The 1,153,433-nt window shown below is 46.7% G+C and overlaps 1 protein-coding gene across 1 annotated transcript; it reads left to right on the top strand.

The window, feature by feature from the left end:
- The first annotated feature begins 9,947 nt into the window (after positions 1-9,947).
- On the top strand, positions 9,948-779,559 carry LOC138287580 (sodium- and chloride-dependent GABA transporter 2-like). Its single transcript, XM_069228139.1, has 15 exons — positions 9,948-9,985; positions 196,626-196,844; positions 262,214-262,348; positions 342,082-342,222; positions 402,235-402,316; positions 490,680-490,812; positions 551,185-551,319; positions 626,125-626,228; positions 639,078-639,202; positions 682,729-682,841; positions 729,848-729,985; positions 752,941-753,043; positions 754,446-754,546; positions 767,500-767,670; positions 779,096-779,559. The coding sequence occupies exons 2-15, from the start codon at positions 196,631-196,633 to the stop codon at positions 779,228-779,230; spliced, it is 1,830 nt and encodes a 609-aa protein (XP_069084240.1). The 5' UTR covers positions 9,948-9,985; positions 196,626-196,630; the 3' UTR covers positions 779,231-779,559.
- Positions 779,560-1,153,433: the final 373,874 nt, after the last annotated feature.

Genomic DNA, 1,153,433 nt, shown 5'->3' on the forward strand with positions numbered 1-1,153,433 from the left:
CCATCTGGGCTCCAAATTTCTCTGTCGTTGGAAATTTTTCGTGCAGACCCAGTCACCTGGTCGGATGGAATGACCTGGGTCTGTGGAAGCCTCTGGTAGAGCACTCTGAACCTGTTGATGAAGAACACGCAATTTAGTTGTAAGGTCATGCAAGTAGTCAATCAACATCGGGTATGGCAAGTCTGAGTATTTCTTAGGGCGAGGAATTCCCCATACATTAGCTGGGCGACCAAATATCACTTCGTAAGGGCTAAGCCCCAAACGAGAGTGTACTGCTGTTCTGGTGGACAGAAGAGCCAATGGTAAAGCATCAGGCCAATTAAGTCCTGTGCTAGCTTGCACCTTAGCAATTTTAAGCTTCAAGGTTCCATTGTAGCATTCTACTAAACCAGCCGACTGTGGGTGATTCGCCGCGTGGAACTTCTGTTTTATGCCAAGACCTGCACAAACTTTTTGCATGACTTGACCCACAAATTCGCTCCCATTGTCACTCCAGACAATGCGCGGCAAACCAAACCTAGGGAAGAATTCTTTCAAAAGTATTTTGGCAGTTGATAAAGCAGTATTGTCCTTCAGAGGGTAGGCTTCTACCCATCTAGAAAAAGCACATACTACCACCAGAACATATTTGAGGTTGTTGCATCGTTCCATGTGAATATAATCGATCTGCAACACCTCAAATGGATATGTTGGAGGAGCAAAATGACCTGCTGGAGTTGGAGTTCCCTTTCCCGGATTGTACATCAAGCAAACAATACAATGTTTTACTACATTATTTGCACACTTTGGGATCCCCTCATTTTGCCACACTGGAGCCAGAAGTTTACATATTCCTTTTGCACTTAGGTGAGCTGGACCATGTGCCATAGTAACTACAGGTAGTACATAAGCATCTGGTAACAGCCAACGTTGATGTTCTGATAATTCAACCCAACATCCCATCTCATCTAACATTCCTGTACTTTCCTTCCACTTTCTCAACTCATTCTCCGTAGCCTCTCCTTGAATTGATTTCACACTCTCTACTGTATCTTCACACATTCCCTTTTCTCTTACGCAGTTTGCGGGACCTGCAACATACATTCGACTTGTGTTGTCTCTGGCTGTCTTTTTCGCTACCTCATCTGCAAATGCATTTCCTCGACCAACATCGTCCACAATCTTTTTGTGTGCACTACACTTCACAATCGCTATCTGAGTAGGCATTGTAAGTGACTCAAGAAGTTCAGTCACTAATTGACCATGTTGTATCTTAGTACCATGGGAAGTAAAGAATCCTCTTTCCTTCCATAAGCGCCCAAAGTTAAACGCTACACCAAAAGCGTATTGGCTATCAGTGTACACGTTTACTCTTTTTCCTTCGGATAACACACACGCTCTAGTTAAGGCTATCAATTCAGCTGCCTGAGCTGAATTATGTCTAATGCGTGCTGTCTCCACAATCGTATGCAAAGTAGTAATAGCGTAGGCTGAAACTGTATCTCCATTCGGGAGCTTGAAACAAGAACCATCTACCCATAGTGTTCCATCTGGATTCACTAATGGCGTGTCTTTTAGGTCAATTCTACCCTTAGTCTCTTCTTCAGTACGGAGAAAACAATCATGCTGTTCAGAGACATCTCTCTCTTCTGGAAGAGGCAACAAAGTAGCTGGATTCAGGGTATTACATCGTTTGATGTGTATGTGACTAGCCAAAAGCGTCAGCTCATATCCGGACAACCGAGCACTCGTAAGATGCTGCGTTTTTGTCCTATTTAGTAAAATATCCACTGCATGTGGCACCATAACAATGAGAGTATTATCTAGCACTACTCCAGCAGACTGTCGGATAGAAATTGCTGCTGCCGCTGTCGCCTTAAGACAACTAGGCAATGCTTTAGCTACTGGATCTAACGTAGCTGAGAAATATGCGCATGGTCGCTGTTGGTCTCCAAAACGCTGCGTTAAGACTGACAATGCACAACCCTCTCTTTCGTGGACATAGAGCGTAAAGGGCTTACTGTAATCAGGAGTACCCAATACAGGAGCAGAACACAAAGCAATACGCAAATCAGTAAAACTCTTCTGACACTCGTCAGTCCACGGAAGAGGCTGAGGCGTATCTTTTAAAGTTAGCGCCAACAGCGGTTTAGCCAATAAAGAGAAACTCGGAATCCACTGTCTACAATAAGAAGTAATGCCCAAAAAGGCACGTACCTCTCCTTGTGTGGATGGCACTGACATTTGTGCAATTGCCTGAATTCGTTCGGGGGTCAATCGTCGTCCCTCCTTTGACAAGAGATGACCCAAATAAGTCACCTCGCGACAGACATATTGCAATTTAGAAGGAGAAACCTTGTGATTTAGATCAAACAAATGACGCAACAGTGCAACGGTCACGTTTTTGCAAATCTCCTCTGAATCAGCGGCAACTAACAAGTCATCCATGTACTGAATGAGAGCGGCACCGGACGGTAAGGAAAAAGCATCAAGATGACATTTTAGAGCTTGACTGTAAACAGAGGGACTTTCACAATAACCTTGAGGTGCGCGTTTAAACTGGAAGCTTCGGCCTCCGAGGGAAAAACCAAAAATATCTCTACTCTCTTCGGCGATGGGAATACTAAAGAAAGCGTTCTTTAAATCGATAACTGAAAACCAAGTCGCTGTAGAAGGTATCATCGTCAACAGAGCAGTGATATCTGGGACTACAGGAAACTGCGGTACGACAATCTTGTTTACCTCCCGAAGATCAATTACAAAACGATAAACAGGAGGCTGAGAAGGATCAGTGCGTTTAAGAACCGGAAGAACAGGACTGTTACATATATTTCCTCTCGTTTCCTCAACCACACCCTTCTGAATCAAATCATGGACAATTTCCAGAAGTGCTTTCTCACCTTCAGTAGAGATTCTGTATTGCGGAATACGTGGCATTTCAGCATTGGGCTTAAGAGTAACAACATAAGGTGGGATCTCAAGACAACCAACGTCATTCGGACCCGTAGCCCAAAGCGTTTCGGGAAGAGAAAGCAATTCAGGTGGGAATGGATCTTTTGATAAGTACATTGGACTAGTCATTTTCTGTCCTAGAGTGAGGTATACACCAGAAGGTGAACAATATATCGTAGCATGCATTCTTTTTAATAGATCTAAACCCAACAGATTTTCACCACAACCATTCGTCAGAAGAAGCGGAGCTTCTAAATCATAAGGGCCTATTGAAACAGGCAAAGGGCAAGAAACTGGATTGCGAACAGGGGCGCCAGAAAATCCTACAGATACATTCGTTAAGCCAGACAAAGGTGCGCCAGGGAGTTTAGAATGAATGATAGAGCTTCTCATGGCACCAGTATCTAAAAGAAATGGCTCTGAAACACCCATTGTAGTGACATTAACATAAGGTCCATTCTGATCCACTGGAATTGACGTAACCCCCTTACTTTGTCCATGGCTGTCCTATTCAAAATGAAGACTTTCATTCCCTCCTTCAATATACTGATCCTCACTGTAATACTGTGTAGACCTAACATTTTGCTGATCAAAGTAATTTCCGGAATTTGGAGGAACAAAAGAACGCTGCCCTTGGGTTAACACACCTCGACCTCTACCTCTATTTGCTGACTGAAGACCACCACGACCTCGTGAAGCAGATGTTGCTCCATTACGCTGCAACAATGCCGGACAATTGTTCTTAAAATGACCTTCCTCCCTACAATAAGCACATTGATTGGGACCTAGCAAAGGTCTTGGAATGAATGGTTCAGGCTTTTGATACAACCTCTGAAACTGCGGAGGCTGCTGAAACTGAGGCTGAACATAACGAGGAGGATAAGCCTGTTGCAAGAGAACTTTAGTTTTTAATTCTTTCGTCTTTTTCTCTTGTTTTTCCTTTTCTTCTTTGTCTCTATTTTCATAATATTGTGCAGTAGCCAATATCTGGGCGGAAGAAGAAACTGCCCATGAACTCTCGGAGTCTTTTAGCTTGTGTGATAGTTCAGGAAGCAAGTTATATACGAACTTATCCACAAATAATCGCTGTCCCCCTTCTGTAGCCATATCTTGACCACTGTGATCAATGAATGTCTCCTCAAATCAGGTAAAGAAATCGGAAACACTTTCATCTTTCTTTTGTTTACATGCTGCTAGCTTATCCCAATTAACTCTCAAAGCAGGCATCATTGTTTTCATTAATGTAATAATCCTACCAGGGAGTTCTGAGATCAAAGCGTCGGGTTTTGCACCACCTACTTGACCTCTATCTGCGGCAATAATAGCGTTCCAATCGCCGCCTAATTCTTGAGCGTGATCCTCTCTACGAATTTTAGCCCATATTGTCTGTGGAACTACATTTCCCATCAACATGTCAATATCTGCTAAATTCATAGTACATGCATCAACTGTTTGCGACAACTCTTTATAGTAACCAGCAGGATTTTTGCGTGAATCTGGTAGTGACTGTTTAAGTGCTAAAACTTCAGACCTTTTCCAGGGGACATGTATCCATATGCGCTGAAAATGCGCAGGAATAGCTGGATTAGCACCTGCTGCTGCAACTTCTTCCTTCCATATTGGAGAAACCTCTCTCATGGGATAGTTTTTCAGTGCTGTCCTAACTGAAGGATCAGAATCAGGAAAAGTCTGTGAGAACAATAGGGATCTGAAAGAAATAAGTGTTCTGACAGCGTTTTCAACCTTAGGACCCACAATAAGTCCTTTGTCAAAGTCAGCCTGAACATCTAACAGATCCTGTGGGACCGAACCCAAATTCATATCCTCCCATTCTTTAGCGAGAGTATCGCACATAACTTTAAAAACATATCTCTGCGTAGGTGCATTCCATTGCAGAAAGGTGGACATAATATCAGACGTACTATATTGGGGACCCTTCTTGATCCATCTACAAGCAAGTGAGTCCAATTTTTCTCGCTCTTCGGAGTCTGGGAATTGACTACGAGACTGTCTTCGAGAAAAAGCTGGAGACACGTTTAAAGCTTCAAAGAAAGGTGATAAGAGACCAGAGACAGTATCGGTAAATCGCTTACGCGTAGATGGAGAATTTGACATAAGGATAGGGGACAAGGTATTAGGTGAATTAACTAAAGGAGCATTAGGAATTGCCAAAGGAGCAGAAGGCAAAGGAGTTAAAGGCAAAGCTGGCATAGGCAATACTTGAGGAGGCAAATGTGGAAAAGCTGGAGCAGGCGGAAGCACAACTGGCGGCTGAACAGGCTGTAACATCGGGGGTGCATTAGCACCTTGTACATAGGGCGGAGGCAATTTCAATAAGTGGGACATTAAGGAATCTTCCTCAAAATCTTTTCTTTTATCAAGGGAAGAGATAGGCAACGTCGGATAGCATTTATCTATTGCCATTCGATGCTGTCTGTCTGAAATTTCCATTACATTATCTATTTCATCATCTTTGAATTGCTGAGCAGCCTGTATAATCGTCATTCCCTGTGTTTTCCTATCTCGTTTCGCTTGTTTAATTTCTCTCTGTTTGGCTTCCTTACGCCAAAGGCGAAAAGAGTCAAACATTGCCGGCCGGGCTTTTCTTTTAAATAACGTTGCTTCTAAATTATCCAGCACATCAGTTTCGAAACTACCATTTTCTGGCCATTTTAAAACACCATCTTTCTTTGTATATCGGGTCCATGTCTTATTAAAGGCAATAGGACCAACACCATGTTTAGAATAGAGCTCATATGTGGGAGTTCCAACCAAAGGAATCGGACAGGAGTCCTCAAGCTGGGAGTCCCTATTACAACCAAAGCAACAAAGTTTTCCAAACTTAGTCAGACCAGACATCTCACGATTTTACTGGCTGTTCACAAACATCAAGGGGGTAAAACTTTCAGTTTACACAGCACAAATGCACTTACCCCTCGGCTTTGGCCACTGCAATGGCCAAATCTAAGGACCTAAGGACAAAACAAAGACCAAAATTTGTGGGCGCGACCCACCAAATACTTAACAAAGGATGTCTTCTTACACCAACAGAGGCCCGTCTATCGTCTCGCTTTACCATACATCATCAAAGAAAGGGCCAAGGCAGGGCGGCAGTCAGGGCAGCAGTCGTCAGTAGCCGTCAGGAAGGAGTAACCGCGCTGAAAAAGACCTTCGGACCACTTCGACATACAGGGGTCGCTTGACGTGGCTCGCGATTCCTCCAGAATTTTCTTGCGGGGTTCCTCACGACCTTCAGGCAGAACCGGTACCGCTGAAGCCGCCCCACGTTGGGCGCCAGTTGAAGAACCAGAACCTTTCGGGCCTGGCGGCGCAGGGTACGCCTAAAATCTCCTTGGATTCACCTGCCTCAACTAACAGAGACACGGGACACTCTGTCAGGCGTAAAAGATCAGATTTTATTAGCTGCAGCTAGTACAGTTGTCCAAGAAGTACACAAGGTATGTTCTCAGGAGACTGCCACTTTACTTTGTGGCGCACAATCTTATATACCGTATAAAAACATTCATTAACTACATACACTCCCAGAACACATAGAAAGGAGCCAGTAAGAATGATGTAAAGATAGAACAGAGTCAATAGAAATGTCGGAAAACAAGACAGAACAAAGTATCAAGTGACTTAAGGTTGCCTCCCCTCCAGCTGTGTTTGTCACCCCTCCCTTGAACTAATTCATTAACCGATCCACAACGAAGTTGCATGTGGTGCGATAAGTTTGTGTGCGTTTGGAGGACAGTTGTGAAATGAGAGAATACTAGCAAAGGACAGCGAAGGCCAGACGATAAGATAAGATCGGCGGAGAATAGTGTGAGCCTACAGATAGTTGAAACAAGGATTAGAAAACCAGACAGGGATTAGTGTACTCGGTCAGACCTTAATACCAGTCTTGTAAAGATAGAGGCAGAAGACTGTTTTGAACACCATGTTGCAGAATAAGCAGAAAAGGCAGAATGGACTTCGTTCGCTGTGCTGCCTGAGTGAAGGCAACATAAAATGGCGGCGGGCCACAAAATGGCGGGTCGATACGATCGTATTAAAAATCGAATTTCCTCAGACCCAAAAAGGATCTCTAGAAGAGGATCCAGAAGTTTGGAAACATTTGGAGCAACTCAATAAGTTGAAGAGGTGCACTGTGGATTTGTAGTCCCAGACTCCAAGAGGAAAACCAGAGCCTCTAAACCCTTGGCTGGTGCTGTGAACTTTCCTGAATCACTAAACACTTTTGAAAGTAAGTGTATCAGTGTTACCTGTGGGTAGCCCAAACTCTGGACTTTGTCTCTGTTCAGTGTGACCTTTTTTAACCCTTTGACCACTAGTTGCTTCTATGTGCTAGAAAACAATTCTTTAAAAATGTATATCTCAAGTTCCCCATATCGGATTTTAATAATTTTGGTGTCATTTTAAAGATAAAAATATAATCTATTGTTTATAAATTGGTGTTGGATTTTTATTATGTTTTCTGTTTTACTCATTTACTGTTTTGCGATTTTAAATGCTCTACACACCTGTCTCCTAGGTTAAGCCTTGTCACTTGTTGCCAAACTACCAAGGTTTGAGCTGAGTCTAATTTACTGAGACCTAATTGGACCTTAGTGGAGGTTCATGACCTATTGCTAAATGTAGGTACTTACCAGCCCTTACCAGTAATCCACTTTCCAACAACTGCACTCTACACCACTTTACTCCACGCCATTACACTATATGTTATTGGAACCTAAGCCACTCTACTCCATTCTGCAACACTCCCCTGTATACCGCTGACCTCCAGCCCATTCTACTCTTAGCCATTGCACTCTACAACAATGTACTCTACACAACTGAACTCTATGTCATTGCACTCTATGGCACTGTATTCTATTCTGCATCACTCTGCCCCTGCTCTCTATTCCACTCTACACCAGTGCACTCTGCCACTCTACTCTGCAACACTGCACTCTAACACAGAACTATCTGCCACTCTACTCTGCATTGCTCCACTCTACACTACTCCACCCTACACCACTGCACTCTACAGTGCTATACTCTACTTTGCAGCACTCTATGCTACTCTACTCTGTACCACTCTACGCCACTGCACTCTTTGCCACTGCTACGCTGCCCTCTGCATCATCCAACTCTGCACCACTCCACTCTGCTCCACTCTATGCCACAGCACTCTACACAACGGCACTCTACACCAATTCTCTACTCCACTCAACTCTGCACCACTCAACTCTGCGCCACTCCCCTCTGCCCCACACCATTCTACTATGCACCACTCTAATCTACATCACTGCATTCTGCAAGGCTGCATTGTAAGCCACTGAATTCAATGCTACTGCACTCTACAGCACTATACTCTGCAACACTCAATTCCAATGTACTGTACACCACTCCACTCTTCTCTATGTCACTCCAGTATCTGCCACTCTGTGTGACTCCACACTATGTCGCTCCAATACACAACACTCTCTGCCACATCACTCTACAACCCTCTACTCCATGCTTTGCCATTCCATTCTACGACACTCCACATGACTCTCCTCTATGTCACTTACTTTTAGCAAGGTTGAACAGCAGCTATGCTGTGCACAACATGGCCAAAACACATTGGCTAAGTCAATAGCTCTTGGGTAGGTGAGATCTATTGGCTTCACCAATGCTTGTTATAATAGCCTATCACTGCTGTCTGAGAACGGAGCCTCAATACTATTTCCTTAGCCTAATATTAGCTCTGATGAATAACACCAGTGTAATTTCCCATTTCTCAATAATACTATCTCTATGAAGATTTTTTTATTGCAAATGTCATGGGAAATTCTGATAGACAGTGACATCTGTGTACTTCAGAGAAATTTACAGGCAAAAAATATAATTTTGTATACCAATTTGGACCCATTCTTTATACTCACGTTAATTGAAAATATTATTGCTATTGTACGCAATGATGCCTATTTTATCGATGGGCATTCAGGGGAAGGTGAGGGTTCAGAGAGCTGCCTTCTCCTTGCAAAGCAATACTCGGGAAATGCAGTAGGCATACTGTGAGCTTCCTCAATATGGATCTGCGTTTACGTTAACAGGTACCCAAATTTAGGAAAAGCGCAGCTGCATTATATTGTGCCCTAATGCCACCATATGTGCATTATGGCCCAGGTTAGCGACAATAGAGTCAGCATTTTTGACCCTATTGTAATACATTGCAGGATTAGGGCCCAAACTTTTGGCGCTAATCCTGCAAGGTACTCAGGGGCCCATTATTATAGATAATGGTGTGCCCCTCTTAACACCTGCTCTGTGCAGGCATTAAAAATAGCCACTAAAAATCTCATAGATTCCACTGGGCCATTTTTGTGGCCCCCATAATGGGGAAACGCCCCTCAGAGCAGGCATAATGTGGTGTAAGGGGTTACAAAGTCACGTAATGCATGTATTGCACCACTTTGTAAATCTGGTGCTGCGAATTTGGCCTCGTAGAGCCACATTAAAGTCATACAAAATGACACTAATGTGGCGCAAGGAGGCGCTAGGTCCGCTTAAATTTGGGCCCAGATATTTTATTATTCATAGCACAGATCACTGAATCGTAATTTTTGTATCCTTATATTTAGTAATTTCTGGAGACTGCTTAGCCCAACTGAATTGCCTCTAGGACTTTTAGAAACAGAATACACGCTAGCCTGAGTGTGGGGGCAGTCATATATGGTTTGAAGTATCTTCTTGTGTGGTTTAGAACTCCTAAAAAGATTAAACGTTTCATTTTAACTTCTGTGGTCGCCCTCTCCCTACCAGTGCAAATATCGCCTTCTGTCCCTGGGGCCACAAGTTACATATAATAAATCTGAAAGTGGTTTTACAACGTTCTACTTATGTTTACTTTGTTTATACGAGGAGAAAAGGACGGTCACACCCTGAGAAGCACCCGCAGGAAGGGAGGCGTCGCAGGAACGTGGCACACGCCAGGTAAAGGAGGTACATACCGTGGAAGACGGGCTCATTTCTGATTGTAGTTAGTATCTTTCTCCACGCGCGGACTCTGGCCAGCTCGCGCCCTCAGGTAGGAACTGCTCCGTTCTTCTAAATGGTTCAATGCTGCAACGAGGAGCACTTTATTCAAAGTGTTTCTTTTACTTTCCGAGCTATGATAAAGTCCATCATGACAGCAAGGGAAGCGTCAGTACTTCGATCATTCAACATGCACACGAGTCACTTCTGTGATGTGTCAGTAACTGACATGTTTGTAAATTAAGTAAATATATTAATGTGTGCTTTATAGCATTTTTTAAGCGCTTAGAAATAGCCCGCACACTGTCTATGTATCATATCCAGACTTTTTTGTATTTAAAGCTTCGTTATTTATACGATTTCACAGAGCGTCTTTGCGTACAGCTCTCCCTCAAGTTACCCCTCTTAATTGATGTGTTGAAGCATTGGATGGCGTGTCTGTGATAGAATACGTGTGCGTAGTGTAAAACATTTCTACTGAACCAGATACTTTAAATGAGAATAAAACGAGAGATGTAAAAAAAATCGAAAACTCTGTTCCTAGTTGTTTTTTACCCTACAAACCATGCAGTATGGTAAATTAAAAGTTTGTTAAAAACATGTCCGAGAGTTTTAAGGCCCATATGATAGGTATCTCCTAATCATTTTTCACATAGACATTGGTGGTAATGATTAGCTTTTATTTTTTCACATTATCAAATTCAACATTTAAAATTTTGCAACGTTTCCTTATCCCTTTTGAAAGCAAGTACAGTGGCAGGCTGCGATTGGTTGTCAGAGACAGCTATGAGGGGTAAGTGACAGCGTCAGTCCTCCTGTCTGGCAGAGCCTCAGGCCACCTTGGTTACCCTTTGCGCTGCCCACTTGGATGGCCTCTTCTACAGTTCATAGAACACTTATTAAAAAGTATTGCCATAGATTCTGATTACGAGTTATTGCCAAACTGGCAGGGATGAGACTGCTGTGAACTGGTCGGCCTCACCCCAGTCATATTACAATGTTCCCAGCGGGCTGTCTGGCGGGAACATCATATTTTGATGTTACCTCCGGTCAACCCTGCTGGAACAGTTTTATGGTATTGGTCTCGGCTCCCTTAGGGAGCAGAGTTCCAGTACCGTAGCACAACAGTATCCACGGAATGCACACTGCCTGCAAAGCAGACAGTGCAAATTCCGACGGTGCTGGCAGGGGGGGCCCTACACTGCCAACAACATGGTAGTGCAGGGACACCCCTGGGGCCCCCAGCACTCCCTTTCCTCCAGCCTTTTTATGACGGTTAAACCACCATGAAAAGACTGGCGGAAAGGGGAATCGCCTGTCGGGAACCATGTTCTGGGTGGGGGCGGCGGTGTACTTGTGGTCCAACCACCAGGAGTGCGCAGTTCAACCACCACTGCAAGGCTTGTAGTCTCAAGACCGCCAGCCTCGTAATGAGGCCCATAGAGTCAGTGGTGTTTGAGACATTGTGAGGCATGGGAAAAGTGGTTAATTGTCCAGGACCCCCACCTTCCAATGGCTACTTTGGGAGAGTGACTAGGACAGTATGAAGACTCTCTGTACTCTTTATTTCAACCTCCCTCCTACTCTCTGACTACCTCTGCCTCTCACCTTGTCTCTCTCTATCTATCGCTACCTCACCACTTTACTTTTGAATCTAGTCTTTCTCTAGGTCACCTATCTCTTGCCGTTTCATCTCTCTTACCACAGCTTGCTTTATCCCTCTTTTAGTTGCTCTCTCTACTTCTGGCTTTCTCTAATAAACTCTTTCCTTTGTCTATTTTGCCACTCTTTCTAACTCTCCTGGCTCAACTGGGAGGCTAATCCAGCCTTTGCATTGTGTCACTTCAAGCAGACCATGGAACCCTGCTGGGCACAGACACTTCAATGCTGACTGACCTTTGCATTTAATCCACTTGCTATTTGGTGCTAGGTGATGCAGAGAGGGGTATGCCTGGCAGTGGGTGATATACACAATATGTAAAATCATTGTCGCCAAATAGTACTTTGGGAAATAGAATTTGTCACTACCAGGGACATGTGTAATAAACCTATGCATTAGCACTTTTATCGACTGTGTGCCCCCACTTCTAACATATAAATCAATATTGTTTGGAATCATGAGTGCAGGAAAGTAGCCTCTTTCTAGCTTGGTTACCCGAACTTTTGGCCTGTTTGTCAGTGTGCTTGACTGTGTCTACTGTGATCCTGGTAATCAGGACCCCAGTAGTTATGCTCTCTCCCTTAAATTGTAGTTATTGCATACTGTTAACTCAGTATTTCACCCAAAATTGGCAAACTGCTGCCCCCTTATAAGTCCCTAGTATATGGTACCTTGGTACCCTGGGCATTAGGGTTCCAGGGGATCCCTATGGGCTGCAGCATTTCTTTTGCCACCTATAGGGAGCCCATGCAAAGGCTTCTGCAGGACTGCCATTGCAGCTTGCGTGAAAAGGCGCATGCACCCTTTCATTGCCATTTACACTGCACCAGGTCACTTATAAGTCACCCCTATAGCAGGCCGTTCAGTGCTGAGGGCAGGGTACAGAGTACCTGTGTGTGAGGGCACCCCTGCACTAGCAGAGGTGCCCCCACGACCTTCAGGACCATTTGACCAGACTTCATGAGTGCGGGAACGCCATTTTACACGTGTATTGGACATAGGTCAATACCTATGTCCAGCTACATAATGGTAACTCTGAACATAGGCATGTTTTGTATCAAACATGTTGGAATCATACCCCAATGCCTTTGCAAGCATTGATTGTATGATTCCATGCACTCTGAGAGCTCCTTAGAGGACCTCCAGTATTGCCATTCCAGCCTTCTGAGGTCTTCCGGGCAGCCCCAGCTACTGCCACCTCTCAGACAGCCCTCCTGTTGCTTGAGCAGCTCAAGCCCAGGAAGGCAGAACAAAGGATTTCCTCTGGGAGAGGGGTGTTACACCCTCTCCCTTTTGGAAATAGGTGTTACAGGCTTGGGCGGGGTAGCCTCCCCAAGCCTCTGGAAATGCTTTGAAGGGCACAGATGGTGCTCTCCTGGCATAATCCAGTCTACACTGGCCCAGGGACCCCCAGCCCCTGCTCTGGCATGAAACTGGACAAAAGAAAGGGCAGTGACCACTCCGCTGTCCATCACCACGACTGGGGTGGTACTCAGAGCTCCTCCAGAGAGTCCCTGGGTTTTGCCATCTTGGATTCCAAGTTGGCAGGGAACTCTGGGAGCATCTGAGTGTCCAGTGCCCGCAGGTGACGTCAGAGCCCTCCCTTGATAGGTGCTTACCTGTGTAGCTTACCAATCCCCCTTTCAGGGCTTTTCATGGTCTCTCTCTTTGGTGGTTCTTCAGATTTGGAATGCAGGACTCCAGCAGGAATCCTCTGCATCCTTTACTTCACCTTCTTATAGAAGAAACTGCATCTAGACACTCCAGGAACTCTACAACTGCCAAAAAAAGCAAAGACGACTTCTGCAACATTGTATCTTCAGCTCCTGTCAGCAACTGCAACTATTTCCCGGTCGTGCATCCTCAGAGGACAGCCTGCCTTTAGCCTGCACCAGAATAGCAAAGGAATCTCCCTTGAAGTGAAGGAGTCACTCCCCTGCTACAGTAGGCACCTCTCTGCAACGACCGGTTGTGTCGGACCCCTCTTCTGATGAGCTGCGTGGATCTTGCTTAACGTGTGGTAGACTGCAGTGGTCCGGACGGTCCTGACATCCTACTGTCCAACTTTGGTGGAGGTAAGAGCTTGCCTCCCCACGCAAGACAGTATCCCCGTGCTCTGCGTGTTTTGCAGTTGCCAAGGCTTGTTGGCATCCTTCCGTGAAGTTCTTCATGCACCATGCAGCTCTGACCCCTAGTATTCCTTCCTGTGACACCCGGCTTCGTGCGTGGTTCTCCGGTGACGTGGGATCCTTTATTGTTGTGCTGCGTGGCCCTCCTTTTGCAGCTACTTTATCCCCATGCTGTGGGACTCCTGTGCATGCTGCTTGGTATTCTGTGGGCTCTCTGAGTTGGTGAGAGCCCCCTCTGAGTCCCCCTCCTGGGTAGAGTCCATCAGGTCCCTCTTGGTCCCGGTCGGTGCCATTTTCCGCTGACAGCGAGCTTTGCATGTGCCAAGGCTTGTTGGCGGACTCCAGCGATGCAAACCAGACTGTAATCTTCCATCCAGCGTGGGACATCTTCTGCACCAACCAGGAAACCGCATCTGTCTTCTTGGGTGCAGTACAGACTGCTGTTCTTCACCGGTGGTTCTTCTTTTTGCGCCTTCTTCCGGGTTAGCAGGGGCTCCTGCTCTCCTTGGACTCTTCTGTGCTTCTTGGACTTGGTCCCCTTATTCCACACATCTTCAGGTCCTGGAATCCATTGTTGGTGTCTTGCAGTCTCTTCTGGTTCTTGCATAATCTTCTTTCTCGTGTTCTTGTGTGTTCTAGGAAAGTTACTATGATTTACTCCTGCTTTCCTGGGCTCTGGGGTGGGTTCTATTACTTACGTGGATGTTTTCTAAACTCTCAGTGCCCCTTTACACACTAGACTCTACACTTGCCTAGGTGGGAAACCGACATTCGCATTCCACTTTCTTAGTATATGGTTTGTGTTCCCCTAAGGCCCATTTCTAACTATTGTGATTTTCACTATTTGCACTGTTTTCTAACTGTTTTAACGCTATTTTTGCATACTAATGTATATGATTTGTGCATTACTTACCTCCTATGGGAGCATAGTCTCTATAGTATTTTTGGCATTTGTGTCACCAAATAAAGTACCTTTATTTTTGTAACACTGAGTATTTGTTTTCATGTGTGTGAGTATTGTGTGACTATAGTGGTATTGCATGAACTTTGCATGTCTCCTAGATAATCCTTGGCTGCTCAGCTACAGCTAGCCCTAGAGAGCCTGGCTTGTAGACACTGCCTACATTTCACTAATAAGGGATAACGGGACCTGGTATAAGGTGTAAGTACCTTAGGTACCCACTACAAACCAGGCTAGGCTAGCCTCCTAAAATGAGGGCTTGAATGGACGAAAACGGGCAATAAATCTAAAGTTGATCAAAACTGCAGCTCCAAAATATGTTGTGATCTAAGCCCCAAAAATACTTAGGATATCCCTGAGTTTAAATCTGGTGACATCAGATGGTTGTCTTGTTTCTCACCCTTAATCCGTCAGTAGTTTCCTTTTTCTTTTGATGAGCCAGGGGCAAGTCTGAAGTCTAGAAGAGACACTTGGTTTATTTGTAGAGTGAAGATACATTTGAGAAAATGCAAATGATAGACTAGTTGAAAAGTAGCAGTTCAGTGTTTTGCTGTATTCTATTGTATTGTGCCACATGTCTCCATTTTTTTTGAACCCATGACATTCTCCCCATTGTCGGTACAAGAGTGCAGTGTCGGAGACCTAAAATGAACTACACTAGCTAACTACCTAAAAGAAGGCTTAAATATGCGTTAAAGAGATAAAAAAAAGTTGTCAAGCAGATCAGTCCAAATTATGCAGCCAAATTAAAACAAGTCAATTTAAGAATTTTAGGAACATACAAAATGCCAAATTAACAATAATCATGATCCTGCAGGAGGTCTCCAAGTATGTTGATGGAGAGCGAATCCAGGATGGACCGCTCATTGGCAGGCAATAAATCCACCAGCTCGTCATACAAAAGGTGAAAGGAGCACACTTGATCTGTAGTCTCAGTCTCAGTTCCGGCCGAGGGGGCAGCGTTCCGCACTATGCCAGATGTTGAGGCACCAGGAGCCACTAAATTAACAAAGGGGGGCTCATAGAAGGCATCCTGCAGCAACCACAATCTCAATAGTCCAGAAAAGAGCCCTCATCGGGAATATTATCAGATGTACTTCCAAAGAAGGTACACATTGTAGGGCAAGACACACTTCCAGTGAATTTTCAAAGGGGCACAACAAACAATGGAAGACAGGCTGCACACAATTGAGAACTGGTCAAAATGAAAGAAGTGAGTTGCTGTCTAGTTCTTTCTAAAGTGATGCTCCAAAGTACTGCATCATGTTTTAAGGACACAGCTCGGCTGGCGGGGGCTCCATCATTTATCTTAGTGAGGATGGGGCAGCCATTGCAGATCAAAAATAGCAACAGTAGGACACCACCAATTAATGCCAATGTTATTAGAAATCCTCAAAAAACTCTCAAAAAAAGTAAATGGATAGCTGAAGGTATTACTCCGAGCACGGTCTGGAAGGTGCTGACAAATTCAGAACCAACAGCCTTAAAAAGTGTACACTCCCAGTGGTGTTGGATGCATTAAAGATGCAACTGACCAATTCATCTAAATGTTTTGGGAAGTTGGTATTTACAAGGGACTGTATCTCTGCAGATGACCTTGCCACTTGCAGGTCACAGGTTTCGAAGGCTGATGTGAGAGATATGTGTTTTTGAAATAGAAGAGCTTTCAGTCTGCTCAGCTTGTCAAAATTTACATTAAAAGTAGCGATGTGAGGCCACAATTCTGCTACTTTTATCCCATGCATGGTGGGAAAATAATACATTACCACAACATGTTACAATTTGAGAGACCAAAATTACGTAAGTGACACCTAGGCTTATCCCACAGCACCCTTGATCACTTAGCATTAAGTAACTCCCATTCAAAAGCAACTGAAACACTGGGTGTGTTGCATGTTGTATGTGTGTGCATGTTTGAGGGTGTGAGTGCGTGTATGTTGAGTTGTGTGAATGTGTGTCTGCGTGTTTGTATGTAAGGGTGTGTGGATGTGTGTGGGAATGGATGTATGCATGCGTGGATGAATGTTGGAATGGGTGTGTGTATGCGTGCTTGCGTTTGTAAAGGGAGGGGCATGTATAAAGGGGGGCTGGAGAGGAAGGGGTTTGGAGGGGAAACCTGTGGAGGGGGAGGGACAGGGAAGACTCCTTCCAGTGACAGGGAAGGGATGACACGAAAAACATGGCGGTAGGTGGGGGTCATAATCCCATAGGAGGGCAAGTGTCGGCCGCTGAGCTGGAGAGTGAAGTCTCTAGCCCGGCGGTCGGTGTGGCACAATGTCATAATATGGAGGAAAGTACCACCACCATGTTGGCAGTACTTTCCTCCATATTACTGCTGACTTCCAGGGTCATAATGACCCCATAGTTTGCAGTAGAATAAAGTAAATAAATAATAAATAGAGCCTCCTTACTTTGTATGCGTCAATCTTTCATTCCACACACAATCTTCAAATCAATTGACTTGTTCAGATACACATAGCCTTCTATAGCCAAATGAGAAACACAGGAATCTTAATAAATACATTTGGCATTGGCTAGCAATATTTTCCTTGCTTTTGAATGGGGTAATTTAAAATAATAAGAGTCAGCATTTTTAGCATCATGCCCTTTAAAATAAGCAACCTTTTCTACCTATGTTGTAGAATTTCTCACAGGTGGAGTTGGACAATGTTCCCATTGTGTGTAATTATAAACTATTTTTGGGGTATCAGCTTGTTGTAGAGAATAGTGTCCGTAATAGTGATAACAGAACATTTCTCCATAATTTGCAGTGTTCATGTATGCATCTTCACTTTCAAATAGAATGTAATATTCGAGCTTAGAAAGCATAGAAGCAACTGTTTTTACATCCCAGTCATCAGAAATAACCTCTGGTGCAATAATATCATTCATTGACACTTTACAAAAATATAGAATTTGAATCACTTCTGAAAGGCTGCGGATATAAAACGGTACTTTATATTAAAACAATCCCATCAGGAACTGGAGTGGCTGAAATGTTCAGTCTCTTAGACCTTATGTGAGAACAAATAAGGGTTTAAAACCTCATCTACCAGTTCAACAGCAGAGCGTTCAGGAAGATAATGACCATGTATCAGCAGAAAGAAAACAATGACAAAATCAATCCAAAGAAGAAAAGCAAGCAGTGTCAAAAGTATTCACAGATAATACCATGGATGAACTAAATAATTATGTTTAAGCCAGTTGAAGAGCTTATGTGCTACAGATATTGTAGCTGAAGCTGAGGAGTTTAAGAAAAGTCATTTATGTCAGCAAATTAACCAGAAGCAAAAACTGGGGCCGGTGCAGATACAAGAGAAGTGGTAGATGTATCAATTGGTGGTTCATCATAAACAATGGCATCTGTTTGTGTTGCGTTGGAAAACTGCAAATTTATATTGTAGAAATTGTTTGTCGATGAAGTGGTGACGGGAATCAAGCTCAGGGAAACCAAGCTCAGGGAAATAATTTCAGCATTGTTGAGTGCTTTAAGAGGTATATCCTGTAGGGTAGTGAGAGGGACATGGGAACTACCCAGGAATCCTCATGGTCTACTGTGCAGGATCAGCTACATGGTACAATTTGACATTGTCAATTGAAACAAATCTGTTGTCTTGAGAATCAGGCAGTGGTGGTAGATTAACAGTTCGGGTACCATGTATTCCCAAAACGGTAACCGGTGCTCAGTATGATGGGCCAAACTCATTCTTCACAAGTATCTTTTCACAAACCAGATCTCTTACATTAGGAATCCAGCCTGTGGGTGGTGGCAAATCTCTCATTCCCAAGGTAGAGGCATATGCTGATGAATTTTCATCACAGAACCGTTTCATTTCCTGCAAAACAGTGAGACATTAATTTATGTCAAATGATGTTTCTGTGGCCACCGCACCAGAGCCATCAAGATCAGGGACATACATAGATATACCAAACAGGACTTCACATGGGTCCTCCCAAAGACATTCTGGGAAGATTGTTTAGTGCTCTCTCGACTCCATACAGGTGATGGAGCCAACTAAGACCTGAACCTAATAATCTTGCTATTAAGAATTACTTGGCTTGCAAATCTTTAATAACAGTTCAAGTGTCAGATGATCATTGTGGTTACACCAATGGAAATCTGGAGCATGAATCAACAGCGACAAGAATGTATTTGTATGCACCATCAGATTGTAAGGGACTGCAATGGTCCAGGTACACACACTATAAAGGTTTATTGGAAACCAAGATGGGTGTCTGTTTTATTTGTTGGCAAATGTCACAACTAAGGACATACTGCTTGGTCTGTTGGTATAGACCTAGCCACCAATAGCATTTCTGCAAAAGTCGGATGGTAGGCACCATACCAGCATGGGCAGAAGCAACCCATTAAAGCACTTCTTTGATGAGATCTAATATCTGGTCTTGGTTGGGGATCACACGATCACCCACCCTTGGTACTGTTGCAAAGGAAATGTTTGGGGAACTTAAGTGTTAGGAATAATTAGCAGGACATGCTTTTGCTAAGGGCTTGTCGTCAGGTGAGGCTTTCACAGCAGTCAATGTTTCATTGTCCAACCTGATCTGGAAATGAGTAACCACAGCAACAGAAGCCATAGCTACTGCAGATTTTCCAGCTTCATCAGCTAGTGTTTCCTTCACCATGTATTGATGTTAATATGAGAAAAGTCAATGTCAATGTGCACCATGATACCTTCACATATAAAAACAAACTGTTGTCAAATTCATCATCATAAACCCTCCATTGACCCAGACTCAGAAGTACGTGGTTAGGCAGGCTCTGAGACCTAGGCCTCAGGTCACTGATTAACAGGTCACAGTGAGGGCATAATATAGGTGGCAGACTAATGCGTAAACAGGAAACTCAGATCAATCCCACAGATAAGTGTAGTGACACCAAAATGGTCCCAGGAGATTGTCCCCAATAAAGCACAAATTGCCTGAGGGGTGTGCATAGTCCCCAAAACACCATAAAGTCAGATGTCACTTGTAGTTAGGAACACTCAGCCAATAAGAACACAGCACACATAGGGTCATATGTACGAACACTTTTTCCCATAGACACAGAATGGATAAAAACCTTTGCTACATCTGGCCCATAGTAACATGCCCTGATCACGCACCCCTTATGCCAGGCATCTGGACATGTTATCCACTGATCCTCATTGTGTCCACAAAAGGTCAAGGCTCATCTGTATTTGTTATCAGGGACCTTTTTTATGACTCCAAGACAACTGCTCACATTCTTTACCCAAAAAAAGATTGTTGTGATTGTTTTATGGTACTCTGAGAATTGTATAAAACATCATGTGGATCACTTGTACTTCTAGAAAGTCCTCAGACCCCATTTCTGTAACTGTTCTCCTGGCTGTAATATTTAATTAAGCAAACACGTCCAAGATAACCTCTGCTCACCCCCTTGGTAGCTTGGCACAAGCAGTCAGGCCTATCCCAGAGGCAATGTGTAAAGCATCTGCACAACACACACAAAACACGTGACACAATATCCCCACCACAAAGGAAACACAACACCAATTTATATGAAAATATACTGTATTGTACACAACACAATTATCAGACCAAACACAACATGTCAATAATATCCTGCTAGCTTAGCAGTTGTCAGAATGTTACAAATTAGTTACTCTGCAGAACCAGCAGTAGTCACATATAACACACAGGTTACTTATTATTCTGCAACATAAGCAGTAGTCAGGAATCACATTATTACACAAATGCACTTCTCATGGAAATATCATAAACGCCCATATCAGGAACATTATAAAAGGGGCCCCCAGCTCTCCACTGTGCAAAATAGGGAGCCCTCCAGTAATTGGGGGAGGAGAGGGACAACACGCACCCTCTTGGGTTTATCACATGCCCCCCTGGGGTCTATGATATCTGGGGCCCCCCTGGGCCTACACTGGCCCTCCAACAAAGGGGGGCCAAACAATGCCCCAAAACAACAATAGGGGGCCCGGCGGCACAGGGAGCCTCCGCTGAGGCTTTCATCCGCCCGCTGCCATTTATATCAGGCCCCTTCTGGGGCTCGCGATCACTGGGGGGGGGCACAAAGAGAGGCTGGTGGTGCGGTCGCCTACGGCGAGGATTCCACCCCGCCCACAGTCTCTGCAGATGATTGGGGTCTCTGTTGGGACAGGGGGAGCCTCCAATGAGGCTTCCTTCCCCCGTGCCTGTCCACACTGCAAAAGGGGGCCCAGTGGGGAGGAGAAGACTCCGATGAGGCTCCCTTCCACACCTGATGTCCTCTGACTCGAACAGGACCGCCCGGGCCGTGGTAGTGTGCAGTGACCAAGGTAGGTGCCTGTTTGTGCCCCGAGGGTGCCTCCCTCAGTGCGCTTCACCCCGGGGGCACTTATCCCCTTCCCCGCCAAGGACGTAGTGGTTACGCCCGGTGGTGCGGTGCTGAGGCTTCACGGACTAACCTCTATGTCTTGGTATAGGCCCTTGGGGGAAGCGCTGGTGCTCCCCTGAGGGCCTCCTCCCCACACCCCTAGGGCAGGACTGGAAGGGGAATCGCTTCCCTTTTCACCCGGACCCACCCACCCCCCAGTGACATTTGATGATGTCAGCACACGATCGTGTGCTGACATCATCAGAGGTCACCTCCCATCACGCTGGAAGCATGCTTCTGCTCGGGAGGAGGCGGCAGGCAGAGACATAAAAGGAAAGGCCTTTCCTCTCCTTTCATGTTTCTGAAAGCATTTCTGCTGCCCGATTGCAATGCGATCGGGCAGCCGAAATGCCCACTAGACACCAGGGATTTTTTTTGTTTTTATACATACTCATAAGGTCAGCGGCCCCTTGGGCAAGGGCCACTCCCAGGGGACCAAATTATTTTTAGACCATTTCTACCCCCCTGAGGGGAAGATAGGTTGATCTGCCCCCAGGTGGAGGCAAACAAACCCTTAACACCAGTAATAATTGTTTTTTTGTTTATTTTTTATTTTATATGTGGGAAGCGACCCCTTAGGCAAGGGTCTCTCACTGGTGGGAAAATTACTTTTAGGCAATTTCTACCCCCCTTGGGGGCAGATTGGCCTATTTTTATTAGGCCAATCTGCCCCCACAAGGGGCAGAAACCACTGAACATCAGGGATTTTTTTTTCATACTTATGCAAAAGGGGAGCGGCCCCTTGGGCGAGGGCCACTCCCCAGGCCTGGGGCTAAATATTTTTAGGCCTTTTCTGCCCCCCTGGGGTCAGATCAGCCTATTATAAGTAGGCTGATCTTCCCCCAAGGGGGCAGAATCCCCTAGACACCAGGGATATATTTTATTTTTTGTTTACTTTTGTTTTTTTATATGGGGAGCGACCCCTTAGGCAAGTGTCACTTTCCTGGGGGGCAAATTGTATTTAGGCAATTTCTGCCCCCTTTGGGGGCAGATCAACCTATTTTTGTTAGGCCACCACTTGGGCACCAGGGATTTGTATTTTTTTGCGTCAATTTCATGCAAGGAGAGCGACCCCTTAGGCAAAGGTCACTCCTCTGGGGTGGGGGGGGGGGGATTTTTTTAGGCCATTTCTGCTCCCCTTGGGGGCAGATATGCCTAGTTCTATTAAGCCGATCTGCCCCCCACCACTTAGGCACCAGGGGTTGGTGTGTGTGTGCATGTGTGTGTTTTGTTTGGGAGCAGCCCCTTGGGCAAGGGTCCCTTCCCATGGGGGCACATTACTGTTGGCCATATCTACCCCCCTGGGGGGCAGATCGGCTATTTTTGGAAGGCCCTTCTGCACCCAAAGGTGGCAGAAAGCTCACCAGAGGCCTGGTTATGCCCCCACCCCAACTGAAGGGGGTAACAGTCTTTCAGCTCTCCCCCTGCACCCTAAAACATCTTATCCCACAGCAAGCAGGAGGACATTTGATTATTTTGATTTTACATTTTGGCCATGAGAGCTTGGCTAACTCTCAAAATCATCCCACTTGGAATGGTGAGGGTTGCACTTTTTGGACTTTGGGACGCTGCCATGTAGAAAAATCCAAAAGACCTAGACACATCTGAAAACTAAACATCTGGGTGATTCCAGGGTGGTGTGCTTCACATGCACCTGCACCATTTTCTTACACACAATGCCCTGCAAACCTCCAACTGTGCTGAAAATCACACATTTTTCCCACATTTTTGTGATGGAACCTTCCGGAATCTGCAGGAATCCACAAAATTCCTACCACCCAGCATTGTCTCATCTATACCGATAAAAATTCTGCAGCACTTGTCAGCCTAAATTTTTTTTTTTTCAAATTGCCCTTTTGGACCCGCTTTGGTTCCCCCTTAATTTTGACATGTTTTTGGCTCTTCCCTGTCACAGGCAATTGGCCCACCTACACAAGTGAGGTATAATTTTTACTGGGAGACTGAGGGGAACGTTGGGTGGTAGGAAATTTGTCCCGGTGCAGTGATCCCAATGTATTTTTTTAGCTAAATTTGAGGTTTGCTGAAGATTCTGGGTAAGAAAACATTGGGGGATCCATGCAAGTCACATCTCCCTGGACTCCCTCGGGTGTCTAGTTTTCAGAAATGTCTGGGTTTGGTAGGTTTCCTTAATGCCTGCTGAGCCCAGGACAAAAAATGCAGGTGCCCCCTCCTGCCAAAACAGGTAGTTTTGTATTTGATAATTTTGATATGTCCAGATAGTGTTTTGGGGCATTTCCTTCCGTGGCCACTAGGCCTGCCCACACAAGTGAGATACCATTTTTATCGGGAGACTTGGGGAAACACTGGGAGAAAGGAAATTTGTGGCTCCTCTCAGATTCCAGAACTTTGTGTCACCGAAATGTGAGGAAAAAGTGTTTTGGCCAAATTTTGAGGTTTGCAAAGGATTCTGGGTAACAGAACCTGGTGAGAGCCACACAAGTCACCCCATCTTGGATTCCCCTAGGTGTCTAGTTTTAAAAAATGAACAGGTTTGGTAGGTTTCCCTAGGTGCCGGCTGAGCTAGAGGCCCAAATCTTCAGCTAGGCACTTTGCAAAAAAAGTCAGATTTCAATGTAAAAAAGTGATATGTCCATGTAGCGTTTCCTGTCGCGAGCATTAGGCCTACCCATGCAAGTGAGGTACCATTTTTATTAGGAGACTTGGGGAAACACAGAATAGCAGAACAATTGTTATTGCCCCTTATCTATCTCTAAATTTGTTCTTTCTAAATGTAAGACAGTGTGTAAAATAGACGTCTATTTGAGAAATGCCCTCTATTTCACATGCTAGTATGAGGACCCTTGAAATTCAGGGATGTGCAAATAACCACTGCTTCTTAACACCTTGTGCCCTTTTCGGAAATACAAAGGTTTTCACCGCCAGAAACAGGATGGCGGGAACGGGTGTCGTGGGGCCCCTGGGGGCCCCTGCACTGCCCATGCCACTGGCATGGGCAGTGCAGGGGCCCCCTAACAGGGCACCATAAAGATTTTCACTGTCTGCTTAGCAGACAGTGAAAATCGCGACGGGTGCAACTGCACCCGTTGCACCCCTGCAACTCCGCCGGCTCCATTCGGAGCCGGCTTCATTGTTGCAGGGCCTTTTCCGCTGGGCCGGCGGGCGCCCGCCGGCCCAGCGGGAAAGCCAGAATGGCCTCCGCGGTCTTTTGGGCTGCGGAGCGGCCAAGTGGCGGTTCCAGCTTGGCGGGCGGCGGTAGGAATGAGGGGCAAAATCTCCCAAGGCAAAAAGCAGGAACAAAGAACAGGCAAAATCTCTCAAGGCAAAAGCAGGAACAAAGAATAGGAACGAACAGCACAACCAGAAGGAAGTGGTTGCAACGCAAGGTAGAACAAGACTGACAGACTTATATACTGAGAAAAGGGAAGTGACATCACAGGAAAGAACACCATCTTGAATTGGGAAGAGCCCATAGACAAGAATAGGAAATAGAAAGTAGTAGAAAAGAAAACCAGAGCTTGCTGGGACAAAAACATGAAGAAGACAAGATGGACACAACATGGACAGTGACATGAAAAAAGACCAGACAAACCCACCACCAACAACAGAAAAGAAGAAAAAAGGGCTACAGGTAGGTGTAGCGCGACCGGCAACAAAATATATGCTTCCCAGGATGTGTAATCAAAAAACGCGGGGAACGGCACTCCGAGTGTCGGCAGCACGTTCCATCCGCGAGGACAGAAAGAGATGCTGCGTCTAAGAGCTGCGCTACAGTAGGTCCCCTCCCCGAGGCCCCAGGTTTGTCAGGATGATGGTCAAAAAACAGGCGGACCAAATGGGGAGCATGGACGGAGGAAGCATCCTCCCAAGAACAGTCACTGAGAGGGTATCCTTTCCAATGAACAAAAAACTGTAGTTTGTGCCGAAAAATTCTGGAATCACAGATTTCCTGTACTTCATACTCAGGCTGTCCGTTAATGGAAAGAGGAGGAGGACGCTGGAAATGACGTTGGTATGGATCAGGAACAAAGGGTCTTAACTGGGACACATGGAAAACAGGATGAACCCTCCAGGTATGAGGTAAGCAGAGACGCACAACTACAGGATTCAGGACTTGCGAAATCCGAAAGGGTCCATAAAAACGTGGCTTGAACTTATGGATGGAAAACTGGGAAGGTAGAAATCTGGAAGAAAGCCACATCTTGTGGCCCAATTGATACAAAGGTGCTGCTTGTCGATAACGATCCGCCTTTCATTTCATTGCTTGTTTTGAAGCTAGGAGAGTTGTGTGAAGTAGGCCCTGGATTTGATGGATCTGACGTGAAAAAGAAGTGACAGCAGGAACAAGAGAGGATGTTTGGGAAACAGTAGTGAAAGTCCTCGGATGAAATCCATAGGTACAATAAAAGGGTGTGGTCTTGGTTGCACTATGTACTGTGTTATTATAGGAGAACTCTGCAAGAGCAAGATACTCCGACCAATTGCTTTGTGTGGCATTACAGTAACATCTCAGATACTGCTGAACTTCTTGATTCACTCTTTCAGTTTGCCCATTAGTTTGTGGATGGACACCAGAGGATAAGGAAATCTCAATGTTAAATAAGGCACAAAAGGATCTCCAAAAACGTGATATATATTGAGGCTCTTTGGCTGAAATGACCTCTTGTGGAAGACCATGGAGTGGAAAATATCCCGCAGAAAAATGCGACTCATTTCTGGGGCTGTCTGAAGTTTCTTCAAGGCTGAGAAATGGGCCAGCTTGGTGAATGAATCTACGGTCACCATGAATACTTGGTTACCAGAAGAGGTAGGTAAAGAACATATGAAATCCATGGATAGAGTACACCAAGGAGCGGAAGGAGCCAGCAAAGGTCTTAATAAACCTGCCACCTCAGTTCGGGGTGTCTTAGTCTGAGCACATACTGGGCATGCTGACACATAGGTTTCAGTATCTGTCTTATGCGAAGGCCACCAAAAAGATCACTAAAGCAGCTACTGGGTCTTCCTGATACTTCGATGACTAGCTATAGGAGAATCATGACACATTTGTAGAGCTTCTGTCTGCACTTTCTTGGTAGCTAGGAAAACAGCATGTTGATGATAGAAGAAGTTGTCCTTCTTCTGCAAAAAAGGAGTCACTCTATCCCATTCTGCATCAGACAGAAACTGGTACTCAGATTGAACGTGTTCTTGAAAAGATTGAGTAGCTCCGATGATTCTGCTAGACTCAATAAGATGTGGAGAGGAGTTCTTGGCTATGGCAGGATATCTGCAGGATAAAGCATCAGCCACTGAATTCTGGGAACCAGATATGTACGTGATCACAAAATCGTACTGGCTAAAGAAGAAAAAATTTATTTGTCCCAGAGCCGTTATTAATAGACTATCAGGCTCACTTAGTCCTGAGTACTACGCAAAGCTTCCCCTGGTCACAGGATAGCATGCGCTTAGAGCGGGCTGAGGTATTTTTGACAAAGTCATCATTTTTTCTCTGTCAGTTTTTTCTATATTAAAGATTAAAATGTATGTATTTTTGATGCTGTGCTGCTAATTAATGCAGCCTGGTTTTCTCTTCAATATGGTTTTCTGTTGATAACTTAATGTGCTATCTGAAGGTGTTGTTATTTCTCACAATCAATATTTATTAACGAGGTAAAGTTTGCTATTTGATGCCAAATGTTCATGACGTTTGAATTCAGAATTGCACTTTCTTCCAAGTTGTGACCCTTCATATGCAGTGCTATTTGTGTTTATGAAATGTTCCTGTTGATGCTCCTGTAAATAACACTCCGCTCATAGTCAAGTAATAAAGTAGTTAAAACTATTAATTCCGGTGCATATATTTCCCCACACCAGAGAAGAAGTTAAGTTTCCCTAAAACCAGAAAAGCTAGAGGTGCATCTGTCCCCTTAAAAACTGCCCAACTTATCATGGAGTCAGTACTAAAACACATGAAAAACAGGTTCCCCACACAGGCTAAAAACCTTAACAAGTTTTACCACGATTGACACACACACTAAGGCACACAAGTTTCCCTGGCCAAAGGAGAAAACTGTTGACACTAACATAATTGAACATGTGAGGGCACACATACGGACCAAATATGTAGGGCAAAAGAAGGACAGGAAAGAAGCACTTTTAGAACTATGGGCCACCGTCGAGGAGGCTCAGACCAATAATCCTATCCCACAATCAGCAAGTAAGGTGTCCACAACTCCCCGCCATATGCAAGAACGGAGGTCCTCTGCCTGATGCCTTCTATCCTTTCATTAGGTTACACCAATCCACCAGTCAAGGGAGCTGGAGAGTCTCCTACTCAACAATGCACTGTTAGGTCCAGAAATGACGGACCTACAGACCAACAAGTCCAGGCATTCCCAGCACCACCCCAGTCCAGCGCTAGAGCACCCCGAAGTTTGAACCCCTGTCCGTCATAATTGAACCACAGAAACTCAGTAGCACAGAGAACATGCATTCCCATTGGTTCTGGTGAACACACTGGAGTGAGAGGGAGATTAATAGCGGTTCTGGGCAGTGACACAACTAGTAGATTGAGGAAAGGGGTCCTAGGCCTCCGGGATCAAACGATGAGGTGGGAGCCACAGGGTTTGCAAACAGAAAGCGAGTTTGAGGGCAAGTCCAGACCAAAAAAAAAGAGCACATAGCTCCGAATGAAGGAGGCAATCTAGGTGGGATTCAGAGGAAAGGTGTGAACTAAGGAGGGAGAGAGAGAAAGAACACCCTGGAAGCACAACAAGAAAGTAGAGCGATGTAGGAAAGTAGAGCCACCTTTCTAGCATAGTTACTTCCACTTTTTGCCTGATGTCAGTGTGTTCAGACTGTAGTTCACTGGGATCCCGCTAATCAGAACTATGGCTGCTGGTAAACTTTTTACACCCACAATTGGCATACTGGTGCACCCATGTAAGTTCCTGGTATATTGCACTTTGGTTCCCCACGGGCTGCAGCATATATTGTGCCACCCATGGGAGCCCATGCAAACTGTGTCTGCAGGTCTGCCATTGCAGCCTGCGTGAAGTGGTGCATGCACCCTTACACCACCGAACCTGGTCACTGCACTGCACTTAGACACTGTAAGTCACTCCTCTGGAAGGCCCTTCAGCCCAAGGGCAGGGTGCCTGTCGCTAAGTGTGAGGGTACCCCTGCATGAGCACGGTACCCCTACAGACCCCAGGCCAATTCTTGGACTCTGTAAGTACAGGGAAGCCATCCTAAGGTATGTAGTGGACACTGGTCCACCTACATAATGGTTTCAAATATGTTTCAATCATACAACTACACTGATTCCAGTGTTAGTTGCATGATACCATGTACTCTGGGGGTTCTTTAGAGGATCTCTCAGTTTTGCCTGTACAGTCTCATGGAGTTTAGCTGCCAGCTCCTGTTGCTGCTGACTTCAGACACTGTTCTGCCCTCCTGCTGGTGAGCCAGGCTCAGGCCGGAGAAGCAGAACAAAGGATTTCCTGCAAGGGAAAGGTGTGACCATCTCCCCCTGTGTATTAGGTGTCCAAGGGCTGGGGTGGGATGGGGTGGCCTTTGAGTGCCACCAAACTACTTTGAAGGGCACATTGTATTCCCTCCTTGCATAATCCTGTTTTTACCAGTTCAGGAACCCCCACTTCCTGCCTTGGCGCAAAACTACAGAAAAGACAGGGGAATGACCACTCCCCTCTCCAGCCCCTCCACTAGGGAGGGCATAGAGCTCTGCCAGGTGGCCACTTGATTCTGCCATCTTGAAAATAAGATGAGCAGAGGCCCCTGGGAGTGTCTGACTGGTTAGGCCAGGTAGATGAAGTCCCTGACCCCATCTGAGAGGTGGGCCACTTCAGAGAGGGGCCAACCCCCTTTTAGGGTTGCCTAACGGCTCCTCTATGGGTGGGTCCTCAGATTCATCGAGCAAGACTCTCCAAGGAACTCTTTGCAAGGCATCTACTGTCCTGCCCTCTGGAACAGCTGCTGGTCTGCTTTGGCACCAAAACACATCTGTTTCCATTGGGAAGGCTCCCATTGCAACATTGTTTCTCTGGATCCTGCAAGAATTCTGCAACCTCCAAGTCTGTGCATCCTCCTGGGTCACAAGGACTCTGTTTGCACATGGAAGCACAAAGGAATCTCCTTGGAGTGAAGGAGTCACTCCCCTGCATCCACGGCACCTCAGGACAACATCGACAAGCTGATGGGGTCTGCTGTCCCACAGACATCTGAAGACTCTGCTTCGCAGGTGGTGAGTCTGTGACTTACTCTCAGTCCTGCGTGTCTTTGAACCAACTTGGGAGACTGTGGGCCCCTGCTCCTGCCACTGGACTAGAATCCCTGTGCACTGTGACTGTTGCAGTTGCCAAGGTTTGTTGACTCTTCCTTCAGGAGATCATTAGGCACCAAGAATCCCCAGCACCCTACAATTTGAAGATCAGCCCCTCTCCTGCAACTCCTGTGACGTGGGTCTTCTGTTTTGTTGAGTTGGTGAGGCCTCCTTGTGTCTCCCTGTGTCCATCACCTGTGGGTCACTCGTGGTGTCGCCATTGACTTCTGCTGGCCTTTCTGCATACTGAGGGCCAGCCCTGACTACCCCTCAAGGGTAGAGATTCCTGGGCCTTGCAGGTCCCCAAACTTTGCAAATACCTCTTCAGCTCATGCTTGCATTTGCCAGTGCTTGTTAGTGACGTGCCTGGTCGCTGACCCTCCTATCATCCGGTGACCATCAAAGGACAGCTTGCAGGTGGCTCCTGGGATCCTCTGCAGCTCCTGGACCCCGCAGCAAGCCTTCTTCCACCGACTTACAGGAACATCACCTCTAGAAGGGTGGGCATTGCCACCTGCACCACCTGGGCACCTCCAAGGGAGCTGGAATCTGCCCTCGGGTTCCACTATCTGGACCACGGGTCGTGACAGCAGCTGGACAATCCGAGGCTTCCATTGACTTCAGCGAGAGTCCCTTCTCTTTGCATCCTGGTCCATGGTGTAAGTACTCCTGTCTTCTGGGTATCCTGGGGTATGGGCACTCTCCATCATTCCTCTTGTCTGCTGGTTTCCTTGGAGTCCACTGGGAAGGGTCCTGAAAATTCCATGAAATCCAACTGGGTGGGTAACTACCTCGCACCTGGTTGCTGGGGACACTTATTGCACTTACCTCTGGTGTTTCTATCTGCCCTCAGCCCCTTGGTTGGTGTCACTGTTTCACATTCCACTTTTTTAGTATATGGTTCTGCCCTCCCATAGGGCCCTGTGTATATTTATGCTATTTTTGTTGGTTATTTGGTGTACATATTCTGTGTATATATTTCCTAAGGGAGATATACCAATGCTAGTCTAGTAGTAGTGCTGTAATAAAATATCCTTCATTTTTGCAACACTTGTGTGATTCTTTCTTGTGAGTAAGTTACTGTCTGACTAATTTGGTATTGCAAGTAACATTCCTCCAGGATAAGATTCAGCTGCTCGCCTGAGCTACCCCTAGGGAGCTTTTGCTATCTGGCACCAATTCACTATCACTAAGGATTGCCTGGACTCAGTATAGGGTGCTACACCAAAGGTGTACACCATAAACTGAGCCAGCTGCTACAAGAGCCATGGCCTCCACCTGAGGAGAGCAGAGGTTGATACAGAGCACCGCTCTGGGAAGAGTCCAAGGCCAAACTAGAGGAGCGGCTTTTTGCTGGGATCTGAGTCTCACCAGATCTCCAGCGTAGCAGAGGGGCAGACTAGGAAAAGAGACACCAAAGTAGCCTGGTGCAAACCCAATTTAGATGCAAGAGAACCAAGATGGCACCTCTTCTGCTCCTCCCAAACACGGAGGACAAGCCCCAAGAGAGATAGTGGTTTGAGAGGAAGGCAAGATCTTTGTTCAACCATTTTGTCACCTGATAAGCCACTGGGCTGAGGGAAGAGACCAGTGCGATAGACTCTGGCCAGAGAAGGGATCCTTTGAACCAGATGATATGGCCATTATGGCACGAAGGAGGAGATCCCTAGTGGAATTTCCCCTACATGCAGGATTGGCTAGGAAGATGGGAACACTATGTTAGAGAGAAACCAGTGGAGCTGCTCAAATCCAGAATACTGCAGAAGGGCACGTCAGGGACCACCTATGTGCTATGGGCTCAGATGGATAAGTAAGGGCTAAAATCAAATTGCTGCCATTGTTTGGGTGGGGCGGGGAAATGCATCTCATGCTTTGAGAAGAACACCACTAAAATAAACCTAGCGATAGTCAATGTCAAAAGTCTGCTAAGTATTCTTATCAGAGAGTAGACTAATATGGTATTCACCCAAGCTTGCATCCTTGCGATCACACTGACAAACACCGAGCACAATAGGGCCACATTCAATTTGTAGAGGCACCAAATATGGATGACCACTGTAATACAAAGCGCATTGGACAGCATAGAGGGACAAGACACCAAACCATGACGGGAGATAGAAGCTTGCATATTACACTATCACAAAAAGAAACAAGGACAGCGAAAGAAAGAAGCAAGCCCAGAGAGACAGTGCTAAATAGGTCTAACACAAATTGAAAAAACTGCGATTGAGGGGGACAAGTTGGCCGCAAGTGTACAGAGGGCACCAATCCTGAAGGGAGCTCCACCGCAAACCCCAGTGGGTTTCAACCAAGCTATAACAGCAGAAACCAGGAAGGTTGGCAGCAGCCAGACCTAATAGAGTGTCACAATTGCCATAGAATGGGCTACATGGTTGACAGATACTTGCTCAAGACATATCATAAACAGAGGTCGATGAGCCTGTCCAGTACCCGCAAAATCCATGCCCACAGTCAATTATGGAGGGGGGAGGCCCAAAAGCCCATAAAAATGAATGTGCTCATGCAAAAATAACTACTTTCTTACCCACAATTTCTAAATAGATACCCAGAGTGGGGCCACCCTCTGGTGTCTCACTGAAAATTGTGCAAATGAAGTGCGGCAGACGCACCCCCCCAAATGAAAGGCACAGGAACCCCTAAAGAAATAATTGGTCACAACACATGCATAGCTCTTATCCAACATGTCTGTAATCTAGCCTCCAAGTGCACCACCTTTAAAGTGGACCATCACTTTTCCAGCAGCCACATCAGTGCTCCCAACAGGATCAAAAACTATGAACTGTACCTTGAACTTTTTTTCGAACTGTTAAAACTAAGAAACCCACATCACCAGAGGACTAAGGCCATCTCCCCTGGATTCATCTCAAGGTCTTCAATGCTCTATATGTTATATTCGGTTGCACACTTGTATACCCTCTGTTCACTATAGGCACTGCAGCATCTATTCATTGCCAAAGAGCTGCGTAGTCTAATTGAGTCCATCCACATCACCCATAATGACACCACACCGAACACTAGCATTCCACACGGGCTACACAGCACCCTCTTACACAACACATGGTATCAGCACAGGACCTGGATTCCAAGGCATCAGCCGGGTGATGTTATGTCTGTACACTGATACCGCATGCAGTAGGTGCAGAAAGGCTTTACTTGTCCCAAGAGGTAGCCCCTGAAAAAGCAAAATGCCTTCTCTGCCAATAACTATGTAGGATTAAGGCCAAGATACAACCCAACAGAGTAGAACTCCATGGATCAGTAGGGAATCTGACCCGATTCAAGACCAATCCCACAGCACTGTACCTTTTCACTGAGCATAGCGACATTCAAACTGAGCTAGATAGGATGCGCACAGGGCAGGATACTGTTTGGCCCCAAGACTTTCCAGAAAAGAGATTCTTAGCTATAGCAAAACCACCAAACCAAAACACAAACACATCCAATTCCACCTGTGGTCCCATGGTGGTCTTTAACATATTTGGAGCTGTCTTATTTAACAAGTGGACCCCAGACATGGAGTTGCAGTGTAGGGTCATCCACATCGATGATGCAAAGGGAAATGAGTCTCATGGGGGGGTTGAATAACAGCATAGATACTGCATGTCATGGAATTGGGGACACTGAGCTAGATAGCTATACGGGGGATAGAATGGAAGGGGCAGCCCCTAATTGTAGGAAATTCACAGTGTATTCCTTGTGTTTCAGAGGAAAAAGAACAATTCTGCTGGGAACAAATGAAAACTCTGGCACAATCCTGCACATTCCCAACATGTCATGGGGCAGCTCCACGCTGCCTGACACTTACTGGCAATGCAGTGACTTTGCCTACACTCCACTCATCCCCAGATTACATGGCCTCTGTTCCCTCATCATCATACACACATTTCCTAAGAAGATCTGTCAGAGTTTTACCAACACCTGCTAAAGAAGACAACTCTTTTGCATCAGGCTTGAGAAAAAAGAACTGCTGAATATTTTGTCCAGAAGGACTCAGATTATTCTCTGACACACACATATCAGCAGGAGGGTCCATACCCTTCTTCACTGTGCAGACAAATGCAAACACCCCCTGGTTACAAATAACCAGGTGGGAAATACTCAAGATGATAAACACTAATGAGCTTGACCTTAATTTGATCAAGGAGGAACTGAGAGCCATCAGCCTCATGGAGAAGCAACAGGGATATGTTTTGGACCTAATGACCGCAGCAAAGGGCGGGGAGTGTACCAAGGTCCGCGCTTCTCGCTGTATGTTTATACCAGGCAATGACATGGACAATTGGACTCTGACTCTTGCCATCCAAGCATTGCACCATTTACAACAAGACATGCATGAGGAGCAAGGTGCCACAGAGCAGGAGTGGTTCACAAACTGGTTCTCCTGGCTCCCCTGGTGACTGACTGGTCTGTGCATGTCATTGTTGCCTGTTTTCATACTATTGTTGTTTTTGTGTGGTTTCCTGCAAGTGGGAAATTCCTGCTGTGAAAACACAGTCCTCAAATTGGGTAGAATGCATGTAACTAGGGAAGTATTAATAGTCAATACTGAAGAACAACAAGCCCCCAATAATGTGACTGACATGAAGTATGGGTTAGATAGTGTTCTTGAAAATTCAACTAGAGGGGGGAATGTTAGTATTGGAAAAGTCGATGTCAATGCACCATGATACGTTCCACATATAAAAACAAAATTGTATCACTGTCGTCGAATTCACCGTCATGAACTCTCCATAGACCGGAACTCTGACGTACGTGGTCAGACAGGCTCCGAGACCTAGGCTTGAGGTTACTGATTGACAGGACACAACTGGAGCAGCAAAGCCGGTAGACAAACACACAAGCAGGAAACTCAGATCAATCCCCCAGATAGGAGCAGTGACACCACAATGTTCCCATGAGATGGTTGGAGTGGTGTGTGCATTCCCAAAACACCATAAAGTCAGATGCCACATGTAGTTAGTAACACTTGTCAATCAGAACACAGCATGCACAGTAACATGCCACGATCCTGTGCCCCTCATGCTGGCCATCTGGACACAGTACCCACTGGTCCTCATTGTGTCAATGCAAGGTCGAGGCCCACCTGCATTTGTTATCAGGGACCTTATTTACAACACCAAGACAGCTGCTCAAATTAATTACCCCAAAAGTTATGTGGTAATTGTTTTAGGGTATTCAGAGAAATGTATTAAAGACTGTGCAGATCAATTTTGCTTTGAGACACCCCTCAGACCCCATTTCTGTAACTGTTCTCCAGCCGTAATGTTTAATTAAATGAACCATTCCTGTTTTGCCAAATGCCTTTTGTCTTTTGTTTTTTCAAGGTAAATTCACATTCAAGCACCTTTCCAACATGCTGGTGACCCAATGTATGTACTAAATGAGCCTGTGGCAGCTTCTCTTTGAGATATGCTACCTTCCCCCACAAGAATTTGTGTTTTATTGTGTTTCCCTTGGAGTACCTGAACCCATTAAGACACCAATAGTGTAAGTATCCATTAAAGTACTGGACACAGTACATGAATCATACACAGTCAAGGTAGCAAGTTCAGGATCTGCGTGTTCCATTGCCATCATTAGAGTCTTAAGCTCTGCATGTTGTGCTGTGCAGTCCCCTAGGGTCTCCATGTAGGTATGCTGGGAGTGGAATTCACCATCCCTCATCATTTCACAAACCGCAGAGTACTTTTTGTACATTCAGCTGGATGTGCTTAACTATCAGTGTAAATGATGATTTGATAATGATCAAGAGGCAAAATGTTGCTCGATGTGGGGTATTCAAGTATACTGGAGAAATTCTAGGGTCTGGATTTTTAGGTAAAAAATGTCAATGACAATCAGGGAGGTAGCCCTTTGAATATAATGTGGATGAAATGCTTTTGCGTTCAGGACACTTGCTTTTAAAACAGCCTCAATGGTTGGTATCGGGGTAACGGCAATAATGCATTTCCATTGGGTTAGTAGTCTCTCATTCATGACTGCCATCTAGACTGCAGTCAGTATTTTTTTTTGGGTGCAAAACGCTGTTTGGCATTAGAGTACAAGTGTGATTTCTATGCTATGGGTACAGTGTCACCTGTATTGCACAAGAAATAAGTGAACCTGATGGCACCAGGAATTAACCGGATTACCAAATTTGTTTTGTTGTTACGTGTGTGCATGTGTAGTCCTTCAAACATGTCAACCTGCAATGCTCTGAGAATTTGTGTGTGTTGTGAATGAATGAATTAATTAATGAACTGTCCTTTGTAAAGCACAGCACATTACCATTACTGGCATCAAGGCACTCAGAGAGCACAGCAGAAGAAGACACTACCTAAGAAAAACTGGCCCACACTGAAGGCAGCCTGCTCCTACTGAGACCTCCCTATCATACCTATAGTTACTTTAGAAAAAGCCAGGTTTTTACATATTTTCTAAAGCTGGGCAAATTTCTAATGATGGGCTGGTGGCTCTGGTCTTGAAAGACCTCTCCCCTGCTTTGACCTTCTTGTATTTTTTCATCTGAATCTGATTTGCTGTAGCTGTGCGAAGATTCCTCAGTGGTCTATAGAAGATCAACTTCTTTTGCAGCAAGATTGGACCTGCTCCATTTACTGCCTTGTGGACCAAATAAAGAAATTAAAAATTTAAATTATTCATTGCACCAGAGGCAGACAATGTAATGCTTTCAAAGCAGTTAATGCAGAGTCATTATGGTTCTATTCAGGGCCAGTTTGCCTGCAAACGTTGGTACCCTGGACAGTCTATTAGTGAGATATACAGGCACACCCAGCAACAATGCATTACAGTAGTCCAGTCCGCTCAAAATAGTCCCTTGGTACACCAGCTTGCAACCTGGCTGAAGCAGCAAGGGGACAATCTTCCTCAAGTTTCTCAAAAGCCCAAAACAGGTTGCAACTGTTTTATTAATGTGCAATTGAAGGGTAAAATGATCATCCATATAGATGCCTAATTTGCGCACCACTTCGGAGGGCAGCAGCATTTTAGAGACAGCCCAAGGACAGAAATTTCAGGAAGTTCCTTAAAGTGAGAAGAAGGAACACAGAGGAGGGATTCTGTTTTCCCTTTGTTAAGTCTCTGGTGTCCAATGTTTGCTTGAGAAGTCTGGACAAATGAAATCATACAGTGGTTTTATGCATGCTCATAGTCTATATTGTAGGTTCTGCCAATTTGCACAAGTCGTATTTGCACAAATTTCTCTAGAAAGTGAGGAGTCAGACTCTTACCCTCATTTGATAATTCATATTTTAGGAATAGAACACTTAGAAAAGCAATTTTTATTTTGTTGAAAATGAACTTGTTGCCCTGTGTGGTGCATCCCAAAATGATGCAATCCACCCTGGTTAAATGTGTGCAGTGGTCGTCATCTGTGAGATAGATGTCATTAACATAAGACAAAACCTCCGGATCACTATCATGTAATAATAATGTCACACAGACAGAAAACAATCCTGGACCGTTCTTATACTTTTGAGGGAGTGGACAAAATCTTCTTTGAGAGCCTAGCGCTGAGAAGGCACTTAAGTCCTGGGCTTCAGGTGCTAAATGTTGACAGAAAAAAACATTGCAGGTTTCCAAGTTTGTTTTGTATTTTTTGCACTCTATGTTATTCATTAGTGCTGTACTATGTGAATTTTGTATTGCAAATGTACGTGTATGACTTTTTAAGTGTCTGTAATCTAAGACTATTCTGTATGAATGGTCTGGCTTAGCTATTGGAAATTAAGGGTTATTCATTGCAGAGACACAAGGTTCAATTACTCTCTGGTACTCAACCTGTGAGAGAATTTCTGTCTCTGGTGCTTTAGCCTCATGTTTAATGGCAAACTGAGGTTGGGTTTGTGGAGTGGATCTAATCAGAATAACATGGTAGAGGAAATCCCTGTCCCACCCTACGTGGTTGCCGTACAGTGCCGGTGCCTACGCCAAACCCCAATCTGCAGCGTAAACTTCTTTTATTGTATATAGAACAGGGACTGAGAAAGAAGGCAAAATGACAACTTCCCTTTGTGGGAGCTTATGGACAAATTCAGGTGGCCAATCTTTCTGTGTCAAGAGTATGTCATAATTTAGTGTCAACCTTCCCCAGAACATTACTTTAATGGTCCGTTCAATGTATCCCTCAATTTGAATCCTCAATCTATATGCCCTATTGGGAGGGGAGATGGGCCTGTCCACAGTTTCAACTTCAAGGAAGTCGTTAGTTGCTGTTGTTTCTAGAAGATCTTGAACATTCTGGTGAACTATCATGATCTCTGCCTAGCTGTCTTGCAGAGTCACTGCCCACATCCTGTTCTTCTGTAATATTCTCAATACATGTTGTATGTTTAGCTGAAATTGCCACAACCTTTTTCTTTTTAAATTGTTTGTTTTGTTGTTGTTCTTGGTTTCACGTACTTATTTCGGTGGTCTGACCGCCTTCCTCTCTCGCTCCATTTGTCAGGTGAGTGTTGGAAGGAACGAGATTGATGAGTATCAGTATAATGACATATGTCAGGAGTTTTTAAAGTTTCCCTATTTCTAAGGTAGTATCTTTTTTTCTGAGATATCCAAATGCAGAGGTTCGCCTCTTTGGCTTATTTTATCTTTCTTAGATTTTTGTTTATCCCACCATTTTTAAGAGCCCTCTTGCACTTGCTTGGTATTGCCCTCACCCAAATTACCCAGTAATTGTGGTTTGTTTGGTCTGACCCCCAGACTATCCAGACCGATACTAGTATCAGGTTCAAAAATAATCTTTGGCAGCTCACGTTACTGATCTTGTTGAGAATGCCCCCAGAGCCACAGGCATATTGCCAAAACTGCTGCTTTCACTTTAATACTACCTAAATTAATTCAGGATACTGTTTCAAAATTGCTCATTAATGTCATCCTCAAATCCAGAGCAGGGGCTGCCACTTTGCTCATTCTGAATTTGTTTTAATACTCACGGAAGATGCACAGGTGTCAGTGTACCATGCCTAGTGGTATGGACTGCAGCAAAGACTGAGCCCCAAGTGGCAAAGACATCTATGGAGAGAATTCTATGTTTTTCTTGGAGTCCTGTATGAAGACATATTGCATGCAGCTGATTTGTTTCCTCGCCTATCTAGCAGCACCTCACCCAAACCTAAAAAGTCAAGTAAGTAAAGTAAAATTGTGGCAGCCCAGAAACATGACACTCTGACTCCTCAAGGAAGTTGTGGCTGACAGATCATACCATTTCTTCTCAGTTACACAAAGTGTCATACATGCAAAGGCAGGCAAAGAAATGTAGGATAAGTTTAAATGTATTTATTGAAGCAACTGTATTCTATGATAAAAGGCATGAGCTGCGATTATTAGGAGGGTGAAACATAATACCGTGATGACTGGGACAATGACAGCAAAAAATATAAACAGTCCCAACATACTGACATAGTCACAAATCTAAGAACTCCTACCTACACCCTAATGTCTAACATGAGAGCATGGCAGTGTTAGTCCATTTGCCCGTCCCGTTCTCTGGAAGGAGCTCTGACCCCATACCTGAAAGAAGGCAAGGGTCTGTCTGTTCTGCTGGCAGTCCTTCCAGTTGGCTGGAAAGACAAGGCCAAGATCAGCCAAGCTGTTGGCGATGTGGCCCACAGCATGAGATGGCACTGAGTGGAATGTCGTCAACCCTTCTTATGCCTATCTGATGTTAAATTAACAAAACATGTTGTGGTTTGAGAACAGGCCTGACATGAAGATATGTCTATGGTTAGAAGGCTCACTCCATAACTCTTGGAGCGGCAAAACTGAGTAAACTATTGTGTCCAAATATGACAGCCTTGAGCAGTGCACAGTGTGATAAATAAACGTAGAACATGCACAAATATGTTTTCTAATTAAGGCAGATGAGAAAATATAAAACAACAAGCTAAAAGTGAGCTGTGTTATATAATAAAATGAATACAATTGAACAAAATGTGTATGTGTCAAATGTGTCATAAAGGCACAGACTATAGGCCTAAGAGCTAAAATATGGAACCCAATCTAGGCGCTAAACAGCACCCATGAATCCTGACAGCCAACTATGCTCACAACCAATTTCAATCATGTGTATGTTCAAAGTAGGAGCAAAATGAGGCAGGCTGTTGTCTATTGAACCCTGCTGTTTAGTGTGAAGTTCCAATACATGCTGCAGCCTCTCGTGTCACTTTTACATTAAACTACCTTTGGGATCTGACTGAAAGTATACATGACCAAATTGTTATAAAGTGCTAAGTTACATTATTTTTGCCCTCCTCTAAGCACCTGCAGTTTTAAGAGGGAAATAAAATAGGAAATAGGGCATTAAAGTGAATTTTCCAGTGTCACAAAATGAGACAGAAAGTGCAGTTTTGGATTAGAACTACGTTGTCTAGTTTCACAATTAAGAACTTAGGGGCCTGATGTCAAAAGGTGACAGCTTTGTCTTCGCAAAATAAGTTACCACTCCATTTGAGGAATCAGTAACTTATCAGTAGTTTGTGACCGCAATTGTGGTTGCAAAGCATTGATACATACCATTCAAAATCACAATTAGGACGGGACTCCTCTTTCACGCTGTCTCATGTGTGTGGTTCAGAATGGACGGCACAACTAATTTTGTAAGTTTGAAGTACTTTTCCAACTCACAAAATTCTTAGAACATAGCAAAAAACTGTTTTGCGGATGCAAGCTCTATGATTTTGTGAGTCGTAGTTTGTATGTCAGCAAAGTGATTTTGTACATAAGGCTCTTAGCCACTAGATCATACTTTCTAATATCCACTAATAGTAAATTGGGCTTCCATCCTGTGAGGGGATATCAACATATACAACACTGATATAGAACTGGGCCCTTTCTGCATGGTCACTCCAGATTTGTGTCTTCCCCGCTGAACATGTTTTAATTGGATTTTAGGCCTATGTGCCTTTTACCCTTGCTAATCAGTTGTAAGATGCTTGTTCTCTACCCAGAAAGCACAGTGAATTTGGCCTACATCTCATTGGTACATAGGTACATTTAAATTTCCTGTAAGTCCCAAGAGTGAGGCACTGGGCACATTTACCCAGGGTCGGTAAATTTAATATTACTAGTGGGCTACAGCTGTCATTGTGCCACCCTCTAAAGTAGCTGTTCTAGGCCTAAACCTTCTTTTTTAATCATTAAAAGTCACCCCTAAGGTAGGCTCATAAAGTCATTTCTCACTATTGTAATGCTATCTCTTGCTTAAACCAACACTGGGCTATCTTATTGTACCCAATATGTGATAACTTCACTTTAGGATCAGATAGAGAAATGCTTCTTCCACTCAATTGAATTGTAATTTTATAATACTCTTTTATGGTAAAGTTGGATTTTATTCTGAAAATGCATATTTAGAAAGTTTGCAGTTTTCTACCTAAACCAGATGTGCCTTTCTGCCATTGTCCTGGGTCACATGACTCTGAACAGCTCTCCTGTGGTGTTTTCTGTATTACTTCCAAACGTGGTGTCAAAAGAGCCATGGGTGTGGGACAAGCTGTTGCTCTCCTGAGCAACAAGTCTTTGAAGTTTGTACTCATGCCTTCCTACATGCATTGCCACTGACAAACAAAGCTTGCATCTAGGCCTGCCTGCAATGTGTAACCCTGGACAGTATAAAGCCAAACCCAGAAAATAGGGAAGGTTAGACAAAGGAGGTAGCCCCCACCCTCAGACTGGCACTGGGGATAAAAGTGGTACCACAGACCCTCTGATAAGAACACTCATGGATCTGTATAAGATTCAGATGAAGGACTGACCTTCTGTCTGAAGAAGGAAGCCTGGATCTCCTTGACTCGAAGCCAGGCTCCCCAGGCTGATCCACTTTTATGAGCTGCAGGGACACAACAAGCTTCCAGGAGATTCATTGCAACTATCCAGCTGACCAGCACTAACTGGACAAACCTGAACCCTGCTGCTGGCATCTGCTGGAGTGAGCCCTGTCCCTCAAGAGGTGCCTATCAGATGCAGGACCCTTGGCTTGAATCAGAGTCCTCTGCCTCCATCTCAGTACTCCTGCCTCAAACTGCAAACCCAGAGCACCAGGTGAAAATCTAGACATTTTTGGTCCCTTCACAAGCATGAATAGACTCCTCACATCATTGGGTGACAGTCTGTGATCAGGGGCGGTACCTCCGTAAGGGCGTTGCCCCACTTATTATTTTGGCCCCCCAATAGTATTTGCAATGCATAAATAAAACAATTTTTTTACTATTTTAAAAAGTGCAGCAGCATGATGCTGCTGTGTTTGAGCATGTGTCTTGCGTCTCAGTTTCAAGCGAGAAAGGCAGGTGGGCCTGAGGGGGTGGGAGCCATGGCTCAGTGTTGAAAAGCAGTGGTGCAGTCTGATAGACAGAGTGAGTCTCTCACATGGAATTTAATGCGCATGTCGGGTTGGACGGTAGCCTTGCTCCGGCCAACCTGACATGCGCATTAGGTCTCAGCCTCACAGGGCAACATAGCACAAATTAGTGAGCCGGGGGTGCCTCAGACGGAGCAGCCCCTGATCTCAGAAATGAGCGTTGAGGTCCTCTGTCCCAACCAATCCTGGCGCTGCAGCAACAGCAGGACGAGTCCCAGGATTGGTTGACTGAGATGCGACGGTGTTGCCTTGGCAACAAAGCAAAAACAACAAGTGATGGACGGAATGCTGAACATTGTCAAACATTCACCCCCAGTACAGTGATTTGGGCCTAAATCCATCGTTTTTTTGATGCCCATGTCATTCCAGTTTGGACCCAGCCATATGCAAATCAGTCTTGACCCTGTTCCCCACGAGAACAGTCCAGCCCGAACTGCTAGGCCAGGTCTTCCCTGGACTGGAAACAAGCATCCTGGGACCGGTTTCGGGGTTTCACCCCTCATCAGCCAGGCTAGCTTGAATCTAGTGGCATGGGAAGCACGGGACCCACGTCTGGGCATACCCTTCCCACTTAGGGCGACAAAGCAAAATCAACAAGTGATGGACGGAATGCTGAACATTGTCAAACATTCACCCCCAGTACAGTGATCTGGGTCTAAATCCATTGTTTTTTTGCTGCCCATGCCATTCCAGTTTGGACCCAGCCATATGCAAATCAGTCTTGACCCTGTTCCCCATGAGAACAGTCCAGCCCGAACTGCTAGGCCAGGTCTTCCCTGGACTGGAAACAAGCATCCTGGGACCGGTTTCGGGGTTTCACCCCTCATCAGCCAGGCTAGCTTGAATCCAGTGGCATGGGAAGCACAGGACCCACGTCTGGGCATACCCTTCCCACTTAGGGCGACAAAGCAAAAACAACAAGTGATGGACGGAATGCTGAACATTGTCAAACATTCACCCCCAGTACAGTGATCTGGGCCTAAATCCATTGTTTTTTTTCTGCCCATGCCATTCCAGTTTGGAGCCAGCCATATGCAAATCAGTCTTGACCCTGATCCCCATGAGAACAGTCCAGCCCGAACTGCTAGGCCAGGTCTTCCCTGGACTGGAAACAAGCATCCTGGGAGCGGTTTCGGGGTTTCACCCCTCATCAGCCAGGCTAGCTTGAATCCAGTGGCATGGGAAGCACGGGACCCACGTCGGGCCATACCCTTCCCACTTAGGGCGAGAAAGCAAAAACAAAAAGTGATGGACGGAATGCTGAACATTGTCAAACATTCACCCCCAGTACAGTGATCTGGGCCTAAATCCATCGTTTTTTTGCTGCCCATGCCATTCCAGTTTGGACCCAGCCATATGCAAATCAGTCTTGACCCTGTTCCCCATGAGAACAGTTCAGCCCGAACTGCTAGGCCAGGTCTTCCCTGGACTGGAAACAAGCATCCTGGGACCGGTTTCGGGGTTTCACCCTTCATCAGCCAGGCTAGCTTGAATCCAGTGGCATGGGAAGCACGGGACCCACGTCTGGGCATACCCTTCCCACTTAGGGCGACAAAGCAAAAACAACAAGTGATGGACGGAATGCTGAACATTGTCAAACATTCACCCCCAGTACAGTGATCTGGGCCTAAATCCATTGTTTTTTTGCTGCCCATGCCATTCCAGTTTGGACCCAGGCATATGCAAATCAGTCTTGACCCTGATCCCCATGAGAACAGTCCAGCCCAAACTGCTAGGCCAGGTCTTCCCTGGACTGGAAACAAGCATCCTGGGAGCGGTTTCGGGGTTTCACCCCTCATCAGCCAGGCTAGCTTGAATCCAGTGGCATGGGAAGCACGGGACCCACGTCGGGCCATACCCTTCCCACTTAGGGCGAGAAAGCAAAAACAAAAAGTGATGGACGGAATGCTGAACATTGTCAAACATTCACCCCCAGTACAGTGATCTGGGCCTAAATCCATCGTTTTTTTGCTGCCCATGCCATTCCAGTTTGGACCCAGCCATATGCAAATCAGTCTTGACCCTGTTCCCCATGAGAACAGTCCAGCCCGAACTGCTAGGCCAGGTCTTCCCTGGACTGGAAACAAGCATCCTGGGACCGGTTTCGGGGTTTCACCCTTCATCAGCCAGGCTAGCTTGAATCCAGTGGCATGGGAAGCACGGGACCCACGTCTGGGCATACCCTTCCCACTTAGGGCGACAAAGCAAAAACAACAAGTGATGGACGGAATGCTGAACATTGTCAAACATTCACCCCCAGTACAGTGATCTGGGCCTAAATCCATTGTTTTTTTTCTGCCCATGCCATTCCAGTTTGGACCCAGCCATATGCAAATCAGTCTTGACCCTGATCCCCATGAGAACAGTCCAGCCCGAACTGCTAGGCCAGGTCTTCCCTGGACTGGAAACAAGCATCCTGGGAGCGGTTTCGGGGTTTCACCCCTCATCAGCCAGGCTAGCTTGAATCCAGTGGCATGGGAAGCACGGGACCCACGTCTGGCCATACCCTTCCCACTTAGGGTGAGAAAGCAAAAACCAAAAGTGATGGACGGAATGCTGAACATTGTCAAACATTCACCCCCAGTACAGTGATCTGGGCATAAATCCATCGTTTTTTTGTTACCCATGCCATTCCAGTTTGGACCCAGCCATATGCAAATCAGTCTTGACCCTGTTCCCCATGAGAACAGTCCAGCCCGAACTGCTAGGCCAGGTCTTCCCTGGACTGGAAACAAGCATCCTGGGACCGGTTTCGGGGTTTCACCCCTCATCAGCCAGGCTAGCTTGAATCTAGTGGCATGGGAAGCACGGGACCCACGTCTGGGCATACCCTTCCCACTTAGGGCGACCAAGCAAAAACAACAAGTGATGGACGGAATCAAACTGGGGTGGCATGGTGAGCAAAATAATGGATGGATTAAACCCAGATCTGTGACTGGGGGTGAATGTTTGATTGGTTCCGCATTCCGTCCATCCAGTTACGCTATCCCACAGCGTTTGTGTTTTGCTTTGGTGTTGCCTTGGCAGACAGAAAAAAAAAAAAAACAACATGCATGGTATGCATGTGACCATAGTGGGGGAGGAGGAGATTGTCTCTCTTGCGCTGGTGGTAGTCCTCATTTGGGGCAGTGCCAACCCAGCATGTGATGAGTCAAGTGACGAGAGATAGGCTACATGCATTGTGGAAAATCCAGATAAGAACCAACACACAGCACAGGTAAGTTAAGTTTATTTTTATTTTTCAAAAAATAGTTGTTATACCAGTGCTGTTGTGAAATTATGATTTTGTGATGTTTAATAATCATGACTACTTTGAAAATGCCCTGCTGTCTGGGTCGGACACAGCAGGACAAATTCAAAAAAGTCATCCATCGACAAAAAAAATAATCACAAAATGACGTGTCTTTGGTTTTATGTCTATGGCACCACCCCAGTGCTTAAACTTGTAAATTATAAATAAAAAGATGCTGGTGCTCAAAGCTCTGCTCTTAAACATGCGGCTGGCAGGCTGCTACAATTAAATGTGCGAGCACGGAATACTGAGGCAGTGTAATCCTGAAGCCATCTCTCGGGCCTCATTTATCCATTTACAGCCACTCCCTGCCCTGCCTTTAGCTCACTCTTGCATCTTCCTGCTTTTCCCCTTTGTGGCGCTTTTTCGTTTTTCTCCTCCTCCATCTTTCCCATGTGTGTCTTTTGCTCGCACTAAATGCTTGAGGCAGAAAAATAAGTGCCGGCTATCAGAAATAAGTGCTGGTACTCCTCACCGGAAACAACAAGCACAAATGTGAGCTATCATTAAAGAAAGCACAGTATCAAGACACAGGGGCTCATTCTGGGAGCCGCCAAATGACCGCACCGTGGTCAAAAGACAGCGGAGGCCATTCAGACATTTCCTCTGGGCCGGCGGGCGCTCTCCAAAAGAGCACCCGCCGGCCCAGAGGAAATGCCCCTGCAACGAGGACGCCGGCTCAGAATTGAGCCGGCGTAGTTGCAGGGGTGCGACGGGTGCAGTTTGCACCCGTCGCGTATTTCAGTGTCTGCATTGCAGACACTGAAATACACAGTGGGGCCCTCTTACGGGGGCCCCTGCAGTGCCCATGCCATTGGCATGGGCACTGCAGGGGCCCCCAGGGGCCCCGCGGCACCCCCTACCGTCATCCTGTTCCTGGCGGGCGAACCGCCAGGAACAGGATGGCGGTAGGGGGTGTCAGAATCCCCCATGGCGGCGCAGCAAGCTGCGCCGCCATGGGGGATTCCAAGGGCAGCGGAAAACCGGCGGGAGACCGCCGGTTTTCCTTGTCTGACCGCGGCCGAACCGCCGCGGTCAGAATGCCCTGCGGGGCACCGCCGGTCTGTCGGCGGTGCTCCCGCCGACCCTGGCCCCGGCGGTCTGAGACCGCCGGGGTCAGAATGAGCCCCACAGTGCTTTGCTTTGAAACTCAAAACCCCTTTATTTTTTAATAACTTTGTTCTTCCTGTCAACTGCAAGGTAACAGGGCTGCTGCAGTGGGTCATGATGGGTTTGCTGGGCCACCACCACTACTTCATGAATAACAGCTCCATCATTTGCAATGTTTGTAAATAATGCAGCTGTTTTGGATGTAGTGGACCAGCAAGAGGAGCTAATGGAGTTTCATCATCAGGATGGGGGTGATGACATACAGTGCCTTTTAGGGTTCCTACTGCCTTCCAGTGTTTATTCCTTGCTGTCTCTTTGTGCCCAGTCCCACACATCACAACAACTTGTATTTCCTCAGTACATTTCACTTGTAAAGATATAACAATAAATAGGAAAATATGTGTGGTAACCACCAGTGTTATTTCAAAGTCTCTTATGAAGTTATGTGGCTTGGTTATAGTTAATAAGCAGCTACCTACATAATATTCATATGAAATATCTCTATTGCTATCATAACTACACTATCACAATTGCCTTGTTAGCCTTCCTGCATTCTCAAATGTACTTTAAATTGCATCATTTGTCTACTCTTTTTTCACAAAGTTTTCCCTGAACCCCCTTTATAACACTCGGGTCACTCATCACGGACTTGTATGCTCCACCACTTTCAAATGTCACCAGCCGTCACTGTCTGTGATGCCTGCCAATGCAAATCTCTAGCAACGACCTGCCCTTAACTTCAACTCTGAGATCCCACGCCAATGGTGACAGTCTGGGTCGACTGGCAATGAGAAGCTCCAGCTGGGCCCTATTCTTCCTGCTACACAGCGACTGCTCGTAATGCCTGGTCTTCTCCTTATGCTGTCATTGGTCTCCTTGTGTCAGCTTCCCATGCAAAGCTCTGCTGCAGATCCTAGAGTAGGATGACCTGGTTCCAATATCTAAATCACACTCCATCGCAGTTGTCCTGATCTTGTGACTTTGAGTAGATCTAGGATGACCAGATAACCTCAATTGATACTTTGTGCTTTTTGAGCTATTTTCACTAGAAACATAAAAAAATCATAACTTTGGTTCCACAGATTGAATTTTGTTCTTTTGGTGTCATTTTATTTGTTAAAATGATCTTTGTTTCTAAATGGATTTAAGATGTTTCTCACTTTATTGATGTTTGAGTGTTGTGTAAATACTTTTCACATTTCCTCTAGGATAAGCCTAATTTCTTTTGTGCCAAGCTACCGGATGGTTAAGTACGGATTATTTAATGACTTTTTAGGTACACCCTGAATTGTGGTTGTTAACTGAGTGGGACTCCCATTCTCCTCAACTAATAACCACATTTCTTATGGTTAAACACTAATGTTTGAAAATACAAGACAGTGGGCAGGGGCTGTGAGATGAGCAATAAAAATAAAGAATGGGGTGCAGTCTTCTGATCATATTCCCGTCCTTTTGAACGGAGCCTGGCTTAGGATAACCAGTGGGTGGCTCACTGAGTTGAATGCTCTTCAGTGATAAAGGTGGTGATCTGAAGATCATGACTTGTATCCCGACAAGGCTGAATCTGCCTTCCATCCTTCTATGATGAGTAAATTGAGTATCATAAATTGGGTGATAGTAACATGTTATTCACAGTGCCAGAAACAATGGAGGTATGGTATGAAGTGCTATATAAAAAGCCTATTAATAGAATACTGGGATATGTGGCAAAGAGATTGGGACAAAAAGGGTACAGTAAGAGCTATGCCTGTGGGAATGCAATTCCCAGACCATTGGAGGCAGGCAAGCCAAATAATTAATAGGGAGAACTGGCTCAGGTGCTCTGCATTGGCTCTGAAAGCCCAGGCACGAAACAAGCCAGTACAATATTTGGAACTTGCAGTCTGAAACAAATGACAAGTACAAATATGATGAAGCCTCTCTGCCACATCCCTTTTAGGGGTCCACAATGCAGTCAGGAGGCTCCTGGGCTCCAACAATTGGGATTGAAGTAATTTGCCTTTGATGTCCCAGGGTCTATCCTACTACGGCTTTGGAAACTGAGTCAATTCCAAGACTTTCAGCAATTGACTCTGCATGGTAGTGATTGCGAGAAATGACAGACTTCTCAAGGAAGCAGTTTTAAGGATGCTCATAGCAGTGCCATACATTTTTGCCCAACCTAGTGCTTAACTTTAAAAAAAAAGCATTGTAATGTCACTAGAATAAAATACTACACACAAATATAGTCTCAACACAATCTAGTGCCCTAGGTGCTGTTATCCAGGGTTGCACCTGTATCTGATTTCTCATGTGGTCTCAGTTTCTAGTATACTTGGCCTTCCCCATTTAATCCGACTTTCTGAATACTAGAACACTTACCACTACGTCTGACAAAATCCCAATATCAACTAAGAGGAATCCGCTCCAGGTGCCTGTATATGATAAATAACAAGCAAAATGGAGCTCTATGATTTAACGTGCCCCGCAAAATCATGCATGTGTGAGTCTATAAAAAGTAAAAAAGAGAATTAGGACACTCTGGGCCAGGTTCTGAAAGGTTTAGCATTACAAAAATAATGCTAAACTGACTCAAAAAAACTTTTTTGAGATCCACAAACCAACGCAGGCCCAACCCTGCTTATCGCTTTCAAGATAGGGTGCATTCAGGACTCCGCAGCTCAAGGAACTCCACCTCCGTGGAATTCAAGAGTATTTAATCAACTTTGTGGAATTCAGCAGAGTGGAACTCCGTGAACTCTGCCTAGGCCTAGTCTAGACCTGCAAAAAATATAAGTCCAGGAATTCCATTTGTGTAGCGCTTATGTGACCTGTGAACTGTAAATTGAGATCATTATGATTTATTGCCTCAATAAATGCTTTCACTGTCACTTGTTTACTCCTCCAGATAACAAACAAGCCATCTTTAAATCACAGCCAAAAGACCACGTTCTCACCCCACATCTTAATATGGTCATTAATAATAAGCACCTGCTCCGTCCACCAGCCCATATGCAAACAAGCATAGCTGGGGGCGAGCAGCTGCCAATCGTTGTCCTGCGTAACTGCTTGTAAATCTGGTTATTAGGCAAAAAAATAATTATTTTTAAGACACCGTTTTATAATGGGCAGTAAAATCATAGAGTTTTGTACTGCTTGAGTGATTAAATTCTCAAAAAATATTTCTCTTGCATGCAGTCCACCGGTATGATTAATACTGGTATAAAGCACAGTTACATCAAGTGTTATCATGATATAACAATCCTTGGCAAGGGATCGCATAGATTCTATTTTTTAAATCTCCAGTATCTTTGATGAAAGAAGATGGATTCTGAACATAGCTTTGAAAAAGTAATCAATGTAGCTTGAATTGTTTTCAAATAAACTATCATTAGCTGTGATGATAGACGTTCCAGGAGGTTGATTAGAGTCCTTGTGTATCTCGGGAATGAGATATATAGCCGGCGTACTTGGAAAATTCTTCCTCAAATACATATACTTGTGCTAGCTTAGCAGGCCTATATTCCTCTACCTAATCAATTCAGAGTGGCATAGTTCTTTGACTCTTCATATGCTGTTCCAGTCACTCTTAACATAATATAGTTCATCATCCAATTGCCTGTATGCTTTCCACAGATACACTGCCAGGGGCCAAAGCACAATGCCCCCCTCTGACTTCTGTAATACAATATGTTTTTGGAATTTAAACTTAGTATTCAAATTATTATATGATTTCTGTTGACTCAATTGTTTCCAACACCTGGTACTGTTCCAGTAAAGTGCCCTAATGTCAGTAATACACTAATTGAATATACCAACAGCATCTTTAGGGGTTATGGGCATGAAGGTTGAGGTTGGTTTGAAAGGACTGTCAGCTTCTCCATAAACATCTAATTTCATACTTGGGACAATATGCTGCTCATCAACGCCCTCTGTTATGCCCAAATTCTCATTTTCTCACTCTGGTAATTCTATCAACAATTGCATGTCGGAGACCTGTAAATTAATCTGATAAATTGGCTCGTTGATATCCTTTGATAGGCTCCACCCATGCAGGTTGACAAATCTTCCCAAATTTTTCAAAACTCATCTGCCACTCACTTCAGCTGCTGTCTTGGAAATATCAGGGTGATTCATCAAGCAGGGGCTGAGAAATAGGGGGGTCCCAAAACATATTTTCCCCATGCAGTTTCCCATAGGGATTTTGAACATGACTACAGCCTGAACCCCTGAACAGAATTACACCACATTCAGTAGTTAACGAAAAAAGCTTTACAGATATCGAGGGACACAGAGGATCCATGAATTTGAGAGCTTTCATGATAAGTTCTGATTGGCTGCCACCACTTCAAGTGCTGGAAGCCATCTTGGTAATTGGACCCAGCAGAGTCCCAAATAAAACATAAAAAAGACAAGGTGTCAGGGTAGAAATACCCTGACCCCCTTGTCCTGGTGGTGTGGTCCAAGAGGGACCTCGGTTGGGGCCCAAATATTTTTTTTTAGATTTTACTGTGAATCCTGGCAAAAATATTTTAAAAAGCGTGGCTGCTGTGCTTGTTTACCATGTTTGCCCTGAGTGAGCCAGGTCCCGGAGTTGTATTTATTAATGTATTAGGGAGAGGGGAGTGCGCATCCCCCCCACCCCAGGCTGCGACTCAATCTCCTGAGGCCCGTCTGAGATTTAAAAGCGGTAGGGGGGCATGTGGCCCCCTTCCAGGTTCATTTTGGCCCCAATTATCCCAACCCCTGGGGCCTGGTGAATACACAAAATGTGAAGCTACGCTGCATGGCTCCCCCCACCCCCGCATCGATTTCAGCCCCAGGAACACCATCCGCTGTGGCCCAGCCAATATCCAAAATGGGGAAGGGTGCCACTGTTAATGACAAAGGAGAGCACAGACCTTCAACATTGCCCAACGTCTTTTCTACTGCACCCTATCTTTGGTACAGAGCCACCCTTCTGAGATTCCAGGTTTGTTTGTTATGTAATTGGACCCAATTGCCATGAACGGAGATGACTCTGTAAGTTCCAAGCAACTTGGTCAAACCTTCTCCAACTTCACACAGTTTAACTTTGACCCAGTCTCCTACCCGAATGAACCTTTTCTGTAACTTTTCTTTTAAGCATCCCCTTTTGTTTCCTGAGACACATTCATGCATCCAGGATGGAACCAATTTATTCCTGGCTGTCTACCCTGCATCATCTCAAATGGGGTCTTTCCTGTACTGGCATTCACTGTGGTGGGATATGCCCATAGCATTTCTTGGGCTGCCTCCTGCATGGGTAAACCAGAACTACACGCCAATTTCATTGTACTCTTCACCATTTTGTTGACCCTCTCAACTAGTCCATTTCTGTTGGGATTGTACAATGAAGTACATGCATGCTTTACATCAAATGTTTCCAAAACAGAGTTCACCTCTTGTGATGTAGGTTGTATACCTTTTTCTGTGAGTAAGACTGTGGGAATCCCCTTTCTTCTAAACACCTCACCCAAAGCATCAATGGTGGAGTTAGTGGTGACACACTTCATAAAAACTACCTCCACCCATTTTGGCTTTGTGTCTACCAACGTAGCAGTGAACTTTTCATGTTCATGGAGACATCCGAAAGTCCCAAGAAAGTCTAAACATAACTTCCACACACCTCATCAGTTTCTGATACTTGCTGGTTTCCTTCTAACCTATCTATATAAACTCTAAACCTATTATTTATAATCTTTGCACATTTCGCATTTCTCTACCCAGTCTTTTACTTTATTGTCTAAGACTGGTCACCCAAATTTGTCCCCAACTCTCTTGATGGCCTATGTCAGACCAAGATATCCAGCATCATGTGTCAATCTAATTAACCTAGATCTGACTGTCATAGGTGGCTTTCCCCTCTCATCAGCAACCATTCCTCATGAACTAAAAGTTAGTCTATCATTTTGAGGAATAGTTTGACCTTTTCTGGTAAGTTATTCTCTCTCCTCACCTTTTCTCTCACCATCTTTACAACACTTTGAGGGTATCATCCTTCTTCATTGCTCTAATCCAGTCTTTCATTGAGACTGAGTTACCTAACTCTTCTGTGGCATCATCTAGACTGGGTACCAGTTCTTCTGTTGCCAACTCAGACTGGCTGTCTAGGTTGCCTAACAAAGCGGAACAGTCAGCCACTTTATTTTTCCATCCCAGCACATTTTCCACTCAACATTAATATTCCTGCAATTTGACTGCCAATCTTGCTAATCTGCAGGAACAATTCTTTATACCTCGAGGATCCAAATCTTTGAGGAGAGGTTTGTGAGCGAGCCATTCTTAATAAAAACACACTTCCCTATAAAAACACCCAGAAATTAGTAGTTGCCCAAGCAGCTGCCAAAGCTTCTTGTTCAATGACAAAACAATTTCTTGCTGCATACATCAATGAGCATGAAACAAAAGTTACGTTTTTATCGCCTTGCCATGCATTTGTGCTAAAACAACCCCTATCCCTACTGCACTGGCATCCACTGTGACTATGTTTTTTAAGCCAGACTGAAATGGTACTAGCACTCTGCTTTGGCAATATTGTCCTTGATCAATGAAAAAGCTGCTTCTCCTTTTTCATCCGACATGAACTTCCTGCCCTTCAGAAATAATGCTCTCAAAGGCTCTGTTTTATAAGAGAAGTATTTCACAAATTTGGAGTAATACTCTACTAGGTCCGTAAAGGACCTAAGTTTATCCCTGTCATTTGGGATCTCAGCATTTACTATAGCACTCAACAAATTACGTTTGGGATTTACCCCCTTCCGTTGTGATAAGGTAGACCAAATACTCAACCTCTTGCATGAGGAGCAAACACTTCTCTTTAGGCAAGGTTAAGCTGCCTCTTTTTGTTGTAGCAAACTATAAGTTCTCATGCATGATGGTCTTGAAAGTAATATATTACCAGAGAGATAAAAAACCCAAACCGCAGTCAGGACAGGCACACCTAGCAACTGAACTGCCTCATTTAAATCATGGAACTCATATTTCACAATGGAATGTGAGCATGTCAATACAGCCTCAGCCTGGCTGAAGCTGGCCAACTACAATATAACACACTGACACTGGGACAGAGAATTTCATACAGAAGAGATAGGAGAGACAAACATCTTTGGCCAGAGGTTTGTGAATTGCATTTTGAGCTACTAAAATTAGTCCTACTGTACATACTTCAAAATGGCTTTTCTTAATATACCCCTTTGTCTTTAATTATTCTAGGAGCTAGATTTGTTCAATGCGCTAGATTTGTTCAATGCGTCAAATAAATGCATGTATTGTATATTAAATGACCGCCAGCATGAACACAGCGGTTAACACCGCTGTGTTCATAATGAGGGCCTAAGAAATTAATTTAAGGGAAGGCAGTGCACTCTGTTTTTATATTGATACCATTGGTGTATTTTGAAACCTGACATCCTTAGTGTGGTCTTCCCCCAAGCCTCACCACTACTGTTTCCTGAATTTGTTTTTGTTGCCATTAGGAGACTATGCACTGTATCACTGCTGACCAGTTCTAATGTGCTTTTGCTCTCTCCCTATATCATGGTAAAATTAGCATACTCCTGATTGGAACATTTAATTGACTTATAAGTCTCTGGTAAATGTACTGTCTGTACCCAGGGCCTGCATAGCAAATTCTACTATGGGCCTGCAGCACTTGTTGTGCCACCCACTAAAGGTGTGCTTTAAAACATGCCTCAGACCTAAGATTGCAGGCATAGACTTTCCTTTTTAAGATACACCTAAGTTAGGCCCTAACTAGCCAATTGGCCAGGTTGCATTATATGCAAAAACTAAGACATGATTTTATGTTTTTCATATCCTGATAGTGAAACACTACTAACTTTGTTTTTCATTACTATAAGGCCTATCGCTCCCATTGAATTACACTGGTTTACCTTATTAAATTTAATAGGTGCTTTCTTTTGATTTGGAAAAGATAAGGATGACAAGTTTTGATTCAAATGAATTGTAATTTCAAATTCTCCTCAAAGGCAAAGTCAGATTTCAGGTCACAATTCTGAAAATTACACTTTAAAAAAGTTGGCATTTTCTTATCTCAACCAATTGGAGCCTGTTAGACCTGACAGCCTTAGAGTGGTCACCCCTAACTTTTTGCTTTCCTCCCTCCACTTTTTGGACACTGTTTTGCTGGTTTTTAGACTATGCATGCTTTACCACTGCTAACCAGTGCTAAAGTGCATGTGCTCTATTCCTTCAAACATGGTAACATTGGATCATACCTAATTGGACTATTTAATGTACTTATAAGTCCCTAGTAGTGTGCACTATATGTTCCCAGGACCTGTAGATTAAATGCTACTAGTGGGCCTGCAGCACTGATTGTACCACCCACTTAAGTAGCCCCTTAACCTTGTCTCAGGTTTTCAATTGCAAGGCCTGTGTGTGCAGTTTCATTGCCAATTCGACTTGGCATTTAAAAGTACTTGCCAAGCCTAAAACACCCCTTTTTCTACATATAAGACACCCCTAAGGTATGCCCTAAGTAACCCATAGGACACGGTGCTCTATAGGCAAAAGGCAGGACATGTACCTATGTAGTTTACAAGTCCTGGTAGTGTAAAAATGTGTTTTTACACTGCTGTGAGGCCTGCTCCCTTCATAGGCTAACATTGAGTCTTCCCTCATACATTGTTTGAATGGTAGCTGATGATCTGAAAGGAGCAGGAAGTTCACATTTAGTATGGGCAGAATGGTGAAATACAATTTTGCTGACTGGTGAAGTTTGATTTAATATTACTATTTTAGAAATGTCACTTTTAGAAAGTGAGCGTTTCTCTGCACTTAAATCTTTCTGTGCCTTACAATCCACGTCTGGCTGGGTTTAGTTGACAGCTCCTTGTCCATTCACTCAGACACACCCCTAACACAGAGTACTCAGCCTCACTTGCATACATCTGAATTTTGAAGGGATCTTCCTGGGCTGGGAGGGTGGCGGGCCTGCTCTCACACAAAGGACTGCCACACCCCCTACTGGGACCCTGGCAGAAAGGATTGAACTGAAAGGGGACCTGGTGCACTTCTGAGCCACTCTTTGAAGCCTCTCCCACTTCAAAGGCTCTTTTGGGTATATACACAGGGCCTCTGACCCTTCTAACTCAGACACTTCCTGGAGAAGAAAACTGGAACCAGAACATGCATCCTGCCAAGATGAACTGCCTGTCTGCTCAAAGGACTCACCTGACTGCTTTCTGTGAAGGACTGCTACCTTGCTGTTAACCTGCTGCCTTGCTGCTCTCTGACTGTGGTGAAGAAATGCTCTCCAATGGCTTGGACAGAGCTTGCCTCCTGTTCCCTGAAGTCTCAGGACCAAAAAGACTTCTCTCTTGCAACTGGACTCCTTGTGTGGCAAAAATTCGACGCACAGCTTGCTAAAATCGATGCACAGCCTGCCCTGCGGTGAGAAATTCACTGCACGCCAAACCGGAATGACGCAGCGCGTCTTCAAAAGGAGAAGATCGACGCAGTGCCTGCGTTGCAACTGGAACTTCAATGCACGGCGCACCGGATCGACGCACAGCAGACCTGGAACGATGCAGTCTGACTTCCAGATGGGAAATCAACGCAGCGTCTGCCGTGCAGGAGAAAATTCCATGCAACACCCAATGGAACGACGCATCGCTTGTGACTTCACTCCGCAAGCCCAGGATTCCACACACAGACCACGGGGCATCTGAAAACCCCGCAACCCGAAGAGGATCCACAACCGAGCGCTGGAAATCAGCGCACTGCCGTCCCAGCCAGGAAACTAAACAACGCATTACTGTGTGCTGCCCGAGAAATTGATGCACAACCCTTTGTTTCCACGCTTCTCCTCCTCTGCGACCCTTTGAGGAGATTTTACTTATTGCACCTTTGATTGTTTTGACCTACAAATATCCAGATAAATATTACATATTTTTCTAAACACTGTGTGGTGTATTTTTGTGGTGCTATATTGTGTTACTGTATGATTTATTGCACAAATACTTTACACATTGCCTTCTAAGTGAAGCCTGACTGCTCAGTGCCAAGCTACCAGAGGGTGGGCACAGGATCATTTGGATTGTGTGTGACTTAACCTGACTAGAGTGAGGGCCCTTGCTTGGATGGGGGGTTAACATGACTGCCAACCAAAGACCACATTTTTAACAGTGCCTATTGCCAGTGAGTGACCTTGTGACATGACTGTGGATAGATCTAGTGTTGAGCTTCGTGCAATCATCCCAGACAGTGAGTCAAAAGGGGACTAGATGTTGGTAGGATGAGCCATCCTGCCAGGATGTCTGGGGCGGATCAGTTTCCTGCCCTACTTTTACTTCAAATGGCTTCCTCTAAACATCTTGGAGCTTTGGCAGAGGAAGAGAGGAACGTTCCAGAAAGAGATGTGGGGGTAGGCCAGGGTATGCTCCCACTTCAAAGGTTGGCAACAGGTATAAGAGTGGACCCTCAGAACACCTCTTCAGTATCCTCCTGGAGCTGTGGAAGACTGCCCATTCCACTTGAGTCCTGTCTTGTTCCCCAGAGGACTGCCCTGCTGGTTGAGGCCTATCTTGCTTCCCAGAGGACTTTCCTGCTGCTAGAGGCCTGTTTTGCTGCTAGAAGGAGAACTGGACCATCTGCTTGAGACCAGGACACCAGAGTGACTCCGGTGGCTAGTTGGATGGCATCCTGTGTGAGCTATCAGGGACACAACAAGTTCCAGAGACATTGAACGCTGCAACAGACCTCTGCTGGAGTAAGCCCTAGCCCCACCCTAGGTCCTGGACCCTTGGAAGTAGTAATTGAGGTGCTGCTCCTGTTTAATCGTAAAACTTGGGACTGAAAAAAATATTTACCAAAAAGTGCCAAAGGTCCAACAGAAGACTTTGCTTGACTTTGCCCTAGCTACCTCTGCATTCGTCTCTGCAGTAGCAAATCCTGTTCAGCAAGACCGCTGATCAACAGTGTCTGGCCTCGTGGAGCCCTCTTTGCTACAGATTGGAGCATCCTTCAGCTGACAATTCGAGTCTTTCAAAAGGTTGCCTAAGTCCAAAGGTAAAAATCTTTGCTGAGCTTGATAGTGTCGGGCTCTTCATCGACGACGACCACCTCCTCGGCCTGGACACCTGCCTTCTCCTGCTCAGCTCTTTCCAACTATAGTTGATGGCTTCACTGACACGTTGTCCAACGCTCCGCAGCAATAACTCCTCCTCCTCAGACAGAGTCTGCTGCATTGCCCTGCTGAACTCTTTCTTTGCTTTTCTGCAGAATGTATTCCAAGTTGGAAGGAAAACTGAGACCTGCCCAATCCATCTCATGTATCCAACCTGCAGTCCATTGCATTCAGCATTAACTTTTGACTTTGCCTCGGTCTTGCTTTATGAGATACCTAAGGTTGAGGCTTTGATCTTTTAGGTGCTAGATTTTACTAAAGACTGAAAAGAATCATAACTTTGGTTCCACCTTTTGAATGTAATTTGTTTTAGTCTCTTTTTATTTTTTTAAATTTTCTCTGAAACTGCATTTCTCTGGTTTTACTGACTGGATTTTTGTCATTTTAATAAGTCGAATAATTTCTTAACATTTACCCTATTTTCCTAAATTGGTTTGTGATTTTTCTTGTGTTGTGTTCTCAATTTATTACTGTTTGAGTGCTTCATCAATACTTCAAACATTGCCTCTAAGTTGAACTTGACTACTTTTCTGCCAAGCTGACAGAAGGATTGGGCACAGGTTTGTTTACTGACTTTACTGGTTCATCCTGATATGGATTGTGGTTTATGTCTGAGTGGGACTTCCACACACCCTCAACCAATTACCCAATTTCTCACACTTATCATGGCTTAACAATTAGACCTATTTCAAGAGAGGCTCAACACTTCACTGAAGGAATATACAGGTACTAATAAAACTACGAACAGTGCCCACAAAAAAATTACTAATTAAGATGCAGTCTTTTTCCAAAATTAATATGCATTCTTTTTCCAAAGGGTGTTCAGGACAATAATGCTCACAATCATGAGGCCTAGATCATGTGAAGCACTGTAAAATGATTCTAATATGTCTTCACAAAGGGTTGTATGATATGGCAATGCATACATGTGTATATATATATATATATATATATATATATACATATATATATATATATATATATATATATATTATACATACTAACCTAACTATAATGTCTCTGCAGCCCTTGTTTTTTTAGTGATTATTTTAGTGAATATATATACAGTTAGGTTCTGAATTTATTTGTAGAAAACCATAGAAATTCACCAGTTATAGTTAGTGTGATTTAACATAACTATAACTTGCACCCTAAGGTAACTATAACTCGTACCCCCACCATGCACAGTTCTCTCTTTAAAAATGTAACTGCTAATGTTTTATTTATATTTTTAATGATGGTATAAAAGTTGTCATGAGTGCTGAAATATCTGGTGTAATTAGAGGTGCATGGTAAGGGCACCTTTGGGACCCCAGCATCAGAGCTAAGGGGTCAGGGTGTCCGTACCCTGTCCCCTTTTGTTTTATTATTCTTTTTTAGGGGGACTTGCCTAAAGCAGAGTCCCATCATGACTGCCAACACTTCCTTGTTGAAGTGTTGGCAGCCAATAAATCTCAGCATGTAATCGGGAGGGTTTGCTATTCCTTTGCACACCTATGTATACAAATTTGAATTTCCTTTAATTTCTCAAAAACTACTGAATGGATCTACACCAAATAACAAACAGGGCTCTTTCTGCCAGGGGTCTTTCTGCCAAATTTGGTGTAATTCAGTCCAGTGTTTTTGGCACTATTGCTGTTCAAAATCCCTAAAGAAAAAAGGATAGGGAAATTGTGTTTTGGGACCCCCCTCCCCCTTTTTCTCAGCCCCTGCTTAGTGGATCACCCTGAAACTTTCCATGCAGCAGCTGAAGTACATATATACATATAGATAATCCTGGAAGTCTTGGGGACTTTGTTAATTAAAATAAAGTCTCCCCATTTTCGCCTAAGTGTTCACTACAGTGAGGGAAAGCGAATTTGGCTATTTTTACCTCACCAGGGCTTATAAATTTATTTTTATTAGGTCCCTGCTTATAGCTACATAGCACCCAACCCTAGAGGCACTTAGGGCACACCTTAGTGGTGACTTATATGTAAAAATAAGGTAATGTAAGAATTTGGAAGTACTCTTAATTAAAAAGTCAAATTTTAGTTTAAAAGCAGCCAGCAAAGCAGGTCTGCCTATAAAATGACACTGGATACCTCAGCAGTGCACCTATGGGTGCACCACCTCCTGGGTTCTCTAAACCTACATGCGCTACAATATACTGGGGACTTACAAGTAGTTGACACAGCCAATTTTGATTAGCATAATTTGCATATTCATTCTACACATAGCACAGGCCCTGGGACTGGTTAGCAGTACCAAGGGCACCCTCAGAGTCAGACAAACACCAGCAAAAAGTTAAAAATATGGGGGCAAAAAGTTAGGGGGCCTCTGCAATCAGCCCTGTTTTCTCACACTAGATATCTATATATCTTTTTCCTTCAAAACATTCATACCTACTAGACATATTTTAACTAGATAACAAAAAAATACTTTCTAGACCAAGTTCTAGCTTTCTTCAAGATTTGGTGTAATTGCCTTCTGTGATTCGGACTGTAGCCTGTCTAAAATCCCTGTGAACAAAGTTACTTTGAACCGAAAAGCATCAGGTGCTGCAGCTGAGAGTGAAGTATTATTAAAGCTGACTCAGTTCTTCCTGTGAGGGAGAAGATTCAGATATTAACAAATAAATGCCACTGTGCCCACAAGGACTATCATTTTTGGTATGTGACAAGCACCTGAATGGGCATTGGGTGCTGCTGGGGATTGCTGTGGTTTGTGGGGCCATTCACCCCTGAAAAGGAGGAATGTAACAGAATATGAGAGGCCTGTTGGGAAACAAATTAAGTAACAATGGCATGCAACAACACCCTTTTGTGCCCATTGGAGGGCTTAAGTGTACTGTGTTGGACCACTCATCCAAGAATGCAATTGAACCGCAAGCTCACTGGGGCAGCCTACTGGAGGGCAAAAAACTACAAATTATGCAATGGGATTAGTCATTCTAAAGTAGTGTTGATGGACTGCCTCGAAACACCTATGAACAAGGTTACTTTAAATCGAAACGTGTCAGGTGCCGCAGTGAAGAATGAAGTATTATTAAAGCTCATTTGGCCAGATGAATTCCTGTGATGGAAAAGAATGAGAAAATAACAGCGGCTTGGTCCTGCTACAGAGTACTGCACCACTACAACAAGAGCACCACTGTGCCAACAAGGACTATCATTTTTGGTACATGACAAGGGTCAGAATGGGCAATTGCTGCCGCTGCAGACTGCTGCGGTTTGTGGGGCCGTTGAGCCCGGAAAAGGAGGGCTGTAATAGAACATGAGAGGCCTTTGGGAAAACAAATTAATGAACAATGGCATGCAACAGCACCCTTTCGTGCCCATTGGAAGGCTTCAGTGTACTGTATTGGATCATTCGTCCAAGAATGCAATTGAACCACAAGCTCACTGGAGCGGCCTACTGGAGGGCCAAAAAGTACAAATTATGCAATTGGATTAGCAATTCTAAAGTAGTGTTGATGGACTGCCTCAAAACACCTGTGAACAAGGTTACCTTGAATGAAAATGTGTCAGGTGCTGCAGATCGCAAAAAGAATACTCTCTGGACCAAGATCTAGCTTTCTTCCAAATTTGGTGTTATTAAGTTCTGTAGTCGTGCCCAAAATCCCTGTTGGAATTTACATGGGGAAAACATTTTTGGGCCCCCCCTCTTTTTCTCAGCCCCCACTTTACAATTCACCCCAAAACTTTCCCCATGGAGCAAAAGTGAGTGGCAAATAGTTTTGAAAAGTTTCTGAAGATTCTTCAACAGTGAAATGTAATAAGCAAAACTAAAAATGCTTTTTCCATGGAAAATAAGCCCTAACTATACCTACCGACTGGCTATCACCAGTAGGTAATATATATATATATATATACTACCTACTGGCAGTCACCAGTAGGTAGTTATAGTTAGGACCACGTTTCTATAAGAAAAGCATTTTTTGCCTTGCCTATATCATTGGCACCATTTGATGAATGTCCACAAAATGTTCCCAAAGAAGTGTTGCAGTGATTCTTGTTGGACATGGAAAATTTTGGGGGGATTCCTCAAGAGGGCGCAGAGAAAAAGGGGGCTAAAAAAATGTTGCGTTTCCCATGTTAATTTCCATTGTATTCTTTAGACACGACTACTGGCCGAATCACTGGACGGAATTACACCAAATTTGTCAGAAAGCTAGCTGTCGGTACAGAGATAGCGCTTTTGCTTATGTGGAGTAAATCCGTTTAGTAGTTTTTAAGAAATTTAGGGAAATTCAAATTTGTATATCTCTGGCTGCAAAGTATTCCCGAATAAAGATTAGCTTGTGCCAGAAAATGCACAGCTCTAATTGGATGCCAACACTTTAAACCAGGAAATATTGGCAGCCATCTTCGGAGTCAACTTGAGTCCCAGAAAAAGAGTAAAAATAAATGATAAGGAGCCAGGTTAGGGACACCCTGACCCCTTACCACTGGTGGGGGGGTGGGTCTTAAAGGGCCCCCAGTGCAAAATAAAACAAAAGGTGCACCAAAAAATGAAAAGAAGGCTCCCTCGCTTTTTTTTTTATAGGCCCCCCGGTGGGCCAAGGCCTAGGGGCATTATTATATATTATATCATTGATGACATGTTCTATGCCATCTTTCATACTCTCAATGCAACATTTGAAATAAACGTATTGGTGAGACAACTGTGGATGGTGAGGGCATGAGTTATAGTTACCTTAGTGTGAGAGTTTTAGTTACTTGAAAGAACTAACTAGAACTGCTGAATTTCTATGGTTTTGTACGAGTACATTCAGAACCTAATATATATATATAAGCACCTACTGGCCAGTAGGTAGTTATAGTGAGGACCATGTTTCCATAGGAAAAGCATTTTTTGATGTGCCTATATCTTTGGTGTTGTTTGACGTATCTTCACAAATCTTCACAATATTTTCCAAAAAAAAGTGTGCTGGTGATTCATGTTGTGCATGGAAAGTTTCAGAGTGATCTGTGCAGTGGAGGCCGAGAAAAAGGGAGTTAAAAAAAGTATGTTTTCTATGTTAATTCCCATAGGAGTTTTGAACACGACTGCAGCCCAAACTTCTGGACAGAATTACACCAGATTTGGCAGAAAGCAATAGTTTTGGAGAAACTGAAAGAAATCCATATTTGTATATCTGGGTGGAGCCTAACCGAAGAGCTCATGGATGAAATCGCTTGAGGGGCTGTAGCAGCAATGAATTAGCAATTATTTCGAGAACCGTAATGAAACGAAACGGTCTTTGCACGGACTTACCTTCCACAAAGTGCTTTTCCTTACCGGCGTCCAGTCTTGAAATGAAATAAACACAAGATTAACTTTCCCTTAATGGAGTGCACTGCTAATCTTTGATTTACATATTTTCCTTTGGGTTCGGCTCGCCCACAGCAGTAGCACCGGTACATGGAGTGCGGTGCCTTTTGTGAGCCGCTTTGTTTTCTACATTCCTTTTGGCAAGATACGCCCGGCAAAGCAACTGAATTTGCACTCGGCAAACAGCACAGCACAGAAACCAGCGCTCCGGATCGGAGTCGGAGTACGCCAGTAAGGAAAAGCACTGTGTGGAAGGTAAGTCCGTGCAAAGACCGTTTCGTTTCGTTACGGTTCTCGAAATAATTGCTAATTCATTGCCGCTACAGCCCCTCAAGCGATTTCATCGCGTTTCACTGGAGTAACACGGGGCCATCAAAGGTATTTTCAGAAATTGCTTTAAAATAGACTGGGAAAACGCTGATACTATTCAACTCGGTCAGTGTATCGCTCGCAGTAATGGAGGACAGAAAAGTTAAAAGAGCCATGATAGCTGCAAAGGTGTTTGAGACAAGTAATTTAATTATGGAGGAAAAAGCGATATCAACAGACCCTAATTTAAGGAAGGAACAACAGCAGTTTTTTTAACTAGAAAAGTGCTATAAAAGGGAAATCAACAAGAATTGGGAAATTTTTTCATTGGAGAAATACATTGAAGTAAAAAGGATTCCAAGGGGTCTGCGGATATTTATAATGCCGACATATACTGGCATTAAACCTGATTTGTTTAAGGAATGGGCTAATAACAACACACAATGCTCTCTAAATATGATGACGATTTTTATAAAGCATGCCAAATTAGAATTGGAAGAAATATATGTCAAAATTAGAGAATTGGAAGAGATGTTGAACAGTCAAAATGATAAAAGTGATCACATTTCAGTGCGACAAGCTATGGAAAAATGGCTTAATAAGTATGAAGATGAAGTTCAGGAAAGAAAAAAGAGCAAATTTTTGAGGGATGAGAAAGACTATAAATTTGGGAGAGTATATACATTTGCCAAAAGATTTGATCAATTAAAACGAAATTCCAAGTTCACACGAATACAACCGGCCCACAGTGGAGAAGAGACATCCATAGAGTCAGAAGTAGAATTGAGTGAAGGGGACAGTATTGATAATGGGAACACTTTTTTAGAGGAATTGCAAGTACTCTATATGGACCAGAAATTATCAAGAGGAAGAAGCAGAACCAGAGGCTGTGGCTTTGGAAGAAAACCAAATCAGGCAGGATCAACAAAAGAAAACCAAGGAGAGCAAAAAGAAATAGGCAAAAGACAATACTCTCTCAGGAGTCTGAGGAAATAAGCAAATCCCCGAATTTAGTAGTCAATCTTTCTGACTATGAACTAACTAAGTTGGAATTAAAAACTCTTAATAAAGGCTTATCTTTCTGCCCTGAAATTCATCACAATTATGTAGACACTAGGATAGATATTTATAAATTTGTAAGAAAGTTAAAATTGCTGAAATTTCATGCACAGCAAAAGAAAAAGACTTTATCTATTCTAGACAGTAACACCACAGAGGAATCAGAGGAGACCCAATTAACAGTTGACCAAGCAACAGATTTGAAAACTCTGTTTGATTTACTTCACAATTTACAGGATGATGAATATACTGAAATGGAAGTTTTACAACAACTAAATGTGAGTACTAAATGCCATATACCATCTGGTTTAAAAGAGAAATCAAAGTTTTGTCCAGTCCTATCTCCAGGCAACAAAATAGACTTATATTCCGAATTAGTCTTAGAAGACTTGGAGAGTTTACAAAATAAAAGACGGAGAAAGAACATGGAGAATTTGACAAAAAATGAAGGCCTGGCATTGAAAAACATGATGGAAAATAATCGTATTATAATTAAACCAGCAGACAAAGGAGGAAATATTGTCATCTTGAACACATCTGATTATATGATGGGAGCTCATAGACAATTAAATAATCCAATTGAATATAGAAAGTTGACAAAAAATTCCATTAAAAAGCTGACATCTCATTTGCATACCAAATTGGACATTTGGCATCAACAATTGTTATTTGATCGAGAGGAATACACCTTTTTAAGAAAAGAGAATCCAACTTTACAGACGATTTATTTTTAGCCGAAGATTCAGAAATCATTGACATCACCACCTGGGAGGCCAATAGTCTCCACATGTGATTCATTGTTTGAAAGAATTTCCAATTATGTAGACATTTATCTAGCTCCCATTGTAAAAACTTTGAGTTCATATATTAAGGACTCTGGAGATCTTCTCAAAATTCTATTAGATTTAAATTGGCATTGAAGCTATTTGTTGGCCACAATAGATGTAGTCTCTCTTTACACATCGATCAAACACGAAATTGGTTTAAATGCTTGTGAATATTTTTTAAAACAACGTAATATTTCAGAGTTAGAGCACTCAAAAATGTTACTAGACATGATTGACATGTGTCTTAAAAATAATATCTTTATTTTTAATCATGAGATTTATCACCAACTATGTGGTACTGCTATGGGAATTTCATTTTCTCCAAACTATGCCAACTTGGTAATGGGTTGGTGGGAAGGAGAGATAGCGTGGAGCAAAAATAATGAGAACTATGCTGAAAATGCATTACTTTGGGTTCGCTACATAGATGATCTTTTTATTATCTGGAATGGATCAAGGGATGAATTCATGCAATATTTTAGCATTCTCAATAACAATGAAGTAGGTCTTAAATTCACTTGTGAAACAAGTCAAACATCGATCAATTTTTTAGACATTACGATTTATATTGAGAATGATAAAATTTAAACCACAGTATTTCGGAAAAAGACTTCATGCAACAGTTTATTACATGGGAAAAGCTTTCATCCTAAATCTCTGATTAACAGCATCTCTCTGGGTGAATTCATAAGAATGAGAAGAAACTGTTCCAATGAAAAAGATTCACTATTAAAATGCTATCAAACTTACGAAAGGTTTAAAACTTGAGGATATAATGAGAACATTCTTAAGAAAAACCTAAATGTGATTCAGTCTAAAAAACGAGAGGATTTTTTGCTCCATAACAAAGAAAAAGATCCAAAAGAATCAATCAGAATGATAATGCAATACACCAAAGAAAGCACTTTCATCAAAAATATTCTGTGTAAACACTGGCAGATCGTAAGAAGGGATCCAGATTTAGGATCCCTAGTTGGCCCTAAGCCACTATTTTCACATAAGAGGGCACCCAGTATAAAGGATATGATAAGAAAAAGTCATTTTGTTTTAGAGAAGGATCACAATTGGTTAGTGGAGAGACAAAAGGGATTCTTTAAATGTAATCCTTGTAAGGCTTGTAAAATAGGGCAATCTTTGAAAAAGGTCACATTTTTAAATGGACAAGAATTGATTATTAAGCATACCATTACATGTGATACGAAATTTGTGGTGTATGTTATTGAATGTCATTGCGGTTCCAAGTATATTGGCAGTACAGTCTGTGCATTAAAGAAAATAATTTTGGAACATTTTAGAGCAATCACTCATAAAGATTATATATATGCAACAGCCAGACATTTACAAACACACACGCAAAATGATTGGAGAACCCTTAGATATTATGGTATTGATCATATCCCGGAACATGAGAGAGGAGGTGACAGAGTCAAAAAGTTAAGGCGACTCGAATCCAGGCTTATAATACAGATGAAAACGAGGGCCCCCTTTGGGATGAACAATGATGAAGAACTTTATGTTCATCTGTAGGTCCAATATCTCTATTTATGTATAATATCTATAATTAAATATGGAACAAAATCCTTTAGTTTCATCAGTACACTTGCTTTGACCGCCTTTGCAGATACCAATAAGAGCCAATTACTATCTAAGTTTATATTCTTTGAAACTAAGAGATGTGGTCCTATTATATATGATACACATCTGATAGCTGAATCGATACACTTGTAACCGATATGTGTATATTTATGTTTATTTTTATATATACACTTTTTGTCTCCTTTGGAGTTATGAAATTAATGTCTATGTATGGGTTTTCTAGTTCAAAATTACGTTATTATTATTAGTAGAGCGGAAATAATGTTTAATTTAATTTAAATTAATATAATAGGTAAATAGATATATGCAGTTAATATTATGTTGAAATATATTCAGGATGAAGAATATTGTTTGATTAATTAGAGGACACATTTCGTGTATAATTGAATTGATTGATACCTTCATTTGAAACGTAGTGAGATTTATAAGATTATTTTTATTTCTATTTTGTGTTGCTATGTAAAATTCATTGTTTCAGAACTACATTTCCCAGCATGCATTGTAATCAGTATTGAATGTTACTATAAATAGGATTTGTAATAGTAACAGGATGTTTTGAACTCGAAAAAGACCAGACGGTCGAAACGCGTTGTTCTCTTCTTTTGTTTCCAGTCATAAAATGAAATAAACACAAGATTCACTTTCCCTTAATGGAGTGCACTGCTAATCTTTGATTAACATATATATTTTTTTATATATATATATTTATTTATATAGCTGAATCTCATGAAGTTTTTATGTACCGCCACGGAATTCTGTGGATAGAAACTTCGCAAGTGTTACACCCATGCATGTATATGTACCTATATACATAGGTGGAACACGCGGAATTTCACTCCACAAAATTCCGCTGAGATACATAAAAACTCAGAAGGGGAAGTACATTTTCTACTTCAGCAGCAGCTTTCTCAACACAAATCATCGTGACCTACTGCAACTGCCTACATTGAGAAATATTGCTGGGAGTTATACTAGCATCCAAAAATCATATCCTGGGACACACATTCTCACTTGCCAACTTAACGCTGGTGAGCTGTGCATGAGAAGAAAACTCTGCCATGCAATAGTTTGCAGTAATGCCTGAACTTCATGCTGCATGCAGAATACAGAGTGGGCAAACTCTGCCAGCAAGGGAACATGTTCACCTCCCCCTAATATGTGTGTGTGCGTATGTACATATTATTACTTTTGAATAATTTTATTTCATTTTTCATTTCAAGGAGTCCCGCTTACACCCCCTATTTTTGGGAATTATTGTACACTTAAATAGTTTCCAACTGAATAGTTTTAATTGTTATAAAAGTAAAGATTTTCTTTTTGAGGTGGAACACCCAAATTCCCCCTTTTTGTAAACTTGCTACCTTACTCCCTTATCCACCCTAAACCCTAAAAAGGCCCTTACCCCCCTATACCGCTACCCACCACTAAACCCTAAACAGCCCCATACCCCATACCCTTACCCACCCAAACCCTACAAATACCCTTAGCACTTATACTCCTACCCAACCCTTTAATCATTTTTGTTTTTTATTTTGGCCCTGGAGGGGGGGCATCAGCTTCTCCTCTTTAGGGGCCTGAGGGGGGCAGGTTACCCCTACTCTGTCCCCTTCTGTTATCTTTTTCATGTTAGGGAGAGGGGACCAACGGCCTGATTGCCAGTTTAGCAGTCGGACTGCCAGCCCGCCAAGGCGGTGGTCCAAAAAAGACCACTGAGTCAATGGCTTCTCCCCCGCTGTATTACAATGTTACTTCTGGCCCAGTGGCAGTGTACTTGATGGCTTTGGATAGATGGAGGACGCGGTCAGCAATACAAGGTATATGTTTACATTTGTGTCGATGAAGGTGTGTACATTGTGACCAGAAGGTACACAATGCATGGCACGTGTAAAATTACTTTGTGCTTGTCCCATTCCATTGCTGGAGACTGGGCCACATATGTCCAGTCCAGTCAATGGCAGAAATTTTTTTAACTGTACTTACCTGTATTTTTTTTCCAGGGGTGAACTTACTCCTGTGAAGGGGGGGCTTGGACAACATTGGAGACTGAAGGTAAAAATAAGGAAATGGGGAAGCTAGCATCCCATTTCCTTCAATTCCGACATCCCGAAGCAGGCAGTCTCTCCTGCCACAATCAGCTCTGCAAGACAGTGCATCGTATTGTGCACGGCAGTACCCTTGTCAGTATCGCCCTGTGACCGCTTTATTTCCCCAGCTGCCGTCAAGATGGTCAGCCGATGGCTGGCAATGTTGGCAGGACTTTGGTGGTCTCTATTTCAGCAAACCCCCACCATCATAATATGGCAGTCGGATTGCCAACACGACAGCGCTCCGGATACCGTCATGGTGGTCCCCAAAATGCCAATCTCGGAATCTGGCCCTAGGTCCCCAAGTTTTGTAATAGCTGCCAGCAACATTATTTTCATGTTGCTGGCAGAAAGTCAGAACACTTACTCCCAATGGAGTCTGACAGCTGCAGGAGGGAGATGACCCAGAGAAATACAGCTCCCTGGGCCAATCAGAATGCTTTCTTTTTTACATTGGCACTCCTGTGAGAGTCTCTCAAGACTCTCACTGCCCCTGCCATCAGATATCTATATTGTTTTATACTTAATTTCTCAAAAACTACTGAACAGATTTATACCAAATCACAAAAGCACAACCTGTGTATCTAGATGTAGCTTCCTAACAAATCTGGTGCAGTTCCGTTTAACAGTTTTTGTTGTAGCCCTGTCTAAAGAAGTCTACGGAAAATGCATGGCGATTTTACATTTTGGGCCCTTCTTTTTTCTCGGCCCCACTTGATGGATCAACCCAAAACTTTACATGCACAAGCTAATAAAAAAGTGGCACCTTTTTGGAAAGTTTCATAGAAATTCTTCAAACAAGACTAAAGTTATTAGTAACAGAATAAATGCTTTTCCTATGGAACAGCGGACCTAACTATAACTACCCAGTGGCGACCATCACTGGGTTATGTATATTCACTGAAATAAATAAGCACCTTTTTGATAAGTTTGGAAAGTTTCACAGAGATTCCTCAAATAGGACTAACGTTCTTACCAACAGAATAAATGATTTTCCTATGGAACAGCTGACTTAACTATAACTACCCAGTGGCGATCATCACTGGGTTATGTATATTCACTGAAAAAAACAAAGCTTAAAGTAACATTATAGTTAGGTGCAGTGTTCAGTAACTCTTTAAACTCTAAAATCTATAGAAGTTTAACAGTTATAGTTATGTCAAGTTACTATAACTCTTGCCTTAAAGTTACTTTAACTCGCGCCACTGCAATGCACAGTTTTCTCATTAATAATTTAATTACAAATATTACAGTGATATAATCAATGATGTCATAGTAGATTGTCATAAGCTGTTGTAATATGTGGGGTAAATAGCAGTGCATGGCAATGGAGCAAGTTATAGTTACCTTATGGCACAAGTCATAGTTACTTGAAGTGACTATAAGTATAGCTGGTGAATTTTTGTGTTTTTTAGAAATACAGTACAATGTTATGTTCTTACTGAACATTTCACCTAACTATAACTTTACTTTAACCTTTGGTTTTGTCAGTGAATTTCTAGGATTGTTTATAATATAAATACTAACTTATTAATATGCACAAATCCAACACCCCGATGTGCATGGCCTTTGACCCTGCCGAGATGAGGGATGGGCACAAGGTCTGGACTGTGGCCAGGGCCTGTGGTTATTCCCCCCCCCCAAAGGCAGACAACCCCATGCTGCACATGGCTGTCTCTGTGCATGGTGTAGGGTAGGCCACAGGACCTGGCCTGTAACCAGGCCATGTAGCCAACCCCTCTCCAAAGACAACCAATCTCACGCTGAACCATGTGGACCGCTCCCTGAGCCTTTGTAGGCCCTGCTGACCACATTCCCCAGGACCTTTTTTTGTTAATGGGGAGGGTGGCCAGGTAGCCCCTCTCCCTGAGCCTCTTTAGGCCCTGGGGACCCCATCCCTAAGGGCTGTTTTTTTATTTTAAAGGTGAGGGGGCCATGAGGCCCTTCTCCCCAAGCCTATTATGGCCCTGGGAACCCCATCTCACAAGCAAAACATATACATTTAGAGGAGAGGGGGGCAACGTGGTCCCGTGCCTATTGTCTCCTTGTAGACCCCATTCCCCAAGGCCATATATATTTATTAAAATGGCAGGGCTGCTTCCTGAACATTATTTAAGGTAGGTGCCCTGGTCCCCACCTAGGGCACCCACTACGCACACATTGTGCACTGCAGGAGGAGCTTCAGTGCCCCCATGAGCCCCAGCCAACTCCCAAGATGCTGCAGGAGTCTGCATTACTCTTGCCCACTGGGAGCAGCTATTTATGCCACCCACCTGGGCTGGAGCAATACCTTGACCTGATATTCCTGTCTGCATCAGTGCGGGCATAGAAACAGATAAAAAATCTGCTCTCAGCTGGTGGGTGCATTTTTAAAGCTCCCACTCATTAGGAGCAGACTTTGTGTTTGCTCCCATCTGGCAGGAGTTTTAAAAATGTTCCTGCCATGCGGGAGCAAACACAGGTTTCCCTGACTACGCTAGTAAAGACAGGAAAACTGTTGTGTCATGGGGGTGGGCTCCCTGGAACAAAGCTAGTGAGCCGACCCCCAGAGATGGGGTCCCATCTGACCATAGAAGCCTCAGGGAGGGAGCGGTGCCTCGGGAAATGGGGTCCTGGCTGGAGACTGCACTTTTTTAAAATACATTTTTTTTTTTTTTCTGCAGATTTGCAGCTGCTACTCTCTGGAAATCTTTCCTGCAAGGTTAGAGCAATGCCAGCTCCTGCTGGGAAAGGGGAGCCTACGAGACTGCAAGAGACTTGGACCTTCCCCCGCAGCCCCCTCAACATGTGACCAGCTGTGCTGTGCACGCCACTTAATAAATATATATTAATGCTAACTCCTGCAGGAGCAGTGAGCCAGCAGGGCTGCAGAGGTTCTGTGCTCTTCCTGCAGCCCGCAAAATTAACAATGGACTTGGGTGCCCTGGGTGGGCACTGTGACACCATGTAATTTGATTTTTGAAAAAGGTGACTTCTGCATTGCCCCATAGGAAATCATTGATAATATCACTGCAACATTTGCAATGAAAATATTGATGAGAAAACTGCATGACGGGGGTGCGAGCTATTGTTACCTTAGGGCACAAGTGATAGTTACTTGAGATAACCATACCTATAAATATAACTGGTGAATTTCTGTGGATTTAGAGTTTAAAACGGTATAATCGTTTTGTTGTTACTGAACATTTCATTTAACCAGAACATTAATTTAACCTTTGGTTTTTTCAGTGAATATATTTAACTATTTACCTTTCACCTCTTGTTGGAAGGATGCATAGTAAAGGCATTTCATGGTAAAGAGTGTTGTAAACACCATCTTCCTCATGAAACACTACGTTAAAGAAGCTGAACAAAAACTAAGACCCTTTTCAGCTCCACTCATTACAAAGGATATGATCTATGCGAGGCATTGTGGCCAAAGATTTTTAAAGACCGTCAGTGGAGTAACAAAGATGAACCAATGTTGTATGAAGATACAAATGAGGCTAAATGGTCTCAGCAATTTGCACCAATGCAGCCATGTTTGTGGCATTGAGGCACAAAATTAAGAGTGACATCCCCTTTAGGTCAAGACCTTTATTAGCACCCAGCCTCAACAAAGCTTAGACATTGAACATTCTCCAGACAGATGCATCCATTAATCTGTTCCCAGTGGGCCATCTCAGCAAAACAACAGGGAACAGAATGTGTGCATGTGGGCTTAGCCATGAGTTCTTTCCTGATGTTCTCAGTGCTCTAAAGCCAGAGGATGGCACATGCAAAGGTACTTTGGGAGTGCAAAACATTACTTACAAAAAATTAAACACTATTTATCATATAAACTAGAATGTTAACCCCTTCAATGCGGGCGTTGGCCACTGGCTGACAACCGCACTACCTCCCTGGTGCGGGTCACGACCAGCGGCCGACACCAGGGAAGGGGTTGATAAATCCTCAGGTGCGTCGCACCCGAGGATTTATTTTTATATTTTTCGGTCCCAGGGAGACACAGAAGCTCTTCCGTGTCTCCCCCCGCCCCCCACCCGCCCCTCACGGCGCGCTGACGTAACAATGTTGATTTCCCCATCGGAGCAGGAAGCAGCCTTGCGGCCGCTTCCTGCTCCAATGGGAAAAACGGCCTTCCCCACGTTCGGGAAGGCAATCGGGGGCCAGGAAACACTTTCAGGAAGGCATCGTAAGAAAGGGGAGACTCTCCCCTTTCTTACGATGCCTTCTGAAAGTGTTTCCTGGCCCCTGATCGCAGCACAGCTGCGATGGGGGGCTAGGAAACACCACTAGACGCCAGGGATTTCACTTGGGGGGGGTCGGCTCCCTCGGAAATCGGGCCACCCCACCCCGGGGGCATATTTTTTTTTTTAAAAAGGTAGGTGCCCCCTGGGGTGGGGGGGGGCACGATTTCCGAGGGAGCCGACCCCCCCAAGTGAAATCCCTGGCGTCTAGTGGTGTTTCCTGGCCCCCGGGGCAACATTTAAAAATAAAAATAAAAAAATGGCCTGTGGGCATGGCGACCCCCTGTGGGGGCAATATTTTTTTTTTTTGTTGTAGGGTTTCCCTGGGGGCCGTTTTGGCCCCCAAGGAAACCATACAACAAATTAAAAAAAAAAAAATATATATATATATATATATATATATATAGATCTATCTATAGATATATCTATATAGATATATAGATATATCTATATATATATATATATATAGTTATATATATATATAATCACTTTTATATGTGGGTCTGGTTTTCCTGGGGGCCGATCGCAGCCCCCAGGGAAACCACACACATATTGACAAAAGTGATATATATATATCACTTTTGTCAATATGTGTGTGGTTTCCCTGGGGGCTGCGATCGGCCCCCAGGAAAACCAGACCCACATATAAAAGTGATTATATATATATATATATATATATATATTTATATATAGATTTGCCACCAGTTGTCTTGCAGTTGCAGCTTGCGTCTTCAAAGCAATGCACATACTTCAACTGACGCTTTTCAACTGTAGCTTTTAGGCAGCAATAAAAAAGTCAAGAAAGTATTGTGATTATGTTTCTGCTACAAAAGGGTCAGTTTTAGCGCCATAAAGAAGCGCAGAAGGTTTATATGCCTACTGCAAAGAGCAAATCTGTATTTTATGTAAATAGCTGAGTACATTAGTAAAGTCAGCCATTACCTGCGCTATAAAACAAATAAAATGAATGTGCGGGGTGGAGGGCGGCTATGGAGAGATGAAGGGCACTTTTGCTGGGTGGTAATGAGGGAATCCGAGGAGGAGGGAGTGGGAGCACCAATAATGATTGTTGGACTGGGCGCAGGAGGTGCTAAAGACTGTGACGAATGGTATGTGACAAGGTGTTTTTTGAGTGTCTTGAAAGAACGTGCTGATTGAGGGATGAAGCACAGGTAAGGTGGCCTCTACTGTTGCACTTATCTCACACACACCATCGATTTTGTGACTGTCTACGTAGGCTAGTGTTTTAGAACAACAGTTTAGCCAATAGCAGAGGTGGCATCTTGATGGATGACTGCTGCCGGCACTTGGGTTATAGAGGACAGCTCTGACATAGGATCAGAGACTGAGACATCAGATACTGAGACAGCATCTGAGGGATAGGACAATGGCGCAGACTCTGGGAGTGATTTTTCAGTCGGAGGAGTCCCATTCGATAACTCCTCTTCCAGTACATTATGACGGAGGTGATGAGGACAGTCCTGCTGTCCCTTCACAAGCAGTCTGTGCAACTGGGTAATAGTAGGTTAGCCCAACCCAGAGAGCAGGTGAATGCGGCGGCAAGCAGAGAGAGAGAGAGAGTGCTCTCTTGGGAGCTCACAATTTAGTTCAGCCCCAAATTCCACCGCCCAAATCGTATTGTGGAGACATCAAAATTATCTATCGCAAAACAAACTGGTTTTGTAAGGCAGGCACCTGTGTTTTTGATCCTGGGTTCGGCGGCCATATAGAGAAACACACTAAACCCAAACATTTCTGGAAACTAGACATTCGGGGGAGTCCACAGAGGTGTGACTTGGGTGGATTCCCCAAAGTTTTCTTACCTAGAATACCCTGCAAAGCTGAAATGTTGAATAAAAACTCTATTTTTCTCGCCTTTCTGTCACAGGAATATGATAGGATCCACAAAATTCCTACCACCCAGTGATTCCTCACCTGTCCTGATGAAAACACTACCCCACTTGAGTGCCTACACCTAGTGCCTGCGTCAGGAATGGATCACCCCAGGGTCAACAGCTGCCTCATGTAAGGACCAACATTGACCGTTGCGTGATCTATTCCTGTCGCATAAGGGATGTGTCCACGTTGTTTTGGGGCATTTCCTGTCACGGGCGCTAGGCCTACCCAAACAAGTGAGGTATCATTTTTATCGGTAGACTTGGGGGAACGCTGGGTGGAAGGAAATTTGTGGCTCCTCTCAGATTCCAGAACTTTCTATCACTGAAATGTGAGGAAAATGTGTTTTTTAAGCCATGTTTTGAGGTTTGCAAAGGATTCTGGGTAACATAACCTGGTCAAAGCCCCGCAAGTCACCCCATCTTGGATTCCCCAAGGTCTTTAGTTTTCAAAAATGCACATGTTTGGTTGGTTTCCCTATGTGCCGGCTGAGCTAGAGGCCAAAATCTACAGGTAGGCACTTTGCAAAAAACAGCTCTGTTTTCTGTCAAAAAATGGGATGTGTCCACGTTGTGTTTTGGGGCATTTCCTGTCGCGGGCGCTAGGCCTACCCACACAAGTGAGGTATCATTTTTATCGGGAGACTTGGGGGAACGCTGGGTGAAAGAAAATTTGTGGCTCCTCTCAGATTACAGAACTTTCTGTCACCGAAATGAGAGGAAAACGTGATTTTTTAGCCACATTTTGAGGTTTGCAAAGGATTCTGGGTAACAGAACTTGGTCAGAGCCCCACAAGTCACCCCATCTTGGATTCCCCTAGGTCTCCAGTTTTCAAAAATGCACAGGTTTGGTAGGTTTCCCTATGTGCCGGCTGAGCTAGAGGCCAAAATCTACAGGTAGGCACTTTGCAAAAAACAGCTCTGTTTTCTGTCAAAAAAGGGGATGTGTCCACATTGTGTTTTGGGGCATTTCCTGTCACGGGCGCTAGGCCTACCCACACAAGTGAGGTATCGTTTTTATCGGGAGACTTGGGGAAATGCTGGGTGGAAGGAAATTTGTGGCTCCTCTCAGATTCCAGAACTTTCTATCACTGAAATGTGAGGAAAATGTGTTTTTTAAGCCATGTTTTGAGGTTTGCAAAGGATTCTGGGTAACATAACCTGGTCAAAGCCCCGCAAGTCACCCCATCTTGGATTCCCCAAGGTATTTAGTTTTCAAAAATGCACAGGTTTAGTAGGTTTCCCTATGTGCCGGCTGAGCTAGAGGCCAAAATCTACAGGTAGGCACTTTGCAAAAAACAGCTCTGTTTTCTGTCTAAAAATGGGATGTGTCCATGTTGTGTTTTGGGGCATTTCCTGTCGCGGGCGCTAGGCCTACCCACACAATTGAGGTATCATTTTTATCGGGAGACTTGGTGGAACGCTGGGTGAAAGAAAATTTGTGGCTCCTCTCAGATTACAGAACTTTCTGTCACCGAAATGAGTGGAAAATGTGTTTTTTTAGCCACATTTTGAGGTTTGCAAAGGATTCTGGGTAACAGAACCTGGTCAGAGCCCCACAAGTCAGCCCATCTTGGGTTCCCCTAGGTCTCTAGTTTTCAAAAATGCACAGGGTTGGTAGGTTTCCCTAGGTGCTGGCTGAGCTAGAGGCCAAAATCCACAGCTAGGCACTTTGTAAAAAACAGCTCTGTTTTCTGTCAAAGAAATGGGATGTGTCCATGTTGTGTTTTGGGGCATTTCCTGTCGCGGGCGCTAGGCCTACCCACACAAGTGAGGTATCATTTTTATCGGGAGACTTGGGGGAACATAGAATAGCAAAACAAGTGTTATTGCCCCTTATCTTTCTCTACATTTTTTTCTTCCAAATATAAAAGAGTGTGTAAAAAAGACGTCTGTTTGAGAAATGCCCTGCAATTCACATGCTAGTATGGGCACCCTGGAATTCAGAGATGTGCAAATAACCACTGCTCCTCAAAACCTTATCTTGAGCCCATTTTGGAAATGCAAAGGTTTTCTTGATACCTATTTGTCACTCTTCATATTTCAGCAAATAAATTGCTGCAAACCCAGTATAGAATGAAAACCAACTGCAGGGTGCAGCTCATTCATTGGCTCTGGGTACCTAGGGTTCTTGATGAACCTACAAGCCCTTTATATCCCCGCAACCAGAAGAGTCCAGCAGACATAACGGTATATTGCTTTAAAACATCTGACATCGCAGGAAAAAGTTACAGAGTAAAACCTAAAGAAAAATGGCTGTTGTTTTCAGCTCAATTTGAATATTTTTTTATTTCAGCTGTTATTTTCTGTAGGAAAACCTTGTAGGATCTACACAAATGACCCCTTGCTGAATTCAGAATTTTGTCTAGTTTACAGAAATGTTTAGCTGTCCGGGATCCAGCCTTGGTTTCACACCCATTCCTGTCACTAACTGGAAGGAGGCTGAAAGCACCAAAAATAGCAAAAAGTGGGTATGTCCCAGTAAAATGCCAAATTTGTGTTGCAAAATGTGGTTTTCTGATTCAAGTCTGCCCGTTCCTGAAAGGTGGGAAGATGGTGATTTCAGCACTAGAAACCCTTTGTTCATGGCATTTTCAGGGAAAAAACCACAAGCCTTCTTCGGCAGTCCTTTTTCCCATTTTGTTGGAAAAAACGAAAATGTCACTGTATTTTGGCTAATTTCTTGGTCTCCTCCAGGGGAAACCACAAACTCTGGGTACCATTAGAATCCCTAGGATGTTGGAAAAAAAGGACGCAAATTTGGCTTGGATAGCTTATGTGAACAAAAAGTTATGAAGGCCTAAGCGTGAACTACCCCAAATAGCCAAAAAAGGGCTCAGCACGGGGGGGGAGGCCCAGCAGCTAAGAGGTTAATAATTAATTAGTTATGTACGGTATGGTAAGTTTCAAGTCGCATGGGCAGTTGGAGTAGAGGTGGGTATCCCACTTAAAGCTTGAACCTGGCTCAAGCCAGATGCCTAGCTCGGCTCATAGTCCTCTTGGAACCTTGAGTCAACAATAGGGGTGAGTCCCCATAGGGCCTCATCATCCAACCCTTCACAACCACCTGTTCAGTAACATAGGTAGTGTCCTCCACTGCTTTGTGATGTTTTTACAAATGGGCATACAATGAAGAAAGTGGAAATATACTGTGAAAGTGCTTGTTAGGCTAGTGATATTTTTGCATTTGTTGTGAAATCAGACTATTGCTCACCCAGCTAGCTTTATCTGACTTGAGATAAGAAATTTTGTTTATGTAACTTAAACAATGTATGGCAGTACACTGTCATTTGCAGACGGCACACTTTTCATTGAAATGGTTACTAAATACATGCGGTTTTATTGATAAAACTATATTGCACATTAATGATGGTGTGTGGAAACTGAGTTTCAATGAATATTATTTGTTCCTCACCAAGTAAAGTGTATTTCATTATTTTGATCTTATTAAATTCTTTGCTTCTATTACACTTCCGAATAACAGAAAATATGCTTCCCACAGTCCATCCTTTTGCTCTCTCTGACACCCAGTACGACTGGCAATTTTGTTTATTTATGTAACTAAAACAATGTATGGCAGTACACTGTCATTTGCAGATGGCACACTTTTCATTGAAATGGCTACTAAATACATACAGTTTTATTGATAAAACTATAGTGCACATTAATGATGGTGTGTGGAAACTGAGTTTCAATGAATATTCTTTGTTCCTCACCAAGTAAAGTGTATTTCATTATTTTGATAATATTAAATTCTTCTATTACACTTCCGAATTACATAAAATATGCTTCCCACAGTCTTTCCTTTTGCTCTCTCTGACACCCAGTACGACTGGCACATGATTCACTTTACATTTCTTTCTCTGACTGCAGTGAGAGGAGTTAGTAAACACCAATCCACATGTTAAAAAAGCAAAACTTTATCATAGCCTGACATTTGATCTCTGTCACTGAAGCACAGCAAATGTGACAAGATAAATTGTATTTATTGCTTGGTCTTTCATGACTCAGAAAATCTGCTCCTGACCAACTAGTCATTCACTACCCACAGTTTTGGCAACTCTGTTGTAGAGTTTAGACATCTGAACTGCTGCCCTTCCCCAAGGGAGTGATAAAAAATACAGAATCTGCAGGAGGAGACAGAGAATGAGAAAGAGAGAGTATGCATGCATGCTTGGACTTCACTTGCTGCACTACACATGCATTGATGTGAAGACTTGAGACTGTTGCATCGCTCAGCCGTTTGCTAAAAGGTTTGTTTGCTAAACTGAGGAGATGAGCCTTTATTACAATCAGGCCTTTTTCTAAAGTTAGGGAGACCAATGATTGCAATATTAAAATACAGTAACTAACCTCTCCTTAACCTTAACACCTTGTCATCAAAGCTTTTTGAATAACTTAACACGCAATATAAGTATTTTTTTTAGCACAGTGCACATTAGCACATCAAAGATTTAAATACACAAACCACTACGCTTTAATGGATAACGGAAAAGAGAAAGAGATAACCATGTAGTGACTAAATTGCACAATGCAAAGCCAGGAATTATGGCATCAATCCCAGCTTGCTTGCCTCACCACATTGTATGGTCATTTTTTCACAGTGCCTTCTTTTACTTCATCATCACATGAAAGCATCTTGAAATACACCCATTTGTGGTGTGGGCTGTGTAAAAACCTCTCCTATAGATGCTTTAGTAGACAATAATGTTGCCCCATATTGTATGCTGGCCACCTACAAAGGGCATGAAAAAAATCGCTGGTCTCTTGGTTCATTCTTGGCATCATTGTCAAGTCAGTAGAGGTGGAGTTACAAAGCTCCAGTGGCTGTTCCCTCATTGGGGTGGAGGAGCACCATGCAGCCACCTGCAGCTCAAATTGTAAATTATTAAAATGGTGATTACAATGTTACTATAAAGTACCATGCCAAGCAATGTTCTAGCTCTATTGTGAGTCAGTGTGGGATGGGGATAATTCCTGATGATTGACAGCAGGGATGACTAAAGCATGAAGTGCTGAGTTTGCATGTCCAATTGGTTGACCATCTTGCGATGGTCAGTCTGACATGCGCCCTTCAAACCGCTGCAATCCGAGCTGTTTTGAATAGTCAGGGGGATTGCAGACCCAGGGCCCTAGTCTGAAATGGAGTGCTGGCGTAACCTGGTGAAACCAATCCTGGCACTTCTCTCATGCTGAAAACAGCATGGGAGCAGCTCCAGGATTAGTTAGTGTGAGAGAACTTGGCTGATTGCAGAGGCCCACTAACTTTTTGCCCCCATTTTTCACTTTTTGTTCGTGTTTTCTTGACTCTAATGGTATCCTGGGTACTGTTAACCAGTCCCGGGCCTGTGCTCTGTGTAAAATGAGTATGCAAATTAGGCTAATTATAATTGGCTATGTCAACCTACCTCTAAGTCCCCAGTAGGGCATGTAGGTTTAGGGATCCCAGCATAGCTGGTGCACCTATAGGTGCAATGTTGAGGTGCTCAGGGTCAGGCCTGCCTTGCTGGCTGCTTTTAAATTTAAGTTACATGCAAATTCGACTATGCAATTAAAAGTACTTCCAAAGTCTTAAACTACCTTATTTGTACGTTACCCCTAAGGTGTGCCCTAGGTGCCCCCAGGGTTGGGTGCAGAGTAACTATAAGCAGGTACCTTATAAATATGTTTATAATCCCAGGTGAGGAAAAATAGCCAAATTAGTTTTCCCTCATTGCAGTGAATGGGCTCTATAGGCTAACATGGGGGGACTTTATTTTAATTCATAAAGGCCCTCATTACAACATTGGCGATAAATCCCGCTTACCGCTGTGCAGAAGACCACCAACACACCGCTGCGGCGGCGGAATTCCGCTACAGCTATTACGACCCACAGGCCGGAATCCGCCAAAATCCAGACACCCACACAAGTCCGCCACACCAAAGGTCAGTGATAAACTGGCAATAACAAAACCTCCACCGTCACGCCAACAGGAATACACCCACACTATCACTACCCACAAATCCATGCGGCGGTCTTTCAACCGCTGTATTCCATTGGTGGTACACACCGCCGCGCTCAAAATACACACACATATACAAAACACAACCTCATTGGACAATTCAAAATACACACACCTGATACACATACACACACCACTCCCACACACCCAATACAATATGAAACACACACCCACATCACCCAGAAACCCTTACAACCAAAAATTCCAAAAGAAGCACAGAGAGAGACACCACCATCAACAATACTAGCATCCACAGGCACAGAACATCATCACTCACACAACATCCACGCACATCAGACAACACACACAAACACATCCCCTCACACATCACAACAAACACCACCCCACACATCACCCACACCATGGCCCCGCAAAGACACCCCAGGTTCTCTGGGGAGGAGCTCAGGGTCATGGTGGAGGAAATCATCCGGGTAGAGCCACAGCTATTCGGATCACAGGTCCAGCACACCTCCATAGCTAGGAAGATGGAGCTATGGCGCAGAATCGTAGACAGGGTCAATGCAGTGGGACAGCATCCAAGAACACGGGGGAAGGTGCATTCTGTGGTCTCAAGACACCAGATTGCAGTTCAGAGGACTGGCGGCGGACCCCCACAACTAACAACATGGGAGGAGCAGGTCTTGGCTATACTGCATCCTGAGGGCTTTGCAGGAGTAGTAGGAGGAATGGACTCTGGTAAGTCAAATCTTAACTATTACATCCCCCACCCTACCTGCATGCTATCACATACCTCACCCTCACCCCCATCACTCCAACACCTCACATATGCCCCACTATCACAGCCCACACATCCCAATACCAAGCCCTGCATGCAACAACAAAGCATGGACACTCATCACCAAAGCATGTCCACTACAGATACCCACACATACCCCAAACCAATTATCACACAAGGTCCTACACAAGAATGCAAGCACTGGAGTACAGGGTCACCCACCCATTGCACACAATGGCACACACAGAAGCAATAATCATGCCTTTACACCCCTGCAGGACCCCTACCCAACGTCACCGGACAGGAGGTTCCAGACATGTCCACTCCCCCCACAGAAGAGGCCCACAGTGATGACAGTAGCTCTGTCCAACTGGATCAAGATGACCAGCCCGGCCCATCTGGGACCTCGGGACAGTCGGTTCCCCTGACACTGGCACATGCCACCACAGAGCCTCCCCCCTCAGGAAACACCAGCACAGCACCCACCCAGCGGGCCCATCCCTCTGTCCCCAGGACACGTCAAGCAGCAGTGTATCCACCACTACAGGAAACCCAGGCAAACCCACCACCCCAAGAAAATCAGGGACCAGGGGGCAGTGGCAGTGGCAGTGGGCACACGGTTCAGGGGACAGAGGAACAGGAAAACGGGAACTGGGAGGACTGCTGTGCGACAGAGGGAGGACAGGCCCAAGGGACCCACTCTCCACGAGGCCCTCTCCAACATCATGGGAGCGTACCATCATTCCCAGGAGGCAATGGCAATGGTACTGGCCACATTTCAGGAGACCCAGCGGCTGCAGGAGGAACAGTATTTGGGGATCAGGGAGGAACTCAAGTCCATCAACACCACCCTGGTCACCATTGAAGGGGTGCTTAAGGACCTTGTGAACACCAGGAGGGACACTATGGCACAACAAGGGGCCCCTGACACTAGCCTTGATGATGAACAGCCCACCACCTCTGCCGGCACTAGTGGACAGGAGGCACCACCACAGGACCACAACACCAGCACCCCACCCCCTGCAGATGGAGAATGACCCCACAAACGGTCCCTGATATCCAGGACAAAGACAGAGAACAATGCCAAGACCACCCTGAATGTCACCCTTCTGTCCCACTTCGTCACCCTGTCCATCCATCAACGGCCCTAGCTCCACTTCCTATGACCCTTTGGACACCTGTGAAAAAAAGAGACTGGACTCTGCCATGGACAATCCTCCACCATCACCCCTGCCCATTTTACAACCCCTCCACTATTTTGCACTGAAATAAACACCCTTGAATCACGAAACAAGCTGGAGTCAGCCTGTGCTTTCACAAATGTGTATTTGCAATAACAAAGGAAAATAGCAATGTTGATTGTATTGTCAACATACCTATATCACACAGCTCTAGTCCATGAGGTAATATAGCAGAGGTAACACAGTGGGACCCACATCTGTGAAATGGAAAGGCAAAGTGACAAGTCAGGGTCCATATACTGGGTAAAAGTGACAGACATATGACAGGTCTAACAATTGTATGAGATGTGTGAGCCAGTGACATCTTCTTACCTGTGTCTCACTGGAAGTATTGCTAAATAACGTTGTTTCTGTTGTCGATATCCTCTTCTTCTGCCTCCTCTTCTTCACTGTCCACAGGCTCCACAGCTGCCACAAGACCTCCTTCTGGACCATCCTCCTCCTGAAAAGGCACCTGTCATCGCAAAGCCAGGTTGTGCAACATACAGCAGGCCACGATGATCTGGCACACCTTCTTTGGTGAGTAGTAGAGAGAACCACCTATCATATGGAGGCACCGGAACCTGGCCTTCAGAAGGCCAAAGGTCCTTTCGATCACTCTCATAGTTCGCCCATGTGCCTCATTGTAGCTTTCCTCTGCCCTTGTCCTGGGATTTCTCACTGGGGTCAGTAGCCATGACAGGTTGGGGTACCCAGAGTCACCTGCAAATGTCGAGGGACAACTGTTTGACACACACTAACCCTTAGGGACAACCCCAGACCCAGACAACTATTCACACGGTATAGGGTCTTTGTCCTCACCTATTAGCCACACATGGTACCTCTGGAGTTGCCCCATCAGATAAGGGATGCTGCTATTCCTCAAAATGTAAGCGTCATGCACTGAGCCTGGAATCTTGGCATTCACATGGAGATGTACTGGTCGGCCAAACACACCATCTGCATATTCAATGAATAGTAGCTCTTCTGGTTTCTGTACACCTGTTCACTCCTGCGGGTGGGGACCAATGCCACATGTGTCCCATCAATGGCACCTATGATGTTGGGGATATGTCCTTTCACTGTGGGCAAATCCTCCACCTGAGGGAAAACGATGTAGCTGCGCATGTGTTTCAGCTGGGCAGACAACACTCTGGACAACACGTTTGAGAACATAGGCTGGGACATCCCTGATGCAATGGCCACTGTTGTTTGAAAAGACCCACTTGCCAGGAAATGGAGTACTGACAGGACCTGCACTAGAGGGGGATTCCTGTGGGATGGCGGTTAGCTGACATCAGGTCTGGCTCCAACTGGGCACACAGTTCATGGATTGTTGCACGATCAAGTCTGTAGGTGACTATTACTTGTCTCTCTTACATTGTTGACAGGATCACCAGCAGTCTTTACACCGGAGGATGCCGCCATCTCCTCACCTACCCCAGCGGACGTGCCCTATGGACGAGAACAGCGAGCAGAGAGTCAGCCAACACTGAGATATTAAAAAAAATATTTATTGCACACATTTGTCAATCCGCAATGTGCCTGTCACTGTGTGAATGCTAGGCCTAGATAGGTGTGACGCATTTAAAATTCATGCCATGTGGCCCCCTGAAATGGCGGCTGCCTGACCTGTAAGGTGGGACAAGGGGATATGAGGTAACTGCGCTGGCGTTGTACACCATTGCGGTAGGCGGTCAAAGACCGCGGTGCAATCCTGCATTGGTTAACATTGGACCCTATGGGTCCAAGGAGCCAATGATGATGTACGCCGGCGGTGACGGTACGCACCACCGCGGATGTGACTGCCATTTTCTGTCTGTTCACTCACTTGATACCGGACCTTCGACAGGAGAGGATCTACACTGCAAGTGCTGCTGTGACCTCAGGCTGAAAGCGACGATGGCTCATGTGTCTGAGGAAAGGGCACCTGCCTTCACTTCAGAGGAGCTGGAGAAATTAGTGGATGGGGTCCTCCCCAGTACACGCTACTCTACGGTCCTCCAGACAAACAGGTGAGTACTCTGTGAGCATGCTGTATGGGCAATGTCTATTTGGAGTGGTGTAGATGGAAGATACGGGGGGAGGGGACTGAGGCCTGCATGAGCGGACGGTGAGTGTATGTGCGTCAGGGAAAGGGTGGGAACGTGGGTCAATGACTGTGATGGTCCGGACGGTTAAAGATTATCCTTTTCCCCTGTACTATTCCTCTAGGTCAGCACCCAACAGAAGAAGGATATTTGGCGTGCCATCGCCAAGGTCACCCGGACCCTGGGGGTCCACCACAGACGGAGCACCCACTGCCGTAAAAGATGGGAGGACATTCGTGCTGGAGCAAGAAGACGGCGGAGGCCCAGCTGGGGTTGGCCTCCCAATGTGGGAGGGGTGCCTCTTGCAACATGACGCCCCTGATGTTCCGGATCCTGGCGGTGGCCTATTCGGAGTTTGATGGGCGCTTGAGGACATCACAGCAGCCACAAGGGGATGAGTACAGTCACACCCATCTGACTCTGCACGGATTATGAGGTGTCTGGGTGAGAGAGGTGGACTGTGGGTTCCCCTAGGCCAGGGCGAGTTTTGTAGGCAAGATCCGTTCCTGAGGCAGGCTATGTGGCACCCCATCCCCACCAGTGGTAAGAGCCAACTACACCTAGTCAGGCTCCTGTGACTTCCATGTGTGCAGCAATCAGGCATAGGCCTTGTACCCCATGTCCCTGTGATTAATTATGGAACTCTAAGTGCATGGCATAGTGCAGAGGGCTGCTGTGTCTGTAGTGTCCACAAATGGTAGCGGTATTGCATGCACTGAACATGTCTTTCTTCTGTCTTGCCCCCCCCTTTTGCGGTCCCCTGTTCTTGTGTGCATTAGCATCATCAGGCGGAGGAGCAGTGGCACCGGAGCAGGAGGAAGCTGCATCCCACATGGCCCTGGAGGGCGAGACAACGGAGTCTGAAGCCACTAGTGGGACGGAGGGCGAGGGGAGCTCCACGGCTGGGACAGGAGGTGACATCAGCGACAGCGACTCTTCCTCTGATGGGAGCTCCCTTGCGGTGGCGGGCCCCTCTGTGCGCCCCGCATCAACAGGTACAGTCGCCACGCCCCCTACCAGCCCCGCCCTCCCAGCAGCCCCTCAGCGTGTGTCCCGTGGCCGCTCACCCAGGGCGGTGGGCATCTCCTTCGCCCCAGGCACCTGAGGCCCTGCCCCAGTCAGCCCTGCTGCCCTTAGTGATGAGGCCATTGACCTCCTGAGATCCCTCACTGTTGGGCAGTCTACCATTCTGAATGCCATCCAGAGTGTCGAGAGGCATTTGCAAAAAACAAATGCATACCTGGAGGGCATTCATTCTGGCCAGGCAGCCCAACAGAGAGCATTTCAGGCTCTGGCCTCAGCACTGATGGCAGCCATTGTCCCTGTGTCCAGCCTCCCCCCTCCAACTTCCTCCACCCAAACCCAATCCCCTGTACTTCAGCCTATCCCAAGCACACCGTCAGACCAGCATGCACACACCTCAACACACAAGGGTGGCTGTGGCAAACATAAGCACCACACATCCCACAGTCACTCACACAAGCATCATACCCATGCACACTTACCAACATCCACTGGCTCCACTGTGTCCCACTCCTCCACGTCGTCCTCCTCTCTCCCTGTCTCGTCTCCACTCACACCTGCATGCACTACATCTTCAGCCACTGCCTCCTTCACCAGCACACCCATCACCACACACCGCACACGTGCACTCACCACCCCCACTACCATTCACACATCCCCTGTGTCCTCTACCAGTGTGTCTGTGAGCCCTCCTCCCAAAGTACACAAACGCAGCCACACACCCACCCAACAGACATCCACCTCACAACAGCCTCCAGCCCTTGCACCTTCACCCAAAGTCAGCAAACATACACCTCCTACAACCACTACCTCTTCCTCCACTCCCAAACCCCCCTCCATCTACCCGTCACAGTGTGTCTAAAAAGCTTTTCCTGTCTAATGTTGACCTCTTCCCTACACCTCCCCCCCCCCGTCTGTCCCCGAGGGCCCGCCTTTCCAGGTCCCAACCCAGCACCTCAGCCACCAAATCACCGGGCACAGTGGTGCCAGCAACTGCGGGCTTTTGGAGTGCACCAAGCAACCAGGCTGCCAGTGTTCCATGGAGCGAGGGCAAGGACATTCCGCTACCTCCAAAAGTAAAAAAGTTGCCTACATTCCGGAGGGAGAAGGCGAAAACACCTGCCACCAAGGGCTCAGGCAAAACAAAAGTGGATAGTAGCAAGACAGCTGCGCCACCATCCAAGGTGGGGAAGGGCCAGAAAATCAAGGGCAGGTCCACGTCGACGCCAACCTGCACAGCGGACAAGACCGCCACCAGCACCGCCACACGCACCGCCACCAGCACCGCAGTCACTGAGCCTGCCACCAGCATCGCAGTCACTGAGCCTGCCACCAGCACCGCAGTCACTGAGCCCGCCACCAGCACCGCAGTCACTGAGCCCGCCGCCAGCACCGCAGTCACTGAGCCTGCCAACAGCACCAATGCCACAGAGCCCACCGCCAGCACCGCCACCACTAAGACCGCCGCCAGCACCGCTGCCACAAAGACCGCCACCAGCACCTATGCCACAGAGCCCGCCGCCAGCACCGATGACACAGAGCCCGACGCCAGCACCGATGCCACAGAGTCCGCCGCAAGCACCGTCGCTACTGACACCGCCGCCAGCACCAATGCCACAGAGTCTGCCACAAGCACTGCCACTAATGATACCGCCGCCAGCAGCGATGCCACTGAAGCAGCCGCAAGCACCGCCACTACTGACACCGCCACGCCAGCACCGCCAGCGACCCAGCGACATCCTGAGCCAGTGGCACCACCGCAGACATGGCTGCCATCCCCAGTGGTCAGTCGTCCGAGGCTGCTGGTGAGTCCCAGGAGCCTGGGCAGCTTGCATGTTGCACCACCGTCAGTGGCGTATCACATCCACTTGCTCAGTCATTGGCAGTATGGAGCACTCTGGGCACCAAGCCCCCTCAAGAACCAGTGGAGAAAGGCATCTACCACCTCAGCTCTTGGCAGGATGAAGCACTTTGGGCACCAAGCCCCCTCCAGAATCAGTGGAGTATCACATCCACTACCTCAGTCCTTGGCAGGATGAAGCACTCTGGGCACCAAGCCCCCTCCAGAACCAGTGGAGTATCACATCCACTACATCAGTCCTTGGCAGGATGAAGCACTCTGGGCACTAAGCCCCCTCCAGAACCAGTGGAGTATCACATCCACTACCTCAGTCCTTGGCAGGATGAAGCACTCTGGGCACCAAGCACCCTCCAGAACCAGTGGAGAATCACATCCACTACCTCAGTCCTTGGCAGGATGAAGCACTCTGGGCACAAAGCCCCCTCCAGAACCAGTGGAGTCTGTTATCCACTTGAGAGACTGTGGCTTTGCACTCCCCAGGATAGAGCAGTGGGCATACCACCCACTGGAGAGACTTGAGAGACTGTGGCTTTGCACTCCCCAGGATACATCAATGGGCATGGAGCCCCCTCGTGGAGCTGGCGTTGTGTACTCATCCGGCTGAGGTGCCGCCCTTCCCTTCCCCCTGAGGTGCCTGTTTCATTTCGATCTGATGCCCCTGCAGTGTTCTCTCCGTTTGGAGTCTGGTATCGACTGTGGGCTTCGTCCATGCATTTTGGGCCCAGTGGTCCACGGACTATGAATGGTGCACTATCCGGACTTGTGTAGTTGGTGTACATAATTGTTTATACTGTATTTCATGTTTTGACTAATGGATTTTTATTTATTACAATTGTTCAGCTCATTTCCTTTTGTCCTTGCGTTCTTCCAGGGGGGTGGGGGGGTGTAAATGTAATGTTGCAGCATGTATTTGTGTGGATGTGGGTGAGGGTGGGGGTAGGGGTTTTGCGTGTTGCATGTGTGTGTCACTCTTTTTTCCCTCCCCCCTCCCCTGTGTTGTAGGTGCGGTACTCACCGTGGTCGTCGCCGCCGTCTTTCGTGCTCCTGGTAGAAGAGCAGGAATACTATCGCAGTGAGTATTTGGAGTTCTGGCTCCATGGCGTCCTGGTTCCTTGTGGAATGTGTAGAGGTGAGTGTTTTTCCTTCCAAGGCCTGTTTCCGCTGTGTTTTTGTTCGCGTTGGTTGCGCCCCGGAAAAGGTGGCAGATTGGCCTCTCATAATAGTGTGGGCAGTACATTGTCTTCCGTCTGTCTGTTGTCGGTTACCTCCAAGCTGTTTGTTCCTACCACCGTGGCGGTCGAAGTGTTAAAGTGGCTGTCTATGTTGGCGGTTTCCGCCATGGTCGTGATTGAATTTTTTTTACCGCCGGCCTGTTGGCGGTCTTACCGCCACTTTAACACCGACCGCCAGGTATGTAATGAGGGCCAAAGTCTCCAAAGGAGCTAGTTATGACAAGTTTGGTCTCCAACTGATTGTTATAAGTCCGTAGGTAGAATTCTTCACCGAGGTCTCCTGAGATGCATATCCAAAGAGGGCTCCAGGGAGGTTGGATCGGATTAGTGACTTCGCCCTCTGAAGAAATTCTACAAGAAAAAGACTAAGGGGGTCATTCCGACCCTGGCGGTAAAAACCGCCAGGGCCGTGACCGACGGAAAGCACCGCCAACAGGCTGGCGGTGCTTTCCTGCCCATTCTGACCGCCGCGGTCAGAAAAGGGGATCCAGCGGTTTCCCGCCGAATTACCCCTGGCAGGGCTGAATCTCCATGGCGGCGCTGCTTGCAGCGCTGCCATGGAGATTCTGACCCCCTTCTCGCCATCCTGTTTCTGGCGGTTTTTACTGCCAGGAACAGGATGGCGGGAATGGGAGTCTTGGGGCCCCTGGGGGCCACTGCATGATTTTCACTGTCTGCTTAGCAGACAGTGAAAATCGCGACGGGTGCAACTGCACCCGTCGCACCCCTGCAACACCACCGGCTCCATTCGGAGCCGGCTCCTGTGTTGCAGGGCCTTTCCCGCTGGGCCGGCGGGCGCTCCCTTGGCGGGCACCCGCCGGCCCAGCGGGAAAGTCGAAATGGCCCCCGCGGTCTTCTGGCCGCGGAGCGGTCTTTTGACGGGGGAACCGCCCGCCAAACTTGGAATGACCCCCTAAGTCAGAAGTTAAACGTTTGACCCAGGCCTCCCACTTGGTGTAGCGGAGCAGGGCTCCATCACAGTAGGCCTTAAACTTTGACTTTGCCCTGGTCGAGGTGAGACCAGATTTCCAGAGTGGCGCTTTTAGTTTATATGCACTAAAAAACATTAAGGCTCTCCTTAAGACATTGGCAGTAACTGGCACCTACCGCCATGGCAACGGCCTCTAACATACCGTCGCTGTGGCTACCAGCCGCTCACCCGCATTATTACCCGTGACAGAATTCTGCCAGAAGACTGGTGGAATACTGCTGACGGTCAAGGCGGAGGACAGCGGTAAGGTGGCGCTGCTGTCAGCAGCAGGGCCACGCCAGCAAATCACCGCCTACCGTATCATGAACAATGATATGGCCTGGCAGTGTTTAGTTGGTGGACGCTGCTGCTATCAGCAGCACTGCATCCCGTCTCCAGCCGGATGACCCCCTGCACGCAGGTAAGTCGGGTGCTCCGACAGGAGAGGGTGTTGGGGGTGTTGTGTGCGTGTGTGTTGTGTATGTGGAGGGGTGTCTGTTGATGACTGCGTGCTTGCAGATGTGAGTTGTGTTGAATGAGTGCGTGAATGCCTGAATGTGAGTGTACATGTATGTTGTGTGTTGTGAATGCATGTGTGCGGCAAAGTATGTTGGTGTGTGTTGCAGTGTGTGGGTATGTATGTGTGCATGCGTGGGTGGATGTGGGTATGCGTGTGTATGTGTGTGCACGTGTGGATGTGTAACTATGTGGGGGGAGCAGGTGAGGGAGGGGGAGGTTGGGGGAGAAGTCTGGGAAGGAGGAAGGGCTGGGGGAGACCCCTATCAGTGCCAGGGAAGGAATTCCCTGGCACTGATAGTGCCTACCGCCATGGTTTTTGTGGCAATACGCTTGCCACGAAAACAATGGCGGTAGGCGTGGTCATAATCCCGAGGGTGGGATTGTGATGGCCTCTGGGCTGGAGACTGAACTGTCCAGCCCAGCGGCCGTTACCACCCTGGCGGATGGAGTGGTACATTGGCGATTTGGCTTGAGCCAAACCGCCAATGTCATAATTTGGGAAAAGGTACCGCCAGCCTGTTGGCTGCACTTTTTCCCAAATTACCGCCGACCGCCAGGGTCATAATTAGGGCCTAATTCTTTAAAAAAATCATATCTCTGGTTCCCTTTCTGATTTTAATCATTTTGGTGTCAAATTAAATTGGTTTTTGATTTTTAAACTGTTTCCTGTGTTTTATTTTATTACTGTTTTGTGATATTTGAATGCTTTACACACTTTGGCCCTCACTTTGACTTCAGTGGACGGAAAACCCATCCGCTGCAGTTCCGACAGGGAGGTTTCTGCCAAAGTGGCTTAGTTTTCATCCACTGGCTCAGTGGGAAATGGCCTTCAGCATATTCTCTGGCTTGTAATAGAGATGGTGGCAATGCTGTAGTGCGTAGGGTGCACCAGCCCCTTTTGCACAGTTCACTGCAAAGCAGACAGTGAACTTTGTGACAGGGCTGGCTGGGGGTGCGGGGGGTGCACTGCTCATGGCAAGTGCATGGGCAGTACAGGGACTCCCCCACCTCCCCGGAGCAACCTGCAACCTGTCTCCACCAGACGTTTCATGGTGGTGCTACTGTCATAAACCGCTGGCGGAGAAGGGGGTAGAAATCCCCAGGGCAGCGCTGCTTGCAGTGCTGCCCTAGCGCATTAGGACCACCAGACCATTGCAGAGACAAAAACTGGTGGTGCTGGCAGCCCGACTGCGACGGTACCACTGCAGTCGTAATGTGGCAGTGGGACTGCCGCATTAGGAGCGGTCCGACTGCCACTGTGACCCTGGCAGTCATTGGACCACCTGGGTTGCAATGAGGGCCTTTGTCGCCTAAGTTAAGCCTTGTTGCTCATTGCCAAGCTACCAAGGGTTGAGCTGGGGTTAATTTATTGAGACCTAACTGGACCTAGTAGGGGTTAGTAGACTATTGCTAAGTGTAGGTACTTACATGCCCGTACCAATAATCCACATTCCAACAGGCCTCCTTAACAACATAGCATTAAACAATTTGAATTTTGTTTTACATTCCCACTTCTTGATATAGTCCTTATCTAAAGGGTAAAAGGGCTTTAGTGTTGCAGCTTAATTACTGGCAGCAACTATATTACATGATCCCAGTACATCGGAGCACAATATAGCTTAACTAATTATAACATTTGCAGCTGAACAGCAGATCTTGCTGCCCTTGTTTACTTTTAGATTTTACTGTGAGGACTCTGGTAACTAACTTTTTACATAACTGATTTTTGTACAGGATTCTTACCTGGGCAGCAGTGTAACTCCCAACTCACAAGCGACACTGCCACAAAACTCCCTTCGGCTAACTCTCAACATGATATACCAGTCTGTCGGATTTTAGCTGAACTCCCCATGTTATCTGGTATTGTAACCCACACACAATGGTGATGGTGTACTGCATAATGGCCCACAGACCTTTCCTTCTACTTTGATCAGTACTGGGATACAGAAGCAACTCTGCTAATTTTCAATAATCCTGACCTACAGCACCATTTCCTGCTCTAGTACTGGAATTCACACAGAATTGCACCAATATTCATCTAACCGTACCAGCAACAGCCCCTAGACTTACAAAGCAATTCTGTCAATGCTGCTCAAGCTCTCCCTGAAGTAGCACAAGCTATTATTGTAAAGGAACCCACATAAATCCCTGCCTGTATATCCAAGGCCTGCTTTCCTAGTACTAATCTTCACACAGAGCTCTTCCTACTTAGCACTTCAGCTGAGCTGCCATCCATGTGCTTCATCAGCTGCAACCTCCCTTTCATTTACACATAGACTTTGCTTATCATAGCAATGCTCTACACAATGTCCAGGAAGAAAGGCTTGCATGAGATGTTGAGCTCCTGAACAGTTCTCAATACCACATTTCATACCATTCACAACCCAAAGTTATATTCAGTGATCGATTAAAAGCATCACCAAGTTGTGCTCCCAGCTACTCATATATGTCCACCATATCTGTGATCACACTTTTATAAAGTAAACTTCTGTTTTTTAATGCAGCCTGTTTTTACTGCCTACTACCCAACAAACTGTTTTTTTGTTATTCACGTTATTCATGTTTGCCAATGGGTATCCAGATCATGTTTTGTCATGTAGCCGCAGATGGTTAAAACTTTGCTGTGGCAACAAAGGACCCTCTGTGGGTAATGCCTTATTGATTATGTATTCTGCATTGTACATAAAAGCAATGTACTATGCATATGTCAATAAAGGATGCGCAGAATACAAATATCATCCCTTATCATTCACGCCGAAGGCACGCACATGAAATGTTTTCAATACAAAGCTGCAAAGAAAATGCAACTCGTGCATGCAGTGCCCAATTTCTACACAGTACTCTACATTACCAGGGCTATGGATTCAGGACCAGAAACAATTTTGTGATCTGCCCAGATACATGATACTGAGACATAAAAAGGTCGTCATTTAAACCATGGGTACTCACAAACATTTTCACAGGGGCCAAAAGTTTGGTCTGTGATGTGCCCGAGGGCCGCATCGATGCCAGAGGAAAGGCGGTCAAGCGAGGGAATTAGGGGGATTGGCTGCTAGCTATGGGTAGGCGAAGTGAAGGATATACGCCTAGTGACTGATTTGAGCAATATGAAACTACAAAACCTGAGATGAATCTCGTCTTCAACACTTTTACAAATTGTGTTATCCTAGACAATTGCTTACTTTCACTTTCCCTCCTTTTTGTCATTATCACATATGAGGACAGCAAAATTTCAGCATCTACACTGTAAAAATATGCTCCTGTGCTTGATGTAAAAACTATAACATTGTTCATGTACAGTAGGAACCCAGGCCACTCAAAACGTGCACAGAACATCTGACTTGCCTCTTTAATTCACTAAGGCATATTTGTCAGGGTTGGGTAAGAATTAATGTTTCTGAATTCATGTTTGAAAACTATCACTTTTAAATTAATACTTCTCATTGCAATGATATATTAATTTGTACTTAGGTTGAAAGGTTCATCATGTTAACTTAAAACACTTTTTGAGTTTTGAAGCAACTGTTGTATTTTTACACTTTTCCTGCAAGATGTCTTTAAAAATGAACCTGTTTCTTAAGTGAAGCTCAGGACTCTCTAGTTACTTCCTTTCCACCAGTTAACCACAAAATATTTAAGATCTTTTATTTTTAGAGCTGAGTCCAATGAACAGCAGCCCTGTACTCCTGTTGCCCAGGGGGCCGCATGTAAAGGTCAGGGGGGCCACCGTGCCGTACTTTGAATATCCATGATTTAAACCAAGACTACAGATTATATGGCACAGAAGAAAACTTAAAAACATGCATAATTTGCTTCCCATTCTATAATGTATGTTTAGCTCCCTTTTTAAATGAAAAAGTCTGCCCAAGAGCATGTAACAAGAAAACACATTTGAGAAGAAAAGCCTGTCTCTGTCTAAACAGCTGTTGGCAGTGAGTAAAGAAATCTAAAGCTGTCATTCAGGGCAGCTATAGCAAACAAGGTGCTAATATACAATCAAACATAACAAAAAGTTAATTAGCATGAAATTGAGCAGGCGTGCTGGTGACCACTGAAGCTGGCGAAGCCCTTCAGATTGGAGGAAGGGATCCGATTCCACAGAACACACCTTTGCAAAGTTAGCAGACAGGGCTGCAGCAAGGTGTGTGCCTGACTTGAGACTCTGAAAGCCGAAAGGGTTTGGTAGAGGCACCCGGACAGAGGCCCTCTGTAATCATGTTCTCCAGCTCAAAGTTATTTAATGCTCCGGTAAAGAAGCAAAAGGCATTATTTTTAAATGCCAAGAAAAGTACCATGTGCGCTCACACATTATTACCCTTGTAAATGTGACTTTTATATTTAAACAAAACATTCCTCCTCTCTTGCACCGGCTGGATATGTGTCTGTATTTTTTGAATCCATAAACGAGTATTTTATGTATTGGTGCATTTACAATAACCTGCACAGACTAAATACATTTTTGGCTTTACCAAACCTCATAAAGAGTGCACCATACCAGTGCCTCCTCCCTCCTTTCCCATAAAGGCTCAGAAAATTCTGCTGCATTATTTTTCCACAAAATTAACAAAATCATACATTAAACTTGTGTGGACAACTGCACTGCGACAGATTTCCATTGCCTTTCTTGCAAATGTTTCTCTAATTAGCAAATGCGTTTAGGGAGCAAATGGGTAACACAAAAAGGAAAATTAGGGAGAAAGTTTTTCTTCCATTCCGGCACTAGCTTTAGTGCATTTACAATGAGATACATATACATGCAAGTACCACAATGCAAAAAGTAACAGGGCTTGGTGAGTGAAACAGCTGATCACGTGCGACTCGACAGCTGTGAGAGATACAGAGAATAAAGAGACAGAAAGGAAAAACATAAACAAGAAATTACAGAGTAAACTTCGGCCAAAAGTAACACTAAATGGGGCCCCAACTGCTGAGGGGACATATAAAATCTCCATCAACAGAATACACACCCTGCTAAAGAGACAGGTTAGTGCAAAATGAAAAGGAGTGTAGGAACTGCAGGGATGGGAAACAGGCAGGAAAAATGAAGTGAGAGAAAAATCTGCAACATAAAACGATGAAAAGATAAGAGCGCAAGCGTAACCAAACAGATCACGGAGTGGACTGTTAAGGAGAGATGGGCAAAAAGGGGAAAATGCATGGAAAGCGGAAACCTGGAAAAAACAGAAAGATGAAAAAGCAGGAAGAAGCTACCTCTGTTAAAAGATATAGGGTCAGATTTAAAAGGCCCTAGCACCACTGGAGCACCAGTTTTAGTGATGCTCTGATGATGCTATTCACTGCACTATATTTACAAGGAAGTGTGAAGCCACGTTTTGTGGATTAATGCCTCCTTGTAAATATGGGCCCCTGCAAACAGTTGTCTGAAACAGAGGGGCGTGCATGGGTGTTTCTGTGGGGGTTCCACCACAACACCCATGACGCTGCCCCAGATTTACAAGAAATCGTAAATCTGTGACAGCGCTAAAAACTAACACCACTCCTGAGGTGGCTTTAGCGTGGCGCAACAAGGAGGAATACTTTTATTCCTCCTCGTTTTTGCTTTTTCTACGTGTGCTGCATTCTGCAGCACACATAGAAAGAGAAAAAGGCCATGAGTGATTGTTTATGTACAGGAAGGTGTTGCTTCCTGCACATAAACAATCATTCAAAAATAACAATTTGGTACTTCTGTGTGCTGCATCCTGCAACACACATAAAAGTGCCAAATCGACATTGCAGACTCTTCCCTGCACATAAACAATCATATCCCTCAACGCAGACACCCTTGCACCATGGTGCAAGGATGCGTCCTTTGGCGCTGGCAGCTAAATTTAGTGCCAGTACAGGGGGAAACACAGGGGTGCGCCATATTTGTATAAATACGGAGCATCCCTGCATTTCAAAAGCGGCACGGTGCTGCAAATTGAGTCGCAGTGCCACACAGCACCACTTTTTTGTAAATCTGGGCCACAGGCTGACAGAAACATGGTGCACTAACTGGAAAGGAGTGGCTTGCAAAATAATGTTCAGTTAGAGGGGCGCCTGCTAAGGAGTTGTCAGCCTTCTCGGGATGGCTCACCGAAAAGCAATGCAAACTGCTGTGAAGAGTTGATCAGATAGGAACTGAGTAGAGCAGAAAATGAAGCAGTAACTGAACAAAAACTGTTGAGGAGAGATGGTTGACAAAATTTGCGGTAAGAGCAGATACCGCAGAGATGGGCAGCAAGACAATGCATATAGAGGATCAACTGAGGAAATTGGCAGATCGGAAATGAGCATGGAGAGGAGGACCCGCAGGGTAAATTTGTGAGAGTGTGATAAGATGCAAGTACTGTATCTTCACAATTTATTTTTACAATATGAGCTTCATAAAGTGCAAAGTTAGGAAAATGTTAAAATATTGCAGTTTTAGAAGGTTTTTGCAACACTGGTAAAACTCTGCTGTTGCAACAAAGAGTTTTGTGCACTGCAGCAAGTGGACTGTTGCTATTAGTGGCAGTCACCATGCCGTACTTCATGACATCACTGTGGGGCAAAGCCCTAGGTTTCACCTCAGTCCCACACACTGACTTAGCCAATCCATCGTTAGCACAATATACATCCATGACTGAGCAGTCCCTCCTGCCTCAAGCATATCCCACTCCTATCCACTTTTGAGAGTTCCTCACATGTCCCTTGGAAGTCCCACATTATTCACACATTGGAAGTTCCCCCTGCAGCCCTCCTCTACCTATACCCACACGAGCCTGGCCCCTGCTGTCCTCTGGCACAAAGTGCCATCTGAACTCCACCTGGTCTACACTGCACTTGCATAAGTAAGGGAAGCCCTGGGATATCCTAGGTCAGGATGTCCCACACACCAGGAACCTGGAAGAAGGATATCTCACAGCTGTACACACAGAGTTTAACATTGACTCAGCAAATTTTTGTAAAATTAGAAAATGTATCAAGACTGTATCCAGGGTGAAGTAACCAGCTTTGCCCAACAACAGGGTCAAAGTATGAACTTTGCAGACTCCTAGAAGTATGTCACGCTAAATAAAAAGCAGGGAGCCCAATTGCAGCTGGAAATAGATGCGTAGATAGGTATTGTGGGTCAGGTGAGCAGGAAATACAGAGGAGAAATGTATAGATGGGAAAATTCCAGGAGAGGAGGGCCTGCTCAGGATCCAAAGGAGTGCAAAAATATTAAGAGTTCTGAAGATATTTTACAGCAGAAAGTGTAAAAGAAAAAACTATTCAGTATGTTCAGGAGACAGGACAATAAAAGAAGAAGAAAGTGATCACTCGCAAGTTCATAAAAGAAAACTGCTGAGGAGAGCTGAGTATGCATGGAAAACAGTGAAAGCAAGAATGAATAAAAAAATCGGCAGCTAAAAGTCAGAAGGACCTGTTGCAGAATGTTGGAAAGTGGATTATTGGTAAGGGCAGGTAAGTACCTACAGTTAGCAATAGACCACTAACCCCCACTAGGTGAAGTCAAGTATCAATAATTTAATCCCTGCTCAATCCTGTCAATGTGCGATAGGCCTTAATTTAGGAGACAGGTGTGTAAAGCATTAAAAAAAATACAAAACAGTAAATAAGTTAAACACAAAACACAATAAAAGTCCAACACCAATTTATAATATTAGAGTATATTTTTATCTTTACAATTACACCAAAACAATTAAAATCGGATAAGGGGAACTGGAGGTATGAATTTTTAAAGAATTTATATTTTTTAGTGCATCAAAACTAAAAGTGCCAATCTGGTAATCTGGTCACACTAGACCGGGGCAAAGTCAAAGTTTGAGACTGACCGCGATGGAGCCGAAGCGGGAGGCCCTGGTTAACAGTTTACCTTCGGACTTATTCTTTTTCTTGAACATTTTCTTCAGCAGGACAAAGTCACCAATCCTATCTGACCTCCCTGGAGTCCTCTTCGGATACGCATCACAGAAGACCTCAGTGAAGAATTCTACCTTCGGACTTAGATGATTTTTCAAGATGGAAATCTTCATCTGGGCCAAAGCTGAATCTTGATCCGACGTCCCTGGAGCCCTCCACAGATATGCTGCACGGAACGTTCCGCTCAACTTTATACGTTTCGGACTTTGTCACTTTTTTGGAGCTTTTTCTTTCCAACGGGGATCGAACCTCCATAGGAACCCGATTGCAATTCAAGGTCATCAGATCACCTTTCCAGGAGCCCCAGGTGAAATCCTGGATGTCTGGAGCTTTTAAACTATTCAGCGGGACAAACCTGCAAGTCAGGCTGGGTCGCGGTTGAGGTAAGCTGGCTTGACTCACCACGCCGGATCAGTCCCTTTATGGAACTTTTTCAATCTTCTCCAAACTTCTGGTCTTTGACTGTCCTCTAGGAGTCCACAGCTCACCCCAAGGTTCCAGAAACTCTGAGTTGCTCCTTGAGGGTTAGGACTCTAACTCCTAGAATGCACCTGGTTCAAATCCAAAAATGACCACCATACAGTGGTCAGCTGGTCAGTTTCTTCAGGATTTGATGCAGAGGACTCTGGCCAGCTATTTTCTGCCTGTAGAAAACAGTCACTTCTTGAACCAGTTGAAGCCAGGCAAAGTCCTTTTTGTGCTGAAGCCCAAGTGTGCATCTGGTGCAGTCCTTCAGAGTTCAGTGTCCAGGTGCAGGTCAGTGGTCCAGTAGAGCAGTCCTTCTTCTGATGTTGTTCCTTGTAGCGATCTGAGGTGTGGGTGCAGCTCTGCCATATTTATCCTTGCTCCTGCGGAGGAAAGCGGGGCGGGGGCAACTGTTCAATCACAGACAGGCCACTACCTTCTTGGATGACCACTTCCTGGGAAGTGTGGCAAAAATCAATCCCAGGAAGCAACATTCATTACAAATCCAAACTGGCAGAAACTGAATTTTGGAGGATACTTCTGGCTGAGCCCAACCACTGGTGTGGCTAAAAATCCTTAACACACCCCTCTACTTATTTAATCAAGAGGACACCTGGTTGTCTGGGTTTGCAGGAAATGGGGGAGGTCCTGAGCTGCTCCAAATGTTCTTCCCTCCTTTGAAGGCCAGTTTGGCTGCTCTCCCCCATCTTGTTTCACCACTTGCTGAGGCAGATCTCCTCCCTCTGGCACTTCCTTTGTGTTCATCAAGGCAGCCTTGCCAGGCTGATGGAGGCTGGCCAATCAGAGAAGGGCACTACAGAGCTGAAGCTGGTAACTTTTAGGAAGAGTTCTAAAACTCTTTGTGGGAGAAAGTTATATTAAATTCAACAGTGGCAACTTGTTGTATTTATTAGAAAAATTAAGTTTGATACAAAACTTGACAGGCCTAGATCCTTTCAAGACTTCATTAATTAAAATAAAGTCTCCCAATTTTAGCCTATGGAACCTATTCACTATTTATTTCCAATGTAGGAAAATATAATTTGGCTATTTTTCCTCACCAGGGCTTATCAAACAAATTTTATAAGGTCCCTGCTTATAGTTACACTGCACTCAAAACTGGGGGCACCTAGGGCACACCTTATGGGTGGCTTTAAGACTTTGGAAGGCCTGCCTTTAAAATGACCCTGGGAACCTCAGCAGTGCACCTATGGGGACACTACCTATGTTGGGGTCCATTTATACATGCCCTACCATAAACTAGGGACTTATAGGTAGGTTGACATACCCAATTATAATTAGCCTAATTTGCATACTCATTTTACACAGAGCACAGGCCCTGGGACTGGTTAGCAGTACCAAGGGCACCATCAGAATCAAGAAAACACCAGCAAAAACTGAAAAACTATGGCAAAAAGCTAGGGGCTTTCGCAATCAGCCTAGTTTTCTCACAGAGAAGATATGTGGATACAGAAAATATGAGAAAAGTGTATCTTCCCCTCTAAAATGCAGAGCTTTTGAAAACAGAAATGCAAGCATAGAAAGAACAACTAATGAGAAAGAAAAATTAAATATGTCAACAATACTTAGCATGAGCTTTGAATGTGTAACTGTGCAGCACTATGTTGTGTTATAATTTTTTTTAAAGCACACTCTGCCTCTAGGGCAGGGGTCTTCAAAGGGGGGCGGGGTGAGTCCCCTTAGGAGGGCCTCAAGTGATCCCAGCAGGTGCCTGGCTCTGGCCGAAAAAAGCATCACTGAGATAACAGTGCTTCGTTTTATGCAGAAAACTATTTGTTGCATTTTAAAAAAAAGTAACAGAACTTAACTGCAATGTTTAAGTACGTCTAGACATGTTTAAACATTGCCAACTTAAAAGAATAATTGTGAAAAATTCTGAGGGGGGCCCGATGATTTTGTTTTCCCCACTGCGGTTTGGAGGAGGTCACGGCATGAAAAAGTTTGAAAACCAGTGCTCTAGGGTTTCTTGGTACCTAAGTAAAATACAGTGTCTGGACAATCCAGAGCAGGAAAATAAAGCCTAGTCAAAACTTTGGATTGTAACCTTTATTTCCTGAATATAGAACAGAGATGCAGTTATTTATGTAACTTGTTTGAGAGTCAATGTGCATATATGAAGAACAGAGGGTTCTCGTTGGAAGAAATATCTTCATCCATTGAAAAATGAAGTTTGTTTCTAGTGCCATACATAAAGCTTTGAACTACATAAAGGATTTCAAAATATTGTGCTGTGAAACTTCATAAATGAACTCTTGCCCTTTTCTGAAGAAGAAAAACATCCCTTCTAAAGAGGTTTCAGAATACATTGATGATGTCACTAAATGCACATGGGCGGAAATCACTTAGGGCCAGATGTGGCAAAGGTTTTGAACGTCGCAAACAGCAAATTTTGTTGTTTGCGACGTGCAAAACCCACATTGCGATGCCCAATTCCCGTTTTGCGAGTCGGTAACCTGATTACCGACTCGCATCACGGGACTGTGAGTCGCAATTAGGAAGGGGTGTTCCCCTTCCTAATTGCGAGTCGCAGCGCGATGCTGCATTGCTTTGTGACCACGAAAGCGGTCGCAAAGCAATCGTAGTTACCACCAGTGTCACACTGGTGGTAACCCATTCACATAAAGGGAAGGGGTCCCCAGGGGACCCCTTCCCCTTTGTGAATGGCATGGAAAACATTTTTTCAGAGCAGGCAGTGGTCCACTGCTCTGAAAAAATTAAACAAAAACGTTTCATTTTTTCATTTTGTAATGCATCTCGTTTTCCTTTAAGGAAAATGGGCTGCATTACAAAAAAAAAACTGCTTTATTTAAAAGCAGTCACAGACATGGTGGTCTGCTGTCTCCAGGAGGCCACCATCCCTGTGAGTGCTGCGAGTCGCACGGGGGGTGCAAATAGCGACCCACCTCATTAATATTAATGAGGTGGGCCTTTGCGACCCTCTTGCGAGTCGCAGATGGTGTCAGGGACACCATCCTGAATTGCGACTCGCAAATTGCGAGTCTCTCTGACTCGCAATTTGCGACTCGCAATGCAGGATTTTCCTACGTCTGGCCCTTAGTTTCGATCTAAATTTGATAGATACCCAGGAGGATCCAGATTTGCATTGCTTTGTTTATGATAAAGCAGAGTTGCCAATGGGTTCAAGATCCAGCCATTTGTAAGTGGTTCTGTTTCATTTCAGCCGGCAGAACATACATTGGGATTTCCATTTTTCTTAATATTGTGTTTAAAGAAATTGCTTAATTATTCGTGAAAGGTGTCAGAGTGTTAGAAAGGTGAAACATTGCTAGAGAGCTCTTCAAATAATGCAAATGATTTTTTTTTCTGTGGTTACATTTGAGTTGTTTCTAAGAAGCCGTGTGCTGCCGGAGGAAAGAAGGTGTTCAGATTAACAGACAATTTTTTTAAACTCGTTTGGATAAAGGCTGATGATGCCATTTACCCCTGGCTGATCAACCCTGGATGACAAGATGCTGTTGTCATGTTGTCAGTACAAGCTGATCGACCATGTTCAATTAGGCACAAGAGCTGTAAAGGGCAGGCACAGCGAGTAAGCAGTGTGGAGTAAAACAATCTATGAACAGCTCACACAATATCAGTAATCATTTTAGGTTTCAGGCAAAATATACCCCGATTGGCCCTCAGAATCTTGTGAGACCATTGTTTTTTTAATAGTCAGGCAATGAATAAAGCACAATACATTACGATAATGCTTTATATCGATCACTAATATTTATAAGGTACAAGTCCTGAATCAGGCCATAAAGAAATGCCACAAAGAAAGTTTAACTGCATGACTGATTATGTTAAAAAAAATAAAAAAAAATAAATAAAAGGTAAATACTGATTTTTGATACATAAAAGGCAAATGATAGCTGAAGAGCAAATATGTGGTGGACACATCTGCATGTTGTGGAATTAGGAACAATCTGACAGTGATATCTATAAAAACGTACCGTTGTCATATAAAATGTAGGACAAGGATAGCTGCGTAACCATTAAAGATGAAATAGGTTAAGAAACACACAAACAAGAAGAGAAAGTACAAGACAAAAACATTTGTTTAAAAGATGACCATGCGGAAAGCACTCAGCAGCTACACACAAAACAAAGTGTAAAGTAAGAGCTTTAAGACATTCAGAAGTGATGAGATGCATCCTGGAACAGGCAATATATAAAACATGGCAAGTAAACATAATGCTCCACAAATACAGAACACTTCTGAGTTGTGTTAACCTTAAGCAGGTATGAGAAAAGTGGTCCAGTACTAAAAAGACTGTTCCACACGGCGCAAATACAAATATTTCACTGTGGCTGGAGATTGAGAGTGAAGTTTCTGACACCGTGCAATGGATATTCCCGGAAGAAGAGTGCCACAACACATGATCAGACTGATGGATGAGGGAGAATCCAAAACCATTATATCGTACCTAAACGTGCTCTTCTCATTCAAAGTGCTACATTACGGATTTGTGGGCAGTATGAAGTAGTTAGAATAAATGGGTACCTTTCTTGAAGCAACAGGGGAGTAAAGGAATATTATTTAGTGGATTATGACGCAGTTTGTTTAAAGAGAACATTTCGGAAGGAAATTAAGAAATGTGTCACATTTAATTAATAACCGAAGGATTAAGTTGATTGGATAAGTAAGGAGAGCAAGATGGTACTTCTTGGTTGAGTGTTTGGTCCAGCTATTATTTGTTGTGAACATAGGTGATTGTGTAGAGACAGCATTCACATTTGCAGTTTAGTTGTTCAGTAGTCTCCAAGCCTGCAGGGAAGTTGCATGTTCAAGTAGAAAAATATCCCTTTGTAGTGCCGCCAGAAAATGGAAGGCGCATTTTGCAACTTAGAAAAGGGAATGGAAAGAAGTGAGTTGTAGACTATTTGTAGGAAAGTCCTTTTTTTTTGCCTGATCACCCCCACTCTTTCTGGATAGGTACTGGTGGTTACTGACTCTTGGCTGTGCCCTGGGTACTGCTTACCAGTCCCAGGGCCAGTGCTCTGTGTAAAATGGATATGCAAATTAGGCTAATTATAATTGGCTAAGTTAACCTACCTATAAGTCCCTAGTATATGGTAGGGCATGTAGGTTTAGGGACCACAGCATAGGTGGTGCACACCTAGGTGCATTGCTGAGGTGCCCAGTGTCATTTTAAAAGCAAGCCTGCCTTGCTGGCTGCTTTTAAATTAAAGTTATATGCAAATTCGACTTTGGAATTAAAGGTACTTCCAAAGTTTTAAACTACCTTATTTTTACATATAAGTCACCCCTAAGGTGTGCCCTATGTGCCCCTAGGGCTGGGTGCCATGTAACTATAAGCAGGGACTTTATAAAAATAGATTTATAAGCCCTGGTGAGGTAAAAACAGCCAAATTCGTTTTTCCCTCATTGAAGTAAATGGCCTTCATAGGCTAGAATGGGCAGACTTTATTTTAAATTTTAAAGTCTCCTTAAATGTTACATACCAAGAATTTGGTATCAAATTGATTGTTATAATAAGTCCCACAACTTCCAGTTGTTGGATTTAATATAACTAGTGCAGGTAAAAAGTTTAGACTTTACCTAAAAAGTTGCCAATTTCAGCTCTGCATTGTTTTTGCTGCTGTGCTCTGATTGGCCAGCCTGCAGCAGCTTCTGCCAGGCCACTTTAATGAGGTGTGAAGTGGCCTGGCTTCACACAAAGGAATGTGCTTGGGGGAGAGAATCTCCCCTCAGCAGATGGTGAGGCAGGAAGGGGGAGGGCTGCCAAACTGGTCTTCAAAGGCAGAGAAGGACATCTGGAGCACCCAACAACACCCCCACATCCTACAACCCCAGACAGCTAGGTGCCCCCTTGATTAGATTAGGAGAGGGCAGGAGAGGGGTGTGTTTATGATTTTTAGCCACACCAGTGGGTGGGCTCAGCCAGATCTCTCCTCCAAAAATCAGATTCATCCATTTTGGATTTTTAGAGACTGTTGCCTTCTGGGATGGATTTTTGCCACACTTCCCAGGAAGTGGTCATCACAGGGGGACGACCCTGTCCCTGATTGGAGAACCAGGGCCCCCCTGCTTTTCACCCAGGAGCAAGGATAAAACTGGCAGACCTGCACCCACGCCTCAGATCCCCACCAAATTTCAAGAAGAAAGAACTACAAGGAGAAGAAGGACTGCCCTGCTGGACCCCTGGCCTGCACCTGGACCCTGCACTCAGAAAGACTGCACCAGCTGCACACTTGGGCTTCACCACAAGAAGGACTTTGCCTGGCTTCCACTGGTTCAAGGAGGGACTCCCTGTTTGCTACAGGTGAAAAATTGCTATCCAGAGTCCCCTGCACCAACTCCTGAAAAAGTGACCAGCTGACCACTGTCCAGTGGCCAAAAAGGAGTTTGCGGCAGGTGTATTCTGGGAGTTGAAGTCCGCACTTCCCAAGGACCATCACAGAACTTCTGGACCCTTGGGGTGAGCTGTGGACCCCAAAAGAACCTTAAAAGAACATCTGGGTGAAGCCCCAGAAGTTTGGAAAAGATTGGAGAATTTTTGAAAAAAAGCTCCATAAAGTGACCGACCCGACGCGGAAATTCTAGCCGGCTTGCCTCAACCGCGACCCGGCCTGACTTCGTGGTTCGTCCCGGTAAAGAAAAACATCCGAAAAAGAGACTAAGTCCGAACGTAAAAAGTTGACCGGGACCTTCCAGCCATCGTATCCGAGAAGGGCTCCACGGACGTCGGATCAAGATCCAGGTTTACCCCGGTCGAAGGATTTTCATCTCGAAAAAACGACTAAGTCCGAAGGTAAAAATCACCACCGAGGAAACCGACTTCGCGTATCCGGACAAGGGCTCCAGGAGGTCGGATCCAACTGGCAGGTTCGTCCCGGGGAAGAAAAACATCGAAAAAGAGACTAAGTCAGAAGGTAACTTTTTAACCGAGGCCTCCCGCGACTTGTAGCCGAGCAGGGCTCCATCGCGGTCGGCCTGAAAGTTTGACTTTGCCCCGGTCCTGGTGCAACCAGATGACCCGATTGGCGCTTTTTGTTTCTAAGCGCTAGAAAATAATAATACTTTAAAAATTCATATCTCCGGTTCCCCTGAACCGATTTTAATCGTTTTTGTGTCATTTTAAAGATAAAAATATAAGCTATTTTTATAAATTGGTTTTGGATTTTTAAACTGTTTCCTGTGTTTTATTTAATTACTGTTTTGTGATATTTGAATGCTTTACACTTTGTCTCCTAAGTTAAGCCTTGACGCTCGATGCCAAGCTACCAAGGGTAGAGCTGGGATTAATTTACTGAGACCTAACTGTACTTACGTGGAGGTTTGTGGCTTGTTGCTAGGTGTAGGTACCTACCTGCCCTACCAATAACCCATTTTCCAACATAATTGGAAGCAGCGACGGGATCCTGTACTTGTGTTCAATATCATGTTAAAGTTTAAGATAAAACAAATTAAAAATCCTTTAAATTGTCCTAGTGCAAAAATAGTTTTTAATTTTTAATTTTTATTTTTTTTTATTTTTTTTAATTAATTTGGATTAATTTCAATTATTGAATTTTTGTAATTTTTCTAAACTCTTGTTACCAATTTTTGCAAAAAGTTTTTGTTGACACAAAACTAGGGAACCATGGAGGTTGATCTGGCTAGCCTACCCACACTGACAGTAGTCCAGCTTAGGGGGTTGTGTATTGAGAGGGGGTTGCCTGCAACCCCTGATCTCAGGAAGCAAATCCTGATTAAATCCCTGACAGCATGGGCTGAGGCCCAAGAGGTAGAGACAGAGGAAGCTCCAGAGGAGGAAGAAAAAGAGGAAGATGCTAACTCTAACCACTCAGGGGAGGGAAGGCATCAGACCCCAAGTGAGGAAGAGGAGGAACGGTCCTCACTGGACACAGTCACTAGGGGCAGACCCAAAGCTAGTGGTAGGAAGAGGGTCCTTTCAGGAGGAGAGAACCCATCCATCAGGGAGAGAGAGCTGGAAGCCCAGCTAGCCTACATAGCTTTGGAAGCAGATAAGCTTGCCCTAGAAAAGAAAAAGTGGGCAAGCAAAGAAAAAAAAGATGGAAGCAGCGAGAAAGAAACTGAGGTGTCCCTGGGTGGGGGTTTTGCCCCCAGATTACCCAAAGGGGTGGTTCCTGCCTATGTGGAGGGGGATGACATAGATAAGTGGCTGGGGGCCTTTGAGAGGGCCCTCCAGATGAGGAAAGTCAAGCCTCAGTACTGGGGTTCACTCCTTTGGGAGTTAGTTCACAACTCTGGGAGGGATAGGCTCCTAACCATGAGTGGGGAGGATGCAGACTCATACCCCCGTATGAAGAGTTGCTTGACTAAAAAGTTTGGTCTAACCCCAGAGCAGTATAGGCTTAAGTTTAGGGACACCCAAAAGACAAGCACCCAGTCCTGGGTGGACTTTGTGGACATTTCAGTAAAAGCACTGGAGGGCTGGATACAGGGCAACAGGGTAAGTACCTTTGAGGGGCTGTACAATCTGATTATGAGGGAGCACCTTCTAACTAATTGTGTCCAAGAGAGGCTCCGCCAGTATCTAGTAGACTCTAGGTTGACCAACCCCAGAGAGCTGGGGGAGGCAGCAGATGACTGGTTAAGAACTAGGGTTAACCAGAGACCCCCAGGGGGTGATCAGAAAAAGGGAGGACATGGTTCTTCTCAGGGGAAGAACCAGGGGAAAGATGACAAAAAACCCAAAGAGTCCTCACAAGAGTCCCCAAAAACTTCTCAGGGAGGGGGAGCCCGAGCCAATTCACTTTTAAAGGGAAAGGGTATCAGGGAAAGAATTTTGATCCTGCTAAAGCAGGAAAGTTTCAGGAGCTTGCTAAGGCCGGCAAGTGTTTTGACTGTTATCAGCCAGGACATAAAAGAGGAGATGCTATCTGCACCAATAAGCCCCCCACTGGTGGGCAATCCCAGGGGATTGCTAGTGTAGGGTTGGGGGTGGAAGTTGGCCCAGGGGTGGAATCAGGGTACACTGAAGTCACCTTAGTATCCGTGGGTGGGGTGGACATTGCAACTATGGCCACCTTACCTCCCATCATGCAGAGGTATAGGCAGAGGCCTAAAGTCAATGGGACTGAAGTGGAAGCTCTGAGAGATACAGGAGCCAGTGTGACAATGGTTGCAGAAAAGCTGGTTTCTCCAGAGCAGGTCTTACCTGGTGTCTTCCACCAGGTGACTTATGCAGATACCAGAACCAAACTCCATCCCATGGCTATGGTGAGTCTGGAATGGGGAGGTGTGACTGGCCCTAAAAAAGTAGCTGTAGCTCCTGCCCTCCCAGTAGAGTGTCTGCTGGGAAATGATCTTGAAGCATCTGAATGGTCAGAAGTGGAGAGAAGGGTCCATGCAAAGATGCTGGATCTCCCTGAATGGGTGTGTGCTGTGACCAGGTCACAGGCAGCACAACAGGGAAATGCTGGACACTTGGACCCTGGAACAATGGGCCAAGCCTCCAAGAAGAAGAGAAAGGGCACTGGGTCTGGCTTACCAGCCCCAACAAGTACAGAGGGTCAGGAAGAATCCAACCCTGAGGGGGAGGATCTGAACTCTGAGGGAGGGACACCTTCCCTGCAAACTCTGCCTGACTTGGCAGAACTGCAAGGGGCAGGTGGGCCCACCAGAGTAGATTTGTGCCAGGGACAAAGAGAGTGTCCCACTCTTGAGGGCCTGAGGCAGACTGCTGCCAGGCAAGAACAAGGGGATACCAGTGGTACCCACAAGGTTTACTGGGAGGATGGAGTTCTCTACACTGAGGCTAGGACCCTTAAAGAAGGGGCTACTAGGAGAGTAGTGGTCCCCCAAAAGTATAGAGAATTCCTCCTTACCTTAAGCCATGATATCCCCTTAGCTGGTCATTTGGGACAGACCAAGACCTGGAGCAGGCTGGTTAACCATTTTTTTGGGCCTGAAATGTCAGAAAAAGTCAGGGAGTTTTGCAGCTCCTGTGTCACCTGTCATGCCAGTGGCAAGACAGGGGGCAAACCAAAGGCTCCCTTGATTCCACTGCCAGTGGTTGGGACTCCCTTTGAGAGGGTGGGGATTGACATTGTTGGTCCCCTAGACCCACCAACTGCTTCAGGTAACAGGTACATTGTGGTGGTAGTGGACCATGCCACCAGGTACCCTGAGGCAATACCCCTCCGGACAGTCACTGCACCCACAGTGGCTAGGGCCCTACTTGGTGTGTTCACCAGAGTGGGATTCCCAAAGGAGGTGGTCTCAGATAGGGGCACAAACTTTATGTCAGCCTATCTGAAAGCCATGTGGGAGGAGTGTGGTGTTACTTATAAGTTCAGCACACCCTACCATCCACAGACCAATGGTCTGGTGGAAAGATTCAATAAGACCCTGAAGGGCATGATCATGGGTTTGTCTGACAAACTCAGGAGGAGATGGGATGTCCTCCTCCCATGCCTGCTGTTTGCCTACAGGGAGGTGCCACAGAAGGGGGTTGGATTCAGCCCCTTTGAGTTAATGTTTGGGCACCCTGTAAGAGGCCCATTGTGCTTGGTGAGAGAGTCTTGGGAAAAGCCTCTCAAGGAATCCAAGGAGAATCTGCTGGATTATGTACTAGGCCTGCGGTCTCGCATGGCTGAGTATATGAAGAAGGCAAGCAGAAACCTGGAGGCCAGTCAGGAGCTCATGAAGCTCTGGCATGATCAAAAGGCTACCATGCCTGAGTATCACCCAGGACAGCTGGTGTGGGTTTTGGAGCCCATGGCTCCTAGGGCACTACAGGCCAAATGGACTGGGCCCTATCCAATCCTAGAGAAAAAAGGTGAGGTCACCTACTTGGTGGACCTTGGCACCCCCAGGAATCCTCACAGGATCCTGCATGTTAATAGGATGAAACCCCACCAGGACAGGGCAGACATGACCATGCTGATGGTCACTGATGAAGGGAAGGAGGAGGAGGGTGAACCTCTGCCAGACCTCCTGTCCTCAAAGGAAAAAGATGGGTCAGTGGAGGGAGTGGTACTCTCTCCCAAACTGACAGATCAGCAACAACAAGACTGTAAGCAAGTCTTGGGACAGTTTGCTAGTCTGTTCTCCCTGACCCCTGGACTCACCAATTGGTGTGTCCATGATGTTGACACTGGTGACAGCTTGCCTGTCAAGAACAAGCTGTACAGGCTGTCTGACCAGGTCAAGGCCAACATCAAAGCTGAAGTGGCTAAGATGTTGGACCTGAAGGTAATTGAGCCCTCTGATAGTCCTTGGTCCAGTCCAGTGGTACTGGTACCCAAAGCTAATCCCCAAGGTGGGAAGAAAGAATTAAGATTCTGTGTGGACTACAGAGGTCTAAATGCAGTCACTAGGACTGATGCTCACCCCATACCTAGAGCTGATGAGCTCATTGACAGGTTGGGGGCTGCCAAATTCCTGAGCACATTTGATCTGACCTCAGGATATTGGCAGATTGCCTTAAGTCCAAGAGCTAAGGAGAGGTCAGCATTTTCCACACCAGAGGGCCACTTTCAGTTCAAGGTGATGCCCTTTGGGATGAAAAATGCTCCTGCCACCTTCCAACGGTTGGTGAATAGAGTCCTATCTGGGTTGGAATCTTTTAGTGCAGCTTATCTGGATGATATAGCTGTATTTAGTTCCACCTGGAGGGACCACCTGGTCCACCTGAAGGAAGTGCTTCAGGCCCTGCTTCAAGCAGGCCTGACTATCAAGGCAAGCAAGTGCCAGATAGGGCAAAGTTCTGTTGTGTACCTGGGCCACCTTGTTGGTGGAGGCCATGTACAACCTCTCCAGCCCAAGATCCAGACTATCCTGGATTGGGAGGCTCCAAAAACCCAGACACAGGTCAGGGCCTTTCTTGGCCTGACTGGGTATTACAGGAGGTTTGTTCAGAATTTTGGGACCATAGTGGCCCCTCTGACTGAGCTTACCTCCAAGAAACAACCCAAGAAGGTCATTTGGACCCCAGAGTGCCAGAAAGCTTTTGACACCCTAAAACAGGCTATGTGTTCAGCACCAGTGTTACTGGCCCCTGACTATAGCAAGGAGTTTGTAGTGCAAACAGATGCTTCAGAGGAAGGGATTGGGGCAGTGTTAGCACAAGTTAATGAAGAGGGCCATGATCACCCAGTTGCCTTCATCAGCAGGCGACTACTCCCCAGAGAGAAAAAATGGAGTGCCATTGAGAGGGAGGCCTTTGCTGTGGTTTGGTCCCTGAAGAAGTTGAGGCCTTACTTGTTTGGCACTCACTTCCGTGTACAAACTGACCACAGACCTCTCAGATGGTTGATGCAGATGAGGGGGGAGAACCCAAAACTGTTAAGGTGGTCCATTTCCCTACAGGGGATGGACTTCACAGTGGAGCACAGACCTGGGACTGCTCATGCCAATGCAGATGGCCTTTCCAGGTTTTTCCACTTAGCTGATGAGGACTACCAGGGTGTAGGTTAGTACCCATCACCTTTCATCTGGGGGGGGGCAGTGTAGGAAAGTCCTTTTTTTTTGCCTGATCACCCCCACTCTTTCTGGATAGGTACTGGTGGTTACTGACTCTTGGCTGTGCCCTGGGTACTGCTTACCAGTCCCAGGGCCAGTGCTCTGTGTAAAATGGATATGCAAATTAGGCTAATTATAATTGGCTAAGTTAACCTACCTATAAGTCCCTAGTATATGGTAGGGCATGTAGGTTTAGGGACCACAGCATAGGTGGTGCACACCTAGGTGCATTGCTGAGGTGCCCAGTGTCATTTTAAAAGCAAGCCTGCCTTGCTGGCTGCTTTTAAATTAAAGTTATATGCAAATTCGACTTTGGAATTAAAGGTACTTCCAAAGTTTTAAACTACCTTATTTTTACATATAAGTCACCCCTAAGGTGTGCCCTATGTGCCCCTAGGGCTGGGTGCCATGTAACTATAAGCAGGGACTTTATAAAAATAGATTTATAAGCCCTGGTGAGGTAAAAACAGCCAAATTCGTTTTTCCCTCATTGAAGTAAATGGCCTTCATAGGCTAGAATGGGCAGACTTTATTTTAAATTTTAAAGTCTCCTTAAATGTTACATACCAAGAATTTGGTATCAAATTGATTGTTATAATAAGTCCCACAACTTCCAGTTGTTGGATTTAATATAACTAGTGCAGGTAAAAAGTTTAGACTTTACCTAAAAAGTTGCCAATTTCAGCTCTGCATTGTTTTTGCTGCTGTGCTCTGATTGGCCAGCCTGCAGCAGCTTCTGCCAGGCCACTTTAATGAGGTGTGAAGTGGCCTGGCTTCACACAAAGGAATGTGCTTGGGGGAGAGAATCTCCCCTCAGCAGATGGTGAGGCAGGAAGGGGGAGGGCTGCCAAACTGGTCTTCAAAGGCAGAGAAGGACATCTGGAGCACCCAACAACACCCCCACATCCTGCAACCCCAGACAGCTAGGTGCCCCCTTGATTAGATTAGGAGAGGGCAGGAGAGGGGTGTGTTTATGATTTTTAGCCACACCAGTGGGTGGGCTCAGCCAGATCTCTCCTCCAAAAATCAGATTCATCCATTTTGGATTTTTAGAGACTGTTGCCTTCTGGGATGGATTTTTGCCACACTTCCCAGGAAGTGGTCATCACAGGGGGACGACCCTGTCCCTGATTGGAGAACCAGGGCCCCCCTGCTTTTCACCCAGGAGCAAGGATAAAACTGGCAGACCTGCACCCACGCCTCAGATCCCCACCAAATTTCAAGAAGAAAGAACTACAAGGAGAAGAAGGACTGCCCTGCTGGACCCCTGGCCTGCACCTGGACCCTGCACTCAGAAAGACTGCACCAGCTGCACACTTGGGCTTCACCACAAGAAGGACTTTGCCTGGCTTCCACTGGTTCAAGGAGGGACTCCCTGTTTGCTACAGGTGAAAAATTGCTATCCAGAGTCCCCTGCACCAACTCCTGAAAAAGTGACCAGCTGACCACTGTCCAGTGGCCAAAAAGGAGTTTGCGCCAGGTGTATTCTGGGATTTGAAGTCCGCACTTCCCAAGGACCATCACAGAACTTCTGGACCCTTGGGGTGAGCTGTGGACCCCAAAAGAACCTTAAAAGAACATCTGGGTGAAGCCCCAGAAGTTTGGAAAAGATTGGAGAATTTTTGAAAAAAAGCTCCATAAAGTGACCGACCCGACGCGGAAATTCTAGCCGGCTTGCCTCAACCGCGACCCGGCCTGACTTCGTGGTTCGTCCCGGTAAAGAAAAACATCCGAAAAAGAGACTAAGTCCGAACGTAAAAAGTTGACCGGGACCTTCCAGCCATCGTATCCGAGAAGGGCTCCACGGACGTCGGATCAAGATCCAGGTTTACCCCGGTCGAAGGATTTTCATCTCGAAAAAACGACTAAGTCCGAAGGTAAAAATCACCACCGAGGAAACCGACTTCGCGTATCCGGACAAGGGCTCCAGGAGGTCGGATCCAACTGGCAGGTTCGTCCCGGGGAAGAAAAACATCGAAAAAGAGACTAAGTCAGAAGGTAACTTTTTAACCGAGGCCTCCCGCGACTTGTAGCCGAGCAGGGCTCCATCGCGGTCGGCCTGAAAGTTTGACTTTGCCCCGGTCCTGGTGCAACCAGATGACCCGATTGGCGCTTTTTGTTTCTAAGCGCTAGAAAATAATAATACTTTAAAAATTCATATCTCCGGTTCCCCTGAACCGATTTTAATCGTTTTTGTGTCATTTTAAAGATAAAAATATAAGCTATTTTTATAAATTGGTTTTGGATTTTTAAACTGTTTCCTGTGTTTTATTTAATTACTGTTTTGTGATATTTGAATGCTTTACACTTTGTCTCCTAAGTTAAGCCTTGACGCTCGATGCCAAGCTACCAAGGGTAGAGCTGGGATTAATTTACTGAGACCTAACTGTACTTACGTGGAGGTTTGTGGCTTGTTGCTAGGTGTAGGTACCTACCTGCCCTACCAATAACCCATTTTCCAACATAATTGGAAGCAGCGACGGGATCCTGTACTTGTGTTCAATATCATGTTAAAGTTTAAGATAAAACAAATTAAAAATCCTTTAAATTGTCCTAGTGCAAAAATAGTTTTTAATTTTTAATTTTTATTTTTTTTTATTTTTTTTAATTAATTTGGATTAATTTCAATTATTGAATTTTTGTAATTTTTCTAAATTCTTGTTACCAATTTTTGCAAAAAGTTTTTGTTGACACAAAACTAGGGAACCATGGAGCTTGATCTGGCTAGCCTACCCACACTGACAGTAGTCCAGCTTAGGGGGTTGTGTATTGAGAGGGGGTTGCCTGCAACCCCTGATCTCAGGAAGCAAATCCTGATTAAATCCCTGACAGCATGGGCTGAGGCCCAAGAGGTAGAGACAGAGGAAGCTCCAGAGGAGGAAGAAAAAGAGGAAGATGCTAACTCTAACCACTCAGGGGAGGGAAGGCATCAGACCCCAAGTGAGGAAGAGGAGGAACGGTCCTCACTGGACACAGTCACTAGGGGCAGACCCAAAGCTAGTGGTAGGAAGAGGGTCCTTTCAGGAGGAGAGAACCCATCCATCAGGGAGAGAGAGCTGGAAGCCCAGCTAGCCTACATAGCTTTGGAAGCAGATAAGCTTGCCCTAGAAAAGAAAAAGTGGGCAAGCAAAGAAAAAAAAGATGGAAGCAGCGAGAAAGAAACTGAGGTGTCCCTGGGTGGGGGTTTTGCCCCCAGATTACCCAAAGGGGTGGTTCCTGCCTATGTGGAGGGGGATGACATAGATAAGTGGCTGGGGGCCTTTGAGAGGGCCCTCCAGATGAGGAAAGTCAAGCCTCAGTACTGGGGTTCACTCCTTTGGGAGTTAGTTCCCAACTCTGGGAGGGATAGGCTCCTAACCATGAGTGGGGAGGATGCAGACTCATACCCCAGTATGAAGAGTTGCTTGACTAAAAAGTTTGGTCTAACCCCAGAGCAGTATAGGCTTAAGTTTAGGGACACCCAAAAGACAAGCACCCAGTCCTGGGTGGACTTTGTGGACATTTCAGTAAAAGCACTGGAGGGCTGGATACAGGGCAACAGGGTAAGTACCTTTGAGGGGCTATACAATCTGATTATGAGGGAGCACCTTCTAACTAATTGTGTCCAAGAGAGGCTCCGCCAGTATCTAGTAGACTCTAGGTTGACCAACCCCAGAGAGCTGGGGGAGGCAGCAGATGACTGGTTAAGAACTAGGGTTAACCAGAGACCCCCAGGGGGTGATCAGAAAAAGGGAGGACATGGTTCTTCTCAGGGGAAGAACCAGGGGAAAGATGACAAAAAACCCAAAGAGTCCTCACAAGAGTCCCCAAAAACTTCTCAGGGAGGGGGAGCCCGAGCCAATTCACTTTTAAAGGGAAAGGGTATCAGGGAAAGAATTTTGATCCTGCTAAAGCAGGAAAGTTTCAGGAGCTTGCTAAGGCCGGCAAGTGTTTTGACTGTTATCAGCCAGGACATAAAAGAGGAGATGCTATCTGCACCAAGAAGCCCCCCACTGGTGGGCAATCCCAGGGGATTGCTAGTGTAGGGTTGGGGGTGGAAGTTGGCCCAGGGGTGGAATCAGGGTACACTGAAGTCACCTTAGTATCCGTGGGTGGGGTGGACATTGCAACTATGGCCACCTTACCTCCCATCATGCAGAGGTATAGGCAGAGGCCTAAAGTCAATGGGACTGAAGTGGAAGCTCTGAGAGATACAGGAGCCAGTGTGACAATGGTTGCAGAAAAGCTGGTTTCTCCAGAGCAGGTCTTACCTGGTGTCTTCCACCAGGTGACTTATGCAGATACCAGAACCAAACTCCATCCCATGGCTATGGTGAGTCTGGAATGGGGAGGTGTGACTGGCCCTAAAAAAGTAGCTGTAGCTCCTGCCCTCCCAGTAGAGTGTCTGCTGGGAAATGATCTTGAAGCATCTGAATGGTCAGAAGTGGAGAGAAGGGTCCATGCAAAGATGCTGGATCTCCCTGAATGGGTGTGTGCTGTGACCAGGTCACAGGCAGCACAACAGGGAAATGCTGGACACTTGGACCCTGGAACAATGGGCCAAGCCTCCAAGAAGAAGAGAAAGGGCACTGGGTCTGGCTTACCAGCCCCAACAAGTACAGAGGGTCAGGAAGAATCCAACCCTGAGGGGGAGGATCTGAACTCTGAGGGAGGGACACCTTCCCTGCAAACTCTGCCTGACTTGGCAGAACTGCAAGGGGCAGGTGGGCCCACCAGAGAAGATTTGTGCCAGGGACAAAGAGAGTGTCCCACTCTTGAGGGCCTGAGGCAGACTGCTGCCAGGCAAGAACAAGGGGATACCAGTGGTACCCACAAGGTTTACTGGGAGGATGGAGTTCTCTACACTGAGGCTAGGACCCTTAAAGAAGGGGCTACTAGGAGAGTAGTGGTCCCCCAAAAGTATAGAGAATTCCTCCTTACCTTAAGCCATGATATCCCCTTAGCTGGTCATTTGGGACAGACCAAGACCTGGAGCAGGCTGGTCAACCATTTTTTTTGGCCTGAAATGTCAGAAAAAGTCAGGGAGTTTTGCAGCTCCTGTGTCACCTGTCAAGCCAGTGGCAAGACAGGGGGCAAACCAAAGGCTCCCTTGATTCCACTGCCAGTGGTTGGGACTCCCTTTGAGAGGGTGGGGATTGACATTGTTGGTCCCCTAGACCCACCAACTGCTTCAGGTAACAGGTACATTGTGGTGGTAGTGGACCATGCCACCAGGTACCCTGAGGCAATACCCCTCCGGACAGTCACTGCACCCACAGTGGCTAGGGCCCTACTTGGTGTGTTCACCAGAGTGGGATTCCCAAAGGAGGTGGTCTCAGATAGGGGCACAAACTTTATGTCAGCCTATCTGAAAGCCATGTGGGAGGAGTGTGGTGTTACTTATAAGTTCAGCACACCCTACCATCCACAGACCAATGGTCTGGTGGAAAGATTCAATAAGACCCTGAAGGGCATGATCATGGGTTTGTCTGACAAACTCAGGAGGAGATGGGATGTCCTCCTCCCATGCCTGCTGTTTGCCTACAGGGAGGTGCCACAGAAGGGGGTTGGATTCAGCCCCTTTGAGTTAATGTTTGGGCACCCTGTAAGAGGCCCATTGTGCTTGGTGAGAGAGTCTTGGGAAAAGCCTCTCAAGGAATCCAAGGAGAATCTGCTGGATTATGTACTAGGCCTGCGGTCTCGCATGGCTGAGTATATGAAGAAGGCAAGCAGAAACCTGGAGGCCAGTCAGGAGCTCATGAAGCTCTGGCATGATCAAAAGGCTACCATGCCTGAGTATCACCCAGGACAGCTGGTGTGGGTTTTGGAGCCCATGGCTCCTAGGGCACTACAGGCCAAATGGACTGGGCCCTATCCAATCCTAGAGAAAAAAGGTGAGGTCACCTACTTGGTGGACCTTGGCACCCCCAGGAATCCTCACAGGATCCTGCATGTTAATAGGATGAAACCCCACCAGGACAGGGCAGACATGACCATGCTGATGGTCACTGATGAAGGGAAGGAGGAGGAGGGTGAACCTCTGCCAGACCTCCTGTCCTCAAAGGAAAAAGATGGGTCAGTGGAGGGAGTGGTACTCTCTCCCAAACTGACAGATCAGCAACAACAAGACTGTAAGCAAGTCTTGGGACAGTTTGCTAGTCTGTTCTCCCTGACCCCTGGACTCACCAATTGGTGTGTCCATGATGTTGACACTGGTGACAGCTTGCCTGTCAAGAACAAGCTGTACAGGCTGTCTGACCAGGTCAAGGCCAACATCAAAGCTGAAGTGGCTAAGATGTTGGACCTGAAGGTAATTGAGCCCTCTGATAGTCCTTGGTCCAGTCCAGTGGTACTGGTACCCAAAGCTAATCCCCAAGGTGGGAAGAAAGAATTAAGATTCTGTGTGGACTACAGAGGTCTAAATGCAGTCACTAGGACTGATGCTCACCCCATACCTAGAGCTGATGAGCTCATTGACAGGTTGGGGGCTGCCAAATTCCTGAGCACATTTGATCTGACCTCAGGATATTGGCAGATTGCCTTAAGTCCAAGAGCTAAGGAGAGGTCAGCATTTTCCACACCAGAGGGCCACTTTCAGTTCAAGGTGATGCCCTTTGGGATGAAAAATGCTCCTGCCACCTTCCAACGGTTGGTGAATAGAGTCCTATCTGGGTTGGAATCTTTTAGTGCAGCTTATCTGGATGATATAGCTGTATTTAGTTCCACCTGGAGGGACCACCTGGTCCACCTGAAGGAAGTGCTTCAGGCCCTGCTTCAAGCAGGCCTGACTATCAAGGCAAGCAAGTGCCAGATAGGGCAAAGTTCTGTTGTGTACCTGGGCCACCTTGTTGGTGGAGGCCATGTACAACCTCTCCAGCCCAAGATCCAGACTATCCTGGATTGGGAGGCTCCAAAAACCCAGACACAGGTCAGGGCCTTTCTTGGCCTGACTGGGTATTACAGGAGGTTTGTTCAGAATTTTGGGACCATAGTGGCCCCTCTGACTGAGCTTACCTCCAAGAAACAACCCAAGAAGGTCATTTGGACCCCAGAGTGCCAGAAAGCTTTTGACACCCTAAAACAGGCTATGTGTTCAGCACCAGTGTTACTGGCCCCTGACTATAGCAAGGAGTTTGTAGTGCAAACAGATGCTTCAGAGGAAGGGATTGGGGCAGTGTTAGCACAAGTTAATGAAGAGGGCCATGATCACCCAGTTGCCTTCATCAGCAGGCGACTACTCCCCAGAGAGAAAAAATGGAGTGCCATTGAGAGGGAGGCCTTTGCTGTGGTTTGGTCCCTGAAGAAGTTGAGGCCTTACTTGTTTGGCACTCACTTCCGTGTACAAACTGACCACAGACCTCTCAGATGGTTGATGCAGATGAGGGGGGAGAACCCAAAACTGTTAAGGTGGTCCATTTCCCTACAGGGGATGGACTTCACAGTGGAGCACAGACCTGGGACTGCTCATGCCAATGCAGATGGCCTTTCCAGGTTTTTCCACTTAGCTGATGAGGACTACCAGGGTGTAGGTTAGTACCCATCACCTTTCATCTGGGGGGGGGCAGTGTAGGAAAGTCCTTTTTTTTTGCCTGATCACCCCCACTCTTTCTGGATAGGTACTGGTGGTTACTGACTCTTGGCTGTGCCCTGGGTACTGCTTACCAGTCCCAGGGCCAGTGCTCTGTGTAAAATGGATATGCAAATTAGGCTAATTATAATTGGCTAAGTTAACCTACCTATAAGTCCCTAGTATATGGTAGGGCATGTAGGTTTAGGGACCACAGCATAGGTGGTGCACACCTAGGTGCATTGCTGAGGTGCCCAGTGTCATTTTAAAAGCAAGCCTGCCTTGCTGGCTGCTTTTAAATTAAAGTTATATGCAAATTCGACTTTGGAATTAAAGGTACTTCCAAAGTTTTAAACTACCTTATTTTTACATATAAGTCACCCCTAAGGTGTGCCCTATGTGCCCCTAGGGCTGGGTGCCATGTAACTATAAGCAGGGACTTTATAAAAATAGATTTATAAGCCCTGGTGAGGTAAAAACAGCCAAATTCGTTTTTCCCTCATTGAAGTAAATGGCCTTCATAGGCTAGAATGGGCAGACTTTATTTTAAATTTTAAAGTCTCCTTAAATGTTACATACCAAGAATTTGGTATCAAATTGATTGTTATAATAAGTCCCACAACTTCCAGTTGTTGGATTTAATATAACTAGTGCAGGTAAAAAGTTTAGACTTTACCTAAAAAGTTGCCAATTTCAGCTCTGCATTGTTTTTGCTGCTGTGCTCTGATTGGCCAGCCTGCAGCAGCTTCTGCCAGGCCACTTTAATGAGGTGTGAAGTGGCCTGGCTTCACACAAAGGAATGTGCTTGGGGGAGAGAATCTCCCCTCAGCAGATGGTGAGGCAGGAAGGGGGAGGGCTGCCAAACTGGTCTTCAAAGGCAGAGAAGGACATCTGGAGCACCCAACAACACCCCCACATCCTGCAACCCCAGACAGCTAGGTGCCCCCTTGATTAGATTAGGAGAGGGCAGGAGAGGGGTGTGTTTATGATTTTTAGCCACACCAGTGGGTGGGCTCAGCCAGATCTCTCCTCCAAAAATCAGATTCATCCATTTTGGATTTTTAGAGACTGTTGCCTTCTGGGATGGATTTTAGCCACACTTCCCAGGAAGTGGTCATCACAGGGGGACTACCCTGTCCCTGATTGGAGAACCAGGGCCCCCCTGCTTTTCACCCAGGAGCAAGGATAAAACTGGCAGACCTGCACCCACGCCTCAGATCCCCACCAAATTTCAAGAAGAAAGAACTACAAGGAGAAGAAGGACTGCCCTGCTGGACCCCTGGCCTGCACCTGGACCCTGCACTCAGAAAGACTGCACCAGCTGCACACTTGGGCTTCACCACAAGAAGGACTTTGCCTGGCTTCCACTGGTTCAAGGAGGGACTCCCTGTTTGCTACAGGTGAAAAATTGCTATCCAGAGTCCCCTGCACCAACTCCTGAAAAAGTGACCAGCTGACCACTGTCCAGTGGCCAAAAAGGAGTTTGCGCCAGGTGTATTCTGGGAGTTGAAGTCCGCACTTCCCAAGGACCATCACAGAACTTCTGGACCCTTGGGGTGAGCTGTGGACCCCAAAAGAACCTTAAAAGAACATCTGGGTGAAGCCCCAGAAGTTTGGAAAAGATTGGAGAATTTTTGAAAAAAAGCTCCATAAAGTGACCGACCCGACGCGGAAATTCTAGCCGGCTTGCCTCAACCGCGACCCGGCCTGACTTCGTGGTTCGTCCCGGTAAAGAAAAACATCCGAAAAAGAGACTAAGTCCGAACGTAAAAAGTTGACCGGGACCTTCCAGCCATCGTATCTGAGAAGGGCTCCACGGACGTCGGATCAAGATCCAGGTTTACCCCGGTCGAAGGATTTTCATCTCGAAAAAACGACTAAGTCCGAAGGTAAAAATCACCACCGAGGAAACCGACTTCGCGTATCCGGACAAGGGCTCCAGGAGGTCGGATCCAACTGGCAGGTTCGTCCCGGGGAAGAAAAACATCGAAAAAGAGACTAAGTCAGAAGGTAACTTTTTAACCGAGGCCTCCCGCGACTTGTAGCCGAGCAGGGCTCCATCGCGGTCGGCCTGAAAGTTTGACTTTGCCCCGGTCCTGCAACCAGATGACCCGATTGGCGCTTTTTGTTTCTAAGCGCTAGAAAATAATAATACTTTAAAAATTCATATCTCCGGTTCCCCTGAACCGATTTTAATCGTTTTTGTGTCATTTTAAAGATAAAAATATAAGCTATTTTTATAAATTGGTTTTGGATTTTTAAACTGTTTCCTGTGTTTTATTTAATTACTGTTTTGTGATATTTGAATGCTTTACACTTTGTCTCCTAAGTTAAGCCTTGACGCTCGATGCCAAGCTACCAAGGGTAGAGCTGGGATTAATTTACTGAGACCTAACTGTACTTACGTGGAGGTTTGTGGCTTGTTGCTAGGTGTAGGTACCTACCTGCCCTACCAATAACCCATTTTCCAACACTATTTAAATACAGTTTAAAAGGGGGATCAGCTTTGATGTTTTCCTCTTGGAGTTTGAGACCTCCAAACCAATCTCCACAAGCTCTGTAATGTCTCGGTAAAGGTAGGAAATGGAGTGGTAGTCTGACAGTTCTTTGGTTCTTCATGTGGAGCGTTTTGTAAATCAAGCATGTAGTTCCTGAAATGCATTGGACTACAAAAGTGGGTCAACCCAAATAGATCAGAACCTGAATAAAGTGGTCAATGTGGCACGCATTGGAGAGGAGAACTGTAACTGCTTGTTGTTGTACTTATAATGTGTTAAGTTTCATTGATTTTTGAGAAATGTTCTTGTAATCCAGCCTTAATAACAATAACTTCTCCCACAACTGAATAAAAAATGGTAAACAGTTTAATTTTTTGGGGTGAAGTCAAAATGGAGCCTCTTGCCTGCCATATTTGAAATACCGAGGTACCATTTGTTGTCCATTTTGAAAGCTAAAGATTGTACATATTTTGGGAGGTACTTAAACAAAGGAAAGAAGAGAAATCTCATGACCTTTTTTCACCCAGGTCATCAGCATCTCAGGGGACTGTTCTTCTGTTATCCTTATATAGAGCTGCATGTCTAAAGAATGATGAATAATGTCATCAATGTTTTTAATTGGGGTACTTAGGATCTCCATATACTGTTTATAGTTATGAAGGAAGAGAACATATAGGTCCCAATATGGCATCCTTATGTGCAATTTACAAACCTCAAATTCCTGTTAAGTAGAAAAAATACAAAATCTTACTGTTTCTCTCTGAAGGCTGTCATTGGCATACTGCAGAGTGCTGTATTCTGTGCTGTAATCTGGTCTAAAATCTACATGATTTTTGTATAACAAAGTCTTGAATGGAGGTGGATAGAATGCTCCAGTGCAGGTAGCACTCAAAGACTATAAATACAGTTTTAAGTTTAAAATAAATAGTATGAGTTTATCGCACAAGTAAAGGTTCATTATTGCTGTCAAGACATATTTCTTTAAACTCACGTTAAGTCATATTGAAAAATAGCAGTAATGACAATTTATCCTTATCATATACGCCGTTGGGACCACCTGTAGTAATACCGTATACAGGTACAAGCCTAAGCATAGTAGCACAGCTGTAATGTATAATCTGCTTTGAATGTCAGAAGGTTATGTGCTAGCCATATGCAATAATTTTAATCATTTTTTTATTCAGAGACAGACCTGCTCATTTGATTTTCTAGGCTGCCACATCAGTTCCAATACATGCTCACCATCATAATGACACTAGAAGGTTCTGGTACATAATGCATAACTAAAAACTTGTTCTTTTCTGTCCCGTAAACAGATGAACATCTGGGAAAGAGTCATAGCTGTTTGTTTGTCCCCCAATTAAAGGTCATAGTTGTTTCTAATTTTCCCTCAGTCATCTGTTGAATATGGTGTATTCTCTCATTATGTTGCGTATGAGTGCTTCTCTGCAGCCCACTTGGTCTGAGGACAGAGACTGTGCGCTTATATCTATCCAGATATCTTTTAATCATAAATGTAAAGGGGCTTTTCACCTCAGGTCCTTTAAACCTTAGTGTGTTGATTCTCCAGTTCTTGAGTCAGAGGAAAGGGGAAGATGTCCCAATTTCACTTTCAGAGGGACCAGATCATTATCCGAAACTCTCGCCTCCAGAATTGATCTTTACAATATATAAAGGAAACAGAAAGATATAAATTCTGTACAATGCATTAGGTATGCAAGAGATTACGTGTAATTTTTGTCGGTTGTGATAATCTTCATAGACGATGAAGTTTGACATCATCCTTATTTCTTGAAAGATAGCTGTTAGAAATGGGGTCTTTGGTTGACAGTCTGGTTACCCCCTGTTCAAGCAAGGACCCTCACTCTAGTTAGGATAAAAGAGAATCACCCTCAGCTAACCCCTGCTTACCCCCTTGGTAGCTTGGCAGAGCAGTAGGCTTAACCTCAGAGTGCTAGGTGTAAAGTATTTGTACCAACACACACAGTAACTTAATGAAAACACTACAAAATGACACAACACCAGTTTAGAAAAATAGGAAATATTTATCTAGACAAAACAAGACCAAAACGACAAAAATCCAACATACACAAGTCAAGTTATGATTTTTTAAAGGTTTAAAATAAAAAGAGTCTTTAGGTAGTTGTAACACCACACTAGTGCTGCTAGCGTGAAAATGTACCTGGTTTGCGTCAAAAATAACCCCGCACGGGCGGTGGGCGTCGAAAGTAACCCTGCACGGCTGTGTGCGTCGAAAACAACTCGGCACGGCGGTGCGTGTTGAAAAAGCCAGCCACACGACGATCCGAAAGTCCCGCGGCGCAGGGTGCGATCTCTCAGCCTCCGTCAGCGATGCTGCGCGTCGTTTCTCCTGCTCCGGGCGTCGGTTTTTCGGTCGCGTTTCCTGCGGCGTCGTTTCTCAGCTGCGGAACCGGCATCGCGTCGTTTTCTCAGCCGCGATCGGATTCGCGTCGATCTTTTCTCTGCACGGCGCTCGGTGCGTGTATTTTTGTCCTTAGGCTGCCAGCCTCTCCTTTCAGGGTCCCAGGAACTGGAAGGGCACCACAGAGCAGAGTAGGGGTCTCTCCAGAGACTCCAGGTGCTGGCAGGAAGAAGTCTTTGCTATCCCTGAGACTTCAACAACAGGAGGCAAGCTCTACATCAAGCCCTTGGAGATTTCTTCTTCAAGATGGAAGGCACACAAAGTCCAGTCTTTGCCCTCTTACTCAGGCAGAAGCAGCACTGCAGGAAAGCTCCACAAAGCACAGTCACAGGCAGGGCAGCACTTGTTCCTCAGCGATCAGCTCTTCTCCAGGCAGAGGTTCCTCTTGATTCCAGAAGTGTTTTCCAAAGTTTGTAAGTTTGGGTGCCCTTCTTATACCCATTTTAGTCTTTGAAGTCACCTTTCTTCAAAGGGGACTCACACCTTCTTGTGAAATCCTGCCTTGCCCAGGCAAGGCCTCAGACACACACCAGGGGGCTGGAGACAGCATTGTCAGAGGCAGGCACAGTCCTTTCAGATGAGAGTGACCACTCCACCCCTCCCTCCTAGCAGAGATGGCTAATCAGGAAATGCAGATCACACCCCAGCTCCCTTTGTGTCACTGTCTGGTGTGAGGTGAAAAACAACCCAACTGTCAAACTGACCCAGACAGGGAATCCACAAACCAGGCAGAGTCACAGAATGGTTTAAGCAAGAAAATGCTCACTTTCTAGAAGTGGCATTTCCAAACGCACAATCTTAAAATCAACTTTACTAAAAGATGTATTTTTAAATTGTGAGTTCAGGGATCCCAAACTCCACATGTCCATCTACTCTCTAGGGGAATCTACACTTTAATCATATTTAAAGGTAGCCCCCATTTTATCCTATGAGAGAGAGACAGACCTTGCAACAGTGAAAACGAAATTGGCAGTATTTCACTGTCAGGACATATAAACCACATTACTATATGTCCTACCTTATCCATACACTGCACCCTGCCCTTGGGGCTACCTAGGGCCTACCTTAGGGGTGCCTTACATGTAAGAAAAGGGAAGGTTTAGGCCTGGCAAGTGGGTACACTTGCCAAGTCGAATTTACAGTGTAAGAATACACACACAGACACTGCAGTGGCAGGTCTGAGACATGATTACAGAGCTACTTATGTGGGTGGCACAACCAGTGCTGCAGGCCCACTAGTAGCATTTGATTTACAGGCCCTGGCACCTCTAGTGCACCTTACTAGGGACTTACTAGTAAATCAAATATGCCAATCATGGATAAACCACTTACATACAATTTAAACAGGAGAGCATATGCACTTTAGCACTGGTTAGCAGTGGTAAAGTGCTCAGAGTTGAAAAGCCAACAGCAACATGTCAGAAAAAAATAGGAGGCAGGAGGCGAAAAAGACTAGGGATGACCATGCGTATGGCCAAAAGTCCAACACAACCCCCTACCAGCCAAAATCCAGGGGAGAACAATCAATACCTTGATGTACTTTCCTGATTGGGGCGATAGAACAAGGACCCAGGCCCACAACAGCAGGGGCATGTTCCAGTTCTACGCCTTCCTGACTCCAGTTGGATCCCTCTGTCCATACTCTCAGGGCCCACTAAGCTAACCCATGGGGAACCCTTCTCCACATCTACAGACACCATCTGTGCAACACCTAACTTTACTTTGCTCACAGATGTATTGCAATGGGCAGATAGTACCACCAGGGCCAACACAGTGGTGTTGCCCACTCCACCCCCGGGGTGTGACTCTCGTCCTCCCCCCCTCAGGGGCAACTCTGTCCACCAGGACAGCAAGCCACAGTGGCCCCAGACAACTGTCAGGGATGAGAGCCCGACCTCAGGCCTCTCTAACCACTGTGACTGTGGAGAGTGGGGGGTGGTAGCCCCAGGTGCCTGGCACCCTTTGACCACTCTCTCTTCCACCAGGTCAGGGATGACAACCTGACCCTGGTCCTCCCCTCTGGGGCTCTGTAACCTCCCTGCAGAAGCGGCTCCCCCAGAGTCAAAAACTGTCAGGGTGCTTGTAGAAGCAGTCCTGCACAATTCTTCCACCAGTGCAGGGATGTTAACCTGCAACTGATCCTCCAACCTGGGGTCTGTACCTTCAGGTTGGACCAGGGCCAGGGGTGAGGCTTCCCTCCCCCTGCCCTCTCCTCTGGGGTCCTGAACCACCCAACTAGGAGTGGCCCCCCCAGAAGACAACATGGTAGGGGCACTGTTAGCAGTAGCCCCTTCCTCCAGGTCAGGGGGGACACCCTTAACCTGGCCTCCCAATCCAGGGTCTGTACCCACAGACTGGATCACTGCCTGGCAAACCAGGACTTCCTGGGGGGCATACCTACCCCCTACCAGGTCAGCGTTTACCCTCTGAACCTGGTCATCCAACCCAGGGTCACCACCCTGCGGTTGAACCGCTGCCTGGCACACCAGGACTTCCTTGGGAGCACACTTACCCCCCATCAGGTCAGAGTTTACCCCCTGAACCTGATCATTCAACCCAGAGTCACCACCCTGCGGTTGAACCATTGCCTGGCACACCAGGACTTCCAGGGGGGCACACTTACCCCCCTCAAGGGACACACTGTCCCGAAGGGCCACACAAGAGTCTGGCTGGCGCAGGTCTCCTGACCTCTGCCCATCTGACAGAGTCTGGATTCCCCCCAACCCAGAAATGGTCTTACCAAGGTCATTCATGGGGGGCTCTGCTCTCAGAGCTGACCCCTGACCCTCCAGGTTCTCCACTGGGGTCCGCAACCCCCTCTCAACCCTCTGTCTGGGCTTCTGCACCCCCTCACTAGGAGTGGTACTGCCAGACACCAGAACTGGTGGGACGCTGGCTACAGCCGCCCCCCCAAGTTCTCCTGACACTGTGGGGTCTCCCTCAACAGATGGCCCTATGGTACAGGCTAGGCTCCCCTCCTGGTGTTCCCGCAGGGAACCCTCCAGGACCTGGGACCGGATCTCGGGCACCTTGGGCCTCAACCCATCCCCATTCCCTCTCCTCTGAGACTGGACATGGGGTCCCTCACCCATCCCACTACACTGGGACCTACCTGGGACACTACAATCCTTCCCTACCTCACCTGGTTGGGAACTACCTAGACCACTCCTCTCAGGAGCACCCCCAAATGCCTCTTCAGACTCTCTGGTACTCACCCAGAAGTCTGCCTCCATTGTAAGCTCCCTGGGGTCAGAGAACTCACACTCCACCTGGTGTTGGCATAGCTCTGGAAAATAAGGACTAGACATATGCTCTCCAGCAATTACATCACTCAGCCCCTCACATGAATTAACCAAAGTACCCTTCACCCAACCATCCAGTGACTCTGCTTTGAAAAAGCACCCCACATCACCCTCCTGAGACTGGTGAGACAGTACCTGACTGTCCCTGACACTCAACCCACACTCTTCTGGGGTGTTTTCACACTCCATAACCAGGACTTCTACCTGGGGGGAACCCCTCTCCCTGTCACTCTCACCTAGAGTCAGTAGAGTGTCCCTCCCACCAGTAGGAATATGACTCCCCATGCCAGTTCCCCAATCCACCTCAGGGACCCTGTGCATCACTGGAGCTACCTCATACCCCTGAACCTCCTGGCGTGTGTTAACTCCCTCCTTCAAGTAGGGCACCACCTCTCTGGGCATGTGCACTTCTGCAGCATCACTGGATATACAATTGTTGCTGCCACCATTCCAGCTGGACTCAGCCCTCATGACTTCCAGCTCTTTCAATTTAAGCTCGTAAGCATAAATCATTTTTTTAATCTCTAAGTTCCTCCTCCTTTCTTCCAACTCCCAATCGAGCTTTTTCAGCTCCCATTGGTACTCCCTCTCTGCCTGTCTGTCCTGTAACTCTTCAGGAGTCAGACCCTTGGGTGACACCCTGCCATCCCTCCTGGGGACCCTCCCCCCAGGCGTAACAGGTTCCTCCACTACACCACTGTGTATCCTCTGCACTTCCCCACCCATATTCTCCTCCTCTGTGTGCCCTCCAGCCTTCTTGATTGTCACCCAAGCCCTCTGTGCCTGTTGCAGCTCCCCCTCCCTGGTGGAGCTCTCAGTGGGACAGTCAAGATCTTTAAGGAACTGTTTCAATTGAGCAACTGAGTACTCCTTCAGTTTCTCCATTTCAAACACAGCTCCAGCTGTTGCATCTCCAGATTGAGACATGATGGTCACAAGTGCAAAGTTCCAAAAGGCAGAAAAAAATAATTTCCCAATGAAGTAAAAAGAATCAGTCAAGGGATCAGCAAAATCATGGAAGTAGAATAAAAAGAGTCCTTAAGAGAAAAATCAAAAGATCACCAAACAAGTAGTATGTGGTCACGTAGTGGTCTGAGATCAAAACAGTAGTGTACACTTAATTACTGTATGTCAAGTACAAATACAAGTCCAATCCCGACCGCTGGTCACCAATGTTAGAAATGGGGTCTTTGGTTGACAGTCTGGTTACCCCCTGTTCAAGCAAGGACCCTCACTCTAGTTAGGATAAAAGAGAATCACCCTCAGCTAACCCCTGCTTACCCCCTTGGTAGCTTGGCAGAGCAGTAGGCTTAACCTCAGAGTGCTAGGTGTAAAGTATTTGTACCAACACACACAGTAACTTAATGAAAACACTACAAAATGACACAACACCAGTTTAGAAAAATAGGAAATATTTATCTAGACAAAACAAGACCAAAACGACAAAAATCCAACATACACAAGTCAAGTTATGATTTTTTAAAGGTTTAAAATAAAAAGAGTCTTTAGGTAGTTGTAACACCACACTAGTGCTGCTAGCGTGAAAATGTACCTGGTTTGCGTCAAAAATAACCCCGCACGGGCGGTGGGCGTCGAAAGTAACCCTGCACGGCTGTGTGCGTCGAAAACAACTCGGCACGGCGGTGCGTGTTGAAAAAGCCAGCCACACGACGATCCGAAAGTCCCGCGGCGCAGGGTGCGATCTCTCAGCCTCCGTCAGCGATGCTGCGCGTCGTTTCTCCTGCTCCGGGCGTCGGTTTTTCGGTCGCGTTTCCTGCGGCGTCGTTTCTCAGCTGCGGAACCGGCGTCGCGTCGTTTTCTCAGCCGCGATCGGATTCGCGTCGATCTTTTCTCTGCACGGCGCTCGGTGCGTGTATTTTTGTCCTTAGGCTGCCAGCCTCTCCTTTCAGGGTCCCAGGAACTGGAAGGGCACCACAGAGCAGAGTAGGGGTCTCTCCAGAGACTCCAGGTGCTGGCAGGAAGAAGTCTTTGCTATCCCTGAGACTTCAACAACAGGAGGCAAGCTCTACATCAAGCCCTTGGAGATTTCTTCTTCAAGATGGAAGGCACACAAAGTCCAGTCTTTGCCCTCTTACTCAGGCAGAAGCAGCACTGCAGGAAAGCTCCACAAAGCACAGTCACAGGCAGGGCAGCACTTGTTCCTCAGCGATCAGCTCTTCTCCAGGCAGAGGTTCCTCTTGATTCCAGAAGTGTTTTCCAAAGTTTGTAAGTTTGGGTGCCCTTCTTATACCCATTTTAGTCTTTGAAGTCACCTTTCTTCAAAGGGGACTCACACCTTCTTGTGAAATCCTGCCTTGCCCAGGCAAGGCCTCAGACACACACCAGGGGGCTGGAGACAGCATTGTCAGAGGCAGGCACAGTCCTTTCAGATGAGAGTGACCACTCCACCCCTCCCTCCTAGCAGAGATGGCTAATCAGGAAATGCAGATCACACCCCAGCTCCCTTTGTGTCACTGTCTGGTGTGAGGTGAAAAACAACCCAACTGTCAAACTGACCCAGACAGGGAATCCACAAACCAGGCAGAGTCACAGAATGGTTTAAGCAAGAAAATGCTCACTTTCTAGAAGTGGCATTTCCAAACGCACAATCTTAAAATCAACTTTACTAAAAGATGTATTTTTAAATTGTGAGTTCAGGGATCCCAAACTCCACATGTCCATCTACTCTCTAGGGGAATCTACACTTTAATCATATTTAAAGGTAGCCCCCATTTTATCCTATGAGAGAGAGACAGACCTTGCAACAGTGAAAACGAAATTGGCAGTATTTCACTGTCAGGACATATAAACCACATTACTATATGTCCTACCTTATCCATACACTGCACCCTGCCCTTGGGGCTACCTAGGGCCTACCTTAGGGGTGCCTTACATGTAAGAAAAGGGAAGGTTTAGGCCTGGCAAGTGGGTACACTTGCCAAGTCGAATTTACAGTGTAAGAATACACACACAGACACTGCAGTGGCAGGTCTGAGACATGATTACAGAGCTACTTATGTGGGTGGCACAACCAGTGCTGCAGGCCCACTAGTAGCATTTGATTTACAGGCCCTGGCACCTCTAGTGCACCTTACTAGGGACTTACTAGTAAATCAAATATGCCAATCATGGATAAACCACTTACATACAATTTAAACAGGAGAGCATATGCACTTTAGCACTGGTTAGCAGTGGTAAAGTGCTCAGAGTTGAAAAGCCAACAGCAACATGTCAGAAAAAAATAGGAGGCAGGAGGCGAAAAAGACTGGGGATGACCCTGCATAAGCAAAAGTCCAACAATAGCCATGTCAGGATTGTTGGCCGAGCTTTCAGTTTGTCTAAGACAGAGTCAAGCACAAAGTTCCAATCCCATTCCATGATCACATGTGTTTTACCAAATCCCATAGGCAGAGTTTTTAGGAGCAAGAGAGGAATTACACTTTGGTTAAGCAAAATTACATTTTATTCTCATTTGGTGAGTAAATACTATGATCAAAAATGTATGGGGTCAAAACACACATAGAGTATCTAGGACATTATATCAAACATATCCTTGAATCATTCCTCATGTATAGTGAAGCATGTCATCTTCCAGTATTTCAATTTGCCTTTTGTGGCCTCTGTTGGACTTGATCCTTCTAGCAGGGTCATCCCCAGATGTTTTGTCTTCCTCCTCTTATTTTTGCTCAATTCATTTGTGTTGGCCATAGGACTCTGTGCACTTCACCACTGCTAACCAGTGCTAAAGTGATTATGCTCTCTCCTTCAAACATGTTAGATTGGCTTATACCCAATTGGCATATTTAATTTACTAGTAAGTCCCTTTAAAGTGGCACTACATGTGCCCAGAGCCTGTAAATGAAATGCTACTAGTGGGTCCTCGGCACGGAGTCAGTAGCCCTCTAAACATGTCTTAGGCCTGCCATTCCAGAGCTTGTGTATACAGTTTTAAACTGACAAGTCGACCTGTCAAAATACACTTTTTACCAGGCTTAAGCCTTCCTTTTTTATACATATATGTCACCTCTAGCGTAGGCCCTGGACAGCCCATAGGGTAGGGTGCAATGTATTTAAAAAGTGAGACGTACTTTTAAGTTGTACATGTCCTGGTAGTAAAAAACTCTTTAGTTCATTTTTTAGTACTGCAAGGCCTACCTCTGCAATAGGATAACACTGGAGTTGCCTTAATACATTTTATAAGTGCAATTTTCAAATAAGAAGAGATAACCTGTGCACCTTTGATCTCTCTGGAATTCTAAATTTGCAATTCTAATGCATGGTGAAGTTGGATTTCAAATTATGGTTCTGTGAATGCCACTTTACAAAGTAGGCATTTTCTTGTCTTGGCACTTTGATGCCTACCACCTATCTCTGGTCACATTTCTTGGTGTAGTTAGCAGTTAAGCTGTGTTTATTCTTTCTAGACAGCCACACATGAAAGCTTAGGTGTGACTGGATGAGCCATCACTGGCAGGTTGGGATGGAGGAGCTGGGCATAGTCCCTCTTACATTTGAATAGGTTGTGTCTGGCCTCCAAAGAGCTGCAAACCCTCTGTATTTAGTCTGGGGCCAAGGTAAAAAAGGCAGGGCATCTGTGCTCTTCAAAGGTATGCCTCTAGAAGCTTCTCCCCTCTTCAGAGGCACACACTAGGATTCTGAGTGGTGCTTTTAAGCTGTCTGGGGACCAATGCCAAGAATGGAAAATCTAATAATAACTAAAAAGGTATCAAATGCCTCCGAGTTTCATGTCTGAAGACAGATTTGGAATGCTTTTCCCACCATGATCTAACGTTGGCAGGTGTTTGCTTTGAAAAACAAAGGTCAATCATTATACCATAAATGGTCCAAACCATGTCTCTGGAAGTTCTCCACCTCCTCAAATATTACAATGTAAGCGAGCTCTCCTAGATGAGATCCTGCATACTCAGCACATAACTAAGACAGTAGAGGAATTGCCTGTACTTCCAAAACAGGTAACGGAGCAGTGAGATCCTTCCCTACATTTATAACTGTAAATTGAATTAGAATGAGAAATCTTTCCAAGTTTTTCTAAAAGGGAGATGATTAATATTTTAACCATATTCTCCAGTCTCTAGATGCAAGCCCAGATACTTAAAGCAGGAGGGTTCCTACCTTATAGGAGTTCCACCTAGTAATGCAGTTGTTGTGTTTTTTTTTGTCATGGACATAACCTCACATTAAGACCAGTTTAATTTTGTAGGAAACCTGGTCATTAACATGATCATTACAGGTGTAATCTCTCAACGGCCTTCGTTACCATCTCTCACCTTACCAGACTTCACACCATAAGCATCCAAGGAGCCACCTTCAGATGGATAACTTCCTATGGATCACCTCCTTCCTCACCGACAGCACACAATGAGTCCACCTTCCACCTATCACCTCTGAACCCAAACCAATCATTTGCAGAGCCCCTTAAGGCTCATCATTCAGCCCTACCCTCTTTAACATCTACATGCACCCCTTGCCAACACTGTCAGATCACACAGACTCATCATTATAACCTACGCCGACAACACACCACTCATCCTCTCACTCTCTGAAAACTCCACTGCCACCAGAACCAGCCTCCACCAAGGCATGACCAGTGTCACCAATTGGATGAGGAATAACTTTCTCAAGTTCAACACAGACAAGACGGACGTCTGGATCTTCAGCAGCGACAAGTTCCCTTTGGGATGCTGCCTAGTAGCCCATGGAACTAGGGCCCACTCCAACCCCAGCTAAGCACACCAGAAATCTCTGAATCTTGCTGGACAGCAAACGCACTATGTGGTCCCAAGTCATGCGGTGCCATACTCCTGCTTCTTCATCTTGAGCATGTTACTTTAGATTTTCAAGTGGCTTCCCCAAAACGTGAGGCGCATCATCACCCAAGCCCTCATCGCCAGTCAACTGGACTATGGAAATACCCTCTACGTGGGAATCAAGGCTTATATAGTTCAAATACTGCAGACAATCCAGAATGCTGCAGCAAGACTCTCCCAAATCACCTCCATCTCAAAATATTCTCATGGCTCCCGGTTCAAACGAGTTGCCAGATCCTCACCCACATGTTCAAAGCCCTGCATAACTCATGACCCACCTACATCAACCACCACCTGAGATTCCATAAACCCTACAGACACCTCCACTCTGCCTCCCTGCACTGGTACATACCTACCCCATACAATGCAGCATAGCAGGAGGATGCACCTTCTCCTACCTCACAGACAAAGCCTGAAACAGCTTCTGCCTGCACCTCAGGACCTCCCTTACTCTACAGGAGTTCCATAGGATGCTGAATACCTGGCTCTTTGATGGAAACCTTTGTCCCTGCCAGCACCTGGATACCCTCTTTGATGAAAAATCGCACTCTAAAAGTTGACTGATTGATTAATTGATTGATTGATTCATTCATTGATTAACCAGAATACCATCTGCATAAAACAGTAGTTTATGTTACCCCACAAGTGTAATTGTGCTCTGTATTTCCCTGCTATGTGTGATTGCCACTGCAAAGAAAAACAGAGTGGGGACAGAGCACAGTCCTGCCTAATTCCCTTAGGGTGAGGGACAGCTGTGAGATATAACTCTCAAAGTGTACATGAGCCGAAGTTTGTCAGTAAAGCTACAGCACTTTTAAGTGAAATCCTTGCATAGACCCAATTTATCCATTACCATGTAGATACCAACACTCTATACAGTCAAAGACTTTTTCTGCAGCTAGCAGTATTGCTAGTTTGTTATCTGTTCCGGTCTTATGTGCCACCATTGATGTATAATGGCTCTAAACTGATTTTCAGCTCATAAGCCTATTTACCTAAATGCCACTTGCATTCTTGTACACCTGATTAATAACGGTACCGACTTTGTTTTATTCAGTTTATAATATTGAGCTGGAAAGCAATCATCATGTGGACCTTTCCCTTTAATCATACCATTAATGGCCCTGGCTATTTCATCAACCTCGATGTCCCCAAACAATAAGGCTATTTCATTTTCTGTCATTTTCCCTGAAGGTGCTTAACCACTACTATCACCATGTATAAACTCTGGTGGCGTCTAGCTTTACTATAATCACAATCAATCAATCAATCAATGGATTTGTAAAGCATGGCTTATCACCCCTGGGGGTATCCAGGTGCTCTGGGAGGTTTGTTGTGCGCCAGTGACTACTCTTCAAACAGCCATGCCTTATGATTTTTCCTTTAGTCAAGGAGGGTGTGCAATATGTGTAGGTAGGGGGGAGGAGGTAATTCTAGAACTTTGTGGCAAGGTAGGAGAAGGAGCGACCTCCGTTGTGTCTGCATTCGATTCTCAGGACCTGCGCTAGGGCGAGGGTTGTAGAGCAAAGCACCCTGGTTGGCTGGTGAAAGGAGAGTCTGTGGTTGGTAAGCTTCGGTCGGATGTTGTGGAGGGCTTTGCATGCGATGGTGAGAACCTTGAATTTGTACCTTTTGTGCACCGGCAGCCAGTGAAGCTCTCTGAGATGAGGAGTCATGTGGGTCCATATGGGGAGGTCTAGGACAAATATTGCAGCTGTGTTCTGAATGGTCTGGAGTTAGTGGAGAAGCTAGGCAGAGAGTCTGATGTAGAGGACGTTTGTTTCTGCTGTTGATGATGGCCTGAATGACTGCCTTTCTGGTTTCAATGGGGATCTTTTTGAAGATCTTACGTAGCATGCAGCTGTTACGAAAGCTGGAGGAGGATACTCTGTTTATTTGCCATTTCAAGGAAAATTTGCTGTTGATGATGATGCCCAGGTTGTGTACGTGCTCCGTTGGGGTCGGAGGTTGTCCGAGCATGAATGGCCACAAGGAGTCATCCAAGGGGGAAGGGTTGCTTCCGAAGGTGATCAGCTCTGTATTGTCAGTGATCAGCTTCAGGCAGTTAGATCTCATCAATTTGGTGAAGTGTGTCAGGGCATTGCTAAAGTTGTCACTCGGGGTGGCGTGGTCTTTGGAGAGGGAAAGTAGTAGTTGCTTGTCGTCGGAGGTGATCTTGAGTCCATTGGAGCAGGTGATCTCGGCTAACGGCATCACACAGACATTGAAGAGAGTGGAGCTGAGAGAGGATCCCTGCGGGATGCCACAAATGTTGATCTTCGGTTCTGACACAAAGGGTGGGAGGCGGACCCTCTGGGTGCAGACTGTAATGAAGGCATGGATCCATTTGAGGGCATTGCTTCGGATCCCAATGTGGTGAACTCTGGAGGCGAGGGTGAAGTGGGAGATGGTGTTGAATGCAGCGAAGAAGACTAGGAGGATCAGGGCCGCTTTCTCTTTGTGGTCCAGGAGGGTCCTGATGTTGTCCATTGCGGTGATGAGGCAGTCTCTGAGCTGTAGTTGGAGCAGAAACTACATTAGGAGGAGTCTAGCAGGCTGTGTCCTCCAAGGTGCTCGGAGAGTTGCCTGTTAATGGCTTTTTCCTGGACTGTGGCTGGGAAGGGGAGCAGAGAGATGGGGCAGTACTTTTCAAGCTCACTGGGGCTGGCTGAAGGTTTCTTGAGGAGCGATTTGACCTCTCCTTGACCTCTCCTTGTTTCCATGCCGCTGGAATGGTGGCAGTCTTGATAGAGGTTTTGGAGATGTGAGTGAGGAAGCCTCTGATCTCCTTCTGACCCAAGTTGATGATGTACTGTGGGCAGGAGTCATTGGGTGCGCAAGAGTGGGTTGAGGTCATGTGGGTGGCTGTTTCCCGTATGAATAGTGGCCTCCAGTCTATGATGAGGTTGCTGGGGGGTTCCTCAGATGGAGTCAAAAGGTGATCCATGTTGGTGGGTTGCGAAAGAAAGTTGCTGTAGATGGCTGTGATGTTGTTGTGAAGTAGTCGGCAAGAGAGTTGCAGAGGGTCTGGGAAGGTTGGATCGTGTTCTCGGTGGCTTGTGGGTGGGAGAACTCTGACAATCTTGAAGAGTTACTTCAGGTGGTTGATGCTTTCCTTGATGTGGGTGAGTAGGGTGACCTTCTTTGCCTCTCTGAGTCGGCGATGGTATTTACTCAGCACATCTTTGAAGGTGGTGCAGTCCGCAAGGTTCCGCTCACAATACCAACGTCTTTCTAGCCATTTTGCATTTTCTTTTGCGGGTGCATAGTTTGGGTGTGAACCAGCTAGCTGGCTTGCCACTTCTTCTGGAGATGGAGCTCCTTGTGGGAGCGATTTTGCTGGCGCCATTGATGATCAATTCAGAAAGGTTGCTGGCATCTTGCTCGAGGTTGCCAGGAGATGCTGGGTTTGTTGTACTGGAGGGTGGTGGTCCATTGTGCCTTCGTGACCTTACGCCATCTGCGGAGGGGGATGCGGAGGTATGGTGGACAATTTGGTTTGCTGGCTATGGTGAAATGAACCAGGTGGTGGTCAGCCCAAGTAAGCTTTGTTGTGTGCTGAACTTGATTTTCTCGTTGGCTGTAAAGATGAGGTCCAGGGTTTTTCCTGTGGTGTGAGTGGGCCTAGTGACTAGTTGTTTGAGTCTGATGTTGTTAAGGTTGTCTAGAAGATTAGTGGTATTGTGGTTAGTGAGGTCATCCAGATGGAAGTTCAGATCTCCTAGGAATATGTAGTCTCTTGAGTCGATGGCTAAAGGGACGATGAGGTCAGCCATTGCTCTGCAGAATGTGGGTTGAGGTCCAAGTGGTCTGTATGCAAGGGTTCCTCTGATGGTTGTTCTGGCATCAGTTTGGATTCCAAAGTTTAGTTGTTCCATGAGGTGGGACTCCTCTTCTTTGAGGGTGGTGCACAGGAGGTTGTCCTTGTGCATGATGGTGATGCCTCCTCAATGTTTGTTGTGGCGTTCCTTGTGAATCAGTTTGTATCTTTTTGGAGTGGCGCAGGCAATGATGGGTGCTGAGGCAGATGTGAGCCATCTCTCGGTGATGAACATCCGGTCCAGCAGCAGCATGGATACGGTGTCCCAGATTTCCGTGGCGTGCTTGCAGAGTGAGCAAGCATTGATCAGCAGGCACTGGAGATGCTTTGTGGGCTTGGAAGGAGGCTGTGCTGGTACAGTGTCAGTCTCTGTGTTGCAGGTGAAGCAGCAGTGGGGGCACACACAACCTCTGTGGAGGCTTGCATAGGACTATCAGCACTTGCTATCACTGTTGTTCATGGAAATACATATAATTAATGTACTATCTCTGCAACAAGTTGAACATGATATCATCACACACTATCTCAGTGGGGACTGAAGCACCACTATAATCACATACATTCTCTTCAGGAACCTGAACATGATTATCACACTATAGCTGTAGGTCCTTGACAATCATCACATACTATCTCTGTGGAGGTTTGAACATGACTTTCATTGAGTACTGAGGCAGCCTGGCCTTTCCAGTAATCATACACTATCTGAGTGGGGACTTGCACATGACTATCAACATACTCTATCTCAGCATGTGTTAAATATTATGAACACAATAACATACTATCTCTCTGGGGACCTGGGCATTACTATAACCACACACTATCTCTGCATGTCTTGAATATGAATATCACAACATACTATCTCTGCGGATAACTAAACATGACAGCCATCACATACTAATACATGCACAGATTTGCACTCTTGCAATGGATTTTTTATTAATGAAAAACCATTTCAAGATGGCTGGATATATACCACATGCACATACATGCGCTATGATGTGAGTCCTGATGCATGATTGAATGTGCTTTATGACACAGGCATGTGTCATGAAGCAGGATGGTGCTTTATTTTACTGATCTAATATGGCAGACAACTATGTTAGATTAGTATATTAAAATGTAAATAAAATTGAAAATAAGAGTGCATAACTTACAAAGAAGAAAGCTAATGGCCAGCAGCAATTTGCAGTTGCTGAGCCATTGTAAAGAAATATATAGACAGAAAGGAAACAAATACACTCCTTTGGTTGAATATAAAATAACAAAATAGTTCCTAAAGTATGCAGAGGAAGGGTAGAACTCATTCAGACATAACACTGAGACCAAAATGCTCAGGAGTTGGACAACCACCACAACACAGATAAAAGTCATTGAATTAGGACATCTAATGTAGGCAACAAAGGCCATCAAGTCATGTGCAAGTAGCTGACCCTTAGTTCACTCTATTGGAAAGAATAGGTCTTGCCACCTTGATGGTCAAGAGTGTACATGGCTTCATGTGATTGCTGATCCATAGTGTTAGAAACTGGGTCGGTAGTTCCAGAGGTATGCAATCTGTCCAAGTAGGGATCACAATCATAGTAAGGTAAGTCACAAACACACCTCAAATTAACCTGTGCTCACCCCCAGTCGCTTGGCACAAAGCAGCAAGGTTTAACTTAAGAGGCAATGTGTAAAATATATTTGTAACACTTACAACAATACAACTGGGAAAACACCTCACAAAAATAGTCCAGGTTAGAAAAATAGAGCTCAATTGAATTAACAAAACAAGACCAGAAATAAATCCAATAAGTAATAGTTGGAATTTGAATTTTCAAAGAAAAAATGAAGCTGTAGTGCTTAAAATCACAAAGCCACAACCAGGTCTTTCTGGTTGCGCTAGATGGGGTTAAATCTGGAAAGTCAGGCCGACTGAGATGGAGTGCGGGTCATACACAGGGACCAGCCTCGGCCTGCTGAAACAGTACTTTGATGCACCGTTGATTCATTGGCGTCGATCCAGCTGAAGGTAGGTGATGCGTCGTTGCTGAGCCGCAAATTCAGTGATATAAAGATGATGTGTTGGCTCCAAACCATGCAGTTGGGAATGTATTGCTGCTGAACCTTCTAAGTGTATAGATGTGCCATCATCGAGCAACAGGGCAGCCAATGTGACATCTGAGTCCGCAGTGACGATGAGTCAATAACGAGGGGAAATGTGTCGGTTCTAATCAGCGCATCAACGACGATGTGTGAATTTTTGCAAGTACAACCAGAAAACCCACTCCCAAGGGCCCAGGACTGGGGTGGCTACACTTGGCAGGGTAGGACTCACAATTGGCAGAGTCCAGAGGCTGTAGCAGATTTGTTCAAAGTCTTTGATGTGCCTGAGACTTCAGAACAGAAGGCAAGCTATGAACCCCTTGGAGTAACTTTAGGTCTGGGAATGTAGAAATGCAGGTCCATTCCTTCTCACTCCTAGGCAAGGAGGGCAGTGGGGCAGGCACAGCAGAGCAGGAGTCAAACAAAGTCCAGAAGTGTCCAGCAGAGTCACAGTCCTTTAAGCAGACGAGCATTCCTTCTTCCTGGCAGAATGTCTGCAGGTCCATAAATGTACTGAGTTGGTGATGTCAGGGGTCCAGTACCTATATCCATTTGTGTCTTTGAAGTGAGGGAGGCATCAAAGAGAGGCCTCTGAGGTGCACAAAGTTTCTGCCTTGGCTCCAGACTCACTACAGGGAGATATGCAGTTTTTTGTGTGGGGACAGGCACCGCCCATTTAGGAACAGGTGTCAGCTCCTCCCTCATATCCTGCCCAGGATGACCAATTAGGATGTTAAACGGCCATCAGTATGTGGATGGCCCATCAGGTACTCCTAAGCTTCCTTTGTGTGTGACTGTCTAGAGGGAATGCACAAAGTCCAGCTCTCACCCACCCCCAGACATGTATTCAGAGACTTGCAACTCAAAATCCAATTTTACCATAAGTTTTGATTTTAAATTGTGAATCCATGGAAACCAAAAGTGAAATATCTAACTTTTCTCATTTGGCAATGTAATAAGGTAATCCCAATATTAATCAATGCCAGGGATAGGCCTTGCAGTTGTGAAAAACAAATGTAGGAGTTTTTCACTACCTGGATATGTAAAACTTAAAAGTACATGTCCAACTTTTTAAATGCACTGCACTTGCTCTTGGGGCTGTCCAGGGCCAACCTTAGGGGTAATTTAAAAAGGATGTTGTTTTAAGTTTGAGCCTGGCAAGAGTGTTATCTTGCCAAGTTGACTTGCCAGTTTAAAACGGCACACACAGGCTCTGCAATGGCATGCCTGAGCCATGCTTAAAGGGCTTCTTAAGTGGGTGGCACAAACAGTGGGCACAGGTAGTACACTTCACTTGAGACCTATAGGTAAATTAAATATGCCAACAGTGGATAAGCCAAAGTTACCTTTTTGAAGCAGAGAGCACATGCACCTTAGCACTGTTTAGCAGGCCAACATAAATTAATTCAAGCAAAAAGTGGAGGGAAAAGGCAAAATGTCTGGGAGTGACCCTGCAGAGAGAGACATTCCCAACATAAAGTGGGATCCATTTAATGTACTGCACAACATGGTGGCTCTCTGTGTGTTAGGCTGGTATTGTCTATCTTGCATGTCTCAGCATGAATGCACATCATGCCTGTTCCTTCCTTCCTAACACATGTTCTTGATGTCTGAGAGAGGTTGTCTTCCCCTTTCATACATCGCTTTCTGGCTGAAATTCACCCATTTCAAATTGTGTGGCCAAGGATCTCACTGCTGAAACTGCATCCAGAAGTACAATGGATAACATTTTGGTAAATTGGATAGATAGGTAGATAGATAGATCAATAGATAGATAGATAGATAGATAGATAGATAGATAGATAGATAGATAGATAGATAGATAGATAGATAGATAGATAGATAGACAGATAGATAGATAGATAGATAGATAGATAGATAGACAAATATAGAGAGACAGGCAGACTCATGGAGAGATGTACAACTAGATAGAGGGATGGACAAACAGACAGATGTACTGATAGAGGGATGCATAGTTGGACAGATGGACAGATGTACTACTCTATAAAGGGAATAGATTGAAGGAGAGACAAAGGAGACAAAGACAGATCGATGTAGCTAAAGATGGCTATGCATAGGTAGCGGGATTGTCAAAGGGAAGGATAGAGGTAAATAGACAGATAGCTCTCGATATAAATGCAGTCAGATTTAGTTCAGAGATTCTTTCTTTCCTTTCTTCCTTCTTTCCTCCTTCCTGTCTTTGTAGTCTGTCTCCTCAATTCATCAGTCCTTGTCTTACTTTTTCCCTGTCTTTTACTCTCTCTCCCACTGCCTCTCCCTATTTCTATTTCACATATCTCTCTCTCCCTCTCTTTCTCTTTTCCTGACTTTCCAAATCTATTTCTGTCTTTCATCCACTATTTTTGTCACTCTTCCTGTCTCTCTGTATCTCTCTTCTTATGACTCCCTCTGGCTTTATTTCTCCCAGTTTCTTCCCAGCTTTTCTCCCTTTCCCTCTCTCACTTTCTCTCCTTTACTCTCTCCCCCAAATGTCTCATATTTCGCATTTATTTTTACACTATTTTTCTTTCTCTCCCTATCTTCTCTGTTTCTGTCTTTCTTTCTTTTCCCTGTCCATTCCTGTATCTCACTATCTTTCTCAGTCTATCACTATTTTTGATTTATCTGCCTCTTGTGGCATGTCTGCATGCTCCTCTGTCTCTCCCTATATCTCTAACTTGCTCTCTCACTGGCTTTGTTTGTGTTTCATTATCTCTGAAGCTCTCTTCCTCCTATTTATCCCTATCTCTTTATTTGTCTCCCTGTCTTTTACCTCATCCTTGTCTCTCCAAAAATGGGGGTTTCCTTGCTTCTCTCTCCCCATCTCTCTTGGTTTGCCCATTTCTACTGATGTTCCTCTTACTATTGCTATTTTCCCCAATCTCCATTTTCTCCCCACCTTCCCCTTCCCTGCCTTGGGCAGTCCCTGGGCCACTTTTAGTATCCTGAGTGAAATGCACATTACAGGCTCAATGCTTTCTTTTCAGGTGCTTAGTTCTTTATGGTAATTGAAATGAGAGGATGAGGATGTGGCATTATGGTCAGAGTTGCTGACTTCAGAAATCGAGAACTGGGGGGAGAACTCAGGGTCAACTCAACATCCTGTGATTCTGGACAAATCACTTAACCACCCTGTGCCTACAAAAATGAACAGACCTATGGCACCCATTACATCGTGAAAGATAGCTGTGATGATGTTGGGTGAAGGGGGTTCAAGTTAAAAAGTGGGGTCTCAAAACAAACTTGCACTTCTATGCATTTTACATAGACTTTAGTATTTCACATAGGGTCAAACAGCTGCACGGATTGTAATGACATTTTACAGCAATTGCATATCACATGTCCATAAGAGTATATAGATTATTCTTTCTGCTATTGTAAATGATGTTATGAAGTGGTTATGAAGTTATAAGGTCCAACAACACAGTGATATCTGTGTTGCACAATACTACTAAAAGTAGCAAAGAAGCCCAAAGGATAAACTAGACTGCATTTGTAAAGTTTCAGATATACTACATGAACTAGTGAAAGACCCATTTATGGTCAGATGCTAATTGACCCCTACAAACAAATAAGTAACAAATCAAACACGTCTATCTTAATTTACATATGTTTTCTGTGATGCTCTCCAGCTCACAAAAAAACTGTGCCCAACAAGAGACAAACAAAAAATATCTTTCTTATGCACCCATGTGCAACACACTGAAACATGACCTAGCATGAGCTCCACAAACTATTTGGAGGACATGATAATTAGCCAAAGGTAAAAAATAATAATCTAAATTTTTTAACAACAACAATTGTCTTTCGTCACTTTGAGCTTCATATATAGCACAATCCTGCTAAAAGTAGCAAGGAAGCCCAACGAATAAACTAGACTGCATATGTAAAGCTTCAGAATTAGTACATGAACAATTATCGACACATTTATGGTCACATGATTAGGTATAGCAATAACAAAATACATAAAAAATGCAATAAATAAAAAGAAATAAATCACATTAAATCTAATTGCCACTCTGTGGTTATAGTTCAACTCCCTAATAGCTTTCAACCTTTTTGTAGGGGTGGATAGATCTCGCAGAGTTTCCCTCTGTGGAATTCCACGAGCAACGGAATTTGGCACGTCATGCTGATTTCTTGCGTCAGGAGCTTGTTGAAAGCTGTAAAATCAGTGCGAGCAGCACAACACGGCAAGCCAGAAGGTGTTGCTTCTTTCTGCTGCTCAAGTAGATTTTCTACTTGAGCAGCAGCTTTCTCAATGCGAATGGTAGTGACCAGCCTTGACCGCTCCCTTTGACAAATCTCACTGGGAATCGATCTAGCGGTCAGTTTTCGTGCTCGCCAACCTAACGTTGGTGAGGGCACGTATGAGAAAATACTCTATCATGGTCCAATTTGAAGCATTTTTCACGCACTTCTTCCCGTTTGATGAATCACCACAAAACTGTCCAGACCTATGCATGTTCTACATTTTGAGTGGGCGCAGGGATAAACGGGGAGTCTCAAAAATGCTTTTCCACCAATGCATTTCCCATAGATGATTTTATTTGACATAAAATAAAAACAGCTGACCGAATTTTCATGAAATTTGGCAGGATTATACATTACGGAGTACAGATGATGATTTTTGAGTACTGCAATGAAGGAGGGTAAGTATTTATTAAGTTATAAGGCATTTAAACTTACTAATTTCTGTCATCGCTGTACTTTTTCACAGAATTTCAGAAATGTTTGTGAAACTACTGTAGTACATGACCACAAACTTAGATTAGGTAAAATAAATATCTATAAGTTTCCTTATCACCACTTTAAAAAAGTGTTAATAGGCATGGACCTGCTGCTTACCCCTATCTAGAGCCCTAACACTGATCTCAGCCAAAGTGTAGTAAAGGCAATATGGTTGCCTTTTCATTCTCTAAAAACAGCCCTTACCCAATTATACACTGGCTTGCCACAGTCATGACCCATGGTATATTGTAAAGTTACCGCAGTGTACCATGGCCTAAAATGTAACTAAGACCTCACTGTATTATTGGATTGCGGTAGGCTTGTGCTATGAATGGTGTCGCATAGGCAACGCAACACATAAGTCAGATGGTGAAGACAATGCATAGCCACAATGCAGAGTTGTGTGTTGATTGGCACATTTGAAGAAACACAATTCACTCTGTGCTCCATAATCTACATTACAGCTAAATTTCACATGTATCCTTTCGCCATGCACTGTATGATATTCCACACTACGTCACTCTACTCCTCTCTCAGCTGTACAAAACTCCACTCCTCTCCACTCTAGCTATTACACTATAGGAAACTCCACTGTACACCACTGCACTGTATGCTTTTACACCGTACGTACCTGTACGCCACTCCAGACTACGTTGCTCCACTGTATGCTACTCCACTTGAGACTACTCCTGTATACGCTGTTTTACTCTATGCCACTCCACTGTAAGAAAACCCACTCTATGCTATTTCACTGTAGCCACTTCATACTACAACACTCCACTATATGATATTGCACTTTATGCCACTCCACTGTACCCTACTTCACTGTATGTCACTCCAGTTTATGGCACTCCACTCTACTTCGATTCATTCTACACTATTCCACTGGCTGCCACTCCAATGTACGCCACTCCTCTCTATGCCTTTACACTCTACTCCACTGCACTCCACTGTAGTCCCCTCCAGTCTAATCCATTTCACTGCAGGCATCTTCACAATACACTATTACACCCTACAGTACCCCACTGTACAACACTTCACGCTATACCACTCCCCTCTACGCTATCACACTATACACAATTTCACTCTACCAAATTTCATTGTACAGCACTCCACTGTATGCCACTCTGCTATATGCTACTCCAGCATGTGCTAGTCAACTCTATGCTATTTCACTGTACACCACTCCATTCTAAGTTATTCCACTGTACACGACTCCACTGTACAACACTCCACTGTATGCGCTTTCCCTCTATGCCACTACAATATATGCCACTCCACACTATGCCACAGCAGTGTATGCTTCTCTACTCAATACTACACTGTTCCAATGGATGACACTCCACGGTATGCTATTACACTCTACACCACTCCAGTGTATGCCACTCCAGTCTACACCACTTCACTGTATGCCACTGCACTGAATGCTACTCCACTCTATGCTATTCCTTTGTAAGTCACTTGACTGTGCACCTCTCCATTCTATACTATTTCGCTGTATTTCCCTCCACTATATGCTACTCCACTCTACGCCACTCCAGTGCACACCACTTGTTCCACACCACTCCATTCCATTCTACACTAGTCCATTGTGTGCCACTCCACTCTATGCCACTCCACCATCTGCTAATCCACAAGTCCACTGTTTGCTGTTCTACTCTGTCACTCCACTGTACTCTACTCCATGATATTTCACTGTATACCACTCCATTCTAATTGTTACACTGTACACAACCTCCATCTTTGCAAATCTACTATGTGGTATTCCACTCTACCCCACTTTACTGTACTCCACTCCACTGTATGCTATTCCACTTTACCCCAGCCCAGACCACAATACACCTCTCCAGTCTACACCACTTCACTGTAGTCTACTTCACTATAGTGTACGCTGCTACACTATATGCTAATTCACTGCATGTCACTCCACTGTACACCACTACAGTCTACGCTATTTCACTGTACATCACTCCACTGTACGTTACTCCATTATATGATATTCCACTTTATGTCACTCCACTCTGCACTACTCCTTGCAACACCACTCCAGTGTACTCTCATCCACTCTATATTATATAAATCCACTCTACTAAACTTTACTCCACTCTATGACCATTTGTAAAACACAGCACTCTACTCTACTGTATGAGACACCACTTCAATTTATAACAGTTTTCTCAACTCTGCGATATGCCACTTTAGTGGGATGCTACCCCAGTCTATGCTAATCTACCTTACCCTACTCCACTCCATGCCATTTCACTGAACACTCCTCCACTCTATGCTATTTCACTCTATGCCACTCCACTGTTCCACACGCCACTGGACAGGATTCCAGTGTATGCTATTCCACTCTATGCTACTTTACGGTAATCCACTCTATGCCACTACATTGTACCCCGCTCTTCTCTATGTCGCTCCACTGTAGGATGCTCTACTTCACTCTATATAACTCCACTCTATAAAGGTCTACCACACTTAATAGTACTCTGTGACATTCTACTCCATTCTTTCCTCATACACTCCACTGCCAACTCTATACTCCACTCTATGACTATACACTGTATTGTACAACACACTATTCCACTATTCAACTTGTTTCTATACAGCACAGCAATCCACTGCACTGTATGAGACCCCACTCCAGTTTATAACAGTTTACTACCTACGCTATGCCACTCCCTCCAGTCCTTGCCACTGTATCCTACAACTCACCAATACACTCTATTGTACATTACTACACACTACGCTACCTCACTCCACTCAGCTCAACTCCAGTGTACGAAACTTTACTTCACTCTATGCTACTATACAATATTCTACTCTACGAAGCTCCACTTTGACACAATACTGTATTATGAGCAACTCCGCTCTAAAACACTCTACTACAATGTATTCTACTCTCCGACACTTTACTCCTGTCTACATCCCTACACTCCACTGTACAATACTGTATGATACTGTATGCCACTGTACAACACTCTACTCCACTCTATGCCACTCTACAATACTCTAGTCCACTAAAAGACATTGTACACAACTCTTTGTATGCCACTTCACCCTACTTTACTCCACTCTACTCTATGACACAGTACTCCACCCTGCTCCAGTACTCCACTGTAATCACTCCACTGTACGCCACTATACTTTGCGCCACTCTATGCCATTGTACTCTATAACACTTTATGCCAATCCACTCTACCATACTGTATACTACTCAACTCCATGAAACTCATCTAGACTGGACGCCATTTTACTCTATTATACTGTAGTCCACCTCACTTTCCAATACTTTGACACACCACTACACTCTAATGTACAGCACAGTACTACAGTTTATGACACCTTACTCGACTGACTGTATGCTATGCCACTCCACTCTACTGCACTCTACACCACTATAGTCTAGACACACTACTCCACTCTATGACACATGAATTCAGTTTACACTACGCCACTCCAGTGTACTCAACTCCACTCCACTAACCTACACTTTATTCCACTCTGTGCCACTGTACCATACTCTGCTCTACTGTCTGACAGTCTACTCCTCTGTAGGTAACTCCACTCTACCACACTGTACTACAGTCTATGTCACTCTAACACACCCTACTCCACACTATGCCCATCCACTCTACTCCACTGTACTATAATGTATGATACTCGACGACACCACTAAACTTCTCTCTATGGTATACCACTCCACTATATTGCATGACACTCCATTCTATAACACTCTCCTCCACTGCACTCTACAACACTCTACTTGATGATCCTCCATTCTACAACACACTACTTCACACTACTCCACCATAAAGCACTGCTCTACTCTATGCCAGTCTACGACACCCTACTCTACAGTTCTACATGTCAGTCTACTGTACATCTCACGGTTCAAGTCTATGATACTTGATTTCACTATATAAGACACCATGCCACTACAATATATAACACCTTAATATACTGTATGATATGCCACTACACTCTACACAACTCCACTCTATTCCAATCAACAGCAATCCATAACTCCACAAAACTCTCCATTAACGACACTGAGCTCTATGATTTGAAACACATTTAAAAAAAAAAAAAAAAAATGAAATTCAATTAAATTTAATGAAAAAACAAAGGTTAAAGCTTAGGTATAGTTAAGAAAACTTTTTTCCCTTATACAAACCAAGGCTAAACTACATAAACTTTAAAACTTCTGAAATTATAGTTATAACTTTCATTTACAATGTATCCACCACTTTCAAATTATTATAAGTAGATCACCTAATTACACACACATTTCAGCTCACTAACCAAACAACACAAATCATTACTCACCACTCCTCTATGCACTGTTTTCCAATAAATAAAGATAATCCACTGTACAATACTATGTTACACAAGACAGTCCACTACTCCACTTAAAGACCCTGCACTCAACAAAACTGAACTGTATAACAATCTACCCCACTTAACTCAACTTTATGCCACTATACTCCACAACATTTTGCTACACTCTGTGCCACTCTACGACACTCTCCTTGATGACACTTCACTCTGCTCCACTCTATTTCACAATACTACAGTCAGCCACACTCCGCTCTACAAAACTGCTATCTACTGTTCAACATGCCACTAAACTGTACAGCACGCTTCTCCATTCTATGATACACCACATCACGCCATTCCACTGTAGTACACTTTACTTCACTGTACGCTATGTCACTCCAGTCTACCCAACTCCACTCTATTCCACTCTACAATACTTCAGACAACATTCCACTATACACTATGCCATTCCACTCTATTCAAATCCACTTTATTCCACTCTACAATACTTTACCATTCAACACTCCAAGAAATGATACACCACACCATGATTTGAAACACATTAAAAAAAATATATATATCATTCACATACAATGAAAAAACAAATGTTAATATTTGTATTTATAGTTAAAAATAGCTTGTGTATTCTTTCTATAATAACCCAGCTACAATCAATAATAAATTATAAATGTATCATTATAACTTCAAATTATAATTTACTCACACCCTTCAAATTATGGTAAGCCATGCACCTCCAAACCCAGTCTTGTCAATTCACTCCCCACACTACATTAACTATAACTCATGCCTTTTCCATTCACTGGTTATTCCCTTGCATTCTACATCACTTATAGCATGTGAAATCATAGCATTTTTAACAACACTTATAACTTCTCAAATTACATCATTTGTTATAACAGTACATGGTAGAACGGTTGGCTATAGTTGGTGTTCGCTGGCTTGCAAACTCAAAAGAGTGTGTAATGAGGTGTGCTACTTATAATAATTTGAAGGTGGTGGTTAAATTGTAAATGAAAGTTATAACTATAACTTTAGAATTTTTAAAGTGTGTTTTTTCAACTTTTGTTGTATAGGGGAAAAAAGATTTCAGGGTGGTCCATCAAGCAGGGGCTGAAGAAAAAGAGGGGGGGTGTCCCAAAACACAGATCCCCATGCATTTTCCAAAGGCTTCATTAGACAGGGCTACAGCAAAAACTGCTGAGTGGATTTAAACCAAATTTGTCAGGAAGTCAGATTTTGGTATGTAGATTGTGCTGTTTGTTATTTGGTCCGAATTTGTTCAGTAGCTTTTAAAAAATAAAGGTTGAGAAATATTTTTATATGTGGACCATTGGGTGCACAAGTTAAAAAATGTTAATGTTGTCACCAATGTTCCCTCTAATTTTTTTCCACTGTGTCCGGCAGCGTAAGGTCTCTATGCACTGCAGCCAAGGATACGGGCACCAAGAAATTGACCATTCACATGAGTGCAGTGCATAACTACCAAGATCGTTGGCATTTGCCTCTGCATAGCTTTGTTTTACCACTAAAGCCAAAGAGGGATATTTGTATAAGCACTGCTCCATGTAATAGGGCAGTAGGACAGTTTTGTGACCTGGTAGCACACCCCAAGGACATGTCCTGTTAAGTGCCACCTACACCCCTGTTAGAGAAAATAGAAATCAGGAGGTTGAACCATTATGAATTGTTAATGAATACTCTCAGAGTGCTGCAAAGGGCTATGCACATTAAATAAAGTTGTACCATTAGTTAACATTCACAATTTGATGAACACACTACTGATAAATGCCATGATGCCCCTGCCAAGATACAGGCTTAGAAATTTTCCTATCCCACCTACACATGGACTGTAGGAGGAGCTGCATCAGAGTTTAGAAAGGTCAGGTGTCAACATTAGATGTTGTGACCCAACATTAGATCAGCGACCCTTGACCCAAGGGTAGGTCGCTCCCCCTGCCGCTGCAGCTCCTCCAACTCCTCCAGGTTCCTGAGACCCACCTCACAGTAAGTACCCCCCACCTACCAGCCCCTCACCCTGCCCCGCGCTACTCACCCTCTCTCCTGCTCCTGCTTCTTTTCTTCTTTTCTTCTTCTCTGTTCTTCCTCCTCGCTCCTCCTCTGTAATCTTCTTCTGTACTCTTCTTTTCCCCGTCTGCTCTCTTGTTCTGGGTGCTTCTCTGCCTCTCCTGTTCGCCTCTCTTCTTCTTCATCTTCTTCTGTGGTCTTCTGCCTGTCTTCTGCCTTCTGTTCTTCGTATCTTCATCTGTGATCTTCTGGACTCCTGTTCTTCTGTTCTTCTGTTCTTCTGTTCTTCCGGTCTTCTGTTCTCCTGTTCTTCTGTTCTTCCGGTCTTCTGTTCTCCTGTTCTTCTGTTCTTCCGGTCTTCTATTCTTCTGTTCTTCCGGTCTTCTGTTCTCCTGTTCTTCTGTTCTTCCGGTCTTCTGTTCTTCTGTTCTTCCGGTCTTCTGTTCTTCTGTTCTTCCGGTCTTCTGTTCTTCTGTCTTCTGTCTTCTATCTTCTGTCTTCGGCTCCTCTGCCTCCTCCGTCTTCTTCTCCCCGCGCCTGCCCTCCTGCTCCTGCCTCATCCCCCTCCCTCACTCGCCTCCCCCTCTCTATCACCCCTACCTACCCCGTTCGCTATCTACCTCCCTCACTCCTCCTATCTACCTATCTCTCTATCTCTCTATCTCACTATCTAACTCCCTCACTCTCCACCTCCTCCTATCTACCTATCTCTCTATCTACCTATCTCTCTATCTATCTCACTATCTAACTCCCTCACTCTCCACCTCCTCCTATCTACCTATCTCTCTATCTACCTATCTCTCTATCTATCTATTTCTCTATCTATCTATTTCTCTATCTATCTAATTTCTCTATCTATTTCTCTATCTCTCCCCCCCTTCCCGCCACCCCCTCTATTACCTATTTTCCTATCCTCTCACTCTACCTCTCACCCTCACCCACCTCTACAACCCCCCACCCCTATCTTCACAACCCTACTCCTATCTCTCTCCCTAATCTCCTAAACCTCCTAACACTCACCCCCCTCCACCCTTAAACCCCCCTCCCCAGCTCTTCTCACTCTACCTTGCCCCCCCCTCCCTCGCGCTTTCCCGCCGCGATCTCCTGCACGCCCCCAGCTCCCATTCGACCCCAGCTGACCCCTCCCCCCCCCCTACCTTATATGGCAGCCGCTGCGCGACAGTGGTAGCGACCCTTGACCCAAGGGTAGGTCGCTTCCCCTGCCGCTGCAGCTCCTCCAACTCCTCCAGGTTCCTGAGACCCACCTCACAGTAAGTACCCCCCACCTCCCTGCCCCTCGCCCTGCCCCGCGCTACTCACCCTCTCTCCTGCTCCTGCTTCTTTTCTTCTTCTCTGTTCTTCCTCCTCGCTCCTCCTCTGTAATCTTCTTCTGTACTCTTCTTTTCCCCGTCTGCTCTCTTCTTCTGGGTGCTTCTCTGCCTCTCCTGTTCGCCTCTCTTCTTCTTCATCTTCTTCTGTGGTCTTCTGCCTGTCTTCTGCCTTCTGTTCTTTCGTATCTTCATCTGTGATCTTCTGGACTCCTGTTCTTCTGTTCTTCTGTTCTTCTGTTCTTCTGTTCTTCCGGTCTTCTGTTCTCCTGTTCTTCTGTTCTTCCGGTCTTCTGTTCTCCTGTTCTTCTGTTCTTCCGGTCTTCTGTTCTTCTGTTCTTCCGGTCTTCTGTTCTCCTGTTCTTCTGTTCTTCCGGTCTTCTGTTCTTCTGTTATTCTGGTCTTCTGTTCTTCTGTTCTTCCGGTCTTCTGTTCTTCTGTTCTTCCGGTCTTCTGTTCTTCTGTCTTCTGTCTTCTATCTTCTGTCTTCGGCTCCTCTGCCTCCTCCGTCTTCTTCTTCTCCCGCGCCTGCCCTCCTGCTCCTGCCTCATCCCCCTTCCTCACTCGCCTCCCCCTCTCTATCACCCCTACCTACCCCATTCGCTATCTACCTCCCTCACTCCTCCTATCTACCTATCTCTCTATCTATCTATCTCACTATCTAACTCCCTCACTCTCCACCTCCTCCTATCTACCTATCTCTCTATCTACCTATCTCTCTATCTATCTATTTCTCTATCTATCTATTTCTCTATCTATCTACTTTCTCTATCTATTTCTCTATCTCTCCCCCCCTTCCCGCCACCCCCTCTATTACCTATCTTCCCATCCTCTCACTCTACCTCTCACCCTCACCCACCTCTACAAACCCCCCTCCCCTATCTTCACAACCCTACTCCTATCTCTCTCCCTAATCTCCTAAACCTCCTAACACTCACCCCCCTCCACCCTTAAACCCTCCTCCCCCAGCTCTTCTCACTCTACCTGTCCCCCCTCCCTCGCGCTTTCCCGCCACGACCTCCTGCACGCCCCCGCCCCCCAGCTCCCATTCGTCCCCAGCTGACCCCTCCCCCCCCTCCTACCTCATATGGCGCCCGCTGCGCGACAGTGGTAGCGACCCTTGACCCAAGGGTAGGTCGCTCCCCCTGCCGCTGCAGCTCCTCCAACTCCTCCAGGTTCCTGAGTTCCTGAGACCCACCTCACAGTAAGTACCCCTCACCTCCCTGCCCCTCGCCCTGCCCCGCGCTACTCACCCTCTCTCCTGCTCCTGCTTCTTTTCTTTTTTTCTTCTTCTCTGTTCTTCCTCCTCGCTCCTCCTCTGTAATCTTCTCCTGTACTCTTCTTTTTCCCGTTTGCTCTCTTCTGGGTGCTTCTCTGCCTCTCCTGTTCGCCTCTCTTCTTCTTCATCTTCTTCTGTGGTCTTCTGCCTGTCTTCTGCCTTCTGTTCTTCGTATCTTCATCTGTGATCTTCTGGACTCCTGTTCTTCTGTTCTTCTGTTCTTCTGTTCTTCCGGTCTTCTGTTCTCCTGTTCTTCTGTTCTTCCGGTCTTCTGTTCTTCTGTTCTTCCGGTATTCTGTTCTCCTGTTCTTCTGTTCTTCCGGTCTTCTGTTCTTCTGTTCTTCCGGTCTTCTGTTCTTCCGGTCTTCTGTTCTTCTGTTCTTCCGGTCTTCTGTTCTTCTGTCTTCTGTCTTCTATCTTCTGTCTTCGGCTCCTCTGCCTCCTCCGTCTTCTTCTCCCCGCGCCTGCCCTCCTGCTCCTGCCTCATCCCCCTTCCTCACTCGCCTCCCCCTCTCTATCATCCCTACCTACCCTGTTTGCTATCTACCTCCCTCACTCCTCCTATCTACCTATCTCTCTATCACTCTATCTCACTATCTAACTCCCTCACTCTCCACCTCCTCCTATCTACCTATCTCTCTATCTACCTATCTCTCTATCTATCTATTTCTCTATCTATCTATTTCTCTATCTACTTTCTCTATCTATTTCTCTATCTCTCCCCCCCTTCCCGCCACCCCCTCTATTACCTATCTTCCTATACTCTCACTCTACCTCTCACCCTCACCCACCTCTACAACCCCCCCTCCCCTATCTTCACAACCCTACTCCTATCTCTCTCCTTAATCTCCTAAACCTCCTAACACTCACCCCCCTCCACCCTTAAACCCCCCTCCCCCAGCTCTTCTCACTCTACCTGTCCCCCCCCTCCCTCGCGCTTTCCTGCCGCGACCTCCTGCACGCCCCCAGCTCCCATTGGACCCCAGCTGACCCCTCCCCCCCTACCTCATATGGCGGCCGCTGGCGCGCCGGAGGCAAGCCCGTCTGCGCCCGTCCACGCCTGGCCCGCGCCCAGCGCCACGACCCCTGGTCCCCAGCTCTCCCAAGCCCCGCTGATCCGCTACAACCCCACCACCCTCCACGCCCTCAACCCAGGGCGCTCCAACACCTGCTTCCAAGCTCACCCCAAACGCACCCATTGACCCTTCGCCTGCAACTCCTGCAAATGCATCTTCCACCACGCAACTACCACGACCACAAGCCCACGCGCCATCAACCACCTCAAGTGCATCCTGGTCAACGCTCGTTCCGTCCACAAGCACGCCGTTGAACTCTGGGACCTCCTGGACTCCACAGCACCGGACGTCGCCTTCATCATGGAGACCTGGATGAACGCCTCCTCTGCTCCAGACATCGCCACCGCCATCCCTGAAGGCTACAAGATCTCCAGAAAAGACCGCACCAACCAAGTAGGAGGAGGTATCGCCATCGTCTTCAAAGACTCCATCAGCGTCACCACCTCCACCGAAGACACCCCTCTCGCCATTGTAAAGAAATATATAGACAGAAAGGAAACAAATACACTCCTTTGGTTGAATATAAAATAACAAAATAGTTCCTAAAGTATGCAGAGGAAGGGTAGAACTCATTCAGACATAACACTGAGACCAAAATGCTCAGGAGTTGGACAACCACCACAACACAGATAAAAGTCATTGAATTAGGACATCTAATGTAGGCAACAAAGGCCATCAAGTCATGTGCAAGTAGCTGACCCTTAGTTCACTCTATTGGAAAGAATAGGTCTTGCCACCTTGATGGTCAAGAGTGTACATGGCTTCATGTGATTGCTGATCCATAGTGTTAGAAACTGGGTCGGTAGTTCCAGAGGTATGCAATCTGTCCAAGTAGGGATCACAATCATAGTAAGGTAAGTCACAAACACACCTCAAATTAACCTGTGCTCACCCCCAGTCGCTTGGCACAAAGCAGCAAGGTTTAACTTAAGAGGCAATGTGTAAAATATATTTGTAACACTTACAACAATACAACTGGGAAAACACCTCACAAAAATAGTCCAGGTTAGAAAAATAGAGCTCAATTGAATTAACAAAACAAGACCAGAAATAAATCCAATAAGTAATAGTTGGAATTTGAATTTTCAAAGAAAAAATGAAGCTGTAGTGCTTAAAATCACAAAGCCACAACCAGGTCTTTCTGGTTGCGCTAGATGGGGTTAAATCTGGAAAGTCAGGCCGACTGAGATGGAGTGCGGGTCATACACAGGGACCAGCCTCGGCCTGCTGAAACAGTACTTTGATGCACCGTTGATTCATTGGCGTCGATCCAGCTGAAGGTAGGTGATGCGTCGTTGCTGAGCCGCAAATTCAGTGATATAAAGATGATGTGTTGGCTCCAAACCATGCAGTTGGGAATGTATTGCTGCTGAACCTTCTAAGTGTATAGATGTGCCATCATCGAGCAACAGGGCAGCCAATGTGACATCTGAGTCCGCAGTGACGATGAGTCAATAACGAGGGGAAATGTGTCGGTTCTAATCAGCGCATCAACGACGATGTGTGAATTTTTGCAAGTACAACCAGAAAACCCACTCCCAAGGGCCCAGGACTGGGGTGGCTACACTTGGCAGGGTAGGACTCACAATTGGCAGAGTCCAGAGGCTGTAGCAGATTTGTTCAAAGTCTTTGATGTGCCTGAGACTTCAGAACAGAAGGCAAGCTATGAACCCCTTGGAGTAACTTTAGGTCTGGGAATGTAGAAATGCAGGTCCATTCCTTCTCACTCCTAGGCAAGGAGGGCAGTGGGGCAGGCACAGCAGAGCAGGAGTCAAACAAAGTCCAGAAGTGTCCAGCAGAGTCACAGTCCTTTAAGCAGACGAGCATTCCTTCTTCCTGGCAGAATGTCTGCAGGTCCATAAATGTACTGAGTTGGTGATGTCAGGGGTCCAGTACCTATATCCATTTGTGTCTTTGAAGTGAGGGAGGCATCAAAGAGAGGCCTCTGAGGTGCACAAAGTTTCTGCCTTGGCTCCAGACTCACTACAGGGAGATATGCAGTTTTTTGTGTGGGGACAGGCACCGCCCATTTAGGAACAGGTGTCAGCTCCTCCCTCATATCCTGCCCAGGATGACCAATTAGGATGTTAAACGGCCATCAGTATGTGGATGGCCCATCAGGTACTCCTAAGCTTCCTTTGTGTGTGACTGTCTAGAGGGAATGCACAAAGTCCAGCTCTCACCCACCCCCAGACATGTATTCAGAGACTTGCAACTCAAAATCCAATTTTACCATAAGTTTTGATTTTAAATTGTGAATCCATGGAAACCAAAAGTGAAATATCTAACTTTTCTCATTTGGCAATGTAATAAGGTAATCCCAATATTAATCAATGCCAGGGATAGGCCTTGCAGTTGTGAAAAACAAATGTAGGAGTTTTTCACTACCTGGATATGTAAAACTTAAAAGTACATGTCCAACTTTTTAAATGCACTGCACTTGCTCTTGGGGCTGTCCAGGGCCAACCTTAGGGGTAATTTAAAAAGGATGTTGTTTTAAGTTTGAGCCTGGCAAGAGTGTTATCTTGCCAAGTTGACTTGCCAGTTTAAAACGGCACACACAGGCTCTGCAATGGCATGCCTGAGCCATGCTTAAAGGGCTTCTTAAGTGGGTGGCACAAACAGTGGGCACAGGTAGTACACTTCACTTGAGACCTATAGGTAAATTAAATATGCCAACAGTGGATAAGCCAAAGTTACCTTTTTGAAGCAGAGAGCACATGCACCTTAGCACTGTTTAGCAGGCCAACATAAATTAATTCAAGCAAAAAGTGGAGGGAAAAGGCAAAATGTCTGGGAGTGACCCTGCAGAGAGAGACATTCCCAACATAAAGTGGGATCCATTTAATGTACTGCACAACATGGTGGCTCTCTGTGTGTTAGGCTGGTATTGTCTATCTTGCATGTCTCAGCATGAATGCACATCAAGCCTGTTCCTTCCTTCCTAACACATGTTCTTGATGTCTGAGAGAGGTTGTCTTCCCCTTTCATACATCGCTTTCTGGCTGAAATTCACCCATTTCAAATTGTGTGGCCAAGGATCTCACTGCTGAAACTGCATCCAGAAGTACAATGGATAACATTTTGGTAAATTGGATAGATAGGTAGATAGATAGATCAATAGATAGATAGATAGATAGATAGATAGATAGATAGATAGATAGACAGACAGATAGATAGATAGATAGATAGATAGATAGATAGATAGATAGATAGATAGATAGATAGATAGATAGATAGATAGATAGATAGATAGATAGATAGATAGATAGATAGATAGATAGACAAATATAGAGAGACAGGCAGACTCATGGAGAGATGTACAACTAGATAGAGGGATGGACAAACAGACAGATGTACTGATAGAGGGATGCATAGGTGGACAGATGGACAGATGTACTACTCTATAAAGGGAATAGATTGAAGGAGAGACAAAGGAGACAAAGACAGATCGATGTAGCTAAAGATGGCTATGCATAGGTAGCGGGATTGTCAAAGGGAAGGATAGAGGTAAATAGACAGATAGCTCTCGATATAAATGCAGTCAGATTTAGTTCAGAGATTCTTTCTTTCCTTTCTTCCTTCTTTCCTCCTTCCTGTCTTTGTAGTCTGTCTCCTCAATTCATCAGTCCTTGTCTTACTTTTTCCCTGTCTTTTACTCTCTCTCCCACTGCCTCTCCCTATTTCTATTTCACATATCTCTCTCTCCCTCTCTTTCTCTTTTCCTGACTTTCCAAATCTATTTCTGTCTTTCATCCACTATTTTTGTCACTCTTCCTGTCTCTCTGTATCTCTCTTCTTATGACTCCCTCTGGCTTTATTTCTCCCAGTTTCTTCCCAGCTTTTCTCCCTTTCCCTCTCTCACTTTCTCTCCTTTACTCTCTCCCCCAAATGTCTCATATTTCGCATTTATTTTTACACTATTTTTCTTTCTCTCCATATCTTCTCTGTTTCTGTCTTTCTTTCTTTTCCCTGTCCATTCCTGTATCTCACTATCTTTCTCAGTCTATCACTATTTTTGATTTATCTGCCTCTTGTGGCATGTCTGCATGCTCCTCTGTCTCTCCCTATATCTCTAACTTGCTCTCTCACTGGCTTTGTTTGTGTTTCATTATCTCTGAAGCTCTCTTCCTCCTATTTATCCCTATCTCTTTATTTGTCTCCCTGTCTTTTACCTCATCCTTGTCTCTCCAAAAATGGGGGTTTCCTTGCTTCTCTCTCCCCATCTCTCTTGGTTTGCCCATTTCTACTGATGTTCCTCTTACTATTGCTATTTTCCCCAATCTCCATTTTCTCCCCACCTTCCCCTTCCCTGCCTTGGGCAGTCCCTGGGCCACTTTTAGTATCCTGAGTGAAATGCACATTACAGGCTCAATGCTTTCTTTTCAGGTGCTTAGTTCTTTATGGTAATTGAAATGAGAGGATGAGGATGTGGCATTATGGTCAGAGTTGCTGACTTCAGAAATCGAGAACTGGGGGGAGAACTCAGGGTCAACTCAACATCCTGTGATTCTGGACAAATCACTTAACCACCCTGTGCCTACAAAAATGAACAGACCTATGGCACCCATTACATCGTGAAAGATAGCTGTGATGATGTTGGGTGAAGGGGGTTCAAGTTAAAAAGTGGGGTCTCAAAACAAACTTGCACTTCTATGCATTTTACATAGACTTTAGTATTTCACATAGGGTCAAACAGCTGCACGGATTGTAATGACATTTTACAGCAATTGCATATCACATGTCCATAAGAGTATATAGATTATTCTTTCTGCTATTGTAAATGATGTTATGAAGTGGTTATGAAGTTATAAGGTCCAACAACACAGTGATATCTGTGTTGCACAATACTACTAAAAGTAGCAAAGAAGCCCAAAGGATAAACTAGACTGCATTTGTAAAGTTTCAGATATACTACATGAACTAGTGAAAGACCCATTTATGGTCAGATGCTAATTGACCCCTACAAACAAATAAGTAACAAATCAAACACGTCTATCTTAATTTACATATGTTTTCTGTGATGCTCTCCAGCTCACAAAAAAACTGTGCCCAACAAGAGACAAACAAAAAATATCTTTCTTATGCACCCATGTGCAACACACTGAAACATGACCTAGCATGAGCTCCACAAACTATTTGGAGGACATGATAATTAGCCAAAGGTAAAAAATAATAATCTAAATTTTTTAACAACAACAATTGTCTTTCGTCACTTTGAGCTTCATATATAGCACAATCCTGCTAAAAGTAGCAAGGAAGCCCAACGAATAAACTAGACTGCATATGTAAAGCTTCAGAATTAGTACATGAACAATTATCGACACATTTATGGTCACATGATTAGGTAAAGCAATAACAAAATACATAAAAAATGCAATAAATAAAAAGAAATAAATCACATTAAATCTAATTGCCACTCTGTGGTTATAGTTCAACTCCCTAATAGCTTTCAACCTTTTTGTAGGGGTGGATAGATCTCGCAGAGTTTCCCTCTGTGGAATTCCACGAGCAACGGAATTTGGCACGTCATGCTGATTTCTTGCGTCAGGAGCTTGTTGAAAGCTGTAAAATCAGTGCGAGCAGCACAACACGGCAAGCCAGAAGGTGTTGCTTCTTTCTGCTGCTCAAGTAGATTTTCTACTTGAGCAGCAGCTTTCTCAATGCGAATGGTAGTGACCAGCCTTGACCGCTCCCTTTGACAAATCTCACTGGGAATCGATCTAGCGGTCAGTTTTCGTGCTCGCCAACCTAACGTTGGTGAGGGCACGTATGAGAAAATACTCTATCATGGTCCAATTTGAAGCATTTTTCACACACTTCTTCCCGTTTGATGAATCACCACAAAACTGTCCAGACCTATGCATGTTCTACATTTTGAGTGGGCGCAGGGATAAACGGGGAGTCTCCAAAATGCTTTTCCACCAATGCATTTCCCATAGATGATTTTATTTGACATAAAATAAAAACAGCTGACCGAATTTTCATGAAATTTGGCAGGATTATACATTACGGAGTACAGATGATGATTTTTGAGTACTGCAATGAAGGAGGGTAAGTATTTATTAAGTTATAAGGCATTTAAACTTACTAATTTCTGTCATCGCTGTACTTTTTCACAGAATTTCAGAAATGTTTGTGAAACTACTGTAGTACATGACCACAAACTTAGATTAGGTAAAATAAATATCTATAAGTTTCCTTATCACCACTTTAAAAAAGTGTTAATAGGCATGGACCTGCTGCTTACCCCTATCTAGAGCCCTAACACTGATCTCAGCCAAAGTGTAGTAAAGGCAATATGGTTGCCTTTTCATTCTCTAAAAACAGCCCTTACCCAATTATACACTGGCTTGCCACAGTCAGGACCCATGGTATATTGTAAAGTTACCGCAGTGTACCATGGCCTAAAATGTAACTAAGACCTCACTGTATTATTGGATTGCGGTAGGCTTGTGCTATGAATGGTGTCGCATAGGCAACGCAACACATAAGTCAGATGGTGAAGACAATGCATAGCCACAATGCAGAGTTGTGTGTTGATTGGCACATTTGAAGAAACACAATTCACTCTGTGCTCCATAATCTACATTACAGCTAAATTTCACATGTATCCTTTCGCCATGCACTGTATGATATTCCACACTACGTCACTCTACTCCTCTCTCAGCTGTACAAAACTCCACTCCTCTCCACTCTAGCTATTACACTATAGGAAACTCCACTGTACACCACTGCACTGTATGCTTTTACACCGTACGTACCTGTACGCCACTCCAGACTACGTTGCTCCACTGTATGCTACTCCACTTGAGACTACTCCTGTATACGCTGTTTTACTCTATGCCACTCCACTGTAAGAAAACCCACTCTATGCTATTTCACTGTAGCCACTTCATACTACAACACTCCACTATATGATATTGCACTTTATGCCACTCCACTGTACCCTACTTCACTGTATGTCACTCCAGTTTATGGCACTCCACTCTACTTCGATTCATTCTACACTATTCCACTGGCTGCCACTCCAATGTACGCCACTCCTCTCTATGCCTTTACACTCTACTCCACTGCACTCCACTGTAGTCCCCTCCAGTCTAATCCATTTCACTGCAGGCATCTTCACAATACACTATTACACCCTACAGTACCCCACTGTACAACACTTCACGCTATACCACTCCCCTCTACGCTATCACACTATACACAATTTCACTCTACCAAATTTCATTGTACAGCACTCCACTGTATGCCACTCTGCTATATGCTACTCCAGCATGTGCTAGTCAACTCTATGCTATTTCACTGTACACCACTCCATTCTAAGTTATTCCACTGTACACGACTCCACTGTACAACACTCCACTGTATGCGCTTTCCCTCTATGCCACTACAATATATGCCACTCCACACTATGCCACAGCAGTGTATGCTTCTCTACTCAATACTACACTGTTCCAATGGATGACACTCCACGGTATGCTATTACACTCTACACCACTCCAGTGTATGCCACTCCAGTCTACACCACTTCACTGTATGCCACTGCACTGAATGCTACTCCACTCTATGCTATTCCTTTGTAAGTCACTTGACTGTGCACCTCTCCATTCTATACTATTTCGCTGTATTTCCCTCCACTATATGCTACTCCACTCTACGCCACTCCAGTGCACACCACTTGTTCCACACCACTCCATTCCATTCTACACTAGTCCATTGTGTGCCACTCCACTCTATGCCACTCCACCATCTGCTAATCCACAAGTCCACTGTTTGCTGTTCTACTCTGTCACTCCACTGTACTCTACTCCATGATATTTCACTGTATACCACTCCATTCTAATTGTTACACTGTACACAACCTCCATCTTTGCAAATCTACTATGTGGTATTCCACTCTACCCCACTTTACTGTACTCCACTCCACTGTATGCTATTCCACTTTACCCCAGCCCAGACCACAATACACCTCTCCAGTCTACACCACTTCACTGTAGTCTACTTCACTATAGTGTACGCTGCTACACTATATGCTAATTCACTGCATGTCACTCCACTGTACACCACTACAGTCTACGCTATTTCACTGTACATCACTCCACTGTACGTTACTCCATTATATGATATTCCACTTTATGTCACTCCACTCTGCACTACTCCTTGCAACACCACTCCAGTGTACTCTCATCCACTCTATATTATATAAATCCACTCTACTAAACTTTACTCCACTCTATGACCATTTGTAAAACACAGCACTCTACTCTACTGTATGAGACACCACTTCAATTTATAACAGTTTTCTCAACTCTGCGATATGCCACTTTAGTGGGATGCTACCCCAGTCTATGCTAATCTACCTTACCCTACTCCACTCCATGCCATTTCACTGAACACTCCTCCACTCTATGCTATTTCACTCTATGCCACTCCACTGTTCCACACGCCACTGGACAGGATTCCAGTGTATGCTATTCCACTCTATGCTACTTTACGGTAATCCACTCTATGCCACTACATTGTATCCCGCTCTTCTCTATGTCGCTCCACTGTAGGATGCTCTACTTCACTCTATATAACTCCACTCTATAAAGGTCTACCACACTTAATAGTACTCTGTGACATTCTACTCCATTCTTTCCTCATACACTCCACTGCCAACTCTATATTCCACTCTATGACTATACACTGTATTGTACAACACACTATTCCACTATTCAACTTGTTTCTATACAGCACAGCAATCCACTGCACTGTATGAGACCCCACTCCAGTTTATAACAGTTTACTACCTACGCTATGCCACTCCCTCCAGTCCTTGCCACTGTATCCTACAACTCACCAATACACTCTATTGTACATTACTACACACTACGCTACCTCACTCCACTCAGCTCAACTCCAGTGTACGAAACTTTACTTCACTCTATGCTACTATACAATATTCTACTCTACGAAGCTCCACTTTGACACAATACTGTATTATGAGCAACTCCGCTCTAAAACACTCTACTACAATGTATTCTACTCTCCAACACTTTACTCCTGTCTACATCCCTACACTCCACTGTACAATACTGTATGATACTGTATGCCACTGTACAACACTCTACTCCACTCTATGCCACTCTACAATACTCTAGTCCACTAAAAGACATTGTACACAACTCTTTGTATGCCACTTCACCCTACTTTACTCCACTCTACTCTATGACACAGTACTCCACCCTGCTCCAGTACTCCACTGTAATCACTCCACTGTACGCCACTATACTTTGCGCCACTCTATGCCATTGTACTCTATAACACTTTATGCCAATCCACTCTACCATACTGTATACTACTCAACTCCATGAAACTCATCTAGACTGGACGCCATTTTACTCTATTATACTGTAGTCCACCTCACTTTCCAATACTTTGACACACCACTACACTCTAATGTACAGCACAGTACTACAGTTTATGACACCTTACTCGACTGACTGTATGCTATGCCACTCCACTCTACTGCACTCTACACCACTATAGTCTAGACACACTACTCCACTCTATGACACATGAATTCAGTTTACACTACGCCACTCCAGTGTACTCAACTCCACTCCACTAACCTACACTTTATTCCACTCTGTGCCACTGTACCATACTCTGCTCTACTGTCTGACAGTCTACTCCTCTGTAGGTAACTCCACTCTACCACACTGTACTACAGTCTATGTCACTCTAACACACCCTACTCCACACTATGCCCATCCACTCTACTCCACTGTACTATAATGTATGATACTCGACGACACCACTAAACTTCTCTCTATGGTATACCACTCCACTATATTGCATGACACTCCATTCTATAACACTCTCCTCCACTGCACTCTACAACACTCTACTTGATGATCCTCCATTCTACAACACACTACTTCACACTACTCCACCATAAAGCACTGCTCTACTCTATGCCAGTCTACGACACCCTACTCTACAGTTCTACATGTCAGTCTACTGTACATCTCACGGTTCAAGTCTATGATACTTGATTTCACTATATAAGACACCATGCCACTACAATATATAACACCTTAATATACTGTATGATATGCCACTACACTCTACACAACTCCACTCTATTCCAATCAACAGCAATCCATAACTCCACAAAACTCTCCATTAACAACACTGAGCTCTATGATTTGAAACACATTTAAAAAAAAAAAAAAAAAATGAAATTCAATTAAATTTAATGAAAAAACAAAGGTTAAAGCTTAGGTATAGTTAAGAAAACTTTTTTCCCTTATACAAACCAAGGCTAAACTACATAAACTTTAAAACTTCTGAAATTATAGTTATAACTTTCATTTACAATGTATCCACCACTTTCAAATTATTATAAGTAGATCACCTAATTACACACACATTTCAGCTCACTAACCAAACAACACAAATCATTACTCACCACTCATCTATGCACTGTTTTCCAATAAATAAAGATAATCCACTGTACAATACTATGTTACACAAGACAGTCCACTACTCCACTTAAAGACCCTGCACTCAACAAAACTGAACTGTATAACAATCTACCCCACTTAACTCAACTTTATGCCACTATACTCCACAACATTTTGCTACACTCTGTGCCACTCTACGACACTCTCCTTGATGACACTTCACTCTGCTCCACTCTATTTCACAATACTACAGTCAGCCACACTCCGCTCTACAAAACTGCTATCTACTGTTCAACATGCCACTAAACTGTACAGCACGCTTCTCCATTCTATGATACACCACATCACGCCATTCCACTGTAGTACACTTTACTTCACTGTACGCTATGTCACTCCAGTCTACCCAACTCCACTCTATTCCACTCTACAATACTTCAGACAACATTCCACTATACACTATGCCATTCCACTCTATTCAAATCCACTTTATTCCACTCTACAATACTTTACCATTCAACACTCCAAGAAATGATACACCACACCATGATTTGAAACACATTAAAAAAAATATATATATCATTCACATACAATGAAAAAACAAATGTTAATATTTGTATTTATAGTTAAAAATAGCTTGTGTATTCTTTCTATAATAACCCAGCTACAATCAATAATAAATTATAAATGTATCATTATAACTTCAAATTATAATTTACTCACACCCTTCAAATTATGGTAAGCCATGCACCTCCAAACCCAGTCTTGTCAATTCACTCCCCACACTACATTAACTATAACTCATGCCTTTTCCATTCACTCGTTATTCCCTTGCATTCTACATCACTTATAGCATGTGAAATCATAGCATTTTTAACAACACTTATAACTTCTCAAATTACATCATTTGTTATAACAGTACATGGTAGAACGGTTGGCTATAGTTAGTGTTCGCTGGCTTGCAAACTCAAAAGAGTGTGTAATGAGGTGTGCTACTTATAATAATTTGAAGGTGGTGGTTAAATTGTAAATGAAAGTTATAACTATAACTTTAGAATTTTAAAAGTGTGTTTTTTCAACTTTTGTTGTATAGGGGAAAAAAGATTTCAGGGTGGTCCATCAAGCAGGGGCTGAAGAAAAAGAGGGGGGGTGTCCCAAAACACAGATCCCCATGCATTTTCCAAAGGCTTCATTAGACAGGGCTACAGCAAAAACTGCTGAGTGGATTTAAACCAAATTTGTCAGGAAGTCAGATTTTGGTATGTAGATTGTGCTGTTTGTTATTTGGTCCGAATTTGTTCAGTAGCTTTTAAAAAATAAAGGTTGAGAAATATTTTTATATGTGGACCATTGGGTGCACAAGTTAAAAAATGTTAATGTTGTCACCAATGTTCCCTCTAATTTTTTTCCACTGTGTCCGGCAGCGTAAGGTCTCTATGCACTGCAGCCAAGGATACGGGCACCAAGAAATTGACCATTCACATGAGTGCAGTGCATAACTACCAAGATCGTTGGCATTTGCCTCTGCATAGCTTTGTTTTACCACTAAAGCCAAAGAGGGATATATGTATAAGCACTGCTCCATGTAATAGGGCAGTAGGACAGTTTTGTGACCTGGTAGCACACCCCAAGGACATGTCCTGTTAAGTGCCACCTACACCCCTGTTAGAGAAAATAGAAATCAGGAGGTTGAACCATTATGAATTGTTAATGAATACTCTCAGAGTGCTGCAAAGGGCTATGCACATTAAATAAAGTTGTACCATTAGTTAACATTCACAATTTGATGAACACACTACTGATAAATGCCATGATGCCCCTGCCAAGATACAGGCTTAGAAATTTTCCTATCCCACCTACACATGGACTGTAGGAGGAGCTGCATCAGAGTTTAGAAAGGTCAGGTGTCAACATTAGATGTTGGGACCCAACATTAGATCAGCGACCCTTGACCCAAGGGTAGGTCGCTCCCCCTGCCGCTGCAGCTCCTCCAACTCCTCCAGGTTCCTGAGACCCACCTCACAGTAAGTACCCCCCACCTACCAGCCCCTCGCCCTGCCCCGCGCTACTCACCCTCTCTCCTGCTTCTTTTCTTCTTTTCTTCTTCTCTGTTCTTCCTCCTCGCTCCTCCTCTGTAATCTTCTTCTGTACTCTTCTTTTCCCCGTCTGCTCTCTTGTTCTGGGTGCTTCTCTGCCTCTCCTGTTCGCCTCTCTTCTTCTTCATCTTCTTCTGTGGTCTTCTGCCTGTCTTCTGCCTTCTGTTCTTCGTATCTTCATCTGTGATCTTCTGGACTCCTGTTCTTCTGTTCTTCTGTTCTTCTGTTCTTCCGGTCTTCTGTTCTCCTGTTCTTCTGTTCTTCCGGTCTTCTGTTCTCCTGTTCTTCTGTTCTTCCGGTCTTCTATTCTTCTGTTCTTCCGGTCTTCTGTTCTCCTGTTCTTCTGTTCTTCCGGTCTTCTGTTCTTCTGTTCTTCCGGTCTTCTGTTCTTCTGTTCTTCCGGTCTTCTGTTCTTCTGTCTTCTGTCTTCTATCTTCTGTCTTCGGCTCCTCTGCCTCCTCCGTCTTCTTCTCCCCGCGCCTGCCCTCCTGCTCCTGCCTCATCCCCCTCCCTCACTCGCCTCCCCCTCTCTATCACCCCTACCTACCCCGTTCGCTATCTACCTCCCTCACTCCTCCTATCTACCTATCTCTCTATCTCTCTATCTCACTATCTAACTCCCTCACTCTCCACCTCCTCCTATCTACCTATCTCTCTATCTACCTATCTCTCTATCTATCTCACTATCTAACTCCCTCACTCTCCACCTCCTCCTATCTACCTATCTCTCTATCTACCTATCTCTCTATCTATTTCTCTATCTATCTATTTCTCTATCTATCTAATTTCTCTATCTATTTCTCTATCTCTCCCCCCCTTCCCGCCACCCCCTCTATTACCTATTTTCCTATCCTCTCACTCTACCTCTCACCCTCACCCACCTCTACAACCCCCCACCCCTATCTTCACAACCCTACTCCTATCTCTCTCCCTAATCTCCTAAACCTCCTAACACTCACCCCCCTCCACCCTTAAACCCCCCTCCCCAGCTCTTCTCACTCTACCTTGCCCCCCCCCTCCCTCGCGCTTTCCCGCCGCGATCTCCTGCACGCCCCCAGCTCCCATTCGGCCCCAGCTGACCCCTCCCCCCCCCTACCTCATATGGCGGCCGCTGCGCGACAGTGGTAGCGACCCTTGACCCAAGGGTAGGTCGCTTCCCCTGCCGCTGCAGCTCCTCCAACTCCTCCAGGTTCCTGAGACCCACCTCACAGTAAGTACCCCCCACCTCCCTGCCCCGCGCTACTCACCCTCTCTCCTGCTCCTGCTTCTTTTCTTCTTCTCTGTTCTTCCTCCTCGCTCCTCCTCTGTAATCTTCTTCTGTACTCTTCTTTTCCCCGTCTGCTCTCTTCTTCTGGGTGCTTCTCTGCCTCTCCTGTTCGCCTCTCTTCTTCTTCATCTTCTTCTGTGGTCTTCTGCCTGTCTTCTGCCTTCTGTTCTTTCGTATCTTCATCTGTGATCTTCTGGACTCCTGTTCTTCTGTTCTTCTGTTCTTCTGTTCTTCTGTTCTTCCGGTCTTCTGTTCTCCTGTTCTTCTGTTCTTCCGGTCTTCTGTTCTCCTGTTCTTCTGTTCTTCCGGTCTTCTGTTCTTCTGTTCTTCCGGTCTTCTGTTCTCCTGTTCTTCTGTTCTTCCGGTCTTCTGTTCTTCTGTTCTTCTGGTCTTCTGTTCTTCTGTTCTTCCGGTCTTCTGTTCTTCTGTTCTTCCGGTCTTCTGTTCTTCTGTCTTCTGTCTTCTATCTTCTGTCTTCGGCTCCTCTGCCTCCTCCGTCTTCTTCTTCTCCCGCGCCTGCCCTCCTGCTCCTGCCTCATCCCCCTTCCTCACTCGCCTCCCCCTCTCTATCACCCCTACCTACCCCATTCGCTATCTACCTCCCTCACTCCTCCTATCTACCTATCTCTCTATCTATCTATCTCACTATCTAACTCCCTCACTCTCCACCTCCTCCTATCTACCTATCTCTCTATCTACCTATCTCTCTATCTATCTATTTCTCTATCTATCTATTTCTCTATCTATCTACTTTCTCTATCTATTTCTCTATCTCTCCCCCCCTTCCCGCCACCCCCTCTATTACCTATCTTCCTATCCTCTCACTCTACCTCTCACCCTCACCCACCTCTACAAACCCCCCTCCCCTATCTTCACAACCCTACTCCTATCTCTCTCCCTAATCTCCTAAACCTCCTAACACTCACCCCCCTCCACCCTTAAACCCTCCTCCCCCAGCTCTTCTCACTCTACCTGTCCCCCCTCCCTCGCGCTTTCCCGCCACGACCTCCTGCACGCCCCCGCCCCCCAGCTCCCATTCGTCCCCAGCTGACCCCTCCCCCCCCTCCTACCTCATATGGCGCCCGCTGCGCGACAGTGGTAGCGACCCTTGACCCAAGGGTAGGTCGCTCCCCCTGCCGCTGCAGCTCCTCCAACTCCTCCAGGTTCCTGAGTTCCTGAGACCCACCTCACAGTAAGTACCCCTCACCTCCCTGCCCCTCGCCCTGCCCCGCGCTAGTCACCCTCTCTCCTGCTCCTGCTTCTTTTCTTCTTTTCTTCTTCTCTGTTCTTCCTCCTCGCTCCTCCTCTGTAATCTTCTCCTGTACTCTTCTTTTTCCCGTTTGCTCTCTTCTTCTGGGTGCTTCTCTGCCTCTCCTGTTCGCCTCTCTTCTTCTTCATCTTCTTCTGTGGTCTTCTGCCTGTCTTCTGCCTTCTGTTCTTCGTATCTTCATCTGTGATCTTCTGGACTCCTGTTCTTCTGTTCTTCTGTTCTTCTGTTCTTCCGGTCTTCTGTTCTCCTGTTCTTCTGTTCTTCCGGTCTTCTGTTCTTCTGTTCTTCCGGTCTTCTGTTCTCCTGTTCTTCTGTTCTTCCGGTCTTCTGTTCTTCTGTTCTTCCGGTCTTCTGTTCTTCCGGTCTTCTGTTCTTCTGTTCTTCCGGTCTTCTGTTCTTCTGTCTTCTGTCTTCTATCTTCTGTCTTCGGCTCCTCTGCCTCCTCCGTCTTCTTCTCCCCGCGCCTGCCCTCCTGCTCCTGCCTCATCCCCCTTCCTCACTCGCCTCCCCCTCTCTATCATCCCTACCTACCCTGTTTGCTATCTACCTCCCTCACTCCTCCTATCTACCTATCTCTCTATCACTCTATCTCACTATCTAACTCCCTCACTCTCCACCTCCTCCTATCTACCTATCTCTCTATCTACCTATCTCTCTATCTATCTATTTCTCTATCTATCTATTTCTCTATCTACTTTCTCTATCTATTTCTCTATCTCTCCCCCCCTTCCCGCCACCCCCTCTATTACCTATCTTCCTATACTCTCACTCTACCTCTCACCCTCACCCACCTCTACAACCCCCCCTCCCCTATCTTCACAACCCTACTCCTATCTCTCTCCTTAATCTCCTAAACCTCCTAACACTCACCCCCCTCCACCCTTAAACCCCCCTCCCCCAGCTCTTCTCACTCTACCTGTCCCCCCCTCCCTCGCGCTTTCCTGCCGCGACCTCCTGCACGCCCCCAGCTCCCATTGGACCCCAGCTGACCCCTCCCCCCCTACCTCATATGGCGGCCGATGGCGCGCCGGAGGCAAGCCCGTCTGCGCCCGTCCACGCCTGGCCCGCGCCCAGCGCCACGACCCCTGGTCCCCAGCTCTCCCAAGCCCCGCTGATCCGCTACAACCCCACCACCCTCCACGCCCTCAACCCAGGGCGCTCCAACACCTGCTTCCAAGCTCACCCCAAACGCACCCATTGACCCTTCGCCTGCAACTCCTGCAAATGCATCTTCCACCACGCAACTACCACGACCACAAGCCCACGCGCCATCAACCACCTCAAGTGCATCCTGGTCAACGCTCGTTCCGTCCACAAGCACGCCGTTGAACTCTGGGACCTCCTGGACTCCACAGCACCGGACGTCGCCTTCATCATGGAGACCTGGATGAACGCCTCCTCTGCTCCAGACATCGCCACCGCCATCCCTGAAGGCTACAAGATCTCCAGAAAAGACCGCACCAACCAAGTAGGAGGAGGTATCGCCATCGTCTTCAAAGACTCCATCAGCGTCACCACCTCCACCGAAGACACCCCTCTCGCCGCTGAACACCTGCATTTTCAGATTCGCACCGACCCCAGGACCACCCTCAGAGGATCCCTCGTCTACCGTCCTCCCGGACCGCGCGCCCCTTTCAGCTACGCCATCGCCGACTTCATCTCCCCGCACGCCCTCGCCTCGCCGGACTACATCCTCCTAGGCGACCTCAACTTCCATCTGGAACAAAACAACGACCCCAACACCGCCACCCTGCTCGACAACCTCGCCAACCACGGCCTCAAGCAACTGGTGAACACCGCCACCCACATCGCCGGACACACGCTTGACCCCATCTTCTCCGCCAGCAAAGACGTCTTCTTCAGCCACACCTCCGCTCTACACTGGACCAACCACAGCTGTGTACATTTCACATTCCGACGCGAGACCCGCCACCTCCACACTCAACCCATCCCTCGTCGACAGTGGAACAAAATCCCAGAAGAGCAACTCTTTTCCGCACTCGCCGCCAACCAACCCACCCTCACCACCGACCCCAACGACGCAGCCCTCAGCCTCACAAACTGGATCTCCAACTGTGCAGACAACCTTGCTCCCCTCAAACGCACGCATCGACAGGCCAACACCAAAAAACCTCTCTGGTTCTCTGACACCCTCAAACAATCGAAGAAAACTTGTCGCGCCCTCGAGAAGGCCTGGTGCAAGGACCACACCGCTGACAACATGACCGCCCTCAAGAACGCTACCCGCGAACACCACCACCTGATCCGCGCTGCCAAAAGGAACTTTTTTACCGACAGACTGGACAAAAACAGCCACAACAGCAGAGAACTTTTTAGCATCGTCAAGGAGTTCTCCAACCCCAACGCCAACGCTGTCACGCCCTCACAAGATCTGTGCAACTCCCTCGCCATCTTCTTCCATCACAAGATCAGCGACCTCCACGACCGCTTCGGACACCAGACCCCACCAAGCATCACCGAACCCACACCTCCGACCATCACCCTCAACGACTGGACCCACATCAACATCGAAGAAACCAAAACCACCATGAACTCGATCCACTCCGGCGCTCCATCGGACCCCTGCCCTCACTTCATCGTCAATAAAGCCGACGACATCATCGCCCCGCACCTCCAGGCCGTCATCAACTCCTCTTTTTCTTCTGCTACCTTCCCCGAATGCTGGAAACACGCCGAAGTCAACGCACTACTAAAGAAACCTACGGCTGACCCGAGCGACCTGAAAAACTTCCGCCCCATCTCGCTCCTCCCCTTCCCCGCCAAGGTAATAGAGAAGGCCGTCAACAAACAGCTGACCACCTTCCTGGAAGACAACAACCTGCTCGACCCTTCACAAACCGGATTCCGAACCAACCACAGCACTGAAACCGCCCTCATCTCAGTCACAGACGACATCAGAACCCTGATGGACAACGGTGAAACAGTCGCCCTCATCCTCCTCGACCTCTCGGCTGCCTTCGACACCGTCTGCCACCGCACCCTAATCACCCACCTCCGCTCCACCGGGATCCAAGGCCAGGCCCTGGACTGGATCGCCTCCTTCCTCTCAAACTGATCCCAAAGAGTCTACCTCCCTCCGTTTCGCTCAGACCCCACCGAGATCATCTGCGGCGTACCTCAAGGCTCATCACTCAGCCCGACACTCTTCAATGTCTACATGAGCCCCCTCGCCGACATCGTACGCAAGCACGACATCATCATCACCTCCTACGCCGACGACACCCAATTTATACTCTCCCTCACCAAGGACCCCGCCAGCGCCAAGACCAACCTACAAGAGGGCATGAAGGACGTCGCAGATTGGATGAGGCTCAGCCGCATAAAGCTGAACTCTGACAAAACGGAAGTCCTCATCCTCGGCAACACCCCGTCCGCTTGGGACGACTCCTGGTGGCCCACGGCCCTCGGCACCGCACCGACCCCCGCAAACCACGCCCGCAACCTCGGCTTCATCTTGGACCCTCTTCTCACCATGACCAAGCAAGTCAACGCCGTGTCCTCCTCCTGCTTCCTCACCCTCTGCATGCTCCGCAAGATCTTCCGCTGGATCCCCGCCGACACTAGAAAAACCGTGACCCACGCCCTCGTCACGAGCCGCCTGGACTACGGCAACACCCTCTATGCTGGGACCACCGCCAAGCTCCAAAAACGCCTGCAACGTATTCAAAACGCCTCGCCCGCCTCATCCTCGACGTACCCCGCAACAGCCACATCTCCGCACACCTGAGACACCTGCATTGGCTCCCAGTCAGCAAAAGGATCACCTTCCGACTTCTCACCCACACACACAAAGCCCTCCACAACAAGGGACCGGATTACCTCAACCGTCGCCTCAGCTTCTACGCCCCCACCCGTCTCCTCCGTTCCTCGGGCCTCGAGCTCGCTGCCGTCCCTCGCATCTGCCGCTCCACGGCGGGTGGGAGGTCCTTCTCCTTCCTGGCAGCCAAGGCCTGGAACTCCCTCCCCACCAGCCTCCCCACCCAGGACCACTCCGCATTCCGGAGACTCCTAAAAACCTGGCTCTTCGAGCAGCAGTAACCCTCCACCCCCTTTTTTCCCCTAGCGCCTTGAGACCCGCACGGGTGAGTAGCGCGCTTTATAAATATTAATGATTAGATTTGATTTGATTTGATTTGTGACATGTTTGATTCTCACCGGTCCTTGCCATTCTTCCGGTGCTGATAAACTCGCTCTAAGTCACTTTCCCATTTGAGAGGTAAGCCTTTGTCCTCATCAGCATAGCTAGGTGACTCTCCTCGAGTCTGTTTCTTAATTTGGACTTGATTTAGTTCATGAGGCTGAATCCTTGTTAGCAGTGTGCACTTGAAGCCTGAGAAGTTGCACAGACATCAACAAGCTGAGATACAACACTATACTGTGCAGCACTCTGCACGGTGAAATTCACCATGTCTTGAAAGGTCCTAAAGAATCCAGTTTTGATATGTTCTGCCACCACATATTTATAATATCTGTATTGCTGAACAACATCATCAGGAGTGTCACAATCACCCAGGACCAAGACCTTCTTATACTTTTCAACAAGTCTTTGTACATTCTCAGCCCCAAAATCAAACTGTGATTGTGTTGTTACTGCATGGAAATCAAAGCTTGTCCATTTCTTCAATTCATCTTCTGGGAACCTTCTTTCCATGTGCTCACAAAGAAGTTTAATGAAAGATAACATCAGCTCAGTATCATACTCTTGCTCCTCTCTGTACAAAGCCATCAGATGTTTTACTGTGTTGCTCCAAAAGACAGTGTCACCCAAGTACTGTCCTTTTATTTGGCCATACTATACAGCTTCAACAGTGGTCAAAGAGCTTTTCTGAAACAACTTGCACAAAGATGCAAGTTCACCCAGAATGACATTCAGTGCTGCAAAGGAAATATGGTAGTTTGAGTCAGATACGTTTTTGTAGCAATATTTAGCAATTGGGTCATTCCCCTCAACTCTTTCATGATCAAAGTATTTGAGAGAAACCTCATATTTACGCAAGAGGCACCAACAGCAAAATGCCTTGAAAGCCACCGCACTTCATTGAGTGGTGGAAAGGAGACAAGCTTCTCATTCAGTGACCAAAGCAATTTCATCCAGCTTGAACTTCCTTACAGGTGAGTGGGAGAACACAGTGCAGATAGTCCTCAGTAATGTTTCCATTTCCCTGATCATCAGCACTTTTTCCCAGGCATAATCAACTCCCAATTCTTCTCTGTGTGTAACACAGTGCTGCTCAACTAGATGGGGAATGGTTTGTTTGAGGCAGGTAGCAACCCAATTGTTCTTTCCCAGCATCACTGATGCACCATCTGCTGTAAACATGACCATGTTCATAAGGTCCAGTTTATTGGCAGTGTAGAAGTCTTTTACAGCTACAGTGGTAGCCTCCGCATTGCATGTACTCAGAGTTACGATTCCCCCAAACACTGTTTTGTGCTCTGTTGATGTTACAGATATGAATTTGAAGTAGAGGATGAGCATTCATCTGTGCTCTCATCAATTGTCAATGTGTGATACGGAGCACTGCGAAGTTCTGCCATGAAGTCAGAGCGTATCACGCTGTTGATGGCCTCCAAAAATTCAAAGGCATAGTTCTTGCTTCTCCAGCTGTTTGGTATCTTCACATACAATGTGGCATTGTCATGGATGTCTTGAACAGATAACATTGGAGTGTTCATTTTGACTGCTAGCAACACATTGTTGATGAGAATCTTTATCTCCTCAGGCGGGTATCATTGACATTCAACCACTTCTAGTCTGTTTGCTCTGTTACTGGTAATTTCCATCAGCATGGTGCACACTCCAAAAGCCAGCCTGGCAGCAGCACATTTATTTCTTAGGGTCACCACAGCAGATTCATGAACTTTGCTACATAGATGGCGTTTCAAGTAGTCCAGTTTCCAGCCATCACTCCATTTCTTCCCAGTACAAAAGTCCCATGCGATCTTTGCTTCTGCACATACTTTGCAAATCAGGCCTACTTCTGGATTGTATAGAAATAGCTCTCCCAGTTGTATGTGAACCTTGCTCCGTGACTTCTGTGTCTCAGTCTCCACAATTTCTTTCAGTCATTCTTCTTTGAACACAAGGCAGCATTTCTGCCTTTGTGGTGAAGCACTGCTCTATGCAGAAGTCACAGCTTTCCACTTGAACATTTTGGTGGCAATCAGTCTAGGCCTACTATAGTGCAAGGCCTGCAAAAAACAAGAGGAACATTATTTAAAGTGAGGAACATTTTTCAAAGTTGGTTCTTATGCTATTGCATGCAATCTACCAGACAAGTCTGAGCTATCTCTTGGAAAATGTAGCACGTAATTACCTGGGCCTTTCTGTTTGTTCTTACACCTGCCTGTAAATGTAACACTGTCTAAGATATCTGCAATAGAAGACAAAACATGGTTACAGCACATGCTTATGTTCCAATGTTTCAGATGTACTACAAGGAAAAACTTCTAAATAATTAAATGGTCTTTCTGCTTGTAGTCACATCTGTATTTTTTAACCTATGATTAGCACTGTCTAAGAAGCCTGCAAAGAACAAAAAACAGGGTTGAAGAATGTTTTAATTTGTAATGTACTAGGTGCATCACAAGTGAAATCTACCAAATAATTACCTTGCCTTTCTGCTTCTACTCAAATGTGCTTTTGTAATCTATGAGTAGTACTGTCGGAGACGCCTGCATTAGAAGAAAAGGTGATTAAAGGAGGTTGTCATATTCCACTCCACTAGGCACCACAATGAAAATCTGCTAAATTATTACCTTGTCTTTCTGCTTCTACTCACGTGTGCCTGTTCAAATTTATGTGTAGCTGGGTCTAAGACACATGAACAAGAGGAAAAAGTTATTAAAGCACCTGATCGTTTCAATGTCTCAGATGCACAATAAGGAAAAACTAGCAAATAATAACCTGCTCTTTCCACTGCTACTCCGGTCTGTCTGTCCTCATCTATGACCAGTTCTGTCTGAGATGCCTGCAACAAAAGAAAAAATGGTTAACAGTTGGTTACCACATGTTGTCATATTATAATGTGCCAGGTGACCGAGATGGGGGACCTACCAAATAATTACCTGGTCCTTATGCTTCTACGCATGTTGGCCTATTCAAATCTATAACTTGCTCAGTCCGACAAACATGTAATAGAAGCAAGGGTGTGGATCATGAACATGATTTATCTAGAGAACCTTAATCCCACCTGCATAGTCTACAGAATTACCTAGTCTTCCTTGGTACTCATGCCTGCCCGTCCAAATCCAAATGTTGACCGTCTGTAATTGGAAAGAAGATATTTAGCATAGGTTATAGGAGTTACAAAAACATTATGCATGACAGTTCCAGAGCAATTGAATAGTTTCCTGGGGATTCAGTTTAGACGAACTCTGGTACCATATTATCATCTGTTTAGAAACCTACATCATGCGCTAGACCTTTGATGATGCAGCCTTTACATGCCTCAAGTTATCTGCTTGCCCACTCGCTATGACTAATCGGATTTTATAAGGCTGAGCCATTTTTAGGCTCACTGACCTGTTCTGGCAAGCTGACAACAAAACGTGTTCTGTTCATTCAGACAGTGAATGAACAATGAAGGTGACTTTAGTTTTATTTTTGTCTTGTCACATTTGCGTTGGGTTCAAAGACAGAAATCCAGTGCCAGCAAATGTCTTCTTACAATTTGCTGCATCTTTAATCCTGGAGATTAATGGTTACTTTTTTGCTCTGACTGCTATGGAGTTAAGTTTGCAAAGTATCAGTGTAAAAAGAAATTATGCTAATTCAGCGCAAACAGAGTCCTGTCTTTTACCTACACAGTGCCTTAGCTGACTTATGTGTAAAAAAAAGGGAGTTTAAGGCTTGGCAAGTACTTTTAAATGCCAAGTTGAAGTGGCAGTGAAACTGCACACACATGCCTTGCAGTGGGAGGTCGGACACGTGGTTAAAGGGCTACTTATGTGGGTGGCACAATTAGTGCTGCAGGTCCACTAGTAGCATTTAATTTACAGGCCCTGGACAGGCACATGTAGTGCACTTTACTAGGAATCGACGCAGCGCCTGCCATGCAGAAGAAAATTCCACGCATCGCCTACTGGAATCAATGCAGCTGCTGTGACTTCACTCCCCAAGCCCAGGATTCCGCGCATCGTCCTCGGGGCGTCTAAAAACCCTGCAACCCGAAGAGGATCCAAGTCCGCAAGCCGGAAATCGATGCAACTTCTTCCACCTGTGGAAAATAACGACGCAAGTCTGTGTGCGAAGGGGCGAAACCGACGCACACTCACCGTTTTCCACGCATCTCCTCCTCTGCGGTCCCGTGCGACAATTTTTCAATGCAAACCAGTTACTTTGCCCTACAATAGACACTTGTTGTTTCTAGGAGAACTTAAGACACTTTTTATTGCTTTTACAGTAATACTTTAACTTTAAAGACACGATATCACTTTCAGTGATATCCCTACATTTGTTTATTTCATCTTTAATCATTTTGACCTGCATTTATTCAGATAAATATTATTTATTTTTCGAAACACTGTGTGGTGTATTTGTGTGGTGTTATATTGTGGTATTGTATGGTTTATTGCACAAATACTTTACACATTGCCTTCTAAGTTAAGCCTGACTGCTCAGTGCCAAGCTACCAGAGGGTGGGCACAGGATAATTTGGATTGTGTGTGACTTACCCTGACTAGAGTGAGGGTCCTTGCTTGGACAGGGGGTAACCTGACTGCCAACCAAAGACCCCATTTCTAACATATATATAAATACATATATAGATATATAAGAAAAACATGTGAGAAAGCAGTTTTTACTATTTACTATAGATATATATATATGTAAATATATATATATATATATATTGTATAGATAAATAGACATTAAAGTGATAAATTTAAAATATATCAAATTAATATAATGTTTTCACAATTTTTTTCATTGCATATACAGAAATAGATGTAGATAATACATATATATATATGCTCTTATTATTATTATATATTCTGCTAATAATGCTTAATTCATAGCAAACAATGATGTGCACTCCAGATTGCTGTGCAAGGAATTCTTTATTATATACGAATTTCAAACCCCAATGTGTTTTGATTACACTTTGGCCTTAATCATAGGTTGGCATTCATACTTCAAATAAGTGCTTACAAAAAGTTCAACAACTATGCCTCAGCAGTGCACAATACATTGACCAAAAGCGTTGCTATATTGAAATGGAGCCATAAAAAATCAATATCATCATAACTTCATTCAGGATATATAATTCATTCTTTTTGTATTTCCATAATCATAAATACAGAAGGACTGTAATAATTCAATAAAACATGTATATCAGTATATAAAAGCGTACCATGCCTGTTAATCTATTGCAGGCTATTATGCAGCAGCCAATGGGAAGCCCAAATTGTCCAGCATGATTGCAAGTGAATATTTAAGTTAAAAGAACACAAACTATTTGAGTACTAAAACTCAATTTCTCAAAGTATTAATAATTCCACACAATAGCATATATAAATTACCATTATTTTATTATGTAACAGGAGCCCCTAATTTAGCCCAAATAGGCAAAATACATCTGTGCATGTAAAAAATAAAGATAACCAAATGTATAAATCTTAACTTTCTGTGAATTCTAGTCTTCCTTTCATGATTTTCAGTTCCCCAACTACCATATGAAAATAACAACTGTTAGAAACATCAATAAAATATAAAAACAATCTTGATTTTCACATGACCAGGCAAGCTAAGTCTCCTTCACTTCTGTGGTGCTCCTGAAAATATCTTGCCATCAGAGAGTGGTAATCCTTCTTCTGTATCGCCCTCATATGTTCCACTACACTCTTCTTTATTGGATGTATTGTGCTGGCCATGTATTGTTTCCCACATGGCCACAGCAAAATATTAGGAGCATAATATGTGGTGCAGGTCAAAAATGTATTGATGAGCTTTTTCTGTCTAACAGCAGTTTCTAACTCTACCGAATTCTAGATTTCCAGACTTTGCAGTTCCTGCATCAAATAACAAAACTTTCCTCAAGGACATTTACTCTCTATGTGTGCTCACTATTTAATTCCTGCTTAGCCTATCTCTCAGGGAAGGATGCTTGCCAAATGTAATCATAGGCCAAGCAGGAATTCTATCTACAAGTACTAGGTTTGTCTGTAAGATTGGTCAGTGTTTTATTAATATCCTAGGGATAACATTAGCTCCTGTATGATAAGTTGTGATAATTCTTATCTCATCCTCTTCTTTCCCCTCCCCTGTTCTGTTCATTAGAAGCTCATCCCTTTTGATCCTGCGCACCTTCAACACTGCATGATCTAATGCTGTCTTCAAATATCCTCTTTCCCTATATCTGGAAATCATAATGCATGCTCTTTCTGAAATCTTTTCTCAGTGTTACCATTTCTCTTAGCCCAATAAATTCCTCATATGATATCATCTGTATCAAATAATGGGGATGTCCACTTTTGGCATGTACTATACTGTTTACTGCTGTGGGTTTTCTAAATAAATGTGTTCTAAGCTTATCATCAGTATCAGTAAATTCCACAGTTGTATTGCTGATATTCTCCACAATTTGTAAATTCCACTCATTATCATCCAGAGACTTAATACATTTTCAACCCAAATCAAATGGTCTATTCCAGATAACACAAATACCATCTATGAATCTTACTGATTGCTCTACATGTTCTAATAACCTAGCATCCACTCTGAGGACCTGTTCCTCCCACCAGCCCATCATGGCATAGGTAGGGGGTGAAAGAGGTCCCCATATCAGTTCCTTCTGACTGTTTGTACAATTCTTCATGAAATAAAAAAATAATTATGGGTAAGACAAAAATGAAACATCTGTACAATCATCTCATTATTAAAGAGATATGTTAAGGATCTTGTCCATAAAAAATGTCTGCACACTCCAAAACCCTGCGCATGTTTGATGCTTGTATGTAGACTGCCTATATCTAAAGTGATTAGGACAAGTGCCTTCTCCCATTCAATACCTTCAGTACAGGATCAAAACTCCCCACATATTCTTAATATAAGAGGGCAGTATATATACAAATTATCACAGAAAGAATAATCCTTAGCAGCAATTTCCTATTTCTGTGTGCCAGATGGGCTTTTGAGATCAGGGCTCGAGGGTGGTATCACGTCTTGATTGCATGCATTCTAAGTGATGTGATTTTTGGGGCTTATGATTAAAATGTGCCATCACTCCCATGGGACAGGCCTTCGGTTCCAGAGGCCCTGGCTCCAGAACTGGTGTAATTTCTAAGCATGTCACTTGCCAATTTAAAAAAAACAATGTCTCTCAGAGGTATTATTCAAAAAGTCAATAAATTATTTAATTGGCTAAATAGCCAACTGCATTCAATGCTGTCAGCATGTGGTCTTGCTTAAGCCTATCATAATGATTTCTGAAAGCATTTATCAAATTCATTCATATGTAAAACACAAATACATTTTACATCCACTAGTTTTAAAGAAATCCAGTACAAAGTATCCCCGGTGAAAAGGGAAACACAAAAAGGAGGAATTAAACAAGTTCCTTTACAATAACACAAGTACGTGTGTTTTTCATAACAAACAACCATATTAAGTCCTCAGGAATAGTCCATATGCCTTCACCAGGCTTTGCATTGTTCATTTGTTTGTTATATTTGTAGATGATGTATTGATCCAGAATAAAATAACCAGGTCCATTCAAGACATCAATGATAAGGAGAAAATCTTACTCACAAAATTTGGTGAAGACTGCAACAATCTGCCAAGTACATATTGTACCCTTCTTTAATGTCTAAACAAATTACTTACTCAGGTGCCAAAGGATAAGTAATTCCTGTTCTATAAGGAGTTACTGGCTCACACTTGGCATTTCTCTTGTGGTGTGGAACCACTACATGTGGTACTTCCTATACCATGGCCTCACTTGGGCTCTAATCTCAGGTGGCTTATCCTTTTTTGCAGTGCATTATCTGTAATAAAACACATTGTCATTTTTTGCACCCAGTACATCTACTTAAACGTGCACCATAGAGCAGACAGGGACACTGAGCTCTATGTATAATAAACCCCCAGGTATCTTTACATTCTCACACCTGTAGTTTTAGTTGTATATTGGGACTAAATGACCTACTGGGCATAAGACTAACATGAAAGCTCTGGAATTGAAATTCCAGCTCATTAGAATTCTGCATTCTTGGAAGGCTAACAGTTGTAATACTTTAAAACACTTTAGAGGCTTATTTCCCTTCTTAGAGACACAGGATTCAACATGTTTGAAGATGACCAAAGATACGTTTATGGTTCTCACTACTAATGCATTAAGTTTACAAAACCAAGACAATCTATGGAGCCAGGAATTAAAATGGTTGAAATTGAAACTGGATTATCTTTCTTAAGTAGAGGCACATTACACATGCTGGGGCACAGGACTTGAACTAACTAAACTTACAGGGTCCTATTGTTCATTGGAGCAAGGTGTAATAAATGGTGGGGCCTATGATCTTATGACCCACTTTTGAATATAAATTTGGAAGAATAAAGTAAGGAATTGTATCAATTTTAAGACTTAATAATACTTTGTTCCTGCATCATTTTTTGCAAACACTGCTCCATCTCCTCAGATACTACTCTCTCTGATCCCTGCCAATTCTGCTCATGACAGACAGCTGCTATTTCATATTTATAAATAGGTCATACTACTTACCCACATATGTCAAAGATGACTTCCTGTGTGGAAGAGACATCATTTTCCTTGGATGACTTCTCTAATGACAAGGATTGCTTTCAAAATGTCAGCACCAGCATACTGACAAAGAAGCCGCCATATGTGAAATATTACCACCAGTATACCCGGTCCAGCTTGGCACTTGTAAGCACAACACAAAAACACTTACACGCACTCTCGCACACTGTCTCTCAAACACTCACACTCTCTACTTGTTTTGGGAAAAGTTGCACTGATGCTGTCTCTGACTTGAGTGTTATTGAACCATAGGGAAAAATGTTTTTTCAACGTGCTATTTAAAATAAAAACGAATGGTATTGTCAATGCGAAGTTTCACGCATACGTTTATAAACAGGGTTTATATTTGGTTTCACATGGAGATCAAGCAGCAGCAGTACAGAAAATTAACTATTCTGCTTTGTAAAATAAAAACATAGCATCCCAGTGATCTTATATCATGCAAGTCTCCTTCAGACAGCTTTGTTTTTGTTCAACCAATTACAATTGAAAGTACAGGCTCACAATAACAACATGCAATTCTTTTTAAAAAACACACACTTTGAGCCTAAGATTGTAGCACTGGGTACCTGAAATGCCAGGACTGGCTGAAGGTGTCGCACAAGACATTGGGACACTGGCATCTATGTGGACCGTTTTAAAGAAATGACTCAAGGAGAGTGGGCTGGGTGGAAACCTACGAGGATGCATCTCTGCCAAGCTCATTGCTTTGGGTCACCGCAGAGCCCACTATGGAAAGCTCCTAACCCCATAAAGGAGTCCAAAATTGCAGAAGGGGGCTTCACATGCATGCTAAGTGTTGATGAAATTAGGAAACAGAACTCCGGCCAGAACTTGGACAGCTACAGTAATTCCTGGCCATTCCAACTAGATGTAACCTAAATAGAGTTCTGAGATGGAGCCCAAAGAGAATACTCTGATAGTGGGGAGCCTTGTGAGAACTAAAATAACTCAGGAATACTGCACAAAGTGAAAGTAGGTAGGAGAGAGTGTCAGACCAGGCAATGATGGAGAAGCTCTGCATCCTCATAAAAATGTGTACGATGCAACGATACACAGCCTTGGGACTGTAATAAAGGCAGTTCTAACATTGTTTTGCCAAATTGCCCCTGTGGCAGGCAGACCTCCCTATACAACTGGATTGTACCCACAGAGTGGTATCAGCCTTCCAACAACACAAGAATCTTTTGCCTGATGGGCTGATACATGCCCTCTATTTTCAAGACAAATAGAAGATACTCAATTAAGCCTCTAAACAAAAAATATTTTTTTCACAAGAGAAACAATTATGCTTTCAAGATATCCCTGCTCACACTCTATCTCAACAAGGAAAATTCAAGGAGATTACAATCAATATTCCGATGGGAATAAATTGCCTAAAGGTGGGAGTATCCCTTTTGTCTACATTTCTCACTTAAAGGCAAGCACCTCAGCATAAGAGATCTACCGGATGAATGTGAGCTACTGGGTCTAACTGAACCATGGCCACCAGAAACAGAAGTTACCCCATTTAGAGAGGCAGGAGAATGAATGGCACCAACCTAGGGCTGCCACAGTATGGAAAAGAGAACTTTGCTGTCAATGTTGCCTACGAGATAAAAAGTGACCCTTTCACCCTTCTCAGATGAACAATGAATCTTGTCCACAATCACTAGACATATGAATCACCTTAATTTTGCTACACTAGAAGACACATATTGCCTATTAACTCAAAATCTCAAACAGGGACATCCAAAACAATTTAGTATGCCCCAAGATAACTTTCATACTCAATCAATTCACAAACGTCAACATTCCTTTAAAGGCCTTTAGTGATTCACAAACATGGGGAGTTTCACTTTGGCTGTTTTTGTTTTTACATTTACTAGTTTCTTCGCATCTATCAGGCTTTCCTTAATGCATGCAACAGATACCCTCAACTATGTTGGGTGGGTGGGAAAGCAGAGAGCAGTGACAGCTGGATCACTCAAGTACCACCTGATGTGCATGTCCTTTGAGAGGCTGCTGCAAAGATGTGGGAAGGGTAGTTTCCTGGAGATGATATGATGACCCCCTGGTATCCCAGAATGTTCAGAGCCCCAATTCCACCATAAAGCAATCGGCAATCCTTCAGTGGCTCTGACGGCGAGAGTAAAATGTGGCTCTTGATGAAGGAGGACATCTTGCAACTATGATCTTTCTGGTTACTCACACAATTTCACCCCACATTCTTAAATAAATCCTAGCCGGTATTTGTTTCTCACAGGGGCCTGGACTTTATCTTAGAAATCAAATATTTGGGCAACTAGGGTTAGGGAGATGATGATAAGGGAAAGTCTAGGCCAGATGCCATCACTATAATATCCATCTACAGGCCGAGCGAAAACAAGGAACAGTTCTCCTCTGACTTCTTCCCAAAAGTTTCACAAGTCACAAGAAAGATATATGTATGGCTACACATAACCAGTTTACCTACCCAAAAGCCATTCCCTCACCCGTCGGCTCCTAATGAGTTAGCATTATGTGAAAATATTAACAAAACAAGTAATATTTCAAAATTAATAATGGAGAAGTCTGGGAATCCACTTAATGGGGTGCCTCCAAGGTGGTTATCTGTGGTGAATCAATATCCCACCCAGCAACTTTGAGTGTTTAGCCAAGCAGTAAAAAGAAGGCCTACAGTTCCCACGCTGACAGTCAGAACAATGGCACATACAGAGAGGCTCACTGAAGGAGATACAGGAGGTATGCAGACTGAGGGTTGCTACAGCAGCCAGCCATAAAAGAGGCAGTCCAGAAACTATGTTACATTCAAAAGCACTACTATGAGAAGGGTGATAAAGCAGAAAGAATGTTGCCATGCAAACTTTAAAAAATCAAAATTTGAAAGCACATCAAAGAGATAGTGGTAAACAGAGCAACAAATACTTTACTACAGAAGAAATACTAGAATTTTTTCAAAGCTTATTATTCAGCGCTCTTCATGCAGCAGCAACTATTGCCCCAAAATCAAAATAACTGTCTCTCTGAGTATACCTCTCCACCCTTGCACTATGAATCTACAGGACTAAAAGAGGAAATCTTTCTAGAAGAGTTATGAGATAAGAGATACAAGAGGCAATAGAATGATGCCTACCTATAAGGCCATTTTGGTTTTCCAACCTCCTTCTATAAAGCATATGCCAATATACTGGCAGAATCCCTAGGAAGGGTATTTAATTCCTGTTGTAAAGTGACTCCTGTTATGGTAACAAGACTGCTGGATTTGGGTGGCACCACCACCGAACTCTAAGGGCTGGGTCTGATTCTGTGACGTGTGACAACTGTTGGCCTAACCCTTCTAGCCATCTAGCAGAACCTCATTAGAACCCAAAGGTAAAAATGATTTGTGGCAGCCCTTTGCATGATGTCTTGGATTTCTTAGGGAAACCGTGGTGGAACATATGTTTCGCCTTTCTCTCATTCTCACATTTCTCATACAGGCAAAGTCAGAGGCAGGACTAGGTTCAATACGTTTTATTGAATCAACTGCATTCTATGTAAAAAGGCATGAATTGCGATTATGAGGATGATTAAACATAATAAAAGCAAAACAGTGACTAGGAAAGTTAAACATAGGAAAAGTCCCACCATATTGTCACAATATTGGTTTTAGAATCCCTACTGGCACTACTAATATTCTATGCGAGAACATGGCAGTGTAAGCCCTAATCTGCCCATCAGGTCCCCCGGAATGAACCCATTCCTCATACCTGTGGTTTAGGTAAAGAAGAGCTCTGTTGGTCTACTGAGAGTCCTCACACATGTCGGAAGAGGAGGCATCAGATCTCAGTCAGAAACTGCAAAGTCCACAGGCAGCATTCAATGGTAACTGGCCTGAAATCCTCTCTGACATGCAGGGGGCATTGAGGTGTTTTATAATGAAACATCAGATATTCTGAGAACCTGCCCTGACATGACAACACATGTATTTCAGTGTAGAGAGTTGGGCACATGATGAACCCTTTGTACTGGCAAAAAGTAATAAGCTTATCATATTCAGCCTTGGAAAAAGCAAGAATATGTTTTGCAAGAAAACAATAACAAAATTCTATGCGAAAATGGCAACTGATAAAATAATAAAAACAGCTTCCACTAAACAAAGCATTTGCTAAAATAATAAGAATTATTAAATGCTGAGTATCTGGATGAAAGGGCACAAGCTTCAGGACTAAGCTAAAAACATTAAAATAATATGCCTATATACTTAGCTAAAGCAACCTTATGACACTTCTTCCTAACATCACGAGTAGTTACAGATGTTGCCTTCACATTTTACCTTGCCACTTACAGTGGACATAGACCTTATGGATGGTGGCTCTATGATGTAAAACTGTTCACCTGCATCTTGGTCAGAAGGCCTGATATAACTTGGCCCAAAATAAGCTCTGTCTAACAATGATGATTCCTTGGGGACAACAAGCAAAGAATAGCACATGATTAGCTATTAAAATTATCAAAGTGGACAAATGAAATAAGTTGCTGACAATACTGTTCTTACTTGATGTGGAGAAGGCTTTCAACTGAGTTGACTGGATGTTCTTGTCCAAAATCCTAGAAATGGGAGAAGTACCTGAGGACATACAAATATTCATCCACACAATCGTCATAAGTCCCTCCACCAAAATCAAAATAAATGGAGAACTTTCAGACCCTATCCCAATATCCAGCGGTGTACGACAGTGGCATCCCAGTTCCCATTGATGCTTGCTCCCTCTGTAGAGCTGCTTGTCTAGCAGTGTTATACAGCTCCTACTAAGGTAATAGGACTGCATATTAGGACAGCAGAACTCCGGACTGTGCGGGACTGAGTCCTTCCAAACCATCAAAGGCTGTCAGCCAAATTCCTGACTGGCTCACAGTGATTCACTAAAACCCCTAAACCTACCGGGGTGGAAAGTGATTGTAGCAACCTGAACATGACATTGTGACTGCTCAAGGAAGCTATGGAAACAGAGCTCACCCTTCTGTTGTATTACTCATGCATGCCCAGGCGAAACAGAAGAAAGATACATTTTCAATATGTTTATTGAAACAGTTGTAATCTTGCACAGAGAGAATGAGCTTCAATAATTAGGCAGATGAAACAAAGTTCTAGGAATTCTAGTGGTTTCTACCTAATCCTAAGACTTTGCTGAGAGCAGAGTGGGTGTACACTTTTGCCTTGCCGGATCTAAGGTATTAGACTTAGCCCCACGCAGGGAAATGGTGTCAGCCTATAGTGTGGATAGCAATCCTCTTGGGAAGCTGGCAGATTAGTGCCAGGGGAGAATTCATCCCAGGATGGTCATAGCTGGAATGTCCCTTCCAGGTCAGTGCATCATTTATATAATAAAACCACACTTTGTTAGAAGCAAAGCTCTGATGCAATGTTATGTCTAGATGTTAGAAGCTGTCTCCTGAACGGGCAACGTACGCAATAGAATATTCTGTACTGTGTTCCTAGCCAGAATGCCCTGAATACATGTTGAGAAATGGCTAACTAAAACAAGCAACTTGTTCAGAATATTCCTAGAATATTATCATGCAAGTGGTGTGTAAAATGTAACAGCTAAAGCAATGCAGATGAATCATGTAAAATATAAAATATGAAATTAAGCTAAGAAAACGGGAGAACCAACTTTGGTCCAAAAGGCCCTCACAACAGCAGATCCTAGAAAACCCATGCAACAGGGGCATCAAGGTAAGTGGAACAAAACATAAGCTTGTTAAATATGCAGGCAACATCATGTTATTTGTCACAGAGCCAGAGATTGTACTGTAAGCTTTCCAAACTGAACTGACAAGGTATCCAGGAGTTTCTGAGTTCCCAATCAACTACAGGAAATCTAAGGGCATGGGAATGGCTGTCCATCAACATAGAACCAAAACGGGAGTAACTGCAGCATACTTTGTCTGATATGGCACTCCAATATAATATGTGGGCATATATCTTTCACCTAACACTAAGAGATTATATGATGGTAATAGCTCTCTCCTCCGGTTGCTCTCTCAGGACTTATATTAAAGGGATGAATAGCAAGCATAAAGATTAATCTAATTCCTAGCATTCTGTATGTCACACAATCCTTGTCTTTGCAGTTTCCGGCTCTGGTCTTGGCTAATATTCAAGATAAGCTGGTAAACTTCCTATAGAAAGGGAGGAAATCTAGGTTGAGCAGAACAATATTGATCCCCCCCAAATAGGAGGGATACATTCATATATCCAGGTAGCCCAAATCCACCGAGCCGTAGCCTGGAACTTTATTCCATACCAAAAACCTGAATTTAGGTACAAAAAGAACATTTTAGCATTCCACTGCAGCTTTTGCTGTGGCTCCCTCAAAAGCTCAGTTTAGGGCAGCAGGTGACTCATTATGAAGGATCTACAACCTACCCATCACCACTGACACCTTTCACTTTCACCTCCTAACCCTGACTTTACACAGGGCATATTAAACATCATTTTTCATACAGGGATCCCCAGAGCTTCCCCAAATCTAGATGAACTTTTTGTTGATGGTGAGCTGTTATCTAATGAGGTGATAAGTCATCGTTTTCTCCTACTTAGAACCTTCCGATTACCTCGGTCATGACACTGGTAGTGAGCAGTGTTTCAAAGAAAAAAAACTCTTGAAGGCTAGTCTGTTTTTCAATAGGATCAGGAGAAGAGCATGATCTGGCTGTACAAAAACCTCCAAAAACACAAAACGCAATCTAAACACAAATAATTCTGCAGTGGGACTGTCTGTTACTCTTCACTATTTTGGAGGAAAATCAAGTTGTAGATCTGTGTTCAACGCAGCAAAAATACCTTCAGGATCACAACACAATGGTATCCTCCAACTGTCGAAAACTGATTAAAAACACAGTGTTCTAAGGCTCCTACACCCGTTCAAAGGGTTGTGGGGAGAAGGGAGTACTCATTCACGTATGGTGATCTTGTATACATATTAAATCATTCTAAAGTGAGGTCTTAGCTGGCATATATTCATTACAAGGGCAAGCCTTCACAATTATGAAGTTATTCAGGATAATTCATGACTGGGTACACAAATTCAAAAGGGTATGGCTCCCGCTTATCACACAAAGATGACCCAGGCAGTGGGTGAGGACCCGCCAGGTATGTCTGCTGTACTCAGTCATTCCTAACTATTTAACCTCACTTCTCCACACAGAGAGAATGTCATGATAATCCCAAGGTGGGTCACTTTTGGGGCAAATTCCAAGACCCCAGTTGAGAATATTTTAGCATCAACGTTTGTGCAAGACCCACTTCCTGTCCAAATGCGATTTCATATTTCCTGGGAGCTTTGGGGCCATAATAACAAACAAGATTAAATATATTGATGAGATATAATTGTATGCCTATATACATACATCCGTGCTACAAAATAAAAATGAAGTTGTTAAAAAAATAAGTTTCAGTTTGCAGTATGTTCTCTTTATTCTTGGAAGCAAAGCATAATCAGTGAAGTTGCCAGTGGGCAGGTATGCCATAACAAGTGCAGATTTTAGAATTCCAGTAGAAATACTTAAACATTGACACTCGTGAGATATTCACACTCTAGACTCCAAACTTTGTTCAAAAGGCCATTTATTAGGACAGGATTGCATAAGTACTGTAACATGTAACAAACTACATTTCTTAACAGTAGCCTATTGAAAACTTTACCCTCTTCGACCTCCCTCAAATTTTTTCCCATAAGGCTTGAGGCATTCTTTGCACTTTGTTCCACTCAGTTCACCCCATCCCTTATATCTTTGTCATCTCATTTACCAAACAAACTCCAAATCCCATCTCTTTCTCCTACTCCAGGTATCCTACCCAAATATCTTCATTCACCTGTCTTTTGTCCTTACTCCCCCGAGGGGTGGACCTGTCCGCATCTGAGTCTCTCCCACAGTCCAAATACCGGCTCACACCATGCAACTGTCCTACCATGGCAACCACACAGCTACCACCTCCAACATACTGCAGGGGAGATGGGTGGGTCAGCGGAGCTCTGCAGCTGCCCGAGGTCCACGAAGGAGTCTGAAAGGGTGTTGCTTCACTCTGTAGGAAAGTACCCTCTTTCTTGGTATGGTTACCCCCTTTTTCTGCCTGATGTCAATGTGTTGGACTATGTTCACTGGGATCCTGCTAACCAGGACCCCAGTGATTATGCTCTCTTTCCCAAAACTCTGTATTTCATCCCACAATTGGCTGACTGGTGCCCCATTATAAGTCCCTAGTATATGGTACCTAGGTAACCAGGGCATTGGGGCTCCAGGGATCCCTATGGGCTGCAGCATGTATTTCGCCACCCATTGGGAGCTGAAGCAAAGGGTTCTGCAGGAGTGCCATTGCAGCCTGCATGAAAAGGTACAAACATACTTTCACTGCCATTTTACACTGCACCAGGTCACTTATAATTCACCCCTTTGGCAGGCCTTCTAGCCCAGAGGGCAGGGTGGAAAGTGCCTGTGTGTGAGGACACCCCTGCACTAGCTTAGCAGAGGTGCTCCCACAAACTCAAGGCCCATTCTCCTGGACTTCATGAGTGCGAGGGACACTATTTTAAGCGTGTGCTGGACATAGGTCAATACCTATGTCCAGCTACATAATGGTAACTTCAAACAGAGGCATGTTTGGTATCAAACATGTTGGAATCATACCCTAATGCTTTTGCAGGCATTAGTTGTATGATTCCATGCACTCTGGTGGGTCCTTAGAGGTTTCCAGGCAGCCAAAGCTGCTGCCACCTCCCAGACAGGTTTCTGCCCTCCTGTTGCTTGAGAAGTTCAAACCCAGGAAGGCAGAACAAGGGATTTCCTTTGGGAGAGGGGTGTTACACCCTCTCACTTTTGGAAATAGGTGTTCAAGGCTAGTGAGGGGGTACCCTCCCCAAGCCACTGGAAATGCTTTGCAGGGCACATTTGGGGCCCTCCTTACATAAACCAGTCTACACTGGTTCAGGGACCCCCCAGTCCCTGCTCTGGCATGAAACTGAACAAAGGAAAGGGGAGTGACCACTCCCCTGTCCATCACCACCCCAGGGGTGGTGCTCAGAGGTCCTCCAGAGAGTCCCTGGGTTTTGCCATCTTCAATTCAAAGTAGGCAGGGAGCTCTGGGATCATCTGAGTGGCCAGTGCCAGCAGGTGACATCAGAGCCCCTTCCTGATAGGTGGTCACCCATCTAGGTGACCAATCCCCCTTTCAGGGCTTTTTAGGGTCTCTCTCTTGGGTAGTTCCTCAGATTTGGGTTGAAAGACTCAGCTGGATTCCTCTGCATCCTGCACTTCGACTTCTGACCGAAGAAACTGCATCTGGACGCTCCAGGACCCGACAAGCTGCAACAAAGAAGCAAGATGCCTCCTGCAACATTGTATCCATGGCTCCTTCCTGCAACTGCAACATTTTCCCGGTCATGCATCCTTTAAGGACAGCCTGACTTCAGCCCGCATCAGAAGGAATCTCCCTTGTAGTGAAGGAGCCACTCCCCTACTTCTGCAGGCACCAACTGCAACAACGACTGGCTGTGTGGACCCCCTCTCCTGCTGAACTGCATGGATCTTGCATCACAGGTGGTGGACTGAAGTGGTCACGAAGGGTCCTCTCGTCCAGCTGTCCAACTTGCGTGGAGGTAAGCCCTTGCCTGCCTAGGCAGGACAGTACCCCCATGCACTGTGTCCTTTGCAGCTGCCAAGGCTTGTTGGCATCTTTTCCAATGGATCTTCAGGCATCTTGAAGCTCCAGCCCCCCGCACTCTATTCTGCCACGCACAGCTCCCTGAGTGGTTCTCCAGCGGCGTGGGATCACTTTTTGTAGTGCTGCATGGGCTCATTCTTAGAGTCTCGTGTCCCCATCCTGTGGGACTCCTGTGGGTGCTACCTGTGCTTCTGTGGGCTCTTTGTGTTTCTGAGGGCCCCCTCTGACTCCCCCTCTTGTACAGAGTCCACCTGGTCCTGGACAGCTCCACTTTCCTCTAACCACAAGTACTAAGTGTGCCAAGACTTGTTTGCTGAATCCGAAGATGCAAACCTGACTGAAAGCCTCCTTCCAGCGTGAATCATCACCTGCATCCTCCAGGAACTGAACTTCGTCTTCTTGGGTCCAGTGCTGACTCTCCTTCATCGTCGACTCACCTCTTTCTGGTGGGTAGGGGCTCTTGCCCTTCATGGACTCTGCTGTGCTTCTTGGACTTGGTCCCCTTCTTCCACAGGTCCTCTTGTCCAGGAACCCACTGTTGGTGTATTGCAGTCTCTTCTGGGTTTTGCATTCTTCTTCCCAGTGGGTGTTCTGGGGAATTTACGGTGATTTACTCCTTCTTTCCTGGTCGCTGGGGGGAGTTGTGGTACTTACCTCTGGGTTTCTTAGTACTCCCAGCTTCCCTCTACACACTCCACTTATCTAGGTGGGGGACCGACTTTCGCATTTCATTTTTTTAGAATATGGTTTGTGCTCCCCCAAGGGCTATATCTTTCTATTGTGATTTTCACTAATTGCACTGTTTTCTAACTGTTTCTATGCCTATTTCTGCACACTAGTGTAAATAATTTGTGTAGTACTTATCTCCTAAGGGAGTATAGCCTCTAAGGTATTTTTGGCATTTGTGTCACCAAAATAAAGTACCTTTATTTTTGTAACACTGAGTGTTTTCTTTTCACTGACCACACTAATAAGGGATACCTGGACCTGGCATAAGGTGTGAGTACCATAAGTACCTACCTACCACACACCAGGCCAAACTCCTGCACACTCTCTGACTCCTTAGGTACATTCCCAAACCCCCTTGGGCTTCCGTCCCCTAACCCACCCCGTGTGCCCTCCACACTACTGCAACACATTCATGCCCAAACTCTTCTCCTGCACCACACCCTCTCATTCCATAACTTCCTCACCAAATCCCTCAATTCGACCATGTAAGATGAATAGCCCAAGTCTGACAAATGCACCCCGTCACAGCAAAAAAGCCCCTTGTCTTCTTCCTTTATGCCCCCATGCGCCACCACATTGATGCCTTTCACTGAGCAAAAAACCCTCATTATCTATAAAGTTTCCTTCTTGCCTTATAAATGGCTGCATGCTTTATTGCTCCGCTCCAGTTCCTACCCAGCACAAATTCTGTCCATAGCAAGCTTGTTCCGGCCAGATTGGGCTTCAGAATCTCCAAGTCCCTCTGCATGAGTTTGCAGTAGTGTCAAACCAGACAATTGCACCAAGTCATTCTCCCCCAAATGTACCACCAGCAAATCCGGGCAACCCCATTTGGGCAACATGGTAGCTAAGAATGGCAGCAGACCCCTCCAACATGTCCCATTTTCCCCCCAACATATCTCTTCATGTCTGCTGCTAGGCAATCCAAGATTCCTTACATAGATCTGCCGCTCCGCATATTTGGCCTCCCAACGAGTGCCCCACTATCCACTCCACGTACCTACCTTGTGATGCAATGGGCCTCTCATGCACCCTAAGGTGGAAAGAGATACTAGGTATCTGCATTTGACAGGACCAAAGCACACTCTGTCTTTGGAACCAACTCCCCCTAATACAAGCCCCATTTATTTAAGCACATATTGCTCACAGGATTTTGACTTCCATGGTCCAATTGCCCAAATCTGCACCATCCCCCCACCCCAAATGTGCAACCAATGTCACAGCCCCAATACTGAAAGAGTGCCTCCCGAAACTAGCACGGTACCGCCCCAGCTGCCCCAGGACTTTACATAGGACTGATAACAGCTGAAAAGCTGTGACCTTGGTCCCATCATAATGGCAAAAAAGCAACTCCTGCCTTCGTCCTGGCCACACTTGAAACTTTTGCCACTCCTTCACCAGGCAAACTGCCTCTCGTATCCACATCACCCCCCCCCCCCCTTCCCTGCTTGGTTTGTTTTCAATATCCTCAACCAAATGGCCAACTTCCCCGATTTCAGGAATATGTCATTGTGCTGTATGCCGTCCTAACTACCCACACCCAACAATTTAAACACCCTGAATGTCCTAAAAAATATCCATATCATACACAGGGGAAACACCGCCAGTTCAAACCCATCCCAACAACAGTGTTGATAACAAGCCAGAATCTCACCCAGTAGTTTAAACATAATTGCTTCCCTTTCTCTCCCTTTGGCCCCCCCAACTCTTGACCAACTACTGAGCATACTCATCAGCATCTCATTGCCAGCAGGGTCAAAACCCCAAAAGAGCTTGCCATAAAATGACAACCCTGCCAACTTTCCTGCAATTGTGGTATGGGACACACCTTGTCCATTAGGGACAGGACAAACGGACAACCATCCCTTCCCTGTCAATCCGCTTCTATCTCAAAGTTCCCTCATCCTTCCCGCAAAATGCGCCATGCTAGCTGATAACTCTTCTTGGTAGATTCCGCTAAGGACAACTCCACCAGCCTAAGCACTCTGGTGCCCCCCACTCCCAGACTTCCATAGGGACCGGAGTCTTCTCTTCCTCTGCTCCTGGTGCCAAACTGCGAATTCGGTGTCACTATTCACAAGGCAAAGAGTCAGCTATTGCATTGTTCACACCAGGCATGTGTTTGGATGTAAAGGTATTGCTGTTTCTCAAGCACATCAACATAAAGCAGCGTAACAGCCTCAGAAGCCTCAAATCCCTCACCCTCTGACCATTCACCAAATCCACGACAGACATGTCATCCTCATTAAACAGTACTATCCTGTTAGCCAACTTGTCTCCCCACACAGCAAGAGCCACTAGCAAGGGGAAAAGCTCCAAAAAAGGCTAAGCTCTGTCCCTGCGGTAGCCACTGGGGAAGCCAACCCCTCGCACACCATCCCCCGCCAAGTGTGCCGGTGGCATCTAAATAGATTTGCACCTGACACACAATTCTGTCCTCTTGAAAACACATTGACACACCATTGAACTCATCAAGAAAAGAATGCCACACTGCCAAATCCACTCTGACCACCATGGCACCTGCACTCTGTGATGTGGCAGCCTAGCTCCAGACATCACCATGCTCAGATGTCTACAAACGGTTCGCCCCCACACCACCCTGCAAGCAAAGTTTAAGAGATACAACAATTTGTGCAGTTTCCGGAGCTCTAAGGGCCATATATATACTTTTTTAGCACCGCATTTGCGTAATTTTTTTATGCAAAGGCGGCGCAAACTTGTAAAATACAATTGTATTTTGTACATTTGTGCCGTTTTTGCATCAAAAAGCAGCGCAACTGCGGCGCTAAAGAAGTATAAATATGGGCCTAAATGTCTCACTCTTACCACTTCTTCCAAAAAGAGCTGCATCTCTTGTGTTTTCTTCTTTGGTTACCTCACCATCATGTTGACCGTGTCTAGTTCATTACCTAAGGAAGTCAAAACTTTACTAGGCCCCTCAGTCTTCTTGGGTGCCAAATGCACTCTGAATCCCTTTGTCATGTCTTTAAATTGATCCAAGGCCCATTGACAGGTCTCAGAACCCACTTTCCCAACAAGCAAAAAGTCATCCAAATAGTGCATGAAATCTTTGTGCCTACTGCCCCTAATGAAAGCTCATTGCTGGAAGGAGTTGAATGCTTCAAAGAGAGCGCATGAGAATGCACAACCCATCACCAAGACCTTGTTAACATATATGGCACCCCCAAACTGCATTCCCAGCAATGGAAAGTCCTCAGGGTGGACTGGAATCAAGCCTAAGGCTGACTTGGTGTCACACTTCATTAGCTTTGCCCTCTCTCCACACAACCTCACCAGCCTGACAGCATTGTCCACTGATGCGTATACCATCTTGGTATCCTCCAGGGCTACAAAATCATTAACAGATGCCCCTTCAGGCCAGGATAAATGGTGGATCAACCTGTACTCCCCCTCCTGTTTTTTGGGGACCACTCCTCAATGAGATATTATCAAGCCCAATAAGGGCTATTTATAGAATGGACCCACAATTCTTTAGACGTGCTGACAGGTCCTATGGGAATTAACATGGGAAATGCAACGTTTTTGTGAGCCCCCTTTTTCTCGTCCCCCGCTTGATGAATCACTCCGAAACTTCCTGTGTACAGCAAGAATCACTAGGCCACTTTTTTTGAAGATTTGTCAAACGGTGCCCAAGATATAGGCAAGTCAAAAAACGCTTTTTCTGTGGAGACATGGGGGGTCATTCTGACCCCGGCGGTCTAAGACCGCCGGGGCCAGGGTCGGCGGGAGCACCGCCGACAGGCCGGCGGTGCCCCGCAGGGCATTCTGACCGCGGCGGTTCGGCCGCAGTCAGAAGAGGCAAACCGGCGGTCTCCCGCCGGTTTACCGCTGCCCTTAGAATCCCCCATGGCGGCGCAGCTTGCTGCGCCGCCATGGGGGATTCTGACACCCCCTACCGCCATCCTGTTCCTGGCGGTTCGCCCGCCAGGAACAGGATGGCGGTAGGGGGTGCCGCGGGGCCCCCGTAAGAGGGCCCCGCAAATTATTTCAGTGTCTGCTAAGCAGACACTGAAATACGCGACGGGTGCAACTGCACCCGTCGCACCCCTGCAACTCCGCCGGCTCAATTCTGAGCCGGCATCCTCGTTGCAGGGGCATTTCCTCTGGGCCGGCGGGCGCTCTTTTGGAGAGTGCCCGCCGGCCCAGAGGAAATGTCTAAATGGCCGCCGCGGTCTTTTGACCGCGGTGCGGTCATTCAGCGGCGTTACCTTGGCGGACGGCCTCCGCCGTCCGCCAGGGTCATAATCAGGCCCATGGTCCTAACTATAACTACCTACAGACGACCACCAGCAGGATATATATATATATATATATATATATATATATATATATATATATATCCACATTCCTCCTGTGTAGGACTCACAGCCCTGGAATATGTAGCAGCTGGACCTTGAAACAAGGACGACCACAGACACCAGTGTGCAGGATATAAAATACTCCAAACAGAGTTTATTAGCAAAACTTCACCAACGCATTTCGGCTGTGGCCTTGATCACGGTAGCAATGCTTTGGGCACTGGCACCTACTCTTCTATAAATTAAGCACTACCTATAAACTACCTTTCACTCACAAACTGGCTCACTCTTAGTCATTTACTTAGCTAAACAGTAACTCTCTCCTGCTCATTGACTCATCCAATCATATACCGACAATTATTAGATTGAACAGTGTGGTTCCCAATCACTCTCTTGTCCTTCACAGCTAGCTGGAAAAACAGATTCTATACAATATAAATATCAAGCTGAAAGTAATCACTATAGGCAACACCTCCTAGGAGCGGTTCCAGATCCATAACCTTCAAGAGGCTCAGCAGGGGTGTGTAGTAATAAACAATGCTCCCTGAGTGTCTCTTCCTCTGCACATTGGCATGTGCTCAGTGTAAAATGTACTTCCGTTTCTGTTTTAGGTGTAATGGCTATTCAAAATGTTGGGACACTTACCAATGGAGATACCATACATGCTCATCCCCTCATGGAAAAGAAGCATTTTGAAGAGTGCAAGCCAGAAATAATGGAGCGAGGGCATTGGAACAACAAGATGGAGTTTTTGCTGTCGGTTGCAGGGGAAATCATTGGATTAGGCAACGTCTGGAGATTTCCTTATCTCTGCTACAAAAATGGAGGAGGTAGGTAGACATCACTCCTCTAAATTTTACACTAAAAAAATTGGTGAATTTTAGCTGGTGGAAGTGGAGTACTGAAAAGAGTGATCAAATGTGGCATATAGGTCGAGAGGTGATGTATAGCAATTTCCCAGGTAAACCTAGAATTTTGGGTAGACATGGGTTGAAATAAAATTCAGACCTATTGCTTGGATATGTCCTATTAGGTGATTGTAATACATATAGCATACAGTCTGCCATGGTATTACCTTGCAGTGCTAAGTAGGGGGATTTTGATGATGTGGTCTGACAATGCTGTCACACAACAAGGTTTGATTTCTTATTGCTTGAGTTGGGTAATCAGTATTGTAGATGAGGGTCATATGCTGATTTTAGGTGTCACTTTTGGTCAAATGTTTCTTTCAGTGGCTAGTAGTATGTATTGTGTGTAAACAGAGTTTCTTACTCATGTATTTGTCGTCAGGAGTATTTTCTTAATGCATTGGCCATCTCAAAGTATGGGGTAAATGGTGTTTTTTCAATGATCCACAGCATTGTTTATACCGAACTAGCAATGGGATGTTGGCAAGATGCTGAATTTAGTTTTTTATATGTTGATGTGGAATGGTATACTGCTTTGTGAAGAGTGGGGTCCTGTTTTGAGCTTATGAGGTACAACTAAATGGTGCCTTGAGCTATGAAGGATGTGGTGCCATATCTTATTATTAGTGCTAGTTATAATAAAAAAGGCTGTAGGGCAGATTGGAATGATGTGGGGTGACATCTATTGGTGATAGATGGAATAAAATGTAGTAGGCTGATGGCCTTCGGACCTCTTCCACATCAGAAAAAAAAAATTCCCCAGTTAGGTGGTCCCTGGGGTACGGGGGCTGCATGGCCCCTTACACCAAATGCCTCAGGGAGGTGGTGGTCCCCAGGGCTGTGAAGGGCCGCACAGCCCCTGCACCACATTTCTGTTATGCCCTGGGGAGGTGATGGTCCCCGGGACTGCAGAGGGCAGCACATCCCCCCACATTTACTTTAACAATATCCCCCAGGTAAGTGGTGGGTCCCCAGGGCTGTGCCGGGGTCCAAAGAGCCCCCTATTAAAAAAAACAATGATTCCTGGACCTGGCCCACCTGGGGGCTTATTAATAAACAAGCATGGGGTACTGCGCTTGTTTTAAAAAAAAAAAATCCCACAAATTTACATTTTTTAAAAGATGCCTTTTTTACCGGGGGGTCCCCCTGTGACCCAAGCACCAGAGCTAAGGGATCAGGGTGACTTTACCATGTCCCCTTGTATTTGGTTTTTTTACACTTTTTTGGTGACAATTGGCTCAAGCTGAGTCTCAAGATGGCTGCCAACACTTCCTGTTTAAAGTGTTGGAAGCCAATTGGAACTGGGCATTTCCTTGCACAAGCTCGTCATTGTTCGCAAAGTCTTCGTGGTCACAGATATACAAATTTGGATTTCCTTAAATATCTCAAAACCTACTTAACAGATTTACACCAAATAAGTAAAAATGCAATCTACGTACCGAAAGCTAGCTTTCTGCCAAACTTGGTATAATTCTGTCCAGTGGTTCATGTTCCTATGGGAATTAACCTGGGAAACACTACTTTTTTGACCTCCCCCCTTTCTAAGCTCCCGCTTGATGGATCACCCCAACCTTTCTGTGTGCAACAAGAATCACAGGGGCACTTTTTTGGCAAAATTTCTTGAAGATTTGTCAAACGGTGCCAAAGATATAGGCAAGCCAAAAAACATTTTTTCTATTTCTATGGAAACATGGCCCTAACTATAACTACCTAGTGGCGACCACCACTAGGTATTATATTCACTTAAAACCAATTAAATTCATTTAAAACCAATTGTTATAGGGACGTTATAGTTAGGTTCTAAATGTACTTGCACAAAACCAGAGAAATTCAGCAGTTACATTTATTTCAAGTAACTATAACTCAGACCCTTAGGTAACTATAACTCGTGTCCCCGCCATCAACAGTTTTTTCTTTAATAAATTGACTGCTAATGTTTTATTTATATTTCTAATGACGTTAGAGAAGTTGCCATGAGTGTTGTGATATGTGGGGTAAATAGCAGTCCATTGCGAGGGTTTGGCCAACCCCTATAACCACCCAACTGCTTGCTGCGCCTTTGGCCGTGCATGGCAGGGGTTGAGGCCAGGCCCTGCAGCCAACCCCCATAACCACCCAATCCCACGCCGTGCACTGCTAAAGACAGTGCATGGTGGGGGTTGGGAGCAGGTCCTGTTTCTCTGGGTGTGAGACAATGTCCCTGGGTGTGAGAGTGGGTGTGAGAGTGTCAGTCTGTCTGTGAGAGAGGGTGTGAGAGGGTCTATGTGGGTATGAGAGTATCTAGGTGTAAGAGTAGGTGTGAGAGGGTGTCTCTGGGTGTGAGAGTGGGTGTGTGTGTGTGTCTGTGTGGATCTCAGAGTGGGTGCATTTGAGTCTCTGAGTGAGTCTGTGAGTTGATGTGTGAGTGTCTAGGTGGGTCTGTAAGTGGGTGCATGGGTGTCTGAGTAGGTCTGTGAGTGGGAACATGAGACTCTGAGTGCATCTGTAAGTGAGTTCATAAGTTTCTGAGTGGGTCTGTGAGTGAATGCGTGAGCCTGAGTGGGTCTGTGAGTGGGCGCATGAATGTCTGTGAGGGTCTGTGAGTGTCTGTGTGGATCTGTGAGAGGGTGCATCAGTGTCTAAGTGCATCTGTGAGTGGGTGTATGAGAATCTGAGTGGGCCTGTGAGTGGGTGTTTAAATCTCTAGTGGGTCTGTGAGTGGGTGTGTGAATGTCTGAGTGGGTCTGTGAGTGGGTATGTGAATGTCTGAGTGAGTGTCTGAGTGCATCTTTGAGTGGGTGTGTGAGTGTCTGTGTGGGTGTTTCAGTAGCTGTGTGAGTGATTGGCCACAAAGGAAAGTCACCTGCCCTTATATCCAACAGGAATCCACAGTTTTGCACAAAATATTTACCCAAGTGGAGTTCTTTCTGTCTCCTTGGGTAAACGACCAGTTCGTATTCTACATTACAGCTGCGCAATGAAGCACAAGGAAATGTCGCCAGTGACCTTGTGTGAGTTTTGACAATATAATTGTTCCTGGTGCATCTTTATCTAGAAATATCTGATAACATGAATCCTCCTGTAGAGAGGCCAACAAGACTACAAAGACGTAAATCTACACCAAACCAGGGTCCAACACGTTATCTATATGGTGTAAGTGCTTTGGCACCAAGAACGCGCAACAAAATAAGCAACAAACACACTTTGGCCCTTTGGTAAGCTGTCTATCATCCTGGAAACAGCAGGATTTTTTAATTCTACTAAGGTGGATGGGGTAGGGCCAAGCGGGTGGAGTGGGCGGAGCTTCCAGGTAATTTGCACATTTGTATTCTTGTAGCAATTTAAAGAGAGAACCATGGACTCTGCACTTACCAGGAGAGGACAAGAAAGAACTCACTTGCCACAGTCACATGCACATTGCGCTCCAATAGATCAGTGATGCATTTATCTCCACAAAGGATTTCAGATTGTTTTTCAATGTGGAATCGCTGAGTAAACACACTTAATAGAAGAGGGAGACTGTGAGCCCCCCTCTTCGAGACTTCATAACCCAGGATCCGGTCTTCATTCAATAGGGGAGACGGGCACTCTGCCTGGACTGATTTTGGCCCCAGGGACCCCATCAATCCAAGCCAGCCCATCAATAAATTGAGGAGGAGGCAGCGCTGGCCCCTCTCCTATTGATTGAGACTGGGCCCCAGGGAATGGGGCCCGGTTTTTATTCAGTTGGGGAGGAGGGGTGCACAGCCCCCCTTCCCTTCCTGATTTTGGCCACGGAGACCCCATTATCCCAGGGCTCGGCCATGTCACCTCCGCACCCAGAATGCAATGGGACAGGGGGGGGACCTCAAGGCCTACGCAGCCCCAGCCGGCTTCCTGCCTCCTGCAGTAGCCGGCATTGCTATTGCACACAGGGAGCTGTTAGACATGAAACTCCCTGTGTGCAAGAGCAATTTTTTCAACTCTTGCCCTCATGTCTGTAGGCAGGGAGAGAGATGAGACCACCCCTTGCAGCATGCGGGGGCACTTTGACAGCTTCTGCCCACTGGAACTGGAGTGTTTTCTTTTGCTTGCTCCCACCAAGTAAAGTAAACAGCTATGTTCCAGGTGTGGACACCCCAGGACATAGCAGTAGCCTGCCCTGGGGATGGCGGTCCCCAGGGCCATGTATAACTACCTTTCAATGATTACTCTTGAAACTTTCAAGACAGCAGCCGAACTGACTGTCACATTAGGTTTGAAACTTTCATGAAGATTCGTTAAGCTGTGTTAAAGTTATTAACTAAACAACAAAAAACGCTCTTCCTATGGAAACTAGGTCCTATCTATACATACCTACTGGCAACCGCCAACTGATATATATATATATATATAATCTACTGGCGGTCACCAGCAGATAGTTATAGTAGGACATAGTTTCCATAGAAAAAGCGTTTTTTGACTTGGCTCTATATTTGGCACATTTGACGGACCTTCATGATATTTTCCACAAAAAAGTGTCAAGTTGGGTCTTGTTGTGCATTGAAAGGTTTGAAGTGATCCGTCAAGCAAGGGCCGAGAAACAAAGGGGGAGGGGGATTCAAAAAGTGTGTTTCCCATGTTAATTCCAATTGGGATTTTGAAATCGTCTGCAGTCGAACCGCTGGACGGAATTACACCAAATTTGGCAGAAAGGTAACTTTTGGGCCAGAAAGCACACTTTTAGTTATTTTGTGTAAATCTCTTCAGTAGTTTGAGATGTTAAAGGGAACCCAAATTTGTATATATAGAAGCATGATTACTTTTTGAGTAGGTTTTCAATTGCTACCAGAGTTCGCCAAACTCTACTCCACTAACCGCTCAGTAGCAACTGAAAACCAATGACTGGAAATTGAAGATCTTAAGAACAAGGATATACATGTTTGTTTTCGAACTGAGGAATAAAGACATGAACATTGACTCAATGGAGTTCATGTTGGATGTGTGCCTTATATAAATGTACATTGTTATCAGTGACTTGTCACTGAGATTAAGAAGTAAAGGGTGATCTTCTTTTAAGTGCACCAACAGTATCATTTGAATACATTTGGATAGTTCACAAGTAGCGCCACTTACTCCTGTTTGGTCACCCATCATTACAATTACTTTGTGAGTAGTCCCGATCCCGTGTATTGATCTGATTAGCTGCCAACACTTCAACTAGGAAGTGTTGGCAGCCATTTTGGGACTCACTTTCAGCCAAGTCCCAAAAAAAGAAAAGGTGGCAGGGTTGGTCCTGGGGTTCCCCTGGGACCCCACCAGGGCAAAAAAGCAATTTTCTTTTAATTCACAGTGAAATTCTCACATACATGAGAATTTTGCAACGAAAAAAAAACAGTACAGGTTGGCTCCTGCTATCTCCTGAAGTGTACACCCTCGGGAGAAAGCTGTTTGCTTTTGCTTGGCAGGAGCTGTGACAGCTCCAGCTAAGCAAAAGCAAACACTCTACTTAAAGCAGACAGGAGTTATTAAAATGATCCTTGTAGGAAAGTCCCCCTTTTGCCCTGGTCACCCCTAAACATTTTGGACAGATACTGGTGGTGACTGGTTCTTGGCTGTGCTGTGGGTACTGCTTACTAGTCCCAGAGTCAGTACTCTGTGTAAAGTGGATATGCAAATTAGGCTAATTGTAATTGGGTATGTCAACCGACCTTTAAGTATTTAGTATATGGTAGGGTATGTAGGTTTAGGGACCCCAGCATAGGTAGTGCACCCATAGGTAAACTGCTGAGGTGCCCAGTGTAATTTTAAAGAAAAGCCTGCCTTGCTGGCTGCTTTTAACTTAAAGTTACATTCATATTCGATTTAGGAATTAAAAGGCATTCCAAATTCTTAAAATACCTTATTTTCACATATAGGTCACCCCTGAGGTCTGCCTTAAGTGCTCCTAGGGTTGGAGGCTATATAACCATAAGCAGTGACCTTATAAAAATGTTTTATAAACCCTGGTGAGGAAAAAACAGCCAAATTTGTTTTTCCTTATTGTAGTGAATAGGCTCCATAGGCTAAAATGGGTAAACTTTATTTTTTATTAATAAAGTCTCAAAAGGGACTAGATATTTCAGGTTTGGTATCAAACTGATTGTTATAATAAATCCAACATACTTGCTATTGTTGAATTTAATATAACTAGTTCAGGGAAAGAGTTTTACAACTCTATCTTAAAGTTGCCAACTTCAGCTCTGTAGTGCCCTTTTCTGATTGCCCAGCCCCGGCAGCCTGGCCAGGCTACCTTGATGAGGTGTGAGGTGGCCTGGGCTGAAGACAAAGGAGGAGGAGATCTGCCTCAGCAGATGGTGAACCAAGATGGGGACATAGCAGCCAAACAGGTCTTCAAATGAGGGAGAACATTTGGAGTGCCCCCTTGATTAGATCAGGAGACGGCAGGAAAGGGGTGTGTTAAGGAATTTTAGCCACACCAGTGGGTGGACTCAGCCAAACCTAACCTCCAAAATTGAATTTCTGCCACTTTGGATTTTTAAAGAATGTTGCTCTCTGAGATTGATTTTTGCCGCACTTCCTAGGAAGTGGTCATCCAAGAGGGTGGTGGCCCGCCTGTGATTGGACAGTTGCTGCCCCCCACTTTCCCTCCCAGGAGCAAGGATAAATATGGCACAGCTGCACCCACACCTGGGATCCTTACCAGTAAAAAAGAAGGATTGCCCTGCTGGACCCCTGACCTGAACACTTCACTTTGAAGGACTGCACCAGATGCACACTTGGGCTTCACCACAAAAAGGACTTTGGCTTCAACTGGTTCAAGAAGGGACTCCCTGTTTGCTACAGGTAGAAAATAACTGATCAGAGTCCCCTGCATTAAAGTCTGAAGAAAATGACCAGCTGACCACTTCCAGTGGTCATTTTTGGATTTGAATCAGGTGCATTCTAGGAGTTGGACTCCTAACCCTCAAAGAGCAACTCAGAGCTTCTGGAACCTTGGAGTAAGTTGCGGAATCCTAAAGGACCTTCAAAGACCTTATGGAAGACGATCTCAAAGTTTGGAGAAGAATGGAGAACTTTTGGGGAAAACGCAATAAAGGGACCGACCCAACGTTGTGAGTCAATGTGGCTTACGTCGACCGGGACCTGGCCTGACTTGGAGGTTCATGCCTCTGAAAAGCTCCAGAACCCCAGACTTCCAGGATTTCACCAGGGACTCCTGGAAAGGCAATATGACTCGAACTCAGCTTGCTGTGAAGGTTCGTCCAACATGGGAGAGAAAAAGCTGCAAAAAATTGACAAAGTCCGAATGTGAAAAGTTGACCGGGACTTCCCGCGCAGCGTATCCGAGGAGGGTTCCAGGGATATCGGATCCAATTTCAACTTCAGCCTGGACAAAGATTTCCATCCCGAAATATCGACTAAGTACGAAGGTAGAATTCTTCACCGAGGTCTCGTGTGATGGGTATCCGAAGAGGGCTCCAGGGAGGTCAGATCCAATCTGCAACTTTGTCAAGAAAAAGACTATGGTGGTCATTATGACATTGGCGGTCAGCCGACCATCACGCCAGCGATGTCGGTAGGTCCATCACCAGGCTGGTGTTGAAGACAGCCAAATTATGACCATGGCGGTGATCCCTCCCACAGACAGCCAAAGTACCACCCGAACCGCCAGTGCGGTCCATCCACTGACCACGGTAGTTTCCATCTTCAGGCTGGCGGAAACAAATCATATTAAGGAGACACAGAGGAGTCCACGGCTGCCATGGAACCCAAACTAGAAGTCCTGCTGATGTTGTACCATTTGATGGCAGTCCAGGAGCAGGACCGCCGATGACAACAGTGAGTACAGCCATCTAGCACACAAGGGAGGGAGTGGAGAGTGACACCCACACGCACAACACACATCATACACACATACCACACACCGAGAACTATATGCAGAGAAATTCAGCAACAACATAAGCCAGGAGTAAACAAAGCCAGAACGCATACCTTTGCTCCAACCACTGTATTCCGGTGGGAACAGCGACCACAATAAAATAAATTAACTCTATACAGAAAGTGCCATTGGCCAGTTCAATGTATGGGAAAACCCACAGGGAAACGTCCAAGGCCCAACATGACTCCTGACAGCCCAAGTCACTCCACTTAGCAGGGACAGCATGCTGATGGTAAGCAGACACTTCAGGGGGCAAGGGGGAGTGGGGGGTTTCTTGGGAGGAGGGTCCTTTGACTTAAGTTTGGGAGGGGCGGGTCTTTGCTCCATTGTTAAGGGGGCAGAGGTGTTGGCTTGGAGCGGGTGGCCAGAGTGTCAGTCTTGTGCCCCTTAGTGGCAGGTTTAGCTACAGAGGGAGGGACATGAGTAGACTGGGAGCTGGAGGTACTAGTCTGGGGTAGAGGGACCTTCCTTTTTCGGGCAGGACGAGGGAGGAGGAGGGAAGAGGTCAAGGCAGGCAAGGAAAGATTTTTTAGGTCCAATGGTGTGGGCTGTGGGAGGAGGTTTGGGAGTGGAGGTAGAGGGAGTGGTTGAAGAAGGAGTAGGAGTGCTGGACTGGGTTGCAGATGCATATAAAGTGTGCATGTGTGAGGTGGATGGCTGTTGAGTGTCTGTGTGGGAGTGTTTATGTTTCTTTGGGGGGCTGGGCAGGCAGAGTGGGGGAAGACAAATAGGAGGTGTGTATGTATGTTGTGGTGGTGTCTGCAGGTGAGGTGAATGTGCTGCATGTGGTTGTGATGGTGGTGACTGTGCATGTGGTGAATGGGGTGCTCGTCTGCATGTCTGCTGTTGTGGTGACTGTGGGCAAGGCTGTACAGATGTCAGGACCAGGGACTGAAGATCCAGTGCTTGCGGGTGTGAGTGTTGATGTGACTGTGAGGGAGGAAGAGGAGGGAAGACAGTGGAGGCAGTAGCTGCTGTTGTATGTACTTCTCTGTGTTGGCTATGTGTATGCTTATGTGTGAAGTGTGGTGCCTGTGTGAGTCCTGTCTGTTGTCTTGGGTGCATGCTGGTCTAATTGTGTGCGTGGGATGGGTGGGGTGAGAGGACTTTGGGACTGGGGACAGTTGGAGGGGGGACAGACGAACCAGGGACACTGGCTGTTGTCAAAGAGGAGGCCAGAGCCTGAAATGATCTCTGGAGGCCAGCCAAGCCACTGTGAATGCCCTCCAGGTAGGCATTGCATTGCTGCATCTGGGATGCCAGCCCCTGGATGGCATTCACTATGGTTGACTGCCCTACAGAGATGGATCTCAGGAGGTCAATAGACTCCTCAGTGAGGGCAGCAGGGCTGATTGGGCAGGGCCTCAGGTGAATGGGGCTACGGAGACGCCCACCCTTCTGGGTCAGATGGCACAGGCAACTGGGCGGAGGGCTACTGAGAGGGCAGTGCTGGTACAGGGAGTGGCGAAAGATGATGTAGCTGGGGTGGTCCCATAGGGGTCCGCCACCACCAGGGAGCTTCCATCGGAGGAGGAATGTCATAGCTCTTGCCTCCCGGTGGTGCACCCCTTGCCCTCCAACCCACTGGTCCCCTCATCATCGGTAGACTCTTCCTCCTGGGTCCTGTGGGCTGCAGCTCCCTCACTTGCCAGTGCCCCTGCTCCTTCACCAGATGATGCTAATGCACACAAGTACAGGATGAGAAAAGGAGAGAGTGTGGGGGAGAAAGAAAGGGAGCACAGGGTCAATTACAGCAACAACAGCACATATGGCATACACATCACAATCACTCACTGGGACTAATACTGTGCAGTATGAACCACAATGGCAAACCATTGCCTGGGAACAACAGCAGAAATGAACCCAAACACTACCAGCTGCACAACTACTGGGACTCAGTAAGCCATGTCTGCCATGGTATGTCAGCTACTTGCCAATACCAAATATACATTCCACCCTACATTGCAAAGCAGGACTCTACAAGATTCGCTAAACCGGTATATTGTGTCATCCACTGACTGGATCCTTGCACCCATACAACATGGCAGGCATCAAAAATGAATTCCACACAGTGTGTACTCACCTCTTTATAGCTGCTGTTCTGCCCTCAGGTGCCCATCCAATTCCGGATTGGTCACCGCTGGTATGCAGGCCATTAGGGGGGTCAGAGTCCGATGGGCAACCCCTCCTTCGTTGGGAGACCGTCCCCAGCTGGGCCTCCACGGTCTTCCAGGCCCAGAATCTCAGGTCCTCCCTCCGTTTCCTGCAGGGGGTGTTCCGCCAGCTATAGGCCCTCAGGGTCCGAACGTCCTTGGCGATAACACGCCACAACGTTTCTTCCGAAGGGCGCTGACCTGCATAGGGAACACAGACAAATGGACACCATGAACTCAACACTCCATTCTGTTACAGAAATGGCTAACATACTGCATAGATCCCACATTAAGCCCACACATGACCCGTACCTACACATTGCATGCAGCAAAAATACACTCCTGTGTTGCTATACTCTTCAGAATATCAGAACTATGCACTTCAGGATAGTTTAAGGCACAATGTAAAGCAATCACTCTCAGACACCTTAGTGAGTAGAATAATCAAGTTTATTTAAGGGGCAAGTTCTCATATGGCAAAACTAACCACACTAATATATATATATATCAAGAGAATAACATGAGAATAATGGTGAGAATATAAGCACTCTGTGATATCATGAAGAATAGCATGAAAATAGCTGCAAGAATAAGTACATATAACACACGCACACACAATATACTTCAATGCTTAATAGCATGAAAATAACTGCAAGAATAAGTGCATATAACACACGCACACACAATATACTTCAATGCTTAATAGCATGAAAATAACTGCAAGAATAAGTGCATATAACACACGCACACACGATATACTTCCATGCTTATAAATTGAAAGGCTTCACCGAAAAGAGATTCTGCATCCCTCCGCCGCACACCAAGCCGGGGAACCCAAATCGACTGGCACAGGGAGTCTCCTTCGGGACAATCAGTCCTCCTGGCGTTGCGTCCAACCCAGAAGAGAGTTCCTAAACCAGTCCACCCAGGCTCCTGACCTTTATAGTATTTACTAAAGCCCAGGAGTCTTTTCTAGAAAAAGACCCCCTCCTTTACAAATTGTGCAATCGGTGGTACCTTGTTCACCCTTCGAGACGTCTCCTCAGAACGGGCCAGGTTCCCAGGAGAGGGCTCCAAGGTGAAGCTTGCATTCCTCCTTGAGTACAGGCGCATCCCCCTGTTGTCCTAACTGATAGCTCGTGGAATGTAAATAGCGCCCTTCGTATCAGGCAGATGGAGCGAAGTTGAGCAGAAAAACACCCCACCCTGCAGCTTGCCGAAGCTTGTGGAAAAACACAGAACAGTGCCTTACGCACAGAACCAGACTCGACAAAATGGAGTCGTGAACCAAAATGGAAGCGAAGGCCAATGGAAGCAGATGCCAATGGTCCACACCCTGCACCACTGTTTACCTTGCACGTAGTGCATGTAGCAATACAACTCCACATATGACACACTGCCAGTACACACATACATCTTCATACAGCCATGTTGCATCAAACGTACCCATAAGGGACACACCTGGTGTTCTGGAGGCCAAAACAACTGCTCATACAAGGGTATAACCCCATCCACATGCTTCTCCAACTCCTTCGATGTAAAGGCTGGGGCCCTTTCCCCTGTAGCGGGTTCCAAACACAGGACAAAGCAGCACACACAGTGGAGGTGTTGATCTGTTGAGAGTCAGGAATCAAGCAAAGTGGGACAGAGAAAATGGCGGTCATGTCCGTGGCAGTGAACACCGTCACCCCTGACGGTGATCATCATTGGTTCCTGTGCTCCATAGACCCCCATGTTAAACAATGAGGAGTTGCACGCTGGTGCAGGCTGCCTTCCGCCATGACGCCAAACGGCAGTGGAATGAGGTCACTTCCACCTGTCCCTGCATACAGGATAGGCGGTTGTCAATTCCTAATGCTGGTACTCATGGCGGACAATTTAATGTGTGTCATAGGTACCGATGGTACACACCAAGAAAATTCCAGTCCACTACATACTTTGGCTTGCTTGTAGACTATGGCACTCAAATTAGGTCTCATACCAGTGCAGTGCTAGGAGAAGAGTAGTTGACTGGACATTTATAATGGGATGATGCTGCTCACAACGCATGACTCTGACTACATCTGTGAGACACAATGGCCAATGAAAAGTATTGGTATATTTGAGGAAGTCCTTTTAAATGTAGAGGATACCAGTGCACTTTACAATCCTGTTGGTGTAATCGTATGTGATTGCTCTGTATTAAGTGATATTGGCCCTCATTACAACCCTGGCGGCAAATCCCGCATTCTGCCGTGCAGAAGACCGCCAACATACCACTACGGCTGCAGAATTCCGCTACAGGTATTACGACCCACAGCTCGGAATCCGCTACAATACAGACACCCACCCAAGTTTGCCACACCAAAGGTCAGTGATAAACTGGCGATACCAAAACCAACACCGTCACGCCAACAGGAATACGCCCAAACTATCACGACCCACGAATCAATGCGGCAGTCTTTCAACCGCGGTAATCCATTTCCGGTACACACTGCCACGCTTAAAATACACACACAATTACAAAACACAACCACATTGGATAATTCAAAATGCACACACCTGATACACATACACACACCACACCCAGACACCCAATCCAATATAAAGCACACACCCACATCACCCACAAACCCTTACAACCAAAAATTTGAAAGAAGGCCAGAGAGAGAGACTTCCTAAAACAACACCAGCATCCACAGACACACAACACCATCACTTACACAACATCCACGCACCTCAAACAACACACACCAACACATCCCCTCACACAACACAACAGACACCACCTCACACATCACCCACACCACATCTTGGCACCTCAAAGACACCCCAGGTTCTCTGAGGAGGAGTCCAGGGTCATGGTGGAGGAAATCGTCCAGGTAGAGCCACAGCTTGTCAGGATTTGGGGCCAGCGCAACTGCAAGCCGTGGCGCAGTCTCAAACACGCATCTCCTGAAGGCCCCCTGATAGGGTGGGCGCCTGCTACATCCTCTCCTATGACAGATTGCGTCTTTCCTGTCCTCCCTGTGGTAAGGTCCATCTACCTGGAGGTAGCACCCGATGGTGGCTTCATTGCCCTCATCCTTCACATTCACTTTCCCTGGGACTTCAAATTTCAGCACCCTTCAGTGGTAGCCATCTTTAAGGCGTGGCTCCTCTATATAAGCCAGCCACACCCAGGTTCCAGCGCTTACTATTTTGGAACCTTCCTTGTGCTGGCTACTGCCCTGGCTCTCCCCTGATTTCAGGACAAAGGAGTTTCTTACAGCGAGTGGTCGGACTCGCTACTGGTAAGCTCGTTCTGACGGGGCTTCCCGCGCCGGTGTTTACATTGCTTTAGCTAAATCCTTGCTAATTTGTTTTTCGCTCCTCCTTAGATATTCGGAGGTTAGCTGCTCGGTGGTTTCCATAGCTACCAACTCTGTTTCCAGCTGGCAGTTCTTTTCGGAAACCTTTTTCTTGCTATATTGTATCTTTTAGTGAATTGCTGACAAACTGTATAAACATTGAAATGCTGCTTATGAGTCATTGAAGAAAGATCCTTATATTACATGTTTGCGAGTAAATGCGTTGTTTTGTGAGTCTGAGAGAGTGCGAGGAAAGAACATAATATTACACTTTGTGAGTGATACGTTGATATATAAATCTGAGAGAATGCGAGAAAAGTCAATTAAGTACGGTGTTTATTAGTAACAGTTGGTCTATGGTTTTCTAAGTTCTGTTCTGGACTTTAGTTCTCTTCCTGAGCTCCTGGCATATGCTTGTTTAGTGATTACATTTCAGCATTGTTTCTGGTCTGGAGTGACTTCATTTTAGATTCTTAGCTGATATTAGGGAGCCTTGCTCTGTTGACTATATTTTGACTATATTTTTATTCCGCATATAAGTATGCTTTTGAATGACGTTTAATTTACGATTTATGCTATTGTCATTCCTTCTTATATAACGTCTTCCCTTTCAGATCTCCCTCCTGGCTGTTCCTATCCTGTTTTCTCTTCCCCCCGCCTGGCCTCTCCAATCGTCCGTGCCATAACGGCATCTGAGTTGGTGCGGCCTGGAGGTGGGTCTTTGATCAGCAACACACAGATCCCGAGGAATTTGGCCTTGACACAGCTATTCGGATCACAGGTGCAGCAGACCTCCATTGCAAGGAAGATGGAGCTATGGCGCAGATTTGTCAACAGGGTTAACTCAGTGGGACAGCATCCAAGAACACGGGATGACATCAGGAAGAGGTGGAACGACCTATGGGGGAAGGTACTTTCCGTGGTATCCGGACACCAGATTGCTGTACAGAAGACTGGCGGTGGACCCCCACCTCCTCCCCCACATCTAACAACATAGGAGGAGCAAGTCTTGGCAATACTGCATCCAAGGGGCCTCGCAGGAGAAGCAGAAGGACTGGACTCTGGTAAGACATATCTTTACTTCTTTATCACCCACACCCCACCTGCATGCCAACACATACCGCCACCCTTACCCTCACACCCATCACCCCAACAACCCAGAGATACCCCACTAACCAACCATCACATCCAAAAACCAAGCCCTACATGTAACACCAATGCATGGACACCCATCACCAAAGCATGTCTAGTACAGAGACTACCTCATGCCCCAAAATCACCAATCACTCAAGGACCAAGACAATAATGCAAGCACAGGAGTAGAGAGTCACACACCCATTGCACAATATGGCACACACAGGTACAATAACTATGCATTTACACCCCAACAGGACCCCTACCCAACGTCACCGGACAGGAGGTGCTAGACATATCCAGTCCCCCCACAGAAGAGACCCACAGTGATGACAGCAGCTCTGCACTCCTGGATCAAGATGACCAGCCCGGCCCATCAGGGACCTCAGGACAGTCGGTTCCCCCGACACAGTCAGAAACCACCACTGAACCTCCCCCCTCAGGAAACACCAGCACAGCACCCACCCAGCGGGCTCATCCCTCTGTCCCCAGGACAAGTCAATCAGCAGTGTGTCCATCACTACAGGGAACCCAGGCAACCCCACTAACACAGGACGATCAGGGACCTGGGGGCAGTGGGCACATGGTTCAGGGGACAGAGGCACAGGATAACAGGGAAGCTGGGAGGACTGCTGTGCGACAGGGGGAGGACAGGCCCAGGGAACTTTCCAACATCATGGGAGCTTACGACCATTCCCAGGAGACCATGGGCACGGTACTGGCCAAGTTTCAGGAGACCCAGCGGCTGCAGGAGGAACACTACCTGGGGATCAGGGAGGACTTGAAGTCCATCAACACCACCCTGGTCACCATTGCAGGGGTGCTGGTAGACCTTCTCAACACCAGGAGGGACACAGTGGCACACCAAGGGCCCCTGACACTAGCCTGGATGATGAACAGCCCTCCAGCTCCGCTGGCGCTGGTGGACAGGAGGCACAGCCACAGGAACAACAGGCCACCAGCACCCCACCCCCTGCAGATGGAGAACCACCCCACAAATGATCCCTGAGATCCAGGAACAAGACAGAGAACATTGCCAAGACCCTCTCCAGGAAATAAGACCCCCCCTGAATGTCACCCTTCTGTCCCACTTTGACACCCTGTCCACCTTAAACTGCCATTGCTCCACTTCCTATGCCCCATTGGACAATGCACCTGTGAAACAAATAGACTAGACTTTGCCATGGACATTCCTCCACCATCACCCCAGCCCATTTTACAACCCCCTCCACTTATTTGCACAGAAATAAAGACACTTGAATCACAAAACAATCTGGAGTCAGTCTATGCTTTCACAAATGTGTAATTGCAATATCTATGGAATATATCAATGTCAATTTACTTGTTCTCATACCAATGTAACACAGCTGCAGGTCAGGAGTAAACATAGCAGAGAGCACAAAGTGGGACTCAGATCTGTGAAATGGAAAGTCAAAGTGACAAGTCAGTGTCCATACACTGAGTGAAAATGACGACTTGTACTAGCTCCAACAATAGTATGAGATGTGGGAAGCAATGACATCTTCTTACCTGTGTCTCACTGGGAGTATTGCAAGATGATGTTGTTTCGGTTGTCGATGTCCTCTTCTTCTGCCTCCTCTTCTTCACTGTCCACAGGCTCCACAGCTGCCACAAGACCACCATCTGGCCCATCCTCCTGCAGAAAAGGCATCTGGCGTCACAAAGACAGGTTTTGCAACATACAGCAGGCCACAATTTTCTGGCACACCTTCTTCAGTGAGTAGAATAGGGAACCACCTGTCAGATGGAGGTACCGGAATCTGGCCTTCAGGAGGCCGAAAGTGCGTTCTATTATCCTCCTTGTTCGCCCATGTGCCTCATTGAAACGTTCCTCTGCCCTTGTCCTGGCAATCCTCAACGGGGTCAGTAGCCATGAGAGGTTGGGGTAACCAGAGTCACCTGCAAATGCCGAGGGACAACTGTTAGACACACACTAACCCTTAGTGACAACCCCTTACACAGCCACCTATGTCAACTGTATTGGGACCTTGGCCTCACCTATTAGCCACACACAGTGGCTCAGGAGTTGTCCCATCACATAAGTGATGCTGCTATTCCTCAAAATGTAAGCGTGATGCACAGAGCCAGGATACTTGGCATTCACATGGGAGATGTACAGGTCTGCCAAACATACCATCTGCACATTCATCGAATGGTAGCTTTTCCGGTTTCTGTACACCTGTTCATTCCTGCGGGGGGGAGACAAATTTCACATGTGTACCATCAATGGCACCAATGATGTTAGGGGTATGTCCCAGGGCAAAGAAGTCACCTTTCACTGTGGGCAAATCCTCCACCTGAGGGAAAACGATGTTGATGCGCATGTGTTTCAGCAGGGCAGACAACACTCTGGACAACACGTTAGAGAACATTGGCAGGGACATCCCTGATGCCATGGCCACTGTTGTTTGAAAAGACTCACTGGCCAGGAAATGGAGTTCAGACAGGACCTGCACTAGAGGGGGTAACCCTGTAGGATGGCGGATAGCTGACATCAGGTCTGGCTCCAACTGGGCACACAGTTCCTGGATTGTTGCACGATCAAGTCTGCATGTGATTATGATGTGTCTCTCTTCCAGTGTCAATAGGTCCACCAGGGGTCTGTACACCGGAGGATGCTGCCATCTCATCACCTCCCCCAGCAGACGTGCCCTATGGAGGAGAACAGCGAGCAGAGAGTCATCCAACACTGAGGTATCACAATGTGTTTTATTGCAGAAAAGTTAGTAATCCGCAATGTGCTGGTATCTGCCTGTATTCCCGGCCTAGATAGGCGTGACGCAGTTTTCATCCATCCCATATGGCCCCCTGAAATGGCAGCTGCCTGACCTGTAGGGTGGGACAAGGGGATATGAGGTAACTGCGCTGGCGTTGTACACCGTTGCGGTGGGCGGTCAAAGACCGCGGCGCAATTCTGCACTGGTTAACATTGGGCCCTATGGGTCCCAGGAGCCAATGATGATGTATGCCCGCGGTGAAGGTACGCACCGCCACAGACATGACCGCCATTTTCTGTTCACTCACTTGATACCTGACCTTCAACAGGAGAAGACCTAAACTGCAAGGGCTGCTGTGACCTGTGTCTGGAAGCGACAATGGCTACAGTGTCTGGGGAAAGGGCCCCTGCCTTCACTTCGGAGGAGTTGAAGAAACTAGTGGATGGGGTTCTCCCCCAGTACACGCAACTGTACGGTCCTCCAGACAAACAGGTGAGTACGCTGTGAGCATGCTGCATGGGCAATGCCTGCTTTGAGTGGTGTGGATGGAAGATACATGGGGGAACTGAGGCCTGCATGTGCGGATGGTGAGTGTATGTGCATTAGGGCATGGGTGGGAACTGGTGGGCAATGTGTATGACGGTCCGGATGGGTGAGTAATTTCCTTCCCCCTGTACCATTCCTCTAGGTCAGCGCCCATCAGAAGAAGGGTATTTAGAGTGCCATCGCCAAGGATGTCCAGACCCTCGGGGTCTACCAAAGACGGAGCACCCACTGCCGTAAAAGATGGGAGGACCTGCACCGCTGAATCAAGAAGACGGCGGAGGCCCAGCTGGGGATGGCCTCCCAACGTGGAAGGGGTGCCCGTCGCACCTTGACCCCCTGATGTCCCGCATCCTGGCGGTGGCTTATCCGGAGTTGGATGGGCGCTTGAGGGCATCACAGCAGCCACAGGGGGTGAGTATACTCTCATTGAGCTGATCTGCGGGCATTACAAGGGGTCTGGGTGGGGCAGGTGGGCAGTGGCCTACCCTAGGCCAGGGCGAACTTGGTAGGCAAGGTCCCTTGTGAGGCAGACTATGTGGCACCCCAACCCCACTAGTGGTAAGAGCCATCTTCACCTAGTCAGGCTCCTGTGACTTCCAGGTGTGCAGCAATTGGGCTTAGGCCTCGTACCCCGTGGTCAGGTGAATTTACTAGGAACTGTTAGTGCAAGGCTCCACTGTGTCCCCCTCCTCCACATCCTCCTCCTCCCTCCCTGTCTCATCTCCACTCACACCTGCATGCACTACATCCTCAGCCACTACCTCCATAACCAGCACGCTCATCACCACACACCACTCACGTGCAATCACCACCCCCAATACCATTCACACATCCCCAGTGTCCTCTCCCAGTGTGTCTGTGAGGCCTCCTCCCAAAGTACACAAACGCAGGCACACACCCAACCAACAGTCATCCACCTCACAACAGCCTCCGGCCCATGCACCTTCACCCAAATTCAGCAGATGTACACCTCCTACAACCACTACTTCTTCCTCCACTCCAAAACCCCCTCCATCTTCCCATCCCAGTGTGTCTAAAAAACTCTTCCTGGCTAACATTGACCTCTTCCCTACACCTCCTCCCCCCGTCCTCCTCCTAGGGCCAGGGTTTCCAGGTCCCAGCCCAGCACCTCAGCCACCAAATCCCCAGGCACAGTGGCACCAGCAACTGCATGGTCATCGAGTGAGCCACCCATCAGGGCTGCCAGTGTGCCACGTAGCAAGGACAAGGACATTCTGCCACCTGCCAAGGTGAAAAAGGTGCCCACATCCCAGAGGGAAAAGCCGCACCTACCTACCTTGCTCAGCAAAAACAAAAGGAGATAGTGGAAAGACAACTGCGGCACCATCAAAGGTGGGGAAGGGACAAAAGCACAAGAGCAGGTCAGGAGAGGGCACAGTGGCACCGACAGAGGGACCAGTGTAATACCTTCTATCCACGACCACACCAACCTGTACATCGGCATTACTGCAAGCTGCCCCGTCACCTGCACCGCCACCTGCACAGCCACCTGCATAGCCACTGGCACGTCTACAGCCTCAGCGACAGTCCCAAGCCTCTTCCCCAGTGGGCAGCCATCCGAGGCTGCAAGAGACGTCCTGCTGTGTCCCTCAGCAGGTGCTGACCCATGCACCACTGCCAGCACCGCTGCTACAGACACCGCCGCAAGCACCGCCACCAGCCCGCAACGTGCTCGGACAGTGGCACCACCGCTGACATGGCTACCATCCCCAGTGGTCAGTCGTACAAGGCTGGGGGAGACTTCCTGGACCCTGGCCAGCTTCCATGAGGCATGACTTCCATCACTGTTTGCACCTGCAGGTGGAATGTGAAGCCACAGCAGTGTGGGGTATGTCGCTGCATCCATGGTGTATCATGCTACCTGCACCTCAGCAATCTTGTGGCACACACACCCAGGTGAGGGAATTGTACCGGCCACACTGCACGCGGAGCACTCTGGGCACCGTGCCCCCTCCACAACCAGTGGAGAGATACATCCACTACCTCAGTCCTTGGCAGGATGAAGCACTCTGGGCACCAGGCCCCCTCCAGAACCAGTGGAGAGATATATCAACTACTTCAGTCCTTGGCAGGATGAAGCATTCTGGGCACCATGCCCCCTCCAGAACCAGTGGAGAGATACATCCACTACCTCAGTCCTTGGCAGGATGAAGCACTCTGGGCACCAGGCCCCCTCCAGACCAAGTGGAGATTGACATCTACTACCTCAGTCCTTGGCAGGATGAAGCACTCTAGGCACCAGGCCCCCTCCAGAACCAGTGGAGATTGACATCCACTTGAGAGACTGTGGCTTTGCACTTCCCAGGATAAAGCAGTGGGCAAACCACCCAGTGGAGAGACTTGAGAGACTGTGGCTTTGCACTCCCCAGGATAAAGCAGTGGGCAAACCATCCACTGGAGAGACTTGAGAGACTGTGGCTTTGCACTCCCCAGGATAAAGCAGTGGGCAAACCACCCACTGGAGAGACTTGAGAGACTGTGGCTTTGCGTTGTGTGTTCATCTGGCTGATGTGCCCCCCTCCCCCTCCACCTGAGGTGCCTGTATATTTTTGATCTGATGCCCCAGCAGTGTTCTCTCCGTTTCCAGTCAGGTATCTTGGGGGGCTTCACCCATGCATTTTGGGACCAGTGGTCCACAGACAATGATTAGTACACTATCCGGATTTGTGTAGTTGGTTTACATATTTGTATATACTGAATTTTGAACTTTGACTATCAGATTTTTCATGATTACAATCGTTACAATCATTTCCTTTTGTCCTTGCATTCTTCCAGGAGGTGAGGGGGTGTATATGTAATGTTGCTGCATGTATTTGTGTGTATGGTGTTGTGGGTGAGGGTGGGGGTGGAGGTATTGCGTGTGTGTGTCACTCTTTTTTCCCTCCCCCCTCCCCTGTGTTGTAGGTGCAGTACTCACCGTGGTCGTCGACGGCGTCTGTCCTGCTCCTGATAGAGCAGGAGGAAGAGCAGCATTGGTAACACCTGTAGTTCGGACTCCATGTCGTCCTGGTTTCTCGTTGGGTGTCGAGAGGTGAGTGGTTTCCTTTCTGTGTACTGTTTCTGCCGTGCTTTTGATAGCTTTGGTTCCGCCCCGGAAAAGGTGGCGGATAGGTGTGTTGAAATACAGTGGGCAGTACTTTGTCCTCTGTCTGTCTGTTGGCGGTTACCGCCGTGGTGTTTGTTTCTACCGCCGTGGCGGTTGGAGTGTTAAAGTGGCTGTCTATGTTGGCGGTTTTCGCAGTGGTCGTGATTAATTTTTTTTTTACGCCAGCCTGTTAGCGGTATTACCGCCGCTTCAACACCGACCGCCAGGGTTGTAATGAGGGCCATTGTGTGTCCATCCTTCCTATAGTCACACACATCTCATGTTTGGTTTACAAGCACCCGTGTACAGACCCCTAGTGGAATTTGCTACACTGGAGGAACGGCACATCATCATGACCTATCGTCTGGACAGGGCCACAATTACTGAGCTGCGTCAACAATTGGAGCCAGATATGATTCCTGCTATCCTTAGCACTACAGCAATACCCCCTGCAGTATAAGTACTGAGTTTTGGCTGCCTTGCTAAAACAAATGAGCAGCTACAACTCATTCCCCCAGCGTGAAGATTTGCCCACTGTTAAGGCTGGTTTCTTCAGCATGGGGCACATACCACATGTGATTGGTGCCATTGACAGGACCCATATTGCCTTGGTCCCTTCCAGGATGAATGGGCAGGTCTACAGGAACAGGAAGAGTTACCACTTTATAAATGTCCTGATGGTGTGCTGATCAATACATCTCCCACATCACTGCCAAGTTTCCTGGATCTGTGCATGATGCCTATGTGTTGATGAATGGCAGTGTCCCACATGTGATGGCACAACTACAGAGGCAGAGAGTGTGGCAAATAGGTGAGCTTAAGTCTTCACTCAATGCATGTCACTGTATGCCACCTGAAGTTATACTCTGTGCAATTGTACATGAGTAATGTGAGCCCCTCACTACTTCCAGGTGACTCTGACTACCCAAACCTATCATGGCTATTGACACCAGTGAGGAATCCGAGGACAGGGGCAGAAACTTGGTACAATGAAGTACATGGGAGTACCTGGAGGGTTATTGAACGTACATTTGGGCTACTGAAAGCCAGGTTCCAGTGCCTCCATGTAACTGGTGGATCCCTACTCTACAGCCCTAAGACGATCTGGCAGATAGTGGTGGCTTGCTGCATGCTGCACAATTTGGCTCTCAGACGAAATGTGCCCTTCCTGCAGGAGGAGGGGGGAGACAATGCACCTGTGGCAGCACTGGACACTGAAGACAGTAATGAGGATAAGGAGGATGAGGATATGGACAACAGGACACATCTGATACAGCAGTGCTTCCACTGATACTCAGGTAAGACTGTACTTCTGTTCATACCTCCATTACAGTTAAGTGCTGTGTGGCCACTGTGTTGTGCCAAGCACAAATGTGTACCTTATGTGACCTGATACCGTTCAATCTGTGGGCAGTTGTGCCAGTGTTATGGGATAGTGAACAGGCTTATTCTGCCTAAGAAATGTGTCAGTAGCTTTCTCAGATGCATGCCAACTGCAAACTGTCCTCATCTTATGAAGTACTTAGCATGTGTTACTAGGAATGTTACGTGATTTACAATGCGCTTCCACAACCACTCTGTGACTTCAATGTCCCTGACAGTGTGGCCCAGACTAGGTGGTCCCAGGAGGGATTGGCATTCTGACAACATGGCATGACTACTACTGTGGCATCTTATATGAGGGCCTGAATGAGTTGTATTTCCTCGCTTATGGTGTTTGGAGGCAATTGCTGTGCAAATTACTGAGTAGAAGTGACCAGTTGAAAGTAGGCTGTTATGTTACAGGGGCTCATGTTGCTGTACTACCTTTACTTCTCAATTGACTGTCACTTATGCTTTCCCTTTTTTAAAATGATGGTGTGGTCACAACTGTGTACTAATATGATGACTATAGACTGCTTACACACATTTGTTGGATGGATTCACACATTACAGGACACTTGCACAGGTTAATGCAGGTCAAGACATTGCATATTGTATGACAAAGCACAGAAACCTCAGTTGTTTTCAAGGGTGTTTATTGAAGTGACAAAAAAGAAAGGGATAGTGCAATAGAGTGGAGTGATGGTGGATACATTCTTCAGTGTAGTGGCCCAGTTGGTTTGTAGCACAGGTCCAGTATCCATGTGGCCATAGGAAAAAGAGCAAATGCAGTCCAAAGTGAACAAGGTGTCTCAGTGGCACACAAGGGAGACATTCAGGAGGGGCTCATTTCCTGGTGGTGGTTTGGGTCTTGGCAACAGTCTTTAGTGTCTGTCTGGGTCTCAGGGAACATTTGCGGGGTGGTTCACCTTCTGCAGGGGGAGGGGTGCTGGTGGCCTGTGAGTGATGTGGCATGTCCTCCTGTCCACTAGCTGCAGCAGATGTTGTTGGCTGGTGAGTACCCTGGCTAGTGGAAGGGGCCGGCTGGTGTGTTGTGTACTCCCGCATCGTGTTAGCCATGTCAGCCAGCACCCCTGCAATGGAGGCCATGTTGGCATTTAAGCCCTGCAACTGCTGCATGATCTCCTGGTGGTGTACCCCCTGCAGCCGCTGGTTCTCCTGTAAGATGGTAATCAACTGGCCCATCCTGTCCTGGGATTCTTGGTAGGCCCCAGGACACGTGGCAGTCAGTTCCCTGGGTTGGGCCTCCCCCTGGCGCACAGCTAACCTTCCACTGGCCCTGACACTGTGTGCCTCTGTCCCCTGACACCAGGACCTTCATTGCCTTGCCTGTGTGGTGTCGACTCGGGTCTCTGTACAGATGGGCACACAATTGATCAACGTGTCCTGGGGACAGAGGTTTGGGAACGTTGGGTGGGTGCTGTGATGTTGAAGTCGGATAGGGTGGTCCTGTGGTGGAATGGGTGTGGGATGTGGAAGGTGACTGACAAGCGGCCCCAGATGGGCCAGGGAGATCATCCAGACAGGAACATCCAGAGTTGCTGTCATCACTGAGGCCATCTTCTGGTGGAGTACTGGGTTGTCATGGCACATGCTCGCCGCTGACATTGGCTGGTAAGAGATTTGTTACAGTCCTTTTCTGTCACATATTCAGCAATTATGGGTTTCCTTATAGGTTGAGTGTTGTCCTCCCACCTCTGGTTTGTGTATGGTGGTGGATTGTGGGATTTGTAGTGCTACATGCTGCCCATGCATTACTGGTGTGTTTGCATGCAGAGCTGGGAGGGGTGTGCTTGCAGTGGGTAGGGCATGCACGTGTATACAATTGATTGTGGTTATGGGGGTGGTTCACGGTGTGGGATAGAGTGGGGGGAAGGGAGTCAGGGTGAGGGGGTGACATGCCATGCAGGTATCAGTGGTGGTAGGGTAGTAATGGTGACTTACCAGTGTCCAGCCCTCCAGTGACTCCAGTGGGGCCCTGAGGATGCAGGATTCCCAAGACTTGCTCCTCCCATGCTGTCAACTGCGGCGGAGGAGGTGGCGGTCAACCACCAGTCTTCCTGATGGCAACTTTGTGCCTGGAGGCCACTGCACGCACCTTCCCCTGTAGGTCGTTCCACCTCTTGCGAATGTCATCCCTTGTGCATGGATAGGTTCCCACGGAGTTCACCCTGTTCATGATACTCTGCCATCGCTCCATCTTCCTGGCAATGGATATCTGCTGGACCTGTGCACCGAACAGCTGTGGCTCTACCCTGACAATTTTCTTCGCCATCACCGCAACTCTTCATCTGTGAAACGAGGATTCTTCTGTGGGGACATGTCTATTGTTTGGTGGGTGTAGTGTGTGTGTGTTGTGCAGAGTGTGAGAGGTGTTGGGGTATGGTGTGTGGTGTGTGGTGTGTGATGCATGAAAGGTGAATAGGTGGCTGTGGTTTGTGTGTTCTTGTATTACCTTTTGCTGGAATGGTGTAGTTAGTTTTTTGTGTTTGCAAAGGATTGTGGGTTGTGTAGTGGGGTGTTTTATAGTGCTGTTGGTGGGTGTGTACAGTGTGTATATATGTCTCAGGTGTGTGTTTTTCAATCTGGCCTATGTTGGCTTCTGTTGGGTGCCCACTTATACCAGAGCGGTCTGCCGTTGAGTGTCCACTGTGGTGATTCATGGTCCATAATTTGGAGGGCGGTGTGTTGCTGGCGTGGCGGGTAGGGTGCTGGGTCCAACAGTTTTTCGCCTCCTTTGGGTCTGGCAGAATTGTTGTTGTGGCTGGTTTCTGTCGATTTTGTGTTTGTGTATCATAATCTGGTGGGCGGATTTCCGTCTCTGCGGCGGTCTGTTGGCGGTCGTCACCATGGCAGTCTTCAGAAAAGACCGCTAATGTCATAATGAGGTCCCAAGTCTGAAGGTAAACTTTTGACCGAGGCCTCCCAGTTGCTGTATCCAAGCAGAGCTCCATCGCAGTCAGCCTCAAATTTTGAAATTTGCCCTGGTGGACTTGCGAACAGATAGCGCGAGTGGCGCTTTTACCTTCTATGCGCTAAAAAACATTAATTCTTTAAAAATTAATATCTCCAGTTCCACTTATCCAATTGATTTTGTTTTGGTATCAGAATAAAGATAAAAATATTTCCTATTTTTATAAATTGTTTTTGTATTTTTAAACGGTTTCTTCTGTGTTATTTAATTACTGTTTTTTGATTTTTGAATGCTTTACACACTTTGGGCCAGATGTATCAAGAATCCACTTTGCGATTCTCTAATACCGATTTTTAAGAAATCACTATTTCAGAGCTCACAAAATGGTATGTAGAATATTTGCAATTCGGTAATAATGATTTCTTAAAAATCGCAAATGCTATTACTAAATCTCAAATAGCAATTCTGAGCCCATTCGCACGTATGGAGCTGTAGGACTATATTTGCACATTTTTTGCATTTCCCAAATTGCGAATTCCTAACTGGAATTCACAACTTAGGAAATGCAAAACCCCAGGGTGCTGGAGGCCTACGGACCCCTCTGCTGCACCACCAAAACATTTTTAAGGACATGTAAGGCACACACATGTCAAAGGGGCATGTGTGCGTTATATGTCAATTTAAAAAATTCATTTTTAATGCATTTTAAAAATTTGCACATGGTTACCACCAAGTTGTATTTCGTGGTTAATTGTGATTCCTTAATACCCAATTCGCATTAAGGAAAAGCTTGATACATGTGCTTAAGAAATCGCAAATAAGGAGTCCGGGGTCGCAGTTTGAAGGAATCGCTATTTTAGCGATTCCTTAAAATTGCATAGCGAATACCTCTAATACATAATGAAAGGCATTTTTGCAAACGCAAACGGCCATTCGCACCACAAAAATGCTTGATACATCTGGCCCTTTGTCTCCTAAGTTAAGCCTTGTTTCTCATTGCCAAGCAACCAAGGGTTGAGCTGAGGTTAATTTATTGAGACTTAATCGAACTTAGTGTGGGTTAGTGGCCTATTGCTAAGTGTAGGTACTTACCTGCCCTTACCAATAATCCACTTTCCAACACTTCTCCTTGCTGGAAGTGGAGTTTTCATCTCTTTCCGTGCCTCAGATATGCGGGCAGAGAAGGAGATGAAAGTTTTGCTCCTGCATGCAGGAAGCTGCATTCCCAGCAGCTTCCTGCGTTCGGTAGCATTGCCGGCTCCCGCAGGATGAGGAGACGCGGCTGAGACCAGAGGGGTCCTGAGGCTCCCCGACATTTATAGAAAAAATTATATTGAAATAAAGAATCCTGCATTGCATATTTATCTTAGACAAATACGCAGGGCAGGATTCATTTTGCCACGCTGCTCATTTCCCAGAAATTAAACTGCAGTGAGAAGCATTTACAGATATGAACAAAGCAGGTGCCCAAGTTGAAGCTTCGCTTTTGTAAAGTACTAATCATCCTAAGTTCTTGCGCATGGTCAAAGCAAAGCAAGTATGTTTTCTCTGTGTAAAGTTACCTATGTGGAGGTTTGCATCCTTGCTTTTTTTTACCACAATATCTCATGTAGTGACTTTGAGGAGTGGATTATTTCTTGTCATCTGCTCCTGAGACCAGAGATCAGGGTATCCCTTTCTGAATCTACAAGTATGTAAAATGTACAAGCCCCACACTTTCGCCCCTCCATATACATTAATGATATGCAATGTCTCACCACCATTTTCCCAGGAAGATGGACAGCTTACTAAAAGGACCCCCCAAGTGCATTTCCCAGTGATTTTGGAGACACATTCATGTGCAAGAATAGGCAACTCATGAATGCATTGGGGTAGACTGCAGGGCCTGGCTACAGGCCAGGCCCAGCGGTCAACCACACCGCGCACGGCTGAAGGCCCTGCATGGCACGGGGTTGGGTGGTTATAGGGGATTGGTTGCAGGGCCTGGCCTCAGGCCAGGCACAGCGGCCCACCCCACAATGCACAGTCAAAGGGCATGTGTGGCATGGGATAGGTTATTTATAGGGGTTGGTCGCAGGGCCTAGTCTGTGGCTGGGCTCTGAGCCCAACCACTGCCATGGACGGCGGTAATTGGATTAACATAAAGTAATTGAAATTATTTTATGTTAAAAAACATAGAAATTCACTTAAAAAAACAGAGGTAACTGGGACGTTATAGTTAGGCTGACATTTTAAACATAAAAAAACATGGAAATTCAGCTATTATAGTTTGAGTTCTTTCAAGTAACTATAACACGTGCCCTAAGGTAACTATAACTTGTGCCCTCGCCACACACTGCTAATAACCCCTCATATTACAACACTCATGACATCTTTGATAACATCATTGATAATTTCAATGTAAGATTAGCAGTAAAAAATTTAAGGAGAAATCTGTGCATGGTGGGGGTGCCTGAGGAGCCCATCAGGGGCATGAAATTGCCTCAAAACATATTTTTGATCATCGGATCTCCCGTGGCACTCAGTGACACCCCAGTGTAACTTTGCAATTGATCTGTGAACCCGAAGCACAAATACAAAAAATAATACACCCACTCAGACACTCAACAGGGTTGGATGCATGAGTGGAGTTGGCCCATAGGGCCCTATGCCATGCACAGAGTTTGTATTAATGCATGGTCTTCATACATATATCCTTATTGTCGCCATTAGGTAGGCATAGTTAGGACTAGGGCGGGGAAATAATTCAGCTGTGCCGGCAGAGTTTTTCCCACTCCGGGCGGAGTGAGGAGGTCCAAAAACTCTGCGAAGTGATACAGAGCAGAGTTTTTTCCCATGCTCACGTTCACCAACGTTAAGTTGGCTCGTGAGAGAAATCACTAAGTTGGCAAGCTCAAACGAGATTTCTGAACGTGAGTGGTTGCAGTAGGCCGTAACTGCTTGTGATGAGAAAGCTGCTGCTCACATTGAGGAAGCTGCAGCTCGAGCAGAAAATCTACGCAAGTAGCAGAAAGAAGTTAGCACCCTCTGGCGCTCCGTGTGATGCCATTTACGCTGTAAAAACTTGAGGGAGAAACTCCAGCTCTGAAAATCAGTGCGAACAGCGTGGCTTAACCAAACTCCATCACTAGCGGAACTCCGCGTAGTGTGGCACAGTTGTTGCAACACTTCATACTAAGGACCATGTTTCCATAGAAAAAACATTTTTTGACTTGACTATATCTTTGGTGCCGTCTGACAAATCTTCACACAATTTTCTAAAAAAAAAAGTGTGCTGGTCATTCTTATTGCGCACGGAAAGTTTTGGGATGATCTGTCAAGCCGGGTCCGAGAAAAAGTGGGGTAAAAAAAAGTTGTGTTTCCCATGTTAATTTCTATAGGACCTTTGAACACGACTACAGACTGAACCACTGGATGGAATTACACCAAATTTGACAGAAAGCTAGCTTTCAATACCCAGATTGTGCTTTCGCTTACTTAGTATAAATCTGTTCAGTAGTTTGAGAACTTTAGGGAAATCCAAATTTGTATATCTCTGGCCGTGGCGACTTCACAATTATTTTGCAAATATTTCACTGAAATTTGTGAATATTAGCAAATGAGCATGCAATAAGAAGAGCTATAATTGGTTGACTGCAACCTGACTAGAAAGTTGCTGCTGCCATTTTATTTCATGGGACATGGTCCCCAGGGGTGAGAATCTGAACTGAAAGTGACATAAGGGCTCAGGGTGAAGGTACCCTGACTCCAGAGGTATGATATAGGTGTTTTTTAGTGGCAAAGTATGGGTTTGAAATAACTTTGCATCACCATGCAAATATTTGCGAACATTCATGAATTTTTGGAAAATCTTTGTGAATTATTTGCAAAATATTTGTGAATATTGAAAATTTTGAAAGAAAACTCCCAGACTCATTCATATACTAATTCATTCTCTCATACATGTCCTCAGAAACTAAGGCGCCCTCTCACACACCCACTTAGACATGCATGCACCCACTCATGCACCCACTTCCAGATCCACTGAGAAAGACAAGCCCTGTGGCCAACCTAGGTGGGGCAGGGTTGGGTGGGTTTGAGGGCTTGGTTGTGATGTGGAGCCATAATAATGATGTTTGTGGGCATGTTATTTATGAAACTGGACCATTGTGTTATTTTCTTTTATCTTTCTGTTCTTTCACTTAGGAAATCATTTACATTTCTTAGAACAACATTCTTTCTCTCTGTGCTTTCTTCAAGGCTGCAACAAGATAGGATTGCTGGTACAAGTGGTACACCACATATCTAACATTTCAGAGAAACCTATGTATTTTTATATGGGGGCACTTTTCTCAGAATACTAGCTGTTTTATAATAAAAACATCTCTCTGCCCCCTGCATGTTGGAGGGAGGTTCCAGCCAGATGACCACTACCGCATGCAGTCTGACTTCATTACAGCTGCTCCCTGAGGCTATTGGTTCCCTGGACCATATAGGAATGGTGTCTCTATAGATGACATGGCTCATTCACTGCTGTCATACTCAGGTTAGGGGGATGATGTCTTCCTGTGGGGTTCTGAAGGGTGGATTAGGGCTTATCCTGCTTTTCTCTAACAAAGAACATTAGTAGCATAGGTAGGAATCATACATCTTGCATAGTGACAGTATGGTGGCACTTTTCTTGTGTTTCACTTTTATTGTCACCATTTTGTTTCTTGTATGTTTTATCACCCTAATTACTGCAGTTCATATTATGTTATCTAAGACACAGTTGTTTCAATAAATCTTATTTAACCATTCCCTGCTTCTGTTTGTCTTTACATGTGTGAGACGAATGTAACTGAGACAAAAAGATGCAATCTGATACACCTGGATTTCCCTGAGAAGTCACAATGTCATGTACCCAGTTGCCACAGATCAACCCTGCTCTTGGGCATAGGTGAAGCACTGGTGACTGGCTGGAGATGGATTAGGTTGACAGTTGTCACATGGTGTAGGATCAAACTCAATTTCCGACAATTCAGGTGATGCTGCAGCCCAAATCTAGCAACCTCATTGCTACAATGAGAACCAACGTGACATGGCACAGCTAATGTTTGGTCAGGCACTGATTTTGGATCCTCCTGAGTATCTCTGGCTCACTACCTGCTAAAGGCACCTCAATACTATATACGGAGACATCCGTGGTATTGAGGGTTTCCTCTTTAGCTAGACAGGTAGTAATTATTCGATGCTGTGGGTTGTTCAATCTTGAACCTTAAAAGGATCAATCCACATTTGGTGTCCTTATCACTGAATAGGTACCTTTACCATGGCAAACCCGCAACCGGTGGTAATTGCAGTAAAGATTAAACTTCCCCTCACTGCTCATTTGTTAGCTAAAGCCTTACAGCCCAAGGGGGTGTTGTTACATTTGTAGATGAGGCTCATCCAGTACAGAAACATTTTATTCTTGGGTCAACTTACCAGCAGTTGATGGGAACACTAACACTTTTCATCATTATACACCTGCTAATATACCTGCACAATACAGAGCATACACATAATCAAAGATACCTCTATCTTTTCAAGACCACCATAACTGGCTTGAAGGCGTCCTTCCCCACACAATACTACCCATTAGATTAGGTCCTCTGAGTAATGATGGTCCTACCTGGCCTTTATTAGCCAAATACATACCGCATCCTAATGCAAGCACCTTGGCGGTAGCTGAGGTTCGCCGCTTAAACATTGAGCTTACAGCAATACATAGACTCTAAGTACAGTTTCTAATGCAAACATTAAATACTAACCTTGTACGGGCTGCTCCAGTGCAACAACATGCAGTCACACAAGGCATGAACCCTGCAACTTTACATTCAATTAAGGGATGTGCAGTATTACTTTTCTTGCGCCCTTTACCCACCCCTCCTACCACCATGTGTGCGCCGTATTTAAAAAGGTGCAGGGTAGGGGCAAAAGCATCATTTTTCATGACGTTATTGATGTACTCTGCAGGAGTAGCACCAAAATATTGGCGCTACTGCTGCAGAGTACATAGGAGCCCATTATAAATACCGGAAGCCCCCTTTTAACGCCTGCTCTGAGCTGGCGTTAAAAGTGCAGTAAAAAGTAAAAATGTGCAGTAAAAAATGATGCAAGGAAATCGGTCACATTTCCTTGTGTGATTTTTTCACCACGCTCCCCCCCGAACGGGGGAAATGCCCCCTTTGCATACATTATGCCTGGCGAAGGGATAATGTAGCGTAAAGGGTTACAAAGTGGTGCAATGCATGCATTGCGCCACTTTGTTAATGTGCTGTGAAGATTTTGGCATCGTTGGGCCACATTGGCGTAAAACAAATGACGCTAATGTGGTGCAAGGTGGCACTAGGGGCTTATAAATATGCCCCTATGTGCTTGCCATTTGGGATGGGTCCCACAGCACTATTTGAGGCATGGTATTTGCTACACTCTGTACTACAGCACGTAGTACACAAACACTTGCCAATCTTCCAGACTTGTTCAAATAAATTCAAGATGAATACAGGGCTGCCCCAGCCCTAGATTTGCAGATACAATTAATGGCCAATTTTGCCACTGTGTCTTCCATAATATTAGGTACTCTTAAAGGGGAAGAGCACATAAGCTGATAAATTGGCTCAGAATTTAATTTCATTTATCCATGGAACTATCTTTGGCTCTTATTAACTGTACTTGCTTTCCTTCTTTGGATTGGGTTTGTCAATGACTTTTTTTTATAAGTATATGGTCATTACCTTCCTGAATGCTCTACAGTTGAACTGATGGATGAGGTCCTAAAACCACATTTTTCATCCCACAAGGTCAGTCGTGATTTGTCCCTAGTTAACATTTCAGCTATACCAATTCCTAATGGGATTGTTTGGGATAAAGTATCTTTTGATATACATGGCCTGACGGAGGTTATTCAAATTCCACATGTATTTAAACTTTCAATGAATGATGTTATAACACGTGGGGTTATTTCTGATAATTGGTTGTAAAGACAGTTGACTCTATGTTATCTGAACTAGAGTATTTTACCGTATTTGAAAGTGAAGATGTTTATCAATCAAAAGAAACTTATGGAGATATGTTATGTTACAATAATTATGGACATCATTTAATTCATAGAGCCAGAATCCCAAAGACTGTTTTTGATTACACACAGTGGGAGCATTGTCCAACTCCACCAGTGGGGAGTTCCAAAACATACTCCAAAAAGTTTACATATTTTTCTGGGCAAAATGTTAAAATGCTGAGTCATATTATTTTAAATTGCCTATAATGGAAATGCACAATGTTTTATTGACTGATACAAAATTGATTTATTCTGATTCCTTTGTTTCCCGGTTGGCATGGTAAGCTCTAAAGATTGGCTGAAGTAGACTGACTTAAAACTGTATGAGGAACAAAAAATTGGCAAATGAGGTGAAAGGAAGCTTTATTTAGAGCATGCTTGATACCTGTTCAAATGCTATTTTTCAAATGGAACTGTAAAATAGAGAAGCTGTTTAGTCTTGGCAAAAACTAAGGGATTGAATGCACCCAGTATCCCAGCTCCTGCTAAATTTTACAAATGGCAAAAATACATTAATGCAACTGAAGTTCAGCTCGATGGTTGTGTCCATAATGGAACATTTAACAAATACATCACTTTCACGTCCTGGCAGGTGGTTATTGTGGCTGGTGGACACAAATGGTTGTCATGCGCATTTTGTCAACTCCACAGTGGGTTTTAGAACAAATAGACCAGACACTTGCTCTGTGTGAGTCATCAGAACATTTGAGTACAGTAACAACATACAGGCCCTCATTCCAACCCTGGCGGTCTCTGACCGCCAGGGCGGAGGGCAGCGGAAGCACCGCCAACAGGCTGGCGGTGCTTTCCGTGCTATTCTGACCGCAGCGGTAAAGCCGCGGTCAGAAAAGGGGAACCGGCGGTTTCCCGCCGGTTTTCCCATGGCCCAGGGAATCCTCCATGGCGGCGCTGCTTGCAGCGCTGCCATGGGGATTCCGACCCCCTTCCCGCCACCCTGTTTCTGGCGGTTTTCACCGCCAGAAACAGGATGGCGGGAACGGGTGTCGTGGGGCCCCCCGGGCATGGGCAGTGCAGGGGCACCCTAACACGGCCCCACAAAGATTTTCACTGTCTGCTTTGCAGACAGTGAAAATCGCGACGGGTGCCACTGCACCCGTCGCACCCCTGCAACTCCGCCAGCTCCATTCGGAGCCGGCTTCCTTGTTGCAGGGTCTTTCCCGCTGGGCCGGCGGTCGCCCGCCGGGCCAGCGGGAAAGTCGGAATGACCCTCGCGGTCTTGTGACCGCGGAGCGGTCTTCCGGCGGGGTTACTTTGGCGGGCGGCCTCCGCCGCCCGCCAAAGTCGGAATGACCCCCACAGTGTATGAAAATTATGCCAGCAATGGTTCAAATGTTCCTCACTGCTGTTAAAGAACACATAAGTCTTCTGTCTATCAACATAGACTTTCAGGATTTCCTGTTAGGCCCCAGAAGACAACGTAAAAAAGTGCTTCCTATATGAAGTTTACAATGAAATTTGGCAACTTTCAGAAACAAGATGTGGATGCCCGGTTAAGGCAAATAGATCAGGAAATTTTACAGAAAGCATTAGCCGTTGTAGATAATGGGATTAATACCTTATCCAACTGCATATAGACTTTAAACAAAATAGTTTTATCTGCAAAAGACATTGTACGAAGTGGCAAGTCATTTTTGCAACATGGTCAGAGCCAGCTCAGGTTCATTATGCAGTTGGGATGGACACTACAAACAGTAAAATCTTTGGCAACGCGTTAGCACAAGGAACATTTTTTCAGCATTTAATTTGATGTGACAGCAACAAATAATGCCTAAGGAGAAAGCGACTTATATTATGCTAAACATCAAGAAGTTAGAGATGTTGCATTTTACTCTGGCTGAAATACCATCTGCTGAATGGTTAATTCATGGGGTTATCAGTCTTCCTATTTCAACACTACAATTCTCACCCTGCTTAAAACACATTCCAGTGGGCAGATATGAAAGGTTGGTAGATATTTACATCCTTGAGGCGTGTGAGCTACCCCGGTCACACAAATGTCTTAATGACCTGAAAGAGGTCTTTCTTAGCGGCAGCGAACGCAAGACTTCTGTGAGCCATTTAATGGTTTGAAAGCAGCTGTCCTTGCACGGGTCGTGCAACGCTTCCGCAGAGAATTTAGCTTGCTATCTGAAGGGAGTTCCAGTCCCCTTGAATAGACCAGTGTTCCAGGTGCTTTCTATTGGAAGCTATGTGCTTCTTAACAGTGAGAGCTGTTGTGGAATGTGATCAAGAATTGCTACCATAGTTTCGGTCTCCCAAGTTGTCAACTGTTGTGGTAAGGTCTTTTCCCTTCCACGCAACAGAAGAAAGTAGCAGATATTTGTCCTCACATTGGTACTTCAAATGTGACTTTTGACAATTAAACAGACTGAAAGCTCTATTGTTCCAAAACAATGTGGCACTGATGCAAGACCTATTTGCTCCAAGTGGGGAGGTCATCTGCTGAGAAAGTCTCTTTTAAATAGAAATTTTTGAGACACTTTGGTGAACTCGTGGGATGAATTTTTAATGCGTCCAGTACTACAGGGATTTTACATTTCTTTAAGGATGTTGGTTCTGGTTTTGTTAGCACCTTCTCCTCTATATTTGGCATAATACCTTAAGCCATACACTTGATATTTTCAAGTATTTTCGAGAGATTTCCAATTACTTTGGCTATAGTAGGTGGCATCTTGCTGTTGCTGGTTTTTATTCACAATAGCTCTCCCATCGCAATAAGAAGGACTGATGGCACTTCCACCACTGCAACTGTGTCATGAACGCATAATGCAGTATTTCGAGCACCACTACTGGAAGAACTGGAGTGTAACTGTTCACTGTCATTTAAATCGGTTTTGGATTGTGTGCAGCTCGTTTTTTTATGCTTCTGGTGCTTTTTCTAATATGCACTGAAAGTTCGTCTTCCTACGCAAGACTTACTTTAATTCGACGCTGATCTGTTGCTGTTCTCACTGAGGGCTCATTACCAGACATGCGTGTTCAGCATGAGATTGCTATGGAAAGTCATTTATGAGCTGCCCTTTGAGGATCATGCGGCTCTTGCCCCGACATCTGGCACAACACTGAATGCCGCTGCATCAGCTGGAGCTTAGGCTTTGGAACATGAGTGTTCCTTGGTATTCTTTGGCACTGATTTGATCACCTTACCACCTGCCAAAGTGGAATATTTCCTTGATTCAATTGTCCCAGCTGTAAATGGAGATTTTCAAAATGACGCTGACTTAACATTTGGCTTCATTGGTGCCACTGCTAAAAAGTTTAATTGTCCATTTCTATTTTTTTTTTAAATCTACCTGCTTAAGTGTGTTTTGACTTGTCACTTTTGACATTTATATATATATATATATATGTTTTAAAATACTGCATTTTAGTTGAGGGACTAGGCTGCTTTACCACTTCTGACCTGACAAGGGGAGGGTGTTGTGGAGCCATCTTAGTGATGTTTGTGGGCATGCTATTTTAACAACTAGGCCTGCTTCCTGTATCCTTTAGCCTAGTAACATTTCATTTTTTTCTTTCAGAAATTATCAAATTTATGGTGATGTTTTATTTTCCTTTATCTTGCTCTCCTTTCGCTTAGGAAAGCATTTACATTTCTGAGCACAACATTCTTTCTCTCTGTGCATTCTTCAAGACTGCAAGGAGATAGAGCTGCCGGCACAAGTGGTACACTGCATCTCTATCATTTCACAGAAACCTACGTATTTTTATATGGGGCCACTTTTCTCGGAACACTAGCTGCTTTATTATAAAATCCTCTCTCTATCCCCTGCACATTGGAGGGAGGTTCCAGCCAGATGACCACTACTGCATGCAGTCTTTCTTCGTTATAACTGCTCGCTGAGACTACTGGTTCCCTAGCCTATATGGGGATGGTGTCTCTAGAGATGACAGGCTCTTTTACTACTGTCATACTCAGGTATGGGGGATGATGTCTTCCCGGGGGATCCTGAAGGGCAGATTGGGCTTATCCTGCTGTGCTCTAACATAGAACATTAGTAGGCTAGGTAGGAATCACACATCTTGTATAGTGACAGTACGGTGGGACTTTTCTTGTGTTTCACTTCTTTGTCACCATTTAGCTTCTAGGATGTTTTATCATCATAATTAATGTAGTTCATGTTTTTTTAAATCTAAGATACAGTTGATTCAATAAATCTTATTTAACTATTCCCTGTTTCTGTTTGTCTTTACATGTGTGTGACTGAGATCCACCTCGATTTCCCTGAGAACTCACAATGTCATGCACCCAGTTGCCACAGATCACCCCTGCTCTTGGGCATAGGTGAGGCATTGTTGACTGGCCAGAAACAGATTATGAAGACAGTTGTCACATGGTGTGGAATCAAGCTCAGTTCCCCACAATTCAGGTGATGCTGGCACACAAATCCAGCAGCCTCATTGGTACAATGAGACCCATTTTGACAGCTTCAAGGCCCGACTTGAAGTACTGGGTTTTTCAGAACCCAGTGGTGCCAGGGAACACACCCTAAGACTTCGAGTCCTTCCTGTTTCAGACTACAGAAACACAGAGTCTTCTTGGTGAAGTCAAAGATCTTGTTTATTGGCTGCAGCCAGTAACAGGTATCCTAGAAGTACAACACGGTGTATATTCTCAGGAGACTGCTCTCCTTGAAAAGCTAACCTTCTATTTTTATACAAAATATTATGCTTTAGGCAAACATCCCTTATTTTACAGTTGACCATTCACATATTTTCACTACAAAGAAATAGCAGGGTTATGATGACAAGCCCATATTTCAGTTTGTCCAGCCCTCAATCAATTACCCGGCAAGGCTCAGTACTTTCATCAGATATCGACGGACCCCCAATATAAACAGGCACCTCCTCCTTGTAAAGCAAGTCATAAAGAAAGAAACAGGGACAGGTGCGTGTAAGATTAGGCATGGTTTGTGTGTGATGAAAGGTTTTATGATGTGTTGTGCCTTGATACTAATCTCATTCGGCCACTGGGAAAGAAACTGGCCGAACAGGTTTGGCTTCAGGCAGTGGAGTCAGCTTGCCCAGGTCACAGAGGAGTCAGCAAAGATGTACGTGTCCTTCAGACTCGTTTTCGGCATTAGTCATTGGCCTATGTGAGGGCAATCACAAAATGGCTGTCGTTTAAATGGAACCCGAGGGTTCAGGACGGAAACTCTGATATTCGGGTGATTTCGTCACCCGAATATGAATACAATGCTTGTGCATACTATTCTAATCATTCTCGGTCTGCTGATACCAAAATCGTTGTGATACGACGATGTTTATAACACGGGTCCAGAATTTTCAGTACCACAGACTGTAGGCTAGGCCTAGCGACCGACCCCACAGCGCATGGCAAAAAGCTGTGTGCAGCGGAGTTGTAATAACATATAGTAATTAAAATTTGCTTATGTTAAAACACCATAGAAATTCACTGAAAAAAACAAAGGTTACAAGGACATTATAGTTAGGTTCTGAATTTACTTGTACAAAAACATAGAAATTCAGCAGCTATAGTTGGAATTCTTTCAACTAAGTATAACTCGCGCCCTAAGGTAACTAACCCGCACCTTCCCCATGCACAGCTTATTACTCCACATATTGTATCATTGATGACATCTTTTATGTCATCTTTGATATTATCACTGCAATATTTGCTATAAAATTATTGATAAGAAAACTGTGTGTGGCAAGGGCACGAGCTATAGTTGCTTGAAAGAACTGTGACTTTAACTGCTGAATTTCTATGTTTTTTACTAATTGTGTCTAAATGGACCCCCCAGATCATTCCTCAATGTGGAAGAGAGCATCCCTGTGACAAATGCGGTCAGGTTAGTATCTGGAATCTTCTAAACCAAGCCACAGATTCTGAGATTTCCCTCAACAAATGATTTTGGTGATCCTTTAACTTGTCCAAGTCTCCTTTAAATTGTAGCTCCACTGCAGAGCCTTTGGAAGGAGTATTCTGGTATCCCACCTCCATTGTCTCTAGCCTGTCTTCAGCATCCAAAACGTATGCCCACTGAATCAATGTCTGATCATAGCTTATGAATTTTAGTTTCAAGGTTGGAAGGCATGTCTGAAAAGTTAGATTCAAAGTTCTGGCAAAATTGCCATACAGCTCATGTGCGAAGGCTCTCCAGAAAATCCAATTTGGTTAAGGACGTGACAGCAGCACCCTGCAGTGACAGATTGATTTACCCAAATAAACCAGATGTTTGCCAAGCAGACGTCTGCTTAAGGGTCATAAGGGAGGCCTGTCTGGATTACCATCTCGTTGGTACCTGGCATTGCCTAAGGTTGCAGGACAGGCGACTTCCCTGCACATTGGTGCTAACACACTCTATACAGATGAGATTCCTTCAGGGCTTCCTAGCAGTTCACACCTTCCTCCCGCACTTTTTCAACAAATTATACTAAAGGCTTTCTTGGTGTGCAAAGGTCGCAGTTTATTAGAAAAGCCTTTAACATGCTAGCTCATTAATCATCACAAAGTGATTGGTCATCTGCCAACACAGAAGCCGGTTACGATGGAAAGTGACAAATGCACTTTTGGTGGACCAGTTCACGGAAATGGGACATAGTGAGAATGATCTTCATTGGCAAGTGATTAAGGTTATCAAGCCCCCACCGAGAGTGGCCAACATTAATGCCTTCTTAAATAAGGAAGTACTGAAATGGATCTTACGTAATTACAGGCTTGAACAAAATGGAGGAATGGGCTGCTTTGGTATAATACCTTCTGTGCTGCAATGTTTGCTGTTGTTTAATGGACTATTACAGCTGCTTGACGGTCCCAGTAGTGTTAGAGGTACATGTTATTTGACCCCTCTGTATATAATGCTGATTGTTTTCAAGTTATGGGGGTTCATTCAATGTTTATTTAATGGTTGATCATTGAGTTTTTGTCGCACTTCTTTCCAAATAATTAGCTTGCGTTAATTTACATATAGATACAGCATGGATGGCAATAAGTGTATTGGGTGATTTCACTCTTTTGTGGTTCTTTGAACATAGAATGTGTTTGCCATTTAATTACAGTAAGGTATTTTAGCAAACTACGGGGTTCCACACATTCTTACCAGAATTCATGCCCATTAATATGACCCTCCTTTTTCTTCTTTGTGTTGTTACTATGTATAATTGCTTTGAATTCCCTCGTTTTCCTGTGCCTGGCTGGGGACAATTACTATGGTGGTCATTATGACATTGGCGGTCAGCTGATCGCCATGCTAGCGATGGCGGTAGGTCCATCGCCAGTCTGGTGGTGAAGACTGCCAAATTATACCCATGGCTGTGATCCCTCCCATAGAGAGCCAAAGTACCACACGAACCCACTGACCACAGCGGGTGCCATCTTCAGGCTGGCGGAACACTACACCCCGCTCACCATATTATGACATAGCAGACCGCCAGGATTTCCGTGGTGGGACCACTGCCACCAAAAGCCTGGCGGAAACAAATCATATAAAGGAGACACTCACCTCCAGGGACACAGAGGAGTCCACAGCCGCCATGGAACCCAAACTGAAGTCCTGCCGATGCTGCACCACGTGATGGCAGTCCAGGAGCAGCAATCCTGACGATGATGATGAATACAGCCGCCTAGCACACAAGGGAGGGAGGGGAGAGTGACACACCCACAGGCAAACACACACCATGCACACATACCACACACATAAGCCAGGAGCAAAGAAAGACAGGACATAAATCTTTGGTCCAACCACTGTAATTTGGTGGGAACAGCAACCTCAATAAAATAAAAGATAAATATATACAGAAAGGGCCATTGGCCAGTCCAATGTCATTGAAAAGCCACAGAGCAACGTTCAAAGCCCAATTTGACTCCTGAAAGCCCAAGTCATTCCACTGGGCAGGGGTATCATGGTGATGGTAGGCAGACACCTCAGGGGTGGGGGTGGAGGGGGGGCTTTTTTTTAGTTGGGGGGTCCTTGGACTTTGATTTGGGAGGGGGCAGGAACTTGCTCAGTTGCTGAGAGGATTGAAGTGATGGCTTTGAGCCGGGGGCTGGAGTGCCACTCTTGTGCCCCTTTGTGTCAGGTGTAGGAGGAGGGAAGAGGTCAAGGTGGGAAAAGAAAAGTTTCTTAGGTCCAGTGGGGCGGGTTGTGGGAGGGGATTTGGGAGTGGAGGTATAGGCAGTGGTTGTAGAAGGAGTAGGTGTGCTGAACTGGGTTTCAGGTGCATGTACAGTGTGTGTGTGTGTGTGTGTGTGTGTGAGGTGGATGGCTGTTGAGTGTCTGAGTGGGAGCATTGATGTGTCTTTGGAGGGGGGGCAGACAGGGTGGGAGAGGATAAACAGGTCATGTTTATATATGTTGTGGTGGTGTCTGCAAGTGAGGTGGGTGTGCTGCATGAGATTGTGATGGTGGTGGTGGTGACTGCATATTTGGTGTATGGGGTGCTAGTCTGCGTGTCTGCTGTTGTGGTGACTGTGGGCAAGGCTGTACAGGACCGGGGACTGAAGACTGGCAGGACCTGGGACTGAAGATGCAGTGCTTGCAGGTGTGAGTGCTGATGTGACTGTGAGGGAGGAGGAGGAGGAGGAGGAGGAGGGGGAGACAGTAGAGGCAGTGGCTGTTGTTGTATGTGTGTTGGTTGTGTGTGTGCTTGTGAAGTAAAGTGTGGTCCCTGTGTTTGTCTGTGCAATTCCTGTCTGTTGTCTTGTGTGCATACTAGTTTGATTGTGTGCGTGGGATGAGGGGAGGGCTTTGGGACAGGGAACAGGTAGATGGAGGGAGGACTGAAGAACCAGGGACACTGGCTGCCGTCAAAGAGGAGACCAGAGCCTAAAACAATCTCTGTAGGGCAGCCAAGCCACAGTGAATGCCCTCCAGGTAGGCACAGCTTTGCTGCATCTGGGATACCAGCCCCTGGATGGCATTCACTGTGGTTGACTGCCCTACAGAGATGGATCTCAGGAGGTCAATAGCCTCCTCAGTCAGAGCAGACTAGGGCAGGGCCTGATGTGCCTGGGGCAAAGGAGATGCCCACCCTCCGGGGTGAGCGGGCACTGACAACTGGGTGGGGGGCTACTGGGAGGGTGGTGCTGGTATGGGGGTGGTGGAAGATGTTGTAGCTGGGGTGGTCCCAGAGTGGTCTGCCACCACAAGGGAGCTTCCATCGGAGGAGGAATCTGAGTCAGATATCATAGCTCCTTTCTCACCCGTAGTGCTCCCCTACCCTCCAACCCTCTGGTCCCCTTGGTGTCGATGGACTCTGCCTCCTGGGTCCTGTGGGCAGCAGCTCCCGCACTAGCCAGTGCAACTTGCTCCTTCACCAGATGATGCTAATGCACACAAGGACAGGACGAGAAAAGGAGCCAGAGTGGGGGAGAAAGAAAGGGAGCACAGGGTCAATTACAGCAACAACAGCACATATGACATACACATCACAATCACTCACTGGGACTAGCAATGTGCAGTATGAACCACAATGACAAATCATTACCTGGGAACAACAGCAGAAATAAACCCAAATACTACCCTCTGCACACCTACTGGGTTCACTAAGCCATGTCTGCCATGGTATGCCAGCTACTTGCCATTACCAAATATATATACCACCCTACATTGCTAAGCAGGACTCCAGAAGATTAGCTAAACTGGCATATTGGGGCATCCACTGACTAGAACCTGTCACCCAAACACCATTTGAGGCAACAAAAAAGAATACCACACAGTGTGTACTCATCCCCTCGTGGTTGCTGTGCTGCCCTCAAGCGCCCATCAACTCTAGATTGGCTACTGCCAGTATGGCCATTGGGGGGTCAGGATCCGATGGGCACCCCTCCCTCGTTGGGAGGCCGTCTTCAGCTGGGCCTCTGCGGTCTTCCGGACCCAGCGTCTCAGGTCCTCCCAAAATTTCATGCAGTGGGTGTTCCACTGGCTATGGACCCGCAGGGTCCGCACGTCCTTGGCAATGGCACGCTACAACCCTTTCTTCTGAAGGGCGCTGACCTGCATAGGGAACACAGACAAATAGACACCATGAACTCAACACTCCATTCTGCTACAGAAATGGCTTACAGACTGCACAGATCTCACATTAAGCCCACATATGACCCATACCTCTGCATACATATGCAGCAAAAATACACTTCCCAAATGACACATTGCCAGCACACACATACATCTTCATTCATCCATGTCGCATCCAATGTACCCATAAGGTACTCACCTGTTGGTCTGAAGGTCCAGACAACGGCCCATACAAGGGTAGGACCCCATCCACAAGCTTCTCCAACTCCGCTGATGTGAAGGCTGGAGCAGTTCCTCTGTTTCACGGGCCATCCCGGGTTCCAGACGCAGGACACAGCAGCACACGCAGTGGGTGTTGATCTGTAGAGAGTCAGGCATCAAGCGAAGTGAGACAGAGAAAATGGTGGTCACGTATGCGACGGTGAACACCGTCACCGCAGGCGTTGATCATCATTGGTTCCTGTGTTCCACAGACCTCGCTGTTAACCAATGAGGAGTTGCACGGCGGTGCAGACCGCCTCCCGCCATGACGACAAATCCCGGCGGCATGAGGTCACTTCCACCTGTCCCTGCATACAGGACAGGCGGTTGTCAATTCCTAATGCGGTACTCACGGCAGACAATTTAATGTGCGTCATAGGTACCTATGGTACACACCAAGACAATTCCAGTCTACATATATACATGCACTGTGTACTGTGATATTGTGTGTCCATGCTTCCTGTAGTCACACACATCTCATGTGTGGTTTACCTAGATACCTACCACTGCAGAGGAGGAGGCAAGCACCTGTGTACAGACCCCTAGTGGACTTGGCTTCACTGGAGGAATGCCACATCATTTTGACATATCGTCTGGACAGGGCCACAATTACTGAGCTGTGTCAACAATTGGAGCCAGATCTGATTCCTACTATCCGTAGCACGATAGCAATACCCCCTGCAGTACAGGTACTGTCAGTGGTCCAATTCCTGGCAAGTGGTTCCTTCCAGGTGACTGTGGGCTTTGCTGTAGGAATGTCACAGCCAATGTTTTTGAATGTGCTTGTAAGAGTTTTGGCTGCCTTGCTAAAGCACATAAGCAGCTACATCTCATTCCCCCAGAGTGAAGATTTGTCCACATTGAAGGCTGGATTCTACACCATGGGACACATACCACATGTGATTGGGGCCACTGACGGGAACCACCATATTGCCTTGGTCCCTCCCAGGACAAATGAGCAGGTCTACAGGAATAGGAAGTGTTACCACTCTATAAATGTCCAAATGGTGTCCCTTGCTGATCAATTCATCTCCCACATCACTGTCAAGCTTCCTGGATCCGTGCATGATGCCAATGTGTTAAGGAATAGCAGCATCCCACAGGTGATGGCACGACTACAGAGGCACAGAGTGTGGCTCATAGGTGAGCTTGAGTCTTCACCCAGTGCATGTCACTGTATGCTACCTGAAGCTGTACTCTGTGCCACTGTACATGAGTAATGTGTGCCCCTCACTACTTACAGGTAACTCCAGCTACTCAAACCTGTTCTGGCTGTTGACACCAGTGGGGAATCTGAGGACAGGGGCAGAAATTCAGTACAATGAAGCACATGGGCAAGCCAGGAGGGTTATCAAACGTGCATTATGACTACTGAAAGTCAGGTTCCGGTGCCTCCGTGTGACTGGTGGATCCATATTCTACGCCCATTAAAAGGTCTGCCAGATAGTGGTGGCTTGCTGCACAATTTGGCACTCAGGCGCCATGTGCACTACCTGCAGCAGGAGGGAGAGACAATGCACCTGTGGTAGCAGAGGACACTGAAGACAATGATGTGGAGGGTAGGAGGATATTATGGACAACAGGACACATATGATACAGCAGTACTTCCATTGACACTCAGGTAAGACTGTACTTCTGTTCATACCTCCATTACAGTTAAGTGCTGTGTGACTGCTGTGTTGTGCCAAGCACTACCTTTACTTTTCAACTGTCACTTATGCTTTCACTTTTAGCAGATGTTAGTATGGTCACCACTGTATACTGATGTGATGACTACAGATAGCTTACACACATTTCTAAAAAGAAAAAAACGATACACATTCCAAGGCACTTGTGTCACATAAATATGACATTGTCCGTATCTCTAGATTCAGTAAATCCACTTGTTTTTATTGGATGTGTTTTTCAATTCCAACCAGTCCAGCCCGTCCAGCCAACACGTGTTTCGTCATGCGTACGATACTCACTTTGACTTCATCAAGGCTGAAAATCAACACAATTCAATACAATAACAACACGATCCATGATTAAGTTAATATTAAATATCACCCATATCCAATCAAAAAGGAAAGAAAAAGACCAAAACTAATTATTTGTTATGAGACAATAAAAAAAAAGATTGCTACCATCTACACAACTAAATTCCAAAGTGAGCGGTGCAAGTAAAACTAAAATAGACAAACTTGAAGTGGTGGGTGGTGTACAGTATATCATTGCTATAGTTCCACCGTAGGAATAAACAGTAGTGCAAATCGGCCAAAGAAGATATTCCAAAACTCACTGCATCCACACAGGTGAGGTGCATAGTCCCATCACCTGAAGTGCATTGTTAAACTTGTGCTTCACCAAGTTATTATTGCCTATGTCCACTAGGCTAATACTTGCCTTAATAAAAATTTCCAAGACTCATCATTACCATAATTTTCACCACATCCTCATAGTCATCCTGCAAAGCTGAAAGTAAAAAAGAAAACCAAACCATTATCGAAACAACCGCGTATCACATTCCAAGAACTCCTCAAACATGTTTCATTAATTCATCTCATACCGTAATCTATCAAAAATGAATAAACAACAAAACTAAACCTTTGTAACATCTTTAATGTGTTCCAAAAGAGGATAAGTATGGTAAATGTTTGCTAAATAAATATCCTTTTGACACGTATAATGTATACATAAACGTAGCGAAAGTACGTAATTCACTTAAGAAAAATATCCCTTGGAAACAAGTCCTCCCTTATGTTCGAATAACTCCAATTTACATTTAAATGTGGTCAGAAAATAGTATAAACCCAGAAAAAATACTCACTCTCAATAGACCATAAATATGGCTATGGAAAACAAGAATCACCCGTAAAGTGCTTACTGGTCTCTCACTGAACTATCAAATCGGTCAGAGTTCCGAAAGGCGTGTACATGTGCAATCAAACCCGACTCTATCTTAACCTCACCAATAAATACAACAGACATGGACATAGATGATGGACTAACTAGCCTAAAAGCATCCTCCATCTTAGGAGTATGATCGTAAATAGTGAATGGAAAATATATGTTATATTGCTAAAACAAAATGTGCTTGCTTTTGTAGACAACATATTGAAAATACATGGAACGTATGCTAATTCAATCATGAATATCCATCAGTCAGAAGTTGGCAAACATAAGCTTGCAATTCCATCCAATATTTACTCACTCACAATTGGCAATAGTAAATGTCACTAATTTAATTTATTGGTAGCTCCATCCTAAAAAAGTTAAATGGATAATAAGAGACTACACCAAAACAATCTGTGTCAATCCCATCATTATATCCCAATAAATTCATATTATGTAATGACCAATCCTAGTAATTCATCAATGCACTCAGGATTAATTGAGACTAATTCATCATCAATTCATGCATGAGTATGCCCTCAACAAGTGTGGAAAAAGCACATATTGGAACTCCTCCTTTTTTGTATAATTAATAGCAGATAATATGGTTAGCAGACTTAAGCAGTATGTTCGGCTATTATTTTGCTTTTCCAGTACATAGTATATAGATTGTTTTACATTTGCATAAATTACTTAATTGTTGTATTTTATATGTACTTTCCCAAAAAAGTCATGACTCAATATATCAAATATCTGTTCACTTATTAGCCCAAAAAGGATTCTAGTTCATGATTAGTATTAAAGCCCTCTTCAACCGTTTTCAGCCTAAGAATCCAAATACATTCTCTTCTTCTTAGATATAATTCTCTATTACCCCCACGGGGGTCTTTATAAACTTGTTCCAAACCAAAAAAATTCAAAGTTTTTGATGAGTCCTTGCTCCGAGCATTGTCTCATGTGTACAGCAATGGGATATCTGGTGTCATCCTGCCTCAAAGCTCTGTTAACCTTAAGGATCTGATGGTACTCCCCACATACATGTGTTTACATTTATATACAATAGCATAAACCACAAGGTTACTGTTGCATGTAATATTCGTGGGTATCCGAAACTGATCTCCAATGCTATTGGTAAAAGTACATGTCCCGTTTCGGGCCCATTTACACATCCCACAATGCACACATTTATAGAAGCCTCGCATCTGGGTTATCAGCCAATTAGTAATAGGTTTCTTAGTGGGATAACTGGGACATAATAAGTTCTTCAAAGTTCTACCTTTCGGTAAGTAAACTGCGGTCTATCTGAAATGTGTTTCTTCAGACTACTGTCTGAATATAACACATGCCAATGTTTACGCATGCATTTGAGTAAGAGACTTTGGCCCTCATTACAACCCTGGCGGTCGGTGTTAAAGCGGCGGCAAAACCGCCAACAGGCTGGCGGTAACAAAAATGGGATCACGACCACGGCATAAACCGCCAACACAGCCACCCACTTTAACACTCCAACCGCCATGGCGGTAGCAACAAACACCACAGCAGTCACTGCCAACAACCAGGCGGAAGACAATGTAACACCCACCACATCACAACCCGCCTATCTGCCAGCTTTTCAGGGGCAGTACCAACGCCATCAAAAGCACGATGGAAACATGAATTGGAAGGGAAAACACTCACCTCTTGACAATCAACGAAGAACCAGGATGTGATGGAGCCCAAGCTACAGGTCCTGCCCATGCTGGTCTACCTCCTCATCTACCATGAATACGAAAGGTGGCGGCGACGACCACGGTGAGGCTGCACCTACTACATAGGGAAGGGCGGGAGATAAAAGAGAGTGACACACACACGCAACACCCCCAACACCACACACACAAACACATGCAGCAACATTACACTTACACCCTGTAACCCCCTGGAAGTACACAAGGACATAAGGAATTGAGTTACATCATTCATATTTGAGAAATAGGCAGATATACTGAACAATTTGAGAAACAGTATTTAAATTTTTTTACAATATGTACATAAGGCCGTACGTTGTCCATGAAATACGTCTGTGGGCCACAGGGCCAAAAATCATGGGCCAAGCCCACACTTGACTCCTGCCTCAATACGGAGAGAACACTGCAAAGGGAATCAGGTAGTAAACACACAGGCACCTCAGAGGGACAGGGAAGAGGGGGCACCTCAGCCGGAAGATGGAAGAACGCCACTGCTCCTGGAGTGGGCTCCATGCCCACAGCAATGTCCTGGGGAGTGCAAAGCCACAGCCTCTCAAGTGGGTGGTTTGCCCACTGCCTGGACCTGGGGAGTGCAAAGCCACAATCTCTCAAGTGGGTGGTTTGTCCACTGCTTGGTCCTGGGGAGTGCAAGGCCACAGTCTCTCAAGTGGCTGGTTTGCCAATTTCTTGTTCCTGGGGAGTACAAAGCCACAGTCTCTATAGTGGATGTCTCCTTCACTGGTACTGGAGGGGGCCTTGTGCCCAGTCTGCTTCATCCTGCCAAGGAGGGGATGAGTGGATGCCTTTCTCCACTGGTTCTGGAGGGGGCATTGTGCGCAGTGAAGAAACACTTGGGGTGTGGCTGTTCACATTCCCTCACCTGGGTGTCTGAGCCATGAGATTTGCATGGAACAGGTGGCATGAGAGTCCCTGGAGGCAGGGCTAGACTCCATCCTGCGGCGGCAAAGGCTACAAACTTGTGGTAGTGCCGGTGCTGTTGGGGGTGCTGCCAGTGGTGGTGGGAGGCTCCAGCCCTTCTCCTGCATCCTCGGATGGCTGCCCACTGGGGCTGCTGGTAGTGGCCCTACCATCAGCAGTGCAGGTGGCGCTGCTTGAGAACGGGCCTGCGGCGGTGCTGGTGGCGGTGCATATGGTGGTACTGGCCGTGGTGCAGGTGCTGGTGCTGCCAGTGGTGGAGGAAGGCTCCAGCCCTTCTCCTGCTGCCCACTGGGGCTGCTGCTGACAGTCGTGGTGCTAGCGGCGGGGCAGGTGGCGGTGCAGGTGGCGGTGCTTGCGGCAGTGCTTGCGGCCGGGATGCTGGCGGTCCTGGCCACGGTACAGGTGGCAGGGCTGGCGGTTTTGCTGGTACCCACCAGGCCTTCACCAGTGGACTCCGACGGCTGAAGTGCCTTGCCTGGTGTTTTCTGCCCCTTCCTCACCTTGGCAGATGGTGGTGTGACCTTGGCTCTGGCAGCTGGTGTTTTTGAGGAGACCTTGCTGGGTGGATCGTGCTCCTTGCCCTTTCTGCATGCTGGCAGGTGGTGGAATGCTTTTGTCCTTTGCAGGTGTTGGCGGCACACTGGCTGGGCTGATGGGTACCTCCTTTGAGCCTCTGTGAGTTGCATGTACCACAGCGGTCAGCGACTTGATGGCTGAGGTGCTGGCCTGGGTTCTGGACCTCCCACGACGGTGCAAAACGCCAGCGGAATTACCTCATTTCCAATTGTCCCTCTTCACAGGTAAGGCATCCGCCATTTCATGAGGGCACAGGCCATGGCACCTAACTACGTCACCGCAGACACTGGCACAGAAACTGATTGTCGGATTCACATACTGGTTCTGTAAAGGAAGTAATTAATCATTAGTGCAATAGATGTGTGAATATAACTTACGGCTCACCATTTTCTTCCCTAGGCTTCAACCGATGAGGCTGAATATTAGATGGCGGAATCCTCTGGTCTACAGACCCCTGGTGGACCTTGCGACAATGGAGGACAGGCAAATTATCATAACATACAGACTTGATCGTGCCACAATCCATAAACTGTATACCCAATTGCAGCCAGACCTGATGTCAGCTATCCACCAGCCCACAGGTATCCCCCCTCTAGTGCAGGTCATGTCAGTGCTCCATTTCCTGGCAAGTGGTTGCTTTCAAACAACAGTGGCCATGGCATCAGGGATGTCTCAGCCAATGTTCTCCAACATGTTGACATGAGTGTTGTCTGCCTTGCTAAAACACATGCGCAGCTACATAGTATTCTCCCAGGTGGAGGAATTGGCCACAGTGAAAGCTGACTTTTATGCCCTGGGACATATCCCCAACATCATTGATGGTACATATGTGGCATATGTCCCCCCCGGAGGAATGCTCAAGTGTTCCGGAATAGAAAAAGCTATCACTCTATGAATGTGCAGATGGTGTTTTTGGCCAACCAGTACATCTCCCATGTGAATGCCAAATACCCTGGCTCTGTGCATGAAGCCTTTATCTTGAGGAATAGCAGCATCCCATATTTGATGGCACAACTCCAGAGGCACCGGGTGTGGCTAATAGGTGAGTCCAAGGTCCCCACACAGTATAAGTTGGTGTCTGGGTATGGGGTTGTCCCAAAGGGTTAGTGTGTGTCTAACAGTTGTCCCTCGATATTTGCAGGTGACTCTGGTTACCCCAACCTCTCATGGCTACTGATCCCAGTGAGGAATGCCAGGACAAGGGCAGAGGAATGTTACAATGAGCCACATGGGCGTAAAAGGTGGATTATTGAAAGGACCTTCGGCCTCCTGAAGGCCAGGTTCCGGTGCCTCCATCTGACAGGTGGATCCCTGTACTACTCACCCAAGAAGGTGTGCCAGATCATTGTTGCATGTTGCACAACCTGGCAGTGAGACACCAGGTGCCTTTTCTGCAGGAGGATGAGGCTGGAGATGGGCGTGTGGCAGCGGTGGAGCCTGTGAACAGTAAGGAAGAGGAGGCAGAGGAAGAAGATGTTGACAACAGAAGCAACATAATACTGCAGTACTTCCAATGACACACAGGTAAGACACTGCAACGTAACTTAATGTATCAGTTATCTGTTGGACATTGTAGCTGGCAGCCTGATTTCCCTATGTCTATGGCCACTTACTGTACCCTTTGGCATCTCTATTTTCAGATCTCTGTGGCCCACTCTGGCTCCTGCTGTGTGTACTGCTGCCCACCAAAGGTAATTTCAAAGTATACATGACTGTACATTTGACTTGCAAAGCTTTGATTATGTAGAGGTAATATATATTTGAATCATTTGACAGACTCCAGATTATTATTTGTTCCAAGGGTGTTTATTTACGTGCTCATAAGTAGAGGGGGATGTGTAATGGGCTGGGTTTATGGTGGAGGAAAATCCAGGGTAGAGTCCAGTCTATTTGTCTCACAGGTGCATTGTCTAAGGGGGCATAGGAAGGGGAGCAATGGCAGTTCAAGGTGGACAGGGTGACAGAGTGGGACAGAAGGGTGACAATCAGGAGGGTCTTATTTCCTGGCAGGGGTCTTGGCAATGTTCTCTGGCTTCTGCCTGGATCGCATGGACCGTTTGCGGGGTGGTTCTCCTTCTGCAGGGGGTGGGGTGCTGGTGGCCTGTTGGTCCTGTGGCGGGGCCTCCTGTCCACTAGCACCAGTGGAGTTGGAAGGTTGTTCATCGGTTTGGCTAGTGTCAGGGGCCCGTTGATGTGCAACTGACTTCCTCATGGTGTTGGCCATGTCACCCAGCACCCCTGCAGTGGTGACCATGATGGAGTAGATGTTTTTTAGGTTATCCCTTATTCCCGGGTACTGTCCCTCCTGCAGCCGCTGGGTCTCCTGCAACTTGTACAGTATCTGGCCCATGGTCTCCTGGGAATGGTGGTATTCTCCCAGGATGTTGGTGAGGGCCTCCTGGAGAGTGGGTTCCTTGGGTCTGTCCTCCCCCTGTCGCACAGCAGTCCTCCCAGTTTCCCTGTTGTCCTGTGCCTATGTCCCCTGAACCATGTGCCCACTGACATTGACCCCAGGTCCCTTATCGTCCTGTGTTTGTGGGGTTGCCTGGGGTCCCTGTAGTGGTGGGCACACTGTTGATTGACGTGTCCTGGGGACAGTGGCATGGGCCCGCTGGGTGGGTGCTGTGCTGGTGTTTCCTGGGGGGGGGAGGCTCTGTGGTGGGCTGGGCCTGTGGCAGGGGAACCGACTGTCCAGAGGTCCCGGATGGGCCAAGTTGGTCATCCTGATCCAGCCGTGCAGAGCTGCTGTCGTCACTGTGGGCCTCTTCAGTGGGGAGACCGGATGTAGCTGGTACCTCCTCTCCGGTGACGTTGAGTATGGGTCCTGTGGGGACGGAAATGCAGTGTTATTGTATCTGCGTGTGTCATCTTGTGCAAGGGTGTGTTTCCCTGTATGATTGGGATTTCCCTGTCAGCCTGGCCTTGTGTGAGTGGTGATTTTGTGGGCTGGGTGAGTCTTTCTACTGGGCATGCTGTGGTGATGGGTGTCCATGCAGGTCTGTGATGGGGGTCCATGCATTGGTGTAACATGCAGGTGTTGGTATTGGGATGAGTGGGTTGTGATGGTGGGGTATGTGTGAGGTGGTGGAGTGATAGGGGGGATGGTAGGAGTAGGAGTTTGTGATAGCAAGCAGGTAGGATGTAGGGGATAAAGTAGTAACAATTTGACTTACCAGAGTCCAGTCCTCCTGCTATTCCTGTGAGGCCCTCAGGATGCATTATTGCCAAGACTTGCTCCTCCCATGTTGTTAGTTTTGGGGGAGGAGGTGGGGGTCCACTGCCAGTACTCTGCACGGCTACCTGGTGTCTTGCAACCAAGGAAAGCATCGTCCCCGTAGGTCATTCCACCTCTTCCTGATGTCATTTCCTTGTACTTGGATGCTGTCCCACAGCGTTGACCCGGTCCACGACTTTCCACCATAGCTCCATCTTCCTTGCAATGGACGTCTGCTGCACCTGTGATCCAAATAGCTGTGGCTCTACCCGGATGATTTCCTCTACCATGACCCTTAGCTCCTCCTCTGAAAACCTGGGGTGCCTTTGGGGTGCCATGGATGTGGTGTGAGTGATATGTTTGAGAATGTGTGGGGTGATGTGTGGGGTGCTGTGTGTGGTGTGAGGTACATGGATGGTGTATGGGTGATGGTGTTCTGTGGCTCAGATTGAGTGGGTGCTCCTGGCTCGTGTCTCTCTCTGTTTGTAATCTTTTTTCATTGAAAGGATTGTGGGTAATGTGGGTGGGTGTTTTATATTGGATTGGGTGTGTGGGTGTGGTGTGTATATGTGTGTCAGGTGTGTGTAGTTTGAATTGTCCAATCTGGTGGTGTTTTGTAAATGTGTGTGTATTTTGAGCACGGCGGTGTGTACCGCCAATGGTTTACCGTGGTTGAAAGACCGCTGCGGTGTTCGTGGGTCATGATACTGTGGGCGTGTTCCTATTGCCATAACGGTGTGGGTTTTGCTATCGCCAGTTTATCACTGACCTTTGGTCTGGTGGACTTGTATAGGTGTCTGTATATTGGCGGATTTCTCTGTGTGGGTCATAATACCCATAGTAGAATACCGCCATGGTCACGGTATGTTGGCGGCCATCAGCACAGCGGTAGATGGCATTTACCACCACGGTTGTAATGAGGGCCTTCATATCTGTGTGTAATTCACTATGCATCGTATCTTCTCACAATTAATCTTGTGTTTATATCTTAATGTGTCTTTTCTAGAAATTCTCATAATCTTATCATGCGCTTCCTCAATAATACATGATTCATATCCACATTGAGTACATCGTGTTTTCATGTCTGTGATACATTTTTGAAAATCTAAGTCATTGCTGCAATTACGTCTCGCTCGTATCATTTCTCCATACGGTATTGCCATGATTTGATGCCTCGGATGTGCACTGGTTGCATGTAGTAAAGAGTGGAATGCTTTTTTGGTATAATCTACTCCCAATTTTCTGATCCTCAATGTCCAAGAACACAATACTAGTAGTAGTGTGTTCACAAGTTAATTTGATATTAGCCTCACTGGATTTCAAGTATTCACAAAAACTATTCAATTCCATGATGGTCCCAGTCCAAATCATGAAGCAATCATCAATATATCTACCCCAGTATAGGATGCAGGTATTCCATTCTGTTCCTCACGAGCCCCAAATTAATTCCTGCTTCAAATATCCCATAAATCGGTTTGCATATGCGGGAGAAAATCTTGAGCCCACTGCTATCCCCTGTTTTTGTCTGTACCAATCAGTTTTGAACAAAAAGAATTTGTTGTGTAGTATCAATTCAGTCATTGTCACCAGCATCTCCGTGTGTTACCATATGCCTGCTGATCTCTTATTCAAAAATTGTTTTAACACGAGAATACCTAAGTCATGTTTAATGCTAGTGTACAATGAAACCACATCCAAAGTAATCAAAATCATTCCTGGGTCCCAACTAATGTTCACAAGTATACTCAAAATATGTTTGGTATCTTTAATGTATGAGAGGAGATTAAGTACATATGGTTGTAGAAAAACATCCACAAATTCTGACAGTCTTTCTGTGGGACCCCCTATGCCCGAAACCATAGGTCTACCCGGAGGGAATGGTAAGTTCTTATGTATCTGTGGAAGAGTATATAAACATGGGTATCTAGGTTTAATAATTTGTAGATACATGTATTCATCTTCTTTCAATAAACCCTTCACAAACCATTCCCTCAAACAATTATTGATAGTATTTATCAAATTTGGTATCAGGTCGTATGTGATTTTTTCATAACACACCTGATCCCCCAGTTGGGTGGAAATTTCATGGTCAGAATCTGATCTGTTCATTATTACAATGTTACCACCTTTATCAGCTTCTTTTGTTATTAAATCATCCCATTTTTGCAAGGTTTTGAGGGCCATGAATTCACCATAGCTAATATTCCTCTTATGAAGCCAATTTCGATTTTTCATTTGGTATTCAATTTTGTCAAGGTCTCTCCAGATCAATTTATAAAAAGTGTCAATAGAATTCCTACTAGTCAAATTCGGTGTTGACTTTGATTTCGTTTTTAATCCACTGGCCATTGTATCAGAATAAATATCTAATTCCGAAAGTGCTTGTGGAATAGTAATTGAGTCTTCCTCATAGTCAGTGATGGACATTAGAGTAACCGTGTCATGTATATCCTGACTAGTTAGGGGACTATGGGCCAGATGTAGCAAGGCATTAGCGCCTCGCAAACGGCGAGGCGCTAATGCCTGTGCGCGATGCAGAAACACATTTTGCGAGTCGGAACCGACTCGCAAAATGTGTTTCCGACTTGCAAATAGGAAGGGGTGTTCCCTTCCTATTTGCAACTCGCACCGCGATGTAAGTTGATTTGTGACCGCAAAAGCGGTCACAAATCAACTCGCAGTTACCATCCACTTGAAGTGGATGGTAACTCATTCGCAAACGGGAAGGGGTCCCCATGGGACCCCTTCCCCTTTGTCAATGATCACAAAAATAATTTTTCAGAGCAGGCAGTGGTCCAATAGACCACTACCTGCCCTGAAAAATACCGAAACAAAAGGTTTCGGTTTATTTTTCAAAGTGCAGCTCGTTTTCCTTTAAGGAAAACGGGTTGCACTTTGAAAAAAAAAACCTGCTTTATTGAAAAGCAGTCGCAAACATGGAGGTCTGCTGACGACAGCAGGCCTCCATGTTTGCGAGTGCCCATAGTCGGTATGGGGCCGCAATTTGCGACCCACCTCATTAATATTAATGAGGTGGGTCATTGCGACCCCATACCGACTCGCAGAAGGTGTCTGAGACACCTTTCTGCATGTGGTTTTGCGAGTTGCAATTTGCGAGTCTCTATGACTCGCAAATTGCAACTCGCAAAACCATACTTACCTACATCTGGCCCCAAAATCTTTATTAATATTATGTAGAGTATTCTCACACCGATTAGTAACATTAGTAGAGAATTATTTTTTTTGTTTTAAACGTCTAATAAATTTAAATAGATCTATCTTCAGTTGATAGAATTCACCGATATCCTCAGGACAAAAGCCTAAACCCTTATTTAATAGGAATACAGCATCATCCGATAGGGTTTTGTTGGAAATGTATTTTATATTGATTGTTCCCTCAGTAGTACTTGTTATTTCCCCTTGTCCCGTGACCTTGTTCTCATTCCTTTCCTTTCTTCTACAGTTCCCTCCTTTCTTGCCCCTCCTTGTTTTGTGGAATTTTCCTTTCGCCAATTCATTTCCCAGTGTCCCTGTTTGATTCTCTGTACCTCCCTTAAAAAAGAGGGAGTTTTGTCCTTATTTATAGCCATGTGTAACGATGCTCCCTCACTAACATCCAAGTCACTACCACTAGTTGATGGGGCACTAAGAGAGGTTTACGCACCTGTCCCCAATGTCTGTATTTTTTCGTCCTTTCTAATAAAATGATCATCTTTTTTTTAAAAGATAAAAATTCTACCAATTCTACAAATACTAAAATCCACCTCATCACGCCCAAGTTTCTTTGCCTTCCTTTGTGTGATTTCATTCTGATGTCTGGTAATAATGTCATTTAAAATTGCATAATTCTTAGTTGTTGCCTTCACTAAATTTAATTCATTTATCTCAACTTCCAACACTGAAATCTCTGATTGCAACTTAGAAACCTTTCAATCAGCATTTTCAATTAAGATGTCTATCAGTTTCATAGAACTCAAGGTTAGTTCTCTCTCCCAACTATCCAAAAGATCATCATCCAAATCATCAAAAGTAGGAAAGATCTGAGATCTTATTTCTCTGGGTATCCTATTAAGTTTCACATACTGATTGTTATGTATATTTGCTTGTGTCCCTAGGTACCAACCTCTAATTTTGATAGAGCCATAGTTAGATGTTTTTCCTAATTTGTGTTGACTAAATTGTTTTGCATGAAGCCCAAACATGCTATTCTATTTTGAAGGTTAGTTAGGGTACTCACTGATGATGCTCGCTACATGTAATAACAGTTGATGTCTTTTCTTTGCTGAATCTAAATGTATGCAATTTCTCTTGCACAGTTATTCTTGCTATTGATTTGTACTGTACCCCTAGAATGTGTAGTGCTCCAAGCCTTGATTAAATTGTGATTCTTTAGGAGATTTGGGCAGCCAGTATTGTTTCTGTTTGCTTATCATTTGTCTACCGCCATGTCTACCGCCATGGAAAGGCTGCTGGTAAGGGGAGTCAAAATCCCCAGGGCAGCGCTGCCCTGGCAGGTTCTGACTGCCAGGACATCCATGGCGGTAAATATGGCATTTCGTACCACCAGCCTGTTGGCAGTACGAACGTCACTTTAACCCTGGTGGTCGGTGCTCACACTGCAATTATATGCGCATCATGGGCTTTCCCGAAATGGGTGTAGGACGAGCACCATACTGCTTCTTTCCCAGAAATGTCTGTCCACACATGTAGCGCCACAAGCCCCTCTCTCCACTTCATGGTCAAGCATGCCCTCCGGGTACCCACCTGACTCTCTCTGCCCGGCAAACCACCCTCTCCCGGGTCAGTGGTTGCCAAATTGCTAAATTACAGGGACAAATACATAATCTTGTAAGCAGCCTGGGCCACATTATGAGAATGGTCAAATATTCCTGATTCCGGACTACACCATCTCTGTCCACCAAAAAAGCATCTCTTATGGGGGGTAACTCTGAAGTTGAGACACGTGGGCCCCAAATACTCCTTATTGTTCACAGCATATCTTAAGGTGATTGCACATGAAAAAAACATTTTTTTACAGGGCCTGCTGATGCCTAGGACTGGCTCGAGCAGTGCTGATATGACTCGCTAGAAGATGCACCTGCTACCCTGTGTCAGCACCTGAGCACCCCTTGTGTGGACCGGGATCCACACCATGGGGGGACCTCAGACCTGGCCTTCATCTTTGGCAATACTGGTGTGGTTGGCTCAACAGACCTCTGGATGATGCTTCCTCAGGCAAAGACTCTGAGACCTCTAGATCAAGTATAGCATCTGTGATATGCCCCACTGTCATACCCCAGATGGCTGAAGATATTATTTGACCACAAGGCATGAGGACACACTGGAAGCACCTCTAAGAGGCTTCTATACGATGCCAGCAGACTGATACAAGTCCCCACACTCTGTACCGCACCAGGGGGAGCAATTATCCTCAAGAGGAGGAACTGAGGCCTTGTCTGTGGTACGATCAGTGGCCTTGAGATGAAAGAGGCCCTCCCATGACCCTGTCTTGCCAACTGCCTACACGTGGGCCCCCTACTAGAGCTGTCACAACAACCCTGGATATCTACATACACTTCCCTTTGTAACACACCATGGATCCCTCCATGGCAGCAAAACACATGGCAGAGACACACTCACCTAGCTGACCAGCCCTCACCCTCTTTATGCGATGGATCCTGCATCTGGCAGTGCACTGTGCCATGGATCTTTACAGACTATTATGTTATATGTTTGGGAAGTAAAATGTTACTCTGCTGAGTATGGGAGTTGGATAGTTTTTGTTGCCGAAACAAACGAAGCCTGAAGCAAACCTTACAGTGCAACTTGAACCTGGGAGATGCACCTAACTGTCTGCCACCCGCCTGGCGCAAGACCCATCCCTCCCACCCACAATATACCACTTCACCTGACTATGGACAAACATAGAAAATCCATTCCATTAACACTGAAGAAAAGCCATGAACCCACCCGTACCTCAAGTGCAGGGGGGCATACATAGCTTTCCTACAGGAAACCCACATGAACTTGGGCCAGTCACACTTTCTATCCGAGCTCTCTGACTGACTGACCAGATGGTCCCATCACCCCTGGCTACTGAGGGGAGAAGTCAACTGCATTTTAAACCTTGCACTGGATAGATCACACCCTTCCCTCCCAAAGGAAGGAGTCACCATGAAGAGAGGGAAAGTTTTTTTTATTTTTCCCCACATAATCTGCATGTCCAATTGAATCACTTTGTATGTGACCCTGCCACACAACATTTGATCACTGAAGCAGAATACCTTATTAAACCTGTTTCAGAACATAACCCACTCTTGTTGTGACTCACCTGAGGAGGGTATACACCCTTGGCAGTCTACAGTGCTAGAAGACGTGGCATTTCATGAACTGACACAAGATACAATCTTGAATTACATTGCGGAAAATAGCAACACAGCCACTACACACTTGCTAGAGTGGGTGGCCCTGAAAACAGTGATTAGGTGTCACTGTGTACACACACTCTTTGGAGTGAGGGGGTGATCCACCAAGAGCTAGAAAAAGGGGAGTCCTCATTGCACACCTTGGAAATGGCTGTGGTGAGAGATGACCCAGACTTGGACAGAATGGTGGAGGAGAGAAGCCATCATGTTTGACTGGTAGAGTCTCTGCAATGCATAGACTACAAAATGTATTAAGTCAAGACACACACAGAAGTGGACAAGCCAGGCTGTTTACTAGCATGGCTGCTTAGAAGTGAATTGGTTACTACACTGATGGCAGGTATCTGTTAGATCTCTGAGGCTGTAGTGTATTCCCAGGACAAAATACACAGTGTAACACATTACAGAGCGCTGTGCAATCCCACCCCAAACTCAGATGCAACAGCATGAAGGGGGGCTTTTTCCTGCCTAACACACTCCAAGCATTGACATTGGCGCAATAACAGCATTTGATGGCCCAATCACAAAACTAAAAACCCGACATGCCATAAGCAACTCCCCCATATATGACCCTTGGACTTAACAAGCTAACCATGGAACTTTACAAGACATATAAAGATCTCCTCATCCAAAGATTACCGAAACGCCAAACCTCCACACTTTCCTCGGCTCTTACCACATCCATGTGGGTGGCGCTGTTAGTTTCCCTTCTGAAACTGTGAAGGGACCCTCTTGATCCTATGGACCACTATCTGTGATGGGGTGTGACTACAAAACATACAGCAAAATTCTAGCCAAATGATTGATCGAGTAGATGTTGGATCTTTTCTGCTCAGATCAAAATGGATTCATCAAGTACTTGAGCAAGCACCGCCCAATAGCCCTACTATACCTCCTTGGTAGTAAACCTTGAAAATGCATTTGACACGTTGTTCTGGGCCTACATGTTCATGGTTCTGGCATGCATGAGCATTGGAAGCAGAACACTACAGATGGTTAGGCTCCTCTATACAGAACCTACACCCAGAGTGGAAATAGGGCAGCTGATAGCTGATTTCAGGTGCATTCTCGATTAGTAGAGGCACGCACCAAGGCTTCTCAGCCTTACCATTACTTTTTACCCTGGCAATGGAGCCTTGACTACCACAGACTGGGAGGGATTGGGGCATCACATGCTCTTTACCCTATACATGCGGATGACGCCCTCATTTACATTAAGACGGTCATTATGAACACAGCGGTGTGGGCCGCGATGCCGGCGGTGGCGAGAAATCCTGCCAGCCGGCATGGCGGCCCACACTGCCACAGAATGAACCCATAGGTGGCCCTCACTTACCGTCAGGCTGCCTTCGTCAGGCAGCCTGGCGGTGGCCGGCATCATCATCCGACAGGGCAGCAGTGCTGCCCTTCGGATAATAATCCCTTAGCCTCCAGCCGTTCCTTGGTGGGTTTCCCCGCCAGGGAAAGGCTGGCGGAAGGGGTGCACCGGGGCACCCCTGGGGGCCCCTGCACTGCCCATGCACTTGAAATGGGGGCCCCTGTGCAGTGCCCCATCGCGCAGGTCACTGGGCAGTGATCTGCGCAACAGGTACAGCTGCACCCGCTGCACAGAGGCATTGGCGGCGGCTCCATGTGTCAATGTCCGGGCCAGGCATTCCTCTGGGCCGGCGGGCGGAAACAATGTTCATTATACGGCCGGCAGGGTTCCGGGGGCGCTGGCGGTCACGGAGAAGACCACCAGCATGAACGCGGTGGTTTTCACCGCCGTGTTCATAATGAGGAACTAAGAGCATAGGGGTAGGTATGATGGACATAACACGCATTCTGATCAAATTTGAAGTAGCCTCAGGCTGAGTGGTCAATTGGCTACCTACGAACTGTACCACCAATGCAAGCAATGCTTGTATAATATATTTGTATGCACTTATCTATGTAACAAAAGAAACATAAAATAAATCAATAAAAATGGTTTAAAAATTGATAATCAATAATAAAGGCATATCAGACTTTTCAAAACTCTGTCTATGTAAAGTATATAATCAACTAGAACATGATGAAAAGTCAAGATATTTAACAACTAGATACACAAGATTGAATGTTAGAGTATGTGCGACTGCACAGATTTGTCAGGAAACTGAAGAAAATAAGAACAATAAAAAACTACATGAATTACAGTGATGACAGATTAAAACCCTAGAGAAACTTGATTGGACTTTGACAGAATACTGTAAACGTCTAGCAGATGATGGTAGGACGATAATGGCTCAAAACTGTTAAATCGTTGCTGAAGCAAATATGCTAATTAGAACATTATTAATGAATGTTGTATTTAACCAATGAAGAGCTCATAGAGAATGTAATCATAGAGAAAATAATGTGCACGTTTGAAAATGTCAGCCAGTTATACGAGATTGTACTAATATAACTGAAATTATATGGATTAATGAAAGTATATAAGAATAATGTAGTTATATGTCATATTGAAATGTATAACCTATGTTTTATATTAATTTGTAGAGCTAACTTAGCCGTGCATAAGGCCTATCCTTTTTCCAAGCCTCACAAGAAAAGCTGAATCACTAACGCGCTGTAGAGAAGTAAATGCATGACTTGACCTTGAACTACCCGATGTTAAAGTTGCTTAGCTAGAATTTTCTGCAATGTACCGGCGGACAGGAGATGATGAAGACAACTTGATACAATTATGTGTAGAATAGGCTAAATGTACTTTCCCAGGACTTGAACAATGGAAGCACTGACTAAAGAGGAACATGCAACACTTTTGATACCTGAAGAGCCGGATGATGAGGACATCGTATAGTGGACCAATCCCCGTCTTGTGAAAGGACTAATATTAAAATGTATAGATTTGGTAAACAAATATTATAGGTAAAAGTCATGTCTGCTAACTGACTGACCAATTGGGAATTAGGGGGATGGACTGGAAGACCCTAATAAAAAGTCATGACAAGATGCAGGAGAATAAGGGTGAGACGTTGATGATGTCAGGAGTTGTTGTTCGAGATTTTGTCATTGGGCTCATACTCTTGAGAGCCTGATGCGTTGCTGATCTATTGATGACCTGAAGACGCAGACTGGCTTTGTTGCTGATCCATTTGTTGATAAGTAGCTATGACAATGTGACTGATTAACTTGTGGCTTTTCTTCTAGGTACCAACTGTGCTGTTTCATAGTTTTTCTCGTAGTGAGATGTTTTCCAAATTATGTTTTTCTAAATTGTTTTGCATGAAGTCCAACATGCTAATGCTAATCTTGCTTTGGTAAGCTTCCTAGGGGTGACGTTGACAGTGACAAATGACTGACAAACTACTTGCTGAACCCTGCTACTAATGCTGTTGTATTCATCTTTATTGGTTTGTGTTGAAGTATTTTAGCATGTGTTTTCTCAGTTTCTGATTAGTTTACGGTGTTGATGGTGATTAATGAGCTAATTCTGTGCGCATTAAATAAAGACTGAGCTAACTTGATGGCTTAGTATTGTAACTAATAGGGAAAATAAAAATTGTTAAAACGCTTTATGGAATTGTGGTCTTTTATAAATTAATGGTTATAGTTGTTCTGATTTTAATGTTACTACTTGGTTATGCTGATTATTTATGCCAGTGGTCACTGCATAATTAGGATATTCCATGCGATCCAAAAGGTTAATCGGCCTATATGTGTCCCCTTGTAAGTTTACTTACTAAGGAACAGACGCGCTAGCATAGTTAAACATGAATTCATTTTCAATGGACATACTTTTTTCAAAGAAGGAATACACTCAAGAACATACAAAAGAGTCCTTATCAAAATCTAGTTTACCTAAATGCTGGGTCTGAATTGCGTTCAATTTTATGATTGCTAGCTATTGTTCATAATACATTAAGAAAAATGCCACTACTAGTGCTCCTTTACATGAACTAATAAAGAAAATATTTCCAGTTAGATGAAAAATGTGAAATGATGATAAAAAGCACAAAAGATCACATATCTACTGCAACACATCTACCTTATTTTGATTCCATATTATGTACAAAACTACTAGTAGATGCAAGACTTGTTAGACTAGACAGGCGATGCTCCTCCGCTAATGCGGAGGAGCGTCAAGCCCCTGCCAGCAGCATCAGCTGCCAAAACTTTTACTATAAAACAATAATAAACTATGCCTAAAAAACAATAATAAATTATGTTTATTATTAATTTAAAGTAAAAGGGGCGGGGCCATGGGCTCCCCCTCAGTGAGCATGTATGTTTGGTCAGCTGTCTTGGGCCTACCAAACACACATGCGCACTAGGCTCTCATCAACCCGACACTGCATTGCCGGTTTGGAGAGAGTGGAGAGACCAGGCAGAGGCTCCCACTCTGCTTTGGAGCACTCTGACTTGGTGCTCTTACCAATCCGAACGCTGCTGTCATGCTGCCAGGAGCATGACAGCAGCGGTCAATTGGCCACAGGGCAGGCTGGGAGCCTGTGCTTGCAGCTGCAGTGAAGGCAAGAGGAGTGGCGCAGTGGTGGCAGCAGCGATTCAGGTAAGTGTTTTTTTTTATATAATTTTTCTCCACCCCCCCCCATGGCACACCCCGCCCTGTCCCTAAATGTGCTGCGAGCCGCTCCTGAAACTAGGATCAACGAGAATACAACACCACATATTGAAAAGCTTCGATCTGTTGTTTCTTCTGTCATTAGAATCTAAACAGGCATTGAGAAAAAGTATTCTGTAGCTGTAATGGGGGCTTTTATATATGGCAAGTCATTTGTATTGATACCTGACCACCAGCCCTTGGGGACAAATTTTGGACTGAAATTACTGAAATCATTCACAAATTGGAAAGGAATATAATGGACGTTTTCTCCCATTGCACTGGGCTGTCATTTAAAGGTTTTTGCTGCCACACACTGCCACACTTTTATGGCAGTATGTGAAAGCAAAAACTGACCATGTGTTCCCCTACTCTTAATATGGGTAGAGTGAAAACATGGGCAAACCTCAGAGGGCAGAGATGGAGTAGCCTCATTCTATATACTGAAGTTCTTCCAACTCTAAATGAAAAGAGCCAGACTTTGCTTTAACAGGGAGGATACTCCTTGCCTTTGTGTCGAGTACCCCCACTGCCAGTCTAAAGCAAGCCCTTATTCTTGTGTGAGTGTTTTATCAGGAGCAGTTCATGGTGCTAAAGAAGGGTGGGGCACACGTGGGTGGGGATGGGGGGGCTTCTAAAGGGGGAATTAAAACATGTACCTGAATCGTCACGGCTGCCGCCATCACCATCGCACTGCTCCTCTCCTGCGCAGATAGGCTGCAGACACAGGCTCCCAGCCTGCCTTGCGGCCAATCCTGATGCTGCTCAGAGCAGTGTTAGGATTGTCTGGGAGCGCCTAGCTAGGGTGCTCCCAGCCAGACTGGGAACCTGTGCCTGCTCTATCCAGCCTGGCAGCACAGTGCCGGGCTGGAGAGAGTCTACAGCGCATGTGTGTTTGGCCGGCTAGAGACGGCTGGTCAAACATACATGCGCAGTAAGGGGGAGTGCACTCAGTGCTCGTCCCAGCCTGTGGCCCTGCCCCTTCTAACAAAAAATGATAATAAACACAGCTGCTGCTGGAGGGGCGACGCTCCTCTGCCCTAGCAGAGGAGCCGCGTCTGTGTTTTCTACCAGCATGTCCTCCCAACACCCTTCTAAATATTTCCCCTAGCCCCACCCATTTCTGAGTAAACATTTCCCATTTTTCTCCCACTTCCCTTTGTCCCTCGCACATTGATTAAAAGTAGTATATTTATGTGTGCAGAGAGCTCCACTCCCTTTGCAGAGATCTCTGCACAGAAAAGATAGTTGGTGTACTCCAGGTATGTTTGTGAATTGCATACTGTAGCAAGTGAGTAGAACTACTGCAGTAATACTTTACCTGCCAGTAATACTTTGTGAATTGGGCCTTATATTTCTACATTACTTTAAGATTCATATTGTGAATATGCTTCAACAGACCGCCTCCATTGTTTATAAGTTATTCTAACATTGTTAATTCTAGTTTTACAGAAAGATTATGGACATTGTTCAATCATAATAGAGCTGTGTTTCAAATGTTTTATAACGTTTTGTTGGGGAGATTGCCGGTTAACTTTCATTTTTCCTCCAGCACTTTTTCACTGTTTTAGATTCTCAATAGACCTACACACGTTTTTTAAGTTTGTATAGCTCACTGAAAGTATAAAAATGTACCCTTACCCACAGAAGTGTCCAGCACGGGATCAAGAGGGAATTAATCCAATTATGTACATTTTGAAACTTTCCCAATCTAAAACCCGAGATTCACAAACTCACAAACGTTGTTATTGCAAAATTTATTTTTGGTTTTCATTAAACAAATGCGCTTAGTGACCCTTGCCAAATCAGAAAGGGGCATACAACTGCAGTACATCGTAATATTTCGTATGTTACTGTTACCTACCCTTGGGAAGCCTTCACCTTTTGCAAATTGTGTCAGCAGAGCTCAGAAGGAGATGTTTTCCCAAAAGAGAAACATTTTTTTTGAAGCAGAACCGGTTTCCTAAAGGTACACAGGCTGCTGTGAAAAAACGTGTCCTGATTGGGAATGAAACGCAGGCATGGTGGTCTCTTGTTCCTTGCAGACCATCAGACCATCACCCCAGGGGTAGTACACAATCACAGGGGGTTGCCTATACTGACCAGCCCAGTTAATACTAATTACTTTTGTCAAACTGTGACCCCCTAGGACTGGACTTTTGGCCATGTAATGAGTACGTAGGTTGCATCTTAAAATTAAAAACTGGTCTTCTAATACATCTGGTTCTTACTCTAGAATCAGATGAGCAAAACAATGGAGAATTGAGAACCGTCCGAGCCATGGAGGACACATAAGCAAGTAACTCTAAGTAAAGTTGAGTAAATATGGATTCTGTAATAGTGCCCAAGGTGTACTAAGTATGACAGTGAAACAGTGGGATTGGCCCATGGTGCATTCTGGTCTTTTAGTTAGGTTTACATGTGTCTTGAAAGTTTCATATTTTATTTTCCAGGTGCCTTCCTCATCCCATACCTCATCTTCCTCTTCATGTGTGGGATCCCGTTGTTCTTCCTCGAGGTCTCCATGGGACAATACACAGGCCAAGGGGGCATAACCTGCTGGAGACGACTCTGTCCAATTTTTGAAGGTGAGCAATTTTTCACTTCTTTATATGAACTTAGGACTGCAAAAAACAAAACTCTGGTACAAATAAATGAACAGCTATTTAATGAATTTGAAGCAATCTCAGATATGAAGGCCTTATTTTTATATGTAGCAATATTTTATTGGTACATTTCCAACTGGATTTGCATTCTTGGGTTTTGTCAAGAAGTGGTTCCCTACCCGCACTAACTGACCGGACTATTGTAGGGGTGCGACTTCATCCCCAGCTTTATCACTCCCAGGAGGGGTGGGGCTAACCTACAGACGTGCTTAAAAGGGCAACCTGTTTCCTGCAGTGGGGGTTTTGTCACAAAGTGGTTCTCTGTCTGCACTAACTTGGCGTTCTATCACTGGGGTGGGACTTCACCCCCCAGCTTCATCACACCCAGGAGAGGTGTGGCTGACCTAGAAATGTGCTTAAAAGCGTGACATAACTCCTGCATGACAGGTTTTGTCATAAAGTGCCTCCCCGCCCACACTAACTTGCTGGACTTTTGCTGCGGTGGGACTTCATGCCCAGAAGGGGCAGGGTTGACCTACAAATGCACTTAAAAGTGTGACCTGCTTCCCTCAGTATGAGACACGCAGTAAGAGCAGGCCTGTCTGCTCCCATCCACGACCTCTGAAGCCAGGTGACCCCTCTTCCTTTTTTTTTTTGTTGTCCTCATTCACTTGTCCAGCCTCTCGATGAGGGAGATCAGTTCAAATAACCAATAATCTCCCCCTAGAGACTCTTGTCCAGGACAACCCGCGTCTCTGATTAGCAGAGCCTCACCGGCCCGCCTTCAGAGCTGTCGAGAACTCGCCTTGACATAATCACAGGACGATACCTCATTCTTACGATTCCAACCAACTTTTCATTGGGTCCAAAAATTTGTACTTCTTATTTGATTCTTTATCCCTTACATCCGAAGTTAGATTATATATTAGCGAATCCTTCCACTCTATCGCCGTCGGGGAGAAGCACTTATCCATTTCTTACATATCTCCCGCCTTGCTAACAGCATCACATAGAAGAGTAATTTAGCATCATTTTTTGTTTCATTCCTGGAGTCCAACTGACAGCCAAAAATAACTAAGGAGGGGCTTACCTGATACTCTAGGGGTAAAATTCTGTTCACTATCTCACCAACCTCTTTCCAGAACAAACTGAGCTGGGGACACTCCCAAAACATATGGATATCGTTTGCTCGATCCTTGACGCACTTTTTGCAGCTAACCGGGGTGCCTTCCGTCAATTTAGACAGTTTCTCGGGGGACCAGAAGGCCCTGTGAATGGAGAACAAATGGTTTAGTCTTAGACAGGCAGATTTAAATGTGGCATACAATAAAGTAATAGATACTTGCCATAAATCTCTTATCTGTACTCCAGGCAAGCATCCTCCCCAGATCTTCTCTGGCAAGTGAAATTCTCCATCCACCGTTTTCATCAATGTCCAATACCATTTTGCTACTTCTCTCTTTCCCACCGGGTCTTGAAATAGTAGTTCTTCCAATTCATTGGAGACGCCCACCTTTTCCTTAACACTCTTCAGCCAACTCCATATTTGCAAGTATTTAAATTTGGAAAGGAGTCCATCTACCTTTATATTCAGATCCTCATAAGAGAGTAACTCCCCGTCAATACAAAACTGTCCCCATTGCCCCAGTCCAGCCTCCTTCAGAGGTTTAGCCAAAGTATCTCTTGTCCATTCTGGTGAGCCCGGAGCGACCCAGAGAGGTGCATATTTACTATAAAACGGTAGCTTGGTAGCCCTCCTTAGATCATACCAGATATTAGCAGAGTCTTGCAATATTTTATACCTCACCTTTTTAAAATATTTTGGATCTCCAAATTTATAAAGGAACCCTGACTGTATATCATAATTGGATCCCATCATAACTTTAAGAACCTGCCCCAGATCTGAAATCTTCGACACATTCAATGCCCCCCTCATGTTATTAATGAAAACCGCCCAGGCGTAATTCTGAAGGTCAGGCAGAGCTAACCCTCCCTTCTCCTTCCTCCGTCTCAATTTCTTCCATGCAATTCGCGCACCTTTGGAATCCCAAATAAAAGTACTAATTCTACCATGTAATTTACTCAACCATTCTTTCTTATATTTCAACGGGACCCTATTGAAAATAAATAATAATTTTGGTAATACCGTCATCTTTACTAAATTAACCCTCCATAAATAGTAAGAGGTAGCCTACCCCAACTCTTCATTAGTTTGCTGACATCTGACATAACTCCTAAAAAATTAACCTCTGCTATTTTGTCTATATCTTGTGTGATCACGATGCCCAAATATTTCAATTGATTCTTAATCAAAACACTCTCCTCTCGTATATTCCAGGTCATAATTTCAGTCTTTTCCTTATTAACCGCATATCCAGCAATTTCCCCAAATTCCCTTGTCAGATCTTCCAAAACCGGTAGGGTTTGCTGCAGGTTCGCTGTATACACCATAAGATCATCTGCATACAAAGCAATTTTTCTACGCCATACCCCACCACGAAACGGGATTATCCTCTGTTCTCTTCTAATCTTGCAAGCCAAGGGTTCAATATATATGTTGAATAGCAGTGGAGATAATGGACAACCCTGTCTAGTTCCCCTCCCAGTTTTGAAGGGACGCGTTAAAATACCGTTGACCAGGATTTTTGCCTCCGCATTCTGATATATTATCCGTAATGCCCTAGTAAATTTCTCACCCAAATTGAGAGCCTCACAGAGCACACCTAAATAGACCCAGTTAACTCTATCAAACGCTTTTGTGGCATCAATCATTACTAAGGCCAAAGGCTCCTTATATACTTTAGCCAAGTCTATGGAGCCTATCAGGGACTGAGTCAGCTCCTACATGTATCTCCCCTTAATGAAACCTTTCTGATCTTCGTAAATCAATTTACCTAAGGCTCCCCCCAATCTCCTTGCCAGAACTTTTGTAAATATTTTATAATCACAATTTAATAGAGAGATCGGCCTGTACGAATCACAACTTTTTGGGTCTTTCCCTGGTTTTAAAATCAAGGTAATCATGGCCTCCTTCCAGGAAGCGGGACATGTACCCCCCTCCAACAAGATGTTATTACATAGCTCAGTTAAGAATTTTGCTATACTACCTCCTAGAGCTCTATAAACCTCAAAAGGTAATCCATCTGGCCCGGGAGCTTTCGCCGACTTCCCTGCCTGTATACACTGCTCCACTTCTCCTTGCCCAATAGGCTCATTCAGAACTTTATTATCCTGCTCCTCCAGGGCCACTAAGTCTAAATCCCTCAACCATTCTTTAACTTTCTCTGGAGACCCTTCTAAGTCTTCTGTGTACAGCTCCTTAAAGTGGTTTCGAAAGATCTCCCGGATCTCATCGTTACTATTAGAAACGAGGCCTGACTCCTTATCCAGAATCCTAACTACATTATTCCTACCTAGATTTGTCCTTATTTTCCAGGCCAACAATTTCCCACAATTCTCACCATACTCAAAGTAGGCAGATCTATTTGCCTCACACCTTGCCTTAATCCTTTTGTCCAGCACTGCTAGGATTTCATACCTTAACTTTTGATGAAATTTAACAAGTTTCCCCATTTTTTCCTCTTCTTCAGGGGCTAGATCTGTCAGCTCCCGCTCCACTTGTTGTATGCACCCTTCCAACCGACTGATTTACTCCTTATACTCTTTCCTTTTAACCCAGGCCGCTCTTAGCAGTCTACCTCTTAGGAAAGCCTTAAAAGTATCCAACACCATAGCAAGTGACGATGACCCCACATTAAACTTAAAAAACTCCTCTGCATCTGCTCTTAATCCTGCTACTATGCCAGTATCTAATAACAGAGTTCTATCTAACATCCACCTGTGCTGGGCAACCCTACCTTTTAACCGAACACTCAAACTAACTGCAGAGTGATCCGAAGCCAACATGAGCTATTTCCCCTACCCAGTCTCTTATCCTCCCATCTACCAAAGCATAATCAATTCTTGATTGATGCCTATATTTTTTGTTATTGTATGTGTATTCCCGTTTTAATCCCATCCATTCTCTCCATACATCATGCCCCGACTGCGACATCATAGTTAATAGCCAGGAGCGCATCTTTTGATTAAATATCGATCTACTTCCAGAGGATCTATCAAGTTGATAACTCATCATAACATTAAAATCGCCCATCCATATTATTGGGTCTGGAAATTGAATCAGCTGCAGAAATAGATCCTCCATAGGTACAGGGTCATCTTTATTAGGCCCATAATAAGCCACCAAAGTAAACGTTGAATCGAACGCTACCAATTTTCTGATAACCCACCTACCCGCCTTATCGACTGGTCCACACTGAAAGGAAATCCTAGGGTGTTTTTTTATTATAATGGCCACCCCTTTACTTCCGCCGGCCTAGTAGTACTCAAAATCTGCTGCACCCAGCTACATGGTCTAAACACCTTAATGCATTCTTCATTAGACAGATGTGTTTCCTGCAAAACCAACACGTTAACTTGTGCATCCCTGAAATATTGCAGCAATCTTTTCTGCCTCTTTACTACCCGGAGACCATTAATATTTCAGGACACAAGTCTCAGCTCATTCTCACCCATCATCCAAAAAGAGTCTACTGAATGAGGACATATTTTTTTGATTTTCCCCCATGCTCCCCACCCTGTGATTACCCCCCCTTCCCCCTCCACCCCTGATCTAACCCCCACCTACATCCCCTCCCCCTACACCCTCGGAGAACCCACCCTATTCCTAATCTAGGCGAAAACGCCTCAGGAGGACTCTCCAGACCCGTACACTATATTTTGAACAAAAGGGAAAGGAAAACTCACATCCCCCGCCTTAGTCTCTTTTTTCCAAAGTTTTGATCAGCTCATCAACCTCTTTACTGTGTCTAAAATTATAAATTTTGTTACTCGCCATTACCTTCAAAGTGGCTGGGAATTTTAATTGGGCGGTGGCACCAAGCCCCTTTAAAACCTCAATTCTTCTCCCCAATTCCCACTGCTTATTTAAGGTCACACTTGATAAGTCTGACCTGATCTCGAAATTCGTACCTTCCACAGTTAACAATCTCTTTCTTAGTGCGGCAGACAAAATACACTCCTTAATCGCATACGTCTGAAAGCAAACCAGGATTCTCCTGGGCTTATCCTTATTGGGCAATTTCCGAAACGGGTCCCTGTGCACCCTTTGAATATCTCTCGCGATGGCATCTTCCGTATCTTCAACCTGTACTTCTTGTTTAATCAAACGAACTATGAACCCTTTCAGGTCCCCCCCCTCCATACCTTCTGGTACCTTTAAGAATCTCAGATTATTCCTTCTCTGATTATTCTCTAGAGATTCCAATTTTGACAAAACACTTTCTTCTCCTGCTCTCAAACTCTGTATTTCCACCTTGCTTTTTTCCACCGCCGTCCTTCAATCTCCAACTTCTTCCTCCAGGGCGGCCGTCCTACCTGCCAATTCATCTATCTTTTCCCCAAGGTTCTCACACAGACCTCTTATCTCCTTATGGTTAGCATTCGAAGTCTCAATGCCACCACTGACCTCCAAGGAGAGTGCTGTCAACATTCCTGTTATAGATAGTTCCGAGGGCTCCTCTGCCAACACGCGCTGATGCCCTTCTGTACCCCGGGGAGGAATTCTCAGGGGGGCCTCACGTCTCTGGTCCACCAGCTGGTGCCCCAAAACCAAACCAGGCTGTGGATTACCCCCTCTAGGCCCAGGTACATCATTTGTGTCTGATTCCTGTACTCCGCCATTGTGCACACCATTAGTACAATGGGCTACCACTCCTTGCCCTGGGGGCCAGGGACATCCAACTCACTCCCATGCAATTCCTCCAGTGCTCAAAACATATTCGGACTACACTGAATTTGCCCAATTTGGGTTGCCCCATCCTCCAAAACTGCCCCTTGTCCAGTTTCACTCCCCTCCATACTTATGGTACTGGGTAAGAATACGAAATAAGTTTTTAGAGCGGGGGGTAATTCTGAGCTCTTTATTCAATAAGGTCCCTCCTTTTAAACTCCTTCTGTAGTTGCGCCTGATGTAACTCTCTTGTTCCGGAAAATTCCCCCCAGTATTCAGGTCTTCCCCCTTGGGCCCCAAAATCCTCTTGCCGCTCCTAGGAGAGTAAACTATGCCAGGTTTACTCGCTCCTGTCGCCCCTCCCGCTATACTTCCTGTCTTTTTACTCGCCCCCCTAGGGCCATGCATACCAATACAATTAGATTTTTTAAACTCTATTCCTTCATGCGTGACCCCCAGAGGGGCAGTCCTACAATTGGGGGGGGGGGTGCATTACCTTTCCTGCCAGTCTCCTTTTTCAGCCAGGGAAGTGAAGTTCTTGCAAATTCACCCACCTCTAGGGCAGCACCATGACTTGTGCTGCCTCTGCCGCCTCTGTCTCCACAGGAATTTACCTGGGTGGTTTTCTAAAGCAGGAGGTTGGGGTAATGTCAAAGGAGATTGAGTTAGCGGAGCGCCATCTGTCACTCATCACCTTCTAAAATCATTGCTAGCCCTACATCAGCCTCAATGGGTGCCCCTAACCTCAGTGTAAATTGTGTTACTACTAATTCAGACCCAGAATTAAGCCCCGAGGTCACAGAGTCAGCTGAGGCAGAGTCTGCTGTTGCTATTGCCTCAGTATCAAGTATTGGCATCAGGGATGAGTCCAATACCCAACATAGTGGAGCGGTTTCAAAGGGGCATTCTGGTAAAAGGAAGAGTATGCCAATTACCCTCAAATCTAAGAGGACCCGTGTTTGTTCTCCTACTTCAAAATCCTCCAGTACAACTGCTGATGAGGCCAGTTTATTTGGGAAATTAAATGCCCATTTTTGGGACTTTAAGAATTCTATTGTAAGCAAGCTTGAGCATAGGTATGTGTTGTTGGGAGCTATTGAGGCCAAACTAAATTACTTGACTCCTCCTCCGACAGCCAACAGATCCATCGGGGCAATGTCAATTGAGGAGCCAGAGGAGGTGTGGGGGTGCAGTGGCAGTGCATCTCATCTGCAGTCTCTGCCCTGCATGATGAGATTAACCATCAAAAATCTGCTTGTGTTCCTGTAAATGATGGTCCACACACTGGAGGTTATATCTCCCTGAATGTCTCATGGCACCCCCTCGTAAGATGGACTGTGTCTATAATAATGCTTCATGCTGTCACTTACCACCTGCAGTCTACCCGTTTGTAATTGTCTTGGTGGATGTTCTGGTGCTACGTCCTGAATGCAATGTAACTGTGGTTGAACTCATCAATAGAACTGCCCTCTGGCTTCATGGGAATGTTAGGTTTTGGGGTAATATCTTCCTAGAGATTCTGATGGCAAGGAGTGTTGGCTGGTTGGGGAAGATGCACAAAGGATTTAAGGGGAATTGTATGATAATTACTTTTAGTAACCACAGGAATGCTGAATACCTTATCCAGGCCTCCAGACATGGGGATGTTAAACCCACCAATGTGAAAACTTTGCAACTAAGTTACTTATATAGAGACAGCTATGAGACTCATGGACAGGCCAATGCTTCCTCCTAGTAAGACTGTGTTGTTTTTTTCTACCTAGTATAACAACCCAAAACCGCTATGTACCCCTGGATGATTTGTCAAATAATGATCGACTGTCCACTGACTATGAGTCCCGGAAGTTGTTAGTGGAAGTACCCAGCAGTAATGCCAGCGTTATAAGTGTTCAGCTTTATAAAACAGTGTGCCTGTAACGAGATAGCGGGTAGTGAGAGTCAGGCAGTGGTTACGTCTCCATCAGTACTTGGGTTAGGACCGAAGGGAAGTCATATGATGTCTGTTATGCCTGCTTATATCTATACTCATGTGTTCAAGGCCTTTTTTTGGATCGTTGCTGGGTTAGACAGCAGAAGGGGAGCAAGGGATGGGTAGGCTTTATTCATTACTATGATATTCTCCTTTTTCAGGAGACTTAAGCAACTTAAACCCAATGTTTTGATGGATACTGCCCTTACTCGGTTCCAGCTGCTCCCTCAACTTCGGGCAGAGCTAGGGCAGGGCTAACAGCATGAATTAAGATCAACCTGAATTGTAAAATCAGTTTGATCCCCTCCACACATGTCCCAATGACAATAATATTATTTTGATAATGGGTCCTTGTACTGTGATAATTCCACTGATTTTAACACATTTGATTTTATTATAGAATTGGAAGTTAAATTTGCCTATTTGCACAAAGGTTTTGACATTATTTTAGGGGGGAACTTTAATGCTAAACTAGGGCTGCTTCATACTGTAAGTAGCCACTAAAGGGATAACAACAGTGCTTCTATGCATGACTCCTCTCAAGGAAATCTATTGGGGCTAGCTCTCCTCCAAATGATTAAATCTTTGGATATGGTCAACGTGAATGAAGCCTGTGACGCTACATTTCTAGAAAAATCAACCTTTGCGGGGTATTCCTCTATTATTGACTACATATTTGTTACTAGGAGTCTAATGGGCAGAGTGGTTAGGGCTGACATTATTTCCAGTACCTACAATGACAAAAACTCCCTCAATATTGATTTGCATCTTTTTAGAAGGTGGGGGTACTAAGAGCGTGGCTGAACTTAGTAGTACAAAGTATGCTATTAAAGCATAGTAGCCCCGGACCTCTTGTAGTCAGGTAGTTTAACCACTCCTGTAGGAAGGCCTCAACTCTGCTACCTGAGGCATTAAAAGAGGTACCTAGGGACCCCAGTAAAAATACAAAGTCACAGAATAGAGTATAAAACATTCTGTGTGACTCAAGAAAAAGGAACTAAGGATTGAATCTTGAAGTACACTGATAAGGGCCAGCAGATTAGGGGACACCAAGGCCTTTTGGTTGGAGGCTAACAGGGTGGGACTGGTAGGTCTGTGGAACTGTAGAGGCTTGGGTTGTCCATTTTAAGGAGGTCTAAAGCGAGAGAGCAACTGAATACCAGGATGAGGAAGGGGTTGTTTACTCACTGACCATCACTTTTACTGTTGAGGAAATATTGGAAGCAATTTACAAGAGACCCTCTCCCCAATAAAGCCGCAGGCCCGGATGGAGTACCCATGGACCTTTATAAATCTTCAGTGGATTTATAGGCCCCTCTCATATGTAGTTCTTTTCATGCTGTCTGCAATGTGGGCCTCCTGCTGACTTGGCATACTGCTGTGATAGTCTGTATGTTTAAAAAAAAGAGAAACCCTCAATCTCCAGGGTGTTATCGGCCAATATCCCTGCTTGATTCAGCAGTGAAATTGGCCTGTGTTAGATCGCCTCATTACATAGGCAAGGGCGACGGACATGCTCTCGGAGGTAGAGTTAAGGTTCCGTGAGGGGCTCGGCATGATGGAGCAGTGTCTCAACCCACACCTGCTGGTCAGAAAGTACACTGCTGCCAAGCAGGGTTCAGTCTGCTTGGTCTTCATGGACCTGACTTGTGGCTTTGACAGCATGGTCATTTCAAAACCTTGAGCAATCGTATCTGGCCTGGGGCGGAGGATAGCCTGGTGCAAGTCTTGAGAGCCCTGCATTATGATCTTTTAGCGTCAGTGAAGTTTGGCCCAAACAGGGAGTGGACAGATAGTTTTAAGTTAGGAAGAGGGGTGTGACAGGGCTGCATTTGGGCTCTGGTTCTGTTTCTTTTGTATATCAGTGGCCTCGGTGTAGGCTTTTCCAGTACTTTGTCAGACACCCCTACTATTGGCAAGTAAAAGGTCCCTGTTCTTTTTCACATAGACAATGCAGTTCTGCTTTCCAGAACCCCTAACGGGTTAAATGTTGTATCCCAATAATTTGTGGCTTTCATTGGCACACTGGGCTAGGCCACAAATGAGAAGAAGACTTGTTATAGTTTGTAAGCCCAGAAATTATAGGATGCAGAGTATATATATGCATGATCACCCTGTTGCACAGACTGAAGAGTTTTTATATCTGAGTGGTCATAGATGCCAAGTGTAATTGGGGCCTCTGTGTTGCAAGGGTGAAGCATATGTTGTTAGGCTCAGTAGGCCACACATTTAACCTGGCTATGTGCATCAGAAAAAAACCTGATGCCCTTTTTTGGAAATTTATAACAGAAAATGTCTCCCAGTCCTCCCAGTCCTCACCAATGACCCAGGTATTTGGGGACTTACTAACACTAGTCCTCTTCAAATTGAGCAAAACAGGGTGCTTAGGCATTGTAACCGGTCGTTCATCGCCACGGTTAGGAACGTCAGCCGGAGCTGATGAAATGGCGCCCCGGGGGCAAGGCCGGGAGAACAGCCGCAGGAGGGGAATCATCGGACCTGGATATCCGGGTCCCAAACGTGGAAGTATATAGGGCGGAGGAACGAGAGTGGTGGCGCCCTGACAGCTTGGAGAAAGTCTCACAGATGGAGACGGAGTGGAAGGCGATGCCAGGATCAGGAGGAGGAACCGAGTCCCGCGAACCCTTCGGCTACAGGGACTCGATTGACGACTGCAGGAATTCCGAGGTCAGGAGAGAGGCGGTGGTGGATCCGAAGACCCGTGGAGAAACGCTGAGGAAGAGCAAACAACGCTGCCACGTCCCTGGAGGGGCATGGCTTGCACAGGTACGATCGTACCTTAGACTAAAAGTCCTGCCCGAGTGGATGTGGGGTTCGGAGCAAGGGTGAGAGACCGGGAAAAGGGCTGGGAGGAGGGAATTAAGGGGAAGGAAACTAATTCACACAACACAGGAGGGCTGGTGAAGTTAACCACCCTCCTGTACTAGAGAGAGAGAGAGAGTGTGTTTCAGTGCACGATAACGATGATCCCACTATAGAATTAGTCCCCACACAGCCCAGCACCCCCTGCCCTTCCACCTCACTACTAACCCTATAATTGCACCCCAACCAACATACATACTTACCTGTTTTCCCATTCTTTCTTTTGGGGAAACCGGGCCACCCTTCGGGAACAAGTTCTGTTCCAACCCGGCGAGGATCCAGACGGGATCCTGACCATCCACCGGAACGCCCTAGAAGAGAGAAAAATGACCATTAACTATTGGGAAGAAGAATAAAAGACTTTTTCAAAGACAGTTGCTAGGAAAAAAGCCATTTAAACAAACCGCAAATAAAAGAAAATTGTAACAACAGCCAGTGCCTACCTGAGTCAATTCGCCTATCACCCAACCCCGGAACCCTAACCCACTACAGGCATCTTTTGGGGGTCCCACCTGCATGCCCCACCTATATTATCCACCAGGAGCTAGGGATGGAGTATGCGGAGGACATTTTTGAGGTGGCTCACTTGCTTTGGTGTGCTCTATTTTGTCCAACCCTCATGCCACGTTGACTAGCTCTTGGGATAGGCTTTTGGTCACTGGATTCAGACTGGAGTTTATCAGGTGGCACTTAGGACTCCCCCTAGGTCAATTTCAAACCTCAAAATTATTACCATGCCCATGCGATCAGTCCTCACTGCAAAGTCTGCATTTGATCTTTTTATGTACATATTTTAAGGACCTTACCAAAAAGTATTAAGGTCCACTTATATACCATCAGGGAATTAGAACCCATAGTTCTGCTCTAGAAGATTTGCAACAATTGAAATCCCCTTCCAATTGTGTCTACATCTGTTTGTTTTTTAAATGTGCAGTTAGGAGAAGGACATTTCTAATGTTTAAATGGAAAACTTGTCTTTTTCAAATTATGTTATTTCTGGTATTGTTATTGTTATGTTGTTTTTTTATGAAATTGTAAACTATTTTGTAGGCTAAAATGTAATGTACAACATGTGCCTTCAGCCCGACAACAATTTTTGTTTTGCTAGAATCTGTTGCATGCTGATGATTTTTATTCCTTTTCTGATTTATTGTTTTCTTTATTCAATTTATGTTTATAAAAATGCACTGTGATATCCTTTTACTTGTGCTTTTATGTCCACACTTGTGCCTGAAGTAAAGACTTGAATTGAATTGAGTTCTAGTTTGATGGAAAGGTATACAACACTTAGCATTATTATCATGTAATGCAAAAGCACAAATGTATGTTATCCTCCCTATCATCACAGCATATTATTTTCTGAGGTTTATGGGGTATGGTCTGGATTCTCATCACACAATTCAGTGATTTACAGTTATTTAAATTGTAGGTCTGTGAGGAGATTTTTAATTTTCAGTCTAGAAATTGAGTGCTAAAGCTTGTGGATGCAGTTTAAGGGCCCTTTGCACAAATGGGGGATGAGTGGAAGGATGCTAATAGAATATGATGCTATCAGATCAGTAGTATGTGATACCACTGATATCTAAAACATATTTTGCAAAATTGATATTGCAAATATACCTTGTACAATAATATAGTTTTATTTATACAATCTTAGACCAAATTATTCATTGACTTCTGTGGCACAAAAAAACAAAATTTGCTTGACATATTTAATTGTAATTTGGAATCACAGTTTAATTTCGGTATTTATAAACTTTCCCTGAAGGACATTTTGTAAATAAATTAAACATATTGTAAACATTTTGAAATGGTTAACCTCTTAGCTGCTGGTCCTCCCCCCGCCCCAAGTGCTGAGCCCTTTTTTGGCTATTTGGGGTAGTTCGCGCTTAGGCCTTCATACCTTTTTGTCCACATAAGCTATCCACGCCAAATTTGCATCCTTTTTTTTCCAACATCCTAGGGATTCTAATGGTACCCAGAGTTTGTGGTTTCGCCTGGTGGAGACCAAGAAATTAGCCAAAATACAGTAAAAATTTACTTTTTTTCAGAAAAATTTGAAAAAAAGGGCTGCAGAAGAAGGCCTGTGGTATTTTCCCTGAAAATGGCATCAACAAATGGTTTCTGGTGCTAAAATCACCATCTTCCCACCTTTCAGGAACGGGCAGACTTGAATCAGAAAACCACATTTTCCACACAATTTTGGCATTTTACTGGGACATACCCCATTTTTACTATTTTTAATGCTTTCTGCCTCCTTCCAGTTAGTGACAGGAATGGGTGTGAAACCCATGCAGGATCCTGGAAAGCTAAACGTTTCTGAAAAGCGGACACAATTCTGAATTTAGCAAGGGGTCATTTGTGTAGATCCTACAAGGTTTTCTTACAGAAAATAACAGCTGAAATAAAAAAAATATTGAAAGTGAGCTGAAAAATCAGCCATTTTTCTCCATGTTCTACTCTGTAACTTTTTCCTGCAATGTCAGATTTTTTAAAGCAATATACCGTTACATCTGCTGGACTCTTCTGGTTACGAGGATATATAGGGCTGGTAGGTTCATCAAGATCCCTAGGTACAGAGAGCCAATAAATGAGGTGCACCTTGCAATGGGTTTTCATTCTATACCGCGTATACAGCAATTCATTTGCTGAAATATAAAGAGTGAAAAATAGGTATCAAGAAAACCTTCGTATTTCCAAAATGGGCATAAGGTAAGGTGTTGAGAAGCAGTGGTTATTTGCACATCTCTGAATTCCGGGGTGCCCATACTAGCATGTGAATTACAGGCCATTTCTCAAATAGACGTCTTTTTTACACACTGTCTTACATTTGGAAGGAAAAAATTTAGAGAAAGACAAGGGGCAATAACACTTGTTTTGCTATTCTGTGTTCCCCCAAGTCTCCCGATAAAAATGGTACCTCACTTGCGTGGGTAGGCCTAATGCTCACAACAGGAAACGCAACATGGACACATCACATTTTTACATTGAAATCTGACGTGTTTTTTGCAAAGTGCCTAGCTGTAGATTTTGGCCTCTAGCTCAGCTGGCACCTAGGGACCAAGGGAAGCCTACCAAACCTGTGCATTTTTTTAAACTAGACACCTAGGGGAATTCAAGATGGGGTGACTTGTGGGGCTCTGACCAGGTTCTGTTACCCAGAATCCTTTGCAAACCTCAAAATTTGGCCAAAAAAACACTTTTTCCTCTCATTTCGGAGACAGAACGTTCTGGAATCTGAGAGGAGCTACAAATTTCCTTCCACCCAGCGTTCCTCCAAGTCTCCCGATAAAAATGGTACCTCACTAATGTGGGTAGGCCTAATGCTCACGACAGGAAACGCAACATGGACACATCACATTTTTACATTGAAATCTGACGTGTTTTTTGCAAAGTGCCTACCTGTGGATTTTGGCCTCTAGCTCAGCCGGCACCTGGGGAAACCTAGCAAACCAGCACATTTTTGAAAACTAGACATCTAGGGGAATCCAGGACGGGGTGACTTGTGGGTCTCTGACCAGGTTCTGTTACCCAGAATCCTTTGCAAACCTCAAACTTTAGCCCCAAAACACTTTTTCCTCTCATTTCAGTGACAGAAAGTTCTGGAATCTGAGAGGAGCCACAAATTTCCTCCCACCCAGCATTCCCCCAAGTCTCTCGATAAAAATGGTACCTTACTTGTGTGGGTAGGCCTAGCGCCCACGAAATGAAATGGCCAAAACACAACGTGGATACATCAAATTTTTTCACAGAAAACAGAGGTGTTTTTTACAAAGTGCCTACCTGTGGATTTTGGCCTCTAGCTCAGCCGGCACCTGGGGAAATCTAGCAAACCAGTGCATTTTTTAAAACTAGACATCTAGGGGAATCCAAGATAGGGTGACTTGTGGGGCTCTGACCATGTTCTGTTACCCAGAATCCTTTGGAAACCCCAAAATTTGACCAACAAAACACCTTTTCCTCTCATTTCGGTGACAGAAAGTTCTGGAATCTGAGAGGAGCCACAAATTTACTTCCACCCAGCGTTCCCCCAAGTCTCCTGATAAAAATGGTACCTCACTTGTGTGGGTAGGCCTGGTGCCAGCGACAGGAATAGATCACACAACGGTCAATGTTGGTCCTTACATGAGGCAGCTGTTGACCCTGGGGTGATCCATTCCTGACGCAGGCACTAGGGACAGGCACTCAAGTGGGGTAGTGTTTTTATCAGGACAGGTGAGGAATCACTGGGTGGTAGGAATTTTGGATCCCAGCATATTCCTGTAGTTTGTGTGACAGAAATGTGCGAAAAATAGAGTTGTCATTCAACATTTCAGCTTTGCAGGGTATTCTGGGTAAGAAAACTTTGGGGAATCCACACAAGTCACACCTCTGTGACTCCCCCAGATGTCTCGTTTCCAGAAATGTTTCAGTTTAGTATGTTTCTCTATATGGCCACTGAACCCAGGACAAAACACAGCTGCCTGCCTTACAAAACCAGTTTGTTTTGGATAGATAATTTTGATGTCTCCACAATACGATTTGGGCAGTGGAATTTGGGGCTGAACTAAATTGGGGAGCTCCCAAGAGAGTACTCTCTTTCTATGCTTGCTGCTGCATTCACCTGCTCTCTGGGTTGGGCTAACCCACTATTACCCCGTTGCCCAGACTGTACTTGCGAAGGGACAGCAGGACTGTCCTCATCACCTCCCTCATAATTTACTGGAAGAGGAGTTATATGATGGGACTCCTCCGACTGAAAAATCTCTCCCAGAGTCTGCGCCATTGTTCTATCCCTCAGATGCTGTCTCAGTGTCTGATGTCTCAGTCTCTGATCCTATGTCAGAGCTGTCCTCTATAACCCGAGTGACGGCAGCAGTCATACATCAAGATGCCATCTCTGCTATTGGCTAAACTGTTGCTCTAAAAAAGTAGCCTACGTAGACAGTCACAAAATCGATGGTGTGTGTGAGATATGTGCAACAGTAGAGGCCACCTTACCTGCGCTTCTTCCCTCAATCAGCACGTTCTTTGAAGACACTCAAAAAACACCTTGTCACATACCATTCGTCACAGTCTTTAGCAGCTCCTGCGCCCAGTCCAACAATCATTATAGGTGCTCCCACTCCCTCCTCCTCGGATTCCCTCATTACCACCCAGCAAAAGTGCCCTTAATTTCTCCATAGCCACCCCCCACCCCACACATACATTTAATTTGTATCATAGCGCAGGTAATGGCTGACTTTACTAATGTACTCAGCTAATGACATAAAATACAGATTTGCTCTTTGCAGTAGGCATATAAACGTTCTGCGCTTCTTTTGTGGCACTAAAACTGCCACTAGACAAAAGTCTGATCCTTTTGTAGCAGAAACATAATCACAATACTTACTTGACTTTTTTATTGCTGCCTAAAAGCTACAGTTGAAATGCATCAGTTGAAGTATGTGCATTGCTTTGAAGATGCAAGCTGCAACTGCAAGACAACTGGTGGCAAACATATATATATATATAGATCACTTTTATATGTGGGTCTGGTTTTCCTGGTGGCCGATCGCAGCCCCCAGGGAAACCACAGATGTATTGACAAAAGTGATCTATATATATACACATATATATATATAGATCTATCTCTATATAGATATATCTATCTACATAGAGATCTATATATAGATCTATCTAGAGATATATCCATTTAGATAGCTATATCTACATAGATATATATATATATATATATATATATATATATATATATATATATATATATATATATATATGTAGATCTATATTTTTTTTAGTAGTTGTATGGTTTTGGCCCCCAGGGAAACCCTACAACTACTAAAAAAAACAATATTGCCCCCACAGGGGGTCGCCCAGCCCACGGGCGACCCCCTGTCCATTTCTTTAAAAAAAAAAGAAAAAATTATAAAATTTAGCCCCTGGGGGGGCGCGATCGAAAGTGATCGTGTCCCCCCCAGGGGACGCCTACTTTTTTTTTATAAATATGCCCCCGGGTGGGCGACCCATTTTCCGAGGGGGCTGACCCCCCCAAGTGAAATCCCTGGTGTCTAGTGGTGTTTCCTGGCCCCCGACCACAGCTGTGCTGCGATCAGGGGCCAGGAAACACTTTCAGTAAAAGCTTCCGTGTCTCCCGGGGATAAAAAAAAAAAATAATTAAAAATCCTCGGGGATTTATTAACCCCCTCCCTGGTGTCGGCCACTGGGCTTGACCCACTCCAGGAAGGTAGTGTGGGTGTCGGCCAGTGGCCGACGCCCGCTCCAAAGGGGTTAATCAGCATTTAAGGGCACATAGATAAAATAAAAGGGTTAAGAATGCACATTAAGAGGAACAATCACATGCAAGTATATGTGAATAGATATATGGAGAGAGAGATCTAAGTAACAGGCACATATAGAACATAACTGATAGGAGTTATGGGGTGTCAGGGTCTTGCCCCCAATAATAATATTATGTAAAACAGGGGGTGGGTCCCAAAACATTGTTTTCGCATGTTAATTCCTATAGGACGTTTTGGGAGTGTTACTGAAAAAACAGGTGAACAGACTTATACTAAATTTAGCAGAAATGTATCCAGAAACTGTGCTTTTTGTTATTTGGTATCCGTTCAGTTGTTTTTTTAGACATTTGCATTGAAATAGGTACTCTGGATCATCATGAAGGGACTACAAACAGGTTTACCAGGATAGCTGGACTTTCACAGTGCCATAAATTAAAGTATAGGGTAATCTAATTGTTCAAAAGACTGTTTGGTCGTTTTGGTTCTGTGTGATTGAGCAATCTAATTAGCTGTCAGCAAGCAGAAGGAAAATGCTTCTCTTACCATTACAGGATTCTGGAACTTCATCCACTTGTCCTGGGTTAGGTCAAAAAGTAAGATATAAGGGGGGACAGGGTATAGATACCATGAACCCATGAACAGGGGGAGGAGCCAAAGCGAACCACAAGGGCAAAATATTTAAGGCAAAGAGTTTGCATTGCGGGTACCACAGTACTTCCACAAGACCGCAGCTAGGGGTGGCCCCTGGCTGGAGTTTAGTTTTAACCAAACTACTGTTGTGCACAGCCTAAAGCTGTGCTAAGCGGAGGAGTTGGGTGAATATGACAAAAACAGTAATTCACTGAAAAAAATGTAAGATAAAGTGATAATACAGTGAAATCTTACTTCATGTTACAAAAGACCTTCGAATGTTCATTGCAAAAAACAAAAGTTAAAGTGCCACTATAGTTAGGCAAGGAACTTAAGTACTAAGATTCTAAAAAGCTATAAATTCCTTGAAAAAGTTAAATGGTAGTTAGTTGTTAAAAACATACAAATAGGAATGTTGAAAATCCCCAAAAACTCTGAAATTCACCAGTTCTAATTTGCTGAGCTAACTACAGCTTTACCCCCTCCACTATGACCTCACGTATTAATCATTCATAACATGTTAAATTACATGTAATTCCAATGCACAATGGCTAGAGAAATGGGTGCCCTCCTTATTTCCTGGTAATATTTAAGAGTGTATCACAAGGAAACATTGTGCACAAGGATAGAGGTTTGGCCACCACTCAACCTTAAGAAAACCAACAGGGTTTTCAACAGTATACAAGATTATCCTGAGCACTCAAAATATCTACAAATTATAAATGTTCAGATTTAAGGTTGTGTTTTTCCGGTCTCTTTATTGGATCCACAAGTGCTTCCTTTAGTCATTAAGGGGGTCATTCCAACCCTGGCGGTTGGTGTTAAACCAGCGGCCAAATCGCAAACAGGCTGGCGGGAAAAAAAATGGAATTCCGACCCTGGCGGAAACCGCCAACAGAGACCGCCACATTACCACACCGCCCGCCACGGCGGCACAAACAAACAGCGCGGCGGTCACCGCCAACAGACAGGCGGGAGACAATGTACCGCCCACTGTATCACAACAGGCCAATCCGCCACCTTTTCCGGGGCGGTAGCCCCGCCGATAAAAACATGGCGGAAACAGCCATTTCGAAGGGAAAACGCTCACCTCCATACAGCCCACGAGGAATCAGGACAGCATGGAACCCGGACTCCACATACTCCCAGCGATAGTGTTCCTACTCCTCTACCAGGAGCACGAACGCCGGCGCAGAAGACAACGGTGAGTACTGCACCTACGACACAGGGGAGGGGGGAGGAGAAAATATTACGGGTACACACATACGCGACACACCCACCCCCACCCTCACCCACTACAACACACACATCAATGCATAGCAACACATCAGAGTGACACCCTCCAAACCCCCCGGAAGAATGCAAATACAAAAGGAAATGATTCTAAACATTGGAATATATTGTATTACTGCCAAAAAAATATATATACACATCAAAAACTCTTATATACATAAATGTACAAGTCCGAGCATAGTAGCAGGCATTGTCCGTGGACCACTGGGCCCAAATCACATGGGCAAAGCCCACACAGGATACCTGACTCCAACGGAGAGAACACTGCAGGGGCATCAGATAGCAAAACTACAGGCACCTCAGGGGGAAGTGAAGGGGGGGCACCTCAGCCAGATGAGTGTACGACGCCAGATCCACGAGGGGCCTCCATGGCCACTGTACCATCCTGGGGAGTGCAAAGCCACAGTCTCTCAAGTCCAGACAGTGGGTGGTTTGCCCACTGTACCATCCTGGGGAGTGCAAAGCCACAGTCTCTCAAGTCTCACAAGTGGGTGGGTTGCCCACTGTACCATCCTGTGGAGTGCAAAGCCACAGTCTCTCAAGTCTCTACAGTGGGTGGGTTGCCCACTGTTCAATCCTGTGGAGTGCAAAGCAACAGTCTCACAAGTGGATAACAGTCTCCACTGGTTCTGGAGGGGGACTAGTGCCCAGAGTGCTTCGTGCAGCCCCGCCCGACACAGATGCAGGCCAGCCCCTGCCGCTCATGGGGCAGTGGTACTTGAGATGAAGGGCCCAGTTCAGCGGTGCTTGAGACAGCGGTGCCCAGTGCAGCGGTGCTTGAGATGAAGGGCCCAGTGCAGCGGTGCTAGAGATGAAGGGCCCAGTTCAGCGGTACTTGAGATGAAGGGCCCCGTGCAGCGGTGCTTGAGACGGCGGTGCCCAGTGCAACGGTGCTTGAGATGAAGGGCCCAGTTCAGCAGTGCTTGAGACGGCGGTGTCCAGTTCAGCGGTGCTTGAGACGGCGGTGCCCAGTGCAGGGGTGCTTGAGATGAAGGGCCCAGTTCAGTGGTGCTTGAGACGGCGGTGCCCAGTGCAGCGGTGCTTGAGATGAAGGGCCCAGTGCAGCGGTGATTGAGATGAAGGGCCCAGTGCAGCGGTACTTGAGATGAAGGGCCAATGCAGCGGTGCTTGAGACGGCGGTGTCCAGTTCAGCGGTGCTTGAAACGGCGGTGCCCAGTGCAGCGGTGCTTGAGATGAAGGGCCCAGTTCAGCGGTACTTGAGACGGCGGTGCCCAGTGCAGCGGTGCTTGAGATGAAGGGCCCAGTTCAGCGGTGCTTGAGACGGCGGTGCCCAGTTCAGCGGTACTTGAGACGGCGGTGCAGCGGTGCTTGAGATGAAGGGCCCAGTTCAGCGGTGCTTGAGACGGCGGTGCCCAGTTCAGCGGTACTTGAGACGGCGGTGCCCACTTCAGCGGTACATGAGATGAAGGGCCCAGTTCAGCGGTGCTTGAGACGGCGGTGCCCAGTGCAGCGGTGCTTGAGATGAAGGGCCCAGTTCAGCGGTGCTTGAGACGGCGGTGCCCAGTTCAGCGGTACTTGAGATGAAGGGCCCAGTGCAGCGGTGCTTGAGACGGTGGTGTCCAGTTCAGCGGTGCTTGAGACGGCGGTGCCCAGTGCAGCGGTGCTTGAGATGAAGGGCCCAGTTCAGTGGTGCATGAGACCGCGGTGCCCAGTGCAGCGGTGCTTGAGATGAAGGGCCCAGTGCAGCGGTACTTGAGATGAAGGGCCAATGCAGCAGTGCTTGAGACGGCGGTGTCCAGTTCAGCGGTGCTTGAAACGGCGGTGCCCAGTGCAGCGGTGCTTGAGATGAAGGGCCCAGTTCAGCGGTACTTGAGACGGCGGTGCCCAGTGCAGCGGTGCTTGAGATGAAGGGCCCAGTTCAGCGGTGCTTGAGACGGCGGAGCCCAGTTCAGCGGTACTTGAGACGGCGGTGCCCAGTGCAGCGGTGCTTGAGATGAAGGGCCCAGTTCAGCGGTGCTTGAGACGGCGGTGCCCACTTCAGTGGTACTTGAGATGAAGGGCCCAGTTCAGCGGTGCTTGAGACGGCGGTGCCCAGTGCAGCGGTGCTTGAGATGAAGGGCCAAGTTCAGCGGTGCTTGAGACGGCGGTGCCCAGTTCAGCAGTACTTCAGATGAAGGGCCCAGTGCAGCGGTGCTTGAGACGGCGGTGTCCAGTTCAGCGGTGCTTGAGACGGCGGTGCCCAGTGCAGCGGTGCTTGAGATGAAGGGCCCAGTCCAGTGGTGCTTGAGACGGCGGTGCCCAGTGCAGCGGTGCTTGAGATGAAGGGCCCAGTGCAGTGGTGATTGAGATGAAGGGCCCAGTGCAGCGGTACTTGAGATGAAGGGCCAATGCAGCGGTGCTTGAGACGGCGGTGTCCAGTTCAGCGGTGCTTGAAACGGCGGTGCCCAGTGCAGCGGTGCTTGAGATGAAGGGCCCAGTTCAGCGGTGCTTGAGACGGCGGTGCCCAGTTCAGCGGTACTTGAGACGGCAGTGCCCAGTGCAGCGGTGCTTGAGATGAAGGGCCCAGTTCAGCGGTGCTTGAGATGAAGGGCCCAGTTCAGCGGTGCTTGAGACGGCGGTGCCCACTTCAGTGGTACTTGAGATGAAGGGCCCAGTTCAGCGGTACTTGAGACGGCGGTGCCCAGTGCAGCGGTGCTTGAGATGAAGGGCCCAGTTCAGCGGTGCTTGAGAAGGCGGTGCCCAGTTCAGCGGTACTTGAGACGGCGGTGCCCAGTGCAGGGGTGCTTGAGATGAAGGGCCCAGTTCAGCGGTGCTTGAGATGAAGGGCCCAGTTCAGCGGTGCTTGAGACGGCGGTGCCCACTTCAGCGGTACTTGAGATGAAGGGCCCAGTTCAGTGGTGCTTGAGACGGCGGTGCCCAGTGCAGCGGTGCTTGAGATGAAGGGCCCAGTTCAGCGGTGCTTGAGACGGCGGTGCCCAGTTCGGCGGTACTTGAGATGAAGGGCCCAGTGCAGCGGTGCTTGAGACGGCGGTGTCCAGTTCAGCGGTGCTTGAGACGGCGGTGCCCAGTGCAGCGATGCTTGAGATGAAGGGCACAGTTCAGCGGTCCTTGAGACGGCGGTGCCCAGTGCAGCAGTGCTTGAGATGAAGGGCCCAGTTCAGCGGTGCTTGAGACGGTGGTGCCCAGTTCAGCGGTACTTGAGATGAAGGGCCCAGTGCAGCGGTGCTTAAGACGGCGGTGCCCAGTGCAGCGGTGCTTGAGACGGCGGTGCCCAGTGCAGCGGTGCTTGAGATGAAGGGCCCAGTTCAGCGGTACTTGATACGGTGGTGCCCAGTGCAGCGGTGCTTGAGATGAAGGGCCTAGTTCAGCGGTACTTGATAAGGCAGTGCCCAGTGCAGCGGTGCTTGAGATGAAGGGCCCAGTGCAGCGGATCCGGCCATGGCGTGGAGGTCATTTGCCACCTATCCTGTGGCTGGCGGGGCCTTCCTGCCCATCTGTCCTGTGGCTGGCGGGGCCCTCGTGGGCTGCAGTGCCGGGCCTGTTGGTGGCCTCCTGCCCACCTGGGATGGGGCTGGCGGGGCCCTCCTGGCCAGCTGGGCTGATGGCGGTGTTGTCGGGTGTGCTGCCCTTCCCAGCCTTCCATGATCACCTGTGGCCCTTCCCCACCTTGGGCGGTGTGCCAGCTGTCTCCACACTTCCTGCCGGAGCCATGGTAGGGGTTTTAGTCCCTGGTGTTTTCACCCTCTCGCGCCGGCCACTGCCTATCTTGGGATGTTTCTCCGGGGGTGGGCTTCCCGTGCCTTGGCTCCGTACTGAATTGGCTGCCCTGGAGGGTGGTGGACTCCACAGTCCATGGCAGACTGTCATGACAGGGCCCGGTTTTGTCATGGCTGAGGTGCTGATTGTAGTCCTATGACATGGACGGGGTGGGGGAGCTGGTGGAAAGAGGTTAAGTTTGGACAGGAAAAGCTTTTTAGGAGCAGTGGGACGGGTAGGTGTAGTGGGTATGGGAGTGGAGGAAGAGGTTGTGGTTGTAGGAATTGTAAGTCTGGTGTCTTTGGGTGCAGGTGCTTGGGCTGGAGGCTATCGTGAGGTGGATGGCTGTTGGGTGGGTGGCTGCTTGCGTTTGTGTATCTTGGAAGAGGGGGTCACAGACACACTGGGAGAGGACATAGGGGACGTGTAAATGGTAGTGGGGGTGGTGACAGCACGTGTGCGGGGGGTTCTGGTGTGTGTGTGCTGGTGATGGACGTAGTGGCTGAAGATGTTGTGTATGCAGGTGGGAGTGGAGACGTGACAGGGAGAGAGGAGGGAGACGAGGAGGGGGACACAGTGGAGGCAGTGGGTGTTGGTATGTCTGTATGTGGATGTTGCTTGGGTGAATGCCTGTGTGATGTGTGGTGCTTATGTCTGGCTGAGCTTCCCTTGGGTGTTGAGGTGTGTGCAGGCTGGCCTGATGGTGTGTCTGGGATAGGCAGAGGTACAGGTGATAGGGTATGGGTGGAGGAAGTTGGAGGGGGGAGGCTAGAGACAGGAACAATGGCTGCCATCAGTGCTGAGGCCAGAGTGTTGAACGATCGCTGAAGGGCAGCCTGACCAGAATGAATGCCCTCCAGGTATGCATTACTCTGGTGCACCTCTCATTCGTCACCCTGGATGGCATTCAAAATGGTAGATTGCCCAACAGTGAGCGTCCTCAGGAGGTCAATGACCTCCTCACTGAGGGCAACAGGGGTGACTGGGGCAGGGCCTGAGGTGCATGGGGCGAAGGAGATGCCCACCTTCCTGGGTGAACGGGCACGGGGCAAACGCTGAGGGGTTGCTGGGAGGGCGGTGCTGGTGCTGTGGGTGGCGGCTGTACCTGTTGTTGCGGGGGCACAGATGTTGCCGCCACCACAAGGGAGCTCCCTTCAGAGGACGAGTCCGTGTCACTGATGTCTGCCCGAGTCCCCGCTGTGGAGCTCCCCTCGCCCTCTGTCCCACTGGTGAATTCGGAGTCCGTTGCATGGCCCTCCATGGCCATATGGGATGCAGCTCCCTCGTGCTCCGATGCCACTTCTCCTCCGCCTGATGATGCAAATGCACACATGAACAGGAAGACCACAAAAAAGGGGGGGGGGAATAAAGACATGTTGAGTGCATGCATTGGCGACACCGTTGGCGGACAGGACAGACACAGAAGCCTCCTGCACTACGCCGCGCACTTGGGGTCCACTACTCAATCCGTGGGACATGGCCTACAAGCCTATGGACGACATCTGCACACATAGATGACACAGGGCCATGAATAGCTGTACTTGGCACCCTACAGAGGTGGGGGGCGGCGGCACAGGGCCATGCCTTACGGAGGGGTTTAGCCTACAGAAATCGCCCTGGCCTTGGGATACCCACAGCCCTCCTCCCCCACCCAGACACCTCCACTGCGCGCAAAGTCACCAGGATGAGAGTGTACTCACCCCCTTGTGTCTGCTGTGATGTCCTCACGCGCCCATCCAAATCGGGGTAGGCCACCGCCAGGATCCGGGACATCAGGGGGGTCAAAGTCCGACTGGCACCCCTCCCACGTTGGGAGGCCATCTCCAGCTGAGCCTCCGCCGTCTTCCTGCTCCGGCGGCGGATGTCCTCCCATCTCTTCCGGCAGTGGGTGCCCCGTCTGTGGTGGACCCCCAGGGTCCAGACGTCCCTGGCGATGGCACGCCAAATATCGATCTTCTGGTGGGCGCTGACCTATGTGAAATGTACAGGGGGAGAAAAATAGTCATCACCTTCTGCACCCTCAATGTGAGTGGCCCCCCATCCCTACCCTTGCCATGTGGCACATGCTCTCATCCGTCGTTTGATGCATGCCTCAATCGCTCCCCTCCCCACCATCTTTCATCCACCCCACTCAACACAGGCATTGCCCACAATGCATGGTCCCAGTGTACTTGCCTGTTGGTCTGGAGGACCGTAGAGTAGCGCGTACTGGGGGAAGACCCCATCCACAAGTTTCTCCAATTCCTGAGCAGAGAAGGCAGGGGCCCTTTCCCCAGTCGCATGAGCCATTGTCTCTTCCAGACCGAGGTCACAGCAGCACTTGCAGTGTAGGTCCTCCCCTGTCGAAGATCAGGTATCGAGTGATTAAGCAGATAGAAAATGGCGGTCACGCCCGCGACGGTGCCTACCGCTGCGGTGCGTACCGCGACCGCCGACGCACATCGTCATTGGCTCCTGAGACCCATAGGGTTCAATGTTAACCAATGCTGCTATGCGCCGCGGTCTTCGACCGCCTACCGCCACGGTGTGCCACACCAGCGCATTTACCTCACATCCCATTGTCGCACTTCACAGGTCAGGCAGCCGCCATTTCAGGGGCCCACATGGCTTAGTTTCTACTGCGTCACACATACCTAGGCCTTGCATCAACACTCATACAACCCATTCAATGCATTGGGAATCGTGTAATGTGCAAGCTGTGGTTACGTACCTGTGGGTTGATTGACTCTGTGCTCGCTGTTGTCCTTCATAGGCACCGTCCGCTGGGACATGCGAGGAGATGGAGGAATCTTCCTGTGTACAGACCGCTGGTCGACCTGTCGACAATGGAGGAAAGACATGTCATACTGACATACAGGCTTGACCGAGCCACTATTCATGAACTGTGTGCCCAGCTGGAGCCAGACCTGATGTAACCAATCCGCCATCCCACAGGAATCCCCCCTCAAGTGCAGGTGCTGTCAGTGCTCCATTTCTTTGCAAGTGGGTCATTTCAAACAACAGTGGCCATATCATCAGGGATGTCTCAGCCTATGTTTTCCAAGGTGTTGTCAAGAGTGTTGTCTGCCCTGCTGAAACACATGCGGAGCTACATCGTTATCCCCAACATCATAGGTGCCATTGATGGGACCCATGTGGCTTTGGTTCCCCCACAGAGGAGTGAACAGGTGTACAGAAACAGGAAGAGTTATCATTCGATGAATGTACAGATGGTGTGTTTGGCAGACCAGTACATCTCCCATGTTAATGCCAAGTTCCCTGGCTCAGTGCATGACGCCTACATCATGCGGAATAGCAGCATCCCTTACGTGATGGCTCAACTCCAGAGGCACCGTGTGTGGCTAATTGGTGACTCTGGTTTCCCCAACCTGTCATGGCTACTGACCCCAGTGAGGAATCCCAGGACAAGGGCAGAGGAACGGTACAATGAGGCCCATGGGCGAACTAGAAGGGTGATCGAGAGAACCTTCGGCCTTCTGAAGGCCAGGTTCCGCTGCCTCTATATGACAGGTGGATCCCTATTGTACTCACCAAAGAAGGTGTGCCAGATCATCGTGGCCTGCTGTATGCTTCACAACCTGGCTTTGTGATGCCAGGTGCCTTTTCTGCAGGAGGATGGTCCAGATGGTGGTGTTGTAGCAGCTGTGGAGCCTGTGGAGAGTGAAGCCGAGGAAGCCGAAGAGGACGACATAGACAACAGGAACACAGTAATACAGCAGTATTTTCAATGACACACAGGTAAGAATACACACCAGCATTTTACATATATTTAAACACTACTACCTCTCTACTGTCTGACCTTTTCCCCCAGTGTATGGTAACTGAGTTGTGACTTTCCCTTCCGATTTCAGAGATGTGGGCCCCACTGCGTGACATCTGCTTTGTTTCCACATGGACTACAGCTGTGTGACAGTGGTATGTTGGCATCACAATGTAAATAAGCATTTTGGCACGGTAATGTCTAATACATTTGTACAAAATCACAGCCAGACTCCTGAATGTTTTGTGCAATAACTGTGTTTATTACGGTGCTCTATATTGGTGGGTGGTTGCAAATCGGTGAGGGGTGATGGTGGAGGATTGTCCATGGCAAAGTCCAGACTATTTGTATCACAGGTGCATTGTCCAAATGCCTGTGGAAAGTGGAGCAGGGGCAGTTTAAGGATGGACAGGGTGACAATGTGGGACAGTGGGATGACACTCAGGGAGGTATCCTTTCCTGGCTGGGGTCTTGGCATCATACTCTGTCTTCTTCCTGGATCTCAGGGCCCGCTTGCGGGGTGGTTCTCCTTCTGCAGGGGGTGGGGTGCTGGTGGCCTGTTGGTCCTGTGGCGGGGCCTCCTGTCCATTAGCGCCGGCAGAGGTGGTAGGCAGTTCTTGGTCCATGCTAGTGTCAGGGGCCCTTTGTGGTGCCACAGTGTCCCGCAATGTGGTGACTACCTGATTCAGAGCCCCTACAATGGTGCCCAGGGCAGAACTGATGTTTCGTATTTCCTCCCTGAACCCCAAATACTGTTCCTCCTGCAGGAGCTGGATCTCCTGAAACCTGGCCAGTACCGTCGCCATTGTCTCCTGGGAATGATGGTAGGCTCCCATGATGGAGGAGAGGGCCTCGTGGAGAGTGGGTTCCCTGGGCCTGTCCCCCCCCTGTCGCACAGCAGCCCTCCCAGTTCCCCTGTTTCCCTGGGCGTCTGTCCCATGGACCGTGTGCCCACTACCACTGCCCCCAGGTCCCTGTTGTTGTTGGGGTGGTGGGTTAACCTGGGTGCCCTGTAGTGGTGGACACACCGCGGATTGACGTGTCCTGGGGACAGAGGTATGGGCCCGCTGGGTGGGTGCTGTGCTGGTGTTCCCAGAGGGGGGAAGGTCTGCTGTGGCCTGTAGCTGTCTGAGGTGGAACCGACTGTCTCGAGGTCCCCGATGGGCCGGGCTGGTCTTCTAGATCCAGGTCGACAGAGGTGCTGTCATCACTGTGGGCCTCTTCTGGGGGTGGAGTGGACATTTGTGGACCCTCCTGCACGGTGACGTGGCGTTCGGGTCCTGCAGGGGTATAAAAGTATGGTCATTGCATCTGTGTGTGCCATAGCGTGCAATGGGTGGGTGCCCGTGTACCCCAGTGCTGGCATTCCCGTGTGGGGGCTTTTGTGACGGTGGTTTGGGGGGGGATGGGTATGGTCATTGGGCATGCTTTGGTGATGGGTGTCCATGCTTTGTGGTCGCATGCAGGGCTTGGGGTTGGGATGGGTGGGTTGTGATGGGGAGACATTTGCAAGGAGTAGGTGTGATGGGGGTGAGGGTGGGGGTATGAGTTGGCATGCTGGTGGGGTGGGGGGATGAAGTAGTGAAGATGAGACTTACCAGAGTCCATTCCTCCCGATACTCCTGCGAGGCCCTCAGGATGCAGGATCGCCAAGACCTGCTCCTCCCATGTTGTAAATTCTGGGGGAGGAGGTGGGGGTCCGCCGCCAGTCCGCTGCACCGCGATGTTGTGCCTGGATACCATTGAACGCACCTTCCCCCGTAGGTCGTTCCACCACTTCCTGATGTCATCCCTATTTCTTGGGTGCTGTCCCACAGCGTTGACCCTGTCGACTATTCTGCTCCATAGCTCCATCTTCCTGGCAATGGTGGTGTGCTGCACCTGTGTCCCGAAGAGCTGTGGCTCTACCTATACAATTTCCTCCACCATGACCCTGAGTTCATCCTCAGAAAACCTGGGGTGTCTTTGCGGTACCATGGGGTGGTGTGGGTGATGTGTGGGGTGGATTTTGTGGTGCTAAGTGTGGTGATGTGTATTGGTGTGTTGTGTGAAGTGCGTGGTAATATTGCTGGGTGAAAGTAAAATGCGCGTCTGGGTGCTCGGATCTCTATTTCTCTGTGCGTGGTCCCGATTCTGATGGATTGGAGGTTTGTGGGTGATGTGGGTGTGTGTTTTATATTGTATTGGGTGTGTGGGAGTGGTGTGTGTATGTGTATCAGGTGTGTGTACTGTATTTTGAATTGTCCAATGTGGCTGTATTTTGTAAGTGTGTGTGTATTTTGGGCGCGGCGGTGTGTACCGCCAATAGAATACCGCGGTTGAAAGACCGCCGCGTGGATTCGTGTGTCGTGATAGTGTGGGCGTATTTCTGTTGGCGTGACTGTGGAGGTTTGGTCATCGCCAGTTTCTCGCTGCCCTTTGGTGTGGTGGACTTTTGTGGATGTCTGTATTTTGGCGGTTTGCCTGTTGTGGGTCAGAATGACCGTTGCGGTTTACCGCGGCTGTATGTTGGCGGTCTTCTGACAGCGGTAAGCGGCTTTTACCGCCAAGGTTGGAATGACCACCTAAGTCTTTGCATCAGTTCACAAAAAAAGGACATACTTCCATAAACAGCCAACGCATGTTGCATCATATTGTCATTTAAGCCTTTTACTTCATCAGTGCTGCAAATAAATATGTCACAGATCAGATTATTTATAAGGTTAGAATATTGATGACATCACCCACCAACTATAGGTGCAAGGGGCATGATATTTCATTTGATACCAAATCCATTAAATACCATATTGTGAAATACAATAGTATTATACCCACAAACATAAACAGTGAAGTCTCAGTTCACATCAATCGCATAACATTTATAGGTGAATAATTAAAACTATAAGCTTGAAAATTGAATAAACAAACTGTACCACATGCACAACAGTGGACATGGTGTACATAATGCAGGGTGACACATTTTGAAATACATGCCTGTCCATCTGTGCCAGCCAGTGTAACCAGGCCTCTAGTGATTTACATGCAACTTGAATATCAAAAAGAAACACCTTTAAACATTTTGAGAATTCCTTGTTGTGTTATCTCAATCTTCCTCAAATCAAATAACTAAGGGCCAGATGTAGCAACCGGTTTGCATGTCGCAAACTGCGAAAAATGCAGTTTGCGACATGCAAAACGGCCATCGCGATGCTCATCCTCAAATTGCGAGTCGGTACCGACTCGCAATTTGAGGATGCGACTTGCAAATAGGAAGGGGTGTTCCCTTCCTATTTGCGACCGCATCGCCATGCTGAGTTGCTTTGTGACCGCGAATGCTGTCGCAAACCAACTCTCAGTTACCACCCACTTGAAGTGGGTGGTAACGCATTCGCAAACGGGAAGGGGTCCCCAAGGGACCCCTTCCCCTTTGTGAATGTCGCTGAAAATATTTTTTCCGAGCAGGCAGTGGTCCAATGGACCACTGCCTACTCTGAAAAAATGAAACCAAATGGTTTCATTATTTTTTTGAATTGCAACTCATTTTCGTTTAAGGAAAACGGGCTGCAATAAAAAAAAAAAACAGCTTTATTAAAAAAAGCAGTCACAGACATGGAGGTCTGCTGTCTCCAGCAGGCCACCATCCCTGTTAGTGCAGGGACTCGCTATGGGGTCGCAATTTGCGACCCACCTCATTAATATTCATGAGGTTCGTCTTTGCGACCCCATACCGAGTCGCAGAAGGTGTCTGAGACACCTTTCTGCATACAAGTTTGCGAGTTGAAATTTGCGAGTCGGTATGACTCGCAATTTGCAAGTCGCAAAATGTGTTTTTGGTACATCTGGCCCTATATGGCATGAATCAGTGGTAATGAGGACAGAATGTATGAGGATAGACATAAAAAAAATTCAACCACTGTTCACCCTATCAAATAAATAATCTACAATCTGGAGCTCTCAAGTATTACATAAGCACTCAGTGGGTACTTCAGAACGACCCAACCTCTGACACGTGTAAAAAACAAAAAATACATCTATCATTTCTTACAGCAAAGCATGTCTGCTTCCTAATAGTGTGCAAACCTCATGTGTTTTAAATCAGTACATTCAATTACTCTAATTAAGAAAATTGTTGGAAAGTCAAATAAACACATCCGTAGCCTAAAATATAAATTTTGAAAGTGAAAAATTATAAGGTAAAACCTCACACTAATTCAAATGATGCAATCTGTCCGGTCACTAATTCAAGACTTACTGTGTATCAAATCAACCATAGAGTGCTTCTTGCTTGTATTACTTCGGTGTGGTGATCCAGTGCTCCAGTTTCTCTTATCTGGCTGTCAGTTTTCTTTTGACAGTGGTGTGCTTTGGATACCGTGACAGTAACCTCATTACTGCATATACATTTTGAGCTTGATAAGTCACTGTTTTGTTTGCTTATTGATCTGTGACTCTTTGTCACAGTTGAAGTTGGTTCACATGGTCAGTGCTGTAATGGGCCGTGGATAGCGGTCAAAAGGGTTTGCAGAAATGTCAGCAAGTTTCTTGATCAGTGGGTTTTCTTTTTGATCCAATCCTTTGTAGAATTTCACATTGAGTTTGTAGAGATGGTCGTCCAACATCTCAATGCCCAAATCTCTGTGGAGGTCTGCTGTTCTTGCAAAGCAAGAGCACCTGTAGCTATCTCTAAGGCCTTGTTCTGTAGTGTCTGCAGAGGCTTCCGATACTCCTTCTTGCAACTGCTCCACACTGGTGAAGCATATGTCATTGTGGGCCGGTGATCCAGCACCTTATTGGATCTCCTTGATATAGTGTGTGACAAGAGAAAGCCTTATCCTTTTGACATGTAACATGGAGGCCATCTTAGAATGTGTTGATATTAACACTGAATGAGTCGCACATCTATTTAAAAGGATCAATGAATTATAGACAATCTCCCTTAGTCTTTATAGCCGTGCAATCTAACCCTTGAGTTCCCAGATTTGCTAAAATATAAGAACAAATAATGAGTATTCCTAGCTCGTATTATACTGGTGAGGAGCGCTATACAGGAGCTCCTTTGTGTAAGTTGTGACAATAAAAAGCCTTATCTTTTTGACAAGTAACATGGCGGCCATCTTAGGAAGTGTCAATATTAACAGTGAGCAATTAATGCATCTATTTAAAAGGACCAATGAATTATAAGATGATTCCACACAGTCTTTATAACAACACTATCTAACCCTTGAAATCCTGGGCTTATTATATGTCAGAACAAACAAAGAGTATTCCTAGCTCATATTATACTGGTCTGGCAGTCCAGTGCCACATTGGCTCACCCTAAATTGTGCACAGCAATAGAAATTCCTGTCTTCTGGTCTTGTAGCATGGTGGCCATCTTGGATATACTGGTAGTAACACAGAGCAATTCACACTGTATACCGATTACTTTATTAGATGTTTCTATATTGCTCCAAAAACTGCATGTCCATCAATTTATAATTTATCAATCAAATATCAATCAATCAAATAATTTCTTGAGTGCACTACTCACCCGGTAGGGTCTCAAGGTGCTGGGGGGGCGGTTACTGTTGAAGGTTAGGAGGTCCTGGGTCTTGCATAGGTTGGAGGGGAGGGAGTTCGAGGTCTTGGCGGCAAGGTGGGAGAAAGATCTGCCGCCAGAGGTGATGCGTTGGATGCAGGGGACTGTAGCGAAGGCGAGGTCAGCAGAGCAGAGCTATCGAGTTGGTATGTGGAAGTTTACTCGTTCATTGAGGTAGGCCGGTCCAGTGTTGTTGAGGGCTTTGTGAGCGTGGACAAGGACTTTGAAAATGATCCTTTTGTTGATGGGCAACCAGTGTAGGGATCTGAGGTGGGTGGATATATGTTTGTGGTGAGGGAGGTTGAGGATGAGACGTGCGGCTGCGTTCTGGATTTGCTGGAGTTTTCTTTGAAGCTTGGTTGTGGTCCCTGCGTAGAGGGCGTTGCCGTAGTCCAGTCTACTGCTAATGAGGGTGTTGGTGGCTGTTCTTCTTGTTTCTAAAGGTATCCATTTGAAAGTCTTGCGTGGCATGCAAAGGGTTTTGAAGCAGGAGGATGATGTGGCGTTGATTTGCTGGGTCATGAAGAGAGACGAGTCCAGTATGATGCCAAGGTTGCGAGCGTGGGTGTTGGGGGTGGTCCGAGGGTGGTGGGCCACCAGGAGTCATTCTGTGCTGTCTTGTTGGGGCCGAAGATGATGATCTCTGTTTTGTTTGAGTTCAATTTGAGGTGGCTTGTTGTCATCCATTTGGCGATGTCGAGGAGTCCGGCGTGCAGGTTAATCTTGGCGGTGGCTGGGTTCCTGGTGAGGGAGATGATGAGCTAGGTGTCGTCAGCGTGTGAAATCATGGTGATGCCGTGGGGGCGGAGGATGTTGGTGAGAGGAGCCATGTAGATGTTGAAGAGGGTGGGGCTGAGAGAGGATCCTTGGGGGATCCCACAGATGATCTTGGTGGTTGTAGACCGGAAAGGAGGGAGGCAAACTCTTTGGGTTCTTTCGGAGAGGAAGGAGGTGAGCCAGTCCAAGCCTTATTTATTACAAATTATTTAAACTAACAACTAATTGTGAAGAGTACAGGAAGCTCTGAAAGGAACAGCAGCTATCTATACCATTGCCGTTTGCCTAAGGTCACATGTTACTGAGACTATTCCTCCCTCTTAGGGAACTCAGGCTTCACGTATTCTACTACATGTTATGCACTTATATGTCGTACCCCATAGGGTTGAGTTCCTACATATCAATCTTTGCAGTTTCCAAAATGCTACACGTTAAAATGTATTCATAATTCTGTGCATCTTTTCAAAATATCATTGTAGACTAGATATGCTCCACAAAAGTGCTTGTATAGTGTTTGTAAGGAAATGCCTCCTTGGCATGGTTGCCCCCTGACTTTTTGCCTTTGCTGATGCTATGTTTACAATTGAAAGTGTGCTGAGGCCTGCTAACCAGGCCCCAGCACCAGTGTTCTTTCCCTAACCTGTACTTTTGTATCCACAATTGGCAGACCCTGGCATCCAGATAAGTCCCTTGTAACTGGTACTTCTAGTACCAAGGGCCCTGATGCCAAGGAAGGTCTCTAAGGGCTGCAGCATGTCTTATGCCACCCTGGAGACCTCTCACTCAGCACAGACACACTGCTTACCAGCTTGTGTGTGCTAGTGAGGACAAAACGAGTAAGTCGACATGGCACTCCCCTCAGGGTGCCATGCCAGCCTCTCACTGCCTATGCAGTATAGGTAAGACACCCCTCTAGCAGGCCTTACAGCCCTAAGGCAGGGTGCACTATACCATAGGTGAGGGTACCAGTGCATGAGCATGGTACCCCTACAGTGTCTAAACAAAACCTTAGACATTGTAAGTGCAGGGTAGCCATAAGAGTATATGGTCTGGGAGTCTGTCAAACACGAACTCCACAGCACCATAATGGCTACACTGAAAACTGGGAAGTTTGGTATCAAACTTCTCAGCACAATAAATGCACACTGATGCCAGTGTACATTTTATTGTAAAATACACCACAGAGGGCACCTTAGAGGTGCCCCCTGAAACTTAACCGACTATCTGTGTAGGCTGACTAGTTTTAGCAGCCTGCCACAAACCGAGACATGTTGCTGGCCCCATGGGGAGAGTGCCTTTGTCACTCTGAGGCCAGTAACAAAGCCTGCACTGGGTGGAGATGCTAACACCTCCCCCAGGCAGGAATTGTCACACCTGGCGGTGAGCCTCAAAGGCTCACCTCCTTTGTGCCAACCCAGCAGGACACTCCAGCTAGTGGAGTTGCCTGCCCCCTCCGGCCAGGCCCCACTTTTGGCGGCAAGGCCGGAGAAAATAATGAGAAAAACAAGGAGGAGTCACTGGCCAGTCAGGACAGCCCCTAAGGTGTCCTGAGCTGAAGTGACTCTAACTTTTAGAAATCCTCCATCTTGCAGATGGAGGATTCCCCCAATAGGGTTAGGATTGTGACCCCCTCCCCTTGGGAGGAGGCACAAAGAGGGTGTACCCACCCTCAGGGCTAGTAGCCATTGGCTACTAACCCCCCAGACCTAACCACGCCCTTAAATTTAGTATTTAAGGGCTACCCTGAACCCTAGAAAATTAGATTCCTGCAACTACAAGAAGAAGGACTGCCCAGCTGAAAACCCCTGCAGCGGAAGACCAGAAGACGACAACTGCCTTGGCTCCAGAAACTCACCGGCCTGTCTCCTGCCTTCCAAAGATCCTGCTCCAGCGACGCCTTCCAAAGGGACCAGCGACCTCGACATCCTCTGAGGACTGCCCCTGCTTCGAAAAGACAAGAAACTCCCGAGGACAGCGGACCTGCTCCAAGAAAAGCTGCAACTTTGTTTCCAGCAGCTTTAAAGAACCCTGCAAGCTCCCCGCAAGAAGCGTGAGACTTGCAACACTGCACCCGGCGACCCCGACTCGGCTGGTGGAGATCCGACACCTCAGGAGGGACCCCAGGACTACTCTGATACTGTGAGTACCAAAACCTGTCCCCCCTGAGCCCCCACAGCGCCGCCTGCAGAGGGAATCCCGAGGCTTCCCCTGACCGCGACTCTTTGAACCTAAAGTCCCGACGCCTGGGAGAGACCCTGCACCCGCAGCCCCCAGGACCTGAAGGACCGGACTTTCACTGGAGAAGTGACCCCCAGGACTCCCTCTCCCTTGTCCAAGTGGAGGTTTCCCCGAGGAATCCCCCCCTTGCCTGCCTGCAGCGCTGAAGAGATCCCGAGATCTCTCATAGACTAACATTGCGAACCCGACGCTTGTTTCTACACTGCACCCGGCCGCCCCCGCGCCGCTGAGGGTGAAATTTCTGTGTGGGCTTGTGTCCCCCCCGGTGCCCTACAAAACCCCCCTGGTCTGCCCTCCGAAGACGCGGGTACTTACCTGCAAGCAGACCGGAACCGGGGCACCCCCTTCTCTCCATTCTAGCCTATGCGTTTTGGGCACCACTTTGAACTCTGCACCTGACCGGCCCTGAGCTGCTGGTGTGGTGACTTTGGGGTTGCTCTGAACCCCCAACGGTGGGCTACCTTGGACCAAGAACTAAGCCCTGTAAGTGTCTTACTTACCTGGTTAACCTAACAAATACTTACCTCCCCTAGGAACTGTGAAAATTGCACTGTGTCCACTTTTAAAACAGCTATTTGTGAATAACTTGAAAAGTATACATGCAATTTTGATGATTTGAAGTTCCTAAAGTACTTACCTGCAATACCTTTCGAATGAGATATTACATGTAGAATTTGAACCTGTGGTTCTTTAAATAAACTAAGAAAAGATATTTTTCTATACAAAAACCTATTGGCTGGATTTGTCTCTGAGTGTGTGTACCTCATTTATTGTCTATGTGTATGTACAACAAATGCTTAACACTACTCCTTGGATAAGCCTACTGCTCGACCACACTACCACAAAATAGAGCATTAGTATTATCTCTTTTTGCCACTATCTTACCTCTAAGGGGAACTCTTGGACTCTGTGCATGCTATTCCTTACTTTGAAATAGCACATACAGAGCCAACTTCCTACATTGGTGGATCAGCGGTGGGGTACAAGACTTTGCGTTTGCTGGACTACTCAGCCAATACCTGATCACACGACAAATTCCAAAATTGTCATTAGAAATTCATTTTTGCAAGTTGAAATTTTTCTAAATTCTTAAAAGTCCTGCTAGGGCCTTGTGTGTTAAGTCCCTGTTTAGCATTGTCTTTTAGAGTTTAAAAAGTTTGTTAAAAGTTTGAAATTAGATTCTAGAAACAGTGTTAGATTCTTTAAAAAGTCTTCCAACTTTTAGCAAAATAATGTCTGATACAGAGATGAATGTGGTGGAACTCGACACCACACCTTACCTCCATCTTAAGATGAGGGAGCTAAGGTCTCTCTGTAATATAAAGAAAATAACCATTGGCTCCAGACCTACCAAAATTCAGCTCCAGGAGCTGTTGGCAGAGTTTGAAAAAGCCAACCCCTCTGATGATGACATCACAGAGGAAGAAATTAGTGACTTGGAGGCCAATGTCCCTCCTCCAGTCCTAAATAGGGAGAACAGGACCCCTCAAGTCCTGTCTCCAACTGTGTTAGTCAGAAATAGTGAGTCCCTCACAGGAGGGTCCCACATTTCTGAAATCACTGAGGATGCTCTCAGTGAAGATGACCTCCTGTTAGCCAGGATGGCCAAAAGATTGGCTTTAGAGAGACAACTCCTAGCCATAGAAAGGGAAAGACAAGAGATGGGCCTAGGACCCATCAATGGTGGCAGCAATATAAATAGGGTCAGAGATTCTCCTGACATGTTAAAAATCCCCAAAGGGATTGTGACAAAATTTGAAGATGGTGATGACATCACCAAGTGGTTCACAGCTTTTGAGAGGGCTTGTGTAACCAGAAAAGTGAACAGATCTCACTGGGGTGCTCTCCTTTGGGAAATGTTCACTGGAAAGTGTAGGGATAGACTCCTCACACTCTCTGGAAAAGATGCAGAATCTTATGACCTCATGAAGGGTACCCTGATTGAGGGCTTTGGATTCTCCACTGAGGAGTACAGGATTAGGTTCAGGGGGGCTCAAAAATCCTCGAGCCAGTCCTGGGTTGACTTTGTTGACTACTCAGTGAAAACACTAGATGGTTGGATTCAAGGCAGTGGTGTAAGTAATTATGATGGGCTGTACAATTTATTTGTGAAAGAACACCTGTTAAGTAATTGTTTCAATGATAAACTGCATCAGCATCTGGTAGACCTAGGACCAATTTCTCCCCAAGAATTGGGAAAGAAGGCGGACCATTGGGTCAAGACAAGGGTGTCCAAGACTTCAACAGGGGGTGACCAAAAGAAAGGGGTCACAAAGACTCCCCAGGGGAAGGGTGATGAGACAACCAAAACTAAAAATAGTAAAGAGTCTTCTACAGGCCCCCAAAAACCTGCACAGGAGGGTGGGCCCAGAGCCTCTTCACAAAACAATGGGTACAAGGGTAAAAACTTTGATCCCAAAAAGGCCTGGTGTCATAGCTGTAAACAGCATGGACACCAAACTGGAGACAAGGCCTGTCCCAAGAAAGGTTCCACTCCAAACTCCCATCCAGGTAACACTGGTATGGCTAGTCTCCAAGTGGGATCAACAGTGTGCCCAGAGCAAATCAGGGTCCACACTGAAGCTACTCTAGTTTCTGAGGGTGGGGTGGATTTAGCCACACTAGCTGTCTGGCCGCCTAACATGCAAAAATACAGACAGCAACTCTTAATTAATGGGACTAGAATAGAGGGCCTGAGGGATACAGGTGCCAGTGTCACCATGGTGACAGAGAAACTGGTTTCCCCTGGCCAATACCTGACTGGAAAAACTTACACAGTCACCAACGCTGACAATCAGAGAAAAGTACATCCCATGGCAATGGTTACTTTAGAATGGGGAGGGGTCAATGGCCTGAAACAGGTGGTGGTCTCCTCAAATATCCCAGTGGACTGTCTGCTTGGAAATGACCTGGAGTCCTCAGCATGGGCTGAGGTAGAACTAAAAACCCATGCAGCAATGCTGGGTATCCCTGAACTGGTGTGTGTGAAAACAAGAGCACAATGCAAGGCACAGGGTGAAAAAGTAGAGCTGGAGTCTGGAAAAATGGCCCAGCCTACCAAGAGAACAGGAAAGTCAGTTGGGAAACCAACTGCAACACAGCAAAAGAAAGGGAACCTCTCTTCTCAGGAAGAAGTTCTGCCCTCTGAGGGAACTGAGCCTTTGGAGCTTGAACCTTATCAGGTTGAGCTCTTAGGCCCAGGGGGACCCTCAAGGGAGGAGCTGTGTAAGGGACAAGAAACCTGTCCCTCTCTTGAAGGCCTTAGGCAGCAAGCTGCTGACGAGTCCAAGGGCAAGAAAACTGGAACCCATAGGGTCTATTGGGAAGATGGACTCCTGTACACTGAGGCCAGAGACCCCAAACCTGGTGCCACTAGGAGAGTGGTAGTGCCTCAGCTGTTCAGAGAGTTCATCCTAACATTGGCCCATGACATTCCCCTTGCTGGACATTTGGGACAAACCAAGACGTGGGAGAGGTTAGTCAACCACTTCTACTGGCCCAATATGTCCAACATGGTTAAGGAGTTTTGCCTCTCCTGCCCCACCTGTCAAGCCAGTGGTAAGACAGGTGGGCACCAAAAGGCCCCCCTCATTCCACTTCCAGTGGTGGGGGTCCCCTTTGAAAGAGTGGGTGTGGACATAGTTGGTCCACTGGAACCTCCCACAGCCTCAGGAAATATGTATATCCTGGTAGTAGTGGATCATGCTACCAGGTATCCTGAAGCTATTCCCCTTAGGTCGACTACTGCCCCTGCAGTAGCCAAGGCCCTCATTGGTATCTTTACCAGAGTGGGTTTCCCTAAGGAGGTGGTGTCTGACAGAGGTACCAACTTCATGTCAGCATACCTAAAGCACATGTGGAATGAGTGTGGGGTGACTTATAAATTCACTACACCATACCATCCACAAACTAATGGCTTAGTTGAGAGATTCAACAAGACATTAAAGGGCATGATCATGGGGCTCCCAGAAAAACTCAAAAGGAGATGGGATGTCCTCTTGCCATGCCTGCTTTTCGCTTACAGAGAGGTGCCACAGAAGGGAGTAGGATTCTCACCCTTTGAACTTCTGTTTGGCCATCCTGTAAGGGGACCACTTGCCCTTGTTAAAGAAGGCTGGGAGAGACCTCTCCATGAGCCTAAACAGGACATAGTGGACTATGTACTTGGCCTTCGCTCTAGAATGGCAGAGTACATGGAAAAGGCAACCAAAAACCTTGAGGCCAGCCAACAGCTCCAGAAGTTTTGGTATGACCAAAAGGCTGCACTGGTTGAGTTCCAACCAGGGCAGAAAGTCTGGGTTCTGGAGCCTGTGGCTCCCAGGGCACTCCAGGACAAATGGAGTGGCCCTTACCCAGTACTAGAGAGGAAGAGTCAGGTCACCTACTTGGTGGACCTGGGCACAAGCAGGAGCCCCAAGAGGGTGATCCATGTAAACCGCCTTAAGCTCTTCCACGACAGGGCTGATGTCAATCTGTTGATGGTAACAGATGAGGATCAGGAGGCAGAGAGTGAACCTCTCCCTGATCTTCTGTCATCAGACCCAAAAGATGGTACAGTAGATGGAGTGATCTACTCAGACACCCTCTCTGGCCAACAGCAAGCTGATTGTAGGAGAGTCCTACAACAGTTTCCTGAACTCTTCTCCTTAACCCCTGGTCAGACACACCTGTGTACCCATGATGTGGACACAGGAGACAGCATGCCTGTCAAGAACAAAATCTTTAGACAATCTGACCATGTTAAGGAAAGCATCAAGGTGGAAGTCCACAAGATGCTGGAATTGGGAGTAATTGAGCGCTCTGACAGCCCCTGGGCTAGCCCAGTGGTCTTAGTCCCCAAACCTCACACCAAAGATGGAAAGAAAGAGATGAGGTTTTGTGTGGACTACAGAGGGCTCAATTCTGTCACCAAGACAGATGCTCATCCAATTCCAAGAGCTGAAGAGCTCATAGACAAATTAGGTGCTGCCAAATTCTTAAGTACCTTTGACTTGACAGCAGGGTACTGGCCAATAAAAATGGCACCTGGAGCAAAAGAGAAAACAGCATTCTCCACACCTGATGGGCATTATCAGTTTACTGTTATGCCCTTTGGTTTAAAGAATGCCCCTGCCACCTTCCAAAGGTTGGTGAATCAAGTCCTTGCTGGCTTGGAGTCCTTTAGCACAGCTTATCTTGATGATATTGCTGTCTTTAGCTCCACCTGGCAGGATCACCTGGTCCACCTGAAGAAGGTTTTGAAGGCTCTGCAATCTGCAGGCCTCTCTATCAAGGCATCCAAATGCCAGATAGGGCAGGGAACTGTGGTTTACTTGGGCCACCTTGTAGGTGGAGGCCAAGTTCAGCCACTCCAACCCAAGATCCAGACTATTCTGGACTGGGTAGCTCCAAAAACCCAGACTCAAGTCAGGGCATTCCTTGGCTTGACTGGGTATTACAGGAGGTTTGTGAAGGGATATGGATCCATTGTGACAGCCCTCACTGAACTCACCTCCAAGAAAATGCCCAAGAAAGTGAACTGGACTGTGGAATGCCAACAGGCCTTTGACACCCTGAAACAAGCAATGTGCTCAGCACCAGTTCTAAAAGCTCCAGATTATTCTAAGCAGTTCATTGTGCAGACTGATGCCTCTGAACATGGGATAGGGGCAGTTTTGTCCCAAACAAATGATGATGGCCTTGACCAGCCTGTTGCTTTCATTAGCAGGAGGTTACTCCCCAGGGAGCAGCGTTGGAGTGCCATTGAGAGGGAGGCCTTTGCTGTGGTTTGGTCCCTGAAGAAGCTGAGACCATACCTCTTTGGGACTCACTTCCTAGTTCAAACTGACCACAGACCTCTCAAATGGCTGATGCAAATGAAAGGTGAAAATCCTAAACTGTTGAGGTGGTCCATCTCCCTACAGGGAATGGACTTTATAGTGGAACACAGACCTGGGACTGCCCATGCCAATGCAGATGGCCTTTCCAGGTTCTTCCACTTAGAAAATGAAGACTCTCTTGGGAAAGGTTAGTCTCATCCTCTTTCGTTTGGGGGGGGGTTGTGTAAGGAAATGCCTCCTTGGCATGGTTGCCCCCTGACTTTTTGCCTTTGCTGATGCTATGTTTACAATTGAAAGTGTGCTGAGGCCTGCTAACCAGGCCCCAGCACCAGTGTTCTTTCCCTAACCTGTACTTTTGTATCCACAATTGGCAGACCCTGGCATCCAGATAAGTCCCTTGTAACTGGTACTTCTAGTACCAAGGGCCCTGATGCCAAGGAAGGTCTCTAAGGGCTGCAGCATGTCTTATGCCACCCTGGAGACCTCTCACTCAGCACAGACACACTGCTTACCAGCTTGTGTGTGCTAGTGAGGACAAAACGAGTAAGTCGACATGGCACTCCCCTCAGGGTGCCATGCCAGCCTCTCACTGCCTATGCAGTATAGGTAAGACACCCCTCTAGCAGGCCTTACAGCCCTAAGGCAGGGTGCACTATACCATAGGTGAGGGTACCAGTGCATGAGCATGGTACCCCTACAGTGTCTAAACAAAACCTTAGACATTGTAAGTGCAGGGTAGCCATAAGAGTATATGGTCTGGGAGTCTGTCAAACACGAACTCCACAGCACCATAATGGCTACACTGAAAACTGGGAAGTTTGGTATCAAACTTCTCAGCACAATAAATGCACACTGATGCCAGTGTACATTTTATTGTAAAATACACCACAGAGGGCACCTTAGAGGTGCCCCCTGAAACTTAACCGACTATCTGTGTAGGCTGACTAGTTTTAGCAGCCTGCCACAAACCGAGACATGTTGCTGGCCCCATGGGGAGAGTGCCTTTGTCACTCTGAGGCCAGTAACAAAGCCTGCACTGGGTGGAGATGCTAACACCTCCCCCAGGCAGGAATTGTCACACCTGGCGGTGAGCCTCAAAGGCTCACCTCCTTTGTGCCAACCCAGCAGGACACTCCAGCTAGTGGAGTTGCCCGCCCCCTCCGGCCAGGCCCCACTTTTGGCGGCAAGGCCGGAGAAAATAATGAGAAAAACAAGGAGGAGTCACTGGCCAGTCAGGACAGCCCCTAAGGTGTCCTGAGCTGAAGTGACTCTAACTTTTAGAAATCCTCCATCTTGCAGATGGAGGATTCCCCCAATAGGGTTAGGATTGTGACCCCCTCCCCTTGGGAGGAGGCACAAAGAGGGTGTACCCACCCTCAGGGCTAGTAGCCATTGGCTACTAACCCCCCAGACCTAACCACGCCCTTAAATTTAGTATTTAAGGGCTACCCTGAACCCTAGAAAATTAGATTCCTGCAACTACAAGAAGAAGGACTGCCCAGCTGAAAACCCCTGCAGCGGAAGACCAGAAGACGACAACTGCCTTGGCTCCAGAAACTCACCGGCCTGTCTCCTGCCTTCCAAAGATCCTGCTCCAGCGACGCCTTCCAAAGGGACCAGCGACCTCGACATCCTCTGAGGACTGCCCCTGCTTCGAAAAGACAAGAAACTCCCGAGGACAGCGGACCTGCTCCAAGAAAAGCTGCAACTTTGTTTCCAGCAGCTTTAAAGAACCCTGCAAGCTCCCCGCAAGAAGCGTGAGACTTGCAACACTGCACCCGGCGACCCCGACTCGGCTGGTGGAGATCCGACACCTCAGGAGGGACCCCAGGACTACTCTGATACTGTGAGTACCAAAACCTGTCCCCCCTGAGCCCCCACAGCGCCGCCTGCAGAGGGAATCCCGAGGCTTCCCCTGACCGCGACTCTTTGAACCTAAAGTCCCGACGCCTGGGAGAGACCCTGCACCCGCAGCCCCCAGGACCTGAAGGACCGGACTTTCACTGGAGAAGTGACCCCCAGGAATCCCTCTCCCTTGTCCAAGTGGAGGTTTCCCCGAGGAATCCCCCCCTTGCCTGCCTGCAGCGCTGAAGAGATCCTGAGATCTCTCATAGACTAACATTGCGAACCCGACGCTTGTTTCTACACTGCACCCGGCCGCCCCCGCGCCGCTGAGGGTGAAATTTCTGTGTGGGCTTGTGTCCCCCCCGGTGCCCTACAAAACCCCCCTGGTCTGCCCTCCGAAGACGCGGGTACTTACCTGCAAGCAGACCGGAACCGGGGCACCCCCTTCTCTCCATTCTAGCCTATGCGTTTTGGGCACCACTTTGAACTCTGCACCTGACCGGCCCTGAGCTGCTGGTGTGGTGACTTTGGGGTTGCTCTGAACCCCCAACGGTGGGCTACCTTGGACCAAGAACTAAGCCCTGTAAGTGTCTTACTTACCTGGTTAACCTAACAAATACTTACCTCCCCTAGGAACTGTGAAAATTGCACTGTGTCCCCTTTTAAAACAGCTATTTGTGAATAACTTGAAAAGTATACATGTAATTTTGATGATTTGAAGTTCCTAAAGTACTTACCTGCAATACCTTTCGAATGAGATATTACATGTAGAATTTGAACCTGTGGTTCTTAAAATAAACTAAGAAAAGATATTTTTCTATACAAAAACCTATTGGCTGGATTTGTCTCTGAGTGTGTGTACCTCATTTATTGTCTATGTGTATGTACAACAAATGCTTAACACTACTCCTTGGATAAGCCTACTGCTCGACCACACTACCACAAAATAGAGCATTAGTATTATCTCTTTTTGCCACTATCTTACCTCTAAGGGGAACTCTTGGACTCTGTGCATGCTATTCCTTACTTTGAAATAGCACATACAGAGCCAACTTCCTACAGTGTTGGTCTAGAAAAAACATATAAATATAAAGTGAGATAATAACACCAGACCTATCTAATAGAGCAGGGTGTATTGTAACGAAAAGGTCAATATGTACTTTTAAGTTTTACATGTCCTTGTAGGCACTCTACCATGCACAGCGTACTCAACAATATTTTTGTATACATGTGCTAAGCATTGCCAGGAATGCTATCATGTAACATACTATAAGTGATGCAATATATACAAACACAGAGAAACCTTGAAGGAGCTGCTCTGTATTTCACTTGAATATGCTGCCCCCATGGCGGCACAAGCTCACGGCTACCTGGAGGGCAGCACATACTTTGTAATAGGGTGCACTTTCCCTGTTTCTTTCAATATGTTGGCATATTATTCATGTTATCTTGTCTTCTATTTTGAGTTAGTTCTGTATATTTGGAATGCAACTAAGGGCCTGATTTAGATCTTGGTGATAACGGCCCCACAGTTGGTTTTCCATCAACAGTGCCATAGACAAAAGCCGCTGGTGGTGGGACTTCAGCCCCTTACACCACTGAGCAAATTCCAATGTGCATTCCTGCTGCTGCAACCGTGGCGGCTAAACCTCCACAGCTGAGTTGGTGGATTGGGAGGGATAAAAGGGAAAAACTCACCTTTTTCCACTCTTCCCATTTGCTGCCGCTATTAACCCAGCCATGCAAGCTCTGCAATTGCTGCTGCTCCTGGACCAAGATGAAAATCAACCCCTTCGCCACTGGAACAGAAGGTAAGTCACTGTTATACCTGTCATCTTCAGAACTGTTGCTGTACAGTAGCACTGGACTTGTATCTGTTTAAAAATGTTTTCCGAACAACACCATAATCATGCGCAATGCATATGTGCATAACGTTGTACTTAGAAAATTGTATCATAACACACCTCAAGATATTAGTAGCACCTACCAATCTGGTACTAACTGCCTTCATGGCAATTCATGCCTACACTAAAAGTCACAGCAATCACAAATAGAAATGTGCCCACTCACGTCTGTGCAATAATCTTTCAATTACTTCCATATCATAAACATAAACAGTATACACAATAGGAGCTACTCAATCCCATGATAATGTAGCAATTTCACTACAACATGCTACAACCGGGTGCACACAGAAAGTACTACCAAACTTAATTCTAAACTGCAAAAATGGCAGAGATGTTTGAAGGTCACATGTCCCATTTGTGTGTGCAATATATGATAAACATTAGATGTCATTTAACTGTACAGTGCCAGGTTCCCTCTGTAATGTATATGTGCATATTATTGACACAGAATGTCAAAATAAACACTCATGGATTCACCAGTCGCAATAACAGAAACACATATAATTTTGGTGTAAGTGTCTAGTAACAAAATTAATGGTTGCATCAAAATCAACCTGTCCATCGCAAATGTACAACACTAATGTATGCATTTTATACAAGCATTTGCAATGCACTAGGGTCTCGCATTTCTCTGAGTTACAGCTATTAGCAGTTGTAAACTCCCAACTGATTTTTTCTTTCCACATTGAAAGAAAAAAACAGCGCTATTAGCAGTTGTAAATTTTTCTTTCCACAATTAAAGAAAACTGTGCGATTATCTACATAACTGACAAAAGTGCAATTAACTATGTAACAGGGTTTATGTTATGCAAAGCGCTTGACATCTGCCAAGCGAGATCGCGCTGCGAACAAAAGATAAAAAGTAGTCCGCAAACCGGATGGGAAACAGCAAGCCTCGCATGTTTTCAGTACTTGGTCACTGCGCTAGAGGAGGGCTAACCACCGGAAAAGGCATGACGGATGTGTGCCTTCAACTAATGAAAGCAAGCAGATTTCAACAGGGCAGCCCACGAACCAATGAAAGTTAACTGACATGACGCGAACAGTGCTCCAAGCACTTTTCTAACTCCTAAAGCGTTGCACATGCGACGCAGGCTCGACCCTAAAAATAATTAGAATGTACGATCTATGCTGGTCACCCTCACAAATGAGAGTGCATGACACACACAGCAGAGAGAACATCATCAGCAAACAATCAGTAACAATCCAAAAATAAGGCCAGGACAAAGGCATTCTCAAAATACATTTCTTCTATATATAACTGAGAACTCTCTCAGACCTTAAGAGCTCTTGAATCAAAACAAAACCCAGAAAAGGCTCCATACCATCATGTCCGGTACGGGTTGCATGCCCATCACTTGCTTCTTAATTTCACTGCCAAAATAAACCTCCTCTGGAAGGGGCTTCTACGGGACAGAGAGCAAGCACCTCAATGACGTTACTAGTGGAGGGGTGGGTTTGGGTTTGGGAGGGGGGTTGGATTTAGGAGTAGTGGGCTAAGCTTTGGAAGGGGTGGGTTGGGATGTGGAAAGGGTGAGTTGGGGTGTTAAAGTCGTGCCAAGACATTTGGGTGGGGTGGTCTGGGATGAGGACGGGGTCAGGGCCAGGACAAACATAAGATCTTTCTTGGGGAAACAGGTATGGTGTTCAGGAAGGATTTGGGCTTGGGAGGTAAAGGGAGTGCTAGTTTCTGTTGGGCATGTGTCTGTTGATGGTGGGGTACATGAGGGTCTGGTGTATGTGGTGTATGTTTTGTGTTGTGTTTTTTTTACTGGGTGTCTGTTGTGTGGGTGAGTGTGGGCATTTGTGTACAGAGTGTATGTGTCTGTTGTGGAGGTGCTGTGTGTGGGTGTGGTGCCAGTATATATGCAGGTGCATGTCTGTGTTGTGGGTATGGTGTCAGCCTGTATACTGGTGGTGAGTATGGGTGCTTGTGTTGTGCTGGGTGTGGTGTCTGTGGGTGTCCTGGTGGTGAGTGGGTGCTTGTGTTATGGTAGATGTGGTGTCTGCGGGTATGCTGGTGGTTAGTGTGGATATTTGTGTCGTGGTAGGTGTAGTGTCTGTGGGTAGGCTTATGGTTATGGTAGTGGTGGGTTATGTGGTATCTGCATGTGTGTGTGTTTGTGTGTCTGTGTGTCTTGCCATGTCTGTGTGAGAATGTGCTGCTTGTGTGTGTTGTATGGGTGTATGCAAAGGTGTGCATGTGCTGTAGACAGGGCTGGAAAGAGAGAGTTAGGATGGGGAAGGGTTGGGAGTTGGGGCACAAGGTTAAGGTGGGTGGAAGGCTGAGGTCAATGAGGAGGTCAGACCCTGGAATGATCACTGTAGGCCAGACAGGACACTGTGAATGCTATCCAGGTAAGCCGGCATCTGAGTATTCTGATTAGTAAGCCCCTGGATGGCATTCAGTAATGCAGTCTGGCCTACAGCGATAGTCCGCAAAAGATCATCAGCCTCCTGATTCGGTGCAGCCTGGGCGACTGGAGCAGGGGGTTGGTGCCTATAGCAAAGGTAACTCCAACCTTTTTAGGGGAGTGGCTAGGGCCAACTGGGGGGATCAAGAGGGAAGGAGGAGATTGGAACGTGGGTGGCAAACGACGATGCGGGTAGAATAGTAACACTACAGTAGGCCACCACTAGAGACTGGTCATTTGTGGAGGCCTTCGATGATGATGATGAGTTGCTTGTAGCCTGCGGGTCGATGGTGTCTGTACCAGGACTACAGTGTCCAGCTTCTTCGCGCCAACGTGGCCACCTTCACCTTGCAGGGATGATGCTGTAAAAAAAGATACAACAGATTGAGGAAATCTGGTTAAATATATGTAAAAATGCACTTTGCTCACAAAACATTTGGCAAGGTTACATGTTAAACTAGCTTCAAGGTACTCAAACTTGGCTTCTTAAACATCAGTATCTCATACCTGTAGGGAGGAATCCCACAAATCATTTGCTTACTGTCAAGCAATTCCCCATGCAGGCTCCTATGCCATGTACGTCTTAGGGTTCTTATCCACTTTTATTTCTCTGCATGACAAATAGCATTACCAGCCTTAGTAAATATATGGGCCTGGATACATTCCTAAACCACTTCAGTACAGAGAAAAAACTTTTCAACATAGCCAAAAGAGACATGTTTTGGGCCAGATATGATCTCATCAAGATGGAATAACGCAACAGCTGTGTGATGGAACCTTCCATCTGCAATTGTCATTTTAGGTGTCACTTTTCTCACCATTATTGCTCTCCGTCAGGACAAAACTAAGGCCACTCACATGTCATGTGAAGTACGTGTTACTCTGTCAACAATGTGTACACATTCTTGCCTTTTTTAATCAATATGTTCTGGCATGAAAAGTCATGTTGGTTGACACATATTGACTTACATGCACATTTGGGAAAGACTGAGGTTTCATGACATCCCACTACTGTCTACATTAAATGAACTGATTTAGCTATTGAAAGATTTCTTAAACAGATTTCAGATAAGGAATGATGCCGCTGTACACGTTTTCAGTCCATTTGGTGCTGATGCTCATGATCATATTTTATTGTACTAACTTACCAATGTAATGTATGAAACAGAAACTGTCTCACAAGTGCTGTTTACTATGTCATGTCACCAGCAATAGGGCCTATATTACCTACTCACATCTGTGATGGAGCATCACACCTGAAGCAATCCTCAAATGAGGCAGATTTCATACAAATGTCCCTCATAATATGGAGAAAATACAGGTAACCCTTTTTTCGCATGCTGCCATGTGTCTGCTCTAAACAGTACTTGGCTTTAATGAGGAATCTAGTGACAAATTTAATCACAAAAATACATTCCAAACACAGCTTCAGACACCGTCTGAAGAACGTACTTCAAAAATCCTCATCTGCATTGTATGTGCCAACCATCATGTTGATGTCAAGCAACATTGCTGTAAATTAACAAGGTTATACAACACGATTAGCTACATACAATAATTCACCCCCTTGATGCTGCTATTAGATCTTCAAATGCCCATCAAGCTCCAGGTATGCTACTGCAAGGATGTGGGCCATTAGGGGGGTCAGGCTGCAGCACATTGGGAGACCTGGCTGAGCTGGATTTCCGCTAACTTCCTGGTTCAGCATCAGAGATCCTTCCACTACTCCCTGCAATGCATGCTACTCTACTTAAAACCCCCTAGGGTGTGCACCTTCTTTGTGATCGCCTCCCACAGTTCCCTCTTCTGATGGGTGTTGATCTGTATCGATCAGGCCAAATAACAACAAAAGAGTTTTTAAAAGATTTTGGTTGTCTGTAGTGCAGCCACACAATTTAGTAGCAGCTCTCACTTGCATTCCCAGAACAGCCAGTACAGATTCATTACAAACATTTCAAAGTTCCTAAGAAGCACTAATTTGCAGTGATCTATGGAGTAGTCTCTACATTTCTTTTCCTCATGTTACTATTACTAATACTACACAAACACCATCTTAGTTCATTGATAGGGAACGTGTCATGTAGTGAGACCCACTCCAGATTAGTCCAACTAATTGTGAGCTACTAAATGCTAAACAACCTATACATTAATTCACCAAAATCACACATAGCTGCATTTCTTTCATGCCTAACCTTCTAACAGTCAGATACTATGGTTTGCACCACATACAGTGACTAAGGGCAGTGTAACTTAGAGCATAGTTTTGGATGATGTACAAACAAGTGTGTGTGTAATAATGGAACATACTTGTATGGGTGATTGAGAGCCTGTGTCATTTACACTGGCAGCACAGGACATACCTTTCCCTATATGTGACTCCATCACATGTTTGAAACAATAAGATACTCCAATTCCCAAATATGGCCTGTACATTCACTTGACAGAACAGCATCAGGTAACTCTATAACTCTGAAAATTCTACTTGTAATTTAGATTGCTACCATTTCGACCTGGACTGTATGTTTCCACTTAAACTAGTGGTACAGTATCTACTAGCCACTGGAACTAAGGGGCCTTTATTTTGTCTCACTAAACCTAGAATTATGAGCAACATGCACTGAAACCTCAGGTAATTCTTACAGGTGACTTTTTATCTCAATACCCAGACATTTCTAACATCCTTTTACAACATTCTGTACCGAGCTAAATCACTCAGTTCACTGCCACCAATCACAACACTTCAAAAAGAGACCAAATAGCCTGTGGGCAAAGAGAGAATAAGTTACTTTGACAAACATTTCCCACTTAAACATGTACCTGTTCTTCTGGGGGTCTGTACAGCTGGCTGTACAAGGACAGAACCTTCTTGGTGAGGAGCTCTAGATCCTCAGGGGACAAGGCAGGGTCTCTGTCACCTGCTCTGCCCGGTATCCTGGCTCCCAGAGGTCAGTAACAGCAGCAAAAAATGAGGCGGTCCTGTTGGTTGCAGTGTTAGGAGGCAAGTGGGCATTTTTTCAATACGCCGCGTACAAGTACACGGCGGACGCAATCCATGGCAGAGATGGACACAGCCATTGGCTTTCGTGCATACGTCACACACGTTAGCCTGCAGCAGGATCCGTCTCAGACTGTTCCACTTACTACACTGTCAACTTCCACTGATGGCTGTCGGGAAGCCAATGTTTTGATGGCAAGGTCAGGCAGAGCCATTTTAGGGTGTGAAGCAGTGTCTTTTTAAATTGTTAGTCCATCACCAGCACTTAAAATGAAGGCTAGTGTCTATACAAATGTCAGATACGAACAACATTGTTTTTGTCAAGATATGACACATTAAAAAGTCAACTGTGACTGTGTTTGGCATCGATAGTGCTGCACAGAAGTATTATCTCCATTGACAGAATTAAAAACAAAATGTAAATAAAAAAATGTATGTGCACATAATACATTTAAAATGTAGCAGTACATGGAGCAGTATATGAGGGCATGTCCCAATCAACTTTCTGTGGTGTGCTACAAGAGGTTCTTTCTTCAATGCTGAGACACATCAATAGCTACATTCCGCTCCCATGACAACACAATTTGGCCACTGTGAAGAGAGAATTGTATGCTTTGGATGGACTACTACGTGTGGTTAGAGCAGTAGATGGCACACATATTGCCTTGGTGCCACCACATGCAAGGGAACAGGTCTACTGCAATTGGAAGAACTTCCACTCATTCAATGTGCAAGTTGTCTGCTTAGTGGATTTGTATATCTCAAGTGTGTGTGCCCGCTCTCCAGGGTCAACACTTGATAATTTGTACTATAGAATAGCGCCATAACCCTGCAAATGTCACAACTTGCACATGAGAGTGTCTGGCATGTTGATAAGCACAATATGGCTTGAGGATCATTTGCTTGATTCCTAGCTTAGGAAGGTACAATGGCATGACATGATATTAATCTATTGATATGTTGCGTCCATGTAGGAGACTCAGTTTATCCTAACAGATCATGGTTGTTAGCACCTCTGAGGAATCCAACAACGCCAGGGGAAGTACGCTTCAGTGAGGTACATGGAAGAACACGGAGACCAGTGGAGCGGGATTGTGGGCTCCTCAAGGCCTGGTTCAGGTGCCCGGACAAGACCGGTGTAGCCTTCCTCCACTCACCCAATAAGGTGTGCCAAATCATGATTGCCTGCTGTGTGCTCCACAACATTGCCCTGTGATGGAACATCTGAATCACTGCAGAGGCTGGAGACCATGAAGAGCCACTGGGTGAGGATGTTGAAATGCTCAATGAAGATGAGAGTGGTGAAGAAGAAAGAACTGACCTATGTCAATTTGTTATTGACCACTGCTTCACCTGAGTGTAATTGTACCTTTGTATATTGTAAACTCTAATTTAAGGGCAACTTGTGACATACTGAACATATCAGTCTGCATGTCTGCAATGGTTGTTTGGTAGGAATGATTAGTTCAGGAAAGTCCAAGGCAGTAGTGTTTGTGGATCAGAGTTTCCCTACATTGAATACTGTGCTTATTGCCATAGATTAACTTTACTTGTGCTCAGTATGTGTCCTGCTAACTTATCATTTGAGTCAGATTGTATATGTGAAATCATTATTTCCCCTGGTTCTGTTTCACATTCCTTCACCATGTCATCTTCATTTGGACATTTCAGACTTGTGACATTGGCAGTGCTATGTTGCTGTTGGAAAGTAAAAAGTGAACATGTTTTGATCCTGGGACAAACACCCAGTTGGGACGACACATTTTGTACAGAGGCAACTTGATTGAATGGAATTTTGTGAGATTGTATCACGCCTATTTTCTGTGGGATGTTGCTACCAAGGCAATATGTACCACTTAACTTGCTCAATCCTTGTGAGTATGTCAAGCCATAGCATACTGTTCTTCCTTCACATTGGCTAAACCTTCAATTTGTGTTCAATGTAGGGTGCTGTTGATGTGTCTCCTCACAGTTACTAGAATGTTTTTAGCACACTACAGAATGGTGTTTGTGACATTGCCCCAGATACTGCCACTGTGTCCTGTAATGGTCATGTGGCCTCAAATTGTGATACTGTCATCATGTAGTCTATTGGTATTATTGATGAAGGACTCCTGTTGTGGGAAGGGGGTCAGAATCCCCATGGCGGTGCTGCAAGCAGCGCCGCCATGGCGGATTCCCTGGGCCAGGGGAAAACCGGCGGGAAACCGCAGGTTCCCCTTTTCTGACTGCGGCTTTACCACCGCAGTCAGAATAGCCCAGGAAGTACCGCCAGCCTGTTGGCGGTGCTTCCGCCGCCCTCCGCCATGGCGGTCATGGACCGCCAGGGTCAGAATGACCCCCTAAGTGCCTATGTATGTGAATGTGAGGCAGTCCAGCACAGCAATCACCTTGATGTGCTGCATCACAGGAGAATGCAGGAATGCGCCATATTTAGGGCAATGTTGTGAATTCTTGTCCTTCCTCCAGCACTGGCACACAATGAGCAGCCTAGTACCAATGCAGGAATGATTGTTTTTGTGCAGGAAGTGCCACCTTCCTGAACAAAAACAATCCTAGGAGGCACATTTCTATTTCTATGATGGTTAGTAGGCCTAGGTTTACTATGGGGTATTAAACAACTATTGGTACCTTCAGTTTCACATTTTCCATTGTTGATCTCTTCTGACACATTGTTTCTATATGTGTAGAACTGAGCAATTTCATAGAGGGATAGTTTTTACAGCAATGGACTTCACTTTTGGCAGTATATGTCCAACATATTTGTTTTTAAAATGTCTTTGTGTGTGGGATCAAAAGTGTAAGTATTCAATTCTGGGTAGGCTTTCTAGAACTCTTGGGCATGATGATGAGATGCCTTAACTAAGCCAAATGATAGCCCTTGATTTACCCTACGCTTTTAAGGAACTTAAGCAGTCACATGCTTCATAGCTACTGACTTGATAAGATAGCATTTGCAGGCTAAATCTGTGTGATTCTTTACTTAAGGGTTGCTCAGCAGACCATTATTCCTACCATTCCTTCATATTCTTTTTCTGCTTTTGTACTGTAGGAAGTAACATAACGTGCTAGAAATTGAGTTGCAGGTCAACTGGGGACTGAGCCCTGGTCAAGCAGCAACCACAATCCTAGTCAGGGTGTCAGGCAAACCCTAACTTGTGCTCACACTCTGGTAGCTTGGCACACAGCAGTCAAGCTTAACTTAGAGGCAGCGTGTAAAGTATTAGTGCCACACTTCAAACAGTAAAACAGTGAAACACCACACATAAAGATTCCACACCAGGCGAGGAAAATAACTCAGATTTTATTAAATGAAACAAGACAAAAAAACTAAACACAAATAAGTAGAACTTGAGTTAGGAATTTTCAAAAATAAATTGCAAAATAATGCTTAGAAACAAGATCTGCCAACTGGGAATATCTGGTTGTGCCGGTGCAAAGTTAGCCCACCACCAATGAATTGCTGCCCAGGAATCCAGTTAGGTCAGCTGAACCAAAGTACCTTATATCCTGGGTGTGGGGCATTGTGTGGATCCAAAACACAGATGCGTAATGCTATAGTGTTGTCGTTGAGGCTGCCATCCACTAGGGGTACAAGGAACAGTTTCAAAGGCAATGCATTGGTCCCAAGACACTGCAGTGTGAGTCTGTTTCAAACTATGCAGTAGTGGCCATGTGTCGGTCCTATTTCATGCAGCAGCTGTGATGCGTCGGTTCTGCTCTTGCAGCAGAGAATGCAGTGGAGCAAACACCTTAGGCCCACTTCCAGTGGTCCCGGACTGGGGTGGCACCACTTGGCAGGACTGACTTACAGATGGCAAAGTCCAGGTGCAGAAGAAAAGTGGTTGGAAGATTTTGATTTTCCTGAAACCTTAGATCAGAAGGGCAGCCAGCCAGCCCTTGGAGTTCCTCTGGGTTGAAATGATGCTGGTCCACGTCTTTTCGCCAGGGCAGGGGAACAGTAGACAGGCAGCAATGCAGCACAGCAAGGCAGGCGTTCAGCAAAGCAGCAGTCCAGCAGATCGGCTATCCTTCAACAGGACACCAGTTCTTCTTCCTGGCAGGGTATTTAGAGGTCCAGAAGTATACAGAAGTGTACAGAGATGGTGTCAGAAGTCCAGTGCTAATACACAGTTAGACCTTTAAAGTAGAAGAGATTTCAAAGACAGACTTCTGATGTTAACATCCTTCCTGCCTCCATACTCACTACAGAGGGATTGTGCAGCCCTGGGTATGGGGACAGGACACAGCCTATTCAGGTGTAATTGAGGTTGTGACTAGTTCCTCTTTCCTATACCCCTAGGATGGCCCATCAAGTCACACCTAAGTTTCCATTGTGTGTGGCTGTCTAGAGGGAATAAACAAAACCCAGGTGTCACCCAACCCAGACAAGTGATCAGAGACAGGGTGCAGGCACTAAGGGCCAGATGTAGCAAAATGCTAATTTGTGACTTGCAAATTGCGAGTCCCTGCGACTCGCAATTTGCAACTCGAAAATTGGTATGCAGTACGGTGTCTCAGACACCGTCTGCGACTCGCTATGGGGTCGCAATGACCCACCTCATTAATATTCATGAGGTGGGTTGCTAATTGCGGCCCCATAGCGAGTCTAGGCACTCGCAAACATGGAGGCCTGCTGTCGTCAGCAGACCTCCATGTTCGTGACTGCTTTAAATAAAGCAGTTTTTTTTTTTTAAGTGTAGCCCGTTTTCCTTAAAGGAAAACGAGCTGCACTTTAAAAAAAACGAAACCTTTAGTTTCTTTTTTTTTTCAGGGCAGGTAGTGGTCCCTTGGACCACTACCTACCCTGAAAAAATATTTGTGGGTCCATTCACAAAGTGGAAGGGGTCCCATGGGGACCCCTTCCAATTTGCGAGTGGGTTACCATCCACTTGAAGAGGATGGTAACTGCGACACCATTTGCGACCGCATATGCGGTCGCAAATGGTATTGCATACCACTCAGAATCGCAAATAGGAAGGGAACACCCCTTCCTATTTGCGATTCCAAAATGCATATTGCGAGTCGATACCGACTCGCAATATGCATTTCTGCATTGGGAAACGTGAATAGCGAGTCGCAAACGGCAATTTTTGCCGTTTGCGACTCGCTATTTGTTTCCTGCATCTGGCCCTAAATAGCTAAAGTCAGAAAATGCCAACTTTCTAAACAAGGCAGTTTCAGAATTACAATTTCAAATCTGACTTCACCATAAATTGTAATTTTAGATTGTGATTCCAGAGACACAAAACTAGAAAAGTTTATCTCTTCACAATTGGGAATTACACTTATAAGATGTAATAAGGTAATCCCCATTTTATACTATGCAAGCATAGGCCTTGCTGTTCTGAAAAACAACTTTAGCAGTTTTTTTACTACCAGGACATGTACAACTCAAAGGTACATGTCCTGCCTTTTAAATACAATGCACCCTTCCTTCAGGGTTGTCCAGAGCCTTGGGGATGACATATATATTTAAAAATGGAATGTTTTTGCCTGGCAAAAGGGTTATTTTGTGAGGTCGACATGGCAATGTAAAACTCCACACATAGGCTTTGCAGTGGCAGGTCTGAGGCATGGTTAAAGTGCTACTTAAGTAGGTGGCACAATCAGTGCTACAGGCGCACAAGTAGTATTTAATTTGCAGGCCTCAGTCACATGAGGTGCATTTTACTTGGGACTTATAAGTAAATTAAATATACTAATTGTTACCATGTTTCCGGGGAGAGAGTCCAAGCACTTTAGTACTAGCACCAGCAAAATGAGGTCAGAAAAATGGAAGAGGTAGGCAAAACGTTGGAGAGGAAGACCAGCCTAAGGCTGTCATGTCTAACAAGTTTCCTCCACCCCCAGCTGAAAGTGGGGAGCGCCACCCAACCCCTTGGGAGTTCTCTTCACTAAGGTGGAAGAACCCGTCGAGACCATCAGCATTGGCATGGTCTGGCCATGGACGGTGCTCCACCGTAAATTCCATTCCTTGTAGGGTAATGGACCACCCAACAATTTGGGATTTTTACTCCTGATCTGCATGAGCCATTGGATGGACCTGTACTCTGTCTGAACCTGGAAGTGAGCCACAAACAGGTATGGTCTCAGCTTCTTCAGTGCCGAGACCACAGCAAAAACCTTCCTTTGCGGTTGCACTTCACCTTTCTTCCTGTGGAAGTAGCTTCCTGCTAAAGAAGGCTACTGGTTGGTCTAACCCTCTTCATTCAACTTTCTTAAGACCACCCCAATGCCATGCCCTGAAGTGTCCATCTACACAATGAATTCCTTGGTATAGTCAGGAGCCTTGAGTACAGGTGCTGTATACATAGCCTATTTGAGAGTATCAAAGGCTTTCCTGAAAATCTCTGTCCAGATCATCAATCTGGGCTGCTTCTTCAAAGTCAGTTCTGGTAAGGTGGCCACAACAGTGCCATATGCCTTAACACATCTCCTATAGTACCCTGTGAGGCCCAGGGAGGCCCTCACTTCTGTCTGAGTTTTAGGGTGTTTTCAGGCCATGACAGTCCCAATCTTAGTGTGGAAGTGCTGCACCTTTTCCCCCCCACCAGTTGACCAGGTATACCACAGAACCCTGCCCAATCTGGCACTTACTGGCCTTGCTGATCAAGCCTGCCTGTTGCAGGGCCTTACGCAACTCAAGGAGGTTAGCAAGATTTATTTCCAAGCTGGAACTGTACAGAGAAATGTTGCCTAGGTATGTGGCACAAAAGGATTCCTTTCCAGCCAGGACTCTGTTCACCAACCTCTGAAAAGTGTCAGGGGCATTCTTCAAGCCAAAGGACATCACCGAAATAGGAAGTGGCCCTCTGGGGTTGAGAATGCTGACTGCTCTATAGCCCCTTTAGTCAGAGCAATTTACCAGTACCCTCATGTCAAATCAAAGGTACTGAGGAATTTGGCAGTGTCCAGCATGTCGATGAGCTCATCATCTTTGGGGTTGGAGTGTGCATCCATCTTGGTGATGGAATTTAGTCCCCAGTAGTCCACACAGAACTGGAGTTCTGCAATGGTATCCGGAGGGGCAGCCTTTGAACCAGCACCAAAGGGCTGAACCAGGGACAACTGGAGGGCTCAATCACCCCTAACACAAGCATCTAGGAGACCTCCTCCTTGACACTGAACCACCACTTCTTTGAAAACATGTTGTTCTTTATAGTGGGACTGTCTCTCATTCCAATGTCATTGATGCATAGGTGTATGAGTCCAGGGGTGACAGAGAGAAAATGTCATAGTAACTGGTAACAGTCACTCTGCGGCTCTGGGGTTGTGGAAGATGAGAGGTAGACACCTTCCACTGAATGATCATGTTCCTGTACATAGATGAAGTCAGAGAGAGGTCCACTCTATCATCTGTCACAAGGAGCATGCTCACCTTAGACCTCTCAAAGTGCAGCTAAAGTCTGTTAACATGGAGTACCCTTAAAAGGTTCCCAGGGGTCTGGAGATCTACCAAGTAGGTGCCCCCCCCTGCTCATTTACTCTTGTGGCCCGGTCCAGTGGCACTGGTGACTTCTGAGCTCTACTGGCTCCATGAGTCTCCCATGTGGTCATACAGACCCACTCAGGCAATCCAAAAATTTCCAAGTGAGACTGTTGTGTAGCCATTTTAGCTATAGTTTTAGACATGTTGTTTTAGCAAACTAGGCCTGCCACTGTGCACTTTAACCTAGATATGTTTTATTTCAGCTCCGTTATATTATTGAAACAATAGCCATATTTGTGGTCTTTTCTCTATCTAGCTGTTCTTCGCCTACGTCAGCACTGCGTTATTAACCCCTTCGTCGCCACGGACGTGATGGTTACGTCTATGGCTGCGCCCGTGTGGCACCATGGACGTAACCATTACGTCCTGGGACCAGCCCTCGGGGAAAGCGCTAGCGCTCCCTAGGAGGGCCGCCCCCCCACCCCCCTCAGGCCAGGGCTGAAAGGGGAATCCCTTCCACTTCCACGCCCGACCCCCCTACCCCTGTGACGTCAGCGTGCCATCGCGCGCTGTTTGTCACAGGGCCTCCTCCAATCGCGCTGGAAGCTCATCTTTGCATTTCTCTTCCGATCACGTGGGGGAGGCCGAGAGAGGCTTCAAAGGGAAGGAAAGTTATTTCCTTCCCTTTGAAGTCTCTCTCTGCGTTTTGGCAGCCGGATTGAAAGCAATCCGGCTGTCAAAACGCCCACTAGACACCAGGGATTTTATTGCAAAAAGGAAACTGGCATGAGTGAGCGACCCCTTGGGCAAATAAATTTTCCCCCAACCCCCACATCCCCCCGGGAGCGACCCTTGCCTACGTGGTCGCTCCCCCTGCGTGACATTGGCGGCAAAAAAAAAAACCCCCGTGCCTAGTGGTTTCTGCCCCCTTGGGGGCAGATTGACCTAAAATCGGGGGCAGAAATTATCTAAATACAATTTGCCCCCCAGGGGAGCGACCCTTGCCTAATGGGTCGCTCCCCATCTCTAAAAAAAAAAAAAAGAAAAAAAAAAAAAAAAAAAAAAAATTGCTCTGGCGCCTAGAGGTTTCTGCCCCCGCCTGGGGGCAGAAATAGCCTAAAATAAATTCCTCCCCCGCAATGCTCCCCTTGCCCCCCCACGAGCGACCCTTGCCTACGGGGTCGCTCCCCCTGCGTGACATTGGCGCCAAAAATAAAATCCACGGCACCTAATGGTTTCTGCCCCCCTTGGGGTCAGATTGGCGTAGCAAAAAATGGCCAATCTGCCCCCATAGGGGGCAGAAATGGCCTAAATACTATTTTCCCATCCAGGGGAGCAACCCTTGTCCAAGGGGTCGCTCCCCATCTGTAAAACAAAAAAAAACAAAAAATCCCCGGTGCCTAGTGGTTTCTGCCCCCCTTGGGGGCAGATCGGCCTAATCAAAATAGGCTGATCTACCTCCCCGGGGGGCAGAAATGGCCTAAAATAATTCCCCCCCTAGGGGAGCGACTCTTGCCTAAGGGGTAGTTCCCCTTGCGTGAAATTCACGAAAGTAAAAAAAACTCTCTGGTGTCTAGTGGTTTCTGCCCCCCTTGGGGGCAGATTGGCCTCATCAAAATAGGCCAATCTGCCCCCAACGGGGGCAGAAATGGCCTAAATATAATTTTCCCCCTAGGGGAGCGACCCTTGCCTAAGGGGTCGCTCCCCACCTAAAAAAAACTAAAAACAAAAAAATAGATTTTTTTTTTTTATCCCTGGTGCCCTAGAGGTTTCTGCCCCCCCTGGGGGCAGATCGGCCTAATAATAGGACGATCTGCCCCAGTGGGGGCAGAAAAGGCCTTCCCAAAAATGCCCCCCCTGGGAGCGACCCTTGCCCAAGGGTTCGCTCCCTTAAAAAAAATCAAAAAAATCCCTGGTGTCTAGTGGGGTTTCAAAAGCCGGATTGCAAGCAATCCGGCTTTTGAAACCCTGGGAGAGACTTCAAAGGGAAGGGAAGGAAATACATTTCCTTCCCTTTGAAGCCTCTCCGGGCCTCCCCCATGTGATTGAAGGAGAAATGCTGAGCATTTCTCTTTCAATCACGCTGGAAGCAGAGCTTCCAGCACGATGGAGGAGACCCTGTGACTGCGCTGACGTCACAGGGGGGGGGGGGTCAGGGGGGAAGGGGAAGGGCTTCCCCTTCCATCCCTGCCTTGGGGGGGGAGGGGAGTGCACAGGGGGGGCACGCTAGCGCTCCCCCAAGTTCCCGTGCCTTGGACGAGGTGACCTCGTCCAAGGCACACGGGAACTGTAGCCTTGGACGAGGTCACCTCGTCCAATGCACAGAAGCGGTTAACTCTGATATCGCTAAATAAAACAAAACCAAAATGACAAAAATTCAAGAAGTGGAACGTGAGCTATGAATTTTTAAAGAATACACTATAAAATAGTGCTTAGAAGCAAGAAGTGCAAACCAGGAATATCTGCTCGCGCTAGACCAAACCAAAATCAAAAGTTCAGGCCACCCGCGATGGATCAAGGGCCGGCCACAGGGACCCAGTTAGGCCCGCTGAACCAAAGTACCTTAAATCCTGGCTGCAGGGTGCTGCATGATTCCGAAACATAGATAGTAATGCAGCCGAAACGTTGTGTCAGACAATGTGTCAGTTACGAGAGGCAGCAAGGATGTGGTGCAAATTCCTGTTGTGTCATCGTCAAGGATCCAGTTGACGGAGCTTGTGATGCAAAAGGCTGGTGTCAGAGATGTGTTGCACAGCTGAGGTGTTGTCTCCATTCCGATGAGTGCAGGGACTACGATGTGGAGCAACAGCATTGTCGTCGAGGCTGCCGTCAATGAGGGGTGTGAGGAGCTGGTGTTAGGGAAAGCTTCATGCAGTGGCTGTTCTGAAGGTGATGCGTTGGACCCAAGATGCAGCGATGCAAGTCTGTTGCATCCGTTTTCACCCACGCATCAGCAGCAATGCCTCTCTTGCAGCAGAGTATGTGTCAGTTCTGCTGGAGTAAACACCTTAGTTCAACTTCCAAGGGTCCAGGACTGTGGTGGCGCCCCTTGTCAGGGCAGACTCACAGACGGCAGAGTCCAGGTGCAGAAGCAGGGTGGTTGGAAGTTTTTTATGTCCCTGAGACTTCGTATCAACAGGCCAGCCAGCTAGCCCTTGGAATCACTCTGAGTTCAAGTGATTCAGGTCTATCCTCACCCAAGCAGGGGAACACCAAGGCAGGATTCAAGCAAAGCAGCAGTCCAGCAGAGAAGCAGTCCAACAGTGCTTCTTCCTGGCAAAGTATTCACAGGTCCAGAAGTGTACTGAGTTGGTGATGTCAGAAGGCCAGTACTTGTACCCAATCTGGCCTTTGAAGTGAGGGAGACTCCAAAGACAGACCTCTGAAGTGCACAGTGATCCTGCCCTTCCTGCCCTGGCTCAATACTCACTACAGGGGGTTATGAAGCCCTTTCTGTTGGGAGGCTACACAGCCTATTCAGGTGTAAGTGAAGCTGTGCCCAGCTCCTCCCTCCCATTTTCCCAGGATGGCTCATCAAGTCACATCTAAGCTCCCATTGTGTGTGGCTGTCTAGAGGGAATGCACAAAGCCGAGCTATCATCCACCCCAAACAAGAAATCAGAGACAAATAGTAGGCACCAAATGGCTAAAGTCAGAAAATGCCACCTTTCTAAAAGTGGCATTTCTAGAACTTCAATTTTAAATTGAGATTCTAGAGACACCAAATTAAAAATGTTTATCTCTTCCAGATTGTGAATGACACTTATACGATGTAATACTGTAATCTCAATGTTATCCTATAGGAGAGATAGGCCTCTCTGTAATGGAAAATCGTTTAGAGGTTTTAACTACCAGGACTCTTAAAATGTAAAAGTACAAGTCCTACCTAATAAATACATTGCACTCTGCCCTCTTGGCTGTACAGGGCCTACCTTAGGGGTGAGGTATATGTATAAAATGGGAAGGTGTAGGTCTGGCAAAAGGGCTATTTTTCAAGGTCTAAATGGCAGTTTAAAACACAGTTTATGCTATGCTAGGCCTGAGACATGGTTAAAGGGTTACTTGAGTGGTGGCACAATCTGTGCTGCAGGCCTACAAGTAGTATTTGCAGGCCCTGGAAACATGTAGCACACTTTACTAGGGACTTATAAATACATTAAATATGGCATTAGGTGGTAAGTCAATGTTGCCATATACTTTAGCACTGGTCAGCAGTGGTAAACTGCACAGAGTCCTAGTGCCAGAAAAAACAAGGTCATAAAAATAGAGGAGATAGGCAAAAGTTTGGGGTCCTACCACCCTAAGGCTGTCAGGTCTAACAACATGCAACTGCTGTTGAGTTATCTGTAACAAATTGTATACCTATGTTAATATCCCACATAGGTAGAATTAAGGGGTTGCAGTCATTGATTTGCTGCCATACCTGTGGTCTTCAAAGATAGTAGTTTTTCAGTTGTTTGCTGGTAACCACATGTCTTATAGATGATATCAAATTGTTGCCTCTTCTTTTCTGTAGAATTGGCCTTGGGCATTCATAGTAACACACTCAATAATACTTAGATCTGCTCCAATTGTTTTCTTAAGTGGTATGTACCACACTTATGTCATTGAATTAGCAAAACTTTCTCACATGGTTTGTTGTGATCTTTTTGGGGATGTTACAAGTCACATAATGTTCAGTAAAATGTAGGACTGATTCACCAGAATTGTATCCAAATGTGTGGTGCACTTACTGCTTGATACACATTTCATCAAAAGTAAACAAGTACTTCTCCAGCAGGATTTTTCTTTCTTGTTGGTTAAGTAGTGAAGAAGAGTTGGACATTTGTGGTGGAAATATCTGCAAACATTGTCAGGATCCAACAGACATATTTATGCAGGTGTTTTGCACTTAATGTCTGGGATTTTAGCATTAGTGTTGAGAAGAAATTCATACAAATCGTACCATATGTGCGCAGCATAGCTTAAGGAAATAAAGCAAGTAGGTGGACTTAAATTTCTGGTCATACCTTTCAAACTCTCCATGTCCTCAAAAGCAATTTGTATTTGTCTCTATTTGGCATGCCATAATGTTGAATAAGGCATATTCTAGATGTTCATCTTTCCTATGCATGTTTTCAACAAAATCCTGTGCTGTTATATTACTAAAGCGGGTTGCAGTTCAAATAATATGTACAACAGCAAAAGAATTGACAGAAAAATCATTTTCGTATAGCAATGTGAAAATATAAGGAATACCTTGTTGAAAGTGTGAAGCTTCTGAATATAATTGTGTAGCTTGGTACTTGCATGCATAAATTTGGACTGGACAATCGTCATATTGTCCACCTTTTTCAGTGGGGAATAAATATGAATAACAGCTTGCTTCTTGTGTTTTTCCCAACCACTCACAGGCTCTCCTTTAGCTTCCTTCATTTGATGCTGTTCTAAGGCTTCACCTATCATGTAGTTTGAGCGTAGTGTGTGTATACCATAATGTTCATATATTTGTTCAGTTTGTTTTTCAGTAATCTGATCAAATTGTCCTGTCTGATTTTCTTTTCCAAAAGATAAATATGTAGACAAGATGTATTTTGCTATGTCAAAATATGTATAATTTATGTTGTTTTTCTGAAGGTAATGTAGTGCAATTTGTTTGTCTCCTGTAGGTATTCCATTGAGGTTAAACCACTAAAGGTTCCTATAGTTGCATTTGGTTACAAGAGTGGCTATGTTTTGTTGAAATCTAATGGGAGAAAAACAACTTTTCCTTTCAATGAGCATGCTATTTATGTAGCTAAATTTGATTTACAAGTATCAATTGAAAAGGATCCATATAAATTCAGTTGTAGTCCTGAAGGGATTGGGTTAGAAATTGGGTCTCTAATTGGCAGTGGTTGGACCCTTGTCCAAGTAGGGACCCTCACTCTAGTCAGGGTAAGGGAGTCACACAGCTAAGATAACCCCTGCTCACACACTTGGTAGCTTTGAACTAGCAGTCCGACTTATCGCCGATTCAATTTAATGCAAAATGACTCCATACCAGTTTAGAAAAATAGGCATAATTTATCTCAGTAAAAGTACACAAAAATAACAAACATCCAACATATACAACTCAAAAAATCACTTTTAAATGTTTAAGCAAGCTTACTCCATAGAAATCAATGGATGTGTTTGTTTTAAGGAAAAGTACCTTAGATGCATCAAAAATCAAAGATGAGAACAGGTACATGGGATGTGAGGTGCTAGAAAAGTAAGCAATGCGTTGGTTCGTGACTGCCAAGGCAGGTGATATCTCGGTTCCTTACTGTTGCAAAGAGGAGATGCGTTGGTTCCTTACTGTTAGGGGAGGTGATGCGTTGGTTTCCGCACACACAGCCTCAGTTCATTACTGCGGTGCAATGCTGATAAAGAAAGTAGCGGCCAGGGACCATGCGTCCAAAATTCAGATGTGCTGTGTTGGTCTACAGCAGCAGTTCTGCAGTGGCGGTGCAGGCGCTGTATCGATTTTGCAACAGTGTTGGGAGTCGATGCATGGATTTTCTCCTTAGGCTCACCAGAACTCACATCCAAGGGCCCGTGGACTGGATTTGGCACCACTTGGGCAGTCAGGACTCTCACCAAGATAGCCCAGGTGCTGGAAAGAGACATCTTTGATGGCCCTCAGACTTCAAAACAGGAGGCAAGCTCAACTCAAGCCCTGGGAGAACCTTGGAAAGCAGGATGTAGAAAGAAAAGTCCAGTTCTTTCACTCCCAGGACAGAAGCAGCAAACAACAAGCCAGCACAACAAAGCAACAGGCAGAGTGGCAGTCCCTCCTACAGCATCCAGCTCTACTTCCTGCCAGAATGTCCTCAGTCCAGAAGTGTTCTATGTGGTGTTAGAAGCCCAATACTTATACCCACTTCTGGCTTTAAAGTAGGCAACCTTCAAAAAGAAGTCTTTGTAGTGCTCAAGACCCGGCCTTTCCCTGGCCTCAGATACAATTGAAGGAGTCGGAGGCTGTTTTGCGTGAGGACAGGCACAGCTACATTCAGGTGAAAGGTTCAGCTCATCCCACTACTCTAGCTGAGGAAGACTCATCAGCCTGGTGATGGACCATCAGGATATGTAGGGGACACCTCAGTTCCTTTTGTATGGCTGTCTAGAGTGAATGCATAAACAGCTGAGTTGTCATCCTGACCCAGATGTGTATTCAGCAGACAGGCAGAGGCACACAATGGTTAAGCAAGAAAATATCTACTTTCTAAAAGTGACATTTTCAAACTTACAATTTAAAAACCAACTTCACCAAAAATGTATTTTTAAATTGTGAGCTCAGAGACACCAAACTCCATACCTCTATTTGCTTCTAATTGGAAATTACACTTAAAAGATATTTCAGACCAATCTCCTTGTTACCTTATGGGATAGATAGGGATAGATAGTCTACCACTACATGTCCTACCTTTTAAATACACTACGCCCTGCCCACGGGGCTGCCTTGGGCCTACCTTAAGGGTGATTTACAGGTAATAAAAGGGAAGGTTTGGGCCTGGCAAGTAGGTGCACTTGCCCAGTCAACATGGCAGTTTAAAACTGCACACATAGGTACTGCAATGGCAGGCCTGAGACATGTTTGCCGGGCTACTCATGTTGGTGGCACTGTCAGTGCTGCAGATCCACAAGTAGCATTTGGTTTACAGGCCCTAGTCACACCTGGTGCACCATACTAGGGAATTACTAGTAACCAGTCATCTATACAGTTTAGACAGGGAGAACTTGCACTCTGGATTAGAGTGAAGTGGAGCATAATATAGTTCTCCTAACTGTAATGATGATGTTTTCACCAATAATAATGTCCTCATAAACTTTCCAATTGTTGAATGATGTGTGGAAACCATTTTGATATGATGGTATGTAGTATCACATGTGATTTCTGAAACAACCTTACAAAAGTTATTGAAGGTTAGTAATGGTCCAAAATGGGCAAACAGCAATGTTTTGGAGAAGTGTGATTTTTTTAAGGGTAATGATGACATTTGATATCTCATTAGAAATGACTTCTGAATGGCTGTGTCGCTGATATTACAAACAAAATTGCAGTTTCATTCATATACTGGGTTCTGTTTTTCCCCACAAATTTTCACAAGATATTGTTTTCCTCTCACTTGTTTATTTTTCTTGCCCTCCTACATTTCCTAGTAGGACTTCATAACCCTGACCTTCATGTGTGACAAAAAGCACATACATGTGTGGTTGATGGTAGCTCTCTTTATGAAACTATGGTTCAGTTCTTGACATTTTTTTCCAAGTTCCTTTAAAAATGTTACAGAAGTTTAGTCTTGTAAGTTTTGTGTCCTTTAGTTTATTTATTTTATATCTTAAAAATAAACGATCACAGGTTTTGACTCAATTCTTTATTGAAATAAAGAGATTTATTTTCACGCAGAATGCTATTTCAACATTATGCTCAACATATTGCTTCTGTATCAGTTTCTATATCTTCTTCCACATGAATGGAATTGTTCAAACCAGTCTGAGGGCACAATTTTTATAATGCTTTGCAGTTATATTTCTAATCTTGTCTTTTCTTGTGAAAGTGTATATGTTTCTTGAATAGCCACCATTTTCTTAGTTTGATTTGGAAACTGGTAATGGTACTCTTCTGTTCAATAGCTTAATATTAACCTTTTTAGTACTAATGTTAGGGTGTGTAGAAACATTAGAAAAAGTTTTTGTACTCTTGCCAATACTATTGTTTTTTTCTGTAGGCATCCTTCTTCTCCCTGTTCCCTTCACTTATTCTTTTTATTCCTTCTCTGTTGCACAATTAGTTTTTTTTTGCTTCTCCATGAAATGTTTTATAGGCTGAGTTCAATGTGGGCAATTACAAAAAAAAACACTGTTAAAAAAGTAATGCTTTTAGTATTAATTGTCTGAATAATGTGTAGTTTTTAAATATATTTAACAAAATTATTTTTGTAAACATATGCACTTGTTTTATATTGAAATATATAGATGGTGACAGTGGTTAGGTATAATTTTCAATTTATCTGTAATGTCTTTGAAGTTGAAATACAGCAATATTGCTTTCCAGCACTCAGCAGAGTGTGTATAGTTGTTGGTGTTATTTAGTATGGACCTGCCAACTGTCTCAGACAGAGGATATATCTTGGTGGTAGTGGACAATGCCACCAGATATCCAGAGGCAATACCCCTCACAACAGGCACTGCTCCTATAGTGGCTAGGGCCCTTCCTGGTGTGTCACCAAATTGGTTTCCCAAAGCAGGTGGTCTCAGATAGTGCACAAACTTTGGCCATCATTTTAACCTTGGTGGTAAAAAACACCTATTGCTTCGGCGACGGCCGCCAAAAGACCGTCGCCGCAGCTACCACCCATCTGCCATGTTATGACCACAGCTGGATTTCTGCCACAAGAATGGTGGAAATCTGGCTGGGGCCATGCCGGCAGATGGCGGTAAGGTGGCGCTCTTACCACCAGCAGCGCCACGCCAGTAGATCGCCGCCAGCCGTATTATGACCAATAATATGGGCTGGGGGTGTTCTGCTGGCGGGCGCTGCTGGCAGTAGCAGCGCTCCGTCCTGTCTCCTGCCGGAGGACCCCCTGGATCCAGGTAAGTCGGATCACTGACAGGGACGGGGGTGGGGGGTGTTGTGTGTGTGTGTGGGTGGGTGGATGCGTGAATGTATGTGTGTGCGTGAATGCGGGTGTGTGTTTAATGCGTGTGTGCATGTATAGAAGTGTGAGTGCGTGTATGGTGTGAATGTGAGTGCATGTCTGTGTGTATGTTTGGAAGTGTACATGGATTTGTGTGTGATTGGATGTACAGTATGCATACGTGTATGTATGTGTGAATGAGTGTGTGCATGCTTGTGTGTGTGAAGGGGCATGAATGTGGTGGGGTAGGAGGAGGTTTGGAGAGGTAGGGGTGGTGGGGTAACTGGAGAGGGGGACACCCCTATCAGTGACAGGGAAGGAATTCCCTGTCACTGATATGGCCTACCGCCATGGTTTTCACGGCATTACGAACACCATGAAAACCATGGCGGTAGACGGGGTCATAATCCCGCAGGCAGAACAATGGCTAACAATGGATATCTCCAGCCAGGCGGCTGTTACCGCCGTGGCGGTCAGAGTGGTTTAATGTCATGTTATGGCAGTAAGTACTGCCAGTCTGTTGGCGATACTTAATGCCACATTATCGCCGACCACCGAGGTCGTAATGACCCCCTTTATGTCTGTCTATCTGAAGGTGATGTGGGATAAATGTGGTGTTACCTACAAGTTCACCACCCCATATCATCCCAAGACCAATGGTCTGGTTGAAAGGTTTAACAAGACCCTAAATGGCATGATCATAGGTTTCTCTGACAAACTCAACAGGATAGGGGATGTTCTCCTCCCATGCCTGCTATTTGCATACAGGGAGGTGCCATCGAAGGTACGTGGTTTCAGTCCCTTTGAGGTACTGTTTTGGCACCCTGTATGAGAGCTATTGCCTTAGGTGAGAGAGTCTTGGAAGAAGCCACTCAAGGAATCCAAGCAAAATGTGCTTGACTATGTGCTAGGCCTCTGGTCTAGCATGGCAGAGTGCATGAGGAAGGCAAGTAGCACGCTGGAGTCCAGCCTAGAGCTGATGAAACTCTGGCATGACCAGAAGGCTACTATGCCTGACTACCAAGCAGTTTGGTGTAGGTGTTGGAGCCTATGGCTACCAGGGCCCACCTGGAGAAATGGACTAGGCCCTACCCCATTTTGGAGAAAAAGGGTGAAGTCACATATTTGGTGGACCACAGCACCTCCAGGGAGCCCCACCGGGTCATGCATGTCAATAGACTTAAATCCCACTAAGACAGGGCAGACATGACCATTCTGATGGTCACAGATGAGGAAAGAGAGGAGGAGAGTGAGTCTCTGCCAGATCTCCTTTCTACTAATGTGCAAGATGGGTACATGGAGGGAGTGGTTCTCTCTCCCAAGTTGACCATCCAGCAGCAAAAAGACTGCAAAAAAGCATTAGAGCAGTTTCCTGGCCTGTTCTCCCTGACCCCTGAACTCATCACTTGGTGTGTCCATGACATTGACACTACTGACTGCCTACCTGTCCAAAACAAGCCGTACAGGTTGTCTGACCAGATTAGAGTCAGCATCACCACCTTTGTTTTGAGAGGGAAGGAGGGGCAATTAACTGGAATCCAAATTTGTTGACATTTTGGTTTCTTCTCCTGCCTGCAACTTAGTCACAAGTATGTGGAGGAACCGGACAGGCTTGTGCCCTTGTCTGTCTCTTTTCCACCTCATTCTTGCTATCTTCTCTCCCCTTCTCCTATTTGCTTCCTTTTCTCTGTTTTGGGTTTCCCACCACATTATATTGTAATGCTGATTGCTTTTAGATGTATTTGGTGGTGTGTTCCCAGCAGCACTGTCTGTCTGACATCTGGCTTTTCTACAGCCTGGAGACCATGATCAATACTACAGCGTAGGCACTCTTGCAAGCTCTCTGGTCAACCTTATTGGTTGATTGCAGTGACTATTGGAGGGAAGTCAGCCTGTAAACTCAGCAACCTTTCTGGGTGGTGGAATGTGAACGGTGTTCCATGGAGGCTATGCTAACAGATGAGCAAGTTCATTGGAGAGTAGAAGCTGTACAGGAAAGAGGCGCTGGTGTGGCTTGTGAAAGGAGATGATAAGAACCCAGTTGAAGCGGTGCCTGCTGCACTCTGGTACCTGCCCTTTTGCTATTTTGTGCTGAAGAGACTGCTTGATGAGGAAGATGAGATAATATCATGGTGGTAGGGCATGTCATATTTCTCTTTTAAATGGACCATGTTTATCTAATATTGACTATCTCTTTAGAGTGGCTTTCTTGCTTACTTGTTGAACCCCTTGGTTTGCTTCTTGTATTTTCTTGCCTGTGAGTGCCTGGTCTCTGTCTCTGTAAGTGGAGGTTGCTGCTTCTGTTGGGATTCTGTAGGTTGGGGGCCAGGTCTTGGGGCATGGGCAAGTGGATCCACAAAAGCCATAGATGAACAGGAGAAACAACAGCTGATTGTAGAAAGGAGGAGGCTGGTTGGGGGCATTTTACCCAGGTATTATACCATCACTGCTCCATTGCCAGGATTTGTACTACTATGATGTAATCGCAGCGTGGTTCAATGCAGCAGTACAATAATATTGTTTGTGCAATGTGCATCTGATTCAATGCAGCAATGTATTAATGCAGCATTCAAAAAGTTGTCAATGCATTTCAAACTTAAAACAAGGTGTGTTTCCCTTCCCTCCCAGTGCCCACTCTGTCATCGCCTCGTACTTCATTTCTTTATTCTTTCCAAAGTTCTATCCTAACCACCCAAAACAAAAATTGAAAAATCAATTTTTGCAAACTCCACATTTATGTACAAGTGATTGATATTTTATGGCTTCCATAACGGATTCATGCTAGTTCAAATTTTACCCTTTTGACATTTGTCCACTACAGTGAGGCATGTGTGGGTAAAAACAATGGCCCTGTGACTCGTAATCAGCCACATCATATTCCAATGGAACTAGGAGGTTACCAATTTCCTCTACTCTACTTTTAAAAAATCTGTTTGCAAGTAACAATGTTTATAATCTGTCATTTTCCTTTTTCCTTCTTGCTATAGCTACTCCTGGTGGGCAGACTTCTACTTTCCAGGTGATAGCAGCCCAGTGACAGATGCTAGAACCCATCTGCACTGAATATCTGAGCTGGTGGCTCTTCATGAGGAGGAGGACGACGAGGCCCAGGCAGCTGCCTGCCGGTCTGTGCTCCCCCAACCGGGCACCAGCTCCTCCAGTCTCTCAGTAGCACCGTCAGTACCACTGCCAAATGGCATCAACCCGTCCATATCCCACCACTGCTGCCCCCTCATGCTCAGAATTTCAAGTGCTGCATCCTGCAACCCAATGTGCTCCTGAACCACTGGGTGGTATACATTGAGGCAACCCTTGACGAGCTCCAGACTCACATGGAGAACTCCCTCTTTTGACCTCTTTTAAAAATGTTTGTTTTGGTGGGAGGGACACTTGTTGTTGGTGGAGAAGGTTTTGCACTTTGTACTTTTTCTTTGGACTTTCGTCGTGGACTTTCATTGGACTTTGATTGGTGACGGGGCAATTTGCTTGGGGGGAGGGGTGGGCCTGTTTTGGGTGGAAAGGGTGGATTTTCTATTTGTAAGTAATAAAAATAGATAATTTAGTTTACTTCATTTCTGCCTCAAATCTTTACTTTGGTGTTTTAGTTTGCACTGCTGTCTTTTAGTGTAAACTATTTTTTTTAATCTTCTGAAAAAGTGTATTTCAGTTATGTATACCTTTGCTCTACTGCCCTCTGTAAATATATTGGTCACTAGGGAATCATTGCCTATTTTGCCTACAAAAAGCTAGATACACACAATCAACATCTTCTTCAGTAAAATATAATTACTAACTAAACTTCAGTTCAATCTATAGTTCCTCTCTTACCTGAATAGATGAAGGGAGTGCTGCTACTCCAGTATTCTCACTGCATGGTTTTCCAAAGGTGGCATCTTATCTTAAGGTGGTGGTTGTAACAGGGAAGACACGATATGCTCCTTTTACCTATGCAAACTCCAACTGCACGATTAATCAAAGGGTTATTCCTCACTGTTAACTGGATTGAAAGAAAACAGAGAGTTAGTGGGTTAAATGTTATATCGTAACTTAGGATGATGAGACCAGACTACTACGATGACAGTATCTGCCACACAACAAAGAAGACCTGATATGATAATACAAATTAGCAATATCAACTGCTTCCGAGCAATGGGGAGCTAGTATTGAATGAAAACTAAACTTGGGAAATCAAATCCTCGAGTCAGGAGAAGTGGACTCAGGGTCAGGAGTGGTAGGACAAAATATACGACACAAGGCCTGAATGATGATATTAATGAATGATGCATGGGTGAGTAAATGGGGCCGGTGTAGATTATTGCTCATGTAACAGAAGGTCATGCAGTGAGCTGGTGTTGCTTTCATCACATCCCAGTAAGTGTGTGCTAGATTTATGTTGTAAAATTAAGTCACATCTCAATAAAATCACATAGCCTGGGGGTAGAGGGTTAGGTGCTTGATGAATGAATGGGAAAGGGGGTTTGTGGGAAAATGTGACAAAGACAAACACTACAGAAAAGAAACAACATTGATATTCGCTCGGGCACTAAGAAGCACACCATCATATATCTGTTGTAAAAGGAAATTAAGGCATGAGTGTGACACAGTTCAGTTAAATACATTGCAAACAGTCCTTCAGCCCTAGGGAGACCCAAGATAGTATGGGGGTCATTATGACCCCGGCGGTGAGTGTAAATTTGGTAGTAGTACCGCCAAGAGGCTGGAGGTACATACCGCCACATTATGAGAATGGCGGGTTGTCTGCAGCCGCTAGGCCAGAGATGTCAATCTCCAGCACGGCGGCCTGCACAGTACCGCTGGCAGTATTATGAGCTTGCCTACCACCATGGTTTTGCTTGGGTTAGCAAAGCCACAAAAACCATGGTGGTAGGCCCTACCGGTGATAGGGAATTCCTTCTCTGTCACAGGTAGGTGGCTCCTCCACCCCCTTAACACTCACCAGATGCCCGCCTCCATCCAAACTCCCTCCATCCACTTCAATCAACACACACACCCCCTACCCCCTCCGATCAACACACACACCCCACATTCACATACACGCACATACCTGCAGACAGGCAGACACCACACAACTGATCCTACAGCCAAACACGCACACATCACCCCCTCCCCACCCCACCAGTCACAGCGCCCCTCACCCCACACCCCCTCCCCGCATACATGCACACAAACACGTACATGCACCATGCTACACCCATTCACTAACACTGCCATACACAAATTCATATACACACTGCATACACACATTCATACATGCATACTTACAGACATAATGGCGCACATTTTTACACAATCACACTGACATGCAGACACGCACTCACTTCACCATTCTTAGACGCATTCACTCACACACATACAAACATGCAAACTACACAACACACACAAACACATTCACACACGCACTCAGACACTCAGACACACACACACAACACCCACACCCTTCCACCCCCTCCCCTGTCGGACACCCGACTTATCTTGTCTGGCGAGGAGGTCGTCTAGCAGGGAACTGGAAGGGGCACTGCTACCGCCAGCAGCGCCCCACCAGCAGAACACCGCCAGGCCGTATTACAGGTCATAATACGGCTGGCGGCGTTCAACTGGAGTGGCGGAGCTGGTGGTAGCAGTGCCAGCTTATCACCGTCCGCCAGCATGATCACTGTCGGATTTCCACCCCTCTTGTGGTGGAAGTCTGGAAGTGATCATGATATGGCAGACAGATGGTAACCGCGGTGATGGTATTTTGGCGGCCGTCACTGCAGCGGTAGGTGGTTTTTACCACCAATTTCAAAATGACCACCTATATCTCAAAATATTCTGTCTTTTAGGTTTGAAAAATACAAATTATGGAGGGTTGAATTTCACCCACCCAAATCTAAAAATTATGATTATTAAAAGGAAAATGATACTGTACTGCCAAATTGGGTGCTGCATCTCAATTTTTCTCAGAATGTCCGTCACTCTTGGGGGCCTGGCTAACCTGTCCAGTAGGTCAGCTGGAGTATTGAGCTTTCCCCAAAGTTTTGCTTGTGCAGGAGATCATTAGGAGAAGGCCTGCATATTGAGAAACACTAACTGTAATATAGAGTAAATGAGAAGCAAAGAAGGAAGCAAGGTAAGCTTCATGAGCAGTCAGGAGTGTACCAAGAAGACACAGAGGCAGAGCAAGACCATAAAGAGAAGTTCAGGTTTGAGCCAGCAATGCAGCAAACACACACTCAGCAGCATTTCCCAAATAAATGCACCTCTCTCCAGTCCACAGAGCTGAGTGAGTACTAGGCCTTAAAGTCTCCATCCTCATTATGGTTTCTCTTTGAAGTTGATAATGTTCACCTTGTAGCTGTTAAGGTAGTCCCACTCTGAGTTATTTCATCCTCCGCCTCCTGATTCTGAGTAACTCTGTCCCAGTCCCAAACGTAGTGATGTAGACCTGTACAGTACACTGCTGTTGAAGAACAAATAGAGAAACAGAATTGGACTATTTTGTGTAGATTTGTGTTTGGTAACTAAAGTGACTGGGCAGGTCTCTGAAGAATCAGAAAAAAGGAGTGAAACCTGCAAGTAAATTGCGCTAAGTTTGAAAAGCCAATCACTTTCAGGAATAAATGATCACCTATCAGCCCCCAAACATTGCAAATCATTAAAATCAAGTTTACAAATTTGTTGAACTCCCTCCTTCACTGTCTGCTACCACATATTTAATCAATCATCACTCATAATCACTCAATACATCATCCCTCATTGGTGCAATAGTTAGTAGTTATCCAGTGGTAGAATAAAAATGCTATCTCCTCTTTGATGCTAGCAATACATTGGAATTTGGCATAGGCAGTCTTTTAATCAATGATCTTCTGTGGCAGCCCTGCTAGGTGATGCAAAAAAGTATAGGTAATGGCACGTGACAGAGGCAAGCATTGTCTCCAATGTCCTGAAGGGAATGAGGGGGCTTCTTCCCACTAACTGTATTATAGAGGACAACACAATCTAGCCATAAATATGACTGAAAACTGTGGGACATCATAAATTCGGCACAAACATAATGTTCCACTAGCTATTTATTTCTTTTTTAAAAGAAAGAAAGAAATTCAATGAGAAAACATTTAATAGTTGTATGATAGCACTGGCATTCTCAATTGGGAAGTAGAGTTTATCCTCAGGTGGTTCACCCAGAAGTTGGCCAGCGAACTCACTTGATCCTGGCCAACCATCCTCCTTCTCTTCCTGTGGTGTTGTGGGAATGGTGTAATCAGGTGGTATGGAATGTTGGTCCATCTTGATCATGGTCAATCTCTCCATGTTTTGAGGTGAGAGACTGACCCTTTGCACTGTAACAACTGTGCCTGTTGCACTGAACACACACTCAGCAGATACACTTGCTACAGGACAGGCCAGATACTTTATTGCTAGCCGGCTGAACTCTGGCCATTTGCACATCTTACCATACCAATACACCAATGGGTTTTGATCCACCTGGTCAGGGGTAGGTGGCTGTGCACAGGGCGAGGGATGTGGGCCTGTTAGTGGTTTGTGGGCATGCAGGGTGACTGGATGTTGTCAATGTGGGCTAGGTGGGGTAGTGGTCCTGGTGGATGTTGGAGGGGTAGGGTGGTGCATGCATACCAGGTGTGATGGATATGGGGTGATTGTAGACAACTTACCCAAGTCCATTCCTCCAGTGAGTCCAGTGAGTCCCTCAGGGCGAAGGATGGCCAGTACCTTTTCTTCCCAGTCGGTGTAGTCAGGTGGTGTTGGTGGAGGTCCTCCCCCAGTCTTCTGGACTGCAATGTGATGCCTGGATGCCATGGCCCTGACCTTCCCCTGCAGGTCATTCCATCTCTTGCGGATGTCGTCCCTGGTGCGTGGATGGTGTCCAGCTGCATTGACCCTGTTGACAATGGTCTGCCATAGCTCCATCTTCCTGGTGATGGGTGTGTGTTGTACCTGAGCACCGAATAGTTGTGGCTCCACCTTCAGGATCTCGTCCACCATGGTCCTTAGCTCCCTTTCTGTGAAGCGTGGATGTTTGGGGGGTGACATGGTGAGGGTGGTGAATGGTGTCGGAGTGGAATCGCGGTGAGGGCGCGCTTCTGTGGTTCGGTGTCATTTTGTGTATAGTGGCGTTCGGTGTCTGCTTCTGGTGATCTCTGTCTTTGTTGGCCTACTTTCGTTGGAAAGGATTGTGGGGTGTGTCTGTGAGATTTTATGGTGTTGTGGATTTGTGTCAGATGTGTGGGTTTCTAACTTATCCAATGTGTGCACTTCTTACTGTTGGGTCCACTTGCCGCCTGTGGCAGTCTGCACCGCCAATGGTCGTTCGTCTTCCACTGACTGCCAAGGTGATTTGTGCATCATTATTTGGAGGGCAGGATGTGGGTGTGCTCGGCGATGGCGGGGTGGGAGCTCCAGCATTTCCGCCGATAGGGTCCTGGCCGTGACTGGTGGACTGGTTCATTATATGGCGAGTTTCTATTCACCGCAAATGGCGGTCTTCTATTCACCGTCCCCGCGGCGGTCATCGGTAATCACCGCTGTGTTCATAATGACCGCCTAAGTCTTCTTGTGCTATTAGGAGGTTGTTGAGGCGGGTGATTTTGGTGCACTACTGGGACAGGGCTGCTTTGCATGAGGATGTCACCTTCTTTTTCCTCATCTTCCATCAGGATTTGACTAGTCGTAACTGATGATTCACGGCTTTCCTCACCTTCACCACTATGACCATATTCAGCAATTTAAGCTGCTCCTCTCACCGGATTGTGTGATGTTTTTTCATAAGGATCGTCTGGCCTCCAGTACCAGGCTTACCTCAAAGAACACTTGCGTGGTAAGTTTGCTAATTGTGAAAAAGTCTCAACCTGGAGACAAGTACTTTCTTACTGGGCCACTGCCAATGCCTGAAGAAGAACTCAAGGTACGTGTTGATTGCCTCTCTGCAGTGCATGCTTCTACTGAGGTAAGGGATGGTAGAGGTCTCAGCTGGGTCCTTACAAATATGGGACCTGGCAAGTGTACCCGCTTTCCAGGCCCAAACCTTCCATTGCACTACATGTAAGTGACTCCTAAGGTAGGCCCTGGACAGTCCCATGGACAGGGTGCAGTGTATTTATAAGGTAGAACATATACTGGTGTGTTTTATATGCCCTGATAGTGAAATACTGCCAAATTTGATTTTCACTATTGCAAGGCCTATCTATCCTATAGGTTAACATGGGGATTGCCTTTAAATACCTTTTTTAGTGCAGCTTCCCCTTGGGAGCAGATTGGCGAAGTTGTTTTTTTAGATTGGCTGTTTCAAAATGCCACTTTTAGAATTTGCTCATCTGTTCTGTATCTCTGCCTGGCTGCTCAATACACATCTTGGTCAGACTGACAGTTGGGCTGTTTGTGAATTCACTCTAAACAGTGACACAAAAGGAGTTTGTGTCCTGCATATCTTGATGAGTCGTCCTGGGCTGGAGCGGGAGGGAGGAGCTGACTACTGCACTTGAAAGGGCTGTGCCTGCCCTCATGCAATACTGACTTTAACCCTCTAGCAGCAGGGTCTTGTGCACTACAAAGGCTTTCCTTTGAGGTTTGCCTACTTCAAAGGCAGAAATGAGTACAAGTATTAGACTGTTGACCCTACAATTTTAGATTATTTCTGGATCAAGAGGAACCTCTGCCAAGGAGAACAGCTTGATGCTTGAGGAAGACCTGCCACTCTGCCTGTTGCTTTGCTGTGCTGGCCTGATGCTGCCGCTTCTGCCTTAAGAGGAAAAGGACTGGACTTTGCTTTCTGAAATCCTACTTGTGAAGTTTCTCCAAGGGCTTGGACTGAGCTTGCACCCTGTTCTGAAGTTTCAGGTCCATCAAAAGCTTCATCTGCCAGCACCTGGGCTCTCTTGCTGAGACCCACCCCCAGCCAGGTGGTAAAACATTCAGTCCCTGGGCCCTTGAAAAAGAAGCTGGTGAACCCAAGGTAAAAATCCATGCACCAGAGCCGAGCTGCAGAAAAATTGATACAGCGCCTGCACCGCAGCTGAAAAATCAACACAGCGCCGGTGAAATCAATGCATTGCCAGCTCAGTGCTGATTCATTGCTGCAGTGCGTCCGGATTTTCCACGCATCATCCCTGGGTGCCAAAATCTTCAACATCACCGCATGGACCTGAGGCTGCTTGTCCTGAAACCGACGAATCGCTTACCCAGCAGAGAATGAATCAACGCACGGCCTCACTTGTGAGTAAGGAATTGATGCATTGCTTGCTTCCCAAAGCATGTTCGCCTGTGCGGGTCTATTTTTGAAACATACCAGGTACTTTTTGCTAAAACAACACATACATTTATTTCTATAGATTAAGACTCTTTTTACTTTAAAAAATCATATCTTTGCTTGTGTATAATGGATCTTTGTTGTTTTGGTCTTGTTTGATTTAGATAAATATTGGCTATTTTTCTAAACTAGTGTGGAGTCCTTTTGTGGTGCTTTCACTCTGTTACTGTGTGTGTTTGCGCAAATACTTTACACATTGCCTCTGAGATAAGCCTGACTGCTTGTGCCAAGCTACCAAGGAGGTGAGCTGGGGTAATTTGAGCTGTGTATCTCCCTTACCCTACCTAGATTGTAGGTCTCTATTTGGAAAGGGTGTAAATCAACTGCCAACCAGAGACTCCATTTTTAACATTGGTGATCAGCGGTGAGGATAAAACTGGTATTTGTACTTGACATAAATTGATTGGTGTACACTACTGTTTTATTGCAGACCATTACACAACCACATACTGTTTTTTCTCTGGAAATGTTGCTTTTTCCTTTTTTGATTTCTCTTGCCTTCTGAAACTCTGCACCTTGGTTGAGCCTTACTCACAATCATGTCTCAGTCTTGTGAGCCATAAGTTTGAGCAGAAGTAGTGTTAGAGCAGGAGAAGATGGAGACCTATACAGTGCCTCAGCTCAAAAGGTTCTGCAGAGAGTTCAAATGTCTTATTAAAAACCTCACTAAAAAGGAGGAGCTGCAAAAGGAGCTGAGGGCTTGGTGGCAGCAAAGGAGGCTGATGGGCCCCAAGAGGAGAATGTTGCTGGGTATGTGAAGGTGCAGAGTATCCATGATGTTTTGTTAGATAACCAAGGCCTGCCTGGAGGGGGCCTCCAGGGCAGGCAGCAGCGTTTCCTCCAAAGGCATGACCCACGTGGAACTGAAGGACAGGTGGGAAACCAGGAGGTATCAACTGGAAATGAAGAAGCTCAAACTACAGCATAAAAGGGAGTTTCAGCTGGAGTAGTCTAGGATAAGATGGAAGGAGGAGAAAGAAAATTGCTATGGAAAAAGAGAGAATTGCTATGGAGAAGGAGAAAATGCATTTAGCTCAGGAGCTGAGTTTGAAGGAGCTGGATTGCAGGAGCAGGTCCAGCACAAATGGTGGCAACGTTTCTTCAGGGCAGTTCAAGAGGAGAGTGCATCTTCCCAAGAGTGTAGGGAAAGAGTACACAAATGAGGATGACATCCACAGGTAGTTTCAGGGCTATGAGGCAGCTCTCCACATGCATGGGATTCCCTTAGAGAGATTGGGGGCGGGCCTGTGGAACTACTTCACTACCAAGGGAGGGACACCTTGTTAGCACTAGGGACAGCTAGTGAGCTCACTTACATGTTGTAACATCAGTATGAAAGAGGCAACATATCTTGTTGTGGTAATGCATGAAAATAAAAGCAAGTCAACAATTGCAAGGTAATAATTGAATCTACAAGCAATTTCACTAAGAATGTGTAGTTGATGTGGTCATAGATCACATGAGCTCTTAGCTAGAAAAGTACATCATCTCTAGGCATTTAACACCTCTTTTGTCATAGGCCAGGATGATGGAAACATTGTGCCTCCTACTATTGCCAGAAAGGGAGTATAAAATTGCAGTTTTTCATTATTATTGTAGACCAGTAGTTCCTCACCTGGGATCCGTGGACCTCGGGGTCTGTAAACCCTATGTAGCATGTCCTCAGCTGTTTAGAAAATTAAATATTATTAGCAGATGAATAAAGTACAGATACATAAAAAAGCAAAAGTGAAAATGTTGAAACGTTCTGTAAATGTAAAGGAATTTGAAATGGGGACTAAAAATGACATTGGTATTCTTAACTGTGCTGGAAAGAAAGTCGAAATCAGGGAGGCCAAGTGTTAGTTCACTAATGTGGATCTCAAGTTACAATAGTCCATAATTAACAGTTGGTGGGTGCTCTGACTAATAGCATTCAAAATGTAGGACTGACTATGGCAAAGCTGAAAAATGAAACTTCAGTAGTATTAAAAAGTTACAATGTGCATCTTCCCTCCGAGTAAAGACATGGAGACAATATTTGTCATCAAAGCAATGGAAAAGATGTTGACTGAAACCAGAAATTCAGTTAAAGCTATGAGACATCACAGTATGTTTATGGTGCTGCCCTTGAGGACAGTAAAGACAATTTTACTAAAGAGGAGGGTAGTGCTTTACGTACTCCCAATTGTAACATAGGAGAGAAGCAGACATAAACTCTGGCTGAAAATGTGGAGTAGAAAATAAAGATAACTTGGAATCAGAGTCTGTATTTGTGATTCTGTGGGGTATTCCTGATTTCTGAGGGAACCCTAAGGTCTATCTGGCTTGGTAAGTCTGGGTTGTAGTTACCAGGCAGCGTAATCCAATTTTGTAATGCTGCAGAAAGAGATGACAAACATAAAGCTGTGCAAATTTCTTTGGTTGCTTCTGCTCTACTTTGAAATGATGTATCTTCTCTTTCAGGAATTGGATATGCCTCTCAGGTGATTGTCTCTCTGCAGAATGTGTACTACATAACTGTTCTTGCCTGGGCCTTTTTCTACCTCTTCAGTTCATTCACCACAGACCTCCCCTGGGCCAGCTGTGGTCATGAGTGGAACACAGGTAAATATTTTTCTCTCTTGATTTTTCAATTAGACTCGGAATACAGGACACTATGTAGAGGAAGGGAAAACAGATACAAATCTAACAGGATGACACCTGGTGACTAATGTCCGGGGGTTGCATATAGGATCTGAAAAGGAAGGTGGGCTCTGGGGGCCTGATGAGTTGCAAACAGAAGAAGTGGTCAGCTACAATGTCCTAAAGATTGTGAAACAGATTGTTGTGTGGTGGCAAAGCATGCAGTGGGGAGGAGGATTTTAGATGAGAAAGGGCAGTGTGTTCCTGAAGGTGGAGGGGCATTATGTGCTGAACTCAGGATCTGGCCAAGAAAAAGTGCGTGAAGGATTTTTTTAGGAAGTGGGACTGTGAATCTTAATGGGCCAGTAGATCTTAAAAGACCTGAAGAGAAGACTGAATAGTGAGGTGCCTATGTGCACTACTCGCATTAGAAAGCAATGATTCTGTAATTGATGATGACTTTTACCATTGGTGAGATCATGCGAACATCATGGAGGAGTTATTGTAGCATAGTCAACTATAATTGATGGATGTGAGTATTTTTTACAGACTTTGGATCGTGACCAAAACATTTTTTAGTGAAACCTGCAACATTGATTAGCAAATGATTTTAATAGAAAATCCTAACGTCCTTTCTAAGATTGTATAATCCTATACTTTATCCATTGGTTACAACACCACAAAGGCATAGTATGGCATATGCTACTGGGCACTTGACCAGCACCCATGCTTGCAGTACTCACATAACATGGCTTATGGCTCTCCCTTGAAGATTTAGAATAAAGGATATGGCTAAGGCCATACTTTGTGCCCAAGACCCATTCAACAGTGCTCACAGGTGCAAGGCCTACATTGCAACAGCTTTTGTTGGTAATCGTAAAGGGTATTGCCAAGGCTATACTTTGTGTCCAAGGCCCATCCAATAGTACCCACAGATACAAAGCCTACATTACAACAGCATTTTATACCCCACTGGAAATATCCTGGTTCCTTCTGTGGAGAAAGGGAGATATGTTTGCACACCCAGACTTCCACAGTCCCTCTAAAATGTTTCAATAAAAGTGTCCATACACTTTCGGTTGGATCTGAGATCCATCCATATTGTAGTATCTGATATAAAGCCCCTAAGGCCCAACTCCATCTTGAGCTGGCCAAGACCCCATTTTCTCTATTTGTGCGTTATCATTAGCATGTTTGCCTTTGACGAAGATGTTGTTTGTCCTTATCTTTTCAAGAAGCTGTGAAAGTGTCAAGTAATTCAGACAATGACATTGATAAGATATCTGATGCACAGACAATGACCCGCATAAGACACCTGATGTGCAAACAATGACCTTGATAATACACCTGATGTGACATCAGGTTGGGACAAGTGTCTTGCATTCTCTTTCAAGGTCGGATAATGATAACATAAACAGTGTAGTCTGAATCCATGTGTCTAAGATTAGCATCTTGATGCACACAGTTTATGTCTGACATTTCTAAGGTTATATCAGAAATTCGCATCTCAGCTAAGTATAAAAGGTCCTTCAAGTGACAACTTGGTGGGAGAGCTCCTCACCCAAGATTGTCAGATATGATACTACCATAAGATCCCGACAGAGACTGCCATACTGCTGTGATACCGCAGAACCCCATTCTGTGCTGAATTCTAACGCCAGTTAAGTCTGGGAGAGGAGCAGATGCTGATGTATTTTTCCTTTAAAGGGAACACTCTCTCCTAGCAACTGATAACTACACCTCCTTGCTGTAAGCAGGTATTCAGTGCATTGATTCTTCCTAAGAAACTCTAGATGCAAGCTGTACTGCTCCATGCTCTCAAGGTATAAAGGATAGAAGTATGTTTTAGGAGATTACATTGTTAGATAATATTTCCACTATGGTAGGAAGGTTCTGATTTTTTCGTTGTGCGCAACATGCTTTAGTGCTGCTTTATTAATATTCTTTGTGTTTATTTTTAAAGTGCTAAGCAACAAGATGAGCCTAATGAAATAATCACTTTTAACCATAGCATCCTTAGTGTATTACTTGTGTGTGACATAGTAAAGAACACAGTTGGGTTTTCAAATTACCTCTGTGTCCCTGAATTTCTGTTTAGGTACTTTTACTAGCCTAGGAAGCACAGACACCATATGTATTGAGAGGGGCTGTGTGGGGCTACAACAGTCTGTTTTCCACATTCAATAACTGCTACATTAAACTATGTTGACTCAAGACATCTGTAGGTGTGAAAGCAACCCTTGTAGATCTAAGCCTGAGACTTAGTTTACGCAACATCTTCAGCCACACTTTGAGCTCGGATTAAAGCTCTGGCCCTACAACACTGCCAAATATCTGTACAGGGTTCTTATTAAGATTTTTCAGAAACTGAGAGAATTTACAGTAAAGTAAAACATGGCAGTCCCTCAATCTCAATGGCAAGCTTTTTATACTGCCACCTCCTAAAATTTCTTAATGGGAATTTCTCTGGGCTAAGTAACTTTTGATACCAACCGGCAAGAGGCATTTTTTCCCACAATCCGTACCAATCTCCACAAATCCTGATAAAATCAAGCCTATGTGGGCATATCTTTTCTTTAGAAACATTTGATTTAGATTCTTGCTCAGATCTGGATGCTTACCTATAATCCGGGTTTAGGTTTTCCACTGTCCAATGTATGGGTGACTGTTTCTGCAAGCCATAATGTCATCATGCACTAGAATATGTGGTAGGCATTTACCTTCACGAAGCTTCCACCTTTCCAGGAGGAAAAAACAAAGGCATTGCATACTTAAGGAGTAAAGAGTCAGGATCACCAATTGGAGGAATTGGTGAAACAAACCTTGTTGCAATGCACCCTCTAGCCAGACTGAAGTAAAATAACAGGAAAAGGACATTAAATCAATACACTACAGGACAGGAAACATGTTAAATTAGGAATGTCAGGAACAAACCAAGAAAGAAACAATAATAATAGCAAAGAAAAAGAGACCAAACATCTGAACTGGGTTTGCTTTGTGCCAGCTTTGAAAGGCAGCTACAAACCCTCAGACAGGTGATTTGCCATTTCGGAGCTGGAAGAGCAAGAAGCAGCAGCCAGGAGCCCAAAGGCTGGGGAGATGGCAGCCCCAGGTGAGTGTGACTCGCAGCCCACAGATGCGGGCTCCCTATAGCACCTTTTGAGCCATAATCAAGCCGGCGGCAATGTTGTGGTGCGTCGGGTGCGACAGCACCCGTTGCACTTTTCACTACCTGTAATTCAGGCAGTGAAAAGCACGACTGGGCTATCCATGGGAGCCCCTGCACTGCCCCTCCCCCGCATTGGCAAGTGCAGGGGCAATGCAGGGCCCCCATGGGGCCCTCGGCATCCTGTCTATGCCAGCCTTTGCATGGCAGTGGAACCACCATACAAAAGCCAGTGGAAAGGGGGCAAGTAATCCTCAGGGCAGCGCTGCCCTGGCAGATTAAGACCGCTGGCACCGCTAGGCTGTCGACTGGCGACAACCTGCCGGTGCTGGTGGTCAGACCGTGGTGGCTCCTCCATGTTCATAATGGGAAGGCCGGACCGCTGTTTGGCAGCTGTCTGACTGCCGCAGCGAGTCTGGTGGTCCTAGGACCGCCAGACTTGAAATGAGGGCCTCACTGTCTGTCCTTCCAGTTATACTGTTATCAAAAAGGAGTTTGGTGAGTAAAGGTATTTGTTGACTGGAATCATGGGGCAATAATGTTAAATGACCAGAATTTGGACTGGATTGTACAAGTAGGAAGTCCCCTACTTTTGAATGAAAAGCATGCTGTGAATCCAGGGATATTTGAAGATGGGTTTTGTCCTAAAAAAGAGAACTGTATTTGAAGGTGTGACCCATGGTATCATTGGACAGAGGTCGCATCTCATTGGTCTTGATACATAGAGGAAAGAGGGTAGTGAAATAAACTGAATTTGTGTGAGCAAGCCACTATCAGAATTTTGTACATACACAAATTGGGCGTTTACCCTAGTTACCAAGATGCAGGGATATCTTTAGATGAGCAAACAATCAGTCATTATGATTTTTGCAATGGATACAAATAATACTAAAAAATTTGAGATGTCGTTCAAGTGTGAGACCATGCCGGTGTCGGCAGTGAAGGAAGACCCTTCAGAGAGCTGCGTAGCACTGTAAGTGGATGAAACAGCAGGTGAGACTACATCTCCATGAGAGAAAATCAGAATGTGATCACAATCAGGATTTTATACATATTTGGATTGTCTGAGGGCCTGATTACGAGTTTGCCGGTCCAAAGACCACCAAACTTGCGGTGGTGGTCCCACCACCACAGTTCTGGTGGTCCAACTGCCAGATTACAATTCTGGTGGTTGCACCGCCAGGAGACCGCTACCACAGCCAGGATCAATGACTCCAATAGGTTGGTGGAGGCAAAAGTAGTGGTCAGCCACAGTGGTGCAGAGTTCAGCAACGCCATGCTGATCACAGCTTTCCTTTCCACCAGCCTTTTAAGGGCCCCTGCACTGCCCTTAGCCATGTTCTACTATAGCAGACAGTGCACATTCCGAGGGTGCTGTGTAACAGCTCATGAGGGAGCCGATGCCAATTCTGGCACACTGTTTCCACCGGTCAGCCCAGCGGAAACATCATTATATGATGATGAGGAGGCTACAAGCTTGACTGGCAATTCCCCATGGCCGTATTGGAGTTCAAGCGGTCAGACCACCAAACTCATAATCAGCCCCTTAGTTATTGGCATGCATAAATATCTTGAGATGAGCCATTGATCAATCATAAATGAAAAAGTAAATTGCGGAGGGAAGACAATAATGGCATTACAAAGTTAGAGAGGTACCCTGAGGGTGAAGCCATGCATATTCTGGCAATGATTTACAGCAGCAAACATGAGTTACCCTGCCAAGGAGGGAAGAGCCTTCAGGGGTTTGTGTAGTGCCATAGGTAAACGTGGCAGTGGGTGTTACGGTCGTCCTAGTAAGAGAAAGTAAGAATATGGTCTATAATCCGAAGGCAATCCGAGCCTGGATGTTTATTCCTTATACTTGAGCTAATCCCATGTCTGTTTTAGTAAAATGCATATCAACCACGAAGAGTGGAGTTGATTGAAATCAGGTTGGACTTGCATCTGGCATGTTAGAGTGGTGTGCATCAGCTAACCACTGTAATCCCACTGTTTATATTACACTACATATTTAAACTTTGACGCACGAGCCAGCGGATGTCAAAATCCTGCTGTGTGCGTCATTTTCTGGATGCGGGAAACCGCCTTGCATTAATAACATGCAAGGTAGGCGTTCCCGTCCAAAAAATTACACAAACACCCGTGTGCCTTATTTATGCTACTGACAAAAATCCCGCACGGCCGGGAGGCGGAGGCGGAAAATTACGCATAGCCCGATTTGCGTAAAAAATTAACACCTGGGTCAGGGCAGGCATTAAAATGGGGCAAACACACCTGTATTTAATGAAAACACACAGAAGCAACAGCAGAGCTCCAAAAGGAAGACATGGAGATGCTTCTCATCCAGCGTGCACACATACGCAGAGCACAGGACCAGCAACAGCAGCTTCCACAACACCAGCAGGGACCCCAAAGGCAACGCAGAAGGCATGAGAGGATATTCTGCACCAGGACAACCCTTCATGGCCTCAGAGAACATGATATCATCCAGAGGTACAGGTTGAACTAACAAGCCATTCAGCAGCTGCTGCGCAACATTGAGCCATAGTTGTCACCCAGCTTGCAGACACCCGCACTATCCCACCAGAAACCAAGATGCTAGCTGTACTATACATGTTGGCAAGTGGCTCCTTTCAAACCACTGGCGCCCTGGTTGCTGGGATCTCAGAGCCATCATTCTCCGCCTTCCTGCCCAAGGTACTGGATGCCATCATCACACTCACACCCCGCCACATCTGCTTCCCCAACACACAGCAGAAGCAGCAGGAGACAAAACAGGGGTTTTACCTCATTAATGGATTCCCACACGTCCTTGGTGCCATTGACTGCACACATGTACGCCTTGTGCCACCTGCTGCAACTGAACATCTATACCGCAACAGGAAGCACACACACTTTAAAACAACACAAAGACAATGGCATGGCATCAACTGGCAGTACAACTTGGAAAATTATTTTTTCAATATCACATCAATAACACTCAATCAAACACCCTTCCAACCAATACGTACTGTGTAAGGGGAGTGGAAGGTAATTTGCTGCATGTCAAACACCGTGACACACATAGCATTATGATGACTACAATAAAGGTCACATGCAATCTTTGAGGCTGTTCCAATATCTCACATCACTCCTGCTCTCACATTGCCCACTACCAAGAGGCAAGTGGACTGTGCGAAGAACACATCTTGATGGGACAATATGGAAGGTGCACATTCCTACACATACGCATTGTGACAAATTAACACACACACAACAAATGTACTGCCACACGGAACTTCGGAACGACAACCTCACAACCAAGTTAGCCAGCTGACCTAGACTATGTGCAGTAGTCTAGGTAGACGTTACAACGTGGGTCAACTTGCCAAGGGCAGAGAAAAAGGTCTGCAGTGAACTTGTCACACATGTGAAATTAGTGTACAGTCAAATGTTAAGACGTCAATGATCATAATGTACAGAGAAGTTTGGCTAATTGACACCTTGCAAAATGTAAGCCTCTCACTGATGGTTAAATTAATCTATTGCATATGTCAAAATGTATGGGAAGTCCAGGGTACATAGATGCAAACGTGTTACCACCACTGTCAAACTGATTCTGTGTATGGAACTATCATCTCACCCCCAGTGAAGACACAGGGACACCTGTATCACAAGACACAATGCAAGGGAGTACACACTGTACTGCAACTCTCAAAATATACTGCTGACAACCGGTCAGCAGCCAAACACTTGTTCAGCCAAGGAAACAACCCAATGCTGATGGTACATCTTAGAAGCCTAGGAATCGACACAATAACACAAACGAGTCACAGACAACACAAGAGAACTACTGCCATGCAAGTTGATATTAATGGGGCAAGCTATATCAACATGATCTCAATCATTTTCTCTTTAAGCTGATCAGGGGTATGGGATCCAGCAATGGATTTTGACCCCATTTGCCAACCCAAGCACTGCAGCAGAGCGTGCCTATAATGAGGCACATAGGAGGGGACACACCATAGTCGAGAGGACCTTTGGCATCCTGAAGTCAAGATTCAGGTGCCTCGACATCACTGGATGCAGCCTCCTATACTCACCAGAAATGGTCTGCAAGATCATTTTAACCTGTGCCATCCTGCACAACATTTGTGTACGAAGGAACAGTCCCCTATTAGAACCAGAGCCTCAAATGCCTGAAAAGGAGGAAGAGGAGGATGCTGGCCATCAACATGAGGGGCACCAACCAAACACAGCTGCAGGATTGCGTAGGCGCCAACATATTGTCACCAATTTCTTTTGACTCAACTCACCATCACCACTGTATTAACATATGTAAATAAACACCTATAATAATCACCATATCATGGTCTGGGTAAATATTTTTGCTTACCTTTATCTCTAACTATCAGAATAAGAGTGTAGCCTCATGGAGCATTGTTAATATACCGATCAGGACACAGAAATTTCCAAAGCAATTGTGATGCGCATGAATCAACAGTCACATTCACACACACTGTAAATGACATATATCCCGTACATTTCACCTTTGAAGGGCAATAGCAGAGGACCACACCTATTTCACACACACATGTTGGCAACATGGTTAATAGCAGCATATGGCACACAACTAAGACACCATCAGTCAATAATGGAACAAAAAGCATCTTACATGAGGCAGTGGATGTGCAATTGCAATAGTAACATTAATGTATGGCCAGACCCTTGACAGCAGTAACTGTCACATCACCTATCTTTGCAATTACTATGTGTGACTAGAATTCCATATAAGCAGAACATAGATAGCACATGTGACACACCTATGACAAGCATTGTGCACATGACATTCCATGTACATGTCAACCCATGTCCTAAGTCCTGACACACCCATGTCCCCTTCTCACCCCACCTGTCTTAAGAGGTCCCTGGAATGGTAATACGTGTACCCAGATAATCCCTCCTCTACACACACACAGACTCACAATGTTAATCCAGTGTGCTTCACCCTTTAGTATGGTATGCCATAGTCATTGTACTTTTGTCTGCATGGACGTCAGGTTAAATAATGCACTGGCTTGCAGTCTCTAAGCCCTGTTAATACCTGTAGATTGCTTCCCATGTGAAAGGTACTGTTGGCCATTTGAACTTGAATCTCACCTACAGGACTTGTGAGAGACCGATGCAGCACACACCTGTGAGCACCTCCATGCAGGCCAGCCATTTTAACATGCACTGCCCTTGCAGATGCTTGGAACAGCATAGAAGCTGCCATTTTATCGATTACACTGTTATGCATTGCCAGAAAAATCAGCTGTGTAATACAGCCCTTGGGTTAATGTGTCACCTTCCAAAACACAGGACTAACATAGTTTTCCATGTCAACTGTCTTGTTCCTCTTCCGACCAGTCTCAGTCAGACCACTGAGTATGTACCTTGTGAAATGTCTGGATCCTGATTGACCCTGCATCCTGTTTGCCTGACTGGCTCCTGTCTGTGCGTTACCCTAAAGGTTCCTTGTGGCTACATATGTATCATAGTTGCTTTCCCAACCCTCACATTCCTCAGGTGGGTCTATAATGCATACTCAAATACATTGTATAGCATAATCTGTTTATTTATTGTACCATTGTTGGGAACTTGTCTCCAAATACCCAAATCATGGCCTCTCCCTTATCTGGGTCTCATGTATGCATGAGTGACGAATTGTGACAGTGTACCATGGCCGTATGCAGGGATTGGGTATGGTGCCTCCAGCAGAACCAGCAACGTCAGATAATGTGCATGAAAAGTCCACACATGTTAGGACCCTGACAGTCCACACGCTGATTCACATTGCTCACAACATATTGATGGTGCGTGCATGGTGAATAGCTGCAAAAATAATCAGCACAGAGGCTATGATGTTCCCAGATGCAGTGGGAATTTTAGAGGCCAACCTGTGTACAAATGTTGTGATGACACCTGCCGGTACAATAATCCTGAGATATTATCTTACTCAGCACACCAAGGTTGCCCTGTTGACAGTCTCCTAACACGTCTGCAGTGACAGAGTAGGACCATCCCCATGTGGGTTCTCAAATCCTCATTGGCTTTACTTCCATTGATCTCTGAAGGATGCTCAGTAGATACAGGAATAGCCGCCACAGACTCATGACTAGACTTGGACGTAACTGTGACAACATAGACCCCTAAAAATATATAGGCTAAACATTGGCCCACACACATGAACCAGACACCTCTGTGCAATTGATCACTGGAAATAGGTGGCCACGTGCTGCTTGGTCTGCTGGTCCTCCACTACCACAGAAGAGTTGTGGCTCAGTTATATGACCTCAACTGTGGCGTGACATTACAAATGTGGTTTATCTTTGGCTCTCCGTGTCACAAACACGGTACCCACTTAGTATGTACATGTGCCTGACTCATGGTAGATTCACCAACAAGTGCCTAGGAAGCAGTATCCAAAATTCCAGGACACGTGATGGCCAAGTTTTGGACCAGTGACGTGAACAACCGTCTTCTATCTATCCGGTGCATGCTTTGTCATTTGTGGTGTTGATGTTACCCAAAAACTAGAAAGTGCACACAGCAGTTGTTGCTACATGTATGACTAACACATGTCCTCTCTCATTTCCACACTGACTTGCATCTGAGGGTTGGACACATTGACTCCACATGCATACAAGCATATTTGCAATAATGCATCTTGTGATGGTCACACAGTGGGTAAACAACAATATTAGTAGCCAAAGCACACACATTGAGCCATAGGCATTGAGTTATTGTACTTATGGGCGTCACCTTGCTATCCTCTCCTGATGCCAAACATGCCCAATTTGTGTAATACATATATGTAGGCCACATGTTTGGCCATCTATTGCGTCAGTCAAGAGTGAAAATCCTGTCCATGAAGTAGGGGATCATGGTCCGCAGTAGTATGATGTGTTACATGTGCCCATACACCGTCATGCTCAAAGTGGGTGCAATCAGCCTATCTCAGTATTGTCACAATTGTAATGTACCATTAAAATGGTAAAATTACCCAAACCCAGTTAATGCCTGAAATGCTGCTGCATACGCGTCAAAAAATGACGCACATGTGTCTAAAAATGACGCTTATGCCCGAAAGATGACGCATAATGCCCTGAAAGAACCATTGACCCTGAGCGGTATCTTCCACACTGTACCTCCGAAAATTGGTTAAGTTTGAAACAATTTTGAACCCTATGGATGCAGGCTTAAATCTACCCCTGTGAACCAGATTTTAGGCAGGAAGTGATGTAATATGATATCCTGTTTACAGAATAGGTACAGTGGGTGTACTTTCACTTTTACTTTGCAGTCTGTGATATTTCCTGACTGTGTGGCTGTGTCTCGATTTGTCTCTGTGCATTTAGTGAATTTGTATCCTGTGTGGTCTTTTTATTGTCTTTTTGTGATTAAAAACTTGTTGTGGTATCCTGTCTGAGTGTTTTTAGTGGTCATTTGTGTTGTAAACTATTGTCTCTGTTTTGTTGGGAGTCTGTTGTGGGTAGTGTTAGTTTGGGTATAGTTGGGCTGTGTTAGTAGTTTATTTGAATTTTTCCTGCCCTACTTTCCCCTATTCTCCTTTGTTCCCCTTTATCCGCTATTTCTCTTTTTGTACCATTATGTTGGGTAGGCCTCGCCTTGGCAGGATGGGAGAGGAGGAGCTGGGTGGGTTCATTTGGCTGGTGTGCCATTTCCTACCCCTGATGATTGAGGCAGATGGGCATGGGATACAGGGGTATCACACTGAGGCACAGCTCCGGTGGGCAAAGGTGTTGCATCATCTGCAAAGGATTTACAACACACCCAGAAATGACCACCAGCTGAAGCACCACTGGGCTGACCTTGTTTCCAGGGAGCAAGATCTGTTGGATCACCTGGGGATTGTGATTGGTGGCCCTGTTGGTGAGTACAAATCATGTTAATGTGCACGTTTAAATGCTCTGTGGTGACATTAGCTGATTTTTACAATATCTGCCGGCAATGTTGTTGAGTGTGTGGAATGCTACTGAGACATACAGGGTCATATTTCTACTTCGTTAAGGACCACAATTGCGAGCTGTTTGGAAGCAAGAGCTCCGCAAACTTACTGAATACATTTGTATTATGTAAGTTAGTGCCGCCTTTGTGTCAAACAGCAACACAAATCAGGTGCCAATTATGTTTAGATATAGGCCACAGTTGCCTGTGAGGTATAGAATTTTCCTACACATTACCGTCATTTGTTGACGCAACAGCTAGACTAACTTTATAAACACAACATTACAAAATTAGTGCAGGCTTCACGTCAATTGATAATAGCAATGTTGTGCAACATATATCTCATGTGTGTTTGGTGAGTGTGTAAGGAAACCGATCATGGAAATGCCAAAAATCTTTGGAATTATTGTGCCACTCCTTCATTTTGGATACATGTCTGATCTGTGTTTGGACACCTAGGTAACAAGTTCTAGCTGCACTCAGCTAACATCTTAGACTGGTATTTGGAGTTTGTTGTGCCACATTTAAATTAGGGATGGCTGGCAAAAGGTATGCACATGGGTTCATATCTCTATGGTTGGTGCAACTCATCATAGCTGTGCCACATCCAATGAAGAAACGGTAACGAATTGAGGGCTAACAACTGTCCGTAGCCCTCTGTACATTGTACCTGTGTGCCATAAATTGGTCATAGTCACAGTGGCTAGTTGACTGGTATGCAGTCCTCACGGAAATTGGCTTTGGATGTCTCTCATGGATACACATGATGAGACAAATACACTCCATGATTTTGTCTGCTCACTAATGAAGGAGCATGTTTTCCACCACATGATAGTTAGGGCCACTGCATGTGTGCAGATATGTGTGTATCACTCATTGAGTCCCTGGGTCTGTACATGTTTGCCGTGGTATGTAGGATGCAGTATCATCATGTCTGACAGGCTTTACTTTCTGATGTAATCTTACACAAAGTATTTGTCTTTGGAATCGTTGTACAGCGCACAGACATTGATCACATTTATCCCTTCCGTGCCTTACAGGTGGACTGCTACCCTACACTGTTGGCGAGGTGGCTTGATTTGAGGACCCAGACATCTCCAGTAAGTGTTGATATGTCTGTTATGTGTTCTGTTTTCTGGTGATGTGTGATGGACTCCTGAGTGTTGGACACATTGCAAGGTGTGATGCGCTGGCCAATCATTTGTTTTGTTCCATGAGTGGAATATCATTTTATAACCATCTTTGAGTTGGTCAATCCTTATCGCTTTGTCATATTTTGGTATTCTAGGTCAGTCCTGTAGGCACGGCAATGTGAACAGGGATGAGTCATGTGGATAAAACTTGATTCAGAAAAAGTCACACTGGACCATATTAGTGAATTAGTCTGCCAGTCATATCCGAATTCTCCCAGAGTAGGGATGCCAAAGTCTTACCCACAGACTTCTGCTTCCCTATTCACTAATGAACATGTTGAACTATATGTTAAACTTCCTAGCAGCATGTAGCTCCACATGTAGTGCTACGAGTATGTGGCACTTGAGTACAATGGCCTAGGTGTGCATGCAACTCATGGCCAGAGGTGTTCTTGCATCTCTCTGTTTGTTGTAAGTCATGGCTTACTGGTAGTAAATGATGTGGACAAAGGTCTGCATTTCCAAACATGAGTGTTCATGGGATTGGTCAAGGGTTAGCTGTCCCCTATTTAGAGATCCTCCTTACCTGTGGTGTGTGTGCTGGGCCAAACCCATGTCCAGCTTTCCAAAGCTTCCTGGGTGTCCTTGTTGTTAGAAATTATTAGTTGATAGTCCACCCCCCTCAGACACAGGCATAGGGTTGTGAATAGTGTACCTAGGGTTGATGATACAAGTTTGGTACACAGACATGTAAATCAGTGAATCACTTGTCTGAACCTAGTATACCCACTCATGATTAGCACATGTTTTCTATACTGGCAAGTCCATTTACAACGCGCAGATCATGTGGCCCTAGATTGCAATCCCGTACAATTACATTTGTAGCCCTGGCAGTGGTGGAGGATGTGCAGCATGATTTTTAGCTGACAACTGGCAGAACTATGATGCCAAAATCATGCCAGTTGTTACCCATCTTGTAGGGTTTGGATGTGCTATGTGTGATAGGACCTTTGTAGACTGGCTTGCCATGTACTTCCTCAGGGACAATCAATGATCTGTATGATGATATGGGCTGTTACAAGTACATTAGATGTATTGTCTGATTTACTTCTTGTGCCATTTAACACAATGCAGTATCTAATGTTAGATTTTCTATTTGTCTTAACAGCTGCAAATATGACTCCCATCCAGGTCAGGGAGTTTCAACGTCGGGCAATGAGATACCGCCACATACTTGATGACGAGTCTGGGTACCTCAACATGGCCCGAAGATAATGCCATGAACGAGCCTCCGGAGCCTGGTGGGCATTTGCACAAGGCGGCCCTTTTTTGTCTACCACAGCCACCACCAGCACAACTACCACTACCACCCAGGTGGCACCAACAGCAGCGGGGACCTTTGCAGGACCATCAATGGCAACTGCTCCTGGACCAAGCACAGCACCACCTGCAGGGCACCCTACAGCCATTGCCACAAAACGGGCCCATACTTCCTCGGCTGGCACACAGACCACCCCTGCTGCAGCCATTGACCCTGCTCATTTTTCACAAATGCAAAGGAAATTGGACCGTGTCCTTAGAAAGATGACCAGACTGCAGCAGGAGGTGCGACAGGTCAACCGGTGGGTGCGTTTCATCAAGAAGACCCTCCAGAGGGCCAACCTATAGACATGTAGACGGACATGATTCCCTCCCCTCCCTCCTCTTTCCTGGTTCTTATACTTTGTGGGTTTAGGGGGCTTAGTGTTAGGTTAGTATAGGCTGTTAGTTTAGTTAGTGTTAGTGGGTGGGGGTTCCTGAATATTTCTACTGTTTATTTTTATGTGTGTGCGTGGGTGGGTAGTTGGCAATGTTGGGGTTCTTGTGTTTAAAAAAAAATGTTTTTATAAAAAATAATACCAAAAATACATATTTGTTTAGTATAGGATAGTATGTGTTTAGGTTAGTATCTGTTGTCCTCCATGTGTCCCGTCTCATAAGGGGGTGGGGGGGGTTGATGTTTAGATAATTTCGATAAATGTGGTAAGTAAGTTTAGCTTAGGTTAGTTAGGGACAGGTGTGGGTAATGAGTAGTTAGAGTAGATTAGGTTAGGTAAGGTCTTTCCCCGAGTTTTCACTTCTGTTTTTACTGTTTAATAAATATCTAGGTAACACAGTATGTGTCAATTGCTTGTAGATCAGGGCCTTGGCATGAGTGAACAGTGTCTCTTTTGTATTAGATTTTATGTCCTATGCTGCAATTAAATCCCAACTGAGCTGCAACATTGGCACCTACCCCAAAGCTACTTAGCTCAGATTCGGCCATTCATCGCAACCACCAATCACGGTTACTATGGATCCCAAAGTGTTTTTTTTTCATGATGTATGTTTTCAATGTCACATACTGTGCTTCCAGATTTAGTATTGGGGACACTGTGTTAAGTCTGACTGCAGTCTCGTGTCAAAGGAAGTCCTTATAAGGTGAGTGGTAGTAAGCTCTCTTGTAGTACAGTGTGCATAACTCACATAGATCATTTGTTACACTGTTCAGCATGATTACTTATTTGGATATAAACTCATACACCTCCATTCATGCAGTTTGGTGTGTGTTAGCTTAACTTTGTGGGAAATGTCACATACGTTAGTTTTGCATTGAAACAACAATTTGAAGGCACAATTTTCTGGATTTGATATCCCTCGAGGAAGCGTTATTCTGTCCAACACAGCATTGTGGTGTATAGTTTCTCTTTTCCTCAGAAATAACCCTCAGGAAGGGCAGAGTATGGTAGAATCCAGGCCACTGTGCACAGGTATCAGCCCACATTATTTCAGGACAGTTTTATTGACAATCTATGATAATTGACAGGAGGCAAAATTCACTGATCTACTGCATGGTTGATGTGTCACATTACACAGAGAGAAAGTGGTTGTGTAAGTGCTATTTATTGAAAAGTGCTGTAGTGCTATATGTACATTGTCCATGATTGTGAGTCCATTATAGTGACATCTTCCATTGTGATCCTACACAAGTGCAAAAGGACATGTCATTGGACATGCTGGGGTGAAGTGTCAGACAGTGCAGAGGGACAGGACTTGCCAATGAGTTAGTGAGAGACAATCACAGGGCAGGCTGACAAGATAAACAGTGATTTGCAGAACAGTGCTTGAGAACAGTTGTTGCAAGACTGGCATGTTACAAAGGGCAGGACCATAGTAATAGGTGGCCATGTGGCAGGGACTAGTGCTACCGGGTACTCTTACCTGTGAAGGTGATCTGTTCCTGGTCTTCATCTTCTGATGTGTGTGTTGCCTCCTCTGCCCTTGGTGGTGGTGGTTGTGAAGGGGCTATACACACCTCAGTGTGTAGACGTGGAGTCAGACATCCCGGTAGCTGCTACCTGTGGGAGTCTGAAGGGCAGTACTGCTGCAAGGAGGATCTGCTGGTTCTTAAGAATAGCAGCCACATCACGATGGTAGGCAGCCAGGTCGGCCCTGAGGGGTTCAATGTTGCATTCGTGCACGCGTTGACAGGATTGCTGTTGTAGGTGTTGGGTCAACTGTATTACAGCTGTGCTGATTTCCTTCTTTCTACTTCCTGCAAGATAGTTGTTTGCCCTTATATAGCTGCTGCCTGTTCTTCAGTTGACATCATGCACGAACGCACCCCCTCTAGGCTGGCTGGCATACTTTGCATCCCCACCCACACATCCTTGGCCAGCTCCTGCTGTACTCCGACTACAGTTCTCTCAAAGCTGGTGCCAGTGTCGTCAGAGTCCTCAGCTGTATTGGAGCTGTCAGGTCGTACAATTGGGGTGGTGGGTGGGTCCTCTGTGATGGCTGCTGTATCTGTGCTCCTCCTTGTGACTGAAGGTGGGGTCTGGAGGGTTCCAAGGACCTCTTGGAGGGTCCGTTGGCTGATGTTTGTTAGCTCATCATCCATGTCATCAGGGTAGTCATGGACAGGCATATCCACAGGAGATCCATCGTCCTCTGTAATGAAATACGGTACAATTAGTGTGTCAGTGGTGTGGGCTTTGTAATGTGACATGCCTGTCTTGAGATTATTTTCACGTTGTGATCTTGGTTCCTGTTCATTGCTCCTGTCTTTCAGATGGGCATTCTCCCAGGCCTATGCCCCACTTGCATGTCACATGCATTGTGGTCAGTTTGTGGACTTGTCAGCATCATCTCCTCTAGGTTCTGGCCAAATAGTGATTTGCCACCTTCTTGTCCTACTAAACCCTCCGTCTACTTCCATTCTCTTGGTGAGGCCTTTCACTGGCTGTGGGTGCTCTGATGGCATTAGCACCACACTTAACAATCTGGACCTGCCCCGGTCTCTGATCTTTCACATCCACCTATATGTAGTTGAAATGTAGCGTATACTATGTATAGCATTGTTATGGCACAATATGGATGTCAGCATTGGTAATGTGTACTGCTGATGTTGGGGAATGTGTGGTACATTGGATTGCCCTGATAGTCGTAGCAGTGTCCTATTTCCTCCTCTGACTGTGCAGATGTATTTCTGTGACCAGTTACATGTGTCCTCCCCCTCAATGCTGTTATCTGAGCAGTATGACATTTGTGGGTCCTCCTGGCTGGTTCCTGGTCTGTTGTCATCTTCCTGGGGTCTGTGCAAGCATCTGGGATCCATCTTGGCTCTCCTCTGCACAAATTGTTGTGTTTGCGGCGAGTTTTGACGCTATTGCGGTGTTGTAAATCGGCTCACAGTAATTTCCGCCACATTAATGTAGTTTCTCTTTACGACGTGGCGCTGTGGTGTGCGTCAAAGAAAATGACTCACACCGGTGGTTTGCGCTGCAGTGTGTCAAAGGATAAATTTGACGCCTGCACTGTGCACAGAAATGGCACTAGCCGGCGGTAATATTTTTGATGCAAAACTGCGTCGGAGCAGTTTTGCGTCAAAAAGTATAAATATGGGCCTGAATTGCCTGAAATGGAAGTAGAAGCCTCAACAACCAAATTAGGAGTGTATTTTTGGGAGGAAAAATACTCCCACAAAACAGCTCCCCACTGGACCTCAAAAAGCAAACAAAAGAGAGGAAGAACAAAGAACACCTGGAGGAGAACTGTGGAAACAGAACTGAAGACCCTGAAATCAGCAGGGGCATTGTACAGAAATTTTCAGGATTCATGATAACAACATTAATAACAAAATGGACTGGAAAAGAATCTGCAGCTAATTCCATACTACACAGAGACAGCTGGTATCCTAAAACATTAATTCTAAACATTCCAGATAGGGACCCACAAAAGGCCAAAAGAAACTGCAGTAATCAGGCAACCTTCATCCAGAAATCATACCAAATCAACCAGTGTCTGATAACAAGGAGCTACAAAATTAAAACACTGAAAAGCTGAAGAAATAAACAGTATTAGACCTGCTCACATTGATAAATAAGATTCGGAAAATGACAACAAAATGTACTGAACCTTTTCACTTCAGTACCAATATTCTCAATGGTTACCATCACATCAGATAGGTTTTTAAAGGAAAGCGTGGTATCTCCTGCCTAACAACTTTGCCATACAAAAAGTATCTTATCTCGATGCTTTTGTGGTGGAGGTGTGGCCTAATTTCAGGACAGGCCAGATCCAATCTCAGTATAAATATTCCCAGTATCCAACTGGCTTGCTTCTCCCCCTCTTCATAGAGGAAATTTAGGTGAATCTCCTCTCGGGAACCCTGTGGCACAGGAAATGCAGTTTGCACTGCTTGGGTAGTATTTTGGCCTAATGCCAGGGTGTGATGCCTGCACCTCTTGCCGTTGGACAGATTGAAAATTTGTGGTGACTATTGAGTTTTGTACCTCTGGGGGGTAGATTATGACAATCTCCTGAATCAGGCTAAACCTCCTACCTACCATCATGGGGGCATAAAGGCGGTCATTATGAACATGGCAGGAAAGACCGCCGACCGCCGTGGGAGCAATTGGGGTGGGCGTAGTCCTGTGTGCCAAAATGTTGGCAAGGAGGGAATTCATATATTTTCAGTCAGTACCATGCAGAGGTGGGCCATGTATCATCTATCATGACCATCCCCCCCCCTATATGACAGAGCACACTGACGGTATTAGTCACTAATCCCAATGCCAGGCTTAAGTCCCACACAGTTATTGGAAGTAGAGTTGTATCAGTTGGTTCCTGGAATTGACATCTTCCCCTTCCTCATCCTTACCATCACTCTCCTCACCCCTCTGAGGTAGCTGATCAGGACCTATAGCACCCTCCACCTCCAAGAGGGGGATAGAATGTCTCACTGCCACGTTGTGCAGCATGCAGCAGGCCACCATTCTACACACCTTATCAGGCCCATAGGCCAAGGAACCTCTAGAGATATGTAGACACCAGAATCTAGCTTTCAGGAGACCTATAGTTCGCTCCATTACCCTCCTAGTATGTCCATGGGCCTCATTGTAATTCCTCCCTGCATCCGTCCTGGGATTCCTCACTGGTGTCAGGAGCCAACGAAAGTTTGAATAGCCAGAATCACCTACAAAATGTTGCGATACAGACTCGTCATTGTTATTTCCCTTAGTCAGACAGGCTGGTTTTCTGCAATGTGTCAGTTAGTGACAGGCAAACTTACCTATGATCCACCCTCTGTCCTCTTGTAGTTGTTCCATCTTCTGTGGCACACTACTGTTCCTCAACACAAAGGAATCATGGACTGAACCTGGAAACATGGCATTCACATGGGAAATGTACTGGTCGCAGTACATACCAATTGGATGTTCATGGAGTGAAAGTTCTTCCTGTTTCTGTGCACCTGTTCACTCAGTCTTGGGGGGATGATAGCTATGTGTGTGCCATCAATGGCACCTATGACATGGGGAATGTTGGCAAAGGCATAGAAGTCAGACTTGATGGTAGGGAGGTCAGTTATTTGGGGAAACTTCACATAGGATTGCAGATGTTGTGCAAATGCATTCAGAAATCTTGTCAGTACCTGGCTGAACATTGGCTGTGAGAAACCAGCACCCATGGCCACTGTCACTTGAAACGAGCCCATGGCCAGGAAATGGAGTGCGGAGAGCACCTGCACCTCAGTTGGAATGGCATGCTGATTACGGTTTCCCGGAGTTAGTGCAGGATCCAGTAATGCACAAAGGTCCTGAATAGTTGCACGTGTGAGTCTGTAAGTGATTATGATCTGACGCTCCACCATGGTCCCCATATCCACAAGTGGTCTGTACACCAATGGTGTCCTTCCTCGCCAAAAGGGTCGATACCTACGAGGGGTGACAAAAAGGAGTGATGAAAACACATACATAGGCACACTTGTCATCATATTTGCACGACATTGTTCATTGCGGTGTCTCTACAATAACTGCTACCTGACAGATATACATGTACATCACAAGGAGGAAACAGAGTATTTCATTTGTGCTACAATAGTGAATGGACAGAGGCCTAGGTGCATCATGTGGCTAGTAGGGTCTGCATTGTTAGTATTAATTAATTGTAGATGCATAGGTAAAGGCAAAATGTCTGCCCACTGTAAATCTGCCCTGTCGTTGTGGAAGTGACCTTATACTGCTAGTGGTTGACGTCACAGCGTAAGGCAGTGTTTACCGCTGTTTGCACCCTCATTGGTTAACAGGGGTGCCAATGGGGAATCCTGGCGTATCATGATCGCCGCCTGCGGTGACGGTGCACACTGCCCCGGAACGTACGCGCGTTCGTCATCGTTTGATCACTTGACTCCCTTATCTTGTGCGGACAGGTACTCCACTCTGTGTACTGCTGTGGACTGCCTCCGGCTATGGATGTGCCACATGTTGCAGGGGAACAGGGCCCAGCCTTCACCCAGGAAGAACTGGAGAAGCTAGTGGACGAGGTCCTGCCCCTGGATGCGAAACTGTACGGATGGCCAGAGGTACAAGTGAGTCTGTGTTTGGAGGGCACTGTGTGTGTGTAATGGATGGTGTTGATTGGACATATGTGGGCACCTCTGAGCCTGCATGGGCCATGGTGCGTGGCAAACTGAGTGAGACTGTCCTGTATATAAAAGAGTACTGTCCGTCCCATAGTGGAAGATTAGCCAGCTGTTCGTATCGTGCAAGTGCCTGACCTCTGTGTTCAATTTCTGTGTCACCCTTCTAGGTCTGCGCCCACCAGAATAGGGCACATTGGCATGCCATCGCCAAGGAGGTGCGGACCCTGGTGGTCTACAACCGGCGGAGCACCCACTGTCGAAAGAGGTGGGAGGACCTGTGGCGCTAGGCGCAAAAGATCAGTGAAGTCCAGCTGGGGAAGTCCTCCCAACGTGGAAGGGGTGCCCGTCGGGCACTGACCCCCCTCATGCGATGGATCCTGGTGGTGGCGTACCCAGACCTGGATGGGCGCTTGAAGGCTGCACAGCAGTCACTAGGGGGTGAGTACTCATTGACCATACTTCAGTCCATACTTCAGTCTGGAAGGATGTCTGAGTGTGCAATAGGGCTCATGCTGCTTAGAGGCAGGGAATTTGACTGGTGTCTATCTACTGTATGTTCTTCAAAGGGTGTAGGGGTGTCCCTGTCAGGTTTCACCTACTTCTGCTCCTAAGGTATTTCAGGGGATGGGTGTAGAGCAGTATTCTGGTCAGTAGTTAGGGGCATGGCCATGGGCATAGTGAACAGGGCTGCCTGTCTGGGTGGGTGTATGTCTGACCATTATGTACCTGCATTCAGCTATTCACAAGTATCTCTCCTGTTTTGTCTCGCCATCCCCGTTCTTTTCTGTTGGTTTGGTACAGCATCAACATCAGGCGAGGGAGCTGAGGCACTGGCATGTGGGCAGCGGCCCACGGATCCTCCGAGGCAGAGACAACGGACGCCCAGGGGACCAGTGGGTGGGAGGGCAAGGGGACTTCCACGGGGGAGGCTACTACCACAGGAGGTAGAGACTCTGAGACTTCCTCAGATGGGGGTCCCCTGGCGGTGGCAGACCCTAGTGCACACACCACTTCCGTGACATCTTTCGCCATGCCCCATTCCATCACCGCCCTCCCTTCTGCTCCCCACCGAGTTGCCTGCACCTGCCCACCCAGAAAGGTGGGTGTCTCCTTCGCCCCAGTCACCTCCTCCCCTGCCCCAGTCAGCCCTGCTGCCCTCACGGAGGAGGCTATTGACCTCCTGAGAACCATCTCTGCAGGGCAGACAACCATTGTCAATGCCATCCAGGAGCTAGCATCAGAGGTGCAGCAGACAAATGCCTATCTGGATGGCATTCACAGTGCCGTGTCTGCCCTACAGAGATCTTTTCAGGCTCTGGCCTCCTCTTGGATGGCAACCAGTTTCCCTGGCCATACCATTCCCCCTCCAACCTCCTCTACCCCTTCCAGCACCCCACTCCCTTCACCTGTTCAAAGCATACATTCAGACACGCTGAGAGGCACATCAACACACAAGAAGCACACTTCAAAACACAAGCACCACACCTCCCACCACAAGCATTCACACAGCCAACAGACACCTGCACACACAACATAGTCCACTTCCCCCAGTGTGACCACCTCTTCTGCCTCCCTGTCTGTCCCCTCTACATCCACACCCTCATGCACTGCATCTTCACTCACTATTACTACTCCTCATCCTGCACTCACCACAATAGCAGACATCCATACATGCACCCCATACCCCACACCCCACACCTGCACTCACCACCTCAACTGTAGTTGACACATGCAGCACACTCACCAGACTTGCAGACACCCACACAACATACATCCACACTAGCTGTCTGTCTTCTCCCACTGTGTCATCTCCCCACCTCCCAAGGCACACAAATGCACTAAGATACCCACCCATCAGACATCCACCACACCACAGCATACTGAGCAGTCACCTGCACCCACTACACGTACCCCTACACCCCATACATCCACTCCCTCTGCCTCCACTCCTACGTCCTCATCCACACCCACCCCAATTGCTCCCAAAAAACTTTTCCTCTACCGTGCTGACCTCTTCCAACCCACTGGCCCACCCCGTCTTGTCCCCAGACGTGCCCACCTCCTTGCCCTTTCCGCTCCTTCCACATCTCAGCCCACCCGGTCCGCCCTTCACATTCTCATGCCCCTTCCCCAGATAAGAAGGAGGCCCGGACAGAGCCTAGGCCATCCAGCTCCACCCGAGCCAAACAGCCCCCACCCCCTTCAAAGGAGAAGCCCACCCCCTCCACCATCCACAAGAAAGTCAAAGGCCCTCCCCCGTCGAAAATCCCCACTACCCCGTCCCCCTTCCGTGAGGTGCCTGAATGCCCATATGGTGCCCATTATGTGGAGTACCCAGCACTTGTGGGAGTCAGGTGGGCCCATTGTGGCTCATGACAATTGTGAATATATGGACTGGCCATTGGCCCTGTTTGCACTGTTTGCCTCAGTGAGCTTCATATAAAAGTTTCTGTGTGGCCTGTGTTTGGGCTGCACGCCGTGAAACCCTGGTCAATTGTTTCACTTTTTTATGGGTGTGGGGCTTTTGTGTGTACTATGGTCAAGTTGCATTAGCCTTGTGTCGGGTAAGCACCTCTTACCATGGGGTGTATGACATGTGGTGCTGGTAGGGGTTGGGGGGGAGTTGCCGGATTGGTAGAGTGGGTGGGTATGTAACTGTGCCTTTTCCTCCCTTGTGTCGTAGGTTGCGGTACTTATCGTCGTCGTCTTCGTCGGCAATCTCGGTCGTGGAGGTATATGGCAAGGAACAGGGCTGGCATGATCTGCAGCTCTCTATCCATGGCTGCCGCAGCCCGTTCTGTGGGACTCCGGTGCGTGGTTCCTTATATTTGGTTCATTTCCGCCTGGCTTTGTGTAGCGGTGGTTCCCGCCCCAGAACTGGCGGCGGAATGGTTGTTCTTGCGGGTTGGGCCTTTCCGACGGCTGTGGGCGGACTCTGCCATCTGCACTCCTCTCCTGCCAGTGGGTGGTTCGCAGGATGCCTGTGTTTCTTTGGATCATTATTTGGTGGTCCGGACCGCTCCTCTGTTGGCGGTTTCCACCACCACCACCGGCGGAGCAGAACGGACCGCCATGTTCATAATGAGGGCCAAAGTCTCTATTGCCACTTCTGAAGTGCAGTTGTGGCACCATGCCAGAGTAGGCCACCTCATACATTTGTTTGTTTTGGTGTTATGTTGAAATCATTAGTATCTACTGAGTTTTCTGTCCCTACAGAGGGATATTTTAGGTAAACAACCCCAATCTGATCCCAGGGGGTCTGAAAGGTTGATGCACCCTTTCTGTGGTAGGCATATACCACTATGCCTGAGTGAGCCACTGCACCCTGTTTTTTTTGTTGCACCTATTTTTGCCCTGCTAGCTACTGGCCTTTCTGTTGCCTGGGGCAGATTTTAGGTAACCACCTCATATCCAATATAGGGGGGCAGAATGACTGATGCACCCTTTCAGTGGTTGGGACATGGCACAATGCATGGGTTAGTCACAGACACCCTTTTTTAGGACTATTTTTCCCTTATAGTTTAGCGGCCTTTCTGTCACCTGGGGACAGACTTTGAGCAATACCCCCATTCCACCTCCAAGGAGGCACAAACGCTGATGCATCCATTCTGGTGTGGGGGCACTACATGAACCCTGGTAGAGCTGCTCTAATACCCCTTTTTTGGGTAAGATATTCTGTGGTGTCTAGTGAGTTTTCTATCCCGTATGGGGCAGGTTTGGGGACAGAAACACAATTGTGCAGATTCAAGGGTGGTGACAAAGTGGTAAACCGAGTCAGACAACCTAACACTTTTTTGTCCACCTTGAGGCCTATTTTTCCCCTCATACGTAGTGAACTTTCTGTCTCCCATGAGAGAAGTTTGAGGATAAACACCTGCAATCGTCCCCTTGGGGAATACAGACTGTTGTTCCCATTTTGAGTTAGGAACAAGACAGCTTTGTCACCCCTTTTTTTAGCCTACTTTTCCCTGGTGCCTAGTGGCCTATCTGGCCCTCCAGGGCAGATTCTTTGTAAACTACCCCATCTTTCAAAGGGGCAAAAAGATAGGTACCTTGCCTGAAGTACCCGTGAGAAGATGTGAGGTCTGAGTGAATTTCCTCACTCCTTTTTTTGGGAGGATGGTATTTTTTACCTTGTGTCCAGTGGGCTTTCCACAACCAGGGGGCATATTGGCAGTAAATTCCCCTCAATTGCACCCCAGGTACAGTATGACTGTTTTGCTAGTTAGAGAGCTTTGTCCAGTCCCTGTGCAGGCCACCCAAACACACTTTTTAAAAGTACCTCCCTGGGGTCTAGTGAGCTTTCTGATCCTCTAGTGGGGCACATTGGTGACAAAGACATCCTGTCTGTCCATAAGGGAATAGAAACACTGATTTGTTAACTTAAGTGTGTGGTCGTGGCTCGCTGCATGGGTATGCCTCCCTCATACCTTCCTATAAATTACTTCCCTAAGGGCCACTTAGCTTTCTGCCCCCCATCAAGGCACTGATTGGAGGTAACAATAAACTATATTCCTCCCAAAGGAGGGCTGAAAGGCAGTTATAGGGAGGGGGAGCACTAGCTCATTGCCATGAGGATTCCCCCCTCTAAACTAACTCCCTGTGGTAAAGTGGGTTTTCTGACACCCTCCAGTGGGCAGGGTGAATGCAATGATCTCTTTTGTCTGGGAGAGCACAAACCCAGAGGAGCTGCTCACCCTTTAGGAAAACACCCCTCTGGGGTTTAGTGGGCTTTCTGCTGCTCACCCTGCAGAGGGCAGAACTGTGTTCATAACATCTTATTTGGCCCTGGGGGGGGGGGGGAGAGTGGGGCTGAAAATGTGCTTTGTTCACAAGGCCCTATATCTCTGTTTCTTGGGCAGAATGATTTGGAAACAAGCTCTATGAACTCACAGATTACCACACTTTCCAGGTCACACATTTCCTGTAATCCACCCTGCCCTAGAGCTGGATTTACTCAAGCATAATACTACACCGTCATAGGTCAATATTCTGCATGGCTAGTTTATGAGTGAATGTTCAACTTTTGTGAACTCCTTGTAGTTTTAATCCATGGAATTTGCATAAGTAAATTCTACTTGGAAGCAAAAATAACTTTTTGATAGAGTCCAGTGGATCCTTATAAACATGGAGCCCATAGGCAACCCTAGAATGAGGTGCCATTTTTGGCAATATAAAAAAAAAATCAAAAATGTATATATAAACTGTTAGATGCGTGTTCACTTTGTATTTGCAGTGCTGTTTGAAATGAGATTGCGTTTGGATTAAACCAGGTGACCACAACTCCTCTGTACAGAAATCAAGCAACCTGTCACCAGATATTATACAGCAAGAGATGCCATATTAGAACAAATCTTGTGTCGTAAATCACCAATGGCCTCACTTCATAAAATCGGTTTTTCTAGACGTAAATCACAATGGCTGCTCGAGGGCTGAATCGTTAACAGGCCAGTGGGAAGCATGGTCAATGCGTGTGACATATGAACGTGCAGGCAAAATGTTTGTGAAGGATTTCATGACTCTAGAACCAGAGGCGACTATTTACAACAAAGCACAAATGAAATAAACACTTACTGACTGGAAAACGATCTTTGGTGCCCTGCCAGTGGGTCATGGATAACTGCTTGGGCATGCGTAACAGATGCCATGGCATGAAGGGAGAAGTTCTTGGACTGGAAGTAAATTGAGGTGAAATCATTCTCCTTGTCACACACACCTGCTCCTCTTGACCCTCAGAAGATAAGACATGGCGGCTTGTGATTCTGATGAATAAGTCCCTAAAGAACTAGGACTCATGCCTCAATAAATGCCCCAATGGTATCCGCTCAGTTTAAAACTCACGCATCACTAAAGAAACTCAAAGGTCTTCTTTAATATCTTGCATGCCCCAGCACCTGGTCCACTCAGGGCTCTTTAAATAACAAATGCAGTAACCTGTGCTTGTTTTTTTTGTGAGTTTTCACCAGATTAGTGAATCCTCCATGATTGTCTGTGAAAAACAAAATGAAGAATGCTTGTTGCCCTGGTGGGTCCCAGCTCCAAGGCTAGGTGGTTAAGGTATTCCTACCCTGTCCCCTTTATGTTTAAAAAAAAATAACATTTTGTGACTTGGTCGAATCCAAGTCTCAAAATAGTTCCAACACTTTCTGGTTGAAGTGTTGGCAGCCAATCAGATCTCAGCATGAGACCTCTGGGATTCGAGAAGCATCCAACTCCCTAGATATACAAATATAGTTTTCTTTTAATAACTCCAAAACTACTTCATGATTTACAACAAATAACAAAAACATGATCTGTGCACCAATCGATAGCTTTCTGCCAAATTTGGTGTTATTCTGTCCAGCAGTTCAAGGTGTAGTTGTGTCTAAAGACCCTATGGGAAAATGTATTGGGAAAATGCATTTTGAGACCCTCCCTTTTTTCTCAGGCCCTACTACCCAACCCTCAGAGAGTGATTGAGAGAAAGTGAGAGAATGATATACTTAGAATGAGATATTTCTGGACAAATTGAAAAGAACATTTTTTTTGTCAATTAAAAAGAGTAAGATCACCTTTCAATGTGTAACTTAAGTATTTATAGTTGAAAAGAAACTAAAGCAGAAAATGACCCCAGACTCAACTAAACTAGAACTCTTAACCTTTAGTGTGCATGTCTGAGTCCTTAACCACTAGGTCAGAGGTGACTCTTTATTGTGCAGTGTCCAGTCTTAGCTATGACATTCTACTCACAGATTATGAGGCAATAAAATACTTCAATGTTCCATCACTAGGAATGTTTAACAGGCAAAACACAAGAAAATAAACAGGCACACTGTCATGAGATGCTAGGATTTGAACTTTCATTCTACTGATAGTGCAAAAGCTTTACCATTAGGCCAGCAGGGACCCTTCTCTGCTGTCCATAAAAACGTAGGTATAATAACGCCAAACATCTTGTTTGACTCTTTGAAGTTATTGCATGGAGTGACCATTGCAATAACAATTTCTCTCACTCTTCCATCCCATTATTGGACGAAAGAGAAAGAGAGTGATAAGACCTCGGCAGGAGCTACAAGGCCCCTGTGGTCCTAGCTGGCTCTCCTCATCCTGGGGGAGTAACATTGCTCACACAAGCAGGGAGCTGCTTTAAATAGCAGCTCCCTGCTTGCAGAAGCATTGTTTTCATCTGTTCCCCTGCACGCATATTAAAACAGATGAAAACGTCACTTTCTGCAAGAGCTGTTTGACAGATCTCACTTGGAAAGTGAAGAGTTTGCTCTGACTTGGCAGGACCTGTCAAAGCTCTTGCCAAGTCAGAGCAAACAGCAATGTCCCGGGGGTGGGCAGCCTGGGGCATAGCAGGATTTGGCCCTGTGGGTAGCAGTCCCCAGGGTCAACAATGGTTCCTGAAGGGGAGGTGGTGGTCCCCAGGGCTTCAGGGGGGCTGCACAGCCCCCATACTGCATTTCATTAAATCCCCGGGAAGATGGCGATCCCCATGGCACGAGGGGTGGCATGCCCCCCACACTGTATGTCATTAAAGCCCATGGAAGGTGATGGTCCCCATGATGTGGGGGGCAGCTCATATCACAAATTATAAGCCCTGGAGTGGTGGCAGTGCCTGGGGCATTAATAAGCCCGGGAAGGCAGCCCAGTGTGCTCCCTCCTCATATTTGTATATGCTCCCGGGACCTGGCCACTCTTAGCTTTTAATTTTTTTTTTACCGTAAATTTGTGGGACTCCAGGTCCAGAGGTAAGGCTTCGGGGTGTCCCTACCCTGCCCCTTTCCTTTTTTTTCACTGTCTTTTGGGACTCGGGTGAAGACAAGACGTGTTGGCAGTCAATCAGAGCTCTGTGTTTCCCTGCACAAGCTTGTCATTATTTGCGAAGAGTTCATAACAACAGATATACAAACTAATTTCCCTTTAATAGCTCACAAACTACTGAATGGATTTACACCAAATAAAAAGCAAGTTCTGCATACTGAAACTAGCTTTCTGCCAAATTTGGTGTAATTCCCTTCAGTGGTTCGGGCTGAAGTTGTGTTCAAAACTCTAATGGGAATTAACATGGGAAACACATGATTTTGCCCCCCTTTTTTCAACACCCGCTTGACGGATCACCCCGAAACGTTTTGTGCGCAGCAAGAATTACCAGGGCACTTTTTTTCAGACAGCCTTGAGAAGATTCGGCAAACAGTGCTAAAGATGTAGGCAAGTCAAAAAACACTTTTTCTATGGAAACATGGTCCTAACTATGACTACCTACTGCCAAATGCCAATAGGATATATATATATATATATACTTATATATATATATATATATATATTATTCCAGCCCTATCGCGGCAGGCCTTGGCGGGGTAACAAACCCCCATATAAGACCCAAGGGTATGTCGCTCCCCCTGCCGCTGCAGCTCCTCCAGCTCCTCCAGGTTCCTGAGTTCCTGAGACCCACCTCACAGTAAGTACCCCCCACCTCCCAGCCCCTCGCTCTGCCCCGCGCTACTCACCCTCTCTCCTGCTCCTGCTTCTTTTCTTCTTTTCTTCTTCTCTGTTCTTCCTCCTCGCTCCTCGTCTGTAATCTTCTTCTGTACTCTTCTTTTCCCCATCTTCTCTCTTCTTCTGTGTGCTTCTCAGCCTCTCCTGTCGCCTCTCTTCTTCCTCATCTTCTTCTGTACTCTTCTTTTCCCCGTCTTCTCTCTTCTTCTGTGTGCTTCTCAGCCTCTCCTGTCGCCTCTCTTCTTCCTCATCTTCTTCTGTGGTCTTCTGCCCTCTGTTCATCGTTTTCTGTATCTTCTTCTGTGGTCTTCTGTGTTCTTCTGTGTTCTTCTGTGTTCTTCTGTTCTTCCGGTCTTCCTTTCTTCTGTTCTTCCGGTCTTCTATTCTTCCGGTCTTCTGTTCTTCTGTTCTTCTGTTCTTCCGGTCTTCTGGTCTTCTGTCTTCTATCTTCTGCCTTCGGCTCTTCTGCCTCCTCCGTCTTCTTCTCCCTGTGCCTGCCCTCCTGCTCCTACCTCATCCCCCTCCCTCACTCGCATCCCCCTATCGATCTCCCCTATCTAACCCGTTCACTATCTACCTCCCTCACTCCTCCTACCTACCTATCTCTCTATCTCTCTATCCCACTATCTAACTCCCTCACTCTCCACCTCCTCCTATCTTCCTATCTCTCTATTTCTCTATCGATTTCTCTATCTATCTATTTTCTCTATCTATTTCTCTATCTCTCCCCCCCTCCCGCCACCCCCTCTATTACCTATCTTCCTATCCTCTCACTCTACCTCTCACCCTCACCCACCTCTACAACCCCCCCTCCCCTATCTTCACAACCCTACTCCTATCTTTCTCCCTAATCTCCTAAACCTCCTAACACTCACCCCCCTCCACCCTTAAACCCCACTCCCCCAGCTCTTCTCACTCTACCTGTCCCCCCCTCCCTTGCGCTTTCCCGCCGTGACCTCCTGCACGCCCCCGCCCCCCAGCTCCCATTCGCCCCCAGCTGACCCCTCCCCCCCTCCTACCTCATATGGCGGCCGCTGCGCGACAGTGGTAGCGACCCTTGACCCAAGGGTAGGTCGCTCCCCCTGCCGCTGCAGCTCCTCCAGGTTCCTGAGTTCCTGAGACACACCTCACAGTAAGTACCCCCCACCTCCCAGCCCCTCGCTCTGCCCCGCGCTACTCACCCTCTCTCCTGCTCCTGCTTCTTTTCTTCTTTTCTTCTTCTCTGTTCTTCCTCCTCGCTCCTCGTCTGTAATCTTCTTCTGTACTCTTCTTTTCCCCGTCTTCTCTCTTCTTCTGTGTGCTTCTCAGCCTCTCCTGTCGCCTCTCTTCTTCCTCATCTTCTTCTGTGGTCTTCTGCCCTCTGTTCTTCGTTTTCTGTATCTTCTTCTGTGGTCTTCTGCCCTCTGTTCTTCGTTTTCTGTATCTTCTTCTGTGTTCTTCTGTGTTCTTCTGTGTTCTTCTGTGTTCTTCTGTTCTTCCGGTCTTCCTTTCTTCTGTTCTTCCGGTCTTCTGTTCTTCCGGTCTTCTGTTCTTCTGTTCTTCTGTTCTTCTGTTCTTCCGGTCTTCTGGTCTTCTGTCTTCTATCTTCTGCCTTCGGCTCTTCTGCCTCCTCCGTCTTCTTCTCCCTGCGCCTGCCCTCCTGCTCCTGCCTCATCCCCCTCCCTCACTCGCATCCCCCTCTCTATCTCCCCTATCTAACCCGTTGTAGGAAAGTACCATCTTGCCTGGCATGTTACCCCCATTTTTCATTGTACATATGTTGTTTTAGTTGTATGTGTCACTGGGACCCTGGTAACCCAGGGCCCCAGTGCTCATAAGTGTGCCTGAATGTGTTACCTGTGTAGTGACTAACTGTCTCACTGAGGCTCTGCTAATCAGAACCTCAGTGGTTATGCTCTCTCATTTCTTTCCAAATTGTCACTAACAGGCTAGTGACCATTTTTACCAATTTACATTGGCTTACTGGAACACCCTTATAATTCCCTAGTATATGGTACTGAGGTACCCAGGGTATTGGGGTTCCAGGAGATCCCTATGGGCTGCAGCATTTCTTTTGCCACCCATAGGGAGCTCTGACAATTCTTACACAGGCCTGCCACTGCAGCCTGAGTGAAATAACGTCCACGTTATTTCACAGCCATTTTACACTGCACTTAAGTAACTTATAAGTCACCTATATGTCTAACCTTTACCTGGTAAAGGTTAGGTGCAAAGTTACTTAGTGTGAGGGCACCCTGGCACTAGCCAAGGTGCCCCCACATTGTTCAGAGCCAATTCCCTGAACTTTGTGAGTGCGGGGACACCATTACACGCGTGCACTACATATAGGTCACTACCTATATGTAGCTTCACAATGGTAACTCCGAATATGGCCATGTAACATGTCTAAGATCATGGAATTGCCCCCTCTATGCCATCCTGGCATTGTTGGCACAATTCCATGATCCCGTGGTCTGTAGCACAGACCCTGGTACTGCCAAACTGCCCTTCCTGGGGTTTCACTGCAGCTGCTGCTGCTGCCAACCCCTCAGACAGGCATCTGCCCTCCTGGGGTCCAGCCAGGCCTGGCCCAGGATGGCAGAACAAAGAACTTCCTCTGAGAGAGGGTGTGACACCCTCTCCCTTTGGAAAATGGTGTGAAGGCAGGGGAGGAGTAGCCTCCCCCAGCCTCTGGAAATGCTTTGTTGGGCACAGATGTGCCCAATTCTGCATAAGCCAGTCTACACCGGTTCAGGGACCCCTTAGCCCCTGCTCTGGCGCGAAACTGGACAAAGGAAAGGGGAGTGACCACTCCCCTGACCTGCACCTCCCCTGGGAGGTGTCCAGAGCTCCTCCAGTGTGCTCCAGACCTCTGCCATCTTGGAAACAGAGGTGCTGCTGGCACACTGGACTGCTCTGAGTGGCCAGTGCCACCAGGTGACGTCAGAGACTCCTTCTGATAGGCTCCTTCAGGTGTTAGTAGCCTATCCTCTCTCCTAGGTAGCCAAACCCTCTTTTCTGGCTATTTAGGGTCTCTGTCTCTGGGGAAACTTCAGATAACGAATGCATGAGCTCAGCCGAGTTCCTCTGCATCTCTCTCTTCACCTTCTGATAAGGAATCGACTGCTGACCGCGCTGGAAGCCTGCAAACCTGCAACATAGTAGCAAAGACGACTACTGCAACTCTGTAACGCTGATCCTGCCGCCTTCTCGACTGTTTTCCTGCTTGTGCATGCTGTGGGGGTAGTCTGCCTCCTCTCTGCACCAGAAGCTCCGAAGAAATCTCCCGTGGGTCGACGGAATCTTCCCCCTGCAACCGCAGGCACCAAAAAGCTGCATTACCGGTCCCTTGGGTCTCCTCTCAGCACGACGAGCGAGGTCCCTCGAATCCAGCAACTCTGTCCAAGTGACCCCCACAGTCCAGTGACTCTTCAGTCCAAGTTTGGTGGAGGTAAGTCCTTGCCTCACCTCGCTGGGCTGCATTGCTGGGAACCGCGACTTTGCAGCTACTCCGGCCCCTGTGCACTTCCGGCGGAAATCCTTTGTGCACAGCCAAGCCTGGGTCCACGGCACTCTAACCTGCATTGCACGACTTTCTAAGTTGGTCTCCGGCGACGTGGGACTCCTTTGTGCAACTTCGGCAAGCACCGTTTCACGCATCCTTGTAGTGCCTGTTTCTGGCACTTCTCTGGGTGCTACCGACTTCAGAGAGGGCTCCTTGTCTTGCTCGATGTCTCTTCTCTCTGCTGGTCCAATTTGCGACCTCCTGGTCCCTCTTGGGCCTCAGCAGCGTCCAAAAACGCTTATCGCACGATTTGCAGCTAGCAAGGCTTGTTGGTGTTCTTTCGGCGGAAAAACACTTCTGCACGACTCTCCACGGCAAGAGAAATCCGTCCACCAAAGGGAAAGTCTCTAGCTCTTTTCGTTCCTGCAGAAACCTCAGCTTCTTCTGTCCAGTAGAAGCTTCTTTGCACCCGCAGCTGGCATTTCCTGGGCATTTGCCCATCTCCGACTTGCTTGTGACTTTTGGACTTGGTCCCCTTGTTCCACAGGTACCCTAGATTGGAAATCCACAATTGTTGCATTGCTGGTTTGTGTCTTTCCTGCATTATTCCTCTAACACGACTTCTTTGTCCTTAGGGGAACTTTAGTGCACTTTGCAGTCACTTTTCAGGGTCTTGGGGAGGGTTATTTTTCTAACTCTCACTATTTTCTAATAGTCCCAGCGACCCTCTACAAGGTCACATAGGTTTGGGGTCCATTCGTGGTTTGCATTCCACTTTTGGAGTATATGGTTTGTGTTGCCCCTCTCCCTATGTTTCCCCATTGCATCCTATTGTAACTATGCATTGTTTGCACTGTTTTCTAAGACTATACTGCATATTTTTGCTATTGTGTATATATAACTTGTGTATATTTCCTATCCTCTCACTGAGGGTACACTCTAAGATACTTTGGCATATTGTCATAAAAATAAAGTACCTTTATTTTTAGTATAACTATGTATTGTGTTTTCTTATGATATTGTGCATATGACACTAAGTGGTACTGTAGTAGCTTCACACGTCTCCTAGTTCAGCCTAAGCTGCTCTGCTAAGCTACCATTATCTATCAGCCTAAGCTGCTAGACACCCTATACACTAATAAGGGATAACTGGGCCTGGTGCAAGGTGCAAGTACCCCTTGGTACTCACTACAAGCCAGTCCAGCCTCCTACATTGGTTGTGCAGCGGTGGGATAAGTGCTTTGAGACTACTTACCACTCTTGTCATTGTACTTTTCATAAGAGAAAAATATACAAAACAAGGTCAGTGTATATACACATAGCCAAAAAGTTTTGCATTTCCTCTTTTCACTCTTTTCTAAGTGCTGAAAAGTACTTCTAACTTTCTAAAAAGTTCTAAAAAGTTTTAAAAGTTTTTTTCTCTGTCTTTCTAAAAGCTCTGACAAACTTTTTATCTTTTACTATCACTTTAACTCTCTCTAAAAATGTCTGGCACAGGCCAAAATGTTGATCTGTCCAAACTTGCATATGATCACCTTAGCTGGAAAGGAGCAAGGAATCTCTGCATAGAGAGAGGTTTGAGTGTAGGGAAGAATCCTTCCTTAGAACTGTTAATTAACATGCTTAGAGTACAGGATAAGGCCATAAGTGCCCAATCTGTAGAAAAAGTAGCTAATGGTTCTCAATCTGATCCAGGGACTCCCCCAGGAAAAGATTCAGGAAAGAAACTTCCTAGCCTGCCCATTACTAGACAGTCTAGCATAGTTGGTAATGATGATGAGCCACACCATATAAATAGTGTTGTCTCACATCATAGCAAAAGCATTTATTCTCACCATACTGGTAGTGATGTTTCTGTTAGCCAAGCTGTTAGGGTGGCTTCTGTAAGGGACAGGTCTCCTTCTGTCCATTCTCACCATACTTCTGTTTCAAAGCATGTCCCTCCCACCCACCCTGATGACAGATTGTTAGAAAGGGAACTCAATAGATTGAGAGTGGAACAAACCAGACTGAAGCTCAAGAAGCAACAGCTGGATTTGGATAGACAGACTTTAGAAGTAGAGAAGGAGAGACAGAAACTGGGTTTAGAAACCCATGGTGGCAGCAGCAGTATTCCCCATAGTCATCCTGCAAAAGAGCATGATTCCAGGAATCTGCACAAGATAGTTCCCCCTTATAAGGAGGGGGATGACATTAACAAGTGGTTTGCTGCACTTGAGAGGGCCTGTGTTGTACAGGATGTCCCTCAAAGGCAGTGGGCTGCTATCCTGTGGCTATCATTTAGTGGAAAAGGTAGGGATAGGCTCCTTACTGTGAAAGAAAATGATGCTAATAATTTCCAAGTTCTTAAGAATGCACTCCTGGATGGTTATGGCTTAACCACTGAACAGTACAGAATAAAGTTCAGAGAGACCAAAAAGGAGTCTTCACAAGACTGGGTTGATTTCATTGACCATTCAGTGAAGGCCTTGGAGGGGTGGTTACATGGCAGTAAGGTTACTGACTTTGAAAGCCTGTATAACTTGATCCTGAGAGAGCACATTCTTAATAATTGTGTGTCTGATTTGTTGCACCAGTACTTGGTGGACTCTGATCTGACCTCTCCCCAAGAATTGGGAAAGAAGGCAGACAAATGGGTCAGAACAAGGGTGAACAGAAAAGTTCATACGGGGGTGACAAAGATGGCAACAAAAAGAAGGATGGTAAGTCTTCTGACAAGGGTGGGGCCAAATCTAAAAATGAGTCTTCATCAGGCCCAAAAAAACACTCTGGTGGGGGTGGTGGGCCCAAATCCTCTTTTAATCAGAACAAGGAAAAGAAACCATGGTGCTATTTATGTAAAATAAAAGGCCATTGGACAACAGATCCCAGTTGTCCAAAGAAAGGCACCAAGCCTCCTACCACTACAACCCCTACTGCTACACCTAGTGTCCCTACTAATAGCAGTGGTGGTGGGAGCAAACCTACTAATAGCCAATCCAAGGGAGTAGCTGGGCTCACTATTGGTAACTTAGTTGGGGTTGGCCTTGTTAGGGAGGCCACAGAGGCTGTGTTAGTCTCTGAGGGGGCTATTGATTTAGCCACCTTAGTTGCTTGTCCCCTTAATATGGATAAGTACAAGCAGCTACCCCTAATAAATGGTGTTGAGGTTCAGGCCTACAGGGACACTGGTGCCAGTGTGACTATGGTCATAGAAAAACTGGTCCACCCTGAACAACACCTACTTGGTCACCAGTACCAAGTAACCGATGCTCACAACAACACACTTAGCCACCCCATGGCTGTTGTTAATCTCAACTGGGGGGGGGTTACTGGTCCAAAGAAAGTTGTGGTAGCTTCAGATTTACCTGTAGACTGTCTATTAGGGAATGATTTGGAGACATCAGCTTGGTCAGATGTGGAGTTGGAGGCCCATGCAGCAATGCTGGGCATCCCAGGGCATATTTTTGCTTTGACAAGGGCTCAGGCCAAAAAGCAAAAAGGACAGGGAAGCTTGGATCCTGGAACAATGGACCAAGTGCTCCCTAAAGCTAGGGCTAGTAGAAGCAAACCACTTCCTACTATCCCTCCCTCTACAGTGGATTCAACTTCTGAGGAAGAAGAATTCCCTCCCTGTGCAGAACCTACACCAGAGGAGCTAGAAGCAGACACTGCTGAGCTTTTGGGTGAAGGGGGGCCTGCCAGAGAGGAGCTGAGTGTGGCACAGCAAACCTGTCCCACATTAGAGGGTCTCAGACAGCAAGCTGTCAAACAGGCTAATGGGGATGTCAGTGACTCTCACAGAGTTTACTGGGAGGACAACCTCTTGTACACTGAGCATAGGGATCCTAAACCTGGAGCTGCCAGGAGATTAGTGATTCCTCAGGAGTACAGAAAGTTCCTCCTAACACTGGCACATGACATTCCCTTAGCTGGGCACCTAGGACAAATGAAAACTTGGGACAGGCTTGTTCCCCTGTTTCATTGGCCTAGGATGTCTGAGGACACAAAGGAATTTTGTAAGTCCTGTGAAACCTGTCAAGCCAGTGGCAAGACAGGTGGCACCCCAAAAGCACCCCTTATTCCACTGCCTGTGGTTGGGGTTCCCTTTGAAAGGGTAGGGGTTGACATAGTTGGCCCCCTTGACCCTCCTACTGCTTCAGGCAATAGATTTATCTTGGTGGTAGTGGACCATGCCACAAGATATCCTGAAGCTATTCCTTTAAGGACCACTACAGCACCTGCAGTGGCAAAGGCCCTCCTGGGAATATTTTCCAGGGTGGGCTTCCCAAAGGAAGTAGTATCAGACAGGGGAAGCAATTTCATGTCTGCATACTTAAAGGCCATGTGGAAGGAGTGTGGTGTAACGTACAAGTTCACAACACCCTATCATTCACAAACAAATGGACTGGTGGAGAGATTTAATAAAACTCTCAAAGGCATGACTATGGGTCTCCCTGAAAAACTCCGCAGGAGATGGGATATCCTTCTACCATGCCTCCTTTTTGCCTACAGGGAGGTACCCCAGAAAGGAGTGGGCTTCAGCCCCTTTGAACTTCTTTTTGGACACCCTGTTAGGGGTCCACTCACACTTGTAAAGGAGGGTTGGGAACAACCTTTAAAAGCTCCTAAGCAGGATATTGTGGATTATGTACTTGGCCTCAGATCAAGGATGGCTGAGTACATGAAAAAGGCCAGTAAAAACCTTCAGGCAAGCCAAGAGCTCCAGAAGCAATGGCATGATCAGAAGGCTGTTTTGGTTCAGTACCAACCAGGGCAGAAAGTGTGGGTCTTGGAGCCTGTGGCCCCAAGAGCACTCCAAGATAAATGGAGTGGTCCCCACACAATTGTTGAAAAGAAGGGAGAAGTCACCTATTTTGTTGACTTAGGCACTGCCAGGAGTCCCCTTAGGCTGCTCCATGTCAACCGCCTGAAACCCTACTATGACAGGGCTGATCTCACCCTGCTCATGGCAACTGATGAGGGACAGGAAGAAGACAGTGATCCTCTACCTGATCTCTTCTCTTCCACAGATCAAGATGCTCTTGTGGAAGGTGTAGTTTTGGCTGATTGTCTTACTGCTGAGCAGAAAGACAATTGCATAAATCTCCTAGATCAATTCTCTGAACTCTTTTCTACTGTGCCAGGTACCACTTCTTGGTATGAGCACACTATAGATACTGGAGACAGTTTACCTGTCAAAAGTAAGATCTATAGGCAGCCTGACCATGTCAGGGACTGCATAAAGCAAGAGGTCCAGAAAATGTTAGAACTAGGAGTGGTTGAGCACTCTGACAGTCCATGGGCTTCTCCTGTGGTACTGGTACCAAAACCCCATTCCAAAGATGGAAAGAAGGAAATGCGGTTTTGTGTAGACTATAGAGGTCTCAACTTGGTAACCAAAACTGATGCTCACCCTATACCCAGGGCAGATGAGCTCATAGATACACTGGCATCTGCCAAGTATCTAAGCACTTTTGATTTGACTGCAGGGTATTGGCAGATCAAATTGTCAGAAGATGCTAAACCTAAGACTGCATTTTCTACCATTGGAGGACATTACCAGTTTACTGTAATGCCTTTTGGTTTGAAAAATGCACCTGCCACTTTTCAGAGGTTGGTGAACACAGTCCTGCAAGGGCTGGAAGCTTTCAGTGCAGCATATTTGGACGATATAGCTGTCTTTAGCTCCAGCTGGGATGATCACCTGGTCCACCTATGGAAAGTTTTGGAGGCCCTGCAAAAGGCAGGCCTCACTATCAAGGCTTCAAAGTGCCAGATAGGGCAGGGTAAGGTGGTTTATCTGGGACACCTTGTTGGTGGGGAACAGATTGCACCACTTCAGGGGAAAATCCAAACTATTATTGATTGGGTTCCCCCTACCACTCAGACTCAGGTGAGAGCCTTCCTAGGCCTCACTGGGTATTACAGGAGGTTCATTAAGAACTATGGCTCCATTGCAGCCCCTCTTAATGACCTCACATCCAAGAAAATGCCTAAAAAGGTATTATGGACAGCAAACTGTCAGAAAGCTTTTGAGGAGCTGAAGCAGGCCATGTGCTCTGCACCTGTCCTGAAAAGCCCTTGTTACTCTAAAAAATTCTATGTCCAAACTGATGCATCTGAATTAGGAGTAGGGGCAGTCCTATCACAACTTAATTCTGAGGGCCAGGATCAACCTGTTGCTTTTATTAGTAGGAGGTTGACCCCTAGAGAAAAGCGTTGGTCTGCCATTGAGAGGGAGGCCTTTGCTGTGGTCTGGGCACTGAAGAAGTTGAGGCCATACCTGTTTGGCACTCACTTCATTGTTCAGACAGACCACAAACCTCTACTTTGGCTAAAACAAATGAAAGGTGACAATCCTAAATTGTTGAGGTGGTCCATATCCCTACAGGGAATGGACTATACAGTGGAACATAGACCTGGGAGTAGCCACTCCAATGCAGATGGACTCTCCAGATATTTCCACTTAGACAATGAAGACTCATCAGGTCATGGCTAGTCTTATTGTCCTTCCTTTGGGGGGGGGTTGTGTAGGAAAGTACCATCTTGCCTGGCATGTTACCCCCATTTTTCACTGTATATATGTTGTTTTAGTTGTATGTGTCACTGGGACCCTGGTAACCCAGGGCCCCAGTGCTCATAAGTGTGCCTGAATGTGTTACCTGTGTAGTGACTTACTGTCTCACTGAGGCTCTGCTAATCAGAACCTCAGTGGTTATGCTCTCTCATTTCTTTCCAAATTGTCACTAACAGGCGAGTGACCATTTTTACCAATTTACATTGGCTTACTGGAACACCCTTATAATTCCCTAGTATATGGTACTGAGGTACCCAGGGTATTGGGGTTCCAGGAGATCCCTATGGGCTGCAGCATTTCTTTTGCCACCCATAGGGAGCTCTGACAATTCTTACACAGGCCTGCCACTGCAGCCTGAGTGAAATTACGTTAACGTTATTTCACAGCCATTTTACACTGCACTTAAGTAACTTATAAGTCACCTATATGTCTAACCTTTACCTGGTAAAGGTTAGGTGCAAAGTTACTTAGTGTGAGGGCACCCTGGCACTAGCCAAGGTGCCCCCACATTGTTCAGAGCCAATTCCCTGAACTTTGTGAGTGCGGGGACACCATTACACGCGTGCACTACATATAGGTCACTACCTATATGTAGCTTCACAATGGTAACTCCGAATATGGCCATGTAACATGTCTAAGATCATGGAATTGCCCCCTCTATGCCATCCTGGCATTGTTGGTACAATTCCATGATCCCAGTGGTCTGTAGCACAGACCCTGGTACTGCCAATCTGCCCTTCCTGGGGTTTCACTGCAGCTGCTGCTGCTGCCAACCCCTCAGACAGGCATCTGCCCTCCTGGGGTCCAGCCAGGCCTGGCCCAGGATGGCAGAACAAAGAACTTCCTCTGAGAGAGGATGTGACACCCTCTCCCTTTGGAAAATGGTGTGAAGGCAGGGGAGGAGTAGCCTCCCCCAGCCTCTGGAAATGCTTTGTTGGGTACAGATGTGCCCAATTCTGCATAAGCCAGTCTACACCGGTTCAGGGACCCCTTAGCCCCTGCTCTGGCGCGAAACTGGACAAAGGAAAGGGGAGTGACCACTCCCCTGACCTGCACCTCCCCTGGGAGGTGTCCAGAGCTCCTCCAGTGTGCTCCAGACCTCTGCCATCTTGGAAACAGAGGTGCTGCTGGCACACTGGACTGCTCTGAGTGGCCAGTGCCACCAGGTGACGTCAGAGACTCCTTCTGATAGGCTCCTTCAGGTGTTAGTAGCCTATCCTCTCTCCTAGGTAGCCAAACCCTCTTTTCTGGCTATTTAGGGTCTCTGTCTCTGGGGAAACTTCAGATAACGAATGCATGAGCTCAGCCGAGTTCCTCTGCATCTCTCTCTTCACCTTCTGATAAGGAATCGACTGCTGACCGTGCTGGAAGCCTGCAAACCTGCAACATAGTAGCAAAGACGACTACTGCAACTCTGTAACGCTGATCCTGCCGCCTTCTCGACTGTTTTCCTGCTTGTGCATGCTGTGGGGGTAGTCTGCCTCCTCTCTGCACCAGAAGCTCCGAAGAAATCTCCCGTGGGTCGACGGAATCTTCCCCCTGCAACCGCAGGCACCAAAAAGCTGCATTACCGGTCCCTTGGGTCTCCTCTCAGCACAACGAGCGAGGTCCCTTGAATCCAGCAACTCTGTCCAAGTGACCCCCACAGTCCAGTGACTCTTCAGTCCAAGTTTGGTGGAGGTAAGTCCTTGCCTCACCTCGCTGGGCTGCATTGCTGGGAACCGCGACTTTGCAGCTACTCCGGCCCCTGTGCACTTCCGGAGGAAATCCTTTGTGCACAGCCAAGCCTGGGTCCACGGCACTCTAACCTGTATTGCACGACTTTCTAAGTTGGTCTCCGGCGACGTGGGACTCCTTTGTGCAACTTTGGCGAGCACCATTTCACGCATCCTTGTAATGCCTGTTTCTGGCACTTCTCCGGGTGCTACCGGCTTCAAAGAGGGCTCCTTGTCTTGCTCGATGTCCCCTCTCTCTACTGGTCCGATTTGCGACCTCCTGGTCCCTCCTGGGCCTCAGCAGCGTCCAAAAACACTAACCGCACGATTTGCAGCTACCAAGGCTTGTTGGCGTTCTTTCGGCGGATAACACTTTTGCACGACTCTCCACGGAGAGAGGGATCCGTCCACCAAAGGAGAAGTCTCTAGCCCTTTTCGTTCCTGCAGAAACCTCAGCTTCTTCTGTCCAGTAGAAGCTTCTTTGCACCCGCAGCTGGCATTTCCTGGGCATTTGCCCATCTCCGACTTGCTTGTGACTTTTGGACTTGGTCCCCTTGTTCCACAGGTACCCTAGATTGGAAATCCACAATTGTTGCATTGCTGGTTTGTGTCTTTCCTGCATTATTCCTCTAACACGACTTCTTTGTCCTTAGGGGAACTTTAGTGCACTTTGCACTCACTTTTCAGGGTCTTGGGGAGGGTTATTTTTCTAACTCTCACTATTTTCTAATAGTCCCAGCGACCCTCTACAAGGTCACATAGGTTTGGGGTCCATTCGTGGTTCGCATTCCACTTTTGGAGTATATGGTTTGTGTTGCCCCTATCCCTATGTTTCCCCATTGCATCCTATTGTAACTTTACATTGTTTGCACTGTTTTCTAAGACTATACTGCATATTTTTGCTATTGTGTATATATAACTTGTGTATATTTCCTATCCTCTCACTGAGGGTACACTCTAAGATACATTGGCATATTGTCATAAAAATAAAGTACCTTTATTTTTAGTATAACTATGTATTGTGTTTTCCTATGATATTGTGCATATGACGCTAAGTGGTACTGTAGTAGCTTCACACGTCTCCTAGTTCAGCCTAAGCTGCTCTGCTAAGCTACCATTATCTATCAGCCTAAGCTGCTAGACACCCTATACACTAATAAGGGATAACTGGGCCTGGTGCAAGGTGCAAGTACCCCTTGGTACTCACTACAAGCCAGTCCAGCCTCCTACACCCGTTCACTATCTACCTCCCTCACTCCTCCTATCTACCTATCTCTCTATCTCTCTATCCCACTATCTAACTCCCTCACTCTCCACCTCCTCCTATCTTCCTATCTCTCTATCTATTTCTCTATCTATCGATTTCTCTATCTATCTATTTTCTCTATCTATTTCTCTATCTCTCCCCCCCTCCCGCCACCCCCTCTATTACCTATCTTCCTATCCTCTCACTCTACCTCTCACCCTCACCCACCTCTACAACCCCCCTCCCCTATCTTCACAACCCTACTCCTATCTTTCTCCCTAATCTCCTAAACCTCCTAACACTCACCCCCCTCCACCCTTAAACCCCCCTCCCCCAGCTCTTCTCACTCTACCTGTTCCCCCCCTCCCTCGTGCTTTCCCGCCGCGACCTCCTGCACGCCCCCGCCCCCCAGCTATCATTCGCCCCCAGCTGACCCCTCCCCCCCCTCCTACCTCATATGGCAAGCCCGTCTGCGCCCGTCCGCGCCTGGCCCGCACCCAGCGCCACGACCCCTGGTCCCCAGCTCTCCCAAGCCCCGCTGATCCGCTACGACCCCACCACCCTCCACGCCCTCAACCCAGGACGCTCCAACACCTGCTTCCAAGCACACCCCAAACGCACCCATGGACCCTTCGCCTGCAACTCCTGCAAACGCATCTTCCACCACGCAACTACCACGACCACAAGCCCACGCGCCATCAACCACCTCAAGTGCATCCTAGTCAACGCTCGCTCCGTCCACAAACACGTTGTTGAACTCTGGGACCTCCTGGACTCCACAGCACCGGACGTCGCCTTCATCACGGAGACCTGGATGAACGCCTCCTCTGCTCCAGACATCGCCACCGCCATCCCCGAAGGCTACAAGATCTCCAGGAAAGACCGCACCAACAAAGCAGGAGGAGGTATCGCCATCGTCTTCAAAGACTCCATCAGCGTCACCACCTCCACCGAAGACACCCCTCTCGCCGCTGATCACCTGCATTTTCAGACTCGCACCGACCCGAGGACCACCCTCAGAGGATCCCTCGTCTACCGTCCTCCCGGACCACGCGCCCCTTTCAGCGACGCCATCGCCGACTTCATCTCCCCGCACGCCCTCGCCTCACCGGACTACATCCTCCTAGGCGACCTCAACTTCCATCTGGAACAAAACAACGACCCCAACACCACCACCCTGCTCGACAACCTCGGCCTCAAACAACTGGTGAACACCGCCACCCACATCGCCGGACACACGCTCGACCCTTTCTTCTCCGCCAGCAAACACGTCTTCTTCAGCCACACCTCCGCCCTACACTGGACCGACCACAGCTGCGTCCACTTCACATTCCGACGTGAGACCCGCCACCTCCGCACTCAACCCATCCCTCGTCGACAGTGGAACAAGATCCCTGAGGAGCAACTCCTCTCCACACTCGCCGCCAACCAACCCACCCTCACCACCGACCCCAACGACGCAGCCCTCAACCTCACAAACTGGATCTCCAACTGCGCAGACAACCTTGCTCCCCTCAAACGAACGCATCGACAGACCAACACCAAAAAACCTCTCTGGTTCTCTGACACCCTCAAAGAATCAAAGAAAACTTGTCGCGCCCTTGAGAAAGCCTGGCGCAAGGACCACACCGCTGACAACATGACCGCCCTCAAGAACGCTACCCGCGAACACCACCACCTGATCCGCGCTGTCAAAAGGAACTTTTTCACCGACAGACTGGACAAAAACAGCCACAACAGCAGAGAACTCTTCAGCATCGTCAAGGAGTTCTCCAACCCCAGCGCCAATGCCAACGCCGTCACGCCCTCACAGGATTTGTGCGAATCCCTCGCCACTTTCTTCCATCGCAAGATCAGCGACCTCCACGACAGCTTCGGACACCAGACCCAACCAAACACCACCGAACCCGCATCCCCGGCCATGACCCTCAACAACTGGATCCACATCAACACGGAAGAAACCAAATCCATCATGAACTCTATCCACTCCGGCGCCCCTTCGGACCCCTGCCCGCACTTCATCTTTAACAAAGCCGACGACATCATCGCCCCGCACCTCCAGACCGTCATCAACTCTTCTTTTTCTTCTGCTACCTTCCCCGAATGCTGGAAACACGCCAAAGTCAACGCCCTACTAAAGAAACCTACGGCTGACCCGAGCGACCTGAAAAACTTCCGCCCCATCTCTCTTCTGCCTTTCCCAGCCAAAGTAATAGAGAAGACCATCAACAAACAGCTGACCACCTTCCTGGAAGACAACAACCTGCTCGACCCCTCACAAACCGGATTCCGAACCAACCACAGCACTGAAACCGCCCTCATCTCAGTCACAGACTACATCAGAACCCTGATGGACAACGGTGAAACAGTTGTCCTCATTCTTCTCGACCTCTCGGCTGCCTTTGACACCGTCTGTCACCGCACCCTAATCACCCGCCTCCGCTCCACTGGGATCCAAGGCCAGGCCCTGGACTGGATCGCCTCCTTCCTCGCAAACCGTTCCCAAAGAGTTTACCTCCCTCCGTTTCGCTCAGAACCCACCGAGATCATCTGCGGCGTACCTCAAGGCTCATCGCTCAGCCCGACACTCTTCAATGTCTACATGAGCCCCCTCGCCAACATCGTACACAAGCACGACATCATCATCACCTCCAACGCCGACGACACCCAACTTATACTCTCCCTCACCAAGGACCCCGCCAGCGCCAAGACCAACCTACAAGAGGGTATGAAGGACGTCGCAGATTGGATGAGGCTCAGCCGCCTAAAGCTGAACTCTGAAAAAACGGAAGTCCTCATCCTCGGCAACACCCCGTCCGCCTGGGACGACTCCTGGTGGCCCACGGCCCTCGGCACCGCACCGACCCCCACAGACCACGCCCACAACCTCGGCTTCATCTTGGACCCTCTTCTCACCATGACCAAGCAAGTCAACGCCGTGTCCTCCGCCTGCTTCCTCACCCTCCGCAAGATCTTCCACTGGATCCCCGCCAACACCAGAAAAAACGTGACCCACGCCCTCGTCACGAGCCGCCTGGACTACGGCAACACCCTCTACGCCGGGACCACAGCCAAACTCCAAAATCACCTGCAACGCATTCAAAACGCCTCGGCCCGCCTCATCCTCGACGTACCCCGCAGCAGCCACATCTCCGCACACCTGAGACACCTGCATTGGCTCCCAGTCAGCAAAAGGATCACCTTCCGACTTCTCACCCACGCACACAAAGCCCTCCACGACAAGGGACCGGAATACCTCAACAGACGCCTCAGCTTCTACGTCCCCACCCGCCTCCTCCACTCCTCTGGCCTCGCTGCTGTCCCTCGCATCCGCCGCTCCACAGCGGGTGGGAGATCTTTCTCCTTCCTGGCGGCCAAGACCTGGAACTCCCTCTCCACCAGCCTCAGGATCACCCAGGACCACTCCGCTTTCCGGAGACTCCTAAAGACCTGGCTGCTCGAGCAGCGATAACCCCCCCTTTTCCCCTAGCGCCTTGAGACCCGCACGGGTGAGTAGCGTGCTTTATAAATGTTAATGATTTGATTTGATTTGATTTGATTTATAACACTTCCACAGTTTCCTTTCCAGATAACTCTCCACATATCCAGTTCCAAAATGGAGAACAGCCAAGGTCACAGTCATCTTTTGAAGCAAAAAAGATAATTTATTAATATGGCAACACCCAACACATTTCACAAAACTCAGATTCGTTGATCAAGGATATATATATTTATATATATATATATATATATATATATACATATATATATATAGATATATAGATATATATACATATAATTACATATAGATTGCCTAGTGGCAGTCACCACTAGGTAGTGATAGTTAGAACCGAGTGATAGTTACCTCAGGGCACAAGTATATGATTGTTGCGTGTGCTATGTGTGCTGTGTCCTGATTGGCTATGAGTGTCCCTAACTACATGTGGTATCTAACTTTATGGTGTTTTGGGAATGCATGCAACCCTCTGGCCATGTGTGATTTATTAGGGCCAGTCTCTGGGGACCATTGTGGTATTGCTACCCATCTGTGGGATCTGATCTAGGTTTTCCTGCTTGTGCATTTTGCTGCCCGCTAAGTGTTACCCCACCTGTGAGCTACAATTAACCTCAGGGCTAGGTCTCAGAGCCTGTCTGACCACAAACCTACATGCTGGTGTTGATGGATAGTTCATAATGGAGAAATCTAACAATGGTAATGCAACTTTGTTTGTGTAGAACAATGTATCGCTGAGAGCATCAACATCGATCAATCCAATATTAAAATTCACAGCTCTAATTGAATTTTTAACTACACCATAAAACCCATACGCCATGACAGTCACATTGTCAGCACCTTGTTGTCCCACTTCCCTCGCTACTTCTACTCTACCCAATTTGGGGACTGCATTCTTACAGCAGGAAACCCCCACTTGCAGGAAACCACATAAACCACAGTAATACAATGAAAAAGGGCACCAAAGATGTGCACTGACCAGTCAGCCACCAGGGGAGCCAGGAGAACCAGAGTCAAAGTTCCATTGTTCAAGTCATTGCAAGGTATAAAAGTGCAGCAAGATGCACCAATTTTTGCGCACTCCCCACTCTCCACAGCGGTCATCAAGTCCAAGACATACCGATGTTGCATCACCATGAGGAAGATGGCTCTCAGTTCTTTCTTGATTGCATTAAGGCTGAGTTAAGTACTGTTCATGATTTTCAGCATGCCCCATCGGATTATTTGCAACCAGCTGGCATTTGCTTTTGTCTGCAAGGTGAAGAATGGCATAGACCCTCCCAGCAATACTTGGGCAACAATGAACAGTCTACATTTCTCTGGAATGTTCTTGTACTGAGCTCAGCCAAAATAATTATCAGTTCTTTTCCTTCAAGTCTGATGCAACAGTGGTGTTTTCTTCCTCATCTGGTGCTGGTATAGTTCAGAAGATCTCTTTCATCGATAACCAGGGTTGGGGTATGTATGACGATGAGGGAGCAGAGACCAAGCCATCAAGGGACGAGCTCGCCACATGCCAGAAGGTGTCCATCTGCGTGGAAGTACACCATTGCATGTCCTGAATGTGCAGTATTGTGCCACAATTTTCATTCATGTCCAGCGGATTGGTTCCTTTGCCTCTGAACCATAAGGGATACAGTGTGAGTTTCCATACAATTAGGGGTTTGCCCCTTCCCTTCTATTTATGTGTAGTGCAAGTGGGATGCTAGTGTTGAGTGTAGTGTAATTAAAGCTGATATGTGAGAGCTCCCTATGCAGGTGCAGTGTCATTTTTTTATTTGAATCGATCAGAGTAGACTGTTCTTTGGGAATGCATGGTTGCAGTAGCATGCCTAGAGAAACAGTGTATGTACACATATGCAATACATCTTGGGATGCATCCAGAGGGATGTCTCTAGCCCTATGGTGGTTAGAGCTTTGACAGTTTCAACCGTTCAAAAAGTTGATAACGCAGTTCATGTGTGGGGGGGGTGCTATGGAAGGTTTCAGCTGTACTTCAGAAAGGTGGACCCATGCATCTCTCCCTTCCACCTGGAGGGCTGTAGGTGTTGTAAAGATTACTCAGTCCTTTAAATTTGGCTTGCTTTCATTTTCTCACAAAGTTCCGAATATAAACTTTCTGACAGGTTGAAGTACTTGATATGGTATTTCAATGGTGGTGTACTTGGAGCTCTGAAGGGTGACCTGTTTAGATAAGAACTTGGTGGTGTTGGTTACATCTGAGAGATACACATGTAATTTGTCCCCTAGTGCTTGACAGCTAGTCTCAACATTCACTTTGGTCCAGGTTTTGGGGATTGTGCCCTCATCAGTCTATTGGTTACTATCTGGTGTGGTGTGAGGTGGTGATCGCTGCTTGGTGTGTTCCTTCGTGCAAACAAGGCTAGGGGTAATCATTGGAACCACTTTTATTGAGGCTGGTACAAATTTCTACTTATTTTATTTGTTAGCAGGCTGCTGAGCCTCTCAATGACACTGTTGCCTTGGGGGTGGTACACTGAGGCTATTTTATGTGTAATCCCTAATGAGGTACAGATGTGGTCAAACATGGAGTTAATGAAATGCTTTTACATTGTCCAACTGGATGACTTCTAGTGCCCCCCACCTGGGTATTACCTCTCTCACTAGAAATGTTGCCTCTGACTTGACATTGCGGTGCATGTAGGGACCAGATTTGATCCACCTAGAGTATGGGCAGACCACTGGAATTAGGTACCAATAGTTAGCACATCAATTGATTATGTCAATGAAGTTGATATGTAACGCCCTGAAATGCCTTGTTGGTCTGGGGATAGCCGAGCACACAACCTTGAGAGTAGGTTTAGGGAAGTTTAATTGGCAGACGGAGTATTCGTTAAAGAACACTGTCAGTATTTCAGAGGGGTTGGGAACAAACCAGTTGCTCTGAAGTTCTGCTATCATGTTATCCTTGGTGTGTGTGTCGGTAAGTGTAGTTAGGGCAAAGCTATGTTGACTAAGCTCTGCAGAATGACTTGCTTCCCTGTGAGTGTGTGCCTGTATATGAGGTAATGTGTGGTCTACATGCAGCACCTGGCTAACCATCCCTCCTTTTCCTCAGGCAATGCAATTTCCTGCAACTCCTTCAAGTGCAATCGTATGGTTTCTGTGCAAGGATTATTCTGAGGGGGTTCTGTCTCTCATGCCTGTTCTGCAAGGAGCACACAAGCCTTTTCAACCATACTGTATGATGTCCTCTTTTCAAATTGGTCATCTAGTCCATTCCCCCTGGACACAAAATCCTTGCCCATTGTATGCACAGCTCATTTTACCACCGCCACACGTTGAGGCAGGCTCAGTGCACTGATGAGTAACTCTAGGAGGCCACAGTGTGCCACGGGTGTTCCTTCTGACTTTAAAAACCCTCATATTTTCCACCTTGCTATGCGTGAGTGGACCATGGTGGTGACATAGAGTCAAAATAAATTGTTACCGCCTTACCGAAATTTTAGGCTTCTATTAGTGTGGTCACCTGTGCTGAGAGGTAGGGGAGGAGAGTCAGCTGCGTGATGACCTGCAGCTTCTCTGAGGGTGTGTGGCTATGGGGCATGACTACTGCTGCCCTTGTATGTTTTACCCCGTCTCTTGATTGATCATGGAGGAACCGTCAATGAACAGTGCCTTACTATCTGGGATGGGGTCCTCCTCAGCCTTCTTGATCCCCTCGGGGTGTATGTATGTTGCACAGTTATGGGTCTCCTCCCTTTCTCGAACCTCATGTGCTAAGAAGGTGGCTGAGTTCCCTAGGTGGCACCTTACTACCTTAAGAAACAGCCTAGAGAGGAGCAGCTCATAGCCCGAACCCTGGTGCATAGTCAGCATTCCGAATGTTCTTCATACAGCATCAGCGGTGCCCCCATCACGATGGAAGTTCTTTTGGCAAAGGCCACTGCTACTAGCTCCTGCTCACATGGGGAGTGACCCTGCATGACATAGTCTAAGTACCCTGTGTAGTATGCAAGGGCTTGTGCCTATTTTTGAGTCCAAACTGCTGACATGACTTTCCCATCGCAGTGGCTTAATAAGAAGCATTCCTTCCTATAATCCAGTGGTCCTAACAATGGGGAGTGCATGATCTTGGTCTTGAGTTTGCAGAAGGCTCCAGTTTGATCCGCTGACTGGCCTCTGATATCAGTTGACCCAGATAACTAACTTCTTATTATACGTACTGCATCTTCCCCTTCTCTACTTTGTACCCTCTCTTGGCAAGTGCAGTCAGGAGGGTTATCATGTCCTGACAACTCAGGTCCTTGGAGGGATTGCACATCAAGATGTCATCAGCACTCTGTACTAGGGTGCTATCTGATTAGAAGTTGGCAAGGTCCTTCCTCAGTATCCTAATGAAGATGCTGGAGACCTCACAGTACCCCTGTGGTAGTCTCTGGTATAACAGCTGAGCCCCTCAGAAAGTGAATACAGTCAGGTACTGACTGCTGAGGTGCAGCAGAATGCTAAAACATGCATTTTTGATGTCTACCACAGAGAAATAGCGGGCTTCTCAGAGTATGTTGGTTAGTATGATGGAGGGGTCTGGCCCCACAGGGAATTCCTGGACCTCAATGTCACGGAAGGGGCAGAGGTTCTGGAAGATCGCAGGGGGAGACCCGGACGTGGAGGACCTGCTGATCAATTAGTGCTTGCATTGTGGGTGCTATGCCATCATCAGCTTCCTTGGATACGGGGTACTGATGCACCTGGGGTAGAAGGGCCCCTTTTTTGTAAGGTTACATTTACTGTCTCAGAGATATTGATGAGCCCCACGTCAAAGGGACACCACGCCCATAGTTCTGTTGGTACCACCGACAAGTCATCGCTCCTGCCCTATTGTCAATACCACCATTGGCAATGGAGTCCCATTCCACAGCTTTATCCTAAACTTAACCATGTCAGCGAAGACAATCTCTGAGGCTCCTGGATACTCACTGAACAGTTGTTCATCAGTTACCTCCTGTATATGAAACCGGGTGTGATGAAGACGATACATGCCCACATGGTGTCCGCTTGGTCAATGGCCAGCAGGACCCCATACTCAAACCGCACCTAAATGGCCTCCAAGCAAACCAGTGCTTCATCTTGGGGTTCTCTATCAAGGTGACTCTCCTGGTGGAACACAAATTTGCGGTGTAGCTTCAACCTATGGCTCTGCAGTCCTGGTCCATTAGCGATGATTGTGAGGACTGTGTTTGTCAAGGTCATCAGATCGACGGGTGCTGCTCTTAACTGCCAGTGTGTTCAGTGTGGATGAGAATGGGGCTAATCCCAGGGGTTGAACAGGTCATTGTCCCATCTTCTCAGAAACGAATGGTCATGTTTAGTTTGGGTATTAGGTCTCTCCCTAGGAGATTAGTCATGGATGAGGGATGATATAGCAGCCGTCCATTCATGCAGCTACCTCCCACGTCTACCTCCAGGGGTTTTGTGAAGGGGACCTTCATGACCGTGCCGGAAAACACTTGAACGTCCATGAGGTCTTTGGATAAGGGCACAATCTCTTCTTCTGAACACAATTTTGTTGCCCCTGTTTCTATTAGGAAGCAATAGGGTATGTTATTTACCAATACTGTCACAGTAGGCTCCTCTTCAGACTATCGAGTTACTGACAGTACTGGGGACACAAGAATGGGTGAGTGTGTGTCATCCACCCGACACAGGGCTGACCCATGTTGGTTCTACAGCGGATTTCGCTGTGGGAGCTGAAGGAGGAATGTGACTTGGTCCCGACCTTGGAAGTCCCCTGTATAACTTCCTCGAGCCCTGTCATTATGTGCTATGTTTTTTCTGAACCTCTGCGGTGGTGCCACCATTGGTGCTGCTACCTTCTGTGCCAACTCGGTCACAGCTGTTCTGATCTGGACTGTCTGCGCCCAGCTCAGAGATCTTGCAGCAGTGACCTGGTTCCATCCTAACCACTTCTTGCACTTCCTCTCTTCCCTTCTTGCCTTCACCTGCCTTCTCTCCCATCTTAGGAGGCTCTGCTGCATCTAGGCGAAATTCCAGTTGGGATTATCCTTCCCCTATCTGATGCAGTACTCTGCTATAGCCATATCCTTTTGCTCAAACGACCCCCCTTAGGCCAGGACTGGTGAAACTGGTTTCCCTTCATAGTCCATTCTGCCAGCAAGTGGTTTAATGGACAAGGAAAGAATTCCCCATCATTTCTTGCCACTAACTCCTGAGGGGTCACCATGAAATTGTCATGCACTTGAGCCCATCAGCACCCTCTCTCATTGTTGGATCCCAGAAGGCTTGGATCCCTTTCCACACTGCCACTATCAATTTCCTTGCTAGGCATGTGTGATCTTCGGAACCAGTGGGGGTGGATGTTCTCTGTACAGCTTGGGTTAGGTGACCTGATTGCACCACTCAGTGACGTTGAGCTTTGGGGAGTGCTAGTGCTGTACTGGGGTGGTGCGGGGAGTCTTAGGCCCTCATTCTGACCTTGGCGGGCGGCGGAGGCCGCCCGCCAAAGTCCCGCCGTCAGGTTACCGTTCCGCGGTCGAAAGACCGCGGCGGTAATTCTGACTTTCCCGCTGGGCTGGCGGGCGGTCGCCTTCAGACCGCCAGCCAGCCCAGCGGGAAAGAGGCTTCCACGATGAAGCCGGCTCGGAATCGAGCCGGCGGAGTGGAAGCTGTGCGACGGGTGCAGTTGCACCCGTCGCGTATTTCACTGTCTGCGCAGCAGACAGTGAAATACATGTAGGGGCCCTCTTACGGGGGCCCCTGCAATGCCCATGCCAGTGGCATGGGCACTGCAGGGGCCCCCAGGGGCCCCGCGACCCCCCCTACCGCCATCCGGATCTCGGCGGTCCGACCGCCGGGATCTGGATGGCGGTAGGGGGGGTCGGAATCCCCGCGGCGGTGCAGCAAGCTGCGCCGCCGCGGAGGATTCAATGGGGCCGCGGTACACTGGCGGGACCCCGCCAGTGGTGCCGGTCCGACCGCGGCTTTACCGCCGCGGTCGGAATCCCCATTGGAGCACCGCCGGCCTGTCGGCGGTGCTCCCGCGGTCCTCCGCCCTGGCGGTCAAAGACCGCCAGGGTCAGAATGACCACCTTAGTGTCTTTTGGCCTGTAAGTCCTAGATCTAGCAGCCCACTGTTCGGTGGGGCCCCCTGGGCTACCTTGACCGGCGGTTTGGTGTATCCTAATGCAGGGATAGCAGGCTGTGAGGAGAGCACCTCCATACCTTCACAGGGTGAGGGTGAGGGAGGGGTGGACCCCTTGCCTGCTGATGGTGGGTCAGTGTTATTGGTCTGGACTTCCTCAAAGATGGCCCATATTTCTAGTAATGCTTTTCGTTTGTCCTTCTTTTGCGCTGTGTATTTTGTTTGTATGTATGTTCAATTATGTTGGTGTTGAAGGTTCCCTCTTTTGGCCAGGGGAATGTGTGCCTTGACGTGTGCGTGTAACTCGTTGCAGAACTTGCTGAGCTTTTAAGCCTGTGTGGGGAATTCATTTTGCATATGCTTTAAAGGTGACTCCATGACAAACTTAGATAGTCTTCTTGAGGGATAATTACTCTTTTTTAACCTACACTTCTAGGGGATTTTTTTATACGCATTTTAACTTTTCTGTTTTGATAGAAGTTTAAGTTTTATGTACACGGGTATTACTAGTTGTACTCTGGTGAAGGGATAATGTACGCAAGGGGATTACTAGATCTAATGAGCTCAATGTTATTCACAGATGCATCAAAATAAACATTTAGGAAGCACAAACATCAATGCATATAAAGAATCACAATCCTAGGAAAAAGTGCAACTGTTAACTTCTACTATCTTGAAATGTGGCATCAAAATAGCGAGCCTTACATTGGCATTAAATAGCAATTTTGTGAGAATCATCAATGTCCTCATAGCACAATAAATTATTGGCAAAATATCACACTTAAGACAAACACAATCATATTCAATTACCAGCATCACAATATCAATCTGACACAATTTCAAACTGGCACAAAAGAAGGTTGACAAGGTGCGAAAAATAAAGGGAGAGGCCTGTCAGGAATACCTTAGCCAGTTCCTAGTGTATGTTATCCTGTGACCAAGGGAAGCTATGCGCAGTGCTCAGGATTAAGAGAGTCTGATAACGCATGCACAGAGAAGAGTAACTTCAATGCCCATAGACCCTTCTTCGTCAAAGACAAGTTACACCTAATCTCCTGGATCATAATTGTTCTAGATCCCTAACAACCAAATTACACCCTATGTCACAACCAGGGGCCCCGTGTACCGTCTGTGTCATTCCTCAGTGGTCTAAGCGAACACACCTCTCACTTCTTTCAAATGCTAGCAGTGTTAAGAAACCGGTAGCACTGAGAAAACCTCTTTAGTCTAGTAAGATCGAAGTGTGGGCCCGATATCACACCCAGAGCCTATATGTACCATCCGTGTCAAACCCAGTGGTCCAAGTGATCAGCAACCCAAAATAATAAACTAAAAAACAAAAGATTCACTTTTTCTAATGAGGTGACTTTCGTCTTGCAGACATGCTTTTTCCTAGGTTGTCACACGCCAAATGCTAGGACTGAGGCTCTGAAGTAGTCTCTTACTCTTCTGACGGTGGCTTCAGAATGGACCTCTGCCCCACGGATTCAGCAGAACTTCCAATCAGTTGTGGCACCTGCTCCCCATTCTTTGTTGAGCAAATGTGAATCCGTCAGGGTGGGGTTCCCTTCCTTTGGTTGCAGTTGGGTCTGAAGAACTAATCAGTGCCTGGCTGGCTCACCAAATGCTTGAATTAGAATTTACCTTAAAAACAAAAGACAAGAAGCCTCTGGCAAAACAGGAATGCTTTGTTTAATGAAACAATTCGGCCAGGAGAGCAGTTACTGAACCGGTGTCTGAGGACTGTTTCTTGTTATACATCGGATTGAAGCAAGTTTTTATACATTCCTCTGAGTGCAATAAAACCATAAAATACATTATTTTCTTAGAAAAAAATCTGAACAGTTGTCATGGAGTCATGAATACACTTTCAGATAGTGAATGCAGGGGAGCCTCGACCTGGTGTGGAGACAATGTGGGCCAGCAAGAATGTATCCAAATGTCCAGCCTGAGGGGTGTGTAGTCATTGCGTGTGCTGTGTGTACTGTGTCCTGATTGGCTATGTATTCCTAACTACATGTGGTATCTACCTTCATGGTGTTTTGGAAATGCACACAACCCTATGGCCATGTGTGTTTTATTGGGACCCATTTCCAGGGACCATTGTGGTGTTGCTGCCTATCTGTGGGGTCTGATCTAGGTCTTCCTGCTTGTGCATTTGGCTTCTGGCTAAGTGTTACCCCAATCCTTGACCTGGCAGTCATTATCCTCAGGTCTAGGTCTCAGAGCCTGCCTGACCACGTACCTACATTTTGAGGTTGGCAGAGAATTCACGCTGGAGGAATCTAACAATGGTGATGCAACTTTGTCCGTTCATAAAAATGTATTACTGAGCAAACCAACATTGAGCAATCCAATATTAACATTTATATTCACATTTGGCAAATCTATATGGACAGTCAAACAATGTGAGTGCAGCATCTACCTACCCCTCAGTGTTTATTATAGTTCAAAGCACATCAGTATGTGCTTGTGGCACAACGTTTGTTCTATCAAATAGGGTTGATCCGCAAGATCAGTGGGAAGCAAAGTGATTCAGAGACTCCATCATTAATAATTTACACCAGGCTGTCACTTGCTCTTTTTATAATATTAGATTTATTCAGCAAATATAAGTGACATTACAGTTGTAATGCGACCAGCAAAAAAGTACAAATCATCAAATTGATTGTATGCTCACATTAATTGCCTAAGAAAACAATACGTAAGCCAAATTAAAAAAGAATATTCAAATACCCAAATAATACTATCAAGCACAGAGTTCTGCACTTAAAGATCAAAATGTGTTAGTAATAGAAACTCAACATCCAAATATGTGCACCCATGATCACAGTATCACTCTGTAACTTCTACCTGCTGCCATCTTGTCAGCATCCCGTGAGGCAAAGTTTTCCAACAGTGCTATTAATCTTGTATCCAGATAGTTCAGTCATCATCTTTTTACTTTGTTCCACCCCTTTTTTCCCAAGCATCACACAGAAGTATATGGTTGGTGTAACTGTATCAAATCTTCAAGGAATCACACCTATAAGGTTTTTTAGGATTTGGAGGAAAGCCGCTCGACGTGTTCAGCCTCTCTCCTTCAGTCTAGGCCGTGGCAAAATTATATTTATGCTGTTGTAATTGGCATAATTTTGCATAACAAATCTGAGATTATGCAATTATGACACTCTATAACCCTCATTTAGAACATGGCGGGATGCCCCGCCGACAACCGTGCTGACGATCGACGGAAGACAGGCATCCTGCCATATTATGACGCCTGGAGCCTCACTGCCATTGATGGCGGTGAGGGTCGCACATGTGCCATGCTGGCGATCGGTGGAGGGGGTGGATGCTGCTCCACCCTCACCGCCACGTCAGTCCAGACACCGCCACGCCTATAATGATGCAGTCATAGGCGTGGCGGTGTACGGAAACGCGGCAGTGCGGGTAGAGCAGCATACTAGGAGCCTGTTCCCTCCCGGAGCAGCACTACAGAACAGGGAAGTGCAGCCCGAGAGGGAAGGGGGGAGGGGGTGTGTGTGTTGAGTGAGTGAGTGTGTGCATGGGGGTGTGCGTTTGTGTTTGTTTAGGGGGATGTGTGTCTGCATGTATGAATGTGTGTGTGTATGTCTATGTAAACATGCGTGTGTTTTTTGGGGGTTAGAGAGGCCTAAACGGAGTTAGGGGGTGGGGATGGTGGGGGGGGTTTGGGGAAGGCTTACAGGGTGATCGGGGGAAGGAGAGGTAGGATGGAGGATTTTGGGGTTCGGAGGGTGGGGGTTGGGGAGGTGTCCAGGGGCCTGGGGGGTATTTAGGGGTTGTGGCAGTGGGAGGGCTAGCGTGTCACATACTGGTGACAGGAATGAGTATTTCTGTCACCAGTATGCTTTCCGCCAGGGATTACCTGGCAGGGTATTCCGCCAGGAAATCCTTGGTAGAAATGGGATCATTATCCCACCGGCAATCTAGGCTCCACTGCTGGGTCAAAAGTGGCTACCGTCGGCCCGGCAGTCGATTCAGGCTTGGCTTTGCAGCCGGTTCACTACTGTTATCTTTATATGACAGTGCGGTCATTACTGCCATGTTCTAAATGATGGCCTATCAAACTTCAGGAAGAAATTGTCATGTGAGAGGTACAGTTCGAGAAATTTCTGATCAAAAGTGAGATTTCAGGTACATTGTTTTCCCAAGATGGCCATTTGGGGAGTTTTTAAGCAAAACACTACAAATCCAAATGTGAGCATTTTGGTGCAAGCTGCAGATCTTTTAAAATGGGTGGTCAATTAACATTTCAGGTAGATATTTTACCCCAGCCGACCCAATAATATTTTAGCATAAGATTCCAAATCCGAATTCAAGAAGCAGGTTTTTTGAGTGTGAGTGATCAGATTCAACTCAAAATTATAATTTTTAATTACATTTTTTCCCAAGGGACCGTTCAGATAATTTTTGGAGCATGAAATGCATTTTGGATAATTATGCGTAGTTTTGCAGTAAATTTGCCTAATTACTTTACAGCAAATTAAAAAAGGATTGCACATACCTATTCCTGTTTCAGAACTAATATGGGCTAATTACCAACCATCATACCCACAGCTTTCTGTTAGCTTAAGCCTCAGTATTCCATAAGGACATCACAGATGCTCAGCAGCCCTGCGTGCCAAAGAATGTTTTGCTGAATAAAAACACACACAGCATATACACAAACAGATTCCAGTTCAAATCAACACATCAACAATCATATTTGTTCTCCTCTGGTCTATGTTGTTCTTCTTGGCTGATCTTTAGTAAATCATCCTGCTTAGATACTGGGAAGAAATATCTTGACGCTTTGAAAGAGCATTGATTAAAAAAAAATTAAGCTGCAACTGACTTGGCTTTCCAATTCTGTAGTGTCTATTATTTTATTATTCATTTTACTTCCAATATTTTAATGCATGTAAGAGAGAGTTTTTAGTTAGCAAAAAATCGGGTGCAGAATTAAACATACAGAAATAACACATAGGCCTGAAAACAAGAAAGAAATGCTTTTTTAATTTCTGTGCTTTCTTTGTTGTCAAAAACTCAAGGCAACACTATCTGTGGATTTCACTTGTGGAATGCATCACTGAGCATATATTTTAAATGGTTGTCATTATTGACCTAGGTCAGCAATGTATTATGAATAACTGTTAATTCGATTAGAAATAGCTATATGTGGAAAAATATATTCTTTTAACCTTCACACTTTCATAAGGTCAGTAAATAAATACAATGTTATTTTGAACTCACAAAACCTCTTTCTTTAAGAAAGTTGGATAGAAAAGGTGTATAGGAACAAAAATATGATGTGCAAATAAGCAGTACACTAACCATAAACGTTTTCTCTTCTATTCTTTACAACTGTGTGAACTAGCATCCAGTAGATAGTTTAGTTGCAATGTGACAAAATGATAAATGAAATGTTTAACAGCTGCTTTGTTTAGATAGATTATTCGATGGAATCAGTCCTGATTGGCTGGACCAATGGAGGAGGTGAAGAAAGAAGTTACAAGTTATCTTGCTTGTTTATTATAGAATGCGTGCTCACAGGAGCAGGGGAGATGGACTTGGAGGACGGACTGACACTCAGACACTCTCTCTCACTTTCCAGACACTTTCTGAGATATTTTTCTCAGACTCACTTTGAGATTTTTAAACTTGACACTTAGATTCATTCTGAGACTCTTTGGCTGAAACCTATTTGCTTTGGAAACGTTATTGAGTTTCTTAATGCTTGACATCTCTGATTTGCAAACTCTTTATGAGTATTAATGAATTGATTATTTTCTTCATAAAAAACATTCTTTATATTAGACTAGGGATTTTAATTGCATGGAACACGCTTTATGCATCGTTCTGCTTTTTATTGATTCTAATGATCTTTGATTATTAAAATGTGTTTTCTGTCAATAAAAGATGAGATACTAAAGACTGCTAATACATTTTCTGTATTATCTTCCAACTCTCATCTTTAACTCCTGTAAAGAAATGCAATTGAAAAACGAATAATAATTAATGTTTTTGATTTTCAGCTTCTCCCTGCTTACTTATCACAAACGTCCATTACCTTGTGTCCAGTAGAAAGAGGAGATATTTAATGGGTCATATTTAAAAAGTAATTTATTTCATGTCGTCACTCTTACAAAGTTGGTAGCAGAGGGAAAGGTTAGGCACTGAGACACAGTAGCTGCAAAAAAATAAAAGTGCCCAAAGTAGATAGATGCCCAATTGCCCACATGCCATTAGCAAGTTATTTATTTGGGGTGTAAAGCATTCTGCAGCATGGTTGGGTCTAGTTCTCATTATTCAAAACCACAAATAAATAAAAGAAAGAAACAAAACACATATAGATCAATAATCTGCCCTGAAAGACAAATAATGAAACAAGCCAATGTTTTTAGGCCGACAACAAGCTTGTAGAAACAAGTACGTTGACTGTACATTTTTAGAGCACGACACTAGCACAGCGACCGTGAATTGAATGTGACCCATCACAGAACTCAACATGTGATGCCCAGTTGGTCTTTCTTGGAGAGGAGATGTAGATGGATCTGATAGAGACTCAGGTTTTAGATGGAACAGTCCTTTTGTAACTTCAGCTAGGCTCTCAGTTTTACAGTTCTGGATCACGGCTGATGCAATATTTTGACAATGGCCAAACTGTGGCACTCAGTGGCAGCAGAGAAAAGGCTAGCTGTTGGGAGTGTTTTCTCCTACGTTGTGTAAGTGTCTTTTTGCACCCTAGTCCCTATGTATGGTTGACTGTGAAGCATACAATGTTTATTATTCATTCATCCATCTCATCCTTCCGTCCACCCATTAGCCATCAAATGTTTATTTTGCGGACTTGTGCACAAAACAGAAAACTAAAGGGCTGTTGCATAACGAAACTTGAGGGGGACACCCTGCAGAGTACCTGGATGGGGCTGCCTCTCCCTGGACCCAGTCAGGGACCTGCCATCCATGCACATTGCACTGTGCTGAGGAGGCCGCCTGGAGTTCGGAATCACGGTAACAGTATGGCATAGTATAAACAGACATAGATGCCTAAAAGAGTTTGAAAAGGAACAAAGAGTGGAAAGTACTCTTCTTTTTAGGTATATGTCCATGCGCGATCAAGCAAAATGAGGTCACACTGCAGCTGAAAGGGGACGATCTTCCCACATGCTGTATTTTCTTTCTGGTGGAGAGGATGACAGCTGAAAAGGCCAAGTGATGTGGCAGGCTAACTCATAGTCCCTAATGTATGTAAATAAGTGTGTATTTTACATTTTTTATTTTTGTTTTTTTTGCGGCTGAAGATGTCTCTAAGCAAAACCTAAAAACAGAATAAGAACCTGATTACTGGGGCGTGGTGATTCCGATCATGTTGACATGAATGTTGTCTCCTTCTGAGGACCCACAGAAAAATCAAATGTTCTACTCACTCACTGAAAACTAAACAAACATCAGCTGTGTATGCTAAGTTGTTCTCAATAGGTCTATGGAATAAAGTTTATAAAATAGGTTTGCTGTTATTTCTGAGGTGGTTTGTTTTCCAATTTACCTGCTGATTCATCATTTACTACTGAGGTTCTTTGCAGTTAAAAATGAACACCAGTGATTTCACTAATGGCATGTCACATCTGACCTGCAGATAACTGTGTGGAGTTCCAGATCAACAGTTCCTACTTCAATAGATCAGCAAACAACACATCACCAGTTATCGAATTTTGGGAGTAAGTAGACTTCCATGTCGCTATAATGTGTGGATGTTGGGATTTACTTGGTGTTTGCCCTAATGGGGCTATTGGATACTTTTGTCACATCACATTGTTGTATTGGTATTTAAAATATGTACAGCTATCATTGTCACTGTCTGACGAAGCTGCAGCACCCCAAAAGATAAGATAGCTTACAGGTAATCACTGTTTTATTTCTGAAAAAAATAAGCGCAGGTGATCAAAATGTTTCTTTGGAGGCTGTCGTCAACCTTCACCACTAAAGCCACCCACTTCACCAGAGAGACAGGCCACTTCCTTCAATGGTGTCTTCCAAAGCTGAAAGTATCACCAGTCTTAAGGTGCACGTGATTCCTCCTATTTCAAGAGGTATTTGGAGGGGTTCTTATTGGAAACATATTGAAAAAATAGGGGCAAATGCAAAAAGGGATCCTTTGTAGAGAATGAAAAGGACAAACGCAATTAGAGTACAAAGTACCACTCACCCTTTGGTGTCAGTGTCACTTCACCTGCTGCCCTAAGGATAGCATTGTCCATCGTTCTCATTGTTAGGGAATCTTGGATGCAAGTGCAAGTGATATAGCTGTTTCTTTGTGTACGGAAAGTGTGTACTGTTACCATAGATGTCCAGAGTGACTCAAGGAAGCTTACTCTATCTTTAAAAATGCAAGATGACTATAATTAATACCTTCATGTTGTAAAAAAGCATAACTTGACAAGGGACAGAGCTTTGGGGGGGAGTGATCCCCCAAATAAATGCATTCTTGATGTAACAGGTGGGTCTGTATGCCTTGAGACGAGTCTGGTATATCTGTTTTATTTTTTTCTCATCGTCCTGATTCCACAAAGTCATTTTAACGTGTTAATTTTTTCGATCAGTACCTTAAGTGTACATAGCAATCAGGTTAGCAAAAAAGTAGTACATCTGTACCTACAATAGTACTCTTTCAAAGGTTTCAAGGCATGCTATTGGCAAGCAAACATCAAAAAGGTGATGGGAATAAATGCTTATAAATAGTATAGGCAATCTTTCAGGGTAGCATTCCAACCCATCGTTTTTCACCCACTGTGCAACACTTTACAGATGGCCAGATTTAGGAGTTTGCAGAGTAAAGGAATACACTGTGGCTGAAAACATACAAATCTGCCACCCTGCCTTTATTCCACCCAAATTTAGAGGGTCCACTCACCCGGAGGGTAATCTCTGTATATTAGCATAAACTGCCTTTGTGACAGTTGTGTCAATGTAGGAAAAGTCTGACAGTGGGTCAGGCAAATATGACTGATATTACTCAAACTTTTCAAAAGGTTTCCATTTTTCAGGAACAAAACTTCCAAAGTTGGGAAAACTAATAACCCTTCACAGCATGACATGTTTTCCAATGGAATGGGGTCACTTTACTTTTACTGTTGATCTCCACCAGGTATACCTGGTGGTGATGAACAGTAAAGAGCAATCTGACCTCCCACTCTAAATGGAGGAGGATGTTTTTATTGGAGGGAGAACCTTGAGTTTAGTAGCAGAGTACTCTGTTGCTGTTGCCATGGAGTACCTTGTCCATCAAACTCCAAAGCAGCCCAAACTGGCATATCAGTAATGACTCTGCTTCTCATGGGAACCTTCCATCATAAACCTTGGACTTCTCATCCATTCGCTCTGTGGCCAACTGCTTCTTTTATTGGACATTCTCTGATTGGTTTACTTTCTATCCCTCTACAGTTGTTGCTGGAACTATTTTTTTAAGCACCTCATGGGAATGCATGTGTTTTCTAGATCACAACTCTGCCACTTTCCATGTTATTCTTCTCCCCACACCTCATCCATTACTTTTTTTGCTTGTCCCGCTTTTTTTTTTTTTTTTAATATTCCCCACACCTGCTTCTCTGCTGCTCACCTATCCTTGCCTGACCCCCAATATAAGAGGAAGAAGCCTTTACAATTGCGGTCTTTACCACAGAGTGCCTTGACCACGCAACCTTCACCAGTCAGTTAGGTACCACACAGGTAAGTAGTATGCCTTTACCATCCAGGTAAGTATTTTCTTAAGTAAATTATTATATTTAAGAAATAGAATTAGGTTTGGGGAGTGTTAAAGGTAGGTAAAGGTAATTTTAGGCTTTAAGGGCTGGTAATGTTAAAAGGAGGTACGTATAATTTTAGGGTTTAAGGGCCGGTAGTTGTAAAGGGAGGTAAAGAAAGGTAATTTTAGGATTTAGGGGTGGTTAGTGGTAAAGGAAGGTAAGGATAATTTAAGGTTTAGAAGTAGTGGTTAAGGGTGGTAAGAGTAATGATAGGGGTGCACAGTGGTTAAGAGAGGTAAGGGTAATTTTAGGGCAGGGTTGTGGTTAAGGATAAATGGTGGGCTTAGCGGAGGGCTGTAGTTAGGGGGAGTAAGGTTAATTTTAGGGTTTAATGGTTGGTAGTGTGTCCCCCTAAATGTATAAACAATATATTAATCAAAACATATTCATGGCATTATACTTAGATTACATATATACATTCAGTATGTCACATTTAGGGCCTGATTCTAACTTTGGAGGACGGTGTTAAACCGTCCCAAAAGTGGCGGATATACCACCTACCGTATTACGAGTTCCATAGGATATAATGGACTCGTAATACGGTAGGTGGTATATCCGCCACTTTTGGGACGGTTTAACACCGTCCTCCAAAGTTAGAATCAGGCCCTTAGTTTCTTATGTGGAAACCCTAAATATTTGGCAATGATAGAAATAAGTTCAAAATTCAATTGGAAACTTAGCAAAATAAACTGAAACACAAAACTAAAAGAGTAAGCAGATGGTAAAAACTAAAAGAAATGCGCTTGATCTAATTTCCTTCCAGTGATTATTCAAACATCTGACAGGATAGCAAATTACTAAGGTGACAAGCTGCACTGCAGAATTCACATTCACAGAACAAGAGCATTTCCACTATCTAATTGAGAGGATTCCACACACTTCACCCTTCATTCTAGCTCGAAGGTCTCAGCTATAGATGCAAATCTCATTACCATTTTCAGTGGGTTCTGAGTACTCTAGGCCTTTTGCGCAATATGGGACTAAACGTTCTAATAAGAATAGAAACTCAAAGACACAGGACCAATGTTATGTTGTGTGAATTGTATTTATTTAGGTCTACACAGGCAATGTTTCTTGGTGCTGTAGACACACAAAACACAAGTCCTCATAGAGGTATATTATGTGAAAATGCTAAGTGGACTGAAAATGATCCCAACCTAAACTAAATTAAAGGTCTGAAAGAAACAGAAAAGGAACTACTTATTAAAGAGAAACTTTCTGAATTTGATCTCCACATGAAGTATATGATAGAGAAGGATATTATTTTACTGTTGCAGTTGAAGACACTCTCCTTAAATGGCAGTCCTTGGTATTGGGACTTGAAGTAGATATTCAAGGCACATGTATGCAGTCTGTGACCAAGTGCGTACAAACTGCATTGATTCCCAGAATACGTGCTCATGGTATGAACTGTATAGTGAATGACTGTCATAGCATTGAAGGTGATCCTGTGTTTAATAGGCAGACACTACAAAGAGTTGGTAGCAGAGTAATAAGTTCATATCCAACTAATCCCTTTGGCAGCTGCGTTTTGTACTAAATATATACTTCAAATATGTAAAGCCTGAGCTACAAGATAAATGGAATTGCCATATAAAAGTACTGAGGTGTTTACTCCAGAAGAATTCAGGATGAATGTTAGAAATTGATTTTCTGGTTTCAGTGGCGTACCAAAACATAACCCCCCCTTCAAACTACCTGTAAGCAGCCCCCTCCACCTGGACCCAGTCAGGGGCCTTACACCCGTGCAACTGTACTGTGCTGAAGAAGCCCCCTGGAGCGCGTCTGTGGAGGCCCTTGTTACACCACAGTCTGATTGGCAGAGGTATACACCCTGTCCAAGCATTAACAACAATCCTAGTCAGGGTAAGTAAGATACACACTAAAAGTTAACCTGTGCTCATCCCTTGGGCACGTTGCACAGAACAGTCACGCTGAACTCTAGAAGCAATGTGTAAAAAATGTGTGCAACACTTACAGTAAAATAGTGAAAATACCATACAAAAATATACCACACCTAGTTAGAACATTAGATCTTAATTTAGCAAACAAAACAAGACCACAATGACAAACATCCAATGAGTAGAAGTCAAGATATACATTTTAAAGATTAAACTTAGTTGTAGTGCCTAAAAGAATAAAGTGTCAACCGTGGTGATCTGGTTAGGCTAGACTGGGTGAAATCCAAAAGTTCAGGCCAACCGTGATGGAGCGCGGGAGGGATACAGTCCCAGGCAAGTTCTGCTGAAGTTGTATCTTCTCAGAATTGAGCCTAGAGTCCCATTTGTAGGAAAGTATTTTACTGGGAACAAGGAGAGTGGCGCTGGCTATGTTCCGTAGGTGGGAACAGTCGGGCATCATGGAGGGGTGGAATGGAGCCTCACAGTCATGAACAGTGACGCTTGCTGTGCGAAGAGATGAACTTGTAGCAGCTTGCTGATTCTTCAGGCAAGCGGTGTGGTTCCGGTGTAAACAGGCCCGTTCATAGTCACAAAGACCCAAAAGCTTGATTTCAAGAGCCAGAAAACACTTTGAAGGGCCCAGGACACAAGAGGTGCTTCTTGGCGGTCAGGAGCCCAATGAAGACTGGTCCAGGAGCTGTGGGGAGCTTGTTATCTCCCTGAAGCTCAGTTCAGGAGGCCAGCGGACTAGCCCTTTGAGTCACTATGGGGTCCTGGGTTCAAGATGGAGAATTGCAGGTACAGTTGTCCCTTCCCAGGTTAGAGGGCAGCAGGCCAGCTCAGCAAAGCAGGAGTCCAGCAGAGTAGTAGCTTGGACAAGGGCAGTCCTTGGAGCAGCACTGCAGTATTTCTTCCTGGCAAAGTGTCTATAGGCCCAGAAGTGCGCTGAGTTGGTAGGGTCAGAAGTCCAATTTATACACAGTGGTGCCTTTGAAGTGGGAGGGACATTAAAGTATGCTTTGAAGTGTACAGAGGTCCTCCCTTCCTGCCTTGGCTCCATAATCATTACAGGGGGTATACAGCCCTTTGTGTTGAAGCAGGGTACTGCCTATTCAGGTGTAAGTGTCGGTTTTTCCCTCCCATCCTGCCCAGGCTGGCCCATCAGGATGTTGATTGCCAATGAGTCACATCAAAGAGTACTTTGTGTGTGGCTGTCTAGAGGGAACCCAACCTGAGCCAAACATGTATTCAGAGACAGGCAGAGGACACCAGACTGTTAAAGTAAGAAAATAACAACTTCCTAAAAGTGGCATTTTCAGAATTACAATTTGAAATCCAACTTACTATAAGAATTTAAATTGTCATTCCAGAGACACCAAACTTTGGGGTACCCATGCCTTCCCAAATGGAAAGTAGGCTTGCAAATTGCAATAAGGTAATGCCAATGTATGAATGAATGAATGAATTGTGAACTTGTAAAGCACACTGACACTATGTAATGGAGCATCCTAATACTACACTGAAGTCCTGCCTTAAATCAGTCTGAGAGTGCTAATGGAAGATAAACAGTTTAGAGGATCGGAGAGTAACAGAAATATTGCTCCAGATTTGATAAATCAGAGATGCCTGGCAAGTTGATTCCATGCCTTGGTGCACAAGAATGAGAAGGGTTTACCCCCACACACTTTAAATCCTTCGGGGGGGCTTAAGAAAATTTGTTTGAGAAGATCTCACTGTTCTTTTAGTTGTATAGTGGGCGAATCTGGCCCTTAGATATATGTGCTCAGTGGCTCCGAACATTCTAAAAGTCAATAAAAGGATTTCGAAAATACCCATTTTACACACTGGAAGCCAGTGTAAGGTTTTCAGCGTGGCCAAGGCTGATGACCGTCTAGGAAGTTTCAATACTAGCCTGCCTGCTACATGATGCACTACCTGAAGTTTATGAATGGCTTGCTTTGAGGATTCTGCATAAAAACTATTACAATAGTGTAATCGGGGGTTATCAGGGTAAAGGCCATTGTTTTCCTTGCAGCAAGTGGGAGATAATGAAAGAAGTTTCTCAAAGGCTATATAAGGTTAAAACACATACAAGCTGTAGCTTGGAGGTAAAAGGACAGGGCAGCATCAAATTTAACTCCAAGATTTCTTACGACCTCAACAGTGGCAGTGGTGGGTGGGGCATCGAGTTCAGCCACCATTAGGCTGGTGCAAAGCTATTTGACTTGCCAAGCCAAAGTCTCTGTTTTCTCAGAGTTGCATTTTAAATGATTAACTTGCATCCATTGGTTATCCTACAGAAGTGCAGTAGTGAAAAATTAATTTCTGAGTTTTTCACTACTAGGACTTGCAAAACTTAAAAGTACCTGTCCTACTTTTTAAAAACACTGCACCCTGCCCTTGGGCTGTATAGGGCCCAGCTTAGGGGTAACGTATGTATTAAAAAGGAAGTCTCTGGCCTTGCAAGAGGGATAATTTGTCAGTGTAAAACTGCACTCACATGGTCTGCAATGGCAGGCCTGAGTCATGTTTAAAGGGCTACGGAAGTGGCTGACACAAGCAGTGCTGCAGGCCCACTAGTAACATTTAATTTACAGGCCCTGGACATATGTAGTGCACTTTAAATGTGCCAATTGTGGGAAAACCAATGTTTCCATGTTTCAAGCAGAGAACACATGCACTTTAGCACTGATTAGCAGTGGTAAAGTGCCCAATATCCACAGGCTGCAGCACAGGTTGCAGGCCCAGCTCTCCCCTTCTTCCTGCATTGCTGTTGCTTCTGTCTTCTCCATGCTTCTCTCGCCTTCTTTTGAGTTATTTCTCCTTGCTTTTCTCTCATTTCCCTGTTTTCTCCCATCCTTCCCCCCATCTTTTGTGTGCAGTTTCCTTGCTTTTCCCTTGGTCTCACTGCTTTCTCTTTGCTTTTTCCCCTGTTTTTTGTGTGTGCCCTCTCCTTGTTTTTAGCTCATCTCCACTCACTGCTTTCTCCTTGTTTTCCCCCATTTTTGTGTGCTTTCTCCTTGATTTTCCCTTGTTTTCACTGCTTTCTCTTTGCTTTTTCTCCCATTGCTGCTCCCGCAAGCCACCCATTATTTTCAGCATCATGCCTAGCCCCACCCACCATCTTGCAGCACCCCTCCCGCCACCCAGGACCTATTTAATGGAGGCTACAACATGACCCCATTGAGCAGGTCACAGGTCCAGCTCTCCCCATGCTGCTGCATATCTCTTGCTCCTGTGTTCTCTTTACTTTTTACTCGTTCTCACTGCTTTCTCCTAGCTCCCCCCCATTTTTTGTGTGCCTTCTCCTTGCTCTTCCCTCTTTTCTTCTGCTGTCCCCTCACTTTTTCTGCTGCTTTGTTTGTTCCTTCTCCTTGAATTTACCTTATTCTCAGTGCTTTCTCCTTCCTTATTACCATGTTTTTTTAATGTCTTCTCCTTGCTTTTCCCTCATTTTCACTGCTTTCTCCTTGCTTTTTCCTCAGTTTATTGTGTGCTTTTACCTTGATTTTTTCCTCATTTTAACTGCTTTCTCCTTACTTTTTGCCCTGGTTTGGTGTGCCTTCTCCTTGCTTTTCCTTCATTTACACTGCTTTCTCCTTGCTTTTTCCCTCTCCACGCAACTCTGGACCATCCTCTCAATTCCGGAATTCCGAAGGACCCTCAAGAGCTGGCTGTTCGAATGAGTCTCTGGAATCTGTAAACTCCTGGATAATATGTTGGGTGATTACCCATACAAACCCTGATTGATTGATGGTTGATTGAGTCTTAAAACCAACACAAACAGGGTCAGAAAAACAGAAGGAGAAAGTTAAAACGTTATGGGGTGACCTTGCAGAAAGGGCCACCCCATAACAACAAACTAAGAATATGTGAAATGTGTCCTTTATAAATCTCTTGGCCTGTCCAAACTGGTGTCAGAATAAAATGCCTAAGATGGCCTGCTTATCAAGATGGAATGATTGATGTTGTCAAAGGCTGCCAGTGTTAGAAAACTGGCGAGCATAAAAACTGAGAGATTATGGTTTCAGATTGGAAAGAAACATATCCTCTCGTTTAGTTGGCTACACTCAGCATCCCAGCCTTTGCACATAAGAGGCAATGGATGCTGTAGATGGAAGATAATTTCAGATAGAGCTGTATTCCATTGGCATTCTGATGCATTGCATTGTGCCTCTCATCTGTGAAACCCCAAACATCCACTTATAAAGGCTAAACATGATGTTGGACAGTATCAACATTTTACACTGGTTGTAAGTAAATTAGGTACATCTGGATGATCACCACTGGATAACATTACTTAACACAAAGAAATAAGATGAAAGTCACTCCATAGTCTAACTCACTCCCAACCCCAAAGTGTTGGGGCAAGATGGAAAACAGCACCCTTCAGACAACAAGCCAAATGTCACTGAGAGCAAACAGGAACACCAGACATCCACATCCAACATGAACAAACCACTGTTCATCTGAAGAGTGTTCGTCTTATTTTTTCTCCAGGGTATAAACTCAGACTCAAAGCATTTCAGAAGGGCTGGAGATATATAACTATCTGAAACTGAGGAATAACTCATTTTTATATCATCCTCACCAAATTGAACCTTGAGTATCTGTATGAATATTACTCATATCGACAGGATACAAAGATGCCATCTTGTGGGAAGGGGATAGAGTTTGGCCTGATTCCAAAGTAGCTGGCTAAATACCCTGTCCCAGGGAGGAAGTGACAATGACAAGTATTTCACCACAAGCATCACTTGCCATAGAGAATCACATATTACACTTTTAATGTTCAGGGCAGATCATTCCTACAAAAACGAAAACATTTACTTTTGTAACCTTTTCCAGGACACAATGTGCATGATACCTAAATGTCCTGCATTGGGAGGTTCACAGCACAAGCTTTACACCTGCTTTGTCTTGATGTAATTCCAAACTTTAGCAATCTTCAGTATAAACCGTGAGTTTATTCTTGTGCCATAAAGAGGATGTAAATATTTCAAACAAAGACGAAGGGAAAGAATAGTTAAAGCGAATATTAAATTTGACGTCAAAATTAATTTTTGGTATTAATCCCACGGGATAAATTTAAAGCTTAAGGGCTAAACTCACAAAATAGTTTCCCAAATGTATTTATGGCTTTCTCCTGAGAAAAACTAAGGGACTGATTTAAGAAAAGTGGTGCTACTCCTGCAGAGTACATAGGGGCCCCATTGTATTCAATGACATGCCCCCTTTTAATGCCTGCTCTGAGCAGGCGTTAAAAATACAGAGAAAAATTACTCAAGGAAATCGGTTAGATTTCCTTGCACAATATTTTTGATCCCCCTAACGGGGGAACGCCCCTCTTGCATACATTATGCCTGACGCAGGCATGATGTAGCGCAAAGTGTTACAAAGTGGCGCAATGCATGCATTGTGCCTCTTTGCCAAGATAGCACTGCATTTTTGGCCATTTATCGCCACATTAGCATTAAATAAATTACGCTTATGTGTCGTAAGGATGGTGCTAGGAGCTCTTAAATCCGTCCCTAAGTTTTGCAGGCATAATTCAAGCCTGATTTACAAAGCATGCAAGAGACTTGAACGCATGCGAAATATAACTTTACAGAAGACTCTGCCATGCATAGACTACATTGATGTTGCTTTCATCTTTCTTTATAGTATATGGTGTTCCTCAAGATTTCTTAACAGGTGTATTTAGGGAAACTATGAAAAAAACACATCCTGTAAGAGCTTTATGGAGCATCATAATGCAATTCTGACATTTTGGAGCACTTCGAGGTTACCTGACTGATGTAGATTCAATTGCTGTAGAGCGCATATGGAATTGCCCAGAATTTGATAAATGCAAGTTGAGAAAAGAAAAACTTGTTAAACATTTATTTCAAAATAGAAAAACCGAGGTGGAAGTGACATTCCTGAAAATAACTAACTTTTATCCGAATAGTATACGCAACACTAGTTGAAAAAATAAGGGTTGGAAGAAGAAGCAGAAATCAGTCCTTTTAGCAAATTCCACAGGCTTACATGGATTACTTTTGATGTGCGTAAATTAAAACATTTGTAAAACAAATAATTTCTTGAATTAGCCAGGCAGCAGGACAACGAGTATCTTAAGCTTGACCCAATATGCATGTTTTTTTTTTCTCTTAAGGACCCAGAGTCTTAAAAGAAAAATGCTGCATTTGACTTAATTCAAATTTGAACCTTTTGAAACTTAACGCTTCCAAATCTTTCTTGCTGAGACTGAAATAGTTGGTGGAATCCTGTCTCTTTGCCTCTTTCAATGGATTTCCCCACCAAAACCGAAAAATGAGTTAGGGAGTGTATATCACAGATTGTGGTGTTTTAAAAACGTGTTTTCCTCACTTTAGGTTTCTGACCTGCACCTTTCCTCAGTTGGGTTTTTTGCACAAAATAACAGTGGGCAGAGCTTTTGTCCACTTTAAAATATTTTTATATAAAGTGTGATTCAAATTTATTTTAAAAATGTTAACAAAATAAAAAATATAATAATGATTCGATAAACGGATCAAACACACCAAAATCTAAAGAAACAGTCACATTATTAATAACAATATATTTCTTTAAAAATCATGTCATTTCATTATGAATTATGAAAACAATTATTAGAAAATCAATGCATTATTCCCACAGTCTCCCATTATAGCGTATGGGATAATTTTCCTTTCTTTAGTTCTATAAGTGGGGCGTTTTTATTTTGAAGTTTGCGGTTCGAGCGTAATTTTCATTATTCAGTTAAAGTTTGCTAGAAGGAACGAAGGCATGCAGCTGAGTTCTGGTGGTAAATAAATGTAAATTTGAAATTGAATCCTCACACTAATGTTCACTTTGTTTTGAGTACAGTTTAAGGGGTTTGGTTTTGTAATTGTTTTCACTCCCACTCAGGTCACTAGATACTATACTCACAACAAGATGAATTGATCAAGACGATTTGAATTTTACATTTACAATTTTTTTGTTTTAAATTAAATTATCAGTGAAATTGCGACATGTTTAGACCTTTTTAGTTATTAGTGGGCTGGTGACAAAACACACACACACATACCCTTAAAGAAATGTATTTCTTGTAGAAGGAAGGCGCATTGTTCTTTATACCTGCTTAAACACCCTCTCCCCTCTTGCATGTTTACAAAACTGTAACAACATTTTGTTTACATTTTTTTTAAATCAGATTTTTGAAGGGTTTCTATCAATAAAGGAATAACTGTGGATTAAAGAGCTGGTAAAACAGTGGCACAATATTACCAACTCTTGAAAAAAGAAAATGACTCTAGGTAGGACAATTTATATTTTAATAATTAACATGTTAAAGAGTAGCCAACTTTAAATTATAATATAGACAGATTAAATGAAAATCAAAAATAAAAGTTAATATTTTTTTTAGTGTTTAGAAATTAGTAGTGGAGAATGTAGACAATATTTTCCAATTAGTCTAAAACCTGAAACATACCAAATTGATGTAATTCAGAGAAATGTTGCTCATTCACATGTTGTTGTTGTATTTTTTTTTTTTAGTAATGTGGGGTTAAGGACTATTTGACAAAACCTTTTCAGTATTTCCAGGGAATGAGAGAATGTTGAATGGGCTTTAACAATAGCAGAGAAGAAACAGACAGGCTGGCCCTCAATCGATTATTAGTTCTTGCACCCTCCTCTAAACAGGTAAATAAACACTTCCATTGTTCACTGTTTAGATGGCCATTACAGTTTTGTTCAAAATTTCAAATATAATAATCAGGCTAATTTTACTTAATTTGGGGAAAATTTGATTAATAGATTGAATAATTGCAGTGTAAAATATGTGGAGGGTACAAAAGCTAATAGAGATTGTTTTAAAAACAAATCAAATCGTAATTATTGTCTGACATATAACCTCCTGCTAAGGACGGTTTGTATTGGGGGCCATATTTATACTTTTTGACGCAAAACTGCGCTAACGCAGTTTTGCGTCAAAAAAATTAGCTCCGGCTAACGCCATTCTGAAGCGCCATGCAGGCGCCTTATTTATTCAATGACGTTAGCCGGCGTTAGCCGCCGGCGCTGCCTGGTGTGCGGGAAAAAAAATGACGTACACCAGGCAGCGCCGGCGTAGGGGAATATGTAGCTTGGGTGCCAAAAAATGGGGCAAGTCAGGCTGAGGCAAATTTTTCGCCTCAACCCGATTTGCGCCATTTTTTTCGACTCCCAACCCCCATTGAAATTACTCCTGTCTTAGCAAAGACAGGAGTCATGCCCCCTTGCCCAATGGCCATGCCCAGGGGACTTCTGTCCCCTGGGCATGGTCATTGGGCATAGTGGCATGTAGGGGGGCACAAATCAGGCCCCCCTATGCCACAATTTTTTTTAAAAAAAATACTTACCTGAACTTACCTTAATGTCCCTGGGATGGGTCCCTCCATCCTTGGGTGTCCTCCTGGGGTGGGCAAGGGTGACAGGGGGTGTCCCTGGGGGCATGGGAGGGCACCTCTGGGCTCCTTCCGAGCCCACAGGTCCCTTAACGCCTGCCTTGTCCAGGCGCTAAAAAACAGCGCAAAAGCGGCTGGACGTCATTTTTTTTGACCCGCCCACTCCCGGGCGTGAATTTTGCCCGGGAGTGTAAATACAGCGCACATGCCTCGGAGTAAATTTTTTAGACGGGAACGCCTACCTTGCATACCATTAACGCAAAGTAGGTGTCCACGCTAAAAAATGACGCAAACTCCATGGACTTTGGCGCTAGACGCGTCTAACGCCAAAGTATAAATATGGAGTTAGTTTTGCGTCGGAATTGCGTCAAAAAAAATGATGCAATTCCGGCGCAAACAGAGTATAAATATGCCCCTTAGGGCCATATTTATACTTTTTGACGCAAAACTGCGCTAACGCAGTTTTGCGTCAAAAAAATTAGCGCCGGCTAACGCCATTCTGAAGCGACATGCGGGCGCCGTATTTATTCAATGACGTTAGCCGGCGTTAGCCACCGGCGCTGCCTGGTGTGCGTGAAAAAAAATTACGTACACCAGGCAGCGCCGGCGTAGGGGAATATGGAGCTTGGGCGCCAAAAAATGGGGCAAGTCAGGCTGAGGCAAATTTTTCGCCTCAACCCGATTTGCGCCATTTTCTTCGACTCCCAACCCCCATTGAAATGACTCCTGTCTTAGCAAAGACAGGAGTCATGCCCCCTTGCCCAATGGCCATGCCCAGGGGACTTCTGTCCCCTGGGCATGGTCATTGGGCATAGTGGCATGTATGGGGGCACAAATCAGGCCCCCCTATGCCACAAAAAAAAAAAAAAAAAATACTTACCTGAACTTACCTTAATGTCCCTGGGATGGGTCCCTCCATCCTTGGGTGTCCTCCTGGGGTGGGCAAGGGTGACAGGGGGTGTCCATGGGGGGCATGGGAGGGCACCTCTGGGCTCCTTCCGAGCCCACAGGTCCCTTAACGCCTGCCTTGTCCAGGCGCTAAAAAACGGCTCAAAAACGGCTGGATGTCATTTTTTTTTACCCGCCCACGCGTGAATTTTGCCCGGGAGTGTAAATACGGCGCACATGCCTCGGAGTCAATTTTTTAGACGGGAACGCCTACCTTGCATACCATTAACGCAAAGTAGGTGTCCACGCTAAAAAATTACGCAAACGCCAAAGTGTAAAAGTGGTTGTGAAAAAAGGGAAAAAATCCTTTAAATTGTGTACTTGGGTACAGTTTGATTATTGTTCAAATCATAGCGAATTCAAAATAGACTATCCATCTTGCAGGCCTTTTGTTCATGGGTTTTTATTTTACTACTCACAGAAATTCAAAGTTGGTAAAAAATTCCTTTTCAGGGAGTAAACCATAGATTAGAAGGTATGGTGTGTGTGTGTTTAATAGAAGCATGAATAACATATAGTTGGTTGAATGGATGAGAGCCATTTAGAGCTTCTCATCCATCATTTAGGTTTTACTATTCTCAAGTGTTACAAAGATGTGTGAAGTGCCAAATATTACTGTTAGGCCTGACAGCCTTAGGGTGGTCACCCCTAACTTTTTGCCTCCCTCCCTCCACTTTTTGGACACTGTTTTTGCTGGTTTTGGGACTCTGTGCACTTTACAACTGCTACCCAGTGCTAAAGTGCATATGCTTTCTCCTTTCAAGCATGGTAACATTGGTTCACACCCAATTGGCTTATTTAATCTACTTATAAGTCCCCAGTAAAGTGAACTATGTGTGCCAGGGCCTGTAGATTAAATGCTACTAGTGGGCCTGCAGCACTGATTGTGCCACCAACATAATCGGACCCCTAACCATGCCTCAGGCCTGCCATTGCATGGCCTGTGTGTGCAGTTACACTGCCACTTCGACTTGGCATTTAAAATTACTTGACAAGCTTTAAACTCCCCTTTTCCTACATATAAGACACCCCTAAGTTGTGCCCGAGGTAACCCACGGGGCAGGGTGCTGTGTAGACAAGAGGCAGGACATCTACCTGTGTAATTTATATGTCCTGCTAGTGTAAAACTCAAAAATTCATTTTTACACTGCTGTGAGGCCTTCTCCCTTCATGGGCTAACATTGGGGCTGCCCACATACATTATTTGAGTGGTAGTTGCTGATCTGAAAGGAATAGGAAGATCATATTTAGTATGACCAGAATGGTGATACAAAATCCTGCTGACTGGTGAAGCTGGATTTAATATTACGATTTTAGAAATGCCATTTTTAGAAAGTGAGCATTTCTCTGCACTTAAATCCTTCTGTGCCTTACAATACACGTCTGACTGGGCTTAGTTGACAGCTCCCTTGTGCATTCACTCAGACACAACCCAAACACAGGATACTCAGCCTCACTTGCATACATCTGAATTTTGAATGGGTCTTCATGGTCTGGGAGGGTGGAGGGCCTGACACTTGCATGTCAAAGGACAGCAGACTGCCCTTACACAAAGAACTGCCACACCCCCTACTGGGACCCCGGCAGACAGGATCGAACTGAAAGGGGACCTTGTGCACTTTTAAGCCACTCTTTGAAGTCTTCCCCACTTCAAAGGCATGTTTGGGTATTTAAACAGGGCCTCTGCCCCTACCATCTCAGACACTTCCTGGAGAAGAGAACCTGAACCTGAACCTGAACCTGCATCCTGCCAAGAAGACCTGCCTGGCTGCTCAAAGGACTCACCTGTCTGCTTTCAGTGAAGGACTGCTGCCTTGTTGTTGCACTGCTGCCTTGCCTCTCTGGCTGTGGAGAAGAAGTGCTCTCCAAGGGCTTGGATAGATCTTGCCTCCTGTTCCTGAAGTCTCAGGACCAAAACGACTTCATCTCTACAAGAAGGACTCCTTGTGCGGCGAAATTCGATTCACAGCCTCCCAGAAATGATGCACAGCCTGCACCGCATTGAAAATTTCACACCACGCCGAACCGGAATGACGCAGCCCGACTTTGCAAAGAGAAGATCGACACAGCGTCAGTGTAGCGACCGGAACTTCATTGCATGGCCCTACTGGATCGACGCACAGCTGGGCCGGAACGACGCAGCCTGACTTCTAGAGAGGAATCGACGCAGCACCTGCCGTGCGGTGGAAAATTCGACGCAACGCCCACAGGATCAACACAGCTCCTGTGACTTCATCCTGCCAGCGCCGGAAATCCGCGCAGTGTCTGAAAACCCCACAACCCGAAGAGGATCTACTACCGAGTGCCAGAAATTGACGCACAGCCGTCCCTGCATGTAAACTACATGATGCATCGCCGTGTGCGGCTCTAGAAAATCAACGCACACCCCTTTGTTTCCACGCTTCTCCTCCTCTGCGGTTCTTTGTGGAGATTTTTCACGCGAACCAGGTACGTTGTGCTTGAAAGAGTCTTTGGCCCTCATTACAACCCTGACGGTCGGTGTTAAAGCAGCGGCAACAGCCCAGCGAAAAAAAAAATTTAATCATGACCATGGAGGAAACCGCCAACATAGACAGCCACTTTAACACTCCGGCCTCCACGGTGATAGAAAGAAACACTGCGGTGGTAACCGCCAACAGACAGGCGGAAGACTATGTACCGCCCACACTATTACAAGAGGCCTATCCGCCACCTTTTCTGGGGCAGTACCAACGCTATCAAAAGCAAGGCGGAAACAGTACACAGAAGGGAAACCACTCACCTCTCGACACCCAACGCGGAACCAGGACGCCATGGAGCCCAAACTACACGTCCTGCCCATGCTGGTCTTCCTCCTTCTGTATCAGGAGCAGGAAAGACGCCGTCAACGACCACAGTGAGTACTGCACCTACAACACGGGGGTGGGAGGGAAAAGAGAGTGACACACATACGCAACACACAAAACCCCCCCATCCTCACCCACAACACCATACACACAAATACATGCAGCAACATTACATATACACCCCCTCACCCCCTGGAAAAATGCAAGGACAAAAGGAAATGATTGTAACTAGTATAATCAATAAAAATCTGAAAGTGCAAGTTCAAAAATCTGTATATACAAATATTTACACCAACTACACAAGTCTGGATATTACTCAAACATCTTCCATGGATCAGTGTCCCAAAATGCATGGGCAAAGCCCCTACACAAGATACCTGACTCGAAATGGAGAGAGTACTGCAGGGCATCAGATAGAAATTAAACAATCACCTCAGGGGGAGGGGAAGGGAGGTGCCTCAGCCGGATGAACGCACAATGCCACTGCTCCACGAGGGGGCTCCATGCCCACTGCTGTATCCTGGGGAGTGCAAAGCCACAGTTTCTCAAGTCTCTCCAGTGGGTCGTTTGCCCACTGCTCTATCCTGGGGAGTGCAAAGCCACAGTCTCACTAGTCTCTCAAGTGGGTGGTTTGCCCACTACTCTATCCTGGGGAGTGCAAAGCCACAGTCTCACAAGTCTCTCAAGTGGGTGGTTGCCCCACTGCACTATCCTGGGGAGTGCAAAGCCTCAGTCTCACAAGTGAATGTCAGTCTCCACTGGTTCTGGAGGGGGCTTTGTGCCCAGAGTGCTTCATCATGCCAAGGACTGAGGTAAAGGTTGTGAATCTCCACTGGTTCTGGAGGGGGCTTGGTGCCCAGAGTGCTTCATCCTGCCAAGGACTGAGGTAGTGGATGTGAATCTCCGCTGGTTCTGGAGGGGGCTTAGTGCCCAGAGTTCTTCACATGCAGTGTGGCAGGTCCCATTCCCTCACCTGGGTGTGTGTGCCACGAGATTGCCTGAGAACAGGTAGCATAATATGCCATGGAGGCAGAGACACTCCACCCTGCTGTGACTTCACCTGCCACCTGCAGGTGCAAACAGCGCTGAGAGTCATGCCTCATGGACGCTGGGCAGGGTCCAGGACATCTCCTGCAGCCTCGGACAGCTGCCCACTGGGAATGATTGATATGTCAGCTGTGGTGGCACTGTCTGAGCACGTTGCAGGGCTGGTGGCGGTGCTTGCGGCGGTGTCTGTGGCAGAGGTGCTGGTGGTGGTGCATGTGTCTGCACCTGTTGAGGGACGCAGCAGGACCTCTCCTGCAGCCTCGGACGGCTGCCCACTGGGGATGATGCTGGGGACTGTTGCTGAGGCAGCAGACATGCAGGTGTTGGTGCTGGTGGCGGTGCTGGTGGTGGTGCAGGTGGCGATGTCCACCGCCGTACAGGTTGGTATAGTGGTTGACAGAAGGGGTGACTCTGGTCCCTCAGTCAGAGCCACCGTGCACTGTCCTGATCTGCTCTTCGGCTTGTGTCCCTTCCCCACCTTTGATGTTGCTGCTGGTGTCTTGCCACTGTCCCCTTTTGGTTTGGAGGAGCCCTTGCTTGCTGGTAGGTGCGCCTTCTCCCTCTGGCATGTGGGCACCTTCTTCACCTTGGCAGGTGGTGGAATGGCCTGCTCTTTGGCCTCGCTAGGTGTCACACTGGCAGCCCTGATGGGTGGTGCATGCGATGAGACCGGAGTTGCTGGCACCACTGTGCTTGGGGATTTGGTGGCTGAGGTCCTGGGCTGGGACCTGGAAAGCCTGGCCCTAGAGGAAGGACAGGGGGGGAGGTGTAGGGAAGAGGTCAATGTTAGCCAAGAAAAGGTTCTTAGACACACTGGGACGGGAAGATGGAGGGGGTTTGAGAGTGGAGGAAGAGGTAGTGGTTGTAGGAGGTGTACGTTTGCTGAATTTGGGTGAAGGTGCATGGGCTGGAGGCTGTTGTGAGATGGATGGTTGTTGGGTGGGTGTGTGCCTGCGTTTGTGTACTTTGGGAGGAGTGCTCACAGACACACTAGGAGAGGACACAGGGGATTTGTGAATGGTAGTGGGGGTGGTGATTGCACGTGAGCAGTGTGTGGTGATGGGCGTGTTGGTGATGGAGGTGTGGCTGAGGATGTAGTGCAAGCAGGTGTGAGTGGAGATGAGACAGGGAGGGAGGAGGAGGATGTGGAGGAGGGGGACACAGTGGAGGCAGTGGGTGTTGGTGTGTCTGCATGGGGATGGTGCTTGTGTGAGTGTCAGTGGGATGTGCGGTGCTTATGTTTGCCATGTCCACTCTTGTGTGTTGATGAGTGCGCATGCTGGTCTGATGTTCTGCTTGGGATAGGCTGAGGTACAGGGGATTGGGTCTGGGTAGAGGAAGTTGGAGGGGGAGGCTGGACACAGGGACAATGGCTGCCATCAGTGCTGAGGCCAGAGCCTGAAATGCTCTCTGTTGGGCCGCCTGCCCAGAACGAATGCCCTCCAGGTATGCATTTGTTTGTTTCAAATGCCTCTCAACACCCTGGATGGCATTCAAAATGGTAGATTGCCCAACAGTGAGGGATCTCAGTCGGTCAAGAGCCTCCTTACTGAGGGCAGCAGGGCTGACTGGGGCAGGGGCTGAGGTGCCTGGGGCGAAGGAGATGCTCACCCTCCTGGGTGAGCAGGCATGGGACACACGCTAAGGGGCAGCTGGGAGGGTGGTACTGGTAGGGGGGGTGCCCGCCACCGCAAGGGTGCTCCCATCAGAGGAGGAGTCGCTGTCGCTGGTGTATGCTCCTGCCCCTGTCGTGGAGCTCCCCTCGCCCTCCATCCCACTGGTGCCTTCAGACTCCATTACTTCACCCTCCAGGGCCATGTGGGATGCAGCTCCATCCTGCTCTGGTGCCACTGCTCCTCCACCAGATGATGCTAATGCATGCAAGAAAAGGGTGACAAAACAAAAAAGGGGGGGGGAGACAGAAGAGACACATGGTCAGTGCATGCAACACCACTACCATTAGCGGACAAAACACAGAGGGAGCAGCTCTATGCACTAATATAGTCAAGTTGATGTGGGTTCCAGGTGTGCAGCAAATGGGCTTAGGCATCGTCCCCCATGGGTAGGTGATTTTAATAAGAACTGTTAGTGCATGGCTTAGTGCATAGGGCTGCTCCATCTGTGTTGTGTCCGCCAACACTAGTGGTGTTGCATGCACTGACGTGTGTCTCTTCTGTCTCTAAACAACTCCCACCCTGGCCCAGACATCCATACACACAGACTATCCTCACATGCTGGCCTGGCCCCCTCCCCACCCTCTTCCATCCACGACACTCTATACAATCATGTGCCATCCACCATGCTCACAGTGTACTTACCTGTTTGTCTGGAGGACAGTACAGTTGCATGTACTGGGGGAGGACCCCATCCACTAGTTTCTCCAACTCCTCCGAAGTGAAGGCAGGGGCCCTTTCTCCAGACACTGTAGCTATCGTCGCTTCCAAACACAGGTCACAGCAGCACTTGCAGTGTAGGTCATCTCCTGTTGATGTTCAGGTATCAAGTGAGGGAACAGTTAGAAAATGGCGGTCACGTCCACGGCGGTGCGTACCGTCACCGCCGGTGTACATTGTCATTGGTTCCTGGAACCCATAGGGCCCAATGTTAACCAATGCTGAATTGCGCCGCGGTCTTTGACCGTCTACTGCGATGGTGTACAATGCCTGCGCAGTTACCTCATTTCCCCTTGTCCCAGCTTACAGGTCAGGCAGCCAGCATTACAGGGGTCCACATGGCAGGCCAAATAACTTCATCACACCTATTAAGGCCAGCAATACGGACAGACAAAGGCACATGGAGAAATTGTAATGTTTTTGCAAAAAACATTGTGATACCTAAGTGTTGTATGACCCTCTGCTCACTGTTATCCTCCATAGGGCCCATCCGCTAAGGGAAGGTGATGAGATGGCAGCATCCTCTGGTGTACAGACCCCTGGTGGACGAGACACATAGGGGGTCATTCTGACCTCGGCGGTAAAAGCCGCTTACCGCCGGTCAGAAGGCCGCCACAATACCGCCGCGGCCGCGGTCAGCCGCCACGGACATTCTGACCCACAACTGCAAAACCTCCGAAAATCCGCCCTCCACTGCAGTCCGCCACATCAGCGGCCAGCGGTAAACTGGAGAAGACCAAACCTCCACCGCCACGCCAACAGAAATACGCCCATCCCATTATGACCCGCAAATCGACGCGGTCAAAATACACACACCTTCACAAACCCCTACCACATTGGACAATTTGAAAGGCACACACCTGAAACACATACACACACCACTCCCACACATCCAATACCATATAAAACACACACCCACATCACCCACAAACCCCTACCAACAAAAACCAGAGACGAAGGAGAGAGAGAGACACATCAGAGAATAGATAGCCAGACACACAGAGGCACACCGCAACATCACACACACCACATAGAAGCACAAAGCACCACACACCAACACACACATCATCACATACACCACCCCACACCTCATACACACCACCCCATGGCACCACAAAGGCACCCACGCTTTTCAGACCAAGAACTCCGGGTCATGGTGGAGGAGATCATAAGAGTGGAACCCCAGCTCTTCGGCTCACAGGTCCAGCACACCACCATAGCAAGGAAGGCGGAGCTCTGGCAGCGGATCGTGGACAGGGTCAACGCGGTGGGACAGCATCCCAGAAATAGAGAGGACATCCGCAAACGATGGAACGACCTACGGGGGAAGGTGCGCTCGATGGTCTCGCGACACAACATCGCAGTGCAGAAGACTGGCGGGGGACCCCCACCCACTCCACCCGAATTCACAACATGGGAGCAAGAGGTACTCAACATCCTGCATCCTGATGGCCTCGCTGGAGTACATGGAGGGATGGACTCTGGTAAGTACAAGGCCAACCACTTCACCCCCCCCAGCATGCTAACCCCCATCCTCACCCCCAACCCCCCAGCACACATCCTCCCTGAGAATGTCTCCCCAGCACAACCCACCCAACACCAACCCCTGCATGCCACCCCCAAACTATGGACACCCATCACCTAAGCATGACCACTGCACATACCCATCACCCCCCCCACAAAACACCCTCACAACACCTCCCCCAAGGGAATGCCAGCACTGGGGGACAAGGGCACCTATAAAACACAAGCTAATGCACACACAGAAACAATAACCATACCCTCTTACCCCATGCAGGACCCGAACGACAACACATCGGTCAGGAGGGACCAGAAATGTCCATCCCACCCCCGGAACAGGCCACCAGTGATGACAGCAGCTCTGTCGACCTGGAACCTGACGACCAGCCCGGACCATCGGGGACCTCTGGGCAGTCGGTTCCCCTCACCCAGACACAGGCCACTGCAGACCCAACCCCCTCTGGGAACAACCGCACAGCTCCCACCCAGCGGGCCCATGCCTCTGTCTCTAGGACAGGTCAAGCAGCGGTGTGTCTACCACTACAGGGCCCCCAGGGTAACCCACCAACCCAACAACAACAGGGACCTGGGGGCAGTGGGAGTGGGCACACCGTCCAGGGGACAGAGGCCCAGGGAAACAGGGCAACTCGGAGGGCTGCTGTGCGACAGGGGGGGGAGGAGAGGCCCAGGGAACCCACTCTCCAAGAGGCCCTCACCACCATCATGGCTGCCTACCACCACTCACAAGAGACGATGGCGACGGTACTGGCCAGGTTCCAGGAGATACAGGCACAGCAGGAGCAACGCTACATGGGGTTCAGCGACCAACTCAGCAACATCTCAACCGCTATGGGGAGCATAGTCCAGGCCCTGAACCGCATAGAGGACACGTTTCGGGACCATGTGGCATCACACAGGACCCCTGTCACTAGCCAGGAACAGGAACAGCCTACCACCTCCGCTGGCGCTAGTGGACAGGAGGCCCCACCACAACGACAGCCCACCAGAACCCCACCTCCTGCTGAAGAACAACCGCCCCGCAAAAGGAGCCTGAGATCCCAAAAACCGACAGAGTAGGATGTCAAGTTCCCTGCCAGCATCACATACCCCCTGAAGTCCTCCCACTGTCCCACATTGCCACCCTGTCAAACCTTGAACTGCCCCTGCTCCATCCTGCCACAGGCATATGGACAATGCACCTGTGAGACTGAGAACTGGACTCCGCCATGGACATTACTCCACCCCCACCCATCACTGTTTCACTATCATGTACCAATATCTATGCACTAATAATAAATCACACATTGCACTGAAATCAATCAGGACTTATCTTATTTACAAATGTATGACACATTACATATCAATTACGTATTGTGAACATTGTGAATTACACATACCGAGGTAACTTAGCATTAGTCCATGGGCCAACCAAGCCGAGGTCACGCAGTGGCTCATACAGCACAGAAAAGGGAAGGGAAAATCAAACATCATGTTCATAGGTCTGGGGGGAAACCGACAAAGTTGAGATGCAGGAGGCTTTCAGGAAATGTAAAATGGCATGGGTGATCATTACCTGTGTGCTACTGGAAATACTGTGCTATTACTCTGTCCCTGTTGTCTGTGTCGTCCTCTGAGTCTTCCTCCTCTTCACTCTCCGCAGGCTCCACAGCTACTTCAACACCACCATCTGCACCATCCTCCTGCAGGAAAGGAACCTGACGTCGCAATGCCAGATTGTGAAGCATACAGCAGGCCACGATGATGTGGCACACCTTCTTTGGTGAGTACATCAGGGATCCCCCAGTCATATGCAGGCACCTAAACCTGGCCTGCAGGAGGCCAAAGGTCCTTTCGATGATCCTCCTAGTTCGCCCATGGGCCTCATTGTACCGTTCCTCTGCCCTGGTCCGGGGATTCCTTACTGGGGTCAGTAGCCAAGGCAGGTTGGGGTAACCAGAGTCACCTATTAGCCACACACGTTGTCTCTGTAGCTGCTCCATCACATAGGGGATGCTGCTATTTCGCATCACATACGCGTCATGCACTGACCCTGGGAACTTGGCATTTACATGGGAGATGTACTGGTCAGCCAAACAGACCACCTGGACATTCATCGAATGATAACTTTTTCTGTTTCGGTACACCTGCTCATCGTCTTTTGGGGGTACCAAAGCCACATGGGTCTCATCAATGGCACCAATGATGTTGGGGATATGTCCAAGGGCATAGAAATCACCATTCACTGTAGGCAAGTCACCCTCCTCTGGGAAAATGATGTAGCTCCGCATGAGTTTCATCAGGGCAGACAACACTCTACTCAAAATCTTTGAAAACATAGGCTGAGACATTCCAGATGACATGGCCACTGTGGTCTGGAATGACCCACTTGCCAAAAAATGGAGGACTGACAAAACCTGCACCAGAGGGGGAATCCCTGTGGGTTGGCGGATGGGGGACATCAGGGCTGGCTCCAGCTGGGCACACAGTTCATGGATAGTGGCACGGTCAAGTCTGTATCGAAGTATTATATGGCGTTCTTCCATTGTCGACAGGTCCACCAGCGGTCGGTACACGCGAGGATTCCTCCTTCTCATCCCAAGTCCCAGCGGACGGTGCCTAGGAAGGACAACATGGAGCACAGAGTCAGCCAAACCACAGGTACGTACAGACAGCTTGCACAGTTAAAGAATGGCAATGGGTTGAAAGGCGTGTATGTGTGGCAATGCAAGGCCTAGGCCTGTGTGTCGCAGTCAAAATTAAGCCATGTAGGCCCTTGAAATGGCGGCTGCCTGACCTGTGAAGTGGGACAATGGGATGTGAGGTCAATGCGCTGGCGGGGCACACTGTGGCGGTAGGCGGTCGAAGACCGCGGCGCAAAGCCGCATTGGTTAACATTGAAGCCTATGGGTTTCAGGAGCCAATGACGAAGTGCGCCGGCGGTCGCGGTACACACCGCCGCGGGCGTGACCGCCATTTTCTATCTGCTTAATCACTCGAGACCTGATCATCCACAGGAGAGGACCTATACTGCAAGTGCTGCTGTGACCTCGGTCTGGAAGATACAATGGCTGCTGCGACTGGGGAAAGGGCCCCTGCCTTCACGTCTGAAGAGTTGGAGAAGCTCGTGGATGGGGTCCTCCCCCAGTATGCGCTACTCTACGGTCCTCCAGACCAACAAGTGAGTACACCGGGTGCACATGGAATGGGCTATGCCTGTGTGGATTGGGGTGGATGTAAGTTGGTGGGGTGGGGGGCGAATGAGGAGTGCAACGCCCGACAGATGAGAGCATGTGCCATATGGCAAAGTTGGTGGGGGGGGCCAATCACATCTAACATGCAGGTCATTGATGATTTCCTCCTTTCCACACTGTACATGTCAAATAGGTCAGCGCCCATCAGAAGAACGAGATTTGGCGTGCCATCGCCAAGGAAGTCCGGAACTTGGGGGTCCACAACAGACGGGGCACCTACTGCCGCAAGAGGTGGGAGGACATCCGCCGCGGAACAAGGAAGACCACAGAAACACTGCTGGGGATGGCCTCCCAACCTAGGAGGGGTGCCAGTCGCACCATGACCCCCCTGATGTCCCGGATCCTGGCGGTGGCCTACCCAGAATTGGATGGGCGCTTTAAGACATCACAGCAGACACAAGGGGGTGAGTATCAGCACATTCTCCTATCTTTCTGCGCAGTGGAGGCGTCTGGGTGGGGGAGGAGGGCTGTGGGTGACATTAGGCCAGGGCGCTTTCTGTAGTGTAGTCCTCTCCCTTAGGCATGGCCCTGTGCCCCCGGCCCCCACCTCGGTAGGGTGACAAGTACAGCCATTGAAGGTCCAGCATCTCCCATGTGCGCGTTTGACGTCTCTTGGCCTGTTGTCCTAGTCAGTAGTACTGAGTAGTGTACCCCGAATGCGCGGCTTAGTGCATTAGGCTCCTGTGTCTGTCCTCTCCGCCAACGGTGTTGACATTGCATGCACTCAACCTGGTCTTCTTTTTTCTCCCCCCACCCTTTCTCTTCATCTTCTTGTGCATGTGTGCATTAGCATCATCAGGCGGAGGAGATTTGGCATCGGAGCACGAGGGAGCTGCAGGACACAAGGCCCCGGTGGGCCCGGGAACAGACACCGAGGGCACCAGTGATCCGGAGGGCGAGGGGAGCACCACGACGGGGACCGCTGGTGAGAGCAGCGAAAGCGACACGTCCTCGGATGGGAGCTCCCTAGCGGTGGCGGCAACATCCGTGCCCCCCACCTCTACAGGTACAGCCGCCACCCAGCGCACCAGCCCCGCCCTCCCAGCAGCCCCTCAGTCTTCGCTCCGTGCCGGTTCGCCCAGGAAGGCGCGCGTCTCCTTCGCCCCAGGCACCTCAGCCCCTGCCCCTGTTGCCCCTGCTGCCCTCAGTTCGGAGCTCATTGACCTGGTAAGGACGCTCATTGTTGGGCAGACGACCCTTTTGAATGCCATCCAGGGTGTGCAAAGGGAGGTGCAACAGAGCAATGCGTACCTGGAGGGCATTCATTCGGGTCAGGCTGCCCATCAACGAGCGTTCACTGCTCTGGCCTCAGCACTGACGGCAGCCATTGTCCCTGTTTCCAGCCTCCCTCTTCTTACTGCTTCCAGCCTTTCTCTGTCTCCTGTTCCTCAGCCTATCCCATCCACACCATCAGACCAGCCTGCACACACCTCAACACCCAAGAGCAGTTCATCCAAACACAAGCACCACAGATCCCACAAACACTCACCCAAGCAACACCCAGATGCAGACATGCCAACAGCCACTGCCACCCCTGTGTCCCCCTCCTCCTCGTCTCCCTCCTCCCTCCCTGTGACGTCTACACTCACACCTGCATGCACCCCAACATCAGCCAGTGCTTCCATCACCACCTCACCCTCCAGTACAGTCCACACTCGTCCAGTCACCACCCCCACTGCCATTTACACGTCCCCTGTGTCCTCTCCCACTGTGTCTGTCACCCCCTCTTCCAAGACACACAAACGCAGGCAGCCACCCACCCAACAGCCATCCACCTCACGACAGCCTACAGCACCAGCACCTTCACCCAATGACAGCACACCTGACTCTCCTACAACCACCTCCTCTACCTCCACTTCCATCTCCACTTCTCCTACCCTTTACCTTGGCCCTAAAAAACATTTCAAGGCTAACCTTGACCTCTTTCCCTCCGATGAGCTCCCCCATCCATCTTCAAAGAGTCCCAAGAGCACCGCAGCCACCACCAGCCCAGCTTCGGGTGTCACTGTTGTGCATGGGTTCTGGAGCCCACCCTTTGCCAGCAGTGACACATCGATCAGCAGCAAGGACACGTCCAGCCCCCCCCCCCCGGAAAGAGGACCCGCAAAAACAAGGGCCGCCGTGCGAGGACCGACAGGGCTGCCCCCAAGGAGCAATGTGCGGCCACTTCACCACCCACACCATCTAGGGGAGGCAAGGGCCCGAGGGCCCCATCAAAGGAGCGGAAGGGCAGCAGGAGCGCGGAGAAGGTGGACCCCACATGCCACATCCCAGCTGGGAAGGAGGACACTAAGGAGGCCAGGAGTCCGTCCCCGAAGGGTCCAGAAACGTCACGGTCCGAGGGCGACTGAGCCGGGAGTCCAGGCCAGGTCTGGCTCCCTTGACCTGCTGGATGAGCACCGCTGAACAGGGCCCGCGGTGCAGAAGAGCACCGCTGAACAGGGCCCGCGGTGCAGAAGAGCACCGCTGAACAGGGCCCCGCCGTGGAGATAGGCACCGCTGAACAGGGCCCGCGGTGCAGAAGAGCACCGCTGAACAGGGCCCGCCGTGGAGAAGAGCACCGCTGAACAGGGCCCGCCGCGAAGATAGGCACTGCTGAACAGGGCCCGCGGTGCAGAAGAGCACCGCTGAACAGGGCCCGCGGTGCAGAAGAGCACCGCTGAACAGGGCCCCGCCGTGGACATAGGCACCGCTGAACAGGGCCCGAGGTGCAGAAGAGCACCGCTGAACAGGGCCCGCGGTGCAGAAGAGCACCGCTGAACAGGGCCCCGCCGTGGAGATAGGCACCGCTGAACAGGGCCCGCGGTGCAGAAGAGCACCGCTGAACAGGGCCCCGCCGTCTCAAGCACCGCTCCGCTGGGCACCGCTGTCTCGCCACCTCTCCGCTGGGCCCTTCCTGTCAAGCACCGTTCCGCTGGGCCCTTCCTGTCAAGCACCGCTCCGCTGGGCCCTTCATCTCAAGCACCGCTCCGCTGGGCCCTTCATCTCAAGCACCGCTACGCTGGGCCCTTCATCTCAAGCACCGCTCCGCTGGGCACCGCTGTCTCTCCACCTCTCCGCTGGGCCCTTCTTCTCAAGCACCGCTCCGCTGGGCCCTTCATCTCAAGCACCGCTCCGCTGGGCCCTTCATCTCAAGCACCGCTCCGCTGGGCCCTTCATCTCAAGCACCGCTCTGCTGGGCACCGCTGTCTCTCCACCTCTCCGCTGGGCCCTTCTTCTCAAGCACCGCTCCGCTGGGCCCTTCATCTCAAGCACCGCTCCGCTGGGCCCTTCATCTCAAGCACCGCTCTGCTGGGCACCGCTGTCTCTCCACCTCTCCGCTGGGCCCTTCATCTCAAGCACCGCTCCGCTGGGCCCTTCATCTCAAGCACCGCTCCGCTGGGCCCTTCATCTCAAGCACCGCTCCGCTGGGCACCGCTGTCTCTCCACCTCTCCGCTGGGCCCTTCTTCTCAAGCACCGCTCCGCTGGGCCCTTCATCTCAAGCACCGCTCCGCTGGGCCCTTCATCTCAAGCACCGCTCCGCTGGGCACCGCTGTCTCTCCACCTCTCCGCTGGGCCCTTCTTCTCAAGCACCGCTCCGCTGGGCCCTTCATCTCGAGCACCGCTCCGCTGGGCACCGCTGTCTCTCCACCTCTCCGCTGGGCCCTTCTTCTCAAGCACCGCTCCGCTGGGCCCTTCATCTCAAGCACCGCTCCGCTGGGCCCTTCATCTCAAGCACCGCTCCGCTGGGCACCGCTGTCTCAATCACTGTTTATGGTTCACTGTGCCCACCATGCCTCCTCCTTGACCAGTGGAGACTGTCATCCACCTGATGGACTGTGGCTTTGCACTCCCCAGGATGGTCCAGTGGGCAGCCCACCCACTGTAGAGACATTGAGAGACTGTGGCTTTGCACTCCCCAGGATGGTCCAGTGGGCAGCCCACCCACTGTAGAGACATTGAGAGACTGTGGCTTTGCACTCCCCAGGATGGTACAGTGGGCAGCCCACCCACTGTAGAGACATTGAGAGACTGTGGCTTTGCACTCCCCAGGATGGTACAGTGGGCATGGTGGCTCCTCGTGGATCTGGCGTCGTGGACTCATGTGGCTGTGGTGCCCCCCCCTTCCCTTCCCCCTGAGGTGCCTGTAGTTTTTACATCTGATGCCCCTGCAGTGTTCTCTCCAAAGGACTCAGGTCTCCTGTGTGGGCTTTGCCCTTGTTTCTCAAAACTTTGGCCCACGGACATGATGAATTCGTAGGATGTGCAGGACTTGTTACTTCAGTTATACACTGATGTGTATGTCATTAGTTTTGTTGTGAATATCTTTCATGGTTGTACGATAATTTTCAGGAGCTTTTTGGTACATAAATATTTATTCCAAATTTGATTATGTCCTAGCATTTTTCAGGGGTGTTTGGGTGGTGTCAATGTGACTTGTTGCTCTGCATTGGTGTGTACATAGTTGGAGGGGGGTGGGGGTCGCATATGTGTGTGCCCGTAACCTTTCGTCCTCACCCCTCCCGTGTGTCGTAGGTGCAGTACTCACCGTTGTCGTCTGCGCCGGACTTCGTACTCGTGGTAGATGAGAAGGTAGACGAGAGCAGGTAGGATGTTTAATTTGGGTTCCATGCTGTCCTCCTTCCTCCTGGAGTGCGTAGTGGTGAGCGTTTTCCCGTCCGTAGTCTGTTTCCGCCGTGTTTTTATCGGCGGTGCTCCCGCCCCGGAAAAGGTGGCGGATTGGTGAGTTGTGATAGTGTGGGCGGTACATTGGCTGCCGCCTGGCTGTTGGCGGTGACCGCCGCGCTGTTTGTTTGTAGCGCCGTGGCGGTCGGAGTGTTAAAGTGGCTGTCTGTGTTGGCGGTTCCCGCCAGGGTCAGAATCCCATATTTTTTACCGCCAGCCTGTTGGCGGGTTGGCCGCCGCTTTAACACCGACCGCCAGGGTTAGAATCACCCCCATAATTATCACTTACAGACTTGATCATGCAACAATCCAGGAACTGTGTACCCAGTTGTAGCCAGACCTGATTTCAGCTATCCACCATCCCACAGAAATCCCCCCTCTAGTGCAGGTCCTGTCTATACTACATTTCCTGGCCAGCTGGTCTTTTCAAACAACAGTCGCCATGGCATCAGGGATGTCCCAGCCAATGTTCTCTAACGTGTTGTCCAGAGTGTTGTCTGCCCTGCTGAAACACATGTGCAGCTACATTGTTTTCCCTCAAGTGGAGGATTTGCCCACAGTGAAAGGTGACTTTTATGCCCTGGAACATATCACCAACATCATTGGTGCCATTGATGGTACACTTGTGGCATTTGTTCCCCACCACAGGAATGAACAGGTGTACAGAAACCAGAAAAGCTACCATTCTATGAATGTGCAGATGGTGTGTTTGGCAGACCAGTACATCTCCCATGTGAATGTCAAGTATCCGGGGTCAGTGCATGACGCTTACATTTTGAGAAATAGCAGCATCCCTTATGTGATGGGCCAACTCCAGAGGCACCATGTGTGGCTAATAGGTGAGCCTAAAGTCCCCACATAGTTCCATTTGGTGTCTGGGTCTGGGAGATTCCCTAATGTTTGGAGGATGTCTAACTGTTGTCCCTCAATATTTGCAGGTGACTCTGGTTACCCCAAACTGTCATGGCTACTGACCCCAGTGAGGAATCCCAGGACAAGGGCAGAGGAACGCTACAATGAGGCAGATGGGCGAACTAGGAGGATTGTAGAGCACACCTTCGGCCTCCTGAAGGCCAGATTTCGGTGCCTCCATCTTACAGGTGGATCCCTATACTACTCACCGAAGAAGGTGTGCCAGATAATTGTGGCCTGCTGTGTGTTGCACAACCTGGCTTTGCAACGCCAGGTGCTTTTTCTGCAGGAGGATGGGCCTGATGTTGGTCTTGTGGCAGCTGTGGAGCCTGTGGACAGTGAAGAAGAGAAGGCAGAAGAAGATGTAGACAACCGAAACAACATCATCATGCAATACCTCCAGTGAGACACAGGTAAGAAGATGGATCTCATACTATTGCAGGAGCTAGCATTAGTCTGCCTTTTTCACTCTCTGTATGAACCCTGACTTGTCACTTTGGCTTTCCATTTCACAGATCTGAGTCCCAATTTGTGCCCTGTGCTATGTTTACTCCTGGCCTACAGCTGTGGAACATTGGTATGTCAACAAGTACATTGACATTGCTATATTCCAGAGATTTTGCAAATACACATTTGTGAAAGCACAGACTGACACGAGATTCTTTTGTGATTCAAGGGTGTTTCTGTGCAAATAAGTAGGGGGTGCCCCTTGTGCGCTCCCCGTTCCCTGCCGCTGCCTCCCTGCGGCCCCGCCCCCCTCGCGCCCCCATTTGCCGCTCCCTCCCGCCTCCCAGCTGCTCCTCCCTCCCCCCTCCCTTCTTAATGGCTGGCGCTGCGCGTCCGCGCAGCGGGCGTGCCGCTGGCGCGCCAGAGGCGCGCCAGAGGCAAGCCCGTCTGCGCCCGTCCGCGCCTGGACCGCGCCCAGCGCCACACCCCCTGGCCCTCGCGCCCCCCGCATCCGCTACTCGATCAACGAACTCCGCGCCTTCAACCCCGGCCCCTCCACTGAATGCTACTGGGCATCCCCGAAGCACACTAAAGGACCTTTTTCCTGCCGTACCTGCAACTTCTCCTGCATCAGAACGACCAATGCAACTACAAAAACATCCAACCCCAACCACCTGAACTGCATCCTCATCAACACCCGCTCCGCACGAAAACACGCCATCGAGCTCTGGGATTTGCTCGACACCACTGCTCCTGACGTGGCTTTCCTGACCGAAACCTGGTGGAACGACTCCCCGTCTCCGGACATCGCCATCGCCATACCGGACAGCTACAAAATCACCAGAAGAGATCGAACCAACGGTATCGGCGGCGGAATAGCCATCGCTCACAAAGCTACCCTCAAAATCCACACCCACTCGGACGACACCCTCAGGACAGCCGAACACCTCCACTTCCAGATCCACACGGACCCCAACACGACCCTCAGAGGAACCCTCATTTACCGCCCTCCAGGACCAAGAGCCCCCTTCAACGACACCATCGCCGACCTTGCAAGCACCCACGCCCTCGCTTCCCCGGATTACATCCTCCTGGGAGATCTGAACTACCATCTGGAAAATGCCAACGACGTCAACACCGCGTCACTGACCTCCAACCTCCTCAACCTCGGTCTCCGCCAGCTAGTCAACACACCTACCCACATCGCCGGTCACACCCTTGACCCCCTCTTCACCTCTAGCAACCACATTTCCTTCAGCCACACCTCCGAACTCCACTGGACTGACCATCACTGAGTCCATTTCACCTATAAGAAAACCACAGAGCAACACCGCATCCAGTTACCTCCCCACCGCCGCTGGGGCAAAATCACCCAAGAACAACTGACCAGCACCCTCATCAACAACCTTCCACCCGACGCAATCGACCCGAGCACAGCCGCCATCAACCTCCATCAATGGATCCTCGACTGCGCCAACACCCTTGCCCCTCTCAAGAAACCCACCACCATCCAAGGAAAGAAAAAAACAGCCTGGTTCACAGACGATCTCACCACCTCCAAAAGCAACTGCCAGAAGCTCAAAAAGAAATGGATCCAAGAACGCACACCCGACAACCTCGCCGCCCTCAAAAACGCCAACCGCGAACACCACCAACGGATCCGCACCGCCAAGCGCGCCCACTTCACCGAACGCATCAACAACAACGCCCACGACTGCAAAGAACTCTTCGGCATCGTGAAGGAACTCTCCAATCCGAAAGCCAACTCCACCGACATCCCGCCCTCCCAGAAACTCTGCGACGACCTCTCCACCTTCTTCCACCAGAAAATCACCACCATCCACGACAGCTTCATCACCGGTCCACCGCCAGACCCCACCCCCGACGTCTCCTCCCGCGACTGCCGTCTCACCGCCTGGACCCACGTGGACGAGACAGAAACCATAGCAACCATGAACACCATCCACTCAGGCTCCCCCACGGACCCCTGCCCCCATCATGTTTTCAACTCAGCCAACGCCACCATCGCCCCCGAACTCCGCAAGATCATCAACCTCTCCTTCACTTCTGCCACCTTCCCGGACAGCTGGAAACACGCAGAAATCCAACCCCTCCTCAAAAAACCCAAGGCTGACCCCAACGACCTCAAAAACTTCCGTCCGATCTCTCTCCTCCCTTTTCCAGCGAAAGTCATCGAGAAGATCGTCAACACTCAGCTCACCCACTTCCTCGAAGACAATTCTATCCTGGACCCCTCACAATCCAGATTCAGACGAAACCACAGCACTGAGACCGCCCTCCTCGCCGCCACAGATGACATCAGACATCAAATGGACAACGGCGAAACCTCAGCCCTCATCCTCCTCGACCTATCAGCCGCTTTTGACACCGTCTGCCACCGCACCCTACTGTCCCGCCTCCAGGAAGCCGGCATCCAAGATAAAGCCCTCCATTGGATCTCATCCTTCCTCTCCGACAGAACGCAGAGAGTCCGTCTCTCCCCTTTCCGCTCCAAAGCCACCAACCTCATCTGCGGCGTCCCCCAAGGATCCTCCCTCAGCCCCACGTTGTTCAACGTCTACATGGCCCCCCTCGCTCAACTGGCCCGCCAACATCATCTCAGCATCATCTCCTACGCCGACGATACCCAGCTCGTCCTCTCCCTGAGCAAAGACCCGCTCACCGCCAAAACAAACCTCCACGAGGGACTAAAATCCATCGCCGATTGGATGAACAACAGTCGCCTGAAACTCAACTCCGACAAGACGGAAGTCCTCATCCTCGGACGCACTCCCTCGGCCTGGAACGACTCATGGTGGCCCTCCGTCCTCGGACCCCCACCCACCCCTGCCAGCCACGCAAGAAACCTCGGCTTCATCCTGGACTCCGCCCTCACCATGTCCAAACAGGTCAGCGCCGTCTCCTCCTCCTGTTTCAACACCCTTCGAATGCTCCGCAGAATCTTCAAGTGGATTCCAACAGAAACCAGAAAGACGGTGACCCAGGCCCTCGTCAGCAGCAGACTTGACTACGGCAACGCACTCTACACAGGCATCCCAACCAAAGACATCAAACGCCTCCAACGTATCCAAAATGCCTCCGCCCGACTGATCCTCAACACACCCCGCCGAAGTCACATCTCCCCTCACCTAAAGGAACTCCACTGGCTCCCGGTAGACAAGAGGATCACCTTCAAACTCCTGACCCACGCTCACAAGGCACTTCACAACACCGGACCCTCCTACCTCAACACCAGACTCAACTTCTACACTCCAACACGTCAACTCCGTTCCGCCAACCTCGCCCTCGCCATCGTACCCCGAATCCAGCGCAAGACATCCGGCGGCAGATCCTTCTCCTTCCTCGCCGCCAAGACCTGGAACTCTCTCCCCACATCTCTTCGCCAGACCCAGGACCTCCTCGCATTCAGAAGGCTCCTCAAGACCTGGCTCTTCGACCACTAATCCAGCAGCGCTACCCCCCCCCCCCCTCAGCGCCTCGAAACCCTGACGGGTACATAGCGCGCTTTATAAATACTATGATTGATTGATTGATTGATTGATTGTGTGAAATGGGCTGCGGTGATGGTGGAGGAATGTCCATGGCAGAGTCCAGTCTATTTGTACCACAGGTGCATTGTCCAATGGGGCATAGGAAGTGGAGCAATGGCAGTTTAAGGTGGACAGGATGACAAAGTGGGACAGAAGGTTAACATTCAGAAGGGTCTTATTTCCTGGCGGAGGTCTTGTCAATGTTCTTTGTCTTGTTCCTGGATCTCAGGGACCATTTGCGTGGTGGTTCTCCTTCTGCAGGGGGTAGGGTGCTGGTGGCCTGTTGGTCCTGTGGCGGTGCCTCCTGTTCACTAGTGCTGGCGGAGGTGGAGGAATGCTCATCTTCCAGGCTAGTGTCAGGGGCCCGTTTGTGTGCCACTTTGTCCCTCATGGTGTTGACAAGGTCTGCCAGCACCCCTGCTATGATGACCAGGGTGGTGTTAATGGACCTTAAGTCCTACCTGATCCCAAGGTAGTGTTCCTCCTGCAGCCGCTGGGTCTCCTGAAACTTGGCCAGTACCGTGCCCATGCTCTCCTGGGAATGGTGCTCCCATGATGTTGGAGAGTGCCTCGTGGAGAATGGGCCTTTCCTTCCCCTGTCACACAACAGTCCTTCCAGCTTCCCTGTTATCCTGTACCTCTGTCCCCTGAACCGTGTGCCCACTGCCACTGACCCCAGATCCCTGATTGTCTTGGGTTGGTAGGTTTGCCTGGGTTCCCTGTAGTGGTGGACACACTGCTGATGGACGTGTCCTAGGGACAGAGGTATGGGCCCGCTAGGTGGGTACTGTGCTGGTGTTTCCTGAGGGGGGAGGCTCTGTGGTGGTTTGGGACTGTGTCAGGGGAACCGACTGTCCCGAGGTCCCTGATGGGCCGGGTTGGTCATCTTGATCCAGGTGTGCAGAGCTGCTGTCATCACTGTGGGCCTCTTCTGTGGGTCGATTGGATACGTCTGGCACCTCCTGTCCGGTGACATTGGGTATGGGTCCTGTTGGGGTGTAAATGCATAATTTTAGTATATATGTGTGCCATCTTGTGCACTGGGTGCAGTACCCTCTACTCCTGTGCTTGCGTCATTGTGTTTGCCCTTTTGTGATAGTTGGTTTGGGGTCTATGTGGGTATCTGTACTGGACATGCTTTGGTGACGGTGGTCCATGCATAGGTTTTGCATGCAGGGCCTTGGTATTGAGATGTGTGGGTTGTGATAGTGGGACATATGGAGTTGATGGTGTGATGGGGTGAGGGTAAGAGTGGGATATGACTTACCAGAGTCCAGTCCTCCTACTACTCCTGCGAGGCCCTCAGGATGCATGATCACCAAGACTTGCTCCTCCCATGTTGTTAGTTGTGGGGGAGGAGATGGGGGTTCACCGCCAGTCCTCTGTACAGCAATCTAGTGTCTGGATACCATGGAACGTTCCTTCCCCCGTAGGTCATTCCACCTCTTCCTGATGTCATCCCGTGTTCTTGGATGCTGTCCCACTGCATTGACCCTGTCGACAATTCTCTGCCATAGCTCCATCTTCCTTGCAATGGATGTCTGCTGCACCTGTGATCCGAATAGCTGTGGCTCTACCCGGATGATTTCCTCCACCATGACCCTGAGCTCCTCCTCAGAAATCCTGGGGTGTCTTTGAGGTGCCATGGATGTGGTGTGGGTGATGTCTGAGGTGCTGTCTGTTGTGATGTGTGAGGGGAAGTGTTGGTGTGTGTTGTTTGAGGTGCGTGGATGTTGTCTAAGTGATGGTGTTGTGTGTCTGTGGATGATGGTGTTGTGTTAGCTAATCTCTCTCTCTGGCCTTCTTTAAAATTTTTGGTTTTAAGGTTTTGTGGGTAATGTGTGTGTGTGCTTTATATTGGATTGGGTGTGTGGGTGTGGTGTGTGTATGTGTATCAGGTGTGTGCATTTCGAATTGTCCAATGTAGTTGTTTTTTGTAAATGTGTGTGTATTTTGAGTGCGGTGGTGTGTACTGCCAATGGATTACCTCAGTTGAAAGACAGCCGCGTTGATTCGTGGGTCGTGATAGTGTGGGTGTATTCTTGTTGGCGTGACGGTGTGGGTTTTGGTGTCGCCAATTTATCACTGACCTTTGGTGTGGCGGACTTGAGGGGGTGTCTGTATTGTGGCAGATTCTTAGCTGTGGGTCTAAATACCTGTAGCCGAATTCCCCCACCGCAACGGTATGTTGGCGGTCTTCAACACGGCGGAAAGCGGGATTTACCCCCAGGGTTATAATGAGGGCCTTTGTTTCCTTTTAAAAGACTTAAGACACTTTATATCACTTTTCAGTGATCTCTCAACATATACTTATTGCATTTTAATCGTTTTGACCTGCATTTCTCCAGATAAATATTATATATTTTTCTAAACACTCTGTGGTGTATTTTTGTAGTGCTCTTTTTGTGTTAGTGTATGATTTATTGCACAAATACTTTACACATTGCCTTCTAAGTTAAGCCTGACTGCTCACTGCTAAGATACCAGAGGGTGGGCACAGGATAATTTGGATTGTGTGTGACTTACCCTGACTAGAGTGAGGGTCCTGGCTTGGACAGGGGGTAACCTGACTGCCAACTAAAGACCTAACTTCTAACATTGATGATCAGCAGTGAGGATAGGACTTGTATTTGTGCAGTGACGTACAGTAGCTAAGTATTTCACTACCTACCCACAGTTGAAGGTCAACTTGATTTTTATCTCTTTTTGCAATTTTGTTTTTTCCTGACAATTTTCTAAACTAAAATCCTAACATGTCTCAAGCAGGAGATTTTGACCAGGCCCTGTTGGAGACATATTGTCAAACAAATGAAAGGGTTCTGCAGGGAGATGGGAGTACCCACCCAAGGTGCCTCCGTAAAGGAGGAATTTCACGTGGCGCTGAGGGCCTGGGCAGAAACCCATTCAGAGGAGGATGCTGAGGAGGATGTTCCAGAGGATGGCCCGCAGAGGATTTTTTGTCATCAGTGGATGATGTTACCACTACAATTGACCCCCCTGCCAAACCAGGGAGCAGTGTCTCTGATCAAGGCCTGACTGCAGAAGAAAGGAGAGAGAGTTTCAATTGCAGATGGCACGGTTGAAAATTGAAGCTCAACAGGAAGAAAGGAGGGCAGAGAGAGCCTTGGCTGAGAAGAAACTTTTGTTGGCTCATGAACTGAGTCTCAAGGAGCTGGATCTTAAGGCAAAGCAGTCTGAGTCCAGCAGTAATGGTGGCAGCATACAGGCAGGACCTGCTGAAGAAAAGAAGGTTTGTATACTCAAAAATGTGGTGCCCAGTTTTGTGGTGGGAGATGACATTGATAAATGGCTAGCTGCTTATGAAGTTGCACTAAGGGCTCATGGGGTTCCTGAAGAGCAATGGGGTACAGCTATGTGGGGGTATGTGCCTGCAATTGGGAGGGACACACTCCTCACATTGGACCCCAAGGATCAAAACACATACTCACACATGAAAGCCATTTTACTTGCCAAGTTTGGGTTAACCCCTGAGAAATACCGTCAGAGGTTCAGGGACAGCACGAAACAGTCTACACAAAGATGGGTAGATATCTTTGACTTTTCCAGTAAGGCACTGAATGGATGGGTGCGGGCTGCAAAGTAAATGATTACACGGGATCATATAATTTGATTCTGAGTTAGCATATGCTTAGTACTTGTTTTACAGAGTTGCACCAGCACCTAGTAGACAGTAAGCTGAATGATCCCAGGAAGCTTGCTGAGGAGGCGTACCTCTGTTCTAGCACCAGAGTGTCCAGAAAGGTATCTGGGAGGGACACCCAATAAGGTGGTCAGGGTTCCCATCAGAACAAAGAGGGGATAGAAAAACTGCAAAAGAAAGATATCTCAAAGGGCCCCCAAAACGGTTCCCAAGGGGATAGTGGTAACCAGTCCCGGACTGATTCCAAAAATAAAGGATTCATTGACCAAAAGACAGGGAGGTTTGTACCCCAATACACAGAGTGCAATAAGTATGGGCACTCTGAGGCTGACTCCAAGTGTCCCAAGAGGGCACAGCCCCCCAAAGGAGGGCAGACACCTGGGTTGGCTGGTGTAGAGCTCGGGGAGGAGGTGGTCCCAGATAGTTTTAGGGAGCAGATAGAGGTAACCCTAGTGTCCCCGGGGGATGAAGGGATGGGGCCAAAAACCCACATGCCTGCCAATACTTCCAAGTATAGGCAGTGGGACACCATCAATGAGCAAACGCTGGAGGCTCTGCGTGACACAGGAGCCAGCATGACCACTGTCACAGGTCAGCTGGTTTCAGCAGAGCATGTTCTCCCAAATACATTCTACCAAGTCATAGTAGCAGACAATCTTGAGAGCCACCTACCGGTAGATCTGGTTCCCTTTGAGAGGGGGGAAGTCTCTGGTACTCTAAAAGTAGCTGTGAGTCCTGCCATGCCGGTAGATTGTCTCTTGGGCAACGACCTCGAGCACACTACCTGGAAGGAGGTAGAGCTAAGGTCTCAATTGGAGATGTTAGGATTGCCTGAATGGGTCTGCATAACCACATGGTCCATGGCTGCCCGGGAGGGAAGTCATGGGCGTCTGGAGCCTGGAACAATGGCCCAGACAGCTGCCAAGAAGTGGGGCAAGGGGTGCGGGAAACTGGTACCAGAAGTTCCCATGGTGGTTGACGGGGTTCCAGAGGAGGAGGCCCTTCGAGCCAACTGGGGAAGACATTGCTGCCCAGGTGACCTACCTGAGCATGCTGGCTGGCAAGTTGAGGGTCGGCCCACCAGGGAGGAATTCTGCAAGGCACAGGAAAAATTACCCACTCTTGAGGGCATGAGGCAACAAGCCTCAGCCCAGGCAGCAGGTGAAGTCTCTGGCGATCACCATATATATTGGGAGAGTGATCTCCTTTACAGTGAGACTAAGGTTCCAGCCATTGGGGCAGCGCTTGCGGTGGTGGTCCCCCAGTGTTACTGGACCTTCCTACTGGGTCTGGCTCACAATATCCCCCTGGCAGGACATTTGGGGCAAGACAAGACCTTTGCCAGGATTGTTACCCACTTCTATTGGCCCCGTATGAGGACAAATTCAGATGTCCTGTCCTACCTGCCAGGCCAGTGGGAAAACAGGGAAAAAGCTAAAAGCCCCCCTGATCCCACTCCCTGTCGTTGGCACCCCCTTTGAAAGGGTGGACATCTACATTGTTGGTCCATTGGAACTCAAAAATGCCCTAGGCAACAGGTTCATCCTAGTTTTGGTGGACCATGCCACCCGTTACCGAGAGGCAATCCCTCTGAGGACCGTAACTGCACCTATGGTCACCAGAACTCTAATGGGGATATTTACCCGTGTGGGATTCCCAAAGGAGATTGTGTCTGACAGAGGCACTAACTTCATGTCTGCATACATGAAGTCCATGTGGGAGGAGTGTAGTGTAACCTACAAGTTTACCACACCTTATCACTCCCAATCCAATGGTCTTGTGGAGGGATTCAACAAGACCTTGAAAGGCATGATCACAGGCCTCTCTGAGGCCCTGAGGTGTGGTTGGGACGTCCTCTTACCATGTCTTTTCTTTGCTTACAGAGAAGTGCCCCTGAAGGGGGTGGGGTTCAGTCCCTTTGAGCTTCTCTATGGGTACCCTGTCAGTGGACTCTTAAGCATTGTCAAGGACGGGGAGGAGAAAGCGCCCAAGCACCTCCTCAGGATGTGGTCAGCTACATGCTGGCCCTCCGCAACCAGATACAACGCTTCTAGAAAATGGCCAAAAGTAACCTTGAGGCCAGTCAAGAGGTAATGAAACACTGGTAAGACCAGAAGGCCACACTGGTGGAGTTCCAACCTGGAGACAAAGTGTGGGTAAAGGAGCCAGTAGAGCCTAGAGCTCTCCAGGACCGTTGGTCTGGCCCATTTGAAGTAAAGGAGTGGAAAAGGGAGGCTTCTTACCTAGTGGACCTCCAATCCCCTAGGAACCCCCTAAGGGTGCCCCATGTCAACCGACTGAAGCCTCACTTTAAGAGGACAGATGTCATCATTCTTCTGGTGGCAGATGAGGGTATGGAGGAAGAGAGTGAAACTCTCCCAACCTCCTCTCTGCCAAGGAAGGTGATGGGTCAGCGGAGAGTGTCATTCTCTCTGACTCCCGGAGCCTAGACCAGAGAGGGGACTGCTACCAGTTACTGGAACAGTACTCCTCATTGTTTTCCCTCACCCCTGGACTCACACACCTGTGTGTCCATGATATTGACACAGGCGACAGTCCCCCTATAAAGAACAACATTTACAGATTGTCATATAAGGTGAAGGCCAGCATCAAGGAAGAAGTCTCCAAAATGCTGGCTCTAGGGGTTATTAAGTTTAGTTTTAAGGATTTATAAAGCGCGTAGTGACCCGAAGGCATCCCAGCGCTAAACCTAACCTGACCAGTGCTAGCAATAGGAGAATTCAGAGAGCTACCTACAGAAAAGAATGGTCTTAAGTTTTTTTCTAAAAAGCAGTTCTAAGTGTTCATGACGGAGTTCAGAGGGAAGATCATCCCAGAGACGAGCGGCCTTGGTGGAGAAGGAGTTGGCCCCCCAGGCTCTCTTAGACCGCAAGATGGTCACAAGTCGAGAGGAGGAGGACCTTAGACTTCGAGAGGGGACATAAAGATATAGCCGCTTTCTAAAGAACATTGGACCCTTATCTTGCAGGGCTCTGTGAACAATGCATAGGGTCTTGAAATAAATACGCTGCTTAATAGGGAGCCAGTGAAGTATGGAAAAAGCAGGCTTAGCGGATAAATGTCTGGGAAGATTGACAAGAAGCCTGGCAGCTGCGTTCTGGACTGTTTGCAGCCTTTTTATGACATAAGCCGGGGCGCTGAGAAAAAGTGAGTTCCCATAGTCCAGACGGGAAAGGATCAGAGTTTGAACAAGGATTCTTCTGGCCATAGGGGGAAGAAGATTAAAGATTTTCCTAAGGACTCTTAAAATGCCAAAGCATGTAGAGGAAACTCTTTTTGCTTGATAATCCATGGTCAGGCGAGAATCCACCCAAAAACCAAGGCTTTTTACCTGGTCCTTGGGAGGAGGAAGATTGTTGAAGGCCTCAGAGTATAGTGAAAGGGGAGGGGCTGGGGGGGCATTGCCTAGTACAATGACTTCTGACTTTCCATCTTTAAATTTAAGCTTAGACTGGATCATCCAAACTCCAATGTCTTTCATACAACACGAAAGGTTGGCCGCCGACGAATCCCCAGAACTAGATAGTGACACCACAAGTTGAGTCTCGTCGGCATAGGTGACCAAAGACAGATTGTAGGGAGCGATCACTTTAGCCAGCGGGGATAGATAAACATTAAAAAGAGTTGGACTCAGGGAGGAGCCCTGAGGAATTCCACAAGTCAATGGAAAGATATCAGAGAAGTAGGCTCGGTCCAGGACTTGAAAAGATCTACCTTTGACGAAAGCGGACAGCCAGGACAATGCTAGGCCTCCTATTCCTAATTCAGAGAGCCTACAGCAGAGAAGGTTGTGATCCACCGTATCAAAAGCTGCGCTGAGATCAAGTAGAATCATGGCTACATGAGACCCTTGGTCCAGAAGTTGCCGGGCTGACTCCGTCACTGTAAGGAGGGCTGACTCCGTGCTATGATGGGCTCTGAAACCCATTTGAGTGGGGTGAAGGAGTTCATGGCTCTCTAAGTAGCTGGTTAATTGGTGGTTAACATGTTTCTCCAGAATTTTTGTTGAAATGGGAAGGAGAGCAATGGGTCTATAATTCTCTAACAGAGATGGGTTCAATTTCGTTTTTTTTAAAAGAGGCTTAATGATGGCATGCTTAAAAAGAGGGGGGAGGAAACCTAAGGATAGGGAATCATTCAGTATTTTTGTAAGGGGAGGTACAATAATATCTGAAACTCACGAGAGGATGGAAGGAGGGGCGGGGTCTAGGGGGGAGCCCGATTTAATTTGAAGAAGAAGGTTGGTAGTAGCGGTGTCAGTGAGAGGTACAAAAGCGGTTAATGTGCTTCCGGAGAGGGAGGGATCCATCGTTTGGTACTCTACTGTACCTGGGGGAGGAGAAGAAGGGAACCCAGAGTATATCTTGATGACTTTGTCATTGAAGTGAGATGCCAGAAGATTACTGTATTCAGTAGAGGGCTCTGTGGGAGGAGAGGGCATAGGGGTTATGGTTAATTCCTTAAAAATCTGAAAAATGTCCTTTTGTGAACAGGAGGAGTTTTCTATTCTTATTCCGTAGTAAGAGGACTGGGCGGCTTTAATGTTTTGGTGGTAGAGTCTGACAGATTGCCTATATATTTCTCTTTCGGTGGGACTGTAATTCTTTCTCCAAGATCTTTCTAACCTTTTGCACTTTTTTCTTAATTCTAACAGACAAGGTGAGAACCAAGGTTTAGCCTTATGGGGGGGCTTGTTAGATCTTAATTTGATGGGCAGAATACTATCCAAAGAGGAGGAGATCCACTCATTAAATAAATCTGCGGAGGTGGAGGGGCTGCTGACCCCAAAGGAGGTCTGGAGAGCAGCGCGCCATTCCCCAAGAGCCAATTTTGACCAAATGCGACCAAAGGTTAAGGAGGTAGACGGCACATCTGGAGTAACCTTATAAGGGAAAGAGAAAGATAAAAGGCAATGATCCGTCCAGGTTAGGGGCTGGGACGGCAGGGTGGTAAGAACAGGGAGATTACTGAATAGGAGGTCCAGCGTATGGCCTTTGGTATGGGTAGGTCCTATTACGTGTTGAGTTAAATCAAGCGCAGAGAGGGACGCAAGTAGAGACCTGGCGTGCGGACAGTTTTCATTATCAAGGTGGATGTTAAAATCCCCAAGAATAGTAAAGTTAGGGGATTTACAGATAAGACTAGCTGCGACTTCCGGCAAGGAATCTAAAAAATTAGTGCAAGGTCCTGGGGGTCGGTAGAGAAGCATACCGGAAAAGGTAAAAGTGGGGGAGAGATAGAGAGAGAAAATTAAGCTTTCACACTCCGGGATATCAGAGGGGAAGGTGGTACACCGAAAGGTATTTTTGTAGATAATGGCTATACCACCACCTCTTCCATGGAGTCGATCTACATGCGCCATAGAGTAGGTGGAGGGTAGAGAATCGCAGATATCTACTGCTGAGTCATTGCCCAACCAGGTTTCGGTAAGAAACAAGGCGTCAGGGGAAAGATCTTCTATGAGGGTATATATGTGAAGGGAGTGCGCTGGTAAAGAACGACAGTTGAGGAGCAATATGTTGCTCGTTTGGGATGGGGGGGAGAAGGGGGGTGAAACAGCCTTAGAGGAACTAGGGCAGGCCGGGCAGAAAGAAGAGGCATAGGACCCAGGGGGTACTGAGAGAGGTGGGCCAGATCCTGCCCCTCTGAGTGGGTAAAGCTGCAAGGGAGAGTAGACTAACCTGTCTGTAGTAAAAAGAGCAGCATTTCTGGGCTCTGGGCGCTTCAGGGCGCTTCAGGGCGCTTCAGGGCGCTTCAGGGCGCTTCAGGGCGCAGACGGGCTTGCCTTTGGCGCGCCAGCGGCGCGCCAGCGGCGCGCCCTCTGCGCGGCCGGCGTCCTTCCGGCATTAAATGAGCCGGGGGAGCCGAACGAGGCTCAGGAGCCTAAAAACAACTAGACCGCTAACAAAAATGGCGGTCTAGTCGGTCCCAACCAGGAAGTAGGGAGGAGAGAAAAAAACAAGCAACCGGGGACCACTGAACACGGGCCCGAGGTTGCTATGAGGTAGAAAACCAAGTTATACCCCCAGAGACACACACAGAAACAAGGATGTGCCCCCAATACATGTGAATCCAGCAAAGAAGGAAATATTCGTTTTTTCCAGTCCCTTATATTTTAAAAAGAATTTCCCCCCCAAAAAAGAGTGAAAGCCAAAAAATGACCTTCAGAGGTTAAAAAGCCCAACAAACAATTTAAAAACATTAGTTTCTTAAAATTTTAAAAGATGCTTACACGATCAAATCAGGTGCCAGGCCGGCGTCCTTCCGGCATTAAATGAGCCGGGGGAGCCGAACGAGGCTCAGGAGCCTAAAAACAACTAGACCGCTAACAAAAATGGCGGTCTAGTCGGTCCCAACCAGGAAGTAGGGAGGAGAGAAAAAAACAAGCAACCGGGGACCACTGAACACGGGCCCCGAGGTTGCTATGAGGTAGAAAACCAAGTTATACCCCCAGAGACACACACAGAAACAAGGATGTGCCCCCAATACATGTGAATCCAGCAAAGAAGGAAATATTCGTTTTTCCAGTCCCTTATATTTTAAAAAGAATTTCCCCCCAAAAAAAGAGTGAAAGCCAAAAAATGACCTTCAGAGGTTAAAAAGCCCAACAAACAATTTAAAAACATTTGTTTCTTAAAATTTTAAAAGATGCTTACACGATCAAATCAGGTGCCAGGCCGGCGTCCTTCCGGCATTAAATGAGTGGGGGAAGCCGAACGAGGCTCAGGAGCCTAAAAACAACTAGACCGCTAACAAAAATGGTGGTCTAGTCGGTCCCAACCAGGAAGTAGGGAGGAGAGAAAAAAAACAAGCAACCGGGGACCACTGAACACGGGCCCCGAGGTTGCTATGAGGTAGAAAACCAAGTTATACCCCCAGAGACACACACAGAAACAAGGATGTGCCCCCAATACATGTGAATCCAGCAAAGAAGGAAATATTCGTTTTTTCCAGTCCCTTATATTTTAAAAAGAATTTCCCCCCAAAAAAAGAGTGAAAGCCAAAAAATGACCTTCAGAGGTTAAAAAGCCCAACAAACAATTTAAAAACATTCGTTTCTTAAAATTTTAAAAGATGCTTACACGATCAAATCAGGTGCCAGGCCGGCGTCCTTCTGGCATTAAATGAGCCGGGGGAGCCGAACGAGGCTCAGGAGCCTAAAAACAACTAGACCGCTAACAAAAATGGCGGTCTAGTCGGTCCCAACCAGGAAGTAGGGAGGAGAGAAAAAACAAGCAACCGGGGACCACTGAACACGGGCCCCGAGGTTGCTATGAGGTAGAAAACCAAGTTATACCCCCAGAGACACACACAGAAACAAGGATGTGCCCCCAATACATGTGAATCCAGCAAAGAAGGAAATATTCGTTTTTCCAGTCCCTTATATTTTAAAAAGAATTTCCCCCCAAAAAAAGAGTGAAAGCCAAAAAATGACCTTCAGAGGTTAAAAAGCCCAACAAACAATTTAAAAACATTTGATTAAGCAATCTAGTAGTCCCTGGGCCAGCCCTGTGGTGCTGGTACCCAAGGCTGCTGCACCCTGTGCCAAGCCAGAACTCTGGTTCTGCATGGACTACCGGAGTTTCAACTCAGTCGCACAGACTGACGTTCACCCCATCCCCCGAGCTGATAAGCTTGTATACAGACTTGGCACTACCAAATTCCTCAGTACTTTTGATCTCACATCAGGGTACTGGCAGACTGCCTTGACTGAGGGGGCTAAAGAGAGATCTGCATTTTCCACACCTGAGGGCCATTACCAATTCCGGGTGATGCCCTTTGGGTTGACAAATGCCACTGCTACCTTCCAACGGTTGGTAACGGGGTCCTACCTGGTAAGGATGCCTTCTGCGCAGCCTACCTGGATGACATTTCCCTCTACAGTGACAGCTGGGAGGAACACCTGCTCCACCTAAAAGAGGTGCTTCCGGCCCTGCAACAGGCAGGCCTGACCATCAAGGCCAGTAAGTGCCAGATTGAGCAGGGTTCTGTGGTGTACTTAGGACAGTAGGTGGTGGCAAGTTGCAGATGCTGCAGGCCAAGATTGAAACTATCAAGGCCTGGCAACCACCTAGAACACAAACTGAGGTGAGGGCCTTCCTTGACAGAACTTACATCCAAAAAGCAACCTAGGTGGTGAATTGAAGAGAGGCTTGTCAGAAAGCCTTTTGCTCCCTGAAGGAAGCCATGTGCACGGCCCCCGTGCTCAGGGCTCCTGACTACTCCAAGGAATTCATCGTACAGACAGATGCTTCAGAGCATGGCATAGGGGCGGTCCTAGCACAGCTAAACGAGGAGGGCCTAGACCAACCAGTAGTCTTTATTAGCAGAAGACTATTACCACGGGAACAGAGGTGGAGTGCTATTGAGAGAAAAGCATTTGCTGTGGTCTGGGCACTGAAGAAGCTGAGACCAAACCTGTTTGGGACTCACTTCTGGGATCAGACAGACCACAGGCCCCTCAGATGGCTCGTGCAGATGAGGGGTGAGAATCCTAAAGTTGTGAGGTGGTCCATCTCCCTACAGGGGATAGACTTTACGATGGAGCATTGCTTGGGGATTGACCACACCAACGCTGATGGTCTCTCCAGATATTTCCACCTTAGTGATGAGAGCTCCTAGGAGGTTGGGTAGCTCTCCCCACATTCAGCTGGGGGGACACATGTGAGAACCGACAGCCTTAGGGTGGTCGCCCTTAACTTTTTCCCTGCCTCCCTCCACTTCTTGGACACTGTTTTTGCTGGTTTTAGGACTCTGCGCACTTTACAACTGCGATCCAGTGCTAAAGTGGATATGCGCTCTCCCTTCAAACATAGTGTAGGAGGCTGGCCTGGCTTGTGGTGGGTACCAAGGGGTACTTACACTCTGTACCAAGTCCAGTTATCCCTTATTACTGTAGAAGAGGTGTTTCTAGCAGTTTAGGCTGATAGAAGGTAGCTATAGCAGAGCAGCTTAGGCTGAACTAGGAGACATGCAAAGCTCCTACTATACCACTGGTGTCATATGCACAATATCATAAGAAAACACAATACACAGATATACTAAAAATAAAGGTACTTTATTTTTATGACAATATGCCAAAAGTATCTCAGTGAGTACCCTCAGTATGAGGATGCCAAATATACACAAGATATATGTACACAATACCAAAAATATGCAGTAATAGCAAAAGGAAGTAATGCAAGCAGTGTAAAGTTACAGTAGATTGCAAAAGGAGCACATAGGTATAGGGGCAACACAAACCATATACTCCAAAAGTGGAATGCGAACCACGAATGGACCCCAAACCTATGTGAGCTTGTAGAGGGTCACTGGGACTGTAAGAAAACAGTGAGGGTTAGAAAAACAGCCCACCCCAAGACCCTGTAAGGTAGGTGTAAAGTGCACCTACATCCCCCAGAAAGCACAGAAGTTGTGATAGGGGGATTCTGCACGGAAGACCAACACCAGCGAAACAACAGTGGATTTCCGGACCTGAGTACCTGTGAAACAAGGGGACCAAGTCCAAGAGTCGCGACAATGTCGAGAGAGGGCAGATGCCCAGGAAATGCCAGCTGAGGGTGCAAGGAAGCTGCCACGGGGTGGAGGAAGCTTGGTGTTCTGCAAGAACGAAGAGGACTAGGAACTTCCCCTTTGGAGGATGGATGTCCCACGTCGTGAAGAAGCTTGCAGAGGTATTCCCATGTAGAAAGACTGCAAACAAGCCTTACTAGCTGCAAGGGTTGTGGTTAGGGTTTTTGGATGCTACTGTGGCCCAGGAGGGATCAGGATGTCGCCACTTGGATGAGGAGACAGAGGGGGTACCCAGCAAGTCAGGGAGCCCTCACAGAAGCAGGCAGCACCCACAGAAGTATGAGAACAGGCACTTGGAAGAGGAGCGAACCGGAGTCCACCCGAAGTCAGAAAAGGGAGTCCCACGACGCCGCAGGACAACTCAGAAGGTTGTGCACTGCAGGTTAGAGTGTCAGGGACCCAGGCTTGGCTGTGCATGAAGGAAATCCTGGAAGAGTGCACAGGATCCGGAGCAGCTGCAAATCACGCGGTACCCAGCAATGCAGTCTAGCGTGGGGAGGCAAGGACTTACCTCCACCAAACTTGGACTGAAGAGTTACTGGACTGTGGGAGTCACTTGGACAGAGTTCCTGAGTTCCAGGGACTACGCTCGTTGTGCTGAGAGGGGACCCAGACGACCGGTGATGCAGTCTTTTGTTGCCTGCGGTTGCAGGGGGACGATTCCGTCGACCCACGGGAGATTTCTTCAGAGCTCCTGGTGCAAGAAGGAGGCAGGCTACCCCCAGAGCATGCACCACCAGGAAACAGGCGAGACAGCCGCAGGATGAAGCGATACAAGGTTGCAGTAGTCGTCTTTGCTACTTTTTTGTGGTTTTGCAGGCGTCCTGAGCAGTCAGCGGTCGATCCTTTGGCAGAAGGTGAAGAGAGAAGTGCAGAGGAACTCTGGTGAGCCCGTGCATTCGGTATCTGAAGAATTCCCAAAAGCAGAGACCCTAAATAGCCAGAAAAGGAGGTTTGGCTACCTAGGAAGGAGGATAGGCTAGTAACACAGGTAAGAGCCTATCAGAAGGAGTCTCTGACGTCACCTGCTGGCCCTGGCCACTCAGAGCAGTCCAGTGTGCCAGCACACCTCTGAATCCAAGATGGCAGAGGTCTGGGGCACGCTGGAGGAGCTCTGGGCACCTCCCCTGGGAGGTGCAGGTCAGGGGAGTGGTCACTCCCCTTTCCTTTGTCCAGTTTCGCGCCAGAGCAGGGCTGGGGGATCCCTGAACCGGTGTAGACTGGCTTATGCAGAGATGGGCACCATCTGTGCCCATCAAAGCATTTCCAGAGGCTGGGGGAGGCTACTCCTCCCCAGCCCTGACACCTATTTCCAAAGGGAGAGGTTATAACACCATCTCTCTGAGGAAGACCGTTTGTTCTGCCTTCCTGGGCCAGGCCTGGCTGGACCCCAGGAGGGCGGAAACCTGTCTGAGGGGTTGGCAGCAGCAGCAGCTGCAGTGAAACCTGGGAAAGGCAGTTTGGCAGTACCCGGGTTCTGTACTAGAGACCCAGGGGGATCATGGAATTGTCCCCCCAATGCCAGAATGGCATTGGGGTGACAATTCCAGGATCCTAGACATATTACATGGCCATGTTCAGAGTTATCATTGTGAGGCTGTACATAGGTAGAGACCTATGTACAGTGCACACGTGTAATGGTGTCCCCGCACTCAAAAAGTCCGGGGAATTTGCCCTGAATGATGTGGGGGCACCTTGGCTAGTGCCAGGGTGCCCACACACTAAGTAACTTTGCACCCAACCTTCACCAGGTGAAGGTTAGACATATAGGTGACTTATAAGTTACTTAAGTGCAGTGGTAAATGGCTGTGAAATAACGTGGACGTTATTTCACTCAGGCTGCACTGGCAGGCCTGTGTAAGAATTGTCAGATCTCCCTATGGGTGGCAAAAGAAATGCTGCAGCTCATAGGGATCTCCTGGAACCCCAATACCCTGGGTACCTCAGTACCATATACTAGGGAATTATAAGGGTGTTCCAGTATGGCAATGTGAATTGGTGAAATTGGTCACTAGCCTGTTAGTGACAATTTAGAAAGCAGAGAGAGCATAACCACTGAGGTTCTGGTTAGAAGAGCCTCAGTGAGACAGTTAGTCATCACACAGGGAACACAGACAGGGCACACTTATGAGCACTGGGGCCCTGGCTGGCAGGGTCCCAGTGACACATACACTAAAACAACATATATACAGTGAAATATGGGGGTAACATGCCAGGCAAGATGGTACTTTCCTACACATAGTAACATTGGTTCACACCCAATTGGCTTATGTAATCTACTTATAAGTCCCCAGTAAAGTGCACTATGTGTGCCACGGCCTGTAGATTAAATGCTACTAGTGGCCCTGCAGCACTGATTGTGCCACCCACATAAGTAGTCCCTTAACCATGCCTCAGGCCTGCCATTGCAAGGCCTGTGTGTGCAGTTACGCTGTCACTTTGACTTGGCATTTAAAAATACTTGACAAGCCTTAAACTCCCCTTTTTCTACAGATAAAACACCCCTAAGGTGTGCCCTAGGTAACCCATAGGGCAGGGTGCTGTGTAGACAATAGGCAGGACATGTACCTGTGTAGTTTACATGTCCTGGAAGTGTAACTTCATTTTTACACTGCTGTGAGGCCTGCTCCCTTCATAGGATAACATTGGGACTGCCCTCATACATTTTTTGAGAGGACCAGAATGGCGATACAAAATCCTGCTGACTGGTGAAGCTGGATTTAATATTACTATTTTAGAAATGCCACTTTTAGAAAGTGAGCATTTCTCTGCACTTAAATCCTTCTGTGTCTTACAATCCACATCTGGCTGGGCTTAGTTGAGAGCGCCCTTGTGCATTCACTCAGACACACCCCAAACACAGGATACTCAGCCTCACTTGCATACATCTGCATTTTGAACGGGTCTTCCTGGGCTAGGAGGGTGGAGGGCCTGACACTTGCATGTCAAAGGACAGTAGCCTGCCCTCACACAAAGGACTGCCACAGCCCCTACTGGGACCCTGGCAGACAGGATTGAACTGGAAGGGGACCTTGTGCACTTCTAAGCCACTATTTGACGTCTCCCCCACTTCAAGGGCACATTTGGGTATTTAAACAGGGCCTCTGCCCCTACCAACTCAGACACCCCCTGGGGAAGAGAACCTGAACCAGAACCTGCAACCTGCCAAGAAGACCTGTGAAGGACTGCTGCCTTGTTGTTGCCCTGCTGCCTTGCTGCTCTCTGGCTGTGGTGGAGAAGTGCTCTCCAAGGGCTTGGATAGAGCTTGACTCCTGTTCCCTGAAGTCTCAGAACCAAAAAGACTTCGGCCCATATTTATACTTTTTGACGCAAACCAGCACTGGCGCTGCTTTGCATCAAACCTTTCTACCGCCGGCTAACACCATTCCTACGTGCCATGCGGGCGCCTTATTTAAGGAATGACGTTAGCCGGCGCTGTGGACTGGTCAGAGTAAAAAAAAAGACTCAAACCAGGCAGCGCCGGCGTAGGGGAAAATGGGGGTTGTGAGTCAAAACATGGTTCAAGTCAGGTTTGAGGCAAAAATCATGCCTCAAACCGGACTTGCGCCATTTTTTGACGCACAACCCACATTGAAATGTCTCCTGTCTTAGCAAAGACAGGAGTCATGCCCCCTTGCCCAATGGCCATGCCCAGGGGACTTATGTACCCTGGCCATGGTCATTGGGCACAGTGGCATGTAGGGGGACCCAAATTTGGCCCCCCTATGCTACTTATAAAAATAAAAAAAAAGTACTTACCTGAACTTACCTGTACTTACCTGGGATGGGTCCCCCCATCCATGGGTGTCCTCCTGGGGTGGGCGAGGGTGGCAGGGGGTGTCCCTGGGGGCAGGGAAAAGCACCTCTGGAGTCCTTCCATAGTTAGGGACCATGGAAGTGAGCCCACAGGTCCCTTAACGCCTGCTCTGACCCAGGCTTTAAAAAACGGCACACATCAGGCTGTGCACCGTTTTGTAATGCCCTAAGGCGCGCAGGTCTTAAAGTCATTTTTTGGGCAGGAACGCCTACCTTGCATGTCATTAACGCAAGGCAGTTTCCCGCATCCAAAAAATGACTCACATGGAGGAATTTTGACGTTCGTGGGCTCCGGCGTCAAAGTTTAAATATGGTACACGGTTTGTGCCGAATGTGCGTCAAAATATTTGACGCACATTTGGCGCAAACAGAGTATAAATTTGCCCCTTCATCTCTACAAGAAGGACTCCTTCTGCGTCGAAATTCGACGCACAGCCTGCCAGAAATGAAGCACAGCCTGCACTGCGGTAAAAATTTCACTGCATGCCGAACAGAACGATGTAGCCGACTTCACAATGAGAAGATCGATGCAGCGCCAGTGTAGCGACTGGAAATTCGATGCATGGCCCTACCGGATCAACGCACAGGTGAGCTGGAATGACGCAGACCGACTTCCAGAGAGGAATCAATGCAGTGTCTGCCGTGCGGTGGAAAAAATTCACTGCAATGCCCACCAGATCAACGCAGCTCCTGTGACTTCGTCCTGCCAGTGCCAGAAATCCACGCATCGTTCCCGGGGCATCTGAAAACCCTGCAACCCAAAAAGGTTCCACGACTGAGCACCGGAAATCGACACACAGCGGCCACTGCATCAAAACTAAACGTGTGCGGCCTGAGAAAATCAACGCACACCCATTTGTTTCCACGCTTCTCCTCCTCTGCAGTTCTTTGTGGAGATTTTTCACACAAACCAGGTACTTTGTGCTTGAAAGAGACTTTGTTTGCTTTTAAAATACTTAAGACACTTGCTTGGGCAGGGGGTAACCTGAGTGCCAACCAAAGACCCCATTTCTAACAATTAGGGGGTCATTCTGACCTCAGCGGTAAAAGGCCCTTACCGCCGGTCAGAAGTCTGCCATACTACCGCCGCGGCCGCGGTAGACCGCCACGGGCATTCTGACCACCAACTGTGAAACCGCCAAAAATCCGACATCCAAGGAAGGCCGCCACATCAGCGGGCCGTGGAAAACTGGACATGACCAAACCTCCACCGTCACGCCAACACAAACACACCCATGCCATTCTGACCCACGAATCCACGCGGCGGTCTTTCAACCGCGGTATTCCATTGGCGGTACACACCGCCGCGGTCAAAATACACACACAGCTCCAAAACACTGCCACATTGGACAATTTGAAATACGCACACCTGACACACATACAAACAACGCTCCCACACATCCAATCAACTATAAAACACACACCCACATCACCCACAAACCCCCACTAGTTGGAAATCGGAGCGAAGGCGAGAGCGAGAGCGAGAGATAGCGATAGCGAGCACAGCATTAGAAAACCCCAACACACACAGGAACACAACTTCATCACCCACACCACATCTACGCACACATCACCACATACCACCACGCACATCACCACAAACACCACCCCACACCTCATCCACACCACCCCATGGCACCCCAAAGACACCCAAGGTTTTCGGACCAAGAACTCCGGGTCATGGTGGAGGAAATCATGAGGGTTGAGCCCCAGCTCTTCGGCACACAGGTGCAGCACACCACCATAGCAAGGAAGGCTGAACTATGGCAAAGGATCGTAGACAGGGTCAACACTGTGGGACAGCATCCCAGAAATCGGGAAGATATCAGAAAGCGATGGAACGACCTACGGGGGAAGTTGCGCTCGATGATCTCCAGGCACAACATCGCTGTGCAGAAGAATGGCGGCGGACCCCCACCCACCCCACCCCAATTCACAGCATGGGAGCAAGAGGTGGTAAACATCCTGCATCCTGATGGCCTCGCTGGAGTACAAGGAGGAATGGACTCTGGTAAGTAGAATCTCAACTACTTCACCCCCCCCCAAACACCAGCATGCCAACCCCCCCCTCCTCACCCCCAATCTCACCCCCCAGCACATAACCTCCCTGCCAATGTCTCACCAGCACAACCCACCCTAAACAACACCAACCCCTGAATGCCAACACAAACCATAGACAGCCACCACCAAAGCATGACCATTGCACATACCCATACACCCCCCCAAACCCTCACAACACCTCCCACAAGGGAATCCCAGCACTGAGGGACAAGGGCACCCAAAATGCACGCCATGGCACACACAGAAACAATAACCATACTCCTTTACCCCTGCAGGGCCCGAACGACAACACACCGCCACGGAGGGTCCAGAGATGTCCATCCCACCCCCAGAACAGGCCCCCAGCGAGGACAGCAGCTCTGTCGACCTAGAACCTGACGACCAGCCCGGACCATCGGGGACCTCTGGACAGTCGGTTCCCCACACACAGACACAGGCCACAGCAGACCCAAACCCCTCTGGGAACACCAGCACAGCTCCCACCCAGCGAGCCCATGCCTCTGTCCCGCGGACGCGTCAATCAGCGGTGTGTCCGCCACTACAGGGCATCCAGGCTGACCCAACACCCCAACAACAACAGGGACCTGGGGGCAGTGGTAGTGGACACACCGCCCAGGGGACAGAGGCCCGGGGAAACAGGGCAACTGGGAGGGCTGCTGTGCGACAGGGGGGGGAGGACAGGCCCAGGGAACCGACTCTCCAAGAGGCCCTCACCACCATCATGGGAGCGTATCATCACTCCCAGGAGACGATGGCGACGGTACTGGCCAGGTTCACCGAGATCCAGGCACAGCGGGAGGAACGGAACATGGGGTTCAGCAATGAACTCCGGGCCATCGCTACCGCAATGGGGACCACAGTCCAGGCCCTCAACCGCATTGAAACCACATTGCGGGACCATGTGGCACCGCAAAGGGCCCCTGTCACTAGCCAGGAACAGCCTACCACCTCCGCCGGCGCTAGTGGTCAGGAGGCCCCCACAGAACGACGGGCCACCAGAACCCCACCTCCTGCTGAAGAACAACCACCCCGCAAGAGGAACCTGAGATCTCAAAGGAAGACAGAGTAGGATGCCAAGACCCCCGCCAGTCTAATATCCCCCCGGATGTCATTCCACTGTCCCACAGTGTCACCCTGTCCAACCTTGAACTGCCCCTGCTCCATCCTTCCACTGCCATATGAACAATGCACATGTGCGACCGAGAACTGGACTCTGCCATGGACATAACTCCACCCTCACCCTTCACCGTTTTAATATCATGTACCAAAATATAGCACTAAAAATAAATCACTCATTGCACATAAATCATTCTGGAGTCAGCCTGTATTATTTACAAATGTATAACACATTACTTATCAATAATGTTCTGTTATATATGTGTGGACAACATACCGATGTCAATAAGCATTAGTCCATGGGCTAACCAGGCAGAAGTCACGCAGTGGGTCATACAGCACTGAAAAGGGAAGGGAAAAGTAAACTTCAGCTAAAAAGAACTGGGGGGAAATACACAAAGTAAAGATGCAGGGGGCATTCACTAAATGGTAAATGGCGTGGGTGATTCCTACCTGTGTGCTACTGAAAATACTGTAGGATAACTCTGTCCCTGTTGTCTGGGTTGTCCTCTTCGTCTTCCTCCTCTTCACTCTCCGCAGGCTCCACAGCTGCTTCAACACCACCATCTGGACCATCCTCCTGCAGGAAGGGCACCTGACGTCGCAATGCCAGATTGTGAAGCATACAGCAGGCCACGATGATCTGGCACACCTTCTTTGGTGAGTACATCAGGGATCCCCCTGTCATATGTAGGCACCTAAACCTGGCCTTCAGGAGGCCAAAGGTTCTTTCAATGACCCTCCTAGTTCGCCCATGGGCCTCATTGTACCGTTCCTCTGCCCTGGTCCGGGGATTCCTCACTGGGGTCAATAGCCAAGGCAGGTTGGGGTAACAAGAGTCACCAATTAGCCACACACGTTGTCTCTGTAGCTGTTCCATCACATAAGGGATGCTGCTATTTCGCATCACATACGCGTCATGCACTGACCCACGGAACATGGCATTCACATGGGAGATGTACTGGTCAGCCAAACAGACCACCTGAACGTTCATCGAATGGTAACTTTTCCTGTTTCTGTACACCTGCTCATCGTCTTTTGGGGGTACTAAAGCCACATGGGTCCCATCAATGGCACCAATTATGTTGGGGATATGTCCAAGGGCATAAAAATCACCCTTCACAGTGGCCAAATCAACCTCCTCAGGGAATACAATGTAGCGCCGCATGTGTTTCGTCAGGGCAGACAACACTCTAGACAAGATTTTTGAAAACATAGGCTGAGACATTCCAGATGACATGGCCACTGTTGTCTGGAATGAGCCACTTGCCAAAAAATGGAGGACTGACAGAAGCTGCACTAGAGGGGGAATTCCTGTGGGTTGGCGGATGGGGGACATCAGGTCTGGCTCCAGTTGGGCACACAGTTCATGTATAGTGGCTCGGTCAAGTCGGTATCGTAGTATGATGTGGCGTTCTTCCATTGTCGACAGGTCCACCAGCGGGCGGTACACGCGAGGATGCATCCTTCTCCTCGCAAGTCCCAGCGGACGGTGCCTAGGAAGGACAACATGGAGCACAGAGTCAAGCAAGTCACAGGTACGTTCACCACTGCATGCACATTACACGAAAAGGTATGGATGGCTATGTTTGGATGTGTGGCAATGCAAGGCCTAGGCCTGTGTGACGCAGTTGAAATTAAGCCATGTGGGCCCTTGAAATGGCGGCTGCCTGACCGGTGAAGTGGGTCAATGGGATGTGAGGTCAATGCGCTGGCGTGGCACACCGTGGCGGTAGGCGGTCGAAGACCGCTATACGAACCCGCATTGGTTAACATTGAACCCTATGGGATTCAGGAGCCAATGACGATGTGCGCCGGCGGTCGCGGTACGCACCGCCGCGGGCGTGACCGCCATTTTCTATCTGCCTAATCACTCGATACCTGATCATCCACAGGAGAGGACCTATACTGCAAGTGCTGCTGTGACCTCGGTCTGGAAGTGACAATGGCTGCTGCGACTGGGGAAAGGGCCCCTGCCTTCACGTCTGAAGAGTTGAAGAAACTAGTGGATGGGGTCCTCCCCCAGTATGCGCTACTCTACGGTCCTCCAGACCAACAGGTGAGTACACTGAGTGCACATTGAATGGGTTATGCCTGTGTGGAGTGGGGTGGATGTAAGTTGTTGGGGTGGGGAGAAAATGAGGACTGCAACGCACGACAGATGAGAGAATGGGCCACATGGCAAGGTTGGGGAGGGGGGGGCATGTACTCCAAACATGCCGAAATTTCACGTATTCTCTTTACCACCCTGTACATGTCTAACAGGTGAGCGCCCATCAGAAAATCGACATTTGGCGTGCCATCGCCAAGGAAGTCCGGGCCCTGGGGGTCTACACCAGACGGGGCACCCACTGCCGCAAGAGGTGGGAGGACATCCGCCGCGGAACCCGTAAGACCGCCGAGTCACTGCTGGGGATGGCCTCCCGACCTAGGAGGGGTGCCAGTCGTACCCTGACCCCCCTGATGTCCCGGATCCTGGCGGTGGCCTACCCTGATTTGGATGGGCGCTTGAGGACATCACAGCAGACACAAGGGGGTGAGTACCTGCACATTCTGCTATCCTTAAGCGCAGTTGAGGCGTCTGGGTGGGGGAGGAGTGCCGTGGGTGACACTAGGCCAGGGCGCTTTCTGTAGTGTAGTCCCCTCCCTTAGACATGGCCCTGTGCCCCCACCCCCCACCTCTGTAGGGTGCCAAGTACAGCTATCCATGGTCCTGCATCACCCATGTGCGCGTCTGTTGTCCCTAGACCTGTTGGCCTAGTCAGAAGTACTGAGTAGTGTACCCCAATTTCGCGGCTTAGTGCATGAGGCACCTGTGTCTGTCCTCTCCGCCAATGGTATTGACAAGGCATACACTCAACTTTGTATTATTTCTCCCCACACCCTTATTCTTTGTCTTCTTGTGCATCAGCATCATCAGGCGGAGGAGAATTGGCGTCGGAGCACGAGGGAGCTGCAAGTCACAATGCCCCGGTGGGCACTGGAACAGACACCGAGGGCACCAGTGATCCGGAGGGCGAGGGGAGCACCACAACGGGGACCGGTGAAGACACCAGCGACACGGACACGTCCTCGTTTGGGAGCTCCCTAGCGGTGGCGGCAACATCCGGGCCCCCCGCCTCCACAGGTACAGCCGCCACCCAACGCTCCAGCTCCGCCCTCCCAGCAGCCCCTCAGCCTTCGCTCCGTGCCCGCTCGCCCAGGAAGGCGGGCGTCTCCTTCGCCCCAGGCACCTCAGCCCCTGCCCCAGTTACCCCTGCTGCCCTCAGTGCGGAGCTCATTGACCTCGTGAGGACGCTCATTGTTGGGCAGACTACCCTTTTGAATGCCATCCAGGGGGTGGAAAGGGAGGTGCATCGGAGCAATGCCTACCTGGAGGGCATTCATTCGGGTCAGGCTGCCCATCAACGATCGTTCACTGCTCTGGCCTCAGCACTGACGGCAGCCATTGTCCCTGTCTCCAGCCTCCCTCTTCTAACTGCCTCCACCCTTTCTCTGTCTCCTGTCCCTCAGCCTATCCCATCCACACCATCAGACCAGCCTGCACACACCTCAACACCCAAGGCCAGATCATCCAGACACAAGCACCACAGGACACACAAGCATTCACCCCAGCAACACCCAGATGCAGACATTCCAACAGTCACTACCACCTCTGTGTCCCCCTCCTCCTCGTCTCCCTCCTCCCTCCCTGTGACGTCTACACTCACACCTGCATGCACACCACCATCAGCCAGTGCTTCCATCACCAGCACACTCTCCACTACAGTCCTCACACGTGCAGTCACCACCCCCACTGCCATCTACACGTCCCCTGTGTCCTCTCCCACTGTGTCTGTCACCCCCTCTTCCAAGACACATAAACGCAGGCAGACACCCAAACAACAGCCAACCACCTCACGACAGCCTACGCCTCAGTCACCTGCACCCAAAGACAGCACACCTGACTCTCCTACAACCACATCCTCTTCCTCCACTTCCATCACCACTACTCCTACCCTTTACCTTGGTCCTAAGAAATGTTACCTCTCTAATCTTAACCTCTTTCCCTCCCCTGACCCACCCCCTCCATCGGTTAAGAGTCCCAAGAGCACCTCAGCCACCACCAGCCCAGCTTCGAGTGTCCAAGTGGTGCATGGCTTCTGGAGTCCACCCTTTGGCGGCAGTGACACTTCACTGAGCAGCAAGGGGACATCCAGCCCACCCCCAGGCAAGAGGACACGTAAACTGAAGGGCCGCCGTGAGCGGACTGAGACGGCTGTCCCCAAGGAGCCAACAACGGCCACTTCACCTGCCACAACAGCCAGGGGAGGCAAGGGCCCGAGAGCCCCATCTAAGGAGCGAAAGGGCAGCAGGGCGGAGAGGTCATCCATCAGGAGCGCGGAGCTGGAGGGCCCCGCAAGCCCCATCCCGCCTGCAAGGGACGACAGCAAAGGGCCCAGGACTCCGTCCCCGAAGGGGCCTGCACTGCACAGTCGGAGGGCGAGTGATCAGGGTGTCCAGCCCAGGTCTGGCTCCCTAGACTTCCTGGAAGAGCACCGCTGAAGAGGGCCCCGCCGTGCAGAAGAGCACCACTGAACAGGGCCCCGCCGTGAAGACAGGCACCGCTGAACAGGGCCCCGCCGTGCAGAAGAGCACCGCTGAACAGGGCCCCGCCGTGAAGACAGGCACCGCTGAACAGGGCCCCGCCGTGCAGAAGAGCACCGCTGAAGAGGGCCCGCCGTGCAGAAGAGCACCGCTGAACAGGGCCCCGCCGTGAAGACAGGCACCGCTGAACAGGGCCCCGCCGTGCAGAAGAGCACCGCTGAACAGGGCCCCGCCGTGAAGACAGGCACCGCTGAACAGGGCCCCGCCGTGCAGAAGAGCACCGCTGACCAGGGCCCCGCTGTGAAGACAGGCACCGCTGACAGGGCCCCGCCGTGCAGAAGAGCACCGCTGAACAGGGCCCCGCCGTCTCAAGCACCGCTCCGCTGGGCCCTTCCTGTCAAGCACCGCTCCGCTGGGCCCCGCCGTCTCAAGCACCGCTCCGCTGGGCCCGCCGTCTCAAGCACCGCTCCGCTGGGCCCTTCCTGTCAAGCACCGCTCCGCTGGGTCCTTCCTGTCAAGCACCGCTCCGCTGGGCCCCGCCGTCTCAAGCACCGCTCCGCTGGGCCCTTCCTGTCAAGCACCGCTCCGCTGGGCCCCGCAGTCTCAAGCACCGCTCCGCTGGGCCCCGCAGTCTCAAGCACCGCTCCGCTGGGCCCTTCCTGTCAAGCACCGCTCCGCTGGGCCCCGCCGTCTCAAGCACCGCTCCGCTGGGCCCCGCCGTCTGAAGCACCGCTCCGCTGGGCCCTTCCTGTCAAGCACCGCTCCGCTGGGCCCCGCCGTCTCAAGCACCGCTCCGCTGGGTCCTTCCTGTCAAGCACCGCTCCGCTGGGCCCCGCCGTCTCAAGCACCGCTCCGCTGGGTCCTTCCTGTCAAGCACCGCTCCGCTGGGCCCCGCCGTCTCAAGCACCGCTCCGCCGGGCCCTTCCTGTCAAGCACCGCTCCGCTGGGCCCCGCCGTCTCAAGCACCGCTCCGCTGGGCCCTTCCTGTCAAGCACCGCTCCGCTGGGCCCCGCCGTCTCAAGCACCGCTCCGCTGGGCCCCGCCGTCTCAAGCACCGCTCCGCTGGGCCCTTCCTGTCAAGCACCGCTCCGCTGGGCCCCGCCGTCTCAAGCACCGCTCCGCTGGGTCCTTCCTGTCAAGCACCGCTCCGCTGGGCCCCGCCGTCTCAAGCACCGCTCCGCTGGGTCCTTCCTGTCAAGCACCGCTCCGCTGGGCCCCGCCGTCTCAAGCATCGCTCCGCTGGGCCCTTCCTGTCAAGCACCGCTCCGCTGGGCCCCGCCGTCTCAAGCACCGCTCCGCTGGGCCCTTCCCATCAACCACCGCTCCGCTGGGCCCCGCCGTCTCAAGCACCGCTCCGCTGGGCCCTTCCTGTCAAGCACCGCTCCGCTGGGCCCCGCCGTCTCAAGCACCGCTCCGCTGGGTCCTTCCTGTTAAGCACCGCTCCGCTGGGCCCCGCCGTCTCAAGCACGGCTCCGCTGGGCCCTTCCTGTCAAGCACCCCTCCGCTGGGCCCTGCCGTCTCAAGCCCGGCTCCGCTGGGCCCCGCCGTCTCAAGCACCGCTCCGCTGGGCCCTTCCTGTCAAGCACCGCTCCGCTGGGCCCCGCCGTCTCAAGCAGCGCTCCGCTGGGTCCTTCCTGTCAAGCACCGCTCCGCTGGGCCCCGCCGTCTCAAGCACCGCTCCGCTGGGCCCCGCCGTCTCAAGCACCGCTCCGCTGGACCCTTCCTGTCAAGCACCGCTCCGCTGGGCCCCGCCGTCTCAAGCACCGCTCCGCTGGGCCCTTCCTGTCAAGCACCGCTCCGCTGGGCCCCGCCGTCTCAAGCACCGCTCCGCTGGGCCCTTCCTGTCAAGCACTCCCCAGGATATGGCAGTGGGCAATCCAACCACTGTAGAGACATTGAGAGACTGTGGTTTTGCACTCCCCAGGATATGGCAGTGGGCAATCCAACCACTGTAGAGACATTGAGAGACTGTGGCTTTGCACTCCCCAGGATATGGCAGTGGGCATGGTGGCCCCTTCGTGGGTCTGGCGTCGTGGACTCATGTGGCTGAGGTGCCCCCCCTTCCCTTCCCCCTGAGGTGCCTGTAGTTTTGTCATCAGATGCCCCTGCAGTGTTCTCTCCAAAGGACTCAGGTCTCGTGTGTGGGCTTTGCCCTTGTGTTGCTACACTTTGGCCCACGGACAAATCGTTACTACGTAAAATGTGCAGGACTGATTTCTGCAGTTGTCCACTGCTGTGTATATAGACTTTTTAAATGTAAATATTCTGGCTAGTTGACCAATACTTATCGGAGGCTATTTTGGACATAAATATGTATTGACAATGTTGAAATGTCATTGTAATTTTTTACGGGGGTTTGGTTGGTGTCACTGTGACTTGTTGCTCTGCATTGGTGTGTACAGATTGGGGGGGGGGGGTTGCATATGTGTGTGCCCGTAACCTTTTGTCCTCCCCCCTCCCGTGTGTCATAGGTGCTGTACTCACCGTTGACGTCTGCACCGGAGTTCGTACTCGTGGTAGATGAGCAGGTAGACGAGAGCAGGTATGATGTTCAATTCGGGTTCCGTGCTGTCCTCCGTACTCGTGGAGTGCGTAGAGGTGAGCGTTTTCCATTCGTACTGTCTGTTTCCGCCGTGTTTTTATCGGCGGGGCTCCCGCACCGGAAAAGGTGGCGGATTGGTGGGTCATGATAGTGTGGGCGGTACATTGTCTGCCGCCTGGCTGTTGGCGGTGACCGCCGCGCTGTTTGTCGGTCCCGCCGTGGCGGTCGGAGTGTTATTGTGGCGGGCTGTGTTGGCGGTTCCCGCCAGGGTCAGAATTCCATTTTTTGGACCGCCGGCCTGTTGGCGGTTTGGTCGCCGCTTTATCACCGACCGCCAGGGTTAGAATCACCCCCTTAGTATTTTCTTTACAAGACCTAACATTATGATAGATGAGGAAGGATTCATGCATGTAAGTCCATTTTAGTTCCGGAAGTATTAGTATGTCGCTAAACATTTTAGGTTGGATGCATGTTGAAATACTTTTTCTATTCATCTTTGTTTTTAAAGTTGTGATGGTAGTAAGTACTCTAGTACTTTTAAGTAATATAGCCTCTCATGCCCTAAATGCAGGCTCTACATACTAGGTGGACTGATACACGAAATAGCATGACGTGAGAAAATAATAGTCCTCTAGTTAAAGCAAAATTATTCTCTTTATGTATTTTGCAGAAATAATAATCATAGGTCAATTAGACAGCTGTGCAATCTAGCCAGACTTAACAAATCCTGAAATCCTTGGGCCTGATTATGAGTTTAGCAGTCTAACTGACAGACTGTCATAGTGGCGGCCACCCAAAGACTGTCACATTGGCAGTCTTACAGACCACCATGTTGCAAGTTACACAGACAGGACTGCCCAAAAATACAGACTGCCAGTACTGTGGAGGGTGCGAAATAGGTGGTCCGATCACCAGCACCGACAGCCCATCGACCAACAGCCGAATGCATCACAACTCAAATGTCGCAGTGGCGGTAAGCCATGGTGATCTGAACACGGTGGTTCGTGCTCAACAAAGTATTACACAACACCACATTGGATAGATTAGAAAACAACACAGCTGACACACATTGCTGTACTCAAAACACCAGCAAAGGATGCTGTAAAACACACTACTTCACACAACACATACCTTTGCTTCTCTTACGCCAAACACAGAAGCCAAAAACTTCTAAACTATAGGCACTCCTCCAACTTTCCCTAAGCACATATCCCACACCCTAAACACACTTCCATGTCCAATCACATCTATTTGCACTACCCAACTACATAAACTTAGCATCACCTATTAATTTACTCCTTTTCATTTAACACCATCATGTCACCCCAGAAAAATCCCCGTTTCACAGATGACGAGTTAAGAGTCATGGTGGCTGAAATCATAGGAGCCACAATTGTTTGGAGCCGAAGTCCAAAACACTACTATCACCAGGAAAATGGAAATGTGGCAAAGGAAAGTCAACAGAGTGAATTCCGCAGGCCTCACCCCTCACACAAATGACAGCCTCAGGAAGAGGTAGAACGTCCTCTGGGGAAGGTCTGTTCATGGTATCCAGACACTAGCTGCAGGTCTTGAAAACTGCTGGTGGCCCCCTCCTCTCTTACAGCTTACATCCTGGGAGGAGAAGGTCTTGGCCAGCCTGCATCTTGAGGGCTTGAAAGGAATTCCTGGGGGAGTGGAATCTGGTAAAACGCAACACAAAAATATCTCAGCAAAATGTATTTTCATGCATCACTGCTCAACTTCTGCCACCTTCACTGTCACCCCACTTACCAGCCCAGTGTCCAGCTTTCCATAGAGCCCGGTCTGGCCTCTCACATGTGAAGTAGACTCACCTGAGGGAACAACATCTTTGTATAGTGTGTGTAGCATTTGGATTGACAGCACTATTCCCAGTAGGCATTGTTCTACAATTAAAAAAAACAGATCAGTGTATCCTTCTCTAAATTAACTTGTTTGTCAACTCACAATTGAAGAGTACCCATGTGAGAGGATGATCTTTGTATAGTGTATCTGTGTCTTACAGGCACTAACATGACTACAACTCCCAGTAGGCACTGTTATCGCCAGCCCAGTGTACTCTGCACCAAATACCCTTGGCACTCACCTCCCTGAAGTGTCTTCACCTGGGAGAATAACAGCCATATACTGTGTGTAGTACAGGGACTTCTTAGGCCAAATGGCTCTGTTACTGTTACTCCACTCAGCCACTACAGTGTCCTCTGAGCAAATGACTCTTGTCCCTGAACTACCCATTGAAGTGTACTCACCTGAGTGTCTGACATCTGTATAGTGTGTGTGTATTACAGACACTGACAGGACTGCTAAGGCCAGGGGGTACTGCTACTGTCACTACATACACCAAAACAGTGTCCTCTGCTCTGAAGTACTCAGTACTTTAAAATCTCATATGATGTGCACTCACTGGGGGAGTTGGCTTCTGTCAGATATTCGGAAGCAGTGAGAGTGACAGGGCTGCGACTCACAGCAAGCACAGCTTCCCCAACCCCAAAAAACAAAATAGAATTCTCCCTCAAAATACCCCTGTGTACTAAATCATCATTGAAATGTACTTATATGGGAGCAAACCATTAGTATAATGTGTGTAATACAGTGAGTAACATGGCTGCAACTCACAGGAGGCTCCCTTACTCTTACCCCAACCACCAGCCCAGTGTTCACTTGCAAATATACCCTTCTTTTGGAATCCACACATGAAGTGCACTCACCTGGTGGGATGACAGAACCAGTGCATGAAGTACCGTGAGTGACATGACTGCCAAGGCCAGGAGGCCGTGGCTTACCTAATCCAAACACAAGTCCAGTGAACATCTGTCCTAATATCCTTTTTCATTTACTCGCAATGAAAGTTTACCCCCCTGAGAGGACAATTTATGGATACTGTGTGTAGTTCATGGAGCAACATGACTGTAATTCCCAGGAGGGCCAGTCGCTGCAACTCCAATCACCAGGCCAGTGTTCATATACCATATGCGTCTATCAGTGAACTCACAAATTAATTTACTCACCTGGGAGGGTAAAAGAGACACATCATGGTACACTCTGTGATGTGGCTAACCACTTACATCTATCTTGAGCAGCTAATCCACAATGTAAATATTAGTGACAGGAAGGACAACTCAACCTGTGTGCAACCAAAAAAGAATTAATCCAAGGCCTCAAGATGCATCACCTGAATGGTAGTGGCAACAGACACATTCACAATGCACTGGCCACATGGTGACTACAATCATACATACAACAAAGTACAGGGTCAGCCTGCATAACAGTCAACTAGGACTCAAAGGGATCTAAACCACATCCTGCCCAGCCACCGTTTTCCCTGCACTGTTGGCAAGATATAAGCTTATGCCAATCCTCCCAAGTGGTAATGAAGTCATTATTCAGCAGCTGGTTGACTGAAATGGAATTGGTGTGTTTCACAAATGTCAGGTCAATACAATTGATAGAATGTGTATCGGTCACTTAAGGAAAACATGCCAATTCAATGTGTACTCAGACTTTGCTAATTGTCACTGTTAGCTAGTGGAGGTAGTTGTCACGATACAACCTGCAACATTGTATCTCTCAGATCAACAGGTTGAGCTGCCTCTGGGAGCACCAAGCCCACTGAAAAGATTACCACTACGCCCATGGATGAAGCCCTCAGTGAAGACAACACTCCTGGATGTCTGGACATGGAGGACTGTTCTGGCCCATCAGGGCAACCTGGTCTGACAACACTAGTGAGCCTCACCATGACCATATCGACTCCTTCCAGCCCAGTTTCATCAATAACGCAGGCAACCATTTGTCCCCCAACTTGTTTCCCTAGGACAGTGACAACCATATCGTGCCCCAGTCCAGGATCCTGAGTCACAGCAACACATCTCTGGCAATAATGGTCCTAGAACTAGTAGTAGGGAGCAATCTGTGGCAAGGGCACAAGCATGTGGGGCTACGGTGCATGGGAGGAATGTTTTGGGCCTGCGGCATGAGGCCTCGGGGGATGGCCCTGGCCAGGACACCATCAGGCAAGTTTTGGGAGCCTATTAAGAATCCCAAGGTGTGATGGTCGGGTACTTACCAAGCTCAGAGAAATCAAGCAGCTGCAGATGTACTTCCATTGAGAGTATTAGAGAAGTGGGAGGCCACCAACACCATCCAGGCCTCCCTGTCGGGGGTGTTCAGGGAGCTAAGCAGTGCCCTGATCAGGGACAGTGAGCAACACCACACACCTTCCTTTGGCCAAGCAATACCAGGCCCTTCTACATCTGTGGCAGCCACGTGAAGGGAGGCCCTGTCAAGGGAAGGACCTGCCTCAGACACCCCAGCCTCTGTAGCAGAAGAACCGCCTCACAAGCAGGGATATACACCCAAGAATCCAGGAGCATTGGATGGTAAGACACTAACCACTGCCAGCGAGTGACCCCTTCCCGTAAGGAACTCCTTTGTGTGCCACATATTCGGTTGACTGTTCTTCAACTAAGTTTCATTTTCTATGGTAGTAGAACAGTGGACTTTGGACTTCAAAAGTTGTGGCTTCTACTACACTGGTTACATCCACCATGACTGATCCCTTAATTTTCCTTTTGTTTTGCATCCCAATATTATTTTCTGTAACAATGTCAATAAACTCAACTGTCCGAAAATGATTGCCTGCTTGCTTGTATTCCACATTTTGAAATATTGAGATGTAAGCCCATGTAATGCACATGAGGAAGACACAAGATGGTAATGGAAGGAGGGATGTGTCACATGTAGTGCCATTCTGAGGATTTATAGCAACACACTGATACAAGTGTCTGGGCATAGCAAATATCTTATTGCACTGTACAGCACATAGGCTGTCAAAATGTCTGGACTGTCATAGAAAAGAATAGCTGAACCATGATGAGTCAGGGTAGATATACCAAGGTACAGTCCCCCAGACCACAAAAGAAAGGGCTTTGTCAGACCTCATCTCGTAGAATAGGCTAATAGATTAGTGGATGTAGTCACCAGTTTGAGCTTATCACATACCAAAACCAGGTCTACAAACATAAGGCATCGCACACACAGAGGGCAGTACAACAGTCCCTGATCATGGGTTCATTCTATAAAAAATACCAAGCATCTGGCAGTGTGACACAAACCTATGTCAGTGTTGTGGCAGAAGTACCATGGCCTGCAATGAAGAAACACATCTACAACTACAAACAGATCATACAAGATAATTGACAACACTCTGATGGAAGAATGTATGGTTTGCACTTGACCCAGCATATCTCAAGGCCAATTGATCACCCACTTGAGACAATTGTCCAACACACCACATCAAACCAGTGCATGTGCACTTCAGACTTCCACCCACCCACTGTCTAAGCTGCTTTGACACAGGACACAGGACCCATACACCTTAAATCAGTGATCAACATTACCTGGACCTATCCATGTCCACTTCCTATGTCAGAACATCATCAAATACGTGCCAATGTCACGACTCTGAAATGCCCAAATGAGGATGGCATGATGAAGGCACGTGGATAAAAAGAATACAAGGAGTTTAGGTTGGAAATGTATACCTATGACCAAAACCACATATCAAGCATCAGTAGATACATTGCAATGAGACTAACACAAACTCAGCAGATAATCAAGGTAGTGAAATGTTTGAGACTTAGCAAGCAATCCTTTGCTGTATACTGCAAAGCAATAGATCCCCTACCTCTTGGAAAAACAACCTACTCCACATATCCTGACAACTGTAGTTCTTCAAACAGTCACATTAATTACATCACATTACATACTTACACAAAGATAAGTAGTGATTGATGAGATTTGCTCGCAAGTCTTCACCTTCCTCTTCATCACTGTCATCCTCACTTGGCATTTTAGGATTCTCACCCAGCGGCACTGCTAGCTCTACCTCATCTGGGATGTACGTGCTATTCCTCTGCAGGGCTATGTTGTGGAGCATGAAGCAAGCCAAAATGATGTTGCACACTTTTTTGGATGAGTCATGTCCAAACACCTAAATTTGGACTGGAGGAGCCCAAAAGCCCACTCAATGACATGCTGTGTTCTTCCAAGGCCATGGTTGAAGCAGACTTCCTCTGGCATAGCTGGCGTAGCTGGATTGCTCACCGGCATCAACAACCATCAACTGTTTGGGTATGCAGAGTCCCCTGTTATGAAATGGGACATAAGTGCAACTATGAGTCCCTCTCATTTGGAATTGTTGCAGCAGACAATACACATGCACTAACAGGTCTGATGTGACTTACCGACAAGCCAGGGCCTCAGCTGGGGGATTGAGCTGTTCTGCATAATGAAAGAATCAAGGACTAAACCCAGAAAATGGGCACAGACCTGTGAAATTTAAGGATCCCCCCAAACAAACAACTTGGACATTGATGTTGTGGTACACTTGTTCATTGCTATGCAGGGCCAAGGCAACATGTGTGCCATCCATGGCTCCCACCACATGTGGGATGTGTGTTAAACCATAGAAGGCAGCTGTCACATGGGCAAAATCCTCACATTGAGGAAACCAGATACAGATATAGCTGTCCAGACTTTTCAACATTCCTGAAAGTACATCCTTCAAGACCAGACTGAACATAGGCTGGGACATGCCAGCAGATAGGGCCATTGTATTTTGGAAGGACCCTATGGCCAGGAAGTGCAAAACTGCCATAACTTGTACAATGGGTGGTATGCTATTTGGATGACGAATGGTAGGCATCAGATCTGGCTCCAACTGAAGATATAGGTCCGCAATTGTTTTCCAGTTCAGACAGTAGATCTGGATGATGTGGCATTCTTCTATGGTCTGAAGGTCTGGCAGTGGACGATAGATAGGAGCTTGTCTGTTCCTCCCCCTTCCTAAGTACCTAGGAATGACAATAAATTAGTATTGCCTTATTGAATGTGTCCCTTGCAATATACAGAATGCATGTCAATGTTAAAATGTGACAAGTCATATATTAAGGTGTGGACATGACACACAGTACACATCACAACTGATGATCACACAGAAGTCACATGTTATCCCCTTGCATTTTTCTACACGTGTACACATCATGTATCTGGTCATCACCAATTTGTTTATTAGAAATGCCACTCAGACTGTGACCTGAAATCCCAAGCTTTAAGATGACCTTTGTTTGAGGGAGGGGGGTGCCCCAATGACAATTGCCATTTGTGCCTAGTAATGTCCCACAATGGTGCTTGAGTACTAGGACCTACATGACAGGACAAAACATGCACTTTTTGCAGGAAAAAACAACATTTTCCAAGGTGTGACGCATTTTTCGGAGCCATATAATGCATTTCAGGCCTCCAAAATGGCGGCTGCTTGACCTACTCTATTGGACATTAGGGACCGCTGGTGAACCCCGGCAGAAATCGTCATGGGGGTTGCAACCATGACCGACACAGCCATAGGCTAACGTCAAGTTCTGCAAAATCCCTCAATTGACTCCTGACACTGCTGCCACCAAGACCTCCACTACCTGAGCTGCTGTGTACCACCTCTGGGAGCAAACATACCAGCTGGTGATAGGGCCCCAGCCTTCTCACCAGAGGAGTTGGAGTTGCTGGTGTCTGAGGTACTAGTCCTGTATTGACAGCTCTATGGTGCACCAAAGGAGTGCCTAATGTGCACATATTTTCTCTGTATTTCACCACATATTCCCTCCTCACAGGCTAGAGTGTGCCTATGTGTGCAGGTGTAGGAAAATGGCTCCCTGTTGCAGTTACCCCCACTTTTTGCCTGATATTGATGCTGACTTGACTGAGAAGTGTGCTGGTACCCTGCTAACCAGGACCTAGCACCAGTGTTCTTTCACTTAAAATGTACCATTGTTTCCACAATTGGCACACCTCTGGCACACAGATAAGTCCCTTGTAAAAGGTACCAGTGGTACCAAGGGCCCTGTGACCAGGGAAGGTTCCTAAGGGCTGCAGCATATGTTGTGCCACCCTAAGGGACCCCTCACCTAACACATGCACACTGCCATTGTAGATTGTGTGTGTTGGTGGGGAGAAAAAGGCAAAGTCGACATGGCATCCCCATGAGGATGGCATGCCCAAAAAATACTGCCTGTGGCATAGGTAAGTCACCCCTCTAGCAGGCCTTATAGCCCTAAGGCAGGGTGCACTATACCACAGGTGAGGGCATAGCTGCAGGAGCAATATGCCCCTACAGTGTCTTTGTCTATTCTTAGACATTGTAAGCACAGTGTGGCCATATTAAGTATATGATCTGGGAGTTTGTCAAAATGAACTCCACAGCTCCATAATGGCTACACTGAATACTGGGAAGTTTGGTATCAAACCTCTCAGAATAATAAACCCACACTGATGCCAGTGTTGGATTTATTAAAAAATGCACACACAGGGCATCTTAGAGATGCCCCCTGTATTTCTCCCAATCTTTCAGTGCAGGACTGACTAGTCTATGGCAGCCTGCTGCTGAGAGACAAGTTTCTGACCCACTGGGGTGAGAGCCTTTGTGCCCTCTGAGGCCAGAAACAAAACCTGCTCTGGGTGGAGGTGCTTCACACCTCCCACCTGCAGGAACTGTAACACCTAGCAGTGAGCCTCAAAGGCTCAGGCTTCGTGTTACAATGCCCCAGGGCACTCCAGCTAGTGGAGATGCCTGCCCCCTGGACACAGCCCCCACTTTTGTCGGCAAGTCCAGGGGAGATAATGAGAAAAACAAGGAGGAGTCACTCACCAGTCAGGACAGCCCCTAAGGTGTCCTAAGCTGAGGTGACCCCTGCCTTTAGAAATCCTCCATCTTGATTTTGGAGGATTCCCCCAATAGGAATAGAGATGTGCCCCCCTCCCCTCAGGGAGGAGGCACAAGGAGGGCATAGCCACCCTCAAGGACAGTAGTCATTGGATACTGCCCCCAGATCTAAACACACCCCTAAATTGAGTATTTAGGGGTGACCCTGAACCCAGAAAATCAGATTCCTGCAACCTGAACTAAAGAAGAAGGACTGCTGACATACAAGCCTGCAGAGACGATGGACGATGACAACTGCTTTGGCCCCAGCCCTACCAGCCTGTCTCCTGACTCGGAAACCTGCAACCAGCCCCAGAGGACTGCCCTGACCCCCAGGACCAAGAAACTCCAGTGAGCAGCGGCTCTGCTCAACAACCTGCAACAAACTTGCAACTTTTCTACAACTTTAAAGACCTCACTCTTCCCTCTGGAAGCGTGAGACTTCACACTCTGCACCCGATGCCCCTGGCTCAAGATCCAGAGAACTAACACCACAGGGAGGACTCCCCAGCGACTGCGACCCCGTGAGTAGCCAGAGATGACCCCCTGCACCCCTACAGTGACTCCTGCGGAGAGAATCCAGAGGCTCCCCCTGACCACGACTGCCTGTAACAAGGGACCCGATGCCTGTACCAAGCACTGCACCCGCAGCCCCCAGGACCAGAAGGAACCGAACTTCAGTGCAGGAGTGACCCCCAGGCAACCACCTGCCTAGCCCAGGTGGTGGCTGGCCCGAGAAGCCCCCCTGTGCCCTGCCTGCACCGCTAGAGTGACCCTCAGGTCCCTCCATTGAAAACAATACAAAACCCGACGCCTGCTTTGCACACTGCCCCTGGCCTCCCCTGTGCCGCTGAGGGTGTGTTTTGTGTGCCTACTTGTGTCCCCCCCAGTGCTCTACAAAACCCCCCTGGTCTGCCCCCCGAGGACACGGGTACTTACCTGCTGGCATACTGGAACCGGAGCACCCCTGTTCTCCATAGGCGCCTATGTGTTTTGGGCACCTCTTTAACCGCTGCACCTGACCGGTCCTGAGCAGCTTTTGTGGTAACTTTGGAGTTGCCCTGAACCCCCAACGGTGGGCTGTCTATGCACAGGAACTGAGACTTGTAAGTTTCTTACTTACCTCACAGTCTAACCAATACTTACCTTCCCCAGGAACTGTTGATTGTTGCACTGTGTGTACTTTTAAAATAGCTCATTGCCATTTTAACAAAAACTGTATGTTATTGCTCTAATTCAAAGTTCCTAACTTACCTGTTTGGAGTACCTTACATTTTATATATATACTTCAAATCTTGAACTTGTGGTTCTAAAAATAAATTAAGAAAATATATTTGTCTATAGAAAAACTATTGGCCTGGAGTAAAGTCTTTCAGTGTGTGTTCCTCATTTATTGCCTGTGTGTGTACAACAAATTCTTAACTCTACCCTCTGATAAGCATACTGCTCAACCGCACTACCATAAAATAGAGCATTAGAATTATCTAATTTTGCCACTATCTTACCTCTAGGGGGAACCCTTGGACTCTGTGCACACAATTTCTTACTTTGAAATAGTATATACAGAGCCAACTTCCTACAGCAGGTATGTAAAATAAAGGCCCTGTAAGTGCAGTTAGTTTGCATCAATGGGAGGGTCAGCAGCTATTTGTGTTCATTGCCAGATGTTGTGTTCTAAAGCATTGTGATGTGTGTGTATTGAGTGTTCCCTGATCCATCTTGGGTTGAATGCACATAACTAGGTGAGATGACATCACTGCTTGGGTTGAATGCACATAACTAGGTGAGATGACATCAATGCCATCCCCAGACATCCCTTACCTCATGGATGTTGTCAATGTGAGTCAACATGTATTTGCATGACAACAGGAGCTGTGTATGCCTGTTGTATGTGTCAGCTGTGTGTAAAGTGTGGCATGTGTATGTTGCCACAGAGATTCCAACCCACATCTGCCTCTACTAAACTGTTGTTTGGAAGGCATATCCTGACTCGCTCTGCCCTTCAGCTCAGCACACACACATCATATGCCAAATTGTTAGCTACATTATGTACTGTCATGCATGGAAGTGATGTGGATGGAATTTCATGTAGGTTCTGTCTGCTCACCCTACAGAGACCAGGGCCTGCCAAATGTATGTCACAGTACGGGTCTAAGTCTAGGCTGGCGTAGAATCACTTTTAGTATGCAACTGTGCTACTGTGACCACTCCCTGTTATGAGGCCAAATCGTACCTCTGTGCTTATATGCAGCTTATTCAGACTCTTTCCTCTGATAACAATGTAATTGCTTTTAGGGGAGAGTTAAAGATCTGTGACTAATGTAATCTTGACATCATTGTCAATGTGTGTCTCGGATCCCTGACAGGTCCCTTAATCCCACATCCCTGTTGTCACCTTCATATATATCACAGATGTCCTGTACAGGTTCATTGCATCTCTGACATTTCAAAGGTGCAAACAGTGTGTTGTTTCCTTGGAACCCACGATATGTGATTCAGCAGTTTAGTCACATTGCAGTAAATGGACAATGCATGTCTATGTAGTTTTGAGTGTAAGCTATGTAATATGGACACATATGTATAAAAGTGTGTCCTGTGTTGATGATAAGACACACAGAACCCTTACCCCCTGCAGTGGCATGAGTCTGTGTTTATATTTGCACATGCCCACACATGGACAGCCTAGAGTATTTCTGTAACCACCGTGCCATTCCCTTCATTGTTACCCATGTGCAATGTTACAGTTTGTACCCTGGCAATAGCCTATAGGGACTGTATGGAGAGAACCATTCTCACACTGTGTGAGTGTTTTGATGCATTCACACCTAAGGAGTCTACCCTTCAGAAGGCACAGATGTGTCATGTGTCTCATAGTTCCTCAGATTTCAGTCAGATTGCTAGATCATGTCCCACAAAATGTCATTTGAGCTACCTAGTCATTGCAGGGCCTGCGCAGGGTGGTGGATGATCTGCAGATTGATAACACTTTGCAGTCAGGTCTCAGTACTCAATGGCTAGTATGTGCCACACCTGGGAAGAAGGGAGAGAACAGAATGTTCTTAGTTTGGTACACTGACCATGACTGTATGTGACTCAGCCATTTTAGATGAGACTTGCGAACATAAATTCTTGTCAGGTCTACTGCATCCATGCAGGTCAGTGCTAATCAGAAAAAAGGGATAATTGGAGCCATTGCTAAGAAGGTTGGGACCCTGGGTGTCCACAGCTAGAGGAGTGCTCACTGTCGCAAGAGGAGGGAGGACCTGAGACACTGAGCCCAGAAGATCACAGAGGCCCAGCTGGGGCTGACCTCCTACAGTGGGCGGTGTGTCCATCGGGCCATGACCCTCCTAATGGGCTGCATTTTGGCGTTGGCCTACCCGGAGCTTGATGGGTGTTTGAGGGCAGCACAGCAGCCACATGGGAGTGAGTACACACCAAATTCCTGCCTGTCCCAATGCAAAGTGATTGAGTGAGATACTGAGTGCTCCCCTTGACAGTGAGGGATGAGCTATGTGTCATATAGTAGATGGGAGATTGTTTCTATTGATATGTCATGTGTATCGAAGTGGTGCGCCTTGCTATTTGTGTCTCTCTGTTTTGTGCATGCCATTGTGCTGTGTGTGTGTGTATGTGTGTGTGAGATGTGTGTCCATTGCAAGGCTGCCTGGCGGAAACATCATAATACGACAGTGGTGAGGCCACCATCGTGACGGCAGCCTCACCCTCACTGTATTGAACTAAGCGGCATGATGTCGAGATTGTAATGAGGCCCACTGTGTGTTTCATATAGACTCACCTCCCATTCATTTGTATTTCTATATAGGCTCATATTTCATCTAGTCTCAGTGACAGAACATACCTTCTAAGGACATTATAACTATGTTGACAACACAAGACCAGCTACAAAATCACACATTCCCACATTCCTGGGTCTGGAAGTTCATGGGTGTGGGTCACCCCGTTGCTTCCAATGTGTTTCTGGATTTCCAGAGTAACCATAGGTCATCAGACCATCATGGCAAATGCAACCTGTGTGATAAATCCAGGTTTGGGGTACTTAGCACAATTTATAAGTGGAGTCAGTAGGCCCTTTTCCTGGTATTCTTCTGCCTCAAACTAGTCTCACTGGACTAGTGAATGAGACTATGAATTGGGGTACTCTTTCTATGTACAGCTCCACCATCCTCCTTTATCTAGTAGAGATCTGTTCATTGCTGGCAGGCAGAACAAAACTGAGGAGAATCCTCAGTGCATTCACAGATGTACTGCTGACAGGAAGAACACAGGGTTATGCAACCGAAAATGGATATTGGAAGTGTACTGTCTCTTTTGCGGAGTGCAATGACTTTTGATTCTACAGGTTGTAATGGAATTGTTTGATCAAATAATATTTTACTGTTCTCTGGGTTTATAGTATATATTTGTTGGTGTTTTCAAATCATCCATAGTCCTTCAAAGAAAGAATGGGGTAATATGGTAATATGGGAACATTTGTACTATGTGGAGGTAGGATGGCTCCACAAGTGCATGATCAATGATACTTGTGTAATTAGCTTTAGGTAAGTTGATGGCAAAAGATGAGTTGACTGTTCTCTTGACTAAGGTCTTCACTATGACGTTGGCGGTTTTTTTCAAAGACCGCCAAAGCCACGAGCACCAGAATACTACCAGTGCTGGCGGTCTTCAGCCCACCATTTTACGGGTACTGCTGGAAATCAGCAGTAGTTTTGCTGGAGGGCGGAGGCGCTGGGGTTGTTTCATCACCGGCCAGCCCTGCCAGAAGGACTCCGCCCAGCGTATTATGTTCAATAATACAGCCTGGCGGTGTCCTGATGGCAGGGTGCTTCCAGAGGTGGACACGCCTGTTCCCGTTCCCTGCCAGATGACCTCCTTCCCGGACCCGGTAAGTCGATTGTTTGAGCGGGGAGGGGGATGGGAGGGTGGGGGCTAGTGTGTGTGCTTGTGTGAGTGGGTGTTTTCTGCGTGTGTGCATGAATGTGCCTATACGTGGTTGTATGCCTGTATAAATGTAGAAGTAAGTGCATGTATGAATGTAAGTATGTATGCGTGTGTGTATGCTAGTATGAGTGTTGGGGTGAATGCGAGTATGAGTGTTTTGGTGAATTCATGTATGGATGTGTTAGAAATGGGATCTTTGGTTGGCAGTCAGGGTACCCCCTGTCCAAGCAAGGACCTTCACTCTAGTCAGGGTAAAGGAGAATCACCCTCAGTTAACCCCCGCTCACCCCCGTTTGGTACCTTGGCATGAGCAGGTAGGCTTAACTTCAGAGACCACGTATAAAGTATTTGTACCAACACACACAGTAATATGGTAAACACACCACAAAATGGCTCAACACAGGTTTAGAAAAATAGCCGATATTTATCTAAACAAAGCAAGACCAAAACGACAAAAATCTGACATACACAAGTCAAGTTATGAATTTTTAAAGATTACACTCAAAAATAGCACTTAGAAACACAAAATGCTTGGATGAGGTGATAACACGGTGTTGTGACGAAGTCGTGCCCAACAATCCGACACCAATGGCTGAGGGTACGGACTCACGCAGACCCTCAGGTACAGTACCTTAGTAAACTGTGAGAACAAGTCGGTGCGTGAAGTCGGGGATCACGGCGTCGCTGAATCCGAGGTGGCGTCTGTTCTAGTGCTGCAGGGCAAAGGAGCACAGGTGTCACGAAGAGGCGTCGGGTCCTTGCTGTGGAGCGGTGAAGGTGAGGTGGCGTTGATGCGAAGCGGTGAATCCGCGCACTTCAGGCGGCATCGGTCAACATGTGGTGCAGTGACTTCCACGGAGTCGCAGACTTCGGCAAGCCTGCTGCAGTGTTGGGCCTGCGAGGGTCATCGCACTCCAGCCAAGCCCACAGAGTCGGTTGCAGGCGGCATCATGGGATTTAGCAGCAGTGTCGGTCCGGAGTCATCTGAAGTCGGTTTTCTTGGATTTTCAGTAGCTTCTCCTTTCAAGGGCCCAGGGCCTGGATAGGGCACCAATTGTCAGGGCAGGAGTCTCAGCAGAGAGTCCATGTGCTGGTACGGGAAGTCTTTGATGGCCCTGAGACTTCAGAACAGGGGGGAGGCTCAGTCCAATCCCTTGAGATTCTTCTCAAGCAGGAGTATACCACAAAGTCCAGCCTTTGTCCCCTTTCCCTAGCAGAAGCAGCAACTGCAGGACAGCTCCACAAAGCACAGTCACTTTTCATCAGCTATTCATCTCTTCTCCTTGGCAGAGGTTCCTCTTGATTCCAGAAGTGATCTAATTTTCAGGGGTTTTGGGTGCTCTTCTGATACCCCTTTCTGCCTTCGAAGTAGGCCTACTTCAAAGGAAAGTCTCTCTTGTTTGTGAGATCCTGCCTTGCCCAGGCCAGGCCCTAGACACAATGGTTAGAGCGGCAGACCTCTGATGCAGAGATGTGGCCCGGGACCATGGTTCAATTCCCACCTTGGCGGCTCTTGGGCTCAATTCCCTTGGACCAGATAATTCTCACCTCTGTGCCTAATCTAATTAATAGGTCCCACTCTCTTACTCTGGGCAATAGCTTGCTTAATCTCCACAACAGCGCTGGGATGCCTGGCTTCACCCTGGGGCTGTCCAGGAGTGGGCGCCTCACAGGGAAAAGCCAGGAGGGGTTCCACAGCGGTATGCGTACTGCGCCTTGAGACCCTAACGGGTGAGTAGCGTGCTGTACAAGTGCAAAGTTTACAGTTTACACCAGGGGGTTGGAGACTGCATTGTGTGAGGGTAGGTACAGCCCTTTCAGGTATGAGTGACCATTCCCCCCTCCCTCCCAGCACAGATGGCTCATCAGGATATGCAGGCTACACCCCAGTTCCCTTTGTGTCACTGTCTAGAGAGAGGTGCAAACAGCCCAACTGTCAAACTGACCCAGACAGGGAATCCACAAACAGGCAGAGTCACATAATAGTTTAAGCAAGAAAATGCCTACTTTCTAAAAGTGTCATTTTCAAACACACAATCTAAAAAACAACTTCACTAAAAAATGTATTTTTAAATTGTGAGCTCAGAGACCCATATCTCCATATTTCTATCTGCTCCCAAAGGAAATCTGCACTTTAATAATATTTAAAGGCAGCCCCCATGTTAACCTATGAGAGAGATAGGTCTTGCAACAGTGAAAAACGACTTTGGCAGTATTTCACTGTTGCGACATGTAAAACACTTAAGTACATGTCCCACTTGTTACATACACTGCACCCTGTCCATGGGCCTACCTTGTGGGGGGGGACGTTTAGGCCTGGCAGTTTAAAACTGCACACTCAGACACTGTAGTGGCAGGTCTGAGCTGTCAGGAATCCCCAAGGTGCCTCCTGCGTTATCTGTCAGCATCCCCAGGGATTAGGCTTGAATCATATATGTGTTCTTGGTTAAACCTTCACTTTTCTAAGTAAACATAATGTGCTGTGTTACACAATTGGTTTTTATCAATGCTTGTTTTACCAATGCTTGTTTGCTAATGTGAGCAGATGTAGACATGTGCTTCTAATTGGGTGTGGTGTAGACATGTGCTTCTAATTGGGTGTGGTGACTCTAATCCATGGGGATGCTGAAAGATAACTCAGGAGGCACCTTGGTGATTCCTGGCAATCAGTCACCCTGTAAACCTTCTGTTTAATGGATGGACTGTCCCCAGTGTCCACATCATGTGTACACCTGTGTGACCCGTGGGATCAGGGAGAATAGGAAGGCGAACTGTCCCAACACCTGGCAACAGTCCCTCTGCTGCTCTGTGGTCAGGGAGGGGGAGAGGTTCACTCCATCCACAGACCCATCTTTCTCTCCTGTAGACAGGAGGTCAGGAAGAGGCTCACTCTCTTCCTCCTCTCCATCATCTGTTGCTAGGAGCATAGTCAGTTCAGTCTGCTCAAAGTGGGGTTGGAGACAGTTCACATGCAGGACCCTTAAGGGGTTCCTGGGAGTCCACAAGTCTACCAGGTAGGTGACTTTACTCTTGTGCTCCACCACCTCAAATGGCCCAGTCCACTTGTCCTGGATCATCCTAGGCTCCACTGGCACCATCACCCACACTTCAGGCTGAAATTCAACCAGAGTGGCATTCTGGTAATACCACTGTTTCATATCTGCCTGGCTTGCGTCTATGTTCTCTTGGGATAGAGCTCCTGAAGCGGGAAGTTTGGTTTTGGAAAGCCAGCATGTAGTTAACTACATCCTGGGGAGGTTTAAAGGGGGCTTTCTCTAAGCCCTCATTCACCAGACTCAAGGGTCTCCTAACAGATGGCCATACAGTATCTCAAAAGGACTATAGCCAAGCCCTTTTTGAGGCACCTCCCTGTAGGCGAACAGAAGGCATGGCAAGAGAACGTCCCACTTCCTCCTCAAGGGCTCTGACAGCCCCATGATCATGCCTTTCAAGGAGCGGTTGAATCTCTCAACCAGACCATTGCTATGGGGTAGATAAGGAGTGGTGAACTTATAAGTTATCCCACACTCCTGCCGCAGGGATTTCATATACGTGGATATGAAATTAGTAACCCTATCAGATACCACTTCCTTGGGGAACCCCATGCGGGTAAAAACTCCCATCAATTTACAACCCACCACAGGGGAAGTGATTGATGTCAGCTGAATGGCTTCTGGGTACCCGGTGGCATGGTCCACCGAGACCAGGATGAACCTGGTGCCCATGGCTGTCTTGGGATCCAGAGGCCTCACAATGTCAATACTGACCCTTTTAAAGGGGGTACTAACTACAGGAAAAGGTTGGAGGGGAGTCTTTGTTCCCCCCCACTCTTGCCAATTGCCTGACAAGTCTGTCAAGACCTGCAATGAGCATCCGAGTGCCTGCGCATTAGGGGCCAGTAAATGTGGGTGACAAGCCGTTCAAAGGTCTTGTCCCACCCCAAATGTCCTGCTAAAGGCACATCATGAGCCAGACCCAGTAGGAAGGCTCTGAAGCACTGGGGTACCACCAGCACATGGACTGACCCGGGCTCAGCAACCTTAGGCTCACTTTATAGGAGGCTGTCCTCCCAATAGATCAGGTGAGATCCTGGCTCCTTGCAAGCCTCCTGGTCTGCAGCCTGCTGCCACAAACCCACTAGAGTAGAGCATGTTTTCTGTGCGTCACAGAATGCTTCTCTGATGGGTCCCCATTCCTGCAACCACTGCAACAGCTCAGGGACCTCCCCCAGTTCAGCCACCTGTTCCCCTGTAGGCTATGGGGTGTCACCCTCAGGCTCCGCCTCCTCCCTGACCGTTGGAACTTCTGGGGCTAGTTTCTCGTGCACCTTGCCCTTCTGTTTCAGGCTCCAGGGGATACTGATCACCCTTCTGGGCTGCCATTGACCTGGTAGACACGCTTACCCACCCAGGGAGACCCAACCACATCTCCAAGTGTGACCTGTGTTCCACCTCCTTCCAAGGAGAATGTTCCAGGTCATTGCCAAGCAAACAATCCATAGGCATGGTTGGACTCACAGCTACCTTCAAGGAACTTGAGACCCCCCATTCAAAGGGAACCTTCACCACTCTGCACAGGCGCTCTGAGTTGTCCACTGCAACTACTTGGTGAAGTACACAGGGATCTATCTGCTCTTCAGACACCAGGTTACTTCTCATGGTAGTCACACTGGCTCTTGTGTCTCTCAGAGCCTCCACCCTCTGTCCGTTAATGGTTACCCACTGCCTGTACTTTTTAGTGTTCTAAGGCATGAGGGTTCTCTAGACCATCTCACTATTACCTAGCGAACCAAGGGTCATCTCAGCTGGCTCCCACCCTGGGACTGCACACCAGTGGGTGCCGGTGTACTCTTGGGGTATTTGGGGTCCCCCTCACATTACCCAGCTGGTCACATGCATAACAATTATGTGGGGGACCTCCTTCCACATGTCTCCCTTTGGAGACCCATGGCTTCTTGTCACTGGGGGGCTGGGAATCTTGACCCTGGGAACTAGGTTGGGGCCCTTTAGAGAACTCCCCCTGCTTACCCTTACCCCCCCTTTCTTCTGAGAGGACCCTGCCCACCCTTGGCTTGGTCTCCCCCATACCTCTTGTGGACCCTGGTGCTCTCCCAGCGGTCCGCTTCCTCCACAAGCTTCCTGGGGTCAGTCAGCTTGCTGTCAATCAAGTATTGGTGCAGCTCTGGAAAACATAAATTGTACAAGTGCTCCTAAGCAAATACATTGTAAAGGCCTTCATACGTTGTCACCTTACTCCCTTCACCCAACCATCCAGTGACCTGCTAAAGGAATTCACACACTCCAACCAGGTTTGAGACTCTTTCTTTTTGTAGGACCTAAACTTGTCCTTATTCTGCTCAGGGGTCAGGCCATATCTTGTGAGTAGGACGTCATTCATTATGGTGTAGTTGAGTTCCTGAGGATCCCCTAAGAAAGCCAAGGTAACCCTTGCCTCTACCTCAAAGTGCTTCCACAGATCCCCCCCCCCCATGAGCTTCAGGGACCAGATTCGTATGGAGAGCAGACATGTACCCCTTGAACCACAAGAATATGCCATCCTCCCTTTTGTAGTCTTTCACTAGGTCTTTTGGAATGTGCACCCTCCTCTCAGGCTACACTGTGCTGTTGCTGCCACCATCCCTACTAGACTGGCTCCTCTGATCCAGCTCCCTCAAGCTGAGCTTATGAGCCAACAATAACATTTTCTCTTCTATGGCCATCCTCATTTTCTCAAACTCCAACTGGTGAGCCCTTTCTGCCTGTCTGTCCTGCAACTCTTCAGGAGTCAGACCCTTGGATGACACACTGCTACCTGCCCTGGAGACCCTCCCCCTGGACATAACAGGCCCACCCACTATACCATTGTGAATGCCCTGCGTTTCCTCCTCCTCCTCCTCACCCTCATCCTCATTCTCTGTGTGCCCTTCCGCTTCCTTGGCAGTCACTCAGGCTGTCAGTGCCTATTGCAGCTCCTCCTTCCTGGCAGTGCTCTTAATAGGACAGGCAAGATCCTACAGAACTGTTTAAATTGGGCAACTGTGTAATACTCCAATTTCCCTACATCAAAAGCAGCTCCAGCTGATGCATCTCCAGACTGAGACATGATGAAGAGTTAAAAGTGCAAAGTTCCAAAGGCAGAAAGCAAGTTCCCAAATGGAGTTCAAAAGTAAATAAAGAATTACCACCAAATGGAAGTAGGGAAAAATCCAAAAATAAAAAAGCAAAAATCACAAAGACAAGTAGTATATTTCACGTAGTGGTCTGCACTGAAAACAGTAGTGTATACTTAATCACTGTATGCCAAGTACAAATACAAGTCCAATATTCACCGCTGATCACCAATGTTTAAAATTGGGTCTTTGGTTGGCAGTCAGTTTACCCCCGTAAAAGCAAGGACCCTCACTCTAGTCAGGGTAAAGGAGAATCACTCTCAGTTAACCCCCGCTCACCCCCATTTTGGTAGCTACGCACAAGCAGGTAGGCTTAACTTCAGAGACCTGGTGTAAAGTATTAGTACCAACATACGCACTAATATAGTAAAAGCACCAAAAAATGACTCAACACAGGTTTAGAAAAATAGCCAATATTTATCTAAACAAAACAAGACCAAAATGAGGGCAGAACATTTCGGCCAGCTAGGTACACCAGCCTTGAGCCTCCGCCCACCTAGTCACTTGCTCACCTTAGTGGAGGGGCCTCCTGGCCTCGTAGGATGCCGCAACCTCGTCGGATGTGATTGCCGACGCAGAGGAATTCCTCCGTGGGGTCTGGATTTCTGTTGCGCTCACTGCCCTTGCTGCCGCAGAGGTCCCAGGCAGCCTGGCTGGTCCGTCGGGGCAGAGGTGCGTTGGCCAGGATTAAGGGGCAGCCTGGGCAGAGTCAGCACAGGCTCCCTGCTGACTGTGCCTCGGCTGGGAGAAAGGTTGCCTACGGAGCTTCTTCTTGCCAGTGGAAGACAGGCTCATTCCTATGCACATTCGGATATTCAGGTGTAATATTCCTGCAAGACCCCCAGACGACCATTGGGGCCGGGGGCCAGGACACAGCAACAGGGGCAGAAATGTCATCTATCTAAGCCCATTTTGGACCATTCAGGTCCAGCACCTGTCTTAAGTCATTCACTGTCGGGCACTGGGGAAAGAAGTAAGAGAACTGCTAAAGGTAAGCCCCCTAATTTAATATTATCCCCACCACACCACAATGGAGTGACCCCTTCTCAAAGTAAGCATATCACCTCCAACAAAAACTAATAAGGAAATAGGGGTTACAGCAAGACCCACTACTGGGAGAGTGAAAAACACCCCCTCGCTCAGATCTTTCTTCAAGACATAAAACATTCAAGAGCGTATTAGGCCCCCTAACCAACAGGACATGTCAACCTCCAAACCAAATATGGAGTCTACCTCGGCAGGAGCATTCTCAACATCGCTGGATCTATTGCAGAGCTCTGTCACCCAGGAGGTAGGACCCCGTGTAACTTGGGTGGTCCCTATATTGTCACATGAGGCAGGAAATGTGCAGAGTAGCATATCCCAGACCAACGTTATATTACAGTCATTATAAGAAGAGATGAGAGACAAGTTTGCAACATCAGAATCTAACCAAGCTAAAATCCAGGGGGTCTGTGATAGTCTACGCAAAAATTACTAATCTGACCGAGAGACTAGGGGCTATGGAATCCTCCCTTGGAGCATTGCGGGCAGAGGTGGAATCTAATAGGCATGAAGTTCAAGCTTTAAAGCGAAGCGAGAAAGACTTGAGAGATAAACTAGAATCCCTGGAAAATAACTGTAGGTAAAATAACCTTAGAATTTTTTACATCCCAGAAGGAGTAGAAGGTGATAAAATCCAAGACTTTGTCATAACTTTAATTAAAGAACAAATCCCTACGGTAGCCTCCATCAATCTTGACCTGGAAATACAGAGAGTCCACCAGGATCCCTTTAGGAGGAATCCAGGAAGGTTTTGGTCAACTTTGCCTCATATCGAGTAACGGAGCAGATACTTCCAGAAGCTCTTAAAGTTTTAATTAGATCAGATATTTCCAGGGCAAATCAAAATCGACAATGGGAGTTGGGGAAGTATATGCAGGAGCTAAAGTCTTTAGGTGCTACCTCGCAGCTGAGATTCCCTGCTACCCTGAGAGTAATGTGGAAAAACAAAATACATAATATTAGGGATCCCCAAGAAGTTGTGGCATTAATTGAGCAGGTAAAAGGGGAGAGCTAGTTGGCTTCGGAGAGGCGGGGCTCAAGGGTAGGAAGGATTACCCAGTGTGGTTAAAAGGAGTGTTCCCCAGGGAGGGTTGGGGATGGGTAACTCATGGGGTAATGGGGCACAGAGTAAAATTAATTGCTTCTCTTGGTTATGTTTTCATAGGGTGGGAAGCATGTGGGAAAATTTAAAAAAAAAGAAGAGTCCTCTTGTTTAAACACAATTCTTTTGGATAGGATGCAAAAACTAAATAGGATGAAGGAGTCTGGGGTCGATCTTAAACTTAAAATTCTTACCTGGAATGTAAATGGATTTAGGGTAAGTAGCAGGAGAAGTAGCATTTTAGACTTTTTAAGACTTTCAGACAATCAGAATATTTTCCGTCAAGAGACACATTTAAGACACGAGGAGTGGGAGAACATTCTCAAGGGGCAAAGATGGATTACCCAGTTTGCTTGTACAAATCAAACCTGTAATGTGAAAGGGGTGGCAATTATTGTAAACAAATATGGTCCAAGGTCGCTTGACTGATGTAAGGGTAGACCCTAGGGAGAGGTGGTTGATTACGAATATTAGATTAGAAGGGCTCGAGTATACCTTGGTCTCCTATTGTGGTCCCAACCCGGATGACCCAAGCCCACTTAAGGAACTTTATAACCAGTTGTCAGATGCTAAGAGCCTAATAATAGTTGGGGGAATTTTAATTGGTCATATAAAAATCCAGGAATTGCTTGGAAGAAATTGAGGAATAAGAAGCTAGATGGAGGAATTGCACTCCCAGACTTTCAGCTATATTATTGGGCTTTTCAACTAAAAAACATCAGACTGCTATTGTCCAAGGAATAAACAACCTCTCGATTGCGGGCTTTAACAGAAGGTTTCTGGAAGCAGGGTTCATACTTTCTCTATAAATTTGGTCATCCAAGGTACTACAAAAAAGTAAGATTAAAAGTTCTTAACACGGCCTGTAGGATATGGATAAGTAGTCACGGGCGTTCTGCGATTTTCTGGGAGTCCCGATCAGACATGACAAATGCCAGGCTATCTAGGTTTAAATATCTACAAATCAAAAGTTAGTTACAAGGAGAACCCGAGATAGTGCTCGTCACAGACTCGGAAAGCGCAATAATAGATACTCAGAAATGAAAGAAAGAATTTTCAAACTGGTACTGGTCACTAATACAAGCAGAAGACGATTCTCTTCCACTACCAGAAGATGTTTGGAAATCCGACCTGCCGGCCCTTGACCTCTCTCATCATTGGCAGGTATTAATGAGTACACTTTGGTCCATGGTGAAATCTGCACCCATTAGGAGGAATCACCTGTTTACTGTATACAGGGCCTACTGGACTCCCAGAAAGTTAGCTAAAATTGGACTCCATAGGAAGAGTAACTGCCCAAACTGTGACCTGGAAGATGCTGATGACCAACATTTTTGGTGGCAGTGCCCAGAAGTTCAAACGTTTTGGAAAAAAAGTGGATAAGACGATTTCTACCATTATGAACAGAAGAATAGAGGTAAGCCTGCCAATGATTGTATTTGGACTACAAGAGGGATTTAGGAGGAGCTTACATGACAAACTGGAGAAACTTCAGGCTCATCTTTTCTTTTACCTGGAACTAATAGCTTGTCCGGAAATATGTATTAAGTGGATATCTAGATCTTCCCCTACTCATAACAACAAAACAAAAATCATAATCTTTGGCCCGAACAAGACAGTATGGTACGACTCCTGGTGGCCCACCGCCCTAGGACCACCCTAACACCCTCCACCCACGCATGCAATCTCTGCATCATCTAAGACTCATCTCTCTCCATGGCCCAGCAAATCAACTCTACAACTTCCTCCTGTTTCAACACCCTCCAAATGCTGCAAAAGACCTTCAAATGGATTCCCATAGAAACCAGGAAGTCCGTCACCCATGCACTAATCAGCAGCAGACTAGACTACGGAAACACCCTCTACGCTGGTACCACAGTCAAGCTCCAGCAGAAACTCCATCGGATCCAGAACGCAGCCGAATGTCTCATCCTGAACCTCCCACGCCATGAACACATCTCCACCCACTTCAAATCCCTTCACTGGCTACCCATCAGCAAAAGGATAATTTTCAAAGTCCTCATCCACGCCCTCAAATTCCTCCACAACACTGGACCAGCCTACCTCAACGAAAGAGTGAACTTCCACACACCCACTCATCTCCTCCCCTCTGCTGACCTTGCCCTCGCCACAGTCCCCCGCATCCCAAGCACCACCTCCAGAGGCAGACCCTTCTCTTACCTTGCCTCCAAGACCTAGAACTCTGTTCCCACCAACCTACGCAAGACCCAGGACCTCCTGACCTTTAGAAAACACCTCAAGACATGGCTTTTTGAACAGTAAATCGGCATCCCCCACAGACGTATTGAGTCTCTACCAGGTAAGTAGCGTGCTTAATACATTTTTTGATTGATTGATTGATTGACTCATACAGACTGGCTATTGTCGGTAAAGAGAATCTCTGACCAAGATTGCAGTAACGGTTTAGACAAATGCTGGGGATTGTGGGAACCCTTTCTAGTCTTCTAAATAAATAATTCTCCTATCCTTAGTCTGGGGGATATATAACACGACTATGCCTCTGATATTTGAATAGGTAAGAGTCCAATGATTAAAAAATAAAAAATAAGACACAACAGAGAGGAGGCAAGGGTATGGGACTGTTTCTCACACCTCCTTTCCTTAGGTTGATGAGAGTTACCTCTCTGGTGTCAACTTTTTGGTTAGGGTTCTGACCAGAATTAGGACACAATTTGGGCTCCTCTGTCTTTTGTTATAAAATGAGGACTTTAAATAATAAATAAAACAAAAATAAAAGAAAGACCAAAACAACTAAAATCTGACATGCACAACTCAAAAATAGAGCTTAGAAACACAAAAATGTTTTGATGAAGTGATAACACGGTGGCGTGACAGAGTTGTTCCCAACAATCCGACGCCAATGGCGCCGGGTACGGAGGCACGCAGACCCCCTCTTACAGTACCTTAGTAAACTGTGAGAACAAGTTGGTGCGCAAAGTCGGGTATCGCGGCGCCGGTTCCGGTGGAGGTTAGGTGGCGTCAGTGCGAAGCATTGACTTTGCGCACTTTGGGCTGCGTTGGTCACAATGTGGTGCAATGACTTCCACGGAGTCGCGGTCTTTGGCAGGGCTGCAGCGGTGTCGGGCCTTCAAGGGTCATCGCACTCCAGCGAGGACCACGGAGTTGGTTGCAGGAAGCGTCACAGGATTCGGCAGCGGCATTGGTCAGGAGTCGTCCGAAGTCGGTTTCCTTAGATTTTCACCAGCTTCTCCTTTCAAGGGCTCAGGGACTGGATAGGGCACCACTTGTCAGGGAAGGAGTCTCAGCAGAGAGTCCAAGTGCTGGTAGGGGAAGTCGATGATGGCCGGGGGACTTCAGAGCAGGGGGCAAGCTCAGTCCAAGCCCATGGAGATTCTTCTCAAGCAGGAATATACCCCAAAGTCCAGTCTGTGTCCCCTTTCCCTGGCAGAAGCAGCAACTGCAGGATAGCTCCACAAAGCACAGTCACAGGCATTGCAGCACTTCTCCTCAGCTCTTCTCCTTGGCAGAAGTTCCTCTTTATTCCAGAAGTGATCTAATTTTCAGGGGTTTTGGGTTCTCTTCTGACACCCCTTATTGTCTCTGTAGTTGGCCTACTGCAAAGGAAAGTCTCTCTTGTTTGTGAGATTCTGCCTTGCCCAGGCCAGGCCCCAGACGCACACCAGGGGGTTAGAGACTGCATTGTGTGAGGGCAGGCACAGCCCTTTCAGATGTGAGTGACCACTCCTCCCCTCCCTCCTAGCACAGATGGCGCCTCAGGATATGCAGGCTACACCCCAGCTCCCTTTGCCTCAATGTCTAGAGAGAGGTGCAAACAGCCCAACTGAAAAACTGACCCAGACAGGGAATCCACAAACAGGTAGAGTCACAGAATGGTTTAGGCAAGAAAAATGCCTACTTTCTAAAAGTAATTAACAAAAATGAGGCACAACCCAGTAACCCTTGGACTCAGGGGGAAGTGTATGCCTTGACTCCCACGGCATTTGTTTAAACACAAAAAAGAACCTCTTTTGACTCAATGATGTATCAATTCTTATCATTTGTTTATTTAACATATCAAAAAGTGCCAAAGTGTTATATACAGTATGTACAAAATGTGGTTAAAAATGATCAATTAACTTCACAAAGACCCCTTTAGTCCAGGTGTCTGGAAGTCACTTTTTTATGTCCTCGTTAATCCACATCAAAATTATCTGTCGATGTTTCGACCCTATATATGAGCGTAAATCAAAAACAGGTCATCATCAGGACTATTATTCTTTTAGACGGTAGCACCCACTAGTCAAGTAATCAAAGTTTATTTAGATTATTTCTTAATATCAGCTGTTCCAGGTTAAGTAGGGCCGTTCCTCCCTTGTCAATGTTAATATCCCAGCAGAGTCGATTAATACCTGGGGAACCATAACAGTTTCCTATGCCTTTGTGTTCCTTCCCATTGTATTTCCCGAACTTCTTTTTTTCTGCGTTTTGGAGGACACCAACTTGTATCAACTTGAGTCAAGTCATATACTTCCCCCTGGGGACCAACTGTTTCTTGTTACATACTTTCTAAAAGTGGCATTTTCAAACACACAATCTAAAAACCAACTTCACTAAAAGATGTAGTTTAAATTGTGAGCTCATCTTCGGACCAGTGGGTCTGACCGCCCTGGCATTATGTGCAGAGATGTGGCAGGTTGGGAGAGGCCAACCCGCCACACTCATAATGTGACAGCCTTCACCGCCTGCCTGTTGGCAGTAAAACCGCTCCCATGGCCCTGGTGGTCAGTAGACCGTCAGTCATAATAAGGGCCTAAGTGCTCATGTTTAAGGTCTTCAGAAAGAGCTTCAAATTAATAGGGAGGCAGAGTAAATGTACATTCTATTCAATGGAAGATTATCAGGTAGGCAGAATAGAATTAGGATGTTATATTTTCAAATTGTGATTTTCATCACCATTTTTTGTCCCATATAGAAGGCATGTGCTGCATATATCTGATGGCATAGAGAACATAGGCAGCATACAGTGGAAGCTGGCCTTGTACCTACTCCTGGCCTGGATCATCTGTTACTTCAGCATTTGGAAAGGAGTGAAATCTACTGGAAAGGTAAGCCCTCAGCATCTGTTTATTCGTATTCATTGTGTTTCATATGCTGGTTGAACCCCAAAAATCATAGATACTAGGGGCCTCATTATTAGGCTGGCGGGCTGACTGCTGGCCCTCCAGCCCGTGAAGAGGAGACTGTTGTAGAGCTGGTGGTCTCCCCCTAGGCCGATTACTAGGTTTCCACTGCGCTGACCGTCAGAAACCTCTGAAATCAGAGGTTTCTGCCATTCAACCTAGTGGAAACCATGTGGCAGCATTGGCCTCAGCTCCACAGGGAGCTGAGGCCAATGCAGTTTTACAGAGGGTGACCCCAGCACCCACGGAATGCTCACTCTCTGCCATAGCAGACAGTGCGCATACAGAGGGTGTTGGGCAGGGGCCCTCCTGTGGCCCCCCGGCACTGGGTTTCTGCCAGTCTTTGCACTGCGGTGTCCCTGTCATGAAAAGGCTGACAGAAAGTGGACTTGTGATCAGCATTGAGGCGCTGAACTCAGTGATGCTGTGGCTGACCACGACTCAGACCACTGCCCTGCCACCAGGAACCATGTTCCTGGAAGTGGTAGCGGTCCCCAGGTGGTTTGGCTGCCAGGGTTATAGTGTGGCGGTTGGCCTGCCTGGAGAGTGGTGATCCGACTGTCACCGAAAAGATGGCAGTCTCAGGACTGCCAGCCTTGTAATGAGGCCCCCAGAACAGCACATGTCACATTACTAAAACAGCAATGGAAAATGTACCATGGTTCACACGCATAACTCTACATGGTCAATTGATAAAATACTTTTCAGTTATGAAAATCAACCCTTTGAAATTGCTTTAGACTGCTCACTGGTTGAATGACTTGTCCGTGTTCTCTGTGGTGCCGAATTCTTTCCATAGAAGAGAAAAGTGCCCCAATGTCACCCAGTAAAACAGTACCTTTTTAAGAAGTAGTTGTTCTAGGAGAAGCCACCTTATAAGATTCCTCAGTTAGTTAGATAAATAAGTAGGTTTTAGTACCAGCTGCAAATAGTTGTCTGTAATTAGGCTGCAGTACCTGCAGCACTGGGAGTGTTTTCTGTGCAGCGTGGATCAACATGTGCAGTGAAATGTATGTATTCATGGAGGTGGTGATGGGGTTTTGATCAACCATGGTTCCTCCATACTGTGGAGGAACAGGCAGTGCCAGACCTTTCACTTCAATTGCAGTCTTTACAGCTGCAATTGCACAAATGGTAAATCTCAGTGGAGAGTCTTTCTGTGCCCATGAACTACTGTGCAGAAGACTTGAATATCATGTTGTTTGTGATCTGTTTAACTATTCTCTGCTCAGATGTTAAAGATGACAAAGAATGTAATTGTCTCTTATGTTCCCCAAGTAGTGACAGTGATTGAATGGACATTTTCTAAATGTCTCTTCGTAGTACAGTTTCTACCAGTTCCCCAAACAGATCATTCTGGTGCACCAATTTGGTTTAAAAAAAGTTTTGTATGGTTTCTGTTGTTCTGGATCACTGCCTTTTTTGTGTTAAATAACCTCACGATGTGCATTGTGTGCGCCTTGTTTGTCATGTTTATCTATATTTAATTTTTAGACTTTTCATCCTTGGCGTGGTCTTCCTTAACTTTTTGCCTCTGTTCCCCAGGTTGTTGATGTGTGCTGGACTCTGATTTTACTGTTTTTGTTGCTCTGGGCACTTTACCACTGCTAACCAGTGTTGAAGTGTAGTTCTCCTTTACAAAATGTGTATGTAATTGGTTTACCCATGATTGGCATATTTGGTTTACTAGTAAGTACCGAGTAAGGTGCACTAGAGGTACCAGGACCTGTAAAACAAATGCTACTAGTGGACCTGCAGCACTGGTTGCGCCACCCACATAAGTAGCTCTGTAATCATGTCTCAGACCTGCCACTGCAGTGTCTGTGTGTGCAGTTTTAACTGTAAATTCGACTTGGAAAGTCTACCCACTTGCCAGGCCTAAACCTTCACTTTTCTTACATGTCAGACACCCCTAAGGTAGGCCCTAGGTAGCCCCAAGGGCAGGGTGCAGTGTATGGTTAAGGTAGGACATATAGGCCCTCATTACAACTTCGGCGGTCTTACAGAAAGACCGCCGAAGCTGCGGGCGCCACTAATCCGCCAGCTGGCGGTATTGGTGGCTCCCTAATATGACTTTTCTACTGGGCCAATGGATGTAAACAGCGTTTCCGTCCGCTGGCCCAGCGGAAAAGTCACATCAACATTGCATCCGGCTCATAATAGAGTCGGTGGCAATGTTGATGTGCAGCAGGTGCAGCATCACCCGACGCGCATTTCACTGCCTGAAATTCGGGCAGTGAAATGTGCAATGGTTCTGTGGCTTGGGGTCCCTGCATGGCCCATTCCAGGTGCATGGGCCATGCAGGGGCCCCCAGGGGCACCCCGAGTCCCCCTTACCGCCAGCCTTTCCATGGTGGTGTTTACCGCCATGAACCGGCTGCATGTTGGGGACTCATAATCCCCAGGGCAGCGGTGCTTGCCGCCAATGTACCGCCGGCCGCCAGGGTCATAATGAGGCCCATAGTAATGTGTTTTATATGTCCTGACAGTGAAATATTGCTAAATTCGTAGGTTAACAAGGGGGCTACCTTTAAATATGATTAAAGGGTAGATTCCCTATGGGAGCGGATGGACATGTGGAGTTTTGGGTCTCTGAGCTCACAATTTAAAAATTCATCTTTTAGTAAAGTTGATTTTGAGATTGTGTGTTTGAAAATGCCACTTTTAGAAAGTGAGCATTTTCTTGCTTATACCATTTCTGTGACTCTGTCTGTTTGTGGATTCCCTCTCTGGGTAATTTTGACAGTTGGGCTGGTTGCACCTCACACTAGACTGTGACACAAAGTGAGCTGGGGTGTAGCCTGTACATCCTGATGAGCCGTCTGTGCTTAGAGGGAGGGGAGGAGAGGTCACTGGCACCTGAAAGGGGTGTGCCTGCCCTCACACAGTGCAGTCTCCAACCCCCTGGTGAGTGTCTGGGGCCTGGCCTGGGCAAGACAGGATTTCACATTCACAAGAGACTTTAATTTGAAATAGGCCTACTTCAAAGGAGAAATTGGGTATAAGAAGGGCACCCAAAACCACAGACTTGAGAAACACTTCTGGAAACAAGAGGAACCTCTGCCTGGAGAAGAGCTGAAGAGCTGAGGAAGAAGAGCTGCCCTGCCTGTGACTGTGCTTTGTGGAGCTATCCTGCAGTTGCTGCTTCTGCCGGAGTAAGAGGGCAAAGACTGGACTTTGTGTGCCTTCCATCTTGAGAAGAACTCTCCAAGGGCCTGATTCAGAGTTTGCCTCCTATTTGCTTCTCTGTCAGAACCTGGACTCTCTTTAGAGACTCCTACTCTGCCCTGTGGTGCCCATCCAGTTCCTGGCACCCTGAAAGGAAAAGCTGGCAGCCTAAGAGGAGGAAATCCACGCACAGAGCGCCGTGCGGGGAAAAGATCGACCCGACTCTGATCTGCGGCTGAAGAAATGACACGCCGCCAGCTCCACAGCTGAAGATCGACGCTCGCCGAAAAAGCGACCGAAGAATCAATGCATGGAGCAGGAGAAACGACGTGCAGCATCACTGACAGAGGCTGGATATTACAACCCATGCTGTGTGGTTTTCGGTTCACCGTTCAGCTGGATTTCCAAATACTGCTGGGAGTGCAAAAACAACGCAAGGCCTGCCCAAACCTGAGAGTGCTGACCGGATTGACGCATCGCTCTCCTGCGGAGAGAAGGAATGACACGCCCCTACCTGGCGAAAGGAGGAATGATGCAAGGTCCCACTCGTGAGGGGAATCGACGCATCACACGCCCTTTTGGACTAACAGTCGCCCGTGCGGGGTTAATTTTGAAGCACCCAAGGTACATTTACACGCTAACAGTGTCAGTGTGTGTTTAAAACTACTTAAAGACTCTTTTTGATTTTTAATTGATAACTTGACTTGTGTATTGTGGATTTTGTCATTTTGGTCTTGCTTTGTTTAGATAAATATTTCCTATTTTTCTAAACCTGTGTTGTGTCATTTTGTAGTGTTTTCATTAAGTTACTGTGTGTGTTGGTGCAACTACTTTCCACCTAGCACTCTGAAGTGAAGCCTACTGCTCTGCCAAGCTACCAAGGGGGTCTGCAGGGTGATTCTCTTTCACCCTGACTAGAGTGACTGTCCTTGCTTGAACAGGGGGTAACCTGACTGTCAACCAAAGACCCCATTTCTAACATTCAACCTTTAACGGTGTGAACAAGAATACATTTTGGCCTTTGATGATCTCCCTAGGGGTTGGCATTGATGTTGTTCATTTTTTGACTGACCTATGCAAGAACATGACAGCCTGTGTCAGGTATATTTGTAAGAGGGATTGTACAGACCACAGGTATTGTACAAACCACTTTTCCATCAACCGTGGCTTCAGTCAGGCATGCATTTTGGCACCTTTTTTGTTCACATTGTACATCCATCCTCTGTAGGGCAACTTGTTATGTGAAGCTATTGATTTCCCACAAAAACGTGTAAGAGGCTTATACCTGTCCTCCTTTATGCAGATGATGCTGTCCCTCTTGCCAGGACAGCACTTGGGCTCTTGCGCCCCTTTGAATTTTTGCAAATTTTTGCTTATTACAGAATGTTTCTGTTTTTATATTACCAAATTCTTAAAGAGTGCTGTAAAGAAAAAGCTGAGTTAGGGTATTCAATCTATAAGTTTGTATTTATTTGCTAGACCTATAATTCAGGTTTTTAACTTTGTATTGTAGATTTTTAGCTTGCTAATTAGTAAGTCACTTGTTGTGTGCTTTTATGTTTCTGTATGTTTTGTGGAACTTTTTTTCCAAAATAAACATTTGTGATGACAGTGAGTGCTTTACAAATATTTATGGTTTACCAAGGTTGGTCTATTTGGAAGGCCAACACTTCTTAGGTTGCTGTTCCGTGATCTTTATCAAGGTCCTAATTTTTCACACTGTTGTTTGACATTTCTTTCTTTATCACTTGCAGAGTGGTGAGTAAAGTCTGTGATTCATCTCCTATTTTGATATCCTACACCCGGCCTTGTCTAGTCTGCCACTATAGTATGTTTGTCCATGCAGTTCTTCATTAAATCTACCCTTGCAGTTTGATCATCAATTTTGTATCAATTTCTCCTAAGCTTGATTTTATGGCTACCAAAATAGTTTTGATATCCGAATCAAGTGGGTTGGAGGATGCAGTCATGTCTTGAGAAGCCAGCAGGGATCCAGGCTTGGATAACAATGCAGGGGGGTTTTGTATTCAAATTTGGTATTGCCTTGCTTGGCATCAGCTTTCCCCACCATGACCCACAGGGATGATGCCTCTTTCACAAGCCAGTACGAGGTGCGGGTTGCCTGGGATACTCATTGGAAGGGTTAAGTAATAGTTGTTATTATGGAGGGGCTGCTGAAAGTGTCACCGTCCCCACCACCTTATGAAGCCCAATAGTCAGGAAGCACGAGATAATACTGGGCTACAGCAGTGCTGGTCGGTGGGTCCACACATTTAAGGCATAAAACAGACTACAGTGAGTGAGTCATGTCAGCAGTGTAAAGAGGAATCCATTCAAGCCACCACTGTAATGAGCAACGCAATGCTTATGTATAACTTTCTGAGGCCTCGTGATTCACAGTAACCATCTTGTGCCTCAGGGCCCAGTGCACTCACCAGTAATTGGGAGGCCTATCAAAAACCTCCAAGGGCCGCACTTCAGGCAGTCACACTCTCAAGCACAAATGCTGTCTTTTAAGGGGATTCTCCCCTCTGATAATGCTAAGTCAGATTCACAGTAATAACCCAACTACCCAGCCATCTCTTCCTCTTGTGGCTAAAGTCAGCAAGTGGTTCTCAAGAGCTTCAGGAGGAGTCTCTCTCTACCATCTCCGCACTCATCACAACCAGTCCAACAGGGTAGCAAGTTAAGGCTGTTTAGTAACATCCATGGTATCAAACAGAGTAGCAGAAGAAGAGCTCTGCTAACATGAACAGCCTTCTTGGGTGACAGCTAGCCATGTCCAAAGACTTTCAAAATAATGGGGTGTCATCTGCATAAATAAACAAATCAGAACGAAAGACCATAAGGTGAGGCAGCGGAATCCTATACAGATTAAAAAAGGTGTAGTCACAACCTGGAGCCCTGTGGGACCCCAGAGGATACCTTTTTGATAGAAAAGGAAAAAGAATCAAGCAACACGTTAACATTCAAGTGAATGAGGAAGGGATGTATAAGAAGATTCAGCTTTCTTCTTTTCTTGCCTTCTTTCCTACCTATTAGTGTCACCACAGTGATCAATGCTGGAAACCTGTTGGACGTCTTTATTTGTGCTAATTCATTCTTAAGTTCCTATTTTAGACCCTTTCTAAAGAATATGAGCCAGGTATTTTAAATCTAGTGTCTTAAATCAAGAGATATAATTCAGTAAATCAAGACTTCCTTGGAAATGTAATAATTCTTTTTTTGCTGAGTATATTTGGTTTTGTCGATTTGGCAGCAAACATGCATTTTAAATGTGCAATGGATAGTACAAAAATCAAGTAATTCTTTTACTTTTCTTCAAATTTATTTTCAGAAAGTTCAGATAATGGAGAATTTGATGAGTACTGGGCAGTCACTAATCGATGCTTTAAAGATGCAACCGTGAAAATTACAATTGATCCATGCATTTACAGAAGTAGCGCTCTACCGGAGTAACCTGTCATGGGTTAGTCTACTGGAAACATGTTTAGCCCTTTTTTCCATCAAAGGGAAAACCTGTCATCTCTCACTGGCAATTCACTTCTGTAAGTCAGAAAGTAGTATATAGGAGTTAGGCCCCTTCTGTAAGCTAAAGCAGGACGTTGAGTACTGAGATCAACTGGAACTTCGCAGGAGCAAACAGGACCTAAGCACCAATACCTGAAACAGGCAACCAGCTAAATAATAAGGAGACGCTGCAGTGCTCTGAATGTCCATATTAAACTCCTTATATAGAATCTAGTAAGGAACTGGCACAGAAAAGGCAGAGCTAAAAAAAACAGGGAGTGATTTGGCCATTGCCAGGATTTAGGCTAAATTCGGACACACAAACTAGTGTACAATAGAAAAGGATGGAGACTCTGGAAGATGAGTCAGTAGCAAGTGTACACTTGATTGCTTACAGCTAAAAAGTTCAATGATTTTCAACAGGTGAGATGAAGTGTATGCTTCACAGGTGTCCTTGTAGATCAATTATTTTGCCAGGTTCTAATGCAGTAGAAAACGCCATATTGTTTGTGACAGAGCTGCCAATCTTTAATACTTAGATTCTGTAAGGAGAGTAATATTTGTTCTGGATCCTCCAGAACACAGCTGAGGAAATAGACTTTCTAGAGTTCCTAGCACTCGTCAATGTGCCAACATGAAACAGAAAGCCAGTTGGACTGCAACCAATTTGCAACTCACTGAGCAGTACTTGAGTGAGATGAGTTTCAGCTATCCTATTATACAAAATATGAGCAGTAATAACTATAATAAAAACACATAGAATGTTAGATGCAATGTTTACAAGAAGTGTGAAGAGCAGAAAATATTCCAACACGTTGAATGTGTAATTTTATGTCGTTGGCTTACTAAGCTAAACTCAGTATCAAAAGAAAAAACCTAATTTGTGTTTCACACTATTACATCTACTTTGAACAATGAAGTTATTGTTCAGTATAATAGCATAGACTGTTATTTCCATCTCCACTGGAAGGAAGATGATAAACCTTCAGCACGTGATGGCTGAATGCACTTCAGATCCACCTTCAGTAAAAGTAGGTGAAGTGATCTAAGAGATGCCCTACCTTGTCGTCGACTCTGTATAAAGTTCCTTCCAAGCCCTACATCTTTGATCTATAACATTATCTGACCTTCGTTGAATCTATCAGAATAAACAATTTCCATAAACAGGCATGATTTTTACTTATTTTCATTCTCATTTCATTAAACTTCGGTCTTTGAATTAAAACAATAAATGAAAACTTAATTTATCAGATTCCATGACATTTTATTCACAATTCAATAACAATTATTTTAGAACAGAGAGCACAGCTCAGAATAAATACTGTGAGTATATTCCAGCATACTTGTTTATCATGCTGCAGTGTTCAACAAATGCTAATTATATATCTGTCATCTATACTCAACTGATTAACATATGTAACCTAAAAAGGGGGATACCTACAAGAGAACATAGTATAATAATCATAACAGGGTGAAATTCTTGAAAATTCCTGACTAGTGAAAATAGTACAGATAGGCAAGCATGTTTGCCGTGTTTACTGAGAAGCAATAACTTTATTTTGTATAGAAGCTAGCCTATCACTTACCCCCCATACTTGAATTAATAGGTATATTCACTTTTTCCAGTGTTACTGATGCAGTTCATTTTTATAGATCAGCCAGATGTGCAAAATTATTTTGCTATGGCAATCCCTGAGATTAGCGATTTTTCTATCACAAATTGGAAATTTCTTCTTTAAAACACATATTTTGTGAGTCTTTACTTGTACCCTTACTGAATCACAATTAAGAAGGGGCATGCATTGGGCATCCATTCCCAATTGTGATTGTATGCTATTTCAGTCACAAACCACTGAACAGTTACTGATACCACAACCCTGTCGAACTACCTCCCCTTTTGAATCGTGTTGGCAGCTTCACAAGAAGTAGAGAGTTGTTCAGTAGACCACTGCTTGCTCCTTCTGAAATGTTTCCAAAAAGCAGAATTTTGTTTCTTTAACACAGCACTGGTTCCTTCTAGGAAAATGGGTGTTTCGGGAAAATTCATGTTTAGGAATATACACATCCACACAGATGGTGGTCAACTATGCTTTGCAGGACACCAGTCCTGAGTTTGTAGTCAATCGCAAGGGCTTACAAATTGTGAACTGCCTAAATAATACTCATTGGGCAAGTTGTTATGCATTCCCCTAGACCGACAACTTTGAAAAGCAACTTAATACTACATAGGTCGCATAGCAAAACCAGGTATTGGCTATTGAACCTTGTTGTGCAACTTGTGGCCAATTTGCGCAACCAGTGTGATAGTGCATCTGGTTCTATGTTCCTACTTCACAAGCCAATACTATAATGGTTGTGCAAATATTCCCTTGGTACACTATCTTCAAAGGAATAGCTAGGTTTCTTGTGTATTTGTAGAGGATAGATTTCTCCCTCTTACAGTTATACTGCTTCCAAAAGGCTAAGGGTCTGCAAACATAGACAAGGTGTCGTTGTGCCGTCCCACTGTTCTGGGAGTTTAAGAAGTAGACATCCATGATTTAGAAAGAGTGAGAACAATCAGCATGCTATTTACCCTGACATTTTAGGATAGTTGAAAGCCAGAGAAAGGGCAGCCATTGTCCAAACTTGCTTCTGGGGTACGAACCAAGGATCTGATGTACTCAGAGGCATGTTGAACATAGAGGGTGCAGATTATGCACTGCCCTTTTGTGATCTGCTTTACCAGGGTTAGATTGGGACAGAAACTAGGAGCGGGCACCAAATTGAAAGTCGCCACCATTAGTGAATCAGATAAGTAAAAAAAAGACCCACATGTGCATATCAGGACACCTTTATACTTATAAAGATATGTTTTTAAATGTTTTGCTAGATATGAGAGACTGCATTCATTTGTGTTTGCTGCAGGCAATGTTTGAGGTAATATCAAGGAAGCCAACATAAAAAAATGTCCCACTAGCCCCACAAAGAGTCAAACAACAACCCATACAGTGATCTGCCAGACCATCCCTTTGGGCACTACTAGATTACCCTAGAGGCCAGTCCAAGCCTAGATGACACTTACTTACTAATAGGAATTCCCATTCACATGGCGACATATAATGATCTGATTAATGATTATTTATTGAGCAAGTCACTGCTGGGACCCTTCCCCTGAGATTCGACTGGCTAAGGACACATGGATGGAAGCAACATGGATTGGCTACAGACACCTGCAGGCAACAGAAGACCACCAAACCTGCACGCTCATTCCAAAATGGGAACATTTTTCAAAAAGCTTAAAGGAACCAGTGTTGCTTAAATTTAAAAATGAAATATTTTTTGTTTTGGAACACATTAAAGGGAACAGACAGTGCCACCATGGACCACTGCCTACTCCCCCCTCAAAGACTGGTCAATGTAATGCCCAAAAGGGAAGCTTTCAAAAGGAACACTTTGCCCTTTCCCAATGAGTAACATATCAGTGGTTTGTGACTGCAGCTGAATTTACCAACTTCAGAGGAGTTGGTACACATCACTGTGATTCACAAATAGGAAAGGAGGCCTCTTCACCCCCTGATAATTGTGATTCAGAATGAATCTCAAAACCTCCTTTGGCAATTTCAAAACATTTTCCAAATTACAAAAAAGGGTAGTAGTAAAAAACATTTTGTAGTTGCAAACACTTTGATTTTGTTTATTACATGTGGCTCCTATTTGTCTAATCCCATGCCTCTTCTAGTATGGAAGAACGCGCACATCCCCAGCGAGGTGACTCTCAACAAAGTGAGGTCTTTCTCTCTTGAACTTTTTGGCTATTTATTTATTGTTAGGTCTTGAGATCAATCAATCAATCAGGGATTTATAAACTGCACCACTCACCTGGTAAGGTCTCAAGGCGCCGGGGGGTAGCGACTGGTCGAAAAGCCAAGTCTTGAGGTGTTTCCTGAAAGATAGAAGGTCTTGGGTCAGGCAGAGGTGGAGTGGTAGGGAGTTCCAGGTCTTTGCGGCAAGGGGAGAGAATGATCTTCCTCCGGCAGTCGTGCAGCGGACGTGAGGAACGTAGACGAGGGCGTGGTTGGCGCAGAGAAGGTTGCGGGTGGGGGTGTGAAAGGTGAGTCTGTCGTTGAGGTAGCGGGCCCTGTGTCGTGGAGGGCCTTGTGTGCGTGGATGAGGATTTTGAAGGTGATCCTCCTTGATACTGGTAGCCAGTGTAGGTCTCTGAGGTGGGGTGAGATGTGGTTGCGGCGTGGGATGTCCAGAATGAGGGGGGCGGATGCGTTCTGGATTCTTTGCAGTTTTGTTTGGAGTTTGTTTGTTATTCCTGCATATAGGGCGTTTCTGTAATCCAGTCGGCTACTGACCAAGGCGTGGGTGACGGTTTTCCTGATTTTGATGGGAATCCATTTGAAGATTCTGCGGAGCAGGCGGAGGGTTTTGTAGCAGGATGAGGAGATGGCATTGTCCTGCTGAGTCATGCTGAGTGTGAAATCCAAGATGAAACCCAAGTTGCGTGCATGAGTGGTGGGTGAGGGTGTGGATCCTAGGGAGGTGGGCCACCAGGAGTCGTTCCAAGTTGAGAGGTTGGTGCCGAAGATGTGTAATTCTGTCTTGTCTGTGTTTAACCTGAGGTGGCTTGATTCCATCCAGCTGGTGATGGCGTGGAGTCCGTTGTGGAGGCTGTCATTTGCATTAGTGGGGTCTTTCGTGAGGGAGATGATGAGCTGAGTGTCGTCAGCGTAGGAGACTATGTTGATGTGGTGTGTTCGTTCGATGCTGTCGAGGGGGGCCATGCACATGTTGAAAAGTGTGGGACTGAGTGAAGATCCTTGAGGGACGCCACAGTTGATATTGGAGGCTTCTGGTAGGAACGGCGGGAGGCGGACTCTTTGGGTCCTGTCCGTGAGAAATGACGAGATCCAGTCCAGGGCTTTGTCGCGGATTCCAGCGTTGTGGAGGCGTGTGCGGAGAGTGTGATGGCATACCACGTCGAAAGCTGCAGAGAGGTCCAGGAGGATGAGTGCTGTTGTTTCTCCTTTGTCGAGCATGGTCCTGATGTCGTCTTTTGCAGCAATGAGTGCGGTCTTGGTGCTGTGGTTTTTGCAGAATCCAGATTGGGAGGTGTTGAGTGCCTTGTTGTCTTCTAAGAACCGGGGTAGTTGATTGTTCACAACATTATCTGTCTGAGAGACCACATGATACCAATACTTTTAGAAAATACTTACTGGAAGTAGTATAGAGAGCGTAGTCATTGGCTTCAGGCATTGGCTGTCATGTGTTTTTCATGTTTGTTTTCATTATTTGGATGGACTATCCATGTAGAACATTTTATTTTTTGGAAGGTTATATCATCTTACTATTGTTTCAATTAGGTTTTGGTAGTGGGGCATCGAGAAGTGTTTGTATATACCTCAATTACCTGTACTCTCATGCTTTTTCTTTCCTTCTTTGCATTATCTTCCCCATTCTCTTACTTTCACTACCCTTTCTTATTTGCATCCTACTCTTTGGTGTCTTCTGTCTGCCTGGAACTTTCCCTTTCATTTTCTCTTCCTCCTGTCCTCACTCCCTGGCTTTCTCTTGCTTCAATTCCCAGCTCATTCAGTTCATATTTTCTTTTCTCTACCTCCTCTCACTGGAATCCCTTGACACCTAATTGCTTCAATTGCTTTTGCTTACACTTTTGCAATCACTAACACTTTGAGCTGTCACCTTCTATTAGAAACAGCTAAAACACTGACACATACGACGTCTCTGGCAAGTCAAAGTTTCCGTCCATAATGTAGAGTATAAGTCAATACTATAATGACACTTCCTTTTTCCGCTGGGGCCCTTTCACCAAGCATGCATCCAGCCTATTTGTGCTGCTATTCTTTTCCATCAAGTCCCAAGCCCAGCTGCTCAGCTGATAAAACTTGAATTTTCAGGTGGATTCCCCAGTCAATTCCTGACGATCTCCCTAAGAACAGAGCTTCCCCTCTTGTAATAGCTGGCCCCACTCTAATATTTCCGTATCCTTACGTGCAGTGGCCTTCTTATTTTCCAAGCACTGTGGTGCACCTGAGGAGTCCCACAATGGGTAGGTCTATTATAGTATGGAAGGTTTGTTGCTCCTCTAATCTGTTCCCAATGCTGAGTCATCGCTTATAAAACTTTTAGCCTCACCTTTTTGTAATATTTCATGTTTCCGAACTTATACATGAGCTTGGACTCCTCCCCTCCCACCTTTTTCAGCATAACTTTTAACATAGGACTACCCTCTGAGTTTTCTGAGTTTATCAATACACACCTACAGTTTTTAAGGTGGAAGGCCCGTGCACAGCTGGAAGTCTGGTAGCACAATACCCCCTTTATCACATTTCCTGCACACTTCTTTCTTTAAGATTCTTATGCCCTTTGAGGCCCACAAAAATACATTTACCCTCCATTGTAATTCCTCTAGCCCAGCTTTCTTGGAATGTAGAGGAATGGCATTAAAAAGGAAAGTACATTTTGGCAGGATGGACATCTTTATTAAGTTTGTTCTTCAAAATATTGTTAGTGGTAGTTGCAACCAGCTCATTTATTATAGGCCAGTTTTCAACATTGCCCTATTAAAATTTAGCTGACCTAACTTGTCCAGGTCATGGCTAATTCTCTTTTTATGAGGTAATTTCCTTTTTCCATATTCCATACCATTATTCCTGCCTTTAATTGGTTTGTCCCCCAGCCTGAAATGTTTCCAACGTCAGATATCAGGCACTTCACGCTCATTAACGTGGAGCCTAAATTTACTGTGAAGATCATCAAGTCATTGCATATAGGGAGATTTTCTTTTCCAAGGGTCCACAATTAAAGGCGTTATTTCCCTCTATTCTCTGGTCTTACAGGCCAGGGGTCCAATATACAGATTAAATAGGGGATAAGCGGCAACCAAGTCTAGTACCCCAGCAAAGCAGACACTGAAAATCATTATGGGGGCCCAGGGGCCCCACGACACCCGTTCCCGCCATCCTGTTCCTGACGGTTTTTACCGCCAGGACCAGGATGGCGGGAAGGGGGTCGGAATCCCCATGGCGGTGCTGCGAGCAGCGCCGCCATGGAGGATTCTTTGGGGCAGGGGAAAACCCGCGGGAAACCGCCGGTTTCCCTTTTCTGACCGCGGCTTTACGGCCGCAGTCAGAATGGCCCCAGAAGCACCGCCAGCCTGTTGGCGGTGCTTCCGCGGTCGTTGGCCCTGGCGGTCCATGACCGCCAGGGTCAGAATGACCCCCTTAGTCTGTTAGCTGAAATATTTGTAAAAAGCCTATGATCATATTTAAGAACATAGGTGGGTCTATAAGGAGCCCACAAAATGGGATCTTTATTGGGTAACAGAATTAGGGTGGCTATGACCTCATCCTATGACCTCTGGAGGGAAGCCCCTTCTAGGATCCCCACAAGAAGTTGAGTCAAAAAAGGTATAATTGTGTCACCTAAAACCTTGTAAAATTCATTGGATAGACCATCTGGGACCACTGCTTCCTCTTTCTTGCCCTTATCTATTGCCTGCCAGACCTCTCTTTGCATTATCAGCTGGTCTAGGCTTTCTTTCTAATCTTCTGAGAGCTCAGTGGCTAATGGGAGTTCCTCAAACCACTTGTTAACCCGCTCTTCTGTAGTGTTGAAATCTTCTATGTATAGCATACCAAAAACGGTTGAAAGGAATGTTCAACCTCCAGTCTAGTAGTACTATTGTATAACTAAATGCTCTACAAAATGCAATTTGTGAATAGACTAGATAGACCACTTATAAATTTGACTGTGATGGCTAAGAGTGTTTCTCAGCCCACTTCGCAGAAGGTCTTAAGAATATTGAAATGCTTATAAGAGAATGAAATATGTACAGGGAGTGAAACCAGAAACTATTCTTCTGGCACTGGAACCCATGCTTCCTAAATACTATCAATAAGAAACCTTCCTGGCTGTGCTGGAGGAACTGCCTCCATTAGGGAACAATAACACATATTAAGAACATATTGATATAATTTCCATATTATATTTTCAAGGTGACCTCTTTTGAATTAGATATGTTTATTTATATTGGTGTGTACGTCACATATAAATACCTAATTATACATTTTGTGAACATTTTGGTTCCATTGCAACATGATAATCAAGTTTGTTTTATTATATTCATATGTATTTTCACATGTATATTCGCTTGGTTTGAATTGCTTTTCCAGTTACTGTTTTTAAACAGTGAATAAGGTTTCATAGAAACTGATATCTTTATTTTGTATCAGTTACTTTGAAACAGTAATTAATGGTCCACAGGATACAGATAGGTAAAAGGTTAGAGGGGTTTCACTATTGGTTGTTTATCTTGAAATATTCAACTGTGCTTAGACAGTATTCAAACTAGATCCAAACTTTATTAGATTCAGAATAACTTTAATCCTGGGATTTGAGATATAGGGTCCTTACTGAAGGCTATGGGAAAAGCACATCGAGTCTTCCGACAAGTTTATGTGCCTTTTCGAGGACAACATAGCCACTGAGATGAAGCGAGAAGGAGGACAGCAACTACTGTTTCTTTGTTGAACACTGGTTTCAGTTATTCAGAAAAAGTATGAGGATGTCACACATCTATGACATACGAGCAGATTCTTTTTTAATGCTACGTTTAGCTTAGTTAACCTAAAGAAAGAAGTGGTTTCATATATCAATAAAAAGAAGCATTAAAATATAGTCATAATATTACAGTATTTTCTGTTGTTCTGTTTTTCAGATTTTTAACAAATACCACTGCCACTATCTTCTTGGTTTTTAAAGTAGTCACTATTCATAGCATGTGTACTAATATATGATTTTAATAAATCTTCAAAATATATTCCTAGCTTCCTAGTGTTCTTGATTGTGTCTGATCATGATGACAGAGGATCTGGGTTCCACTACCTATTCATGTGAAGTCTTGCTACTTAGAACGTGCCTTACCAAAGTATTGCTGTGTGGGTTGCAGTTCACCGGGCTCTCCATTTCATGTTGATAAATTAACTAAGCCCTTTGTACCAGAGGGTCTAGAAACCTGATTCCTGGGCCATAGTCTGGAGAGAAATCCAGAAAATGTATTGATATTTGGAAGGGGAACTAAAATCAATAAAGGTAGTCATCGAGTCACAAATCTTTAGGGTTCAAGCTTGTACAATTTTGAGTTGGGTGCTTGAGATTAAATGGGCCAGGGAAGGAGAATTAGACCAGACTGCGGGAAACATTAATGTTCTAAGCAACAAAAAAAAGAGTACTTGTGTGGTATGGGGTGACGGAAGCATCTACACTTAATGACTGGTGCTTGAGATAATGATATGTGGGGTGCATGGAAAAGATCACACTTACAGGGGAAAGAATACATTTTTAGAAAGATCTTGTGGCCAGTGTTGAACTATTTTTCTAAAGACTACAGTGCATTGGCTTGTCCTAGGGCACTAAGGGCACTTGAGACATTATCGTGTTGAACTCAACATTGTGAGATGATATATCTTGGCCGAAGACCAACACTGAACCCATAAGACAAGAGCTTTACTTTATGTGAGAGTTGGGGTGGGGAGTGGAAGTTTAGAGGTAAGCTCTTTGTCATTGTTCATAATTCAATAAAAATGTATTGAACTATAAATCACTTTGATCATTTTATTTTGTACTATCTTTAAAAAGAGGCACCCCTGACAACGTTCCTGACTAGTTTTAGCCTTGACAACTCCAGATGCATTTTATGAAGGACTCAGAGAAGAATTACAGGATGCATTGTTGCTATTTGTCTTTTGGCCAACAGCCTGAATTGATTTTACCCTCTAGATCGAAGCACATCATTGAAACCCAAGACTGAAAAAAGAGAATATCATAAACCCACTCTAGCCATGGCTCCCAAAACCACAAATCTCATTCTCAAAAGAACGTTATCCCCAGAAGACTGATGGTAAAAAAGATGATGTGCTTGTACTGGAGCAAGGCCAGCCATTTTTCCCGAAAATGCCCTCAGATGTCGGAAACACGACTGCTCGGCCCTAGGCAATAAATCACAGTTAGTTCAATAAAGGAGTCTGTCATCTGAATATCTCTTTACTAGATGAAGGTTCTATTAACTACTCCTACAGAACCTTGTTCAGGGAAATTTGGATGTTTTATGTACCAGACATTCCACAAAACTATGGTGGTCATTCTGACCTCGGCGGTAAAAGGCGCCTACCGCCGGTCAGAAATCCTCCATAATCCCGCCGCGGTCGCGGAAACCCGCCACGGTCATTCTGACCCGCAGAAGGCAAACCTCCGAAAATCCGACCGCCACAACAGACCGCCAGACCAGCGGTCGGCGGAAAGGTGGAGGTGACCAAACCTCCACCGCCACGCCAACAGAAATACGCCCATGCCATTACGACCCACGAATCCACGCGGCGGTCATTCAAACGCGGTATTCCATTGGCGGGACACACCGGCGCGGTCAGAATACACACAAACGAACAAAACTCAGCCACATTGGACGATTTGAATCCCACACACCTGATACACATACACACACCACTCCCACACACACAATACAATATAAAACACACACCCACATCACCCACAAACCCCTACGCTAAAAAATTCGTAAAGAAAACAAGAGCGAGACACCAGCATCCAAAACATAACAGCCACAGCCACTCAACACCATCACCCACACACTATCCACACACAAAACAACACACACCACCACACTCAACTCACTTAAATACACATACTCCACCCCACACATCATACACACCACCCCATGGCACCCCAAAGACAACCCCGCTTCACAGACGAAGAACTCAGGGTCATGGTGGAGGAAATCGTTCGGGTAGAGCCCCAGCTGTTCGGCACACAGATACAATACACCAGTATTGCCCGGAGGACGGAGCTATGGCAGAGGATTGTCGACAGGGTGAACGCAGTGGGACAGCACCCCAGAAATCGGGAAGACATCAGGAAGCGATGGAACGACCTACGGGGGAAGGTGCGTTCCATGGTATCCAGGCACAACATCGCCGTGCAGAAGACTGGCGGAGGACCCCCACCTCAACCCCCACAATTCACATCATGGGAGGAGGAAGTCTTGAACATCCTGCATCCTGACGGCCTCGCAGGAGTCGGCGGAGGAATGGATACTGGTAAGTTGAAGCTTCAATACTGCTTCCCCCCCACCTGCATGCCAAATCAGACCCCAACCCTCACCCCCATCCTCGAACCCCACCCTCACCCCCACCCCCATCCTCACCCCCACCCTCACCCCCACCACCATCCTCACCCCCACCACCATCCTCACCCCCACCCCCAGCACACCTATTCCCCGCCAATGTCTCACCATCACAACCCACACATCCCAAAACCTAGGCCTGCATGCGTCCACTAAGCATGGACACCCATCACCAAAGCATGCCCAATGCATATACACATCCCCCCCACAAGCCACCCTCACCAAAGCCCCCACACACGAATGCCAGCACTTGGGGACACGAGAACCCACAGATACACCCATATGCCACACATTGAAACTATAACCATACCTCTATACCCCTGCAGGACCCGACCGTCAACACACCGCGGCGGAGGGGCCAGAATTATCCACACCCCCCACCCAAGAGGCCGTCAGCGATGACAGCAGCTCTGTCGATCTGGACACCGATGACCAGCCCGGACCATCGGGGACCTCTGGACAGTCGGTTCCCCTCACACAGGCACAGGCCACTACAGACCCTAACCCCTCTGGGAACACCAGCACAGCTCCCACCCAGCGGGCCCATGCCTCTGTCTCCAGGGCGCGTCAATCTGCGGTGTGTCTACCACTACAGGGCACCCAGGATAACCCACCACCCCAACAACAACAGGGACCTGGGGGCAGTGGTAGTGGGCACACCGGCCAGGGGGCAGAGGCCCAGGGAAACAGGGCAACTCGGCGGGCAGCTGTGCGACAGGGGGGGGAGGAGAGGCCCAGGGAACCCACTCTCCACGAGGTCCTCACCACCATCATGGGAGCATACAACCGCTCCCAGGAGACGATGGCGACGGTACTGGCCCGGTTCCAGGAGATCCAGGTGCTGCAGGAGGAACACTATCGGGGGTACAGGGAGGACATCAGAGCCATCAACACCACCCTGGTTACCATGGTAGGGCTGCTGCAGGACCTCGTAAACAGCAGGGCGGACACTGAACAACACCCAAGGGCCCCTGCCACTAGCCTGGACCAAGAACAGCCATCCACCTCCGCCGGCGCTAGTGGACAGGAGGCCCCCGCACAGCAGCAGCCCACCAGACCCCCACCTCCTGCAGGAGAAGAACCACCCCGCAAGAGGGCCCTGAGATCTCGCAAGAAGACAGAGTAGGATGTCAAGACCCCCGCCAGCAAAGGATACCACCTGATGTCATCCCACTGTCCCACATTGTCACCCTGTCCATCCTTGAACTGCCCATGCTCCATCTCTCCACAGGCCTCTGGACAATGCACCTGTGTGACTGTTACTCTGGACTCTGCCATGGACATTCCTTCACCATAGCCCCCACCCACTTGAAACCACCCATCCCATTTTGAGCACTTCAATAAACACCTATTTTGCACCAAAATATCAGGAGTCTGGCTGTGATTTCAATAGATTGTAATTGACATGACAGTGCAAATATGTCCTTGTACATGGTGAAGTCAACAAACAGCTGCCACAAAGCTGTAGTCCATGGGGAAACGAAGCACAGGACTCGTAGTGGGGACCCCAGATCTGAAATAGGGAGGGAAAAGCCAAAACTCAGTCATCATACACTGGGGCAAATAGACAGGCAGCAGAGATGCTGCAGAGTAGTTAACATTTACTAAATTAACTTTGAAATGTTACCTGTGTCCTATTGGAAGTACTGTTCAATGATTCTGTCCCTGTTGTCTGTTTCAGCCCCGTCGTCTTCCTCCTCGTCACTCTCCTCAGGTTCCACCGCTGCCACAACACCACCGTCTCGACCATCCTCCTGCAGGAAAGGCACCTGGCGGCGCAAAGCCAGGTTGTGAAGCATGCAGCAGGCCACGATGATGTGACACACCTTCTTAGGTGAGTACATTAGGGATCCACCGGTCATATGCAGGCACCTAAACCTGGCCTTTAGGAGGCCAAAGGTGCGTTCGATCACCCTCCTAGTACGCCCATGGGCCTCATTGTACCGTTCCTCTGCCCTGGTCCGGGGATTCCTTACTGGGGTCAGTAGCCACGACAGGTTGGGGTACCCAGAGTCCCCCACTAGCCATACACGGTGTCTCTGTAGCTGTTCCATCACGTAAGGGATGCTGCTATTCCTGAGGATGTAGGCGTCATGCACTGACCCTGGGAATTTGGCATTTACATGCGAGATGTACTGGTCAGCCAAACACACCACCTGGATGTTCATTGAATGGTAATTTTTTCTGTTCCTGTACACCTGCTCCCTGTCTCTTGGGGGAACCAAAGCCACATGGGTCCCATCAATGGCACCAATTACGTTGGGAATATGTCCAAGGGCGTAGAAATCACCCTTCACTGTAGCCAATTCGCCCACCTCAGGGAAAATGATGTAGTTCCTCACGGATTTCATCAGGGCAGACAACACTCTGGATAACACCTTCGAAAACATGGGCTGAGACATCCCGGATGCAATTCCCACGGTTGTCTGAAATGACCCACTTGCCAAGAAATGTAGTACTGACATGACCTGCACCAGAGGGGGAATCCCTGTGGGTTGGCGGATGGGGGACATCAGGTCGGGCTCCAGCTGGGCACACAGTTCATGGATAGTGGCACGGTTAAGACGGTAGGTCAGGATAATGTGGCGTTCTTCCATTGTCGACAGGTCCACCAGCGGTCGGTACACGGGAGGATTCATCCGTCTCCTCGCCCAACCCAGCGGACGGTGCCTAGGAAGGACAACATGGAGCACACAGTCAAGCAACCCACAGGTACGTACTCACAGCTAGCACAGTATACGATTCTCTATGCAGTGAATGGCGTGTCTGAGTGGCTATGCAAGGCCTAGGCCTGTGTGACGCAGTTGAAATTGAGCCATGTGGGCCCTGGAAATGGCGGCTGCCTGACCTGTGAAGTGTGACAATGGGATGTGAGGTCAATGCGCTGGCGTGGCACACCGCGGCGGGCGGCGGGCGAAGACCGCGGCGCGAAGCCGCATTGGTTAACATTGAAGCCTATGGGTTTCAGGAGCCAATGGCGAAGGGCGCCGGCGGTGGCGGGACGCACCGCCGCGGTACGCACCGCCGTGGACGTGACCGCCATTTTCTATCTACTTATCCACTTGCGACTTGAACTTTCACAGGAGAGGACCTATACTGCAAGTGTTGCTGTGACCTCGGTCTGGAAGGGACAATGGCTGCTGCGACTGGGGAAAGGGCCCCTGCCTTCACTGGAGAGGAGTTGGAGAAACTTGTGGATGGGGTCCTCCCCCAGTATGCGCTACTCTACGGTCCTCCAGACCAACAAGTGAGTTTAATTCAATATGGATTTGGGGCCACTGGCTGGCTTGGGGGCCTGGCGGGGATGGGGGGCATGTTGGGGCTGGCGGGGGGTCTGGTGGGGATGGGGGGCATGTTGGGCATGGCGGGGGGCCTGGCGGGGATGGGGGGAATGTTGGGCATGGCGGGGGGCCTGGCGGGGGGCCTGGCGGGGATGGGGGGCATGTTGGGCATGGCGGGGGGCATGGCGGGGATGGGGGGCATGTTGGGCATGGCGGGGGCATGGCGGGGATGGGGGGCATGTTGGGCATGGCGGGGGGCCTGGCGGGGATGGGGGGCATGTTGGGCATGGCAGGGGGCATGGCGGGGGGCCTGGCGGGGATGGGGGGCATGTTGGGCATGGCGGGGGGCATGGCGGGGATGGGGGGCATGTTGGGCATGGCGGGGGGCCTGGCGGGGATGGGGGGCATGTTGGGCATGGCGGGGGGCATGGCGGGGATGGGGGGCATGTTGGGCATGGCGGGGGCATGGCGGGGATGGGGGGCATGTTGGGCATGGCGGGGGGCCTGGCGGGGATGGGGGGCATGTTGGGCATGGCGGGGGGCATGGCGGGGGGCCTGGCGGGGATGGGGGGCATGTTGGGGCTGGCGGGGGGCCTGGCGGGGATGGGGGGCATGTTGGGCATGGCGGGGGGCATGGCGGGGATGGGGGGCATGTTGGGCATGGCGGGGGGCCTGGCGGGGATGGGGGGCATGTTGGGCATGGCGGGGGGCCTGGCGGGGATGGGGGGCATGTTGGGCATGGCGGGGGGCCTGGCGGGGATGGGGGGCGTTGGGCCACTGGAAAGGAAAATGCTGAGAAACTTGAACGTGGTATTTCTCCCTCCCTGTACGTGTCACATAGGTCCGCGCCCATGAGAAGATCGGGATTTGGCGTGCCATCGCCAAGGAAGTCCGGGCCCTGGGGGTCCACCATCGACGGGGCACCCACTGCCGCAAGAGGTGGGAGGACATCCGCCGCGGGACCAAGAAGACCGCCGAGTCTCTGCTGGGGATGGCCTCCCAACGTAGGCGGGGTGCCTGCCGTCAACTGAGCCCCCTGATGTTCCGGATCCTGGCGGTGGCCTACCCTGAATTGGATGGGCGCGTGAGGGAAGCACAGCAGACACAAGGGGGTGAGTACAAGCATTATCTACTCTGTTGTCGCGCAGTGGAGGTGTCTGGGTGGGGGAGGAGGGCTGGGGGTCCCCCTAGGCCAGGGCGATATCTGTAGGCTGGGCACCCCCGTAAGCCCCTGTGTCCCCAGCCACCACCCTCAGTAGTGTGTCAGTACAGCCATCCCTGGGCCGTGTCATCCATGGGTGCAGTTGTCAACTCTAGGCGTGTAGGCCATGTTCCACGGAATGCGTAGCGTACCCCAAGTGCGCAACTTAGTGCAGGGGGCATCTGTGTCTGTCATGTCCGCTAACTGTACCGGAGATCCATGTACTCAATATCCCTTTATTTCTCTCTCCCCCCCCCCTTTTTGTTTGTCTTTCTGTGCTTGTGTGCATCAGCATCATCAGGCGGAGGAGAAGTGGCATCGGGGCAGGAGGGAGCTGCATCTCACATGGCCCAGGAGGGCCATGCCACAGAGTCAGACTGGACCAGTGAGACGGAGGGCGAGGGGAGCTCCACGACGGGGACGACTGGAGCCTGCAGCGACACGGACACGTCCTCGGAAGGGGGCTCCCTTGCGGGGGTGGCACCATCCGTGCCCCCCGCCATTACAGGTACAGCCGCCACCCAGCGCACCATCTCCGCCCTCCCAGCAGCCCCTCCGCGTTCGCCCCGTGCCCGCTCTGCCAGGAAGCCGGGCATCTCCTTCGCCCCAGGCACCTCAGGCCCTGCCCCTGTTACCCCCGCTGCCCTCAGTGAGGAGGTCATTGACCTCCTCCGAACGCTCATTGTTGGGCAGACTACCCTTTTGAATGCCATCCAGGGGGTGGAGAGGGAGGTTCATCGCAGCAATGCGTACCTGGAGGGCATTCATTCGGGTCAGGCTGCCCATCAGCGATCGTTCCAGGCTCTGGCCTCAGCACTGACGGCAGCCATTGTCCCTGTCTCCTGCCTGCCTCTACTAACTCCCTCCTCCCAGTCTCCTGTTCCTCTGCCTGTCCCACCCACACCATCAGACCAGCCTGCACACACCTCAACACCCAAGAGAAGCTCATCCAAACATAAGCACCACAGATCACGCAGACATTCACACACGCAACATTCCGATGCAGACATGCCAACAGTCACTACCACCTCTGTGACCCCCACCTCCTCGTCTCCCTCCTCCCTCCCTGTGACGTCTACACTCACACCTCCATTCACCTCACCATCAGCCAGTGTTTCCATCACCAGCACACCCTCCACTCCAGTCCGCACACGTGCAGTCACCACCCCCACTGCCATTTACACGTCCCCTGTGTCCTCTCCCACTGTGTCTGTCACCCCCTCTTCCACACCACACAAACGCAGCCACCCACCCACCCAACAGCCATCCACCTCACGACAGCCTATCCCTCCTGCACCTGCACCCAAAGACAGCAAACGTGACTCACCTACAACCACATCCTCTCCCTCCACTCCCATTCCCACTGTACCTACCACTCTCCATTGTCCCAAGAAGCTCTTCCTCGCCACTACTAACTTCTTTCCTGACCCTGAGCCCCCCCCTCCTTCTCGTCGGGGTAAGAAGAGCACCTCAGCCACCACCAGCCCTGCAGCCCCCTTGACAAGGGTGCAGGGGTATTGGAGCCCGCCAGCCCGCATGTCTGGATCTTCGCCCAGCAGCAAGGGGACAGCCAGCCCACCCCCTGGGAAGAGGAGCAGAAGGCGGAAGGGGCGCTGCAGGAGCCCGCCTTCTACATCCCCCCCGGACACCACCCAGAGACAGTCACCAGCCACAGCTCCAAAGGGAGGAAAGGGCCACAGGCCGACGACTAAGGAGGGCAAGGGCAGCAAGTTGGAGAGGTCAGGCAGCAGGCCTGCTGCCCAGGAGGAGCCCACAACCCCCATAGCCGCTGCCCCGGGAGGAACCGGCACAGCTGCCCCGGGAGAGCCCACCACCCCCATAGCCGCTGCCCAGGGAGGACCCAGCCCAGCTAGCCAGGAGGGCCCCACCACCCACAGCCCAGGTGGGCAGTGAAGGAGCACCATCCCCGCTGCCCAGGAGGGCACCACCAGGCAATTAGCAGTTGGCCATAGACCGTCCGCCGTCTCAAGAACCGCTGAACTGGGCCCTTCAAGGCAAGGACCGCTGAACTGGGCCCCGCCGTCTCAAGAACCGCTGAACTGGGCCCTTCAAGGCAAGAACCGCTGAACTGGGCCCCGCCGTCTCAAGAACCGCTGAACTGGGCCCCGCCGTCTCAAGAACCGCTGAACTGGGCCCCGCCGTCTCAAGAACCGCTGAACTGGGCCCCGCCGTCTCAAGAACCGCTGAACTGGGCCCTTCAAGGCAAGAACCGCTGAACTGGGCCCGCCGTCTCAAGAACCGCTGAACTGGGCCCTTCAAGGCAAGAACCGCTGAACTGGGCCCCGCCGTCTCAAGAACCGCTGAACTGGGCCCCGCCGTCTCAAGAACCGCTGAACTGGGCCCCGCCGTCTCAAGAACCGCTGAACTGGGCCCTTCAAGGCAAGGAGCGCTGAACTGGGCCCCGCCGTCTCAAGAACCGCTGAACTGGGCCCCGCCGTCTCAAGAACCGCTGAACTGGGCCCTTCAAGGCAAGGAGCGCTGAACTGGGCCCCGCCGTCTCAAGAACCGCTGAACTGGGCCCCGCCGTCTCAAGAACCGCTGAACTGGGCCCCGCCGTCTCAAGAACCGCTGAACTGGGCCCTTCAAGGCAAGGAGCGCTGAACTGGGCCCCGCCGTCTCAAGAACCGCTGAACTGGGCCCTTCAGGGCAAGAACCGCTGGCCCTTTGGCAGACGTGGCAGGGCAGGATCTATCTCGGGCAGGGCTGCAGGATGTCCTCTGGCCAACTTGCCTCCTCCAGTGGCAGTGGGGTCTGTTATGGACTGTATGGACTGTGGCTTTGCTCTCCCCAGGATGGCCCAGTGGGCAGGCCACCCACTGTATGGACTGTATGGACTGTGGCTTTGCTCTCCCCAGGATGGCCCAGTGGGCAGGCCACCCACTGTATGGACTGTATGGACTGTGGCTTTGCTCTCCCCAGGATGGCCCAGTGGGCAGGCCACCCACTGTATGGACTGTATGGACTGTGGCTTTGCTCTCCCCAGGATGGGCCAGTGGTCATGGAGTCCCCTCGTGGATCTGGCGTCGTGTACTCAAGTGGCTGAGGTGCCCCCCCTTCCCTTCCCCCTGAGGTGCCTGTCCTATTTTCTTTCTGATGCCCCTGCAGTGTTCTCTCCGTGGAGTTCTTGTCGTGGGACTGGGCCTTGCCCCTTTGCACAGGACCCCTGTGATCCACGGACAGTGGTTGGACTACATTTAGTAGCTGTATATATTTTGTACATAGTTTATTTATTTATTGGGATTAATGGTGTACATATTTAAATATATCTGCCCGTTTATGATCTCTTCTTTTGGTCTTTGTATTATTTCGGAGGGGGGTGGTTTGTGGGTTGTGACAGTGATCTGTGGGAATGCATTGATGTGTGTGTTGTAGTGGGTGTGGGTGGGTGGGTGTGTGCCGGTAATCTTTTCCCTCCCCTGTGTCGTAGGTGCCGTACTCACCGATGTCTTCCGCGCCGCCGGGCCTGCTCCTGGTATATGAGGAGGAATAGGAGTGCGGGGATGACCTGCAACTCTGGCTCCATACTGCCGGAATCTCGCGTGGAGTGCGTAGAGGTGAGCGTTTTCCCGTTCGTAGTCTGTTTCCGCCGTGTTCTTATCGGTGGTGCTCCCGCCCTGGAAAAGGTGGCAGATTGGTGGGTCGTAATAGGGTGGGCGGTACTTTGTCTGCCGCCGGGCTGTTGGCGGGAACCGCCGCGCTGTTTGTTTGTACCGCTGTGGCGGTCGGAGTGTTAAGTTGGCGGGCTGTGTTGGCGGTTCCCGCCAGGGTCAGAATTGCATATTTTAGACCGCCGGCCTGTTGGCGGCTTGGCCGCCGCTTTATCACCGACCGCCAGGGTCAGAATGAGGGCCTATGTCTTTACATACTAAGAGGAAAGTAGCAGTTGAACACATTAAAGGCATAAATGGTACTTCCTTAACTGCAGGATATATGTGTTAGGAAACAGTCCCATCTTTGATGGTAACTAGAGAAGGACTATCATAAGATTTCAATTTGATTGATGCCCCAAAGTGCCTGCTATTCTCAGGACACCTTTGTTGAGGATACACAATCTCTAAATCTACTCGAAAGAACAAACCACAACTTCAGACTCCTAGGGCCTGATTAGGAGTTTGACAGACGGAACTTCAGATGGGGAGGTTATCGCCACACTGGCTATCTTCCCTCCGGACCCATTAAGAGGTTTCCATCCGCCAACCAGCGGGAAACAGGCTACAGCATTGGTTATTGGCCACATATACACCACACCCTGCTGCAGCGAACTTAGCGGTAGCTAAAGTCTGTCGCTTATATGCTGAGATTACGGCAATATACAGATGATTAGTACAGTTTGTAATGCAAACATTAAACACAAACCCAGCATGTGCTGCTTTGCCGCGACCACATGCAGTAACGTCAGGCATCAATCCAGCGACTGTACATTCGATCATGGGTAAAGTACCCGCCAAACGAGAAGAGATTTGTTTTGGTTAGCTCAAAAAATAAATGCACTGGAAGCAGTATTTCCCCATATGGGACCTCAGGATAAGCATAGAATATTAACTATAGATAACTGCAGTACATGGGGTATGGTATTTGCCACGCTCTGTACTACTGCACATGGTACACCGACACTTGCCAATTTACCGGAAGTGTTGAAACAAATTCAAGATGAATAAGGGGCTGCCCCGGTCATAGACTTGGGGATGCAACTAATGGGCAATGTTGCCACAATATCCTCAATTATATTAAGTAACCTTAAAAGGGAAGCAGTTGCACTAGCAGTGCGCAAGTGGCTCTGGGATGTTCCTCCACAGGATCAAGAACTTGAGCTGCCAAAGATAATCACGGAGACCTACTCTAGTATTGGTCGAGATAGTCTGGGGACCAGACCGACAAAACCACAGTTAATCTAATAAGGATTCTACCAAGCAAGCTCCTGAGGGTACTAAGAAACGCTGGGCTGAAAAACAACAAAAACCTAAAAAATAAAGGGGAGAATCTCTGCATACGGAGAGCCCACAGAATAGATATAATCTCAGAAATAGAGATAAAATAAAAATGACTGACAGATATCCATATACACTGATACACGCCAATCTCATTCCTTTCAGGACTCACCGGAAAAACGCAATGAGAGAGGTGAGCGGTCAGAGCGAAGAACTGAGTATGTGAAACTGAGACAGGAATCAAAACGCTTAACAGAAGTTTCTGTTAAAAAAAGAGAAATTTCCCCAACAAAAACCCCAATTTAAAAAGAAAAAAGTGGCAGCAGTTGCAGTTCGTCATGCCACTCAAGAAGAGGGCTCTGTTGAAGAACAAGAAGTAGGCATTAGCGCTGCTAGACAGCGCGGCAGAGGTCACAATAGTTTGCCGGAATCTTCAAGAGCATCTGGAGGTGAAAGCAACTGATGACTTCCTACAAGTTGAAACTGTGGACATGCCTGTCTCCATGCCTGATAGGGTGTACAAAGTAACGTTACAGTTAGAAGGAGACATTGAACGCACAATTGACGCAATCTTTTGGGACCGCGTTGTGAATATATGTGATATTTTACTGGCCGAAAGGGATTGGCCACCTGAATTTGTCCATACTTGCCCATATGGGGAAGATGCTATCAAACCTTTCTTGTCTCTTGTTCCTGATGAGCTCGCAGAATCCTCGGCTATCGCATTGGCGCAGGCACCCGCGTTATACCGTAACCACATAGGGTGGGATAAAGATTCCCCCAATCTTGTAATTCCTGTTAAAAATCAACCCCAACCGCAACCACAGTATCCAATAAAATATGATGCAAAAGCACCCGAGGGAAATCCTCACACAACTGGATTACCAGGGCATAATCGAACCCTGTGTCTCACCAATGAATACTCTCTTATTTGTGGTAGCTAAACTGGACCATTCATACAGAATAGTCTTAGACTACGGACATTTAAACAATCATACATGTACATACACTATACAAAACTCACATAGCACAGCACTTATGAACAGCATATTGCTAAAAAATACAAAACAACAGTGGATATTTCCAATGGTTTCTTCTGCCAAAATATAGCACCTGAGAGTAGAGACTTAACAAGTTGCAGCGCACTAGGCTCCCAGCAAATATTCTGTTGTTTACTCCAGGGGTACAAGAACAGTCCAGGACTGCTCGAGGCTCGTGTGACTTCAATATTGCACAACATCCACCCTGAAGCATTGTCCTATGTAAACTATATATATCTCACAGATGATGAATTATTGCAACATCTATGACGGGTAGCCCACATTGTTGTAGGATTCGTTGAATTCGGCTATAAATTCAAATTTAAAAAACAAAAATAGCCTTCCTTAGTGTCCTTTTTCTGGGATACAAATTATCAAGTGAAACAAAGAGAGTAGGGTGGGATAAAGATTCCCCCTATCATGCAATTCCTGTTCATAATCAACCCCAACCACAGTATCCAATAAAACATGATGCAAAAGCACCCTTGAGGGAAATCCTCACACAACTGGAGTACCATGGTGTAATCAAACCCTGCGTCTCACCAATGAATAATCCCTTATTCCCAGTAGCTAAACCGGACCATTCATACAGAATAGTTTTAGACTACAGACATTTAAACAGTCATACACACACATACGCTATACAAAACTCATATAGCACAGCACTTATGAACAGCATATTGCGCAAAAAATACAAAACAACACTGGATATTTCCAATGGTTTCTTCTACCAAAATATAGCACTTGAGAGTGGAGACTTAACAAGTTTCAGCACACTAGGCTCCCAGCAAAGATTCTGTTGTTTACTCCAGGGGTACAAGAACAGTCCAGGACTGTTCGCGGCTCGTGTGACTTCAATATTACACGACATCGACCCTGAAGCATTGTTCTATGTAAGTTTTATATATCTCACGGATGTTGAATTACTGCAACATCTAAGACGGGTAGCCCACATTGTTGTAGGATTTGTCGAATTTGGCTTCAAAAAACCAAAAATAGCCTTCCTTGGTGTCCTGTTTCTGGGATACAAATTATCAAGTGAAAGAAAGAGCCTAGCGCCTCAATTCCTAGAAAAATTTGCACAATTACATCCTCCAAATACCACAAAAAAACTCCAAACCCTATTGGGTTTTCTAAATTTTGGCAGAACTTACATGCCAGATTACACATCATGCATACAACCTTTACATGACTTAATATGTCCTGACATTTCCAGTAAATTGTGGACAGTCGAACACACACACATTCTCAGAGCTTTTGCAAACAGACATGCTTGCAGCACAACAAAAAACATCTGGCCATCAGAGTAATTGCTGGTGCCATTGGTTTCACCTATATAACTTTTAATGAGGGTGAGACAGTCCTGATTGCATACAAATTACATTTGTATTCAGCAGCAGCTCCTACTGAGAAAATTCTCACTGCTGTTCAGATGGCTGTCATTAAAGAAAGACCACTAGCCCAGGGAAACACATTATTGTCAGATCTCCAATTCCAGCCCTTGAGGCTGTTACCAAAGCCAGAGTTCCAAATGCTAAAGCATTACATCCACGTTGGATTCAATGGGCAACGTCTTTGACAGCCACAGATGCCGACTACATTTTTGACCCAAAATTAGAAACTCAAGAATCCTTGCAATATGAACTAGAATAGATTTCCTACTGATCAATATCAAAGAGTCATGTACACTGATGGCTCAGCACAACCTGCAATAGGCACAAAGCATCAATAATCTGCCGCTTACGCAGTCGTAAGTGGCTACATGGAAGATAATACATTTTGTCTCCAACATACATTCACCCAAACCCTAGTGGATTGCACAGCAAAACTAGCAGTGCTAAAGGCTCTGGTGACGGCACTGGAACACACGGATCCTGCACAGCTAACACTGATTGTCTGTGATTCATACTATTGTGTCCAGTCCTTCAATGAATACCTGCATTGCTGGCGCCAGAATGGATTAGGAGATTCTAAAGGCAACACCTTTAAACACAGACTTCTCTTGGGGAAAGTAGCGGATCTGAAGGAAACGCTACCAAATGTCCATGTTGGAATACACATTGCTGGAAATACACTGGCTGATGAAGCAGCCAAATCAGCAATAGCCACGGCTTCTGTAGCTGCAGTAACTCATTCTGGAATGAAACCAGACGATGATATATGGGCTGCCGTGAAAGCTGCGGCTGAAGGCACACCCTATCCAAAAGCATTTCCTGCTAAATATTCCTACCGAATGGGAGGTTTCCTTGATGCAGAAATAAAAGTACCAGGCGGGGGAGTTCGAGTAACTCCCGATAAAGACATAAGACCAGAGTTGATTAAAGCTGTGCATGAGGGGGTTGCATCTGCCCATGCTGGTGTGGTGGCTACAATATCATTATTGCAAGCACGTTATTGGTGGCCAGGTCTATACAAACAGACCAAGCAGTATGGGCCAGATGTATCAAACCAGTTTGCATTCACAAACGGTGCGAATCGCAAAATTTGGCCGTTTGTGAATGCAAAAACGTGGTCTGCGATGCATGAAAGCCATTCGCAGACCAAAAATAAGGAATCACAAAAATTTAGATTTTTTGCGTTGCAACATGGTTTTGCGTGTCGCATTTTGCATCTCGCAATTTGCGACATGAAATACCGAATCGCTATTAGCGTAGTAGGAAATTGTGACATGCGAAATGCGGCATGTAAAACCATGTCGCAATTCGATGCATCAAAAATTTGCAAATTGCGAATTTTTGCAGAATGGCCTTTTGCACATGCAAATTACCACTAGGTGAAACCAGGTGCTAACCAGGTACAACCTACATAAAGAGGCCCAGAAAGCCTCAGACTCTTTTCCACAATGGCTGCACTCTACGTCATGGTGAGGAGAATGAGGATCTTGGCAGGTTTGAGGAGAGGGAAGAGGAGACAGGAGCGCATTTTCAGAGTGCGCATAACCCTTTTTGACCAGACTGAGGAGGAGATATTTGAGAAGTACAGGTTGAACTCAGCCATGACACTTGACCTGATAGCTGAGCTACAACCCATACTGCAGCGCACAACACATAGGACTAATAGCATACCCACCCATGTGCAGGTATTATGCTCCCTCCACCTACTTGCCTCAGGGAGATATCAAGGGTTCCTAGCAGCAGCTGGAGGAGTATCACAGAGTGCCCTCTGAAGATTTTTCAATGCATTTATCAACGCCATGCTGAGTAGGATACACCAGTACATCAGATTCCCCCACACCCCACAGGAAATACAGCAGACAAAAATTGATTTCTACCAGATAGCAAAGTTCCCCCACGTCCTAGCTGCCATAGATGGGACACATGTTGAAATATGTCCACCATCGGCCACAGAGTATGTGTACTGCAACCGTAAATACCAACATTCAATGAATATACAGGTGATATGCAATGCCTCCTACATCATAACTGATCTTGTGGCCAGGTACCCAGGGAGCACACATGATTGATACATCTTTCGTCACTGCGACATTCACACAAGACTGCTAGCTGGGGAGTTTGGTGAAGGATATCTACTGGGTATTGTCCCTCTGTACACTGGTGCATTGATGGCGTTGTGAATTGAGATGGCTCACTTACTCATTGTACCCTCTGTTCCTTCCAGGAGACAGTGCCTACGCAGTGCGCACCTACATGATGACGCCCTACCTCAATCCTACAACACCAACAGAACAGAGATACAATTCAGCACACAGGGCAACCCGTAATGTGGTGGAGCGCACCATTGGGCTGCTGAAGAGTCGCTTCCGGTGCATCCACAAAAATGGAGGGGCACTACAGTACAGCCCGGACACGACCTGTAGAATAGTGGCCACATATGCAATCCTGCACAATATATCTACCACCAGGGGCATACCTGTGGAAATATTTGATTCTGACTCAGATGAGGATGATGATCCCATACCCCCCTACAGCCAGCAGACAGGACCAGTGCAGCAGAGGGTAGGCAAGGGCGTGCAGACATCACGCACAACCATTTCAGATGTAAGTAATAACAACACAACTTCACTGACATGTGTACTGGTAGTTAGAACCTTTATTACCTTAACGTCAGGTAACATAAGTGTCACTAGCAAAAACAAAAAAAACAAAAATGTGTCATAAAATAAGCAGTTAACAGTGTCTCACTATTTATTCGTAGTTTACGGTATAATAAAAGAAGCAGACAGTCCCCTGTGGCCATTACAGTCACTTTCTACAGCCACGCAAGCCACTCGATTGCGTAGTGGCCTCACTGGCACCTCTGGTATCTGCCTCAGTGGCAGTGCTGAGTCTTGCACTGCGACGCCTAGGATCAGTGGTGGGCACTGCTACGCTGCTGAGGCTAGATGAGTCCTCAGTCTCCCCTAGTCCAAGTTCACTGGGCGTAGAAGAGCGGTTACCCAGCATAGTATCCAGCACATTAGTTATCTTGGCCAGTCCCTGTGCTACATTTCTACTGCTGTGCGCTGCCTCCACCTGTGCGGCCACAGCACGCCACGATATGAGGGCCGTTGATGTTGCAAGGCGATTGAACGATCAACAGAATCCACCGGACATGCCCATAAATCGCCTCTCCTGCCTGCGGTGGCTGACTCTGTCGTGCCTTAGCTCTGTGCAGAGTTCCCTCACTGCAATTGTCAGCTCCCTCGTGTTCTCGGAAGCTGTGATCTGTCCCTCATGCAGCTTTGAAATGTTAGAATTAAGGTACTCCAACTGCCAATGCAGCCCCCCCATGTTGGCATTGTGTGCCTGCATCTGCCTATGCATTGCCGTTATCGTCCTGTTTTGCAGGCGCTGCAGTTTCAGCATAGCGGATTCCAGGCCACCGAAGACTGATGGGCCCTCTCCTGCTTCCATGTGCTGTGTGCCTGCATACTGGGGCCTCCTGCGGGGTGTTGAGTTACGCTGGGGCTGGGACTCCTGCATTACAGTGGATCTGCCATTTGGGGAAGGAGTGTGGCCGTCATCCTGAATGTTGTCTGAGTCCTGGCTCAATTCGGGGAGTGGTACAGCCCTTGCCCTGCGTCTGATAGGTGCAATATTCAGTGACTCACTGGTGTTGGATTCTGATGGAGGGTGGGTTTCAGCATCCCCCACAACGGCACATGCTGATGCTGCTGGGCCTGGGCCTTCTGCAACGACAATGTGCAGAATGTCATTTATGTATGTATCACCAAAGGTTACACAATGGTAATAAATGTACAGTTACATCATATCACTATGTAGTGTGTGTTGTGTTCTCCTGGGTGTTGCTCTGCTTAATTACATTCTATGTGCTACTTTCAGCTCTGGGTTGTGGACTACCACTCCCATAAGGCATTGTTGTGCCGCTTCTAAAATGTGGAATGGACTACTTATCACAATGCTTTGCACTACTTGCTAATTCCTAAGGGGCATTTGCACATACACATATGGGGTTACATTTCAATATTGCACTTACCTTTACTGGTGCTTGGTGTGCCGGATGTGTCTATGTCAGAGACCCTACTGGCAGCTTCTGGGAGGAGTGTTGACTCAACTTGGTCTTCCATCGGGGTGGAGGGTGTGTTGGTGGATGGTCCGCCTCCTGTGCTCCTTGCCTCCTGTAGTCTTCTTGCCACCCTCTCCTTGGCACGGGAACACAGATTGTACCACCTCTTTTTGATCTCCTCCACTGAGCACAGCGCAACCCCCACAGCGCAGATTTTTGTTTGCATGTCCGCCCAGAGTTTGCGCTTCTCACTCTCAGGGACCTGGAGTAAGCTCTTCCCGAACAGCCGGTCATGGCTCCTCACCACCTCCTCAGTGAGCAGCTCCAGTTCCTGCTCACTGAACTTGAGTTTTCTTTTCCTCTCTCCCTTCTCCTTTCCATGTGCAGAGTTGTCCATGGTGATGTGCAGTCCTGCCTTGTTCACAGACTTGTCCCTGTGGCTGGGCTGTGTCTCTCTCACTACTCCTTTGGGTGTGGCACCTGCAAACTGCATGGGATGGCTCACTTCCTGCTTGTGATGTCATCAGGCTCTGCCAGGTGTGCCTTCTCACAATTTGTGATTTTCCATTACCGAATCGCGACATTTTTGTAATTCGGTATTTGGGCCTCGCAAACCGCAAATAGCGATTTTTAAGAAATCACTAATTCCGAATCGCAAATATATTACATAGCATATTGCGACTCAGAAATAGCGATTTCTTAAAAATCGCTATTTGCGATTCGCAGAGGGCTTTGTTCATACATCTGGCCCCATGTCCTTTGTTGTGACATCTGCCAACAAATTAAGGATTCCACCGTCAAACGCCCACTGCAGGCACCCCTCCTAATTTCCAACAAACCTTTAGAGTGTGTGAATTTGGACCACTGTGGTCCCCCATCACCAGACAGTGCATATAAATACATCTTAGTCGCTGTCAACTCCTGCTCCAGATTTCTATGGGTGTGGCCACAACGCTGAGCTGATGCTGGGACTGTTGATAAAGATTTGAAAGTCTTTATCAGCACATATGCAGTTGTGGCTTTGTACTCGGACCAGGGCCCTGCTTTTGCTTCAAGGGCATTCAGGGAAGCCATGGCTTCGTTAGGGGTCCAACTCCATTATTCATCTCCATTTCATCCTGAGGGAAATAGTGTCGTGGAGTGACCGAACCATGATTTAAAGCAGTCCTTACCAGCCAGAGTATTAGGTATGGGTCTTAGTTGGCTTAATCACCTGTATGGAACCATGAGAGCACTTAACAATCTGCCTAGAAGGTCCCTGGGGGGTCGTACTTCATACAAGTGCCTGTTTGGAACTCAAATGTATGTTTCAGATCTTGATGGTCCTGGCGTGGAGGCAGCAAAAACACCTTTTGACATAAATTAACGTGTCACTGTCTTGCAGGAATTACAACAGTTCAGTGATGACAACGCTTCTGCCAGTGCTGCCTCCGCAGGAATTGAGGTTGTACCAATAACATCTACCGTCTGGATTCCAAAGGTTTGGGATCTAATACATGATAGAGTTGCTGTGAAAAAGGAGTTTGGTCCTTCTTATTGTGCACCAGTCCCAGTCCTGGGAATACACAGTACCAGAACTGTCACTCTACCACCGTTGGCTGGCGCTAAAGTAAACCGCTTTGTATCTATCGGCAATGCCAAGTTACACCATGTGGCCGATCCTGCACAGCAGACCAAGAGTAGCAGCCAGTAGTTCCCGAATCCCTCTCACTACTGGTCAAGAAATCCCTCTACAGGTTTTGAGCAGCAACACTGACACCTCTCCGAGCTTGGGAAGGGTGGAAAATGATCTTACATTAGTTCCACTAACATCTGTTAAATTTACTGTGAACCACCGTGGGAGACGCGTACCAGTTCTCATCCTACAAACACCGCTCCAGCTTTTGCACAAACTGGTTCTGGATACTTTACCGACATCAACAACACCTTTTCAGACTCATTTGCCTCTTCTACACTTGAACTTCCAAAAGCACGTAAGCTGATAAACTGGATTAAAACAAATTACTTTATTCTCCCACTGAACTATCAGTGGCTTTCCTCGGATGTATTAGCTTTCCTCCTTTGGATTCGTTTTGTCATAACACTCTTTCTATTAATATATGATCATCACCTTCCTGAAAGATCAACAGTTGAACTGGTGGATGAGGTCCTAAAACCCCATTTTTCATCTCATAAGGTCCGCAGAGACTTGTCTTTTGTGAATATTTCCGCTCTACCAATTCCTGATGGGATTGTTTGGGATAAAGTCACATTTGATATGTACGGCCCCATAGAGGTCATTCAAATACCAAATATGTTTAAACTTTCTATGAATGATGTAATAATACCCACAGTTGTTTCTGATGACTGGGATGTGAAAACAGTTGATTCTATGATGACTGAATTGCAGTATTTTACTGTATTTGAAAGTGAGGATGTTTATCAATTGTAAGGAAATGCCTCCTTGGCATGGTTACCCCCTGACTTTTTGCCTTTGCTGACGCCAAGTTATGATTTGAAAGTGTGCTGAGGTCTGCTAACCAGGCCCCAGCACCAGTGTTCTTTCCCTAACATGTACCTTCGTTTCCACAATTGGCACACCCTGCATCCAGGTAAGTCCCTTGTAACTGGTACCTCTGGTACCAAGGGCCCTGATGCCAGAGAAGGTCTCTAAGGGCTGCAGCATGTCTTATGCCACCCTGGGGACCCCTCACTCAGCACAGACACACTGCTTGCCAGCTTGTGTGTGCTAGTGGGGATAAAACGACTAAGTCGACATGGCACTCCCCTAAGGGTGCCATGCCAACCTCACACTGACTACAGTCACCCCTCTACCAGGCCTTACAGCCCTAAGGCAGGGTGCACTATACCATAGGTGAGGGCATAAGTGCATGAGCACTATGCCCCTACAGTGTCTAAGCAAAACCTTAGACATTGTAAGTGCAGGGTAGCCATAAGAGTATATGGTCTGGGAGTCTGTCATACACAAACTCCACAGCACCATAATAGCTACACTGAAAACTGTGAAGTTTGGTATCAAACTTCTCAGCACAATAAATGCACACTGATGCCAGTGTACATTTTATTGTAACATACACCCCAGAGGGCACCTTAGAGGTGCCCCCTGAAACCTTAACCGACTATCCGTGTAGGCTGACTAGTTTTATCAGCCTGCCATACACCAGACATGTTGCTGGCCACATGGGGAGAGTGCCTTTGTCACTCTGTGGCTAGTAACAAAGCCTGTACTGGGTGGAGGTGCTTCTCACCTCCCCCTGCAGGAACTGTAACACCTGGCAGTGAGCCTCAAAGGCTCACCCCCTTTGTTACAGCACCCCAGGACACTCCAGCTAGTGGAGTTGCCCACCCCCTCTGGCCACGGCCCCACTTTTGGCGGCAAGGCCGGAGGAGATAATGAGAAAAACAAGGAGGAGTCACTGGCCAGTCAGGACAGCCCATAAGGTGTCCTGAGCTGAGGTGACTCTAACTTTTAGAAATCCTCCATCTTGCAGATGGAGGATTCCCCCAATAGGGATAGGGATGTGCCCCCCTCCCCTCAGGGAGGAGGCACAAAGAGGGTGTAGCCACCCTCAGGGCTAGTAGCCATTGGCTACTAAACCCCCAGACCTAAACACACCCCTAAATCGAGTATTTAGGGGCTCCCAGAACACAGCAAGATAGATTCCTGCAACCTAAGAAGAGGACTGCTGAACTGAAAAACCTGCAGAGAAGACGGAGACACCAACTGCTTTGGCCCCAGCTCTACTGGCCAGTCTCCCCACTTCTAAAGACACTGTTCCAGCGACGAGTTCCCAGGGTCCAGCAACCTCTGAAGTCTCAGAGGACTACCCTGCATCTAGAAGGACCAAGAACTCCTGAGGACAGCGGCTCTGTTCCCCAAAGACTGCAACTTTGCAACAAAGAAGCAACTTTGAAACAACACACGTTTTCCCGCCGGAAGCGTGAGACTTTGCACTCTGCACCCGACACCCCCGGCTCGACTTGTGGAGAACAAACACCACAGGGAGGACTCCCCAGCGACTACGAGATCGTGAGTAGCCAGAGTTGACCCCCCTGAACCCCCACAGCGACGCCTGCAGAGGGAATCCCGAGGCTCACCCTGACCGTGACTGCCTGCTTCAAAGACCCGACGCCTGGTAAAGACACTGCACCCGCAGCCCCCAGGACCTGAAGGATCCGACCTCCAGTGCAGGAGCGACCCCCAGGTGGCCCTCTCCCTTGCCCAGGTGGTGGCTACCCCGAGGAGCCCCACCCTTGCCTGCCTGCATCGCTGAAGAGACACCTTGGTCTCCCATTGATTTCTATTGCAAACCCAACACCTGTTTACACACTGCACCCGGCCGCCCCCGTGCTGCTGAGGGTGTACTTTTTGTGTGGACTTGTGTCCCCCACGGTGCCCTACAAAACCCCCCTGGTCTGCCCTCCGAAGACGCGGGTACTTACCTGCTTGCAGACTGAAACCAGGGCACCCCCTTCTCCATTGAAGCCTAGGTGTTTTGGGCACCACTTGAACCTCTGCACCTGACCGGCCCTGAGCTGCTGGTATGGTAACTTTGGGGTTGCTCTGAACCCCCAACGGTGGGCTACCTTGGACCCAAACTTGAACCCCGTATGTGGTTTACTTACCTGCAAAAACTAACAAACACTTACCTCCCCCAGAAACTGTCGAAACTTGCACTGTCTAGTTTTAAAATAGCTATATGTCATTTGTGTGAAAACTTTATATGCTATTTTGCTAATTCAAAGTTCCTAAAGTTCCTACATGAAATACCTTTCATTTGAAGTATTTCTTGTAAATCTTGAACCTGTGGTTCCTAAAATAAACTAAGAAAATATATTTTTCTATACAAAAACCTATTGGCCTGGAATTGTCTCTGAGTGTGTGTTCCTCATTTATTGCCTGTGTGTGTACAATAAATGCTTAACACTACTCCTCTGATAAGCCTACTGCTCAACCACACTACCACAAAATAGAGCATTAGAATTATCTCTTTTTGCCACTATCTTACCTCTAAGGGGAACCCTTGAACTCTGTGCATGCTATTTCTTACTTTGAAATAGTACATACAGAGCCAACTTCCTACATCAATCTAAAGAGAATTATGGTGACATGTTTTGCTATAATTATTATGGACACCATTACATTCACAGAGCGAGTAGCCCAAAGACTATTTTTAATTACACACAATGGGAACATTGTCCAACTCCACCACAAGGGAGTTCTAAAACGTATTCTGAAAAATGTGCATATTTTTCTGGGCACAGTGTTAAAAATACTGAGTCATATTATTTTAAATTGCCATTGATGGAAAATGTACATATATTATTGAAAGATACGAAATTCATTTATTCGGATTCCTTTGTTTCCCGGTTGGCTATAGAAGGCTATGAATATTGGTTGAAGTCGATTGACTTAAAAAGTGTGTGGGTAACAAAAATTGGCAAATAAGGGGGAAGGAAGCTTTATTTAGAACATACCTGAAAATTATATTTTTTAATGAAACTGTACAAGAGACTAACTGTTTAGGCTTAGCAAAAATGAAGGATTTGAATGTGCCCACTGTTCCTGCCCCTGCAAAAGTTTACAAATGCAAAAGTATATAAATGCAACTGAAGATCAGCTCAATGAATGGGTCCGGAATAGCACGTTTAATGCTCCACTTTCACGTCCTGGCGGGTGGTTATTGAGGGCAATGGGTCCCAATAGGTGTCATAAATGTTTTATAAACTCCACAGGGGTGTTTAGAACAAGCAGGCCAGACCCTTGCTATGTGGCATCCGAACATGCGGGTATAGTAACAACATACAGTGTAGGGAAACTATGCCAGCAATGGTTGAAGAGTTCCTCATTAGATGCTGTTAGAGAACACCTCAGTCTCCTGTCTAATAACACTGACTTACTGGATTTCCTGTTAGGCCCCAGAAAACAACACAGAAAGCGCTTCTTATATGCAGACTACAATGAAATTTGGAAGCTTTCTCAACAAGAAGCTGCTGCCCGATTGAGGCAAATTGATCAGGAAAACTTACAGAAGGCATTAGCTGTTGTAGATAATGGGATTAATGCCCTGTCTGACTGGATATACACCTTAAATAACATAATTTCTTCTGCAATCGACATAAACCAAAGTGACATGTCTTTTTTATACCATGGACAGAGTCAGCTGAGGTCCATTATGCAGTTGAGTTGGACACTACAAACATTGAAGTCAGGTCGCCTTCCCTGGCAACACGTTAGCGCAAGGGATATAGGGCCAGATGTATCAAAATCCAAATTGCATTTCTTAAATAGCAAATTTTAAGAAATCGCTATTTAAGAAATGCAAAATGGTATGTATGATTTTTGCGATTCGGTAATAGCGATTTCTTAAAATTCGCAAATGCTATTACCGAATCGCAAATAGAGAATCCAACTCCTTTTGCACCTATGGGCCTGCTGCGAATGGTTTTGCATTTCCTAAATTGCGAATTCCAGTTAGGAATTCGCAATTTAGGAAATGCAAATCCCAGGGTGCTGGGGGCCTAAGCCCCCCTCTGCTGCACCCCAAAAATATTTTTACGGACATGTGAAGCACACACATGCCTTAGGGGCATGTGTGCGCTACATGTCAATTTTAAAAATGCATTTAAAATGCATTTTAAAAAATTGCACATGGTTACCACCAAACTTTTGTTGGTGGTAATTGCATTTCCTAAATTCCCAATTCGCATTTAGGAAATGCTTGATACATGTGCTTAAGAAATCGCAAATAAGTATTCCTTATTTGTGATTTCCTATTTAGAGAATCGCAATTTGTGATTCTCTAAATGTGGTCGCAATTTTAAGGAATCGCTATTTGAGCGATTCCTTAAAATTGCACTGTGAATGCCTTTCATACATTCTGAAAGGCATTTTTGCATTCGCAAACGGCCGAATTTTGCAATTCGCACCATTTGCGAATGCAAAATCGCTTGATACATCTGGCCCATATTTTCCACATTTAATTTAACACGACAACAACAACTAATGGCTAAGAAATAAGTTACTTATGTCATGTTAAATATTGAAATGTTAGAAAAGTTGCCCTTTACTGTGGCTGAAATGCCATCTGCTGAGTGGTTAATACAAGGGTCATTAATCTGCCTATTTCAACACTTCAGTTCATGTGCTGCTTAAAACCCATTTCAGTAGGCAGATATGAAAGGCTAGGAGAAAGTTACATCCATGAGGTGTGGAGCTGCCCTTCTTGTACAAATGTCTCAGTGGCATGAAAGAGGTATTTCTTAGTGGTAGTGGATGCAAGACGTCTGTCAGCCATTCGAGGGTTTGTAAACAGCTGTCCTTGCATGGGGCGTGTAACACTTCGGCAGCAAACTTGACTTGTTATCTGAAGGGAGTTACAGTCCCATTGATTAGACCAGCGTTTCAGGTGCTCTCAAATGGCAGCTATGTCCTCCTCAATAGTGAAAACTGTTGTGGGATGCGATCCGGAATAGTTTATATTGTTTCTGTCTCCAAGATTGTTACATGCTGTGGGAACGTACTTTTTCCTCCTACATAACAGAGGGAAGTAGTTGAGATTTGGCCCCATATCGCTACTTCAAATGTGAATTTTGACAAGTTGAGCAGACTCAAGGCTTTATTGTTCCAAAAACATGTGGCGCTCACATCTGCAAGCGAGACCTATGCACTTCAGGTGGCAAGGTCATCAGCAGAGATACAGTCCCTTTCAAGTACCAACTTTCCGAGACACTTTGGTGAGCTCGTGGGATGAATATTTAATGCATCCAGTACTACTGGATTTGCAAATTTCTTTAAGGCTGTTGGTTCTTGTTTCATTCACGCCTTCTCCTCTATATTCGGTTTAATACCATCAGCCATCCACTCAATATTTTCCAGTATTTTCGGGGGATATCCGATAACTTTGGCTATAATAGGCAACATCTTGCTATTGTTACTTTTTCTGCGCAATCGCTGTCCCGCTGCAACAAGGAGGACTGAAAGCGCTCCCACTGGTGCAAATGTGTCATGAACGCATGATGCAGTACTTTGAAGCAACACTCCTGGAGCAATTGGAGTGTGACTGGTCTCTGTCATTCAGACCAGTTTTGCATTCCCATGTTTCGGTGCCATGTTTCGGTGCCTCTGGTGCTCGTTCGAACATGCACTGAAAGTTTGTCTTTCTACGCAGCGCTTACTTTCATTGGACGCTGATCTGTTGATGTGCTCACTAAGGGCTCAATACCAGACATGTGCGTTGAGGGTGCGTTTGCTACGGGAAGCTGCATATGAGTTGCCCTTGTGGATTATACAGCTCTAAACACATTGTTGGGCACACTACGGAATGCTGCTGCCTTGGCTGGAGCTCAGGCTTTGGATCACAAATGCTCCTTGGTTTTCCTTGGCAATGAACTTCCTACTTTACCACCTGATGAAGTGGAAGATTTCCTGTCTTCAATTATCCCGGATTCGATTGGCAACTTCCAAAATGACTCTGACCTCTTGAAAGTCGGTCTTTTTTTACATCACAGTAACCATTTTAAATTGTCCTTTTTACACATGCTCAAGTGTCTTTTTAACTTGTCATTACTGACATTCCTTCATATATGTCTTAGGTTGAATATTAGTAGCTTTTATACATAATTAGGCTTTGAACCACCTTTGAACCGGCAAGGGGAGGGTGATGTGTAGCCATTTTAGGTACAGTTTCATACACGTTATTTTAGCAAACTAGGCCCGCCGCTATGCACTTTAACCTAGATATATTTTATTCAGCTTTGTCCATTATTTTAACAATAGCCACATTTGCGGTCTTGTTTTATTTTCTCTATCTAGCTGTTCTTTGCCTAGGCCAGCACTGCGTTCTTAAACAGGACATTTATTTCACTCTGTGCTTTTCTCAAGGCTGCAGTAAGATAGGTTATCGAGAAACGGGGTGACACTTTGGGGGTCATTCTGACTCCCGCCGGCCGCGGTAACCACAGTGCCGGCGGGAGCCGGCAGAATACCGCTGCGCGGTCAGAAGACCGCCGCGGTTATTCTGTGTTTCCCGCTGGGCGGGCGGGCGACCGCCAGAAGGCCGCCCGCCCGCCCAGCGGGAAACCCCTTTCCACGAGGATGCCGGCTCCGAATGGAGCCGGCGGAGTGGAAAGGGTGCGACGGGTGCAGTTGCACCCGTCGCGAATTTCAGTGTCTGCTATGCAGACACTGAAATTCTCAGTGGAGCCCTGTTACGGGGGCCCCTGCAGTGCCCATGCCAATTGGCATTGGCATGGGCACTGCAGGGGCCCCCAGGGGCCCCACGACACCCCATACCGCCATCCTGTTCCTGGCGGCCAAAACCGCCAGGAACAGGATGGCGGTATGGGGGTTCGGAATCCCCATGGCGGCGCAGCAAGCTGCGCCGCCATGGAGGATTCCCCTGGGCAGCGGAAAACCGGCGGTACACCGCCGGTTTTCCGTTTCTGACCGCAGCTGTACCGCCGCGGTCAGAATGCCCTTGGGAGCACCGCCAGCCTGTTGGCGGTGCTCCCGCGGTCCCCGGCCCTGGCGGTTTTTACCGCCAGGGTCGGAATGACCACCTTTGTCTCTAGTGTTCATAGAAACATACACACTCTTATGTAGGTATTCTTTCTTGGAACATCAGCTGTTTTATTATAAAAACACTACTTTGACCCATGTATGTTAGAGGGAGATTCCAGCCAGATGACCACGACTGTCTGCTGTTTGCTGAGTGCCTCGCTACAGCTGCTTATGTAGACAACAGGCCACTTTCTCAGGTATGAGGGATGATGTCTCCCCAGAGGAACCCAAAGGGCAGAACCAGAGCTTAATATGTTGTGCTCTAACATAGCCTAGGTAGGAACCATGTTAACAACTCTAGAGACAATATGTTAGCATTATTTTTATGCTTTACTCTCCTTGTCACAATTGTAATCCTGTCATGTTTCATCGTCCTAGTTATTGCAGTACATGCTTTATTTTCTAAGATACAGTTGCTTCAATAAAACCTTATTGAATTCTATTCTGCCTTTGATTGTCCTTGTATATGTGAGACTAATGTAACTGAGAGAAACGGATGCGATCTGAATCGCCATGATTTCCCTGAGGAGTCAATTGTGTCATACGCTCGGCTGCCCAATCATCCATGCTCTAGGGTGGAGATGAGGCACTGCTAGTTAGCCGGAGCAAAACCCGGATTAGGCCGACAGGTGTCACCTGTAGTGGGTTCAGACTCAGCCCCCCACAGTGCAAGTGATTCTGCCGTTTAAATCCAGTAGTCTTATTAAGATAATGAGAGCCTACGCAACAACTTTACTTAATGAATATTATAGTTTCAGAGGGAATGTGGAGTTTGTGTCTAAATTTTGGAAAGAACTATTGCAACAGGTAGGAGCAGCTAGTTACACATCTCTAGTTACACATCTAACATTCTCAGACACAAGGTCAAAAAAAAGTTTAAATCAGGCATTAGAGAAGCACCCGAATGTAGAACTCAAAGTGGAAGGGATCTTGGATTCTAGAGTTCATGGGAGTAAGTTGCAGTATTTGGTCTCCTTGAAGGTCTATGAGACCCCTGACAGATTCTGGTACCATCTAGCCACCAAGTATCCCAGCTATGTGTGACTCCCTGAGGAAGTTGTAAATGATTTCTCACTGAGCAACAAAAAACGAAATAAAAGATTTAACAAAATCACAGGACAGTAACATTAGGCAGAAGAAAGTGAATGTGAATTTCTTTCTTACCGAGTTTTGTGGAAAAAATGCATTTAGAGCCTGACTTCATGATTACTTCATGGTCATCATGGGTAATGACATTATAAGGAGTAATGTTCCCTTTTGGTCAGTGTTTGGCAACATTTTGTGTTTGTATTTGCTTCTAGCTTGCTGTTTTAGTTTGCATTCACCCTTAACATTCCTCTTGCTTTGGTATTTTCTTTGCTTTTCAGTTCACCTTGGTTCCTTAACAGTCCATACCCTCTGCTACTCTGTTATTCGGACTGTGTTTTGTTACACACCCGACCCTGTCTCATAAGGGATTCCTGGTATTCCTTGAGATCGGTATAGCTTGCCACAATGAAGAGATAGATAATGTTGGACTTTTTTTCCTATGCAGGGTCATCCCCAATCTTTTTGCATCCTGCCTCCTATTTTTTTCTGACCTGTTGCTGTTGGTTTTGAACTCTGAGCACTTTACCGCTGCTAACCAGTGCTGAAGTGCATATGCTCTCTGTGTAAATTGTATTGTTGATTGGTTTATCCTTGATTGGCATATTTGATTTACTAGTAGGTCCCTAGTAAAGTGCACTAGAGGTGCCAGGGTCTGTAAATCAAATGCTACTAGTGTGCCTGCAGCACTGGTTGTGCTCCCACATAAGTTGCTCTGTAATCAGGTCTCAGACCTGCCATTGCAGTGCCTGTGTGTGCAGTTTTAACTGTAAATTCGACTTAGCAAGTGTACCCACTTTCCAGGCCTGAACTTTCCCTTTTCTTACATGTAAGGCACCCCTAAGGTAGGCCCTAGGTAGCCACAAGGGCAGGCTGCAGTGTATAGTTAAGGTGGGACATATAGTAATGTGTTTTATATGTCCTGACAGTGAAATATTGCAAAATGTGTTTTTCACTGTTGCAAGGCATGTCCCTCTCATAGGTTAACATGGGGCTACCTTTAAATCTGAATAAAGTGTAGATTCCCTTTGGGAGTGAATGGACATGTGGAGTTTGGGGTCTCTGAGCTCACAATTTAAAAATACATCTTTTAGTAAAGTTGATTTTAAGATTTTGTGTTTGAAAATGCCACTTATAGAAAGTGAGCATTTTCTTGCTTATACCATTTCTGTGACTCTGCCTGTCTGTGGATTCCCTGTCTGAGTCAGTTTGACAGTTGGGCTGGTTGCACCTCACACTAGACAGTGACACAAAGGGACCCGGGGTGTAGTCTGCATTTCCTGATGAGCCATCTGTGCTAGGAGAGAGGGGAGGAGTGGTCACTTACACCTGTAAGGGCTTTGCCTATCCTCACACAATGCCGTCTCCGACCCCCTGGTGAGTGTCTGGGGCCTGGCCTGGAAAAGGCAGGATTTCACATTCAAAAGAGACTTTACTTTGAAGTAGGCCTACTTCAAAGGAGAAATTGGGTATAAGAAGGGCACCCAAAACCACAGACTTTAGATCACTTCTGGACATCAAGAGGAACCTCTGCCTGGAGGAGAGCTGAAGAACTGAGGAGAAGTGCTGCCCTGCCTGTGCTTTCTGGAGCTATCCTGCAAGTTGCTGTTCTGCCAGAGTAGGAGGGCAAAGACTGGACTTTGTGTGCCTTCCATCTTGTGAAGAAATCTCCAAGGGCTTGATTCAGAGCTTGCCTCCTGTTGTTTGAAGTCTCAGGGACAGCAAAGACTTCTCTCTGCCAGCACCTGGGGTCTCTGGTGAGACTCCTGCTCTGACAAGTGGTGCCCCATCCAGTCCCTGGGCCCTTGAAAGGAAAGCTGGTGGAAATCCAAGGAAATCGACTTTAGACGACTTCGGACCGACGTCATTGCTGAATCCGGTGACGCCACCTGCAACCGACTCCGTGATCTTCGCTGGAACGCGATGACCTTCGCAGGCCCGACGCCGCTGCAGCCCCGCTGAAGTCCGCAACTCCGTGGAAGTCGTCGCACCACGTCGTGACCGACACCGCTCAAAGTGCGCAAATTCAATATTTCGCACAGACGCCGCGATCCCCGACTTCGCGCATCAGCTTGTTTTCACTCTTCACCAAAGGTACTGTACTTGGGGGTCTAGGCGACTCCGTGTCCAGCGCCGCTGGTGTCGGCTTGTTGGGAACGACTCCGTCACGATGCCGTGTTAACACTTCATTGAAGCATTTTGTGTTTCTAAGCGCTATTTTTTAGCTTAATCTTTAAACATTCGTGACTTGTGTGTGTCGGATTTTTGTTGTTTTGGTCTTGTTTTGTTTAGATAAATATTTCCTATTTTTCTATACTGGTGCTGTGTCATTCTGTAGTGTTTTCATTAAGTTACTGTGTGTGTTGGTGCAAATACTTTACACCTAGCACTCTGAAGTTAAGCCTACTGCTCTGCCAAGCTACCAAGGGGGTAAGCAGGGGTTAGCTGAGGGTGATTCTCTTTTACCCTAACTAGAGTGAGGGTCCTTGCTTGAACAGGGGGTAACCTGAGTGTCAACCAACGACCCCATTTCTAACACTGGTGATCAGCGGTTGGGATTTGGACTTGTATTTGTACTTCACATACAGTGATTAGGTGTACACTACTGTTTTGATCTCAGACCACTACGTGACCAAATACTACTTGTTTGGTGATCTTTCATTTTTATCTTTAGGACTCCTTTTTGTTCTAATTCCATGATTTTGCCTATCCCTTGACTGATTCTTTTTACTTCATTAGGAACTTGTTTTCTGCCGATGGAACTTTACACTTGTTTCCATCATGTCTCAATCTGGAGATGCAACAACTGGAGCTATGTCTGAATTAGGGAAACTGAAGAGGTACTCAGTTGCTTAATTGAAACAGTTCTTTGAAGATCTTGCCTGTCCCGTTAAGAGCTCCGCCTGGAAGGGGGAGCTCCAAGAGGCATTGAGGGCCTGGGTGACAGCCAAGGAAGCTGGGGGGCACACAGAGGATATGGTTGGGAAAATGCAGAGTCCACACCGTGGTGTATTAGAGGTCCCTGTTACACCTGGGGGGAGGGTCTCTAGGGGTGGTAGCAGTAGGTCCTCTTAGGGTCTGACTCCTAAAGATGTGCAGGACAGACAGGCAGAAAGGACTTGCCGGTTGGAGGCAGAAAAGTTGAGGATGCAAAGGGAGTACGACGAGTGGAAAAGGGACTTCAAGATAGAAACTATCATTTTGGCTTACAAGCTTAAATTGAAAGAGTTGGAAGTCATGAGGGCTGAGTCCAGCTGGAATGGTGGCAGCAACAATTTTATAACCAGTGCTGCTGAAGAAGTGCACATGCCCAGAGATGTGGTGCCCTACTTGAAGGAGGGAGTTAACACACGCCAGGAGGTTCAGGGGTGTGAGGTAGCTCCAGTGATGCACAGGGTCCCTGAGGTGGATTGGGGAACTGGCATGGGGAGTCATATTCCTACTAGTGGGAGGGACACTCTATTGACTCTAGCTGAGAGTGACAGGGAGAGGGGTTCCCCCCAGGTGGAAGTCCTGCTTATTGAGTGTGAAGACATCCCAGAAGAGTGTGGGTTGAGTGTCAGGGACAGTCAGGTACTGTCTCACCAATCTGAGGAGGGTGATGGGTGCTTTTTCAAAGCAGAGTCACTGGATGGTTGGGTGAAGGGTACTTTGGTTAATTCATGTGAGGGGCTGAGTGATGTAATTGCTGGAGAGCATATGTCTAGTCCTTATTTTCCAGAGCTACGCCAACACCAGGTGGAGTGTGAGTTCTCTGACCCCAGGGAACTTACACTGGAGGCAGACCTCTGGGTGAGAACCAGAGAGTCTGAAGAGGCATTTGGGTGTGCTCCTGAGAGAAGTGGTCTAGGTATTTCCCAAACAGGTGAGGTAGGGAAGGATTGTAGTGTTCCAGGTAGGTCCCAGTGTAGTGGGATGGGTGAGGGACCCCATGTCCAGTCTCAGAGGAGAGGGAATGGGGATGGGCTGAGGCCCAAGGTGGCCAAGATCCGGTCCCAGGTCCTGGAGGGTTCCATGAGGGAACACCAGGAGGGGAGCCTAGCCTGTACCGTAGGGCCATCTGTAGAGGAGAACTTGGGGGGGGGGGGCATCTGTAGCCAGCGTCCCACCAGTTCTGGTGTTTGGCAGTACCACTCCTAGTGAAGGGGTGCAAAAGTCCAGACAGAGGGTTGAGAGGGGGTTGAGGACCCCAGTGGAGAACCTGGAGGGTCAGGGGTCAGCTCTGAGAGCAGAGCCCCCAAGGAATGACCTTTGTGAGACCATTTCAGGGTTGGGGGGAATCCAGACTCTGTCAGATGGGCAGAGGTCAGGAGACCTGCGCCAGCCAGACTCTTGTGTGACCCTTAGGGACGGTGTGTCCCTTGAGGGGGGTAAGTGTGCCCCCCTGGAAGTCCTGGTGTGCCAGGCAATGGTTCAACCGCAGGGTGGTGAATCTGGGTTGAATGATCAGGTTCAGGGGGTAAACTCTGACCTGATGGGGGTAAGTGTGCTCCCAAGGAAGTCCAGGGGCGCCAGGCAGTGGTTCAACTGCAGGGTGGTGACTCTGGGTTGGATGACCAGGTTCAGAGGGTAAACTCTTACCTTGGGTGGGATAGGTATGCCCCCCAGGAAGTCCTGGGTTGCCAGGCAGTAGTCCAGTCTGTGGGTACAGACCCTGGACTGGAGGATCAGGTGCAGGGGGTACACCCTGACCTGAAGGGGTGGGTGGTTTGCCCAATCACACCCCCTGGTGTGATTTCAAGTGGTACCCTCCCTGAGGGGGGGTGCAGCACACTGAGAGTAGGGGCAGGGAAGAGAGAGACTCACTCCTGGCCCCAGTGCAATCTAAGGGTACAGAACCTGGATTGGAAGGCCAGGTTCAGGGTGTGACCCTGACCTGGAGGAAGGGGCTACTGCTAACAGTGCCCCTACCATGTTATCTTCTGGGGGGGCACTCCTTGTTGGGGGGGTGCAGGATCCCAGAAGGGAGGGCAGACGGAGGGAAGCCTCACCTCTGGCCCTGTTCCAACCTGAAGGTACAGACCCCAGGTTGGAGGTCCAGTTGCAGGGTAGTACAGGACTGCTTCTACAAGCACCCTGACAATTTTGGACTCTGGGGGTGCCGCTCCTGCAGGGAGGGTACAGACCCCCAAAGGGGAGGACCAGGGTCAGATTGTCATCCCTGACCTGGTGGAAGAGAGAGTGGTCAAAGGGTGTCAGGCACCTGGGGCTACCGCCCCCCACTCTCCGCAGTCACAGTGGTTAGAGAGGCCTGAGGTCGGGCTCTCCTCCCTGACAGTTGTCCGGGGCCACTGTGGCTTGCTGTCCTGGTGGACAGAGTTGCCCCTGGGGGGGACAAGAGTCACACCCCAGCGGTGGAGTGGGCAACACCACTGTGTTGGCCCTGTTGGTGCTATCTGCCCATTGTGATACATCTTTGAGCAAAGTAACGTTAGGTGCTGCACAGATGGTATCTGGAGATGTGGAGAAGGGTTCCCCATGGGTTAACTTATTGGGGCCCTCAGAGTATGGACAGAGGGATCCAACTGGAGTCAGGAAGGCGTAGAACTGGAACATGCCCCTGCTGTTGTGGGCCTGGGTCCTTGTTCTATGGCCCCAATCAAGGAAGTACATCAAGGTATTGATTGTTCTCCCCTGGCTTTAGGCTGGTAGGGGGTCGTGTTGGACTTTTTTTCATATGCAGGGTCATCCCCAATCTTTTTGCCTCCTGCCTCCTATTTTTTCGGACCGGTTGCTGTTGGTTTTTGAACTCTGAGCACTTTACCGCTGCTAACCAGTGCTGAAGTGCATATGCTCTCTGTGTAAATTGTATTGTTGATTGGTTTATCCATGATTGGCATATTTGATTTACTAGTAAGTCCCTAGTAAAGTGCACTAGAGGTGCCAGGGCCTGTAAATCAAATGCTACTAGTGGGCCTGCAGCACTGGTTGTGCCACCCACATAAGTAGCTCTGTAATCATGTCTCAGACCTGCCATTGCCGTGTCTGTGTGTGCAGTTTTAACTGTAAATTAGACTTGGCAAGTGTACCCACTTGCCAGGCCTAAACTTTCTCTTTTCTTACATGTAAGGCACCCCTAAGCTAGGCCCTAGGTAGCCCCAAGGGCTGGGTGCAGTGTATGGTTAAGGTGGGACATATAGTAATGTGTTTTATATGTCCTGACAGTGAAATATTGCTAAATTTGTTTTTCACTGTTGCAAGGCATGTCCCTCTCATAGATTAACATGTGTTCTACCTTTAAATCTGATTAAAGTGTAGATTCACTTTGGGAGCGGATGGACATGTGGAGTGTGGGGTCTCTGAGCTCACAATTTAAAAATACATCTTTTTGTAAAGTTGATTTTAAGATTGTGTTTTTGAAAATGCCACTTTTAGAAAGTGAGCATTTTCTTGCTCATACCATTTCTGTGACTCTGCCTGTTTGTGGATTCCCTGTCTGGGTCAGTTTGACAGTTGTGCTGGTTGCACCTCACACTAGACAGTGACACAAAGGGAGCTGGGGTGTAGTCTGCATTTCCTGATGAGCCATCTGTGCTAAGAGGGAGGGGAGGAGTGGTCACTTACACCTGAAAGGGCTGTGCCTGTCCTCACACAATGCCATCTCCGACCCCCTAGTGAGTGTCTGGGGCCTGGCCTGGGAAAGGCAGGATTTCACATTTAAAAGAGACTTTACATTGAAGTAGGCCTACTTCGAAGGAGAAATTGGGTATAAGAAGGGCACCCAAAACCACAGACTTTAGATCACTTCTGGACATCAAGAGGAACCTCTGCCTGGAGAAGAGCTGAAGAACTGAGGAGAAGTGCTGCCCTGCCTGTGACTGTGCTTTGTGGAGCTATCCTGCAGTTGCTGCTTCTGCCACAGTAAGAGGGCAAAGACTGGACTTTGTGTGCCTTCCATCTTGTGAAGAAATCTCCAAGGGCTTGATTTAGAGCTTGCCTCCTGTTGTTTGAAGTCTCAGGGACAGCATAGACTGTCTGCCAGCACCTGGGGTCTCTGGAGTGACTCCTCCCCTGACAAGTGGTGCCCTATCCAGTCCCTGGGCCCTTGAAAGGAAAGCTGGTGGCAATCCAAGGAAATCGACTTCAGACAACTTCGGACCGACGCTGCTGCTGAATCCGGTGACGCCGCCTGCTACCGATTCCGTGATCTTCGCTGGAACGCGACAGCCTTCGCGGGCCCGACACCGCTGCAGCCCCGCTGAAGTCCGTGACTCTGTGGAAGTCGCCGCACCACGTCGTGACCTATGCTGCTCGAAGTGCGCGGATTCAACATTTTGCACAGACGCCGCAATCCCCGATTTTGCGCATAAGCTTGTTTTCACTGTTCGCCAAATGTACTGTATTTGGGGGTCTACGCAACTCTGTGTCCAGCGCCGCTGGTTTTGGCTTTTTGGGAACGACTCCATCTCGATGCCGTGTTACCTCCTCATCGAAGCATTTTGTGTTTCTAAGCGCTATTTTTTAGTTTAATCTTTAAAAAGTCATAACTTGACTTGTGTATGTCGGATTTTTGTCGTTTTGGTCTTGTTTTGTTTAGATAAATATTCCCTATTTTTCTTAACTGGTGTTGAGTCACTTTGTAGTGTTTTCATTAAGTTACTGTGTGTGTTAGTACAAATACTTTACACCTAGCACTCTGAAGTTAAGCCTACTGCTCTGCCAAACTACCAAGGGGGTAAGCAGGGGTTAGCTGAGGGTGATTCTCTTTTACCCTGACTAGAGTGAGTGTCCTTGCTTGAACAGGGGGTAACCTGACTGTCAACCAAAGACCCCATTTCTAACAGATAAGTTACTTAGAATTTGTTTATTTACTTTGTGACTATGTATTACTCCTCTCATTGTACCTACTGTTCCTCTTGCCTTTCATATAGAAGTGAGATCCATGATAAGTTGTCTATCTGACTCATGCTTGTTGCGCCCGAGACGTACCATCAAGTCTGCACCTCTCTCTCTCTCTCTCTCTCTCTCTCTCTATTTCTCCCCGTAGTGCCCTATACAGAGTTCAGGGCCAATACTATAATGTTTAGGATTTTTCCAATCATTAGAGAAATGTGAGGGTTGGCTTTCAAACAAATGGCACACCAATACCTTCATGGAATAAGCACTTTGCTGCCCTCTACCCTAGCTTCATGCTCAACAGATGTCACTATATACACATTTACATATAGAGCACTGAACACTATGGGGCAAATGTACATGACCCTGGTGCAGAGCAGCACAGCAAGTGATCTTGCTGTGTTGCCCTGCACAAGAGGGAAAGGGCAGAAGTGTGCTGTATCTACAAGATAAAGCACATTTCTGGCCTCTTACCCAGTGCTGGTGCACAATGGGTTGCCTAACACTCACAGAGGCACACTTGACCATGGTGCAAGGAGGCTTTTGTCACAGACAGGATTGTTTCTGTGCAGGAAGGGACACCTTCCTGCACAAAAAGAATCAATGGAGGCTTTTTCCTCTTTATTTGTGTGCTGAAAAATTCAATTTGGCTTAAGCTAAGGAGGCCTAAGCTTTATTAGCTTATGGCGGTTGCTAAGTAACAGCAGGAGCCTCAACATTTTTGTGTGCATCCGGCACTGCTTGCAGCTCTGGGCTGTTTCCAAGCAACAGACAGGCAAAGAAGCAACAGAGAAGTCTTTTCTACTTCCAGTATTCGTCAAGCACTGTAAAGTGACTCTACTACTCTACTACAGCAATGGATATGTGATAATTTCTTTGTGGGATCATTCCAAAGCATTTGTTTTGTTACATTCAAGTGTTGTTTGGACAATTAGGACAACCACTGTGGTGTATCATTTTGTTGTATTATTTCTTTGATTTGATTACTCTAGTCTGATATACTCTGTGTTACTTCCATTTTGAATAACAGTGACGATTTTATCCCATGAGTGCAGTGATGGAATGTTTACTGCGCCAACACTCCTGGCAAACTAATTGCACCGTGGGAAGACTGGAAAGAAGGTTTTGAAGCCTATGTTTTGGCTGTGGGCAGAGATATATTTGCAGCATCTAGGAAATTGGCTATGCTAAAACCTTGCTTGGGAGTGATAGGAAGACGTATTTTGAAACATTTCCCGTATCCAGATGAGGAGGAGGATCAGGATAGTGATGAATATGGAATTGCAATGGAACAATTGGACGCCAATTTTGGAAAGAAAAAGAATGTTGTTGTGGAGCGATTCAAATGTTTGAAGAGAAGTCAGTTACCTGGAGAATCGGTTGAGAGTCATGTAGCGGGGTTGAGGGTTTTGGCAACTACGTGCAGCTATAGAAATTTCCAGGATGAAATGTTGAGAGACCAATTGGTTTTAAAAGTGAACGATAAGAAGATTCAAGAGAAATTGTTGAATACAGAGGACTTGACACTACAAAAGGCTTTAGACATAATTAAAAGAGTTGAAATAACAAATGAGGGTTTGAAAGAGCTGTCCACTGCTCCGGGAGCTGTGAGTTCCATTAGTGCAGAGGGTTCTAAGCTTAGGAATATGGATCAACCTGCTGGTTTCACTAAATTGGATGGGATAAATGATTTAATTTGTTTCAAATGTGGACTGCAGGGACACATTGCGACTGACACGTGTTGTGCTGCTATTGGCCAAGTTTGCAGAAAGTGTAAATCTAAGGGACATTTTGCTAGAGTGTGCAAGGTTAGGCAGATGGATGTGAGGAAAAGTAAAGGGATGATTAATTCAGTGGAAAGTGATAGTGAGGATGTGGCTGGCCAACAATTTATATTGCAGGTGGTAGATGTGGGAAGTGTGAGTACTAGTGGTCCGCATTGCATTGTTAAGATTGATGGTGTGGATATGTTTGTGATGGTTGATTCAGGGGTAAGATATACCCTGTTTGGGAAAGAAAATATGTCTTAATTTCCAAAGCATGTAATTAAACCACCGGATGTACGGTTAGTGGCTTATGGTAACAAACCAATTGAGCTGGTGGAATATATGGAGGCCTCACTGGAGTTCCAAGGTACAGCAGTAACTTCCAAGGTTTATTTTGTGGAGGAGGGCACTAATCTTTTGGGCTGGCCGCAGCCGAAGGATCTTGGTATCATTCTTGATCCGAATCATCCGGATCAAGTTTTGGGGTCACGTTCAAATATACACAATGTTCAAAATGCCAATTTTGTAGAATAATTTCTGTAAGAATTTAGTAAGAGGTTAGGAAAACTGAAAGGGTTTAGACATAAGATTGTATTGAAGCAGAATGCTGTTCCTATGGCTCATAAACCATGTCCCGTGCCTATAGTGGTAAGGGAAAAATTGCGGTAAGAGTTATCTAGGTTGTGTGAGCAAGACGTGATTGAGGAAATTGAAGCGTCTGAGTGGTTGGCTTCTTTGGTGATTGCTAAGAAACCTAATGGGGATATACGTTTGTGTGTTGAACTTCGTGATTTGAACGCTGCAATCTGGGTAGACAGGCATCCCTTACCGAATATTGGTGATAGTTTGTCCATGGTGAGAGGGGCAAGTGTGTTTTACATGTTGGATTCATCATCTGCGTACCACCAAATAAAGTTGCATCCAGAGTCACGTGCGTTGACGTCATTCATTACTCCAGAGAGGGCTTACAGGTTTAAACACATGCCTTTTGGTTTGACGTCAGCATCATCTGTATTCCAAAGAGTAATGCATCATTTGTTGAATAATATTTCTTGCGTCACGTATTTTCAGGATGATATTTTGGTGTTCGGAGTGGATCAAGCCAAGCATGATAGTACGATGAATAGAGTTCTGGGTGTTTTGAGAGAGAATGGTTTGACAATTAAATTGGAACAATGTAAGATAAGTGTGCCTGGAGTAGAATATTTGGGTCATTGGATAAGCAAAGAAGGGATCTCCCCTAAGTCTAATTTGGTGGATGCAATAGAAAATGCTTTGTCTCCTGCCAGTAAGCATTTTTGGGACTGGCAGAGTATTACTCAAAAATGTTTTCCCATGTCTGCTGTCAAGACTAAACACATAAGAAAGTGTTGTGTTTGAAAGAACGGTTTGTGTGGAGTGATGTATGTGAAACGGAGTTCTGTTTCTTGGAAAAACAGATTGCCTCAGCACCAGCCCTTAAGCCTTTTGACACCAGGGATAGCATCATCATTAATACGGATGCCAGTTCTGTGGGACTGGGTGCGGTGTGGTTCCAGGTAAGAGATGGTAGTGAAGTGACCATTGCGTATGCTTCCAGACCATTGAGTTTGGCGGAAATTAACTATTCTACAATTGAAAAGGAAGTGTTAGCTTGTTGATGAGGTGTAAACCATTTTCGCTGGTATGTGTGGGGTATGCAGTTTGTAATTCGGACTGATCATCGACCCCTAATCTAGGTGTTTTCGACTAAAGGAGCAGGAGGAGCTACACCTAGGATAGCTCGATGGGTGGCAAGAATGTTGGAGTACAATTATGAATTGGAATATCTTCCAGGAAAGAGAAATGTATTAGCAGATTGTCTGTCTAGACTTCCTGTACAGTCTAATCAGGAAGGAGATGATGAACCTGATGACCTTATAGCAATGGTTGGTGTTGATGTGGGGAATGTGACAGAGGGTAGGATTTCTCATGAGGATTGGGTGAGGGAAGTTCAGAGTGATGTCGTGTTACAAGAAGTGATTAATTATTGTCGACATGGATGCCCATCTAGAGGACGTGTTTCTTGTGATGCAGAGTGTTTCAGCCAAGTTAGCGTGAAATTGTGTGTGGAAAAAGGAGTGATGTTGAGAGGAAAACTTTTGGTGGTTCCATCAGTGTTGCAGGAACGTGTGTTGAAATTGGCTCATAAGGGTAATCTGGGTATGAGTGCGACAAAAAGACGGGTCAGATCTGAGTATTGGTGGCCCGGTTTAGACAGGGATGTGGAGCATCATATTAGGGAATGCGTGCTGTGTGTGTGGAGTGCCAAATCTCAGAAAGCGGTTAAGAATTCCCCTGTGGAGTCTGACAAGTCTGATGGAACTTGGAAGAAAATAGCCATTGACATTATGGGTCCATTAAATGTGTTAGGAAAGATTCCAAAATATGCATTGGTTGTGGTGGATTATTATTCTAGGTGGCCGGTTGTGAACTTTGGGGAGAATGTTAACACCATGTGTGTAGTGGAATTTTTAATGGATTTATTTGATTCAGAAGGAATTCCTGAAACAATTGATTCTGACAACGGAGTGCAGTTCGTGTCAAACTATCTGAATGACTTTCTGAGTAGGTATGACATTGAGCACATCAGGACATCGGTTTATTATCCACAAAGCAATGGTTTAGTGAAAAGGTGGAACAGAATATTGAAGGAGGGATTGCAATTGGCAATCAGTAACAGAATAAATTGGCGGAAGGCAGAAAAAGATTTGATTTGGTCTTACCACACAACTCCCCATAGTGTGAATGGAAAATCACCTTTTGAAGTCATGAGATGTAGAAGTCCGAGGGCGATGTTCTCTAAAGGTGTGGAGAGGAAGGAGGTTGTCGGATATGAGGTGCAGGGTGATTATAAAGTTGGTGACTGGGTTTGTGTCATGAAGGGTGGAAAACCTGCTAAAGGGGTGTCTATGTTTTCAGAGCCTCTGGTAGTGAGAAAGGTGTACAAATATACTTTGTTGTTGATTGATGGCAATGTGTGGAATCATGGGAAGGTTGTGAAGGTTCCAGTTTGTGTTAGACAAGAAAATTCAATAGATGGAGACACCAGATCTGGAGTTGCTGAATTTTTGTCAAATAAGTGTGATAATACTGGAGTAGAGGTGCGAGACAAGTTAATGTTGAAATTGCCCAAGAGATTCAATGACTTTGTTATGCAATAACATGTTTTGTTACCTTACCTGTTTTCTTCAATGACTTTGTTAGGCAATATCATATTGTATTTTCTTACTTGTTATTTCTGCTGTAATATTATTATGAGAAAGGGGGATGTGATATGTCCCGATGTTTTGCATGTCATGTAATGTGGTAACAGCGCATGCTGTAGCAGTGCATGCTGTAGAATGTAGTGACTTGTAGACGGCCACGCGCTGTCAAAGACAGAAGGATTCGAGTGGCAGACCTCGGCGGTTGTGGTGTGTCTCCCTCCCGGGCTGATTTATAAATAAACTTATTAAGTTACTCACCACGGTGCGAAGGACTTTTCAGTTACATTTCCTTTTTTAAATAAAAACCTTCTCCCCTGAGTAATCCTTACTATCCTGAGAAAGTAAAATGCTCCAGTGGGGTATGTGTTTCCCCATGAAAAGACACTTGCCTACCTACTACTCTGAAAGACTCACACCCTTCACTACTAATAAACTAATTTCCTACATTAAGTATATCTGTGTAGTTTGAAGATATAAACAAATCTATACTGTCCTACACATACTTAGATCCAGAATATTTTTTGTAGATATTTTTTCTGCAATATTTTTGGAGTACAGTGTTTAGGACTTGATATTCTGGTATTGCACTACAAATTGCTGTAATTCACAATCAGAATGTGTAATGAAACAAAATACCGTATTTATACTTTTTTTGCGCCGCATTTGCGTCGTTTTTTGACGCAAAAACGGCGCAAACTTGCAAAATACCATTGTATTTTGTAGGTTTGCGCCGTTTTGCGTCAAAAAGCGGCGCAAATGCGGCGCTAAAAAAACTATAAATACGGGCCAAAATGTCTATAATAAGCACCTCGAGCGAGCACAATCAAGAGTGCTGACACTAGTCTCTGAGAAAAGTAAATCTAAGTTACTCACTTTATATAGAAAAGGCTTTGCTCTACTCTTTTACAATGTGGTCTTTCGTAATGGTGTTTCGTCATTGCTGAACTGTGCTTTTTGGGGGTATGATTGGTCCATTTTTGAATTTAGTTCCATAGATTTTTGCTTTTTCCAATGGTACCTTCCTGCGCTCTGTGGGAAGTACTCACTACAGACTGGACTTTGTCAATTTAGAGGTACCTTTATGCCAGAAACAGCTTAAGAGCTACTGCAGGCAGACTGACATTTACTACACAACAAACTCACAAAAACTCGCATAATCTTCTTTGAAGAGGTTTGTGGTGCGTGCATTGGAAGTTCCAAACATTTTACTCCCGCGTTTGTCTTTTAGGGAGTAGTTTTGTGAGGATGCGTGCTTTGACATCAGTACAAAGAGATACTTTCATTATCCTAGTAGGAGACTTCAGTAAGAGGTGTCAGTGGCCCACCCACTTCTGTGTGTTTGCCCTTGGACTCAAGGCAGGATCATGCTGGAAAGGTCGAAGACATACTAAAAAAAACTCTTTACACATTTGTTGTCCCTATTTCCTTACTAAAGGCTCGCATTGTTGCTTCCTTGGTACGGTTTGGGCCGTTTTCCTATTTTGTCTTCGGTGTACTTTTGTTCTGCAGTTCATTGCTTCAACATGCGCAATTTTATTGTCAGTATTAGCCTTCTAAAACAAATTTGCATTTTGCGGAAGTGACCTTTCCATCTCACTGTTCCTGGGTGAATTCTACGGAAAGTGTCGCAGTTGATTTTATATGACCTGGTTTGCCAGAATGGCAAGCTAGCATCTGATTAGCTTCATAATTGTTTGTAGTACTTGTGGTGTTTAGTTTTAAATGATCGGATGACCATCAGACACCAACTAATACATCGGTTCACATAATACTCAATCTTAGTCGGTTGTAATTCAACCAACTTCATGAATATTAGTGAGAAGGGTAACAACTAGAATTGGCTGCCATCACATGGTTAGTGGTATTGGAAGTCAGCAGTCCACCATGTCTGACATTGCTTTTAAATAAAGCAAAGTTTTACTTTTTAAATGTAGTAAATTTGCTTCAGAGGACAACGGAATGTGATGGAAAAAAAAGTTTAACTCACGTTTTTTAAAAGTAAACCGTGGTCATTGGGACTACTGCCTACTTAAAAAAAAAAATTGTCAACATTCACAAAGGGGAACTGGTCCCTCGGGGATCACTTTCCGTTTAAGAATGCCTTACCACTACCTATCATTTATTTTTAAAACAGTGTTTTGTGACAATATTTCGGTCAAAAAACAGTAATACCTATTATTCCAATTCAGTGCATAGCAGGGTCGTCCTTAACATGCCCCTTCTAAATATTGATTTGGTATGAAGTTGCAAACCCAAATTGTAATTTGGAAACGTGTTACCAAAATGAAAGTTGGGTTTTTTACATACCGAAAGGCCTTTCTGGGTCATAAACAGCTTGATTCTGCAACTTTGCAACTACAAAAAGTCTTCATACAGCTGGCCCTTAGTACCGAAACATGAAATTCCACTTTAAGTAAAACAGCAACATTTTTATCCTAGTGCAGGTGACCACATGCAGCTGTGGGGGCTGATAGGGCAGTGAATAAATGAGACAGTGTCCACAGTATGGTTGTCTCCACCCTTGCCTTGGTGTGTCTTTCTTGCTACATGAACGTGTGTCCCTTCTGCTGCTTGCCTGCTCAGTCACACCCATAGCACCCGACCTCTCACACATGATCCATAGAATATTGCAGTCAAGAAGCAAAATAAGTGCAGGGTACTAATGTCTTAATGGCCTGCTTCTAGGCTAGCCGTACACCAAGACTGACCACTCTTGATTCCCCTGCATGCTTTTCTTCTACCACCCTTCACGTCCTGTCTCTGTATGCACCCATCCAGGGTGGTTTATGGATATGCACAGGCCTTGAGCTGAGCTGCCTCAGCTCGTCCATCAAAAGAAGTAAGTGCTTCTATCCACTCAGTTGCCTTTCAAAATGATCTAGAAATGCTCGGCAACAATATTGTTGATAGCCCTGGTTTTTGGAAATTAATGTATTTTTGATTGAAGTCTTCTTATTGCATTGTTGCCTAACACTTGGTTTACTGTCTTTATCTCCCAGGTTGCATATTTCACTGTTATTTTCCCTTATATGATGCTGCTGGCTCTTTTAATCAGAGGTGTCACCCTGCCCGGGGCTCTGCAAGGGGTCCAGTTCTACCTTTACCCAGACTTGAGCCGACTCAAGGACCCCCAGGTAAGGGAAAGACTTACTTTGTACAACCTCTTGCGTGTTCTAGAGTTCGGATGTTTGCGGGCAATCCTGAGCCTGCCTACAGTTTTGGTTCTTATATGCCAGAGTTCTGAAATTGCTTTCTGAAAATGAACTTACTGTGCATCATATATATATATATATATATATATATATATATATATATATATATATATATATATATATATATATATATATGTATATATATATATATATGTATATATATATATATTTCACAATTGCTTCTCTTCCAAACGCTTTCAGATGGGTGCCTCCTTCCTGCTAGCAGCAATGCACGTAATTCATATCCAAACAAATGGCCCCACTACAGAGCCTGGGGCACTCTCGGATTCGCATTCCATTCACTCCATTTAGCCCAGCATGACGCGTTTCGTCAGCTTGCCTTCCTCAAATGCCGGTAATTGAAGGACACACAAACACAGGTGTTTAAGTATGTTTTTTTCCTCCTAAATGTAACTCGAAAATGCAACAGGACTCCATTTCCCATCATTCACAAAGCTGAGAAATGCCGCCATCCTGACTCATTCTGTCTGGGGCACTTCCAGCCTTAGCATTGCTTTTAGTTATTATTTCAAAACGTGCAGATGTCACTTCATAAATAGTTAAGCTGATCCATATCATCATGCCATATATTGCCCCCAATTCTTCACAATACCTGAAAGCGTAAATTATCGTAACTGGTGCTAATCCATGGAAGTCATGTCCTGTATCCACAGCAGGCATGTATAAAATCAAGGGGCAGCGGTGATTCAGGTCACAAACAATAATACATTCCACAATTGCTGCTCTTGTTACCAAACTCTTTCAGATGGGTGCCTCCTTCGTGCCAGCAGCAATGCACGTAATTGCCCCACCCCTTTTTCACGGGAAGGATAATAAACAAAGTTTATTATCCTTTCCGTGTAAAAGGATTTGCAGCGGTTGCTGCTGGCGGGAGGGCGACGCTCCTCCACCCATACGGAGCAGCAGTGCCTGCAAATGGGAGAGGAAGAAGGAAATTATCAAGTATCATGTCCATTTAGACTTAGGAAGTAAATCTAATGTGGTCATGTATGTCCTTCTATAACAGCCGACAGAGCAGGCATGTGCAAAAAGAACGGAATATTTTGCATGTTCCCCCCACTACGAATATTAATAATAATTAGCAATGCCAGTAGGTTTCAAGTTTGTATGGTGTATAGAACGGACAAGAGGATGCCACAAATACCTCAAATAGAATAATAGAACATGTAGATTACCGTTCTAAGATGACTAGACACCAGATCCTCGAATTATAGAATGACACTTTTTCACCATGAGTTGTGCAAGTGCATTACATGCCACTCCTAAGAACAGATCAATCTTTTTCGATCAATCAATCGATCAATCATTCTGTATTTATATAGCGCAACTCTATCACCACTGAGAATATCGGATCACTGAGGTTTTACAGGTCATAGTTAAAGATCCATGTCTTGATCCTGCTTTTGAAGTCTACCAGGGAGTATGCTGTTCGTAGCTGGAGGGACAAGTCATTACAGGTCTTGGTGGTGATGTAGGAGAAGGACCGACCACCACTGAGGCTGAGATGGATGCGAGGTGTGTGTGTGAGGCTCAGGGCAGAGAAACGCATTTGTCTGGTGGGTTGATGGAAGTTTACACAGTGGTTAATGTAGGTCGGTCGCTGTTCATGTAAAGCTTTGTAGGGGTGTGTGAGCTTGAACTAGCATCTCTTCTGGAATGGGAGTCAGTGGAGGTTCTTGAGGTGGGGGTGGTATGGGATCGTTTGGTAAGGTTGGGTATGAGTTTAGCTGCAATATTCTGTATGGTCTGAAGCCTCTTGAGCACCTGAGTGGAGATGCCGGAGTAGAGAGCTTTGACATAGTCTAGCTGGCTGGTGACAAGGGCCTGGGTGACTGTCTTTCTGGTGTTTATGGGGATCCACCTGAAGATTCTACAGAGCTAGCAGGATGCAGAAGCAAGAGAAGGCAACTGCATTGATTTGGCACTTCATGGTGAGTCCAATGTCGAGGAGGCTGAGGTTGTGATCGTGGTCTATAGGTGTGGGTGTGGGTCCGAGCTCAGAGGACCACCAACTGTTGTTACATAGGGAGGTGTTCTTCCTGAAGATCTGTACTTCTGTCTTGTATTAGTTGAGCTTGAGGCAGTTGGTTCTCATCCAGTTGGCGACACTGGTCGCAACATTGCGGAAGTTTGTTCTTGTGCTGGAGGGATCTCCGTGAGCAAGAGGATGAATTGTGTGCCGTCAGTGTCAGATATGATGCTGAGTCCATGGGTTCTGCTGATGTCAGCGAGGGGAGTCATGTAAGTGTGAAATAGGGTGGGGCTGAGGGACGAACCTTGGGGTATGCCACAGATGATGCTCTTTGTTTCAGAGGTGAAAGGTCTCAGGCAGATCCTCTGTATTCTTCCTATGAGGAAGAATGCGATCTACTTGAGGGCGTTCCCCTGGATGCCGATGCTGATCAGTCTGTTGGTGAGGGTATGGTGAGGTACAGTGTTGAAATCTTCTGAACAGTTGAGGAAGATCGGGCTGCTGTCTCACCTTAGTTGAGGAGGGATATGATGTTGTTGGTGGTTACAATCAAAGCAGTGTCAGTGCTGCGGTTGCTGTGGAAGCTGGATTGGGAGGTATTGAGCAGGTTGTTTTTCTCCAGGTGTTCGGTAAGCTGATGGTTGATGGCCTTCTCAAGGACTTTGGCGGATTAAGGGTGCAGTGAGATGGGGTGGTTATTTCTGAGTTTGCTGGGATCAACAGAGGGTTTCTTCAAGAGGGGTCTGACCTAAGCTGTTCCCATCTATCATCGAAGGCCACTGTGGTGATGAAGCTGTTGGAAAGGTTGGTGAGATCCACGCTGATTTCCTTGGGTCCATGGCTGAAGATGTGGTGGGGGCTGGGGTCAGTGGGATCTCCGGAGTGGATGGAGGACGTGGTGGCTGTGATGGCTTGGGTGGTGAGGAAAGTCCATGCAGTGATAGCCAGGCTGGTGTGTGTGGGTGGGTTGGAATTATTGACATTGAGATCTTTGGGTTGGGGGTCGAAATTGTTGTAGGTGGTGGCTATCTTGCTTTGGAAGTAGTTTGACAGGGTGTCACAGAGCTCTTGTGAAGGGTGAATAGTGTCCTCTGTAGTTGATGGGCAGAAGAAGTCCCTGACTATGTTGAAGAGTTCCTTTGTGTGGTTGGGGCTTGTTTCAATGCAGTTCGCGAGGGCTGCTCTTTTGGTTTCCTTGATGCATAGGTGGTATTTGTTGAGGGCTGATTAGTAGGTGGTTCAATCAGAGGGGTTTTTGGTGGAGCATCATTGTTTCTCCAGTCATTTGCAGTTGTGCTTGATGGTTCTAAGTTCTGGCGTATACCAGATGTCTTGTCTTGAGGCTTGATGGTTTTGGATGGCTTCATAGGAGTGAATCAATCGGAGAGGTTCTGGACTGCCTGCTCCAGGTCTGATGCATCTTCATGCTGGATGGTGTTGAGGGCCTGTGTCCACTAGATTTTAGTCACCTTCTTCCAGCTGTGGTGAGAGGAGCTGCGGGGCTTGGTGGTGGTGCCTGGAGAACCTGTGATAGTGAAGTGGCTGATGGTGTGGTTGGCCCTGGTGAGTTCGTTGATGTGGCTGGACTTGACTCTGTCTCTGGCCATGAAGATCGGGTGCAGCGTTAGGCCTGTGCTGTGTGTGGGGTCAGTGACTAGTTGGGTGAAGGCAATATTGCGCATGCTTTCCAGGAGATTGGTGGAGTTGGCGTCTTTTGGGTTGTCGAGGTGGAAGTTGAGGTCACATGTTGATGTACAGGGGCTCTTTAGGTGAGGGTGACTCTGACTTTGGTTAGGAGCTGGAAATTGAGGTGTTCCATGAAAGGTGTGGAGTTGTCTTTGGTGGCAATGCATCAGATAGCTTCCTTGTGGATGATGCCTCACCCGTGTTTGTTTTTGCGGTCTCTGTAAATCATCTTTTAGCCATCAGGTGTTGTGGTGGCGATGTCAAGGGTTGAGCCATGTCTCAGTCATGAAGATTATGTCAGGCGGGAGGGGGGGTAATGGTGTCCCAGATTTCCGTGACATATTTGCAGAAGGACCGGGTATTGAGCAAAAGCACTGAAGTAGTTCCTGTTGTTCGTGGTATGCTGAGTGGGAGTGGTGATGGTTCTTGTGTCATTATCATTATCATTATTAATCTGTATTTGTCTAGTGTGGCTTATCACCCTGAGAGGTAAAGGATCCTTTGGTTGATCAGGGACGGTGATGCAGCAGTTGTCATTGTGGCGTCTGGCATCCAGAGCATGAAGCTCGGTGATGGAATGCTGGTGGGTCTCCCGAGGTCCAATGTTCCTGGCGCTGGGCACAGTCCGTGCACGGACAGGCTCAGTTGGGCTGGCCTTTGGCGCTTTTCATATGCACCAGCTGTACGTGGCTGCACATAGCCTCCATTAAGTATGTCCTTGGGGGAGGGAGGGGCACTGGGTGGGCAGGGCAAACGGGACTAGTGACATCGGCATCGGGTGGAAAGGGAACGTTGAGAAAAGACAAGCAATCGACCAAAACAAGCAGCGAGAACAGTGAGAAACAGTGAAGAACAGTGAAAACGGTGACCAAATCAGACAACAGGCAGAGAAAACTGTGACTAAAACAGACAGCAAGCAAGGAACACAGTGACCAAAACAAACACCAAGCAGAGAGAAAAGTGACCAAAACAAACGACAAGCAGGAAAGACGGTGTCCAAAATAAACACCAAGCCGAGAAAAAAGTGACCAAAACAAACAAATTAAGCTTAGAAAGAAGTGATCAACTTCAATATTAGCAGTACAAAGTAGTTCACAACAAGTGCTCAGGAACAAGGAGTGCAATCGTACAGGGAGCAATGCAGCACAGCAGAGAAGGCAGCGGTGTTAGAGCAGCCAAAGCTGCAAGACCAGATGTGCGGTAGAAGGGGAGCTGGTACAGGGCCTTCTTTATAGGTTTACTTCAAAATATATTTTTTAAAGAATACTTTTGAAATATGTGGTGAAATCTAAATTTGTAAGCATTCATTGTTCTTCGTATGGCATAATGTTATAGAACACTGCTTTACTAATACAAATGCTGTGAAAATCTTGCTTTAGACCAATGTTCCTATTTTTCACTTCAGTGATCCCCCACTAAATTACTAGTGGAAGCCAGGGACCCCTAATTTTTCTAACTTGAATCTGAAAACATTACACACAAATGTACAAACAAGCTAACATTAAACAAATGCAAAGATGATGAAAGAATTTTTTTTTTGTTCCACATGTTTTAATGAATTTCAGAATAATAAAAAAATGAGGTACATTCCAAAGCCATCGACTGTTGACTGGTGCTTAAGAGTGGGTACAGGTAGGTCACACAATTGCATACACTAGGGGAGCATTATTAATACTTAACAACTTAATAAGACACAACTTATACTTAATAAGATTCAACCTGACTGTCTGACCAGTTATGCTGACAAACATGAGGGGATAAATCTTGTTTCAAACTATTGAGACTAAAGGGCTTCTGTTGGAAAGTGGGTTATTGGTAGGGGTTGGTAGGTACCCACCACTAGTAATAAGGCCACAATCACAATATAAGGTCCAGTCAAGGTCTCAGTAAATGAATCCCTTGCTCAACCCCTCATAGCTGGCAATCGAGCAGGCAGGTTTGTAAAGCATTGAAAGACACCAATACATTAAATACATAATAGACAACACACAATAACAATCTAACACCAATGTATTAAAATAGGAAATATTTATGTCTTTAAAATGACACCAAAACAACAAAAAAGCAAATGTTGGGAAACGGAGATATGAATTTTTTAAGAATAAATAAAAAAATGTGCTTTCTAATGCTTAAAAAACAATAGCACCAACCGGGGACATCTTGTCGTGCTTCACCAGGACCAAGTCACAATTTGAGGCCAACCGCGTTGGAGCCCTGCTCAGATACACTGAGCGGGAGGCCTCAGTCAAAGTTTTACCTTCAGACTTAGTCCTTTTGCAGGAACCTTTTCTCTAATCTTCGGGCGATGCACCTCATCAGTCCGGGATCCAATGCGGTGTCATTGACTTGCCTCAACGCAAGCTCCCAGTAAACTCCAGGAAGTCTTGTCAACAGGGAAAAGCTCTGGAGCTTCAGCGGAGCCTGAATTTCAGGCCGGGCCATGGTTTGACCTTCGCGGCTTGAATCTCGTCGACAGGTTGGTCACCTTATTGAGCTTTGTTCCCAAAAGTTCTCCAATCTTCTCAAAACATCTGGATCTCCTTCCAGAATTCCTCCTTTGGGTCTTCAGTGGTCCACAATACCACTCCTAGGGTCTAGAAGCTCTGAAATAGTCCCTGGGATGTTGAGACTACGTTTCCTAGAATGCACCTGGTGAATCCACAAACGTTCAGCTGAATGTGATCAGCTGGGTCCTTCTTGGTGGGGTTGTTGCAGGTGAAGCTCTTTTAACCTGTTGCACTCAGAGAGTCCATTCCTTCCCTCTCTTAAAGCCAAGCAAAGTTCTTAGTTCTGTAGTTCCTCAGTGGGCAGCAGATGCAGTCATGCAGAGTGCAGTCCTTTGGGGGTGCAGATCAGGGTCCAAACAGGGCAGTCCTTCTTCTCCCTGTAATTCAGGCAGAGATCAGAGTTGCTGGGCAACTCTTCCTTATTTATTCAGTGTTCCTGGGGTGGCAAGCAGGGGGGGATCTCTGACCAATGGAGTGCAGGGTGCCTGTGAAGTGTGGCAAAATTCAATCCTAGGACGCACTATTCTTCCAAAATCAAAGATGGAGGAAATCTCTCTTCGTGGCCAGGATCTGGCTAAGCCATCTCACTGATGTGGCCTAATCTCCCTAATACTCCCCTTCAGCCCCTCTGCTAATCTAATTACTGGGGCTCCTACCTGGCTAGGGTGGCAGGATGTTGGGGTACGTCTGGATCCTGTCCTGTAAGTCCCTCTTTGAAGGTCAGTTTGGCTACCCAGCCCCATTCCTGCCTTTTGCTCTGCAACTTTCAGATCTCCACCCACCAGATGTCCCTTTGTCTTAATGCATGCCACTTCACACCTCACTAAGGCAGCTTGGCTCAACCTGGCAGAGGCTGGCCAATCAGAGAAGAGCTGCTGGAAAAATGGATTTTGCCTCACAGAAAAGAAAGTTGCATAACTTATTTTCTGTGATAGTTATAATAAATGTAACCGTGGCAAATTGTTGGATTTATTCCATCATTTTAAGTCCAAGATGGACAGGTTTAGCTCTTTCTTATCAATAGTTATACTGTAATAAAGTATTCCCATGTTAGCCTTAAGGAGTTAATGTACTACAATGGGGAAACCTAAATTGGCTGTTTCTCCCTCACCAGGATATATAAAACATGTTTTATAATGTCCCTGCTTATGTCACAAGGCACCCTACCACTGGGGCACCTAGGGGAGATCTTAGGAGTTACTTATACGTAAAAAAAAAGGGAGTTTGAGAATTTGAAAGCACTTTTAATCCCAAAGTCGAATTTGCATGTAATTTATTTTTAAATGCAGCCTGCAAATCAGGGCTGCTTTTAAAATGACAGCAGGCACTTCATCAGTGCACAATAGTATGCATTAAATCCACTGGGGCTCTAATACACCATGCCCTAATATGTACTAGGGACTTATAAGTAGGCTGTCATGGCCAGATATAATTATGCCTAATTTGCATATTCCTTTTACACAGTGCACTGGCCCTGGGTCTGGTTAGCAGAGCCCACCGCTCGGCAGACATTGTACTCGCGGCAATTTGATGACATCACAGGACCCAATGGACAGTGGACAATGGCAATGGCTACGGAATACAGATAAGTCTCACAGACACACACTGTACCTTTGCCGTATTTGTCCCCCTGCATAACTCACAACACACCACATACATACTTGTATCCATTGCCATTCCACCACAACACAACACCTACATGCCACAAACACACCTTAATGGACATTCATGACACAACATACACACTCCATGGACACTGCACCCACACGTGACACAATCACAATTCAACCAAAACAACTATCTACTCGTCTACACAACCACACACAAGCACAACTATACACATGACGACCGGCACACAATTCTACTTATCTGAATGTTGCATGCAGCAACAAAACACACAATACAACATACGCAACAACATCCACGTCATATGCAAGTGGCACAAATACTGACACTACCACAGCATCCACTTCAGCTCCCACTCGTGTCCCCAACATGTGCATGTCACAGTAGTTAAAAAAATTACTGACACATGCATATGTCTTCAGTGGTCCCACACTCATGTGTTGTGGAATCTACCAATGTACACAGCTAATGCAGGTTGCCTACCTTCATGTGCAGCAATGGGAGAGTATTGTGTTTTTTCTGTGGTCCTCTGGCAGCGATGATGGAGGGTCCTGTCCAGTCTTGTTCAATCGAAAATGGGAGTGGAATTGGCAAAAGAGGGTGGGTTTTACCCTCTTTTTCTCCCCAATTCACAAAGTCAGACATAGAGGTCAGATTGCCTTTTTCCTTTGTGGTAAGTGTTAGAAATGGGGTCTTTGGTTGGCAGTCAGGTTACCCCCTGTCCAAGCAAGGACCCTCATTCTAGTCAGGGTAAGTCACACACAATCCAAATTATCCTGTGCCCACTCTCTGGTAGCTTGGCACTGAGCAGTCAGGCTTAACTTAGAAGGCAATGTGTAAAGTATTTGTGCAATAAATCATACAATACCACAATATAGCCCCACACAAATACAGCACAGTGTTTAGAAAAATATATCATATTTATCTGATAAGATGCAGGTCAAAACTATTAAAATGCAATAAGTATATCTTGTGATATCACTGCAAAAGTGATATAAGGTGCCTTTAGTCTTTTAAAAGCAAAGAATGTCTTTTTCAAGCACAAAGTACCTAGTTCACGTTCAAAATATCTGCAAAGAACCGCAGAGGAGGAGAAGTGTGGAAAACAAGGTGTGCGTCGATTTTTCGGGCCGCACACGGCGATGCATCATTTCATTTTCACGCAGGGACGGCTGTGTGTCGATTTACGAAACTCAGTCGTGGATCCTCTTCAGGTTGTGGTGTTTTCGGACACCCTGGGGAAAATGCACAGATTTCTGGTCAAATCTGTCTGCCAGGGTCCCAGTAGGGGGTATAGCAGTCCTTTGTCTGAGGGAAAACTACTGTCCTTTGACATGCAAGTGTCAGGCCCACCATCCTCCCAGCCCAGGAAGACCCATTCAAAATGCAGATGTATGCAAGTGAGGCTGAGTATCCTGTGTTTGGGGTCTGTCTGAGTGAATGCACAAGGGAGCTGTCAACTGAACCGAGCCTGACAGAAAGATTTAAGTGCAGAGAAATGCTCATTTTCTAAAAGTGGCATTTCTAAAATAGTAAAGTTAAATCCAACTTCACCAGTCAGCAGGATTTTGTATCACTATTCTGGCCATACTAAATATGACCTTCCTACACCTTTCAGATCAGCAACTACCACTCAAACAGTATATGAGGGTAGCCCCAATGTTAGCCTATGAAGGGAGCAGGCCTCACAGCAGTGTAAAAACAAATTTAGGAGTTTTACACTACCAGGACATGTAAACTAAACAGGTACATGTCCTGCCTTTTGCCTACACAGCACTCTGCCCTATGGGTTACCTAGGGCATACCTTAGGGGTGACATATATATAGAAAAAGGGGAGATTTAGGCTTGGCAAGTACTTCTAAATGCCAAGTCGAATTGGCAGTGAAACTGCACACACAGGCCTTGCACTGGCAGGCCTGAGACAAGGTTAAGGAGCTACTTACGTGGGTGACACAATCAGTGCTGCAGGCCCACTAGTAGCATTTAATCTACAGGCCATGGGCACATATAGTGCACTCTACTAGGACATATAAGTAAATTAAATAGTCCAATTGGATATGATCAATTGTTTACCATGTTTTAGATGGAGAGAGCATTTGCGCTTTACCACTGGTTAGCAGTGGTAAAAGGTGCAGAGTCCTAAAATCAACAAAAACAGTATCTGAAAAGTGGAGGGAGGAAGGCAAAAGGTTAGGGGTGACCACCCTAAGGCAGACAGGTCTAACAGTGGTGCATACAGCATGCACCATGTCAACGATCCTGTCTCACATTTCCATTTTCCTACTGGGAGGAGTGTACTGGACCTGTGCCCCAGACAACTGCAGCTCTACTGTTATGATTTAATCCACCATGACTCTTTACTCATCTTCTGAAAAACGTGGATTTTTAAAATGTGGCATGGTGGAAAAAAAATAAAAGACAGTGACTTACTAAACTGGGGAAGTGCAAAAGGGTGTGAATGGACAAAAGTGTGTGCAGGATATTTTATCAGATGGTGAAAAAATAGGGGTGCCTATAAAATGGAAAAAATGGTGACATGGTGGTCAGTGTTCTTCGTCATGCAGTGGAAATGTAAAAGATTGTGGTCTGTGAAGGGGTGTGTTTTATAGTGCCCTTTGCAAGTGTGTCCACTGTGAAAATGTTTGTCAGCTGTGTTGTTTTTTAAAGCATCCAACGTGCAGTTGTCTGTTACCTTGCTGACTTTTAATCACAGTGGTTGGGACCCCCATTGGCTGTCTGCCATGAAGAGACCGTCACAGCCACTGTGTGCTTGTAATGTGCTTGGTGGTTGGTCGCAGAACTGACAGCACTGGTGGTCGGACCACCTATTTCCAGGCCATTGCGCCGCTGGCAGTTGGCCTTTTTTGATTGGTGGTTGGTGGTTCTGCCTGTGTAACTCTTAAAAGGGCGGTCTCTAAGACCGCCAGCTTGTCATTCTTTTCAGGACCATCAACATGGTGGTCTGGCTGACCGACCCTCAAACTTGTAATGAAGCCCAAAGTGTTATAGTAGACTTTAGCATATTACTTTCTCCTTTTGCTCTTAAAAAGCTTTTTTTGTTAGTGCATACTAATTGAGCTTCAATTGAGCCTATAAATAAAAAATACAAACTTCTGAGTGCTTCACTTGCATTGCTCCCACGATTTTGAGATAAGGATAGCAACTTAATTTTTACCTTTCAATTTCAGCTTTGTAGGCGTCATAGACTGGGCTCCACGTTACTGCTGTTCTAGAGGATTTTATGACTATACAGCGCAAGTCTTTTCTGTAGAGTATTTTCAATGCATATACCTTTACCGCGAACATACTTAGGATTAAATGAAAGTTATCATTACCATGCATACCTTTAACATGCACACATTAACCACACAAACCTTTACCACACATTTATTTTAAAGGGAATAAATATGAAGAAAATGTATATATTTTCATAAGTAATTTAATTATAGTGTACCATATTACTTTTCCCAACATTTATACATAAAAAGTACTGCAGTGTTGCATACGTGTAAGCAGCAAAAAGCAGCACACACAGATGTTTTCAACATTATTATAGCACAACGCAACACATCGCAACACAATGCAAATCTTTTGAAAATCAAAATATCTTGCAAGACAACTGATTCTAAAACTATGTAAATGTTTTCCACATTACAATATCACAACACAGATATGAATCTACAGTCATTTGCTTTTCTACACAATCTGTGACTCTGGGCCTGATTTATATCTTGGTGGTCGCACGGCCAAGCCTCATCAGCAGCCGACCCGAGAAGACTGTCAAGCCGACACTGTTACACCCTCTGTATTTAGATGTTACCGCTCGGCAGATGTTGTACTGGCGGTGGTTTGATGACATCACAGTACCCAATGGACAGTGGACAATGGCAATGGCTACGGAATATAGATACGTCTCACAGACACACGCTGTACCTTTGCCATATTTGTCCCCCTGAACTACTCACAACACAACATACCACATACATACTTGTATCTATTGCCCTTCCACCACAACACAACACCTACATGCCACAAACACACCTTGATGGACATCCATGACACAACATACACACACCATGAACACTGCACCCACACGTAACACAATCACAATTCAACCAAAACAGCTATCTACCCTTCTACACAACCACACACAATCACAACTGTACACATGACAACCGGCACACAATTCTTCTTATCTGAATGTTGCATGCAGCAACAAAACACACAATACAACATACACAACAAGATGCACGTCATATGCAAGTGGCACAAATACTGACACTACCACAGCATCCACACCAGCTCCCACTTGTGTCCCCAACATGTGAATGTCACAGTTTAAAAAATTACTGACACATGCATATGTCTTCAGTGGTCCCGTGCTCATGTGTTGTGGCGCCTACAAATGTACACAGCCAATGCAGGTTGCCTACCTTCATGTACAGCAATGGGGGTGTTGTTTTTTTTCTTTGGTCCTCTGGCAGCAACAATGGAGGGTCCTTTCCAGTCGTGTTCAATCGAAAATGGGAGTGGATTTATCAAAATAGGGTGGGTTTTACCCCCTCTTCTCTCCAATCCGCTAAGTCAGACATAGAGGTCAGATTGCCTTTTTCATTTGCGGTAAGTGTTAGAAATGAGGTCTTTGGGTGATAGTCAGGTTACCCCCTGTCCAAGCAAGGACCCTCACTCTAGTCAGGGTAAGTCACACACAATCCAAACTATCCTGTGCCCACCCTCTGGTTGCTTGGCACTGAGCAGTCAGGCTTAACTTAGAAGGCAATGTGTAAAGTATTTGTGCAATAAATCATACAATACCACAGTATAGCACCACAAAAATACACCACACAGTGTTTAGAAAAATATATCATATTTATCTGGTTAAATGCAGGTCAAAACGATCAAAGATGCAATAAGTAAATGTAGAGATATCACTGAAAAGTAATATGAAGTGTCTTAAGTCTTTTAAAAGCAAAGAAAGTCTCTTTCAAGCACAAAGTACCTGGTTCGCATGAAAAATCTCCACAAAGGGCTGCAGAGGAGAAGATGCGTGGAAACCAAAGGGTGTGTCTTCATTTCTCGGGCCGCACACGGCAATGCATTGTTTAGTTTTCACACAAGGATGGCTGTGCATCGATTTCTGGCGCTCGGTCATGGATCCTCTTTGCGTTGCGGGGTTTTCAGATGCCCCGGGGACGATGTGTGGATTTCTGGCTCTGCTAGGACAAAGTCACAGGAGCTATGTCGATCCGTTAGGCGTTGCATCAAATGTTCTACCGCACGGCAGGCGCTGCGTCAATTACTCTCTGGAAGTCGGTCTGCGTTGTTCCAGCTCGACTATGTGTTGATCCAGTGAGGCAGTTAATCAAAGTTCCTGTTGCTACACTGGCTCTGTGTCGATCTTCTTGTTGCGAAGTTGGGCTGCGTCGTGCCGATTCGGTGTGCTGTGAAATTTTCACTACAATGCAGGATGTGCATAGTTTCTGGCAGACTGTGCGTAGGATTTCACTGCACAAAGAATCCTTCTTGTAGAGATGAAGTCTTTCTGGTCCTGGGACTTCAGGGAACAGAAGGCAAGCTCTATCCAAGCCCTTGGAGAGCACATCTTCACCACAGCCAGAGAGCAGCAAGGCAGTAGGGCAACAGCAAGGCAGCAGTCCTACACAGAAAGCAGACAGGTGAGTCCTTTGAGTAGCCAGGCAGGTCTTCTTGGCAGCATGCAGATTCTGGTCAGGTTCTCTTCTCCAGGAAGTGTCTGAGTTGGTAGGGGCAGAGGCCCTGTTTTTATACCCAAATGTGCCTTTGAAGCGGGGGAGACATCAAAGAGTGGCTTAAAAGTGCACCAGGTCCCCTTTCAGTTCAATCCTGTCTGCCAGGGTCCCAGTAGGGGGTGTTGCAGTCCTTTGTGTGAGAGCAGGCCCTCCACCCTCCCAGCCCAGGAAGACCCATTCAAAATGCAGATGTATGCAAGTGAGGCTGAGTATCCTGTGTTTGGGGTGTGTCTGAGTGAATGCACAAGGAGCTGTCAATTAAACCCAGCCAGATGTGGATTGTAAGGCACAGAAAGATTTAAGTGCAGATAAATGCTCACTTTCTAAAAGTGGCATTTCTAAAATAATAATATTAAATCCAACATCACCAGTCAGCAGGATTTGTTGTCACCATTCTGGCCATACTAAATATGACTTTCCTACTCCTTTCAGATCAGCAGCTACCACTCAAACAATGTATGGGGGCAGCCCTAATGTTAGCCCATGAAAGAAGTAGGCCTCACAGCAGTGTAAAAACAAATGTAGGAGTTTTACATTACCAGGACATGTAAACTACACAGGTACATATCATGCCTTTTGCCTACACAGCACCCTGCCCTAGGGGTTACCCAGGGCACACCTTAGGGGTGACTTATATGCAGAAAAAGGGGAGCTTTAGGCTTGGCAAGTACTTTTAAATGCCAAGTCAAATTGGCAGTGAAACTGCACACATAGGCCTTGCAATGGCAGGCCTGAGACTAGGTTGAGGGGCTACTTAAGTGGGTGGCACAATCAGTGCTGCAGGCCCACTAGTAGCTTTTAATCTACATTCCCTGGGCACCTATAGTGCACTCTACTAGGAACTCATAAGTACATTAAATAGCCCAATTGGGTATGATCCAATGTTACCATATTTAAAGGGAGAGATCATATGCACTTTAGCACTGGTTAGCAGTGGTAAAGTGTGCAGGGTCTGAAAACCAGCAAAACCATTATCTCAAAAGTGGAGGGAGGCAGGCAAAAAGTTAGGGGTGACCACCCAAAGTCTTTCAGCTCTAACATGTGTCCCCCAGCTGAAAGTGGGGAGAGCTACCCAACCTCGTGGGAGCTTTCATCGCTAAGGTGGAAGTATCTGTAGAGACCATCAGCGTTGGATTGGTCAATCCTAACTTTTTGCCTGCCTCCCTCCACTTTTGAGATACTGTTTTTGCTGTTCTGTAGACATTTACTTATTTCATCTTTGATCATTTTGACCTGCATTTAACCAGATAAATATTATATATTTTTCTAAAAACTGTGTGGTGTATTTTTGTGGTGCTATATTGTGGTATTGTATGATTTATTGAACAAATACTTTAGACATTGCCTTCTAAGTTAAGCTTGACTGCTCAGTTCCAAGCTACCAGAGGGTAGGCAAAGGATAATTTGGATTGTGTGTGACTTGCACTGACTAGAGTGAGGGTCCTTGCTAGGACAGGGGGTAACCTGACTGCCTACCACAGACCCCATTTCTAACAGTAAGGCATATCCATATCTGCTCAGCAGTAAACTCCATCAGCCATTAGTACCTATGGTGCCTTGGTGGCAGATGGGAATCCTTGGCAGAGTCGGCGGGACTCAAGCAGGTTCTTGTCTATGGGACCTCCAACATCTAAATCTGGTGGGTGGACCATCAAGGTGGCGGATGGTGTTTCAGTCGGAAAACTGATGGAGGAATCGTTACCACCAAGATCTAAATTAGGCCCTCTGTCCCCAACCAAGATGATGACAACAAACCTGCGGAAGGTCAAAAACATGACAAAAATATCACAAACAAAATACTTATAGGTTTGGTCACACGTTTGTTCACAGAAGAACACAAATTACAATAGTTAACTGACAATAAATTACGTTTAAACCTCAAAGAGCATATAAAAACAGGCAACCACCATTTTGTGACTTGTGGTACACTGCCTTCCAAAGTGACCACATTCACTGAAGAGAGCTGGAGTATTTCAGAGACACTGTTTGAAACACTGCCATCTAACTGTCATAGGAATTATATAACTAACAACATTAATTCATGTAGAAATAGCATAATACATTAAATCAATTGATATTTAATATATTTTTTTTAGAAATTTGAGACATTTACTTGGTGAAATTTCACAGTTCCCCAGTCAATACCAGTTGCCAACTCTTAAAAATTTACTAAAAATTTAAGTTAAATTGATCATTTAATTTTCCTTTCTATTTCCAAATAGAAAATGCAGAATAGAAGCAAGAGTCTTATTTTTATTTAACTGTTTTCAAATCAGTGTCTAGTCAGAAAAGGTGCTGGACAGTGACTAAGGGGCTGATTTACTATTCTAAATCCGCAAAATTCCTAGTCAGCAAAGGTGCTAGACAACTGGTAGGCGGCCACAATTACTATCCTAACTCAACAAGGTGCAAACTCAGAGTAGTTGCAGGATGGTGACTGGGGGCACATTTACTGTTCAACCTCTACCAAGTGAAGGGATGTGTTGGGCACGTTTTCTGCCTTCTTTATAGACTACTATAAAATCAAAGAAATTAAGTAAATTAAAAAAGCTTCAAGCCACAAAAAGAAGAATTCAAAACACCTCTCCAATGCAAAGAAAAGTCACCTTAATTAAGGTATGAATAATGTATTTTTCTAAGTAATCATATAAAAAAGCATACATAATTGTGATCATGCACGAAGAACACAACAATGTGATATTCATGTCTTTTATCCTTAGAAACATGTGAAACAACCAAGGTCAACACTAGCTGAAGAGAACACAGAATAAAATACACAAAACCTGATGACAAAAGCAGATGGAAAAATTCAAAAATATAAATGTATTTTCAATAAAGAAAAATTAACCTTAACAATTACATATTATTTTCTTAACCGGAAGCTAATATTTATTTTTTAACTCCACAGCTCAAACAGCATAAAATGACTTTGGGTCTCATTACGACTTTGGCGGGCGGACCTCCGGGCCGCCATGGTGGCGGTCCTTCGAACGGCACCAGGCCGACAGTGCTTTGACTACAAGTTCCCCATGGGGCTGGCAGGGCTAACGGGGCAAGGGTGAGTGCCGTATACTGGAGCTAATGCTGGTCATGCTACCCTCCCTGCCAGCATGACAATGCGGACTGTGCCCATGCACCACACTGTGCATGGGACACAGTGCACTCATAGACCCTGCAGTTTTGGGGGGGCCACATTGGCCCCTGCCTCACCATCTGTGGGGCCATTCTCCCTGGGGCCCTCTGTTTTAGGCCCATTACCTGCCTGACCACCAAGCTTTCCATGGCGGTGGGACCTCTATGGAATAGTTGGTTGTAAAGCAGGTCGTAATAACCATGGCAGTCCAAATGCCAGCATCTGCAGTATTGGCTGCCTTGATCATGACCCCCACAGTCACCGTTGTGCTGAGGGTGGCAGTGCCGGCAGTCCATTGGCGGTCTTCTGGCAGTCTGAAAGCCAAACTCATAATCAGACGGTTGAACCACCAAGGATGCAGCAGTCGAACCGCCACCATGGCGGTCCACGCACCACAAAACTCGTAATGAGGCCATTTATCTTCTCAACAGATTATAAGAAAAAACTTTCATTTTTTCTCTCTATAGAGACAACCAAAGAAAAGGAAACAAAATACAATAGCATTACTTCATACTCATATTTTTATTTCTGTTTTTTTTTCAGGAAGTTCAAGAATACAAAATGTATGACAAGACAGTTATATTCATACCAAACATGGAAATAGTCTTGTAAAATATTGTGGACACATTTATTGAAAGGAGAGATTAACTGAGCCCAGGAGTCTTTGGAGGTGTGTTGAATATTTCTCATCCCACAGTGGAAATAACCACAGAGCATAACCGCTATGCAATGGAGAATGAAGTAAGAGAAAATATTCAACCAATTAAGCCACTTGTGGTCACCTCCAATGAGCTCTTTGGCTCAGTTGTAAGGGAGGTAGCCTAAAAGATCATCATGGATGTTGCCAGTAGTATGCCCCCAGTCACAAATTTCAGAACAATGCTACAATGACAAAAACAGCAGAGTAATCCTCAAAGAGGACCTCCTCAAATATACTCTGATGTTAAAATTCTCCTTGAACTAATGGACTCCTTTAATCATGAACCATGTCTTCCCGATAATAACCTGAACCCTCAAAAGTGAATACTAATCTTTAGTACAGTGCATAACACAGTAATCCTAGACAATAGTGAAATTGGATGATGAGTGGAACTTTTAAATCAATTCCCCATAGATTCTCCTAAATTTATACTATTCATACAAGCATAAACAATACAACTAATCTATTAGTTCATAGTTTACTGTCTGACAAACGATCTTCAGCTTACACTGAGCTTTTATCAGTTGTAAAATCTAAACCAGTAAATAAAATTCCTAGGAAACTCATAATTGAGTTGAAATTACGAATAACACAATTGCTAAAATTAATCCTAGCATCCAAATTCAAGGATATTTCTTGCTCTTTTCCCAGGCATATTGGTGAAGCATTAAAAAAACATCCTTAGCTGAGGATTATATTTCAAATAGTAATCTTCAATATGAACTCAAAAACCTAACTGCATTGTGTTTTGTACCTACTGAGTATGTGGCTGACTTCTACATTTTATTCATGCAAGCAGATTGTTTTTTACAAAATGAGAAAACATTGGCCCCACGCTTAAATTACTTCAAAGACACATGGATTGGCCATCTAAGCAGGTCCGGTCACAGAAGGAAACCAAGCTTTCCTATTGAATGGTGCAACTATTACTCAACCTGCTTAGAGAGAGGTGCAAAAAATATTAATATTGATGAATGGCATGTTCTTTTAACAACTCTATTGGAAAAAGATGCCCCAACCCCTATCATTTCCTGGAGATTCTAAAAAAGGAAAAAGTTTCTAGAAAATGAGAATGGTGCATTGTTGTGTAGTCTGAACCTTCGTATATCAAAAAAAGGTAAAAAGATGCCAATTGCACCCTCGCTATGCCCTGCTAATTACCCCACAAATTATGGCACTCATGACATCTTTGATAACATCATTGAAAATATCAATGTAATATGTCTGGCAAAAAAACTGTGCATGGCAGGGGAGTGAGTTGTTGGCTGCATGCAGGGAGTTGGCCGCAGGGCCTGGCCACAGGCCAGGCTCTGCAGCCAACCCTCTGCTGCACAGGGTATTGGAGTAACATATGGTAATAAAATATTACTTACATTAAAAAGCTCTAGACATTTACTGAAAAAAACAAAGGCTAAAGTAACACAAGTTAGAGCTATCCTCGGGCATGAGTTATAGTTACTTGAGATAACTCTAAATATAACATGTCAATTTTTGTGTTTTTTCTTTTAAAACTGAACATTTCACCTAATATATATGTATGCACTGAAAAAAACATAGATTAAGTTAACGTTATAGTTAGGTGAATTGATCAGTGACAACATTAACGTTCTGAACTAAAAAGAATTAAAACACACAAATTCACCAGTTATTGTTAGCAGAACTAACAATAACTTTCCCCTTCACGATGCATTGCTTTTGACCTCACATATTACGTATCACATCACTCATGACATGTTCTATGACATCGCAGGTGACGTCTCACATGACATCACTGATGGCATCATCCAAGCTCCTTTCGTGTTCATTGCTCCATAAAAGGGTTTAGTATTAGAGCTCTGAAAGTAAGTACAAAATAGCATTAGTGCTCTGAAAGTAAGTACAAAATAGCTCAGAAGAATATGAGGCATCATTAATGCCATCACAGAAACAACTCCCTTAGATTCAGAAAGCATGGGTTACTTGCCACATTCACTCTATACCATACACTTCACGGGTATTGCACTTTACATTAACAATCCATCACAGAAATATGAGAAATCATCATTGCAATACGGTGTGCTATTTATATACAACTGTTCAGAGAAAGCCAAGCTCTTAAAAATACTGATTGTCTGTTTGAAAGTGAATGCCTTAGTATGGACAATTTTTATCTGTATCAAACCCCTGACAGTCACCGAAGCTACATTGAAAAATGAAGTTGATGTGAGTAGGGAAGTGGGTACTGTAAACAGTATTCACTCTTTAGAAAGAGTTTATCCTGTACCACACTGTTTGCAGACAGTGAAACTGTCATAAGGAATATACAGCAGAGTATTAAAAAGTATCTACTAAGAACAGTGTACACTCTATGGAATGCTTTGCAAAAAAGACATTATTCACTTAAAATGAGCAATGGCAGAAGGAGCTAAAGATTATAGGATCCGGAGCCTTCAAACTGTGGTGAAAACTTTAGCATTCAAGCAAAACAAGCACATCTACATAGCTTAATACCTGGTGCACAGTCTTCTATGATACATAGAATTTTTCATGCTGAGATGATTCTGTCTAATAAATCCAGGCTGCTTACAATACTTTGTATGTTGCACGTAGAATCTTTGACTTGTAAACTTTTTCTGCAGAGCCTGAAAACGTGTTCAGAACATTCTGGACCCAAGTTGTCAACTGTTGCATGAACAGAGGGTAACTCTTCAAAGCAAGCATTTATAACGTGCTCGATACCCTAACACACCTATGATGCATTAGGAGCACATGCATTTTGTAAACACTTAAACCCATCAGCTGGACACCGGCTGTAGAAAATTCGGTCGGAAAGTAATATGGTAGCTGGCTGTCACTATGTAAATTGTAAAACAAACTGAAGCCTGAAAATCTATCAATAAAATATTCTACTAAAAAATGTCCAAGAGATAAATTTTCATTTATTCGCTCCAAATCTTCACAGAATAAGGTGTTCACATGCTTCATTCCAAAGGATCTTGAATTTAAAGGATAAACAGCCAGCCAACATGTTTAGTTTACTTAATGTAAACTTCTTCAGGGCCTTTGTGAATGCAATTAAACAATTTACTCATGATTGCTTAGTCCTGTCACCAAAGATCATAAATTAAATTCCTATGATTCCTTAAGCTTGTTGTTCTGTATTTGCGGCACGTATTATGGTGCCAATAGTGGCGAATCGGATCGCGAAGGTGGCAACTGAGTGCTGGTTGGAATCAACCACATATCCCTGAAACTTAACGCCTTAAATAAACCAATGCCTGATAATGACACTAGATCATTCTCCCAAGGTGTAATACCAATAAATCAGGACAAAATTCCTTTGCCAGTTTCTTAGAGAGCATGCCCAGCAGTTCATACCATCCCATCCCGCTTTTACCATCCCATCATATTTTCAACCGGGCCCCATCCAAACCCAGCAGATGACCAAAATGCACTGAAGCAGCATGCTTCACTGCCCCATTAATGAAGGAGTGCCCCATTATCCAGACTGAGATGCTTGAACTGTCAGTACCTGCAAGACAACCTAAAAAGAAAAAGAAAATTATCCCAAGAAACAAACATAACCAGACAATAATCAACACTAATAAATTTCAAGAGATCTCTGTCTAATGTAACATTTACAACATTGAGACCTCCAACGTCATAGATTCAAAATCACTTTATCAAATTTACCAGCCCTCTTTGCTTCGGTGGCAGCCCCAATACGAAAAGCATGGATCCCATAATAGTTAGCGGATATACTCAACTTACCAAGCGTTTTCTGGAGAACAGAAAGAAGCTGAAAAGAGGTCAGCTGAGAACCATCCTCATGAATCAAAACATGTATCAAATCATGTGGCAAAAGAGAGGCAAAATAAACTCAGCAATCAATGCTTTCTGGGTTGAAGCGAGAAGCCTATGATAACTGAAACACTAGTTCTGTCCTGGTAGTCTTGAACCAGTTGACAAGCAGTGCTGATTTAACTCCGCCGGCGGAACAGTAGAATTAATTAGTAATTCCACGTAACATGAGTAATGCGGAATCACTAAATTACTCCATTTCTGCCAAAGGAATTAAAACTCTGTCCATCCCTAAAAAAAAAAACAAACACGTGGTAATTGTAAAAATACAAATGCGGTGAATTATTCAGTAATGGTTTTGGTGCGTTTGTGTTATTCATCACCCCATGGTTTGGACTAATACAATAGTGTAGCATTTAACAATTCCCCCTATTTTTATTTCATGCACCTAAAGAGCTTATTAGTCTATTATCAGGACTATAAGAGTTAAGCCATGCACTGTCCCTGTTCAGACGTCAGTAAAGGGGACTCTGAAGTGAGTGAAAGCTTCAAACAAGATACAGTGTACATATTTAAAAACCTTCACTGGCCTAGCAGAGATCTCTATGGCATTCAGAGGAGCTGCCACCATGAAGACTTCATTGAATGGACTTTAGCTTTCCTGAGCTGTCATAATGTTCCTGTTGTTTTAAAAGTAAATTTACATGGTGGAGATTACATTTGAAAAACAGAATACTAATGGAGTTGACACCAGGGGAATTGTCTTCCAGGGTGTGGAAGTAATTTCTGCTTTTTTCAATTCTTCTGGTCTGGACTGCAGGGCTTTTCCTGATTATCTGTACGGAGAGACTGTTGCAATTGCCTGCATTTTTTGGCCCTTTGGATCACCCGGTTTTGGACTTTTTACTGTGAGTGAGTCTCGCTACATGAGTCTCACCCACAGTAATCACATGGCAAATGTACTGAGCATGTTTACCACCAGTGTCTGCCATTTAAGATAATGCTGCTGCAATGCAGCAAGGGTGAGAGGCATGTGACCAGTTACACATGACCACGTACACATGCGTGTGCAGGCTGCTCATTACAGTCTACTGTTGTGCGCAGTCTGGATAACTGCACACAGGTAGCCTGGTGCAGTGAAGACTCTCCAGGATTAGCTATTCACCTAAGGTAGGCCTTATAATGTTAGGGCCTGATTAATGAAAAGTTAGCGCAACCTTTACGTCATTTTTTGACGCAAAAGCGGCGCTAACTTTTCATAAATCAGGCCGTTAGTGTTCACTAATAGAGAAAGTAAGTATGATTCATTGTTTTGTCTGTAGTGACACTTAATTATGATCAGAGGGAGAAAACAGGCCAAGAGTGCAGTTTTGCTCCCCTGTGGCCTACAAAGAGATATCGAAATAAGGTGTAATCTGTCTGTATGGGAATATCAATTCTGCAATTTCCAAACTGATATCTGTACACTTTATGGGTCATCCGGGATTGTCCTATTTCTCTCATTCAGCTCAGAATCAGAGCTCAGGCCTTGCTGTGCCAACCTAATTACATTTCTGCACACAAAAATGCAGCAGTTCTCTCCGGCACAGTGGGAGAGTATCTCATACAATATTTGCGTGTTTTTATTACGTGTGGAGGCCCCAGGAGGACAGAGGCACCACCAATGGATTTGAAAAGTGTAGGAAGATGTTTTTTCTATGTAGTGGGCCAATGTAAGGGCACATCATGCAAAAACTCCAGATGACACTTAATTGGTTTACAGGGCTTACTTTAATAATCCCAAGTTCTCTATTTGTGGTTGTGTGGTGGAGCAGCTTAGGTTTATCAGAGGGGATTGTTAAGCATTTGTTGCACACACAGAGTCACTATATTGTACACCCACTCAAAAAGAAATCAGAGACCAATTTATAAAAATAACACCGATTTGTATGTAATTTTAGACAACAAGATCATCAGAATCTGGTAAGTACTTTCAAAGTTATCGATTTTGGAAGAAAATAAAACAACACAAATAACAATTTTTGAGGTAGACGCCTCTAGTAGGGTAATGCTATCCTATGGGAGGAAAGGCATACACTGCAAACATATACATTTAGTCAAAGTTTGGGTGTACCCTTTGGAACTTAATGTTCTAGGCCACCAAGGTCCACAAGCAGTTTCAGCTTACCTGCCGAGGCGAGTCCTGGTGCAAGGTGCTGGATGGGTTGATAGCCTCGAGTGCTTCACGGAGGAAGGCAAAAGGGGCACCTGAAACAAAACCTGCAAGAGAGGACAAGTCTGGCAGAACCCAGAAGAGGGCTCAGCTCATGAGGGTCTTTGGAGCAAGGGGGCACAGTCAGTTGTGGCTAACGCCGGCTGTGGGGCTCGGATGCAGATGTGTTTTGCTGGCTGGCCACTTGCGTTGGAGGCTCTCACGGTTCTTGGTTCGACCTGTAGAGGGGAAAAACACAACAGCAGGGACACTCTCGATATGAGCCTCATCTTTCCTGAAGTATCTTGGCGGTGGTGATGTTCAGGGCTGGACACTACCAAGCCTTGGCTGCTGCAAGTGCTCTGGTACCCAGGGTATGGATGCAGTAGGGATCCTGGAGGGTCTAGCATCTCAAAATTCAGTAGAGAGATGGTGCTGAACTCCTAGAACCACAAAACCTCCTCTCTTCCTTGATGGCCCGATGGCCAACAACACAGCGTTTCGGGCAGGTGAGGTTTGTGCATACAGGTGCAGTGGGAAGGCTTCTTGATGCCAAGACAGATGCTAGATGGTTGGCAAAGTGCTGGACAGTCCTCCCAGTGTTGACCAGGATACACACCTTTTGGATGAGTCGGGTCTTTGCAATTGTCAACCATGGTTGCATATAAAAGGCAGCAGAGGCTTTGAAGCTGCTGACCTTGATATGCTAAATTCACTAGCCATCCTGCTGGAGAAGGTGTGATTATCTTCCACTGGGCTGGCTTTGTACCTGGTCTCTGAGTAGGCCTGTGCAGAGTTCATGCCAAAAAAACTCCACAGCGCTCCATGAAGTTCTGCAAGCAGAGAGTGCGGTAAGTTGCCCTGCTTTCTCTGATTTTTAGCATTGGGAGTTTGTTCCATGCTGTAAAATCAGTGTGAATGACACGATGCGTAGTGCAAAAGGGCGCTGTTTCTTTCTGCCGCCTCGAGTATATTTTCTACTCGAACGACAGCTTCCTCAATGCAGGTGCAGGTTTCCAAGTGTGAGCGCTAGTGGCCTGATATGACTGCCTGTGTTGAGAAATCTCACCAGGAGATGATCTAGCATGTGGTTTTTCTCAGTCGCTCTCTCCAACCTAACGTTGACGAGCTGTGAGAGAGGACAAATGCTGCTCAGCAGAGATTTGGGCAAACCTCTGTGAGATCTGCTGGCGGAGCGGAAAGTATTGCCTACCCCTAACTCTGAGAGCACAGTTTAGCCTATGGATACAAGTAATGTAATCAAAATGTCATGCCCTCTATGGTCTGTCTTTGTGTAATTGCATTTTCATGGCTGGAAAGTTCTCAGACACATGATGTGCTCATTTTTAAACGCTCTATTGATAAAATAATGCTGACAGTGATTATGGTTCACAGAGTGAAGGTGCTTAGTTATTAGTAATAAGTGCATTTACGCTTGGTTATTTTGTATAATTGCATTTATGCACAGAATGATGATGTCTTTAATATGTTGTTTGTTGATTTTTAACCTCTGACCAAGTTAGTAGCCTTAGCTTATAGGTTTGTAAGTTGTTTATGGAATATCACTGATATTATTTTCCACCTACCAATGTATATTTGTAAATTACTGCGTAGTATTTAATAGAGTGTACGTAATAAATGTACTTCTTATTATAAAGAAAAAGTACTGACTGGACAATCATTTATTGAGTGTTATTATTGCATGTCAGTGAACTGTGATTGAAAGCCCACCCCACCTCCCCTGATTAGGCCTTGCACTGCTCTGCTTCACTACTGTGAGAAAGTCAAGAGCTACAATTGAGTGCTTGGTTTCCAGTAAGGGGAAATTGTGGACCTATTACTTGTGCAGGAAACACAACTAATACCCCAGTTTCCTACACAGACGTTCTGAGGTTTGTAGACTGAATGCCTAATGTCCATGAGTTCGTCTGTCTAAGGTTTCCACTGGATACATGATGGTTCTCCTGATTATAAACAGAGTAGATAAACAGACAGTATGGTGGACAGTGTACCCTTCCACACTTGTAGGGGGAGTTTCCAGGCTGCCAAACTTTGCATCAGGTTGAATGTATTAAAATTCTTGAATAACATTACTCCATTTATAAGAGAATTTCCTCTTTAGACAAATGCAGTCCTTCAGCTGTTGGCTGGCTATGTCACAGTTAGGTCAAGTGAGTTACTTTGGCTGAACTCCAAATGACCTGACATTTAGGGGGTCATTTCGACCTCAGCGGTCTTTTGACAAGACCACCGAGGGACCGCCGTGCTGAAGACCGCCAATGGTGGCAGTTTTCCGCTCGGCGTATTATGACTGCTGGCAGCCCTCCGTCCTTTTCCAGACAGAGAGCCGCCAGCAGCCATAGTTGCGGGCGGCGCGAAAGTGGAGGTTGCTCCACCTCCACCACCACGTCAACAGAACACCGCCCACCGAATCACGTTCCGTGATCCGGCGTGGCGGTGTTCCGTTGACGGTGTGGTGGCGGTTGAGCAGCCCCCATGGATCCAGTCCCCTCCTGGAAGATCAACGGACAAGGTAAGTTGATCGTCCGCTAGGGGAGGGGGGTTGGGGGGCGTTGTGTGATGTGTGGGTGCATGGGGGTGTGCGTGTGGGTATGTAGAGGGAGTGTGTGAGTGCGTGTATGCATGTGGGGGTGTAGTGTGAATGGAAATGTGTGCGTGTCTGTCTGTATGTATGTCTTTATGGATGTGTGCATGTATGTCTGAATGAGGGTGTGCGTGTATGATTGTGTGTGTGTCTGTTGGCATGTATGTTCGTGTGTGTGCGGGAATGTGTGTTGGTGGTGCCTGCATGCGTGTTGGGTGTGTGTCTGTGTTGTGATGTCGGGGGTAGGGATGGGGAGGGGGGTCCTGCCACCTTTAAGGGGTGGCAGGGGGTGGGGGGTGTCGGGGACGGACTCGGGGGAGGGGGTGGGGGGTGTCGGAGACCCCTATCAGTGCCAGGGAAGGAATTCCCTGGCACTGATAGTGCTTACCGCCATTGATTTCATGGCGGTTCCAAACCCCATGAAATCCATGGCGGTAAGCCGGGTCATGATACCGCCGGCGGTCTTGTGACGGCTGCCGGGCTGGATACCCAAGTCTCCAGCCCAGCGGTCGTCTCCGCCATGGTGGTCTGATCGGAGAAGTGGCGGATGACCATGGCGGTAACCGCCATGGTCATAATTCCAATTTTTTTACCGCCAGCCTGTTGGCGGTAAAACCGCCACTTCTCCGTCAACCACCAGGGTCATAATGACCCCCTTAATGTTGTTTTGGGCTCATTGAGTTTGTCAGACTGTAACCCTTGTGGGCAATGGAAATGGCTAATTTGTTAAATTCTGAGAGGCCACATCTTGTAGCCTCTATGCTGTATTGCAGAAACTTAGAGAGGGGAAGGAGGATGATGGCTGATGTTTTATACCACACTACATGATTAGAGGATCTATGTGGAGTATTTCTGCAAGGGCTACATTTTACCTTCACCACACCTCGTTCAAAACATAAATCAAAGAATAAATCCCTGGTCTGCTGAGCATGTGCTACACTCTTGTTCCTGACTGTGGAACCTGGAGACACCAGACACATTTCAAATCTTTTCTCTACCTCCCAGTTATGCATCCCTCAAACCCCTTCTTCAGTACCCCTCATTCTAGGCCCTCAGATCTCCAGACATTCAGGAGCAACCCCCATGCACCCGAGCCCAGCCTGCCATGTGCATATTATATCTTCAATGAAAGGTTATTTCCTGACTCTTTTTCTGTGATTCACTTTTCACCTTGCAGCGGCAACCGATACCTAGACAATCTGCACCTTGAAAACTCTAGTTTTCTCATTACCTCCTAACACCCAATCCTACCCACTGTCTGGGCCCTCCGTAAGCTATGGGGAACCAAGAAGGCAAACACAATAAACTACACAGCATTTACTTCAAAAATGCAAGCACATTGTTTACAAAATTGCAATCACCACTTTGACGAGTTTAACTACTTTTGCAAATACATTTCTTGCATTATTTTAATCTTAAATGTAAGCAAATTAAAGGGGTCATTATGACCCCAGCGGACGGCGTTAATATGGAGGAAAGTACTGCCAACAGGCTGGCGGTACATTTCTCCATAGTAAGACATTGGCGGTTTGGCTAAAGCTAAACCACCAATGTACCACCCTGCCTGCCATAGCGGTAATCACCGCTGTGCTGGAGACTTTAGTCCATCCCAGGCGCCGTCACTTGCCCACCTGCGGAATTATGACCCCGCTTACCACCATGGTTTTCGTGGCAACCTTACCTCCATGAAAACCATGGCGGTAGGCACTATCAGTGACAGGGAATCAATTCCCTGGTCTTTTGGCGGCCGTCGCTGCGGCGGTAGGCGGCTTTTACCACCAGGGTCAACATGACCCCCTATGTCTTTTGACACCCCTACACCAGCCCACAATCCAGGGGTCCAAAAACGAAGATCAAAACAGGGTGGAATGTGCACCATTTGCCCCCTTTAAAAGCCTCCATGACTCTTTCCTCCACCAGCACTTTGAAAACAGTCTCTAGACAAAAGTGTACAATCAGCACTCCAAGACAGATCTGCAACAGTGGTGTAGCTAGTGCATTCTGTTCATCAACATACTCATGCTGGGTTTTGTTGGCAACCACCACAGGAAATGTTACCTATGCAACCAAGTGGAACCGGCAGCTGTAAACTGGATAAGCCCTGGGTTCATTATTGGGAGACAATTGTTAAAATATAATTGCTGCCTTGCGTGTGGAAATATGTTAAATATCCCCTGCTCTGCATATGTTTTCTACCTTTTGGTCCATATTTTGCCAGCAATTGTCAAATGGTCTTTTAGATGCTTACTGTGGTATTTAAGAGCTGCACAAAATTCAGCATTCTGCTTACCCAGAAATGCTTTGTGATGGTTTCTGGTGCACCACAACTGGTATACCAATAGCTGATTATGCCAATCCTAGTCATGGACATCATTTACGGGTCACCAGGGGTTGCAATTGCGATCCCTGACTTGGCCTTTGTTACCTTTGGCACTGCTTTTGCCTCCGCTGGCCTCAGATTGTGGCAAATTCAGTGCCAGGAACACAGTGGCAGCTAGTCCTTATGGACATTAGCTGGGGCTTTGCTGTGTTTTCTGTCAATATTATATCACACTAACACTGAATAATAATATACTATTCAATATTAGAGTGATAAAAATGGAGTACAATTAGCTGGAATATGCCCTTCCATGGCAGCTGAAGTAAACATGCTTTTAAATGTATTTTGTGTACATAGTCGAGGGTGAAAGTATGTAGATGTGAATTTGTGTGCATGTGTAAGTATGTGTGTGTGAGTGAAAGTGAAGATCAAAAGGCGTGGGATGTCACTTCCGCTACCCCTGGCATTTCGGTGAATTGACGTCCATGATCCTTGTCCTCTAAACTTTAATGTGGTTCTGCCTGGACACCAATGTGGGTAATGCAGTGCTGTAACATTAAAACACAAAAAGAGAGTATTGGGAGTGTTTCAACCCCACACTAACTCCTGAATCCAAAGAACTAGCGCACAAGGTGTGTGGGGGATGGCAAAGACAGGACTCTTTTAGCCTATGTAGCCCCTTTACGGACTAGGTGGTCTCACACACATTATAGTGTCACGCTTCATCATATGACCACCTAGACCACCCAGGTAAGATAATACTACCTGGGCGGACTCAACCTCATTGTTAAATGAACTCTGAGGGAGTGCTGACATTTTTATCTTCCTGGATAAAACAAGGGATCCAGTTGAAAGGTGGAATAATAAAATGACCTTACAAATCACCTATTAGATATAGGGGGTTATTCTAACTTTGGAGGAGTGTTAATCCGTCCCAAAAGTGACGGTAAAGTGACGGATATACCACCAGCCGTATTACGAGTTCCATAGGATATAATGGACTCGTAATACGTCTGGTGGTAAATCCGTCACTTTTCCGTCACTTTTGGGACGGATTAACACCTCCTCCAAAGTTAGAATAACCCCCATATTATTTTAATGGAGGTGTTTGTAGGTAAGATTAAAAGAACAGTAGGGACACACTTGAATATGTGTCTAATAAAAATGGGGACCAACATGTTTCTTCCCTCTCTAAGAGCCTGAGTGGTCTAGGGCTTTCTTTAGGGTCAAGGATCCCTAATATATGAGGGGCTAGATAGATATACTAGCCAGTGAGCAGATTAATTTAAAAATGCACACAGGGCCTACCTGAATACACGATAAAGGTCTGGCCCTATGAAGACAAGGCGGTTTGCCTCAAGTCTGGGAACATGCAGAGGGGAGTTGCCCCTTATAGTCACACTTACTCCAAAGGCGGCATCTTGTTGTTAAACCTAAACGTTCCGCGTCTCAGCTGGGATCCTTGAATTAAAACACTTAACGCTGAATTTTACTAATAAATATTCATGTATTCTGAGTGATGAATTTGCATAGAAAATGAATTAACATAGAGAAAAATTATGCATGCATTTGAAGTGGCGCCCACCTGAGTGGCCGTCAATTTTCACGAAGTGTACTTATTAATAGCTTATTAATATAAGATGTTGAGCTCATGTTTTATTAAAGTAGTAATATGTCATAGTATTAGCTTTATTAATCACAGGCCTTAACTTAACGAGGTCTTGGGCCTAGATGCACAGCCTCATATCAAGCTGCATTTCTTAGGCGACTTATAAAATGGTTGCTTAGAGAAAATTATGATTTTCCACTGTACTGACCAAGTGCTTATAGAAGAAATCAGTTCTCATCAGAACTGCTTACTAGAAGATGTTGTATTAGCTAGAGATACAATGTATAGTGTAGTATGTGTAAGAATGACCTTCCCAGGAGAAGACAATGGATGCACTGACTGGAATATAAGCTGCAACAATATTGATACTTGACAAGCCCAATGATGGGAATAGGAGAACAGGAGCCAATCATCAACATGTGAACCGTGTACTATTAAAATTAGTAGATTTGGAGTTTTATTTTCATTGGACTAAATGCAAACATGCGATTTTATGACCAATAAGGATGTGGGAAGTAGTTTTAGGAAATATAACTTAGCCAGACTTCACCAAGAAGATAGAGGCCATTCTACAATATTCTTCTTAACTGACTTGAGTGTTTAGCTATTCTTTTCTGAACTGCATGAAGAGCCTTTACTTTTCTTGAACTTGAATGCTGAATCCTGATGCCTTGCTGACCGAACTGATGTCCAATTGATGAAGACTGTCACAGCTTGCTGAACCATACCGAGGCAAGGTGTAAGACTATGTTACTGATTGTTATGTATATTTGCTTTTGTTCCTAAGTACCAACCGCTACTTTTGATAGAGCCATAATTAGATGTTTTTCCAAATTTGTGATGACTGAATTGTTTGAAATCCAAACATGCTATTCAAATCTGATGTTTGTTGGGGTTCTCACTGATGATGTTCATTTCATGCAATACAGTTGATGTATTTTCTTTGCTGAATCTAAATGTATTTAATTTCATTTGTGCAGTTATTCGTGGGATTAATTTGTACTGTAACCTTAGAATGTGTAGTGGCTCATGCTTTGATTATATTGCGATGTTTAGGCATTTCGGGCAACCAGTATTGTTTTTGTATGTTTATCATTTGATTTTGAGATTAAGCTACATGACATTAGCATTGTTAATATAGGGAAATAAATATTCAAACTTTTACATAAAGGTGTGGTTATTCATGGCTAAGAGGTCATGGTGTGTGGAAATTACTGACTCATTTTTCATTGCTGTTGATTTGTATTGGCACGAGGTTACATGGTGGGAACTACTCGACGCACAGTCAAAAGGTTCATCAGCCTATACGCGTCTCTGTGTAAGTTTACTTAACAAGGTCAAGCGCGCTAACAGAGATGGTAGCAGAGATTGATGGTTTGAAAGGCTCTGTACATGGTTTGTCTCCTTAAGAACCCCTTACACAGCCTAGAGATAGGTAGAAGAGTATTTGGTCCCAGAGATAGTAAGAGAGGAATTACAGGTGTTCCCAGAAATGGTAGTGGGGTAAGGGTTAATATTGTACAAAGAGCAAAGTAATTCGCAGATTTGGTGAAAGTTTGAATTTTTCAGATTCAATGGTACAAAATGGAAAGAAAATATGCCCCTAAGTACTTAAAATGACTTTCCCAGAACCTTGGAGTTTGCCAATGATTGTTTGAGGATGCTCTCAGTGTTCTAGTGACAGTGTGAATGAAGTAGGTTTCGCGCTTGCACAGCTTATGCAATCGTGAATTGTGATTTTTGGGAGGGTTCAGGGAGTTTGAGTACTCCAAATGAAGTTGTAGAAGGAGTGTGTGTACTCTGAAGTGTGAGAGTAGGGAAGTCATCGAACTTCACGTGTGTGGCGCTTTGTGGTCAAAATTGTCCATGTGGTTGTTGGTATTTGGATCCTGAGTGGTCTAAGGCTCCAGAGTATATTGAAAAGTGTATGAGTCACTTTGTTTTTGTTGTAATTTATCTGGATTAATAGGTCGATCGGGCATGGTCGACAAGTCAGAGCGTGAGTCAAAGTGAGTGAAAGAAGTTTTTGACTGGGTTTTGGCTAGTCCTATGAGCACCAGGACAGACCCACTGAGCAGCTGAGAGAGAAATTTGTGGGTCAAATTTTGCTTGCGAATCAGGGAAACCGAGAAAGAAGGAGTAGCTGATAGTGCGAAGCGCCATCAGTGAAAAATCCATAAGGTTTCTGAAGCGATTGTGTTACCTTACCTGTAGTAAACTAACACATTGGATTTTGATTTTGTTTAGTGCTCACAATAATTTTGCATTAGTTTCATGTGAATTTGAGTTTGGGAGGACAAGCCACAAGACTTTGGTTAGTGAGAAGGGTCGCGCACGGATTGGCAGACAACCGTGAAGTGCAATTGGTTGAGAAGGTGGGTGAAGAGAATTCTGGGATTAAAAGTCACTTCTTGATTCAATTTAGAATAACGTAAAGGTCGCAAAAATTAAAATTTTCAAAGCTTTAAAGAGTGCTTTAAGGGGAGATACGTACATTACAACGAGTGTAAGGGATATTGCACCACCCAAAGGTGCACCAGTTTACATTGTAATCTAAGAAAAAGGGTGCTGCGCCATGTCTTTGGCTGAAACAGTGGTGTAAAGTGAGAGAGAAAGATGGGAGTTTAGCGTTTCCTGCCCACAGAACATTTAATTTGAGGAGCTTAGAAAATCTGAGGAGGATGCTCTATTATCTGAAACCCCCTCCGAGACCAGCACAGTTCGAGGCATTAGCAATCTGTGAGTTAGTAGCCAAACAGCAACAGCATCAGAAATTTGAAAGGAGAATGAGAAAGTCAGAGAAAACACTAGCAGAGGCTAGATGGGACAGTGATCAGAGGTTTTGGAGAACCAAGACTTTACAGGGGATCAAATTGTTTCCAGCGATTACCCAGGACAGTGCGAGAGAAGGAAGAAAAGTCTCTAGAAAGACAAACAGAAGCCCTTCAGAGAGTAGAGAACAGAGATCAAAAGAGTCTAGAGGATCCCTCACTCTTGAGGAAGAGTCAGACGATGATGAGTTTATTTTACAGTTATTGAGAAATCGACCCCCACCATATGCAGCGCAGGAGAGTGGCCCGAAGACTAGTGTAAATCCTTCAGCACCGACACAGGTTAAGGTAAGAATGAGTCCAGTCCAGAATAATCTTAATATGACACCAAGCCCAATGCGGAGCAGCCTTAATGCACCTATTACTCCAGTCGCACAAAATCAGGAGCCTCGGTTGAATGTCCAGAGGATTTACCCTGATGTACCTATAATGGAGAGTGCCACAAACTTAATAGTGCCTACAGGACAGGTTTTCCCGAAACCGACATTGATTCGGACAGAACCAACTCCACTTTTGCGGCCTCAAGTGCAGTCAAGCAGTGCCAAAGTACACTCCAATAATAGGGACAGAATCCAATAGGTCCGTACAGATGAGCCAGAATGCGGGAATTATGCACCCACAGAACTTGAGTGGTAGACCAAGCCTAGATGCTGTATCTGTACCTGTCACCATTGGTCCAATTGTACCTTTGTTCGCACAAGAGAATAACAGTGCAAATGGACAGGGAGTCCTGAGTTAGACTTCCATGAGGGAAGGACTTCATGAGAATATCCAAGTAGTCTCTCTTATGGGACAGACCTTTGATGGATCGAGATCATTTCTAGACTTTAGTCCATTTGGAGTTCCTCCGGATACTGTCATAGGGTAAAACGTTAGTCAGAGCTTGAAATTACTGACACTGCAGTCCCCAAATACAGTTGTGCAACAAATGCCACATGCTCAGGGCAACAACATTTTGCTGCAAGGTTTGACTGCCCAACAATTGACTGAATGGTTAGACAGGCTGAATACTCCACAGAGTGCTTCTAGGGAGAGGAGTACTTGAACTACACAAGACTAGGAATGGAAGCGGGTGAGCTCATTGAAGGAACTATGGGCGTGACTAGAATCGTACACAAATGCAGAACTGACGTATCTGTGCCCAAAAAGTACAAGGGAAGTGAGAAATGTACATCAAAAACTAGCAGACCTGGCAGAGAAGTACAGCATAGACATAGAGAAAACAAAACATTTGAAAATAAGTTACAGGTTAGATTTTGACGCGAAAGACCTTGAGCACATGAGATCTGAAGGCACAGCTTAGGGAGTTAATCCAAAGTGTCCAGAAAAGGGAATTCTGCAGAGCTTACTGCAAATGTGCAGCAGGGTAAGGATCCGGTGAAAATGTTACCAGTGAGAGAGATTCCAGGAGGGAATTTTGCTCATGTCCCTTGGAGCAGAAGTGACATTCTGTCTTTCACAAATGATTATCTTAGGTTGAGAAAGAAACCAGTAGAATGGTACCAGCAGACAGACAGGTTCATGAACCTTGCAAAATGCCTGTAGGAAGACTTGAACACTCTATTAGAGATAGTAGTTCCAGCTGATTTGTGCATGGAGTGCAAGAGGAGTATAGATTGGCTGACAAAAGAACCACAGGGAGATCCGGCTACAGGCGCACCATCTCCTGAGGTAATGAACTATTATTACAAAGTGATTGAATTTTTTAAAACAGGAATTTCACCCAAAAACATTGACTGGCAGAGAATAGACAGGACAGCTCAGAAAGCAAAAGAGTTGATACATGTGTATTATGAGAGATTTCTTCTGGCGTTTAAGCATTACAGTGATACAGAAACGATTGAGCCGAAAGACATGATTAATTTTGTGTTTAGATTTGTGGAAGGATTGAGACCTGAAATTAGCCAGATGATTAAGAGTCATTTGATTTGCTGGCAAGCAAAGCCGATTGATGAGGTATTGCAGTACACAAAGTACTGTAGTGACGAGATTGAGTTGAAGCAGAGAAAGTCGACGGTGATGCACATTAAAGCGGCACAAACAGCGATGCAGGATGTCCCTATGAGTTAGTGTGTGTCTAATAGTTGTCCCTCGACATTTTCAGGTGACTCTGGTTACCCCAACCTGTCATGGACTGACCCCAGTGAGGAATCCCAGGACAAGGGCAGAGGAACGCTACAATGAGGCCATTGGGTGAACTAGGAGGATTATAGAGCGGACCTTCGGCCTCCTGAAGGCCAGGTTCCGGTGCCTCCATATGACAGGTGGTTCCCTATTCTACTCACCAAAGAAGGTGTGCCAGATCATCGTGGCCTGCTGTATGCTTCACAACTTGGCTTTGCGATGTCAGGTGCCTTTTCTGCAGGAGGATGGTCCAGATGGAGGTGTTGTGGCAGCTGTGGAGCCTGTGGACAGTGAAGACGAGGAAGCAGAAGAAGAGGACATAGACAACAGGAACACAGTGATCCTGCAATACTTCCAGTGAGACACAGGTAAGAAGACAATACTGCCTGCTACATCGTATTTAATTCTACTACCACTCATCTGTCTGTCATTTTCACCCAGTGTATGGTCACTGAGTTGTCACTTTCCCTCACAATTTCACAGATGTGAGTCCCACTGTGTAACATCAGCTTTGTTTCCGCATGGACTAGAGCTGTGTGACATAGGTATGTTGACATTACATTTGATATAGCATTTTGCCACTGTTATTGCTAATACACATTTTTGAAAGCACAGACAGACTCCTGATTGTTTTGTGATTTAAGGGTGTTTATTTAAGTGCTCAATAGTGGAGGGAGTTTTAAAATGGTCAGGGGTGATGGTGGAGGAATATCCATGGCAGAGTACAGTCTATTAGGTCTCACAGGTGCATTGTCCAAAGGGGCATAGGAAGTGGAGCTAGGGCAGTTTAAGTAGGGTGACAAAGTGGGACAGAAGGATGACAATCAGGGTGGTCTAATTTCTTGGCGGGGATCTTGGCATTGTTCTCTTTCTTTGTCTTGGATCTTAGGGACTGCTTGCGGGGTGGTTCTCCAAATTTTCCACAGCAACAGCAGCAGCAGGGAAATGTGGTTTTTCAAAATCAGATGAGTGGTCTCGGAGGAATTGGTAATGGAAACCGTAGTCCTGATTTGGGTACTGTATTGGTTCAGAATGATGTGCAGGGAATAAAGAGGTTGCCTTGTCACGCTTGCTGAGCAGTCAGACATTGGAAGTGGAAGTGCCTCTTAATGGTACAGGAAGGTGTTGTTCAGCAAACAAGTGACATAAATTTGTTCCAAAACATGAGAGGACCAAGAATAAGAGGACATAATCCTAATTTTTTTAACAATGTGAATCAAATGAAACATTTTCAACCCATGCAGCAGGTGCAAATGCCATGTGTACAAATGACCCAGTTACAGCCAATGCAACAGCAGGTTCAAATGGTACCTAGACAGCAAATTCAAATACCTCACGTCCCAATGGAAAAGCAGCAGGCGATACTTCCTCAACAGGTCACAGGTCAGAAGTTTATCCAAAGTAATAGCACTGTATACCGATTCCCGTTACACAGTGAGAATGGAATAAACGATGACTGGGTGAGGGAGAGTTCGGATGAAGACGAATGTGTGCTTGCAGCTTCATTAGAAGTATATCAGAAAGCCCCATATGTGAAGGGAAAGGTAATAGGTCACAAGGTTTCCTTCTCCGTTGACACAGGAGCACACGCTCTACAGTGGGAACTGCAGAAGTTCCAAACTTGCTCCTTTCAGGAAACACAGTCCAGATTGTAGGACTATCGAATCGGGATTTGACCAAACCAATTACAGAACAAGTTCAGGTTAAAATTGGCATCTTTAAAGGATTGCACAAATTTGTAGTCTGTGATTCAAGTCTGGTATCCCTATTGGGAAGAGACTTGCTGTACAAAACAAGGTGCTCGATTACTTGTTCAAATGACGGAATAGAGCTAAAGATGAACAGTGATGATGAGGATGACCCAGCTCCAGAGACCGAGTGTGAAACAATAAATGAGGAGTACCCCTTGATTATTTTTTTTCCAATATTCACAGTGAAGGAGCTTCCTCCTGATTTACAGGGAACGGTTAAAGAGAGAGTGTGGGATTTGACAGAGAAAGCAGTTGGTCTGACAAAGGGAGTTGAGCCAGTTAAAGTTCCTGAGAGTCAAATAATTTTTTTCCCCATTTTCCCCAGTATCACATGCCACAGGATATCCTTATGAAGGTTGCTCAGATAATTGAAGAATTTGTAAACCAAGGGGTCTTGAAAGTTGAGCTGTCCCCGTAATTCACCAATAATGGGATTGAAAAAGCCATGTGGGAAAGTTTGAATTGTCCAGGACCTGAGAAAAATAAATGACATTGTAATCAAATATTGCCCTGTGGTGCCAAATCCAGCCATGATTCTGTTTCAAATTGCATGTGATGCTGAATGGTTCATCGTCATAGACTTGTCACAAGCCTTCTTTTCTGTGCCTCTCCATGAGGATAGCAATTTCTCTTTTTTTTCAAATTCTTGGATTGAGTTTACTGTTGGTGTAGAATTCCTCAAGGGTTTTCAGAGTCACCTTCCATATTCAATCAGATCTTGAAAAATAACTTGGAGTCATTGGAATTGCCTTTCCAATCAACATTGGTACAGTACAGTGATGATTTGCTGAATGCATCCAAAACGAAGGAAGAGTGAAAGTATAACACAATTGCCTTACTGAACCATTTGGGAAAGAATGGTCATAAAGTGTCTCCACTTAAATTTCAATACAGTCAGAAAGAAGTGAAATACCTAGGTCACCAGATTGAGAAGGGAACAAGGAAAATATCTAGAGAAAGGGTCACAGCCATATTGCAGATGAGTCTCCCAGCTACCCAGAGAGAGGTCAGGATGTGTTTAGAGATGATAGCATACAATCACAAATGGATTCCCAATTTGCCAGTCATTTCCAAACCCACTACAAAAGCTGACCCACAAGGAGGTCACCGATACCCTAGTGTTAGATCAGGCTGGCATAAAAGCGTTTTCTGATTTGAGAAAGAGACTGTGCAAAGCTCCGCCTTTAGGTATGCCTGACTACACTATGGGGGTCATTACAACCCTGGCGGTTGGTGACAAAGTGGCGGTAATACCACCAACAGGCTGGCGGTAAATACCGTCAAATCATGACCATGGGGGATACAGCTCAAACAGACAGCCACTTTAACACACCGGCCGCCAGGGCGGAATCTACAGACACCAGGACGGTAACCGCCTACAGCCAGGCGGAAGACAATGTTCCACCCACTGTATTAAGACAGTTCAATCAGCCACCTTTTCCGGGGCGGTACCAGTGACATCAAAAGCCTGGCGGAAACAGAGCTCAGAAGTTAAAGGACTCACCTGTGGAAACTGAGAGAAGAACCACGCTGCCATGGAGCCTGAGCTGCATGTGTTCCCCATGCTCTTCTACGTGCTGTTCCACTACGAACACCAATGACGGCGAAAACAACCATGGTGAGTACAGCTGCCTTGCACACAGTGGAGGGGGGAGGGAAAAGAGAGTGACACACACACGCAACACCCCCACCCCCAACACCATACACAGAAGCAGATGCAGTAACATAACATATTTACCCCGTACGCTTCTGGAATAATGCAAGGATAACTACAATAGATTAAAAAGAGTGTAATAAGATCAAATAGTAGCAATATGTGCATCCAAATCAAAAAGTATATACATATTTACAAATGTAGGGACACTACCCAGTCTTCAAAGCTCGTGGGCCACAGAGCCGCATTACTAAGTCCAAGGCCCCACTTCACTCCAGCAACAACACAGAGAGAACACTGACAGGGCATCAGGTCGAAAATAGTCAGGCACCTCAGGTGGACGGGAAACGGGGGGTGCCTCAGCCGGAATATGGTACAACGCCACTGGTCCTGGAGGTGGCAACATGTTCTGTGCTTGATTCTGGGGAGTTCAAGGTCACATTCTCCCAGGTGGGTGACTTGCCCACTGGCTCTGGAGGTGGCAACATGCCCATTACTCTGTTCTGGGGAGTGCAAGGACACAGTCTCTCAAGTGGGTGACTTGCCCACTGGTTCTGGATGGGGCATCGTGCCCAGTGAGCTTCATCCTTGGGAGGATGGGGTGAGTGGATGGCATCTCCACTCGTTCTGGAGGGGGCATCGTGCCCAGTAAGCTTCATCTTGGGGAGGATGGGGTGAGTAGATGGCATCTCCACTGGTTCTGGAGGGGGCATCGTGCCCTGTGATGCAGATCTTGAGGGGTGCAAGGTCACAGTCTCTCAGGTGGGTGCCATACCCACTGAATTTGCAGGGGGAAGGTCGCACAACAGCCCAAGGACGCAGGTCTACAGAATGTCCGCCGGGGGTAACAGCTGTTCAGTGGTGGCAGTGGTGGTAGTGCTGCTGCTACTGGTGGTGGGGGGAGGCAGCAGCCCATCCCATGCAGCCTTGGACGGCTGCCCACTGCTGCTGAGGTGGTGCTGGTGGTGGTGGGAGGAGGCTCCAGCCCATCCCCTGCAGCCTCAGACGGCTGCCCACTGGTGCTGGTGCTGCTGGTGGGGTGGAAGGCTTCAGCCCATCCCCTGCAGCCTCGGACAGCTGCCCACTGCTGCTGGTGGTGGTGCTGGTGGTAGCGGGAGGCTCCAGACCATCCCCTGCAGCCGCGAATAGCTGCCGACTGGTGCTGCGGCTGCTGGTGGTGGTGCTGGTAGCGGTGCTGCTGTCGGAGCTTGTGGGGGAGGCTCCAGCCCCTTCCCTTGGACAGCTGCATCACCATGGTTTGTGGTGGTGTCTCCGACTGAGTCCCAGCACCAGGCCCCTTGTCCTTACTGCCTGCTGGTGCAGGCCCCTTGCCCTTCCTTCCTGCAGCTGGGGCTGGCTCCTTGCCCTTCCTTCCTGCAGCACTTGGGGCTGGCTCCTTGCCCTTCCTTCCTGCAGCACTTGGGGCTGGCTCCTTGTCCTTCCTTCCTGCAGCACTTGGGGCAGGCACCCTTTCCATCTGGCTGGCTGGTGGCCGGGATCCTTTTCCACCTGGAGTTGCTGGGGACACAACTGTGCCCTGGACTGGGTGGCTGAGGTGCTTTCCTGGGTTTTTACCATCCTGGCCTGATGTGAAGGACCAGAGGGGAGGGGTAGGGAAGAGGTAAATGGTGGATAAGACAGCCCTACACATTAGGCATAGCACTATCAGTTACAATGCTAGTCACCAGGCCATGGGTAGGGATACATACCGCCAACTGCAGCATACCTGAGAGCCACACACCCCTGCCCAGTACTGGATGCCTACTAGCTAGGTAGGAGGAATTTCACATCAGAACCCTGCCCAACATGGGACCTACTCTGTAATGTCAGGCCTGGCCTAGGGGCACCCACAGGCCCACACCCCCCACCCGGATACCACCCCACCAGACGTAAGTAGAAATGAAGAGCACAGTACTCACCCCCTTGTTGCTGCTGTGATGCCCCTAAGCGCCCATCCAGCTTTGGATAGGCCACCACCAGTATGCCACCCATCAGGGGGGTCAGGGTTCAATGGGCACCCATTTCTCGTTGGGAGGCCATCCCCTGCTGGGCCTCTGCCGTCTCCTGTGCCCAGCGTCTCAGGTCCTCCCACCGTTTCTGACAGTGAGTGCTACGTCTGCCATAGACCCCCAGGGTCCGCATGTCCTTGGCTATGGCACACCATATACCCTTCTTTTGATGGGTGCTGACCTGCAGAGAAAATACACTGAGGGAAAGGTATTAGTCAGACTGTCCTGCCTGTTACACTAACCATGCCCCTTCCCATCCCCATTAGTACAGACATGGCCCAGCATACATGCTGCACGCTGCCCAGGGCCCATCCACCAACTCCCCCACACGAGGCCTTCACACACAGCACTCCATGCATTCATGCCCCATGCATCTTACTCACAGTGTACTCACCTGTTGGTCTGGAGGCCCATACAGCAGTCGGTACTGGGGTAGGACCCCACCCACAAATCGCTCCACTTGCAGTGTAGGTCCTTTCCTGTTGAAGGTCAGGTAGCAAGTGAGTGAACAGATAGAAAATTGTGGTGTCGTCCGCGGTGGTGCGTACCGTTGGGCCCAATGATAACCAATGGGGATTTGCATTGCGGTTCCCGACCGCCTCCCGCAATGCCGCACAACGTCAGCCGAATTACCTCATTTCCACCTGTCCATCTATACTGGACAGGCAGATGCCATTTCAGGGTGGGGAGGCCATGGATCCTAACTGCGTCACAGTTCACAATTTCAAATTCTGGACATATGTCACCAAAACTTTGTAACAGTCACAATATGCATTGAACTGTAGTGGTTACAATGTACAGATAATGACCATCTGCTCACTATTTTACCCCACAGATTGCAACCGCTGCGGATGAATGGAAGATGGAGACACACCCACGTGTACAGACCCCTGGTGGACTTTGCAACAATGGAGGACAGGCACATTATCCTCACCTATAGACTTGACACAGCCACAATCACGGAGCTGTGTGCCCAATAGCAGGCTGACCTGATATCTGCTATCCATCACCCCACTGGGATCTCCCCTCTTGTGCAAGTTCTATCAGTGCTCAATTTTCTGGCAACAGCTTCTTTCCAAGTTTCAGTGGGCTTGGCAGCAGGAATGTCACAGCCAATGTTCTCAAGAGTGCTGAGCAGAGTGTTGTCTGCCATGATTAAACACATGTGCAGCTACATTGTTTTCCACCAAGTGGAGGATTTGGCCACAGTGAAGGCTGTCTTCTATGCAATGGTACATATCCCAACATCATTGGTATCATTGAAGGACACATATTGCATTTGTCCCCCCCCAGCAAAATGAACAGATCTTCAGAAATCGTAAAAGTCACCACCCAATGAATGTGCAGATGGTGTGTTTGGCGGACCAGTACATCTCCCATGTCAATGCTCTCAATGCGTCTCCAATTCAGGGTCGGTGCATGATGCTTTTATCCTGAGGAATAGTAGCATCAAAAATGTGATGGCACAACTCCAGAGGCACAGGGTGTGCCTAATAGGTGATCCCTAGTTCCCACCCAGTGGATGTTGGTGTATGTGTATGGTGTGGACAATATGGCAAAGTGTGTGGCTAACAGTAGTCCTTCGAAATTAGCAGGTGACTCTGGTTACCCCAACCTCTCATGGCTACTGACACCTGTGAGGAATCCCAGGACAAGGGTAGAGGAACATTACCATGAGGCACATGGGCGAATAGAAGGATTTTTGAAAGTACATTCAGCCTCCTGAAGGCCAGGTCTCGGTGACTTCATCTAACAGGTGGATCCCTGTGCTACTCACCCAAGGTCTGCCAGATCATCGTGGCATGCTGTATGTTGTACAACCTTGCCATGAGATGCCATGTGCCTTTTCTGCTGGAGGAGGAAGCTGGAGATGGACGTGTGGCAGCAGTGGACCCTGTGGACAGTTAAGATGAGGAGGCAGAGGATGAGGATGAGGACAACAGAAGTGCAGTCATTCGTCAATACTTCCAATTAAACACAGGTAAGACAGTGTTTTTTCACATTTCATTGACAGTATGATGTGAGACATTGTCACTGGCAGGCTGTGAATTCCTACTTCTATGCCCACTCACTGTGCCCATTGGCATTTCTTTTTGCAGATGTTGGTGTCCCACTATTGCTCATGGTGTGTTCGCTGCAGCCAACTACAGGTCTTTCCGATGTAAACATTACTGTACAGTTCAATTGCAATTTATGAACCTTGTTAAACAAATACATTTTAAAATCATTTGACATACTCCATACTTGTAATTTTTCTAACTGTGTTTATTGCAGTGCTCTGACGAAAAGTGGGAAGTGCAATGGGCTGGGGTGATGATGGAGGAAAGTCCAGGTTAGAGTCCAGTCTATTTATAGCACAGGTGCATTGTCCAAGGGGGCATAGGAATGGAAGAAATGTTAGTTCAAGGTGAACAGGGTGACAGAGTGGGACACAAGGGTGACAATCAGGAGAGTCTTATTTCCTGGTGGTGTCTTGGCAATAGTCTCTGGCTTCTGTCTGGATCGCAGGGAACGTTTGCAGTGTGGTTCTCCATCTACAGGGGGAGGGGTGCTGGTGGCCTGTTGGTTCTGTGGCGGGGCCTCCTGTCCACCAGCCGCAGTGGAGGTGTAGGGCTATTCAGTAGTCTGGCTAGTGTCAGGAGCCCGCTGGTGTGCCACTGTTTCCCTCACACTGTTGGCCATGTCTGCCAGCACCCCTGCAATGGAGACCAGGGTGTTGTTAATGGACTTCAAGTCCTCCCTAGTCCCCAGGTACTGGCCTCCTGCAGTTATATGTTCTCCTGCATCTTGTCAATGATCTGGCCCAGCGTATCCTGGAAATTTGGTATGTTCCCAGGATCTTTTGAGCGCCTCCTGGAGAGTCGGTTTCCTGGGCCTGTCCTCCCCCTGGTGCACAGCAGTCCTCCCAGCTTCCCTGTTGTCCTGTGCCTCTGTCCCCTGAACCATGTGCTCACTGCCACTGACCCCAGGTCCCTGATTGTCCTGTGTTTGTGGTGGTCCCTGGGGTCCCTGTAGTGGTGGACACACTGCTGATTGACATGTCCTGGGGACAGAGGTATGGGCCCGCTGGATGGCTGCAGTGGTGGTGTTTCCTGAGGGGGGAGGCTCTGTGGTGGTGTGAGACTGTGCCTGGGTAACGGACTGTCCGGAGGTCCCATATGGGCCAGGTTTGTCATCCAAATCCAGGCGACTGGAGCTGTTGTCATCACTGTGGGCCTCTTCTGTGGGGGGACGGGATGTTGCTGCCACCTCTTCTCCAGTGACATTGGCTGGGGTACCTGTGGGGATGTAAATGCAGTGTTATTGTTTCGGTGTGTGACATATTGTGCATGGGTGGGTTGCCCTCTATGGTTGTTATTGCCCTGGCAGCTTTGCCTTGTGTGAATTGTTATTTGGTGGGCTAGCTGATTGTCTCTAGTGTGCATGCTGTAGTAATAGGTGTCCATGCAGGGCTGTGAGTGGTGTCCATGCATTGGTATGGCATGCAGGGCTTGGCAGTGGGATGCGTGGGTTGTGAGGGTGGGGTGTGGGGGAGGTGGCGTAGTGATGGAAGTGAGGGTAAGGGTTGGGGTATGTGATGGCATGCAGGTGGGGGGGTGATAGTAATAGAGAGTTGACTTACCAGAGTCCAGTCCTCCTGCTACTCCTGCCAGGCCCTCAGGATGTATGATTGCCAAGACTTGCTCCTCCCATGTTGTTTGTTGTGGGGGAGGACTCCTCTGTACTGCGAGCTGGTGTCTTGCTGCAATGGAACGTACCTTCCTCCGTAGGTCGTTCCACCTCTTCCTGATGTCATCCCTTGGTCTGGGGTGCTGTCCTACAGCATTGACCCCGTACATGATTATCTGCCATAGCTCTATCTTCCTAGCAATGGATATCTGCAGCACCTGTGATCCAAATAGCTGTGGCTCAACCCAGATGATTTCCTCATCATAACCCTCAGCTCCTCCTCAGAGAATCTGGAGTGTTGTTGTGATGCCATGAGTGTAGTGTGAGTGATGTGGGTGAGGATGTGTATGGTGATGTGTTGGGGTGTGTGATGTAAGGTGCCTGGTATATAGGTGATGGTGGTATGTGGTTCTGGTTGTATAAGTGCTCTTGCTGTCTCTCTCTGCTGCAATTATTGGTATTCATAAGGGGTTATGGGTAATGTGGGTGTGTGTTTTATAGTGGTGTGGGTGTGTGGGTGTGGTGTGTGTATGGGTGTCAGGTGTGTATAGTTTGAATTGTCCAATGTTGTGTTGTTTTGTTTGAATGTGTGTATTTTGAGCGCAGCGGTATGTACCGCCAATGGTTTACGGCCATTGAATGTCTGCTGTGGTGATTCATGGGTCATAATGTTGTGGGCGTAGTTCTGTTGGCGTAATGGTGTGGATTTTGCCACAGCCAGTTTATCACTGACCTTTGGGCAGGTGGATTTGTATGTGTGGCTGAATAGTGACAGATTGGTGTGTGTGTGTCATAATATGGTTAGCGGATATCTGCAGTGGTATGTTGGCAGCAGTCAGCATGGCGGTAAGTGGGATTTACCGCTAATGTCATAATGAGGGCCTAAGTCTTTCACGTTGTTTTGTCATGAGCTTGATCCATGTCCTTTGTCTGTCTTGATGCAGGCCCATGGAGGTGTAAACCACCCAGTAGCAAATTTTTCAGATACTTCAGACCCAGTTGCAGCAGCTTTACCAGGCTGCTTGCGTGCAGTTGCAGCGGTTGGACAGAGCCTCACACAGTGTGAAGGCATTGTGATGGGACATCCCTTGACTATTATGGTCCCTCACTCCATTAAAGATTTACTTACAGGACCAAGAAACAGTACAGTACTTGACAGGTGCCAGATTGACTCGCTATGAGACGAGTATCTTAGGGTTACCAAATGTGTTGTTGAAAAGATGTGCGGTGCTTAACCCGGCAACCTTGCTTCCGAATGAAAATGTGAAAATTGAAACATTAGTAGACATTGAGCATGATTGTCTTGAAGTAACTGATCTGTTTACAAAACCGAGACCTGATATTAGAGACACCCGATTGGAAGAAAATGACCAAATTATCTTTGTTGATGGTTCCTGACTAAGAGACAATATAGGAGTATTGAGAGCAGGATATGCCATGTGCACAATTTCTGGTATACTGAAAGCGTCTTGGCCTCTGCACAAGTAGCGGAACTGATAGCCCTTACTAGAGCGTGCCATGTTTCTGCTCAGCTCAAACTTACCATCTATACGGATAGCCAGTATGGATTTGGAATAGTCCATGATTTTGGCCAGTTGTGGTCACGAGGGGCTTTATGACCTCTTCTGGTTCACCAGTGAGAAATGGTGAGATAATTCAAGAGTTGTTGCAGGCTATCCAAATGCCTGAAAAGATTGCCGTGGTGAAATGCAGTGCACATCTGAAATCACAAGATTTTGTGTCAATGGAAAATGGATATGCGGATCAATTCGCAAAGTTTTGTGCATTGAGCTGTATATCGTTCAATGATAAGTGGGAATTGTTACCTGAAGAAGATGAAACATGTCCAAGTTATGCATTACATGTGATAGATACATTGAAAGAATTAAGAACACTTCAGAATAATGTTGACAGGGAGGAAAAGCGATCATGGATCAAAATGAAATGTGTACAGCGACAGGATGAATTGTTGGTTTCAGAAGAGGGTCAATTGGTTTTGCCGAACACTTTGTTGACTCAAATGGCTAGGTATATTCATGGTCAAGCACATGTTGGGAGGGATGCCATGATTCACCTCTTGAAACAAAATTGGTTCAATCTGAGGTTTAGACAAGTTGCGGAAGCATCTTGTCATTGTTGCATCATTTATCAACAAATGAACGTGGCAAAAGGGACAGTGGTCAATTTGAGCCACATTGGAAGAGCAGGAGGTCTATTCAGCAGAATGCAAATGGATTTTATTGAGATGCCTGTGTATGGAGGATTGAGATATGAGTTAGTGATTTTCTGCATCTTTAATCATTGGATTGACCTGTATCCTCCAGGAAGAATTGACAGCCTCACAGTAGCGAAACTGCTGCTTAGGGAACTGATACCATGTTTTGGGTCTCCAAACTCTTCAGAATCAGATAGGGGAAGTCACTTCAACAATGAAGTAGTCAAATTACTATGTGGAGCATTAAACATTGAGCAGAAGTTGCCATTGTAGTTAACCGCTCTGAAACATCAGGACTAGTAGAACATATGGATGGTACCTTGAAATCAAGAATGGCAAAAATGTGTGCATCCACAAATCTGAAAAGGCCTGACGCACTGCCTTTAGTTCTGATGACAATGACAAACACACCCGACAGGAAGACAGGATTGTCACCGCACGAGATCCTCATATGCACAGCAATAAGGTTGCCAGACGTTCTTGCAAATGATCTTGGGAACATAACATATGATATGGTGTTGGACTACTGCACAGGTCTGGCTGAGGTGGTTCGCTCTTTCTCTCAGCAGGTGGAAGTCACCACACTGCAACCGTCCCAAGATCAAGGACATAACCTGAGAGCTGGTGACTACGTTGTGGTCCAGAAACATGTGAGGAAGACATGTTTGGAACGTCGGAGGAAAGGCCCTTTCCAGGTAGTTTTGATCACTACAACAGCTGTGAAGTGGGCTGGAGTTCTGAATTGGATACACGCCAGTCACACAAGAAAAGTGACATGTCCTCTGGACAATGAAGAGGAGTTGTTAAGAGTACCAGCAATGACCAGACAAGCCTCAGAGCCGGAAAGAGAAGAAAGAGGAACAGAGACCAGATCTGAGCACGTTTAGAATGGTTGATTCATTCCTGTGAAAGACGAAGGAGAAGACATCCAGGAGACTGACAGTGAGCCAATCTCAATTGAGGCAGCAAGAGAGTATAGTCAGAGGAGAGCTCTCCCAGACATAGATGAGTTTGAGAGACAAACATAACAAACGCCAGACTTCGAGGGGGAAGGAGTTGAGGTGGATCAAAGCCAATGTGATCTGACTCCTCCTGAAACAGTTGCAGGCCCATCAGGAGAAAATCCTGCTACTATAATTAGTAGATTTGGGGTTTTATTTTTATTGGACTAAATGCAAACATGTGATTCTTTGACCAATAAGAATGTGGGAAGTAGTTTTAGGAAATCTAACTTAGCCAGACTGCACCGAGAGGAGAGAGGCCATTCTGCGATATTCTTCTTAACTGACTTGAGTGTTTAGCTATTCTTTTCTGAACTTCATGAAGAGACTTTGCTTTTCCTGAAATTTAATGTTAAATCCTGATGCCTTGCTGACCAAACTGATGTCCAATTGATGAAGACTGTCACAGCTTGCTGAACCATACTGATGCAAGGTATAAGACTATGATACTGATGGTTATGTCTATTTGGTTTTGTTCCTAAGTACCAACTGCTACTTTTGATAGAGCCATAGTTAGATGTTTTTCCAAATTTGTGTTGACTAATTTTTTTGCATGAAGTCCAAACATGCTATTGTAATCTGATGTTAGTTAGGGTTCTCACTGATGATGTTCATAACATGCAATAACAGTTGATGTTTTTTCTTTGCTGAATCTAAATGTATATCATTTCATTTGCGCAGTTATTCGTGCTATTAATTTGTACTGTAACCTTAGAATGTGTAGTGGCTCAAGCTTTGATTAGACTGCGATTATTTAGGCATTTCGGGCACCCAGTATTGTTTTTGTATGTTTATTATTTGATTTTCAGACTAAGTTACGTGACATTATCATTGTTAATATAGGGAAATAAACATTCTAACTTTTTCATAAAGGTGTGGTTATACATGGCTAAGAGGTCATGGTGTGTGGGAATTACTGACTCCTATTCATTATTGATGTCATTGTTTGTCACTGCTATTGATTTGCATTGGTACGGGGTTACATGGTGGGAACTATTCGAAGTGCAGTCAAAAGGTCCATAGGCCTGTATGCATCTCCTTGTAAGTGTACTTAATAAGGTCCGACGTGCTAACAGAACCAACACTAGAGTATCCCTGATGTTCAATGTTGAAAACTCCAAATGTGTCACACTGGTGAAAAGCAAGTAGAAGAGCAACTTTCAGATAGATATTCCTGTTACACACCCTAAACTTGTCTTTAATTTTATGTAATCATCTGTAAGATTATTCTGTAAGATTTTTTTTTATTTCATCTATAATATTGTAATTGCACATGTCACATTAAAGATGGGGTGATGAGTAGTGCATTGGGTGTGTTAATCATAGTTTGCATGGCTGTTGTGAGAATACATTGTGGTCCTAACCATAAATTAAAATAATTTTTCATGTGTAATTCATAACCATAACTGCTTTTTAACTGTGGGCCTCATTACAAGTTTGGTGGTTCGAGGACTGCAAACCCGCGGGGTGCCTACCAGGAACGTGGTTCCCAATGGCCTGACGGCAGTCGGAGTTGTGGTCAGCCACAGCAGTGCTGAGTACAGCTCCGCCGAGCTGAACACAAGTCCATTTTCCACCAGCCATTCCATGGTGGGGCTCCTACCATGGAAAGACTGGCAGTAATCCAGTGCAGGGGGCCACAAGGGAGCCCCTACACTGCCCATGCCCATGACATGTGCAGTTCAGGGATCCCCCTGTCAGCACCCTCCGAATGCGCATGCAGATAGTACGCATTCCAAGGGTGCTGTTGTGCTACGCTGTTGGCCTCGGCTCCTTTAAGAGACTCAAGACCAATAGTGTAGCACTGTTACCGCCCGTCAGCCTGGCAAAAACATCCTAATATGACAGTGGGGGAAGCCGCCTGCATGGCTGTGACATTCTCTCCACTGCTTTGGCGGTCCTGTGGTGGGACTGCCAAAGTCATAATGAGGCCGTTTTTTTAAGTGAATTTCAGAGGTTATTTTTTTATAACTTCAATTTAAACTTTATTTATTTTTTTGTATCTATGTATGTGCAAATTCATAGCTAACTGTTTAATATGGTTCAATATTGCATCAAAGGGGTCTGGTGACATCATAAACCACAAGATCGAAGGCCAAGTGGTTACTAAATTTCACGGGAGCTCCAAGAAGGCAATATAGAACCGTAAGGCACAAGGGAGCATATTTACAAGAAAGTGGTGCATTGTCCTCGATGTGCCATTTCTTTCATTGCCCCTACCGCACCTAAAGACACAATGGTTGTGCCGTTTTTACAATACGGCGCAGCATGGTGGTCGTTAAGACAATAGCATAAAAGAATTGTATTCTACTGCAGCAAAGCACAGGGAGGCCCATTGATTCAAATGGGTGCGTCATTTTAAAACCTGCTCTGAGCAGGAGTTAAAATTGATGGAAAAATGGTGCAGTGAAAAGTTGTAAATTTCACTGTGCCATTTTTTCGGGCCTCCGTGTGTTGAAACGCCCCCCTTGCATACATTATGATGGTGCAGGCATAATGTGGCCCAAGGGTTTACAAAGTGGCGCAATGGCGTGGGAGAAAGGTCTCCTTAATGCCACCTTAGCATAAAGAAAATTACGCTAGAGCAGCGCAAGGTGGCGCTAGGGTCTTGTAAATATGCTCCATGGTTCTCACAAGGCGTTTTTTGCACTACATCATTATCTTGTGGCAGTTAGCTAGAAAAAAGCTGTTCTCTTTACGATGCAGCTAGCAAGGGGCATTTATTCAAATCAAAATGTTTGGGTTTCTTTTAATTTTCCTGAATACATTTTCAACTAGTGGCGTAACAAAGGCCCCCACAGCCCCCTTGGGGAGAGGGGAGAACCTCCAGGGAGTCCCCTTAGCACAATTCCTAAGCCTTAGAGCTCCTGAGAGAGTTTAGTACTTTGCAGAGGTAGCCCCCTCAAGTTTTGTTACGCCACTATTTTCAATTAAACAATGGGCATTAGTGAGGGTCAGCGGTTTTAAGTGATTCTGTGGCTGCAGCTTTCACTGTATAACTATTGATTTAGTGTATTTGCAGCAACATTTGCCATATGAATTGCATAACTTGCATATTTCATTAGAAATCTGTTGCTAGCTCAAATGGATAGAAATAATACTGTCAGAGATAGTGCTGCATAATTTAAATTAAACTTTAGATGAACCTGACAGTAATAGCACTCTGCAGAGTAGTCTGGGGACATTCATAATATTGATGAAATCCATATTTCACACCAAACCATTAACTATTTATCATACTTCATGGCTCCCTGTGAAATTTCGGTTTCTACACCACAACATTTTGTGCAATAATAGTACTGGCCTCTATATGTACGTACACATGTAGTATTTCAATGGCACACACCTAGCCAAAAGACAAACAAGGATAAACATAAAGTCAAGCTACAGGAGAGGTATATGTTTTATTTACAGTTAGGGACAGTTAATTCATTTTGATGTAATGTTCTTTAAAGAGGGGTTTAGTTTCTAAATTGAGCAGCAACAGGATATGGGGTGAGGTTCTACAGCCTGGGTGCATATATGGAAAATGCCTGCTGCTTTTATTTTTCTTTCATACACTTCTTATTCTGCAGACTCAAGGTGTACTGGCATTTGAGAATTCTTTCTCAAAAAGAAAGTTCATCCACCTCAGCTCCTTCCTGGATAGCTGTGAAGTGATTCGTCTAGCGGGGGCTGAGAAAAAGCAGAGTTCCCAAAATGTCATTTTCCCATGTAAATATTCATAGGAAAATGTGGGAAGCAATACAAAAAACAGAAAGTTAGAACTTTTCCCAGAAAGCATACTTTTTATTATTAGGTATAAATCTGTACAACCTTTTTTTGAGACATTTGTGTTGAGAGGTGTGCTTAGGGCGGGCTTGAAAATGTTAAATTGGTGTATCTGTATGGTTAAACTCCAGCAGTACTGTAATTAAAAAAAATAATTGCCAAGATTTTTTTTTTTTCGGACATCCTTTCGGTCCAACTGGATCTGTAGTGATCCCAGGGTACTGAGTGATCTTTTTTGGCATGCCACAACCTGAAAGAAAATGTTCTGGCCACCATTACAAGACAAGGAAACTGGCTCCTGTGTTCTGATCCTAAATAAAAAGAATATATAAATTCGTTTTTGGGTTAGTCTCATATAGCACAGGACATTCTTGGGGGGACCAAGAGGGACAATTCCAGGGGTCAAACATTAAAAATAAATTTTGTGCTGGAGGTACCAGGGTACGTCCGCAAGACCCACCACTAAGTGATGCTTGCATGGGCTCACCATGCTGCAGGCCTGACACTTGAGTGGCAGTACCATGTGAGTACTATGGCACAGTGAAAAAAACATTTAAAAAATACATCTGAAATGTGGTGTGAGTGCTAGTGCTCTAGTGAGCAGGACATGGGTTGTTAGTCACATATGGAACATTGGGCCTGTGGCCAACCCCACACAGGGCTTGACCGAAGTCCTGCACAGAAGGGGGACCCACTGGGAGAGTGAGTTGGGCGCAGGGCCTGCGTCCAAATCATGAACAACAAAAGGCCAGACCCTGCCGCTAACCGCATGTTGCACACAGCCAGGTCATACAACCAATCTACTAATGTGCATGGCCAAAAGCTGCGTTCAGTCGGGAGTCGGGGAATATGTTAAAAAAAGACAGAAATGTAGAAAACAAAAAAAAACCTTCAATTTGCTAGCTATAGTTTAACAAACTAGCTATAAATTGCACCCCAACACCACCCCGGGCACTGCTTATGAACTCACATAATACATCACTCATCACATTTGAAATAACATCATTGATAACATCTCAAGTGACATAATTTATGACATTATTGACCAGACCACAGTTGACATCATCCAAGTAGAACTTTAGCCTTTGCTGGTTTTGGTTGAACTCTGTTCAGTGGTTTTTTAGGTATATGCATGTAGGATATGCTTGTTGGACTTAAAACAGTTAACACATTTATATCTCTCTCCTAGTTAAAGTCACTATTAGGTGATTTGTGAATCCTGTCTATTAAATTTTATTTTTTTCCCTAAATGTGATTGTCTAGTGAAAGTGTCAAGATTGCTCTAACTTAGCAATTGATATCCAGCCGGAGCAATGCTATGATCCCAACTTCCCTGAATCTACTAAAGACCACACAAAGAATATCTATGCTGGGCAGCAGTAGATTGAGGAAATGGGAAAGGGACAAGATAGAGTGAAACAGATACTTTACATATCTTCATTTTGACTTGTTAATGCCTGACTCACTCTGCACTGCAGAAGCATTGATATCTTCAATAAGTTATGTTATGGAGATTCACAGAGCGTACTATAACCCAGGATGGTATCGTGGCACTGAGTAGGTTTGAATAATCCTTGTAGTTTTGGGTAAGTTATATAACAGTTCACTCTTTCCACTAAGTGATCTTGTGAGAAATCCTTGTCAGGGTGAACCACAAAAGTCTCTAAACAAACCTGTGCTTAATCATCTGGTAGCTTGGCACAAAAGCAGTCAGGCATGACTTTGAGGCAATGGGGAAAGTGTTCATGCAGCACTAAAACAATAATAAAGTTAAATCACAGCAGGCAAGCAATTCCTCACCTATCTACAAAAATAGAGTACATTTTAACCCCTTCGCTGCCAGGCCTTTTCCCCCTCCTGTGCCAGGCCTTTTTTTGCCTATTTGGGGCAGTTCGCGCTTAGGCCCTCATAACTTTTTGTTCACATAACCTAACCAAGCCAAATTTGCCTCCTTTTTTTCCAACATCCTAGGAATTCTAGAGGTACCCAGACTTTGTAGGTTCCCCTGAAGGAGGCCAACAAATTAGCCAAAATACAGTGAAAATTTCGTTTTTTTCAAAAAAAATTGAAAAAGTGGCTGCAGAAGAAGGCTTGTGGTTTTTCCCCTGAAAATGGCATCAACAAAGGGTTTGCTGTGCTAAACTCAGCAGGTTCCCAGCTTTCAGGAACAGGCAGACTTGAATCAGAAAACCCAATTTTTCAACACAATTGTGGCATTTTACTGGGACATACCCCATTTTTGCAATTTTTTGTGCTTTCAGCCTCCTTCCAGTCAGTGACAGAAATGGGCATGAAACCAATGCTGGATCCCAGAAACCTAAACATTTCTGAGAAGTAGACAAAATTCTGAATTCAGCAAGGGGTCATTTGTGTAGATCCTAGAAGGGTTTCCTACAGAAAATAACAACTGAAAAAGAAAAATATTGAAATTGAGGTGAAAAAAAAAACAATTTTTCTCTACGTTTTACTCTGTAACTTTTCCCTGCAATGTCAGATTATTGAAAGCAATATACCGTTACGTCTGCTGGACTCCTCTGGTTGCGGGGAAATATAGGGCTTGTAGGTTCATCAAAAACCCGAGGAACCCAGAGCCAATAAATGAGCTGGACCCTGCAGTGCGTTTTCATTCTATACCGGGTATACAGCAATTCATTTGCTGAAATATAAAGAGTAAAAAATTGCTATCAAGAAAACCTTTGTATTTCCAAAAAGGGCACAAGATAAGGTGTTGAGGAGAAGTGGTTATTTGCACATCTCTGAATTCCGGGGTGACCATACTAGCATGTGAATTACAGGGCATTTCTCAAATAGATGTCTTTTTTACACACTCTCCTATATTTGGAAGGAAAAAATGTAGAGAAAGACAAGGGGCAATAACACTTGTTTTGCTAATCTATGTTCCCCCAAGTCTCCCGATACAAATGATACCTCACTTGTGTGGGTAGGTCTAGCGCCAGCGACCGGAAACGCCCCAAAACGCAACGTGGACACATCCCATTTTTTTTTAAAGAAAACAGAGGTGTTTTTTGCAAAGTGCCTATCTGTAGATTTTGGCCTCTAGCTCAGCCAGCACCTAGGGAAACCTACCAAACCTGTGCATTTCTGAAAACTAGAGACCTAGGGGAATCCAAGATGGGGTGACTTGTGGGGCTCGGACCAGGTTCTGTTACCCAGAATCCTTTGCAAACCTCAAAATTTGGCAAAAAAAACACATGTTCCTCACATTTCTGTGGCAGAAAGTTCTGGAATCTGAGAGGAGCCATAAATTTCCTTCCACCCAGCGTTTCCCCAAGTCTCCCGATAAAAATGATACCTCACTTGTGTGGGTAGGCCTAGCGCCCGCGACAGGAAACGCCCCAAAGCGCAACGTGGACACATCCAATTTTTTGAAAGAAAATAGAGGTGATTTTTGCGAAGTGCCTACCTGTAGATTTTGGCCTCTAGCTCAGCCGGCACCTAGGGAAACCTACCAAACCTCTGCATTTCTGAAAACTAGAGACCTAGGAGAATCCAAGATGGGGTGACTTGTGGGGCTCGGACCAGGTTCTGTTACCGAGAATCCTTTGCAAACCTCAAAATTTGGCTAAAAAAACACATGTTCCTCACATTTCTGTGGCAGTAAGTTCTGGAATCTGAGAGGAGCCACAAATTTCCTTCCACCCAGCGTTCCCCCAAGTCTCCCGATAAAAATGATACCTCACTTGTGTGGGTAGGCCTAGCGCCCGCGACAGGAAACGCCCCAAAGCGCAACGTGGACACATCAAATTTTTTGAAAGGAAACAGAGGTGTTTTTTGCAAAGTGGCTACCTGTAGATTTTGGCCTCTAGCTCAGCCGGCACCTAGGGAAACCTACCAAACCTGTGCATTTCTGAAAACTAGAGACCTAGGGGAATCCATGATGGGGTGACTTGTGGGGCTCGGACCAGGTTCTGTTACCCAGAATCCTTTGCAAACCTCAAAATTTGACTAAAAAAACACATGATTCTCACATTTCTGTGGCAGAAAGTTCTGGAATCTGAGAGGAGCCACAAATTTCCTTCCACCCAGCGTTCCCCCAAGTCTCCCGATAAAAATGATACCTCACTTGTGTGGGTAGGCCTAGCGCCCGCGACAGGAAACGCCTCAAAGCGCAACGTGGACACATCCAATTTTTTGAAAGAAAATAGAGGTGATTTTTACAAAGTGCCTACCTGTAGATTTTGGCCTCTAGCTCAGCCGGCATCTAGGGAATCCTTCCAAACCTGTGCATTTCTGATAACTAGAGACCTAGGGGAATCCAAGATGGGGTGACTTGTGGGGCTCGGACCAGGTTCTGTTACCCAGAATCCTTTGCAAACCTCAAAATTTGGCTAAAAAAACACATGTTCCTCACATTTCTGTGGCAGAAAGTTCTGGAATCTGAGAGGAGCCACAAATGTCCTTCCACCCAGCGTTCCCCAAAGTCTCCTGATAAAAATGATACCTCACTTGTGTGGGTAGGCCTAGCGCCCGCGACAGGAAACGCCCCAAAGCGCAACGTGGACACATCCAATTTTTTGAAAGAAAACAGAGGTGTTTTTTGCGAAGTGGCTACCTGTAGATTTTGGCCTCTAGCTCAGCCGGCACCTAGAGAAACCTACCAAACCTGTGCATTTCTGAAAACTAGAGACCTAGGGGAATGCAAGATGGGGTGACTTGTGGGGTTCGGACCAGTTTCTGTTACCCAGAATCCTTTGCAAACCTCAAAATTTGGCTAAAAAAACACATGTTCCTCACATTTCTGTGGCAGAAAGTTCTGGAATCTAAGAGGAGCCACAAATTTCCTTCCACCCAGCGTTCCCTCAAGTCTCCCGATAAAAATGATACCTCACTTGTGTGGGTAGGACTAGCGCCCACGAAAGGAAATGGCCCAAAATACAACGTGGACACATCACATTTTTTCATAGAAAACAGTGCCTACCTGTGGATTTTGGCCTGTAGCTCAGCCGGCACCTGGGGAAACCTAGCAAACCTTGGCATTTTTGAAAACTAGCAACCCAGGGGAATCCAAGATGGGGTGACTTGCGGGGCTCTGACCAGGTTATGTTACCCAGAATCCTTTGCAAACATCAAAATTTGGCCAAAAACTAGAGACCTAGGGGAATCCAAGATGGGGTGACTTGTGGGGCTCGGACCAGGTTCTGTTACCCAGAATCCTTTGCAAACCTCAAAATTTGGCTAAAAAAACACATGTTCCTCTCATTTCGGTGACAGAAAGTTCTGGAATCTGAGAGGAGCCACAAATTTCCTTCCACCCAGCGTTCCCCTAAGTCTCTCGATAAAAATGGTACCTCACTTCTGTGGGTAGGCCTAGCGCCCACGAAAGGAAATGGCCCAAAACACAACGTGGACACAACATACTTTTTCACAGAAAACAGAGGTGTTTTTTGCAAAGTGCCTACCTGTGGAGTTTGGCCTTTAGCTCAGCCGGCCCCGGGGGGGGCAGAAATGCCCCAAAATAAATTTGACCCCCCCCCAATCCCCCCCTGCCTGGGAGCGACCCTTGCCTACGGGGTCGCTCCCCCTGCGTGACATTGGCGCCAAAAAACAAAAGCCCGGTGCCTAGTGGTTCCTGCCTCCTTGGGGGCAGATTGACCTAAAATCGACCAGTCTGCCCCTAAGAGGGGCAGAAATGGTCTAAATACAATTTTGCCCCCAGGAGAGCGACCCTTGACTGATGGGTCGCTCCCCATCTCTAATAAAACAAACAAACACAAAAAAAACACAAAAATTATTTTGCCCTGGCGCCTAGAGGTTTCTGCCCCCCCTGGGGGCAGATTGGCCTAATAATAGGCCGATGTGCCCCCAGGGGGGGCAGAAATGGCCTAAAATAAATTTGCCCCCCTAACACCCGCCCCCCCCCCCGGGAGCGACCCTTGCCTACGGGGTTGCTCCCCCTGCGTGACATTGGCGGCAAAAAACAAATCCCCGGTGCCTAGTGGTTTCTGCCCCCTTGGGGGCAGATTGACCTAAAATCGGCCAATCTGCCCCCAGGGGGGGCAGAAATGGCCTAAAATAAATTTGCCCCCCCAGGGAGCGACCCTTGCCTAAGGGGTCGCTCCCCATGCGTGAAATTCATGCAAAGAAAAAACTCCCTGGTGTCTAGTGGTTTCTGCCCCCCTTGGGGGCAGATTGGCCTCATCAAAATAGGCCAATCTGCCCCCAAGGGGGGCAGAAATCGCCTAAATATGATTTTCCCCCAAGGGGAGCGACCCTTGCCTAAGGGGTCACTCCACACCTAAAAAAATAAAATAAAACATAACAAAAAAAAATGGTCCCTGGTGCCTAGAGGTTTCTGCCCCCCCTGGGGGCAGATCGGCCTAATTATAGGCCGATCTGCCCCCAGGGGGGGCAGAAAAGGCCTTCCCGAAAAAATGCCCCCCCTGGGACCGACCCTTGCCCAAGGGGTCGCTCCCTTATGTGAATTTCACCCAAAAAAAAAAAATCCCTGGTGTCTGGTGGGGTTTCACAAGTCGGATTGCAAGCAATCTGGCTTTTGAAACCCTGGGAGAGACTTCAAAGGGAAGGAAATACATTTCCTTCCCTTTGAAGCCCCTCCGGGCCTCCCCCAGTGATTGAAAGAGAAATGCTTTGCATTTCTCTTTCAATCGCGCTGGAAGCAGAGCTTCCAGCGCGATGGGGGAGGCCCCTGTGACAAATCAGCGTGCTCTCACGTGCTGACGTCACAGGGGGGGGGGGAGGGGGTGGAAGGGGAAGGTCTTCCCCTTCCATCCCCGCCTTGGGGGAGAGGGGGGTGCACGGGGGCACGCAAGAGCTCCCCCAAGTTCCCCTGTGCCTTGGACGAGGTGACCTCGTCCAAGGCACAGGGGAACTGTAGCCTTGGACGAGGTCACCTCGTCCAAGGCCCAGAAGCGGTTAATAAACAAAATTACACCAAAATGACCAAAATGCAGTCCCTAGAACTAGAGATGCAAACATGGCACTGAAGAACACAAAGCTCCAATAGCAGTTATCTGGTCATGCTTGATTAAGGAAAAGACACAACTGCGATGGAGCACAAGTCAGATACAGGGACTGTCGAGACAGGGCCACTCACCTGAAAAGCAGGATGACTGCAGGGGAGATGGTATGCCCCCGACCTCCTGGAACACCTCTCAGCACTTCCTAGTGGACACAGAAACACCGGCAGGTGTCCGAAAAGGAAAGTGGGAGTGGAAGAGAAAGAGACAAAACACTGCCACGTTTTGCCGGTACAGCCAGGCACCCTGTATCTTCGGGGGCAGGTCGTTGTTGGTAGAGTGATAGTAGAGTTAGTGCACTCAACTTCCTTGAAACTGATTCTCTCTTTATGATATGAGCACGGGAGCGATAGAAGAACACCAGGATGCTCCAGCACTTTTCTTGGATAATAATAACTATTGGCACAACTACTAACACTACATTACCAAAAACCCAAACTGAGTACCATAACAATAAGCACTGTGGCACTAGGGCTGGCTTCACAGAGATTCACTGTTGCACACTATAACTAGAACTGTGGTTGCACTTATCATGCACAAGAAAGACAAACAAGGGCGTTAATTATATCACGTATAACTTTCCTGCATGCATAGGGTTAAACTAGAAGGAACAAAAACAATCCAAGAATACAAATGTCCACTCTGGGTTTAAACAGTTAGGGTGGCACAGTTTGATTTGGTTTCACTGTGTGTGTGTGTGAAAAACCCTTCAAAAGCAAATTCCTCAAACCTGAAACACAGACATGAATGACGCAATTTAAATCCAAGAGTTATGCTATTAGAGAAAGAAAAGCATGTAAATGCTTTTTAAAAATTGTACTGTCACTTTTGTAGTACTTGAGCTCAAGCAGATTTCCTGAAGCACATTTAGGCAAGTAACTACAATAATAATGTAGAATGTTCAGAAATGCATTTGTCTCTTCAAGGTAAGCACTCTGCCAAAATACAAGGTCTGAAATACACCACCTGTTCCAGGAAAGTGTGGTGCTGAAAGAACAAACTCCCTGGAGAATACTAATCACTTAGCTGCAGTCTTTTCGGGAGTGCTGGAGGAATGCCTGGTGTCAGCTGGTACAGGAACGAAGAAAAGAATTGCCTCAAAAGTCCTGAATACGAGGATGACAGCACTCCGCTATTTATAGCCAATCAGGAAAGCAGTTGAGTTTCCACATGTGGATGAGTCACCACACCCAATTAGAAGCACATGTCTACACCTGCTCACATTAGCAAACAAGCATTGGTAAAACAAGCATTGATAAAGGCAATTGTGTAACACAGCACATTATGTTTACTTAGAAACATTAAGGTTTAACCAGGAACAGAGATATGATTTAACCCTAATCCCTGGGTATGCTGACAGATAACGCAGGAGGCACCTTGGGGATTCCTGGCAGGGACCAGGATAGTCTGGCTGAACAGTTAATTTCGCAAGTCCATTGCAAAGAGGTCCGGTCGCTGTGGCGGGGCAGCGATGGGCAGGCGGGTCAGGCATGGTGGACATTCACTGTTGTAGTGCAAATAGCCGGTCTTCTTTGGAAAGCGGCTGACATGGGCTCTCGCTGTCAGCACACTATTGGCTTAAAGAGCTGGAGCTTTGCTTTTGCAAGAGTTGTGAGGAATCAATTCTTAGCAAGAAAAGGTCACTTTGGTGTTGTGCAGAGCTCAATATTTCTGAATCTTCACCTTTTCTACAGGATGAATATCCACTGATACCAGTCAAGGATCCAGGAACTAAGGAGCACCTCCTGGTGATCAGGACACACATTAACACTGGCCAGCAGCAGGGCTCTGGTAGGTCCAGATGGTGCTTGTCAGCTGAGGAGGTAAAGGGAGACCTCTAGAAGTGAGTTATTTTCCTATAACTCACACAGGAGGTCAACCAACTGACATTTGGAGTCACTGTGGGTAGTCTGGGTTCAAGGTAGGCAGGTCCAATCTTCCTTCTTCAGACAGAAGGGCAGTCCTTCTTCCTCAGACATCAGGGCAGTCCTTCTTCTGAATATTCCACAGGTAAAGGAGAGTTTTGATGAGAGGTTTTGAAAATGCTACATTTATACCTGGTTCTAGCCTTTGCTTGGGGCGTACCCAAGTCTACCCTCAAAACTGGTTACTGGACGGTTCTTCCCCTTCCCCTGGGTTTCACTCTAAACTGTTTCGGGTGACAAACGTAAAGGTAGCCTGGTGTCACATTCCTTTGTGCGTGATGCAGGCAGGGCACTTTGAAGTGTAATGGGACCAGGGCACAACTCCTATCCAGCCATCTTGTCAGGAAGACCCTCTCTTACCGCACCTATGACTCTTTTTTCTCTATGTCTGTCAGAAATACATAAAACACTACAAGATAGCCATTCACAGCCATGTGTCTTATGACACTGGTAGAAAGGCACAGTTAGTTTAGGAAGGTGAATGCCAACTTTCTAAAGGTGACATTTTTAGAATAGTAAATTAAAATCTGACATTACCATTAGAGAAGATTTAAAATCACATTTAAGTTGTTTGGAAACAGCATAGCTCTGTCTGGTCCCAAACTGAAGTTAGCACTTATTAGGTGATAGTCTACAGGAGAGATAGCCTTAGAAGCTGGCTCGCTTGATCACTCTTCAAGGGCTGCACCTGCACTTGTCTTACATATTTTATATTTATTTTCGGAATTCACCTAAATAGAAGCAGGATTTGGAACAAGATATATGAAAGGTGGGATGATACTTCAAAGATTTTGGCAATTCTAACCACACTGTGAGAGAATTCGCAATTGGACCAAAAATGTTAGGTTGCAACTTAGAAACATCTTTCATGTGCAAATTATTTGTGTAAAAGTCAACTTTTTCACCTACAGTATATTTTGGTGCTGAAATTCTCATCCTCACAACATAAGGCATTTAAGTAGCTTCGGATTTCTCAAAAGACTCTTGTGCAGACATTTTTAATTTTCTGAAATTGAGATAGATACTCTTGTAATAAAAAAAAACAAATCCAGATGAATTTGAATCTATTGGCAGTATGCTAGGTTGATTCCAATACATATAGAAAAAGGTGAATTATCTATAACAGAATTCTCAGCATTATTGTAACTTAATTATACCAGCCACCTATTGTTACCGCCCTTGTCTTGCAATAATATTGTTCAACATACTCATATACTTTTTCTGTCTCTCAGTCTATTTGAGGACGATAGTTAGTGGACAGATACTTTTCCATATTCAACTCTTTACAAAATGCAGACCATTTTTTTGATAAATTGAGAACCACTATTGGTTTCCAAAACCTGAAGAACACAATGTAATCGAACAATATACTATGTGACAAAAACTGTGGTAAACCTTTAAAGAGGGTCAGCTCAGTCCGTGTAACAAAATGTCTTATTTTAATGAAATGATCAACAATAACAAAACTGACAGTGCAATTCCGACTTTAAGGAAAATCTTTGATACAGTGTGCAATTATCTAGTAGGAACAGGCATTGGTCTTAAAAGACAACTAGGTTTCATTGTGAACTTGTAATCTGGGAACATAATGCACAAGTCTGCACATAATATTGAACATTTCTAGAGTAGTTAATGTGGACCATGATAACCCTAGCCACCATGGGATAATTATGTCAACGTATGGCTTGTTTGCTTAATTATTCGGCAGGCAGGTTAACCATCTGTCTCCTTCACGCCTTTCTTTTCTTTATTAGCAAGCTGCAATTCTGTGTGTGGTTTAGTTAAAACATATCTACATTAATCATGACTATAGAATGATTTTGTGAGATTCATCTTGCAAATTCAATGGAAATATAGTAACACATGTTCATTTTCAGGCTGATTTTGTCTAGATAAGGCATCAACCTTGATGTATTAAAATCTGAAAAGTTCGTTATCCATCTTAACTGCCTAGGAGGCAGTTCCATAGTGGAATCCAAAACTGTATATTTCCATGGTATACCTCTACTGATGTTTGACTCCTAATAAATAATGCCTCAATCCTTCAAAGGATTTCTTGATTACCAAAGTTATTCGCCTGCATTGCTTTCATTCAAATACGTGGGTGGATATTTATAGGAAAAATAAACCATTGTCCAGAGAGTGATTTTTTCTAAGCCAGTACTGCTTGTACTAAAGTGATAGTTCAAGATATGGAACACCTGTCTCTACAATAAATAGAAGCTCAACACTGGGATATTGCAAAAATAAGTGCAGAAGGAAACACTTTCACAACAAAAAAGGCTTAATCATCTTCCTTCGACCATTTAAAAGGTTCTCCCTTACAAAGCAGTTGGGAAATGAATATAACTGTCTCAAAAAAGTAATGCATAATCCTTCTATGAAAGTCGGTGAAGCTTGAGAAGCTTAAGAAGCTATATATGGCTTTTACTGAAATGTGGGCCAATCAAGGATTGCTAAAGCATTCTTGTCAACCATTTTAACTCTCGACTTGTAGACTAATGTTGCACCGGAAATTTTGTATCGATGTGGGTGTTAAGCACACACTTTGGGAAAAATATATCTTATTTTTCTCTGTATTACTCCATCAACATGTAGCATATGTGTGTATCCTGACAGAGTAAATTAAAAGTGCCCGAAATACACAATATAAAATCCATCTTTGGACCTCATCAATAAAAAAACTGAAACCTAGCAGCGGTGTTACACAGTCCAAAAGGCAGTACTTAATATTCAAACCAAGCCTATCGTAAAACACAGTTTTAAACTAATTACCCTCCTGGACTCTGACCAAATGATATGCACGTCTGAGATCAAGCTTGGCAAAAATAGCTGTTCCAAGAGAAATTATATAAATAAAAATCAACACCTATTATTGATGACAATCCCTTTTAGTGCTTTATAGTCAATACATGTTCTTATCTCCCCCGCTTTTCGGGTACATCAATCAATCAAACATTTATCAATCATAGAGCACGGCAAATCACCTGTGAGGGTCTTGTGGCACTGGAGCTGTATGCTGCTGTGTTGAGAAATGATCATTCAAATATTCATTCAGGGTCTTTAGTTCTCTTCTGAATTGCTGGAATGATGGTGCAGTCCTGAGGTGGAGGGAGAGGTTGTTCAAAGCCTTGCCCGCTAGGTGCGTGATGGAGTGCCCTAGCTTGATAGGTACGTGGAGTGTCTGCGGAGGAGAGGGAAGCTGGTCGGAGGTGTCTGGTCGGTTGGTGGAGGGTCAGGCATTTGTTGATGCATGATGATCCTTCGTTGTGCAGGGCCTTGTAGGCGTGGGTCAGCATCTTGAATTGCCTCCTCTTCTGAATTGGGAGCCAGTGTAGTTTTTTGAGATGGGGTGTGATGTAGGTCCTTCTGGGGTGGTTGAATACGAGTCTTGCCGCTGAGTTCTGCATTGTCTGGAGTCTCTTCATAAGGCGTGCTGTGATCCCTATGTAGAGAGTGTTTCCGTAGTCCAGTCTTCTGGTGATAAGGGCCTGCGTGATGGTCCTTCTGGTGTCTGCTGGGAGCCACCTGAAGATCTTGCAGAGCATGCTAAGTGAGTGGAAGTAGGCCGATGACGCCTGTACATAAAATCAAGGAGAAGAAATTGGAAATTCTGATTTGGTTTATTTATCATCTATGTATTACCTAATAAAGTGTATTACTGATTCTGTGAGTATGTATACATGTCTACCCCTTATAGATGTCCCAGATTTCAATCTTGCAATTGTAACTTTGATGGGAGGCAGTAGGCTATGCTATATATGCACAGAATAACCTAAACTGTAATTGATATATCTATCTATCTATCTATCTATCTATCTATCTATCTATCTATCTATCTATCTATCTATCTATCTATCTATCTATCTATCTATCTATCTATCTATTTATCTATCTTTCAATCTATCTATCGATCTATCTATATTTTGTTTCCAATGGACAAACCAAAGGTTACAGGGACGCTAAAGTTATGGTCCGAATTTACACACAGGAAACCATAGAAATTCAGCTGTTATAGTTAGAGTTAGAGATAGAGGACCTATAACTTGCCCCACCATAATGCACAGTTTTGTCAGCACACATTTCATTGCAAATGTTGCAATTATATTATGAATCATGCCAGTGCATGGCAAGAGGCATGAGTTATAGTTATTTGAAATAACTCTAACACATGGATTTCTATGGTTTTGTTTGTGTAAATTCAAAACTACAGCGTCCCTGTAAATTTAGTTTTTTTCAATGAATTTCCAAGTTTTTTTAATTCTGTTTTCTAACTGTAAAGTCCCTGCAACCTTTGTTTTATTTCCGTGAACTGCTAAGGTTTTTTTTTGTTTTGACATTAACCCCTTCGCTGCCAGGCCTTTTCCCCCTCCTGTGCCAGGCCATTTTTTGCCTATTTGGGGCAGATCGCGCTTAGGCCCTCATAACTTTTTGTCCACATAAGCTAACCAAGCCAAATTTGCGTCCTTTTTTTCCAACATCCTAGGGATTCTAGAGGTACCCAGACTTTGTGGGTTCCCCTGAAGGAGGCCAAGAAATTGGCCAAAATACAGGGAAAATTTAGTTTTTTTTAAAAAAAGTGGAAAAAGTGGCTGCAGAAGAAGGCTTGTGGTTTTTCCCCTGAAAAGGGCATCAACAAAGGGTTTGCGGTGCTAAACTCAGCAGCTTCCCAGCTTTCAGGAACAGGCAGACTTGAATCAGAAAACCCAATTTTTCAACACAATTTTGGCATTTTACTGGGACATACCCCATTTTTGCAATTTTTTGTGCTTTCAGCCTCCTTCCAGTCAGTGACAGAAATGGGCATGAATCCAATGCTGGATCCCAGAAACCTAAACATTTCTGAAAAGTAGACAAAATTCTGAATTCAGCAAGGGGTCATTTGTGTAGATCCTACAAGGGTTTCCTACAGAAAATAACAACTGAAAAAGAAAAATATTGAAATTGAGGTGAAAAAAACATCAATTTTTCACTACGGTTTACTCTGTAACTTTTCCCTGCAATGTCAGATTATCGAAAGCAATATACCGTTACGTCTGCTGGACTCCTCTGGTTGCGGGGATATATAGGGCTTGTAGGTTCATCAAGAACCCGAGGAACCCAGAGCCAATAAATGAGCTGCACCCTGCAGTGCGTTTTCATTCTATACCGGGTATACAGCAATTCATTTGCTGAAATATAAAGAGTAAAAAATTGCTATCAAGAAAACCTTTGTATTTCCAAAAAGGGCACAAGATAAGGTGTTGAGGAGCAGTGGTTATTTGCACATCTCTGAATTCCGGGGTGACCATACTAGCATGTGAATTACAGGGCATTTCTCAAATAGATGTCTTTTTTACACACTCTCCTATATTTGGAAGGAAAAAATGTAGAGAAAGACAAGGGGCAATAACACTTGTTTTGCTAATCTATGTTCCCCCAAGTCTCCCGATAAAAATGATACCTCACTTGTGTGGGTAGGCCTAGCGCCCGCGACAGGAAACGCCCCAAAGCGCAACGTGGACACATCCACATTTTTTAAAGAAAACAGAGGTGTTTTTTGCGAATTGCCTACCTGTAGATTTTGGCCTCTAGCTCAGCCGGCACATAGGGAAACCTACCAAACCTGTGCATTTCTGAAAACTAGAGACCTAGGGGAATCCAAGGAGGGGTGACTTGCGGGGCTCGGACCAGGTTCTGTTACCCAGCATCCTTTGCAAACCTCAAAATTTGGCTAAAAAAACACATGTTCCTCACATTTCTGTGGCAGAAAGTTCTGGAATCTGAGAGGAGCCACAAATTTCCTTCCACCCAGCGTGCCCCCAAGTCTCCCGATAAAAATGATACCTCACTTGTGTGGGTAGGCCTAGTGCCCGCGACAGGAAACGCCCCGAAGCGCAACGTGGACACATCAAAATTTTTTAAAGAAAACAGAGGTGTTTTTTGCGAAGTGCCTACCTGTAGATTTTGGCCTCTAGCTCAGCCGGCACCTAGGGAAACCTACCAAACCTGTGCATTTCTGTAAACTAGACACCTAGGGGATTCCAAGATGGGGTGACTTGCGGGGCTCGGACCAGGTTCTGTTACCCAGAATCCTTTGCAAACCTCAAAATTTGGCTAAAAAAACACATGTTCCTCACATTTCTGTGGCAGAAAGTTCTGGAATCTGAGAGGAGCCACAAATTTCCTTCCACCCAGCGTTCCCCCAAGTCTCCCGATAAAAATGGTACCTCACTTGTATGGGTAGGCCTAGCGCCCATGACAGGAAACGCCCTAAAGCGCAACGTGGACACATCCAAATTTTTGATAGAAAACAGAGGTGTTTTTTGCGAAGTGCCTACCTGTAGATTTTGATCTCTAGCTCAGCCGGCACCTAGGGAAACCAACCAAACCTGTGCATTTCTGAAAACTAGAGACCTAGGGGAATCCAAGGAGGAGTGACTTGCGGGGCTCGGACCAGGTTCTGTTACCCAGAATCCTTTGCAAACCTCAAAATTTGGCTAAAAAAACACATGTTCCTCACATTTCTGTGGCAGAAAGTTCTGGAATCTGAGACGAGCCACAAATTTCCTTCCACCCAGCGTTCCCCCAAGTCTCCGGATAAAAATGATACCTCACTTGGGTGGGTAGGCCTAGCACCCGCGACAGGAAATGCCCCAAAGCGCAATGTGGACACATCCCATTTTTTGAAAGAAAACAGTGCCTACCTGTGAATTTTGGCCTCTAGCTCAGCCCCCACCTAGGGAAACCTACGAAACCTGTGCATTTCTAAAAACTAGACACCTAGGGAAATCCAAGGAGGGGTGACTTGCGGGGCTCGGACCAGGTTCTGATACCCAGAATCCTTTGCAAACCTCAAGATTTGGCTAAAAAAAACACATGTTCCTCACATTTCTGTGGCAGAAAGTTCTGGAATCTGAGAGGAGCCACAAATTTCCTTCCACCCAGCGTTCCCCTAACTCTCTCGATAGAAAATGGTACCTCACTTCTGTGGGTAGGCCTAGCGCCCACGAAAGGAAATGGCCCAAAACACAACGTGGACACAACATATTTTTTCACAGAAAACAGAGGTGTTTTTTGCAAAGTGCCTACCTGTGGAGTTTGGCCTCTAGCTCAGCCGGCCCCGGGAGGGGGGGGGGGGCAGAAATGCCCTAAAATAAATTTGCCCCCCTAACCCCCCTCGGGAGCGACCCCTGCCTACGGGGTCGCTCCCCCTGCGTGACATTGGCGCCAAAAAACAAATCCCAGGTGCCTATTGGTTTCTGCCCCCTTGGGGATAGATTGACCTAAATTCGGCCAATCTGCCCCCAAGGGGGGCAGAAATGGTCTAAATACAATTTGCCCCCCAGGGGAGCGACCCTTGTCTGATGGGTCGCTCCCCATCTCTAAAAAAACAAACAAACAAAAAAAAAACACAAACAAAAAAATTTCCCCTGGCGCCTAGAGGTTTCGGCCCCCCTGGGGGCAGATCGGCCTAATAATAGGCAGATCTGCCCCCAGGGGGGGCAGAAATGGCCTAAAATAAATTTGCCCCCCTAACCCCCCCCCTGGAGCGACCCCTGCCTACGGGGTTGGTCCCCCTGCGTGACATTGGCGCCAAAAAACAAATCCCAGGTGCCTAGTGGTTTCTGCCCCTTTGGGGATAGATTGACCTAAAATCGCCCAATCTGCCCCCAAGGGGGGCAGAAATGGCCTAAATACAATTTGCCCCCCAGGGGAGCGACCCTTGCCTGATGGGTCGCTCCCCATTTCTAAAAAAACAAACAAACCAAAAAAAAAACACCCCCAAAAAAAATTCCCCTGGCGCCTAGAGGTTTCTGCCCCCCCCAAGGGGGCAGATCGGCCTAATAATAGGCCGATCTGCCCCCATGGGGGGCAGAAATGGCCTAAAATAAATTTGTCCCCCCAACCCCCATCCCCCCCCCGGAGCGACCCTTGCCTACGGGGTCACTCCCCCTGCGTGACATTGGCGCCAAAAAACAAATCCCAGGTGCCTAGTGGTTTCTGCCCCCTTGGGGGCAGATTGACCTAAAATCTGCCAATCTGCCCCCAAGGGGGGCAGAAATGGCCTAAATACAATTTGCCCCCCAGGGGAGCGACCCTTGCCTGATGGGTCGCTCCCCATTTCTAAAAAAACAAACAAACAAAAAAAAAACACCCAAAAAAGATGTGCCCTGGCGCCTAGAGGTTTCTGCCCCCCCCCGGTGGCAGATCGGCCTAATAATAGGCTGATCTGCCCCCAGGGGGGGCAGAAATGGCCTAAAATAAATTTGCCCCCCCAACCCCCACCCCCCCCCGGGAGCGACCCTTGCCTACGGGGTCGCTCCCCCTGCATGACATTGGCGCCAAAAAACAAATCCCAGGTGCCTAGTGGTTTCTGCCCCCTTGGGGGCAGATTGACCTAAAATCGGCCAATCTGCCCCCAATGGGGGCAGAAATGGCCTAAATACAATTTGCCCCCCAGGGGAGCGACCCTTGCCTGATGGGTCGCTCCCCATCTCTAAAAAAAAAAAAAAAAAAAAAAAAAACACTAACAAAAAAATTTCCCCTGGCGACTAGCGGTTTCTGCCCCCCCTGGGACAGATCGGCCTAATAATAGGCAGATCTGCCCTCGTGGGGGGCAGAAATGGCCTAAAATAAATTTGCCCCCTCAACCCCCCCCCGCCCAGGGAGCTACCCTTGCCTACGGGGTCGCTCCCCCTGCGTGACATTGGCGCCAAAAAACAAATCCCCGGTGCCTAGTGGTTTCTGCCCCCTTGGGGGCAGATTGACCTAAAATCGGCCAATCTGCCCCCAGGGGGGCAGAAATGGTCTAAATACAATTTGCCCCCAGGGGAGCGACCCTTGCCTGATGGGTCGCTCCTCATCTCTAAAAAAAGAAACAACAACAAAAAAAAAAAACACCCAAAAAAAATATGCCCTGGCGCCTAGAGGTTTCTACCCCCCCTGGGGGCAGATTGGCCTAATAATAGGCCGATCTGCCCCCAGGGGGGGCAGAATTGGCCTAAAATAAATTCCCCCCCCCAGGGAGCGACCCTTGCCTAAGGGGTCGCTCCCTTTGCGTGAAATTCACGCAAAGAAAAAACTCCCTGGTGTCTAGTGGTTTCTACCCCCCTTGGGGGCAGATTGGCCTCATCAAAATAGTCCAATCTGCCCCCAAGGGGGGCTGAAATGGCCAAAATATAATTTTCCCCCAAGGGGAGCGACCCTTGCCTAAGGGGTCGCTCCCCACCTAAAAAAAAAAAAAAAAAGTAAAAATAAATAAATAAATAAACGTTATCCCTGGTGCCTTGAGGTTTCTGCCCCCCCTGCGGGCAGAAAAGGCCTAATAATAGGCCGATCTGCCCCCAGGGGGGGCAGAAAAGGCCTTCACGAAAACATGCCCCCCCTGGGAGCGACCCTTGCCCAAGGGGTCGCTCCCTTATCACAATATCAGCAAAAAAAAAAAATCCCTGGTGTCTAGTGGGGTTTCAAAAGCCGGATTGCAAGCAATCCGGCTTTTGAAACCCTCAGAGAGACTTCAAAGGGAAGGAAATACATTTCCTTCCCTTTGAAGCCCTCCGGGCCTCCCCCACGTGATAGAAAGAGAAATGCTTAGCATTTCTCTTTCAATCGCGCTGGAAGCAGGGGAGGCCCCTGTGACTAATCAGCACGCTGACATCACAGGGGGGGTGGGGGGGGTCGGGGGTGGAAGGGGAAGGTCTTCCCCTTCCATCCCCGCCTTGGGGGGGGAGGGTGGTGCACGGGGGGCGCATTTCCCCTGTGCCATGGACGAGATGATCTCGTCCAAGGCACAGGGGAACTGTAGCCTTGGACGAGATCATCTCGTCCAAGGCATAGAAGCGGTTAAGTAATATTAAATTACCATATGTTAATCCAACCCTCGCCAGCCAACCCCTATAGGCACTGAACCTTATGACATGCACGGCCTTTGGCCGTGCCCTTCAAGGGTTGGCTGCAGCCCTGCGGCCAACCCCTCTTTGACATCCAAGCCCGTGACACACGGGGCCTTCAGCCAAACTGGAAGCTTCTAGGTCATTACGCGCATTTCCATACTTAGGGGGTGATTACAACCCCTGTTTTGGAGGAAGCACCGCCAACAGGCTGGCGGTGCTTCCATGGGGATTATGACTGCGGCAGAAATGCAGTGGTTGCACAGCCGGGACTGGCGGCTTTCCGCCACTTTTCTCCCCGCGGAAGTAATCCTTCAGGGCAGGGGATTACGAGTCCCCCTCCTGCCAGCCTTTTCATGGCAGTAAGAACCGCCATCAAAAGGCTGGCAGAAAGGGGAGTCGCGGGGCCCTGGCATGGGCAGTGCAGGGGCCCCCTGCCGAGGCCCCGTGGAGCTTTTCACTGTCTGCACAGCAGACAGTGATAAGCGCGACAGGTGCAACTGCACCCGTCGGACACCCGCAACACCGGCGGCTCCATTTGGAGCCGGCTCCTGTGTTGTGGCCGAGATTCCCGCTGGGCCGGCGGGCGAAAACCAGGTTTCCGCCCGCCGGCCCAGCAGGGGTCTCATAATGGTTGCGGAGGGAGTGCGGCTGCATTGGCGGCTGCCCGGCGGTCCAACCTTAGCGGGCGGCTGAATGAGGGCCTCAATGTTAAAAGGGAGACTGTTGTTCTCTTCTAGGAGATGACAAGAACAAAACCACTTGTCACTATAGAAGATATTCTATATACGATACATTCACCACCATTACGGATATCAGATAATTTTTCATGGTGGAACTGCAAACAAAACCCACTTGCTCTGCCTTTGAAAAGAGCAAGAAGTTAGGATGATTTGTATTTTACAGAAGCGGAGCTTCAACTGGAGAACCTACCGTGTTTCTATTTGTCAGTGCTTTCAGTTGAGATTTAATTTTGGTGAAATGAGTGTCACTACCAGAATGGGTAATGACCGGCTTAGAGGAGGTCACAGTTTTGTAAAAAATTTAGTACTTTCTTCTGGCTAGTTAGAAAGTGCTGCCACGTTTGGTAAAATATAAAGTGTAAATTCTTCACTACAGCTGCGTTAGGACTCCGAGGTAATGTCTCCAGTGACCTTGTGTGTCAGTAATTTTGACAAAGTGATTGTTTCTCCACTGTCTTCATACAGAAACCTGTAATAGCAGAAATCCTCATGTGGGCAATCTGACTTCACTTCTCTGCTGGAGGGCAAGGGGGACCTCAACGTCCCCGCGGTCCCTGCCGGAACCATGCCTCCAACAGGAGTCAGCATTGCTGCTGTACACAGGGAGCAGTATTAAATGCTACTCCCTGCGTGTGGGAGCAATTCCTTCATCTCTTTTCCTGTCCAATCAACAGCAGGCAAGGAAGCAGATGAAAACTCTGGTCTGAGTGAGCTTGAGAAGTTTTCCACCTGCAGGGAGCAGAGTTACTGTTTGTTCTCACTTGGCAGGAGCTGTCAAAGTTCCCACCAAGTGAAAGCAAACTGCTATCTCCTGAGTGTGGGCATCTTGGGGGATAAGGAGCCAGCCCTGGGGGATAGCGGTCCCCAGGGCCATTAATGGCTCCAGGGTGGGACCCCCACCTTTTCAAATGCACGGCTCTGCCCTGGGGAGGTGGTGATCCCACTATTTTCATTACTTGGAATGCACTTTACGTTTTGGGTAAAATAAGGCATTTTCTTAACATTTCTGTGAGGGGAAGTTCTAGATTCTCCACAAAATTTCTGCAATCCATCATTCCCACATTTGTCCCAGTATAAATGACACTACAAATGTTTAACTGGGCTTGCCAGAAGTGACAGGGAAAGACCCAAAATAAAGCATGCAGACCTCAACATTTGACTTTGCGAATTGCTCCATTGTCGAAATATGTAGGCCTGGGCTTGACTGCCACCAAAAGAATCGTACCAAACCCAGACATTTCTAAAACCTAGAAACCCATTGGAGTCCAGAGTGGTGTGACTTGTGTAGAGGTCTTCTGTGAGGGAACGTTTCCAAATCTCTGGACACCCACACATTTCCTACTACTCATCATTCCCACACTTATTCCTATAAAGTGGTACTCGACTGTTATGACTGGCCTGCCGCCTATGACAGGAGCTAGCAAAAGTTTGGACTTTGTAAAGTTAGGTACATCAACACACGAGAGGCAGCATCTTAATTGGGAAAAGTGTACTATCAAACGGTGGGGAGATTTTAGACACTGACTGGCAATACTAGGGATTTCTGTCAAATAAATATGGGAGAAATAGGCTTTGTGACCTATACTTTGACATTCCTGGGGCATTATTGGTAAGAAAACATGCTGTGATCCAGGTATGCTACACAACCTTGGATTTCCCTGGTTCTTTTGGTTTAAGAAATACCAATGGTTGGTAGAATTCCATGACAACTGGCTGACCGCGTGCCCCAAAAGAGAACCAGACGAGACAGCACTTCTAGAGACACCACAAATCCACACTCCAAAGGTACCACACCATGATCAAAGGAGCCAGGAAAGCTACCCTCATGCTCAAATCCTGCTCTAACTCCAGTAAATAACTCCTCAATGTCGTCAAAGTATTCATCAAAGTATTCATCAATCTTCTAATAAACTGGGGATCTCCCACCACAGATGACATTGGCCAGAATCATGCAGGCCATCCATTCAGGGTCTCCCACAGACCCTGCCCTGGGAAGCACACTGTTCAGCACCAACCTCACTCCATCATCAGTTTCACCATCCTCAGTGGAAAATTCCAGTGTAGCTGAAAACACACAGAAGTCACAGCTTTCTTGGAGAAACCCTTGGCTAACCTGAAAGATATCAGCTACTACAGACCTATCTCACTCCTTCCTTTGCTGGCCAAGGTCTTGGAGAAAGAGATCAATGAGCATCTCGCTGACCTGGACATTAACAGAAGTGCTCATATCACTCCCTACCCTGCTGAAATACAATGGGTATCTATCCAGAAATGTTGCAAATTCAAGCTGCTTATAATTGACTGCAATTAATTGACTGTACCTCAACAACTGACTTTAACTGTTCTACCTTTCCCCACAGCTATGCTCCACCTATTTCTCCCTCGTATGAGTCCCCCACAACTGCAGAAGCAAGTCAGGAGGGTGCGCCTTCTACTTCATTGCTGCCAAGAACTGGAACAAACTTCCTCAACACATCAGGACTGCAACTCTGCTTCTCAATTTCCACAATGAAGCTTCCGCAAGAAGCTATTCAGCTAGGAGCAATGCCCAGCCAATGTTCCTGCTCCAGCGCCTGGATAACCTCTCATGTGATAAGCTGCACATACAAACTGACATAACATAAATGGTGTAGCCATTCACCATGGCAAAGTGAGAATAAATCGTGATTCACCCTTTCTCAGCCAATCCACATGTCAAAACAATGCAGATTTCCTTTCCTCTCACGTGCCATAGAAATGGAATGTCAGAATTACATTGACCCAAGGAGGATCAAATTAACCCATCTTTCATTCAAAATAAACACCTGCAGGTTTTGGGCCGGGTGCTCAGGCAAATTATCTATTTCACTCAGTTGGGCAATGTATACTTTAATGAGATGAAAACCCCCTACTACAGATTCCTCTGTGTCATATCTCCGGGTTTTCACTGATGTATGCAAATAATGTCACATGTGTACTATTGTATGCAGTGCCCACCATTTTGTCTTTGTCTTTTCAATGCTTTTAAATTTGAGGGTCTGTGCAGTACATCAGTGTACACTGCTATACACACTAAAGGGATCTTTATGACTTCGGTGGATGGAAAAGCCTGTCAGACGAAGTCTCAGCGAGTAGGTTGCTGCCAGTGTGGCTGCCTCCCACCAGCCCCATTACGAGTTTCCTGCTGGGTCAGTGGGAAGAAACAGAGTTTCTACCAGATTGCCTTGCAGGAAACGGCCTACAGCATTGTCGGTGACCCGTAATAGAGCGGGCAGCAATGCTGTAGTGCATAGGATGCACCAGTCGCAAATTTCACTGTCTGCAAAGCAGACAGTGAACTTTATGATGGGGCTGGCCTGGGGGGGCCCTGCACTCCCGATGCCAAGTGCGTGGGCAGTGCAGGGGCCCCCCTAGGGCACCATGCACTCCGCCTCTGCCAGCCTTTTCATGGCAGGGTTACCGCCATGTAACCGCTGGCGGAGAGGGGGGTTGTAATCCCCAGGGCGGTGCTGCTTGCAGCGCTGCCCTGGCGGTTAGGGTCTCCAGCACCACCATACTCTCCTGTGGAGAAAACTAGCGATGCTGGCGGTCTGACCACAGCACTACTGCTGCTTCGTAAAGTGGCGGTCGGAGTGTCAGATTGCAATCAGAGAGCAAGGTATTAGGAAAACCCTGTGTATGCACTCTTATACACAAACAAGTTGACATTGGCAGGGAATAATTTATGTCAAACAAAGCCTCGAAGCACAAAATACCCATGAGGCACCTGCACTCTGACCTCTCAGCTGAGCTGAAAGGGATAGTAAGCCATGAAAACATCCTTAAAACAACAGAGTTTGGTGCAAAAATTAAGGCGATTGGGATACTTGATTTGATGAAATCTTTCAGATTGCTTTGAGCACCATATGGACTTGAAAATTACCTGTTGATGACAGGAATAGGTTTCAAGACCTGTGAGAGACCAGAGCACCATTCCATCTTTAACAGCCAGAATCATTGAGTTGCAAGAGGTAGGTATGTGAATGTTCATATTTCATAATATCACTGTCAGTTTGACAACCTGCCCTAATCTACTGCATCTGCCTAAATATTTAATGTGGGAAACGTCATCATTTTTTAAGAGTCCTTTTTTGTTATTGTGATCTTAAAGAATTACTTTAAAAGCTTTGAAGTACAGGCACCATACATGTATGTTAAAGTACTGTGTAATAATAGGAAACCAGCAACCCTGATGCTTGATTTCTTGGTTTCATGTCTCACTGGCAGGTATGGTTGGATGCTGGAACACAGATATTTTTCTCATGTACCCTATGCATCGGCTGTCTTACCGCTTTGGGAAGTTATAATAAATACAACAATAACTGCTACAAGTAAGTATACCTTAGGATTCAATCTTAGCCAATCATTTAGATGTTACACAGAAACCATTTTTTTATCTATCACACAACACAAGTAGTATCTCTAAGTAGGTCCAGTGAATACATGTAATTATGTAGCTGCAATGTTTCCAGATAATAAATTTAGATTTTGCTATTGCAACACAATTCACTATTGGGTGTATATTATATAGAGTTCTGCTTCTAGCTCAAATAGATCAAAACAACTTAAAAAACTTAAACAAGCACAAGTCTAGCACTGGCTGTGAGACCTTTATCTTTGTCTTCTTTTTTTATCTTTGACTTCTTTTGTTTTGTCATTGTTTTGGTTTTTGTAAAACTTTATTAATGGGGGAGCAATCGGACCATAGCCAACTCACATTGGTGTAGTCCCGGGTACTGATACCAGTGGTGCAACAAAGGTCCCCGCAGCCCCGTGGTGCAGGGGCCCCCAAGTTCCAGGGGGCCTCCTCATCACAGTACCCTGGGCTAAGAGCTCCTGAGTGAGTTCAGAAGGAGTGGCAGGCATCCATGTACTGTGCAGGGTGGTCCCCTCATGTTTCATTATGGCACTGACTTAATGGAACGTCTTGGTGTATCAATGCATTTCTTGTGAAAGAGCAAAAAGCTATCACTCACAGTGAGGTTAGCCAAAGATTGAACACTATACTGCCCTGCACAAAAACTATTAATGGAGGCTTATTCCTCTTTTTATGGGGACTGTAAAATACAATACATTTTTTGTTCATCTCTGAATTTGTCGGTACCCATACTAACACGATTGAGAGGGCATTTTCGTGCAGTGACCCTTATTGATGCTGGTTTGATTTGTACTGTCAGGGGCATTAGGCCCAGTCACACAAGTGGGGCAGCATTTTTATATGTAATAATGGATGGTAGGAATTTTGAGGATCCCTGTGCCTTCCGAAAGTTTGTATCACAGAAATGGAAGGGAAGTTTGAGCTTTGCAGGAAATTGCGGGCATGACATTTTATAGGAGGCACCCGATCCTGGACTGCCCTGGATCTCTAGTTTTCAGAAATGCCTGGTTTTGGTAGGTTTTCCTAGGTAGCACCTGACCCAAGCCTGAAAGTGCAGGCATTCAGCGTAGACATAGGACATAGAATAATGTTGCTACAAATAAGTAAAGTAATCCAAAAGAATAAAGATTTACATCTTAACAGAGTGATGAGAAAGCTATAGTCCTTAGGGGGGCATAAATAATCTACTACACACCCTGGGGTGGGAATATTGGCTTGATGCCAGTGTAGGTCACCCTAGCCTATTGTTTATTATGGAGCCATGTTGAAATAATCGGTGTCTGTTCATCCAGGCATTGTGCTGTGTGTTCCAACCCCCGAACAGGTACATCAGTTTTTATACCCATCCTCCCCCCAGGATGGGTTAAGGTTGTTTACCCAAAATCTGCCCGGGTGGACAGAAAGCACTGTGCCTTATCCCAGAATATGTGCATCAGAATTTTTCCTACCCACCCAGGGGAGGATTTGAGTATATTTACCCAAAATCTGCCACGGGGGACAGAACGGCCACTAGACACCAGGAGAAAAGTGTTCTCAACAATAAAAAAAAGGGTGAGGTGGCTCTCCCAATCATTGTGCTGTGATCCCACCCCTGAATAGGTGCATCTGTCTTTCTGCCCATTGGTGGGTGGATTGATGATGGTTTCCCAAAATCTGACCCCCGGATACAGAAAGGCCACTAAACACCACAAGAAAATGATTCCCAAAATTAAGAAAGGGGTTAGGGCAGTACTCCCAGTCATCGTGCCATGATCTCACCCTGTTAGAAATGGGGTCTTTGGTAGCAGGCAGCTTACCCAGTGTCCAAGCAAGGACCCTCACTCTAGTCAGGGTAAGCCACACACAATCCAAATTATACTATGCCCACCTTCTGGTAGCTTGGCACTGAGCAATCAGGCTTAACTCAGAAGGCAATGTGTAAAGTATTTGTGCAATAAATCATACAATACCACAATAAAGCACCACAAAAATACACCACACAGTGTTTAGAAAAATATATAATCTTTATCTGGATAAATGCAGGTCAAATCGATATAAAGATACAATAAGTAAATGTAGAGATATCACTGAAAAGTGATTTTAAGGCCTTCATTACAACCCTGGCGGTAAAGTCTGCTGACCGCCGTGCTGACTGCCACCAACATACCGTGTCCTTGGCGGAAATCCGCTACGGGTATTATGACCCACACTTAGAAATCCTCCACAATACAGACACCCACATAAGTCCACCACACCAAAGGTCAGTGATAAACTGGCGGTACCAAAACCCGCACCGTTACGCCAACAGGAATACGTCCACGCTATGACGACCCACAAATCAACACGCAGTCATTCAACCGCAGTAAACCACTGGCGGCACACACCGCCGCGCTGAAAATACACACATACTTACAAAACCCCACCACATTGGACAATTCAAAATACACATACGCACACCACAACCACACACCCGATCCAATATAAAACACATACCTACATTACCCACAACCGCTTACAACAACATTTTTGGAAGAAGCCGAGAGAGAGAAAAGCTAAGACAACACCAGCATACGGAGGCACACAACACCATCACTCATACTCCATCCACGCAAAAAACACCACACACCCCAAAAACATCACCCCACACATCACCTCACACATCACTCACACCACTTCATGGCACCTCAAAGACACCCCAGGTTTTCTGAGGAGGAGCTCAGGGTCATGGTGGAGGAAATCATCCGGGTAGAGCCACAGCTATTCGGATCACAGGTGCAGCAGGCATCCATTGCAAGGAAGATGGAGCTATGGTGGAGAATTGTCGACAGGGTCAACGCACTGGGAAGCATCCAAGAACACGGGATGACATCAGGAAGAGGAGGAACGACCTACGGGGGAAGGTGCGTTCTGTGGTATCCGGACACCAGGTAGCCGTACAGAGGACTGGCGGTGGACCCCCACCTCCTCCTCCACAACTAACAACATGGGAGGAGCAAGTCTTGGCGATCATGCATCCTGAGGGCCTCGCAGGAGTAGCAGGAGGACTGGACTCAGGTAAGTCATATTTCTACTATTATATCCCCCCACCCTACCTGCATGCCATCAAAAACCCCAACCCCTACCCTCACACCCCTCACACCCATCACGCCAACACCTCACATATACCCCACTATCACAACCCACACATCCCAATACCAAGCCCTGCATGTGACAACAATGCATGGACACCCATCACCAAAGCATGTCCAACGGAGAGACTCACCCAGGGCACACAATCACCACTCACACAAGGGCCAAGGCGATATTGCAAGCACAGTAGTAGAGGGAAACACACCCATTGCACATGATGGCATACACCGATACAATAACAATGCATTTACACCCCAACAGAACCCCTACACAACGTCACCGGACAGGAGGTGCCAGCCATATCCAGTCCCCCCACAGAAGAGGCCCACAGTGACAGCAGCAGCTCTGCACACCTGGCTCAAGATGACCAGCCCGGCCCATCAGGGACCTCTGGACAGTCGGTTTTCCTGCCACAGTCCCAACCCACCACTGAACCTCCCCCCTCAGGAAACACCAGCCCAGCATCCACCCAGTGAGCCCATGCCACTGACCCCAGGACACGTCAATCAGCAGTGTGTCCACCACTACAGGGACCCCAGGCAACCCCACTAACACAGGATGAACAGGGACCTGGGGTCAGTGGCAGTGGGCACACGGTTCAGGGGACAGAGGCACAGGATAACAGGGAAGCTGGGAGGACTGCTGTACGACAGGGGGAGGACAAGCCTAGGGAACCCACTCTCCACAAGGCACTCTCAAACATAATGTGAGCATACCACCATTCCCAGGAGACCATGGGCACGGTACTGGCCATGTTTCAGGAGACACAGCGGCTGCAGGAGGAACAGTACCTGGGGATCAGGGAGGACTTGAAGTCCATTAACACCACCCTGGTCACCATTGCAGGGGTGCTGGCAGATACGGCCAACACCATGAGGGAGACAGTGGCATACCACCGGGCCCCTGACACCAGCCCGAACGATGAGCAGCCTTCCAGGTCCGCCGGCGCTAGTGGACAGGAGGTCCGCCACAGGACCAACAGGCCACCTGCACCCTGCAGAAGGAGAACCACCCACAAAAGGTCTCTGCGATCCAGGCACAAGACAGAGAACATTGCCAAGACCCCCGCCAGGAAATAGGACTCTCCTGATTGTCACCCTTCTGTCCCACTCTGTCACCCTGTCCACCTTGAACTGCCATTACTCCCCTTACTATGCCCCTTTGGACAATGCACCTGTGATACAAATAGACAGGACTCTATCCTGGACATTCCTCCATCATCACCCCAGCCCATTGCACATCCCCCTCTACCTACAAGCACTTAAATAAACACCCTTGAGTCACAAAACAATCTAGAGTCAGTCTGTACTTTAAAAAATTTATTATTAGAATTTCTTCAACAAATATCAATGTAAATGTTCATTTGCACGTACCAATGTATGACAGTTGTTGGGCAGCAGGAAACATAGCAGAAGGCAGAATGAGGTACCCAAATCTGTGAAATGGAAAGCCAAAGTGAACTGTCAGGATTCATACACAGAGGTAAAAAGGCTGACTTATACAATGTCCTACAGTAGTCAGATATGAGATGAGCTGTGCCAGTCTCTTACCTGTGTCTCACTGGAAGTACTGCATGATGATGTTGTTTCGGTTGTCAATATCTTCTTCCTCTGCCTCCTCTTCCTCACTGTCCAAAGGCTCCACAGCTGCCACAAGACCATCATCAGGCCCATCCTCATGCAGAAAAGGCACCTGGTGTCACAAAGCCAGGTTGTGCAACATACAGCATGCCACGATGATCTGGCACACCTTCTTCGGTGAGTAGTATAGTGAGCCACCTGTTAAATGGAGGCACCCGAATATGGCCTTCAGGAGGCCGAAAGTCCGCTCAATTATACGCCAAGTTTGCCCATGTGCCTCATTGTATTGTTCCTCTGCCCTTGCCCTGGCATTCGTCACTGGGGTCAGTAGCCATGAGAGGCTGGGGTAACCAGAGTCACCTGCAAATGTCGATGGATATCTGTTAGACACACACCAACCCTTAGGGACTACCCCATACCCAGACACCTACTCATACTGTGTGGTGATCTTGGGCTCACCTATTAGCCACACACGGTGCCTCTGGAGTTGGCCTATCACATAAAGGATGCTGCTATTCCTCAAAATGTAAGCGTCATGCACAGAGCCAGGATACTTGGCATTCACATGAGAAATGTTCTGGGCCGCCAAACACCATCTGCACATTCATTGAATGGTAGCTTTTTTGATTTCTGTACACCTGTTCATTCCTGCGGGGGGGGGGGGAAATGCCACATGTGTACCATCAATGGCACCATTGATGATGGGGATATATCCCAGGGCATAGAAGTCAGCTTTCACTGTGGCCAAATCCTCCACCTGGGGGAAAATGATGTGGCTGCGCATGTGTTTCAGCAGGGCAGATAACACTTTGGTCAACACGTTAGAGAACATTGGCTGAGACATCCCTGATGCCATGGCCACTGTTGTTTGGAAGGAACCACTTGCCAGGAAATGGAGCACTGACAGGACCTGCACTAGAGGGGGGATACCTGTGGGCTGGCGGATAACTGACATCAGGTCTGGCTCCAATTGGGCACACAATTTCTGGATTGTGGCACCATCAAGTCTGTAGGTGATAATGATGTGTCTGTCTTCCATTGTCGACAGGTCCAGCAGGGGTCTGTACACCGGAGGATAATGCCATCTCATCATCTGCCCCAGCGTATGTGCCCTATGGAGGAGAATGGTGAGCAGAGGGTCATGTACCACATAGGTTTCACAATTATTTTTGCAGTAATGTGAGTAAATCCGTGTGTGGTGTTGTCTGTTCATATTTCTGCCCAAATGTGCTGTGACGCAGTTAGGTGCCATGCCATGTGCCACCCTAAAATGGCGGCTGCCTGACCTGTAAGGAGGGACAAGGGGAAATGAGGTAACTGAGCTGGTGGTGTGCAGCGTTGCGGTAGGTGAAGACCGTTGCGCAATTCAGCATTGGTTATCATTGGGCCCTATGGGTTCCAGGAGCAAATGACAACGTACGCGGGCGGTGACGGTACGCACCGCCGTGGACGTGACCGCCATTTTCTATCTGTTCACTCACTTGATACCTGACCTTCAACAGGAGAGGACCTACACTGCAAGTGCTGCTCTGACCTGTGTCTGGAAGCGACAATGGCTTGAGTGTCTGGGGAAAGGGCCCCTGCCTTCACTTCGGAGGATTTGGAGAGACTGGTGGATGGGGTCCTCCCCAGAACACGCTACTCTACGGTCCTCCAGACAAACAGGTGAGTACAGTGTGAGCATGATGCAAGGGACATGAATGTTTGGAGTGGTGTGGATGAAAGATACATGGGGGGGGCTGAGGCCTGCATGAGAGGATGGTGAGTGTATGTGTGTGAGGGCATGGGTGGGAAGTGGTGGGCAATGAGTATGACAAACCAGACCGGAGAGTCATTTCCTTTCATCTTTTACCTTTCCTCTAGGTCAGCGCCCACCAGAAGAAAGGTATTTGGCGTGCCATCGCCAAGGAAGTGCGGACCCTGGGGGGGTCTATCATAGACGGAGCACCCACTGCCGCGAGAGATGGGAGGACCTGCGCCACTGGAGCAAGAAGACAGTGGAGTCCCAGCTGGCATGGCCTCCCAAAGTGGAAGGGGGCCCTTCGCACCATGACCCCCCCTGATGTTCCAGATCCTGCCAGTGGCATATCCGGAGTTGGATGAGTGCTTGAGGGCATCACAGCAGCCACAAGGGGGTGAGTACAGTCTCATTCAGCTGATTCTGTGTGCTTTACGAGGTGTCTGGGTGGGGGATGTAGGCTGCAGGTCACCATAGGCCAGGGCGAACTTAGTAGGGTATGTCCCTTGTTAGGCAGACTCCATGGCACTTCAACCCCAATAGTGGTATTGACCATCTACAACGAGTCAGCCTCCTGTGGGTTCCAGGTGTGCAGCAAATGGGGTTAGGCTTAGTCCCCCATGGGCGGGTGTTTTTCCCACTAACTGCTAGTGCATGGCCTAGTGCATAGGGCTGCTCCCTGTGTGTTGTGTCCGCCAACGGTAGTGGTGTTGCTGGCATTGACTATGTGTCTCCTCTGTCTCTTTTTGTTTTGTTACCCTGTCCTTGTGTGCATTAGCATCATCTGGCGGAGGAGCAGAGGCACCAGAGACGGAGAGGGCTGCATCCCACATGGCCCAGGAGGGTGAATGTATGGAGTCTGAAGGCACCAGTGGGATGGAGGGCTAGGGGAGCTCCACGACTGGGACAGGAGGGAACACCAGCGACAGCGACTCCTCCTCTGATGGGAGCTCCCTTTGCGGTGGCGGGCACTTCTCTGCCCATCGCAACAACAGGTACAGCTGCCATCCCCCCTACCAGCACTGCCCCCCCAGCAGCCCCTCAGTGTGTTTCCCGTGCCCGCTCACCCAGGAGGGTGGGCATCTCCTTCGCCTCAGGCACCTCAGGCCCTGCCCCAGTCAGCCCTGCTGCCCTCAGTGAGGAGACTATTGACCTCCTGAGATCCATCATTGTTGGGCAGTCAACCATTTTGAATGCCATCCAGGGTGTTGAGAGGGATTTGCAGCAAACAAATGCATACCTGGAGGGCATTCATTCTGGCGTGGCGGCCCAACAGAGAGCATTTCAGGCTCTGGCCTCAGTACTGATGGCAGCCATTGTCCCTGTGTCCAACATCCCCCCTCCAACTTCCTCTACCCAGACCCATTCCCCTCTACCTCAGCCTATCCGAAGCACACCATCAGACCAGCATGCACACACATCAACACACAAAAGTGGCTCAGGCAAACATAAGCACCACACATCCCACAGGCACTCACACAAGTACCATACCCATGCAGACACACCAACATCCACTGCCTCCAATGTGTCCCCCTCCTCCACTTCCTCCACCTCCCTCCCTGTCTGGTCTCCACTCACACCTGCATGCACTACATCCTCAGCCACTACTCCATTACCAGCACGCCCATCACTACACACCACTCACATGCAATCACCACCCCCACTACCATTCACACATCCCCTATGTCCTCTCCCAGTGTGTCTGTGAGCCCTCCTCCCAAGGTACACAAACGCCGGCACACACCCACTCAACAGTTATCCACCTCACAACAGCCTCCAACCCATGCAATTTCAACCAAACTCAACAGACGTATACCTCCCACAACCACTACCTCTTCCTCTACTCCCAAACCCCCTCCATCATCTCATCCCAGTGTGTCTAAAAAACATTTCCTGGCTAACATTGACCCCTTCCACTAACACAGTCCTTGGCAGGATGAAGCACTCTGGGCACAAAGGCCCCTCCTTAACCAGTGGAAAAAAGCATCCACTAACACAGTCCTTGGCAGGATGAAGCACTCTGGGCACAAAGCCCACTCCAGAACCAGTGGAGAAAAGCTTCCACTAACACAGTCCTTGGCAGGATGAAGCACTCTGGCCACAAAGCCCCCTCCAGAACCAGTGGAACATGTCACCGATTTGAGAGACAGTGGCTTTGTACTCCCCAGGACTAAGCAGTGGGCATGGCGCGCCCCCTCGAGGAGCAGTGGCGTCGTCCCATCATCTGGCTGAGGTGCCCCCTCCCCTTACCCCTGAGGTGCCTGTTTTTTTTTTACCTGATGCAGTGTTCTCTCTGTTTTGAGGCAGGTGTTGTGTGTGGGCTTCGCCCATACTTTTTGGGACCACTGGTCCACGGACATTTAATGGGACAGTGTACGGACTTGCGTACTTGCTGTAAATATTTGTATATCCGGCTTATTTACTGTTCTATTGGGCTATCTGATTGTTCGAATATTTCGTTTGGTCCTTGCGTTCTTCCAGGGGGTGATGGGGTGTATCTGTGGTGTGACTGGATATGTGTGTGTGTGTGTGTTGTTGTGGGTGGGTTGTGTTGCTTGTGTGTGTCACTCTCCTTTCTCTCCTTCCCTCCCCTGTGTGCTAGGTGCAGTACTCACCATGGTCGTCGCGGCCGTCCTTCGTACTCCTGGTAGATGAGAAGATACACCAACACTGGTAACACCTGTAGTGTCCTGCTTCCTCGTTGGGTGTCCAGAGGTGAGTGGTTTCCCTTCCGATTCCTGTTTCCCCTGTGCTTTTGATGGCGTTGGTACCGCCCCGGAAAAGCTCGCGGATTGGTGCCTTGTAATAGAGTGGGCAGTACATTGTCTTCCGTCTGCCTGTTGGTGGTTACTGCTGCAGTGTTTGTTTCTACCGCCGTGGCGGTCGGAGTGTTGAAGTGGCTGTCTGTGTTGGCGGTTTCCGCCATGGTCGTAACTCCATTTGTTTTACTGATGGCCTGTTGGCGGTATTACCGCAGTTTTATCACCGACCGCCAGGGTTGTAATGAGGGCCAAAGTGTCTTAAGTCTTTTAAAAGCAAACAAAATCTATTTCAAGCACAAAGTACCTGGTTCGCGTGAAAAATCTCTGCAAAGGACCGCAGGGGAGGAGATGTGTGGAAACAAAAGGGTGTGCGTCGATTTCTCGGGCTACACACTGTGATGCGTTATTTAGTTTTCACGCAGGGATGGCTGTGCATTGATTTCCGGTGCTCGGTCGTGGATCCTCTTCGGGTTGAGGGGTTTTCAAACGCCCTGGGGACGATGCGGGGATATCCAGCACTGCTAGGACGAAGTTACAGGAGCTGCGTTGATCCGGTAGGCGGTGCGTCTAATTTTCTACCGCACGGCAGGCGCTGCGTCGATTCCTCTCTGGAAGTCGGGCTGCGTTGTTCTGGCTCGGCTGTGTGTCGATCGGGTGAGGCTGTGCATCAAATTTCCAGTCGCTACAATGGCGCTGCATCAATCTTCTCGTTGCGAAGTCGGGCTGCGTCGTTCCAGTTCGGCGTGCAGTGAAAGGTTCACTGCAGTGCAGACTATGTGTCGCTTCTGGCAGGCTGTTGCGTTGAATTTTTTTCGCACAAGGAGTCCTTCTTACAGAGATGAAGTCTTTTTGGTCCTGAGACTTCAGGGAACAGGAGGCAAGCTCTATCCAAGCCCTTGGAGAGCACTTCTTCACCACAGCCAGAGAGCAGCCAAGCAGCAGGGCAACAGTGAGGTAGCAGTGCTTCACAGAAAGCAGACAGGTGAGTCCTTTGAGCAGCCAGGCAGGTCTTGGCAGGATGCATGTTCTGGTTCAGGTAGCTGAACAAGTGCATCATTCTTTCTGTCACTCAAAAGGACACTAGAAACCACAGGAAAAAAAAGAAAAAAGGGGGAGGGGTGGCTCACCCAAGCATGTTGTACTGTGCTTCCACCCCCAGACAGGCACATCAGTCTTTCTCTTCCCAGGAGTGGACTGATGGTATTTACCCCAAATCTGCCCCCAGGAGACAGAAATTCCACTACACACCAGTGGCAAAATAAGCTAAAAAAAATAAAAAAGATGGTAGATTACCCACGCTTCACACTGTGCCCCACCCCAGGACAGGTGCATCAGATTTTCTGGGGCAGGTGGATTGATGCTGTTTATCCAAAATTTGCCCCCACTGGACAGAAAACACAATCGACACAAGGTGAAAAATAGACCCAAAAGTGGGGGGCTGTGCAGCTCACAAACCCATCATATCTTGCCCCCTACCCCGAAAAGGCACAGCAGTTTTAGTGACCCCTGACATTTTGGGTAACCACACCAACTCCTTTTTTATACACCACGGAATAAAACTTCCTAGTGTCTAGTGGACTTTCTTCCCCTCATGGTGGTAGGGGTAAGATTGGAGGCAAAGCCCTCCTATCTGCCTCCTTCCTATCTCCTGTCTGCCCCAGTGGGGCAGAAAAACCATTGGGGTAATTTTGGGGGTGGGGGCTCAGCCTAGATTCTGGGCAAGACGCCCCGACACTTGCAGGAATAAAACAAATGTTCATGATGTTTAGTGGGTGGTCTTCTCCCTTTCCCTCAGGAGCAGCAGATTGAAGATAAAAATGTCCTATCTGCCCCTGAAATTGAGAAGACAGTTAGTGTGATTTTGGGGGTGGGGGCTCTGTCCAATGTCTGGGCAGGCCCATCCCACCCCTGTCAGCAGTAGTTACCCAGGCTGGGCAGAAAGACTTAGTGCAGTTTTTAGGGTGGGGGCTTGGCCCGATGCCTGGGTGGGCTGCCCACACACCTTTTAATTGTTAAAAATACTCCTGGGTGCCTAGCAGGCTTTCTGCCTCCCGAGGGCTGATTGGAGGTAATGACTACCTATTTGAAAGACTTTTGTGGTTGGCAGGACATTGCCATAGGGGTGCCCACCATTCAAATACATTCCCTTGTGTCTAGTGGATGGGTCTCTGCTTGTGGACCATACTCCTGGGGAAATCTCCAAGCAGGGATTCACTAGGGAGGGATAACATTTGAAGGGCGAGATTTTTCCCCTTTCCACCACTGAAGTTGGATTTTAAGTTACAATTCTGGAAATGCTACATTTAGAAAGTTGGCATTTTTATGTCTTAACCATTTGGTGACTGCAGCCGGTGTCATGGGTCACATGACTAGTTGGCCTTTATGTGTCTCACCCAAACAATGTCACACAGAGGAAGTGGGTGCTGGTAGGATGGGCCATACTGACAAGATAGGTGAGGTTCAACTGTCTGCTTCCACACTTGCACTTCAATCGGGGCTGCCACCTTAGCTCACAAAGTACTTTAAACTAGCCTTTTTCCACCCCACACATCTTGGGGCCTGGCAGGGGAAGGAAGGAAATATCAGAACCAGGGATTGGGAAGGGGGGGTCTAAAGATTTTTCCACTTCAATGCTGGCAACAGGTATAAATACTGGAACCTGAGTCCAACTTTTCAGAGCACTTCTGGATCTTAGGACTAGCAGCAGCAGCCCATCCTTAAGAGTGGAGGGGCACCACCCCCCATCTTTTGGCAGACATGAAGAGTGTGTCTTAGGCTGGGCAAAGGTCAGCCTGACAGACACTCTGTATGTTCAGAAAAGGCTGGCAGGTACTAACCATTTCCCTAGCCTTTACCTAATACTTAATAATATAAATGACTTCATAATATAAGTCCAGTTGCTGTTATGACCACAGAAGTCTTTATCATGACAATATCATGCCTCTGATAAGTTTGTAGGAGAAGGTTTTATGACCAGAGCAAATGGCACATTACGTCACATAATTTGCCTTTCTTAACATACATAGCATACGTTGATGCTTCATTGTTGCATAATTGCAGTGGTCCTGCTTTTAGACAACTTATCTGCAGTTTTGCATGAAACCACAGTATGAACAATGTAGCTTTAGTGCAGAAACATCCGTTTTCACCCTGTAGTGTTGGTGAAATATCACTAGTACACTCCAAATGTTGACACTATAATATACATCATTCCTTCTGCAAATCATCTCAAACTCCTGGCAGACGTTGATTGACAAAATAGCTCTTGTGTTTCTCCAGCAGTGCATGAGAGCCACTGTCTCCTCAGTCAGACGACACTGGTTAGCTGGCTTCCTAGGCGACTGGAGCTGTTTGGCAGTGCTGCTTTCAAAGTGAAGCCAAAGAAAATGGGAAAAACCTGATTGCGACAGGAGGGTGTTAAAATGTCGCTTCATCTTGATCTTCAAAAATCCTTGCATTAGTTCTACTTCCCCCGTTAACCTCCTAAGCATTATTTTACTAGGAAAAATACGTATCTCACTTCCTTGGCCTGCTAAAATCTCTCTCATTCTAATTGGCAAGGGTGGTACCCAGTTCTAGTTTCTAACTCCTCCTTTTTTTGTTCTATTTCTCAGGGATTCGATTGCTCTTTGTTTCCTGAACAGTGGTACCAGTTTTGTAGCCGGTTTTGCCATATTTTCCGTTTTAGGCTTTATGGCACAAGAACAAGGTGTGCCCATTTCCGAAGTGGCAGAGTCAGGTGAGTGAAATGATTGCATCAATAAGGTGGGCATTGCTCACTTGGTGGGGAAGAAATGTGTGTGATACCACCTATGGTAAAATTCAGATTAATTTGGAGAGTAGTCACATTCAGTTTAGGCTATTTATTTTTGCTAGAGTGATTCAAATCGTTTTCTGTGAATATTAATGTAAAATGTTCAAGGACTGCATATGGCAACCTGTGGCTCTTTGCCTGCACCCTGTGTCGCAGAGCAAAACCCAGTTGCAGGTCAATGCTAATTTAGTTCCTGCCTAGAACATCATATTGCCTTCAATGTTAGTGCCCAACCTGTCATGACGATTTCTTGATAAGATTGTTAAAAAAAAGCTGACTAAATGTGAAAATATGGATTTAGAACTGACCAGGCACTGGCACAAAATGTAGCCTTAGATTCAAGCCCTGTCTGAAAAGCCTACTTACAAGTACAGTCACAATAACATACTTGCTAGCAGGCTCTTTTCACGGGTGATGGCTTCCAGCCAGGGAATTCACAATCCCAAAATGTGGCTCAGGTGCTCATACTAGTTTCAGAGGCCACATTATCTAGCAAATTGAGCTCTTCTGTCACTCCCAGGAAGAGCCAAGACTGATTTCTATATAGTTAGTCCTCTTCTGTAATGGTTCAAATTGCAGAAAAGGAGATCATAGGCAAAGCCCAAAGGTCTTCACTTTAAATGGCCAAACAGTTGGTTTTGCCAGTGCTTGTGGGCACAAACACAGGAACATCAAGATGCATTTGAACACATGACCAGTTTTCTTAAAATGTGTTTCCTATTAAGAGATGCATGTGTCATGACGCATGCAAAGGCATGTGTTGTGATGCACGAGTCATGACAAAATGCAGCCTTTTACCATTCTAAACTAAGAGGCGATTGTGCTAAAACAGTAAACTGAGATGTTAAAAAAAGCAAATGAGGGTTAAGTGAGCGTGAAAAAGGACACAAGCAACAGTTGTCAGTTCCTCTTAGAAACAAAACAAAAAAGAGTGATTGTGAACAAGAAGGGGAAATGGGGAAAGACGCAGGAAGAATTCAGGAAATATAAAAGGTAAAATGAAGAGGAGAATAAGGGATAACATGCCAATGGAGTTCCTAAAAACAAATAAAGGAAAGAATCCCTCTATTACCACATTCACTGAGAACACTGTGAGTTCAAAATGCCCCTGGGTGTGGCAAACACAGGAACTGGAAGAAAAGCCATCCACACAAGAGCAGATGACAGAGAAAAATAACAAAGTCATCCAATCAGGAGTAACTGGGAGCAAGCCCTATTAAGTACCACGCATCAGTGGTTAGACTAACTCACTGTTGTGCAGGCGTCCACATCACTACACTAAAAAGTATCAGTCATGAAAATAGCGCTCCCTGACACTGTAGGGATTATGAGGTGCTCCAAAACTAGCCTTGTGCAGGGCTCTATATATGTGCACTGCCACTCAGCACTGCATACCTGACAATTTAGCCTGCGAGCCTGGGATTCTCACTGATATGGCTACCAGGGGCGGTGAGTTGCAGAGGTAGAAGTGTTACATGGCAGTCAATTTCACCAACTCTTGGAGAAATATGTGTAACTAACACGGCTAACAACTTCATACTTGAAATGGAGTACAGGTGTCATCAATCTTCAGACTAGGAGTGGCAGCTTTGGCCTTAGATCTCTCACAAAACACAGTTCACTTTACAGGAATATCAGGTATGCAGACAAATTCAGTGGACCGGTTAAAGTTAGTGGGAAAGAGTACCTCCAGGGCTAGTTATGAGCACTGTGATGAATGTCTTCTCCCTGTGGGTTTCAGATTGTCGTGGACCGGTACCCAGGATGGCTATAATTCCATGTATTTGGTCTGATGATGACTGTAAGGGTCCTGTGTGCCAGTGCGGTCAGCAGCAAATATAAGTGGTGGGGCAAATATTTCACCCACTCACAAGCACTGATAAAAACCAGCAGTGCCTTTAGGCTCAACACCAAAGCTCTCAATCATGCTCCATGTTAAACAGTGTTTATAGCAGAAAACTATTGAGAGCTCTGGAGTTGGGGCTGAAGGCACTGCAGGTTTCTCACAGTGCCAGTCAGTGAGTTAAATCTAATTTAGAAACAAACAAAAAAGATTCACTTACCTGGTGCTCAGTGCTCCTCTTCATCGGCAGTCCGTGGCTTCAGCATAGGTTCCCAGAGCCTCAGCCAGCTCCCCTCTACCATTCCAGGTGCTGCTCTCATGCTGCTTAGGCAGTGTAGGAAAGTCCTGCTTTTTTCCCTGGTCATCCCCAAACCTTTTAGACAGATACTGGTGGTTATTGACTCTTGGCTGTGCCCTGGGTACTGCTTACCAGTCCCTTGGCCATTGCTCTGTGTAAATTGGATATGCAAATTAGGCTAATAATAATCAGCAGTATCAACCTACCTATAAGTATCCAATATATGATAGGGCATGTAGGTTTAGGGACCCCAGTGTAGGTATTGCACCCATGGGTGCCATGCTGCAGTGCCCAGTGTCATTTTAAAGACAGGCCTGCCTTGCTGGCTGCTTTTAAACTAAAGTTATTTGCAAATTCGACTTGGAATTACAAGTACTTCGAATGTGTTAAACTACCTTATTTTTAAATATAAGTCACCCCTAAGGTGAGCCCTGTATGCCCCTAGTGTTTGGCGCCATGTAACTATAAGCAGGGACCTTATAAAATTGTTTTATAAGCCATGGTGAGGTAAAATAGCCAAATTTGTTTTTCACTCACTGTGGTGAATGGCCTGCATGGGCTAAAATGGGGAGACTTTATTTTGATTAACAAAGTCCCCTTAAGCATCAGATACCTTGCGTTTGGTATCAAATTGATTATTATAATAAATCCCACGACTTACAATTGTTGGATTTAATATAACTAGTTCAGGTAAAGAGTTTTAAAAATCTACCTGAAAATGGCCAACTTCAGCTCTGTAGTGCCCTTCTCTGTTTGGCCAGCCTCTGGCAGCCTGGACAGGCTGCCTTGATGAGGTGTGAAGTGGCCTGGGCTGAACACAAAGGATGTGCCTGGGGAAGGATATCTGCCTCAGCAGATGGGGAAACAGAATGAGGGGAAGAGCAGCCAAACTGGTCTTCTAAGACAGGGAAGGACATTTGGAGCAGCTCAGGACCACCCTCACTTCCTGCAACCCCAGACACTTTGATGCCCTCTTGATTAGATTAGGAAAGGGCAAGAGAGGGATGTCCTTAGGATTTTAACCACACCAGTGGGCAAGCCAAGCTAGATCTAACCTCAAAAAATCACTTTCAGCCATGTTGGATTTTTGAAGAATGTTGCTCCCTGGGACTGATTTTGCCACACTTCCCGGGAAGTGGTCATCAAAGGGAGAAGGAGCCTGCCTGTAATTGGACAACCAGGACCCCCCTGCTTTCCACCCAGGAGCAAGGATAAGTATGGCAGAGCTGCAACCACACCTCAGATCCCTACAAGGAAGAAAATAAGTAGAAGAAGGACTGCCCTGCTCGACCCCTGTCCTGCACCTGGACACTGCACTCTGAAGGACTGCACCAGCTGCACACTTGGGCTTCACCACAAAAAGGACTTTGCCTGGCTTCAACTGGTTCCAGAGGGGACTTCCTGCTTGCTACAGGTGAAAAATAGCTAACCAGAGTCCCCTGCCTCAGACCCTGAGGAAACTGACCAGCTGACCACTGTCCAGTGGCCATTTTGGAGTTTGAGCAAGGCACATTCTGAGAGTTGGAGTCTGCACCCTCAATGAGCAACCCAGAGCTTCTGGAACCTTTGGGTAAGCTCTGAATTCCTAAAGGACCTTCAAAGTCCTTCTGAGCGGAAGTTTAGAGAAGATTGAAGAACTTTTTGTAAAAAGCTCCACAAAGGGATTGACCCACCGTGGTGAGTCTAGCCGGCTTGCCTCAATCGCGACCCGGCCTGACTTGCAGGTTCATCCCGCTAAAAAGCTCCAAAGCCTCAGACTTCCAGGACTTCACTGGGGCACTGAGAAAAGTGACCTGATGATCTCTCATCGAAATCAGCTTGCTGAGGAGGGTCAACCCCAGTCGGAAGGAAAAAGCTCCAAAAAAGCGGCTAAGTCGAACGTAGAAAGTTGATCGGGACTTTCCATGCAGCGTATCCAAGGAGAGCTCAAGAAGTGTCAGATCGAGTCAAGGTTTGGCCCGGACGAGGATTTTCGTCTCGAACAATCGACTAAGTCTGAAGGTAGAAATCTTCACCGAGGAATCCTACAACATGCATCCGAAGAGGGCTCCAGGGAGGTTGGGTCGGACATGCAACTTCGTCCCGCTGCAGAAAATCTTCAAGAAAACGACTAAGTCCGAAGGTAAACTTTTGACCGAGAACTCTGGCTTGTTGTAGCCGAGCAGGTCTCCATTGCGGTCAGCATTAAACTTTGACTTTGCCCTGATCGAGGTGTGACCAGATGACTAGATTGGCACTTTGCTTTCTATGCGCTAGAAAACATTAGTTAAAAATTCACATCTCCGGTTCCCCTTATCTGATTTTATTCATTTTGTGTCAAATTAAAGATAAAAATATTTCCTATTTTTATAAATTGGTTTTCGATTTCTAAACAGTTTCCTGTGTTTTATTTAATTACTGTTTTGTGATACTTGAGTGCTTTACACACTTTGGCCCTCATTCCAACATTGGCGGTAAAAGCCGCTTACCGCCGTGCAGAAGACCGCCAACACATCGCCGCGGGCGCGGAAATCCGCCACAGCTATTATGACCCACAACTCGGAATCCACCCACAGAAGTCCACCACACCAAAGGTCAGTGATAAACTGGCGAAAACAAAACCTCCACCGTCACGACAACAGAAATGCGCCCACACTGTCAAGACACACGAATCCACGCGGCGGTCTTTCAACTGCGGTATTCCATTGGTGGTACACACCGCCGCGCTCAAAATACACACACATATACAAAACACAGCCACATTGGCCAATTCGAAATACACACACCTGATACACATACACACACCACTCTCACACCACAATATAAAACACACACCCACATCACCCACAAACCCCTACGACAAAATAACCGAGAGAAGGCCAGAGAGAGACACTACAAACAAATACCAAGCATCCACAGGCACACAATACCATCACCCACATAACTTCCACGGACATCACACAACACACCACTAAATATCACCCCACTTATCACTACACACCCCACCCCACACATCACCCACACCACCCCATGGCACAGCAAAGACACCCCAGGTTCTCTGAGGAGGAGCTCACGGTCATGGTGGAGGAAATCGTCCAGGTAGAGCCACGGCTATTCGGATCACAGGTGCAGCACACATCCATAGCTAGGAAGATGGAGCTATGGCGAAGAATCGTGCACAGGGTCAACGCGGTGGGACAGTGCCCAAGAAATCAGGTATGACATCAGGAAGAGGTGGAACGACCTACGGGGGAAGGTGCGTTCCGTGGTCTCAAGACACCACCTCGCGCTTCAGCCGACTGGCGGCGGACCCCCACCTCCTCCTCCACAACTAACAACATGGGAGGAGCATGTCTTGGCGATTCTGCATCCTGAGGGCCTCGCAGGAGTAGATGGAGGAATGTACTCTGGTAAGTCAATTCTTTACTATTACTTTCCCCACCCTACGTGCATGCCATCACATACCCCCACCCTCACCCTCACCCCCATCACTCCAACTCCTCACAAATGTCCCAACATCACAAACCACACATCCTAACACCAAGCCCTGCATGCAACAACAAAGCATGGACACCCATCACCAAAGCATGGCCATTGTACATACCCATACACCCCCCAAACCACCATCACACAAGGGCCCACACAGGAATGCAAGCACTGGGGTACATGGTCACCCACCTATTGCACACCATGGCACACACAGATGTAATAGACATCCTTTTATACCCCTCCAGGACCCCTATCCAACGTCACCGGACAGGAGGGTCCACACATGTCCACACCACCAACAGAAGAGGCCCACAGTGATGACAGCAGCTCTGTCCAACTGGATCTAGATGACCAGCCCGGCCCATCGGGGACCTCAGGACAGTCGGTTCCCCTCACAGTGGCACAAGGCACCACAGAGCTACCGCCCTCTGGAAACACCAGCACAGCACCAACCCAGCGGGCCCATACCTCTGTCCCCGGGACACGTCAATCAGCAGTGTGTCCACCACTACAGGGAACTCAGGCTAACCCACCACCCCAACAACAACAGGGACCTGGGGGCAGTGGTAGTGGGCACACGGTCCAGGGGACGGAGGCCCAGGAACACAGGGGAACTGGGAGGGCTGCTGTGCGACAGGGGGAGGACAGGCCAAGGGAACCCACTCTCCCGAGGCCCTCTCCAACATCATGGGAGCCTACCACCACTCCCAGGAGACGATGGCAACGGTACTGGCCAAGTTTCAGGAGACCCAGCGCCTGCAGGAGGAACAGTATTTGGGCTTCAGGGAGGAACTCAGATCCATCAATTCCACCCTGGGCACCATTGTAGGGGTGCTGAAGGAAGTGCTCAACACCAGGAGGGACACTGTGGCACAACAAGGGGCCCCTGACACTAGCCTGGACAATGAACTGCCCACCACCTCCGCCAGCGCTAGTGGACAGGACGCCCCACCACAGGACCACCACACTAGCACCCCACCCCCTGCAGGGGGAGAACCACCCCGCAAACGGTCCGTGAGATCCAGGACAAAGACAGAGAACGATGCCTAGACCCCCGCCAAGAAATGAGACCACCCTGAATGTTATCCTTCTGTCCCACTTTGTCACCCTGTCCATCCTCAAACTGCCCCAGCTCCACTTCCTATGCCCCTTTGGACAATGCACCTGTGAGACTAATAGACTGGACGCTGCCATGGACATTCTTCCACCATCACCCCTCACCATTTTACAACCCCCTCCAAAATTGAACACTTAAATAAACACCCTTGAAGCACAAAACAATCTGGAGTCAGTCTGTGAATTTGAAATTGTGTATTAGCAATTACAGAGTCAAAATGCTCTTTCATTTGTAATGTCAACATACATCTGGAGCTCTAGTCCATGAGGAAACAAAGCAGGTGTCACACAGTGGGACCCACATCTGTGAAATCGTAAGGGAAAGTGACAACTCAGTGACCATACACTGGGTGAAAACGACAGGCAGTAGAGAGGTAGTAGTGTTAAAGTACATGTAGTAGGCAGTTTTGTATTCTTACCTGTGTCTCACTGGAAGTATTGCAGGATCACCGAGTTCCTGTTGTCGATGTCCTCTTCTTCGGCTTCCTCGTCTTCACTGTCCACTGGCTCCACAGCTGCAACAACACCGCCATCTGGACCATCTTCCTGCAGAAAAGGCACCTGTCGTCACAAAGCCAAGTTGTGAAGCATACAGCAGGCCAAGATGATCTGGCACACCTTCTTTGGTGAGTAGAATAGGGATCCACCTGTCATATGGAGGCACCTGAACCTGGCCTTCAGGAGGCCGAAGGTCCGCAATATTATCTGCTGAGTTCGCCAATGGGCATCATTGTAGCGTTCCTCTGTCCTTGTCCTGGGATTCCTCACTGGGGTCAGTAGCCATGACAGGTTGGGGTAACCAGAGTCACCTGCAAATGGCGAGGGATAACTGTTAGACACACTAACCTGTAGGGATATCCCCAGACCCAGACAACCATTCCCACTGACTTGCTTCCAGGTGCTCACCTAATAGCCACACACAGTGCCTCTGGAGTTGACCCATCACATAAGGGATGCTGATATTCCGCAGGATGTAAGAGTAATGCACTGAGCCAAGGAATTTGGCATTCACATGAGAGATGTACTGGTCTGCCAAACACACCATCTGCACATTCATGGAATGATAACTCTTCCGGTTTCTGTGCACCTGTTCACTCCTGCGGGGGGTACCAAAGCCACATGTGTCCCATCAATTGCACCTCTGATGTTGGGGATATGTCCCAGGGCATAGAAGTCACCTTTCACTATAGGCAAATCCTCCACCTGAGGGAAAACAATGTAGCTCCGCATGTGTTTCAGCAGGGCAGACAACACTCTGGACAACACGTTGGAAAACATAGGCTGGGATATCCCTGATGCTATGGCCAAAGTTGTTTGAAATGACCCACTTGCAAGGAAATGGAGTACTGACAGCACCTGCACTTGAGGGGGGAGTCCTGTGGGATGGAGGATAGCTGACATCAGATCTGGCTCCAGCTGGGCACACAGTTCCTGGATTGTGGCACGATCAAGCCTGTAGGTAATGATCACGTCTTTCCTCCATTGTCGACAGGTCCACCAGCGGTCTGTACACCGGAGGATGCCGCTATCTCCTCACATGTCCCAGTGGACGGTGCCTATGAAGGACAACAGCGAGCACAGAGTCAACCAACCAGAGGTACGTACCCACAGCATACACAGAACACGAATCCTAATCCGAAATTTGGCCTGTGTGAGTGTTGAGGCTAGGCCTAGGTATGTGTGACGCAGTTCAAAATAAAGCCATGTGTGCCCCTGAAATGGCGGCTGCCTGACCTGTAAAGTGGGACAAAGGGATGTGAGGTAACTGCACTGGCATTGTACACCGTCGCGGTAGGCGGTCGAAGACCGCAGCGCATATCTGCATTGGTTAACATTGGACCCTATGGGTCCCAGGAGCCAATGACGATGTACGCCGGCGGTGACGGTACGCACCGCCGCGGACGTGACCGCCATTTTCTATCTGTTCAATCTCTCGATACCTGATCTTCGACAGGAGAGGACCTACACTGCAAGTGCTGCTTTGACCTCGGTCTGGAAGAGACAATGGCTCGTGGGTCTGGGGAAAGGGCCCCTGCCTTCACATCAGAGGAGTTGGAGAAACTCGTGGATGGGGTCCTCCCCCAGTACACGCTACTCTACGGTCCTCCAGACAAACAGGTAAATACACTGGGAGCATGCTGTATGGGCTATGCCTGTGTGGAGTGGGGTGGATGAAAGATGGGGGGGAAGATTGAGGCGTGCATGAAACGACAGTGAGTGCATGTGCCACATGTCAAGGGTAAGGATGGGGGCCAATGACTGTGACGGTGCAGTTCTTTTCCCCCTGTATAAATCATGTAGGTCAGCGCCCACCAGAAAAAAGATATTTGGCATGCCATCGCCAAGGACGTCTGGACCCTGTCGGTCTACCACAGACGGAGCAGCCACTGCTGGAAAAGGTGAAAGGACATTCGCCGCTGATGGCCTCCCAACGTGGAAGGGGTGCCCGTCTCACCATGGCCCCCCTGATGTTCAGGATCCTGGTGGTGGCATACCTGGAGTTGGATGAGCTCTTGAGGGCATCACAGCAGCCACAAGGGGGTGGGTACACTCTCATCCTGCTAATTTTGCACGCAGTAGAGGTGTCTGGGGGGGAGGTGGGCCGTGGGTTTTCCTAGGCCAGTGCGAGTGTGCTAGTTAGGTCCCCTTGTTCTGGCAGACCCTGTGGCACCCCACCCAACCTGTGTACAGTGCAAACTACACCTAGTCAGGCTCCTGTGTCATCCATGAGTTCAGATTTCAGCCATAGCCTTGTAGGCCATGTCCCAGGGATTGAACAGTGGACCCCAAGTGCGCGGCGCAGTGCAGGGGGCTTCTGTGTCTGTCGTGCCCACCAACGGTAGCGGTAATGCATGCACTCAACATGTCTTTCTTCTGTCGTCCCCCCCCCTTTTTGTGGTCTCCCTGTTCTTGTGTGCATTAGCATCATCAGGCGGAGGAGCAGTGGCACCGGAGCAGGAGGGAGCTGCATCCCACATGGCCCTGGAGGGCGAGTCAACGGACTCGGAGTTCACCAGTGGGACGGAGGGCGAGGGTAGCTCCACGGCGTGGACAGGAGCTGACACCAGTGACACAGACTCATCCTTTGATGGGAGCTCCCTTGTGGTGGCGGCAACATCTGTGCCCCACATCTACAGGTACAGCCGCCACCCCCCCTACCAGCACCGCCCTCCCAGCAGCCCCTCAGCCTTTGCCCCGTGCCCGCTCACCCAGGAGGGTGAGCATCACCTTTGCCCCAGGCACCTCAGCCCCTGCCCCAGTCACCCCTGCTGCCCTCAGTGAGGAGGCCATTGACCTCCTCGGGTCCCTCACAGTTGGGCAGTCTACCATTTTGAATGCCATCCAGGGTGTAGAAAGGCAGTTGCAACAAACAAATGCATTCCTGGAGGGCATTCATTCTGGTCAGGCGGCCCTTCAGCGAGCTTTTCAGATTCTGGCCTCAGCACTGATGGCAGCCATTGTCCCTGTCTCTAGCCTCCCCCTCCAACTTCCTCCACCCAGACCCAATCCCCTGTACCTCAGCCTATCCCAAGCACACCTTCAGACCAGCATGCAAACACGTCAACACACAAGAGAAGCTCTAGCAAACATAAGCATCACACATCCCACAGGCACTCACACAAGCATCACACACATGCAGACACACCAACATCCACTGCCTCCACTGTGTCCCCCTCCTCCTCGTCTCCCTCCTCCCTCCCAGTCTCGTCTACACTCACACCTGCATGCACTACATCTACAGCCACTACTTCCATCACCAGCACACACACCACCACACCCTGCTCACGTGCAGTCACCACCCCCACTGCCATTCACACGTCCCCTGTGTCCTCTCCCAGTGTGTCTGTGACGCCACATCCCAAGATACACAGATGCAGGCACACACCCACCCAACAGCCATCCATCTCACGACAGCCTACAGAGCATGCACCGTCTCACAAAGTCACCAAACAAACACCTCCTACAACCACAACCTCTTCCTCCACTCCCAAACCCCCTCCAGCTACCCGTCACAGTGTTCCCAATAAACTTTTCCTGTCCAACCTTGACCTCTTTCCCTCACCTCCCCCACCCCGTCTGTCTCCTAGGGCCCGACTCTCCAGGTCCCAACCTAGCACCTCAGCCACAACATCTCCGGGACCAGTGGTGCCTGTAGTCACCGGAATCTGGAGTGCACCGGCCACCAGGACAGCCAGTGTGGTACGGAGCCACAGCACGGACAGTCCCCCACCTGTCAAGCATCAAAAGTTGGCCAGTGCCCGGCGAGAGAGGGGAAAGACTCCAGCCACCAAAGCCGCTCCCAGGGGTACAGGTGGGAGTGTGAAGTCTGCTGCAACACCTTCCAAGGTGGGGAAGGGCCACAAGAAAGTCAGCAAGTCTGGGAAGAGCAGCACGGCAGAGAAGACCGCCATCATCCCCGCTGCCCAGGAGACCACCGCCATCATCCCAGCTGCCCAGGAGGCCACCGCCATCATCCCCGCTTACCTGCAGGCCACCGCCACCAGCCCTGCTGCCCAGGAGGCCACCGCTAGCACCAGCCCCGCTGCCCAGGAGGCCACCGCCACCATCCCTGCTGCCCAGGAGGCCACCGCCAGCATCATCCTCGCTGCCCAGGAGGCCATCGCCATCATCCCCGCTGCCCAGGAGGCCACTGCCATCATCCCCGCTGCCCAGGTGGCCATCGCCACCAGCCCTGCTGCCCAGGAGCCCACCGCCATCATCCCTGCTGCCTAGGAGGCCACTGCCAGCACCAGCCCTGCTGCCCAGGAGGCCACCACCACCAGCCCTGCTGCCCAGGAGGCCACAGCCATCATCCCCGCTGCCCAGGAGGCCACAGCCAGCACCAGCCCTGCTGCCCAGGAGGCCACCGCCAGCACAATCCCCGCTGGGCCAGACAGGACCGCCAGCACCAGCCCCGCTGGGCCAGACACGATCGCCAGCACCAGCCCCACTGGGCCAGACAGGACCGCCAGCACCAGCCCTGCAAGGCCATGAAGGAATGCCATCAAAAGCCCCGCTGGGCCAAGAAGGACCGCCAGCACCAGCCCCGCTGGGCCATGAAGGACCGCCAGCACAAACCCCGCTGGGCCATGAAGGACCGCCAGCAGCTGAGTCACTGCAAAGGACCCCACCACCACAAACACTGCTGAACAGGGCACCGCCGCCACAAGCACCGCTGAACAGGGCACCGCCGCAACAAGCACCGCTGAACAGGGCACCGCCCCCACAAGCACCGCTGAACAGGGCACCGCCGCCACAAGCACCGCTGAACAGGGCACCGCCGCAACAAGCACCGCTGGCCCATGAGCGCCAAGGGCACTGACGTTACTGAGTCCGTCACGAGCAGGATGAAGCACTCTGGGCACAAAGCCCCCTCCAGAACCAGTGGAGAAAGGCATCCACTACCACAGTCCTTGGCAGGATGAAGCACTCTGGGCACAAAGCCCCCTCCAGAACCAGTGGAGTATAACATCCACTACCTCAGTCCTTGGCGGGATGAAGCACTCTGGGCACAAAGCCCCCTCCAGAACCAGTGGAGTATCACATCCACTACCTCAGTCCTTGGCAGGATGAAGCACTCTGGGCACAAAAGCCCCCTTCAGAACCAGTGGAGAAAGGCATCCACTACCACAGTCCTTGGCAGGATGAAGCACTCTGGGCACAAAGCCCCCTCCAGAACAAGTGGAGTATCACATCCACTACTTCAGTCCTTGGCAGGATGAAGCACTCTGGCACAAAGGCCCCTCCAGAACCAGTGGAGTATCACATCCACTACCTCAGTCCTTGGCAGGATGAAACACTCTGGGCACAAAGCCCCCTCCAGAACCAGTGGAGAAAGGCATCCACTACCCCTGTCCTTGGCAGGATGAAGCACTCTGGGCACATAGCCCCCTCCAGAACCAGTGGAGACTGTTATCCACTTGAGAGACTGTGGCTTTGCACTCCCCAGGATGGAACAGTGGGCAAACCACCCACTGTAGAGACTTGAGAGACTGTGGCTTTGCACTCCCCAGGATGGAACAGTGGGCAAACCACCCACAGTAGAGACTTGAGAGACTGTGGCTTTGCACTCCCCAGGATGGAACAGTGGGCATATGGCCCCCTCGTGGATTTGGCGTCATGCACTCAACTGGCTGAGGCGCCCCCCCTTTCCCTTCCCCCTGAGGTGCCTGTTTTATTGCTATCTGATACCCCTGCAGTGTTCTCGCCGTCATGTTCGGGGATTGAGTGTGGGCCTCGCCCATACGTGTGGGCCCAGTGTTCCACGGACTTCAATGGAGCACTACCTGGACTACTATTCTTGGTGTTTATTTTGTTTATAGTGTATATATATTTTTTTTTTTGCGTACTGGATGTTAATATATTACAATGGTTACACTCATTTCCTTTTGTCCTTGCATTCTTCCAGGGAGGTTTGGGGGGTGTAACATGCTGTATCATACTGTATTAGTGTGTGTTTTGTAGTGCGTGACGCTGGGGGTGGGGGTGTTGTGTATTGTATTTGTGTGTCCCTGTTTTTTCCCTCCCCCTCCCCTGTGTTGTAGGTGCAGTACTCACTGTGGTCTTCGCCGCTGGTGTTCGTGCTACTGGTAGAGGAGCAAGAAGATAAGGGCTGGCAGGATCTGGAGTTCGGGTTCCGTGGCGTCCGGATTCCTCGTGGGGTGTGTAGAGGTGAGAGTTTTCCCTTCGAAGTCCTGTTTCCGCCGTGTTTTTGTTTGCGGTGAATCCGCCCCAGAAAAGGTGGCGGATTGGTAGGTTGTGATACTGTGGGCGGTACATTGTCCTGAGCCTGTCTGTTGGCGGTGACCGCCAAGCTGTTTGTTTGAACTGCTGTGGCGGTCGGAGTGTTAAAGTGGCTGTCTATGTTGACGGTTTCCGCCACGGTCGTAATTCCATTTTTTTTACCGCCGGCCTGTTGGCGGTTTTACCGCCGCTTTAACACCGACCTCCAGGGTTGTAATGACCACCTTAGTCTCCTAAGTTAAGCCTTGTTGTTCATTAATAAACTACCAAGAGTTGAGCTAGGGTTGATTTATTGAGACCTAACTGAGCCTAGTGGGGGTTAGTGGCCTATTGCTGAGTGTATGTACTTACCTGCCCTTACCAATAATCCACTTTCCAACAGGCAGCATGAGAGATGCACCAGGATTGGCTAGAGCTGTCTGGTTCGACGCTCCTGGAGCTATGTGCCTGCTCTCCATCCAGCTGTCTAAGGTCAGGTTGGACTGTTTAAAAGTGCACATGTCAGGCTGCCCATCGCAAGACAGACGGCCAAAGAGACGTGCACTTTAAACTGAAGTGCACATGTTCTTCCATCAGCGTTTACACTGAAGCCAGCTCCTATCTCTCAAAATCTTCAACCAGCTGCTGTGAAGTGTTGCACATGGTCCTTGGATGAGGTGACAAAAACAGAAAGCTTCTCTCGGGCTGCTGTTTTATTCAAACACTTGTTATTGAAACTGTTCTATGAACACTTTGAGTTGTCTTTGGGATGGTGAGGGCTTTAATACCTCATTATGTATACTGTCCTATATCAAAGGATACATACATCGATTATATCACTAAAAGTCACCTGTCGCCACAACTTCATAAAGTCCTCCGACCCCACCCAGAGGCTAAAGACCAGGCTCAGGAATGGAGTATTGGGTTGGATTACAGGTGATCATTTTCATCACTGGTGATTACCAAACCGGGAGACTAGTTGCAATCTAGGTGGGCCACAGCAGGCATGACCAATTTGTTCTCCCATACATGTGCTGTCACCATGCCCGCTCAGACAACTAGTGGTAGTGCTGTGTGACAAGCGTAATCCCTGGACCCTTGATAGTAGACAGCTGTGTGGAGTTATAGACACCACCATCTGCCAAAGGGAGAGCAGTCACATAATGGCTCTACCAGCTCTCTACTCCTGGACCCCTGCCAGCCCTCGCAGTCAAGCAAAGTGCACTACAGCACCAGCCAACCAGAGACTGCTGACTGAGGAAGATATGCATTTACCAGCCATGGTGTGTCACCATAGCCCAAAGCTAGTGCCCGTGGCCCCCTACTGCACATCCCCACCGAAGACAGAACTTGAAGACATTCAAGGGGGCATTCCAAAGCTAAGTGCTCAGCACAGATTCGCGGACACACTTTCCAGGCATGGTGTAGGCTTTCAACCAGACAAGGTTAGTCACACACTCTCACTGTCTCTCAGACTGTGCACAGTTCACTCATCTGAAGACCTCTGCAGCATGTTCTTTAACCTTACTAGGCTGTTAAGAGTCTACTTCATTTATCCGTAAGTTTTTCTTAGTTCATATTTCAGAATAGAACCAGATGCTTAATGTTAACTTTATCCACGCTAAGGGTGCCATATGTGCCATAAATGATGTGTGGTGATTTCCAGCTCCAGGTAGCTTTAAATGCCAAGCTGTGTGGTCATTTTAGAAAGAGGCTGTAGGATAGTGACCTTCCATTCAGAGTTGTTGCAGCAGTTTCAAGATATTTCTTTAGAGTTTCTGATTGCTGAAAAGGGGAAACTTTCTAATATTTCTCTTTCATGCACTTAATCACCTAGTTTTATCTGTGAGAAAGTGTCATACTAAGTGTCACATATTTGGCAGTCAAATGGCTTTCCACTGAAACTATCGAAGCGTCACACATATTCAGTCTGCAACCTTGACAGCTATGAGGTGACCTAAAGCCTGAGTTATGCATTCTGTTGGAAACTTTAGGTGTTGTGAACAGGTTAGGTCAGTTTGTAGTTAAGTCCTAAAACTAATTGTGTGGAATTTGCTTGGAGCCATTATCAGACACCTAATCAGCTGACAGGGTCATTTCCTCTCAGAAAAAAACAAACATTAACAGTGCTAATCATTATGGATTTTGTAAAACTTAAATGGTTTGCTGATGCTTCAGTAATGCCCACAGCATCATTGATAACTGTAGTGCAAGATTTCTTCACATGTAGAATGGGTGTAGTCCTTTATTAGCAGTGTATGCATCTCTTGTACTGTACAGAAAAGGTCAGCACTTCCTCCATGAGGGCAAGATTCAGTCACACAATAGGTTCAATACAACTAACAGTAGACCATCATCCTAAAGAAAGCTACACTGAAGCTGGAGATGTCAGGGACAGACATTTAACAAGCCACTGAAAATATACTGAGTGGCTCTTATCATTGTACATGCCACTTAAAGACATAGGCCCTCATTTCAACTTTGGCGGGTGGAAAGCGCCACCCGCCAAGTTGAAACCGCCGTCCGGCCGCCAATGCGGCCGCACTCCCGCAGTGGCTTTTTGGAGATCCCCGCTGTGCTGGCGGGCGGAAACCTAGTTTCCGCCGGCCCACCGGCCCAGGGGGGATCTCGGCCGCAACACGGGAGCCGGCTCCAAATGGAGCCGGAGGTGTTGCGGCGGTGCAACGGGTGCAATTGAACCCATTGCGCTTTTCACTGTCTGATATGCAGACAGTGAAAAGCTCCATGGGGCCGTGGCAGGGGGCCCGCGACTCCCCTTTTCGCCAGCCTTTTCATGGCAGTTCATACTGCCATGAAAAGGTTGGCGGGAGGGGTACTCGTAATCCCCTGGGCAGCGATGCAAGCAGTGCTGCCCTGGGGGATTACAACCTCCGGGACCAATGTGGTGGGAAACTGCCGGTCCCGGCGGTGTGACCGCGGCGTTTCCGCTGCGGTCATAATCCATGTGAAGCACTGCTAGCCTGTTGGAGGTCCTTGACCACCAGGGCTGTAATGAGGGCCATACAGAGTAAAGCTACAATGCACATGAGGCTGATTCACTGTCGTTACTCCTGATTCACTCACCGAAGATTCAGAGTTGCAGTAACTTGGCTTTGTGCAACTTCTGGAACTTGGACAATGGGTTGACTCAGAGATTCTTGGATATTCTGTTTACCCACTACGCTCTTCCAGGATATTCACAAGATGGAGGTTATAGTTCAGTAGCAGGGGTTAACACCTCTTCATCTTGATTTCCCACTCACTGGGTATGGGAGGCATCTATCCAGTTTGGCAGTCCACCACACTTGACAACTTTGTGAGTCATCAAAATGTCATGAAATGGGACTTTCCAACAGGGCCCAGGCACAACTTTCAAACTTGTTTTTTACCCTGGTCCAAATCCCCTTGACCTAAGTCATATTACTGTCCTTGTTGAGGAGTACAGTGGCAGCTTCAAACTGATGACAGACAGTACGCACTACATCAGCAGTCCTTCTTATCTTCCCATGTGACTCCTAGTGACTAGTGTTCCTCTCCCTACATTAATCATTTGTTAAACCAATCTTCTCTGAACAACTTCGCCATTGCATTCCTCCTATGTGTGTGGGACCATGAAAATGTCTAGCCAGATGATCAGGGAACACAGGTCCCCCATCTCTTGAAACCCAAATTTCACCCTCATTCTTCACACATTCTGGTCTAACCCAGCCTTGCTGTTCAGCTTCCCAAACATCCTCCTGTAATCTCTCCACTTCCTCCCAAGTATCAGCTGCAGTCAACAAAAGAATAAGTCAGTCATATTTTCGGATTATCTGAGTATTCCTTATTAAATGCACAGGACCTATAAGCACAGTACCGGGGAACCTCATCAGCATACCAGTTACCAGCCTTTACATAACCATTTTGGCTCCTTTGTGCTACACATTTAACCACAAAAGCAACTAGAACAGATGATGGACATAATGATGAACAATGAAAGCATTGCCCTCCAGTCACAAATCTTAGTTTAATCCATAATATTTTTGTTCACCAAGCCCATTTTAAACTCAGCCATGTGCAAATCAGTCTTGACCTTGCTCCCCATGGGAACAGTTCAGCCCGAAGTGCCAGGCCAGGTCCACCCTTAACCTGTAACAAGCACCTGGGACTGGTTTCAGGGTGTCATCCTTCATCAACCAGGCTAGCTTGAATCCAGTGGCACAATGAGCATGGAACCCATGTCTGACCATGCCATTCCCACTTAGGGCGACAAAAGCAAAAAGAACAGCTGATGGACGAAATACTGAACAAAGCAAACATTCACGCCCAGTCACAGATCTGGGTTTAATCTATTGTTTTCTTGTTGACCAATCCACCCCAGTTTGGACCCAGTGCATTTAACTACAGCACTCTGATGGGATATCTGCCCCACTTCAAGTGATCTCATGGGGAAGTCCCCATTACTTAGAGGAGATCCAGATGACACAATGAATTGCCTTTGTAACCACAAGTGTCGGAAGTCATGGACAACACCAAAACCACATTGACTATCACTTAAAATGGTAACTTTCAATTAGTCTAAAACAAAGAAAGCTCTACTAAGAGCGACTTATTTAGCCACTGGGGCAGACATTACACTGTGGAGGCAAAAGGCTTACACTGTGCTTTGAACAATACAGATAGGATATTAAAGTTCCCACTTCATTTCTTAGGTAGGAGCCATCTACAAATGACACATATTCAGGCTCTGTGAGGCGTTCGTCTTTAATATCAGGTCTTGGCTTGGTACATAATTCTGTGATTTCAAGATAGTCATGGTCAACCTCCCCCTGCTCAGTTTCAGATTCAGGTAAGGGTAACAACGTAGCAGAGGTATTACTGTGCTTCAATATAATATTCTCAGCACCAATATCAACCTGCTCATGGTTAGTGAGCCAGCTATTAGACAACACTTGAGTTTACGAGTGAGCAATAAGCTCTATAGACTGGGAACAATTACTATAAGAGGATAGCCCATAACTAAATTCTCACTCTGCTAGATGGTGACACATATGGCTACTACCGCTTTAAGGCAGCCAGGCAGCCCAGTGGGTACAGGGTCAAGTACAGCAAATATATAGGCCACAGGTCATCAAAAATCACTACGCATTTGAGAAAGCACTGACAGAGCACAGCTCTTCCTCGCACTGCAAAATAAAGTTGTGAACTCTTTAGGACAATTTGGTATTCCCAGAGCCGAGAATTGACAGGGATTTTCTCTGAACTCTGGAAGGCAATCATGCTGTCATTGTCCATTGTATCAGATCACACACATGCTTGTGTGTCAACGTCTGTAAAGGTTTGGACACCAACAAAAAGTTGGGTATCTACTGATGGCAGTAGCCCATCATTCTCAGAAAACATCCTGACTTATTTCTGTGCAATAGGGGGCTTCATTTTCAAAACGGCAGAAATTCTCCCTTACAACACCTTCGCATCACCTTCCTTGCTCCCTTTTTAATATGATATCCTAGGTAAAGGATATATTTCTGACAGCACTGTTGTTTTTTGGGGAATACTTTCCATTCATTCTCAGCCAAATGATTCAAAATGGCAAAGGTGTCTTGTCTATGAGACTCTTGCAACATTGACACAACAAACAGGTCATTGATGTATTAGACAAGGACTGAAATACAGGGTAACTTCAAGGTCTCCAAATTCCTTTTTATGATTTGGTTAATGAATGAAGGATTTTATGCATACCCCTGTGGAACTTGGCACCATGCCAAAATTCTATTTTGGAACTAAAACGCAAGGAGAAGCTGGCTCTTTTCATGCAACTTGATGGAGAAAATGCTTGACACAAGTCAGTCACTGTGAAGCACTCAGCTTCACAAGATATACGAAAGAATATCACAGCATGAACTGAAAGGACCCTTCTTTCGCAATGATCTTGTTTTATTTATTAAACCAAACCCATGTGTGGAGCCCAACATTTATGGCCATATCATGATCAGGCTTACCTTCTGGTGGAGCTTCCTTGCCTTCTCAGATGGGAACTTGCACATGCACATGAAGTTCTCACCAAATTTCTTAAAAGCCCTATACCATTTCATTTTTATGATGATTTTAACAATCAAAGGAAAACAAGTAGTTATGAGCAAGCACTTTTGCCAAATCACAATTTCATGCATATTACCACTATTGCCCAAACTCAGTGTGGCACTTGATGATGCAAAAACCAATACCAGTGTGGCAACTACACCATCTGACCAATAGCGGCGCTACACCTTCTAATGTCAACTGCAGCTCCTTGCAGCAGCTCAACCTCCTTTAGAATTTTGCTTACACAATTAGTTCAAAAACGATAAAGCAAGCACATGTAACAAAATAATGTGTGTCTGTTTACTAAAGAAATTCAAAGATATCACTCACACAAAGAGGTTACACAGGAAGCAACACTTTTCATTGTAAGCAAACACACACAAGTGAAATCTCGGCCATCAGAAAATCACCCTAACTAATGCAGTATCTTCTCTGCGTAACAGGATCGACCAACACCAGTGACTATTAGTACACTTGCAACAATCAGCTAGAGGCTGCTACTCTGGTAATAGATTGTACCTCACAACGATACCTCAAGCCATAGCAGACAAGCCCAACATTAAACACATATGCATTAACCCAATCAGCCAAAATTATATGGGAAACAGCCTTTACAATGCAGTTGAAACCAAGCATGCCTTTACCACGCGGGCTTTACAATGCATGCGTCTTTACATTGCATGCCTTTACCATGCAAACTTTAACAGCAAAATGCCTTTACCATACATGCCTGTACTTTGAAAATGTAAGTATTTTGCAGGTGAGTGCTTGTGTTAGTGTGTTTGTGGGCATGTATAACCCACGCTGTGACTACCAGATTGGTCCTCATAGTGTGGGTAAACCATGTCGGGTTCAGACACACACTATCCTTGTGAAGACCTGTGTTTTATGCGTACCAGTCCCCGAAGTGTGTTTAGGTAGTTTCGAGCAAGTGCATACAAAAACTAATAGTGCAGTTATGTTTGTCTCAGTCTGCTTTATAATCTTAGCTACTATCAAAGCATATGTGGTGCTGGAACAGTAAACACACACTTCATTACAGTCAATGGCCGGTGCTCATAATTATAGGTATGTCATGTTGTGTGTGTGTATATTAGGCTGGCTATGGGTTTATGGGTGCAAGGGTATTTTTAGGGGTTAGGGTTGATGTGTGTAGGAGGCTGGTCCTCTGTATATTGTGTGCAAAGCTAGGAACACTGTGCAGGGGGTCCAGGCAACCATGCATTGGTTTACAGAGGTAAAAACTAGACAACCTAGTGCTCTAATTTTTAAGGTAACTTGGTGGAGCAGTTAGGCCAATCTTGGAGAAGTGCAAAGCATTTGTTGGGAATTATAGAAGTAGTTGAAGGTGTATTCAATTGTACCAATGCATCACAACGGTTTTAGGGAAAGAGCTCTGGCCCAGGCAACTTGGTTAGCAGGGGCCCTGGGCACTACAATTTCTAGGCTACATCTTACATCAGGCAAAAAGTCGGGGCTAACCATGTCAAAAAGAGGCCTTTTCTCACAGTGTGGGTTTTTTGGTGGCAAGGGTATTTGTACAGTGGATGGGGTTTTTGGATTGAAAAGGTTGTTTTAGTGTTTAGGGTGGGTATGGGTTTTTGGTTGGTGCGGGTATTTTTAGAGTTAAAATTGGGTATGTGTTGGAAGGTGGATTATTAGTACAGCTAAGTATGGACCTACCACTAGAAATAAGGCCACCAATGCAATATAAGGTCCGGTCAGGGTCTCAATGCATTAGCCTCCGGCTCAATCCTTAGGCAGGCTTAACTCAAGGGACAGGTATATAAAGCATTTACAAATACCAATTCATGAAATAAATAAGACGCAACACACAGTAAAAATCCCACATCAGTTTATAAAAACAGTAAATTGTTTTTTCTTAAAAATGACACCAAAACAATAAAAATCCAATATTGGGAACTGGGGATATAAATATTTAAAGATTAAACACTTTCTAGTGCTTACAAAACATATAGGACAAACTTGTGACATCTGGTCGCGTTTGACCGGGACAAAGTCAAAGTTTGAGGCCAACCGCAATGGGGCCTTGGTCAGAAACACTAAGCAGGAGGCCCCGGTAAAAGTTTTACCTTCGGGCTTACAAACTATTCTGGAGGAACACCGTGCGGTCCCCTCCAGCAGGCCGATTTCGATGTGACCTTGTCAAATTGCTTCTGCACAAGGCCCCAGTCAAATCCTGGAAGCATGAAGATCTAGAGCTCTCAGGCCAGGTTGCAGTTGAGGGTAGTCCATTTGACTGTTGACGTCAGGTCAGTCCACTTATGGAGCTTTTTCCAAAAGTTGCTCCAAACTTCTCAAAACTTCTGGAACTTCTTCCTGAAGTTCCCCTTGAATGTTAGAAGTGTCTAAAACACAAATCCAAGGGTCTAGAAGCTCTGAGATGTTCCTTTGAAGTTTGGATCTACAATTCCTGTAATGCACCAAGCCAAATTCTTAAAAATCCACTGGACGCTAGGCTAGGTACTTCTTTTCCCTCACCGGGGCATATAAACATCTCTTATAATGTCCCTGCTTATGGTTACATGGCACCCCACCCCTGGGGCACCTAGGGGAGACCGTAGAGGTGAGTTATTTGAATAAATAAGGCAGAATATCACTTTGGAAGTAGCTTTTATTCAAAAGTCGAATTTGCATATATTTTAATTTTAAAGGCAGTTTGCAAAGCAGGGCTGTCTTTAAAAATGACTTCAGGCAACACAGCAGTGCGCATTCCAGTGAATTAAATCTACTGGGCCTCCAAACCTCCCTGCCCTGTTATTTACTAGGCACTTATAGGTGGTTTGAATCCCCCTTGACTTATTATGTACTACGGATTTACTGTCATTGCCAATTGTAATTATACCTAATTACCATATACCTTTTTAAACACAGCACTGGACCTGGGCCTGGTTAGCAGAGCCCAGGCACAGTCAGACTCAGCTACCACCAGTATCAGTATAAGAAATTCAGGGGGAACAGGGGTAAAAGGATGACTTCTCACAGTGTGGGTTTTGGGTGGCAATGGTAATTTTAGTGTTTAGGGTATGTGTGTGCGTGTTTTTAGGTCTTTGGGTGGTATTTTTATTGTTTAGGGTGGGTATGGGTTTATGGGTTTAGAGGTTGTGAGTTAATAAGTTATATATATATATATATATATATATATATATATATATATATATATATATATATGTACATATATATATATATATGGGTGTGTGTGTGTATTATATGTATGTAAATATATATGTATGTGTGTGTATATATATATATATATATATACATATATATATATATATATATTGTCGAACAAAATAGTCTGAGAGGAGCTGGGCGGCGCACTCCACTGCCGGTGCCCAGTGACAGTGAGGACCACTCTCGAAAAGTATAAATAGCCAAGAAGTTTCACTGCACTCCACGAAGTATCAATGATGTGTATTTTATTCAAGTAACAACCACCAATGCGTTTCAACTCCCCATGGAGTCTTGTTCACAGTCCATGAGTCCCTTTTCCCTTTTGCTTTTTATACTCAATATCACTTCACCATGCCCAGTGCATTCTGGATATCGTAGTTCACATACATTGCATTTAAAGTTAAAATTTAAAATTTTCAAAATTTTAAATTCAGAATCCCATTTTAAACACATGATCTTACTTGTTTCTGTTTTTCTACATTCTTCCAATCCTTTCTAATTTGTACTTTCACACCGTTTACATTTGCTATTTTCTTTTCACTACTTCTACTGCACATATAGCAATGTTTCTCCTTTATTATTTGTATCATTTGACATAGACTCTTTTATATATGTATGGTACTGCATCTATTCTTTGTAGTCATTCTGATCTGATAGTTGTTTCTTGCTATATATATACATTGATTGTTAGATTTTAGAAAGGTTTATTACATTTATTTATTTTCATGTTTCTCTTTTCAATTATTTTATTCTATCAATTCCACCACAAATGTCAATACAGACCTTTTCCCTCCAACTCAATGACTATCATTGTTTGACTAGAGTGCCACATACTATAATAATGATAATAAATGACCACCCTCTATGCTATCATTACCATTTGTCTTGTCAAATTCCAGAATATAAATGTACATGTAATTCCTCATCCATGTTCAGCGCATACAGCATTTTCATACGGAGCTGGATGATATATTTACTCTCTATTTGTCGTAACTTTCGAATTCTGTCACCCCCTCTCTCATCCTTTTTCATCTGCGCTATTCCCATAAATCTTAATGATCTCCAATCATTAGTGTGTGATCTTGAAAAGTGTTTTGCCATTACATAGCTCATGTCTTGATTGGTAATGGCTCTAGTGTGTTCCAAGATCCTTTTCTTGAGCGGACATATTGTGCTACCAATATATCTCAATCCACATTCACATTCAAGCATATACACTACATATTGGCTATCACAGGTAATTCTCTGTGAAATGTGTATAGACTTTCCTTTATGGTCCATGTATGTTTTTGTATTCTTTGCAATCTGACACACTTTGCATTTATTACATTTATAGAAGCCAATTGCCTCATTCTTCAACCAATTTCTTGTGAGCGTGACTTTGTGTGTGATATTTGTGTTTTGCAGCCTATTCTCTTTGCCAAGTCTTGATGATCACTTCTTAGTATTTTCCAGTGTTTTCTAAATATTGATTCTATATCCTTACTTTCCTTGCTATAGGTGAGAATTAAACGAGGACACACTTCCTCCTTGTCACTTCCTCTTTTTGCCCCTTTATCTATCAGTGTTTCCTGTCGAGATATCTTTTTAGCTCTTCTCTCACTAGAGTCAATATTTGCTCTTAGATACCCACAGCGCATAATTCTTCCGCGGACCTTGCTAAATTGTTTCTCCATCTCTTTGTCATTGGAGCAGTTTCGTCTCATTCTTAAAAATTCACCAAATGGAATGCTCTTTAACAATGGTTTTGGATGGAAACTGCTCCCATGTAAGACACTGTTAGTAGATGTTGCTTTCCTAAATACAGTTATATTGATTTGGTCATTCTCTATATATACTCTAATATCTAGAAAATCAATTTGTTTATCATTGATGTTATAGGTAAAGTTCAACCCACATTCATTTTCATTCAAGATTTTAAAATATACATCAAATTCCTCCTTGGTGCCATTCCAAATCAAAAACAAATCATCAATATAACGTAGCCATAAAACCACTTTGTCCAGATAGTCAGAGTATCCATCCTGCCATGCTATTTCCCTCTTCAACCAACCCGATGTTAAGTTGGCATAACTTGGAGAGAGAGAAATGCCCATGGCAGTTCCTCGCACTTGCTTGTAGATATTTTTGTCAAAAACAAAGATATTATTATTTAAACATAACTTCACCATCTCCACAAGCATTTCCGAGTGACTTTTTTCTTCAATCTTTCTTTGTCATAAGAAGAACTTCAATGCATTTAGCCCTACTTCATGTCTAATTGATGTATGCAAGGGTACTGCATCCACTGTCACTAAATTATAGCCTGCTTGCCATTGAATACCATCTATTATTCGCAAGAAATCTCCTGTATCCTTAATATAGGAGCTATGAGAAGAAACCAGTGGAGCAATATAGTAATTAACATATTTTGATATATTTTGAAACAAAGATCCACATCCAGAAATAATAGGTCTTGCTGGAGGCTTTTTTAACGTTTTGTGGATCTTTGGAAGAAAATATATAGTAGGCAGGATCAGATGGCTTGGATTTAGATATTTCAATTCTTCTTCATTGATCAATGATTCATTTAGCCATTTTTCAAAAATGTTTGTAATCAACTCCTGTATCTGATTCGTAGGATCACTTTTCAGTTTTTCATAACTCTCTTTATCATTCGTCTCATTGCCTCTATGACATAGTCATTTCGATTAAGAATCACAATGTTCCCTCCCTTGTTTGCAGGTTTGAGAATGATATTATCATTGTCTGCAAGTTGTTGTAAAGCTTTGGAAAAGATTGAAGAAGAGAAATTAGTGATAAACCTATCTGACCACATACTAACAAAGGAAGAAGAAAATGTATTAAATAAGGGTTTATCCTTTTGCCCTGAACATCACTTTGATAGAGTAGAAACTAAAATAGACACGTACAAGTTCATCAGAAAAATCAAGTTAGTAAAACATTTTAGTAAACACCAACCACGATCCAGAGACACACAAAATATACAGAAAGATGTGGGTTTAGTAATTGATCAAATAGAAGACATGAAAGTCTGTTATTATTTAATGAATAATTTGGAAGACGATGAGATGACATCCAATCAGATATTAGAAACAATGGGAATCTCAACAAACATTCATGAATATAGCCATTTCAGACCAGCCTCAAAATTCTATCCAATTTTAACTCCAGGAAATAAAGTAGATCTATTTTATGAAATGGTTATTAGTGACTTGGAGAAATTAGAATATGTTAAATCTACTAAGAGAGGTGAAAATCTAACCATGACTGAACGGAAAGCTTTACAACAACTTGCAGACAATGATAGTATCATTCTCAAACCTGAAGGCAAGGGAGGGAACATTGTGATTCTTAATCGAAATGACCATGTCATAGAGGCAATGAGACAAATGAATGATAAAGAGAATTATGAAAAACTGAAAAGTGATCCTACGAATCAGATACAGGAGTTGATTACAAAAAAAAAGGAAAAATGGCTAAATGAATCATTGATCAATGAAGAAGAATTGAAATATCTAAATGCAAGCCATCTGATCCTGCCTACTATATATTTTCTTCCAAAGATCCACAAAACGTTAAAAAAGCCTCCAGCAAGACCTATTATTTCTGGATGTTGATCTTTGTTTTCAAAATATATCAAAATATGTTGATTACTATATTGCTCCACTGGTTTCTTCTCTTAGCTCGTATATTAAGGATACAGGAGATTTCTTGCCAATAATAGATGGTATTCAATGGCAAGCAGGCTATATTTTAGTGACAGTGGATGCAGTATCCTTGTATACATCAATTAGGCATGAAGTAGGGCTAAATGCATTGAAGTTCTTCTTACGACGAAGAAAGATTGAAGAAAAAAGTCACTCGGAAGTGTTTGTGGAGATGGTGAAGTTATGTAAATAATAATATCTTTGTTTTTGAAAAAAATATCTACAAGCAAGTGTGAGGAACTGCCATGGGCATTTCTATCTCTCCAAGTTATGCCAACTTAACATTGGGTTGGTGGGAGAGGGAAATAGCATGGCAGGATGGATACTCTGACTATCTGGACAAAGTGGTTTTATGGCTACGTTATATTGATGATTTGTTTTTGATTTGGAATGGCACCAAGGAGGAATTTGATGTATATTTTAAAATCTTGAATTAAAATGAATGTGGGTTGAACTTTACCTATAACATCAATGATAAACAAATTGATTTTCTAGATATTAGAGTATATATAGAGAATGACCAAATCAATACAACTGTATTTAGGAAAGCAATATCTACTAACAGTGTCTTACATGGGAGCAGTTTCCATCCAAAACCATTGTTAAAGAGCATTCCATTTGGTGAATTTTTAAGAATGAGACAAAACTGCTCCAATGACAAAGAGATGGAGAAACAATTTAGCAAGGTGCGTAAAAGATTTATGCGCCATGGGTATCGAAGAGCAAATATTGACTCTAGTGAGAGAAGAGCTAAAAAGATATCCCAACAGGAAACACTGATAAGTAAAGGGGCAAAAAGAGGAAGTGACAAGGAGGAAGTGTGTCCTCGTTTAATTCTCACCTATAGCAAGAAAGTAAGGATATAGAATCAATATTTAGAAAACACTGGAAAATACTAAGAAGTGATCAAGACTTGGCAAAGAGAATAGGCTGCAAACCACAAATTTCATACAGAAAGTCACACTCACTGAAAGACACACTGGAAAAAGCCACTACATGGCACCAATAACAAGAAATTAGTTAAAGAATGAGGCAGTTGGCTTCTATAAATGTAATAAACGCAAAGTGTGTCAGATTGCAAAGAATACGAAAACATACATGGACCATAAAGGAAAGGCTATACACATTTCACAGAGAATTACCTGTGATAGCCAATATGTAGTATATATGCTTGAGTGTGAATGTGGATTGAGATATATTGGTAGCACAATATGTCCGCTCAAGAAAAGGATCTTGGAACACACTAGAGCCATTACCAATCAAGACATGAGCTATACAATGGCAAAACACTTTTCGAGATCACACACTAATAATTGGAGATCATTAAGATTTATGGGAATAGCGCAGATGAAAAAGGATGAGAGAGGGGTGACAGAATTCGAAAGTTACGACAAATGGAGAGTAAATATATCATTCAGCTCCGTACGAAAATGCCGTATGGGCTGAACATGGATGAGGAATTACATGTACATTTATAATCTGGAATTTGACAAGACAAATGGTAATGATAGCATAGAGGGTGGTCATTTATTATCATTATTATAGTATGTGGCACTCTAGTCAAACAATGATAGTCATTGAGTTGGAGAGAAAAGGTCTGTATTGACATTTGTGGTGGAATTGATAGAATAAAATAATTGAAAAGAGAAACATGAAAATGAATAAATGTAATAAACCTTTCTAAAATCCAACAATCAATGTGTATATATATAGCAAGAAACAACTATCAGATCAGAATGACTACAAAGAATAGATGCATCAACACAAACAGTCTTTGAAGCAAGGCACTCTGACTGCTGGTGCCGGTGTGAGGGTTAAGACCACGACCCTCATTATGTTATCAACAAGGAAAGAAACACGGCACTCCCGAAGAATTTTAAGTTGATTTAATGATAGGCAGCAAAGACTGTTTGTGTTGAACTATTTATAAGCAGGAGCACCCGGTTCTGTGAAAGGAAAATACATTTACAGCAATTTTGGCGAGGAGAAACTGTTCCCCTGCGTTTGTACTGTACATGGAAGATTTAGCAGACCGGTGGTCAACAACTTCCAATGCGCCTTTGCGCCAGATTGCATTTGGAGGGATGGTCTTATCAAGGATCTTGGTGAGCATATGTCCCTTCAGTATATGCTTCACAGCACCGATGCGACCCTTTGAAGTACACATAGGGTCCGGAGATTCAGCATTTCAATGTCAACAGTTATTGTGCACAGAGGCTAAGTAAAACACTAAATGGATTTCTGTGATGAACATTGCAGGCATCGTATTATATGCACGAACGTTTGAGTGCGGTGAGTTTAATTATTGAAATAATTAACACTCCTACTGGCATCATGAGGATTAACAATACAATCTATATAATCATTTGTCACTGCACTGACGTGATTCGTGCCACCTGTTTTGTATTTCAAAATGCTCACAGAATGATTCAGTTCCCAGGTGTGGGACACGAAGGTATAAATCCCAGAATGCCTCTGTGCTCTGAAAAGGCAGGTAACTTATAACAGCATGGAGAGAGACTGAAAACCATTTGAAAAAGACGAGATGTTGAAACACGTCATGGAGTCTGATTTATGTTGCCTGAGCATTGCTGCCTATCATTAAATCAACTTGCTAGTGAAATTCTTCGGGAGTGCTGTGTTTCTTTCCTTGTTGATAAAAGAATAGATGCAGTACCATACATATATAAAAGAGTCTATGTCAAATGATACAAATAATAAAGGAGAAATATTGCTATATGTGCAGTAGAATCGGTGAAAAGCAAATAGCAAATATAAACGGTGTGAAAGTACAAATTAGAAAGGATTGGAAGAATGTAGAAAAACAGAAGCAAGTAAGATCATGTGTTTAAAATGGGATTCTGAATTTTCAATTTAGAAAATTTTCAATTTTAACTTTAAATGCAATGTATGTGAACTACGATATCCAGAATGCATTGGGCATGATGAAGTGATATTTAGTACAAAAAGCAAAAGGGAGAAGGGACTCATGCACTGTGAACAAGACTCCATGGGGAGTTGAAACGCTTTGGTGGTTGTTACTTGAATAAAATACACATCATTGACACTTCGTGGAGTGCAGTTCTTGGCTATATATATATATATATATATATATATATATATATATATATATATATATATATATATATAGATGGCTGATACTGGCCTCAAAACAATTGTGGGACACATTTCTGAAACTGACCTGTATGTAACTTTACAAAAAATGAGGGATTTGATAAGAAATAATTTTAGTATGATGCTAAGGAAGAGGAATCTGATATGTGTCTGTAGATACACTTTTCTAACTTACAGATTTGTTACATTGGTTACTGATGTACTTTATATATGATGTCTCAGGTCGTACTACTCCATGTTAATATTGCACTGAAATATCTCATATGCTGATGGCATGAATTATGATTATAGAGACTTGTTATGATTTGAAATTATACTTTTTTAGATTGTAAACAGATCTCTTCACCACAAGGCACTATATTTATATTGGTGTTTCTTTTAAAGTTTAATGTCTATTTAGCATACTACACTACGCATAGTGCAATGAGTTGCTGAGAATATAATGTGCTCATTTAATAATTTTCACTATCATGGAGGCTACGTTCCCAATTATATACCATGATATGTTCCAGTGTGCCATAATAAAAAAGATGCACAAGATCACTTTATTCACATGCCTTACATTCTGGCTAATTGGGGCATACATACTTTTGATGATGTGATATTGCATGTTATTAATTTGTCTAGTTATCACACTTTTAATTTACAAGACTACATATACGCATATGTCACTTTATCTCAATAAGATATTTAATGAACGTATATCCCGCGAAAGTCATATGTCTATTTACACATTATGATATGGTCTAGTGTGCCATAACGAAAAAATGCGTGAGGTCACTTTACTTATATACCTTACATATCAGACAACTGGGACATATATATCCTTGAGGATATGATGCTACATGTTATGAAATTATTTATCATATTTCAGACTTTAAGATTATACATGTGCATACGTTACTTTACCCTAACAAGTTACATTACTAATGTACATATATGAGGCAGAACAGATGATTTCATATAGATGCACATATTAAAATCAAAATTATTATTGATTGATGACAATCTGATTGAGCTTAATATTATTGTGGAAGTCATATGCTTATTAATATATTTTGACATGGTCCAGCATGCCATATCGAAAAAGATGCACAAGGTCACATTATTTGTATACCATACATATCAGGCAATTGGGACATATATATCTTTGAGGATGTGATGCTACATGTTATGAAATTATTCATTTATCATATTTTAAAGTTTTAAGATTATATGTATGCATATGTCCCTTTATCTTAATAAGTTACAGCATTAACATACATATATTAGGCAGAACATGTATTACTGAGAGATGAAAATCTGATTGAGCTTAATATTATCAGTATTTGTTATTTATATTCTTCTTCATGGTTTATTTGTCAATATTGAATATATTGTACACATCCACATCACCATGATAACTGTGAACTACAAAGATATGCAATAATTACTAATGTGGCACTTTATATACTACAAGATTGTGGCTCTGGTAGCCTTCAGTGTGTAGCTGTAATAATAGACAAAGGACTGATGTGGTATTTGAAGTAGCTCTGTTCATGGGGGGAGTGTCCAGTTGAAGGCATCTGTCGAAACGCGTTGACACTCTAGTTTGTTTGGGAGGAGCACCTTATTTGCAATAAACAATACGAATATTGAAGAATATAAATATCGGCTTTTCTTTGTGCTGCATTACTGAAGGTGTGTAATTGTACCGTAGTGCAGCCGTATGACGAGTGGAACCTCATCATTTTGGAAGATATACATATATATATATATATATATATATATATATATATATATATATACATATATATATATATATATATATATATATATATATATATATATATATATATATATACACATATAAGCTTATCTGTAAAAATGTTACCACAGGATGTCTTTACCACTCATGTCTTCCCAACCTAAATTGTGGGTTTAGGTTGGCATAGGTATTTTTAGGGTTTAGGGTGTGTGTATGTTTTCGGTTGGCAAATGTATTTTTAGGGATGAGGGTGGGTATGGGTTTAGGGGTTGTGGGTTAATAAGATAAGATATTGTGAGAAAAACTGGGCTGATTGCAGAAGCCCCCCAACTTTTTGCCCCATTTTTCACTTTTTGATGGTGTTTTCCTGACTCTGATGGTGCCCTGGGTACTGCTAACCAGTCCCAGGATCTGTGATCTGTGTGAAATGAGTATGCAAATTGGGCTAATTATCATTGGCAGTATCAACCTACCTATAAGTCCCTTGAATATGGTAGGACAGGTAGGTTAGGGGACCCCATCATAGGCAGTGTCCCCATAAGTGCACTGCTGAGGTGCCCAGGGTCATTTTAAAGGCAGGCCTCCCTTCCTGGCTGCTTTAAAATTAAAGTTACAAGCAAATTCAACTTTGTAATTAAAAGTACTTCCAAAGTTTTAAACTACCTTAATTTTACATATAGGTCACCCCAAAGGTGTGCCCTAGGTGTCCCAGGGTTAGGTGCAGTGTACATATAAGCAGGGATCTTATAAAATATGTTTTATAAGCCCTGGTGAGGAAAAATAGCCAAATTCGTTTTTCTCTCATGGTAGTGAATAGGCTCTGTAGGCTAAAATGTGGAGACTTTATTTTAATTAATAAAGTCTCCAAAGGAGCTAGATATGGCAAGTGTGGTCTCAAACTGATTGTTATAGTAAATGCAACTTGTCATTGTTGGATTTAATATAACTAGTTAAGGGAAAGAGTTTTAGAACTCTTCCTAAAAGTTACCAGTTTCAGCCCTGTAGTGCCCTTCTTTGGTTGGCCAGCCTCTGGTAGCCTGGCCAGCCTGCCTTGATGAGGTGTGAAGTGTACTTGGCTGCACATAAAGGAAGTGCCTAGGAAGAAGATCTCCCTCAGCAGATGGTGAAACAGGATGTAGGGATAGCTGTTAAACTGGTCTTCAAAGGAGGGAAGGACATTTGGAGCACCTCAGGACCTCCACCATTTCCTGCAAACCCAGACAAGCAGGTGCCCTCTTGATTAGATTGGAAGAGGGCAGGAGACGGGTGTGTTAAGGATTTTTAGCAACACCAGTAGGTGGGCTCAGCCAGACCTAGCCTCAAAAATTCAGTTTCAGCCATTTTGGATTTTTGAAGAATGTTTCTCCCTGGGATTGATTTTAGCCACACTTCCCAGGAAGTGGTCATCCAAGAGGGTGGTGTCCTGCATGTGAACAGTCACCCCCCCAGCTTTTCACCCCAGGAGCAAGGATAAATTTGGCATAACTGTCCCCACACCTCCGATCCCTACAGGGAACAACATCAGACGAAGAAGGACTGCCCTGCTGGACCCCTGACCTGCACCTGGACACTGTACTCTGCAGGACTGCACCAGCTGTACACCTAGGCACCACCACAAGAAGGACTTTGCCTGGCTTCAACTGGTTCCAGAAGGAACTTCCTGCTTGCTACAGGTGACAAATAGCTAACCAGAGCCCCTGCATCAAATCCTAAAGGAGTTGGAGCCATGTGTATTCTTGGAGTTGGAGCCCTAGCCCTCAAGGAGCAACTCAGAGCTTCTGGAACCTGGGGGTGAGCTGTGGACTAATATAGGACCTCCAAAGACCTTCTGGAAGAAGATCCAGAAGTTTGAAGAATACTGGAGATTTTTGGGTACAAAGCTCCATAAAGCGACCGACCTGCCGTCTTGAGTCAAGCTGGCTAACGTTGATCATGACCGACCTGACTTGCAGGTTCTTCCCTCTGAAAAACTCCTAAGTCCCAGACTTCCAGAATTTCACCATGTCTACTGTAAAGGCAATCTGACCATGTCTACTTGAACTTAGCTTGCTGTAGAGGGTTGTCTGACTTCGGAGAGAAAAAGCTAAAAAAAAGTGACAAAGTCAGAACGTAAAAAGTTGACTGGGACTTTCTAGAGCAAGATTCAACTTTGGACTGGACAAAGATTTCCGGACTGAAAAATCATTTAAGTCTAAAGGTAGAATTCCTCACCGAGATCTCCTGCGATGCATATCTAAAGAGGGCTCCGGGAGGTCGGATCAAATTGGTGACATCATCCCACTGAAGAAAATCTTCAAGAAAAAGACTAAGCCTGAAGGTAAACTTTGGACTGAACCTCCCACTTGTGGTAGCTGAGCAGGCCTCCATTGCGATTAGCCTTAAACTTTGACTTTGCCCCGGCCGAGATGCTTCCAGAGATCCTGAGTGGCGCTTTTAGTTTCTAAGAGCTAAAAACTTTAATATATTAAGAATTCATATCTCCAGGTCCCCTTATTCGATTTTATTTGTTTTGGTATCAAATTAAAGATACAAATATTTCCTACTTTTATAAATAGTTTTATGACTTTTATACTATTTCCTGTGTTTTATTTTATCACTGTTCTTTCCTACTTGAATGCTTTACACACTTTGGCCCTCATTACGAATCTGGCGGTCCTTGGACAGCCAGACTTGTGGTGGCAGTCTTACCGCTGCTGGCATTAAAGACCACCATATTATGACTTCGACATTTTAGCTAAAGCCAAACTGCTGAAATGCTGCTTGTACCACTGGAGGTGAGCACCTCTGGCCTGGCCATAGCCGTAATACCACCATTGGTATTACAACTTGGCAGACCGCCAGCATTTTAAAAAATGCTGGCGGTTATGATCCCGATTACAGGAATCTCCATTCCTGTCATCGGCAAACACACTTCCACATGACCACACACCTACATTTACGTACACCCACTCATTCGCTTAAATACCCCCCCACATACTCACACCCAAACACGCACTCAGATACACCAATTCATTCTCACACCTGCACTCGGATACACCCATTCACTCTCACATATACACCCAGATACAACCATTCACTCACACACATCCACTCAAACAGACACATACACTCACAAGTATGCACTCAGACACATACACTTGCATCCCCCCATTCAAACAGACACATACACTCGCATGCACGCACTCAAATTTACACCCCCTCCACATTTACACAAACATAGACACACACACATGCACACACACAAAACACCCCCCTCTGCATACATGCACTCACAAACGCACACACAGACACCCCCCCTACATTCATACAGACATGCACATACCACTCACATTCACACAACACCCCTCACTCCCCACACCCCCTTTTAGACAATCAACTTAGCTGCTTCGGAGAAGTGGCCGTCCGAGAGGAAATGGGCCCCAGCAGTTTCCAGCGCCGGCACTGCACCGCTGTACAAGAAACCATTGTGCCATATTACAGATCGTAATATGGTGGGCAGCGTCCTTTTGGCATGGCAGTGCCAGTGGTGGAAAGCACCTCTATTACGACATCAGCCAGGCTGACGGTGTCGGATTTCCCCCCGGGTGGAAATCAGAACGACGTTGTAATATGGCGGTCTTTGGACTGCCAGCAGTGCTTTGGCGTCAACAGCTTTGACGGGCTTTCAAAAAGGCAGCCGAAGTTGTAATAAGAAACTGTGTCTCTTAAGCCTTGTTGCTCGTTGACAAGCTACCAAGGTTTTATATATGGTCCAAAAGCCGGTGAAAAGCAGAATCACCGGACGGCTGCACAATGTCTCAAGGATCCAGTATAGCTGAGGAATAAACCATCCAATAAATCTCTGAAGAGGTCGATTGTCCGCTATTTATTAATATTTAAAATAATGCTCAAAGGTAATCACAATCACGCTGTCCAGGCCAAATGTATACGCGTTTCAGCAAACGCCTTCAACTGGACATTGGCAGACATTTTTACACACATCTATTTATAAAACCCAGTCCATCCTTTGTTTCAGGGACACCATGTATGTGCTGAAAACGGCGGCCATCTTTCAGCATAATTGATATGTATACAGATATATAGGAGAGAAATGTCATCATATTGATTACATAGTTATTGATGGTTAAAAATTGTGCCAAAATAGATAAATACTAATAACTGGGAAATCAATCGGCAAAATGTATTATATAAATGTATACATAAATATACATAAATAGATATAAATACCATATTAGCATTAATGCATAATTTGATCCAAACAACAACCCCAATAAAATTCCAATTGGATATTAATAAATATCTATCATATGTTGGCAAAAACAGTTAAATATACAGAGTGCAAATAATAACTATAATCAGTTCAAGTTCAAAATTGTAGCCTTGGTTGGCATATGAAAATCGTAAGAAATCAAAATATTGGCCTTAGCAATATGTCTATCATCCGTTGAACAATCTCATAATAATTCCAGCCAATTAGATGACAAATAAAGTTAACTTCATGTCCAGAAGATGTATATATATATATATATATATATATATATATATATATATATATATATAAAACAATGTAAAAGAAAAGATTTACAGTCGAACCACCAATGTTTGTGAAGTGCTTTGTGTCAAAGTGCAATCATATCTAGTCTATAATGTGATAGACAAAGTGTGCAAAAATGTATAAATAAATAAAAGTTAAATACTTCAATTGTAAATATGGCTCTACTAGTTCCAGTACCAATTAAGAGCAAATCCTCAGTTAAAACAGATCTTTATTTGGCATCATCAACATAATACTGTAACTTAGAGGTCTCCTAGAGATCCAATTTAGAAGAGAAGAATATCAAAAATGGACATATAACTCAGCATCTAAATTATGCCCCATGGGCTTTCAGAGCCATTTTAGATTCCATCTGTCTTAGCTCAGCCGTTCTATCACCTCCTCACAAATTTGTTCTGATTGTTTTAATTCCATAAATTTCAAGGAACTACATTCACCCTCATGAGCCTCCCAGAAGTGTTTGGCTAATGGATATGATCTATTATAATTTTGTATCGCTCTAAGATGTTGTAGAAATCTGACTTTGAGTTTATGGATAGTGCTACCAACATATTTTTTGTGGCAGCCACATTCTATAACATAAACAACATATTCAGTCTCACATGTTATGCGATCAGTATTTTCACAAATCTTGCCATCGAATGTGGTATAATTATGTATATTACAGGAAAATATGCAAGATTTACATCGCCCACACTTCCAAAAGCCCAAACTTTTCTTGGATAGCCATGATTTATTATCCTTAAAACAAAACAAACTCCTAGTTAGATGATCTCCTAAAGAGTATGTTTTTGATACTTGATTTGGGGATGTAGTCCAATATTATCTTTGATATGAGGATCATGTTATAAGACATGCCAATTTTTTTGCATAATGTTTTTGAGTTCTGTATGTTGTTGGTTAAATTCAAAAAGTAATCTCAGTGGAGATCTGTATTCTTTTGGATTCTCTTCTCTAACTTCAGATTTGAAGAGCAATTTATCTCTGGGAATATTCATCACCCTATTTTGGGCATCAGTCAAAATCTTCAAAGGATATCCTCTATTCAAAAATCTCTGAGTCATAGTAGTGATTTTGGTTTTAAAGCTCACATTACCTGAGCATATCCTGCGAGCCCGCAGGAATTGACTGTATGGTAAACTCCATTTCAAAGCTTTCGGATGACCAATACTTCCATGTACTATAGAGTTACATGCAGTAAGTTTACGATGGATAGTCGTCTACAATGTATCATCTTTAACAACTACCAAGACATCCAAAAATTAAATAGTCTGTTTACTGTACTTCAAATTTAAATGGATATTGAACTTGTTGTTATTGAGTGCACTGATGTATTGCAAAAGGGACTGTTCATGACCATCCCAGATAAGGAAAAGGCCATCAATATATCTCACCCATAAGACAACTTTCTCCGTGTGGTTCTTGTGAATATCAGACCATGCAACTTCCTTTTCCCACCAACCCATATAAAGATTGTCATATGCGGGAGCAAAAGATGCTCCCATAGCTGTTCCCTGTTTTTGAAGATAGTAATCATTATCAAAAAGGAAGACATTATGCGTAAGGCAGAATTCTAACATGGACAAAAACATATTGGTGTGCTGCAAGAATTCAAACTTGCGTGTCCCTAAAAAGTGTACACAGGCCTGATTTCCATAATCATGCATAATGAAAGTGTATAGGGAGGCTACATCCATTGTGACCAATAGGTAATTGGCCTGCCAAGGAGTGTTGTGTATCTTAGATAGGAAATCGTTAGTATCTCGTAGCTAAGAGGGCAGTTCTGTAACATAGGGGCACAACAAAAGATCTAAATAACGTGAGGTATTTTCTAGTAAAGATCGATTCATGCTGACAATGGGTCGACCAGGGGGGTTTTGTCTGTTTTTATGGATTTTGGGTAAGAAGTAGATACATGGAATTTTGGGAAATTCAATTTTCAAATAAGCATGTTCTTCTTGATCAATAAGGCATTCAGCATGCCATCCATCTAACATCTCCCAATAGCTTAGTTGAAATTGGGCGGTCGGATTTGCATGTAATTTTCCATAATGCTCGATATTGGATAGTTGGCGATGTGCTTCTTTGATATAGTTCTGTACATCCATGATCACAGTATTACCACTTTTAACTGAGGGCTTAATCACAATAGAAGTATTAGATTTTAAGGCATTAAGATCCTTCCAATCAGAGGCTGAAAAGTTGATAAATCTAGATTTCCTAGATTTCCAATTGCTACGAAATTTATTAATATCCCCAACTGCCAACTCATAAAATGTGTCAATTAGATTACCACTGGGTATCTGGGGATTAAACCTGTTGGAAGGTTTCAAGGAGCTGGTGGTGGCATGATTGATTACAAAAGCATATTGGTCAAGGTCTCCATGTCAGTACAGATGTTGTCACTGACTACTTCATCTGTATTGGTTAAATCAACAATCTCAACCAAATCTGGAATATCATCAATGTTAAACCCCGAATACCTAACCACATTAATGTTGTGGGAGCAATGTTTAACTTGGGATTTGCTAGAAAACTACTTCATTAGATGTAGTTTGCAAACAAATTTGTATAATTCAATTTGTGTATTAACATAATCCCAGTGAAGCCTCGTTGCTCTTTGACAAGCTACCAAGGGTTGAGCTGAGGTTAATTCATTGAGACCTTACTGAACCTAGAGGTGGTTGGTTCCCTATTGCTAAGTGTAGGTACTTACCTGCCTTTACCAATAATCCACTTTCTAATATATATATATATATATATATATATATATATATATATATATATATATATATACACACATGTATATATATATCTATAAATATACATGTATATAGATATATAGAGATATATATATATACATACATATAGATGTATAGATATATTCGAAAAAACAAAGGTTAAAGGGATGTTATAATTAGACTCACATTTAAATGTACCAAACCATAGAAATTCACCAGTTATAGTTAGACTTATCTCAAGTAACTATAACTGCTGCCCTAAGGTAACTATAACTCATGCCCCCGCCATGCACAGTTTTTTTGTCAAAAAATGTACTGCAAATGTTACATTGATATCATTAATGATGTTATCAAAGATGTCATGAGTGATGTGATTTGTGTGGTAATTAGCAGTGCACAGCGAGGGACTGAGTTGTAGTTACCTCAGGGCATGAGTTATAGTTACTTGAGATAAATATAACTGGTAAATTTCTATGGTTTGGTAAATTTAAAATGTGAGCCTAACTATAATGTTTCCTTTAATTCTATTACCTAATATAATGTCCCTATAACTTTTGTTTTTTTTCAGTGAATTTCTATGTTTTTTTTTACACAAAGTAATTTTCATTACTATATGTTAATCCAACCAGCACAGGAAGTGGTCACCTCAGAGGGTGGTAGGCTGCACCCCATCGGGCAGGAGCACCCCCCCCCTTCCTACCTCAGGAGCAAGGATAAATATGACAGATCTGCGCCCCCCAACTCAGATCTCTGCTGGTAGAAAATACTAGAGAAAAAGGACTGCCCTGTTTGACCTCTGGCCTGCACCTGAAGAACTGCACTCACAAGGACTGCACCAGCTGCAGACTTTGCGCTTCACCAAGAAAAGGACTCTGCGCTGCTTCTGCAACTTCAGGAGTGGACTCCCTGTAAGCCACAGTTACAAATGAGCTGACCAGAGTCCAGTGCATCAAATCCTGCAACATGAACCCAGCTGACCAGTGGCCAGTGACCAGTGACCATCTGAGGATTCTGACCTGGTGCATTTTCGAACTGTAGTCCCAAGTTCGGAGGAGAAACTCAGAGATTCTGGAACTTTGTATCAAGTTTGTAGATACTTCAAGGACCCAAAAAGGACCTCTAGAAGAAGATCCAGAAGTCTGGAGAAGATTGGGTTGTAAAAAGCTCCCTGTATTAAGAGGTGCATTGTGGAAGTTGTAGTCCCAGACCCAAAGAAGCAAACCAGAATCTCTGAACCCATGGCAGGTGTTGTGGACCACTTTCCTGAATCAAGAAACACTTCTGAAAGTATGTGTAACCTTGTTACATCATGGGTGGCCTGAACTCTGGACTTTGTCCCTGTCCAGTGCAAACTTTTTTGAACCCTTTGAGTGTTATTTGCTTCTAAGCACTACTTTTAATCTTTAAAAAATCATCTCTCTGTTTCCCAACATTGGATATTTGTCACTTTGGTGTCATTTTGAAGATAAAAATATTTCCTATTTTTACAAATTGGTGTCAGATCTTTATTGTGTGTTATGTTTTACCTATTTACTGTTTTGTTGATTTTAAATGCTTTACACACAGTCTCCTAAATTAAGCCTAACTGCTCATGGGCCAAGCTACCAAGGGTTGAGAAAGTATTAATTTTCTGAGAACTCGAGTGGACCTAATGGGGGGTTGTGGCTTATTCCTAAGCGTAAGTACCTACCGGCCCTTACAAATAACTTACTTTCTAACAATGTGTATATATATATATATATATATATATATATATATATATATATATATAAAACCTTACCTGTAAAACTTGCACCACACGTATGCCTTTACCACTCATGCCTTTACAACGTAAATGTAAGTATTCTCCAAGTAAGTATAAAGTGTTTATACATAAAAAATTTAAGAATTTTACAAGCAAGTACAAATCCTTTACATTACCTGGTGGCAGTCACCACTAGGTAATTATAGTTAGGACCTAGTGTATAGATAGATAGATAGATAGATAGATAGATAGATAGATAGATAGATAGATAGATAGATAGATAGATAGATAGATAGATAGATAGATAGATGGATAGATGGATAGATAGATAGATAGATAGATAGATAGATAGATAGATAGATAGATAGATAGATAGATAGATAGATAGATAGATAGATAGATAGATAGATAGATAGATAGATAGATAGATAGATAGGGTTTGTACTTATCTTTTTGTTGTGAAGGCATGCATGGTAAAGGCATATCTGTTGTAGAAATTTGCATGCTAAAGGCACGCGTGGTAAAGACGCATGCGTTCTAATGACCGCGTTGTAAAGGCATGTGTGGTATTGTCATGCATGGTTCTGCCATACAACCTGAAATACATCACCATAATACTAGACACAATATCAATCCAAAACTGCAAGCTTGCCACAGATAAATTGCTCCATACAACCCTTTTCATATTCGCTCCACTGCGATTGCCCGCAGAACTGCAAGAACACAGCTGATCTTCCAAACTGGGCCACAGATTTTCAGGACATGAACTGGACTTGAGCATGCTCTTGCTCTTTTGCAAAGAAATTTAGCTCCCTACACCTCAGTGATAATCCAGCCTCATCGCTACCTCTTGATAGAGCAGGCTTTCTTGAATCTCAGTCTATTTGGAAACTCATCAAACAAAATCCAGCACTGGTCATTTGGACTTTTGATTGTCGACGCGAAGTGAAACAAAGTAGCTACTATCAGAAATAGATTGAAAGTACAGGGAAAGCAATATGGCTCCACAAAAACACCGAAAGGATGGTGTCCAAACTAGACTTAAGGTTTGATAGAAAGAGTTAGAGTATCCAAGCATGAAGCTGAACACTCTGGACAAGAGAAATCAGCAAAGTCAAGAAGAGATCTTCTCTCAGCAAAGTCACAATAGAATTTGATCTGCTATTCGAAGAGCACACAGTTGAAGCATAAAAAAAGTCTCCAACAAACTTTTCCTTATCACCTTCCATGAAACAAACCAATCAAAGATAGTGTTCTCACGGAGCAGGTAGACTCCTTAATTTCCCAGCTTCCATCACAGAAGTAATCATATAGGGACCTTGAATGTGTAACATCAGTCTGGTCCACCTGGTACAGGATGGTATCTCCTACTGTCTTAGTCTCCATATCTGAGGCTAAAAGTTAATTAAAGTATCAGTGGTTTGTTAGTCTAATACAATGAACCTATCCTAAGCTAATTAGGATGTAGATGAAGGTGAAGGTGCCTGCAGAGGAGAGACAAACAAGATACTTGCAAAACTTTTTATAAAATGTAAAATGTTCACTAAGGCCTGGTTACAAATTAAGTCAATAATAGATTTAAACAGGTTCTAAATGAACACAGTAAGCGTAAGTGATTGTATCAAATGCAGCTTTAAAGTAAGCATACATTCCTTTCACTGTGATTACGTTTATTATATAATTCAGCTTAATATACAAGTGGCAGTCACTCAGCAGTTGTGCCTCTATTAGGGTGGAGGAGTGTCGCCCTTCCAATGCGAGGGCAGCAAACATGAAAAATAAATTGGTAATAAAACAAATGTATTATCATTCTATTTTTTATGTTGGCAGTTGAGTATGAGGGTGGGGTCAGCAGCAGGGAGAAACAGAGTATACTTCAATTTGAAGTGAACATGTCACTTTGGGTGGCTGTCTTGTGATGGCCAGCCAGATATGCGCACTTTAAACTCTCTAACTGGTGCTGTCTTAGACAACTGGATGGAGAGCAGGCACAAGCCACCAGTGCCTGGATGAGCATTGAACCAGTCTGCTCCAGCCAATCCTGATGCTTCTCCCATGCTGCCTGAGCAGCATGAAAGCAGCATCTGGATTGGTAGCGGGGAGCTGCCTGAGGCTCTGGGAGCCTGTTCTGGAGCCACGGACTGCCGATGAAGAGGAGCACTGAGCACCAGGTAAGTGAATCTTTTTATTTTTGTATCTAAATTAGATTAAACTCACTGACAGGCAATGTGAGAAATTTGCAGTGCCTTTAGCCTCAAGTCCAGAGCTCTCAATTATGTCCTGTCATAAACACTGTCTAAAATGGACCACGTTTGAGAGCTTTGTAGTTAAGCTTAAAGGGACTGCTGGTTTTTATCAGTGCCTGTCAGTGGGTCAAATATTTGCTCCACCACTTTTATCTGCTGCTGACTGCCACAGCTCTCACTAAAAGGAGTATACAACCGCCTATTATGAATCATCAATATAATGCACACAATTGATACAGTTGAACACACATTGAATATATATGTTGCATTTAAAAGAGGTGCTGTCATATTTATATGAATGGCTTTAGGGCTGATGCTGTCCATGGCAACTGGACTTCTACTTCTAGAACCCAGAGTGTAGATTACTGGGACCCAGAGTGAGGGTCAGTTGGAAGGAGCTCAGACTAGCAGGGTCATTGATCCTTCTTGTTTAAGAAAGACTTATGAAAATCTGCAGCGTCTTAAAAGGTGGATACTAAATTATGCTACTCCATAATCAAGGAGCCGTAGTCTTCTTTAGAGTATGTCTCCACCAAGTAGAGAGAGTGATGCTGTCTTGTTTAATTGGATAAGTGATTTGCATATAACACATAGACAGGGTGTCACTTGTTAACTATTTGAACTTGTGTTATCAGAAAATAATCCAGAGGTGTGGCTTTCAATAGTACCGCAGGTAGAGTGGCACTAGGATCCAATGGCTTGAGGGGTACTCTATCCCGAGGATGGTTCCTTTTCCACTCAACCAGGGTTTAGGGGTCCACATACCTCTAGTGTATTGAGTTCTAAGGCTCCTTTACTGCACCACTGAAATTATCATGTTCAAGCTGTTTGCTGTCTCCTCTTAGTTAATTCTGCTTGTTGTTGCAGGTCCTGGCCTGGCGTTCATTGCTTATCCACAAGCTGTCTGCATGATGCCATTCCCACCACTTTGGGCTTGTTTCTTTTTTCTGATGATTATTTTCCTGGGGTTGGATAGTGAGGTGAGTTCTTGCTACCAATGAAAAAACATCATACTAATACTAATGAAGGTTTCACTTCCATGTCAAGACACAAATAGACATTGGCCTTAAACTAGACACAACATTTATCTTTAGACTATATTAGAAGATGCAACTACGAATGATGGAGGTCCTGCAGCATCTCCACACGCCACAGTTGTTGGTTTTCTTATATTGTAGAAAATCATGATTTCAGCATTATCACTCTATAAAAGGATCTAGCACCAATGAAGATAAGAATGCCTAAACAAAATATGGATGCAGCAGTATTAGCAATATGATGTTATTCTAGGACATGATAGATAAACCATTTTACACTCTTGAGTGATGTATTAAATATGGAAAACACGCATAATTATCCAGTTAACCATCAATCTGCAATAGTAGTTAGCATAGGCTGTAAAACCTATTTCATCAGCCAATAAATATTGTTGGACCAGGCTCTTTCAGTAGAGTCACCCCAGATTTTTGCTTTCCTTGACAAATCCTTTTTTGTTGGGTTTGAAGGCTCTGTACATGTTGCTCCCACTAACCAGTGGTAAAGTGCTTGTGTTCTCTCCCTCAACATAGTAGAATTGGCCTATTCCTGATTGGTACATTTAATTTGCTTGTAAATGATACTAGATGTACCCAGCGTCTGTGAATCTACTAGTAGACTGCAACCCTCATTTTTGCCCCTAAAGTAGCACTGTAAGACATGTCTCTGGCCTGCCACTGCAGCATGTGGTGCAGTTTTACACTGCCATATCAACCTGCCAAATAAACCTTTTACTGGGCTTAAACCTTCTTTTTAATGCTTTCAAGTTGCCCCCTAAAGTAGACCATAAACACTCAGAGGGCAGAGTACATGGTATTAAAAAAGCAGGGCATACGTATTTGAGTTTTATATGTCCTGACAGTGATAAAATTCTAACTTTGTTTTTCACTGTTTCACTCCTCCCTATAGCAATGGTTACCCTATCACTCTTAATAAGTAATACCTTCAGTTTGGAAACAGACAGGAAAATGCTTATTACACTCAAATGGATAGTAATTTAAAATCTTATTTAATGGTAACAGTCTGATTTTAAGCTACTATTCTGAAACTTCGACTTTTTAAAAAGTTGACATTTTGTGCCTGCACCAAATGTGTCTTTCTGCCAGTGTCCAGGGTTACGTATTGTGAAAGGCTCCCCTGTGGTGTTTTGTAAATTTCTTCCAGCCCTGGGGACAAAAGCACCATCGGTGTGGGACAGGGAGTTGCTTCCTGAGCAGGATGTCCTAGCGGGTTATATTCAAAGCCAATTCTTCCCCCCTTAGGCAGAAGCAACAGCAGCAGGCCAGCACAGCAAAGCAACAGACAGAGTGGCAGGTCCTCCTCAAGCATCAAGCTCTTCTCCTTGGCAGAGGGTCCTCTTAGTAAAGAAGTGATCTGAAAATCTGGGATTTTGGGTCCACTACTTCTATTCATTTCTGCCTTTGAATTAGGAAAGTCTCATTGGTTCACAAGATCCTGCCTTGCCCAGGCCTTGCCGTAGACACACACCAGGGGGTTGGAGACTCCATTGAATGTGGATAGGCGCAGCCCGTTCAGGTGTAAGTAGCAGCTCCTCCCTCCCCACTCTAGCCCAGGAGACTTCTCAGGATATGCAGGCTACACCCCAGCTCCCTTTGTGTCATTGTCCAACAGTATGTGTTAAAATGTACTGTATTTCACTGGACTCTTTTGGAATTTTCCTGTGTAGTGTTTTTACTTTATCACTGTTTTAGTGCTGCACAATTACTTTACTCATTGCCTTTTGGTTAAGTCAAACTATCAGATGGGTAAGCCAAGTTTTATTTAGTGACTTTTGTGATTTGCCATGACATGGATTGTGGCTTTCACCCCCTCAACTAATAACCCAGTTTTTTCAGAGATTGAACAATTAATTTATTGATTCGTAAAATGCATTAGAAAACGAAATAGTACGACAAAACGTCACCACAAAAAACCTTTAATTGTACATGATATATTAGTGCACCAATATTGAAAATTTCAAATAATGAAAAAGGTAAATATATGTAAATGTAGAGAAGTAAAAGAACTCCATATATGAAAGACTAGCCTACAACGTTTCCACTGAAACAATATAAATACATCAATTCTGCTGTTCTATCAAACAGACATTTTTCCTGTTTGCATTTACGCTTTTCCAAGAATCAAAATACACTCCTCAACAACTAGTTGTCGATGAGTTGCACTTCGATCTCACAGTATGGGAGTATAGTTTTGTTGACATCTGGGCTGGCATCCTTAGGAGATGTTTGCTCCTAGCATAAAACAAAAACACCAGTATAATAGCGATCAAAGTTAGGGCCTTAATAATTTAACCCCATCAACTATAAAAGAGGTTGTCTCCATTCCTGTAATTCATTGGAAGTGAAAAAAGATTATGTAGTAGCTTAGTCAGTCAGGACCATGAATAAATACATAAAGTGCTCGGACAATTGTTGTGGGTAAGTGTCCCTCGACACCTTCATTTACAGCACAGTTAATGGTTTGTCCACCCAGTGCCCAAATATTTCCTCGTAGCCTTGTTATTCTTCCGGCTCATTAATTTGCACCTAGGCAGAAACCAAACAAATGACAAACTAAACATGGGTCAACCTCACAGAATGTTAATCATTAAAATGAATTTGCATTTAATGTAATACTGCTACCATTATTTATTTTTGATACAGTGAGGGTGGAGGTGGATACTATCAATGAGCACGAGCAAAAAAAATAGGTCTACATTTTTTGGCAAGGCAGTACATCGTCTGGCTTTTGTCCGATGCTGAGCAGCCTTGTTAAAAAAATCATTAAAAAGAAGGTGCAATGACACGTGGTCATCTCATTCCATTAAAGCAGTGGTTCCCAACCTTTTGACATCTGTGGACCTCCACTTTATCATTACTGAAACCCGAGGACCCCCACTGAATCATTATTGGAATCCGGGGACCCCATACCGAGTCCTTACTGAAAGCTGGGGACCTAATCTGTTAATATTATTTCATTTTCTAAGCCGTCGCAGACCCCCTGAGGAGGCTTCACGGACCCCTAGGGGTCCCCAGACCACAGGTTGGGAACCACAGCACTAAAGCACACATTTGTGATGACATGCGTGCACGTGCCCGAAAGCATGCACATGCCAGTGGAATGATGGAGTCATAATTTTCTTTATTTTTTCTTTACTCATTCAAGATGGTGGATGCTACTTGGACTGGTAAGTGAAAAAAATGCAAAATGCAAAAATGAAACTCATTTTTTTTAAAAGGACCGTAGGGGCAGGGGGGGCATAGTAGAGAAGTGAAGTGAGGGAAGGGTGAGGAAGAGGAGCGGAAAAGCATTGCATGAGGAAAAGAAAAACACAGGCAGGTCAAGGAGCACTCATGGAGAGAAGAACAGGCTGGGGGAAGAGAAGAACATGAAGTGCAGGAGGAGAAGCACACAAGGGTGGAAGACGCAGATATGGGAGACAATATCTCAGGATTGGGGAGCAGCACACAAAAGTGAGAACAACATAGAACACAAAGGTGTTAGAAGGCGAAGTACATGGGAGGAAAACAAGGAGCATGTATTGGGCATTTGGGGGGTAGGACAAAGTGGAGAGAAGGAGATAACTGGAAAACACGTGCACACTCATGAAGTGCTTAAGAAAAAAGGAAAAAGGTACCCTGAAATTGAGCAGTTCAGATATAGAAGGCAGCCAATTAGAGAGATGCTAAAAGACCGTGCTCAAGGGGAGGGTGGGAAACAAATATGAAGAAGTTGGGACAAAGAAAGCCATTGAATAAGAACCAAGAATGTAAAAGTAACAGTATAGCCAATCAGTGGTAAGCTGTGGGTAGGGTTGCCACCTTCTCAGAGAAAAATAGGAACAGTTGTTTGCATTTAAAGCTTCTGTAAATGCCCGGACATGATGCTTGCAGAAAACAAGAGTGACTTCTGATTTTTTACATGCCCTTTCTATAGTTCTTTAGTCAGGGGTCATGAAGAAAGATCTAAAACACATTTTGAACAGTTTTCTTCCTATAATTAGTGTTTAGTTATACGGAAAAAATGTTGATTTTTGGTGATCTTTTTCTAATTTTTGTACTGGCTGTGACATTAAAATACTGTGCGTGCTGATAAAAAATGGGGAAGTGGCATCCCTCGCTGTAAGCCCCTGTACGTTTTTGGTAAGTCCACAATAGGCATTTGAAATCCGGTAGATGCTGCCTGGCAGGCTCGACATAAAAAGAATGATGTCTGGTCGATACATTCTAGAGATATCTGAAGTTCTCCCAGTAGTCCTTGCATTTGAGTAATGATATTTTCATTTGTTTAGCATTCATGTTTCAAAATTAAAAGTCAATCTGTGCTTTGATGTTTAATGGGAGCAATAAACAGAATCACATCACTTTGCTGTCACTGTTTAGATTTGCTTGCCCTCCAATCATTGCTGTTTCATAAAAGTTCCTGTAATGTTGCATCTCAGCCAATTATTGAACTAATTATTCAGCAAATCTGTTTGGAGCCATTACATAATTTAATTGACTGATTCATTTGAGGGTCATGGTTTATTCTTTTTGAGAGATAAGTTAAGGATGTTTGCAATTGAGTTCTGGAGTGTCAAAATGGAAACTCATGAAAAAAGGTTGCATTCGGGACAGTCTGGTTCCATATTAAATATGTATATTTAAATTCATTTTTTCAAACGCTAGATCTCTTTGCACATTTTGCAGCTGTCTGTCTTTTACTGTGAGTAGTACAATTTTAAAATAATAGATTGCATTTTTCTAGTTCTTTCAGTCGCTGGGTAGAACCTCATAGAACTATATATACACGTGCAACGATCCAGTTCTGTGACTGGTTACAGGCACAAGCATCGAGGTTTCATAAAATACAAGAGTGTATTTTGCACTGATTAATTTGCATTTATTTGGTGTATAAGGCATATGCAATATATTTTATACCCATTTACCTGAAATTGAAAGGAAAACAAAATATTTGCAGAATAATTTGTTCTTGTTAGCCGCGTCTCTTAACCGTCAAACTCATTGGCACTGACCCTATTGCACTTAGGATCACAGTTGCCATCCTTTTTATGCATTTTAACTTCTGGCTTTCGATAACGCAGTACCTTACTTAGGGGGTCATTACAACATTGGCGGTAAAAGGCGCTTACCGCAGTGCAGAAGACCGCCAATACACCGCCGTGGCCGCGGTAGACCAGCACAGCTATTATGACACACATATCGGAATCCGCCGAAATTCAGACACCCACACAACACCGCCACACCAAAGGTCAGTGATAAACATGCGGAAACAAATCCTCCACCTCCACGCCAACAGAAACACGCCCATGCTATTGCGACCCAGAATCCACGCGGCGGTCTTTCAACCGCAGTATTCCATTGGCGGTACACACCGCCGCGCTCAAAATACACACACATCTACAAAACACGCCACATTGGACAATTCCAAATACACACACCTGATACACATACAAACACCACTCCCACACACCCAACACAATATAAAATACAATCCCACATCACCCACAAACCCCTACGACCTGAAATTCTGAAAGGAGGCCAGAGAGACAGCACAGCAATTGACAACCCCATCACACAGAGGCACACAACACCATCACCCACACAACATCCACGCACAAAACCCCACACACCACTACACTCACCACACTCATCACCACATACACCACCCCACACCTCACCCACACCACCCCATGGCACGCCAAAGACACCCCCGCTTTTCCGAGGAAGAGCTCAGGGTCATGGTGGAGGAAATCGTCCGGGTAGAGCCACAGCTATTCGGATCACAGGTACAGCACACATCAATAGCCAGGAAGATGGAGTTATGGCCCAGAATAGTGGACAGGGTGAACGCCGTGGGACAGCACCCAAGAAATAGGGAGGACATCAGGAAGAGGTGGAACGACCTATGGGGGAAGGTGCATTCCACGGTCTCCAGGCATAACATCGAGGTGCAGCGGACTGGCGGCGGACCCCCACCTCCTCCCCCACAACTAACAACATGGGAGGAGCAAGTCTTGACCATCTTGCATCCTGAGGGCCTTGGAGGAGTCGGTGGAGGATGGGACACTGGTAAGTCAAATCTTAACTATCATATCCCCCACCCTACCTGCATGCTATCACACACCCCCATCCTCACACCCTCCTCTATCACTCCAACTCCTCACTAATGTACCCATAACACAAATCACCCATTCCAACACCAAGCCCTGCATGACACAACTCAGCATGGTCACCCCTCACTAAAGCATGCTCACTGCACATACCCAGAACACCCCCCAAAACCATCATCACACAAGCCCGCACACAGGAATGCTTGCACTGGGGTTCACGCACACCCACCCATTACACACCATTACACACACACATGCAATAATCATGCTCTTATGCCCCTGCAGGAACCCGAAGGACCGTTACCACACCAGAGGGTCCAGACAACACCACTCCACCCACAGAAGAGGCCCACAGTGACGAGAGCGGCTCTGCCCTACTAGATCTTGATGACCAGCCCGGACCATTGTGGGCCTCAGGACAGTCGGTTCCCCTTGCACAGGCACAGCCCAACACTGACCTTCCACCCTCTGGTAACACCAGCACAGCACCCACCCAGCGGGCCCAAACCTCCCTACCCAGGACAGGTCAATCAGCAGTGTGTACACCACTACAGGGCACCCAGGGTAACCCACCACCCCAACAACAACAGGGACCTGGGGGCAGTGGTAGTGGGCACACAGTCCAGGGGACGGAGGCACAGGAACATAGGGGAACTGGGAGGGCTGCTGTGCGACAGAGGGAGGACAGGCCAAGGGAACCAACTCTCCACGAGGCCCTCTCCACCATCATGGGAGCATACCACCACTCCCAGGAGACGATGGCGACAGTCCAGGACAAGTTTCAGGAGACCCAGCGCCTGCAGAAGGACTAGTATTTGGGGAGGAGCTCAGGACCATCAGCTCCGCCTTCGGAACCATCGTAGGGGTGCTGAAGGACATACAGCAGACCTTGAGGGACACCGTGGCACTCCAAGGGGCCCCTGACACTAGCCACGATGATGAACTGCCCACCACCTCCGCTGGCGCTAGTGGACAGGACGCCCCGCCACAGGACCACCACACCAGCACCCCATCCCCTGCAGACGGACAACCACCACACAAGCGGTCCCTGAGATCCAGGAACAGGACAGAGCAAGATGGCAAGACCCCACCAGGAAATAAGACCACCCTGATTGTCCTCCCACTGTCCCACTTTGTTACCCTGTCCATATTCGAACTGCCCCAGCTCCACTTCCTATGCCTAGGTGGGCAGTGCACCTGTGAGACTAATAGACTGGACTCTGCCATGGACATTCCTCCACCATCCCCCATCACCATTTTACAACCCCCCTTCATTTTTTGAGCACTTAAATAAACACCCTTGAAACAGAAAACAATCTGGAGTCAGTCTATGATTTGGTACTTTGTATTATCAATTACAGTGTCATAATGGCTGTACCATTGTACGGCTAACATACCTATGTCACACATCACAAGCCCATGAAGGATGCAAACAGTTGACACGTAGGTTACCACACCTGTGAAACTGAAATGGAAGGGTCCAACTCAGTTAACAAATAGTGATTGAAATGGAGGAACAGGATAGAGGTAGACGTGTGAAAGTTAATGTAATGTTAAACCAGAAAATGTTCTCACCTGTGTGTCACTGGAAATATTGCTGTATGACTGACTCCCTGTTGTCGTTTTCTTCTTCCTCAGCTTCATCCTCATCACTGTCCACAGGCTCCACAGCTGTTACAATACCGTCATCGGGATCATCCTCCTGCAAAAAAGGCACCTGGCATCGCAAAGCCAAATTATGGAGCATGGAGCAGGCGTTGATGATGTCGCACACCTTCTTCGGTGAGTAGAATAGGGATCCACCTATCATATGGAGGCACCTGAACCTGGCCTTCAGGAGGCTGAAGGTGCGTTCGATCACCCTCCTAGTCCGCCCATGGGCATCATTGTACCGTTCCTCTGCCCTGGTCCTTGGATTCCTCATTGGGGTCAATAGCCAGGACAGGTTGGGGTAACCAGAGTCCCCCAATAGCCATACACGGTGCCTCTGGAGTTGACCCATCATATCAGGGATGCTGCTATTCCGCAGGATGTAGGCGTCATGCACAGAGCCAGGGAACACAGCATTTACCTGGGAGATGTACTGGTCTGCCAAACAGACCATCTGGACATTCATCGAATGATAACTCTTCCGGTTCCTGTACACCTGTTCACTCCTGTGGGGGGGGGGACCAGAGCTACATGGGTCCCATCAATAGCACCTGTGACGTTGGGGATATGTCCAAGGGCATAGAAATCACCTTTCACTGTAGGCAAATCCTCCACCTCAGGGAAAATGATGTATCTCCTTACGTGTTTCAGCAGGGCAGACAACACTCTGGACAACATGTTGGAAAACATAGGCTGGGACATCCCTGATGCCATGGCCACAGTTGTCTGAAAAGACCCACTTGCAAGGAAATGGAGCACTGATTCCAGTCGGATAGCGGATTGGTGACATCAGGTCTGGCTCCAACTGGGTACATAGTTCCTGGATAGTGGCACAGTCAAACCGGTAGGTGACGATGACATGTCTTGCTTCCATTGTCGACAGGTCCACCAGCGGTCGATACACCGGAGGATTCCGCCATCTTCTCATATGTCCCAGCTGACGGTGCCTACGAAGGACAACAGCGAAGAACCAGTCACTATTCCTCCAGGTATGTACCCACAGTTACACACAAGACTACACCAGACACAAAACCCTTCCTGTATGTGTGTTGAGTGTAGGCCTAGCTATGTGTGACGCAGTCGTAAATGAAGCCATGTGGGCCCCTGAAATGGCGGCTGCCTGACCTCTAAACTGGGACAATGGGATTGTGGGGTAACTGCGCTGGCGTTGCACACCGTCGCGGTAGGCGGTCGTAGACCGCGGCGCAATGCTGCATTGGTTAACATTGGACCCTATGGGTCCCAGGAGCCAATGAACAGGTGCAACAGCGGTGATGATGCGCACCGCCGTGGACGTCACCGCCGCGGACGTCACCGCCATTTTCTATCTGTTCAATCACTAGATACCTGACCTTCGACAGGAGAGGACCTACGCTGCTAGTGCTGCTGTGACCTCGGTCTGGAAGCGACGATGGCTGCTGCGTCTGGGGAAAGGGCCCCTGCCTTCACTGCACAGGAGTTGGAGAAACTTGTGGATGGGGTCCTCCCCCAGTACACGCTACTCTACGGTCCTCCAGACCAACAGGTTAGTACACAGGAAGCACGTTGTATGGGCTAGGCCTGGGTGGAGAGGGCTGGGTGGAAGAGGGAAGGGGGCAGAGTTCATAGAACATTAATGCATGGGAATGAATGGGCGACATGGCCAGAGTAGGGAGGGGGCCAGTCACATTGACAGTGCAGTTGGTAATGACTGTTCCTCTTCCCTTGTGCATGTCATGTAGGTCAGCGCCCACCAGAAGAGGGACATTTGGCGTGCCATCGCCAAGGAGGTCCGGACCCTGGGGGCCCACCAGAGACGGGGCACCCACTGCCGTAAGAGATGGGGGGACATTCGCTGCTGCAGCAAGAAGACGGCGGAGGCTCAGCTGGGGTTGGCCTCCCAACGTGGGAGGGGTGCCCGTCGCACCATGACCCCCTGATGTTCCGGATCCTGGCGATGGCCTACCCGGAGTTGGATGGGCGCTTGAGGACATCACAGCAAATACAAGGGGGTGAGTACAACCTCATTCTGCGGACTTTGCGTGCAGTGGAGGTGTCTGGATGGGGGAGGTGGGCTGTGGGTGTCCCTAGGCCAGGGCGAGTTAGGTAGGCAAGGCCTCTCCGTAATGTAGGCCATGTGGCACTCAACCCCACCTCAGCAGAGTGCCAAGTCGAGGTATAGTTGCCCCTGTGGCATCCATGTGCGCAGATGTCCACCATTGCCATGTAGGCCATAACCCAGAAATTGCATGTGCAGAGTGCAGGAGCACGGCGTTATGCAGGGGGCTGCTGCGTCTGTCTTGTTCGCCAACGGTAGCGGAATGCCATGCACTAAAACTCTCTTTCTTCTGTCTCCCCCCCTTTTCCTGCTCTCCCTGTCCTTTTGTACATCAGCATCAACAGGGGGAGGTACAGTAACACCGGAGCACGAGGGAGCTGCATCCCACATGGCCATGGAGGGCCACACCACGGACTCTGAATGCACCAGTGGGACGGAGGGCGAGGGGAGGTTCACTTCGGCCACCGGATCACCAACCAGCGACACGGACTCGTCCGCCGATGGGAGCTCCCCTGTGGTGGCGGCACCATCTGTGCCCCCCACTTCAACAGGTACAGCCGCCACCTCCCCTATCAGCCCCGCCCTCCCAGCAGCCCCTCAGCGTTCGCCCCGTGCCCGCTCACCCAGGAGGGTGGGCATCACCTTCGCCCCAGGAACCTCAGGCCCTGCCCCAGTCACCCCTTCTGCCCTCAGTGAGGAGGCCATTGACCTCCTCAGGTCACTCACTCACAATCTCCTGTACCCCAGCCCATCCCAAGCACACCTACAGACCAGCATGCACACAAGTCAACACACACAAGTAGCTCAAGCAAACATAGGCACCACACACACCACAGGCACTCACGCAAGCCTCACCCACATACAGACACAGCAACATCCACTGCCTCCACTGTTATGTTATTTGTTATGTTATTTTTATTTGTACCGCGCACAGCTGCCCCAGCAAAGGGGCGTCCCGGCGCTTTGAGAAGGTAAACACAACACAGCACTAAAAGCGGGCAAAAGAAGACAAAACACAACAGATAAGCTTAAACAAATAAAAAGGTCTTAATAGCCCGCCTAAACTGAAGGAGCTCATCAATGGCCCGGATTTGTGGAGGAAGAGAATTCCACCAACTCGCTGCCAGGACTCGAAAGGAGCGGCCCCCAATTCTGCTCAGCTTAAAGCACGGAACCACTGCTAAGTTCTGGCCTAACGATCTAAGAGTGCGAGAGGGAACATAAGGAATCAGCAATTTCTCCATGATTTGCGGGGAAGTACCCTTTAAGATTTTAAATGCAAAACAGAGAACCTTAAATCTAATCCTCTGCTGCACAGGGAGCCAGTGGAGAGAGCGCAGAGTATTGGACACCGAACATCGCCTGGGGAGACCAGTCACCAGTCGGGCCGCAGCGTTTTGAACCCGCTGGAGCCGCCGAAATTCTGACTGGTTTATCCCCGCCAGTAGGGAGTTGGCATAGTCCAACCTAGACAGCACTGATGCTTGAACCACCAGCTGTCTTGTAGGTGCATCAAAGAATTTGAGGATAGGTCGAAGTCCTCTGATGATGCCATAGCAAGAAGCTGCCACCTTCTTGGTATGACAGATGAAACTCAGAGAAGAATCAAACCATACCCCCAAGTTTTTTATCTCTGCCGCTGGGAGGGGAGTCACACCCAACTCCAAAGGCCACCATTTATCATCCCACAAAACCACCTGTTTACCAACCACCATAATCTCCGTCTTTTTGGTGTTTAACTGGATCAGTTGGATTTCATCCAGTTAGCCACTTCCCGCAGACCATCACAAAACCTGGGAGCCTCCAGGTCTGAGTCCCCACTCAGTGTGACCGCCAGCTGCGTATCATCTGCGTAGGATACCATGGTTAGGCCCCACCACTTGACGACCGCAGCCAACGGTCTCACATACAGATTGAAAAGGGTGGGACTCAGTGAAGACCCCTGTGGGACTCCCTGGTCTAACGGGTAGAGTGACGACTTACCGGGCGGGATCGCCACCTGGAATGACCTATCCATAAGGAAGGAACAAAACCAGTGCAAGGCGGAGCCAGAAACGCCCACCTCCTCAAGACGCCGAATCAGAATTCCGTGCGAGACCGTGTCGAAGGCGGCACTAAGATCTAATAACAACAGTGCCGCCGTCCGACCGGAATCCATCACGGAGCGCAGATGCTCGACCATCGAGAGGAGGGCAGTCTCCGTACTATGACCCGCGCGGAACCCGTTCTGGGTAGGATCAAGAATGTTAAACCTACCAAGGTGGTCTGTAAGAGTGGCATTCACATGGGCCTCTGCTATTTTCGTGGCCCAAGGAAGAAGGGAGATAGGGCGGTAGCTTTCAGGTTTAAGGGGGTCAAGGGTCGCCTTCTTCAGAATTGGCGTAACTACTGCCTGCTTCCATCTAACGGGAACCACTCCAGAAGAAAGAGACAGGTTGATCAAGGACAGTACCGGGGAGCGGCAAACCGGTGTCCCCCTCCTCCTCTTCTCCCTCCTCCCTCCCAGTCTCCACATCTAGAGGCACCATGAGTCGCACAAGGAGACCCAGCACCACAAGCCGCTCACCTGCACTCACCACCTCCACTGCCATTTACACGTCCCCTGTGTCCTCTCCCAGTGTGTCTGTGACGCCCCCTCCCAAATGAAACACAAACGCCGGCAATCACTCACCCAACATACATCCACCTCACAACAGCCTCCAGTACCTGCACCTGCACCCAAAACAGCTAAAGTGACACCTCCGACAACCACCTCCTCTTCTTCCACTCCCAGACCCCCTCCAGCTACCCATCCCAGTGTTCGTCAGAAACTGTCCCTCTGTAAAATTGACCTTTTTGCCCCTGCCCCCCTCCAATTCATCAGTCCCGTCGTAGTGCCTCAGCCAAAAAGCCTCCAATACCAGTGGTGCGTGTTCAAGGCTTGTGGAGTGCACCGGCCACTAGGGCAGGCAGTAGGACCCGGAGCCAAGGCACTGGCAGCCCACCCCCTGTAAAGGCTCTAAAATTGGAGAGTGGACAATGGGACTGTGTTAAGACTCCTAGTGGGACAACAACTGACATGGGTTCGAAGGGGATTGGTGAGTCAGCTGTGACTCCAACAAAGGTGGGGAAGGTCCAGAGGAAGTCTGCCCAGCCTCTTGTGAGTGTCACGGCGGAGAAGTGCGCCATAATTTCCGGCGGTCCAGACACAACCGCCAGCACCGTCGTCACTGGTCAGGAGACCACCGCCGGAGTCACAGCCCAGGAGGGCACAAGTATCGTCACTGGTCCAGAGACCACCGCCAGAGTCACAGCCCAGGAGGGTGCAAGTATCGTCACTGGTCAGGAGACCACCGCCGGAGTCACAGCCCAGGAGGGCCCAAGTATCGTCACTGGTCCAGAGACCACCACCAGTGTCACAGCCCTGGTGGGCCCCGGCTGCCACAGCCCCGCTGGGCAATGATGGAACGTCATGCCACACACCAATGCCCAGTGTAGAGAACGTCATGCCACACACCAATGCCCAGTGTAGAGAACGTCATGCCACACACCAATGCCCAGTGTAGAGATCGTCATGCCACACACCAATGTCCGTATCAGAACCGCCATGGCAAAGCACCGCTGAACAGGGCAAAGAACGCCATGGCAAAGCACCGCTGAACAGGGCAAAGACCGCCATGGCAAAGCACCGCTGAACAGGGCAAAGAACGCCATGGCAAAGCACCGCTGAACAGGGCAAAGACCGCCATGGCAAAGCACCACTGAACAGGGCAAAGACCGCCATGGCAAGGCACCGCTTAACAGGGCAAAGACCGCCATGGTAAAGACCGCTGAACAGCAAAGAACGCCATGGCAAAGCACCGCTGAACAGGGCAAAGACCGCCATGGCAAAGCACCGCTGAACAGGGCAAAGACCGCCATGGCAAGGCACCGCTTAACAGGGCAAAGACCGCCATGGTAAAGACCGCTGAACAGTCCTGAACCGCCATGTCAAAGCACCGCTGAACAGGGCAAAGACCGCCATGGCAAGGCACCGCTGAACAGGGCAAAGACCGCCATGGTGAAGACCGCTGAACAGTCCTGAACCGCCATGGCAAAGCACCGCTGAACAGGGCAAAGACCACCATGGCAAAGCACCGCTGAACAGGGCAAAGACCGCCATGGCAAAGCACCGCTGAACAGGGCAAAGACCGCCATGGCAAGGCACCGCTGAACAGGGCAAAGACCGCCATGGTGAAGACCGCTGAACAGTCCTGAACCGCCATGGCAAAGCACCGCTGAACAGGGCAAAGACCGCCATGGCAAAGCACCGCTGAACAGGGCAAAGACTGCCATGGTGAAGACCGCTGAACAGGGCAAAGACCGCAATGGTGAACACCGCTGAACATGGCAAGCACCGTGTAGGAATGAAAAGGCTGTCACATCAGGCATCCTTATCCCATGTGCAGCTGGGACAGTGACAGGACATGAACTTTCACGGGGAGACTCATCCAGTCTGGGCACCAGTCCCACCCAGTACCAGTAGAGAACTGCATCTACTTGAGAGACTGTGTCTTTGCACTCCCCAGGATGGCACAGTGGGCAAACCACCCACTGTAGAGACTTGTGAGACTGTGGCTTTGCACTCCCCAGGATGGCACAGTGGGCAACCCACCCACTGTAGAGACTTGTGAGACTGTGGCTTTGCACTCCCCAGGATGGCACAGTGGGCATCCCAGCCACTGTAGAGACTTGTGAGACTGTGGCTCTGCACTCCCCAGGATACATCAATGGGCATGGAGCCCCGTCGTGGATCTGGCTTCGCATTCATCTGGCTGAGGTGCCCCCCCTTCCCTTCCCCCTGAGGTGCCTGTAGTATTTCGATCTGATGCCCCGGCAGTGTTCTCTCCGATAGTGGTCAGGTATCGTTTGTGGGCCTCGCCCATGCATTTTTGGACTGTTGGTGCACGGACATTGTTGTGTACATATCTGCACTACTTCTTGTATTGTATATATAATTATGAGTGATTTTGAAAAATATATCTGTATATTTTTGTATGACATGTATATTGGCACATTATAATGTTTGACCGAATTTTGCATTGTCTATTCATTCTTCCGGGGGGATTGTGGGTTGTTACTGTGATTTTTTGTGAATGCATTGGTGTGTATGTTGTAATATGCGAGGGTGGGGGTGTTTGGTGGGTGTCCCCCTAACTTTTGCCTCCCCCTCCCCCGTGTCGTAGGTGCAGTACTCACCGGTGTCTTCGGCACCTGCGTAGATGTTGGTCGTAGAGGAGCAGAAAGACAAGGGCAGTGAGTATTTGTAATTCCGGCTCCATGGTGGCCTCCTTCCTCGTGGGATGTGTTCAGGTGAGCGTTTTCCCATAGCTAAAGCTGTTTCCGCCCTGTTTTTATCCACGGTGAATCCGCCCCCGAAAAGGTGGCAGATTGGTGGGTTGTAATACTGTGGGCGGTACATTGTCTCCCGCCTGTCTGTTGGCGGTAACTGCCACGCTGCTTGTCCGTACCGCCGTGGCGGGCGGTGTGTTAAAGTGGATGTCTTTGTTGGCGGTTTCCGCCAGGGTCATACTTCCCTTTTTTTGTCCGCCGGCCTGTTTGCGGTATTACCGCAGCTTTAACACTGTCCACCAGGGTTGTAATAACCACCTTAATCTATTCACTTTTTCAGCCTGGAGGCTCCTCCATAGTCGATGCCGGAAAGCAAGAAGCTAGTTTGTGCTTTGTCCTCGGACTAAAAAGAGGAGGGAGTGCGTGTTAAGCATTTGTTGAAGTATTGCACTTAATGGCGCTCTTTAAGCCACTGTGGTATCTCCTTCGATTAAGTTCCACAGACAATTAATGTTGATGAAATATCATTAACAGCTTCTGAAAGTGAGGGAGAGAGACAACTGCCATAGAGAATGGTGGCGCCCTAATGAAGTTCTCAGCCGGATTAACGGTTTTGGGGAGGCACAATTCGGTGGAAGCGCCCCCAAAAACACTCCCACATACTTTAGGATACAGTGCTGTGACCCATTGGGTGGTAGCGGTGATATCGGTGCAGCACAGACTACTGACTTTTTGTGTGTCGAAAAGGCTGCTTTATTGAGACAGATGCACATTACAAGATTCCTCGCCATTCCGCCTTACAAAACTAAAACCTCACTATACAAGTTTCATCACCTAACTCCCTATATCCCACCCCTAAATATACATGGGCATGGGAGCTGGATGGGGTATGTGCTTATGGTGTGTGAATCCAGCCCGTTGAGCAAGGATATGCCCCCAGGCCTTCAAATTATTGGCAAGCAAGCCATGCTGAATTTGCAGAGCAAACCTGCAACTGTCTCACGCTGCATAGTAAGGGAATGGAAGGAAGGGGGCGAGGGATGGGAACTCCCCTCCTACTCATCATAGAATCGACAGGCAGGAATGGGAGGGAGGAGAAGGGCCAGAATGTGGACCTCCACAGTTGCCAACTATGAGCACCAGAGTGGAAGGAGGGAAAGGTGGGGGGATGGAGAATCCAAAATGTGCCTGGCGGATTTAAAAGGCAGGAAGAAGTGGGTGATTTGGGCATTTGCACCCCCCAGCCACAGAGAGCCTTATCCAGGGGTAAGGGTTTAAAGGTATGGAAGTGGGGGTATAAGTGGGATGGCCTCAGAGGAGCGCATCAGCTGGTGTTGTAGTAAAGGGCCCTACAGGATGGTCTGGAGTATTACTCCTCAAGAGTGATTGGCTAGTGAGGGCACCCCAGAGGCTTGAGGCACAGTGGCCAGTGCGGATTATGTGGGGGGGATGAAGTGGTGAGGGCACAACTACCATCTTTCAAGCAGGACTCGTCAGTTGACTCCAGGGCGACAGTATCAATAGGGTCAAACAGTATCAATAGGGGTCAAGCAGTGTCATGTTTCCACCTTGGGGACTGTCCTTTTAGAGTGGAGTCAGAGGGAAGACCGAAGGGGGGATGAGGAGGGTACAAGGACACAGCCTTTGGGTACACTGGTAGACAGGGCAGGGCAGAATATGCCAATGCCACAGAGAGTGCATTAACTCAGCAGGGATCTCCCTCACACAAGTAAGTCTTTGCCAAGGTGCAGCCAAGCCCATGTATATTTGAAGTTCCCTCACAGGCCACCTGGCCAGGTAGGAGATCAAGCACTAGTGCCCCTGCAGCCTTCCGAGTACTGTCAGACCCTGCCCCTACCCCGTGTTTTAATTTTACTTGGGGCTGCTCTTCTCTTTCTGGAGCAGCCCCTACCTACTAACTGCTGATGCCCTTATCTGCGTTGCCTCCCCATAGGGGGTGAGCATGCGATAGCTGCGGCCGCCACTCCACTCGCACAATGCCTCACTAAGCATCCCATACCGATGATCACGCTTCCGTGCTGAAGGCACAGGCATTCCACTTCTTTCAGCAAATGTAGAATGCCTGCTGGACCTTGTCCTCCGTTGCCAAAAAAGGAAGGGGCATCCTGAATATATTGGGCTGCCAGCGTGTCGTCTATCGAAATGGTGGGTGGTAGCCCAAAATGACTGCTTAAATACCCTTGGGCTACAGCCTATAACAGCGGTAGCCCAAAAAGGAGCACAAAAGACTGCCCCATTCTTCCTCCAATTGAACCCGTGGGACACCCCCACCATTTTTCAGCTGTCCCTTAAATCCCTATTGATGCTTAAGCATCTGCTCAGTGCAAGGTGGTGCATGGGTCTGACTGTTGCAGTCTAGGCAGCATCAGAGACGGGAGGCAGAGGTGAAGGTGCTGGCCCAGGAGGGTGCAGCATCAGCACTCTAGCAAAAAGCACCAATCTAGCCAAAAATAAAGGCTTAATCCCGATATAGGAGTTTTTTTAGGCCCAAACCCTAAACGCTAAACCCTAAGTGTATTGGGTATTTTTTAGGGCCCAAACGCTAACCTGTAACACTTTAACATAGATCTGGACCCAGAGGAAGGAAAGACCACCAGCGCAGTGGGCAAAACGTTAACGTGAAGACAAAAAGAGCCTCTCTGAGCCAAGTGTACAGTACAGCCATGTGGGATGTAATAAATACAACACAGGGCTCCATAAGCTGTAGCTACCTGCAATGGTCTAATGAAGGAATATTGTTATGGCGTAAATATCATTTATATATCCTAGTCAGATACTTATCATGTTGACCCTCCCCTGACCTCTGACTTAAGACACCGTAATGGTGAAGAGCAGATTCTGAATGTTTGAGAAATGGAAAACAACAGAAGCCAGTTTTCTGTAAGCTCTTCCCCTCTCCTTTGCCCCAATCCCTGACTGCATGTGGTTACAACAAAAGGAGGCAACACTGCCTTGATTCAGAATTGGACTACATGTTGAGGAAGACTGCCACTTAGCATTACTTTTAGGGGAGTGTGGACCCATAATTTCTGAAATACTGTTCAAGCATCTATCTAAACATGCTGACAGTACAGTAGCCACTGAACATTGGCTTACCAAAGATAGAGGGAGCAGCAACATTCATCCATCCTGCATTCAGATGTTGAAATTGGCTAGGCAATTTCTGTTTACGGAGACCATCAATGGGAAGTTACACAAAACTTCCAAAGAGCACAACATGGGGGCACACAACACAGCGCTAGAAGTCATTCTTAAAGAGTTGACAAGGCTGAAAAGCTCTGTCTCCATAGTTAAAAAAACACAGCTTCCAAGACCTCGGCTGAAGTCACCTCAATTATATCAGATGTTACAAATGTGAATGCACACCTCACACAAGAAGAGAACCAACTAACTGACATTGAACACACAGTGGCACAAGCCACAAACTGGGAGCAGTACCATTGGCACATGCAGGACAAAACTGAATTGGAGGATAGAAACAGTTGAGACAATATCTGCTTCTCAGGTATCCCAGAAAATTTGGACAGATTGATATCATGGCCTTCATGTTAAAATTCATATAGGAAATCACAAAACTGGACTTTTCCCTGCTCTTGGAACTACAACAAGCGTACAGGAACTACACAGCATGGGTTCACCGAGACAAGTCTTAGGGTAGCAGATATTCTGTCTGCTCTATTAGGATCTTTATAGGCTATAACAAGATCATAATACAGCAGACTGGATATCTGTCACATTCATGTTTGTGACGGAGTACCCCCCCCACACCCAGACTCTAAATCAGGTCTATTTTGTTGCATAAGTTATGGATTTTGATTAATTCTACAAGGTGTGCTTTCCCAGCCATGAGTGACATGAGTGGTCTTAGTTCAAATGCACCAGAGATAAATGTGAAAGATAGGTTATTGTAGCCTTCAAGAATCTATTCAAACCTTATTTCATTATTCCCAGGATCACATACACACACTGTACTAAGAAGAATGAACACTTTTATGTAAAAGTATTTATTACTACATGAACAATCTATTTCTCAGTATGTCTAAAGGAATCAGCCACAATATTAAAAAACAGCACGCACACATATAACAAGAATGAAATGCAAATTTCTAGCATGTTTTATAATGTTGTTTCAAATCTAACACCATAATGCCTATTTTATATGCTGTAGAGCAGCTTGAAGTCTAGAGCTTCTTGGGAGAAAAAACACGCTGCATACATTGTTGACAGCAAAGGCTGTCTTTATCAGTAGAGGCATGAAGACAGTGTTCCTCATGAATGGCAAATACACACTATGGTAACAGTCGGTCTACCTCCAGGAGTCAGCTTTATCAGCTTGAGGCAAGATGCAGCATCTGTGAAGCACAAAATGTGTTGAGAGTAGGTGAGACAGTCTCTGGCAGAATCTCGGGCGATAATCTGGGTGAAGAGCCCCTCCTGACAAGTGGTCAGGTGCAGTCCCTATATACTAAGGGACTCATTATGAGTTTGGTGGTCCCAACGCGGGACTACCAAACTCGAGGGGAGGACGCCACCGCCATGGTGGTGGCATCCTAATATGAGATTTCGACTGGTCATACCTGGCTGGCCAGCGGAGATCTTGGAACAGAGCATTCCTGCCAGAACGCAGGAATGCTACGAGATAGCACTCGCCTCCCCTAAAGGAGCAGAGTGCTATCTGGTAGCACAAAGGGGGCTGTCCAGCAAACTCTGAATGTGTACTGTCTGCAAGGCAGACAATACTCATTCCAATGGTGCTGGGCAGGGCAGGGACCTCCTGTTGCCCCCTACACTTGTTCTCCAGCAGCCTTTTCATGGTGGTGAAACAGCAATGAAAAGGCTAGCGGAAAACAAGGTTGTAATCATCAGGGTGGTGCTGCCCGGTTTGATTGCAACAAAGTCCGCCGTCACCTTGTTGGGATTTAGGAGCCTGGCGGAGACCGCCAGCGTTATAATGAGGCCTTAAATCTTATCAGAAATTGGAATTTCTGACATAAATTTAGGAATGTTTAACCTAGATTATATGCATCAAGATATGCATCTCAGATGTTTGCTTATCAACATAGAAGGTAAAAGGGCCTCAATTCAGGCTACATTATTGTGGTTGTATGACTGTACGTATTCTTATTAAACCTTGACATGATGAAGAGTAGACACTTAACCCAGATGAATAGCAAATTAAATGTTTATCTTTGTCATGAATTGAATGACTTGATGCTTCAAAGTTCTTAGGAAGATAGGGTCAGATTACATCTGCATCTAAGGGAGGACATGACAAGGATTCTGCATAAATCGTGAAAGATGATGACTTCCATTGTGTGAAATGGGAAGATGGTGACCTCCATTAGCCAAGATTGAGTCGGGACCTACATAAGATGAAGTAGGACCTTAGGGACTTTATGTCAATAGTCTACTTTCTATGCCATCAACAAGCATGATCAGATGTCAACAAGTAAAAAAACAAGGTCCCTACTCTCTGGAGGGCCACAAAATGTATGTTAACCGAGGCTTTTCACAAGAAGCTATGAACAAGCAGAAACAATTCTTACCTCTCAGACCCAGATTAAAACACATGAACATCCACTAAGGACTGTTGGATTTGGCGATTATGCTCATCCCCAAAGTTGGCCATACAAAAGAATTTGATGATGCAGACCAACTAGAACAATTTTTAAACAGACAATCTACCATGAACACAGCCACACTGCTGACACAGGACACACCCTCTGAGACCTTCAGAAGGACAGCAGAGTACTTTCAGTGCTACAGGAAAGGAAGTAGCTAGAAACAAATCACCAGAAGTTGGGCATCAATGCCGAAACGTAGGACCAGAAACTGGAAGCCAATTCTACAAGACAAATCCATGTTGCCCCTGAAACACTCTTGCGATGAGGCAGCCACAAATGCTCAACCATAGCCATCACCCAAAGCACTGGACTCCTGGATTGTTTAATGTTCCTGAGATGGACATCTTTAGATGTTGGGAGGTGAGATAGTATGAAAAATTAAGGAAGGGACACCACCTAGGAATACATGCTGGGCAGCAAAGCAAGTAAGTTGTAGATATTGATAATTGTCATGGCCAGAAAGTTTTTGTCACTCTTGCCCAGGCTTGGAAATAGAACCTGGTATGTTGGGACAGATAAATTTCACTTCTTTTACCATTTCTATTCCTGTTTATGATTTTGATCTATTCCCTCATTGTCACACCACCAAGAAAGGGATTAGATATTACACAGATGTTGGGGGAGGTGGCACCCACCTCTCAAGATTGTGGCAGCCAAGTCTGATCACAATTAATTACGCAATAACACCAGGGTCTTCCTACAAATACGGGATACTACCAATGGTAAAGAACATATTGCACATGAAGGGTGCATTGATTCCAACCACCCACAGTACTTCCTCATGCAGACTTCCCACTTCAATACACATAGTACTGGGCTCATATCACATTACATTAATTTTGATCTACCTTGATCCTCCTGTTTCAACACCCTTCGAATGCTCCGCAGAATCTTCAAGTGGATTCCAACAGAAACCAGAAAGACGGTGACCCAGGCCCTCGTCAGCAGCAGACTTGACTACGGCAACGCACTCTACACAGGCATCCCAACCAAAGACATCAAACGACTCGAACGTATCCAAAATGCCTCCGCCCGACTGATCCTCGACATACCCCGCCGAAGTCACATCTCCCCTCACCTAAAGGAACTCCACTGGCTCCCGGTAGACAAGAGGATCACCTTTAAACTCCTGACCCACGCTCACAAGGCACTTCACAACACCGGACCCTCCTACCTCAACATCAGACTTAACTTCTACACTCCAACACGTCAACTCCGATCCGCCAACCTCGCCCTCGCCATCGTACGCCAAATCCAGCGCAAGACATCCAGCGGCAGATCCTTCTCCTTCCTCGCCGCCAAGACCTGGAACTCTCTCCCCACATCTCTTCGCCAGACCCAGGACCTCCTCGCATTCAGAAGGCTCCTCAAGACCTGGCTCTTCGACCGCTAAATCAGCAGCGCTCCCCCCCCCCTCAGCGCCTCGAAACCCTGACGGGTACATAGCGCGCTTTATAAATACTATGATTGATTGATTGATTGATTGATTGTACGCCATTGGTAACTACGAGTCATCACTATAGCCAGAGCACCTCCAATCTCTTAAGGACCCTCAACGATGCATTCATTACTCAAAGTGAATCAGCCCAATGCAAACCACTCAGCCCCTTACTGTTTTGTCACAAAGCGTGAATGGGTTAACCCATTACATAAAACACAAAAAAAATATTTGTATTGCCCAAACCACTCCCGCTTGAACATAGTCCTCATTCAGGAGACACACCTCTCACAGGACGAAAGTAAAAAACTCACCAGAGACTGGGAGGGGAAAGGAGCACAATGCTTGCCATGAGCAGAGTTCTAAAGTGGGCAGTACAAGGACACACTTGTATCGTAAAGGGGCAGTGGCTATATTGCTCCAGAAAAACCTACTGCTCAGAGTGATACATACATAGATTGACACGGAGGGACACCACATACTTATCAGAGTCAACATACTCAAACATACACTGATTTTAGGCTCCATACATGCCCCCAACAGGAGGTAAGTCCTGACTTCTCCATGAGATATACAGAATACCACTTCTGATGTGTAAATTAATATATTTTATTGGAGGGTGACTGAAACTTGATGTTGGAACCTCCTTAGTTCAGGTTACATATAAAATCAACCAGCAAAATGTATACAGAAATATAGTAAGAGCATTCATATTTTAATGTTTATGCAGTCTGACCTTATACATGATCTAAATATCCAGCATGCAAAATATGATCGAAGCACATTCCTTAAAGTAACGAGGAAAGGTTATGAGAAAGGTGCCAGTATCAGACAAACCAGATTTAGGGCTCAATTAGAAAAGTCTAAGTATTCAGATCAAACTTAACACTCTGGGCAGGGTAAATCATGAGATTCAAGAAGGAGTCTTCTCTCAGCTAAATCAGAATTGGGTCTTATCTACTATTCTAAAAAGCATGCTATTAAAGCATGGAAGAAGTTTCCAGAAGGTTTCTCCTCATCTTTTCCTCCAAACAAACCAATCAAAACACAATATTCTCAGGGAGCAGGTAGACTCCCTAATTTTATCAGCTTCCATCAAAGAAGCAATCATCTAGACGACCTGGATGTAACATCAGTCTAGTCCGTCTGGTACAGGGTGGTCTCACCCACTGGGTTTTACTCACAGTCTCCATATATGATGCCAAAATTTAATTAAAAGATCAGTAGTCTACTAATCTAATACAATAAACAATGAACCCATTCTAACCTAATGATGACATAGATAAGACAATCACAAAGCAGAGAAAAACAAGACACTGTCAAAACACATTATAAAACATGGGTGGTCATTACAACCCTGGCGGTCGGTGTTAAAGCGGCAGTAAAACCGCCAACAGGACGGCGGAAAAAAAAATTGAATCACGACCATGGCGGAAACTGCCAACATAGACAGCCACTTTAACACTCCGACTGCCACGGCGGTACAAACAAACACCGCGGTAACCGCCAACAGACAGGCGGAAGACAATGTACCGCCCACTGTATTACAACAGAAAACGCTCACTTCTACACACCCCACAAGGAACCAGGACGCCATGGAACCGGAACTCCAGATTCTCCCTGCCTTTGTCTTCCTGCTCCTCTACCAGGAGCACGAACGCCAGCGGCGACGACCACGGTGAGTACTGCACCTATGACACAGGGGAGGGGGGAGGGAAAAAAGAGTGACACCCCCACGCAACACCCCCACCCTCACCCACTACAACACACACACTAATACATATTTGTTAGAAATGGGGTTTATGGTTGGCTAGGATATGTACCTCAGCCAGGCAGAACCTACCCACTCTAGTCAGGGCTTGGGAGTTACACGTCCAAGATAACCCCTGCTCACCCCCTTGGTAGCTTGGCACGAGCACTCAGGCTTAACCTGGAGGCAATGTGTAAAGCGTTTGCACAACACACGTGACGCAAAATGGACACCACAAAGTAAACACAACACTGAGCTATGTAAAAATAATCTGTATTGCACAAAACATAATTAGACCAACATTACACATACGTAATACCCTGCTACCTTAGCAGTTGTCAGAAGGTTACACAAGTTACTAACATTCTGCAAGAATATGCAGCTGTCACATTAGAATACGTAAGTACTCAGGACTCTGCAACATAAGCAGTAGTCAGGAATTATAGTAAAAGATATATGCACTTGTTATGAACAATTCCTGAATAAAAGAACCCTTAGAGAATATATCACAAGTCATATTTATACATATCAGCTAGACATGCCCATAACAGGAACATTAGCACATATATGTAAAAGGAACATCAAACACAGTTAGGTAATATATGAACCAAAGAACTTGGGATTATCACTATGACTGGTCCCTTAGAAAAAGTACCTGGTTGGATGAAGAGGCACTTCCTGAGCCTAAGGAGGAGTATGGGGGGCCCCCGGCGCTCCTATGTGCGGAAAACGTGGGCCTCGCCAGTCTCCTGGGAGAGAGGGCTGATCTGCACCCACTGGGGTCCTGCGATCCTTGCGGTGTCCCCCTGGCCTCTAGCGGCCCTCTCCGAAGGGGGGGGGGCCCAAAGCACCGAAAGATTCAAAGGGGGGGAGGGGGCGATCGTGCCCCTAGGGCAGTAACCGGGGAGAAGGGAACTCCCGTTTCTTCCCGTGTTCTGCGTGAAAGGGGGCAGCCGCCCTTCTCCTTGGTGCAGCTGCCCATAGGAGGTAAAGGGAGCAGGAGCCTCCGTTGAGGCTCCTTGTCTGCTCCCTTCCGAGGCTGCACCCGATCTGGTGCGCGAGCTGCCCTGCTGCCATCTGTCAGTCTGCCCAGACGTTGATTGGAGACAAGCTGAAAAACACCAAAGTCATAAGCACAGATAAATGTGCACTTTCTAGAAGTGGCATTTATGTGATAGTAATACAAAATACACCTACACCAGTAAGCTGCATTTCTTACCACTGTCACAACCATACCAAACCTGCCTATGCTACCCCTCATAAATCAGACAATACCCCTTACACATAAGGCAGGGTATCTCCAATGCAATCCTATGAGAGGGCAGCACTCACAGCAGCGAGGCACCAGTTAGGCTGGTCAGAAAAATAAAGAGGCAAAAGCAAAAAGTCTGGGGAATGACCCTGTAAAAGGGCCAGGTCCAACAATATTGACACATTACAGTTACACCTCCCAACCCTCCCGGTAGAATGCAAAGACAAAAGGAAATGATTTGAACGTTTGTAATCCATTAAAATCCAGTACTCAAAAATACATATACACTATAAACAAATATATACACCAAGAATACAAGTCCAGGTATTGCACCATTAAAGTCCGTGGACCACTGGGCCCAAAATGCATGGGCGAGGCCCACACTCAATACCCGATCAAAACGGAGAGAACACAGCAGGGGCATCTCAGAAATACAACAGGCAACTCAGGGGAAGGGAAGGGGGGGCACCTCAGCCAGATGAGTGCACGATGCCAGATCCACGAGGGGGCTCCATGCCCACTGCTGTATCCTGGGGAGTGCAAAGCCACAGTCTCACAAGTCTCTCCAGTGGGTGGGTTGCCCACTGCTTTACCCTGGGGAGTGCAAAGCCACAGTCTCACAAGTCCTTTCAGTGGGTGGTTTCCCACTGCTTTATCCTGGGGAGTGCAAACCCACAGTCTCACAAGTCTTTTCAGTGGGTGGTTTGCCCACTGCTTTATCCTGGGGAGTGCAAAGCCACAGTCTCTCAAGTAGATAACAGTCTCCTCTCATTCTGGAGGGGGCTTTGTGCCTAGAGTGCTTCATCCTGCCAAGGACAGAGGTAGTGTATGAGATTCTCCACTGGTTCTGGAGGAGGCTTTGTGCCCAGAGTGCTTCATCCTGCCAAGGACTGAGGTAGTGGATGAGATTCTCCACTGTTTCTGGAGGGGGCTTTGTGCCCAGAGTGCTTCATCCTGCCAAGGACTCAGGTAGTGGATGAGCTTCTCCACTGGTTCTGGAGGGGGCTTTGTGCCCAGAGTGCTTCATCCTGCCAAGGACTGAGGTAGTGGATGAGCTTCTCCACTGGTTCTGGAGGGGGCTTGGTGCCCAGAGTGCTTCATCCTGCCCGTGGCGGCCTCAGTAGCGTCGGAGCTTTCGGCGCTCATTGGCCTCCAGTGCAGGTGGGGGCAGTGTCCTGTGGAGCGGTGCTGGTGGCGGCGCTGTCCTTGGCAGCGATGCTGGTGGCGGTGCTGTCCTTAACAGCGGTGCTGGTGGCGGAGGTGTCCTGTGAAGTGGTGCTGGTGGCGGCGGTGTCCTCTGAAACGGTGCTGTTAACGGCGGTGTCCTTGGCAGCGGTTCTGGTGGCGGCGGTGTCCTGTGAAGTGGTGCTGGTGGCGGCGGTGTCCTTGGCAGCGGTGCTGGTGGCGGTGGTGTCCTTGGCAGCTGTGCTGGTTGCGGCCGTGTCCTTGGCAGCAGTGCTGGTGGCGGTGTTGTCCGCCATGCAGGTTTGTGGCGACATGCCTTTCTTTCTGTGCCCCTTTCCTTCCCCACCTTGGATGGTGGCGCAGCTGTCTTCCCACTCCCAACTGTACTCCTGGGAGAGCCTTTGGTGGCAGATGTTTTGCCTTTCCCCCGCTGGGCAGTGGCCAACTTTTTATGCTTCTGAGGTGGGGGACTGTCTGTGGTCTGGCTGCTTGGCACACTGGCTGCCCTGCTGCTTGGTGCACTCCAGAAGCCAGTTACTGCTGTCACCACTGTTCCCGCTGATGTGGTGGCTGAGGTGCTGGTTTGGAACCCAGAAAGGCTGGTCCTAGGGGACTGAAGGGGTTGGGGAGGTGAGGGGAAGAGGTCAAAGTTGGACAGGAAAAGTTTTTTGGACACACTGGGACGGGTAGATGAAGGGGGTTTGGGAGTGGAGGAAGAGGTAGTGGTTGTAGGAGGTGCACGTTTGCTGACTTTGGGTGAAGGTGCATGGGCTGGAGGCTGTCGTGAGGTGGATGGCTGTTGGGTGGGTGTGTGGCTGCGTTTGTGCCTTGGGAGGTGGGCTCACAGACACACTGGGAGAGGTCACAGGGGATGTGTGAATGGTAGTGGTGAGTCCACATGAGCGGGGTGTGGTGATGGGTGTGCTGGTGATGGACGTAGTGGCTGAAGATGCAGTGCATGCAGGTGTGAGTGGAGACGAGACAGGGAGGGAGGAGGGAGACGAGGAGGAGGGGGACACAGTGGAGGCAGTGGATGTTGGTATGTGTGCATGGGTATGATGCTTGTGTGAGTGCCTGTGGGTTGTGTGGTGCTTATGTTTGCCAGAGCTTCCCTTGTGTGTTGAGGTGTGTGTATGCTGGTCTGATGGGTGTGCTTGGGATAGGCTGAAGTACAGGGGATTGGGTCTGGGTTGAGGAGGTTGGAGGGGGGAGGCTGGGCACAGGGACAATGGCTGCCATCAGTGCTGAGGCCAGAGTCTGAAAAGCTCGCTGTTGGGCTGCCTGACCAGAATGAATGCCCTCAAGGTATGCATTGGTCTGTTGCAACTTGCTCTCTACACCCTGGATGGCATTCAAAATGGTAGACTGCCCAACAGTGAGGGATCTGAGGAGGTCAATGGCCTCCTCACTGAGGGCAGCAGGGCTGACAGGGGAAGGGGCTGAGGTGCCTGGGGCGAAGGAGATGCCCACCCTCCTGGGTGAGCTGTCACGGGGCACATGCTGAGGGGCTGCTGGGAGGGCGGTGCTGGTAGGGGGGGTGGCGGCTGTACCTGTAGATGCAGGGGGCACAGAGGGACCCTCCACCGGAAGGGAGCTCCTATCAGAGGAGGAGTCTGTGTCGCTGGTCTCAGCTCCTGTCCACGCCGTGGAGCTACCCTTGCCCTCCGTCCCACTGGTGGCTTCAGACTCCGTAGTGTTGCCCTCCAGGGCCATGTGGGATGCAGCTCCCTCCTGCTCCAGTGGCACTGCTCCTCCGCCTGATGATGCTAATACACACAAGAACAGGGAGACCACAAAAAGGGGGGGGAGACAGAAGAAAGACATGTTCAGTGCAAGCAATACCGGTACCGTTGGTGGACACTACAGACACAGAAGCCCCCTGCACTACGCTGTGCACTTTGAGTTCCCTAATTAATCACAGCAACATTGGTTACAAGGCTTATGCCCGATTGCTGCACACATGGAAGTCACAGGAGCCTGACTAGGTGTAGTTGGCTCTGAACACAGGTGGGGTGGGGTGCCACATGGCCTGCCTTACGAAAGGACCTTGCCTACTAAACTTGCCCTGGCCTAGGGGAACCCACAGCCCACCTCCCCCACCAAGACACCTCCAATGCGCGCTGAATCAGCTGAATGAGAGTGTACTCACCCCCTTGTGGCTGCTGTGATGCCCTCAAGCGCCCATCCAACTCCGGATACGCCACCGCCAGGAAATAGAACATCAGGGGGGTCATGGTGCGACAGGCACCCCTCCCACGTTGGGAGGCCATCCCCAGCTGGGCCTCCGCCGTCTTCTTGCTCCAGCAGCGAATGTCCTCCCATCTTTTATAGCAGTGGGTGCTCTGTCTGTGGTGGACCCCCAGGGTCCGGACTTCCTTGGCGATGGCACGCCAAATATCCTTCTTCTGGTGGGTGCTGACCTACAGGAATAGTACAGGGGAAAAGGAGAAGATATAACCGTCCGCACCGTCACAGTCATTGTCCCGCATCCCTACCATTGCCATGACGTACATCCACTCACCGTCGTTTCATGCATGCCTCATTCTCCCCCCCATCTTCCATCCACACCACTCCACACAGGCATTGCCCATACAGCATGATCACAGTGTACTTACCTGTTTGTCTGGAGGACCGTAGAGTAGCGTGTACTGGGGTAGGACCCCATCCACTAGTTTCTCCAACTCCTCCGTGCTGAAGGCAGGGGCCCTTTCCCCAGACACGTGAGCCATTATCTCTTCCAGACTGAGGTCACAGCAGCACTTGCAGTGTAGGTCCTTTCCTGTCGAAGATCAGGTATCAAGTGAGTGAACAGAGACAAAATGGCAGTCACGTCTGCGGCGGTGCGTACCGTCACTGCCGGCGTACAATGTCATTGGCTCCTGGGACCCATAGGGTCCAATGTTAACCAATGCAGGATTGCGCCACTGTCTTCGACCGCCTACTGCGACGGTGTACAACGCCAACGCACTTACCTCATATCCCCTTGTCCCACATTACAGGTCAGACTGCCGCCATTTCAGGGGACCACATGGCATTGATTTTAAATGCGTCACACATATCTAGGCCTTGCATACACTCTAAGACAGCCACATAGCAGATTAAAAAATTTATGGAATAAAGTTGTGTTTTCGTACCTCAGTGTTGGCTGACTCTCTGCTCGCTGTTCTCCTCCATAAAGCACGTCCACTGGGGCAGGTGAGGAGATGGCAGCATCCTCCGGTGTACAGACCGCTGGTGGACCTGTCGACAATGGAAGAGCGACATGTAATTGTCACCTACAGACTGGACCGTGCCACAATCCAGGAACTGTGTGCCCAGTTGGAGCCAGCCCTGATGTCAGCTATCCGTCATCCCACAGGAATCCCCCCTCTAGTGCAGGTGCTGTCAGTACTCCATTTCCTGGCAAGTGGGTCTTTTCAAAGTACAGTGACCATAGCATCAGGGATGTCCCAGCCTATGTTCTCCAATGTGTTGTCCAGAGTGTTGTCTGCCCTGCTGAAACACATGCGCAGCTACATCGTTTTCCCTCAGGTGGAGGATTTGCCTACAGTGAAAGGTGACTTCTATGCCCTGGGACATATCCCCAACATAATGGGTGCCACTGATGGGACACATGTGGCCTTGGTAACCCCCACAGGAGTGAACAGGTGTGCAGAAACCGGAAGAGTTACCATTCTATGAATGTGCAGATGGTGTGTTTGGCCGACCAGTACATCTCCCATGTGAATGCCAAGTTTCCTGGCTCAGTGCATGACGCTTACATTCTGAGGAATAGCAGCATCCCTTATGTGATGGGGCAACTCCAGAGGCACTGTGTGTGGCTATTAGGTGAGGACATGGACCCTACACAGTGTGACTAGGTGTCCGGGTCTGGGGATATCCCTAAGAGTTAGTGTGTGTCTAACAGATTTCCCTCGACATTTGCAGGTGACTCTGGTTACCCCAACCTGTCATGGCTACTGACCCCAGTGAGGAATCCCAGGACAAGGGCATAGGAACGCTACAATGAGGCCCATGGGTGAACTAGGAGGGCTATAGAGAGGACCTTCGGCCTCCTGAAGGCCAGCTTCAGGTGCCTCCATATGACAGGTGGTTCCCTATTCTACTCACCAAAGAAGGCGTACCAGATCATCATGGCCTGCTGTATGCGTCACAACTTGGCTTTGTGACGACAGGTGCCTTTTCTGCAGGAGGATGGTCCAGATGGAAGTCTTGTGGCAGCAGTGGAGCCTGTGGACAGTGAAGACGAGGAAGCAGAAGAAGAGGATATCAACAGAAACACGGTGATTCATCAATACTTCCAGTGAGACACAGGTAAGAAGACATCATTACCTGCTACATCTGATACCCTTGTTCTACCTCTCATCTGTCTGTCACTTTTACCCAGTGTATGGACCCTGACTTGTCACTTTATCTTTCAATTTCACAGATGTGGGTCCCACTGTGTGACATCTGCTTTGTTTCCTCATGGACTAGAGCTGTGTAACATAGGTATGTTGACAATACAATGGATATAGCAGTTTTCCACAGTTATTGTAAATACACATTTTCGAAAGCACAGACTGACTCCAGATCGTTTTGTGATTGAAGGGTGTTTATTTAAGTGCTAAATAGTGGAGGGTGTTGTAAAATGGTCAGGGGTAATGGTGGAGGAATGTCCATGGCAGAATCCAGTCTATTAGTCTCACAGGTGCATTGTTCAAAGGGGCATAGGAAGTGGAGCTGGGGCAGTTTAAGGATGGACAGGGTGGCAAAGTGGGACAGAAGGATGACAATCAAGGTGGTCTCATTTTTTGGCAGGGGTCTTGGCATTGTTCTCTGTCTTTGTCCTGGATCTCAGGGACCGTTTGCGGGGTGGTTCTCCATCTGCAGGGGGTGGGGTGCTGGTGTTGTGGTCCTGTGGCGGTGCCTTCTGTCCACTAGCGCCGGCGGAGGGGGTGGGCAGTTCCCTCCTGGTGTTGATGAGTTCCTTCAGCACCCCTACAATGGTGCCCAGGGTGGTATTGATGGATTTGAGTTCCTTCCTGAACCCCAAATACTGTTCCTCCTGCAGCCGCTGGGTTTCCTGAAACTTGGCCAGTACCATTGCCATTGTCTCCTGGGAATGGTGTTAGGCTCCCATGATGTTGGAGAGTGCCTCTTGGAGAGTGGGTTCCCTGGGCCTGTCCTCCCCCTGTGGCACAGCAGCCCTCCCAGTTCCCCTGTGTTCCTGTGCCTCTGTCCCCTGAACCATGTGCCCACTGCCACTAGGTCCCTGGTGTTGTTGGGGTGATGGGTTAGCCTGGGTTCCCTGTAGTGGTGGACACACTGCTGATTGACTTGTCCTGGGGACAGAGGTATGGGCCCGCTGGGTGGGTGCTGTGCTGGTGTTTCCAGAGGCTGGAGGCTCTGTTGTGGCTTGTGCCAGTGTGAGGGGAACCGACTGTCCCGAGATCCCAGATTGGCCAGGCTGGTCATCTAGATCCAGTTGGACAGAGCTGCTGTCATCACTGTGGGCCTCTTCTGTGGGTGGAGTGGACATGTCTGGAACCTCCTGTCCGGTGACGTTGGGTAGGGGTCCTGCAGGGGTGTAAAGGCATGATTATTTCATCTGTGTGTGCCATGGTGTGCAATGGATGGGTGACCCTGTACCCCAGTGCTTGCATTCTTGTGTAGGACCTTGTGTGCTAAATGTTTAGGGGTCTGTGTGGGTATGTGTAGTGGACATGCATTGGTGATGGGTGTCCATGCTTTGTTGTTGCATGCAGGGCTTGGTGTTGGGATGTGTGGTTTGTGATAGTGGACATCTGTGAGGAGTTGGAGTGATGGGGGTGAGGGCGAGGGTGGGGGTATGTGATGGCATGCAGGTAGGGTGGGGGATGAAGTAGTTAAAGTTTTGCTTTACCAGAGTCCATTCCTCCAGCTACTCCTGCGAGGCCGTCAGGATGCAGTATAACCAAGACCTGCTCCTCCCATGTTGTTAGTTCTGGGGGAGGAGGTGGGCGTCCGCCGCCAGTCCTCTGAACTGCAATCTGGTGTCTTGAGACCACGGAACGTACCTTCCCCCGTAGGTTGTTCCACCTCGTCCTGATGACATCCCGTGTTCTTGGGTGCTGTCCCACTGCGTTGACCCTGTCCACGATTCTGCACCATAGCTCCATCTTCCTAGCTATGGTGGTGTGCTGCACCTGTGATCCGAATAGCTGTGGCTCTACCCGGATGATTTCCTCCACCATGACCCTGAGCTCCTCCTCAGAAAACCTGGGGTGTCTTTGCGGGGCCATGGGGTGGTGCGGGTGATGTGTGGGGTGGTGTGTGTTGTGATGTGTGGGGTGATGTTTCGGGGTGTGTGGTGTTTTGTGCGTGGATATTGTGTGAGTGATGGTGTTGAGTGCCTGTGGATGCTAGTTTGTAGATGGTAGTGTCTCTCTCTGGCCTTCTGTCGCAATTGTGGTCGTAAGAGTTTGTGGGTGATGTGGATGTGTGTTTTATATTGTATTGGATGTGTGGGAGTGATGTGTGTATGTGTATCAGGTGTGTGTATTTGGAATCGTCCAATGTGGTTGTGTTTTGTAAATATGTGTGTATTTTGAGCGCAGCGTTGTGTAATGCCAATGGAATACTGCGGTTGAAAGACCACTGCGTGGATTCGTGGGTTGTGATAGTGTGAGCGTATTCCTGTTGGTGTGACGGTGTTGGTTTTGTAATCGCCAGTTTATCACTGACCTTTGGTGTGGCGGACTTGTGTGGGTGTCTGGATTTTGGCGGATTCCGGGCTGTGGGTCGTAATAGCTGTGGCAGAATTCCATGGCCGCGACGGTGTGTTGGCGGTCTTCTGCACGGCGGTAAGCGGCATTTACCGCCAATGTTGTAATGACCCCCATAACGTTTTAAACAGGTTTTAAATGAATACTAGATTTAAATGGGTTTTAAATGAATACAGTTAGCATAAGTGATTATATCAAATACAACTTTAAAGAAAGCATACTGTACATTTCTTTCATGGTGAATACATGTATTAAATATGAGTAGCTCTCATTAAATGCAATATATAGCCTCGTAATAAATAAATCAATAAAGCGCACAGATTAATACACTTAAACAAGTGCTAAGCATATAGGGCTCAGACTTTAAATTATGCTATTCCAAAGTCTTAGGTTTTTAACATACCAGATTGCTGAACTGGCATCTAGTTAAATGCACACTTGCTGAGGTGGAGATGGAGAAATTATCCTGAAAGAAAGATGTTTCTAATCAAACTTGTTTCTGTTTTGTAAATTCCCAGAATCGTTTGATTTATAACCCTGCATCTTGTTGATCGATATCATGTTTCAGGCATAGGCCCTGATTACGTCCTTGGAAGATAGGATACTCCGTCACAAACGTGATGGCTATCCCATCTGAAGTATTACATGTTCCATTATATCGTATGGAACTTGTAAAACTGGGGGGGGGCAAGGAGGGATATCCCTCAAGTTTGTGACGGAGTATCCCATCCACCAAGGCCATATTCAGGCCCATAATCTTTTCCTTCATGAATTTAGTAGGCAATGTTCCTCCATTCTGTGAGCATCAGATCCTAGTATTTGATTTTTCCAATGCTTGATTTGTGTGTGATTTCATCCCTTATACTTCTTGCACCCTGTTGAAAAATGCGATTACTAACATGCACATTAATTATAAATCTCCTTCTGACTGTTGTTGTGCTTTGGTTCTACTATCCCATGTGTGATTCTAGTATCCCATGTGTTGTACCAGTGGATGGCAGGGCCAACAAAGACTCAGACACAGTGGGTAAATGAAGTGGACTGTACTGCATGCTTCTGTGCTATATATTAATTATGCAGTGCTAGTGAAGGTGAAACCAACAACCCGAGCAGTGGGTTCCAGAACTCTCTTCCCCACCATATTGTGCCACCACCATAGTGGTGTACACATGTAACACTGCATTCCTCCCAAAATAAAACCATTTCTAAAACAGTTTTATTCAAAACAGATATATGCATTGCCCACTCTCCCCCACTGTCCATAGTCACTGTATTTCAAGGAGGGTGCAGGTAAAGATTAGTAATCATACCTATGACTTTCCCGCCAAGATGAGGATCCCAAAGTCTGTCAACCTCTCTGACCACCACATAACTCTTCCAACGGGTAGGGAGTCAAATGAGAACCAATCTTTTCTTCCCTCTGAGGTGGAGCTATGAAAGGGTCTCACCACTCTTTTCGGCAAAGGTCACATTAGACTAGTCTGTGGGATTGGTTCCACCATTTGAATGGAATCTGGCATGAATGACCAGGGCTCCATCTCTGTAAACGTACTTCTTAAAAAATGACACATTCAATGCAACGCTAAATGCCCCACCTTTAGGGAGGTCACCTTTGCACAGTGATGGTGACTGGAAGTGGCATTTTTTTCCTTCACTTTTGCAGAGTTTACTCATCATCAAGGCAGGCGGGCATCCAGTGTGAGCAATGAGGAATGGCTTCCCTGAAAAGGCGACCAATGAATAATTGGCTGGGACACTGCACTGTGATCACATGGGCATCTGTTTATATTTGTGAACAAATGAGTAGAGCACCCACTCCTGATGATGATGATTGGTAAGAGGGAACTGGATTGCTTTCAACATTGTCATCCACCTCCCCATTGGCTTGGGCCACTGGGGTGTGATATTTCTGTGCCTGATACCCAAAGACTAAAGGTAGTCAGTTAACTCTTGCCCTTAAAATAGGGGCCTGTTATCAGTCCTGCACCAGACAATGGGTAGCTATTCGCGTTTTCAGTTTTGGGATCACCTCAGACGTAGCGCTGCTGTTCACAACCGTCCTCAGGGGATATTTAGAATAGTCATCAATGACCACAAGCATGGGTCTGCTATCAAGGAGACTTCCAAAATGGGCATTAGCTTGCATTAACAGCTTCTGTGGGATTTCTTCCTTGATGGCTTGTGCCTGGGGATCGAGAGTCCCTACTGCCTGTCATATTGAACAGGCCTTGATGGCACTTTTGATCTCTTCACTTATCTGTTGAACTTTGCTGATTTGCCTGCTTTTGGTTTTCATCATGTCCTCATGACCTACGTGTGCAACACAAGACATCTCAGGATTACCAGGTGCCATCCTCTGAGAAGACACTCTTCAGATGAAACTACTAGTTTGTATCTGATGTGATGGAGAGATGCCAAAGCTATTTGCTCCTCTGTTTTGACAGAGTGTGTTTAAGCACAGTCCAGTTGCCAGTCTGCACAGCCTTCAGAGCCAATGCTTGGGATTCCAAAATTTAGGGCCAGATTTACAAGGCCTTGTGCCCCTTAGTGCCACATTTGCAGCATACGTTTTGCCGCAACTGTGACGCTAACAAGCCACTACCATAGCGCCATATTTAAAAGGTGGCGCAAACTCGGTTTGTGCCATCTTGTAAACCCTTTGTGCCACATCATGCATAATATTTGCATGATGTATGCAAAGGGGTTGTTCCCTTGTTAGAGGGTCGCTAAAAAAGATGCAATGGAATCTACAAGATTCCATTGCACCATTTCTAGCATAATTTCTAATGTCTGCTTAAAGCAGGATTTAAAATGAGGCTCCCATTGATTTCAATGGGCCTCTTAACACTATACTGGATTAGCGTCATTTTTTTAATGCTAATCCACTATAGCATTACAATAACAACAAACAAATTAACGCAATTGCCCCTAACATGTGCCATGGTGCGCCGTATTGTAACTACAGAGCTACCACGGTGGCATTAGAGGATGCAAGGGGGGCGCAAGATAAGTGCTGCATCACTAGTGATACACCACTTTCTTGTAAATATGGCCCCTAATCTTTTATAGCGAAGAAAGCCAAGTTGCATGGAATAGGCTGCAAAATACAGGAATCCCTGATTTAACTCTTTCTGTTGGTAGCCAGACTGCAGAGCCATCTTTAAAAACCAGCAGGTCCCACTTAATTCACTTACTATGTCATTCACGGTTGGAATGTTATGCCTCTCTTGTTTGATGGTGAGGTTTGGGCAACATCCACATATAGCCTCATGTCACTTTACTGCTTTGGCTTGCGAGTCACACCTCTCGGTGGCACTCACGGGATGGGTCTTTCTACTGTCAGCAGCATTCAACTTTCTCAGTCCTTCCTTGGTCATTGGCCAGAGATGAAACACCACTCGATGATATCACAGGGCCTTGGGTTGTACTGTGAGGTCTATGTATAAGATTACCATTTTCCACTCTAGACATGCAATTAAATGGAATAGTTCCAGGAATTCTTCAATGGGTCCGCCAAACTCACTGATGTGCACTTGGAATGTAAATTGGATGAGCCACACCATTGTACCACTTTGGCTGTATGCCGATATCTACATGCGTAATGTACACATTTATTTGAATCACAGTCTCATCATAAGCGATAATAAACATACCCTTGAGGGGCAGTCGGCTGGAATGTTTGTAGGCATGTTCCCTGACCTCCATAGGTCATTGCTGGTTGCCAGGGTGTGATACGTTTGCATGACCATCAGTTTGATGGACACATCATTGTCACCAATCAATAGCTGGCACTTCGGAGGCAAGTGTGACCTAATGGGCCACTGGTCTACATCGTATACACTATGCATCATTGCCCAATTGGATCTAGACCACAGAGGAAGCCTCAATTTCCCCACAGTCTCATTGCTCCCGCACCCAGGGAGCAATAAAAAATTGCTTTAGCAGATGAAAAGTTATCCGTGAATAGAATTGACTCCATATATAGGTGAAGGTGACAGGATCTAGGATGGAGGATTGGGGGATGCCACTGGTGATAAGAGTCTTTTGTAACTTTGAAGTGCCCATGAAAAACAAACTGGTGTCTGTTGGAAAGGTAGGAGGAGAACCAGAAAAGTACATTGCCACTGAATCCCATTTGAGACTCCATGGTGTGTGTAAGGGTTGGGTAGTTGTGTTAAAGGCAGCTAGGAGGACCTTTAATATCAGGAACCAGGTGGTATCTTAATATATGGTCAAGAGGGCATTGTCTTTGATGTGTAAGTTTGAGATATTGATGATGAAGATTTATCTGAAGCCAGACAGGTTGTTGTGCAAGAGTTGATTAGCATAGATGTGATTTTGAGTTAGACATAGACTGCTCTTTCAGTGGTCTTGCTGATGAATGGTAAGTTAGTGATGAGCAGACAGTTGTCAGAGTAATCAGGTCCTATTGTATGTCTCTTTATGAATGGAGGGTATCACCTCTCCTAAGAGCTTTTGGGAAGATGTCTTGAGTGAATTAGACATTGACAAGGGCAAGTAGCAGTAAGAAAGTATCCCAAGAGAGAGCTTTGATGAAGGATAATGGTAAGACATCATTTTCATATAAGTGTCTTTGAGAGAGTTACATAGTCCAGCGAGATCTGGGAGAGATAGGGCTTTGCAAGCTAACCATTACAGGATTCTATTAGAAGAGGTTGGTGTTCATATTGAAGCAGGCTTGTTGTTGTTGTTGGCCTGTCGGTTTATTTGTATTTCTATACTGAGGAAAAGGTTGATGGCATTGTACTTTTCTATGGAGTGAGGAATAGGTGAGTCCAGCAGCGGATGGGATCAATGCTTGACTAGATTGACCCACATACTTCTTTTTCTGGTGACTTTATTGGATGTTTTAGTATAGTACTTTGCTTTGGCTGATGTGGTGAGCTGTCTGAGTGTTGACTTCAGTATCAATAGTCCTCTGGATTTCTGTTTTTTTTCATTTTCCTTCCCATGAGCAAATAGATAGTTTATTGTCGGCAGGGTCTTTAGAGTAATAAAGTTCTGAAAGCTGTGGCTTGCACTTGTGTGTGGTAACTAGGGCGTGGATGTTCACATAGCTTTCCAAAAAATTGTTGAACTTCTTTAAAAGGATATTGGCATCAGACGTGGCACTGATAGAGTGTGAGGTGAGTTTAAGCATTAGATTGTTAATAAAGGTTTGGTCTTCTCTTTTGTGTTGAGCTTGATGTGGTGGTAGGATGCCCATCATAACGCTAGGGAATAAGAGAGTGGTTAGTAAAGTCAAGGGGTGTGGGTGGTGTGCATTGGATTGTTATTGATGCTGAGAAGAAAAGATTGAGGATGTTGCCTTTGATGTGTGCTGATTGTGTGATATGCTTTACCTCATTGAGTATGTTTGTGAGGTTGAAAAGGGTGTCTCTTGTTTTTTTTTTTTTGAGATTGTGTTCTCTAGGAGGTTGAAGTTGCCCAGCAGGGTAGTCTGGGGATATCAGATGGGAAAGGTAGTGAGAAGATCTGCGATATCATCAATGAAGTCCTTGTTCTTCCTGAGAGGCCTGTAGATAAGATGAAAGGTGGCACTCTGAGTTATAGAAAGTGATAAATGGCATAATGGCAACTGCATGGTTATGAGTGTTACCTCCCTGCCTAAGGTGCAAGACCAGGAGGACTTATGGATGAGAGTGAGCCTCCTCCCTTCTTATATGTGCGGTCTACACAATGGATGCTGTAGCCTTTGGGAAGAAGGACAACTAGGATGTGCCAACATGTGTGTGTTAACCATGATTCTGTGATGAGGATGGTGTCAAGCTTGCGATAGATGCGACTAGCACAAGGTACACTCCACCCAAATGGGCTGAAACGCAGTCTAGTGTTGATTGTGTTCTAGTTCTGATGGGGATCTTCCTGGCAGTTCAGTCTGGACTGTTTGTATTGGAGCAAGATCAAGGCTGATGTTCATATGGCCTGTTCCTTTTTGAGGTGACTGATTATAAGGTGGGCAAAAAAGAACATGAGGTGGATTGCAACTTTGAATAATTACCAGTAGCTGAGAATAATTCAAGGAGTCCACCCATTACTTTTCTTGTTTCCTCATTAAAGTCAAAGGGTCTATAATTGTAGTGTTTTGTGAGTTATGAAGGATGGAAACCTTTTGGTTCCTGATGGACTATGTAGAACTGTGACGTAAGTGCTAGAGCATGGTGAAGTGAATGCAGGTTTAGAATGTGAAGTTTGCGGTTACATGCAGAAGAATAAAGGCATGTAATACACAGCTCCATGTGTGGCTTAGTCATTGGCGGGTGCCCAGGCTGGGGAAGGTGCTACAACTGGATATGAGATAGAGGATAAGGAACAAATATTGACATTGCTCTCCCAGAGAGTTTGCCATGGTTCAAGCAAACTGCTTGTGTGGGCCACATGTGCCTCCGCCAAAGTGTGGAATCGATTTTTGGTGGATGTGGAGTCAAAGTATAACTCCTGCCTATGTGAAGCACTTAAAGATAACAAAAGCTTTACTGAGAAGCCTGCACATCACTGGCCAAGACCTGCTGGCAAGCTGTAAAGAAAGGTATCGATCTACTATACAGCATAAAGTTATGCATCATATGGAGTGATAACGCTAAAGACGGACACAAAGAGATGCAGAAAAGAAGCGCTGAAAAATACCATATTCAAATATAAGTAAAATGCACAAAAGTGATGGCTGACAGGATAATTGATGATAAAGCATATTGATGTTGCACTTACCAGAACCTCAATTAAAAAGAACTCTGTGACCTCAGGAGCAGGCAAAGAGACCCAAGAAGAGGCACTGGGGTTAAGCTGTCCAGTACCTGAAGTGGCACACCACCAATGCTGCTGGTTCAACCCCAGAGTTGTCCAGAAAAGTGAAGGACTCCAATGGAGACCACGAACGAGGTCAGAGTTCCACAGACCAGTCCATAATGACCCAGAGGCAAGCACATCACAAGGCCTTAGGGATGGTATGGATGAAGCGGATACTAGTGGACAGCAGACAGTATCAGAGAGACTCCGTCCTCAGTGTTAGCCAATTCCATGAATAGTTACAAGGCTGCCACCATCATGAAACCACCATCACCATTGGATATCGCCAAAAGCAGAATATTGACATAGGTGGACTGCTTGGATAGAGACATTTGATGATTTCATTGATGCAGTAGAAGAAACAGATAACAAGAAAATTATCAAGTATCTTAACAATGTTGCTGGTGAGGGTGTAAAATATATCATAAAGAAAATGCAAATAGATACCATCTATTAATGAAGCCTTGAATCTCAAGTTCAATCCAATGTCAAATGTTGATAACAAAAAGTACATTTTCAGTCAATAATGACAGAGAGTTGGTGAAACCATAGATGGATGTGTTGCGGGACTGGATAAGCTCATCAAACACTGTAAGGTCAATGAATTTAATGGTGAGGAAGCAATTTGTCTCAGAATTATTGATGGATTCATTCAGATGACGATTGCTGAGAAAAGCTCTTTGTCTGGAGCAGCTTCTCATGGCTGCCAGAGATGAATAGCATGCCAATCAACAAGCTGCTGACATGGAGGCCAGAAGTAGCCAAAGTGAATCATTCATGAATTGGAAAAGTAAGCGGAAGGCTGAAGGATGCAAAGTGATGTCTCCACAGAAAAATAAGTTTTGTTTGAGGTGTGGATTTTCGTTTCCATAAGAAGGTAAATGTCCGACCATTGGACACAAATGCAAAGGCTGTGGGAAGGAGAACCATCTTATAATTGTTTGCAAGGCAAAAGAAAAAGTAAGTGCATCACAGCGAGAAGACAAAATGGTCGCCCAAACATTCCATAAGCAACACTCAACGCATGCCTACAAGGTCAAGTGACAAAACTAGTGGAGGCAAATCAACACCAAACAAAGTAAATTATCATCCAAATCATTGTCCAAAAGTTATTCAGTGTCAATATCAAGTGAAAGCGAAGAAGATGATTGTGCAATGTTGATGTTTACTTCAGAAAAAAAAACATGCGCATGTTGGATTGGCACATGTGAACAAAAATACCAGTCAAAGAAAAGACAACATGGATTACATTGAAAGTAAATAGTTATTCCATATCTTTTATTGTCAGCAGTGGTGCGTCAATAAACATTATGCCTGAGGAGAAATATAATGAACTATCTCCATTGCCACAAATGATGCTTCTGAAAACGGAAGTGTATAAATTGGATTAATCACAGTCATTGAAAAGTCAAGGTTAATTCGTAGCAACAATGAAACACAAGAAGACAGAAGTGGAAGCTCCTATTCATGTGCTTCAAGGTATATCATCAAGTGCATGCCTACTCAATTTCAGCACAGCTGCTAATATGGGACTGATCTCAACGAACTACAACATGAATGCTCATTACTAAATAGTAAGCCAGTTCCCTTGGTTATTTCATGGGTTAGAAAAAATGTAAACTATGAAAGTACAATTGCAAATAATTGAGGTATTCGGCCTGTTGCTAAAAGACACAAACAAATTGTGTTTCATTTACAAGAAGCTGTTGAAAAGAACTTGAATTATTACTTAAACATTATATCATTGAGCATTCTACTGGTCCAGCGCCATGGGTTTCTCCCATAGTGGTAGCACCCAAAAAAGACAGTGAAAGAGCTGTATGCATCTGTATGGATAAGCATCAAGTGAACAAAGAAATTGAAAGAGAACGACATCCAGATCCTCAAATTACTGACATGATAACACAATTGAATGGTGCGAAGGTCTTCTCTCGCCTTGTTTTAAATAAAGGATATCATCAATTAGAATTGTAAACATGCCCCTGAGTTTGCAAAAAGAAAAAAAAGGCCTATGCAGACAAGCAACAACATGCAAAAGACATTGGCCCAGATTAAGAGGGCCCTGCACCTCCTTGCGCCACATTAGCATCATTTTGTTTTTACGCTAACGTGGCCAATGAGGCCAAACTCACTGCACTAGATTTACAAAGTGGCTTAATGCATGCATTGCACCACTTTGTAACCCATTGCGCCACATTATGCCTGTGCCAGGCATATTGTACGCAAGGGGGATGTTCCTCCGTTAGAGGGGCTGAAAAAATGGTGCAATGAAAAAGATGTCTTTGTGTCATTTTTTTGCCATTTTTAGCGCTTGCTCAGAATAAGGGGGAAGACCATTGGATACAATAGGTCCCTAACTATTTTCCAGGGTTAGCGTCAAACTTTTGGAGCCAATCCTGAACAGTAGATTAATAGCGTGAAAAATTCTGATGCTATTGCCACCTACCCTGTGCCATGGTGCACCGTATTTTCAATACGGCACACACATGGTGGTGGTATGAAAATACTGAGGGGCACTAGGAAATTGTCACTGCCACTTTTCTTAAATCTGCCCCATTGTTTTCACTAGAGGAAATCAAGTGCTTGTTGGTCAGTCAAGAAATCATAAGCTCCATTCGATGCTGAACCATTCCATGTTGTCACGAGCAAGGTACACATGGTGTCTGCCCAGCGTCCTAGAAATACCATTACATGACAATCCTCACATTTCTGACAGGTAGCTCACCGCTCGTCAGATGCTGATGTCAACGTAGAGACAGGTCATGAAATGACAATTGAAAAAACCCTAACTGATGTTGCTCCTGCATCGCCAACACAGATCATGGAAACTTCTATTGCTGCTTCCCAGTTTCCAAAGACAAGATAGGGGCTAGTAATCAGCACAACATGAAGGCTCATTGAGGAACTACAATTGTGTATATATTTATAAAATTGTAATGTTTATTTAATAAAGGGTGAGAGGTAGTGTTCTGTGAGTTATGAATGGCGTAAGGAGTCTTTTGGCACCTGATGGACTCTGTAGAACTAAGACGTAAGTGTTAGAGCGTGTTGAAGTGAATGCAGGTTTAGAATGCTGAGTTCACAGTTACTTGCAGACAAATAAAGACGTGTAATGCACATCTCTGTGTGTGGTATAGTCATTGGTGGGTACCCAGGGTGGGGAAGACAATACAATGATGTGACTGCTGCTACCCCTTCTTAGACCTGACAGCCTTAGGGTGGTCATCCCCCAACTTTTTGCCTGCCTCCCTCCACTTTTCTGAAACTGTTTTTGCTGGTTTTAGGACTCTGCGCAATTTACCACTGCTAAACAGTGCTTAAGTGCATATGCTCTCTCCCTAAAACATGGTAACATTGATTCACACCCAATTGGCAAAATTGATCTACTTGTAAGTCTGTAGTAAAGTGCACCACATGTGCCCAGGGCCTTTAGATTGAATGCTACTAGTGGGCCTGCAGCACTGGTTGAGCCACCCACATACATAGCCCCTTAACCATGTCTCAGGCCTGTCATTGCAAGGCCTGTGTGTGCAGTTTCACTGCCATTTAGACTTGGCACTTAAAAGTACTTGCCAAGCCTTAAACTCCCTTTTTCTACATATACGTCACCCATAAGGTAGGCCCTAGGTACCCAATAAGGCAGAGTGCTATGTAGGTAAAAGGCAGGACATTTACATCTTAGTTGTGTATGTCCTGGTAGTGGAAAACTCCTAAATGTGTTTCCACTGCTGTGAGGCCTACTCATTTCATAGGCTAACATTAGGGATACCCTCATATATTGTTTGAGTGGTAGATTCTGATCAGAAAGGAGTAGACAGGTCATATTTAGTATGGCCTGAATGGTAATGCACAATCCTGCTGATTGGTGAGGTTGAATTTTATATTACCACTTTAGAAATGCCACTTTTAGAAAGTGAGCTTTTCTCTGCACTTAAAATCCTTCTGTGCCTTACAGCTTGTCTCCAATCCACGTCTGGGCTGGGCTAGTTGACAGCTCCCTTGTGCATTTCACCCAGACAACCACAAAAACAGGGTGCACAGTCACACTTGCACACATCTGCATACTGAATGGGTCTTCCTGGCCTGGAAGGGTGGAGGGTCTGACACTTACATTTCAAATGACAGTGGCCTTCCCTCACACAAATGACTGCCAAACCCCCTACTGGGACCCTGACAGACAGGGTTGTACTGAAAGGGGATCGTGTGCACTTCAAGACCACTCTTTGAAGTTTCCCCCACTTCAAAGGCACTTTTGGGTATATAAACTGGGTCCCTGACCCTACCAACTCAGACACTTCTTGGGAAAACATTCTGGACCGGAAACTGCAACCTGCCAAGAGAAGCTGCCTGGCTGCCCAGAGGACTCACCTGGACTGCTTTGCTGTACAGGACTGCTGCCTTACGGTTGCCCTGCTGCCTTGCTGACCTCTGCTGAGAAGTGCTCTCCAAGGGCTTGGATTAAGCTTGCCTCTTGTTTCCTGAAGTCTCAGCGCCCAAAGACTTAGGGCCAGATGTAAGTATAAAAGAATTTGCGACTTGAAAATTGCGAGTCCTTCCGACTCGCAAATTGCAACTCGCAAACTGGTATGCAGAAAGGTGTCTCAGACACCTTCTGCGACTCGCTATGGGGTCGCAAAGACCCACCTCATGAATATTTATGAGGTTGGTCGCAGTTTGCGACCCCATAGCGAGTCTAGGCACTCACGGGGATGGTGGCCTGCTGGAGACAGCAGACCACCATGTCCGTGACTGCTTTTGAATAAAGCATTTTTTTCCTTTAAGGAAAACGGGCTGCAAAAAGAAAAATTACTGAAACCATTTAGTGTCGGTATTTTTCAGAGAAGGCAGTGGTCCATAGGACCACTGCCTGCTCTGAAAAAATATTTTTTTATGCATTCACAAAGGGGAAGGGGTCCCATGGGAACCCCTTCCCGTTTGTGAATGAGTTACCATCCACTTCAAGTGGATGGTAACTGCGAGTTGATTTGCGACCGCTTTCACGGTCACAAATCAACTCTACATCGCAATGCGGTCGCAAATAGGAAAGGCACACCCCTTCCTATTTGCGAGTCGGAAACACATTTTGCAAGTCGGTACCGACTCGCAAAATGTGTTTCTGCATCGCGTGAGGCTTTTTGCGCCTTTCAAATGATGTTTTTTGCCGTTTGCAAGGTGCAAAAGGCTACCTACATCTGGCCCTTAATCTCTGCAAAGAACTCCTTGTGCAGCGAAAAATCGACGCACAGCCTTCCGGAAATGATGCACAGCCTGCTTAGCGGGGAAAGAATCCCTACATCTCTGAACTGGAACTATGCAGCCCGCCTCCCGAGTGGAGATCCATGCAGCACCAGCATTGCGACCGGAACTTCAACACACAGCCCACTGGATCGACGCATCTCCGAGCCAGAATGATGCAGCCCGACTTCCTGCGAGAGGAACCGATGCAGCACTTGCCGTGAGACAGAAACTCCAACGCATCACCCACCAGATCGACGCAGCACCTTATACTTTGTCCTGCATGCCCAGGATTTCCACACATCGTTTCTGGGCATCAAAAGACCCCGGATCGCAAAGAGCATTCAAGCCTGCGTGCCACAATTTGTCGCAAAGCCCTTGCTGCGTGGAAAAGAATTGACGCATCGTCTGTGTGCGCCCGGAAATCCGACACACACCTACCTTTTTCAACACATCTCCTCCTCTGCGGTCTTTGTGCGTATAATTTTGACGCAAACCAGCTACTTTGTGCTTGCAAGAGACAATTGTTGCTTTTAAGAACTTAAAACTCATTCTTATCATTACTAAAGTGATATTTTAACTTGTATTTATCAAATCTTGAGCGTTTTGGCCTTAATCTACTCAGATAAATATTCTATATTTTTCAAAACATGTGTAGTGTATTTTGGTGGTTTTTTCACTGTGTTATTGCATGATTTATTGCACACATACTTTACACATTGCCTTCTAAGATAAGCCTGACTGCTCTGTGCCAAGCTACCAGAGGGTGGGCACAGGATAATTTGGATTGTGTGTGACTTACCCTGACTAGAGTGAGGGTCCTTGCTTGGACAGGGGGTAACCTGACTGCCAACCAAAGACCCCACTTCTAACATCCCTGAAGTTTTTTGTGAGTTACACCCACGACCCGGCGTTGTGTCTTTTTGAATGCATGCAGCCTTGTCCTATGAATCGTCTATGACTGTTTTCTTAATTATGGTGCTTCATGTTGACTGTGCTTAGAGATGTTTAGCGTTGCATTGGGCAACACTGTTGAAATATGAAGAGCTTTTTGAGGGCCTGCTCATCTCTTTGTTGAATTGTGGGAGTGTGGCTGTGGGGTTTGCCGTGCTAATGTTGTGATGCGCTGGGTATTTTAAGGGAATACTAGGCTGCTGTCCTTAGAATTATGCAGGGCAACCCTGTCACATGCCGCTCTTGGGAATTAAAAGCAACAAGTAATTTCGCAGAAGTTTAAGCAGAAATAAGCAGCTGATGTAAGAATGAAATCCAGACGACGATGTCATTGTTAAGTGGGGATTGAATGCGTGGGAATGCCCCAGTGATTAATTTGTGCTCCTGACTTTCAATGGTGGGCACCATCATTGATTTGTGGGAACCAGAACCAGACCTAATGAAAGCAATGGTGAGTTAAGAAAGTCAGAAAAAGAAAGGAGAGAAAGATAGGAAAATACAGAGAAATGGAAAAAACATGGATGACGAAGAACCTGAAAGAGTGAGATGAATAGCCACATAATGTAAATTTGTGAAAGAAGGAGGCGTGTGGTGGAATCAAGAACAGGCATTCATTCCACAACCTTGGCTTCACTAGTGCTGGGCTGCCCTGGTAAACATTGAGACACTGAACATTCTTTGTGTTTTTACACAATAAGCACTGGGCTCCGTAGAGTCCCAAAATGAAGGGCTCGCAAGCTTGATTAGACACTTGTGAACTATATGTTCATGACAGCACTGAGCATTGAAGGCATGTTTTAACAACTGAACTGTACTTATCTCTTCTCAGTTTGTCGGTGTGGAGGGCGTGGTGACTGCAGTGGTCGACATGTGCCCCAATATCTTTCGGAAGAAGAATGGCAGGGAACTCCTTCTTCTGGTTATCGCCATCCTCTCATACCTAATTGGCCTTCTCATGCTCACTGAGGTAAGATGGTGGAGGGGTGTGGAGGGAGGATCTAGGATCCTATTACACAAAGTACCCCAGGTCGCAACTGACATGTGTTCAGGCTTTCTGTAGCCCCAGGGAACTTTACCATTACAGAAGGAGCTGTAGTGGCTTGCCCTGCAACTTCCAGACTACAGATTGCTCCGGCTCAAATGTAGCAAAAATCTGACAGGGTGTTCCTTCATTTGCAATGGGGATGTTGCCTCATGTAAATGAGGGAACATCCTCGAAACCACGGCATTTACATTTTTCACCTTGACATATGCAATTTTATAAATCCGCCTACCGCCTTAAAGGCAGAACATTCCACCACACTGCTACATTCTGCGAGCTGCTGTCATTGGTGATGTCTACACTTAAGTAACGCCGTGATTGCATACACAAACTACTTTTAAGGAGTGGCATTAAATATGGCCTTAATGCTTGGTGTTTGTCCAGCAAACAAAATATTAGACCGTTTACAGTTTCACTAAGTTACAGATATCAGTATCGACCACACGGGCAATGCTATGGACGCTAATGCCATCCACTAAGTAAATGTCATCTTCAGACAGAAAACCTCTTCTCTGTCATTTCAGATTACTGTTTTGCAAATGCTTTTTAAACTGGTCGGTTGTTCTGTTTTCCTAGGCTGATTGCTGATATTTAAATGAGATTTTAAACATATTTTGAAGGAGGACCAAGTAAATTTACCCTTGCAAAATCTGTGCATCTTTTTGTACAAATGTCTTAATTCACAGTGCACACATGTAAAGAAATGCATTATCAGCTCGGCCTTCATTATCATCCTGCTCCTTACAATATGAAGTGGGTCCTTAAATGGCTCGTTCTATTGAACTCACATAAATGCAGTGAATCTATTTTAAAGATCTAGGGCCGGATTTGATTTACAAACCTTTCACGAAACGCAGCGCGGCAAGGGAAGTTGCTTTGCTGTTCTGGGTGAAAGGGAGAGAGCAGAACTGTGCCATATTTACAATGATATGGCAAAGTTCAGCTCTCCCCTAGCGCTGGCGGACTTGTGGCTGCCTAGCGCCAATGCAGGCACCCTTGCAACATGTCCTAAGTGAGTCTGCATTATGCTAAGGATAGTTTATGTGCAGGGACAACTTCCTGCTCAAAAAACACCCTTTTGAGGCTATTTTTTTGAGAGATAAAAACAAGGAGAAGGGCAGGTGCACCATTGTAGCGCAAACCCATGTTTCCTAACCTTAGTAATTATGAGTTAGCGGAAAAGCTATGGGTGGATGCACGGGAATGCCCACGCACCACCCATGGAACGCCTCCCTGTAGCGGTTACTTTGCATTTACTAAGCCACGCAAAGCAACGCTAATCGACTTTGTGTGGCTTAGTAAATCTCCAATTGGATTTTGTGCTGGGGCTGCACAAAAATATTATGCAATCCAACCCCATATATTAGTAAATGCGGACTCCAAAATTTAGTGCAGCTGAGTGCATGCTGACCTACACTATGTGGTGAGGGGGGGTATATGCTCCAGCACACAGGACTCAGGGTAAACCTTGTGTGCTCAGGAGTGATGCGGGAGAGGATTATTGCATAGCATCTCTATAATGAATCAAAGTAGGTGATTAATTGTATAGCAACAGCCCATCTTCCTGCAACAATGTACAGATATTATAATGCGTAACTGTCCAAGTAGAGCCTACATTAAGAATTTTTTTCTTTATTTCAGCCTAGTCGTATAACATCAGATAACGTACAGGATAACAGATCATGTGAGAAAGTAACTGCATATGGAAGCAAAATATATTCTGATTCCTATTACGGTGTCTTAGGGCTCACTTTTGAATTCCACTCAGAAGTAAATGGGGGGAGAGGATGTAAAAGAAGTGATTCCATATGAACTTTTAGGTGCTTTATATGCTACATGTTATATGCTGTACAGGCTGATACTTTTCCAATAGCAAGGGAGTCATGCTGATTTCGTTCCTATCATCTGAACGGAATTAAGCAAGAAATCAACACTTAAAGAAGACTTCCCATCTGTAAGAAGGGCTTTGTGGCTTCCTGGAATGCAAATGATTCCTTGTATTGTTCCGACTTCTTTTATCTTAAAATGCCCTTCTCCATAGCTATCTCGTTCTGCAGTCTTTAGATCAGTGAGGAACCGGCATCATAGATGTCACTTCATTAAAACGTTAAATGAGCGGAAGTGACATTACTCTTCCCCTGGCCCTTATGACATCACAATGTTGGCCCTCGGTGCCCTTTTATCTCTTCACCAGTCTTCTGATTGCTGTAGGTTAGGGTGAGTGAAAGGGGAGGAGAGACTGTTTACTGCCAGGGATCTCAAAGGGGAAACCAGGTGTAGTAGTGCTAGGTCTGGCTACCGATATTTGACAATCATGAGCAATACAGATCTCTTGCCATTTACATCTCGGCCCCACAGGGAAGTGTAATATGTGGCTTTATAGCAGGTAGACAGGTGCTATTGCAGTACTGCTGCATTCCCAGATGCTTGTCAGTTGATGTACGGTGAAGATAAGCTGTGATGAGCAGGAAGTATTTAGTCACTAATTCATGGCTGAGCAAACTGTGGACAGCAACTGTTTGACAAACCTTTTTCCATTGTCATTATAGCTAAGTTATGTTTTTACTATTGTTGCATGAAGTTACAAAGCTCTACAGCTCGCAAGTTCATGCAATTTGCTAAATATAGTTTGCTAATGTTCCTAATGGCATAGCTCAAAAAGTTTTTTTTTTTTTTTTGACAGAAGCATCTGCTTATATCTTCTCTTTGCAGTACTGCACTCCTCCTTTTCTCGCAGGCGGAAGTCTCATGTGGAAAGTCTGCCAGTTCAGAAAGGAGGTGATGTAGCCTAGTGGATTCCATCCAGTTCCCCTACTACTGCTGAAATAAGATCAGAGTAGAAACACACTAATGGCTGAAGCTTGGTGTGGACAAAAGAATGTGCCACCAAGACGAATTTGTTTGCAACTCAATTTAAAAAAAAAAAGCAATGTTTGGCATAAGGGAGCGGCGCCAACTCGATATCCTCCAGCAACGGCCCTGCAGCAACTGCCGCCCACAACATTCTCCTTGCCCGACCATTCCATCCCCACATTCTACTCCCATTGTAGCTATCCAACATTCTGATCACCACACATCTTCCCCCAACACAAAAAATATAAAAAAAACTCTAACACAAAATTACTAATGTTACCTTACATAGCGATATGCCAATTTGCACTTTGCAGGAGCTACTTTTCTTCATCTAGCGAGATTAATAATATTAACATTAGATTACCATTGCTTAACGTTGCATGACAAATTCTTAGAAATGCCCAGGTAATCTCTTTTCCCTTTGGCTTTGTCGAAAAGGTATGCCATCGGTGGTCAAAACACACTTGTTTGCATTATGACCAGAGTCAGCACATACATCAAAATGAATATCAGGATCCACAATTGGTTGCAACTCAGATTCACTTCCCAGCAAATACCCCTCGATTTCATCGTCGTTTTCATGCATGTTGACTCCTTCACACAGACTCACATGCTGCAGATTACATATCTTACCATCCTCAAGCTTGACAGCTTCATCCAATACCTTCACTATTTTAATAGGACTTGACCAAAAGGCTGCCTCTTTTTCTATGAACCCGGGGTTCCTCACACATATGTACTGCCCTGCAATGAGTTTAGGCATGGTTCTCCTTCCATTGACTCTACTCAGCACATGACCTTGGTGTTTTAGCACACGTTCCCTAATTAGATCATCACTGTTGGTCAATCCCTGCTCTTTTTTTTAAATTCTTTAACCACCATGGAACTAACTTGGAAGATGGTTTCCTTCCCCTAAAAAACTCAAATGGGGTTTTCCCTGTCATCAAATTGGGCGTAATTCTATAAGATAGTAACATACTCTGAAGATCCTTCTTCCATGCCAAGTTAGATTTCAGAGCCAACTGTATAGCTTCCTTAAATACCCTATTGAACCTTTCGACTTGACCATTGCCCTCTGGATGATATAATGACACCTTTAGGTGATTCACACCATAATTTTTCAATAACAATTTCATTTTACTAGATGTGAGCTGCACAATATTATCTGTTACTAGAGTCTCAGGAATCTGTTCCCTGGAAAACACATCCTCTAAAAAGTCGATGACCACATCCGTGGTCACATTATTATTATAATAATCAATAAGGACAATGGCATATGCATCTATGGATGCAAGGTGGCAAAAGGCCCCATAAAATCAATTGCTACCTTCCGCCAAGGTCCTTCAGGGAATTCGACCATCTGCAGAGGTACTACCATTGGCTTGACAGACTTGTGACTTGCCTTGCATGCTTTGCATTTCCTCACCCAACGGTCCACCATACTGTCCACCCCTGGCCACCAAAAACTTTCCTTAATTTTCCTTCTGGTACTTGCTATACCACCATGCCCTTCATGTCCTAACCTGACCATAAGTTCACATATGCCGTAAGGAGGTACTATTTTATCGCCCCTCAAGACGATGTTATTGCATCCTTGATTTGACAAAATGTACTACATTCCCCTTGAAGTTGCCACTTAGATGGCCGCCCCTTCATAAGGAATTCCTTTACCTTTGCTAAAATTCCATCTTTTAGCATTTCCTTGAGCCACGTATCCTCGGAAAACTCTAATTCTATCCCATGGTCTGCAATAAATACCACACAGTCATATGTAAATGCCACATCACACTAATTATCATCCACTTCCTCACAATTCTCATAAATCAAAGGCAACTGTGATAATCCATCCGCCACCCGATTATCTTTCCCTGGCAAGTGCATAATCTCATAATGGTACATTTGCAGTTTTGAGGCTAGTCTCGCTAACAGGGTGGTAAGATTTCCCTCACCTCCAGGAATCAAGATATTTACCAAGGGTTTGTGGTCCGTACATATCTTAACTTTGCGACCCCACACATACATCCTAAAATGTTGCACAGCCCAAGTCGCAGCTAGTAATTCCCTTTCAATAACAGAGTAGCTCCTCTCTGCTTGTGTTAGAGTACGAGACGCATATACAACCACCCACTCATTCTCATTCCTTTTTTGGGATAAGACAGCACCAATTCCATAACCACTAGCATCCACAGACATGGTACAATTTGCATCTTCATCAAATTATCTTAGGTATGATGCATTTACAATTTTTTAAGTTCTGCAAATTCTTCAGTATGTCTCTGTCCCCAGCAAAACATTGCTGTTAGACTTTTCATCCTTGGCATAGTCTCCCTTAACTTTTTGCCTCTGTTTCCCAGGTTGTTGATGTGTGCTGGACTCTGATTTTGCTGTTTGTGTTACTCTGGGCACTTTACCACTGCTAACCAGTGCTAAAGTGCAAGTGCTCCTTTACGAAATGTGTATGTCATTGGCTCATCCATGATTGGCATATTTGATTTACTAGTAAGTCCCCAGTAAAGTGCACTAGAGGTGCCAGGGCCTGTAAATCAAATGCTACTAGTGGGCCTGCAGCACTGGTTGTGCCACCCACATTAGTAGCTCTGTAATCATGTCTCAGACCTACCACTGCAGTGTCTGTGGGTGCAGTTTCAACTGTAAATTCGACTTGGCAAGTGTACCTACTTGCCAGGCCTAAACCTTCCCTTTTTTATATGTAAGGCACCCCTAAGGTAGGTCCTAGGTAGCCCCAAGGGCATGGTGCAGTGTATGGGTAAGGTAGGACATATAGTAATGTGTTTTATATGTCCTGACAGTAAAATATTGCTAAATTTGTTTTTCACTGTTGCAAGACATGTCCCTCTCATAGGTTAGCATGGGGGCTACCTTTAAATCTGATTAAAGTGTGGATTCCTTTTGGGAGTGGTTGGACATGTGGAGTTTGGAGTCTCTGAGCTCACAATTTAAAAATACATCTTTTAGTAAAGTTGATTTTAAGAATGTGTGTTTGAAAATGCCACTTTTAGAAGGTGAGCATTTTCTTGCTTATACCATTTCTGTGACTCTGCCTGTTTGTGGATTCCCTGTCTGGGTCAGTTTGACAGTTGGGCTGGTTGAACCTCACACTAGACAGTGACACAAAGGGAGCTGGGGTGTAGTCTGCATATCCTGATGAGCCATCTGTGCTAGGAGGGGGAGGAGTGGTCACTCACACCTGAAAGGGCTGTGCCTGCCCTCACAGAATGCAGTATCCAAACCCCTGGTGAGTGTCTGGGGCCTGGCCAAGGCAGGATTTCACATTCAAGAGAGACCTTGCTTTGAAGTAGGCCTACTTCAAAGGAGAAATTTGGTACCGAAAACCACAGACTTTAGAACACTCCTGGAAACAAAGAGGAACCTCTGCCTGGAGAAGAGCTGAAGAGCTGAGGAAGAAGAGCTACCCTGTCTGTGACTGTAGTTTGTGGAGCTATCCTGAATTTGCTGCTTCTGCCAGAGTTAGAGGGCAAAGGCTGGACTTCGTGTGCCTTCCCTCTTGTGAAGATCTCCAAGGGCTTGATTTAGGGCTTGCCTCCTGTTGTTTGAAGTCTCAGGGACAGCAAAGACTTCTCTCTGCCAGCACCTGGAGTCTCTGGAGAGACTCCTACTCTGCCAAGTGATGCCCATCCAGTTCCTGGGACCCTGAAAGGAGGAGCTGGCAGCCTAAGAGTAAGAAATCCACGCACAGAATGCCGTGCGAGGAAAAGATCGATGTGACTATGATCTGCGGCTGAAAAATTGACGCGCCACTCGCCTGCAATGCGACCAGAAGATCAACGCACAAAGTTGGGGAAACGATGCGCAGCATCGCTGACAGAGGCTGGTGAGATCGCAACCCACGCTGGGTGGTTTTCGGATCATCGTGCAGCTGAATTTCTGATGCAAACACCGCCGGGCATGTAAAAACAACGCAAGGGTTGCCCAGACCTAAGAGTGCTAACCGGATCGATGCATCGGTCTCCTGCGGAGAGAAGAAACAATGCGCCCGACCCAACAAAAGGAGAAACAATGCAAAGTCTCGCTCGTGAGTGAAATCGATGCATCACAAGCCCTTTTTGATGCACACTCGCTTGTCAGGGGTTATTTTTGACGCCCCCAAGGGACATTCTCACTCTAACAGTGTTAGTGTGTGTTTAAAACTACATGAAGACTCTTTTTGCTTTTTAATTGATAACTTGACTTGTGTATTGTGGATTTTTGTCATTTTGGTCTTGTTTTGTTTAGATAAATATTTCCTTTTTTTCTAAACCTGTGTTGTGTCATTTTGTAGTGATTTCATTAAGTTACTGTGCGTGTTGGTACAAATACTTTACACCTAGCACTATGAAGTTAAGCCTACTGCTCGTGCCAAGCTACCAAGGGGGTAAGCAGGGGTTAGTTGAGGGTGATTCTCTTTGACCCTGACTAGAGTGAGGGTTCTTGCTTGGACAGGGGGTAACCTGACTGCCAACCAAAGACCCCATTTCTAACAGTTGCATTTTTCCTTAATAGCGCTCTAAGATTCTCAACCTTGGATGCGTAATGTTCTACAAAATTTGCGTACAATTCTGTCAACCCTAAGAAGGATACCAACTGTTCCCTGCTCTTGGGTTCTGGAGCGTCACATATGGCTTTCACATGGCTAATTTTTGGACAAATGCCATCCTCTGAAATTACGTGACCCAAGTATTCCACATGTTGTTTCCCAAATTTGCATTTTTTTTCTTTCACAGTTAATCCATTGTCAATATGTGCTTGTAGAACTTCCCTCAATATGCAATCATGTTCCTTTTTATCCTTCCCAAATAACAACATGTCATCCTGAAAAACTTTTGCACCACTTATATTTGATAATACTCTAGATAATTCCCTTTGGAACACAGCAGATGCACTGGCTAAACCAAATTGCATCCTTCTGTACTGGAACAATCCTTCAGGTGTCATGAAGGCTGTGCAGTGCTTAAAGGTCGTATCCAACGGAATTTGATGATAAGCGCTAGCTAAATCAATTGTCAATACAATTTTAGCATCACCAATGGACGACATTAATTTTTGCAAATTTTGTAACGGGAAGGCATCCACCCAAATAGTATCGTTTAAAGAACGTAAGTCCACAGACAGTCTTAGATCCCATTGGATTTCAAGGAAATTACAATTGGAAATCAGAGCTTTCAATTGGTTCTATAATGTCCCTTTCACATAAATCACACACAATTTATTTTAGTATCCTTCTGTAATTCAACTGAACATTTCTTAACTTTTGCCTCACAGATATAGCAGTCTCTTTAAGGTTATGTTATGTTTAAAAGTTTTCAAGGTTCCTAACTCGCTGCTAAAAACATTTGGAAATTCCTCCCTTAAGACAGAATATGTATCGTTTGTACTTTTGATATTACCCTCACCCACTGCATACACGAGTTGGTCAGCTTTGGGGTGAACTCTCACTCCGAGTTCAGTCATGTGTGACCAACCTAAAATCATAGCTCTTTTTTCTGCTATAAGTGCATTTCCTAAACATATTTTTCCGGAAAATCCAATTTAAGCTTGCACAGCCCCACAATAGTAATTTTATAGTCCACCATAGCTCCGACCTGTATTCCATCTATGCTTAATGTACACTTAGGTAATTGGACATTCTTCGATTTGCTGTTCTCGCTCTGCACTCATTAGGATACTCCACAATACAATTTACTTTTATTTCCACACTTGACAAATGTCCTCTCTTCTTACACACATTGCATGTCTTTCCAATGGCAGGGCACAATTTAGAATTAGCTAAATGTGTATTAGCTCTTCATCGAAAACACAGTAGGCCTCTAGTTTTACCAAAACACAAGATTCTTTTTTTCCTTACCACTCTTCTCACTCCCTACAATATATACAGTACCATTGTCTTTATTTTCATTCATCACTGCCTGTAATCTCAATGCCAATTGCTACGTCTATCACATTTTTTAAAGATAATTCACCGGAAGACCATAGTTTCTCTTGATTTATTTTATTTAGTTCTCATCAATAGCTGGTCCCCTCATATGTCATGTTTCTGAAAGCACATGTTACAGCAAGTCCCCTCAAAACTGCCATATACTGGTCAATTGATTTATATTCTTTTTGCCCTCTTGAGTAAAGCTTATATCTTTCCATGACTACTTTATTTGCCTTCCATACCTTTTTTGTAACTGTATGATAGCACATTTACACACATCTTCCTCATCAACGTTGTTCAACCTCAGCAGATTTAAAAAAAGACCTATTGCACCTAGTCTGTGCTTCAGTAAGGGCAAATGTCTTTCCGGTGTACATTCCCCATCCTCTAATACTTCCACATATGCCGCAAACAGCTGAAAAGAAAGGTGATGGTGGAATGTTAGACATATCTATCCCTTTATAAGAAGTAAATCAGTAAAACTCCACGTGTAGCCACAATTTCCACTGCCCCAAGTATGTGCGTGTGGCCAGTGCATGTCAGCCGTTAAAATAATTATTTTCCGGGTTTTGGGTGTGGGCTTCACCCAACATGCAGAGTCAAAGTAAATGGTCATACCGATTGCCGTACAACCCAACTGATGATTGCTGATCCTTCAGTAATTAAAGGTGTGCGCATCACCAAACGCACAGGATAGAAGGGAAAGTCAGAGTGAATTTCCTTATTGATTGCCATACAATTAAAGCTCTAAAAAGGGATACTCCCAAACAACAAAGATGGGCACCAAGACGTAATCTTATGTTTTGTCCATAGGTATTGGGGCTTGTTTTTACCCAGAATGCACTTCACTTCATCGTACGTGTCAATAAGGCCTCGTGCACGGCTCCATGCACTTCACTGTACGTGTCAATAAATGCTCGCGCACAGCTCCACGCATGAATCTATCGTATGTGCACTTCCAAAACATACTCCTCGAACAAGTATGATCACTACTGTGGTAAACCAGCTCCTCTGATCTTTCCTCTCCTTCCAGGTTTTGTTCATTAAGTTTGCTGGCAGAATCCAAACGCAAAGCAGACACAGAGTTCTGTGACTTTAAAGTGGCTTTCCTCCTCTCCCACTTGTCGCCATTGTGAGGAAAAGAACGTGCCACCAAGACAAATTGGTTTCCAGCTCAATTTAATTTAAAAAAAAAAAAACTCGACATCCCCCAGCAACCGGCCCACAGAAACCGCCACTCACAACATTCTCCTTGCCCAGCCAATCCATCCCCAAATTCTACTCCCATTGTAACTATCCAACATTCCGGTCACCACACTTGGTGTGTTGTTGATGGTTGGCAGCACATCCCATTGCAGAGATGGGACATTATAACTACTCTGGCCTCTGGTCAAAGTCAGGAACTTCATAATTCTGCAGGTAATAACTGTTTAAAACATGTCATATTCATGAATGTCTTAAACAGGTGTTTTTTTTTTAATGCATCTTTCTCTCTCTTTATCAGGCCTTCCCAGATGCTTACTGCCTGCTGCTCCCCCATCTGTGTGAAATTCAGAAAAGCCTTGCCCCACACAAAAGCCAACTTTATTGTCTCTGTGAACATTTGTTTACTGAGTCCCCTTTCACTAGACCTGAGTGGAGTTCAGGGAGTTCTAGTACATGGAACTCCACGAAGTGCCAAAAAAACTCTGCTGCGCTACGCGGAGTTCCATGAGCTGAGGAGTTTGGGTAAGTTGCACTGTTCAGGCTGATTTTCAGAACAGGAGTTTCTCCTGTGCTGTAAAATCAGCACAAACAGCATGACGTGGAGCGCCATAGGGTGCTTACTTCTTTTTGTTGCTCGAGTAAATTTTCTATTTGAGGAGCAGCTTCCTTAACATGGGCAGCAGCCTACCATTTACGTTCAGAAATCTTGCTTGCTCTCGCCAACTTACCAATTTCTCCCCCTCGCCAATCTAACGTTGGCGAGTGAGAGAAAAAACTCCACTTGCGTCACTTCTCAGAGATTTTTGGAACTCTGCCCTCTGCACAAAGTACTGAGTGGGGAAAACTCTGCGAACTCCACTGGCAGGGCGGAATTTTTTACCCACCCCTAATTTACACCAGAAAAGCAAAATGAAATGACAATCTATATTTTAGCAACTTTGGTCAGGAAATGTCCATGGCCAAGAGCAAAGCTTGCACACTAGAAATTAACAATTAACGGTTTGGGATGTTTCAAGCAATTGAGTAAACACTTAGGGCCAGATGTAGCAAAGGGTTTTACCCATTCTATGTCTATGGAAAAATTTGTTAGTACATATGGCCCTTAATGGTGAAAGCACAAGCTGATACTATGTCAACCAAGATCCTTTCTGCTTTTGGGATGCCAAGATGAAAAGTAGCACTCATCCAGCCTTTGCATTTGGTGCAACATTGACTGCAGATGAACCTGACATCCAGGGCCATTTTGTTTCAGTCTGCAAAACTGTTTTCCCACCTGTGCAGTGATCAACTGATGTATCCTCCCTATCCTTAAAACATCCTTATACTAAACCTAGGACCAGATTTAAAAGGCCCCAGTGCCACCGGAACGTCACTTTCAGTGATGCTTTGGTATCACTTTTCCCTGCTCCGTATTTACAAGGAGGTGTAACGCTACCTTTTGTAACGTTACGCTTCCTTGTAAATATGAGCCCATCCGACACAGTTTTCTACGTCAGAAGGGCGTGCAATGGGGGTTGCTGTGGGTGTTCCATTGCAACACCTATTGCTCTTGATGCTGCCCCAGATTTACGAGAAATCATAAATCTGTGGCAGCGCCAAAAACTAACACTACCCCAGGGGGTGGCGTTAGCATGGCAAAACGAGGAGGAAAACTTTTACTCCTCCTCATTTTTTGCTTTTTCTATGTGTGCTGCATTCTGCAGCACACATAGAAGTGCCAAATCGCCATTGTATATTGTTTATATGAAGGAAGAGATACCTTCCTGTCATAAACAATCACTCCCCTCAACACAGACACCCTTACACTATGGTGCGAGGATGCCTGCATTGGAGCAGGCAGCTTAATTTCTCGTCGGCAGGGGGATATACAAGAGTAAATACGGCTCGGCCCTGTGTTTCAAAACAGTTTCTTTTAAATCTGGCCCCCTAGCATTTAAAGTGCTATGATCAAGGACTCAACTACACTCATTTTGTATTTGATTGTTCTCTCTAGTGCAGCTATTTCATTTTCTAAAGGTGTTATGCAATAAAGCCTACTTCATTACATCCAGATGCTGAAGCATGAGGGGAAATATTGTTAGGTTGTTCTTCTTCCTTGTCAGTCTTCACTGACTGACGCATGTCTGGATTTTGGAAGGAGAGAGCTAGCTATTCTAAATTCTTCCACACATATATGCGTGCCATTTTTAGGTTTCGCATAGACAGTGCATGCACTGTTTCTATTCTTTGGGCATTCATCACACACATTGATTTTCATTGGTTCCTTTGTGTGCCTTTCTAAATTCCTTTCTTTTCATTGGTCAAACCGCGCTATTTGTCCCACCTGTGAATGTGTGTTAAGACTATGCTTTTCACTTAGAAGGCTTCACAAACCTTTATTAGGTTTGTAGCATGTTTATCCAGCCTCCTCAGGCAGCGAACCGATTGTAACTGACCAACATTCAAACCTCCTCCAGAAACTTTACACTGCCTGGAATGCTGTGACCTCAAAGTGATTGTCACCGCATTCCAGTCAAGTGGTCTACTGCAAACCACAACACATCTCCCTCTTTTATAACATCAGATTAGAACAGAGCAGTTAAAAATCAATATTACAATTATAAGCTTTTAATGAAACAAATTACATTATGGAAATCATATGTGTACAAAATGAAATATATTATATACATATACGTACATTCACTTTATGTATAACAGTAGAAGGTTCCCTTATTTAATCAAATTCTTCCTTTCATGAATTAATTAAGTCTGCAGTTTGTAACTTTCCCCATAACATAGTCCTTGTGCCAAGTAGGTTTAGATCTCTGTCAGAGTGAAGCTCCTATTCCTCAGGATCTGTACGAGAAGACAAGTTAGGGCCACCTCCAGGCACCTCCAACTCTGGAAACCTTCTTAGCACAGAATATTAAAGTGGCCAGGTGAGGGGAAAGGAATTAGGAAGGGGACTGCTGGGAAGGAGACCTGGAAAAAGAAATAGCAATACACACAGCAATGTAATCTTATAACTTACTTTAACACAGTTATAATCTCTCAGTCATGAGTTTGTTTTCTCTTACAAACTCACCAAAATTTACTGAAAATCACACCAAGAATATGATGACAAAAAACAAAATGAAACAAAAAATACCGCCCCAAGCTAAGTGTTCTAAAGATACTGTTAAAGCTGAAAATCATTAGACAATTCAGCAATATTCTGCATTTCTAAAATATCCTGTCTTAAATAAAGAGTAATCTTCCAAAACATTTAAGTTAGTATCCTCGTTCCAAAACACAAATATCCTTTACATGGAAGAAATAATTTCCTCTGAATTTTCCTTGCAATACAGATACATAGTTAAAAGCAGACACTTTGGCCCTCATTATAACATTGGCAGTAAATACCACCTACCGCCACCGTTACTGATGCCAATCTACCGACACGACAGCGACCATCCGTCCATCATATTATGAGCACTGCCTGACTTCTGCCACAATAAGGGCGGAAATCTGGCAGTGCTTATGCTGGCGGATGGTGGTAGGCTGGCACTGCTACCACCTGCACCGCCCTGCCAGTAGAACACCACCAGCTGTATTTTGACCAGAAATACTGCCTAGCAGTGTTCTGCTGGCAGGGCGCTGCTGGTGGTAGCAGCACCCCTTCCCGTTCCCTGCCAGATGACCTACTCGCGGGACAAGGTAAGTTGGGCCTCTGACAGGGGAAGGGGCTGGGAAGGTGGTGGTGGTGTGTGTGTGTATGTGTGTCTGAGTGTGTGAGTGCGTCTGTGTGTGCGTGTGAGTGAATGCGTGTAAGAATGGTGAAGTGAGTGTCTGCATGTCAGGGTGATTGTATAAGAATGTGTCAGTATGTCTGTAAGTATGCATGTATGAATGCATGTATGCAGTGTGTGTGTGAGTGTGTGCATGGCAGAGTTAGTGAATGGGTGTGTGCCTGGTGCATGTGAGTGTGTGCATGTATGCGGGGAGGGGGTGTGGGGTGAGGGGCGCTATGACTGGTGGGGGTGGGGGCAAAGGGGTGATGTGTGCGTGTGTGGCTGTGGGGTCAGTTGTGTGGTGTATGCGTGTCTGCGGTGTGAGCGTGTATGGGGGTGGGAGGGTGTTTGTTCATTGAAGGGGTTGGTGGTGTGTGTTTAAAGATCTGAGGGGGTGTGTTTGTGGATCGGAGGCGGTGGAGGGATGTGTTTGTGGATCGGAGGGGGTGGGGGTGTTTGTGGATCAGAGGGGGGTGAAGTGTTAGTTTGTGTATCGGGTGAGGGTTAGTGTGTGTATGGGGATGGGTGTTTGGGTAAGTTTGAATAGAGTGGGGGGCATCAGGTGAGTGTTCGGGGGGGGGACCACCTACCAGTGACAGGGAAGGAATTCCCTGTTACAGATAGGGACAACCCCCATGGTTTTCATGGCATTGCTAATGCCACGGAAACCATGGCGGGAGGCCAGATCATAAAGCCATGGGCAGTACTCTGTGGGCCGCCGGGCTGGATATAGACATCTTTGGCCCAACGGCTCATGCCGCCATGGCGATGAGTGGAGAAGTGGCGGGTTAGCTGCAGCCAACCCATCAATCTCATAACATGGCGGTATGTACCGCCAGCCTGTTAGCGGTACTACCGCCATATTAACCCCGACCACCATGGTCATAATGAACCCCTTTGTTCTATTCACAGTGGTCCTTTAGTTATGTAACTTCATATCTTTCGGAACAGGAAAAGAACAATAAATATTTCAGACTGCCAGCAAACTTCAGCAAATGCCCTTTGTTTATCTAATTAAGATAACATCTCACCACTAAGAGCACAACTTGTTCTTCAATAAACATAGAAATCAACCTCCAGAAAGCACTGTCTCAAAGATGAGAGAGATAAGGTCTGCCACAGCTTGACGAAGGACAAAAACCGGAAATCTCTGGAGGAATAGTGAGCACCTGGGTACTGGGTGTGGAAGGCTTTATGGTCTGGACACACCCAACCTGGTTGCTATGGAAACCTCTAGAGAGAGCATAAAAAAACAAGCACAAATCTGTGTAATAATAATGTCAAGGACAATCAATGAGCATATGCTCATGCAAAAGGTAATTTATGCATGCCGCTCAGATTATTTGCAGTCAACAAGCATAGGTTCATGCAAAAGGTAAAACAAGCATAAGTCTGTGTAATAATAATAATGTCAAGGACAATCAACAAGCATAGGCTCAAGCAAAAGGTAATTTGCATACAGCTCAGATTATTTGTAGAATACTAGATATACTCGACTGATTCTCTAGACTCTCTAACACATGCGATGACAGTGCCACCACCAAAGTGCTCTGTCTGCAGCCTCACGTGCCTTACTGCACCAATGTCTCAAACATGTACGTTGAAGAACTTGTACCACATTGATTGGAGCGGGCACTACCCTAGTTCTGACAATCTCTCTCTTCTTAACAAAAACTCTTTATCATCATTCAAATCCTCCACCTCATGGCTTTTTTTTAGCATGGTTCCTGAACCAACCTCATTTCGTTTTGTTATTCTAGATATACTCCAGACATCCCCTGCGTGTAAAATTCCTTTTAAGAGAAGTTATCACAAAAGGACCCATGAATGTTGAACGCCCCTTTCTTATTATATAGGTCTTTTCACTAAATCTGAGTTTTATATTTATGTTGATGTTCCCTCCTACGCAGAACAAGCTGATCATTTGGAAAGTCCACATTTTGTTCCCCACTTATTTTTAGTCACACAGGATTGAGTTTACAGTGTGGTTTCCTACCTTTAAGTGAAACAAATGGAGATATAGATATTACACTATTAGGAGAGACACAGTGTGCCGACTAGGTTTCTCGCCACAGTTCTTTTAGTGATGTCTTATTCAAGAGTGCACCCTGTGCACAATTTTTTGTTATTATCTTATTCATACTCTCTGCTAAACCATTGGCTTGAGGTGAATAGAAGGCTGTCTTGAAATGAGTTATTTTTTAAGAAAATGTTTCATTTCCTGGGATACAAACTGTACCCCATTATCAGTTATAAGAGTTTTCGGAACACCCTCCCCAGAAAATTCTTCTTTTAAAAATGTGATTACTATTTTAGTGTTTACTTTAGCCACACACTTTGGGAACACCCACTTACAGGTATAGTCAAACTGGAACATAACATATCATTCATCATTGGCTAGAAGATCAACAGGTGACAGAGGAACTGTGTAAGTTGTCTTTGTTTTGTCATTATTCGCAGAATTCCAGCAATCCTTTACCACCACTTCAATCTCTTGATCCATTTTTGTCCACCAATACCATTCACACAAATGAGCCTTGGTTAAATTTCTCCCTAAATTTCCTTTATGAGCGAAGTTAATTAACTTCTTTCTCAAAACATCAGGAGGTACCACCCATTACCTCCTTAATACTTAATACTTTCCCATCACTAATGCTAAGCTTGTCTTTTACACAAAGAAATTCCACCAAATTAGTTAGTATATCTTTCTTGTTTGGCCAACCATTTACAATGAGTTCCTTTAATGTAGATAATTTTAAGTCGTTTGAAATAGCATTATCCTACTCACTTTACCCAGGGCTGATTCACATACCCAATCTACAGCTACTTCTTCACACACATCTACGCTCTGGTTGATCGGCAGTCTAGGGAGACAATCTGCCATTGCATTCCCTGCCCCAGGTATATACTCAACTGTAAAATTATAACTGGTCAATCCATCTAACCACCTCCTGATCCTAGGGGATACATTCTCCATCTCCTTACATAACAACATACGAGTAAGTGATAGATGATCCGATTTAACCCCAAATGGTATTCCCTAGAAAAACAAAGTTAAAGTGGATAATTGCCTAATATACAGCTAAGGCCTCTCGTTCAATAACTGAATAATGCTCTTCAGCACCTTTTAACAAGTGAGAAGCAAAAGCTAATACCTTCATTTCACCATTCACCATTTGGGCTAAAACCGCACCAAAACCCTTCAGACTGGCATCGGTCAATTAAATTGTTTTCCTGTGATCATCAAAATGTCCCAAAGTTGGTAATTTTCTAATGCTGCATTTAATACTGTCGAAAGACTGATCACATTCTTCTGTCCAGTTGAACTGGGCACCCTTCTTTAGCAGCAACCTCAATGGCTGAGAAACACTAGCAAAGTTTTGGATAAATTCTGAACAAAATTCAGCCAAACCAATAAATGATCGTACTTGATCTTTGTTTTCTGGCTTGGGAGCTTCCACAATACTGTTTGCCAAAACAATTTTTGGACTTATACCTTCACCAGAGATAGTGTGACCCAGATAAGTTACAGTGGATACTTTGAACTTTCACTTTTCCTTTTTTATTACGAAGCCTTCATTCTGTAACTGCTTCAACACCTCCCACAATATTTCATCATGTTCACACTGGTTTTATCACCAAAATATCACCCTGGAAAATCTAAACTTTGTTCAACCCTTCTTACACTTTCTTCATGACCCTCTGAAAGCATGCCACAGCAGAAGCCAGTCTAAAATGCATCCGAATGAATGAAAAGGGGTTACAAATTATGTTAATGACCTAGAATCAGGATGGAGCATAACCTGGTAGTAAGCAGAGGACAAATCCATCACACTGAATAACTTAGCATCTTTGATTAATTCCAGAGTTTCGGAAGTAGTCGGTAATGGTTGAGGATCAACCCAGATGTGTTTATTTTATCCTCTCAGGCCAACACACATACATATCTCTTTACCCCCATCCTTTGGTGCTGGAACCATGGGGGGCAACCACTCTGAGCACTCAATTTCTTCAATTATTTCTCTTTTTAAAAAAAATTTTTATTCTCGTTCGAGTGGTACTAACGTCATATGAGGAACTTTCCTTACTTTATACACACATGGCATTGCATCCTTCTTGAGAACAATTCTATGTTCAAAATTCTTTAGTAACCCTAAATCATCTCCAAAAACTTTAGAAAATTAGAAACTATCTCATATGAGAATCCGTTACTCGCCAATATTAACACTTTCCGTTTGGAATTTGTATTTAGTATTTTCCCCATGTCCCTTTGATGTCTCCAACCTAAAAGGTTATTGTTAGAAAGGAGGTCTCTAGTTGGCAGAGATATTCACCTTTGTCCAAATAGGGACCACAATCCTAGTCAGGGTAAGTCACACAAAATAAAAATTATCTTGTGCCCAACCTCTGGTAGCTTGGCACTGAGCAGTCAGATTTAACTTAGAAGACAATTTGTAAAGTATTTGTGCAATAAAGATGCAATAACACAGTGAAAACACCACAAAAATACACCACACATGTTTCGGAAAATATAAGTTATTTATCTGATTAAATTAAAGCGATCAAGATTCAATAAGCATAAGTTTAAATATCACATTTGCAAGTTTAAAAAGAGTCTTAGATCTTACAAATCAACAGCTGTCTTTTGTTTGCACAAACTACCTGGTTTGCGTCCAAATTACCATGCATGAAGAACGCAGAGGAGATGTGTGGAAAAATAAGGTGTGCATTGCTTTTCTGATGCGGCACAGACGATGCGTCTTTTCTGTTCCATTCTGCAATAGACTTTGTTTCGATTTGTGGCATGCAGTCTTGGTTCCTCACTGTGATGCGGGGATCTTTGGATGCCCAGGACAATGTGAGGAAAATTCTGTGCATGTGGAAAGAAGTCACAGGCGCTGAGTCGATCCGGTAGGAGATACGTCAAATTTTTTGTTGCACGGCAGGTGCTGCATCGATTCTTCACTCCGGAAGTCGGGCTGCGTTGTTCTGGCTCCGCTGTGCGTCGATCTGGTAGGGGCATGTGTCGAATTTCCGGTCGCGGTGCAGGTGCTGCATCGATTTTTGTTTGGGAAATCAGACTGCGTCATTCTGGTTCAGCTGTGTGGCGATGTTCTAATCAAAGAGCAGGCTGTGCGTCATTTCCAGCAGGCTGTGCATCAATTTTTGACGACCAAGGAGTTTCCCTGAAGAGATGAAGGGCCAAATGTATTTTTCTTTCCAATAGCGATTACCAAATTATGATTTTTTGTGAATTGCAATTAAGTAATTGCTATTGGAATGTATGAAACTCCAGGGGTTTCATATAGCGATTCGCAAGGGCTTGCAAATGGACCTACCTCATTAATATTCAAGAGGTAGTCCGCAATTTGCAACCAATAGCTACAATCACAGGGATGATGGCCTGCTGGGCTCAGCAGACCACCATGTCCATGATTGCTTTCAAATAAAGCAATCTTTTTTTTTAAATGTAGCCCGTTTTCCTTAGAGGAAAACGGAATGCGTTTTAAAAAGAAAAATGAAAAGTTTTCTTTTCATTTTTGAAGAGTAGGCAGTGGTCAGTAGGACTACTGCCTGCTCTTAAAAAATGTTTTTGGGTATGCATTCACAAAGGGGGAGGGTTCCCCTTTGCAAATGGGTTACCACCTACTTTCAATGGGCAGCAAATTGCAAATGTTTTGAGACCACATTTAGGTCACAAAACATTCATACATACCTCTGCGATTCGGTATTAGGATGGGGCGCCCTTCTCACGCCCCTTCCTAATACCGAATTGGTATCTAGTCACAAATCCAATTTGCGATTCGGTGACAAGTTGATACATACCAAAATGTTTGATACATCTGGCCCGAAGCCCAGACATGGACTGGTGATAGGCTCTAAGGCACAGATGGATTTAAAGTGCAGAGAAATGCTCACTTTCTAAAAGTGGAATTTCAAAAATAGTAATGCAAAATCCAACCTCACCAATAAGCAGTATTTTCTATTACCATTCTGGCCATACTAAACAGGACCTATTTACCCCTTTCTGATCAGAATCTACCACTCAGATGGTATATGAGGGTAGCCCTAGTGCTAGTCTAGCAAGCCACAGACTGTTCAAACTCCGCCAATTCAAACATTGGTACATGTGGCCCTTATTTACTATGTCTACCACGAGGGATATCTTGCCTCTAGGATCATACAGGGTACTGAGAGAAATATATAAAATAAACTGGATCAGGGAGAAAAAACCTGGGTTTTAGAGAGCTTCATAGAGTTGTAGTTGGATAGATTAGTGTCCTAAAAAGGGCTGTGGTGCCAGTTGTAATATTAAGCAGCCACACAGGAGAAAATAATGTGGAGTTTAGGAACACAAAGAAAATTGAGTAGAACAGAACAGAGGCAACAAGTGTGTCAGGATTGCTTTGAGGATTACAAACTCAAAGCATGTCGCCAGATGTCCCAATTATCTACCCATGCCAGTTAAGGCAGTGGATGTCAATACCTCAATTAGGAACCAGAAATAATGGGTCCAGGTGTAAGACACCGGAAACACTGGTTCAAGATGGAGCCTGTCAGAAACCATGGATCTTCACAGAACCACCTCTCGCTAACCTTTGACATGAAAACAGAACACAACACAATAATTAGGACAATTTGCGATAAACACTTGAAATATAAACATGTGAATCAAGTAACATAGCAGCTTACCTCTTGCTTAACAAAGGAAGACTGTAACTAGCCCAGGTCCTACCAGGATACAAGAGGACAGTATGGATGGCTGTGGTGAGGGTTTAGCAGCAGTAGGACCTTGGAGGAATAGTCATCATTGAGAATCCAATGCAAAGGTAAGGAAAGGCAGCAAGAGAGGTTGTTGGGAAGCAAAGGTTTGTGGAGGAAAATGAATGATGAGGGACGCAGGAACAAAAAAGGGAGAAAACAACAGTTGGCATATGCCATGTAGTGTGAGCAAACTGACCACAGGCAAAATTCTGAAGCAACCAGGAGTGTTACAAGCACTTGCTAAGTGTCTTTGAAAGTCCTAAATACTGCTGCTAGTCCTGTTGGCCCAGATGTTCCACCACTAATCAGAGGAAGAGTGGCTTGGACATTGGGTCTTTGCAGGTAGGCAGCCAGTGTAGCCTAGCCTGATGTTCGACTATAGATGACTGTCAAGAACTTCCCTGGATAAATCAAGTAGCAACATTTCACAGAATATGGAGCCTAGAAAGAGGATACTGGAGAAAGCCCAGATAAACTACTTGCTCTAGTTCAGACAATTACTAAGTTGTATATGTTTATACTGCCCTTCAGCAGCACAATAGGCATGAACTTTCTTAGCATTCAAATGTAGGGAAAGCGGTTCTCAGCAATACAAGGTGTTTGTGGTGAGAAGGAAAGAGTATAATCAAAAAGAAAACCTTAGTTCCTGATGAAGTGAGTAGGAATGAGAGAACATCCACGTTCTGTTGGCCACCATCATGAGGATATGATGGACAGGGGACTACCAATGATCAACACTATATCATCTTACTTATGCTCTTCCATGCAAACACAGGCCAGGAGCACACTGCCTTGACATCCCAGCACCCAGTTCACTCACATGCATTTGGTAAATCTTTTGTTTTCACCATGGTTGGTGCAGCCAGTGCTCACTATCTCAAGACATAAGCTCATATTTCCAGATAGTTTCCCTTCATCAGTAAAGAGTAACACATACAGTTAGAGGTGAAGGAAATATTGCTCAGAAGTCATTTCAGGTCCCAATGCCAGTCCTTGAGCATAGGTGCATTACCCAGAGCTTGTCAGCTCAACCAGCTTAAAGGAGCCTTGCCAAACAAAAACAGGGCAGGAACACACTGCCTTGACATCCTAGCAACCAGTTCACTCAGTTGCATCCTGGTAAATGGCAGTGCATGGTAACACTGATTTCCATTAAAGAAAGATGTGACAGGTGAAAAAAACTCAACAGCAGTAGATTTTTTGTATATGTGAATCAGTCTTCGAGAATTGTTCAATGGCAGGTGGCGGAACTGGAGAATTTGGAGAAGAGAAGGAAACTCAACAAGGCACCTTCCAGCATTAACGCTATTTAAATATCTGTTGATGGATAGATAAATTGAATGATTTACTTAAAAGGACCTTTAGCTTGGATGGCAGGGCCTATGTCGCTCAAAATGCTTCAGCAAAGAACCCATGAACTTGAGCCAAATTTGCCTCTATCCCAACCCTACGGTGTCAACCTTTCATGGGCACCAGCCTATTGAGATGTCTTCTGATTTTCCTATAGGCTGGTTCGCCTATAGTTCTGTTTCGTGAAAATATCACACATTACTGCAAAACAGAAAACACACATACCTGAGCATGCTCTAGCTCCTTTTCATGACTCTTTTTTCATTTTTTTTTGTCCTTTCTTACACATACTTGCCTTCGTTCTCTTTCCTTCTTCTTCAAACATTGCTTTTCTTCTGTCAGTCTTATCAGTCTGCCTCTTCTCTTTCCTTTAATCACTATTTCAATTTCTTCACCTCTTATGTCCACTTAGAGCTCTTACCTATTTGCCTTTTGAATTCTTATCCTATTGTTTGACTCTATAAATGTCTGTGTGGATGTACTAAATACTCCTTTCTTTCTTTCCCTGCCTACTTCGCCTCGTGTCTATTCAATCATGTTCTTTGATGTCATCAATTTTGTTTATATTTTTCTACTTGCCTGTTTCTCCTTATAACCCATTAATGTATTGTCACATATCACTTCCTCCTCCTAGTTCTCCCTCATCTTCTGTGCAATTCTTTCCTTTTACTCTTTCTTATATTTATCTGGCCAACTAGATCTCCTATTTATCATTTCTCTGTTCGTTTCCACACCTTCTCCAGTTTTCATTCCATTTACCTTTTTGATTTTGATTTTTATTTTCCTTTTCCTTCTTATCATCTTTTTTCCTTTTACATGTCCAACATCCCCACCCTCCCTCCCTTCTGTGAGCTTCATGCTTCTTCTAAATGTAGTCTTTATTTGCATGCTCTACTGTAATGTTTCATTGTATCCTCTACAACACATATTACTCACATTAATCAGCATGTTCTTTCTGTTCTGTGACCCTTACTCAAACTTCTTTCTAACTCACCTTTCTCCATTCCATTGTATCACTCTAGGGCGGGATGTACGTATTCCAGCTCTTTGATTACTACGCTGCCAGTGGAATGTGTCTCCTGTTCTTTGCAATTTTTGAAACCATCTGCATTGGCTGGGTGTATGGTGAGTGATGATACAACTTATAGGTAAGAGTGTTTCATATTAGGATGGTTTAATTCATGTTCTATCAGATCACTTTGAAACATTAATCCAGGCAACCCATATATCAGATTGAGGTCAATACAAATTCCCTAGCAGTGAGCCACTTTGGGTATGGCAAGTCTGGCCAGGGGACAAAGCCAAAATCATGCCAAACTCCTCCTTAGGCAATTGTACTGAAATTTCTGTCTGCATTTTTCTTCTTAAAATCACCACTTTATGTGCTGAGAATTTTCAAAATCAATGACAGGCTAAAACAATTGAATGAATGCTATGCAAAGCTTTCCTAATAGTTACAAAAACTGTTGATGGGAGCATATTCGTTCCTAATTTTCAAGTTGCAGCCACCTTGGACCCATTTGCTAGGTAGGCCTAGGGGTGGGATTTCAATTATGCCAGAGTAATCAGAGTAATTTTGGTAATTTTACGCTACTCTTTAATGCAGAATTACTGATAGTAAAACAATTACGCTTGTTAGCGTAGTTAAGAGTAATTTGGGTGAATAAATCCTGCTTCAAGAGCACACATAGTGAGCACAAGTAGCTGCTTGCACTCACTGTTCATGTTCTGTTGCATTTAGTACTATTTTGACTCAATGATGCATTTTACACTAAGAAAATAGCATTAAATGGCAGGCGTAAGTGGGGCAAAATCCTACCCGAAGTGTGCATTTAGAGAGTGCAAGTGATACTCATGCTCACTAATCATGTTCTGTTGCATTTAGCACAAAATGCATTCTCATATCCATTTTGGATGTGAGGAGGCATTTTTGCACTAAGAAAATAGCACAAAATTCCTCTTCTTGTCTATTTCTTTGTGATCTTGCAGAATGTTTTGGTAATTCTGCATGATTCCGTTACATGGAATTATGCAGGTTACCCCAACCCCTAGCATATACACATCACTTTACTGGTAAGAATGTGATTGCTTGAGGTATACAAGTTTGTGCAATATTTGCTTATGGTCAACAGTTAAGAAAAGTTAAATCCCCAAACCTGTATATGGCAGATGGGAAATGAACCTTGAATCCTGAACTAGGGCATCATATCAAATGTGAGTATTGCTAAGAAGGGGTAATCACAATGAAAGGGCGCAGGGGGTACAATGGCCATTATACAGGCCTCACATACCTTGTCAGTGAATGTGAAGTGACAACACCACCAGATGACTAGATGTTAAAGCTGCTCTGATTGGTATGTACTAGAAGCAAGTTTCTCCAGGCACTACCAAAACTTCTGAGATGTCTGCTACCCACCGCTTCCTCATTAAACCAGGGTTCCTAATCTCTTCACAGTAAGGCTCTATGCTTGCATTTTATTGGTTCCCATTTTCCTGTTCATATAACAATTCTTCAAATTTTTTCCAGGTGCTGATAAATTCTATTTAGATATTGAACACATGATTGGCTACCAGCCACTACCGATGATCAAGTACTGCTGGCGATTTGTGACACCAGCTGTATGCCTGGTAAGATCCCAGGGAGCCAGAGACTATGTGATAAGAGGGAAGGCGGATACAGTTTCAAAGGAGATAGAGTAGTGAAGCACTAGTGTTTTGGGTTCAGGAAAAAATTTGAACCAAGGTGAAAAAAACATTTAAGAAAGACTCTTAAGAGACGTTAACAGGCAGAAATGTTTTCTAGGACAAAGGTTGATTTTGTAAAGCTCTTTCAGGGATATAGTACATGTATTTGTATGTGGTATGTGAACCAAACCTAGCCGAATGGCAGTGGAGCGGTGTACATGATGAAAGGTAGATATCCAATGAGACTGAATCTAGGAGGGGAATGCTTGTTTCTGAGAGGGGAGCTGGACTAGCCACTGATTACATCAATATCGCAGGGTTGAAAGTTGCATTGGGTTTTGTGGTTTGTCTATCAGGTGAAAAGGGGTGGTATTTCTTTATTACTGAGGGATATGTCAGAAAAGCTGATAGTAAATGAAGATCTGCTGTAGCTGGGGTGGGAAGGTCTGTATAAATTAGTAGACAACCATTTGTCTTGTTGAAGGACTGGGTACGATATTCTTTTAGGAAATCAAAGATGGGGTCGTTTTGGGGAGATCAAGATCTCTTTTATAAAAATGTCATCAACCTTCTGAATTGTGGCGAAGACTTCCATGTCTGCTGCAAGGCAGACTATGATGCACGCATTGATCACAAGGAAATGAAGTGTACAGATACAGTGTTTGCTATATGATGCTTTGAGTGGAATGTTGATGAGGTTGCCTGGGATGAATGCATATGGTGGAGTGAGTGTTTTTTAATAACTTAGAATTTTCTTTTATGAGTTACTGTATACAGTACATTTTTAAACCATCTTAATTTAATTTTGACAGTATTTGCTACAGCATAAATGACAAGCAACATCAATAAAAAAACAATAAATTGCTGTTAACATGCTGTGTTCCAGCCATAACAGTTGTACCTGGATTTCACAATGGTTGACTATGCATAACTGATATAACACAAACCCAAATGTGAGCCGTTAAAAACAAACAGCACTTGAATGTTGCAGTCCTAAATACATATCCCTTGCATTGGAGGGGGGGTGATGATAGGATCATGTTGGGATTCACACACAGGCTTGACAGTCTATGCATCAGTGCCGCAGCTGAATCACATCCACTTGCTGGAGCGGGAGGACAGAAAGGGGAGGCAAACTTCTGTGGGGAGGTGCTGTGGTGAAGCCACTCACTGTGTCAAGTCATGCAGAGCTTTCATCTCCACCAGGGTTACCCTGGAAGGCAGAGAGCAGGCCATCCCATGCAGCCATAATGGGGTGCTTTCTCAACCTCCTTATTTACTCACGTGGATGCGCTGCAACCTCTACTCTAACCCACTTCAAAGTCACGCTCTACTAGTGTGTCACATTGAGCAATGTTTGGACCTTTCCATGCATAGAAACGGTCTTCTTGACAAGCAGCAGCGCTAGGTCAATAAATCAATAAATATAATTGTACAACCATAAGGGTACTTTTTATTATTTTAGGGCTAATTATTAAACATTTTTGATGTACCTATATCCAACATAGGTGTGCAAAAATGTATTTCTAAGGCTAAACTCATTCCTCGTGCACAGACTGAAAAATGCAAACGTGTTTTCCATGTAAATGAGATTTGCCAGTACCGAAACTCGGAAAACATCCTTTTTACGACTTTTTTTTTCCGAAAGTCGTGGTTAATGAAAGCGCAACAACGCATTTTTTAACCACGACTCAGTTTTTTTGTGCCTTAACTACGTATGTTCTGAACAACGAACATGCATGGTTAAGGTACACAGAAGGGAGTTGGCGAAAGTAAGTGGTGGGTTTAGGTTTTGGGGAGGGGGTGGGGGGGGTCAGGGGGTTTTAGGTTTTGGGGTGGGGTTGTGGGGGTGTGGCGTTTTTGGTTTTGGGGAGGGGGTGGGGGGTCAGGGGGTTTTAGGTTTTGGGGTGGGGTTGGGGGGGTGGGGCGTTTTTGGTTTTGGTTTTGGGGAGGGGGTGGGGATTGGGGGTTTTAGGTTTTGGGGTCGGTTGGGGGGGTGGGGCATTTTTGGTTTTGGGGAGTGGGTGGGGGGTTAGGGGGTTTTAGGCTTTGGGGGTGTTGGAGGGGTGGGGTGAGGGATGTAGGGTGAATGGTGCCTATTACTAATGCTTTTATCAGGAATGCCTTTACAACGAAATATCGTTGTTAAGGCATTCGTGGTAAAATCATTAGTAGTAGCAACGAGGTCGGTGTTCCGACCTCGTTGTTAAGGCAGTAGTTGTTTTTGAAGTTGTTGTTTCGTCGTACAATCCCGAAACTCTGCCATGTGTTCTCACCTGAGGTAAGCAATATCTCTGTGTAAGTTTCCTCATTTGCAGATCTAGGGTGTTGGGGGTGGGGAAGGAGGCCATATCTTGGCAGATCCACCTGATAAATTCAGAGAGCATCTTCAAACTTGCTCCTTTGTGTGTATATTCACCAACAATTTAAAAGTAGATGTCTACCCTTTAAATATACTTCACTTTAGTATTAGAAGAGACGGGACTATTGGCCTGATTTAACTCGTGGAAGGCAAGCTTTTCTTTATTAATGATTCAGAGTAAAATACTCAGTCGCCCTGATGGAGTAACTATCCTCCACATTTAGAGATGTCTGCCAGTCCTGCGTACCTCTCAACATTGCAAATGTTTGACAGATGACTCCGTGAAATGTTGCAAGGCTACCTTTAAATTGATTTTGTTTTTCAAAAGCAAAATCCGAAATGACACGCACACTACAAGAGTTGTTTCCCATGATGGTTTGGTGGACAAAACAAAACCCGTTCAGGGTTAGAGTGATGCATACATCATGCAAAACAAAAGAAAGAACTCTGGGTAGTTCCCACGTTTAGGTGGAGAGCAGCTCCAGTAAAGAGCACCCTGCAACACCAGCGACACTCTGTATTTGCTTACCTCAAATGTCTGTTTTTTCTAGCAATGTTTTTAAGCATAGGATTGGCACAGTGCCATCCACACCGAGCTAGAAAATGACATAGGGCCTCACGGTGGCGGTATCACCACTGACAGGCTGGTGGTGAAGACTGCCACATAATGAGTCTGGCAGGTTGGCCTCTGCCAACCCGCCACATCCCCGCCTGTACCGCCAGGGCGGTTGGACCCACTGTGCTGGAGATCAGCATCCCTGACCCAGTGGTCCAAATTTTAAAGATTTAGGTTAAAGTAGTGCCAAAACGTGTAAAGTGCCAGCTGAGGGCACCTGGTCACGCTGGACTGGGACAAAGTCCCAAGTTAAGGCCAGCTGCCAGACTAAGATTGGCAAGCTGAGGATTTTACCTTATGGCCTTGGTACACATTCCGCCCTGTTTTACTTTGCAGGCCTGTGCGTCATCGGTTCTGTGTTGCTCTGGGTCAGTTCTGGTGAGGCTGGCAAGTGGGCTGCAAGACTTTGTGGGGCTTTGTATTGATCAGCATCGATTCCGATTAAGCTGGCAGCCGTGTGATGAGGCTTTGTGGGTCTTTGCATCGGTTCCAATGAAGCTTGCAGCTGTGCGGTGAGGCTTTGCTGGGCTTCCATTCATGTTGGTTCTGAGAAGACTGCAACTGTGTGGTGAGGCTTTGTGTGTCTTCACAACACTTTTCACTGGATATGATGAAACTTTCAGTTAGGTCAACAGGAGCTCTCTCTGATGCCATCCAAGGGCTCAGGACCTTGGGAGCCACCACTAGGGGTTCAGGAACTCACTCCAGCAGAGGCCAGCAGGGCTCTTGCAGGTCCAATTGCAGGTCCAGGCCTGTTCAGTGCAGCAGGTCAGCTGAACAGTTGCAGGGAGGCCTCTGGAGCTTGTTGTGTCTCTGTAGCACAGAACAAAAGGTCACCCAGCTGACCCTTGGAGCCACTCAGCCTGGGGTGAAGGGAACATGCCCAGTCCTCCTTCCCAGCAATCAGGGCAAACCAGCAGAGTAGCAGGGTGTCCTTCTTCTGTAGTATTCACAGGTCAGGGGATGTACTGAAGAGTGAGTCTGAGAGTCCCATTTTTATTCATGGTGCACACTTTGAAGAGGGAGAAGCTTCTGGAGTCTCCCCCACCAGAGGTGTCTGGAATTTCTTGCCTACCTGCCTTGGTCCCAGTCTGTGTGGAGGCACAATAGGCTAAAGTGAATTCCTTTGAGTGTGAGCTGAGCCAGTGCCTTTGAAGTACAAATGTGGCAGGTCACAGCTCCATACCTATCAAGTCAGAGATGGCCCATCCTGCAAACACCAAGACCCGGAACATGCAAAGGCCCACTGCCAACAACACCTAGTGATGTGACCCAGGGACAGGCTGCAGACGCTAAATGTTTAGGACAAGAAAATGCCAACTTTCTTAAAGTGGCATTTTTAGAATTGCGACTTAAAATGTGACTTTACTGTTAAAGAGGGTAAAGAGGGTTTTAAGTTACAATTCCTCAGACACCAAACATTACGTTTTTCCTGCTCCCAATCAAAAGCTATCACTAATTAAATGTAAGGTAACCAAATGTTACCCTATGGGAGAGGTACGCCTCAAAATAGTGACAAATTAATTTAGGAGTTTTTCCACTACCTGGACATGTAAAACATAAACGTCCATGTTGATCTTTTTCACTATGACTCAACTTGCCCTACGAGCTGTTTAGGGCCTACTGTAGGGGTGATATAGAAATATTAAAAAGGAAGGTTAGGCCTTGCAAAAGGTTTATATTGCCAGGTCAAAATGGCAATTTAAAAACTGCACACAGGCTGCAATGGCAAGCCTGAAACAGGCTTAAAAAAGCTGCTTTTGTGGGTGTCACAATAAGTGCTGCAGGCCTACTTGTATCATTTAAAATACAGGACCTGGGTACATCTAGTACCACTTTACTGGGGACTCACAAGTACATTAAATGTGCTAATTGGGTCTAAGCCAATTTTACCATGTTCAAAAGAGGGCGCACAAGCATTTTAGCACTGGAAGCCAAAAAAAGGGTTCAGAAAACAGAACGGATGAAGGAAAAGAGTCTTGGGAGGGCACTGTAGAGAGGGCCATGTCCAACAATCCCATGCTGTTTTCGACTCAGTTGAAGTTTCATCGTCAATTAGTTCATCTTGCAATTAATATCACCACATATCAGGTTTTCCTCAGCTGCTCATTTGAAGATGCATTTACTTGGGCTGATGTAGTTTTTCCCTTTTCTGCTATCTGTAATTGCTTTTGCAAACTTACTTATTCTCTTGTGATTTTTTGGGCTCTGGCTTCTGGCCTAGTGCGAGACTCGTTCTTCTGGGGTTTCCGATCTGGGGTAATGTCTGCTGAGCTATTCCTCAATCGGGTCTGAGTGAGTATAGACTCATCACTGTGTTGTCCCACTTCGTTGTCTTCTGGGAGTGGCAAGTTGGTGTTTTTCTCTCCTAAAGTTATGGTTGATCAAGATTCTAATTCATGAGAATGAGATTGAGGATTTGATGATTTCATTACAAGACTGTAGGCTATCATAATGCATTAAATCAATTTACGCTACTCCTGCAGCCCTTCAAAGAACACATTACATCACAAAACCTCAACAATACAGAACTAGAACTATCTTTCATATAAAATGTCCCTTTACAGAATCCTCATCCTCTTTTAATTGCTGTTCTTCGTTCAGATAAGAAGCACTTTTATTTTTGTTCTCTGTGAATGGATGTAAAACTGATATATTGGTATTTTGGTTAATACAGTTTATATAGTGTATAATTGATAAGCATTATAAAGTGTTTTTTAAGGTATTAGAATTCATAGTTTGCCTTTTAGTTTCCAATTTATGGAAACGGGGGATTCATAGTGATATTTGTAGGTATATTTTTAATATAGGCCAGTTTCAGAGCTTTTAGCATTTTAAGAAGTATGCTTGGTGCCGGTTAATAGAAGTTAACAGATTTTGATACATAGGCTGTGTTGCAGTGTTATTATTCGTATTTCAGCATGCACACTTGTCCGTTGAGGATTTTCTCAACACGTGTTGTGAGAGATGAGCAGAGCCTATCTTGTGAGGTAGCTGCATGTGTCGGAAGAGCCTCCATAGGTGAGTTCCTGCAATAAACAGAATATTCCTTGAGTCGTGTGCAGGCAGAGGAGGGCCATCGTAGGTGAAAACATGGTTTCTCATGCTGGAAAGATGGTAGGCTGGGCTCTACATGCTCTGGTTACTGATTTGACTCCTTTGTGCTGCTTTGTGCAGCTCTCAATCTGAAGCACGAGTGTGAGCAGCTGATTATTATTAAAGGAAAGACATAAGTGAACGTGTGAGTTTAGCTCACGTGAGATGTGGCTGCCATTTTAGATTGGGCTAATCCCAATATTATTAGTGCATTTTACGTTGCTGATTTTAGCCTAACTGACACGTGATCTGTCCAGAGACAGTTACAGTGTCGGTTTCGGAGGGTGAAAGACTGTTTACAGGTGAAAGTAAGGTCAGGAGTTATTTTTGAAAAGACATTAAGGAAAACAAGGATTGTGGTCAATTTTACCTCTGTTTAGGCATTATTCTGTGAAAGAATAGTTAGTAACATGAGTAGGAAGGGAAAAGAAATATTAGAAATCCCAGAAGGGAGAATTAACGAGGAAATCATAAAGAGGTTAATTCAGCATGAAATGAAATCCTGTATTCAGGAGACTGTTGAGAAGGTGATGGAAAGTAGAAAAGAGAAAAAAGGTTCGGACAATGATTATTGGACTTTATCAGAAGGTGTTTCTGACTGTGGTGAGAAGAGGGGTAAAAAGAAGAGGAAGACCAAACCTATTGAGCAAGGAGGTTATTTCCTAAGAGGAGTGGAATGTCAGGCCACCTTAAAAAAGAGGCGTGGCCCTGGCCGCACAGAGTCAATGAGGCTAGGTGTCCTATGCATCACGCAGTAGAGAGGTGTCCTTGGCAGCACAAAGGATTTTATTACAAGCACAGAGGCTGCTATTGTGCTAACTTCTCTTGCTTTAATTTGAATAGCAGCCAAGATAAACTACAAATCCCAGCAAACCCAGGTGGGAAACTACTGAAGTATGTCATACAGTGGGTAACCAATCAGAGTCATAGGTAAGTATAAACATATTGGCTGAGAGCAACAAGTCCTCTTTTCTTGCTGCTTGCAGTCAAGATACGTACTATCTTTCTACTCATGTGTTTATATGCCTTTACTATGCTTATTTAGTACTTTCTTTATTACATGGTTTCTTTGTGTATATATATATATATATTACTGTGCGCTTCCTTTTAGCAACCCTTTTCTACACGGGTCTATTTTATAGCTCTCTTTCACACTTTATGGTTGTTTTTCTTATCGCGCCCCCAACGTTCCAAAGTGAACGCCTGGGGCGCGCGCTGTGCACGGCTGCGTTTTTCCTTGTCAGACGCGAGCCGGCATAGCATCTGACAGCGTCTTCCTCAACGCGCGTCAGAACAGCTGATTCTTTCTTTCAGCACCTCGCGGCATTGCGGTCAAGCTTTTATCAGTGCGACTGCCTCAAACCACAACAACATTCTTTCGGTGAGCTTCTCCCCGGCCCAGCTGTTCCCTAATTCGTTTTTTGACCGGTCAGTCACGCATTAATTAGCGCGGCCATTTCCAGGCTTTTGGAAAGCCTCTGCCACACGCATTTAAATGATTTTCTCATTTTACCTCTGACAGTGTAGGTAATTAATTAATTATTTGTTAGAGATAGGCTATTTATACATTTAAAATTTGTAAAATTTACTGGAATTATAAAAAAAAAAAAATCTTTACCATGGAAAATTATTCCAAAGACGAAGGGGCTCAACAGTTTAAAGAAGATTTAGATTCCTTTATTCAGGACTCGGTCCAGAAAGCGTTTTCCTCCTCAATTTCTGATTTTTCCAAGACATTTGAAGCCTCTGTCAAATGTTTATTATCCTCCGCTACCCCTTCCAAAGCCAGGAAAAGAAAGACAGACAATGTAGATGTTAACTCTGACTCTCCGTCAAAAAACATCCCTAACCAACCGTCCACCTCCAGTATTTCCTCTCCCATACAAATGACGATATGGGTGATTCCTACTCTGATAAAGACACGGATAAGGATGATCCAGACATAATGATCTGGTCAGGGCCTGTGGAGAAGAGGCGTAAAACTTCTCTAAATATATTGGGAGAGTCTTCTAAAACCAAACCAAAAAGTACCTTATTGGATTTTGCGGGTCAACCGATGTTTGATCCGTCCCTTATCCGTCACCCTAATTCCACTGAATGGACTCCCTGTGACCATGTCTCTGACTATGTTTTAAAGAATCTTCGACAACCCTTAGACAAATTGGTACGTAATAGACTCAAATCCGACTGCCCTAGACCTTCCCTTCCCAACAACATCACTAATACCCCTGTCATTGACCCAAATATGATAATGTTCTTTACTAAATTTGGGAAAGATCCCAAGAAAGGTGTTGACAGAGCCTGGACCAACTGCCAAGACAGGTTGCTTGACCTCTCTGGCCCTCTCACCAGGATTCTAGATTTGGCAGAAGAAGCCAGAATGGAAGGCAAGAAAGTTGACCCGGTCATCCTTTCCAGTTGGGCCCAACAGGCGATTTGTCTACTTGGCAACACAAACGGCTCAATTGGCGCAAGAAAGACGCAAAAGCTTGCTACTAAAAATCGATCCCAAACTCAATACTCTCGCCGCTAAGGAGATGGGTCCAGAAGCCAACGGCTTGCTGTTTGGAGATTCTTTCATAAAAGAACTCAGTAAATATGTGCAAACCTTTACCTCTATGGACAAAGCGCAGTCTTCCATGCAAAAGATTTTTCATTCTCGTGTTTTTGGAAGAGCCTGCAAAGGCAGGAGCCGCTTTGCCGGCCGATACACCCAGAGAGGTGCAGTCAACCAGACCAGAGGCTCCACTTCCTATCAACAGGAGTGCAAGCCACAGTTCTACCCACAAAGGTATCGTTCCTTCAGACGTGGCTTCAGATCCAGAGGTTCACAAAACTCAGGTAAGCGTTCCTCTTTATGGTGCATTGTTGGTGGGAGGCCGGACGGCATTATTCATAACAAACTGGCAGTCCATGGGTTCTGCAGACAGTCTCAGGCTATCATATAGAACTCTACTCGGCTCCTTTACAACATCATGTTCAAAACCCCTAATATTTTCCAAACAACAAGACACTCTTCTCTCTCAAGAGATTCATTCTCTAATTCTCAAGCACGCGATAGAGCCATGTTTCCCTCATCCTTCAGGCTTCACCAGTACGCTTTTCTTGGTCCAAAAAAAGAACAAAAAAGTTTGTCCTGTCATAAACCTCAAGTTTTTCAACAAATTTGTGGTTTATCGCCATTTCAAGATGGAAACTATTCTCCATCTTCGAGATTCGTTATTGACAAACGATTGGATGGTTCGTTTAGACTTACAAGATGCTTATCTCTCCATTCCCGTTCATCATTCCTTCAGGAAATTTCTACAATTCCAATGGAAGGACCAATTTTACCGTTTTACGTGCCTTCCTTTTGGCCTTTCTTCAGCTCCTTGGTGCTTCACCAAGGTATTAAAGCCGGTGATAACTCACCTGAGAGCACAAGGGGTCAGAATTATACTATACTTAGACGACTTCTTAATTCTACACCAGGACAGATCTTTACTCACACAACAATTAGGCATGTTTGTGTCCCTCCTTCAAAATCTAGGGTTTCTTATAAACAAAGACAAATCCAACCTCATTCCGTCCCATCACATGGAATTTTTGGGGTTTCTCATAGACTCTACCGAGGCTACACTTCATCTTCCGGCTCAAAAGATTTCCCACATAAAAAGGAAATACACTTGGTTCTCAACAAATCACAGCTTACGATCAAAGGTCTGGCCCGCATAATTGGCCTTTTAGCCTCATCTATTCAAGCCATATTTCCAGGTCCCCTTCACTATCGAGCGCTTCAGCGACTAAAAATTCAACATCTCCGCGAAGGCTTCACATACGAGGATCTAATCCTGCTAAATCACGAATCCTGGATCGAACTCCAATGGTGGCTCGACCACCTAGACGCCTCGAATGGCCGGGCAATATTCTCTACAGCACCAGATCTTGTCTTAGAATCCGATGCAAGTCGGACTGGTTGGGGCGCAAGATGCGCTCAGTTCTCGACTGGAGGTTTATGGTAAAGAGAGGAGTCATCTCTGCACATAAACTGTTTAGAGATTCTTGCAGGTTCCTTTGTGCTCCAAACCTTTGCCAAAGACAGGGTAAGTTGTTCTATTCTCCTCCGGATGGACAACCTTTCAGCAGTTCGGTAAATAAATCACCTTGGAGATACTCGGTCAAAACCAGATTTCCCTACGAGCAGAATACCTTCCGGGAAACGTGAACACAATCGCAGATTGGTGCTCCAGATATCTTCAGGACTACAGCGATTGGCGTTTTCACCCGTCTATCTTGCAGTACCGATGGCAAAGGACAGCCAACCTTTCCTTCAGTTCATTTGGAAAGATCAAATGTATCAATTCCTTTGCCTTTCATTTGTGTTTCACCAAGGTGATGAGGACAGAAGTGGTATAGCTGAGAGAGGGGGGAATTCGGTTGATAATTTACCTGGATGATATATTGATTATGTCTCAATTTATGAAGCAACTTCTTCAGGATTTGGAGGTGGTAAAGAGTTTGTTGCTGAGTTTGGGTTTCATTCTGAACAAGGAAAAATTGGTGTTGATTCCAACTTGCTCTTTGAAGTTTCTGGGTTTCCAGATAGACATGCTCAATGTAGTTTTACTTTTGCCAGAAAAGAAGGTGAGCAAGATGAAGGAAATTAGTTTTGTCCTTGGAAGGAATGTTTTGACCCCAAGGGAATTAGCGTGGTTAATAGGTCTGTTACCATTATCAATTCAGCCAGTTTTTCCACGTCCCCTTCATTAATTCAGCCTTGGAAAGGGTAAAAGCAGGAGCTTTGTGAGCAGGCTTATGGCATGGAGACAAAGTAAGCCTGGATCAGGAGGCGAAAGTGGAGTTGATTTGGTGTTTGGAGAATCTGGATGCCTAGAATGGGTGAACAATTTTTGGTTGTACTCCTGATTTTGTTCTGAAATTGGATGGAAGTATGGCAGGTTGGGGTGCACGTTTGGATGAACAGGAAACTGGTGACTTGTTGTCAAATATAGAAAAGGAACAGCACATATATTATTTAACATTAACAGCAGGACTTTATGCTCTCAGGAGTTTCAGTCAAGTATTACAAGGAAGAGCAATATTGCTAAATATGGACAATGTTTCTGCAGTGGCATATATAAATTGATTAAGGGGAACAAGATCATAGAGATTGGCAGAATTAGCAAAATTACTTTGACTATTTTGTTTCAAGCACAAAATCAGTATGAGAGCTGGGTATTTGCCTCGAAAGGAAAATGTAATTGTGGCCTGGAATTTAAGTTTTTTAAAGGATTACAGCGATTGGCAGTAGAATTTGGATTGCTTCAAGTGAATAGATCAGATTTGGGGTCCTTCAGAGATAGATCTCTTTGCGAGCAGATTTACCAGTCATTTCAAGCATTATTTAAGTTGGATGCCAGACCCAGGTGCGCTAGCAGTAGATTCTTTTCTACAAAGTTGAAAAGGAGTGAACACCCCCTCCCTTGACACATTTTGGTAGGCCTGACTTGCTGAATTCCGTCAGAGGAAAACAACTGGTGTTATATTTATCATACAACTTGGAATTCCATTCCTTATGCTAATTTCAGTTTACTCAAGGATCTTAATTTATAATCAGGACCCATGTTCCAAGGAGTTGACTAGAAGCGCAATAACATCTCTAGGATTGCTGAAATGACTTTCCAAAAGCATAACATCCTACAGACTCCTTCAATTACATTTTATTTCGTTGAAGAACTTTGCTTCTTTTTTCTACCATTCTCAGTTAGAGAAGAGGTATCTGGTAATTCACATGTTTAATGTGAAACACTACACCTGGCAAACTTTGATAATGTTGAGTTTGAGCCTAACTGACATTACTGGACCCTATTTCCCACTGACTATGTTTTTCTAGGCATGGTGGAACTCAGATCTTTTGTCACTTGATGAATGAAAGAAGATCCACTGTAAGGGAGCTCACATGTCATTGGTTAACAGGAATCTCTTCCCAGGGGAACCGGGCGCAATTTACAAGATGATACATCTAGGCAGTACACATTCTTAGAAACTAAGTAAAAGTTTGGTTTAGAAAAAACTCCAGGATAAAGGAAGGTGGACAACAAAAAGAGTGTGGACATTTTTGTAGTCTGATATTTTCATGATCCAAGAGGAGTAAAAATATTGCTTCAGTGCATTATTGGAAAATTAGAACAGCACTTTCCTCTGTCTCCTCACATTCAAAAGTTGTCCAATACATTGCTAGAGAGGTCTAGGAGCAAGTTACTTACATTTAGGGTATTCTTTATTGGACAGAATTGGGGTTCACCACACAAAAGGCCTAGCATCTGCTAACCCACATGAAGATATGCCTAACCAATTGGTAAGTTGAGCCATTCAAGAGAGAGAGGTTGTCTACTTTGAGATGCCAAAAGACCTCCCAGAAGTTTGCCTTTATTGTAATAATTTATAATGTAATAATTTATAAAACCCACATAGTGTGACTTACAAAGACACAGCTGGAGTGGAGAATCACTTCAGATATCTTTGATTCCTTACAATTAACTTCTACACTGAAACATATATATTAGGAGTGAATAGAGTTGTTGAAATCATTTAATATGGAGATGAAAGAGCTGAGGGTAGAGTGAAAGAGTAAGGCAATGAATAAGATGTGTAGAGGGAGAGCTTCATTCCCATACGTCAACATACAGCTCAGTCCACTTTAAGTTGTGTTGTGGGTGACCCAAACAAGACCTCATCATAATCCTGTTTTTCTTTGGTTGTTTACTGATGCATATTGTTGTGATCAGGTCTATGCCTTCACTTCTAATCATGCTCTTCATATCGTTCTGTTCTCCTCCACAGGCAACCTTCCTGTTCTCTGTGATTAAATATACACCCCTGACGTACAACAAAACATATGTATACCCATGGTGGGCCAATGCTGTAGGCTGGATGTTGACAATGTCCTCCATAGTCTGTATCCCAATCTGGAGCATCTATAAAATCTACTCTATTAAAGGCTCTTTTACTGAGGTGAGTTCTAACACCTGGTTTGTCAAAGGTATGCTGTCATAACTTGAAAAGCATTGACCTACACTCAGAACCAATAGACCAAATCCCTTTTGTCAAATGTACCATGGTTCAATACAGAAATGTAGAGTAACTACTGACCATTTTATCTGGCAAAAACATTATTCACAATTATTGCATTTGAGGCATCTGATCTCAGAGGAAAAGAATAATTTTCATAAAAGAACTGCTGGACACAATGTCCTAACACACCCTCCTAGAATTTTCATTGACGGTTTGAATCTGCACTTGTGATAGCTGTATAGAGTCCAGAAAACATGGGCCAGAGTTAAAACCTTAACTCAATTACAGCAGTCACTGACAGCCAATGTAGTCCTCCTAAGAGAAGGAGAGTTGTGTTCTGGCCAGAAAACCTTGCAACTGGCAGCCAAATCCTGCATTTGTTTTGCAGTGCCAGGAAAGTGCGGTAGGTTGGAGGTGGATCTGTGTGTTTGATGCTGATGAAGAAAGCAGTGGACTCCATTCATTGTAATTACACAAGATTGCTGTTATTTATGGAACATCAAGGGGGTGCATCAAACAATAATGTTTTGTAAGATTTTGAGTCACAGAGAGAGGGTAGAGCAAAATGTGAAAAAGGAGACTAATAAGGCAGAAATACAAAATAAAGATGATTATAGCAAAGGGAGAATTAATGCACAGTTATCTGTGGCAAAAATACCAAATAAATAATTGGAAGGTTTAATGTGAGGGAGCCAAAATGGAACTTGGTCAACTGACAAATGCTAGGTTAGTTGATCCGGATGGGCTATGTCATAGAATAATTAGAGAGTTTACAGAGGTATTCGCCGAACCAAAAGGAGACATATAATAGTGAAGGGTGTGCTTTTAACCAGGAACATTTGAGTGACACCATATAGACTATGAGAGTGAACCTTGAGTTGTCTATCATGTCACTCATGAATCCTGAGGTGAAAAAAACATCCCCAGTATTCACTTTGTGTCTATCTTTAATGGTAGCTTATGTATGGCCCTTCAAATCATCTATTCCTGTTTTCAACATCTATGCAGGAGAAGAGGAGAAAAGGAAAAAGCCTTCCTTTTGAAAGATAAAAACCTAGCTCCTGCTGACCTCCCCCACCAAAATCTACAGTTAGGCCTTAATTATAACTTTGACAGTAAGTACCACCTAAGTACCGCCTACCACTGCGGCGACGGCTGCCAAAAGACCGTCACTGCGGCTAACACCGATCGGCCATATTATGACCACAGACAGATTTCCGCCACAAGAAGGGCAGAAATCTGGCTGTGGCTACGCTGGCAGACCGTGTTAAGGTGGCGCTGCTACCACCAGCAGCGCCACGCATGTAGACCGCCGCTAGTCGTATTAAGAAAAATAATACGGCCTGGCAGTGTTCTGCTGGCGGTAGCAGTGCCCCGTCCCGTCCCCTGACGGAAGACCCCCTGGATTCAGGTAAGTCAGGTTTCCGACTTGGGGGGGGGGTTTGTGTGTGTGTGTGGGTGTGTGTGCATGAATGTGTGAGTGTGTGCATGCATGCGAATGAGTGTGTAGTTTTACTTGCATGTGTGTGTGTGCATGTGTGAAAATGCGTGTATGAATGCTAATGTGAATGGGTGTCTGCGTGTAAGTTTGGATGTGTGTACGGATGTGTGCGTGATGTGTGCATGAATGAATGGATGCATGCATGCCTGTGTGAGTGAGTGCGTGAATGCGCAGTGTGTGCTTGGGAGTGTGCGTGTATGAGGGAGGGTTGGAAGGGGGTAACGTGGAAGGAGTGGGGTTGTCTGGGGAGTTTTGGGGGGGCCTCCTACCGGTGACTGGGAAGGAATTCCCTGTCACTGGTAGGGCCTACCACCATGGTTTTCGTGGTGTTACGAACTCCACGAAAACCATGGGGGTAGGCAGGGTCATAATGCCGCCTGCGGGACAGTTGCGGCCTCCGGGTTGGAGATTGTTATCTCCAGCCCGGCGGATGCTACCGCCATGGAGGTCAGTGTGGTACACCAGCCTGTTGGTGGTACTACCGCCACATTTCCACCAACCACCGGGGTCATAATGACCCCCTTAATCTCCCACCTTCAAAATTGAATAAAAATTACCTGATGCACTGCCCCTAATCACAACGCTCTCTGTATATAAATGTCCCACCTAAAAAAATACTTGGACTCTTGATGCCCGCTACTACCACCCTCTGTGCTGTTCTGCCTCCTCCCTGCCTGAAGCTAAAGTCCACATTCTCAACTGAGGTGATGTTGCACTAACAACAACTCCCTAAGAGCTGCTGGTCAGTGTGGATTTTTTTCTCTATGAGGGTGTGTCTGCGGAGGCATGGGATGGAAAAATAAATGTTACAACTGCGGGAACCAGCGTTAGTTTTCCACTGTTACATCATAGCAGTTAATATCGCAATTTCAATTTGGTTACTCACATTAATGTCTTCAGTGGAAGCCATATATGGCAGTAGGTTTTAGAGGGGAATTGCTTCTAAAATTAAACACTTTTTCATTGTATTTTATTGAGATTGATATTTGTTGGAAAGTGAATTATTGATAAGGGCAGGTAAGTACTTACACTTAGCAATACGCCACAACCCCCCACTAGGTCCAATCAAGGTCTCAAAAAATTAATCCTGGCTCAACCCTTGGTAACCCTGACCATGAGCAGTTAGGCTTAACTTTGGAGACAGGTGTGTAAAACGTTTAATATCAACAAAACAGTAAATAAGTAAAACACACAACACAATTATTAGAAATGGGGTCTTTGGTTGCCACCTGTCCAAGCAAGGACCCTCACTTTAGTCAGGGTAAAGGAGAAACACACCTGGTTAATCCATTCTCACCTCCTTGGTAGCTTGGCTCAATCAGAAAGGCTTAACCCAGAGACAATGTGTAAAGTATTTGTACCAACACACACAGTAATTTTTTTGTGAAACACTACAGAATGGACACCACGAGGTTTTGAAAAATAGTAAAAATATGACTTCAGTACTTAAAAACACAAAATATAGTGCCTAGAGGCACAAATGCTGCAATCTAATGTTAAAGCCGCATCGTGACAGAGTCGTTTCCCACAATACGACCCTGCTGGCACCATTTACAGAGCCTCACAAAGAGGCGTTGGGTCCTTGCCGCGGAGCGGTGGAGGTAAGGCGGCGTCAGTTGCGTGGAATCGCCCCTTGGCACCTCCGGCAAAGTCAAAGTTCTGTGAAGTCACAATGCTGCAGGGCGAACTCTCGGGTCGCGGTCACATCACAGGGTCAGAGACACTGCGACAGGGTCAAGTGTCACGAACATCAGGTGTACGGCACTCCACTCACGAGTTTGTGCGGATGTCAGTGGCTGAATGAACACTTGGCCTGCGATGTCAGTAGGATCATCGCGCTTCTGCAAGGTCCACGGCTTCAGGTGCAGGCATCATTGCAAGTTTCATACAGCGGTATCCTCTGCAAAGTCGCTCGGAGTCATCTGTTGTTGTTTCACGAGTTTTCACCAGAAATTCATTTCTAGGGGCCCAGGAATTGGAATAGCACCCTTTGACAAGCTAGAGTCCACAGGATGCAGACTCAGAACTGATTGGTGAAGCCTTTGCTGTCCCTGAGGCTTCAAAACAGGAGGCAAGCTCAGTCCAAGCCCAATAAAACACAGTCACAGGCAGGCGCAGTACTTCTCCTCAGCTCTTCTCCTGGAGGGGGTTCCTCTTGAATCCTTGAAGTCATGTGAAATCTGGGATTTTGGCTCCACTACTTATACCCCTTTCTGCCTTTTCAGTTGCCCAACTTCTAAGAAAAGTCTCTGTTGTTTACAGAATCCTGCCTGGCCCAGGCCTGGCTTCATACGCACCCCAGTGGATTGGAGACTGCATTGTGCGAGGGCAGGCACAGCCCTTTCAGGTGTAAGTGACCACTCCTTCCGCCACTCTAGCCCAGATGGCCCATCAGGATATGGAGGCTACACCCCAGCACCCTTTGTGTTAATGTCCAGTGGAGATGTGCAAACAGCCCAACTGTCAGTAAGACCCAGACAAGGAATCCACAAACAGGCAAAGTCACAGAATGGTGTAAGCAAGAAAATGCCTTCTTTCTAAAAGTGGCATTTTCAAACTAACAATCCAAAAACCACCTTCACTAAAAATTTTAGTTTTAAATTGTGACTCCAGAGACCACAAACTCCATTCTTCTATCTGCTCTCAAAGGGAAACTTCACTTTCAGAATATGTAAAGGCAGCCCCCATGTTAACTTATGAGAGAGATAGGCCTTTCAACAGTGAAAACTGAATTTGGCGGTATTTTACTGTTAGGCCATGTAAAAACACACAAGTACATGTCCTACCTTTAACATACACTGCTCCCTGCCCATGTTTAGGCTTGGCAAGTGGGTATACTTGCCTAGTGTAATTGGCAGTGTAAAAACTGCACACACAGACACTGCAGTGGCAGGTCTGAGCCACATGTAAAGGGCTACTTGTGTGGGTGGCATAATCAGTGCTGCAGACCCATTAGAAACATTCAATGTATGTACCCTAGTCACTTATAGTGCACTTTAGTAGTGAATTACTAGTAAATCAAATATGCCTATCATGGAGAAGTTAATCACACAACACCATTTACACAGAGAGCATATGCACTTCAGCACTAGTTAGCAGTGATAAAGTGCACAGTCCTAAAACCAACAAAACTGGCCAGACAAAATAGGAGGAATTAAGCAAAACTTTTGGGGGTGACCCTGCAAAAAGGACCAGGTTCAACAACAATAAAAATCCAACACCAATTTATAAAAATATATTTTATTTCAATCTTTAAAATGACACTAAAATGACAAAAATCCAATAAAAGGGAACCTGAGATATACATTTTTAAAGATTAAGGGCCTTATGACAACTTTGGTGGTCTATAGACTGCCACCCTCGCAGTGGTAGTCTGGACCACTGCCAATGTGACGGTCCGACCACCACATTACAACTCTGCAGCTCCACCAGGTTCTCAGATCCTGATGGTGGTGGCGGTCCTAATCCGCCTGCGCAGCACTGCAGGCAGTGCTACTCTGAGGATTATGACCTCCTTCTCTGCCAGCGGTTTCATGGCAGTACCAACCCCATGAAAAGGATGGCAGAAAACAGATGTAAGGGGCACCGGGGGGGCCCCTGCAACGCCCATGCACTTGGCATGGGCAGTGCGGTGGCCCCCCTGGACAGCACTCTCACAATGTTCACTGTCTGCTTTGCACCCTGCGGGCTACAGCATTGCCGCCGGCTCAATTACGAGCCAGAGAGAATGCTCTAACCTGTTTCCCACTAGGCCAGTGGGTGAACACCTAGGTTTCCACCTGCCGACCTAGCAGGAAACCCATAACAGCTCTGACAGGGAGGTCGCCGCGTAGGCGGTGGCCACCCTGTTCAGAGTTTGGTGAATGAAGTTTTACTTCCTCCAAACTCATAATGGGGCCCTTAATATTTTCTAGTGCTTAGAAATCTAAAGCTCCACTTTGGACATCTGGTCGCACTCGACCGGGGCGAAATCAAATGTTGAGGCTGACTGCAATGGAGCCTTTCTTGGCTACAATGAGCAGGAGGCCTCGGTTAAGGTTTTACCTTCACACTTAGTTGTTTTCTTGAAGATTTTTTCTTGACTGAGACAAAGTCACAAGTTGAGGCTGACCTCGCTGGAACCCTCTTCAGATATGCTGTGTGGGAGGCCTCAGTCACGCTTTCTACGTTCAGACGGCAATCTTCGCCCGGGACCAAGTCAAAAGTTGAAGCCAACCTCGATGGAGCCCTCCTCGGATACATTGCACAGAAAGCCTCGGTCAAACGTTTAGCTCCAGACTTAGAAACATTTCTGGGGCTTTTCTTCCCCTAAATTGGATGACCCTTCTCAGCAAGCCAATTCCAATGTACCAACATCAGATTACCTTTCCATTAGCCTCTGGTCAAATCTTGGAAGTCTGGGGCTCAGGAACTTTTCATTGGGACGAACCTGCAAGTAAGGCCGGGTCACGGTTGATGTTGGCCGGCTTGACTAACGACTTCGGGTCGGGCCACTTATGGAGATTTTTTCTAACGTTGCTCCAAACTTCTCCAGACTTCTGGATCTTCTTCCAGAAGTACTTTTAAGGTCCTTCAGGTGTTCACAGCTCGCCCCAAGTTCCCAGAAGCTCTGAGTTACTCCTTGGGGGGACGGAACTCCAACTCCCAGAATGCACCTGGTTCAAATCTTGAAATGACCACTGGCCACTGGTCAGCTGGGCTATTTTTGCAGAACTTGATAAAGGGGACTCTGGTCAGCTCCTTTCTACCTGTAGCTTACAGAGCGTCCCTTCTTGAGGTTATAGAAATAATATAAAGTCCTTTTCTTGATGAAGTCCAAAGTGTGCAGCTGGTGCAGTCCTTCTCAGGGCAGTGTCCAGGTGCAGGCTAGGGGACTAGCAGAGCAGTCCTTCTTTTGATCTTGTTCCAGTAGGGATCTGAAGTGGGGTGCAACTCTGCCATATTTATCCTTGCCCTGAGGTTGAAAGCAGGGAGGTGCTTCTGTCCAATCATGTGCAAGCCATCACCCTCTTGAGTGACCACTTGGGAAGTGTAGCACAAATCAATCCCAGGGAGCAAAATTGCTCCAAAATACAAGATGGCAAAAATTCAGCCTTAGAGTTTAGATCTGGCTGAGCCCACCCGCTGGTGTTGCTAAGTTTCCCTTAACACACTCCTTTTAAGGCCTCTCTTAATGTAATCAGGAGGCACCTTATTGTCTGTGGCAGCAGGAAATCGGGGAGGTCCAGTTGCTGTCCCAAATGTCCTCCCCCCCTTTGAAGTCCAGTTCGGCTGCTTTCCCCCCATCCTGATCTACCATCTGCTGAGGCAGATCTCCTCCCACCAGATGCTCCTTTTGTTTCAGCCCAGGCCACTTCACACCTCATCAAGTCAGCCTGGCTCAGGCTGATAGAGGATGACCATTCAGAGAAAGGTGCTACAGGGCTGAAGTAGGTCACTTGTAGCAAGAGTTCTAAAACTCTTTCCCTGTTCAAGTTATTTTAAATTCAACAGTGGCAATTTGTTGGATTTATTATAACTTTTAATTTTATACTAAACTTGCTATACTTAGCTCCTTCCTTTGGAAAATAGGACTTTATTATTTAAAATAAAGTATCTCCATGTTAGCCTATAGACCCCATTCACTAGAATGGGGCAAAAGAATGTGGCTATTTTTCCCTTTCCAGGGCTTACAAAAACGTATTTATTAACGGCTCTGCTTATAGTTACATTGCACCCAACCCTGGGGCACTTAGGGCATACCCTATGGGTGACATATGAAAAAATAAGGTAGCTTAGGACTTTAGAAGTACTTTTAATTCCAAAGTCGAATCTGATGTAAACTTTAATTTAGAAGAAGCCAGAAAGGCAGGTCTGCCTTTAAAATGACACTTACACCACAGTTCAACTATGGGTGTACTACCTATGCTTGGGCCCCTAAACTTACATGCCCTAAAATATACTAGGGACTTATATGTAGGTTGGTACAGCCAATTATAATTAATCTAATTTGTATACACCATTTTAATCAGAGCACAGGCCCTGGGACTGTTTAGCAGTGCCCAGGGCACCATCAGAGTATTAAAAACACCGCTATGAGTGGAAAATGGGGGCAGAAAGTTAGGGGGCATCTGCCCCCCCCCCCAGCCAACACGCCCAGGAGATGCAGCTCAACCCTGGGAGAGTCCTCCTGACTTGTCAGGCAAGGTAGACAGTGAAGAAAACTGGGCGGTCCTTTTGCAGGGCCTACTCTGCATTACATCCTCCTATCATGGTCATTCCCTATGAGTAGTGAACTCATCCCAACAGGAAAGGAACCCATTTTAAAATAAAGCTTCCCTCTAGGGGGGTCTTCCTCCTCTCTCTGTGCCAGTTTTGGTAGTGAGGTGCCCACCCCCCTATCCCTAACTTTGCTTGTGCAACACCTAGCTTACCAACAGAAGTTATCAAGCACTTGAGCAAACCCAACATAACCTACAGGGTCAAGGTACCAACTTTGCTTTTGGCCCTGGGGTCTGCCTCCCAAACCAACTGCAGTGCTGCCATGAAAGCCAGCACCCAGCAGAGGCTACTGAAAGCTGTCAGAACCACACCCTAAGCTCTCCCCAATAGGTGGGTGAGCTGTTTTAGGGGCAAATGTGGGGCCTGGCACCTCTCTTGCTGTTTAGAGTAGGAGTTTACCACATCCTGTTGCAGACACCTTTCCTCCACTCTCCCGTCTGTCAGTGCACGGCAACACCATGCAGTCGGGCAGCTGCCTGACTACTCAGGACTGCCTCTCCCATGCCAACTCTAGGCACCCCCTTACTGGGGCTGAAGGCCTTTGGCTCACTGGACCTCTCTTTAAGAGTGGCCTGTCCTTCGTCTTCTTCTTCATGTCTTCTTCTTCACTTTTCTTGGCAATCCCTGTCTCCTAACTGTAGGGTCTGGATCCCCAGGAATTTGGTTTTGGAGGGGCGCCCTGGGCAACTGCCCCATCTGTTATCAGACTCACCTCTGGGAGATCACTGCCCAGAATACAATCTAATGGGAGGTCAGCACTGACCACCACCTTTTACCAGTCTAGGGTACCCTCCATGGGCACCATGGCTACAGGTTTGGTGGTGTCCTCACCTGTGGCTACCCTGACATACTTGTCTGGGGACACCAATTGGTCACTCACCATGGTGTGACTGGAACGTGTCTCTCAGGCCAGTGGTAGGAATCCCATTCCCCTTAATGGAGTGGACCTGTCTCCAAGCCCAATGCTATGAGGACCTCATCATCTGAGCCCTCCCCCATGGCTACACTGGATAGCCCAGTACTAACCACCTTCTTGGAACAGGCCACATCACCCCTGAAGTGGCCTGTCAGCTGACAGTCAAAGCAGGCTCCGTTATCCAAAAGCTTTTTTAACCCTGGGTCTCCATGCTTCTCCTTGTCAGAGTGGGAGTGGGATTCACTCTCCTCCTTCTTAGGGTTCTGGGGTACAGAGGGAGTCTATGTGGTGGGATAATCACCTCCCCCCTTAGGATTTTGTGGACTTGACCCCCCTTCTTACATTCTCCCCCTGGGACTTGATAACCACTCCGGCTCTCAACCAGTCATCAGCTGCCTCCCCCAACTGTCTGGAGCTGGACGGCTTTGAAGCCTCTAGATACTGGCATAACTTCTCTGAGATACAATTGGTCAAGGTGTGCTCATGGTAAAATTGTATAGGCCCTCATAAGTACTTACTTGGTTATCCTGTATCCAGCCCTTCTGTGCCTTAACTGAGATGTCCACAAAGTCAACCCACGACTAGGTATTGACCATCTTGGTGGTCCTAAGCTTTATCCTGTACTGATCGGGGTGTGACCAAATGTCTGGACTAAGCACTTCTTAATATTGGGATAGGACTCTGTCTCATGCTCTGCTAGGTTCAGGAGACTATCCCTTCCAGATACTGGGATCAACTCCCATAGGAGTGAACCCAAGTACTGAGGCTTAATCCTCCTCATAATGAGATCCCTCTCAAAGGCTGTCAACCACTTGTCTATGTAATTCCCCTCTTAATAAAAAGGAACAACCCCTTGGGTTGTCTGGGGCACCACCCACCCCTGGACACCTCAACCTCTATGTCGCTGCCACCATCTCTTTGTTCACCCTTTACCCACTTCTTCTTCTCCGAGGTCAACTTTTCTGCCTCCAACGCTATGTAGGCTACCTGGGCCTCAAGTTCCCTCTTCCTGAGGACCAGTTCTGCTTCTTTTTGGGTGGGTACCACAGACCCTCCTTTCCCACTAGCTCTGGATGGGGTCCTAACTACTGAATTAAATGAAAAGCACTCATCATCCTCCTCTAGGAGGTTGGAGAAGACATTTTCCCCCTCCCTTCCCATCTCTGAAGCTTTTTTCTGCCTCCACCTGCACTACCCACGCTTCAAGTGACTGAATCATCACAGCCTTCCTAAGGTTGTTAGCAACAAGCAATCCCCTCTTTCTGCACAACACCCTAAGCTTAGCTGTAGTGAGTGTGGGTAGGCTAGCCAGATCAAGTTCCATGGTATCCCTAGTTTTGGATCACTAAAAGAAATTGACACCAATTGATCAGAACAATTTAGAACGATCGATACCAAAGGATTAACAAATTATTCTAAATTTGAAAATTCAAAAATAATTTTGCTCTAAGTCAATTTTGAGGAGTCACCAGTAGAGGCCAACCTCGCTGGAGCCCTGTGAATATACTGCGCGGGAGGCCTCGGTCAAGTTTTCTACGTTCTGACCTAGATACTTTTTCAGGATGGAAACCTTCATGGTGTCCTCCTCGGATACACTGCACAGGAAGCCTTGATCAAACATTTTCCTTTGGACAATATTGCACATTCATACCACTTATAGTGGTAGGAAATTATTGATACACCAAAGTCTTATTAAACAGCCCTGCCTAGTGCCACGCATCTCATGTTAGAATAACGCTTTTTTGGTCATTTTTCCGCATTAGCTGAGATTGTCATGCGAAAGAACCGTGTCCAGAAGTGGGGTAAAACCGTGTAGTTCCAGTTTCTCACTTTGCTGGAAGCTATGAGTTCTGTGTATCAAAGGCCACAAGGTGGTGCTAGTGTACAATAGGAGGTAAAGGATTCTCAATATATTGCGAGAAAATACGTAACCTACTGATATTTATATGGTTCCCTCATCTTCATTGCTTGATTTTGCTGTCGAGAAAGTGTCTCTCATAGTCATTGAAATGTCACTCATAATTACACTGAAATTATGAAAATGTCACAGATGGCAATCTGAAACCTTGGCAGCTATGATTAAATTTCTGCATTGAATTGGAGTGGAGAAGAGAGAAAGGGAGGGTAGGTTAGGGTAGGGGATAAGAAGAGAGGAAGACAGAGAAGGAGAGATATTCACACATGCAAGCTAGGGCCATGGGGAAACAGTTAAAATCAGTGGCGTAAATAAACTTGAGGGGGCCTCCACTGCAAAGTGCCTGGAGGGGGGCCCTGAACCCAATCAGGGGCTTGTCACCCCTGCACAGTTCACTGTGCTGAGGGGGCCCCCTGGAGCGCTGGCCTCCCCCCACACCCTGGGGACTACGGGTGCCTTTGTTACGTCACTGGTAAAAATCATAGTTTCTGTAGCACCCCCCTGACGGGTTACTTAACTAGACAAAAGTCAGTAGTCAGATTTCAGATTTTTTTTTTTTTTTAACGAGCCAGGACCAAATGACACCTTCGGCTTCCACTACAATTAAGCTACAATCGCAGACTTGTGTTACTGTATGCAAATATACAATAACATTTCAGCTGGTCTGGCTCGACCACTGGGGCATGTACTAATCACCACTCACCATACTACACAGGACCGCTCACAGTGTGATTCTTTGAACAAACACCAATGGCTTATCCTTGCTTTGCAGAGGTTGCACCAGCTCACCAGTCCAGACGTGGAACTGCCTCAGAGACTGCTCAAGCCAGAAATCATCTCAGATCCATCGCAGCGACCTTCAGAGACAGTTCACCGAGCTACGGCAGACCACGATTCAAACTGTTAAGACACGGTGAAAGACTGATGTTCATCAATTGTTTTTCTTACTACTAGTGCAATTATTTCACTCCTTGTCATCACCTTCCAGCTAACCTTGATCAGAAAGTATACGTGATGATTTTGGGAACAGTGTAACTAGTTTCCTGCCTAGTAATATTTCATAGAGTACTTATTTGTGTGCATTTCTTCCTACATACTTGACTTCAGAGGAAAAATTCAGACAGCTTACATCCAAATGCATTTGGAACCTAGAGTACAATTGACATCAGTAAGGAATCCACAGAACCTATAAACATTCCGTGGATATTTGTTGTTTTGCAACCCACACACTTACATTGAAGAATTGTACCTACTCATTCAATTAAATCTGTTTGAATTAAAAAACGCTGTCTCCTTATTTGTGTTATCCCAGTTTGCGCATTGTTTTTTGTGACCTATGCTTGTCTGAGTCTGCTATCAGGATTAGGCCCCAATGGTACCTCTCAATATGTCCTGCTGTCAAAGTGAGTCACTAATATGCCAGTCTACAGTGGATTGATCTAAAGTTAAGTGAAAGAGTTAAAAAGTAAACATTGTGGTTAACTGCTTTCATTCAGTGATTCACTATTGTTGCGCTCAACACACCTACATCACACATACAATGGAGTCATTTTTGATTCTGCACTAAGGTAATGCAAAGTATTGTGTTGCACTTGTTTGCATAAAGGAGACGTCCCATGGGTGGTAAATGAGCGCGCCCATGAAACCACCTTGTAGACAGGGCTTTGTGCAAAAAATGTCCTCGCTCGAGCAAGTGCAAAGTTTTCAAAATATGTACGTGTTCTATGCTGGACAGCACGCATACAAAGTGGGAAACATTTTAAAAGTATGTTGTACTGGAAAAGTAGCCTTCAGTACAAAACGTGGGTTAGACATAATAAAGCAATTTTGTGCTATAATGCAAAATTGTGTGAATGGGGATAGGCAGCAAGAAAGTGCACCAGCACAGGCGGTTACAGCAGCAGTGCCATATCTTAGTAAACTGGGGATGTCCTGCTCTCTCTCTCTTTCACACAACGCAGCCCAGCAGCTTTGGTTATTATGCTGGGATGCAAAAAAGTAAATTTGGCTGAGCTTAGTCTGCACTCCCACTGGTAGATAGACATTGAGGAGTGCATTTACTAAACTTTAAGGCAACCCAGGGCATCAGGCAAAATTGCTGTGCTGCATTGCGTGAAAGGGAGAGAGCAGAAATGCTCCATATTTACAAAGAAATGGAGCATTTCTCGTTGTGCTGTACACTGTAAGCAGACTAGCACCAATGTAAGCACCCTTGCACCACCGTGCAAAGTTGCCTGCATTACAGGCAGGATTGTTTTTGTGCAGGAAGGAACACTTTCCAGCACAAAATCAATTCTTAGCGTAATTTTCCTCGTTTTATGTGTGCTGCAGAATACAGCACACGTGGAAAGAGGAAATAATGAGTAGTAAAGATGTTTCTCCTTGTTACGTATCACTTGGGAAGGCATAGAATTTAGTGTAGTCCTAGGTTTACAAGTTTTTGTAAATCTAGGAATGTGACAAAATCTATTGGTGGATTCATGGAGATGCCAATGGTCCACACAAGAAACACCTCCCAAGTTGAAATGTAATGTAACACATCTGAAGCAGCTGCCTTGTGTTACATTTCTTTACAAAGTCATGCAAGGCCATTCAAATCAGGCCTTGTATTAGTAAACATTACTGAAGCCTTTGCACTGACCTTGCATCGCCTTGTGTGATTCAAGGACAACAGGACAATGCAAAGGATTCATAAATTTGACCCTCTATTAGATTTCAAACCTTCCTCAATGTTCTGTTATTTCAAGCTGCAAGTCTTGCAAGTGTTACTCTTTGCACATGGACACTGACAATATCTCAGGTGAAGATTACACTCTTACATCATACATTTCTGACCACTACTATTTGATATTGTTTTTTATATTTAATTCATTTTTTCATAAACCGTAGTCAATTATTCACCATTCTCCTAGATCTTTTGCAAGTCTAACAGAAAAGAACAAAGTTGTGCATGAAAATATTTTTAAAAAGCATAACATACATGTGAAATGGAAATGGTATATGCCACTTAATATCCAACATGTACGTCAATGTCCTGACACAGTAGTTCTAGTTTATTTCACAAGGTATATGTCTTTCCAAATTTAGGCCCTCATTATGATCTGGGCGGTCGTGCACCGCCATGCCGGTGGTGGTGGTATGACCTCCGACGGCATGGCAGTGCTCGACCACCATATAATGATGCAAGTAGTGAACTGGCTGCAAAGCAGCCAGCTCACGACCACCCACCGCCAGGGCTGAGTCGACTGCTGGGCTGAAGGTAGCCACCTTTAACACGGCAGTTGACCATAGACCACCAGTGGGATAATGATCCCATTTCCACCAGGGATTTCCTGGCGGAAAGCATACTGGTGACAGTAGTTCTTATTCCTGTCACCAGTATGTGACTTGCCAGCACCCCCACTGCCACAACCCCCGCCCACCCTCCCAAGCTGCTAGACCCCACCAACCCCCCGAACCCGAAAAATCAACCCTCACCCCTCCTCCCCTCGATCTCCCTGTAGGCCCTCCCAACCACCCTCACCCACCCCCCCACATCTGCTCAGGCCCCCCACCTTCCTTCTCAGACAGCACGTACCTTTTCCGTGTCGCTGCTCCGAGAGGGAACGGGCGCCCTGGATGCTGCTCCGCCAGCAGCACGTCATCTCCATTCACCGCCACGTCTATTATTGCATCATAATAGGCATGGCGGTGTCTGGATGACTTGGCGGTGAGGTTGGAGCTGCATCCACCTCCGCCACCGACCGCCAGTATGGCCTCTGGCGGTTCACACCGCCATCAATGGCGGTGTGCCACTAGGCATCATTATATGGCGGTCATAGGACCACCAGCAATGGCGATCCTGCCGTGGCAGTGATCTCGGCGGCCCACTGTGCGGACCGCCAAGATCATAATGAGGTCCTTAGTAGCACAACATTAAAGTCCTGTGTATGTAAATTAAGATTTCTCTTTTTTTGAGTACATAGGCAAGAAGCTTGCCTCTCTTGATATGTGTATACTGACATACGTAATTAGTTTCACAAGGTTTCATTCACTGTTGTTACCAAATTTGAAATTACAGTAGTCTAGCACTGTTTTCTTGACAGTATCTCAGTCTGAATCATATGGTAAATCCTGAGTATATGAAAGCGATATTCATAGCGTTGCATCTTTTTTTGGCATGTTTTGCACCCTTTTCGGCTGCAAATTATACACAAGACAGTTAAACGATAGCTCTGTGTTTTATATTTGAGACTATTATTGGCTTTTCGTATCTATCTCGTTGCATATCCAGCCATTTTAATATAACAGAGATTTGCAATTGCATAATGATGAGACTGTATTTTGTATTACTATAACATCCTTAAAAGTATCATCATTGAATAATCTCAGATATAAACAGGTACAAACTATATATGTGGCATAATCTCAAATGTAATCTAGTCAAAATTATATCTCAAATGTAACATTGAACAAATTACATTTAGCATACTCAATGTTACATGCATAGCAGGTTGAATAGATTATTTAAAAACATTTATTCAATAAATAGCAAAAACATTACATTTAGAATTATATTCCTCATTAGAACACTGGATTATTGGGAGCTCCATTGAAGACATTGAAGTGCTCTGGGCTCTAATGGCTGATAACAGCCTGGAGCTCCAACATTCCGATGTTTGTATCACGGCAACAGCTGTCGAGCTCCATGAGGCCATGTGGCAGAATGTTCTAATACCCTTATAGCCCGCCGTACCTAGGCCATACTGGCCATTAGAGGTCCACTCCCTTGTTAAATGCCCTAGCCTTCAGCTCAGGCCTTTAATGCTGGAGCGGCCCTTTAATGGCCAGTATAGCCCACTATGGCAGCGTCCGCCCCCCCGCCCCCCTTGTCGCTGCTTCCTCTCTTTGTCTCCTCCCCTCTTTTCACCAGTTTTTTCCTTTTCGGGCCTTCCTTCCCCCCCACCCCTTCCCCTTTTTCCTGGGCCCAAACGCGGTTTTCTACACCCGGCTCTAGTTCAACCGCCTGCAACCGGGGACACCACTCCCCAGCGCAGGCTTAGCATTGCACTCACGCAACACTTTTCACGATACCTCCCGAGCCTGGAGACCACAATCCCCAGACTCCTTAGCGCGGGCGCACCGCCTCGGGACGCCGGGAACTCAGTTTCCCAGCGTCCTGGAACAGCGAACAGCGTCACTTGACCAGCACCCAGGTCTTCGAGATCAGCTCCTGCCAGATTGAGTAAATACTCACAGGTGTCCTCCATTCGGCTGCTGGTACATTTACCGCTCCCGCGCTGGACCACACACCTCAAGCGGTCCAGTGAGGGGTTGGGCTAGGTGCACAGCGAGCGCCTCCTTTGATGTAGTAAGTGCAGCAGCACTTACTTTACGGCGATTCTTCCTCTGTCCTGGACCTCCAGCCACACCACAGATAAGCCAGAGTGCCTGGTTGTTTGCACAGAGAGATAATGTGTGTTTCAGTGCGTGTGTATTGCTTTATTAGTTTTTAATACTTGAGGCAGTTGAACTCTAACTTTATTTTATTGTATTTAACGCTCTCTGGTCTTTTCCACCACTGATAACTAGTTAGTGTGTTTCAGATTCTTTACTTAAGGTATCTCCACAGCCCCCAGCTTGCAACAAGGGCTGGATTTATCTTTCTCAATCCGCCAGCATTAAGGGCACATCCTGTGTCTTACAGATCAGATGCTCTTCAACCTCAGTGTTAGGGGACCCCCTGAACCGGACAGTTAATTTTTATATCTCCTGACAGATGTTGTCTGTGTCTCTATTCCTTTTCCTCCCCCCCGCTAGAGTGTGACTATAAGGGGACACTCCCCCTCCTGGAATCTGAGGCCAGTTGCCTCAATCATTAGGATAAGGTTACTTTTCTTTCCATTTTACAGAACTGTGTTTTCACTGTGTGCTCCGCATGACTTTGGCTTGCTGTGGCACCCTTTCTATTTTATATTTAATTATATTATTCAGTGTGTTTTGCTGTGTTGTGTTGTTGAGTTAACGTCACTTCCGTTTTCTATCTCTTCAGGCCTCTGCGTGGTAGTCCCTTGCTACAGGTAGGCCCTCTCAATCAATATATTTTCCCCCCCTTTTTTATGAGGGGAGGCTCATCTATCTGCACCTTGCATGATGGTTAGGGATCCTAGGCCCTGAAGAATGCCCCTAGACCTTCCACGGCTCATAGTAGAGGGCAGAAACATGTCGGCCAAATTTTAGTGAGGTGACCCAGTGAGTCCTTGTTCTCACCGTGGTGTCCCGTCCTGTTTTTAGTCGCACCAGCAGTTACCACTATTAAAAGTGTAGACTACACACAGGTAATTGCCAAGGTGTTTTTACATCCACGTAGTTTAGCTGTATCCCATTATCTCCAGATAAAATATATTTACGCACTCCCTCCCGTTCTTTTAACGGTGAGGTTGAGTCCATCCAGGTGGTACTATCCTATCTGGGTGGGGCTAGGTGGTCAAATGATGAAGCATGACACTATATAGTGTGTGAGACCACCTAGTCCGTAAAAGGAAATCCCCCCTTCCCTCCCTCACCCTACACAGCACCCACACCACGCATTTCTAAACCCAGCGAGGTCTAGGAGCCCACGGTTAATCTCTTGTGAACTGAGCTCCACATCGTTGGCGAACCCCATACCTTTTTGTGGTAACTAGTTTTCAGAACTGCCAGGATGTGGTAGGTTTTTCTGGGTTGCTGCAGAGCCCAAATACCACATCTACCCACATTGTCAAATCAAGTAATTTGTTTATGTCTCCATGTTGTGTTTTGAGCCCTTTTCTGTTGTGAGACCCATTTGTATGGGAAGATGTGAGGGAACATTGGGTATTAGGAAACGTCTGAATCCAGCAGATGTCAGAACCTTCCCTCAGACAAATGTGAGGAAAATGTGTGTGTTTAGTTTGAGATTTTCATTGCATTGTGTGTAGGAAACCATTGTGGGATCCATGCGAGGCACACCACCATGGAGTCCCCTTGTATCTAATTTACAAAAAAATCTTTGCAGGTTTTCAAAAGAGATAATGCACATGTTGCCAGTGAAAGTCAGAAAAGACAAATATTAATACACACCTATTCACTTCTGTAGTCCACACACATACTGATTATATTAGGCATGAGGGTAAGTGAAAAGTAAAAATTGCAAATTCTGCTAATACATGATTTCACAAAACTGAAAGCACAGAAATCACTGGTAATAAGATCATTGTAATTTCAGAATACCGAACCTATAACTTTAAGCTCGTGAACTGTAAAGTCACATCATACACCACCAGTTTTAAAGGCCATTCATGGGCCTTTCATGCATCACACACAGAAAGCCATTCACACCGCCAGCTGCAGGCCCAACACAAGAAAACACTCACATCAACAAATGGCACCATTCAAGGGTCCTTCGCTTTCATATACCCAATCACACCACCAATAACTCAGATATCAGCCAACACACCACCGTCAACTCATTGCACACACTTAAAATGTCAGCCAACTGTCGCTAAACACACACACTGCAAGTCAAGTACCACTAAATACACACCACCAGAACAACTAACCATGGTTAGATCCACAACAGGTATTACTAAACAAAACAAGCAATTGATTACCGGGTCTCTAAACAGAAGGTATATAACAATATAGACCATAGAGTCACTTGCCTATTACTCTCATGGTTGCTCTCAGTACTTCAGGTGTATGGTACAGTTAAAAACATATGGGTACGGAGAGGCCAGGATTCGAAGGACACTCAGGCAGTACATGAAATCTCCTTTATACTCATCTTTGGACTCAGACTCTACATCTCTCACAGTTTTTTTGAGATGTTGGACGAATGTACTTAGAAAAGTGGTCATCTTTCAATCTTGCAGATTTTCAACCACTCCACTTCTAGGAACACTTGCTTGCTTTACTGCTACAAGGATACCTATTACAGACTGCTGAAACTGTACAAAAGTCATCTTGGAATCTGAAGAATCATCTTTTAAAACAGTGTAAGCGATGTAGAGCACAGTATGAACAGTTATGTTCTAGTACGAGATGAATTACTTTCAATCAACACTGTGAGGGTCCAACCTTTGAACTGCTCTATCAACACCTCCCATGTGCTTGTTGTAGTCTAGAATCCACACTGGTTTGTGCGCTTCTGCTACCTGATACCTAACAATCACAGATAAAGTGCTTTCATTGTGAATAGTTGAAAGTATGTGGACCTCTCTTTTCTATGAAAAATGTTTTTTAAACGTAATTGATAGCTACAGAAGGCTATGTTCTGTTCCCTTTGACATTTCTTACACACATGCTGCTCAAGTTAATAATTATGGTTAGGGCAGATTGTATCACATGCCAAAGTGTCAGCCTTGAACAGTTCTTTAAATATTTGCATTCCAGGTAATCAACGGTTAACTGGTGACATTTGTGAGAAAGTAATCTGGCAAACTCCCTGTTAGAAATGAGGTCTCTGGTTGGCAGTCACTTTGCAATAGGGCAGGTTTTGCATTGATTTTCATGCCCATCGATGTTGCGTTCGAAATCTGGTTGTATGGTGTCAGGAAACAGCACTGTGTGGGGTTTGCATCATTATCAGCAGCTGCAAGTGGCTGTTACAAGTAGTTTCTCATGCCGCAATGCATCGATCTTCCAGTCGCGATGCAGGTGGAGCGTCAATTTCAGCCACGAGGCCAGCGACGAGTCGCTTATCAGCCGTATTGTGGATGGTGTGTCGAACATTTCCCTGCACAGGGGGTCTGTGCATCGATTTCTGTCCTTTTCCACCAGCTTGACCTTTCAAGGGCCCAGGGACTGGATAGGGCACCACTTGGCAGGGCAGCAGTCTCATCAGAGAGTACAGATGCTGACAGAGGAAGTCTTTGATGGCCCTGAGACTTCAAAACAATGGGAAAGCTCAGTTCAAGCCCTTGGAGATTCTTCTGAAGCAGGAATGTACAACAAAGCCCAGTCTTTGTCCCCTTTCACAAGCAGAAGCAGCAACTACAGGATAGCCCAACAAATCACAGGCAGGGGCAGCACTTCTCCTTGGCTCTTCGGCTCTTCTCATTGGCAGAGGTTCTCCTTCAATCCTTGAAGAAATCTAAAAATGTGGGGTTTTGGGTCCAATACTTATACCCCTTCCTGCCTTTGAAGTTGGCAAACTTCAAAGGAAAGTCTCTGTTGTTCACAAGATCCTGCCTTGCCCAGGGCAGGCTCCAGACTCACACCAGGGGGTTGGAGACTACACTGTGAGAGGGCAGGCACATCCAATTCAGGTGTGAGTGACCACTCCTCCCTCCACTCTGGCTCTGATGGCCCATCAGGATATGCAGACTACTTCCCAGCTTCCTTTGTCTCACTATCTAGAGGGGATTCACAAACAGCCCAACGGTCAGTCTGACCCAGACAGGGAATCCGCAAATTGGTTTAAGCAAGAAAATGCCCACTTTCTAAAAGTGGCATTTTCAAACTGACAATTTAAAAAACAACTTTACCAAAATATGTTTTTTTAAATTGTGAGTCCAGAGATACCAAACTCCACCTTTCTATCTTCTCCGAAAGGGAATCTGCACTTAATATTATTTTAAGGCAGCCCCCATGTTGACCTATGGGAGAGATAGGCCTTGCAACAGTGAACGCTGAGTTTAGCAGTCTTTCACTGTTAGGACATGTAAAACACAGCAGTACATGTCCCACCTTTAGCATACACTGCACCCTGCCCATGGGGCTACCTAGGGCCTACCTTAGGGTTGCCTTACATGTATAAAAAGGAAGGTTTGGGCCTGGCAGGTGGGAACACTTATCAGGTCGAATTGACAGTGCAAGACTACACACACAGACACTGCAGTGGCAGGTCTGAGCCATGTTTGCAGGGCTACTCGGGTGGGTGGCACAACCAGTGCTGCAGGCCCACTAGTAGCATTTGACTTACAGGCCCTGGGCACCTCTAGTGCACTTTACAAGGGGCATACTAGTAAATCAAATATGGCAATCAGGAATAAACCAATTACACATATAATTTACACAGGAGCACTTGCACTTTAGCATTGGTCAGCAGTGGTAAAGTGCCCAGAGTACCACAAACAGCAAAAACAGAGTCCAGCACACAATCAAAACATGGGAAGAGGAGGCAAAAACAACAGGGGATACCACATCAAGGATGCCAGTTCTAACACCAACACAAGTTTTTCCAGTGACTCCAAAAGTGGAAGGACAACCAGAGGGAACAATCCCTACTAGTGTATACCTTCAGATTATATGCATAATGCCTTTTCCAATAGGACTTTCACACAAAATATAAAGCTGTTTTGTTGGATATGTAGTGTCTGAAAACAAAACAGCCCTTAAGCAGGAAAGAAGCTTGTTCACAGATATATCTGGACCTGGAACTTAGATCTTTGAGAAATGACCCAGACAGGGAATCCACAAATTGGTTTAAGCAAGAAAATGCCCACTTTCTCAAGGACAAGCTGTGTCTTGAAGAGACGGTCTAAACAGAATGGTGGCATAGCAAAGCTGTTGCTTTATTCCCAAAATGCAGCATACACTGTAGAAGCAAATACTGATCTCTACTCATGGTTGTTGCGAAATTTGCAGTTGCTATCAAGACATTAGTAGACCAATATAAAGACAATGATGGTGTCCCTTGAAATAACATTGAAAACATTAATCTTCAGAACTGTTTCATCTCATGGAGATTTGGGCATGTCCACCAGGTTGCTCTAGAGTGGGTCTTAAGTGTGGCAATGTTGTCCTTCAAACACTGCTCTGCATGAAATTTGTCTACTCAGTAATATTATTCAGATATATATCTGTGATGTGGAAAACGGCCACAGCTAAAGTTAGCCACATGCCATGCAGGCTTAAGTCCTGCAGTGCTTGTGGCTGAACGCCAATAAGCCAGCCACCCCACCCTTCCCCAACTCATAACGGAGTTAGGAAATGGTGGGTGAAAGAGTAGAGACAGAGTAGGTATGAGGTTTCAGTTTTAAGTGCTGGAAACAGAATGAAGAAGCAGGAGTCCAAAAGAGACCAACACAGACAGCTATTTACATATGTGTGAGTATGTGTCTGTGAGAGAGCGTGTGTATGTGTCGGGATGTCTGTGTGTCTATGCGTGTGTGTGTGTGTGAGGGAAAGTGAGAACGTGTCAGAGTCAAGTATGTGAACTATGTGAGAATAAGTTATAGAAAAAGTGCGTATTGCTGTGTGTGTGTGACTGAGTGAATCATAGTCAGAATGATTCTTAGTGAGTCAGGGAATGAGTGAAAAAGAGTGAAAATGAGTAAGACTTAATCAGACTGAACATGAGTGAGAATGATGGAGTAAGACTTTGAATGAGTATGAATGACTGAGAATGAGTGAGTGTGAATCAGTAAGTGTGATATGGAGCTAAGCAGAATGAGTGGGACCCAGTGAATCAGTTAAAATGAATGAGGCAGAGTGAGTATGACTGAAACTGATTGTGAATGCGTGAGACTGAGTGAGTCAGAGTAAGACTGAGTCAGAACGAGTGGGAATGAGGGGGGCTCAGTGAGAATGAGTGACTCAAAGTGAGTGGGGCTGATTGAATCAGGAAGAACAAGTGAGTCAGAGCAGGGCTGAGGGAAACAGTAAGAATGAGACTGAGTGGGATATGCCAAGGGGATGAATCAATGTTACCATGTTTAAGGGAGAGAGCATATGCACTTTAACACTAGTTAGCAGTGGTAACTTGCGCAGAGTCCTAAAACCAGCAAAAACGTGTCAGAAAAGTGGAGGGAGGCGGGCAAACAATTGGGGGATATCCACCCTAAGACTGTCAGGTCTAACATGTGTCCCCCCTAACTATAAGTGCGGAGAGCTACCCAACCCCTGGGAGATCTCATCACTAAGGCAGAAGAATCTGGACAGACCATCAGCATTGGCGTGGTCAGTCCCCAGGTAATACTCCATGTGAAGTCCATTCCCTGTCGGGAGATGGACCACCTCAAGAGTTTAGGATTTTCACCCCTCATCTGCCTGAGCCAGTTGAGGGGCTTGTGGTCTGTCTGAACCTGGAAGTGAGTCCCAAACAGGAATCGTGTCAGCTTCTTCAGTGTCCAGACCATAGCAAATTCTTGTTTTTCAATAGCACTCTTCCTCTGTTCCTGTGGTAATAACCTCCTACTAATGAAGGCTACTTGTTGGTCTAGGCCCTCCTCATTCAGCTGTGCTAAGACCACCCTTATGCCATGCTCTGAAGCGTCTGTCTGCAGTATGAATTCCTTGGAGTAATCAGGGGCCCTGAGCGCAGGTGCCGTGCACATGGCTTCCTTGAGAGAATGAAAGGCTTTCTGACAAGCCTCTGTCCATATCACCAACCTAGGCTGCTTCTTGGAAGTCAGCTCACTTAACCCTTAACTAATCTGCGGTAGTGACCAGTAAGGCCTAGGAAGGCCCTCACTTCAGTTTGGGTTCTAAGTGGTTGTCAGGCCGTGATTGTCTCAATCTTGGCCTGGAGGAGCTGCACCTTGCCACCACCTACTAGGTGTCCCAAGTACACCACGGAACCCTGCCCAATCTGGCACTTACTTATTGCCAGTCCTGCTTGATGCAGGGCCTGGAGCAGGTGTTCCTCCCAGCTGCATTGTAGACAGCAGTGTCATCTAGACAGACAGCACAGAATGCATCCTTACCAGCCAGGACCCTGTTAACCAACCATTGGAAAGTAGCAGGGCATTGTTCAGGGCAAAGAGCATTACTCAGAAGTGATAATGTACCTTAGGTGTTGAAAATGCAGACCTCTCTTTTGCCCCCTCAGTCAAGGTGATCTGCCAGTACCTTGATGTCAAATCAAAAGTAATGAGGGATTTGGCAGCACCTAGTCTGTCAATGAGCTAAGGGACAGGGTGTGCGTCAGTTCTGGTGACAGAGTTGAGAACCTGGTAATCCACGTAGAACTGAAATTCTAGTTTGGCACCCGGTGTGGCAGCCTTTGGTACCAGCACCACAGGGCTGGGTCAGGGACTGCTGGATTTCTCAATTAACCCTAGAGCCAACATTCTGGCAACTTTATCCTTGATACTAGCCTTCACCCTGTCTGACAACCTGTAAATGTTATTCTTTACAGGGGGACTGTCTCCCATGCCAATATTATGGACACACAAGTGTGTGAGTCCAGGGGTGAGGTAAACAGAGAGGAGTACTGCTCCAATAACTGGTAACAGTCACCTCACTGGTCCAGGTTCAGGGAGTCAGAGAGATTGACACCCTCCACTGACCCATCACCTTCCTTGGCAGAGAGGAGGTCGAGGAGAAATTCACCCTCCTCCTCCACACCCTCATCTGTCACCAGGATCATGCTGACTTCAGACCTCTCAAATGAGGCTTCAGTCTGTTGACATGGAGCACCCTTAGGGGTTCCTAGGAGACTGGAGGTTCACTAAGTAAATGGCCTCTCCCTTATGCTCCTTGATCACATATGGACCAGTCCAGCAATCCTGGAGAGCTCTGGGATCCACTGGTTCCATAACCTACACTTTGTCTCCAGGTTGAAACTCCACCAGAGTGGCCTTCCGGTCATACAAGCGTTTCATAACCTCTTGACTGGCCTCGAGCTTGATCTTGGCCTTTTTCCAGAAGTGGTGCATTTGGTTGCAGAGGGCCAACATGTAGCTGACCACATACTGGAGGGGTTTCCTGGTAGCTTTCTTCCACCCCTCCTTGAAAATGCTTAAGGGTCCCCTAAGAGGGTACACATAGAGAAGCTCAAAGGGACTTAACCCTACCCCTCCTTTCTGGGGTACCTCTTTATAAGCAAATGGAAGGCATGGTAAGAGGACATCCCACTTACGCCTCATGGCCTAAGGCAGGCCTGTGATCTTGCCCCTCTGGGTCTTGTTAAATCTCTCAATGAGACCACTGGATTGAGGATGATATGGTGGGGTGAACTTGTAGGATACACCACACAAATTCCACATGGACTTCATGTATGCAGACATTAAGTTAGTGCCTTTGACAGTCACTATCTCCTTGGGGAAAGAGCCCCATCAGAGTTCTGGTCACCACCGGGGCAGTCACCGTCCTCAGAGGGATTGCCTCTGGGTAGCAGGTGGCATAGTCCATCAAAATCAGGAAAAACCTGTTTCTTAGGGCAGGTTTGGGGTCCAATGGACCAATGACATTGATGCCGACTCTTTCAAAGGGGGTGCCAATGACAGGGAGTGGGATCAGGGGAGCTTTTAGCTTTTTCCCGGTCTTCCCACTGGCCTGGCAGGTGGAACAGGACTTACAGAATGTATCTGAGGCTGTCCACATTCGGGGCCAATAAAAGTGGGTGACAAGCCTGGCAAAGGTCCTGTCTTCCCCTAAATGTCCTGCCAGGGGTATGTCATGAGCCAGGCCCAGTAGGAAGGCCTGGTAATACTGGGGGACTATCAGCACACATGCTTCCCCTGTACCCAGAGCCTTAGGCTAACTGTAAAGGACATCATTCTCCCAGTAGATAAGATGGGCTTCAGAGGCTTTACCTGCTGCTTGGGTTGAGAGGGACACTCTTTCTGACCTTGCAGAATTCCTCCCTGGTTGGTCCACCCTCAACTTGCCAGCCTGCAAGCTCAGGTAAGTCATCCAGGGCAACAATGTCTTCCCCGGTTGGCTCAGGGGCCTCCTCCTCAGGGACCCCATCAACCTCCACCACGGGAATTTCTGGGACCGGTTTCCCACGCTCCTTGCCCCCCTCTTTGGCAGCTGTCTGGGCCATTCTTCCAGGCTACAAACACCCTTGAGTTCCCTCCCAGGCAGCCATGGACAGTGTGGTCATGCAGACCCACTCAGGCAATCCCATCATCTTCAAGTGAGACCTTAGCTCTACCTCCCTCTAGGTATTGTGCTCAAGGTCATTGCCGAACACACAAGCTACAGGCATGGCAAGACTCACAGCTACTTTCAGAGAAGCAGAGACCCCCACCCACTCAAGGGGAACGAGAGCTACCGCTAGATGGCTCTCGCAATTGTCGACGACTATGACTTGGTGGAATGTGTTCGGCAAGACCTTCTCTGCTGACAGTAGCTGACCCCTGATAGTAGTCATGCTATCTCCTGTGTCACGCAGAGACTCCACTCATTGCCCATTAATGGAGACCCACTGCCTATACTTAGAAGTGTTGTCAGGAATTTAGGCTTTTGGCAACATATCTGCATCCCCCAGGGACACTATGGTTAGCTCTGTTTGTTTCCCAAAACTAACTGGGACTACCTCCACCCTAAGTGCTACACTAGCCAACCCAGGTGTCTGCCCACCAGTGGGGGCTGTGCCCTCTTTAGACATTTGAGTCACCCTCAGAGTGACCATACTTCGAGCACTCTGTACATTGGGGTACACAACTCCCTGTCCTATGATCAAAGAACTCTTTCTTCTTAGGATCAGACTGAGACTGGTTACCATTATCCCCTTGTAAATTATTTTGGGGGCCTTTAGAGTACTCCTTATTGTAAGTTTTTCTCCCCTCACTTTCCTCTGTTGGGAACCCTGACCACCTTTGTGGGTGTCCCTCACATACCTTTTTGGACACTCTGGGTGCTAGCCCAGAGTTCTGCCTCCTCAGCAAGCTTCCGGGGATCAGTCAGCTTACTGTCAACTAGGTGCTGGTGCAACTCTGTAAAGCAAATACTGAGCATATGCTCCCTCAGCATTAAAATTCTACAGCCCAACACAATCACTGACTTTGCTGCCCGCTCCTAACCATTCAATGCCTTACTTGAAAAATCAATAAAATGTATCCAGGTTTGGTTGGGGAGCTTGCTACTGTCCCTGAATCTTGCTGATACTTTTCAGGTGTCAGTCCAAATTTAGCAATCCAAAGGGTTTTCACGGGAGTGTACTTTTTCTGGCCCGAACCTCTGGTGTAAGAAGTGTATCCCTTCCAAGTTTTGGCATGTGTTTCCACATGCCCATCCCTAGTGCTCTTCAGGAACCCCATGTGCCCTCAGTGCACCTTCATAAGCAGAAAACCACTTATCAATGTCATCTCCCACCTCATAACTTTCCACCAAATCCTTGGGTATACGAACCCTCTTTTCTCCAGCAGGCCCTGTATGTATGCTGCCACCATCACTGCTGGACTCAGACTGCCTAGACTTGAGTTTTAGCTCTTTCAAACTCAGTTCATGAGCCAAGATATGTTTTTCAGCCAAGGCCCTTACAGCCACAGCTTGTTTGGCTTCTCTCTCAGCCTCTCTCTCTGCCCTACTCTCCTCCGCCTCCATCTTTAACCTTGCCAACTGCAGCCTGAATTATCTCTCTTCCCTCCTTTCCTCTGCAGTCAGGCCTTGATTTGAGACACTGCTTCCTGGTTTCACAGGGGGCACAAGTCCAGGGGTGTTATTCCCCATTGCTGTTGGCGGTTCCTCGTGAGAGCCATCCACTTGCTCCCCCAACTCAATATGCTCTTGTGAACGGGCTTCTGCCCAGGCCCTCAGCACCTTTTGATACTCCTCCTTCCAGGAGGCTCCACGAGTATGTACTTTGCAGAAACCCTTTAGCTGGTTAACGGTATATGCCTCCAGCTTAGCTAGGTCAAACTCTCCACCTCTACTTGTGGACCCAGACAGAGTTATATGGTATAGGAATTGATCAAAGAATGTCAAGCAGGGACAATTGCAGAAAAAAGACACAAATCAGATTAATCTTTGACTGTGGGTGGGTAGTGTACATATAGCTATTGTGTGGCACTGCACAAACACATTTCCTATCCCACCGCTGCTACCAATGTTAGAAATTGGGTCTCTAGTTGACAGAGCAATACATCCTTGTCCACGTAGGGACTACAGCCCTAGTCAGGGTAAGTCACAACACAATTCAAATTATCCTGTGCCCACCCTCTGGTAGCTTGCACTGAGTAGTAGGGCTTAACTTAGAAGGCAATGTGTAAAGTATTTGTGCAATAAATCATACAGTAATACAATGAAAACACCACAAAAATATACCACACAGGTTTAGAAAAATAGATAATATTTATCTGCATAAAATCAAAATGACAAAGATCAATAAGCACAAGTTGAAATATCACCTTTAAAAGGTTTAAAAGAGTCTCAATCCTTAGAAATTAATAGTTGTTTCTTTGTTACACACAGTACCTGGGGTGCATCAAAAATAAAAAGGCACGGAGACTGGAGAGGAGGAGATGCGCAGAATAATAAGGTGTTGCATTGGATTTTCTAGTGTGGCACAGATGATGTGTCATTTCTTTTCATGGTGCAAGTATTTGCATCATTTTTCGGTGCCCAGTCTTGGTTCCTCACTGCGATGCTGGGATATTTTAATATCCAGGGATGATGCACTGAAAGTCCTTGATGTGCTGGAAGAAGGAGCAGGTGGTGCATCAATCTGGTGGGCGATGCATTGAATTCTTAGTCGTAAGACGGGCGCAGCATCAAATTTACAGTCAGGAAGTCATTGCTAATTCATTCTGGGCGGCTGTGCATCGATTTCTGCAGGTGTTGGGTCGATTTGTGATGCACAAGGAATTTCTTGAAGAGGTGAAGTTTTTGTTGCCCCGAGACTTCAGAAACAGGAAGCAAGCTTAATCCAAGCCCTTGGAGAGCACTTCAGGAGGAAGGCAGAGCCTTTCAACAGAGTTAGAGGCCGGCAGGTCAGCTGGGCAACAAGCAGGGCAGCAGTCCTTCTCAGCAAAGCAGTCCAGATGAGTCATTTGGGCAGCCAGGCAGCTCCTCTGACAGGGTGCAGGTGTAGATCCAGAAGTGTCTGAGTTGGTGGGGTCAGAGACCCAGTTTATATACCTTCAAAGTGGGGGAGACTTCAAAGAATGATTTTGAGGTGCACATGTTCCCCTTTCAGCCCAGTCCTGTCTGCCAGGGTCCGTGTGGGGAGTTATCAGTCCTGTGTGTGAGGGCAGGCCACTGGCTTCTGAAATGTAAGTGTCCGACTGTCCACCTTTCCATCCCAGAAAGATCCATTCAGGATGCAGACAAATGCAGATGCATCTGAGTGTCTTGTGTTTGTGGTTGTCTGGGTGAAATGCACAAGAGAGCTGTCAACCAGCAAAGTAGATATTGATTGGAGACAGGCTGTAAGGCACAGATGGTTTCAAGTGTAGAGAAATGCTCACTTTCTAAAAGTGGCATTTCTAAAATTGTAATATAAAATCCAACCTCATCAGTAAGCAGGATTTTCTATTACCGTTCTGGCCATACTAAATACACCCTGGTTACCCCTTTCAGATCAGAATCTACCACTCAAAACGTATATGAGGGCAGTCCTAATGGTAGTCTATGAAAGGAGCAGGCCTCACAGTAGTGGAAAACAAATTTAGGAATTTTTCACGACCAGGACATATAAAACACATATGTGCATGTCCTGCCTTTTACCTTCATAACACCCTGCTCTATAGGTTACCCAGGGCCTTCCTTAGTGGTGACTTATAGAAAGAAAAAGGTGAGTTTTAGGCTTGGCAAGTATTTTTAAATGCCAAGTCAAAGTGGCAGTGAAACTGCACAAGCAAGCCTTGTAATGGCAGACCTGAGACATGGTTAAGAGGCTACTTATGTGGGTGGCACAATCAGTTCTGCAGGCCACTAGTAGCATTTAATTTACAGGCCCTGGACACATGTACTGAACTTTACTAAGGACTTATAAGTAAATCAAATATGCATATTGGGGATGAACCAATGTTACCAAGTTTAAGGGAGAAAGCATATGCACATTGTGATTGGTTAGCAGTGGTAAAGCGTGCAGAGTCCTAAAACCAGCAAAAGCTTGTCAGAACAGTGGAGGGAGGCAGGCAAAAAGATGGAGGGTGATCACCCTAAAGCTGTCAGGTCTAACAGTGAGAATGAAAGAGAGAGTGAGATAGAGCGTAGGCCAGTGTGAGCAAACCCCTGAATGCTCCAAGTAGAAGTCAGACTTGTTCACTGGAATCCTAGCCAAGGTTTATACCTCACCAGTATTAATTATCACCAACTGCCATTGCTCCAGGTTGAATGAAATAATCGAGTTATTAATTGTTTCAAGTTTGACTAATAGTGTGTCAATATTTAAGCTTTCCTGCTGTTTCTGGAAAGAAATGCTATAGTCAAATGGATAACTAGGAAGATTTTTGCCTTCCATCATAATTGTAACAAGGTGCTAAAATCTCAGGTATGTAAATATTTGGTTATCCAAAGAAGGGTAATATGTAAAGATAATGCTACTTCTATATTGCAAAAACTACAAAAATGCACCTTTTAAGAAATGAGGGTCTGATGTATAAAAAGATTTTGCAATTGCAACCCCTACAATTCGCAAAATCACTGGGTTTGCAACTACAAAGTTCATTTTTGTACTGGCATAATCCAGTTGAACTTTGGCCCCTCAGAGTTAGAGATTACCACCCAGAGGAAAAGTTTGCTGTCAACTAATGTGACGAGTCAATTTACATCATGTGGGCCACAGGACCAAGTATTAGGCTTCCAAAGATTAATGTTCACTGTATGCTTCCACTCCTATGTGATGGTTTCATGCTTGTGATGTGTATAGCTCCTCCTACAAAAGTGCACCAGAATTTTAACTAGTGGTTTCAACTTGAAAATAATAGTGTTCAAACACCGGTTCTAGGTGTTGACAATGGCGTCTTTTAGAACAAAAGAATTTGGAAGGAACGTTTATGGACTAAGCAAGCACTGACTGAGAAAACGCATTGCTGTTTTCTAATTTCTAGAAGCATTTCTAGGGAAGTCAATGTTTTTGTTCTTTTAAACTGATGAAAAATGACTCTGACTGTCACTAAGTAAATGCTTAATATTCCCCTTCTCTCCCCGTTTACCGGTGCCCAGACTTTTATGTGCTAAATATGGCACTTGTGAACCAGGCATGTATTAGGTGCGGCAAAAATCACCCAAGCAATTTTCCTAAATTAAAAGGAAATAATAACGTAAGCATTTTTTGGTTTTCTCGTCAAAAGTCTATGGTGGTCATTCTGACCTCGGCGGTCTTTTTTGTAGACCGCCGAAGAACCGCCGTACGGAAGACCGCCAGTGCTGGCGGTCTTCCGCATGGGCCATTACGATCGTTGGCAGCGCTCCGCCCGTTTCCGGACGAAGAGCCGCCAACAGCCATGGCGGCAGGCAGGGAAGTGGAGGTAGCTCCACCTCCACCGCCACGCCAACAGAACACCGCCCAGTGAATCACGACTTGTGATTCGCTGTGGCGGTGTTCTGTTGGCGTGGCGGTGTCGGCGGAGCTGCCCCCATGGGTCCCGTTCCCTCTCGGAGGATCACCGGAACAGGTAAGGTGATCGTCTGTTAGGGAAAGGGGGTGGGGGGTGTTGTGAGTTGTGTGCGTGCATGGGGGTGTGTGTGTGTGTATGTTGAGAGTGCGTGCATGAATGCATGCGTGTATGTATGTATGTTGAGAGTGCGTGCATGTATGTGTGTATGTTGAGAGTGCGTGCATGAATGCGGGGGGTGTGTGTATGTGCATGTAAGCGTGCATGTATGTGTGTATGTGTGTGTACATGTTGGGGATCGGGGTGGGGAGGGGGTCCTGCAACCTTTTGGGGGTGGCAGGGGTGGTGGGGGGTAGGGGAGGGAGTTGAGGTGGGGGTGGGGGAGACCCCTGTCAGTGCCAGGGAAGGGATTCCCTGGCACTGATAGTGCTTACCGCCATGGATTTCATGGCGGTCCCAAATTGCATGAAATCCATGGCGGTAAGCCGGGGTCAGGCGTGTCGGAATACCGCCGGCGGTATGTGACGACCGCCGGGCTGGAGACACAGGTCGTGACCGCCGGAACGGTGAAGCAGCGGCTGGCCGTGGCGGTAACCGCCATGGTCAGAATGTCAGAAAAAAGACCGCCAGCCTGTTGGCGATCTTACCGCCGCTTCACCGCTGACCGCCACGGTCGGAATGACCGCCTATATGTTCCGGATCTTCTGCAGTAGGTTTAATTATAGAAAATCGCAGTTTGCGCCATGCAAAATGCGCATCGCGATGCTCATTCACATTTTGTGAGTCGGTACCGACTCTCAAAATGTAAATGCGACTCGCAAATAGGAAGGGTGCCCCCTTCCTATTTGCGACTCGCAGCGCGATGCTAAATTGCTTTGTGACCGCGAACGCGGTCGCAAAGCAATTCGCAGTTACCACCAGTGTCACACTGGTGGTAACCCATTTGCAAAAGGGAAGGGGTCCCCATGGACCCCTTCCCCTTGTGAATGTTGCCAAAAATGTTTTTTCAGAGCAGTCAGTGGTCCAATGGACCACAGCCTACTCTGAAAAAACGAACCCAAATGGTTTTGTTATGTTATTTGGATTGCAACTCGTTTTCCTTTAAGGAAAACGGGCTGCAATACAAAAAAAAACTGCTTTATTTAAAAAAGCAGTCACAGACATGGAGGTCTGCCGTCTCCAGCAGGTCACCATCCCTGTGCGTGCAGGGAATAGCTATGGGGTCGCAAAATGCGACCCACCTCATTAATATTAATGAGGTGGGTCTTTGCGACCCCATAGCGATTCGCAGACGATGTCTGAGACACCGTTCTGCATCCAAATTTGCGATTCGGAAATTGCGAGTTGCACCTACTCGCAATTTCCGAATCGCAAATTTGGAAATTGCTACATCTGACCCAAGATTTTGTGTCAGTTAACAAAGTATGCAGTCTGGAACTGTGCTGCCCCCCCACTAGGACCTTTAGCCTCCACCTTTACCTACTCAAGGCTGAGGAGGTCTGTGTTTGTGAAGAAACAGAACAACCAGTTCACTTGCAGATCTGCCTGCGTGCTGTGTACTCTTCTGTGGATATAATATAATATATAACAGATCCAAGTGGTACAAGTGTGTCACTTTGTTTGAGGGTGGACATGCGCAAACCAGGGCACGTGCCCTTTCACAAATATGGCTCCATCGGTACATTTTTTTAAATCATTTAGAGACCAACACGTCGAGTTACATCCTTTGAATGTAGATGTTAATATAGATGGGCTGTAATAGGGTGAAGCTTGGGAAAAAGGACAGACTATCATTTGGGTGACGTCCATGACAGACACTTGGCAACGGTCGGTAACTTGCTTCCTTCAACTTGAAATAGCTGAACGGGCTGAAATGCTCACTACTAACCACTAGATGGCAACCAGTTCAAGGAATGAAATCAAGACACTTATAATATTAGCCTTTGGGAAAGACGAAAACAATTCTACCAACTGCCGTTAAGAAGCCTCCTCCACCTACAAAATACCAAAGAGTGTTCGCTAATTAAAATGTTGTTAAAGTACTAGGGGACTTCTAAGCAGTCCATTGGCAACAACTACAAACACAAAGGCTTTTGTTTCTATTGCCGTGTTCCTTGTTTATTATTCCTGCTGTAGCTGTGCTCATCACATTTTCTTCTCCTTGCGTCTCGTTCTCACCCTACACTGCTGTAAACATTGAAGACCAGGCCGACAGAATGATAGTTCGGAAGGGGGGTGTAGTGTTGACAGCGGAAGCGGTCAACACCAAAGGGAAGAAACCGGGGAGGGGGTTTTGGAACCCGACCCCTCTGGAAAGGGTGCAAAGTGGGTTGCACCATTGGCGGGAGGGGGAGGGCATAAAAAGGGAAAGGAGCGAGCGGGAAAAGTTAGTTAGGGACAGAGATAAACGGAGTAAATAAAATAAGCAATAAACACACCGGGCTCCGTGTGTTTATTTAGTAGCCGCGCGCAAGCGAGTTTGGCGCGACGCTACATTTGGCGACGAGGACAACTACGATCCCCGCGCACCACGGCACAAAAAAAAAAAAAAAAAAGGAGACGGAATCGGCACCGACGCTTACCGCCCGCCGAAAGCATCCAGCTGGGCCTCGCCGTCCCGCGAGGCCATCGGAGAATCGCACAGCCGTGTCAGCGTGGCGCCGCTGTAATCCCGTTCCAGCGCGGGCGGCCGAACGGAGGAGGCCGCGCCCGGCAGTCAGAGGACCGCGCGCCTGCCGGAGGGAACGCCCACCGGCAGGCCCCGAAGCTCAATCACACCAGCGAAGCACATAAGGTGAGGCGCCTGACGCAGATTCAAACTTCAAACAAAAAAAAAAAACGCTCCGCTGCGCAAATCTGCAACCCCAGCCACAGTGCAAGTGACCCAGAGCCCCGCCAGCAACGTCAAGCCCCAGACGCCCGCTGCGCTACTCTGCAAGGAAAAAAAGAGAGGCAACAATAATAATAATAAGACAATCTGAAGAAAAAAAAAGAATAGGAGGTCAAAGCACACAAAACCTTTTCTGTTCCTTTTTCTTTTGGGTTTTGCACTGTTTTCAACCGGCTATGCGCAAAGGACACTAACGGAATTACTAACAGAGGAAACACAAAGCGCACAATAATCCCAGCGACACCACTCAAGCCAGCATGGCCGGAATTCCACCTATAGAGCCCTTCCAGGTCACAGGTGCCCCCCCACCCAAGCAGCAAAATGGAAAGTCTGGGTGGAGCGCCTAGTAACTTACTTTGAAGCTCTAGGCATAAAAGCAGAAAGGAAAAGACCACTCCTTCTCCACATAGGGGGAGCGGACATACACAAAATTTTCAAGACCGTCACGGAAGCCAGACCGCACACGTACGACACTCTAAAAGCGGCGATCACAGCACACTTCGAACCATATGCAAACGCAGACTATGAAAGGTTCCTCCTGCGCCAGGCCCGACAGATAACCGACGAGTCAGTTGATGTATTTTACACCAGACTCAAAGAACTAGCGAGCACCTGCACACTGCCCGACGAAGACGACGAGGTCAGGGCACAATTCATCCAAGGGTGCTCGTCGTCAAAACTCAGAGAACGCATACTGCAACAGCCAAATATGACAATGAAGGACATACTAACGCTAGGGCGGTCACAAGAACTCGCGCGGGCTCGTGCAGCACACATGGAACAACCATTGACAGCCCAACCGAAAGCTGAAACAGCAAACGCAGTAACTAAAGAGGCCGTGCGACGCAAAGAAACATACAAAGGCAAACCCAAAAGCAGAACGTGCAAATGGTGCGGGGGCCCAGCACCACACCCAACGACCTGCCCAGCGTGGGGAAAAATGTGCAGTGCCTGCGGAAAAATGAACCACTTCGCGAAGGTGTGCAGGCCAACACCAAAACAATCCACTGCAGCCCCCAAAACAACTATCAAAATGGTGAACACCACCTGGGACCCCGATTCAGAAAGCGACACAGACAACGAATCTCATGTGGTACACATCATACACACCATAAACGGCCGCCGGCTTCCCACATGCAAAGTTAAAGTCCAAGGCACACAGGTATCAGCGTTGGTAGACACCGGTGCATCAATAAACCTAATGGCCATGGATGTGTATGACACCCTACCCAAGCCACTACCACCACTAAGACCCACCAACGTCCAAGTGTTTGCTTTCGGGCACAGCCAACCTCTTAAAATAGCAGGGATCTTCACCACCGAGGTCAGTCATGCCGGCACCACAAAACCCACAAAAATATATGTATCCAACGACAGGACTGGGTTCCTGCTAGGCTGCCAAACAGCCCAAGACCTCGAACTGGTACACTTTGCTTTCAGCATACACGCACATGCGTTACTCCAGCTCACACAGGAGTTCAAGACCCTTTTTGACGGTATCGGGTGCCTGAAAGAGCCCCCTCTACGGCTCCACATAGACGAGTCGGTCACCCCCATAGCGCTCAGACACCGCCGAGTCGCCTTCCACCTCCGCCCCAAAGTAGAGCACGAACTCCACATGCTGGAGCAAGCAGGGATCATCGAAAGGGTCACAGGGCCCACACCGTGGGTATCTCCAATTGTGGTCGCAAAGAAGCCTAAACAACCTGACGCAGTCAGAATCTGTGTGGACATTCGAATACCAAATCTGGCAATAAAGAGAGAGCGCCATCTCACCCCAACAATCAACGATATCCTAAGCGAATTGGCCGGGTCCTGCTGGTTCTCGAAGATGGATCTCCAATCAGGATACCACCAGATCCTGTTACACCCTGAATCGAGGCCCACCACCACCTTCTCCACACACAACGGCCTATGGCGCTACAAAAGACTGAATTTTGGCATATCCAGCGCCGCAGAAATTTTCCAGCAAGTAGTCAAGGATGTCCTACATGGCCTCCCAGGAGTGCTGAACATCAGCGACGACATTTTAGACCACGCCCGACTATAGAAATACACATGAAACGACTGCGGGCTGTTTTCACGAGGCTCCAAACAAAAGGTTTGACGCTCCACAGAGACAAAGGCGATTTCCTCAAGGAAGAAATCTCCTTTTTCGGATACCGATTCTCGAAACAAGGAGTCGGACCGGATCCGCAGAAGGTCAAAGACATCCAGGACGCCCCAGCACCAACAACAGTCACAGGAATAAGGAGTTTCCTGGGAATGGTCACTTATTGTGGGAGGTTTATGAAAAACTTGGCCGATATCACGGGGCCCCAAAGAAAGCTCACACAGTCCGCCCAACCGTGGATCTGGGAGAAAGAGCAGGAGACTGCGTTCCAAGCCACCAAAGATGCACTCTCAGCAGACACCACACTAGCATTCTTCGACCCCAGGCGGCAATCACAACTGGTCGTAGACGCAAGCCCAACAGGGCTAGGGGCAGTGTTAGGACAAAAACAGGACTGTGGCGGATGGGCCCCCATCGCTTTTGCAAGCCGTACACTCACACCCACGGAGCAAAGGTATTCCCAAATCGAGAGAGAAGCTATCGCCATCCACTGGGGATGCCGACATTTCCACCTATACCTTTATGGGAACTCATTCTCAGTAGTGACAGACCACAAACCACTACTACCATTGTTCAAAGGGTCATCGTCCAAACCACCCCCAAGAATTGAAAAATGGATCCTGCAGTTGCAAGAATACGACTTCACGCTCACATATCAACCTGGCACAAAGAATCCAGCGGATTTCCTATCCAGGCACGCACGCCCAGCCACCCCAAAAGAAATTGAGGAAGCTAAGGACACAGAAGAATATGTGAGACTGATTGTAGAAAGAGCACGGCCGATACCCATACCGCTCGAGGAAGTAGCGGAGGCAACCAAACAGGACGAGTGTCTGCAACTAGCCATAACGGCGACCCGTACAGGAGAATGGAGACCCCTCCAAAGACCGGACTCATTTCGCACGCAGAAAGCCCAGGCATGCCTGCACGCACTATTCAACGTGCGCCAAGAACTGTCAGTAAGTGAGGAAGGCTGCCTACTCAGGGGGCTCCGTTTAGTGATACCAGCCAGCCTCACCGACAAAGTAGTGTCTTTAGCACACGAAGCGCACCAAGGGGTGGTCAAGTCCAAAACCCGCATCAGAAACAAAGTCTGGTTCCCAGGCCTGGACAGACTAGTGGAAGACACAATCCAAAGGTGCATGGCCTGCCAAGCCAGTGGCAACCCCGACCCCCCCGCACCCGTCATAACGGAACAAGATCCGACGGCACCATGGCAAAGAGTGAGCGCAGACTTTGGGCACCTGCCAGACGGGTCACACATGCTCATCATGGTAGACGACTTCTCACGGTATCCAAAAGTGGAAGTGATAAAATCAACATCAGCACAAGCAGTCATTCCCAAAGTGGAGAAGCTCATGGCCACTCACAGTTTCTTTGGGGAAATCCGCACAGACAATGGACCCCCGTTCAACAGCCGCGAGTGGGAACAGTTCCTAGAGTCCACGAACACGAAACACAGACGCATCACTCCACGGTGGCCACAAGCAAACAGTGAGGTGGAGAGGTTCGTGAGGACCCTAAACAAAGTCATCCGTATAGCGGTGGCAGAAGCTAGAGACATAGAGAGAGCAATCTATGTGTTTCTAAGGGAATATAGAGTAACACCACATGCCACCACAGGAGTCACGCCAGGCCGACTCTGTTTCGGCAGAACAGTGGTGGATGCCATCCCGCACCATCCTTCCTGGGCAGCGAGCATACCACCACCCAGCAAGTCAACAGCCTAGAGGAGTGCCACAAATATGTACGCCTCCCGGAAAAGAGGAGCCAAGCAAATAAGGTCACAAGTGGGAGATACGGTGCTAGTGAAAGACCGCCACCCAGGCAGCAAATTCCGACTACCTTTCGAAGTCAAGCCATGGACGGTAATCACCGTAAAAGGCACAATGGTGACGGCACAGAGGGGCCAAGAAAAAGTAACCAGGAATGTAGCATTTTTCAAGCGGCTAACCCCACAAACACCCAGCAAAGATGACAGGAGCTACGCGGAGGCAAGAGCCGAGTCGGACACTGAACCGAACGACTGGAGTTTCACACTAGATGAGGCGGAACACGGTCAGGAGCAACCAAGAGACCGACCACTAACGGAACAAAGGCAAGCACAGGCAACAGAGGCAGAAACGCCTGGACCAAGCAGAGAAGGAGCACAAACATCAGGGCGGTCGGGAGCAGGAAAGTACTTGCTAAGGCACAACCCTGGGCCTTCACGGCGGTATGCTGATTTTGCATGTGACTGATCTTTCCAGCATGCTGCTCCAACCCGAGCCGAACGCATTTTATCAGTTGCGTGAACAATGAGCTGTTTCAGCTATCCAAGTTTAGTTAATTGTTTGAAATTGTAACTTCCACCCTCTCCCTGTTGGGGAGGGATGTAGTGTTGACAGCGGAAGCGGTCAACACCAAAGGGAAGAAACCGGGGAGGGGGTTTTGGAACCCGACCCCTCTGGAAAGGGTGCAAAGTGGGTTGCACCATTGGCGGGAGGGGGAGGGCATAAAAAGGGAAAGGAGCGAGCGGGAAAAGTTAGTTAGGGACAGAGATAAACGGAGTAAATAAAATAAGCAATAAACACACCGGGCTCCGTGTGTTTATTTAGTAGCCGCGCGCAAGCGAGTTTGGCGCGACGCTACAGGGGGAAGGTTGGGGGCAGCGGTCGAAGTGCATTAAAATAAGTTTGGAACTGTGATGCTGCATGCAGTGTGGTGGGGCAATGAGCATTGGGGGTGGGGTCAAAGGTGTGGATGAAAAATGTTCTATAAGGTTTTTTGGTCTTTCACCATCAGGTAGGTACATATAAAATAACATGCAGCATAAATCAAAAATACAATTTTAAAAGTTGTTACTCAGAGGTCAAGGTGTAACCAAAGAGCCACAGAACTATGGGCCTCATTAGGTTTCTGGCAGGCTTCAGGCCGCCAGACTTGCAGTGACAAATTACGACTTTGGTGGTCAGACAGCCAAAGAACTGCCGTCCCTGCCAAGAACATGGTTCCCAATGGCATGACTGTAGTAGGGCTTGCAATCAGCCTGAACTCAGTGCCGCAATGCTGATTACAACCCCCCTTTCCGCCAGCCTTTTCATGGGAGAAGCCTACCATGAAAAGGCTGGTGAAAATGTAGTGCAGGGTGCCACGGGGGCCTCTGCACTGCCCACGACAATGTTGCGGGCAGTGCAGGGGCCCCCCTGCCCATCACAATCGGAATGCGTAGTGTCTGCAAAGCAGACAGTGCACATCCAAGGGTCCTGATCGGTCCCCTCTGTGCTACGAGATTGCCCTCGACTCCTTTAAGGGAGCTGAGTGCTCTCTTGTAGTGCTGTTCCCAATGGGAATGCTTAATGACAAGCTTGTGACCGGTGAGATCATCGGAATAGGGGGGGTGGATTCCACTGCCATGCACTGAGAGTTTGAGAATCCCGCGGTAGGACCGCCAAACTCACAATGACCCCGTAAGTCTTGGTTGGTGGTGTGGAGAAAAGTTACTTGTGTATTTTTTGTGCTATGAGGTTACAGCCTGTGACAAAAAGCACTAGGAGTACGTAATTTATTATTTTAAACTTGCATTACACACAGTATGAGGTAGAATGCTTCAAAATGAGCACAAAATATAGATTTTAGTAATACCCAGGGTGTACGTAAAGCAACTGTTTTACATTCCTGACTCTTCAAAACCTCCAGGTGTAGTAAGCCTGATATAGATACAATTACAAGCACGTACTTCACAGCCCAGTTGTATCCATATCAACACCTCCCAGTCCGGTTGCCTCCACATCACAAGCAGCCATTTGCCCCCAAACTTGTGTACCTAGCACAGTGTTTACCATCTCGTGCCCCCCAGTCCTGGATCCTGAGTTGCTGTGACACACTTCCGACAATGAGGGTCCAGGAACAAGTTGGAGAGAGCACCCTGTGTCAATGGCACAGACCCGTGGGGGTGGTGTGCATGGAAGGGATGCTGTGGGCCAGTGGGGTGAGGGCACTGGGGTTGCCTTCAGACAGGACACCATCAGCCCCGTCTTGGAGCTCTATCAAAAGTCCCAAGTCATGATGGGCTAGGAATTGACTGAACTCCAGGAAATCAAGTAGTTACAGAGGAACATCCATAGGGATCAATGGGAGGGCCACAATACCAACATGGCATCCATAGCAGGGGTGTTGAGGGACATCAACACCACACTGGGCATGGCTATACAACAACACTCCACCCCTTCCTTTGGCACACAAGACCAGTCACATGTTCATCGGTGCAAGCCACTGGAAGGGACTGCCAGAGGAATAACCAGACCCAGACACTCCTGCTCTCTGTAGCAGTTGATCCCTCCTACCCCCATGCAAGTAGGGACGTCCAGCAAAGAATCCAGGAGGTGCAGATGGCAAGACACCCCCCACAGCTAGCAAGTGACCTCTTCCTTAAGGACCTCCTTTGTGTGCCACGCATTCACTTTGTTGACTGATCCTGAACCACCTACCTATTTCAATGGGAGGAGTACTCTGGACGTTTGACTTCCAATTGTGTGGCATCTACTTAAATGATTTCATTCACCATATCTGACCCCTTTACTTTACTTTTATGTTCTTGTCTGTCCACAATGTATGTTCTGCAACAGCATTGTAATAAATTCACCCATCAGAAACATGTGACCCATGTGATGAGGACACAAGCTACTTGTGCAAGTAGGGATATGCCATAGGTACACAGTGTCCTGCTCAGGATTATAGCCATTACACACCAATACATTAGCACAAGTGACTGGTCACACATACATTTTTATTCCAGTGTACAGCACGTAGGCTGTCCATTTGTCTGGAATTTTAGAGACAAGAATGTGTGACTCATACTAAGCCATGGACACATCCCAAGGTACTGCCCCCAGACCACAGAGGAAAGTGATTTGCCAGACACTGACCCATAGAATAGGTAAGCATGGAAGTGGATGGTGTCACCAGCTTGAACCTTATCACATACCACACCAAAATTATCCAGCATAACATAATCCAAGATACAGTCAGATGGCAGTACAACAGCCCCTGATCACAGGCCCATCATGATGCAGTTACCATGCATCTGGTGGCATGACACACACATATGCCAGTATTGTGACACAGGCACTGTGGCCTGCAATGATGAACGGCATTTACAGCTACATACCGATCATGAAAAAGTGTTTAGCCAATGTGAAGGTAAAATCACTTAGTCGCAATCTATGACTACATATTTCATGCCCACATGATGACACACATGACGCAATTGGCCCACCAGAGTACACAAAACAAGTCCACTGACCTTCCACCCAAACACTGTGAAAGCTGTCTTGACACAGGTTTCATACATACAAACTCTGTGACCTACATTACCTGGAACAATCCATGTCCACTTTGTCTACCCTAACAGCATCACAAACCTGCCAATATCGCAACTCTGAAATGCCCACATGAAAATGTCATGGTGAAGGTACATGTACAAAGAAAAAACAAGTAATATAGGCTTGGAAACATACCTATTACACAGATCACATAGCAAGCATCTGGAAAGCCACTTACGTTGCAAGGAAACTAACACAAACAGCGCAACATCATCAGGTGGAGATGTGTAAAATGCAGTCTTATCAAGCAGCCTTTGGCTGTTTATTGCAAAGTGTCAGCTCCCTAGCTGGTTCTAACATAGTGAACTCCACACATTCTCACAACCACTGTTCATTGTACAGTCACAGTCATAACATCACAGGACATACTTACACTCATGAAACGTAGCTGTTGATGAGATCTTTCCCCAACTCAGCACCTTTCTCTTCACCACTGTCATCCTCAATAGGCATTTCAGGAATCTCACCCAGTGGCACTGCAGGCTCCCCTCCTCTAGGATGTATGGGGTGTTCCTATGTAGGGCAAGGTTGTGGAGCATGCAGCATACCACAGTTATCTGACACACTTTCCTGGGTGAGTGGAGGAGGGGTCCACCAGTCCGATCAAGATAGCAGAATCTGGCCTTCAGGAGCACAAAAGCCTGATCCACTACCCACCTTGTTTTTCCAGGGGCTTCATTGAAGTGGACTTCCCCTGGTGTAGTTGGACTCCTAATTGGTGTCAACAACCACAAACGTTTTGGATATGAAAAGTCTCTTGTTAAGGAATGGAAGATATTTGGAAAAATGAGTCCCACACTTCATGATTGTAGCAATTGACATTGCACACACACAATCAGTATAGACATGACTTACCAACCAGCCAGGCCCTCTCTGGTCGCAGTTGTTATATCAGCTGGAGCATGCTGCTGTTCTGTATAAAGAAGGAATCATGGACTGAACCCAGATAATGGGCACAGACGTGAAATGAAGAGATCTGCCAAACAGACAACATGCACGTTGATGGAATGGAAATTCTTTTTGTTCCTATAGACTCGCTCATAGGCATGCAGTGGTACCAAGCCAACATGTGTGCCATCAATGGCCCCTGCCACATGTGGGAGGCAGGCAAAACCAGAAAAGGATGCCTTCACCAGATATAGGTGTCAAGGTGTTTCAACATTGTTGAGAGGACATCCCTCAACACTAGATTAAACATAGTGCTGGCACATACGAACAGGCAGGGCCACTGTATGTTGGAAGGACCCTGTGGTCAGGAAATGCAACACTGACATGACTTGTACAATGGGTGGTATGCTGTTTGGATACCTAATAGCCGGCAGCAGATCTGGCTCCAACTGACAACATAAGTCTACAATTGTTTGCCTATCCAAGTGGTAGTACATAATTAAGTTGCATTGCTCCATGGCCTGCAGATCTGGCAGTGGATGGTAGACAGGATGATGTCACCTCCTCCCTCTCCCTGGGTACCTATGTTTGACAAGACATGACTTGTAACATTAGTCAGTGTGTTCACAGCAACATTCATGATGCATGCCAAGTTTATCATGTGACAGAGCATTTCTGACTGTATAGACATGGCACGGAGTACTCATCCTAGCTGGCAAATACACAAGGGGCACACGTTACTGTTGGACCTGGCTCTTTTTACGGGGTCATCCTCAAACCTTTTGCCTTCCTCCTCCTATTTTTCTGACCTCTTATTGTTGGCTCTAGGACTCTGAGCACTTTACCACTGCTGACCAGTGCTAAAGTGCAGGTGGTCTCCTTTCTAAATTTGGTATGATTGGCTTACACCTAATTAGCACATTTAATTTACCTATAAGTCCCTTGTACAGTGGTAGCCCTATACCCAGGGTGTGTAAAATCAATGCTACTAGTGGGCCTACAGCACAGTTTGTGCCACCCACAGAAGTAGCCTTTCAAAGCTGTCTCAGGCCTGCTAGCACAGGGCCTGCTTGCACAGTTTACTGTCACAGGGACCTGGCATCTAAATGTACTTGCCAGACATGAAACTCCCTTTTATCTATATGTAGGTCACCCCTAAGGTAGGCCCTAGCTAGCTCTGTGGGCAGGGTGCTATGTGTGTAGAAGGCAGAACATGTGTCTAGTTGTGTGGTCTGTCCTAGTAGTGACAAACATCCGATTTGGTTTCTCACTGCTGTGATTACTGCCGTGATCATAGGATTGCATTGGAAATTCCTTGCCTTATGTCTAGGTAGTATTGTCTAAACTATGAGGGGTAACGTAGGCATGTTTGGTATGGTTGTAAGGGGAGTGAGAAATGCTGCTTACTGGTGTAGGTGGATATTTTATTACCACTATAGAAATGCCACTTTTAGAAAGTGGCCATTTCTCTGTGCTTATGACTGGTGTTTTTTTCCAGCTTGACTCCAATCCACATCTTGGACAGAATGACAGTTGGGCTTTGTGCATACTTTTCAGACAGCCTGTACTCAGGGAGGGTATCTGCATATTGAATGGTCTCCTGGGCTGAGAGAAGGAGAGGCGGGGCACACCTGCATTTGTAAAGGCTATGCCCTGGCCTAACACAAAGGGCTTGTTTACCCCCCACTGATGTCTGGAGCCTGTGCTGGAGGAGGAAGGGGACACCCCTGGAACCAGTTAGTACTGGTTAGTACTCCTTCTTCCCCTTTTGTGGAGACTGCCCAAAATGAGTATAAGTATAGGGAGTCATCCCCCACATTTTGAGACACATTTGGACTACTGAAATGGACATGGGATGCTGCTGGAGGGACTCGCCAGGAGCCACCTTTGGACTGCTGCTGTTGTGCTGATCTGTGACCTGCTGGGTCACTAAGAGGAACTCCCACTGCCTGCAAATCTTTGTGCTGGTCTACTTGTTTGGGCCCTGCCACCCTGTGCCATATTTGTTGTCTCCAGGGGCTGGGTGGTGTGCCCCATAGGAGTGATTTGCCGTTCATTTGCCTAGCACGGAGAGAGTGCTTTTAGTACTGTATGTTTCTTAGCTTGTCCTACCTTGGTGCTGCCAGTGTGAGCGCGCCTACTGCTTGTATCAGGATGGGGTGGCAGAGCAGGAGGAGCGGGCCCAAACCCCTGGGTGTTGATGTGGACCCCCCTACCGGTGCAGGAGAAAGGGAAGAAGAGCATGGCTGAAGCATGCTCATGAAGATGCCCCTGGGGCACAGGACCACTTCAAGGAATACCCCAGGGGCACAGGCAGGAGCTGCTGGCTGAAGAGACACCGTCCCAGCCTGTAATGATATCTGTATTTAACCACTGCTCCATCTTGACCACTGACTCCATTTTGTGCTTAACATAGCTTTAAGCACTGTTGCATTGATGGTGCAGGTATTTTTCCACGCACAACTTATGCAACATGTTTTTCACTCTTTATGCTCTTTTCTCACCAAGGGCAAAAACACATCAGGGAGGAGTGTGGGAGATAAAGATGATGTTTATGGTACGGCAAGGAGCAGTTTGGTCTTGAGAGCACACCTTGGCATGCAGCCAATTGCCAATGTGCTCTTTAAACACGGACTGGTACAGCCAGTGTGGAACAACACCTTACAGTATGGGAGGGGGGAGTTTCTAGGATTCTCCTCTCCGGCTTGATTAAGGTATTTAGGAGGGAAACTGACTAGGGTTAGAGACAGAACTCATTCTGAGAAAGGGACGCCTTTGCCTGGTTACCATTAAGGGTAATTTTCTCACTTTCTGCAGTTGTCTGGGTTCTCGACTAGAAGTTGGCAAAGAGATGATGAACCTACCACACCCCATGGTGATGCATTTTTTTATTTTATTTTGAGCTCTGCATCATTGGAATTTCTTTTATTCGTGTTTCCTTTCAGTATGAAGTAAAAGCAGAACACGGGTCCAAGGCACTTCTGCAGGAGAGGACAGGAGAATCCTCTGGTGAGAAGGTGGGCGGAGCACCCCCACCATCCCAGAACGGTGCCTGGGTTGGAAGCGACCCCGGGGCGTCCAGGAAGGTCCAAGGCTTGACAGCTGCACCACATGGTCACGGGTGGTCATGGTGGAGCTGTGTGCTGGCCCGGAGGAGGAGAATCAGGGAAGTCTCCTCGGTGCGAGACCATTCGTGCAGTTGTAACATACCGGGAGGCCCCAGAGGGTTCCGGCCATGCTAAGATCCGGGAGAGAGACTGCAAGGAGTTTGCCAGGTACACGGGGGACCCAGGGAAGTCGCCCCGCATAACCACACTGATTGCCCCTGTTCCCCCACCATGCAGTTCGTACTACTTCATTGGGGGACGTGTATATTTTCCTGTTAATGTCTGGTACAATATAGGTGATGTTGTACTCTGGACAATATCTTGACATCTTGGTGATATGTTTGTGCGTTGGTGAGGGAACATACATGATAATGCTCTAGGACCCATATTCTCCAATTTCTTCATTTATGACGATGTCTTGGCATACCTGGTGATGTGTTTTTGATACTATGACGCGCCTACTAGGAATGCTTCCCTGATATGAACAACTATGTGGGTGAACCTAATGACTTGCCACTTTTGGTGATTTTTCACTGTATGTGCATCCATGATCTGTGTTTTACAATGACGGGCATTTTAGGGTAACGCGTATTTACAATGACATGTGCATTTTTGGTAACAATGTTTTCCTGACTACTGCTTGTTTTGCAGAATAACCAGTAACCTATGTGTTTGAGATGCCTGCTGCTGGCTTTTGCAGAATGCTAGTAACGATATTCTAACAACTGCTTGTGTAGCAGGTTATTACTGATACATGTTGTATTTGATCTAATTATGTTTTGTGCAATACAGTTTATTTTTATATAACTTGGTGTTGTGTTTCCTTTGTGGTGTAGTTAATGTGTTATGTGTGTTGTGCAATTGCTTTACACATTGCCTCTGGGATAAGCCTGACTGCTCGTGCCAAGCTACCGAGCTGTGAGCAGGGGTTTTCTTGGGTGTGTAATTCGCTCGGCCTGACTAGAGCGGGGGGGTTCTGTCTGGCTTAGGTGCATATCCTAGCAAACAATAAACCCCAGTTCTAATAGTGACCCACATGGTTTCCCACAAATGTGTTCACATCATAGATTTGCACCAAAATCAACTTTGTGTGACACGATTGCCCATCAAAATATGTCTGCCTTCACCAAGTGCAAAAATGACCTTCGTCAGTGGTAGTCTATGCATTACTGTTAAATGCCATCTTTGCCTTGCAACATGCTGCAGTATTGGCTGAGGAGAAGGACCTACTTAACAATACAAAATCAGGATGTTTGTGACGTAACATGACATGTATTTAAGGTGTGACACAGTTCATAAAGTCCAGTACAGCATTTCAGGGCACCACAATGGCGAATGTCTGACCCACTTCACTGGACATTGGGAACCTCCCGCACCGCCAGTGGAAGTCATCATGGTGGTAAGCGGTTGCAACCTCAGCAGACACAGCCATAGGCTAACATTGTTGCCAGTGGTGGTCTTGGGCCAATGGCTGTGTCCGCTGGTGGTGACTACCACGTATGTGGTGGATGTGACCGCCATATTCTGCAGATTCACTCACTTGACTCCTGACACTGCTGCCAGCAAGACCTCCATGGCCTGAGCTACTGTGTGCCAACTCTGAGAGCAGTCCTGCCATGTCTAGCAAGTGATAGGGCCCGCCCCTGCCTTCTCTCCAAAGCAGCTGGAGGGGCTAGTTAATGGGATCCTACCCCTGTATAGACACCTCTATGGCTCACAAGAGGAGCAGATAAGAATTCCATAGGCACAATTTTTCACACAATACTTTCCCTACTCAGAGGCTACAATGTGCCTCTGTCTGCCAGGTAGTCTTCTTGTGTGCTTCGTGTTGTGGTCTTTGAGGCATCAATGGGATGTAGATGGTCCAGGTAATGGCAGCACCATATGTCAAGTTCAGTCACATTGTGTAGTGTGAGCTAATCTGGGGTTATGGTTCCTCCTTGTGCTGTATGAAATGACTGGGTAAGGAGACTTTCATGCCATCCAATAATATGTTGTTCTTCATAATGTTTGTAAATGCTGGCCTACATGTGTGTGCATAACAGCATGAGCTGTGTATGCATCAGGTAGGAGTTATCAGAGAATCATGTGAGCAATGTGCATGTTGCCACACATCAGGCCTTGCAAACATGTTGCGTAGAAAGCATGTAATGACTCACTCTGCCGTTCAGCTATGCACACACACTACATGCCAAATTGCAAATGGGCACATGATGTACAGAAGTGATGGAAATGAAATGTCATGTAGGGTATGTCAGCTTAGCCTGCAGAGACCATGGCCTGTCAGTTGTATCTCCCAGTAGGGGACCTAGTCCAGGTTGTGTGAGAGTCACTATGGCTATGCAACTGTGGCAGTGACCACTCCCTGTAGACCTGCAGATCCTGCACTGTGGCCAATTTGGAGCTCTAGTGGCAAAACTTGCCCTGAATGCCACAGTCCTTTGCCTACATTTGGAATGAGTACTGGGTTACATCCCAGAAGTAGTCATTATGTGCACTTTTGCCTCATTGTCAATGTGTGTCTATGGCTCACGACAGGTCCCTTACTCCTACAGCTCAGTTGTCACCTTCACACAAGTCTCATTTATCCTGTACAGGCTTATTACACAAATGACAGCCCCACAGTGCAGAGAGTGTGTAGATTCCTCTAAGACCCTGCTATGTGAGTCAATAGCTTGGTCACATAGCATAAATTGTACAATGCATGCCTTTGGCTGTTATGTGCCATCTCTGTAGTATAAGCACATTTGCCCAAAGGACTATGTTGTGGTACATGTACATACCACAGAACCCACCCCCTGCAATGACATGTGTATGCAATCTTCAGGCTATATGTCCACACATGCACAAGAAGGGCACCTTATGTGCCCACCATGCCAGCCCCTTCATTGTCAACCAAGTGTAAGGGTGAGGTTTGTGCTATGGCAGTTGCTGGTAGGAGCTGTGTGCAGAGAGTCACTTTCACAGAGTGTGAATGTGTATGTCCATTCAGGTCTAAGGAGTTTAGCCTTCAGAAACCACATAGGTGAGTTGTGTTTCCTTGTAGATCACAGTACATGCTGCTGAAGCATGGGCTACCTGACGATAGTACGCTTGCTTAATCATTGTAGGCCCTGGGCAGGTTACTGGGTTAGTTAGTAGATGCACATACATATTTCGGTACTCATGTCCTTGTACTTATGGGCTTGGTTTGTGTTTCACACTTGTGGAGTGTTCATAAATAAGTAAATTCTAGCTTGATGTTTATGACATGTATGTGACTCAACCTTTTGTGACAACCTTTTACAACAAAATCTTGTGATTTTAATCCATTGAGTTGCCTTTTTTTATCAATACAGATAAACACCCATCAGAAAGAGGAGCTATGGAGAGCCCTGCGAACCCTGGGGGTCCACAGCCAGCAGAGCGCCCACTGTCAGAAGAGGTGGGAGGCCTAGAGATGCTGGGCACGGAAGATGGCAGAGGCCGGTTGGGGATGTTCTCCCAATGGGCAGGAGATGCCCGTCGGACCATGACCCCCTCTAATTGCCCGCATTCTGGTGGTGCCCTACCCAGACCTTGATGCACGTTTGAGGACAGCACAGCAGCAACAAGGGTGTGAGCACGGATGATATTCCTGTCTGTCACATTGCAAAGTGAGTGTGGTAGGTTCTGACATCTCCCCCCACAACTAAGGATGAGTCATGTATACCACAGAGGATGAGTGATTGTTTGTGTGGACGTGTCATGTGTTGTATACTTATGTGCCTAGCCTATTGGCCTAGGGACTTAGGACACAACTGTGTGCAATCCACAAATAACTTGCTCTCCAGGGACAACATATGGCTGTGTGCAGTGATCAATCAAGTACTGTTTGTTGTAAATTCTGTGCAGCAGACCACTACTCCTCAGTGTTTCAGGCCAAAGGTAAGGAGGTATTGGATCACTGTCTTCAGCCATGTGTCTGGTGAGATGAGTATTTTGGCATCTGCCACCCAGAGGCTAGTTGTCTTCAGTGTATGATGGTGCTGATGCCTCACTACTGTCTGTAATGTGAAGTTGGTCATCATACATGTGACTGTGCATACATTTTTCATTGGGTGCAGCTACAGCTCAAAACTTTCCCTTGGTAAGTGGGGAATATCCATTGACATGATTTATGTGCCATCAATGTTTCCAACATTCCTTGTGCCTTCATAACAGCATGTGTCCCTTTCTCCTTAGCTAAACATTTGTAAGCTGCTGTTCCATGCATGACCTACATGTGTTGATTGGTTGATGTCTGTATTCCCTCACATATATGTGCATGGGAACCTGTGTGTGGAATAAGACATTTATGATGGGGGTACATTTCTTGTAGTGCCACATACAGGAGTGTGTCACCATTGTTTATTGGCTAACCCATATCCTCATGCATCATAGCATGTCCTTTGGGATGTACAACTGCAAAAGCAATAGGGATATGACATGTAGGCCTAGAGTCTTTAGCCACGATGTACATTTCAATGCCATGTAGATTCATGTAGCAAAATGTTTTGCACATGGGAAATGGGTAAGGTTTGTAACCTGACTGTTGGCATGCATCATTGAGGGGGTCATTATGAACATGGCGGTAAACTTTGTTTCCCGCCGTGGTGACGATGAACAGAAACCCGTCATTGGCGGGGAACAGAAACCCGCCATATAATTAGGCAAACATCAGAATATGCCAATAATTTACCAGCCACGAGTCACCGCCAGGACCTTGTCGGCGAAAATGCAGGACATCCCACCCCGCCACCACCGAGCACACAAACTCCCACCCACCAAATAATGATGCACAAATCACTGTGGCAGTCAGTGGAAGTCAAACGACCATTGGCGGTACAGCCACGGCCAGCAATGGAACCCAACAGTAAGAATTGGACACATTGGCAAGTTTGAAACCCACACAACTGACACACATCCAACCAAAACACAATAAAACACTTACAGACACACCCCACAATCCTTTGCATCGCCAATGGGAAAACTGAGATTGAGAACTCCACAAGCAGACACTGAACACCACAACAGACAAATCACACACCCATCCACACAACAGCACTTTCTCCTGGACCCACACAACACACCACTCACAACACACACCATGGCAACCCCAAGCACCCATGCTTCACAGAAAGGGAGCTAAGGACCCTGGTGGACGAGATATTGAAGGTCGAGCCACAATTATTTGGGGCACAGGTCCAGCAGACCCTCATCACCAGGAAGATGGAGTTATGGCACACCATTATCAACAAGGTCAATGCAGTGGGACACCATCCACGCACGAGGGATGACATCCGCAAGAGATGGAACGACCTGCGTATGAAGGTGAGGTCCATGGTGTAGGAAACTGGCCTGGCTTATAGTGGGTACCCTGTGGTACTTACACCCTGTGCCAGGTCCAGTTATCCCTTATTAGTAGAATAGAGGTGTTCCTAGCAGCTTAGGCTGATAAAAGGTAGCTATGGCAAAGCAGCTTAGGCTGAACTAGGAGACATGCAAAGCTCCTACTATACCACTTATATCATATGCACAATATCATAAGAAAACACAATACTCAGAGTTACTAAAAATAAAGGTACTTTATTTTTATGACAATATGCCACAAGTATCTCAGTGAGTACCCTCAGTAAGAAGGTAAGTAATATACACAAGTTATATGTTCACAAACCCAAAACAGGTAAGTAAGAGTCAGGAAAGTAATGCAAACAGTGTAGAATTACAATCGGTTGCAATAGGCAGACATAGGTCTAGGGCAACACAAACCATATACTCCAAAAGTGGAATGCGAATCACGAATGAACCCCAGACCTATGGGAGCTGGTAGAGGGTCGCTGGGACTGTAAGAAAACAGTCAGGGTGTCCAAGATACCCCACCCCAAGTCCCTGAAAAGTAGGACTAAAGTACACCTACTACCCCAAAAGGACACAATAGTCGTGATAGGGGGATTCTGCAAGAACAACAAACACCAGCAAGGCAATGAAGGTGGATTCCTGGACCTGAGGACCTGCAAGGCAAGGGGACCAAGTCCAAGAGTCGCAATAGTGTCCAGGGGGGGCAGGAGCCCAAAAAACCCCAGATGAAGGTGCAAGGAAGCTGCCTCCGGATGGAAGAAGCTTGGAGTTTTGCAACAACGAAGAGGACTAGGAACTTCACCTTTGGATGTAAGATGTCCCACGTCGCGATGAAGGTTGCAGACATTTTCCCATGCAGAAATACCGCAAACAAGCCTTGCTAGCTGCAAGAGTCGCGGTAGAGGTTTTTGGGTGCTGCTGGGGACCAGGAAGGACCAGGATGTCGCCCCTGGGAGGAGGAGACAGAGGGAGTCACTTGGATAGAGTTCCTGTGTTTCAGGGACCACGCTCGTCAGGATGAGAGGGGACCCAGAGGACCGGTGATGCAGTCTTTTAGTGCCTGCGTTAGCAGGGGGAAGATTCCGTCGACCCACGGGAGGTTTCTTCTTGGCTTCCAGTGCAGGGCGAAGGCAGATGACCCCCAGAGCATGCACCACCAGGAAACAGTCGAGAAAGCCGGCAGGATGAGGCGCTACAATGTTGCTGGTAGTCATCTTGCTACTTTGTTGTGGTTTTGCAGGCGTCCTGGAGCAGTCAGCGGTCGATCCTTGGTAGAAGTCGAAGAGGGAGATGCAGAGGAACTCTGGTGAGCTCTTGTAATTGTTACCTGAAGAATTCCCCAGAAGAGAGACCCTAAATAGCCAGAAAAGGAGGTTTGGCAACAAAGAAAGAAGGATTGGCTACCAAGAGAGGTAAGAGCCTATCAGAGGGGGTCTCTGACGTCAACTGCTGGCACTGGCCACTCAGAGCAGTCCAGTGCGCCCCCAACACCTCTGTTTCCAAGATGGCAGAGGTCTGGGACACATTGGAGGAGCTCTGGGCACCTCCCCTGGGAGGTACTGGTTAGGGGAGTGGTCACTCCCCTTTCCTTTGTCCAGTTTCACGGCAGAGCAGGGCTGGGGGATCCCTGAACCGGTGTAGACTGGCTTATGCAGAGATGGGCACCATCTGTGCCCATCAAAGCATTTCCAGGGGCTGGGGGAGGCTACTCCTCCCCAGCCCTTCACACCTATTTCCAAAGGGTGTAACACCCTCTCTCAGAGGAAATCCTTTGTTCTGCCTTCCTGGGCCAGGGCTGCCTGGACCCCAGAGGGCAGAATCCTGTCTGAGGGGTTGGCAGCAGCAGCAGCTGCAGTGGAAACCCAGGAAAGGCAGTTTGGCAGTAGCCGAGTTCTGTGTTAGAGACCCGGGAGATCATGGGAATGTTCCCCCAATACCAGAAAGGTATTGGGGTGACAATTCCATGATCTTAGATATGTTACATGGCCATGTTCGGAGTTACCATTGTGACGCTATATATAGGTAGTGACCTATGTATAGTGCACGCGTGTAATGGTGTCCCCGCACTCACAAAGTCCGGGGAATTTCCCCTGACCGATGTGGGGGCACTTTGGCTAGTGACAGGGTGCCCACACACTAAGTAACTTATGTGCAGTGAAAAATGGCTGTGAAATAAAATGGATGTTTTTTCACTAAGGCTGCAGTGGCAGGCCTGTGTAAGAATTGTCAGAGCTCCCTATGCGTGGCAAAAGAAATGCTGCAGCCCATAGGGATCTCCTGAAACCCCAATACCCTGGGTACCTAAGTACCATATACAAGAGAATTCTATGGGTGTAACAGTGTGCCAATGAGAATTGGTAAATTTAGTCACTAGCCTGCAGTGACAAATTTAGAAAGCAGAGAGAGCATAAACACTGAGGTTCTGGTTAGCAGAGCCTCAGTGATACAGTTAGGCACCACACAGGCAACACATACAGGGCACATACTATGAGCACTGGGGCCTGCCTAGCAAGATCCCACTGACACAGGGGCTAAAACATACATACATACAGTGAAAATGGGGGTAACATGCCAGGCAAGATGGTACTTTCCTACACAACCCCCACCCCAACCGAAGGACAATAAGACTAACCATGTCCTGATGAGTCTTCATTGTCTAAGTGGAAATATCTGGAGAGTCCATCTGCATTGGAGTGAGTACACCCAGGTCTGTGTTCCACTGTATAGTCCATTCCCTGTAGAGATATGGACCACCTCAACAATTTAGGATTTTCACCTATCATTTGTGTTAGCCAAAGTAGAGGTTTGTGGTCTGTCTGAACAATAAAGTGAGTGCCAAACAGGAATGGCCTCAACTTTTTCAGTGCCCAGACCACAGCAAAGGCCTCCCTCTCTATGGCAGACCAACGCTTTTCTCTAGGGGTCAACCTTCTGCTGATAAAAGCAACTAGTTGATCCTGGCCCTCAGAATTCAGTTGTGATAAGACTGCCCCTACCACTAATTCAGATGCATCAGTTTGACCAATGAATTTCTTGGAGTAACATGTGCTTTTTAGGACAGGTGCAGAGCACATGGCCCGTTTGAGCTCCTCAAAAGCTTTCTGACAGCTAGCTGTCTATAACACCTTCTTAGGCATTTTCTTGCTTGTGAGATCATTTAGAGGGGCTGCAATGGAGCCATAATTCTTGATGAATCTCCTGTAGTACCCTGTGAGGCCTAAAAAGGCTCTTACCTGGGTCTGAGTTGTTGGGGGAACCTAATCCATGATTGTCTGGATTTTCCCCTGTAGTGGTGCAATCTGTTCTCCATCTACCAGATGGCCCAGATAAACCACTTTCCCCTGCCCTATCTGGCACTTTGAGGCCTTGATAGTGAGGCCTGCCTTTTGCAGGGCCTCCAAAATTTTCCAAAGGTAGACCAGGTGCTCATTACAGGTTGAGCTAAAGACAGCAATACCATCAAGATATGCTGTACTGAAAGCATCCAACCCTTGCAGGACTGTGTTCACCAACCTCTGAAAAGTGCCAGGTGCATTTTTCAAACCAAAGGGCATTACTGTGAATTGGTAGTGCCCTCCTATAGTAGAAAATGCAGTCATTGGTTTAGCATCTTCTGCCAATCTGATCTGCCAATACCCTGCAGTCCGATCAAAAGTGCTAAGATACTTGGCAGAAGCCAGTGTATCAATGAGCTCATCTGCCCTGGGTATAGGGTGAGCATCAGTTTCTGTTACCTGATTGAGCCCTCTGTAATCTACACAAAACCTCATCTCCCTCTTTCCCTCTTTGGTGTGAGGTTTTGGTACAAGCACCACTGGGCTAGCCCATGGGCTTTCAGAAGGTTCAATCACCCCCAAATCCAACATTTTCTGCACCTCTTTTTTAATGTAGTCTCTGGCATGGTCAGGCTGCCTATAAATTTTACTTTTAACAGGCAGGCTGTCTCCAGTGTCAATTGTGTGTTCACACCAGGATGTTGTACCTGGTACAAGTGAAAAGAGGTCTGAAAATTGGCTTAGGAGATTAATGCAGTTGTCTTTCTGTTCTGCAGTCAGATAATCTGCTAAAACTACTCCCTCCACTAAGGCAACTGCTTCAGTGGTGCAGAAGAGATCAGGGAGAGGGTCACTCTCTTCTTCCTGTCCCTCATCTGTTGCCATGAGCAGGGTGAGATCAGCCCTGTCATAGTAAGGTGTTAGGCGGTTGACATGAATCACCCTAAGGGGACTCCTGGCAGTGCCCAGGTCTACCTTTTTCTCAACAATTAGATGGGGTCCACTCCATTTGTCTTGGAGTGCTCTTGGGGCCACAGGCTCCAATACCCACACCTTCTGTCCTGGTTAGTACTGGATCAGAACAGCCTTCTGGTCATGCAATTGCTTTTGCAGCTCCTGGCTGACCTGAAGGTTTTCACTGGCCTTTTTCATGTACTCAGCCATTCTGGATCTAAGGCCAAGTACATAATCCACTATGTCCTGTTTAGGAGCTTTTAAAGGTTGTTCCCAACCCTCCTTTACAAGAGTAAGTGGACCTCTTACAGAGTGCCCAAAGAGGAGTTCAAAGGGGCTGAAGCCCATTCCTTTTTGGGGTACCTCCCTGTAAGCAAAAAGGAGGCAAGGTAACAGGACAACCCATCTCCTCCTGAGTTTTTCAGGGAGTCTCATTATCATAGCTTTGAGAGTTTTATTAAACCTCTCAACCAGACTATTTTATTGTGGATGGTAAAGGGTGGTGAACTTGTAGGTCACACCACACTCCTTCCACATTGCTTTCAAGTATGCAGGCATGAAGTTGCTACCTCTGTCTGATACTACCTCTTTAGGAAAACCCACCCTGGAAAAGATTCCCAGGAGGGCCTTTGCCACTGCAGGAGCTGTAGTGGTCCTTAAAGGTATGGCTTCAGGATATCTCGTGGCATGGTCCACTACCACCAAGATGAATCTGTTGCCTGAAGCAGTAGGAGGGTCAAGGGGGCAACTATGTCAACCCCTACCCTTTCAAAGGGCACCCCAACCACTGGAAGTGGAATTAGAGGGGCCTTTGGAGTGCCACCAGTCTTGCCACTGGCTTGGCAGGTCACACAGGACTTACAAAAGTCTTTGGTGTCCTCTAACATATGAGGCCAGTGAAACAAGGGGAGAAGTCTTTCCCAAGTTTTCGTCTGGTCCAAATGCCCAGCCAAAGGAATGTCATGTGCTAGAGTGAGAAGAAACTCTCTGTACTGCAGGGGAATGACCAGTCTCCTGGCTACTCCAGGTTTTGGGTCCCTTGACTCTGTGTACAAGAGGTTATCTTCTCAATATACTCTATGACTGTCACTGACATCACCATTTTGCTGCTTGATAGCTTGCTGTCTGAGACCCCCTAATGTGGGACAGGTTTGCTGTGCCACACTCAGCTCTTCCCTGGCAGGCCCCCTCCACCCAAAAGCTCAGCAGTGTCTGCTGCCAGCAAATCTGGTGCAGGTTCTGCACAAGGAGGAAATTCCTCTTCCTCAGAAGGGAAATCATCTGTAGAGGGAGGGATAATGGGTAGGGATTTACCCTTTTTACCCCTTTCTTTAGGGAGCACTTGGTCCATTGTTCCAGGATCCAAGTCACACTGTCCTTTTTGCTTTTTGGCCTGAGCCCTGGTTAAAGGAAAAATATGCCCAGGAATGCCCAGCATTGCTGCATCGGCCTCCAACTCCACTTCTGCCCAAGCTGATGTCTCTAAATCATTCCCTAGTAGACAGTCTACAGGTAAATCTGAGGCAACCACAACTTTCTTTGGACCAGTAACCCCCTCCCCAGTTGAGATTCACAACATCCATGGGGTGGCTAAGAGTGTTGTTATGAGCGTCTGTCACTTGGTACTGGTGACCAAGTAGGTGTTGCTCAGGGTGGACCAGTGTTTCTATCACCATAGTTACATTGGCTCCTGTATCCCTGTAGGCCTGAACCTCAACACCATTTATTAGGGAAAGTTGCTTGTACTTATACATATTAAGGGGACAAGCAACCAAGGTGGCAAAATCAATGCCACCATCAGAGACTAAAATAGCCTCTGTGGTCTCCCTAACAAGACCAACCCCAACTACATTGCCAATAGTGAGCCCAGCTACACCCTTGGATTGGCTATAAGTAGTAGATTTCCCACCACTACTGCTATTACTAGGGGCACTAGAATTTGCAGCAGGGGTTGTGGTGGTGGGAGGTTTGGTGTTTTTCTTTGGACAACTGGAATCAGTTGCCCAATGACCTTTGACTTCACACAAATAACAACAAGGCTTTTTAGGATGATTATTAGAAGAGGATTTGGACCCACCTCCACCAGAGGATTTTTGTGGGCCTGATGAAGACTCAGAATCTTTACTTTTGTCCCCACCCTTCTCAGAAGACTTACCATCCTTCTTTTTGCCATCCTTGTCACCCCCTGTATGAACTTTTCTGTTCACCCTTGTTCTGACACACTTGTCTGACTTTTTTCCCAATTCTTGGGGAGAGGTCAGATCCGAGTCCACTAGGTATTGGTGCAACAAGTCAGACACACAGTTGTTCAGAATATGCTCTCTCAGAATAAGATTGTACAGGCTTTCATAGTCAGATACCTTACTGCCATGTAACCACCCTTCCAAGGCCTTCAATGAACAGTCCACAAAATCTGTCCAGTCTTGAGAAGACTCTTTTCTGGTGTCTCTGAACTTAATCCTGTATTGTTCAGTGGTTAAGCCATCCAAGAGTTCATCTTTCAAAACTTTGTAGTTGTTGGTTTCACTTTCTCTAACACTAAGGAGCCTATCCCTACCCTTTCCAGTGAAAGAAAGCCACAAAATAGCAGCCCACTTCCTTTGAGGGACCAACTGTACCATACAGGCCCTCTCAAGTGCAGCAAACCACTTGTTAATGTCATCCCCCTCCTTGTAAGGGGGGACTATCTTGTGCAGATTCCTGGAATCTTGCTCTCTAACAGGATTGCTATCAGGAATACTGCTGCTGCCACCATGGGGAACTAACCCCAACCTCTGTCTTTCCCTCTCAATGTCTAGGGATTCCCTATCTAAGGCCAGCTGTTGCTGTTTAAGCTTCAGTCTGGTCTCTTCAACCCTCAACTTTTTGAGTTCCCTTTCTAACAAGTTATCCTCAGGGTGAGTGGGTTTGGAATGCTTTGACACAGAGGAAAATGGGAAATTTCAGAGGGGGACCTGTCCCTAACTGTTTGGACCCTGGTAACCTGGCCTCTAGGGATAAAGGATGCACTATTGTTATGGGAACCCTTATCACTACCAGTATCACTAGGTGCCCTGCTAGGGGGCAGACCCTTGTCAGAATCCTCCCCAGCTTCTCCAGGGAACTCCTCTGAATCAGACTGGGAAGCTTCTCCCTTTTCTAACCTCTCATTTGATGGGCCAGACTGGTTCTGGTCATCTACAACAAGCATGTTAAAAAGAAACTCTTTTGTAGGGTTCTTTCCTATACTTCAACATTTATCCAGGTAGAGACCCCTTAAACTCTTGTAGTTCAAACTCTCATAGGTTGCATTAACAGTTTTGAGACTGGAATCTACAACAGACATGATAGTAAAGGTTTAAGGATAGTGAGAAAAGAGAAAAAGTTTTAAAACTTTAGAAAGCACAGAGAAAAAAACTTTTTCTAAATTTTAGAAAACTTTTAGAAGTTTCAAGAAACTTTTCAGAACTTTGTAAAATGTTTTGGGATAGAAAAGCAAACTTTTTGGGTTAAGTGTACATACACTGAACTGTTTGCTATATGATTCTCTTATGAAAAGTACAAAATTACAAAGTGGTAAAGCAGTTGCAAGTACTTATCCCACCGCTGCACCACCAATGGAGGAGGCTGGCCTGGCTTATAATGTGGTACTTACACCCTGTGCCAGGTCCAGTTATCCCTTATTAGTAGAATAGAGGTGTTTCTAGCAGCTTAGGCTGATAGAAGGTAGCTATGGCAAAGCAGCTTAGGCTGAACTAGGAGACATGCAAAGCTCCTACTATACCACTTATATCATATGCACAATATCATAAGAAAACACAATACTCAGAGTTACTAAAAATAAAGGTACTTTATTTTTATGACAATATGCCACAAGTATCTCAGTGAGTACCCTCAGTAAGAAGGTAAGTAATATACACAAGTTATATGTACACAAACCCAAAACAAGTAAGTAAGTGTCAGAAAAGTAATGCAAACAGTGCAGAATTACAATAGGTTGCAATAGGCAGACATAGGTCTAGGGGCAACACAAACCATATGCTCCAAAAGTGGAATGCGAATCACGAATGGACCCCAGACCTATGGGAGCTGGTAGAGGGTCGCTGGGACTGTAAGAAAACAGTCAGGGTGTCCAAGATACCCCACCCCAAGTCCCTGAAAAGTAGGACTAAAGTACACCTACTACCCCAAAAGGACACAATAGTCGTGATAGGGGGATTCTGCAAGAACAACAAACACCAGCAAGGCAATGAAGGTGGATTCCTGGACCTGAGGACCTGCAAGGCAAGGGGACCAAGTCCAAGAGTCGCAATAGTGTCCAGGGGGGGCAGGAGCCCAAAAAACCCCAGATGAAGGTGCAAGGAAGCTGCCTCCGGATGGAAGAAGCTTGGAGTTTTGCAACAACGAAGAGGACTAGGAACTTCACCTTTGGATGTAAGATGTCCCACGTCGCGATGAAGGTTGCAGACATTTTCCCATGCAGAAATACCACAAACAAGCCTTGCTAGCTGCAAGGGCCGTGGTAGAGGTTTTTGGGTGCTGCTGGGGACCAGGAGGGACCAGGATGTCGCCCCTTGGAGGAGGAGACAGAGGGGGCTCTCAGCACCTCAGAGAGCCTCCACAGAAGCAGGCAGCACCCGCAGAAGTACCCGAACAGGCACTTGGAAGATTTGTGAACCAGAGCTGGCTCAGAGTCACAAAGGAGGGTCCCACGATGCCGGAGGCCAACTCAGAGGGTTGAGCACTGCAGGACAGAGTGCTGGGGACCCAGGCTAGGCTGTGCACGAAGGAAATCCTGGAAGAGTGCACAGGAGCTGGAGCAGCTGCAAATCACGCAGTACATATGTTTGCAGTCTAGTGTGGGGAGGCAAGGACTTACCTCCACCAAACTTAGACTGAAGGATCACTGGACTGTGGGAGTCACTTGGATAGAGTTCCTGTGTTCCAGGGACCACACTCGACAGGATGAGAGGGGACCCAGAGGACCGGTGATGCAGTCTTTTAGTGCCTGCGTTAGCAGGGGTAAGATTCCGTCGACCCACAGGAGATTTCTTCTTGGCTTCTAGTGCAGGGTAAAGGCAGGTAACCCTCAGAGCATGCAACACCAGGAAACAGTCTAGAAAGCCGGCAGGATGAGGCGCTACAATGTTGCTGGTAGTCGTCTTGCTACTTTGCTGCGGTTTTGCAGGCGTCCTGGAGCAGTCAGCGGTCGATCCTTGGTAGAAGTCAAAGAGGGAGAGGCAGAGGAGATCTTGCATTCGTTATCCGAAGAATTCCCCAGAGGAGAGACCCTAAATAGCCAGAAAAGGAGGTTTGGCTACCAAGAAAGGAGGATTGGCTACCAAGAAAGGTAAGAGCCTATCAGAGGGGGTCTCTGACGTCAACTGCTGGCGCTGGCCACTCAGAGCAGTCCAGTGTGCCCCCAACACCTCTGTTTCCAAGATGGCAGAGGTCTGGGACACACTGGAGGAGCTCTGGGCACCTCCCCTGGGTGGTACTGGTCAGAGGAGTGGTCACTCCCCTTTCCTTTGTCCAGTTTCGCGCCAGAGCAGGGCTAGGAGATCCCTGAACCGGTGTAGACTGGCTTATGCAGAGATGTGCACCATCTGTGCCCATCAAAGCATTTCCAGAGGCCGGGGGAGGCTACTCCTCCCCAGCCCTTCAAACCTATTGACAAAGGGAGAGGGTGTAACACCCTCTCTCAGAGGAAATCCTTTATTCTGCCTTCCTGGGCCAGGGCTGCCTGTACCCCGGAGGGCAGAATCCTGTCTGAGGGGTTGGCAGCAGCAGCAGCTGCAGTGGAAACCCCGGAAAGGCAGTTTGGCAGTACCCAGGTTCTGTGCTAGAGACCCGGGGGATCATGGGAATGTTCCCCCAATACCAGAAAGGTATTGGGGTGACAATTTCATGATCTTAGACATGTTACATGGCAATGTTTGGAGTTACCATTGTGACGCTATACATAGGTAGTGACCTATGTATAGTGCACGCGTGTAATGGTGTCCCCGCACTCACAAATTCTGGGCAATTTCCCCTGAATGATGTGGGGGCACCTTGGCTAGTGCCAGGTTGCCCACACACTAAGTAACTTATGTGCAGTGAAAAATGTCTGTGAAATAACATGGACGTTATTTCACTGAGGCTGCAGTGACAGGCCTGTGTAAGAATTGTCAGAGCTCCCTATGGGTGGCAAAATAAATGATGCAGCCCATAGGGATCTCCTGGAACCCCAATAACCTAGGGTACCTAAGTACTATATACAAGGGAATTATATGGGTGTACCAGTGTGCCAATGAGAATTGGTAAATTTAGTCACTAGCCTGCAGTGACAAATTTAGAAAGCAGAGAGAGCATAAACACTGAGGTTCTTGTTAGCAGAGCCTCAGTGATACAGTTAGGCACCACACAGAGAACACATACAGGGCACATACTATGAGCACTGGGGTCCTGCCTAGCAGGATCCCAGTGACACAGGGGCTAAAACATACATACATACATACAGTGAAAATGGGGTTACACTTGCCAGGCAAGATGGTAGTTTCCTACACATGGCATCCCAGCACAACTTTGTTGTGACTGTAGGAGGATCTCCACCAACACCACCCGACTACGCTGACTGGGAGTAAAAGGTACTGGCCATCCTGCACCCTGAGGGCCTCACTGGACTCACTGAAGAAATGGACTCAGGTAAGTCATCTACAATTACCCCATATTCATCAGACCTGTAATGCATGCACCACTCCACCCCTCCAACATCCCCCAGGACCGCTACCCCACCCAGGCCACATTCCCAACATCCAGTCACCCTGCATGCCCACAGTTCCACCAACAGGCCCACGTACCTCCCCCTGTGCACAGCCACCTACCCCTGCAAGTAATTACAAAGGCACTACACCCACAATGCACCTCCACATCATAAGCAAAATACAACGGCAACCTTACAAAGGCACCCTGCATGGCCCAAAAGTGGAAAACCTACACAAAACAGCCCAGCCCTATGCACCCCATCCAATTATGCAATTGTAACAGACATGTCCATTCTCCCCAACAGGCACCACCACCCATGCCACCCTGATGGACATGGCCACCATAGCAGGAGCGCTGCTGCACCTAGTCCCAACCCAGCCTGAGACCCACACAGACCAGGAAGCCCATATTACAGGCCAAAATACAGCCCAGCCAACAACAGCAGCAGCAGCAACTGGACTTGTGCTTCCATCTGAGGATACTCAGGAGACCTGCACCTTAACCTATACAGGCCAACACCAGGCACCCAAATGGTCCCTCAAGCCCAGATATGGCACTGGAACACCTGCCAAGACCAAGGCCAGCTCTAAGAAGTGACTCTGACAAGAACTGTCCACCACGTGTGCCACTGAACCACCATACACACCGTGCAATAACAACCCCAAAAACTGTAAATAACAGATGGACATATTACCACTGCCAACAATCGCTGAGACCATGTAGCCAATATGGACATCCACCAGTAGCCCACTCCCATCACTGTAAAGAGCACCATGGCAACCCGGACACCAATTAAAACACCTGTTCACCAATGTAAATGTCCCCTGTCATTATGTTGAATTAAATGGAAGTGTGCATGCAATTGTCATTTATTTATTTCTTAATTGCAGGAATGGCACCCCACGCATAACATGGGGTTGGGCCAGCAGAAATGTCAAACAAGTTGTCCATAATGTCACATGTCCCATGCAAACCTTGTCACAGCGACAATGTCTATAGACCCAACACCCCCATTGAGGATAAGGCATACCGACAGTATGCTGAACAGACAGCAACAGCATCAAATAGTACCACTTAGTTACTGGAAGTACAGTTGGATCAGTTGGTTCCTGGAGTGCACGTCTCATCATCACCATCACTCTCATCCCCTCTCTGAGTAAGCTGGTCTGGATACAGAGCCTCCTCCTCCTCCAAGAGGGGAATAGATTTCATCACAGCCACGTTGTGCAGCATGCAGCAGGCCACCATTATTCTACACACCTTTTCAGGCTCATAGGCCAGGGATCCCCCAGAGATATGGATGCAACGGAATCGAGCCTTCAGGAGACCTATTGTTTGCTCTATCACCCTCCCAGTATGTCCATGGGCCTCATTGTAATTCCTATCAGCATCTGTCCTAGGATTCCTCACTGGTGTCAGGAGCCAACACATGTTGGGGTAGCCAGAATCACCTGCAAAAGGGGGAAAAACAGGACTGTCACTGACAACCCTCAGTTGCAGACAGCCTGGCTGTCTGCTATGTGCTAAAATGTGTCAGATACACTTACCTATGATCCATTCTCTGTCCCCTTGTAGTTGTTCCGTCATGTGTGGCACACTGCTGTTCCTCAGCACAAAGGAATAATGGACTGATCCAGGGAACATGGTATTCACATGTGAGATGTACTGGTCTGCAGTACACACCAATTGAATGTTCATGGAGTGGAAGTTCTTCCTGTTTCTGTACACCTGTTCACTTACTCTTGGGGGGCTAGAGCTATGTGGGTTCCATAAATGGCACCTATCACATGGGGCATGTTGGCAAAGGCATAGAAGTCTGACTTGATGGCAGGGAGTTCAGCAAATTGGGTGAAACCCCACATAGGACTGCAGGTATCGTACAAATGCATTCAGGACTCTGGACAGTATAATGCTAAACATTGGCTGTGAAAAACCTGCACCCATGCCCACTGTCACTTGAAATGAGCCCATGGCCAGGAAATGGAGTGCAGAGAGCACTTGCACTTCAGTAGGGATGGCATGCTGATTCCAATTAGCCAGGCTCAGTGTTGGATCCAGTAATGTACAAATTTCATGAATAGTAGCAGGGTTGAGTCTGTAATTGATAATGATGTGACACTCCACCATGGTCCCCAAATCAACAAGTGGTCTGTACACCGATGGGGCTCTCCCTCGCCACATGGGTCTTTACCTAGGAGGAGTTGAGAACACATGTGAGGAGCACACATACATCTGCCCAACATGTTAAATATTCAGCACTGCTGGCATACAAGTTGATGAAATATATGCATAGTAGGATGTAAAACTGGAGTGACATGTCCTCAATGATACATCAGGACTGTTGTGGTGAGTAAATGTATATTTGTTCATGCCTATGGGGGATGGGGACAATAGGGCCTGCATGTGGCAAATGAGAAATTAATAACTACGTAGTAATGGCCAAAATGTCTGCCCCCTGTAATCCAGAAATGCTGTAGTGGAAGTAACCTTATACCTCTAGCGGTTGGCGTAATAGCTTAAGGAGGTGTTCACCACCGTGCGACCATTCATTGGTTAACATGGTTGTCAATGGGGACAATTAGCGTATCATAATCGCAGCCGACGGTGACGGTGCACACTACCGCTGAGCGTACGCCATCTTGTCTCCCCAACTTCACTTGACTCCCGGATTACGTGCATGCAGGTACTCCACTGAGTGTGCTGCGTGTCCTGACTCTGGTCCTGGAATGGCACGAGTGGTAGGGGAGAGAGTCCTGGCCTTCACCAGTGAGGAACTGGACAAGCTCGGTGACGGGGTCCTACCCCTGTACACCAAGCTCTATGGTCGACCAGAGGTACAGGTGAGTAAGTGGATTGGGGGGCATGGATGTGTGTAATGGAGGTAGATGGCTGTAAACATGTGTGCACGTTTGACACAGTTGTGGGATTCATGACATGCTGCATGTGTGAGGTCTGTTCTGATGTTGTGAGTGTCTGTCTCATAGGGGACGTATAGCCAGCTGTATCTAATGGGCATTGTCTGACCTCTATGTTACTTTTTCTGGGTGTCCCATATAGGTCAGCACCCAGCAGAAGAGGAGACTAAGGCATGCCATCGCCAGGGAAGTGCGTACCCTGGGGGTCTACAACCGGCAGAGCACCCACTGCAGGAAGTGGTGGGAGGACCTGCGGCGCTGGGCGAAAAAGACCTGCGAGGCCAAACTGGGGAAGTCCTTCCAATGAGGAAGGGGTGCCCATCGGGCCCTGACCCCCCGAATGCACTGCATTCTGGCAGTGGCGTATCTGGACCTGGATGGGTGCTTGAAGGCTGCACAGCAGACACAAGGAGGTGAGCACAGAAACCATTGTATGCCTCCTTGATGAATGTGTGAGTGTGCTGTAGTATGTACGCTGTCTATTGACAGAGACTCTGACTGATGTCATTTTACATAATGGTCCCCATGGGAAGTAAGGTTGTAAGGGACAGGTCTGCAGTACTTCAAGTCCCTCTGTGCCATAGGAAATGGCTGTAGAGCAGGGTTGTGGCCATTAGTCAGGGGCATAGCCATGTGTATAGCGGTAGGTGCTGCATGGTAGAATATTTGCAGGGTGGGTGTATGTGTGAAACAGTTATGTACGTCCATTCAGCTATTTACAAGTGTCTCTCCTGTTTTGTCTCCCCATCCCTGTTCTCTTGTGTTTTCTGTGTACATCAGCATCATCTGGCAAGGGAGCTGTGGCACCGGCGAGTGGGGATGCAGCGGCCCACAGTTCCACAGAGGCAGAGTCGAGTAACGCCAAGGGGACCAGTGGGTTGGAGGGTGAGGGGAGTACCACGGGGAGGCAACTACCACTGGAGGTAGTGACTCTGATACCTCCTCCGCTGGGAGCTACCTGGCGGTGGTGGACCCTAGGGGGCCTACCCATTTTGTGTTATCTTCCGCCACCCCCATACCATCACCGCCCTCCCATTTGCTCCTCACTGAGTTACCCGTGCCCGCTCACCGAGAAGGGTGGGTGTCTCCTTCGCCCCAGACACCTTATCCCCTGCCCCAGTCAGCCCTGCTGCCCTCACGGAGGAGGCTATTGACCTCCTGAGGACCAACTCTGTAGGGCAGAAAACCATTGTCAATGCCATCCAGGGGCTAGCATCAGAGGTGCAGCAGACCAATGCCTACCTGGATGGCATTTACAGTGCTGTGTCTGGCCTACAGAGATCTTTTCAGGCTCTGGCCTCCTCTTTGACGGCAGCCAGTGTCCCTGGTCATTCCGTCACCCCTCCAACCACCTCTACCCCTTCCAGCACCCTACTCCCTTCACTCCCTTCACCCGTCCCAAGCACACATTCTGACGCCCATGCACACACCTCAACACACAAGAAGCACACTGAAAAACACAAGCACCACACTTCCCACCACAGGCATGCACACAGCCAACATACAAAGGCACACACACCAACATCCACTTACCCCAGTGTGTCCACCTCTTCCGCCTCCCTGTCTGTCATCTCTACATGCACACTCACAGGCACTGCACCCTCAATCACTGTTGCTGACCCTATTCTGGCAGTCACCACAAAATCAGACATCCATTCATGCACCCCAGACACCACACCTGCACTCACCACAATGACTTTGGTTGACACATGCAGCACACTCACCAAACTTGCAGACACACAGACAACATACATTTACACTGGCAGCCTGTCTTGTCCCCCCTCCTCCCAAGACACTCAAACGTTCCAAAACACCCACCCAACACACATTCATCACACCTCAGCATACTGTACAGTCACCTGCACCCAAGTCATGCACACCTACACCTGTCACGACCAGTCCCTCTACCTCCACTCCCACGCCTTCCTCCAGGTCCACCCCGATTGCCCCTAAAAAAAAATACCTATCCTGTGTTGACCTATTCGAACCCACTGGCCCACCACGTCTCATCCCTAAATGTGCCCACCTCCTTGCCTTGCCACTCCTCCCACGTCAAAGCCCGCCCCTGTCTGCCCTTCCCATTCCTGTGATACTTTCCCTATGAGCAAGAGACCCCGTGCTGGCCCAGGTACATCTGCCGCACCACAGTCCAAGGCCGCTCCACTAGCTTCAGTGACCAGACCCAAGCCCCCTCCTCTCCCAAACGTAAAGCCAAGCCCACCTTTCATAAGTCCTCACCCCCACCACCTCCTGCTCCTGTTCCCTGAGGTGCTTTAATGCCCCATTGTTGTCCCTTTAAGGTGGAGTGCCATTAGCACTTGTGGGAGTCAAGTTGGGGCCATTTGGGCCCATCTGACTTTGAAATATGGACTGGCCATTAGCCTTCTGTTAGACATCTGTTGCTCCTGCAGCCTAATAAAACGTTTGTGTGGCCAGTGTTGGTTTTGGCACACTCTGGATCCGTGGTTCATCATTTCTTTGTGGAGGGGTGTTGTGCACATGTGTGCAGGTTGTCTTGGCCTTGTGTCGGGTAAGTACCTCTTGCTCTGGGGGTATGTGGCTTGTGCTGTTGTGAGGGGTTGTGGGTGCTTTGTGGGGTGGGTGGTGTGGGTGGGTATGTAACTGTGCCCTTTCTTCCCTTGTTTAGTAGGTTGCTGTACTTATCGTCGTCATGTTCGTCAGCGGTCTCGGTCGTGGAGGTCTCTCTCCATGTCTGCTTCGGCATGTTTTGTGAGCCTCCGGTGAATGTTTCCTTATTTTTGGTTAGTTTCCGCCTGGCTTTGAGTGGCGGTGGTTCCCGCCCCAGAACTGACGGCGGTCTAGTGCTTCATTATTTGATGGGCGGGTAGGGCCTTTCCGTCGGCCTGTGGGCGGCCTCTGCCGTCCGTTGTCGGCACTCCTCTGCTGGCGGTGAGTGGTTTTCAGGCTGCCTGTTTTTCCGGTGGTTCATCATTTGGCAGCCCGGACTGCCTGACTGTTGGCGGTAGTCAACGCTATCGCCAGCGGAGCGGTCTTTCCGCCGTGTTCATAATGAGGGCCTGAGTGATTTGAAGTGATGTTGAAATCACACGTGTTTGGGTTCACAGATTCATCCACAGACATCTGGGTTTGCATGATCAACATGGGGATAATGATGTAGCTTCCAATTTAGCAATATGTTGTTGGGCTTCAACAAGTTCTTGCAAATCTCTGAGCCTCTCAAATATTCAAGTGACTAATGGCATCTACCTATGCAATCAGGGTATGTCACTATAAGGGGTGCCAGACATTAGTGGCAATTTCCCTGGGGCTTGCTGATTCTTTGTATTGTGGATTTTAGAGACAGCTCTCCCGACATATTGCACATAATATTTACAGTGTCCATTTACATGCCAAATGTGTGGCCTATCTGAGCAACATTAGTAGTACCTACATGAATCCATTGGTGCAAAAAAAATAACTTGTTTAAGTGTGCACAGTGGAACTGCCACCAGTGTGACATTACTATTTTCATGTTACTTTTTCCAGGCTATTTTACTTTTGTCAACAACATGGCATGATTTTGAAGCATCATTTTGGATAATTGAGTCATTATGTATTTGAAAAATAGATGCATGCATGCCCTTGTGTGAGATCTGTGGGAATGCAGTTTCCATTGGCCTAATATTGTATGACAACAGGCAACTGAGGTATTCTCCATGGGGCAAAGCATTGAGGGTGATGAGGTCTGCTACTAGTTCAATGGTTATTATGAATGCACAACTTCAGACATGAAATTGCAGTTGTCTGAGATCCTGATTTTCCTATGAGCTACTGTTGGCAGTTCAGATGGCATGGATGCATATGGTATGGCACATGTATAGGCCCCTAAGATTAAGGCCCATATTTATACTTTTTTAGTGCCGCATTTGCGTCATTTTTTGACGCAAAAGTGGTGCAAACTTGCAAAATACAATTGTATTTTGTGAGTTTGCGCCGTTTTTGCGTCAAAAAGCGGCACAAATGCGGCACTAAAAAGGTATAAATATTGGCCTAAGTATTTGCTGGGGCCTACTTGACATCATGGTAATGTTTGCTATTCAGGACTGTTTTTAAGTGTGATCATGGACATGTGATGACCCTATTTCTCTTTGTCTTTGCAGCATCAGCCCAGGGAAGTGAAGGACAAAGGGGGCAGCCTAGTGGGGATGCATCTGGCAACGGGACCTCAGAATAAGACACAATCGAAAACCTAGTGGCCCGGGGGGGAAGGGGGGTGCCACAGGGAAAACCAGAACAACATTGTCTTCTTCATTGGATTCTTCCTTCAGTGGACACTCTCTTATGGTGGCAGGCTCATTGGGTTGTACCCCTGTACCATCTTTGTCCGCCACCCCCAGTTCAATCCCCACCCTCCCTGTTGCCTGGTTGCTTCCCACCCAATTGGCCGTAACCGCTCACCCAAGAGGGTGGGCATCTCTTTTGCTGCAGGCACCTCCTCCCCAGCCCCTGTTACTCCTGCTGCCCTCAATGAGGAGACTATTGACTTCCAGAGAAGTGTCTCTGTGGGTCAGACAGTTATTGTGAATGCCATCAACAAAACGGGAAGAACAATTAAGGGGAAAAGAAAGCGCTCCCAACTGTCCCCTGTAGTGTAAACTTAGGTGCTCCCGGCCCTAGAGGATTCTTCCCTTCCTCCAAAATCTGTGAAGACACAGCTATAACAAAATTGTAAGAGAAAGGACCTAGGCACACTATAACAATAAACTAACCATTACATTTTTAGAAATACACAATCCAACAATACATAATAAATAAAAAGACAATATAGAAAAAAGAACAACAAAGATCCCATAAGCACAATCAATCCGTCTTTAATATGGCGAAAGGCAGCGAAAAACAGCCAACACGTGTTTCGTCGTGGGGAGTGTACTCCCTTTGACTTTTTCAAGGCTCGCTGACATACTCAAAATTGATTCAAATACACCAACCAATAGGCGTTTAGAAGAACACCGTACGTCGCAAACTACTGTAATCAAAACATATGGCCCGCAAATCTATTCAAAACCCACATAAGTTTTTCAAAGACCAGGAGTCCGAATATTCGGTTCCGCGTTTGCCCTTTACGGTGCGGTGGGATAAGTGCTTTGAGACTACTTACCACTCTTGTCATTGTACTTTTCATAAGAGAAAAATATACAAAACAAGGTCAGTGTATATACACATAGCCAAAAAGTTTTGCATTTCCTCTTTTCACTCTTTTCTAAGTGCTGAAAAGTACTTCTAACTTTCTAAAAAGTTCTAAAAAGTTTAAAAAGTTTTTTTTCTCTGTCTTTCTAAAAGCTCTGACAAATTTTTTTCTCTTTTTCAATCACTTTAACTCTCTCTAAAAATGTCTGGCACAGGCCAAAATGTTGACCTGTCTAAGATTGCATATGATCACCTTAGCTGGAAAGGAGCAAGGAGTCTCTGCATAGAGAGAGGTTTGAGTGTAGGGAAGAATCCTTCCTTGGAATTGTTACTTAACATGCTTAGAGAACAAGATAAGGCTAAAAGTGCCCCATCTGTTGAAAAAGTAGCTAATGGTTCCCAATCTGATCCAGGGACTCCCCCAGGAAAAGATTCAGGAAAGAAACTTCTCAGCCTGCCCATTACTAGACAGTCTAGCATAGTTGGTACAGAGGTTGAATCACACCATACTGATGGTGTGCTCTCACATTATACTGTTAGCCAAGCTGTTAGGGTGCCCTCTGTAAGGGACAGGTCTCCTTCTGTCCATTCTCACCATACTTCTGCTTCAAGGCATGTCCCTCCCACCCACCCTGATGACAGATTGTTAGAAAGGGAGCTCAATAGATTGAGAGTGGAACAAACCAGACTGAAGCTCAAGAAGCAACAGCTGGATTTGGATAGATAGACTTTAGAAGTAGAGAAGGAGAGACAGACACTGGGTTTAGAAACCCATGGTGGCAGCAGCAGTATTCCCCATAGTCATCCTGCAAAAGAGCATGATTCCAGGAATCTGCACAAGATAGTTCCCCCTTATAAGGAGGGGGATGACATTAGCAAGTGGTTTGCTGCACTTGAGAGAGCCTGTGTTGTACAGGATGTCCCTCAAAGGCAGTGGGCTGCTATCCTATGGCTATCATTTAGTGGAAAAGGTAGGGATAGGCTCCTTACTGTGAAAGAAAGTGATGCCAATAATTTTACAGTTCTTAAGAATGCACTCCTGGATTATTATGGCTTAACCACTGAACAGTACAGGATAAAGTTCAGAGAGACCAAAAAGGAGTCTTCACAAGACTGGGTTGATTTCATTGACCATTCAGTGAAGGCCTTGGAGGGGTGGTTACATGGCAGTAAAGTTACTGATTATGACAGCCTGTATAACTTGATCCTGAGAGAGCATATTCTTAATAATTGTGTGTCTGATTTGTTGCACCAGTACCTGGTAGACTCTGATCTGACCTCTCCCCAAGAATTGGGAAAGAAGGCAGACAAATGGGTCAGAACAAGGGTGAACAGAAAAGTTCATACAGGGGGTGACAAAGAGAACAATAAGAAGAAAGAAGGTGAAAAATCTCAAGATAAGCATGGGGATAAGGGTAAAACCAAAGATCCCACTTCAAATCTTAAACACTCTTCAGGGGGTGGGGATAAAACAAATTCTTCCTCTTCTTCTCAACCTACACAATTTAAAAAGCCTTGGTGCTTTGTGTGTAAAAACAGAGGCCATAGGCCAGGGGATAAGTCCTGCCCAGGTAAACCCCCTGAGCCTACCACCACTAATACATCAAGCTCTAGTCCCCCTAGCAGTAGTGGTACTAGTGGTGGGACTGCTGGCAACAGTCAAGTTAAGGGTGTAGTTGGGTTCACTTATGGGTCCATCATAGAAACTGGGGTAGTCAGTCCCAAGACAGTTTCTGTCACACCTAGTGGCATTGGCCTTGCCACACTGGCTGCTTGTCCCCTTACAATGGATAAGAACAGGCAGACAGTTTCAATAAATGGTGTTGAGGCCTTGGCCTACAGGGACACAGGTGCCAGTATCACTTTGGTGACTGAAAACCTAGTGCACCCTGATCAACACATCATTGGACAACAATATAAGATTATTGATGTCCATAACTCCACTAAGTTTCTTCCCTTAGCTATAATTCAGTTTAGTTGGGGTGGAGTTACTGGCCCTAAGCAGGTGGTGGTATCACCTAGCTTACCTGTAGACTGTCTCTTAGGTAATGACCTAGAGGCCTCAGGTTGGGCTGATGTAGAGTTTTATGCCCATGCAGCCATGCTGGGCATCCCAGAGGAATTGTTCCCTCTCATTTCTACTGAAATGAAAAAGCAAAGGAGAGAAGGCCTGAAAACTCAGGATCCCTCTCCATCAACAGGTAAAAAGGGTATCACAGTATCCCCTAACCACCCTACCATTCAGGATACCATTCCTGTGGTGGGAGAAACCGCTCCTGGGGTGGCACCTGTTCCAAGGGAATCATCAGCTGGCAAAGCTGGACTCCCTGAGGTAGAAGTACCTCTCTGTGGGATAACTAACATTGGTGACAAAAAGAGCACCATTTTGGTTAACATGGAGCATCCCTCCAACCCTCCCAGAGAAACTTTAGTGCAGAAACTCTGCACTGCCTCACAACACTTAGGACAGCATCCCTGCCCTAGTGTGGAGCTCATAGGACAGCATCCCTGCCCTGCTCCAACTCAAGAGAAACAGCATCCCTGTTCTCTCTTCCAGCCATATGGACAAAGCTTTTGCCCAGCTATGGCTTTACTGAGACAGCATCCCTGTCTGGCATTTCCATCATTACAAATAGGTTCAGTGGATAATTCCCACTGCTCTAAACTAAAACTTACTGATAGAAACTCTAAAAATACATATTCACATTGTTGCTTAGCTAAAAAACTTCAAACAGGGTGGTTTACATCCCCACAGGGAAGTAACCATATAGTGGATGATAAAGGGAGTAACCAGTCAATTGCAGAGCTACTCTCTACTTATCACCACTTAGACAATAAAGTCTCAACTGGCCAAGGTTAGCCTTATTGTCCTTCGTTTGGGGGGGGGTTGTGTGAGAAAGTAGCCTCTTTCTAGCCTTGTTACCCCCACTTTTGGCCTGTTTGTGAGTGTATGTCAGGGTGTTTTCACTGTCTCACTGGGATCCTGCCAGCCAGGGCCCAGTGCTCATAGTGAAAACCCTATGTTTTCAGTATGTTTGTTATGTGTCACTGGGACCCTGCTAGTCAGGACCCCAGTGCTCATAAGTTTGTGGCCTATATGTATGTGTTCTCTGTGTGGTGCCTAACTGTCTCACTGAGGCTCTGCTAATCAGAACCTCAGTGGTTAAGCTCTCTCATTTCTTTCAAATTGTCACTAACAGGCTAGTGACCAATTTTACCAATTTACATTGGCTTACTGGAACACCCTTATAATTCCCTAGTATATGGTACTGAGGTACCCAGGGTATTGGGGTTCCAGGAGATCCCTATGGGCTGCAGCATTTCTTTTGCCACCCATAGGGAGCTCTGACAATTCTTACACAGGCCTGCCACTGCAGCCTGAGTGAAATAACGTCCACGTTATTTCACAGCCATTTTACACTGCACTTAAGTAACTATAAGTCACCTATATGTCTAACCTTTACCTGGTAAAGGTTAGGTGCAAAGTTGCTTAGTGTGAGGGCACCCTGGCACTAGCCAAGGTGCCCCCGCATTGTTCAGGGCCAATTCCCCGGACTTTGTGAGTGCGGGGACACCATTACACGCGTGTACTACATATAGGTCACTACCTATATGTAGCTTCACAATGGTAACTCCGAATATGGCCATGTAACATGTCTATGATCATGGAATTGCCCCCTCTATGCCATCCTGGCATAGTTGGCACAATCCCATGATCCCAGTGGTCTGTAGCACAGACCCTGGTACTGCCAAACTGCCCTTCCTGGGGTTTCACTGCAGCTGCTGCTGCCAACCCCTCAGACAGGCATCTGCCCTCCTGGGGTCCAGCCAGGCCTGGCCCAGGATGGCAGAACAAAGAACTTCCTCTGAGAGAGGGTGTTACACCCTCTCCCTTTGGAAAATGGTGTGAAGGCAGGGGAGGAGCAGCCTCCCCCAGCCTCTGGAAATGCTTTCTTGGGCACAGATGTGCCCAATTCTGCATAAGCCAGTCTACACCGGTTCAGGGGACCCCTTAGCCCTGCTCTGGCGCGAAACTGGACAAAGGAAAGGGGAGTGACCACTCCCCTGACCTGCACCTCCGCTGGGAGGTGTCCAGAGCTCCTCCAGTGTGCTCCAGACCTCTGCCATCTTGGAAACAGAGGTGCTGCTGGCACACTGGACTGCTCTGAGTGGCCAGTGCCACCAGGTGACGTCAGAGACTCCTTGTGATAGGCTCCTTCAGGTGTTGCTAGCCTATCCTCTCTCCTAAGTAGCCAAACCCTCTTTTCTGGCTATTTAGGGTCTCTGTCTCTGGGGAAACTTTAGATAACGAATGCAAGAGCTCATCCAAGTTCCTCTGCATCTCTCTCTTCACCTTCTGCCAAGGAATCGACTGCTGACCGCGCTGGAAGCCTGCAAAACTGCAACATAGTAGCAAAGACGACTACTGCAACTCTGTAACGCTGATCCTGCCGCCTTCTCGACTGTTTTCCTGGTGGTGCATGCTGTGGGGGTAGTCTGCCTCCTCTCTGCACTAGAAGCTCCGAAGAAATCCCCCGTGGGTCGACGGAATCTTCCCCCTGCAACCGCAGGCACCAAAAAGCTGCATCACCGGTCCCTTGGGTCTCCTCTCAGCACGACGAGCGAGGTCCCTCGAATCCAGCAACTCTGTCCAAGTGGCCCCCACAGTCCAGTGACTCTTCAGTCCAAGTTTGGTGGAGGTGGGCAAACAACATGTGACACCCAGCAATTTAAGATTGTCCTTAACGGGGCTTCTCTGGCACAGATAGCTCTGGAGGCTCCCCTTACAGTGGAGGAATTGGAAGCAGCTATGGCTCAAATATCCCGCAATAAGGCACCGGGAATGGATGGCTTGCCAATAGAGTACTATATTACTTATGCATATCACTTGAAAAGCCACTTGCTAGCAGTGTTTGAGGAGGCATGGTCTTGTGTATTGCTCCCTCCGTCGCAGAGAGAGGCATTGATAGTGGTCCTTCCTAAGAAGGGTCGGGACCCCACAGACCCCTCTGCTAGATACCTATGGCGTGATAGCTGGACTGAGGGTTAACTGGGACAAATCTTGCTTGTTTCTTTTGGCTGTTCTGCCCATGAGAGTGAGGGAGAGTGTTCCTACAGGACGTCTGAAGTGATGCTTAGATACATTCAAATACCTGGGAGTACACATATATCATAAACCCGAGGACTTAAGGGATGGTTACTTGGGTCGAACGCTAGGCTCTATAAAGGGGTCTCTGCGTTTTTGGTGCTCGCTTCCCTTGTCGCCGCTGGGCAGAGTAGCGGTGGCGAATATGCTAGTGCTCCCACGACTTCTTTACTATTTTGCAGCACCACCCATTGTGGGAACCCCAGGTTTTGGTACACCCAATTTAACTTCACACATCAGACATACCTTTCGCCGTCCCGTTTAAGGGGTATGTTTCCTGCGTCTAATCCGATATGTTCCCGCTGTGGTTCCCTGTCGGCTCACTTTTATCACATGGTATGGGAGTGTGGACCCCTGGGGGAGACCTGGCTGGAGGTGGTAGCAGATATATCTGATATCACTGAATATCAGTTCCTGTCGGAACCTAGATCTTGCTTATTGGGTATCAGAACTAGAAACAAACAACATATAAATATTCGTAGATTTGCAGACTTGGCTCTTTTAATGTACAAAAGATTGATCGCAATGAACTGGAAGGCCCCCAGGGTGCCGGAGACTAAGACATGGCGAGCTGTGACACTGCGCTGGGCACGGACGGAGACCCGAGTGCTGCGCACATTACGAGATAAAGGTCAGACTCACATGGGGTATGACGCTTGGGAAGCATTTGTCACTAGTTTAGAGGTTAAGAATGAAGAACGCCCGCCGTAAACCAGATAGTGCAGGACGCACATGTGGTAACAGGGGCTGCCCGCTGCACTCTTTGTCTTTGCCTTCTGGGGTTTTCTTCTACTTCTTTTAATTGTCGTATTGACTCGGGTGGGTACTCGGAGGGGGATGACTGCTCACTGCTATTAGAGAGTAATGGGACAACAACACAACAATTTGTCTGCACTATACACTAAGGATGGCTGATGATCAGGCGGATATACCCACTTACTGAACGGTAGTAATGCAACGAAGCCTTGGGCAACCACTTATTACTACTGGGTAACGAAACCACAACAACGGGTGTGATAGACAGCAACGAAAGACCCGCACACGACATGAAAACAAATATTTGTGCTATACTGTATATGTTATTGTACTACAGTTTATTACCACACGGATGTTGGGGAAGGGGTCCCACCGCTCCACCCCATGGAATAGAATGTAAACGCACCAGCAGTTACCTGAGTAGTTGATTATTACAGGATGCCAATCCTAAAACTAGGATCCAGAGTCAGTTAGTTTGTTATTTTGATGTTTTTGATATTACGCAAAAGTTGTTATCCTGATGCTTTGATGCTTGTGATCACGGTTGAATGCATGTGCTGAAAACAATAAAACAGATTTTTTTTTTAAAAAAGGTGGAATTACTCGCTGAATCCCAACAGAGCTGATTTTTACTATCCAGCTGTTCCTTTCTTGCATTCGGGCTGTTGGCGCCCTTGCTATTTTACTGGGTGTTTCCTTGTGTTTTGCCACGTTTCGAGGTGTCACAACTCACAATGAGACAGTGGTGTCTCGCAGAATTTCCACCAGGTTTTGCCTTCCACAGCCTAGGTAGGAAAAAACACCTGTGAGTCCGGTAATTACAGCAAAACTTAGCATCTCAATTCATGCACACACTCCCTTGTGGCTGAAATTGGAATGTTGCAGTGATTATAATGAGGCTAATGGTAATGACAGTCATTGTACTATATCTTGTCTCTTTCTCTCATCCCATTTTCTCTGACTCACAGAATTCACTCTTTTAGGTGCAGAAACACGTCCGTCTTTAAAACTACTCAGGTACATTTCCAGAGCCGTAGCAGGGAAGCTTCATAACATAAATACACAAAAAATGGCTTCAAAAGTTGCGTAAACATTAGCTTGAGTTAATGGATTGTGATGTTAATTTGCAAGCAAGACTACTGTTGAACCTTTTGTTGGACTGGATCCACACTAACCATCTTTTAACTATTGAACAAGCAGGTTGTCAGGCAGGTGCATGCTAAACTAATATTATGACGATTATTTATCTAGCATGGAAAGTCACTCAAGGTTGAAAAAGGTCGTGCTGTTACCTGATTGATTATTCAACTGCCTTTGATAAAGTCAGCCAAACCAGAATGTTGTATCAAATAAAAATTATGCATACTGATTCTGGGGCACTCACATTACTCGAAGCTTTCCAAATACATAACTGGATGAAAATCAGATAAAGGTTAAAAGTGGTGGTTACTCAGTTGAATATGCTACATGCAGTGGGTTAAACAAGGTTGTATGTTGTCTCCAATTTTTTTTGGTTTTTGTCTTGTGAACCTGCTAGCAACACTAACACAAAGGGCCTCATTTACCAAGAAGTGGCATAGCACGGCACTGTGTGAAACCTGGCAGCACCGCACTGCATCACTTCAGAAACACAAGGATGCATCCTATTTAATACAATACTGTGCACCCCTGAGTTTTCCCTAGCACTGACTCTAAAATTAGCTGCACCCTTGCACTATAGTACAAGGGTGCCTGCATTGCAGAGAATGATTGTTTATGTGCAGGAAGGGGCACCTTCCTGCACATAAACAATCATTAATGGCGTTTTGCTTTTCCAGGTGTGCTGCAGAATGCAGCACACATAGGAAAAAAAAAACAAGGAGAAATAAAAGTATTTTTCCTCATTGCACCATGCTAACACCACCTCTTAGTTTTTGGCAACGCCTCAGGTTTACAATTTCTCATAAATCTTGGGTAGCATCAAAATGCAATGGGTGTTGCAGTGAAATGCCCACAGCAACACTCACTGCACGCCCCTTTCACGCAAAGTGATGAGTGTAATGGGGCCATAGTTACAAAGTGGTGTTAAGCCACAAAAAGAGGCTTAGCGCTGACTTGCAAATATGGAAAAGGGCACAGTGCCACCGAAGCGTCACTGAAAGTGACTCTCTGGTGGTGCCAGGGGGTTGTAAATGAGCCCCAAAGTATTTTCCCCTAAATATAGAAGTCTAGAACTACTATAATTAATGTATGGGGATAACCTGGTTCTACTAGACAAGAGACACTCATCAGACTTCATAGGATGTTGAATAACATGGGTACTTTAGCTAAATCCTAACCTATAGTATTATGAAAGTGATGTTTGGCAGAAGTGTATCTATGTGTTGGTGGAAATTCAATGATGTTTGAGAAGTCCCAGCTGAAGAATACAATTATCTAGAAATTGTGTTATTTATCTCTGTGAAACTGAGATTTCAAATAATATCATACAGTACTAAACTTTAGGTAGCTATGTGGTTTGAAAATATTTAGCCAGCTTTAGGTGGTTTGTTGCTTGAACCATGAGGGAAGGTCTTTTAGGTTTGGCTTTATAGCACAGCTGTTGCCAGACCTTTTGTGATTACCCTAAAAAATAGCTTTCAGGAGTACTACAGAAAGGAGCTTTGGTTCTGTTGACATTGGTGGGCAGGAGTCCATGTTTCATTGGGCAAATGTTGTGTGCTTCTGTGGAAAAAGTACTTCCCATCCACACTGCTGAGATTATTTTGTTTATCTAGCTGGCTGAGCTGGCAGTATTATGCCTCCGTAGAGAAGTCCCACTAACAAGCATATGGTATCAAGCTTATAATGGGGAAGAGCTTGAACTTTCGTTAATGCTGTAATGCTGTTAAAGGGTCTTGGATACGGTGATATTTTACTGTGTTTGTTTTTTCTGGAGCCAGCACAGATGGGAGGAGGGAAGTCATAAGGAATTCATTGATGTTTCCATTCCAAGCACTCTCCCCTTCCTTTCCATTATTACCTTTGGACTTCAGAGTGCAGTTGTGCATTTCAGAGTAGTATGGGATTCCCAGTGCTAATCTAGGTGCACGTTTAGATCTGGTTGAGCTTTCAGAGTACCAATAAAAGAGTGGATTCAGCTTTATCCACAGGTTGGCTCCTCTGCATACGGGATTTGATTGTGTTGAATTTGTGTGGTTCCACTAAAACGACTACTTGTACTGCGCTTTTTGGCTTGTGGTATAGCTCATATTCAGTACAATAGGATTGAGTTGATTATGATGGCAATTCAATTATCATGTCTATAGGCTTGATATGAATGATACGATAAAGGCAGCATGCCTGAATTATTTGTTGTGAAAAGCATATGTTAAAATCAATAGGCATATAAGGATGAATTGTTATTTCTCTGTATTGAAGCCTACTGATATATAGTTTGCTCCATGAAATCTTATGACTATCTATAAAGGGAAGGATTTTGGTGTTGGTTACACTCTCTGACAAACCCTTGGGTAGAAGAGCTGCACTTTAATAATTCTTCCAAGAATTACTTAATTTCTTCAGAAGACCTTACAGGCTTAGCTGTCTGTCAGGATCCTATAATAAATATAATTAAATTATACATCCATCCATATGTATGTGTGTGTGTGTGCATTCACATTTGTGTTGTTTCAGAGGGTGGATGCAAGAGTGAATCAGTAGATGGATGAACAGCTGCATGAGTGCAAGGATGAGTGACAGAGTGCATGTATGATGATAGTCATCAATGGCACCAAAGGCACTTTAATCCATAAACCAGACCTAATGACATTGCAAATGCATGTGCATTGTTAAGATTATGTCTATCTTACTTTACCTAATATTTTTCTAGAACAGAGAAGTTATTAAAATATGAATATTATAGAATGTAATCAACTATGATGACTTCTAAACTTGAGGGCATCTACCCCAAAGGCATTACTTTGGGGCAGACAGTTGAAGTGGAAATATAAGCACCTTTGTTATATTTCCTTAGATAAAGACATTCAGCATACGTGTCGATAGTATCATAGCTGCGAGGTCAGAATAATAATTGAAAGGAATTTAAGGACGGCCATAAACCTGTTTGACAGAAATCTTAGTGAAATATAACTTAAGCATTAGGTGGTCAAAATATTTGCTTTCTAGATAAAGTAAAACAGCTTTGATTTGTAAACAAAATTATCTGGTTTTGCTATCCATTTGAGGATATATTGAATTAAGATCACAATGTTGTTTGATTGAGACAATTAGTCCAAAAGACTCAATATGGGTATATGCATTATTTATTTCAGTACATTGCTATCCTGGATGCTATCGGTCAACCTCAGCAGTTTGCCTTTAGAGTCCACAGACTTCAAAAAGCATTTGTTAATGAAAGATCTTTTCTTATCGTATTCCTTCAATGACAGATTCAGTCACCATCTATGATCAAGTGCCTGACTTATCCCTTTTACATATTTATAAATAAAACATAACAATTACCTTTAGGGGCATATAAATGGAGCCCATTGGCAATAATATTAGAGCTGGGAGAAGGTATCCCCTGTGAGAGAGATTATACATGACATGATACGCATGCACAAGATTTATTGCTGTGTGCTAAGTCGAATTGGTAGCTGTGAATACATGCTATACATTTCATTGTAAGATACTTATAGGGTTGATGGAGTCTGACTCAAAATGGTGACAGATAAATAACTATCTTTCTCTGCACCAGCCACAGGAAAAAGACAGTTCTAAGATCCTAATAAGACCCTCCTTGAGCCGGTAAAGTAGAGAGGAAGACCCATAAACAGCATTGGTCTGGATTGAAGTGAGTGAAGCTGTAGCAATCACACCATTGGCAGAAAGATGCCATGGTGGCCCTGAGGTCTGACGTTGGACTGGAGTGGTGAGCGCTGATGCCTGAGTCACAGGACGGGACCAGTAGTGTGGTGGGCCCACTGCAGACCCATCAACTTTTCAGGATACCTAGCCACATCTGAGAAGATGGACCTTTGAGACACTGTGAGACACTAGGCTAAAGCAGGCAGCCCACTGTCGCATGACAAAGGAAAGCAGACAGAGACGACTAAGGACAGAGGCACAAAAAGGCAGCAATGGAGAATCTTTTCTAGAAGGAGAAAAGACCAGGCTACAGAGGAGAAGAGGGCAAACAGGGACTGGAAATTCCAGGTCCAACAGTAAATGCTCTTAAAACCGTGAGCTGAGAAGAAAGGCCTGCTCCCAGGAAAGTAATGAAAATAATACCTAGCTACACTAAGTGGTGAACTTGCAGCATGGAATCATAGGTATGAAAATCCAGGATGGAATAAATATTGTACTAGACAAAACAACTCCCTGAATATGGCTGAACATACAGAGGGGGCAAAATATTCAGCATTTTCATGTGGGGTAACAACATAGGAAGCCACAGAGTGAAACCCCTTGATCTACTTCAAACGTTTTTAGAGTGTGGAGGCAGCATGCAGATTAAACTGAGCAATAACATATACAGTTGAGAGTAATTAGAAGTCACACTACACATTTACAGCTTGGAAAGAGAGGTGAATTGATTGATTAGAAGTAGGCTGACACCCAACTAGTAATCATGGCAAGGAGTGGGCATTGTTTCATAAAATGAACATCAGAAGGCACAAGAGATGCACCAACATAAAATACCCCTTCCAACAGGAGTCTACAGTAAGTCAGAGGCCAATTGAAACACCAAGCTTTCAGAGAAGATAATGAAGGGCAAGATCAAATCAATCAGGATGATGAACCAATCACAAAGAATAGTATGGAACAATCTCTTCAGCAAAATAAATAGCTAATTGGAACAATTAGAACATAATTGAAATAAAGATTGAAAGTGATAAAGAAGGATGGTGAAGAACTGGGAAGAAGGGCCCATTTATTAGAAACCTCACTGGATGAACGAATGCTGGAAAATGAAAATCAGAGATCCCAACTTCTATCCATTCATGAACAATACATCATCGTTCAAGAAAAGCAGGAGGATTTGGAAAACTTTTCTCAAAAGTCAATGTGCGCATAAGTGGTGCTCCAAAAGGAGCAGAAGGCAATGGTATAAAACTTATGTATGGAATTTACTGGATGAAGTACTAGAAAGGTCAGAGACCGTACTTGTACAGATTGATAAGGCGTACATAGCAGGAGGCAGGGACTAGAGGACCACCTGCCATAATTGCAAGTCTTCACTACTTTGAAGATCAGGAACAAGTAATTACAGTTATGCCCAATGGAGAGAGTTTCTCTTCCAATGGAAATAGGCTACACATTATTCAAGATTTTCCAATCATCACACTACAGAAGCGCAACATCTTCTGGTCTATAATCACCCTCCTGAAGTCAAATGGGATCAAATATATATGAGGGCATCCAATCCAATTTACCTTCACCAAGAAATGAAAACAGTGCACTGCCAAGTCCTTCACAGAGGGATGACTTGTAGTAAGTCTAAGTTCCTCATATACTGATCAGCAAGAAGAGAATCTAGGAGACCTGCTATGCATAAAGCAGCTGTAATAAAGGTAGTCTGAAAAATAATCAGCAGACCCTCAAACATGAAGAGATACCATCAAGCTGCAAAGCATCTAAGAAATCCAAACGTTAATGGTATGGACCCCTTGAAAAAAAAGCAAGACTATGGGAATGGGCAATAAATAGAACAGGGAATTACCTATAGTCTATGGGTAACAGAGATAAATGTATAGGGTGAGAAAGTTTGTTTTTGAAGAGGATGACGGATTGGGAGTTTGCACTTCAGGTGGGGAAAAATGAGGAAAAGGGAAGGGAATAGTATTGGGCACCCGTTACACTCCTGATGATGACAGAGCCCTAAAATAGACATATGCACCTCAAAATACTGGAAACACCAAACACTACTAAATAATGTGATGCTCATAAATACAACCAACAATGTTAGAGGCTAGAATAACCCTGGCAATCATAGAAGAAATCCTATGTTAACTACCATTACCAAATATAGACGTGGCTTTTATTTTGAGACAAAACTGTTGAAAATAGATTGAAAGCATGTCAACTAAAAAGATTTCCGACTTCAATATCTGATTATAGCAGAGAAAAAGGCAACAGGGGTAGAAAGTCTCAAACACTGCCTCTCAATCAATCAATCAATCAATCAAGGATTTATAAAGCGTGGCAAATCACATGTGACGGTCTCCAGGCACTGGAGTTGCTAACTGCTTCATGGTGATCTGTTCATTCGAATTGCTGGAGCGATGAGGTGGTCCTGAGGTGCAGGGGAAGGTCATCTCAATCGTTGGCTGCCAGGTGTAGGAAGGAGCACCTTCTGCTGTTGCTTTGGTGGATCTGGTGGGGGGTAGGTGACTGCTAGGAAGAGGGAGGTGGATCGTAGATGTCTGTCTGGTTGGTAGAAAGTCAGCGTTTGTTGAAGTATGCTGGTCCATTGTTGTGCAGGGCTTTGTATGCATATGCCAACATCTTGAACTGGCGTCTCTTCTGGATATGGAGCCAATGTAGCTTACTGAGGTTGGGTATGATGTAGGGTGGTCTGGGGAGGTCATGGATGTGTCTGGCCAGTGAGTTTTGTTTTGTCTGTAGTCTCTTCAGGAGGCATGCAGTGATTCCTACCTAAAGTGTGTTTCCCTAGTCCAGCCTTCTGGTGATGAGGGCCTGCTTGGCGGTCCTTCTGGTGTTGACTGGAAGCCAGCTGAAGATTTTGCAGAGAATGCATAGGGTGTGGAAGCAAGCTCATGAGACTGTGTTTACCTGTTTCTTCACCAATAACTTGCTGTCCAAAATGATGCAGAGGTTGCGGGTCTGGTAGGTCGGCAGGGGATAGGCAGAGTTCAGCAGGCCACCATGAGTTGTTCCATGGTGAGGTGTTGTTTCAAAAGATGAGGACTTCCGTCTTGTCCGCATTGAGTTTGAGGCATTTGTCCTTCAGTCTGTGACGTTTATTATACATCTGTGGAAGTTGCCTCTGGTGGTGGAGGGCTCTTCTGACCATGAGGGAATGAGCTGGATGTCATTTATGTACAAGATGATGTTGAGTCTGTACAATCTGATGGCACTGACCAAGGGGGTCATGTATGTGTTGAAGAGGGGAGGGCTGAGGGACTATCCTTGGTGGATGCCACATATGATTTGTGTTCTGAGGTGAATGGTGGGTTCTTCCTGTGAGATATGAGGCGATCCATTAGAGGGCGTCTCCCTGTATTCTGACATGGTGAAGTCTGTTGATCAAGGTGTGATGGGAGACAGTGTCGATGGTGACTGACAGGTCCTGGAGGGTGAGAGCTGACATTTTGCTGTGGTCCATGTGAGCCCTGACGTCATTGATGGCTGCGATCAGGGCTGTTTCTGTGCTGTGGTTGGCCCAGAATCCAGATTGAGAGGGGTTCAGGAGGTTGTTGCATTCCAGGTGTTCAGTGAATTGCTGGTTGATTACCTTCTTGAGAACCTCCTTTGGAATGGGGAGCAGGGAGATGGGCTGGTAGTTCTTCGGTTCTGCTGGGTTGGCGAATGGTTTCATCAGGAGGGTGCTCACTTCTGCATGTTTTCAGTCCTCAGGGAAGAAAGTTGAGGTGATGAAGGTGTTCAGGACTTTCTTGAGCTTGTTGCTAATCATCTCTCTCCTGAGGTTGAAGATGTGGTGGGGAACTGGGTCTGTCGGTGCTCCAGAGTGCACAAAGTTCATGATGGAGATTGTGGCTTTAGTTGTGAGAGGGTCTCAATGGGTGAGCAAGAGTTCAGGGTTTGTGTTTGTGGGTGTGAGCAGGCTGATGCTGTCGGTGGTGGGGGTGTTGGGGTTTGAAGTTTCTGTAGATGACTGAGATCTTGTTGTGGAGGAAGTTTGCCAGGGTGTCACACAGTCCTTGGGAGGGGGTATTTTCATTCTTGGCAGCTGCAGGGCTGGAGAACTCTTTCAAAATGGCAAAGAGCTCCTTACTTCAGTTTGTGCTAGCTTCTATGTGGCCAGCTAAGGTGTTGTTCTTTGTTTCTTTTAGGAGGCGGTGGTACAGGTTGAGTGCTTCTTGAAGGTGGTAAGGTCTCCTGTCTCTTTGCTGATGCGCCACTTCCTTTCTAGTTGCTGGCAGTTGCGTTTGGTGGATTTCAGCTCTGCAGTAAACCAGCTGGCTCTTCTTGCAGGTCCTTTGGATTTGGCTGGCTTGGTGGGGTGATCCAGCTATTCTGTGATATACTAGAAGAAGTGCTTCGCAGCTTGTTCTGGGTTGGATGTTGTGTCTGGGAGGTGGGATTTTAGAGCGTTGTTCCACTGGTCTTCTGATATCTTTTTCTAGTCTCCGTGCATGGAACTAGGGGCATTTTGCCAGTGTTGGTAGGTCCTGAGGTGGTGATGTGAATGCAGTAGTGGTCGGTCCAGGTGAGCTGTGAGATGTAATTGTGATTGACTCTGTCGCTGGACATGAAAATGGAGTAGAGTGTGTGTCCTGCTATGTGGGTATCGTCAGTGACAAGTTGTTTGAGGCCATTGTTGCTCATGCTTTCCAGGAGGTCAGTGGTGTTTGTGTCGCTGGGGTCATCAAGGTGGAAATTGAGAGCCCCTAGGAAGCTGTAGTGCTCGGAGTCGATGGCTATCTGGGCAATGAGGTCTGGGATGGTATTGCAGATGCTTGGACGTGGTACTGGTGATCTGTAGGTGAGGGTGCCTCTGATGGTGCCTTTTCCATCTGTGTGGAGTTGGAAGTTGAAACGTTGCGTTATCTGGGTGGAGTCATCTAAGGAAGTCATGCAGCAGATGATGTCCTTGTATATTATGGCAATTCTACCTCAGTGTTTGTTGGTTCAGTGGTGGCAATGGAAATGTCCAGTGTGGTTGAGGGATTCAGTCAGGTCACTTTGAGGAATATGACGTCTGGGGTGAGGAACAAGATCATGTCCCTGATCTCCGTTGCATGTTTATTGAGCCACCATGCATTGAGTAGAATGCACTGGAGTTGTGCCGTGTTGGTCTTGGCCGGCGTGGCGAATGCAGTCATGTTTGCATTGTCTCCAGCATTGTTGGTTGCTTCGGTGTAACAGTCCTTTGGTAGTGTGTGGAGATATGCTGCAGCAGTTGTTTTTGATGTGTCTGGGGTCCAGGGCTCGGAGGTCTGCAGTGGTGCAGCTGTGCCGGGTGGAAAAGATGGGATTCCTGTGTTGGGTGAGGTCCAGGTGTGGGCGCGCTCAGATGGGCATGCCTTTGGTGTGCCACAGTGCGTCCACTGCATGTGCCAGCTGCGTGTCTGCTGTGCCGCCATGCTACGGGCTCCATTAAGTAGGTCCAGAGAGGAGGGAGGGGCACTGGGGGGAGGTGGGCAGTGCTAGGCAAGTGGTGGGAAATAACAGGCAGCAGGCGGGAGCAGTAGTGAGGGGGAAAAGCAAGGTGAAAGCAGTAAAACAAGGGAAAAACAAGGACATGGCACACACGAATGGAAAAAAGGCAAGGAGAAAGCAGTAAAACTGCCAGAAAAGCAAGGATAAGGCATACAAAAAATTGGGAAAAAGAAGGAGAAAGCAGTGAAAATAAGGGGAAAGCAAGAAGAAGTCACACAAAAACAAGGATAAGGCATACAAAAAATTGGGAAAAAGAAGGAGAAAGCAGTGAAAATAAGGGGAAAGCAATAAGAAGTCACACAAAAACAGGGGGAAAGCAAGGAGGAGACAGGAGCAAAAACAATGCAGCAGCACAGGGAGAGCTGGGCCACGGACCTCTGTAACTTTAAAGCCCATTTAGGAGACAAGGCAGGGAGATGGGTAGCAATCGAGGGACAAACAATGAACTCTAGCATCCATAAATTGCACTAATCATGGGCAACACCAAATGGGTTATGACCCTTGCAGAATGGGCAAAATCACCTAGGAGGGGTTCCAAATATGGTTATGCATAGGAATAAGGATAGAGCAATAGATTTGGGCATGAGACATGTAGACAGGTGGTATGTTATGTTTATTTGTATTGCACACTAATCACCCAAGAGGGTATCCAGGTGCTTGGGCAAGGTGTGTAGGGTCCAAAGGTGCTTATATGAAGAGCCAGGTCTTTGGCTTTTTGAAGAACTCAAGAAGTGAGGAGGAGGCTCTTGTGTGTTGAGGGAGGTTGTTCCATGTCTTGGGTCTGATGTAGGAGATTGAGCAACTTCCAGTCTTGCTTTTGTGGATGCGAGGAGTGTGTGTGAGTGAGGCAGAACATAGGTGTCTGATGAAAGTGTATCCCGCTGTTCAGGTATTCTAGTCCTGTGTTGAGTAGGGCTTTGTACGTGTGCATGAGAAGTTTTAATTAGTTGTGCTTGTGAATGGAGAGTCAATGAAGCTTCCTGAGGTGCGGTGTGATATGGGTGTAGCACGGGAGGTCAAGTTTGATTATTGGTTCTGCATTCTGGATGGCCTGAGTAGGAGTTGTATGGACATTCCGGCATACACAATGTTGCCATACTCCAGCCTGCTGTTGATGAGTGCTTGCATGATGGATTCCGGCATACACAATGTTGCCATACTCCAGCCTGCTGTTGATGAGTGCTTGCATGATGGTCTGTCTGGCATTGTGAGGCAACCATTGGAAGATCTGTTGCAGCATGCATAGGATGTGGAAGCAGGAGGTGCACACTGAGTTGACTTGAGCTACCATGTTGAGCTTGTCATTTAATATGATCCCTCGATTTCTTGTGTTTCCTGTGGCTGTGGATGTTGGTCCTAGCTTGTCAGGCCACCAGGTTGAATCCCATAAGGAGGTCTTGTTGCTGAAGACCAGTACTTCCGTCTTGTCGAAGTTGAGCATCAGGCAGTTGGTTTACATTGGTTTACATCCAGTCTGCTACCATGCTCATGTAGTTGGTGAAGTTGGTTCTGTTGGTGTTTATCTTGTCCATCAGGGAGAGGAAGAATTGGGTGTCATTGGTGTAGGAGAGGAAAGCGATGTCTTGTGATCAGATTATGTTGGTGAGTAGTGTCATGTTAATGCTGAAAAGAGTGGGGTTGAGGGACAATCCCTGTGGGATATTGCTTATTAGTTTCTTGGTCTCAGATGTGTATGGTGGTAGCCTGGTCCTTTGGGTTCTTCCCATGAGGAAGGAACAGATCTATTTGAAAGCAGATCCTTGTATACCAGTCTTCTAATGAGTGTGTTGTGGGAGACAGTGTTGAAGACTGCAGAGAGGTCAAGCAGGATAGGATTTTTCAAATGTCACTGGTTGCCATGATGAGTGCTGTTTCAGTGCTGTGCTTCTTTCTGATTTCCTATTGTGTTTTGATTAGAAGATGGTGAAATGGGTTGTGAGTTGCTTGTTAATGTCCTTCTCAATCACTTTCCCTGGATAGGGGAGCAGGGCGATGGGTCAGAAGTTGCTCAGTTTAATTCGGGTCACTTGTGGTGTTCTTGACGAGGGCACTGAGTTCTGTAAGTTTCCGTTCATCCAGAAAAGTGGCAGACATGATGGAGATGTTGATGATGTGGGTCAGGGTACTGATTGATGATGTTTACAGGTTGTAAATGTGATGGTGGAATGCGTCTGTTAGGCCCTTGAGTGGACAGTCCACATGATTGCAGCTGTGTCACTTCTGATGAGGGTTGTCGATTCAGTCAAGTGGCTGACTTGGTTGGTAGGTTACCAATGAGTTCTCTGGGGTTGGGTTGGTGTGCGAAGTTGCTGAAGATGTTTGTGATTTTGCTGTGGAAGTAGTTAGATAGGTAATCGCAGAGTTGTAGGGAGGCAACAATGTTGTTGACATTGGCTGAGGTTGAGGTGAAGTCCTTGATGATCGATAAAATCTCCCTGCAGCTGTTGGAGCTTCCATTAATGTGGTCCACTAGTGCTTTTTTCTTGGTATGTCTAGTTTGCTGGTGATAGCGTCTGAGTGCAGCCTTGTAGATAGTAGGGTAGGTGGTGTCATGACTGACTCTATTTCTTTTCTGGCTGTTTACAGTGTCATGTGGTTTTTCAGGGGGCTTCTGTATACAGCTGGCATGCTTGTTTGATCTTCTATGTTTGTTGGGTTTGATGGGTGTGAGGTAATCCACAGAGTTCTTGATCCAGGTGTGGAAATTGTTGATGTCTTTGTCGAGGTTATCTGTGGGGCAAGGCTGATCAATGCTGAGGTTGCTGAACCAGTCTGCTTCTGTGATTTTGCACTCAGCTGCTGCTTAGAGTGTTGAACTTGGTAGGTATGTTGGCTTGAGGTGTGTTGATTTGGAAGTGGATGGCGGAGTGGTCGGTTCATGTAAGTTGTGTGGTGGAGTTGTATTTGATACTGTCCCTTGTGGTGAAGATGGGGTCCAGTGTGTGCCCTGTGGTGTGTGTTGGTTCTATGATGAGCTGGGTGAGTGTAATGGTGCTCAAGCTTTTGAGATGTGCTGTATAGCAGGGGTTGTTTAGGTCTTCCAAGTGAAAGTTGAGGACACTGAGGAGAACGTAGTCTCTGGAATTTATTGTGAGCGGAGCGGCAAAGTCGGTGATGAGGTTGGTAAAGGTGGCTCGTGGTCGTTGTGGTCGGTAGGCGTGGGTTTCACTCAGGGTGAATTTCCTAGCGATTTACTACTTAAAGTGCAGGTTCACATACCCTAAGGTAGGCCCTAGGTAGCCCCAAGGGCAGGGTGCAGTGTATGGTTAAGATAGGATATATAGTAATGTGTTTTATATGTCCTGACAGTGAAATATTGCTAAATTCATTTTTCACTGTTGCAAGGGCTGTCCCTCTCATAGGTTAACATGGGGGCTACCTTTGAATCTGATTAAAGTGTAGATTCCCTTTGGGAGCTTATAGAAATGTGGAGTTTGGGGTCTCTGAGCCCACAATTTAAAAATACATCTTTTAGTGAAGTTGATTTTAAGATTGTGCGTTTGAAAATGCCACTTTTAGAAAGTGAGCATTTTATTGCTTATACCATTTCTGTGACTCTGCCTGTTTGTGGATTCCCTGTCTGGATCAGTTTGACAGTTGGGCTGGTTGCACCTCACACTAGACAGTGACACAAAGGGAGCTGGGGTGTAGCCTGCATATCCTGATGAGCCATCTGTGCTAGGAGGGAGGGGAGGAGTGGTCACTCGCACCTGAAAGGGCTGTGCCTGCCCTCACACAATGCAGTCTCCAACCCCCTGGTGAGTGTCTGGGGCCTGGCCTGGGCAGGGCAGGGTTTCACATTCCAAAGAGACTTTACTTTGAAGTAGGCCTACTTCAAAGGAGAAACTGGGTATAAGAAGGGCACCCAAAACCACAGACTTTAGATCACTTCTGGACATCAAGAGGAACCTCTGCCTCGAGAAGAGCTGAGGAGAAGTGCTCCTGTGACTGTGCTTTGTGGAGCTATCCTGCAGTTGCTGCTTCTGCCAGAGTAAGAGGGCAAACACTGGACTTTGTGTGCCTTCCATCTTGTGAAGAAATCTCCAAGGGCTTGATTCAGAGCTTGCCTCCTGTTGTTTGAAGTCTCAGGGACAGCAAAGACTTCTCTCTGCCAGCACCTGGAGTCTCTGGAGAGACTCCTGCTCTGACAAGTGGTGCCCTATCCAGTCCCTGGGCCCTTGAAAGGAAAGCTGGTGGAAATCTAAGGAAATCGACTTCGGAGGACTCCGGACCGATGCCGCTGTTGAATCTGGTGACGCCACCTTCACCCGACGCAGTGACCTTCGCTGGAACGCGACGCTCTTCGCAGGCCCGACGCCGCTGCAGCCCCACTGAAGTCGGCGACACCGTGGAAGTCGCCGCACCACGTTGTGACCAACGCCGCTCGAAGTGCGCAGATTCAACATTTCGCGCAGACGCCACGATCCCCGACTTCGGCATCGACTTGTTTTCACTCTTCACCAAAGGTACTGTACTTGGGGGTCTACTCGACTCCGTGTCCGGCGCCGCTGGTGTCGGCTTGTTGGGAACTACTCCGTCACAACGCCGTGTTAACACCTCATCGAAGCATTTTGTGTTTCTAAGAGCTATTTTTGAGTTTAATCCTTAAAAATTAATAACTTGACTTGTGTATGTTGGATTTTTGTTGTTGTGGTCTTGTTTTGTTTAGATAAATATTTCCTATTGTTCTAAACTGGTGTTGTGTCATTTTGTAGTGTTTTCATTAAGTTACTGTGTGCGTTGATACAAATACTTTACACCTAGCCCTCTGAAGTTAAGCCTACTGCTCTGCCAAGCTACCAAGGGGGTAAGCAGGGGTTAGCTGAGGGTGATTCTCTTTTACCCTGACTAGAGTGAGGGTCCTTGCTTGAACAGGGGGTAACCTGACTGTTAACCAAAGACCCCATTTCTAACAGTATGTGTGTTGGGATGGGGTGTTGAGGATATTGTTAGTATTTGTGTGGGGGCGGTTAGTGGCCACCTGCTGGAGAACTGGCAATGGGTACAGGAGAAAGCTCTTACCATGGTGTGAGGTGGAGTATGGAAGCAGTTGAGGGAACTGCATCTGGGGTCTAGCAACTTACGTAGTGTGGCAGAGTATTGCTGAATGGTGATTGGACCAGGCTTTCTGGTGTTAGGGGCAGTCCAGGCGCGGAAGGGTGCAGAAGGGCTCACCTTTGGCACACCCACTGCGTGAATCCACTGTGCGTCAATGTTGCAGCTGTTATTGAATAGGGTCTGGGAGGGAGGAGGAGTCCAGGGTGCCATAATGTAATTTCCTGTGCTGATGGGTAATAGGAAAATAAAAAAGAACCATTAGGAAAAGAGTACACACATGACTCAGCAGTAAGTAAATGCTATGCCATGGTAGCACAAAAATATATCTTATTAGACAAGACACTTTTAGCTGAGGGGCAGGAGGTAACCCAAGAGCCCATCACACTGCGAGACCATGGGCCAAGACAGTGTGTACTGAAATTACATGATAAAGAAAATGTGGGCTGGGGCACGGTGCCTTAATACCTCATTACTAGAAGATCCGGTCATGATTGATAATATAAATGAATGCATCACAAATTACTTAAAAGATATAAGCAATAATAATACAAGAGTGGCCACACAACAACATGCTTTGAAAGCGAGGTCAGTTCATAGTAAAGTCGGCCCATCTCAAGAAGCTGAGATGAGGGAAGGCTTAGCAAGTGCAGACGAGATGCTTCAGAAAAAGGAATCAGAGAAAAAATATAAAATAAATTGCAATGTGAGGTCAAATTAGGGCAAGAAACAGCGTCAAGTCACGACAGCTAAACACAAAAAATCTATGAACTGTGTAATAAGCCTGGTAAGTTAATTCCCCCTAATAGGAGAACCTAAATGGAACAACTTTTACTGTAAATATTAGAAATGGAAAAAGAAGATTTGGAGAAACCATCATGAAAGAAGTATTGAAAGCTATAGCTAAACTTAAGGCTGGCCTTTAGCATGGGCAAGTGGGCCCAGGCCCAGGGCCCCAATACTCTGGAGGTGTGAATTAAGGCTTTTTCAACAGCAGCACCGTTCTCATCTTGCTCCAGCCTTATCCTTGCCCCTGCCTGTTCATTTCTAGCTGATTTGCCAGTTTAAAGTGGTGTTAGTCTTTCATCATCATACCGCGGGTGATGTTGTTAAAACCCCTCTAGCCCACTTCCTTGCTCTCTCTTCACCCTCTGCAGCTAAGCTATCAGTAAACTAGGTGAGCTTGGGGAGTTCTGAAAATGTTTGTGTTAAGGGGCCAGTCGCTATTCATCTAACCCTTGCTGCCTCATTCAATTCACTACCATCAGCAAGGTGTTGTAATTAATGATAGATGCTTTGTAGGTTATATGATGTAGGTTTATTCAGCTTAGTTACAGGTCAACGAATAAGGCCCCACAAGGAGAAGCATATTAACTGCTCAGCCTACTCTCACCAACTGGCCATTCACACCAACCAGGCACTCATTAACATTAACACACGCACACACACACACACACACTGGCTGAGCAGCAAAGAATTGGTAACCAAGGAGAGGATACATGAGCAGGAGTACCCCACCAAACACCAGACTCCATTTCCTGGACTTTGTAAGTGCAGGGAAGCCATCTTAATGTATGTATTGGACAATGGTCAACACGATGTCCAACTACATCATGGCTTTACCGAACTTAGGCATATTAAGTATCAAACATGTTGGAATCATGCAACTACACCGATTCCAGTACCAGTTGCATTTTAACATGTACTCTGGGGATTACTTAGGGTATCCCCCATGTCTGCCTGTACAGCCTTGCTGGGTTTGCATACCAGCCCGTGCTATAGCCGACCCCATACACTGTTTTGCCCTCCTGCTGCTGAACCTAGTTCGAGCAGGGGGAAGGCAGGACAAAGGATTTCCTGTAAGATAGAGATGTGACCATAGGTGTGAATAGGTGTCTCTGGGCCGGTGTGGGGGTGCCTCTGGCATCCCCAGACTGCTCTGAAGGGTACATTGGGTGCCCTCTTTGCATAAAGCAGTTTGCACCAGTACCGGATGCCCCGGTTCCCACTCCGGCACGAAACCACACAATGGACAGGGGAGTGACCACCCCCCTGTCCAGCTCCTCCCATAGGGAGATGCACAGAGCTCTGTCAGGTGGCTACTTGATTCTGCAATTTTGGAACCAGGATAAGAAGAGGCCCCTGGGAGCATCTGACTGAGTAGTCGAGATTGGTGATGTCCCTGGCCCCTTGATAGGTGGGTCCCTGCAAAAAGTGTCCAACCCCCGTCCTGAGTAACTTAAAGGCTCCCTAAGGGTGGGACCCTAGATTTGTCTGCAAGACATCAGGAGCAATCTGCAAGTCTTCTCTGCAAAACACTTCTGCAACCTGGACACCAGAACCGATGCTTTTCGTTGCTGGAACCAAGATCAAGACTGTAATCAGTATGAGGGCTGCTGCTGCAACTTTGTTTCCAAGTTCTACAATACTTCTGCAACCCACATGTCCATGCATCCTCCAGAGTCACAAGTACTCTGCCTGCACTCAGGAAAGCAAGAAGGAATCACCCTTATAATGAAGGAGTCACTCACCTGCATCCACAGGCACATCAACATCAATGACCGGTTTATAGATCCTGCTGTCCCATGGACTCCTCGAGGCTCTACAACAGGTGGTGGTTCTATGGATCTCCAGCGGTCTGACCTGTCTTCCTTTCAACTGGGAAGTAGGTGGTCCCTCACTGGAGCTGCTTGGCTGGAACCCCTGTGCACCACATCTGTTTTTCGTTACCAAGACCTCCTAGCTCCAAGAAGCTCCGGCCTCCAGCACTCTTCAGCTCCAAGAACAATGTCCTCTCTGCAATCCCTGCGACGTGGGCTTCCCTCTTTGCTGTGCTACTGAGGCTTCACTGCAACTCCCTGTGCCTGCTGTCAGAGGGTGCTGCTGGGGTCTCTACTTATTCCTGCTTACTCTCCTGTATCCTGAGGGCTGGTCCTGACCCACCTGCAAAGTGTGAGTTGCCTGGACCAAGACTTGTTGGTGGTCCTGCTGACCCCTCACCCATCCGCAATTTGACTAACAGTGTGGGACAGCTCATAGATATTGCCAGGGGTCCTTCTGCATCTCCTGGACTCCACAGCTGCACCTCTTCATCCACCTATCCAACTGGGAGGTATCTTCAGAAGGGTGGGCATTGCCAACCCCCACAGCCTGGGCACCCCAGGGTGGTCTAGGCTCTGTCCCCTCTCTCCTTAGATCTTCTTCATCAAGAACCCACTCCTTGGTCCCACCGGCCCGGTTCATGGATCTCATCAAGAGCTGGACAACCGAGGCCCCCATCAACCTCAAAGGGAGGTTCTGACACAACTTCACCCCTATGCACCTGGGCTCCTGGTGTAGGTACTCCACTGTTCTGGGTATGCACCGGTGGGGCCAGTATCCAACCTCCCTTGTTCCAACGGGTTTCTTTGGGGTCCTCTGGGAAGGGTCCTTGAACTCTAAAACTCCAACCACGACTTCCCCATGTTATCCTATAGACACTGACCCAGGGTTACAACTCTGCACCCAGGCATCTGGGGAATCCTGTTCTCTTACCTTGGGTATTCCTGTGCTTTCCCAGCCCTAAGGGTCTTTGGGTGGTAATTTTTGGTTGGGAGTGATTTACATATTCCACCTTTTTAGTATATGGTTTGGCCCCCCATAGGGGTATTGTGTATTATATACTTTTGCTTGCTTACTTATTTTTGTGTGATTATATTTCTGGTTAGGAGATATACCAAAGCTAGTTCTAGTGTGGGTGTTGTAATAAATAATGTATATTTTTCAGACATGGTTCTTTCTCATGTGAACATCACTGACTGATCTAGGTGGTAATTGCAACTGTTTTATACCCTCCTGGATAGGCCTTGGCTGCTCGCCGTAGCTACCCACTTATAGCTCTGATCATCTAGAACCTCTCACACTATCACTAAGGGTTCCCGGGACTCAGTACATAGTGCTTCTCCTATAGGTGTACACCATATACTGAGCCAGCCTTCTACAATCACCATAGGCAAAACTCTCTGACAGCCTGATAGAGTAAAGGCCATCAGGGGAATTGCTATATGTCTGCCCACCCAATCCTGCTTCAGGATTTTCCTTTTGAAAATAAAAGAAGAAAACTGTTTGGTGCAGATTTACATCATGCTGGCACAGCCCTACACCAAACAGTAATATGTATTGACCAGAACCGCTGTGATGGTGGTTTTTGTCAGTGCATTATAAATGACTGTCGGCTTGGCAGTTATTTTTACATTTGATGGGTGGTCTCTCCATCATGTGGATAGAGTAATTGACTCTGTCTCCAATGCTGAGTGTTAGGCTGTCCGTCAAAATTTAAATCAGGCCTGAAGTCAAGGAATGGGAAAATGGTTTTCCTGGTGACATGGATCCATCTGGTCAACTAAGTAATACAGTACTTTTGGACACATTGATCCTCAACCAATAACAGTAAGTAGGTTGAGACTTCAAAAGTGCATGTACTCATCAGTTTTTTCTTTAAAAAATGCCACATCCATTATCCTATCCACATTGGAGTGGAATTAGAGGGATGTATATGGCCCTCCAGAGCACTGCAAAATGGCCTGTGCCTGCTAACCAGAGTGATACAGCTGTGTCAGTCAACTGTGGCACAGTATAGGTCTGGTAAAAAACAGACTGTAGGTGAAAGGGAATCTGTGGCCTGATGATGCTCATAGGTTGAGTGAGAGTCTGCAGCAAAAACACAGTCATAAATACCATGTAAAAACTGAGGATAGTGCTGCATCTGCATTGTGAATTAGGCCTGGGCAAAAATGTAATTATGCCAGAGTAATCAGAGTAATTTTTGTAATTTACCATCACTTTGCGCCATGCAGAATTATAGAAATTGTACAATTTCACCTGTCCATGTAATTATGACTAATGTGGGCAATAAAAGCTACAGCTGGAGCACAAGAACAACAAACCTAGCAAGTCTGAGAGGTTAAAATAACACTAAATACCAAGTAACTCTCCTTGCATAACTGTGTAATCACACATAATTTTGCTGTAAATACACAGAATTATGCTACAGCAAATTACACAAGTTACACCCACACCTACTGTGTAGCTTGCCTGAAAGACACTACACTACAAATGGGGAAGTACTGAGTCACAAGGAATAAACAACCCCAAATGCCTTTCCCTCATACCTGCTTATTGGTTATCTGATAGTTTTTCAAGTTTGTGTGTAATTTGTTTTTGCATTTTGGATTGACAAAAATGATTTGATCTGTTAGAGACTTCTAGTTGCAGATTCCTTACCTTAGAATTTCCGGTGGCATCAGTCTGGATCTGGAGATTTTTCTTGAGAAGTACCCTTGCATGCTGTCAGGTGCCATTGGTCGACTGCGTTCCTCATAGGTGTCATGGTCACTGGATGTGACGTCACGGGTCATATAAACAGGCGCCACACCAGAACGGTGATATCAGTTCTTTACTTTCTGTGCAATCCTACACGTATCAGAAGAAGAGCTACCCCTACAGTTACTTTTTGACTGGTCCTTTCGACGTTTGTCAAAGATTTCTGACTTCTTGGTGTGTCAAGATGTTGTCATAGAAGACAGGTTTCAAACGCTCTGCGACTCCAGTCATTGGTTGGTGTCTGTGACAGATCCACACCTAATGTGTCTGTGGTGTCTTGAGCGTGACCACGACCTGAAGTTGTGCTCCGAGGCTTTGAGGGAGCAGTCCCTAAAGCTACTTGCGGCCCGGTGCTCTGCTCTGTATCACTCCTGGTCTCAGGAAGGTCCTGAGACTGCTCCCAGAGACCCCACCACTCATCGTCATCCCACTCATGGTTTTCGGGACACTTGGTTAAGCATAAGAAGAAGTTGAAGAAGCACAAGCATTCTTTGACTCACCCCGTCGATCGGGTGGCGCTATGTGCTTCAGAACTCCATCCCCAGATCCCACTACTGGGCTGGCTACATGCTATGTGCTTCAGATCTCCATTCCCAGATCCCACTACTGGGCTGGCTCTAAACCTCCTGAGTTTCTGGGAGCTGAAGCCATCTCATCTTTGGGGAGTCTGACTCTGCCGGGACCTCCTCAGGTTCTGCACTGGCAGCTTTGCCCATCCCCCTAAGGACACCCAGGGATCTGGTCCTAGATCGGAATTGGCATTGGTTGTATCCATGCGACCTTACTCGCAGACGGTTCAGAAATCAACACTCCCAATGCCGCCTGGGCCCACGGTCCGCGTCGATCCCATACTCATTGCCGACTCCAACACGGAGCCGGACTGGCATTGCTTAATGCTGATTTCGGCAGGGACCTTGCTCCCTAGAGCAGATCCTGACCCTTATGCATATGGGCATGGTGAAGTCTGGAGGGGTCGCTAGATTACCTGCTTGAAGACTGGGCTCAGGAACTGGGTGAATCCAGCTTCTAGACACCTCACCAGATGCTGGCATGCTTTCTCCCCCTACAGTGGCTGCAGAGGAGGGGGCTTCTTATTTCATGATGGAGTGAAGAGCGGCCAAGGTCCTGGACCTTGAGCTGCTTTCTGTGGCTGTCAATCAATCAATCAATCAGGGAATTTGCAAAGTGCACCAATCACCCGTGAGGGTCTCAAGGTGCTGGACTAAACTGGTCCTGTCAGGACTAACCTGAGATGCTTCAGCCAGGGGCTTCCACATCTGAACTCCTTTTGCCCTTCAATGAAGCCCACACTGATGTCCTGCTGGGGACCTGATTCAAATCCAGCACAGGGTCTCCTATGAACAGGACAATTGCCCACCGCCCCTGGCCTGCACCTAACGACCCAACTTTCCTGACCCAACACCCTACCCCTGAGAGCTTGGTTATCAAAGCCTCAACATCCCATGGCACATTCCCTTATGCACCCCTGGATAGGGAATCCAAGATGCGGAATCATATTGGGAAAATATGTTTTCTTCCTTTAGCCTGGCATTGTGGTACATGAACACCGCATACCTTTTGTGCCGTTATACTAATTCTTTTTGGAATATGGTTGCGCAAGTGCTGCCACGGGTCCCGGAGGAGGCCAGGGCCATTCTTTCCCAAGCTATTGCTGATGGGAGAGACTCAGCTAAGTTCACAATCTGTTGTGTGCTGGATACGGCCGTCTCTCTAGGCAGATTGGTTGCTTCGACTGTGGCCTTGAGGCACCATGCCTGGTTGAGGATGTTTAGTTTTCCAAGACATGCCCTTTGATGACACTCGTCTCTTTGGAGACAAAGCAGACTCATTGCTCAAGCACTTTAAGGAGCCTAAGGCTACGGCCCGGTCCCTAGGACTTGCAGCTGCCCCTCGCACCCCTCAGTCTGCTTTTTGCCCCTTTTGTGTCTACGGAATGGGTGCCCAGCCATGCCCATTACCCACCAGCCACTGTGTCATGCATGCTGCCCAGGCACTGCGTGGCCGAGGATGTGGAATCCAGTGTTCACATGGATCAGGGAGCTCGTGATCTAGCCAGTCCACCGCTCCCCCTCCACTGAAACCTCCAAACCTTGATAGTCTGACGACCCCCTTCAGGGACCTATCAGAGTCAGAATTCACTATCACCTGCCCCGCTGACAGATGTTCACAGCAGATAGGTGGGTTTTGCAAATAGTTTGAATGATGCTGCTCCCTCTCTTTCAAGACTACCCCTCTGCACATGGCACCATCCTATGATCGCATGACAGAGGATCAACTGGCATGTCGCCACAAGGGTTTTTTGGCTCTCTTGGCCAAGGGAGCGATAGAGATGATTCCTGTCCCAAAAGTCGGTCATGGTTGTTACTCCCACTACTTTCTGGTACCCAAAAAGGCCTTCATCTTATCCTAGACCTCCCGTCCCTCAATCTCTTCCTTAGAAAGGAGAAGTTGAAAATGCTCATCCCTGGCTCATGTTTTACATGCCCCGGACCCAGGAGACTGGATGGTACTGTTTGACGTGCAGAACCCTTATTGTCACAGCCTGGTCCTGCCAGCCCACAGTCGTTACTTGTGGCTCATGGTGGGCCAAGAGCACTTTCAGTTCATAGGGCTCTCCTTTGTTCTCACCAGTGCATCTTGGGTGTTCACTAAGGTGATGACGGTGGTCGCAGATCATCTGCGCAGGTCAGGGGTCTCGGTCCATCCCTCCAGACTACGGCGGACCTCCTGTATTTGCTGGGGTTCACTATAAACATGTTGAAGTCACACCTGACTCCCTCTCAGATGCTCCCTTTCATCAGACTTGTTCTGGACACAGTAGAATTTCAGCCCTATCGTCCTGATTGGCGAGTTCAGGATGTTCGGGCTATGATACTAATGTTTCAGCCTCTATCCAGGAGTTCAGTAAGAATGCCCCTGAGGTTGCTGGGCCTCATGGCCTCCTGCATCCCCCTGCATCCTGCTAGTGTCTCATGCCAGATGGCATATGTGGGCTCTGCAGTGGGACCTGAAGTCCCAGTGGGCATAGCATCAGGGAAATCTCTCCGATATGGTCCAGATCTCAGAGAGAACTGTGCAAGATCTGCAGTGGTGGCTGATGAACCACGATTGGGTCAGAGGCAGATCCCTCTCCCTTCCCCTACCAGATCTGACAGTAGTGACAGATGCGTCACTCCTGGGATGGAACAGCCACATGGGAGAGGAGCAGATGAGAGGCATCTGGTCTCCGGCAGAGTCTGGTCTCCATCTTTCTTTTGGAGCTCTGGGCCATCAGACTGTCACTGAAAGCATTCCTTCTCTCTCTCTAAGGGAAAGTGGTGCAGGTGTTCATAGACATCACTATCGCCATGTGGTACTGCAAAAAGCAAGGTGGGGTGGGGTTGTAGGCCCTTTGTCAGGAGGCTGTGCACCTCTGGACATGGCTGGAACAGCAAAGCATATCACCACTGGTAGGCTCTCAGAATACAGGAGTGGACAAACTCAGCCAACAGTGCTTAGTCAAACCCATACCACTTCTGCCCATAGTTCTCAAGAAGATCAAGAATGACAGAGCCCAAGTAATCCTTGTGGCTCCAAGCTGGGCACAAAAAGTTGGTATTCCAAGCTACTGAGCATGGTCATTAATTCTCCAATCAGACTGCCCCTTCGGGAGGATCTTCTGTTGCAGCAGCAGGGGAGGATTCTCCACCCAAACCTGTCCAGTCTCCACCTTTTTGCATGGAGATTCAGCGGCGGTGGTTGAAAGCTTTTGACCTTCCACTCAAAGTCTGTGATGTTATCTTGGCAACCAGGCGTCCCTCCACCAAAATGGTATACGCATGTCAATGGAACAAATTCGTGGCATGGTGCACAGCCAAGTCTGTTGACCCCCGTTCTGCTCCTCTTCCAGAGGTCCTCTTGTACATGCTTTCTTTTTCTCAGCAGGGCTCTGCTCTGGGCACCCTTAAAGGTTATTTGTCTGCTATCTCTGCCTTTCTGAGATCACCTCACCAACCCTCTTTATTTAAGTCTCCTATTTCAGTATGTTCCTTAAAGGTCTTGCCCACAAGTTCCCTTCTCCTTTCATCCTGCCTCAATAGGACTTGAAAATGGTTCTGACGTTCCTTATGTATGCTCCTTTTGAGTCACTTTACAATTGTCCTCTCAGGCTCCTGACATTGAACTATCACATCTGCTCGCAGGGTCAGTGAACTGCAGGCATTGTCATTTAAGCTGCCTTACCTTATCATCTACCATGACAAAGTGGTGCTTTACAGACTGATCTCCTTTCTACTGAAAGTGGATATACCCTTCCTTGTAGACCAATCCATCAACTTGCCTATTTTTTATGCACCCCATACATCTTTCTAAGGAAGAAGAAAGACTCCACTGCCTGGACCCAAAAAGAGCGTTGGCATTCTATCTTGATCGTACAAAGAGTTCTGGGTGGATGAGCAACTCTTTGTTTGATATTTGGATTCACAGAAAAGTCGGGCAGTGCATAAGAGAACCATCTCTAGATAGGTAATTCTCTGTTTCAAAGTGTGTTACGCATTGGCTAAGAAGCAATCCCCTGAGGATTTGCGTGCTCACTCTGCCAGAGCAATGGCTGCAACCACTGCATTAGCATGTGCAGTTCCAGTCCTGGACATCTGCCAGGCAGCAAAGTGGGCGTCTTTTCACACGTTCCAACACTATTGCCTGGACATTCAGGTCTAAAAGGATGGGTCCTTTGCCCGTTTAGTCCTGCAGGACTTGCTAGTATTATCTTAGGGGCAAATTTATACTTTTTGGTGCACAACTGCACTCACACAGTTTTGCACCAAAAGGTTTAGCAACGGATTGCGCTATTCCTGAGCACCAGCTGGGCACCGTATTTATGGAATGGCACAAGCCGGTGCAAAGGGTGGGCTAGCGTAAAAAAAGAATGACGTTAGCCGAGTGGGGCTGGCGGAATGGGAGAAGGGGGTTTTGCACCCAAAAATTATATTAGGCTAGTTTGAGTATAAAAAGATGACTCTAACCAGCCTAGCGTCATTTTCTGACGCAAAACCATCCATACCACATGACTCCTGTCTTAGAAAAGCTTTCTAGAGCATAGAAGCATCTAGCGCTCAAAGGGTTAAAAAAGGTCACACTGGAAAGGAACAAAGTCCAGAGTTCAAGCCACCCATGAGGTAACACTGTCACACTTACTTTCAGAAGTGTTTGATTCAGGAAAGTGGTCCACAGCACCAGCCAAGGGTTCAGAGGCTCTGGTGTGCCTCCTGGGGTCTGGGACTACAACTCCCACAATGCACCTCTTCAACTTATGGAGTTGCTCCAAACGTCTCCAAACTTCTGGATCTTCTTCCAGAGGTCCTTTCTGTGTCCTTGAAGTGTCCACAACTTGAACCAAGGTTCCAGAAGCTCTGAGTTGCTGCTTGGGAGTTAGGATACAATTCCCAGAATGCACCTGGTGCAATCCTCAAATGGCCACTGGACGCTGGTCAGCTGGGCTCTGCTTGCAGGACTTGATGCAGGGGACTCTGGGCAACTCCTTTGTACCTGTAGCAAACAGGGAGTCCCTTCTTGAAGCAGTAGAAGACAGGTAAATTCCTCTTAGTGGTGAAGCCCAAGTGTGCAGCTGGTGCAGTCCTCCAGAGTGCAGTTTCCAGGTGCAGGTCAGGGGTCCAGCAGGGCAGTCCTTCTTCTCCTGTAGTTCTCCCTTGTTGGAACCTGATAGGGATCTGATATGTGGGTGCAGGTCTGCCAGTTTTATCCCTGCTCCCGGGTGAAAAACATGGGGGTCCTGGTTCTCCAGTCAGGTGTGATGACCACTTCCTGAGAAGTGTGGCAAAAATAAATCCCAGGGAGCAACATTCCTCAAAAATCCATCATGGCTGAAAGTGATTTTTGGAGGTTACATCTGGCTGAGCCCACCCACTGGTGTGACTAAAAATCCTAAGCAAACCCCTCTCCTGCCCTCTCCTCATCTAATCAAGGGGGCACCTAATTGTCTGGGTTTGCAGGATGTGAGGGTGTTGCTGGGTTGCTCCAAATGTCCCTCCCTGCCTTTAAAGACCAGTTTGGCAGCCCTCCCCTTCCTGCCTCACCATCTGCTGAGGGGAGATCTCCTCCCACAGGCACATCTCTTTGTGTGAAGCCAGGCCACTTCACACCTCATCAAGCAGCCTGGCCAGGCTGCCAGAGGCTGGCTAATCAGAGCACAGCAGCAAAAACACTGCAGGGCTGAAGTTGGCAACTTTTCGGGTAAAGTTTAAAACTCTTTACCTGAACAAGTTATATTAAATCCCACAACTAGAAGTTGTGGGATTTATTATAACAATTAATTTGACACCAAACGTCTGGTATCTGTTACTTAAGGGGACTTTTAAAATTAAAATAAAGTCTCCTCATTCTAGCCTATGGAGGCCATTCACTATAACGAGGGAAAAACATATTTGGCTGTTTTTACCTCACCATGGCTTATAAAAGTATTTTTATATGGTCCCTGCTTATACAGTAGTTACATGGCACCCAGCCCTAGAGGCACATAGGGCACACCTTAGGGGTGATTTCTATGTAACAATAAGGTAGTTTAAGACTTTGGAACTACTTTTAATTCCAGAGTCGAATTTGCATGTAACTTTAATTTAAAAGCAACCAGCAAGGCAGGCCTGCCTTTAAAATGACACTGGGCACCTCAGCAGTGCACCTATGGGGGCACTACCTATGCAGGGGTCCCTAAACTTCCATGCCCTACCATATATTAGGGACTTATAGGTAGGTTGACTTAGCCAATTATAATTATCCTTATTTGCATACTGATTTTATACAGAGCGCAGGCCCTGGGACTGGTTAGCAGTACACAGAGCACCAGAGTGAGGAAAACACTAGCAAAAAGTGGAAAATGGGGGCAAAAAGTTAGGGGGCCTCTGCAATCAGCCCTGTTTTCTCTCAATATGGGAACAAAACTATCACCACACAAAGTAAGTAAAGTAAATACAAAAACGAAGGAAAATAACTCAACGTTTTCCTGTGCTTAATTGTCCCGCCTCCTTCTGTTCCTGTTTTTCCTCTGGTCTTCACATGTCCTGTTATAGGACCATAACTGCTGAGGCCACGGTCTCCCCAGAGTGTGGCTGGTCTGCAAGCTTTGCCGCCTCCTGGTCTTTCACCGGGACTCCTGTACAGTGGTCGGGTCATCCCTCTCGTTCTCCTCATCTTGGCGTCTTCTCCTCGTCTCGACCTCCCACTGAAGTCTGCCAGCCTATCGTCCCGTCCCCGCAATCTTCCGCTAATCTCCTTCACTCTGTCGTCCCTCTGTTGGTGCTGTCGCTGCCGACGCTTTCTTCTTCCTGTATGACGAGTTGGGTTTTAAAAACCCTGCCTGGTAGTGCAGTGGGCTCTGGATTGGTGCATGAGTGAGGCAAATCCGGGTCATCCACCCGAGACGCGATGGTGCCCCCGGGGTACTGCTGAGCCAGCTTTGTGAAGATTGGCCTGGCACATTCACCTCCCCTTGATATTGGCTGTTGAAGCCACGTTTGAGACGGATACCTGGATAGGTAATCTGCATTAGATAAAAGAGAGCCTGGCGAATGTTGAACCTGGAAGGAGAAAGATTGGAGTGACAAAAACCACTGTAGCACAAGTGCATTGGCAACCTTATGGCGTGCCAACCAGGTTAAGGGAGCGTGATCAGTAAGTAAGGTGAATGGGGGCCCGATAAGTAATGCTGTAAGGATTCTATAGCCCATTTGATCATGAGACATTCCTTTTCAAGAGTTGGGCACTGCTCCTAACCCCTGATCCGGGGCATCTGTCTGGAACTGAAAGGGTTTCTGAAAATCAGGACAGCACAGTACGGGTTCAGTTGTTAGCAGATGTTTCAGTCGTTGGAATCTTTGCTGTTCTACATCAGTGAGATGGGTAATATGATTGGGTTTATTTTTTCTCAATAAGTCAGTGAGGGGGTACGCTATCTCTGAAAAATATGGAATAAACCGTCTGTAATAACTCACCATCCCTAAAAAAGCCCTGACGTCCTTTTTACGGCGTGGTAGGGGTATTTTTGTGATGGCCTGTACTTTCTCGATCTGGGGTCTCACCGTTCCGTGTCCTATTACATTTCCTGGGTAATTAATGTAATTGTGCCCAATCTTACACTTTTCGGGGCTGGTAGTGAGGCCGGCTTTTCTAAGGGCACGTGGTACATTGGTTATATGTGAGGTATGCTCTTCCCAGGTAGTACTATAGATAACAATGTCATCCAAGTAGGCAGCTGCATAATCCTGAAAGGGACGCAGTACCATATTAATTAGTAGTTGAAAGGTAGCTGGTGCCCCATGTAGACCAAAGGGAAGTACAGTAAACTGGTAAGGTCCTGAGGGGGTAGCAAATGTTGTTTTTTCTTTATCTTCCTCTTTCAGGAGAATCTGGCAATAACCTTTCGTTAAGTCTAGGGTGGTCATACATTTGGCGTTTCCCAACAGCTCCAATAAATCATCAATTCTAGGCATTGGATAGCTGTCAAAGTGAGAAAGGGCATTCACTTGCCTAAAATCAATACAAAATCTAATTTTCCCATCTGGTTTCAGTACTAACACCATGGGGGAGCACCAAAGACTAGAAGATAGTTCAATAATACTGTCATGTAACATGTCCGTCACTTCTTGTTCTACAAGTTTCCGTTTGGCCTCCGGTATTCTGTATGGCCGTTGTCGAGAAACTCTATCACCCATGGTACGGATATGATGTTGTATCATGTGTGTTCTTCCTTGAATGTTTTAAAAGACATCTAGGTTAGCCCTCACTATATTGCCTAATAGGTACCATTGTTTGGGAGATAGATGCTCACTTAGTTGGGGCATAATTATCTCTTTCTCGTCTTTTGCATCTGTGGGGTTCATAGGTATGTCGCCCTCAACCCTGGTGGAGGCATCTATCACTGGGAGGGACATCAGTGTCATGCCATGTTTTTAAGAGGTTGATATGGTATATTTGTTCTCTACCTGACCCAGTGGGTATCTCCAGTTTGTAAGTTACCAGCGTAACTTGTTCAAAGACAGTATATGCCCTTGCAAATGGGCAAGCAATTTGTTTTCTGTTGTAGGTAACAGTACTAGTGCTGTTTGTCCTACTGCTACTGTTCGATGTCTGTTGTGAGCATCATAATACGCTTTTTGTTTCTCCTGGGCTTCTTTTAAACTCCTATGGGCTTCTTCCCATATGGTGTGTAAGTTCTCTTTTAGATCTTTAGTATAGGTTAAAATGTCCTTGATCTCCTTCTCAGCCTCCTCCCATTGTTCTGCCAACATGTCTAATAGTGTACGGGGATGTACACCAAAAAGAAGCTCAAAGGGGCTATGGCCTGTGGATGACTGCACATGAGTTAGGAGTGTGTATAGGATGAGGGGCAACTTTTTTCCCCAGTTTTTTCCTGAGTCATTAACTATTTTTTGCAGGAGGTTTTCTATAGTTTTATTATAGCTCTCCACAAGACCATCTGTTTGGGGGTGATAGATTGATGTTCTGATTTGTTTTACGCCTAGCACTCGACACACTTCTGCCATCAGTCGGGACATAAATGGAGTTCCTTGACCTGTAAGAATCTCTTTGGGGAACCCTACTCGAGAAAAACATTCTATCATGGCCTGTGCGATAGTCTTGGTGGTCATGCTGGCTAGTGGAATTGCCTCAGGATATCGGGTAGCATAATCAACTAGAACTAGTAAATATTGGTGGCCTTTTACGTAAGGAATTAGAGGACCCACCAAATCCATTCCTACTCTTCCGAAGGGGACTTCTATAATAGGTAGTGGCTGGAGAGGAACGGTGGGATTAGAGGAAGGGTTTATCAACTGACATTTGTGACAGACCTGACAATGCTTTCTAATATCACCATACACCCCTAGCCAATAGAACCTTTTAGTTATAGCCTCTTCTGTTTTCTCCCTACCTAGATGACCCTCACCATTATCGCCGTGAGCTGAGTGGAGCACTTGTTCTCGATAAGCCTGAGGAATCAACAGCTGTGGATCCCGATTAGTAGAGGTAGGAAAGAACCTATAAAATAAATCATTAGTGAGCTGAAAAGTAGGACCTACAGAAGGGTTATCGGATGACAGTGCTATCTGCCATGCATTCTTAAGGGTTGGATCTTCTCTTTGTGCCTGTCGAAATTGTCCTGCAGTGGACATTATAGCTTTTGGGAAGTCATGTGCAGTTGGAGTAGGTTTAGTGACCTCTGTTTAATACAGTCGCTTTTGCTCTCGTTTTTGTTTTTGGGTATTTGGGTACAACTGATCAGGCCTTACATATGCTGCATCCGGAATCAATAAGCATAGTCCTCTCCTCCTTATTTACTAACATAGTAATAGTATACCTTGCCATTCTTTGTCCTGACCATAGGACTCGACCTTTCGTCATACCTATTTCCATTGGTTTGTCCTGCTCTCTCTTGAGGGGACAATGTCTTTATATTTAGCCCCATTCAGCACAATGGAAGCATTGTGGTCCTGTCATGCTCTCTTTGGAGAAGTGTTGAGGAGGATTACCGGTCTTCTCTGTGCTGACACTCAGTACTGATTTGGGAAGGAGGGGTTTAAGAGTAGAGCCCCGTGAGGGTACAGGAATGGGTTTAGAGTGAAAACCTCTAAACTCAGGAGCTCGGTGGAAGGCACATGCGAGATCAATGGCGGTATGGTTATTGAGGCCAGGATGTTGCCGAATCCAGTTTCTTGTGCTGGGTGGTAGGGCATCTAGATATTGCTCTATGAGTAAAGTTTCAAACATGTCATCTTTGGAGGTTTCTGTGGGATTTAACCATTTTCCTGCGGCATGATGTACTCTATAATAAAGAGTGCAGTTATTTTCCTGGGAGGTCCAGTTCGTCTGTCAGAACCGAACTCGATAGCTTTCTTGGTCCAGACCTACTCGTTCAAGAATGGCTTTCTTGACTCACAGTAATGGAGACTTGTAGGCGCTTTACTTTGTATATGCTTTTATTAAGTTTAGTTAGTCAAATGACAGTTCATTGGATCTTTTCTTTCTAGTTTTGGTTTTAAGGTTTTTTGTTTGTTTGTCATCTTCTTGGATCAATCATGGGATCTTCATCTTCTGTTCTTCTTCTTATTATTATTCCCAGATGATGACTCAGGAGGCGCATGGGGAAAAAGAAGAAGACAAGACCGTTGGTGGAATGGTAAGTAGTGCTATTATTCTTTTCCCTGCTCTATCTCTCTCTTTTCTCTCTTCTTTCTTATCTTTTCTTTGTTTTCCTACTCTTACTGGTTTTTCTTTTCTTTCTTTTCCTGTTTTTTCATTTCTTTCTTCGTTTATCTCTTCTCCTGTCTTGACTGTCCTTTTCTTTCTTTGTAGGGTTGTAGCGGCGTAGCTCGCTATCTGGCTTGTTACTAAATCTATTTTCCCCTTTATATCTCTTGATTTTTCTCTTCTCAAAAGACGCAACCGAATGTGGCCACACTCCTGCCCTGCTTCAGCTCGGTATATGTGGGTCATAATACTGATATGGTATTTTCTATTCTGTTTTCTCCCCAGCCCCTCCCCTTTTCAACATAAATGATAATATGGTTATAAAACTATCACCACACAAAGTAAGTAAAGTAAATACGAAAACAAAGGAAAATGACACAACGTTTTCCCGTGCTTAATTGTCCTTCCTCCCTCCCTTCCCGTTTTTCCTCTGGTCTTCCCCTGTCCTGTTATAGGACCATACCTGGTGAGGCCACGCTCTCCCCAGAGTGTGGCCGGTTTGCAAGCTTTGCCGCTTCCTGGTCTTTCACCGGGATGCCGGTTCAGTGGTCGGGTCATCCCTCTCATTCTCCTCGTCTTGGCGTCTTCTCCTCGTCTCGACCACCCACTGGAGTCTGCCAGCCGATGGTCCCGTCCCCGCAATCTTCCGCTTGTCTCCTTCCCTCTTTCATCCCTCTGTCGGTGCTGTCGCTGCCGACGCTCTCCTCTTCCTGTATGACGAGCTGGGTTTTAAAAACCCCACCTGGTAATGCAGCGGGCTCTGGATTGATCCATGAGTGAAGTACATCCGGGTCATCCACCCGAGACGCGATGGTGCCCTCGGGGGACTGCTGAGCCGGCTTCGTGAAGATCGGCCAGGCACAGGTATACTGCAGCAACTGTGGATATCTGGTTGCGCTGAACCAGGACAAAGCCCAAGTTTAGCTCAACCACGATGGAGCACAGGCCGTTTACAGGGTTACAGTTAAGGATGCTGAACAAAGCACTTTCAATCCTGGTTTGCAGAGGATCCGCATTGAAAATGCATTACGCAGTTGAAGTGATGCATAGGTTCCGAAATGAGGCGAGGCTGTGGTGCTAGGTCCTGTTGAGTCGTCATCGAAGAGCCCGTCAACAAGGGTTTGTGATGCGAAGTCTAGCATGAGTCAGCCAATCGAGGAGATGCCTCTGTTTTGAAGGGGTTGTGATGTGACACCATTATATAGCCTGCCACCAAGGATGCATCACACAGTGGAGGTTCTGATACGTCAATGGGCTGAAATGCAAGTATTTGCAGTACTTCTGAACCTCACAGTCATGGTGATGTGTTGGCTCTGATCAAGGTTGCACTGCGCTGCGCAGCACAGGAGATGCATCGATTCCACTGGATCAAGAGCGACTGGCAAAGCCACTTAGGCCCACTTCTAAACATCCAGGACTGTGGGGGGCACTACTTGGCTGGGTAAACTCACAGATTGCAGAGTCCAGGAGCAGGTGAATGTTTATTGAGCTGTTGTGATCCTCAGGCTTCATAACAGGAGGCCTCCCAACTAGCCTCTAGAGTTACTGTGATGGGTTCAAGAGATGTAGGTGCAGTCACCCAGGCATGAGGGCAGCAGGCAACAGGAAGCTGGTCAGCAGAACAAATCAGTGGCACAGCAAGGCAGTAGTCCAGGAGAATGGCAGTCCTTCAGCAGCTCAGCAGTTCTCCTTCCTGGCAGAGTATCCACCAGTCCAAGAGTGTACTGAAGTGGAGGTGTCTGCGGTCCAATATTTATAGCCAGTTGGCATTAGAAGAGTGGGAGACGCTTTCAGAGGTTTCCCTTTGAAGTCCCCAGACATCCTGCCTTACCTGTCCTAGCTACAGACTAAATACAGGGGGCATGCAGCCCTTCGTGTAGAGGAGGAAAACAGTATTTTCAAATGTAAATAGGGCTGTGCCCATCTCCTCCCTTCTATCCTGCTAGTGATGGCCCATCCAGACACACCTAAGCTCCCTATTGTGTGTAGCTGCCTACATTGAATACACAAAGGTCAACTGTGAGTCAAACCCAGTCATGTGACCCAGGAACAGGCTACGGATAGCAAATGGCTATTGCAATTAAATGGCAACTCTCTAAAATTGGCATTCTCAAAACTGTAATTTAAAGTCTAACGTTACCATATGTTGGCATTTTAAATTCCAATTCCAGAGACACCAATGTTATCCTATGGGAGGTAGGCCTTGCGGTAGTGAAAAACGAAATCCAGAGTTTTTCACTAACAGGACATGTAAAACCTAAAATAACATATCCTATTTTTTAAATACATTGCACTTTGCCCACTGAGCAGTCCAGAGGCTGCCCTAGGGGTCACTTATATATATTAAAAAGGATGGTTTGGGCCTGGCAAAAGGGTTTAGTTTGCCATCTCAAAATACAAGTTTAAAACTGCACACACAGGCTGACAAAGCAGGTCTGAGACACATTTAAAGTGCTACTTAAGTGAGTGGCACAATCAGTGCTGCAGGCCCACTTGTAACATTCAGTTCACAGGCCTGGGTACATGTAGTGTTATGCGGTTCCTACTATAGTAATAGGACTGCATTTTTAAAATGGCAGAATGGCAGAGTGTGGGAGTCTGAGTCCACCCACACCATTATTACCTGTCAGCCTAACTAATAATTAGCTCACAGTGCCTCACCTGAATCCCCAAACCTACGGGAGTGGAAGGTTATTGGGGAAACCTGAACATGGCACTATGACTCTCCAGCGAAGCTGTAGAAACAGATCGTACCCCTTTTGTATTATTACTCATGCATGCCAAAGTGAGACACAAAGATGTGCTATAGGTTTTCAATATATTTATTAAAATGATCACAATCTTACATATAAAGAGTGAGCTGAGATAATTAGGCAGATAAAACAAAGCAAGATAATCAGTACTGCAAACATGGTAAAAAATATTAACAATCCAACCATGGTGAATGTGGTTTTAGATGTTCTAGAGGTTCCTACCTACCCCTATAGCTACACTGAGAGCATAGAGGGTGTACCCTTCTGCCTTGCCCGATCTAAATGATTAGCCCCAACCTCATACCTGGAAACAATATCAGGAGTTATTTGGTTAAGTAAATGACAATCCTCTCAGGAGGCTGGTAGATCAGTGCCAGCCAAGCTGCATGTCACACCACATGCATCCCAGGATAGTCATGGCCGGAATGCAATCTGCCCTCTCTGCGTCAGTGCACCGTTTATATAATAAACCATATTATGTTGAAAGTACAATCCTACTGCAATGCTTTGTCCATCAATCAATCAGTTTTTGTAGAGCGTGGCTACTCACCCATGAGGGTCTCAAGGCGCTGTGGGGCGAGGGGAAGAAGGGTGGACCCTCACCCAAAAAGCCAAAGTCTCGAGGTTCTTCCTGAAGACGGTGAGCAATGGGCTTTGTCTGAGGTATAGGGCAAGGTTGTTCCAGCTGTTTGCTGTGATGTAGGTGAAGGATCGTCCTCCGGTGGTGGTTTTCCAAATGCGAGGGATAGTGGCCAGAGCCAGTTGAGTGGAGTGGAGGGATCTGGCAGGGTGTGGAAGGAGACACGGGGATTCAGGTAGTCCGGTCCAACGTTATATATGGCTTTGTACGTCTGGGTGAGTAGCTTAAAGGTGATACGTTTTTCTATCAGGAGCCAGAGGAGGGTCCTCAGGTGCTGAGGGAGATGTTTTTGGTATGGGAGGCTAAGGATAAGTCTGGTGGCGGCTTCTGAATGAGTTGCAGCTTTTTGATGTTTCTCGTCGTGGTGCCGGTGTAAAGAGCATTGCTTGCTTGTGACTAAGGTGTGGGTGACTATCCTGCAGCAGTTTGCTGGGATCCATTTGAAACTTTTCCAGAGTTAGGTGTGCCAACAGGAGGAGGTGACTGAGTTTACCTGTTGGGTCATAGTTAGGGAGGAGTCAAGGATGATGCCTAGGTTGCGGGTGTGCTCAGTCGGTGAAGGCGGGGTGCTGAGAGATGCGGGCCACCAGGAGTCATCCCATGCTGAGGTGGTATTTCTGAAAATGATGAGCTCTGTCTTGTCAGAGTTGAGCTTGAGGCATCTTTCGCTCATCCAGGTGGTGACGGCTTCCATTCCTGAGTAGAAGTTCCTTTTGGCCGTGTCCGGGTCTTCGGTGAGGGAAATGATGAGTTGTGTGTCATCTGCGTATGACACGATGTCCATTCCTTGGCTTCTGACAATGGCTGCGAGTATGGTCATATATATGTTGAAAAGAGTTGCACTCATAGAGGATCTTTGGGGAACTCCTCAGCTGACTTCTGTGGGTTAAGATGTGTAGAGAGGGAGCCTAACCCTCTGAGTCCTTCTGAGAGGAAGGTGTGGATCCATTTCAGGGCTGTACCGCGGATTCCTAAGTCATGGAGTCTGGTGCATAGTGTGCTGTGGGAGACCATTTCAAAGGCCGCTGAGAGGTCAAGGAGTATGAGTGCTGTGGTGTGGCTGCATTCTAGAAGTGATCGGATGTCCTCGGTGGCTGCAAGAAGAGTTGTCTCCATGCTGTGGTTGTTGCAGAACCCGGACTGGGGGCTGTCCAGAGAGTTGTTGACCGATGAAATTTCGCAGTTGTATGTTGATGACTTTCTCCAGTACTTTGGCCAGGTAGGGTAGCAGTGAGATGGGCCAGAAGTTATTTAGTTCTGGGGAGTCGGCTGAGGGTTTCTTCAGGAGGGGGCGCACTTCGGCATGTTTTCAGTCCTCAGGGAGGGTGCCAGGGTTGAAGGAGCAGTTTATCATGTTCAGGAGGTCGGGCAATGGATGTGCTGGCTTTGACGTAGATGTGGTGCAGAAATGGATATGTGGGGGCTCCAGAGTGGGTGCTGTTCATGATGCTTTCTGTTTCTTCCGTGGTGAGCGTGGACAAGCTATGGATGGTCTGTGTGGGTTCTGGGGGGGTGGGTTGGTTGTAGGTTCTGGTGCTGGGTTGGTTTTTTGGGAGGAGGCTGTTGTAGATGTCTTGGATCTTGCGGTGGAAGAAGGTTGTGAGTTTGCTGGTGGCTTCGGAGGAGGATTTGTGAACTTGTTTGTGACTGAGAAAAATTCCTTTATGATGTGTGTGGAGGAGTTGATGCATTCCCAGAGTGCGTTCTGACTTACGTTCTTGATATGTCCGCAGTGGATGGCGTTTTCATCTCTGAAGGAGGTGAGGTCTTCACTGGTTTGGCTATTCCTCGTTTTTCTCTAGGCTCCTGCAGGTGTGTTTGGGGTCTTGGAGTTCAGTGGTGAACCAGCTGGCTTTCTTTGGTGGTCTAGGTGGTCTAGGTCTAGGTGTTAGAAGCTGTCTCCTGAACAGGCAACACAACTAGCATATCATTGACAGTGTTCCTTGGACAGAAAGTACTGATTACATGTTGTGCAAAGGCAAACTAAACAAGAAGCTTGTTCCATGTTTTCGTAGAATAAAAGCAAGCCGCTAAAAATATGTAAAAATCATTGCTGAAAGCAGCCTTACAAAAATTAATAAAATATTAACTGTAAAACAAAGCTAAAAGAGGAGTGACCAACTTGAGTTCCAGAGGTCCTTACGACACCCTCCACTTGCCAGTTAGAGAAGACAGATTCTAATAACCCATTTCAAATACTAGAGGCAATAAAACATCTAAAATCCTTTAGGCAATACAATGGTCACACTAACAAGCACAGCAAACAAGTAAAGGAAGCTAATTAAAAATAGTCAATTTGCTTGCTTAAAAAGAAAGGCAAAAGGTAAAAGTCATCGGAGGCAGCCATGATGTCATCCAAAAAATCAGTGGGAAGGGAGTCCAAGAAGGATCCCGCATTTGCAGATGACAGACCCAATCACTTAAAAAAAGTGCACAACACACTCACAAGTTCACAAAATGCCGTGGAAAGTTGATATTTAAAACCGACAGTTGATCTTGCCACTTGGAATTCCTGTAGGGTAGGGTGCTATGTAGGGAAAAGGTAGGAAATGTTCATATGTGTTTTATATGTCCTGAAAGGGAACATTTTTCTGCTCTCAAATCCATCTGTGCCTACAGCCTGTCTCCTATCAACGTCTGGTCTATGCTGGTTGACAGCTCCCTTGTAAATTTCACCCAGGCAACCACAAACCCAGGACACTTAGTCGCATCTGCATTCATCTGTATACTGAATGGGTCTTCCTAGGCTGGAAGGGTGGAGGATCTGACACTTACATTTCAAAGGCCAGTGACCTGCCCCCACCAAACCACCAAATCAGACACTTCTATCTACACCTGAACTCTGTCAGAGGAGCTACATGGCTTCCCAAAGGACTCATCTGGACTGCTTTGTTGAGAAGGACTGCTGCCCTGCTGTTGTCCTCCTGCCCTGCTGGGCTCTGACTTTGATGGAAGGACTCTGCCTTTCCCAAAATTGCTCTCCAAGGGATTGGATTCAGCTTGCCTCCTGTTTCTGAAGTCTCAGGGCCAACAAAAACTTCACCTCTTCAAGAAACTCCTTATGCTCCGAAAATTAATGCAACGCCTGCAGAAATCGACACAAAGCCTGCCTCGTGGCTGAGAAATCGCTGTACAGGCAACTGGAACGATTCAGCACCGACTCCCGACTGGAAATTCGATGCAGTGCCGGGATTGCAACAGAAAATTTGATGCATCACTTACCAGAGTGATGTAGCGCCTGCTTCTTTTTACAGCGCGTAAAGGTTTTTCAACGAATCGTCGCTGGGCGTCAAAATATCACTGCATCGCAGTGGGGAACCAAGTCTGTTGCAGTGTGGAAAGAAACGATGCATCATCTGTGCCGCGCCAAAAAATCCTACTCAACATTAAATATTTCCACGCATCTCCTCCTCTGCGGTTTCTGTGAGTTGTTATTTTTATCCCAGGTTCTGTGTGTAACAAACAAACAACTGTTAATTTCTAAGGATTGAGACTCTTTTAAACCTTTTAAAAGTGATATTTCAACTTGGGCTTTTTGGATCTTTGTCGTTTTGATCTTACTTTATTCAGATAAATATTATCTGTTTTCCTAAACTAGTGTGGTGTATTTTGGTGATGTTTTCACTGTATTACTGTATGATTTATTGCACGAGTACTTTAGACATTGCCTTTTAAGTTAAGCCTGCTCAGTGTCAAGCTACCAGAGGGTGGACACAGGATAATTTCGATTGTGTTGTGACTTACCCTGACTAGGATTGTGGTCCCTACCTGGACAAGGGTGTATACCTCTGCCAACTAAGGCCTAGTTTTAACAACAGTCATCTGAACTGCAGTTAGTATTTTTTCAGTGGATCCAAAATGCTTTTCACCATAGAAGTATAAATACGAATTATATGCAATTGGCACTGTGTCACCTTCATTGAATGTGACATAAGTAAAGTCAATAGCACCGGGATTATCCGGTTGACCAAATTTGTTTTGTTTTCCTGTGTGTGTGTATATGTTTTGCTTCAAGCATGTTAGTCTGTAATGATCTGAGTGATTTGTGTGTGTTCTGGTGTCCAATGTTTGCCTGAAAAATCTGGACAAGTTAAATCATAAAGTAGCTTTTTGCATTGGGCATTACCTGGTATGTATGTTCTGCCAGAATTAAAGAACTGTAGTTTTTTTATGGCATTTGGTGTGCCCACTTCTCTAGGAAGATTGAGCCAGACTCTTCCTCTCTTTTGAAAGGTCATATTCCAAAAATAGAACACAAAGAGAAGCAATTGTTTTCTTAAAGTTGAATGTGTAGCTATGTTCAGCAAATCCCAACACAATGTGATCTGCCCTGGCTAAATGTGTGTTTAAGTAATCATTCATGACATATATATCTCACTGACATACGACACTGCTTCTGGATCAATATCATGCGATACTGATGTTACACTGGCAGAGAACAGTCTTGGACTGTTCTTATACCCTTGGGGAAGTTGGCAAAATTGTCATGGGGAGCTGAGAGTGAAAAAAGCTGTTAGATGTCTGCCTTCAGGTGCTATGTTTTGGCAGAAAAACTGTTGGAAATATCCAAGGTTGTTTAATATTTTTTGTGGACAAAGTTGTTCATAAGTGCTGTACTATGTGAGTTTTGTATTGCAAATGTGTGTGTGTGTGACTATTTAATTGTCTATAATCTAAGATTATTCTATATGAATGACCTGACTTGGCTACTGGGAACAAAGTATTGTTCATAGAAGATAGACAAGGTTCAGCTACAGACTGATTTTCCTGCTCCTTTTTTGACAAATTCCTTAAAAATGCCATCAACCAGCAACTCACTGAATACCTAGAGAACAACAACCTTCGGAACACATCCCAACCCGGATTCCACTCCAACCACAGCACCGAAACTACCTTGATCGCTGCCACAGATGATAATCAAACATTCTTGAACAGAGGAGACTCTGCTGCCTGATCCTCCTCGACCACTTGGTGACTTTCAACACTGTCTCCCTCCACACCCTAATCAATGGTTCCATCAGATTGGCATCCAAGATGACACCCTAAAATGGATCCCATCCTTCCTCTATGGAAGAACTCAGAGTATCTACCTTCCTCCCTTCACCTCAGAGCCCATGAACGTCATCTGCGGTGTCCCTTAAGCCTCATCCTTCAGCCCCACCCTCTTCAATACCTGCATGACCCCCCGGCCAACATCATCAGAAACCATGTAATGAACATCATCTACTATGCGGATGACATACAGCTCATCCTCTCACTTTCCAAAGACCCCCCACCACGAAGACGAACTTCCACCTCTGCATGACCAGCGTCGCCAACTGAATGCAAAACAACTGTCTCAGGCTCAACACTGACAAAATGGAAGTTCTGATCTTCTTGTGCACCACCTCACCATGGTATGGCACCTGGTGGCTCACCGGCCTGCAACCCCTCCACACCACATTGGACCAAAGCCAGAACCTCAGCATCATCCTGGACAACAAATTCATCAATACAGTCTCCACTGCCTGCTTCCTCACCTCCACATTCTGCATAATATCTTCAAATGGCTCCCTATATCCACCAGATGTATCGTCAGTCAAGCCATTGTCACCTTCCACCTGGACCAAGGCAACATTCTTTACATTGGAATCTCTTCACACTTCCTAAAGAGACTTCTGACCATCCAGAACTCAGCAGGCGGACTCATCCTCGATCTCCCCTGAAGCACCTACATCACCACCCCACCTGAAGTAACTCGACTGGCTCCCCATATACAAAAGATGCCAATTCAATATCCTGACGCACACGTACAAGCCCTTCACAACCTTGGACCCGCATACATCAACCACTGCCTGAGCATCCACAGCCCATCTAGACTCCTGCACTCTGCCTCCCTATCCCTCGCTCACACCCCCTACATTTGACATAGCAACAGTGGAGGTCATTCCTTCTCCTACCTCACCACACAATCCTGGAACAACTTTCCCATCCACCTGAGGACCTCTTCCTCCCTCCAGGAATTCAGAAGGAACCTGAAAACCTGGCTCTTCGACTGAAGCCTTGAGAAGACAGAACCTTGTGCCTTGATGCTCTCATGGGTGATTAGCACGCTCTACAAATCCTGTTTGATTGATTGATTAAATTACTCCCTGGTTCTTGTGGGATAAGAGAATTTCCCTCACAGGGGTGTTGGCTTCATGTTTTATGGGGTATTATTGTGGTTGCACTTGTGGACTGGACCTTATGGGTATTACATGATAATCAGAGTCCCTATCCCAGTCCACATGGCTGCAGTATGGCACTAGGGATTGTGCAAGAGCCGAATCTTCAGCATGCGCTTGCTTTACTTGCTCTAGAACAAGGACTGAGAAAGACAGTAAAATCACATCTTCCCCTTGTGGGAGGGTTCTAGCAAATGCTGGTGGTCAGTCTTTTTCAGCCAAGAGAATGTCACAGCTAAGTGTTAATCTTTCCCAGAAAATAACTTTAATTGTGCACAGTAAGGCCTCCTCAATTTGTATATTTCATTTGTAGATGCAGTCTGGAGGGGCAAATCGCCTGTCTGGGGTTTCAACTTCTATATAGTTGTTAGTTGCTCTCAAATCCAGAAACTCTTGAATATTCTGGCAAACTATCAAGACCTCTGCCATGCTATCCAGCAGAGTAATTGCTCACCTACAGTTCCTCAGTAATGTTCTCAAAATGTGTGGTATATTTTGCTGAAATTCCTGCAACCTTCTTTTTTAATTGGGGTTTTTATTGAGCATGTTTCTCTTCCTTCTTTATGATGAAGTCAGATTAGTGTTGTGAGTTCTTTTTTGTTTTAACATAGTCCTGAAAGGAATGATAAGGGTATGTATCAGTATACTGATTCCTGTCAGACTGTTTCAAAATATCACATAAATTACAACGTTTCTCAGAGCTCTCCAGATGCAGAGATTCTCCCTGGGATTTTATTTTATCTTTATTTGATTTTTGTGTATCCCAGATCTTTCCAGAAGACTTCTGCACTTGCTAGGAATTATCCTTTTCAGTATTACCCTTAAAATGTGGCTATTTGCTCTGGACCCTAAATTATCACGACCTATACACATATAAGTCTCTACAATTACTTTTCATAACTCGCACTCCTGATCTATTAAAGAAACTTGTGCAAGATATTGGTGTACCGCTCACATTGCTCCTTCCCTTTTATGTTTCCTAAAATAATTGAGGATATTGGGGCAAAGTTGCCAATTAATTTCAACCCCAAGTCCAGGGTATGGTCAGCCCATATTCATTTTGTATTTGTTTTAACATCACCGGCAGAACTGCAACACATGGTGTACCATGAGTTAATGTATATATTACAGCAAAACCTGTGTCCCAAGTAGCACAATCATCAAATGAGTGTACCATCCCAAGGGCAAGCACATTGTGAGAATTCTATGTTTATCTTGGAGTCCCGCATAGGGAAACACTGCTTCCAGCTGATTCTTTTTTTGAGCATCCAAAACAGAATGTCCTGTTGTTTGGTTGGTAACTTACCAATATTAGCATTAATAGTCACTGGGTTAATCACAGGTATAGACAATTGTTGTTGGATCAGCCCTTGCTGGGGCAGTGTTTAATGTTCGCATTACAAATTGTGTTGAGTGTCTATATAATCTAACTAGATTATTGTTTAATGGGGACAGATCGGTTGCTGCTAAATTTTGTTTATTTGGATATTGGGCATAGGCAGCTACAACTGGCCATGTGGCCTCATCATTACTGAGGGGATCCAATATAATGTTTTCAATAACATGTGGTGGGAACCAATTTTGATGTTTCTGATACATCAAAGGTATTTCTAAACAGTTTTATGCTCTGCATTGTTGTGGACTGTTGGCTGCTGTGCATGTATGAAATGTATTTGTGTTGGCAATGACTGCAGGAAAATTGACCCATGAGTAAAATGTTTCAGTTTTGTACTCATTGTGTGCCTCTCCCACAAACGTAACATCTCCAACCTCATCATGTAAATGATTGTCTGACAGCACGTCTACAATTTACTGGAATCACAACTGGATGAGCCAATTAAATTCAGAGAAGGAAACTCTAAGGTGGTCAATATAACTTCAGCAATCTTTTTCCAAGACCACCGAAGCCGCTGCCGCCAATAGACTGCCAGTGCTGGCAGTCCGAAGACCACCATATTTTGATTTAGGCAGGATTTCTGCCCATTCACTGGTAGAAATCCAACCCTGTCAGCCTGGCTGATAGAGGAAGAGAGGTGGTTCCACCACCAGCACTGCCAGGCCAACAATACTCCCCCGCCGTATTACAATACATAATATGGTGTGGCAGAGTCCTGTCAGAGATGCGGTTCTGGTGGTGGAAAACGACAGGACCCATCTCCTCCCCGAAGACCACCTCACCAGAAAAGGTAAGTTGATCATCTGTAAGGAGGGTGTTGGGTGCATATGTGTGGTCTGGGTGTGTGTATGTGCGAATGGAGGTGTCTAGGGATGTGTATGTGTGTGAATGGGGGTGTCTGGGTATGTGTATGTATGCGAATGGGGGTGTCTGGGTGCGTGAATGAATGCAGTGTCTGGGTGTGTGCATGAATGTGGAGGGGGGACTGTGAGCATAAATGCGGAGAGGGGGAGTGCGTGAAAGGATACGGTGTGTCGGTGTGTGCATGATTGTGGAAGGGGGTGCATATGTTTGAGTGCGTGTCTGGTGTGTGTATAGTTGAGTGCGGTTGGGTGGGGGGTGCATGCATGTGCGTGGAAGTGGGAGGGGGTGCCGGCGACAAGAATGGAGATTCCTGTCACCCAGTACGTGAATGCCAGAGTTTTTGTGGTAGTGCAACTGCCAAAGAAAGCCTGGTGGTCTGCTGGGTCCTAATACCACCGTGGGTCTCACGGCTGCTGCTGGGCCGGAGGTGCTCACCACCGGTCCGGCGGTCCATCCGTCCCGGGGGTACTGGCGGCATTGTGGTGGTTTAGCTGCAGCCAAACCACCTATCTTATAATGTGGTGGTCACAACCTAAGTTTCCTCCTGCTGGCCTAGTGGGAAAAAGGCCAATGCACTGTCTCCAGCTCGTAATCGAGCCGGCGGCAATGCCATTGCCTGCAGGGTGCACCAACAGACAGTGAACATTGCGATGATGCTGGCGGGGGGGGGCTGCACCTGTTCTCCACCAGCATTTTCATGGCAGTGCTACCACCTGCTGGTGGAGAATGAGGTCGTAATCACCAGGGCAGCACTTCCCTGGCATATTAGGACCTCTGCCACCGCCAGACTGCCGGGATCCAAGATCCTGGCAGAGCTGGCAGTTCCCTGGAGGTCCGACTTCCAGGGTTGTAATGTGGCAGTCGGACCGCCGAATAGGCAGTGGTCCAGACTACCACCACAAGGGTGGTGGTCAATAGACTGCCACACTCGTAATGAGGCCCTAAGTGTGCTTCCACCTTTGTAACGTATTTTAGTACATTGTATGGTATGTGGGTGTGTACACTTACATTGACATTACATACAATATTTAAAAAGATAAAATAGCAGTGAGTGGGTTGTGTTGATATGTATTTGGGGTAATTGTTTGTTTTATTTGATTGTGTAGTGTGAGGTAAGTGAATAGATAGGGATCAAGGCTAGCTTCATAAATTATGTGTCTTTTAATAAAACCACTTCTGTTTAGAGTCATTAAAAATGTACATATACTGTAGTTAAAATATAAACATGTAGGTTATAGTAGTTTTGCATATGTTTGGAAGACTATGCCCATTTAAAAAAGTGTGAAGTAGCTGACAAATTTGAGGGGGGTTACTAAAATAAATTGTGTTATATAAATATTTTAAATGGGTAGGTAGTGTGAGGCATGCGCGCAAACAGGAAAGCGTGGAAATTGATTTTAGGCATTCTTTGGTATACACACTAGTAACCTAGTACATTTAAAAGGGCTTAAAAAGTTGTACTGACCTTCTGTATTGTTTTGCATTGTGTGGTTGTTCCTCCAATACTGCCAAATAGAAATGTAGGACTTGTGGTAGAAGGCACATAGTGACTGAGTTGATTGGGTGGAGGGAATAGGCATGGTTTGGCTATTTATGGTCTTTTTACCTTCAAAACAGGTGTTTAATTTTGAAATCCACTTAGTATTAAGCCTTGTATTTGTGCCCCAAGTATCCTGTTAAATAGACCAAACTTACCACTGTGTACAAAGTAATAAGTGTGAAAACTAACCCATGCCTGGCTAGGTGGCTTGTCTGCATAGAGGGAAGGTCCAACCAGACACAATCAGTACTAATTATGAGCAGAAAACTCAATGGGATTTTTTGGTGGCACACGTTCTGTGGAATGTACTTGGTGTGGCTAACTACATTGCGTTCCATTTTCACTGCCATAAATTTCCTGGATGACTGCATGCAGTTCACACCAGCTACAGGGTGCTAATTGCTGTTCTTCATCACTAAGACGCTGATTGCTGCCATTTGACTTTATAAATTAGTGTTACTGGTTTTGTAGTACCAATTGGAAAGAACATATACTGAACTTAGTGGGACAATGAGGATAGGATAAGATCCACATTTGTTGTGTCTATTTAATATACAGCACACATTTTTTCAATATTATGTTCTGCATGAACAAGAGAAAAAAATTGATTTGGAGGGTTGTATGAAAAATAAAATGGGAACAAAAATATTGCAATACAGTAATATTGTGCCAAATATATTGATAACAAAAAGATCAAGTTTACATACTCTGCATGTCTGACACATCTTCACAAAACTTTCCTAAGAAAAGTCTTTCCCCTCAGTTTCTTCATGGTACTTTTCGGGGTGATCTGTCAAGTGGGGTCCCAGAAAAGTGGGGTTCCGAAAACGTTCATTTTGCCATAGGAAAATTAGAAACAGCTACAGACAAAACAGCTGAATGGAATTTGATGAAAGCTAGATCTTGGTCTTGAAAAATACTTTTTTTGATCTGATGTAAATTGTTCAGTAGTTTTTGAGAAATTCAGTGGCTTTGAGAAAATAAAGCTCTATAAATATAGATATTTCACCTGGATCCTCTGAGCAACATATGTAGTGGCAGCCATTTCAGGACTCAGGGACTATGGCCCTCATTCCAACCCTGGAGGTCTCTGACCGCCAGGGTGGAGGGCAACGGAAGCACCGCCAACAGGCTGGCGGTGCTTCCAGGGCCATTCTGACCGCGGCGGTAAAGCTGCGGTCAAAAAAGGGGAACCGGCGGTTTCCCGCCGGTTTTCCCCTGGCCCAGGGAATCAGCGCCGCCATGGGGATTTCGACCCCCTCCCCGCCAGCCTGTTTCTGGCGGTTTTCACCGCCAGAAACAGGATGGCGGGAACGGGTGTCGTGGGGCCCCCTAACAGGGTCCCATAAAGATTTTCACTGTCTGCTTTGCAGACAGTGAAAATCGCGACGGGTGCCACTGCACCCGTCGCACCCCTGCAACTCCGCCGGCTCCATTCGGAGCCAGCTTCCTTGTTGCAGGGTCTTTCCCGATGGGCTGGCGGGCGCCCTTTTGGCGGTCGCCCGCCTGCCCAGCGGGAAAGTCGAAATGACCCCCACGGTCTTTTGACCGCGGAGCGGTCGTTCGACGGGGGAACTTTGGCGGGCGGCCTCCGCCGCCCGCCAAAGTTGGAATGACCTCCTATGTGTCCCCTTTCCTGGGAATAAGTGTGAAAAAGAGATAAGGGGGAAGGTTAGGAACACTCTACCTCCTCTAGGACCCCCTCTTCTTGAGGCAAAACTAATTTTGGTGAATTTCCAAATCCGCAGTAACATTAAAAAAAAAAGAAACCCTTTAAAGAAACAAATCCCCAGGGTGGTCCAGTGACTGGACTATGAGCCGCAATCTATTTTATAGGGAAGGTTGACATGCAATCCCCCCCAAGCCTTCTTGAGTCCCCAGAGCCTCCATCCCCTGACACCAATATGTAATTAAAAGGAAGGGTGGTGCACAGCCCCCCGACTCATTCCCTGAGCCTTCTTGAGGCCCCAGGGATCCTACCCCCCAAGGCCAAGTTACATTGTACATTCCCAGGGCCGGCTCTAGGACGGTGCCCTGTGGATCCCAACCCCGACATACCATGGTTTCACTGCCTGCAAGTGGGGTCAGGGAAGTCTAATGGGCTGTTAAACAAAAAGGGAGAATGTTGAAGCTTGACAATGTGCCACACTGGCCTCAGTTTAACAGGAACAACACAAGATGCGTGGTATTCCAAAACCGTTACCCTAGATCTCTTCTGTTAAGAGTCTATTCTGGTAACCTTCCTATTCTGGATTCCCCATACATCCCAAAGTTTTGGATGAGGTGGACTCACTCACATAATGTGACATGCTTCATCATCGGCCACTTCGTCCCACCCTGGTATAATAATACTACAGGGCGGACTTGACCTCAAGGGGGGCTCTCCTGAGGGAGTACTTTGGTATTATTTAACTGGACAGGGCACTATGGTACAGATTCAGTTTAAAAATATCTGAGCAGACAGTCCATGTTCTCATGGTGCTGGGAAGGGGGGGCTCCTGCCCTGCCCATGCCATGGGCATGGCCAGTGCAAAGGGCCCATGGCCCCTGGCACTGGCTTTCCGCCAGCCTTTCCATTACGGAGTAGCTGTCATGAAAAGGCTGGCAGAAACCTGAGTTGTGATCAGCACGGCAAACCTGAGTTCAGCACTGCTGTGGCTGCTCACAACTCATACTGCCATCAACCCATCGGGAACAAAACCACATTCCTAGCAGTGACAGTGCTGTTTAGGTGGTCCGACCCAGCAAAGTTGTAATGTGGTGGTGGGTCCACCAGGAGTGCGGCGGTCCCACCTCCACCCCGAGCGTGGTGGTCTGAAGACTGCCACACTCGTAATAAGGCCCATAGTTTCTATAGAAAAAGCATTGTTTACTTACCACAATCTGACACAAATATTAACGTGTTTGTTAAAAAAAATAGAAATTCACTGAAAAAAACAAAGGTTACAGGGACTTTATAGTTAGGTTGACGTTTTACACATAAAAAAACATAGAAATTCAGCAGTTATAGTTATAGTTATATTAAACTGAAGAGACTATGGGGGTCATTCTGACTTTGACGGGCGGCGGAGGCCGTCCGCCAAAGTCCCGCCGGCAGAATACCGCCGCGCGGTCAAAAGACCGCTGCAGTAATTCTGAGTTTCCCGCTGGGCTGGCGGGCGACCGCCAGAAGGCCGCCCGCCAGCCCAGGGGGAAACCCCCTTCCATGAGGATGCCGGCTCCGAATGGAGCCAGCGGAGTGGAAGGGGTGCGACGGGTGCAGTTGCACCCGTCGCGATTTTCAGTGTCTGCTTGGCAGACACTGAAAATCTTGGTGGGGCCCTGTTAGGGGGCCCCGCCACACCCGTTACCGACAGCCAGGTTCTGGCGGTCAAAACCGCCAGAGCCAGGCTGGCGGTAAGGGGGTCGGAATCCCCATGGCGGCGCTGCCTGCAGCGCCGCCATGGAGGATTCCCTTGGGCAGCGGGAAACCGGCGGGACACCGCCGGTTTCCCGTATCTAACCGCGGCTATACCGCCGCGGTCAGAATGCCCATGGGAGCACCGCCAGCCTGTTGGCGGTGCTCCCGCGGTCGTTGGCCCTGGCGGTAGACTACCCCCAGGGTCAGAATGACCCCCATAATCCTGAGGGGAGCATTTAACAAAAAGCTACATGGCTCCTTAAAATTGACATGGTCCAAATTGGTTAGAACAAAAACAGTTTTGATTTTGTAAATGCAGTAAATGCAAGGTATGCTTCATTGGGAGGAACATAAGTACCTACAAACTAACCAATGACAAAATGATGAAGATTAAAGAGAGAATAACCTGTGAAACATAATTTATGGTTTATGTGTTTGGAATGTGGATGTGGCAAGAAATATATGGGGAGCACTGTGAGCAAACTAAAACTTCACAACAAAGAAACAACATATTTCCTGGCAAAGCATTTTTAGGAACAACATAATGGAGATCAGACAGGGTTAAAAGTATTATGATATACAATGTATCCATCAAAATCCCAGAGGAGGTGATCAGGAACAACATTTGCAGAGAGCACAGTCTAAATGGATTATACTTATGGGAACCGAGAATCCATGATGTTAAATGGAGATGCAGAATTACATGTCCATCTGTGATACAAAGCAACTAAGAATGTATAGTCAAGGAGATGGTATGAGGGCACTCCAGATATGAGATATTGGAAAATAAATAGAAGATGGAGGAACCAAATATTCCATTGGCATGAGATGATCAGTAAAATGAGAGCTCAAGCATTAGGAGGAATGAATTATCAAAGATGGGCATACACATGTATTTACTGCAATGTACTTAACAATGAAAGGATAAATGTAAAAATGGTAAGACAGAAAAGTCAGGAACTCGAATCTGCGCACTTTAAATATTTGAGCAGTGTTGTAATGTGTCTCAAGGATCCTTCGTGATGTAGGCCTTGAGACAAGCCAACAACAGAATCGAATGCTATGTGAGAATGTGGTTCATGGTGTTCTCTCCCAAAGAGTTGCTTGCTGACCTCGGGAGAGAGAGCACTGCGTCTGAAAGTTGGTGCACAGTCGCAGGGCGGAAGTATAAGTGATCCGGGAAGGCCATGGCACAACGTTTGTTTGGACTTTATTGGACCTCTGTCTGGGGTTGGTAGGACCAAAAGTTTCACGCTGGTTATGGCTGATGTTTATTCAAAATGGTTGATTGTCAAATTTATGGCCGAGGTTACCACCTTAGCAACTATAAGTGTATTGCGCAAGATTTATACTGAGGAAGGTTTCCCGGAGGTGTTGATCACAGACAATGGCACACAATTGACGTCCAGAGAAATTAAAGAATATTTGGAATCATGTGGGATCAGACATGCGCGTGCTGCTTTATACAATCCTCGCTCTAATGGTATTGTGGAGCATGCAAATCGTATGATTAAAGGAGGGTTACAGTTAGCGGCAATTACCAATTTGGATGTTGGGCATGCTATTTCGGAACTGGTTTAGGCGTATTGCACCACTGAACATGTAGGTACTGGAAAGATTCCCTTTGAGGTTATGAGAGGCAGGAAACCTATTTGTAGGATTAAACCATTGTGGATGCAAGAGTTTATTTTGAGGCGTCATGTTCATCATGGAAAGTTCGTTGACAAGCTCAATTGTAAAGACAACTCTGAGCGAGGTGATGTCAGAATTAAACTGGTTGATTGGGTAAAAGTTAAATCAGAGAGAGTAAGGAGAGGTGTGTCCAACTTTTTAGGGCCGTTCAGGGTTCTCGAAGTGCATAAGTGGCATGTTGTTCTCTCTAATGGCCAACGTTGGAATTTGAGGAGGGTGGCTAAGTTTTCATCGAATTGGAATGATGGAAGGAATGGAGAAGGTTGTACTGGATACATGTTGATGGGGGATGGTGATGTTGAGGAAGCTCAGGTTGAGGAACAAGTGTTGGATGCTGTTAGTGGTGATGGTATTTATGTTCCCGATGGTGGTGCTACGAATGATGATACTAGGAATGCATACCCCAGGGATTTGAGTACAAGGCGGGTGAGTCTTAGGTCCACTCGGTTTAGGAGACCACCAGCTTTTCTAGATGATTTTGTTCCTTGAGTTTCTTTTGCTTTTTTTTTTTATTATAACTGTAGTTTATAGTGTTTCTTGTTTTATTTTAAATGTTACGTTTTTACATGCTTAAATCTCTTTTGTAATATTAATGGGAAGAGATGTGTTGTAATGTATCTCGAGGATCCTTCGTGATGTAGGCCTCGAGACAAGCCGACAACAGAATGGAATGCTATGTGAGAATGTGGTTCACGGTGTTCTCTCCCAAGGAGTTGCTTGCTGACCTCGGAGAGAGAGCACTGCATCGGAGTTGTTCTTCAATAAAGCCTCTTACCTGTTACTGTGGTCACTCGGTGCGTTCATCACTTCAAGCATCCTTGTTGTTGATAAGGGTCCTTGAGACCATGACATTTTTTATGATAAGAGGATATGCACTTTGACTAGATATTTGACCTAAAATGAGAATTTTATTTATAAGATTAGCGGTATTGTAACAACCCAGAGGTAACCCAAGTCCTAGATTTCTTAAGATCGCAGTGGGAGATTGAATGATATTAATGAAGAGAGATCTATACAAATACCCCTTTATGAAGAGCAATGTGATCAAAAGGTAGGCATTATGACTCAATCGCCTAGACGAGACATGTTTGGGTACTTCACCAGGAATGTTGATAATAAGAAAATAAGAGTCATAATGCTGCCGATGTTAGCATGATTTGAATACATTATTAAATAATATTGCTGAGGGAATTTTGGAGTAAAACAATATAAGCCAAGTTTCACTCCATTGTAGAAATCGGAACATTACCGGGGGAATATAGAACATGAGGGTTAACGCTCTAGTGTTTGTGCAATGTGTGCAAGGTGGGGTTGGTATTTTTCATGTAGTAAAAGGCACTCTAGACCACAGAAATCTGTGGCCAGTTGAAGGCTTTCAGCTGAAAAGCATTGCCATTTTCATTCATTTGCACAGAGCACTTTATGATTAAAATCAAATAAACAAGAATTGAACTACATATTTGTGGTGCCGCTGTATTTTCTCAGGACCCGAAACAAAAGGGAAAAGAGTCTTAGGAGGAAGAAAACAAGAATATATATATATATATATGTATATATATATATATATATATATATATATATATATATTTTTTTTTTTTTTTTTTAAAAGGAGAACTTTGGGAAGTTCCCAATTTTAGGTGGAGAGCTGCTCTAGTAATGAGCACCCTGCAACACCTGCAACACTCTAGATTTGCTCACCTCAAGACAGCTCTCCACCTAAAATTGGGAACTTCCCAGAGTTCTCCTTTGTTTTTTGCATAATTTATGTGTCACTCTAACCCTGAAAGGGCCTTGCTTTGATATATATATATATGTATATATATATATATATATGTTCATATATATATGTAGAGAGAGAGAAAGAGAGAGAGATAGAAAGATAGATAGCTAGATAGATAGAGAGATGGATGGAGCAGATATAGAATTGTATGTACTTTATTTAAAAAATAAAGTTTACAATAACAATAAAATAGCTGAAATACAAATAAAGCTACATATAAAGATTCTTACATTTCAATGTAAAATAAAAATAATATACATATTTAATAAAACAATATGTGAACAATGTTAAATAATATAATAGCATTATTAAAAATTATGCAAATATTCAAATAAACAAACATATACATAACCAAACATATATCAAATGTAATTAACCCCTTCGCTGCCAGGCCTTTTCCCCCTCCTGTTCCAGGCCTTTTTTTGGCTATTTGGGGCACTTTGCGCTTAGGCCCTCATAATTTTTTTGTCCACATAAGCTAGCCAAGCCAAATTTGCGTCCTTTTTTTTCCACATCCTAGGGATTCTAGAGGTACCCAGACTTTGTGGGTCCCCCTGAAGGAGGCCAAGAAATTAGCCAAAATACAGTGAAAATTTCATTTTTTCAAAAAAATGGGAAAAAGTGGCTGCAGAAAAGGCTTGTGGACACATCACATTTTTTCACAGAAATCAGTGCCTACCTGTGGATTTTGGCCTCTAGCTCAGCCGGCACCTGGGGAAACCTAGCAAACCAGCAAATTTTTGAAAACTAGAAACCTAGGGGAATCCAAGATGGGGTGACTTGTGGGGCTCTGACCAGGTTCTATTACCCAGAATCCTTTGCAAACCTCAAAATGTGGCCAAAAAAACACTTTTTCCTCTCATTTCGATGACAGAAAGTTCTGGAATCTGAGAGGAGTCACAAATTTCCTTCCACCCAGCGTTCCCCCAAGTCTCCCGATAAAAATGGTACCTCACTTGTGTGGGTAGGCCTAGCGCCCACAAAAGGAAATGGCCTAAAACACAACGTGGACCCATCAAATTTTTTCACAGAAAACTGAGGTGTTTTTTGCAAAGTGCCTACCTGTGGATTTTGGCCTCTAGCTCAGCCGGCCCCAGGGGGGGCAGAAATGGCCTAAAATTAATTTGCCCCCCCAGTCCCCCCCCCGGGAGCGACCCTTGCCTACGGGGTCGCTCCACTTGCGTGACATTGGCGCAAAAAAAAAGAAATCCCTGGTGCCTAGTGGTTTCTGCCCCCTTGGGGGCAGATTGACCTAGGGGGCAGAAATGGTCTAAATACAATTTGACCCTCAGGGAAGCGACCCTTGCCTAATGGGCCGCTCCCCATCTCTAAAAAAAACAAAAAAAAACACAAAAAAAAGATTTGCCCTGGCGCCTAGAGGTTTCTGCCCCCCTGGGGGCAGATCGGCCTAATAACAATAGGCCGATCTGCCCCCGGGGGGGCAGAAATGGCCTAAAATAAATTTGCCCCCCCACTGCCTCCAACCCTCCCCCAGGAGCGACCCTTGCCCACGGGGTCGCTCCCCCTGCGTGACATTGGCGCCAAAAAAAAAATCCCCAGGGCCTAGTGGTTTCTGCCCCCTTGGGGTCGCTCCCCATCTCTAAAAAAACAAACAAACAAAAAAAAACACACAAAAAAAAAAAATTACCCTGGTGCCTAGAGGCAGAAATGCCCTAAAATAAATTTTCCCTCCACCCCCTCACCCACCCAACCACCCCCCAGGAGCGACCCAGGCCTACGGGGTCGCCCCCCGTGCGTGACATTGGCGCAAAAAAAAATCCCAGGTGCCTATTGTGTTCTGCCCCCAAAGGGGGAAGAAATGGCCTAAATACAATTTTGCCCTCCAGGGGAGTGAACCTTGTCCAAGGGGTCGCTCCCCATCTGTAAAACAAAAACAAAAAAATCCCCAGTACCTATTGGTTTCTGCCCCTCTTGGGGGCAGATCGGCCTGATCAAAATAGGCTGATCTGCCCCCCAGGGGGGCAGAAATGGCCTAAAATACATTTGCCCCCCAGGGGAACGAACCTTGCCTAAGGGGTCGCTCCCCTTGCGTGAAATTTACATTAAACAAAAAGCTCCCTGGTGTCTAGTGGTTTCTGTCCCCCTTGGGGGCAGATTGGCCTCATAAAAATAGGCCAATCTGCCCCCACGGGGGGCAGAAATGGCATAAATATAATTTGCCCCCTAGGGGAGCGACCCTTGCCTAAGGGGTCGCTCCCCACCTCCAAAAAAACAGAACAACACAAAAAGGAAAAAAAAAAAAAAGATCCCTGGTGCCTAGAGGTTTCTGCTCCCCCTGGGGGCAGATCGGCCTAATAATAGGCCTATCGGCCCCCAGGGGGGGCAGAAAAGGCCTTCCAAAATAATGCCCCCCCGGGAGCGACCCTTGCCCAAGGGGTCGCTCCCCTATGCGACTTTAAAAAAAAAAAGAAAAAAATCCCTGGTGTCTAGTGGGTGTTTCAAAAGCTGGATTGCTTTACAATCCGGCTTTTGAAACGCAGAGAGAGACTTCAAAGGGAAGGAAATAACTTTCCCTTTGAAGCCTCTCTCAGCCTCCCCCACATGATTGGAAGAGAAATGCAAAGCACTTCTCTTCCGATCGCACTGGAATCTGAGCTTACAGCACGATGGGAGGAGGCACAGGGGGGGGGGTGGGGTCGTGTGTGGAAGGGGAAGGTCTTCCCCTTCCATCCCTGCCTTGGGGGGGTGGGTGGGGAGCACGGGGGGAGCTCTAGCGCAGCCCCCAGTTCCCGGGTGCAGGACGAGGTGATCTCGTCCAAGGCACCCGGGAACCGGTGCCTTGGACGAGATCACCTCGTCCAAGGCACTCTAGGGGTTAAAATAGTAAAATTAATAAAAAACAATGTTAACATAAACAGTTAATAATTCTAAATTTTGTGTATATATAATTAAAAAAATATAATATAATATATTAAAACCGAAATGAATATCAACAATCCAAATTAAACAATAGAAGGGAAAGTATTGGGCTTTGAAGAAGTGAAATCTACTGTTCTATCTCCAGCCAAACATCAGAAGGGAAAGTGTTGGAATTCATGGAGGGGGACATTTACTATTACCACTCCAACATAAAAAATGAAGGGAAACTAGAAAACTTTAGAGGAGTCAACTTTACTATTCCCACTCCAAAGGAAGCAAAAACAGGGAATTGTTGTACTTTTTAGCAATTAGATGTATTATTACCACTTTAATCTGGGCCACAGTAGGGAAAGTGTTGGATTTTGGAGGGGTTAGATTTACTATTCCCACTCCAGTCTGAGCATCCGTAAGGAAAGTGTTGGATTTTGGAGGGGTCATATTTGCTATCCCCAGACTAACAAAGCAAAAGCTGAGAAAGTTTTGGACTCTGGAGAGGTTAGATTTACTATACTCTCTCCAAACTAAGCAGCAGTAGTAAAAATGTTGGACTTTAGAGTCTAACTTTACGGTTTTCACTCCAACATAAACAAAAGCCGGGAAGGTGCTAGACTTTGGAGGGTTTAGATTTATAATTTCCACTCTAATCTGAAGAACTGTAGGGGTGAGATATATTTCCACTTCACTCTGAGCAACAGTATGAAAATTGTTGGACTTGGGACGGATCAAATTTACTATTCCTACCCCAATGTAAGGGCATGTGTTAGACTTTGGAGGAGTTATTTTTGCTAGTTCCTCTCCAATCTTAGCATCAGTAAGGAAAGTGTTGGCTTTGGAGGGGCTAGATATACTATTCCCTTCCCACTCCAATCTGAGCAACAGTAGAGAAAGTGATGGACTTTAGGAATCAAATTAAATGTTCATGCTCCAATGAAAGCAAAATCAGGTAAAGTGATGGACTTTGAAGGGGCTAGATTTACTACCCCAATTAATAAACTTTTTTTCTTAACATTTAAATATAACAGAAATTAAAATAAACAGACTTAAAAATAAATGTCCATCGAAGATACATAAAATAAAATTAAAATAATCAAAATCTAAATGTTATACTACCAAATAAAAATAAAACATATACAAAAATTAAACATGTTTAAGCTAAACAAAGTTCCTTTCCTACTGACCCTAAAAACAATAAGCAATTGAATTGAATTAAACAAAAAACAAAAAAAATCTATATTAAATAAATTAATAAAAAAAGCTATTACAATTACAACAAATAATAAATATACAACTTGTTTTCAAAATGTTATAATTAAAATAATCATTTAGATAACAATGAAGTATAGAACAAGCAATGAAAATGTCAAATAATCACTTAATTAATGTATGTAATTATCAAAGAATAATGCAGTTAACATAAAAGATAATTCAAAATTAAAATCAATAATTGATATTTTAGATACATTTCCACCATAATACCCTACAAACCAAATTGCCCACTACTAAATAAAAATTACAAATTAAATAAAATAAAATACTTTCACTTGAAAAATTACAAATTGTACTAAAAATTGAAAAAAACATATTTTGATAATAGTAATACCTTATAATAATATAAAAACAAAATTATATTAAATGAATTGAAAAACAATATTTGAAATACCCATGTTAATGAAAATGATAGTAAATACAACAATATTTAAAAATATATATTTTATACTTAAAAACAATTACTGTCCATTCCATACCAATATATTTTGGAGTTGACAATATTTTTGACACAATATTCTTGTATCACAATACATTTTTCATGATATTTTGCTCAAGTACTGATTTGGAGTCCTTCATAAGATTAGTATATGAATAGGTTACAAAACAATTCAGGTCAAAGACTTGAAATGATGGAATTACCACAATTGTTGGCAGTGGGGTGATGTCAGAAGTGTTCAACACCATTGATCATGTCTTCTTAATAAACTGATTGCACCTTGCACAAAGAATTGCATGTAACAAAATCAAGTGCTTTCTGTCTCATTGACCAAAGACAGCCCCCATTGTGCCTTACATGTTGTCCTCAAAAATAACAAATTGGGACATTCCTCAAAGGTTGGTTCCAACTCAGTTCCTTTTTATATTCTGTATAAAACCGTTACCTAACATACTGCATGACTAGGAATTAGACTTGATATGTACACCAATGACATCCATTGTGTAGACAGTATCAAGTATATCTGTGTAAGGCTGACCAGCGACCTGATATCTTCCCCATTATACTCCTGACGGAGCACCATTCACTTGTGGATCCAAGTAAATTAAACTTTCTGCTGAGAAACGTAGGGGGTTTCTCTGCAATGGCGCCCACAGTAAGCCTTCAACACACACATAAAAAATGTAGATGGTTACCTCCCTCAAAATAATAATTTAAAACAAATATGTTTTAACACTATAAACACCTTCTCTGGCCTTTTCTACAGTGCTAGTGAACAAGAAGAAGGAAAAGGAAAAATCTGGGTAATCAAATAATTAATGCGGGGGGCTAGTAATAAGTCAGGAATAGAATTTAATGAAAGCTTGCTTCAACATGTTGGAGTTCACAGGGACACCAGAAGAATATAGACGTGTGATTTACAGCTGTGTGTGTGGCCTAGTCATTCAGCAGATACCAAGTTGGGGAAGACGCTACAACTGGTGACGAGATAGGGAATAAGTAACCCGAAGAAGAAAATGCTTTCCTGGAGAGTTTGCCTTGATCCAAGCAACCTGCTTGTGTGTGCCATGTGTGCTGTCTTTGAAGTGCTGAGTCAACAGTTGGCATAAGTGGTGGCAAAGCGCAACTCTAGCCAGTGTGAAGTGTGTGAATAGAAAGAAAACTTCATATAAAAGTCTATGTATCATCGGTCAAAAAACTACAACCAAGATCCTACAAAAAGGTACTGCGCTGCCATGCAAAATAAAGTTATTCAGTATGTGGAGTGGATACAAACAGGCTTATATAGTATGGATAAAGAAAATCATAAGTTGCCATATATTACTATGAATAATAGTGGTGGCTGAGAGAACAAGTAAATAAAAAATACACTCATTACTCTTACTTGAATTTTGATAATTGGAGGATAAGGACCACAGCACCGGGCAGGGAGAACCAAAAGATACACTGGGGTTGTGCCAACTGAGCTTTCCAGTAACTGGAGCTGGGAAACAGCCATTAAAAACGTGCCCGTTATCACGCTGTGCCATTACAACCCGGTTGTTACAATGCAGATACCATTACCATGCATAACCTTTACCATGCAGGATTTTACAGTGATTATGTCTTTACAATGCATACTTTTACAACAAATTTTATTGTAAAGGCATGAATGATAAAGGCATATGTGTGATAAAGGTTTTGATAGAAAATTTAAGTATTTTGCAGGTAAGGATTGAGGGCCTCATTATGAGTTTGGCGGTCAGACAAGCCAACTGCCAAATTCGCAGGGAGGATGCTGCCATCATGCTGGTGTCACCCCCCCAGGTCATATTACAATGTTCCTGCTGGGCAGACCGGTGGAAACATTGTATGATGACGTTCCTTCCGAGCTGACTGGTTGGAACAGTGCTACAGTATTGGCCCCCTTAAGGGAGCCGAGACCAATACCTTAGCACACCAACAAACTCGGAATGCGCACTGTCTACAAAGTAGACAGTGCGCATTCCAAGGGTGCTGGGCAGAGCGGCCCTGCACTGCCCATGCCTGACCTTGGACCGAAAGACTCTTAATGAGGGCCTAAGTGTCTATATATATATGTGTGTATATATATATATATATATATATATATATATATATATATATATATATATATGGAGTTTTGCGGTGAGCTCCGCTTCGCTGGCAGAGCTAATGGAGTTTTTGGCACTCTGCGCTCTGCTTCGAGTGTGGAGTTCTACCAAAAACTCTGCTAGCCACGGCAGGGGAGCGAGGCTCACAGCACAAGCACTGCAGCCAAGTTATGGGCCATACAGCACAAGCGCCGACAGTCTACACTTGTGCTGTGTGGTCCATAACTGGGCTGCAGTGCGCACTTGGCTCGATGTTGGCGGCATGGAGCTGCTGCCGGTGCCAGCTCCAGATCCGCCTCCCTCATCCAGCAGCCCGTGAGCAGGAGGCAGTGGGAGGCAGAGAGCCAGGCCGCTGGCAACTAGGACCCTGGAAATACCAAGGTAAGTCCTTGTTTTTTTTCACAAGAGCTGTGAAACTACAGCTTTTGCTGCCCACGGCCATGGTCTGATCTCAGGAGCGGGAAGCAGGGTCAGATCTGGCTAACCCTGCTTAGCGTTTCCAAGATCAGGCGCATTCAGGCCAGGGTGCCAAGAGGGCAGGCAGTACTCCGCCTATCACTGAACTTAATGGAATTCTATGAAGTTTTAAACCAACTACATGAATTCCACACAGTAGAACTCCGTGAGCTCCATCCATATATATATATATATATATATATATATATGTATATATATATATATATTAGGAAAGGGCTTTTTTTTTGGTTTAGGGTAGGTATGGGTTTGTGGGTGGCAAGGGTAATTTTAGGGTTTAGGGTGGGTATGGGTTTTTGTGTAGCAAGGATATTTTTAGGGTTTAGGGTGGGTGTAGTTTTTTGGGTGGCAAAGGTCATTTTAGGATTCAGGGTGGGTAAGGGTTTTTGGATGGCAAGGTATTTGTAGGACTTAGGGTGGATAAGGGATAAGTGGCTGTGGGTTTAGAAGGATATATATATATATATATATATATATATATATATATATATATATATATATATATGTGTGCACATATATTTATACATATATTCATATACATACACACATATATTTATTTATATAAATATATATAAATATGTCATATATGGTAAAGCTGTGAGTTATAGCTACCGTAGGGCAGATTTTATAGTTACTTGGATGTTTAAGTGAATTTCTATGGTTGTTTTTTAGTGATTTTTTTTTTTTAATGTAAACAGATTTTACTTACTATACGTTAACCCAACCCCCGCACTGCATGGCCACTGGCCGTGCGCAGCAAGGGTTGGCTGGAAGGCCTGTGCAGCAACGCCCCTATAACCATTCAGCCCCACGCCACACAGCTTTCGGCTGCGTATGGTGGGGGATGACCAACACCCTATAACCACCCAACCCCGCATTGACCCCTTGCTTTGCAGTTTCCAGACATCCATATGACATGCATCCCAAAGATTTTGATGGGAAAAAGATGTAAATGTTCCATCACTAGAAATCTTTAACATTCAAAACAATAATGAATAAACAGACAAACTACCACGACATACAGGATTTGAACCTTCATCCTTCTGAGTGACAGTCCAAAAGCTTTACCAGTGGGCCACAGGAGATAGTCTTCTACTGTGCCTCATACATAACTATAACATTTGCAACCAAACATCTTGCCAGTGTGACTCTTGAGAGACCATTGCAATAACAATCTATCTCCTTTATGGAATAGAAGAGAGAGAGAGAGAGAGAGAGAGAGAGAGAGAGAGAGAGAGAGAGAGAGAGAGAGAGAGAGAGATGGAGAGAGAGAGAGAGAGAGAGAGTAACCGCACTGCGGGAGGAGCCTGAAGGCCCCCACTAGCAGGGAACTGCTTGAAATAGCAGCACCCTGCTTCCAGAAGCAATCTTTTCATCTGTTTCCTGCATGCAGGAAAATAGATGAAAACTCTGCTTTCGGCAACAGGGAGCTGTTTGACAGCTCCCACTTGCAGTAAGCGAAGTTATGTTTGCTTTTGCTTAGTTGGAGCTATCAGCTCACACTAAGCAAAAGCAAAAAGCTACCTCCTGAGGGTGGGCACCTCGGGAGGTAGCAGGAGTGGACCCTTGGGCGTGGTGGATCTCAGTGCCATTCATGGCTCTATGAGGGAGGCTGTGTGGTCCCCCTCCATTATAGCATTTAGCACTGTGGAGGTGGTAGTCCCTGAGGTCAGCAACGGACCCCTTACATTAATTTATTTCAGCCCTGGGGATGTGGTGCCTCTGGAGCTGTGGAAGGACCACTTCCCCCCTAATTTGAATAAATTGCCCTGGGGAGGTGGTGGTCCCCGGGGCTGGGGGGGGGCACGGGCCCCCCTGCATTTATTTATAGAGATTACCCCAGGGAGGCAGCAAGCAACCCCTGCATATATTGAAGGCAGTGCCCCAGAGAGGCAGGAGTCTCTTGGGTTTTTCATAAGCCCAAAGAATTTGCCCCGGGCACACGGGCACCCCCTTCTATTTTTATGGTATGCCCCCAGAACCTGGCACAGCCAGCGGCAAAAAAAGAAAGTACGGGAGAGCGCGCTTGCTTTTCTTTTAAATCACAGCACAATTCCTGGATTTGCCAACCGAGGGGGGGATGGAGGTGGGGTGAGGGTCCCTGGGGAGCCCCTACACCAACGCTAGAGGAGTAGGGTAAGAGCACCCTATCCTCTTTTCATTTTTTTTTTCTTTTTATTTGAGACTCAGCTGAAGCAGTGTCCCAAAATGGCTGCCAAAACTTCCCGGTTGAAGTGTTGGCAGACAATCAGATCACAGCATGAGATAAGAAGGGTTTGCTGAGCCTTGGTGTCCCTATATATTCAAATTAAATTTTTCTTTAATATCTCAAAAACTACTGATCGGATTTACACCAAATAACAGAAAGGGATCTTTCAGGATCAAGAGCTAGCTTTCTGCCAAATTTGATGTAAATCTGTCCAGCGGTTTGGGTTGTAGTTGTGTTCAAAATCGTCCTTGAAATTAACATGGGGAAAATGTGTTCTGGGACCCCCTTCTTATCAGTCCCTGCTTGATGGGTCACCCCAAAACATTCAGACAGAAGCTGAAGTGAGCGTTCAATTGTTTTGGAAAGTCTTGTGCATATTCATCAACCTACTCAAAGATATAGGCAAGTCAAAAAATGCTTTTCCTATGGAAACTAGGTCTTAGCTATAACTACCTAGTGGCGCCTTTCACTAGGTTTTATATACATGTTCATGTCTAATGATTTTCTGGAAATTTTGAAATTTTTTATTTAACAGAGGGGGAGATGTATTGTCTTGCATGATTTAGAATTAAACCTTTCTGGCTCCCCAAGGACTCTGTATCTGTGTGATGTAATCACTAGAATTGAATGTAATGAAAGCTTGGTTTAGAGTTTTGGAGTTCACAGGTATGCGCAGAGGAATAAAGACCTGTGATTTACAGCTCCGGTAGCAGCGCCCCTTCCCGTTCCCTGCCGGATGACCTCTTCGCTAGACAAGGTAACTCGTGTGTCCGACTAGGGGGTTGTATGTGGTGTCTGCCTGTGTGTATTAATGGGTGTGTGAATGCGTATGTGAGTGTTGTGGTGTATGTGTGGTTGTATGTGTGTGAGTGAATGTGTGTATGAATGTTGCAGTGCATGTCTGCATGTCAGTGTGTAAGCGTGTGAGTATGTTGGTGAGGATACGTGCCTGAATGCTTGTGAGTATGTGTGAGTGAATGCGTGTATGGATGTGTGTGAGTGAGGCGCTGTGACTGTCGCGGGGTGAGGGGTCAGGTAATTGCTAGCGATGAAGGGGTCTGTGACTGTAGGGGGGGTCAGGTGATTGCTGTGGGGGGTGGGGGAGCCGTCTACCAGGGGTCTTCTGTGGACTGCTGAGTCGGAGAAAAACATCTCTTGCCTGTCGGTTCATACTGCTATGGCGATAAAAGTTGAGATGTGATGGGTTGGCACACTCAAAATGTGGCGGTACACACCGCCAGCCTGTTGGCAGTGATACTGTCTGTTAGAACTGACAGCCTTAGTGTGGTCACCCCCCACTTTTTGCCTGCCTCCCTCAACTTTTTGACACTGTTTTTGCTGGATTTACGACTCTGCACACTTTACCACTGCTAACCAGTGTTAAAGTGCATATGCTCTCTCTCTAGACCCTAGTAAAGTGCACTTCATGTGCCAAGGGCCTGTGAATTAAATGCTTCTAGTGGGCTTGCAGCACTGATTGTGCCACGCCATTGTAAGGCCTGTGTGTGCAGTTTCACTGCCACTTCGACTTGGCATTTAAAAGTACTTACCAATCCTTAAACTCCCCTTTTTCTACATATAAGTCACCCCTAAGGTAGACCCTAGGTAGCCCAGAGGGCAGGGTGCTGTGTGGGTAAAAGGCAGGACATATAGCTGTATGTTTTATATGTCCTGGTAGTGGAAAACTTCTATATTTGTTTTCCACTGCTGTGAGGCTTGCTCCTTTCATAGGCTAACATTAAGGCTACCCTCATAAACTGTTTGAGTGGTAGATTCTGATTAGAAAGGGGTAAACTGGTCATATTTACTGTGGCCAGAATAGTAATACAAAATCCTGCTGACTGGTGAGGTTGGATTTTCTATTACTATTTTAGAAATGCTACTTTTAGAAAGTGGGCATTTCTCTGCACTTAAATCCTTCTGTGCATCACAGCCTGTTTTCAATCCACGTCTGGGCTGGGCTGGTTGACAGCTCCCTTGTACATTTCACCCAGAGAACCACAAACACAGGATGCTCAGTCACAAATGCACCCATCTGCTTACTGAATGGGTCTTCCTGGGATGGAAGGGTGGATGGCCTGACACTTCCATTTCAAAGGACAGTGGCCTGCCCTCACACAATGGACTGCCAAACCCCCTACTGGGACCCTGGCAGAGAGGGTTGTACTGAAAGGGGACCTTGTGCACTTCAAAACCACTTGTTGAAGTCTCCCCCAATTCAAAGGCACTTTTGGGTGTATAAACTGGGTCCCTGACCCTACCAACTTAGACTCTTCTTGGGACGGACTCTGCACCAGAACCTGTGACCTGCCAAGAGAAGCTGCCTGGACTGCTTTGCTGTAAAGGACTGCTGCCTTGCTGTTGCCCTGCTGCCTTGCTGGCATCTGGCTCTGCTGAGAAGTGCTCTCCAAGTGCTTGGATTGAGCTTGCCTCCTGTTCCTGAAGTCTCAGGACCATAAAGACTTCAGGGGTCATTCTGACCCTGGCGGTCAGTGTTAAAGCGGCGGCCAACCCGCCAACAGGCTGGCGGTCCAAAAAATGGAATTCTGACCCTGGCGGGAACTGCCAATACAGGCCGCCGCTTTAACACTCCGACCGCCACGGCGGCACAAACAAACAGCGCGGCGGTCACCGCCAACAGCCAGGCGGCAGACAATGTACCGCCCACCCTATCACGACTCACCAATCCGCCACCTTTTCCGGGGCGGGAGCCCCGTCGATAAAAACACGGCGGAAACAGACATTTCCAATGGAAAACGCTCACCTCGACACACTCCACGCAGAATCGGGACAGCATGGAACCGGAACTCCACATCCTCCCAGCCATTGCCTTCCTGCTCTTCTTCCAGGATCACGAACGTCGCCGCAGACGACAACGGTGAGTACTGCACCTACGACACAGGGGAGGGGCGAGGAGGAAAGGTTACGGGCACACACATACGCCACACACCCACCCCCACCCTCACCCCCACCGAAATACCTACACACCAATGCAGATTAAAAAGTCAGAGTGACACCCCCAAACCTCCAAAACAAAAAATGCAAAGACAAAAGGCAATGATTGTAAAAATAGAACTATATTATAGCAATAATTAAGTATAGCGAACTTAGCAATATATAAAGAATTATTACACATCTAGAACTATATATATACAAGTAGCAAAAGTCCGGCACAGTTTTGCAAAGTTCAAATGTCCGTGGGCCAATGTGCAGCAACACATGGGCAAAGCCCACACACGAGATCGAGTCCATTGGAGAGAACACTGCTGGGGCATCACAAAAATAAAATACTGGCACCTCAGGGGGAAGGGAAGGGGGGGCACCTCAGCCACATGAGTCCACGACGTCAGATCCAGGAAGGGCCTCCATGCCCACTGTGCCATCCTGGGGAGTGCAAAGCCACAGTCTCTCAAGTCTCTACAGTGGGTGGATTGCCCACTGTGCCATCCTGGGGGGTGCAAAGCCACAGTCCATCAGGTGGATTACAGAGTCCACTTGTCATGGAGGAGGCATGGTGGGCAGAGTGCCTCGTGAAGCCCTGCCCGACACAGAACCGGGCCTGCCAATGGGCCAGCGGTGCTTGACAGGAGGGCCCAGCGGAGCGGTGCTTGACAGGAGGGCCCAGCGGAGCGGTGCTTGACAGGAGGGCCCAGCGGAGCGGTGCTTGACAGGAGGGCCCAGCGGAGCGGTGCTTGAGATGAGGGCCCAGCGGAGCGGTGCTTGACAGGAGGGCCCTGTTCAGCGATGCCTGTCTTGGCGGGGCCCTGTTCAGCGGTGCTCCTCACGGCGGGGCCCTGTTCAGCGGTGCTTCTCACGGCAGGGCCCTGTTCAGCGGTGCTTCTCACGGCGGGCCCTGTTCAGCGGTGCTTCTCACGGCGGGGCCCTGTTCAGCGGTGCTCCTCACGGCGCGGGGCCCTGTTCAGCGGTGCTTCTCACGGCGGGGCCCTGTTCAGCGGTGCTTTTCACGGCGGGCCCTGTTCAGCGGTGCTTCTCACGGCAGGGCCCTGTTCAGCGGTGCTTCTCACGTCGGGCCCCTGTTCAGCGGTGCTTTTCACGGCGGGCCCTGTTCAGCGGTGCTTCTCACGGCGGGGCCCTGTTCAGCGGTGCTTCTCACGGCGGGCCCCTGTTCAGCGGTGCTTCTCACGGCGGGGCCCTGTTCAGCGGTGCTTCTCACGGCGGGGCCCTGTTCAGCGGTGCTTCTCACGGCGGGGCCCTGTTCAGCGGTGCCTGTCTTGTGTTTCGAGTGAACCACACCTGGCCAATACTTCCCGCTCAGTCAGCATCGGACCTTTCCGTTGCGGGCCCTCCTGTGATGGAGTTCTGGGGCCCTGGGTCTCCTCCGATACCCCCGGAATGGGGCTGGTGGGGCCCTCATGGCCAGGTCGGCTGCTCCCTGCCTTTTGCGCTTTGCTGCCCTTGCCCTCCTTGGCAGACTCTCCGTGGCCCTTGGCTCCCTTACCCGATGTGGCAGGTGACGGTGCAAGGCTACCCTCCTTGAGGGCAGGCGTATCAGGCCTGTCGCGCCTGCCCTTCAGTTTTTTGCTCCTCTTCCCAGGGGTGGGGCTGGCTGTGCCTTTGCTGCTGGCCGATGTCCCTGCCCAAGGAAAGGGCGGACTCCAAAAACCAGGCACGACGTTCTTGGGAGTTGCTGGGCTGGTGGTGGCTGAGGTGTTTTTGGAACTCTTAAGAGATGGAGGGGGTGGGTCAGGTGAGGAAAAGAGGTCCACTTTAGAGAGGAATAGTTTTTTAGGAGCAATGGGAAGGGTAGCTGGAGTGGGTATGGGAGTGGAGGAAGAGGATGTGATTGTAGGAGAGTCAAGTCTGGTGTCTTTGGGTGCAGGTGCTTGGGCTGGAGGCTGACGTGAGGTGGATGGCTGTTGGTTGGGTGCCTGCCTGCGTTTGTGTGGGTTGGAAGCGGGGGTGACAGACACACTGGGAGTGGACACAGGGGACGTGTACATGGCAGTGGGGGTGGTGACTGCACATGTGCGGACTGGTCTGGAGGGTGTGCTGGTGATGGGTGTACTGGCTGATGGTGGTGTGCATGCAGGTGTGAGTGTAGACATCACAGGGAGGGAGGAGGGTGACGAGGAGGTGGGGGACACAGAGGAGGTAGTGGCTGTTGGCATGTCTGCATCTGGATATTGCTTGTGTGAATGCTTGTGTGTTCTGTGGTGCTTATGTCTGGATGAGCTTCCCTTGGGTGTTGAGGTGTGTGCAGGCTGGTCTGTAGGTGTGGATGGGATAGGCAGAGGAACAGGGGAGTGGGACTGGGTGGAGGGAGTTAGAAGAGGGAGGCTGGAGACAGGGACAATCGCTGCCGTCAGTGCTGAGGCCAGAGCGTTGAACGATCGCTGCTGGGCAGCCTGACCCGAATGAAGGCCTTCCAGGTATGCATTGCTTTGATGCACCTCCCTCTCCACACCCTGGATGGCATTCAAAAGGGTAGACTGCCCAACAATGATGGTCCTCAGGAGGTCAATGACCTCCTCACTGAGGGCAGCAGGGGTGACTGGGGCAGGGCCTGAGGTGCCTGGGGCGAAGGAGATGCCCACTTTCCTGGGTGAGCGGGCACGGGGCAAACGCTGAGGGGCTGCTGGGAGGGCGGAGCTGGTGCGCTGGGTGACGGCTGTACCTGTAGTATCGGTGGGCACGGATGTTGCCGCCACCGCAAGGGAGCTCCCATCCGAGGACGTGTCGGTGTCACTGACGTCTGCACGGGTCCCTGTGGTGGAGCCCCCCTCGCCCTCCGTCTCACTGGTCATGTCGGAGTCCGTTGCATGGCCCTACGGGGCCATGTGAGATGCAGCTCCCTCTTGCGCCGATGCCACTTCTCCTCCGCCTGATGATGCTAATGCACACATTCACAGAAAAACAAAGAAAATGGGGGGGTGGAGAAATAAAGACAAGTTGAGTGCATGCATTGGGGACACCGTTGGCGGAGAGGACAGACACAGAAGCCCCCTGCACTACGCTGCACACTTGGGGTACACTACTCATTCACTGGGACATGCCCTACAAGCCTATGGGCGACAACTGCCCACACAGAACACACAGGTCCATGAATAGCGTTACTAGGCACCCTACAGAGGTAGGGGGCGGGGGTGCAGGACCATACCTCACGGAGGGGCCTAACCTACAGAAATCGCCCTGGCCTAGGGATACCCACAGCCCTCCTCCCCCACCCAGGCACCTCCACTGCGCGCAAATATAGCTGAATGTGCTGGTACTCACCACCTTGTGTCTGCTGTGATGTCCTCAAGCGCCCATCTAAATCGGGGTAGGCCACCGCCAGGATCCGGGACATCAGGGGGGTCAAGGTACGACTGGCACCCCTCCTAGGTTGGGAGGCCATCCCCAGCAGAGCCTCGGCGGTCTTCCTGCTCTCGCGGCGGATGTCCTCCCACCTCTTGCGGCAGTGGGTGCCCCGTCTGTTGTGGACCCCCAGGGCCCGGACGTCCTTGGCGATGGCACGCCAAATATCGATCTTCTGATGGGCGCTGACCTATGTGACATGTACAGGGGGGGAAAAGAAACATCATCACTTTTCTGCATGCTCGATGTGAGTGGCCCCCCTCCCCAAACTTGCCATGTGGCACATGCTCTCATCTGTCGTGCCATGCATTCGTAATTCGCTCCCCTCCCCTCCATCGTACATCCACCCCACTCATCACAGGCATTGCCCACTATGCATTGGCCCCCGTGTACTCACCTGTTGGTCTGGAGGACCGTAGAGTAGCGCATACTGGGGGAGGACCCCGTCCATGAGCTTCTCCAACTCTTCGGAACTGAAGGCGGGGGCCCTTTCCCCAGTCGCAGCAGCCATTGTCACTTCCAGACCGAGGTCACAGCAGCACTTGCAGTATAGGTCCTCTCCTGTGGATGCGCAGGTCTCGTGTGATTAAGCAGAGAGAAAATGGCGGTCACGCCCGCGGCGGTGCGTACTGCGGCGGTGCGTACCGCGACCGCCGGCGCACATCGTCATTGGCTCCTGAAACCCATAGGGTTCAATGTTAACCAATGCTTCTTTGCGCCGCGGTCTTCGACCGCCTACCGCCACGGCGTGCCACGCCAGCGCAATGACCTCACTTCACATTGTCACACTTCACAGGTCAGGCAGCCGCCATTTCAAGGGCCCACATGGCTTAATTCCTACTGCGTCACAAATGGCTAGGCCTTGCATCGACACTCATACAAGCCATTCAATCCAGAGAGATTTGTGTACTGTGCAGGCTGTGGGAACTTACCTGTGGGTTGATTGACTCTGTGCTCCATGTTGTCCTTCCTAGGCAGACGGAGGAATGTTCCCGTGTACAGACCGCTGGTGGACCTGTCCACAATGGAAGAACGACATGTCATACTCACCTACAGACTCAACAGTGCCACTATACAGGAACTGTGTGCCCAGCTGGAGCCAGACCTGATGTCACCCATCCGCCAACCCACAGGGATTCCGCCTCTAGTGCAGGTGCTGTCAGTACTCCATTTTTTGGCTAGTGGATCATTTCAAACTACAGTGGCCATTTCATCTGGGATGTCTCAGCCTATGTTTTCAAGGGTATTGTTCAGAGTGTTGTCTGCCCTGATGAAATACATGCGGAGCTACATCATTTTTCCTGAGGTGGGTGACTTGCCTACAGTGAAGGGTGATTTCTATGCCCTTGGACACATTTCCAATATCATTGGTGCCATTGATGGTACCCATGTGGCTTTGGTCCCCCCAAAAGACAATGAACAGGTGTACAGGAACCGAAAAAGTTATCATTCGATGAATGTCCAGGTGTTCTGTTTGGCTGACCAGTACATCTCCCATTTAAATGCCAAGTTCCCAGGGTCAGTGCATGACGTGTACGTCATGCGAAATAGCAGCATCCCTTATGTGATGGAACAGCTACAGAGACAGCGTGTGTGGCTAATTGGTGACTCTGGTTACCCCAACCTGCCTTGGCTATTGACCCCAGTGAGGAATCCCAGGACAAGGGCAGAGGAACAGTACAATGAGGCCCATGGGCGTACTAGGAGGTTGATCGAGCGGACCTTCGGCCTCCTGAATGCCAGGTTTAGGTGCCTGCATATGACAGGGGGATCCCTAATGTACTCACCAAAGAAGGTGTGTCATATCATCGTGGCCTGCTGCATGCATCACAACCTGGCTTTGCGACGCCAGGTGCCTTTCCTGCAGGAGGATGTTCCAGATGGTGGTGTTGTGGCCGCTGTGTAGCCTGCGGAGAGTGAAGAGGAGGAAGACGAAGAGGACGACACAGACAACAGGGACAGAGTGATACTGCAGTATTTCCAGTAACACACAGGTAAGAATCTACTCCTGCATTTCATTATATCTGTAACAGTACTGGCTCTCTACTGTCTGTCCTTTCACCCCAATGTATGGTAACTTAGTTGTGAATTTGCCTTCCTATTTCAGTGATCTGGTCCCCACGGAGTGCCCTCTGGTTTATTTCCCCATGGACTACCGCTGTGTGACACTGGTATGTTGTCATCACAATGTAATTGGACATTTTTGGTTGGTTATATCGAATACATTTGGTTTAAAAAAATTAATAGCAGACTCCAGATGGTTTTTGTGCAATAATTGTGTTTATTGAAGTGCAAAAATTGGTGTATAGTTCAAAAAGGGTGATGGGTGATGGTGGAGGCATGTCCATGGCAGAGTCCAGACTCTCATTCGCACAGGTGCATTGTCCATATGCCTGTGGAAGGTGGAGCAGGGGCAGTTCAAGGTTGGACAGGGTGAACAAGTGGGACAGTGGGATGACATCCGGGGGGATCCGTGCATGGCGGGGGTCTTGACATCCTACTCTGTCTTCTTCCTAGATCTCAGGCCTTTCTTGCGGGGTGGTTCTTGTTCTGTAGGGGGTGGGGTCCGGGTGGGCCGTTGCTGTTGTGTCGGGGCCTCCTGACCACTAGCGCCGGCGAAGGTGGTGGGCTGTTCTTCCTCCATGCTAGTGGCAGGGGCCCTTTGGGGGGCCACATGGTCCCGCAATGTGGTGACAATCTGGTTGAGTGCCACCACGATTGTACCCATTGCGGAACTCATGCTGCGCAGTTCTTCCCGGAACCCCATGTACTGTTGCTCCTGCATGGCCTTGATCTCCTGGAACCTGGCCAGGACCGTCGCCATCGTCTCTTGGGAGTGGTGGTACGCTCCCATGATGGTGGTGAGGGCCTCTTGGACAGTGGGTTCCCTAGGCCTGTCCTCCCTCTGTCGCACAGCAGCCCTCCCAGTTCCCCTTTGTTCCTGGGCCTCTGTCCCCTGGACGGTGTGCCCACTACCACTGCCCCCAGGTCCCTGTTGTTGGGGTGGTGGGTTACCCTGGGTGCCCTGTACTGGTAGACACACCGCTGCTTGACCTGTCCTGGAGACAGAGGCATGGGCCCGCTGGGTGGGTGCTGTGCTGGTGTTTCCAGAGGGGGGTAGGTCTGCTGTGGCCTGTGGCTGCCTGAGGGGAACCAACTGTCCAGAGGTCCCCGATGGTCCGGGCTGGTCATCAGGTTCTAGGTCGACAGGGCTGCTGTCATCACTGGGGGCCTGTTCTGGGGGTGGGATGGACATTTCTGGACCCTCCTGGCCGGTGTGTTGGCGTTCGGGCCCTGCAGGGGTAAAAGAGTATGGTTATTGCTTCTGTGTGTGCCATGGCGTGCGATTTGTGGGTGCCCTTGTCCCCCAGTGCTGGCATTCCCTTGTGGGAGGAGTTGTGAGGGTGGTTTGTGGGGGGGGGATGGGTATGTGCAGTGGTCATGCTTAGGTGATGGGTGTCCATGGTTTGTGTTGGCATTCAGGGGTTGGTGTTGGGTTGGGTGGGTTGTGCTGGTGAGACATTAGCAGGGAGGATGTGTGCTGGGGGTTTGGGGGTGAGGGTGGGGGTGGGGGTGTGGGTTGGCATGCTGGTGGTTGGGGGGGATGAAGTAGTTTAGATTAGACTTACCAGAGTCCATTCCTCCGCCTACTCCAGCGAGGCCCTCAGGATGCAGGATGTTCAAGACCTCTTGCTCCCATGCTGTGAATTCGGGTGGAGTGGGTGGGGGTCCGCCGCCAGTCTTCTGCACAGCGATGTTGTGTCTTGACACCATCGTCCGCACCTTCCCCCGTAGGTCGTTCCAGCGCTTTCGGATGTCTTCCCGATGTCTGGGATGCTGTCCCACAGCGTTGACCCTGTTGACGATCCTTTGCCATAGCTCCGCCTTCCTGGCTATTGTGGTGTGCTGCACCTGTGTGCCGAAGAGCTGGGGCTCTACCCTAATTATTTCCTCCACCATGACTCTGAGTTCTTGGTCTGAGAACCTGGGGTGTCTTTGGGGTGCCATGGGGTGGTGTGGATGAGGTGTGGGGTGGTGTTTGTGGTGATGAGTGTGGTGGTGTGTCGTGTTTTGTGCGTAGATGTAGTGTGGGGGATGATGTTGGGTTCCTGTGTGTGTTGTGGTTTGCGTTCCCTGTGCTCTCTCTCTGTGTATTGCGCCTTGTCTCTGAATTTCGATTTGTGGGGGTTTGTGGGTGATGTGGGTGTGTGTTTTATATCGTATTGATTGTGTGGGAGTGGTGTTTGTATGTGTATCAGGTGTGTGTATTTGTAATTGTCCAATGTGGCAGTGTTTTGGAGATGTGTGTGTATTTTGAGCGCAGCAGTGTGTACCGCCAATGGAATACCGCGGTTGAAAGACCGCCGCGTGGATTCGTGGGTCGGAATGGCATGGGCGTGTTTCTGTTGGCGTGACGGTGGAGGTTTGGTCATCTCCAGTTTATCGCTGACCGCTGATGTGGCGGCCTTCAGTGGAGGTCGGGTTTTTGGCGGTTTGGCAGTTGTGGGTCAGAATGACCGTGGCGGTTTACCGCGGCCGCGGCAGTCTTATGGCGGTCTTCTGGCCGGCGGTAAGCGCCTTTTACCGCCAAGGTCAGAATGACCCCCTTCATCTCCTTGTGCAGAAAAAAATCGACGCACAGCCTGCCGGAATCGATGCACGGCGTGCCCAGCGGTGAGAAAATCACTGCATCACCGAACTGGAATGACGCAGCCCTGCTCCCTGAGTGGAGATCGACTCAGCACCAGCGTTGCAACTTGAACTTCAACGCACAGCCCACCTGATCGACGCATCACCAAGCCGGAATGACGCAGCCCGACTTCCTGCGAGGGGAATCAACGCAGTGCCAGCTGTGCAACAGAAACTCCGCTGCATCGCCCACTGGATTGATGCAACAGCTGTGACTTCGCCCCGCATGCCCAGAATTTCCACGCATCATCCCTGGGCATCAAAAGACCCTGCATCGCAAAGAGGATTCAAGCCTGCTCGCCGGAATTCATCACAAAGACCTTGCCGCGTGGAAGAGAATTGACGCATTGTCTGTGTGCACCCGGAAATCCTACGCACACCTACCTTTTTCCATGCATCTCCCCATCTGCGGGCTTCGTGCGTGTAATTTTGACGCAAACTAGGTACTTTGTGCTTGCGAGAGACAATTGTTGCTTTTAAGAACTAAAGACTCTTCTTATCATTACAAAAGTGATATTTCAACTTGTGATTATCAAATCTTGATAGTTTTGACCTTAATTTAAACAGATAAATATCTTATATTTTTCTAAACCTGTGTGGTGTCTTTCTGTGGTGTTCCCACTGTGTTATTACATGATTTATTGCACAAATACTTTACACATTGCCTTCTAAGTTAAGCCTGACTACTCAGTGCCAAGCTACCAGAGGGTGGGTACAGGATCATTTGGATTGTGTGTGACTTACCCTGACTAGGATTGTGGTCCATTTCTAACATCGCCACATTAACCCTGGTGGTCAGAGGACCACTAGGGTCAAAATGAGGACCATAATGCCTCAAATCACTTATACAACAGTCTCCTGGGTCTTCCTGCATAACAATCAACCAGGCCCCAAAATGGTCAAAGCCACATCCTGCTCAGCCACTGTTTTGCCTGCACTGCTGGCAAGATGGCCTTCTCTGTTCGTCCTCCCAAGTGCCAATGAACACCCAAATTTAGCAGCTACTTGAAGTCAATGGAATTTGCATGTTCACTAACGTCAGGTCAATACAACCAATACCATGGGTACCCATCACTATAGGATAACCTGCAAACCTGCAAATCAACATCATCAGCCAAGTCTTGGGGTCTATCAGGAGTCCCAAGGCGTAATAGACCAGGTAGTTGCCGAACTCTGGGAGATCAACCAGTTGCAGAGGGACATGCATAAGGAAATGATTCAAAAGTGAGAGGCCACAAATACAATCCTGGCCTCCCTAAAAGGGGTGTTCAGGGAGATTAGCAGTACCCTGATCAGGGATTGGGAGCAATCCTTTCCTTTGGACCAGCAACACCAGGTCCTCCATCATCGGTGCCAGACACTGGAAGAGAGGCCCTGTTAGGGGAAGAACCCGCAACAGACACCCCTGCCTCTGTAGCAGCAGCTTCCACCCCACACAAATAGGGACATTCAGCTAAGAATAAAGGAGGTGCAGATGGCAAGACACCCACCACTTTCAGCAACTGACCTTTTCCGGAGGGAACCCATTTGTGTGACACATAATCACTCTGTTGGCTGTCCTTAAACAGCCTTCCATTTCCTATGGTAGGAGTACACTGGACTTTGGACTTCAAATACTGTGGTATCTAATGGCCTGATTTTATCAACCATTTCTGTTCTGTTCCGTCATGTCACTTATTTTCATCCTATGCACAGTAGGTACCACCTATCACAAAGTTTGTGTCTGCTTGCTTCTATTTCAATTATTTCTATTCAGAAGTGTAAGACCATGTGAAGCAAATGAAGAAGACACAAGATACTAGTGCAAGAAGAAATGTGTAAAAAGTACACTGTCCTGCTAAGGATTACTAACGACACTCACAAACACATTTGTTCAAGTGCCTGGTCAAACCAAACATTTTATTCCACTGTACAGCACACATGCTGTCAAAATGCCTGGATTGTCAAAGCCAAGAATGGCTTACTTATATTGTGTCAAGGTAGATATACCAAGGTACAGTCTCCCAGACCACAGAAGGAAAGGCATTGTCAGACATTGACCTGTAGAATAGGCAAACAGAAAAGTGAATGGTGTCACCAGCTGAGCCTTATTACATACCACACCAAAGTAATCCAAAATCACATAAACCAAGGTACAGACTGAGGGCAGGACAACAGTCCCTGATCACAGGTCACTCATACTCCAATGACCTTGCATCTTATGGTATGACACAAACATATGGCAGTGTTGTGGCACAGGCACTCTGGCCTGCAATGACAAAACACATCTGTAGCTACATACAGATCATACAAGAGCAGCGTTTAGCCTATGTGAAGGGTGAATGGCTGACCTGCTCTTGATGACAACATATTTCATGCTCACATATTCACATACATGATGTAATTGGCCAAACACAGCACAAACAAACAAGTACATTGTGTACTTCAGACGTCCACCCCAACAATGGCCAGGCTGCCTTGGAAGAGGTCTCATACACCCCAAATCTGTTACCTACATTACCTGGAACAGTCCATGTCCACTTCACATTTCAGAACAGCATCAAATACCTGCCAATGTCCCAACTCTGAAATGCCCACATGAGGATGTCATGGACAAAGACAACTCACTGAGTATGAATTTAATAACATGCCTACAACACAAATCACATAGCAAGCATATGGAAGTGGTGACCGTCCATTGACATGATTTATGTGCTATGACTGTTGTCAACGTTCCTTGGGCCTACATGTCAGCATGTGTCCCTTTCTCTTTAGTATACATATGTGAGTGGGCATTTCATGCATGGCCTAACTATGTTGATGGGATGATGTCTTTATTTCCATATATATATATATATATATATATATATATATATATATATATATATATATATATATATATGCATGGCACGCTGTATGTGAAATAAGCCATTTACAATGGGGGTACATGTCATGGTATGCCACATATGGGAGTGTATCATCATTGTCTATTGACTGGCACATTGCAATGTAACTGACACAAACAAATCAGCTACATCAAAGTGGAGATATGTCAAAGGCTAACTTTTCATGCACCCTTTGGATGACTGTTGGATAGCTCCTCATTGTATTGCAAATTAACTCTATTCTACTCCACACATTCTGACAACTACAGTTCATTTCACAGTCACAGTCATTACATCATGACATACTTACACTCATGAAAAGTAGTTATTGATGAGATCCTAATGCAAGTCAACTCCTTGCTCTTCACCACTGTCATCCTCACTTGGCATTTCAGGAGGATCCCCGTCCTCTGGGATGTACGGGTTATTCCTTCACAGGGCACTGTTGTGGAGCATGCAGCAGACCACACTAATCTTACACACTTTACAGGGTGAGTAGAGGAGGGTTACATCAGGGCAGTCCAGATTCCTAAATCTGGCATTCAGGAGCCCAAAAGCCCTCTACACTACCTATCTTGTTCTTTCATGGGCATCATTGAAGCGGACTTCCCCTGGCGTTGTTGGATTCCTTAGTGGTGTCAACAAACAATGACAGTTTGGATATGCTGAGTCTCCTGTTAAGGAATCAGACATATGTGCAACAATGAGTCACTCATCAGAATTGTCACACACAACATTGCACAAGCACAACCAGAACAGATGTGACTTACTAACAAGCCAGGCCCTCTCTTGGTACAGTTGTGACATCAGCTGGGGGACGGTGCTGTTCTGTATTATACAGGCATCATGGACTGAACCTGGATAATGGGCACAGACTTGTGAAATGTATATGTCCGCCAAACATGCAACTTGGACGTTGATGGACTGGAATTGTTTTCTCTTGCGGTATACTTGTTTGTTGGCACGCATGTGTGCCATCAATAGCCCCCCCACCACATGTGGGAGGCATGCAAAACCCTAAAAGTCAGCCTTCACCTGGGCTAAATCCTCCTTTCGGGCAAACTGGATATAGCTGTCCAGGTGTTTCAACATTACAGAGATGACATCCTTCCACATCAGACTGAACACAGGTTGAGACATTCCACCAGCTAGGGCCACTGTATGTTGGAAGGACCCTCTGCAACACTCACATGACCTGTACAATGGTTTGTATGCTGGTTGGATAACTAATAGCTGGCATCAGATCTCGCTCCAACTAGTGACATAAATCCACTATTGTTTGCCTATCCTGGCGGTAATATGTTATGATGTGCCTTTGCTCCATGGTCTGAAGGTCTGGCAGTGGACGGTAGACAGGTGGCTGTCGCATCCTCCCTCTCCCTTGGTACCTATACATCACCAGAAATGAGTTGTGACATTAGTCATTGTGTCTACAGCAGCATACATGATGCATGTCAAGGATTACATGTGACATGACAATTTTGAATCGATGGACATGGCAAACAGTACACATCACGACTGCTCAAAACACAGGGGAACCGCCTGCAACCACTGGCGGAAGTCGTCATGGCGGTAGGCGGTAGCAACCGCGGCAGATACAATCCTAGACTAACATTGTTGCCAGTGGTGGTCTTGGGCCAATGGCTGTGTCCGCTGGCAGTGACAACCATGTATGTGGTGGACGTGACCACCATGTTCTGAAAAATCCCTCACTTGACTCCTGACACTGCTGGCAGCAAGACATCCACTACAAAGGCTGCTGTGTACTACCTCTGGGATCAATCATGCCGCATCCAGCAGGTGATAAGGCCTCAGCTTTCTCCTAAGAAGAGCTAGAGAGGCTGGTGGCTGAGGTTCCACCCCTGTATGGACAGCTCTGTGGTGTACCAGAGGAGGTATGTGCCACATGTGCACTGTTTTCTCTGTACCTCAGCATCCTTTCCCTCCTCACAAGCTAGATTGTGCCCATGTCTGTTAGAATGTTTACTTATGTGCTTGTTGTTGCAGCCTGTGTGGCATCAATGGGAGAGTTAATGTATAGGTATTGGTGGCCAGTGCCATATGTTGAGTTCATTCACATTGTGTTGTTCCTGTTTCCAGTGTTTCTTGAGCAAACTTGGGTTGGTTGTACAGAACTAGGTGTGGTGACATCACAGCCATCCAATTACATCTATTTAATTGAGATTGTTGAATATGTGAGACAACATATATGTGCATGTCAGCATGAGCTGAGTATGCATGTTGTATGTGTCGATTGTGAGGAATGTAAGCTATGTGTATGTTGCCACTGCAATTACTTCAGACATCTGCCCTTGCTAGTCATTTTTTTAGAAGATATGACATCACTCGCTCTGCCCTTCAGTTCGCCACACACATGGCTACAGGATGTACTGTAATGCATGGTAGTGATGAGAATGTGAATGTCATGTAGGTTCAGTCTGCTCAGCCTGCAGAAACGCATGTATCTCCCAATATGGGCCCTAGTCTAGGTTGGGGTGGAGTCACTATGACTATACAACTGTGGCATTGTGGCCACTCCCTGTAACCGAGCAGATCCTGTCATGTGGGCAATATGAGGTTCTGTGGTAAAATCCTGCCGAGTGCCTCATTCCTTTGATTAGATTATGAATAGGTCCAGAGGTAAGTTACTAATCTATTCCACATGTGCACTTAGCATCATTGACAATGTGTGTCTTTGACTCATGACAGATCCCTTACTTCCACAGCCCTGTTGTCACCTTCACACAGGTCATATATATCCTGTGCAGGCTCATTGCAATGATTACATTTCCACAGTGCAGAGAGTGTGTTCATTCCTGGGAGACCATGATATGTGATTCAGTAGCTTGGTCACATAGTAGAAACTGTGCAATGCATGCCTTTGTTTGTTGTATTCCATCCCTGTGGGATGGAAACAAATGTCTGAAAACGTGTTCCGTGGTACAGATACATAACATAGAATCCCACTCCCTGAAGTGGCATGAGTCTACATTTGTCACTGCAAAGCTCCACACAGAGACTTGCTAGACACTTTCTATACCCACCATGTCAGTCCCTTCATTGTCACCCATGTATGTTGTCTGAGTTTGTACTCTGGCTGTGGCCTGTAGGGAATGCATGCAGGAAGTCATTCTCACAGAGGCTTGCTGATTCAGCAACATTGTTTCTGCCCGCCGGCTGAGCAGAATGCATGGCCAGGACATTGCCGGTGGCTCCACATGGAGCCGCCGTCAATGCCTCTGTGCGGCGGTTGCAGCTGCACCTGTCGCGAAGATCACTGCCCGTAAATCGGACAGTGACCTGCGCGATGGGGCACTGCACAGGGGCCCCTGCACTGCCCATGCCAAGTGCATGGGCAGTGCAGGGACCCCCAGGGGGGCCCCGGAGCACCCCTTCTGCCAGCCTTTCCCTGGTGAGGGAACCCACCAGGGAAAGGCTGGTGGCAGAAGGAATCATTATCCGAGGGGCAGCAGCACTGCCCTGTCGGATAATGATTCCCTCCACCGTCAGGCTGCCTGTTCGAGGCAGCCTGGCGGTGGAGGAGGGCCGCCTATGGTGACCCTCCCTGTGTTCTTTATAAGGCGGTTCAGCCCACCATGCTGGTGAGGATTTTTTCACCCGCCGCCGCCGCCATGGTGGGCTGAACCGCCGGGGATCATAATGACCCCCTAAGACTCTTTCTGCTTTAAAAAGCCATATCTTAACATGTATTTTGTTGGATTTTTGTCATTTTGGTCTTGTTTGATTTAGATAAATATTGGCTATTTTTCTAAACTGGTGTGGCATCCTTTTGTGGTGTTTTCACTCTGTTACTGTGTGTGTTGGTATGAATACTTTACACATTGCCTCTGAGATAAGCCTGACTGCTTGTAACAATCTACCAACGGGGTGAGCAGGGGTTATCTGAGCTGAGTATCTCCCTTATCCTGACTGGATTGAGGGTCCCTACTTGTACAGTGTGTAAACTGATTACCAACTAGAGAACCCATTTCTATCAGCCTATACTTATGTGACAATAGGTAACTGAGGTCTGTATGTGGGGACAAACCTTGTGGATGATGAGGTTTCCTACTAGTTCAATGGGTACTGTGATTGCTTCAGCCATGCAATTGTAGTTGTCTGAGATCCTGATTTTCCTGTTGGCAACTGTTAGCAGTTCAGATGGCATGCATGGACATGGTATGGCACATATATGGGCCACTTAGTTGGAGGTTTTTGCTGGGGTCTACTTGGCATCATGGTAATGTTTGCTAATCAGAACAGTTTTTAAAGTGTGTTCTTGGACATCTGATGACCCTATTTCTGTTTGTCATTGCAGCATCTGCACCAGCAAACAAAGGAGACGGGGCCAAGCCAAGTGGGAAAGCAACTGGCACAGGACCATGGGTCAAGACTCCACTGACACAGAGGGGTCCAGAGGGTGAGGGATGTGCCACAAGGAGACCAGATGAACATCATCACTGTCATCATCAGAGTCCTCCTCCAGTGGCCACTCCCTAGTGGTGGTGGACCCATTGGGGCATCCCCAGTACTATCCTTGCCACCACCCCCATTTTATCACAACCCTCCCTGTTGCTCCCCACCTAGTTGGCCGTGCCCACTCACCCAAGATGGTAGACGTCTCCTTCACCGCAGGCACCTCCGCTCCAGCCCTTGTTACCCCTGCTGCCCTCAGTGAGGAGGCTAGAGACCTCCTGAGAACGATCTCTGTGGGTCTGTCAACCATTGTGAATGCCATCCAGGGATTGGTGACCCAACGCCAACAGACAAATGCTTTCCTGGAAGGCAGTCATGGTGCAATGGGTGGTCTACAGAGGTCTTTTCAGGCTCTGGCCTCCTCACTAATGGCAGCTACTCACCCCCCACCTTTCGTTCCCCCTTCAAACTCCCTCTTCCCAGTCAAAATCCCCTCTTCCTCTACCTAACCAAAGAACACAGACAGATCCACAGACATCCACCTCAACTCCCAAAATGAGCACACACAAACACAAGCACCACAAAACACACAAGGAACAGGCACTGCAACAGTCACAACTTCCCCAGCCTCCCCTCCCACCCCCAGCATCACACACACACCATCAGGCATACCGACAGGCACCACACCAACAGTCATTGACACACACCACATCCATCCTATCCCACAGATACCACCCCAACAGACCCTATGACATCCACCAAAAGCACCAAACCTGCAGACAACTACTGAAACACAGACATACACCACATACACCATACCTGCAGTCACCACCCCAACAGACACACACCCACCCACCACTGCATCCCCCAGCACCTTCACCCCAAGACACATAAACACCCTCACTCACCCACCCTCTAGACACCCACCACACACAAGCATAACTCCCAGAAGCATGCACTTATGACATCCACACCTACACAGACTTCATCCACTCCCTCGAACCTCCAAATCCCAATCCCCTTCAGTTGACAGTCCCTATGTTCCTAAGAAAGTTTTTTTGTTTGACCTTGCTCTTTGCCCTGTTTCCTCCACCTCCAGTCTCAAACCCAAGAGCCCCCCACCAGCCTTTCCCTTCGACCTCCAAGGCCTCCCCTTCCCCCCTGCAAGCATCCATACCTCTCCCCCTGACAAGAAGAAGCCCACCCCTCCCAAGCAGAAGACCCCTCCCAAGAAGATCATCCCTCCCAAGCCCAAGCTCAAACACCACCCTCCCAAATCCGACCCACCCCAACCCCCCTGATAATCCCTGAGGTGCCTGCCTGCCACCTTGATGCCCCGGCCTGTGGAGGTTCTTTGGGAGTTGTGAATCATGCTTACGCACAGCACAGTGCTATTTTATTAAGGATGATATGGACTGGCCAATGGTCTTGGACTTTTTTGAATCCACTAATTAATTAACCAGAAGAGTTATTTTGTTTTGGGTACATATTTGTCCTGCCATTCCTTTACTTCCATAATGTTGTTCTTGGGTGTCTTGTGTTGTCTGCCTACAGTTGTGTGTGTTTCAGCCCACTTGTTACTCCTTTTGTTATTGTTTGCATTATCTGACTTTGTGCGCACTGCTGGTGTCCCTCAAAAGGAAGGTATATGATGAGTGTATGTATGTGTGGGTGTGAATACAATGGTGGTGTCATGACATTGTGTGGGGTTTGTTATGGTAATTATTTCAGATTGTGTTGTCCAGTGTGAGCATGTAAGGTGTTTGACTTGTCCGCTAATATGGCTTATGTATTTATCTGATATGCGTCAATTTGAGTTTAGTTTTGTTATGGTTTGTAGTTGCCTGTGCATGTGTGCATTTATCTGTGTGTCCCTTGCAGCTGGTCCCCTTAGGGGTATGTCCTATGCATTTGTAGTTGTATGTGCTTTGTAGACTTGTACTTCCACATTGTGCAGATGGTCATGACATTTGTGTATGGTATTTTTGTCCCTGATACACATGTAGGGCCCTTTCCTGTGCACATGTTGTTTTATGGGCAGATGCGAAGTGATATGTGACCCAGTGCAGTCTCCTTCCCTGAGTGTTCCTAGTGTCCCCGTCCTAATAGTGCAAGTATTATGTGGATATTGCCCTTTGTCTATTTGTCTCTCTGTGTATTGTGCATGCCATTGTCCTTCCAATGTGCTGTGATGTGTGTGTCCATTGCAGGGTTGTTTAATGGTTTGTGTTGTTTGTGTTTAATGCCACATTGTTACATATGTGTGTTGTATGTGATGACAGTCCCTGGCCTTTGTGGAATGTGGGTGTGTGAGTTGTATTTGTATGTATGATATCTGTTTGTTGCTGGTGATGTGCATGAGAATGTTGTGTAGCCTTCACTGTCCCTGTGCCTGAGATGTGTGGCCTCGTGTTTTGTGTACTGTTGCGGTGCAGTGTGATTGACCTGCCCAGAGTGGGCATATTGTGACTGTGCATGTGTCCTTCATGGTTTCTGGTTCAGACGTGGGACACAATGACAAGTGTACTTGCTGCCCATAGCGTGCTCCCCATATGATGTGGACGACGGCGCTACGATCTGTTGTTAAGGTTAATCACACAGGTAGGCGTGTGTACTTACGGTCGGTGGCATCCACGAAGGCGTTGATTTGGTTCTCCTTCGATGGTCACCAGCAGTGGCAGGATGTGCGTGATGGGTTCCACTGCGACAGCAGATGTGTAAAGCTGCCTGGAGGTGAGTGTCTCCCTTTATACTGTCTGCTTCCGCATTCTGAGATGTGGTGGTTGGCCCGCCATGGCCACACTGCTGGTGTTCAACCATATAATTTGTACGGTGGAAACACTATCTCCGTCATCCTGTTTGTGCTTCCTCATGACCATGGCTGTCTATGCTGCCTAGCAGTGCCGTGGAACAACGGCTGCCTTTGATCCATGGGCCCGCATGGCTCATAATATGGTGATCGGACAGCCAGCCTGATGGCGGTCCGACCACCACCGCCGCCATGGTGGTCGACAGACCCTCCAAACTAGTAATTAGGCCCTAAGTCTGAGCATAGAAATCTTAACAATGGCTTCGACTCAAGGCTATCCGATGATTAGGTTCTCTCTGGGAACACCTCTTACAGCCTTGCCCTACTGAACTTTACCGTCGCAGACACATTTTCTCTGAAGGTAAGCACTAACCAGGCCCAATCCACTTTGAGTATCTGAACCATGCTCCATCGCGGTCGGCCATATTTTTCGACTTTGACCCAGTCTTGCGTGAGTAGATGTCTGCTGGTGCCGCTTTGATCGTTTAATTACTAAAAGCTTTAAAACCTCATACCTCTACTTCTACTGGTTGGATTTTTATTGTTTTGGTGTCAAGTAATTTATTAAAATGTACCTTATTTTTCTAAACAAGTTTCGGATTTTTCTTGTGTTGTATTTTCACTTTATTACTGTTTGTGTGCTGCATATACACTTTACATATTGACTCTAAGTTTAGCCTGACTGCTTTTTGTGCCAAGCTTCCCAGAGTAAACCACAAGTTAAGTTAGTGACTTTCTGTGGTTCAACCCTGCAAGGGATTGTGGCTGTTGCTTGACCGGGGCTCACACCACAGTCAACCAACAACCCAATTTCTCACACTTTCCATGTTTCTTCATTACTCATACTTGACCCAAACGTCTTACTCCAATAATAGAATGTTTCCTTTATGTCTGAAATGATTTTCAAACAAATCTTGTGACGAGGGTTTGTGTCCTACCAAAACTATCAATGCATGCTTAACATATGTTTATTATATTTTCATTCCAAAGGAGAAAATATGCAATTAAATACGTGTAAAAATAAGCTCTTGCTACATGTGCCTCACCTCTCTTACTTGCTGTAGTCTTCCAGCAAATTTAGCACCATATACCCTACAGGCCAGTGTCATTTAATTTTTGTAAATTAAATGCAAATTTAAATGTATAACTCTTTGTTAGTAGCAGCTACCTTTACCAGTAATTGAAGGAATGCCCACGTTTAGACAGGTGCCACCTTGAAACAGACAATGGGCCCAATTATGAGTTTGGCAGCTGGGAACACACATCCACCATACTCCTGATAGAGTGGTTTCCACCATGCTGCTACCTTCCCAACGACCATCTTAAGACTTTCCCGCTGGGCTGATCAGCAGAAACCAGTGGGAAAGTGGTGGCAGCATTGTTGCCTGGTCATAATCAAACCAGTGGCAATGCTGCCACCCGCAGGGGACAGCACCCTTGTAATGTGCAGTGTCTGCACAGCAGACAGTGCGCATTATGAGTGTGCTGGGCAGAGAGACACCTGCACTGCCCATGTCCACAGGTATGGGCAGTGCAGGGGCCCCCTTGTGGCCTCCTGCACCTGATCTCCGCCGGCCTTTTCATGGTGGTGAAACTGCCATGAAAAGGTTGGCGGAGAACCAGGTAATAATCAGCAGGACGGCATTGAGTTCCACTGCGCCCTGGCTGATATGAAGATACACTCAGCAGAGATGGCGGTAGGTTAGCGGGGCTGCCCAAACCCTCATAATGTGGCAGTCGAACCGCCACAACCGCAGTAGTGCCACAGCCACCACAAGTGTGGCGGTCCAAGGACTGCCACACTCGTAATTAGACTCAATGTGCTGCTTTGCCTTAATCTAAGAAGTCAAGAGCGTTGGCATTAAGAAAGAAAGTTTAGTCATGTATTTTCATGCATTGTTGTTTAAAGCCTTCTAGACAGGGCTTAAAGACCTATGTTTGACTTGGTTCCTATTGTTAATCAACGTAGCTCAGGCCTGTTCTCTGATACATTATCATTTTTCTGTAGGGAATAGATGATAAAGACTGCTCTATTTTTAGGTTGAGTGTGCAAGTGCTCTGACGTGTTGTAATTTATCCGTGGGGTTTTAACCACACCCACCGCACACCCATCACTATCACTCGTTCATGGGCTTGCCTTTCAAAAATCCTTTGTTATCATTGGTAAATGCTTTACGTTTGTCCCTCCTTTGGGCAGTTATGTTACTGCCTTGGCCATCGATCCTGTTACATGGATAATTGTACGTCTGCCAATATGTTTGACTGCGAGTGAACTTCTTTTTTAGGCCAAGCACGCAAGCGCTCTGACATGATGTAATATATCTGTGGGATTTTAACCACGCCCACTGCACGCCCATCAATATCACTCGTCCATGGGCTTGCCTTTCATAAACCCTTTGTTATCATTGCTAAATGCTTACGTTTGTCCCTCCTTGGAGTGGTTTTGATACAGCCTTGGCCATCGATACTGTTACATGAATAACTGCATGCTTGCTGATACATTTGACTGCAAGCAAACTTCTTTTTCCTTTTGTGTCTCTCCTTCGCACTCACGCTCATGGCACTTTGAATCAGCTCGCTTGTGACAACTGTTTTTCTTTTCATTTTAAATTTATGTGGCAAGAAAAGTCCAGTTAGAAATTTGCAATGCCAATAGCTCTAACTCGAGCAAATGCGAGACCCATTGCATTGCAAACGCTTGTTTACTTTTTGCAGTTTGTGAATCTATTTTTGGATGACCCTGGTATGTGGCAATAGAGTACTGTAGCCTGGACATCGCCCCTGTTTGGACCATAAGTTTGTGATGGGCAACGGACAGCAGTGAGTATATTATTATCAGTTTCTATAGATGAAAGTTGGCAGATTTACTCATTGCATGTATTTGTGGTGAAAAGAAGAGTGAAAAAGAACCGCTAAAAGTTTGGAACACCGTGAAAGGTGTTGGATACAGACCCAAACTCCATCGGTCAGTTGAGTGGAGGTAAACTGGGAGAGCCTTTATTTAACAGCGGGATCTTTGTTATGCTACTGTTATGGCACTATCCATTTAAGTGCATCCAAATGTTGACTGCCAGAAGGTCGTCTGAGGTTCTCATTAGAAACGTTGCTCAATCAGCAGTTGATATAATTTGCAATAATTTCCGACAAGATCAATTTCTTAATCAAGTGAGACAAAGGTAGCAAAATACAAATAAAAGACGGGGGGGACAAAACTGAGGCCAGTGGAACCCCACAATATATATAAAAAACGTTGGTAGCGGAAATGCCCTAAATTAACTTGCGGGCGAACTGTTCTGAAAAATTTAAATCAGGATCAGGCTGTGACAGTGATTATAAACCAGGTACCGGGTATTGTAAGAGGATTCCATGATTCATAGTGTCAAAGGGTGCCGACTACACAAGAACTGTGGTCTCGAAGCTCTAAAACCTTCTCTTTAATTTCCATGATGAAATCATTATCAGTACATCAGTAAGATAAGTAAGATATGTGAAGGGCATATGACCTCACAGTCCAATAATTTTGTGCGCAATATAAAAGTGGACAGCAGCAATGATGCTGATAAGACGCAGACTACTGTACAATCAATAAAAGCACATATGGAAAGTTCAATAGTTAGATAATTGGGACCACCACAGGCCTTTATTGCAGACCCGACGAAATGCACATAGTGTTATTGCGCCTTTAAAGATGTCAGGTCAGAACCAAGATCAAGTAGGGCATCTGTAGGGTAAACACGTCATCGAACATCAGGGTAATGGCTGGTGTTTGGGACAAACAAGGAGATTTTTTATTTCACGACTAATAATATTTCTTTGTGGCTGTTGAATTATTGTCCAAGCTGCGTGAGCCTGTTCAAGGAAAGCTGACGTCAGTGGCGTAACGAAACTGGAGTGGGACACCCACTGCACAGAAAAAGGAGGGGGTCCCGCTCCGGATTCAGTCCAGGTGCTGTGCTTAGGGGACCTTTGTTACGCCCCTGGTTGACGTATCGCGGCTCCACGATGCTCAAACAGCAGGCCGGTGGGGAGGGGTCCATTTTTGCAAGCCCTCCACGGGCTCGCAGAATAACCCGCCCTGCACAAGCGAGGGCTGCGTTTTTGTAATGGGATGACTGGGCTGGGAGTAACAGCCCTGGGAGCATGAAGTCTGAAAGCGGCTCTCCGTGGTATGAGGGGCCCATGGCAGAGTGATAGATGGGCTTCCATTGAAAGGCCGGACAAAGGAAGAACAGCCAGCATTTCAGAATGGGGCTGCGCCCCAGGGGGTCGGCTCGGGATGGAAGGGACCTAGTCGGTGAGCCATTGCCTAGCATTCCTCTCAAGAGAAGAGCTGCTGTTCTGGAGGAGCTCAGAGAATAATTCGAGGGGTAAGGCTCGACACTTAGCAACAGACCGGAAGAGCCGGCAGGATTCCGAGGAGCTGTACTGACTGCAGAGTCTTATACACATGACCTTGGTGGAGGAGCCGAGCATGGGCCCTTGAGCCTTTGTGCCACGACCACTGAATCACTCTGCAGTCTAAAAACTGTAGACCTTGGCAACACATGGATTAATAATAAGTGTCCCGTTAGTTTCACACAAACTCTGTGTTTGTTACTCACGAGTGACATGGCTGGCCAATGGGGTCACGTCTATTCACCCTATTTGTATTCCTACCGTCTTTGTATTCACTGATATTTACTGGGAACAACAGGGACCCTGAATACTAGTGGGGCAATAATCGGAGAGGCATTTCCTGTACCTGGCAAATACTGATACGAAAGGATGCGGTATTTACCGGGTCTGTTAAATACCTCCTATTTTGTGATATGACATGCGAAATCTGTCTTTTCTAGACTGAATTCTGTCTGTATCAGAATGTTCTGCATATTTTCGCCTGATAAATTTCAGCACGTTTAACCTACAGAACTTTATCAGAGAGAAATTGTGGTTGTGTGATTAAATGCCGCATTACTTAGTCATCCAGTCTCAGTGCAATCTTCCCCTTGTGCAGGAACCAGAATGTATCCCCACAGTGATCAGTTACACTAATACCACACGCTTTGTTATTGTTGATACTAGATGGCACTATCTTGTCATTATACATTTTTAGCATCTGTTTCCCAGAATTCCAGTGCATTTCTCAGGAATATGTATCCACCTGGTTTCTGAAGATGGATGTGTGTCTAGAAGTACAGTGAAACATGTAATGTAATTTTGGCTGAAAATAGGAGTTTTGGGTCTGTTGGTTTGGTTGGAATTGGTCCCTAAGACTGGCTCCCAGTTACTTGCACATGAATCATCCTGGCAAGACGTGGGTGTTTTCCTTTATGCTTGTACAAGGCTTGACAAGCATCATAATCCAGATCATATCAAAGCTGTTCTGGAGACTGCACCAGCAGCCCCTGTGCCCACCGTGAAGGATGGTGTCCAGTCCAACCTGACTGCTTCCTTTCAGTGTAATTCGGACCGTTTTAACCAAAGTGTTTGGAAGGGATTTCCAGTGGCATTGCACTTTTTATAAAAAATTATAAAAAAACAAAAAAAACAATACGTGACTCAAAAGGTTAAAAGTATGGGTGGTGAAACAAACCCAAGGATAAGAGATAGTGTTATCAGAGCATAAATAGGCAGTAGGAACTCTATTGAAGTATTTCTAATTATTAACGTGTCTAGACATGAAATGGTATGGGTGCCATCTTGGTGTGCATTACTTGCCTGTGTCAGTTCTCCCTGTTTGTTGATTCACAACATTTTATGTACATACACAACACTTTTGTCTAAATTTGTCAAATTAACTGAAACCTGGTATTATCCCAGACTGTGCTCACTCATATTGCACCCACCTTCTCCCTTTATTGACTCCATGCAATGTCCTATACTGCTCTTTAGAGACATTTTACACAACCAAGGTCAAAATGAATTGTTGCCATTTAGTGCTCAGGTTCTCATAGCAACTGTATTTTTAAGGCCATTTCCTGCAGTTTGATGCTTCGTCTTGTCATTTACCGTGCCACTGTAAGAAACTGGGGTTCTGGTTGAGGGTATAAAACCCTACTCAAGCACCAACCACAGTTCTAATCAGGGTGATGTCATAAGCAACCCCAAATTAACCTGTGCTTAACCCTCTGGTAGCTTGACACAAAGTAGTCAAGCATAACTTAGAGGCAATGTGTAAAGTATTTATGCAGCACTTGAAACACTAATAAAGTAATGCACAACACAAGAGAAATCCCAGACAAAATTAGAAAAAAACAGAAAAATGTAATAAATAATTTACAACCGAGACAACAAAAATCCAGTCAGTAGAACCAGAGGTATGCAATTTTAAAGATTTAAGTGAAAATAGCACCAAAAAGCACAAAGTGGCAACTGTGGATATCTGTTTGCACCGGACAGGGACAAAGTCATAAGTTCAGGCCAACCGTGATGAAGTGCAGGTCTACTACAAGGACCTAGTTAGGCCCGCTGAATAAATTCCTGGTTGCAGAGTATTGCGGAGTCTCGCGCCGAGGATGTGAAGTGTATGGAGATTCCAAGGAGCTGCAATGCAAGTTCTTGCGTTGTCATTGACGGTGATGTCGATGTTAGGCTTGCGATGCAGAGCCTTGCATCGAGGATGTATCATGCAGCAGTGGTTCCTGAAAGGCTGCGGGCAGCGATGCAAAGTCCTGCACCAGAGACAAATCACTCAGTGGTCCCAAGTGGAGTTTGGTTAGGTGATGCATCACACAGTGGCTCCGATGCGGAGTTTCTGGTTGGCGCTGTGTCACGCTGCAGCTCCAGTGTTTTGGTTCTGCTGGCCTATTTCCAAGGGTCCTTGACTGGTTTGGCACCACTTGGGAGGGTAGGACTCACAGCTGGTAGGGTCCAGGTGCTGGGTAGAAGATGAAGGAAGCCTGTTCTGTTCCTGAAGCTTCTGATCAGGAGGCCAGCCAACTAGCCCTTGCAGTCACTCTGGCAGTCCTGGGTTCAAGATGCAAGTCCAGTCCTTCACTCAGGTAGGAGAGCAGCACAGGAGGGTAGCAGAGTGGCAGTTGTTCTGGCAGCAGAGCAGTCTTGCAGTCTTGTTCTGAGTCTTCCACAGATCCAGATGTATACTGATGAGTTGGGATCTGAGGTCCAATACTTACACTTGGTGCCACTTTGAAGTAGGAGAGGCTTCTAGAGGTCTCTTCTCCCCAGAGGTGCTTGGAATTTCCTGCCTCCCTTCCCTGACCGAAGCTTGTCTACTGTCCAAACCTTTGTGAGAGTGCCCAGGCAGGGTCTTTGTGATGTACAAGTGTGGTAGGTGACAGCTCCTCCCCTATGGTAACTTAGAGTGGCCCGTCCTGGCAACACCTAGCTTCTTTTTGTCTCAATGCCAGGAAGCAATACACAAAGACCAAATGCCAACTACATCTAGTCAAGTGACCCAGGATACAGGAAGCAGACACCAAATGGTTGGGACCTTTTCTAAAAGTAGCATTTTCAGAATTGTGATTAAAAATTCTAGGGTGAAACCTGTCCTGGGTTGCTTGTGTTCCAGTTCAGGGTGGACCTGGCTTGGCAGCTTAGTCTGGACTGTTCTGACTAGAGCAGGGTCAAGACTGATTTGCATATAGCTGGGTCTAACCTGAGGTAAAATGGTGTGCAAAATAACAATGGATTGGTATGCAGCCTGAGTAATTACCAGTGGCTGATATTAATTTAAACATTCCATCCATTACTTTTTTGTTTGCTTTAGTGTGTCACCTTAAGTGGGACAGGGTATGTTCAGATGTGGGTCCAGTGCACATTGTATCACAGAAACAAAGCTGTACTCAAATGATGAGCCCATAACTAGGGAGAAACTGGTCCTGGGTTGCTTGTGTTCTGGGTCAGAGAAGATCTGGCTTGGTAGTTCGGAATGGACTGATCCGATTGGAGCAGGGTCTAGAATGATTTGCAAATAGCTGGGTCTAAACTGAGGTGACATGGTATGCAAAATAATGGTGGATTGGTATGCAGCCCCAAGTAATTACCAGTGGCTGAGATTAATTAAAGAGTTCCATCCATCACTTTTTTTGTATACTTTCAAGTAACTTTCTAAAAGTGATATTTTCATAACTGTGACTATACATCCAGCTTTACCATTAAAGAGAGAGTTTAATTACAGCCCTTTAGGCACCAAAGTTGAACTGTCTACCTGCTCTCAATTGTAAGTTATCACTTCTAAAATGTAGTAAGGTAACTCAATATTATCCTATGGGAGAGGTAGGTGTTGCAGTAGTAAAAAAATAATTTTGAGGTTTTTCACTACCAGGACATATAAAACGTAAAATTACATGTCAAACTTTTGAAAAACACTGCATCCTTGGTCTGTTCAGGGCCTACCCTAGGGGTGACATATGCATTAAAAAGGAAGGTTTGGGCCTGGCAAATGGGTTCATTATGCCAAGCCAAAATGGCAGCTTAAAACTGCACACACAGGCTGCAATGGCAGGTCTGAGAAATGTTTCGAAAGGCTACTTAAGTGGGAGGCACACTCAGTGCTGCAGGCGCACTAGTTGCATTTAATCTACAGGGCCTCGGTTCATATGGTACAACTTTATTAGGGACTTACATATAAATTAATTATACCAATTAGGTATATGCTAATTCAATCATGTTTAGAGGAAAGACCACAAGCTCCTTAGCACTGGTTAGCAGTCGTAAAGTGCATAGAGTCCTAAGGCTAACAAAAACGAGATCAGCACAAATAAAACGGTGAAGGAAACAAGTTTGGGGAGGATCCTGCAGAAAGGGCCAGGTCCAACAGTCACTGTACGACAGCTGCCTGTATTGGTCATAATATTGCACCAGCTAAGACCATGTAGCCATGAAATGCAATCTCAATCTCTTGTTTTCCTGCGTAAATATTTAAAAAGCCTCATGATGCCCCCCTATGCCAGCTCTGGAATATTTAAAAACTCTAGAGTATTATTAACTTACTCTTCATTTCCAAGAATTCCCATGTCATTTGTATTGTAACACTGTTTAACTTATTAGTTGACAGAAGTTCTGAAGCACTTACTTAACTTCCTCTTGGAGAGATTGGTAACCTGCAAGCAATAGTGAAGGCAGAGGACTCATTATTAGGATTTCTTTGCAAAGCCTCTGGGGCTAATGCATAAAGGTGCACGTAGAGAGGTTTAAACCATGTGATTTGTAGTTACTCCTATGCATGTAAGTGATTTAAGACTTTTTGGTTGGTCAAGTCAGTTTGGGTTATGTACATGGGCTTGAATATATTTGTCTGTATGTTTGTTTTTCGCATATTGTGTGAGGTACATTGTCTGCGGTTCATAAGAGGGCTAGAAATATTTGATCGTCGGATTTATGAGGTTGTTTGTGGCACATGCTTGCACTGTGCTGGCTTGGCAATGAGATTGTAAAACTATGGTCCTGATTAAAACTTTGGCGGAGGGTGTTAATCCATCCCAAATGTGACGGATATCCTGCCCACCGTATTACGAGTTCCATAGGAAATAATGGACTCATAATACGGTGGGTGGTATATCCGTCACATTTGGGACGGATTAACACCCTCCTCCAAAATTGCAATCAGGCCCTATGTGTCTAAATAAAAGGATAATTGTTAATGATATACTTGAGTTTTATTGTTTAATTGAAGATCATTTATTTGTTCTTCACTAATTACAAATTACATTTGTTATCCTGTTTTTCTTGTGTTCAGCTGAAACTCCTTTCACTCTGACTGAACAGACAAAAAATAAATGAGTTTTCCAGTGGTGTTTTTATGTGACTCATAGTATTTGGGGAGTCAGAATGTTAGGGGCCGATTCTGGCTCAGTTGCAAATAGAAGTTACTTTCCTGAATAGTCTGAAATTTGCTCCTATCAAGGGGAGAATTGAATTACTGGGAATGGAACACTCTAAAAATGAGTAGGGTTGCAGGGTAAGCTGTTTCTCCTCCTTGAGTGAAAAAGAAAGTGCAACTGCACACAAGGGATATCTCCCCCTTCAGCTCAGTTGTACACCATGTACAAGTATATATGTCAAAATGCTCATCATGGTTTTATTTCAGAGTTCTCAAACGTTTTCCTGGACTATCGCGTTTCCATGGGTACTCTTGGAACTCTTGGTGAATTTCAACTCTACATAAATCTGCAATCATGGAAGGTTAAAAAAAAAGCCTACCCAATAAGAATTTCTGTAATAGATACAATCTAATATTCCAATAGAAGATCGTCCCAATAACATCATGCTAATATTGGCCCACATTACAACCTTGGCGTCGGTGATAAAGTGGTGGTAATACCGCCAACAGGCTGGTGGTAACTACCGCCAAATTATGACCATGGTGGTGAGAACTCCCATAGGCAGCCACTTTACCATACCGACCGCCAAGACGGAAACAACAGCCACCACAGCGGTAGCCGGCTACAACCAGGCGGAAGTTAATGTTCCCCCCACCATATTATGATACAGGAAACCGCCACCTTTTCCGGGGCGGTACCAATGACATCAAAAGCCTGGCGGAAACTGAGCTCAGAAGGGATAGCACTCACCTTTGGAGACACAGGGAACAACCACGCCGCCATGGAGCCCGAGTTGCAAATATTTGCAATGATTTTCTACGTCCTGCTCCACCACGAACACCAACGATGGTGAAGACGACCACAGTGAGTACAGCCGCCTAGCACACGGGGGGGAGGAAAAAGAGAGTGACACACACATGCACCACACACACCGCCAAATCCATGCACAAATACAGCTGCAGTAATAAAACATATTTATCCTGTACCCCTGAGGAATAATGCAAGGACGACAGGAATGTGCTAAAGTGAGTGTAATAATATCAACACAGTAGAAAAATGAAACTGCAATGTAACTGTTATATACATATGTACAGTTCAAGGGACATTGCCCAGTCCTCATTGTGCGTGGTCCACAAGGCCACAGGCCGAAGTCCAAGGCCCTACCTGTCACCTGCAGCAACATGGAGAGAACACTGCAGGGGCATCAGTTGGAAAATAGGCAGGCACCCCAGGGGGTCGGGGAATAGGGGGGCACCTCAGCCGGCAGATGAACAAGATCACTGGTTCTGGAGGGGCCAACATGCCCTGTGCTTGATCCTGGGGAGTGTAAGGTCACAGTGTCTCAAGTGGGTGACTTTCCCACTGGCTTTGGAAATGGGCAAAATGCCTATTTCTCTGTCCCGGGTAGTGCAAGGCCACAGTCTATCAAGGGGACACCGTGCCCTGTGCTCTTGATCCTGGGGGAGGGCAGGGGTTAGTGGGTGTCATACCCACTGGTTCTGGAGGGGGCATCGTGCCCTGTGTTCTTGATCCTGGGGAGGCTGGGGTTAGTTGGTGTCATACCCACTGGTTCTGCAGGGGGCATCATGCCCTGTGCTCTTGATCCTGGGGAGGCTGGGGTTAGTGGATAACTTGCCCACTGGTTCTGGAGGGGTCATCGTGCCCTGTGTTCTTGATCCTAGGGAGGCTGGGGTTGGTGGGTGTCATACCCACTGGTTCTGGAGGGGGCTTCGTGCCCTGTGCTCTTGATCCTGGGGAGGCTGGGGTCAGTGGGTGTCATACCCACTGGTTCTGGAGGGGACATTTTGTCCTGTGCTCTTGGTCCTGGGGAGGCTGGGGTTAGTGGGTGACTTGCCCACTGGTTCTGGAAGGGGTAGTGTGCCCTGTGTTCTTCATCCTGGGGAGTGCAAGGTCACAGTCTCTCAGGTGGGTGTCATATCCACTGGATTTGCAGGGGGCAGGCCGCACAATAGCCCATGGACGCAGGACTACATACTGTCTGCCCGCGGTGACGGCTGCTCAGTGGTAGTAGTGGTGCTGCTGATGCTTGTGGGGGGAGGCTCCACCCCATCCCCTGCAGCCTCGGACAGCTGCCCACTGGTGGTGGTGGTGCTGCTGATGCTTGTGGGGGGAGGCTCTAGCCCATCCCCTACAGCCTCGGATGGCTGCCCACTGGTGGTGGTGCTGATGCTGCTGCTGGTGGTGGTGGGGGGAAGCTCCAGCCCATCCCCTGCAGCCTTAGATAGCTGCACAACCATGGTTGGTGGTGGGGGCTCCGTCTGAGTCCCTGCACCAGGCCCCTTATCCTTACTGCCTGTTGGTGCTGGCTCCTTGCCCTTCCTGGCAGCTGCTGGGGCTGGCTCTTTGCCCTTCCCAGCAGCAGCTGGGGATGGCTCCTTGCCCTTTCTGGCAGCAGCTGGGGGTGGCTCCTTGCCCTTCCTGCCAGCAGCTGGGGATGGCTCCTTGCCCTTCATGGCAACAGCTGGGGCTGGCTCCTTGCCCTTCCTGGCAGCAGCTGGGGATGGCTCCTTGCTCTTCCTGGCAGCAGCTGCTGTAGGCTCCTTCACCTTCTGCACAAGTTCCCTGGATCCTTTCCCACCACTAGTGGGTGTGGAGACTACTGGGCCCGTGGACTGGTTGGCAGAGGTGCTTGCCTGGGATTTTGCCACCCTGGCCAGACGTGAATGACAGGGGGGCAGGGAAGAGGTCAATGGTGGAGAGGAAAAGCTTAAGGAAGAGGGAAAAGGTTTGGGAGTGGAGGAAGAGGGATTGGTTGTAGGAGGTGTCTGTCTTCTGTGTTTGGGTGCAGGTGCATGGGCTGGATGCTGTTGTGAGGTGGATGGCTGTTGGGTGTCTGAGTGCTTGCATTTGTGTACCTTGGGATGGGGGGTGACAGACACAGTGGGAGAGGACACAGGGGACATGTGCATGGCTGTTGTGGAGATGTCTGTCAGTGAGGTGTGTGTTCTCCTAGGTGTGGTGGTGATGGTGGTAGTGGATGAGGATGTAGTGCATGCAGGTGTGAGTGTAGACAGAACTGAGAGGAAGGTGGAGCAGGAGGAGGAGGAAGGGGAGACAGTGGAAATTGTGGATGTTGGTATGTCTGCATCTGGATGGTGTTTGTGTGAGTGCCTCTGGGGTGAAGTGTGGTGCTTGTGTTTGCCTGTGACACTCTTGTGAGAGGTCTTGTGTGCATGCACGTCTGCCTGTGTGCTTGGGATAGGTTGGGGTAGACGGGATTGGGAAGAGAAAGTTGGAGGGGGAGGGTTGAAACCGGGACAATGGCTGCCATCAGAGAGGAGGCCAGAGCCTGGATTGATCTCTGTTGGGCCGCCAAGCCAGTGTGAATGCCCTCCAGGAATGCATTAGTCTGTTGCATCTAGGCTACCACCCCCTGGATGGCATTCACAATGGTTGACTGCCCTACAGAGATGGATCTCAGGAGGTCAATAGCCTCCTCACTCAGGGCAGCAGGGCTCAATGTGGCAGGGCCTGAGGTGCCTGGGGCACAGTAGACGCCCACCCTCCTCGGTGAGCTGGCACGGGCAACTCAATGAGGGGCTGCTGGGAGGGCGGTGCTGGTAAGGGGGTGGCGGCTGTACCTGTAGCTGGGGTGGGCACAGAGGTGTTCGCCACCACCAGGTAGCTTCCATCGGAGGAGGTATCTGTGTCCGAACTGTTCCCTCCAGTCTCCGCTGTGCTGCTCCCTTCGCCCTCCATCCCTCTGGTGCCCTCACCGTTGGTGGACTCTGCCTCCTGAGTCCTGTGGGATGCAGCTCCCTCCGTCGCCGGTGCCTCTGCTCCTCCACCAGATAATGCTAATGCACAGAAGGACAGGGTGACAAAACAAAAAGGGGGGGAGACAAAGGATACACTGGGTCTATGGCTACACCAACACCACCGTTGGCGTACACACCACTGTCACACACAGGGAACAGCCCTACACACTATGCAATGTACTACCAGTTATGATGCTAACCACCAAGGTATTGGGAGGGGTACAGACAGCCAAATGCAGCACACCTGGGACCCACCCAGCCCTGACCAGTTGTGGATGGCTACCAGCTAAGTAGCAGGATTACCATTTCAGAACCCTGGCTAACATGGGACCTACTCTGCAATCTCAGGCCCGGCCTAGGGGCACCCACTAACACACATCCCCCACCCGGATACCACCCTTCCATGCATAACTTGTAATGATGGGCACTGTACTCACCCCCTTGTGGCTGCTGTGATGCCCCCAAGCACCCATCCAGCTCTGGATAGGCCACTGCCAGTATGCGGGCCATCAGGGAGGTCAGGGTTCGATGGGCACCCATTACTTTTTGGGAGGCCATCCCCAGCTGGGCCTCCGCCGTCTTCCATGGCCAGCGTCTCAGGTCCTCCCACCGTTTCTAACAGTGGGTGCTCCGCCTGCCATAGACCCCCATGGTCCGCACTTACTTCGGGATGGCACGCCATATACCCTTCTTTTGATGGGGGCTGACCCGCAGAGGAAATACACACAGGAAATAGTATCATTCAGACTGTCCTGCCTGTTACATTTATGGCCCACCATACCCCTTCTCATCACCATTTACACACACATGGCCCAGCACACAAGCTGTATGCCGCCCAGGGGACATTCCACCCACCCCCCAACACAAGGCCTTCACACACACCACTCCATGCATTCATGCCACATGCATCGTGTCCACAGTGTACTCACCTGTTGGTCTGGAGGCCCATACAGCAGTCCGTACTGGGGTAGGAACCCATCCACCAGTCTCTCAAAATCTGCTGAGCTGAATGCAGGGGCCCTTTTCCCCAGTCACATGGGTCACAGTAGGTTCCAGACACAGGTCACAGCATCACATGCAGTGTAGGTCCTCTCCTGTTGAAGGTCAGATAGCAAGTGAGTGATCAGATAGAAAATGACGGTCACGTCTACGGCGGTGCATACCGTCACCGCCGGCGTACTTCACCATTGGCCTCTGTTCCCCATAGGGCCCAATGTTAACCAATCAGGAGTTGCACGGCGTTTCCCGACTGACTACCACAACAGTGCACAACATCAGCGGAATTACCTCACTTCCACCTGTCCCTCCACACAAGACAGGCAAACGCCATTTTAGGGGTGGGGGCAGGCCCTGGATAATAACTGCATCACGGTTAAAAATTGGACATACAGGACAAATCCCACTTAACCATTACAAATTAAAATAATGCATTGTACTGTTGTGGCTCCAATGTTTAGTTTGTGACTGGCTCCTCACTCTTTTGTCCCTTAGACTGCAACCGCTGCAGATCAATAGGAGATCGAGACATACCCCACTGTACAGACCCCTGGTGGACTTGGCAACACTGGAGGACCAGCACATTATCCTCACCTATAGACTTGACAGGGCCACAATCCCAGAGCTGTGTGCCCAATTGGAGCCTGACGTGATATCTGCTATCCGTCACCCCACTGGGATCCCCCCTCTTGTGCACGTCCTATCTGTGCTCTATTTCTTGGCAACTGGTTCTTTCCAAGTGACAGTGGGCTTGGCAGCAGGAATGTCACAGCCAATGTTCTCAATAGTGCTGACCAGAGTGTTGTCTGCCCTGATTAAACACATGTGCAGCTACATTGTTTTCCCCCAAGTGGAGCATTTGGCCAGAGTGAAGGCTGACTTCTATGCAATGGGACATATCCCCATCATAATTGGGGTGATGGATGGAACTCATAGTGCATTTGTCCCCCTCTCAGAATGAACAGGTGTTCAGAAATCGTAAGAGTTTCCGCTCCATGAATGTATAGATGGTGTGCTTGGCAGACCAGTACATCTCCCATGTCAATGCTAAGTATCCTGGGTCTGTGCATGATGCCTTTATCCTGAGGAATAGAAGCATCCCAAATGTGATAGCCCAACTACAGAGGCACAGGGTGTGGCTAATAGGTGAGACCTGGTTCCTACTCACTATATGTTGGTGTATGAGTATGGTGTGGGCCATATAGGATAGCGTGTGGCTAAATGTTGTCCCTCGATATTTGCAGGTGACTCAGGTCACCCTAACCTATCATGGCTACTGACCCCTGTGAGGAATGCCAGGACAAGGGCAGAAGAACATTACAATGAGACACATGGGCGAACAAGAAGGATAATCGAACGTACTTTGGCCTCCTGAAGGCCAGGTTCAGGTGCCTCCATCTAACTGGTGGATCCCTGTGCTACTCACCCAAGAAGGTGTGCCAAATAATAGTGGCAGGCTGCATGCTGCACAACTTTGCCCTGAGACGCCATGTTTCTTTTCTGCAGGAGGAGGAGGCTGGAGATGGCCGTGTGGCAGCAGTGGACCCTGTGAACAGTGAGGATGATGAGGCAGAGGATAAGGATGAGGACAACAGAACAGCAGTGATACAACAATACTTCCGATGACACACAGGTAAGACAGTGTTACTTCACATTTAATTGTCATTATCTAGTTTACCTTTGGCACCGGCATGCTGTTATTTCCCACTTCTATGCCCACTCACTGTACCCTTTGGCAATTCATTTTGCAGATGTTGGTGCCCCACTATCGATCCTGGTGTGATCACTGCAGGAAATTACAGGTCTTTCCTATGTGAACATTACTGTACAGTTGAATTGCAATGTCTGAACCTGGTTAAATGAATACATACTTGAAAAATGTAACATACTCCATTCTTGTATTTTTTTTCCAAGGGTGTTTATTGAATTGCTAAGAAGAAGAGGGGGAAGTGCATTGGGATGGGGTGATGATGGAGGAAACTCCAGGGTATTGTTCCAGTCTATTTGTAGCACACAGGCATTTTCCAAGGGTACATAGGAAGGGGAGCAATGGCAGCTCAAGGGGGACAGGGTGACAGAGTGGGACACAAGGGTGACAATCAGGAGAGTCTAATTTCTTGGCGGGGGTCTTGGCAGTAGTCTCTGGCTTCTGCCTGGATTGCAGGGAACGTTTGCGAGGCGGTTCACCTGCTGCAGAGGGAGGGGTGTTTGTGTCCTGTGAGTCCTGTGGTGTGGCCTCCTGTCCACTAACGGCAGCGGAGGTGGAAGGCAGTTCTGATGTCTGGCTAGTGGCAGGGGCCCGCTGTTGTGAGACTGCCTTCCTCATAATGTGGGCCATGTCTGCCAGCACCCCTGCAATGGAGACCAGGGTGGTGTTGATGGCCTGCAAGTCCTCCCTGATCCCCTGGTACTGTCCCTCCTGCAGCCGGCTGTTCTCCTGCACGTTGTCCAGGATATGGCCCATGGTGTCCTGGGAATGTTGGTAGGCTGAAGAGTCGGTTCCCTGGGCCTGTCCTCCTGGCGCACAGCAGTCCTTCCAGCTTCCCTGTTGTCCTATGCCTCCGTCCCCTGAACCGTGTGCCCACTGCCATTGACCCCAGGTCCCTGATTGTCTTGGGTCTGAGGTGTGGCCTGGGGTCCCTGTAGTGGTGGACACCCTGCTGAATGACGTGTCGTGGGGACAGAGGTATGGGAACGCTGGGTGGGTGCTGTGGTGGTGTTTCCTGATGGGGGAGGCTCTGTGGTAATGTGTGACTTGGCTTGGGTAACCAACTGTCCAGAGGTCTCTGATGGGCCAGGTTGGTCATCCAGATCCAGGCAACCAGAGTTGCTGTCATCACTGTGGGCCTCTACAGTTGTTTTGACTAAATAGTGCTGGCACCTCCTCTCCGCTGACATTGGCTGGGATACCTGTGGGGATGTAAATGCTGTGTAATAGTTTCCGTGTGTGACATATTGTGCATTGGAGGGTTGCCCTATTTGTTTGTATTTGCCCTGGCAGCTTTAACTTGTGTAGGTTGGTATGTGGTGGGCTAGCGGATTCTCTCTAGTGTGCATGATTGGTGATAAGTGTCCATGCAGGGCTGTGAGTTATTGTAATATGGACCCTCGGATCGGATGGTCGTGCCTCTGCTGTCGTGGGTCCTGCTTCTCTGAGAATAAACCTGTTTTCTTAAAAGAACATTTCCTGATTTACTGGCGTCTTCTTCACACCCTTACATTCTTTGGTACCAGGAGTGGGCTGAAGGTGTCGCATTTGGGACCCACCGACTTATATGCTCTTTCTGTATTTTGCTGACCGGAGCGCAGAGGCTTCTCAGACCATGAGAGTACTTGTCTCCTGGTCTCCTTGAGATTTTGCCGACCGGAGCGTTAGCGCAGCTGGTGCAAGGCATACCTCAGAGGAGCGTAGTGAATTGTCTGGAGATTTTTGTCCACCGGAGCGTTAGCGCAGTTAGCGCAAAGCAAAAGCTGGCTCCGTCCCTGTGAACTGTCGTGAGAGGAAGTGCGGACGTCTTTTAGCTTCGAGTTGAAGGTGCTGTTGATGTTAACAGGGAATAGGCTCCTCCAGGTTTCTGCGTGCGCACGTCGTCCTGCTCGTGATCTTCCGCATTAATATTCAAACTGTGCGCGTCTTGGCACCGAAACAACTTGCATGAATGTGCCGTCGTGCGTCATCGGTTGTCAACGACTAGACTGCAAGAGAAATGAGCCTGGTATCACAGGCACTGAATCTCTACACTTTTCCTACGTTTCTCCACGTTCTGAGTCATTTACCTAGAAGACAATGTTTTCATAGCAACTGCACTTAAACTCTGCTGTTATTTTGTGAAAGTGTTACTTGTATTGCCTGCCGCCTGTGTCATTGCTAGAAATGTGAAAATGTAGTTTTTTTTTGTTTTTATTTTAGTTGTTATCAGTTGTATTCTGTGTCCTATTATCTAAACAGCTATAGTTCTAATTTTCTCTTGGTTTGATATCATTCACACAAACCTTTTAGGTAGCATTTACAAATGTCTTAGTTTGTTGCCTTTTGTCCAGTGGTGCAACTGGTGTTTTATATATATATATATATATATATATATAGCACGCCTGTGTTTTAGATTTATCAAATATTCCTGCAATGGCTTCCTATCAAAATGTTGTCCAACCTCCGTCCTTCTTACCAAAAAATGGGAAGCCAGATTTGAAGTGGTCAGAGTGGTTAAGAATATTTGAGAACTACCTTGTAGCCATTGATGCCCATGCGTTCTCTCCTGCAAGGAAAATGGCCCTGTTATTTAATCACTTGGGGGTAGCAGGGCAACGTGTCTGACAATTTGCCACCCGTTCCTCCTCCCCTTTCCGATGGTATGTTGTGGAATGAGTATGAAGACGGAAAAGCTAGAATGATGAAGCAGTATGCGGATGAGTCCAGCGTTTTATTAGAGAGGTTTAACTTTGCCATGTGCAAGCAGGCTGCTGATGAGTCAGTAGAGGAGTATGTGGCTACATTGCGTGTTCTTGCAGCCAAATGTGATTTTGGTGCCAATGTTGATCTTTACATCAGAGATCAATTTGTTTTCTACTGTTTTTAAAAAAAAAATACAAGAACGCCTTCTAGCGTGCCTAAACCCGACCATAATAGAGACCATAGATATTGCAAAAAGTATTGAAAGGTCCATTGTATCTTCCAAAGCTCTATCTAGTTTGAATCATCATGTGGGTGTTAGCTCGCTGGTAGAGGAAGATACTGTCTGCACTGTTTCTGACAAATCCCAGAGAAGTAGGAGAAATTTCGGTCAAAATATGAGCATGCCTGTCTGTTTTAGATGTGGGTCTTATAATCATTTAGGGAATTGCTCTTCCTGTCCTGCTCTGAACAAAAGATGTCTGAAGTGTAAAAAAATTGGCCATTTCCAAAAAGTATGCAGAATGGGTAAATTTAAATCAAACCCCCGTACCAATACATCCAAAATGCGTGTCAGTAATGTTTACACTACAGAATCAGAGAATGACATTTCCGAATGCATGAACAGACTCTCTAATGTTGTGTTGACTGTTGGTACACACAAGGATCAAAGTTTTGACAAAGGGAAAATCAAAAGGACCCCTTTGTGAGGCCAGTATAGGCGAGAAGCAATTGATGAGCATAGCAGACTCTGGGGCACCTGTGACCATCATTGCTGACAGGACTTATTATGCATTATGGCAAGATCCTCCTAAGTTGCAGTGTCCGGATATTAATCCAAAGGCTTTTGGTGATCAGGATATAGACTTATTGGGGTATTTTTGGTCAAATCTGTCTATTTTAGGAAGATTAATACATACTAAAATCTATGTAGCTGTTAAAGGTAGAGATATTGTTGGTTGGAGGGATTTAGCTAAGCTTGGTATTATACCACGCCCGGGTGACTCCTTTTGGGGCGTATAAATATCGCAGACTTCCTTTTGGCCTGGCGTCCGCAGCCTCCATTTTCCAAAAAATGATGGATTCTTTGTTCAGTGGGATGAATAATGTGGTAGCTTTCCAGGATGATATTTTAGTTCACAGCGTCACGTCAGAAGAGCATGTTGTTCTTTTAGGCAAAGTTTTTGACATTCTGCAATCTCATGGTATGACTGTCAAAGTGGATAAGTGCAGGATTCTAGCTGAACAAGTAGAATATCTTGGCCACACCATCTCAGCGGAAGGAATAAGACCTAAACTTTGTAATCTAGAAGCTATTAAAAATGCTCCTCCACCCTGTGATAAAGATGCCTTATGCTCTTTCCAGGGTCTCTGCGAATACTATGCCCGTTTTGTGTCCGGGTATACTTTGATTGTACAACCATTGAGGTCTTTACTCAAGAAAGGACAGAAATTTGTCTGGGATACCAAGGTGCATACTACTTTCCAAAAAATCTAAGATTTAGGGCCTGATTCTAACTCTGGAGGACGGTGTTAAACCGTCCCAAAAGTGGCGGATATACCACCTACCGTATTACGAGTCCATTATATCCTATGGAACTCGTAATACGGTAGGTGGTATATCCGCCACTTTTGGGACGGTTTAACACCGTCCTCCAGAGTTAGAATCAGGCCCTTAGTGTTATCAGCACCATCACTTAAACCTTTTATATCTGGTGGTGAGTCTTTTATAACAGTAGACGCCAGTCTAAAAGGTTTAGGAGCTGTTTTTGGGCAGATTGTCAATGGTAGGGAGAATACTGTTGCGTTTGCTTCTCGATCTCTTTCTGATGCAGAGAAAAACTATAGTACCATAGAAAGGGAAGCCCTTGCTTGTGCGTGGTCTGTTGAAAAGTTTAAAACTTATATATGGGGCAGGAAATGTGACGTATTCACTGATCACAAACCGTTGGTTTATTTACTTAGTGGTAATGGCTTGGGAAAGACTTCTGCCCGCTTAGTGCGTATCCTATCCAAATTACAGGAATACAACTTAATTGTCAAGTACATCCAAGGAGGCTTGAATGTTCGGGCTGATTGTCTGTCTCGCATGCCACTGGAGAATTCTGGTAATGAGCTGGATTGTCAGGAGGATGAGTGTGTAGTTGGTTTAATAGAGGCTTTTTCAGCTTGTGCCGGGAATGTAACTATGGATGAATGGAAGGCAGCCATGCTTTCAGACAAAACATTGTCTCGTGTAGCTTATTTCATCAAATGTGGTTGGCCTGCAGAGAAAACACTTGATAAAGTCATGCGGTCTTTCAAACAAGGGTCAGGGGAATTGTCATACAATAATGAGGTTTGCATGAGGGGAAACCTATTCATTCCACCTTTTGATCTACGCCATAAAATTATCAAAATTGCTCATGCAGGTCACCTTGGAGTTTCCGCCACACTTAAGAAATTGAAAATGTCTTATTGGTAGCCTGGTTTATATGATCAAGTTGAACATTTTATTGATAATTGTGAACATTGTGTTGTATCAGACAAACATTGGAGGAGTACTACCAAACCGTTGCATCCCGTTCCTTTTCCAAAGAAAGCGTGGGATAGCTTAGCCATCGATTTTTCTGGTCCTTTCCATATTTTACCCAGAGAAATGAAGCTTCTCATTGTACTTATTGACTACTATTCAAAGTGGATATATTACTCTTTTGTTGAGTCAGCTGACTCTGAATCTGTTATGAAGTTCCTGGAGAAACTCTTCCATGATGAAGGCACTCCTCCTACTATTGTTTCTGACAATGGAGTGCATTTTTCATCTCATAAAATGGAAGTTTTTTTCAAGAAATTTGGTGTTAGACACTCACAAGTGGCACTCTATAGTCCCTCATCTAATGGTTTGGTAGAGAGGGCCAACTGCATCTTAAAAGAAGGTATACAAGCAGCTATTGCCATGAACATTGATGTTGCTCATTTCCTCTAGGAAAAGATCTGGGCATATCATGCCACCCCTCATTCTACTACGGAACGTACTCCTTTCTTACTTCTCAGAGGGAGGGAAGCTACGACCAATTTGACTCCCTCATGGCTCTTATAGAACAGGAAGCATAAGGAAGGAAATGATTGTTTGATAGACCTGGATAAATTAAGATCTACGGTTGCAAAGAAACAGTTGGTACAGAAAGAAAATTATGACTTCAGGCACAATGTTAAAGATATTAATATAGCTGCTCAGGACTTTGTTCTAATCAAAAAACCTTATAAAACATTGAAAGGGGAATCCAAGTTCTCTTTACTTGTCAAAGTCATCAAGGTTAATAAAAATTCTCTTTTGTTAGAAGGGAAGGGATGGTGGAATAAGAACAGCGTTGTTCCAGTATCTAAACAACAAACTGAAATATTTAGTAAAGTTTACTCTGAGCCAGATTCAGGCATTCCTTCATGTGCTAATAGCTCGAATTCATCAGACTTTCTTATCAATGGAAATTGTGTGCGGGTTGACCCCATGCCATCTACTTCGGAACAGACCTTTCCAGATACTTCGACAAGTACTGTCGTACAAACCGACAATGCTATAACTCAAGAGACTGAGGTAGAGTTTAGCACAAGGGAATGTGGAGAAAAAGAACAAAATACAAAGCACAAACGTACCATCAAAATGCCTTCTAGATTTGATGAGTTCATAATGAATTGACTTTGTTTTTTGTCATTTAGTTATGAAAGGGAGGTGATGTAATATGTTATGTATTCCTATTTATATTTTAAACGCTTGTTATGTTTGATGTTCTTCACATTCACCGCTCTTCCTCACGCGCAATGTCTCACGTGCAATGTTTCCTTTTGATTTAGTGTTCTTTTCCAGGCAGCTCTGCTTGACAATCCGTGTTCGGGGTTCTGAAGCCTGACAGTTGGCGTCGAACCCTCGGATCGGATGGTCGTGCCTCTGCTGACGTGGGTCCTGCTTCTCTGAGAATAAACCTGTTTTCTTAAAAGAACATTTCCTGATTTACTGGCGTCTTCTTCACACCCTTACAGTTAAGTCCATGCATTGGTGGTGCATGCAGGGCTTGCCATTGGGATGGGTGGGGTGTGATGGTGGGTGTGTGGGAGGTGGTGGAGTGTTGGGAGTGAGGGTGAGGGTGGATGTATGTGATGGCATGCAGGTGGGGGTAGTAGTAGTAAAGGGTTGACTTAACAGAGTCGAGTCCTCCTCCTACTCCGGCCAGGCCCTCAGGATGCATGATTGACAAGACTTGCTCCTCCCATGTTGTTAGCTGTGGGGGAGGAAGTGAGGGTCCAGTGCCAATCCTCTGTCCAGCGAGCTGATGTTTTGCTGCTATGGAACGCACCTTCCCCCGTAGGTCGTTCCATCTCTTCCTGATGTCATCCCCGGTTCTTGGGTGCTGTCCCACGGCGTTGCCCTGTCCACGATTCTACGCCATAGCTCCATCTTCCTAGCTATCGACATCTGCTGCACCTGTGCTCCAAATAGCTGAGGCTCTACCCTGATGACTTCCTCCACTATGACCCTTAGCTCCTCCTATGAGAATCTGGAGTGCCTTTGTGGTGCCATGGGTGTTGTGCGAGGTGTGTAGGTGAGGGTGTGCTCGGTTATGTGTTGGAGTGTGTGATGTGGGGTGCGTGGCTGGTGTACAGGTGTAGGTGGTGTGTGGCTCTGGTTTTGTCTGTAGTTGTGTTGTCTGTCTCGTGCCAATGGTTTGTATTCTTAAGGGGTTGTGGGTACTGCGGGTGTGTGTTTTATAGTGGTGTGGTGTGTTTATGGGTGTCAGGTGTGTGTTGTTCAAATTGACCAATGTAGTGTTGTTTTGTATGTGTGTGTGTATTTTGAGCGCAGCGGTATGTACAGCCAATGGTTTACTGCCATTGAATGTCCACGGTGGTGATTCGTGGATCATAATGTGATGGGTGTAGTTCTGTTGGCGTAACGGTGTGGGTTTTGATACCGCCAGTTTATCACTGACCTTTGGTGTGGCGGACCTGTGCCTGTGGCTGAATAGTGACGGATTGGTGTGTGTGTGTGTCATAATATGGTGAACAGATATCCGCCGCCGCCGCGGTATGTTGACGGCAGTCAGCGTGGCAGTAAATGGGATTTACTGCCAGGGTCATAATCAGGGCCATAGTATTGTGCGCAAAATATGGAGGACCAAAATATTGAAAAGGTAGGTAAGTATAGGTTTGCTTTGCTTCACTGCACAAATATGTACCTTGGCAATATATATCCTCGATATAGAAAATAGTAAATCTTAATTACTAATTAATATAAAATAGTAAATCTCTAATTACTAATCTCTAATTACCTATGTGCACTAACCTTGCAATATTCTGGTTCTTAATATTTTTCCCACCGTATTCTGGCAGCACAATATTATTGAGAAAATATTCAGATACACACCTGAGAACTCAATTACTTTTAAAACTAGATGTATTCTTATGTTAATTTCTCCCCACAATTTTGAAATTCGCTACAAATTAATACAATCTGTCTTTGAGCAGCAGCGGCCGCTGCAAATCTAAAGAGGGTGTGTGTGTGGGGGATGATGGGGATGGGGGAAATAAATGATAATTTTTTATAAACTTACCATTCCCAACGCCACCGCCTTGCTCCTTTTCTCTTCTGGTGTCCCAGCATTCCCTCGGACACAAGCACAGGCTCCCCAGCAATCCTGGTGCTGCTCCCATGCAAAACCTAGCATGAGAGCAGTGCCAGTATTGGTCTGAGTGGCTTGGTCTGCCATTCAGACAGCACGCTGGAGCCTGTGCAGTTTCTCCAACTTGAATGTGCAACACAGCCGGGTTGGAGAAACTGAAGTATGCATGGGTGTTTGCACATAGTTTACAGATTCCACTCCCTCTCTCCTCACCCCCTTCCCGTGGCCCAGCCCACCCCTCCCTGCACATGCTTCACATGCTGCAAACTGATGGGCCTTGCCTCTTGGCCCAGGGACCTAGGACACAACTGTGTACATTACACAAACACTTTGCTCTCCAGGGTCAACATATGGCTGTGTAGATCACTTAAGTAATGTTTGTTGTTGCAGTGGGTGTAAATTCTAATCAAAAGACCACTGCTCTTCAATGTTTCACACCAAAGGTAAGGAAGTGATCGATCACAGTCCTCAGCCATGTGTCTGGTCAAATGAGTATCTTAGCATCTGCCTCCCAGAGGCTACTTGTCTTCAGCGTGTGATAGGTGCTAGTGTCTCTACTGTCTGTAATGCGAAGATGCCATTCACATATGTGACAGAGCATGCAAATTTTTGTTGGGTACAGCTACAGATCTTAACTTTCCCTTAGTGAGTGGGGACTGTCCATTGACATGATTTTTGTGCTATGACTGTTGCCAGCATTCTCTGCGCCGAAATGTCAGCAGGTGTCCCTTTTTCTTCTGGGAAAATATGTATACTGCTATTTCATCCATGATCTACCTATGTTGAGGGAGTTATTTCTGTTTACCCTCACATATATGTGCATGCCAACCTTTGTGTGGACCAGGACATTTTCATTGAGGCTACATTTCTTGTAGTGTCACATACAGGAGTGTGTCACCATTGATTATTGGCTGACACATGCCCTCGCCATCATAGCATGCCATTTGGCAAGTACAACTGCAGTAGCAATGAGGGACAAGACGTGTATGACTGGATATTGTAGCCACAATGTGCATTTCCATGCCATTGATGTGGCATCATGTGGGAAAGTGTGCTGCACATGTGTGATGGGGAAGGTTTGTAACCGGACTGTTGGCATGCATCATGGAGTAACTTGCAGTTATGTTGGAATCACGTGTATTTGGGTACAACCATTCATCCACAGACATCTGAATTTGCATGACCAAGATAAAGACAGTGATGTAGCTTCCCATTGGGCAACATGCTGAGGGCCTTTTATGAGTACTTGCAAAGCTCTGTGTCTCTCCAACATCCAACGGACTAATGGAATTTAATGATGCAATCAGTATCTGTCATTGTAAGGGGTGCCAGACATTAGTGGTGATTTTCCTGGGGCTTTCCGATTCATTGTGTTGTGGTTTTTAGGGACCTATCTCCCTGACAATTTACATATGGTGTCTACAGTGTACATTTCCATACTAATGGTGTAGCATATCTGAGCAACATTCGTACTACCTCTATGACTCCATTGGGACAAATTTGACTTGGTGAAGTATACCTTGTTGATATGTTTCCAGCGTGGCATGAATATTTCCATCCTAACAAAGAGGGAGAAGGAGATTTTAGGGCTGAGTCTGTCCTCCGATGAGCCTATATAATTTTACAAAAAGGCCCAGCCCAAAGGAACTTCCATAGGGTGAAAAAAAGGTTTTTTGTGTGTGAAAAACCCTCACCCACCAGGGTTACCCCTTGGTGGCATGCTTCGTCATTGTGTTTCCTCCCGTTCTGCTGTAGAATGAGGCATTCTATGACAGATGGAATACGTGGGACACTGTTTTAGCTTCATCAATCTGAATCCTAAAAGTGATAGGATGGTGGTGTCTTAGGTGGGTTAAAATTACGTCCCTATGGATGGTATTACTAATTTAATATGTCTCACAGGGGTAGTATGGCTAAACGAGGGGTGTTGGAGGTGTGGTATATTATGTACCTTACCTCCTGAATGGTCTACATGTTTCGGAGTCTACCCCTAGACTCCTCTTCAGGACCAAGGTGAACTCCCTAGTGTCACTCCTTTCTTTACTACCAGTAGTAAAAGCACTAACGTTAAATGCTCTGTGGTATGATGTGCTACATACAACTAAAGTAAAGTAATACTCATTGGTAACGATGTCCTTCTGGAAAACCTATAGAAAATGAAGAATAAAGGTTGCTACTTGTATTACTTATGGGTGTGGAGCTCTTATAATCACCAGCCTGCTCGTGGGAAAAGGTACTTGTGAATCACATAAAATAGACTAATGCAACACATACTAGTTTTAGAAAACACATCAACACACTTCAACACCTGAGGCACCTCTGAGAAACACGTTGTGCATGTGTGACCTACTTTTTAGTGTCTACGCTTTTGCATCATAGATCCTCCGGGAGGGAGGTGTGCTTGTAGTCACACACTGAAAATATATGCAGCATAATTAGGCCCACCGAATGGCTGCTACCCCTGCGCTTGGTCAAAAGAGTTACGCGGACTTACTTCGTCAAAGCAACACTCCCTCTTTCGGCCTAATGCTCACCTCCCTGGGGTCTGAAACACCGCCATCGCTGTGGGGAACCGGTATTTATGCAAAATGCCGCTCTTGCGTCGCAGCTGATGGACCCGCATGGCACTACACCACTGACCATTCAAAATGGTGGTCGTCGGTGTGCTGAAGAGGGGCTGCGAGGGCTTCTTTCTCAGGTGTCCGTCAGAAATGCCTAATATTTCGCGGGCATCAGAAAGCAGGGAAAAAAAAGAAGAATTAAAAAAAGTGACAGGTGGCTCTACTATCTCATGGGAGTAAGAATTACAGGACTCCCTAAAGGACTTTGAAAAGGTATAAGTGACAGGTGGCTCTACTATTGCAGGGGAGCAAGAATAATAGGACTCCCTGTAATGGACTTGTAGAAGGTGTAAGGAGGGATGGTTCTATACATAACTAGCCTTGTCAAAGGGAAAGGTGACCTGCTAAATATTATGGCATCATGCTTGTCTGGGTAAACCCGATGTTAGTGTTGCATTAACTGGCCCTAGGGGATATTTTCATTAAGGCCACATAGATGTGTGCATAATTTAAATACCCAACGTTGTTCTATTTCCAGTAGGAAGAATTCGCTCTTAAACTTTTTGTGATGTTCAAGGATAACCCATCGGTAATCCTCAACTGTGTGTGCACTGTTAATGTAACGAGAGGGCATTTTTGTGGTAACGCGGCCACATCTCAAATTACTACAATGTTCACTGATGCGAGTTCTCACTTTGTGGGTGGTCATTCCTATGTAATGTACATTGCATGGGCAATCATATAGACTACTCGCTGAGTGTTGCAGTTGGTGAAATCCTTGATTTCCTACATAGTATTGTCATTAAAAACTACCCTTTTGGTCATGTTTGTCAAATGGCACACGCTGCAGTTCCCACATGGATAGTATCCCCTGGGTGGTGGTAAGAAGTTGGAAGTGTCCAATTTTCTCTTGGACATGCGTGGGTGGGTGTGTACTAGCATGTCTTTTATACTTTTGCCACGTTTGTGGGAAAACATTGGTTTGGGAAAGTTCAAACGGCTGCTATTCAAAATGTGCCAATGTTTGTTTATAATCTTGTTCTCTTGATTAGAGGTTACATTGAATGTTGTGATGCAAATTGGTCTTTCTTCTTTCCCCTTTTGGGGAGGAGTGTCCAAGAGGGCCTCTCTGTTATTGTTGCATGCTGGTTTCATGGCTCTTTTGATGATTTTGTGTGGGTATTTCCTTGCCCCCAGTTTCGATGCAAGGTTCTGGGCTTGTTGCTTGTAGTCAGACACCTCGGAACAATTCTTCCTTAGTCTGAGGAATTGTCCAAGAGGGAGGATCTCCCTCAAATGGCGGGGATGGGCACTGTCGAAAAGTAACAAACAGTTCTTTGCTGTTGGTTTTTCATGGGTGGTGGTTTTTAGGGCTCCATTGGTTCCTATGATGTTGAGGTCCAGAAAAACCAACTGTTGATTGCTCTTTGCCAGAGTGAATCTAAGGAACTGGTCCTGTCTATTGAGCCACTCTAAAAAAAGTCCCACTTTTGTTTCTTTCACTTTCCAGATGACCAAAATGTCATCAATGTATCTTTTCCATTGTGCAATGTTTTCTCTAAATGGGTTAATGGTTTTTATAATTGTCTCTTTTTCCAGATGGTAAACGTAGAGACCAGCTAGACTAGGAGCAAAGGTGCTTCCCATGCTTGTCCTATGTTTTTGAAAGTACAGGTTGCCTTCAAACTCAAAAAAGTTCTTGGTTAAAGCCCAGAAGCAACATTCCATAACCACGTTATGTGGTGTGTGGTATTCCCAGTCTATATAAAAAATGACCTCCTATATTAGGTGTAAAGTGTCGGAGTGAGGGAGACTGGTGTACAGGCTTTCAACATCCAACCCTAACATTGTTTCATTGGTAGGATCGAAAGGTCTATCTTTCTAAAGACACAGGACATCTTTCATGTCTTTAAGGAAGGTATGTGTACGTGTTTTGGACTATGGGTCCAAGGAAGGCATCAGCAAAGCGGGACAAGGGTTGCAAAAATGAATTAATTCCAGATACAGTAGGTCTACCAGGAGGTGCTTCCAGGTTTTTGTGAATCTTGGGAATAGTATACAAATAAGGAATCACTGGATTTTTCTTGATTACGAAATCACCTTCCTTCTGGGAAATCCAGTCATGCACTAGCGCTTGCTCACCATACTGAAGATTCTAGCCTTCAGGAATTCAGTGGGGCCTTCCTGTAGTCTCTCATAATTTTGTATATCGCCCAATAATCTTAGACATTCTTTCCAATAATTTTCTGTGGTCTGGATGACGAGGGCAACCCCCCATCTGCTGGTTTAATGATTATTTTGGTATTAATAGCTATTTTTTGTAGTGCTTTCGTTTTATCCCATGCTGTATTATGGAACACCCTCAGAGAGACAGAATCAGTCTCATTGATGGCCTTCAGGACTGCTTGTTCAAAGGCAAGAATTTCTACTGGGATGGATGCACCTGGCGGTGTAAAATATGATTTGTTACATAGGCCGGTGTCACCAATAGTAGAACCCGTAGTGGATGGCCGGTGCTCAAAATAGGATCTAAGCTTAATCTTCCTAATGAATTCATTAACTTCCATACATAATCTAAATTTGTCTAGGGGGGCAGCTGGAAAAAAACACAAACCCTTCTCCAGGGCACATGTTTGTGCATGAGTAAGTGTGAGCTCACTCAAATTTACCACTAGACTGTGTGGTTGCTTGAGCCCGCTTGGTTGTCCCGCGTCTGTGTGCTCTCCATTGTCATGCTCCGAGTCAACATTCTGCCCTGTTATGGGTCGGGTGCCCATCGGACTTGAGATTGTTTCTTTGTTTTGCTCCTCGGTTGTCCTTGGCCTGTTCCTAAAAAAGGACGGGATTGTGAATAATGGTCTCCCTGGGATTCCCAATGATCAAAAGGTAGAGGATATATCTGAGGTGGTAAGGGACCTTGTTGTGTTATTGTGTATATGACAAATACATGTCTTCATTACCTTGTGTGTGATCTGTGGGAATGAACTTGGCATTGGGCTACTATTGTATGACAACAGGTAACTGAGGTATGCTCCATGAGGCAAAGCATTGAAGGTGATGTGGTTGCTTACTTGTTCAATGGTTCCTGTGATTGCACAACTTCAGCCATGAAATTGTAGTTGTCTGCGATCCTGATTTCATTGTGGGCAACTGTGGACAGTTCAGATGGAATGGTACATGTAGGGGCCACTTAGGTGTAGTTTGTTTTTGGGGCCTACTTGACATCATGGTGATGTTTGTTAATTACAGTTGTTGTTCAAGTGTGATCATGGACATGTGATGACCCTATTTCTCTTTGTATCTGCAGCATCAGCCCAGGGAAGCAAATGAGACAGGGCACAGCAAAGTGGGGAAGCATCTGGCCACACACATCAGCCACCACTTCCACAGACACCCCCACCGGCCAACACAACATCTCGCATATCAACAGGCACCACGACAACAGGCAGTGAAACACTCACCACACCCATCATACCTACAGATACCACCCCAACAGGCACTCAGACATCCACCACTTCCACCATACCTGCAGCCACTACCCCAACAGACACACAGACATCCACCACTAGCAGCAAAACCACAGACACCATCCCAACAGCCACAGACGTATCCACCACTCCCACATCACCCAGCACCTCCACCTCCCAGCCCCCAAGACACGCAAATGCCCACACTTGCACACAAAGCAGACACTATCCACACAGAAGCATACCTCACACACGCACACACCCAAGACATCCACACTGACACAGCAGGCAATTCCCTCAACCTCCAAATCCCCACCGCCTTCTGAAGACCGTCCCCATGTTCCTAAGGAAAGTTTTTTTATTTGAGCTTGCCATTTCCCCTGTTCACTCCACCCTGTCCCAAACCCAAGAGGCCCCGAACCACATCCCAATCCATCCTTCCACATTCACGTCCTCCCCTGTCACACCTGCCGCTCTGCAAGCACCCATACCCCTCAGCTCCAAGAAGGAGCCCATCCCTCCTAAAAAACATTCCACCCTTCCCAAATCCGACCCACCTAGGATGAACCTTGAGGAGCCTGTCTGCCCACTTGATGCACCTTCCTATGGAGGTTCCCAGGCAGAAATAAGAGTCAGTGTAGGAAAGTATCCTCTTTTTGGCATGTTACCCCTAATTTCTGTCTGATGTCAGTGTGTTTGACTGTGTTCACTGGGATCCTGCTAACCAGGACCCCAGTGATTATACCCTCTCCTCTAAATGTTGTCACTGCATACTGGTAACCCAGTATTTCACCCAAAAGTGGCATACTGGTCCCCCCTTATATGTCCCTAGTATATGGTACCTAAGTACCCAAGGCAATGGGGCTCCAGGGGATCCCTATAGACTGCAGCATTTATTTTGCCACCCATAGGGGACCATGCAAAGGCTTCTACAGGACTGCCATTGCAGCCTGTGTGAAATGGTGCATGCACCCTTTCACTGCCATTTGCATTGCACCAGCTCACTTATAAGTCATCCCTATTGCAGACCTTCCAGCCCTGAAGGCAGGGTGTAGAGTACCTGTGTGTAAGGGCTCCCCTGCACTAGCAGAGGTGCACCCATAACCTCCAGGACCGTTTTCCCAGACTTCATGAGTGCAGGGACGCCATTTTACACGTGCACTGGACATAGGTCAATACCTATGTCCAGCTACATAATGGTAACTCCGAATATGCCTATGTTTAGTAGCAAACATGTTGGAATCATACCCCAAGGCTTTTGCAACTGCAACAAAGAAGCAAAGACGATTTCTGTAACTTTGTAACTTCAGCTCCTTCCAGCAACTGCACATGTTCCCAGGTCATGCATTCTCTGAGGACTGTCTGTCTTCAGCCTGCACCAGAAGAAAGAAGGAATCTCCCTTGAAGTGAAGGAGTCACTTCCCTGCTTCAGCAGGCACCCCTCTGCAGCACCTTCTTTGTCCCCGTCCTGGGTAGAGTCCACCAGGTCCTTCCTGGTCCGGGGCAGAGCCATTTTCTGCTAACCACATGCTTTGTGTGTGCCAAGGCTTGTTGACAGAATCCAGCGACGCAAACCAGACTGCAGTCATTCATCCGGCGTGGGACATCTTCTGCACCAACAAGGAACACACACCTGTCTTCTTGGGTGCAATACTGACTGTTGTTCCTCACCGGTTGTTCCTCTTTTGCACCTTCATCTGGGTTAGCAGGGGCTCCTGTGCTCCCTGGACTCTTCAGTGCCTCTTCGACTTGGTCCCCTTCTTCTACAGGTCTTCAGGTCCAGGAATCCATCATTGGTGTCTTGAAGTCTCTTCTGGTTCTTGCATTATCTTCTTTCTCGAGTTCTTGTGTGTTCTAGGAAACTTACTGTGATTTACGACTGCTTTCCTGGGCTCCGGGGTGGATTCCATTACTTACCTTTGGTGTTTTTTAATACTCCCAGTGCCCCTCTACACACTACACTTGCCTAGGTGGGAAACCGACTTTCGCTTTCTACTTTCTTAGTATATGGTTTGTGTTCACCCTAGGCCCATTTCTAACTATTGTGATTTTCACTATTTTTACTGTTTTCTAACCTTTACAGCTATTTCTGCATACCAGTGTATATAATTTGTGTATTACTTACCTCCTACGGAGTATAGTCTCTATGGTATTTTTGGGATTTGTATCACCAAAATTAAGTACCTTTATTTTTGTAACAATTAGTAATCTCTTTCATGTGTGTGAGCACTGTGTGTCTACAGTGGTATTGCATGAGCTTTGCATGTCTCCTAGTTAGGCCTTGGCTGCTCATCGACGCTACCAGTAGAGAGCCTGGCTTCTAGACACTGTCTACATTTTACTAATAAGGGATAACTGGACCTGGTATAAGGTGTAAGTACCTTAGGTACCCACTACAAACCAGGCCAGCCTCCTACATTGGTGGTGCAGCGTGGGATAAGTACTTGCACTTGCCTTATCACTCTGTCACCGGTGCTTTCCACAGGAAAGAATACTCTGTACCTAGAGCTATACATACATATACCTAGTTACAGGGTCTAGTCTCTTACTTTTCTTTCTAAGGGACTAGAAGTTCGGTAGGGTAGGTTTCTTCTTACACTACAATAACACAACGGCCCTCAATACGAACATGGCAGTTCAGACCACCATGCCGGTGGTGGCGGAAAATACCACCACCGGTATGGCGGTCTGAACTGCCATATTATGGACAAGGCAGCCTGACGATGGCAGATTACTTTATCCGACAGGGCATCGCTGGAAGCAGTGCAGCCCTCCGGATAAACAACCCTTGTTCCTCCAGCCTTTCTCTGGTGGGTTCTCCCACTAACGAAAGGCTGGTGGAAGGGGTGCTCTGGGGCCCCACTGGTGACCCCTGCACTGCCCACGCACTTGGCATGGTCAGTGCAGGGGCCCCCGTTCAGTCCCCTGTCGTGCAGGTCACTACCAGATTCATGTGGAGCCGTCAGTAAAGTCCAGGCCCTGCATTCTGCTGGGACGGTGGGCAGAAACACTGAATAAACACTCATTTATTATTCACTGCTCCAGCAAGGAGCACCCAATAATGCCATAAGTTGAATACAATTATATTTGTTTTAATCCCCCTAGACGAGACAGGGGCACCAACACCCACTTTATTTTAATGTGGGGGGCTGTAGGGAGTGCATCCCTCCCTAGCAGCATTAAAAAATGTAGTACGTCTCCTGGGCCACTGAATCCGTGACCCCAGGATGGCTTACCATTTATTTTGAAAGTACTCCGAGCTGATACTGTTTGCACTTCAACTAGAGAGAAGGGATCACTTTTTATGTTTTGGTGTTCTGTCTATTTGACATCAGTAGGTCTGCCTTACTCAAAATGACATCCGTGACATCTCATAGCAGCCATGCTTGCCCATGGGGGTGGGCACCAGCAGTGGAGGTTAGGCACGAGACTAAAGGCTGTGCGATGGGGTGTGAGGAGCCCACGGGGTGTTGGATGTAGGGCCTGACAACAGGATAGCACCCGCATTCAACTCCAAGCCACACATGACAATGGACAAGTTACTTTACATTAAAAAAGCCATCAAAATTCACTGGCACAGCAAAGGGTAAAGTGATGTTTGATTTAGGAATTGTAATAATATCTCACTTTAAAATAAAAAAGCCATAGAAATCCACTGAATAAAAACAAAGGTTAAAAGGATGTTAATGTCAGTTCAAACATCCATCTTAAATGAAAAAAACACTGAAATACACCAGTTATTAAGTAATTATAACTCTTACTCTAAAGTAACTATAACTTGTGCTCTTGCAATGCGTTGCTAATTATCTCACATATTGCACTACACATGACATGTTCTCTGACATCATTAAAAACATCACTGCAACATATAAAATGTCATCATGGCTTTGCATTTAGGCCTTCATTTATCTACGAAGAGACATACACATCTCCATTCAAAGTCAGATGTTATCATATTAAATCAAATGTAGGATCATATAGTGCCTCCAAGAATCATGAACAGGATCCGGGTAAATTAAGTGTGGCAAGGTGCATTGTCTGTGGTTTGTTACTTTGCCACGTCCTAGCAAATTAAACAGCAGTGGTGGTGGGGTCACTGCCCTTGCTAACATTGTAAAACTTGAGAAGCCCTGAAGCTAGCAGTGATTTTGTTCGGCTTATTTGTGTCTGTTACTGGCTCTGCACAATCTTTACCACATTTTCCTTGTTGAAAGAAGGATTTACAAACTCTGTCACTATAAAAAAGCAATAACATTCTCTCACGAAAACACCAATTAGGAAGTGCACATAAAAGTGTATGATGTGCCATTACATTTTATGTACAATAAAATGCTGCCTGTCGACCTTTGCTCTTTAGTTTCCTCTCTCAAACCTCTAACGTTTTTACTTATCCAGTTCAGGAAAGACATCTCCTTTAATCCACAACAATGACTTCATCAGACAGTCTTACCAAGATGTCTTTCAAATCAAATACTAGTCATATTATCACTCCATAATGTTAGTTCTTCTTGCAGATACAAATTATGTTATTTTCTCTCCTTTGTTTCCTTGATAAGAGCTTTTCATCAAACTGCCGACATTTATAGCGTTCCAGTAGGAGACATGCCTCCTACCTATAATGATAGCAATTCTGCAACAACGAATCAAATATTTATCCTTTACCTCTAACTCACATACTGAATGTTAATTCTAAAACTGCCAGGAATTGTGAAAGTGGCTTATTGAACTCTTTGACCCCAGACGAACTCAAAGGGATGATCCTTTTCCAGCTTTAAGCCGTCAAGGACTGTCTATCAAAATGTAGTGGATTTTATTTTTTTTAAACAAACTTTATTTATTTTGTGCCATATCACATAGACATAGGCCCTGATTTATGGCAAAGTATAGCAGCGCTGTGCTGCGCCCAAAAGAGCAGCGCCGCATTGCGCCACTTTTGAAATGCAGGGATACGTCGTATTGATAGGAATACAGTGCACTTCTGCGATTCCCCCTGAGACGGCACTGAATTAATCTGCCTGCGCCAACACAGGTATCCTTGCACCATAATGCAAGGGTGTCTGCACTGAGGGAATAGATTGTTTATGTGCAGGAAGGTGTCCCTTGCTGCACATAAACAATCTATAATGGTGATTTGGCACTTCTATGTGTGCTGCAAAATGCACACATAGTACCAAAGCGTCATTTTGGAATGATTGTTTATGTGCAGGAAGGGACAACTTCCTACACAGAACAAACATCCTGGCATTTTGCTTCTTCTATGTGTGCTGCAGGATGCAGCAAACATAAAAAAAGCAAAAAACGAGAAGGAATAAAAGCATTTCACCTCATTTTCCCATGCTAACGCCACCCCTTGGGTGGTGTTAGTTGTTGGCGCTACCACAGATTGACGATTTCTTGTACATTTGGGGCAGAGTCAAAAGCAATGGGTTTTGCGGTGGAACACCCACTACAACACCCATTGCACGCCCCTCTGACTTAGAAAACTGTGTCGGAGGGGCCCATATTTACAAGGAGCCATAACACCACAAAATGTGGCGTTACACCTCCTTGTAAATATGGAGCAGTGGTTAGCGCCACCGGAGCATCACAAAAAGTTATGCTCGGGTATCGCTAGGGGCTTTTAAATCTGTCCTTAAGTTTCATATACATCGATATGCTTTCAAAGTGACCTCTTGTAGGCTTCATTATCCTCCGTACGTAACAATCAATACAAAAATGTAATATGGAAAAAATAAGGTATCTTAATAGGTGTTATGGCAAAAACATCTAATCAAATAACTGGAGATAATTAACATGGATGTTTACGCAAGTACCTACTGTCTTTTAGACTAGGGCCCTCATTATGACATTGGCGGTAAATCCCGCTTAACACCATGCCGACTGCCGCCAACATAACGTCACTGTGGCGGACAACCGCCAACCATATTATGACACACACACAAACCAATCCGTCACTATACAGCAACACACACAAGTCCGCCAGCCCAAAGGTCAGTGATAAAGTGGTGGTATCCAAACCCACACCGTTACGCCAACAGAACAACAGCCACAACATTATGACCCACAAATCACTGCGGCGGAGATTCAATGGTGGTAAACCATTGGCGGTACATACCGCCACGCTCAAAATACACATAATCAAACAAAACAACACCACATTGGACAATTCAAACTACACACACCTGACACACATACACACACCACACCTGCACCAATATAAAACACACACCCACATTACCCACAACCCTTTACGACTACAAACAAGTGCCACCAGAGACAGACAGCAAGAGCACTCACACAACCAGAGCCACATACCACCATCACATATACACCACACACGCACCTCACATCACACAACCCAACATATCACCCTACACACCCTCACCCACACCACTCACACTACACCCATGGCACCACAATGACACCCCAGATTCTCTGAGAGGGAGCTGAGGGTCATGGTGGAGGAAATCCTCCGGGTAGAGCCTCAGCTATTTGGATCACAGCTGCAGCAGATATCCATTGCCAGGAAGATGGAGCTATGGTGGGGAATCGTGGACAGGGTCAACGCCATGGGACAGCACCCCAGAACAAGGGATGACATCAGGAAGAGGTGGAACGACCTATGGGGGAAGGTACATTCCACAGCAGCAAGACATCAGCTTGCTGTACAGAGGACTGACGGTGGACCCTCACCTCCTCCCCCACAACTAACAACATGGGAGGAGCAAGTCTTGGCAATCATGCATCCTATGGGCCTGGCCGGAGTAGGAGGAGGACTGGACTCTGGTAAGTCAATTGTAGATTACATTCACCCCCCTTACCTGCATGCCATCACATACCCCCACCCTCAGCCTCATTCCCGTCACTCCACCACTTTCCACACACCCCACCATCGCATCTCACTCATCCCAATGCCAAGCCCCGCATGCAACACCAATGCATGGACATCCCTCACAGACCTGCATGGACACCTATCACCATTGCATGCACACTAGAGACAATCACCTACCCCGCCAAATAAAAACTCACACAAGACAAAGCTGCCAGGGCAATGACAACGATAGAGGGCAACCCACCCATGCACACTATGTCACACGCAGAAACAATAACACTGCATTTAAATCCCCACAGGTAACCAACCCAATGTCAGGGGCAAAGCGGTGCCAGCAACATCCAGTGCCCCCCAGAAGAGGCCCACAGTGATGACAGCAGCTCTGGTCGCCTGGATCTGGATGACCAACCTGGCCCATCAGGGATCTCCGGACAGTCGGTTACCCAGGCACAGTCTCACACCACCACACAGCCTCCCCCTCAGGAAACACCACCACTGCACCCGGCCAGCGGGCCCATACCTCTGTCCCCAGGACACATCAATCAGCAGTGTGTCCACCACTACAGGGACCCCAGGCCACCCCAGAAACACAGGACTATCAGAGACCTGGCAGTGGCAGTGGGCACAGGGTTCAGGGGACGAAGGCACAGGACAACAGGGAAGCTGGAAGGACTGCTGTGCGACAGGGGGAGGACAGGCCCAGGGAACCAACTCTCCAGGAGGCACGCACCACGATCCTGGGAGCATACCAACATTCCCAGGACACGCTGGGCCAGATAATGGACAAGTTGCAGGAGAACATGCTGCTGCAGGAGGGACAGTACCTGGAAATGTGGGAGGACTTGAAGGACATCAACACCACCCTGGTCTCCATTGCAGGGGTGCTGGCAGACATGGCAAACACTATGATGGAGGCACTGGCACACCACTGGGACCCTAACACTAGCCAAACCGACGAACAGCCCTCCACCTCCGCTGCCACTAGTGGACAGGAGGCCCCACCACAGGAACAGCAGGCCACCAGTACCCCTCCCCGTGCAGAAGGAGAACCACCCCGCAAACGGTCCCTGCGAACCAGGCAGAAGCCAGAGACTATTGCCAAGACCCCCACCAGGAAATGAGATTCTCCTGATTGTCACCCTTGTGTCCCACTCCGTCACCCTGTTCACCTTGAACTGCCATTGCTTCACTTCCTATGCCCCCTTGGACAATGCACCTGTGATACAAATAGACTGCACTCTAGCCTGCACTTTCCTCCATCATCACCCCAGCCCATTGCACTTGCCCCTCTACTTCTTAGCACCTAAATAAACACCCTTTTAAAAAATACAAGTATGGAGTACGTCAGATGATTCAAGTATGTATTCGTTTAACATGGTTTAAACATTGCAATTCAACTGTACAGTAATGTTTACATTGGAAAGACCTCTTAGTTGGCTGCACTGAACACACTAGGAGCAATAGTGGGGAACCAGCATCTGCAAAAAGAGATGCCAAAGAGTACAGTGAGTGGGCATAGAAGTAGGTATACACAGCCTGCCAGTGACAATGTCACACATCAAACCGTCAATTATATGTGTATCAACACTGTCTTACCTGTGTCTCATTGGAAGTATTGATGTATAATTGCACTTCTATTGTCCTCATCCTCATCCTCTGCCTCCTCATCTTCACTGTCCACAGGATCCACTGCTGCCACATGGCCATCTCCAGCCTCCTCCCCCTGCAGAAAAGGCACCTGGCAATGCAAGTCAAGGTTGTGCAACATACAGCATGCCACAATGATCTGGCAGACCTTCTTGGGTGAATAGCACAGTGATCCACCTGTCAGATGGAGGCAACAAAATCTGGCCTTCAGGAGGCCAAAGGTCTTCTCTATAATCCTTCTTGTTCGCCCATGTGCCTCATCGTAACGTTCCTCAGCCCTTGTCCTGGGATTCCTCACAGGGGTCAGTAGCCATGAGAGGTTGGGGTAACCAGAGTCACCTGCAAATTTTGAGGGACAACTGTTAGCCACACACTAACCCTTAGGACCCACACCATACTCATACACCAACATATACTGGGTGGGAACCAGGGCTCACCTATTAGCCACACCTTGTGCCTCTGGAGTTGGGACATCACATTTGGGATGCTGCTATTCCTCAGGAGAAAAGCATCATGCACAGACCCAGGATACTTCGCATTGACGTGGGAGATGTACTGGTCCGCCAGGCACACCATCTGCACAATCATCGAGTGAAAGCTCTTTCGATTTCTGAACACCTGTACCTTTCGCTGGGGAGGACAAATGCAACATGTGTTCCATCAATAGCACCAATAATGTTGGGGATATGTCCCATTGCATAGAAATCAGCTTTCATTGTGGCTAAATCCTCCACCTGGGGGAAAACGATGTAGCTGCACATGTGTTTAATCAGGGCAGACAACACTCTGGGCAGCACTATTAAGAACATTGGCTAAGACATTCTTGCTGCCAAGCCCACTGTCACTTGGAAGGAGCTGTTGCCATGAAATGGAGCACTGATAGCACTTGCACAAGATGGAGGATCACAGTGGGGTTACGGATAGCAGAGATTAGGTCAGGCTCCAATTGGGCACACAACTCTGTAATTGTGGCCCTGTCAAGTCTATAGGTGAGGCTAATGTACCTGTCCTCCATTGTTGCCAAGTCCACCTGGGGTCTGTACATGGGGGATGCCTTCATCTCCTATTCATCCATAGCGGTTGCAATCTAGGGGGCAAAAGAGTGAGCAGCTAACTACTACAGTTCAATGAATGTTGTGATTTTAACAGTAATTTGTTGGAGATGACCAAATGGTGCATTTGTGTACTGTAACGCAGTTAGGATCCTTGGCCTGCACCCCCGCCTGAAATGGCATCCGCCCGTCCTGTATGGAGGGACAGGTGGAAATTAGGTAATTCCCCTGACGTTGTGCGCAGTTCCAGGAGGCGGTCGAGAACTGCAGTGCAACTCCTCATTGGTTATCACTGGGCCCTATTGGTTACAGTGGCCAATGGTGATGTGCGCCGGCGGTGATGGTACGGACCGCCATGGACGTGACCACCATTTTCTAGCTGTGCACTCCCTTCCTACCTGGCCTTCAACAGGAGAGGACCTACACTGCAAGTGCTGCTGTGACCTGTGTCTGGAACCGACCATGGCTCGTGTGACTGGAGAAAGGGCCCCTGTCTTCACTTCGATGGAGTTGGAGAGACTAGTGGATGGGGCCCTACCCCCGTACCGACTGCTGTATGGGCCTCCAGACAAACGCTGTGAGCACGATGCATGGGCCGTGAATGCATGGAGTAGTGTGTCTGAAGGCCTCATATGAGGGGGGTTGGTGGATGGGACCTGGGCTGCATGCAGCATGTATGGTGGCCATGTCTGTGCTAATGGGGATGGGAAAGGGCATGGTGAGCCATGAGTGTAACAGGCAGGAATGTCGGACTAATACCTTTTCCTCTGTCTATTTGCCTGCAGGTCAGCGCCCATCAAAAGAAGGGTATATGGCGTGCCATCACCAAGGACGTGCGGACCCTGGAGGTCTACGGCAGGCGGAGCACCCACTGTCAGAAACGGTAGGAGGACCTGAGACGCTGGGCACGGAAGACGGTGGAGGCCCAGCTGGGGATGGCCTCCCAATGAGGAAGGGGTGCCCATCGAACCCTGACCCCCCCTGATGGCCCGCATACTGGCGGTGGCCTATCCGGAGCTAGATGGGCACTTGGGGGCATCACAGCAGCCACAAGGGGGTGAGTACAGTGCCCATCATTACAACTTATGCCTGGTGGGGTGGTATCCGGGTGGGGGGTGTGAGCCCTGTGGGTGCCCCTAGGCCAGGCCGGGCATTGCAGGTTAGGTCCCTTGTGGGAAAGGGTTCTGATGTGAAAGTACACCTACCAAGCTAGTAGGGATCCACTACTGGGCAGGGGTCTGTGGGTCTCAGGTATGCTGCAATTTGCGTTAGGTGTTCCTATCCATAGGCTGGTGACTAGCATTTTGACTAGTAGTGCATTGCCTAGTGCGTAGGGCTGTTCCCTGTGTGTGAGTGTGTTGTGTACGCCAACGGTGGTGTTGGTGGCGCCATTAACCAAGTGTATCCTTTGTCTCTCCCCCCCTTTTTGTTTTGTCACCCTGTCTATATGTGTATTAACATCATCTGGCAGAGGAGCAGGGGCACCGGCGACGGAGGGAGCTGCACCCCACAAGACCCAGGAGGCTGAATCCACTGACGGTGAGGGCACCTGTGGGACAGAGGGTGAGGGGAGCACCACAGCAGAGACAGGAGGGGACAGTTCTGACACAGATACCTCCTCCGATGGAAGCTCCCTGGTGGTGGCGGACACCTCTGTGACCACCCCAGCTACAGGTACATCCACCACCCCCTGTACCAGCACCACCCTCCCAGCAGCCCCTCAGCGAGGTTCCCATGCCCGCTCACCCAGGAGGGTGGGCATCTCCTTCGCCCAAGGCACCTCAGGCCCAGCCCCAGTTAGCCCTGCTGCCCTGACTGAGGAGGCTATTGACCTCGTGCGATCCATCTCTGTTGGGCAGTCAACCATTGTGAATGCCATCCAGGGACCGGCAGCCCAAATGCATTCCTGGAGGGCATTCACACTGGCTTGGTGGCCCAACATAGAGCAATCCAGGTTCTGGCCTCCTCTCTGATGCCAGCCATTGTCCCTGTTTCTAGCCTCCCCCCTCCACCTTCCTCCTCCCAGTCCCACTCCCCTCAACCCCAAACTATCCCAAGCACACAGTAAGACGAGCATGCACCCAGGACAACACACAAGAGTGGACATGGCAAACACGAGCACCACACTTCATCCCACAGGCACTCACACAAACACCATCCAGAAGCTGACACACCAACATCCACTGCCTCCACTGTGGCCCTCTCCTTCTCGTTGTCCACCTCCCTCCCAATTGCGTCTCCACTCACAGCTGCATGCACTACATCCTCATCCACTACCACCATCACCAGCACACCTAACAGTAGACGCCCCTCACTGGCAGTCACCACCCCCACATCCATGCACACATCCCCTGTGTCCTCTCCCACTGCTTTTCCTCGCCAACATTGACCTCTTCCCTAGCCCTCCCCCTGTCCCTCACATCAGGCCAGGGTGGTCAAAACCCAGGCAAGCACCTCAGCCACCCAGTGCACGGGCAGAGTAGTGTCCACAGCTACTCCTGGTGGGAGAGGATCCCGGGCCTCAGGCAGCCACACTGTAAGGGTACCTGCACCAAGTGCTGCAAGGAAGGGCTAGGAGGCACCCCCAGCTGTTGCAAGGAAGGGCAAGGAGGCACCCCCTGCAGCTAAAAGGAAGGGCAAGGAGTAATTCCCAGCTGCTGAAAGGAAGGGCAAGGAGCAGTCCCCAGCTGCTACCAAAAGGAGCAAGGAGCCATCCCCAGCGGCTGGCAGGAAGGGCAAGGGGCCTGCACCAGCAGGCAGAAAGGACAAGAGGCCTGGTGCTGGGACACAGTCGGAGCCCCCACCACCAACCATGGTGGTTCAGCCATCCGAGGCTGCAGGGAAAGGGCTGGAGCCTCCCCCCACCACTGCCAGCACTGCCACCAGCACCACTGCCACCAGCAGCAGCCCCAGTAGGGATCCGTCCGAGGCTGCAGGGGATGGGCTGGAGCCTCCTCCCACCACTGCTAGCACTGCCACCATCAGCACCACCAGCAGCAGCAGCCCCAGTGGGCAACCATCCGAGGCTGCAGGGGAAGGGCTGGAGCCCCCCCCACCACTGCCAGCACCGTCACCAGCACCACTGCCAGCAGCAGCAGCCCCAGTGGGCAGCCGTTCGAGACTGCAGGGGAAGGGCTGGAGCCTCCCCCAAGCACTGCCAGCAACGCCACTAGCACCGCCACCAGCAGCAGCAGCCCAAGTGGGCAACCGTCCGAGGCTGCAGGGGAAGGGCTGGAGCCTCCCCCCAAAGCTGCCAGCTCCACCATTAGCAGCACCACTACTACCACTGAGCAGCAATCACCGGCGGCAGACAGCGTGTAGTCCTGAGTCCATGGGCTTTTGTGCAGCCTGGCCCAAGCAAATCCTGTGGGTCTGACCCCAGGTGAGAGACTGTGAACTTGCACTCCCCAAGATCTGCATCACAGGGCACAATGCCTCCTCCAGAACCAGTGGAAAAGCCATCCACTCACCCCATCCTCTACAGGATGAAGCTCACTAGGCAAAATGCCCCCTCCAGAACCAGTGGAGAAGCCATCCACTCACCCCATCCTCCACAGGATGAAGCTCACTGGGCACAATGCCCCCTCCAGAACCAGAGGAAGAAGACATCCACTCACCCCATCCTCCACAGGATGAAGCTCACTGGGCACAATGCCCGCTCCAGAACCAGTGGAGAAGCCATCCACTCACCCCATCCTCCACAGGATGAAGCTCGCTGGGCACAATGACCCCTCCAGAACCAGTGGAAGAAGCCATCCACTCACCCCATCCTCCACAGGATGAAGCTCACTGGGCACAATGTCCCCTTCATAACCAATGGAAGAAGTCACCCACTTGAGAGACTGTGGCCTTGCACTCCCCAGGACCAAGCAGTGGGCAAGTCACCCACTTGAGAGACTGTGGCCGTGCATTCCCCAGGATCAAACAGAGGGCAAATCACCCACTTGAAAGACTGTATCCTTGCACTCCTCAGGACCAATCAGTGGGCATGTTGCCCCCTCCAGAACCAGTGGGCAAGTCAACCACTTGAGAGACTGTGGCCTTGCACTCCCCAGGATCAAGCACAGGGCATGTTGCCCCCTCCAGAGCCAGTGGGCAAGTCACCCACTTGAGAGCCTGTGGCCTTGCACTCCCCGGGATCAAGCACAGGGCATGTTGCCCCCTCCAGAGCCAGTGGGCAAGTCACCCACTTGAGAGCCTGTGGCCTTGCACTCCCCAGGATCAAGCACAGGGCATGTTGCACCCTCCAGGACCAGTGGTGTTGTACAATCTTCCGGCTGAGGTCCCCACCCATTCCCCGTCCCCCTGAGGTGCCTGGCTATTTTTGACCTGATGTCCCTGCAGTGTTCTCTCCGTGTTGTTGCAGGAGTAAGGTGGGGCCTTGGACTATGTGATGTGGCCCTGTGGCCCACGGACATTGAGGACTGGTCAGTGTCTGTACATTTGTAAATATGTATATACTTTTTGATTTGGATGCACATATTTATACTATTTTATCTTATTACACTCACTTGAATCAATTCCTTTTGTCCTTGCATTATTCCTGAGGGTTACGGGGTGAATTTGTAATGTTACTTCATCTGTTTGTGTGTATGGTGTTGGGGGTGTTGCGTGTGTGTGTGTCACTCTCTTTTTCCTCCCTGCTCCCCTGTGTGCTAGGCGGCAGTACTCACCATGGTTCTCTTCGCCGGCGTTGGTGTTCGTAATGGAGCAGAAGATAGAAGAGCATGGGAAAAAATATGCAATTCGGGCTCCATGGCGGCGTTGTTCTTCCCTGAGTCTCCACAGGTGAGTCCTTTGACTTCTGAAATCTGTTTCTGCCAGGCTCATGATGTCGTTGGTACCGCCCCGGAAAGGGTGGCAGATTGGTGTCTCATAATACAGTGGGCAGAACATTGTCTTCCACCTATGTGTAGGCGGTTACCGCTGTGGTGCCTTTTGGTTTCACCCTGGCGCTCGGTATGTTAAAGTGGCTGTCTGTCTGAGCAGTTTCTGTTGTGGGCAGTATTTTGTATTTTTTACTGCTGGCCTGTTACGCCACTTTATCACTGACCGCCAGGGTTGTAATGAGGGCCTATGTCTTGCCAGGGCTACCAAGAAGAATCCCATACATTTGTGACAGTCTATAACAAAACCTGCCAAACTTCTCAACTTTGTCCCTCCCCCCCACCGGGTCGGCCTGCTTGTTAAAGTGGGCCCCATGATGGTGCTCCTGGGACATTCTTTCAGTTCATCCTTCACATTGACTCCAGATGCAAACGTCTCTTACAATTTACTCTTATTTTGTGCAACCTTTAATGGACAGTCATGTATTATCGAAGAAGGGTCATCCTCCATTCCCTGGAGATCAAATAGCAATATAGTGGATGTTAATACCATACTACAAGAATACCCTAGCCAAAATATCAACTACCAAAACATTGTCAAAGAAAGTATATGTAGATAAACATAGTTTTGCTATATTCTTAACATCCCTGGTACCGTGGCTAATAATGACACATTGTTTGCGAAAATAATTTAATACACATGACTGATTATTTCCAGACTTGAAATGCGACTGGAAATGCAAAGTTCAACGTTGGCCAGCATTTTCAGAATCTTCCAAGCAGCAGCAGGGCTAGTCCAGAAACGAAGACGATCCCTGACAAAAATTTTCAAACCTGTCCCACACTTTGAGAGGCTGTGACTGAAATTGGAGTTTGAGAGCTTGTTTAGATCATGGCAGCCCATCCTTTTCTAAAACAAAGTCCACTTACCTTTAACCCACCAGAAAAAGCTAGAGTTGTAGAATGGCCAATCCTGCCATGAGCAGAAGACATGAATTTCTAAACGGCTTATGGTACTAATGTTGGCCTGAGCAGGCGACATGGTAACATAGCTTCTTTTTCTTTGATCGTGGCTATACCAAATTACTTAAACAGTGTAATCAACCACCTGGCTTTCAGAAATGTATATATGGGACAGGATTTGGGACACAATTAGAAGTGCAATCTTCAATTGTCTTCTCACTAACCTTTTTCATTAATGCTGGATACGTATCCATGGGAAAGTAATCCAGTCATAACTTTTACCTATAAAAAACAATTTTAATTCGAAATTACATTGTGCAGTTAAGGTTCGAGTCCAATATTACATTTTGAATCTAGAGATTTAATTAAAAGGCATTTTTTTTTCTAGAGAAGAAATGTAGTGTTTTGTTCTCCTAACAGAAATTGATGGAAACAAAGCATGCTACAGAAATATGAATAAATTAATAATTTACATCCTTCTGACACTCCGCATCAGTTAAGTTGTTTATACAGGCATGATGAAACTACCTTATCACTATCATGAAGACATTGTCTGAATACTGCTGAGCTGCGTGAAGAGGCAGTCACTCTTCCTGAGGAGTTTAGCTTCCAGTGGTCCTCATCCATTAACATTTACATGAGTGTTCAAGTTCACAGCGCTTGGGTACAGTTGAGATGAAAGGGGTAATCCAGTGTAGAGAAAATAACACACTTCTTCTCCCAAGTTCTAATCATTACCAACAATAGGTGTTCTACAATGTTGCTTTTGTTGATGGTGAAACAGCAAAATTTGCCATTTGCAACAGCAAACTGGCTTTGTACCATGTACCATCCCTATTCTGCAAGTCAATAACTGGTTACCAACTCGCAAAATAAGTATTGCGGCTTGCTATTAAGAAGGGGTGTGCCAAGGGCCTCCCTTCCTAATAGCGAGTCACAGGGAAATGTATGGTTGCTTTGTGACTGGGAATGCAGCCGCAAAACAATCGCAATTACCACCCATTTCAAATTGGTGGTAACCTATTCACAAACAGGAATCTCTAATATTCGTAAATCTGACCCTAGATGTGCAATTTACATATCTTTCTGAGATTCAAACCTTCAAATGTATAATAACATGGTTATTGCATGTTTATTCGATTCCAAGGTGCAGAAACCTGGATTTTGCACACAACCCCATTAGCTGCACTATTTGTAGACGTTAATTTGCAGCACTATGAAGTTTAGCGTATAAAAGAGCATGATGTTTTCAATATTTTTTCCATCAATCTCATGACAACTTGTTGTGAATTGTGACTTCAAATCTGTTCTTTCTAGTATGTGGAGTGTAACAAAATAACAATCCTTCCTTACAAGCCTGTTGTATTTAACACACGCTTTTCACAATAATTAGGTCAGGCCTACTGGCTTTGTTATAACATTTTATAATAAGCCGATCAAACATGAGAAATATGGTATCACATTTTCCAATGAAGCCCTTGTCCTTTACTATTGGCTTTACACCTCACCCAATACTGGCCTATTCAAGTGCACATAAACTGGCAACCATTTTACATACTGTTATAAAATTACAAATGTATAGAAAAATGCAACTTTCAAAACAATTTACAAATCCATTAAATGGGGCCTAACAAGAATCATCTAGTTGAAAACCCCCAGGGTTTGTGTGAGAGGGAGGTCAACTCCAAAACCCTTGCATCCTACAGTAATCTGCAAGAGTACATGTACCAAAATTCCTGTTAGTAGGCTTTATATAGGGAAATAACAATCCACACTTAAACGCTTATTGACTGTAACATATGTATTTCACAATGAATATGTCAAGCCAAGTGCCTTTATTATAACATGTCATTATGAACAAAACACTCCTATAGCCACCATAACCAACTCAGTTTTGCTATATTGAGTATAAGCTTTACTACAAACCAAAAAGCGCTATACAAGCAATCTTTAATTAAAGCATACAAGTCAGACCCAATGGAATTCTGTACTCATGGGAGCCAACATAAGGATGGAGCCCAAGACCTTCTATCAGTAGTACTCTTAAAGTTATTTTGATCACATAAAGTCCAGCTCTGTCAAGGCAAACCTAAAAATTCATGTAGATTAGTTTAGCCCTGAGCATATTATACTGCTTTCAAACACACATTCAAAGTTAATGGTGGAAGGGGAGGATGCTGGGACTGCAACACGTTGCTCATGGTTGACCTCCTCTCATTTGTACCACTGCCAGAGAAAGACACAGTATATTATCTAGTTATTTAAGACACTTCAATAACATTGCACTGTAATGTGTGTGTGTGTCTCAAAGTTCAAGCTTAGGCAGCTGAATAAAATAAAATGATCACAGCTGCAAGGACGGCAAGCTCTTTTTTTGTGGAAGTCCAGGTCTGCCAAATCAAAACATGAACTCTGGCCCCAACCAGGTGTGTGGAGCCAGAACTCCTGTCTTTGTGATTCTCACATAATTGTCTGGTGACAGCTGTGCTGTCGAGTCATACCATAAAAAGGGGTACTCCGACAACCACCTTAAGCTATTGAATTGTTTGGCCGAGGACACGTTTGGCGTTAGGTGGCTTGAATGTCAGTAACGTTTTGATTCATCCCACACCATTTCTCAAATGGTTACACTTGTTGCTGCTAGAAGTGCATAAGTTAGTTTAAAAAGTAGTTTATCACTGCCAGCATTATCCCCCTTTTAAGGAGAAGACACACCTTTATACGCCAACCGAACCAGGGCGAAATTCAGAAACACAGAACACAACAGTCAGTCGGTTTAATTTCACAAGAGTGTACCAGTGATCTACACAAATATGTCCTAATAAATTGGAAACGAACATTTAGTAAAAAAGAAAAACCATTATACCAGTCATCTACAGGAATATGTTCCAATAAATTGGAAACAAACATTTATTGAAACAAACATTTAGTAAAAATACAAAACATATACTCTGTTGTAAAATACTCAACTCACAATGCCTTTCCCTTATAATAGTTCACTTCAAAAGAGATCACACTGGCAATAGTGCAGACAGCACAGTGTGTTCAAACAGTAGTCTGAACAAAGGGCTGTTCTCCTCACTCCTAGCTCAGGGAGCCCTCTTGGTATGGCTCCCCACTGGACCCTGCTCCCTCCAGCACTCTTCTCTTACTCACATGGCACACTGGTCTTGACAAGCAAGCAGGCCCTGGTGCTCCAAGCTCCAGGGCAGGTGATCTTGGTTTTCCCTAGGTGATGTCCCCTCACCCATTAGGGAGACTTGCAGGCCTTGGCCCCCAGTCTGGTCACAGGCAGAAGTCTTGCAGAGCTTCCCCTTGTCACAAAGCCCCACCTTCCCTTATCAACCCCATCTAAATTCCTAATGAGTGTTGGTGCTCCTTCCTTGTGCTCTATAACTGAAGCAAAGAACAACTTTTTGATGTGTAAAGGTAGTGTTCCTCCATCCAGTTTGTCCCACCCAGCTCACATAAATGAAGAAATGCACAAATCTGTCTGGGAGATCATTCTATTCCCATGTCTTGACCAGACAGGCCTGGGCTTCCCAAAATGTAACCCAGTGTGATCCACATAATGTATCAATGCACGCACACTTACTCAGTGTACATTTACAGCACACTTACTGTCCAGCACTGTTTCCTCCATGGATTGTACCACTACAAGTACACATACATTCAGTACACACATTCAGTCCCTGTGCACCGTTGAGCACTGACACTTTTCTATACTGTACAGGGGCGTGCTATCTGCAAACACCCACACATTGCGAGCACACACACTCACCGCAGCACAACATTTCACCCTTCATGCATTGTACTTCATGCAAACACACATACACACATGCTTTTATTGTGTATGCACTGCACAGCACTACAATTTTCATGTCATGTATTCATCGCAGGCATCCATACACTCAGCATGTGTACTAATCCCACATGTACTACACAGTACTGCTCTATCCCTGTACTGTGCACTTCCCAGGCACATGTGCATTCAGTGCAGATTCACTACTCCTCTGCTGCGCAGCACTCCACATCTATCTGATTTAGGCTAAGGGTGAGTTAGGCACACAGCAACAGAACTTTTAAAAAGGTGGGTGAGGCTGTAGGCACACAGTGTAAAAAAGTCCTGCTCACTGCTACTGATCGCTACACGGTATGCTGCTACAACCCCACTTGTGCTGCTTAACTCCTAGTGAAGAAGGTAGCCTTTCACTATCATGAGGGTGGCACCTGGGCATCCCTCCCTGTCAAATAGGGCTGCAATCCATGACACAGGCCTATGTCATCGCACACATGCATGAGCCGCATTCGCCTATGATTAAAAAAATCTGAATTGGGGATACAGACAACAGTAAAGTTGGGCACTCAGGGCCGGGGCACACATCTTAAACCATGCAGAGGAATTTTCCATCCCTCCATCAGTGTTAACCATCTCCCGCACGACTACTTGTTTAGCTTCAGATTATGTTGGTGAACCTAGGCTACTGCCTTACACATTGTAGTTGATTCCCTCTGAACCACAGATAAAGTTGACTTCCGCTTCCTAATATGGTGGGCCTCTCAGCTGCTTTCCACACAGTCGACCATCCCACCATCATAAGCAAAGTGGAGTCTTGAATGGGATTCACTAGCAATGTCTTTCACTGGTTCTCCTCCTGGCTTTCAAACTGACACCAGTTTCTTTCATATGGGCACCTTCAGGTGACAAAAGATCCTAATAGCCTGTGAGGTCCCCCAAGTTTTCATACTGTCTCCTTTCCTCTTCAAATTTCACATGGATCCGCTTGATGCTCTTCTCACAGATAACAGCATCAAGGTTCACCAATAAGCCGATGATACACAACTCCATTTGAAGGACTCCTCTGGTTCAGACATCCAATGCCTCAAACACTGTTTACACATCATTCCAATCCAGATGTCTAGTGTCAACCTGAAGATTAACCCAATCAAGAAAGAATTCCTGGTATTTGCCAAGAACAACAAACCAGATGCAGTACAAACAGGGGTAAATTACATACAACTTGATGTCTTTGAGCCCCAACTTTCACTAGATGCCATGCTAAGTTATTTTTATTTACACTCACTCTCAAGGAACATACATATACATATATATATATTACCAACCGGTAGTTGCCAGTAGGTAGTTATAGTTAGAACCCAAGCCCATATGTACAAAATTCTCAATTTATGATTCCCAATTAGCGAATCAGTGAACATCACTATTTGGGAATCACAAATTGGAAAGTACATAACCTACGATTTCCTAATAGCAATTCCTATGGATTTGCAGTCGCTATTAGGAAGTTGCAAGTTAGAAAATTGCTAAATTGTGATTTCCTGTTAGGAAATTGCAATTTGGGGTAATGGAGCTTTCTGGCAGCAGGAGGGTGATGTCAGAGGCCAGGTGGAGGATTCCAGCAGGCACCAGCCAGGGTAAGTAATCTTCCCTTTATGTGCCATACATAACATAATGATAGCCAATCCACAAATCATACATCACAGCATGAATTGCTCCATTGAAGTGCATGGCCCACTCAGGCAATGCATCATGGGAGCTGCAGTACACAGCTGTAGCATGCGGTACTGACTGCTGATGACCACACCCAACATATGTGTACAACACAGACATGTCACAAACACATGCAGCAGAGTCACAACAATATTGTATTTAAAAATGAACCATTTATTTACATTTACTATATACATGCATTTCCATAGCTCACAACCCGGACGTGTCAGGACCCATGGCAGCTGATCGGACTACTGGCAGTGAGGTTCTCCTTGAGCCCACTACGCTATCATACTCTCTGCCCATCACCCCAAATCCAACTGGCAGGAGAGCCACCACCACCCATCTGTTCAAGTTTGAGGACAGCGATGAGGAATAGTCAGGAGGCAGGGACCCCACAATATCTGAGCCCAGAACACTGCAAAGGCCCATTGGCCAAACATTAGGAGTCTGTCCAACAAAACTGTCAGACCTGGCGGATGTACATCCTGTGTATGGTGGTTTGGAGAGGTCGATCCTCAACACACAGCACCTGCAGAGAAAGAAAATTGGAACAGTGAGTAGGCAGCTGCAATGCATGGCAGAGTCCCTGCATAACATTGAGAAAGGGAAGGAATGGTAGCTCACAGCAATGGAAAGGGAGAACCATGTGCAGCATGGGGAGAAAGAGGCAGTACCTGGTCTGGTTTGATGCATCCACCCTGTCCATCAACTGGTTGGCAACCGCAACATCAAACCTTGCAAGACGGACCATAAATATCCAGACAGACATGGCACGCTGCTGCCTTGACGTAGCACGTGGGATGGTGCAGGTCACCACTGCATTGGAGAACATCCAGACCCACAACCTGTGCATCCCCAACATCATGGCCCCACCTGAGAGCGAGGAGGGCTCCAGCCCCCGTGGATTATCCGTCCACGAGTCATCCACTACCAGGTTTTTCATACTGCAATACATCTGGCTTTGATTCATCGCCAATCCCATGACCCAGTACTGCTGACAAAGCATCCAACCTAAGGGGCCATAAGAAGTGACTTCATAGACACTCAGTGGGATGACTTGGTTCTGTTTTTTATTCATCTTATTTCCTTAGCTTTCCTTGAGTTAACAATTTATCAAACATATGGGTGAAGTTAATCTTTAAGTTGTTATTATGTTGTAGCCACTGGAATAAACAGCACTACCATCATGTGTGATATTTCATTTTAATAATGTTATGTCATCCCTTACCTCAGAAATAGTCGTTTGTTATCTCTGTTCATCACGCACATCCCTCAGCTGCACATGTACCCTCCTGTTGCATGCGTAGTGGTGGTAAGCCTACATCAGAGTCATGCTCAGGCTCTCTGGGGATGTTGTGCAGAACTTTCTTCATAGGCAATATTGTGCAGTATGGCACAAGTGGCAATTATCTTGCAGGCTGTATCCGGCCTGTACAGTAGTGCCCCACCGGTCTTGTGTAGGCAGCAGAAGCGGGACTTCAGTATCCCAAAGGTCCTCTCAATCATGGAGTGTGTTGCAATGTGTGTCCTGTTGTAGAGTCTTTCACTTTTTGTGCATGGAGTCAGGTAAGGTGTGAGGATCCAGAGACGTAAGGCCTAGGCACTGTCACCTTAAGGGCATCAGAAGATACATCATTAGGTCACATTACACATACCGTCCTGGCCACTGTATGCATTGTGTCTGTGATTCTCTTACCTAGTAGGAAACCATCTACAAATTCACCCTGTGCCAGTCAGGTATGCATTCCACTGTGGTTGAACATGAATGTGCTGTCTGTGAATCTGACCACAAGATCTGTTATGATACAGGAGGCATCACACACTACCTGCACATTTAGTGAGTGTGAGCTTTTCCTGTTCCTGTAAATAAATCATTAGCTGAGGGTGGACAAATGGCAATATGTGTGCCATCAACACAACCTATAGCATTGGGGATCTGCACTGCATTGTAGAACATAAGTTTTGTTTGAAGTAATGATTGGGTGTGTATTGGGAAATAATATGTAATGGTTGATTTTGCTGACCATGATGTCCAGGAACCTGCAAAAAGAACCTGGACAGGGCACTTCATAGCGCCTCCCTCTGCCCTTGCTACGATCCCCTAGTAACTGCCAGAAGTATAGGCCACAAAATACCTGCACAAGTGGTGGGATTGCGCTGCATCTGAGTGTTGGGGTCTGTAGCTGCAGTTGTAACTCAGTAATGAAATCAAGTATTGCCTGGGTCTATTCCTCTCAATATTCTCCTCCTCAGTAAGTTCAAAATGAGTGACCCTCAACTTACACATCCTCTCCTGTCTTCTCCTCCTTCTCTGCCTATCTGCCAAAATCCTCATCCTCCTTGCCAGAATGTACAAAGTCACCATTGTGAAATAGCCTGATGCATTTTGGGTGCTTTTTTATAGTTTGTACTTGGTTACCAGCTCTTCAGAATCAATGGTAATTGCATTTCCTAAATGCCAATTTTGCAACTAGTTGCAATTAGGAAATGCTATGCATATGCAGTTCCCGAATCACAAATAGGAAATCCCTATTTGTGATTTCCTATTTGCGATTCCAAAATGCGATTTCTACTGTGTAGAACCCCTAGTTTCCATAGGTAATTTTCTTTTTGTTTTGCTAACAACTTTGGTGGCATTTGCTGAATCTTCATGACATTTTCAAAACTAGTTTGCCATTAATTTCAGCTGCTGTCTGGAAAGTTTAGGTATGAGTCGTCAAGCAGAGGTCAAGAAAAAGGGGGTCCTAAAATACGTTTTTCCCATGCAATTTCCAATTGGGATTTTACAAATGACTACAGCACGAACCGCTGAACAGAATTACACCACATTTATCTGAAGGCTAGATATTGGTCCAGAATGAGTGCTTTTTGTAATTTGGTGTAAATTTGCTCAGTAGTTTTGGAGTTATTAAAGAAAAGAGGTTTATGTATCTCTAGAGACACGGATCCACAGGCCAAGAGCAATACCATGATCTGCTGCCACCACTTCAACCAGGAAGTGGTGGCAGCCATTTTGGGACTTGGACTCAGCCAAATCCAAAGAAAAAATGCAAAAAAATCCATAAAGGGAAGGGAAGAAATACCACAGGGACCTGCGTGGGGACTAACATTTTTTATTTTTAATGATTGTGCTGTCAATTTGAAAAGAATCAGAAGCAAAATTTAAAAAATGTTCCCAGTCTCCCGCTCTTGTTTTTTGTTCCCCCCAGGTCGACCAGGTTCTGGAGGACATTTTTTATAATAATATGGGGGAGGTTGGAGCACATGGCCCCATCCCCAGGCTGTTTTTGGGCCAGGGGACCCAACTTCTGGGGCAAAACCGCAAAATACAAGGGGTGAAGGGGGCACATAGCCTCCCTCCTCAGGCAACTTTCACAGCCAGGGACTTCATCCCCTGGGGCCTGGCCATAGTAGCAAACAGGGAGGGGGGCCTGTAGCTCTCCTCCCTTGGTCATTTACGGCCCTGGGGACCCTTCTCTCAAAGCTTGGCCATGCATATAATGGGGAGGAGGGAGATCCATGCAGCCCCTTCCCTGAGCCATTTATGGCCCTGTAAGGCCGATCCCCCAGGGCCAGCTCATGCTATGTCCTGAAGTGCTCCCCCGAGGACATAGCAGTTTCCCTGCGCACACTGGGGTAGAGAGGGAAACCTGTGGCTCCTCTCACTTGGCGGGAGCAATTTCAAAACTCCTGCCAAGTGGGAGAAAACACCACGTCCGCTCCCAGCAACTGGGAGAATGAAAAATGCTGCCAACCTGTGGGATCAGACTTTTCAACTGTTTCTACGCCTTCAATGAAGTGTGCAAGGAAACAGTTGAAAAAATTGCTTCCTCCCACAGGAAGCAGCATTTGTAGCTGCTTCCTGTAGGCAAGAGCAATCCTGACTGCCACTGAAGGCGGGGAGCCGGGGACCAAGGTCCACAGAGGCCTTGGTGCTCCCCCCATGGTCAAAAACCACAGTGGGGTGGCCCCTGGGCTTCCATCCTTTGATGGCTGGCACCAGGGTGATGGGTCTCTGGGGCAGAAATCAGCCCAGAAGGGAGGCCACGTGGCTCCCCTTTTCCTTTTTCCATATTGGCATATTGGGTCCCATGGGATTAGCCATCCACCCTCTCTCTTTTGAGTATGGCTGGGCCCTAGTAATGGGGTCCACAGGGCTGAAATCAGCAGATGGAAGATGGCTGTATGTCCGTCTCCCCCATAAATATAGTTGTGGGCCCTGGAGGGATAGTTTCCCCAAAGCCAAAAACAACCCAAGGGGGGGGACACATATCCCATCCCCTAATAAAATTCACCAGGCCCCAGGGGATGGGGTCCCTGGAGCCAAAATTGGGCCAGGTAGGGGGACTTGTGCCCCTACCCCCACAGAATGTGCTGGCCCCCCTCCCCATTAAATATAGTGCCTGGACCCAGAGGATGGAGTCCCTGGGGCCAAAATCTGGTTGGTGAGAGGAGGGCTCTGTGCCCCCCCGAAATATGTTGCCAGGCCCCAGGGGTTGGGGTCCCCAAGGACCCCCCAGTCAGGGGGGCCATGCTCCCCTCTCCCTAAAATATGCACCAGGCCCTGGGGGGGGTGCCTCCAGGGCCAAAAGTATTTAAATATTGCTAAAAAAAAGAACTACAAATTAATTGAAAAAAACAAAGGTTACAGGGATGTTATACTTAGTAAATGGCATTAAAAAAAAACAAAGAAATTCACTGAATGAATCAAAGGTTAGAGGGACGTTATAGTTCAAGTATCTCAAGTAACTATAACTCATGCCCTAAGGTAACTATAACTCCCCCGCTTCCCATGCACTGCTAATTACCTCACATATTACATCACTCATGATATCTTTAATACATCATTGATAATATCACTGCAAAATTTGCAGTAAAATTAAGAATGAGAAAACTGTGCATGACGGGGGCAAGAGTTATAGTTGTTTTAGGGCACGAGTTATAGTTACTTGAGATAACAAAAATTATAACTGGTGAATTTCTGTGTGTTTGTATGTGGAAAATCTGAATCTAACTATAAGGTCACTGTAACCTTTAGTTTTTTCAGTGAATGTCTAAGCTTTTTTAAATTCGATTTGCTAACAATAATGTCCCTGTAATCTTTGTTTTTTAGTGAATATATATATATATATACATATATATATATACACACACCAATTTCTTTATCTCATAAACTTCAACAAAACCAAAAATGTGCATAGAAAAAGGCTTTTGGGCCAACGTGTTTTGGCAGAATGTCTTCCACTGGGTTTTACTTGTATATAGTAGTAATCTCCTCTGTAAGTGAAAAGTCCTACTTCAGTTTCATTGGCCTCTTACCAACTAGAGTGGACATCTTGTTGTTCTATCTGGAGATTTTCAGCATCCATTTCGTACATCGATATTGTAACTGATGAAACCAAACCGACCTTCACAATGTCCCACTTCCTTTTCATTAACCAATAAACAACTATATCAAACACCTCTTCATTTCACCTCAGTTGTCCCAATATTGTATCCTTTCCAACAATATAAATTCATTCAACATTTGTGTTCTCCCATTATTCATCATGTTTCCTTAGACAATATAATCACACTAAAACACTAATATAATTATATAATTTCAAGAAGTCAATCTACATTATTACAATATATATATCTATATATATATTTTTTATATATTTGTTTCTAAAGTATCAAATGTCCCAGTTCAAGTTGTATAACCAAAATACATCAATAATATTACGTCCATTATTCCTCAGAAATTAATTTTTACACAAGAAAAATATAATTCTAAAGTGCTACAGTTTGATATTGCACCCATCCATTTTAAAGTGCAAGGTGTACTGTAAAATTTCACTCATTAACATAAAATGCCACGTGCTTTTTTGCAATGGACATTGGTTCTCTTTTAAAATAGGACATTTCTCTCTTTATTAAAATACTCCATTCTTTGGTGTAATTGATCTTAAAGTCCTAACTGCTTCATTACATAATCATATCGTGTATTATTGCACTACTTCAGAAAAGGTGCCATGTCCTTTATCCTATGATACTTTGAAATGTATTTAGTCATAATATCTGGGGTTATCCATAAATATATTGCAATAATCAATATAAAGGTTCAAGTGCTTTATAATTTATGAACTATTCTTAAATTATTGGTACTCTAATAATGTATTGCAATTGGTAATCTACCAAGCTTGGGATTATCTAACAAGATCCTAATTATTTTCATATGAATATTCTCTGAGACCTTATGCTTAGAAATTCTAAAGTGCTTTGTGGACTTATCTAACATAGTTCTTTTCATGTCTGTTTTTATCTGATATATTACACTGTCCAAATCAGAGGTGGAACACACTTCTTCAAATCAAACATGATGAATCCACACTTGATCAAAACCATAAGGAGGGATGTAGTATTTGTTATCATCATTCCATTTTACGTTTCCAATCAAACTATTGTTTATCAGATCCTATGTTCTTCGTCATTAAAAACTAGCATTCACAGTGGTTTTAAGGAATTATCTTATAGAAGTACATGTAGCTCCGCAACAGCATTTTGGCCACATGGTATGTCTGTCCCAAATGTTAAAATCAATTTGGACTCCTGTCTTCTCAATTCCAGTTCTCTATCTCCACCCCATGGTTTTGCAAGATATGTTTGATATCATAGTACCTGAGTCCTCTGAGATTGTGCATGAAATCTGGATTTCTCCTGCCCTGATCTTTACTGCCAAATGTCAAAGACTTTCATATTAAAGGTTTTTTTAAATGTGTTTTTTGACTATTGAAAATCTTTTACAATTTTAAACATTTCAACATATTACAAATGTAACATTATTTTGTTTTTGTATATGAAAGTCATTTTGAATATTAAATACATTTTTTAAATATTTGCATGCTTTAATTAAGTTTAGTTAGTATTAATCAGAAATATGTTTATATTTGTTTTGTGGTTATTTTGACACACTATATTTTCATACTAGAAATTTTAGTTGAGCCTATACTTTTTATCTATTTTTGTAGTAACTGTGTTGGTAATAGATATTTTAGAATGTACTATATTTTTTACTCTTGACGTTTTTGTTCATTGACAGTTTAGGTAGAAAAAGTAAATACTTTGACTATGGATTGTTTGACCTTGACATTTTTGCAATTATATCATTTTGTGATCAGTATTTGGGACTACAACCAAAAACATGCATCCTAAATACACACATCATACTACAACTGAATGCATACACCTCTACCACATGCATATTTTGTACAACTGATACCCTATGTATTATACCAGTACTTTATTTATATATTTATTAATTTATTTATGATTGATTCAGAGCTTATATAGCACATGTACTAGGCCCTGGGGAAATAGAGCACTTTGCAGACTATTGCATATAAATGAGATTTTTTAAGAATAGAATCTGGTTTTGCAAACTGATCTACGGACTAACAGGTGGGTTTAAAGGAAGGAATTTCAGGAAGGTCACAAAGTGACTGGACTAATTACTATTTATTAGACAGGTTTCAATTTGTGGTCCCTTTGTGATTGGCTGCAAAGACAGGGATTGTGGCCTGCAAAAACACAGCAGCTCACCATCCTTGTCTTTGCAGTCCAAAATAAAGAACTAGTATTTTTTGGTCTTTTAAAGCAGTGCTGTTCTATAAAAAAAAAAATCGGTTACGGAAAATGTCAGGGTGATGTTGCAGTCAGCAAACATGGACCACTGCCTACTCATCACAAAGCTGCGACCCTAAAGTGGTCAAAAGAGAACCTTTTCGCTTTGGTGAATCGTTTACCACCCTATTTAAGGAGTTGGTTACTGCTCAATGGTTTATAACTGGAACTGCAGTCTCAAATCACTGATGTGTTCCATACCAGTTCATGCCCCTTTCACATTCCTTCAAATTGCGAGTCAGTAAGGACTGCTAACCCCATTTCGTGATTCGAAAAAAAAGACTGTATCATACAATGGGGTTAGTCCTTACCAAACATGCATTTTTGTTTGCTGAGGTAAACCCTGTGATTATGTCAAACGCAGAGTTTCGACCACAAAATGTGAAGATTCATATATAATTGTATAAAAAATTTGCTTCTAATATACAAGGATAAGTGACCAATCTGGTACCATGATAGTGTCAGTATACAGAATCCATTATGTGTATGAGGACCCACTAACAACAGGCAAAATGAAGAAAAGGGTTATGCCATGACGTCCACTAAATACAGTGATGATTGCTTTATTAACAGAAGGAATTGTGGACAATCTGAGGATGAACAATGCTAGACAGAGGATGAAAGAAGTAGCAATCCAAGAGAAAGTGTTCTAGTTTTGTTGTAAAATGGTAAATGAGGTGAGGGTGCAAATAAAGGGCAGCATAGTATTCCAGACTTTTGGTGCAGACCCAAAGACACAAAGTGGATTTTTATTGAATTAAAAATATAACTTTTTAATTGAAGTAAAAGATTTCTAGGAGAAGGTAGTGAGAACTTCAGAACTGTTGACAACCTTACCAAATATTTAACTTTCTTGCCAAGCAATGGGAATGTTCAAAATGCAGGAGTTTATGCACGACCTAAGCCTGTTTATAAGTGGATCAATCGGCAATCAAAAGCTACATTATGGAATGCATTGCAGAGGTAGTATGCTAAAAGCACCTTGTCCCCCCATCTGAGGACCCCCCCAGTCACCTCATCATGACCTGGAGGCCACAATCCATCCTGGAAACAGCCACCCTCATGACCTCAACCCACTGAAGCACACCCCACGACCCTTGCCCACATTACATCTTCAACCTGGGCTAGAAGGAAATCAGCAGCATCCTCTCTCCCATCCTCAACACCTCCATCATGATTGCCACCATCCCCAAATCATGGAAACAAGCAAAGGTCAAGCTGCTCCTGAAGAAACCTTCCACCAACTCCAGCTAGCTCAAACATGACCACCCCATCTCTATGCTCCCTTTGCCAGCCAAGGTCCTGGAAAAAGCCATCAACAAACAGCTCTCCGAACACCTGGAAAAACACAACCTACTTGACTGCTTCCATTGCCATTTCCGCTCCAACCACAGCACCGGCGCTGCCCTTATCGCCACAATGGACGACATCAGGTCCCACCTCGACCACGGAGAGAAAGTGGCCCTGATCCTACTAGACTTCTCTGCCGCGTTCAACACTCTCTCCTACTTCACCCTCACTACCACACTCCATCACACCTGGATCCATGGCAGCACCCTCAAATGGATCCAAGCCTTCATCACCGGCCTCACTCAGAAGGGCCATCTCCCACCTTTCACATTAGAACCTAAGAGCAACATATGCGTTTTCCCCCGGAGATCCTTTCTCCACCCCCCCCTTTTCAACCTTCAGGTAACACAGCTGGCGAGATTGTTCGTTCCCATTGACTCAAAATCATCTCTCACGCCAACAACACCCAACTAATATTCTCCATGGCTGAAGACCACACCACACCCAGAGACAACTTCAGCAACCCCATGGCACATGTCTCCGACTGGATAAAATCCAACTGCTTGAAACTGAACAAGGACAAGAAGTGATAATCTTCATCTTGGGATGACTCATGGTGGCCTTCCATGTTAGGACAACCCCCATCACCAACTGACCATGCCGGCAACCTCTGCATCATCATCAACAGCAAACTCACCTTCAAACAACAGATAAAAAAATTGGCCTCCTCCAGCTTCCGTAACCTCTGCATGCTATGGAAGATCTTCAAATGGATCCCCATCCTAAGCAGAAAAATGGTCACCCAAAAGATCATCACCAGCAGACTAGACTACGAAAACGCCCTCTATGTCGGACTCCCTGCCCAGCTCCTCCATCGCCTCCAGACCATCCAGAACACAACAGCGAGACTGGTCCTAGACCTTCCTAGAAGAACCCACATTACCACTCACTTCAGAGGTCTACACTGGCTTCCGGTGCACAAGAGGTGCAAATTCAAACTTCTCTCCATCCCCTACAAAGCCCTCCAGAACATCGGACCCAAGCTAATCAACCGCAAACTCTCCTTCCACCGCCACACGCCCTTCTTGATTTCAGAAAAAAACACAAGGCCTGGCTCTTTGACGAGTAGCTTGGGCACACTGTGACTACCCTTAGCCCCTGGATACCCCCCAGAGTGATGGGCTGCACTTTATAAATACTATGATTGATTGATTGAATGACTGAAAGCAGACAAAACCCAAGATAAGCTCTGATGCCACAATCAGGATGCTTTGAGAGGTGGCAGTTAGGTTTTAGGAATGCTGGAAAGAATTTCATTTTCATCTTCAGGTCAGGTAAGTACCAGAGCCTGAACATTTTCCTTTAAGTCCTGTTGAGGAAAAAAACATTTGATACCTCATATAAGACTTAGCTGATGACTGCCTTTCTTTGTGAAGCAGTTACTGAGATTTTGGAAACTGAGTCGATTATCCAGAGTAGAATCTAGTGATTTACCCCTTTTATGGTGATTGGAGTGGCGCACAATTGTGGTAAGATGAGTAAGAACTCTTTCTTGTTGTGATTAGGTTTCAGATGATGAGCTGTTTCCAGCATTCAGATTGAGGCAATAGAGGTTGTATCAGCAGGAGAAGAAACTATCAAGTAAAACTGGGTGTCGCTGGTGTATTAGTGATTTTAAGTACCAGACTCTCTGATGATGACACTAAATAGTTTACAGCATATATTCATTGAGCAATGTGTAGAACAATTTCTTGTCATCCACCCTGTGGGACGGGGGAGAGATTGAAAAAGAGCAATTTTTTAGGAAAAAATTTAATTAGTCAAGAACAATGCCTTCAAAGCCCATGTGTTCCCCTACAGTATGTACATGGGCCTTGAGGTTTATGTTGCCAAGCACCACTTAAAGGCCAAGTAGTACCAGCATGAATGAAACAGCATTGATAAGAATATGTAGAGTGTGGTCAAAAATATGATAGAGGTTTACATGCTGCATCTGGCTCTGAAATGCGAATGGAAGTCATTGAGGAGATTGATTTTATTAATAATTTGTTTCAATTGATTGTTGATGTAGGTTCCATAATTTTGTCAAAGAAGGCTAGACCAGAGACAGGGCAAACTGTTCAGATCCCCTGTATTTTATTCAGGAAACAGGACACTTGGCCCATATTTACACAGTGAGAAAACACCCCTTAAAGGACAGATTTCCAAAATTCACTCCATAATACTAGGTTCTGTGTGCATGCATTTGGCTAAATATTATATTTAAGGGTCATCAACATGGTTCATGGTTTGCAAGTTTCATAATAGCAGCGATGCAGAGAAGTTCTGACTTAAAGATCTCCTTTAAATGGGACTATTTGTTAGGTGATTGTTGGCACATGATTTTACTGGGAAAACTCAGGAAATGTGAAATAGACTTATCAATTCTTTTGATTTTGGAATCATAAAAGCAACTAAACTCTTCATGTTTTTTCTGTGCTTCATCCACAAACAAGGAGGGTAGTATGTTAGTGCAAGATTTGAAAATCTAAAATAGCCTCTTGGGTCAATTCTTTACCAATTACATTTGTGACTTTATAAGTGAGAGTTTGGAGGTATTCCATGTTTAGCTTAAAATGGTTTTAGCACCAGGAATGTTCCATTATTGAAAATGTTCAATAGTTTATCAGGTAAAAATGGGGGGGGCATAGCCAACAAAACGACCAACAGGATGCACAGTGAATGTACTCCAGTGCAATCCTGGGCTGAGGTGATCTGCTGACTGCTGAAAAAACTAGCAGTGTGGAAAGAAGTTCTGGGGAGCAGGCCCCTTCAAAATGAAGATTCTTGGCCCAAAGCACCCTAGACATGAGGGGGGATCCCAGTAAAGCGTGGTAGAACATGTGGCCAGATGTACTAACTTAAGGAATAATTATTTCCTAGTTGTGATTCTCTCTGAATAGCAGTTAGGAAATCGGTATTCCAAATGTATGAAAATCTTTTGAGTTTTATTAGCTAGTCATAGTGGGTTGGAAAGAGACCCACCTCATGCATATTTATAAGGTAGGTCTCAATTTGCAACCCATTAGGAATCACAGCTATTACAGTGATGATGGCCTGCTGAGGTCACCAGACCACTATATCTGTGATTGATTTTTGAGAAAGCAATCTTTTTTTTAATACATCCCGTTTTCCTTAAAGAAAATTGGGATGCATTTAAAAAGAAAAAAAAACCTTAGCATGGGATTGTTGCCTCCTCTTAAAAAAGGGCCCCTTACTCTTTGTGAATGGGATACCAGTAAAGTATTACTGTTTTGCAACTGAAATTCAGTCGCAAAACAGTAATATATACCATACCCATTCAGTATTTGGAAGGGACGCCATAAACATACCCATTGAAAATACCGAATCGCAAATGCAAAATGTGATTTAATAACTTTACTGAATCACGTTTTGCCTTTGTACATTAGAATAAACATTTCCCCTCATGCAAACGGCCTGATTATGAGAATCCGGTCGTTTGGAATGGGAAAAATGCTTTCTTCCTCTGGCTCTATGCTTCCAATATTGCAGCCCGGACACCTCAAAAGATTAGACAAACCACAGAGACCTGTTGACGAGGTGCACCATGAATTTGGGCAGTATAGCAGAAGAGATTAACAGAGGTGGCACTTCTGCAGGCACAGCAGATGGGATCATGGTATTCTGAAAGCTCTGGTGTGCCCCCTTTGAACTGGGTAGGCATGGAGGAACAGTAATTGTCATGTGGTGGGTATGATCATGCAGGTGCGAAGGTGACCCTCTTCTCTCATAAATACTTTAGGCACAGAAAGGAGCATTGGAAGTGTGCCCAGTGTGGTTCTTAACCAGTCCAATGAGGGTGGGAAGCAGTTTGGGCAACCACACTTTGTCAAACAAAAAAAAAAACAAGCTTCACAAAAGAGGACTTGGCAGATGTTCTTGGATACACAGATCCCTACATGTAAGACAGAAATGGGAGGTGAATATCATTTGAAGGCTGTAACTCAAACTCAATATCACTGCTACTCAGAAACAATACAACATAATGGCCTGGACTGTCCACAGCATGGAGGCTCATTGAAGCTTAGTAAAGTTCTCAAACAGGTGAAGAGAAGTGGAGAGCAGATGACCTTCCCCCCAGGAAACCCACATAACAGAAAAAGTTAAACTAAAAAACAACTGGAAAGAGATGATATATGCCATAGGGCAATCCTCAAATGCACATGGGGCACTCATTTGGGTGAATGCAGGCACACCATTTCATGCAAAAACTAGATGGTGGTCATGGGGGGCATTACTACTAGATGAACCCTGCGAGAATTGAGATAGATAGATAGACAGATAGCTAGATAGATAGATAGATAGATAGAAAGATAGATAGATAATGGCTGAACTGAGTGATACTTAAACAAATAGATGAGGATGGAAAGACTTGCACAAACTGAGGAAGATACTTTAATTGTGTCTGCAAAAGAGATCATTCCCTCAATCAGAACCTGTATTTGAGGGATACATGGGGACCTTTCACCCAGAAACTGGAAAATTCACATACTGTTCATCATGCCTGCTCTTTATACCAGGATCGCAAGAATCTTTATGGGCTACGTTTCTTTGTCTGAGGCACACACAACTGAATATCTGTGCAGGACCCTTCCAGATCACAACTAATTACTTTTTACACTTTAATGGGGGATTTCTTTCACATGAACCCTGTTATGGTGATGGCAGGCATCTAGCCTGAAAGATGCAGCATTTAAAGGAGCAAAGTCATTGACAATTACTTCAATGAAAATTAAGACTCAGTGTGTTACCAAGAGTGGGCTGCATTTAAATGATTGCTGTTAGAAATGGGATCTTTGGTTGGCAGTCAGGTTACCCCCTGTCCAAGCAAGGACCCTCACTCTAGTCAGAGTAAAAGAGAATCACCCTCAGCTAACCCCTGCTTGCCCCCTTGGTAGCTTGGCACGAGCAGTAAGCTTAACTTCAGACTGCTTAGTGTAAAGTATTTGTACCAACACACACAGTGACTTAATGAAAACACTACAAAATGACACAACATAGGTTTAGAAAAATAGCAAATATTTATCTAAACAAAACAAGACCAAAATGACAAAATCTACAATACACAAGTCAAGTTATCAATTAAAAAGCAAAAAGAGTATTCATGTAGTTTTAAACACACACTAACACTGTTAGCGTGAAAATGTACCTTGGGTGTGTCAAAAATAACCCCACACGGGTGAGTGTGCATCAAAAAGGGCTTGCAATGCGTCAATTTCACTCAAGAGCGAGACCTTGCATCGTTTGTCCTTTTATCGGGTCGGGGTGTGTCGTTTCTTCTCTCTGCAGGAGAGCGATGCGTCGATTCAGTCAGCACTCTCGAGTCTCGGCAGGCCTTGCGTCATTTTTACATGCCCAGCAGTGTTTGCGTCAGAAATCCAGCCACACGATGATCCGAAAACCACGCAGTGTGGGTTGCAATATCACCAGGTTCCATCAGTGATGCTGCGTGTCGTTTCTCCAGCTCTGTGCGTCGATCTTCAGGTTGCGCTGCAGGCGAGCGTCGGTTTTCAGCCACAAACCCGGTGGCGTGTCGATTTTTCAGCCGTAGATCAGAGTTTCGCCGATCTTTTTCACGCACAGCGTTCTGTGCATGGAATTCTTCCTCTTAGGATGCCAGCTTCTCCTTTCAGGGTCCCAGGAACTGGATGGGCACCATTTAGCAGAGTAGGAGTCTCTCCAGAGACTCCAGGTGCTGGCAGAGAGAAGTCTTTGCTGTCCCTCAGACTTCAAACAACAGGAGGCAAGCTCTAAGTCAAGCCCTTGGGGGTCTTCACAAGATGGAAGGCACACAGAGTCCAGTCTTTGCCCTCTTACTCTGACAGAAGCAGCAACTGCAGGATAGCTCCACAAAGCACAGTCACAGGAAGGGCAGCTCCTCTTCCTCAGCTCTCCAGAAGTGTTCTAAAGTCTGTGGATTTGGGTGCCCTTCTTATACCTATTTTCTCCTTTGCAGTAGGCCTACTTCAAAGCAAAGTCTCTCTTGATTGTGAAATCCTGCCTTGCCCAGGCCAGGCCCCAGACACTCACCAGGGGGTTGGAGACTGCAATGTGTGAGGGCAGGCACATCCCTTTCAGGTGTGAGTGGCCACTCCTCTCCTCCCTCCTAGCACAGATGGTTCATCAGGAAATACAGACTACACCCCAGCTCCCTTTGTGTCACTGTCTAGTGTGAGGTGCAACCAGCCCAATTGTCAAACTGACCCAGACAGGGAATCCACAAACAGGCAGAGTCACAGAAATGGTTTAATCAAGAAAATGCTCACTTTCTAAAAGTGGCATTTTCAAACACACAATCTCAAAATCAACTTTACTAAAAGATGTATTTTTAAATTGTGAGCTCAGAGACCCCACACTCCACATGTCTATCTGCTCCCAAAAGGAATCTACACATTAATCATATTTAAAGGTAGACCACATGTTACCTGTGAGAGGGACAGGTCTTGCAACAGTTGAAAATGAATTTAGCATTATTTCACTGTCAGGACATTTAAAACACATTACTATGGCCCTCATTACAACCCTGGCGGTAAAAGCTGCTTACCGCCGTGCAGAAGATGGCCAGCACACTGCTGCGGCCGCGGAATTCCGCCACAGCAATTACGACCCACTGCTCAGAATCCGCCAAAATTGAGACACTCACAGAAGTCTGCCACACCAAAGGTCAGTGATAAACTGGTGAAAACAAAACCTCCACTGTCACACCAACAGAAATACGCCCACACTATCACGACCCACGAATCCACGCGGCGGTCTTTCAACCGCGTTATTCCATTGGCTGTACACAACGCCGCGCTCAAAATACACACACATTTGCAAAACACTGCCACATTGGACAAATCGAAATACACACACCTGATACACATACACACACCACTACCACACACCCAATACAATATAAAACACACACTCACATCACCCACAAACCCCTACGACCAAAATACCAAAAGAAGGCTAGAGCGAGACACTACAAACTACTACCAAGCATCCACAGGCACACAATACCATCACCCACATAACTTCCACGCACTTCACACAACAAACCACTAAATATCACCCCACTTATCACAACACACGCCACCCCACACATCACCCACACCACCCCATGGCACGGCAAAGATACCCCAGGTTCTCTGAGGAGGACCTCAGGGTCATGGTGGAGGAAATCGTCCGGGTAGAGCCACAGCTTTTCGGAGTACAGGTGCACCACACCTCCATAGCTAGGAAGATGGAGCTATGGCGAAGAATATTGGACAGGGTCAACGCAGTGGGACAGCACCCAAGAAATAGGGATGACATCAGGAAGAGGTGGAACGACCTACGGGGGAAGTTGCGTTCTGTGGTCTCAAGACACCACCTTGCAGTTCAGCGGACTGGCGGTGAACTCCTACCTCCTCCCCCACAACTAACAACATGGGAGGAGCAAGTCTTGGCGATTCTGCATCCTGAGGGCCTCACAAGAGTTGATGGAGGAATGGACTCTGGTAAGTCAATTCTTAACTATTACATCCCCCACCCTACCTGCATGCTATCACATACCCCCACCCTCGCCCTCACCCCCATCACTCCAACTCGTCACAAATGTCCCAATATCACAAACCACACATCCCAACACCAAGCCCTGCATGCAACACCCATCACAAATGCATGGCCACTGCACATACCCATACACCCCTCTAAACCACCATCACACAAGGTCCCACACAGGAATGCAAGCAATGGGGTACACGGTCACCCACCCATTGCACACCCTGGCACACACAGATGCAATAAACATCCTTTTATACCCCTGCAGGACCCCTACCCAATGTCACCGGACAGGAGGGTCCACACATGTTCACACCACCAACAGAAGAGGCCCACAGTGATGACAGCAGCTCTGTCCAACTGGATCTAGATGACCAGTCCGGCCCATCTGGGACCTCGGGACACTTGGTTCCCCACACACTGGCACAGGCCACCACAGAGCTCCCCCCCTCTGGAAACACCAGCACAGCGCCCACTCAGTGGGCCCATACCTCTGTCCCCAGGACACGTCAATCAGCAGTGTCTCCACCACTACAGGGACCCCAGGCTAACCCACCACCGCAACAACAACAGGGACCTGGGGGCAGTGGCAGTGGGCACACCGTCCAGGCGACAGAGGCCCAGGGAAACAAGGGAACTGGGAGGGCTGCTGTGCGACAGGGGGAGGACAGGCCCAGGGAACCCACTCTCCACGATGCCCTCTCCAACATCATGGGAGCCTACCATCATTCCCAGGAGACGATGGCAACGGTACTGGCCAAGTTTCAGGAGACCCAGCAGCTGCAGGAGGAACAGTATGTGGGCTTCAGGGAGGAACTCAGATCCATCAATTCCGCCCTGGGCAGCATCGTAGGGGTGCTGAAGGAAGTCCTCAACACCAGGAGGGACACTGTGGCACAACAAGGGGCCCTTGACACTAGCCTGGATAATGAACTGCCCACCACCTCCGCCGGCTCTAGTGGACAGGAGGCACCGCCACTGGACCACCACACCAGCACCCCACCCCCTGCAGAGGGAGACCCAATCCGCAAACAGTCCCTGAGATCCAGGACAAAGACAGAGAACAATGGCAAGACCCCCACCAAGAAATGAGACCATGCTGATTGTCATCCTTTTGTCCCACCTTGTCACCCTGTCCATCCTTAAACTGCCCCAGCTCCACTTCCTATGCCCCTTTGGACAATGCATCTGTGAGAAAAAAAGACTGGACTCTGCCATGGACATTCCTCCACCATCGTCCTTGACCATTTTACAACCCTCTCCACTATTTAGCACTTAAATAAACACCCTTAAAGCACAAAACAATCTGGAGTCTGTCTGTGATTTCGAATTAGTGTATTAGCAATTACAGTGTCAAAATGCTCTTTCAATTGTAATGTCAACATACCTATGTCACACAGCTCTAGTCCATGATGAAACAAAGCAGATGTCACACAGTGGGACCCACATCTGTGAAATCGTAAGGGAAAGTGACAACTCAGTGACCATACACTGGGTGAAACCGACAGACAGTAGAGAGGTAGTAGTGTTAAAGTACATGTAGTAGGCAGGTTTGTATTCTTACCTGTGTCTCACTGGAAGTATTGCAGGATCACCGAGTTCCTGTTGTCGATGTCCTCTTCTTCTGCTTCCTCATCTTCACTGTCCACAGGCTCCACAGCTGCCACAACACCTCCATCTGGACCATCCTCCTGCATAAAAGGCACCTGTCCTCGCAAAGCTAAGTTGTGAAGCATACAGCAGGCCACGATGATCTGGCACACCTTCTTTGGTGAGTAAAATAGGGATCCACCTGTCATATGGAGGCACCTGAACCTGGCCTTCAGGAGGCCGAAGGTCCGCTCTATAACCCTCTGAGTTTGCCCATGGGCCTCATTGTAGTGTTCCTCTGCCCTTGTCCTGGGATTCCTGACTGGGGTCAGTAGCCATGACAGGTTAGGGTAACCAAAGTCACCTGCAAATATGGAGGGACAACTGTTAGACACACACTAACTTGTAGCGATATCCCCAGACCCAGACAACCATTCCCACTGACTTGCTTCCAGGTGCTCACCTTATAGCCACACACAGTGCCTCTGGAGTTGCCCCATCACATAAAGGATGCTGCTATATCTCAGGATGTAAGCGTCATGCACTGAGCCAGGGAATTTGGCACTAACATGGGAGATGTACTGGTCGGCCAAACACACCATCTGCACATTCATCGAATTATAGCGCTTCCGGTTTCTGTACACCTGTTCACTCCTGCGGGGGGTAACAAAGCCAAATGTGTCCCATCAATGGCACCTATGATGTTGGGGATATGTCCCAGGGCATAGAAATCACCTTTCACTGTAGGCAAATCCTCCACCTGAGGGAAAACGATGTAGCTCTGCATGTGTTTCAGCAGGGCAGACAACACTCTGGACAACACGTTGGAAAACATAAGCTGGGACATCCCTGATGCTATGGCCACTGTTGTTTGAAAAGACCAACTTACAAGGAAATGGAGTACTGACAGAACCTACACTAGAGGGGGGATTCCTGTGGGATGGCGAATAGCTGACATCAGGTCTGGCTTCAACTGGGCACACAGTTTGAGGATTGTGGCATGATCAAGCCTGTAGGTGATGATCACATGTCTTTCCTCCATTGTCGACACGTCCACCAGCGGTCTGTACACCGGAGGATTCCGCCATCTCCTCCCATGTCCCAGCAGACGGTGTCTATGAAGGACAACAGTGAACACAGAGTCAACCAACTCAGAGGTACGTACACACAGCTTACACAGAACACGATTCATGATCCAAAATTTGCATGTATGAGTGTTGAGGCAAGGCCTAGGTCTGTGTGACGCAGTTAAAAATGAAGCCATGTGGGCCCCTGAAATGGCGGCCCCTGACCTGTAAAGTGGGACAATGGGATGTGAAGTAACTGCGCTCGCATTGTACACCGTCGCGGTAGGAGGTAGAAGACCGCGGCGCAATTCTGCATTGGTTAACATTGGACCCTATGGGTCCCAGGAGCCAATGACGATGTACGCCGGTGGTGACGGTATGCACCGCCGCGGACGTAACCGCCATTTTCTATCTGTTCAATCACTCGATACCTGATCTTTGACAGGAAAGGACCTACACTGCAAGTGCTGCTGTGACCTCAGTCTGGAAGAGACAATGGCTCGTGCGTCTGGGGAAAGGGCCCCTGCCTTCACATCGGAGGAGTTGGAGAAACTCATGGATGGGGTCCTCCCCCAGTACACGCTACTCTACGGTCCTCGAGACAAACAGGGTAGTACACTGGGAGCATGCTGTATGGGCTATGCCTGTGTGGAGTGGGGTGGATGAAAGATGGGGGTGAGATTGAGGCATGCATGAAACGACAGTGAGTGCATGTGCCACATGGCAAGGGTAGGGATGGGGGCCAATGACTGTGACGGTGCAGTTGGTAATAACTTTTCTTTTTCCCCTGTACAATTCCTGTAGGTCAGCACCCACCAGAAGAAGGATGTTTGGCGTCCCATCGCAAAGGATGTCCGGACCCTGGGGGTCTATCACAGACGGAGCACCCACTGTCGTAAGAGATGGGAGGACATTCGCCGCTGGAGCAAGAAGACAGCGGAGGCCCAGCTGGGGATGGTCTCCCAACATGGGAGGGGTGCCCGTCGCACCATGACCCCTATGATGTTCAGGATCCTGGCGGTGGCGTACCCGGAGTTGGATGGGTGCTTGAGGGGATCACAGCAGCCATAAGGGGGTGAGTACACTCCCATTCAGCTGATTCAGCACGCAGTGGAGGTGTCTGGGTTGGGGAGGTAGGCTGTGGGTTTCCCTAGGCCAGGGCGAGTGTGCTAGTTAGGTCCCCCTCTTCTGGCAGACCTTGTGGCACCGCACCCCACCTGTGTACAGTGCCAACTACACCTAGTCAGGCTCCTGTGACATCCACGTGTGCAGATGTCGGTCCTAGCCTTGTAGGCCATGTCCCAGGGATTGAACAGTGGACCCCAAGTGCGTGGCGTAGTGCAGGGGGCTTCTGTGTCTGTAGTGTCCACCAATGGTAGCAGTAATGCATGCACTCAACATGTCTTTCTTCTGTCGCCCCCCCCCCCTTTTTGTGGTCACCCTGTTCTTGTGAGCATTAGCATCATCAGGCGGAGGAGCAGTGGCACCGGAGCAGGAGGGAGCTGCATCCCACATGGCCCTGGAGGGCGAGACTACGGACTCAGAATTCACCAGTGGGATGGAGGGCGAGGGGAGCTCAACGGCGGGGACCGGAGCTGAGACCAGTGATACAGACTCGTCCTCTGAAGGGAGCTCCCTTGTGGTGGTGGCCCCATCTGTGCCCCTCACATCTACAGGTACAGCCGCCACCCCCTAACAGCACCGCCCTCCCAGCAGCCCCTCAGCCTTTGCCCCGTGCCCGCTCACCCAGGAGGGTGTGCATCACCTTCGCCCCAGGCACCTCAGGCCCTGCCCCAGTCACCCCTGCTGCCCTCAGTGAGGAGGCCATTGACCTCCTCAGGTCCCTCACTGTTGGGCAGTCTACCATTTTGAATGCCATCCAGGGTGTAGAGAGGCAGTTGCAACAAACAAATGCATTCCTGGAGGGCATTCATTTTGTCAGGCAGCCCTTCAGCGAGCTTTTCAGACTCTGGCCTCAGCACTGATGGCAGCTATTGTCCCTGTCTCTAGCCTCCTCCCTCCAACTACCTCCACCCAGACCCACACCCCTGTACCTCAGCCTACCCCAAGCACACCATCAGACCAGCATGCACACACATCAACACACAAGGGAAGCTCTGGCAAACATTAGCACCACACATCCCACAGGCACTCACACCAACATCCACTGCCTCCACTGTGTCCCCATTCTCCTCGTCTCCCTCCTCCCTCCCAGTCTCGTCTCCACTCACACCTGCATGCACTACATCTACAGCCACTACTTCCATCACCAGCACACACACCACTACACCCCGCTCATGTGCAGTCACCACCCCACTACCCTTCACACATCCCCTGTGTCCTCTCCCAGTGTGTCTGTGACGCCCCCTCCCACGATACACAAATGCAGGCACACACCCACCCAACAGCCATCCAACTCACAACAGCCTCCAGCGCATGCACCTTCACCCAAAGTCACCAAACGAACACCTCCTACAACCACAACCTCTTCCTCCACTCCCAAACCCCCTCCAGCTACCCATCCCAGTGTTCCCAAAAATCTTTTCCTGTCCACCCTTGACCTCTTTCCCTCACCTCCCCCACTGCGTCAGTCTCCTAGGGCCCGACTCTCCAGGTCCCAACCTAGCACCTCAGCCACAACATCTCCGGGACCAGTGGTGCCAGTAGTCACCGGATTCTGGAGTGCACCAGGCAGCAGGGCAGCCAGTGTGGCAAGGAGCCACAGCACGGACAGTCCCCCACCTGTCAAGCATCAAAAGTTGGCCAGTGCCCGGCGGGAGAGGGGGGAGACTCCAGCCACCAAAGCCGCTCCCAGGGGTACAGGTGGGAGTGTGGATTCAGCTGTGACACAGTTCAAGGTGGGGAAGGGGCACAAGAAACTCAGCAAGTCTGGGACGAGCAGCACAACGGAGAAGACCGCCATCAGCCCCGCTGCCCAGAAGGCCACCGCCATCACCCCCGCTGCCCAGGAGGCCACCGCCATCATCCCCGCTGCCCAGGAGACCACCAGAAAGGACCGCCAGCATCAGCCCCGCAGGGCCAGAAAGGACCGCCAGCGCCAGCACCAGCCCCGCAGGGCCAGAAAGGACCACCAGCACCAGCCCCACAGGGCCAGAAAGGACCGCCAGCAGCTGAGTCGCTGCCAAGGACCCTGCCGCAACAAGCACCGCTGAACAGGACACCGCCGCCACAAGCACCGCTGGCCCATGAGCACCAAGGGCACTGACGCTACTGTGTCTGCCACGAGCAGGATGAAGCACTCTTGGCACAAAGCTCCCTCTAGAACCTGTGGAGATTCACATCCACTACCTCAGTCCTTGGCAGGATGAAGCACTCTGGGCACAAAGCCCCCTCCAGAACCAGTGGAGTATCACATCCACTACCTCTGTCCTTGGCAGGATGAAGCACTCTGGGCACAAAGCCCCCTCCAGAACCAGTGGAGAAAGGCATCCACTACCTCTGTCCTTGGCAAGATGAAGCACTCTGGGCACAAAGCCCCTCCAGAACCAGTGGAGACTGTTATCCACTTGAGAGAATGTGACTTTGCACTCCCCAGGATTGAACAGTGGGCAAACCACCCACTGTAGAGACTTGAGAGACTGTGGCTTTGCACTCCCCAGGATTGAACAGTGGGCAAACCACCCACTTTAGAGACTTGAGAGACTGTGGCTTTGCACTCCCCAGGATTGAACAGTGGGCAAACCACCCACTGTTATCGACTTGAGAGACTGTGGCTTTGCACTCCCCAGGATTGAACAGTGGGCAAACCACTCACTGTAGAGACTTGAGAGACTGTGGCTTTGCACTCCCCAGGATTGCACAGTGGGCATGGGGCCCCCTCGTGGATTTGGCGTTGTGCACTCAATCAGCTGATGTGCCTCCCCTTTCCCTTCCCCCTGAGGTGCCTGTTTTATTGCTATCTGATGCCCCTGCAGTGTTCTCTCCGTCATGTTCGAGTATTGGGTGTGGGCCTCGCCCATGCAGTGTGGGCCCAGTGTTCCACGGACTTCAATGGAGCAATACCTGGACTACTATTCTTGGTGTATATATTTGTTAATAGTGTATATATATTTTTGCGTACTGGATTTTATTATATTACAATGGTTACACTCATTTCCTTTTGTCTTTGCATTCTTCCAGGGGGTGTTGCGTGTTGCGCGTGTGTGTCCCTGTTTCTTCCCTCCCCCCTCCCCTGTGTCGTAGGTGCAGTACTCACTGTGGTCTTCGCCGCCGGCGTTCGTGCTCCTGGTAGAGGAGCAAGAAGATAAGGGCAGGGAAAATGTGCAGCTCTGGTTCCATGGCATCCTGGTTCCTCGTGGGGTGTGTAGAGATGAGCGTTTTCCCTTCGAAGTCCTGTTTCTGCTGTGTTTTTGTTTGCGGTGAATCCGCCCCGGAAAAGGTGGCGGATTGGTAGGTTGTGATACTGTGGGCGGTACATTGTCCTCCGCCTGTCTGTTGGTGGTGACCGCCATTCTGTTTGTTTGTACCGTGGCGGTCGGAGTGTTAAAGTGGCTGTCTTTGCTGGCGGTTTCCGCCATGGTCGTAATTCAATTTTTTATTCCGCCGGCCTGTTGGCGGTCTTACCGCCGCTTTAACACCATCCGCCAGGGTTGTAATCACCACCTATATGTCCTACCTTAACCATACACTGCTCCCTGCCTTTGGTGCCACCTAGGGCCTACCTTAGGGGTGCCTTACATGTAAGAAAAGGGAAGGTTTAGACCTGGCAAGTGGGTACACTTGCCAAGTCGAATTTACAGTTAAAAACTGCACGCACAGACACTGCAGTGGCAGGTCTGAGACATGATTACAGAGCTACTTATGTAAACAACCATGGCACAACCAGTGCTGCAGGCTCACTAGTAGCATTTGATTTATAGGCCATGGGCACCTTTAGGGCACTGTATTAGGGACTTACTAGTAAATCAAATATGCCAATCATGGATAAACCAATATACAATTCAATTTACACAGAGAACTATAGCACTGGTTAGCAGTGGTAAAGTGCTTAGAGCTCAAAAGCCAACAGCAACAGGTCAGACAAAATAGGAGGCAGGAGGCAAAAGGATTGGGGATGACCCTGCATAAACTAAAAAGTCCAACAATTTCTGAGAGTGGAATGGATAAAAACTCCCAAATGCATCTGTGACACCCTCATAAGGAAATTAGATTGTCTTGAACTAAATTAGGGAGATTGGAAGTGAAGAGTGCACTTGAACCTAGATATGAGACAGAGTTGGTGAGGAAATATGAGACCTGGACGACTTCAATATAACATTTGTATTGTTTGTACTATAAGTCTTCTACACATAAGTTACACGCTAAAGGAGACACATCAAACCTAAAATCTCTCCTTAATGACTGCAGGGAAACATTTGAGCAACTAATAACAGTGGAAGAAAGACATACGTACCATGAGTTACAAAATCACCAGGGTCAGATGGCTATTGGTTTTGGGATTGTTCAAAGACTGGAGAGACAAAGGAATGCTTACATAAACCATGCGAAAATCTGTAATTGTTTTTCTTTCCAAACATGCCTAAGGCATATTAAATAGAGCCTTGTGTAGACCACTGTTGCGGCTCAATGCAGACTGTGAGGTCTTAAGTACAATAGTAGCCACAAGGTTCCTTCTCATCCTCCCAACCCGATATATCTGGACCAGAAATAGTTTTGTAACTGGTCGTAACAACTCCTCGAAATTGAGAAGGCTATTTTGTGTTTATCGAAGCCCTGAATGACTAACTGGTGGTTTCGCCAGCTACACTTCACTTAACAGAGGGCTTGATTCTCTGAGGTTTCCCTTCATGTGTTCCATGTTACTGAAAAAAAGGATTTGGCCTGGCTATATTGTATGACGGGCTGGATCAAAATATTATAGAAAGATTCTGTGGCCAATTGACAAATCAATGTTACAGGTCCACGTACCCCACAGGACCCTACGGTCAGCCCATCTCTATCTCGCACAAGTACCTCACATCAGGAAAATCATAACAGGAGGACGCTCCTTCTCCTACCTCACCGCCACTGCCTGGAACGCCTTACCCATCCACATCAGACAAACCACCTCCCTCCCCAGCTTCACGAAGGAACTGAAGACATGGCTTTTTTTAATCCACCTACGGTACACGCTACACCTCCCCCCAAGTGCCTTGAGACCCTTATAGGTGAGTAGCTGCGCTCTATAAACACCAATTGATGTATAATCGAACCTCCCAGGGCACGGGGCTGCGGGCCTGGGGATCGTCTGAACTGCAATATGGGATTAAGGAAGAAAGTTAACTAATATGTTTAAACAAATATATCTGTGTGTCACATTCATGGCATCATTAAAAGTGGTACTACTATAAAGAAAGATGAATTAAATCCCCAAAAAGGATGTAATTATGATAGGACAAAGTGAGTTACAAGGTTATGTGGTCAAAGATGATGTTATGTGGTCAAAGAGTTGTTCCCACACTAAGAAAGGTCCATAATGGGATGTTTTGGAGTTAAACTCTTTAACACTTCACTAGATGTACTTTTATTTAGTTGTCGAACTCTTCTGTCAACGTTGATATCTTTTATTGCCCAGCTTCCTTCCCTCACACTCCTGACTACTTCCAGAACAATGCTTCGACATCGGAACAGTATTGGCCTCTGCTGTATAAAAATAATCACATAATTAAAAAAGTAAAGAAATCCGCATATCTCCTCACTAAGGGTGGGTGAAGTAAAAACTGCGAAGCGATGTTAGTTTCTGAACACCACATCGTCGAAGCTGGGAGAAAGTTTCCCGTTTCTCTTAACTTTGCTGATACATTTTTTTCTGTCGCTAGTCCCTTGCAAGTGGGCTCTTTACTGGGGTTTAGGGGAGTATGGGGCAGAGTTTCAAGACTGTGCACTCGATGGGGGCTGGCCCAGGGAGAATCTGGCTGGGATGACGGTGTCGTTGAGTAAAGAATGGTGCGAGGAGAAGGAGTGGATCACTGGATATGCCGAGGGCTCTGATGATGCACTGGCTCAAGAAGTTTAAACGGAACCTCTAAGTTGCAAGTCCATGGACTTTGCAATTTTGAACGCTCCTCATTTTCAAATCACACAATTTCAAATGAAGCTACCTATGTCCTTCACAACACCTACACTTCTGCTGCAGATGCTGCAAACTGCAGCATTTAATTTATAGCCAAATCCCAGCAGGACCATACACGAGGCACTAGTTTGCGTCAGCCACGTCATTGGTTTGTATTACAGAGGCTACAACTGGCGTCCAGATGCTGTGAACCTTGCAGGCAGTAACTTGCTTGCTGTGTAACAGTTGGCTAGACCACCCAGTGAGCACAGAAATCAGTGAATGATTAACTTCTTTCCTTATAGTAAACAGTGCCTTTTTGTTTCAGGATTTGTGCACTGACTTGTGTGTACTTGTAAATAATCTTACTGGATTCTTTCATCTGTTTAGACACTGTCAATCTCAACAAATCTCATGAAAGAATACAAGGTTTCTGCCTTAGGGAAATGCTAATCATTTCCTGATGAGGGCTAGATTTGTGACACAATAATGTAAACCGCAGTTCCTGAGAACAACTCTAAAGGAAAAACAGGAAGCAGAAAAGTCAGAAAAAAGTAGTAAAGGACAGATATACAAAGGATTTTAGCATTCTCAAACCCCCCAAACCGCTAAATCAGAGGGTTAGGGAAAGGTAAAACATTGGGTTAAATGCAAATATCTTTTTTTCCATTCACAAAAGGTTTGACTTGAAGAATCAGGCCATTTGTGACTTCTTAAATGCTTTTTGTCATGTACAAAATCAAAATAAATTGGAATTCAGTAACATGTCACCAAACCACAGTTTGGGTTTGTGATCAAATACCCATTTGGTATTTGGAAGAGTCGTGTTTAAGATGTCCCTTCCAAATCCATAATTGTAATATTATGTATTCATCTTCTGCAACTGTTTTGTAACTGAAATCTGGTTACAAACCATAAATACTTTATGGGCTATAAACATGTAGTGGTAACTCATTTGCAACTGGGGCCCTTTCCTCTTTGTGAATGTTGATAACATTTTTAAAGAGAAAGCAGTGGTCCCAGAGACCTCATTAATATTTACCAGCTAAGTCAAATTTTAACCCCCTACAAATCAGTTTTTTTGTGACCTGACATATTAGCACATAGGTCAGTTTGCAAAAACAGAATGTATTCAGCAAAAGTCAGTGCAATATGCAACCACTTTTACCAACTGTATTCCTAGTACACATGACCCTCTGTTTTTCTTATGTACTAAACACGTTTAGCAATTCGGGAAAGTTTTCTGAATTGCAAAATGTGTTTAGAAAGCGATACCTACTTGGTGTTTGGAAGGCATGTGTTGTATGAGTGGCTTCGCATTACTGAATCGGTATGTAATGTATCAATGTTTTCCAACTCAAATCTGATTGCAAAACATCAGCATTTTAAGGACACTTCAAAGGAGGTTGTTACCCATTTGGGAAAAGGAAAGCATCCACAGGGGACAACTTCCATCTTTATAAACAGAAAACAAACAAAAAAAGAAACTTTTCTTTTTTACCACAGCCTCACCTCCTTTAAGGAAAATGTACTGCATTTATCAAATAATTTTGTTGTATTAAAAAGCAGTCACAGACATGGTAGTCTGCTGACTCCCAGTAGTCCACTATCCTTGTGACAATTTGTAATCGACCTCATTAATGTTCATGAGATAGGTTGAGTCGCTATTCACTACAATTTTGTTTTGTTCTGACCAGACCTATTAGTACATACGTTAGTACTCTACTGACCACACAAAAGTACTGTCTAGTACACTTGGCCCTAAGTCGCCTAACAATTTCGCTAAAAAAGGGAATTCTCTGCTGGCAAGATTCTGCAACAATTTACGGGCAGTGCTGATTTTCAGCGTGGTAGTTAGAACCATGTTACAAGTAGCAAGGTGTGCTATGTTAATCCATTTACTTTAAGACATGCAATGCTGTTTTGCAACAGCTCAACTCAGAAATTCAAAACACATTTGCAATACCCGATTCTCAAAGCAAAATATATGGGAAAATACTAGAATGGCCCTCATACTGAGGAGTTTCTTTCTTTCATTCCGTGCGGAATGCTAATTTTGAATTGATTTCAATCCAATTTCGAGCTCAAATTAAAACAATAAATTGCACGTACATTATCATTTGGAGTCTGAGATAGTTCCCCATATAAATTTCAAGAGTTAAAATCTGACAACAATTGTAGTGGGAAAACTATAATATTCAGGGTTTTGAGCTTTTGAACGGGAAAAATATGCAGAATTACCACATTATCCCCATTCCAGCAAGTGCACGCTGAGCATAGGCATCCAGTGCACCCAGGAAGCAACACATGCACCTCTGAACCAACATCCTAGACAGGGAACAGGACCTGCTAGGCATTAAGGTTGCAGGGCTTAGTGAGTAATATTTTTGTTTTATTTGAATGTACAGTGGAGTGGCACACAGTCTAAAATAAAATAATAGATAATGTGTATTAGAGTGGAGTATAGTGGAGTGCAATACACTGGAGTGGGGTAGTATACTTCGGGTTAAAGCATCATAGAGTGTCATAGAGTGGCACAGAGTGCAGCAGTGTTGTAGAGTCCAGTAGAGTAGAGTGGAGTTCAGTGGTGCAGAGTGTCGTATCGTTCAGTGTTGTTGAGTGTAGTGTAATGCAGTACAGTGGCAGAGAGTATTATACAGTGTAGTGTTGTACAGTGGAGTTTAATGATTTGTGAGAACAGAGTCTATGCTAGAGTGACGAGTTATAGTTAGCTATAGTTGGATAGTTATAGTTAGCATTGGCTGGTTACCAACCTGAAAAGATAGTGTAACAAGGTGCGCTACTGTTAATAATTTGAAGATGGTGAATAATTTGTAAGTGAAAGTTCTAAATCGAACTTTAGAATTTTTCAAGTTTGTGTAGTTTGAACTTTAGGTAACTATAACTCACGCCCCGGGAACAGAGATCAAAACTCCTCTTTTTGACAGCAGGACCTGTTTGACAAAATGAAAGCAGAGTTATGTTTGCTGTGGCCTTCCTTATGATAGTAATGCAGCCGGGTGCAGGGGGCATTCGGCCTCCCCGCCCATCATTTTTTTCCCCCATGGAAGTGGTGGTCACGAGGCTCTGAGGGAAGCCAAAGGACACCAGTAGTTAATTTAGCCACAGGGAGGTGGTGATACCTGAGGTGCAGGGGGCCGATCAGGCTCCCTGCCCATAATTTCTTCTCTGCCCCGGGGTGGGTGGCGGTCCCGGGGCTGCACTCCCAAAAAAAAACAATGCCCCTGGGGCTAGACCCACTCATGGGCCTAAAAAAGATGACGTGTGGGCTTGTTTTTTAAAAGTTTCATCGGATTGTGGATCCGCCGTGAATCCGGGCAAACATTTTAAAAAAAATGTTTTTTAGTTCTGAGGGTGTCTGTACTCTTTTTTTAAAAAAATGTTTCAGGGACTCGGCTCACGCCAAGTCCCAGGATGACTGCCAACGCTTCCTGGCTTGAAGTGCTGGCAGCCAATCAGATCTCAGCACGAGACCTGGAGGGGTTGCAAATCCTTTACGTCCCTATATTTACAAATTAGATTTTTCATCAATTTCTCAAAAAACTACTGAGCGGATTTACACCAAATACCAAAAAGCTACCTTTCTGCCAAATTTGGTGTAATTCCATCCAGTAGTTTTGCCCCCCTTTATCTGGAGTTCCGTTTGACGGATGACCCCCAAACGTTCCAAACAGCAGCTTATGTCACTGTCAAATTTGTTTCGAAAATTTTGTGAACATTCGTCAAGCAGCACTAAAGATATATTCAAGAAAATAACTGATTTTTCTATAAAACCAGGTCCTAACTATAACTACCTAGTGGCGACCTCCACTATGTATATGTATATATGTGTGTATATATATATATATATATACATATATATATATATATATATATATATATATATATATATATATATATATATATATATGTAACTATACCTGCTGAATTTCCATGGTTTTGTAAGAGTAAATTCAGAACCTAACTATAACGTCCCTGTAACCTTTGTTTTTTTCAGTGACTATATATATATATATATATATATATAGATATATATATATATATTCTTGTTAAGAACTCCTTGTTGCCATACCACACAAGGAAATAATGCCCGCACTGAGTTTTTGACAACAACCTATGTGGTCGAAATGCATCAGCCTTTGTAATAAATTAATGATGAACTGGCATCCTGGAGTGTGGGCATTATTTCTTTGTGTGGTATGGCAACACAGAGAACGCTGCATGAATATTAAGTGGGCCTGCTCCCACTGTTCCGCACTGATCCCATCTGGCAGACGTAATCGGAAGTCAGCAGGACAATGGACTGTGACATAAATATATATACATACATATATACACACATATATGTGTGTGTGTGTATTTATAAATATATATTTACTAGGCCAGATTTCTCTGCGGCACTTCGCACATTGCTTTTCATTAGTATTGAAATAGTGGAAGATAGCAAATTATTTGCTGGAGTGAATGTATATAATTATGATATTATTGAGTCAAATCTATGACAAGCAGTTTCTTAAGAAAAAACACCTTATAAAAAGAAGTACTGTATCAAAAAAAAAAAGTGAAATCAAAGGCCTAAAGTGAGAAGAGTCTCTGGTAGGAGACTTCCCAGGGTGCTGGCCAGTCATTATGTGCCACTTGGTAGACACCATCTGGAAAGTATCAGCATCATAGGGAGCATCAGATTTTCTTTTGCGCATCTGTCTGGTGATCGGCGATCTCCTCATCTAAATGAGATGTCCTCTGCATGTCGCCTCATGTGTGCATAAGCATTCATTTTCTGCTTGTTAACCAAGTCCATTGTACAAATTATGTTCTCACTTTTGTCTCTCTGTTTTGTCCATTGAGGAAAGTTGGTTGTCATTGCTATCCCAAACACCAAAGTCTGTGGTTGAGTGGGGTGTTGAACGATAAGCTTGTGGGGTAGAATTGAGTCCTGTTTTCAAACTGAGCTTCTCAAGATCTGCACGCTGCACTGCTTTCTTTAGCATACTCATAAATCACTCAACAAGTCCACTGGCCTGCAGCCACAAAGGTGTATTATTTTATCATGGTTCACTAGTACATACAATATGGCATTCACCATGGGCATTACCTATGCTTGTTGCATCGCTTGGAAAAGAACCCATTCTCAGCAAAATGCATTGCCATAGACATTAAGGGGGTCATTCTGACCCTGGCGGTAAAAGACAGTTACCGCCGGTCAGAAGACTGCCAGAACACCGCCGCGGCCGCGGTAACCCACCAGGGTCATTCTGACCCACAACTGCCAAACCGCCAAAAACCCGACCTCGACTGCCGGCCGCCACATCAGCGGTCAGCGATAAACTGGAGATGACCAAACCTCCACCGTCACGCCAACAGAAATACGCCCATGCCATTCCAACCCACGAATCCACGCGGCGGTATTTTAACCGTGGTATCCCATTGGCGGTACACACCGCTGCACTCAAAATACACACACATCTACAAAACACTGCCACATTGGACAATTACAAATACACACACCTGATACACATACAAACACCACTCCCACACACCCAATACGATATAAAACACACACCCACATCACCCACAAACCCCTACAAATCGAAATTCAGAGAAAAGGCGCAATACACAGAGAGAGAGCACAGGGAACGCAAACCACAACACACACAGGAACCCAACATCATCCCCCACACTACATCTATGCACAAAACACCACACACCACCACACTCATCACCACAAACACCACCCCACACCTCATCCACACCACCCCATGGCACCCCAAAGACACCCCAGGTTCTCGGACCAAGAACTCAGGGTCATGGTGGAGGAAATAATTAGGGTAGAGCCCCAGCTCTTCGGCACACAGGTGCAGCACACCACAATAGCCAGGAAGGCGGAGCTATGGCAAAGGATCGTCGACAGGGTCAACGCTGTGGGACAGCATCCCAGAAATCGGGAAGACATCCGTAAGCGCTGGAACGACCTACGGGGGAAGGTGCGGACGATGGTGTCAAGACACAACATTGCTGTGCAGAAGACTGGCGGCGGACCCCCACCCACTCCACCCGAATTCACAGCATGGGAGCAAGAGGTCTTGAACATCCTGCATCCTGAGGGCCTCGCTGGAGTAGGCGGAGGAATGGACTCTGGTAAGTCTAATCTCAACTACTTCACCCCCCCAACCACCAGCATGCCAACCCACACCCCACCCTCACCCCCAACCCCCCAGGACATATCCTCCCTGCTAATGTCTCACCAGCACAACCCACCCAAACCAACACCAACCCCTGAATGCCAACACAAACCATGGACACCCATCACCTAAGCATGACCAGTGCACATACCCATCCCCCCCCCCCAAACCACCCTCACAACTCCTCCCACAAGGGAATGCCAGCACTGGGGGACAAGGGCACCCACAAATCGCACGCCATGGCACACACAGAAGCAATAACCATACTCTTTTACCCCTGCAGGCCCGAACGCCAACACACCGGCCCGGAGGGTCCAGAAATGTCCATCCCACCCCCAGAACAGGCCCCCAGTGATGACAGCAGCTCTGTCGACCTAGAACCTGATGACCAGCCCGGACCATCGGGGACCTCTAGACAGTTGGTTCCCCTCAGGCAGCCACAGGCCACAGCAGACCTACCCCCCTCTGGAAACCCCAGCACAGCACCCACCCAGCGGGCCCATGCCTCTGTCTCCAGGACAGGTCAAGCAGCGGTGTGTCTACCACTACAGGGCACCCAGGGCAACCCACCACCCCAACAACAACAGGGACCTGGGGGCAGTGGTAGTGGGCACACCGGCCAGGGGACAGAGGCCCAGGAACAAAGGGGAACTGGGAGGGCTGCTGTGCGACAGAGGGAGGACAGGCCTAGGGAACCCACTGTCCAAGAGGCCCTCACCACCATCATGGGAGCGTACCACCACTCCCAAGAGACGATGGCGACGGTCCTGGCCAGGTTCCAGGAGATCCAGGCCATGCAGGAGGGCCAGTACATGGGGTTCCGGGAAGAACTGCGCAGCATCAGTTCCGCAATGGGTACAATCGTGGTGGCACTCAACCAGATTGTCACCACATTGCGGGACCATGTGGCCCCCCAAAGGGCCCCTGCCACTAGCATGGAGGAAGAAGAGCCCACCACCTCCGCCGGCGCTAGTGGTCAGGAGGCCCCGACACAACAGCAATGGGCCACCCGGACCCCACCCCCTGCAGAACATGAACCACCCCGCAAGAAAGGCCTGAGACCTAGGAAGAAGACAGAGTAGGATGTCAAGACCCTCGCCATGCACGGATCCCCCCGGATGTCATCCCACTGTCCCACTTGTTCACCCTGTCCCCCTTGAACTGCCCCTGCTCCTCCTTCCACAGGCATATGGACAATGCACCTGTGCCAACGAGAGTCTGGACTCTGCCATGGACATGCCTCCACCATCACCCATCACCCTTTTTGAACTATACACCAATTTTTGCACTTCAATAAACACAATTATTGCACAAAAACCATCAGGAGTCTGCTATTTATTTTTTTAAACCAAATGTATTCGATATAACCAACCAAAAATGCCAAATTACATTGTGATGACAACATACCAGTGTCACACAGCGGTAGTCCATTGGGAAATAAACCAGAGGACACTCCGTGGGGACCAGATCACTGAAATAGGAAGGCAAATTCACAACTGAGTTACCATACATTGGGGTGAAAGGTCAGACAGTAGAGAGCCAGTACTGTTACAGATAAAATAAAATGCAGGAGTAGATTCTTACCTGTGTGTTACTGAAAATACTGCAGTATCACTCTATCCCTGTTGTCTGTGTCGTCCTCTTCGTCTTCCTCCTCTTCACTCTCCGCAGGCTCCACAGCGGCCACAACACCACCATCTGGACCATCCTCCTGCAGGAAAGGCACCTGGTGTCGCAAAGCCAGGTTGTGAAGCATGCAGCAGGCCACGATGATATGACACACCTTCTTTGGTGAGTACATTAGGGATCCACCTGTCATATGCAGGCACCTAAACCTGGCCTTCAGGAGGCCAAAGGTCCGCTCAATCACCCTCCTAGTACGCCCATGGGCCTCATTGTACCGTTCCTCTGCCCTTGTCCTGGGATTCCTCACTGGGGTCAATAGCCAAGGCAGGTTGGGGTAACCAGAGTCAGCAGTGAGCCACACACGCTGTCTCTGTAGCTGTTCCATCACATAAGGGATGCTGCTATTTCGCATGACGTACGCGCCATGCACTGACCCTGGGAACTTGACATTTAAATGGGAGATGTACTGGTCAGCCAAACAGACCACCTGGACATTCATCGAATGATAACATTTTCGGTTCCTGTACACCTGTTCATTGTCTTTTGGGGGGACCAAAGCCACATGGGTACCATCAATGGCACCAATGATATTGGGAATGTGTCCAAGGGCATAGAAATCAGCCTTCACTGTAGGCAAGTCACCCACCTCAGGGAAAATGATGTAGCTCCCCATGTATTTCATCAGGGCAGACAACACTCTGGACAATACCCTGGAAAACATAGGCTGGGACATCCCAGATGAAATGGGCACTGTAGTTTGAAATGATCCACTAGCCAAAAAATGGAGCACTGACAGCACCTGCACTAGAGGCGGAATCCCTGTGGGTTGGCGGATGGGTAACATCAGGTCTGGCTCCAGCTGGCCACACAGTTCCTGTATAGTGGCACTGTTGAGTCTGTAGGTGAGTATGACATGTCGTTGTTCCATTGTCGACAGGTCCACCAGCGGTCTGTACACGGGAACATTCCTCCGCCTCCTCGCAAGTCCCAGCGGACGGTGCCTAGGAAGGACAACATGGAGCACAGAGTCAATCAACCCACAGGTAAGTTCCCACAGCCTGCACAGTACACGATTCTCTCTGGATTGAATGGCTTGTATGAGTGTCGATGCAAGGCCTAGCCATGTGTGTCGCAGTAGGAATTAAGCCATGTGGGCCCTTGAAATGGCGGCTGCCTGACCTGTGAAGTGTGACAATGTGAAGTGAGGTCATTGCGCTGGCGTAGCACGCCGTGGCGGTAGGCGGTCGAAGACCGCGGCGCAAAGCAGCATTGGTTAACATTGAACCCTATGGGTTTCAGGAGCCAATGACGATGTGCGCCGGCGCTCGCGGTACGCACCGCCGCGGTACGCACCGCCGCGGGCGTGACCGCCATTTTCTCTCTGCTTAATCACACGAGACCTGAGCATCCAGAGGAGAGGACCTATACTGCAAGTGCTGCTGTGACCTCGGTCTGGAAGTGACAATGGCTGCTGCGACTGGGGAAAGGGCCCCCGCCTTCAGTTCCGAAGAGTTGGAGAAGCTCGTGGACGGGGTCCTCTCCCAGTATGCGCTACTCTATGGTCCTCCAGACCAACAGGTGAGTACACGGGGGCCAATGCATAGTGGGCAATGCCTGTGATGAGTGGGGTGGATGTACGATGGAGGGGAGGGGAGCGAATTGCGAATGCATGGCACGACAGATGAGAGCATGTGCCACATGGCAAGTTTGGGGAGGGGGGCCACTCACATCGAGCATGCAGAAAAGTGATGATGTTTCTTTTCCCCCCCTGTACATGTCACATAGGTCAGCGCCCATCAGAAGATCGATATTTGGCGTGCCATCGCCAAGGACGTCCGGGCCCTGGGGGTCCACAACAGACGGGGCACCCACTGCCGCAAGAGGTGGGAGGACATCCGCTGCGGGAGCAGGAAGACCGCCGAGGCTCTGCTGGGGATGGCCTCCCAACCTCGGAGGGGTGCCAGTCGTACCTTGACAACCCCTGATGTCCCGGATCCTGGCGGTGGCCTACCCCGATTTAGATGGGCGCTTGAGGACATCACAGCAGACACAAGGGGGTGAGTACCAGCACATTCAGCTATATTTGCGCGCAGTGGAGGTGCCTGGGTGGGGGAGGAGGGCTGTGGGTATCCATAGGCCAGGGCGATTTCTGTAGGCTAGGCCCCTCCGTGAGGTATGGTCCTGTGCTCCCGCCCCCCACCTCTGTAGGGTGCCTAGTAACGCTATTCATGGACCTGTGTATTCTGTGTGGGCAGTTGACACCCATAGGCTTGTAGGGCATGTCCCAGTGAATGAGTAGTGTACCCCAAGTGCGCAGCGTAGTGCAGGGGGCTTCTGTGTCTGTCCTCTCCGCCAACGGTGTCCCCAATGCATGCACTCAACTTGTCTTTATTTCTCCACCCCCCCCATTTTCTTTGTTTTTCTGTGAATGTGTGCATTAGCATCATCAGGCGGAGGAGAAGTGGCATCGGCGCAAGAGGGAGCTGCATCTCACATGGCCCCGGAGGGCCATGCAACCGACTCCGACATGACCAGTGAGATGGAGGGCGAGGGGGGCTCCACCACAGGGACCCGTGCAGACGTCAGTGACACCGACACATCCTCGGATGGGAGCTCCCTTGCGGTGGCGGCAATATCCGTGCCCACCGATACTACAGGTACAGCCGCCACCCAGCGCACCAGCTCCGCCCTCCCAGCAGCCCCTCAGCATTTGCCCCGTGCCCGCTCACCCAGGAAGGTGGGCATCTCTTTCGCCCCAGGCACCTCAGGCCCTGCCCCAGTCACCCCTGCTGCCCTCAGTGAGGAGGTCATTGACCTCCTGAGGACCATCATTGTTGGGCAGTCTACCCTTTTGAATGCCATCCAGGGTGTGGAGAGGGAGGTGCATCAAAGCAATGCATACCTGGAGGGCCTTCATTCGGGTCAGGCTGCCCAGCAGCGATCGTTCAACGCTCTGGCCTCAGCACTGACGGCAGCGATTGTCCCTGTCTCCAGCCTCCCTCTTCTAACTCCCTCCACCCAGCCCTACTCCCCTGTTCCTCTGCCTATCCCATCCACACCTACAGACCAGCCTGCACACACCTCAACACCCAAGGGAAGCTCATCCAGACATAAGCACCACAGAACACACAAGCATTCACACAAGCAACATACAGATGCAGACATGCCAACAGCCACTACCTCCTCTGTGTCCCCCACCTCCTCGTCTCCCTCCTCCCTCCCTGTGACGTCTACACTCACACCTGCATGCACACCACCATCAGCCAGTACACCCATCACCAGCACACCCTCCATTACAGTCCGCACACGTGCAGTCACCACCCCCACTGCCATGTACACGTCCCCTGTGTCCTCTCCCAGTGTGTCTGTCACCCCCGCTTCCAACCCACACAAACGCCGGCAGGCACCCAACCAACAGCCATCCACCTCACGTCAGCCTCCAGCCCAAGCACCTGCACCCAAAGACACCAGACTTGACTCTCCTACAACCACATCCTCTTCCTCCACTCCCATACCCACTCCAGCTACCCTTCCCATTGCTCCGAAAAAACTATTCCTCTCTAAAGTGGACCTCTTTTCCTCACCTGACTCACCCCCTGCATCTCGTAAGAGTTCCCAAAACACCTCAGCCACCACCAGCCCAGCAACTCCAAAGAACGTCGTGCCTGGTTTTTGGAGTCTGCCCTTTCCTTGGGCAGGGACATCAGCCAGCAGCAAAGGCACAGCCAGCCCCCCCCCCCGGGAAGAGGAGCAAAAAACTGAAGGGCAGGCGCGACAGTCCTGATACGCCTGCCCCCAAGGAGGGTAGCCTTGCACCGTCACCAGCCACATCAGGTAAGGGAGCCAAGGGCCACGGAGAGTCTGCCAAGGAGGGCAAGGGCAGCAAAGCGCAAAAGGCAGGGAGCAGCCGACCTGGCCATGAGGGCCCCACCAGCCCCATTCCGGGGGGATCGAAGGAGACCCAGGGCCCCAGGACTCCATCACAGGAGGGCCCCGCAACGGAAAGGTCCGAGGCTGACTGAGCGGGAAGTATTGGCCAGGTGTGGTTCACTCGAAACACAAGACAGGCACCGCTGAACAGGGCCCGCCGTGAGGAGCACCGCTGAACAGGGCCCGCCGTGAGAAGCACCGCTGAACAGGGCCCGCCGTGAAGAGCACCGCTGAACAAGGCCCCGCCAACACAGGCACCGCTGAACAGGGCCCGCCATGAGGAGCACCACTGAACAGGGACCCGCCAAGACAGGCACCGCTGAACAGGGCCCGCCGTGAGGAGCACCGCTGAACAGGGCCCGCCGTGAGGAGCACCGCTGAACAGGGCCCCGCCAAGACAGGCACTGCTGAACAGGGCCCGCCGTGAGGAGCACCGCTGAACAGGGCCCCGCCAAGACAGGCACCGCTGAACAGGGCCCCCCGTGAGGAGCACCGCTGAACAGGGCCCGCCGTGAGGAGCACCGCTGAACAGGGCCCCGCCAAGACAGGCACCGCTGAACAGGGCCCGCCGTGAGGAGCACCGCTGAACAGGGCCCCGCCAAGACAGGCACCGCTGAACAGGGCCTGCCGTGAGGAGCACCGCTGAACAGGGCCCCGCCGTGAGGAGCACCGCTGAACAGGGCCCTCCTGTCAAGCACCACTCCGCTGGGCCCTCCTGTCGAGCACCGCTCCGCTGGGCCCTCCTGTCAAGCACCGCTCCGCTGGGCCCTCCTGTCAAGCACCGCTCCGCTGGGCCCTCATCTCAAGCACCGCTCCGCTGGGCCCTCCTGTCATGCACCGCTCCGCTGGGCCCTCCTGTCAAGCACTGCTCCGCTGGGCCCTCCTGTCAAGCACCGCTCCGCTGGGCCCTCCTGTCAAGCACCGCTCCGCTGGGCCCTCATCTCAAGCACCGCTCCGCTGGGCCCTCCTGTCATGCACCGCTCCGCTGGGCCCTCCTGTCAAGCACCGCTCCGCTGGGCCCTCCTGTCAAGCACCGCTCCGCTGGGCCCTCCTGTCAAGCACCGCTCCGCTGGACCCTCCTGTCATGCACCGCTCCGCTGGGCCCTCCTGTCAAACACCGCTCCGCTGGGCCCTCCTGTCAAGCACCGCTCCGCTGGGCCCTCCTGTCAAGCACCGCTCCGCTGGGCCCTCCTGTCATGCACCGCTCCGCTGGGCCCTCCTGTCAAGCACCGCTCCGCTGGGCCCTCCTGTCAAGCACTGCTCCGCTGGGCCCTCCTGTCATGCACCGCTCCGCTGGGCACTCCTGTCAAGCACCGCTCCGCTGGGCCCTCATCTCAAGCACCGCTCCGCTGGGCCCTCCTGTCAAGCACTGCTGGCCCATTGGCAGGCCCGGTTCTGTGTCGGGCAGGGCTTCACGAGGCACTCTGCCCACCATGCCTCCTCCATGACCAGTGGACTCTGTAATCCACCTGATGGACTGTGGCTTTGCACCCCTCAGGATGGCACAGTGGGCAATCCACCCATTTGTGAGACTTGAGAGACTGTGGCTTTGCACTCCCCAGGATGGCACAGTGGGCATGGAGGCCCTTCGTGGATCTGGTGTCGTGGACTCATGTGGCTGAGGTGTCCCTCCTTCCCTTCCCCCTGAGGTGCCAGTATTTTATTTTTGTGATGCCCCAGCAGTGTTCTCTCCAATGGACTCGATCTCGTGTGTGGGCTTTGCCCATGTGTTGCTGCACATTGGCCCACGGACATTTGAACTTTGCAAAACTGTGCCGGACTTTTGCTACTTGTATATATATTGTTCGAAATGTGTAAAAATTCTTTATCTATTGCTAAGTTCGCTATACTTAATAATTGCTATAATATAGTTCTATTTTTACAATCATTGCCTTTTGTCTTTGCATTTTTGTTTTGGGGGTTTGGGGGTGTCACTTTTTAATCTGCATTGGTGTGTAGGTATTTCGGTGGGGGTGAGGGTGGGGGTGGGTGTGTGGCGTATGTGTGTGCCCGTAACCTTTCTTCCTCCCCCCTCCCCTGTGTCGTAGGTGCAGTACTCACCGTTGTCGTCTGCGGCGACGTTCGTGATCCTGGAAGAAGAGCAGGAAGGCAATGGCTGGGAGGATGTGAAGTTCCGGTTCCATGCTGTCCCGATTCCGCGTGGAGTGTGTCGAGGTGAGCGTTTGCCATTGGAAATGTCTGTTTCCGCCGTGTTTTTATCGGCGGGGCTCCCGCCCCGGAAAAGGTGGCGGATTGGTGAGTCGTGATAGGGTGGGCGGTACATTGTCTGCCGCCTGGCTGTTGGCGGTGACCGCCGTGCTGTTTGTTTGTTCCGCCGTGGCGTTCGGAGTGTTAAAGCGGCGGCCTGGCTTGGCGGTTCCCGCCAGGGTCAGAATTCCATTTTTTGGACTGCCAGCCTGTTGGCGGGTTGGCCGCCGCTTTAACACTGACCGCCAGGGTCAGAATGACCCCCTAAGTAATACTAGTGCACTATGTAGATATTTGCTCAATGTGGAACTAACTATGTAATAGAATCACCAAAACGCCTCTTCAAAGTATCCTATGGGCAAAAATCAGGAAGCTATCATTCATTCAGAAAGCACCATATTCTTTACTTTTGGTTTGTTTGGTTCTAACAGTTGTCCCTTTTTGATGCAGAGAGCACAAAATCATGTGAGCCCTCCATGTGATGGTCGCCATCTTGGCTGCAAGGAAGTATAAAGGAAGCCACACCCACAGCTACGTGAGGATTGTTGAGGCTGCAGTTTCGACTCTCGGATTCCTCTGTGGCTGCTACGCTCTGCATCTTCTCCTTGGGCAGTTCCAGTCTCAAGTGTGGCACTGGGATTTCCTCTATGGCTGCTTTGCTTTCCATCATCATGGAGAGCAGTTTGCAGCATCTTCACTTCCCGTCTGACTTTGGAGACAGGTAGGAGATCTTTATTGGTATTGCGCTCCATGCATGTGTGTTATTTTATCAAACAAAACCTTAGTGTGGATATTTGGGAACCTTCGCAAACCTCACAGTTGGTTGGTATTGCGCTTCATGAGCGTTTGTTGATTTTCTCAAAGGAAACCTTAATGTGGACACTTGGAAATCAAACAAGCCTCATAGTTGATTACTTGTGAACATTTACAAACTCACCACAAGTTCTTAACAGATATTGGCCTTTTTTAACAAGAAGCACTTAAATCTACATCATTATTTAACTGGTGAACATGATACGAAAAAAATATTTGTTTCACTGGCTGACCATAACTATACGTACAAGCAGTCTAAGTTCAATCCAAGTTCAGTGAATAGCATAGAAAGATATTGCCTATAAAAGTTTACAGAGCGATAGCCAACTGTTTACTTGTCAGTGATCCTTCTTTAATTTCAGGTAACTCATAACAAACTATTTCAGCATATAATACAAGTGTTTCTCTTATTTATGTTTGGTAGCATATTCAAGCAAAGATATAATAGATCTAATCCTCTGTTCCAGGTCTCCCTCTCTGCAGTGCTCTCCCTAATTACCTTCCCCTCGTCTGGCCACTCTGATCCTCTGCTCAATTATAACCAGAGTAAGAGCTGCTGGAAGGAGGGCCTCTTGAGGGTACTGTTACTGAGGAACCAACACCTTAAGAAAGCTGTGACATCTTTTGATGCTCCAGGAATTCTTCGAATTCTTATTGTTAAAGGATGGGTCGTTGTCAGACTCAACAATGGCTGGAATGCCCCATGTCCCGAAGATGCCATGAAGCTTTTCATTAACTTGTTCATAAGTCGTGGATGAGAGATTTTCAACTAATGGGAAACATAGGTATTCATCTACAATCACCATTAAATGATGTACATTATCAAGTGGACCAATGAACTCAGCTTAGTTACAGGTTACAGGTTACAGGTAACGCCCCACCTGGAAAAGCATCCTTGCTGCTCAGCCCACTCTTACCAACTGACTATTCACACCAGCTAGGCACTCATCATTATTCCGTGACCTCAAACACATACTCGCTGAGCAGCAGGGAACTGGTAAGGAAGGAGATAATGCATAGCCACAATTCAAGTCACAACACATCTCTCCTTAGGTAAAACAAATGATGGAAATAACATAGGGCCAGATGTAGGAAACTAAAATTTTGCGACTTGCAAATTGCGAGTCTGACCGACTCGCAATTTGCAACTCGCAAAACCATATGCAGAAAGGTGTCTCAGACACCTTCTGCTACTCGCTAGGTGGTCGCAAAGACCCACCTCATTAATATTAATGAGGTGGGTCGCAGTTTGAGACTCCATAGCGAGTCCCTGCACTCACAGGGATGGTGGCCTGCTGTAGTCAGCAGACCTCCATGTCTGTGACTGCTTTTTCAATAAAGCAGTTTTTTTTTCATTTTGCAGAATGAAAACTAAACCGAAACCATTTGGTTTCGTTTTTTTCAGAGTAGGCAGTGGTCCATAGGACCACTGCCTGCTCTGAAAAAAAAATCATCATTCACAAAGGGGAAGGGGTCCCATGGGGACCCCTTCCCTTTTGCAAATGAGTTACCACCAGTGTGACACTGGTAGTAACTGCGAGTTGGTTTGCGACCGCATTCGCGGTCACAAAGCAACTCAGCATGGCGATGCGGTCGCAAATAGGAAGGGACCACCCCTTCCTATTTGCAAGTCGCATCCTCAAATTGCAAGTCGGTACCGACTCGCAATTTGAGGATGAGCATCGCGTTCAGCCTTTTGCATGCCGCAAACTGCGTTTTTCGCAGTTTGCGACATGCAAAAGGCTTCCTACATCTGGCCCATTGTCCTTTAACCTAATGGCCAACAGCTAGTAGTACAAATTCAAACTGACCAATTCAGTAAAAAAAGGACTTAAGATGGAAATAAATGATAAACAGTCCTAACATATCTACAGTAATAATCACATATTGCAATTAAATTATGCTCACCTCCTTCTGTACACACTATAATAAGGAGGTGAAACATACTCATCAGCACAATACCACACTCATCCCCTTCTGCAAAACATTATAACAAGGGGTGCAACTACACATTAACACAACAACACACATCAATGCAACACAAACCTGCAACACAACACTTCGATGGTCAACCCTGCAATGCAACATTTCGGTACTCAACCCTGCAACACAACACTAGAGCATCCTTGCTGCTCAGCCCACTCTCACCAACTGACCATTCACACAAACCAGGCACTCATCAACATTCCATGACCTCATACACACACTGGCTGAGCAGCCGGGAACTGGTAACTAAGGAGAGAATGGATGGCAACAATTCAAGTCACAACACTGTTCTCTTCCATCCATGATTAGAGAGTTCTTATATGTTCAGAGTATGTTGAGTAACACTGGTAGAAAGGCAGTTGCATATGTGACAGGCCTTGAATTCCTTTTCAAGTTATTCATCTAAGTATGGAAACCAAACTTGGTCTCGGAGAGCTCCCATTTGTGGCAACGATATCACAGTGCCCTTCGTGAGCCACTTCAATTACTTTCTGTCGCAAACTCTCCAGAATCAGGATTATCGACCTTTGCAGTATAAACCCTTCCTGAGTTATGGACAGCTCATCCTTGAAATGTTTGCATTTTTGATAGTCACCATCATTGGTGAGAGGTTGAGTTGTCGGTTCCATGACTTATTTGTAATTATGGCCCTCATTATGACATTGGCGGTAAATCTCACTTACCGCCACGCTGATGGCCGCGAACCTACCACGGCGGCGGCAGATATTCGTTCACCATATTATGACACACACACACCAATCCGACAGAATTCAGCCACACACACAAATCCGCCAGACCAAAGGTCAGTGATAAAGTGGCGGTATCAAAACCCACATCGTTACGCCAACAGAACAACCCCCATCACATTATGACCCACGAATCACCACGGCGGACATTCAACGGTGATAAACCATTGGCGGTACATACCGTCACGCTCACAATGGACACCCACATACAAAACAACACTATATTGGCCAATTCAAACAACACACACCCGACACCCATACACACACCACACCCACACACCCACACCACTATAAAAAACACACTCACATTACTCACAACCCTTTATGAATACAAAGCATTGGCAACAGAGAGACACCAAGACCACTGACACAACCAGAGCCACACACTACTCACACCTATATACCACTCACGCACTCCACATCACACACCCCAACACATTACCGAACACACCCTCACCAACACACCTCACATAACACTCATGTCACCACAAAGACACCCCTGTTTCACAGAGGAGGAGCTAAGGGTCATGGTGAAGGAAATTGTCAGGGTAGAGCCACAGCTATTTGGAGCACAGATGCAGCAGATATCAATAGCCAGGAAGATGGAGCTATGGAGAATCATGGACTGGTCAACGGCGTGGGACAGCACCCCAGATCTAGGGATGACATCAGGAAGAGATGGGACGACCTACGGGGGAAGGTACGTTCCATTGCAGTAAGATACCAGCTCACTATCCAGAAGACTAGCGGTGAACCCCCACCTACTCCCCCACAACTCACAGCATGGGAGGAGCAAGTCTTGGCAATACTGCATCCTGAGGGCCTGGCCGGAGTCGGAGGAGGACTCGACTCTGGTAAGTCAACTCTCTACTATTATCACCCCCTCTACCTGCATGCCATCACATACCTGCATGGACACTCATCACTAAAGCATGCACAGCAGAGAGAACTAACAAGTCCACCATACACTAACATACACAAGTGAAAGCTGGCAGGGCAAATCCAACCATAGAGGGGAAGCCATGGATGTACAATATGTCAGACACATTAACCATTACAAATCATTTACATTCACTCAGGTACCCCAGCCAATGTCATCGGAGAAGAGGTGCCAGTACTATCCAGTCCCCCAACTGAAGAGGCCCACAGTGATGACAGCAACTCTGGCCTTCAGGATCTGGATGACCTACCTGGGCCATCAGGAACCACTGGACAGCCGATTGCCCAGGCCCAGTCACACACCACCACAGAGCCTTCCTCATCTGGAAACACCACCACAGCACCCACCCAGCCTACCCACACCTCTGTCCCCAGGACACGTCAATCAGCAGTGTGTCCACCTCTACAGGGACCCCAGGTCACACCTCGCCCCCGAGACAATCAGGGACCTGGGGTCAGTGGCAGTGGGCACACGGTTCAGGTTACAGAGGCACAGGCCAACAGGGAAACTTGGAGGACTGCTGTGTGCCAGGGGGAGGACAGGCCCAGGGAACCAACTCTCCAGGAGGCACTCTCTGTGATCCTGGAAGCCTATAAACATTCCCAGGACACGATGGGCCAGATCCTGGACAACGTGCAGGAGAATAGGCGGCTGCAGGAGGGACAGTACCAGGGGATCAGGGAGGACTTGCAGGCCATCAACAACACCCTGATCTCCATAGCAGGGGTGCTGGCAGACATGGCCAACATTATGAGGGAGACAGTCTCACACCAGCGGGTCCCTAACACTAGCAAGACATCTGAACAACCTTCCACTTCCACTGCTGCTAGTGGCCAGGAGGCCCCGCCAAAGGACGCACAGGCCAGCAGCACTCCTCCCCCTGCAGAAGGTGAACCACCCCGCAAATGTTCCCTGCGATCCAGACAGACGCCAGAAACACTTGCCAAGACCCCCACCAGGAAATGAGACTCTCCCCATTCAGTCACCCTGTCCACCTTCAACTGCCATTGCTCATCTTCCTATGTCCCCTTGGACAATGCACCTGTTCTACAAACAGACAGGAACAATACCATGGACTTTCCTCCATCATCATCCCATCCCATTGCACATATGTTAGCACTTCAATAAACACCCTTTGAAAAAAATCAATTTGGAGTACGTCATATATATCAAATATGTATTGATTGAAACAGGTACAAACATTGCAATTTAACTGTACATAGAATGAGCATAGATTAATGACCTGTAGCTGGCTGCAGTGATCATACCAGGAGTTTATGTCAATTCACCAACATCTGCAAACTGAATTGCCAGAGGGAAAAGTAAGTGGGCATAGAAGTGGGAAATATCAACATGCCATTGCCACACAGATTACAACCAAAGTCATTGAAATGTAAAGTTACACTGTCCTGCCTGTGTATCATTTGAAGTATTGTCGATTAACTGAAGTTCTGTTGCCCTCATCCTCATCCTCTGCCTCCTCATCCTCATTGTCCACAGGGTCTACTGCTGCCACACCAGCATCTCCAGTCTCCTCCTCCTGCAGAAAAGGGACATGGCGTCCGAGGGCCAGATTGTGCAACATGCAGCATGCCACTATTATCTGGCAGACCTTCTTAGGTGAGTAGCACAGGGATCCCTGTTAGATGGAGGCACCGGAACCTGGCCTTCAGGAGGCCAAAGGTCCTTTCAATCATGCTTCTTGTTCACCCATGTGTCTCATTATAACGTTCTTCTGCCCTTGGCCTAGCATTCCTCACAGGGGTCAGCAGCCATGATATGTTTGGGTAACCAGAGACACCTGCAAATATTGAGGGACAATATTTAGCCACACACTATCCTATATGTTCCACCCCATACCCATACACCAATATATACTGGGTGAGAACCAGGGCTTACCTATTAGCCACACCATGTCTCTGTAGTTGGGCCATCACATTTGGGATGCTGCTATTCCTCAGGACAAAGGCATCATGCACCGACCCAGAATACTTAGCATTGACATGGGAGATGTACTGGTCCACCAAGCACACCATCTGTGCTTGGCGGACCAGTGCCATCCACTACTGGTCAGGGCTGCGTTGGTCCCAGACTGGCAGGTGTGCTGCAGTTGGTGGTGTGTGCCCCTCCTGATGCCTTGGTGGCTAGCGATATAAGTGGTGGTGCAATGCATAGTGCGTAGGCCTGTTCCCTCTGTGTGAGGGTGCTGTGTACGCCAACGGGAGTGTTGGTGCAGCCATTGACCCAGTGTATCCTTTGTCTTTCTCTCCCCCTTTTTGTGTTGCCATCCTGTCCCTATGTGCAATAGCATCATCTGGCGGTGGAGCAGAGGCGACGGAGGGAGCTGCATCCCACAGCACCCAGGATTCAGAGTCCACCGATGCTGAGGGCACCAGTGGGATGGAGGGAGAGGAGAGCACCACTGCATAAAAGGAGGGGACACTTCAGACACAGATACCTCCTCCGATGGAAGCTCCCTGGTCGTGGCGGACACTTCTGTGACCACCCCAGCTACAGATAGAGCCTCCACCTCCCATACCAGCACTGCCCTCAAAGCAGCCCCTCATCGAGTTTCCCGTGCCCAGGAGGGTGTGCATCTCCTTCGCCCCAGGCACCCTAGGCCCTGCCCCAGTGAGCCCTGCTGCCCTGAGTGAGAAGGCTATTGATCTCCTCAGATCCATCTCTGTAGGACAGTCAACCATTGTGGATGCCATCCAGGGGCTGGCAGCCCAGATGCAACAATCTAATGCATTCCTGGAGGGCATTCACACTGGATTGGCAGCCCAACAGAGATCGATTCAGGCTCTGACCTCCTCTCTGATGGCAGTCATTGTCCCTCTTTCTACCTACCCCCTCCAACTTCCACTTCCCAGTTCCATTCTCCTCAACCCCAACCCATCCCAGGCACACATACAGAAGATCATGCACACAAGACAACACCCAAGAGTGACACAGGCAAACACAAGCACCACACTTCATCCCACAGGCACTCACACAAACACCATTTATTTGCTGACACTACAACATCCACTATTTCCACTGTCTCCTCCCCCTCCACCACCTCCCTCCCAGCCACATCCACACTCACACCTGCATGCACTACATCATCCTCCACTACCAGCATCATCACCACACCAAGCAGAATACTCACCTCACTGGCATACACCTCCACAACAGCCATGCTCACGTCCCCTGTGTCCTCTCCCGCAGTGTCTGTCCCCCCTCCTAAAGTACACAAACGGAAGCACTCAGACACCCAACAGCCATCCATGTCACAACAGCACACAACCCTTGCATCTGCACCCAAATCCAGCAGACAAACACCTCCAACAACCACTCACTCATCCTTCACTCCCATTCCTTCTCCCTCTTCCCGCCTCAATGTTCCTAAGATACTTTTCCTACCCACCATTGACCTCTTCCCTTTCCCTCCCTCGTCATGCATGTATGGCCAGGGTATCATGAATCCAGCCATGCACCTCAACCACACAGTCCACGGGCCCAGTTCCATCCACACCTACGTGTGGTGGAAAGGAATCCAGGCCACATTTAGTGAAGGGGAAGGAGCCTGCACCTGCCACCGAAAGCGCAAGAGCCTGCCCCAGCAGGCAAGAAGGGCACAGAACCTGCACCTGCCACCCGAAAGGGCAAGGAGCCTTCACCAGCGGGCAAGAAGGGCAAGGAACCCCCGGCGGACGCAATGTAATCCTGCCTACATGGGCTGCTGTGCGGCCTGTCCACTCGAGGACCAGTGGGGAAGACACCCACTTGAGAGTCTGTGGCCTTGAACTCCCCAGGACAGAGCACAGGGCATGTTGCCCCCTCCAGAACCAGTGGTCAAGTCATCCACCAAGCGAGACTGTGGCCTTGCACTCCCCAGGACCAAGCACAGGGCATGTTGCCCCCTCCAGAACCAGTGGGAAAGTCACCCACCTGAGAGACTGTGGCCTTGCACTCCCCAGGACCAAGCACAGGGCATGTTGCCCCCTCCAGAACCAGTGGTCTTGTTTCCGCTCCCGGCTGAGGTGCCCCCACCTTCCCCTGAGGTGCCTGCCTATTTGCTAACTGATGCAGGTGACATGTGGGGCCTTGGACTTTGGCCTGTGGCCATGTGGCCCACGCGAACTGAGGACTGGGCAGTGTCCCTTGTTATGTACATTTGTAAATATCTGTTACATTGCCTAACTTATAATTCTTTTATTGTGTTGATATTATAACACTCACTTTGGTAAATTTGTTTTGTCCTTGCATTATTCAGCCAATTTCAGGGGATTAACTTGCTTTCTTGTGCATCTGGTTGTGTTGTGGTACTGAAAATTCTGGACCCGTGTTATAAACATCGTCGTATCACAACGATTTTGGTATCAGCAGACCGAGAATGATTAGAATAGTATGCACAAGCATTGTATTCATATTCGGGTAACGAAATCACCCGAATATCAGAGTTTCCATCCTGAACCCTCGGGTTCCATTTAAACGACAGCCATTATGTGATTGCCCTCACATAGGCCAATGTCTAATGCTGAAAACGAGTCTGAAGGACACGTACATCTTTGCTGACTCCTCTGTGACCTGGGCAAGCTGACTCTACTGCCTGAAGCCAAACCTGTTCGGCCAGTTTCTTTCCCAGTGGCCGAATGAGATTAGTATCAAGGCACAACACATCATAAAACCTTTCATCACACACAAACCATGCCTAATCTTACACACACCTTTCCCTGTTTCTTTCTTTATGACTTGCTTTACAAGGAGGAGGTGCCTGTTTATATTGGGGGTCCGTTGATATCTGATGAAAGTACTGAGCCTTGCCGGGTAATTGATTGAGGGCTGGACAAACTGAAATATGGGCTTGTCATCATAACCCTGCTATTTCTTTGTAGTGAAAATATGTGAATGGTCAACTGTAAAATAAGGAATGTTTGCCTAAAGCATAATATTTTGTATAAAAGAGAAGGTTAGCTTTGCAAAGAGAGCAGTCTCCTGAGAATATACACCGTGTTGTACTTCTAGGATACCTGTTACTGGCTGCAGCCAATAAACAAGATCTTTGACTTCACCAAGAAGACTCTGTGTTTCTGTAGTCTGAAACAGGAAGGACTCGAAGTCTTAGGGTGTGTTCCCTGGCACCACTGGGTTCTGAAAAACCCAGTACTTCAGTTGGTGCCCAACATGGGGCGATTTCAGCGGTACCAGTCCAAGCCAGAGGTTTGTGAGGAAATTCTGGAGGGAGGCCGCCACTTCATCGACCCCTGTATGTCGACGTGGTCCGAAAGTCTTTGCTGCGAGGTTCCCCGCTTCCCGACGGCTACGAAGGACTGCTGCCCTGACTATCGCCCTGTTTTGGACCCTTGATGATTTGGTAGAGCGAAACGATAAACGAGTCTTCTGGTGACGTCATCGATACCTCAGTTAAGTATAAGTGGAGCGTCTCCCAGTCCTTAGTTTGGTTCTTAGTTTGGTATCCCCTTGGGATCTTTGATTTGGAACTTGCAAGTACCAAAGCCGAGGGATTTGTGTATTCACGAGACTATCGTATTCGATAATCCTTTGAAGTTTGAAGCTAGACTGGAGAGCGAAGATGCCTGGTCTTAGCAGACATGGAAATTTGTTTTGTCTTGGTTATAATAGGGATTCCCGATTGGAGGACTCGTGTCCGGTTCCTCCGATTGGAACTCCAACCTATGAACTATATGTGAAACATGGCATAGGCCCCCTCACATATAATGAAGTATGGATCCGATACACCAGGAAAGATGGTGTTTTAAAATGGCCCCAATATGGTAGTTTTGACACAGAGATTCTGGATAATCTGGATGTTAAACTTTTTAAGAAGAAAGCCCGGCCGGCGATGTTTGACTTTTTCCGCCTATGGCGTAAGGAAGCCAAACAGAAGGAAATTAAATTAGCAAAGAGAAATAAGAGGGAAGAGGGTATCTCGATAATGCAAGCTGCCATGCAGTTTAAAGATGATGATGAAGAAGAACAGATGAATGAGCAGTTGCACAGGCAACGTAAATTGGTGACCAATAAATGTTATCCAGTTTTTCTGCTTCTTCAGCAAGATGCAGCAAAAGAACTTGAGAAAGATCCTTTAATGTCACACTTGTTGAGTTCGCCACCCCCTTATGCGCAGATTGCTACAGCACCCCGCAACCTTTAGCTGTGCAACCTCCGGTTATTGTGCCTCAGGTTCTTTCACACCCGCCAGCTCCTCTTCAGTTGGCTCCTACTACTATGGCGCAGCCCCTTCAAGGGCCGCCGACTTCGCTACCTGCTCCATCTGTACCTCCTGCGACTTTATGTACTACATCGACTGCCTCTTCTGGTGTTCTTCCTGATACTGCCTCTGCGTCTGCTTCTGCGTCTGCCTTGCCTCCCTCTGTTTTTCCTCCTGTTCTTTCATCAACTTCTCCTTCTGTCCGACAGAGAATGACAGATACTGTTGCCAGCCTTATATTTCCTCTCTTTGGGTCGTCTGGTGTGACCCCAGATTCGGAGCGTAAGCAGTTGCGTAGTCAACTGCCTAATTCTCAAGAGAGAGAAATGTTTGACCGTATGGCGCGTAAATGGGTTGTTTACCCTTTAAGATACGATGTAGAGTCTGTTATGGATGTGTTCCGTCAATGGGAAGCACCGAAACAAAGATACGTTTTTGAGAAAATGTGTGCATTCCTTTATGAGGAATTGGAGGATAATGATTTGGAAACAAATCCGCCTGATTTGTGCCGTGTACGGTATGAGTTTGAAAAAGGCACGATTGGGGGTCCCGAAGTTGAGAAAGCAGTTGCGACGTTGTTGTCCTTTAGGAATAAGGATCCTTCTCAGTCATTGTTCCAACATGACTCCTCTGTTAAAAAAAAGGTGCGACAGTACCCAATGAGAGAAGTCCCTCCGGTATGGAAGGACGCCGTTGCAACTGATGTTGCTAATCAAATTGATGCTGTCCCAGCTCATTTTCAGCGTGTTTGGGTACATGTTCCGTGGAAGCGAGCTGAAGTTTTAGCCCTTAAGCAGACTTTGCCTGATCCCCGTAAAAACCCTGCATGGTATTATAAGGAATTATCACAGACTGCAGACTCATGCATTATGAATTTAGCCGACATAGACATGTTATTTGGGAATGTTGTTCCACAGCCTTTGTGGGGATTGATTCGCCATACAGATCATGCACAAGAGTTAGGTGACTCATGGGCTAATATTAGTGCTGCAAATGATAGACAAGTTGGTGGTGCCAAGCCTGAGCCTTTGGTAGCAGAACTGCCTGCTAGGATCATTACTTACATGAAGACTTTAATGCCTGCGATTCGTGTGAATTGGGATAAATTGTCTGCGGGTAAGCAGAAGAAAGATGAAACAGTGTCTGATTTCTTCACCAGGTTTGAGGAAACGTTTATCGACCACAGTGGTCAAAATATGAGTACAGAAGGTGATCAACGGTTGTTCGTCGACAAGTTTGTGCACAATTTGCTTGCCGAGCTGTGTAAGAAATTGAAGGATTCAGAGAGTTCTTGGGCCGTTTCCTCTTCAGCACAAATATTGGCTACTGCACAGTACTACGAAAATAGGGATAAAGATGAGAAGGATAGAGCAGACAAGAAAACTAAAGAATTAAAGACGAAGGTTCTTTTACAACAGGCGTATCCGCCACGTGGTGGTCAGAGTAACTATCAGCAACCTCAACAGTTCCAGAGAAACTCGCAAAGGTTCGAGTTTTCTCAACCACGTGTTCCTGTAGGTCCCAATCAGTGTTCATATTGTAAAGAAGAGGGTCATTTCAAGTATAGTTGTCCTATTTTGTTACAGCGTACGAATGGTGCTTCTGGCGCAAGAGGTCGAGGTGTTCAACAAGCCCCTAGAGGTAGAGGACGTGGAAGTTTTCCCCAGAACACGCGTTCCTTTCCGTCTCAAAACTCAATGAATAGTTTTGACCAGCAACATAACGCGTCTGGTAGGACGGCTCAGTACTATGCTGACGACTACTATGCAGAAGATGAGAACTTGGAAGGTAATAATTGATAGGACAGCCATAGACGAAGAGAGGGAGTGTTTTTAGTTCCAGTGGATCAGATTGGACCTTATGTTAAGGTAATTACCTCAGGTGTGTCGGAGCCTTTTCTGTTGGATACTGGTGCTACAAAGAGTTCTATTATGCACTCAAAACTCCCTGGCGCACCTTTGTCTGGCGAGATGAATGTTTCAGTAGGTTTTTCTGGCGCCCCGGTTAGGAACCCGATTTCTAGTCCTATGTCCCTTTCTGTTGGACCTTGTGAATTGGAAGCACCCCTTATTCTGACGACAGGTTGTGGTGAAAACTTGTTAGGATTGGATTTGTTGAAAAGATTGTATGCAACATTATATTGTTCTTCTTCGGGAGTACAACTTACACTGGGTAGGAAAATGGTCTCTCCAATGTATTTGTCGAAGTATAAACTTCCGACCGAATTGTCGTTTCTTCCTGATACCATTTGGGCTACTGGTCCTAATGACGTGGGTCTGTTGGAAATACCGCCTTATGTTGTGACATTGAAAGCCAATGTTAAATTACCACGCACTCAACAATACAAGATCTCTAGTGAAGGTGAAAATGCGTTGCTAGCGATCATTTATGATTTAATTGAAAAAGATGTAATTGAAGAGACAAGAGGCAACGTTTGTAATAGTCCTGTTCTGCCTGTTTTGAAACGTACTGACCCCTCTAAGCCACCTGTTTACAGGCTCATGATTGATCTTAGAGAGGTAAATAAAATAGTTGTGCCACAGTTTCCAGTTGTTCCTAATATCACTGCCCTATTGACTATGATTCCAGCTTCCGCCACCTGGTTCTCAGTGATTGACTTAAAGAAGGCTTTCTTCAGCATCCCGATTGCAGAGGAGAGGAGGGATATTTTTGGCTTCAGTTTAGGAGGCCGAAGTTTCCGCTTCAAACGCGCTCCACAAGGCTACTGTGAAAGTCCATCAATATTTAGTCAGGCTTTAAAAACACAGCTTGATGCAATTGTTTTACCTGACGGCGCTACCCTTATTCAGTACGTCGATGATTTGCTAGTCACTACAGATACTGAAGAGATTTGTAAAGAAGCCACCTTGTCGTTGTTGCGTCATTTATCTGATTTACATCACAAGGTGTCCCTTTCAAAACTGCAATATTGTCGACAAGAAGTGACCTACTTAGGTCATCTCTTATCGAAGGAGGGAAGGAAACTGACCTCAGAAAGAATTCAGGCAATTGCAAAATTGAGTGTGCCAAGGACACAGAGAGAAGTACGTGCTTTCTTGGGCATTACATCATACTGCAGACAATGGATACCGAATTTTTCTTTGCTGGCCAAAACTTTGGTATCATTGACCTACAAAGATACACCAAACCCCGTTCCGTGGTCTGAAGATTGTCAGAAAAGTTTTTCCGAATTGCGTAATGCAATGTGTTTGGCTCATGTGTTGGGTACCCCCGACTACAGTAAGCCCTTTACACTGTATGTCCATGAGAAAGAGGGTTGTGCATTGTCAGTGCTGACACAGTCTTTTGGAGACAAGCAGCGCCCATGCGCATATTTTTCGTCAACTTTGGATCCGGTAGCTAAAGCATTGCCGAGTTGCTTGAGAGCCACAGCGTCAGCAGCTGTTTCTATTCGACAGTCTGCTGGGTTAGTGATGAATAATATGTTGATTGTGAAGGTTCCACATGCAGTGGACACGTTGTTAAACAGGACCAAGACACAGCATTTAACTAGTGCTCGATTGTCAGGTTACGAGTTGACACTGTTAGCGAGTCATGTGCACATAAAGAGGTGCAATACGTTGAATCCAGCCACGTCATTGCCGATTTCAGTAGAGACAGAGGATGCTGAACAACATGATTCTTTCTTAGGACAGAAGAAGAAACGAAAGGGAGAGTAGATCTTAAAGATACTCCTCTTGTAAAGTGTGATGGTACCTTATGGGTAGATGGTTCATGCTTCAAGCTTCCGAATGGTGATACGACTGCAGCATATGCTGTCACAACTTTGCATACGATTGTTGAAGCTGCACGTATACCACATAATTCAGCTCAAGCAGCAGAGCTGATTGCACTTAGGAAAGCGTGTGTGTTATCGAAAGGAATGAAAGTGACCATATATACCGACAGCCAGTATGCGTTTGGTGTGGCCCATAGTTTTGGACGATTGTGGAAAGAACGTGGGTTCCTGACTTCGCATGGAGCTAAAATTCAGCATGGTCAGTTGGTGAATGAGGTTCTTGAGTCACTGACCTTGCCATTACAAGTTGCGATTGTGAAATGCAGTGCACACAAGAAGGTTACTGATGATGTCGGTCGTGGCAATACATTTGCTGACGAAATCGCAAAAGAAACAGCAAAAGATGTGATGAATCGAATGTATGTTGCAGGCCCCGCAAGATGGGTTGGTGACGTTGGAATATGTGAAGATACGATAGAGGGTGTGAAGTCTCTTCAAGCTGAAGCTTCAGAGAAAGAGTTGAGTGTGTGGAAAGAAAGTACGGGTAAATTGGATGAAAATGGTTGTTGGGTTGACTTGTCAGAACATCAGCGATGGTTGTTACCCGATGCGTATGTGCTTGCAGTGGTGACAATGGCTCATGGAATGGCCCATATCAGTGTGAAAGGGATTTGTAAGTTGTTGGCTCCAGTATGGCAAAATGCTGGAATTCCTAAATGTGCAGAGAATGTGGTCAAGAATTGCATGGTGTGTCTGAAATACAATCCGGGTAGGGGAACCCCAACTCCAGCTGGTCATTTTGCGCCTCCAACGTATCCGTTCCAGGTTTTGCAGCTAGATTACATCCACATGGAAAGGTGCAACAATCTGAAATACGTACTCGTTGTTGTTTGTGCTTTTTCAAGATGGGTAGAAGCATATCCCTTAAAAGACAACACTGCCTTATCCACAGCTAAAGCCCTTGCCAAAGAATTCTTCCCTAGGTTTGGAATGCCGAGAATGGTCTGGAGTGATAATGGGAGTGAATTTGTGGGTCGAGTGATGAAAAAAGTATGTGAGGGGCTAGGTATCCAGCAAAAATTCTACGCTGCAAATCACCCCCAATCAGCTGGACTAGTAGAGTGCTATAATGGCACGCTAAAACTGAAGTTGGCAAAGATACAAGCGAGCTCTGGTCTTAAATGGCCTGACCCTCTGCCTTTAGCACTCCTATCAACAAGAATGACTGTGCATTCGCGAGTGGGACTTAGTCCCTATGAAATTGTGTTCGGCCGCCCGGCCAACATATGGGGAGTGCCAAGACCAACAAAATTCAGTGAGATCAAACACCCTGTACTGCTTGATTATTTGTATGAATTGACGGCTAAATTGTGTGTTCTACACCAACAGGTTCACGATACTCTGCCTCAGGTCTATGAAGCTCCAGGACATCTTATCGATCCTGGATCATGGGTGCTGGTCAAGAACTTCCAGCGGACAAAGAATGACCAGCCCCGTTGGACCGGCCCCTACCTCGTCCTTCTCTCAACAAGATCAGCTGTTCGAGTGGAAGGGAAAAAGAACTGGATCCACGGCGTACACTGCAAGAGGGTCCCTTTTCCTCTACCGTATGACCGGTGGGTCCAGGAGGGGATCGCTGACTCTGAGACTGAGACTGTGCCTCGTTTTTTGCCATTTAGCGATGCATGTGTAAAAGGAACAATTTCTGAACGAGAAAGTGACAATAATTTTCAAGAAGCTGTGCCACCGTCAATTCGATTGAACACTACAGAGCCTGAACTTTTGTTCCAGAACCAGACAGTACCTGGAAAAAGCCGTTATAATTTGAGACCAAGACCTAAGGACAAATAACTTTTTCCCGTTCCTTTGCTATTTTTTTTAAAGTGCGGCTCTCTCATCTGAGAAACTTTCTTATTTTTGTTTTTTTCTTTTCGAACCGCCATCCGGGTTCAGCTGTAGGGTCGTGGTTGCCCAAGTCTTTGGAGTGCAGCTGAAGACGTTAGGTCGACAGTTCTGGTCGGTCTAAGGGAGTTGCCCTGGACTGACAGAAGCATTCCCTAGCATAGAACACCCTACCACCACGAACAGCAATTAGAGAGGATGGAGTTTTTCAAGAATGAGAGACCTGCCAGACAGATGGACTTTAAAGCCAGAATGGGTATAATAATGACAAAGAAACGATTTTTGATATTATGTATTTTCATGTTGCTTAGTGTAATGACGTTTTTAATAGGATATGTTTTATTCTCTTTTCAAGTGACATTTGCACCCATTACACTGCCCATACCTCCTTCTACTGTTTCCTCGCATTCTTTTCACCCCCTGCCTGAACACGAGTCTGCCAGAAGATTAGAATTTGTCAACAATTCATTCATTCAGCTTCTACACCAACACCAATTACTAGTGAACACAACTAACTGTTGGGTGTGTGGTCTTATGCCTCATACTACTGATAAAGGTATACCTTATCTGGTCCTGCCTTTCAGCCATAATGGTTCTGTATGGGCATATAGAACGGTGTTCATATACGCGTATGAAGCCAACCCCCTACGTTCTGTGAAAGATAATCCTAAGAATAGTGCTCTAGCTAAGGGTATAGTAGATATGATTAGGGAAGATATTTCCTATGAGACTACCCCGAGAGATGAGACACTAGTATATATTGGATGGAACATAACAGGATATGGAGTTACTCTGAGTGGGAACCAGCGAGCAAAGAGATCCTCCCCGATTTGGATTGTACCCCATCAGGGTAACCTATGTCTGCAAGGTAATGGCAAGAATCCCAGAGCTCAGTTAGGGAAAAGTATCTGCACTGAAACATATGTTTTTGTGTCTCAGACTTCTCCTTCGTTCTTAGCAGCTAAGGGTACCTATTTCATCTGCGATAATAGAGCCTGTACATGGTTGCCCCCTGACTTCTCAGGCACATGTTTTGTTTCGTTCCTGTTACCTCCCACCTACACGGCCGCGGCAGATTACCATAAGACAAGGATAGTTAGATGTGTCATAAGTAAAGAAGACACTACAGGACAAGAATTTGGAGATTTCGTAAAGGGTTTTCTGCCGTTTTGGGGTCCTATGGTTAACAGCAGGAACATAAGGCAATTGACAAAGGTGGTTGAATCCACGGTAGTTGAAACCGCCGGTGCCCTTGGTAATTTGACTGCTGAGCTCCAGTCGGATCGCCTTATGACTCTTCAGAACAGGGTCGCATTAGACGTCATACTTGCAGACCGAGGTGGGGTATGTAAAGTGATCCAATTAAGTTGCTGTGTTTTCATCCCAGATAACGCTCCGACAGTCTACCAGGCCATTTCCAAACTGCATAAGATCTCCGAATCTATTCACGTGGATAAAGGAGATTGGTCATTGATGGGGTGGTTCTGGGAGCTGATATCCGCCTGGGGATGGAAGACCCTGGTAGTCATTGGGATGATCTTAGCCATTCTTTTCCTGTCCTGTCTGTGTGTACAGTGTGCTCCTGCAATATGTGGCCTCTGTGCTACATCATGTGTAAGGAAACCTGTATCAAGGGACGAGCTAAGTAATAGGATGATGCTACAGCAACATCTCAACGACTTTATGAATATAGACCTGGACTCAGATTAGCGTGAGTATAGGTTATTGCCTATGTAAGGGCAAAAGGAGGGTCTGTGGTACTGAAAATTCTGGACCCGTGTTATAAACATCGTCTTATCACAACGATTTTGGTATCAGCAGACCGAGAATGATTAGAATAGTATGCACAAGCATCGTATTCATATTCGGGTAACGAAATAACCCGAATATCAGAGTTTCCGTCCTGAACCCTCGGGTTCCATTTAAACGACAGCCATTATGTGATTGCCCTCACATAGGCCAATGTCTAATGCTGAAAACGAGTCTGAAGGACACGTACATCTTTGCTGACTCCTCTGTGACCTGGGCAAGCTGACTCCACTGCCTGAAGCCAAACCTGTTCGGCCAGTTTCTTTCCCAGTGGCCGAATGAGATTAGTATCAAGGCACAACACATCATAAAACCTTTCATCACACACAAACCATGCCTAATCTTACACACACCTGTCCCTGTTTCTTTCTTTATGACTTGCTTTACAAGGAGGAGGTGCCTGTTTATATTAGGGGTCCGTTGACATTGATGAAAGTACTGAGCCTTGCCGGGTAATTGATTGAGGGCTGGACAAACTGAAATATGGGCTTGTCATCATAACCCTGCTATTTCTTTGTAGTGAAAATATGTGAATGGTCAACTGTAAAATAAGGAATGTTTGCCTAAAGCATAATATTTTGTATAAAAGAGAAGGTTAGCTTTGCAAAGAGAGCAGTCTCCTGAGAATATACACCGTGTTGTACTTCTAGGATACCTGTTACTGGCTGCAGCCAATAAACAAGATCTTTGACTTCACCAAGAATACTCTGTGTTTCTGTAGTCTGAAACAGGAAGGACTCGAAGTCTTAGGGTGTGTTCCCTGGCACCACTGGGTTCTGAAAAACCCAGTACTTCAGTGTGTATGATGTGTGTGTATGGGGTGTGTGTTGTGCGTGTGTGTGTCACTCTCTTTTTCCTCCCCCACTCCCTTGTGTGCTAGGCGTCTGTACTCACCGTCGTCATCTTTGCAGGCATTGGCGTTCATGGGAGAGCAGAACGTAGAATATCATCGGAAATACATGCAGTGCGGGTTCCATGGTGGTGTGTTTCCTCCCTGTGTCTCCAACGGTGAGTCCTTTCAGTTCTGCGCTCAGTTTCCGCCAGGCTTTTGATGTAGTTGTTAACGCCCCAGAAAAGGTGGCGGATTGTGTTGTTGTAATATGGTGGGCGGAAGTTTGACTTCCGCCTTGCTGTAGGCAGCTGCCGCCGTCATGGCTGTTGTTTCCACCCTGGCTGTCGGTGTGGTACATTGGCTGTCTGTTGGAGATCTTTCCCCCATGGTCATAATTTGGCGGTAATTACCGCTGGCCTGTTGGCGGTATTACCGCCTCTTTATCACCGACCGCCAGGGCCTATGGCCCTCATTACAACCCTGGCAGTCGGTGTTAAAGCGGCGGTAATACCGCCAACAGGCCGGCGGTTAAAAAATGGAATCATGACCATGGTGGAAACCACCAACATAGACAGCCACTTTAACACTCCGACCGCCACGGCGGTAGAAACAAACACCGCAGCGGTAACCGCCAATAGACAGGCGGAACACAATGTACCGCCCACTGTATTACAAGCACCAATCCGCCACCTTTTCCGGGGGGTACCAACGCCATCAAAAGCATGGCGGAAACAGGACTTGGAACGGAAACCACTCACCGCTTGACACCCAACGAGGAACCAGGACGCCATGGAGCCCGAACGTCAGGTGCTACCAATGTTGGTTTACCTCCTCTTCTACCAGGAGCAGCAAAGACGCCGCTGACGACCACGGTGAGAACTGCACCTAGCACACAGGGGAGGGGGGAGGGGGGAGGAAAGAGAGAGTGACACACACATGCAACACGCAACAAATCCACCCCCACCCTCATCCACAACACCATACATACAAATACATGCTGCAACATTACATATACACACCGTAACCCCCTGGAAGAACGCAAGGACAAAATGAAATGATTGTAACGAGTGTAATCATCGAAAAATCAGATAGTCCAAAATTTAAATCATCAGTATATACAAATATGTACACCAACTACTCAAGTCTGGATAGTAATGAAATCATTGCCCGTGGACCAGTGGTCCAGTGGTCAAAAAATGAATGGGCGGAGCCCACACATGATACCTGACTCGAAACGGAGAGAACACTGCTGAGGCATCAGATCAAAAATAAACAGGTACCTCAGGGGGAGAGGGAGTGGGGCACCTCAGCCGGATGAACGGACGACGTCACTGCTCCACAAGGGGGCCCATGCCCACAGGTTGGTCCTGGGGAGTGCAAAGCCACAGTCTCTCAAGTCTCTCCAGTGGGTGATTTGCCCACTGCTTTATCCTGGGGAGTGAAAAGCCACAGTCTCTCAAGTGGATGTATCTCTCCACTGGTTCTGGCGGGGGCTTGGTGCCCAGAGTGCTTCATCCTGCCAAGGATAGGGGGAGTGGATGCTTTTCTCCACTGTTTCTGGAGGGGGCTTGGTGCCCAGAGTGCTTCATCCTGCCAAGGACTGGGGTAGCGGATGTATCTCTCCACTGGTTCTGGAGGAGGCTTGGTGCCCAGAGTGCTTCATCCTGCCAAGGATAGGGGGAGTGGATGCTTTTCTCCACTGTTTCTGGAGGGGGCTTAGTGCCCAGAGTGCTTCATCCTGCCAAGGACTGGGGTAGTGGATGTATCTCTCCACTGGTTCTGGAGGGGGCTTGGTGCCCAGAGTGCTTCATCCTGCCAAGGATAGGGGGAGTGGATGTTTTTCTCCACTGGTTCTGGAGGGGGCATTGTGCCCAGAGGGCTTCATCCTGCCAAGGACTGGGGTAGTGGATGTATCTCTCCACTGGTTCTGGAGGGGGAATTGTGCCCAGAGTGCTTCATCCTTCCAAGGACTGGGGTAGTGGATGTATCTCTCCACTGGTTCTGGAGGGTGCTTGGTGCCCAGAGTGCTTTACATGCAGTGTGGCAGGTCCCATTCCCTCACCTTGGTGTGTGTGCCACAAGACTCCCTGGGAACAGGTAGAATGATACTCCATGGAGGCAGACACACACTCCACCCTGCTGCGACTTCGCCTACTACCTGAAGGTACAAACAGTGCTGGGTGTCATGCCTCATGTACGCTGTGCAGGGTCCAGGATGTCTGCTGCAGCCTCGGACGGCTGGCCACTGGGGATGATAGCCATGTCAGCTGTGGTGGCACTGTCTGAGCACGTCACAGGGCTGGTGGTGGTGGTTGCGGCGGTGTCTTTGGCGGAGATGCTGGTGGTGGTGCTGGTGTCAGCACCTGTGCAGGGACACAGCAGGACGTCACCTGCAGCCTCGGACGGCTGCCCACTGGGGATGATGCTGGGGACTAGTTGCTGTTCTGGTTGCCAGAAGGGGTGACTCTGGGCCCTCAGCCGGAGGCTTCGTGCCCTGTCCTGACTTCCCCTTTGCCTTGTGTCCCTTCCCCACCTTTGATGTCACTGCTGGGCCCTTGGCACTGTCCCCTTTTGGCTTGGAGGGGCCCATGCTGGATGGTTGGTGCGGCTTCTCCCTACGGCATGTGGGCACCTTCTTTACCTTGGCAGGTGGCGGAATGGGCTGATCCATGGCCTCGCTAGGTGGCACACTGGCAGCCCTGGTGGGTGCCGCCCGCGATGTGACAGGACTTGCTGAGACCACAGTGCTGGAGGATTTGTTGGCTGGGACCTCGACACCCTGGCCCTAGGAGAAGGACGGGGGGTAGGTGTAGGCAAGAGGTCAATGTTAGCCAGGAAGAGTTTCTTAGACACACTGGGACGGAAAGATGGAGGGGATTTGTGAGTGGAGGAAGAGGTAGTGGTTGTAGGAGGTGTACGTCTGCTGAATTAGGGTGAAGGTGCATGGGCCGGAGGCTGTTGTGAGGTGGAAGGCTGTTGAGTGGGTGTGTGCCTGCGTTTGTGTTCTTTGGGAGGAGGGCTCACAGACTCACTGGGAGAGGACACAAGAGATGTGTGAATGGTAGTGAGGGTGGTGATTGCACATGAGCGGTGTGTGGTGATAGGCGTGCTGGTGATGGATGTAGTGGATGAAGATGTAGTGCATGCAGGTGTGAGTGGAGACGAAACAGGGAGGAAGGAGGAGGACGTGGAAGAGGGGGGCACAGTGGAGGCAGTGGATATTGCTGTGTCTGCATGGGGATGGTGCTTGTGTGAGTGCCTGTGAGATGTGTGGTGCTTATGTTTGCCATGTCCACTCTGGTGTGTTGATGAGTGTGCATGCTGGTCTGATGGTGTGCTTGGGATAGGCTGATGTACAGGGGATTGGGTCTGTGTGAGAAGGTAGCCTCTTTCTAGCCTTGTTACCCCCACTTTTGGCCTGTTTGTGAGTGTATGTCAGGGTGTTTGTCACTGTTTTCACTGTCTCACTGGGATCCTGATAGCCAGGCCTCAGTGCTCATAGTGAAAACACCATGTTTTCAGTATGGTTGTTATGTGTCACTGGGATCCTGCTAGTCAGGACCCCAGTGCTCATAGGTTTGTGGCCTATATGTATGTGTCACTGGGACCCTGTCACACAGGGCCCCAGTGCTCATAGGTGTGCATGTATATGTTCCCTGTGTGGTGCCTAACTGTCTCACTGAGGCTCTGCTAACCAGAACCTCAGTGGTTATGCTCTCTCATTACTTTTAAATTGTCACTAACAGGCTAGTGACCATTTTTACCAATTTACATTGGCTTACTGGAACACCCTTATAATTCCCTAGTATATGGTACTGAGGTACCCAGGGTATTGGGGTTCCAGGAGATCCCTATGGGCTGCAGCATTTCTTTTGCCACCCATAGGGAGCTCTGACAATTCTTACACAGGCCTGCCACTGCAGCCTGAGTGAAATAACGCCCACGTTATTTCACAGCCATTTTACACTGCACTTAAGTAACTTATAAGTCACCTATATGTCTAACCTTTACCTGGTAAAGGTTAGGTGCAAAGTTACTTAGTGTGAGGGCACCCTGGCACTAGCCAAGGTGCCCCCACATTGTTCAGAGCCAATTCACTGAACTTTGTGAGTGCGGGGACACCATTACACGCGTGCACTACATATAGGTCACTACCTATATGTAGCTTCACCATGGTAACTCCGAATATGGCCATGTAACATGTCTATGATCATGGAATTGCCCCCTCTATGCCATCCTGGCATTGTTGGTACAATTCCATGATCCCAGTGGTCTGTAGCACAGACCCTGGTACTGCCAGACTGCCCTTCCTGGGGTTCACTGCAGCTGCTGCTGCTGCCAACCCCTCAGACAGGCGGCTGCCCTCCTGGGGTCCAGCCAGGCCTGGCCCAGGATGGCAGAACAAAGAACTTCCTCTGAGAGAGGGTGTGACACCCTCTCCCTTTGGAAAATGGTGTGAAGGCAGGGGAGGAGTAGCTTCCCCCAGCCTCTGGAAATGCTTTGTTGGGCACAGATGTGCCCAATTCTGCATAAGCCAGTCTACACCGGTTCAGGGACCCCTTAGCCCCTGCTCTGGCGCGAAACTGGACAAAGGAAAGGGGAGTGACCACTCCCCTGACCTGCACCTCCCCTGGGAGGTGTCCAGAGCTCCTCCAGTGTGCTCCAGACCTCTGCCATCTTGGAAACAGAGGTGCTGCTGGCACACTGGACTGCTCTGAGTGGCCAGTGCCACCAGGTGACGTCAGAGACTCCTTGTGATAGGCTCCTTCAGGTGTTAGTAGCCTTTCCTCTCTCCTAGGTAGCCAAACCCTCTTTTCTGGCTATTTAGGGTCTCTGTCTCTGGGGAAACTTGAGATAACGAATGCATGAGCTCAGCCGAGTTCCTCTGCATCTCCCTCTTCACCTTCTGATAAGGAATCGACCGCTGACCGCGCTGGAAGCCTGCAAACCTGCAACATAGTAGCAAAGACGACTACTGCAACTCTGTAACGCTGATCCTGCCGCCTTCTCGACTGTTTTCCTGCTTGTGCATGCTGTGGGGGTAGTCTGCCTCCTCTCTGCACCAGAAGCTCCGAAGAAATCTCCCGTGGGTCGACGGAATCTTCCCCCTGCAACCGCAGGCACCAAAAAGCTGCATTACCGGTCCCTTGGGTCTCCTCTCAGCACGACGAGCGAGGTCCCTCGAATCCAGCGACACCGTCCAAGTGACCCCCACAGTCCAGTGACTCTTCAGCCCAAGTTTGGTGGAGGTAAGTCCTTGCCTCACCTCGCTGGGCTGCATTGCTGGGAACCGCGACTTTGCAAGCTACTCCGGCCCCTGTGTACTTCCGGCGGAAATCCTTCGTGCACAGCCAAGCCTGGGTCCACGGCACTCTAACCTGCATTGCACGACTTTCTAAGTTGGTCTCCGGCGACGTGGGACTCCTTTGTGCAACTTCGGCGAGCACCGTTTCACGCATCCTTGTAGTGCCTGTTTCTGGCACTTCTCCGGGAGCTACCTGCTTCAGTGAGGGCTCCTTGTCTTGCTCGACGTCCCCTCTCTCTGCAGGTCCAATTTGCGACCTCCTGGTCCCTCCTGGGCCCCAGCAGCGTCCAAAAACGCCAAACGCACGATTTGCGTGTAGCAAGGCTTGTTGGCGTCCATCCGGCGGGAAAACACTTCTGCACGACTCTCCAAGGCGTGGGGGATCCATCCTCCAAAGGGGAAGTCTCTAGCCCTTGTCGTTCCTGCAGTATTCACAGTTCTTCAGCCCAGTAAGAGCTTCGTTGCACCAACCGCTGGCATTTCTTGGGCATCTGCCCATCTCCGAGCTGCTTGTGACTTTTGGACTTGGTCCCCTTGTTCCACAGGTACCCTCAGTCAGGAATCCATCGTTGTTGCATTGCTGATTTGTGTTTTCCTTGCATATTCCCTCTAACACGACTATTTTGTCCTTAGGGGAACTTTAGTGCACTTTGCACTCACTTTTCAGGGTCTTGGGGAGGGTTATTTTGCTAACTCTCACTATTTTCTAATAGTCCCAGCGACCCTCTACAAGGTCACATAGGTTTGGGGTCCATTCGTGGTTCGCATTCCACTTTTGGAGTATATGGTTTGTGTTGCCCCTATCCCTATGTTTCCCCATTGCATCCTATTGTAACTATACATTGTTTGCACTGTTTTCTAAGACTATACTGCATATTTTTGCTATTGTGTATATATATCTTGTGTATATTTCCTATCCTCTCACTGAGGGTACACTCTAAGATACTTTGGCATATTGTCATAAAAATAAAGTACCTTTATTTTTAGTATAACTGTGTATTGTGTTTTCTTATGATATTGTGCATATGACACTAAGTGGTACTGTAGTAGCTTCACACGTCTCCTAGTTCAGCCTAAGCTGCTCTGCTAAGCTACCATTATCTATCAGCCTAAGCTGCTAGACACCCTATACACTAATAAGGGATAACTGGGCCTGGTGCAAGGTGTAAGTACCCCTTGGTACTCACTACAAGCCAGTCCAGCCTCCTACAGTCTGGGTAGAGGAAGTTGGAGGGGGAGGCTGGACACAGGGACAATGACTGCATCAGTGCTGAGGCCAGAGCCTGAAATGCTCTGCCAGAATGAATTAATTTGCTGCAAATGCGTCTTGACACCCTGGATGGCATTCAAAATGGTTGATCTCACTATGTCAATAGCCTCCTCACTGAGGGCTGCAGGGCTGACTGGGGCAGGGCCTGAGGTGCCTGGGACGAAGGAGATGCCCACCCTCCTGGGTGAGCGGGGACAAAAACTCAATGAGGGGCTGCTGGAGGATGGTGCTGGTAGGGGGGGTGGCGGCTGTACCTGTTGATGCGATGGGCACAGAGGTGCCCGCCACCGCAAGGGAGCTCCCATCAGAGGAGGAGTCGCTCCTGTCCCCGTCGTAGAGCTCCCCTCACCCTCCATCCCACTGATGCCTTCCGACTCCGTAAATTCACCCTCCAGGGCAATGTGGGTTGCAGCTCCCTCCTGCTCCGGTGACAATGCTCCTCCTGCCAGATGATGCTAATGCACACAAGGACAGTGTGACAAAACAAAAAGAAGGGAAAAACAGGGGAGACACATGACCAATGCCTGAAACACCACTACTGTTGGCGGACACAACACACAGGGAGCAGCCCTATGCACTAAGCCATACACTAACAGTGCAGGGGTAAAGCACATGCCCATAGGGGACTCTGTCTAGATCCATTTCTATCACAGCTGGAACCCATAGGAGTCTGACTAGGTGTAGAGGGCAACTACCACCTTTGGGGTTGGAGTGGCACTGAGCCTACAAATCAATGGATCTACCTTTGCGCATCTGCCCTGGCCTAGGGGAACCCACAGCCCACCTCCCCCATCCAGACACCTCGTCAAGTGCGCAGAGTCAGCTGAATGAGAGTGTACTCACCCCCTTGTGGCTGCTGTCATTCCCTCAAGTGCCCATCCAACTCAGGATATGCCACCACCAGGACCCGGTACATCAGGGGGGTCATGGTGCGACGGGCACCCCTTCCACGTTGGGAGGCCATCCCCAGCTGGGCCTCCGCCGTCTTCTTGCTCCAGCGGCACAGGTCCTCCCATCTTTTCCGGCAGTGGGTGCTCCATCTATGGTAGACCCCCAGGGTATGCCCTTCCTTGGCGATGGCACGCCAAATACCCTTCTTCTGGTGGGCGCTGACGGAGAGGAATAGTGAAGTAAAAAAGGATGTTACTCCCTTGTACAGTTCTTCTCACACATTGGCCACAAACCTCCCACCCTGGCCCAGAAAAACATACACTCACCATCCTCACATACTGGCCTGTCCCCCCCGTCTCGTCCATCCACGACACTCCATACAATCATGTCCCATCCACCATGCACACAGTTCACTCACCTGTTTGTCTGGAGGACCGTAGGGTAGCGTGTACTGGGGAGGACCCCATCCACCAGTTTCTCCAACTCCTCGGCAGTGAAGTCAGGGGCCCTTTCCCCAGACACTGTAGCCATTGTCTCTTCCAGACGCAGGTCACAGCAGCACTTGCAGTGCAGGTCCTCTCCTGTTGAAGGTCAGGTATCAAGTGAGGGAACTGATAGAAAATAGAGGTCATGTCCGCTGTGGTGCGTACCGTCACCCCCTGCGTATATATTCAATGGCTCCTGGAACCCATAGGGCCCAATGATAACCAATGCGTAATTGCGCAGTGGTCTTTGACCGCCTACCGCGACGCTGCACAACGCCTGCGCAGTTACCACATTTCCCCTTGTCCCTCCTTACAGGTCAGGCAGCTGCCATTTCAGGGGGCCACATGGCAGGCCAACTAACTGCGTCCCAGCTATTTAGGCCAGAAATACGGACAGACAAAGGCACACAGAGATTATTTCACGATTGTGCGAAACAGCCTTGTGAAACCTATGTGGTGTTTGACCCTCTGCTCACCTTTCTCCTCCATAGGGCACATCCGCTGGGGCAGGTGATAAGATGGCGGCATCCTCCGGTGTACAGACCCCTGGTGGATAAGTCGACGATGGAAGACAGACACATCATTATCACTTACAGACTAGATTGTGCCACAATCCAGGAACTGTGTGCCCAATTGGAGCCAGACCTGATGTCAGCTATCCACCATCCCACAGGTATCACCCCTCTAGTGCAGGTCCTGTCAGTGCTCCATTTCCTGGCCAGTGGGTCCTTTCAAACAACAGTGACCATGGCATCAGGGATGTCACAGCCAATGTTCTTTAACGTGTTGTCCAGAGTGTTACCTGCCCTGCTGAAACACATGAGCAGCTACATCGTTTTGCCTTAGGTGGAGGATCTTCACACAGTGAAAGGTGACTTTTATGCCCTGGGACATATCCCAAACATCATTGGTGCCATTGATGGTACACATGTGGCATTTGTCCCCCCGCAGGAATGAACAGGTGTACAGAAACTGGAAAAGCTACCATTCACTGAATGTGCAGATGGTGTGTTTGGCAGACCAGTACATCTCTCATGTGAATGCCAAGTATCCTGGCTCAGTGCATGGCGCTTACATTTTGAGGAATAGCAGCATCCCTTATGTGATGGGGCAACTCCAGAGGCACAGTGTGTGGCTAATAGGTGAGCCTAAGGTCACCACACATTTAAATAGGTCTCTGGGTATGGGAGATTCCCTAATGGTTGGAGGGTGTCTAACAGTTGTCCCTCGATATTTGCAGGTGACTCTGGTTACCCCAACCTGTCATGGCTACTGACCCCAGTGAGGATTCCCAGGACAAGGGCAGAGGAACGCTACAATGAGGCACATGGGCGAACTAGGAGGATAATAGAGCACACCTTCGGCCTCCTGAAGGCCAGATTCCGGTGCCTCCATCTGACAGGTGGATCCCTATACTACTCCCCGAAGAAGGTGTGCCAGATAATCGTGGCATGCTGTATGTTGCACAACCTGGCTTTGCGACACCAGGTGCCTTTTCTGCAGGAGGATGGGCCTGATGCTGGTCTTGTAGCAGCTGTGGAGCCTGTGGACAGTGAAGAAGAGGAGGCAGAAGAAGAAGATATAGACAACCGAAACAACATCAGCATGCAATACTTCCAGTGAGACACAGGTAAGAGGATGCACTGCTTCACATATCTCATACTACTGTAGGGCATAGCAGAAATCTTCCTTTTTACCTCTGTGTATGGACCCTGACATGTCACATTGGCTTTCCATTTCACAGATCTGGGTCCCACTTTGTGCCCTCTGCTATGTTAACTGCTGCCCAACAACTGTGTAACCATGGTATGTGACCATGAACATTGATATTGCTAGATTTTTGAAGGTTGCAATTACACATTTGTGAAAGTACTGACTCCAGATTGATTAGTGGTTCAAGGGTGTTTATTTCTGTGGTAATAAGTGGAGGGGTGTGTGCAATGGGCTGAGGTGATGGTGGAGGAATGTCCATGGTAGAGTTTAGTTTCTTGGTCTCACAGGTTGTAGGAAAGTACCATCTTGCCTGGCATGTTACCCGGATTTTTCACTGTATATATGTTGTTTTAGTTGTATGTGTCACTGGGACCCTGTCACCCAGGGCCCCAGTGCTCATAAGTGTGCCTGAATGTGTTACCTGTGTAGTGACTAACTGTCTCACTGAGGCTCTGCTAATCAGAACCTCAGTGGTTATGCTCTCTCATTTCTTTCAAATTGTCACTAACAGGCTAGTGACCAATTTTACCAATTTACATTGGCTTACTGGAACACCCTTATAATTCCCTAGTATATGGTACTGAGGTACCCAGGGTATTGGGGTTCCAGGAGATCCCTATGGGCTGCAGCATTTCTTTTGCCACCCATAGGGAGCTCTGACAATTCTTACACAGGCCTGCCACTGCAGCCTGAGTGAAATAACGTCCACGTTATTTCACAGCCATTTTACACTGCACTTAAGTAACTTATAAGTCACCTATATGTCTAACCTTTACCTGGTAAAGGTTAGGTGCAAAGTTACTTAGTGTGAGGGCACCCTGGCACTAGCCAAGATGCCCCCACATTGTTCAGGGCCAATTCCCCGGACTTTGTGAGTGCGGGGACACCATTACACGCGTGCACTACATATAGGTCACTACCTATATGTAGCTTAACAATGGTAACTCCGAATATGGGAATGTAACATGTCTATGATCATGGAATTGCCCCCTCTATACCATCCTGGCATAGTTGGCACAATCCCATGATCCCAGTGGTCTGTAGCACAGACCCTGGTACTGCCAAACTGCCCTTCCTGGGGTTTCACTGCAGCTGCTGCTGCTGCCAACCCCTCAGACAGGCATCTGCCCTCCTGGGGTCCAGCCAGGCCTGGCCCAGGATGGCAGAACAAAGGACTTCCTCTGAGAGAGGGTGTTACACCCTCTCCCTTTGGAAAATGGTGTGAAGGCAGGGGAGGAGTAGCCTCCCCCAGCCTCTGGAAATGCTTTCTTGGGCACAGATGTGCCCAATTCTGCATAAGCCAGTCTACACCGGTTCAGGGGACCCCTTACCCCTGCTCTGGCGCGAAACTGGACAAAGGAAAGGGGAGTGACCACTCCCCTGACCTGTACCTCCCCTGGGAGGTTCCCAGAGCTCCTCCAGTGTGCTCCAGACCTCTGCCATCTTGGAAACAGAGGTGCTGCTGGCACACTGGACTGCTCTGAGTGGCCAGTGCCACCAGGTGACGTCAGAGACTCCTTCTGATAGGCTCCTTCAGGTGTTGCTAGCCTATCCTCTCTCCTAGGTAGCCAAACCCTCTTTTCTGGCTATTTAGGGTCTCTGTCTCTGGGGAAACTTTAGATAACGAATGCAAGAGCCCATCCGAGTTCCTCTGCATCTCTCTCTTCACCTTCTGCCAAGGAATCGACTGCTGACCGCGCTGGAAGCCTGCAAAACTGCAACATAGTAGCAAAGACGACTACTGCAACTCTGTAACGCTGATCCTGCTGCCTTCTCGACTGTTTTCCTGGTGGTGCATGCTGTGGGGGTAGTCTGCCTCCTCTCTGCACTAGAAGCTCCGAATAAATCTCCCGTGGGTCGACGGAATCTTCCCCCTGCAACCGCAGGCACCAAAAACCTGCATTACCGGTCCCTTGGGTCTCCTTTCAGCACGACGAGCGAGGTCCCTTGAATCCAGCAACTCTGTCCAAGTGACTCCCACAGTCCAGTGACTCTTCAGTCCAAGTTTGGTGGAGGTAAGTCCTTGCCTCACCTCGCTAGACTGCATTGCTGGGAACCATGACTTTTGCAGCTACTCCGGCCTCTGTGCATTTCCGGCGGAAATCCTTTGTGCACAGTCCAGCCTGGGTCCACGGCACTCTAACCTGCATTGCACGACCTCCTAAGTTGTTCTCCGGCGACGTGGGACTTCTTTGTGCGACTTTGGATGAGCACCATTTCACGCATCCTCGTAGTGCCTGTATCTGGCACTTCTCCGGGTGCTACCTGCTGCTAAGAGGTCTTGCTCGACATCCCCTCTACCTCCTGGTCCAATTTGCGATCTCCTGGTCCCTCCTGGGCCACAGCAGCATCCAAAAACGTTAACTGCATGATTTGCAGCTAGCAAGGCTTGTTGGCGTTCTTTTGGCGGGAAAACACTTCTGCACGACTCTCCACAGTGAGAGGGATCCGTCCTCCAAAGGGGAAGTCTCTAGCCCTTTTTGTTCCTGCAGAAACCTCAGCTTCTTCTGTCCAGTCGAAGCTTCTTTGCACCCACAGCTGGCATTTCCTGGGCATATGCCCATCTCCGACTTGCTTGTGACTTTTGGACTTGGTCCCCTTGTTCCACAGGTACCCTAGATTGGAAATCCATCGTTGTTGCATTGTTGGTTTGTGTCTTTCCTGCATTATTCCTCTATCACGACTTCTTTGTCCTTGGGGGAACTTTAGTGCACTTTGCACTCACTTTTCAGGGTCTTGGGGTGGGCTATTTTTCTAACCCTCACTATTTTCTAATAGTCCCAGCGACCCTCTACAAGGTCACATAGGTTTGGGGTCCATTCGTGGTTCGCATTCCACTTTTGGAGTATATGGTTTGTTGTGCCCCTATCCCTATGTGTCCCCATTGCATCCTATTGTAACTATACATTGTTTGCACTGTTTTCTAAGACTATATTGCATATTTTTGGTATTGTGTACATATATCTTGTGTATATTTCCTATCCTCTCACTGAGGGTACACTCTAAGATACTTTGGCATATTGTCATAAAAATAAAGTACCTTTATTTTTAGTATAACTGTGTATTGTGTTTTCTTATGATATTGTGCATATGACACTAAGTGGTACTGTAGTAGCTTCACACGTCTCCTAGTTCAGCCTAAGCTGCTCTGCTAAGCTACCATTATCTATCAGCCTAAGCTGCTAGACACCCTATACACTAATAAGGGATAACTGGGCCTGGTGCAAGGTGCAAGTACCCCTTGGTACTCACTACAAGCCAGTCCAGCCTCCTACATTGGTTGTGCAGCGGTGGGATAAGTGCTTTGAGACTACTTACCACTCTTGTCATTGTACTTTTCATAAGAGAAAAATATACAAAACAAGTTCAGTGTATATACACATAACCAAAAAGTTTTGCATTTCCTCTTTTCACTCTTTTCTAAGTGCTGAAAAGTACTTCTAACTTTCTAAAAAGTTCTAAAAAGTTTAAAAAGTTTTTTTTTCCAGTCTTTCTAAAAGCTCTGACAAACTTTTTTTCACTTTTCCTATCACTTTAACTCTCTCTAAAAATGTCTGGCACAGGCCAAAATGTTGATCTGTCCAAACTTGCATATGATCACCATAGCTGGAAAGGAGCAAGGAGTCTCTGCATAGAGAGAGGTTTGAGTGTAGGGAAGAATCCTTCCTTGGAACTGCTACTTAACATGCTTAGAGAACAAGATAAAGCCAGAAAAGCCCCATCTGTAGAAAAAGCAGCTAATGGTTCCCAATCTGATCCAGGGACACCCCTAGGAAAAGATTTAGGAAAGAAAAATCAGAGCCTGCCCATTACTAGACAGTCTAGCATAGTTGGTACAGATGTAGAGTCACACCATACAGATAGTGTTGTCTCACATCATAGCAAGAGCATTCATTCCCACCACAGTAGAAGTGATGTTTCTGTTAACCAAGCTGTTAGGGTTCCTTCTGTAAGGGATAGGTCTCCTTCTGTCCATTCTCACCATACTTCTGTTTCAAGACATGTCCCTCCCACCCACCCTGATGACAGATTGTTAGAAAGGGAGCTCAATAGATTGAGAGTGGAACAAACCAGACTGAAGCTCAAGAAGCAACAGCTGGATTTGGATAGACAGACCTTAGAAGTAGAGAAGGAGAGACAGAAACTGGGTTTAGAAACCCATGATGGCAGCAGCAGTATTCCCCATAGTCATCCTGCAAAAGAGCATGATTCCAGGAATCTGCACAAGATTGTTCCCCCTTATAAGGAGGGGGATGACATTAACAAGTGGTTTGCTGCACTTGAGAGGGCCTGTGCTGTACAGGATGTCCCTCAAAGGCAGTGGGCTGCTATCCTATGGCTATCATTTAGTGGAAAAGGTAGGGATAGGCTCCTTACTGTGAAAGAAAATGAAGCTAATGATTACAAAGTTCTTAAGAATGCACTCCTGGATGGTTATGGCTTAACCACTGAACAATACAGGATAAAGTTCAGAGAGACCAAAAAGGAGTCTTCACAAGACTGGGTTGATTTCATTGACCATTTAGTGAAGGCCTTGGAGGGGTGGTTACATGGCAGTAAAGTTACTGATTATGACAGCCTGTATAACTTGATCCTGAGAGAGCATATTCTTAATAATTGTGTGTCTGATTTGTTGCACCAGTACTCGGTGGACTCTGATCTGACCTCTCCCCAAGAATTGGGAAAGAAGGCAGACAAATGGGTCAGAACAAGGGTGAACAGAAAGGTTCATACAGGGGGTGACAAAGATGGCAACAAGAAGAAGGATGGTAAGTCTTCTGACAAGGGTGGGGACAAATCTAAAAATGAGTCTTCATCAGGCCCACAAAAACACTCTGGTGGGGGGGGTGGGCCCAAATCCTCTTCTAATCAAAACAAGGAAAATAAACCATGGTGCTATTTATGTAAAATAAAAGGCCATTGGACAACAGATCCCAGTTGTCCAAAGAAAAACACCAAGCCTCCTACCACTACAACCCCTACTGCTACACCTAGTGTCCCTACTAATAGCAGTGGTGGTGGGAGCAAACCTACTAATAGCCAATCAAAGGGAGTAGCTGGGCTCACTATTGGTAACTTAGTTGGGGTTGGTCTTGTTAGGGAGACCACAGAGGCTATACTAGTCTCTGAGGGGGCTATTGATTTAGCCACCTTAGTTGCTTGTCCCCTTAATATGGATAAGTACAAGCAGCTACCCCTAATAAATGGTGTTGAGGTTCAGGCCTACAGGGACACTGGAGCCAGTGTGACTATGGTCATAGAGAAACTGGTCCACCCTGAACAACACCTACTTGGTCACCAGTACCAAGTAACCGATGCTCACAACAACACACTTAGCCACCCCATGGCTGTTGTAAATCTCAACTGGGGGGGGGTTACTGGTCCAAAGAAAGTTGTGGTAGCCACAGATTTACCTGTAGACTGTCTACTAGGAAATGATTTGGAGACATCAGCTTGGTCAGATGTGGAGTTGGAGGCCCATGCAGCAATGCTGGGCATCCCAGAGCATATATTTGCTTTAACCAGGGCTCAGGCCAAAAAGCAAAAAGGACAGGGAAGCTTGGATCCTGGAACAATGGACCAAGTGCTCCCTAAAGCTAGGGCTAGTAGAAGCAAACCACTTCCTACTATCCCTCCCTCTACAGTGGATTCTACTTCTGAGGAAGAAGAATTTCCACCCTGTGCAGAACCTACACCAGAGGAGCTGGAAGCAGACACTGCTGAGCTTTTGGGTGAAGGGGGGCCTGCCAGGGAGGAGCTGAGTGTGGCACAGCAAACCTGTCCCACACTAGAGGGTCTAAGACAGCAAGCTGTCAAACAGGCTAATGGGGATGTCAGTGACTCTCACAGAGTTTACTGGGAGGACAATCTCTTGTACACTGAAGCAAGGGATCCTAAACCTGGAACTGCCAGGAGGTTAGTGATTCCTCAGGAGTACAGAAAGTTCCTCCTAACTCTAGCCGACGACATTCCCCTAGCTGGACACCAGGGACAAATGAAAACTTCGGACAGACTTGTCCCCTTGTTTCATTGGCCTAGGATGTCTGAGGACACAAAGGAATTTTGTAAGTCCTGTGAAACCTGTCAAGCCAGTGGCAAGACAGGTGGCACTCCAAAGGCACCCCTTATTCCACTGCCTGTGGTTGGGGTTCCCTTTGAAAGGGTAGGTGTTGACATAGTTGGCCCCCTTAACCCTCCTACTGCTTCAGGCAATAGGTTTATCTTGGTGGTAGTGGACCATGCCACAAGATATCCTGAAGCTATTCCTTTAAGGACCACTACAGCACCTGCAGTGGCAAAGGCCCTCCTGGGAATATTTTCCAGGGTGGGCTTCCCAAAGGAAGTAGTATCAGACAGGGGAAGCAATTTCATGTCTGCATACGTAAAGGCCATGTGGAAGGAGTGTGGTGTGACTTACAAGTTCACTACACCCTATCATCCACAAACAAATGGACTGGTAGAGAGATTTAACAAAACTCTCAAAGGCATGATTATGGGTCTCCCTGAAAAACTCCGCAGGAGATGGGATATCCTGTTACCATGCCTCCTTTTTGCCTACAGGGAGGTACCCCAGAAAGGAGTGGGCTTCAGCCCCTTTGAACTCCTCTTTGGTCACCCTGTTAGGGGTCCACTAACACTTGTCAAGGAGGGTTGGGAACAACCTTTAAAAGCTCCAAAGCAAGATATTGTGGACTATGTACTTGGCCTCAGATCAAGGATGGCTGAGTATATGAAAAAGGCCAGTAAAAACCTTCAGGCCAGCCAAGAGCTCCAGAAGCAATGGCATGATCAGAAGGCTGTTTTGGTTCAGTACAAACCAGGGCAGAAAGTGTGGGTCTTGGAGCCTGTGGCCCCAAGAGCACTCCAGGATAAATGGAGTGGACCCCACACAATTGTTGAGAAAAAGGGTGAAGTCACCTATTTAGTTGACTTAGGCACTGCCAGGAGTCCCCTTAGGGTGCTCCATGTCAACCGCCTGAAACCCTACTATGACAGGGCTGATCTCACCCTGCTCATGGCAACTGATGAGGGACAGGAAGAAGACAGTGATCCTCTACCTGATCTCTTCTCTTCCACAGAACAAGATGCTCTTGTGGAAGGTGTAGTTTTGGCTGATTGTCTTACTGCTGAGCAGAAAGACCATTGCATAAATCTCCTAGATCAATTCTCTGAACTCTTCTCTACTGTGCCAGGTACCACTTCTTGGTGTGAGCACACTATAGATACTGGAGACAGCTTGCCTGTCAAAAGTAAGATCTATAGGCAGCCTGACCATGTCAGAGACTGCATAAAGCAAGAGGTGTAGAAAATGTTAGAACTGGGAGTGGTTGAGCACTCTGAAAGTCCATGGGCTTCTCCTGTGGTACTTGTACCAAAACCCCATTCCAAAGATGGAAAGAAGGAAATGCGGTTTTGTGTAGATTATAGAGGTCTCAACCAGGTAACCAAAACTGATGCTCACCCTATACCCAGGGCAGATGAGCTCATAGATACACTGGCATCTGCCAAGTATCTAAGCACTTTTGATTTGACTGTAGGGTATTGGCAGATCAAATTATCAGAAGATGCTAAACCTAAAACTGCATTTTCAACCATTGGAGGACATTACCAGTTCACTGTAATGCCTTTTGGATTGAAAAATGCACCTGCCACTTTTCGGAGGTTGGTGAACACAGTCCTGCAAGGGCTGGAAGCTTTCAGTGCAGCATATTTGGACGATATAGCTGTCTTTAGCTCCAGCTGGGATGATCACCTGGTCCACCTGTGGAAAGTTTTGGAGGCCCTGCAAAAGGCAGGCCTCACTATCAAGGCTTCAAAGTGCCAGATAGGGCAGGGTAAGGTGGTTTATCTGGGACACCTTGTTGGTGGGGAACAGATTGCACCACTTCAGGGGAAAATCCAAACAATTATTGATTGGGTTCCCCCTACCACTCAGACTCAGGTGAGAGCCTTCCTAGGCCTCACTGGGTATTACAGGAGGTTCATTAAGAACTATGGCTCCATTGCAGCCCCTCTTAATGACCTCACATCCAAGAAAATGCCTAAAAAGGTATTATGGACAGCAAACTGTCAGAAAGCTTTTGAGGAGCTGAAGCAGGCCATGTGCTCTGCACCTGCCCTGAAAAGCCCTTGTTACTCTAAAAAATTCTATGTCCAAACTGATGCATCTGAATTAGGAGTAGGGGCAGTCCTATCACAACTTAATTCTGAGGGCCAGGATCAACCTGTTGCTTTTATTAGTAGGAGGTTGACCCCTAGAGAAAAGCGTTGGTCTGCCATAGAGAGGGAGGCCTTTGCTGTGGTCTGGGCTCTGAAGAAGTTGAGGCCATACCTGTTTGGCACTCACTTCATTGTTCAGACAGACCACAAACCTCTACTTTGGCTAAAACAAATGAAAGGTGAAAATCCTAAATTATTGAGGTGGTCCATATCCCTACAGGGAATGGACTATACAGTGGAACATAGACCTGGGAGTAGCCACTCCAATGCAGATGGACTCTCCAGATATTTCCACTTAGACAATGAAGACTCATCAGGTCATGGCTAGTCTTATTGTCCTTCGTTTGGGGGGGGGGGGTTGTGTAGGAAAGTACCATCTTGCCTGGCATGTTACCCCCATTTTTCACTGTATATATGTTGTTTTAGTTGTATGTGTCACTGGGACCCTGTCACCCAGGGCCCCAGTGCTCATAAGTGTGCCTGAATGTGTTACCTGTGTAGTGACTAACTGTCTCACTGAGGCTCTGCTAATCAGAACCTCAGTGGTTATGCTCTCTCATTTCTTTCAAATTGTCACTAACAGGCTAGTGACCAATTTTACCAATTTACATTGGCTTACTAGAACACCCTTATAATTCCCTAGTATATGGTACTGAGGTACCCAGGGTATTGGGGTTCCAGGAGATCCCTATGGGCTGCAGCATTTCTTTTGCCACCCATAGGGAGCTCTGACAATTCTTACACAGGCCTGCCACTGCAGCCTGAGTGAAATAACGTCCACGTTATTTCACAGCCATTTTACACTGCACTTAAGTAACTTATAAGTCACCTATATGTCTAACCTTTACCTGGTAAAGGTTAGGTGCAAAGTTACTTAGTGTGAGGGCACCCTGGCACTAGCCAAGGTGCCCCCACATTGTTCAGGGCCAATTCCCCGGACTTTGTGAGTGCGGGGACACCATTACACGCGTGCACTACATATAGGTCACTACCTATATGTAGCTTCACAATGGTAACTCCGAATATGGCAATGTAACATGTCTATGATCATGGAATTGCCCCCTCTATACCATCCTGGCATAGTTGGCACAATCCCATGATCCCAGTGGTCTGTAGCACAGACCCTGGTACTGCCAAACTGCCCTTCCTGGGGTTTCACTGCAGCTGCTGCTGCTGCCAACCCCTCAGACAGGCATCTGCCCTCCTGGGGTCCAGCCAGGCCTGGCCCAGGATGGCAGAACAAAGGACTTCCTCTGAGAGAGGGTGTTACACCCTCTCCCTTTGGAAAATGGTGTGAAGGCAGGGGAGGAGTAGCCTCCCCCAGCCTCTGGAAATGCTTTCTTGGGCACAGATGTGCCCAATTCTGCATAAGCCAGTCTACACCGGTTCAGGGGACCCCTTAGCCCTGCTCTGGCGCGAAACTGGACAAAGGAAAGGGGAGTGACCACTCCCCTGACCTGCACCTCCCCTGGGAGGTGCCCAGAGCTCCTCCAGTGTGCTCCAGACCTCTGCCATCTTGGAAACAGAGGTGCTGCTGGCACACTGGACTGCTCTGAGTGGCCAGTGCCACCAGGTGACGTCAGAGACTCCTTCTGATAGGCTCCTTCAGGTGTTGCTAGCCTATCCTCTCTCCTAGGTAGCCAAACCCTCTTTTCTGGCTATTTAGGGTCTCTGTCTCTGGGGAAACTTTAGATAACGAATGCAAGAGCTCATCCGAGTTCCTCTGCATCTCTCTCTTCACCTTCTGCCAAGGAATCGACTGCTGACCGCGCTGGAAGCCTGCAAAACTGCAACATAGTAGCAAAGACGACTACTGCAACTCTGTAACGCTGATCCTGCCGCCTTCTCGACTGTTTTCCTGGTGGTGCATGCTGTGGGGGTAGTCTGCCTCCTCTCTGCACTAGAATCTCCGAAGAAATCTCCCGTGGGTCGACGGAATCTTCCCCCTGCAACCACAGGCACCAAAAAGCTGCATTACCGGTCCATTGGGTCTCCTCTCAGCACAACGAGCGAGGTCCCTCAAATCCAGCAACTCTGTCCAAGTGACTCCCACAGTCCAGTGACTCTTCAGTCCAAGTTTGGTGGAGGTAAGTCCTTGCCTCACGTCGCTAGACTGCATTGCTGGGAACCGCGACTTTTGCAGCTACTCCGGCCTCCGTGCACTTCCGGTGGAAATCCTTTGTGCACAGTCCAGCCTGGGTCCACGGCACTCTAACCTGCATTGCACGACCTCCTAAGTTGTTCTCCGGCGACGTGGGACTTCTTTGTGTGACTTTGGGTGAGCACCATTTCACACATCCTTGTAGTGCCTGTATCTGGCACTTCTCCGGGTGCTACCTGCTGCTAAGAGGGTTACTTGTCTTGCTTGACGTCCCCTCTACCTCCTGGTCCAATTTGCAACCTCCTGGTCCCTCCTGGGCCACAGCAGCATCCAAAAACATTAACCACACGATTTGCAGCTAGCAAGGCTTGTTGGCATTCTTTTGGCGGGAAAACACGTCTGCACAACTCTCCACGGCGAGAGGGATCCGTCCTCCAAAGAGAAAGTCTCTAGCCCTTTTTGTTCCTGCAGAAACCTCAGCTTCTTCTGTCCAGTCGAAGCTTCTTAGCACCCACAGCTGGCATTTCCTGGGCATATGCCCATCTCCGACTTGCTTGTGACTTTTGGACTTGGTCCCCTTGTTCCACAGGTACCCTAGATTGGAAATCCATCGTTGTTGCATTGTTGGTTTGTGTCTTTCCTGCATTATTCCTCTATCACGACTTCTTTGTCCTTGGGGGAACTTTAGTGCACTTTGCACTCACTTTTCAGGGTCTTGGGGTGGGCTATTTTTCTAACCCTCACTATTTTCTAATAGTCCCAGCGACCCTCTACAAGGTCACATAGGTTTGGGGTCCATTCGTGGTTCACATTCCACTTTTGGAGTATATGGTTTGTGTTGCCCCTATCCCTATGTGTCCCCATTGCATCCTAATGTAACTATACATTGTTTGCACTGTTTTCTAAGACTATACTGCATATTTTTGGTATTGTGTACATATATCTTGTGTATATTTCCTATCCTCTCACTGAGGGTACACTCTAAGATACTTTGGCATATTGTCATAAAAATAAAGTACCTTTATTTTTAGTATAACTGTGTATTGTGTTTTCTTATGATATTGTGCATATGACACTAAGTGGTACTGTAGTAGCTTCACACGTCTCCTAGTTCAGCCTAAGCTGCTCTGCTAAGCTACCATTATCTATCAGCCTAAGCTTCTAGACACCCTATACACTAATAAGGGATAACTGGGCCTGGTGCAAGGTGCAAGTACCCCTTGGTACTCACTACAAGCCAGTCCAGCCTCCTACACAGGTGCATTGTCCATGGGGGCATAGGGAGTGGAGCCATGGCAGGTTGAGGTGGACAGGGTGACAAAGTGGGACAGAAGGGTGACAATCAGGAGGGTCTTATTTCCTGGCGGGGGTCTTGGCAATGTTCTCTGTCTTGTTCCTGGATCTCATGGACCGTTTGCGGGGTGGTTCTCCATCTGCAGGAGGTTTGGTGCTGGTGGCCTTTTGGTCCTGTGGCGGGGGCTCCTGTCCACTAGCGCCGGCAGAGGTGGAGGGCTGTTTATCGTCCAGGCTAGTGTCAGGGGCCCGTTTGTGTGCCACTATGTCCCTCATAGTGTTGGCCAGGTCTGCCAGCACGCCTGCAATGGTGACCAGGGTGGTGTTAATGGACTTCAAGTCTTCCCTGATCCCAAGGTAGTGTTCCTCCTGCATCCGCTGAGTCTCCTGAAACTTGGCCAGTACCATGCCCATGGTCTCCTGGGAATGGTGGTATGCTCCCATGATGTTGGTGATTGCCTCATGGAGAGTGGGTTCCCTAGGCCTGTCCTCCCCCTGTCGCATAGCAGTCCTCCCAGCTTCCCTGTTGTCCTGTGCCTCTGTCCCCTGAACCGTGTGCCCACTGCCACTGACCCCAGGTCCCTGATTGTCTTGGGTTGGTGGGTTTGCCTGGGGTCCCTGTAGTGGTGGACACACTGCTGATTGATGTTTCCTGGGGACAGTGGCATGGGCCCGCTGGGTGGGTGCTGTGGTGGTGTTTCCTGAGGGGGGAGGGTCTGTGGTGGCTTGTCCAGTGGTCCCTGATGGGCCGGGCTGGTCATCTTCGCCGTCATTGGTGTTTGTGGTGGAGCAGGACGTAAATCAACATTGGGAATACGTGCAGCTCGGGCTCCATGGCAGCGTGGTTCTTCCCTGAGTCTCCACAGGTGAGTCCTTTGACTTCTGAACTCTGTTTCTGCCAGGCTTTTGATGCTGTTGGTACCGCCCCGGAAAAGGTGACTGATTGGACTGTCATAATACAGTGGGCGGAACATTGGCTTCCGTCTGGCTGTAGGGGATTACCGCCGTGGTGCCTGTTGATTCTGCCCTGGCCATCGGTGTGTTAAAGTGTCTGTCTGTCTGAGCTGTTTCCGCCATGGTCATAATTTGGCGGTATTTACCGCCAGCCTGTTGGCGGTATTACCGCCACTTTATCACCAGCTCCTAAGGTTGTAATGAGTGCCTATATGTCATATCCATAATTGAATGCATTCACAACAGGCCATATGATATGTCGAATGATGTCTTGAAAAAGATCTGCAGCTGATGACTCACCAAAACTAGGAGTCTAATTTAGAGCCATGACAGATTTCCCACCTGCCAAAATATAAATTTCATTATATCCTATGGGATTTATATTTTGATGGATGAAAATCAGTAGCCGTTTTGATGAAGTAACTCATCTGCGAAGTGCTAAATCAGGCCCTAAATCTTTTGTATCAAAACATCCAACATGTATAGAAAAGGTTGTAATGTACTGCTGCTCAAATGAGGATTTACTTTAACAAACAAGACAGGAAGCATGTGGCAAAACAGGAAATGGTTCATTTAATTAAACATCATTGCTGAGAAAGCAGTTACAGCACCGGTGTATGAGGACTGTCTCTCATAGTACATTGAAATGAAGCATTGAAATGAAGAACATTTTAAAGATTTCTCTGGGCGCAATAAACCCATAAAGCATTATTTCCCTCGAGAAAAATGCAAACAGTTGACAAGGAGTCGTAGATACAATTTCCAGATAGGAAATGCAGGTGGGCCTCGACCTGGTGTGTGCACTATATGGGCCAGTAAGTACTTGTCCAGAGGTCCGGCCTGACGGGCGCCTGATCACTATGTGTGTGCTGTGTCCTGATTGGTTAATTGTACCTAACTACATGTGACATCTAACTTTTTGGTGTTTTGGAAATGCATGCGTCTCTCTGGCCATTTGTGCTTTATCTCCGGGGACCATTGTGGTGTTGATGCCTATCTGTAGGATCTGAACTAAGCTTATGTCTTTGGCTGTCAGCTAAGTGCTGGCCAATCAGAGAACGGCACTACAGAGCTTAAGTTGGCAACTTTCAGATAGAGTTTTAAAACTCCTTACCTGAACTAATTGAACAATGGCAAGTTGTGGGATTTATTATAACAATTAATTTGATACCAAACTCAAGGTATCTGGCACCTAAGGGGACTTTGTTAATTAAAATAAAGTCAGCCCATTCTAGCCTATGGAGGCCATTCACTACAGTGAGGGGAACATGAATTTGGCTATTTTACCTTACCAGGGCTTATAAAACAATAAACCATTTTTATAAGGTCCCTGCTTATAGTTACAAGGCACCCGACCCAAGGGGCACATAGGGCACACCTTAGGGGTGATATATGTAAAAATAAGTTAGTTTAAGACTGTGGAAGTACTGTTAATTCCAAAGTCGAATTTGCATATAACTTTAATTTAAAAGCAGCCAGCATGGCAGGTCTGCCTTTAAAATGACCCTGGTTACCTCAGCAGTGCACCTATTTATGGACTACCTAAGCTGGGGTCCCTAAACCTACATGCCCTACCATAAACCTAATTTGCATAACCACTTTACACAGAGCAAAGGCCCTGGGATTGGGAAGTAGTACCCGGGGCAGCCAAGAGTGAGTAACTACCAGTATTCTGGTAGTCCCTAAACCTACATTCCCTACCACATACTAGGGACCTAAAGGTAGGTTGACAAAGTCAGTTATAATTAGCCTAATTTGCATACTCATTTTACACAGAGAACAGGCCCTGTGACTGGTTAGCAGTACCCAGGGCACAATCAGAGTCAGGAAAACTCCAGGAAAAAGTGAAAAATAGGGGTAAAAAATTAGGGGGCCTCTGCAATCAACCCTGTTTTCTCACACAATCCCCCCCAGCCCACACATCCAGGAGACTCAGCCCAACCCTGGGAGAGACTTCCTGGATTGTCAGGCGAGGAAGACAGTGAGGAAAACTGACTGTCCCTTTGCAGGGCCTACTCTGCCTTACATTCTCCTGTCATGGTCACTCCCTTTGGGTAGTGAACCCATCCCAACAGTGAAAGGACCCACTTTAAACTGTAACTTAACTTCCCAGGGGTGTCTTCCTTCTTTTTCTATGCCAACTTGGGTAGTGAGGTGCCCCGGCTCCCCTATCCCTAACTTTGCTAGGGCAACACTTAGCTTACCCAAAGAGGTCACCCAACACTTGAGCAACCCCACCATGACCAACAGGGTTAGAGGGCCTACTTTGCTTTTGGCCCTGGGGGTCTGCCTCCCAGGCAAGTGCAGTGCTGCCATGAAGGCCAGCACCCAGCAGAGGCTACTGACGCTGTCAGCACCAAGAACCACACCCTAAGCTCTCAACTGACAGGTGGGTGAGCTGCTTTAGGGGCAACTGTGGGGTCCTGGAACCCATCTTGCTGTTTAGGGTGGGGGGCTACCACATCCTGTAGCAGACACCCTCCTTCCACTCCCCTTCTGTCAGTCCAGGGGCAACACCCTGCATCTGGACAGCTGCCTGACTATTCAGGACTTCCTTGGGGTCAGGGGAGGCCTCACTAGTGGCAATCCTGAGCTCCCTCTACTGGGTAGAAAGCCTTTGGCTCCCTGGAACTCTCTTTAAGAGTGGCCTACCCTTATTTTTCTTTTTCCCTTTTTTTGGGGACCCCTGTCTCCTAACTGTCGGGACTGGCTCCACAGGACTTTGGGTCGGGGTGGCACCCAGGGAGACCGCCCCATTTGGAATCAGACTCCCCTCTGGGAGGTCATTGCCCAGAAAACAATCTAGGGGGAGATCAGCACTGACCATCACCCCAAACCAGTCAAGGATACCCTCCCTCTCTAGGGGCACTATTGTAGTGTGGTTAGTTTTACGTATCCTTTGCGCATTAGCTTCAGGCTTTAGGCCTTTGTGCACTTTGCCCTGGATGTATTTTATTCATTTGCTTGCAGCTTAGAGCCTCTGTGAACTTTGCTCTACATGCTTTTTATTAGGCTTCGTACTGTTATTTTTCAAATAGCCAGTTCTACGGTTTTGTTTTATATTCATATCACACTGTTTAGCCTACTTCAGCACTGGAGTTCTCCATAACACATTCTTGTTCACTCTGTGCTTCAGTCAAGGATATAGGGGGTCATTCCTACCGGCGGTAAAGCCGCGGTCAGAAAAGGGAAGCCGGCGGCCCGCTGCCCCTGTGAATCCTCCACGGCGGCGCTGCAAGCAGCGCCGCCATGGGGAATCCGACCCCCTTCCCGCCAGCCTGGTTCTGGCGATTTTCACCGCCAGAACCTGGCTGGTGGGAACGGGTGTCGTGGGGCCCCTGTCAGCTCCACAGGGCCCCACATTGATTTTCAGTGTCTGCTTGAAAGACACTGAAAATCGCGACGGGTGCCACTGCACCCGTCGCACACCAGCAACTACGCCGGCTCCATTCGGAGCCGGCTTCCTCGTTGCTGGTGCTTTCCCGCTGGGCGGGCGGGCGGCCTTTTGGCGGTCGCCCGCCAGCCCAGCGGGAAAGTCAGAATGACCGCCGCGGTCTTTTGACCGCGGTACGGTCTTCTGGCGGTTCCCGCCAGGCCAAGGTAGGAATAACCACCATAGTCTGGTACATTGCCGATAGACGTGGTAGGAGTATAGTCTTTGGCATTCCTGTGTAGGGACATTTTGTGATCACGCTGACATGTTAGTTATAAAAACACTTCCTTGTCTCAATACACGCAAGAGGGAGATTCCGACCAGGGAACCACAACTAGACGCTGACTGCCTCGTTGCAGATGCTGAACCAAGATCACAGGCCTTTGCTCAGGTATGAGGGCTGATGTCTCCCCAGTGATTCAGAAAGGCAAGTTAGAAGCTTAACATGCTGTGCTCGAAAAAGATCTAGCAGAGGGAGAGTAGAAACTATTAGACACAATGATAGCGTTGTTCCTATGTTTTACTCTCCTGGTGACTATTTCAATCCTACTGTGTTGTATGGTTCTGGTTATTGCAGCTCACGCCTTATTATCTAAAATGCAGTCGTTTTATTAAAACATTATATATAAAACTTATACTGCCTTTGTCATTTGTATATGAGATCATACTGTAAATGAGAGAGTTGGTTTGGATCTGAGTGACAACGACTTCCCTGAGAAGTTCCAAAGATGTCATGCGCTCGGCTGCTCAATCATCTCTTCTCTGTGGGAGAAATGAGGCACTGCTAGTTAGCCGGAGCAAAAACCGGATTTAGGGTGACAGAGTTCCTTACACGTGGGTCAGACTCAGTCCCCCACACCGTGATCGATCCTGCTGCCTAGAAATCCAGTAGTCTCATTTAGGATAATGAGAGCCCACGCGACATGGCGCCGCCAATGATTGGTCAGGCTCTAATTTTTAGGTCCGGCTGATTCTCTCGGTCTCATATATATATTGACTTCTCGGTTCCGTACGCAGAGACGTCCGTGGGGCTGAGGATTTCCGCCACCACGGGATAGGTACGTCCTATTGCTTAGTGGTTGGTTGTTCAAGCTTGAACTTTAAAAGGAAAACCCCGATATTGGTGTGCCTTCTCTGACCTAGTGCTGTTTTTACGAATGGCGAATCCTAATGTAGTGAATGTAGCGCTTAATATGCGACAACCGCTCACTGGACATCTGATAGCACATGGACTGAACAGAACTTTTTTATTCTTGAGTCGTATTTCCAGCAGTTGATGGGGGTACAAACACTTTTCACGAATACACTGTTGCAAATGTCCCTGGACAATACAGGGCTTATGCATACTTAGAGATACCTTTATCTTTTCAAGAACACCATAATTGGCTTGATGGTGCCCTCCCGCACACAGTTGCACAAGTTAGGTTAGGTCCACTGAGTAATGATGGTCCGACCTGGCCTTTATTGGCTACATATACACCATATCTTGCGGTTGCTAATTTGGCAGTGGCTGACGTTCGTCGTTTATATACAGACTTAGCAGCTACATACAGAAGACTGGTTCAATTTGTAATGCAGGCTTTAAATACTAATGCAGCGCGTGCTGCTCCGGCTCACCCACAGGCGGTGGTTCCGGGTATTAACCCAGCCACTGTACACTCAGTTATGGGTAAAGTGCCGGCTAAGCGTGAGGAAACTCCGTTTTGGCTGGCACAAACAATTAATACGCTGGAAGCAGTATTTCCCCATACGGGACCTCAGGATAAACATAGAATATTGACGATGTGTTTGCCGTATGGGATGGTTCCTCCGGTGGACCTTTGTAATACCTGGGGTACTGTGTTTGCCGCGCTCTACACTACGGCGCACAGTACACCGACATTAGCTAATTTACCGGAAGTGCTGAAACAAATTCAAGATGAATATGGGGCTGCCCCTGCCTTAGAGTTGGGCATGCAGTTGATGGGAAATTTTGCCACAGTTTCTTCTATTATTTTGAGTAATCTCAAGGGAGAGGCAGTAGCACTCGCAGTGCGAATGCGTCTTTGGGACGTTCCGCAGATTAATCAAGAGCGGGAACTCCCGAGAATAATTGCAGAAACATATTCTAGTATCGGTCGTGATAGCCTTGGGCTAGACCGCAGAAACCCCAATTACAGGGTAAAAATAATAAAGATAATGCTAAACAACAGCAACCTGAGGGTACTAAAAAGCGCTGGGAAAAGAAACAACAGCAAACACCTAAGAAAGATGGGGGACAGTCTCCGCAACCGGAGACCCCACAGAATAGGTATAATCTCAGGAATAGGGATAATCTGAAGACGCCTGATAGATATCAATATACTGATACAAGCCAATCTCGTTCCTTTCAGGACTCCTCGGACAAGAGAAGTGAGAGAGGTGGGAGGTCAGAGTGGAGAAATGAGTACGTGAAACCGAGACAGGACTCACAACGCTCATCGGAGGTTTCTGTTAAACAGGAAGAGAAATCGCTTCAACAAAAACAACAATTTAAAAAGAAGAAAGTGGCAGCAGTCTCAGTTAGACATGCGGCTCAAGAAGAGAGTTCTCTTGACGAACAAGGCATAGGCGTTAGCACTGTTAGACAGCGCGGCAGAGGTCACAATAGTTCGCCGGAGTCTTCTAGAGCATCTGGAGGTGAAAGCAACTGATGACTTCATGCAAGTCGAAACAGCAGATATGCGTGTCTCTGATCCCGATAGAGTATATAAAGTAACTTTGCAATTAGAAGGGGACATTTACCGCATTGTACATGCCATCTTTTGGGACCATGTGGTGAAATCATATGACGTTCTGCTGGCCGAACAAGATTGGCCGCCTGACTTTGTACGTGACTGTCCGGTTGGAGAAGAGGTTATTATACCTTCCTTCTCACCACTTGTTCCGAGAGAACTAGCGGAGTCCTATAGTAAATCATGGGCTCTAGCACAAGCCCCTGCCCTATATAGAAATAACGTGGGGTGGGATAGACAATCACCTTATCATGGAATTCCAATAAAGGGCGAACCTCAGCCGCAGCCACAGTATCCTATCAAATTTGAGGCAAGGGCATCGGTTAGGAAAATTCTTACACAATTGGAGTACCAGGGTGTAATTGAACCCTGTGTCTCGCCGATGAATAATCCCTTATTTCCAGTTGCTAAACCGGACCATTCATATAGGATAGTGGTGGATTACAGACATTTAAATGGACATACGCGCACATATGCAATACAGAATTCACATAGCGCAGCGCTTATGAATAATATGGTGCGTAAAAAATACAAAACAACATTAGATATCTCAAATGGATTTTTCTGCCAAAATATAGCACCCGAAAGTCGGGACTATACCAGTTTCAGTGCGTTTGGCTCTCAGAAAAAGTTTTGTTGTTTGCCTCAGGGGTATAAGAATAGCCCGGGACTATTTTCGGCTCGTGTAACTGAAATTCTGCACGAGTTGGACCCTGAAGCGTTATCATATGTTGATGACATATATTTGACAGACAATGAGATTCTGCAACATCTAAGGCGTGTAGCACGCATTGTTGTGGGGTTTGCTGAAATTGGCTATAAGTTTAATTTTAAGAAATCGAAGATTGCCTTCCTCAGTGTCATTTTCCTGGGATATGAGTTGTTGAGTGAGGGCAAGAGCTTAGCGCCACAATTTTTGGAGAAATGTGCTCAATTGCAGCCTCCTAATACGGTTCGGAAGCTCCAGTCATTGTTGGTGTTTCTGAATTTTGGCAGAACTTACATTCCTGATTATGCTACGCGTATAAAACCCTTATATTAGTTGATTCGCCCAAATTTTTCGAGTAGATTTTGGACGATTGAGCATACACATATACTACGAGATTTGCAAACTGATCTCTTAGCAGTTCAACATTTGCACACACTGGACAATAAAACGCATTTAGTCATCAGGGTGATACCTGGGGCTGTTTACATATGTCACCTTTAATGAGGGTGAGACAGTCCCGATTGCATACAAGTCCCACTTGTATTCTGCTGCAGAACAACGATTTGCTCAAACTGAGAAAATACTCACTGCAATACAGATGGCTGTGATTAAGGAAAGACCTCTTGCCCAGGGCCAACGCATTATCGTAGTTTCCCCGATTCCAGCCTTGGAGGCTGTTACAAAAGCGAGTGTTCCTAATTCGAAAGCTTTACACCCGGGATGGATACAATGGGCTACGTCTTTGACAGCCACTGATGTAGATTACATATTCGACCCTAAACTGCAGACTCAAGAATTTCTTCAATATGAAATGGAGTACCCAGTTCCCACTGGCACATTGCCTATTGATCAATATCAGGTGGTCATGTACACCGATGGCTCTGCGCAACCAGCGGTTGGGACTAAACAACAGTATTCTGCTGCATGTGCGGTGGTGAGCGGCACTATGGAGAGGGAAGTGTTCTGCCCCGACATACTTATACGCAGACCTTGGGAGATTGTACAGCACAGTTGGCTGAGCTCAAAGCTCTATTGTTAGCCTTGGCACACGCGGATCCGGCGATACTAACCTTGCTGGTCTGTGACTCCTACTACTGTGTTCAGTCTTTCAATGAATATTTGCACTATTGGAAGTTGAATGGGTTCAGAGATTCTAAAGGCAACACCATTAAACACAAATTGCTGTGGGGTAAGGTTGCGGATCTGAAAGAGACGCTTCCTAAAGTCCATGTTGTACATACACTTGGACACCAGCGCGTTGGAATATACGTTGCTGGGAATACTTTGGCTGATGAAGCCGCGAAGTCGGCAGTGACTGTCGCCACTGTGGCCGCAGTAACTCATTCGAGTTCCAAACCAGACACAGAGATTTCGGCTGCCATAAAGGCTACAGCTGATGGCACGCCCTTTCCTAAAGGATTTCCTTCTAAATATAGTTACTGCTTGAGTAGTGCGCTAAATGCTGTTGTTAACATTCCAGGCATTGGTGTATGTGAAATGCCCAATAAAATTGAGAGACCTCGATTAATATGTGCAGCACATGAAGGAGTGGCATCTGCACATGCTGGTGTGGCTGCCACGATTTCACTTTTACAGCCTCGTTACTGGTGGCCTGGTCTCTATAAGGAGACAAAGCAGTATGTCCTTTGTTGTGACGTTTGTCAACAAATTAAAGCTTTGTCAGCTAGACGCCCGCAGCAGACGCCCCTTCTGATTTCAAATAGACCTTTACGGTGTGTGTACTTGGATCATTGTGGTCCACTGACGCCAGATAGTGCATACAAATATATTTTGGTTGCTGTAGATTCGTGCTCCAGATTTGTGTGGGTCTGGCCACAGCGCTCGGCTGACGCTCGGACTGTTATTAAAGATTTGCGCATCTTTGTCGATACATTTGCAGTTGCAGCTTTTCATTCGGACCAGGGCCCTGCTTTTGCCTCTAAGGCATTCAGGGACACCATGGCTCCGTTGGGGGTCCAACTCCAATTCTCGTCTCCATTTCATCCGAGGGTAATTCTGTCGTGGAGCGTTTAAATCGTGATTTAAAGCAATCCTTGACGGCCAGAGTTATAGGTACGGGTCGTAGTTGGCTAGCCCACCTGTATGGAGTACAGAGATCACTTAGGGGGTTATTCTAACTTTGGAGGAGGTGTTAATCCGTCCTAAAAGTGACGGAAAAGTGACGGATTTACCACCAGCCGTATTACGAGTCCATTATATCCTATGGAACTCGTAATACGGCTGGTGGTATATCCGTCACTTTACCGTCACTTTTGGGACGGATTAACACTCCTCCAAAGTTAGAATAACCCCCTTAATAACTTGCCTAGAAGGTCCATGGGGGTCGTACTTCATATGAGTGCCTGTTTGGAACACAAATGTATGTTCCTGATCTAGATGGTCCTGGTGTGGAGGCAGCAGATACTCCCTTTGACATAAATGATCGTGTCACTGTTTTGCAGGATTTACAACAATTCCGTGAAGATACCTCTTCTGCAAGTGCTGCCTCCTCAGGAATTAAGGATGAGCCAGTAACGCCTACTGGTTGGATACCCAGGATTGGGGATCTAGTGCGTGAAAAGGTCGCAGTAAAGAAAGAATTTGGTCCTTCTTCTCGAGCACCAGTCCCTGTATTAGGGGTTAGCGGCACGAGAACTGTAATTTTACCGCCGCTGCACGGGGCCAAAGGAAATCACTTTGTTTCCATTGATAATGTCAAGTTACAACATGTGGCCGATTCTGCACAGCAGACCAAGAGGGACACCCAGTAGTTCCGGAATCCCTCTCACTACTGGGGAAGAAGTCCTGCTGCAGGTGATTTGCACCAATGCTGTTTCCTCTCCGAGCTTGGGGAGGGTGGAAGCTGATCTTGCGATTGTTCCACAGACGACGATTAATTTTGAATCTTTTGATCAAGTTGCTGTATGTTCTACTGATGTTTCTGAACATGTGGTTTACAGTGTGCCAAGGCGAGAGCCTCCATCTGCTTCTTTGTTCACAGTTGCACCTTTTGCAAGAACTGCCTCTGGCTGCTTCAACGACACTGATGATGCCGTGTCCGCCTCCTCGTCCTCACTATCTTCAATCTGAGGTCCACGTAAGCTGCTGTGTTGGCTTAAACGCACATATTTTGTTTTTCCTTGGAACTATTTGTGGCTTTTTATAGCTGTAATGACTCTTTTATTATGGTTGGGATTTGTGGTTACTTTTTTTCTAGTAATACATGGTCATTTTCTTCCTGAACGATCTGACATTGAGCACGTGGAGACGGTGTTAAAACCACATTTTTTGTCTCATATGGTTCGTAGAGACTTGTCCAATGTGAACATTTTTGCAATACCGATTCCGGATGGGATTGTGTGGGATAAAGTAATGTTTGATATATATGGTCCTACTGAATTGATTCAAATACCGTATGTTCTCAAGTTATCAATGAATGATATTGTTATACCAGGCATTGTTTCTGATGTGAAGACAGTAGATTCTATGCTGACAGACTTGCAATATTATACTGTCTATGACGATGAAGATGCTTACCTATTTAGAGTTAATCATGGTGTCATGTTTTGCTACAACTATTATGGACACCACTTTATTCATAAAGCTAGTAGCCCTAAGTCCATATTTGAATATGTGCAATGGGAACATTGCCCAACTCCTCCAAAGGGGAGTTCCAAAACGTATTATGATGAATTTGCATATTTTTCTGGACATAATCAACAAACTGCTAAGTCTTACTATTTTAAAGTTACTCCGTATGCTAATAAGCAAATGTTGTTGACCGATGCTAAATTACTGTTTTCAAATTTGTTTATATCTAAACATTCGGTTGAGGGGTATGAATATTGGTTTAAGACTGTTGATTTAAAAAGTGTCTGGGGAATGAAAAATTGGCCAATGCAAGGCAGGGACACATTACTTAGAGCATGTATTATCCCTGTGCAGATGATTTTCCTCAATGACACGGTACAACAGACTAGCTGTTTGGGCTTAGCATCCATTAAAGAGTTGAATTTGCCTGGTATACCTGTCCCATCCAAATTGAACAATTGGCAGCGATATGTTAATGCCACGTTTAGTGAGTTTACACACTGGGTCCAGAATGGTACGCTTAACACTTCATTGGTACATCCGGGTGGGTGGTTATTATGGCCTGTAGACACTAATAAGTGTCATCAATGTTTTGTCACCTCTTCAGGGGGGTTCAGGACTAGTAGGGCAGACCCTCGCTACATTTCACCAGAACATGCTGATATCATAACTACATACAGCGTGGGAAAGCTTTGTCAGCAATGGTTAAAATCATCCACGCTGGATGCAGTTAAATCACATCTCACATTACTGTCTAATGATACTGACTTACAAGATTTTTTGTCAGGACCTAAGGTGCCTCGGAAGAAACGTTTTTTATACGAAGTATGTAATGAGATTTGGAAGCTTTCGCAACAGGAGGCAGCGGCCCGGTTGAGGCAAATTGATCAGGAAAACCTGATACAGGCTTTGTCTGTTGTGGATAATGGCATGCATACCCTTTCTGACCGTGTTTACACAATTGACAGCATCGTTTCCTCTGCTATAGACATGATTAAATCGGATATGTCTTCTTTATATCATGGGCAGAGTCAGACACGGTCCATCATGCAGCTGGGTTGGACTCTACAGACCTTGAAGGCAGGTCGCGTTCCGTGGCAGCACATTCGTGCCAGAGAGATCTTTGTCTCCTTTAATTTAACTTGTCAACAACAGCTGATGGCAAAAAAGGAAGCAACGTATGTCATGTTAAATATTGAGAAATTGGAGAAACTGCCTTTCACGGTTGCTGAGATTCCGTCAGCTGAGTGGTTGATTCATGGGGTTATTAATTTGCCTATCTCCACTCTACAATTTACTTCTTGTTTGAAGCACATTCCGGTGGGTAGATACGAACGGTTGGGAGACAGTTACATACACGAGGTGTGGGAGCTTCCCTTTTTATACAGATGTATTAATGGTTTGAGGGAGGTTTTTCTTAGTGGTAGTGAATGCAAAACTTCTGTCAGCCATTCCATGGTTTGTAAACAGCTGTCCTTGCACGGGGCGTGTAACGCTTCGATTGCTAACTTAGCTTGTTATCTGAAGGGAGTTCCAGTCCCGGTTTTTAAAAACACTTTCCAGGTGCTTTCTAACGGCAGTTACATTGTTCTTAACAGCGAACGCTGCTGTGGCATGCGTGCCGGAATAGTTTACGTGGTCGTTGTCACGAAGGCCGTTACGTGCTGCGGGAATGTGTTGTTTCCCCCCACTCAAATTAGGGAGGTAGCAAACATCTGGCCTCATATTGCTACTTCCAAGGTAAAATTCGACAAGCTGAGTCGACTAAAGGCTTTATTGTTTCAAAAGCATGTGGCCCTTACATCTGCTAGCGAGACCTACGCACTTCAGGTGGCAAGGTCGTCGGCAGAAATAGAGTCCCTTTTGAATACGAACTTTCCGAGTCACTTTGGTGAACTCGTGGGACGTATATTTAATGCGTCCAGCACTGCTGGCATTGCACGTTTTTTCAAAGCCGTTGGTGTTGGTTTTGCTCACACCTTCTCTTCCATATTCGGTTTAATACCTTCGGCTATACACTCTATTTTCGGAAGTATTTTTGGGGGTCTCCCGATTACTTTGGCTTTATTGGCTGGAGTCTTGCTATTGCTGCTGTTCTTCCGCAATGGCTGTCCCGCCACAACGAGATCCTATGTTGCTGCTCCCGTCAGCGCAGCTGTGTCGTGAACGCATGATGCAGCATTTTGGAGCAACACTCTTGGGACATTTGGAGTGTGACTGGTCTCTGTCATTCCGACCAGTTTTGGATTGTGTGCAACCTGTGTTTCAGTGCCTTTGGTGCTCGTTTGAACATGCACTGGCTCTCTGTCTCTCATTGCAGCGCCCTCCAGTGGTCGATACTGATCTGTTGATGTTCCCGATTAGGGCTCATTCCCAGACTTGTGCACTAGGGTTGCGTTTGCTTCGTGAGGCAGTTTATGAGATTCCCTTCCTGGAGGAAGATGGTATTGTCTCATTCATAGGCTCCGCACGGGATGCCGCCCTGAATGGCTTTGGGGCTTTGGAACACACCTGCTCCATGGTATTTTTTGGCGTGGATCTTCCGATATTGACATATATCGAAGTGGAGGAGCTCCTGCTTTCTATTACTTCTGTCTGACGATTGGATTTTTTTTTACCCCTCGAAAATTGACATTATATTGAATTTGGCTTTATCGTCACATGCTTCCCAAATTTATGACTTTGTTGTCCTCTGACCTTGTCGAAATATATATTTTTAGGTATTGTTTATATCTGGGGCATACTTTTATTTTATTGGAACCACTTGCTACCGACAAGGGGAGGGTGTAGTGTGGTTAGTTTTACGGATCCTTTGCGCATTAGCTTCAGGCTTTAGGCCTTTGTGCACTTTGCCCTGGATGTATTTTATTCATTTGCTTGCAGCTTAGAGCCTCTGTGCACTTTGCTCTACATGCTTTTTATTAAGCTTCGTACTGTTATTTTTCAAATAGCCAGTTCTACGGTTTTGTTTTATATTCATATCACACTGTTTAGCCTACTTCAGCACTGGAGTTCTCCATAACACATTCTTGTTCACTCTGTGCTTCAGTCAAGGATATAGTCTGGTACATTGCCGATAGACGTGGTAGGAGTTTAGTCTTTGGCATTCCTGCGTAGGGACATTTTGTGATCACGCTGACATGTTAGTTATAAAAACACTTCCTTGTCTCAATACACGCAAGAGGAAGATTCCGACCAGGGAACCACAACTAGACGCTGACTGCCTTGTTGCAGATGCTGAACCAAGATCACAGGCCTTTGCTCAGGTATGAGGGCTGATGTCTCCCCAGTGATTCAGAAAGGCAAGTTAGAATCTTAACATGCTGTGCTCGAAAAAGATCTAGCAGAGGGAGAGTAGAAACTATTAGACACAATGATAGCGTTGTTCCTATGTTTAACTCTCCTGGTGACTATTTCAATCCTACTGTGTTGTATGGTTCTGGTTATTGCGGCTCACGCCTTATTATCTACAATGCAGTTGTTTTATTAAAACATTATATATAAAACTTATACTGCCTTTGTCATTTGTATATGAGATCATACTGTAAATGAGAGAGTTGGTTTGGATCTGAGTGACCATGACTTCCCTGAGAAGTTCCAAAGATGTCATGCGCTCGGCTGCCCAATCATCTCTTCCCCGTGGGAGAAATGAGACACTGCTAGTTAGCCGGAGCAAAAACCGGATTTATGGTGACAGAGTTCCTTACACGGGGGTCAGACTCAGTCCCCCACACCGTGATCGATCCTGCTGCCTAGAAATCCAGTAGTCTCATTTAGGATAATGAGAGCCCACACGACACTATGGCTACAGGTTTGGTGTGACCTCACCTGTGGCTATCCTGACTTTCCTGGTCTCTCCTAGGACATACATGTCTTGGGTTACCAAATGGTCACTGACTGTAGTGTGACTGGCACAGGTGTCTCTCAGGCCAGTGGTAGGGATCCACTTCACCTGAATGTTGTGAAAGTGCCTACTCCCACCCTGAGGGATCACCAGCTTACCATCTGGTCCTGTCCCCCAGTCCAATACTATGAGGACCTCATCACCTGAAATGGTCTGTCTGCTAACAGTCAAAGCAAGCCTTACTGTCCAAGAGCTTTTGTAACCCTGGGTCTCCCTGCCTCTGCTTGTCAGAGTGGGAGTGGGATTTACTCCCCCTCCTTCTTAGGGTTTTGGGTTACAGAGGGAGTCTCTGTGGTGGGCTTACCAATCAATCAATCAATAAATCAATCAGTGTATTTGTAGAGCGCACTACCACTCGGGAGCATCTCAAGTCGCTGAGGGGGGTGCTGCTACTGCTCAAACAGGCAGGTTTTGAGCCACTTCCTGAAAGTCAGCAGGTCTTCGGTCTGTTGTAGTGGCACGGGAATGGTTGGCTGAGCGGAGTTGGCGGGACGGGGTGTAGAAGGTGAGTCGTCTGTTGAGGTAGGCTGGTCCAGTGTTGTGGAGCGCCTGGTGTGCGTGGGTGAGGAGCTTGAAGGTTATCCCTTTGTTGATGGGGAGGCAGAGTAGGTCTCTCAGAAGGGGAGTGATGTGGCTGTGGCGGTGGGCATCGAGGACCAGGTGCGCTGAGGTGTTTTGTATGCGTTGCAGTCGTTTGCGGAGTTTGGCCGGGGCTCCTGCGTAGAGGGTGTTTCCGTAGTCACGTTTGCTGCTGACGAGGGCTTGGGTGACTGTTCTTCTTGTATCTGTGGGGATCCATCTGAAGATCTTGCGGAGCATGCAGAGGGTGTTGAAGCAGGTTGAGGAGATAGCGCTGACTTGCTTGGTCATGGAGATTGTTGAGTCAAGGATGATGCCCAGGTTGCGTGCGTGGTTGGTGGGTGTTGGGGCTGCTCCCAGAGTGGTCGGCCACCAGGAGCCGCCCCAGGCTGAGGGGTTGGCACCAAAGATGAGGACGTCCGTCTTATCTGAGTTCAACTTTAGTTTGCTGTTCTTCATCCATTCGACGATGGCCTTCATTCCTTTGTTGAGGTTGGATTTGGCAGTGAGGGGGTCCTCGGTGAGGGAGAGGATCAGTTGGGTGTCGTCGGTATAGGAGATGATGTTGAGGTTGTGCAGCTGGGCGAGCGGAGCTATGTAGATGTTGAAAAGTGTAGGGCTGAGGGACAAACCTTGGGGAATGGCGCAGATAATCTTGGAAGCTTCAGAGCGGAAAGGGGGGAGGCGGACGCTCTGGGTTCTGCCGGAGAAGAAGGAGGTGGTCCACTCCAGCGCTTTGTCCTGGATCCCTGCGTTGTGAAGGCGTGTGCGTATGATGCAGTGGCAGACGGTGTAGAAGGCGCCCGAGAGGTCCAAGAGGATGAGGGCCGCGGTTTCGCCATTGTCAAGCAGGGCCCTGATGTGGCGGCGATGAGGGAGGTTTCCGTACTGTGGTTGCTGCGGAACCCTGACTGGAATGGGTCCAGAATGTTGTTTTCTTCGAGGTAGTGGGTCAGTCACGATCTTCTCGATGGCCTTGGCTGGGAATGGGAGCAGGCAGATGGGCCGGAAGTTCTTGATGTCTCTCGGGTCCGCCGTGGGTTTCTTGAGTAGGGGTTTGATCTCAGCATGCTTCCAGCTCTCGGGGTAGGTCGTGGTCTCAAAGGAGATGTTGATGACTTTGGGGAGGTGTGGTGTGATGGTGGCACTTGCTTTGTTATAGATGTGGTGCGGGCATGGGTCTGACAGAGATCCAGAGTGGATGAGCCCATGGTTTTGATTGTGTCGTCTTCGTTCACATTGGCCCAGGCGAGCAGGGGGTCGTATTTGAAGGTGGGAGGAGAGTCTGAGGAATCGGTGATTGGCGAGGTGGTCTGGCTGTCGAAGCTGTCATGGATATCTGTGCTCTTGTGGTGGAGGAAGGTGGTGAGGGAGTTTCACAGGTTTGTGCTGGGGTTGGAGAGTTCATTCATGATGTTGAAGAGCTCCCTGTTGTTGTGTGCGTTGTTGTCCAGGTGGTCTTTGAAGGAGGTTTTCTTGACAGACATGATGAGGTGATGGTGATTGCGGATGGGGTTCTTGAAGGTGGCATGGTTCTCCGGGATCTGTTTGAGGAGCCACTTTCTGTCCAGTTTCCGACAGGTTTGCTTGGAGACTTGAAGGTCCAATGTGAACCAGCTGGCTCTCTTGTTGGCACCTCTGTAGGAAGGTTTATTGAGTGGGGCGAGGGTGTTGGCACAGTCGTCGATCCAGTGACAGAGGTTGCAGGCTGCGAGGTCGGGATTGGTGGGTTCGGTGGGTGGTTTTCAGGAGAGGCTGGTGTTCAGCTGGTCTTGGCTGATTTTGCTCCAGTTGTGGCGGGGGATCTCTTGGGTGCGGTGGTGCATAGTGGGTTTCTGGAAGGTGAAATGGATGCAGCAGTGGTCGTCCATGGGAGTTCGGAGGTGTGGCTGAAGGTGACGTGGGGGCTAGCGGAGAAGACGGGGTCCAGCGTGTGGCTAGCAGAGTGTGTTGGGGTAGTGATGAGTTGTCTAAGTCCGAGGGTAGCGAGGTTGTCGATTAGGGTGGTGATGTTGGGATCGTTGTTATTCTCCAGGTGAAAGTTCAGGTCGCCAAGGAGGACGTAGTGGGCGGAGTCTAGGGTGTGCCTGCTGACAAGGTCGGCAATGGAGTCGCAGAACTGAGGCCGAGGTCTGGGGGGTCTGTAGATCAGGGTTCCTCTGAAGGCGGTGTTGGGGTTGGTGTGGATCTGGAAGCGCAGGTGTTCGGCAGTGCTAAGGGTGTCATCGGTATAGGTCGTGAACCTGATGGTGTTCTTGTGGACGATGGCAATTCCGCCTTCGACTCCGTTGGTGCGATCCTTGCGGGTGCTCTTGTAGCCATCCGGAATGGCTATGGCGATGTCTGGGGCCGAGGAGGCGTTCATCCACGTCTCCATCAGGAAGGTGACGTCTGGGGTGGAGGTGTCGAGCAGGTCCCAGAGTTCGACAGCGTGTTTGCGTGCAGAGCGGGTGTTAAGTACGATGCATCGGAGGTAGTTGCGGTCAGGCTCGGCAGGAGGTATGGTGATTTGGAGGCTGGTGAGGCTGCAATTCCGGCAGGTGAAGGGTCCCTGGGTGTGCTTAGGGGAGGCCAAGAAGCAGGCATGTGCTCGTCCGGTGTTGAGTGCGCGGAGGGTGCTGGCAGTGTAACGGCATTACTGGCTGTGCTGGTCTTGGGGACCAGGGGTCCTGGCGCTGGGCGCGGTCTAGGTGCGGGCGGGCGCAGACGGGCTTGCCTTAGGCGTGCCTTCGGCACGTCAGCGGCGTGCCCGCTGCGTGTGTTCGCTGCGCGTCTGCGCCGTGGCTGCCATATGAGGGGAGGAGGGAGGGAGTGGCAGCGGGCAGGAGGGAGGGGAACAGCGAATGGGAGAGCAGGGTGGTGGGGCCACGGGGACGCAGCGGCGTGAAAAGAGAACTGAAGTGGAGGGAGGGGGCGGGGCCTCGGGGACGCAGCAGCAAAGGCCGAGGGGAGCGGGAAAAAAATCCAAAAGCACGGACACCTGGAGCAGAGGCACCAGTGCAGGGGAGCGACCTGCCTGAAGCAGGGTCAAGGGTCGCTCTCCTCACCGCACCGCGGCTGCCGTATGAGGGGAGGAGGGAGGGAGTGGCAGCAGGGAGGAGGGAGGGGAACAGCGAATGGGAGAGCGGAGGGCGGGGCCGCAGGGACGCAGTGGGGGAAAAAATTAACTGAAGTAGGGGGAGGGGGCGGGGACGCAGCAGCAGGGGCCGAGGGGAGGGGGAAAAAATCCCAAAACACAGGCACCTGGAGCAGAGGCAGCGATGCAGGGGAGCGACCTGCCTGAAGCAGGGTCAAGGGTCTCTTACCACCTCCCTCCTTAGGTTTATTGGGGACCTGACCCCCCTTTCATTGAGTCTCCCCCCTGGAACTTGACAACCACCCTGGTTCTCAACCACTCCTCAGCTGCCTCCCCCAGGTCTCTGGGGTTGGTCAGCTTAGAGTCCACTAAATGCTGGCGTAACCTCTCTTGGCTACAAGTGGTCAAGCTGTGCTCTCTCATGATCAAATGCAAATTGTATAACCCCTCATAAGTATTTACTTTGTTACCATGTATCCAGCTCTCTAGTGCCTTCAGTGACCTCTACAAAGTCAACCCAAAACTGGTTATTGACCTTCTGGGTGTCCCTGAAGTTCATCCTGTACTGCTCTGAGGTCAGACCAAACATCTTGGTTAAGCACCTCTTCATGCTGGGATGGGAATCTGCTTCCTCCTCCCCTAGGGTCAGGAGCCTATCCCTCAAAGGTATTTGAACCAATTCCCATAAGAGTGAACCACAATATTGGGGTTTAACCCTTCTCATTTGGAGAGCCCTCTCAAAGACCTCCAACCACTTGTCTATGTCATCCCCCTCTACATAAGCACCCCAGTCCTTATAACTTCCTTCCTGCGCATCCTGTCTAGCTCAGTTTGGATGCCACTAGGCTTGGTCATCAGAAGGTACAGTGCTGTAGGATTGGTCTCATAGTGGGTCAGATTTACTACTACTCTATGGGGCACAACTTTGTTAGGTTGTGACATGGCCCTAATTCTACACAGGTACAGATGGAGGAGCATTTCGCTTTCTCAGGGACTACCTCTTGGGATAAGCACAATCTATCTGCATGTGGTATTAGCGAACAGACATACAATGACCCAGCTGATGTCTTAGACCCCATGGTAGTCATGTGCTGATACCACATGTTGTGTAAAAGAGCGCCATTTAGTGCTTGTGGGATGCTGGTGTTGGGTGCGGTGAAATTACAGGTGCTGTGTATGAGGTTCCTATGCAATCGTGGACACATTTCCTGAATAGACTCCATTAGATCAGACTGTTTTTTTTAAATACTTGGATGTGGTAGCATCCCTAGAACAAGACAATGTATAAAGGTATGAAAACACATAACTTAGGCAACATTGTAGATCTTAAGGTGATTCCAGCTGAAGTGTAAACCATTCTCTCATTGACAGGAGTTTCTGGATTGAGAAAAACAGGTTGGAAAGTCTTAGGGGCAAGGTGTGGTAACGAATCCCGCTGGGGGTATGGATGTAAAAAAGTCCTTGGGGTGTTTGGTGGCCCTTATCCTGTTGGGTGCAAGAGCTCCTAGGAATGGTCTGTGGCTCTTGATCCTGCTGGGGATTCTGGTTCGGTCACAGAGAAGATGATGGTTCACTGTAGAGGTGGTGCACTTAATGGCTCGACTGCAGACCTGCTAGGCAAGAGCTAGGTTTGGTTGTTAGAAAGAAGCACATTGTATATCTGTATGCCACCAATTAATCCTTAAAAAAAAATTGTGTTCTCCATGAATTTTGCTGTGGCACCGGAGGGTTGCTCCCAATTGGGATACCTGGTTCTGGAAGAAATAGGTCATTTTTATAAACATTTTATATCTACACATCGTCTGCTCTCCTCCCTCTCTTTGCTTAGCCAAAAATACATTTGAGTGGTGTTCTTTAGGGGGTGATACTTGTGTGTACAGGTAGTTTCTAACTTTTTAATTGGTGCTATGTTAGTGTTGCCAATCCTTCGCCGCACTTGTGTGCACAGGGCAGTGTCATTAGCATGGGGCAGTGTTTCTAGCCTACAGTGTGGGTGGGTTCAAAAGAGGAGGTGTCTTGCACTGAACGTTGGACAGCTGACACAATGGGCCTGATTCTAACTTTGGAGGACGGTGTTAAACCGTCCCAAAAGTGGCGGATATACCACCTACCGTATTACGAGTCCATTATATCCTATGGAACTCGTAATACGGTAGGTGGTATATCCGCCACTTTTGGGACGGTTTAACACCGTCCTCCAAAGTTAGAATCAGGCCCAATGTGCTTTGAGGTCACATGTGCATCCTTCTGGTTTCAGCACGGGGCACGCCCGTGATCCTCCCAAGTGGCACCAGGTGTCCTAACTGTGCACTTTTTTTTAGGCTTCCTTTGGGGCAGCTTTGGACTATTTTGTTTGGCTCTTGGGCATTTCCCTAGACCTCTGAAGTTTAGTGTTGTTTACTGGTAGGGCTTGGACTGTAGTTCCATGGCCTTGTGTCTCTGATTTGTGGAGCTTGGTATTGGAATTGCTGCTCCCTTCAAACAACGCATGTGAGACCTTGCCTGCTGCCCAATTGCCAGACATGTTGAGAGGGTGAGCTGCTCGGAGCGGCGATGGATGTTTTGGACTCACATCCCTGGCACCCCCCAGACCATATCTTCTTGGACCTACTGTTCCTGGCTACTGTTGGCATACCCTGAGGTTAATGAGGAAGAGGTAAAAGATAGTGATGTAGAGAGTTCTGGGGCAAGGTCAGGAACTGGCTGGAGTTTTTCTAGCATTATAGGAAAGGACTGAGGTATTTGAAGGTCCTGATGAACACCCTTTCTACTGACTCAATGCCGCGTGGTGTTGCGTTGGAAGTCATGCGTGCACTGTAAGCATTATGGTCTCCGTTACCATGCGTGCATGGAGAAGCCTGGCTCTTGACACAGGAGGACAGCTTTGTTTTGGAACAAAACCTGGGGGGCTCCGTTTCTCTAGGGGGGGGGCGCTGAGGACACTTATTGCTGTTGGGGCTATGCGACAATGACATTTCATTCCCAGCTGGGGCCTTAGAATGGGGACCTTTTAATTTGGTAATTCGAACCCGCCCTATTTGGTTGTGGATTCGAGCACCTGGGGTGCTTGCCTCTTAAGCGGTGGTTGGGGAGCTGCTATGCCCACCCAGTCAGACTGCCCTCTCCCTGGGGTGTGGCCAGTTAGCCCCGCCCTGAGGGCCAGCAGTGGAGCGGGCCCAGGCTGTGGTGGGCACCCTAAATGATGCACTCCGGTGAGGGTTCCCGATCGACAGCCACATGGCAGTCCGGGATAGTAAACTCTAGCGAGGACATCGGGTTGACAGACACGCAACAACCATGAATGTCCCCAAGTACGAGTAAATGTTGAAATCCCTAATGTTGTTCTCATTTGTCTTTTATTTAGAATTCTACTTCAGTGTATTTTAAGATGTGCTCATAATGTATACAATTTTTGTACCAGGGCTGCCCATACTTACTGCACATTTGGGTTCTGGGTCTGCATGAAAGGTTTGCTTTCCCAAAGAGGTACCCTTCCCTCCCTGCCGCAGCTGTGGCCCGGTCCATGTTGGGCCTGGTTCTCCAGCTGCTGATGCAATGTGTTGGTCCAATTACCTGACACCTGCTGCGGTGGTGCAGCAGTGGACTCACTTCTATGCAGCTGTGTGTAAGGTGCGGCTAGGATTCCCTGGGCTTGATTCTGTGGATGGAGTTCTACGTGGCCTGTTCTCTGGTCATTGACTTTTGCACGTAGTGTACCTTTAGTCGATACCTATTGGCCATGTGGCTCATTCTGTGGCAATAGTAGAATTGTATCGGTTTTGGCAACTGCCAACCACCCTGGTTTTCAACACTGTAGCTATTTTGGACCTCCCCTGGGGTCCTGCAGTGGTGTTCCCTTCATAACTGGTGCCATTTGTACGCTTGCGGCCAACGTGGCCTCCTAGAGGGTGGTCTTCTCTAGCTTATGTTGGATCAAGTTAGCGTTGATGCTCTGGGCCTGTTCCTGCCTCACCATATGCTTTTCTTGTTTCCACTTGTGGAAGGGCAGTATATGCGCTTGTATTTTTTGGCAGGACTTGGTGTCCAGCCCTACCACGCTGTCCAAACTGCTTTGTATTTTGATGGCCAGCCCCTTCTTGAGGATGTTGTAGAAGAAAACGACTTGAGTGCCCATGTCTGTCCCTGGCTGTCCTGTCTCCTGTCCCCACTGTTCTCTCATCCTGTCTAGGAAATCTACTGTGATTTCCCCAAGTTTCATAGTTTCACCTATCAACCCACCTACAACTGGGCAGTCAGGGAATATTTCCCTCAGGGCTGTCCATATCTGGTGCCTGTATGAATTAAATGCACCCCCGTCATGCTCTAAGTTGGTCAGCGTAACCGCTGGGATGCAGGCACGGGCGAACACCGTGTTGGTCTGCTCACCGATAATACTACTCAGCAAAATCTTGACATTGCCTATTGCTAAGGTATTCTATGCAGTAATCTACTCGGACCATTAGATCAATTTCCCAGCCCCGTCCAATAACAGCAGCAGCTTGGCTCTTAGCCCTTCCTTGTCCATCTGTGCCATGGGCACGTAGATGGCCCCTGATGTGCCCTTCTGTAATAGTGGACATATCCTCATACTGGACATTTCCACCGGTTTGACACTCCTGAATGTAGGAGAAGTTCCACTTAGGATCTCCCTGTCCCTGCTGGACGCAGTCTTCAGCAATCTCTATGTCCTCTAGTTTGAAGGATCCCTCCTCCGGCCAGGGCCGATTGTATTGATCACTTCTCTCGATCCTGAGGGCTGGCAGGAGGCAAAAGGGTCAGGAGAAGATTTTGCCTTCCTCCTGAGCTACTATGGCCCTCATTACAACTTTGACGGGCGGCGGAGGCCGCCCGCCAAAGTTGCGCCGCAGGAATACCGCACCGCGGTCTGAAGACCGCGGCCGGCATTCTGAGTTTCCCGCTGGGCAGGCGGGCGGCCGCCTTAAGGCCGCCCGCCAGCCCAGCGGGAAACAACCTTCCCACGAGGACGCCGGCTCGGAATCGAGCCGGCGGAGTGGGAAGGTGCGACGGGTGCTACTGCACCCGTCGCGTATTTCACTGTCTGCTATGCAGACAGTGAAATACAAGCGGGGCCCTCTTACGGGGGCCCCTGCAGTGCCCATGCCATTGGCATGGGCACTGCAGGGGCCCCCAGGGGCCCCGCGACACCCCCTACCGCCATCCTGTTCCTGGCGGGCGAACCGCCAGGAACAGGATGGCGGTAGGGGGTGTCAGAATCCCCAAGGCGGCGCAGCATGCTGCGCCGCCTTGGAGGATTCTGACGGGCAGCGGAAAACCGGCGGGAGACCGCCGGTTTTCCTGCACTGACCGCGGCCAAAGCGCCGCGGTCAGAATGCCCTAAGGGGCACCGCCAGGCTGTCGGCGGTGCTCCCGCCAACCGCGAGCCTGGCGGTCACAGACCGCCAGGCTCGTAATGAGGGCCTATGTCTTCTGGGGTCAGTTTATCTGTCCTGCACATTTGGGGAGTAGCAGACGTTCTCATCGCTGCTCTTCTTCTGTTCATTCAGTGGTGTCATTTTGGTCCTCTTACATTTAAGCTGGATCTATACCAGGCTGCCTTGGTCCCTAATTTCCTGGTCAGCCCCTCTCCTTCACTGGTGCTCGGGCCCCACAGACCCCAGTCAAAAACTTCCCTTCTGATTCTATCTCAGATTCCTTCATGACTGGGGCTCTGTACCTATTCCCGCTTTCCTCAGGTGGAAGTCACGCTACTCTATTCTCTTGTTGGGCTTCCAGTGTGTAAGGTCTCTCTCTCTCGCTCCTCAGTTCATGCCTTTCTTCTGACTCCCATCTAGATCGTCGCTTTCGCTCAGATCTATGCGCTGTCCTCTGTCAGGACCTGCTCTCATGCTTGCTCTCTGTGGATTTCATGGCTATCTGAGCATACCGTACGGTTCCCTCCTCATAGCCAGATCTAGTCCTGGCCCTTTGATAAGCCTCTGTAAAAAAATTGTTGTCCAGAGATTTTCATTTTTTGTTTGTGTTTTTGGGTCATTAGAGAAGTAATTTAGCTTGGGTAGACATTGCTAACCCGGGCCGAATGTTTCTGGTCAACATTTTTTAAAATGGTGGATTTGTTGCAGTGATGATGTAATATTTCAGTATTCATGAGACCTATATACTGCATTTTGTGTCAAAACATAGGTTTTGAGGGTCAAGTAGTGTTATAGAGACAGGAAATAACTCCTCAGAGAAACCCTTCCGCTATTTTGCAAAATGGTGGCTCTATAATGATGTGTTTAGCCATCAAAGTGGTAATTTATTTTAATATTGTTTTTGTTTCAGGTTTTCCGTTGATTCAAATTCATAAACATGACAGAAGCAGGTGGTAGCAGAGGATCTTTACCTCCTGGCAGAGTGTTGCTAATTACAAAATCTGAAGACTTCTTCACAAAGCAAAATATGTGTCATATGACAAACTAATCCGACAGAAAAACTAATACAAACTGCGGGTGGACAGAAGAGGGTTCAAGATGCTGCAGAAATGCAGCAAGATGAAGTTCACAAAAGATTCAAATTGATGGGTGAAGAAGATCAAATATTTTATCATTCTAACAACAAGTGCTAAAAGTCGCATACAATGGAAAAAAGCCTGGGAACAATGTCTCCAAAAATAGCAGAAAGCCGTGAATCACACCAAAAATCCAAGTCTTTTGAGAAAGTGACAACAACAAAACCCAGTGACCATCCACTTAGAAGATCGGTGGCTACCCCTCATCCACCTCCAACAATTGATCAGAAAGCAGAGGATCTGCAATGTGTTATCTGTGGTTTAGCCAAAACAAGGGCCAAAGTGATTGACGAAAGAACAAAGGTACAGAGTATGTGAGTTTTAAAGGACAAACATGTTCTGCAGCTAGTTTCTTCCAAGATGAAGTTTTCAGCTGAGCAGCTGATCTAAACAGTGAGGTGAATGTATTTGCACCCGAACTGCATGCATGCATACATTTGAAAATATGAATGTATAATAATCTCCCAGAAACAACGTAACCACCAGCCTTCAGTTAATTTTGCACTCTTTGAAAAAGCAAATGAAGCTCTTAAGCCACTCTTGAGTGCTGGCTATTGGTTCACACTCAGTGAGGTCAGAAAAGTAATGGTCACCATTGATGAAATTGCATTGATACAGAACAGTGAAATTAAGATTCTTCTGGTGAGAATGTACAATGACAGAATTTGTTTTTGTCAGTCTAACAAAAAGAATGAGGCACGTATGGTGTTCTCAGCTAATCTGACTCTTGAAGTTTCTGGAGCCAAAATAAGATCAAAGAATGCAGTAAAATCAGCAGGAACCATTTTAAGAAACATTCTGAAAGATTTCGATTTTGGACTTAATGACAAATTTTGTGATGCCGCAGAGCTCTGCAAATCATGGGAGTCAACAAGAATGCCTGATGTTGTCATAACATTTTTTACATCATTGTTTAATATCAGCAAAGCAAAACTGTTACAGACTAAAGTTCTTGAGTTCAGAACAGAAGCTGACAACATTGATGATGACTTTGAAGTTATAAGCGAAGAAGTGGAAGACAGTCCCATTAACCCACGGGCTTATGCTGTGCAAATATACTGTGTTTTCCAAATCTTGTTTTATGAATTACATCACAGCAAAAAGAAAACTCCTCTACACATGATGACTGCCGACGCAATCTATGACAAGTGCAAAATTAGAGAGCTTATAACTTCAATGAATAGGATTGGTGTAGCAACAAGTTATAATAAAAAAAAAGTTAAGAGAGAGACCCCCCTATACCAATAAAGGGACAGGGTAAATATATAAGAATTTTGAGAAAATAGGATGGTCTTATATAATTGTGTATTAATGATTGCATGACAAACTTTTTATGTATATTTTAGATTTTTTTGAAAAAATAATTTTTAACGTTATGTACATGGTTTTTATTAAAGGACTGTGAATATATGTTTAGAAGGGACTGTAGAAATATATGTATATTTTTGCTATGAATTTGAGAGCATATAAATAAAAGGCACAATTTTGAAATAATAAGAAAAGGGCCCAAGTGGTGTTGTTATTAACATTGGAAAGGTTTAAACACGTCTATAAATGTATTTATTATATCATATGTTGGATATGATAGAGAAGTGCCAGCAAGACACACTATTAGGCAATATATTGAAACCTTTAGACAATATATTGAATCTTCCATAACTAGGGCGTGGCCAAGCAGCAAATGGTGTAGGCAGCAGGGAGCCAGAGCTTCAGGACCCCTGGCCTCATCGGACCCTCCCCAGCCCATATTTCAGTGGGTCGAGAATCGGGATAGCAGGCGGAACGCTAGTGACACCGGGACAACTGCCTGGCTTTGCATCGTGGGGGTGGAGGCTCGGAGAAGACTGCCAGAGCTGAAGAGGACTACAAACTGAGGACACCCTAAGATGGTGCCCACCCGTCTCCCGGAGAGGCCCAGCTGAAGGGGGTGTTGAGACGCGCCTCTCAGGGGTACTGAGTGGAGTGCTGGGAGGGCCGCGCTGAAGATGGGCTCTGTGGAATTGAAAGGTATTTGGAGCCCAGCGGAACTGAGACACCAATGGCGGGGGGTCTCCCAACCTCAGTGCGTGCGCCAAGGGCTGGGGCCTACTGGGCGTCGCTCGGAAGGTGAGAAGGTTGAGCAGTGCCTTAGAGAAATGACCGGAGCCCCATATGAGCAGGAACAGAATGTGAGCACAGTGCGGCCGGACCCCACCGCCTAGGACTGTGCCGCGAGAGCTGAGAAAGATGCTGGGCAGAACGCTGAGGGCAGAAAACACAGGTGGGAGAGTACAGCATAATGAGAGCTGCTTTGGCTGCGAGAGCAACGAGGTGAGGTCACTGAGGTCCTGCGGCGGGCCCTACTTGGAGGCTAGAAACGGAACCGGTGGAGGAGGCATGAGTGCAGAGGCGGTGGGCCCCAAGCTGTGAAAGCACTAGAAGTGCTCTGGGATTGATGTTTTACAGTAGGAGCCCGACAAAGAACAAGGCCAGAGTAGGGCAGCATGCTCATGACCCCTGAGTTTACCAGGGCCTTGGGAGCTCTACTGAAACCCATGGAGGGAAGAACACTGGGGCGACTCTCTCGGGAGTCAAGAATCATGAGGGAGGACATTAACGCCGTGGGGCCCCACGGAAGCGGCATCGTCACCGTAAGACATTGGACACTTTGATCAGCGCAGCCTGGTGGAGGGGGCTCCCAGTGGAGTGCCATGGCAGGTGGGTCTGGATAAGGTCAGGGAGAAGCACTGCTCACGTTGCTGGACACTCCTGAGATGCCCAAGAGCACCCCAGTCAAGAGGGAATAACATGGAGGGCTTTTACTGGCAGATCTCTCTCAGTTGCCCCTGACTGGAGCAGGAACAGAATGTGAGCACAGTGCGGCCGGACCGCACTGCCTAGGAGTGTGCCACGAGAGCTGAGAAAGACGCTGGGCAAAACGCTGAGGGCAGAAAAGACAGGTGGGAGAGGACAGCATAATGAGAGCTGCTGGGGCTGCGGGAGCAATGAGGTGAGGTCGCTGAGGTCCTGTGGTGGGCCCTACTTGGAGGCTAGAAACGGAACCGGCGGAGGAGGCATGAGTGCAGAGGCGGTGGGCCCCAAGCTGTGAAAGCGCTAGACGTGCTCTGGGATTGATATTTTACAGTAGGAGCACCACAAAGAACAAGGCCAGAGTAAGGCAGCATGCTCATGACCCCTGAATTTACCAGGGCCTTGGGAGCTCTACTGAAACCCGTGGAGGGAAGAACACTTGGGCGACGCTCTCGTGAGTCAAGAATCGTGAGGGAGGACATTAACGCCGTGGGGCCCCGCGGAAGTGGCATCGTCACCATAAGACGTTGGACACATTGATCAACGCAGCCTGGTGAAGGGGGCTCCCAATGGAGTCCCATGGCAAGTGGGTCTGGATAAGGTCAGGGAGAAGCACCACTCATGTTGCTGGACACTCCTGAGATGCCTAAGAGCACCCCAGTCAAGAGGGAATACCATTGAGGGCTTTTGCCGGCAGATCTCTCTGAGTTGTCCCTGACTGGAGCGGGCAACGCAGATAATCCTGGTGCCTGCCAGAGTGACCACATAGAAAACAGAATCGAACAACAACGTAATTCATCATCGGAAAGGCCTTTAAGAAAAGAGACGAAGAAGGAGGATGCTTCCAACCTATAAAATCGACCAGGAATGAGGAAGAGCAGACACTAACACCCATGGAGCATACAGTGGCCCCACACCATGCTGTAGGACGTCCTTCAGGCAAAAGCGGCCTCACGAACAGCATTAGAGGTTAAAATCGATACCTTGAACATTGATCTGGGCCTACTCCGGGATGACCATCGCTGCCTGGCGGACTGGGACTCCACAACGGAATGGGAAATCTCAACGGAAACGCCTGCATTGGCCTTAGCAGATGGCCGCTTGACGTCACTTGAAGCTCGAGTAAAAAGGGCAGAAGATACAGAGAACAGAGCAAGGCGCAACAACATTAGACTGGTAGGTCTTCCCGAAAAAATTGAAGGCCCAGATATGGTGAGCTATTTGGGGGGCTGGCTCAGGACTGTGGTGGTCCCAGAGGGGCTCCCCCCCTTTTGTACACTAGAGAGGGCCCATCGTGTACCTGCTCAACCACCACCTCGGGGTGCCCCCCCGGCGGTCTGTGGTAGCGTGACTGCTATACTTCAAAGATCAGGACTATATTTTACAGCAAGTTCGACTGCAGGAGAAGTTGATAGTGGATACTATCAGAGTGTCAATATTCCCTGATTTCTCTAGGGATGTCCAACGCCAGAAGGCGGCTTTTAATGCTGCAAAACAGAAACTCAGGGAACTGAAGATCTCATACTCTATGCAGTTCCCGGCACGACTCTGAGTGGTGACTCTGACGGGGTGGAATTTTTCAACACACCACAGAAGGTGTGGTCATGGCTAGATCTGGTGCCTAACCTGGCCCGAGTGGCCCCTCACGGCATTGGAAATGGAAGCGTCGACCTCGATCCCGCCAGAGAAAATCATCAGCCAGGATCGACCCTCCTACAGCGGAGGAAGTGCAGGAGGAGAGGCAGTGGCTGGTGGCGGCGGTTGCCTCATTGGGTGGCTTGTTGATGAGCAATATGTCCCTGAACAAAGGGGTGAGTGGCGAACAGACAGATTCAGACAATGACTCTTTGACCTCATCCCGCTCAAGTAAAGCTCTACCAGCGGTTACCCCAGGAACTGCAGATGAACTCATCTGAAGGACCAACCAAATAAGCCAGATACAATCAGTTGGAGACCACTGCTGCTCTCTCAGCACCCACACAAACCATTTCTAGGCAAGAAAAGAACAATCAGGACTAGCCCCTACCCTAACTGCAATGGTACACTGCTAACGACAACCTGAGCTGATCCTACATTGTAGACATATAATGGGGGCAAGATGGGAGCGGGGGGTACATGGAGCCCCCTACTGCATAACGATGGAACAGACACCCCCTCACAGACCGTAGCCTGAACGATAGACGCATGTACAAATTTGTTATTTGGTTGTTTGATAGTTTGGGCGAGCACCTCTTGCCCTGGGGACGGGGAGTTGAGGTACTGTTATTTGGTTACTGTAAGAAATGTTTTGTGTTGCCAAGCTCCCCACCAGATGGGTCCCAGACCCCCACATTTGTCATCATGTCTTATACAACACCTCAAATGGGCACTACCCTGAACATCAAGGATCTAACAGGGAATGTTAGAGGGCTGCGTTCCATTGCTAAACGGCATAAAGTATTTTCACATCTCACTAGGCGGGAAATGCATATCGCCCTACTACAGGAGACACATTTAGATGCAGTTGAGGGACGCGCTCTTCAAAGACGATGGAGAGGCCAAGTATACTGCACTACTTACTCGGCCTATGCCAGGGGAACCTTAATATGGATTAAACCTGGAATCCCCCACCAACATACAGTGACCATTATAGACCCATTGGGTCACTATACTGTGGCCTTTGGGAAGCTAGATGGGAGAGACATAGTCCTAGGCAGCATATACGGCCCTAACTTTGACCAATCAGGATTCCTCACATTCCTCTCAGAACAACTAGCCACACAGCTCACAGGGGCAATCTTGCTGGGGAGAAACTTTAACTATGTCACAGACCCCCCCACTAGATAGGTCACATCCTCCGTTACCATCTTCGCCGACTGTGCGAACTGTCCAGTGGTTCCAGACTTGGCAGGGCGAGTGGGGTCTAGTCGACTCCTGGTGAACCCATCATCTGGGGACTTGGAATTACTCCTTTTACTCGCCAGTGTATGACCTCCACGTACAGCTGGACACATTTTTGTGTTCTCCGGGCATACATGAGTTGGCACAACAGACCGAATACCTGACCCGGACAATATCGGACCATAACCCGCTGCTGATGCGTCTGGAATGATCTCGGACCCAGGCGCCGATACCCATGTGGTGGCTCCAACCAGCCTTGTGGAAGACCAGGCTTTCACAAGTACCATAGGCACTTCCATAGATGATTCTTTTGCAGTCAATGAGGGCTCAACAAGCTCGAGACTCATAGAATGGGATGCATTTAAGACCTTGATCAGGGGGCAATGTCTCGCAGGAGCTACCTGCATGCGCAGGACGCTGCTTCAAGACATTGCAAGGGCTGAATGGGAGCTGCGTGCACTAGAACAAAGGTGCCCAGAGGACCCGGACCTCCAGGCAGCACTTATTGCTGCCTGGGAAAACACAGCGATTACAATGGAGAAACTCCGTTGTTATGACTACAAAACCTACGTAGCTTGTGCCCATTCAGAAAGGGATCGCACAAGCTCCCTGTTGGGCTGGCTGGCGAATCCGGCGCATGGAGGTTCATTTGTAACTGAATTGAATGACTCCACGGGTCAGAGTATCTACACACAGACCTCCATTAATTGTGAATTTTATAACTACAGTACTATATTGACCTCTACAAGAGCAAAATTCAGTCGACTATTACAGACGTCCACAACTTTCTATCACACGTAGTTTTGGACCAGGAGGCGATAGTCTTGGGAGCGGCGGTCACACTTGCAGAAGTGAAAGTTGCTATAGCTGACATGGCAAGAAATAAAACACCGGGACCGGATAGGTTCCCGGTTTAATTTTATTCAACATACATCACTAAGCTGGGCCCCTAGACTAGTCGCATTATTTGAGGAGGCCATGTGATGTAGCATCCTTCCCACGACAGCTCGGGAAGCCTTGATTATTCCCCTCCTCAAACCAAGGAATCCTCTCACAAATGTAGCTTCTTACCGCCCCCTATTGATATTGTCTGTAGACTATAAAATATTGAGTAAAAATTTGGCACATGCCTCCTGCGACATATGCCACACTTAGTCCACATAGACCATGCGGGTTTATCCACGGGCGTCAAACTGCTTTCAACATACGGTGCCTCCTCTCCCTTCTAAACAACAATATACATGATAAGCAGGAAGCGATGATCTTCGTTATTGCCTTTTAAAAGGCTTTTCATAGCCTGGAATGACAATACTTACATGAGGTACTTTGTAAATTTGGCCTTGGCGACCGGTTCATCGCTTGGACCCGATTACTCTATGTGGACCCGAGAGCCAGGGTCCGCACGGGTACCACCGTTTTGGAGAGCTACTCAGTAGAAAGGGGAACCAGGAAGGGTTGCCCCATTTCCCTCTTGCTCTTTGCACTTGCAATTCAGCCACTCTCCTGCATAGCCAGAGCGGGAAGTGCCTATAAGGGTATGACAATGGCAGGGCAGATACGCCACTTAGCTCTTTATGGGGACGACTGCTTCCTTTTTTTGGGTGACGCCAAGGATTCTTTGTGTGGGCCTGGCGGCTATTGGAGAGATTTGGCATGGTATCCGGCCTGAGAGTAAACTGGCAAAAATCTAGTCTGTTCCCGGTTGTGAAGGGCCATGCAGCTCCACCAGATCTCGGTGAGTTACAATGGGAACCACAATGTTTCGTGACCTGTTGGAGGGGAACGTGGAATGGACTCTGAGAGGACTCCGCAACTCTATGAGCTTATGGGCGACCCTACCGTTATCTGTGGCAGGAAGAATTGCGCTCCTGAAAATGATAGCCTTACCCCGCCTACTTTATTTTTTCACCATCCTCCCGTTATGGATCCCAAGACCCTTTTTTAAAGAATTGAATTCTATAGTGGTGGGCTTCTTGTGGGGAGATAGCGGAAGACGACTGGCACTTTTGGTACTGCAAAGACCACTTGCGGAGAGGGGTCTGGCTGTCCCCGACTTCAAGGCTTACTACCTGTTGGGGCAATTGCAATGGCTGACCCACTGGGAGGCTGACCATATGATGGCCGACAGGGAAATGAACCCTTCTGCCCCCGACCTCCACATGCTAGCCAGGGTGCTCCTTCGTCTGCGCCCCCCACTTCCACATCTCAGTGTAAAGTGCCTTATGCGCCAGAAACCCTGTTACAATGTCTACAGACATTACAACATGGGGAGATTGGAGGGGACTCTCGTGGTGGGAGTCGGGTGGGGTGACCTCAATGGACACCTTATATGAAGCAGCCTACCTACTACCATTTGAAGATTTCTATAACCGATACACCATCCCTCAAGGTCATTTCCTTCTACACAGGGCATTTACAGAGGCGATTATAAAACATTGGTGAGTCGGACTAGCAGAGCCACCCATTTCGGGGGTGGCTCAATACCTCACGAGTGCTACAGGTACTTACAAGGCGGTGACCTGCCTCTATAGGAAAATACAGCTGACCCTAGCTAAACCGCTCGAAACAGAAATGGAAAACTGACCGGGGTGCCCCAATTGCAGTTACAGATTGGGTGGACATATTGGCTCGGACCCCAAAAGTCTCACGCAAACTTATAAATACATACGTCTTACACAGAGCATATCTGACACCAGGCAGACTTTGGCGACATTTTGGACTGACAGAGGACAAATGACCGAGATGCGGCATGTTTGAGGCTGAGTTCCTTTGCATGTTTGGACTTGTCCACATGTGCAGGAGTTCTGGGGGACAGAGAGGGAAGTCCCTGACGATCCTAGACACTGCCTATTGGGGGGATTCTGACGTAGGGCCGGTATAGTGTAACAGATCAGTTTAGGGATCTGGTCCTTGTACTGGCTAAAAGAGAAACAGCAATAACTTGGAAGGCTGCACGGTGACCTCAGGCAAACACATGGAGATGGGAAGTTTTGAAATGGGAGAGGGCTGAGGAGACAGTGAGACACTGGGAGGCCAGGAGGGGACAAGGGCTACTGGAAGGAGCACAAGCATTGGCCCCTTGGTATGTGAATGGGAACAGCTGGGAGAAGCACCTTAAGGTAATCCACTATCACCCTGACATACAGGGAAAGACAGACCTAATGGGGATTGTGTGCCTGACCACGCCATACACCACAGGCACATCGAACCGGCAGTTGAGGACGGAGAGGACACAGACCAATTGAGGAGCACATGCCACATCAAAACAAATTAAGAGCATGACGACACCTTCAATCAGCTAGGCACATGGAGGAATGGGTGGGAGGGGGTAGGGCAAATGGTTACCTGAATGGGACTCCACTTCCGCACTCCAACAAATCACTGCCATAACAAGTTAAGAAAAGGCAGGAGGTCTGCGAAGCGCAGATGACAAACCTACCCAAGAAATTGTTGAGCTGCTACATATGTAATCTGTACAGTCTTACCAAAGACTGGGGTAATGGGTAATGAATATTGGAAAACAATGCTTGAGATAACTGCGGAGTTGGATGGAGAGGAGTACTAACCGGGGTTATGGTTCTGTTACGCACAAAGAAAACTAATAAGATTTGTTTAAAAAATATATATATATTGAATCTTCCATAAAGGAAGCTTTGTGTTTGGCAACAATTTATAATGACATAGGCCCTCATTCTGAACCTGGCGGTAAATATCGTCGACCGCCGTGGCGACGGGGAACAGAAGACCGCCATTGGCGGTGAACAGAAACCCGCCATATAATGAAACAAAAATCTGAATCTGACAAAAATCACCTTTCCACCAGTCACCGCCAGGACCTTGTCAGCGGAAATGCTGGACATCCCATCCACCACCGCCAACCACACAAACTCCCCGCCCTCCAAATAATGCTGCACAAATCACCGCAGCGGTCAGTGGAAGTCGAACGGCCATTGGCGGAGGAGACCGCCACAGGCAGCAAGTGAACCCAACAGTAAGAAGTGCACACATTGGATAAGTTAGAAACCCACACACCTGACAAACATCCACAACACTATAAAACACTCACAGACACCCTCCCACAATCTTTTGCAATGAAAGTTGGCCAACGAAGACAGAGAACACCAGAAGCAGACACCGAACGCCACAATCCACAATACTTACACCCAACCACACAAGAGCACCCTCACCTAGATCCACACAAGACACCATTCACGACACTCACCATGGCACCCCACAAACACCCATGCTTCACAGAAAGAGAACTAAGGACCATTGTTGATGAGATGGAGCTATGGCAGACAATAGTCAACAGGGTCAATGCAGTGGGATACCATCCACGCACCAGGGATGACATACGCAAGAGGTGGAACGACCTGGGGGGGAAGGTCAGGGCCATGGCATCTAGGCACCACATTGCAGTCCAGAAGACTGAGGGAGGACCTCCACCAACACCACCCGACTACACTGACTGAGAGGAAAAGGTAATGGGCATCCTGAACCCTGAGGGCCTCACTAGACTCACTGGAGGAATGGACTCGGGTAAGTCAATTACCCCCATATCCATCACACCTGTAATGCATGCACCACCCCACCACTCCAACATCTACCAGGACCACTACCCCACCCAGCACACAAGCACTTAATCATCTGCCCCTGCATGCCCACAAACCCACTTAGAGGTCCACATCCCTCCTCCTGTGCACAGCCACCCACCCCTGCAAGGAAACACAATGGCCTATAACACCCACAATGCACCTCCACATCCTAAGCTAAAAGTAATGCTAACTTCACCAAAGAATCCTGCACGGCCCCAAAGTGTGTAAGCTGCACAAACCCATCCAAGCCTCTTCACCCCATCTGACCATGCTAATGTAACAGACATGTCCATTTCCCCCAACAGGCACCACCACCCATGCCATCCTGACAGACAGGACAAGGAGTGGCAGTGCCCCACAAGGAGACAGAGGAACCTCACAGGACACTGGGTATGGAACCCTGGACACTGACGATCAGGCTGGCCCCTCACACAGTTCTGGACTGTCCCCATCCAGCAGCCCACACCCAGGATATCACTGACACCCCTACCACCCAGCCAATAACATCAGCCCAGGGCAACCGTCCCCACACCTGTGTATCCAGGTCACAGACTGGTGGAACACAAGTACAGAGGCCACAGTCACCCCCTACCAACAGGCAGGAAGACAATGGCCCCAGTACAAGTGCTACTGCCCGGGGACTAGGCCCAGTGGGAGGGCATCAGTGGCCAAGAGGGGAGGCCACAGGATGGATGCTGCAGCCCAGGACATGATTTCTGACGTCCTGGGAGCCTACCACCATACTCAGGACAGATTGGCCCAGATAGTATCCACCCTGAAGAAGAGTCAGAGGATGTAGCAAGCACACCACCAAGAGGCCATGGAGCAGTGGAAAATGCACAATGCCACAATGGCCAGCATAGCAGGTGCGCTGCTGCAGCTTGTCCAAACACAGCCTGAGGACCACACAGAACAGGAAGCCCCCACTACAGCACAGGATACAGTACGAACAACAAGAGCATCAGCATCAACTTCACATGTACTACCCTCTGAGGACACACAAGGGACATCCATATCAACCCCTACAGGCCAACAACAGGCGCCCAAACGGACCCTCAGGCCAAGATATGGCACAGGAACACATGCCAAGAACAAGGCCCTCTCTAAGAAGTGACTCTGTAAAATACTGTCCACCAAGTATTCCACTCAATCAACCACCAAACAGTGCCAGAAATAATACAAACTCATGTAAGCATGGACCTATCAATACTGCAAACAATGCTGCCACCATGTTGCCATTTTGGATAACCACCATTAGCCCACTCCCATCACTGTAATCTGCACAATTTGATCCATGCACCAAATAAAACACAATTCCCCCTGTTACAATGTCCCCTGTCATTAAGTTTGAACAAAGTGAAGTATGGATGCAACTGGTTAATAACTCCTTTATTTGTATCTGAGTAGCATGAAAAGCACCACACGCCTTACATGTTGTTGTGCCTAAATATGTGTTGAAATAATATACTAAATTGCAATCTGTCCTATGCAGACCTGGTCACAGTGGCAATTAGTATTGACCCAACACCCCCCTAGATGACAAGGCACACTGACAGTATGATGCACAGACACCAATCTCATCCAATTGTCCCACATAGTTACTGGAAGTAGAGTTGTATTAGTTGGGTCCTGGAATTTACATCTTCCCCTTCCTTATCATCACCATCACTCTCATCCCCTCTCTGAGGAAGCTGGTCTGGATATACAGCACCCTGCTCCTCCAAGAGGGGGATCGAATTTCTCACCGCTATGTTGTTCAGCATGCAGCAGGCCACCACTATTCTACATACCTTTTCGGGCCAGAGATATGTAGACAATGAAATCTAGCCTGCAGGAGACCTACTGTGCGCTCTATCACTCTTCTAGTACGTCCATGGGCTTCATTGTAATTCCTCTCTGCATCTGTTCTAGGATTCCTCACTGGTGTCAGGAACCAACGCAAGTTGGGATTGCCAAAATCACCTAGAAAAGGGTGCACAACACAACTTTAAATGACAAGCCTCAGAGGCAGACAGCCTGGCTGCCTGCTAGGTGGCAATAAGTGACAGAAGCACCTACCTATGATCCACCTTCTGTCCTTTTGTAGTTGTTCCATCTTGTGTGGCACACTACTGTTTCTCAGCACAAATGAATCATGGACTGAACCAGGGAACATGGCATTCACATGTGTGATGTACTGGTCTGCAGTACACACCAATTGAACGTTCATGGAATGAAAGTTCTTCCTGTTTCTGTACACCTGTTCACTGACTCTTGGGGGATGATAGCTATGTGGGTGCCATCGATGGCACCTATCACATGGGGTATGTTGGCAAAGGCATAGAAGTCTGACTTGATGGCAGGGAGGTCAGCACTTTAGGGAAACCTCACATAGGACTGCAGGTGTCGTACAAATACATTAAGGAATCTTGACAGTTTAATGCTAAACATTGGCTGTGAAAAACCTGCACCCATGCCCACTGTCACTTGAAATGAGCCTGTGGTCAGGAAATGGAGTGCAAAGAGCACCTTCACTTCAGTATGGATGGCATGCTGATTACGATTTGCCAGAGTCAGTGCAGGGTCCAATAATACACAAATTTCAAGAATAGTTGCACAAGTGAGTCTGTAATTGATAATGATGTGATGCTCCACCATGGTCCGCAAATCCACAAGTGGTCTCTACACCGATGGGGCCTTTCCTCGCCACAAGGGTCTGTACCTAGGAGGAGTAGAAAACACATGTGAGGAACACACATACATAAGCACACATTGATAGTCATTCAGCACTGCTGGCATGATTTTCGTCGACACTAATGCATAGTGTGTGTGACATAACAGCAACTTGACCACAATAATAGATCAGGGCTGGTCAGGTGAGATAATGTTAATTGTCACATGCCTATGGGTGTTTGTGGAACAATAGGGCCTGCATTGTGCAGATGGGAGTTTTACAAATGCGTAGTTTTAGCCAAAATGTCTGCCCCATGAAATCCTGAATTGCCGTTGTGGAAGTGGCCTCATATCGCTGGCGGTTGACGTGACAGCATAAGGCAGTGTTTACCGCCGTGCGCAAATTCATTGGTTAACATGGATGTCAATGGGGAATCCTAGCATGTCTTGATCGCCGCCGGCGGTGACGGTGTACACCACCGCGGTGCATACGCGAACTCGTCATCCCAACTTCACTTGACTCCCTGATCTCGTGCAAGCAGGTACTCCACTGAGTGTACTGCTGTGTCCTGCCTCTGGTCATGGAAGTGGCACGTGTTGCAGGGGAAAGGGCCCCGGTCTTAACCCAAGAGGAATTGGAGAGGCTTGTGGACGGGGTCCTGCCCCTGTACGCCAAGCTCTACGGACGGCCAGAGGTACAGGTGAGTAGGAGGATTGGGGACCATGGATGTGTGTAATGGTTGGTGCTAGCTGCATACATGTGTGCACCTCTGACACTGGATGGGCCAGGGTTCCTGAATTGCTGCGTGTGTATGTGCTGTTAGTCAGTTTGTACTGTCTGTCCCATAGTTGACTATAGCCAGCTATATATGATGGACCAGTGACCGACCTCTGTGTTACATTTCTGTGTGTCCCTTTTAGGTAAGCGCCCACCAGAAGAGGGGACTTTGGCATGCTATCGCCAAGGAGGTGCGGACCCTGGGTGTCTACAACTGGCGGACCACCCACTGCATGAAGAGGTGGGAGGACCTGCGGCACTGGACGCAATAGATCTGCGAGGCCCAGCCTGGGAAGTCCTACCAACAAGGAAGGGGTGCCCGTCGAGCACTGACCCCCTGATGCAACGCATCCTGGTGGTGGTATACCCAGACCTGGATGGGCACTTGAAGGCTGCACAGGGGGTGAGTACACAAACCATATTTTTGACCCTTGATGCATGTGTGTGTATGCATTTGGATTTATGCTGCCTAGTTGCAGGGACTATGACTGATGTCCATCTACATTATGGCCCCGGTGGGGAGGAGGAGTGTTTTTGTCAGGTCTACTACACGTCAGGTCCTTAAGTTATTTTGGGAATGGCTGTAGAGCAGGGTTCTGGGCACTAGTCAGTGGCATAGCAATGGGTATAGCAGTAGGTGCTGCCTGTTGGAGGGTCTTCTGGGTGTGTGTGTGTGTGTGTGTGTGAACCACTATTGTACCTCCCTTCAGCTATTTACAAGTGTCTCTCCTGTTTTGTCTCCCCATCCCTGTTCTCTTGTGTTGTCTGTGTACATCAGCATCATCTGGTGAGGGAGCTGAGGCACCGGCGAGTGGGAATGCAGCGGGCCACGGATCCTTGGAGGCAGAGTCGTCCGACGCCAAGGGGACCAGTGGGTTGGAGGGTGAGGGGAGTACCACGGGGGAGGCAACTACCACTGGAGGTAGTGACTCCAATACCTCCTCCGATGGGAGCTACCTGGCGGTGTCAGACCCTTGTGGGCCCACACCTACTCTTCTGCCACCCCCATACCATCGCCGCCCTCCCATTGGTCCCCACCAAGTTGCCCGTGCCCACTCACCCAGAAGGGTGGGCTCCAGGCACCTCTTCCCCTGCCCTGTCAGCCCTGCTGCCCTCACGGAGGAGGCTATTGACCTCCTGAGAACTATCTCTGTAGGGCGACTACCATCGTCAATGCTATCCAGGGGCTAGCATCAGAGATGCAGCAGACTAATGCCTATCTGGATGGTATTCACGGTGCCGTGTCTGGCCTACAGAGATCTTTTCAGGCTCTGGCCTCCTCTTGCATGGCAGCCAGTGTCCCTGGTCATTCCGTCCACCCTCCAACCTCTTCTACCCCTTCCAGCACCCCACTCCCTTCACACGTCCACAGCACACATTCTGACATGCAGGCACACACCTCAACACACAAGAAGCACACTTCAAAACACAAGCACTACACCTCCCACCACAAGCATACACAAAGCCAATATACACATGCACACACAACAACATCCACTTCCCCCAGCGTGCCCACCTCTTCCGCCTCCCTGTCTGTCCTCTCTACATGCTCACCCCCAGGCACTGCACCTTCATTCACTGTTGCTGAGCCTATTCCTGCAGTCACCACAATAGCACACATCCATACATGCACCTCAGACACCACACCTGCACTCACCACAACTACTTTAGTTGACACATGCAGCACACTCACCAGACTTGCAGACACCCAGACAACATACATTCACACTGGCAGCCTGTCTTGTCCCACTGTGTCCACGCCCCTCCTCCCAAGACACTCAAACACACCAAATCACCCACCCATCGCACATCCACCACACCTCAGCATACTGTCCAGTCACCTGCATCCACATCACGCACACCTACACCGCTTACGACCGCTCCCTCTTCCTCCACTCCCACACCCTCCTCCAGGTCCAACCCAATTGCACCAAAGAAACTTTTCCTCTCATGTGCTGATCTCTTCCAACCCACTGGCCCACCCCATCTCATCCCTAAACGTGCACACCTCCTTGCCCTGTCCACTCCTTCCACGTCACAGCCCGCCCCTGTCCACCCTTCACATTCCCGTACCCCTTCCCCAGAGAGGAAGAAGCCCTGTCCTGAGCCTGTTCCTTCTGCCTCCACCCGGTCCAAGCACACTCCCCCACCTTCCAAGGCCAAACCCAAAACCAAACCCCCTCCACCTTCAGAATGAAAATCTAAGCACCACCCCCATCGTAAATCCCCACCCCCACCGCCCCCTGTTCCCTGAGGTACCTGGATACCCCATTGTTGCCCCCATGAGGTGGAGTACCGTAGCACTTGTGGGATTCAGGTTGGGCCATTGTGGCCCATCGGACTTGTTTTATGAAGGACTGTCCATTGGCCTTCTATGCACTTTGGTTGCTCAGTGAGCATAATAAAGGTTAATGTGTGGCCTGTGTTGTTGGTGGCACACCCTGGATCCGTGGTCTCTCATTTCATTGTTTGTGGGTGTGGGGCACATGTATGTACATTGGACAGGTTGGATTTGCATTGTATCGGGTAAGTACCTCTTGCTGTGGGGTGTATGGCTTGTGCTGCTGTGAAGGGTTGTGGGGGCATTGCAGGATGGGTGGAGTGGGAGGGTATGTAACTGAGCCCTTTCTTGCCTTGTTTCGTAGGTTGCCGTACTTACCGTCATTGTCTTTGTCGACAGTCTCGGTCATGGAGGTATATGGCAAGGAGCAGGGCTGGCATAATCTGCAACTCTCTCTCCATGTCTGCTCTGGCATGTTGTGTGAGCCTCCTCCGAGTGTTTCCTTATATTTGGTTCGTTTCCGTCTGGCTTTGCGTGGCGGTGGTCCCGGCCCCAGAACTGATGACGGTCTAGTGTTTCATTATTTGATGGGCGGGTAGGGCCTTTCCATCGGCCTGTGGGCGGGCTCTGCCGTCATTGTCGGCACTCCTCTGCTGATGGTGAGTGGTTTTCAGGATGCCTGTGCTTCAGGTGGTTCATTTTTTGGCGGTCCAGACCGCACGTCTGCTGGCGGTTTTTACCGCCGCCGGTGCAGTGTTTACTGCCGTGTTCATAATGAGGGCCATAGTACGGGGCAGCAACTTGTTAGCAGCTCATGCTGTAAAATCATGTGAATCTGACAGCACACCACTTCCAAGTCACTTTACCAGGAAAGGATTTGCAATTGCTACTCTTAATAACTTTTTTTTCTACCTGGTGCTGTGGTCTGCAAAGCTGATTTAACTGAATTTATCATATCGCTTATTTGGTGCTGACTGAAGGATGAAGAAAAGCCAGTTCCTCCATGAGCTGGAATTCATTTTCTGATCTCCCAGAATACTGTACCACTGAAGAAGGTTGGGTTTGTACCTGTAATACTATCGCTAGTCACAAACTACGCAGCTCTAAACAAATTCCAAAATGTACATGCTCAGCTTGAAGGCCAGTCTATCCTGCCAATTTCTATGATGAAGGTGTTTTCTGTATTGCAGCTTACATTTTTATGAGCAATCCAGTAGAAATTGATGATTTTGATTCCAATGATGAGCATTTTCCACATGACAAAAGTTTTGTTGCTGTGTGTAGGACGTTATCTCAGTGGATGTGGCATAGATGATGCACTTATTGAGGCAGAGATCTTTGAAAGCAAAACCGTCCAGTCAGTACTGAGTGGAACTCATTATGTTAATTTGTTGCAAGGTATGCTCATCATATCTGAGGCTATAGAAACACTGCATTGGAATGCTTTCTAGAACAAGAATGACAAATTAGATTTTGCATATCTTACCTTAGAAGTGAACGAGGCACAGGGTGTACTTCATTCAAGAGGCATAATGCAAAGCCAGGCAATGTTCAATCCACTCAGTTCAAAATCAGAAAACCTGAAAACCAAGGCCCAGATTGAATATGGGCTAGTGCCTCCTTTTACACATGAGCGTAATTTTGTATGATGCTAATGTGGCCCAACGAGGCCAAATATGCTGCACCATATTTACAAAGTGGTGCAATGCATACATTGTGCCTATTTGTAACCCATTGTGCCACATTATGCCTGCACCAGGCATAATGTATGCGGGGTGGGATTTCTGCTGTTAGGGGGACCGCAAAAATGGCACTGTGGAATCTAGGAGGTTCCACTGTGCCACTTTTAGTGGCTGCACAGAGCAGCCATTAAAAGGGGGCATACCACAGTCTTCAATCTGCCCCAATGTACTCTGCAGGATTGCCACTAATCCTGCACAGTACATCAATAGTGTAAACAATGTTGACGCTATTGCCCCTACCCTGCACCATGGTGAGCCGAATATTAAATACAGTGCACAAATGGTGGTGGTAGGGGGCTCTTAGGGGAGCAAGAAAAGTGGGTCTGCATTGGATGCAACACCACTTTTCTTAAATTCTGGCCCAAGTTTGTAGAGTTTGTCAAAAAATGCAAAGAAAAATGAAAAACTTGGTACATGCTGATCAGGAATGTGATTGGGAGCTGCATGTGAAGACTGTGGAGTCACTGATTACTGTGTTTCGCGAATTTGATTGCATAAACTATCTCAGATATGGGTCCTGCTTTTTGGTAAGGGTGAAGAAGTTAGAGGTGGAACAACCATACCGCTACAAAATTAATCCAAAGACATTTTGTGGTGAAAGACAGAGACCGAAGGTTCAATGCTGTGGTTCCAGTAATGAAACTGGTACAGTCGATCCAGAGATCACAGAAAAGATCCAAGGGAATTGTTGGTCAGACACATAAAAGTGAATATGTTGCTCAATGGCAGCTAGATTACCATGAAGTCCTTTCTATTTGCAATGTTTTCAGAGAGATGCCAAATTAAAAATTAATGGACCATCATGAAATTGTTCCTCTCCATGAACTTGTGGGAAAGAGAGGGGAGCCTTTTTAATAAATATATTGACAACTTTCTTCATTTCAGGCAGCATCAAGCAAACCCCTTTGAAATGACTAAGCCTGTGCGACTACACAAATTTGTGACCAAACAATATGTGGATAACAATGTAAGGACACGTCTACTAGATGTCCTGGAACCTAGATCGAAACTATATGCAGAACTGAGCAGGAGAGATTCATATTGAAAGAGAAAAAGCTGTTTGACAATCACTAAAGCTAAACTTACACACTTGAATTGCCATAGTAAAAGATTTGCCCAACCAGTCGCTACAAAACAAGTTACAAAAAAACAACTTTGCAAGCTCATAGTGAGCTGGATGTAGCAAAAGGAAGGGGTGAATTTATCAAGGACATTCTTCTTCCACAAAATGCAGTTTTTGATGGAGATGCTGCAACCAAACCATTGAAGCACAAACTTGAACAAGAGCTGAAAAAAAACCTGCACCTGAAGAATTTCTATTTGAAAAGGTGTGCTCAATGAAAACTGCTGTTGTGGACTATATGTCACAATTGCAAATGGTCAAGATTTCATCCATGCAACACTTCAGAGAGGTCGTTCAGACTGTTCTACAGATATCAAAGTCAGTATGCATCTTGTAAGAATTGCACATTGTCTTTCACAGTTACCTTCAACTATCTGTCAAAGAATGAGAGAGAATCAGACAAATGTCTACAAGTTGAACAATTGACCTTGCCTGCATCAAAAACTCAACACCTATACCTGTGCAACTTGATAAATTATGATCAGCAACATCGATCAAGATGAACTTGAAGATGTTAACTCACCAGAAACATTGCTGATGCTTCAGTGAATACTGAGGCCCTTATTATGACATTGGGGGCAAGTCCCGCTTACCGCCATGCTGACTGCCGCCAACATACCGCCGGCGCAGCAGATTACCGCTACCCATATTATGACACACACATAGCAATCCGTCACTATACAGCCACACACACAAGTCAGCCAGCCCAAAGGTCAGTGATAAACTGGCGGTACCAAAACCCACACTGTTACGCCAACAGAACTACGCCCACAGCATTATGACCCACGGATCACTGCGGCGGACATTCAACCACAGTAACCCATTGGCGGTACATACTGCTGCGCTCAAAATACACATACTCAAACAAAACAGCACTACATTGGACAATTCAAACTACACACACCTGACACACATACAAACACCCACACCACTATAAAACACAAAAACACACTAACCACAACCCTTTACAACTAACACAAATTGCCAACTGAGAGAGAAAGACACCAAGAGCACCCACAAAACCAGAGCCACATAACACCATCACCCATACACCATCCACACACCTTACAGCACACACCCCAACACATCACCCCACACACCCTCACACACACCATTCACACTACACCCATGGCACCACAACAACACCCCAGGTTCTCAGAGGAGAAGCTAACGGTCATGGTGGAGGAAATCATCCAGGTAGAGCCACAGCTATTCGGATCACAGGTGCAGCAGGCATCCATTGCTAGGAAGATGGAGCTATAGCGGAGAATCGTGGACAGGGTCAACGCCGTGGGGCAGCACCCCAGAACAAGGGACGACATCAGGAAGAGGTGGAACGACCTACAGGAGAAGGTACTTTCCGTGGTAGCAAGACACCAGATAGCAGTACAGAGGACTGGCGGTGGACCCCTACCTCCTCCCCCACAACCAACAACATGGGAGGAGCAAGTCTTGGTAATCATGCATCCTGAGGGTCTGGCAGGAGTAGCAAGAGGACTGGACTCTGGTTAGTCAACTCTTCACTACTTTCATCCCCCCTACCTGCATGTCATCACATGCCCCCACCCCTACCCTCACCCCCATCACTCTGCCACCTCACATACACCCCACCATCACAGCCCACCCATCCCAATACCAAGCCCTGCACATAACACCAATGCATAGACCCCCATCACAGACCAGCATGGACACAAATCACTAAAGCATGCACACTAGAGACAATCACCTAGCCCACACAAAGACCACTCACACAAGTCAAAGCTGACAGGGCAATCACAACCATAGAGGGCAACCCATCCATGCACAAGATGTGACAAGCAGAAACAATAACACTGCACTTACATCCCCACAGGTCCCCCACCCAACGTCACCGGAGAGGAGGTGCCAGCAACATTTAGTCCCCCCACAGAAGAGGCCCACAGTGATGACAGCAGCTCTGGATGCCTCGATCTGGATGACTAACCTGGCCCATCAGGGACCTCCAGACAATCGGTTACCCAGGCACAATCCCATACCACCACAGAGCCTCCCCCCTCAGGAAACACCAGCACAGCACCCAGCCAGCAGACCCATACCTCTGTACCCAGGACATGTCAATCAGCAGTGTGCCCACCACTACAGGGACCCCAGGACACCACCAAACACAGGACAATCAGGGATCTGGGGTCTGTGGCAGTGGGTACACGGTTCAGGGGTCAGTGGCACAGGACAACAGGGAAGCTGGGAGGACTGCTGTGCGACAGGAGGAGGACTGGCCCAGGGAACCGACTCTCCAGGAGGCACTCACCAACATCCTGGGAATATACCACCATTCCCAGGAGACGATGGGTCAGATACTGGACAAGTTGCAGGAGACCCAGCGGCTGCAGGAGGGACAGTACTTGGGGAACAGGGAGGACCTGAAGGACATTAACACCACCCTTGCCACCATTGCAGGGGTGCTGGCAGACATGGCCAACACTATGAGGGAGGCAGTGGCACATCAGCGGGCCCCTGACACTAGCCAGAACACTGAACAGCCCTTCACCTCCTCTGCCATTAGTGGACAAGAGGGCAATCCACAGGACCAACAGGCCACCAGCACCCCTCCCCCTGCAGAAGAAGAACCACCCCGCAAAAGGTCCCTGCAATCCAGGCAGAAGCCAGGGAGCATTGCCAAGACCCCGCCAGGAAATAGGACTCACTCTTGTGTCCCACTCTGTCACCCTGTCTACCTTGAACTTCCATTGCTCCACTTCCTATGCCCCACTTGGACAATGGTGATACAAATAGACTGGACTATATCCTGGACTTTCCTCCACCATCACACCAGCCCATTGCACATCCCCCTCTACTTATTGGCACTTAAAAAACACCATTTAAAAAAATACGGAGTATAGAGTCTGTCAAATGATTGAACTATGTATTTGTTTAACAAGCGTTAAACACTGCAAAACAACTGTACAGGAATGTATACATAGGAATGACCTGTAGTAGGCTGCACTCAACACACCATGGGGGTTATTCTAACTTTGGAGGAGGTGTTAATCCGTCCCAAAAGTGACGGAAAAGTGACGGATTTACCACCAACCGTATTACGAGTCCATTATATCCTATGGAACTTGTAATACGGCTGGTGGTATATCCGTCACTTTACCGTCACTTTTGGGATGGATTAACACTCCTCCAAAGTTAGAATAACCCCCCATGTGCCTGAGTTGGGCACAGATATCTGAAAATAGAGATGCCAAAGGGAACAGTAAGTGGCCATAGAATTGGGAGAATCTGCCTGCCATGTACAATGTCCAACACAAAACTGCAATGTAAAGTGAAGTTACAGTGTCTTACCTGTGTGTCATTGGAAGTACTGTTGTATTATTGCTGTTATCTTGTCCTCATCCTCTGCCTCCTCATCTTCACTGTCCACAGGGTCCACTGCTGCCACACGCCCATCTCCAGCCTCATCCTCCTGCAGAAAAGGCACCTGGTGTCTCAAGGCAAGGTTATGCAACATGCAGCATGTCACAATTATCTGGCAGACCTTCTTGGGTGAGTAGTACGGGGATCCACCAGTTAGATGGAGGCAACGAAACCTGGACTTCAGGAGGCCAAAGGTCGTCTCGATAATCCTTCTTGTCCGCCCATGTGCCTTATTGTATCGTTCCTCTGCCCTTCTCCTGGGATTCCTCACAGGGGTCAGTAGCCATGAAAGGTTGGAGTAACCAGAGTCACCTGTAAATATCGAGGGACACCTGTTAAACACACACCAACCCTTATGGCCAACACCATACCCATAAACCAACATCCACTGGGTGGGAACCAGGGCTCACCTATTAGCCACACCTGGTACCTCTGGAGTTGAGCCATCACATTTGGGATGCTGCTATTCCACAGGATGAAGGCCTCATGCACAGACGCAGGATACTTTGCATTGACATGGGAAATATACTGGTCCACCAGACACACTATCTGCACATTCATTGAGTGAAAGCTCTTTCTATTTCTGAACACCTGTTCATTTTCCTGGGGGGGGGGGCTAAATGCAATACGTGTACCATCAATAGCCCCAATAATGTTGGGGATATGTCCAATTGCATAGAAGTCATCTTTCACTGTGACCAAATCCTCCACCTGAGGGAAAACCATGTCGCTGTGCATGTGTTTAATCAGGGCAGACAACACTCTGGTCAGCACTATTGAGGTCATTGGCTGTGACATTCCTGCAACCAAGCCCACTGTCACTTGGAAGGAGCCAATTGCCAAGAAATGGAGCACAGATAGTACTTACACAAGAGGGGGATCCCAGTAGGGTAATGGATAGCAGATATCAGGTCAGGCTCCAGTTGGGCACACAGCTCTGTGATTGTGGCCCTGTCCAGTCTATAGGTAAGGATAATGTGCCTGTCCTCCATTGTTGCCAAGTCCACCAGGGGTTTGTACACAAGGAAATGTCTCCATCTCCTATTCATCTGCAGCGGTTGTAATCTAGGGGGCAAAACGGGAAGCAGCTGGTCAGTATTCCACATTTCCAAACACTACACTGCCATGCATATTGTGACTGTAACACAATATTGTTGGATAGGCCCTAATGGTGCATATGTGTACTGTTATGCATCATGTCCTGCCCCCCCTGAAATGGCGTCCGCATGTCCTGTGTGGATGGACATGTGGAAATGAGGTAATTCCGCTGACGTTATGCGTCATTGCGGGTGGCGTTCGAGTACGACCGTGCAGCTCCTCATTGGTTGTCATTGGGCCCAATGAGTTCCAATGGCAAATGGTGATGTACGCCTGGGGTGACGGTACGCACCGCCGCGGACGTGACCGACATTTTCTATCTGTTCACTCACTTGCTACCTGACCTTCAACAGGAGAGGACCTACACTGCAAGTGCTGGTGTGACTTGTGTCTGGAACCAACCATGTCTCGAGTCACTGGGGAAAGGGCCCCTGCCTTCAATGCTGCGGAGCTGGAGAGACTGGTGGATGGAGTCCTACCCCAGTATCGAATGCTGTATGGGCCTCCAGACCAACAGGTGAGTACACTGTAAGCACGATGCATGGGGCATGAATGGATGGAGTGCTGTGTGTGAGGGCCTCGTGTTGGGGTGGGGGTTGGTGGAAGGGTCCTGGGCAGTGTGCTGCATGTATGGAGGGCAATGTCTGTGCGTGAGGGCTATGGTGGGCCATGAGTGTAACAGGCCGGATGGTCTGACTGATACCCTTTTTCTATGTGTATTTTTCTGCACGTCAGCGCCCTTCAAAAAAAGGGTATATAGAGTGCCATCGCTAAGGACGTGCTGACCCTGGGGGTCTACAGCAGGCAGAGCACCCACTGTCACAAACAGTGGGAGGACCTGAGACACTGGGCAAGGAAGATGGCAGAGGCCCAGCTGGGGATGGCCTCCCAATGAGGAAGGGGTGCCCGTTGAACCCTGACCCCCCTGATGGCCCGCTTACTGGTGGTGGCCTATCCAGAGCTGGATGGGCGCTTGAGGGCATCACAGCAGCCACAAGGGGGTGAGTACAGTTTCCCAATATACTACTTGTGCTTGGTGGGGTGGTCTCCGGGTGGGGGATGTGGGCCTGTGGGTGCCCCTAGGCCAGGCCGGGCATTACAGGGTAGGTCCCATGTTGGGCAGGGTCTGATGTACACCACCTCCAACAAGCTAGTAGGCATCCACTACTGGGCAGGGGTCTGTGGGTCTCAGTTATGCTGTTATTGGCGTTAGTTATTCCTGTCCTTGGCCTGGTGACTAGCATTGTGACTGTTAGTGCATTGCCTAGTGCGTAGGGCTGTTCCCTGTGTGTGTGTGTTGTGTACGCCAACGGTGGTGTTGGAGCAGCCATTGACCAAGTGTGTCCTTTGTCTCCCCCCCCCCTTTTTGTTTTGTCACCCTGTCCTTATGTGCATTAGCATCATCTGGTGGAGGAGGAGAGGCACCAGTGACGGAGGGAGATGCATCCCACAGGGCCCATGAGGCCGAATCTACTGACGGTGAGGACACCAATGGAACGAAGGGCGAGGGGAGCACCACGGCGGAGACAGAGTTTTAACAGTGATACTTCCTTCGATGGAAGCTCCCTGGTGGTGGCGGACACCCCTGTGGCCACCCCAACTACAGGTACAGCCATCACCCCCCATACCAGCACTGCCCTCCCAGCAGCCCCTCAGAGTGTTTCCCGTGCTCGCTCACCCAGGAGGGTGGGCATCTCCTTCGCCCCAGGCACCTCAGGGCCTGCCTCAGTTAGCCCCGCTATTGACCTCCTGCGATCCATCTCTGTTGGTCAGTCAACCATTGTGAATACCATCCAGGGGCTGGCAGCCTAGTTGTAACAAACGAATGCATTTCTGGAGGGCATTCACTCTGGCATGGTGACACAACAGAGATCAATCCAGGCTCTGGCCTCCTCTCTGATGGCAGCCATTGTCCCTGTTTCTGCCCTACCCCTCCAAATTCCTCTGCCCAGTCCCATTCCCCTCAACCCCAACCTATCCCAAGCACACAGGCAGACCAGCATGCACACAAGACGGCACACAGGAGTGGCTCAGGCAAACACAAGCACCACATATTATCCCACAGGCACTCTCACAAACACCATCCAGATGCAGACATACCAACAACCACTGCCTCCACTATGTCCCCCTCCTCATCCACTTCCCTCCCAGTAGCGTCTCCAATCACACCTGCATGCACTACATCCTCATCCACTACCTCCATCACTATCACGCCTTTCACTACACGCCCCTCACTGGCAGTCACCACCCCCACATCCATGCACACGTTCCCTGTGTCCTCTCCCACTGTGTCTGTGCCCCATGCTCTCAAAGTACACAAACGCAAGAACTCAGATATCCAACAGCCATCCACCTCACAACAGCATCCAGCCCATGCACCTGCACCCAAACACAAGAAACAGACATCTCCTACAACCACTTCCTCTTCCTCCGTTCAGCCGTCCGAGGCTGCAGGGATGGTCTGGAGCCTCCCCCCACCACTGGCAGCACCGCCACCAGCACCACCACCAGCACCAGCACCACTGCCAGCAGTAGCAGCCCCAGTGGCCAGCCGTCCGAGGCTGCAGGGGAAGGGCTGAAGCCTACCCCACCACTGCCAGCCCCGACACCAGCCCTGACACTGCTACCACTGCGCAGCCGTCACTTCTGGCGGGCAGTGTGTAGTCCTGCCTCCATGGGCTGTAGTGCGTCCTGGCATCTGCAAATTCTGTAGGTGTGACTCCCAGGTGAGAGACTGTGACCTTGCACTCCCCAAGAGCTGCATCACAGGGCACAAGGCCCCCTCCAGAACCAGTGGAAGACGCCATCCACTCACCCCATCCTTGCCAGGATGAAGCACACAGGGCACAAGACCACCTCCAGAACCAGTGGAAGAAGCCATGAAGCACACTGGGCACAAGGCCCCCTCCAGAACCAGTGGAAGAAGCCATCCACTCACCCCATCCTTGCCAGGATGAAGCACACAGGGCACAAGACCACCTCCAGAATCAGTGGAAGAAGCCATGAAGCACACTGAGCACAAGACCCCCTCCAGAACTAGTGGAGGAAGCCATCCACTAGAGAGACTGTGGCCTTGCACTCCCCAGGACCAAGCAGTGGGCAAACCACCCACTAGAGAGACTGTGGCCTTGCACTCCCCAGGACCAAGCAGTGGGCAAGCCACCCACTAGAGAGACTGTGGCCTTGCACTCCCCAGGACTGAGTAATGGGGATGTTGCCCCCTCCAGGATCAGTGGCCTAGTACCATCTTCCGGCTGAGGTGCCTCCCCCCATTTCCCATCGCCCTGAGGTGCCTGTGTATTTTTGACCTCATGCCCCTGCAGTGTTCTCTCCGTGTTGTTGCAGGAGTCAGGTGGTGCCTTGGCCCACAGACATTTAGGACTGGGCAGCGTCCCTCCATTTGTAAATATGCATACACTTTTTTATTTTGATGCACGTATTAATACTATTTTATCTTATTACACTCACTTTCTTCAATTCCTTTTGTCCTTGCATTTTTCCTGAGAGGTATGGGGTGGATATGTAATGTTACTGCATCTGGTTGTGTGTATGGTGTGTGTGGGGGTGTGTGTGTGGTGCATGTGTGTATCACTCTCTTTTTCCTCCCCCCCTACCTTGTGTGCTAGGTTGCAGTACTCACTGTGGTCGTCTTTGCCGGTGTTGATGTTCGTAATGCAGGAAAAGGTAGACAAGCATGGGGAAGATGTGCAACTCGGGCTCCATGGCATTGTGGTTGTTCCCTGAGTCTCCAGAGGTGAATCCTTTCCCTTCTGTGTTCTGTTTCCGCCGTGCTTTTGCTGTCATTGGTACCGCCCCAGAAAAGGTGGCGGATAGGCCTGTCTTAATACAGTGGGCGGTACACTGTCTTCCGCCTGGCTGTTGGCGGTTACTGCCGTGATGCTTGTTGCTACAGCTGTGGCGGTTGGTGTGTTAAAGTGGCTGTCTGTGTGAGTGGTTTCCGCCGTAGTCATAATTCCACTTTTGTTACCGCCGGCCTGTTGGCGGTATTACCGCCGCTTTATCACCGACCGCCAGGGCTGTAATGAGGGCCTACATTTCCAATTATTGCAAGTGGAATGATTGGCAATGAGAAGTTGGTGTCTGTGGAGATATATTCAAAAAGTATGGGCTGTATTGTTCAAGAACTTAACAGCAAATTGTCGGAAGCTTGTAGGAAAGTCCTCCTTTTGTCCTGGTCATCCCCAAACATTTTGGACAGATACTGGTGGTTACTGACTCTTGGCTGTGCCCTGGGTACTGCTTACCAATCCAAGGGCCTGTGCTCTATGTAAAGTGGATATTCAAATTAGGTTTATGGTAGGGCATGTAGATTTAGGGACCCCAGCATAGGTAGTGCACCCATAGGTGCACTGCTGAGGTGCACAATGTCATTTTAAAGGCAGGCCTGCCTTGCTGGCTGCTTTTAAAATAAAGTTACATGAAAATTCAACTTTGGAATTAAAAGTACTTCCAAAGTCTTAAATGACCTTATCTTCACATATAAGTCACCCCTAAGGTGTGCCCTATGTGCCCCTAGTGTTGGGTGGCATGTAACTATAAGCAGGGGCTGTGTAAAAATTGTTTCATAAGCCCTGGTGAGGTAAAATAGCCAAATTTGTTTTTCCCTAACTGTAGTGAGTGCCCTTCATAGGCTAAAATGGGGAGACTTTGGGGGTGATTTTAACCTTGGCGGACGGCGGAGGCCGTCCGCCAAGGTATCGCCGTGAAATGACCGCACCGCGGTCAAAAGACCGCGGCGGCCATTTAAACATTTCCTCTGGGCCGGCGGGCGCTCTCCGAAAGAGCGCCCGCCGGCCCAGAGGAAATGCCCCTGCAACGAGGACGCCGGCTCAGAATTGAGCCGGCGTAGTTGCAGGGGTGCGACGGGTGCAGTTGCACCCGTCGCGTATTTCAGTGCCTGCAAGGCAGACACTGAAATACTTTGCGGGGCCCTCTTACGGGGGCCCCTGCCGTGCCCATGCCATTGGCATGGGCACGGCAGGGGCCCCCAGGGGCCCCGCGGCACCCCCTACCGCCATCCTGTTCATGGCGGGTTTCCCGCCATGAACAGGATGGCGGTAGGGGCTGTCAGAATCCTCATGGCGGCGGAGCGCGCTCCGCCGCCATGAAGGATTCCCACGAGCAGCGGTAAGTCGGCGGGAGCCCGCCGACTTGCCGCTTCTGACCGCGGCTGAACCGCCGCGGTCAGAATGCTCGTGGGAGCACTGCCAGCCTGTTGGCGGTGCTCCCGTGGTCGGTGGCCCTGGCGGGCACCGGCCGCCAGGGTCAGAATGACCCCCTTTATCTTAATTGAAAAAGTCCCCATAAGAGAGATACCTTGAGTTTTGTATCAAATTAATTGTTACAATAAATCCCACAACTTGCCATTGTTGGATTTAATATAACTAATTCATGTAAAGAGTTTCAAAACTTTACCTGAAAGTTGCCAACTTCAGCTCTGTAGTGCCCTTCTCTGATTGGCCAGCCTCTGCCATGATGAGGTGTGAAGTGGCCTGGGCTGAACACAAATATGTGCCAGGGGGAGTAGATCTGCCTCAACAGATGGTGACACAAGATGGGGTAGAGCAGCCAAACTGGTCTTCAAAGGCAGGGAAGGACATTTGCAGCAGCTCAGGACCGCCCCCATTTCTTGCAACTCCAGACAATTAGGTGCCCTCTTGATTAGATTAGGAGAGGGCAGGAGAGGGGTCTGTTTAGGATTTTTAGCCACACCAGTGGATGGGCGGCTCAACCAGATCCAACCTCCAAAAGTCAGTTTCAGCCATGTTGAATTTTTGAAGAATGTTCCTCTCTGGGATTTATTTTTGTCACATCTCTGCAGAAGTGGTCATCCAAGGGGCAAGTGGCTTGCCTGTGATTGGACAGTCTGGCTCCACTGCTTTTCACCCCCAAGAGCAAGGACAAATATGGCAGATCCCTACCAGGAACAAGACAAGAAGAAGAAGGACTGCCCTGCTTGACCCCTGACCAACATCTGGACACTGCACTCAGAATGACTACACCAGCTGCACACTTGGGCTTCACCACAAGGAGGATTTTGCCTGGCTTCACCTGGTTCAAGAAAGGACTCCCTCTTTGCTACAGGTGAAAAATAGCTAACTAAAGCACCTGCATCAAATCCTGAAGAAACTGACCAGCTGACCACTGTCCATAGGTCATTTTGGAGTTTGAGTACTAACCCTCAAGAGGCAACTCAGAGCTTCTGGAACCTTGCAGTGAGCTGTGGACTCCCAAAGGACCTTCATACACCTTCTGGAAGAAGATCCAGAAGTGTGGGGAACTTTGGGAATAAAGCTCCATAAAGGGACCTACAGGCCGTCAAGAGTCAAGCCTGCTTACGTCGACCGCAACCCAGCCTGACTTGCAGGTTTGCCAAGCTGAAAAGCTCCAGAGCCCTAGACTTCCAGGATTTCACCGGGCGCTCCTGGAAAGGCAATCCGATGATGTCGACTCGAAATCGGCTTGCTGTGGAGGGTAGTCCGACGTCGGAGAGAAAAAGCTCTAAAAAAGTGACTAAGCCTGAAGGTAAAAAGTTGACCTTGATTTCCCATGCAATTTATCTGAGGTGGGTTCCTGGGACTTTGGATCATGTTTCAGCTTTGGCCCGGACAAAGATTTTCGTCCCGAAAAATCATCTAAGTCCAAACATTGAATTCTTCACTGAGGTCTCCTCTGACACATATCCGAAGAGGGAGAGGGCTCCAGGGAGGTCGAATTGGATTGGTGACGTTGTCCCACTGAAGAAAATCTTCAAGAAAAATACTTAGGCCCTCATTATGAGTTTGGAGGTCTTTTGGTAAGAACACTGCGTTTGCGGGTGCCAAAAGACTGCCAGTGTTGGGGCTATCCCACCCATTGTATTGAGTCCACAATTAAGACCCCAAAAATACAGCCACAAATCTGACACCGCCAGGAAGACTGAGGGTGGGATAGAGGCGGTCCCACCACCAGCACCGCCACACATTCCTCCTCCAGATTAGGACCCACAAATCAGCACAGTGGTCATTGCATGGCGGAAAACCATTGGCTGTGGAAACAGCCGCTGTCAAAAACTCACCTCCACCAGAACACAGCACCACATTGGACAATACTAATTCCCCACACCTGAAACACATACACACACACTACACACAGCTGGTCAGTGTACCATATAACAGACCATCAAACACCCCCACAATCCTTTGCAACCACAACTACCAACACAGACAGCGAGGAGCATACCAATGGAGGACACTGCACGTCGATACCATAGGTACCATCACACTTCACACACATCACACACCACACAACTGCACCAGCAACACAATGCACACATCGTCACTGCACACAAACACCAGATGCCACCAGCACACAACCAAACATCCACCACCCCACCCAACACTGTACCCTTGCACACAACACACACCACCAACCACAACACAACCACCATGTCAAGTCAAAAGCACCCACGCTTCACAGTCGAAGAGCTAAGGGTCATGGTAAATGAAATCATCAGGGTAGAGCCACAACTGTTTGGAGCACAGGTCCAGCGAACATCCATAGCCAAGAAAATGGAGTTATGACAAAGAATTGTCGACACAGTCAACTCAGTGAGCAGCCACCCATGTACAAGGGAGGACATCCGGAAGAGGTGGAACAACCTATGGGGGAAGGTGCATTCTATGGGATCACAACACAAAATTGCCATACAGAAGACTGTTGGTGGGCCCCCTCCTCCTTCCCCTGAGTTTGTAATGTGGGAGGAGAAGGTCTTGGCAGTACTGCATCCTGAGGGCCTGACTGGAATACCCAGAGGACTGGACTCTGGTAAGAAACTAACATCCCCTGGCACCAAGTACTATTCCTCAGAATGCTTCCTCACCACCCTATTACTCCCCAAGTCACCCTATCTACCACTCCACCTCACATGCCTCCCCTGCATGCCACACCACCACCCAGCCACAAAGCTCACACATTCCCTTCCAAATGTTCGGAGAGCACTGCCAACAACAATCACTACAAATCCCACAATGCACCAGCCCATCTACAAATAAACCTGCTTTACCCACTGCACAGTACAATTCCTGCACATGCGACTATAGCACCTGCCACACCAACTAGATGCTTTGACTGAGGACCAACACATGGTAATGACAGAAATGTAATCCCCATTCCTCAAATCCCTATGGAACAAGGGACCTACCCCACAATCCACTGTCCACAAACAATGCCTGCTGTGCTGCACCTCTCATTGCCATAACTGGGAATCAAGTCAAGCCCCTGTATGCATCAGACAAAGAGACAACCAATCACATCTCCACCAGGTAACACTCTTCCACTCTATTGACAGGTATTCCTGAAACTGACACCATGGAGACGATGACAGAGAATGCCAGCCCTCCCCAGGATGAAGGTCCCAGTGATGACTACGCCTCAGGATGTCTGGACATTGATGACTTACCTGGCCCATCGGGGACACCTGGTCAGTCCACCACTCCCAGTCTCACCCTGCCCACATCCAACCTCCTGTCCCCACATTGTGGCAATAACAGCACAGCCAACCCCTTGTCTCCAAACCTGTGTCACAAGGACTGGTCAATCAATAGTGTGCCCCACAGTAAATGGATCAGAGTGGACCCTTCACACCCAAGACAATGAAGGTCCTGGGGACTCTAGGAGTGGGCATACAGTGCCAGTGGCACAGGTGGATAGGGGGCATAGGAGTGCACCTGTGGGCCAGAGGATGGGGCAGCCAAGGGAGCCAGCTGACTAGGAGGCTATCTCCCAAGCGCTGGGAGCATACCACCAATCTCCGAACAAGATGGGCTATATACTCACCATCTTGGGGGAAAACCAAAGGTTCCAGAGGGAATACCACCAGGAGGCCATGCAGCAGTGGCAGACACTCAATGCCTCCATGACCACCATTGCCGGGGTGCTCAGGGGCCTCCCCAACATCCTGCCTCCCACCTCCACCCAGCAGTAGGCTCCTTCCATGGCAACCCCTTATCTGAGCCATCCACATCAGTGGCAGCCAGTGGACTGGAGGCCCAACCAGGGGAGCTACAGGTCATTGACACTCCTCCCTCTGTAGCTGATTAACCTCCATCCCTACAAACGTGGTCGTCCATCCAGGCATCTGGCTGAAGCAGATGCCAAGACCAAACCCACCACCAGGAAGTGACCCTCTCCAGAACATCTTCCTTTGTGTGCCACTCACACACCCTCTTGACTGCTCAATTACATATCCCCATTTTACCTATGGCTCTTGAACACTGGACCTGTACTACCTACAGCTAGGCCACCCACTCCGATGATTTCATCCACCATGACCCCACTCATCAACTATTGAACAAAATGTGCACAATAAACACTTTAGTTCACAGCAAATGTGTTTGTGCCTTTATTGTGTGATGTTAAAATGTGTGTTCAGCTAAATGTCATGTGTAGTGATACCCCTCAACCAACAGCCAGTGCAAATTACAGTAGAAGGAGTCATCCTCTGCAGGGGACCTGGTACATCAGAGATGTCACAATAGTAAGTTGAACGAGAGACAGTAGTCAAGTCACACCAGAGTAGATCCAGTAAACAAATCTGAAAAAAGCACAACATAGGGACACAAATCAAGATGTGAGGCATGGTAGCACTCTAAGCACATATGCAGTCCGTCATTGTGGATTGGCAAGGTAAAAGGAAACAAATGATTACACTTCTACATCAACAAACACAATAAGTACGACTAAATAGCTGTAGCTGACATCTGTAATGGCCTCAACTCAACAGCTTCAACTTTTAGCAAAGGCATCTTGACATGAATGGCTCAGGCAACTGCTAGGAAAGGAAAGGATACACTGTACACAGTCCATAGCTGGACCCACATCTGGACATGAAGTGACAGGACACATAACACCCTAAAGGACTGTCCTCAGAAGATGTTTCCCTAGCATCCTGCATAGGGGACATATGACTGAGTTGAGGCTAATTAAACTGCTCCTGACATACAATCAGTCGTCAATCACCATCCACACATAGGATTGGATAAATGGTACATCTGCACTGATGTAAATGACCAGGAGGAGCATTGTCATTACTCAAAGTGCAAGTATATCGCCTGCTAACACATGCATAACATACCTGTATGTCACTGGAAGTACTGATTGATCAGCTCCATCCAAGAGTGTGCTGAACCATCCTCATCTGCCTTGTCATCACTTTCCATGTCACCATCACCACCAACTGGTCCAGCAGCCACCTCCTCATCTGCCAGTAATGGGATGTGACGGTGTACGGCCAGATTGAGGAGCATGCAGCAGGCAACTATGATGTGGCTCATCTTTTTGGGACTGTAGAGGGGGGCACCTCCAGAGATGTGGAGACACTGTAATCGTGCCGTAGGTAGGCCAAAAGTCCTTTCATTCACATGTCTTGTCCTGCAGAGGGCCTCAATGTAACATGTCTTGTCATTCGTGGCAGGGAACCTCACTGGTGTTAACAGCCAGGACAGATTAGGATAGCCTGAGTCACCTGCACAAATAAAGGCAGTACATGTTACAAACCAGAGACAACCACGAAGAAGAATGTGTTGACAGGTGCTACAACAGAGACACACATCCATATTGATACCTACCAATGAGCCAAACCCGGTCTCTCTGTAGATGTGCCATCATGTGTGGGACATTGCTGTTCCTCATTATGTAGGCCTCATGCTCAGATCATGAAAACTTGGCAGTGACTTGAGAGATGTATTTGTCCGCCAAACCCATCACCTGCACGTAAATAGAGTGAATATATTTCTGGTTCCTATATACTTTATAGTGGGAGGAACCAAAGCAATATGAGTGCCATCAATTGCTCCTATGATGTGAGGAATGTGTCCAAGATCATAGAAATCTGCCTTTACAGTGGCCAAATCTGCAGTTTAGGGGGACCTGATGTAGCTGTCACTGTGTTTTAGGAAAGCAGACAGTACGTCTTTCAAAACATAACTGAGCATGGACGGGGATACACTGCAACCAAGCCCACTGTGACCTGATGGAACTCTGTGGCAAGGAAGTGTAGTACCATCAAGACTTGTACTGTGTGGGGGATGGCATAGGGATTGCGCATGGCAGGCAGTAGATCTAACTCCAACTGGGAACAGAACTCCATGATGGTGACACGATTCAGACGATAGGTATGGACGATGTGTCTCTCTTCCAAGGTAGCGAGGTCGACTAGCGGACGAGACACCTGTGCATTTCTCATTCTCCTCATTACATGGTATCTAGGATGGAGAGGAGATAATGTAAAATGTGATTAGCACTCCACACATGTTAGCCATACAGAATTTTGTGCCACACAACACATGTGTGATGCCCCATGTTATGTGCAAATATGTCTCTCGCATGGGCCATGTTTGTAGATGTGACAGTGATCTAGGGTGCAACACCACCTACGAGGCAGCCAGTAGGTGAACATGCAGTTCATGTGACCTCCACCCCAATTACACACTGTGTGTTGAATGTGACATGTATGTGACAATACATGATAGTACAACATGGCCCTGTGCAGCATTCTGGACATATAAGTACCAAGACACACTTATTTTTAAACAGCAAGCCATTTAATGTACATAAAATGGCAGGTGCCAGTCCTGCATCACAGGACAGATGGAACTGATGCAAGTCTACCGGCGTATGTCGTCATAGCAGTAAGCGTTCGCAACTGCCATGCAACTTCTCATTGGTTAACATTGCTGCCTCTAGGGGACTGGGGCCAATGATGATCACTGCTGGCGGTAATGTACGTGGTGGCCGTGACTGCCATTTTCTAACGCTTAGCTCACTTGACTCCTGACACTCCTGCAAGCAACACCTCCACTACGTGAGCTGCTGTGTACTGTCTCTAGGAGCCCTCATGCCATGTCTTGCAGGTGATAGGGCCTCAGACTTCACCTAAGAGGAACTGGAGAAGCTGGTCGATGGGGTCCTACACCTGTATGGACAGCTGTATGGAGCTCCCTGCCATTGTCGTGTGTGGTGGGATCTGTGTTGTGAATGGTGTAAGCATGCCGGTCATGAAATACATGCATGCTGGGGGAATGGATATTAGGAGTGTGAGCCCTTACAATAGATGTGGATGGCGATGTGGCATATCTGATGTGCGCAGACCATTGCTGTCTACTTTGTGCCAGTCCTCATCACCTTCTACTCCTGTCTGTGTCACCCATCCAGTTCAGCACCCATCAGAAGAAAGGGATTTGGTGTGGCATCGCTAAGCAAGTGTGGACCCTGGGGGTCCATAGCCGACAGAGCATTCATTGTCGGAAGTGGTGGGAGGACCTGAGATGCTGGGCCTGAAAGACCGTGGAGGCCCAGCTGGGGATGTCCTCCCAATGAGGGAGAAGTTCCCATCGGGCCCTGACTCCCCTAATGGCCCGAATTTTGGCAGTGGCCTACCCTGAGGTGGTTGGGTGCTTAAGGGCAGCACAGCAGCCACAAGGAGGTGAGTACTGACTATTACCTCACCCTTGTCAGGCCTTGAGTGGGATTGGGTGGACTACTACTGGAATACTGTGATTGTGGACAATGGGTATCTGTGACCCAGCCACGGTAAATATGATTTATGTGTGACAAGACAATGTTGTCACTGGATTGAAATGTCAAATTTCATTGTGGTTGGGCCGGTTTTGTCAACCTAAGCATTGTGTCTGATAATCTCCAACCATCGGTATCAGTGTATCAAAGGTGTAAGTGCAATCCCATCTGTGTTAGTCTCTTACATGAACTAAAAATGACTTGGTATTGTACAGTTGCTGCCATGGACTTATTGTGGGTCTAGCTTCACAGTTCCACCACAAGAAGGGCCTCAACGGGACAGGAGTATTGCCCTGATAGGTGACTGTGCAAACATGTGTCACCATCAGAGTGTGGGGATGTGTAGGGAAATAACATACTGCTACATGGGATTACACGAGGGCAGAATATACAGCAATTGCTGCTATTGTAGCTATCATTGAGTGGACGTGGCCTTACAATTATGGGATGGTACTTGATGTGGTAAGTGCCCTGGGAGGTCCCTGATGTACAAACATTGAGTATCCATGTCATGTTTGAGATGTCCCTGCCAATGCCTCTGCTGCAATGGTGAGTCACTGCCTTCTTCATGTCCATATCTGTTCTTGTGTGGACGTCTGATGTTAACTGTCCATTACAGCTTTCCATGGGCAATAGGTATTATCAGACTTGGAGTGCAATTGCAATGGCATGCACGGCCATGAGATGCTATGTGAGATATGCACATGTTCATATGTGTATATGGAAGTTAGGTGTTGACCCTTTTCCACCCTATCTTCTCTCCCACCCTCCCTCTTTTTCTCTCCCTTTGTGTGCATCAGCATCATCTGGCGAAGAAGAAGGGGCACAGGTGAGTGGGGAAGCGGCAGACCACTGGACCCAGGAGGATGATTCCAGTGAGGCCAAGGGACCCAGTGGGACGGAGGGCGAGGGGAGTGCCAGGGGGAGACTACATCATCCTCATCATGGGGGGACTACATCATCGTCTACATCATCCTCAGAATCCTCCTCCAGTGGACACTCCCTGGCAGTGGCGGACCTACCTGGGACCACCCGAGCACCAACATTGTCCACCACCCCCCTACTAGCACCACCCTCCCTGTAGCTCCCCACCCAGTTGCCCGTGCCTGCTCACCCAGGAGGGTGAACGTCTCCTTCACCGCAGGCATGTCTGTCCCAGCCCCAGTCAACCCTTGTGCCCTCAGTGTGGAGGCTATTGACCTCCTGAGGTCCATCTCTGTGGGTCAGACCACCATTGTGAATGCCATCCAGGGACTGGCGGCTCAAGTGCAAACAGAGCAATGCATCCCTGGAATGCATTCACGGGTGCCATGGCTGCCCTGCAGAGATCCTTTCAGGCTCTGGCCTCCTCCTTGATGGCAGCCAGTGCTCCTTTGTCTGCTGTCCCCCCTTCACCTACCTCTTCCCAGTCTCCTCCCCACACCCATTCAGAGCACACCTAACTTCATGCATGCATCCACTACAACAGACACGGTTCCACATGACAAACACAAGCACCACAAGACCCACCACCGGCATGCACACAGACAACACCCACCTGCAGACACAACAACATCCACTGCCTGCACACACACACTCTCCATCCCCTCCATCAAGATACGTCACCACTCACATCTGCTGGCATGACATCAACACTCCCAGATCCAGCCACATCTCCCATATTACCCACAGTCACCACAATAGCTGACCCGCAGACATCCACCCCAGTCACCATATCAGCACTCACCACAACCACTGACACCCCCACATGCAGCACATCCACCATTCCTGCAACCACCACCCCAACACACAGTCACCCATCCAGCATGGCAATTCTCAGCCGCTCCACCCTCCCTCCTCCCAAGACACCTAAAAACTCGCACTCACCCACCCAACAGACATCCAGCACACACAAGCGTTCCAGTCACACACCTGCACCCATGGCACACACAAATACACATCTGACAACCACTCCCACTCCCTCCACTCCCAAACGCTTTTCCCATGCCCGCCCTTGTGTCTCTAAGAAACATTTCCTTTATGAGTTTACCCACCTCCCTGACCCTCTCCCAACCTGTCAGTCCCCAAAGTGCCCCATGTCCCTGCCAAAGTGCAGCCCTTCCACCACCGCCTCCTCCCGTGCGGCCCCCGGTGTTGCCCATGCTTCTCCCCCTGCCAAGAGGTCCACCTCCACAAACCAAAAGCCCCCCTCCCAAGGCCAAACCTAAAGTCCCTCCACCAAAACCAAATGCCCCCTCATACACCACCTCCTCACCCCTGAGGTGCCTGCTTGCCTCTTTGATGCCCCAACCAAGTGGTGTTGATTTTGCAGTCAGGAGTCAAGTTGGGACACTGAGATGTACCATTTGTGTCATGGCACGGAGGCACATGAACTTGACAATGGCCTTTCACCTGTAGTTATTTATTTATTTATATTTGATATTGAATACATCAGGGCCAACCTGCTGCTGGTGTCGATGATGACTTACTTGTCTTGCTTTTCATTCAACATGTCTGATTTGTGTTTGTGGGTTTTGGTTTGTGGCTATGTGTGTTGGTATTGCTGGCTGTTGTGCCTTGAATGCATGTGCATGTGAGTGGGGGCCTGCATTGGTCCAGCTACTACTGATGTGTTTTGTGTGTGTAATTTGATTGTGTGGTTCCATGCATGTGTGTCACTGAGTTGAGCATTGTACGTGGTATAATGTGTTGCAGTGGTGTTGTGTGCCATTGTGTTGTTGTTGTATGTGTGCCTGTGTGTGTGTGGTGATAGCTATGTCATCTGCATTGTGTGCTCTGTTGGGGTGTGGTGTGACATTTGGTACGTTGTGTGGGTGTGTGCTGTTGTTGATTGGTTGTGTGATGTCTTTGCATGTTGTTGTCGGTATGTTTTGTCAGGTGTATGTGTGCAGTGCAATGTGTTGGCAAGCATTTGTGTAGCTGCGGTTGTGATGTTGTGTGACTCAGAGGTGTTGTGTATATGTGTGTTAGCCTGTGGAGGTGATGCATGTGTTGTGCGTGGTGTGTGTATTGCTTGTGTGCATGTGTGTGAGTGTGTGTGTGTGTGTGTTGGTATGGGTGCATGGTAGCTTGTTTGTGTGTCTGTCACTAGGCATCCCGGATGTATGTGTTGTGTGTTCATGTGTTCTAATACCTTTCCCTCCACTGTGAGCTAGGTGTGTGTACTTACAGTTGTTGTCCTCTTCATTGTCGCTGGTTCCGAAACCGCAGGGCGAGCAAGAGCATTTGGAAGACTTCAAGTTCTGGTTCCATGGTGGCTTTGGACATGTCTGTGTTCTTGAAGGTGGGTTTCTCCTTTTATATGGTTTGTTTCCGCCAGGTGTTTGTGACAGCGGCAGAAATCCTGGCAGTGTGAAACCTCGGCAAGAACATGGTCCCCACCAGCTTGGAGATGCCTACCCCGTCTGCCGAGGGCCGTCCATACTGGCGGTACTGGCGGTTTTCGGTTCAGAAGACTGTCATGGTCATAATATGGTGGTCTTCTCTGTCAATTCAAAATGTGGGCCTAAGTCCAATGGTAAACTTTTGACCGAGGCCTCCCACTTGCTGTAGCCGAGCAGGGCTCCATTGCAGTCAGACTTAAACTTTGACTTTACCTTGGTCGAGGTGTGACAAGATGACTAAATTGGCGCTTTTAGTTTCGATATGCTACAAAACATTAAGGCCCCGATCACAAGTTTGGCGGGTGGCAGAGGCTGCCCGCTAAACTTGTACCGCCACCTCTGCGACCTGAACACCGCCGGCCCTATTAGGAGTTCACCGCACTGGCCCTGCAGTGAACAGGGCCTTAACATTGTCACCGGCTTGTAATCGAGCTGGCACCAATGTGACGGTGCGGCGGGTGCAAAAGCACCCATCGTGCTTTCCCCTGCCATCATTCGGGCAGTGGTAAGTGCGATGGGGCTGTCCATGGGGGCCCCTGCACTGCCCATGCCAAGTGCAGGGGCCCCCGCAACCTTCTTCCGCCAGCCTTTGCATGGCGGGGCAACAGCCTGGCGGAAAGGTGACTCGTAATCTCTAGGGCAGCACTGCAAGCAGTGCTGTCCTGGCAGATTACAACCACTGAGACCGTCAGGGTGTTGCCTGGCGGCAACCTGGCACTACCAGTGGTCCAATGGTGGCGCTTTTGCCAAAGTCTTAATGTTGCGGCCGGCTGCCACTTTGGTGGCAGTCTGACCGCGACTGTGACCCTGGCAGTGTGGTGACTGCCAGGGTCATAATTAGGCCCTAAGGCCCTCATTACAACATTGGCGGTATTGACCGCCATGGTGACAGCAGCCAACATATCATCGCTGTGGCTACCAGCCTCCCACCCACACGCATTATGACAGCAGACGGAATTCTGTCAGAAGGCTGGCAGAATACTGTAGACGGTCATGGCGACGGGCGGCGGTAAGGTAGCACTGCTGTCAGCAGCAGCTCCACACCAGCATAACACTGCCGACTGTATCATGAGCAATGATACAGCCTGGCAGTGTTTTGCTGGCAGACGCTGCTGCTGGCAGCAGCACAACGTCCCGTCTCCTCCCGGAGGACCTCCTGCAAGCAGGTAAGTTGGGTTCTCTGACAGGAGAGGGGGGAGGGGGTGTTGTGTGTGTCTGTGGGGGTGTTTTGTGTGTGTGTGTGTGTGTGGGGGGGGCATCTGTTTTCATATGCGTGCATGCTGGTGTGAGTCACGTTGAAGGAGTGCACGAATTACTGAATCTGAGTGTATGTTGTGTGTTGTGAATGCATGTGTGCGACAATGTACGTTGGTGTGTGTTGCGGTGTGTGGGTATGTATGTGTGCATGCGTGGGTATGTGTATGTGTATGAGTGTGTATGTATGCGTGTGTGGGTGAGTAAATGTGCGGGGGTCAGGAGAGGGAGTGGGAGGGTTGGGGGACTCTGGGGAGGGGGGCAGGGGAGACCCCTATCAGTGCCAGGGAAGGAATTCCCTGGCACTCTTAGTGCATACAGCCATGGTTTTCATGGCGGTACGCTTGCCACGAAAACTAGGGGGGTAGGCGGGTTCATAATCCCAAGGGTGGGACTGTGATGGCCGCCTGGTTGGAGACCGAAGTCTCCAGCCTAGCAACTGTTGCCTCCCTGGCGGATGGAGTGGTACATTGGCGGTTTGGCTTCATCCAAACCGCCAATGTCATAATTTGGGAAAAGGTACGGCCAGCCTGTTGGCAGTACCTTTCCCCAAATTACCACTGACCGCCAGGGCCATAATGAGGGCCTAATTCTTTAAAAATTCATATCTCTGGTTCTCCTTAACTGATTTTATTTATTTTGGTGCCAAATTAAAGATACAAATATTACCTATTTTTATCAATACATTTTGGATTTTTAAATGGTTTACTTTGTTTTAATTAATTACTGTTTTGTGATACTTCAATGTTTTACACACTTTGGTGGTCATTATGACTTTGGGGGTCTTCCTTGAAGACTGTAAAAGCCACGGATGCCAGAAGACCACCAGTGCTGGTGGTCTTCCGCCCACCATATTAGGGGAACTGCTGGATTTTCGCCACACTTTGGGTGGAAATCCAGCAGTAGTCGTGCTGACGGGCAGAGACACTGGGGCTGTTCCTCCAATGCCCCACCCTGCCAGAAGGTCTCCACCAGCCGTATTACAAGCTGTAATATGGCCTGGCGATGTCCTGATGGCAGGGCGGAGCCAGGGGTGGAAGCGCCCCTTTCCGTTCCCTGTCTGATGACCTCCTCCCCGGACCAGGTAAGTTGATCGTCCGACAGGGGAGGGGGTAGGAGGGCGGCGGGTGTTGTGTGTGCATGTGTGAGTGTGTGTTGGCTGCGGGTGTGCATGAATGTGTGTATGCATGGTTGTATGTGTGTCTGAATGTAGAAATGAGTATGTGTCTGGATGGAAGTGTGGTTATGCATGTGTACATGTGAGTATGAGTGTTGCGTGAATGTGTTTTTGTCTGCATGTGAGTGTGCGTGTTTGGATGGGTGTGAGTATGCATGTTTGGATGGGTGTGAGTATGCGTGGTTGAATTTGTTTATGAGTGCTGAGGTGAATGCAAGCATGGATGCGTGTGAGTGAATGCATGTATGTAAGTGCAGGTAAATGAGTGTATGTGTGGTGAGTGTGGATGTCTGTGTGCGTGTACAGGTATGCGGTCAGGCGGGCGCTGTACCTGGAGGAAGTGAGGGGTAGATGGGAGTGGGGCGCTTTACCTGGACAGGGATTGGGGGAGGGAGGCGCTGTGCTTGGGTCGAGGGTGGGGGTTTAGTGCTTGCTGGTATGGTGGGAGAAATTCCCTGTCGCTGGTAGCCTTTCTGCCAGGGTTTTCGTGGCAGTGCTACTGTCGCGGAAACCCTGGTGGAAAGGCGTCTCCTAATTCCGCCGGCGGTCTCCTCTGGACCGCTGGGTCAGAGATGCTTATCTCCGGCCCAGTGGCTCCGGCCGCCCTGGTGGTATGAGAGGAGATGTGGCGGGTTGGCTGAGGCCAACCCACCACACTCATAATGTGGCAGTCTTCACTGCCAGCCTGTTGGCGATGCAACCACCACATTTGCCCTTGCGGTCAGAAGACCCCCCAGGGTCAAAATGACCACCTATGTCTCCTACGTTAAGCCTTGTTGCTCATTGCCAAGCTACCAAGGGCTGAGCTGGGGTTAATTTTTTGAGACCTAACTGAATCTAGTGAGGGTTCGTTGCCTATTGCTAAGTATAGGTACTTAACAATAATCCACTTTCCAACATTTTTGTTGCACAGTGGTGGTATCCAGTAGTTGTGTTCAGTATCACACTACAGTTTTAAGTAAAGCAAATTAAAATCCTTTCATTTGTCTAGTGCAAAAATTCTTTTTGATTTTTAATTTTGATTAATTTCAATTATTGCACTTTTGTGCTTTTTCTAATTTCTTGATTCCAATTTTTGCAAAAAGTTTTTGTTGACACAAAAGTAGGGAACTATGGAGCATGATCTGGCTAGCCTACCCACAATGACAGTAGTCCAACTTAGGGGGTTGTGCACTGAGAGGGAGTTGCCTGCTGCCGCTAACCTCAGGAAAATGTTTTGGTTAAAGCCCTGACAGCCTGGGCTAAGGCCCAAGAAGTAGGCCCAGGGGAAGCTCCAGGGGAAGAAGAAGTAGGGGAATATGCCAGCTCCTACCACTCAGGGGAGAGAGGGCATCTGAGCCTTGGTGAGGATGAGGAAGACCAGTCCTCACTACACACAGTTACCATATACCCAAAGCTAGTTGGGTGAAGAGGGTCCTTTCAGAAGGAGATAACCTGTCCCTTACAGAAGGAAAGCTGGAGGCCCAGCTGGCATATATAGCTTTGGAGGCAAAGTAGCTGGCCCTGGAAAAGAAAAAGTGGGTAAGGGAAGAGAAAAGAGATGGTGGCAGTGACAGAGAAGCTGAGATGTCCATGGGTGGAGGGTTTTGTCCCAGAATACCAAAGGGGTGGTTCCTGCAGAGGGGGATGAGATAGATAAATGGCTGGGGGCCTTTTAGATGGCCCTCCAGATGAGGAGAGTTAAGCCTCAACACTGGGGTTCACTCCTATGGGAGTTAGTCACCAACTCTGGGAGGGATAGGCTTCTGACCTTCAGAGGGGAGGAAGCAGATTCATACCCTAGTATGAAGGGGTGCCTAACTAAAAAGTATGGTCTGACTCCAGAACAATATAGGCTTATGTTTAGGGACACCCAAAAGCAGCTACCCAGTCCTGGGTTGATTTTGTGGATATTTCAGTTAAGGACAACAAGGTAGGTAACTTTGAGGGGCTTTACAATTTGATTGTGCGGGAGCACCTCTGAACTGATTGTGCCCAAGAGAAGCTCCACCAGAATCTAGTTGACTCTAAGTTGACCAACCCCAGAGATCTGGAAAACCAGAAACCCCTAGGGGGTGACTGGAGAAAGGGAGGCAATGGTTCTTCTTAGAGGAAGAAGAAAGGGAAATATGACAAAAAGTCCAAGGAGTCCCCAAAACCGTCTCATGGTAGGGGAGCCCCAAGCCATGCCACTTTGAAGCGGAAGGGGTACCAGGGGAAGCATTATGATCCTGTTAAGGCAGGAAAGTTTCAGGAGATTGATAAGGCAGGCAAGTGTTTTGAGTACCATCAGCCTGGACACAAAACAGAGGATGCTATCTGTTCCCTGAAGCCCTCCACTGGTGGGCAGTCCCATGGGATTGCTAGTGTAGATGTGGGGGTGGAAGTTGGCCGAGGAATGGGATCAGGGTACACAGAGGTCAACTTAGTGTCCGTGGGTGGGGTGGACATTGACGCTATGACCACCTTACCTCCCAGCATGGAGAGGTAGAGGCAGAGGTGTAAAGTCAATGGGACTGAGGTGGAAGCTCTGAGAGATACAGGAGTCATTGTAACTATGGTCACAGAGAAGCTGGTTTCTCCAGAACAGGTCTTACCTGGTGCCTTCCACCAAGTAACTTATGCAGATAGCAGAACCCAACTCCATCCCATGGCTACGGTGAGCCTGGAATGGAGAGGTGTGACTGGCTGTAAGAAAATAGCAGTAGCTCCTGCCCTCCCAGTAGAATGTCTGCTGGGAAATGATCTGGAAGCATCTGAATGGTCAGCGGTGAAAAGAAGGGTCCATGCACAGATGCTGGACCTCCCTTAATGAGTGTGTGCTGTGCCTAGGTCACAGGCAACACAACAGGGAAGTGCTAGACACTTGGACCCTAGAACAATGGGCCAAGCCTCCAAGTAGAAAAGAAAGGGCACTTACAAGGCACTTACAAGGGCTCTGGGTTACCAGCCCGCTGAGTACAGAGGCTCAGGAGGAATCCAAACCTGAGGGGGAGGATATGACTTTGGAGGGAGTGCCCCTTCCCCTGCAAGCTCTGTCTGACTTGGCAGAACTGCAAGGGGCAGGTGGGCCCACCAGTGAGGAATTGTGCCAGGGACAAAGAGAGTGACTCACTCTTGAGGGTCTGAGGCAGACTGCCTCCAGGCAAGAACAAGGGAATGTCAGGGGTTCCCACAAGGTTTTTTGGGAAGGTGGTGTTCTCTACACAGAGGCAAGGGTCCCCAAATCAGGGGCAACCAAGAGATTGGTGGTCCCCCAGACGTACAGGGAGTTCCTCCTAACATTAAGCCATGATATTCCCTTAGCTAGACATTTGGGGCAGACCAAGACCTGGAACAGACTGGTCAACCATTTCTACTGGCCCTACATGTCAGAAAAAGTCAAGGGATTTTGCAGCTCCTGTGTCAACTGCCAGGCCAGTGGAAAGGCAGGGGCAAGCCAAAGGATCCCTTGATACCACTGCAAGTGGTTGGGACTCACTTTGAAAGAGTGAGGTGGACATTGTTGGTCCCCTAGACAAACCTACTGCCTCAGGCAACAGGTACATCAGGTACAGTTCAGTGGTTGTGGACCTTGCCACCAAGTACCCTGAGGCACTATCCCTCAGAACAGTTACTGCTCCCACAGTGGCTAGGGACCTACTTGGTGTGTTCACCAGAGTGGTATTCCTGAAGTAGGTTGTCTCAGATAGGGGCACAAACTTTATGTCAGCCTATCTGAAAGCAATGTGGGATGAGTGTGGTGTTACTTATAAGTTCACCACCTCTTATCATCCCCAGACCAATGTTCTGGTGGAAAGATTTAACAAGACCCTGAAGGGCATGATCATGGGTTTGTCTGACAAACTCAAGAGGCTATGGGATGTTCTCATCCCATACCTGCTGTTTGCATACAGGGAGGTGCCACAAAAGAGAGTTGTATTCAGCCCATTTGAGTTACTGTTTGGGCACCTTGTAAAAGGCCTATTGTGCTTGGTGAGAGAGTCTTGGGAGAAGCCTCTCAAGGAGTCCCACCAGAATGTGCTGGATTATCTGCTGGGCCTGCATTCACGCATGGCTGAGTGTATGAAGAAGGCAAGCAGCAACCTGGAGACCAGCGAAGAGCTCATGAAGCTCTGGCATGACCAGAAGGCTACCATGCCTGGGTATCACCCAGGTCATCTGATGTGGGTTTTGGACCCTTTGGTTCCGAGGGCGCTTCAGACCAAATGGACTGGGCCCTATCCAATATTGGAGAAGAAGGGTGAGGTCACCTATCTGGTGGACCTTGACACCCCCAGGAATCCTCATAGGATCCTGCATGTAAACACACTGAAACCCCACCAAGACAGGGCAAACATGACCATGCTTATGGTCACTGATAAGGGAAAGGAGGAGGAGATTTAACCTCTGCCAGACCTCCTCTCCACAAATGCACAGGATGGGTCAGTGGGGGGAGTCGTACTCTCTCCCAAGTTGACAGCCCAGCAGCAGAAAGACCTCAGACAAGTTTTGGAGCAGTTTGCTGGTCTGTTCTCTCTGACCCCTGGACTCACCAATTAGTGTGTCCATGATATTGACATTGGTGACAGCTTAACTGTCAAGAACAAGTTGTACAGGCTGTTTGACCAGGTCAAGACCAACATCAAAGCTGAGGTGGCTAAGATATTGGATCTCAAGGTAATTGATAGTCCTTGGGCCAGTCCAGTGGTACTGGTACTCAAACCCAACCCCCAAGGTGGTAAAAAGGAATTCAGATTCTGTGTAGACTACATAGGTCTAAATGCAGCCACCAAAACTGATGCTCACCCCATTCCTAGAGCTGATGTGCTCATTGATAGGTTGGGGGCTGCCAAGTTCCTGAGTCCATTTGACCTGTCCTCAGGATATTAGTAGATTGCCTCAAGTCCAGAAGCTAAGCAGAGGTCAGCATTTTCCACTCCAGAGGACCACTTTCAGTTCAAAGTGATGCCCTTTGGCCGTAAAAATGTTCCTGCCACCTTCCAACAGTTGGTGAACAGAGTCCTGTCTGGGTTGGAATCTTTCAGTGTAGCTTATCTGGATGGTATAGTTGTATTCAGTTCCACCTGGGAGGATCACCTGGTCCACCTGAAGGAAGTGCTTCAGGTCCTGCTCCAAGCAGGCCTCACTATCAAGGCAAGCAAGTGCCAGATAGGGCAGAGTTCAATGGTGTACCTCGACCACCTTGTTGGTGGAGGCCATGTACAGCCTCTCCAGCCCAAGTTCCAGACTATCCTGGATTGGGAGGCTCCTAAAACCCAGACTCAGGTCAGGGCCTATCTTGGCCTGACTGGATACTACAGGAGGTTTGTTCAAAATTATGGGACAATAGTGGCCCCTCTGACAGAACTCACCACAAAGAAATAGTCCAAGAAGGTAATTTGGACCCCAGAATGTCAAAAAGCTTTTGACACTCTGAAAGAGGCTATGTGTTCAGCAACAGTGTTACTGGCCCCAGACTATAGCAACGAGTTTATAGTGCAAACAGATGCTTCAGATGAAGGGATTTGGGCAGTGTTAGCACACCTTAATGAAGAGGGCCAGGATCAGCCAGATGCCTTTAGCAACTACTCCCCAGGAGAAGAGATGGAGTGCCATTGAGAGGGAGGCCTTTGCTGGGGTCTGGTCCCTGAAGAAGTTGAGGCCATACCTGTTTGGCACTCACTTCTGTGTTTAAACTGACCACAGACCTCTCAGATGGATAATGCAAATGATGAGGAGGGAGGACCCAAATCTGTTAAAGTGGTCCATTTTCCCTACAGGGGATGGACTTCACAGTGGAACATAGACCTGTGAGTGCCCATGCCAACGCAGATGGTCTTTCCAGATTTTTCCACTTAGCTGATGAGAACTCCCAGGGTGTAGGTTATTACCGATCACCTTTCATCAGGGGGGCAGTTTAGAAAAAGTCCTCCTTTTTGCCCTGGTCACCCCCAAACATTTTGGACAGATACTGGTGGTTACTGTCTCTTGGCTATGCAATGAGTAGTGCTTACCAGTCCCAGGGCCAGTGCTCAGTGTAAAGTGGATATGCAAATTAGGCTAATTATAATTGGCAGTATCATTCTACCTATAAGTCCCTAACATATGCTAGAGCATGTAGGTTTAGGGACCCCTAGCATAGATAGTGCAGCCATAGGTGCACTGCTGAGGTGCCCAAGGTCATTTTAAATACAAGCCTGCCTTGCTGGCTGCTTTTAAACTAAAGTTATGTACTTCTGAAGTCTTAACCTACCTTATTTTTATGTGTAAGTCACCCCTAAGGTGGCCCCACATGCCCCTAGAGTTGGGTGCCACGTAACTATAAGCAGGGACCTTATATACATTGTTTTATAAGCCCTGATGAGGTAAAATAGCTACATTTGTTTTCCATCACTGTAGTGAATGGCCTCCATAGGCTAAAATGGGGAGACTTTATTTTAATTAACAAAGGCTCCATAAGAGACAGATACCTTGAGTTTGGTATCAAATTAATTGTTATAATAAATCCCACAATGTACTGTTGTTGGATTTAATATAACTAGTTCAGGTAAAGAGTTTTAAAACTCTACCTGAAAGTTGCCAATTCCAGATCTGTACTGCCCTTCTTTGATTGGCCAATCTCTGGCAGCCTGGCCAGGCTGCATGGGTGAGGTGTGAAGGGGCCTAGGCTGAACACACAGGATGTTTCTGGGGGAGGGGATCTGCCTCAGCAAATGGTGAAACAGGATGGGGGGATTGCAACCAAACTAGTTTTCAAAAGCAGGGGAGGACATTTGAAGCAGCTCAGGACCTCCCGCATTTCCTGCAACCCCAGAAAATTAGGTGCCCTCTTGATTAGATTAGACGAGGGAAGGAGAGGGGTGTGTTTAGGATTTTTAGTCACACCAGTGGGTGGGCTAAGCCAGATCTAACCTACAAAAATCAGTTTTAGCCATGTTGGAATTTTGAAGAATGTTGCTCCCTGGGATTGATTTTTGCCACACTTCCCAGGAAGTGATCATCCAAGGGGGAAGTGGCTTGCCTGAGATTGGACAGTTGGGCCCCCCTGATTTTCACTCCAGGAGCAAGGATAAATATGGCAGAGCTTTACCTACATCTCATATCCCTACCAGGAACAAGACAAGAAGAAGAAGGACTGCCCTGCTGGACCCCTGACCTGCACCTTGACACTACACTCTGAAGGACTGCACCAGCTGCACACTTGGACTTAACCACAAGAAGGACTTTGCCTGGCTCCAACTGGTTCAAGAAGGGACTCCCTGCTTGCTAAAGGTGGAAAATAGCTAACTAGAGTCCTCTGTCCAGTGGTCATTTTGGAATTTAAGCCAAGTGCATTCTGGGAGTTGGAGTCCTAACCCTCAAGGAGCAACTTAGAGCTTCTGAAACTTTGGGGTGAGCTGTGGACTCCTAAAGGGCCTTCAAAGAAGTTTGGAGAACTTTTGGAAAAAAGCTCCATAAAGGGACCCACCCGCTGTCGAGAGTCAAGCTGGCCTACGTTGACCGCAACCCGGCCTCACTTGCAGGTTTGTCCCGCTGAAAAGCTCCGGAGCCCCAGATTTCCAGGATTTCACCGCAGGCTGCTGGAATGGCAATCTGATGACGTTGTGCTTGCTGTTGAGGGATGCCCGACGTCAGAGAGAAAAAGCTCCAAAAAAGTGACTAAGTCCCACAGTAAAATGTTGACTGGGACTTCCCTCACAGTTAATCCGTGGAGGGCTCCAGGGACGTTGGATCAAGATTCAGCTTTGGCCGGATGAAGATTTTTGTCCTGAAAAATTATTGAAGTCCGAACGTAGAATTCTTCACTGAGGTCTGCTGTGATGCGTTTGCAAAGAGGGCCCCAGGGAGGTCCGATCAGATTGGTGACTTCGTCCCGCTGAAGAAAATCTTCAAGAAAAAGACTTTATCATTATGACCCCGGCTGTGAGAGGAAATGTGGTGGTGGTGCATACAGCCACATTATGAGAATGGCCAGTTAACTGCAGCCAAACCACCACTTCTCCACTCAGACCGCCATGGCGGTATCAGCCACGGGCCAGAGATGTTAATCTCCAGTCCGGCAGCCGGCATAGCACTGCCGGCGGCATTATGACCCCGTCAACCACCAGTGTTTTTGTGGCATTAGCAATGCCTCGGAATCCATGGCGGTAGGCCCTACTAGTGACAGGGAATTCCTTCCCTGTCACCGTTAGGTGGCTCCCCCAACCCCCTAACACACACCTGACACCCCCCACCCCCTCCATCCAAACTCACCCACCCCTCCGATCCTTTCACTCACCCCCAACCACATACATGCACACAGCCGCTGGCACGCACCACACATACACCCGATCACTCACACTGGCATACACGCATTCATACATGCATACTTCCAGACAAGCTCGCACACATTCTTACACACAATCACAATGACATGCAGACATGCACTCACTTCACCATTCTTACACGCATTCACTCACACGCATACAACCACACAAACAACACAACACACAGACGCATTCACACATGCATGCACACACTCAGACACACACACATCACCCCCACCATTCCTCCCCCCTCCCCTATCGGAAGCCCAACTTACCTTTGTGGAGGAGGCCTTCCAGCAGGGAACGGTAAGGGGCACTGCTACCGCCAGCAGCACCCCACCAGACAGGTCATGATACGGCTGGCGGCGTTCTACTGTCAGGGCGGTGCAGGTGGTAGCAGCATCAGCTTACCACCGTCTGCCAGTATGATCACTGCTGGATTTCCACCCTTCTTGGGGTGGAAGTCCAGCAATGATCATAATATGGCGGACGGATGGTAGCCGCGTTGACGATATGTTGGCAGCATTCATCACGGTGGCTTTTACCGCCATTGTTATAATCAGGGCCTAAGTCCGAAGGAAAAATTTGGACCAAGGCCTCCTGCTTGTTGTAGCCGAGCAGGGCTCCAATGTGGTTGGCCTTAAACTTTGACTTTGCCCCGGTCAAGGTGCGACCAGATGACCAGATTGGCGCTTTTAGATTTGATCCTCTGGAAAACATTAAGGGCTATATTTATACTTTTTTAGCGCCGCATTTGCGCCGCTTTTTGACGCAAAAATGGCGCAAACTTAATTGTATTTTGCAAGTTTGGCCGTTTTTGCATCAAAAAGCGGCGCAAATGCGGCGCTAAAAAAGTATAAATATGGGCCTCATTCTTTAAAAATTCATATTTGCGGTTCCTCTGATCCAATTTTTTTAGTTTTGGTGTCAAATTAAAGATAAAAATATATTTCCTATTTTTATAAATTGGTTTTGGATTTTTAAATTGTTTCCTGTGTTTTATTTAATTACTGTTTTGTGATACATGAATGCTTTACACACTTTTGCCAGCATTACGACCCTGGCGGCCAAAGCGGCATTCAGACTGCTACATTATGACCGTGGCGGTTTGGCCACAGTCAGACCACCAGCACTGCCAGTTTCCCTCCACTGGAGGGATTGGTGGTGCTAGCCGTCCTAATCCACCAAAGCAGAGCTACATGCAGTTCTGCCCTGTGGATTAGGAGCCCCCTCACCACCAGCTTTTACATGGCTGTTGCACCACCATGTAAAAGCTGGTGGAGACGCTGTGCAGGGGGAGCCATGGGGGCCCATGCCCTGTCTATGCACTTAGCATGGGCAGTGGAGGGGCCCCCATGGACAGCCCCATCATGCTTTTCACTGTCTGCTATCCAGACAATGAAAAGTGCGATGGGTGCTCTTGCATCCTACGCACCGCAACATTGCTGCTGGCTCCATTATGAGCCGGCGTCAATGTTGTGGGCTGTTTCCCGCTGACCCTGTGGGGAACTTGTAATGGGGCCCGCAGGAAGGCTGCCGCACTGGTGGCAACCGGACCTAGGTAGTTTTGCAGGAGGGCTTTTCTACCGGCCAAACTCAAAATGACCCCCTTTGTCTCCTAAGTTAAGCCTGTTGTTCGTTGCCAGGCTACCAAGGGTTCAGCTAATTTATTGAGACCTAACTGAACGTAGTGTGGGTTAGTGGCCTATTGCAAAGTGTAGGTACCTACCTGCTCTTACCAATCATCCACTTTTCAACAAAGTTGATCTTCGTGTGGTGCCACATGTTGAGTGGGCTGGTCAAAATGGTTCCAAGCGAGTCATTGTACTGTCAAATGACACAGATGTTATTATTGTGCTTCTTAGATTTGTTGCAATGTTCATAAATCAAGGACTATCAGAGTTATGGATATGTTATGGAACAGGTGAGAAAAGACACTTAATCCCGCTTCATATTCTGTACAAGAAACTTGACCCAGAGATGTCCTGTGTTCTTATCAAGGCACACAATCTTAAGGCAAAATTGCAAAATTGGAACAAAGCTTGTAGCTTTAGCTGCTGAACCTGTGAAGTTTCTGAAAAAATTTGCTGAGGCAGAAAAAGAATGTGACTTTAAAGAAGTAGAAAAGTACATTGTGCGTATGTGGAAAACAAGTTCTGACTGTCACACATTTGACGATCTTCTGTACAGTGAGTTTAAACAATCAGTCACACTAAGTGACCTTCCACTGATCTCATATTCTATATGTGGACCCATTAAATTAGTGTTCTACTTGATCAGAAGATGTGCAAATGTTTTGGATCATTCATATGTACAGAAAGATCCATGTGATTTTGGTTGGGAAGATATTTATGGGGTGTAAAAACCTACAAAACTTCTAAAGCCTCTGCCCACAGAACTTACATGTACATGTACTTGCAAAATCTGTGCTACAAAAAGATGTCCCTGTCGATGTGTTATTCTCAAATCTTCAACATTCTTGAAATGAACCACAACCGATTGCCAAAACAAATAAATAAAGTGAACTATGAACATGAGTCTAAAACAGGAGTGATAAACATTATTTATTTTCACATTCAGCTCATAAACATTGTTTGGTGTATACATAAAAGGATTAAGAACCCTTCTTATTTGTTCCATTTCAATATATGTCTCTTCTTCCTCTATTTTCTGCCTCCATAAAACTACTTGACCCCAAATCCTATGTTTTAACACCAAACTGAAGTATGTAGGTCTCGTGGTGCCTGAAATGTTATGTCATCACTGCAACACAACTGCCATGTCTTCCAGAAAACTTTGTCCTAGATCAGCAATGTCTACCATGCTAAATTAATTATCGAATGATCCAAAAACACAAATCAACAATGAAAATCTCTGGACGACAATTTTTTACAGAGGTATATCAGCGGGTCGCGATTAATCTCAGAGTACTCGGACCTCTTCCCTCACTCTCGCCAGCTGTCTCGCTGTCCACGACCACAAAAAAAATCTCCCTTTCACTCACATTCACTCCCTGGAACCAGCAAGGGTGGAAGTCTGCTATGATGCGTAGGCTTGGTCTGTTGGCCATGGCAGACGGGGGTCAAGCTTTGAGGTGCTGTAGTGATGTACTTGAGTGGTACAGGAGGTGTCGTGCCTCTTGACCTTTGAGTACTCCATGCGTAGACCTAACGGCATGCTGATCGGTAAGGGTCCCTTGAGCTTCCTCGACTAGTGGGCTAGTGTCTCCTAATGCGAGTATAACAGGCATCGTTGAGAGCACCTCGATACCTACATGTGGTGAGGGAGGACGGCTTACTTGCTGGTGATAGGTCAAGCTTATCAGCCTGGACTTCCTCAAAGTGGCCCAGAGCTCTAGCAATGCTTCCTTTTTGTCCTTCTTTTGCCCTGTATATTTTGTTTGCACATATGTTGTTGTGTGTGTAATTATATTAGTGTGGAAGGTTCTCTCTTTTGTCCAGGGCAACGTGTGAGTCTTGGTATGTGTGTGTAACTCATGGCAGAGCTTGCTAAGCTTTTTAGCCTGAATGGGGTACTTACTCTGCATGTGCTCTAAAGGTGATCCCATGGTGGCATTTGGGTGAGCTTTTCCGGGGTTGGCTACTCTGCTAGGTTTAAGTTCTTTAGGGTATTTTATTGTTGCACATGATCTTTCTATTTTTATGTGGTTTTCTTTTTCTACTTGTTACTTTTCTGTTTTTATAGATTTCTGAATTTTTACTCCGGTGATGGGAAGTATGTACAAGGGAACAACTGGATCACTTTGATAGTGGGATATATATATACAGGGTTTACTAAATCTAATCTAGTGGAGGAGGATATGCATTGGGAAACGAGCTCAACATTATTCACAAATGCATTAAAATATACATTCAACAAACAAATGCATGAAGATTCATGATCCTTGAAAAAGTACAATTGTTAGTTCACAGCAGCCTGCAATCTGGTGACAAAATAGCGAGACTTACTTTGGCATTAAAAACAATTTGCGCGTTTCAACAATATCTTCATTTATACATTAAACATTTACAAAGAACACAACATTTAACATTTAAGACGGTGTGCCAGCATCATAATATCAAAACAACACCATTTCAACTGTCAGGGGAGATGCTGACTAGGCCCCAAAAATCAAGTGCACATTATTCTGTGATCTAGGGAAGCTCTGTACTACGTGAAACTAGGGGAGCCTGATAATCTTGTTGATACCAGCTTGAGGGAAAAGATTGCAACAATTGATGTGGATAGATAAAGGACTTACTTCAGTGACCATGTACCTTTCCTGGCAAAACACAGCTGTGCCTAATCTCCAGGATTCCAAACGCTCAAGTACCCTAACATCCAAATTCCCCCTATGCCACACCCAGGGGTCCTGCTTACCATCTGTGATACGTCCAGTGGTCCAAGCAAAGCACACCTCTCACTTCTTTCAAATACCACTAGTACTAAGAAACATGTGGTACTGAGAAAACCAGAATAGTCTAATCAGATTGAGATGTGGGCCCTACATCACAGTCATATGACTGCACCACACACATCGGTCCAAGCAAAGGCACCTCCTAAAACAGAGAGCTGGCCCTATGTCACACCCAGAGTCCAATGCGTACCATCTATGTCATGCCTAGTAGTCCAAGAGCCAGCAACCCAAAAACTCTGTATTACACCCAGGGGTCCAGCATACCATCTGTGTTACACCTGCAGTCCAAGTGATCACCCTTCACGAAGCTGACAATCAAGAAAGGGACTTCCTCGGATTATGATTTCTCATAGTTTGCCAAATGCTAGGACTAAGGCTCTGATGCAGCCTCTTACACTTGTGACAGCGGCTTCAGGATTGACCTGTGCCCTGCGGATTGTGCAGAACTTTCAATCTATTGAAGCATCTGCTCACCTTTCTTCTTTGCCCAAATGTGAATCCATCAGGACGGCATTCCCTTCCTTTGGTCACAGTCGAGTTTGAAGAACGAATCAGCTCCTGTCTGGCTCGCCAAAATGTTGCTTGAATGAGACTTTACCTTGAAAAACAAGAGACAAGAGGCATTTCACAAAAGAGGAAGCGGTTTGTTTAATTAAACATTACAGCTGGGAGAGCAGTTAAATACTGGGGTCTGAGGACTGTCTCTCATAGTACATTAAAATGAAGCAAGTTTTATACATTTCTCTGGGAGCAATAAACCAATAAAGCATTCTTTCCTTGATGAAATATGCAAACAGTTGACAAGGAGTGAGAGACAATTTCCAGATTCGGACTGCAGATAGGCCTCATTCTGGCGTGGACACTATGTGGGCCAGCGAGTACTTGTCCAGTTGTTTAGCCTGAGGGGCACGTGGTCACTGCGTGTGCTGTGTGTGCTGTGTTCTGATTGGCTAATCGTACCTAACTACATGTGGCATCTAGCGTTATGGTGTTTTGGGAATGCATGCGTTCCTTTGGCCATTTGTGCTTTATTGGGGCCAATCTCCATGGACCATTGTAGTGTTGCCACCTATCTGTGGGATCTGATCTAAGCTTGTGTGTTTGGCTGTCAGGTTTGTTTGTGTTGCCTCAGCTGTTCCTGTCAGTCATTATCCTTCCGGCCTGGGTCACAGCGCCTTCCTGATCATGTACCTATGTACTGGAGTTGACAGAGAGTTCATGGCAGAGGAATCCAACAGGGGTGATGCGACTTTGTGTATGAAAATGCATTGTTCGTGTATAAAGGTGTGTAGTTGTGCTCATTGATTAATCTGATATCAACAGTATCTGCAACTTCCTTCAAGTTCCAACTGATGATAACCTTTTTTAAATCAAGGCAAGAAAACCTTTGCACCATTTCATTGTAATATCCCGCAGGCAATGGGTGGACCTGAATGCAGTCCTCATTCGATTACCTTTTTTGCCCTGACACGTCACTGCAGATGTGAACACCTGCTTCACAGTCCTTTTTTGGCACTAGTACTGCTACTATGGAAGAAACCAATGGTTTTGGACCAGTGAAAGCTTACTAATCTCATGCTTAAGTAATGATTCACGTTCTTTTTCAACAGCTTCTTGTAAATAAAAAGCAACTTGTCTATGTCTCTGAGCAATAGGATGGACATCCTCACTATTCTGCAGTTTACTTTCATAGTCTTAAGCTTTTCTACACAGTGAAAGAACAAAGGGAATTGATTTATAATTTTGTGATGAGCATTCATGTTGTAATTCACAGATATCAGTACTATACCAGCAGCTGTGTTAAAACTGAGTAAAAAGTCACTTGACGCTGTACCTTGCACACATTTCTCTGAGGTAAACATCGACATGGTACATTCACTTTCTTCACCTTCACTTGTTATTGAGATGGAAAAACTGTTTGACAATGATTTAGATAAGAATCGACTTTGTTTAGTATCAATTTTCCTCAAGTGATGTTGCTGCTTGGCCTTGTGAGTGTGCGTCAAACATTGCTTCTAGAACCTTCATGTGGCCATTTCATGCCGTAATGTACCTACTTTTTCCTTCGCTTCACAAACCATCCCAAAATGGTTTTCTTTCCCAAAGCCTTTACATATTTGTCCAATGGTGGGGAACTTTCCTTCGTGTAGAAACGAAAATCCACAGCAAAAACATAGGCCCTCATTACAACCCTGGCGGTAAATCCCGCTGACCGCCGTGCTGACGGATGCCAATATACCGTGTCCATGGAGGAAATCTGCTACAGGTATTATGACCCACACTTAGAAATCCTCCACTATACATACACCCACACAAGTGCGCCACATCAAAGGTCAGTGATAAACTGGCGGTACCAAAACCCACACCGTTATGCCAACAGGAATACGCCCACACTATCATGACCCACAGATCAACGCAGCGGTCATTCAACCGCGGTAATCCATTGGCGGTATACTCGGCCTAGCTCAAAATACACACACATTTACAAAACACAACCACATTGGACAATTCAACACCTGATACACATACACACACCACACCCACACACTCACACCACTATAAAACACCCACCCATTTTACCCACAACCCCTTACAACGACATTTTTGGAAGAAGCAGAGAGACAGAAAATCTACGACAACACCAGCATCCACAGACACACAACACCATCACTCATACACCATCCACGCACCTCAAAGAACACACCCCAACACATCACCCCACACATCACATCAACCATCACCTCACACATCACCCACACCACATCATGGCATCTCAAAGGCACCCAAGGTTTTCTGAGGAGAAGTTCAGGGTCATGGTGGAGGAAATTATCCGGGTAGAGTCATAGCTATTCGGATCACAGGTGCAGCAGACCTCCATTGCAAGGAAGATCGAGCTATGGCTGAGAATTGTAGACAGGGTCAACGCAGTGGGACAGAATCTAAGAACACGGGATGACATCAGGAAGAGGTGGAACGACCTACGGGGGAAGGTATGTTCGGTGGTATCCAGACACCAGGTAGCAGTACAGAGAACTGGCGGTGGACCCCCACCTCCTCCTCCACAACTAACAACATGGGATGAGCAAGTCTTGGCGATCATGCATCCTGAGGGCCTCGCAGGGGTAGCAGGAGGACTGGACTCTGGTAAGTCAAATCTTTACTACTGTATCCCCCACCCTACCTGCATGCCATAACAAACTTCTACCCCTACCCTCACACCCATCACCCCAACACCTCACAGATACCCCACTATCACAACCCACACATCCCAATACCAAGCCCTGCATGTGACAACAATGCATGTACACCCATCACAGACCTGCATGGACACCCATCACCACAGCATGTCCAAGGGAGAGACTCACCAAGGGCACACAATCACTACTCACACAAGGGCCAAGGCGATAATGCAAGCACAGTAGTAGAGGGAAACAGACCCATTGCACAAGATGGAACACACAGATACAATAACAATGCATTTACACCCCAACGTCACCGGACAGGAGGTGCCAGCCATATCCATTCCCCCCACAGAAGAGGCCCACAGTGACGACAGCAGCTCTGTACGCCTGGATCAAGATGACCAGCCCGGCCCATCAGGGACCTCTGGTCAGTCGGTTCCCCAGCCACCGTCCCAAAGCACCACAGAATCTCCCCCCTCAGGAAACACCAGCACAGCACCCACCCAGTGGGCACATGCCACTGTCCCCAGGACACGTCAATCAGCAGTGTGTCCACCACTACAGGGACCCCAGGCAAACCCACTAACACAAGACGATCAGGGACCTGGGGTCAGTGGCAGTGGGCACACGGTTCAGGGGACAGAGGCACAGGATAATGGGGAAGGACAGACCCAGGGAACCCACTCACCACAAGACACTCTTCATTATCATGGGAGCATACCACCATTTCCAGGAGACCATGGGCACGGTACTGGCCAAGTTTCAGGAGACCCAGCGGCAGCAGGAGGAACAGCACCTGGGGATCAGGGGGGACTTGAAGCCCATTTACACCACCCTGGTCACCATTGCAGGTGTGCTGGCAGACATGAGGGAGACAGTGGCATACCACCGGGCCCCTGACAACAGCCCAAACGATGAACAGCCTTCCACGTCCACCGGCTCTAGTGGACAGGAAATCCTGCCACAGGAACAACAGGCCACCAGCACCCCACCCCCTGCAGAGGGAGAACCACCACGCAAACAGTCCCTGCGATCCAGGCACAAGACAGAGAACATTGCCAAGACCCCTGTCAGGAATTAAGACTCTCCTGATTGTCACCCTTCTGTCCCACTATGTCACCCTGACCACCTTGAACTGCCATTACTCCCCTTCCTATGCCCCCTTGGACAATGCACCTGTGATATAAAGAGACTGGACTCTACCATGGATATTCCTCCACCATCACCCAAGCCCATTGCACATCCCCCTCTACTTATTAGAACTTAAAAAAACACCCTTGAATCACAAAATGATCTGGAGTCAGTCTGTACTTTCACCAATGTATTATTACAACCTCTTAGACAAATATCAATGTAAATGTTCATTTGCACATACCAAAGTATGACAGTTGTTGGGCAGCAGTAAACATAGCAGAAGGCAGAATGTGGTACCCAGATCTGTGAAAAGGAAAGCCAAAGTGAACTGTCAGGGTCCATACACAGAGGTAAAAAGGCTGACTTATACAATGTCCTACAGTAGTCAGATATGAGATGAGCAGTGCCAGTCTCCTACCTGTGTCTCACTGGAAGTACTGCATGATGATGTTGTTTCGGTTGCCAATATCTTCTTCCTCTGACTCCTCTTCCTCACTGTCCACAGGCTCAACAGCTGCCACAAGACCAACATCAGGGCCATCCTCCTGCAGAAAAGGCACCTGGCATCGCAGTGCCAGGTTGTGTAACATGCAGCATGCCACGATTATCTGGCACACCTTCTTGGGTGAGTAGTATAGGGAGCCACCTGTTAGATGGAGGCACCGGAATCTGGCCTTCAGGAGGCCGAAAGTCTGCTCAATAATCCTCCTAGTTTGGCCATGTGCCTCATTGTAGCGTTCCTTTGCCCTTGTCCTGGCATTCCTCACAGGGGTCAGTAGCCATGAGAGGTTGGGGTAACCAGGTCACCTGTAAATGTCGATGGATATTTGTTAGACATACAACAACCCTTAGGGACTACCCCATACCCAGACACCTATTCATACTGTGTGGGGACCTTGGGCTCACCTATTAGCCACACACAGTGCCTCTGGAGTTGGCCCATCACATAAGAGATGCTGCTATTCCTCAAAATGTAAGTGTCATGCACAGAGCCAGGATACTTGGCATTCACATGAGAGATGTACTGGCCTGCCAAACACACCATCTGCACACTCATTGAATGGTAGCTTTTACGATTTCTGTACACCTGTTCATTCCTGCGGGGGGGGGACAAATGCCCCATGTGTACCATCAATGACACCAATGATGTTTGGGATATGTCCCAGGGCATAGAAGTGAGCTTTCACTGTGGGAAAATCCTCCACCTGGGGGAAATCGTTGTAGCTGCGCATGTGTTTCAGCAGGGCAGATAACACTCTGGACAACACGTTAGAGAACATTGGCTGAGACATCCCTGATGCCATGGTCACTGTTGTTTGAAAGGAACCACTGGCCAGGAAATGGAGCACTGACAGGACCTGCGCTAGAGGGGGGATACCTGTGGGATGGCGGATAGCTGACATCAGGTCTGGATCCAATTGGGCACACAGTTCTTGGATTGTGGCACAATCAAGTCTGTAGGTGATAATGATGTGTCTGTCTTCCATTGTCGACAGATTTACCAGGGGTCTGTACACTGGAGGATGACGCCATGTCATCATCTGCTCCAGCGGATGGGCCCTATGGAGGAGAATGGTGAGCAGAGGGTCATGTACCACATAGAGTGCACAAGGGTTTTTGCACTAATGTGATAAAATCAGTGTGTGGCGTTGTCTGTCCGTATTTGTGCCTAAATGTGCTGTGACGTTGTTAGGTGCCCTGCCATGTGCCACTCTGAAATGGCAGCTGCCTGACCTGTAAGGAGGGACAAGGGGAAATGAGGTAACTGCGCTGGCGTTGTGCAGCGCCGCAGTAGGTGGTCGAAGACCGCTGCGCAATTCAACATTAGCTATCATTGGGCCCTATGGGTTCCAGAAGCCAATGACAATGTACGCTGGCGGTATGCACCGCTGCGGACGTGACCGCCATTTTCTATCTGTTCACTCACTTGATACCTGACCTTCAACAGGAGAGGACCTACACTGCAAGTGCTGCTGTGACCTCAGTCTGGAAGTGACAATGGCTCGAGTGTCTGGGGAAAGAGCCCCTGCCTGCACTGTGGAGGAGTTGGTGAGACTAGTGGATGGGGTCCTCCCCCAGTACACGCTGCTCTACGGTACTCTAGACAAACAGGTGAGTACACTGTGAGCATGATGCATGGACATGAATGTATGGAGTAGTGTGGATGGAAAAGACATGTTGGGGGGGCTGCGGCCTGCATCTGAGGATAGTGAGTGTATGTGTGTCAGGACATGGGTGGGAAGTGGTGGGCAATGAGTATGACGAACCGGACGGGGGAGTAATTCCCTTTCGTCCTGTACCTTTCCTCTAGGTCAGCGCCCACCTGAAGAAGGGTATTTGGCGTGGCATCGCCAAGGAAGTGTGGACCCTGGGGGTATACCATAGATGGAGCACCCACTGCCGCAAGAGATGGGAGGCCCTGTGCCGCTGGAGCAAGAAGACGGCGGAGGCCCAGCTGAGGATGGCCTCCCAACGTGGAAGGGGTGCCCGTTGCACCATGACCCGCCTGATGTTCCAGATCCTGGCAGTGGCACATCCAGAGTTGAATGGGTGCTTGATGGCATCACAGCAGCCACAAGGGGTGAGTACAGTCTTGTTCAGCTGACTGTGCGCGCTTTACGAGGTGTCTGGGTGGGGGATGTGGGCTGTGGGTTCCCCTAGGCCAGGGCGAACTTGCTAGGGTAGGTCCCTTGTTAGGCAGGCTCTGTGGCACTCCAACCCCAATAGTGGTAGTGGCCATCTACAACTAGTCAGGCTCCTGTGGGTTCCAGGTGTGCAGCAAATGGGGTTAGGCATAGTCCCCCAAGGGCAGGTGATTTTCCTACGAACTGTTAGTGCATGGCCTAGTGCATAGGGCTGCTCCCTGTGTGTTGTGTCCGCCAACGTTAGTGGTGTTGCTGACATTGACCATGTGTCTCCTCTCTCTTTCCACCCGTTTTTGTTTTGTCACCCTGTCCTTGTGTGCATTAGCAGGAGCAGTGCCACCGGAGCCGGAGGGAGCTGCAACCCACATGACCCAGGAGGTTGAATGTACGAAGTCTGAAGGCACCAGTTGGACAGAGGGCGAGGGGAGCTCCACGAAGCGGACAGGAGGGGACACCAGCGACAGCGACTCCTCCTCTGATGGGAGCTCCCTTGCAGTGGTGGACACCTCTGTGCCCACCGCAACAACAGGCACAACCGCCACCACCCCTACCTGCACTGCCCTCCCAGCAGCCACTCAGCGTGTTTCCCGTGCCCGCTCACCCAGGAGGGAGGACATCTCCTTCGCCCCAGGCACCTCAGGCCCTGCCCCAGTCTGTCCTGCTGCCCTCAGTGAGGAGGCTATTGACCTCCTGAGATCCCTCACTGTTGGGCAGTCAACAATTTTGAATGCCATCCAGGGTATTGAGATGCATTTGCAGCAAACAAATGCATACCTGGAGGGCATTCATTCTGGGGTGGCAGCCCAACAGAGAGAATTGCACCGCCATCTGCACCACCACCTGCACGGCAGCTGCCACAACTACAGTCACCAGCATCATCCCCAGTGGGCAGCCTTCCGAGGCTGCAGGAGATGGCCTGGTGTCATCCTTCACTACTACAGACACCTGCACCACGGGCACCACAAGCAGCATCTCCGCCGCAGACACCACCGCAGCCACCGCCACCTGCCCAGTGACGTGCCCAGCCAGTGCCACTACAGCGGACATCAGTATCATCCCCAGTGGGCAGCCGTCCGAGGCTGCAGGAGACGTCCTGGACCCTGCACACACTACATGAGGCACCACCACCAGCACTGGCACTACCAGCAGTTTGCAGCCTAAGTTGTCGCAAGGTGGAGTGTGGCTCTGCCTCCATGGAGTATCATGCTACCTGTTACCGGAAAATCTCGTGCCTCAGACACCCAGGTGAGGGAATAGGAACTGTCACACCCCTGGTGCTGCAACACTGGGCAACAAGCCCCCTCCAGAACCAGTGGAGAAAAGCATCCACTAACCCAGTCCTTGGCAGGATGAAGCACTCTGGGCACCAAGCCCCCTCCAGAACCAGTGGAGAAAAGCATTCACTAACCCAGTCCTTGGCAGGATGAAGCACTCTGTGCACCAAGCCCCCTCCAGAACCAGTGGAAGACCCACCCACTAGAGAGACTGTGGCTTTGCAATCCCCAGGACGAAGCAGTGGGCAAAGCACACACTTGAGAGACTTGAGAGACTGTGGCTTTGCACTCCCCAGGACCAAGGAGTGGGCAAAGCACCCACTTGAGCCATCCATCCCCTTCCCCCTGAGGTGCCTGTTTTTTTTCAACTTGATGCCCCTGCAGTGTTCTCTCCGTTTTGAGGCAGGTGTCATGTGTGGGCTTTGCCCATGCTTTTTGGGACCAATGGTCCACAGACATTTAATGGGACAGTGTGCAGACTTGTGTACTTGCTGCAAATATTTGTATAGACTGATGATTTCAAGTTATCTTGGGCTATCTGATTGTTCAAATATTACACTTGTTAAACTCATTTCATTTGGTCCTTGCATTCTTCCAGGGGGTGACGGGGTGTATCTGTGATGTGATTGCATATGTGTGTGTGTGTTGTTGTGGGTGGGGGTTGCGGGTGTTGCATGCGTGTGTCACTCTCTTTTCCCTCCTCCCCTCCCCGGTGTGCTAGTTGCAGAACTCGCCATCGTTGTCGCCGCCGTCTTTGATGTTCCTGGTAGAAGAGGAGGTAGACCAGCATCGGCAGGACCTGTAACTCGGGCTCCATGGCGTCCTGGTTGTTCGTTGATTGTCGAGAGGTGAGTGGCTTCCCTTCTGTGTACTGTTTCCGCCGTGCTTTTGATGGCATTGGTACCACCCCGGAAAAGCTGGCGGATTGGTGCCTTGTAATAGTGTGGGCGGTACATTCTCTTCCACCTGTCTGTTGGCGGTTACCGCTGTGGTGTTTGTTTCTACCGCCATGTGGTCGGAGTTTTAAAGTGGCTGTCTGTGTTGGCGGTTTCCGCCATTGACATAATTCAATTTTTTTTCTGCCGGCCTGTTGGCGGTATTATCGCGTGTTATCACCGACCACCAGGGTTGTAATGAGGGCCATAATGTTTTTTTTACATGTAGACATCACTTTGGGGCTCATTACGAGTTCAGCAGACGGGTTATACCATCCACCAAACTTCTGACGGGGAGGTTGCCGCCATACAGGCTACCTCCCCGATGGCCCCATTAAGGCCCCACTAGTTTAGCTGGTGGAAACCTGAGTATCCGCCCGCTGGCCTTGCAGGAAACAGCCTACAGAATTGCTTTGGCTCATAATTGAGCGACAATGCTGAAAAGCAGAGGGTGCACCGGCACCCTCGCAATGTTCACTGTCTGCAAAAGCAGACAGTGAACCTTGCAATGTTGCTGGCCTGGGGGACCCCTGCACTGCCCATGCCAAGTGCATGGGCAGTGCAGGGGTCCCCCTGGGGACCACTGCACCCGTTCTCCACCAGAATTTTAATGTCGATGGTACTGCCATGAAACCACTGGCGGAGAAGGGGGTTGTAATTCCTAGGTCAGCGCTGCTTCCAGCACTGCCCTGGCGGATTAGGAACGCCACCACCTCCAGACCTCAAGGATCTCTGATCCTGGAGGAGCTGGCAGTTCCCTGTCAGCCCGACCACCAGTATTGTAATGTGGCAGTTGGACTGCCACATTGGTGGCAGTCCGACCGCTATCCATGAGTCTGTTGGTCTAGTGACCGCCAGACTCGTATGAGGCCCTTTATATCCTTCAGCCTTTTGTTTTGGCTTACTTCCACACTCATGATTGAATAACTCTGGGGTGGTACCAATGCACCTCAGGCCTCCATGTCAGCAGCTTGTCTTTCAGCACCCTCTGGCAGCTATCTACACATGCTCCAGACTAATAGTTTTTCTCAGCATTCATCGTATGAATGAATCTGACATGTATCTATCAATAACTCTAAGGTGCATGGTTTCTTCATCATTAAATTAATTGGACTTACTGTGTTTGATGAGTGTATTTAGTCTTTGCACACACTAATCAATAGTTTCACCAACTCTTTGACATTCTTGCTGAAAATGTATCACTTGTAATCAACGTTTGGTACGGAGTTGAACTTGAGATTTAAAGCTTCTTCAATCCAATGGTATGTGACTTCTTTATCACTTCTCGACATTTCCTTTCTGAGTTCTTTCATATCATCACCAGCAAGATGTTTGAGATTCTTGATAATCTTTCTGCTATCAGTCTCATTAAGTGCATCAATTAAATCTTAAAATCTGCTTCTCTATCCAAGCAGTCCATCTATCACCAATATTTTATTTTTTGGCTGTTTGAATGGCTATGCTGGTTTCAGGAAGGCAGCAGTATTGTAAACTAGTGTGCAACAGACCGAAGTTGAAATTAGCATGCTCTCTCATGCTGTTTGATTATCATGTTTATGCAAGTTTTCTATAGATTCCTTTGATGTGTGGGCCTCAGGGTCATCTTTAACATTAATTGGAATAGTGTCTTTTCTCTTAGCTACCATCGTCATATTTCACGAATGCAACAGTTGCCTTCAACTCTTTGCTCTTTCAAGACCTATGAAGCTGTTCTGACCCCCAATCGGTAGCTTCCTGGGCACCTGCTTTGGGTATGGACAGTACTGTAAGCAAAACCTTAAGCACTTCTCCTAGAGCCACTTCATCGAATGATGTGCCATGATGACTCTCTTTATAGGGCTGAGTAAGTCATTTATTTCCTTCTTTCTACACTTCAGGCTGCATTTTCTGACACCTGGTTGATCTCTGCCTTGCAGCTCTTTTGTTCGCAACTTTTTTGGGTGAATTATTATAATCTTTGATTGTGCTTTGAAAGCCTGGTTGTATCCGCCTTCAGCATTAACAATGTATGACTTTATTTTGCGTGACAGTGCAGCACCTTTTTGTATGGCCCTGGTTGTATTTTCATGACCAATGATGCATAGACTTCTCAGTGAACCTTTCTTTATCTTCAAATACTTCACACTGGCTGGAGTTTCCCTGTGAACTCCCCACATTCTAAACCAAGTTTTCATTATATTCTATTCTAGCGATTATCTCATACTGCTATGGAGTCCTTTCAGAGCCAAAAGAGTTCCATCATAAACTTTCAAGACACTATGGCCCTCATAATGACATTGGCGGAAAATCCCGCTTACTGCCATGGTGACGGACGCCAACATACCGCTGCGGTGGCGAATATCCGTTTGCCATATTATGACATACATATACCAATCCAACAGAATACTGCCACATTCACAAATCTGCCAGCCCAAAGGTTAGTGGTAAACTGTTGGTACCAACCCCCATACCGTTACGCCAACAAAACAATGCCCACTACATCACAGGAGCGCTCAAGATGGTGTTCTGCCTTCCTACTTATCTCGTATCAGAGCTTACAGAACCTCTCTGAAATGCACTTCTGAGTTCAAAGAAGACCTTTATTGTTGTTAATTCTTCCCCACCCACAAGTTCTTAAGAGACAAACTAATAGATTTCAAGCACACGTTCAAAAGAGTAAAAGTAGTCGCAGCAATGAAAACAAAATATATCACAGTACTTCTCAGTTGCAATGTACATAGCATAAAGATAGTATATTCAAAGCAAAGCATAAAAATTCAAATTCTTCACCGTTTGAGCAAGGCGGCAGGGCCTAACTCAGCTTCATCTTTCTGGGGTCTGTAAGTTGATGACTCCGGTCAACTGCGAGAAAGAGATTATCTACCCAAACGGGAGACTGGCAACTGGCGCCTAGTTCCAGCCTGAAGTCAAGCAGATTCGAATCTAAATCACTGTAGCCCAGAGTCATCCTTACAAAAGCGTGCCCCCCTCCTCTCAGGCCTGGGAAAACTACGCAAGCCTTTGGAGACTGGCCAGATCTCCTAGACTTCTCCTCTTCCCAAGCCTGAGCAGAAAGGAAAACACCAAATGTACTCTCTCTTATCAGGTCTAGTCTGGTGTGAAGAAAACAGTTTGGTTCATCTTGTGGGAAAAAATAGCTTGGAAAAATACAGCTTGGATTCTCAACTTCAATGTCTAACTCCACGTTAAAGGCAATAGGCAGCTAACCTAAATATCAAATGTAATGTCTAATGTCATGTCAAAGCCAATAGGCAGCTGAGCTGAATACAAAATGTAATGTCTAATATCATGTCAAAGCCAATAGGCAGCTAAACTGAATACAAAATGTAATGTCTAATATCATGTCAAAGCCAATAGGCAGCTAAGCTGAATACAGAATGTAATGTCTAATATCATGTCAAAGCCAATAGGCAGCTGAACTGAATAAAGCATGTCAAAGCCAATAGGCAGAATACAGAATGTAATGGCCAATGCAATGTCAAAGCCAATAGGCGGCTAAACTGAATACAGAAAGTAATGGCTAATGCCATGTCAAAGCCAATAGGCAGCTGAACTGAATAAAACATACAATGTGCTACTAGTGAGCACTGAGCAACTAATATGCGCAGTGGTGAAACACAAAGTCATTGGCCAAACACAATTAATAGCATCACAGATGGACACCCAAATACTAAACCACACAACATTGGCCAATACCAAGAACACTCACCTGACACTCATACACACATCACACCCACCCACTGACAGCACTATAAAACACACACCCATATCACCCACAAACCTTTACGAATACAAATTATTGCCACCAGACTGGCACCAAGATCACTGTGACAGCTAGACACCACATACACCCATACATCCCTCACCCACCCCACTTTCGCACACCCAACCACAGTACCCAACACCCACACACTTACACACACCACACAACACCCATGTATCCACAAATGTAACCCCGTTTCACAGATGACGAGTTGCGGGTCATGGTGGAGGAAGTGAACAAGGAAACTTAGGCCCTCATTACAACCCTGGTGGTCGGTGTTAAAGTGGTGGTAATACCGCCAACAGGCCGGCGGTAAACAAAATGGGATCAGGACCACGGCGGAAATTGCCAACACAGACGGCCACTTTGTCCACTTCTGTGCCCAGGACGTAATGGTTACGTCCTGAGGCACAGTGCTCGTGTGCCCAGGACGTAACCATTACGTCCTGGGCACAGAGCCCAGAGGGAGCGCTAGTGCTGTTAGGGTTTGTGCACAGCAAAGAGCATGTCCCCTCTCACTGCACTAGTGGGTTCTGTAATAGCTCCCTTTTAAACTTACTATTCAAACCCTTTCTTATTATCTCACCTTCCCCCCCCCTTAGGCTTCTGTGTATGTTGTTTAATGTGCTGTTTTGTTTACACATTGGGCCTTGCTTTTACCAAGGCTTCTTTAAAACACTCCTCCCTAGGCCATGTGTTAATTCAACTCATTTGCATAATAACTGAAACTCTGCACACCTTTCAAGAACATGTGCAGCATGTGAGGACCACACCCAGCCCTTCAAACCACACCCAGCTCTGCTCACCTTTCAAGAACATGTGCAGCATGTGAGGACCACACCCAGCCCTTCAAACCACACCCAGCTCTTCGAACCACACCCAGCCCTGTCTATAAAAGGCAGCCCCCGAGCCTCACCCAGTGCTTGTGCTCGTCTACCTCCCGCTTACCTGAGAACAGATCCCTCGGCGCTGGCACTCCTGCTCTCTACAGACTTTCATTGGCTTCAATGGGCGCAGCTGCTGGCTCTTCCTTCTTCTGTTTTCCGGTTCCTCCTTGCCTCAGCCTCTCTCCTACAAACAACCTGCAAAAGAGAAAGAAGACAAGGTTAGACTGATCAGTATCTCTTGCCAGCAACAAGTAAGTGCAAAACTTTTTATTACCTGAAGGAACTTTGACAACAATTTCTGGATTCGTGTGTGGACGGTTTGAAGCAAGATACCTTCCACGAACATTGTGATTCAGGCTCTTTGTTGCAAGAATACCTTGCGGAGCTTTGTGAAACAAACATTGTTTTTTTTTTATGGAACTTTTAAGAATCGAACAGTGGAAACCATTAACAGCAAGGCAAACAGTAAATCAAGGACTTGCACAAATTACATGCTGTATTTTGATGTAAAAGTACAGTATTTATTTTCCAAAAAGATTCTGGAGATATGGGAAAAGTGAGTCTGCTATTGGGAATTTAGGCTTTAGTTATATTAAGATGAATGTTTGATATTGGTAATTCTGATAACGGTATTTGTTTAATGTTTTAGAAGCTTTACAGTAATAGAAAGCACATCCCAGAGCAGTAACACATTCCAAACCTGGAAACTCGAGACCAGGATCCAAGAGGTACTTTTAGAAGAGAATTTCTAATAAATAAAGGGATAGTCAGGAACCCATTTAGGAATAGGTTGCACTTATCTGTTCTTTGTTTATGTTTCATTAGGCACCAGTTTCTACAGAAGTCAGAAAGGGCCGCAGATTTGTGCAGCACTTCAACAGTGGAAACGCAAGAACGGTGTTGTCTCTCTTTTTTATTTTATCCACTTCCCCCCTACCCTTGAGCTTCTGTTCTTAGTGCACTGTGTTAAAAACTAGTGTGCTGGAACAAGCAGTTTCAGGGTGGGGTCGGATTGTCTTCAACCTCCATCAGAACTGAACAAGAACTCAGGTGAGCTGGGCTTTGACAGAAGCACAAGCCTTAAAAAATTTCAGTTCTGGTGGACGATGAATACCGGGGAAGAAATAGAGGGCATTGATGTCACGGATATGGCGCAGGCCCTAAATGAGGACTTGGCTCATAATGAATCAGTGTCTGGCATCTTACAACATATGCAAGAGGAAATAGAGAGATTAAAGATGGAGAATACCTCTTTAAAACAGGATTTAAGCAGGTATAAATTTAGGGGATCTCAGTGGAACACAGCTTTTACGCCTTTGTTTAAAACCACCTCAGAGACAGGGGCGCCATCAAAACATACAACTTTGCCTCCCCCAGTTGAGGTTACTGTTAATGTTCCTAATGCTGTGCCCTTAGCAGCACCTGAACGTTTTCATGGAGATAGTAACAAATTCCATGTTTTTATCCATCAATGTCAATTACACTTCGTTTGTAAGCCACAACAGTTCCCTACTGATGCTACGAAAGTGGCATTTGTCTTGTCTTATTTGGGTGGCACAGCAGCCAATTGGTCAATTCCTTTCGTGGATAGAGATGATCCCATCCTCCATAATTGGAATCAATTTAAACGTACCATGACCAGCCTTTTTGCAAAACACACTTTCATGCAGGCAAGTGATAATGACCTTTTAAATCTTAAACAAGGTAACAAGGATTTATTGACCTATCTCACTAGTTTTAATCGTTTACTCACCGAGACACAGTGGCCAGAAGGAAAGCGTGTCTCCCTTTTTTATAAAGGTTTGAGAGACGAGTTAAAAGACGCGCTGGCTCATATCGTTGATTTGCCAGAAGACTATTCGGACTTTGTAGATTTAGTT

The sequence above is a fragment of the Pleurodeles waltl genome, chromosome 4_1 (genome assembly GCF_031143425.1).
Source record: "Pleurodeles waltl isolate 20211129_DDA chromosome 4_1, aPleWal1.hap1.20221129, whole genome shotgun sequence".
In the NCBI taxonomy this organism is placed as follows: Eukaryota; Metazoa; Chordata; class Amphibia; order Caudata; family Salamandridae; genus Pleurodeles; species Pleurodeles waltl.

Bases quoted from the DNA above. Each gene is read 5' to 3' on its own strand.
- LOC138287580 (XM_069228139.1), top strand. From the start codon at position 196,631: ATGGCTATTCAAAATGTTGGGACACTTACCAATGGAGATACCATACAT. The intron at 262,349-342,081 runs GTGAGCAATTTT...CTTCTCTTTCAG, and splicing joins ACTCTGTCCAATTTTTGAAG to GAATTGGATATGCCTCTCAG. The intron at 767,671-779,095 runs GTGAGTTCTAAC...CTTGCTTTGCAG, and splicing joins TTAAAGGCTCTTTTACTGAG to AGGTTGCACCAGCTCACCAG.